At 41.0% G+C, this 1,055,501-nt stretch overlaps 37 protein-coding genes, 4 long non-coding RNA genes and 1 other non-coding gene across 74 annotated transcripts; 24 read left to right on the top strand and 18 right to left on the bottom strand.

Moving 5' to 3' along the window:
* The first annotated feature begins 12,161 nt into the window (after positions 1-12,161).
* Positions 12,162-77,303, top strand: tacr1a (tachykinin receptor 1a). Of its 2 annotated transcripts, none has more exons than XM_028033302.1 (6): positions 12,162-12,213; positions 14,791-15,235; positions 39,093-39,287; positions 58,196-58,346; positions 60,210-60,406; positions 69,116-77,303. In XM_028033302.1, exons 2-6 carry the CDS (start codon positions 14,832-14,834, stop codon positions 69,456-69,458), a joined length of 1,290 nt encoding a protein of 429 aa, XP_027889103.1. In that variant the 5' UTR covers positions 12,162-12,213; positions 14,791-14,831; the 3' UTR covers positions 69,459-77,303. The 2 variants fall into 2 exon arrangements, with proteins under 2 accessions (XP_027889103.1, XP_027889102.1); XM_028033301.1 differs by having other exon boundaries at positions 12,169-12,218.
* Positions 77,304-135,068: 57,765 nt separating this feature from the next.
* ncaph (non-SMC condensin I complex, subunit H) lies at positions 135,069-167,168 on the top strand. Of its 3 annotated transcripts, XM_028033328.1 has the most exons (19): positions 135,069-135,204; positions 136,291-136,516; positions 136,643-136,733; positions 137,355-137,447; positions 137,759-137,876; positions 139,335-139,486; positions 140,504-140,693; positions 140,871-140,953; positions 142,398-142,585; positions 143,615-143,760; positions 145,040-145,146; positions 145,770-145,889; positions 146,615-146,722; positions 146,926-147,069; positions 147,942-148,052; positions 148,221-148,297; positions 148,570-148,645; positions 148,990-149,075; positions 167,136-167,168. In XM_028033328.1, the coding sequence occupies exons 2-18, from the start codon at positions 136,296-136,298 to the stop codon at positions 149,047-149,049; spliced, it is 2,085 nt and encodes a 694-aa protein (XP_027889129.1). In that variant the 5' UTR covers positions 135,069-135,204; positions 136,291-136,295; the 3' UTR covers positions 149,050-149,075; positions 167,136-167,168. The 3 variants fall into 3 exon arrangements, with proteins under 3 accessions (XP_027889129.1, XP_027889128.1, XP_027889130.1); XM_028033327.1 differs by lacking the exon at positions 167,136-167,168 and having other exon boundaries at positions 148,990-149,327; XM_028033329.1 differs by lacking the exon at positions 167,136-167,168 and having other exon boundaries at positions 135,073-135,204; positions 136,295-136,516; positions 148,990-149,327.
* vamp8 (vesicle-associated membrane protein 8 (endobrevin)) lies at positions 151,500-160,001 on the top strand. Its single transcript, XM_028033336.1, has 3 exons — positions 151,500-151,797; positions 157,425-157,592; positions 158,686-160,001. The coding sequence occupies exons 1-3, from the start codon at positions 151,783-151,785 to the stop codon at positions 158,869-158,871; spliced, it is 369 nt and encodes a 122-aa protein (XP_027889137.1). The 5' UTR covers positions 151,500-151,782; the 3' UTR covers positions 158,872-160,001.
* LOC114154332 (vesicle-associated membrane protein 8-like) lies at positions 161,079-166,664 on the top strand. The gene is made up of 3 exons (XM_028033337.1): positions 161,079-161,294; positions 164,066-164,233; positions 166,514-166,664. Exons 1-3 carry the CDS (start codon positions 161,283-161,285, stop codon positions 166,649-166,651), a joined length of 318 nt encoding a protein of 105 aa, XP_027889138.1. The 5' UTR covers positions 161,079-161,282; the 3' UTR covers positions 166,652-166,664.
* Positions 166,586-173,649, bottom strand: LOC114154330 (vesicle-associated membrane protein 5-like). Of its 5 annotated transcripts, none has more exons than XM_028033334.1 (3): positions 171,549-173,649; positions 168,978-169,118; positions 168,135-168,533 (listed from the first exon to the last, which is right to left on the bottom strand). In XM_028033334.1, exons 1-3 carry the CDS (start codon positions 171,606-171,608, stop codon positions 168,399-168,401), a joined length of 336 nt encoding a protein of 111 aa, XP_027889135.1. In that variant the 5' UTR covers positions 171,609-173,649; the 3' UTR covers positions 168,135-168,398. The 5 variants fall into 5 exon arrangements, with proteins under 5 accessions (XP_027889132.1, XP_027889131.1, XP_027889135.1 ...); XM_028033332.1 differs by having other exon boundaries at positions 168,978-169,121; positions 171,549-173,648; XM_028033335.1 differs by lacking the exon at positions 171,549-173,649 and adding an exon at positions 170,576-170,844 and having other exon boundaries at positions 168,138-168,533; positions 168,978-169,121.
* Positions 173,650-188,171: 14,522 nt separating this feature from the next.
* Positions 188,172-227,076, top strand: gcn1 (GCN1 activator of EIF2AK4). Its single transcript, XM_028034244.1, has 57 exons — positions 188,172-188,255; positions 189,925-190,027; positions 190,130-190,193; positions 190,306-190,437; positions 191,714-191,822; positions 191,917-192,015; positions 193,438-193,572; positions 193,647-193,824; positions 195,231-195,305; positions 195,415-195,543; positions 195,631-195,681; positions 196,612-196,710; positions 197,407-197,580; positions 197,659-197,811; positions 197,884-197,976; positions 198,067-198,142; positions 198,889-199,048; positions 199,177-199,366; positions 199,945-200,069; positions 200,574-200,752; positions 201,592-201,685; positions 201,777-201,890; positions 202,573-202,771; positions 202,851-203,003; positions 203,533-203,708; positions 205,553-205,633; positions 206,390-206,533; positions 206,730-206,854; positions 207,101-207,290; positions 207,377-207,447; positions 208,202-208,367; positions 208,447-208,641; positions 209,657-209,903; positions 210,767-210,888; positions 211,110-211,224; positions 211,779-211,958; positions 212,534-212,754; positions 212,868-212,936; positions 213,027-213,165; positions 213,251-213,447; positions 214,496-214,638; positions 215,436-215,553; positions 215,690-215,905; positions 216,011-216,175; positions 216,252-216,413; positions 216,496-216,588; positions 216,670-216,813; positions 217,860-218,129; positions 218,217-218,330; positions 220,147-220,377; positions 220,466-220,659; positions 222,270-222,384; positions 222,751-222,847; positions 223,570-223,718; positions 224,550-224,660; positions 225,138-225,359; positions 226,431-227,076. The coding sequence occupies exons 1-57, from the start codon at positions 188,175-188,177 to the stop codon at positions 226,554-226,556; spliced, it is 8,073 nt and encodes a 2,690-aa protein (XP_027890045.1). The 5' UTR covers positions 188,172-188,174; the 3' UTR covers positions 226,557-227,076.
* A 1,193-nt stretch (positions 227,077-228,269) lies between these two features.
* rab35b (RAB35, member RAS oncogene family b) lies at positions 228,270-241,022 on the top strand. Of its 2 annotated transcripts, XM_028034247.1 has the most exons (6): positions 228,274-228,595; positions 231,038-231,088; positions 232,585-232,708; positions 238,303-238,427; positions 238,532-238,656; positions 239,897-241,022. In XM_028034247.1, the coding sequence occupies exons 1-6, from the start codon at positions 228,544-228,546 to the stop codon at positions 240,023-240,025; spliced, it is 606 nt and encodes a 201-aa protein (XP_027890048.1). In that variant the 5' UTR covers positions 228,274-228,543; the 3' UTR covers positions 240,026-241,022. The 2 variants fall into 2 exon arrangements, with proteins under 2 accessions (XP_027890049.1, XP_027890048.1); XM_028034248.1 differs by lacking the exon at positions 238,532-238,656 and having other exon boundaries at positions 228,270-228,595; positions 239,897-240,003.
* A 415-nt stretch (positions 241,023-241,437) lies between these two features.
* bicdl1 (BICD family like cargo adaptor 1) lies at positions 241,438-272,353 on the bottom strand. Of its 3 annotated transcripts, XR_003597630.1 has the most exons (12): positions 271,507-272,353; positions 270,275-270,490; positions 259,015-259,131; positions 258,014-258,025; positions 256,857-257,003; positions 255,349-255,528; positions 255,048-255,266; positions 253,704-253,847; positions 252,597-252,727; positions 251,919-252,039; positions 250,862-250,979; positions 248,128-248,214 (listed from the first exon to the last, which is right to left on the bottom strand). XR_003597630.1 is itself a non-coding variant. In XM_028034245.1 (11 exons), exons 1-11 carry the CDS (start codon positions 271,900-271,902, stop codon positions 248,047-248,049), a joined length of 1,851 nt encoding a protein of 616 aa, XP_027890046.1. In that variant the 5' UTR covers positions 271,903-272,353; the 3' UTR covers positions 241,438-248,046. The 3 variants fall into 3 exon arrangements, 2 of the variants coding, with proteins under 2 accessions (XP_027890046.1, XP_027890047.1); XM_028034245.1 differs by lacking the exon at positions 250,862-250,979 and having other exon boundaries at positions 241,438-248,214; XM_028034246.1 differs by lacking the exons at positions 250,862-250,979; positions 258,014-258,025 and having other exon boundaries at positions 241,438-248,214.
* Positions 272,354-283,877: 11,524 nt separating this feature from the next.
* On the top strand, positions 283,878-294,222 carry LOC114153979 (arachidonate 15-lipoxygenase B-like). The gene is made up of 15 exons (XM_028032687.1): positions 283,878-284,016; positions 284,255-284,431; positions 285,040-285,244; positions 285,362-285,443; positions 286,503-286,625; positions 286,709-286,812; positions 287,188-287,354; positions 287,463-287,606; positions 289,124-289,327; positions 289,530-289,616; positions 289,708-289,877; positions 290,576-290,697; positions 291,150-291,250; positions 292,463-292,633; positions 293,574-294,222. The coding sequence occupies exons 2-15, from the start codon at positions 284,279-284,281 to the stop codon at positions 293,751-293,753; spliced, it is 2,013 nt and encodes a 670-aa protein (XP_027888488.1). The 5' UTR covers positions 283,878-284,016; positions 284,255-284,278; the 3' UTR covers positions 293,754-294,222.
* A 3,679-nt stretch (positions 294,223-297,901) lies between these two features.
* On the top strand, positions 297,902-369,907 carry citb (citron rho-interacting serine/threonine kinase b). 4 transcript variants are annotated; one of them, XM_028033501.1, is made up of 40 exons: positions 297,902-298,227; positions 305,125-305,229; positions 310,159-310,302; positions 310,546-310,665; positions 320,666-320,836; positions 320,993-321,046; positions 321,198-321,251; positions 322,700-322,840; positions 324,481-324,606; positions 326,147-326,242; positions 326,661-326,777; positions 326,988-327,097; positions 327,334-327,508; positions 329,755-329,952; positions 330,049-330,102; positions 344,274-344,471; positions 348,746-348,939; positions 349,384-349,519; positions 349,605-349,709; positions 350,999-351,139; positions 351,452-351,559; positions 351,697-351,928; positions 352,944-353,102; positions 353,279-353,302; positions 357,026-357,202; positions 357,911-358,091; positions 358,542-358,630; positions 358,721-358,825; positions 359,007-359,176; positions 362,332-362,412; positions 362,504-362,639; positions 362,990-363,129; positions 363,238-363,330; positions 364,535-364,643; positions 364,740-364,868; positions 366,557-366,637; positions 366,731-366,809; positions 366,891-367,064; positions 367,857-368,145; positions 368,760-368,783. In XM_028033501.1, exons 2-40 carry the CDS (start codon positions 305,221-305,223, stop codon positions 368,781-368,783), a joined length of 4,923 nt encoding a protein of 1,640 aa, XP_027889302.1. In that variant the 5' UTR covers positions 297,902-298,227; positions 305,125-305,220. The 4 variants fall into 4 exon arrangements, with proteins under 4 accessions (XP_027889302.1, XP_027889301.1, XP_027889303.1 ...); XM_028033500.1 differs by having other exon boundaries at positions 297,903-298,227; positions 351,440-351,559; positions 368,760-369,907; XM_028033502.1 differs by lacking the exon at positions 353,279-353,302 and having other exon boundaries at positions 297,904-298,227; positions 351,440-351,559; positions 368,760-369,907.
* LOC114154422 (uncharacterized) lies at positions 313,608-316,047 on the bottom strand. Its single transcript, XR_003597563.1, has 3 exons — positions 315,710-316,047; positions 314,103-314,249; positions 313,608-314,001 (listed from the first exon to the last, which is right to left on the bottom strand). It is a non-coding gene; the product is annotated as an uncharacterized LOC114154422 (long non-coding RNA).
* A 4,485-nt stretch (positions 369,908-374,392) lies between the features above and the next one.
* mtmr3 (myotubularin related protein 3) lies at positions 374,393-406,241 on the bottom strand. Of its 5 annotated transcripts, none has more exons than XM_028033039.1 (20): positions 406,160-406,241; positions 404,175-404,231; positions 402,819-402,908; positions 401,137-401,253; positions 396,245-396,327; positions 391,679-391,845; positions 391,476-391,572; positions 391,097-391,210; positions 389,648-389,838; positions 388,172-388,303; positions 387,902-388,013; positions 386,807-387,002; positions 385,648-385,833; positions 385,263-385,433; positions 383,727-383,872; positions 380,734-382,195; positions 379,810-379,920; positions 379,634-379,722; positions 378,351-378,377; positions 374,393-376,482 (listed from the first exon to the last, which is right to left on the bottom strand). In XM_028033039.1, the coding sequence occupies exons 2-20, from the start codon at positions 404,175-404,177 to the stop codon at positions 376,311-376,313; spliced, it is 3,666 nt and encodes a 1,221-aa protein (XP_027888840.1). In that variant the 5' UTR covers positions 404,178-404,231; positions 406,160-406,241; the 3' UTR covers positions 374,393-376,310. The 5 variants fall into 5 exon arrangements, with proteins under 5 accessions (XP_027888840.1, XP_027888841.1, XP_027888842.1 ...); XM_028033042.1 differs by having other exon boundaries at positions 376,343-376,595; XM_028033040.1 differs by lacking the exon at positions 378,351-378,377.
* Positions 406,242-411,584: 5,343 nt separating this feature from the next.
* On the bottom strand, positions 411,585-561,726 carry cux2b (cut-like homeobox 2b). Of its 4 annotated transcripts, none has more exons than XM_028033996.1 (22): positions 561,414-561,726; positions 501,530-501,640; positions 498,522-498,569; positions 447,860-447,938; positions 434,745-434,882; positions 434,406-434,559; positions 432,127-432,209; positions 431,678-431,744; positions 429,682-429,730; positions 428,938-429,042; positions 427,287-427,478; positions 427,138-427,196; positions 427,015-427,063; positions 426,676-426,775; positions 425,068-425,697; positions 423,236-423,337; positions 421,509-422,350; positions 418,945-419,110; positions 418,115-418,420; positions 417,850-418,038; positions 417,491-417,767; positions 411,585-415,531 (listed from the first exon to the last, which is right to left on the bottom strand). In XM_028033996.1, the coding sequence occupies exons 1-22, from the start codon at positions 561,474-561,476 to the stop codon at positions 414,721-414,723; spliced, it is 4,620 nt and encodes a 1,539-aa protein (XP_027889797.1). In that variant the 5' UTR covers positions 561,477-561,726; the 3' UTR covers positions 411,585-414,720. The 4 variants fall into 4 exon arrangements, with proteins under 4 accessions (XP_027889797.1, XP_027889796.1, XP_027889795.1 ...); XM_028033995.1 differs by having other exon boundaries at positions 434,406-434,577; XM_028033994.1 differs by having other exon boundaries at positions 434,406-434,580.
* On the top strand, positions 449,184-453,397 carry LOC114154678 (zinc finger MYM-type protein 1-like). 3 transcript variants are annotated; one of them, XM_028033999.1, is made up of 5 exons: positions 449,200-449,236; positions 449,319-449,428; positions 449,641-449,716; positions 450,455-450,562; positions 450,692-453,397. In XM_028033999.1, exons 2-5 carry the CDS (start codon positions 449,424-449,426, stop codon positions 452,816-452,818), a joined length of 2,316 nt encoding a protein of 771 aa, XP_027889800.1. In that variant the 5' UTR covers positions 449,200-449,236; positions 449,319-449,423; the 3' UTR covers positions 452,819-453,397. The 3 variants fall into 3 exon arrangements, with proteins under 3 accessions (XP_027889799.1, XP_027889801.1, XP_027889800.1); XM_028033998.1 differs by having other exon boundaries at positions 449,184-449,428; XM_028034000.1 differs by lacking the exon at positions 449,641-449,716 and having other exon boundaries at positions 449,184-449,428.
* LOC114154679 (uncharacterized) lies at positions 483,903-490,365 on the top strand. Its single transcript, XR_003597597.1, has 2 exons — positions 483,903-483,953; positions 490,282-490,365. It is a non-coding gene; the product is annotated as an uncharacterized LOC114154679 (long non-coding RNA).
* Positions 561,727-577,256: 15,530 nt separating the features above from the next.
* On the top strand, positions 577,257-581,655 carry myl2b (myosin, light chain 2b, regulatory, cardiac, slow). The gene is made up of 7 exons (XM_028035095.1): positions 577,257-577,385; positions 579,711-579,800; positions 580,225-580,300; positions 580,951-581,055; positions 581,153-581,231; positions 581,309-581,357; positions 581,467-581,655. The coding sequence occupies exons 1-7, from the start codon at positions 577,383-577,385 to the stop codon at positions 581,569-581,571; spliced, it is 507 nt and encodes a 168-aa protein (XP_027890896.1). The 5' UTR covers positions 577,257-577,382; the 3' UTR covers positions 581,572-581,655.
* Positions 581,656-584,131: 2,476 nt separating this feature from the next.
* LOC114154264 (serine/threonine-protein phosphatase PP1-gamma catalytic subunit) lies at positions 584,132-589,673 on the top strand. Its single transcript, XM_028033204.1, has 7 exons — positions 584,132-584,550; positions 585,194-585,325; positions 585,457-585,687; positions 586,567-586,671; positions 586,910-587,133; positions 588,108-588,242; positions 588,924-589,673. Exons 1-7 carry the CDS (start codon positions 584,496-584,498, stop codon positions 589,011-589,013), a joined length of 972 nt encoding a protein of 323 aa, XP_027889005.1. The 5' UTR covers positions 584,132-584,495; the 3' UTR covers positions 589,014-589,673.
* A 310-nt stretch (positions 589,674-589,983) lies between these two features.
* Positions 589,984-599,511, top strand: pptc7a (protein phosphatase targeting COQ7 a). The gene is made up of 6 exons (XM_028033206.1): positions 589,984-590,520; positions 591,629-591,808; positions 593,757-593,955; positions 596,405-596,528; positions 596,642-596,771; positions 597,697-599,511. The coding sequence occupies exons 1-6, from the start codon at positions 590,319-590,321 to the stop codon at positions 597,753-597,755; spliced, it is 894 nt and encodes a 297-aa protein (XP_027889007.1). The 5' UTR covers positions 589,984-590,318; the 3' UTR covers positions 597,756-599,511.
* A 139-nt stretch (positions 599,512-599,650) lies between these two features.
* rad9b (RAD9 checkpoint clamp component B) lies at positions 599,651-608,076 on the bottom strand. Of its 2 annotated transcripts, XM_028033202.1 has the most exons (11): positions 607,959-608,076; positions 607,618-607,688; positions 607,286-607,423; positions 606,839-606,953; positions 606,546-606,645; positions 606,028-606,134; positions 604,428-604,534; positions 603,408-603,472; positions 603,109-603,231; positions 601,490-601,703; positions 599,651-599,991 (listed from the first exon to the last, which is right to left on the bottom strand). In XM_028033202.1, the coding sequence occupies exons 1-11, from the start codon at positions 607,990-607,992 to the stop codon at positions 599,857-599,859; spliced, it is 1,209 nt and encodes a 402-aa protein (XP_027889003.1). In that variant the 5' UTR covers positions 607,993-608,076; the 3' UTR covers positions 599,651-599,856. The 2 variants fall into 2 exon arrangements, with proteins under 2 accessions (XP_027889003.1, XP_027889004.1); XM_028033203.1 differs by having other exon boundaries at positions 607,618-608,062.
* Positions 608,077-609,361: 1,285 nt separating this feature from the next.
* On the bottom strand, positions 609,362-614,328 carry LOC114154942 (ubiquitin-conjugating enzyme E2 G1-like). The gene is made up of 6 exons (XM_028034471.1): positions 614,160-614,328; positions 612,399-612,501; positions 612,215-612,312; positions 611,442-611,620; positions 611,208-611,316; positions 609,362-611,123 (listed from the first exon to the last, which is right to left on the bottom strand). Exons 1-5 carry the CDS (start codon positions 614,323-614,325, stop codon positions 611,230-611,232), a joined length of 633 nt encoding a protein of 210 aa, XP_027890272.1. The 5' UTR covers positions 614,326-614,328; the 3' UTR covers positions 609,362-611,123; positions 611,208-611,229.
* A 683-nt stretch (positions 614,329-615,011) lies between these two features.
* On the top strand, positions 615,012-621,594 carry anapc7 (anaphase promoting complex subunit 7). Its single transcript, XM_028034341.1, has 11 exons — positions 615,012-615,228; positions 615,805-615,991; positions 616,802-616,921; positions 617,390-617,501; positions 618,855-619,008; positions 619,085-619,227; positions 619,860-619,977; positions 620,061-620,257; positions 620,347-620,571; positions 620,682-620,832; positions 621,405-621,594. The coding sequence occupies exons 1-11, from the start codon at positions 615,128-615,130 to the stop codon at positions 621,592-621,594; spliced, it is 1,698 nt and encodes a 565-aa protein (XP_027890142.1). The 5' UTR covers positions 615,012-615,127.
* A 1,901-nt stretch (positions 621,595-623,495) lies between these two features.
* On the bottom strand, positions 623,496-652,823 carry atp2a2a (ATPase sarcoplasmic/endoplasmic reticulum Ca2+ transporting 2a). Of its 2 annotated transcripts, XM_028033510.1 has the most exons (21): positions 652,201-652,820; positions 651,337-651,354; positions 651,173-651,255; positions 647,957-648,061; positions 646,154-646,292; positions 638,046-638,126; positions 637,566-637,651; positions 636,605-637,069; positions 635,301-635,389; positions 635,111-635,213; positions 634,870-635,001; positions 634,671-634,790; positions 634,366-634,584; positions 632,757-633,092; positions 631,673-631,893; positions 629,856-630,058; positions 629,651-629,736; positions 628,508-628,641; positions 628,270-628,387; positions 627,370-627,490; positions 623,496-624,198 (listed from the first exon to the last, which is right to left on the bottom strand). In XM_028033510.1, exons 1-21 carry the CDS (start codon positions 652,316-652,318, stop codon positions 624,185-624,187), a joined length of 2,991 nt encoding a protein of 996 aa, XP_027889311.1. In that variant the 5' UTR covers positions 652,319-652,820; the 3' UTR covers positions 623,496-624,184. The 2 variants fall into 2 exon arrangements, with proteins under 2 accessions (XP_027889311.1, XP_027889310.1); XM_028033509.1 differs by having other exon boundaries at positions 623,504-627,490; positions 652,201-652,823.
* A 1,541-nt stretch (positions 652,824-654,364) lies between these two features.
* ift81 (intraflagellar transport 81 homolog) lies at positions 654,365-678,415 on the bottom strand. Its single transcript, XM_028033582.1, has 18 exons — positions 678,272-678,415; positions 678,083-678,186; positions 676,068-676,248; positions 675,889-675,978; positions 674,638-674,703; positions 674,249-674,359; positions 672,619-672,703; positions 671,266-671,429; positions 671,079-671,174; positions 669,021-669,167; positions 663,171-663,320; positions 660,897-661,025; positions 658,529-658,618; positions 657,768-657,854; positions 657,579-657,650; positions 656,717-656,802; positions 656,436-656,481; positions 654,365-655,127 (listed from the first exon to the last, which is right to left on the bottom strand). The coding sequence occupies exons 1-18, from the start codon at positions 678,413-678,415 to the stop codon at positions 654,945-654,947; spliced, it is 2,031 nt and encodes a 676-aa protein (XP_027889383.1). The 3' UTR covers positions 654,365-654,944.
* Positions 678,416-679,455: 1,040 nt separating this feature from the next.
* LOC114154479 (breakpoint cluster region protein) lies at positions 679,456-730,965 on the top strand. The gene is made up of 23 exons (XM_028033581.1): positions 679,456-681,587; positions 699,243-699,415; positions 701,854-701,958; positions 704,081-704,266; positions 705,183-705,290; positions 705,466-705,526; positions 705,607-705,659; positions 705,746-705,886; positions 711,187-711,308; positions 712,079-712,244; positions 712,412-712,531; positions 713,322-713,397; positions 713,493-713,597; positions 713,689-713,763; positions 715,625-715,722; positions 715,828-715,959; positions 726,773-726,832; positions 727,228-727,337; positions 727,806-727,945; positions 728,062-728,196; positions 728,296-728,401; positions 729,669-729,828; positions 729,914-730,965. The coding sequence occupies exons 1-23, from the start codon at positions 680,234-680,236 to the stop codon at positions 730,001-730,003; spliced, it is 3,876 nt and encodes a 1,291-aa protein (XP_027889382.1). The 5' UTR covers positions 679,456-680,233; the 3' UTR covers positions 730,004-730,965.
* Positions 730,966-732,481: 1,516 nt separating this feature from the next.
* Positions 732,482-756,053, top strand: specc1la (sperm antigen with calponin homology and coiled-coil domains 1-like a). The gene is made up of 16 exons (XM_028033820.1): positions 732,482-732,696; positions 740,068-740,221; positions 740,310-740,433; positions 741,279-742,927; positions 743,661-743,868; positions 744,103-744,176; positions 744,696-744,871; positions 745,574-745,737; positions 746,272-746,420; positions 747,216-747,306; positions 748,712-748,801; positions 748,882-749,041; positions 749,261-749,363; positions 751,658-751,774; positions 751,854-751,913; positions 752,618-756,053. Exons 2-16 carry the CDS (start codon positions 740,105-740,107, stop codon positions 752,705-752,707), a joined length of 3,372 nt encoding a protein of 1,123 aa, XP_027889621.1. The 5' UTR covers positions 732,482-732,696; positions 740,068-740,104; the 3' UTR covers positions 752,708-756,053.
* Positions 756,054-757,772: 1,719 nt separating this feature from the next.
* adora2aa (adenosine A2a receptor a) lies at positions 757,773-773,357 on the top strand. Of its 2 annotated transcripts, none has more exons than XM_028033822.1 (3): positions 757,773-758,018; positions 765,091-765,756; positions 771,562-773,357. In XM_028033822.1, the coding sequence occupies exons 2-3, from the start codon at positions 765,425-765,427 to the stop codon at positions 772,592-772,594; spliced, it is 1,365 nt and encodes a 454-aa protein (XP_027889623.1). In that variant the 5' UTR covers positions 757,773-758,018; positions 765,091-765,424; the 3' UTR covers positions 772,595-773,357. The 2 variants fall into 2 exon arrangements, with proteins under 2 accessions (XP_027889623.1, XP_027889624.1); XM_028033823.1 differs by having other exon boundaries at positions 765,094-765,756.
* Positions 773,358-775,236: 1,879 nt separating this feature from the next.
* c8h22orf15 (chromosome 8 C22orf15 homolog) lies at positions 775,237-778,000 on the top strand. Its single transcript, XM_028034920.1, has 5 exons — positions 775,237-775,971; positions 776,053-776,139; positions 777,019-777,141; positions 777,431-777,505; positions 777,584-778,000. Exons 1-5 carry the CDS (start codon positions 775,947-775,949, stop codon positions 777,691-777,693), a joined length of 420 nt encoding a protein of 139 aa, XP_027890721.1. The 5' UTR covers positions 775,237-775,946; the 3' UTR covers positions 777,694-778,000.
* A 571-nt stretch (positions 778,001-778,571) lies between these two features.
* On the top strand, positions 778,572-785,212 carry upb1 (ureidopropionase, beta). Its single transcript, XM_028034919.1, has 10 exons — positions 778,572-778,774; positions 779,600-779,771; positions 779,889-779,976; positions 781,245-781,339; positions 781,418-781,576; positions 781,655-781,824; positions 782,776-782,857; positions 782,934-782,976; positions 783,358-783,512; positions 785,003-785,212. The coding sequence occupies exons 1-10, from the start codon at positions 778,671-778,673 to the stop codon at positions 785,084-785,086; spliced, it is 1,152 nt and encodes a 383-aa protein (XP_027890720.1). The 5' UTR covers positions 778,572-778,670; the 3' UTR covers positions 785,087-785,212.
* A 517-nt stretch (positions 785,213-785,729) lies between these two features.
* Positions 785,730-789,907, bottom strand: gucd1 (guanylyl cyclase domain containing 1). Its single transcript, XM_028034841.1, has 6 exons — positions 789,575-789,907; positions 789,362-789,446; positions 789,021-789,186; positions 788,849-788,940; positions 787,438-787,679; positions 785,730-786,905 (listed from the first exon to the last, which is right to left on the bottom strand). The coding sequence occupies exons 1-6, from the start codon at positions 789,579-789,581 to the stop codon at positions 786,814-786,816; spliced, it is 684 nt and encodes a 227-aa protein (XP_027890642.1). The 5' UTR covers positions 789,582-789,907; the 3' UTR covers positions 785,730-786,813.
* A 993-nt stretch (positions 789,908-790,900) lies between these two features.
* On the bottom strand, positions 790,901-796,115 carry p2rx4b (purinergic receptor P2X, ligand-gated ion channel, 4b). The gene is made up of 12 exons (XM_028033007.1): positions 795,652-796,115; positions 795,416-795,563; positions 795,264-795,335; positions 794,396-794,468; positions 794,216-794,312; positions 794,048-794,128; positions 793,806-793,947; positions 792,316-792,452; positions 792,127-792,220; positions 791,967-792,032; positions 791,784-791,888; positions 790,901-791,045 (listed from the first exon to the last, which is right to left on the bottom strand). The coding sequence occupies exons 1-12, from the start codon at positions 795,792-795,794 to the stop codon at positions 791,013-791,015; spliced, it is 1,191 nt and encodes a 396-aa protein (XP_027888808.1). The 5' UTR covers positions 795,795-796,115; the 3' UTR covers positions 790,901-791,012.
* Positions 796,116-799,278: 3,163 nt separating this feature from the next.
* On the bottom strand, positions 799,279-806,782 carry zbtb26 (zinc finger and BTB domain containing 26). 2 transcript variants are annotated; one of them, XM_028035060.1, is made up of 3 exons: positions 806,641-806,782; positions 805,358-806,015; positions 799,279-803,720 (listed from the first exon to the last, which is right to left on the bottom strand). In XM_028035060.1, the coding sequence occupies exon 3, from the start codon at positions 803,687-803,689 to the stop codon at positions 802,337-802,339; it is 1,353 nt and encodes a 450-aa protein (XP_027890861.1). In that variant the 5' UTR covers positions 803,690-803,720; positions 805,358-806,015; positions 806,641-806,782; the 3' UTR covers positions 799,279-802,336. The 2 variants fall into 2 exon arrangements, with proteins under 2 accessions (XP_027890861.1, XP_027890860.1); XM_028035059.1 differs by having other exon boundaries at positions 805,346-806,015.
* Positions 806,783-806,916: 134 nt separating this feature from the next.
* Positions 806,917-820,448, bottom strand: susd1 (sushi domain containing 1). The gene is made up of 16 exons (XM_028035053.1): positions 820,153-820,448; positions 819,883-820,031; positions 818,540-818,695; positions 818,312-818,464; positions 817,347-817,526; positions 814,752-814,931; positions 813,721-813,900; positions 813,452-813,631; positions 812,319-812,498; positions 811,347-811,526; positions 810,779-810,958; positions 810,270-810,434; positions 809,048-809,142; positions 808,784-808,970; positions 808,586-808,679; positions 806,917-807,201 (listed from the first exon to the last, which is right to left on the bottom strand). Exons 1-16 carry the CDS (start codon positions 820,209-820,211, stop codon positions 806,937-806,939), a joined length of 2,583 nt encoding a protein of 860 aa, XP_027890854.1. The 5' UTR covers positions 820,212-820,448; the 3' UTR covers positions 806,917-806,936.
* LOC114155262 (uncharacterized) lies at positions 820,357-830,208 on the top strand. Of its 2 annotated transcripts, XM_028035062.1 has the most exons (5): positions 820,357-820,487; positions 823,266-823,525; positions 823,750-824,012; positions 824,937-824,994; positions 825,081-830,208. In XM_028035062.1, the coding sequence occupies exons 1-5, from the start codon at positions 820,395-820,397 to the stop codon at positions 825,196-825,198; spliced, it is 792 nt and encodes a 263-aa protein (XP_027890863.1). In that variant the 5' UTR covers positions 820,357-820,394; the 3' UTR covers positions 825,199-830,208. The 2 variants fall into 2 exon arrangements, with proteins under 2 accessions (XP_027890863.1, XP_027890864.1); XM_028035063.1 differs by having other exon boundaries at positions 824,937-830,208.
* On the bottom strand, positions 822,756-834,616 carry LOC114155261 (uncharacterized). Its single transcript, XM_028035061.1, has 6 exons — positions 834,309-834,616; positions 834,053-834,216; positions 832,579-832,815; positions 831,677-831,883; positions 828,162-831,596; positions 822,756-823,975 (listed from the first exon to the last, which is right to left on the bottom strand). The coding sequence occupies exons 1-5, from the start codon at positions 834,551-834,553 to the stop codon at positions 831,400-831,402; spliced, it is 1,050 nt and encodes a 349-aa protein (XP_027890862.1). The 5' UTR covers positions 834,554-834,616; the 3' UTR covers positions 822,756-823,975; positions 828,162-831,399.
* An 816-nt stretch (positions 834,617-835,432) lies between these two features.
* LOC114155263 (immediate early response 3-interacting protein 1) lies at positions 835,433-837,363 on the bottom strand. The gene is made up of 3 exons (XM_028035064.1): positions 837,189-837,363; positions 836,916-837,017; positions 835,433-835,793 (listed from the first exon to the last, which is right to left on the bottom strand). The coding sequence occupies exons 1-3, from the start codon at positions 837,277-837,279 to the stop codon at positions 835,738-835,740; spliced, it is 249 nt and encodes an 82-aa protein (XP_027890865.1). The 5' UTR covers positions 837,280-837,363; the 3' UTR covers positions 835,433-835,737.
* Positions 837,364-838,057: 694 nt separating this feature from the next.
* On the bottom strand, positions 838,058-850,139 carry LOC114155259 (mothers against decapentaplegic homolog 2). Of its 4 annotated transcripts, none has more exons than XM_028035057.1 (11): positions 849,952-850,139; positions 847,513-847,928; positions 846,249-846,338; positions 845,966-846,159; positions 844,876-845,010; positions 844,711-844,773; positions 843,417-843,470; positions 842,117-842,329; positions 841,762-841,899; positions 841,374-841,518; positions 838,058-840,475 (listed from the first exon to the last, which is right to left on the bottom strand). In XM_028035057.1, the coding sequence occupies exons 2-11, from the start codon at positions 847,746-847,748 to the stop codon at positions 840,352-840,354; spliced, it is 1,392 nt and encodes a 463-aa protein (XP_027890858.1). In that variant the 5' UTR covers positions 847,749-847,928; positions 849,952-850,139; the 3' UTR covers positions 838,058-840,351. The 4 variants fall into 4 exon arrangements, with proteins under 4 accessions (XP_027890858.1, XP_027890855.1, XP_027890857.1 ...); XM_028035054.1 differs by having other exon boundaries at positions 844,699-844,773; positions 849,952-850,138; XM_028035056.1 differs by having other exon boundaries at positions 844,699-844,773; positions 847,513-847,865; positions 850,060-850,065.
* Positions 850,140-851,219: 1,080 nt separating this feature from the next.
* Positions 851,220-857,988, top strand: lrp13 (low-density lipoprotein receptor related-protein 13). The gene is made up of 21 exons (XM_028032813.1): positions 851,220-851,374; positions 851,448-851,594; positions 852,032-852,247; positions 852,327-852,524; positions 852,700-852,915; positions 852,990-853,219; positions 853,297-853,426; positions 853,579-853,763; positions 853,863-854,049; positions 854,242-854,454; positions 854,527-854,710; positions 854,783-854,984; positions 855,090-855,254; positions 855,416-855,616; positions 856,008-856,554; positions 856,635-856,751; positions 856,848-856,952; positions 857,027-857,254; positions 857,337-857,676; positions 857,753-857,861; positions 857,931-857,988. Exons 1-21 carry the CDS (start codon positions 851,323-851,325, stop codon positions 857,952-857,954), a joined length of 3,996 nt encoding a protein of 1,331 aa, XP_027888614.1. The 5' UTR covers positions 851,220-851,322; the 3' UTR covers positions 857,955-857,988.
* A 5,557-nt stretch (positions 857,989-863,545) lies between these two features.
* rchy1 (ring finger and CHY zinc finger domain containing 1) lies at positions 863,546-869,795 on the bottom strand. The gene is made up of 9 exons (XM_028034673.1): positions 869,745-869,795; positions 868,384-868,503; positions 867,140-867,255; positions 866,732-866,810; positions 866,611-866,655; positions 866,430-866,488; positions 866,241-866,270; positions 865,817-865,937; positions 863,546-864,076 (listed from the first exon to the last, which is right to left on the bottom strand). The coding sequence occupies exons 1-9, from the start codon at positions 869,793-869,795 to the stop codon at positions 863,879-863,881; spliced, it is 819 nt and encodes a 272-aa protein (XP_027890474.1). The 3' UTR covers positions 863,546-863,878.
* A 1,562-nt stretch (positions 869,796-871,357) lies between these two features.
* Positions 871,358-871,428, top strand: trnag-ccc (transfer RNA glycine (anticodon CCC)). Its single transcript has one exon. It is a non-coding gene; the product is annotated as a tRNA-Gly (tRNA).
* Positions 871,429-871,762: 334 nt separating this feature from the next.
* Positions 871,763-884,396, top strand: LOC114154555 (nucleolysin TIA-1-like). Of its 3 annotated transcripts, XM_028033752.1 has the most exons (12): positions 871,763-871,976; positions 872,707-872,803; positions 873,996-874,094; positions 874,455-874,509; positions 874,647-874,734; positions 876,276-876,351; positions 876,911-877,019; positions 877,106-877,201; positions 878,440-878,524; positions 878,834-878,972; positions 881,149-881,300; positions 882,930-884,396. In XM_028033752.1, the coding sequence occupies exons 1-12, from the start codon at positions 871,951-871,953 to the stop codon at positions 883,066-883,068; spliced, it is 1,161 nt and encodes a 386-aa protein (XP_027889553.1). In that variant the 5' UTR covers positions 871,763-871,950; the 3' UTR covers positions 883,069-884,396. The 3 variants fall into 3 exon arrangements, with proteins under 3 accessions (XP_027889553.1, XP_027889551.1, XP_027889552.1); XM_028033750.1 differs by lacking the exon at positions 882,930-884,396 and having other exon boundaries at positions 881,149-881,933; XM_028033751.1 differs by lacking the exon at positions 882,930-884,396 and having other exon boundaries at positions 881,152-881,933.
* Positions 884,397-886,711: 2,315 nt separating this feature from the next.
* Positions 886,712-967,188, bottom strand: LOC114154060 (uncharacterized). Its single transcript, XR_003597466.1, has 3 exons — positions 967,038-967,188; positions 887,329-887,491; positions 886,712-887,211 (listed from the first exon to the last, which is right to left on the bottom strand). It is a non-coding gene; the product is annotated as an uncharacterized LOC114154060 (long non-coding RNA).
* LOC114154061 (uncharacterized) lies at positions 939,356-940,682 on the top strand. The gene is made up of 3 exons (XR_003597467.1): positions 939,356-939,544; positions 940,154-940,272; positions 940,433-940,682. It is a non-coding gene; the product is annotated as an uncharacterized LOC114154061 (long non-coding RNA).
* Positions 967,189-1,055,501: the final 88,313 nt, after the last annotated feature.

Here is a 1,055,501-nt window from a genome sequence, read left to right on the forward strand (position 1 = left end):
AATAACTTTATAGGAAACAGTTGTTGAAGGCAGTGCTAACAGAGATTAGTTAGCATTACTAACTAATCTCTGTTAGTAATGCATACTTGCAAAGCGTTTTGGTAAGAATATAAATAGAGAGCAGTGTAATAAGCAAACATTTTGTCCCTGTGTCATGAGATTATTCAGACTGCCTTACTCCTATGCTATGGTCAGCGCACACCTAATCCCAGCTCTTGCTTCAAATTGCATCATTGGTTGCTTTGACTCATTTGTTGCCGTCCTGATGGCAATACTGATGTGTTCACAAATGGGATTAAATACATGCAAAGCTGCCTATAACAGATCACCCTGGTGATTATCTGACAACTTCCTTCTTAAAGGATGGCCACCTGTAGAAGAGGGTTTGCTTGCTGAGTCCTTTTATGCTCTAGATTCAGCACCCCTGTTTCTGTGTTAGTGTAATGGCAGTAATGGTGGACTGATTACTGTAGATTACAGTAATCAGTTTATATTTACTCTCCTTGTATTATGCACACTCTGTGGAAGCATCAGCAATAATCTGTTTTCCACCACTGATGGAAAGCAGATTATTAAATGTAAAGAGTCATCAGGGTGCTTTTCTCAGAACGAGCTCTTCCAGCTTTTCAATATTTAAGTTAAATTTTATGTTGACTCTTAAGAAAGAAATTTATGCGAAGCTCCTTATAAGGCAATCAGTTGACAATGTCAGAAGTAATACTTAAAGTCCAGAAACGCTTTCGTGTCTGCAATTGCCTTGGGATTATTGGTCTGTCTGAGAGCCAGTCTCCAGGGTCAGAATTAAGATTCAGTTCAGAACTTTTTACCCATTTGGATCCAGTTAAGTCATCTGAATACAGGTGATTCTCTGGCAGGCTGCCGATTCCCCCGGATTGGGGCGTGCGACGCCCACACACACCCAAGCCCACACACACCCACACACACCACACATGCACGTTTGTCTCGTTGTCTTTGCAGAGACTTTCCATTGACTTCCATTCATTTCTACAGCTGAATCCCAACCAAAACTCAATACACATCTTGGACCTAAACTTTACCCCGAACCCAAAAACAGCATTTCTTCTTTGGGAGCAGTGAGTCCCCACAATGTAATATGTGCCAGGAAAATGGTTCCCACAATGCATCAAATACAGAATACACACCCACATACCCACACACACAACAGGCTTCTAGTGGATACATTTCCCTTTAATCCCAATTTACAGCAACACAAGTAAAGCAAATGGCTGAAGAAAGGACTGACGCACCTGTGACCGACGAGCTTGACAGCATTTTACAAGGTTTTTTTACAAGAAAAAACCTTTGATAACAGGACGAACAGGCCAATGGAGAAGGAAAATTAAGAACTGAAACAGATTGTTGAATGTCTCAGATTTAAGATCGAGCCATCCAAGTCTCGCGCAAGTGCTTGCAGACGACCAGACCTGCAAGCACAATATGATATCCTGGAAAGACGAAACAATGCACTCCGTGCCCAGCTCATGTCGGTTCGTGCAGAGCTTGATGGGACAGATCGCAAATACACTGCCTGGCCAAAAAAAAAGTTGCCACCTGGATTTAACTAAGCAAATAGGTACAAGCCTCCTATTGGATAAATACTGCATAGGCGATTATCTTTCAGCTGGCAACAAGTTATTTAACCCCAGCTGATGCAATGAGTAACTCCTCATTTCTTAAACAACCATGGCAAAAGACACATCCTGTGGTCGTGGAAAAGACGTTAGTCTGTTTAAGAAGGGTCAAATCATTGGCATGCATCAAGCAGAGAAAACATCTAAGGAGATTGCAGAAACTACTAGAATTGGGTTAAGAACTGTCCAACGCATCATTAAAAACTGGAAGGATGGTGGGGAACCATCGTCTTCCAGAAAGAAATGTGGTCGGAAAAAAATCCTGAATGATCGTGATCGGCGATTACTTAAACGTTTGGTCAAATCAAATCGAAGAAAAACAACAGCAGAACTCAGGAGTATGTTTAATTGTGAACGCAAAAGCATGTCCACACGCACAATGCGAAGGGAACTCAAGGGGTTGGGATTGAACAGCTGTGTAGCCGTAAGAAAACCTCTAATCAGTAAGGCTAACCAGAAAAAAAGGCTTCAGTTTGCTAGGGAGCATAAAGATTGGACTCTGGAGGAATGGAAGAGGGTCATGTGGTCTGATGAGTCCAGATTTACCCTGTTCCAGAGTGATGGGCGCATCAGGGTAAGAAGAGAGGCAGGTGAAGTGATGCACCCATCATGCCTAGTGCCTACTGTCCAAGCCTGTGGGGGCAGTGCTATGATCTGGGGTTGCTGCAGTTGGTCAGGTCTAGGTTCAGCAACATTGTGTGCCCAAAGAATGAGGTCAGCTGACTACCTGAATATACTGAATGACCAGGTCATTCCATCAATGGATTTTGTCTTCCCAAATGGAACGGGCATATTCCAAGATGACAATGCCAGGATTCATTGGGCTCACATTGTGAAAGAGTGGTTCAGGGAGCATGAGACATCTTTTTCACACATGGATTGGCCACCACAGAGTCCAGACCTTAACCCCATTGAGAATCTTTGGGATGTGCTGGAGAAGGCTTTGTGCAGTGGTCAGACTCTCCCATCATCAATACAAGATCTTGGTGAAAGATTAATGCAACACTGGATGAAAATAAATCTTGTGACACTGCAGAAGCTTATTGAAACAATGCCACAGCGAATGCAGGCTGTAATCAAAGCTAAAGGTGGTCCAACAAAATATTAGAGAGTGTGACCATTTTTTGGTGGCGACTTTTTTTTTGGCCAGGCAGTGTACAAGGATGCAAGAGATTCAGTGCATTTAAAAAAAAATCGTCCATCAGCCTCTGAGGAGAAAACTTGAGGAGCTTCTTATAGACCTGAAAAAGGCACAGATGACGATGGACCAACAGTATGGAGAGAGGGACGATCTTTGGGACGAACTGGACCATCTGAACAGCCAACATGAGAGAGCATCTCAAAAAATTGAGATTCTAAGCAGGTAGAACATGGATTTGATGAAGGAAAATGCTCTGCTTAGAGAAAGGCTGGCTGAACCAGAACAGGAGGAGAACCAGGAACCACAATCAGTACTGAGAAAACTCGGTAAGAGGGTAGGTACCGTTTTAAAGACAATGTACCAGAAGAGAACAATCAGATACTGGGTGCCACCAAGGATCTTCTAATTCCAATGGTTGGTCTGGTAAAACTGGAGCCTTGCTCTAACTGGTTGTTCTTGAGTTACTGGTTGTTCTTGAGTTACTGGTTGTTCTTCAATTACTGGTTGTTCTTGAGATGAAGCCTTGGTGTAAATTCAAACTGAAAGACTCTCTAGCCTCACCTGCATCATTCAATTGGTGTGACTCGTTCATCGCCGTCGACCTATCAACGCTGGACCAAGCCACGTCACAGCCAATCACCGACCAAGCTCCTGCTGAAAAGGACCTGCATCCATTGCATCGTCCTCTTTTCAGCTGCGCTCAATCTGTTCATCCACACGTCACAGTTTCTCAGCCAGCTATCTCCTTTTCCTCATGATTCCCCGTCCTTCCACCTGTGATCCTGCTGTCATAAGAGCCGCTTAGCCGCGTGCTCAGTCCATTCTTTTTCCCCTCAGACGCTCCTCAGATGCAAGAGAATTTCTCCTGGCCCCGGCCTCAATTATTTCAAGCAGCTTCTCCCGCTGATCTCTCGCCTGACTGGTGAGAGATTGATAACTGGTATTACTGGTTGTTCTTGAATAACTGGTTGTTCTAGTAATTCAAGAACTGGTTGTTCTGGATTTACTAGTTCTTGAATTACTGCTTTTTCTTGAATTGCTGGTTGCTAACAGAAGGCTAGCTCATGATATGACAGCAAGATAACGGTAGGTAACCATTTCACCTATCCTTGTTATTTGATTACATTCTCCTTGGAAAAACGTGAAGATCAGGAAAATGTCCTCACATTACACTAAAGACCTCAATTTGTTGATGGAAATGGTTACAATGGGCCTCTATAGGTTACATACAAGTACACGCACACACACACACACACCCACGTCCACCCCCGCACACACAAACACACAACCACGCACAGAGCTGCAGCTTTCTGTGGAGAACACAACCTGTGAAGGACGTGCACATGTATTTTTCAGTGATCGGCTTTTTCTTTCACAACTATATTTGGAATAAACATCAGTGGAGTAGCTGGATGATGTTTATTGAACTTACATGCACCGAACGTATTCATGTTCCTCTTATGTTTTTTACATTTTGTTACGTTATTACCAAAAATGTTTATGCATTTCATGGCCATTCATCATTCTAGCCTAGCTCAAGCTCAGTCTGATTGGATGGAGACGAGCGTGTCTGTGAATATCAAATTTAAAGTCTTCCCCAGGTTCTGATTTGGATTTATAATATAATATACCTATAGATATAGAAATAAATCAAAAATAATATTAAAAATCATTCACAGAAGACATAAACTAACCATGAAAAAATTAGCTTCTTACAGAAATGTCCCAGCACCTGCCAACCTCAGAGTACATTGCAAAATTCCACTTTTAAGATAAACGGTTCTAAAAGATAACCTACCATATTATGAAAACTCATATTTCACAACATGACCCAAAATAACCATAATTTATTTATTTTTTTTTTTAAAGCACTTTGGAAATCAAAAGCAGCAATCTTCCAGCAGTAATTTGTCAGTTTGAAATTGCCTTGCTTGTTATGTTAGAGAAACCAATCATTCTGTTGACAAACTTTAGAGTCCCCTCTTCATGTATTTATGGATATAATCATGCAACATTATGTACCCACACACAATGGGTTGTATTTTTTCATAGTATGATTGAGGTCATACAAAAAGGTCACATTGGCTAATGGAGCTTTTTGAAGGGCTGAACCAGCTGCTCTTCTGGGAGTAGCCGGCCTTCTGCTGCAGCGTCAGCTTGTCTGCTTATCCAGGCAATAAAAGCGTTTATCAGAAGGAACAGGAAGCATTTTGATACTAATCCAGTGATGTAAGGTAGTTCTATTTATGTTGCTTTGTACAAGTGTGGTGACCTTATCACTGAGAAGTACATGTACTGGCATGTGCTGTACTGGTCCCCCCCATACTGTACAAATGTACATGCAGTGCAACAGAAGGTTGCCGGTTCCATCTGATGATATCTGTCCAAGTTTTTCTAAAGTCGTCCAGAGTTGATGGACCTGTTTGTCCATCCAAGAATTTTTCACAGCTGCTCAATAATTACAGCCCATCGCAAAAGCGTTTATACCTCTAAAACCTTTTCACATGTTGCCTACGTATTTCACATGTGTCAAATTCAAGCTAAATCCGGCCTGCCATAGATATTTATGTGGCCCTCAAGACTCCAGAGGGCCACTTAAGTAGAACTTCAAGATCTTATTATGTTATCAGTCAGATCAATTTGGCTTTCATCTGCATAGCGCCAGATTGCGTCAATTTGAAAAGATGGTGATATTATTTGATTTTAAAGGAGCAGTATTATGTAAAATCAATTTTTTGGAGCTACGCATCACATTATGATATTCTTCCCCCATCAAAAACATCCCTGGAGTGTTGCGTTGATTCTTTCGTGCATGTTTGAAAAATCCTTTAATCTCCCGTGGCAAACGTTCAAGCTGTTGTAAAAGCCTGGTTGTACCTAGCTCCGCCTTTGAAGCAAAGCTCCTCCTCCTTGCTGTTTCCAAGCTTCCATCTCATAGAGCGGCCCTCCCCCGCTGCACCTCACTCAGCTCCTTCAGACTAGCGAAGCAGTGCAGCGCTGGAAAGACGTAGTTAAAGGGTTAATACAGGAACCATGTTGTGATGACTTCCTGAAGGTGGAGGTTCAGAAAGAGCAGGAGTTTGTGAAGAAGAGACAGAGGCCCAATTGAATGCCCCTCCTTTGCAACTTTTATTATTTTTCATAATAATGCTTTACTTTATGTTGGTTGATGCTTTTTCATAAAGATACTGTGTATTTGTACCAGTCTTGTCAGCTGACTGACAGTACGGTGGTAATAAAGGGCATGACAGCGAACAGAGAGACTGTCGCACATTAAGGAAGGACGAGCAGATGTACTTCCAATCAGCTCACATTTGACATGTTAAACTGACTAAAAGGAAATGCTTGTCGGTCTGCTTTACTTTACTTTGCGTGTGCATTTTAGTGTAAAGCACATGAATAATGCGTTTTCATCCTTTGCTGTACTTTTATCTCTCCATGCCTCCCATTGGCCTGTTTCTCTCTGATCTTTGACTCTTTTTTTCTTCTTTTTCTGCTCTGTCATTCATGACCAGGCCTCCCTCAGCAGTGATAGATATTTTTAAAAATAACTTTGGAAATAGCCTACCCCTTCAACGTTGAACATAATAACAATATACTTGACAACAACAACAACAACAAAAAAAGTACATTCATCAACCCAGAGTAACCCAGAAACACAGATAATACTTCAACTCCTGGATTTTATTAATTAAGTTCAAATGACATTCCCACTACTAAAAAGAAGTTCTATATTAGAAAATATGCTGGGATTTCAGACTCCCTAAAGAGAACCGTAACAACTCCGAACCTGAAACGCATCGAAATGCTGTTGATAGTAATGCGAAAGCTAAAGAGTGTGGATTTCAAAGTAAGACAACTGTCCCAGATGTAGAGCCAAGGAAAGTCTTGGTTGGTTTCAGAGAGAGAAAGTAAAACTAAAACTCTTTGGAAAGAACTGAAGATCAGAGTGAACAGAGAGAACCCTTTGAACCTTTGAACAGTTTGTGTGGGAAAAAATTGGTCAAAAGTCCACCTGACAATACATGAGGGGAGTTTATAGATTCAGGAGACACCTTGAAGATTCTATTACAAAGTGAGGCTTTTCCACAAAGTATCGAGTACAGGTGTTTTGATGCCTTCAATGCTTTTTCCCTTTGCCATTCCATATTTTCCCTCATGGATAGATTTGCTTTGATTTATTTATATGTGTTTAATATCTGGGTTGTGAATTCTGTATCCAATACAGGTTTTGTATGGGCGTTTGAAATCCTTGAAAAATGCTTGATTTCTGTATAACGTTCTTGATATTAAACTGCACAGTTTAATCTCACAGAGCAGCCCTCCGACTCTCCGACTCAGCTCCTTAAGACTAGCCAGCAGCAATTAGCAAACACCTGATTTAACTCTGCAGCTGCAGAGTTCATTATAGGAGCTACTTCTCAGTGAATTACTGGTAAAGATGTCGTTATCAATCAATCAATCAAATTTTATTTGTATAGCACATTTCAGCAGCAAGGCATTTCAAAGTGCTTTACATCACATCAAACACAGAAACACAATGCAACATAGAATCAATAATCAAAACACGACATTAAGTCAGGTTCCATTAATAAATTTGTAATTGATTACGTTTCAAATACAATCCTAAACAGGTGGGTTTTTAGTCGAGTTTGCATCCATAGAAGGTTTACCTGTTACACGTTAAAGGGTGAATAGAGGAATGCTATGTGATGACATGCTGAGGGCGGCGCGTTGGAAAGAGCAGGACTTTCTTAAAGAGACACGGGGCCAATTCAGTGTGTTAAATAGCAAAGTCAAAGTTCTTTTCGTCCATTCTATGTCATGCTTGATTTTTTAAAAAAAATGAAGCATTTGCACCATGTTTCACCGCTCCTCTACATTATTCTGAGATTCTGCTGCCGATTTTCACTACGTCAGTCTCAACATCCTCCTTTATCACAACTGCTGGGTGGAAGACAGTGCCAGCTGTGATGGGCTTGTGTTTTGTCACACTGCCGACAGCTTTGGGAAACAAAAGTTGTTGTTTTCCTAGGTACTGTTTAATAACAATGTGTGGATTTAAAAAAAAAAAAAAGATTCTATTTCCAGAAAGCTGAGCACATGCTGATTAAACTGGATCATGTCTCTGGGAGGGGTAAACAACTTATTTCCAAAATCATTTGCATTTGCGTCACCTCAGACTATTATTATTATTATTATTATTATTCTCTCTATGGTTTGATCAAACCAACCCCTAAGGTTTCAAAGAATGACTGGCTTTTAATCAGCAGAAATAAAGGGATTTATCCTCCTGCTTTTTTTAGATTCAACCATTAATCAGACTTTGTGACTGTTAAGACGTGACTCTGATTCACCTGAAATTATAGACTGGATCATTTCAGTCTGTAATTATTCCAGTCTTTACTTGTTTTATTCCTAAATGTGTAGGCACATCTGCCTTTAACCCTCCTGTTATGTTGCGGGTCAAATTGACCCGTTTTAAAGTTTAAAATATTTTTTTAAATAGTTGGAAGTATTTTTTTTTTGCATGAAACTTTTTCTATTTGTCTTAATAGGTGCACGCTACAAATAAATTAAAAAATTATTCATTTTACACATTTGTACCAACCCCTAGGTCTACTTTTTACATAGATACTGTTTGGGTCAATTTGACCCGGTAGTCAGGTTAAAGTGCAAAAGAAGATTAAAAAATGTCCATTTCTATATGTTTCCTTGCAGCTATGAACCATATTTCACCACACAAACACCACACACATCCATGCACACCCCGACACACACAAGCCGACTTTCTCACTATTCTCTTTACTTCACTAGGAAACTGCGAGAAAGCAGGTGTTCACACAACTTTTGACAGGAATCTTTTCTGTTCCTGTGGACAAACTCCACCCACACTGAGTGGACACTCAGCAGAAGTGGAGGAAAACATAAATACTCTCTGCATGACTAAATGATTTTAATTTGTTCTGGGTTCATTTGACCCAGAACAGTATGTGTGTCTCAAGTTAAAGATCACCCATTGAAAAAAAAAAAAAGTGTAATATAAAAAAATTTACCAAAGATCAATTTCAAGGAAATTATAGTTTTTTTGTGTCTAGGATTTATTCAGTAAATATTAAAAATGTAAATTCCATTTTTTATGTCCAAATGAGTAAATGAGTAGGTTATCGTCATTGATCCTTAATTTTTGAGAAATAATAAAACATCATTGCACAAATATTAATTGAAATGGTTAGTATTGGAGTTACTAATCAGATACAAAAATGTTTTGGAGGAATTTTTTGGTTTCTGACACTATTGTATGATTAAACACTCCCTGGGTCAAATTGACCCATGAACAATTTTGCTGTACCTCAGAAACGAACATAATAGGAGGGTTAAATGATATCTTTATTTATGTATTTTTTTGCTAATGATGATTTTGATTTTCACATGTATCACGATGCTTTGGGACTTACCTATTTTTACGCTGACACTGTAAGAAGTCACCATGAGGAATAAAAGTGGTTATGTTTGGGATTCAGAGTAGAATAGAAATATATTTTTATCATCCCACAGACGGGAAGGTTCAACAGCAGAAAAATGTGGCTGTCATGAAATGGTGGTGTGGTGGTGGTGAGGCAGACGCTGTAGACCCAGGATGCGATAATAAATGATTTTAATAATGAATGTCCAGCAAACACAGTCCAACCAACGGGAAGCACGGCCGAGCGGAAGCCAGGGCTCGACGCCGGTAGCAACCGTCACACAAATGGACGAGACGACGGACTGGGTACAAAGACGACAGACTAGAAGTCAAAATGAGACGAGGACCCGACAAAGACACAGACACACAGGTGACACTAAATACACAGGAGATAATCAGGGAGCGAGAAACACCTGCGAGTAATCGAGGGGAGAACAGGACAACACGGAGACACAGAGACACAGGAAACTCAAAATAAACACACAGAAAAACACAGATCACAACAGTGGCAGGGAGTCAAGGCAGGCAGGTTAACACAAAGATGAAAGCATGAAAATATACATGAAAAAACTAAATGCAGACTAATATTTTATACAATAAGGGCAAAATTATGACATACAATGGTGCGCAGTTGGCAAAAGCAACATTCTCTGATACAAAGAATGTGCAACTGAGTAGGAGTCAGAGACAGATTTGAGCTTATTTGAGTATTCCAGGGCAGAATATCAATTCAACAACCAACTTTAATGGATTTAAGAATCAAACAACGGATTCACAAGTTTGATTTATAAACTTGTTGATACATAATCAAATCGTACATAGGCTCAAGCACGCATATAAAGACCCTGTAATATCTAATGAGTTATTGGGTGAATATGCCTTTATTATAAAGCACTCCTGGAGTGTTGTTTTGATTCTTTCCTGCATGCTTGGAAAAAAATCATTTAATCTCCATGGCAACCATTCAGCTATTCAAAACACCTGGTTGGATATAGCCCCGCCTATGAGACACAGCTCCTCCTCTGAACTGCGGTTTCCAAGGTTTCTCCTCACAGAGCTCCAATCAGCTCCTTCAGACTAGCCAGCAGCAATTAGCCTGATTTAACTCTGCATCTGCTGAGTTCATTATAGGAGCTACTTCTCAGTGAAGTGCTGGTACAAATGTTGTTAAAGAGGAGCCATGTTGTGATGACTTCTTGAAGGCAGAGTTTCAAAAAAAGCATGAGTTTTTAAAGAGACAGAGGCCCAATTTGAAGGTGTAAACTGTAGTTACTAGACTATCTGTACTTGGCTGTAACCACTGCAGGATTTTTATCTAACCAATCTGCGGTGGCCAGAATCCTGGGTGGTAAATAAATCAAATACTCCTTTTAAACATAATATATTGCACTCTTTAGGACACTCACGGATGATTTACAAGAGAAAAAATTGGAGTGAAACAAACTTTTACTCCATGTCATGCAAATCACTTTTTGATATCTTGTATGATTAGCTTTTCAAGGCTTTGCAGTTTTCTCTCATCTCGTTAATTTCTTTGCAAGAGGGAAAATTTGTACAATCAGCATATCAAATAATCATTTTCTGCACTGGAACCTCTGCGTTCATCACACTCTCCTCTCACAGAGTCAGGAAGGCCAGAAAAAAGTAAATAGCGGTCTACAGAGACGCTATGGTCAGCAGGTTTAGATTACAATTTGACCATAAAACAAAATATGGGAAAAAATAAATCCACATCAAGAGCTCATTTTCATAACATCATGCATAAGCCTGAAACGTCTATTGACATTTCTAATATATTGGCATGCACAGACTTGCTCTTTTTGCTTTGCCCAGAATTATTTAATCACCAAGGAGAGTTATGAATCTGAAGATGAAATCTTGTTAATGACCTGATGCTATCATTAAAGCCTTGATCAAGTCACCCTATGGGGGAATAAAAACACTCCAGAAATGTCAGGAAAAATTGTCTTTAAGAACTTTAATAGACCACGGAGTCTGTCAACGGGGACATTCTGACTAAATACCTATAAAATGTTAAATAAATGTCATCGCAATCTGGCGAATGGCAAAAGCTGATGTCTTTACCTATAGAATAGAACCTGTTGGGCAAACAGAGATGGGGTAGAATGATAGATCGCCACAGGAGACAGGAGTTTAGAGCTGCCATCTTCCCCTCAATTTGAGCCTTAGTAAGAACAGTGGCGCACAAAGTGGTCCAGCAGGTGTAAGTGGAGCCGGGTTGTTGTTGGCATCGCCGCACAGACCGAGCCTGGATGGAAGCAGCAGGACGCAGAGCAGTCAATGAGAGCCGCAAACAGAGAGGCGGCAATTAGCAGAGTGTCAGAGATGTGAAATGGAGGATTTTCTGCTCTCTGTGAGGATGACAACGTAAATTATGGCCTTAGTGAGCAACACAAAAACAACTCCTGTGTTTCCGACTGCATTGTCATCTCAAAAGATCCATCTGCCGTGTGGGATTCTGTAACTGTGTATTGTGATTGTGTCGTAGCTTTATTCATTCGCATTGGCATGACGGGTTTATTGTTCTGTTAGGAAGAACGAAACAAATTTTTCAAATCTTTGAAATGAAAATGCCTGAATATCTAATCACTCTGTGTGACGTGATCTATTTGTAACTCTTCCAACTCCTAACCGTCTAAACCAGTGGTCACCAACTTTTTTTTGGGGGGGGGGGGGGGGGGGCACTTACGACAATCTGACAACGTCCTGCAGTGTGTGGTGTGTTACTTGGTGGTGTTGAATATGACCGATCTAAAATATTCAACTTTGTCTTGGCCCGATTATCTCAGCCTGTGGTTTTTTTTCCCTGACTGGGACCGAGACCTTAGCCAGTTGAATGTGACAGGTAGCGAATCAGAAAGCGCGGTGACGTAAGCACGGAGTGGAATCCCAAACAGTTGACATGGGAACTGAGAGTCCGGTGGACATCGGAGGTGATATATGGAAATGTTTATTAATATATGTAAATGTCATTTTTTATATATGTTTATTATATGTGGTTATGTTTATTCAGTTAAAAATGTTAACTATGAAAAAACATAACTCACCTCCAAATCATAGAGCAGCAAACAGAGCGGCTGATCCCGCCGGCTTTTATCAAACTCCTTTTGCTGTTTCTACATCGTCATCCGTGTTTGATTATTCTAAATTCATGTATGGTATGTTGGGGTTTTTACTGGATTTTCTTCTGGAACCGGTTCCTGTGGTGTGTTGCTCCTGCCGTGTGGCTGGACTCACGAACCGACCGAACCTGTTGGACTTTTAGGTCTGGTTCACGGCACGATTTAAGGATTGGCAGACCTGAAACTCACAAGCTCTACTCCTTTCACTGCCCTAACGCTCTCTGACTCTGGTCGCTATGGTAACGTTTACGTATCCCTTCAAAATAAGATACAGATGCGCCACAAAAAACGAACATTTTACTTTCGTGAAAATTTTAACTCACGATAACGACTAATGGAGCCCTGAGCTTGTTTCTCTGCAAAGAGACGGTCCATCTGGGAGAGATGAGAGACAATGACACCGGAAGTGTTGCTGATGTTCAGGGTTCTCCGGTCACCACATCACGCAGAGCTCGGAATGTGGGAATCATCAACCGGGATAAATCCATTCTCCTGTCTCTTCTCTGGACCTTTTTCCCTTTGCAAAGAAACTTTCCAAAGAATCTGATCTGTTTCTTACTCATTCTGCTGCTTGTGGGCTCAATGTTGGCGCGCAAGACGTAACCGGGAGAATCCGGTTAAAGGATTTTCAAAGTAAAAGATCAAAAGATCATCCAGACTCAAATAATACATAAAAGGGAAATATTGAATTAATTCTTGCGCAGCCCGTTACCCGGGGGTTGGGGACCACTGGTCTAAACCACTAAATTGAGATGAACAGACTGATTTTTATTTTTTTTTTTAAAGGTGACCATCTGTCATTTTGACAGACTACAGTTGACGCACCTGACCACTCTATGCAGAAATGCATTTTCAACTTTGTGCACAGAGTAGATTGCAGAGGCAACGACTGAACTCACCGGAGCCCTCACTGCTGACGCTTTCGGTCAGGAAACCCCTCCTTCAGAGAGTCTTGCCGACTTCTGATGGCTTCAATCGGAGAAATGTTCCCCGATTTAAAAACTGTGGTTAAAATGGCGCAATTAATTAAAAATAGCTAACATAAAATAAAGGATTGCATAAATATTCACCCGCTTTGAGTCAGTGTTTAGCAGAAAACTGCAGTTTTCCTCCGTCCTTCCTGCTAAACTGCTCCAGCTCGTCCAGGTTGGTGGTCAACAGCCCTTTTCAAGTCAGGCCACGCATCATGACTGATTTATGAAATCAATAAAAAGGGTAAAATGACTAGGAGTGAGTGAATACTTTTTATAGGCATTGAGCTATAATATATGAGTGGGTTAAAAAACAAAGTCTGCAGCTCTGCACAGCCGATTCAGGCTGGTTACAGACCGAAAACAGCACGGTGCAAGTGCACACCGCACTTTTCAGATTTACATTCGCATGCAAGCAACTCTGCACGCGTCCTTTACAATGAATTTAATAATTACGCTCTGCTTTCAGTCGGTCTGTCACCCAAAATCTCTCTGAACACATTGCAGTTTATGTTTGTGTCAACATGTTGCAAAGTTCGACGGTCCTGAAAACCGAAGGAAGGAGAATCCGCGTCATCCTCGCGCACCGACGGACGGAGCCGTTTGTTGTTAGAGAAAAGCTTTTCCGTGAAATGTGTCCCCATCCTCACAGGCATCATTTCGCTCCTTTTTCTCCTGAGGCTCGTTGATTTCCAAACATGCTGTGAGGCCACAAGAGGGGGCAGTGAGTAGGAACTCCGGGGTGTTCGGTGCTTCTCCTTCTCCTCATCCCATTACAGGGAACATCCTGCAGCTCGAAATATATTCAAACTGCAAAATCGCTGCTGCCGACATCTTCTCTTTTTTTCTTCATTTTTTATTATTAATAATATTGTTAATGTTCTCATTTAATGTATTTTTTCCGCCGTTGCTCTGCTTGTTGTAGAGGTATTTAGGCATGGTAATCCCTCTGGGCTCTCCGTGCGCGGTTTGAGTCGGATGAGATGAATAACTCACCTGAGCTCATCCATAATCATGGCCGCAAAGCCAGGCCCCCCCATCGGCGCGTCGCGCGTCAGCTCGCTCCATAAGTGGCTCGCCGCGTCTCAGTCGGAGCAGAGGAGCAGGAGGATAGCAGAGGAAGACGGAGCAGAGCTTTCTCTGACGCGCTACAGAGTTAAGAGAGCGCGCACTCTTTCTGCTCCTGGCACTGCGCGTAAAAGTCGCGTCTTTGTTTTTACGCGCGGCGCAGAGTGGAGAGATTTCTCTTCAGAAACTACTATCTCCTGCAACTGTAGTCAGTTCATTATAGTGGGATTTTATGCGGACTGGCTGTGTAATGTTGTGTTTAATTGGAAAGTGCACGTGGCGGGAAACTCTCCACTACTGTTTTGTTTTGTGTGTGTTTGTTCTGAAAGTGGACTTCCTTCTGTTGTAGGCTGTTGTGGTGACGCGATTCTTGCGCTCTAAACATCAAGTATGGATCCTTTATTCAACACCAAAGAGATGCCAAACGGGACAGTCGACTCCAACAGCACCAACAACGGAACCGCGTACTGGAACCAGTTCGTGCAGCCGGTGTGGAAGATCGTCCTGTGGGCGATCGCGTACAGCTGCATAGTCGTGGTGTCGGTGGTGGGCAACGTAACCGTGATCTGGATCATCATGGCGCACAAACGCATGAGGACCGTCACCAACTATTTCCTCCTCAACCTGGCGGTCGCCGAAGTCTCCATGTCCGTCTTCAACACGGTGATCAACTTCGCCTACGCCGTGCACAACGAGTGGTACTTCGGACTGATCTACTGCCGCTTCCACAACTTCTTCCCCATCGCGGCTGTGTTCGCCAGCATCTACTCGATGACTGCCATCGCCCTGGACAGGTAAGGCTGCGGGTAATGGCGCACAAACCCCATAAAGCAGGTCACTTTACAGTAGGCTGGTGTGTTTAAGGCTCCTAAAAGTATCAATGTGTATTAAAAAGCCCTAAAACAGCAGAGGATTGTTGTAAAAATGTTTTCTGTACAGCCTGCGGAACAGCTTAATCAACTCAAAGGGGAAAAGAGAGAAAAAACTCGAGAAGAGTCCAGCAGTTAGAGACGTTTTGGATGGTCTGATTGTCTCCAACATGTAAATAAAATTAAATATAAATATATAAAACACACGGGATGAAGATATCAGTTATTCGTCAAATTTAGAAGTTTGAAAAGAAGTGAGGTAAAGCGTACACTTATTGAATTCTTCAATATTTACAAAAGCTACAAAGTTATAATCTATAAACACATATACGAGGTCGCACACATAAAACAATACGCAGCCCAAACCAAGAAAACAAATAGCATCATTACAGTATTTCAGTGTGTGTGCGTGTGTGTGTTTTTAAAAACAAGGTCCAGCCAAGGACTGGGTTTGCATATTAGGCTGGAAAACCTTTGTGCAAAACGGTTGAACTGAATAAGTCTGACCTCGCTATGAAAACCTTTTTCATATTTATTTTTTATTAAGACTTGTGTTGGACATCATTTTAATTTCACTTTAAAGCTGTTCCACAAGCTTACATCACTATTATATATAGTATACTCCTTCTGACCATATGTATGAAAGTTGTGCATCTTTAGGTTTAGTGTAATCAAATCATCACCTTCTTCTCTGTCACAGAAAATATAAATATTTTTTTCATGGCTTATGGTCAACGTTTTTTGTCCTTACATCAAACAGCGCTGTTTTGAGTTCAGTTTCGTTGAAAGTTTCTGACTATAAAAATGCACAAGTGTGTTCACAAAATCTGGCAGCCTGTATAATCGGTCGGTTTCTATGCTAGCCATTTCAAACTTTTGTAATCTTCTATGAGCCCCAACCAGGTGTGTTACACTCACAGACAAATTAGCTCGACTCAAGCTAGTAGAAGGTAAACAGGCAAAAACAACTTGGGAAAACAAAGGGCAAATAGGGATCAGGTTTTCATTCAAACTGGTCATTCCTCCCATTAACCGCCATAGTTCCTGACCCCTCTCAGCTCTTTCCTTGCTGCTATGCTTCTCAGGCAATACTATGAATCTGATTGCATCACAGCTCTGCAGCTAAGACGTAATAAAAGGTCATGCAGGTCAAAACAAAGACATGAAACACGTTGATCCACTGGGAAGCCATCACTTCCAGTTGTCTCTCCCACTGCTTTTGAGCTTCAAGATTATATATCAACGACTTCTTGACTTGTGTGAGCTTAAGCTTTCCCACCGTCCCCTCCTGCTTGTGACAGTTTTCATGCCGAACAGAGAGAACTCGTCCAGGCTACCTGGTGAGACGCGGTTTTGTCATCCCTGCCGCCGCCGCGGTCGTGCCTGCGGTGCTTCACGCTCGGCACAATTCACAGCTCAGCAGCGGAGCCGAGCGCTGACGTCAATGGGCTGGCTGTGACGAAATAACCCACCTGAGATGCATTCAGGCTCATGACGGGTGGTGGCTGCGGTGAGGGAGGGGGTTGGTGAGGCGTAGAGAGAAAAAATCAGAGCGTGACTCTAAAAGAGAATAAACGATGACAAGGTTTCAGCGAGATGGATTACTGAATGAAATGAGCATGTTCTGTAAATTACTTTGATCATGTTGATTTCTTTTTCAAGGAAGTGACTACTATAAAATAAAAAAATTAAATAGAAAAGCTAACAGAACAAATAAATCATCCATCAGTGAATATATTAAAGAAATCTTGCTGGCCATTGCTTTTCTACGCAATTACATTTGATTCTCATCTCCCTTCAGTGTTTTTGTCTGGGATTTCTCCCATTCAGATGGATTCCTCCGGTAGAATTCCAACCCGGGAAAGCATCGGGCAGAAGGAGAAGTTGTGGAGGATGATGTTGATTTTCTTGCGCTGTTTTCGGATCGTAGTCTTCCTGTAGTTTTAACAATGGCAGCGGAGGAAGTGAGCAAAGCCACTCAGTCCGCGTTGGCCACTCGTTCAAATAACGAGCGATGAAAAATGGGATGCTTAAGGCGGGGAAAATGGTGGGAAAAATCTTGTTGGACTCCGGACTCAGGAACATGAAAACAATAAAAAGTGGTGGACTGTCTTAGGAGTGGCTGGGTAGCCAAAATCCAACTGCGGGCCTCACTTGTCTCAAATAAGGTCAGAGGTCATGGTTCCACAGCAACAAAGAGACTGAGCAGAAACAGCATTCACTTAAGAGTTTCAACGTTAAAGAGAAACATTGGCGACCAGAAACTATACTTGGCACGTGTCACACTAAACAAAAACATCTTCATGATCTTCAAGACTTTTAGGGGAAAAAAACTGGATGAGATGAAAATGAACGTTTCTCTTACATCTGGTGTGAAGCAATTTTTATTTCATTTATTTATTTCAAACCGTTTTTTAAGAACAACGTAAAGAAGCAGCGAGTAGGACAGGAGAAAAAAACGTGCATAGATGACCAATAACAAACGAGCTATTTGTTATTTGCTGTTTGAAAAGAAGTGGGTGGGAACGCTTGTTTTATCCTGCTCCTCATCTCAGTTTAATGAAATATATCACCCACCGACTCATTAATGATCAGAAATTTGTAATTCAAAACATGTGGCGTTTATATGCCTGTTGAAGTTACTGTACTAAAAAAAACAACAAATAATTAATATTTCAGAAAAACAAACTGACTCTCATTCCAGGACAAGAAAATTTACAGACCCATAATAATAATACTGGTAATAATGACAACTGTATATAACAACCAGACATACAGCAGCAGAATAATTACCCACTGCTTTCCAATGTACACCATGTAATATACTTAGATACTCTGAGTTTTATGGCAAACAAATTCAATTTAAAAAAGCGAAGGATGATGATAATGATGAGAATAAAATAAACACAACATTTTAAAGAAAGAGCATCATATGGAGTGAAGGTCTGGGGCTGCTTTGCTGCTTCAGGCTCTGAGAGACTTACTGTAATTCGTGTAGTTTAGCAGTTTGTAGTTTGTCTCCTGGGGACGGTAGAACCTTACAGAAACATCAGCCATTGGCGCGGAACTCGTCCGATCAAATGGGCCAAACAGACGGCGTTCACCTGCCACCCTGCGGAGAACGTACCAGAAAGTGCCATGGCGACTCGCCGTCTGGGTGGGAGAAATCTGCAAACCTGTGAAACAAACGCTTGAATATTTTTTACTACAGCATCTGTGGAGAAAAGCAGCGACTGACCTTTGCGCCAGTCTTCTCGGACACCATCAGGCTGAGGGAATCTATTTCTGGAAGGGAGGCATTGGCTCAAAGTCCCAGAGTCATGCAGCGACTCAGCCAGAGTCTGGACTTGAACCGGGTGGAGGCATGAAAATAGTTGCGCATGCTTCCACGCGGCCAGCTTGACCTTAGGCAAGTTTCCAGCAATAGTAAGAGAAGGAAAATAATGCTGGACCACACATGTTGAGTCCAGAGAGAGGCTTGGTAACTGACATTACAGCCCAATGTGCAAAGTGGATTGATTTATTTTTACTTTTAACCTATTTATTGTATAATTGTGTGCTGACGTCTTTATGTAAAAAGGAAGCACTTCATTTTAAAGGGGCAGTATTACGTAAAATTTACTTTTTTGAGCTGTACATCATGTTATGATGTTATTCCCTCATAAAAAAACAAACCTGGAGTGTTGCCTTGATTTTTTTTCCTTCGTGTTTGAGAAATACCTGAAAACTCCCGTGGCAACCATTCAGCTGTGCGAAATGCCTGGGAGGATCTTTCCACTGCTAAGCTTGTTAGCTTGACGGGATTGACAGTTTTACAGTGCCTCGCAAAAGTACTCATACCCCATTCATTTTTCTCCTTTTTAAAATGACAACAAACTTATTATTTCAATTGCAATTTATTTGAACAAAAATGGAATACATATTTATCTAGTAATAAAAAAAGAGTGTCTGCTTCATCATGGCATTAAAGGTGACCTATTATGCTTCTTTGAACAGGTTAGGATAACTGTGGGCTTAACAAAATATGTTCATTACATTTTATGCACAAAATCTTTCTTAACATTTACACCCTCTTGTGAAAACGGCTGCAAACAGTTGCCCAATTATACAACCATTCATCTTTGAAAAGAAAAAGTAGAGCCACCTGCGCAACATGCTAGAATGCAGCAGGTGGTTTCTAGATAAGTCAACGGCAAAACACTTGCCCTTTCCAGCAGCCATTGTACAGCAGGTACAGCGGAAAAAGCAGCTGACCAAACATGCTGGAGTTCTGCTTGGGAACTTTTTGAAACGACACCAAAAGAAGATGAACTTCTTGTCAAAAACCAGCTGGGTGTTTTTTTGTTGTTGTTTTTTTAAGTGGTTGGCCTGTTTTTAGAAGCAGCAGAAACCCAAATGGAATTATAATAACATGAAAAATACGAATTTTGCATAAAACATCCCTTTTAAATAAGAGATTTGTGGATCACTTAGGAGGTTTTCTCTTCTTAATACTCACAGAAGGACCTGATATGAAGGGGCCAGGGTTAGTCAAATCAAACAGTCCATCTAAATGTGTGGCTGTCTCTCTCTGTACATATTTCGTGGTTCAGGCTCCAGTGAGCCGCAGTGAAAGAATGCAGACAGTGAGCCGATGGATTCTGTTTGAGAGTTTGGATCCGTCAATGTGCTCAGCGCCGTGTGGAGGCTGCTCTTCTTCTGTGATTAATTTCAGTCCTGCGGACAGTCGCCTCTGATTGCTGCTCTTGAAGCGTTAGTTGGAATTGCTGATGAGTTTCTTCTGTGCGTACTTTAAATATCAAACTAATCAGTTCATACGTCACCCAAGTCAAACGTCTGAGAAATAATCATCTGAATGAGTCAGTTGGGAGCAATAAGGAGTGATTGTTCAAGTGCCTTTTGTTTAAAGAAAGCTCTTGATTCAACAGGTTGGTTAGAGTAGGAGAAATACATCCTAAATACATCCATGTTGCGCTAGGTATGCGTAAATTACACTATACTATCATATTTACTCAAACTGTTTGCAGCAACTGAAGGTCATTTTTGGAATAAAAGCTGCTCAGCTCAGCCAAGACTCTGCAGTCTGTACAAAGTGCTGACAGTTTGCCGCTCTGCTGCTGCCAGGATGGGGAGCTCCAGATCTGTTTCCCATAGTTCAGTCGGTCCTTCAGTAAAACACTGTGCAAGGATTTTATCATCTGGCCAGCAGCATTCCAGGGCACCATGCAGGCTACATACAAGCCAAAAATATTCAGCCCCTCTAACACAAGGTTCTGTGGTGCCGAGAAAACACAAGCTTTGTTTCCAGCTACAGCGTCGGTCCTGGAATAGGTCTAGCTGGATGTCTGGAGCACTCTGATTTTCAGAAGTAGCTAAGAAATGGAGTTCATAGAAACAGACATGTACTCAATTAACGAATGAATTCCTTAACACACCTGTTTTTAAGCATTTCAGTCATTCCAAAACCAGCTTTGATGTGTTTTATATGATCATTTTCTGATCTGAAACCTCCAATGGACGGACACTGTTTAGGATGTGTAGGAACCATCGAGACTCAAGTCTATTATAAGCTGGAAAATCGAAGAGATGTCAAAAGTAACAGAAGTTTAATGTCAACATAGACTGAGAGGGCGCTGATCGAAAAACTTTCACCTGTTCTAAAACTGACACCTTCAATCCTGGCTGTAATTTGCAGCTTCTCATATGGACAAGCAAGTTCCTCAGATAAATGATCTCCCATCTTTTTACTTCTTTTTTAGGAAAGAAGTGGCCACTTTGCTTGATACATCATGTGACAAAAATGGACGAAATTTACTATTTTCATCTGATTAATGTTTCTTTGTCACTTTTGATGTGTTTTATGTTATTGTATGAGGCCAAAGGACATCCGTCGGACTCGTCTCATTCCGATCCGGTTTTTTTTCCTAGAATAAAGGCTGGGGGAAAAAAACTAGCCTTTACTAGCATAAAGGCTGCTTGAACAAACTCAGATGAGCTTGTCGTTTCGCATTTCAATTTGTTCTGCACTTCTGAATTCATTTGGTTCAGTGCTTGTTGAGTTAAATAACACTGAATAGAGTGATATGTCAGTGTGTTTCACTGAGATTTGGTGCTTTGTAGTTTGTCATTGTTGCTGCTGGACATTTTCATGCCAGGTCAGAAGTCATGAAACATTCATTTTTGTACATGCAGAGGTCAGTGTAAGATATCGTGCCGCAGGTTTTTTTGTGGGTACACACACTACCTACTCAGATCTGATTAGGATTATGTATACTGTGTGTGTGTCTGTGTGTAAATGTTTTATGGGTTATGATATAAAACTGTGATAATGTGTATGTGAAGTTTATTTATGGGATCTGACAGCTAGTTTGAAATGTTGTCTTTATTCAATTTCTTTATATGATTTTTTAATATATTTGCTTTCTTCCTTTGTCTGTCTTCTCTGCTTTTTTTTTTTTACTTTATTAGTGATAGGTCATCTGTCTGGCAGCGGGTCAAACGATGGAAATCAGCCTCGGCTGCTTGCATTCATGCTGCTCAAAATGTTCTTTAATGTACGCTGTCCCTCTTAGGCAAATAAACACAAATACAAAGTGCATGAGATCCGTTGACTACTGCTCCACGCTCTCTTGCAAGAGCAGTCCTAACACTTGAGGTCAGTTTAATAATAAAGTCAGTCTAAGTCTAAGTCTAAGTCTAGTAACAGACACTGTTAACCAGGAAGCACCGGTCCACCCGTCGGGAAACCTCCCCGACCTCCCGATGGCCAGCCCACCCCTTATCAGTTTGCTGGTTGTATTGATAGAGTGATCACTACCTGCATGTGGTTGTTTTTGTTGTCCCGTGTCATGCTGACAAGCCGTCCAGGATGTGCCATTCCGCCTGATGGCAGCGTGGATGGGGTCCAACCCCTGTCACCCAGACCGCAGGCCGGGAATAGAAAATAGATGGATTTTATTTTAATCTCTTCTATTTTTAGCATTTGGGAATCGGGGCCAGCGTGGCTCAGGTGTCTCATATGCCAGTCTGACCCAGACGGGTCGGCTGTCACCACCTTCAGCTTCCTTGTTTCCTGTGATGTTAACATCTCCAGTAAACTGACGGCAGTTCAAGCCTCCTGAGAAGTTTATCGTGGTAAATTACTAATACGGCTTTGCCGAAGTGAAGAACGCTTGTCATAGTACGGTGGTTGCATGATGCTTGTAAATAAAGGTCATAATCTATTAATTAATCTTATTTTAGTTATATCTGTACAAATGTGTAATTTAGCGCTAAATGATTTTGTAGAAAGCTTTCAAGTTACCACATTAAGAAAAATGCTTGCTAGTTATGTATATTTTAAATTGTCAGCTTTTATGCAGAGATCTACTGAATTAAATAGTTTCTGTAGTTCGTTCAGTTATGGATAGTTTTGAAACCGTAGCATTTTCTTGATTAGTTGAAAGATAGAGCTGCGCAATACTCAGTTTATTGCTGTTACTGAGTCATTTGTGCATTTTGTTAGACGACAAATACTTATTTTCTACAAAACCATTACCAAAAGATCAGGGGTCACTCATTAAGACAATGAATATGTCTGCCTCTGTTGGCCATAATAAATATGGATAGGCCATTAGCAGCCTGTGCAGTTTCATCTAAAATTGATTGGGGTCAAAGGCTTTGGGATTTTCTTTCAGAAGATCAGGACTTAAACCACCGTCTGAACATCTGTGTCAGGAATTAAAGAGCCCTGAAACTTTTTCAGTGAGCTCAGCTCTTTGTGATGTAAAATGACTCATATCCATATTACTTGATAGTGAAAGATATGTTGTTTAGCAAAAGCAAGTTCAAGTACGTATGACCTTCAGCGACATCTTTTTTTTTTTTGTTTTAAGTTGCAAGGCTTAATATAATATTTAAGTATTTTGTCCACTGGAGCTCCCGTACCTGTTTTTACCTGGATAGGGTTGAGCCATGGCAAAAAAAAACAACAAAAAAAAAGCAGAAGCTCAGTAAAACACCAAAAACAAGAAGTAAAATTAGTGCAATTTGTGTTAAATTATTTTCTGTACCTTTTGTTAGCACAGGTTTGCACGATGCATAAGGATATTGCTAGTTGCACTGCAGAGTCGCATTAGAAACATGAAGAAGCAGCTAGCTAGCCACTCACGCCTGCTAAGTCTTGAATATTTAATTAAATCAGCAGAAGCACAGCAAGAGTTTATTGAAGGTTTGTTGCTGTGTGTGCAGAATCACATACTCATTTAGGAAGAAAAAAAAATGTTTTCATTTTGGTTAAGCGCCGCCGAAATGTGACAGCTAAACACAAACAGAGTGACAGCCACGCTCTTCAGCAGAGACGTTTGTGATCCTGATCGTTATGAAAGTGTGCAAAGGCTTTTATTGTTTGCTTGCTTTTTTGTAAGACATTTGACTGTTGAGTAAAACTCTAGAGCATTTCTAAAGAGAAAATTTTCTAAAGAGAAAAGATTCTTTGTTTTAGAACATAATGTCTTAATTGTAAAAACAACAAGTATATACTTTTAAATACTTTGTAAAAACATTTTTTTTTAAAGTTAAATGTGAAACTCTTGATTTGTTGGCTTATTTTCATTCACCCTATTATAACTCTTTTGGGATTAATAAATATGGATAGAAGAGAAAAATTAGAATTCACGACAATAAAAACGGAAAAAGGAGAATTTGGGGAGTGGGGAGTGAAATGTCTTCACCGACCTTACTGTGTGCAGCAGTGCGCAGACAGGTTGGAACAAACTGTTCAAATCAGGAAACGAAAAATTGCTTCGGCATGGCGCTGCACAAATAGTTCACGTTTAACATTATAAAAATTAGTATTCAAATATTTATTCACTTGCTTCAGAAATGCCGCGCATTGAACATAATAAAATTGAGTTTCAGCTGCTCCCGTTTGCAGCGATGCGCCTGGCTTTCCTCCTCTCTGTCTCTACTGAATGAGACAGAGAACAGGCGCAAGGGACGGGCGGGGCAGAGTATATGTAGTGCTGGTTTAATATCCAAACACTGAGATGTTTGGATAGGTACCAAGAGGCTTCAGGTGGGTTCTTGGCACTCATTGGACAATGATTGATTGGGTGACAATCAAAAAAGACAAAACTATCCATTTCAGCCAATGAGAGCCAGCAGAGTCTAAATACACTTTTCTGTTGAGTAAACGGTAAAGCAACTTATATTTTCCAGAAAAAAAAACATGTCATCTCACCTTAAATGCTAATTCTGATCAAAGTCTTACCCAATCTTTCTTTTAAGTGATGAAATAAATGACTCCAGGCCAGGCTGGTTTAGAAAGAAAAAATCAATACATAAATTTAAGTGAGCCAATCTTTTAACGGTTCATTTTATTATTATTTTTTTTTATGAGGAACAAGTTCACAACATTCGGATTTCTTCAAACATTTGTAAATCCCATCCCTCCTGGGGAGAACTGTGAGCCTTTGAACATCCAGCCAGGTCACATGACAGACAGTCTAGCTATTAAGTTCATCTGAATTCGCCCGCAGATTAGAGTACATTAGATTAGATTAATTAGATTAGATCATATTAATTAGATTACATTAGTTTAGATTTCGGTTATCAGATGAATTAGATTACGTTACGTTAGGTTAAATCAAACTAATAACACTCATGGTCTGACAAAAGCTTGCAAGTTGTGCAAATTTGAAAACAGGCTTGTTTTCTAAAAGAATCCTCCAGGAATAACATGGAGGAACGGCTCAATGGAGGCGAGTCAAACACGAAATCAATTAAAGGGGTTTTGGGAGTTGAGCTTCTGAGCAGCTGTTAACGTTAAAATATTAGTTCCCTGTGTTCACTTATTGTTTGCAGTCACCCTCTACCTGCGACACTCAATTTCAATTTGACTCAGACCAAATGCTAACTCATAGCCGCACCGAAAATAAATCTATCTTTAATAACAACAGCATACTTCTATTGACAGATGGGACAGCAGACAGAGCCTCCACGATTTCACATTTCAAACATTGGCCTCAGTTTCGTTCGAAACATAAACACGGAGTGTAGAAGAGGCTGGCCAGGAGTAAGGTGTGTGTACGTCAGGCGCCGTTCCTTTGTCTACTCTCTCTGGTCCCTGCATCGTGCTGAATGTCACAGCTTCATAAGGCTGCTCATAGAATAATCCATTCACCACGGGGATTAAAACCTGACAGCTCTGCGCGCGCTTGCATAGCTCTCTGACCTCTGAGCCACTACTTGGGAGAGAACCTTCCAGCAGATGAAACACTGATAGCTTAACTTTAGAAATCAGGCAGGTCTGACGAAGCCGCTGCGCGGCGCGGAAGGGATGGTTCATGGCAAGCTGTTTTTATTCTCGTTTCCACTTCTCCTTTTCCTCCCTGCTGCTCCCAGAGGGGCGATCAGAGGACGCTAATCTGGTCTCATCCTTCGGCTTCTCCGTGATCTATACCCAGAGAATGAAAAGGAAGAAGGAAATGTTTCCCCTCCTTCCCTCCCGACTACAATGAGATTACGTGATGACTGTAAAAGGAGGCATGACGACGGTAAAAATGAGAACAGGTTCATAAATTCACCTCCTTCCAAGTTCTCTTTGATTTGAAAATCAGGGCAGGAGAACTTCTTCACTCTTTCAAGTTTTTTTTTTTCCCACCAAGTGCTGAATAAAGCTTTTCCTTTTCTTTGTAGTCATGCAGTTACGGTTTGACACTTTTACGCGCATCGAGTTTGACATTCAATTAAGCTCGGACATGAAAGTCGGCGTGCAGCTCTCTCAAAGCTTCTCGAATGAAAGCGAACTGGCTCATCGCTTCAGCCGGCATCAATAACAAGAAACATCAGAGCTAATTTGCATGCAGTGTGCTGATGAAGATAATGCTTTGAGTCATCAGTCGTCATGAAAAAGCCCTTCGACCAATTCGCACTTTCTAACGTTTTTAACGGAGAGTTTAGGATTTTCCCAAACATTGCATTTTGTCGAAATGTGTTTTCTTGATATAAACACGTCAATTTTGAAAAAAACTCAAGTTTTTTGATAAAAAGTTTATATGCTAGGATGAGGTGATTGGATCATGTGACCAACAGTTGGATGTTACTACTGGCGAAAACCACAAAGAAGACGTGGTAGGAGGACGTTGTTGTTTTTTTGGGGGGGGGGGGGGGGGGGGGGGGGGGTTTCAGAGCTCTCACAGAATCACACAGGTCATAAAAAGTTGTGTTATTCAACTTCATCGCTCTTCTGTAAAATCACCGACTACAATTTCCCCTAAACACAACACACAGACGTAGCCACTCCCCAGCAGGCGGGGCTTATCTTTCCAGCACAGATATCCCCTCTGATTGGCTGAATCATCAATATATTTCATGTAGATGTAACCAGGTGAAAAAATGGGTACATGTCAGAAATGTGTTTCGTAAACCCTGTTTTGCTTTATTTCACCAACTGGTTGTAATTCTTGTTTTTGCCAGCATGTGGTGCTGTTTTACAGAGAGGTCAAAATATTTCAGGAGGTAGAAAAAAACCTCTATGTTGTATGCACCGTGGCGCTCTTAGAAAAACGGAAGAGAAGGACATTTTTGTGTGCTGAGACCTGGTGAAAAAGATGACTATGTGGCCACCTAAGCAGAGGATCCAAGTGTTCGGAAATTAATGTCGAAGCTGAATTATCTTCCATGAACAAAGTTAAGGAGAGGATGTTAATGTTATGTTTTTCTTTGTTTGTCCTCCTTTAGAAGTGCCACTGCCGTTTATTACACCCTTTGTAAGAGTTCAGTTTTTTTATGTGAAGCTACATCGTGAGCCCACCATTTTCACTGAAGCTGAGGCTTTATATTGATAGAATACGGGTCATTTCTTTCGGCCTATATTGATCCTCATTCTTACATTTGTTTCTTTGCAACTCAGAGAGAGAGAAAAATGTTCTTTTTCATCTAAAAAAAAAAAAAATGAAGGACCCATTTTATTTGAAGCTCCGTGTGCTGCATTACTCCCGGCTTCAAAGATGTTTGTTGTTTCCATGATTTTTAAGGACTTCCAATGTAAACATGCTTATTCTCGTGTGATTCTAACTGAATTTCTTGCATAATGGAAACACTGCATTTGTGAAATTGTATTTTCTCGACATTTTCAGAATATAGACACGGATTCGCGGTGTAATGGAAACATAGCTACTGTGTCAGATTATAAAGTGAAAAGTAGAGGACAATTACAACCGACTTCTCGTTGCTGCGATCATTAATCACCGTGCTCAGCTCTTTCCTCGGCTTCAGCTCATTTCTAGCTGTAAGTCAGCAAATTCTGCTCTCCGCTCTCTCAGGAAGCACGTTTCGCTGGAAGTTGGCAGACGTCTTCTGCAGATACATGAGAAAAAACAACAATCAGAACAAAAACACTAAAAATGTACATCTTACAATATTCAAAACCCAGTTCAATAATAGTTTATGAAGCAGGGTTTGTTTTTTTTTCCCCTGCAGGTTTTATCCACAGTGGGGGGTTTGGATCATTACAGATGCAAAACTAAACCTGGACATTGTGCTAAGTAGAATTCCAGATCTATGAAAAACAATATCATGTAGTTGAATAAGATGTAACCTAAGCGGATGCTCAAAAGTAAGAAGGGAGAATTAGAAAAAAAATTGTCAGCACTAAAGGTGTTCAGCATACTGCTTCCAACCATATGCTGAACTGTAACGAGAAGCACATCCTGAAATGACACAGCTTTGTCTTTATAATGAAGCTCCTTCACATCACAGCGCATCTCTCTTAATGTGCGGCGGAGCATGGAGAGACTAAATTAGTTGGGACTGGATCTGGTGGAACAAGCAATGGCAGACAGGCACAAACACAGAGAAGAGGAGCTGATGGCTGCAACCGGTTTACCTGCAAAATGCTGGTAATGAAAATCTGTTGGCACGCCAACAGAGCCGCAGCAGTGCTGTTTCAAACGGCCCTCGCTCTGACTTTTTCCTCAGTGACGTGAATGTTAAATTCCATGTTTGTCACACACACAAATACGTTTGTCCACGCGGTAAATAATGGAAAAATATCGTCCTCCAACTAATTCCCTGTTTTCTTTCTTGTGGTTTGTGCCAGTAGCGACATTTGGCTGCTGATTGTGTGACGCAACAGGTGTTTCCATCGCAGTTTTGCAAAATAAACCAATTTCTAGACGCCCCCCCCTTTGCCCCCTCCAAAAAAACAAACTCAACTCAGCTTGGAGCCAAAACTTTTTTATCAAAAGAGTTTTTTCAAAATCTCCGTGTTTCCATTTAGCAAGTTTATCTTCGAAATATCAAATTGCGCAATTATGCAGTCAACGGAAACACAGCTAATGTGAGTCACTTTGCATATAGTGTGGAATTTTTGATAATATCACAATGATTTAATTAATTTATTTTTTTTGCCACAAGCATTGGTGTACCTCTGGATTAATCTGACCCGATATGAGCGTGTGAGGTGGGCATGCTGGTCACACAAACACACACATAGAATGTATTTCTATCTGCACAGGGACTTTGGATCCACTTCCACTATTTTTTCATTCACAATATGAAAACAGAAAGTTTTGCACAGGAGGGTTTGCGGGTTTAAAAGCAGAATCCCTACTACAATCTGTCACCCAGCTCAAACACCTCACACATGCACACACACGCACACACACAGATCATTTGCACTTCCACATGGCCTATCTCCTTCCAAATGTTGATGATAATTTCACCTAACCTTCTGCAAAACAACAACAGCAAACCCTTGTGAGAACAATAAACCAGAGGAAACAAATTCCTGATTAAATTACCCCAGCTTAGCATCAAATGCAATTTGAAAGAAGAAGAAGAAGAAAAAAAATAGCCGGCAACCTCGAAGGCAAGCAGTCTTAGCTGTCACTTCTGCTTCTACATTCTCAATCGTTGACATCTAGGGAAAAACGGTGAAGCAGCCTCACGGTGTTTATATATCGAACCGCTACATTGCTGCGGCGGTTTGGATGCTATTTGTGGGTAATTGGAGGTACATGTCACCCACAAACCCTGGCAGCCCCCCTATGCTGCTTACATCTGGTAAGGAGCAATCCCCACACGTTTGGAGCAGGAGGCTCATTGGAGACCTTTCTAACACGAGGAATCAAAAGATCAAAACAATAGGCTGCTGCCAGCAGATCTACAAAAATGAAGTGTCTCTTTGCTGCATCAGACTTACTTCACTATATTAGATGACCTGTTCACGTCGAATTACGTTGCGGGAGCATAGCGTAATTCGACAATGAGAAAATCCAACAGCAGCTCTTGACCAGAAGCACACTGAAAGTCAGTGGTGGAGAAAGTACTCAAACAATGTACTTAAGCAAAAGTACAAATACGCAGACAAAAATGTACTCTAGTAAAAGTGAAAGTACCACATTAATATTTGTACTTGAGTAAAAGTAAAAAAGTACTGGCTTTTAAAAATACTTAAGTATTAAAAGTAAAAGTACTTGCTGAATGCATCACCTGATTGCTAATACAATATCATTAAGTGTACCTATTGTATTTATTTTTAATACATCAGAAATGTGCCATTTTAATGAACATTGCCACAGATAAATCATGTTTTTATTGTATTTACTCTGTAACATAGTTTATACTTAGATGTGTGATTCTATGCATCATAATTTCAGGGATGGAAACATCTTGTCTCCTATCCTAACATAGCATGAACCTTATTTTGAAAGAAATCCAACAGAAAGGGGGTGGAAAGAAGGAGGGTGGGGGAGAACATGCAACCAAGGAGCCACATAGCAGTGTTGTAGTCAAGACCACCAAACCCGAGACCAAGTCAAGACCAAGACCAGCGCCCTGCACTACATGACACAATAAAATTAAGTGTACCTATCAAAATTTCTTCTCAAATTGATCTGAAAGATCCACATTCCCATAAAAACACCTAGATATTAAATACTTAGAGCTGAAATGAATTTAACCAATATCACTATAAATTCAAACTCTTCTTCATTCTGCTTTGTTTCCATCTCTGTGCCACAATGCGCAGAGGTCTCCTGCCATCCTTAGAAAGATAACGCCCTGGGCGGTTGCCCATATCGCCCGATGTCAGAAACCACAACTGTCTGCATTTTCGTTTTTTTTCTATTTTTCATTGTTTTATTAAACTTTTAAATTACCACGTAAGTCAGGGACGTTTTGACTATACAGACATATTCAAGATATTAGTAATGTCATTCTGACTAGTCAAAATGTTAATTTAAGATATCTTAAATAGAAAAGCTGTGTAATTGAAGATATCTCTAATTCACTTAAAGATATCTTGAATTGTAATTTTGACTAGTTTAGTTTCGTCTAGTCATTATTTGCTTTTAAAATATCTATAATTTAATTTTCACTAGTCAAAACTACATTTCTCCTATCCAAAAATACATTTAAGATATCTTGAATTATGTTGCCATTCGAGACATCTTTAGTTAGAATTAGGACTAGTCAAAACTAAAATCGAGATATCTTGAATTTACTTTATGACTAGTCATTATTTCATTGTCGATATCTGAAATGTGTATTTCAGATAGTCAGTAATTCATTGTAGATATCTTGAATTGAAGTCTCCGTACAAGTCAATGGTAAATCTGACGTCATTTCGACTAGTCAGAATGTAATCAGAGATATATCAAATAGGTATTTTGTCTAGTCATAAGACAATTAGATATAACTGGAATGTAAGGGTGGCAAAACCGGATTTATATTAAAACGGCTTGCCATAGACAATGGGTAACAACAGACCGCGTAACTAGTAAGTCACGTTATTGCTTGGATTTTACAGTGCCACGTTAAGTCCCTGAACCTCACATTGTACCGAAAAAAAGCATCAAAACAAAAAAGCGCAATGCGACTTGGATGTATCGAGTAACTCGGCGGTTTTGTGGAAATGTAGTAAAGTAGAAAGTACAGACACTTACTGTAAAATGTAGTGGAGCAAAAGTCGAAAGTATCCAAAATAAAATCTACTTAAGTAAAGTAAAGATACATGAAAATTGTACTTAAGTACAGGAAGAAAAAAGGGGGGAATGGAGTTCAAACATCCGATTCAAACATCAGCACAACGGCTCTGAAATTCATATGCTAGCAGTTTATAACTAAAACTTGGAGTACCTGTTGTCATCACAAGAAATTCCGACATTTATACTTTTAAAGTGGCAGAGTTACGTAAGATCCACTCTTTTTTTTTTTTTTTTTTAGCTTTACATCATGTTATAATGTTATTCCCTCATCAAAATCATACCTGGAGTGTTGCTTTGATTCTTTCATGCATGTTTGAGAAGTCCTTTAATCTCCCGTGGCAACCAGTCGGAGGTGCTTGGTCTCACCTTTCATCATACCAGCCACTTCTCAGTGAAACGGTGGTAAAAACGTTAAAGGCAGAATGGAGAAATGTTGCTGTGATGATGTTCTGAAGGCAAAGTGTTGAAAAAGAGCAGGAGTTTCTTAAAGAGACAGAGGCCCATTTCAAGGAATCAAATTTCTCTGAAATCATGTTGGATATAAATTAATCATTTTTAAAACAAATGAAAGTAAGATTGTAGCACATTGATTGTGCTACAAAATGGCACTATATGTGTGGAGAATACAGAATCCTGCTCCTTTAATGCTTTTGGATGTAATGATGCTGTGACTGAGCTAACACCAGGCAAAGCTTTGTACCAAAAGATCAATAAAGGCACACGTTTTAACAGTATACATGCCAAGTTCTGAGAGAATTTGTTTAGCGCTGGGAAGATTTAATAAAGGACACAAAGTGCTTTGCAAAATTCATACCCCCTCGAGCCTTTCCACGTTTCATCATGTTACACCTGCAAAGTTTTACGTATTTTACTAGAATTTTATTTGAAAGACCAACATAAGACAGCGCATTTGAAATCAGTATCAATATTTCGTTGCATATTTTGGGGCATGTCATTACCAGGGTTTGAACATTTATTTTGTGGAACATCTGAATTTATACTGAGATTAAATTACATGCAGGTGGACTAGTTCTTAAGTTGACCTGTAAAGGCAGTTTCACATGTATATTAGTAAAAATGCTTGAAAAACAAGTATAATTCTCCTTTACTTATACTACTTTGTGTTGGTCAGCCGCTAACATAAAATTCTTTTCATTTTATGGTGTAACGTGAGAAAATGTGAAATGCTGAAGGGGTGTAAATGCGCTAGAAAAGTATTGCACGTTCCAATATGATTATATAGCTGATGTCTAAATAGATATTAAAACAATTTTTTATAAAAACAGATTAATTTCAATGCAAACCTGGCACGTGTTAGCGAGTCCTCCTAGTTGTGTAACTTTACTTTCCCCACATGTTTGTGCAACAACTCAAAGTGATGTCAATGACAAAATTCAAACTAATTCTTGCCAGTAGTTAATCTTATAATTGGGCGCAAGTGTAACAAAGCAAAACAAATGAGTTGTGAAGACTTTGACTTTTCTGTGCAGAATCTACTTAGAGCACTTCGTGATGCTGGATTTTTGCAGATTTTAATCTGGGATGAAGCTAAAAATACTCCAAAAAAGTTGGACATATAATAATTGAATTGAACAAAAATGCACAGTGCCTGCGACAAACTGGCGACCTGTCCAGGGTGTACCCTGCCTCTCGCCCGAAACATTCGCTGGAGATAGGCACCAGCAGCCCTCCTGACCCTAGCAGGGACAAAGGCGTTAGAAAATGGATGGATGGATGGATGGATGAAGTGAAGAATTTGATTGAATGAACGAGCAGAAAAGGAGTTTTAGTAGTGAAGGTGCGTTCCAAAAAATATAAATATTTTATGTGTATGTGAATGCAAAACTATCTGACTTGAATGATACAGCTATGTGATCTGTGTATCGGGGTGTGAATGTGTGAGCGTTTGTGGGCTTGAATGGGTGAATGTGACTCTAGCGTAAAGAGCTTGGAGTGGTCAAGATATATAAGTTCAGTCCATTTACCGTGTCATTTTATTCTTACCTTTCACAAGACAAAATTTCTCCAGTGTATTGTAAGAATGCAGCAGTTTTAAGTCCGCTACCACCTGTTTGCTTTATTCCAAACTTCAGTCTCTGTGAGGAAGGAGTGAAGAGGACCCAAATGTGAAATCATGGGCAGGAAGCAGATGGATGAGGAAATTACAAACGTTATTACCTAAGACGCTCGGGGTGGAAACGGAGCTGGAGAGAAGAATAAAGCAGGAAAAAAAAAAATCCTTGATTTGGCAAGCACAAATACCAAGAGATGCAATGACTAATGTAGCAAAGATGTGTGCCAACTGGCAAACAAAACTTTGTATTGGCCGTGCCAAACAAAGTGTCAACTCAAGAGCTTGGATTCGAGCCTTAGAAAACTATAAAAAGGGAACAAGAACCAAAAAGAAAATGATGAATTCTACTTTTTAAAGAATTGAGGTTCCAACAGTGAGAATAAATTTTTCACAAGCACCACGAGAGACACGTTGCATGTTGTTTACATCTGGATATTTTGCGCATGCGTATAATACTGGGGGGCAAAAACACACTATTATTTCAAAGGGCATTCATAACCGCAGTAGAACAATTCCATTAACTAAGTGTAACTTGGAGATGTAGGTATTATTAATTTAGTACAGTGCGCCACAGCAAAGGGGAAATAACGCAGAAAAACTGTTGAAGAACAACTCAAACCACTCATATCCTTCTTTTTTCTCTTTCCCTGTGTCAGTTACACTACACGCAGACGTATTGCTATGGCAACTGACAACAACTCTGCTAATGTATCAGGATCAACACCAAAAAGCAAGCAAATATGTTCCACAGAAAGAACAGAACACTCAGTTCACTAAAGTGCTATATTTGTAGACTTAATTCTTATTTAGCGATTATTATTAAGTGATTACTGTGGTAGATTAGCTACCACTGCTATTAGCTAAGCTAACACAGTGGTGGATGATTAGCTAATTTAAACCCCTGCTCTACTGATGATCTGTCAGAAATTTGGTGCTTAGTTCGCCTTTTTTCAGATTTTCTATCTGAACCAAAACACACCAAATTCTGCAGCACATTCACACGTTACATTTTCCAAAGTCAAGCTAGCATAATTGACCTACATCCCTCTCCCTCGCTGCTTTTTTTTCTTTAATTAAAACTTTTTCCCGACCTTGTTATGTAGTTGAAAAGCACCGTGACCCTTTGTCTCTTACATAGCAGGCGTACGTTTAAGATATAGCGAGTTATGTTGACATCTTGACAGCTAAAACCAATGCTAGTCATCGTCGGCGATGCCCTCCATCAGGTACCTGTGGGGGCAGGATTTGCACATATGAAGTCACGATGCAACGTTTCTACATAGTAAAACCTATAAAAAAAAAAAGCTGATCATTTTACTAAATCACTTTAATGCACAACCTATTATGTTCAGAGTGGCAGAAACAGTCATGTTATCAGTAACTCATCAAACTCCTGCTGTGCTCAGCAAAGCATCAGGCTGTGCTGCCTCCCATTAAGCTTTATCTGTTTGCTGTCAGTGTCCTCTCATTATGTGACAAAATCAGAATATAAACAGTGGCATGAAATTATGCCAGAGGTTAGCGCAGTGTAAATTTCATCCCTGTCAGAGCGTTGGCAGCATTTTTTACAGCCAACTTAACATTTGAATAGCCTCCTCTATTTTTGCTCCAGTTTACAGAGCGGCAGAGCAATTATGTTGCTATTTTTTATTGTTTGATAATGATTCTATGGGCTTTATCTTTAATTGAACATGATAGGAATTTGTGTTGTAATATTTTAGCTACTGTGGTACGTTCAGATGAGAGCTTTGTATGTTTATTGATTGAGGCAAATTATTCCTTTTTTGGATTCAGGCTCTGCTTGACAATCAATTAAACTAGCTGGTTCAGACTTTAGAGGAATAAGCCTATGTTAAAATTGTTAAATATTACAAAGTCAAATTTCCTTTAATTCATCTTTTATGTATATAGAGCATTTTTTTATAACTACTGAAGGTAACAGAGATATTTGACTGTGCCATAAAATGGCCCAACGTTCCTAGAAAACACACAATCCTGCCCCGTCAGTAAAACGCGGCGCGTTGTGGAACTGAATGTTTACATCTGTGATTTGGTAAATCCAAAAACAAAGTGATTGCGTAGCAGCAGGAGTGTTAATAATCTGAGCTGTTCACTGCAGGCGTGCGTTTGATTCAAACAACACCAGCTTGCTTACATGACTCACCTGTGCAACGGCAAAGCAACATGGCTGCCCGCTCTGTTTGAAGTCAAAGCAGAGTAAAGCCAAAGGTGCGCTCTCCAAATTTCAGACGACTGCGGGAAGCTTTTGATTCCGAGCAGCTCCATGTGTGACGGACGTAATTAGAATGTCCGCACATTTGATTCATTCGTGCTTTTGGTGGGCTCCGGACTTTAATTAGACCTGCTTGGCTCAATGCGGTGTTTGACTGACAAACTTGGGTTGAAATGCATCCAAAAATATAACATCTCTGATAAACGACGCTCCGTTCCAAGAAGATAATATGCTGCACTTAGCCTTTGGATTTGTGCCATTACGGTGCCTAGTTTTAATGTTTGTTAATCAAAATACATTACTGGTAAAAAAAAAAAAAAAAATTAAAAAAACATCATGCAGCGTTTTTGAACTGTTTTGATGAACAAATTTCTCTCCCTTAAATAAACAATGCAGTCATAATTTCCTTCTTGTCTCTTGAAGAAAGAGCAGAAGCAATCAGCTACCTGAAAGCCACAGGTTTCTATTAAATTCTTTTCAGTGAGGCTCACTGATAATGATGTAACAGGTCAGTCATCAGTTATTCATGCTCCCCATTGTCTGTCTGATTAGAAGCATAGTTATGAAAATGTGAAATGATTGCTCTGGCCCATTTGGGACTGATTTGATGAGAATTCTTACAGTCTGTTATACTGTATACCAGATACATTTTCCTTTTTTTTTTTTTTGAAAACTCTGGTGCTGGTTTCTCTCCAGGGAGGACGGTGTTTGATCCTTTACAGAGAGAGAAAAAAAGTTATTTTCTTCAGAGTGAAAATGAAATTTCACATTTGTAAAACAGTTGTTATTTTGAACTGAAACAGCAGTCTGTGTAAGAGCCAGTGAAAATGCTACCATCCTGCAAGTCTTTGTCCACCATGTTAAGTCTGCATCACAGAAACGCTCAGATTTATGATTTTTAGTAACCCAAGGATTCTGACACTCCCATGAAAAATCTGATAAAATATGTCCTAAAATGTGAAAAGTTTAGTGGGTATGGAAGCTTCAGTGAGACACTGGATGGTTCAATTCCAAACACAGAACTCTGCTTGTGCAGCTCTTTGTCCTCAAAGTGAAATATTTTACACTCCACATTCATGGCCCTTGAACTTTTCTCATTTTGTCCCGTTAAAACCACAAACATGGAAATATTTTTGTTGGAATGTAATGTGAAAGAGCAACACAAAGAGGTATACAGTTGTGAAGTGCAAGTCACCAGCAGTCATCCGGCGACTTCTGAAGGCAATCGGTCGCACTCATGGAGAAGGGGGGCTGAATACTTTCATTTGCAAAAAATTTTTTGAATCATGAATAATTGTCTTTCCAATTCACAACTGTGTATCACTTTGTATCGGTCTCTCACATAAAATTCCAATGGAATTTGTTTACGTTTGCGGTTGTAATGTGACAAAATACATATGTTTACAAGTTGTGGATGTATATATGTTACGTCCACAAAGGGCACAACATATTTGAGGACACAAAGACAAAAATGAGGATTCAAAAGTAATTTTTATTTCAACTCTCTCGACCTTTTTCTTTAAGATGAGCTTCTATGATTTTTCTGTGAAGAAAAAGAGAGAATTAAACCCTCGGTTCCCCGTGTCCCAAAAAAAAAGAAAGAAAACAAAAATCCCAAAGTATAAACAGAAAGTTGGACCTGATGAGCCGATCAAAAAGAACAAAACGGTACAGCAGGGGGCCAACCCTATACAGGGCCGTCGAAGCCCCTGCTAGTACCGGACTACAAGAAAAAAGAAACTACTGCTAAAGAAAAATCGAAAACAGGACAACCGGTCCCACCAGGTTAAAAATCACAGCAAGAAAAACCATCAACCAAGCAAACGGCTAACAAAACTACCGTGTGGCAGGCTGGAGACGTGCGCACCGCGTCAGAACGCGTCCTAGGTGTTTGTTGGGAGGGGCGTCCCTTTACCTGGCGCAACCCAGCCTATTTATAGGCTGTCCAACAGCGTCACAAATTAACGGACCAAATTATAAGAAAGAATTATCAAAACTCCAAAGTATATTAAACAACAACAAAAAAAATCATACAACTAACTTCTATGCAAAATGATCCAAGTGAAAAAAAAAATACAGAAATAAATACAATGTGCCGAAGCACATAACTATATATATATATATATATATATATATATATATATATATATATTATTATTATTTATTTATTTTTACATTATTAAACACTGCACTCTAATTCCAAAGCTGAGGGATTTTCTGTGTGAAGACATTTTTTGAGTGGGTCTTCTATGAGCCATGTGTTTGTGCAGATAACATTGTCTTACGTTGAGTAAAGGTTGCGTCCCAGGTGAGCGAGCCGGACGGACGCTCCGTGCTTCTGGAAGACATTGTTTGGCTTTCAAGCAGGCGGTGACGTTCAGGCCTTTGAACATTTTTCATGACAACATGGAGAGCGTGTTGTGTCCACAGTGGGTTTCATGACTGGAAAGTAAAAGCTTGGATTGTGAGAGCACAAATGTAAATTGGGCCATTCTGTGTCCACCTAAAAGTGCTTCATATTTTAATAAGGCGTAACAACAAACTAATGTATTTCATTTGAATTGTATGTGGAGCAGCACAAACTGGGGCATAATTCTAGAGCAGAAAATAAAGACTTTTAAAACACAATCTGACAAATGTGATGTGTATTTCTGTTGCATGCCGCAAAATATACGACTTACCCTTTTTGATCAGTGTATAAATACATGTTTGATGTCTCAGAGATTTGTTAGAGAATATTGTGGGAATAAAAAAGAAACACCTTTTTACCACATTTGGACACCAGCAGATTTCTTTATGATGTTGTCCCTTCAGTTTGCACTTTACAAACACAGTTTTATGTTCTTTAGCCAGAAGGCAACTTGCTCTTTATTACACTACATTGCTGAAAGTATTTGCTGCCTTCACACACACACAAATGAACTGAGTGGCGTCCCATTCTTAATCAGTGGAGTCTGATTTGTGGATCCATTCTCAGTTGTAGTAGCTTCAGCTCTCCTGGTGATGGCTTCCCACATGTTTATGGGAATATTTGGTTATTCATCAGATAACTAATCAAGGACTTCCCCATCAAACACACTTTGCGTGGTCTTACGGATCTGGCTTTGTGACGTACAGCTGCGTCAGAACAGGAACTGTTCCCACGAAGTTCAGAGTGTCCGAAATAAGTTTCTCTTAGCAGCGAGAACATTTCTCAACTAGACTTATTGCACAGGTCTCCTTCCATCACAGGACCAGAAGTAAATCCACCGAGTTCCTAAGAATGCCCCGTTGTTTCACAGATGTTTGTAGAAATGACCTACATGGCTAAGGGGGATGAATTTTATTCAGCTGCAGCCATGGTGGCGACTGGAACTCACATTATGTTGGTGTGACTCCAAATGGGCAAAACATCAAATAAACCCTTCTCCTCCAAGCAAAAGATTGCCCATTTACAAGTCACACCTGTAAATGGGCAAATGTTACAATGCCAACAGCCATTGTAATTTGTCTTTGCTTCCGCAGGTACATGGCCATCATCCACCCTCTTCAGCAGCGCATGTCGTCCAAGGAGACCAAGGTGGTGGTTGGCGTGATCTGGGTCCTGGCTCTGTTCCTGGCCTTTCCCCAGTACCACTACTCCAACACGTACCAGCTGCCCGACCGCATGGTGTGCTACATCGACTGGCCTGAGAATACCGTGATCGACTTCAAAAAGATGTGAGTTCCTCCGCGTGGGAGTTTTTCTGATACTCACGAGAGCATTAGAATAGAATAGAATAGAATAGAATAGAATAGAATAGAATAGAATAGAAGTACTTTATTCATCCCAGCAGGGAAATTACTTCGCAGTTACAGCATAGAGACAAGACACAATAACAACTACCACTGAGTAGTAGTTGTCTATAAATTGTAAAAATATGAAATGCTGTTAATATAAAAAGCAACTTAAGAGCAGTCCTTGCAAAGATTCAAAAAAAAAAAAAAAAAATGTATAACTTTTCAGCTGACAGCCAGCTTGTTTGTATTCGGGGGGGAACCGACGGAGAGAACGAGGGGATGGAAGTGTGTTGCGCTTTGTGCTTGATAAGCGGAGGCATCTCGCAGCTGTTTTACGTTTTTCCCCGCAGTGAGAAAGGAAAAAGCAAATCAGTTTGAACCCGACAAACAAGTAGAAACTGACTGAGGCTACACCATTTATTTTAATTGTAATTCTCCTTCTGCAGCTTTTAAGGTGCTGAACGTTTCCTGAAAGAAGTTCTTTTACACTCAGGAACTCAAAAGACAGGAAAAAAGACATTTACAGATTAAATGACTAGTAATAGGAAAAATTAAGCACATCCTTTGAATGAGAGAAAAATCTAAGACTCATTTAAGCTATTCTTTATTGATCCTTGGGTAGACAGCGGGGTAAAAAATAACAGCTTTTCATGTCAGCACTTAAAACGATGAGTTCCACCTTGCTCTGCTTTTGTTTCTTATTTTAACCCCTTTCTAAGTTAGCAACCTGAAATATGAATAATTCTGACAGCTTCCCATTTAAACCTGATCGTCTGAGGAGCTTAGTGTAAACAGACATTTGTACGGCTCCCTTCAGCTGTTTATCACAGCGCGGTAGATTGATGCAGTTTGTTTGTGAAGGAACGGCTACATGTTTATCGGTGCCATTGATTCCAAGTTCTCAAAAAGCCAGCTGTCCGCCTTTGCAATTCTGCTTTGATTGTATGAATGAGAAAGAGCCCATTCAATCATCCCTTTAAGGAGCCGTACGCAGGCCTGATTTTTATATTTGCCTAAATTACGAGGGATTTCGACAGAACTGCCAAGGGGCTAGCGGCTCAGAATGCTAATGTGTAAACTCCAGCCAGAGTTCAGCGTGCTCCTCAGGCATGCTTTGTGTTTTTTCTGATGAAAGTCATGCAGGGTCAAACGGCCGACTCTTCTGCACTGCAGCTCATTTCCTGTATTGGTTCGTAGCAAAACGCTTGTTGATTTAGTTGGAAATGTTTATTTTTCTTACTCTCTGCTGCCTTTAATTGGATAAATCCTGCTGTGGAGATCTTATTAAACATAAGCAACAGGACCATGGAAGCTTTCTTAGTGCCGTTTCAATAATGTTCGTATGACAACAAGAGGAGATATTCATGACAAAATAATACATGAGATGCGTCAAAGCACATTTAGAGAGAGTCTAACAGGTATAGTTTTTTTTTTAAAGTATTTTGAACATAATTTATTGATATTTGTCAGCTGTTGTTGGGGCATAAGGGGTGATTTGTGAGCTATTTTAGCCTACTTTATGTTATCAAACATGTTATATTTCATTGATTTATTGTACATGTCCAGCAATAATGTGGTCTGGACTTGCGTTCTAAAATTAAACCCAGCTTTCCAAAATAAATAAATAAATAAAAATATGGCGAGTCACAGTAAGTCACGATTTACCACAGAAGCAGTGACTTGTTCCACGTAGGGCCAGGTTGTGGTTTTAACATCTTTTGTCCCTAAACAAATATAATAAAATATTTGTTTGAAAACAAACTGAAACACTTTGGACTGAAGGGGAAAAAAAAGCAAAGGTCAGAGAAATCTGTGCCAGTTCTTTTCCGCAACACTTAAAGGAAACGGTTTCTCTCTCAGGTTTTCATTTATCTGCCAGATTTAATTTGAAATATTCGGAGGTAGGGTTGAGAAAGACGGTTCAACAAACGCAAAGAATGTTTCACAAGCTCTGCGCGACCTTGGTCACACTGCAGAGTTGGAGGCGACCAGTCGTCTCTCCTCCAAGGCTAATGTTTCTCTTGGATGCTAAAATAAACCCGAAGCGCCATACCAGCCGTTTAACAATGACAGAGATCATTCGGACATTTTATTCATGCATTTCTTGAATAGGATAAAGTGCAGGATGATTTTGTCTCCCCAGAGTCGATGATAAAAAATTTCACTGGAGCCGTGCCGTGGCAGACAGACTCTAGAAGCTTCTGTAGGGGAAAAAAACCCCAGTTTGTCTCTGTTGAAATATTGAGCTTGCTCTTTACTGTAACGGTAAACACTAGTGTCTTCTGTTTGTCTTTTTGAAATCCCAGCATGGCGCACACTTGAAAAGCAGACACACAGGTGCACCTCCGCCAAAAGCAGGAAGAGTAGCATTAGAAAAACGCCGCTACCCTCTGACGTCTTCACCATCTTGCGCGTCTGTCATTCGGCGAGGTGACGGCGGCTGCTCTTATTTCTCATTTTAATGAAAGCGTAATTGCGGCCGCCTCAGAGGCGAGTGAAAACATAACACAGACGCTCAAACTCAGCTGCCGGAGCTGTAAATGGCACGTCGGACGTGAGCTGACCCTGGGTCAGGTCCCACCTGTTGCCTCATCGCAGGAGTTGTCTTGCTGCTGCCACCGCTGTCGACGTCTGCAGCCGTCCTGGGGGGTCTGTGTGCAGGCGGTGAGAGCCGGTAAGCTGGCTGGGTCTCAGAGGAGAGGTATTAATAGAAGTTGGTGTTTGTGAATTCATGCTAGCGCGGACAACTGCTCAACCCTGAACTACCTCTGACATGTTTTCACATAAAGACACAGTAAACCAGAAAGCTACTCTCTATATTATTTTTTTTACATGTGTGCCTGTTTCCCTTTTAGGCAAAGACTATGTGACAATATTTTTTTACTCAGGTTATTTTGTTATTTATAACACCTATGTAATTGCAAGCACAGTTATTAGCTGCTAAAGTTTAGCCTGACTCAGTTCCAGTGCTTTAATCCCAAAATAACTTAAAGGGGCAGTATTATATTTTCCAGCCTGTCAAGAAAATCCGAGCTCATCCCACTTCCCCATGCTGGAGATTTTAGTTTAACAGTAATAATAAATAAAGTTATCTTTAAAATGAATCACTCAAGTGACATCAAGGCCCAACAGTAGACTTAAGTGTCAATAAAGTTAGTTTAACAGTAATAATAAATAAAGTTATCTTTAAAATGAATCACTCAAGTGATATCAAGGCCCAACAGTAGACTTAAGTGTCAATAAAATAAATCTGGTTGTGTGTGTTGTTTTTGTCTCATGCAAACTTTGCTTTAATTCTACATTTTTCTATCTAATCATAAGAAATCATAGTCAGTCAGAGAGATTCATGAAACAAGAAAAGCAGGTTTCCTGGAAAAAGAGGAAGTTTCCAGCCTGCAGATTTATAAAAATAGCTGAGACTATTCCTTAGTTTAAAGTATGAAAGTTTTAAAGAATGAAATCTAAACATTATTAGTAATTGGATAAGATTCAAAGTAAAATACTTATATGAATATTGGTTTACTTGTAATAATACACTTATATTTGTGGGAACTACAAGAAAAACAAGTAACTGTAACTTTAGTAGTAAATAATTAGAATCATGTATTATTCTTGGTTTCTTTTCAGAAAAACATCTGTAATAACTCACATTAAGATTATAATAAGAATAATTAATAAGTTATGGTTATAAAATCATAAATGAATGATAGATCAGAGAAGCTGAAGAAAATAAATGTGATATAAGTTATGGTTATAAAATTATAAATGAATGCTAAATCAGAGAAGCTAAAGAAAATAAATGTGATATAAATGTGATTTTGACATTAAACTTGAAATGGTGTAAGAAGGTGTAACTGCAATTAAACATCACTGATATGTTGGAGGTAGAGAGTAGGTGAAAGGTTGTGCAGGCAAGGGACATAGGAGGTTGAGCAACCCTGAGACATTGGCACAGACATCATGACATGATGTCTCTTAAGACAGTGACGGATATGAGATCATCTGTCTAAGCAGACAGCAGGCGCACCAGGGGGGTGGATGAACCCTATATAAGGTGAGTGCAAAAGAGGAACCTTTTGTTGGATCCTCCGGGCAGCTTCGAGCCAAGATCGAGATGGACAAAGAACTCTGCAGCTGAAGAAGAGCCGGGGCCACGGAGCCGGAGACTGTCCTGCACATGGAGACCAACCCGTCTGGCCCACAATCTGTGGCTTCGAATCGCACTTCTCTCATCGGCTGGGTTCTGACCCCAAAGACAAAGATGAAGACAAAGACAAGGAAGAAGAACTGGTGCCTTTTTTCCTGCCAGCACCAAGTCCTGTGTGACCTCAGCATCCATGCGGAGAGGAGGCTCATCAGACCTGCGGAGATCCCTGCCTTCATCGATCAACATCTTCCTCCTGTTGCAACACCTTCTTCATCATCGTGCCAGGTCTGGGGTTCGAGGCGCCAAACTCCGTCCGTCTCTCTCAAAGGTTCCCTTTTTTAGTTCTCAGTATCAGCAGTAGGGAAAGATAGACTAGATGATTGATTTTACTTATTTGATTATTTCTGCTACTGAATTAAGCTGTACTGACCCTTGCAAAAATGCCTTACTAATAAAATATTTAGCATAAAGAAAATCTAAAGATGTTGTGGACATTCAGTTAATGAGTCACCTTAAAGTTCTTTGATGGTTGTAAAATAGCTGTGATGTTTGATTCTGGAGAGGAAGAGGTGGAAAATGTTTTTAGGTTGCTGGTAGCCCATATTTAAAACCTCATCCTTGGGACTCGCCCGAGTCACTAAAACCTACCTGGTTCAATAACAAATGCAAGTTGTAAAATAGAGAACGAGCGACCGTTAACAGGTGTGCTCTGTGAAACTAGTTGGCTGTAGGCTGCTCAGTCTGGCTAATTCACAGGGGGAAGAAGGGTGGGACACCTGGATGTAGGCCGTCAGATAACCAGGCGAATCGTTTCTCGAAACCAGCTTAAACAGAGTTTACTTCAGTTCTGGACAGGGTAAATCCCAGCAGATTTAGGAAACTCAACGTACCCGTTAGACGGAGAGCTGGTAGCACATCTCCCCTCTCAGAAGAGGAAGTACGAGAGTGAGAGAGTAGAGACAGAAAGGAGGGGGGGGGGTGTTGCGCAACAACAAGCCACAGAGAATCATTTTATGGCACAACATCTTACTTTTCGTACCATTAATTGTTATAAAAATGCTGTATACATCAAATATGACTTAAAATAAATTTTACTTTGTAATGTAATCCCTTGAAATTAGGCCTCTCTCTCTTTAAAACGTCCTGCTCTTTTTGACATTCTGCCTTCAGGAAATCATGTCAAAGCTAGCATGTAAAATTCTTAACATCTTTAACATACATTTTGGTAAATATGCAAACCCTTTATTTGCGGGAGGAAAATAAAGGTGAGTGAAAACATAACACAGACATTCTTAATTTTTCCTACAATTCCTAAAATTTTGTCGCGTCCTCCTCAACCCAAAATCATGCGAGTGTGAAATACTGCAATGGCCCGGACAAGTCCTCCCCACTGCTGTGCCTCACGGGTTTGAAAACGGTGGAATATCTTTTAATCTTTCCTTTCAGTAACAAAAGAAGGTATATAAAAGGTCATATAGAAACAAATTAGCTGTCAGCCTTAAAGCCAGAAGCGACAAACACCCGGAGGCTTATAGACTCCTTCTGTGCCACAGTCTTTAAATAGCCAGTTCTGTATATTTACAGCAGATACAGCCGTGTTTCTGCTGCAGGGTTGTGTTCCCTGGTTATCTTTAGCGGGAGATGTGGGTCAAGTGTTCAGGAAACGGTGTCAGGTGAGACTTTACGGCACAGCTGTGACTTTTGTTGTAACAAACACGTTTATCTTCGTCAGCCGCCGTGTGCCCAGGCATCGGGACACACTGAGCGCCAATGATGGAGGAGCTGATGTCCGGTTTACACGAGCAAGGGCTAAAGACAATGGCTCACTTCACTGCTGATCTCCTGTGAGAGCGTCAGGTGACAGAACTCTAGAAGTATCGGAGCCTACTTCTAGCGCCATGGTAACCCAGTGACCCCGTAATCCCCTGAACATTACAGCAGTGAGAATGACAAAATCAGGTCACGTTCAAAAATGTGCTTCATGAGAAAAAATGCAAAGACAGATCATGAAGATACACATGGGAAGAAATGGACCCAAAACTTGTTCTGACCGGAAACTAGCCGGGGGATGATATGAACCTGGCATAGTCTCAGAAAACAAGAGAGACGCAAGGTTTCCTGTTATGTCAGGTATTATTTTGGGTGTCATTTGTAGTGACGGGCTAGTACCAGACTTGTATCACCATGGTAACCTCAGGTAAAAACAATATGCTGTAACAGATTGTTTGGAAAGCTGTGCAATATAAGTTTTCCCCTAGACACAATTTTTACATGAAATGGAAGTCAGTTTTAAAAGTCTTTTATTATTGTGTTTTGGTTTGGTACAGCTCTATATACTCCCAGACAAATTTTATTAAAAATTTTTTAAAAAAGAAAAAAAAAAAGACCATTTGATTACTTTAAATGTAATATCATTTTGGGCGAAAATGTATGTAATACTTATCCACGCTTAAAGTCAAATGTTATAAAATGTTAAAATACAGCTGATTTTTTTTCTCACTATCACATGACATTTAGCGTAGAGTGTGCACATGTGTCTGTTGCCATGGGGTAAATGTTAGGCTGCCGTCTTTGTACCGACTCAGATTACACATTAAAATTCACATTTCCCAGCCGCTGGCTGCTGCTTTTTAAGCATGACCAAGGAAGGAAAACATTTGTAGCGTCCAAAATTAAATAACCTGTTCAATCAAAGTTACGGTGCAAAATGCGTCAACGTGTCTGTGACCTCTGCTGAGTAAAATGACATTAATTCTGCTAGTATGACACACAAAGTGGAAAAAGTACAGCATCTACTCCCCCAAAGCGTCGTTTATCATTGGCCGCTGAGTGCCTGCTTGGGCCCCCTGGGGAGCCTGGTTCTGCCTGCAGGTCTCTCTGCTTTCACAGAGTCATACTTCACCTCCAGGTGGCTCATTGTGAATGATGAAACTTGTGTCACCATTCCATTTAAATAGATTCTGTGATTCAATTTGATTTTAAGCCAGTTGAGCGTTTGAAAGAGTACGTTTTTAAGTGTCGGGGGACACTTTTCATAGGGAAATCCATTCACCAAGATGTCTCAGAGGTAGAAGAACGCCACACAGGTAGCCAATAACACACAGGCATATAAAAACAGATAAACAAACAAACAAAAAAACGCACACAGCTTTTAACAGCAGGATTTAACATTCAAAATAATGTGATTAAAAACAACAATTTACTGTTTTTGCTATAGATATTACTAGTTTTCTTTTTCTAAAATGAGCACGAGAAATTATTAATGCTGTTTCCAATACACTTTTTTTTTTTTTTCAAATTCAAAAATACTTTATTCATCTCAAAATATTTGTGATGAATAAGGTCAATGTTGTTGTAACTGATATTATTTAAAGCTCCAAAGATCCTGATGGTTGTGAGCAGAGCGATCTCCTGTAGCCGTCTGTATCAATGCGAATCTTAAGAAGCCTCTGACTGAAAGACACTGAACTAAATATTTCGCTTCAAACTAACTATTTAGCTTGATAAATATTTACTTGGTTCTAAACTAAATATTTAGATTGGAATTAAGTGCTTAGCTATCAAGCTAAACATTTAAGTCTAAACTAAGTATTTAGCTACAAACTAACTATTTAGTTTGATAACTAATCATTTAGTTCCAACTTAAATATTTAGCTTCAAACTAAACATTTAGCTTCAAACTACACATTTAGTTTCAGGCTAATTATTTAATGCTGACTAGATATTTAGTTTGAAGCTAAATGCTTTCTTATCAGGCTAAATATTTATGAAAGCTATGGTAAAATCTGCCCATAAGTATGCTTTCCTGGTCGAGATGCATTACCATTATCATTATTATGATAGTCATGTGATCGCAATCACATGATGCATTCAGCCAATCACGTTCCCTGGAGAGGTGATTCCAGCCTGCTCCAGCTTTTCCCGGTCGAGTGTGAGGGAGGAGAGTCGGAGACAAAGCTGCTCCAGGTTTGTACTTCTAAACAACTTCCTGTTTCGGGACTCTTTGACTGGTTGTGACACCGTCATAAACATGACATAACACCTGTCATAAACATGACATAACACCTGTCATGAACATGACATATAACACCTGTCATAAACATGACATATAACACCTGTCATGAACATGACATATAACACCTGTCATGAACATGACATATAACACCTGTCATGAACATGACATATAACACCTGTCATGAACATGACATAACACCTGTCATGAACATGACATATAACACCTGTCATGAACATGACATATAACACCTGTCATAAACATGACATATAACACCTGTCATGAACATGACATATAACACCTGTCATGAACATGACATATAACACCTGTCATGAACATGACATATAACACCTGTCATGAACATGACATATAACACCTGTCATGAACATGACATATAACACCTGTCATGAACATGACATATAACACCTGTCATAAACATGACATATAACACCTGTCATGAACATGACATATAACACCTGTCATGAACATGACAGAACACCTGTCATAAACATGACATATAACACCTGTCATGAACATGACATAACACCTGTCATGAACATGACATATAACACCTGTCATGAACATGACATAACACCTGTCATGAACATGACATATAACACCTGTCATGAACATGACATAACACCTGTCATGAACATGACATATAACACCTGTCATAAACATGACATAACACCTGTCATGAACATGACATATAACACCTGTCATGAACATGACATATAACACCTGTCATGAACATGACATAACACCTGTCATGAACATGACATAACACCTGTCATGAACATGACATATAACACCTGTCATAAACATGACATATAACACCTGTCATGAACATGACATATAACACCTGTCATGAACATGACATATAACACCTGTCATAAACATGACATATAACACCTGTCATAAACATGACATATAACACCTGTCATGAACATGACATATAACACCTGTCATAAACATGACATATAACACCTGTCATGAACATGACATATAACACCTGTCATAAACATGACATAACACCTGTCATGAACATGACATATAACACCTGTCATAAACATGACATATAACACCTGTCATGAACATGACATATAACACCTGTCATGAACATGACATATAACACCTGTCATAAACATGACATATAACACCTGTCATGAACATGACATATAACACCTGTCATGAACATGACATATAACACCTGTCATGAACATGACATATAACACCTGTCATGAACATGACATATAACACCTGTCATAAACATGACATAACACCTGTCATGAACATGACATATAACACCTGTCATGAACATGACATATAACACCTGTCATGAACATGACATATAACACCTGTCATGAACATGACAAAACACCTGTCATGAACATGACATATAACACCTGTCATGAACATGACAAAACACCTGTCATGAACATGACATAACACCTGTCATGAACATGACATATAACACCTGTCATAAACATGACATATAACATCTGTCATGAACATGACATATAACACCTGTCATGAACATAACATATAACACCTGTCATAAACATGACATATAACACCTGTCATAAACATGACATATAACACCTGTCATAAACATGACATAACACCTGTCATGAACATGACATATAACACCTGTCATGAACATGACATATAACACCTGTCATGAACATGACATATAACACCTGTCATAAACATGACATATAACACCTGTCATAAACATGACATATAACACCTGTCATGAACATGACATATAACACCTGTCATAAACATGACATAACACCTGTCATGAACATGACATATAACACCTGTCATAAACATGACATATAACACCTGTCATGAACATGACATATAACACCTGTCATGAACATGACATATAACACCTGTCATAAACATGACATATAACACCTGTCATGAACATGACATATAACACCTGTCATGAACATGACATATAACACCTGTCATGAACATGACATATAACACCTGTCATGAACATGACATATAACACCTGTCATGAACATGACATATAACACCTGTCATAAACATGACATAACACCTGTCATGAACATGACATATAACACCTGTCATGAACATGACATATAACACCTGTCATGAACATGACATATAACACCTGTCATGAACATGACAAAACACCTGTCATGAACATGACATATAACACCTGTCATGAACATGACATAACACCTGTCATGAACACGAGTGAGTCTTCATGAATATTTATGACTGTCGTCATAAAGTGTCATTCGGTAAATCATGACACTTTTAATACAAAGTTGACATTATTCAAAATGTCTTTGTTATGACGACTTGTCATTAACCAAGAAATCTGACATAAATTTGTTATAAAAGTATTACTGATTAAACTTTAGCTTTCATAACATAAAGCTACATAATTTTTTAAGTTTAATCAGTAATGCTTTTATAACAAATTTATGTCAGGTCATGATTTCTTGGTTAATGTCAAGTTGTCATAACAGACATTTTGAATATTCATGAAGACTTCCTCATGTTCATGACAGGTGTTATGTCATGGTTATGACGGTGTCATGACGGTCTTATTAACAACCCGTCATATAAAGTGTTACCCCTGTTTCATGTCTTTTTGTTCTGTATGTGCGTTAAGGCTCACATCACAAATATGATTTACATCTTAGCTAGCAGTGAGCTTGGAGCCATAAAGTTTGTCATGCACTGAAGGGAGAATGGAATTGGTGAGTTGTGAATTAAACATATGCTTGTTTGTTTTAGTACGTTGGTCTTTGCCGCTAACTCTAATTGGTTGGCAGCCAATTGTTATATAGATCAACTTCTTAAACATATGTATTAATTTTATGTTGGTAAGTTAGCAAATGCCTCCATTTGGTCTTAGGACATACTGAATTGTGGGTTATGCTGTGCAATATTTATATGGCACTTAAACCTCAGTGAAATGTAATTATTGATGATAAAACTGTGGATGTCTACAAATATATAAGTTTGCATTAATCTTAATCAAGTAAAGTAAATTATTTGGTCCAAAACATTGCAAATTAGTTGGGCTGGCTCTTTTAAATTACATTGGGTCCAACTATAGTAAATGAGTTGAATCAACCGTAATAAATTAAATTGAGCCAACACATTTGATTTAAATTTGAATAACCATAAATTAAGTTGAGTCAAGTCATTTTATTTAAATTAGAATAACCATAATATATTAAGTTGAACCAACATGTTTGATTTAGAATCACCCATAGAATAATCATAATAACATAAGTTGAGCCAACACAATTGCTTTACATTGGAATAACCTTAATAAATTAAGTTGACCTAACACATTTGCTTTAAATAGGAGTAACAGAATCACATGGTGCTGAAATAAAGCAAAGTAATCAGGTGGAAATGCTTTCCATCATTTTTTTATGTTCATCCAAAGAGTTATTTTTTTCAGTGAAGACTGAACTGATTTGAATTGGTAGCAGCTGGCAAACCTTGTAGAATGACAAACAATAGAATTATAGCTAGTGACTGTGCTTAGGAGTCCATTTATTCTGTTTGGCAGATAAATATCTGTGATCATTTTAACATGGACTTTTCAGCTGCGGAGGTTTTTTCCTCGATTTAGAGGAACTTCTACTTCACTTCTACAACCATCACTGGGAAAAGAACAAAGCTTCTGAAACCTGAAGAGTCACTCTGGTTTGTCCTTTTTAAGTAAGAAATGAGTCACTGAAGTATCAAATTATATTAAAAGATTTAGACAAGGAAGTTATTTAGAAAAACTAACTAAATTTTCTACTAAATCTTCTCTTCCTCTTTTATTTTCTTCAATTCTATTCTGGTGTCTTTTTTTTATCTGCACATTTTCAAGCTAGAATTTAAAGTATCTTGTGCACTTCAGTGACTGTGTGTATGGGTGTGTGTTGGTGTGTTAGATGGCGGATGTGATACCAGCCCTCAAACTGTCCCCAAAGTCACTTCAATCATGCAAATCGGTGTTATCTGAAAATGAATGCACCAACTATCTGCTTGATCTACACCTCCGCTCTTGATTCACTTTGTGAAGGAGTGAGCAGCCACAGTACGAGCTCTCCTGAACGAGAGCGTGTGCTGCTTCATCGGGGGTGATCTGCATGTCCTTGGCAACGTGCCTTTGGTACCAAGAAAACATATTTCAAATTTGGAAAATCTAGCATCTAAACTGGCAAAAATACTAACTTGTCTGCTTTGTAAACATGTTTACTGGTAAATAAACAAATTTTAATTTGTGATTCATTACTTAAATTTGGAAATACAGGATATCTGCCAACAATCCAGAGAAACATTTCAAAAAGCCTTTGTTTACATTCCATTAAACGTGTATGTGTTTAATCCATTGTAATCCATTAATAATTTTGAATGAATGATTGAACCCACCATCAAAACAATTAGTTAATAGCATATAATGTGTATATTATGTTTTATGCGTCGATTTCCCTAATTTCTGCCTATTCTGAAAAATATGCACACCCAAAAATTGCTAGATTGCTTTCGGGATCACAAAAGTCAAACAGCGAAATCACAGAAGTATCTAAACACCAATTAAATCTCCCATATTTCTCCTTTTCAACTTTTCTTTATCCTACAGTTTTATGAGCATTTGGCAAACAACAGATTAGTTTATTATTGCCCCCTAGGACTGCTCTTGTTTATACCCTTTGAATTTTCACCCTCATGAGAGTTTTTGCATCACTTCAGTGCATTCAGTCTTTGATTAGAGTCGGGGTAATTTAGACCCCACTAACGTTTTACTCTGTGTGCGGTACAGCAGAGTCGCACTGACCCCATGTGTGCTTTTATGAGGATTTTTGTGTGTGTGTGTGTGTGTGTGTGTGTGTGGTTACGGGAACTGACGATCTGACGGGATAACCCCCACTCTTCCGACCTTGACACCTGCCGCGCTCCTCCTGAGGGTCTCACTAAGACAGAGGGAGGGTTAAGAAACCATAAGGACCGAGCTTCATCACCAGGCTCAGCTGTTCAGCGTGTGATCCTCAGACTTTCAGCCGTCATTCAAAGATACTCTGTAATGGAGTGAAAGGAGTGTAGGATGTTCCTTATTTTAACCAACTTTTACTTTGAAGTAGTTTAGTGTCCACAAAAATGATTACTTACTAAAAGTCAGCTCAGTTCTCAGTCTGTATGTATCCGCTAATGGAAACTAGTTTTTCATTGCATTCGGTGGACAAGAGATGCAGCCTGATTTGAGTCAGCAGATGAAAAAAGCTCATCAGTGACATTAATAAATTATGAATGAAGCTGTCACTTCTGATTGGGCATTTTAATGAATTAATGCAGAGCAGGTCTTGTCTGCTAGTGAGACATAAGAGTTTCAGCATTGATACTCTGTGCCCCTATCCCAATGCTGTCAGATGCTCCGTACTCTAATTAGGAATGATTCACTTTAAATGTCTAACATGTTTTTTGTGGTGCTCTGCTGCTGTCGCGCAATCACGTCAGGGATCAGCAATTCTGCGTTATGAGGTTCATTCTGCACTTTCTTGTTTCAACCACTGGTTATTTAAGGCACTGTTGCCTTTCTACTATCTCAAAGCAATCTGCATATAGTTCTCTGAAAGCGACAAGTTATTTCATTCACACAACTCCTTTGAGTGCCCTGATTAGTTAGAATCCTAGCTATGCTGACAAGCAATCAAACAGGTGCATTTAACAAAGTGGTTGGTGAGTGTAAGTCACTTTCTGCATTTCCGTTGACCACAAAATTGTGCATATTGGAAGTACAAAAATAAGTTTCCTTAATGGAAATGTTGATTTCAAAAAAGGTTTTTTGAAAAAAAGTCTGCAGTAGGGTGCGGTTGTTTTTTTGGCCATATCAAAATAGATGCATTTCACAAAACTGCAATGGAAACACTTTTTTTGTAACACACGAGTCAAGTGATCAATAGTCTGCTGTTACTACAGGCAGAAATGACAAGGAAGACGTCAGGAAGTTGTAGGAGTTTGACGGTTTGTTTTTGTTTAGTTTTGTTATGTGTTTTTTTTGTTTTTTTTTTGGCTCCACCAGAGCTGTCACGGCAACAGGCGGGTCATAAAAAAGTTGTCATTCAAATGTGATGAATCCATAACTCTTCTGTAAAACCACAAACTACAATTTCTCCAAAACGCTGCATACACAGCCGCTCCCATGTCTAAGGGGCTTGTTGCCCCAACGCCTGAATAAGACGCCGACGTCTCCTCTGATTGGCTGATAGATGATGAGCGCTGAATCATGAATATGTCTCAATTAGCGTTTACATCTGTCATTGTCATGATTCCTGATGAGTTATCATGTGAACAAACTTATTCACATGTGATTTTTAATTTTATTTCTTCATATTTAAAGGCCACAATTGCATTTCGTTTACATTAGCAGAGTGTACACAAAGATTTGTGCACATTTGTAATGGAAGAGCAGATACTATGTGCAGAGACAGGTATTTACCAACAGATGGCATGTTTACCTGGACTTTGGTTCTGGAAATCCACTCTGACATGGATGAGTTTTAAATAAAAAGTCAGAAGGCTGAGATTGTTTTGCTCTTCCTCTTCTTTTCTCATTTCCTCTAATCAGCCTCCATCAGTTGCGTCTGTACGGCTCCTATCCACCTTAGGCAAATGTGACAAAAGTACTGACTTTGTGTGTTCAAGTCACGCAGAAACTTCACACCTTTTTAGAAAGCAGATTTGAACAACTTTTGCAGAATTTAGACGATGTTGTGTTGCTTTCAAGAGAGCAAATCCATATGAGACTCAGACTGAATAATATGCATATTTCAAGTAAAAAAAAAAAAATCAACTCATGAAGACAATTTTATTGAAGTCTTCTCTTAGCTCGTTTGTCTCTTGCATGCATACAAATCACACTGGGGCAGCTAAGTGGATTTTCAGCAGCTTCTGCTTTCTCTGAAATTGATTTTTGTCAGCCTTGCGGAGAACGCTTGTAGAACGTAGAACCTTTAATCACAGTGGTCTGGCAGGATGATTGGCTGTTTGCTTCACAATTACAGAAAGATTAGATTTTGCTGCTCTTTCCCTGAGCCATTTTGAGCATGTCAGTGGCCAGCCCCAAAATTCACAATAAACACAACACAGTTGTATTTATTAAAATGTAAATTTGTCAGAGGAACGGAGATCTGAATAGATTTTTTTAAATGACTTTTACCTCGGCGGTGCTCTGACCTTGACTTTAGGAGTTGCTCCAGCTTGCTGTTTGATATTGAGGGATTGGACAACTTCTTATAAAATGTGAATTATTTGACTTCAGATTGCTAACTTTTATCTGACACACTTTGAAGCCAATCAATGCTTTAAAAAATTTCAAAGCTTGGAAACTGCAGCTCTGAGGAGGAGCTTTGTCCTCCAAGGCGGAGCTAGGCCCACTCAGGCGTGGTACACAGCCAAATGGTTGCCATGGAGATTAAAGGATTTCTCACACATGCATGAAATAATCAAGGCAACACTCCAGGTATGTGTTTGATGAGGGAATAACATAACACGATATAAGGCAAAATTTGTTTTACATTTTACATGATACTGCCCCTTTAACGACATCAAATATAATAAGTCTGGAAAAAATTGGTTAAACATTTCATTTAATCACCTGACAGAAGTATCTTTTTCTATTGTAATTTCTATTGCCATGTAAAATTTAAGCAAAAAAAAAGAAAATCCTAATTTTCCAAAAACAAGTTTCAAAATGTATACGAAGATGTGAAGAACAATTTGGTACGTTTTCTTCTTAGCAAATATCAGTCACTATCCTTTAGTTGTTGTCTGAGTTTGCTGTATGAAACTGTTGTTGAAAACTGTACAGGTCAGTCGCACCTTTAAGGCAACATCATCACGGATGTTTCCACCTTACAAGCTTACAGACAGACTGAGACGCCTCTGGCTGAAGAGTGGACACAATTTTTGTTGTATTTCCTATGGGCAGAGCACGTTTTTATCGTCGGGGTGTGTGTGTGTGTGTGTGTGTGTGTGCACCCCAGCATGTTGTAATTTGTGCTTTGATTTCTCTTCTGCTCCTGCGTATTTAGCGGGAATTAACATAATTGTGGTTAATTACCACAAAAATGGCCTCGTGGGCTTATCTTTACATAGAGGACAGCGGGGAGAAATGGACTGATCCCCTGTGGATCCGAAACTCGTCTCCTTCTGAACACAGTTAATCACAACATACTTACTTGTTTGAAGCCCAGAAAGATATGATACAATTTTGTGCATTTTAACAGACATTTTAGTGGACATTTCGACGTGCACATGCTCAGTAGAGAGCAAATACTTTCCACTTAGTGAGCAGGATCAAGCAGTGTGTCCATGACAGATAAGCAAGTCATTAGCTCCATGCTTAAACCGTCATATTTAATTATCCCATAAAGGATTTTAATTCACTGGACAATCATTGTTGAGATACTGTGCCTGACGCCACATATTAATTTACTAAATAGAATTAAAAAAGACCAACTGTGTTTTTAACACGTCAATAAGAACTGATTCTAATGAAGAGCTCTGTCTCTGGAGTTTTGGCTCAAGAAAAACGATTTCATACGTTTTTAATTAACCGGGGCGTATCAGTGCCTCGGATACTCCCCTGACCTCAAAACAAATATGACGTTTGTTATCAAGTGCGCCAGAGTTTCTGGGCAGGGAGGTTACTCCAACTGTCGATGACTTAAGTTTAGGACCCTAAATAGCCTAAATGCCTTATATTTGGGCTCATTTTCATTGTTTTTAGTTGTGTCGTCTAACAAAAAACAATTTTTAAGTTAACAAATATAAAGTAATTGTGGTGGATCACCAATACCTGTTCAGCAAATACATTATCTCTGTAATGAAGCATTTCATCCTGTGGACCAAATGCTAATTCTCCTGGTCATGGAGCCTAAGTTACATTCAAGGAATGAGAGGAATATAGTGAAGATATACTGTATTTATTCACAGATTCCCAACATCATCTCAATTGTAAATTGAGTAATTATATAGAATCTAGTCACAAGTAAACATTATTTTTGATTAGCTATTGTTTAAGGAAGTAAACCAACATGGAAGCCAAGGGCTTTGAAGTTGTGGTATGTAACTTTTATGAAAAATATGTTTTACATATTTGTCTGTTGTGACATTATGGTATGAAACAATCTGTGAAAAAAATGGCGCTTCTCTGCCCTCTCCCAGTGCTAACTAAAAACAACCAATCAGAGCCAAGAGGCGGGTCTTAGCGCTGTCGAACCCTCTCCTATCTTCTCCCCACAGCAGAGCCTGTTGTGTTAGCTCAGGTCAGCTAGCATGGCCGCAGATGACAGAGGATCATTTGTTTTCCTATAATGGTGATTTGCTTCTCCGTTATTAGCACAGTGGGCAGTGCGAACATGAGGATCGATCGCCATCGCTAAGTCCCTCCACTTGGCTCTGATTGGTTGTTTTTGGTCGGGAGTGGTGCATTTCAGGAGGTGGAGGAGCTCGAGCACTTCACAGGTTATCTGTCTCCTAACATAATGTCAGGACATGGCGACAGTTTCAACAAATGTGTAAAGAACTCATCACTCCTTTACACACAGCATAACTAACTCAGCTCTCAGAAACACACACAAACAAAATAGGAGGATAATAGATTTTTAAGCTTTTATCATAACATCTTCTTAATCATTGGCTTGTGATCATCTCAAGGGTGTCATTCTCTTTTCCGAACGGTGACATTTTTTAGATCCGTGCATGAATAGTTTTGTGAACGTCTGTTATTGTGAATTCCTGAAGGCTACATTGTTTCACATTGATGTGAATCTGCATTTGCTTTTACACAATTTTTCTGTTTCTTTTAGTAGGAATGAAGGTTTTTGTTCTGCTTGTTCAGATTTTCCAATGGTCACCTGAACTTGAACTTGTTTGTCTTGAATGGAGGTTTCTTCATACACTTGCACGTTGTCACTGCTGCTGTTCTTCTACAGTGTGAGGATACAGAGAGAAGCATATGATGATAGTTTTAGACACAGAGACAGACAGATTAGGAATCAAACACTGACTTTGCAAGAACAACAGGCATCTGTATTACCAGGGAAGGCTGGGTAACGATCACACATCATACACAGAAGTAGAGGCGAGTAGATCGATCCAAAATATCGATGCCAAGTCAGTATCAGTGTCGGATTGATAATAGTGTGGTAAGTTTGATACTGTAGCTTCATATTCCCTCTTGAATTGTTATTCTTTTTTGTGGTGAAGATTCTCAAGGAGACCTAAATGCTTTAGATTTCCTCTGAAATGATATTATTTTTGTGCTTTGTCTTAGGCAAAATGCACCCAGTTTCTTTATCTTTTTCTGTTGTTTCTGTTTATCAAGTTAATATATTATTGCCGACACCTTTACACTTTGTCCAAATTTTGCCCTAGGTTTTAACAAAATAATTCAAAGGGAAAAACAAAACAAAAACACAAACACCGGGCAGTCAGAAGTTAGACGTAGCAAACCCAAATCATAAAAGGTATCTGTATCGATACTGGCCCCGTATTCACTTCTTATCGGATCGATACCGATATGCAGTATCGCACGCCTCGACACAGAAGATAATCATCCCTTCATCTAACCACAGCTTTGCTTCTGTAGTTCCGGTATGACCAGAGATGTGTGTGCGTGTGTGTGTGTTGCAGGTACCATGTGTGTGTGACCATCCTGATCTACTTCCTGCCGCTGCTGATGATGGGCTGTGCTTACCTTGTGGTGGGCCTGAACCTCTGGGCCAGTGAGATCCCAGGAGACTCCTCCGACCGCTACCAGGAGCAGCTCACTGCCAAGCGCAAGGTGCCCTCCATCCCCCGCATTTCTGACTTCAGATAACACTCCGTTCGTGTTATCTGAATGGGGTTTTTTTCTTATTCATGTCTGTACTTTCCATCTTTCGGCAGCAGTGGCTGAAAGTCTTGTTGCGTTTGTTTTGTTTTGAGATAAAATAATGATGCTTGTGCCACAAAACTGACGCCAGCGCTCGTTGCTTTCATGTCGTGCTGCTGGTGCTTTTCCAGCCCACCTGTTGTCCGTTCTTTTCAAATAACTACAGCCACTTTACCCACTGCTTTGCTTCAGCCCATTTTCACCAACATACCTGGTACTTTCTTTGCAGTCATTTTCACAGCTCATTCTTTTCCCAGTGTCTTTAAAATTATGGATGATGGCCTTGCATAGACATGTAGAGATTAGTAGACTTTTGGATTCTTATCTTGAAGCGCTACCATTGTTACACTTTTCAAATGGTTATTTGTTTTTAGTAAAGGTTAGTCGTCTTTGAATGCACATATTTTTCCAGTCAGTAAAACACTGATCCTCTGCTCTAATGAGCCAGCCTCTCACATCTGTTTCATCTCTCAGCATTATTTTCAGGTCATTGACAGTCAGCGGAGTCAGTTGTTGTCTGTTCTCACTAATGATGCGCCTACAGACTAACATTTTCATGTTGCCAGTGGAGAGTTCAAACCAACAGAGATTTTCTCTCTCTCTTTTTTTTTTCTTGACTGTAAGTTTTGTTGCAACCTGTTAGGCAAACCGAGAGGTTTGCCTTTGGAAACAGAGTGAGAGCTGAGTCCTCAGCGGAGATAAATCAATGAATCACAGCTTTCCTTGTACAGAGCCAATTACATTAACAGAAAACCGACAACACCAGCAGTAACATTGTTGACAGTAATGTCTCTCTTCTTTAATCCTTAATATAATTAAGCAAAGATTTGGGTTTCTGTTGTCCGTAGACTAAGGTCCCGTTTACGTGAAGCAGCACTTCCTTTAACCTGCAAGGTTTTTTGTTGCGATCCAGCCTTTTGTTTACACACCAATGACAGGTGTCACTCACACTCAGCTTTTGAAACCAGGTCAGAGTGTAACTCTGCATGTATGAAAACACACACGCGCAGAACAGGGTTTATTCTACGCATTCACGATCAGAAAACAACAAATAGAATGGCGGCTAGCGTTGTGCTACTTAACCTGTTTTGATAAGCACAATATCTGACAAGGAATGTGTTAGCTGAACACTTTGTTCATGGGAAACGGGTTACTGTTTAAAATGAGGTAGAAGCTAAGGGTCGGAAGTGCATGAGCGTTCCATGACATGCTAAAAATGCGCAATCTAATGGCCTGGCATGACAACTACAGCTGACCCCAGGTGTCTTAGTGGTTGCCATCTAAACATGGAGCCTTTTCCGAATCAGCATCCGAAAATACCATCAGATTCCAGGCAGTGGTCTCGTGTAAACGTAGACTAACTCTCTGAAGGAAAGGTAAACAGTGACGTTGGGACGGTTCTCCATCGTTTGTTCCCTAGATGTTCTCAATCTTTCCAGCTCTTCTGGAAGTAAAGTCCTTTACAACTTCAAGGACCTTAGTGGAATCCCCAGTCTTAGTGTGAATGCTTGCGGATCGGTCTGTTTCCAGCCCAACAGGATCTAAAGATTTGGGTGATGATTTGGTTGCATGAAATCATTTTACATCTTAGTTTGTACAGGATGTAATGAGTGCGTATAATTTGAGGCTTAACCGCACATGCAAACTTTTCCTAAAAGTTATCAGTAAAAGCAACCAGACTGTTCAAATCAAGGGTTCCAACATTTTCAGATCGTATCCTGCCGCAGAAAAATGGTTCCTGATCGCACTCTCGTTCTGTCTTTTGTCCAACAGGTGGTGAAAATGATGATTGTAGTGGTGTGTACATTTGCCATCTGCTGGCTGCCCTTCCATATCTACTTCCTGCTGCACCAGTTCTACCCTGAGATGTTTGAAGAAACGTACATCCAGCAGTTTTATCTGGCCATCATGTGGCTGGCCATGAGCTCCACCATGTATAACCCCATCATTTACTGCTGCCTCAACGACAGGTTAGTCAGCACCTCTGCACATGCAAATCTGTTATTCATACCTCATTATCATAAAGCCTCACATGTTTACCATGCAGTCTCAGCGAATACTGATTTGAAAACAGCTTGAAGGCGAACAGATTCCCTCACATAGGTTTGTATGTTTGTGGTGGTTATGATTTGGTCTGTGCGTTTCTTTGAAGAACTTTGAAGGATGCTCTTCAACTTATTCATAATGAGTGTTTCTATACAGAAGTAGTGGAATCTCATCTCAGGGCGGAAGCAAAAATGATAGCGTATGCATTCATTTCTATTGACAGGAAAATATCAGAGTGGCTCTTTCAAAGCAACCAGCTGATCTGAAATGTTGAAGCAAAATGCTGATTTCCAAACGTTGAACTCATGATGTTTCAGCTACAAATCAGAAACAAGTGAGAGTTGCTAAATGAGCCGAGTGGCCAGGCTAACTACTTTTAGCTTATTCAGCAAATGTGATTCCATGTCCCTCTTTGTCCATTAACTCTCTTTTGTAAAAGCCAAAAACTATGTCGAGCGTTAAAACAATTTTTGGAAAATTGAAAAAGTTATTTCAAACTTTGCCATTTCCACCAATCTTTACTAAAGAGATCCATCAAAAATGCACATATGAAACACTGATGGAAACACAGTTTACAGTGTCCCGTGAACAGAGCAAGTAACTAGAAATCACTATTTATATTTGCCTTTGATTGCAGTTGATAAATTACACATATGCCACTATTGTATAAATTATTTTAATGTCATGAGGAGATACCTCAGGTAATTAGGATTACGCTTCTACATAGCTGGTGCTGTAGCATACACAGTTTGATCACCAGGTTTTTAATTATCAGATGTTCTTGAACAAGTTGAAAAATGGCATGGCTCTGTACTCATGAACAATGGCTTCATTTAAGCCGGATTAGAACACTGAATTCATCCCAATGCACACTCACTGTACACAGACGGGTCTGTATTCGCTTCAAAAACTCAGGACTTGTTCTACAGATTACTATTGCTCACATTCAGACCCATGTCACCCACCACACACACATTTTTTGACACACCAACGTACACTCCAAAACATGAAAGACTTCAGCGACAAGTTGCTGTAAATTCAGCACGGCAGAGAGAGACTGCTCATGCTCACTTTGGAATCACTTGTTCAGGAATCTGTCAGCACCCAGAAAGCTTCCAAAAACAGAGAGGATAAACACCAAACTTTCTAAACGATCTCAGGAGCTGGTTAAACGTGAGGAGTGGGCGTGGGGAATGTAGCGCACGTGGCATCCAACTTCTGAAATATCAATCCAAAGTCTTGATTTTCTCGCAAAACAAAGACAGATGGTCAGCTCTGTTTGTTGTCTTTAATCGTCGCCCTTTGTTCTCTCTTCCAGCCACTTGTCTTTGTGCATCTGGTGAAGTGAGATTTCACACTTAGTTGTGTTCTCCAAGGAAATTCATTCAGTCCTAATAAGGCAGACATGTGGGTTGGATCAGCCTAGGCTGAGTCACTGTTTCCGTCCAGGTTATCAGCAGGTTTTGGCTCATTTCAAATAAAACCTGTGATCCATCAGCATCCCCCCCCCCCCCCCCCACTTCTCTGTGATAGGTGGTTTTTTTATCTTCTCATCCTTTTTTTTTTTTTTTACAAAAAACCCTCCCTTTATTTGTTCACATCTTCTCTCACTGTAAAAACCTTTGAACTAAAGATCATCCCCGAATATTCTCTGATTAAGTGGCATGTCAAAGTTATTTTTGTCTCTCTTCTAACAGCTTTACAAGTGTTAGCAGACACAGAGACGCTTTGGTTAGACTGCTTGTGCTGTCAGGCAGTTGGAGAACTGCTATTGCCATTTATTATTATGTTTTACTCATCTACTGAAGAGTTCAGTAGTAATTCATCAAGGTGGAGCTAATGTAAACACCGTGTCCAAGTCGTCTGCCTGTGTAAGCTGACATTTTAAAGCTTGCTTTCTAAGCTAAACTCTGTGAATAATCATCCACTGGATACAACCCAACAAACCACACAGAGGCAGTGGATTCAGAATCTAGAAATTACTGTTTCATTTAAATAAAACTATCTGAACCAAACTGACCACTTAAATTTGACAAAATCAACAACAAAAAGATCTGAAAGGACGCAAATGTGTTTTAACATAACACACATGTTTGATGAACCAAGCTGGTCACGTATTTCCTTTTAGTGCAGAGACTGGACTAATCTGTTTGAATGTATTATTAACCATAATATAGAGCTCAGTCTTTGTATCGAGCTAGTCTAACATTAATTTATTAATCTGGGATTAACAAAGTAAAACCAAATCTAAAGGTGTTACTTGCTGTATATCATGTAAACGGTCGATTCCAGTTATGAAAATGTCCGTGTTTTAAAGCTTCCTTACAAATTCTATGAATAATGAATCACTGAATGCGCCACATCAGGTCACCCATGCTTCCAATTTATGGTGTTATTGTGATTATTATTTTACCAAACAAGTGTCCCTATCCACAGCCAGAAAAGTGCAGCCTTGTAGTAATTTAGAGTCATTGTCCACTGAGGACATTTCATTTCATCCATTAAATTAAATATCTGGATCTTTAGCCGCTAATTGGGCCATTATGCTCCCTTACTGCAGCAAAAGCATTTAAATTAGGCCGTACATGTTGAACGTAGCAGAATCAGACGGTAATCTCGTTTGTGTTTTTCCACTTTAGGTAATGTGTTTCCCTCCTGTACACACTTATAATTGGTTATTTGTCTATGAAATGACAAAGAACTTGGACAAAAGCCACATATAAATGTAGTTTTGAGAAGGCTCCAGTTTTCAGATCACATGTGACATCATTGCGTACGATCAACATATGACAGCATCATTCAACTTAAAGCGCATTTACCTCAGGAGGTGTTGCAGCCAGTCACAGTCACACCCAACGTCGACTCTTCCAAGCGCCAACAGCTTCACAGACATTTTAAAATCCGGACTTGGATATTTTCAGTTTGATGGAAGTTCTCTAAAAGTGGAAAATCTAAATGGGAACTCCAAAGGGTTTCTCATCAGCCGGTCTTCTTTTCAAAATTTAATATGGCTGCCTGTAAGTAAAAGATAAAGGTGAAAAAAACATCTGGTTTAAAAAAATTTTTATTTCATTTTCTGACTAATTGTTTCTCTAAAACTCCTGCACCTACTCAGTATAATCTCCTTTAAAGGACATGTAGCCAACTGCTCAATAGAGCAAAACAGAGAAACGGTTACTAGCTTGTATTGCTGATAATTGCTGGCTTGGTAATGGTGAATGTCAGTTCACAAATCCCACCAGTTTTCAATAGCCAAGAGTGAAACTTTTCCGTGTCAGCTGACGGCAACAAAAGTTGAAAATGTTTCCACTTCCTTGTGTTGTGTCATTAGCCCACATGTGCACATCAGCGAGCTCAAATTTTCACACATGAATTACACCAGCCGCTCGGTTGGACGAGGACAGGCGACTGTCACCTCAAGTTCCACAGGAAATGAATGGAGAGGGACATTTCCAATTTAACATTCAAAGCAAAATCACTTCCTGGATATAAAAACCTGAGTAACTGCGAATCTTCAGACATGTTTGGTTTGAGACACTAAAATATTTTCTTAAGCATTTTTTGAAAACGTGCGTACATATGGGCAGTTGCCCAGGGTGGCATGAGAAGTGGGGGGAACACCCAAGAACTATAAAATAAACTAGAAAATTTCTGAAGAAATTTAAGCAGGGCTTGCCAAAGTGTGCCTGTCGGTTGGCACACTTTGTGGGCGTTCTGATGCTACAAATTAGCATCAATGCTAAAGTAAGCTACAATGTACTCAATAGCATGTGGAGATTGACAAACATGTTGAGTAACATGGACTTATGCCATTCAGTATGTTGAAATTAGTGTACAAGTTAAAATGAGCCAAACTGCTAACATTAGCCAAAATGCTGTCAGTAGCATGTGGAGCATCACTCCATTCAGTGTACTAAGCATGGCTAATAAATAAGGAAAATAGCTAAAAGCTTCTTTTAGGGAAAAGGCTAATGCTAATGGGGGCAGTGAAATGCAAAGGTTTGTGCTAAGGTTAATTCACTGTCTTGTGCAGCAGGGCAGTGCAATAACCTGAGAGAAAAAAGATAGTAAAGGCTAATATTAGTTAGCACTACCCTGAGAGGAATATTTAGGCTTTTATTTTGAAATTCTGTTACAAAACTTAACGCGGTGTCACTGTTGCTCCCCGTGATTAAGCTCATAATTACAACCCTCTGTACTGAATAGCTCTCTGATAGCAGACGGTGTCCATAAACAAGTTTACTAAATATTGTACAATAACTGAAAACAGAGATGTAACTTCTATCATGAATATAGATTAGCCAAAAACCCTCCAAATTACAATGAAATACTTCTACTTCTGGTGGGCGATGGAAGTAATACCCTTAATCGTTTCCCCAGTAAGCCTCCCAGGAATAAGGTTGATAGAATGTTCAATTCCAATGGTATCAATGACATCAGCAGTTATGACGTCACTCTATGATACCACAAAGGAGTCTCTCTCTTGAATGTAGCTCGCAGACAGAGTTTTCTCAGACCTGTTCCACAGTTCTATCGCGACAGATCACTCTTCAGAGCACGTTCGAAATTAATTGAAACAAGCGGAATATCGATTCCAGATATTACACGCCTTTCAGAGAAGCAAGAAATTACCAGAACATCGACATGAAGCAACAACAGATTGTTTGTGAACATGAAGCTTTTCCAGCTGAGCTTTCATGGGTCGACATGATGGACCTCAACATCCAAGTCGACTACGACGCTGTCATTTCTTTTGAAGATGACAGCGACAGCCCCATTAAGCCGGAAGATAAATCAGCAGAGATCCAGGGGGAATCAGGTCCTTCTGGCAACTTTGAGAGTCCAACATCATTGGAAGTCAAGCAGGAAACAACTCCCTCTGCTGGCTTCGAGATCACCCCCTCAGTGGAAGTTGTGGAAGAAACAAGCCAACACGTCATCGATCTCACAAAGCAGGTAGATGATCTTAAAAACGAGTTGCAGAGTAAGATTTTTTATCTCCATGAGGAAAGAGACCGAAGGATTGCATATCAGGCTGAAGTCAAATCACAGCAGGAGGAGATTGAGAAACTGCAACAAATGGTGGTAAAAGAACATCACCTGCGAGTCAAACGTGAACATGAAAGAAACGTGCCAGAGATTAAAGCTGTGGCAAAGGTTTCTTGCTCTACCAAAGTTACAGCTGACAAGACCATCCTTCAACAGCTGGAGTACTTCAAGAGGGAGGCTGAAAAATATGCCTCCCGCAACAAAGGTCTGATAGAAGTCATGGTAGAAGAATACAGAGTGAGACTTAAATATGAGGAGCAGCTCAAAAGTCACACTGAGCAAGCTTCCAAATTCAAAGCACAGGAGGAAACGGTGAAATCTCTGCAGGATCAGGTTGCAGACCTGAAGGTGAAGTTAAAACTTGCTCTGGAAAACAACCGTCCTAGAGTCTCCACCCAACCAGAGGTCCCCCTGCAAACAGAAGGCTCCCTACAACCAGAGGAGTCCAAGGAAAGACAGACCTCCAATCAATCAGTGAGGTATGAGGAAAGACAGACCTCCAATCAATCAGGGAGGTACGAGGAAAGACAGACCTCCAATCAATCAGTGAGGTACGAGGAAAGACAGACCTCCAATCAATCAGGGAGGTCTAACGAAATACAGACCTCCAATCAACCAGGGGTCTCCATGCATAGTCTGGCTCGGCCTTTGCACCGACCCACACCCAGGTTGCAATCAGAGGAGTCCACGCAAAGCCAAACCTCCACACAAACATGGAGGTCTGAGGAAAGACAGACATCCATGCGACCAACCTCCACTGGTTGCATGAAGGGGCTTCATGTTGGCGTTGGCGTGAAGGCCAATCTATGCCCGGCTCGGCCTTTACGCCGACCCACACCCAGGTGGCACTAACCTAGGTCACTATCCAAACCCAGGTTTGCTAACACTCGGCATTAATTGCTTGATTAATTGATCTCTCTAAATTGTCCTAAGGTGGGAATGTGTGTGTGCAAGGATAAGTGTGTTAGATGATGAATGAATATTTGTTAAAAGTGTCTGACAGTAGAATATGAAACAGAGAATCTGCGAAAATCCATCTAGCTCTGCTACTGTCCAGAAACATCCAATCAGAACCAAAAGGCAAACCTTTGGTTCTGATTGGTTTCTAATGTGTTGAATGTGTCTCAGCACATTCAACACATTAGACTACTAGTGTACTGCAGCTACACAATTGGCAGATAAACACCCTAATATTATATCATCATTGTTTATAATGATTTAGAAAACAAAATGCTGTACAGGTTTGTCAAAACTATTTCGACCCATATTAGAACTTAGCATTGATTTCCTTCATTTTAGTAGCTGTGATTTTGCCTAATCCACACATTTTCAATAACCCTACACAATACTACCCTATTCCTAACCCTAACCCTATCTAAAACTTAATTAGCATCTTACCTCTAAATGTTACCCCTGACCCAAACCAATGAGTCCATCATATTAGGACCAGAGTTTGGTCCTAATATGATGGAACTAATGCAGTGTTTCTCAATTCTGGTCCTCAGGCCCCCCTGCCCTTCATGTTTTAGGTGTTCCCCTTCTGCCACACACCTGGATTGAATCTGTGGGTGATTAACATGCTACTGCAGTACTTGATGACTGCAGAAGAGGTCATGCTGTTCTGGAACAGCTATTCTGAAACAGAGACACATCTAAAACATGCAGAGCAGGGGGTTTAAGGACTGGAATTGAGAAGCACTGACCTAATGTGACACTGGACATATAATGGTGCGTTCACACCAAATGCGTTTTGAGCATCAGGCACAGCTGGTTTGCATTCAAAGTCTATGTGGAGGCGCGTCGAGGGCTATTGCATCGCGCTTCAAGCCTGTAGAGCGGCGCAATTTGAACCGTTTGGAGCGTTTGACACATCTAGCGCATCCAACGCTTCACATAGACTTTGAATATAAACCAGACTCGCCTGACGCTCAAAACGTGTTTGATGTTAATGCATCAGTAGAATGTTCAGTTCTACTGGTAACAATGACATCAGCAGTGATGACATCACTCTTTGATGCATCAAATGAATCTCTCTCTTGAGTGTAGCACACACGCTGTTTTTCAGACCTGTTCCTGTTTCAGAGTTATAAGTTATGAATCTTTTCCAGGAGTATTGTTAAAATGATTTGAAGGCACAGAATCAGCCCAGTACAGGTTCACATTCTCAGGTTAGAGAGACTCACCTGGTATAAAGTTAATTTTTTGGTACTGGAATCACACCGAAGATAAATTAGTTTAATCAAAGTATGTCATGAATATGTGTGCATGTACTCCATCTTAAGTCCAGAGCACACTAGATTTTTGTTGCTTTTGCCACCACTAGATGATATGCATATAAGATATAACATAAACAGCACCATTCAGAGATGCAATGAGTTTATAGCAGTTGTTCCACCATGTCTGTAGTTCTGACGTTCTGCCATCACTGTGGTTCTAAAGAGCAGTTCAGAGAGGCAGACTAAACTCTGTCTAGTTTGGGTCTAACTGACACTGTTTTGTGTCAGTTAGACTTTTGTTTTGAGTTAAATTTGACTCGTTTTTTGTTAATTATGTCGCCACAGTTACTCGAAATGCCAACAAAAGTAATAGCTCCCCTCACGGGATTGAGCCGCACGTTTTGATGTATATATTGTGAGGGGGCATGCAGCGATACGAGCCGCATTAACGGTAGTAGGAAGCGGCAATTATTTTGAGGTGTAGAACAATAGGGGCCAGTTGTTCCCTGAACAAGTTTGGCACTACTTGTTTGCATGGCTAGTGGAGTAAGTTTCCCTTAGTTGCTGTTGGGTATTGTGAGACTAGATTATTTACTTTCTGCTGCCACAAAAAAAGAAAAATCTGATAATTTCTTGCATTTTAATTGCTTGGGGCTTGCCCAGGGCACCATTTCTGCAAGAATCACAATTGCGTGCATATTTGTATTTCCAGCTTAGTACGATTAATCGATTTGGCAGCAGTACTTCAATAGGACTACAGTGACAAGCTGTAATATTTTGCAGCTTACCGTATTTCCCGGACTATAGAGCGCACCTCACTATATGCTGTACCCACAAAGTTTTTAAAAAAAACTGGAAACGTACATATTTAAGCCGCACCGGGCTATAAACAGCTGGCATCTCCGTTGCTCTCAGTTTTCCACAAGGACCCAGCAGAGGGCTGTGTCCTTAAAAATCTGCTATTAAGGACGCAGCCCTGCGTCTCCAATGCCGAACCATGGATTTGTTCACGCCGAGCTCACGTGCAGCGGCTATCGATCTGTACTACCAGATCGATAGCCTTCAACTTAAAAGCGGCATCATAGGAACTTCTTTGTGTGGTTTGCATGATGAGTTTGAAGAAATTTCTCCGTCGTGCCTGCTGCTAGCATGTGCTTGTTCTAAATGAAAATCAGCACTTTCTTCTTTGATTTCCAATTTTGACTTCCAATGATTCACTTCCTGCTATAGAGCCCCCTGGTGGTTGAAGAAAAATCCACAGAAAAGCAGCACCGGGCTATAAACCGCATGGTTCAAAACATGGGAAAAAAGTAGCGGCTTATAGTCAGAAAATACGGTAATTAACTAATTGTATTCTCTGTCCTTCAGGTTCCGTGCTGGTTTCAAACAAGCCTTCCACTGCTGCCCCTGTGTCCCTCCAGGCTCTTATGAAGGCCTGGAACTGAAGTCTACTCGGTACCTGCAGACCCAAACCAGTGTTTGCAATCGAAGCCGGATGGAGACGATCGTTTCCACTGTCCTTCGTGCCGGGGAGGACGCGGAGCATCCCAAGGTCAAGGCTAGAGGAGGCCTACTGGGAGGGGCCGCCGTTGGCGTGCAGCCACACAGTCCCTCCCTGGACCTGACTTCGAACGGCTCGTCGTCAAGGAGCGTCTCCAAAACTGTATCTGAGACGTCCAGTTTCTTCTCCAATAACAACCTGCAGGAATAGTCCTGCTTTTCACCAGACAGTAGTCAGAGTGCGTGAGTTGACTGTTCACACGGTTGCTTTTGTCTTTTGAGGGATTCGGGTGGAGTATTGAGAGAGTGTGTGACTTTACTTGCTGGTGCCTGTTAGTTTCTGTGTGTGTGTTTTAAAGGAAAGTCGTCCTATTGATCTGTGTCCTTATTCTCTGAGCACTGCCATCAGCCACAGCCCTACTGAAGAAAAAAAATAATTCATAAGGATTCATGTTTATTGTACACTAAAGCCAAACGGCAGCAAATCAAGATTAGCACATTCCAGTATGAAGGCCAAGCAGAAGCTGCAGCTGAAGCTGTCATCTCCCATCTTCACAGCTTCCGATCGTCAATGCCGCTTCCTCTCAGTGCAGAAAAGAGGGGGCGGGGCTCACAGGTTCTCAATCACACAAGCCATGTGACTTCACACAGTCTATTTTGGACCAGAGCCGCCGTATAGCATGAGACGAGCGTGATGCAGGCAGGGCCTGGCTTTAACGGAGGGGCTTCTCTGAAAGACGAGAAATTCTTCACACGTCTAGCTGAGAGAAGCCTCTGACGACAGGAGCGCTCCGACGTTTCCACCGTGAGGAACAAAGTATCAATTCTGAACTTTAACAGAGAATTTTGGCGGTTGTTGTTCGTGTGTGGGCGTGTGTGCGTGTGTGTGTGTGTGCGCCACTTGATCCGAATGCTAATTCTTATCAGCCTGAGCAGGACCGCATTGGGAATCCACCGTGCAGAATGTGTGTCTCCCCAAAAGAGCACTCTAAAGATCCCCTGTGGGCTTTTCTGAGAAGTTCTGGCAATCAGTGCAGACACCAGCAGCGACTGGCTCATCTTTCATCTGTCAAAACATTGACTTCAACAGCTAGCAGCACCGTTTCTGAAAACAAAGGGTTTTTTTTGTTGATATTTTTTTTGACGTTGGAAAAGTAACAGCAGGATGGATTTCACCTGAATCCAAACCGCAGATCAAAGACAACCGTATTTCAGAGTCCAACAGATCTAAACAACTCGTAGAGCCCGGCGAGGAACTCACCGGTTCAGAGTTCTTGGCACCCTGCTCAGTGTTTATCGAACACTTAATTACGGGATTAGAGTAGAGCGATCTTACAGACTGTGAAGGATTTACAGTGAGTAGCTGCTGTGTCTTTATGTGCTTTGGCAGGATTACGTTTACACCTCACACTGTGTCTGGAGCAAACGTCTCCTTGCTTCTGACATCCTGTGTTTGAGGTGTAGATGATGATGACTTCTGTCATGTAGTCATGTTTATAAAGTGTAAATTAGCCAACCGAGAAGGACTATCAGGGCCGAAAGTCTTTGAGCATCTTTTGGCCTGGATTGTTAAAAGTCCGTAGTGTGTAGCTCTTTAACATGCAGCCGTGTGCCTTGCTGCTTAGCATAACGTCTGTGAGAGGCTGACAGGATCACAGCAGCAGCTCAGGCTGCTGTTGTCCAGAGAAACGAGGCTGTGAGGCGAGGAGCCGCAGACACCCACCGGGACAGTCTGTTACATCCTACAGCATTAACACCCCACTCCCCACATTCATTTATATTCACATAGTAATATGACCGGTGGGTTTAGAGTTTATGCTTTGCTGCACTGTTCTTACTCAAACTCTTAAAAAAAAAGACTTTAAGGTATAATGTGATATAGTATTAATTGTTTAAATGTGATATCTATGGAAAAGGTTACTACGTTGTATTCTTTCATAGTTTCACTTCTCATAAATGGTCGGTTTGATTAATTGATGTCTGAATGTTGTACAAATCTCCTGCAGTGTGTTTACTGGCTAAATCCACAAGATTTACATATTTGCTTTGTAAAAGAAAAAAAGAGACAAGACATTAGCTAGGCATTAGCTCACATACTGCAGTGCCTCCAGTGAGGTGTTGATGTCTCAAATCTAGATTTTGTTCACATAAGGGAAATGGCTTTATGTTTGCATCTTTTTATAAATGATATTTTACAGATATAGTCGGCTTACATCCTGTTTTTAAAATGGGTACTGCTGGAAAAATCTGAAAATGCCACGTAAACATCCACACATAAACACCAGTCACAACAGACTATACAGTTAGTTATTTTAAACAAGAATGTCCTGATAGGGATTTTTGTCAGATGGTTTGGGAATAGGTATGTGGTAATACCGACTTCAATTTTTTCTTAAATTACTAGAATCCAGTTCATGTATGTGCTCAAAACAAATTACACTCCACATTTAGTCGGTGTAAGAATATGCCAATTATAAGCACCATAAAATGCTCTTCATTGATGAAAGAGGTGCGTCCTCTTCAGCAGTCTACAATGAACTCCTGTCTTAAACCTGCTAGTTTTATGCTACATAACTCGCTAGGCTAAAGTTTGCAATGCTAACTTTGTGAGTTAACTTTAGCATGCTAACTCACTGTTTGGATATGACTTGGTGATCATTCTGCTCCTAACACAGTTCGCTGTCACTCTCGTAAAATGTGTGTGCACAAACCGTACGGAAAAGCAAAGTTCTTCACCGCCATAAAACTCAACAGTAAGAAGACAGAGAAGGTGACGTGACACAGAAAGTAGAAAAAAACTTTAGAATCTAAGCAGAAAACTCAACAGCATAATGTGCCAGGAACTCCCAGTGAAAATGATTAAAAACTGCCATGTCATCCTTTGTTTCTGTCTCAACTGTTGTGAAACGGTTACAAACCAACTCTGTTGAAATGACAGTAAATTTAACCTGTCAATCAATGAGGATTTAAAACTACATGGAGGTGACTTGAGGCTATTCAGAAGCCCTGGGGGAATAACCTGCTTTTATATGAGTCAGTTTCCAATTTAATATGTGAGTAAAAGCATCAATTTTAGGAGATTTTTGGAATACAGTTGAACACGTTGGGCGATGAAGACTTAAAGGTTGGCCTTTTTTCTAAATAGATTATTCTGTCATCCATGTGGTAGCAATTGCATTTGTGATCCGATTACAAAGTTAGAAATACCTTACACTAGCAAAAAGAGAACATACAGAACTGTACTCTAAAATTGATATCTTGGTTCACCCATTCACGCACACATTCATACGCTGTGGAGCGATGGTGGCAAGGGTGGTAGGAGTTCGCCCCGTAATCGGTGGGGCGATGGAGTGAGGATCAAACCAGCAACCAACTGGTTGAGCCGGGTGTATGCCCACTCCACCCACCTCTGCCTACTTCACCCACCTTGCCTGCTGGTGGTATCGCCGGTGCATGGCGACCTTGTTTCCGTCAGACTGCCCCAGAGTCTGACAGACTATCTACTATCTAGTAGCTTGTCACCATCGGTATGTATACGTGAATGGGTGAATGACTGATACTAAAGTCATTCATTGAAGCACTTTGAGGTCCTCTGGAACTGATAAGGCGTTATACGAGTACAGACCATTTGCTGATGGTGCCAAGCTACTGGATAGTAGCCACAGCTGCCATGGAGCAGTCTGATGGAGTGGAGACTGCCATGCACTGACACCACCAGGTCCTCTGACCTCCATCAGCAGGCAAGGTAGGTGAACTGTCTTGCCCAGAGGCAGACAGAGCAATTGCGGGACGAACTCCTACAATCGTTGCCACCATCACCTTAGAGACAATAGTAGAGAGGTTGGGATATTGCAGCACATCCACAGCTGTCTTGTGAGTCTGAAGAAGGTTTATTACTTTGACCCCTGTGGTATTGTGTAAGGTTTTGAATGTTTTTAGGTCTATCTAGTCCTTGCATAACTGAAGCAAGTGCAGTGTCCGATTCTCACACAAAGTCAACCTCATTCCTTGTGTGGGTTGGACTTATCCACGGTAGTTCCTTGTCACAAACCCTGTTTGATGCTGTTGATGGCACAGTCATAGAGACGAGGTGTCTGATTTGCTTACTTCAGGGTCTTTGAGTTTTGAAGATAAGATGTGATTCTGTTGGTGTCTTCCAACCCTGTCCTTCAGCATGTACTTTAGAGGTTCACAGCCAAGTGCAAAGTCACCCTCTAAATCAGAGGTTTTGGACCAGAAAAGGGTTTATTGCCATCCAAATGTCAGGGGGTTGATCTTTGTTTCAAGCAGTGGAGCTTAGATATCTTGGTGTCTGGTTTATGAGGGATGAGAGGATAGACAGATTGAGGCCGCTTCTAAATAAATGCGAGACGTCCTCATTCTATCTGTCATGGTAAAGAAAGCTAAGTTGAAAAGCAAAGTTCTTAGATCCATCACCTATAGTCATGCTACATGGATGATGACTGAAGGAACGAGGTGCTGAAATAAACGTCCTCTTAGTGGCCAAGTGACATTTGTTCTACGTTCGGAGTACAGATGCTGCTTCTAAGTACTAAGATGAAGTGGTTTGGATATCCTAACTTTTGAAGACTTTTATGGCCAACTCACTGGCATAATATGGACAATCCACAGTCATTTTGTCTTCAACAGTCTTTGGTGCAGATAAAGTTTTTGATACGAGTCTGACATTTTCTGCTGGGGAAACTCACAAACAAGTCAACATTGGATGTGTTTTCTCTGAGAAAAGACAAAATAAGTCCCTGCTGATTTTTTTTGACAAGATGTGATTCACACGTTATTAGAGTGTGAATCATTCTAATAACGATGACTCTATTGTCATCCACTTTTTTGCCAAAAGGTTTAATAAAAGTATGAGTTGTGCAATTATGTTCCCAAGATATGCCATTTATCTGTCTTGAATGGAGTCTCTATCAGACTAGAGACTGCAAGGGAAGGATATGTAGTTTTGTTTGTAAACTAAAAGGAAAAATGATTCCTCATCTCCTATAGATTGTGATAAATGGTCTTGATGATCCATTCTGTCGTCTGTGTCATGCGGAAAGGGCAATTGTGTTTGCAGAAGCTCTGCCAAGAACCCCACTTCTTTCCACTGACTAAAGCTCTTGAAAATATCTTTACCACATGTCTGAGGAGTGGGTTTGACATCAATACGTGTTGAAGTACACTACAGCTCATCATGAAAAGCTGCTACAGTCAAATATAACCCTCTTAAGCTTTCTTTGTTCATAAAAAAAGCATTTGAAAACCTGTCTCCATCCTTGACTTGAATATGAAAAACACTTCATGTTTTCTAACTAAAATAATTAAAATAATTGAAGTGAAAGAAAATATTGTGTAATTTTACATTTGACCTTAGAGATACAACATCGCTCGTTAGACCATCTGCTAGACTTGTTAGAAGCTCAGCATTATTCTAATTTAACCACAGAGACTCCACAGTCTGTGCCAGGGAATAGAACTGGCTTTCTGTGGTGTTTATTTTCCAAACCGGACCGGCGGTCCTGATGCCGCCAGCGCTGTCATGCTGCTCAGAGAACTGGACGGGGAAATATATCATCTTTCAGTGTAATTATTTCAGTGGGTCAGCTACAGTGGTTGTGCAGAGTGCGGCTTATCAGCGCAAGTTGTGACAAAAAAACATTATAAATAAAAATTAAACTGATCAAAAAGTATAAAAATTAAGCGGTTTGTTTTAAATATGTATATAAAAAAGTCTGTTATTTTGGTGGTTATTAGCATTTACAAATAAAATGGTATTTCTAAGTCATTAATAATCATGTTTAGGTTAAATTATGAAGTTAAAAAATAGTATTTAATACCTAGTAAAGTACAACTAACAAACCCCAGAGATACTGACACAAGTTTCATACTCTGACTTAAAGATACAGTATGTACCTTTTATTTTTAAACAATCCATTTTTTACATATCTGTTCAAATAGATAATACTGTATGTGAAAAAATCTCCCCAGTCTTCTCCCAGTGCTCACAGTATGAACTGCAGAAATACACCACTCAGTCAGAAACAACCAATCAGAGCCAGGAGGAGGGTCTTGACGCTGTCAATTACTCTTGTGCTCACACACTCCCCCTTGCTCTTTGCTAAACTACAGGTGGTTCACCACAACATAGCCTGCCACCAATGCTAAGGCTGGTTAGCATAGCCAATGACGACGGATGGTTTTTCTGCAACGGCAAGTTGTTTCTCTGCCATTAGCACATTGAGCAAAACCTTACATGAGGTTGATTGACAGCACTAACACAATCCTCCTGACTCTGATTGGGTGATTTTGGTCAGAAGTGGTTCTCTACTCTTTACACTGATTATGTGTCATAATAGTTTTAATAAATATGTAAAAAGCATGTTCTTTGCAACAATTATGTACTGCAGCTTTAACCTTCTTAGCGCTTCCTTGCCTACTTGGAATATTTCACTTTTCTGCTTCATATAAGACCACAAAGCTAAACTGGATTCTTAGGTTAGCAGCTGATCTGACTGTTGTCTGTTTATTCCGGTCCATGGATTCACTATAAGTGACCTTTATCCCACAGGAAAACTTCAGGAGAAGAAACCCTTCACTCTACAAGCTGAGAGAGGCTTAACTACACAGTAATTTTTCTTAGATTGTTTTTTTTTTGTCAAAGAAGTGACTCTAAACAGAAAGGAGCCATCAAATTTGAAATTCAGCGATAGGCCTGCCATGATGTAACACACTCCTACTATCAGCATAGTCCAGCTGTCTGAGCCAGAGAGGAGTGTAGGAGTTGAATGAACACTGTAAACGATCCCTCCAGAAAGCAACCCCATCACCTGCGTCTAACCTTATCATGACCAGAGAGCCAGGACTGGCTCTGAGTCTGCCTCATGACTGACTGCACACTGTGTATGCTGCGCTGCAGACGGGTCGAGTGGAGTGGGTGAACGAGGGACTGGGGGCTTTAATGAATATGTAATCAACTTTGTTCCAACGAGTGCTTCTTAGACGAGCGTCCTTTTTAGCCTCTCGAGCACACAAACACGCGCTCTCACCCGGCCGCCGCTTGATGAGAGAAGCGGAGACGGAGAATACGGCAGATTGTTGCCGACGATCGGCACCAGGCAGCCTCCACAGTGGGGTGAATAGCCTCATCAGCACCATCTCTTCCTGGGTTGCTACCCATCCCTCGCTCTCCAGTCACGCTAATTACAGCTGAGGAGGGGAGAAGGCAACTAGCCAGGCAATATGTCTTTGTGGGGACTTTCCATTGACTTCCATTCATTTCTACAGCCTAAACCTTACACTTACCCTTATCCTAACCCTACCCATTACATACCTAACCCTAACCAAAACTCAATTCATACCTTAGTCCTAAATATGACCCCTGATCCAAATACAGCGTTTCCCCTTGTGGGGACCAGGCTTCGGTCCCCACAAGGAGCAGTGTGTCCCCACAACGTAGTATATGTCAGGAAAATGGTCCCCACAAGGTATTAGAAACAAACACACACACACACAGATGGTGCATGTGCCAGCAGATCCCATTGTTAAGGCGTATAGATGACACAAGAGCACACTGAAGTGTGTGTTAAGATCTACCAGTTGTATAAGTAGAGTGTCACACGAGTTCACCTTAATTACCTCATCAGTCATGGTGCAAGGAGGAAATTGCTGTTTATAAAAACAGAGATTGTTTTTTTTCCAGCAGAGGAAAATTATGGTGCCAGATCCCCAAACAGACAGTTTTCAAGGCTTTGAGCCACAACTCACAAATCAGGTCAAGCTAACAGCAGCAGTTCTTAACGTAGAAGTTGTTGCTGTTGAGAGGACACTCTTGGCTAGCCATTTTCAGGATCAGCAAGGAGAGAGAAAAAGTGAATTCTGTGGTTAGATATGTTAAAGAACAATGTATTTTATGAAGTCAAAACTTTATTTATTAAATAACCAGGGCAGCCGACAACAGGCTGAATGTATTAAAGGAGCGGTATTATGTAAAACTGACTGTTTGGAGAATTATATCCTCTTCTATTGTTATTTTCTCATTAAACACATACTTGGAGTGTTGCCTTGATTCTTTCATGCTTGTTTGAGAAATCCTTTAATGTCCTCAACCATTACGATGTGTAAAAGGCCTGGGTGGACTGAGCTCCGCCTTTGAGGCGCAGCTCCTCCTCCCTCTCCATAGCTCCACTCAGCCAGCCCCTTCAAACTAGCCAGCAGTAATTAGCAAACATGGCACATCTGAGCTTATGATAGAAGCTGCATCTCAGTGCAAAGCTGGCAAAAATGTTGTCAAAGGATTAATAGAGCAGCCATGCTGTGATGACTTCCTGAAGGCGGAGTTTCAAAATGCTTTTAAAGAGACAAGAGGCCCAATTTCAAGGTATTAAAATTCAAAGTCAAATTTCTTTTATGTCATATTTGATAATATAGGATTTTCATAACAACTGAAGTTAGCATAGTTACTTGGCACTATGTGCCAGGAACACACATAATACTTTAAAGCAAATTTGCTTTGTTTTATTTTTTCAAGCATTCAACCTTTAGCAGTTTTTGCACAAACTGGATTTGGAAATGCTGGCAATCTTTTGAAATTACCACAGCTAAAAATGTACATTCTCAAGGCTACATGACAGAGGCTGATGTTTACAGTTGGTAACGCTAATCTAAATCACTGTGCTAATCACTGAGATGCTAAAGCATTTGAAACAGATCTAAGCATTTTACCGCCTTCATGCCACATGCAGTCATTTAGATACATGTCAAGAATAACAAGTTCATCGTTTCAAAGACATAAATATGTCGCTTTTATGCCCTTCATGTCATAAATAAATCGGTGCTCTTGCCAGCAAGCAAGCTCAGCACTGGAGAGACACAAACTAATCTAAGAAATGTCCACTCATACTGCAAAAAATAAAGACTGAGACAGAATAAATAGTTGTAGCAACTGAGCTAAGTGCTATCTATTGATGTTAACAGGATGAAGTTAGTTCATGGCAAAAATCCATCAATTTGAAGTTGAACATGACTTTTCAGGCTAAATATAGTGAGATAGGGGACCTTTCTTCAATTGTTTATGTAAAACTCAGTTATTTAAGTTCAACCAATATAAAAATCCTGTAGTCAGTGTAGTGTGTCATATTTTATAGGCTAATTGTATTGTCTACTGTTGCCAGACGGGCAAAAAATATATATATATTACAAGTTTATTATCAATTCCATGCTTGGAAATGTACTATTCAGCCATTAGTCCAGCCCTCATAAACAGACACAGCTGCTTTGGTTTTACTTCACTGACATTTTACATGAATACACAAAACATTAATCAAATGTACAGTTGCTAATTGTTCCTTGTGGAAAATTAACTGCACAACCCCAGTTTCAAATGGCAACTCTAAATTATTTTGTATTTGCTTTAAATGAGTAAAATGCATGTAGACATTACACTCACATGCCCTAACATAAATAGTGAAGGCTGTTTGACTTCAGCAAGGCTAAAAAAGCATTTTTTTAAATGCTGCTAATTATAGTTCTTTAAGAGAAATTGAAGTCGGCTAAAAATGGGATGGGAAGGTCAAAGCTTTAGAAAACGTGTAGATTGGAAATCGGCTAGAAATATGCTGAAAGTTAAAAGAGCACGCCGGCGAGGAAGTCGTTCTTCAGGATACCAAAACATATCTTTTCATTAGGAATGTCAAAAGATCACAGCAGCCTAGCCTGTATGTATACAGTATGTTATCAGTGTTGCCTCCAGATTTTTGCTTCTGTAAAGAGACTTTAACAACCTGCAGCCATTTTCCTCTTTTTTTTTTGTTTCTTTATAGAAGCTAACCTCTCCCGTGAATCCCTTCGTAAAGCTGCTGCTGAATGTAAAGTTTTTTCTTCCTGGCTGAGAACCCGACCAGACCTGTGACTCAGACATGCGTGTTGTGTCATACAACCTATTCAGAATCAGATGTAAAGCGCAGGCTCAACAGCAGCTGGGGTTTGGACTGTGTCATTTAAGTAAAAGTGTTTATATTGCAGAGTCAGGTGTCGACTTTGTGTCATGCAGCGACATCTTATCGGTGCATTAGTGCCTCTTTCTACTCTGTGGGTCATATACCTGTCCTACAACATGCTGTGTCTTAAATGTAAAGATCAGTGCTTCTGCTGCACAAAGCCTTTAATCACTTCTGAGTTCTTCTGCATCCGCATGCTCTATCGCTTAGTTGCACTCGCCACGTCTTGCTTTGCAGGTTCCTATATTAGTCAAGCATGGTCAACATTATTTACCCAGGCTCTGCACTGCAAAAACACAATATTTTTGGTCTAGTTTCTAGTGTGCATTTATTAGTACACTTTAAATAAAACAAAACTAACTCAAGAGTAACATTTCAGTAGGAAATAGGAGCTTTTTTAAGTCTATAATTCCTTTAAATTGATGAAAAAGTTCTAGCTCACTGGCAGATTATTGCACTTAAAACATTTTTCAAGTTATAAAAGAACTTATCTGCATCTTTTCATCAGGATTAAGGAATTGTTGACTTGTGAAAAGTTGCTTGCAAGTGAAAAGTTACTTGCAACTTAGTTTTGTCGTATTTCTAATGTACTAAGATATTTGCACTAGAAATCGTCTAAGACGTCAACAGAGTTCACGTCTCCAGCAAGCAATCTCTCAGTAACCACGGGTCCACACCTTCTGTCCGAATCAAGCGTAGAATAAGATGCATTTTGAATTACTATCAATCATTTGCCTTTTGTTGCTGGAAAAACATTTACAAAAAACTATTTTTATATCCAATTGTAAAAGCTGTCCCTTAAAAACATTAATAGATTTATGGGAAAGGAGCACACAAAAATGTGACTCTTATTTATAGTGAGCCAGATAAATTGTTCTCCTGTTCTGGTAAACTGCAGCAGTCATTACCTTTTTTTAAAATTCGCTCCCGTAATTTGTTTGATCAGCTGGAACAAATAGAGTGAATGATTAAGAGAGCTTTCAACACAGGCTATTTGGGAGCCTAAAACTGTGACAAAGAGGATTAACATGTTTTATTACGTTCTCTTTAATACTGATAAATAAACGCTGCCATTGTAAATTCCTTAACAATAAACATTCCAGCCCTAAAACTGAGTATTATTACAGCCACATTCTTGTTGATCTTGGAGCTCCTCATTGAGTTTAACACACACACTCCTAATAACATCATATGCTGCTGCTGGAGGGTCAGATTCCAATCTTTCAGTTGTATGTAAGACTAAACACATTTACTTTGACACTTTGCATTAAATGAGCTGCAATGCTGGAAAAACAGTTACTATGTAGTGAGTGAGCAGATCCTCTAGTGAAATATTTCAAAAACCTGAAATCAATTTAAAGATTTTTCATAGTGGTGATATAAAACTGTTCAGACACAGCAATGCAAGCCTGATCGCAGTTTCGTGCAATTCTGCTGTTTCTGTCTTTCTCAGAATTTCCATATCTTTCTTCCCAGTGTGTAATCAAAGTAGAGGAAAGGTACTGTTTATCAGCTGTATGTATGTTTTCCAGTGCCAGTATTGCTCTGAAGTGACTGTACTGTGACTGACTTCCTGCTGTTACTGCTTTTCGTAGAGTTGCATTTTCTGCTCAATTTGTGTTTCAACTGTTCTTTCCTGGAAAACTTTACAGTGTACACCTGTGTATTAAAGAAAAAAACGTTTTGTCCAAGAACTGGTTAACAACAACAACTTGTGTGTGGCTCGTGTTTGGTTCATGGAACAACAAAAAGAAGTGTATTGAGTTTGAGGCTTTCTGTAGATCAAACAGTAGCAGCTGATATGGAAATGGAAACCAACATCTGGTGAAGAAAGGACTGGGCTCAAAGTTCACACACACACACACACACACACATATGTATGAACACACAGAATGTACTCTATTTTAAATGTGCCACCACTGAAACTCTGTCTTTGTACCTCCTGAACTCCACTACACTTGCTCAGAGATGAGAGACAGAAGGAGAGAAAAGGTGCAACCTCTACTAGTAGTACTGTGTGTGTGTGTGTGTGTTCTTGTATTTGATACATTGTAGGACCATTTAGGGGTCCCCACAAACAACATTGTGGGGACCCCTACTCTTCACGGGACCCAAAGTAAGAAGAAGTGCATAATTGAGTTTAGGTTACGTTTACAGTTATGCAAGTAGTGCTTATGGTTAGATTTAGGGTAGCAGTCAGGGTTAGGGGTGTGGAACAGGTCAATTCAAAGTCCTTGTTAAGACTGAAAGAGATACCTGTGTGTATTTATTTAACTATACTAATTAGGACAATTTCAGGCATATTTACTAACCTTCTGAAGATCAATAGGTTTTATGGGGAACAATGCCAGGTTCTAAAATGGTGGACCCATTTGTTTAGGGTTAGAGGTAAGGTGTGAATTAGTTTTAGTTGAGGTCCTACGATTAGGATTAGACTAGTACTGGTTAAGGTTAGGGAAAATCTCTGGCTTAGGCATAAATGCAGTTACTAAAATAAATGGAAGTCCTCAGTTTGTATAGAAGTACAAGGATGTGTGTGTGTATTCTTGCACATTCAGCTAAACCGCAACAAACAGCACAGGTGTGTGGTGAGTGTCAGCAGAAAACATATCATGCTTTAGCAGAGGACCCTCTGCCAGGCTTTACAGCACGCATAAAGAAGCCAGACTTCAAACACCTCCCTGTTATTCACTGTGGAGATGAGAGATTTTAGCCATTCTGCAGTGCATTAAAGAAGACTGTTCTAATAAAGAACTAGTAGATCTTTATTACTCTCCTCTTGGCCATAGATCAGCGTTCTTATGTTACTTAACAGTGTCATGCATTATTTATTCTTTTTGCAATGAAAATTTTATATTTATCAGACCATAAACCATGTTGATATATTTTAGAACTCAACTTTACCGAACTCTACTCAGACTTTAAAATTTGATTTTAAAATGTGTGTGTTGAACCACATTCTAAAAGCAATGTCTGCTGGGTAATTTTCAGTAATTCTTTTATTCATTATTGCTTTCGGTTTCAGGTTATTTCTGTGATCACTGTGGGCTTCTTGGTCATCAACAGAGGAGTCCCAATGATTTTCTTGATGTGTATATGTGAAAGTAGATGGCAATAAAATGTGAAATATAATGGTTATGTTGCATCCTTATGTCTATACTTTGTAGGAAGAGTTTCCAATATTTATGATGCCATGGCCCCCAAAGAGAATTGACCTCTGACCAGGAACCCCCTTTGCAAACCCACAGAAAATGCTATAAAACATGGAAAAAATTTTAACTTTTAGAATGTTTTTTATTCATGATTCAATAATTATTGCATTCATTTAGCATAAAAGCTACCTCATACCATCTGATTTTAGATGGCCATGAGTTTCGTGGAGGAAATGTTATTATCGAATAATACAATTCTCTCTTTTGATTATAAGAAAATATGTAATATTTTATATTAATCACATTCTTTTGGGTTTTTGCAGCAGTGTGCAGGGTGTCTTTTTCTTGTGAAAGTTTTCCATTTCTTGCTTGCTAAGCTAATTTGAAGAGCAAAGCAGCTTGACAAATATGACTACAAGACGATCAGAAAATAAGCATCAGAAATAACATTTAAATCAATAATTTTAACTTCTATTTTATTTTATTGTATTTTTTCAAAGAAAATTAAGTAACAGAAAACTAAAATAATGATGAATTTTTTTATTATTATTATTCTTGCTTTTCCCCCCTCATCTTCCATTCAGGATAATTACCACATGTTAGCTGATTCTTCAGCACCTGCATCCTGGAGGATGCGTTACATTCCGAGTTTCCTCAGATAACACTCATTGGCTCCTCACTGTTTTCAGGTGAGTCTGTCGTACCTTGGCAAAAACAAAAAACAAAGGCAATAAGTCCTCAACAGTAACAAATTTTCAAGGTTCTTGTCATAAAACCAGGTTCCAGAAGTTACACAGACACAACATTTGGGGAAATTTCTGACAGTTGTGATGCAAAACAATTATGGTTGTGCATAAACACAGCATTGCAAACACACAAAATCTTGCCAAGTATTTTTTGATCCAGCTTCTAGAGCAAATATCTTGGTACACTTGAAACAGAGGAAAACTAACTTACGAGTAACTTTTCAGTAGAAAATAGAAGCTTGTTTTAAGTCTATAATAACTTTAAATTGATGAAAAAGTAATATATTAGATATAAAAGATATTTGTACTAGAACCTACATCTATACAACACAACTGCAACTACCTTACTAACAAATCAATTTTGTGTTTTTGCAGCGAGGCAGGTCTGACTGAAAGTACAATATACTTGAAATGCATTTTTTATGAATATACAGTACAGACCAAAAGTTTGGACACTCCTTCTCATTGAATTCAATGAGAAGGTGTGTCCAAACTTTTGGTCTGTACTGTATATGGGCCTCTGAAGTCAAAAGTCCCATAATTTATTAGAGTCTATTACTTTTAGATTTTTTATGTTGATAAAACACTAAATGTTTTACAAAAATTTATCGTCCACCAAAAGAAATTCTGTCTTTTTATCTAGCAATTTACAAAAAGGCTATAGATGATTTATAAGGTACTGTAGTATTTATTTGTGAATTTTGTAGCAGGGTGGTTCCACATTGTCCTCAGGTGGTAAGGTCCTGTAAAAGCACTCAGAAAACAATACAGCAAAGTACAGATAGTAAATATAATTCAGACTTTTGAGTACTTGAGTGTTTTCGAAAGTAAACACTTCAGTATTTTAACTTGAGTAAGCTTTTGACCGAGCAACTGGTACTTGTAGTTGAGCAAGATTTGACCATGAGTATCAATACTTTTATTCCAGTACTAGAATTGAGAGTTAATTTAGAAAAGCAAAGCTGTTTGCTACTATAAAAATTCTATTGCGGGTAAAAACAAAAAACAAAAAATAGAGAACAGCTGGATCAGAATATATCCTGTTCTTAGATATCCTTTCCCTGGGAGATTTGTTGCTGGATATGGGAACCAAACATCCTGATGAAACACAAAGCCATGAAAATTGTGCTGGATGGAATTTTTAAAAAACCCAGAAAAACAATTTGATACAGGAAGTTTCTTGTTTAATTTCTTTTATGCATTTCTCCACGGGATCCGACTGGTTAGTTAGTGGCTGTGCTTTTTGTCTGGCCCACAGTGTATTAATGCAGAGTGTGTGTGTTAGAGCTGAGACAGGTGGATATGAGGGCTGATTAGAGACTGCTATCAGGGGAGCCGTCTCTCCAGAGAAACTTGATGGACTATCATTTCTCTTCACTGTCAGCAGTGCTGACTCACACACTGCGGGTATAATTACATACCAGCCAGGAAACACACACACACACACACACACACCCACACGCACACACACAGATAAATTTTCTCATGTCTCTGGTGGGATGAAACAATATGTCTTGAGATTTTCTGATTTCTGAGGCCAAAGCTGACATTTTGATTATATGTCAGCCATCAGCCAATGAGTTCTGTCCACCTCCGACTTGACGGAGGCTCCACCCAGGATACGGAGCAGATTTCCCAGTAATAATTACACTGGGGAATCTGTGTAATTCCACCACAACCCGGGTTGACAAAGTGGAGCCTACTGTATAATCTGCCACATTTTTAATATTGTTTAAGCCTTCAAAACCATTTTACTGCACTTTGACAAAGAGCTGAAACCAGCTACTGTGACTGCAGACAGAGGTCTGCACACACTCCTGTTTGAGCTGTCAGGTATTTGTGATAATTAACAGTATTACATTATGTTAGACACTCAATGTGCTTAATTTTGCTTAATTTCAAGGTTTATTTCTAAATTATTGTTAATTTCAATGAAAACAATGATGTTGTGATCTGTGGTTCATCATGTCCTGAGCAGAGTTGGTTAATAACTAGTTACATTTACTCAGTTACATTTACTTTTTTGAAAATATTTACTTTTAGGATAATTTTTTTACCACGTTGTACGTTTTACTTTCACTTGAGTAATTTTCTTACGAAGCATCGCTACTCTTACTAGAGTAAAATGTCTGGATTCTCTACCCACTGAATGAAATACAAACATGTTTTCACTGAAAATTCACCAAATACACAAACCTGCAGTTTTTGTTAGAGTTTCATAAGTTTTATATTGAAAGAAACAGATGTGGAAAAATGATTGTCATTTTGGGCCTTAAAATACCAAACTTTCCACATAGCTTTATATTTTGGTTTGTGTGATTATGTAATTTTTATACGTAAAATTATTGATAATTTTTTACTCATAATTGATTAAATTCTTGGATGGCTGCTTTGCTTGAGTAAAAATGTATTGAAGTAGTGCTACTCTGATGAAATAAAAGTTCGGGGTACTGTCCCCCCTCTGGTCTTTGATACAAACTGAAGAGATTCAGGTGGATTTATTTACACTGATTTTTCCTAGTTTAATCTAAAAACATGGAGTCAGCCACATCTGTCCTGAAAACGGTGAGCTGAGAATTCTGCATGAATAAGATTTATCTCTGCTGCTGCTTGTGCATATGATCATTTCACACAGGATTTTTTAAATAGAATTTGCAGATATGTGAGGCTAAGGTCTCTAATTTCCTTAGAGACCAAATCCAGGCAGAGACACAAAAAGATGTGACCAACAAATAGAAGCTGGGTGCAGCTTAGCCAGACACAGAATGCAAACTGAATTCAGTATCAGGTGTAATGGAGATTGCCTCCTCTATACACAAAGTAAAAAAATTGTCCAAAACCCCAATGCTAGTGGTATGCGTGCTCGTTGATTCTGAAAGAAAGAAAAAAATACTTCTTACATTTTAAAATCCAATTTTTGACACAAGATTACACAAATACTAATTATATGTAGAGTCTTTTTCATTTTTTCAATTGTTTTATTTATATTCAGCCATGGTAATGAGACACAGCAAGAAGGAAAAAGTCTAATTTCTTCTTGAAATCGAAGATGTTTTGTGAGATTGGGAAAAACTTGGTGTGTTTTTGTTCCTTAAGCTGCCGCTAGAACAGCTGCCTGGGGGCCTGCGTGTGCTGAGTCAGACAGGTTTTAACGCAAATGTAATTTTCTACCAAATACAAGACTAAATTGCACCATGTCTCCCTGTGCCACCTCAGCATTTAGAGTCAGGAAATTACCAAAAGGTGCTCAGCAAATAAAATGGCTTTGTCCCTGTTTGAAAAAGAAAATATAGAGCCATTAGTCTTGTTTATGCAACAGACTGTTTTCCTTTAATATTTGAAACATTTTTCTGATGGTGCTGCAGAGAAATTGTACTGTTTTCTCTGTTTGCCCTGCAGCAAGTCAAAAGCAGAGCATTCCAATAAGATTTCATCAAAACTGGCTTTAGCAAGATTTTAGGTTTGTCTCTGTATGAATCTGTTCAACGCATCGTCAGCATCAAAATACAACCAGTGGTCCAAAGCTCATCAAACGTTTGTATATGGGGAATAAATAGCAGGCTAATTCTTTTTTTTTTACACAAATCAATCTAGATCGTTAGTATTAGAAGTTGTAATGTTGGCTGCTTGGTGTTTTTCACTGAAACATCTTTCTCTGCCGCAGCTGACAGGTAGAAAGTTCTCAGTGTATCCAGGATTCATGAAGACATTTGCAGATTTAATTCATTTGGGATTTTCTTTCCTTCCTCTGTGTCTAAAATACTTTTTAAGTGCTCAGTATTTATGTTTTTTGTTAAAATGTAAATCATTGGGGTCTGTTTAAACATAAAAACATTTAAAGCCATGTTTTTTCTACACATTATTGTAAACTGAGCATTGTAGCCAGCTGTATTTTTTCCTAAGTCCTACCCACAACCAGCTTTCATTAGCAAACATTTCATGCAAACTGCATGTAGCAATAGTGGTGGCCTCTGAGAATCCTTTTTTTTCTGCTCTCTCTGTACTTTACATAAGAAGGTTTACCCTCCACATTTAAATGTATGCCCATATAATCTTTAAAGCTGGACACCCTTTGCTTAGCAGCACAGTTTTGATATGCTAGTCTCCTTCAGTGTGGGCTTTGTGAATTGGAAAGTTATGAATACTTTAGTTTGATAATGTTTTAATCATGCAAAAACTGTGTAATCCTTTTGCAAAGAGATGAATTAAGCAGAATTGTACCAGGCATTATGCATTATATGGTAGTTAAATAGCGACACATAAATGTAATTTAATGCTTCTTAGCTCTACAGTCCATTTCCTCCATGGAATATGAAATTTATAAATAACTGCACATAACTACTGTGGTTGGCGGAGTACCTTAAAGTTTATTTTTTAGTTTTATTCTGTAGGAGAGTAGCATGCTAATGCTGTTCATGGGATTTAAGGGGGAAACATACATACAACCTTTCTCTGTCTGTAGAACTTGATGTTAATTCAAAAGATTACTCTTTCATTTTTTAAATTAAATCCTGTGCAAGTATTACCTGGAAAAGTCCCCATACATGTAGCAGAAAGATCACTGAGAAAAAAGTAAGTGCACCCTCAGAGTGATGGAAGGTCACCTAGAAGCTGAACACATGCTGGATCAATCCATCTCGTCAGCTGGTTTGGTGGATCAACTGATTATAAGTTTGTCAAGATCATATTCATACAACTGCTAGACCTGAAAAGTTGGTTTTGAGATGCAAAGTTCAGACATTTCCTCTATTTTTAACAGAACCAGAGCAGACTCAGCAGATCTGATGGATTAATGCAGCCAGCCGGCTCAAATGGGCACTTACTCTGCAAAGGCGTAGTTCAATTTAGTACAATTTAGTATCAACTGTACTAAATTGCAGCAAATGTTTGTCAAATTATAGAATATTAGTATCTGCTAATATTTCACTGTATCTCATGTGTGTTTTCAGTTTGAGGAGATTGTATTAAATGGCTACAGTTAGCTAAAACAGACGGTGTACATTGTACTAGCTAGCTAGCTAGCTGGCGTTCACCATTCCAATGATGCATTTTTTCCAATAACTTCAGGATTATCTGACAATTATAGAATTTAACTTCACAAACTTCACTTGTTTTAAGCTTTGTCATTTATTCATGATTATTTCAGCCATGTTTTTATTGAATCTGTTCTCTCTTAATATTGTGTGGATTGGTTTGGTTTCCTTACCTTGTCTAGTAAAACTAGCTTGATGAGTCTCACTAATGTGGTAACTAAGGTAACTGGAGAAAATCAAGCCCAATTCCACAATCAATAAGCTCTGTAAGTGAGTGAGAACCAACTGATTGGTAACTGTCCTGAAAATCCACTTTACAATGAGTTTGATCTTCTTCCATCTGGTTTCCACTTCATGAGGCCTAAGATCAAATCAGCATGGCAGACTCTTCATTCCTGCTGCCACTGCTGAGCTTTACCTCCCTGGTTTGAACTAGACCACTTTTCAGGTGTTTGAAATATATGCATTTTATAAACTTGTTATTTTGGGAGCACAATGCACTTTAATGCATCATGCGCAATGACTTGACGCAATGTATGGCATCATACCACTCATGAGTAGCAGTAGTAGGACCTAGTTTTGATCAGTTATTTCTCCTAATATTTGGAGTTGTACTGTAAAACAGAATGCATGTGATGTCTTTTGTGGATGTTTTCTCTTGTTGGTGCCTCCCGCATATCAATTTCCCTTTTGAATATCAATATCTAAGCATTCTTCCTTCTTCACAGAACAATATTTTTTTTTATATTCCAAACTAACCCCTAAACCATGGTGCAGTTGAAATAACCACGAGTTCTCCCTGGAGGAAGTCATTCTGATCGAAAGACGTTAAATCAGTTGAAGACGGACAGCCACCAGCTCAGAGAACCACTGAGGTGTCTTTAATTAACACCGTCACATTACTAAAGGTGTTAACTTCAATTGAGTTTGCTGCCATGGATTAAAAATGTCTTATTTCCTCACTTGCCTTCAGATCCTAAGACTTTGATTTAAATTGGGTTTTTGAAACATATACCTACAGGTTTGATCAAACACATGCATTTTATGGCACTTTTCTTTTTTCTTTTGCACCAGCTTTTGACTTTTGAGCCACAAGAATTTCTAGTTGTGAAAACAGATTTCGAGGAGCCTTCTTTAAAAGGGTCAGGGGTCACCTTCAAAGCCAGCAGGTGATGAGACAGCATTGATCAGCCGTCCGCCAGAGTGTTCGGCTGTTGATGTGACGTATTGAGAGGCTGAAATGGTGTGTTTGGTGTATTGGGGATGTGCTACTGTACATTATGACAAAATAATTTCCAAGTTAGTGGTCTGGTTTGGCACACCAGCCTGGAAGTCTTCCGGTCGGCTCTGCCTTACTCTAATTGCAACATGTTGACAAAAAAAAAAGGCCACGAGTCAATATGAGGCACAGGATTAAAAAGAAAACGATTTTTAAGAAAACTGCAAAGAGAGGAAACCACTTTTGCGCATCTGACTAAAAAAATCATGTGAAAACCAGTCAACAAGTTCTCAACAGCTTTGTGCATGTAGATGAAGAGAACTGCTCCTTCTTTCTGTTCAAGAGACATAATTGTCAATATGAGAGGAACTCTGCTGTAGTGTTTTATAAACCCTCCTGCACCACATTTCAGAGCCTCATGTATTACAAATAATCCTGCCAATATTTGATGTTGCACAGATTTTTCAAAATGTAGCTGCACCCCACCCGCACTGCACTACCCAGATAAACAGAGAAGAGGAAAACAATTTCAGCAGCAGGCGGTTGAACGTTGTCATCTTCAGGCACCAGGCAGAGAGAAGCTTTTTGTGTGTGTTTTTTTAAAAAAAATGAAAATCAGTCTTGCACAACACACATCTGCATCCAAAGTCTTGCCTGTAAAACTGGGGTCTGGCATCCGCGTGGTGGAGACGCTACGAATCCAGTAGAACCTTCTTGTAGCTCACAGCATAAGGAGTAATGAAACTGCAGAACAAGCCAGGTATAACACAAAATAACTTGCTTAAGCTGCTATCAGGCAGCGTAAGAAAGCTCAAACTGGTATGAAAAGATCAACGGAGTTTGGATCAAAACCGGCGTTGGGAAAATGTTGGAATGGCTGGAATTCCAGCATATAGTATGTGATGCACCATGTAATGTGATTACCCACATTTCTCTTTTCATCATAATTCATAAAAACTTTTCTTATGACCCACATGACTTTGTAACTGATTTGCAATTTAATTGCATTGTTTTTATTGAAAATGGCCTTGACTTTACAGTTTTAGGGGCAAAACATTGACGGGTAGAAGCGGAAATGCTTACTTGAAGGGTGAGACCTAATGTGATCTGACATGATATCAAAAAGCATTCCTGGATCCTGTTCTTTATTTTTTCCATTACTATGACTTTCTAATCCTCAGCCAATCAAACTCCGGCTCCTAACAGATCACTTCCTATAACAGAGCTGGGTTCGAGGTGGTACTCTCTTTAGCTGGAAGCCAAGATGGCCGCCACAGAGGACACGCCCACATGGTAAGAAACATTTCAGCAGTACCTTGACACACAGAATGTTCACACTCTGGAGATAAAATAGAAACATTAGAGAAGAGCTTAGAGGTTCTTAACATTTGCAAAGAAGAAGAAAAAAAGGTCTCTGGATAAACAAACTTAGAGACACATTCATGTCCTAAAACCTGAAACTGCAGCATCACATGGTTTACAAAGTACTGATCAGATGGGGCAAAATTTGTTAAAGTTCTTCAGTTTTTTTCTTTTAATTTATATTTTTTTTAAAATGTTACAATTATGCCGTTCTTTGCAGTGCTCTGGGTCATAAACCACACCGAGGTTTGTAGTTTAACATGAGAAACTGGAATTGTTTAAGGAGAATGAAGGCAGATCGCAGGACAGATCTGTTTAACGACACAGTTTCAACGATTGGGGTGGATCACTCAATCAGCTGTCATAAGCATCAGGAAATTAATGAAATTATCACGTATGCTCATGTCCTGCTGAGTGTTTGTAACCAGCAACATGAGGCTGATGTGTTGCTGTGGAGGATGATCCGTATCTTACTGAGGAGAGACAAACTATTGAAGTGTAGAGACACAATCTAGGCATCTCAAACACACATCACTTATTTATTGTTTCCAGGACAACATTAGACTCTTTTATCTGCTTATTCATGTACCGTTACGTCAGCATTTCATTCATTTTTAACCAAAGAAATTTTGAAGCGCACACCATTAAATGTAAAATAACTTTACAGGGTAACTTTTGTAGTTACACTTAAATGAGAATGCACTGTCAAAGTATTGTGAAATATAAACACTCTACTGCTCTTTGCCACAGACTTTATTGATTTATTTCATCTTAGTTTTGTGTGCATGTGAACGAAACTCACGCTGGACGACTACTTTTTGTCCAGCGTCTCTTGTGTTTTCAAGATGAACTCAGACACATTTGTCAGAAAAGCGGCGACATCTGATTTCTCCTCCGACTGGTTGGTGAAGGAATGGGGCAAACAGCTGCTCCCCTCCGATACAATAAAGCATTAATAAAAGTGCAGTGACTGGAGCGGGGCAAATTAGGTTAATCAAAAGCTTTCAGGGGATTTATGAAAATGCATCAAACCCGCTGACAGTTTCCACTGTGGCTAATGCAGCGCAGCACTTAGCTGGCTGAAAGGAGGCCGACTCTGGCTGCCGTCACACAGGGCCGGCAGGTCGCATCCTGGAGTCATTCTTTTCTTCATTTGCATTGCAATTTTTCAAGAATTACGCGGCGCCTAATGGAGAATGGAGAACCGGAACGTACACAGGCCTGCTCTGATGAAACTAATTGTAGATATTAAGCTCCTCTTAAACAAGTGGGGTTTGTGGTCTTATTGCTTTCTGGAAATCAAAGCGTTCGGGTATATTTAGAAATGATGGGAAACCTGTGAGCAGCCTCAGCAGGATGGTAAGCATCACATCTGCTGCTCTAAGTTTCATCCATCCATCCATCCATCTTCTTCCGCTTATCCGAGGTCGGGTCGCGGGGGTAGCAGCTTCAGAAGGGAGGCCCAGACTTCCCTCTCCCCGGCCACTTCTTCCAGCTCTTCCGGGGGAATCCCGAGGCGTTCCCAGGCCAGCCGAGAGACATAGTCTCTCCAGCGTGTCCTGGGTCTTCCCCGGGGCCTCCTCCCGGTGGGACGTGCCCGGAACACCTCACCAGGGAGGCGTCCTGACCAGATGCCCAAGCCACCTCAACTGGCTCCTCTCGATGTGAAGGAGCAGCGGCTCTACTCTGAGTCCCTCCCGGATGACTGAGCTTCTCACCCTATCTCTAAGGGAGAGCCCAGCCACCTTACGGAGAAAACCCATTTCGGCCGCTTGTATCCGCGATCTCGTTCTTTCGGTCATGACCCAAAGCTCATGACCATAGATGAGGGTGGGAACGTAGATCGACCGGTAAATCGAGAGCTTCGCTTTTTGGCTCAGCTCTCTCTTCACCACGACGGACCGGTACAGCGCCTGCTTGACAGCAGACGCTGCGCCAATCCGCCTGTTGATCTCCCGCTCCCTTCTTCCCCCATTCGTGAACAAGATCCCGAGATACTTAAACTCCTCCACTTGGGGCAGGACACCCCCCCTGACCCGGAGAAGGCACTCTACCCTTTTCCGGCTCAAGACCATGGCCTCGGATTTGGAGGCACTGATCCCCATCCCGGCCGCTTCACACTCGGCTGCGAACTGCTCCAGCGAGAGCTGCAGATCACGATCTGATGAAGCCAAAAGGACCACATCGTCTACGAAAAGCAGAGATGAGATCCTAAGGCCACCAAATCGGATCCCCTCAACACCTTGGCTGCGCCTAGAAATTCTGTCCATAAAAGTGATGAACAGAATCGGTGACAAAGGGCAGCCCTGGCGGAGTCCAACTCTCACCGGAAACGAGCCCGACTTACTGCCGGCAATGCGGACCAGACTCTGACACCGGTCATACAGGGACCTGACAGCCCGTATCAAAGGGCCCGGTACCCCATACTCCCGGAGAACCCCCCACAGGGCTCCCCGAGGGACACGGTCGAACGCCTTCTCCAAGTCCACAAAACACATGTAGACTGGTTGGGCGAACTCCCATGCACCCTCCAGGACCCTGCCGAGGGTGTAGAGCTGGTCCAGTGTTCCACGACCAGGACGAAAACCACACTGCTCTTCCTGAATCCGAGGTTCGACTATCCGACGGACCCTCCTCTCCAGGACCCCTGAATAGACCTTGCCAGGGAGGCTTAAGAGTGTGACCCCTCTATAATTGGAGCACACCCTCCGGTCCCCCTTTTTGAACAGGGGGACCACCACCCCAGTCTGCCAATCCAGGGGAACTGCCCCCGATGTCCATGCGATATTGCAGAGTCGCGTCAACCAACACAACCCTACAACATCCAGAGCCTTAAGGAACTCCGGGCGGATCTCATCCACCCCCGGGGCCTTGCCACCGAGGAGCTTTTTAACCACCTCGGCGACCTCGCCCCCAGAGATTGGAGAGCCCAACCCAGAGTCCCCAGGCTCCGCTTCCTCAGTGGAAGGCATGTTGGTGGGATTGAGGAGGTCTTCGAAGTACTCTGCCCACCGACCCACAACGTCCCGAGTAGAGGTCAGCAGCACACCATCCCCACTATAAACAGTGTTTGTGCTGCACCGCTTCCCCCCCCTGAGACGCCGGATGGTGGACCAGAATCGCCTCGAAGCCGTGCGGAAGTCTTTCTCCATGGCCTCTCCAAACTCCTCCCACGTCCGAGTTTTTGCCTCAGCAACCGCCTGAGCCGCACGCCACTTCGCCCGCCGGTACCCATCAGCTGCTTCCGGAGTCCCACAGGCCAAAAAGGCCCGATAGGACTCCTTCTTCAGCCTGACGGCATCCCTCACCGAAGGTGTCCACCAACGGGTTCGAGGGTTGCCGCCGCGACAGGCACCGACAACCTTGCGGCCACAGCTCCGATCGGCCGCCTTGACAATGGAGGCACGGAACACGGTCCACTCAGACTCCATGTCCCCCACCTCCCCCGGGACGTGTTCGAAGTTTTGCCGGAGATGGGAGTTAAAGCTCCGTCTCACAGGGGATTCTGCCAGACGTTCCCAGCAGACCCTCACAACACGTTTGGGCCTGCCAGGTCTGACCGGCTTTCGCCCCCGCCACCGGAGCCAACTCACCACCAGGTAGTGGTCAGTGGACAGCTCCGCACCTCTCTTCACCCGAGTGTCCAAGACATACGGCCGCAGATCCGATGAAACGATGACAAAGTCGATCATCGAACTGCGGCCTAGGGTGTCCTGGTGCCAAGTGCACATATGGACACCCTTATGCTTGAACATGGTGTTCGTTATGGACAATCCATGGCGAGCACAGAAGTCCAGCAACAGAACACCGCTCGAGTTCAGGTCGGGCGGGCCGTTCCTCCCAACCACGCCCCTCCAGGTCTCACTGTCGTTGCCCACGTGAGCGTTGAAGTCCCCCAGCAGAACAAGGGAGTCCCCAGGAGGAGCACTCTCCAGTACCCCCTCTAAGGACTCCAAAAAGGGTGGGTAATCTGAACTGTCGTTCGGCCCGTAAGCACAAACGACAGTCAGAACCCGTCCCCCCACCCGTAGGCGGAGGGATGCTACCCTCTCGCTCACCGGGGTAAACCCTAACGTACAGGCGCCGAGATGGGGAGCAACAAGTATGCCCACTCCTGCCCGACGTCTCTCTCCCTGGGCAACTCCAGAGTGGAAGTATGTCCAGCCCCTCTCAAGGAGACTGGTTCCAGAACCAGAGCCATGCGTCGAGGTGAGACCGACTATTTCTAGCCGGAACCTCTCGACCTCACGCACTAGCTCCGGCTCCTTCCCCACCAGAGAGGTGACATTCCACGTCCCAAGAGCCAGTTTCTGCAACCGAGGATCGGACCGCCAGGGTCCCCTCCCTCGGCTGCCACCCATCACACAGTGCACCCGACCCCTTTGGCCCCTCCCACGGGTGGTGGGCCCATGGAAGGGGGGGCCCATGTTTCCTTTTCGGGCTGAGCCCGGCCGGGCTCCATGGGTAAAAGCCCGGCCACCAGACGCTCGCCATCGTGCCCCCCCTCCAGGCCTGGCTCCAGAGTGGGGCCCCGGTGACCCGCGTCCGGGCGAGGGAACACCAAGTCCAATGTTTTTACTCATCATTGGGGTCTTCAGGCTGCACTTTGTCTGGTCCCTCACCTAGGACCTGTCTGCCTTGGGTGACCCTACCAGGGGCATGAAGCCCCAGACAGCATAGCTCCTAGGATCATTGGGGCACTCAAACCCCTCCACCACGATAAGGTGGCAGCCCATGGAGGAGGCTAAGTTTGTGGAAATAAATCCAAATGGTTTCCAGCAGTAGAAATAAAGCAAATTATTCACAGCTGTTAAAGGGGCAGCATTAGGTAAAATCAACTTTTTTGAGATTTATATCATGTTATAATGTTATCCCCTTGTCAAAAACACACCTGGAGTGTTGCTTTGATTCTTTCCTGCATGTTTGAGAAATCCTGTAGTCTCCCATGGCAACCATTCAGCTGTGAAAAATGCCCGGTTGGACCGAGCTCCACCTTTGAGGCTCAGCTCCTCCTCAGAGCTGCAGCTTCCAAGCGACCGAGCTTCCGCCTAACGGAGCAGCCCTCCCATGTAACTGCTCCACTCAGCTCCTTCAGACTAGTCAGCAGCAATTAGCTTATGACTGGTGAAACTGAGCATCTGCTGAACTCATTATATAAGTTACTTCTCTGGGAAACACTGGTAAAAACGACGTTAAAGGGTTAATAAAGGAGTCGTGTTGTGATGACTTCCTGAAGGTGGAGTTTCAAAAAGAGCAAGAGTTAAAAGCCGTTAAATTACTAAGTCAAATTTCTTTTAAGTTCTATAAGTTATATAGCATTTTTATAACTGAAGGTAACATAGTTGATTGTGAGCTACCTTCAATTGCTCAAATTCCTTCAGCAGCCTTTTCGTCTTGTGTTTTATGTCACTGTGCTCCCTGGAAGCGATTATATCTGGTCTGAGAGACTCTGAATCGGAAAACTCTTCTCCTGTCAGTAGTTCTCTCTTCATGTCCTTGAGTCTTTTCTGTCCTTGTAACTCGGCTTTTGTATTCTCCAGTTCTCTTTGCACGTAGACCAGCTCTTGGTTCTCCTCAAACCATCTTGCTCTCTCCTTTTCCAAAAGAGAGCCAAGTCTCTGGATCTCTCTCTGTAACTCAGTGGGAGGCGTTCTGTTCTCAATCCAGCCTTGCAGATTTTGTCCAGCTCTCCATGCTCCATGCTGGGGTCTCATCTCAACGTTGGAGGAATGTGGCCTTTGGTTCGACATGTTTGGACAAAACAATGTTTGTTAAAATCCGTTTTGATCTGCAAACAATCTCAATGTTCAACTTTGAAAGCGCTTTGCGAACGTCTGAACTTGTCAGTAGTGCAGCAAGCAATGACAAGAATGTAGAAGTTTGTTACATACATACAGTGCTGATGACATCACAAGCATGACTCTAGTTGTGACATCACAGAGTTTTCCTTCATCTTTGGAATGATGATGTGAGTGTTTGAGAAATCTACCACACTGACCGGCCAACCTCCCCCATCATCCTTCTCCTCACCTTCCTACCCCCCATATTGGAATTGGGATGGTTATATAGTGTTATTGTTCACGCACCGCTGAACAAGCTGAAAGAGGATTTTTCTGATTAATATACAGTCTAGTTCAGTCTGAAGAGCGTCTTTGACTTCATCGATTCTTCAGACTTTAAGATAAGCATCCAAAAAATATTTCTAATTCTATCTTAAAATGGATAAGTGACCTGGACTACAGTGAGTACTTATCTTTTTGTTCAGAAAGTTCTTCTTCTCATCTTGCTGAATACAGCAGAAAGAATGCCTTGAAAAAGAAAGACTTTCTGAAAGCCTAATGAAGCAGGAAAAATGAAGAACGTCTACTTTTATTCTCACATGGCTGTCATGGTATTGTGCTCAATATGTGACGCAGGTATAATTTTCTGGGTGCGCTGGACTATAATTAATCCCCATTTGTCAGTCAACTGGACATAACGACGGTAAATTATTGCAGCCTGTCCCGCCTGGCAGCTACGGTTCGCAATTGGACGAATTCCGCATTGGACGGTTCGCATCCATATTTTTGAGTTGTGGAAGAATTTCACTCATCAGAGACGAGATTGATAAGATGAACTGACGAGGTCATCGTTGTTCTTACAGAATATTTGCAGACATTTGATCTAAAATCTGTTTTTTCCCCAGAACAAATATAATGTTTAATATCAAATCTATCAAACCCTGTCCTGTTTGCAAATGTGCTTACACCCTTAAAATAAAATTTTGAAGCATGTTTTGATTTATTTTACCATTGGATATATCAATTAGGGAACTTGTTAGCTAGAAATAAAATACCTGGAAGATGCATACTGCCCCTCATCATAGGATTTAATTGTACAGAGGTATCAGCCTGGAGAAGGGAACAAAAGATCCACAGCATTACATACACCACGGCACAGAAAAGACAACAATCAATCATTTGATGAGGTTTCAGACAAAATCTGAAAATGTCAGTGAGGCTGTGAAAAGACCGGCAGTACTGGTCGTCTTCTACTAGAGACAAAAATCTCCTTTATTCTCAGCAGCTGCGTTTCCATTACCAATCTACTGAAATCTTTGTTGATTTTCCTCTGAAGTGGGAAAAACACAACTTCGCAATCTCCATTAAAAAATAAACGCAACGTGAAAGAGCTTGTTCACATAAGTCCATAAAAAAACATGCAGCGCCATGATCCTCCAATCGCTTTGATCTGCAAACAATCTCAATGTTCAACTTTGAAAGCGCTTTGCGAACGTCTGAACTTGTCAGTAGTGCAGCAAGCAATGACGAGAATGTAGAAGTTTATTACATAAATACAGTGCTGATGACATCACAAGCATGACTCTAGTTGTGACATCACAGAGTTTTCCTTCATCTTTGGAATGATGATGTGAGTGTTTGAGAAATCTACCACACTGACCAACTTCTTAGTTGTTTTCCTCCAGTAGTAACATCATGTTGTTGGTCATGTCACTTGTTTTATGCGAAAAGTGTTTAAATTGCAGTTTTGCCAAACACACTGATTTTGATGAATCCTATTTTTCCGTCTCATTCTAGAGGAAAATCTTTCTTTGTTTTTACATGTGTTTTGTTTTTGGGTTTCTTTTTTTTTCCAGTCAATGTGTTTCCATTGAGCAAATTTGTTTTCGTAATTCCAGTTTGCACAATTTGAAGATCTACGCAAACACAGCTAGTGACAAAAATCTTTCTATCCAAAGAAAACATCCATTAAAAAATCTTCTGAAACACTCAGTTTTTTTTGTTTTTGGTTCTTTTGCAGGTTTATTTCCACATTAAATGTTTAATATATGACCCATCTTTGTCATATAGGTCAGTAAAATCCATCCTCAACACTCATATGTAATTATTTTACATTTAAAGAAATTATTTTAGTCTAAAAAACTGAGTGCTCACTGTTTATTTCAAGTTCATTGATCTACTTGGTCAGAGAAAGTAACAGAATTTCTAATGGACCGTCTGTCCTATAAACGTTGTACTATTGGCAATCAAGCTGGTTAGATTTTTCCTGCTGCGTTTTTTCTTTCAGTTTTTTAAGCGCCAAATTACAACCCCTAGTTCACTTAAAACTCTGACATCTCAGTTAAAGTCTAAAACCCGGAAGATTTCTTTGACATAAAAAGTAAAAGTTAGCAGACACAACTAAATGCAGCTCAAATGTTTATATCTATCTGTAGACCGACCTCCTGGAGAGATCCTATAACGTTATTAAACCTTTTAACTTGTAAATAACTGCCTCTGTTCTTCTGGCCTTGGTCCACTGTATCAAGTAACATTTTGTCTTTGAGAGATTTACAAACTGCGGGGGAAACAAAAGTCCACAAGGAGAAGAAAATATTTAATCTCACAAAAAATGCCTTCATTCCTCTATAAGAGCGACACTCGCGTGAAGCGCTTGGTGGTGGGATGAGGACGCAGGACCGATGGAGATAATGTAACCAAGACTTTGATTAAGCTCCGAGAACTAAAAGCCGTTCAGGTGGCAGATCTAAACAAAACAGAACATCTAAGTGTGTGTGTTTGGTGTAATAAATGAGGGAGTCACCACAGCAGAAATGAAGTACCACTCAGGTTGAGTGAACTGAGACGGGATAAACAGGCAGCATAAACAGAGAGTCCTCAGCAGGACGGGCTGCAAAACAGAACCCTGTACAGCGGAGATGGTGACTCTAGTCACACATTTAGACTCCAGTTTCACTTAAATCGCAAACTTGAAACTTGACTTGTTGGTGCAAAAAGAAGAGACTCTTGGTTTGAGTTTCATGAACAATCTTAGTCTCGTACGATCAGGGTTAAACGTATTCGTTGAAATAATGTGTTTAAAGGTAACAACCTGTTCATGTTAGATGCAGCTTAACAATAAGGAAAACCTCTTCATTGAACACAACTAACAGTTTCTAATGAGGTATGGAGAGAAAATAGTCTCAAAATACCTGTATGTAAACTTTGTGTGTAACTTCACAAAGTTGTATTTGTGAAACATGATTTGCAAACAATAAAAAAGAATGTGCGTAACTCCGGGTACTTGTGAATATGTGGTCAAATGCATACAATAATATAAAAAAATTACAAATACAAAATAAAAGTACACACACACAGTTACAATTTCTACAAACATTAAATTTCGACAGATTTTTTTTTTTTTACTTCAACCACACAAATCTGACAATTCCCAATTCAAACCTTCTACGCCTACAAATGTTGAAAAGGTACGCAGGAGTCGCCTGATACACACACACAAAACAGATCCGGTTACGAGTGCATCAGGATTTTTCAGGGAAGTAAGTTAAAGAGGCACTACTTCAATATATTTTTACTGAAGTGGCAGTAAAAAGTAGTCGCACAAAAATCACTCTAGTAGGAGTAAAACAGGTAATTAAGTGATTTTTGTACAAAATGATGCATTCTGAAAGAAAATATTCAATTCTATGCAAATTCTGGCGCTTTTAAGATTAACATAAAGAATAAGTGCAAAGAAAATAACAAAAAGACAAGAAATTCAGGCAATAGAAACACACAATTCAAAGTATAATTTGCATTACAGCGTAAACATTTTAAAATACTTACAAAAGGTTGTGTTTTTATGTTAGTGTAAAGTACTGTTTAATAATTTAGTCTCTGTTTAATAAATTCAGCAGCAGCAATAACGACTGTGCACACAGAAGAAGTCCCTTCATTTTAAACATAACAAAATGAACAAACCACAAGGTGGGCAATATGCATAATAACACTAATAACAGTTCAGACAGACGGATGTGGTAGCTTCAAACTCATGAAGATGGCTGAATGTTCCCAAACCCTTGTGAGTGTTTAGCGACAGCTTCATGTCTAATCCTGCTGGCTGCTCACCTCCTGGTCCAGAGTAAACAGCAAGCGGTTTTGCAGAGGAGAATTTGCCGTAAATATTATGGTTATACAATCAGAGCTGGAAGTTCAATATTTGGAGAGCGCACCACCACAGTGTGCAGGACTGCACATCCTTCCATTCATAAACAGCAGCAAAGCGGCTTTTTAGTTGTCGGACAGCAGAGCTCAGTTTCTCCTCCATCCGCGGCTAAAACGTGTCGCTGAACCAGTCAGAGCTTCACTGGCCGCACCGGCAGCATCCACTGGACGACTCAGCTGCTACGTTTGACCATCGACGTTTTTTAAAGACTTTATCGAAGCCTATTCTAAAATTCGACGGAGTATTAGGGCCACACTGAGAAATGATCAATAAAAAAAAATAAAAGCATGACAATAAAGTCATGCAAGAAAAAAGTTTATATGAATATATATATATTATATATATATATACAATGATAAAGTCATAATATTAAAACATTCTGGCAATATCATGACTATGCTGGTAATATTATGACTTTGTTCTCATTATTTCAACTAATACTTAATTCTCATTAATTCTCATAATACTAAAGCTTTATTATCATATTATTTCGATTTTAGTCTTGTATGACTTTATTCTTGTAATATTACGACTTTATTCTCATATTACTTCAACTTTATTTACGTAATGTGACTTTATTGTCATGTCAATTTGACTTAATTTTCATGATTTATTTTCTCTGACTTATTTTTAACATGGCCCCAATGCTCCATCATGCTAAAACACATCGTGTCAATATTCATTCAGCCACTAAATTTCTCCTCAACTAAACATAACCACCAAGATTTTTGCGGTTAGAAAAGCAAGGTGCGTCCCTTTCGTGTCCTGAAAACCAGATTTTGCAGCTGAAACGTGACGCTCTTCTTCAGATGAAAGGAAATCAGCTCAGTTTTGTAACCATCCTTCGGTTGCGACGTCTCCTACCTTAACTCCATTACGCAGTCGCCAAGCAGGGGGACAAAGACGGAGACGTGGGAGTGATTAGGAGACAGCATTACCTTGAGGAGGCTCCATCATTCGCTTTGCAGAGTGCTGCTTTTAAAAACCTGTTGCTCGTTACTCACAGATTATACTGCCAGACCAGACAATTTGTCAAACAACCTTAGAAAGTCAAACAAACAGAACTCCACTAATGTCCTCTTATAAGTATTTTTATGCTGACTTCGGTACGCGCATCTGGCCATGCAGCCCAGAACGCTTCACTGAGAGCGGGAAATAAGGCAGAATTAAACATTCAGTAATCGGAGGATCCAGAACATCGATGGAGGATGATTTTTACCTTCAACTACAGCTAAAAATCCATGTTTATCATGTGTTAAAATGCGACCAGCTCACAGAAGTCACAGCCATATTACAAGTGACCTTGAAAGTTTACAGGGTTTATGTTAATCAAAGTAATCAGTGTAACCCTGGAGGTTAACTAAAAGATGACAGACGGCTGTGTCGTACAGCAGGGTTTGAGTCAGGTCAGCGTTTGGTGTTTTGTTCACAAGGAGAAAGTGGAAGAAAAGAAACAGCAGACGGTGGTTACAAAACGGGAGCGAAGCGGCAACTTGACCCGGTGACCAGGAGAAAAGTTCTGAAAAAGTTCTAAAACTTTTACTTTAAAGCCACTGGGTTTGGCTTTAAAGGGGCAGTGTTATGTAAAATTGACTTTTTTTTTTTTTAGCTTTACATCATGTTATAATGTTACACGCTCATCGAAATCAAACCTGGAGTGTTGCCTTGATTCTTTCATGCATGTTTGAGAAATCCTCTAGTTTCCAAAGGCAACCATTCAGTTGTGGAAAACACCTGGGTGGACCTAGCTCCGCCCTCAAGGACTCAGCTCCTCCCCAGAGCTGCAGTCTCCAAGCGACTGAGTTTCCACCTAACAGAGCACAACTCTCTCTCTGAATCCCCCTCAGCTCCTTCAGACTAGCCAGCAGCAATTAGTTGTAGTGGAACTGAGCATCAGCTGAGCTCATTATGCTTCTCAGAGCAGTGCTGGTAAAAACATTAAGGGGTTAATAGAGGAACGATACTGTGATGACTTCCTGAAGGCGGAGTTTCAGAAAGGGCAAGTTTCTTAAAAAGGCAGCATTAAATTACAAAGTCAAATTTCTTTAAAGTCATATTTGATATATAAATTTATTTTTTATAGCAACTGAAAGTGTCACAGTTACTCGATTGAGTTATAAAATGCCACGATGTACCTTTAAAATACACACTGCCCCTTTAAGCTAGATGAGGATAGCAGATGAAGGCTAAACTCTGGGTCTTCCCTTTCAGGTTCCTTAGTTTGCTTTAAGTGGAAGATATTTAAAATGTTTTACTCAGTGTGGAGGATGTTAACAGGCGCAAAGCCAAGCAGTCAGCCTGCACATATGAAATGACAGAAGGAAGAAAAAAGAGAGCGAGGAACCTGACTTATTCACTTATCTTTTATTCCTCTGTTTCACCGTCTTTTTCTTGCCTTCCCTCATTTGTTTTCTTCCCTCTGTCTTACTTTCTTTCATCAACAGCCTGTTGGAATAAGTGGCTGCTCTGGTATTCTGCCTGGTTTTCTTTGACTCTGAGAATCTCCATCTTTTCAGACTTCAAAGAGCATCTGTTGCCATGGAACAAGTCTACTCTCCCTCGGAAGCCTTGTCAAAACACAAGCCTCACATTGTTTCTTGTCACAGTCGCTTGGCTTTATTCCAATTTCCACAGATTTCTTCCGCCAGACGAACGCAGAAAACTGAAAACGAAATGTCAATTTTACCAAACGGTTTGAAGAAATCTTGGTGCTGTTAGAATCATTTTTTTTTATGTCAAGTCAGGACTGATTTTAGGCGCTGAAAAAGATTTTATGGTTGCACTTTATTTGTCACTTTGTTCAGTTTTCAACATGTCAGGCATGAATGTCAAAGTCTAAAATAGCCTGTGGGGGAAACATAAAGCCCCCTTGTTAAATCTTTATTAAATCAAGTATTGGCAGTAATGTATCACATTTTGTTGATACCTAATTTTATTTTCAAACAAAGTTGCTTTATGGAAACATGTCATTTTTGAAAAAAAACTTGTTTTTCACTATCATGTTTTGCCACTAGAGAGGTTTTTTGTGTTGTTTTTTTTTTTTTTTTACTAAATCAAAACTGGTCTATTTCACAAAACTGAAATGGAAATACCTTTTTTTTTTTTTTTTTGCACCACATATGTCACAGTCAACAACCAGACGTTACCACTGGCGCAAACCACAAAGAATCTCGTGAACAGGAAGTAGTGGCAGGACCATGGCGCAGCAACTTATCGCGTGAACAACCTTATCCACATGGGATTTTAATTCTTATGAAATGGAAACACTGCAATTGAGAAATATTGACAAAGTTGTGTACCTATTTGTAATGAAAGCTCAGCTGTTTTCATTCATTGATAAAAAAAAAGAAGAAAAAAAAGGAGTGGGCAAAATGGTCTGTGTGGAAGCTTTTCAATACTAAAAGCCATGGTTGAAAAAATGAGCGCATCTCACATTTCACCCAACTATTTTCATTATTACCAACATTTTGGTGTCCTAATAAGTCTGGAAATGATCAGAAGCACAGCAAGTTCAGCGCCAAGCAAATTAGAGAGAGAAAGAAACTGAATGAAGATTTTAAAGTGACCTCATGAAAGTCTGATCTTTGAATTTAACCTTGCTGTACCTCCTCAAATATCCTCCAGTGTGGCTGAATTTAAAAAATTGCTGCAAATATGAGTGAGCCGTATTTCTTCCACATTGTCTTAAAAGACTCATTTCCAGTAATTGCAAACGCTTTACGGCACGTAGCTGCCAAGGCTGACATAACCAGTTAGTTCGGGAACAATGACTTTTACACATAAGACCATGCTGGTTTGGACAGCTTTTTGACTTAAATTAAACAATTGTTTTTCATAGTGCATGAGATTGTATTTGTCTGATATTAATATCTTAGATAAATTCAGAATCCAAAAAGCCTGACTGATGACGGACAGCATTGCTGATGTGTGATCTTAATTTCACTCTATTGGCTTTTCTCTTCCTGCCTTTAGCAGAAGAGTCTGATTTCATCCCCTTTATTCTTAACTCATCATTAAAAAGCTTCTGAATAAAAAGACATATTTGTTCACTTTCACTGTGAAATAATTATGATATTGTAAACAACAGGGGGTGGCATTGTGTAACTGAGTTTGTCTACAGCAGCTACCCAGCTAGCTCATGCGTCGTCATAAAATGGTAACTTTGTAAAACCTCAGTAGCTGACCTCTGGGCATTTTATGTCCATTTAATTTCCATTATTGATTTTCTCAAACAATAACTAAAGATAAATATTTCACATGCAATGTAGTCATGCTTCATGTTACTAAACTCAGTTCAATTCAAAAGTACTTCCTGTATTAAATAAATAAGTTCCTCTATTTACTATTTCTAGAAAGGTCTTGGCATTAGTTAAAGTCCTTGTGTTCAGGTTCTGTATTTATTGCTGTCTTCTGGTCTTTGTGCTTATTGGATTTGTCCTTTCTCATCAGTCCATTCCTCTGAGCCTCATGAATCGATACTGTTGATTCATTTCCCCTCACTCTGCCTCCTCCAACCAGCTTCACCTGGTCATAATCAACCACCTGCCCCTTGTCTGCTGTCTCACTCCTTTGTGTTTAAACTCACTCCTTTTCATTGTACTTTGCTTGCTTCTATAGTTATGCCTGCAACTCTTCCACACGTCTGTTCTTTTCCATCCACAGTAAGTTTGTTGTTTTTGGGGGTTTTTTTCATGTTTATTGTTAGATATTTGTAGTTTAACTCTGTCTGTCTGTCTGTCTCTGCATTTGGGTCTTTTCTAAGACCTACAAAACACAACACTAGTTTTATTTTCATCTTGTTTGCTCATAGTAAATACTTAAAGAGGCAGTATTATGTGTCTTCCAGGCACATAGTGTCATGTTATAGTACAATTAAGTAACAATGTTACCTTCAGTTCTTATGAAAATTATATCAAATCTGACCTAAAAGAAATTTGACTTTGTTATTTAATGCCTTGAAATTGCACCTCTGTCTCTTTAAGAAGCTCTTGCTCTTTCTGAAACTCCGCCTTCAGGAAGTCATCACAACAAGGCTCCTCTATTAACCCTTGAATGTTTTTAGTGGGTTTGCACTGAGCAGTAGTAATGAGCCCAGCAGATGCTCAGTTCCTCCAGGTGCTAATTGCTGCTGGCTAGTCTGAAGGAGCAGAGTGGGAGATTTGTGGGGGGATGGGCGCTCTGTGAGATAGGCGCTCAGGAGTTTAGAAACTGCAGCTACGAGCGAGAAAGGAGCTGATGAGAATGTAAGCAATAGCCAAGGTAAAACACTAATCAAAGAAAAGCTGGCACAACTAAGAAACTGAATACAAAAGATATAAACAAAATACAAACACAGAAGCAACCAAAAACATCCCAAGATTATGACAAAACAAAGTATACATATTGATCTGTACAGTACAGTCAAACTAAAATAAGAATGTCCCCTCTGTAAACTGGGGCCGGCCTGACTGTACATAAAGTTGGACCATCTAATTACACTTCCATCTGATCGCAGACCAGCCAATTTCCATGTTCAAGGGCGTCTTTGCAATCATTTTTCAATTAGAATGAGCATTTTTCACTTATTGTCTCCCAAATGAGTGTTTAAGTCATATTTTGGTATCAAAATATGTCATAAGCTGCTTTTCGGTTCATAGGAGACAAATGTAAATGGGTTAGTTTGAAAAAGTCTTTTCTGATGCAACCTAAGTATCTCCAAAGACATGTTAAAAAAGTTTACTTTTTTTTTAACATGGACCCTTATCTGGCCAAAGAGGAGGATTACAGTGACTTCTGCTTGACTACAAACTTTCCAATCTTGAAGGATCTCATTGCGTGTGCTGTTGATGGAGACTGAGCCAGTTTTCCTGAAGAGCCAGGCTGAATTAACCAATGAGCATTATGGGCATTGATACGTGGGTCAATGCCCGCTGAACAGTTTAAGCAAGAAAAAAAATGTTAGTTTAAGTTTCAAACCTGGCAGAATTAACCAATGAAATGCATTTATTTATTTAGGCTCAAAAGAGCCATATGATCACTGGAAACCATAGTAACCAACATTAACCCCACACCGCTGTACCCTTTTCACGTTTTGTCACGTTACGTCCACAAACCATTGTAACATGAATATTTTTCTCTTAACCGTCCCATTCTGTGTCTGGTTGAAGGTTAAGGTTCATCTAGACCCCGAAGTCTTTTTACAGTTTGTTTTTTCTTTTAAGGACTGCACTGTATTTTACCATGGTGCATTAGGGCCGTTGTTGATAGAAGAGAAAAGGAGTAAACGTCTGCCAAAAATCTCAGAAAGTTTTTGATTAATCCAATATTTTCTGGGAAACCCTTGGAAATGTCCGACTTTGAAAAAAATTCCGAAATTTTGAGATTGATCTTGGAAATTTTCTAGAAAAAGCATGGAAATTTTCGAGTTTGAAAAAATTGGAAATTTGCTAGAGAAAACACAAGAATTTTGAGATTAATTGCGAAAATTTTGTAAAAAGAAAAAAAAAACAAACTGGAACATTTATGAGTTTCAAAAAGTAGAAAATTTTTGACTTTTGAAAGTCAGAAATGACCAAGTTTTTTTTTTTCTTCTAGAACATTTCTGAGCTTAATCTCAATATTTCTGAGTTTTTGGGCAGAAATATCCTCCTTTTTTCTCCATATACTACAGTCTTAATACGCCGTCATAGTACTTAGCTCCATTCATCTTCCCATAAACCAGCCGTCCAATCCCTGCTGAGGAAAACCATTCTCAGTGCATAATGATGCATCCTTCATCGTGAAGATGTCGCCTTTGGGGGGTTTTGCAATATTTGCAATTTCTTGTCAGACATGGTGTTTGTGTGAAGCCAAAAAAAAAAAAAGCTTTTTCCACATTCATATTTACTGGGTTCACTACAGCTTGTTGCAAACCACAAACTGTCCTCCAGGTCTAGATATTGGTGTAGCAGTTGAGCTTGTAAAAATTGTTTATTAGTGTATTTTTTTCGGGATGTTTCCTGGAAGCTGCAGAGACAGATTTTTAGATTTCTGAAATTTTTTCTTTTTGTCTCTAAGGCAAATGTGCGTCTGTTTGTACGTCCAGTTAGAGAGACGGACACCCAGCATCTGTGTCTGTTAAACTCCATTAGTGCAAAGTTTGCACGTAAACTTTCAGTGTTTCTCTCTGTATATTAGCTTCCTTGTTCTTTCATCAGGATAAGTAGTTAGAATTGGATGTTTTAAAGGACAGTCGTGTATCAAATGAGGGTCTTTGTAGTGCCACATGGAGAGCAAATGGAAGCTGCAGCAGGCAGATAAAAGTGACATCTGCAATCAGCGTCCTGTAATCAGAGCTAAAGTTGCGAGGCCTTGTCTGCTGGATATTTGTTTATAGTCTCTGGAGGGCCACTCAGGGACGGCACTCATTTCTTTCTCATGCTCATTTCTGTCATATTGGCAGGCAGCCAGACAGCGTTCCGCTTTATTGTTGTGTTTCAGTATTGACCGCTATGTTTTTCTGTAATTTACTTCAAAACGAATCATGATGGAGTTAAATGAAAGGCTGCCAGGCTGTAATCTTCTGCAGCAACTTTACCTTTCAGCTTCTTTTAAATATGATTTATGCGGTTTGAGAACAGTAGGGGAAAATGGAGATCAAACAGTGCCAAAAGTATTTTGTGTGCATGCGTGTGGGTGTGTGTGTGTGGGGGGGGGTTGTGAGCTCTATGCAGCACTGTGTAAAAGTATTTATCCCCTTTCAGATTTTCCTGGTTTTGTTTCTTTTCGGGGGTGGGGATCAGAAACTTAAATATAGATATAAAATAAATACTGTGTTGTATGTTCAGTTTGCAAATGAGGATTGCACTTGTTAAGGTTAACAAAAAAAGAAAAATAATAACTGGCAAAATGTGAAAAAGTAATTGCTCCTAAATGTGGTTGTGGACGTTCCTTCCTTGCTTACAGTGACTCTTATGAATGTATCATTTGCACTGCAAAAATCTACAAAATCTTACCAAGTATTTTTGGTGTAGTGCAAATGTCTTAGAACACTTGAAATGAGATTTAAATAACTCACAAGTAACTTATAATAATATTTAACATCTTTTCGGTCCCTCCAGGATTTCATGATTTTTTTTTTGTGTCATTTTTTTTTTTGCAATAAAAATCAAAGTGTTTGTGGTGTTTACGTTGCAATATATTTGCAATATTTGCTTTTTATGACAGTAAATGCGACTTTTTACTACTCGCTGACTGGACTATAATCTGATCAGTTAAGGTTGAAGCAGCTCTTTAGTACAAGTAAGAAAGTTTTTGACAATTTTTGAGAAAAGTCTGCATTGAACTCCCAATTATGTATCAGCCCAAAACATTGTGGGGATTTGTTGATTTTGTGTGAATTTTCACAATAATTCTCAAGAAACCGGAGGGACTGATTGATATGATTTGGCAGTAAACAGATCAAATTGATAACATAAGATTTAAACAGCATTTAGTCTAGAATCTAGAGGGCTACGTAAAAAGCTGTGGCGGTCCAGATTTGAGTTTGTTATGCTGTAGTTTGTGTTGCTCTATCACATAAAATAATAAAATAAAACATATTGACGTTTTGTGGTTGTAAAATGAAACAGAAAAGTTCAAGAGGTGTGAATACTTTATAGAATAGTTCTGGAACCACCAGAATCAACCTAGCGAAACGTTTCAAGGACTTTTTCAGAACTTATCCAGTTTTTGTTCCATAACTGAACCGAACCAATCGGACCGGAGTGGAACTGACTGCCCACAGACCTTCAGACGTCAGGCAGCCTGTTGTCAATACTCAGAAAACTTCCTTCCTTTATATTCCTGTTTATTTCAGTGTTTCATGCCCGCCACGCATCCTCTGTTTTCCTCATATCGTTTAGTTTTTTTTAGTTTTTGTATATCCAGGCAGGTCCAGCATTCCCAAAATGACTTCCACACCTCAGATATAACTCACTCTGATTCCAGCTGCCAGAGGCTCATCCATTTCATCTCCAACAAATATTTCATTTGCATCTAATTTATTGGTGCCATTCCTGCTCACGAACAGGAACTGTTCGCCTCTGGCTCTTTTTAAAGCCCGACTTACAAAGGAAGCAGCCATTAGCTCCGTCATCAGACGCGCGAACCGGATGGAGGGGCCAATTCTGAGGCCATTAAAACACTGACTGTGACGCCATAATATCAAAACAGCCGTTACAATCATAAAAATATATGAGCTATCACCTCAGCAACAAGACATCAGACTCCTCTGTTCACGTTAAGATAGTTTGTAATTAGGCAGAGCTCTGCTGTATGTGAGCAGATGACCGATTTTGTTCAACGTAAATGTGATAGTTAACACTAATGAATGTTAAAACCGGTTCACAAAGCAGAAGACCTGTGAAATTTAGTCAAAACAAAACAAAAAAGGCAAAATTGATCACTGAGGAAGAATTTCTCGTCGTCATGGCAATTGGAGATACTCTGATTAAACTTCTTATTTTTCAGCCGTTAAGACATGAAGTCTGAGAAATTGGAGAACTTTAAATTCAGATATTAGAGACATTTCCCTTGCTTCTGTTGTGTTGAGTTTATTTGATCCTAACAAACAGTTTTAACAATTTACATCAGTTTTTCTCTAATTATTTAAATTGTGTGGTGCTTTAGATAGAAGAGCAGCAGTTTGGTTTTTTTTTTTTGGCTAGCAACACAAACTGCTCAGAAAGTTGAATTGAGTCGACAGTTTAATTAATAAACAACCAGCTAAAACATAAATTCAAATGTAAATATTTACTTTAAAGTAACAGTATTATGTAAAATCAACTTTTTGGAGCTTTATATCATGTAATAATGATTTGGTGTCTTTGGCTCTGAGGGCAAAAAGTTTGGACACTTCTGCAGTACACTCTTGTGCTTATAGTAATATTACCTGATGCAGTAAAAAAAAAAATCTGAGCTTTAATCCCTGATCACCTCAACCTAAATTGAGTGGATTTATTTTTAAGTCCAACTTTGAACATGTTAGAGCAACAAAGAAGCTTTAAAGGAGGAAGAAAAAGAGGGAGGAGAGATGATCGGTCTCCTCTATCGCCTTTGCGAACGTTTTGTGCTTTTTCTAGCTCTTATAACTTTCATGAATGACTCTTGAACGAAATGAGAATCGTTTGAAGTGAACAGTTAGCATAACAAAGCTGTCTGTGATTCAGTTCTTCTGCCAGCGTCTCGTCTCCTAAGCCAATTACTGTCCAACCAGCGAGCTGACATTATGTGGGCGGGATGGGAAAAGCGGCCGCTAAATTGGTATTGACATTTCTGTGAAGGGACTAATGCACTCAATTTAAAAGTTTAAACTTTACATCCCATAGTTTGTCTGGAGTCAGTAAGGGAAGGTTTAGTAAACACACTGTACATCTCATTCGGTGTTCCGTAGATAAACTAAACGAAATATTTATTATCCTTGTATGCAAATGAGATTCTCAGACTTGATTTAGATCCAAATGACCTTCTGATTGGATAATGAAAATGCATTTGCTTCCTTTTCACTAATATTATTGCCGTTATTGGCCCGGCTTTTACGATAATTATGATTTTAGTAATCGAGCAGGGTTTATATTTTATCGCCACTACCTTGTTAAGTGAGGAAAGGGGCAATATTATGTATTTTCCAGACACATAGTGCCGTTTTATAGCACAATCAAGTAACTATGTTAGCTTTAGTGTTTATACAATACATGTATCAAATATGACTTAAAAGAAATTTGATTTCGTAGCTTAACACCTTTTAATTGGGCCGTTGTCTCTTTAAAAACGCCTGCTGTTTCTAACCTCCACCTTCAGGAAGTCATCACAACATGGCTCCTCTATTAACCCTTTAACAACATTATTACTACTGAAGCGTAGTTCCTATAATGAGCTCAGCTGATGCTCAGTTCCACCAGGTGTTTGCTAATTGCTGCTGGCTAGTCTGAAGGAGCTGAGACAGGGAGTCACTCAAGTTGGAAACTTGGAATCTGCTGCTCAAAGGACGACCGTCGTCCTCAAAATCAGAGCTAAATCCAACCGGGCGTTTTGCACAGTGGTGAATTGTTGCCATGGAGATTAAGGGGCTTCTCAAACATGCATGAAAGAATAAAGGCAACACTCCAGATTTGCTTTTGATGAGGGAATAACATAATAAAATGTTGTAAAACTCAAAAGAGTCAATTTTACAATGTTTTTAAAATGTGAGTTGATTTTCATATTTTACTGCATTTCAGCCACATACTTCAGCGGACTTTACTGTTACTTCATGTGACAGATCAGCGTAGCGCATTGTGAAATGGAGGGAAGCGGGGAGTAAAAGGGAGACGCTGCAGTGCGAGACGTTTTCTGCTCACCCTAGTGGGTCTGACACACTTTCACCTGCTGGACACTGACCTCATAAAGGGCCTGAAGAGGAGAAATGGAAGCTGAATATTAATCCAGATACACCACACCCCTGCAGGACAGGTCACGTTTTATTCCACTCAGCCTGAAAGTCACCCTAAGGACAGAGCAATCTCCTCCTTGTTTCATTTTATTTGTCGTCTGTCCTGGTGATGGAAACAAAACGTCCCCCAGGTCGCAACGTGCCGCATCCCTCTCACCAGCCGCAGCCCCATCGCAGCGTTGTTTGCTCTCTGATGCCACCGGTGATTATCACCACAAGGGGCATCTGATTTATGTATTATAAAACATAAAGCAGGAAACGCACACACACACATCACGCTCCTGCTCTAGATGCCACCAAACGTTGCCAGTCATTAACGGTAAGCGTGCTGAACTTAATTGCCACGGCTCGGCATGTCTTTCTCTAATGAGGGGAGGCTCTGCAGGCCCACATGGTGAGCCAGGTCAGCTGATCAGGTGGAGCCGAAGTTTATTTTTAACTATAAACCGGATGTAAGTGAGAAGCTCATGTATTTTAAGATAGGTCCGAACATTTTCATTTTAGTGAGTGAGATGTTGGAGGTAATGCAGATAATGTCTGCTGAACCCAGATTGTTCTTAAAAATGTGAGAGGGCGTGTCTGGGCAGATGAAGCAGCTTTGAATAAACAATTTGAATATTGTTTGTTGTTGTGTTTTACATGATTAATCCTTCAAGCTGAGCTTGGGGCAAACAGGCTGCTAGTTGTAAAACACCTAGTTGTATAAATGGTGTTTTATAAAGTTATAACTGATAAAGAGTCATGTTAATCATGCAATGTGAATTTACTCACTTTTACATGCGTTTTCCTATACCTGCGTCTAACTAACCTACATGAAACAGCCTTTAAACGTGTCAGATTGTCTCCATCACTAGCTAGAGGCATAAGCTAAATGCTATGCTACGCTAAAGGTGCACAGCAAATCCAGCAGGCCCAAATGAACTCTGTCAGATTTGATTTCAACACTTTTAAAGTGTCTATATGGGTCCACACCAGAAAGTGTTAATTTAACTCTTCTTGGAGAGTTGGTTAGCGTGAGAGCAATCACTAGCATGTAGCGCGAATAGCATGTTGACTCTATAGTAGGATGTGGGTCATCAGCAGCATGTTACAAAAAATGACTCCACTGTGTCCTAACATTAGTGTAAAGCAAAATTAGCCAAAATGCTAAGGCTAGCTTAAATGCTGCCAGTAGTATGTGTGATGTCACCAGCATGTTGATTTACATTTACTCAATCCATTCAATATGATAAACATAACTAATACATAAAAAATTATGTAAAATGCTTATTTTAGGTAGCCACTCGTGGCACATTCACTGTCGGCTTCGAAAAAGGACGCCTCCCTTCAGAATGCTTACACTGACCTGCCTGCTTTTTTTTCTGTCTGCATCCACTTTTTCTTTCAACAAAAATTACTTTTTGGGGGGAGAGATTGCTTCAAATTGATTTTTTTTTTTTCTCTGCCTGCATTTATGTCTTTGTTCAATAAAAAACTCGATGCCTTTAAGGGAACTCCAGAACTTCAAGAGTCTGCAGTTTGCAGTTACAAAGGTTCAGCAGATTGAGAGAAAAAAAATGAAATGAACTCCATATAAGTGACAAATGAGTGGGAGAAGGTTTGCGGTGGCTGCAGAAAGAACTCATCTTCCCTTCAGGTCAGGATCCATTTGAAGGTCAGACACACGGAAAATCCCATTTTTATTCCTGTCAGTGTGTCCATTTATTTTTATAGAAGACATTAGGAGGAAAGGAAGCCCTCAACACATGTGGTGCGAGTCTGACTGACTCAGACGTCTCCAATATGACAAGATTTGATACGCAGAAAACCGATACAGCTAATCCACCAGCCTGTGTCAGAAAATGATCTGTGTTCCGAGAAACAGGACAAATGGACAGAGATAATTACCGTCTAGTTTATATTGTTGAATGAACATGCTCTTTTCATCTTTGGTCTCCGTTATATATTTAGAAGGTAAAAATGATTGATTGGGTAAAAATACACTTTAAAAAAAGATCAGGACAATTCACTGTTGTAGGCTTAATTGTTTGAAATGGCAAACAAATATCAGCCTAACAAGGATAAGACCAGCCGCTACACACTTTCATCCTATTTTCTAAGAGGAATTTGCTGTAAACCATTTAAGACAGCAGTTTATAGCATTTTAACTACATACAAAATCATCCTTAGTGTCCTTCCGTCTGCTCCATGAGAATAGAGAATGGGAAAAATAAATTAGTAAACTTAAGTTAGTAAATAGCCCTGCGACAGACTGGCGACCTGTCCAGGGTGACCCCGCCTCTCGCCCGGAACGTTAGCTGGAGATAGACACCAGCACCTCCTGAGCCCACTAGGGACAAAGGTGATAGAAAATGGATGGATGGACGGACGGACGGACGGACGGACGGACGGACGGATGGATGGATGGATGGAGTTAGTAAATAAGTAAGTGAACTGCATTTACTTCACAGATAAAATCACAACAAAGTGCAAGAAGGACGAATAAAGCATCGTAGAAAAGCAATGAGAGGTGAATTTAACTAAAAGCTGGTCTAAATAAAGGTGTCAGCCAGGATCTGCTGCCTGAAAGGACGGCTCCGCTACGGTTTTAAACCGGCTCTCAGGGACCTTCAGGAGGTTCTGGCCCCAGGACCAGAGACCTGTGATGTATTGGGGGACCTGTCCATTAAGAGCTCTAAAAGTCAGGACTAAACTTTTTAAATCAATTCTAATTGGTAGAGAAATGTAAAGAAGATCATCTGTTTGTTCCTGTTAAGGGCCATTCTGGACCACCTGAAAATGTTTTAGTGGGGTTGTCTTTTATTATTCTTTTTTTTTAAACAAGTAAAAGGAAAATAAGTGAGAGGAAATAAAAGCTTTAATAATCATCTCAAATAAAATTGGATAAAATTGCCCTCAGTTTAGAGATATTTCTGGGATGATGAAACCGGTTTTCAACCAAACGTCTTGAAGGGCTTCCCAAAATCATCTGATCAATACGATCACCAAGGTTTCTGACATCATTATTTATTTAACGTCAGAATATTTTCAATGCTTGTAATGATGTCTATTTTTAACCTAACTATTGCATAACTGCACAGGGCGAAGGTAGAACATTTATTTCAACTTTACAATAGTTTAATTCATTTGACTGCAAGCGGATTTATGAGTGTTTATCTTTGATCTTTTCACTGATCGAATATTTAATCCTACATGCGCATAAAAACCTGCAGCCAGAACAACAATGTGTTAGTGTGCCAGTCAACATTTAGAATTATTTTCTATGAAACCGTGGATTCTTTTTCTTCTTCCTCACATTTATGAATGAGTTTGTGTTGGTCTGTCAAGTAAAATCTTGATAGAATACAGTGAGATTTCCAATTGCAGTGTGGCAAGATTAAGAAACAAAAGGTACTATGTAAGTGCATAAACACTTTTGCAAGGGAGAAAGACGGCTGAAAAAGACCTAAAAGTGGCAATGAGCATCCAGTACCATCAGCATAGATAATTAAATGTCGGTTTCCCAAAACTCTTCCTTGGCAACCAGCCAGCTGAGCAAAACGCCAGGGTGGTCCTACGTAGCTCCACCTTCAGGACGCAGCTCCTCCTCAGACCTGCAGTTTCCAACCTTTTGCCTCACAGAGCATCCCTCAGCTCCTTCAGACTAGCCAGCAACAATTAGCAATAAACCACTGTGGAACTGCTCATCAACTGAGCTCATTATAGGAGCTACTTCCCAGTGAAACTCTGGTAAAAACATTGTTAAAGGGTTAATAGAGGGCGCTGTGTTGTGACGACTCCCTGAAGGAGGAGATTTAAAGAGACAGAGGCACAATTTCAAGCAGTTAAATGACAGTCAAATTTCTTTGAAGTCATATTTGATATCAAGAGCATTTTCATAACAGCTGTAGGAAACATAGTTACTTGTTTATGCTATAAAATAGCACTATGTGGCTGGATAATACAGCCTCTTATATGATGACTGTTTGGCGTGTGTGTGTATGTGTGTGTGTGTGTGTCCTTGGATAAACACCACATTAAGATGCAGAGGACTTCTCAAATGCGGGTTATACAATTGCGTCACAACTTACCAGAGGCAAAGCTGAAGCCCTGAAACATCGATGCATTTAACTCAAAGCCTAGCAGCCATTTCTAAGTGAAGTTGAGAACTTCACCACGTATGTCAGGCGCTGCAGCACGAATGCTTACATTTTTCTGTGAAAGGAATTTAGCAGAGTCTGTGGGCTGAAATCTGCCACCGATTCAGTGCAGCTCAAAGGAGAATATGGTAATGAAGGCAGTAAATCAGTCCATTCTCAGGGAGTTTGGTTTGTTTATCTCAGAGCGCGAGCAACTTGCTACTGCAAGACTAGCATGGTCAAATAAAAGATGGCAAGCTGCTGTAAACACCTCCTCCATACGGGGAATAAATGGAATTATCTCACTCTGCGGCACATATCCTACAGAGTTTATGGCGCATATAAAGATTGATTTGGATTTGCTCCCACTTCTCTCAGTGAAAAGTTCAGACTGGTTGCTGGTGAACTGCAGGGTGTTAAATAAAAACATACGCTCTAGGAAACTTCTACAGAAATTACTTTTATTTACTTATTTGCTAATGAACAAAGTAATTACGGCATATACATTTTTCATGCTTCCATCCAGTCGCGAATAAGTTAAAGTAGTTCAAACACTATTTTACCTTATTAAAATAGCATGAAATAGTTCTGCCAGAGACAGAGATAAAAAAACCAAAACATTTGCACCAAGCTTGTGACTGCTTATTTTCACATGACAAATACAACAACTACAACAACGTCCAGGACCCTGAATAGGATTAAGCAGGTAAATTATAAATTACATGGTATGATAGAGGTAAAAAAAAAAACAACAACAAAAAACAAGATAACAAAACATCTTCCTAGTTTGTTCCTAGCAGCTACATAAATAATGGGAACTCGTTATCCTATTTAATATGCCAAAGGCTGGTGCAGTGTGTCCAAAGGTTCTCGAAAAGGAGATAAAGCAGGAAGCACTGCAGCACCTTCCTTTAGCATTGACTGAGATAACTTAAGCTTTGAGACGGTTGCCAGGGTAACTGTCTCTGTGAGCCTAACCATCGCATTTGGAGGTTTCCTTCAATAGATTGGGTTGCTCTCAGACTCCTCCTCTCCTGCTTAGCTGACGTAGCTGACAGACCGTCACACTGCCTTATTTATGTAGGCATCATGAAGCAAACACCAAAATACACAGAAGAGTGAAACATATCTAATCCAGTAAAATAAGAACTTGTAGTGAATGATTTAGGGTAGGAGATAGGAGCAGCATACAGTGGATAAAGTGTAGCCGTCGTTGACGGCTCCCACAAACCAAGGAAGACTGGTGGAGATTTACTACATTTACCGGACCATAAAAAGTATTAGCACAATTTGAACTTTTCCACATTTTGTCACATAACCACAACAAGCTATTGTGCTACGGCGACATGCAGCAGCCTTTCACCTGCTGCTGTTGAAGGCATTGCATCGTGATGGGTTCCAGCCTTCAAACAGAGAGTAATAAGCGCCTCCTCGGCATGGGGCTGTAATCCCATTACATTAAAAACACTTCAACCTTTAAAATCATCTGTCTGATTGCATTTTGTCTGAGCAGCTGCGGATCAGCGTAAGGGACTTTTATGAATGCAGGTTCTGGATCTGCCAGATTTATCAAAGAGACACATTCTGCTACAGTTAACACTGCAAAACCCTGGGCGGTATGTCTCGGCCCGCTTTGCACCCCTGGACATGTTCTGCATTTTCATATTTGCAAAATAACTCCAGATCAGTCAGGATGGATAGAGTGTGTTTGGTGAACAGCAGTTTGCAACTTTTGCTACAGAATTCAGTTGGATTTAGGTCTGGATTTAAATGATCAGATCACATTAGACCAGATTCGTTGTCTGTGCTACAAAAAAAAAAAATCCCAAAGTCCACACAAATCCATGCACGCAAAAAAAGTTCAATTTTTGCTCCAAACTGAACATGGAGCCAGCAGACCATCTTCTTCCATATATTTGTTGTGACCCTGCATGACCTGTGTCAAACCTTAAAGGGCCAGTGTTATGTTTTATCCAGACACATACAGTAGTCCCATTTTATAGCACAATTAAGTAACTATGTTACCTGCAAGTGTTATGAAAACGTTTTATGTATAAATATAAATATGTTAAATAACAAATAATATCAAAAATGTTTGCAAATGTAGATAGAGCAAATCAAGTTAATTTTCACAATATTAGACTAAATGCAGGTGATACTATTTAGATCTTTTTATTTTTGAAATGTGTGGGGAGTTTTAATCACCATTTTTCACAAATATCAACATCATTGAAAAAAAAAACATGTGCATCCTCTTTTTGCAAGAATTGTGTTATTCTGAAGCTTAACACCTAAGAAAAAAGAAATTAAATGCTGGTTCTTGAAAAATTACTCCAAATTTCCTACAGCAGATATCCATTAAAATGCATAAGCTGTCTTTTGTAAAATAAATAAATGACATTTTTGAAAATGTACATTAACCACAGATTCATCAAGACAAATTAGCTACGTAAAAATGTAATTGTACATTTTAATTGTGTCACTATGCATAACGTGATAAAAAAAAAATTTGCAAGAGGTCCTAACTCATGTAACATCAGCAACTCTAAGTCATTTTTATTAAGCTGAATTGAGGACATAAATGTCTCTTTAGATCACACGTGTCAAACTCGAGGCCCGGGGGCCAAATCTGGCCCATCATAGCTTTTTGTGTGGCCCTCTAACTCCACCTTACATCGATAAGTCTTTCCAGTTGTTCACAAATCTACAAAATTCACACAAAATCAATAAATCTCTCCCCCCAAAAATTCTGATTTTACTGCAAATTTCTCTCAAAATTGGTCAGAAACATTGAGTTGAAGTGACTGCTGCCTCAGCCTTACTTGATGTCAAGTTATAGTCCGTAACTGATGCGGCAAGTAATAAAAAGGCAAATTTAACATTACACACTAGCGCACGTCGTAAAATTTCATTACAATTCATTTCTAAATTGGCTCCACAACATCGGAAAATTTTATTGTAAACAACCACTAAGACAATCACAGCATCCTGGAGAAACAGCTATTTATTGGTATTTTAACAGATTAATTTGTCAATATATTCTGGCACAACCAGCCCTTTAAAAACAGTCGTATTTTTGATATGACCCAAAATGAAAATGACAGCCCCGCCTGCTTTAGATGGTAAAGGGGTTAACATTAGTTCAAGCATGAACATAGTCTATTATTTCAGGATTAAAACCAAAATACAACATTTTTATCTGTTTTTAAATTACTTCATTGTTTCACATTTAATAGGCTAACTAATGATTTGTTAACCTGACAACAACAAAAAAGAAACACACAGACACACATTTAAAGTTTCCTTTCAATCGTCCTTCGTCTGACTTCTCCACAAACGTTTTTCAGTCAGCAAGACGACACCGAGCTCTACTTCGCAATGACACTGAAACAGAAAAGTAGCTGAACCTCTTGTCCACTTGGTCACGTAGGCCTGTAATCACCACGCTTCCCCTCAACGCTCTCGATTTGCCACAGTGATCTGGGGGCTCTCTGTGAGGGAGCTGATTGGTCGGGCATTGTGTAGCCCGGCAGGGCGGCTGCATGATTAAAACGTTCGGATCGTTCCTGAGACGTTCCTCAAATCATCGCTGCGCTCCACAAATGTGTGATTGTTGCTTGTTAGTCGGCTTCCATGGTTACATTTGATAAGACGGGAAGGATGGGAGAGCAAGAAAACGTCCATGAAAACACGGCAGGAAGCGAGTGCACCTGCAGGTAAAAGATATTGAACATTTTGATCTACAAATGTTCTTTTCTTTTTTTTATTCGCAACATATCACAAGCAGCATTTTTATTTTTTTTTTGCATGTGATTGTATGAAATACAATCAGATATTATTTTCACATATCATCTCATACTTTCAAAACATTATGACAACAAAAATGGTGGGAAAAAACAACATATCTTGTAAATGTTACATACCACAGCTTTAATGGCTGACAAACTCTTTTCAGTTAGTTTTTATTTTTTTTTATGTCTCCACAAAAACAATGCCTTTTTAAAATAAATAAACATCTCAGCGGTCTTTTTGCACCGAAATGTTCTCATTTTCTGATCCCGTCGCCAAGAGGCATTTCTGTAATGGCGTACCGTATGGCGAGTATGGATGTGGATGCAGATTTTACGGGGGTGGACACACCTGCACCTCCCCCCATGTTGAGACCCAAATTAGCATAATGACAGTTGCTGAAACACCTATAGCATTACAAAAGCAGAAAACACGTGAAAGCATCACTGATGTCTACAGGTGCCGTTTATTTCATTTCCATTTTACTCTCCTGGCTTTTCATCAAGCTGCTTGCAGATTTCTATTTTCTCCCTTTCCTGCTCCGCTCTCATCCCTACCTGCCTTCAATGACCACGGCTGACTCCTTGAACAGGACAGAGGCACATTATTAGCATAATGCATTCCTGAATATTTTTCTTTTGTTGTGCTAATAATGCAGTAACGTTAAACCTTGTTTCTTTCGTCCAGAACAAAACCTGGGAGAGGAATTGGGCAATTTTATTTCTTTTTAAAAGAAAAAAAAGCTCTTTTCTGTTGTGTTTCTTTTTTCTTTTCTTTTTTTTACATTCTCCTCATCATTACATCCATGTCAGCACTCAAAGGTTTCCTCTTCATCTCGCTGCCTCCCCTTCCGATGGGAAATTGTGGATTCCTTATCACCAGCCTCTCCTGAAAATTGAATGGCTTTTACTCAAGATATCCTGTTGCCAGGGAACCAAAGCTTCCTCCAAAGCATTCTGATTTGGGCAGATTTGTCATTTCCCTTGTCAGTCTATATGACTGTTTTCATATATACATAATGAAAACCGATATGTACAGAAACATGCACGTTTTTTTTCTCGCTCTCTGAAGCTACATCAGACCAAACGTCCCTCGTTTCAGGTCAGCTGGAGTTTGAATTCAAAAGTTTACATACACTTCCAGAAAACTTTTGAAACTTGCGGAAGGAAAAGCAAAACATTTGTTCCAAGTCATACAGTTTAAAGGGCAGCTCTCTCCGATGCTGACCAAATGTATGTAAACTTTTGAGTTTGAGGAAAGTTACAAAAATATTTTCAAAAGAATTTTAGTTTTCTGACATTTAGAAAATAGAAATAATTTGAGTAGTTATGATCAAGCTAAAACAAGAAAAGTTTGCTCTCAATTTAACTTAATACAGTAAGAAAGAAAAAAAACCTTGGTTGTGTATTTTTATTTGGTGTGTGCAAATATCTGGTGTCAACTGTCTACGTAGATGCATGTTTTTTTTTAGTATTATAACTTTGCAATGACTGCGTTTGTGCAATCTTGTTCCTTCTAGATAACAAATTCCAGTCATATTTTTCTTTGTGTGTATGTCCTGGTATAGTAGAAGTTGCATTTCTGTTGAAACCTTCAAAGGAAAAGCCATTTATTTTATCAATAGGCCCCAAGCAGCGTCGGATGTAATCTGGAAGAAAACTGCAATGATCATACTCACATCACTGGTTCCTAATTCTAGGCTGTCATAAAAGGGTTCGGCACCAAAAGTTCAATTTTCCATGTCTTCGAGCACTGGCTCTGGTTGAAACACTAATTAAGTACCTGTCAGTCTTTGTATTGATATTTTGTTTTTAAGACTTAGAAATCAAATCAATATTTGGACTGGCACCATCTGCCTCCCTGATATGAGCCATCAGTATTCATGGATCACCTCAGCGCTCTGCGGTGAAAGGTGGTGGAACTCCGTGGGGTCATTACAGAGAGCGGATTTTATCTGGTTAGCCTTGGTGTGCATTAGAATATTTAAACGGATGTCACGCATAATGTGGGGCTGGGGGTAAACAAACTGTATTGCGATTGTGCTGAAATATTTCACATATTTAAAGTTTTTACTCTTGTTGTGCAATTTTTCAGAGAATTTAAGCAAAAGACAGAGAGCATGCCTTGGCAAAGGAGTCTCACTCATACAATCCCAAATCAGAAAGAAAGTCGTATTCTGATGCTTATACTTTCAGGTCTGAATCTGGATACTTGATTTGTCTTGTTGGCTTCATGTTATCTGGTTATGTACAGATTTTTTATTTTTGAAAGAATTTGTGGCTCTTGTGGTCTTTGGACAGAGGCTACACAGGAAAGAGGCAGAGAAGAGAGAAAGAATGCAAATTGTCTGGGCTGACAGTAAAACCAAGGACACACAATGTTCCAACTACACATACACAACCATCCTAAACTAAACAGCACAAAAATAACTCGATTTTGACCAATTCCCAACAGGCTGGTACAATACCTGTTCATTACAACTGTTGTGTCTTATGCAAAATCGACTTTTTTTTTTTAGCTTTACATCATGTTATAATGTTATTCCTTAATCAAAAACGCAACTGGAGAGTTGCCTTGATGTTTTCATGCAAGTTTGAGAAATCCTCTAATCTCCTGTGGCAACCATTCAGCTGTGCGAAACACCTGGGTGGATGACGAGCTGCAGCTCCCAAGCTCCGCAGCCAAGTGACTCCCCCACTCAACTCCTTCAGACTAGCCAGCAGCGATTAGCACCTGGTGGAACTGGGCATCAGCAGAGCTCATTATTACTTCTCTATGCATCTTTGGCAAAAACTATGTTAATAAAGGACCCATGATACGATGACTTCCTGCGTTTCAGAAAGAGCATGAGTTTTAAAAGAGACAGAGACCAAGGACAACCAATTTTAAGGTTTTAAACGGCAAAGTGAAATTTCTTTAGTCATATTTGATATATAAATTTATAGCATTTTTTCTAACAACTGAAGATTACATACTTGACCAGGGGCGGTAGAAGGGGGAAAAGTTAGGACAATTCCAAGGGCCCCTGACCGACAGGGGGGCCCCACAATTTTTTTTTTTCTTCATAGGGGGGGGAAATGGGCCCTGTCAATTACAAAATTATTTGCATCATGTTTTTTTAATTGTTTTTCGAAGTAAAAAGTAAATGTTACCTTTCCCAGACCAAAAAGTACACATCCATATTTGTACTGAACCCCCCTGGATCTGCATGAAATGGTTCGTTCCTGCTTGACGTTGATGGTGCTCAGCAACAGTTAGAACAAGACAAGAACAACTTATTGGATATAAACTGAGCTCAAAGCTCGTTGTGGTCCAAGAATAAATTTCCTTCTTTAAAAAAAAAAAAAGAACGACTGCTGCAGTTACTATGCTGCCAAGAAAAATTATAAAGTCAGGTTTTTAAAGAGAGAGAGAGAAAAAAGATAAGAGTGTCAATTTGTAGCCCAGTTTTTCTCCAAGAGAGGAGGGTAGACTGTGAGATTATCAACCATTTAGCATAGTTAGCTTAGCTACAGACTACTGTTTGCCTCCATTTCTCTAGCATTTAATGAACGAAAGGAAAAAGAATTACCAACATATTCATATATTTAACTTGTACCTGCACCTTTTACCACACTTAACAACAGATGAGTCAGTCAGCAGCAGCTCTAACCCTGATACCAGCATAACCCAGTGAACAAGGTGAGCTACATTGTGTTCAGTGACGAGCTAGTTAGCTTCATTCCAGGCAGTGATAGGGTTTTCTCTCACTTTGCCCTTTTTACAATTACACAACAAAAATATATTTATTACTGACAGAAATTCAAATAATCTTTATAAAATAATTTTAAAAAACAGCCTCCTGTCTGGACTGAAGCCAGTCCTGACAGTCCTACCTTAGCTTGCATTTAAATTACAGATATCTATTCCCACATAGATATCTATTGCTGCAGCATAAATAACTGCATAGTTATTTATGCTGCAGTTATATACGTCGCACTTGTCTATACGCCAAACTTTCGGGAATTTTTGTGACTGACACTTTTTCATAAGCTAAATATGATTGTGCGGTGACGCTAAGTAAAAATTATTTTTACAGACTTTTAAACAATTAGATTCAGTAAACAGCCAAGTATGAAACAGCCAGTTGAAGCCAATGGACCTTACCAAGCTCCGCCCACAACCGACCCACATGACTGCAAGTCTCACAAACAAAGCCTCGCAGCTCGTTGTTTGTATGTAAACATGACTGGATTAGTGCATCATTTCTACCGGATTTTCACAATATATCAGCTACTACATGGACAGAGGAACTAACAAGTTCATGTCATCATCTGGGAGGAGGTTACTGGTTTCTCAGTCACAAGCTGGTTGCAAACCTGAGGCCAGCAGGTGTCAGTCAGTTATGGTAAATCTGAAGTTTGGTTTGATGACGTCAATATGAGAAGCTACAGACTGATAGGAGGAACCAAAGAGCTCTGGAAAGGTAAAGGCAAATCTTCTGAACCTGGGATATAATTAATTTAATTTCACATATGTAACCAGGTGAACAAATGGGTACATGTCTGAACTGTATTTTGTAAACCCTGTTTTACTTTGTTTCGCCAACTGGTTGTAATTCTTGTTTTTGCCAGCATGTGGTGCTGCTTTACAGAGAGGTCAAAAGATTTCAGGAAGTAGAAAAAACCTCTTGTGCATGTATCGTGGCATTCTGAGAAAAGCGGAAGAGAAAGACATTTTTGTGTGCCGAGACCTGGTGAAAAGGATGACTACATGGCCACCAAGCCGAGAATCCAAGTGTTCGGTAATGTCGAAGCTGAATTATCTTCTATGAACAAAGTTAAGGAGAGGATGTTAATGTTATGTTTTTCTTTGTTTGTCCTCTAGAAGTGCCACTGCCGTTTATTTACACCCTTTGTAATAGTTTAGCTTTGTATGTGAAGCTACGTTGCTACATGTGAGCCCGCCATTTTCACCGAAGCTGAGGCTTTATGTTGACAGAATACGGGTCATTTACATTTGTTTCTTTGCAACCCAGAAAGAGAGAAAAAGTGTTCTTTTTTCATAAAAAAAACAATAAAGAACCCATTTTATTTGAAGCTCCGTGTGCTGCATTACTCCCGGCTTCACATAATTATCGCGGTAGAAGCCATTTGTTTGTTAAAATTTTATGAAATAATTTGTTCTATTTGATGTTTGTTGTGATGACGTAAACTCACAAACAAACGAGGTAATTAGTCCAACGTTTAGAAACTACAGCGGCTGTAATGAGCCACAGCAAAGGGAAACAAAGGTAAAATGACCTGAACAGGTGATCAACTCAAAACCACTCCTACCTTTTTACTCTCTCTCTCTCTTTGTAGTTTAAGCACATCTGTTACCGTGGCAACCGCCTGCGCCTGCAAGACGAGCAAAGATTAGTTAAAAACATAACATTCAGTCCGTTACGGTATCAAGTTTCCAGGCTTGATATTTATTTCTCGATTATTAATCAGCGCGATGGTTGATTGACTAGCTGTACTTGGTGCTAACGTGGCTAACAGGAGTAGCAGTTTAGTCCAAAGCCTTTTCTGCTAAAATAAAATCTTTAGTGTATGTCAGATACAGGCACATTGCATATTGATCTGTTTAGCTAACGTAAGACTGTGTAGCAGACAGGCTTCAAGGTGTAGAAGTTGTATCAGTTCTGCCATTATGCTGTACTTAGCTAACGGGAAGCTAAGTGTGTTTGTGAGACGGCCACGCACGTGACCCTCTGGTAAGGTCAATAGACCTTACCAGAGGGTCTTTTCATTTGCTGATGCCCACGTGGTCACGTGCGTGGCCGTCTCATAAATAAATAACAGGCTTCCCGTTAGCTAAGTACAGCATAATGGCAGAACTGATACAACTTCTACACCTTGAAGCCTTTGGTTCGACATGTTTGGACAAAACAATGTTTGTTAAAATCCGTTTTGATCTGCAAACAATCTCAATGTTCAACTTTGAAAGCGCTTTGCGAGCGTCTGAACTTGTCAGTAGTGCAGCAAGCAATGACAAGAATGTAGAAGTTTGTTACATACATACAGTGCTGATGACATCACAAGCATGACTCTAGTTGTGACATCACAGAGTTTTCCTTCATCTTTGGAATGATGATGTGAGTGTTTGAGAAATCTACCACACTGACCGACCAACCTCCCCCATCATCCTTCTCCTCACCTTCCTACCCCCCATATTGGAATTGGGATGGTTATATAGTGTTAGGGTGGCTCTGATTTATTCTTTCTCTAGACTTTTGTTCATGGTTATTTTTGGTGAGGCATTGCATCTTAGGACAGTTGTCCCCTCTGGTTTTGGATGACATACAGTTGAAAGTTTTTTGCTCTTTCTCTTTTAGTTTTGGGTAGTTGGTATGATGCGTATCCATGGCGATACTTTTTAGGTTTATTTTTATAACTGGGAGACGCTAATCATTATCTCAAAAGCTCAAATAGTGAACTAACTACTGCCACCTGTACTACAACCACAAATCTCATGAGACTTGAAAAGAAAGCTTTGTACATGCAGAGCAGAGAAAATTTCTTCCATAGTTTGTAAGAATCAAATCCCCAAATCCAACATCTTTCTGCCCAGCTATAAACCAAACAGCCAGAGAGATATTTACAAGGGAGCAGCAGTAGAGGCTGATGAGACTGATTTACCAGTTCATTATAACAACTTATGGTGTCATCCAAGACTTGTGATTGTGGGACATTGTGTCTGCAATAGGGATATTTAAGTGTTAGCATGTCATGACAGCAACACTGTCTTTAGAAGAATGATTGATAGTGGAGATGATCCTTCCTGCCCACAGCAACTTACAAAAAAACTTACAAACAAGAGTAATAATTATCATTTTTGGAGTGTATTATATTACACAGATCAAATTAGCTTAGCATAAAGATCTTGAAATGTGATGTGTCAATCATGATTGGCCTTGTTTGGAACTGTGATGTTTATCTGTTCATTGAATCCTGAAGAGCAAATATTCAGTATAATGAGTCAATGTGGTCTTGTTTATAGCAACCTCATCAGAAACTACTAGTTACCGTTGGTTACACTGTCTCTGTTGGTTTACGGAGAGACATGTTTATAAAGGGGCCCAATTTAATTTTCTGTCATGGGGCCCAAGATTCCTGGCGGCGTCCTTGTACTTGACTGTGCTATAAAATGTCACTAGGAGAAAAACACTTATACTGAAGAAATATTGGTGCATGTTCTTCCTAGTAGAACTGAAACTACGTGGAGGGGTTTTACTGCAGGATCAACACTGTCAGACTGAACTGTAACCCGTCAGATGGCACTTCCTAGAAAAAAAGGGCTGAAATATTTACAATCCAGGGACATTTCTGGGAGTCTTTGATGATATCGTGTGGAGATGTTCTGTCTCTCTTGATTTCTCAGTTTTCTGGTTTTGAGTCTTTCACCTGCTGCACATTTCACCTTGCTTGGCTCTACACCGTCCCTGGGCTTTACTCCAGCTGTTTTCTGGACTTGCGATTCAGCTTATCACAGTTTAGCATGTAGTGAATGCTGCTGTTGTACCTGCTAGTCATTACCTCTTCTTCTGTTCCTGTAGTTCTCCTGGTTGTTAGGCGCCCTGCAGGAACAGTCAGGCTGGCTGTCTGTGTTCTGACATTAGTTTTTATTAAACCTGCTTTTCTTAAACTCTCTCATACTAACGGTCCTGGCTTTTTGTTGTTGTTGTTGGTCATAATACAGTGGAGACAGCTGATGAGTTTTGAATCAAAGATTAAGAAAAAAAAAATCAAAAAAGACTTATCACAGCAATTCCAGAAACCAGAAAACAGCCATAGACTTGTTTCTGCATTCGGGTAACAAAAAAAAAAAAAAAAATTTTTACACTTCTGAGATTGTAGGAAAAATTTAGTGGAACATGGCGATTTTAAGGCTACATATGCTACCATGTGATATGACTCCTGGGATCGGCTCCAGGCCCCGGAACGGGATTAAGGAGGCAGCGAAAACGGTTGAATGGATGGTTGGACATGTTCAGTCTCTTATCTTTTCCAGCCACATCAGCGCATGTCCATAAACAAGGAAACACAAAAGTGCAATTTGTACATGCCATGATTGGTGTTAATGCTGGAACTGAACATCCTCAACCGAAGAAAATGGATAAAGAAGAAACGAGGATTACCTCGCGAAGACATCTTAACCGTTTCTGTTATTTTTGTTCAAACCTAAAATTAAAAGTATATTTGTATCACATTGTCTTACCACCTTTGTGGTAAAATAATATCTGTCGTTGGGGTTTCAGATGTGTCACAGTGTTTAACAAAGTGGCTGCAGATCCCACATGGAAGAATGTGCTAGAAATGGTTGCTGATGTTTTTCACGTCTCCAGTGTTGTATGTCATTCTACAACACATTTTGGTAATGACATCGAAAACTTGTGTAATGAAATGCCATCTCTGCTGTGCAGGCAGTGATTGTTCCCACCAGCAAAAGCTATGATTTCCATTCAACAGTTGTATTCATTACTCAACATGTTTCATCATTTCTTGGCACCGGCTCACTGGTAAGGATTGGACCCTGTTACTTTTCATGAAGTTCCTACTTGATATTAGATACTCAACATTAACTAAGCTCTTTTTTTCTGTTTCCCCATGGCAACCAGTTCCCGTTTAACCCCTCCTTTATCCAAATTGCTTTGAGCTCTGCAGATCGTTGCGTTTGTTTCCTGTTAAGCTGGACGGTCAGAAAACCTCAATATTTCTCATTTCGCAGTTTTGTGCACTGCAGCTTCCTGGATGTTTCCTGAGCATCTTGTTTTTTTTTTGTTGTTTTTTTCTTGTCGCATCTTATACGTCCAACATTTACAGTTACAATTAAAGACTAAGTGTATTTTATTCAGACAGGGAGTTTGCTTCTGTCTGGTTTTTGACCTTGTTAGGTTGGTTTAGTTTTTTGTGAGAGTTCCAGAAAGCACCCGTTAAATGGCACTGATAAAAACCTTTACAAAGACCCAAAACTTTACAATAATTGATCATTTTAACTCTAAATAACATCATTGGTTGTGGTCAGCCTTAAAACTGCAGTATGTAACTTTTATTTTTTTTAAAAGAAAGAAAAAAAAAGGATTTTTGTATATATTTGAAACTGTCACTGTGTCATCACAGTATGGTAGGCAACGGATAATGTGAAAAAAACCTCTGACTTCTCCCAGTGCTGATTAGAAACAACCAATCAGAACCAGGAGGCGGGTCTTACTGCTGTCAATCAAGCCCATGTGCATGCCGTCCTGCTCTCCCTTGCTCTCTGCTACAACACCATCGCCATCAGCAAAGTTTGTTGTGAATGCTAAGGCTGGTTAGCATGTCCACCAATAACGCTGGATAAACAGTTTTTCTTTAACGGTTAGATGTTTCTCTGACATTACTACATTCAGCAGCGCTTCCCAGAGGTTGATTGACAGCGCTAAGTCCCTCCTCCTGGATAACTGGATTCAGTTATGAATTATTATATAGAGCCACATTCGGAGCTCAGAGAGGTCTTCAAAGTTATAGGGGAAAAAGTGGTTCAGAAAAATATTAGGAATCTCTCTTTTTTTTGCCTTTTCTTCTAAATACAAGAATGTGTGCAACATAACAGGACTTTTTTTCCAAGTGTTTTCCCATCGTAATCCAGAGTAAAGACCCTCTTGAATGTGAAAGTGCCATGGTATTTATAATGTGGCTCACTGAGAGGTGGGGTGTCTGTCATTTTTCGTGCTGTAACTGATATTATGTTCTGCACCCTGCTTGTTAAATAGCCACACATGCAGCCTGATTGGTAAAGTCAGGGTCTCCCAATCAGGCATGTTGATTAAGCATTTTGAATTATTAACCCAGCATCATCTGTGATAATAATGGAGACATCTTTGATTTATGAAAGACTACACGTAATGATTCTGCTGCTTTGCAAGTCAAGCACTGATAGAGTTTTTATATTCATTTCTAAATAATGAATTCTGGGGTTGTTTTCCCTCGTGGGATGTCTGGGCATCATCCCTCAGAAGGCTGTGGGGCTGTTTCCAAATGAGTAACGACTTTATCCTGCGTTTTGATACGGCTTGCAAACACCATCAACCACTTTATAACGATACTTCTCAAAGCATCTTCAAATTCAGTTTATTCTTAAACAGAAAGATGGAAATCATCGTCTTGCATTTACATTTCTGATAGCCTGCTTTTTCGTGACATGATTTATTTTAAAGCGTGCTGACCGTCCGGTGATTGTGTTTTCTTGTGCCGTCTTCTCAGGCAGGCAGGTTCTAATCTTCCAGCCCTCTTAAAATAACTCACCTGCCGTCCACCTTCAACCAAGCGCCATGATTTGGGGAAGCGTTGCTGCAGTGAGACCTGGTCAGCTCAGTATCATGGCATCCATGTATCAGAGGGAGCCTGAGGAAAATATGACACCATCTATAAAAGAAAGAAAAAACTGAAGCAGAGCTGGACCCTGTAACACGAGAATAACCAAAAATATGTCTGTAAATTCACCAAGGACTGACTGAGGATTGAGAAATGAAAAGTCCCTGAACTTCCAGAGCCAACCGGTTGCCTCTCCAGCGTGTTCCTGACGGTTCTCACTCCGATGTGACTCCACAATATTGACAATGTGTCACAGGTTGAGGCAGGAGTCAAATGCTGAACAGAGAAGCCGACAAACGGACTAAATTAAATAACTTTAATAACAGACGGCGCTGAAAGGCAGGGAAGCCGAGAAACAAATGCAAATCAAACACACACAGACAATCATTTGGAACCGGAAAAGATGCGTCCTGCAGGCACAGAATGAATCAAACCTGACTGAGTGGAAATGATTGGACAAAAATGCCTGAAAATACTGAGTTAATGTGTTAAGCAATATCTTATGATTGGTATATTTATGACAGATTTCTCTTTTTTGACCTCCATGAGTAACACTCTAATCTATCTATATGTATGTATTTATAGTCACTTATAGTTTTATTTCATTCTTATTTTTTAAACTCTGGTAGCCAAGCAAAGACATCTTGTTGCCAAATTAAAAGTTGGGTCTTTGTGCAATGACTTTAAAGTAAGTCTAATAAGCCCAGGTCTAATATGTTAAGGACCCAGCTCTATGAAATAAATCATGAAGCAATAGACCCAAGTGAAAAGTAAATCACAAATCAAGAGACAACTCTTCTGGACTGTGGTAGACTATTTTGTCTCTCAATTCATACATGCACTTTATGTAATTATATGATTGAATATGGCCAAAAATCTCTAATTTAGTCCTGTCTGTCATTCCTTTTAATGATAAAAAAAAATTATTTCCCGGCAACCTTTCCAAACGAGTTTCTCTAACAAAGTTAGAGAAACTCTAACAAAGTTAGGGGTTATGAAGGAGCGGAGGTGTTTGCATTTTATCTAAATATTGCATAGTCTGACCTTGGGACAGATTTGCCGGGTCGTCAACTCCTCTGATGAAAGTCAGACATCTTCAGCGTTTTTCTTTGTGAGACTTTATGACCATTTATAAACAGCAGCAATGTCTTCTCTGAGGTTGTTGCTGATTGTTTTTGCTCCTTGACATTGACCAAAAGTCCTGCTTGTAAAGAGCTGAGACTATTGTGAATTATTATTACCCGACAGCTAGTTTCTTTCCTAACCCCTTCGTAGCCTCCCAGGGTGTACTTAGCTTTTCATGTGTCACTTTTCCATAAAAAGCTGCAGTTTGTAATGTTCATTAAAAAAAAATGTACGTGTTTTTTTTTTAAAGCTCTCCCTGTCGTGACAGCACAACCTGTAACAGATAATCTGTGAAAAGATCAATCTCCTCTGCCTCCTCCCTGAGATGCTACTGCCGTCTGAATAAATGCACCGCTCCTGACCAAAAACAACCAACCAGAGCCAGGAGGCTCAACCTCGTGAATGTGATGCTTAATGTGGCGAAGGAACAACTCACCGCTATGGAAGAAATGTTTATCTGCCATGCTAACTGGCTTGGCTTTCATGACATGCTCTGCTGATTTGGAGTAGCTGTAAGTAGTAGAGAGCAATTGCAATGTGCCTGATTGACAGCGCTAAGAACCGCTTCCCTGACTCTGATTGGTTGTTTCTAGCTAGCACTGGGCGAAGGCAGAGGAGGTTTTTTATTCACAGATCTGTCTCATGTACTGCCATGACAGTTTCAACTAATATGTAAAAAAAAAAAAAACTTTTTATAAAAGCTTTAAAGCTTTATTTTGAAAAAATAAAATAAAAAATGTATAAAACTCGATTGGAATTTGGCGTGCGATTTCATACACTTGAGTTTAGGTGCAATTAATTTTACAACCTCGTAAAGACCGGATTATAAAATTTTTTTTCTTGTGATGCATAAAAGCCTAGGAAAGAGAGAGAGTGTGATTATCATATTTTCTTTCTCTAGGTTTGCTTTACTGCTTCAGTCTGTTCCGGATTTAACAACTGAGTCTCTCACTGTGTTGTAATTTCATTAAAAGCATTGGAGCGGGGCAGCTCTTTATTAAAAATCTGCCTTGTTGGCTCAGGCGTCAGCTCGTCCTTGCCTCCATTAGGCAAGTAAAATAACGGCCCTCAGTATATTCTGAAAGATCGTTGTAATTTAAACTCGTCTTTAACAAGAGAACCATGTCAAATCCCATAATCAAAATGAGTTCTCCTTGTCAGAAGAAGCAATTAAAACAGCAACACAGCCAACAAGAACGTGAGGCTATAAGAAGGTTCAGCATCCTTTGTGAAGCACTCTGAATGTTTTTTAGTGGGAGACAAAGAGGGCAGAAACAAATTGAGACGTTTAATAGTCGTCATCATCTGCAATCAATGAGCAGGCAGGAGATGTCAATCAGACTTTCTTTTCAAGGTAAAAAAATATATAAAAGCAGAGCAGGCATCTGCCGAAGAGATGAATGTTGGGCCAAATGCCGCAACGTGTATGTGAAGGAGTGCGCTAATGTTTATGTGTGTTGGTGCATATAAAGAGCAGACGGATTTAAAGTTTGAATGCCACAACAATACATCACACCGAAGTGTTTTTCTCACGACGCCCCAACAAGCTGTGAGCCACGGCTTCCATTGTTATATTCAAGGCCATAAGTGGAACCAGGAGCTGAAATCCACACAAGAGTTTTATTTGGATGTTAAACTGCAATTCAGTTACATTCACATATACCTCATTGAACCCAAATAGAAATTACATTTTGCTGTAACTCGTACTAGCCATGGTTCTTCAAAACTAGCATTTAAAACTAGAGAACAACTGTCCAGAACGGGGGTTTTTTTTTTCCTGCCAGAAACTAAGGAAATAAAGTTTTTAAAAAACTAAACTTAGAGTGTAACTAACAGAGCCACTCGCATGCTGCCTCCTTAGGTGGTGTAATTCTAGAATCTGAAGATTTCAAACTTTAAAATGCACATGACAGGAATCCCAAATGCACAAGTCACAGACGTTTCAAAGAATTAGACTTTTCTCTTTTCATCGTTCACATTGTGAAGCGCTTCCACAGCAGAATCATGTCAAGGAACCAACATGGAGTCATGCTCTGTGGCTTCATGCTGTGTGAAATGTCAGGCCAACAAGAAAGGGGGAAAAAATAAGCATCAAAAATCTCCAGGACTTACACAACAGGCAACGGCTTTATTTTCACAACAGATCAAGAACAGACTGTGAGCAAAAACTGTAAAAGACTGTGGAGTTTACTGCCATATTTCATCACGACCTACAAAATACACCTGAATCTTTAGAGGCATCTTTTTGTTGTTCTGATTACTAATATGATTATTTGTAATTTTCTGATTATTTTTCAAAAAGGAAAAACTTCATATAATATTTTAATCATCATAACTCATAATCAATTATTATGACTTTTTTATGTACATTGGCAGACTTGCATAAGTCTGCTGCTTTTGTTCCAGTTAAATGTTTCAGATAATCAACCATTTATTATTATTATTATTATTATTATTATTAATAATAATTTATTATCAGAAAAGAAAGTTTCCAATGGAAAAAGCAATCCAAACCAATGAATGAAAGACTAATTGCTTTTTTTTCTGTGCCGCACTGATTCAAAAACCTATTGTGAGGATTTTTTTTATTCAGAATAATTGAGCTTCTCTTATGTCTAAATAACTCTTTGAAGAATCTGAATCAATATGAGTTACACAACGTTTAATTTTCCTTTGGGATCAATAAAGTGTTTTTGAATTCTAATTTTGTTTATCCTATTTTTTTATGCATTCTTACCGTCATGTGAAGGAGTTTGTAACTCATGTTTTTTAATATCCTAGATAAATAAATGTTTGTTTTTTGGGGGGGGACCAGTCAGACTAAGGCCTGGGTGTGATTTAACATGCACCCAGACTCTCATAATAGATGAAAACATTATTGAAAAACTAGGGTTTCTTATTTACTCAGGTCACCCTTGCTGATATTAATATTTGTTCAGTGGTTTGTTATGAGTGTGCCAAAACAGAAAAAATAGAATATTTTATTTAAATGATATTCATTTTATTAAAATGTTGGCACTGTGAGGAAGAGACGTGCAAGAAAATGCAGGATTTAATCACAACAGCAGAGTTGGTGGTTAAAAGTCTGGCTGTGGAGTTTACTGCCATCTAGTGAGCAGCCATTTTATTTATTTATTTATTTATTTATTCTTAATTGATTTTTTATCTAACAAATGCTAATTTTTGTCTTAAATAATTAGGGTTTATATTGTTATTTCTGGGTATCACAGTGAATTTTTCAAATGTTTGCACTTCACAAACACACCCAATAATTTACATTTTAAATTATGGATTATTTTTGCTGCATATTTTGAAGGTATATAATCATAAATCCATATTTGTTACATATAACTTAGCTTAAATGTGATTATTTTTTGAAATCTTAGAGATAGAGTGACATTTTACACCTAAGATCATTGAGAAAAATAAACTAAAATACTGGAGCATCCTACTTCCGGGGACGGCTTTACGTCATGACGTTTTGTTCTATTACGTAAACCGTCCGGCGCAAAAATTCAAAAGCTGAACAGGAATTGAGAAAGTGCTGCTCCTTTCTCTCCTTTTGTTAAAATTCAAAAGCAAGTGTCCTCAGTCTGAAGGGCCTCGTCGGAACTTTGAACCCATAAGGTACGTTGTGTTGTGAAGTTCTTCTGTTCTAGTGAGACAGTCAGCAAACAATGAGAAGATAGTCATACCAAAGCTCAGGTTGTTATGCTAGCGTTGAGTTAGCATAACGTTAGCAGGGTTTGAGCTCGGCCAGTAGCTTTCATGAGGTGAGGCTTTCTCTTACTGAAACAAATATTACGGTTATCTTATTTTTTTTTTGTGGCATTTTTCAGACAGTATGACGCATAACAATTACCGAAAATAAGATTCTTTGCATACATTTGACTGATTTAAAGCCGCTTCTGTTGGTGGTTATCACCCGAGTCGCGTCTTTTGGTGGTGGAGGGCGATTCTATGAGATGGAAAATGTTTCTGCTCCCTGAATTGATCAAAACGGCCAGTTCATCAGTCATTCTTTAATCCACGAGCTTCTCCATCTATTGATTGCGCTTGTTTTATTTTTATTTTTGTGCATGTATTATGAGGTAGCCGTTACCAGGTCAAAAATAAATATGGTTTAAAAAAAAAAATAAAAGTTCATCACTCCTTCCGTGTCTATATTATCTATTCTTCCGTTCGTTCATCCATCAGTTTTGAATTTATCCAGCTGTCAGTCTTTCAAAATGTTTGTCCGTCCATCAGTCTAGCAACCTTTTTTTTTGTTCACTTGTGTTTAAAACTTTAGGACTGATAAATATTCTGCAGTGAAACTACCTGAAATGGAGGGAGAACTCTGCTGATTTAAATATTGAAAATTACAGAATTTGAGCCTGAATTTGATCTTGAACAAAACTTTCATATTTTTGGAAGCTTTTTACTAATTCTTCAGTGCTTTCTAGTGTATCTGCAAACACTGCCGCAAAGCTGGCTTCCAGTCTGATTCATCTTTTCATCCGTCCAAGTGGAAATTCAGCAAATCCAAGCCAAACATTATTAAATCAGATTTCTGTTTATAAGTCATCCTGAGCCTTGGCATTTTTCACATATACATTAAATGTGTTTTTTAGAGTATAAACGTAAAGTTTCTGTATTTTAGTGTAGCACCTTTCGTCACTCATTCATCTTCTTGTGAAGGACAAAGTATCATCTGTTTTCTTCTGCGCCCAGACAGAATGAGTGCGACATGCACGCCCGTCTCCCGGGTCCGTCCGGGATGGAACTCATCCTCTCTGAACAAGAACCAAGGTCTGTCGCCGGCAGCCTGCAGCACGCCGCTGCTGGCTGCCTTCCCTGGCAACGACGACGAGCAGGAACGCCGGCAGCGCAGGAGATCAAGAGTGATCGACCTTCAAGCTGCCAACGATTCATCCTTCACTGACTCTGGGTCTCACAGGTGAGCCGTGGAGATCAGCAGGAAACGTAACTGGCAATTTGTATATTGCACCCAAACGCTGTTATCAGCTTGACGGGTTGCCATGTTTGTTGCTATTTTGATGGGTTTGTTGTTTATTCTGTCCAGTGCCGTGGTGACTCCTGCTGCTGTGCCCAAGCTGTCCAATGCTCAGATCTCAGAGCATTACTCCACATGCATAAAGCTTTCAACTGAGAATGTAAGTTTGTCTGGACTGCCTGCACTGCATTTACAGAAAATAAAAGTGAAAACGAATTGTAAAGAACTGTTTTTCTTTCTAATTTTATGGATTTCTGTTTTTTCTTTCTTACTATTTTTATTTCTAATTTTTTCATAATTTTTTTTTCAATATTTTTCTTTTTTCTAACTTTCTAATGTTATTTCTTTGGCTTTTTTTTTTTTCGTCCTTCCTTCATCTAAAAGAGTAACCACATCCTACAAAACTATGAAACATAGACCTACAGTAATCATAAAATCAAAAGTGAACAGTGGGTTTATCACAAACACGTAGTTGGTTGTAAACCCTTTTCTTTCTTTTTTTTTTTTTCACATGGATTTGATCAATAGTTCTATAAGCGGTATGAGAATTTTTTTGTCTTCTGTGCTACATACATAATTCTTTCTAATTTTTGAAATTATGCTTTAAAAAAAAAAGCCTATAAAATACCTGTATAGATTCAACATATGAAACAAAAACATGTTTTGGCTTTTTGTAACATTGTGCCTAAAGGGGCAAAAAAAAAGAATTCAAATGAGAAAGTTTCACTTATAAAAACTAAGTATGATTCTAGGTTTTTATTTTTAATGCTTTCGTTTTCAGAAAATCACCACCAAAAATGCTTTTGGTCTGCATCTGATTGATTACATGGCCGATATTCTAAAGCAAAAGGATTCTGAGATCACCAACTTCAAGGTATGTCTCCTGAAAACTACTTCTTTGTCATTGCTTTAAGTATAACAAACGTGAAGGATAATATTTACGTTTAATGCTAAGTGTTGAGTAAGAAAAATAAGCATTACACGCTGAATGTTCTGGTTTTTAAAGAAACTGCTTGTATTGTTATGATTTTGGTTAAGAAAAGCATTTTGATTTTGGTGTAAGCCTTTACACCCCAACAGATCGAATAATGTTTTTACTAACTACTCTAGAGTTTATAGAGTCCAGTCACACAGACGTTTTTGTGAATTTTTATCATGCAAGTTGTGTTTTGTTTGTGTCTACAGGTGGCAGCTGGTACTCTGGACGCCAGTACAAAGATCTACGCTGTGAGAGTGGATGCTGTTCATGCTGATGCCTACAGAGTGTTGGGCGGTCTTGGGGCTGAGACGAAACCTGGAGAAGGTGAGAATCCAGCATTGAGTTCTGTTTGGTGATTGTCCTAAACACTAGGGGGCGTGTCGTGTATTAATGCAGTGAACCCTCGCTGTAACGTGGTTCACCTTTCACGGCCTCGCTGCTTCGCGGATTTTTTTGTGCAGTTTTTTTTTCACAGTGCATTGTGTTCTGCGTCCTGATTGGCTCAGCAGTCTCAGCGCTTCTTCTCTATATACAGTAACGTGCCAATAACGTTACGGTATTTAAATATACGCAAATATTTTTGCCCAGAAGAAAAAAGAGCGACAACAACTACCAATAACTATGTTCTTCTCTCGAAAAAACACACCTGCACCACAGGCTTCAGAAGAAAAAAACACTACAGAGCGGTCAGGCCGCAGCGTCACAGTCAGAGGCACAGTGAAATACGCGAGTCACAATTTGTCCTACTGTACTTCGTATTGTTGATTAAAATGATTATTTTACTGTAGTTATTTGTAAGAAAGCGTTCTATTTGTTAAAAAAAATGCTTGGTTCTGAAAACAGGTTTTGTTCTTTGGTTTCAATGTAGAGTATTTAATTATGCTGTGTAATAATTGTAAAAAATAAAGTTTACTACTTCACGGATTTCGCCTATCACGGGTTCTTTTTGGAACCTAACCCCCGCAAAAAATGAGGGTTCACTGTAATCATGTTCAGTTGATCCAGTGTCACTTGATTATTAAGTCTTGTTTCAATAATTCAGTTCTCTTGTAGCTGTATCCTATTCTTGGTTATCTCACTCGTGTGTGTGATGGTGGATATGGATGTATTTAGAAGCAGGTGACTACTCACAATAATGCACAAGAAGCTGTGTGTATTTAAAGGACCATTATTATGTGAAATTGACTTTTTTTTTAAGCCTTCCATCATGTTACAATGATATTCTCTCATCAAAAACATACCTGGAGTGTTGCCTTGATTCTTTCAAGCATGTTTGAAGAGTCCTTTTTATCTCCGTGGCAACCATTCAGCTGTGTAAAAGGACCCAGCCCCGCCTTCGAGACGCAGCTCCTCCTTGGAGCTGCAGTTTCAAAGTTTCCCAGAGCAGCCTTCCAATTTGACTCTCTCACTCAGCTCCTTCAGACTAGCCAGCAGCAAATAGCAAACACCTGGTAGAACTGAGCTTCTGCTGAGCTCATTATAGGAGCTACTTCTCAGAGCAACGCTGGTAAAAACATTGACAAAGGGTTAATAGAGGAGCCATGCTATGGTGACTTCCTGAAGGCAGAGTGTCAGGAAGGGCAGCAGCTTCTTAAAGAAACAGAGACCCAATTTCAAGGCGTTAACTTACAATATAAACTTTATTTGACATGTATACAGCACTTTTTAAACAACTGACGTTTACATAGTAACTCGATTGTGCTATAAAATTGCAATATGTCCAAACAATCTGCTCTTAGTCATTTATTTATCCTTCTTCTTGTGCTTTTTGTGCTCATGCAGATCACGGTTTGAAAGATGAGGCCGTGGATGGAGACGAGGCAGCTGGAGGAGACATGACTGCCAAGCAGCCAAAGAAAAAGAGGCCTCCTAAAAAGACAGTGGAGCAGAACCTGAGCAACATCAACTGTGCAGATTCTGAGAGGAGATGTGAGGTAAAAGTGGAGCTGTTGTATACAATACACATTACTGCTGCTTTCTGTTTAGGAGTACTTGATTTTCATCACTTTATTCTGTGGTTGGGAGATAAATCGGTTCAAAATCAGTTGTGTTTTTTTGTTTGTTTTTTGGGAGGGGGGTGGTTCTGCTAATGCACACACTGGGTTTCCGTAGTTCAGAGTGATATCGTCCTGCCCTTGGCTGCCATCTTGTTTGACCAGGGTATAAAAAAAATTTATGAGATCAAAACCGATAGTATTACAAGAATATAATAATAGTATTAACAGAAGTTGTAATTTTATGAGAACTCCAACACCAAAAAATGAATTGTCCATGCTTTTTTTTCCAATTGAAACAATTTTTTTCTTGTAATTTTAGGACATTCTGGTACAAATTGCATCTTTCTTCTGCTAATATTTTGACTACATTCTCATATTTGAGCAAAATGTCTTGCAGCCATAATACTCTGTCGTACACAGAAGTGATGGTTGGAATAAAAGCCACTTTTTGAAAATGTTTTCTTTCATTTGTAATTTTGTTTTTCGAAAAGAAAGCAGGAAAAAAAAATCTATTAAAATTAAATCTGACATGAAAGAAAATCTGATTACATTTTTATGCCATATTGCCCAGTCCTGGTTTTCCCTGAGAGAAGGTACATTTCCATTACAAAAATGCGCAAAACTTTATCAATATTCCACCAATGTTGGGGGAGAAAATGCAATTGTGGTGGTTTCATTATCTACTGTGTCTATACTACCACTCAGATACTTGATTCTCCAAGTGATTGAAACCGCATAATCATTTTATATTCGCCAAACGTTGGGTGGTGGCAGATGTCTGACGGGGGTCAAACAGAGCGTTCAGTTTCCTCTTTAACTCCTGTTTTAACATGACCGCTGCACCTTTGTTCAGCCGTTAACATGAAGGGATGATCTCTTTGACTCTGTTACCGGCTTTTACTTTGTAGCGGTAATTCAGCGCGATCCTTTCTCTAACTTTGACTCGTCTCCCAGGTGGACCCCATGTTTCAGCGGATGGCCTCATCCTTTGATGAGAGCAGCACAGCGGGGGTCTTTCTATCCGTTCTGTTCAGTGAGAGCAGTCGCTGCGAGCTGCTGTTTCCCTCACACTTGACCCTCCTGCAGTCCACACCCTCCTACTCTCCACCGACTCCACAGAGAGTTTCTGCATCACCGTTCAAGGGTAAAAAAAAAACACAGCAACCAGTACAAAAAGAGTACCGGCACATCTTAATGGACGTTTGTGGTGCCCTTTTGATATTAGTTGAATAGTTAGTTGAATATTTGAGCCACGTTTCGGAGCTGATATCTGTAAGGAATGCTAAGTTCTCTCTGTTTTTCGGTGCTGTGCTCCTGCCAGCTGCGCTGCAGCGTTCCCAGCAGAAGAGCTGCATCTGCCCCTCACTGCAAGACTTCTCATTCACAAGCTGGAACCCTGAGCAGGTCAGAGGAACCATCAAACTAAAATATGTGCTTTTGAAAATCTTTTTAGAGGAGATGTGAATTATTCCCGACCAGAATCCGCTCACTTTCGCCTTTAATTACCAGTTGAGTTATTTTATTAAAGTGGAAAGATCCAGCTCTACCTTCTCATTCACGTGTTTGTGGGTTAAAATTTGAACACTATACATGGTTGTGTACTTTATCTAACAATATATTTCTAAAAACAATCAATACAAACCCATTGATATTGGATTGGAAATATCTTAGAGCTCTTTACTTCTGTTGTGATCTCAGGCTTAAAGGAATATTTTTTACTGGGTTTTTATAAGTACCATTTAGAGGTTGGCATTTATCGTTTTATCTCTTATCATAATAAATGTCTTATCATAAAATTTTGATTTATCGTTGTCGCCTTAAAGTCCGATCGTTATTTTTACGTGTTTTCACTGTTTGTTCAATAAAGCTGAATCAATAAATGTCAGTAATTTTGAAAATATAACTAAATGCCACAATGTGTGGCATTTAGTGGTACACATCACACTTCTTTATGTGACTGATGTCCATTGCAGATTGGTCTGTTTCTTATGAGCAGAAATTCAAATTGAAAAACACCTTATTAATCTAAAAGAGAAATAAACTTCTGTTCCATGGAGTCACAGAAAAAAGTAGTAAATAGTTCTTATTGTCACTTTTATCATTATTACAACATTACAAAAAAAAGTGATAAAACTTCAAGTCCACATTCTATCTTCTTATTCTAACGACAGGATTTGCTCTGTGCCTGGTCATGGAAATAAAGGCAGGTTTAACTTGCTAGCTTATCTTTTTAAAAGTGGAATCTGATTTTTTGGGGGTTTTTTGACTTCCTGTTTTAGCTGAAGGCTAACCTACTAGTCAGTCCAGATTTTTTGTTTCTTGTTTTTTCTTCCAAGGAGAATAACATCAATAGGAATGTGCTGTTTGTTTTTTGATAGAGCTAGTAGTAAATTAACAGAAAACTATTAACTATGTTATTCACGTTGATGCATAGTTGATTACATTTTTGGAGAGCAATATTTTTACTAAACTCAATAAAAGTGCATGAAATTATTCATTGATTAATGCTTTTAGGGACCAAAAAGCACTTGATAGATTTTATGCATTTAATGAATATGAAAAAATCTACATTTTCTTTTTTAAAATTTTTCAACTACTTAACTTCCCAATTTCTGCTTAGAGTCGATCAATAGAAAATTTTACATTTTTATTCCCTTTAAGTGACTTTAAAGCTCTAACTTCAAGAAACGTTTTCAAACTATTTTCCAGCTCATCAAAATATAACGTCCAGACTAAGCTGAAAGTCGTATAATTTTCTGTCAACGTTTTAATTACTGGTTTGGAAATGAATAAACGGAGTCGGTGCAAACCATGAATCTTGTCTGTCTGAATGTTGATCTGCCTTCAGACCATGAACCAGCTGCTGGAGAAGATGAATCAGGGCGAACACGTGTTTGACGTGAATGCTGAGCAGGAGCCGGAAGAAGACGACTGCCCTGACTTTGATGCTGATTATGAAGAGGGACTAGCTGACTGTGAGGAAGGATCAAAGGAACACAAGGAGGGCTGCGAATCGTCCGGCCCCAGCAAAGGAAGGTACGAGGACGGATGTCGTCGGCCCACACTGTGGGAATATTTGTGGCCATGATTATTATATTACCAGTTCTGTTTTTTTTTTTTTTTAAAGTTTTGGGTTGTGGTGGGACTTGGAAACGACAACGAAACAAGCAACATTTTCTAATCTAAAACCCTTTGCTTATTGTTTTTAATCTGTTATTTATGTTAGTCAACCATCAGCTTGGTCCAAAGTCCTTTTATACTCACTCAGCTTTCATGTAGAGTCTACAAAAAAAATTCTTCTTTAGAAATGTGGACGCTTATATTAGCTTTAGGGACGTCTGTCCTGCTGCATGTTTAGCATTGAGATGCTATTTTAGGCTTGCATAGCTTTGGTGATAGGCTAACTCCATTTAGCACATCTTGAACACAATACTCTTTGCTAGCCTCCTATCAGATCATTTATAGAAGCAAATTTTTTAAATATATATTTTTTTAAGTGCCAAGAGAATCAGCTTCGTCGTACGTCGCTGTTTGCGGATGCAGCTTGTGCATCAGATTTACTGGTGTATCAGAAACGGAATACTGGCCGGAACTTTTTGTATGTGTATTTTATTTTTAATTAATAAAAGCGATTAATTTCATCAATTAATTGCTTTTTAAATTGTTTTTAATGTGTCGAAATCTATGTGGGGGAAAAAAACGTGTTAAATATCTTACCTTTGTTTTGAGTAAAAATATTTAAAGATTGGCACTGCAACAGGCTAAAACATGAGCTAGTTCCTCAATCTGGTGGATTCTTTCCCTTACATCTGGCCCGTCTGTGAACAGAACAGTGAAGCTGTCGTCAGCATGTTGATCAGAAAACACATTTTCACCTCAAAAGTTTTTAGCATTTTGTGTTTACTTCTCTCAGCTTCAGATTGTCACTTTCACACTACTCCTTGTTACAATTCAAACTGAAGTGTAACAAAGTCCTTTGCAGAGGTTGAGAGTAGGACAATTGAGTTCTGCTCCTTTCCCAAGGTTACCATTTTCTTTCTGATGATTCTTCTGTTGATCCTCCAGGGACGTGATTCCCATCGGAGAAGGAGACATCGCCACCATGTGTCTGCAGCTTTCCTCTCAGCCCAGGGAATATTCTTACTTCAGCCCGAGAACCATGGCAGCCTGGGCTGGCCCCGGATACTGGCAGTTCAAACCGAAACACAAACGTGAGTGAAGAGAATCACTTTCCTGCTCATCTTGAAGCTACAGTATCCAATTTTTATTTAACAAATCTTTTTTTTTACACATTTGTTGAAATGATCACTATGAAGTGACAGTATAATGCAAGACAGTCTGTGTAAAATCAAGCTCGTCCTCCCTGAGCTACTATAGCTATCTGCAGGAATGCACAGCTCCCGGTCCAAAACAACCAATCAGAGCCAGGAGGAGGGGCTTACCGCTGTCAGTCATACTTGTCTACTCGCAATTTATTTTTGTTGTTGTTTTTTCCACAGATTACCCGTCTCATACCATACTGCCACAACTAGTGACAGTTTTAACAAATAAGGTTAAAAAAAAACATGTTTAAGTAAATTATATACTGTAACTTTAAGTAGAACATGCTAAAATTTATAGACAATTTATATTGATCTGTCCATGTCACTGTAGCATCACCATAATTACCATAAGTATGTATTTCAAACTGAACTCTGACATCAACTTGACTTCCGGTTGAGTCAGAATAGGATAAACTAAAGTCAATACAAACAGAACATTTCAGCTTTTTAGAAGAAAAGCACTTCCTGTTCAGTAAGAAGTTTGCCAGCTCATGTTCTCACTATAATGGTTCCCGCTCTTTATTTTATGATTTATAACAAATACTGGTACACAGTTTTTATTGCATGTGCAGACTGGGGTTTCCTGACTCACACTAAGGAGTGGACACTTTGAACACTCGTGCTAATAGGCGTTCACCACAGTATTTCAGAAGCACTTGCATTTCTTCCAAACAAAGACACTTCTTGCTTGATTTAATAAAAAAATGTACATAACTTGAGGCTGAAATATGGGTTTGAACAAAAACCCATATTTAAATTTCAAAGGTAGTCGTTTTTTTTGCTTGCTGTATTGAACTTCCTGAAAAGAAAGTATTAGATTATAAATAGCGATGTTTTAAATTGGGACTAATGAGAAAACGGTACATGATTAAAATCAAAACGTGCGCCTGCTCATCACCGTAAAGACTTGACAAGGACGATTCTTTCTGTCCATCACATCTTTTGTGTTTTCCAGAGGAAGGAACAGTAAACACGATTGCATCCTTACACAAATATTAGCTATGCTAACACACTAGGTTTGTTTTGTGCTTTGAGTGACCTGGAAGCAAATGATGCTCTCACATTCTCTCAAAATTGAGAGTTTATTGATCGTTGCGGTTCATGTATACAGAAAACTGACTGTTTTTGTTGTGCTTTTTTTTTTTTAATCCTGTTTGTTGTGTTTCAGTGGATCATGTTCCTGACAAAGAGACCAGAAAAAGGAAGCCCAAGAAGACCTTTGAAATAGACTTCAACGATGATGTCAACTTTGACACGTACTTCCGCACCACAAGGGTAAACCTGCTTTAACCCCCAACACCTGAATATTTATTCAAACTGTTCAAAAAGAGTAAAGTGTCTTATATCCTCATCTAAACTCGTTTTTTGTGCATCAATTGTTTTTGCTGTTTAATGCCAGATGGGATTAGCTTCAGCATAATGGTCAAGGCACTGGTTTTTATTGTCTAGTTAATGATAATGATACATTTTATGATGCGCTTTTCAAGACACTGTGACTCTGTACACAGTAATAAAGATATATATAAAACAAAAATCAGGATTAGCAGCAACAAAGAATCAGAAACATAAATTAGACTTTCAATTGTAATAAGTATAGTTTTTTTGGGATGGGGAGTTTCCTGTTTTCATATAAATCTTTATCATTTTTGCTTCAGTCTTTGGACATTTGACAAAGGCAGCAAGAATCTATCAGAATGTGTTGTCGTCAAAACGGTCATAAATGGTTAGAATATGCCTTGATCCCAATAAAATGCATTAAAGTTTACGGATGGGACATAAATAAATGCATAATAATGTGAGGCCCAGTAACTTGATGCAGCTAGCTTAGAGGGCTGAGTTCCTGATTCCCCCCAAACATTTTGTCTTTTGAGTCTCATTTTTTCCCTCCTTGTTTCCAGGCAGCCACCACTAACAGTAAGTCCGCCCTCAGCGCCAGCAACAAGAAGACGACCCTGCCTGCCGATTTCAAGTTTGCCCCAGAGATTCTCTCCCAGCTCAGCCTCAAACCGTCCAGCTCGGTGAGATATCCGCCCTATCTGGTCACTGATCTGCTTTCCAACTAAAATACATCCGAAGTAAAACATCATAATGGACAGTTCTATGTTTGAGTGAGTCTGATTAATCGGACAATATTTGAGTGTTCAGGAGAACTTGTGGCAACATTCACCAACTTTGTCTCAATTTATTTTTTTCATTTAAAGAATCCTTTAGGAGTTTAAAAGCTCCAGTTCTACATCTTTACAGTCACACAATAATCCAAGACAAACACTGATCAAGTCTTCATTTTAAATCACATTATACTGTGTGGGATATTTTTTTAAGTGGGCACTTGGAGCATAAAAAAATGTGTTCTTCACACATACTAACAGGATTCCAACATGTCTAGAAAAGTATTACATGTGATTTAAAGTTTTTGTCACTGTGGGGAAAAATGTGTTTTTCCAGGTTTGCTTCCCTATCTGTCTTTATGTATTGTTTTGTCTTTCTTTCTTTCTTTTTCTTTCATTCTTTCTCTCTGTTTTTCTTCCTGTTTCTTTGTCTTTTTTCTGTCTTTTCTGCCTTTCATGCTCTCTTTCTGTCTTTGGCCTTACCACCCGCATAAACATTTCTATTCTTACTTTCATAGGATGTTGAAAACATACATAGAAATCTGGAAGTTTACGTCTGGAAAGTCGGGGATTCTTTGACGTCTGACATATTGTCTAGATGTTCTGACATAGAATGTGTTTTCTGCTCTGTGTAGTTGAGTCAAGAGGCCCAGAAGAGGCTGTCTGGAGAGCTTGGAGAAGGAATCGGGGATTACGACTACAACAACGCCAACGACACAGCCAACTTCTGTCCTGGTCTTCAGGTCTGGAAGCCATCTTGATGTTAGCAGAAATCTGCTGAGTCTGCAGTACGCGTTAGCAGAACAGACCAGCTGCATAGCAATATGGTCATAGTCATACCTATCTTAGAGATTACAATGTCCAGCTGTGATTATACGCTTGCTGAAGCCGGTGTTTGACTAGATGATCAACAGCAGCATGAAAGCGGCCGTCCACTCTGTTTCAGGGTAGTGACAGTGATGACGACGTCGAAGGGTTTGGTGGTTCAGATGACACTCAGCCTTCAGGTGACGGTCTGTCTCAGCCCTCGCAAGACCTGGAGGGAGTTTCCACATACGGGGAGGAAGATCTGGTGCCTGAGCCACACAGGGTATGCCCTCCATTTGATACTTTCTATAACACAAAGACAGAGCCTTACAACAGCATTCACACTGCGGTGAGTCCATGTTACAAACACAAACCTCTCTGTTTGCTCTGATGTCGTGTTAAAATAAGATATCAGTGATTGGTTTCTTTAGATCTATTCAATAAGGAGCATCCAGCTTCCACGAATTAAAAAAAAAAGGAAGACGGAAACATCTTCTGTTTTTTTCTATCCAGTCACTTTTGGCACCAGTGGGAAGAATTGTAGAAAAATAAACTTGTGATAATTCTAGGACTGCTGCTAAAAATCACGTGATCTGTGACCCCACACTTTCACTCCAGATTTTTGTGTGTAAACCCTGTTGTGAACCAATATATGCTTCCCATTTCAGGACTACGACCTTCGCATACAATTTCAGTTTATTAAATGATTGATTTGATATAGAGTATTTTTGTAATGGAAATAATAACCTTTAGACTGAAGTCATGAGGGGCAGATTTCGAAAAGCGTTGGTCAAAATGGTTGAATAACGTCCAAAACGACAGACCTAATTTTGTGCAGTTATTTAATTTCATTTTTATTTTGTCCAACACCGGTGTTCCAGTTTGTTTACTCGAGTTGATTTATGATGTTCAAACACAAAAAGTTAATAAAATCTAACATTTCATTTTAGTACATTAAGCGTGTGGTTGTAACAAAACGTGAACATGCTTTACCAGTACAAATACTTCTTCTAGGCACTGTAATTATATTCTGCAGCTGCATGTGTAAAATGTGTAAATTCTGCACACTGGGAAAGTTTTTGCTTCGTAATTACACTGGGAAAGTTTTTGCTTCGTAATTTCTTCGAGGCTTACTGTGTTACTTTTGCTACGAAGGTGAACAAAATAGAAATCAACTACGCCAAGACAGCGAAGAAAATGGACATGAAGAGGCTGAAGAACAGCATGTGGACTCTGCTGACTGACAGCCCAGAAAAACCAAAACAGGTAAATCACTTCTCTCTCTTTTTAAAATAAAAAAATACAATTTCTAACGTCTTGTCCTGAGAGTTTGCGTGGGGCGAGCAAAGTAGCCAGCCAGTCGGGTTGAGCTAGATTTGTTTGATTCTGTGTGTCCAGGTCTGTTTTATTGGCTTTTCCCCTTGATGTTCCCAGCAGGTGGAGGACAGTGCAGAGGCTCCAGTGTGTGGAGAGAAAGCCTTCAGTCAGACTACAAAGACTCTGCTTCAAAGGTACTGGCCAACCTGCTGGCCCGGCCCGCTACGACTTACACTTGTGAAGAATATTAATCAGAGTTGGCGCTCATGCTGCATGACACTGGTGAAAAGGAGTTCATTCTGTGCAAAAATAATCATTGGTGTACTGTTCCCTAATTGATCCCACTTTAATTTCAAAGATGACAGTTTTTGACTTCCAATTAACGGAAATGTTTTTTCTTAAAAATCAACTAAAAATTGTTAAAGCGTCTCTGTTTTCCTGTTTCTCTCCCTCTGTGTTGGTTCAGATTACCCAGCAGTATGGCTCAGAACCTGTCGGTGCCACTGGCGTTTGTTGCCCTGCTGCATCTCGCTAATGAAAAGGTGAGCGTCACTCCAACACAACGCCTAGATGCTTATTAGGAAGTAACGTTGTGATTGATGTGGCCAGGTCCAAATGGGCTCTAAGGATAAGTCACAAACTGTTGAACATGCACACGCTAAAGCTGTAGAGAACTCTGTATGTCATTGGAAACCTTTAACTTAACAGATTTCCCTGCATTAACATACAGAGAAATGTATGTATGTAAAATGTATGTTTCTTCTGGGCAAATAAAGACACGTGACGTAAAGCTCACAGATGGTTTGCTTGCTGTTCAAACCATCTGTGAGCTGTTCTGGAACAACAAGTGCGGGTATTGATTTCTGATTTCTGATTTATTTCCCAGAACCTGGAGCTGGTGAAGGTTGATGACATGTCAGATATCATCATCAGACAAGGCCAGTGACCAGAACGGAGGATTTGAACGAAGATCGAAGAAATTTTTTTTTTGTTATTTTTCATACTCAGTGTTTATCTAAAACTTCTTTCTTTTTTTCTAAAACATGTTTTTAAGTGTCTTTTCTTATCTCCGTGTAATGAAGATAATCTGCTTTTGCTCCCTCCTTTCTCAACTCTTTTCTCTGTCTTGTCTGTGTAGATGATTAGAACAGCTCAACCATTGCTCAAAAAATGAATTGTCAAAATAAATGCTTTCTTTTTCATAAAGTTCCAGTAATTCTTAAACACAATGATAACGTAACTTTATTGCGAATCGTTTTCACGACGAGAAAGCTCCGATGATTTGCAGTGGCAAATAATCAGATGGCGCTCAGCTGTTGTTGATCCAACCAGCAGGAACAGGAACAACATGCACCGCCTCCCTCAGGGTGGTGGTCAAACTGGTTGGTCGAGGTATGAAGTTTCTGGCTGGGTGTAGCAGGTCAACAAGGAGGAGCTGCTGGGCTAACAGGACACCAAACCTTCCTGTTACGTGAGCAGAGGAAAACTGGTGAAGTCATTTTTTTTTTCACATGTATGTGAAACGTAGAGGAGATGCTTGATTTTTCAGGTCTTTGTCATTTTCAATTAGCTTGAAACCCAGCTTGTAATTAACTAAAAGACGATTATTAAGGAAGCAAATCCTTTAAACAGCTTTACAAAGAGGCCAGTAGGGAAGTTATTAAAAGCATCATTCTTGGTGGAAGTTCGTTCAGTTCTTTTGATTTGTAGAAAAGAAAATAGATTAACAACTCTTTACTGTTGTAGTAATAAAAACTGATTTATAGCTGTTCTTAGATCTAAAAGAAGGGATTGCCTTCACAAGAAAGCAAATAAAAGTGGCGCAAAAACTTATTTAAGCTTCATCTCAAGTTAATTATTTACAGTTTATTGAGATTTGAAGCTTAAAATATTTCACAAGAAAATCAGATAATATTTCCCTTGAAAAGCAGATAATTTATGTGAAAGCCAGAGAAGGTTTTATTAAACAAATTCCAACGTGAACCAGAAGATGTTTCTTTTTTTTTTGTCTACATTAAAACCACATTTTTATTGGAATTTATGAGAAAGGAAATGCAAGAAAAGGACAAATGCTTTCAAGAAGTTTGTTGGAAGAAAAAAACCACACCACCACTTTCTGTAGATCTCTATTTAAGAAACAGGTTTCACCGATGTGTTGTTCGATTTCAATATGAATACAACTGTCATGCAAACAAAAGGTATGAAGACAAGGAACATAGATGGGTCAGGGATAAACTTGTGGAAAAGTGGTGTAATTACAGGCAGACCACAGCATGGCTGTCGACAACAAACATACGGAGGAGAGAGAGAGATTCTGGAAAGCAGCGTTGCAAACTGTAGAAGAGCTGCAGAAATCCGCAGCTCAGGCGTGACAATGTGTCGACTTGTAATATGAATTTAGAAGACGGCGTTCTGGTGAAACCTTTTCACCAACAAGATGCAAAGTGTAGCAGGAAACTGACTCAGATGGACCAGATTTTTTAAAGAATGTGTTTTGCAAACATTGTGCCTTATGTAAAACTCATAGGCTCAAATAACGTGAGTAGACTTAATATTTTTTGGATTTTCATCAATATAAACAATAAAAGTATTTGAAAATTATAAAGTTATGGGTTTTTTTCTTTGGAGCAATCAACCATAACTGATGCACGGTACTCCTACCATGCATCAGTTCATACCCGCAGATATATATGACTAACTATCAATGTACTGTAGTTTGCATTAAGAGTATTTTTTTCATGAAAAAGGCACCAAAGCTCCAGCCCAGGGGCCCACATTTATGTAGCTCTGGCTCTGTTTGGATTAAAGCCCAACTGAGAACTTCTTTCAAACTGATGTTCACAGATTTATGCTTGTCTTTTATTTCTACAAAGTAGTGATATAATTGCCACCTGAAAAAAAAAAAAAAAGATTTTATCCACCTGTATAAACAGAGTCCATCCTCATACACATTTATTTCTCAATCTTCCGATTTTTAAGGAGATATATTTTTTTGCCTAGTAATTTAAATTCCTGTAAGTGTAAGTTCTTTGCCTTTTGCTGTACAACTCCGTTGAGTGCTGTTGCTTAAAAATGAAAGAGGACCAAGCACGCAGCCCCGAGCTTTTCCTACAGAGAAACATACAAAGCTCTAGGAGAGTTTATGACTCGGTAAGATCACATTTAGGAAGTACTGGGAAGAACCTGTGAGTGTGACGTCACAGCAGGGGTGGCTCAGGTGTATTTTACGACAATGAGAGAAGTACAGGTGCGGTTTCAAAATAAAAGCATTTTAATTTCGCCGTAATGCGTGGATATCGGCCATAAAACGTTGGCATTCATCCATTAGCCCATTAAATAGTTTGAACACATTAAATAAGCTTATTATTTTAGTGTTTGCTCGTCGAGAAACAAATCGTCGCATATCGCTGCGAGGTTACGTATTTTAATGTGACGGAGGAAGCAAATTGTGATGCGGTTCACTTGACACCGGCGCCGCGGAGGAATTTAGTCAGAAGGAACGAAAAGAAACGTCTACCAGGAAGTTAACTTGAAGAAGGAAACGTAGTTGGAACTTGAACGTATTAAAGTCTTACATTTTTAGACCAGGTCTTAAAAAAGGTCTTAAGTGAACGCAACAAGGTTAAATTAAAAGTTGGACCGCCAATTTACGAGCAAGAGGACCTTTGCTTCCAACAAGATGGACTATGATCCGGTAGGTGATGAGAATAATGGCTGAAGCCTGTTTGTGGCTCAGTGAGTCTTTCCAGCGATGCTGGCCGCCATGCAGGCGGTTTTCTAGAGAAAACAGGTTTTATGGAAGGGAGAGAGGAAAAAACAGGCTCACTCAGAGAACTTATTAACTTTTAAACGTAGAGGAGGAAAGTTCTTGCGACGCCGAGCTAATAACACCACCCAATGGCCAGCTCTCACCAAAAACTGCGTCGTGGAAGGATATTTTTTTTCTACCTTTGTTAAAACTAAAAACTTGGCACTAAAAAAATGTATCCACTTCACATAACCTGTTGCGGTGATAACATTGACTTTTTAAAAATAAATTTTAAATAAATATATTTAATAGTTTTCCCTCATCGAGTGTGTGATTCCAGCTCTATTTAATTCCTCTCTTTGGGACTGTTGAAAACAAACCTTTCACTGTGGCCAAAGGCAGACAGGTACAGTTAGCAAATTAGTTACGTCAGTTATACTTATATCCACTTACCTGTTATTAAGTTTGATAAAGAAAAAATAACGTAATAAACCCACTAAACACGTACGACAGGCTGTTATTTCGATAAAGCTGGTATGTTGGGGTTAGTAATACCTGCTTTACAGAAATGCTGCCAATTTTAAAACATTTGAGTGATTAGTTGCTGTTCTTTCCCATGACTGTTCCTTTTTTATTTTTATTTTTATTTAAAGTGGAAATATTTGCTAATGGTTAAATGTATCTTTCTTGCAAGCCATGCAGAAGAATTTGTTCACCCAGCTGACTGGCAGTAAGCAGCAACAGGTGGGGGAGGGGTTTTCCAGCTTCCATCTAGTCAATAGAGACTAAAGTCACTTATTCAGCTGTGTTTAATTAAAAAGACAAAGCTGTGATGAGTTGAGAATCCGTATATCAAACTTTCTTTGATATTAGTGGCTGAAGTTGCAGATCCCAAAAGACTGAACTTAAAAATACTACAAAATTATTCAGTTTATTTTGTGACGTCTGCAGTAATTCACCTTTCACATTTTAATAATTTACACGGAACAGCTTATGATTTTGATATTTTCTTGTCTGGATCAGCCACAGATCTATGTACAGTAATGACTACAAATAAACTGGGGGAAGAATTAGTTCTCAAACATTATGACATCTCTAAAGCTTCACCTCAATAAATCCAGTTTTTATGAGAGATTTTAAGACGGTAGAGGCAATAGGAGATGGAATATTTTTAGCTGGTATTGTTTTACAATTAAAATAAAGTGTCAGTCTAAAGGTACAGTGTGTTTGGTTGAAAGGAACAGATTAGTATTGTTTTCATTTTTACTCTGAAGTCAAACCTGCAAAGTCCCTACATTGAAACTTAGCAGAAAGTTTAAATTATCATTTGAAAATTCTGAGATCATTCAGCCGCCCTGACCTCAAAACCAAAAATGGCTGCTGTGTGTTTGAGAACCCAGAGGTAGCTGCAGCAACAAACAGTTTGTTTTCATTTCTGGAATGTAAATGAATATATTTTGTACAGTGTTAGTCAGTCTGTCCCTTCAGGCTTCACTGAAAACAACATTGAACAAACTCCACATGTTTTCCTCGTTGCTGGAGTTTGACCAAGTTGCTGCTGATTTCATTTCCAGATTTGACTTTATTGGTAATTTATACACATTGTAGAGAGATTACCCAAAGAAAACATTTCAGTAAAAAAAAGTAAATGCAATTTGACCATGTATTGAATATTTTATTTTTCTTTCCATCGCATCGCCGAACTCTATGAAATTGATTAAAGGATCGTTAAAAGGTTTTAAAGAAATCTCTATTTCTTTAAAATAAAGTTGTTTTTCTATGTATTGTATTGCACAATGTTATGGTGAACTTTTGTGCTTTATGACTTTATATATTTTTTTAGATTTGTAACTTAATATGCTCATTTTAGATGAAAATTGCTTCTTATTTATCATCATTATTCCCTTTTGTTGAAGAAGATTACTAAGTTGTCTGTGTTGCACGTTAATCTATTGTATTCATATTGATTGTACCTTGAGGGAGTACAGATGAAAGTTAGCCTTTATGGCTAACCCTGATCATACTTTGTCCCTTTTTAAATAAATAAATCAACAATCAACAAACCAAATTGTACTTTATACAGTTTAAAGTAAAAACACTTAATGCAAACCAATGAGGAACTGCTTTAGTGTAACTAAGATTTTAAAAAAGCGTTTTTATGTAACAAATGTTTTTCTCTTTACAAAAGAGAAAACCATTTTCATACCCAGTCGCGCATAAAAAGGATTCTTCAGCAATTGGGCTTTTCCAAGTGAAGTTTGTGCGTTTTAAAGCAACCAGACGTTTCTTGGTAGAGTCCAAACTCAATTTACGGTCTAAGTGTGATTAAAGAATCTCAGAGCATGTTCATTATCTCTATACTATTCAAAGCTTGGCACTTATTATATTTGGGTAGTAAAATCAGACAGTTAGGATTTGGAGTTGTGGCTAACACGGACGAAGGAAATCAGTCACTTTGCATTCAGAGCAGCAGTGAAACACACACTGTAGTTTTTGTTTTATTTTTTCCTCCGATATCTTTAGCTTATATACACCAGCTAAATATCATCTGACAGGCTTTTGTATGAGTTACTGAGTTCAACTGGAATACCAAGGCCACTTCCCATGAATCAGACACATGCCCCTCCTTCTGTTAGCAGAGGTAGCTGTCTGCCATGCAGTGTGCCTTGAAGGAGTCATTGGTGTGAAGAGATCAGGAAAGGACCGAGCCAGGTTTGTGTGGCAGGCGAATGAAACGTAAGGTTGGATGTCACTCCTTCCTCAGTGGACGTGGAATTTAGCAAAAAATAAAAGCAATACCATTCAGTTAAGCATTAATTAATGAAGCTATTAAAAATCTATAAAACGTGTAACTAGGATGAGAATAGCATGAAGACAGAGGATAGCATCAGACAGACAATGGATGACGCAGGAGAAACCTGCTCTGTTTCCTAGATACGGCTTTGTTTAGAGGCTGTTGCCGTCTTCTGGGATAAGGAGGTCTGTGTGTGCGGACACACACCTGCTGCCATTTCTGCTTTGAATTCACACCCACAGCATTGAAAGATGAGTTTACTTTCCACTGTATCAAACAAACCCAGGAAAAAATAATCTGGCATTCAGCATGCCAGAGTTTTGATCAGTGACCTGAAAATGGCAACACGATACAAATCAGTAGGTTATATTTAATGGATGGCAAACCTTCGGTAGGTGTGAATGTTTTCTAAAGGTCTGTTTGAATATTTATGATGAGTTTAAAGTTTGAAGGAATGTTTACCCCGTCACGCATGACAGCGATTCTTCAGCAATTGGGCTTTTCCAAGTAAAGTTGGTCAGTTTTAAAACAACCAGACGTTTCTTGGTAGCTTCCAAACTCAAATGTATATTTTTCTTAAAAACAAAGTTCAATTCAATAATATGGCAAATAGCTGAAAAAATATTAATGTTAAGGGAAAGCTAAAATATTGAGGATAAACAAGCGAGTTTTCTCACGTAATGGTGTTTCATGGATCAATCAAACTATTGGATGGGGATTCTAGTTAAGGACAAATTGAAGCTTTTTTTTTATATCTCAAGTGGTTTTGTCCAAAATGATGCCTTTTTAAAACTATTTATTTTAGTTCTGACAGCAAGATACAGTAGGTATCTGTTACCTACAGTGGTGTATTAGGAACATTATATATATATATATATATTTTTTTTTTTTTTAAGAGGAGTAAATTTCTGCCATAAAAACTTGCAAGAAAACATCTTTGACTTGAAACTCATAAATGTTCAAGTTTTGTTCTAGAAATTTTCTGAGATTAATCTCAAAATTGGAGGGATTGTTTTCTAGCAAATTTTGAACTTTTCAAAATTGGTGGATATTTACTCTTTGTTTTACACTGTTGTACCAGCATAAAGTTGCTAAATTAGACCTGAAGACTTTTCTCCAGCTGCACTGAGTACCTCGGTTACTGCTGCACACTGCTGGTCACCTGACTGAAATTAGGCTTCTTGTTTTCTCTGTTGCCTTGTAGAAAGATGAATTCAGTGATTCAGAAACATCTTCAGTCATGACAAACAAAGGTAGCACAGCTTTGTATTCCTACTAAATATGATATTTTGAAAACTACGCCCGGTCCCTGTAATAATCAGTACTGTATTATTTTAGTAGCAGTAGGAATAATTTAGATTAATATCAAACAGCTGGCTCACAATACCAGTTTTTGTTTTTAGTATCAGTAAATCTTCTTAAACTATATTGGATTTAGTTGAGATGATCGTACCATGAGACTACAGCTCAACCTTGGGTTTCTGCTGCCAGAAGTGTCTTACATGGATGAATCTGAATAGATAATATTACCACTGTCTACTACAGCTACATACCATGCAGCTCAGACGCTCCTGGTCATTTCCTACATAGTTGAGGAAATTAAAAAGAAATCTCCCATGGACAGTTGGGTGGAGGTTATACCTTTAGAAACCTAGCTAGGCTGTATAATGTAGGGCTTTTGACACAACTCACCTTTATTGACGGTTGACAATTTGAGGAACTATTTTTTTGTTCTTTGGTTTTTTTTAGCGGTTATGTGTTTGCACCATGAGCAGCTCTACAGATTACCCCATCTGTTAAACCAGCCAACGGATGTTGAGATGTTTTGTCACCTGCTGTTGAGTTCAGTCTTCTCTATAAAATGAACATAGTTTTTCTGCTGACGCTGAAAGATTTAATTACCATTGTTTGATTAATGTTCTGTGACTGTGTTGATGTCACAACCTTTTCTATGCCTTTAAACAGAGAGACATCTATGAAATGTGTAAATCTACTTACTCACATTTTAACTAATCTCTATGCATAATACATAGATCTTACTCTGTATTATGGTGAGCACATTGTGAGTTTTGCAATCGAGTTATTTAAGCTCTAAAAGTTTCTTCCTTGTACTTTGCTGCATGTCTGCCTGAATTTGGGTGGTACTTAGATTATTATTATTTTTTTTAACCAGACACTTAATGTAAAACTTAAGATTTGTAGACTGTGAAGATAAGTTTATCCTGCATGAACAAAGCCTTGTACTTATTCTGTAATACATGATTTATTTTCAGTCGTATCAGCTTTAAATCTTAGTCCACAGATGCCCGTAGGCCTTCAGAAGAGAAATAAGACTCCATACATTTAAATAGTTACTCTGATGTTGCTGCTTGAGTTTCGAACCATCACAATTTCTTGGAAATAGGTGAGAGTAGTTTGACAGCACTTAGGATTTGAGTGCACAAACAATATTATATATTTGACTGCAGCATATTTATTGGGTCTAATTTCTAATACATGTGATTAAAATTCGATAAAATGTTTATTGATGCAGAGGATGTCTAACATCCGCAATTTGTCATTGAAGAATGTCGAGTCCTCATTGACTTGACATGAGGACAAGTCAATGAGGACTCAATGAGGATAACTTGACATCAGTGATAACCTTGATGTCAAGTTATCAAGGTTGTAGTAACCTTGATAACTTGTACAAGTTATCAAGGTTACTACAACCTTGTAAAGTTGATGATAACTGGCGTATTTCAGCTAATTCTGAGTTCTTTGTTCTTTGCCGCCGTAGGAGCGAGGAGGAATCGAGGACGCACCAGAGCCCAAGGACAAGGTCCAGAACCTGAAGGACCAGGTGGATGGAGTGAAGAACATCATGACGCAGAATGTTGACCGGATCCTGGCGCGAGGAGAGAGACTGGACGACCTCATGGGCAAGTCGGAGGATCTACAAGCAGGGGTCAGTGTTACCGTCAGATTTTTATTATTATATATTTTTGCTCTCCTTTTGGTTTATCGGAAACACCGAGTTGCACTGTGTAGGTTTATTGTTGAGCCATGGTCACAGTGGCAGTCATTATGAACAACTCTGAACAAGATGGTTCCGCTGGGGTATGTGGGGGAAAAAGGCAAATAAAATGTTCTTCTTCATTCTTCTGCTGAACGCAACTTTTAATGGAGAGCGTTTCAGTCAGGCACCTTGGAAAGAGAATGAGCTCATTAACCCCACAGCTTGCTACCTCAGGATCAGATGTCTCATCACAGTACGCTTAAACCCATGTCACATTTTAATTTTAGTGTTCATTAAATGTTCACTTCAAGTCTCTGGGAGCGAAACCAATCAGCCGCTACAGACAGGAGTCTGAAGAGTGGAAATGGATTCGATCATCAAAAGTCCACACAAACTCCCTGATTGTAGGTTTTTATAAAAAAAAAAAAAAACATAAAAGGACCCAAATAAAGGAGCCATTTTGATTGGAAAGAACTATGAAAAATATTCCACTAGTTGTGTTTCCATTACAAATGCGCATAAAAATTTGTCTGTATTCCACTAATGTCAAAAAACACAATTTTGCAATCGATGCGTTTCCATTAAATAAGAGATGCAATTAAAATTACACATGAACAGGTTTGTTTACGCAGCGCCATCAGCCGCCAACTCCTCCTTGCCTTCCTTCTTCTCAGTAGTTTGCCCCAGGGGCGACATCCGATTGTTGATCACTTGATTTGTAAAATGCACAAAAAAAAGGGTGCAATTTCGATTAAGCAAATTTATTTTCAAAACATCGATTTGCACAACTATATGGTCAGTGGGAACGCAGCTATTGTCTTTTAATTTTATTAAAAAGCAAACCACTGATGATTGATAAACCAAGAAGGAGGAAAATATGCTTGTCCTAAAGAATTAAAGCTTTTCCTGCCAACGTGTCCTCATCCAGTGACTTTTGTAGGAAAACCTTCTGTGTAATTTGAGCATCTAGTTGATGTCTGAGAATTGTAGCTTGCAGCCGAATGGAGCCTGGGTGACCCTTCTCATGTTCTTCCAATCCCAGGCTCAGAACTTCAAGCAGACTTCTCACAAAGTGGCCCGGTCCTACTGGTGGAAGAACGTCAAGCTGATCGTCGTCATCGTGGTGGTCGTGCTCATCATCGTCCTCATCATCATCCTGCTGGCCACCGGAGTCATTCCCGTCAGCGCGCCTGTGGGTCCTGTAGTCACTCCCACCAAGAAACCGTGAAGGCACACAACGCGTCCAACGAGACACAACAAAGTCGTAAACACCGAATACCGAGTAATATATTGACCCTAGAACATGACTTATTACTACTTCTGGTAAATATTTAAGGTTTCTTAGTTTCTTCAGGTTACTTTCATGCTTTTGTTACATGCACTTTTAATGATAAACTCTTTGAAACAGTTTAAATAAAACCAGATAAGTGAGTTATCTTTCCTTTTCTAACTTTTTTTAAATGCTTTTTTCCCTTTTTTACTGGAAGCACCTCTTGTCTTCTTCTCCATCTGTAGCTAGTTAACAGTTAATCTGAATGATTGTAGATTTTTATTTTTCATGGTTCGTGGTTTATGTTGACTTTTCCAAAGATATGCTTATGAAGTCTAAACCGGGAGAAACTTATCCAACGTGTTACGAGACGCACATTAGATTTTGAATGTTACCACTAACTTCATTAAAGGAGAACCTACGTTTTTACACTCACACAAAAGAAAATGTGCACAACTAAAACCAATGACTGATGTTGGTACGATGAATGTCTTTTTTTTTTTTTTTTTTTTTACATTCAAGCATCTATTGCATAATAAAGGCCTGACGTGTTGAGAACAAGTGGGACGCATCATCCACAGAACTAACATTCAGGCCCACCTCCTTCTCCTGCCCCACCACCTGGTTAGCTTCAGAGGTCAAAATGACTCAAATTATCAACTGTATATACGTCTCACCAATGTGTATATTTACTGTTAACAAGTGTCTTTGCTGAAAATGTCTAATCATTAAAAACAAATGATCTAATTCTTTATTTTATTCAATGGAATCCAGAATGATTCCTGGATATTTCTGTGAAAATAAACTATACTGATTTCTGATTAAATGGCACAGTTCTGTGTTTTGTTTGTTTTCTTGCTGTTTATCAGATGATTGTATAAAGAACCAGAATGTGTTGGAACAAATTCTCTCTGTGTGTATTATAGTTGTCTGTGATTGTGGGATGCAGTAGCCTCTGTTCTCTAAGCCTGTTTATTTTTGACTGATGGCAGACCGCCGCAGAGCAGCTGACCGGTGTAGCTGCTCCGGGGTTTCTGGTGTTCAATGGTTTTACTGTCCGATGAAGTCAATAAATAGTATTTACCTCAGCCTGGTTGTTTGGTACTTGTTTGTTGTTCACCGTCTTGCCTGAAGATGGCGACCTGGTAGCGGCGCCGGTGTTCCTTCCGAGCTAACCTTTCTGGTTCCGCATGCACGCGCACGTGACAGGTGTTATGCTGAGAAACGCGTGCCCTTGTCGCGGGAACGCGCGTCGCTCTAAACTCTCGCGTATTGGTGAGAAAACGGACTGAAATATGACCGAAGAGGCAACTTTTAAAGGTATTTGTAACGTTGTGATGTTTCTTAACCATGTAGCCCTAAAACGGTGGGTTTTATTTCTCAGACGAATTGAAATAAATACGCTTTTGACACCTTTATTGAGACATTACAGTCGGTGTCTGATGAAAATGTTCTTCCCCGCTTTTTCTTTTAACACCATAATAGCTTAACGCAAGAGAAAACAGAGGGCCATTATTTATTTGATATCACCAATAACTGTTCAGTCTATTAATATAAGAGGGGATGCGTTTTAATTTCGGAGCCTGCCAATATCCGCACCCCCTGTCTATTGACCTATTGATATAAAAGCGATAAGGAAAAGCAGGACTGTAGGTAGACTCACTTTTTGAACTCTTAAATCCACTCTCCAGAACTTTTATTTTGGCTGAATAAATATTGGTTTTGTATTCCATTAGTGTGTAAATGATGGCTAAAGTTTACCTTTTAATTACATTAGGCCTTAAAATTTGCTTTCACCGAAGACAAATATATCATATCTGTTTGAGGTTTGCATCTAATTTGCATAAATTAAAGTTAATGAGGGAGAATGTAACTGGTCTTTTGTCCTTTTTTTTTTCTTTTTAGGGAAGTCCTGCTGTGGTCTGAGTGTCCTCTCTTCTACCATCATCTACTGGGGCAACAGCATCAGAGCCATGGATCTAAAAAGGCTCAACAACCTGATGGAAAAAAGGTCTGGGAACTTCTGTAGACCCCATAGTGAACAGATGGATTCTTCATTAAATCAAGAAATTACATGAGAACTCCTGTTGAGACAAATGACTGTGAAAGAGTTCTTGAGAGTTGCATAAATACTGTACTAATCTCGTGTGGGATTAATGCAGTATTTCTTTTATTAAACTGAATTTAAATATCTTATATTCATCCTTCCTAATAACTCGTTATTTTTCCAGGTATTCGTCTGAGTCATAATCCACATATCCAAATGAATGAGGAAAAGGATCATCTAAAAACAAACCTGCTTTCCAGGAAGGTCCAGACACATCAGAGGATCTTTACAGTCATTTCAACAGAAAGCTGAGCCAGAGACAATGACCGCCGTAGTAAGTATTAAACCTTTAGAAGTTTTTAGAACAGCAGAGTTTTTAAAGTTTTTGTTTTATCAATATTTCTCTAGAACAAGGCACCACACTTGTCAGAAAAGCTGTCAATTTTTAATAGGCAGATTCTTTATTGAAGACGAAAATGTTCCCTTAATGTCTCCGTTCATTGATCATTTCTTCAATTGTTATTTTACAAACGTAAATTTAAAATACTAATATTTCTTTTTAAATCCTAAAGAAACTACATGTTGTTGCACTTTTAAGATTGTTTTTTTATTGCTCTAAAGAATTATTTGATGCACTCATTTCTATATTTTTGTCTGTTGTGAGAGCCATCATCTGCAACAGATCTATTTGTCAAGTAAAAACACTGACAATGTGAGCAGATGGTGACGAACATCCACCAACTCAGCATCATTTTCGGCTTTTAAAAAGTGATGGAGGACGCCGAGTTTTTGTTTGTGTTTTAGGATGAATAGAAAATGACATTTGAGCTCAAACAACTGCGATATCCCAACTTTTCGTTCTCGTTCCTTTGGGTGTGACTTTTTTCCCCCCAACAGGAAACAGATTTTACAGTAAAATGTTCTTCATGTGGGGAAAAAACCTCCCTGACTGCATAGATTAAGTCTGGCAGGAGTGCCTGCCGCCACCAACTCTGATCGATAACACTTAATGTTATTAGGATATATGAAGTCTATGGCGGTTCAACGCTAAAATGAACTGAATGGTAAAACTGGACACTTTGCTTTTTGTTTGAAATATTTATTGTTGTTAGCATCGTTTCTTATTTTTGAGTTTGTCTCTCAGCCACGATAAGCGATTTGGACAAATTTAACACCCTCAGATTAAAAGGCTTTTTTTCTGATCAAGTAGAAAAGTAACCTCGCTCTGCTCTAATCCGTTAGAGATGGTGAAAAATCTTGTTTTAGGATGAGTTGGTAACTCTTCATTACTGTGAGATTTTTTTTCTCTCTCTAATGGGTGGTTTCTTTCAAATCAAACACTTCGTTCAAGAAGGCAGATTTTTTTTAGTAATGTCAAACTTGACATCTCCTAATAATACACACACACACACAGAGAGAAAACATTCAAGTTTTCACTCAGCTTCTCAGAAGTTACTGCATATTATCTGTATTTCTTTAAAACTCCTGCTTTCCTTGTGGTCAAACTGAAGCTCAGTGCTGCCTCCAAGTGGCTGACTAATATAAAATATATCCCTCTCTTGACATCTACAGAGCCACAGCGTTCAGAGGCTGCCAGGTGATTTCACTGCAGATTTGTTTTCTCCTCCTTCAAGCGAGAGCTTTCCACCTCCAAAACAGCTGCTGCTGAGAGGGAATAAGCATAAAAGTGGAAAAAAAGCTGCTGTTATTTTAGGCACATGGTGTCATTTGGCATAAAGATCCAATGTTTTACAGTGTGCTCTACTTTTTCTCTTACCACTGAGACTCATTTGAGACTCAATATCGGATCAATTAACAACTGTTGTAATGAGCGCTGGAGCAGCAACGCTTGTAAAACACGGGGCAGAAACATTGTTTTCAGTGCACAGCCTGGTAAATCCAGGCGTTAACACATCAGATACGTTAGCATTCACACTTATATATGTAGGTAGGTCAGGCTGCAGCACATATGTGGCACAGCTAGACAATTTACTTTAATGCTCCTGAAATGTTAGCCTGATTGTTGCCTTCTCACACTGTTCAGGTCGATTTAAATCTCTCTTCGTCTGGGCTTTCTCCCATTCACTTTGATACCCCTCTAGATTTTCAGCCGGGCCAATCACAGAACTGGAGAAATTGTGAACAATGACGTCAGTTTTCTGTGCTGTTTTAGAATTGTATTCTAGCAATGGCAGCGGAGGAAGTAAACAAAGCCGCTCAGTCCGCGTTGGCCACTCTTCCAAATATTAAATTATCGTTTGGCACGGCTCTTCTCTCTTCAGAGTGGAGGATGGTTGTTGACAGTGCAGGCAATTTTCAGTAAGCTTCACAGCGTCGAACTGGCACATTACATGCGTCAACATTAGCAATTGGGTAAAATGTCAAACCTGGCCTCCAGGAAGTAATCGTTTCTATACAGTCAAGAGCCAAGACTCTATAACCCGTAGAATAGGGAACTGGTTTTTAGCATTATGCAATCTCATACTGCATTTATAAAGATTTACCTACCTCAGCATGTCAAATGCTTGAAGAGGATCCAGATTACGGCAACCTGAACACTGACCTTACATTCCCAGATAGGTAGTAGATACTCTGAATATACAAAGAAATACATTTTACCAAATTTGGAACAATTTCTCTAACTTCTATGACTTCTCCTCCAAACTTGTGAAAGTTGTAATATTTTTTGTTTTGGGATTCTTTAGTTGTTGTTGTTGTTTGTTTATTTTTTTAAGGCTCCCTGGTTCTTTATATAAACATTTCTTTTGACATTGCTTTTTGTCACACTTAGCTACTTCAGGGCATCCAATGAAATTTAATATAACCCCCCCGTCCCCCTGCCAAAAAAAGGAGTTTACCTTTGAGCTGACGATAAGGGTAAAAAAAATAATTGTAATTTTAACTGTGTGTTATATAATTATGTAACTACTCCCAATGAAAGGTAAATAAATGTGCTTCTATAGATGATGGCATGAAAACAGGAAATCAAGTTTTTTAAGACTGTCACTGCATGCGGTAATTTGACGTTGTCATAATAATAATAATAATAATGATTTCCACAAACGTAGTTTCAGCCCTCTGCTGTCTCTCTGTCCACCATCACAGGAGATGGAAGGAAAAGGTGACGGACAGCAGATGAAAGACAAGACCAGTGACCTGTCCAGGCAGATCGATGAAGTGAAGGAGATCATGAAGAAAAATTTGGAAGACCTCCTCCGCCGAGAAGAAAATCTGAATAACCTCATGGAAGTGTCTGAGTATCTGAAAGACAGGGTCAGTGTCTTCAGTCACACGTAGATCTTCCTAAAACCGAACGGAATATTTGGGACTCTTTCTTTCATAAGAACATTTAAAAAGAAAAAAAAAAGAAAAAATCTGCGATCGCAGTGAAAGTCAACAGCCAAGCCAGTTTAGCAAGATGCATTCGAGGAGCTAAAAATAATAAATGACGTTTTGGCCTTTTTCATCTGCTCCACCAAACTTTTAATTAGGTGCTTTTCAGTCGGGCATTATCGCAGCTCGCAAAGAGAATGAGCTCATTAACCCGACAGCTCTCCGTCGTCTGATCAGATGCTCCTCTGTGCGGTCGGGGTCATGTAGCTGCTAGGCATCACTGATGAACTTCAGTCCTAATCAAGTTAATGGACACCACTCACATTCACATTCATTACCTACAGCTCACATTCTGTTTTACATTCAGAAGTATTACAATTTAATGCCAATATTTATTTATCTAGCACATTTGCAACAGCTCGACCTGCACAAGTTAAATACAAACAAGGATGAGTCAAATACCTAACAGTAGCACAATCAAATATTTAATAAAAAAGGTCTTAAAAAGGCATCAAAGCAATAAGAATAGCTAATCACCTAAAATAAAACTTGAAAACTAATTTCTGTATTTAGCCCTGGCTATCTTTGTGTATTATTTTACCTCTGTAGGATAATTAGCACATTTGTAATTGAATTTTGAATTTGAATTGTTTGATAATGCAAAATATTGAAGTGAGGGGGGCCGGGGCATATAGGGGGGGAAAGTTATGACAGTTCCAAGGGCCTCTGACCGACAGGAGGCCCTCCACAATTTATTTATTTATTTTTTGTTCATAGAAATTAAAAAATATTGGTGCCCTGTCAATTACAAAATTAATCACATTGTGTTTTTGAACCCAGTTTTTCTCCAAGAGAGGAGGGTAGACTGTGAGAGATTATCAACCATTTAGCATAGTTAGCTTAGCTACAGACCACTGTTTGTCTCCTTTTCACTAGCATTTAATGAATTAAAGAAAAACAAATTACCAACATATTGATATATTTAACTTGTACCTTTTACTACACGTAGCAACAGATGAGTCAGTCAGCAGCAGCTCTAACCCACGTCCCTCCTGACCAGCCTCTCCTAAGTGAAATTAAAGCTGCAGTATGTCACTTTTATATAAATGTTTTTTTCACATATTTGTTAAAACTGTCATGTTGTGACAGTATGGTACGAGAGATAATCTGTGAAAAATCTATTTTCTCTGCCTTCTCAAAGTGCTATCTAGAAACAGCCAGTCAGTGGCAGGAGAGTTTTACTGCTGTCAATCACAATCTCATGTGGCTGCTCACCCTTCCTCCCCCTCGCTCTGTGCTATGCTGCAGCTAGCATAGCCTGTTGTGAATGCTCAGTCTAGTTAGCATAGCTACCAATGACGGCAGATAAACCGTTTCCTGTAATGATAAGTTGTTTTTCCACCATTAGTACATTTAGCAGTGAGTGAATGAAGTTGATTGACAGCACTAAGACCCTCCTCCTGGTTCTGATTGGTTATTTTGGTCGTAACGTTGCATTACTTTAGCCAGCAATAGTAATTGAGGAACGAGGTGTAGAAGATTGATTGTTTTCACAGATTATCTGTCTCATAACAAACTGTCACGACGTGGTGGCAAATATGGAGAAAACATATTTTTTATTAAAGTTATATACTGCAGCTTGAATAAAATGCAACAACAGCATTTTTTGAGAAGTCTTGATTGCTTTATATGTATTTTGCACGTTGCTGTCTATTGTTGCTCGTGGGGAGAGACATTTCAGTCATTTTTTCCAATAGAATAAAATTAAGCAACCTACTTGCATACTGTATGTGGACTGTTGGGTGTTAAATTCATGAGCAGTAAATATTGGGCTAGTATCAGTATTGAACCAAAGAAAGCAAGTTGCAAGCCTTTAAAATTGTGACGCTTTTTATGGGTCAAATAGACTCAAAGAATTGTAACAGCAGCTGCGCAGGGGGGGCCCAATCTAATTTTTTGACAGGGGGCCCAAGATGCCCAGCAGCGCCCCTGGGGGAGGGGGGGTAAAAAAGGCAAAAACAGATTAAGAGGTGAAAAGCATCTGCTGTAAACATGCTTGAATTCTAAGGTCCTAGCGCTCTCCACGGATTCCAATGGGACTTTTTTTCCTCTTCTCTGTTTCAAACACACCTTCCTTCACAAAGCACATCCTCATCCTTCCAAGAATCACACGAATCGCTTGTTTTTTGTTTGTTTGTTTTTGTTATTTCCTCTGCTCAGGCTTATAATTTCCGCCGTACAACTGAGAACGTGTCTCGCTCCTACTGGTGGAAGAACGTCAAGCGGATGGCAGCCGTGGTCGTGATCGTCCTCATCGTCGTCGTCGCCATCGTCCTGCTGGCCGTCGGGTTCAATTGAGAATGACCCTGACGGCTCCTGTAGCCACGCCCACCTCCAAGCCCTGAACACACATCAACATAAACATCGTGATGAGACAGCATGAGATTATGGACGCATTATACTGAGTGGCACAGATTTGGACAAATTCTGATGTGTAGTAAACTGTATTTTTCTCACTACATTTATTGTGTAATAAGCAAAAAGGTAAAAAGGAATGATTTGCTGTTTATTTCACAACAAACTAAAATAGAATTGACAAATTAGTTCATAGTATTTATCACTGTATTGTAGTCATGTTGCTATTCAGTCAATTTAAAGCAGGTGGCGTTATGTATTTTCCAGCCATTTTATTACACAATCAAGAAACTGTTATGTTCAGTTGTTTAGAAAACACTGCATAGAAGAGGTGATCAGATCGATCCGAAATATCCATAATCTTGATACTAAGTCGGTATCAGTATCGGATTGATTTGCGATCAAAACTTTAGTTTCAAATTCCTGCTTGAAATTTTTTGTTGTTGTTTCTCAAATCTACCTTTAAAGAAAACATTTTGCTTTGATTTGCTCCGATCTTCTTTTTTTTTTTTTTTTTGCACTTTATTTTAGGGAAAATGTACACGTCTTTTTTTTTCATGTTTCTGTTCATCATGTTAAGAAAGAAATTATTCAAATATTTTGTGGACACCTTTAAACTTTGTCCAAATTTTGTCAATAATTCATATTGTTGTCCCTTCAATAGGGCTTACACCAGCACTACACGCCACCGCAATGATTCAATAATAACTTTACCTAATCACATGCCAGACCATGCAAAGTCTCTGTCTGCGTCGGTGAAGATTCTCTCACATGAGCGTACTGCAGTGTGACAATAATTTGACTAATTCAGCTACTAAGCTAAGTGTTTGACCATTTAGGGGAAACTCATATGAGTTTCAACATGTATGTCATTGTGTCAACATACATGGCAGGATAGGAAATAGTGTGACTGCCTCTCAGTGCTTAAAAGTTTTAATGCATCCTCTTTCTGAAAGCATCTCATTGTGGCAAATGTTAATTTTAAGGGTTATTGGTAAAATGTGGACAGCCAACAACCCCACTATGTTTATTCTATTGTTGTAAGCAACAGTTTCATTATTTAATCTGTACTTTAACTAGGAGGTTAGCCAAAACATCAAGATAACGTTTTGCGTGTAGTAGCGGTTTTGCGCCACCAGAGGGCACTACGTGATGTTAGTTGGAAGTTTGAGAGCGCGCACAGAGAGAGAAGTAAAGAAAAAACACTCCGCTGTGAGAGTTGAATCAATTGTGGTTTCTGAAATTTTTTTTTTTTTTTTTTTTTTTTCGGGACACAGAATTTTTTTTTTTTTTTTCTGGGACACTGAAATTTTTTTTTTTTTTCTTTACATGAAAATTCAGAGATTTTTTTTCTTTTTCTGGGCCATAATTTATTTTTTTTTCAGTGGCCCTAATCCTCTTCCGTACTTCATTACCTCCTCCTGGTGTAGATCAGTTTTCCAGAGTCTTAATTATTCTCTTCAGGTGGTGCAGCAGAGGCTCATCTAAACGTTGCAGGGCAGTGGGACTCCAGGACTGGAGTTTGACACCTGTGCTTTACAGTATGCAGGAGATGAAACCACTTCTTTTTTTTTCATAGAACAAAATTTATTTTGTATCATCTTGCAGCAGAGTCGTTTCTGCTGTTCAGGATCAACTGTTCCTCAGCTCATTTGTTGTTCTCTTTCAGCTGCCAGGAAGCTTTTGCTTTTTATGCTATATTGCAACTTTTACAATAACAACGATGACAAGTCCCAAAATGATGAGTCCTGCCACCACACTTGTTCTTGCTGGATATTTCTTTCTGCTGCTTCAACGTCCTGGTTGTTTTTTCAAAAACTTTACTCTGCGGACAGAAAAACTCATGTTGAAATAGGTTCCATTACTTGGTACTTTTCAATATTTGTTATAAGGATGTCAGTCATCTACAGTTGATTCAGTTGATTTATGAACTAACAATTCATTGATAAGCGGGCATTTTCTTAGAAACTTGAGTTTTCTGTCGTGTCAAGAGGGCTCTCTGTCTTTCCATATCAAAGTTCTCAATTCTTCATATGCTGAATTAAAAACGGTCTGCTTCATTCATGTTAGCTAACAATAGGAAACACCTTTCTCAACATAGCACCATTTTTGCACAATCAATTCATGTAAATAGACATAACTATTACACAGGATTAATCCCATGGCGAATTTACTTCTGACAGAAAAAAGAACTTTCATAAGCGGCCCGAACGACGGTGTTGGCAGCCATGATGGGTTTTCCAGTTTGGACGGCGCCTCCAGCAGCTACCTTCTCCAGCAGATCCTCGGCCTGCTGCTCCAGGTCGTTCAGTTTGCCGGATCGCTCGTCGGCTTTTTCCATGTTGTCCTTCGTGATGTCCTTCACCTGCTCCACCTCCTCCTGCGTCTGCTGCAGGCGGCTCTTCCCGTCCTGCTGGAACACAGAACTAGGTGAGAATTTATTGCCATTTGGAACAGCTTCCAGGTTGGTGCAATATAAAAGCACCAAAGGAAAAAACAGAAAGCGGTGACGATGGGTATTTGTGGCATATCCTGGAGGTTGGTATCCATGGAAACCAACCAGATATGACCAAAATGAAACAAAAATAAACTGCACGTAGTTAATGTCGTCATTCAGATTAGGTTCACCATCCATGGCAACCATTTTTTTCATTGTCGTGTTGACACAGCCTCTATGAAGTGACAGAAAAGCGTGCAATGTGCATAGTTTCGAACTTTACATGTTCACAAAAAAACGACAACAAATAAGACAATAAAATTCGATCAAAATGCCATCACAGGCATTTTGATTGAATGCCTGTGATGGCATTCAATCAGATCAGGAGGATTGATTAATCAGGAGGAGGTGCAGTGGGATTTTACAGCTTTTACAGCCAAAATTAAGGAAATTGGGGATTATTTGTTGGTGCTAAGCTTTAGAGATTTAGACAATTTCAACTGAACTAAACTAAAATCTATAGTTGGAAATATTTCAGTTTGAGTAACCTACAACTTATTGGTCCATGGGTGCTGTTTAAATTGAGTCTGTATTTATGTACGTATGGGGTGAGAGGTGTCCTGTACCTGTCCTGTAACCCTGGACAGGTTGCCAGTCTGTTACAGTACAACACAGAGGTACAGGACAAACATCCATCTACACACACTCACACACCTAAGGACAGTTAGAGAGACCAGTTAACAGTAACATCATATTTTTGGATTGTAGGAGGAAGTCGGTGGATGTGAAATACAAACTCCTGTAGTTTATGATCAGGCACGTAGATGAATACCTCTGCTGTTTGTTGATTTTCCACCAGGTGGAGACAGCAATCAGTTCTCTGACTTGTGAGGAACTCGTTCTTCCTCGTGTCTCTCATTAGCTCTTGTTGACAAATACACATAGAAACACTGTTTTTTATTTTTCTGTGTTTCGTTGACATTTTTAATCCCCCCCCCCCAAAAAATTTTTTTTTAGGGGGGGTCGGGGAGTGGGGGGGGGGGGGGGGGGGGGGTTGTGTAGCTTTTAGAGTTATAAAAAAATTATGTAAAATTTTGCAGCCAAATGGAGTCACTGCAGTTTGAACCCTAAATGTGAAAGAATGCAACAAGGAGAAATAAGTGATTATGAAGAAAATTGGAGTCAGCTGGCGAGGCTGGCTGCCAGAATGCCTGCACGGCTCACACAAACTTTCTCAAGAGGTTGAGTGGAACCGAAAGCTTCTCCAGAACACAGATTTATTGCATTTTAGCTTTAATAATCGACCCAGAGCATTTTGAAGAAACGGGCATACGAGATGTGCTTCTACTCTCATCTTTAGGCATAAATAGAAATGATCAAACTGTTTAAATATTTAGTTGTGTGTTTTTATTTTTTTAGTCTGATCAAACCTCATGCAGCAACATGCTCGCCTCTCCTGTTTGGACTCATCAATATGGCGCCTCGTCGTGCGTGGAAACGGCGAGCGGATTTATGGGAATTTGTTCCCATGACAAAGATGCCTGAAGACTTTTCAGAGCGGCGGCCTCTTGAGTAACAAAAGGCCCGATTGTTCCTGATGGGAAATTGGCCCTCGCTCCCACTGCCAGGCTGAGGGTCGACCAGCAACGAGCGGCAACGAGGACGGAGGAGGGATCGGCATGCTAAACGCAACCTCTGTGTGAGAGCAGCTTTTCCCAGAACAACGCTTCCAGTCTGTTCTGATAGATCTCATAGAGGATTTAAATCAGTAGCTGGCCGCACATTCTGACATGGTTTAAAGTTTAATACAATGAAGTTACTATGGTGGTTTGTGCCAGCAGTTACAGTTTATGATATGGGCTGTTGCCCAGGGCGGCATCTAAAGGGCCAGAGCACCCATGAATTAGAAAATAAAATATATCTTTATCTCATTCTTTTTTTTCTTTTCTTTTTTTGCGCCGTGTAATTAGGGAACTTAATTTTTTTTTATTATTATTATTTACCATTTTTATAAATATATAGCCTCAAGTTAATATGACATTAAAGTATTTTGTACACACCTGTAAACTTTTTACCAAATTCTATATGAGGACTGAGTAAAATAAGTCAATGGAAAAAAAAAACCCACTGAAACACCTTAAAAATGACCTAAATAATAAAAAGTACCAACATTGTCATTGGTAGTGCAATCAGCGATATGGTGCCAAAATATGCAGAGTCGCACGTCTCTGCATATTCAACACATCAACTGGCTGAAGTTTTCAGCAGAGAAAAAGAATCTGATTACAACTTCAGAATCACCAAGTATGAAAACTATTCAAAATCTATCCCAATAAACTGAGGCTGTGATTACTTCTGGATGTGAAAGTCTTTTCGCAAAGGCACAGAGAGAGAATTTCATACCCAAGTAGCTGGATCTTTACAGTAAGACGGCTCTTGATTGGTGGATCGGGACCAAGACATGATGGGAAGGGGAAATCTTGTCACCAAAAAAAAATAGGGAATCTTATTTGAGTAAAATCTTGAGAGTGAAGTTCAAAATCGAGGGCTGTCCTGTGGCTCCAGCGAAACTCTCTGGTCAGTCTGGGGATCGTCTTCCCCCCAAAACCCTGCAAATAAAAGTCTACTTTGGGATCTCTGCTCCCAATCTTCCTTCAGAGAAACTCGAGCTGAATTCTTCTCCGCTCGTCGTTTGATAATTCCAGGGCTGTATGATGACCATCGGTGGACGTGACTTCCTCACTTTGCACCTGGCAAGGTTTTGGGACGATGTTTTGCAACTCCAAGCGCCTTGCTGTGCTGGTAAATACCTTCAAGTCTTTGTTTCTGTTTCAGTTCAGTACTTTTTTTTTTTTTCTTCCCCGATGCCTCGATCTGCCTCCTTTAACGATCCTTACTTCATGCACATATGATATTAATACACACAGAATCACATCACCACCATCTATTATATTGATTACATAAGAATAACACCGCAGCCATAAATCACATTTTTCCATCTGATCATTGCCTGCAATGTGTTTCTTAAAATCAACATGGAGTTGCACGTGATTATTCTTGAAAGGTTTTTCACTTGATTTAAAAAAAAAAAAAATCTTTATTACAAATATTAAACTTCTCCTTATCTCTCCTACTTTTACTTTGGTTTCCTCTGTTTCTGTAGCTTTCTGTTGTCTGTTCCTATAATCGTTCCTGTTCAGCGTTACATGACGTGACATTTGACCAGTAACAAGACAAACCGGTCTCTGATGGGTTTTGTTTTGAGTTATCTACTCAGGGCTGTTGAACCCGGAAGCTTTTGCTTTCACTGAGCAAACAAACTGGGGGGGATTTTGATCTTTTCACAAATTCGACACAAAACAGGAAGTGTCCTCTTTCTATGTGTGAAAGGAAAACGTGTGTTACCCCACTTCCTTTTTCTCAAAAGTATGTTGTCAAAATGTATGTTTTAGAATAGTGGATCATCGTTAATAGCTTTCATGAACACAATTGTGTGCAATATTCCAAAGAAATACAAATGCCATCTCGTCCTGTACAGACCACTGTACAGGACGAGATGAAAAGGAAATATTTTTCCATATCCCGGATGCACCGGGGGGTTTTCCTCGCCTGGCTGCTCTGTTGTGTAAATCTGTAAATCTGCACCTCATCAGGCTGGCTGCATTAAAGAATCTGGTAGATGTTCCTTCTTGACCCGATCTCCTCTGGTCGTGTTAAACATTAGCATCTCCTCTGGTTGTGGTAAACATTAGCATCTCCTCTGGTTGTGGTAAACATTAGCATCTCCTCTGGTCGTGTTAAACATTAGCATCTCCTCTGGTCGTGGGTTCTGTGATTCCCTGCGGTGAGCGTTGGTGTTCCTGGATCCGAGAATCTTTGTGGATCCTCCTCTCAACCCGGATTCCTGGTTTTCCTCCATTCCGAACCTTGACGCGTTCCTCTCCTGTACACGTCCTGGAAAACGGATGATAAACACAACATCCCAACCACCCCCCCTCCCTGGATTAATCAGAACCTCTAAACAGAAAAATAAAAGAAACAAGTAGGATGAGAGTCAAAACATTCAATTCATAAATTATTTTGGGACTTCATTTACTTTTCTCTTCCTCTTTGATTGTTTAATATTAGTGTCAACAGACTAATTACAAATCAGGTAATGTTTCACTTACAAAGAATGTGCATGGTGGTTATGAATATTGTTCTGCAGCTGCACCTAATTGTAAATCATTTGCCTTTTAGAAGGGTCATTTGTGTGAATGATTTTGTTAGTGATGTTGATCTCCCGTTATTTTGTACACATTTATGTGCTTGGCTTATCAAACCGAGAAAAACAATCAATCATCTTCGTCTTGTGTAATATGGACGTTTGGAATGTAATGGTGTTCTGTATATTCAAGCAGAAGCAGCAGCTCTGATGTGGGAAGCGCGTCATGTTTTCTTATTGCTGCTCTTTGAACTGTTGGATTTGTAAGTCCAGCTGAGAGTGATGAAATATAGCAGAGTTGTGTTGTGTGCTCCTAATTAAAAATTAAAAATAAAAAAGTCTCGCTTTTCAAAATGTATACAGACTATTGAGCAAGCACTCGGCATTAAGTTCTATACACAGTGACCGCTCATGCATAGCATTTCATTTTTTTTTATCTCCATGTAAACAAAAAACAGACCATAGAAAAGATTTATATGCAACTCTGTTACATTACTTCCCTGTTGTAACAGAAACAGAATCATAGGTGCACCACGGGGTTAAAACAGACCCAGTGACGGTCCCAGTGGGGCTATCAGATGAATGTTTCTCACTGGGCGGACTTGCAAGTCTCTTATTCACAACATGCATGGCCCGTGTGTGTGTGTGGGGGGGGGCAACACCCTAAAATGACCTAATGGCTCCCAGTTTTGTGCTGCGAGTCTCTGAAGGCTGACTGAGCAAGATAACTTCGGGACGTGTTTGGTGCCGTGAAGACGGGGACGGCGTGCCAGACAATGAGTCGCAGGCCGTCTTGGAGGTTTGGTGCTCCAGCTGCATGAAGGAGATAAAAGAGAAAAAAAAAAAACGCATCCAGCTGCTTCTGCTGATGGAGGCATCGAGGTTTCAGTTCTTTCAGGGGAGTAGTTTCAGGCTGGTGGGGCTTTTCTGACATCACATGTTCAGTGGCTACAGATGTTAACTCATCGAGTGGCTTCGTTATAAGAGCAGCCATCCACACTGAGCAAAAATCTGTTGCAATAGTTTAAAACGTGTTCAGATGTTGTTTTCACTCTGTTTTAGACACGCGTCATGTTCCTTATGTTATTTATTCGGCAGCACTTGTCAGTCACCAGTCACTGGCCTTTAGGGTTTTGGTTGAAAATATGAAATTTTATTAAGTACAAGGTCTCCAGCAGATAAGTAGAATTTTAAAGTGGTGGTATTGTGTGTTTTCCATCCACATAATGCCACAATCAAGTAATTATGTTAACTCCAGTTTTTGTAAAAAAACATTGTACATATCAAATGTGACTTAAAATAAAAAATTTGACTTCGTAATTTAACGCCCTGAAATTGGGCCTGTGTCTCTTTAAGAAGCACCTGCTTCTTAACTCCGCCTTCAGGAAGTCGTCACAACATGGCTCCTCTATTAACCTTTTCTCGGGGTTTCGCTGAGAAGAAGCTCATACATTCAGTCATATGTGAAAGAATCAAGGCAACACTCCAGGAATGTTTTTGATGAGGGAGTAACATTACAACATGATGTAAAGCTCAAAAAAGTCGATTTTACATAATACTGCCCCCTTTAAATGTTATTTGTTTTTAAATAATTATGTATTCAAATTTTTATTTTTTTTACAGAAAAAAAACAGTTATATCCTTTTTCCGCAAGCACGGCAGAATTGTGTGTAGAAAAGCTCACATTGTTGTCCTTGGCAGCGGTGAAAACTTTCCACTCTGCCATATACAGACGGTGGCATCACAAGGTGGAGAATAGCCTTTGGGAGATTCTTCAATCTGAAGGAAAACCCCAAAAAGTAAAAGGTTCCTGGAATATCTTCATAAAACACTTAATAACAATTTAAAAAATCCACTGATCTTTAAATAATAATAAAAAAATGCAGTTTATATTCCTCAAGTTAAATTTCTTGAACTGGTTGAATTCTCACTGTCAGGGTTTCCCAACCTTTGCTCTCCCAGGTGACTCTGTGTACCGCTCCCCCCCCCACACACACACTTGTCAACGCCACAAAAATTAGTACACGTACTAACTGATTGCTCAGCAGCTCAATGTCACTGGACCGAAAACCTGTTGCTAGACGAGATCTTGGTTGGAGATCTTTATAAAATATATTCTAAAAAGCAATGTTGTAATGTGGATAATTACTTAGTTTTATTATTAATATATATTTCTTCAGAGTATTCTGTGATGTATTAACTTGTGTATTTTAATCGCAGTCTTGCTCTTATGTTGTCACCTAAGTTTAATTTAATTCCTTGTAGTGTCATATATCTTAGTGTTCTCATTAGAATACATGTTGCAGGACGCATTTATGTTGTGTTGTGTTACTTTGTGATAAACTCTGTTAAATCGATTACGCTAATAATGTGTTGTTAATGCTTTTCAAAACGCAGCAAAACCGATTTTTTATTTTTATTTTTTCACAGAACGTGTCGGGGCGTGTACCTTTGCTTTGTTGTAACTTGAGATGGCAGCGATTGAAAGGCTATTTAAGTTCAGCGCTTGAGTTCATATAGACGAGAGGCAGAGGAGAACGAGGTGGATCGGAAATTCCTCTAAGTGGCAAATTTCCGGGAACACCGTGAACGCCTCATAAGGCAGCAGAGACGTCAAGCAGCAGCTGAGAGAAGCGAAAGTTTTGACCCGGGGGGGAAAAAGTCACACTTTGCGGAAAGCGAGCGAAGAAAAAGCCACGATTCGGGGCGTTTCTCTTACTTTTTTTTCTTTTTTTCTGTTCAGTCGTTCCCTCCAAATCGCAGGACGAGTATGCTGCGTTTCCTGTTTTTATAAATTTGACATTAGTCGACCTTTAAATGCTCTGAACGCAGTGACAGCTCTGACTCCCAACACAGACTGCGAACCGACAAACATGGTAAGTGAATGCCTGGCTAAGGTTAGGTAGCTTGACTAAAGGGAAAAAAACCAGCTTGGATTTACCAAGGAAATAAGACTGGAAGGAAAGTTTATTTTTATAAAATGCTGTTTAGAATATCTTCCAACGCTTTCTATGCGGTGGGCAAAGCTGTTAAAGTAGTGTGGACTGGTGAAAGAAACAAGACCCGATGAAGTCAGCCGAATCTATTTCTTCATTTATTTCCAAATTAAAATGCAATAACCCGATTTGTTACAGTGGAAAGCTGCGTCATATGCCAGTGTGCGGATTTGAGCTGATGACGTCACAAGAGGCATGAGAAACCATCAGTGTTGTATAAAGTACTGAAATCTCAGAGTCAAGTAAAAGTATAAGTACCTCTCCAAAATATGACTTTGGTAAAAGTCGAAGTCACTGACTGAAATGTTACTTGAGTTAAAGTCTTAAAGTATCTGAAACTTCTTGTACTTAAGTATGGAAATTACTGTAAAAATGGATGTACTCAAGTAATGTAATGAAAAGTACAAGTAAAAAGTAAAACAAGGCAAATGCAGTTTGAATGACTTTTTTTATATTTTGGTAAACTTGTCAAATACACTTAAAATAATGTACACAACCAAGTGCAGGCAAAATTAAACCTGCTAATAGATATACCTGCAGGCATCATTTGGTTAAGAAAATTAGGTGCTTTACCTATAGCACAAGGTTAACTTAACCTGCTTTACAACCGATTATTATTCGTTAAATTCAGTCTAAATTGCTATCGCTATGGCTTCTGTCCCCCCTTGAACAGAGGAGTCTAGGTAGCCTGATACAGTCAACATTAGGCCTAAGCTAAATACACCATGTATGGAACTGAAACAATGCCAAACAAAGTTTATTTATACAGGTAACGTTACGTTCAAGATTTCTCAATAGTGCCTAGTGACCAAGCTATAGTTACTGAAACAGGAGGATTATAACCATTTCATAAGAAGTTACCTCGATGTGTTTCTTCAAGTTGGACGGGGAGTTTTTGTAAGATAGAATTTCCACATCTTCGGGCAGGAATAACATAAACTGCGGTACGACGAATCTTTAACACCCACGAAAGAGTATATTGTGTTTAAATAAGGCCATGGGCTCTCATCACCAGCTGGTGGTTCCCCTGGAGCCGTGTCCGACGTAGTTGCAGTCGTTGTGGTCTCCGTCTCCTCCTCCATGTGGCTGCTGCTGATTGCGAGACTTGCTTTGTGTTTAATGGGAGAAGCGAAACAGGTGTATCCTATTGGTGGTGATGAACAAGCCCAGGCAAGCAGGCTACGGACTTTGTTCGGTAGCCTGCTTGCTACTTGCTAATCAGTAGGTGGGGTCAAAACACTTTGTTTCTCTCTCTCGCTTTTTTGTAACGAGTAACTAAACCACACATTGAAAATGTATCGGAGTAAAAGTACACAATTAAGTTCGGAAATATAGTGAAGTAAAAGTGAAAGTCATCCAAAATGTTCATACTCGAGGAAAGTATGAAGTACTCCAAAATATACTTAAGTAAAGTAGTGAAGTGTTTTTACTTCGTTACTATACAACACTGGAAACCATTTGGTAGCATAGCATCTCCTTTATGCCACTGTGCTATGACTATGGTTTCACACTGTGGTTTCTTGTTATGGTACTCAGGAGGATTTTTATCCAAATTATTTGACAGAAGAATTGATTTGGAGCAGTGGCAGGCTGAAATTTTAAACCTTCAAGCAAAAAAAAAGACTTTTGCTTCATCGGAAAGAGTGGCGCTGTGGTCGATTTTTATTTTTATTTTTATTTTTTATTTTTCTGAGAACTCCCAACAGGCGACAGTGAGGCAGGAAAAGTGCGGATGCTGTGTTTCATTAGCTTCTACAGTTGGAACTTGAATGTGAGAAGAAATCAAATTACCCTGAACTTTTCAGATCGGATCAACTTGGCACCAATAACCTCAGCCGGTTGTGGCTATATCTAACTAGCTCCTAATATGCCTTTTGCTAGCTAGGTATCTAGCTATAGAAAAGCTAGCTAGCTATTTATATGTGTCTAAAATTAAACCTGTAAAATTTCTTAAATTAATTTAAAAGCAATAGGTTGACCTGAAATACATTCACCACAGATTACATTAATAGTCAGCAGGGTATTGTTTTGTTTAATTTTGTTCATACCGGATTAGTTTCAGTGACTAATCACCATTATTATATTCTATATTCTGCTTGTATCATCTTAAATAGTTACATGAAAGTACAGTGGCGCTGCATACATCTTACCAAACCAATGTCCCTTTCTGATCGCTAGTAATGAAATGTGATTAAAAGCATGAAAATCAACAGGGAACGAAAAGGAAAATGTAAATGCATTAAGCCTTCTGTGATGTCAGCAGGGCCACATGAGCATGGAGGCATTTCAGTTTCTTTTTTATCTACGTTTATGTAATGATTTACAATGAAACGACAAAACGAATAGACTTCTTAGGTAACAAACTATATATGAGTCTGATATTATAAAAGCCTGTCTGGTAGCTCTAAATCTCTAGTTCCCGTTGCCCATCCTGTGTGACGGCTATGACTCCATCCTTAAGACACAAAGTTAAAACTGGTCCTGCCAGTTATCAGGAAGGGAGTGAGGGAAGGAAGGTCTGGGCAGCAGTTCCTGTGTTGAGAACGATTGAGCATTAAACGCACGCCATTGCTGGTCACCGCTCATGACAGGAGATAGAAGCAGACAAACATCACAACATCACTCGGCAGCAGATTCTGATGAGAAGCACATTTGTCTGGTTTAACTGGACTCTTCAGCCAGAGGAGAGGCTGGAAGTGGAGCGTGTTGGTTAACACGAGAGTCACAGCGAGATGCTGAGTGTGTCAGTGTGCTTCTCTGACTGCTGGTTTCCTCTTCCTGTTACCTCGTCAGATTGTGCTTTCCTGTCACGGCTCAGAGGGCAAATGTGAAGGAGAAAGCAGGCAGGAAACAAATAACTCTGAGGTGAAACCTCTTCTTGAAATATCCTGTTGTTTTTTCTAGATTGCTCTGTTCGTCATCAGCCTGGAAGTCCGCCTTCATTTTAGCTTCACGTCTAACAGCTTCTTGTTTGAATTCTTTAAGGGTTCCTTATCTGTTGGGGGAAAAGTATTTCTAATGAAAAATGTTTTCAAAAGGTATTTAAAGTACTTAGAAACCTCTGGAATTTCAAGTTGATATATACCCCTAATCTGGAACTCAGATAGTGGTGAACAATTCCTGACTATCAACCAATGGTTTGAATATTGACGGACTGAAAAACTTTAGATACTACAAACATTTCCACGTCTTCCTAAATAGCTGTGTTCTGCCTGTCAGTACATGATACCTTGTGTTGATCTTGAACGACATAAATGTTCAAATCTGTTTTTAGAAACGCATGCAACACAGACAAATGTGAGAAAAGGAAAGGGTGCGAGTCCTGAAGCTGACTTTCACAGCAGAGCTGAGTGGCTTCCAGCCATAATGACAAATCCTTTGTTTACCCCAAAACATAAGGACCGTCATGGCTTGTTTATGATCCCAATCCTGCCACAAACACCCATTATCACTGTCGCACCGACCTAAAAGCTGTTCTAAATGACATTCAATTCCCATCTGTCTCTACATTCCAGCAGGACGGGAAGAGCCGCCTGCAGCAGACGCAGGAGGAGGTGGAGCAGGTGAAGGACATCATGCTGGTCAACATGAAAAAAGCCGACGAGCGATCCGGCAAACTGAACGACCTGGAGCAGCAGGCCGAGGATCTGCTGGAGAAGGTAGCTGCTGGAGGCGCTGTCCAAACTGGAAAACCCATCATGGCTGCCAACACCGTCGTTTGGGCCGCTTATGAAAGTTCTTTTTTCTGTCAGAAGTAAATTGCTCATGGGAGTAATTAAGGTGCAATATCGATGCCTATAAATATGTCGTAGGTGGAGCTGGGCTGGAAAACAAATGTACAATTTACATCCTGACTGTGTAAAAACGGTGCTATGTTTAGAAAGGTATTTCCTATTGTTTGCTAAGATGAATGAAGCAGGCTGGTCTCCCTGGGTACGGCGCAGAGGTTCCAGGACGTGCCACGAGGCCAGCCTACGTCCGGGGGTCGACAGGCAGGTCACATCATTCCCACATTGCCCCGCTGCTTCTGTGTTACTGGACATTCTGGGTTTGAGCTCGCACAACACCAAAACGGCAGGAAGAAAGTGGAAGGCAGAAATTTAAGCTTAAAAAACACGTACAATTCTGATTCACGCCGTTGGGGACTTGCAAAAGTCAGTATTTTTACGTTTTGTCGTGTTACAAGCACGAGCCTCAAGAAAGCTGAAGAAAGTTAAGATTGTATTGCATTCAGCCCCTTTACTCTGCTACCCTGTGCCAGACTTTAGAAAGGCTTTACAGGGACAGGAGCCCAGGGCCTTGGATTTTTTTTTCTTCTTTCTTTTTGGGGGGTCTGGGAGGAACATAATGTAAGCATGTTTTGCATACATTATATTTAATATAAAATTCAAAAACCCATTATCAAATGAGTTAATATTTTGGGACTTTTATGGATATAAACAATGGTGGAGTATATGACAGTTACAAAGTTATAGTAGATTTTTTTGGGAACAATATGGAGTTTCAACATAATAACATGTAGACCTTTGAGATCTCAAGATATAAAGGGCATTAGAAATAACATCTATTATATCTAATATCGTTACTATTATTATTACTTGCTTTGGGACATTTTAAACCTACCATGCATCAGTCCATGCCCGCATATATGGAAGAATAATAATACTTTTCTTAGTCCCCCCGGGGAGAAATTGATATTTCAGTACAGCCCGTCCATGATGGGTGACTGAGGCTGCAGCCATGGGAGGCACTGCCCCTTCAGGGAAGAGTTTCAAGAAGTAAGTCGCTGTTGAAAAAGAACTTGAAGAAGTTTTGTTTGCAGTTGGAAACCCTGCAAACAACCATAAACCTCAGTCTGCAGGCCAGCGCTACTATCAAACCACGTGGTTTCAGCATCATGCTGTGGAAATGTTTTTTTTTTCTTCAGCAGTGGGAGGAAAGCTTGTCAGAGTTGATATGTGGAGTTAAATATAAGGCAAAAATGATATGAAACCTTTTGTAGGCTGCAGTGGACTTTAGACAGGGGTGGAGATTCACCTTCCAGCAGAACAATGACCTTAAATACACTGTGAGAGCTACAGTGGGACGATTCAGATTAAAACATGTTCACGTGTTAGAAAGGCCCAGTCAAAGTAAAACTAAACCCTTTTGTAGCAAGCTTTTTAAATAGTTGTACGCGGATGCTCTCGGTCAGGGTGTTTGGCAGATACATGTCCCAATCTCTGGCAATGAAAGGCGGTTCTACAAAGACTCAGCAAGGCTAAACTTATCTGATTTTTATCGGTAAATTTTGAAAAACGTGATTCATTTCTTTTTCCTTCTACTTTTCAATTCTACTGTACTCTGTTTTGGTCCCTCACTTAAAACCCCAACTAAATGTCAAAGTAATGCAACAGGACGTTTCTGGGGTATGAATACTTTTGCAAGGCGGTGTGACATTTGGTTTCCAACAAACTGCTGAAGTGGATCTTAAGAAACTTTCGGTTTTACAGTTTGTTGTCTTACTGTGGTTCGGTCCGATCTGACTCTCCGTTGATGTTCAGACATGTCTCAGATACGTTCTGTCTGTTTATGATAGGAGCTGATCTTTTGTCCCCACGGAGACCATAAATCTCCATGGGGGCCAAATGGTTTTTCACAGCGCTGTACTTAACTCCATTATCTGTCCTCTCTCAAGCATAGCGCAAAACAAATAAAGCTTCATAAAAGGCTCTCTCAACCTCCCTCTCAGACATGTATGGACAAGTCTAGAATAAAATCAGCACAAAGTATAAAGCAAGTCATAGATGGAACTCCTGATGTTGGATGCATAGGCCTCAAAGGAGATCAGTTATCCAGCAGCTGTCTCTGCAAAGTGTCAGTCAAGGCCGATTTTATGCTGGAGAACTATCCTGTCCTTGTTTGTCCGTTCCTGACCCGCGTGATGTGACAGTGTGCCTCTTGAATATAAATAAATCCCCACTGTGATCGCATCTGCTTTTTCATCCTGCTGGGAAAACGCTCAACTGTGTACACAGAGCAGCAGTGCATTGTGGGAACATCGTGTCTGTGTTATTGACCTCAGTGGTGTGAGCCTGCGTTAGTAAGAAGTTTATTGGATACTAGAGGCACAAAATGCCTGAAAACAGTTTCTCCTCATGGAGTTATTTATTTATTTATTTTTTTTCAGGCTAATAGCCAGTCAGTGCGTCGTAATGGCTGAAGGCAGTGAAAATGAAGGCAGAGCACGCTCACTTGTGAGCTTGGAAGCAGATTAGGGATGCAAACAATTAATAGATGAATTAATGGTTTATTATATTAAAATGATTTAAAATCTATTAAATAATGTTGTAGTTTGGCTGCCATCCAGCAGAGGGTGCTGCTGGAGATCCTTAAGTGGAACCGGTTGATACAGAAACAAGGATGGCAGGGCCATACCAAAATGAGAAAGAGAAACGGTCCAAACAGAGTCTGGTGGGGCATGAAAAATGCACTTTGTGTTTCTGTTTAGAAATATAAACACCCAACAAGCTCAATAAGTTCACCATGCTGCATGATGAAGAATCATTAGCTTCTCATTCGAAAATTATGAATGTGCTGCGAATACTAGAATGCGATGACAGAAAGCTGGGGTTCATAACAGAGAAAACATGTGGCATGATGGAAAAAACATAAACAAAACATGATTCCAATATTCAAAGTTGATTTTGAGGGCTGTGGTGAGTTAGAGCACTTCATGAAGCAAAAACACTCCGTCAACCACAGGCTGTACGTCTGTATGAACATCTGTTCACATATCTTATTCTTTTCACCTTTTATGTTTTTATTTGGCTGCACAGTGGCGCAGTTGGTAGCACTGTTGCCTTGCAGCAAGAAGGTCCTGGGTTCGATTCCCGGCCGGGGTCTTTCTGCATGGAGTTTGCATGTTCTCCCTGTGCATGCGTGGGTTCTCTCCGGGTACTCCGGCTTCCTCCCACAGTCCAAAAACATGACTGTTAGGTTAATTGGTCTATCTAAATTCTCCCTAGGGGTGAGTGTTGTGTGTGAATGGTTGTTTGTCCTGTGTGTCTCTGTGTTGCCCTGCGACAGACTGGCGACCTGTCCAGGGTGTACCCCGCCTCCCGCCTGGAACGTAGCTGGAGATAGGCACCAGCAACCCTCCCGACCCCATTAGGGACAAGGGTGAACAGACAATGGATGGATGGATGGATGAACTTAAGAGATGTGTTCTTTTTGAATATAACAAAACAAAAACCTAAGATTTTGTCATGTTAGAAAATAATTCTCTGTTTATTCAGTCAGTCCTTAATACAGCTGACACAAAAAGGTTAAGATGTAATGTGGTGTGTTTTGTTTTTTTAAAAATTCATCATAAATTTTGCCCTTTATGTTATAGAAAGATGGTGAGCCTCAGAAAACTCTGATTTTTAAGAAAATGCATGCCCATTTGTCAATTAATTGTTAGTTCATAAATAAGATGAATCAACTTTAGATGATCTCATTCGATAACTTGCATCCCTGTAACAGATATTGATGAGTGCCAAGTAGTGAAACCTATTTCAACATGTGTTTTTCTGTTTGTTGTTTTTTTTTTTTTTTTTCCAGGGTAAAGTTTTTGAAAAAAAAGCCGGCAAGGTGAAGCAGCAGAAAAAATTGTCCAACAAGAAGATGAAAATCATCTTCATCAGCATCGGTGTGGTGGCAGGACTTGTAATCTTGGGACTTATAATCTTTGCCATTGCAGGATAGCATGAGAAGCAAAGGCTTCCTGGCAGATGAAAGAGGAAAATAAATGAGCTGAAAGACAGTTGATCCTGGACAGCAAAGATCCTGGAGACGACAAGCTGTATGTGTGAGACTCTGCTGCGAGATGTGATGTTATTATGCTAAAAAATATTTATGGAAATATGTTCCCCAGTCTTCCCTCTGTCACATCTTCTATTGGTATGGTACAACGTATTCTGTCTTAGATTTCCATTTCAAATAAAACTCTTCTTGACATACAAATAAAGGAAAGAGCAGTTTACATTTGCATTAAACGCTTTCAAGATGTTCTCCACATGTCTTCTCTGCAAAATCTGACTTTCATAATGATCTGTTACGGTTGCACCACCTACTCATCTGCAGACATCATCCTACACCACCTGTTGCTGAAATCATTTTAAGAAGGATGCCAGAAGACAGAATATGCCATCATTTGTGCATGTTTAGTTATTTTTATTTTATTTCTTCTTTGGTTTTATTGTATTATATTTCACTCGTAAAAATAATAGCAAAGTTTTTATAATTGCGCCACATTTGCATTCTAGAAAAAAAAATCATGCATTTCAAAATGCATCGTCTTAAAAAACGTGGATAAACAGCAGCCCCTGGTGGTTAATATATTTACTGCAAGGGGCCGATGATGCATGGAATTTTCTTCAACATTTGCGCAGCTATAATTAGCTGTTTAAAAGTCACGATCAGGACTTTTTTGCGTCATGCAAACATTATTCTAATCTCTGCACGCAATCTTAGCCTAATGAAGAAATGTTTTACATCATAATCCAATAAAAAGTTAAAATCCGTAAGTCAGAAATTTCAGCCAAGTAGGAAATTACAAGTTGTGCCAGAGAGACGGTGCTGCAGAGCGAGGTGAAGTGACTGTCTTGGAGATGAAATATTTTTATAATGTTGTGCCTGTGAAGATAAGATGTGTTTTTACTCATGCATGCTATTTATAGCCTTCATTTGTTAACAGCAAACAATGGATGAAGTTTTTTTTTTGTTGTCGAAACAATGTCATGGTTGATAAGGGTAGCCATGTTTTCCAACTTTAATCTATTAAAGTTCTGTTTCCTACATTTTTCCTGACAGTAACTCACATTTGCTATCATGCCAGTTCAGTGCTACTTACAGTAGCACTATCCACGATTCAGTGTCTAAAATATCATGTAGCCAAACATGTAAACGAGTCGAAAGACAAAATCTTTAAGTTTTTCATTTACTTCATGAGCAGCTAATCTTCTTTGAATAGCTTTTTCAATTTGTTCTAAACAGAAGTGTAATACTCCAAAAAATTTACTCACTTAATAGTAGCACTATCCTTTTTTTTTTACTTTTTATTTTCAAAAACTGTTTTATATCAACACATACACATGTCTACCCCTGTCGCAACTCACAATTTACGTCTTATTTACTCAGACTGTTCCAGATATTTAACCCACACCAAGCAAACTGGTCATACAATTCCAGTTCTGCCAAAAGTCTTCCAGGGAATGTTGATGGAGGAAACAGTCCAACCGAAATACATTTCCTTCTGATAGACATCAGACCCGTTAAGAGACACTTATAGTCATCAACATCCATGGATACTGTATATACATTACAATAATTACAGTGATAGGGACAACAGTAGACATAATGAGAACACAAACTAAAGCAATAAAAGTACACAAAGATAATAATACAAAATAAATTTGAACGGTACACAAACAAACAAATAGAGGTGTCACGGTTACAATATGAAATTAGTTATAGGTCTCCATTTTGTTTCAAAGGTCTCCATCTTGAGTTGTAGTTTTGAGGTTGTTTTTTCCATAGTGTAGACTTTTCTGATTCTATCTCTCCACTCTGTAATACTGGGAGGCCGTGGCCTCAACCAAGCATATGTTATACATTTCTTCGCAATCATAAACAAAACTCTGGTCAAGCATTTATTGTTTTTGCCGAGGTAATTATTCCTAAAATATAAACAGATGCATCCAAATCCAAATAAATACCTAAAATATTTTTTATATCTGTTTCCAGAACTCGAGCGCCTTCGGACAGTCCCAAAATATATGGGTAAAATCCCCCACCTTTCCACAATTTCTCCAACAAAGCCTAGATGTGATAACCGGGGTGTTAAAGTAACGCATCTTAACCTTCCAGTCAAATTCCCTCCATGTCGGGCTGTTAGTTCATTTGTGTCCAGATCTAAATGTTTCTTCCCACTCTTCATCTGTTATTATTATATTAGCCTCCAGTTCCCACTTCTCCTTAATTTCCTTATTATTAACACTGGATTCATATTGCAGGCTTTTGTATAGTTTTGAGATCAGGCCTTTTGTTGATTCACCTTTTGCTATTGATAATAACATTTCTTCTGTCTTGGTCATATCTGTTGAGATTTTTTGCCATTCACTATGATCCTGGAGATAATGTCTAAGTTGCAAGTATCTGTAAAAATCTGTTTTTTGTGGATTAAATTCCCTTTGGATTTGTTCAAAAGATTTCTTTATTGATCCATTAAAAAGCTGTGCTATAAATACCAGTCCCCCTGTTGTCCATCTCTCAAACTCTGTATCCATAGTAGCTGGGGTAAAATCTGGAATCTTCGCTATTTTTACAATTTTTGATATAGAGTCAGGGAAATTAAATTTCTTTTTTATTCTTGACCAAATGTTAATCGTTTCCTTAATCCAGCAATTTTGAATTTTGAGATTTCTTTCAAACCTCCTTGTTGTAAAGGTCAGTGACTCTAGGGACAGATTTGGGCAGGCTCTTTGCTCCATATCTACCAATATTGTCTCTTGATCCTTTGCTAACCATAGCACTATGCTATTTTTGATGGCCAAAAACATTAATAGGTGGATTCTTAAGTATAACAAGGTCTTCACCAGTCTTCTGCTGTCCAGTCCGTACATATGCTCTAGATGTGCTGCTATTTGTGTTTTGTCTTAAAAGTAGCTTCAGTACAGCCACGAAAGTCTTCTCTCTAAACTGTGTGACAAACTCATTGTTGAGCAAGCGCAGCATTGGTGGCACTTGCCTCAAGAAGAGACTGGACTCTCTTTACCGTCCTTTGACCTTCTCCTGGTCAAAGGACAAGAAGAAGTCCTTGACCTGGAAAGTTGCTCTTTTAACTTAAATGTTCTTTGCAACAATTTCTTCAGATGTGCCATAATTGTGATGCAACTTTTCCTTGGAGGTCACCAGCGCCAGCACAAGAAGACCATACTTTCAAACAAATCTGTTGATTGTTGATAGAACTCACTCTGCAGCCCATGTCAATTGATTTCAGGCGCACTATCTACCAGCGTCAGCTGTTCTAACGATGAACACTGAAGTGGAGTAAGACCAGCCTGTCCCGTCAAACAAACAATGAAAATAGATTTTTCATACAACCGTACTAACTTTTGAGAGGGAGAGAGAAATGCTTTTGAGATCAGTTAGCATAGAGAGCAGGGACGCTACCGATGCATGCACCGATCAAGACTAGTTAAGTCTACTGACTTGGTGTAAAAATGACTTCGGGCCTCTGACAAAACATCAGGGTCCAAATTAGAAAGGGTTATCAGAACAGTGGAAGGAAGTTCGACCGTTATCAATTATCAAGTCCAAGCCATAGTGCTTGTTCTGTTCTTAGCCAGTTTCTAGAGATTTATCATCCAGACTGAGCATCCCACCCAGCCAGTCAAATCACTGATGCAGTGCTACTAACTCAAGGCATCAACGGTGATCAGGTTACACAATCATAAACAACAACGTAGAAAAAAAAAGTTTTGTTTGAGTGCAGACACTTTGCTTATGTAGAGTGTGATTTGTACGGGCAGAGTGCTGGACTGAGAAACAGAAGGAAGGTTTGCATCTCATTCATTCCAGACCAGGGAGAGTTTTCAGTCCTTGTGCAGTTAACTAATATGGATCTGATCAGAACTAACTCACTGTGGATTATCAACACAGACTAAAACTGAAACTTCAACATCTGCAAATCATATCTGTGTCACAGCGAAAACTTTTGGTGGGGAAGGAGAGAAAGGGGGTCCAACTGTAGCATGACCTCCCCACCAAAGAAAAAAAAAAAAAGTCTCTTAGCGGAAAAAGGGGATGGTTGGCAGTTTTGACCCGGAAGCGACATCAACAAGTCCTTCCTGCAACAAGACCGGCGTTATGGCAGCGGACACGCAGGTTTGTGTGGTTGAATATTTAAATACAGCCTAAAAGCTTTGTGGCCGCTCACTAAGTTCAAGGGAAAGCAAGATTTTAACAAACCGAGTTGGTTTTGACTGAACGCTTCGGCCCGTTCAGCCATTTATCGTTGGAAGAAGTTAGCAGCGGCTAACTAGCAGGCTGTTAGCTGAGCGCTACGTGTAGCTTCAGTAATGTGACTGCTGCTGCTGCCAGCATGACTGCTGCCTGAACACAGCTGTGGCCCGCTAACAAAGCTGCTTTTCTAAACCACCTTATCGGAGCTAAAACTCGCTGTTTCTATCCTCAACGGATAAAACTCCTCAAAGTGGACAGTAAAGAAAGAAATGCCTACAATCAGCGACGGCTTCCTGTCACAACGACCAACGGGCATTTTGATAAGTTTAGCAAAAGCTTTTGGCTAAGTGAGAAACACAAACAGAGGCAACAGTTTGGTATCAAACCTTTGACTTTTTTCCTGAACGAAACATCTAGAAATATTGAACCCAGAAGAATAATTTTGTTTCTGAGCGAGCTAAATGTTTAAGATTACAAAAGTGTTGCTACAGTGATTTTGATTTAAATTTTTTTCCCCTAATTCACTGTTGATTCATCAAAATACAAGCACTTAGAAATGACAAAAAATATATTTGTTCCTGATTTTATTGATTAGATTTTATTCCCAGGGTTTAAATATACAATCAGTCAGAGATTGGAATATTGGAGCAACAGGGAAAAGCATATTCTATAAAGTGGCATCTAGACATGTTTTATGTAAACATTAAGCCACATCTTGCACTTTATTATCAGTTAAAGGTTGGATATTTGATTCCCAATTGGGTTTATTGTGTAATCAATTCACTCTTTTTGCATTGAGAGATAATATCCCTTATCAATAAACTTGCTGTGCATTTTTCTTGTCTTTCATGAGTTGCCAAATAAATTGGTTAAACTCAGAATTGACATAAGAAAACCAGACCTCAATATCAGCCTGAAAAAGAAAAGAAGTTTTTTCTTCATGGAAATGCTTCAGTGGAGGCTGAGCCAAATCACACTGAACTTCATTCATAGGTACATTATCACTGTAATGAATTATTGCCAAGGATATATTGCAAACTGTAAAATGTGTGTTAGGTACCCTGCTTTAAGCTGCAGTATGTAACTTTTAGAAAAATGTTTGTTTTGGGGTTTTTGGGTTTTTTTACACATTTTCTTAAAACTTTCAATATATTATTGACAGTGTGGTATGATACACACAATCTGTGAAAAAAAACAATCTCTGCTACAATACCTATCATGGCCGACGATGGCAGCAGATAAACGGCTTTTCTGTAGCAGTGTGTTGTTTCTCTGCCGTTAACCCATTTAGTAGTGGGTTCACAAGGATGACTCACAGCGCTAAGACCGTCCTCCAGGCTCTGATTGGTTGTTTTTGACTGGTGCATTTCTTCAGATGGCAATAGCAGCAGAGAGAATGTGGAGGAGTTTGATCTTTTCACAGATTACCTGTCTCATATTGTACTGTCATGACATAGTGATATGTAAAAAGAAGAAAAACGTTTATTATAAACATTGCATACCGCAGCTTTAAGATAAACTTTTTGATCTCTCAGTTGTTGGTACGTCTCCTGTTCATCAGTCGTAATTCTCGACGCGATTCTCCCTCCAGGTTTCGGATACCCTTAAGAAATTTGCTGTAAAAGTGACTACAGCCAGCGTCAAGGAGCGCAAGCAGATATATGGCGATCTGAAACAGTGCCTGACGGGTAAAGGTGAGGACGTTTGTGTTGTTTCGTCATCCGTTTTGTTTCAAGCTGGTTCAGAATGAGCCTCCATCAGGAAAGAAAACCCTGCGTTTATATGTTCTGTTGTAGAGTTACCAGAGCCTGCTGTCAAAGGACTGTGCAAGCTCTTCTGCCTCACACCACACAGATATCGGTAGGCTTGTGTTGTCACCCCAAACCTGACTTTTATTATTCTTATTATTGTTCTTTTTGTGATGCTGTTTACTCTTTAGTCTTTGTGTCTTATTTCCTCCTGTGTTGTTCAGAGATGCTGCATCGCGCAGAGAGCTGCTGTCCGTCATCGGCCTGCTGGCCGAGAGTCAGCCCGACGTCCTGGTGGCCGGGCTCCTCCAGGGCCTCCTCAACTGCGGAGTCATCAGCAAAAATGGGGAGCCAAGGTTGGAGCCTCAAACTCGTTCTTCTTCATAGCTCATCTCTTACTGTTGCAGGGCCTGTTTATTTCTCCTTATATTCTGCCACGTTTGTAACAGAAATGTGTTTTTGAGTTGAGCAGCAGACATAGGTAAGTAATGCAGGTCGCACCGATGAAAAGAAAAATCTTACTATGATGAGATTCCTGATTTATCCTGACAACGATCAATTTATTTCATTAACTTTTCATTAATTATTTTCTCCAGTTTGTTCAGTTAGATCAGTATTAATAGTCAAAAATATGATGAAATGTAGTCACTGTGTGGAGTATAGTGATTAAACAAATCCTGCTTCTTTGTCACTGGTGTCCTGATGAAGCCTATTTCAATCATTATTTTTATAGTTATCACAATGATTCAATTTCCTCCTCCAGTAGGGATGAGTGTTAACCTTAACATTTTTCATTCCTACTATTATCAAATTCCATAATTTGACCTCACATACTGCTATGTGCCTTTTTAAGAGCAGTATTTGTGTTTTGGGGGCTATGACTGCATTAGTAGCCATACATTTACCTAGAAAAGGTGGAAAAGAAGTTATAAATACTTTCTTATTTGTCATATTTATCCCAATAAATAGCACAAAATGTTGTGATAACACTTTTGAGTCCATGTCACTCCCCTCTAATCTCGCCAGTGTAAAACGTCTTAAAATCATTTTTAAAAAATGTCATTTGGCCTTAAATACATTAATCACAAACCTTAAATTTTGTCGTGGCAGGACTGTTTAATCCCGTATATGTAGTTTTCTGTCAGACAAAAGTCCCGCGGAGACATTTTCACTCCATTATGCAATTCGAGTTGAGTCGTTAACTAGCTGCTAATATGCACTTGCTAGCTAGCTTTTTCGCTAGCTAGCTTTTTCACTAGCTTTCTGTTGTAATGGGGAAGAGAAAATTGATGTTTTCGCCTCTGGCTCACGTCTGTTGCGACCTGCCTCGTTTTTCCATTGAAGGAGATTTCGCCCCACATCATCATGCTTCCTCCACTTGAATCTGTTTCATTAGCGGAAACCAGGCATTTTTCTTCCAAATGTGGCACCTTTTAAAGTCAAACAAACGGATTTTACTTCCAAGAAGTCAGGTTACAACAATTCAATAATTAACAGAACACAATTTTTTTCATAAATCTTTCTCCTTTTTTTTGCTAAGTTGAGATCAAATTAAACTGAACACATGCCTATATTGAATTTCTTGCCGTTGCTGCCAGTCAATTCTCATTCTGGGCCTGGTTGTGTTTGCAGTAAAAGCAGCGGCTCTGCTGCCTTCATCGGCCTGTCCTGGACCTGCCTGTTAATCCCTAAAGTGTTTTCAGCTCCCGAGAAAAGAGAAGGACCCGTCTGGAAGAAAATGGTCAGAGGTCTTTTTTGTGAGCGTGTCTAAGCGAAACTAAGTGAATGTGCTAAATGATGTACCTGACCAGGAAACCTGCTGTCATTTGCTACAGGTGGAGGTTCAGAGCCTGCTGGTGGCTGAGGTGGTCGGCGGAGCCAAAACCACAGCGAAGAAATCGAGCCTCAGAAGTCTTTACCACCTCTGGGGAAAAGTGAGTGAGCTTTCTTTTCTTCATCCATTTCCGTTTAGCTGAAGTTGTTAAACATACGTGGGCAAGGCAAAGGTCACAACGTGAGAGATCTGGTTAAGACATTTTTGGTACCGTACTTAAAAAAAAAAAAAATCCAAAGTTATGTCTTTAAATAAACATTAACATAAACACAACATGTTACAAATGGATAAAATGAGGCATAAAATAACGTTTTTCAGTTCGAAACAGTTAGTGAGCAAAACTCTCATTATGCTAGAAGTCCTGCATTTTCTAACATAATGATTTTAGGCTATTATGTTTTGTATTCCATCTTATATTTACAGTAAATAAGCTGTGAAAGAAAAAGCCATTTATTATTTCTATTTCAATTATTCAAATTTTTGATTTTGAAGGTTTATGTTTGGAAAATTTGGATACGTTTTCATCAACGCAGTTCTTAGGTTTCCATAGTTCAGAGTGACGTCAGCACGACCAGGGCGGCCATCTTGTTTGAGAAGCGTGTTTTACAGCTTCTATGAGTTCATGTCAACTTTACAGCAGAATATTAGGACCAGGCTAAGATTTTGAATTTTTAATACAGTCGTAGTAATACGAGAATAAAGACAAGACAATAAAGGCAAAATGATACAAGAATAAAGCATTAATATTACCAGAATAGAGGTGCAATATTAGGAGAATGAAGTAATGAGTTTATAACTCCTACACAAAAAGTAACAAAAAATTATATGAGGAAAAGTGATCATCTTGTGAGTTATACTTTAGTATTGTTTTTACAGATAAGAAAATGCTTCATCTTTTAACACATCAGCATCAAACTGTTATCAGCAGCAAAACTTTGAAACTATTGAATATCGACTATTTAGGAGAGAACCATAATTGTAAGACGTTCTGTCAAAATTGCATCTTTATTTGGCCAATATTCTGACCTTATTTTTGTAACTAAGCAAAAATTCTTGTAGCCTGGTGCCAGTACTCCGCTATCCATCTTACAGAAGGGATGACTGAAATAAAAGCCACTTTTTGAAAAGATTTTCTGTCATTTGAAATCGGAACTGAAATGAAACAAAAAGTGTGTGTGTGTATATACTGTGTATATATATATGAATGACCCCTGTCCTAGTCGCTCTTATGTTTTTGGTATTGAGGCAATACAAGACAAGCATTGTGTTAACATCAGTAGTAAACTCTGTGTGTTTCTGTAATTATAGTTGGAGTGAAAGGGATTCACTCTTAAGATGTGGCTGTCCGCAGCATGCCTGATTATTTTAGAACCCACTGGTGGAATTTACCAGTGGCTGAAAGACTTACAACAGCAGCTGTTGTGTAAGAAATAATAAGTTGTGGTCGCTGATCTCCATCTGTGATCCTACACCCTGCGTACCAACCAGAGCAATGTTGGACTGATTGTTTTGTCTCCACCAGAAACCTGGACTGGTTGAGCACTACATCAGAACCCTGCTGACCCTGGAGCAGAGCCCCACAGTGCTGCCCCTGCTGGGCGTGTGCCTGGACTTCTGCACCGCTCAGAAGGACAAAGCTACAATAGAGAAACACAAGGTGGGATCGTTTAGCAGCGACCTGTAGCTTCTCGCGTGATTCCAGTCTTCAAAATAAACTCCCATGTTCTACAGAGTGCGCTGTTGGACCTCTACGTAAAATTGGTCCTGATGAGCAAAACCAAACCGCAGCAACACGTTCTGGATAAGAGCGGCTCCTTGTTGCGCCACGTCACCCACTCCGAGTTCAAGGAGCAGCTGCTGCCTGCCCTGCAGAAGACCATGCTGCGCAGTCCAGAGAACGCCATGCAGAGTGAGGCCTCGCTGCGAACACACAGAATGAGATCAGAAACCTAAAGGATTTATGCTCTCGTTTCTAGTGAAGATATCTCAGTTCACTTGAAATAAGACAAAACTAACTTAGAGCTAACTTTTCAACAAGAAATAGAAGCTTGATGATTTCTTAATACTGATGAAAAAGTACTAGCTCTTATGGAAAATTATTCCATTCGGGGCGACTGGCTCTGTGGATAGAGTAGTCGTCTTGTTATCTGAAGGTTGTAGGTTCGATTCCAGCTTCCTCCTGCCACATGTCGATGTGCCCCTGAGCAAGCCAAATATATATATATATATATATATATATAATTGTAAATATCACCATGTATATATTGTTTGCACTGTTTTGGAGTTAGCGTTAATCTCATTGTACATGTGAACAGTGACAAACAATAAATTCTAACTCTTAACTCTCCAATGTTATAAGCAAAATAATCTGCCAGGGGAACTAATACTTTTTTATCAATATTAAAGGGACAGTATTATATAAAATCCACTTTTTTGAGCTTTACATCATGTTGTAACGTTATTCTCATTAAAAACATGCCTGGAGTGTTGCTTTGAATCTGTTATTCATGTTTGAGAAATGCTTTAATCTCCCGTGGCAACCATTCAGCTATGCAAGACACCTGGGTGGACCGAGCTTAGTGACTCCCCCACTCAACTCCTTAAGACTAGCCAGCAGCAATTAGCAAACACCTGGCGGAACTGCACATCTGCTGAACTCATTGTAGGAGCTACTTCTCAGTGAAACACTGGTAAAAACATGTTAAAGGGTTAATGGAGTGATGTTGTGATGACTTCCTGAAGGCGGAGTTTCAGAAAGAGCAGGAGTTTTTAAAGAGACAGAGGCCCAATTTCAAGGCATGAAATTATGAAGTCACATTTCTTTGATATAGAGCAGGGGTGCCCAAAGTGGGTCCTGGAGGGCCGGCATCCTGCATGTTTTAGTTCTCTTCCTGGTTTAACGCACCTGGATCCAAGGATGGCTCGTTAGAAGGCCTAAGGAGATCATTAACTTGCTGAAAAGGTTGTTGGTACCACCAGAGAGAGAACTAAAACATGCAGGATGCCGGCCCTTAAGGACTGACTTTGGGCACCACTGATATAGAGCATTTTTGTAACAACTGAATGTTATAAAAAGATAACACTTGATTATCACCATATGCCTGGAAAGCACATAATTCCGCCCCTTTAAGGAATTATTGACTTAAAACAACCTCCTTTATCTTGCTCGAAAGTTACTTGTAAGTTAGTTTTGTCTTATTTCCAGAGCACCAAGAAACTAGACCAAAAATACTTCAGATTTAGCATCTTTGCAGTGCTTCAGTTATACTGTGGAAAACTCGTACGGTCACTAACGAGCTGTTTGTGTCTTCTTAGCCGTTTCCTGCCTGCTATCTGCTGTTACTCTAGATCTGAGTCAGTATGCCATGGATATTGGAAAGGCCATAGCAAGTAAGAGTCTAGTGGGAAACAATTTTATCACACGGAGAATAAAAATAAAGCATCTGGTGAGTTAAACCTGTCGGTTAGGGTTGATTTAGTGTCTCGTCTCGTGTTTTAGGCCAGCTGAAGGCGAACAACGCCCAGCTGATGGAGGAAGCTGTGAAGGCCATGCAGAACTTGGCACAGCAGTGCAGCGACGCCACCGCAGTGCAGGACATCGTCACTCACCTTTTCAAGATCCTTGGAGGTCAGCATTTTATTTCCTGCTCAGTTTGGGATAATTTACTAACTTGTTTGGCTTTTTGGGGATAATATGTTCATTTTGTGCCTGCAGGGTCTGAAGGAAAGCTCACCGTCGTTGCCCAGAAAATGAGCGTGTTGTCAGGTGAGAAATTTTAAGTGCGCATTTGTTGACAATCAGATGCAACATTATTTGTGTTTCTGACAGTGTTTTTTTTTTTATTGAGCGTTTTGACATGTGGCATTAGAAAAGGTTGATGGAAACGGAAAGATTCAATGCCAGGTTTCAACCTCTACATCTTTTTTTATTACAACACGTAACGCCAGCATATGACGAAATCACACTTTTTGTGTTACCTGGTTGATTCGCTCCAAACTAGTAAATAGAAACATTCCTAATTTTTTTTACTTGTTATTTTTGCAACATTTTAAAAGTTAACTCAAATTTCATATGACATGAGGAAAAAAATCATACGAAGCATCAAATTATTGCCAATAGGGAGACGTTGGTACGATAGAGCAGATGACTGAGTTTATTTAGATGAAAGCATCAAACAAACTGAGTTGCTAGTCAGATTTTGCAAATTTAATTGACGCTTTTTTTCGCAATAGCTTTCTTTTCACGTTTTTTTCTCGTAATTTTAGGACCTTCTTCTGGTAAAATTGCGTCAAAAATTCTCGCAGCCCGGCCGTAATACTCTGCCGTCAGACTTGCAGAAGGGATGACTGAAATAAGAGCCACTTTTTCAAAAATATTTTCTATCATTTGTAATTAATTTTTCAAAGAAAGTGAGAGAAATAAGAAATCGATTAAATTCGAATCTGGTATGAAAAACTCAGATTTTAACCTCTAATCGACTTAAAATAAATCTATCATAAGCTTCATTTAATTTATAGGTTTTGTTCGAGGTCTTGGCTACAAGTGGTGATTCTGTTAAAAACATTCCCCAATTTTAGATTCTATTCCTACTGACTAACTTAATTTACTCCAGTTAAAGGTTCATGCTGGGTTTATTTGGGGTATTTTTCTGTCCCAGTGTGTAACTGAGAGCAGACTTTGTTGTCGTCTCCTAAGGGATCTCCAGCTGCAGCCACCACGCCGCGTCAGGAACCTCCAGCCAGACTCTGAGCTCCGCTGTCACTGTGATGTTTATCCCGTACCTACAACAGGAAGGTATGGCTGCTCTTGGTCTCCTCTGGGTCAGGTACCTGAGTGAAGTTAGCCCCCCACCTTCTTCAAGTCAGACAAAATTGGTGTCAATCGTTTGGGTTGCAAAACTTTTCGTTTGTGCCATTTTAAAAATATTAAGAAATGTTTCCAGAGGTCATGAAAGGTCAACCAGCCCCCCACGTGTCCGCCCCCACCTTCTACAAATCAGACAAAATTGGTGTCAATCAACTCGACTATGTTTGTGCAGCAAAGATTTTTGTTTGTGCTGCTTTGGCTTTAAAGATGTCAATGAAAGTTGAGGTCATGATAGTCATGACAGGTCAACCAGCGCCCCCACTTTTACTAAATCAAAATGACGTTTAAACTTTCATTAATATCTTCAAAGACAAAGCAGCACAAATGAAAAAATTTTTGCTGCACAAACGTAGTCGAGTTGATTGACACCAATTTTGTCTGATTTGAAGAAAGTGTGTGTGGGGTGGGGGGGTTAACTTTTTATGACCAATGGAAACATTTTGTGATCTCTTTAAAATGATGGCGGCGCAAACAAAAAATCTTTGCTGCACAAACTTTTGACCCCAATTTTGTTTGATTTGAAGAAGGTGGTGGGGGGGGGGCAACTTCACTCGGGTGTGTCAGGTCAATGATGTGTTTTGTCGGTGGAATCTGGAAGCGGGTGTCCCTGTGTGTGTCGTTCAGTTCATGAAGGCACCCTGGTGCACGCCGTGTCTGTGCTGTCTCAGTGGAGCAGCCGCCTCACCGTGGAGGTTCCCTCCGCTCTGCTGGACTGGTTTAAGAAAGCGTTCACCCTGAAGACCTCCACCTCCGCCGTCCGCCACGCCTACCTCCAGACCATGCTAGGGGCCTTTAAAGGTACATCCCGCTCAGGTTGGACGCATTCGCCGTCCCCCCCGGTGTTTTCTCATGTCGTTTTGTCGCCCCGGCTCTCAGGTGACACTTTGGCCCAGTCCTCAGACCTCTCCCCCCTCCTCCTCCAAGCGGTGGAGAAAGCAGTGGCGCAGAACTCCCAGCATGCCCTGCTCGCGGAGGGCGTGGCGGCTTCAGTTCTGTTGAGTCGACTCGCTCTGCTCGAGACGCAAGCAGGTGAGGCGTGGTTTCCGTCGCGGAGCTTCGATACCTACGGGGTTTAAACTGACAGGCTTCTTCTGTTTACAGAGGCCAAATTCAGCAGCTTCTGGAGCCTGGTCTTAGATGAGAAGAAACCGTTATTCACCACAGAGAAGTTCCTCTCTCAGAGCAGCGAAGAGAGTAAGAACGACAAAGTGTGCAGCATTTGAAATGCATGAAATAATCAGGACTGATAAAAACGACTCTTTTGATGTTCCTCTGTGTCTGCAGCTCTGCTCACAGTGCTACAGCTCTGTGAGAGGCTGTTTCTGGACCACGCCCACCGGCTCAACACCAGCAAATCACAGTGAGTCTGTCTGTCTGTCTGCACACGCTTATAGTCATCATGGCTTTGTCATGCTACACTGCCTGGATAAAAAATTAAGTTTTCACAAAAGAAAAGTAAATAAATCACACTAACATTTCATTGGAGAAACTGAATTCTGTTTTGAATTCTGTAGAATACCAAAAAAAATGTATTGATATCATGATTGTGAATACAGAAAACCTGTAAGGGACTCCAGATGTAAATTAGCTTATGCTATAATCTGGTACGACACATCAAAAGGTGACATTTATGTTTGAGTTGTCCCTATTTTAAATAAAGTTTATCATTGAAAACAGTTATAAAGTATGTCAAATAACACCGAAAGACATAAGAGAATGCAACCTGCGTCATTCCACCACAACGGAATCGAACCAGAAAAGTATAAGAAAACCTGACTTTGGTCTTTATTTGTATATCACATTTAAGCAACAAGGAAGTGCTTTACACCATAAAAACATGGTACAGTAACCAATTATTAAATAAATCAAACCTCAAATATATTGATCAACCTTCCAGTTATTATGAAGCAGACGGCAGCTCTAAACAGGTGAGTTTTTAGCCTTGATTTAAAGGAAGTCGGTGTTCCGGCTGTGTGTGCAGTTTTCTGGAAGTTTGTTCCAGATTAGAGAGAAGCATTATAAATGGATGCCGCTTCTAGAAGTTTGATTCTGGTCGCGTGACCAGTTGACGCGTCTCTCTGATGATACATCCTCTCTGGTCTGCAGGATGTATCATCACGCCACAGTTGCGGTGCTGCTGTCTCGGAGCTGGCGTGTGAGGAAGAGGGCGCAGCAGACCGTCAGGAAGCTGCTCTCCTCTCTGGGTGGGTCCAGTCTGGCCCACGGCATTCTGGGAGAACTGCGGGTCGTCATCAACAAACACAAAGTAAGAAGTTTGCTTTCCTCTGCACCCACTTAGAGAAAGCATCAAAACAGATGATATCCCTGTCTTAGTATTTTGTGTTTTTTGACACTTATCTGGATTATTTCCGGTGGTGTTGTCCTGTGGTTCAGGTTCTGCCCCAGGACGTTCTGGTGTCAGAGTCAGGAGAGCCGACGGAGTTGGGCCGCAGCTACACCCCCCCTCGGGTCCTGCTGGATGCTTTGTGTGTGGTTTGCTCCGCCGCCAGCCAATGGGGAGACCCGACTGAAGCCGAGAACATGGCCATGGAGACCCTCATCATTACTCATCATCCTTCCATAGGTGTGGCAAGAAATCCCTCTGAAGATCACAGTGTTGTAGCGCCGCAGCTAGCAATAGCAATCAAGTTTTCTGACGATGATTGTATAAAAAAAAAAAATCTGCACATTCTGCAGATTTTTTTATTTAGCCACATAAGGTTATTTTATACAATGAGAAATACAAATAAAGTCATTGAATTCCTTTTTAATTTAGAAAATAAACATTTTATTCCCTGAAATGCAATAATTAGTCATTTGTAGCAAAGGATGCATCTGCTGCTTAAAAATCCAAACGTCAGTATGTAAAAAAGTCAGGTCTGTCTGCATCAATACAGTGTAGAGCTGATCTGTTGATTATTTTTTGGATGAGCTGATTAAAAGGCAAAAGGTGCTTAATAGGATATTTTGCTTTTTTACGGAATTTAAACCAGGTGAAGCAAAACTTTATGCTCCAGTGAGCAATCAGTTGATTACTAAATTAGTCGACGGTTATTTCTGTCGTTTTTCCATCGCGATTAATCGTTTCAGCCTTATCGTATTGTTAACCCTGCCGATTAGTAGGAACACGGAGTTGACCCTGTTCCCATGCCTCTCTTTCAGTCAGCGCCCGGCCCGGCTTGTGGCCCGTTCTGCTCTCCTCCATGAAGATAAAAGCTGAAGAGCTGATTGAGAAGAACCTGGAGGCTATCCTGCCACAGCTGCTGCAGGTCAATGCTGACAGCCAGGTGAGGAGATGAAACTCTTCCTTTTCATTTCTGAATCATACCTGCCACGTTTTAACATGAGATTGGAGCTATGCGTACCTCCATTTTTAAAATCCCTTAAGGTGAAAATTAAAAACTGGATTGTGCACATCTAAAAATGAGAGGAAAAAAGTGTCTGTGAACTTGCTGCTTTTTATTTTTAGCATTACGTTGAATATAATTTCAGATTCCTTTGTAGCTTTTGTTTGGGTTGACTCAAAATATGAGTCGTTATTGTTACAGGTACATTTTCTAAGCCACAGAAGAGGAATTATGAGGGATTAACAGATACAAAAAATGTGGGATAATTTCTGCAGCCAATATTAATACTACTGTTATGGCAGTACTTGCCAATATTTTATTTGGTCAAATTTTGTATTTGATTACTCAATCACTAAAATAATTGTTAGATGGCTCTAACTATAAATGTTTTTTTATAGTTATCACACAGAGTGAATATTTGGTCACTTTGTTTCTTTTTGCAAGGCGGTGAAAAACGCGGTCGGCGCCCTGAGCTTCCTCTCTCCAAACAAGCTGTTGCCGCGGGTGATGAGTCACGTCGTGGAAGGTCTCGCCCAGCCCAGTCTTCTGCACGTCACCAGGGAGGAGTACGCCATCATGCACACCCCTGAGGGAGAGTTGTACGACAACAGCATCATCCAGAGGTAACACACACATCCGACATGTTAGGTGGACTCGAAAGTACTTTCTGCTTTTAGGGCTGTGTGATATGGCTTGAAATTAAAATTGTGTTGTCTTTTTACTCACTTTTTCAGAAAATAGTAATTACAAATGGAAAAATGTATATTTTTAAAAATGACTTTTAGTTCAGTAATCCTTTCTGTGAGTTGTCTGACGGAGTATTAGGTCCAGGCTTCCGAGATTTTTTAAAATTGCTTAATTATGAAAATAAAATTGTAATATTAGCGGAATAAACCCACAATTTTACTAAAACATCTGGAAATTAAAAGAAAAAAGTCATTTGATGACTTGTCGCGAGCAGCTCGGTACTTGTTTTTTTTAATTTTTTTTTTTTATTCAATAGTTGCAAAATCCTGCTACTGATAAAAATTTTATCCAGATGTTTTAAAAGATGAAATATTTCCTGATCTGTAAAGCCAATACTAAAGTCTAACTTCACGAGATGCTCAATATTTTAATGTATTCTTTTCTGTTGTATTGCCAACTTATTCTCATAATATTAACTTTATTCTTGTATTATTTCGACTTTATTGTTGTAATTTTTAAAAAAAAGTTAAAAACGAACATCTTAGCCTGGCCTTAACATGCTTTAGTAGAGTTGAACTGAATTCAAAGTACAAATAAATAGAAGCAGTAAAATAGGCTTATTAAACAAGATGGCCGCCCTCGACACTCTGACATCACTATGAATTATGGAAACACAAAGCGTGCATTGGTGGGGGAAAAAAACAATCCCAGTTTTCCAAATATTAAATCTTTGAAAGTTTGATTAATCAATAAAATCGATGTTTATGTCCCGCAGCGCCCAGAAGGAAAACACCAAGAAGGTGAACATAAAGAGAGAAAACAAAGCCTACTCCTACAAGGAACAGATCATCGAGCTGGAGTTACAGGAGGTAGAGTGAACTGCAGTTAGTTTGTTTCAGAAAGTGTGTGTGTGTGTTTTTTTTTTCTTCTTGCTTTACCTCCTTCTGTTTAATTCTGCAGGAAATGAAGAAGAAAAAAGGCATCAAAGACGAAGTTCAGCTGACCAGCAAGCAGAAGGAAATGATTCAGGTCCAGCTGGAGAAAGAGTCAGCTGTTCGCAAGAAACTCAAAGGGGTACGGTCCAGAATTCACTCAGTCTAACAAATAATATTTAAGAGAATTCCTCATTTTTTTATTCCTATTTTGTGTAGAGCTGGCAATAAAACAATAGCCATATATGTTGCAGGATATTTTTTCCTTGATAAACATATAAAAGAAAAACCGTCCCTCAGAGAGAAGGCAAGTCTGCAGGTAGAGCTGGGTAGAAGCATGATTATATTCATACTGGAAACTGGATATAGACCTGCAATATACAGAGATGATAATTAGCCAATCATGATAAGAGTTGTTGATCCATGATGGACCAATCACAGGGCTGGAATAGAGCCACGCACAGTTGCGTTGATGCATGATAGCATCCAGACGTGCTAACGACTAATCTCAGAATTATGACTATGATCTTCTGAGATCAAAAGTCAAAAATGTATTTTTTTTCTCAGTGGCCCTAATCCTCTTCTGTCTGGATGACATGTTCAACTTTTAAAAATAAATTTTTGAATTCAAAAATAACCATGTTCTATCCTTAATATTACCAGGGAACAATAAAGTTTTTTAAAAACAGTGATTTGTTTCATATCGTGATATTGATATGGATTGCTATAAAATTGTTCAGCTTGGTAGGATTATTTTCCGTATGGCCCTTACCTGAACTGACCTGACCTGACCTGACCTGACCTGACCGTGTGGTTCCCTTCAGATGGACGTGGAGCTGCAGAGTGTGGTGGGCCTGCTGGAGGCCACTCTGAGGGCCGGACCGCCTCAGATCACCAGGGAGCTCCCCGCCGTCCTCCAGGTCCTAATGCCCCTCCTCCAGTCCCCGCTCGCCGCTCCACGCATCCAGCAGGTCTTCCTGGACATCGGCGTCAGCCTCATGCCCAAACACCTCCACAACCTGGGTAGGAGACAGCCTTCAGGACTCCCTTCCTCTCGTCCTCTGTTTCTCTGTTCATGTCTTTTTTTTTCCTCCCCTTGCAGCTGTTCTTGTGGGTCACGTGACTCTACGGCTGCTGAAGCCAGAATGCGATCTGGACCAGGAGTGGGACGAGGAGGACCTGGACACAGCGGCCCAGCGCACCGTGCTGCTGTTGTATGACCACACCGTCCCACAGAGAGAAGGCAAGGCTGCAGGTAGAGCTGGGCTGAACTGTTTTTTTTGTTTGTTTGTTTGTTTGTTGGAAAAAATGGCTGCATTGTAAACAATGGAATTAAAAAGAGAACAAAGAAACCACTCTATTTTATTATTTAAAGTTAATTTCATTTGTTTTGTTTTTTTTCTGTTTTTTGCTTTGAATAAAACTTTTAGATTTCGTAACTGTAAAGTAAATTTTATATCTGTTTTAACATTTTCATTCATGTAGTTCACTATGTTGAACAGCTGTTTTCTGACAGCTGGAATGTTTGCAAATCAGTGTTCTACTGTTTCCCACCATACACTGACACCTACTGGCAGACTGGTGCAAGTGCACAAAAACCGTTAAAAACACATGACCAGAAGACAATCTGACTTTATATAGCAGTTCTTCCATCATAACAACTAAGGATTAATACAATTGTTGAAGTTAATTTTAGATTTGGACGAAAAAAATTAATCAAAGTATATATTAAAGTAAATTAAAAAAGACGTGCTGTTACTTTTTGCTTCCTCCATCACATGCAGCTCCCCTGGCTGCGCCTGCCTTCTCCTTCTGCTTCCCGCTGCTCAACGCCATGCTCAGGGAGTCTTCAGGCAGCACCGAGGAGACGGAGGGCATGATGACCAGAGCGCTGCAGGTCGTCAACGTCCACGCCCAGCTCCGGGCCGCCACAGAGAGCGATGACATCACAATAGACGAGGTAGAGACGTGCTTCCGTTCCAGTCTCTGGAAAAAAACAGGCTGTTCACTGCTTTAATTATGGTCATAATTAGCAAAAAAATGTGATAAGTGTGTATCATAACACACTTATTACCAGTGACGTGCGGTCAGGGGAGGCAGGTGAGGCAGTGCCTCACCTGCCATCATGGAAAGAAAGAAAATATATAATCATAAAGTAATTTAAATTGTTATATTCATCCGGTGGTTTGCACTAAAAAATATTTATTTTTCATGTAGCTTCACCAATTTCGATTTTTATTTGTTCAAAATCGCTGAATTTTCTTATTTTCCCATTCAAATGCTTGGAAGCGATGCCGGTGAGGCAGCAGCGAGCTCTGCCTCACCTTGGATTGCGCAACCCCTGGCTCTGCGCTGGCTGCTAAGCGGAGAGAGCATGTTGCTGTACGGCGTCAATAAAATGGTTTAAACAAATTTAATATGTGAACTTATTTCCAATAATTTAGCTTATGTATATAATGTACAGTGCTTTTTGTCACCAACTGTGTTTGTGTAACGTGTTTCGTGTAATGAGCGATTATAAACGGCAGAGAACAGGTTCGAGGTGAGGCAGGCAGTTCTCTTGCCTCATGGCAGGGGGCGCTCAAGATCCCAGACGTTCGTCTTGTTCACTCCTCAACAGCCGAGTAAGTGACAGCGAGCTAGGCTAAACGATTCGGGAAGCAAGTCAAGTGCAGCGATAGATTATAATAGAGATAGTGATTTTTTTCCTCTCGCTCATCCCGACTTTCGACATGAATGACTACATTACAACACTAAAAAAGTTTTCTCAAGTGGACTTTCAATCGAAGCAGGTAAGACAGTAATAACATTTATTTTGTTTTGTTTTTTAAGGAAATGTGTGTTTTGTGAGCTACAGTTTGTATGTGTAAGGATGCAGAAGTGAAACATAACCTGTAAACTGCTGTCAATCTATGCATCTATTTGCAAATCTGATTCTGATGACGTCAGTGCCTCACCAGCTATGAACCTCACCGCACGTCACTGCTTATTACATACCCAAAAAAACATTAGTATAGTTACGTTTAGGGCAGAAACTATTCTGTTGATTGGGTAGATATACAGATCGATAGATAGAAACTTTATTAGTCCCTTTGGCATTTTCCCTCATGATAAAATCGGATAAATTGGCACAGTCTGCAGATTTTTCACTTCACCACTTAAGCCTTTTTTATATCATATTAAAAATACTTTAAAAGATACAAATTAACAATTCACTTCCTTTTTTAGTCAAAAAAGAGACATTCTGTTTCCTAAAACGCTACAACATAGCATTCCTTTAGTGAACTTCAACCGGATTAAGCTAAAACTGTTCCATTTAAGGAGTTTTGGTCTAAACACAATTACATAAAAAGGCTACTAAGGTTTTTGTCTTTATTGCAAATCGTTTATGAACATAATTTGTACAGTTTTTACAGTTTAATTCTCATTTTTTTCAGCAAATGGCCTTTTTTTGAGTCTGTATATGTGTATGTATGGTTAGCAATTAATCAATTACTAAATTAGTTGATGATTAATTGTTTCAGTCCTAGTTGAGTTTATTTCCCCCCTCCCCCAACTATATTAATCTGTTTTTAGTTCTATGACAGTGTCAGTAGTTGCTGCGTGAATTCTGTTTGGTTGCATTTTAGAAATCCCTTTTTCAGTCCTATATTACGTCCCTTTCTGTTTTCACAGTTTATTGACCTTTTTGTCACATCACCATGTTTTATGTTAGGATCTCCTTCAAACAGCGGGTATTAAATGGTGTTATTTCTGTGTTTAAAGGCTGATGAAAGCCCTGCTGTGCTCCCTGTTTTCTTGTAGAACGGTCCTGAACTCCTTCCACGTGTGAACATGCTGCTGCTGCTGACCAGGGTCATTTCCACAGCTACCCCAAGACTCCAGGTAAACGAGTTAATGGTCACTGATTGTTTGGGTTTTTTTGTCACTGATCCATCTGTTCTGAAAGTAAATCAGTGCAGTAGGTAGGGCTTTATGATTGAACAGTTTTATTGATTAATCAAAAAAAAATTTTTGTGAATTTTTGGAAAGTAAGCATGCTTGTGCATTCCATGGGTTTCCATAGCTGCCTGTGGCAGGGCCGCCATCTTGTTTGATAAGTGTGTTTTACAGCCTGTGTGAGTTCAGGTTAACTTTACAGCATAACATTAGGGGCAGTATTGCACCAACGACAGAGTTTATTTTAAAAAAAGGACCACAATGGCTGAGTTGGTCAGCTCTTTTTCTCATTAACTTTTCTCCTTAAAACAATTTTTTCCCCTTATAATTTTAGGACGTCAATATTACGTGTTTATTCTATGACTTTATCCTCGTAATTAAACAAAACTTTATGTAGCCTGGCCCTAATTCTCCTTCATAAAGCTCCCAGAAGGGATGATTAAAACAAAAGCCACTTTTTGAAAATATTTTCCGTCGCTTATAATTTTTAGAAAAAAAAAGAAGAAAAGGCGAGAAAAAGAAATTGATGAAAATCGTAAACCGGATCTAGTATTGAAAAAAAAAATCAGATGTTACTTTTAAGCCGTATTGCACAGCCCCAGCAGCAGGCCTCTTAACGTCATGCTGGTCGAACTCTTTCTGTTTAGTTCTAAATGACTAAACAAACACCAGATTTCTAATTGTCCTCTCTTTTGGTTCCAGGTGTTGGCGTCTCAGTGCCTCACAGCACTGTGTGCGAGTGCGGGAGGAGGGGACGGCTGCACGGTGGCTGAGCAACCAGAGATCGACGTCCTGCTGAACGCCCTGCTTTCACCCTGCTTCTCTGTCCGAGATGCTGCTCTCAGGGTGAGCTTGGAAACCCAAAATAATGATGATATATGTTTAAGTATCACTCAACAGAACAGTATTATTGTAAAATTGTGAACATGCTTTGAAGTTTTTGCAGTACAAGAACGCAAATCTGTGTCATATTGCGAGAGCAGTCACATATCCAAGCTTGGTTACACTTTCTGTTTCCACATGTAATGCATCTTATGTGAAGGGGTTGTTGGAGATGGAGTTTGCGCTGCCGACAGACAGCACAGAGAGCAGCGGGATGAGTTTGCTGCGCAGGCTATGGGTTGCCAGGTTTGACATTGAAGAGGAAGGACAAGCCTTGGCTGAAAAGTATGTAAGAGGAGAACGTTTTGATCTTTTTATAGTCTCTGTTGGTGCTCGTGTTTTACTCAAGTGAAGTAAAACCAAAAACAGATGGCCTGACTTCAATTAAATTTTTTGTCTAAATCAGATTTATGTTTCCTCCTTTTTCGCTACTAATATAGAAACAAATGAGCATCATTTTGATATAAAATGCAGTTGTTGTTTTTTTGTTTTTTTTGCACTGTGAGGTAAAGGTTGGCTTGTTCCCTTCAGGCTTTGGGAGTCTCTGGGGTTGGAGCTGGTCCCTGAGCTCTGCCCCCTGCTGATCGGAGACATCACCCACCACGAGGAGGCCATCCGTAGTGCAGCAGCCGAGGCTCTGTCCAGTGCCGTGTCCCAATACAGAGACCAGTCTGCCGCCGTGCTCGGCCAGCTCACAGAACTCTACCATCAGAAACTTTACGTGAGGTTTCTTCCAAACAGGGGTTTATGACTGGTTGAAATTGCGAAACTCAAACAAAATGAGGTGAATTCTTTTTCTGTCTTTAGAGGCCGCCTCCGATCCTGGATGCTCTGGGGAGAGTGATCTCTGAATCTCCACCTGACCAATGGGAGGCCAGGTAGGACAACCCATCTGTACAGAGCTTGAGAAAAGTATAGTTGTCCCCCACCAAAACCCAAGTCAGCTCCTTAAGACTAGCCAGCAGCAATTAGCAAACACCTGGTGGAACTGAGCAGCTGCTGAGCTCATTATAAGAGCTACTTCTGAGTACAGCGCTGGTAAGAATGTTGTTTAAAGGGTTAATAGAGGAGCCAAGTTGTGATGACTTCCTGAAGGAGAAATTTCAGAAGGAGCAGGTGTGTCTTAAAGAGACAGAGACCCAATTTCAATGCGTTCAATTACGAAGTCAAATTTCTTGTAAGACATATTAGATGTTAATAGCATTTAGAACTTAGTGTTTTTGCATTATGTGCCTGGAAAATGTACGATACTGCCCCTTTAAAAGAAAGAAATTGCAAATGACAGAAAATATTTTCGAAAACTGGATTTTAATATTATTATTCTATTATTAGAATTATTATTTTAATCATCGCTTCTGTGAATTGACCTGAATTAAAAGTCCAAATAATTAGAAACTGTAAAACACACTTGTCAAGCAAGATGGTAGGTTTCTAACATCAGTCTGTACTGTAGAAACCTGTGAAGTGCTTTGGTGGGAAAAAAAAAAAATCAGATTTTCCTTCAAATAAAATAGTCAAAAACCAAAAATTTGATCAATTGATAAAATTGAGTTATCGCCCAGCTTCACTATGAATCCGTTTGCATGGAGCTCTATTGATAACGAGCGAATTGCTCCTTCTCCTTTTCAACAGATGCGGCATTGCTCTGACTCTGAACAAGCTGTCCCAGTACCTGGACGAGTCTCAGGTCACGCCCCTCTTCCTTTTCTTTGTCCCTGACGCCCTGAACGACCGCCACACCGAGGTGCGGCGCTGCATGCTGGACGCCGCCCTCTCAGCTCTGAACACGCACGGAAAGGTACTGGCGCGTTGCTTTTTCGGTTCGGCCCGCCTCAGGAATTACCAAAATTTCCTAACGCTCTCGTCTCCTGTGTCAGGATAACGTGAGCTCTCTGCTGCCGGTGTTCGAGGAGTTTCTGAAGGACGCCCCGCAGGACGCCAGCTACGACTCCGTCCGGCAGAGCGTCGTCATCCTCATGGGATCTCTGGCCAAACATTTGGACAAAAACGACCCCAAGGTCAAACCCATTGTGGCCAAGCTTATAACTGCTCTGTCCACGCCGTCACAGCAGGTAAATAAAGAATGCTTCTTTTCCTTTTTCTGTTTGAAACTTGTGGAACGAGCTGGAAACAAAAAGGTTGTTGGATCAAAGAGAGTAGACAGTGTTAGATCATACCAATTTTCTTCCAGCTTTGAGAGAGAACCAAGATCCACTGCAGTAATAAAACCCAATTCTCACTCTCAGTTTTTGTACCAAATTTTCGGTGTGCATTTTAAAAGCGAGCTCTTTGTCCAGTACAAACCTGAGGTATTTCTAATTAAAAATGACCTCAATTTGTTTACCTTTGGAGGAGAAATCTCTGATGGGCCTCAAGAATGCGCGAAAACCATGGTTTTCCTTTTTAGCCACATTTCAAACCAATGTCAGAGTGTGCAAACAAGATTGATCTATGTTCAATCAATAAATCAAGTTTTATTTGTAGAGCACATTTCTGCAACAAGGCAGTTAAAACTGCTTCATAAAAACACATGAAAACTATTTTTAAAAAATGCGGAAAACACCACATAGTCAACAAACCAGTAACAAAAGTTATGTTTTGATGAGTGCCATCATCAAAATCATCAATAGACATCTCATATTTGTGTCAATGTTCCATTTATTATGGTTCAAAAGCAACTCTACATAGGTGGGCTTTAGTCTATATTTAAGGGAAGTCAGTGTTTCAGCTGTTTTGCAGTTTTCTGGAAGTTTGTGCCAGATTTGCGGTGCACAGAAGCTGAATGCTAAAAACTCTGTAAAAAGTCTATGGCCTGAGAGGGTGAAGAAGAGCTCTAATAGTAAGTCATCTGCATAAAAATTATAAACGGCATTTGACAAATTATCACCCAAGTTATTTATACACATGGGAAATGAAAGAGTTCCAAGAACTGAACCCTGCAGAACTCCTTATGCAATTTCAAGAAGAAAGGAAGAGGAGAGAGAAAACTGAACCCTCTGGTTTCTGTACAGTATACCTTTTTATGTATAATAATGTAAAATGATCATACGTCATTATCCGTTAATGCCAATCCCCTTCCAACACCAGGTCCAGGAGTCGGTGGCCGGCTGCTTGCCTCCTCTAGTCCCTGCGATCAAAGACGACACAACAGGAATCGTACAAAACCTGCTGCAGCTGCTGCTGGAGAGTGACAAATACGCAGAGAGGAAAGGAGCAGCGTACGGACTGGCTGGACTAGTCAAAGGCCTGGGCATCCTGGCGCTCAAACAGCAGGAGATCATGACCACACTAACCGACGCCATCCAGGACAAGAAGAACTTCAGACGGAGGGAAGGTCAGTCAGTTTTTTTGACTGGTTTTAGAGATGTATGTGACTGCTCAAGGACTTACATTAAATATACAGTATTTTTATAAGTAAGCTGGCACAGAGACACAGAGGTTGAATGTGTTGCTGATATGAAGACATGAAGTTGCTGTTTTAACGGTGTTTTTTAACGGCCGTAACAATCAGCACTGGTGGTTACAATGTGTAAACAGCCTTAAAAAACCCATTAATTTCACATATAAACAAAATTTTAAAAAACATTTGAGTGCATTTATTCTGTGGGAAAATAATACAATATTTAAGAAAATAAAAATTTTTCCTTCAACTTAAACTGGTAAATTTTCTTGAATATATATAGAATATACTGTAGTTTGATCCTCATCACACTGGCTTTCTATAGAATTAAGATCTGAGAACTGAGATGTGATAAATATTTATTTTAGGGATCAATAAAAACAAAAAAATTGATATCTGTCAGAATTGGCAGGCTACGCTTTTGAAAATCGATCATCGGCCAAAACCTGCAGTCGGTGCACCTCTAGCATATTTTGTCTGCGGAACCGTTTCTCTGTGGATTTGGTCACGTTTCGGTTCGTTATCCTGTTGAAAGACCCAACGGGGATTCATTTTCAGCATTGCTGGAGGTAATGGAAGCTTTTATTGAAGATGTTCTGTGATTGAGGGTCAGCTCCTCTGAGTCTGACACTGTGGTTCTTCAGGTTGACAGTCAGTCTCCGCCTCCAGCTGAGCTGTTCAAGTGTCTGGATGTCTCATGGGTGCTAAATAGACAGATGTTATCTTTAAAAAAATCCTAAGATTTTCATCAACACACGACGGAGATGATCTGCATGTGGAACATGGTGTGGTTGCAGGAGCCCTGTTTGCCTTTGAGATGTTGTGCAACATGCTGGGGAAGCTGTTTGAGCCGTACGTGGTCCATGTGCTGCCGCACCTCCTGCTCTGCTTTGGAGATGGAAACCAGTATGTCAGGGAGGTAAGAGGCCGCAGTCTAGTTGCCGCTCAACCAACATAAACATGGAAAGGTTTTAGAATGCAGAAGTTGATACTATTATTTTGTTGTGATGTTAAAAAGCATCTCCATTTTTACTGGATGTAATCATTAAAGGATAGATTGTTTTTGATTTCGTGCTTAATGTTTTCTTTTCTTTTCTTTTTTTTTTTTTACTTCTGCCCTCTGATTGTTGCTTATTCCAGGCTGCAGACGACTGCGCCAAGGCTGTGATGAGGAACCTGAGCGCCCACGGCGTGAAGCTGGTCCTCCCCTCTCTGCTGGTGGCCTTGGAGGAAGAGTCATGGAGGACGAAAGCAGGTAAGATGCACAAGAGGTTTAAATCCTGATTATTATGGGGATGCATGATATGTCAGCACTACCGGCTGATATTAGTCATTTTAAAACATATCAGTCCAATTAACAAAACATGGGCTAACAAAAGGGGATTGGAGGAGGCTGGTCATGTGATATTTGTTTGGTCATGTGATAGTGATGCAGCGTGGGATTGTTGGAAGTTTAACTGAAGCAGAGGAACAGTGTGGAAGTCAGCGATGTGCTTTTATTCAAGGTCCTGAAAGTGTAGTGAAATATATAAATGTATATATAAAAATATACAATTTCTGTTACCAGCCATAATGACAATATTAATATCGGACATCCCGGCATTGGCACCAATATTGGTACATCCCTGTTTGTGATGAACTACTGGTTCATCACAAACTGAATGTTTGCAGAATTGAAATATTCTTCATCGTTCCACGTTTTATACACGTTTTCCTTATCTGCTGTCAAGTGTACAGAAACTCAGAAAAGATTTTCATTATGCGGTCTGTGATAAAGTTTGTAGTCGATCACGTCTCCGCTACTTCCAGGCTCGGTGGAGTTGTTGGGTGCCATGGCCTACTGTGCGCCCAAGCAGCTCTCCTCCTGCCTGCCCAGCATCGTGCCTAAGCTGACGGAGGTGCTGACTGACTCCCACGTCAAGGTGCAGAAGGCGGGCCAGCAGGCCCTCCGACAGATTGGCTCGGTCATTCGCAACCCAGAAATCTTGGGTAGGTGACTCGCATTTTATCGCCATAGAGATCCTGTTGTTTGTACAATGAAACACAAAGATAACTAGACGTATGCAGCTTTTCAAGTCATGAAAGGAGCAGTGTTTTGTAAAATTGACTTTTTTGAGCTTTCCGTCTCGTTATTCCATAACATACCTGGATGGTTGCCTTGGTTCCTTCACGCATGTTTAAGAAATTCTTTAATCTCCATGGCAACCATTCAGCTGTGCAAAGCTGAATGGTCAAAAGCTCCGCCTTTGAGATGCAGCTCTTCCTTGGAGAAGCTGTTTCCAAGCCCTCCACCCCTCAGCTCCTTCAGACTAGCCAACAGCAATTAGCAAATAACTTTTTTTGGTTTAACTTCATGATCAGACGGTAAAAATCTGATCTTTTTTCTGATCAGTGAATGCATCATACTAGGGCTGAAACAATTAATCAAATTGATCATGATTGATTGATTATTAAAATAATTGTCAGGTAATTTAGTAATCAAGAGCCTTACAAAAGCGGCAATTATAAATTGGCCACAAAGACTGGATCATCTCTACCAGTTATTGAACTTTCTCTTCATTCAGCTATTACTCCCATCCTGTTGGACGCCCTCACCGACCCGTCCAGGAAGACCCAGACATGCCTGCAGACGTTGCTGGACACCAAGTTTGTGCACTTCATCGACGCCCCCTCCTTGGCTCTCATCATGCCCATCGTCCAGAGAGCCTTTCAGGATCGCTCCACCGACACTCGCAAGATGGCCGCCCAGATCATCGGCAACATGTACTCTCTCACTGACCAGAAGGTTTGTAGTTTTTAAGTTGCATGATCTTTGAAATCATGTTTCAAAAATCATGTTTCAAAAATGATTTCTTGTAGAAATGTGTGATATTTTACGTTATGCTGTGCTGCCTACAGGATCTGTCGCCCTACCTGCCAAGTGTTATTCCTGGACTTAAGGCGTCTCTGCTGGACCCAGTGCCTGAGGTGTGCCTAGTGAACACAAACATGATCACAGTGCTAATATTGACGGGCGCCTTCCATGTATGAAATTTAAACATTTCCTCCCCGGTCCAGGTGCGTACCGTCTCGGCCAAGGCTCTGGGCGCCATGGTGAAGGGGATGGGAGAGTCCTGCTTCGACGATCTGCTGCCTTGGCTCATGGAGACTTTGGCGTCCGAGCAGAGCTCTGTAGACCGCTCCGGAGCTGCACAAGGTCAGGAGTCCTCCTCTTTATCTGTAAGAGTCTCATCTTGCAGCTCGCCCATGTCGGGGATAAAACGTTTTGACGGTCCTCTCAGGTCTGGCTGAGGTGATGGCTGGACTCGGGGTAGAGAAGCTGGACAAGCTGATGCCAGATGTGGTGCAAACTGCCAGTAAGGTGGACATCGCTTCTCACGTCAGAGACGGTTACATCATGATGTTCATCTACCTGCCCCTCACCTTCGGAGACAAGTTCACTCCCTATGTGGGACCCATCATCCCCTGCATTCTCAAGGTGCTGCCCGATCGGAAAGTTTTTGCTTTTGAATTTTAATTAGCCAAAAATTTTATATCAGCCAAAAAACGAGCGTCGGATTATATTGACTTGCATCTAAATCTAAGGCATCAGAACCGTGGTCATTTCTGCTCTTAGAATGATTGTTGTCGGCCTTTTGATCACAATTCCAGAATGATTTACATTTGGTTTTCCAGGATGCAGATAAACATGGAAACACATTGGTTAATAACACTAAGTTACAAAAAATTGTTTTTGGAAGTTGTTGGGGGGTTTTTGTTTCCAACTGAAATAGGACTATTTGCATGCTGACTCCAGAAATGACATCCATTTTTCTCCATCAGGTCAGGTTTTTATTCTAACTTGATTTAGAGAAATCCAATCTTCTCACTAAATCAATAAAATTTTTGTGACATTATTTGTTCATTTCTGTTAATATTTATCATCCCAAAAAGGCTGTAGGAAAAAAAAAAGTTTTTATAATAGAGTGTATTAATTAAATGTTACAAACTTGGGATAAATTGAATAATAAACACTGATCAGGGTAAGTCCATGTGAAGTGAACATTTTGTCTCCGTCTCTTTTTCTGTCCTGATGGAGTCTCTCCTCCTCCTCGTCACTCATTGATCCAGATTCTCAGGAAACCGATCCAGATGTGAGAACAAGTCATGAGTTTTGATGCTCATGTTGCTCCATAGCTCAGAAAGTTGACCTGATTGAGTAGAACCAATGGGATTGTTGGATTCAGCTCATCAAAATGACCCTAAAACAGTTGAACAACCCCAGACAATTTTTTGGCTGTTGACCAGTGTAATCAGTGGATCAGTTGTTCTCATACCTATAGCTCTCTGTTTGAGTAATACCACTTGATCAAGCCTTTTCTAACATTGCATGCTGCAGCATAAGTAATAAAACTGTGTACATTTCCTGCCAATATCGGTATCTCCCAACACTCAAAGCTGCAATATTGGAATCTTCTCTAAAATAAAAACGCTGCATGAAACCACCCCTGGTTTTAACGTCTGTATCCTCTGACTCCGTCTGCCAGGCTCTGGCCGACGAGAACGAGTACGTGAGGGACACGGCGCTGCGAGCCGGCCAGCGAATCATCAGCATGTACGCCGAGACCGCCATCGCCCTGCTGCTTCCTGAGCTGGAACAAGGCCTGTTCGACGATCTGTGGAGGATCAGGTCAGAGCATAACATCAGCGATGAACAGTGGGGCTGAAACGATTAATCGAATTAATCAGTTATTGAAGTAATCGTTAACCAATTCAGTAATCGACAGCTGTTAACTGGATTGCTGATTTCTGAAAGAACCTCACACTAGTAGCAGTAATTAGGCCCAAACTGTACAAAAGATATATTTTGCATTTAAGATAAAAAAAAAACAAAAAAACGTCTTTGCCTGCAAGTATGTTCTACCTCAAACTCTTCAAGTGACAGTTTTAGCTTCACCTGGTTCAAATTATGCAAAGCAGAAAAAACGTCACCTATTAAGCACTTTTTGCTATCCAGTTATTAATCAGTTAATTCAAAACTAATTGCCAGATTATCCCTACAACTACAGTGAAAAGTTAAAAGAAAGGGCTGAAAAAAGAGGTTTCTTTTTGGCTGCAGACTGCAACAAATGTACACTTAAGGAATCCTATGTTGTTGCTTTTTACATAACAAAAAGCAACATAAAAAGTTATGAGATAAAAGAATTTCTCACTACCTTTTAAAATGAGAAATAAATTTCTTATTTAAAAAAAGGTATTGCTTGTTTATTTGCACTTTTGAATGCATTTCAATTTTTTTGTTTAACAAAAGTTTTATGTGGTAAAATGAAAAATGTGCAGAATTTTTTTTTTTATCCAATTCATTGTCAGAATAATCCATGGATTAATCGATCGCTAAAATAATTGTTGCAGCCCGATGAGTGGCTGCAGGATAAATCGTCCTCCTCTTGCATCTTGATGACTGAAAGTTCTTCTGTGGCTTTCCAGGTTCAGTTCAGTCCAGCTGCTGGGCGATCTGCTGTTCCACATTTCAGGAGTAACGGGAAAGATGACCACGGAGACGGCCTCAGAGGACGACAACTTTGGCACGGCCGCATCCAACAAAGTCAGCAGACCTTTCCCCTCATGAATCCACTGCAGAGCAGATCCATCCCCCCAAATATTTACATGCCACTACAGAGGCATGGCTGTGGTTAGTATTTGGGTTATAAAGGTCTCAGCTTTCCCTGTCCTCCTCTCAGGCTATCATTTCTGCTTTGGGAGCTGATCGACGGAACCGCGTGCTGTCGGGCCTGTACATGGGCCGCTCCGACACCCAGCTGGTCGTCCGACAGGCTTCTCTCCACGTGTGGAAGATCGTCGTCTCCAACACCCCCAGGACCCTGAGGGAGATCCTCCCAACCCTGTTCTCCCTCCTGCTGGGCTTCCTGGCTTCCACCTGCCCTGACAAGAGAACGGTAAAAACCCGCTGTTTTTGTTTTTTGTTTGTTTGTTTTTTGCGACGCCTGCTGGTAGCATCAGCCCTCTAAGCGTGGCGTTCTCCGCCACTGCTGTGGTTTCAGATCGCCGCTCGGACGCTCGGGGACCTCGTGAGGAAGCTGGGGGAGAAAATTCTCCCAGAGATCATTCCCATCCTGGAGGACGGGCTGCGCTCAGACAAGAGCGCCGAGAGGCAGGGCGTCTGCATCGGGCTCAGCGAGATCATGAAGTCCACCAGCAAGGATGCGGTACGTTCAAGGAAACTGGCGGAAGCGTTGGGATAAAAGCGAAAACCCAACTGAGCCGGCGTCGTTCATTCAACAGGTGCTCGTCTTCTCCGAGTCGCTGGTCCCCACTGTGAGGAAGGCTCTCTGCGACCCCCTAGAGGAGGTCAGAGAGGCTGCAGCCAAAACCTTCGAGCAGCTCCACGCAACCATCGGCCACCAGGCGCTGGACGACATCCTGCCTACGCTGCTGAAGCAGCTGGTGAGCAACACGATCAGTCCAAAAGTCATGGTTTAAATATGCTTAACATCTCTTGTAATTATTAATTTTATTTTATTCCCAGGATGATGAAGAAACAGCTGAGTTTGCTTTGGATGGACTGAAGCAAGTCATGGCAGTGAAGAGCCGCTCTGTGCTGCCCTATTTGGTTCCAAAGGTAAGCTGTCGGTCAGTTTTTCTCTTTCAGTCCTTTCTGGAGTTTGTGTCTGTGATTAATTTCCTCCTCCGTGTCCTGCAGCTGACCGCTCCTCCTGTGAACACCCGGGTTTTGGCCTTCCTCTCCGCTGTGGCAGGAGACGCTCTGACGCGTCACCTGGGCGTCATTCTCCCCGCCCTCCTGTCTTCGCTTAAAGGGAAGCTTGGAACAGAGGAAGAAGCTCAGGTACATCCAGCATCTGTTCATACATTCTTTTAAGATTTATTTTGGCACTTGTTGCCTTTATTGAACTGTACATAGTCGTGGAGCTGTTTGTTCTTTCTTTATGTTCATCCGCTTTACTAGCATAAATAATAAATTAATTGACAATTTACAGGCAGATTTCAATAAGTAGGAATATAATTTAAAACTTAATGCATTTCAATCATCAAAAATTATGCACAGACACATTTCAGCTTCTTATTCCTGTAATTTTTGATGATTATGACTTACAGCTCATGAAGACTGTTAGTTTTTATGAAAGTTATAACATCACACTAGATGAAAAACAGATTTTAGAACGTGACTTGACAGTTGTGATCCTCCACAAGGACGGTAAGTCACAAAGCTTATGGATAAAGAGGTTTGCTGTTCAAACTGAGCTAAATTAATATTATTGGAAAGTTTAGTGGAGGGTAAAAAAATTATGTTCCTTTCAGCTGTAAGCCATAATGATCAAAGTTCACTAAGTGGATAAAATATGTTTGTGTGTGATTAGTTCATACAAGTTTCACTTTTCAAACTCAGTTGAATGAAATGCTGTTCATGTTTTACGGTCACTTTCTGCCGCTGTTTAGCAATGATGTCAAAATGCTCAATGTTTTTACTCTACTTTGCTCAAAATGCTTGTTTTAATTATATTTTTTTGTACAGAATGCATAAAGTCCCCAGTTTTACAACTTATATTTGACCTAAAAATATATTTTATCTAAGGGGACCAAACAGCAAAGCTGGTAATAAAATAACATTTTTGGTTTCGTTGCCCTGGTTTCCTGCTGGTTTATTATTCTCTCCCAAGAACACTTCGTCTTAGCAGATTTGATTTGTTTTAATGCAATGTTTTAAATAAATAAATAAACATTTGACACTGATAATCATGTTGGTGATTATTCTACCAATGTTAAATAAATGAATCAATCCCTCAACCTCTTTTGTTAACACTTTCTGCATGTTAGAAGCGTTGAAAAGTCTAAAAAAAACACACAAAAAAAAACCCTGATTGTGTCGTTCAGGAGCTGTGCAGCTGTCAGAGCGTGATCCTGTCTGTGGAGGATGAGGCAGGTCAGAGGATCATCATCGAAGACCTGCTGGAGGCCACGCGGGGCGCCGACCCCGGCCTGCGGCAGGCCGCCATCACCATCCTCAACGCTTACTTCGCTCGCACCCGCCTGGACTACAGCGCCCACATCCGCACGCTGCTGTCAGGCCTCATCCGCCTTCTGAACGACTCCAATCCAGAGGTCCTGTCACAGAGCTGGGACACCATCAACTCCATCACCAAGGTTGATACAGAAAGTTTAGCTTAGCTTTTCTGCTAAGAACGCCCACTGTGTGGACTCAGCAGTAACTCTGTGGCGTTTGTGGTGCAGAAACTGGACGCCAGCAGTCAGCTGGCGCTGATCGACGACCTGCATCGTGACATTAAAGCAGTCGCTGCTGATGTGAAAGGTCAACACCTGCCCGGCTTCTGCCTCCCCAAGAAGGTGAGGAGAAAACTCCCAACACAGAAAACACCTGAAAAAGCTCTGTGTGCTGCTTCCATTAGAAAGTAGAGGATGAATGGCAGCCTGACAGGCCAATCAAATGCAACATGGAGGTTATTCTTCTAAAGCGTGTTTCAAAGAAGAGTTTGGGAGCCGTTTGTGGCCCCTGGACTGATTTTGTGCTGCCCACTGACAACAAATCAAGAATGAATTAAATAAATTAGGATAAAACTACAACTTTTAATTGAAAATCTACTTACTAAAACGTTAGATGCAACACAAAGTGTTTATCTTTTCCAAGCTTCCTGTCTGTTGTCACAGTAACTGGAACCAAATCTCCACATTGACTTGTCTAAATCTGAAAACTTAACTTACTATAGCAACTATTTTCAAATGAAGACCAGTCTTGATCCTGTTTTTTCACTGAGAATGGATGAATTTTATTTATTCAAGTTTTTTTCAGTTCTCTTTAATTGAGCCCAAAATAATATTGAGAAAACTGGAGGCTTTTCATTTAACGTTCAAAAACAATTTGAAGTTTTGGATCTACGATCTCGTTTCTACAAAAACAAATCTAATTACTGTTTGTTCAACTACAGCAGTTCATGCTTAGTGATTAAACAAGTGCATAAAAAACTCACATCATATTTGGTGATTTTAGTTTTTAGAAATCTTAGTTGTTGTTTTTTTTATTATTTCAAGTACTTTTGATCTGACAATTTTGGCCCAATTGACAAAATGTTACAACACCCCTGCTCTAAGGTGAAAAAGAAATTAAATATTTTTAAAAATCATAGCTTTTTTTGTCATTTTCCTACACTCCTATGTTTGATTTTAAAAATAGCTGCAACAAGTCAAATTTCTTCACAACAAGAGCATAAACAGACCACATTCAGTTAGATGAGGCCAAAATAGAGATGCTGAGCCAGAGTGTAAAAAAAATGCAGCATTCAGTGAAAACCAACATAAGCGCCATGTAGCTAGCTAGCCCTGTCACTATAAGCAATAAATCAATTAATCCTGAACGTAATAATCATTAATATTTTTTAAAAGTCTGTTTTGTTTACAGAGACTTTATAATCTATTTAATATGGTTTCAGTTGTGTGTGGGGTTTTTTTTCCCGTCTTTTTTTTATTTAAATATTTCAAATATCTTCCAGTTTCAGTGTTTTTAGAAAAAAATTATTTTCATTGATCTCTGAGGGTGCCAGTTTTCATTTTTATATAATTATCATAACATTACTTAAAAATGGTCTCAAAACAACATTATTGCAATAATTTCATCTATAGCCAAATTTATTGTGGCAGGCTGAATTGCACCAACCAATCAAGCACAGTCTGATTATTAGAGATTTGTTGGGTTTTTTTAAATCAGGAAACATTTCAGTCGCTCATCTTTTATTGCAGCACTGCCGGGAAAGGAAATGATTTAAATGGTGCAAGAAAATGGTCAAAGTTCGTAACTCAACCCATCTGATTCTGTGGTGAATCCGTTTGAGAGAGATGTTCAGACACAAACTATGACTCAAAAAAGGTCAGCACCAAACAGGAGTTACTTTGAGTTATATTAGTCAACGTCTGCACACTGCTGGCTTTTATTAAACATTTACACGAAGCAAAATGTTGTATTTTCTCACATTAATGTCGTCTCTGTTATCCTTTTTATTGAATTAAATTTGAAACACACTTGATAGAATTTAATGGCACAGACTTGATAAAAGGTTTGGTGCAAAGCCTAAATTATTGGACCAATCGTCAGCAGAGAGTAACTTTTCTCCTTTGAAACGTCTGAGTGTTTTCCTCCCGTTGGTGGCAGGGTGTGACGTGTATCCTGTCGGTCCTGAGGGAAGGCGTCCTCACCGGCAGCCCCGAGCAGAAAGAGGAGGCAGCGAAAGCTTTGGGTGGAGTTATCAAGCTGACCTCTCCCGAAGCGCTGCGCCCGTCCGTAGTGAACATCACAGGACCCCTCATTCGCATCCTGGGAGATCGCTTCGCCTGGACGGTGAAGAGCGCTCTGCTGGAGACTCTCACCCTGCTGCTAGCAAAGGTTCTTCTTCTTCTCAGCTGTTGAAAGAAACCCACCATCGAAGTCCCTCAAGGTCCGCGGTGTCTAATCTGCCACGCTCCGTCAACAGGTGGGCATCGCCCTGAAGCCCTTCCTACCGCAGCTGCAGACCACCTTCCTGAAGGCGCTTCAGGATTCCAGCCGCGCGGTGAGGCTGAGGGCCGCCGAGGCTCTGGGTCAGCTGGTCTCCATCCACACCAAGGTGGACCCGCTCTTCACCGAGCAGCTCTCGGCTATTCGCAACGCCGAGGACTCCGGAGTCAGGTGTGCACTCCGGCCAACAAGTCCGAATTTGTCTCGGACATTTTTATTTATTTATTTTTTCCAATAATCTAACTAATAGATTTGTTCCATATGGTAACATCCACAATAACAAGTTTTCAGATTTTCTTTCTTTTTTTAAGTGCCCTGACTGGTTGTGTAGCAATCAGAATTGTTGTTTGGATGCTGAAAAGAAGCCAGACTGATGTACTTTCACAACTGGATTGATTTATTTGCATGTAAAACCTTATTAGAGGTAACTTCAAATGCAATTGTCATGGAGACGGGAAAATAGAGGAAAAAAGGGAAATGGGTGAGAAATAGAGGAGAGAAAGAAGGATACAGATAATGTAGGATAACACCGATAGCATTTATTCTTTCTTTATAAGCCGATAACGCAACAAAAAACTTACGACAGGCACTATTTTAGGTTTAACATAAATACGCTGTAATAACCAGATCAATATTTATGGCCCTATGAATCACCCAGCAGCTGTTCCCCAGAACTGACACTCTGAGATAAAAAGGCCAAGAGACGAAAATAGAGATGAGAATGCTCCTTATTTATCAGAAGAACCCTTCATGTCAAAGTCCATCATCATTTCTTGTTGATAGAGGTGAGTGAAGTGAGCAAGTGAGTGTTGCGTTCAGGAGTTTTAGGAAAAATGAGGCCGTCAGGGAATCATATGCAGACATTTAAAGGTTGAGAAGTGAAGAAATTTCTAATTAACACTGATAATAGTGTCATTACTTAGAACAGCTATCATTTGGCTTAGCAGCTACTTTAAGGGTGGCATTTAGATGCTAAACCAGGTAATAATAAATGAAAAGCAGAGTTGGCAGCTGCAGTTTAGTTTATCCTAATGAATGTCTGCTACTATTTTATGCCCATGTGCTTCCATTTGTTCTATTCCTTCTTCTGTTTTGTACCCTGATCATTCTGCACCTCCTTACTCATCCATTGGATTTTAGTTCATGTCTCTTCTTAGGTTGGTGGTGCTATGAGTTCTGAAGATAAACAGCAATAAAGATTAAATGAGATTTAACAAGGACAGTTCACATGCACTTCCAGACTAACGTTTTCCCACTGGCAGGGAAAGTCATGCTAAAAAAAAAAAGAAAGAGAGATGTAACTCAGCATATTTGTTTTTTATTATTTTTAGTACATGCTGAAACTTCCGTCATCTTTTTGATATTTCGTCATAAAGATCACTTCTGCAATCTATTCTTGAAAAGTAATGGTTTAAGTGCGTCCGGTCAAATCTAATCGGTGTTATTTTGAGTTGAGTCTCAAAGCTTCATTTTTGTGTTACAAGCAAAACATGAAAAGCGGTGGAGTTGATAACTCTGCATTTGACACCTTTCCCTAAATGTCTTCAGCTCGAGTCTTAAATATCCTTTACATCATATCTATATTTGTATGTGTTTACTGATGTGTAAGTCTTGCCTCGGCAAACAAATATATGGGTTGTCCTGACATCAATCCTCCAGCAGAAAGCCATGACATCTTCACAGTTTACTCTCATTTTCTTCCTCACGTTAAAGCTAATAAAGCTTTCAGTACTTTTGGCCTCGTGCGTTTATTTGAGGGGTGTGGCTATTTGTGTTTGCAGGGAAACCATGCTCCAAGCGCTGAGGTTTGTCATTCAGGGGGCCGGATCAAAAGTGGACCCAGCCATTCGCAAGAACATCACCACCACGCTGCTGGGCATGCTGGGACACGACGAGGTACGATAGCAACGGGGAGATTGCTCGCGACGTCAAGCCGAGCCAGGCTTCTTAAATCTGCGGCCTCACACGTTTATTGTTTGATGCAGATTCTGCAGCAGCTACTGTACAAACCGAGAAATACTCGAATAAAGAAAGCAAAAGCTTAGAGCAGCCGCTGCAGAGGAATGCTCTGTGGAGTCGTTTTCTCTCTGATCACAGTCGGGGGGGGGAAAAAACGGAAGTCAAAGAGAGGATGTGGTTTTCTCAATAGGTGGTTTAGACTCTTCATGTCTCTTTGTAACACAGAACCTCTTTCTGTCTGGCTGTCTGCTCTGTGTGTGGGTGTGTGTGTGTGTGTGTGTGTGTGTGTGTGGGCGTGTGTAGGATGCTACTCGAATGGCCTCAGCAGGCTGCATTGGTGAGCTGTGCGCCTTCCTGTCAGAAGAGGAGCTGAAGAGTGTGTTGCTTCAACACATCTTAGGTTTGTTTTTTAAGTAATAAAAGCTTTTTTTTCTTCCTCGTTTTGTCATATACACAAGCGTCTTATGTGACACACAGTGGTGCATAGTGGTGAACATGATGATGAGTTCTAAGCCTTTTTACAAAGAAGGATCTGGAAAGTGCGGTGTGTGTTTGTGTTCAGTGTTGGTGAACATTTTTCACAATCTGCTTTGGGAATGTTTCTGTTTGTTTTGCACATCAAAAATGTTGTCCCAGTCAGTGGGATCACATAGGAAGGACATGTTTACATCATTTTGTAAGACCTATCACACATTTTCAGGGGAATTGATTTCTGGACTTTGACTGGGACATTCTAATGTATAAATATGGATGAATATACTTTGATCAATGCCTCGCATTGTAGATCTGTCTGTATATGTAGGATTGCTGTCCTGCAGTTTTCTTTCATGTTTGTCTTGTACTTAGCTCCGCCCCCGCCCCCATCAACGCTCATGCTGCCACCAGCACCAACGGCTGGTTCTTTGGAGGATATTATATTAAGAAAGTTTTCGTATGTTACCATAAGCAAAGAAAAAGAGTCATTTAATTTCCTTTTTTAAGTGTAATTACATTATATTGTATCATGTTTCTATGGTACCCATGTTGCCCAAGGCAGCTTGACTGCTGAGTGTGTGTGTGTGTGTGCGTGTGTGTGTGTGTGTGTGAGCAGAACAGAGCTAACGTTTTCCTGCCTCCCTGCAGCGGACGTGTCCGGCGTGGACTGGATGGTGCGTCACGGCCGCAGCCTGGCCCTGGCCATAGCGGTGAAGTCGGCTCCTGAGAAGCTGAGTGGGAAGGATTACTGCGACACCGTGACCGAGATGGTTCTGACCAACGCCACCGCTGACAGGGTGAGCGCAAACGGGTCCGAAGCCGATGCGCAGCTTCAACATAGATCCGTCGCATGTTATTGTTTAGGTCCGGAAATGTTTACGCGTGGGCAAAACGAAAAAGACTATTCTTTTCAATTCCATTGAAAGCGGCGTTGCTGCAGTAGAACAAATCCGTTTAACAGAATGAAACAAGGAAATGTAGATATTAATTTAGTGCAGTGCACCACTGCAAAGGGGAAAAAAGGCAGAAAAAACGTTTAAGAACAACTCAAAAGCACTTGCATTCTTCATTTTTCTTGTCTGTGTCATACAGACCCGTTGCCATAGCAACTGACTGACAACAGCTCCACTAATGTATCAAGGATTCAACACCAAAAAACATCCATTCATTTCCCACACAGAGAACTGAACATTCAGTCCGTCACAGCATCATGTTTTCATGCTTCATGTTTATATTGAGATCATTAAGAGGCGATCGCCTGAACACAGCAGTGGTTGATTAGCTAATGTAAGCAGCTGCTTTACTAATAATCTATCAGAGAGTTGATGTGTGGGTCGCCTTTTTCTCTTTAACTGAACTGAAACACACCGAATTCCACAGCACATCTACATGTTAAGGTTATCATAGCCAAGCTAGCATAGCTGACCTACTTCCTTCTCCCTCTTTTTTTTTTTTTTTTTTTATGAAAACTTTTTTCTGCCTTGTGAAAGGTGACACCCTGAGGGATTTGTACGTGTGACGTCATACTGCAACGCGTCTATATATTATCCTCTAAAGATTTAACCATTTTAGCAAATTCTAATATTGACCTTTATGGGTTTCCGTAACCAATGCGATTCCTCCTGCAGATCCCCATTGCGACCAGTGGGATCAGAGCCTTGGGCTTCCTGATGAGGCATCATCTCAGGATGGAGGGAGGCAGTGGCGTTTCACAGCGCATCATCACACAGTTGGTTAAGGTGAGACAAAGGGAACTCTTCACGTCCAGCTGGTAGTCAGATTCACTTCCTGTTTTTATTCCTGCAGGTGAGGAAAAAGGGAGAAGTGGGCGAACAGAAATGATCTGGTCTGTGTGCTTTGTGACTGTAAATCACATCGCTGAGAACGGATTCAGCAGAGGCTGTCTATGGGGAAACAGTTGATTTGTGACATTACAGTTAGTTTAAATGAATTTCCTTTTAGTCACGAATCAGCAAATGTTAAATAAACGGTGGCCTGTTCAATGTACAAGTTTATTTAGTTGAACTGAATGGATCTGAGAGGATAAATCACAGGATTTATTGCTGGGGTTTAACTGGACCTCGTTCACCAGTTTGATGGAAACTGGAATTGTTGCCAGAGCGTCTCATACACTGATGTCAGCTGTAACTTTTTCTGATGCAGTCAGTTTGCAGTAAATATTTTTTTGTGATGTTTTGACCGCGTGCCCCCCACAGTGTCTTCAGAACCAGTCCAGTGACATCAGGCTGGTGTCGGAGCGAGTGCTGTGGTGGGTGTTCAGAGAGCCAGCCACTCCCTCCATGGAGCCCAGCCTGATAAAGCCCCTGCTGAAGAGCCTGCTGGACAACACCAAGGACAAGAACACCACGGTCCGAGCCCAGAGCGAACACACCATCGTCAACCTGCTGCGGCTCCGCCAAGGAGAGGAAATCATGCAGGTGGGTTTCACAATTTACTGCTGCTACTCACACACGAATGATATTCCCGCAGTAAAGCCAGTGGCTGCGTTTCTATTAACCGTATAGGCACGCATATTGGGATTATGAAAATACAGTAAAAGAGTTTAAGTGACAAGTAATCTCCTCGCTGAGCTGCTATTGAAGAAATGCACCGCTCCCAACCAAAAACAACCAATCAGAGCCAGGGGGAGGGTCTTAGCGCTGTCGATCAACCTCGTGTTCTCGCTGCTAAATTGTGCAAAGGGTGGAGAAACGATTTACAGTTACAGGAAAACTATCTGCTGTCATCAGTGGCTGTGCTAGCTAGCCTGACCATTCATGACAGACCATGCTAGCTGCAGTGTACCAGAGAGCAAGTGCCACACAGAGAGATTATTGACAGCGTTAAGACCCGCCTCCTGGCTCTGATTGGTTGTTACTAGTTAGCACTGGGAGAAGGCAGAGGAGCTCGAACTTTTTTTCTCACAGATTATCTCTCATATCATGTTGTTTCTACTTAATAGCAGTCTCAACAAATATGTAGACATATTTTTTATTAAAGTTAAATACTGCAGCTTTAATAGACATTCCAGTTTTGGAAAAGCTTCTGTTTTTCAGTAGGTTTTTGCGTGGATTTTGTTTTTTTGTACGCAAAAATACACAAAATTTGTGTATTTCGTAAAAGTGCAATAGAAATACCTTTTTCACATCACACGTGTCACATGACCAACAACTGTATGGTTCACTTTTGTAACATGTCAAGTGACTATAGATGAGAATTAGCTCATTAGCTTGAGCTGTACAATGTCCCTTTCTATATTACTAATGGTGATAAAGTCGAAGAAGATGACAGGAAGTAGTAGGAGGTTGATGTCGCTGCATGTTTTCTAATGACTTATCACATGAAAAAACTAATTCGTGCGTGGTTTTATTTGCGTTTCATACAATTGCAAAATTATATATTTTTTGTCATTAACTGAATTTTGACCATTTTTTTGTGCGCACTGGTAATGGAAACGCAACCAGCGTCTCAGATTAACTGTAACCGTTTTCGTCTTTTCTGCTCACCAGAGTATTGCTGCCATTCTGGACTCTGCGAGTAACGAACTGCTGTCAGAGTGTCACCGCCGCTCCCTGAAGAAAATCGCCAGCCTGCCAGACTCCAACGAGGAGATCGACGACACCATCCTAACATGATGGAGCGGGACTTGATGATAAAATGTCTGACTGACACAGTGAACAGATCCTGAGTGTATGAGAACCCCAGACACTCGACACACATGCTCAGATTGAACCAGTGTGGGAGGAAGAGGAGACGGGTGGAGTTGTGACCGATCTCTCGACTTTCTTAAACCCCACCACCCCCAAATATATATATTTTTTCTCTCACTTTACCCCGTTCTTTTAGCGGCTTTTCAGCCCAGTTTCTTACCTGTTTCTTTTATCTATGTACCAAACACGTTGGGAAGACGCAACGCCAAATCTGTTTTGCTATTCCAGTGTTCTGCTACTACTTTTACCAAACTGATTTGAAGCATTTCAGATGTGATTGTAAAGAAAGCCAACTTTGTCGTTAATTTTATTTGGACTTGGCATGTGAGAGATGTTTGGGGGGGAAGCAATCGCTTCTGAGACAAATCATTCTTATCAGTGATACTGTTGTAAAAAGGCAAAACAGAATAAAAACTGATTTCATAATGTGATATCAAGAAGCTCATTTCTGTCTGGGCTCTGAGGTCATTTAGAACTTGTATTTCTGTCTTTGTGTGAGCAATGTATTCACTACATACAACCGTCTACATTAGTTTATACTGCAAGGTTACAGATGGTCTGGTGCCCAACTACAATGTGCACATAACACACATACAGTTGTTATAAAATGCCATATTTTTCAGACATGACTTAAAAGAAATTTGACTTTGCAATTTAACGCCTTAAAATTGGAACTCTGTCTTTTTAAGAAGCTTCTGCTTTTTCTGAAACTCCGCCTTCAGGAAGTCATCACAACAAATTTTCTCCATTTACAACTTTTCCTGGAGGTGTTCCACTGAGAAGTAGCTTATATGATGAGCTTGGCAGATGTGCAGTTCCACCAGGTGTTTGTTAATTGCTGCTGCCACTAGTCTGAAGGAACTGAGCATTTAGGCACCTAGAATGATTGCCTTCTCAAGCACGCATGAAAGAATCACAGCAACACTCCAGCTGTTTGGTGAGGGAATAACATAACATGATATAAAGCTAAAAAAGGAAATTTTAGATAATAGTACCCCACTAATTACAAGCAAAAACAAAACATTCAAATTTTCTCATTAAACAAGTGCTTTCTGAAATAGGACACCGTTCTTCCTGATACACAGTATTACCCGCATTAGCTGAAATCATTTCAATGAAAACCTTTGGTCATGTCCCAGTCTAAATTTGCAATCTATTGCAGAACTATCAAACACTGCAGCTGATGAATTCCAGATAAAACTGAAGAATATGTTGCAGATGAGGTAACTAAAATAATCAAACTGGTGATACAAATAGTAATATCAGTGGTTGTCAGACTTTTTAAATAAGTACCACTCTAATATCAAGTTTTCCAAAATAACATCTCTCAAGATTTTCACCACAGAAGTGGGCGTTGTATTTTATTTTTTTTTTGTCACAAAAGAAAAGTGACAAAAAAAACAAGTTAATTATTTCGCTATATTGTTATGACTGGATTAATGCAGCATTAAGTTCTCACTAAATTTCGTTGATTTTTCTTTGTTTATTTTATACTAAAAACATTCCAACAAAAATATTTCAACATGTATGATAAAAATAAAAAATAAAAAAATAGAATAAACGACAAAAATAGTTCCGTCTTTCACTAATGCTCCACATCTTGTTTTGTCCTATGCGCGCTGGAGCTGGAGTCTGCGCAGTGAGGCCGGGTCACACTTGGGTGCAGCTCCGCTAGAGAAGGAAGCAGAGTTTCCGGCTGTTTGCAGCGGAGCAGGAGGATTGCTGACGCCGCGAAACCCCGAGAAAAACGCCGCCGGCTCGGGGGGCTAGTAGTTTCCAGCTTCGGTTGTGACTCTTTTTTTCTCATCAGGGGACCTGGGGGCAGATACATTTTCTACGGGACAGGGGGGACCTGAGCAACAAGCCAAGCGAAGAAGCTGCACAAGGCGGAGGTTAGCTACCAGCTACCGGCATGGCCAGGGACTACGATTACCTCTTCAAGCTGCTCATCATCGGTGACAGCGGTAAGCAGAAGCCGGGGATGCGGGACGGGAAGTGGGCCTTGACGAATTTTTTTCTATAAATATTTATATATTTTATTTATTTTTTTACCACAAGAGAGGGAGAAATACAGCGTTGCGCCTTAGCACACTTGCTGAACGCGTTTACCGTGTGTAATTGTGTAGCTTTAAAACGAAAATAATGAGGGAAATGTACACATCCGCCATGTTTCTGTGCCAGTGACAGGGCGGAGGTTGTGTGTCCGGACTGGGCATGTCAGGCTGGATGCCGCCTCCACATCATCTTTGGTTGTCTCACGAACGTTTCGCGTGTTGTTCGGTAGTTAGTGGGGCATTTATTGTGTCTCTATAGCAATAGCCTCTCTTTGACCTAAATAGCTTCACCGGGGCTGTCTTATGTCAGTCTCATTTGGCCTCTTGGTTGTGTCTGTTAGCTGAAGCTAAGCTAGCATCTCTGATTCATGCTTGGCAATGTAAATAACTATTTCTAGACATTTTTGTTTATGTTGTTGGTGTTGGCTACTTGACTCAATAGGTTACTTATATTTATTACAAGTGCTTAATGTTGACTAAGTGGCGGGAAGCTGTTGTAGTGATTCAGGTTAGGTAGCATGAAAGTCTGAGCTCCCTGATTGTGGAAGAGTTCATCGCTGCAGCTGCCCACACTGAAGTGAGAATAACAAAGTGGGCAGTAGTAACACAAAGTGTCACCAGTTAAGAGCAGTCAGCCGCATGCTGTCATATGTACTCCTAACCCAGGCAAGAGAAATTCCCAGTCACCGCTGAACGCTGCACAGGGGTGGTTGGAGCTACTCCTCTGGCACTTTTGTAATTCAACTCCACCCTATTGAGAAGCAGCGTCTCATCCTGCTGGGAGTCTGATTTTTGTTTGAGGTTGGTGGGTGTGGGAGGGTCAATAATCTTTGCTTTCACTGACAGTTCCAAATCCTGGCACCACTAGCCCATCAGCTGGCCGGCCACAGAACAAGGCACAACTCTCACACAGGCTCCAGTGTCCCGTCCGCTGTGCTGCAACTGTCTGCTGTTTAGCACGGCTTATTTTGGAAAAATGGTTGAGCAGCAGGAAAATACAATTTTACTTCCAGCGGTCAACAGTCACCTGTTACATTGTGGCTAATTAAGCTTGTGCAATCTCTTTCTGATCGGAAGGTAAAATACTGCAACGTGTGCATTTTCTGTCCCCTCATTCATCTACTTAGTTTTGCTCAGATTTTAAGCAGAACTGGAAATCAGGAAAGTCCTGATCAGTGGACCTCCGAGGTTTTTTAAGATAATTTAAATATTCAGTTGTGTAATTTCCTATGGCTTAATACAGTCATTTTAATTCAACATAAGGTTAAAGTGACCAGAGTTTTATCGAGTAACCCTACGGTGCCATTCCTCCACGTGAGCGGTCAGCTGGATGAAAGCTGGATGTTCCCCTCATGTTTGTAGAAGAGAAAAGTCTTTTTGAAAATATTTCTGATCACAAAAATAAAATAACATTGGTGGTGTGCAAACAAAATGTTCACCACTTGTCACTGTTATTAAAGTCACACAGTTTGAAAACTACAGCTTATAATCGCCGTGGTAGTGAAACCTTGGAGTGTTTAACCAAGGTTACCGAAATCAGCTCAATCCAAAAATACTTTATTTTCCCAAAGGGAAGCTAAATGTTGTGAATCGTGTTACGCAGGTGTCCTCTTGTTGTAGATGCTGATGGCTGTAGGATTTGTAGTGAGATGAGAATCTCACCCTGCAGTGCAGCTTGGCATGACCTCATTCATATATTTCATCATATACCTGCGATATTTATTGTAAATAAAGGCCCATCAAGCTCCTCACGGTGGAGCTTGTTGTAGTCAGAGAAAGTGATTTGTTCCTCTTTTTCTTTTTTCTTTTTTTTTTAGTCAGGCAGCTGGAAGCCATGGTGTTTTCTGAAAACTCTCCTTTGAAGCTTTATCTATTGTTAGCCTGAACAAAACTCTGGGCTGTAGAGATCACAAGAGCCTGTGACCAATCAAATGTTAGACGCCAGCAATGACACAAAGGAACGGGCAGGACAGGAGAGCCTGAAGCGGAAAGGTGATCTGTTGAGGACAAAGCAGCGATCCCACTCTAAACATCGCTGTCCTCCTTTTGTTTTCTTTAACTTGTGATGTACATAGTTTGTCTGCTCCTTTTCGGTGCTTTAGTTTGTTACACTTTAGCTAATCTAATTGAGCTCGTAAGGTGTTTGTATAAGTTGACTGTAAAGTCGGTACACAAAGGTTACACCAACCGCCGCTGTCGTCACCACATGACGTCTACGATACGAACCCACGTAAACTCTGAGTTACACCTGTAGGTCGTACGAAACCGTCCAAAACCGTCCGAGACGAGGACGGGAGGTTTTAGGAACCTGCTGCACTCTAAACCTTTTCCTGTGTTTTGTTTCTCTTTCAGGAGTGGGAAAGAGCAGTCTCCTTTTGCGCTTCGCAGACAACACATTTTCAGGTCTGTGGCTTCGCCTCTGCCGACACAAAAGTACTCACACTTCGCCTTAACAAATTGTCACATCGCAGCCACAAACCGCAGAGGATCTGTTGGGGGATTTTATACGGTAGACCATAACTGGTCCTCTGTCCACCAGAAGCTTTTTATGCGGCCCTCCAGAGTCTAGATATGAAACCTTTCAAAAGAATATTATTTTTAATCAATCAAATCACAGCAGTTTTATCTGTATTCTGCTAAATTATATGAAGGTGAAAAGTTGTTCAACATTATTTAACTTTAAGAGGTTCTCATAAGATAGAATCAGCTATTTGTTAATATTTTAGCAGTTTGAGCAGTTTTATCAATACATTTGGCCACAGCTGGCCCTTTAAAAACATTCTCAATCTTGAAAATGAGTTGGAACACTCCTGACCTTAAACATGCCTTCCCCACATGGAAACACGGTGGTGGCAGAGTCATGCTTTGGGGAAGCTGGGCAAATTTGATGGGAAGATGGATGGAGTTAAATACAGATCAGTGCTGGAGCAAAGACTTGAAACGGAGGCCGATGTTTACCTTTCTGTTGGACGTGGATCCTCACCATACAGCCAGCGCTGCAGTTGAACGGTTTAGATCAAACCGTATTCATGCGTTAGAACGGCCCAGTCAAAGTTGAGGCTAGAATCTAAAAATGCTTTCCATCTAATCTGGTTAAGATTGAGCTGCTTCATAAAGACAGATGGAGAAAATTTAAAGTCTCCTGATGTACAAAAGTCATAGTAAATACTGATAAAAGTTTTTCATGTCCGATACCAATACTGATATCTGAGGGTTGGTACGGGCCGATAACCGTCCCATAGAGACTGACGATGCTGAATTTACTTCAAACGTTTCTTTTGCTTTATACAGGCATAAATGTACTGACTTATAAATATATTTGCTAGCTCTGCACCAGTACAGAACATTTAACTTTACCAATAGCATCACAAGCTTGGTCAAATATGTAAAAACAACTTTCATTTGTTCAGTCAGTGGAGTTAGGAGAAGAACAGCCAACGTAAAATAAATCAAAGAAATCGACACAAACAGGATGACTGCTTTGGTCAAACGTGTAAAAATAAACTTCAACAAATCTTCTTTCAAATGGCTAAAAAGTACAATTAAAAATTGTAAATATAATGTAAAATAAATAATAAAGCATGACGTCGCTCAGAGCATAAAACATAGAATTAGACTGAATATATCTGCCCTTATGGATGGGGCACATTGTCATAGATACCTGATCTAGAATTTTGAGTAGAAATACACATCACAGTTTTAGATATCTAATTGTTAAAAAACTTCAAACCCTATATCCTTCTTCTTACTGTTGGTCTATCACCATAAAAACAGTGACGCTTGCGGCTGCAATGCGACAAAATGTTGAAAACGTCACAGGACATGAATGCTTCAGCAACATTCCTCCACGTCTGCACGTGCCGCTCTCTCTACATCCCGTCTCCGTCCGCTGCTCACAGGTAGCTACATCACCACGATAGGCGTGGACTTCAAGATCCGGACAGTGGAGATCAACGGCGAGAAGGTGAAGCTGCAGATCTGGGACACGGCGGGCCAGGAACGCTTTCGCACCATCACCTCCACGTGAGTAGAGCCGCCGCTCCACGCTGCCGATGGAAGCCTCGGGAGGCGCTCTGCGGTCGTCAAATGAGATATTATATGAGGGGAGCAGCTAGGAGGCAACGACAGCGAGTTTGTGCTTCGCTGTGAAACTGGGTGGGATTCCCCCACAGATCCTAATTACAGACGGAAGAGGGAGGCTCCTCGCTGTGCAACGGCAACAGCTGCACTTACACTTTTTGGTGCGTGCACCTCAGGGCTCGCTCTGACTTCTAACCGCTCGGACACTTTTAAACTCGACTGGTTTTGTTTTATCTTCCAGTTAGCCGCCGTGAAACATCACTGCTCACCTAACAGCGTTTAGATCAGTCAGACGCAGCAGCTACGTTATAAAGGACAACAGTTTATTCTTGAGTTTTCACCTTTAATCTATGCTGCATCATTTGTCCCAACCAAAACATGTTGCAACATGTTGTGAATGAGAATCAGATGTAAGGTTAGATAAAACAGCAGGGTATTCTTTTTATTTATTTCTTTATTTTTTTTGGTTATTTAATGTATTGACCAAAAAAAACGATGCTTAAAGCAATACTTGACCCTTACTACACATCCAGACAGACTTCTCTACAGAAGTTGCAGTCAATGCTTCACAAAATTCTGCTGCCATTAGCTGTGCTTTCGTTTTATTAACTTCCTCCGTGTTATGATTTTGTGACAATTTGTCGGTTCCTATTAGTGGATAAACTTGAAAGTCGTTTCAGAAACGGCTCCATCCAACGGAGGACTGCTGTGTGACGCATGCGAGTCGCTTGGGAATCGTAAACCATAAAGCACTCGCATTTAATTTCTTAATATAAATTACCACACAGAAAAAAAACTGATTTCTTGAAGTCATTACGGCAACACATTACGTGCAAAACATCAGAATTGAGTGTCAATTAGGCCTGTCGCAATAAGCAGTAAATCAATTAATCAATATGTTAAAACTAGCTCAATAATTTCCCTTTGCATGATTTATCATTTTTTCCTTCTTTCTCGTTCTTTCTACCAAAAACTGGATGACAAAAATTCTCAGTTTTGTGTTTTGCCCCCCACCTTTTTTTTTTTTTTTTTGTTAAGAACAATTTTCTTTATGGAGACTTTATAATTAATTTTATTTCTTGCTTCTGTTTGGATTGATTTTGGATATGTAAAATGTTTTCCTGTTCCTGTGTTTAAATGATCAATAGAATTAAAAGTTTATTGATCTTGGAGAACATGTTCTTCCATTATTATGCCATTATCATTATGTTACTTGAAAATGGTCTCAAAACAACAATGTTGACGTTCATCACAGTAAATTCTGGGACAATTAATTAGTTATGGTGACAGGTCTAGTGTGAACGTTTCGAAGGAAAACATGAAATCGTTGTGGTCCACAGGAAGCCTGACTTGTGTATTCTCTTCTTTTAAAACCTGGAGATGCGCGCAGCGTGGACAACTGTGGCTTATAGATGCCTTATATGAACACATTTTGTTTTTAAATTGAGTGAGTGTGACTTGTATTCGAATGTGCTCAATAGTCCAGAAATTACGGCAACTTTGTGTGTGGTCTTCATACATTTAGGAGTGAACATCATACTTTTCTGTCGCTACACCCCCGTCATTGAGCTGCGGTGTTAAGTGGGAGCGATTTAATTCTCCGTTAATTTGAATAATCCGGCAGCAAACTGAACCCCAGTGACTACACTGTTCCAGGACTGCGTCAGTTCGTCCGGCAGAATGAGCTCAGGAAGGCGAAGCATCCAAAACATTTCAAGTGATTAACGTTCGCTTGGTGATGATGTCGATGGTAGACGTCTTTTCCTCGTTGTACAATGTGCTCAGTGTTCTGTTGCTGTTGCCTGCCTAAATATCTCTTGTCAGACAGACTGTGCTCAGCATTTATTGCCAGTGTCTCCTATAAAACTGAAACTATGAACTTTGTAATTTAAACAAGTTGACACTAGGGTTGGGCAAGATTTATTCAGACTTAGATGAAAATATTTAATTAATGGTATTATTATCTACATCTCCAAAGGCTTGTGATGTTGATTCACTACACATTACATGTCAATTTAAGACCTTAAAGACTATAATGGATTTGTATTATATTAAAGGGGCACTATAGGCATGTAGTAGCATTTTATAGCACAGTCAAGTAACTGTTAAAGTCGGTTATAAAAATGCTGTATCTGTCACATTTGACTTTGTAATTTAACGCCTTAAAAATGGGCCTGTCTCTTTAAGAAGCTTCTGCTCTTTCTGAAACTCCACCCCCAGATAGCCATCACATCCATCCTCTATTAACGTTTTAGCAACTTTTTTACCAGCGTTGCACTGAGTAGTAGCTCCTATAATGAGCTCAGCTGATGCTCAGTTCCACCAGGTGTTTGCTAGTTGCTGCTGGCTAGTCTGAAGGAGCTGAGTGAGGGAGTCACATTAGAGCAGGGGTGTCCAAAGTGGGTCCTGGAGGGCCGGCATCCTGCATGTTTTAGTTCTCTCTCTGGTTTAACGCACCTGGCTCAAATGATGGCTCGTTAGAAGGCCTAAGGAGAACACTGACACGATGAAAAGGTTGTTACTAACAGGGAGAGAACTAGAACGGGCAGGATGCCGGCCCTCCAGGACCCACTTTGGGCACCACTGCATTAGAGGGATCCTCTAGGAGGTGGAAGCTCAGTAGCTTGAAAGCTGCAGCTCTAAGGAGGAGCAGCGCCTCGGAGGTGGAGCTAGATCCACCCAGGCATTTAGCACAGCCGAATGGTTGCCATGGGAGATTAAAAGATTTCTCAAACATGCATGAAAGAATTAAGGCAACACTCCAGGTGTGTTTTTGACTAGTGAATAACATAACCCGATGTAATGCTCAAAAAACGTGAATTTTTACATAATACTGCTCTTTAAGATGTTGTGGAGCAACATGTCCTTCTTGTAAAGTGACATGTAAGCAGATGAGCATTAAAAACTGAAGTTCTTCATGTTGCTGCAAGGAAACAGAATCAAGACCTCTACACAAGGCATGGCTGTAGAGAACGTAATGCCAGGAAGGGCATTGTTTGGGGGGGCTTGAATAGTATACAGGCCTCAGTGGGCTGCAAACCTTTCAGCTGAAGACTTGCTACCAAATGAGCATATATATGGACACTGTGACTCAGTGGGTCATCTTTGTATTCTTGTAGGTTTCCAGCATCGTCTTCGCTGGAAACGATGATGTTGAAATGTTTCAAGTTGCCTAATATCTGTGTGTCAGGGAATGAATGTACACACACCAGGACTGCAGACGAGTCTATGTGTATATATTTAGTGAAGCGGTGTGCAGGTTCAGTCCATTTACCGCACAGAAGGCAAAACGGGCTTTGTCAGATTTTATCTTCATGGATCACAGGCTTTCTACTTCTGCTCCGTCACGTTCGTGTTGTCATGGTTAGAGAATGCCTCACAGGGTTTATTCTGGTTTCAGCTTCCACTACTCGCCTTACCTCTTGCTGAATTTGTAAGTTTTTGTAATGGCATAATATATTTTTACTAAAACAAAGATCTGAGGTTTTTGGTTGTTTTCTGGTCATTTTAAGTGGAGTAATGTAACTTAAAGTCTCAATTCTAAAGGCGTTTTCACACTTAAAGCTGCAGGAGAGGCTCTTGGTGCTGTCAATCATGCTTGTGCTGTGTGATTGAATCACACAGACCAAAACAACTGTACCAAGAAGGAGGTGGTCTCAGTACGGTTCCAACTCTAGAGCCGATCACTTGTGATGTGAATGTGATCCAACAGAGCCACCAGGTTTATGCTGCAAGCTTGAACCAAAGCTGATTTCTTGTCCCTTTGTGAGTTTAGTAGGGACATGCACGCCGCAGTTAGCTTAAAGCAGCTGCTAAGACGTAGATGGACCACTGCAGTGAGGATGAACAGGACGTCAACTCTTCCTGAAGGAATGAGGCGGTGTGGATGTTTCAGCCCCTGAGGAGGACTACGGTCCCAGTTTACCAGGTCTCCAGGAATCCCTCTGCAGAACACGATGCCTGTTCAGGCTGATTGTTACCGGCACTGAAGTGGAATGTTGTTGCACCTCATTGCGTCCTAAATGAATTTTGGCGTTTACATGGACTGTTGGGCCTGTGACCTGCTCAGGCAGAACAACCTGCAGAGGCAGTCGAGTAGCGAACAGTTACAACTTTGATGTTTTTTGAGATGTAAAAATGTAACAAATATTCTGATGAATATGAGTAACAAGTTATTGAATAAAGGGGTTCGGCTTTGTGGAATGTTTTTTCTTGGGGGGGGATGGGGGGGTTCTGGAAAAAAGGTAGCATCAGGTTTAGTCCGACTCTCTGGCTCTGTGTGTGTCCACCTACCTTCTGTCCTCTTACTGTTAGACATTTGGGACAAAATTGGCCAACAAAACAGAATCTCCTTACAGTCACAGCTAACAGGAAGCCTGAGATGAGCGCTCTCTCCACTCTTCACCTACATATTGGACCTATAAACAAACTGATTATTGAGGCTGCAGTTAGCTAACAAGTATTAGCCCTTTCAACCTTTCTATTGAAATTTCAGGTTGGTTACTTTCAAAATGGAGATTTGTCCCCATCTCCTGGACACCAGCTACAATTTAAAAAAAAGACTGTGCCAGCTTTGTCTTCTGGCACCACTGGAAAACCGTATGAAATCTGCTCAACAAAATTTTTGTATAAGGTTTAGGTCTGGGTGCTGAAAAGTTGATTATTTTTTCCTTCCACTGGCTCCCTATTAGAATTCTTATTTAGTTTATAAATCGCTGAACAGTCCAGCATCACAATACTTTAGAGATCTGTTGTTGTCGTTGCACCAACCTTCCAGACCTCTCGGGTCTTCTGGTGACACAGACCAGAACCAGAACCAAACATGGAGAAGCAGCATTCGGTTTTTATGTGCCACACATTTTGCAACAGACTTCAAGAAAACTGCAAAAACGTCTGAAACACTGAGTACCAACAACCCACCTGTTTAGAGTTTTCCTTGATTCGGAACAACTGGAACATTGATCAATATATGCTTGATGATTTTGATTGCATTTGACAAAATGTGATGTTTTTTTTGCTCGTTTCATTGGTTATTTTATTATGTTTTTAACTGTGTAAAGCACATCAAACTGCCTTGCTGAGGAACAGTGCTACAATAATAAACGTGACTTGTATAATCCTTTATGTATGCAGGAAAATCTATTGAGACTCGTTGTCAGGACTGGACTTGGGTGCTCCAATAAATTATCTCTGATTTTCTTCATTTCAGGTGATTGGCGATCGGCCAATCGGCATGTGTGATATTAACAATAGCCTCTCCTTTGTTGACAACTTAGCTCCGTTGTCGCTATACTTAGCAACTTTTCAGACAAAGAAAATTGGTTTTGGCTAAAATCAGGATTGGCACGTCAGGCTTCTTAAAGATCGGCTAGAAAACTGCAATTGGGGAACCCGGAATTAGCTTTCTAATTTGTGTCTCGTCTTTATGTATTGATTATATTCGCCGAATCACCAATTGTCTCTCACATGTTGACGTGTCCAACATCTTCCAAAGACAACGAGGCACCGACACAAATCTCGCGTTTTCCCATCTCCAGATATTACAGGGGAACGCACGGGGTCATAGTGGTCTACGACGTCACGAGCGCCGAGTCCTTCGTCAACGTCAAACGATGGTTACATGAAATCAACCAGAACTGTGACGACGTCTGCCGAATATTAGGTGGGTCTTTGTCTCACGCCGCCAAAAGAGGCCCAGCTGTTTGTTACGTGCCGGTCTGAATGCGGAGAGACGATCAGAACCTGCGATGTGTTTCCACGTTTCAGTGGGAAACAAGAACGACGACCCCAGCTCGAAGGTGGTCGAGACGACCGACGCGCAGAAGTTTGCGGAACAGATGGGAATCAGCCTGTTTGAGACGAGCGCGAAAGAAAATATCAACGTTGAAGAGGTGAGGCAGCTTCTTCTCGGAGTGCAGAGTGTTACAGAAGCGATGCATTTTACCGAGGTTCACGATTGTGTTTTGATTTCCAAAATCCTTTACAAATAAAAATCCAAAAGGTGAGTCAGTTTCACCTAAGAGTATCTACCAGCTTTTTACATCTAAACATTTACATTTTTCTCCATTCTTCTTGTATACAATAGTCCGACTGTCAGTTGTCTTTAGCCCTGAACTTTGACTGGACTGTTTTCATCTCGTCTCAGCAGTTTCTCCACTGTTGCCAACTTAACACTTGTCACTGTATTTAGCGACTTCTCCGACAAAAACAGGTCAGCCCTTTAAAAGATCAGCAATCAATCTTTTTAAAAAACGGCAATCGGTGCAACTCCAGCTTTAATACTTTAGTTTATAATACAAAGGCCATGCTTTTCACTATCTGTGGTCTGTCAAAGCAGACCAACATCAACACTGTCCACCTATGCATGTTTTATATTCACCAAGCATTTGGTACATTGAGTGTTTGTCTGATGATGAACGGCTCTGTTCTGTTTACTCATTAGATGATTACTGAAGCTTGCATTGCCTTGTATTTAGGGGTGTCAGAGTAAAGGGATTGAATGCAAATGGCTGCCATCCTTTATATGTTAAATATGTATAACTGCATAATTTTCACATTCACAATTCAATTCAGAAATATTTTATTGATCCCAAAGGGAAATTAAATGTTGTAACTCTTATTAACTCAAATTCTTCAGTTATTGTAGACGGTGATGGCAGGAATGGTTTCTTGTAGCAGCCTGTGTTTCAGTGAATTTGAAGAAGCTTCTGACTGAAGACACTGTTACTCACCATACTGATCACACACTGTTGATGCGTTCCAGTTGTGGTCGGAACTGGGAAATTAAAACTTCCAAGTTGGATGAATCGGCTGGAGTGTTCACCGGAAGTCACACTTTTAACTTAATACCAAGTCAGGCAGTGTAGTAGAAGCAAGAAATACTGCCACCTGCAGGTGGGAGATGGCACTCACTGAAACCCAAAGTTTTTGACCATTTCTTGCGAAACATTTGCAAGAAACTCACAATTATGCGCCAACTGTTAATCACTGTGATCACGGAATTGATTTATTTAAAATAAATCCAGCGTTGCATCAGCCTCTTTCCAAAACGGAAAGAAAAAAAAGAAGAAAAAAAAGAAAAATAAGAAAGTCCTCCAAACACATGGTAACTGTCATGTTGTTGCTTTGCAGATGTTCAACTGCATCACAGAGCTGGTGCTAAAAGCCAAGAAGGAGGTTCTAGCCAAGCAGCAGCAGCAGCAACAGAACGACGTGGTCAAACTCACCCGGAACAGTAAACGGAAGAAAAAGTGCTGCTAGCAAAAGCGAGCGGTGAAACGGCCGGAGGCATCTCCTCTCCACACACTCACACACCACACCATGGGACTCAGAGCATCTAAATTAAAGAGCAGATAAAGATTTACTGAATATACAGAAAAAAAAAGAAATAAAAAAAAAAACAAAATAAATGGAAATATCGTCCCCTTTGGACAAACTAATCATGAAGACTTTAGAAGAAGAAAAACAAAAAAATTTGTACAGATTTTTTATGAAGCGTCAGATCAGGTTTTATTTGGAACGATCAGAGAAGCACTGTTTGACCTGAGCTCCTCTTTTTCGGTGAAGAATCTGAAGCCGACGTCTGACGGACACAAAGCTCAGATTTCCGTCTGCGTATTCCGCCACCCCCCCGTCTTACCCTCCTGTCAGTATCTCATCTCTCCTTCCCGTTCCGCCGCACACAGGACGCTGCGGGCCGAGGCCGGCTCCGCACCTGAGGGGGGGGGAGGGAGGACTCGTTTCCTCTAGACTTTTTCATTGAATTAGTTTAGCTATTTTTCTTTTTTTTTTTTTTACCCCTCCCATGGGCGGAGCGAGGACTTTGCGCATGGCTGCGAAAGAAAGAACTCCTCTCGTGTTTAAAAGTGCGTACATTTCATCCGCCCGCAGCGCCAACAGATCATGAACTTCTCGGTTTCGTTGTCGGGGGGGGGACGAGCCCAATGATGAAGTCGATTAGCACGTTTAGCAGTTAACCTAAAGGACTGAACTGGTGTTTTCTCGTGTTGTTTTTTTTTTTTTTTTGTGTTTGTTTTTTTCCTCAGTATTTTGCCAAGCTTCCCCTTCCTTAATCACCTAACTTCCAGTAGCGCTGAGCCAATGTTAACTGATCTCATGTTTTCACTGTTTTTGTTTGGATCTTCTCCACGCAGCAGAGCAGGTGAACCACTCACTCCCAGAGCTCCCATTGCACTGTTCACTGCAGTCTTACTTCCCCTTCCATTTTCCTTTAAACCTTTTTCTTTTTATATATATATATATAAAAAAAAAAAAAAAGATACTGCCAATATTATAAAACAAAGAAAATCTATATAAATATATTAGCTCGGCAGAGCCTGTCATTGGACTGTTGCCATAGCGGCCGTCAGCTGGCCAGGATACAGGGTGAATCGGCGTCTGATGGGACCCTGTTGAGTCCTCAGGAAATGCTCCCTCCTCCTCCTCGTCCTCCTCCTCCCCTTCTTCTTCTTCTGTGTTGCTGCCGCCAGCCTTGTGTTTCCTCATCGCCCACATATCAGCACCTCGCAGCGACCGACTCACCATCTGCAAGAAGAAGCCCGCCATCGCTGTGACCTCTCCTCCAGGCCGCACTGGGGCTTCCTCTTGCTCTCTTTCTGTTTTGTTTTAATTTTATTTTCTGGTTGGTGTTTTTTTTGGCATGTAACTCTTTGTTTTGCGGAATTTTTTTTTTTTTTTTTTTTTTGTAAAAGCTAGCGAGAACTGACTGTGTTCTCTCCATTAATAGTGACTAATGTCATGTTTTGATCTCCGTCACCAGCCCTTCCTCACTCCCTCCCTCCCTCTTCCTCAACCTGTTCGAGTGTTAGCAGTCAGTTTTCGGTGTCCATGGCAACAACGTGGCGGAACGAGCGGCAGCACCGGATCCCCTGCGCCTGGACCCGAGTCATGTTTTCCCATCAGCATCTATTACTGACATTTATTGTTGTTTTTGTTTTTTAAAATTGGGAGAGCATTACTGAAGATGGAGGAGGAGGAAATACTCTTTGCGGGTTCTGGTGGGTTTGCGCCAACAGGCATCAGAAAGCCCACACTTTGATTTCTCTCTACCATGTGTGTATGTAGTGCGCACGTGGTGTATAGTGTATATATACAAATGTGTGTTTATATTCAATATAGAAGATACACACACGACTGGCGCACCAAATCGTGCATGTGCTGCACATGCCCAGTGTGCTGGGGTCATGAAACAACACACTCGTCAGCTGTGGTTCGCTGTACACTGGAGAAATAAAGTTGTACTATTCAGTTTTCCCTACATGAATTAAATCAGTAACAAACGTTTTAAAGAAATAAATATTTGACACATAATGATTGATTTTGGTCCCGAGTTCATTTTAGCAATCTCTTTGTTTTGTTGTTTTTTTCTGAAGATGGTGTAAAGTTTGAACTGGTGTTTAGGTTGATTTTGAAGCCTGGCGAAAGCAATAAGGAAGCAAAAATAATTACAGTTTAATAAATAGTGCACTAAATATACTGACATGACTAACTTTAATATTGTCGCCTTCCTAAAATAATGGCTTAAGTTTTTTTGTTTTTTTTCACCAGGTCTTTTTTTTTTTTCTCTCCAAAAGATTTAGACAAAAATATTAGTCACCTGGCAAAAAACAAAACAACTTAGGCCATTTTTTAAGGTAGGTCACAGTATGTCTTTTGTTGTTCTGTAAAAAAAAAAAAAACAGCTATTTTGAAAATTCTAAAAAAAAAAAAAAATCAAGAAATATAGCAGCTTCACTCATTTAAAGGATTTCTTTTGGCAACTTTATTTGTTTTTTGAATGTTTTTGTAAATCTGGTTCCCAACAAAATTTTCTTTCATACTAGCTTCCAGATCCATTTAATACGTCTTTTTTTTTTTTCCTTTATATATTCTTGTTCTAACACCAAAGGCATTTTGCAATAAGTGATATTTTGGTCTCATCTGGGTGAAAGGAAAAGATGCACCGGGGATAATGGCAGCCTTGTCGAGCAAAATCCATTCAAGGGGTGACCAGAGGTTCATCAAGAGTCACATTCTTGCTGTGAAGCCACTCCTGAGCTCCTGACGTGTCGAACCCAGGAGAGAAAAAACTCCGCTCTCGCTCAGTGGTCCGATGTCCTCTTTTCAGATGAAAGTAAAATTTGCATTTCATTTTTAAAAAAAAATATTTTCTAATTGATCTTCTGTAATATTCAAATTTTCTGAGGCACTAGATTTAAGGATTTCATTTTCTGTAAGTCCTATTCCTTAAAGTTACACAAAATGAAGGCTTGAAACATTTTAACTTGGTGATGAACCTGATCTAGACGGAGTTTTACATGTGTTTGCTATATTATTTTTTTAGATTTGCAAATATTTTTAACCCTCCCGCAATTTTAAGAGATGGGGTCATTTGGACCCCATAACTCTTTCATGGTGCTGCACTGATTCCATGTGCGCTTTTCTGATTGTGTGTGTGTGTGTGTGTGTGTGTGTGTGGCTTCGGGAACTGACTCTCTGACCGGACAGCACCCCAACTCCTCCGCCTCCCCGCTGTCCGACCATCATTTGCAGCGTTCCTCCTGAGCATTGCGCTAATTAAGTCATATTATTTCCCACTGTCACATAAAATCCTAATAAGATACAGTAAAGTTTGTGTTTGTAATTTGACATTTAGTCAAGTTTAGGAAATGATGGTGGTTAACAGACATTGGATGAAAATGTCCACTGAGTCTGAATCTTTACATGCAATATTTACTCAAAACTACAAATAGTTTTTTGTCCTTTCAGAGACAAACATGTTTTTGTTTTTTTTTCTTTTTTGCTCATTTTTAATCAGCAACAATTTGCACAGTATATAGTCAAACTGCGGCGGGTATGTCTGATGCACTGTTTCTGTAATTGAGCAGAAGGATTAAACGGATCAGCAGCTCCATTTGTCCAACTGTGGGAACCACAAACACAAGCGCTTCCAACTCAGTGAGACTGAGACGCGAGGATTTGTAAAGAGTTTATTCGTACAAAAAGAAGGATGCTAAGAAAATTGCATGATAAATATTTTGAATAGCTTGAAGTATTTTGTAACTAAAACAGTGCCGTCAGTCAGTGGTGAATGGAAGCACTCGCACGGAGTACAATGAGCCCACCGAAAGCACTGGATTCGAAAACGACGTCGGAGACGAGTAACACAAACGCACTCAATGGGATCTCTGTGTTTCCCACTGCGACACACACTTCAATCTGTGGCGGCCGGCATCAGGACGCCCAGCCAGACACACACACAGACACTGGACATGTTTTCAGAATTCATTCAGTCTGCAGTGTCGGAGACAAAATCAACCAGAAAAAAAAAACAAGACAGCATTTACATCAAAATAAATTCAACAGAATCAAACGTAACGTTTTTTTTTCTTCTTCTTTTTTCCTTGAAGTTGTGTCATAAAAAAAAATCAAAACAAAGAAACTGAAGTTTAGTTCTTGTCCCAGTGCTGACTCCAATATGTTGGCTAATGTGATTATTGGTTACATAAAAACACTGACGGTATGATTGTGATCATCTCTGCTGGCCAGTATTATTATGTTAGAAATTAATGTTTGAGGTTACAATTTTTTTCATTTTAAATTGGGCTGATTGTGCCGTTTTGCTTTACCTTAAAGAGAAATAGCGTCTCGTTTCGCTATATAATGTATGGAGTAAATTGTTCTATCAGGACAATATTGATAAAAAATAACTTCTCAAGTCTATCTTTTGTAAGTAAATGCTTACACTAAAACTGATTATTCACTAGTCTGACTAAGACCTGGAAATAATCTACTGGTTCATTTTCAAAACTGTTGTCTCTTGAAATGGCTCTTGCAGGGACTGTCCATCGTTGAAGTTATGTTATATGTTTTTAAGTTGTTAATATCTTACCTTAATTCTTACGTATAGTACATAAGTCTTTCATTTACTAACACATCCAGATTATTTGATCCTGGAGGCAGCTAAGAGTCAAGATTAAAGTGAAATTCTGACATCTTAAAATTAATTTTACTTCAAAAACATCTAGGTTTATGCAAATTTTATCATTTGAGCCTGTTAATCATTGTCATGTTTGGCTTGGATACTTATTTACAAAAAAAATCTGTTGATTATATACATCGATTGTGGAGGTAGGATGTGGAGCGGCGCTAAAAATCTTCCTGACTACTCAAGAGATGAAACATGGAAATGTTTCCGGTCAGTATAACTGTCTGACACAGAGGTTTTAGTGTACACCACTGTAACTTTTATGCCTTCATTTTCTATTAGGTAGGTTTGTATAAATGCTTCACATGTTCCATTCTCAGTATATTTCACAGAGGAAGACAGTTGGTGCTGCACAGCCTCCAACCTCCATTTCCCTATAAAGACTTAAACCATCCAATGCAATGGTGACAGTTTATTAAAAAAAAAAATGACAGAGTCACTTTAAATTTCTTATAGTTGAATGGAGAGACGTGCAGAGGTACAAGCTGCCGTTGGCTCTTCTCAGACTAGCCGTTAGCTTCAGGCTCTACGATTAGCTGGTCTCAATTTATGCCAGATGAAGACCCTGAGATAATTATGTACTGCAGTCAAGATATTAGCTGCTTATACATTTTTAACAGAACCTCAGTCCCAATTCTTTTTAATTTTAGGTCATTACCAATAACAGATTACCTGAAAATCACAAGCCCCATACATTAATTAGTATACTTGACTTTTAGGGCTGTTTACTCGTGCCAGCTAGCTTTAAATAAGCTAGGCTATCTTATCTCTAAAACCAGGGACACAGCTAGTTAGGCTCTATCCCTGAAGCATCAAAGCTCTATAGCTCAATAGATTTAAATGTGGGTGGTAACATTCACAGTGATGCTAAAATATAAACTTTAGCTAGCTGCGTACACCCCTTTCTAAATTCCAGTATTTGCTAACATAAGGCAAATTAAGCTAAGCTAAATCTAGCTAAACAGCTGTTTACATGCAGAAGCATTTAACTGCCAGAACAAGGAAATAAATAAATACAAGAACGGTATCTCGTTATAATGAAATGTGAAACTCATAAAAACTTGAAAGTTTCTCATCATTAGCAAGAAGGTTTCTTCTTTTAGTGGGATACTGCTCCTGGATTTATTTACTAGCTTGGCCAGTTAAACACTTCCGTAAAAAAAAATAGAAGAATATATAACTCTGTTAGTTTCCGTATAGACCATTTAAATGTGCAGACATTTTAGAATTTCGTGTTTAGGTCCGGTAAATTGCATCATATAGATAGAGAATTTGAATAAATAATTTGAATTTATGGGATTTCTCTCATTGTGTGACACCAAACGACAAAAGAGGAAAGAAAAAGGAGCCAAAAGATGCCCGGTCCATCGAAGGAGTTTCAGTTCACAAGACACATAAAAACAGTCGACAAAAACATTGTACAGATATGTCTCTCTACAAAAAGATTTTCTGTCAAAAAAGTATGCTTTTTCTTATAAATATATCATCCAAACCTATTTGTCATTTTCATTTTAAAAAAATCACTCTTTGGGTTGATCCTTCCCAACAACCAGCTGAGATGACGTGAAGACACCTGCATAGGTTTGCACAGCTCCATTAAACACGCACAGACATGAGACATTAATGTGCCACACGGAAAATCATCCACGCTCAAACATCTGAGCTCGCTTCGTTGCGTTTCACCAATGGAGTCAGAAATGTCCCCCAAGTATGGAAGCCCGCAAGCTAAGAAATCAAAGTGCCTGTGAAGTATTGAAGCGAGAGGAATGGAGGTAGACCATCTCCACTAGGAGTGACTGCAAACGGTCACATTGAATGCTGACAGCTGTGGTGCACTGCTTTTCACCGGTGGAATTCATAGTTATTGTTCATATAATAAATCCTAATCCCTTCTCAAACTGATGTAAACAAGAAATTTGGTCAACTAGGAAGATGGCTGACATCCCGGAGACAACACTGAGCAGTGCTTTTTCTTCAAATGATGTCCATGATGTGAGCAGTAGGAAAGTAATACCACTAAGCTAGATGTAAGGAGTTCTACTACCCCCCCATAAAGGTTTATTCATCTGTCAGGGACGAGGATGGAGAGTCTCTTGAGGTCGCGACAACATCCCACAAACTGAAAAGTTATTTTTTTTTAATTTAGTTTTCCTGGTGTTTACAATAAAATTGTTAAAACACAAATTACAATTTGTGAAATTTCCCACAAAACTGGTGCCAAAAGTCAGGGAAAAATCCCAGTCTAATTGCAAAATATAAAACCTCAACACAGCCCAGGAAGCGGTTCTCAATAGACCCTCTGTACTTAGCAAATAATGTAGCAGAAGGGGCTTGATTTTATCAGGCTAGCTGCTTTGTTTAAAAAAAAAAAAACAAAAAAAACTTGCTTTGCACTTAGAAACTCAGTCTGAGATCTACTGCAATCAAAGCAACTAGCTGCAATAGCTAAGATGGTCAGAGGTTTCTTGAAGAAAAACTTTTTTTCTTTTTTTAATTTACACTTTTAGAACTGCATTTTTAAAATGCCCATAAGTCTGTCCATCAATCCATCCATCATCATACACCCTTGACCCTAGTGGGGTCGGGAGGGGTTCTGGTGCCTATCTCTACTGGTCAATGGGTCAGAGACGGGGTCACCATGGACAGGTCACCAGTCCATCGCAGTGCCCGTAAGTCATCCTCTCTATTTATATTCTTCCATTTGGGAATTGACCTTTTCCAGTTGTGTTGAACACACCACGCTCCGTTTTTCCCCTGACACATGAATAAACCTGAGAGACTCCCCATCGTTGTGTCACTGCACTCTGTCACTGCCAGAACTTCTCTTTATACTCTGAGCTCTAACTTAATACTTCAAACTTCTGCCTTTCCCCAGCCTCCTCGGCCTGATAACTGAGATGCATACTGTTCATGCTGTAGCGCTTTAACATTGTTCTCCACCTCTACAGAGTTGGCAGTGGGTTTTGTAGGCACTACAAGGAAACCTTCCTCTATGGAGGTAAACTTTGTGACCCTGTCCTGTTCTGTAAGACCAGAAAGCGAAGCGCTCTTTAGGGTGGATTGCTGAGCCAAAGCCTCTGGGGAAGTGTTGATTTTTATTTTTACCTTCATTCCCTTTCAGTAAGGAGCAGAGCAATGGGACAGATAAAGTGCAAAATTATCTGAACCTCCCCCCCAACATCAGCGCCTGCCTACCACTGCCTGTCTTTGGCTGAGCTGTTTACCCATACACTCCCTCACCTCCGTCTGTCTCTGCGTGTCTCTTCTGTGCTTTAAGGGCCAGTTCCGACAGGGCTCAGTTCTTTTTGAAAAAAGAGAAAAGTCTCTTGTCCCGCTCAGAGACGCGGCGAGCTCGCCTCGGGGACTGACTCCTCGACGATCCGGACAGCGCGGCGTGGACCGAGCGCCACTCGTCCTGGTGCTTGTCCATCAGCTGCTGGTCAATCACTCTGTGCATGTCGTCCTACGGCCAGAGACAGCAAAGTGAACGAGAGAGAAGGGAACCGCAGGGAAACATAAACAGAGATGGCGCCAGCCTGTGGGTGGAGGTGGGGGGGGCGGGGGGTGAGATGTGAAACGTTGGAGACAAGACTGGACTCTGTCAAGTTAACTGCTGGTGTAATAATTCAAGACGTACTCAAACACTAAGTCAAAATGCTTAGTGTTGAGGTCTAATGTAACTCACAGGTTAAGTTAAAAAGAAATATAATCAAAAACTAATACTGTTTAACAGCAATTACTAAAAGTAGTTCTATTCAATGAATTTATCCGTTTTCTTCCATCATTGTGGAAGAAATTTAGCTCAAATTTTGTGTCCTGTGTTGTTAAGGTCACTGAGACTCGATGTCCCACCACAGCAGTTCCTCCAGGTTGAGTTTGGCTAGGTTGTTGCAACTCCTGAGTTTTCCTCCTGCAGCTATTCTGTCGTAGTTTGAGGCCATTAGCCGCGTCTTTGTTACCAATGTGCACAAAACTTTGTCGGTATTCTGCTAATGTCAAAAAGACATAATTTAGCAGTTGCTGTGTTTCCATTGCATAAAAATAAGTGAATAAATGTGTTCACGTAATAAGTTCATTAAAAAACCCGCCGCCCTCCCACCACTTCCTGTTGTCTTCTTTGTGGTTTGCAACAGTGGCAATATCTGGTTGTGATTTGTGTGATGCAAAAAACTCAAGTCACTTTGGACCACATGGCTACCAGATTTAGCTGAGACGTCTAGGAATCCCTGTTTAGACGTAACAAAACATGCTCACGTGGACGGTTCGTATCCTTTTCAACATTCGAGTGTAAGACAAGTTAACTTTCACCTGCTGCACATTGAGGAGTGTGCACAAACATATTTTTCACAAACTCTTAATATATACTTAAAAATTAAACTATTTATTAGGACTGATTATTGAAATAATTGTCAACCAATTTAGTAATTAATCGTTAACTGGAGTACAGACTCAAATGAAGGCGATGTGCTGAAAGGACAGATTCAGAGCAATTAATCCAAAACTGTACAAAAAGTAAGAATATTTTTCATTCAAGACTTTAAGTATGTTGTACCCAAAACTCCTCAAGTGGTATAGTTTCAGCTTCACCTGGTTCAAATTCTGTGGAAAACAAGCAGGGTCCTGGAGGGTGCATGGGAGTTCGCCCAACCAGTCTACATGTGTTTTGTGGACTTGGAGAAGGCGTTCAACCGTGTCCCTCGGGGAGCCGGGACACGGCTCCCCGAGGGAGGAGTATGGGAGTACCTCATACTCCCGGGTTCTCCGGGAGTATGAGGTACCAGGCAATTTGATACCGGCTGTCAGGTCCCTGTATGACCAGTGTCAGAGTCTGGTCTGCATTGCCGGCAGTAAGTCGGGCTCGTTTCCGGTGAGAGTTGGACTCCACCAGGGCTGCCCTTTGTCACCGATTCTGTTCATCACTTTCATGGACAGAATTTCTAGGTGCAGCCAAGGTGTTGAGGGGATCCGATTTGGTGGCCTTAGAATCTCATTTCTGCTTTTTGCAGACGATGTGGTCCTATTAGCCTCCTCAGGTCGTGATCTGCAGCTCTTGCTGGAGCGGCTTGCAGCCGAGTGTGAAGCGGCCGGGATGGGGATCAGTGCCTCCAAATCAGAGGCCATGGTCTGGAGCCGGAAAAGGGTAGAGTGCCTTCTCCGGATCAGGGGGTTTGTCCTGCCCCAAGTGGAGGAGTTCAAGTATCTCGGGATCTTGTTCACGAATGGGGGAAGAGGGGAGCGGGAGATCGACAGGCAGATTGGGCCTCCTTTCTGAAGCTGCTAGCCCCGCGACCCGACTCCGGCTAAGCGGAAGAAAATGGAGAAGATGGATAATCTAAAAATAATCAACAGATCAGCCCCACACTGCATGGATAAGTCGAGCATAAATGCCTGAGCTTTTCACATGTTGATTTTGGAAGGATTTTTCCCCCCCTGTAGATGCATCGTTTGCTACAAATGATCAAACATTCACTAAAGGAATGCTATGTTACTGCATATTAATGAAATGTTTATTTTTCTATTTGAATTATTTATTTATTTTCATCTTTTAACGTAGTTGTAATGTTATATAAAAGTACCATAATACAGAATGTGACAGTTTTTTTTATCCGATTGATCAGAATAATCTATAACTAATGTAATTTTTAGTTGCAGCACTACTGTTTATATTTATAGGCTTTCTTGTTTGACATGTTTATGCTTAAAAATAAGTGTGGTCATTGTGAACTACACAGTCTCCTCTTTATGTTTGGCTTCCGGCCACCAGAGGGCTCCGACAGCTGGAGGACGATTAAAAAGAAAGGCTGGGCACATAAAAACACATTTTCCCACAACAGAAACACATTCAGTGCCAGCTTGTATGTTAAGCAGCACCAATATAAAACCATTGGTCACTAAATTGTGAATGTCTATGGATCAGTTAAGATGACCCCAGCCCAGTCTCCAAACAAAACTTACAGTGTTGCAGTAGGGAGAGAGAGAGAGGGGAGGTGGAACAGGGATGATGAAGGCTTGGATGGTTCTAGTAGCCTGAAATGAGCAGATCTTCAGCATGAAATGACTCGGCGTGCCACGGTCAGGTTAGAGCGGTGAGACAGCGGCTCAGGGCTCACCTCTAAGGCAGGAGGGGGGGAGATACCACGGGGGGAGAGAGGGCGGTACTGAAGTTGAGAAAGGCCACTAGATCAGAAACCACAAGAGCCAAACAGTAAAGAGCCCTGAGGAGGCGAACTGTGGGCGAGGAGAAGAGAGGAGAGAGCTGCCGGTTACAGAGGAGAGAGGGCGGGGAGGGAGACGGTAAGGTGTCCCCCTACTGGGCGCCGTCACACACAGCAGGCAAATATTAGGGCAGAGATTCTGTTAGCGGATTTAAAGCTACACTATGTAACTGTTTTACAAAGATAGGTTTTTCACATATTTGTTAAAATTGCCACAATGGTGTGACGAAACATCAAGCTCCTCCTCCTCCTCACAGCACTGCTGCTGGCGAACTGATGATGAAAACATGTAAGCTGTATATGTAAAACTTTCTTTGGATTCTCCTTTGGACTGCACTGCTGCGCTTTTGTTTTGTGTTTTGTTTCGTTCTCAAAAACTAAAATGAATGAATATATTTTTTGGGGGAGAAAGAAATAACCAATCAATGCCAGGAGGAAGGTTTTAGCGCTGTCAATCAAGCTAGTGTATGCACTGCTAAATGTCCTAACGGCGGAGAAACGACTTGCAGTTTCAGGAAAACCGTTTATCCGCCGTGATCAGTTGCTATTCTAACTAGCATTAGCATTCATGGCAGGGTATGTTGGTTGTTTCTGACCGGTATATTACTGCATCAGTCACTGGTAGCACTGGGAGAAGGCAGAGGAGCTTTTTCATAGATTATTTGCCTTATACTTTACTGTCACGGCATAATGATGATTTTACCAAATATGTAAGAAAAAAAAACAACTTTTTGATAAAAGTTACACACTGCAGCTTTTAGTCACAAATATGAAACCACTTAGAGCAATGGAATCGTGATGAGGAAGGTTAGTCTCAGTTCACTCAAATGGTGAATAAATGCACTTAAAAAAGCTGCCTGAACAGGTTGAGTTGCACTACATATACAAAGTTTCTATTTTCAATTTTGAAAAAAGCTGCTCCTTTGTTTGCTTCCTGTCCTCTCTGACCCACCTGCCAAGCCTCCAGCTGCTGTGACAGGTTGAGTTTCTGCTGGATGGAGTCCAGAAGCTGGCTGTTCAGAGACATGATGTCTATTTTACATTTAGCCAGCTCCATTTCCACAGCTTTCTTCCTGCAACGCACACACACACACACACACACACACACACACACACATATTGAGTAAGAAGACAGGCTTCAGTATTTTTACATTTGCAAAAACAAAAGCATCAGCTTTGTTTGAAATTGCTGGCAATATCTACTTAATGTATTTAAAATATGAAAGCAAAGATTAAAAACCCATTTTTACATCAAGTCTCAAGACGACATGTGATCGACCAACACAAAGTAGTTTAACTAGCGCGTCCAGTTAACCGTGAGCATCTTCATGAGACTGTTATACAACAACAGAGGGCTTTCAGTCAGAAGCCTCTTCAAGCAGCTGTAACGCAGACTGCTACAGGCGAACCTTCCAGCTCAGCATCAGCAATCTAAATATTTAGTTTGCAGCTAAATGTTAGTTAATTTAGAGCTAAATAAACCTAAATATTGCTGCTGTTTTGTTTTTCTTTTGCTGCCTAACTTTACAATAGCCACCCCGCTTATAACGAGTCAACATAAACCTCTTAAAGTACATTTAGTTACATCTGTATGGTTTGTGTCGGTGTGCTGTTCTGTGATTGACCCTACTTGGCGATGGCGTCGTCTCGGTCTCTGATGGCGCTCTGGAGCTGCTCACTGGGTTCTCGGACGTCTGCCATCGCCCTCATTCGCTCGTTCTCTTCCCTCAGAGAGCAGATCTCAATGGAGAGCAGCGCCATCTGGAGGTCGCACAGGAGGAATGGAGGGGAGTTGAGAGATGAACGCCTTGTGCATTCCAAACAGCTCGGTTGGCACGGTTTAGCGAGAGTGCTGCTCATGTGTGAAATAATTATTTGACCCAGTTAAAGTGCAGCTGACGTCAGACGGATGTTTGCAGGACTTGTTTTCGAGCAAAGAGAAGAAAGTCGGTTGCCCTGGAGGAGTGGAGGCAGGTTGGAGTCATGTCCTACATAACAACCCTTCATGAGTTTCCCCATCAACTCTGCTATTCTTGGACCTTAGACAGGCATTCCTTTAGAAGAAACCTCTGCATACGAGCTACCTCGCAGAACTCTGAATAAAGTCCAACAGAGTGAGTGAAAGTGTTAAAGTGGCAGTATTGTGTATTTTCCGGCCACACAGTGGTATTTTATAGCATAATCAAGTAACTATGTTAACTTCAGTTGTTGTGAAAATTCTATATATACCAAATATAACAAAAGAAATTAAACTTTGTAATGTAATTCCTTTAAACTGGGCTTCTGCCTCTTTAAAACGTCCCGCTCTTCCTGAAACTCCGCCTTCAGTAACTCATCATGGCTCCTATTAACCCTTTAAGAACGTTTTTTTTTTGTTTTTTTTTTACCAGAGTTTAACTGAGAAGTAGCTGATAATGAGCTCAGTCATATGCCCAGTTCCATCAGGTGTTTGCTAATTGCTGCTGGCTAGTCTGAAGGAGCTGAGTGGGGGAGTCACCCAGCTCGGATACCTCTGCTAGGAGGAGGAGCTGTGTCTCAAAGGCGGAGTTAGATCCACCCAAGCGTTTTGTACAGCTGAATGGTTGCTACGGAGATGAAAGGATTTCTCAAACGTGCACAAAAGAATCAATGCGACACTACAGGAATGTTTTTGATGAGGGAGTAACACAACATGATGCCGAGCTCAAAAGCATTGATTTTGCCTGACACTGCCCCTTTAAGTTGAGCATCAGAATACCTGATTGTGCATCTGCAGCAGCTCCTCTTCGTTGCCGCGTGTTTTGTGCTGCTCTGCTTCATAAAGCTCTCTGACCTCCTGCAGTTCTTCTCCCATCTTCCTCACCTGCTCCTCTAGTGCCTCCTCATCACTGCGCCGTGAACCCTTCCAGAAGGAAACAAAAACCCACTTCACAACACACACCCCGGTGAGGTGTACAGTCACAGCTCAGATGTCAATAGTGCTTCCTTTTTTTTTCTTTTTTTTTAAAGGAGTTCAAGAAAAATGTTGCGAGTTGCTGTCAGTTTAGTTTAACCAGCCTTGATTATTTATAGTTTTGTACGCACAGAAAAGACTGAAAGCACTATTTGTAGCCTAAAAATAAATCTGGGAAATGCTTACACGTCCAGGTCAACATTAGGTTGCGTTTGTGTGCAAGCGAAAGATCAGAAAATGTCTAAACTAGGTTTTTTGACTTTTACGAGAAGTCCAGATGTAGGTGTCTTCAGCTGAGATTGATATGCATTAAAGATAAACAGAAAACATAAACACAAAGCAATGTCTCTGATAGTTGAGTTGCACCACCACAAAACTGTAAGAGTTCAATTAACGTCTACTGTTAAACCCTGGTAGATTTAGATTTCAATCTCTTCAAGTTGCCAACATGATTCCACTGAGTGAATGTAAGGTTTCAGAGTTGTAATTAAAATGTGATGGAGAAGCTGGAGGGAGCTAAAGATCAGGGTGACGACCAGGAAAAACGTTCCAAAAGTCCATCAGTATTATAAGAACTGGCTGTTTACTGTAATTATATTATTAGTTACTAGGAATGTAAAAAGTATAGAATTTTTGATATGACATTTTTAAGAAAATACAAATGAAAAATGGATAGATTATTATTCTTAGAAGTCGTGTTTGGTCATGTCCACTCATGACCAAACGCCCCTGAGCATTGTTTTAAACATGCCACGCCCATAGGGGGCAGTGTAGTGCAAAGTTAAAACGTATGTCTGCTAGATGGAACTACTTTTAACTAGCGTATTAGAATATAGAGTTAATAAAACACAAGACGGCGTTGATTAGGAATCATGCCACAGTAAGTATTTGTTGCAGTCTAAAGCACCGGACCTTAAATCTTCGTTTTCCCATAAATACAGTCTTCTTAAATATCCGGTTTGGTTGGAGGTTTTCAGTAATAAATAAATGCATACAAATTTGTTTGTTTTCCCAGTTAGCTTTACCCTGAATGACAACAAGTTATGCACTGCGGGGAAAATATTTACTAGCCCCTGCCTCTTAAAAGAACCTCACTCAACTTAAAATAAATAATAATAATAATTTAGAATTTGAGCTCTGATTCTTTACCGTAGACTCATTCCCATCCAGCAGATTCTGTGTTAGCCTCCGTAGCTCTAACAGGCTGGTGTGAAGGCTCCCTGTAGGCACATCCTTCACCGAGGACGTCTCCGAGGACTCGTCCATGGACGAGTCCGTGGAGAGTGCCGAGTCCGTGACATCGTTTCCTCGGAGATGGGAACAGAGCGAGCGAACTTCGCAGTAGGCCTCCCAAAGTTGTAGACGCAGCTAATAACGGGAAGCGGTTAGATGTTCATTTAAATGCTTTCAGCTAGCAATGCTACACGGAGAGCGGACGAGTCAGGGCTACCTGTTCCCTCTCCTGCTCCTGCTCCTCCTGCTCCATGCTCTGCTCTATCTCACACAGCAGGTTGGACGGGTGGGGGCTGAAGGTTTGCAGACTGTGCTCCTCCGTCAGCTCGGCCAACTTAGCCGTCAGTTGTCTGTGGGACACCTGGGCCTCCTGAAGCTCCAGCTGGCTTTGTCGCAACTAGGCATAACAGAGCAGTTAAAGTCTTTGTTGCTATCATCCATCTGAACAAAAAATGTCAGTGACGTGCAAAAAAAAAAAAAAAAAAATTTGATTTACACAACCGTGTCTATGATGTAAACGTTTCCCAAACTTTACAAGTCTTAATGGTGTCCTTCTGCCCGAGTCTATATTACTGTGAGTAGAGATCAGGTGAAGTGAAATGGAAAGATTTGGAAAGCAAATAAAAGTTGATAAAAATAATGACAAAAACTCTGATCTGTTCTGCTGCAAAATAGTCTGGTAGCTTCATTTCAGTTAGCTTGTTGTTAGCTTGAGGATAGTAATTCTGTGTGAATTAGGAGAGCAGAAAGGTGCTATTGGCATAACTATGGTTACCGCCAATGTAGGCCTAGGTCAGGGGTCTCAAACTCCAGTCCTGGAGGCCCACTGTCCTGCAACATTTAGATGAGCCTCTGCTGCACCACACCTGAATAGAATAATTAGTTCATTAAGGCTCTGGAGAACTGATCTACACAAGGAGGAGGTCATTAAGCCATTTCATTCCAGCGTTTTGTACCTGTGGCACATCTAAAAACCGAAGGACAGCGGCCCTTGAGGACTGGAGTTTGACACCTGTGGGCTGTCAAACTCAAACAAATATGGCTGAAAAACATATTACAAGACAAGCTTTTCATATCAGTTGATTGATAATTATAGATTTTTTAGTTTTGTTTTAAATTTCTGTGGTGATGTAACCTTCCCTGTTTCATCCACAATTTCCTCTCCAAGTCTTGTACTCATTTTCTCCCTTTACTCCACGCCTTGTATTAAAACAGGCAGCACAGAGGTCCTTTCCCTCCACGAAGTTATTTTCTTATTTTACACAGCTTGTTTTAACATCTGGGAAAGGAACTTCCCAGATAACAGTGAGCGTTTCCACCGGTCTGTGTCACACCAGTCACCCTGAGACCTTTGCTGCGTGGCAATGCCTTAAGTCGGAAAGGGCTCAGTGATGAAATCAATAAAGAATGAGATCAACAAGGCAAAAATGTTAAATTGTGGATTCAAAAAACTCAGTCACACTGAAACCTGACTGCCTCTTTGCAAGAACTTGATCTATTTCCCAGTAAAAAGTACTGAAACGGTTACTATCGAACTTCACTACACCAAAAACACACAAAAACAGCTAGCACTGTTCTGCTCCTGTCTTGTTGTTTTCTGCTCCAACAAGACAGGAGCAGAAAAGTTTGTGGAAAAGCAAACAAAATCTTGTCGCATTCAAAATGTTTGGTCCCAACTATTGAATTAAACTAAATAGCTATAAAGCCCCTTTGGCCTGGATTCACCTGAAGGTCCTTTTCGTGGCGCTGCTTCTCGAGCACCAGCATCCGCTCCCGGAGGTCGTCCACGGTGTTCTGCAGCAGCTCGTTCTCCTCGATCATGGCGGTCACCCGGCGCTCCAGCTCCATCTTCCTCTCCGACAGCATCTTAATCTAACATGTCACACGGAGGTGGTTAGGCGCTACCCAGCGGAATACCGTGAGCTGAGTGGAGAAACTTGGTTGCTCGCAGAAAATCAAGTCATGGAGCTGATTAAAGGCTACATTTGGTTGTTTTTATTTGTTTTGTTTTTTTTCTACCTCTGGAGCAAGCTGGGCTCTTGCACAAGATTAAAAAGTACTCCCACTGGTCTGAAGAATGTGTGTTGCCTAGCACGAGCGTGGGTGTCGGTTGCCACCCTCGTCCTCAGGAATGCTCTGGTATCCTTAATCATCTACACAAAGCTTGGTATGAGCCTGTTCATTACCCTGCCAGTTCAACGGCCTTCAACCGAAGCCTTGCACAATAACAACTGTTTTCCCCCCTGAATCTGCCCGGACAGCTCCCCCTACCCTCCATTAAACAAAAATCACATCTTGTTCCTTTTTATCCCCTGACCTACATCTGGTAATCTACTTCACAAGGCGGCCGCTCGAAGGCGGATCTGTTGTGCTTCTCTGCCGTTAGAAGTTCTACGCTGTCACATCCTGGGTTTTTACCTTTTTTCAAAAATATGTGTTTGCATGAGAAACAGACTGGAAAGCCGTTAGTCATCGGCACATGTCACACGAAGGCAACTCGCAGGGAAAGTGGGAGCACCCAGACATTGCAGCATCTCGGCTAAATATAGAGCAGCAGCTTCTTTGCCCAATTATAGCGCAGGCTCTGCAGTCTGGGTGTTTTCTCGCTGCAACAGAAAAGCTGAACTCGCAGAGGTCCTCATCAACACATATCATGACCACACCTCCTGCTTCTTTTGACACACTTGCCATGATTGATGCCAAAAAAAAAAAAAAAAAAAAGACACCAGCGAATGGAACTGAGTATGTTATCGTGACATCCGACCATCTACCTGACAAAAACATGAAGGATGTTCCCTGAAAACAGGATACTTGTTAGAGGCAACGCTGTAAAGAGGGACACAGACGTCACATGCAGCATGCAGTCTGACGGAACCACTCACTTCTAGCCCTTGCTGCTCCAGCCGAGACAAAAGGAGAGGGACGTAGCGACGGAGAGAGACAGAAATGTTGAGATAAAAGAAGAAGAGATTACACTTCAGTAATAATCCCATCCTTGTCATCCGTCCTCTGAGAGTTAAATTGTGACTGGAAACTTTAAAGCAAACCTCAGCTACAGTCCAAACTTTTTTTTTTGTTGCTCTTTTTCGTTCCTTTAGCAGACAGTATGCTAGAAATAATGACTTATTTGAATCATGTTTTACAAGGAGTTTAAATCAGCACCGCTCATCAGAAATGCAGAATCTCAAGGTTTTGCAGCCTAAACTCTTGAGTTTTCCCATCAGTAACGGCAGGAAACTTAATCGCCAACTGGCCACTAGTAAAGCAACACTTTTCATGTGGAAGCTGGTACTGAGTGAAGAAGACTGTTAGCTGTATCATTGGGGTGTTTAAAATGAAGTCAGACGAAGGCCAAGATGATGTATCCGACAGAATCACGTCTGCTTTTGATTCAGGCCGTCACGACTGGGAGTCAGACACTTGCTGCTGGCTTTTTTCATCCATTAATCCATCAATCTATCCACCCTCCGCCTCGCCTGGGGTCGGCTTCATTCCAATGTTAAGTTACACACTGCTGTTATTAGAAACAGAAATGTGAACGTGAACAAGTTAATCCCAGCATGTCATAAATCGCAGGATTCTGGACAGTTGTCAGATTCGTCTCTTTCAGAGGAATCAATGTTTTATTTCACCACAAATAAGGCAGTTACAATTTTAATGGAGAAAGTGCAAAAAAATATTCTGTTTTTTACTATTATTGTTACTATTATTATTGAAGAGAAATCAGTATCAGCTAAAAATCCGTGACCAAAAATCATCCAGAAAATCTCCACCATCTCTGCTTTTATGCACAAGAACTTCTTCAAGCATCACATGCTCCAAGTTTCCAATCATAACATTTGCGAGTGAAACGTGTGGGTGAAAGCTGCAGAGTGCGGCTGACCTCGGCCTGCAGCGTCTCCAGGCGTGTCATGTGCTGCCTTGTAGACACACTCTTCTCCCTGAAGTCGTCCCGTAATGAATGGACCTGAGTGGACAGCTGCCTCTCCACGTCTGCAGCCTGCATGAGGACAGAAAGACGAGATATGGCAGACACTCAGTTCACTGCTAAATAACACATTTAAGTTATGTAGATTTGTTCCGGTGATCGTCACAGTTTGTCCCAGAAAGTGGTGCATTTGATAGCTGGACCACCTGACGGCATCGTGGGTCACGGTCTTTATTGAAGCGTCTAACAGAAAAGCAATCGCTGCTAAATCCCTGCGTCATCACAGCTCACTGGCCAGGTGGGATCGGGGCCACATAGGCATGAAGGAAGAGACTGCTGGCGTTGTCATAACTGCCATGGCAACTGTATTTTCCTAAATAGACGAAAAATTTAAAGGGGAAGCATTATGTATTTCACAGGCACATAGTAGCATTTTTTTTAGCACAATCTAGTAACCATGATACCTTCAGTAAGTGGTTATGAACATACTTTGTATATCAAATATGACTTAAAGAAAATTTTACTTTCTAATTTAACACCTTGAAATTGGGCATCTGTCTCATTAAAAAAGCTCATTCTTTCCGACTATCCGCCTTCAGGAAGTCATCACAACATGGCTCCTCTATTAACCCTGTAAGAATGTTTTTACCAGCGTTTCACTGAGAAGTAGCTCCTATAATGAGCTTAGCCAATGCGCAGTTCCACAGTGATGGATTGCTAATTGCTGCTGGCTAGTCTGAAGGAGCTGAGTGGGTAAGGGTGCTCTGAAGGTCAGAAAGCTTGGAAACTATAGGAGCTTCCCTTTGGAGTTTAGACTTTATGCACACTGCACTGAAAAAAGGTATTTAGGAAACTTACATTTCTGAATTTTAACAAGAGGCGATTGCGCACTAAAACAAATCAAATGGAACATTTCAATCATAATAGAAACCTATTCAAACCAGTTAAATTTCTGAACGTGCAGAATATGTCTGGGTCATTGTTTACTAATGCAGGCTAAATTCTTCTCCCTCTTGTGAAGTCATCGATCCATAAACACACAAAGCAGAATTAGCCTTTTTTTTTATCGTGCGCTTTTTAAAGGTTTCCATTTTTGCAAATTCCTGCAGCACAAATCCATACTTCACCACCCAGCTTTGTTTTTATTGTTCGTGTACATTGTTAGCACTGACGAATACTAGCATCTTTAAATTAAAACGGGGTAGTTCACTGTGTTGTGTAAATAAATCCTAAATTATTCAAGAAATCTGGAGTAGGTTTAGAGTGTAAAGGGCAGGACCAAAAGGTCAAGCTGTGATCGTTGATCCCTTAGAAGTCACTGCAGAAAGAAGGTCAGTCTGCCGTCACCACATGGACGCATATAAACCAATAAAAGAAGGAACAAAGGAGAACATTTTCTGCTTTTATGCCCGCTTTTTCCTCGACTTACAAGATTAGTAAATTTATTTTGATTAATGGTTTATAGTTTTTGTTATTTGAGTTATGATTCTATTTTCCAACCTGAGTTTGTATTTCATTGCTCTTTTTGATGAGCTTCATTCCTGATATCTTTCCCTCATGTTTACTACAGCGTCAGTCAATTCACTGGATGTGTGGTTCAGTAACTAATTGCACCAATCAAATACATTGGCTCATTACTTTCTCTAATTTTTGCCTGTTTGTCTTAATAAATAGTGCGCGCGAGTGTTTCACATGACAGGCTCTGCTTATGCTGAATCTATCTGGCAGAAGAGCACAGTGTGCCGTTTTATGGCACAATCAAGTAACTTTCACTTTCAGTTGCTATTAAAAACTCCTACAAAAATCAAATATGACTGAAAACAAATTTGACTTTATAATTTAATGTCTTGAAATTGGGCCTCTGTCTCTTTAAAAACTCCTGCTCTTTCAGAAACTTCACCTTGAGGACGTCGTCACAACATGGCTCCTTTAAAGTAGCTCCTATAATGAGCTCAGCAGTTCTACAGTGGCGGATTCCTAATTGCTCTGGCTAGTCTGAAGGAGCTGAGGGGGCAAGGTTGCTCTGTGAGGTGGAAAGCTTGGAAACTGCAGGAGCTTTATCGTTGAAGGTCCAACCAGCTGAATGGTTGCCATGGAGATTAAAGGATTTCTCAGACATGTATGAAAGAATTAAGTCAACATATTCTTCTTGATGAGGGAAAAGCATTATAACATGATGCAAAGCAAAATAAAAGTCAATTTTACAATAAAAAGAAAAAGGTTTGGTTCCAGACGACATCAAGTCCAGTCACAAGTCTGTAAAAAAATCGGACTGAGATCCAGATGTGAGAACCCAGTTAGAGACTGGACAGAGTTACAATCTGTGTCTAAATCACTGTCATGAGCTCACGCCTTTAATCCGCTCTGCATTCAGAGGGACAGATGTGCACTTTAAACGATGCCGTGCAGCTGGCAGGGCGCAGTAGCGGCGACCGATCAGGTCACCGTGGTAACGCGGCATCTGATCCACTGGCCCAGTAAACAGACCGATTTAGAGATCACACTGGAAGACTACGAGGTTGACCTCGGACTCGCGCGCGTGCAGTCACCAAATCTGCGGCTAAATTCCTCAGATTCCAGATAATCAGTGAAAGAGGCCAAACAAGAATGAAAAAAACATTTGGGGAAGGAAGGAATCCAAAACTCTCCCGTCTCTGACGTCATCAGAGTGTCGGTTCCCCTCCGAGGCCGCCAGACCCGACTCATGCGTCAGGGGGTCCGAGGTGACGCACCCTCGCATCCGAACACTCTGTCTCTCGGTGCCATTCAGGAAAGCGCATTCCCATGGCAACACCAAAATTTGCATGTCACTCTGGTTGTCATAGCAACCAGAGAGAAGTGGTATTGACGAGGCTCAGGTCAGGTTGTTTCTGGCGTTTTCAGGAGTCACAATCAGACGATCCCAATCCGGTTTGGACCTGTCGTTCTAACTGCTGCAGGCGACAACAGGTCGACCCGACAACAGCCGTCCTGAGAGCAACGCTTTGCACCGACGGGATGCAGACGCTCTGCTCTGAAACCTGGACAGATGCCCTCTGACAGCAGGCTGTGGAAGGAGCAGAGAAAAAATCCTGATGGAGTTTAACGTGGAAGGAAACATTGTGTCACTGGGACTCCAACACAAGATGATATAAAGTGAGATTGGGCCACATTCAGGGTCACGTCTGGAGTCGAGGTATTCGCAGTTTTCCTGGATGCACTTGGCGTGGCGCTAGTGACCTTTACTCACATTAATCAGACGCAGAAAATGGGAAAACATGCAGCAAAGGTCTTAAGGAATCCAACCCCAGATGTTCTTGACGAGGGAAAAACATTATAACATGATGTAAAGCAAAATAAAAGTCAATTTTACATAAAAAATTGATTAGTCCAGATGAGGACTAATGGCTTCGATACAAGAGGTGACCGCTCTGATGTCAGGCACTGCAACACTAAATTTCCTTCTTTTTTTTAATCTATTTGGATGATCTCACATTTCTAGAAATGTCCGCATTTCAGTACTTGTTTCACTGCTTATGGCTCTACTTTTAAAGTTGCAGTACGTAACTTTTATAAAATATTTTTTTACATATTTGTTGAAACTGCCAATATGCCATGACAGTTTATGAGACAGATAATCTGTGGGAAACTGTAGTTGCTTTGCTTTGTGCTAGTGCTAAGTATAAAGAACCAGTCAAATTCAGGAGGCGTGTCTTAGTGCTGTCAATCACAGTCTTGTTGGTGCTGCCCATCGTTGTTATTGTACAGCTAGAAGAGCCTGTTGTGTATGCTAATGGCAATTAGCTTGGCCAACGATGACGGTAGATAAAAGGTTTTCCTGTAACGGTGAGTTGTCTCTCTGCCATTAGGACATTTAATAGCGAGTACATGAGATTGATTGACAGCGCTAAGCCCCTCCTCCTCGCTCTTATTGGTTGATTTTGGTCGGGAGCGGTGCGTTTCTTCAGACAATAGCAGCTCAGACAGGAGGTGGAGGAGATTGATCATTTCACATATCTATTTCATAACACACTGTCACAATATGACAGTTTGAACAAATATGTAAAAAGGTTTTTGTTCTATAAAAATTACTTACTGCAGCTTTAAGCCAAGTTTATTTGTGTACCACATTTTAAAAACAAAACAGTTCGAAGTGCTTCACACCATAACACAGTAACCAATTAAAATCAAGCAAATATACATCAAACATATTGATTCATGTTTCTGTAAATATGAATCAAGGGCAGCTCTAAACTGGTGGGATGTTTTTAGTATTTTTCAAGTTTTTGCTTTTAGTCATTTTGTAAAATTTTGGATTGTTTATGTCAAGCAACTCTTATGTCCATTTGATTCCCGGGCTCAGTCGCATGCAGGGTTAAACTCTACTAAGTAAGCAGGAATTGAAATTACTTTTTCACTGTAGCAACGAATAAGCAATGATGAGCCCTTGGAGGCTGCTGTCAGCACTTAACTCAGGCGGTCCAGTAAAACGGAGCAAAGCCATAAAACGTGAGGATGCTGAAGCTGAGGTCGGTGCATGTCCAGCCTCCTCAGAGCCTCTGGGGTGATGTAATTACAGAAAGGCCCCCTTCCTGCTGCTTCACTCTGATCTGATTAGGTTCAATGAGATTGGCTGTCCTGACACAGAGACCAGCACACGTACACACGTACACACACACACACACACACACTCTGAAACATTTAGATGTTAAAAGTAAGGCATCGATTTAATCAAACAGCAAGTACCAATGTGATTTCCTGCCACTTGTTCTGTCCTAGGTTACTGTTATAAATGAGCTCATTAATCGCAATACTTTTTTTTCAAAAAAATACTCTTTTTTTCTTCTTTAGATGAATTCACTTTACCAGCTGTGATATCTAGGCCTGTCACGATGACAAATTTTGCTGAGCGATTAATTGTCTCAAAAATTATTGCGATAAACGATAATATTGTTTGAAGATCCTTTTTAAACTGATGTAATGGTAATGACATAATGCAAGCACATCTTGCCAAAAATAAATACACTTTATTTTCAAAGGAACGCTTAACATTGGATCTGGAACAAAACAACCAAAAACAAAAATAAAATGGACTCTCAGTCTCTGTTAAAAAAAAATGCACTTGAATAAAAGCAAAACACAACATAAAACCAAAGTGGAAATGAAAACTACATTCAACCAAAAGAGTACAGATTATGAAGTCTGTATAATATATTGGCCTTCAATAATAATTAGATTTAGAGAGAGAAACTACCCGATTCAATAATTCACTCCTCTCTTACGCTAAGGAAGTTCAGAGGGAGAGGTCAGTGGAGAGCGCGGAGTTGAGCCTTTTTTCATCCAGTGTCATCAGTACAAAGGGAAAAAAGACAGGAAGAAACGATAAAGCTGATAAATTAAAATAAGGTAGATCATTTTCATTTATCATTCAATTAATTGAACAATTGTATATCGCGTCAGGCCTAGTGATATCATTTATACCTTGTTATAAAAATGCTATATACATAAAAAATAAAAGAAAATTGACTTTGTAACTTAATGCCTTCAAATTGGGTCTCTGTATCTTTAAGAAGCTCCTGCTCTTCCTGAAACTCCGCCTTCAGGAAGTCATCACAACATGGTTCCTCTATTAATTTTTTAGCGTTTTTACCAGCGTTGCACTGAGAATCAGCTCCTATAATGAGCCCAGATGATGCACAGTTCCACCGGCAGTTTCCTAATTGCTGCTGGCTAGTCTGAAGGAACTGAATGGGGGGTCAAACGGGGACATCTGATCTGGGAAGCTTTGGAAACTGCAGCTCTGAATAGGAGCTTCGTCCACCCAGGCCTGCAGCCCTGAATGGTTGCCATGGGCGATTAAAGGATTTCTTCAACATGCATGAAAGAATCAAGGCAACACGCCAGGTATGTTTTTGACGAGGCAGTAACATTATAACATGGTAATTTTCATAATACTGCCTCTTTAAGTTTCCCAATCTGACATTTAGTTGAGAATATAAAGTGCTGCTCGAAGGATTCCACATTATGCAACATTACAACTGCATCTCAGGCATGTGACTTTATGGAATAATCCAACACAGAATACTGAACAACGTGAAAGGAAAATATTACACGGCGTTTCAATTCTTTGTATATGTAGAAATCTGAAAAGCATCATATGAATTTGTATTCAGCTTCTAAATGAAAATTCAGTGCAACTAACCACATTGGGGAAGCGCCCAGCTAGCAAACAGTCCCTCTGGGTGTAATTTATATAAATACGGTTGTTCTAGAAAGGTCTCGGGGGTTTCTTAGAGAACAAACGTCGTCAAGGACCAAAAAGAGGCAGTTGTGAAGCCTAATGCCAGTTTAGGTTAGAACGTAATACTCCAAACTTTGAGCATCTTACAGGGCTCTGTTCAACCCATCAACAAAAAATGATAAAGCAAGTAGAACATTACTCAGAGAAATAGCCAGAGGGCCCATGGGAACATCGTAGAAGATTCACAACTCAGCTGGGAGAATCTGTAAAGGTTATCAGCTCTCCACACTCAGTGGCGAGAGGAAGGTCATAGCTGTAGGAAAGTTATGACTTCCTGTTAGCAGTTAGCTTGAAGAGGACACAAAAAAACGTACGTTTTCTCACAATATTTTGTGGTACTATAGTGATTACAATAATAATAATAGCAATTGTAGCCTCACAGACACAAATACTGCTCTTTCAAAACATACTCCTTTCCGGCACGCATTTTTAGGAAATCAGTCACATTCAGTGTGATTTATATCACTATGCTGCACACAGTAACTGCAGTTAGTCATATTTTGTTGGTATTTATATTCTCCTCGAACAAACAGTGGAGAGAATCCGGCCAATAAGGACAACTTTCTTTTAAACAGCACTGATTGTAATTGATCATGATTTATCTATTATTACTCAATGATAAATGAAAATTCTAATAGGAAATTTATCTGATAAATACTCGCTCATGAAAGACGGTGATCTGGGAAGATGAGTCAACATTTAACTCCTGGTCAAGCAAAACACTGTGGAATCAAACTAACGCTACACATGACCGCACGTTTTTTGATCAAAAGCTCTTGCGTTAGGATGAGGTGGTTTTTCGGCCGCCATCAAAATTGGTGTATTTCGCAAAACTGCAATCTAAACACTTTTCTCCGCATCACACGAGTCACAAGAACCGGATGCAGGAAAGAGGGAGAAGACGACAGGAAGTGGTAGATGGTACGTTTTTAGCGACTTGTGACACAAACAAACTTATTCACATGTGATTTTAAGTGTATTTGTTTTCTAACGGAAACACCGCAATTGTGAAATTGTTTTTTTCGACATGAGCCGAAATATTGCCAAAGTTTGCCGTACATTTGTGATGGAAATGCGGCTACAGAAAGCAGAGGATGGACGACAAAGGAGCCAGTATAACTCGTGTTAAACTGCTGCTTGGTAAGATTAGTCAGATTTTTTTCCTACCTTTTATAATTTCATTTTATCCTTAGTTCCATTTATTTCCACTGAAAACAGATTTGTTTTTCTATCAATGACGAGGGGTTTTTGTTTTGTTTTATTGCAAAAGACATTGATGTAAAACAGAAGCCGTTTGAGGACACTAGGCAGGAAGTTCACATCCTGCTCAGTTCTCTTTAGGATTTTTACTAAGAACACCAATCGGGATTAACAAGGAAACCTAGAGGATCATGTGAAGTGGAACAATCTTATTCTGATCAAAGAGTCAACTATGAGAGAGGAAGGGCAGATGAGAGTAGCAGGAAGTCTCCGGTGGCTTCACATCTCCTAGGTCGCCTCAGGCTGGTCTAGCACTCCCTGCATTCAGACTGAGTGTGTAACATGTTACTATTACTTAGTCGCGGCCCGCTGCTTAGTAATGAATCTGGACAGAAAGGGAAAAGAGAACAAAAAACAGAAAAAAAAAAAATGAAAGCAGGAGCAGCGGCCCCGACCTTATTTTCTCTACTACCCTGCAGGTTTCCCTTGGCCTCCCCGGCTCACTGAATCATGCCATCCGAATCGATGCATTCAATTAGCCGGCATCAATTTTGAGGACTTGCAGAGACCACAGAAGGTGCCGCCGCAGCCCCACCAATCACAACACTCCCCGGGAAAACCTTTCCACATTCCAAAAAACGGCTTTCAGCTAGATTAAACATTTAATTATGTTAAGTGTTTTTGCTTTTGCAGCGATCCACAGCTGACAAGAAAAAGGAAGAGCAGAGTCTTATGAGGTGACGATGTTATGGCAACCGGTCGGGAGTGGGTGTGTTTGGGGGGGGGGGCGTGGACAGGTGCTGATAAATCGGACACCGGCAGACCAGGGGTTAAGCCTCCTCCTCATGGCGTCTTTGTTTCACACAGAGCTGCAGGTGCCTCACAGCATATTACTGCTTCTCCCAAGAGAACCATACACACACACACACACACACACTTTATATGAGGAATCACAGCTGACAAGGTTATCAAAGCACCTCTGTATTGAGCTCCGGAGGCACTTTTTCCATCGCCGTGGTTCTCGGTGCTAAACTACAAAACAGACGTCTGGGTAGAAATGAATCTGAGCCTTTACTGCTTTTAATGTTTATGCAGTGTCTGAATTTCACAGGCAATCTGAGCAGCATTCCTGCTCCTATGGGACCAAGCAGATCACTGTGATATTAATTACAGCACTGATAGCAATGGCTATAAGTGCTGTAATTATGAGAGGTACATTTCCTTAATTATGAGAGGTAAATGTAGCTAAATGTATGTAGCTATGTTTCAGTTACAAATGTGTTAGGCAAAACTTTGTCTACATTCTGTTAATGTAAAAAAAAAACATGCAATTTTGCAAAAGCGGTGTTTCCATTAAATAAGGAGTGAAATTAAAATCTTTATTCAGGAGTTGGAGCAACAAGCCTCTAATACTTTCACCTGTTGCTAACATGCAAGGGCGCCGCCAGGAAGCTCCATGACAGAAGATTAAATTGGGTCCCTTTAAAAACCTGTCTCTCAATAAACCAACAGAGACAGTGTAACCAACGGTAACTAGTAGTTTCTGATGAGGTTGCTATAAACAAGACCACTTTGACTCATTATACTGAATATTTGCTCTTCAGGATTCAATGAACAGATAAACATCACAGTTCCAAACAAGGCTAATCATGATTGACACATCACATTTCAAGATCTTTATGCTAAGCTAATATGATCTGCGTAATATAATACACTCCAAAAATGATAATTATTACTCTTGTTTGTAAGTTTTTCCTAAATCATGAGCTGCCATCACTTATTCTAAGTTGCTTATCAGTGAAAAATGATGTCTTTGGCCGAACACAAAGCAAAATATTCTCATCACCTTTTATCACGCCCTTTGACACCAGCTGGATGTGTGAGAGATGAATTATTAAGCATCATTGTGCAGCCTGACTGTCTTATAGAGCTCCCTCCACACATATTCTCTGACTCTCTGGTAAATAGCTGATAAATGACCAGGTTATTCCATCAATGGATTTTGTCTTCCCAAATGGAACGGGCATATTCCAAGATGACAATGCCAGGATTCATGGGGCTCACGTTGTGAAAGAGTGGTTCAGGGAGCATGAGACATCTTTTTCACACATGGATTGGCCACCACAGAGTCCAGACCTTAACCCCACTGAGAATCTTTGGGATGTGCTGGAGAAGGCTTTGTGCAGTGGTCAGACTCTCCCATCATCAATACAAGATCTTGGTGAAAGATTAATGCAACACTGGATGGAAATAAATCTTGTGACACTGCAGAAGCTTATTGAAACAATGCCACAGCGAATGCGGCCTGTAATCAAAGCTAAAGGTGGTCCAACAAAATATTAGAGAGTGTGACCATTTTTTGGTGGCGACATTTGTTTTGGCCAGGCAGTGTATTAGCAAGTGGCCATCCTGACTGAAGGAAGTGTTTCGGCTGAGCAGAGTGAGAAGTTCCTCTGAGCTTCTTAGAGCTGCTTAAATAAGAGCAGCTACAAACGTTAGCACTCTCAGGTCCATCAATCTTTCCCTCGCAGTCGGCCTCAGCTTACCCTGCAGTCTGTGAACATTCTCCAGCAACGATAAAGCTTCGACGTCTGGCCCAAAACAGCTCAAGCTTTGTTCCCATTAATTTCTCCATTCATCTGTCTCCGAATCTCTTCATTCCATCCCAGCCAGTGACAAATAACTGCACTCAAATCACCTGTCAATAAGCAGAGGGCTATTGCATAAGCGCACAGTTCAATCGGCATAAATTATTCAGTGTGAGACCTGGAAGCCCCGCTTTTATATTTAGGACCTGGCATAATTCAGATTAAGTGAGAGAGATCAGCAGAACAGGGGTAGGTCCACCATGAGGGGGAGGAGGAGACTGAAAACTCATTTGGCTGAGCAGTCTGTGCTATTCTAGCCAAGCAGACAGAAACTCAACAGATTGGCCCCAAGGAAACACACATACACATGCAGACATACACACACATAGTAAGTATATCTACCTTCAAAAAGACTTTACATTAATTTCATTCATTTCTATAGCCTAACACTAACCCATACCCTAAATCTACCCATTACCAGTACATGCCTAACCCTAAACCCAACTTAAACTCAATTCATACCTTATTCTTAAACCTAACCCCTACCGCTTAAAACAGCACCTCTTCTTACGAGGCCCTGATGTTAGGCCCCATAAGAAACAATGTAGTGTTTAGATGGTCCGTACACTGTATCAAATACAAGGCCACACACACACGCACGCACGCACGCACACACGCACGCACGCACAACACACACTCACATTTGTATTTCTACCCATATTAAGACTTTGGATTGACGCCCAATCATTTTAGTAACTGCATTAATGCTTAACCTAGACACTTTCCCTAACCACCTAGAGCATAAACCCAACCCTAAACTCGATTCACTCCTTAACCCCTAAACCTAACCACAAACCCACACATTCTTTGTTCATTGTGTGAACCAGCAAGATGTCCACATAATGCCAAATTGTATTCTGTATGTTTTCAGAATACATACAAACATCCACACACACCATAGTGCTTCCCTAGAAGTGTGCCGTGACTGGATGGAAGGCCATGTGACCCACAACACAAAGCCCTAGCTAATTAAATCTTCCTTGCAGATTTGCCCAGGTGGCCTAAAGCTGTGACCTCTGAAGCATGAAGATGGACCCCCCCCCCCACACACACACACACACACACACCCCGACTCACTCCTCCTCACCCTACTGAGTTGCTCCAGCAGCCTATGGTTCTGTTCAGATAGTTCGCTGATGGCCTTGGTCTTGTCCCTGTCCGCCTCCCTGAGCTGGACCTGGTGGCGCTCCAGCTCGCCCTGCAGGTGCTGGACGTCCGTCTCCAGCTCGGCCACGCGGCCCTCCCACTCACCCTCTCGACTTTCAAAGCGCCGCCGCAACTCGTGCTTCTCCTGCTCCAGGTGCTGGGTGTAGAGGAGGGGGACAGGAGTGTGACAGAGGTTATGTTCTGCATGTCATGCAAGCATACATCTAAAGTAAATAAGAATGGTAAATGGACTGAACTTGTATAGCCCCTTCCCAGTCATTTTGACCACTCAAAGCGCTTTACGCTACAGCCATATTCATCCACTGAAAATGGCTCAGTAAAGCTTTCGCATTGATACACCGATATGCAGATCAGTACTTTGGGTTAGATGCCTTGCCCAGGGGCGTATCAACATACAACGATGGAAGCTGGAATTGAACCCATAACCTTCCATCTACAAAAACAACTCCTCAACCCACAGAGCCACAGTTACCCCAGAATGGGACTACGGCTTCACTCACACTATTATGTTTCATAAACAGTTCAGTTTTCTTTCCTAGATAGACTTATTATTACAACAAAGTGGTAGAGAAGTTCAGGAAACTCAGGTTAAACTCAGATGTTTGAGAGTGATAGTGTTGATTTACCCACGGGATAGATTACCTTTAGTGTAGAACTGAGAAAGTACTAAAAAATTAACATGAAAATATCAAACGAGGAAAATTGGTGAGAAACAAGGAAGTGAACAGTAAAAACAACAGCTTCAACCGATGTGGGGCTTTTATGGCAGCTTTTTCCCCTCTGAGCTCATGCAGAAGGATGAGAATGGATCAAAAGGCTGAACAGATGCCCGGCAGATACTACAGGCCCAGGACATAAACAGGATTAGTCTCTGTCTGTGGGTGATTTTCTCAGCCTGTCGCTTAGCTCATGTAAAGCATTTTGAAAACAAGATAAACTAAATCCCAGCCCCCACTGTAAAAATCACATCTGAGATAAACATTCGCACATAGTTTTAGTGTGCATTTGTCCCCATCGATTACAACTTGATCCATCTAAAACCAATTCAGTCAAAACATGACTGTCTTTAAATCGGTTTAAGTGACCAAACTTGACAGGAAAACTTTGATATTTCAGACTATCACAACTTCTACAGCGGGGATTCTTGTTTACCTCCAACTTCTCACACAGATCTTTGTGCATCTTCTCGTATTGCTTGGTCAGGTCTTGGTTTCTCTCCAGCAGCGCTTTGCCCAGTTTAGCTGCTAAAACCAAGTCCTTCTCTTTTTGTCGGAAGAGCAACAGCATGTCTGCGCTGTGCCCCACCGCTGGCGCCTCCAGCTCCGCCAGCTCCTCGTCGACTCCCCGCTCCCCGGTGATCATGGCCAGTTCCTCCTCCAAGGCCGTGCCGAGGCCTCCGGAGCCGGCGCGCCGCGGCGGCGGGTGGCCCTGAAAGCCGCCGGGCTCCTGAGCGCCGGGGCTGGCCGGCGGCTCCATGCAGTCGCTGTCCAGCTCTAGTGGTGCTGAAACCACGGCAGATCTCTGCAAATCCAGGCAGAAAGCGGACATCGCCGCCCGGCGGAGAAGTCAACAGATGGGAGCCGACTTCACACTGGACGAGCCCAGCCTGTTCCGATTCGCCCAGGCTGACCGGACCGGCTCGTAATCACCAATTTATTCATTGTTTCCGCTCAGTTCAATGCGGTATTTATTTAAGTTAGGCCGGCTTCCCAGTTTCCCCACGTCCGTCTCTCTTCGTTAACCTACCAAGCAGTGACTCCAGCTCTGATTGACTCCCAGAAAACACCGCCTTCTCTGCGGCTCACTTACTGACACATGACAGCTCTCCTCTGCCCCGGTACGAACCGCCTGCACGGTCCCTGTGCTGTGGTCGCTCGATGAGGGTCCATCTCGTCTCGGGGTCCAGGATCCCCCATGATGCTGAACCTGGTGAAAGCAGGCACCTGCCAGCCAAACACGGTGAGCGCGACCCCGACGCCTCTCAAATCCCTTTCCCAGTCTCGGACGCGCGTCCCCGTCGCCGTCGTGACGGCAAGCAGAAACCTGTTACAAACCGAGCGGCTATTGGCTGAACATGATAGCGCCATATTTTGGTGCTCCTCGCACACCTCTATGACATCCAATAAGCGAGCACGTGAGGAGGTAGAGCGAGGGGCCGTTGTATCGAGTGGTGCACCAAAAACACACACACACCTGCCACGGAAGAAAATCAAAACATTTATTAACCGAGGGGGTTTTATAGCTAAATTAACGGTACCACGGTTTCATCATGCTTCAGTGTCGTCACAATCTTTTTTTTCTGCCAAAAATGACTTTTGAAATTAAATAAATAAATACATGTATTATTATTATTATTATTATTATTATTATTATTATTATTATTAATAATAATAATAATAATAAAATATAAGCAAAAAAACCGTTGTTTTATTTTTGCCATTAGGAAGGTGAGGACATGTAAAGTACAGTAAATTAATTTAGGTGATTACAATGATTATCATTGTGGGCCCACAATCCTTGGGACGAAACTGGTTTATGCAGCTTTTTTTAGCGTTTACAAAAAATGCCCCTCACAATATGGCGCCGACATTGCCATACGATTCATGCGGCGTCCACCCCTCTATACGTCGGAATGCTCCAACACACCTGTTTCAGATGAGCTGACCACCCACACCTGTCATCAGGTTCAGCTGAAACCTGCTAATGACTCATTGACTTCAGGTGTGCAGCAGCTGGGGAACATCTGGAACTGGATTCCCGGATGTAAGTGAAGCTACACACTTGTTTAGCTGTTAAAATTACGCAACAAAACCGCGAGTAAAGGCAGAAATGAGCGTGCTCCATATGAGCTAGCGTTAATTCTATATGACCTTACAAAAGTGTTAGCTTAAGCTGTTTTGACTTGTCATTTTAAAGTCATTTAACTTCTTATGCAACTCATACCAAGCCAAATTAAAATAAAGAACAAACCAAGATGGCAGAAAATTTGTTGTTGAGCAGAAATGACGCCAAATACTAAAACATTATTTGAGTTTTCTTTTGTCACCTTCACTTTACTAAACTTTGACAATGGGTAAAGCAGATTCGATTTCTTCCTACCAGCAACTACTAGCTTGACGTTTTAGTAAAATCAATTCAAATCAAACTCAAAATGTTTTATTGTAAAATTTACAAGCACAAACACATCTGGTAACATCATATAACATCTCTTTGGGTTTTTCTTTAGATTTTTGTTCCCTCTATTTGATGGTTGTTAATCAAATCCTATCACAAGTTAGTAGAGGTGGTCCCAGTGTGTTTGCTGCCCTGGGTGAACAATCCCACTGGCTTAATACCAATGCGTTAGGTGCCATAAAGCACAAAGGTAGACAAACGATAAAAGATTCAATAAAAAAATTATTTCTTTTTTAAATGAGAAAAACATTTCATTGCCTAAAATGCAAAGTCAGCTTTCCCTTAGTGAGCTCTGGATCATTTGTAACAAAGGATGCATCTGCAGCTAAAAACATGTTGTCTACTAATCTGTTGAGTGTTTTTTGGAAAAAAAATTGCTTATTAGAAGATTTTTATTATTATTTTTTACAGAGTTTTAACTGCCTGAAGCCAAAACTACTACGACTAAAGCTACTTCTGGGATTGGACATATATTTACAGACAAAGATTTTTTATCTTAAAGGCAAAGTGTATGCACTTTTTGTACAGTTTTGGTTTAACTACTGCTCTGACTGTGTTGTTCTTTCAGCAAATGGCCAGTTTTTCCCTCTGTATTTTCCAGTTAACGATAAATTGATTTCTAAATAGGTTTGATTATTTCAATAATGGGCTCATCGTGATTAATTCGATTAATCGTTTCAGCCTTGTCAGTACTGTTTGTGTTTTCAGTATGTAGCTAGTGAAAATGTTCTCTACTGTCCAGTATCGTTAATGAGTAATTAAGTCAAATCTAATTCTATACAATCCGATTAATTTCCAATTCAGTTCATAGCAGTTTAACTCAAACCTTATTTATAAAGCACATTTATTTGACCAAAGCGATGCAAAGATAAAATGATGTTGTTGTTTACAACACAATATTATTTGGAAGCTAAGCAGCAAACCGAGGGAACAGAGGATGTGTTGGATCCACCAGAATATCATCCATCCTTTCAGAAATCAGCTCAGCTGGGCTGCTGATGCCTGGTTAGCTCTAATAACCCTAACAGCTTATTTAATAATGCACTGCAATTCTTTATGATCCTCAGCATGCTTATTTCCCAAAGTGCAAATAAGCCGAGGAGATAAAACAGAGCTTTGTGAAATAAAGAATAATCTGGAAACCTTCTGTTTTCTGAGGAAAGAACATCCTCTGTTGCAGCCTCCTGCATTTACTTTCTGCACAATGATTAAATCACAGTTCTTTGTCTATTTCAATGACTAAACCAGTGTTTTTCAACCACTGTGCTGCGGCACACTAGTGTGCCGTCAGTGATCGTCAGGTGTGCCGTGGAAATTTCATCATGGTCTAAAAAAGATTTTTTGAAAACAAATTAATTATCTGCAAATAATATGCTATCTTCGAGTGTGTGTGCTGTAGTAGTGACTAGCGGCATAATCATGTAATTTCCTTACCACTAGATGGCAGTAGGTACATAGCATTGTACGTTAAAACAAGAGAATTAGTGATGCGTGAATGTGACAGGTAGCGGTGAGAGCATTGTATCTGGCAAGACTGTGATGACAGTGATGGAAAGGTTTATGAAAAGAAAAATGACTATATATTTAATATAGGTGGCGATAGAGTATCATTTGTTTACATTTTTGGTTGGTGGTGTGCCTCGTGATTTTTTCAATGAAAACAATGTACCTTGGCTCAAAAAAGGTTGAAAAACACTGGACTAAACCTTTGTGAGTTGTGACCTGCTCTGCCTTTTCATCATCAATTTTGGATGGGGAGACAATTATCCCGTCCATACTGAAGTCTACAAGCATTTCTTTTGTTTTCTTACCGCTGACCTGTAAAATCTTGCCTGTACGTCACTGAATAAAAATGTCGTACCTTCCTTTCAGCAGAGAAGGAAAAAACAGTCAGTGGGTCGCCAAGCAGCATGACTGTGGAGATGGCTCAGAAGAAACTGTAAGCATAAGGTTTTTGTTTGTAAGGGGAATAGTTTTACATTTTATTTTACATTTAATGGCTCTGAACAGGGAGCCATTAAAGAGACACTACAGCTGAAGAAATATCTCTTCCTGTAGCTCTTATCTAAAGTCTTACTGCAAAATGTTTTCGTTTTTTAGCCACTGAGTCTGAGCTGAATGTATTTGTATTTTCTATAACTTTCATGGGTAGGGTGGGTCATAGGTATGATCTTTGGATACATACATTTTTGCTACATATATTTTTTATTGCTGAAAAAAAAATCAGTATGGGAACTCAACAAAAACTCAAGTTTTTGTTGAGTTTTTGGAAAAAGAGGACATTTCAGCATGAAGGCACTTCAAAGTGCTTTACACAATAAAAACATAACAAAGTGACAAATTATGAAATAGCAATAAACATTCAATTTTGTCAAATGCCACGAAGCAAGAATACATCAAATATGTTGATGAAAATTCAACATATTTGTTGAATAATTTAAATTCAAGCAGTTGAATTTAAATTCAACTGCTTTAAAGTTGAATTTAAAGCAACTTTTAAGCAACTGTTTGGGTTTCTAGCCTTGATTTAAAGGGACTCAGTGTTTCAGCTGTTTTTCAGTTTTCTGGAAGTTTGTTCCAGATTTGTGGTGCATAGAAGCTGAATGCTGCTTCTCCATGTTTGGTTCTTCGGATGCAGAGCAGAACCAGAAGACCCGAGAGATCTATAAGGTTGAGAGCAGATCTTTAATACATTGTGGTGCTCAGCCATTCAGTGATTTATAAACTAACTACAGTACTTCAAACTCTGCTCTCTCAGTGGACAGACTTTAGAACTGGTGGTGTGATATCTCCTTGGTTTTAGTCAGAAGGTGAGCAGCAGCATTTTCAGCTGCAGCTGTCTGATTTTTTTTTTTTAGACAGACCTGAAAAGACATTGTTGCAGTAATCAATGCAACTAAAGATAAATGCATGGATGAGTTTCTCTAGATCTTGCAGAGACATTAGTCCTCCAATGTTCTTCAGGTGATAGAAGGCCGACTTTGTAACTGTCTTTATGTGGCTCTGAAGGTTCATATCAGTTCATTGCTACACCCAGATTTTGGGCCAGATCTCTGGTTTCTAGCTATTAAAGATGAATCTGTGTGACTCTATACATTCCTCTCTAGGACCAAAGACAATAATTTCAGTTTTGTTTCTGTTCAGCTGGAGAAAGTTGTGGTACATCCACACACTGATTTCTTCTGTAGTTCTGTTAAAGGTTAACTGAGGCTCCTGCAGATAATCTAGTATGTTTGTGGATCATACCAGTTGCCATGAGGTGGGGGGAGGAGGAGTGTTGGGCTCTTTTGATTGAATACAAACAAAAGCCTCTTGAGCTGATAAACTGGAGGTACAAAAGAAGTGGGTCACTGCATGCTGGTCCACTAGGGGCCGGGGGGGCGGGTCATAGTGCCTCATAGATTATTTCCGCATAACACATCAAAAACGCTGGACTTTGATGAACCCGCTAAGCCGAATCAATACAGCCGCCTCCTTTAATCCTTATTAGTGTAATTCTCTTGGTTGAAGGAAAAATGCCAACAGCAGCAACCTGCATTCAGACCCATTAAATTATTAACTAGACACAAACTGTATCCGTTAACTCTTTATTTGTAATTTTTTTTACGTGATTATTATATTATTAAAATTATGTAAACATAGCAGCAGTGCTGAAGCAGCACTCCACTGCTTCTTATGGCAGACAAATGCGCCCTCTAGGGGTTGGACACCGTTCTTACACATCATTATTTAAAACGGGTAAACAATGATCAGCACGGCTGCTGCACCTTTGCACACATCATATCTAAAATTTTCATTTAGTGACGGTGTATTGTTTTTAAACGATGGATGGCTGAAATATGTCCCACAGTTCTGTGTTAGAGCTCCTCTTTCTGCATGTGGCGGTGGTTCGGTCCACCAAATGTGTGCTCAGGTTTAGAACCCTTGAAAAATAAGCTTCTTCATCACTTACAGTTTATAATCATTAAAAACCGTGAGATGTGTTCGGCTGCTTAATGTCGCTTATGTAACATCGACTGTTAGTCATACGGCCCTGGTTCTGCCTTTTTCCCCCCCAATGAATCCAAGGTTGTTACATAACAGCGCTGGGATTTTTAACCCTCTATATTGCAGTGTGTTTTCTGAAAGGCCTACTTTACATCAGCATGAAACACCACCCAGGAGATCATGGAGACTTTAGGTCAATGTGTTGCCAGTGGATGGCAGTGTTCATATACTGATGCTTATACAGTGACTTAAAACATTTTGGGTCTTGCTAAAGAATAGTGACTGCTGTTGCAGTTTAATATTTATCTAAATAAATGTTTATTCTTTTGCATGAACAAGAAGTGCTATGACTATGTCATGTGAGATTATTTCATGTAATAGATACAAAAAAAATCTGAGACAGAACAGACATAATTATTAAAGGATAAGACACTAGTAAATGTCCAGTGGAGAAGAGTTTTTATTTCCCAGCTTTAGGTCAGTTTAGCTGAGATTGCTCTTTGTGGGGTATACACCGTCTTGTTGCTAGGTAACATCAGGACTTTCTCCGTGCCTAAGCCCAGTACTAGACGTCACTTTGAAAATGCCATCCTTTTTTCCTACTGACATCAGTAAAACATGCTCACAGACATGGTGAAAGTAGCATTAACAGTATTGTTGACAACTTTATTGCTCTCACTTGTGACTCATCATCAGTGAGAAGAGTACTTGAATTCAGATGGTCCATCTGGCTTTTATGCAGCTGCTTTGCCACGCTAGTTGTTATGAAAGGTTATAGATTTGATGAATAGGTGAGCTGTTGCAAACATACATATACAAGCTTGCGTTATGTAAAGGCATAATTTTAAAGCAACATATTTATAGACCACTGCACAAACTTTTTTTGCTTTCTTGAGGATGAGGATCAACCAATAAGGTAGCTTCTTGTTGAAGAAGTTTCTCTCCTCCACATTAGTCGTTTATTTTTTACATTTTTTTATTTATTTTGTTCTTTAATCGTAACATTTTTTATTACCCTGCTGACCACTTCCAGGGCCTTCTAGGGAATCTATCTAATTAGGACAATCCATCTGTATCTTGCTGCTCCAGCAACCAGTAAGTGAAAGGCACAGTACATCCTGGACAAATAGCTAGACCAGCCAGTACGTCCAAATATGGCATCTTCTTACAGGGTTTTATGACATTTAATCATGATAAAAAAATATATTTGATAGATTCTAATCTATCAGTATTGACTAAACAAAAACAAACCTAACTCAAAAAAGCAACGTGTAGAAAGGCTTACTGTTTCTGCAGAATATAAGAGGGAAAGTAGAATTAAAAGCACTTGATTAATCAATAGCGAGAGCGACCACTTCTGTGAAAATTTAGCAGTTAGCTGGAGCACAGAGGTGTGTGCTAACACAGTGCCAAGGGTTAGACATTTGCATAGAAATTAAAGAAAGCTTACATGTCTATTTCCAGACTATTTCAATTCCTTCATTCTCAGGATTGAAGGGCTATTTACAAGTGGAAGACATTTAAGTAGCTGCTAATCTTCCCAGGAGTGGAAATCCAAGAAAATTTACCACAAGGGTCAAGAGTGTGCAAAGTTCAGAGAAGGACTAAAAACCAGAGGCTCCACCTCAGACTCTACAGGCCTTAGTTACATGAATGTTCATGAGAGTGTAATAAAGAGTGACTGGAAAATTTTAGTTTGTTTTGGAAAGGATGCCAGAAGAAAAACCTCTAGATACGGTTACATGTCTAGGTCTGTCATAAGAAATTTTGCTGGACAAAAGAATTGTCCAGAAAATAAAAAGTTATTGTGATAAATGATAATATTGTTGTTTTGAGACCATTTTTAATAACAGCGTAATGATGCAAGTTTGCCCTCTAAAACAGCGGTCCCCAACCTTTTTAGTCGCGCGGACCGGTCAGCCCTTCGCAATTTTGCTGCAGACCGGGGAGGGGGGGGGGGGGGGGGGGCGCGGGGTAAGTATCGAGTCCGATGCTGTTGTTCGGGGGGGGGGGGGGGGGTGGGTTTGCGCACGCAGTACTCCGATGTTGTTTTGTTACTCATTCTGCTGCAAGTTTTCTCAATTTTGACGTGGAAGACGTTTAGGATTTTCAAAATAAAAGATCCGGAAGTAGTTCATTATTTCGGTACCGGTCCGCGGCCCGGTGGTTGGGGACCACTGTTTTAGGACACCCAATGATGATCAATCATTGAAAATTTGGTACCTCTATGTGTTTTTGTGTTGGATATATAACAGTTTTGTGTTTCATGGCGAGTAGGTGAACTTTGATCCCTGCTAGCCCCCCTTCAGCATGCTCAAAAACTCACCGTTTTGATAACTTTTAATTGGCCATGCCTTATGATCAGACTGACCAAGTTTGAAGTCGATCAATCGAAATCCTTAGGAGGAGTTCGACCAAATACGAAGGCTGTAAACGTCAAAAATGGGGTCAAAATCGGACCTTCAATCCAAAATGGCCGACTTCCTGTGATACTTGCACTATGACATTAATTGTAAATTCTGAGCGTCTTGGTGATGTTTGCTGCCCGAGCAGCAAAGCGATGCTCGGGCCTAATAATTGTTATCCCAGCTTCTAAAAATTTACAGCAACTCATGTTGTTTTGAAAAGGTTCTTTTATTATTTTCTTAGTTTTTCTGTCTCAAAGTGAAAAATAATAATGTTTGCTCTGTGTACAACATATTAAACATTAACACATGACAATGAGTTATTTATTTGACGTCGATAAATGGTTCTTCATGGAGAGCTTTAAAACGTTTTCCATGAACCTTTCAATTTTTATGTAAATGAGACTTTTAAAGTACAAACAGATAAGAAACAAAAGTCAAATAGATTATATCGGCTCTTATCTCTTATAGAAAAGCTTTTGTTTCTGCCCATTTACATCACAGTCAAAGATAAAAGCAGACCAGATTTTCTGAAAGTTACTCCCTCAAACTGGCTTTCTAACTCATCTTAGCAAAAACAGACAAGACAGTTAAGCATTTGTGCTTAGTACTAAAGTCCAAAGTTTAGATGTAGTATGCTTTGATCTGTCCTTTAACATTCCTTCTCATTATCATACTTATAAGGAATGCTTTTCGGTAAGATAACTGCTTCCTGAGAACCAGTTAACTGCTTCTCAGTAAACAGTTATCTCTGCTTCTCTTACAGACATAACTAACCGCTAATAGTTATCTAACAGCTATTAGCTGTAAACTAACAGCTAAGCTATTAGTTTACAGCTAATAGCTTAGCTTAGCTTAGCTATTTAGTTTACATAGCTTAGTTTTATGTAAACTAAGCTATTTACATAAAAGTTCTTGTTGCTACAGCTTTCACAGCCAGAGTTTTGAGTCAAAGGCATTTCCCTTTAGATTCAAGTGAAACCTAGAACATTTATTGTTCATTTACAGTTTGCAAAATTCCTTTAAAAAGTTAAAGAACTTGATAAACTAGTTGTAGTAAAAGGCATATTCAGCAGGTTAAAATGAGGCTTCATGGTTGCCCGTTCACTTTTACAACCAAAAAGTTGTAACAAACTTTTATAATTTGTTTGAGTAAAATCAAGACCATTTTGGTTTTTGTTTATCCATTTGTAATGATTGCATATTGGATTTTTTTGTGCTTGAGACAAATCTGAGACATTTAAATTTTGGAATTAGTTGACACCAAGTTGAAGGCTAATACCATGTTAAAGTTATTAGCCACACTTTTTTTCAAAACCAAATTTAAAATAAATTGTATTAGACTGCTTTCTTTAGTATTAACTTATTGTAAAATGTGAAAACACTAATCTTATTTGAAAGCTTAAGTTTGTTTCACCAATATAAGAAAATCAAAAACTTGGTTGAGGAATTAACTTCCATGAAATAACAGTATACCAACAACTGAGACCATAATGTTTTGTTTGTTTTGATAAAAAATAGTCCTAATGAACTGTGTAGGATATTGTTTAATCGAAATATGTTGTTAGTGTTGTAACCTTTAAATCTGTTGGTTACAGATTTTTTTCTCATCCTCTGTTCCTCTATCAGTGTTATCTTGCTCAACTACTGTGGGATGTTAAGGTGTTTTTATTTGCAGAGGTTTGGGTCACATTTAAGCATTTCATTTAGATAAGCACAGAAAGACTGCATTTAAACATTGCATTTAAATCACAAGCACAACCAAGGTGCACTCTGAAAAATATTGCCACAGTCATTAAATATGCAGAGCAAAAACCTCCCCCTACTTTATGTTTAATGCACTTACAGTATATTAGAGAAAGCATTTCTACTAGCCCTAAATGGCTTCAACACGACTTTTAAACAATTTTTTTTTTAACATTCTGGTCTTTTAAGTTGTTCTATTTGTTGCTTTTTCTGCATTGTGTGATTGAAGGTTTTCTAATTTTGTGCATTGTAATTTGTTCATTGTGATGACAAACAATTGGAGACTGATAAAAATGATATTGTAATTAATGAAACTGATATGTTTTAACTAAATATTGATGCTACATGTGTGTTCTGTGTATTACTTATTTGTGTTACATGCAGTGGACATGATTTGAAACGTTTTCTAGGAATGGTTGGTTACTACCAATGTTTCTGCAAAAACTTTGCTGTTGTGGTTATTCCCCCTACAGCTTTGTGTAGCCCTGCAGTCCCCTTGGTGTGGACCAGTGAGTGTCAAGAGGCTTTCAATGCAGCTAAATCTCTTCTCTGCAGTGCTCCAGTCCTGGCCGCTCCTGATGTCACTTAGCCATTCAAGCTGGAAGTGGATGACTATGCTAAAGGTGCTGGTGCAGTGCTACTTCAAGATGGTGAAGATGGGGTGTGTCATCCTGTAAGTTACTTTTCTGCTAAGTTCAAAACTCACCAGATGAATTATTCCACCATTTAAAAGGAAACTCTTGGAATGCTCTTGGCCTTACAACACTTTGAGGTGTATGTTGGTTCTTCTTCTCCAGTGACCGTGTTTACTGATCATAACCCCATTGTGTTCTTGTCACAGATGTACAACCACAACCAAAGGTTGATGCGCTGGTTGTTGATGGTACAGCGATTTAAACTCATAATTAAGCACAAGAAGGGTTCGGAGAATGTGGTGGAAGATGCCTTATCCTGTGTACATGGTTGGTCCTAGTTGGTAGAGGTTGGTGTACTATTTGGTATTATTTTTATTTATTTTATTTCTTCTCAGGGCTTAGATTTTATGGGAGGCGGTGTTACATGCAGTGGTGGCTGCATGTAGGATTTCAGGTTGCTGCTGAGCTCCGACAGGTTAAGCAGGCCCAGCTGGTTTCACTCTGCCTCTTGATTAGCAGAGTATAAGGCTAGCTTGGAACTGATTTCAGGGCCTCTTGGCCAATTGGGCAGCCTGTGTGTGGCAGCTTTGCGGTGCTGTGATGGAGGATTTGTTGTCTGCTAGAAACCCTGGTTTTTGTTGTTGATCTTCCCTTTCTTTTCTTTTAGGTTCTCATTTTTTTGCCTTTAAGATTTTTTCAGATTATTCTTGAATAATAAAACTTTAACTTTACCCTCCTGGTTTTGTCTCTTAATTTTTCCCTGGTTTATTTATTGTTACAGCCCCCCTCCAATATCCCTAGACTACCTTGGGGGTGTAACACCCTGTAATAAGATTTAGATTTAGAGCTAAATATGCAATAAGAAACCAAATGAAAGCAACATCTATTTCATCTAACAGTATATTGAATTTGCATGTTGTTTCTATTTGTTGAAATCAATGGATTGAAGAACATTCAGTTGGTATGTGCTTTAACAATGCTGAACACATGTGGTCAGGCAACAATTCAGCTCTGTACTTTGCCAAACATGACACATAACTGTCAGATACTGCATTCCAGGTATTGCGTTAAACATCAAGCTATTTCCTAAATGATTAAATGAATAGTCTCATAATGTTGCCAAAAGTTCAGCACCAGATAATATGCAAATAAGTCTTCCTTTTGTTGACTTTTTACAAGACCGCCCTACTACTTGTAGAGTTCTTGCTAAATCCTTTTTGTCTGTAAGAAGGGATTTTGATCAAATAACTATGCAGAGAAATTGTTTTGCATCCAAGATATGTGTTGCTTACTCTAAATGTGGTTTGGTGTGAAAAACGGTGAAAAACCATCTTTGTGTTAAGTAATAAATTAACATGCGCTCAGTTTGTTTTGTTGTTCTGGGAAAAACAATTGTAAACAAAAATCTTGGTTTTTGTTATTATCAGTGTGTCATTCTGCAGTGACATGCAGGTGTTACTGATGTTATCTATATCTCAAGATCCATATCTCACGTTGTGAAAGTCCCCACATTTACGTAAGAACAGGAAAAACACTAAAGATGAGAGGTGGGAGGTTTACTTTCCATGTACGGTAGTTTCATTACCATAGCTGTTCCTTGGTACTTAACAAACACTCCCATTGAATACGTGTATATATATATACAGAAAACAGTGGTGCTAAGTTGCATCAACACAGCAGCTCTTCAGGGAAACTTTGTGATCTCATTAGCAGAGGTAAGACTAGTACATTCAAAAGTTGCTGAAAAACAGAAACAAACAAGAATCTTCTATTTGTAGTTGTTATATCAAATTGAATTTGTCTATTTCATTGTGATCCAGTGTCTTTCATCAGTTTGTCTGTAAAACGTTTTGTTAGTTATCAGGACAATCCTTTTGAATTGTATTGCAATGAACTAGAGCAACCAACCAATCAGTGTTGATGATGATTGTTTTTCCCCCTCTTGACATCAAGGTGGATCAATTTTCAACAGCAAAAATGTTGGATTATAAAGTAACTGTGTACACTGCTAATCGTGCCGTTGCCACCACTTTCAACAATGTCTACATTAAGCTGGTTGGCACAAGAGGAGAAAATGAACGCAAGCTGCTGTTGAGCTTGAGAGGAGCTTCAGCATTTGTCAAAGGAGCTGTAAGTCTGAAAGATTGAGCTTCAAATTCAAATGTAGAGCAGCTTTAGACCAAGAATCACAAAATAACTGTCACTTATTTCACAACAGGGTATGTGTAATGATATAAAGTCACCGCATTGTTTTATATAATGCATCCCGGAGAAGTACAATGCAGGGATTTGCAAAAGTATTAAAGGTCACTGAACTTTTCACATTTTGTCATGCTACAACCGCAATCTTCATTATATTTAATTGGGATACACCAACACAAAGTAATGTATAATTGGGAAGTGGACAGAATAGGATATATAATTACAAAAATGTTTTAAAAACAAAATGAGAAAAAAGTGAGTCATGAATTTGCACTCTTAAGTCAAAACAACTTCCATTTTCTGTAACTACAGCTGGTATTATTTTAGCGTATGTCTCTGCCAGCTTTACAAATGTACAGGCTGATATTTCTCTGTTCTTATTTGCAAAATATATTTGAGCAAGATACTCTAATGTAGACAAGCATTCATTGATCTAAACCATTGTTGTTGCTGTGGTTTACCGTTGTTGACCTCTTGCTATAAGTATGCACTTGACGTCTTTTTATGATTTCAAATTGTTGTTTTTATTGTGTTAGGTGGCATCTTTTACAGTTTCCTCCCCCACGTCCCTTGGAAAACTGGTGCTGGTAGAGCTTGACAAACAGCCTCTTTTGCTGTTCCCAGAAGATTCTTGGTTCCCAGCTAAAGTTGAAGTCAAATCCCCAGGGGGAGACATTTACACCTTCCCCATCTACCGCTGGATTACTGACGGCAAGGTGCACCGCTTCAGAGAAGGAACAGGTCCGTCGAACAGCCGCAAATTCTCCTAAAAGCTTGGTTCTGTTAAACTAGAGGAAGACAGGAGCAAATTAATACCAACACATCATCACATGATATTTTTCCTCTCTTTTTTCCCAGCCTTGAAAGGGTTTGACGATGACCATCATCTTGGCAGATACAGCCGGGAACAAGAGCTCGAGCAACGTCATAAAGACTATTGGTGAGAAATCAGAGTGGCAAAAACACAAAAACCCCCTTTTCCCTGTCTGAGTTTATATTTACGAGTGCATCTTAATAACTTGGAAGTAAATGTACTTCAGCAATTCAATATAACACTGAAACTCGTTATATTATAAACTTCAAATTTATAGACAGACAGGCCTGTCAAACTACTAAAATGTTTAATCACAAGTAATCACAAATTGAGCACAGATTGTTTTTCAAATGTTCTTAATCTACTTAAGAGAATATTTTGTGCGTTTCCTCCATAAGCATTGGGGTGGACAAATACACTTCTTTTATGCATATGATTGCAACAATACCAAACATGACAAATATTATTCAGAATATTCTACAGAAAAAAAAGAAACTATAAAAGGTACCTCTCCAAAAAATTGTCTAAAGTATTCGTACGCAATTACGCCTAGGTAAGATAAGAGTGTTTTACCTGTTATGGTGAAATATTAAGGTTCACAAGACAACAGACTTTAAGTGGAATTAAAAGAAGGAAAATAATATAAAGTACACTAAATATAATGTAACAATGTAACACAAAATTGCAAATAAATCACACATTTCTAAAACTGAGTGGCACCATTAGCAATGCCCGCCAGTCGCCATGGCAGCACTTCTTACTCCTAACTCTCCACCAAGCTAAGAGTGGCGAGCAAGAGCTGGGGAGGGACGGGGGGCTGTGGTAATATACCACAAGTGACAAAGTTGTACCAACCCGTACAACCAATAGGACAATTCAAATGTCTAAGAACCGTTTGACCGAAGAGACCAGTAGTGTAACGATTTTAAGCAAAATAATGCAGAACTAAAAGAATTGCACAAAAATGTCAAAATTCTCACAGAAACATAAGGACAGAAGCCCAGATAGCTTATTTAGATAGGTTATCAGCAAAAAATGTTGATTTGGGTGTGAGCTTCACTTTGATCACCTTTTTGATGAAATTCTAATTTACTAAGTGCTGGTGTGTTTTGTATTGAGAAACAAAATCATTTTTTCCATCTGTACTAAAAATAAAACAGCAGAGAAATTCTATCTTTTTCTCAGCTGGGATGTGTATGTGGAAGGAATTCCTCACTGCATAAAAGCAGATGGCCCGTTCTCTCTACCTGCTGAAGTCAGGTTCTCCTTTACCAAGCAGACTGAATTTCTGTTCACAGCAAGCACAGGGTAAACTCCTAATAGTCTGATACACAGATGCCTTTGATTTGAGATTTTTATGTCACATTAACTTTTTGTTTTTTCTTAACTAGACTGGCAGAGCTGAAACTGAAGAGGCTGGCTGATAAAAAAACAAACTGGAAGAACATTGATGATATCAACAGAGTTTTTTCCTGCAAACAGTCTGATATATCTGGTAATGACAACCTGCGCTAAAGTTAATCCTACTAAGCCATGAAACCTGTTAAGACTGTGGTGTGGGTTTAATATTTGTTGTAATTGTTTGAGTTGCATTTTGTAACAAAAAGTTCCTTGTAAAAAGAACACAGTGACACTTTTGTTTTGTGGTGATTTGGATGAAAATGTAAAATAATTCTCCTTGACACAATGTATTTTAGAATGTTTATGCTTCAACAACAACAAAAAGATCAAAGTGCTCTCATGGCCTGCAAAAAATTCAGCTTGCTCTTCCACCATTTTTGAAGGCTGTATTTATCATTTCATTTTTATTTTTAAACAAATTTATTGTGTTTTTTGGGGAAGAATTGTGTTTTTGTTGTTTTTTTTACAGACTATGTCCAAAAACACTGGATGGAAGATGCATTTTTTGGTTACCAGTTTCTAAACGGGATTAATCCCATGCTGATTCGCCGCTGCACCATCCTGCCTGGCAACTTTCCTGTTACTGACAAAATGGTTTTCCCTGATGGTTGTTGCAGCTTGGCAGAAGAAATTAAAGTAATTGTCTATATAAAAAAAATAGCTATCTCTACAAATCTCTAAGTAGATTTGAGGTTCTTGCATTTTTAAATAAAATTGTTAACATTTTCTTAAAATGTTAAACAGAAAGGCAACATATTCCTTTGTGACTACAAGCAAATGGATGGAGTGAAAACAAACACCATCAATGACGAGAAGCAGTACCTGATGGCTCCACTTGTCTTGCTCCACAAAACTCCAGATGATAAACTCATGCCAATTGCTATTCAGGTGAGATTAGCACTCGTATACAGTAATTAAAGTACACAAATTATTAAGTATTCAATTAAATGTCTTTTTTGTACAAGCCAAAAGATTAAAGTTTGGCAGGAACCAGACAGTCGGGCATAACATAAACTTTGGGGAAATATTTCACAGAAAGAACCAGGCTCTTAAGACCAAGCAACCATTGATTAGGTTGAGTTTGGAACCCAAAACATGCACATCAATGTCTAACACTACAGCCATTCCAGATAAAAGTATTCATTGCAAAGTTGCCATTTTCAAATCAAGTTCATAAGACAAACATTTTCATGATAACTGCCGGAATGAGGAGGAAGTGAGGAGAAATGTCTGATCACAGCTGGAGGACCCACCAGGACAGCTGTCTGGTAAGCCTTTTATGATAACACTGGTCTATCAGTAATTCATGACCACTTGTCACAAAACCTGTAATTTAAAAGATTTTTTTTTAATATGTAAAATTTGGACAGTATCCAGTATTCAGATTATTTTGTGACTAGCATTGTTACTCTGGTGTTAACAGGTGTGCAGGTGTTAGCATCTTCAACAGTACAATACATTGTTTTACGCAGTGACTTTGTAAAACATTGCAGCAGTGAATGTATGCAGTTAAAAGTTTTTCTTTTCAATAAATTGATCAGTCAGTGTGAGAGGGATTTACCCCCTCACTAACATATGCTGTATTTTTGTACTTATGCTCTAATTAACTTAATTAATAATTGTATTTTTGTTTGGGGAAAAGTTTAAACCTGCTGATTTATAAGATTTTCTTCTGATCACTACTTCTCAGATATTAATTCAACACATTCCTGTTAGAGTGGTCTTTTTTTATTTAAAACAAAATGATTATGTTTTTCTTTCTGTTTTAGGGATACATGACTCCAAAGGACCTTTTGTTTTTTAAAAAAAGTGTTTTTGAATCCTGCATCTGCTTTTAAAAATAATTGCAATTCATGGATCCTTCACACTACCAACATTTTTTTTGTTGTTTTCTGATTCTGAAATGAGACATTTGCACTTTTAGCAAGACATTGAAGCCTGATGGCAACACTTACTGTGGTGTTATAAGTTTGTGAAGTAATCAAGCCAATTTTACATGTAGAAAGAACAAGAACAAGATTGACATCCAAGTTGTGTATTTTGAAAAGAATTGACATAAGTAGCAAGCCAAATTCCTTTCTTAGAAAGTAGACTTGTAGAAAAACTTGGAAGTCAGATCACACAAAGATGATAGGTTTATCACTTCAACCACCAGTCTGTTCATTTTGTTCATTTGTCGAAGGGTTATATCTTCAAACACACACGCCTATCTGACTACTGGTCTGTTTAATCTGATTTTAGACTATATTAAGTTAAATTTTGGATTAAGTTCAAACTCTTCACAGAGGTTCTCAAAAAAAAAAGAGTCAGCAGAAAAAAATACTAAACAATTTCAGAAACATTGTTCATCTGTATGATTTACCCGTAATCAAATAAATGTCTATACTTTATTTAAACTGATGTAGCTTAAGCAGAAACCAGCAGAGGACAATCCAATCTTCTTGCCATCTGATTCCAAGTATGACTGGCTGATGGCAAAGATTTTTGTCAGAAGTGCAGATTTCAGTGAGCATCAGCTCAACGTTCACCTGCTGCGCACTCACCTGCTGGCTGAGGTCTTTGCAGTGTCACTGCTGCGCAACATGCCCATGGTGCATCCTCTCTACAAGGTAACTGAAGCTGCAGGTTCCACTGTGTTTATGCCTATGCTGACAGATTCTCATGATGATGCAACATCTAGAAAACCTGAGCTATTCATTTGTTAATTTGACTCATTCTGAAGTTTTGACTGTGTGTTATTGTAATTCAGAATATGTTTTTTTATTTGCAAACTGTTCTTGTTATAACCAACAGTGTTTTCTCCTTTTTCAGCTTCTCATACCTCACACTCGCTACACTCTGCAGATCAACTTCTTAGCTCGGAAAAGTCTCATATCTGAGGAGGGTGTTTTCACCAAAGTAAAACAAAGAACTTTACTCAGAAGGACATCATTATTTTTAATTTTGAATGACAGTGTTTGTCTTTACCTTTGACTTTACCTTTCTCTAGTTTTCAGCTTCTGGAGGAGAGGGTATGATGACAATTCTAAGGAGATCGCTGTCCTCCTTAACATACAGCTCCCTCTGTGTGCCTGAAAACATTGCTGAGCGCGGACTGAAAGACGTACCAAACTTCTACTACAGAGATGATGCACTCAGAGTGTGGGATACTATCAACAGGTATAATAGGCTATTTCCATTTTGCATCTTACATTATGCTACTTTATCTGTTAATGACAAATCGTCAGATGGCTTATTGTGCAAAACGTCCACATTTCTACTTATTAGGATTATGTATAAATGTGTTAGGAAGAGAAATGGGTAGCAATAATTTTTTTCTGCCTTTTGTCTGAGCTGCTTTTCAGACTGCTTTGTTGTTTATACTGACTAAGGCCTTCCATTTTGGCTTGCAAAACAATCATGTTTGTACAGAACAACATTAATGATTATACTGTGACCCAGGGAAAAAAACTTCTCCAGCAACTACAGATGGGTAGAGTTATGTCTGGGGCTAAATAAAGCTTTGTTAAAAAATTCAAGAAAGATTTTAGTGGATTTCAGTTTTTTTTCTTTCTATAATCCTGTCTCATGTTGAATTTAAATCAGCCCAAATTTAAATCAGGTAACTTCCTCTGGTAATCATCTTGACTGTTGTCCTGCATCATTTATGGTAATTTTGCTCATTCAAATAATTTGTGGTATTAAAAAAATCTGTGATATTTAAAATACAGTATTAGAAATGTAAATTATTAGAAAAGAAAAAAGATGTCATAAATTCAGTAATATTTCTGGAAAAAAAATCATGAAAGGAGAAACACGCTTTACTCTTACTGGGTATGTATTTAACGTGTTTTACAAAATATTTCTGTGTCTGAAAGATTTGTGCGGGGTATCTTGAGCTACTACTACAAGACCAATGCTGAGGTTCAGCAAGACTCTGAACTTCAAAAGTGGATTTTGGACATTTATGAACATGGATTCCTTTCCCAGCCTTGCTCAGGTATACATTAAAGAAAATAATACGGCTTGATAAACATATTACAGATCTGTATAACGGAAGCATTTGGGTTGCAAAGTGATGCTGCTGGTAGCACTGTTGCCTGGTAGCAAGGACGCTCTGGGTCCCAACCCAGAACATTGCACGTTTTCTCCATGTATGAATGGATCTTCTCTGGGTACTCCAGCTGCCTCCTAAAAGTCAATTGACTATTATGTTATTTAGTCTCTAAATTACCTCTGGATATGATTGTGTGTGTGCATGGTTGTTTGTCTTGTGTGTCCCTATGTTGCCCAAAGACTGCTGGAGATAGGCACCAACCCACCCCAACCCTCACCCACTTACAGACCTACAAGAACAAGTGGTTAGAGACAATCGGTGGGATGGGATGGACGGTTAAGAATTGATCAAACATCGAATTTTTGAATGTTAAGTTTACTTTTTGTAATTCTCAGGAATCCCACAGAAACTTACCACAGTGGATGAGCTCATCAAGTTTGTCACCATGGTAATCTTCACCGGCTCAGCCCAGCATGCTGCTGTGAACAGTGGACAGGTAAGGGTTTGGGATTTAGATATGATTTTCTAAGATTTAGATATGATTTGTATTATTTGCACATGAATTGAAGCTCGCTGTGCTATTTCAGAGTAAATGAATACAAAGCCATCAATTGATACTGTATATAATGCTACAAATGCTAGGACATAATTCAAATTCACCAAACATGGTCTTCAAATCACATAGTTTTTTTGAATACAGACTTTCCGTTGCCCCAATTAAAATGAAGGTTGTGTCTGGCAAAAAGAAATCTCCATGGAGAAATACACAAACAGTTAGATCAGCAAGACAACTCTGCCGTAGGGCAGAATGAAAAAGGCGTAAAACTCAACTTCACGTTTATTATGACATCTATAAAGAAAGACTACGTAACTATCATTTAACACTAAAACATGCAAGAGAGGCTTTCTTTGCAGATGTCATAAACAAAAACATTAACAATGCTCGAGCTTTATTTGCAACAGTTGACAGAATCACAAACCCTCCTTTGACGTTACCACCTGAATTCCAATGAATTGCCGCTTGCAACCAGTTTTCCAGCTTCTTTTCAGAAAAAATTTTAAAAAATCAGAGGATTAATCTGCACATCCACTATAAAGCCAGTACCAATGCTGTGCCCAAACAAAGCAAATACAGGAAAAATGACCCAATTCCAACTACTTAATTATAAAACCCTACAGGAAACCGCTAAAGAGCCGCAGGTTGCCGACCCCTGTCTTAACTGATCTTCTGCCAGGCTCCTATAGTGAGTCAATAAATGCAGGAGTAAAAACACCTTTCATGATCCTTCAACGCATGTGGCTCTGATAAGGTATACTGTCTGTGGTATGCAGGGATATTTGTATCCATATTATTTTTGAATTATCAATATAAATGTGTCTCAGGTCAATATCAAGGAGCACCTTCTACCTTGATTCTATTAATAATGTACATTTTGTTAAGATAGGGTAGGTTGTCGTATCAAGTTTAATATATTTAAAGGTTGGTTGTAAAAAAACAACAAACAAACAAACAAACAAACAAGCAAACACTATTTTAAACCATCTAAAGGTTCAAGCAATCGTGGCCTGAATCCAGTCAGCAAACTGTCTAAAGCTATCAGTCAGACAACTACAACTGTAATTATAACCTTTATGCTTTTGAATATTTTGAAATTCCACAAGCAAAAGAAATCAATAACAAACTATAATACTCATTTCTATACCGCAGTTTGACTTTGATAGCTGGATGCCAAACACTCCAATCTCCCTGCAACTTCCACCTCCAACCAAAAAAGGGGAAGCGACTGAACAAACAATGCTGAAAACACTGCCAGATGTCAACACCACTGTTCAGGGGATGGCCACCCTGTGGCTGCTCAGCCAGCAGTCCAGTGACTTTGTGAGTGTTCACACTTCAGTGTGTTTTGCAAAAAATTTTCAAGCTTTATCAAGAACATTTGAACAGGTTGATCTCAATAAAGCAGAAAATAATTAAAAAGTGAATCCATTTCAGTTATTCAACTTTAAAACCAAAAACCCATATATCCATACATTAATTACACAGTCTAATGTATTCAGCGCATTTTGATGAGTATGCCTTACAGCTATTGAAAACCCAAAATTCAGTTTCTTTGAAATCTTAAATATTACATGAGATGGATACATACGGAAGAGGATTAGGGCCACCGAAAAAAGAAACAAAAAGAATTCTGACTTTAAACTCAGAATTCTTTTTTTCTTTTTTCGGTGGCTCTAATCCTCTTCCGTACATACAAATGTATTTGTAGTAAGGAAATGTTATGAAGTGGAGCTTGGAGAATAAAGACTGATGATTTGACAGCTTTCCATCAGATTGAAGAAGAGTTCAGTCAATCAATTGATTTTATGTATGAAGCATCCTTCATACTAAAAGCAGCTCAAAATGCTGTACAGATCAATAAAACAAACCCACAAAACAAAACAAACAATTAACCATCCCACCCTAAAATTCAGTCAAGAAAATGTCCATGTATTAATTGGTCTATGCAACTTTGAGAAATTTCCTTTTGGATTTTCTGTAGCTTCAATCCATTGACAAAATGAGCAGAAATAAATGGTTGAAATAGATCACTCTGCGTGTAATGTTTCTTTATAATATATGAGGTTCATTTTTGCAATGAATGACCTAATGAATTAGGTTTTTCTATTTTCTTGAGATGAACCTGTATATAAATAAGGTAAAATGCTACTATGCAACTCCATGGCTTTTTCATGGCTCTATATGTTTACACAAGTAGCCTACATTTTTCAAACATTTGCATCTCGGTGGCAGAAAATCTAAGTGTCATTGATTTCACCAGGTACCTCTTGGCCAGTACCTCGAGAACCACTTCAGTGAGGAGACTCCACAGCAGATGATAGAGAACTTTCAAAAGGAGTTGGCAGCATTGAGTGCAGCAATCAAAGAGAGAAACAAGACTCTGGAACTGCCGTACAAATACTTGGATCCAGAGGAGGTAGAAAACAGTGTGGCTATTTAGGAAAGTAAGAGAAGTTTCCTCTCAGTTTTCTTAGTTAATAATAATCCCACACTGATGTGCTACACGTTATTTTGGGGGCGTGGGAGGACATGATAATTATTTTCAATTTTATTTCAGTTTAAATGTATAATGCAGATTTGAGTGCAATGTTATTATTTGGGATACATGCAGAGATATACGGAGTCAGGCGAATGAGTGTACCAATGGAGTTTGTATTTTCTCTTTTATTCATATGGTAATGGAATAATATTCTGCACCAAAGAGAATATCTAACATTGTGTTTTGGAGACATGTCTTGCATAAGAAATGTTTGCAACAGAAAACAAATCTTCCGGGTTTATGATCAAGTACTAAAATGAAAGTATCAACATTTTAGAAAATGAGTTTCTCCAATTTGTTGCTTAAAAATATCTGTGTAAGAATCTTTGGCAAAGTGCAAATAAAAATGCTTTTAAGCAGAAAACAATTATTGTGCATTTCACTTACACTTTTTAGCCAAACAAACAAAATCAAGAAGAATGATTGATTTTGTTCCATTATGAGAAGTCAAGCTTATTAAATTATTTACTGTGTTAAGAGAAAAGCCAGCCAAGATCACATGGCTGGGTTTTAAGAAACAAAGTCAACCTCAGAAAAGCACAACATTTTAGATAAGTTTATGTTTCCTATCAGAACCTAGAAGTAAGGAGACTTTTAATTGTGAGGTAAAACCAGATAAAATAATAAACACTATTTTTAATGGGTGTGAACATGAAAAAAAACCCACCTTGCATTTATTCCGGCTGACAGTTCAAATTCAGTGGGAGAAGTGGAATGAGTGGATTCAGAGCGAAGGCATGTGATTTAAAAAAACTTTCTGATCAAGTACTCAGTAAATTCTCAAAAATAAAATATACGTATATACAGCATAGCTATATGAGACTTTTTTGTACGTCCTGACAAGATACACATGTGTACCAAGTTTCATAATTCTAGCTTAAAGCATGGCTTGGGGCTGATCATTTAAAATATTCTAGGTGGCGCTGTAGAGAAATGAGGCCACGCCCACCAAATTTTGTTATGGATTCCTGTCAGCAGTTGGATAAGGATGCAACCTAGTGAGTTTGGTACAGCTCGGCCCGAAACTGTGAAATTCAGAGCCAAACTTATGGCACCGATGTTACAGGTCACTTCGCCACGCCGCCACGCCCACCTGCTCCATCGAAGCCGGTCGGGGTTGGAATCCACAACACACCAACATGTCTTCTGTCTCTGGACACAGTTTTATGTTGATTAGGTCAAAGGGGTAAGATAGCGACCATTCACAGTAAAACATGACACTTCCTGTTCTCAGGGGGCGTGGCCTAAGTGATGTCATCATTTGACCATTGGGTATTGTAGGACACCCAATGATGATCAATAACTGAAAGTTTGGTGTCTCTGTGTGTTTTAGTGTAGGAAATACAATTTTTTTTTTCCTGGCTGTTACACAGTCGATCTCTGTCATTTGTAGGGCAATGCTGCCCTCTGGTGTCGAATTGCTGAAATAGTTTCTAAACAGCGACTTAGTTATTGAACATTGATGTTTCATGGCGAATAGTCAAAGTTTGACATTTAGCCACGCCCACATGCTTTGATGTACAAGACATCCTTTGATAACCTTTCACCTTTGATGCCTCAAGACAGTGCTGAGTGATTCTCAAGTCTGTATTTGAAAAACTGTAGGAGGAGTTCGATCAGATGCGGCGTCTATAAAAAAGAGAAAATGACGGCTTTCATCCAAAATGGCCGACTTCCTGTTGGGTTTAGAGCATAGCTATATGAGACTTTTTTGTTTGTCTTGACAAGATACACATGTGTACCAAGTTTCGTAATTCTAGGTTAAAGCATGGCTTGAGGTTGATTTTTTAAAATATTCTAGGGGGCGCTGTCGAGAAATTCGGCAATACCCGTCAGCGGCTGTTATGGGTTCCTTTTCGGGGAAGGATAAGGATGCATCCTAGTGAGTTTGGTGCAGCTTGGCTCGAAATTGTATAGTTTAGAGCCAAACGTATGGCAATGGCGTTACAGGTCACTTCGCCACGTCGCCATGGCCATGCTCACCATTGAAAACTCTTGGAACTTTAAAGCAAGTGAGACCAACTTCTTATCTGTCATCCAACACAGAATCATCTTGATTAGGTCAAGAGAGCCATAGATGGAACTTTCCAGGGAAAAAAATAGCACTTCCTGTTCTGAGGGGGCGGGGCTTAGATGACGTCATACTATGACGATATAGGATCGTCAGGTGTCCCACCAGGATCACTCATGCCATGTTTGGTGCAGCTCGGTCAAAACATGTGGAATCTAGAAGCAAACGTATGGCAACGGCGTTACAGGTCACTTCGCCACGCTGCCACGCCCACCTGCTTCATCGCAGCTGGTCAGGGTTGGAATCCACAACACACCAACATGTCTTCTGTCTCTGGACACAGTTTCATTTTGATTAGGTCAAAGGGGTAAGATAGCGACGGTTCACAGTAAATTGTAGGATACCCGATGACGATCAATCACTGAAAGTTTGGTGCCTCTATGTGTTTTTGTATAGGAGATGTAACAGTTTCATGTTTCATGGCGAGTAGGTGAACTTTGACCCCTGCTAACTCCCCTTCAGCATGCTCAAAAACTCACTGTTTTGATAACTTTTAATTGGCCATGCCTTATGATCAGACTGACCAAGTTTGAAGCCGATCAATCGAAATCCCTAGGAGGAGTTCAATCAAATACGAAGGCTGTAAACGTCAAAAATGGGGTCAAAATCGGGGTCAAAATCGGAACTTCAATCTAAAATGGCCGACTTCCTGTGATACTTGCACTATGATATTAATTGTAAATTCTGAGCGTCTTGGTGAGCTATGTCTCTATGATGAAGTAAGGGAATAGCAGAGGGTCTTTTGAAAATTGCTAGGTGGCGCCGTTGAGCCGTTTCTTTTGCAATTTTTGCCACGACCTTAAAATACGTAAATTTGAAACAGGCTGTATGCGGCCGCCAAGTTTGGTGAGTTTTTGAATATGATAAAGCCCCCAAAAAGCAATTTCATTTGTAGGGAAGAAAAATAATAATAAACAGCCTGATGAAAACAATACTCCTTTACAGCGCTTTGCTGCTCGGGCCTAATAATAATAATAAACAGTACAAAAACAATAGGCCTTCGCAGCTCTTTGCTGCTCGGGCCTAATAATAATAATAAACAGTACAAAAACAATAGGCCTTCGCAGCTCTTTGCTGCTCGGGCCTAATAATAATAATAAACAGTACAAAAACAATAGGCCTTCGCAGCTCTTTGCTGCTCGGGCCTAATAATAATAATAAACAGTACAAAAACAATAGGCCTTCGCAGCTCTTTGCTGCTCGGGCCTAATAATAATAATAAACAGTACAAAAACAATAGGCCTTCGCAGCTCTTTGCTGCTCGGGCCTAATAATAATAATAAACAGTACAAAAACAATAGGCCTTCGCAGCGCTTTGCTGCTCGGGCCTAATAATAATAATAAACAGTACAAAAACAATAGGCCTTCGCAGCGCTTTGCTGCTCGGGCCTAATTAAAATCAAGAAAACCATGCATAAGGACAAGGTGGTCCCTAGTTGGATTTGGTACTGGGCCATCTTGGGCTGAAAGTTGATGATGTGTTTTTTTTATTTATTTATTTTTTAATTCTGTCATCAGAGCTCCTGCATTATGTCCAGGACACTCAGGTGAAGAGAGTTCCCTGATTACGACTCTGTAGTCAGTTTAATCCGCTGTGTGAGGGACCACAACTGGTTTGCTGTGTGGGGTATTAATTGTCATCAATTGGAATTTATTGTGACAACTATAAATCCAAATTTGTATCATGATACAAAGTTTAACACGATAATTGATAAACAATACGATAAATGCCCACCCCTATAAACAAGTGTACTAAAGTTTGCACTCTGTTCCTTTTGACTCATTCAATAACCAATCATGTGTTGTAATAGCATCCTCTCTGATGAGGCTGTTTATTAGGCATCACTATGCCTAAGTTATAGCCACATACTTTGTTCTCCAAGCTTACATATGTTAGCGCGTTTAGAGGAAGCTGTGCCGTTTAGTGACAGCAGGAGGGTAACTGGTGACAAAGATGAGCGTGCGAGAGCTTCCAGTAGGCAGTCACTGTTCTGCTGCATTACTCTTCAATGCAACTTCTTTCCGTTCCTCCTCACCCTCCCTCGTCCCTCTGCGCCGAGTAGTGATCTCCGCTCACTCTCGCTGCCTCTCTGTGATCCAAACTGCCACAGCGAATCTCTCTCTTCCATCAGCTTTCCTTTCTCCCCCTGGTGAGGATGACATCTCCAAATTTGATGAACCAGCGAAGCTCTCATTCTGGCTGGAGGCTTCCGAGGGAGACCCCACATGAACGGGCTCGTGGGACGAGGAGGAGCCACGTCTAAGGAGCTTCGTGGAAAACCTGTCGGCTCTGGACGGCGCTGGGTAAGTGCTCCAGCATGTTGGGATCGTGATGTGATGGAGGCTGAGCCCAGAGTTGAGAATCTGTACAGTGACGATGTACAGTAAAGCCGGGCAGCAGCGAGCCTACGCAGCAGCTGTACCTCACTGAGCAGGGCTTATAGCACTAGTCTTGGTCACGACACTGAAATGCTGTCTCTGTTTGCCCATCTGTCCTCACCGCTGATCACACACTCATGCAGATGGATGTCTCTCCCTCAAACCGTGTTCAAACTCTCCGTTTTTGGTCGATACTCATAATCTCTAATATGAGCTTTTATTTCTCTGCAGAATTATGATTAATTCATGTCAGACTGAGGAAGTTATATGTCAAACTTTACATGATGTGAATGTGGGTGTTCCAGATGATTTTAAGAAGTTCAGGTTCACAGATCCGACAACAAGAAGAAGGGTAAAAATTACAAAGTCAGTAAAGAGAAAAGCATAACAAGATAAAGACTGTGGCTGGAGAAAAGTATCGCTATGGAAACAGCAGGCAAGGGAAGAGGAGAGGTGAAGGAAGCTTGCTGAGTTTTTTTTTCTTTTTTTTTTTTTTCCCTGGCATCTGTTCAGCTGGATCAGGAAATACATTTCTGACAGGACTTTTTCACACAGAGCCAACTGGATATTTATTAAAAAGAGGTGAAATATAATGTGGAATTCATACCATGTAAAGAAATATGCCATAAATTCTGTGTGTGCTTATTCTGGCAATGAGGATTCCATCTAGAAATGATCTGATGACAGATTTATAGCTTTTGATAAACCAGTTGTAGGTAAGTAAGGATGGCTACTCGTTAACATGTCCATCTTTTGTCTGACTGACTTGTAAATGATAAAAAAAATAAGCAATAATGGGGAAAATACATCTACCTGAGTTCAGTCTGAAGGCAAACCTGACTTTTTGCAGAACCAGTCTGTTATGGTGTGAGCAGCAGCGATGTGAGAGAGAGATCTCCACTGCTGCATATCCGCAAGTGTCATTCTCCCAAAGCGCTTCTTCAGAAGCCCACACCGATCATCTTTGTCATCAGGGTTTGTGATATAATGATAGGCTGGATTTCTGAAGAGCTTTTCCAGACACTCTGCATACTTTTATAGATTGTGATATTCACTCAGCTCAGCCACGTCAAAAATAAATAATACTTCAGTGTCGAAACGTTGAAGTGGCTCTCTGCAGCACCGCCAGGCTCAAAGTGTTTGCACTCTAACTTGTTTTCTGGGACGGTGGCTGTAAAGGAGCACAGTCATTGGACTTCATGGAGATTAAAAGTCAATCAGCTGTCAGAGGCTCATTGTGGCTGTAGTTCTGGCTGAAGACAACCAAGTAGAAAGCAACATACTCTTACGGCTTGTCATAACATTGATTTTAGCTTCCTGGATAGCATTTATTTGTTTTGATACATTTTTAGTCTGGTGAAAATCAGCACCTTGTCCTACACTTTGCTTCATCCAAGTCTTCTGGACCCTGGGCTATTGAGAAATGATTACTTCCTGAAGGCGTAGACTCTGTTGATGTTTGAAACGACTAGATTTTTACTTTAGCTTGACCATTTCCTGCTTACACAAATCCACTTGATTCTTATTCCGCTTCACAGCTCAGTTCGGGCTTTCTCCCATCGAAGTGGATTTGCCAACCGAGCCAATCAGCGACCAGAAGGAGAAGTTGTGAACGATGACATTGATTTTCTGCGCTGTTTTCGAATTGTAGTCTGCCTGTAGTTTTAGCAATGGCAGAGGAGAAAGTGAACAAAGCCGTTCAGTTGGCCACTGTTCCAAATATTGAATGAACATCTTGCTTGGCGCAGCACTTCTCTCTTTGCAGTGGAGGATGATTGTTTACAGCACACACAGTAAGCTTCTTTGCGTCAAACTGCCGTATTGCATATATCACAAACATTGGTAGTTGGGTAAAACTTCACACCCCAGAGTCCAGGCCTCCAGATAGCAATAGTTTCTCAATAGCAAAGAGCTCAGACCCTCTGGACACAAAGTGTAGATTGAACAAGGTGCTGGTTTTTTACCAGCTTAGATTTTAGCCAGTCGTTAATGTTTTGCCAAGCTGAACAGAATAGCTGTTAAAATACAATGAAATATCCTAAACATCCCTCTTTCTCCAACTTTAACTGTTTAACACTTGAAAGTGTGACCAACATGGAGTGAGTGGCTTCATGCACATCCTCTGCTGCCATTGCTAAAACTACAAGCAGACTAAAACTCTACAACAGTACAGAAACTTCTAGTTTGTATTCATAACTTCTCCTTCTGTTCATTGATTGGCCCGGTTGAAATTCAGCTGGAGAAATTAATTTTAATGGGAGAAGTCCCAGAAAGATCACTAAAGGGAGATGAGAATTGAGCTGAATTGCATAGGAAGGCTAGTATAGTTTATCATGAGAGTCAAATAAAACTTGGAGAATATGGTGGCGGTTTTCAAGTGTTTATTGCTCAGGATATTAAACATTTTTTCTTGTTTTTTTCTTCATGGAGTAATTTAAGTATAGCAGGCCAATTTACTATGTTAATCAGTCAGGCTATCTGTTCCTGTTGTCAAACTTAAGAGGCAATTTGTAATTGTTTTGCCAAATGTGGTTTTATAGCAGCAGTACCTAAATACAAGGGCTGTTGTATTGTCGTATTACCGAGTAACTGTGACCCCAGTACTTTCCAGTAAATGTAGCCCACAGTCTACATTTACCATCCAGTTGCTTAGCTCCCCCTGCTGGTTTTGTCAGGCGTCAGAGTGCGTGAATTCAAACAGGAGAAGTTACACCAAGATAGACCTTGAAAATTAGTGTAACACACTCATCATTAAAAACAATTTCACATTTTTCACTGTTTGTGTCTGAGCTGGGAAAATATTTCATGCACATTGTAAGTGGTTGTAAGTAGATCAGCAATTAACGGCCATTTCCGTTGCTGCTTTGGAGGCATCATTAAACCTGGCCCTTGACCATTGCGTGCGGACTGCTGAAGAAAAAAATAAGTATGTGCTAAGCGTAATAACTCCCTGGTTATTCACTGATTTCTTTCTAAAACATTCAGGGACATAATCTAGGTTTTTCGATTTCAACGCCGTTACCGCCTGGCAACATTTTTCTGACAGGAATGAGTAAATGAAGTGTAACTGATAAAATAATTACCAGTGCCTAGCACCGCTCAGTCTATTTATAGTTTATAACTCTAAAACAGCTGATGCAGAATTTAGAAACACAAAGCAGGAGGCCATGGTATAAATCGGAGGTCAGGTCAGTGTAGGAGGATTTAACTGGAGGCGGGCCCCCAAATAAGATTCAGCTTAGAGCCATAAACAGCTCTGGACCAGCTGTGGGGGCTGATTTTATTAGTTTCTATGCATGCAATAACTTGTGCTTATTTTTTTCTTTGGTGACCTGAAATTTGTCTAAGCAACAGAATATATACGTATATACAGTATATACTGTATAATGTAAGGCAGCCTGATCAGGTTTGGTGAAGGGGTAGCAACAGGTGGGGAAAGAACAGCCTTAAATTGCTCTATGCTCCCTAAAACTCTGGCACTTCCTGCTATATATCAATAAAATGATTTTAACCAACTGGAATGTGTGACAGAAATGGCAAATCACATTTTCGCAGATTAACTTGTGTTAGATGCTTTTGATAAACTTAACCATATTGATTAGTAGCTTTGAAGATACGTCTGTCATGATGTTCGTGGTAATGATTTTTACCCCCATGCAGAACAGGCGGAGGTGGTGAGTGGATGGTTAATAATTTAATTGAAAAAATAATGAAAAACCTACGAAGCAGCAAGAAGAGCACAGAAAGCAAAAGCATACAGAGACCGGGTTCATGAGGCAAATGGAAGAATCCAGCTAGAATTGAATGAAGGAGATGTGGTTAAATACTGGGAGTGTGATTGCTGGAATAGTGGACTGGGAGTGATTACTGATCAGCTGTGAGGGTGGAGGAGAAGGCAGGCTGAGGGAGGAGAGAGAGAAATGGCACAAGAGAGCACGGAGAAGTAAACAGCAACATGGGAGAAGGGAAAAAGTAAATCTAACAATAACTAAGAATAACTGAACACAAGGAATGAACAGCAGGTCTGACCAAAACACACAAACAACTACATAAAGACAGAAACTCAGGCTACTCATGAATAAACAAGTAAGTGGAAAGTAAACACAAAACACCAAAGGAACCCAGGATCTGGACAACAACCTCCAGTACCATTCCCTACTGAATGGCCTTCTCCAGGCTAGTCCTTGTTGTTCCGACTGAATAAACATTGTAAGCTTGAAAGTTAAAGATGGCTGCTGGAAAATGTTGTGTTAGACCTTGGAATTTTGGCAGCTGAGTCCCGAGGATACCTGGTCTAGTAATTTGTCTTTGTCCACTGTAAGCAAGAAATGCCACAGCTTGTGCACAGAGGAGGTTCAGAAACTACATGAAAACTTGATTTTTAGAGAGGAATCTGTGCCACTACAGTGTTTCAACAAGTCTGTGATTCACTCCTGCCCACAGCCCGCACAGTAGCACTGGCCCTGGTCATCCAGACTGAATGTAGAGCAGCACAATGACTAGGATGCAACCTCTCTCCACTCCTCCTCCTCTTCAAGAACTCTGACTCACAGCCCAGCACATTTTAATCAACCCACGAAAAAAAAAAAGCTCCTCGACTGAGATGGAGCCCATAGTTCTTCTGGAAATGTGACTGTTCTGTTCTCGGTGCACTCTGATGACAAAGGAGTAAAATCTTTCAAATAGACTCCGAGCTAACTCGATCATTTTCTGGATTTAAACGTGTCTGAGTTCACTTTTGCATTAAAAGAGTCTGAAGTTTTTTTAGTTGCTATCGAGATTCAGATGTTGTCAGATTGGCAGGGATGCTGTCTTCCCTGCACTCATGTTGAGCTTTTTAAAAGAATAGTTATTTGCAACTGCTTTCAGAGAGTTAATTATTGCAGTGGAGGATCCCAGCTGCAGAGTGTGTTAGCACAGCTCATTATGGAGCGTTAGCTAGCGCAGGACTCTGGGAGGAAGACAGCCAAATCTGTTTGCCATCTGGTGCCTCATGCTCAGATGCTCCCCGCCCCAAACCACCAACTCTACCGATGGGGAAGTTCTCATCATTTTTAAGAAGTAAACAATCGTGCAGCTTTGTCAGCATGGCAGCATGAAAGTCCTGGCAAATGTATTTAAAGCACTTGGACATTTTTTAGATTATGTTCAGCTACAAACATCTATGCATTTTAGTGGGCTTTTGTACAGAAAGAAATACAAAGTTTGGCAAAATTATAAACAATTATAAAAAAAAATAATTCAGACATGTTTTCCAAAAACATTTTTCAGGTAAAAATCTTAAAAGGGTCTCCTGCATTTGTATCCAGACCATTTTGCTCCAATAGTGCAAAATAAAGTGTTAATCCAGTGCAAATAATTTTTTTCAGAAGTCTCCTAATTAGTCGACCTTTGTTTAATTTAATTTCAGTACAAATCCAGCAGTTCCTCAGAGGATCTTGGCGAACATGTCTGTCTAACTCTGTCTTGATCCGATAAGTATAAATAATGCTTATTTCCATTTTGTTGTCGTTTGTGTTCAGTTATGTTATAGTCGTGCGTTTCCATTTGCTATAGAAATGCGAAAATTGAAAGTAGTGATGCAGCACAGGATTGTGGGATTGTGTCACTGGAATAGATGATGCAATGTGGTTGTACAGAAAGCCATTAAAATACCATGTGAATGCACAGACTACCTTATTTTCTTATTTGGAATGAGTTTGAATAATATTCATAAGCACATTTTAATCCTATTAGTCTTTAATTTTCACAATGTACTTGGATTTTTTAAATATATATATATACCACATGTTTGGCATTAGCTTAATCTTTGTTAGCACATTAGCTCCAAACTAACCCTTGGTCATCTTTTTTCATGTCAAAGGGGGAGGGAAATACATATAGCCTGTATGATATCAGTAAATCTACGGTAGGTTATTGGGCATAATATTAATATCAGATATCTATAATGGCACACATTGTAACATTGGTGCATCCTTAATTTTGTCCATGCTTTATCAGTCATTACAAGACGGCTGCTCCTCCATCATGTCATGGCAGAACAGCGATCACACTGTGTGCTCTGTTGTTACTGAGCCTCTCAACTTCTCTCTTCACAAAGCATAATGTTTACTTCATTCATATCTAAGCAAATATTAGTAAACATCGTTCCCATCTCTCTCTGCGTGTGATATTCTAAGTTGCATTTATTTATAGTCTTACAAGTAAAGCTTCATAACAGAAGAGTCAAAAAAATGGTGAAGAATAAATGGTATGATTTTTTTGCTGCTGCAAACCCAGTCTTGCAGCAGCAGAAACGCATCGCTGTGCCTGAGTGGAGAACGTTACTGTAAGGAGGAGTAGGAGGCGAGCCTGAGCTTTTAATAGAAATTCTCTGTCGTTCATTCTTTCTGCCTGCTACTTGATCACAAAAGCTGCCAAATATATCCAGTGGTGGAAAGAGAGGCTGTTGTGTGAACACGAGCAGGCTATTCTTAGCCTCTGCTGAGATACACAACGATCACACTTTTAGTGGGAAAAATATGCGTCTCGACTGCTAAAGATTTCAGCTGTGATCGCTGTACCTTATAGTCATAAATCTGATGTGTCGACACACCAGGATGACAACAGTATTTTTTCCTGTTAAAATTTCAGAGCTTTGGCAAGTGCTTTTGTTCTTTTTAGAAACATTACCATTCATAGATTTTTTTTTCTTTTGCTTCATGAAACTTCATAATGCCTTTAAAAGCTAAGTGTGTCATCAAGAGCATTAATTAAGCCCTTCTGCCTGTCGTGTTCCTCGTCCTTTTCTCTCTCAAACAAATTTATTCTCCCTTCTTCCAGAGTACCAACGACAGCCATCAACTCTCAAGTTAAGACCATCTCGCTGGAAAAAACACAACTACTCTCACACTCAAAGTAGTCGAGAAAACCAAGCAAATGTCACAGGTATGTGATTGAGTCTTGCTTCTCTTGTTTTGAGGCGGAGCAGAATCACATTTAGTTCAGTTCTCTAGTTTTCCCTTGAGGTTCTTCAGGTATACCGGATGTAAATGTGTGATGTAAATTGTTGAAATCAACTTCTCTTGTCATCTAGAAATAAAATCTAATGGATAACATTGTGTGAATGTGTGCATGAAAGGGTGAATGACGGCTTTGGGACCACAGACTTGATAAAGTGTATCCAAATGCAGATCATTCACCAAAACTGCTTTAATAAGAGAGTGTGCAAAAGCAGGTGCATTTAATCAAATTAGTTGGTTATCATTATAACAAAGAATCACTATTGTTTTATGAGGCCATGATATATTATCCTGGCATATAAGCAACGTTTTTTTTTATTGTGTATACAGGTGCATCAAAAAAAAAAATTACCATCCATATTGTGAAAAAGTTCAACATTTCTTTAACCGGTTCAGAAAGTGAAACTTGTATATAGACTTGTTACACAAATATTTTAAGCATTTATTTGGTGTAATTTGTAGGACTATGGCTTATAGATAAGTCATCTCTAATGTTCCCTGTGGAACAATGCACATTGTCAGAATCAGTTCACTCCTTCTAAAGCTCCCTCATATTCTTGAAAGGATTTTGCTCGACAATCCTCTCGAGGCTGCAGTTTCTCTGTTGTTGCTGCAATTTTTCCTGCCACACTTTTGTCTTCCACTCAACTTTCTCCGAATAAGCTTGGTTACAGAACTCCCTGAACAACCAGCTTCTTTAGCAATGACCTTTTGTGAAATGTGTCAACGGTGTAGTCAGCAGTTTTCTCCTTGTTTGTGTCCTACTGACCCAGACTGAGACCATTTAAAGGCACAGGAAATCTTTTGCAGGTATTTTGAGCTAATTAGCTGATTGGGGTGGCACCATGAGTTTCCAATATTTAACTTTTTCACAATATTCTTTTTTTTTTGAGACTCTAAACTTTATTATGTATAAGCCACCATGTAAATTACAAGAGAGACTAAAATATTTCAGTCTACTTATTATAAATGTGTATAATACGAGTTTCACTTCCTGAAATGTTTGACAAAAAAATAGAACTTCTTCATAATATTGTAATGTTAGATGTGCCTGCTTAACGTTTGAGATCATTTCTGTCTGTTAGAGGTGTAACAATATGTCCAACTGAAAATGCACATTGGTTTCATGAGGACAGTGTAAGGTTTTAGAATATACAGTATACTGTATATACTGTATATATATATATACAAAAAAAACAACTAAACCTCAAGTTTTTATGTTTATTAACAGAATAAAGGTTTCACCAACGGTATTTTTGCAGAATCTGCAGTCGGTGTAAAATAATCCAGCCCAGGTTTGATGAGTTCACGTGTTTGAGGTTTTGAACTAGATATGCAGCCAGACTCATTAAAAACAACCATTTAGTTTTGTGTCGATGGGAAGCTCTGAAGCAGATGGCAACCTTTGCATTATTGATAGCTACACTGAAAAAAAAGAACTTAGGGGGTTATTACATTAACAAAAGAATATCATGTACTTTTAAATAAATAATTTCATGTTTCAAATGAAAACGTGATAAAATCATGTTGGATAAACAAGAAATTCAACAACTTAACGTTTATGAATTTTAATCATGTTGAGATAACATGATTCATTATAGTCAGACTGATCTCGCTCCGAGGAGGGTCTAGCGAGATCAATGGATCACGAGAGATTATGGAAGATCACGCGACATAACTGTTTTGCGCCTGGGAAAACTTCAAAGCGGTTTTAGTTGCACATTAAACTATAGATATTTGTTTTTCTCTGCAGGGCACTATTGGCATTTAAGAACTGCACTGTAACAAATGGCTGTAAAAACTACAGCATGAAAATACAGTAAGGCGGCTGGGTTTTGAAAATACAGTTCTGTTGTACCTTTTCTAATTGTTGAGTGTTCTTTCTACCCTTTCACCCAGTCCTGGCTTAAAACACTTAATGTAATGTAGTTTAAAAAATGTTTTTGAATTAACCTAATTAAATCATGGAAAGGATTTCCACACGATTAAATAGCTTTCGTTCAGCATGAAGCATATTTGTTGAGCTAATTTTCATGAGTTGGATCAACTTAATGAAGTAGTGTGAAGGTACCACTGTAACATAAGTTGGTTTCTCGGGCATGCTGTGGTGGTGCAGGGGGTTTAGCACGCCATACGTTTGGAGGCCTTAGTCCTCGACGCGGATGTCGCTGGTTCGAGTCCCGGTGACCTTTGCCGCATGTCCTCCACCCTCTTTCCTGTCTGCCTACTGTTGCAAAAAAATACGAGCCACTGGCGCCGCAAAAACTCTTCGGAGAAAAAAAATTGAAAAAAAAAAAAGTGCATTAATCTTAATCAAGTAAAGTAAATTATTTGGTCCAAAACATTGCAAACTATTTGGGCTGGCTCTTTTAAATTACATTGTGTCCAACTATAGTAAATGAGTTGAATCAACCTTAATAAATTAAATTGAGCCAACACGTTTGATTTAGAATCACCCATAGAATAACCATGATAACATAAGTTGAGCCAACACAATTGCTTTACATTGGAATAACATTTAATAAATTAAGTTGACCATGCTTAATCCCACCTTATTAACTAGGGCCTGTAATAATAGCTTAAGGTGCACTTCTATTATCAGATGACATTACGTGCTGGCAGCACTAAAGTAGCATTAAGGGACAGAAATACTTTGATAAGAAATATGGTGTCTTATTATAACTAGATTTTGCAATGAAGTCTTGCTACACCCTAATTTCAAAGCATTATAATCCAACAATATTGTTTTAGAAGGAAAATCTCCGACCTATGACCATGTTCAGCACCTGTGGCTTAAGTCATCATCTAAAACATCCCAACTAAGCAACAAGCAGTTAATCAGTTAATTGCATGATAAATTACAATAAGCTCTGATGATTAACATTTTTGATTACAGACCTCAAGATGCATTTTATTAATGATTTCAGTCGTTTGTGATTTTATTTCCGTGATTTAATTTGGTCTATTGTTTTTGGTTGTCATGTTTTATTTCGGATATTTAAAATGTCTTCCAGTTCCAGTGTGGAGTGTTCAGTACAAAGTTAAAGTTTATTAGTCTTTCAGAGTTCAAGCTTGTGTTGTAGATCATTATGTTAGTTGAAAATGGGATAAAAACCACAATTTATTATCCACAGAATTTGTTGTTGTGACAGCCTAATCCCAATCCTTATCTAAAATTAAATGTCTTTAAAATCATCAGAGCTACAGATTTTTCTTTTTTTTTATTTTCATATTTCATGTTGTGATTGCTTACTAATTCTTGCTTCCATTGCTGTGTTGACTCTTTGGTCTTTGTGTCTGAAAAGGCCACATTGTGCCTGCATGTGTTTGCAAGGACATGTTCTGTTCTGATTCTTACTGTGTGTTAGATCAGCCATACTGCATGCTGACTACTGTGATTATCTGTGACTGTGCTGTGATCACTGCTGTTTCCCTCCAGTCTACACTTCCACTCAGGCTATGCTCTGCTATAACAGCAAATCTCCCACTAATCCCAGTGACATATGGGGAACAACAAATACATATACCCAGACATGCGCACACAGTCGCATGTATTTTTGTGTTAGGCTGGTTTTGCTTTACAAAACTAAAAGGTTTGTCTGAAAAACCAGTGAGAAGTAATGTGTTGTCATTTCACCTATTTGAAACACATAATGACACCAAAGTGTTTCTTTTGTCTGGGAGAATATTGACGAAGATGAAACGTTTTCCTTCAGATGTAGGAAATCAAACAGCTTTTGAGAGGGAAGCAGCACCTGTCACATCACACCCCAAGCAACAGAAGGAGTTGCCGAAAAAAAGTCAATGTAATAACGGCTGTCCCAATCCACATTTAATTACCACGGCAACCAACTGCTATCCTAGCCAGAGGGTGGTGCTAACCTCTGCTGCTTTCATTACATCATCATGTAGGTTAGGCTCTTCATTCTTAATGAGATGTCGGTCTGCTCAGTTCTACCTTTGCTGAGCTCCTTTCAGAATGAGCTGTTTTAGGGCGTCCTGTCACTTTAAATCCAAGTAAACTGCTGCTGGCCACGCCCCCCAACTTAACGTCTGCCTTCTCACGCAATTATACAACCATATATCTTTGAAATGCAGAAGTGGAGCATCCAGCACAACCAACAAGAATGCAGCAAGTGGTTTCTAGATAAGTCAACAACAAAACACTTGTCTTTTTCAGCAGCCATTGTACAGTGCATACAGCGTAAAAACCAGCTGACCAAAGGTTCTGGAGCTCAGCTTGGGTTGCTAGGTGACAAGCAGAGCTACTTGGACTTTGCTTAGTTCCTGTTGGTTTGTGATGTTACATTCTGGAGAGTTTTGAAAGGGGTAATTTTACAAAAAACATTAATTTATTGCCAAAAAAAACCCTGGGTGTGTTTTTTTAAGTGCCTGGGCTGTTTTTAGAAGCAGCACAAACCCAAATGGAAGTACAAAAAGGTGCAACATGTGAGCATAATAGTTCCCCAATAGGTCCCCTTTGAATCAGAAATTCAACCCATCATTAGGATATCGCTCAACTTCTTTGCCTTGGAGAGCATCAGTCCGGTGTTCAGTGTGTAACTAAGTCTAAGTAGTTTGCTTTTGAACTGATCAAAACTAAAAACACTTGCATGAGGAAATGATGCGTTTTATTGCCTGGCGGACATACAATTGCATGGGAAAGCAGTGTTAGTAAGTTTGATGCCATTCTTTGCTTCCAGCTCTGCCAGGCACACCTCATCCCATGCCTCCTCACTAAGTCGGCTCCGTCAGTCTGTCTACCCCTCAGCTGACTCCCTCCATCATGACAAGACAGCCATCAACCTCCATACATCACTGAAGGCCACACTTATATCTGTGTCGTACCATCCAGGTTGAACAAGAGATCTCACTGGTCCAGAGAAAGATGTCTGACCTCGAGTCGGTTCTCCAGCAGAAAGACATCGAGCTGAAGGCCTCCGAGACCCAGAGGACAATCCTGGAGCAGGACTTGGCAACGTACATCACAGAATGCAGTGTGAGTGGCTGGGTAGTTAAAGAACAGACACCTTATGAAATCCTTTTTATTGAATTGGAAAACAAACCGGCACCATGAATTCAGTAAGGAAATTCTCTTTCAAAATGACTGAAGTTAATTGACTACATTTTGAAGGAAACCAGACTAGGAGCTGCATTTTGTTTTTAAAGACTCTTGCATTACTTTTTACCTACGTACAACAAACAAACAAACTCATCCGACTGATTTATGCGTTCATTTTAGAGTCTGAAGCGCAGTTTGGAACAAGCACGCATGGAAGTGACCCAAGAAGATGATAAAGCTCTCCAGCTGCTGCATGACATCCGGGAGCAAAGCAACAAGCTTCAGGAGATCAAAGAGCAGGTAGGACAAAAACACTTCAGCCATCAAACACTTTGGATTGAGACTGATAATGTGGGATAAACTACTATAAACTAGTAACATTGGTTTACTTTAGAAACTCTTTAATCTCCATGGCAACCATTCAGCTGTGCAAGCTTCTCAGAGCAGCCCTCTGTGAAGCCACTCTGCTCCTTCAGACTAGCCAGAAGCAATTAGCAAACATCTGGTAGAACTGCAGGTCTCATTATGAGCTGATTTTCATAATCAGCTCCTATAATGAAGCGCCTCATTATAGGAGCCACTTCTCAGTGCAACGCTGGTGTTGCTAAAGGATTAATAGAGGAGCCATGTTGTGATGACTTCCTGAAGAGCAAGAGCTTCTTAAAAAGACAGAGACCCAAGTTTAAGGTGTTAAATTACAAAGTCAAATATCTATAGCATTCTTATAACAACTGTAGGTATGGTTACTTGATTGTGCTATAAGACGGCACTATGTGGCTGGCAAACACAATACCTCCCCTTTAAGAAGTCTTGTTTTATGTCTGTCTTGTCAATAAAACGGATTAATAGTATATTCTTAACGCAGTTAGATCTACATAACAGGTCAGGTAGTCAAGGCTGTGTGTGGGCTGTGTACTAACATGCACAAGATGCTGAAAACCTGCCCCTCTCTGTAGGGCACAGTGAGTCTAACATTAAACACTTCAAACATGGAGCCATTTCTACTGTTGCAAAACAGTGGCGGAGCTAGACTTTTATTTCTGGGGGGGCGAATGGGGGGCCAGGGCTATCTGTAAGGGGTCCACTGACTATGACAATGACAATACAGTAAAAGTACTTTCATTCACATACTATATATAAATAAAGACTCATGAAATGAGATTTGCTCATGTAATTTGCAGTTTATTATCAATGCATGCCACACAAAGCATAAGTGGACATTAACCTCTAAATGACACCATTGTAACAAGACAAGACTTACAATGAGAATGCAGTGTCACACAGTTCACAATTACAATATCTCAAAAAAGAAGGTTGTATGTTATGGAAACTGTTATTTAATAGATGCTACATGTGCATTTTATTTTCGAACTTAATGCAGCTATGACCAAATGTACTGACTCCTAAACTATCATTGGTACAAGTACCAGTCGGTGAAGACCCAAATCATGACGAGAAACACAAGACTTCTTCATGCACTCATAAAAGTAAAATCCTTCGGTTGTTGTGAGATGAAGCAAAATATGTTACAAAGTCATCCATGTTGAGGCCCCGTGCCCTCCTTGACTCTATGCTAAGTGTTCCAATGTGACTTAGCCTGGCATCAGCCATTGTTGTCCTTAGGTAACTTTTAATTAATTTTAAAGCAGAAAAGCTTCTCTCACAAGAAGCAGTACTAACTGGACTAACTACTGCAATCTTGCAAAGTCTGAATAATTCATGTAAAACCTCTTTATAAGGTTCAAGAAACAGAATAAAATCAAGCAAAGTAGAAGATGTGCCTAAATCACTCTTTATTCTCTGATCAAGCAAACGCCTTATTTGGTGCACTTCATGTTTCAGGTCATCTAAATCTGACTCAAAGATATGTCCAAAAGCAATCAGAGGCTCCTCATTCAAGAAAGTTGCACTTTTGGGGTTTAGGGACTGCACTCCTTGCATGATCTCACAATTTTTCTTTGAAAAACGCCTCTTTAACTCCGCTATGAGACAGTCAAGCACCTGATTAAAGAGTGGTCTGGGGAAGCCCTCGTCATCACATTTTCTCTGTCCTATAGTGCTCATTACAAGTGAGTCAAGAAATTTTGAACTTAATCTTGGATTTCTTCTGTCAATTTTTACACTGATTTTGCTCTTCTCAGCAAGTTCCTCAACCTCTTTCCATAGTTCATCAAAGTACTTTTCATTTCTGTAGTCCTGGAAAGTGTCTATAAGAGCACCTACTAGATCTACAGCTCTTGCTAAGTCAAGAGTGCTGGACTGAAGCATGTCGGAAAGACATTTGGCATCACCAAGCACTTTACAAAAGGTAACCAAAAGACCTAAAAATTGGATGTCTATTTGAAGAAGCAGGCCCCTTGCCTCCACTGTTCTTTCGCCATTTCTTTCAAGTGCAATATCCTGCAACAATCTCAGAACTGCTGGAAGTCTGTCTCTCATGGTACGGCATGCCGTATACCTGCAGGCCCACCTCGTATCTGAAAGTGCCTGGAGCTCCCTGGGTTGTTCTGCTGGATACAACTCTTTCTGTACGTCAAGCCACCTCAGATGAACATAAGAGCCAGACACAAAGTTATGAAGCTGCTGTAGAAGTGCAAAAAAGTCAACGACCTCAGGGACTGCTTTGGTAGCATCAACAAGGACTAAATTCAAGCAATGTGCGTTACAATGAACATAAAATGCAAATCTGGCATTGCTCTGAATTCTGGCAGATACACCAGAATGCTTCCCACTCATGACGGATGCACCGTCATAACCCTGTCCCACTAGGTTATTCCTGTAGTCCAGACCATGTTTCTCAAGACAGCTAATGATCATTGCACTAAGACCTGCTGCATTAAGGCTTTCAGCTGCCTGGAAACATAGGAAGCTTTCGTGGATGACACCATTGTAATAATATCGTACAACCAAAGACATTTGTTCCTTTTTTTGCAAGTCTTTTGTTTCATCTGCAATAACACTGAACACTTCACATTCCTTCACTTCTTTTATGATTTCAGTCTGTACCATCTCTGCTAAGCCCTGAAGAATTTCATTTTGGATTTGATGACTTGTGTATTTTGCATTGGCACATCCTCTAAGCTTTTTTTCAATTAACTAACTGATCATGCTTTGCTATTTCATCCAATATAGCCAAAAAGTTTCCCTTATTTCTAGAGTCCCCAGACTCTCGATGACCCCTTTGAGCAATATTTTGTGTTGCAGTCAAAAGAAGAACATCGGCTATTGTTTTAATATAATAACGGTTTTCTTCCACCACTTTTTTCCGGTTTGTGTTTATAGAATTTAGCATGGTTGTATTTCCCTCATTAGCCCTTTTATATTGACTCCATGCATACATTGCATTTACATGGTGCTCTAACTTTGAGTGAAGCTTAAATCCAGACTCCTTGGACAATGCCTTTTTCCAATTACTGAAGCCGGAATGCGAAGCAAAGACACTATCTGGTGCATTAGGCAAAGAAAAATGCCTACAGGCAAAGCAGTAGGAGGAGTCTTTAATAACAGAATATTCTAACCAAGAATAGTCTTTGTACCAGGAGCTGTGAAAAGTTCTCTTTCTTGTTCCATGCTGAGTTCTGGGGAAGTTTGTCAAACTTGGCTGAACAGGGCCCTGTTCTTTTGACTTTGAAATATCTGGAATACAAACACAATGGTTATGTACACATAATTTACATGATCATTATGTCATGTAAATTGTGCAGCTACTAAGCAGGTCTTAGTGTAAGTAAAATTACCACTGGGTCCTTTTGGAAAAGCAAAAGGAGTGCTGGACACTGCTGAGAAGAGATCAGTGGTATCTCCTGCAATTGCCCCTTCTGGCTCATCATCATCCTGGTCAGGCGCAGAGCTTTCTGTGTTTTCAGACTCCTCCTTTGATGGAACTACGTTGTAAAAACAGTACATTAACATAATTGAACCAACAATTAAAGAAACACATTAGCAGAAGCCAGCAAGTAAAAATAACCTAAAACGGGGCAGGAATTTGACTGTTTCTGTAGATACTCTGACCTGGTGATGGTGGATTGGTGTTTGCCAGACTTTCTTTCTCGTGACTGTTCTCAGGACATGAGCTACCAGGACTGCTGATGTCAGAGCTGAACCCTGTTTGATCTGTGCCTGATTTGCTTCTTTTTATAAAGAAGCTGTCTATCCTGCCTCCCTGTCTTTTCATTCTCAACTGACCCTAGGAAAAAAAACAAGCCAGTCATGTTATGCCAAGTATCACTTCCTATTACTTAGTGTTAATAGATCCCCACTTCCAGTGTGTAGGTCAGGGGAAACAGACTGTGGCTGTATGTTCAGCATTCAAACTTCTCAGCTACTGGACCGACTAACCTGTTTTTGTTCATGATCATTATCGACTTTATTTATAAAGCACTTTAACAGCAGCCAGAGCTGAAATAAAGTGCTAAACATCAGCGATAAGATAAAAGAAAACATAAAAGAAAATGACAAAGCTAAACACATAAGAATTTAAATAAATTAAACATTTCATGGAAAACATAATAAAGCAAAAAGAGTAACAGATTAAATTGTCACAAGTTCATGCCCTTTCCTAGGGGAAACGGAACCTCTAACAAAGTGTTGCCGTTTCATAGAAAATGTTTAGAAAAGAATTAGTAAAAATAGCAAATGTCAGTGGGGAACTTGTGTGGAGTTTTTTCACTCATTTTATAGTACAAGCTGGCTCCATTAGCATTACCTTTCACAGGTAAGAAAGAAAGAACACAATTTTATGAACAGAATTTCTTGACTTTGTGGCCAAACGACAGCTTCTGAGCCAATAAATATTTCCCATGTAATTATATTGGCCAGAAGTAACTACTCTGATTTTTATTTTCTTAGTATAGCTAACATTTTTCATTCTGTATAGTTTTATTTAATGCGAGAGCTAATAAGAAATCGCTGTTAGAAAGAAAGAGCATTACAGACCAGAGGATTTTGGCAGGTCATATAATCAGGAATGTCGTGATCCATTCTGTCTGATAACACATGCACCACGTTGGATACTTTTTTTTTTACTTCCCGTATTTATCCTCCCGACATTGTTCAGGCAGACGTGAGTGGTAAACACACTGAAACACGTCAGCGTCAGCGTCTTTACAATACTTTTTGCTTCTGCGTGCATTACGAGTCTGACTGGCAGACGTGACGTATCATAGGAACTGGCCGACTCGCTCACTAAGTCGGCGTCTACGTATGTCTATAGCTGTAGCATTGTTAGCTTGATGCTCGCAACTTATAGTAGTAACTCAACTACCAGAAACTATTTCCTGGCTGAGCACAAAATGTTTTTAACGGGGTTTTTTTATTGGTAGTAGTAAACCATTGTAAAACTTACCTTTGAAGTCAGATTATCCGTCTTGGAGTCAAATCGACTGTATTCCTCTTAGCTGTACAATATTTCTCTATCGTCTCTTCGCGGTTCTCCTTCTCTTCTTCTGTTGGGTCAACTCTGTTGTGTCCAAATGGTGTATCACAATAAACGTAAATGGTGCATATCGCCCCCTGCTGCTTTTGAGCAGTCACAACAGTCACAAGTGTCACAACCCATTGTGGTACATAGTGCTACCTACTGTGAAGGAATGACTGGGTGTCGTGACATGTCGATCATTTGGGGGGGCCGCTGGGGGGGCCAATCAGATGGCTGGGGGGGCACTGGCCCCCCCGGCCCCCCCTCTAGCTCCGCCTCTGTTGCAAAACCTCTTTATGTAAATTTATTGTTATTATTTTCTATTTTTATACTCTAATTTCATCTGCACTCATTGCATTTTGGGAAGGAAAGCAATGTTTCATTTTTTTTGCAGTAACTTGTTCATGTCTGATGTCTGTAAAGTTCAACTAACTTAATGAATATTTTAAATGCAGCCACACACCCGCACCACATGACGGTGCAGCTGTCAGAATTAAGCTGCTTCCTGATCGCTCGTTTCATAAACGGCTTCAAAAGATCCTCCTGCTTTTGTCGCGCAGTTCTTTCTGTGTTTATCTATTGGGGAAAAAAAAGGTAATTTTAAAGCAACCTGTTTTTCCCTGAATACACTCGTGCTGAATACATTGTGCTCTGGTTGCCATGGCGATGGGAGCCATATACCTAGAATGGGGAGCAAAATGATGCAGTGGGCAGGCTGTTGAGATGGGGTGCTGAGGCCTTTTGCTCACACTGTTTGAAAAACAAATTTTGTTGAGTTCATTTTCCAGGGATTTCTGAAAGAGGATTACAGCATGTTTCCTTCTTTTGGCTGATTTTTTTTTTTTTATGTCTCATGGTTTACATACACTTATCTTTGTAGTGAAAGTATTGGTGGGAAAACATCTTTGCTTGTCTTGCTTGTGTGCAAAATCAAATTTCAGATGAAAGTATTTTCACCCCCACATTCATGAAGATTTATGAATCTTAAGGGTTATTTGAAAACAAGAAAAAAATAAGTTTTCTGGTGAAGAACTCTGTTCTTTGATTGTACATTGGTAAACATAAAATAGGTAAAAGCAGGTGCTAAACAGAAAACCCTACAGTGTAAATATACAGATATCAGGATGTAGAGTTCTTCAATCTGCCACTTACATAAGACTTGCTAGGTCATCAAATTCATATCTATACTTTCAGTCAGGTATGACGTATAATATGCATCTCTACGCAATACTTTTATTTTTTATTTTTTGTAAAACATGAGCCTGCATAGTTGAAACATTGTGGAACCCAATCCATACCTCAAGGAATATAAAGTGCCTGTTTAATCGAATCTGCAGTCCTAGAAAGACAAGGTCAAAGACAATCACTAATGTCTTTAGAGAAGATAGCAGGAAGGAATCCTGACTGCTTGGGGCAGGATGTTACATCTCATCACTATGCATTGTGAAAAACCAATGAAATTAGACATCTGCAAACTCAAGAGTTTAACACAAGGTATTTCTCTCATCAGGACATCTACCTAATTTGTTGTTTTTATATATATATAAAAAATCTAACAGTGTCTATTTAATAAACAGCAGTGGGAAACAGAGTGCTATGCACAGAAAAGCAATGGACAACAAAAATTGACAAAAAATGTCAACAGAAATTTCCTTAACAGAGATAATGTTGGAGTTTTAGTTAATGACGGTGACAAAACACCAGAGACACACGTAAACATACTGAGGGGATATGTTTAAACTGACATCAGACAGGTAAAAAGATGGATAAAAAGTTTAATTAAGTTCAAATCTACATATAATTCAAACAACTGGTATAAAAGTTAAAAACTTCAGCTATTATACATCAATGGTAAAAAATGATGGTAAATGTACTTGTCTTAATTAATATTTTTTGATATTTAAAATAAGTATGTTAAAATAGCAATAAAAATATCTTAAACTAAAGCCAATTCAGTAAGATAAGAGTGTTGAGTGGAGCCTCCCCCGAGACGCCACCACTCAGCTCCTTCAGACTAGCCAGCAGCAATTAGCAAACACCTGGTGGAACTGAGCGTCTGCCATTATAGGAGCTACTCCTCGGTACAACGCTTGGTAAAACGCTGTTAGAGAGTTAATACAGGAGCCATGTTATGGTGACTTCCTGGAGGCGGAGTTTCAGAAAGAGCAGGAGTTTTTAAAGAGACAGAAGCCTTAATTTCAAGGCGTTAAATTGCCAAGTCCAATTTTAAGTCTTTTAAGTCATGTTTTATAACAACTGAAGGTAACATAGTTACTTAACTGTGCTATGAAATGGTACAGTGTGCCTGAAAAATCCATAGTACTGGTCCTTTAGGTACATAAACTAGGTTTGGATGAAATATACGATCTGGGTTTTTAGTTTGACCTGAAAGGATAATCCCTTATGTTTGCAGCTTTACTGTGAGTTTTGCCTTTCTGAAGGTCATTTACAATCAGTTTCTCAGAACTTAGCCAAAAACAGACAACTTTGTACAACTTTGTGCTTGGGGAAAAACCCCAACGAAAATCACCCCACAACACTGGAACAAATCTCAAACACTGAATCAGACAATTGCCTAATCACTGCATGAAGCCAGCACTTTGGAGCATTTTTAAAACTGTAAGAGGACTGTCTGTTTCTTCAATTTTATGATGATGCATTTGTTGCTCATGCTTATTATACTCCTCTGTGTTCCCCTTGGTGCCTCTCTGCAGGGCTCTCAACAGCCGCTAAATCCAGCTTTTCATCTTAAAAAGCATCTGTCTCCCACGCTCTGTCATATGACTGTGCTGTTTTATCATTTTTGTTCAGAAGTCATGCGTTGTTGGATCAACAAAGTGCAGAGATCAGGGGCAGGATTTGTTCTGAGACAAAGAATTCATGGAAACTTGAAACAAGAAAAGGTTAAAAGACATAAAGACACGGCACTTTATGTAGCCGTAAGCAATGCATGTATTGCACACATTCATATTGATAATAAGAACTGAGTTACATTTAGTCGTTTGTTATTGCCATTATGATTGTGGCCTTTTTTGTTCAGTTTTTTTTTTGGGTGTGTGTTTAGTTTGTTAGTTTATTCTTGTGTTCTTTTCTTTGTCCATCTGGATTTATTTCTCTTAGATTAGTGCTGGTATTTTTTTTTAAACCTGGATTTGTAGTTTATCTGTGTTTCTATCTATTCATGTGGCCTTTAGTTGAAGTATACAGTTATTTATTATCTCTTATTTAGTTAATTCTAATTCAACATTGAGTTTATTTACTTTTTAAATGTAATGGTTAAGTTACTAATTGTGACAATCGTGTTTATCGTAGGTTTAAAAATCTCTTTTTATTTATGTTTTATTTATTTCTCCTGGGTATTGCCTTAACTTTTTTCCCCTTGAACACAGAAATGAGACATATATATAGTATATATATATATATATATATATATCAGCTTTAAAGTATCAGCTTTAACATTCATGCAGTGACATGCAGTCATACATACACCACCTCTTCATGTAGCACTTGATCCAAGGACAAGACTGGATGGTTTTCAGGGTCTTTGTTATACAAGAAAGGACACACACCTTAAGCTGCATAGAAAATTGAGAGTCAGGTTCATTTGTTCCTGTTTATGTTTAATTGTTTGGCTTTGAACATTTCTCACCTTTACAGCCAGCCAGTTTTCAGCTTGGAAAGTGTCAAGTTAATGTTTTTAAAGCTGTAAAGACAAAAGGAAAAGGTTCGCAGCTACAAATGTTCTTACCACATATGTCTCCATTTTGTGTTTTTAAGGGGCAGAATTAGTTCATCTTTTTTGAGCTTTACATCATGTTACACTGTTATTCCCTCATCAAAAACATTCCTGGAGTGTTGCTCTGATTCTTTCATGCATGTTTGAGACGTCATCTAATCTCCCATGGCAACCATTCAGCTGTGCAAAGCGTTTGCTAAAGGGGTAACAGAATAGAATAGAATAGAATAGAATAGAATAGAATAGAAGTACTTTATTCATCCCAGCAGGGAAATTACTTCGCAGTTGCAGCATAGAGACAAGACACAATAACAACTACCACTGAGTAGTAGTTGTAGATAAAATAAAAATAACATGCTGTCAATATAAAAAGCAACTTAGAGCAGTCCTTGCAAAGATTCAAAAAATGCAGATACAGTATGTATATGTAAATATATGTACAGCAAGAAGAGGAGCCATGCAATTGCTTTCTGAAGGTGGAGTTTCAGAAAGATTATGAGTTTCTTAAAGAGACAGAGGTCCAATCTCAAGGAGTTAAATTAAAAAATCTAATTTCTTTTAAGTCATATTTGATATAAACATACATAGCATTTCTATAAGAACTGAAGTTAACATAGTTACCTGATTGTGCTATAAATTGTGCCTGGAAAATACATTAACCTTAATTTAAGTAAAAATTTTGTTGATTATTAGGAAACTTTTAAAAATGTAACTTTTAATGTACAAAGACGTAACATGAACGTTACTTGGACAAACTTTCCTTTTAGTATTTTATATTTTATGAAGCCACATCAAAACAAATAATCCCTGTGCAAAATACAGAAAACTTTTGTTCTGTTCCGAAGAGTTTTTGCTGCGCTAGGGGCTCGTATTTTTTGTACAGTAGGCAGACAGGAAGGAGGGCGAGGAGAGGGGGGAGGACATGCGGCAAAGGTCGCCGGGACCGGGAGTCGAACCCGCGACATCCGTGTCGAGGACTAAGGCCTCCAAGCGTGGGGCGTGCTAACCCCCTGCACCACCACAGCACGCCCCAAAAATACAGAAAACGTATCTTTAAATTAAACATTAGTTTATTACTTCTGTACTCAAATCTCTTCTGTCAGCTCTCCCACCGTGACTTATTTGTCGTTTCCTTTGCTGTTGCACAGGAGTACCAGGCTCAAGTAGAGGAGATGCGGGTTTCTATTAGGCAGCTGGAGGAGGACCTCTCTGCCGCCCGTCGCCGTAGCGACCTGTATGAAGCAGAGCTGAAGGAGTCTCGACAAGCCAACGAGGAACTGAAGAGGAAGGCTGCAGACCATCAGCACAGGATTCAGAAGGTCTTCACCGTCACTGAAGCTGTTCATGATTCAAAAGTAGAAACAGAAAGTTGTGGGCTTTTTACCATTTTAAAATGGGAAAATATTATAATTAATGGACATTGTAATAATAAGTAATTGTGGTCATTTCTCATAACCGTTCCTCTGTCAATACAGGCCAAAGAGCAGGGCAAAGCAGAGGTAGAGGACATGATCACCAAACTGGAAAAGGTAGATTAAGAAGTTGCCACTGTTCTGCCATAAAAACTGTCTGTTGTATTTGCTAAATATTAACGTTTAAACATTAATGGTTTTTTTTCTATAGAAGCTTTATAAAGGATACGGGATTCTTTTCATATCCAAATGTCTGCTTTGTTGTTAGGCGAGTGCTGAGCAGCAGGTGAAGATCCAGGATCTACAAGAGAAGCTTGTGAAGGTAGAAAACTTTAAGAAGAAGAATGAATAATTTATAGAGGCTTGTCATTTCAAATGCAGGAGACAGACGTTTTACCATTTCAGATGGGTCTATATATTACCTCTTCACCTCTCCTGACCTCGTTCATTCTGTGTCTCTCTCCTGGAGTCTGTTTCTTATTAAGTGTCTGCTTAGAGAGCTATCAGGTTGTCTTTCTGAATACACTGAGGAATAGAAAGGTTCCTCTTTAAATGTGCTGAATTAGATCATTTCGTCCTAACTGCCTTTTGTTTGAAATGAATATTTAAACACCACCTCCCATATAGTTAAAAATAAAGGAAGTCCTGCTGACTGTACTAGTTCCACTGGCGGATCATTTCACAGTTTCCCCATGTTATAAGTGAAATAATCTGCCAGTGGAACAAGTACGTTTTCATCAATATTAAGGAATTTTTAACTTAAAACAAGCTCCTATTTCTTGTACTGGTAAGTTAGCTGTCTTGTTTCAAGTGTACTAAGATATTTTTGCACTAGAAACTATGTAGACCAAAAATATTTGGTAATTGTTTTGTGTTTTTGCAGTGAAAAGGTTTGAGTGGTGACGATTCTTTAGTAAGTTATCTAAGATAAGATAAGATAAGATTTATTTGTCATTGTCATCAACAGATTACAACGAGATTGAGATTTGCTCGACTCGAGTTAAGATGCAGGTTATGTGTATATACTTAATATACAAAGATAAAGAAGTAAATAGTACAAAATGAGAAATAAATAGACATCAGAAGATGGTTGCAGCGCCTGGAGGTGTCGCAACAGAATTTACATTTTTAACAAAGTGGTGTCAAGAGCAGAAGTTCTAGCAACCCTGAACAGGAGCATCTAGTTTACATACTTTAGATCAACATTAAATTCTTTTTATTCTTTTTCTCTTTCCTTTGGTTTGCTATTTTGTTTGTATTTCCTTTTAAGTCCTGTAAAGCACTTTGTATTGCCTTGTTGTTGAGGATGTTCTATATATAAATAAAATTGTACCTTTAGATTTGACTCTGGAGAAACCAGTTTATTAAATAATTAGCATGTGACACTTTACTTGTGTAATGGGTTTCTATCAGCAGTGTGTGTCAGGGCTTATTATAAAGAGCTGGTTGATGTGATGTACTGTCTTAAATAATATTCTAAAATGAAGACTTCTCTGTTTGATTTGATGGGGCGTAAATATATATTATAGATATACTGTATGAGATACTTATATGAACTTTATTAGTTCATATAAGTGGATGTGGAAACGCATCAAAAGCTCACCTGAATAGTTTTTCATAGCTCCATAACCAAAATAATAATTCAAGATTGAAACATATAAAAGAAACAAAAAGGCAAAGTTAAAATTTAATGAGAGTAGGTAAACAAAGTAAAGTTAGTGTTTAAAATGGCCTGTATAGAGACATCAGTGAAGTTCTTTTCTTTTCCAGACGTCAAAGGCCAGTGCTGAGGCCACAGACCATCTTCAGAGCATGAAAATGGCCAAAGAGCGCCTGGAGCGAGATCTGGAGAGGCTGCAGAACAAGGAGGACGCCAGCGACAGCCTGCGCAGACGTCTCCGTGAGACGGAGGTATGTATCTGCTGCGCCTCTCTGTCAGGATTTATGATGGAATCATTTATTTGGCCACATAAGAAAAAAAAAACAACTCTGAAGGTGTTGGGTAAATAAATCTGCTGCAGGACGCCACAAAGCACAAAGAGGCCTTATGTTCCCAAGACGACAAATTGTTGCACCCCCTGACGAACATTTGTGCTGCGACTTTGTTGTAGCATGTCAAAACGTCTCTGTGTTTGAACAAGTGCTTGGATTTCTTCATCAGTGGACCTGATTTACTGAACTATTTTTGAGTTAAAACAACATGGTGACCTAATTATTTCATTCTCCTGAACTTTAATGGGATCCGTGGGACGTGGAGTGGCTCTCAGAAGTGTGCCTCGCCTCACCCATTGTAAATCTCAGATTTTTGGGATGTAAAAAATAATACCCTAATTAATTTTAAAACACTGTTTTTCATGTAATATCACATTATTCCTATTTCACTTGTCTGAAATACAGACATTTTGTAAAGGGTAGCTATGTTACCCAGTAGGTTAATTGTGATATAAAATGGCATTATGTGGTTGGAAAACACATCAGTGACGTAGTGAGGTTATTAGTTGGTGAGGCACTGACTTAATCATAATCATATTATTGTTTACATAAGGAAATTTCGAGCATGCGTACAACGCTGCAGGGCAAAAACACTGTTCTGCTACATGTCATGCAAAGCCGCGCTGCCGCCGTAGAATAATTCTGTTAACTTAATCAAACTTGGACATGTAGATATTATTAATTTCGTGCTGTGCTCCACAGAAAAGGGAGAAACCGTTTGCTACACCGTTTACAACGAAACAAACAAAAAAAACACTCAATTATTTCCCACACAAAAAGCAGAACATTCGGTCTGATGTAGTAACATGGTTTTAGGCTTAATGTTTATTTTGTGAATATTAATACGTGATTGCTGTGGTAAGAGGAGAAAACTATAAATATATCGCTGCACTTGACTTTACTGTATGGCTAGCTCGCTGTTACTGTCTCTTACTCTGCAGTTGTGGAGTCACAATGTCTGGGATCATGAGCGCCCCCTCCTTGAGGCAAGAGAACTGCCTGCCTCACCTCGAATCTGTTTCTGATCGCTCCTCAGCACACAAATCACATTACACACACAGTTGGTGACAAAAAACACTGTACATTATATACATAAGCTAAATTATGGAAAACCAGTTTATATATTAAGTGTTTTTTGGCCATTTTATCGGCGGCGTACAGACAGGAGGAGCATGCTCCCATAGAATGGCAGCCAGTGCAGTTAGCAGAGGTTGATCAATCCCAGGTGAGGCTCAGCTCGCTGCTGCCTCAGCAGCTTTGCTTCCGAGCATTTGAATGGGAAAATGAGAAAATTCATCGATTTTGAAGAAAAAATAGTCAAAATTGGTTAAGCAAAAGGAAAAATAAATACTTCACAGTACAAACCACAGGGTGAAAATAGCAATATAAATGATTTTATCATTATATATTATTTTTCCATGATCACAGGTGAGGTTCTGCCTCACCTGCCTCCCCTGACCACACGTCACTGAAACACATAATACTGCCCCTTTTAAATAAAACATTCCCTCATGTTTTTGTGCATATCTTTGTTTTTTTGTTTGTGTTCTTATCTTCAGGATGGAAGGAAGACTCTCGAAAATCAAGTGAAAAGGTTGGAGATTGTTGAGCGCCGTGAGACTAAACTGAAAGATGAACTTCAGAGCAAATCCCAGCAGATTCAGCAGATGGCAGAAAAGATTCTGGTAACTCAGCTTTTATGTGTTTGGCACTTATAGAGGAGTCAGAAAAGCCACAAGCGGAATAAAAGCTTGTCGTCATTTTCTGGAGAGCAGATTCCTTAAAATCTCTTCTTTGGAACTACAAGTGACATGCTAAATATTGCTTTCTACTTCTGGCATAAAATTTAAATAGTCTCAACATTTTACTGTTGAGACTATTTACTGTCTCAACAGTAAATATTAATAGTAATAGGTTCTTAAGTCTTAAAATCTGACTTAAGAAAAGTCAGAGGTTATAAAGTTATCTCTTTCTTCATGACTGAAAATCAAAAGATGCAGTAAAAATCCGTCAGGTTGTTTGGTGGAAGAATATCTTTAAACAGAACTTTAAAAAATCACAGCATGTCTTATTTGCTCCTTTATGTAACAGATTTTTGATTCACACCATAGGATAATAAAAATAATTTAAAAGAATCTCTCATCTACTCATCTATAATGTTAGTAAATCATCTACATATTATGTCTCTGCAGGAACCTTAAGCAGCCTTTATCTTGTCACTACTATTATTATTTATATCTGTGAGAGAGCAGTTAGTGTCACACAGCTCCAGGGGTCAACAGTATTTCACTCCTTAAAAAACACAATTGATTAAAGAGTTGACATTTTAGACTCTTTAGCATCTTATGTTAGCATTTAGCACCGTTAACATAATTACACTGTTAGCCTATTTAGCGTGGTTAACATTACAAACTGTAAACATAGTCTCTCTGTATGTGTATTCCCTGTTTAGTAGAGCCTTACTTTTTCTGTGAGGATTCTTTCTAAAAGGTTCGTAACATTTTTCAGCTTCTTCTCTCTTTTTATTTTCCTTTTGACAGCCTCACTGAAACTTTCCTTTGTCGCAATTTTCACACCGAGGTGTTGCTGTTAGCAACCTGTTTGCACTATGGTGCAAAAAATCAGTCTGCTGATCACTAATCAAGGCCGATCAATAATAAAAATTTTCCTGTTCCAGTCACCATCTAGCTACAGTAAGTCGATCTGTGCTCTTCATAAGACCAATAAAGAATCCATCAAAAAGGAAAGGAGTCCATGTTTTGATAAAGAGGTTTTATGAGTTTCCTTTCTTATTTGACAAACTGAGAGCCCTGCTTTTTCCAGCATACAGTTATGAATACTGTCTCCTGTCAACAATGTTTTATGAAGGCTGCTGCCAAAGATGGTGCAAAGAAAAACTGTCCATGTTCATTTTGAAAGATGACTACCTTCAGATTTCTAAAATCACAAGAAATCATGAGACATTTTTGTTCGAGCTGCGTCTTTAAAATTATGTTCAAAATAGCAGGCGTACAAAATAAAATTCACATTAAAAAAAACAAACAAAAATAATTTATGCATTTAAAAGAAATTATGTGAAATAATAATTATGTGTAGAATATTTTCAACAACAATTAAAAGCTGCCATAATTAGAGTCTGTATAAAACCCAATTCACTGGGTTAGTCTGGAGGTGCCTTTTGCTGCTTTCAGCCTCCGATCGTCACTCGTTTGTGTTTTTGTGTAGGAGTTGGAGGAGAATCTGCGAGAGACCCAGTCGACTGCCCAACGGCTGGAAACCCACCTGAAACAGAAGGAAAAGCTCTACGAAGACAAAATAAAGGTTTGGTCACCAAATACATCAAGTCCCATCCCATAGGCATATCAATATTAACTTTCAGGATGTGAGAAGTTTACTAACACTTATCATTAGCATTGATGTAGAATTATTTGGGGATTTTAACAATGCATTTCAAATGTTTTTCATTAGATGGAATAATCATACAGCATACAACTTCAATGACTTGCACTGCAAAACATAACCCTCTCAAAACAAGTTAAAAAATAAAAAAAACTTACTGACCCTATTCTAGTTTTTTAAAATGATGAATGTCTGTACACCTCTCACCGTTACTGTATTTTTATTGTCCATGTTTTGGCTTTATGCATGGAAAATCTACACCATGCCATCTTCACAACGTTCTCTGTGCTGCTAAGTGACATCCTGGTTGTGGTTCTGTGGGCTGGCTGGCATTGAACAGGTGCTGGAGGCTCAGATGAAGGCGGACATGGCTGATAAGGAGATGCTGGAGTCCAGTCAGAGCAAATATGAGGAGGAGGTGCGGGAGAAGTGCAGCATCATCAGTGAACAGAAGGCGGTAAGAACTGACCAGCTTGGCAACCGCGCAGTTCTCAGGCTTATTTTAACATTGATCATACTGACACATATTTTACATTTGGAAGAAAAAAAAAATAATCTTGTTGCACAACAAAAAAAATGAGCCTGACACAAATTTGACCTAAATGCAACATATGCAGAACTTTCTAAATGTCAAATTGAAACATGTTTTTTTGTTGTTGTTGTTCAGACCATTAATGCGATGGACTCAAAGATGAACAGCCTGGAGCAGAGAATTGCAGAGCTGTCAGAGGCTAATAAACTGGCAGCTAACAGCAGCATCTACACCCAGAAAAACATGTAAGCATCCACATAAAAACACGTCTTCCACCTAAACTATTAAACATCTCAAAATCTTCCTTTACCAAAGTGTAGGCCGCAGCTTTTCATGCCACTTTTCTGTGAAGAGTGAAGGAAGCTTGTGCACAGCCTTTAATAAATCACATCCAGCAGCTACTGCGACTGATTTAGATTGTGCCTCTACTGCATAACCTTCTGTTAAAGCGCTTGCTCAGATCAATGTGTGATCGCATCAGGAAAGCCCAGGAAGAGATGATCTCGGAGCTTCGGCAGCAGAAGTTTTACCTGGAGTCTCAGGCCGGGAAGTTGGAAGCCCAGAACGCCAAACTGGAGGAGCATCTGGAGAAAATGAGTCAGCAGGAGCAGAGCAACAAGAGCCGCGTGCTGGAGCTGGAGACTCGGCTCCGGGAGGTGAGAAGATATTTAGGGGGAGTCAAATGTGAAGCTGTTTTATTTAGCAGACTTTTTCTCTCTCCTCTTTTTTCTTGTGGCTGATAAGTAGATGTAGGATTGAACTTTCTCTCTTTTAGTCTTGCTAGTTATTTTGCAGTATTTCTTCTGTGATTTTGAGTTTAAGTAAAAGAACAATTTAAAGGGCCAGTATTATGTAAAACTGACTGAGCTTTACATCATGTTGCAATGTTATTCCCTCATCAAAAACATACCTGGATTGTTGCCTTGATTCTTTCATGTATAATTTAAAAAATCCTTGAATCTCCCATGGCAACCATTCAGCTGTGCAAACGCATGGTGGGACCTAGCCCCGCCTTCAGGGTGCAGCTCCTCATCAGAGCTGCAGATTATAACCTATCTAGCTTCCACCTCACAGAACATCCCTCCCCATTGCTCCCCCACTCAGCTCCTCCAGACTAGTCAGCATAAAATAGCAAACACCTGGTGGAACTGCACATCAGCTGAGCTCATTATAGGAGCGACTGCTCAGTCCAACGCTGCTAAAAACATTGTTACAGGATTTATAGAAGCGCCATGTTGTGATGACTTCCTGAAGGTAGAGCTTCAGAAAGAGCAGGACTTTTTAAAGAGACAGGGGCCCAATTTAAAGGTGTTAAATTGCAAAGTTATATTTGATATGTACATCATTTTTATAAAAAGTGACTTTAACATAGTTACTTGATTCTGCTATAAATACCACCATGTGCCTTGAAAATACATAAAACTGCCCCTTTAAGTAAACTTCATGGACTGTCCTTTTGAATTGCAAAGCTGAGCTCCCATTTGTGTCGATCTGCTTCTAAATAGCGGAAACACGCCTGTTACTGCATCATCTTAGCACTCCATGACTTTAACTTTTACATTTATTAGTTTCATATCCGATGTTAATAAGCATCTGGTGTACAGCAGTTGCTGTAAGTGTAGCTCATTAAAATGAGAGCTGCTGTGTTCTTTTATAGGAAATTATCTCAATTAACAAGAAAACTTTTAAACAATTGTTGAATTTCCTGTTCAATCAACCAGATTTATTTTATTTTTTTTTAGCGCTTGAGCAAGGATGAGAAGCACCAGTCGGACTCTTCTAGCTCATATTTGATGACTGGTTATATAAAGCTCTGACCTGACAATAGCCATTTAAACCAAACCTGATCTTTTGTTCTCAGCTACTGATCATCACTTGTGTACGTTAGGTGCCAGGAAATGTAAAATAGACACTAACTCAGAGTTTTATTGTTATTCAACATCCACGACCAAGTTATAAAAATAGTGATAGAAAAGGTAATCAGAGAGTTGCAATGTGTAACTGTCTTTAGCATTTATGGTAGCAGTTAGCATAGCCATGATTAGTAAGACAATGCTAGCTAGATTTTTGAGACGTTTGAAATCTTTATCCTGGGTCTGAAGTTCACAAAATATTACTAACTTTTTCCAAATTCAGTCAGTCGCTATAGACAGAAGCTGAATACTCCAAAGACTTAGAGAAACTTTGCTGTAATATGTTTAGCCTTCCTGCTATCTGCTAAAGTCTAACTCCCTGTAGCAGTGACACACCTGTTTCATTTATACCTTTCAGGCATCCTCAGACTTTATTTTTAAGATGGCTAACTTTGAGTTAGCAATCCTGTAGTAACTGTGATAACAAAGATTATTGTAGGAAGAACTTGTTGGTGTTTAGGTATAGTGTGTTGAAAGAATTATTTCTGGCCCTTACTGACTAGGGCCAGTCAAGCTAAAAATATGCTAATTCCAGACACCAGCAGATTGTTCAGTGCATCTCTAGCTTTTTAATTCTATTTTAAATATCTACTAATCAGTTAATTTAAGTTACTTTAGCTAACCAGTTTGCTACTGTTTAGTGGCGCTCCCAAAGGGGGATCAGGAAGGCCATGGCCCCCTCTTGAAAAATGTTGCCTCATCTTAGAAAATCATGTTCAGGTCATAGGAAGGCATACAGAGCTGTCTTCTTGACTCAAGACAGAAATGTAAACCCAATAAATAAGGAAACGAATGTACAAATAAAAAACATTTTTATATTGACACATTTGTTATTTTATTTTTTAGTCTTGGCCCACATTACATTTTTTCTGGTCATGAAAATTTTCTAGAGGTGCCACTGCTGCTGTTTGATCCCTGTGGAAAGCTTTGACAGGTCAACATGCCTCTGACTTTCAGCTGCAAATGAGGGGATTCATTTTCCCATGTAGATCGGACTGGAGAACGAGGAGCAAAAGCTGGAAATTAAGCGCCAGGTGACAGAGTTGACCTTGTCGCTGCAAGAGCGGGAATCTCAAATTACCAACCTCCAGGCGGCTCGCCACGCTCTGGAGAGCCAACTGCAGCAGGCCAAGACCGAGCTGGAGGAGACCACTGCAGAGGCCGAGGAGGAGATCACTGTTCTCAGAGTAAGGAAGGCAGAAAGCAAAGAAGGATTCTCTAAGCTTTGGTGTCACGTCATTTTGGCAGTGATGTCTCCCCGTCTCTCTTGCCATGTTTCGTAGGCACACAGAGATGAGATACAACGCAAGTACGATGCCTTGAGAGACAGCTGTGCAGTGAGTTGCTCCTTTTTTATTATTTCCTGCCGTTTCATTGCTTCTTGTTATTGACAGCTTTCCTTCCCTGAACACCTTCTGAATCATCACACACAACTTAAATAGCGTGTTTAAGTTGTGTGTGCAAGAGTCAATGCAGCTCTTGCACCTCTTTTCTTCATAATATATCACTTTTCAATAACATACTGAAATAATCTAACTTCACGGAAAACTTTCAGTATTCTGCTAATGTCGCAAAAACACAATTTTACGATTGCAGTGGGTCCATTCAATAAGAAACGCAATTTAAATTACACAGGAATAATTAAAAACACGCCGCGCCTCCAACTTCTTCCTGTCGTCTTCTTCTTAGCGGTTTGCACCAGTGGCAACATCTGGATGTTAATCATGTGACTCATGTGATGTTTTAAAAAAAAAAAGAAAAAAGTTTCCATTCCAGTTATGTGAAATACAACCAAATAATAACCTCTTCCTAGCAGCAAAACATTTCATCAAAAAACTTTTTTTTTTTCAAAATCGATGTCTCCATTAAGCAAATTTACTTTCAAAATGTCAAATTAGCAATAATACATTCAATGGAAACGCAGCTGCTGAACCTTTTTCAGAGTAATAAAATTAAGTGCAAACATTTAAATTGTATTATGAATGCACTGTTTTTTAGGGCAATAGAAAATCACTGAGGCTTTTTTAATTTATTCATTGCTATTTCAAATGCTATTTTAAATAAATATATTCTCAAGTTTATTCATTGCTGTAGTGAAAGTATTGAGTATTTTATCAAGATTAACTGAGAAATTATAGAAATGTGATAACTGGTGATTCTTTGTCTCCAGTTTTGGACTGCAAATATAAATTTCAGCTCATTCATTTTTCTTTTAATCAACTTAAATTTTGTATTTGTTTTTATAATTAAAGCAGATTAATATCTGCTTTGAGCAGATAATCCTTCATTTTAGGAGCAGAAGCAAGGCCACACTGTTTGTGGGTGTCCACTCTCAGTAAAATACGGCTTAATATAATTTTCAAAACCAAAAAAAATCACAGAGTCGACGTTTGAAGCCATTTTTAGCATATTATGCTAGTGAGTAGCATGGTTAGCTTCACTGATGGTAAGCTAAGTGCAGAGTCTTACCTTAAGATGGACCACATCTTACCTTAACTATGAGTTTTGCAGAGGTTTGCTAATATTTCTAAATGAGGCTGAAAGCTCAAAAAGATAAAACGGAGCAGCTTTTTTGTTGTTAGCAGACTTCCTGTTAGCAGACCTCCTGTTAGCAGACCTCCTGTTAGCAGACTTCCTGTTAGCAGACCTCCTGTTAGCAGACTTCCTGTTAGCAGACTTCCTGTTATCAGACTTCCTGTTAGCAGACTTCCTGTTATCAGACCTCCTGTTAGCAGACTTCCTGTTAGCAGACTTCCTGTTAGCAGACTTCCTGTTATCAGACCTCCTGTTAGCAGACTTCCTGTTAGCAGACTTCCTGTTAGCAGACCTCCTGTTAGCAGACTTCCTGTTAGCAGACTTCCTGTTATCAGACCTCCTGTTAGCAGACTTCCTGTTAGTAGACTTCCTGTTATCAGACCTCCTGTTAGCAGACTTCCTGTTAGCAGACTTCCTGTTAGCAGACCTCCTGTTAGCAGACTTCCTCTTTCACATCGGAGGAACTACTGCTGTATTTCAGCTGACATGCAGAATTACATTTTCCTTTTAAGAAGCTTCTTACATGGGGTTGCATGATGTCAGAAAGCATCTCAATGTTGTTGGTGAATATTGTGATTATATTATCCTGGCTTTTTTCCATTTTTTGTTCTTGAATTATTTGAGACTTGACATCGTATCTACTTAAAAATATCTGGTGTGCATCAAGGACTACCCATTAGTCCAATTATATTGGAACTTGAGTACCTCTCAGTTTTGTGACCCGCAAAACTGCATAGTGCTAGTCTGAGAGTTACTTTGTCTGTGACGCACTTTAAAACAGCAGAATTGGAAAATAAATGATCTTCTTTCAAAATAACAGGATCCATAAAATTATGATCTGCCTCCAGGATTATCCAAAAGAACCACATTTCCTGTTTTTATAAACGTTTTTATGACTGTTGTTTGGATATACATTCAGTACATTAGACAAAGTATTCATACTATTTAAAACTTTTATTTTTTCATATTATTAACACAAACTTTTGTTTATTTTAATAACATGTTATGTGAAAGACAGACAAAAAATAGTGCAAAATTGTAAAATTGAGAAAAAAGAATAAATTTGTAAAAATATTTTCACATGTAGAAATCTTAAAAGTGTGCCATTTACTGTGGCGCCTAAAAACCAAAGGCAACACAACAAATGCTTTTAGAAGGTACTTAAATAGTTCGTAGGGTCCACCTGTGTTATTTTAATGTCAGTATAAATCCAGCTGGTTTATTAAAGAACAAACTGCATCATGAGTGCAGCAAACTGGTCAGGGAGAAAGTTGTTGAAAAGTTTTAAAAAGCTTAATATAAGCTTTCAGCTTCTCATGGAGAATTGTTCAGTCCATCATCTGAAAATAGAGTAGGCACAACTACCAAAACATGGCTGTCCACCTAAACTGGCACTGCAAACAAAGAGAGCAGTAGCCAGATAACTATTGGTTCCTGAACTCCACACATGTGGACTTTCTGAAAGCACGGTAACAGGAAAGCCATTGTTGAAAGTCAGCCATAAATTGTCCTGCAGTTTCCAACAGCCATGCAAGAGACAAGAGCAAACAAAAGGTGCTTTGGCTTCATGAGACCAAAAATGAACTTTTCGTCCCCAAAACACAAATGCTGTTTACTAGCCAGAGCTGGCCCAAGGCTGGCCAGGGCCAACCAACCATCATGGCCTCCCATCAATGTCTGGATTTTAACACAAATGAAATCATTTTTAAAGTTTTAGAATTGTTTTTCAGAATGAGACCACATGCTAAAGAAACTGAGTTGAAGCATACAAATTTTAAAACTATGGCACAATAAATGAAACGCATAAAAATAACTTTTGAACTGGCAGCTGTGCGACCTTCTGTTCATCTGCAAGCAGCGATTATCTCAGAAGAAAATGCATCACTGAACCGTTTGGTAACATCATGTTTGCTTTGCACTCAGGGACAGTTTGTTTAAGACAAAGTTGTAGATTATATTCTCTACATTAAATATGACATAAAAATGTTAAGTTAAATTACTATGAACAAGAACATGAATACTTTCTTTGCACAAGATTCCAAGTGATGAGATTTCATTAGCACTGGCACGGCTTGGAGTGATATCTCCTGCTCTCATCCTGGGTGAACATTTTCAGAAGTGCTTCATATGACGGAGCCTCTCCACTGACACTTTCACATCCTCTTTGTTGTAATTGGCACAGTTACATGAAGCATTAAGGATAAGAAATGTTTTTGCCTGCTGATATATCCTGGCTTAATCAGCAGTTGATTTAAATACTCCCTTCCTTAAGCTCTGATAGAAATCTAGTATTACAAATAAACAATGTCTACCTTTTGATAAAAACATGAAGGTGATTCCACAGTAAGGGAGCCTGATGACTGACAGCAGTCTTCCCCTGAGGTTTTAGATAATATGGAAAATCCCCTAAAAATTCACACAGTTATTGTTTTTGGTTCACTTTCACTCTGTGTTGTTTGATATTGACAAAAAAGGATTATTTGATGATTTTTTTTTATGGCTTCAAAACACACACATTTCATTTCACACACAAATCTTAATTTCAAAAATTGGACATTAGAGACAAAATATTCAACAGATTACATTAGCACAGCTTTTTATTTGGTTGAAAGGACTGTTGCTAACTTTTGCAACTATTAGACATAATATTGTCTGGAGTGATAGTCTTGGTGCTTACATTTTCTACAAAGTAAACATTAGATTTCATCTTAAACTAAACATGGTGTTGTTGGACCAAAACATGCAACATTAACGCTAACAGAAATCAAAAACAGGACAACAAGTTGTATTCTCGGTATGTTTCCGTAGAATCTTTCTTAAATTCAATTTTCAAAACTTCGAGTCGTAACAGAAAATGAAAAGTAGTGAGTAAGTAAACCTAAACATAAAACACTAGGTGCTTTACAATAGAAAATAACAAAAAATCAAATATGTCAGAAGAGTGTAAGGTGAAGACGGAACAAAGGTAGTGATGATTTTGTGAAGCATGTTTAAAAAAACCAGAGCATGTAGTTCAGAGTGCCTTGTCAACATTAGTGCCCTCGTCTGTTGTCATGGAGACTGTTTTATTTCTAGAGTGACCATGTCAGCACCTCTTTCCAACCTCGTGTAATATTGTCACCAGTTTTTCTCCACAAAGCATTATGTCTGCAAAGAATAACGGTGCAGTTAGTCGACAGGAAGTGGAACAGGATCTCCCACGGTAACCGTTTCTCCACAACGTTGGCAGATTGGGCTGGTTTGTTCCCTCCTGAGGCCAAACCTTCTTCACTCGACTGATAAAGACCTGCGTCTTCCTACACATTCTGAACAATGTGACAGCAAATCTGATAGCTTGTCTGCAAGTTCATCACTCTTTCTTCAGACGTTCCATTAGCTGAACAGTCACTGTTTTTGCAGTGTGACGTGTTCTGGATAATGCAGGATAATTCCTCACTGTTGAAAAAAGAATCTAGATAATGTGATAAATTACACACCCTAACTTCACACTGCACTTTTCACAGCTGATCAACCCACCTAAACAATGTAATGCAGTTACAAAAGTTGCTTGCTAACAGAGCACGTTGCTTTATGTTCATGTGATGCAGCGCAGCCGGAAAGGATCGCAGAGGGGAGATACAATGTTTCCGTTTCCATTACAAATGTGTGCAAAACACAAGTTCACAATTGAGGTTTTTCCAATAACAAAGAAACACAATTAAAATCACATGCAAATAATCTTATTTAGGCGAAAAGTCACTGGAAAGCAGGCCATGCCAGCCTGTCACTTCCTGTTTTCTTCTTTGTTGTGATTCCCATTGCAGTTTTGCAAAATAAACAAATTTAGGAAGGGCCAAAAAAAAAACACACCTCATCCAAGCACCAAAGAGATTTTCTCAGGACTGTTATGTTTCCATTAAGCACATTTATGTTTGAAATGTCAAATTGTGCAATTACATGGTCAATGGAAACGCAGCTCAACATGTGCTGCTGCCACAAAGACACAGAGTGATGTGTTTCAAGGATTTCAAGTTTTCAGATCACATCTCTTTCTCCCGTTGTTTCATTTTGCTCCTGAATAGTCTGTCTGCTTTCCCACTTTGAGAAAGCAGTTTTTTTTTTATCTGCTCCAGAGTTCAGAAGACAGAAGGAAACAAACAATGGTCCATTTAAAGCAGACCAAGCAGTTCTGGAGACACACCTTTAGGTATTCTGAGTCATAAGTAAATTTTGTCATCTGAGAGCAGAACGCTCTATAGGGAACTGTGAAGAAAGAATTTAAATTTCTCATATATTATTAACGGGAGGCCAGAACTTTTCAGAAGCAACATGATTTCTCCATTAACCTTTTGTCTAAGGTTGCCATATTTCAAGTGGAAAAGTAAAAGCAGGCCTGTCACTACTTTTACTCAGCAGACAGCAATCTCCTGCAGCACTTTGCATCAGCAGAAGTTATTTTAAAATAAAGATGGTCACAAGAAGTATTGAGATACATATTTAGTATTTTAAGGGCTTTTTAAATTTTATTAATTAACATAATAAAAAGCTGAAAAACTAATGTTAATAGGACAGAATAGACAAATTCAGATGATAGGCAGAAGCATTTGCAGATTCACTCAAAGCTAAAATATAATAATAAATATAAGATTCCTAAGACTATACTGTATAGTCTGGACAAAATTACAACCTAAAAATGACACAAAACAGTAGGATAATATAAAAATGTGTTACTAACTGTATTCGGTATTCGGCTAAATATATGAAATATATTTGTAAATGCTCCATTTATCATTAATTTAAGGCAGCTACAAACACATGAGTTTTTAGCCTTGATTTAAAGGAGCTCATTGTTTTTAGCTGTTTTGCAGTTTTCTAGATGTTTGTTCTGGATTTGTGGAGTGTAAAAACTATACATTTATCCAGTTTTCATACATTGTTGAATGTAAGTAGAGTTTCCATCATTGTGTTATTAAACTGTCTTTATTTATTTGTCCGTATTTAGAATACTGAGTATTTACTCATCATTTAAAGGGTTATTCTGTATTTTAAGAATAAGTGGCAGCCCAGCTCTAATCAGATTGCTCACATTTTGCATCAGTTGAAAGTGTTTTTCTGAACTTTTTCAAATCATCCAGACATTAAGGAAAGACAAGGACATGTTCTAGTCGTATACAACAAATCTGTCAAAACCTCGTCAGTTAAAATAGAGGCTCCATTTTGAGTTTGGCAATAGATTACCGTACTTATCAATTCCCTGCTTAGTCATACTCAGAGGAAGGCGAAGATCTATCGACATTTTGCAGCTTCAGCTCACAGTAAATGTTAATTACAATCAGGGAGACTGACACCCACAGCTTCCACAAATAGAATCGAGCTACTTGCATTCAACAGCGTTGAGGAAGTAAATCTCTCAATGCAATTTACTGCAGTTCTGAAAGTTGCTCAATTGATTTGATTGCCAGTTGAGTTGGGTAAATATAGACGCATGACAGATCACCCCTGCAGCCCTCACACAGTTTATCTCTCGCCCCGCCTTTTGGATTCAGTGGATGTTGTCAGTCCTTCTATTCCTTAGAGGAGCTGACGCACTGAGTCAGTGCTGAGCAGACAGCTAATTTATGTACGTAAAAGCTCTGCTTCTTTCCTCTGCCTCCTTGAAGTTCTGCGTGGTTTACATGTCCCTATTAGAGCCGAGAGAAAAAGGCTTTTAGCATGGAGCCTCATCAGTCTAACCCTCATTTCTCCTACTGTACCTGCTGGTGAAGGCTGATGGAGAAAACGGACCTTATGCTAATGAAACGATTGGCCCGCTTCTACTTCTGAATACCTGGACTAAGTAAGCAAGAGATCTTCTTAAAATGATGAAAGCATTGTATCACTAGGCCTACTAACCTAATGTGCTTCATGTAAGGAGCCATCATTTGATCCAGGTGTGTTAAACCAGGGAAAGAACTAAAACATCAGGATGCCGGCCCTCGAGGACCCACTTCGGACACCCCTGCTGTACTGGATCTGACCATTTTAATAACATGAGCAAGACAAAATGTGAAAAAATCGAGTTCCTCCAACTCCTCTCTAGAAACTCTGCATGTCTCCAGATGGCATTAAAGCCACAGCCAAAAACAACCAATCAGAGCCAAGAGGAGGGTCTGAGTGTTGTCAATCACCTCTGTGAAGTGCTAAATGTGCTAATGGAGGAGAAACAAATGTTTATTCGTGACTGATTATTAATCTGTAATTGATGAGTAAACAGTCATGACCACCGACGGGGAGAAGCTGTAGCGTACACACAGCCATGATTGACAGCGCTAAGACTCACCTCTTGACTCTGATTGGTTGTTTCTAGTTAGCACTGGGAAAAGGCAGAGGAGCTTGATATTATTATTATTATCATTATTTTTAGAGATTATCTGTCTCATATTACATTGCCACTGCAGTGACGGTTTCGGTCAAATGAAATAAACACATCCATAGACAACGCAAGACTTTCTCTGGGTTAGAAATGGCAAAATGCCACTTTATCACTTTACAGGGATTAGTTTGGCTAAAAGAATTGAATTTCTTCTTCGTTGTTCATATAGCTCATCTCGTCTTAAAATTAGAAACTAAGTGGCTCTCCTCAGCAGACAGCTGAGCTGTGATCTGGTTTTATGGTTTCACTCTTTACCATTCAGAAACAGAGGGGAGCTGATTCATTCAGTTCTTTCACAAGCTGTTCTTGATAATGTTTGAGATAGACTCCGGCTGTGATTATTGGATGGCTGGGATGAGTTTGAAGATTGGCTGTTAGTCTCTGTTTTATCGCTTACTTAATGTGATGACACTTATCAAAAATGCGGTGTGCAGAGAGCATGGCCATATTCTGCTATTGTTGTGGTCTAAACACAACACAGACAAACTGACATTAGTGAAATCGGACTCATTCGGCAAAAATAGGAGAGTTTACTAGAACTACCAAAGATTCCCAAAATGGGAATCTTCGTCCAGGTACCAGAGAGGGCCAGTTTGGCCCTGTCCCTAGAGCTACCAGAGAGGGGCCAGTTTGGCCCTCCAAGAGAGGGTGTGAAGAGGCGCCTTTGTTATGTAAATAAGGCCATTACTATCCTGTTCCAAGGACAATCAGCGTGAAAGTTGATGTAGTGAGTTTGGCTCTCCTCCCCCCTGCTCATCTACAGGGATGCTAATTGCTAATGCTTTTTCTGTGCAATCCTTTCTGTGGTATCGGCTGCTTCAACCCAAATGCAGTATATTTCAAGTCCCATGCATAGTTTCTCTTTGCATGGTAATTCTTACAACAAATCCTGATGTTGTTTTCTAAGTTTTGTCCCTCTAGTACAGGGGTGGGCAACTCCAGGCCTGGAGGGCCGGTCTCGTGCAACTTTTAGATGCGTCTCTACTTCAACACACCTGAGTCAAATAATGAGGTCATTAGCAGGACTCTGGAGAACTTGACTGAACTTAGGAGGTGATTCAGCTGTTGGATTCAGGTGTGTTGGACCAGGGAGACGTCTAAGAGTTACAGGACACCGGCCCTCGAGGACCAGGATTGCCCACCCCTGCTCTAGTATCTTGTCTTGACTCTCAATTTTCTTTTTTAAACAACATGTTAACCAGTTTAATAGCAGATGCGCTCTAAAACTTTGTATATTTTGCATCCTTTGTTTACGGCTTTTTTTTTTTTGCAAACTTTACAACAAAATTAAATGTCTTTTCTTAGTGGTTAAATTATCAGCTAATAAACTGTTCATGATCTACTGCATACGTTTTGTTAGGTCAGTTGTTAACCTAACAAGCAACAACAACTGCACCATTTAATTGATTTTAAATGTGTACTATAGGCAGAAATGTCTGTCCACTAGCCTATATTAATTATTTAGTAATAAGCTGTTGTAGTGACTGGTGGATGGTTATGGTCTTTTCTATAATTTCTTCTCTGAAATTGCAATAGAGGACTGGGGTTTCACAGCACACTATGGTGAAAAGTCAATTTAATGATGTTGATGAAAGGATGTTAGCTGCCATCTTCCAGGTGTGTTCAGTTGGAATCAGAGAGTAATTAGCAGGAAAACTAAGAGTACTTGTTCCATGCAGGTCATCTACATCCTTTCAACAATTGTCAACGTCTAAGCCTATCACACTGCATGCATCCTCACCCCCGTCTGTTGACTGCCTCTTCAGCTGTTGGTTTTATAGGTTTAAATACTCAACAAGCTGTCGATCTTTTACACAGCATCAATGTTATTCTTATCTCTATAAAAAACACAGAAATAACCCCCGGCATTTATGACATGGAACCATAAAGAAATCGAAAAGCAAACTCTGGTCTACCTAATAACCAGGGTTATTAGGTGTGGTTTGAATGCATAAGTATGTGCCAAGCAAAGTGAATACCATTCCAAAAGCAAAACGTGAATTGTAGGTCAAAGCATTCTGGATAAATAAACCAAAGCAAATGTGCATGTCTTGCGCTAGCGGGAGGAATTGCTGGTAGTCTTTTGCCAAAGATAAAAATGAAGTCATACAACTGCTAAAATCTGACGTGACTCTGTTTTTGTTTACATGTCATGATAATCATTACATTCAAAATTGTAACATCTGTTACATTTTAAGTTGATAAGATATGCTTTCACACTGCATTGTGTTAAATAAATGAAACCCCATTAGCAACTTGTTTATCCTCTTGCCTGTGAAAATGCTGCACTAAGAATCACTGACGGAAATGACAGAACAAAATCTGAACAAGATACTAAGCACAACTTGATTCTTAAAAATGTAAGCAAAAGTGGGGTGGCCTCAGATTTTAGCTGTTGTTGGATGTTTATTTTGTCTTTGGGTAAATGTGAAAAAACAAACACTGTTCAACAAAATCTGCTCAGCATGAGTCGGGGATGAGGCATCAAACTATGGAGAATGTTGTTTTTCACACAGGTACCCTCTGCTGTAGTGCGTTTCCTGCTTTTGGAGCGGTCTCAGGACCACTTGGCATTCACGTATACATTCAAACCGCACTACAGTTCACTTCAGCTGAACCGAGACCTAGGCTTTTAGGAGGACCAGAGTTCACTTCTTTGGTCCGCATTAGAGTTTGAGTACACATTCACACCTCCCTAAATCAACCAAATTTTCTAGGCAAATGAAAAAGAGTATTAACGTGGGCTAAAGAGGGCTGGTGTGAATTTACCCCAATTCTCCTGAAACTTTGGGAACCTGTGGCAGATGTGTGCAAATCCACTCTCAATATCTTGTACATCACATGCCAATGTGTTATAAGTGGGAAAGGAAATGCAATTTTTTTCAACTTGTGGAGAAGATGAGCTATCTTATGCTGAAGATTGCTGTGTATTTTATCCAATTCACGTGTGAAAAAAAAAATCACAAATGCATTGAACAAAGATACATTTCAAACATTTTTCATGTACAATATCAGTAAATACAAAGTTACACAGAAGCAGCACAGCGGTGTGGTAATTACCAATGTCTCCTTGGAAAAAAAGATCTCTAGTTTCAATCGTAGCCTTGGATTTATTCTGTAGAGTTTGCGTTCTCTCGTGCCCTAGTGTTTGGACTTCCTCTAGCAGTGCTAAAGCATAAATATTAATAATATTCAAAATACCTTGTTTTAGTACATCTAAGTAGCCATCTTGGTGTGTTTCTGTGTTAGCCCTGTGTTGAACTTTAAATTCTCCCTAAGATACATTCTGCCTATCATCGACAGATAACTGTATCCAGTTTTTGGGCCTGAATAAGATGTAAGCTGGTACAGTAAAAATGTCAGAAGAACATTTCTGAATTGCTTGGGTAAAGGTATTGGTCTCTGTAACTCAATTCCATCAGGGTTGATAAAAATGTAAATGCAATAAAGAACCTTGGATTTGATGAAAATGTTTACATTAAACACTTTGGTGAGCACACTTGAGTCTATGAAACACAAAATTCTGCCTTTTTCACATGCAAATGGTAAAAATTGAGTAAAAAATCTTAAAAATAAATCATCTTCTATTCCATTTACATAATTATCCACTGAAATGTTTTAAAATTAAGAGAAACAGTGCAATTGCACGTCTGTTTGCAGTCATTTTTATATGTATAAAATGTGAGCATACGCCTAAATGTTGAATTGGGGAGTGGAGAGAAGGTGACTTTAACTGCTGTGTATTGAGCGTGAAAGTTGATGTAGTGAGTTTGGCTCTCCTCCCCCCTGCTCATCTACATGGATGCTAATTAGACCATTCAGAGTCGTCAGTTTGGCCACATTTGGATGCTAATAACCCAGTTTGGCCCTCTCTCGGTAGCTCTAGGAAGATACCCAATTTGGCCCCTCTTGGTAGAGATAGGAATTTCTCAAAATCCTGGTAGTCCTAGTGTTAACGCAGTATTAGTAGCTGCGATTCCATTAACCATGAAGTCATGCAAATTGAAATCACAAAAATAAATTTCCTTAACACCCATTTTTGAAAAAAGCTCATGTTTTTTGATTATAAGTTTTAGCACCATTAAGAGGTGGTTTTTTAGCTGTATCAAAACGGATGTATTTTGCAAAATTGCAATGGAAATTTTTTTTCCCACATCACCGGAGTCACATGATCAACAGTTGGATGTTGCTACTGGTGAAAACAACAAAGAGGACTTATTTTATTTTTATTTTATACTTGTTTTTTAGACAATATGCATTCCCACGTGTTGAATCCATATCTAATCTGTAAAATCACAGACTATGGGGGGCTTGTTGCTCCAACGGATGAGAAAGACGCTGATGGCTGATAGATTAGTTCTGAATTATGAATATATCTCATCTCAACTGTTTACATCTGTTGCTACCATAATTTTTAATGATTTATTGAACAAACTTATTCATGTGATTTTAATTGGGTTTCCTATTTAATGGAAACACTGCAATTGCGAAACAGTTTTGTTTCTTTTCTAAAGATTTACTTTGCACATATATGTAATGGAAACACATCTACAGTGTTCCTTCACTCATATGACCTACATCTTGACAAACTGGTAGAAAAGCTAGTTGAAATGTTTTTTTTCCCTCTTCTGTAAACACGATAGACCATAATATGTACCTATTTCAAAGTTTGACGCCCTTAAATCAGATTTTAACAGATGGCATATCGCATGTATTTTGGAGAAATTTTCCTGTTTACTGGAAATGGGTCATTTAAATTGAGAGGATAATCAACAGAGTTCCAGATCAGAATCACTGTTGTCTCTGTGATCTGGGTAAAATCAGACAAATTGATCAGTTTGGGTAAGAAATCAGTAAAACCCAGAGAAAGCTGTCAATAGCGCACCTACAAGGAGGGCTATCACTCAAAAAGGCCTGCACTGACTCTTGACTCCCCGGTCAAGTAGGCAGTGCATGTGGCATCAGCCCTCTCACACAACCCCCAGGGGAAAGGCTCAGGCATGGGGTCTGGAGAGCAACAGCTGTTTCTGCAATAAGTACATTCAGGTGCCTCATCACTGATCTTTCTCTAGACACCTGAGAAGAATCCAGTGAGGTTCTGTGAAAACATTTTATACATAACAGTTTCTGCACAATCCTTGGACACAGCATTTTAGATCAAGAATTTCTTTCAGTACATTTGTCCGTCCTTGAATAAACATTTTGCAGAAGTCAAAATTGTGGATTTTATTTTTGAGTTGCCAGGTTTTATAAATTAATTAGTAGTGAAATATTTATTAATTTCGTTTGCCTTTAGACGGCTTCAACTAATGGAAGAATCACTGCAATATAGGAAGGATACATGCGGGTGCCTGCAGTCGGACCTGGCAGCCCACCAGACCAAGCATTGTTTATTTTAAATACGTTTTTTTATACAACAATAACAGCTATAGCAAAGACTTATTAAGCTAGGTTTATAGTTGATAATGCCTGCTTGTGCGCCTCCATATTTTTGTAACTCAACATTTAACAGAAACGTTGTGAGCTGCTGGTGAACTTCTCTGGTGCCCCTACCATCGGGCTTAGCAGGTTTTCTAGGGGAAACCCTGTCAACCTTAAAACAAGTAACCTGCGAGTATGAGGCCAATGTTCCCAAAACCCAGTATGAAGCCATGAATGACCAAACACAGGAAACGCCACCAGCTGCCAGAGATGCGGTCAGAAACACTGAAATACTACAACGAATTTACAGTTTTTCAAGCTGAAGTTGAGAATACAGTAAGTCAATGAGCTTTTGGCACTACAAATGTAATAAGTGTAAAAATATATTGTGAAGAATTATTCACACATGGCGGCAAACTACAACCAACTGCATGTTACTGTAGAACTTAAATCTTCTTTAAGACGTGCAGTAGCTTTACAGCGTTTTGAGACCTAAATGGGTGAATTGAAAGCTAAACTAACCGAGGTAAATACATTTTTATGTATACGCATCAATTTTTTCTCTCGTTTGCCATCTTTTTTTTTTACGTTTAGAAATAATTGATCTTACCATATAATATTGTTGAATGAAAGTTTAAAAAAAAGAAGAGCTCAAATAGTAAATCCGTTTACATAATGTACCTATGCTTTGCTGTAGATTAATTTGATTAAAAAGTCAAACCATGAACATTTCTAGATATGTGGTATGCCTTTTAAAAAATACATAAATGTTTGGCTCTTTGGAAACAAAGACGAAATATAAAGGATGGCTCAGACCTGCTGCTCTTTAAAATAGTAGTTTCTTACTAACAAACTGCCTTCCTCTCAGCACATGGACAGATGTGTTCAAATGTATTGCAGGCTGGAGCTATTTTAACCAGGACAGATCACCTTTCACATCTGATCTCACATCATTCACCATCATGTTTCTGCAAACCTGCTCAAAAGTGGGAAAAAAAGATGCACTTGACATATTAGCTATTTATAGGAGCCAGCAGAACAAGTAAAGGACAGGAAACTCCTGTTTTTATTATTAATCTTTTTATATATACATATATATATATATACTGCTTATTTTGTATTTTCATTAAACAAAATCCAAGTTCTTCCATTCTTCTGTAGGTGATCACTGATCTCGAGGAGCAGCTAACCACTCTGACTCAGGAGAACTCTGAGCTGAACCGCCAGAACTTTTACCTGTCCAAGCAGCTGGACGAGGCCTCTGACGAGCGGGAGGACCGGCTGCAGCTCAGCCAGGATGTGGACAGGCTGCGGCATGAGGTGGCTGACCGTGAAATGCACCTCAACAACCAGAAGCAGGTATGCTGCTCAGCAACCTTTGAAAAATCAGTCCACTGCTCTAAGGACATCTTTGTAACTTAAGGACAGGTTGGATAATTCAGCTTTAAAGTGCCTTTCAAATAGCAAGCGTTATGGGGAAGGTTGCCCATAATTTTGAAGCAGAATGAAACTGATTGGTTTCCAAGACTTGCATTCATCCCCAAAGTCGATGCTTCCTAGAAGCACCATTTAATATAATTAGAGCTGCCATTCTTTTGGATTCTTATGTCTAGACATGTCACAACATTTTACTGGACAGTAAATTGTAAATAAATTGTCCTGTAAAATGTCCCTAAGTCTCATAATATTGTTGCATAATGCACAACTTTATTACATTATAATTGTTTTTAAACTGTGGTAATGCTACTACATAATGCAGCACAAAGTCCTACAAAACATGTTCAAGAATTTTATTACTTTTTGTGATTTTTGATGACGTTTTATTACACTTTGAAGCCCGATTTTTATTACGTTTATTAAATAATGCGTTACAAACAGCAAGGCCATGAAGTGATGAGATTGGGGCCCAAGATACTGCATTCAAACTTCTATCATATTCACTAAGATTGATGCCTTTAAACACTCACACATGAAATATCTGAATGAGCTACTAGTTGTTTTACAGAAATATTTCAACCTGAGCTCTGGATCTCTGCATCTCCTCCAAAGTCACAATGGGTCTCTTGGCTGCTTCTCTAATTAAGCTTTGTGCTCCGTCTCTGTTTAGACTTCCATGTCTTGGTAGGTTTGCAGCTTTATTATACATTTTCTATTTTCAGATAATGGATTGAACAGTTTCCAGTGAGACGATCAAAGCTGGTGATATAGTTTTATAACCCAACCCTGCTTTAAACTTCTCCACAGCTTGTTTACTAACTAGATCTTACTTTGGATTTTTATCAGGGGTTAACAGAGGGAGCTTCTCAAAATAATGAACTGCTTTGTGTTGATCTATCATAAAAATCCAACGAAATAGGTTGAAGTTTGTTGTTGCGACATGAAAAAGTTTGGACAAGTTCAGGACAAATGAATGATTTACGGTAAATCAGGGAATGGCTGGTTTAGATCTGGAGACGAAGTTGAACCTGCTGCTGGGAGACAATTGCAGTACAAGCCGACTGGAACATGCAACTGTTCAAGTAAATGAAAACTGTGTCTGAGGTCCAAAGTAGCATAAGGATGTGAAAGGAAGAAAAACAAACCGTGTAAGATGTTGACATGGATCACAACCAGACAAGAAAGCAACCGTTTTCCTTCATTTTCTGTAACACCTTGGATGTGTGAGTCTTTTCGCAAGTAAACACACAAACAGCAAATGTCTCTGCCCAGTTTTACTGTTTGGCCAACATTTTACAACAATTCTTGGATGCACCCTAGGTTTGGATTCATTTCTGTAATAATAATTGTCACAGTGTACAGCTTTCGAGGCGATGCTTCAGTTTGTCTTCTGGTCCGTGTCTCCTCTGGACTTCATTCTCACACCTAGACGCTATGGATGTTTTCACACTGATAGTCCGGTAGACTAGGTTTGATTGGGGACCAAAATTACAACATTAGTTATGTTTTCAGCTGGTGCGGTTCGCTTTCACACCGCACTTTGTCAATCAATCCAAACTAATCGAAAAACCTGTTCCCCTCCTCGCCTGTGGTGGTGCTGTTCCAAGAATTATTGTAGGAAACCTTCAAAGAAGACATGTAAGGTGAACAAAAATGGAGTGGCATCAGATTTTAGCTGTTGTAGGTTGTGGTTATTTATTTATTTTTTTTGCAAAGACCATGAGCCATGTCTTTTGCTAGTGTTTGACTTGCGTGCTTGTTTAGGTTGTACTTACCCAGAATGCCCCATGTTATAACCCACTTTCTGCTTTTGGAGCAGAGTCTCTGGTTCGCTTGGAATCCATACATTCAAAATACACCAGAGTTCACTTAAACTGAACCTAGACCGAGGTTTATATGTGGACCAGAGTCTGGTCCGCATCACAGTTCGATTGCGCATTCACACCTCCCCAAACAAACCGGACTCTAGACGAACCGACTGGCGTTCAGATTGAAAGGGGTTGGTGTGAACGCACTCTAAGTCTACACTTTACCTGAGATATCCACAGTCCTGTTATCCATGGATGACCTCAACATCTTGCATCTGACAGGGTTTAGTGTAAATCAGGCCTGTGAAAGTCTTGTGTTATTTTGGTGTTGGTTATGTTTTATTCTGGCTGCAGTGAAAGAGAGAGAGAGATGAGGCAGCGTGATGTGAGCGCTGGCCCTGTGGGAGGATGTGTGTGTGGGTGTCCAGCATCGCTCTCAGCCCTGCTGGTTGTGTAACCAACGATGGAAGTCATAGACGAGGGACGGGGTGGTGTGTGGGAGGGATGTGTCATCCCCATCACTCCCAGGTCGTGTCAGCTGTGGAAGCGTTGGACTTCAGAGGGCCGTGGTGTTGCTGCTGCACCGGCAGAGGCTATATTTGTCTTCATGCTCTTTGTCTAAAGCAATGCGCCGTAAGACGTGAAACACAGGTCTTTCTAGGCCCTTCTGCGTCCAAACAAGCTCTGCAGCTGCACTGGTTTGTGTTATTATTTAAAATGAGGGCAGACAATTATATGTTTTATTTTATTGGTGGTTTTTTTTCTATTTAACCCAGATGTTTTCAAATTTTGCAAGCTGCAGTCTACCTGAAAAAGTAACTTTCCATTTTTTATAAACCATATATGATCTGACGCCAGTCATCCACAGATAAAACTTTGATACTTTGTCACTTTTCAAGTCTCTTGTTGAAGATGCATAATTTAGTGTTTCAGGACTTGTGGTCAGTTTGGCTGTTTTGAACATTTCAAATAAACAAATTATTGAAACTAAAATGGATTTTTACTTTATTATTTAAACTTTTACTTCATTGCTGACAGAAAAAAAACTCAAAGTACTTACTTGCAATTCCAGCCTGTTGTCTATTGCAAATGTTTGAGAAAGCTTTTACCACTTTGTAATGCTGTCATCCCTTCTTACAATATTTAAGACGTTGTGGCCTTGGGGATGCCAGAAGATGAAGGGTTTTTAGCTGTAATGGTCTCAAGTTCTTCCTGCAAACGCAGCATACACTATGAATTTTATCTTTAAATCTTCTAAAGCTTCTACCAGGGTGTAGAGGAAACGGTACCATCATCCTCCCCAGCAATGCCTCTCTTGCGTTTCAGAAATGTCGGTTATCGTTATCATCCATGGATTTAGCTGGAAATAATGTTTTATTCTAAAGGAATACAATGCAATTTGCTTTAAAGTCATAACTCATATTTTGGCAACTATGCTGACAAGTTGTAGCTAAGTTTTGCCAGAGGGCATTGGCACAGCCTCATACATTCACAAAGCCTGCTTTCTGGACTCGTTGCTGAGGATACTGTATGTTTCTTCCAAGGAACATCTGGGAAACTAATTTGTCTCTTCAAACCACACTTTCCTCCCATTGTGTCTCAGGTCTACCTACCAGACAGATGTTTGACTTTGTGACCTTGTGATGTTAGAAATCATCACATCTCCTAAGCTTGAGATGTTATTTGAGGAATTGCTGTAAAATCAACAACATGACACAAGAGAGTATCTGTTGCCATGTTTGTACAGGAGGAGTGAATCCTGCAAGTCAGTGACTCGATGCAGTCTATCTCCTAAGATGGAAACTCTTTAAACTAATTTGAATAATTAACAAACATTAATGCACTGTTTGATAACTAGGATCAGTTAGAATGTATGCATGATTGAAATGAAGTGATTTTTCTTCCCAAAGTGCCTTAAGGTGATAGTTGCTGTGAATTGGCGCTTCATAAATAAACCAGATAGAATTATATTTATTTAGTGTTAATATTACTTTTCATGCATATGGAAAGTATTCACAGCACTTCACTTTTTTCCACATTTTGTTCTGTTACATCTTTATTCCAAATTGTAAATAAATCCATTTTCTTTCCTTCTTGTTCTGACAGTGGAAAAAGATTGTTGAGCATTTAGCAAATTTATTAAAAATAGAAAACCAACATTTACATAAGTATTCACTTACATTACATCATTGCTGTTGATTGCATCTGTCTGTCTTTTTAAGTAAAGTATTGATATTATAAACTATTTTATGAACTTCCTGTCAGATTAGGATGAATTGTGTATGAAGTCTCCACTGAAACGGCTGAGACTTATTTTGGAACATGTTTTTTGCTTAATGGCTTTTTTCATTGCTTGACTCTTCATTTGCATATATCTGATGTGAACAGAACCTCGAGACCCTGAAGACCACGTGCACCATGCTGGAGGAGCAGGTTGTGGAGCTGGAGAGCCTGAACGATGAGCTGCTGGAGAAGGAGCGGCAGTGGGAGGCCTGGAGGGCCACACTGGAGGACGAGAAGAGCCAGGCTGAGAGGAGGACCAGGGAGGTCCAGAGGCTGCTGGACACTGAGAAACAGAACAGGTAGACTACACCGCTGTGTAAGGGTGAGTGATCTGTGCTGCAAGAATACATTTTTGTTTAGTGACAAGACGCGCTATATTTTAAAACAAGTGCTTGAATTACTAGAAATACCGAGCATTTTTTGCTCTTAATGTCTCAGTTGATATTGTTGTTAGCTCCAGTTCCACCTACACACAATGAAACCAACCAGCTATGGGCGTTTTCTCTTGGGTCTGTTTGAGTTTATTTTTGGAAAAAGATTTTTGGATTTATTTTCTCTGATTTTACAGAGAATAGCAGTGCAATGAACACATGGTGCAGTAAAAGAGTATTAAAACATGCTCTACTGATCTGTTCATTTGTCACCGTCACTAGAGTAACAGATAAAAATAATGAACGCCCCCCAACATTAGGTCCTCAAAAGCTTAAGACATCTTGTAGCTAAGTTTGTCTTCTGTGTTTCAGACTGCGTACAGAGCAGCGCTGCTCTGAGTCTCGTCAGGCTGTGGAGCAAGCCGTGAAAGAGCACAAGGCTGAGATCTTGGCCCTGCAACAGGCCCTCAAAGACCAGAAACTCAAAGCCGAGAGCCTTGCAGACACTGTACGCTTTTCTACACTGTACAACAAACATTTTACCTTGCTGTTTTGTACATTTCAAACCTAAAGCTTTTTCTTGTGTTCCTAAGTTAAATGATTTGGAAAAGAAGCACTCTATGCTGGAGATGAACGCTCGGAGTTTGCAACAGAAGCTGGAGAGTGAGAGGGACGTGAAGCAGAGGCTGCTGGAGGAGGTGCAGTGCTGTCTCTGAACCCTACTGTGTTTCCACCTCACATGCAGATATTTGTAATGCTTTGTGATGTGTCTGTTGTTTTCTTCATGCGTTACCTTTACAATTAATACAGAAACCCTGCTAAAAGCGAATGCTTAGCAAACACTCAGTATCCAGGCATAAAATGTTTTCCAACCTGTATACTTGGTTTGTTTGGAGAGCAAAGTTGCAACATTTGTTACATTTTCAGCTGGTGAGGTTCACTTCCACACTGCACTGTGTTTGGACTAAGCAAACCCTTTGAAAAACCTGTTCATCCTCTCGCCTCTGGGGGCGCTGCACCAACAACCACAGAAGAAACATCCATCTTCACAAAATCTGAACAGAAATGGATTTTACCGGTTACAGGATTTCTCTTTTGTCTTTGGCAAAAGATCAGCGAGACCGATAGTGAGACATTTCTCTTGCTAGCAGTAGTCTTTACACGATTTATTTGGTTGTATTTACCCAGAATGCCCTCCACTATAGTCTGCTTCCTGTTTTTGGAACGGTCTCCAATGTTGGTCTTCGCCTGGCGTTCACATAAGCATTTTAACTGCGCTAGAGTTCACTTCAACCGACCAAAGTTCCATTTTTTGGTCCGGATCAGAGTTTGATTTTCCATTCACACCTTTCCAAACAAATCAGACAAACAGTTTAATTGAAGCAGACTTAACAAGGATGTTGTGATTGGACCCTAAGGGTGCCAGGTGGACCAAAAAAGTGAACTTTGGTCCACCTACAAACCTTGGTCTTGGTTTCATGTTTTGGTTGAAGTAACCGCTGATGCGGTTTGCATGCATATGTGAACGGCAAACTGTCTAGAGACTGCTCCAAAACAGGAAGTCTACTACAGCTCAGGGCATCCTGGATAAATGCATCCATAACAAAGATTCATTTCTAGCACTAGCAGGAGAAATATTTTGCCAAAATAAAAGAGAAATCCTGCAACCGCTAAAATTTGACGCCACTCCATTTTTGTTTACATTTTGTGAAGAAGAAAGTTACACTCAGTGTCTTCTTTGGAAGTTTTGTGTTGCTTTCTTCTGTGGTACTTGATGCAGCGCCCCCACTGGTGCAACATGTTTTTCAAAGGGTTGCAGTGTGAAAGCGAACCGCACCGACTGAAAATGTAACAAATGTTGCAACTGCAGTCTCCAAACGAACCCCAGTCTACTACTATCAGGTGTGAAAACACCCTAACGTAATAGATAATAATGTTCACATCATTACTCAGATAATGATGTGAACACCTGTTTTTCCCTACGCAGCAAGAGAAACTACAGCAGCAGCTGGACGCCCAGAAGACCCACATATTCCGCCTGACCCAGGGGCTGCAGGATGCTTTGGACCAGACCGATTTACTCAAAACAGAGAGGACTGACTTGGAGTACCAGCTGGAGAACATCCAGGTGCTTCTACTTGGCATGTGCATGCGCCACAGCTAGCATGTGGGACGGCTGGGGGGATCAATACGTATTTATTAGAGATATGAGAGCTCCTAATAAGCACTGACATACAGTATGTATATGCTAAAGTTAAACCTTTGTGTCGTTATCTGTTCTGGTCCACAGTATTACATAACTCCCCCCTGCAAACATGGCACACAGTCGTCCCCCTTTCTTTCCACTCATCTCCATGTCTCTCTGTCACCCTCTGTGTGAAGTGAATTGCTTGAGGAGAAATTCATGGCAGTAGTGATGTTCACTTAGCTCCACCTGCAGGCTGTATACTCTCATGAGAAGGTGAAAATGGAGGGAACCATCACCCAGCAAACCAAGCTCATCGACTTCCTCCAATCCCAGGCCCACGGAGGCTCCAAGAAGAAAAAAGTAAGCTCGATTCACACAACAAATCATGCTGTTTTTATGAAATACAAGCAAAGACGTCTGAAGCATACCAGCTGATAAGCTTGGAGCCGTTCTCCGCTGTGTTTCTCTCTGTTCTCGTTTGCACTGTGTTGTTTCAGGGTCTTTTTGGGCGAAGGCGAGAGGACCTGTTGGCCGCCATGGCTGCTCAGGCCCAGGCGCAGGGCCAGAGTCAGGGTCAAGGTCAGGTCTCCCCCGTGCCCCCCATCCAACCGGTGCCTCTGCAGTACAGCGACATGAAGGCCGCTCTGGATAAAGAGCGCACTCGCTGCTCTGAGCTGGAAGATGCTCTGCAGAAAATGAGAGCAGAGCTGAGATCTCTGAGAGAAGAAGGTGGGACTGACCTGCACCAGCTTACACACTGAATCCTACGTTTAGTCATCTAAAACATAAGACAGTCCTGGTAAAGATGCTTAAAAGCCTTAATATTATTGCAGTAGCATGATCTTACACTGAACAGTTTAGAAAAATCTAACTTTTAATTTGAGCACACAGAAAAAACTACTATATCAAAGAATAAATAATTTTAACATCATATTTGGTACCTCTTACAATCTATTTAAAATAAATGCACTTGAAGCCTTTTGTTTAGATTTATGTTGGGTTTTTTTTGTTTTGAGAAACTTCTAATTAGTAATTCATGAATTGCTGTTTCCTCAAGGTGTACTCTTTGAGGTGACACATAGATCAATTTCTCTTGGCCGGTGGCCACGATTGTGGATGAGAACCTACATCTGCCTTGACACCACAGAGAAACTTAAACCATGGTTGAAATGCAGAGGACTGAACGTTAGCAGAAATAAAGCAGGGTTAGTTAACCCTATGGACTCTGTGGTAGCCAGCACTGAGTTACCTGATTGCTAAGTTCCTACTTGGCCTCACCTAAAATTCATGTTTCTGACAGAAAGGTTGTGTACCCAGAAAGAATCCATTCAAGCACAGGGAGAATATGCTGGGCCACTTCTAATGTTGTTAAAAGCCGTTGTTTCTCAGCATGTGGCTTCCCTCCCACTGAATAAATGTGATGTAGATTAAAGGATGTTTCTAAAATCGCCAGTATGAGATTTTGCTGCTGCAATAAAAGTTGCCTTTATTCTCAGTTAATTTACGTATCTTTAAGAGGATACATAAGTGTGACAGGTTGTGTATGTGCAAACTGATAAAAATGAATGAATAAATTGAGGGAAAAAAATAATAAATTCCTGTCAGGAAGAACCTTAAACATGTGGTAAATTTTTGTTTTTAGTTGACCAAATGGAAAAGATTTGTCCCTCTTCTTAAAATCATCTTTGTAATAGAGGTGAGGATTACATAACAATGCAAGTTCATCTAATGACTCTGCGCTCAGCCCTCCAGTATAAGGATCAAGGCAGCACTACGAACCCAGCGGCAGCACGGCAGCAGATCATCATGTCTGCCATGGTGAAGTCTCCTGAGCACCAGCAGGGCCCGACAGCCCTGGCACCCTCCAACTCAGGACGCAGGAAAGATACGCCGACACCCGAGGGTGAGTCAGGGGCAACCTCCACCATGGCTCTAGTCACACAGGACGCTTAAATACAGCTTGACAATGAAATCACATGTTGACCCAGCACAAATGCAGCATGACTACAAGCTGATATCAATAACATTTGAAAGATTCATTTACAAAACTTCTACTATCCTCTTTTACACACCTTTCAGAGAGAAGGCGGGTCACATTTGAAAGTAAGTTGTACAAAGTCATGGTCTCCGCAGTTTCAGCTCTTTTCTCCTTTTTTGGCCAGATTTTAAAAGCTCTGCACTATTTGAAATGTCGGGTCGCATCATGCTCGTCAGAGGTGGCTGAAAGGCTTCAGTGCAAAGCTTTAGAAATCTGTAGCACTTTTTGATCCCAGTTGCTGCTTTTCAGTCTCATTCCCAGAACCTTTCTCTGTTATTTAGCCGACTGCAGTCCCACCTAAACTTCACACCATACAGCGAGATGCACCATGTGATAAACTCTGCAGTGCACAAATGATTGGAAACTACATTCTGAGCTGAAGGTTTTATCCAGTCATGTTTATAAGACAAATGAACACAAAAAAAAAGTTGGGGACCACTGCCTTAGGGGACATAGGGAATTTCTTTTCTTTTGCGTTCCCTCACAAAACTGTACTGGTCAGTTATGCAGCATAATTGAACACTGTAAGCCTTTCTTACAGTGGACGCCGTACTTTTTGCTTTAATATAAGGCTATGTGAGGTTTTTCCATGAATGTTAGAATCTTTTTGTGAAATATCTGAAGTTTTATATCTTTCTTTAGGATAGAAAGGCGCCACAAACCTACGATATAAACAGAAACCTTCCGTAAGTAGGAAAGAAATAAAAATACATCCTAATTTGGACTATTTCTGAGTTATTATCGCGGGTAATAAATCATCTGACAGTTTTGATTGTGTCTCTGTTGTTCTAGTCTGAATGGTTTAAAGAGCTGCTTTCAGTGCCGCTCCATCTTCGCCTTAACAGACATAAACATGCAGTAATAAATCGATTTTCAATCAGTGTTTTGCACCAAACAGTTTTTACTATTAACAAGTTTTTATTATTAAAAACACGACAAACTAATGATGGTAAAGGGCCGCACTGGGTTAACTCGGGGAATCTCATCTGTCCGTTTATCAATCAAGTCCAGATCATTTCTTTGTTCTGTCACAATTATCGATTTATTCCATTTTGATGATCAGGTTCCAAACTTTGCCAGGACTGACCGCCCCGCTCGCCGCTTCCTAATACGCACAAAGCCAGTAACCTTCCCATTCATACCTGGTGACGTCACGCCCACATCGACACACCCACCACACAAGTGTCAAAGCCGCTGCTCCTGTCATATCAATAATTACTTATTTCATTCATATGGCTCTTATAGAGCCTCAGTGAAAACTTGTTTATTATTATTAACTGTTTGGTGCAAAACACTGATTGAAAATCGATTTATTACTGCATGTTTATGTCTGTTAAGGCGAAGATGGAGCGGCACTGAAAGCAGCTCTTTAAACCATTCAGGTTACGAACACAACAGAGACACAATCAAAACTGTCAGATGATTTATTACCCGCGATAATAACTCAGAAATAGTCCAAATTATAATGTATTTTTATTTCTTTCCTACTTACGGAAGGTTTCTGTTTATATCGTAGGTTTGTGGTGCCTTTCTATCCTAAAGAAAGATATAAAACTTCAGATATTTCACAAAAAGATACTAAAATTCATAGAAAAACCTCACATAACCTTATATTAAAGCATAAAGTACGGCGTCCACCGTAAGAAAGGCTTGCAGTGTTCAATTATGCTGCATAACTGACCAGTACAGTATTGCGAGGGAACGCAAAAGAAAAAAAAATTCCCATGTCCCCTAGAGGGCTCCGTACCTGCCTGTGACTACAACAAACCTTCCATCCATTTTCTGTTCACCTTTGTCCCTAATGGGGTCGGGAGGGTTGCTGGTGCCTATCTCCAGCTACATTCCAGACGAGAGGCGGAGTTCACCCTGGACAGGTCACTAGTCTGTCGCAGGGCAACACAGAGACATACAGGACAAACAACCATTCACACACACACTCACACCTAGGGAGAATTTAGAGAGACCAATGAATCTGACAGTCATGTTTTTGGACTGTGGGAGGAAGCTGGAGTACCCGGAGAGAACCCACGCATGCACAGGGAGAACATGCAAACTCCATGCAGAAAGAGAACTGAACCGGGAATTGAACCCAGGACCTTCTTGCTGCAAGGCAACCGTGCTACCAACTGCGCCACTGTGCAGCCCTACAACAAACCTTCAAGTAAAGAAGCTAAAGTCAATCAAAAGCTTTGGTAGTTGTTAAAAGAGAGGAGCGTTGGGTTTTATTGATGTCTAAATCATTGGTTGATGTAACGGTAGAATTAATGGAGCGGGGTTTGACAGTGAAGCGTGAATTTTTACTCTGTCCTTTTCTCTTTGTGCCCAGCTGTCTGTGTTGGTGTTTATTTACATGGGTGAGGGACTGATGAGAAGGCTAACCTCTCATCTCACCCACGCAGGAGCTGTCAGCTGAGAAATGTGCCTGGCTGTTAGATTTTCCCTGCATTCATTATGGCGACGCTTAACATCACCAAAATGCAGGCGAGGACAGATTTCACTGACTGTGATATCTAATGAATATGCTGGTTTATGAGCAGCTTCACATGACACAGCTGCATTGCATTAAGGCAAATCAACCCACAGGTTTTCACTGTGGAGTCTCAAAAGTTCAACATTTGGTTAATAAAATGTCACAATTTATGTTGCAACAGTGTGGAGAGAAAACAATTTAAACCTAATTAAAATCTGTGTAATTTGTTGGTAGTTCTTTTTATTCTGTTAAACTATTGTTTATTGAGGATCCTGATACTTTAGAGTCATTTTTTCTGTTCTTCAAACAATATTTGAACAAATTTAGCTCCGTGTTCCTGAAAGGAGACACGGGACGTTCTACTGTTCATATGAAAACCTTCAGTCCAGACAGAAATGTAAAAACCTAATAAATGAGATTAAAGATAGTTAGTCTCTTTGTAACGATGAACACAGTTCCAGTTAAGATTTTGATAGATTTCTAGTGAAGGGCAGAAAATATATATATATATTTTATGCATGACTAAATGGTAGCTAGCTGTCTAGTGGTTGTTATGGAGACTCTGGTGTAGTTCTTGATTAGTGAACTTAAGCTGTTTTTATTTCACTATGTGGAAGATAAATATGAGTTTTTGTCTAGCCTAGTGTCTAAAATACGTATATAATTATGTTTTTGGATTAGACTTTCCTAGAAACGGACTAATTTAGAGGAGTTAAATTGAGCCTGGAAGCTTTGATTATTTTTATTTAAAGGGGATTATTTGGGGTGCCAGTAACTGTTAGACCAGTGAGTTTAATTAAAAACAATTATTTCTTAACATGTATTTGTCCCCATCACTGAATAAATACTTTCAAATGAAAGGATGGACTTTTAAAATGACTATTTCTGAGTGGGATTATGTTTTTGCAAACGATCTGTCCAAATAAAGACCACTTCGAGTTCAATTCAGTCTAATTCATTTGACCTGTTTTATTTGATCATTGTAAAGTGAATGGATCAATACGATAATCAGCTCTAAAACTACATTTTATTGCACATGGAAGAGATTTTTTCCCCCCTGTATACACAATGAAGAGACTTCACACAGACTGGATAATCCCTTTAAAGATCAGCAAAGTGAGCACAATCCAAAGCAAACGATTAAACGAGTTGACCTTTCAAGCATTTCTGCCTTCAGAGTTTACTTGCATACGCATTCTGCTCAACATCTTCCAGTTCCTTTAGCAGCATGACGCTCTAAGGTGTTGAGGTTTTGGATGTACCTGGGCGAGGCGAAGTGGAGCGGCGCGCCCTCACCGTGTTCCCTGTCTGTATTCAGAGTACAGCCGTCGCCTGAAGGACAGCCAGCGAGACCGAGAGAGGGAGAGAGAGCGGGGTGTTGTGCTGCACCACAACACCCCCCACCGGTTCACAGTGGGGCTCAACATGAGGGCCGCCAAGTGCACTGTGTGCCTGGATACCGTTCACTTTGGCCGCCAAGCAGCGACTTGCCTCGGTGAGTCAGAGAACACACAAACCTCAGAGCCGTCTTACCTTCATGTAAACTAGATCTATTTATGTACAACTGTACAATCAATCTGATGAATCGATTATTAAAACAATTGTCAACAAATGTATTAATCGGCTGTTACGTTAACTGGAGGCCACAGACTGAAAAAGAAGCACAAAAAGAAAAACCTTCTTTGTAAATTTGTTCTACCCAGAACTCAAGGGGCAAAATGTAGCTTTGCCTGATTCAGATTGTATTAAAAATGCTTCTTTTGAGCACATTTTTCTAGTCAGTTATTAATCAAGAAAATAATTACCAGCTCAGCCCTACCTGTAGTGACGTTAAGTCAAGCAGAGCTGCATATCTGCTGAGCTCATTTTACAAGCTACTTCTCAGAGCAAAGCTGTTAATAACATATGAAAGGGTTAATTGAGGAGCCATGTTGTGATGACTTCCTGAAGGCGGAGTTTCTTAAAGAGACAGAGGCCCAATTTCAAGGCTTTAAATTACAAAGTCAAATTTCTTAAATTTGATCTAATATAGCATTTAGCGACAACTGGAGTAAGTAATGTTATGATGCCCCCTTGATAACTTTGGTTAAATTAGGTATAATTAAACACTTCAAAGTGCTTTTAAATATATAACTTTGATATATTCTACTCTCAGGTGGTGCACACACGGCCTTGCATTGAGTGTTTGTGTCTCTCTCTGCAGAATGCCACGCTCTGTGCCATCCGAAGTGCTCAGCCTGCCTTCCAGCCACCTGCGGCATGTCCAGCGACTGCTCTCTGCACCTCTCTGAGGGCCTGTGTCGAGACAAAGGCAGCTCTCCAGGCCAGCAGATCAAAGAAGCCGGCGGCCACATGCACCTGGAGGGCTGGATGAAGCAGCCCAGGTCAGCTGTGGCCAGGCTAACACAGGGAGAGTCAAAGTCTTTAGCAAAAATAGCATTTTTACATTGTTCTCTGCCAGTAATATGCTTTAGGGAGCTAATCAGACGGTACATGAATCCAACTCCCCCTTTTGAAAATTTGCTGGCTGTCAGAGAACAACACAGGCACCATTTATTATGTTCTGTCACCCAGTTTTGTGTAAAAGCTGCTTGGATACTGGTACATCTAAAGAAAAATTGTGTAAAAGTGCAATATTTCTTGCCAGTCATCTCTAATAGTGAGCTTGGAGTTCTTAAGTTGTTTTTATCACCGTCTTCCTCAATGTTTATGGTGGTAAGACAGAAATGTACAGTTGTTGAGGGTTTACCTCATGTCATAAAATAACACTTTCTGTGAGTACAGTAACACATATGTACTGTACTTATTTGATATTCCTTTTCCGTGTGTGGCAGAAACGGGAAGCGGGGTCAGGGCTGGGAGAGAAAATATGTGGTGCTGGACGGCACTAAAGTTTCCATCTACGAGATTGAGCCAAGAGAAGGTTAAACAATGAGTGAACGATTGTTGGACACTTGGAAATACAAGCGCTACCATATTCCCACCGCTTGTTCCTGGTCCCTTTGCCTTTCAGACTCTGTGAAGCCGCTGGAGGAGTTTGACTTGTGTCTGTCAGAGGGAGAGGTGATGATTCATGGAGCAGTCGGAGCCTCTGAGCTGCCAAACACCGCCAAGTCTGGTAGACACACTTTGTCTTCATCTCCAAACGTCACAATCATTCCCACTACCTATTGCCTGCTTGTTAGTTTTTGTTTATATTTAAGTTTTTATGTTATTGTCACATTCTGTCATTCTCTTTAAAAAAGGGAATGAGGTGAATTCTGAACTTTTTTGCCTTCACATAACTTCCTTTGTGTCAGATGTTGCCTACGTCCTGAAGCTGGAGTCCCGCTGCCATACGCCGTGCTGGCCTGGTCAGGCTGTCTACTTCATGGCCCCCAGTTTCCCTGACAAGCAGCGCTGGGTGGCCGTGATGGAGTCCGCGGTGGCCGGGGGGCGAGCCGCGCGGGAGAAGGCGGAGGCCGATGCAGTGAGTGTTGCTGCTTAGACGCTGGATGTCTTATATTCACACATGAGGGAATATTCATTAACACACTGAACGTCTTCAGTCATTTTAAAGGGGCAGCATTATGCGTTTTCAACCACATAGTGGCATTTTATGGCACAATCAAGTAACTGTTAACTTAATTTGTTAAAAATATTCTATGTATACAGGTCTGAAAGAATTGAAGACTGAACCCCATTGAAAACCTCCTGGGTATTCAACCAAATATTGATTTCTAAAATCTTCTTGAGTTCAAACACTAGTATTGTTGTTTCTAAATGAATATGAACTTGTTCTCTTTGCATTGTTTGAGGTCTGAAAGCACTGCAACCTTTTCGTCATTTTGACCATTTCTCGTTTTCTGCTAATAAATACAAAATCTTTGCTTGGAATTTCAGATACATGTTGTCAGTAGTTCATAGAATAAAAGAACAAAGTTCATTTTACGCAAACATATACCTATAAAGAGAAACTGATCATTTTCAGTGGTCTCTTAATTTTTTCCAGAGCTGTATATATCACATTGACATTGGGATACTGTCTCCTGCTCTTTCTGAAACTCCGCCTTCAGGAAGTCCTCACAGCGTTGTTCCTCTATTAACCCTTTAACAACGTTTTAACCAGCGTTTCACTGAACAGTAGCTCATATAATGAGCTCAGCAGATGTGTAGGTCCACCAGGTGTTTGCTAATTGCTGCTGGCTAGTCTGAAGGAGCTGAGTGGGGGAGTCGGAGGGGTGGGGGAGTTGCTCTGTGAGGTGGAAGCTTTAAACTGCAGCTCTGAGGAGGAGCTGCACATTGAAGGCGAAGCTAGGTCTACCCAGGTGTTTTGCCCATCTGAATGGTTGCCATGGAGATTAAAGTATCTCTCAAACATTCATGAAAGAATCAAGGCAACACTTCATATGTTTTTGATTAGTGAATAACGTTATAACATGATGTAAAGCTCAAAAAAGTGGCTTTTACATAATCCTGCCCCTTTAAGGATTCATTTAAAGATTCAAATACTGACCTCTAATTTCACATGCATATGTCATTAACTGTTCTCTCTTCTTTTTCTTTTCTCTTTGTCTCTTTCGCTCCTGTTTGTTGCTTTCCATCATGCCGCACTGTATGTCCGATATATGGGCACGATTTGTTGATTTGCGGCGTGGTTCCGATACCATGGCCTTTCCTCACACATGTAGGCTGTTGCGTGCAAAAGACAAATGCTTCTGTCTCCACTGGTTCAGGTAAAGCGTTTGGAGAGAGACGGGAGCACAGATTGTCTGCTCTTTCCTCCTGAGGAACACTGTACTGCACCTCCCTGTTGTCGTGTTGCTTGGTCCTCCTGCTTTCACCTCACCTGCCGCCACTCTTCCTCCCCACTGCTAACCTCCTTCTGTATGAAACGGAGAGACGAAACTGACATTTTGTTCTCACCAACACACGATGCCTTGCAAACGTATTCACACCCCCTGAAACTGTTCCGTTTTCGTCTGGCTGGAAACACAAACTGCGGTGATTTATGTGGAAAGTAAAAGCAAAATGATAAATGTTTTTTCAAAATGGTTTGCATACAAAATTTGAAAAGGATGGCATGCATTTATATTCTGTCCACTTTACTTTGGCATCTCTAAGTACAATTCAGTCCTAGCAATTGTCTTCAGAGCCCATCTGTCATCAACCAATCAACAATCAGCATTGTGTGGAAATCCTACTTATCTGTTAAGGTCTTAGAGCTTTGCTACATGAAGTTAAACTAATACAAGAATTTAGTCATAATTATACAAGAATAATATTATAATATTACCCCATAATACTATCAGAATAAGGAGAACTTTTATGAAGATTCCTCCACAAAAATTATTACTAAATAAAATGACAAATGTTGGGCATCTTGTAAAGTTATACTTTGCTATAGGTTTCACCAATCTTTTAACACCTCAGCATGAAATTGTTACCAGTAGCAGGACTTTGAAATGATTGTGTAAAGACCAGCACAGACTTAATGTGTTGGGGAGTCTCATGGTACATCTTAAAACCATTTTTGAAAACCATGTATTTTGTTTCCACCTCACAGCTGAACACTGCATTGTGTCGGTCTGTCACACACAATCGAAGTCTTAAACTTCCTGGTTGTAGTAAAACCTGAAAAAGGGCATGAATACTTTGTAAGGTCCTGCATCTGAGAACGTCTTAGATCTCTACGCTGTCCTGTCGGAACCGAGCTGGAGTCTCTGGTTGGACCTGAGACACGTCACACACTGGCTGACAGAAACTAGACATCTAGAGTTGATGTATTTATAAATTATTAGTTACATGAGCTGAACCTAATAGCTAACAAAGTTTATGATCTTATTTATCAAGGAGCTTATTTTGGTCATGATTTGGATATTATCCCTGAAAAACATGTCAGTTTAATAATGTCACATTGTATTATGCCTAATTCAAGTTTTCCAACTCTAGAATATGTCATATATCTGTGTACAGTAAAAAAAGTTTTTTAGCATTTCCAAGCTAGCTAGAATTAGGCCTGTCATAATAACACGTTTTGTTATCGTGAGTGAAGCAGTATTATTTTGTGCGATGGCATATTATGGCCATTATAGATAGAGGGGGGGGGAGGGTGAGTCTCTGCCCCCCAAAAATTAAATATTGAGATTAGTCTCAAAAACATCATTTCTAAATAGTTATACCTCCAGATGAAATATCAAATGTAAGTTATTTCTTCACTCAAACCCTGAAAGTCACAATCTATTTAAATTTGAATATTTTGAGAAACGGCTTTTCAGAATATAGTAGAATTTTAACTAAACTTCTTTTACTGTATTACTAACACAAACTTTTTTCTTCAGTTCCAGTTGAAGTTAGCCTAAACGAAACATCAGCGTGTGTGTGCCAGTAGAGTGGTGACCTCTGCTCTGAGTTCTTTGTTAAAACTGAAATCGGGTTAAACTCTGCGTGCTTTCCCAAATCACTTTAGGGTTTTATTTTCTACGTTTCCTCTGAAATCGCCTTGGAACTGTTATACAGACATATCTTTAGTTTTTCTTTCTTTGAAACAAGACAGATTTGTGACTTGATCCCACCTCTGAGCCTGTAAACCTGCCCCTGCCCCTCTGGAGCTGACCGCTCACCTGTTTCTGTCTGATCTTACAGAAGCTGCTTGGAAACTCTCTGCTGAAGCTGGAGGGCGACGACAGACTGGATATTAACTGCACTCTTCCTCTAACGGATCAGGTACCAAACGCATGATGTCGTGACCCTGAATACAGGACAAAAGTAGTTTTCCAACTAGCTGAGTAAGTGTGTGTGTCTGCCTGTTGTGCAGATTGTCCTGGTGGGATCTGAGGAGGGGTTGTACGCTCTGAACGTCATCAAGAACTCGTTGACTCACATCCCGGGCCTGGGATCCGTTTTTCAGATCCAGATCATCAAAGAGCAGGAGAAACTCCTGATGATTGTTGGTAACATGTCCGACTTTGGTTGTACCTGTTGGTGCTCCGGCGAGCACCGCTGGAGAATTTCAGTCCAGATGTTGCTGGCAGAGTTCATCTCAATGTGCACTATGTTCCTGATAACGCGTTGTGCTGCCTCTTTAAATAAATAGTTGCTAAAATGATTCTGAGACAGATTAAATAAAGGCTAATAAAATGTGATACCATACAGTTATGGTGAGGTATCGTATTTTAACATGTGGGCACATTCTTTTCATCATAAAGGACAGGAGACTCCTTAGAAACCAAAGACCTGTCTGTAACCTGTGGTTTGGTAACGTGTGTGTGTGTGTGGGGGTGTGTGTGTGTGTGCACTGTAGGGGATGAGAGAGCTCTGTGTCTGGTGGAGATTAAGAGGGTGAAGCAGTCTCTGGCCCAGTCCCACCTGCCCAGCCAGACTGAACTTGCTCCCTACATCTTTGAGACGGTGAAAGGCTGCCATCTGTTTGCTGCTGGCAGAGTAAGTCTGCAGCTCGCCATGCAGGAGGTTGTGTGTTTATGCAGATGTGCTGCCACGGCGATGGGAAACTTCACCGTCAGAGCTGACAGGTAAATGTTCTGCTTCCAGGTTGACAACGGGTCGTGTATATGCGCCGCGATGCCAAACAAGATCACCATTTTGCGCTACAACGACAATCTCAACAAATACTGCATCCGCAAGGTGAGCTGCAGGGGCTGGGAGAGAAACATGAAATGTTTGCTAAAAATGGAGAGAGAGCAACAGGAATAAATGGTTTGATGCTGAAACTTCAAGTCTTTTTGTACTTTTAACACTCAGAAACGTCCTCAGGAAAGAAGCTGTTTGTTCTGTGGAGTGCAGATTATGTTTTGCAAATGTGTAAATATGCTGTATTACAATCCGTAATATATTTCCATAATATATATATATTTTACTTATTATTAATAAGTAAATAAGTTGTTCTTTCACTCCAACCCTCTCAGCCTTTCAGTTTGAATCCAGTTAAACAGCTTAACAAACTACTGGAGACAAAATGTTACAAAATGAGCAAAGAAATTCTTGTGATTTTTTTTCTATCATTGAACACAAATATGTGTAACAATGTATAGAATGATGCTTTTGTGGATTATAATTGCTAAGGCTAATTGTAATCAGCAGACAGTGCATTAATGTGGACATTCATATTCACTACTACATGAAACTGATTTTTACATGGCATAAATAAAATATGTAGAATGAAACTTCATTTTTAGGGTAAATGGGCAACAAGGGAGGAATATCCAGTACTTTGCACATGTACAAATAATGTACATTATTATGGAGGTCAGTGTTTGGTAGTCTTTTAGGGTATTTGTGGAAAACAACAAACATTACATCCTCCTCATGTGACTAAGCTGCTGAGTTCTGACCTAAATTTGTAATCCAGGTGATCTGGGTTATAAAGTACAGACCTGAATCTAATTGAGAGTTTGTGACTACGCTGCCATCTACTGATGTTTTCCAACTCACTAAGATTGAAATGAATGGAGAAAAAGTTAGTTGTCTAGATGGAATGAATGAGATAGAAACAAAAACTGATACAAACGTCCAAAGACTTGCAGCTAAACTCTAGTTAGAAAGTTTGACCTCACTGGGGTTGAATATTAATGCAAGCCGCACTTGATTTGTCAACAAAATCATTTGTATTCCTCTTAAAAACTTTGTCCTACATTGTGTTGATCTATCATAAAATCCTAAAAGAATACCTCTGAGGTTGTAATGTAACAAAATGTGAAAAAGGTTTAAGGCTATGTTGATTTTTCCAACACATTTACAATCCTTCCATCTGACTTCAGTCCGTACCGTCTGGCCTCACTCTCATGTCGTTTTCTCGTCGTTCTGTGCGCCAACATTCCTCGACTGGCAGGAAATTGAAACTTTGGAGCCGTGCAGCTGCATCCATCTGACCAGCTACAGCATCATCATCGGCACCAACAAGTTCTACGAGATCGAGATGAAGCAGTATGTGCTCGAGGGTAAGAATGCAAATAAAATGTGTGTGTGTGTGTGTGTGTTGTCTTCTGGAGACTGCAGGGTAACACTGCATCCCTCTGGTTGCTCCCGTCCTGCAGAGTTCCTGGACAAGAACGACGTGTCGCTGGCCTCGGCCGTGTTCGCAGCCTCTTCTCACAGCTTCCCCATCGCCATCTTACAGGTGGCCAGCAGCATGCAGAAGGAGGAATACCTTCTCTGTTTCCATGGTGAGTTCGAACACTCACTGTACTGTCACCAGGAACTGATAGAACCCCACACAATGTGGAGGGTTATAAAAACTGCGTTTTTACTGGGGTGCAAATCTTGTGTTTTGCAGCTTCAGGGTTATTTTTTAAAGGTATCCATATAAGTAAAATTTTTTTAAAATGTGTATGAATTACTACTGGATCAGATAGGATCCAGTAGAAGTGACGGGAGCAGATGTGCCTGAAATCATTTCCTTTCCCACAAACCACTTTGCATCAAACCAACTTCACATGCAGGAGGAAAAGTTGCTAAGAATGTTGCACATAGAGGATGAAAGTGTCGATCGGTCTCCACCGGCGCAGAGCTTATTGGCAGCAAGTGGATCAGAGTCTGCAGCACGTAAAGACGATCTTTTAGTGGGAGGACAGAAAGAATCAGCTTTAGCTTAAAAAAACAATCAGAAGAAGAGAGGACCAAAACTCTAAATATTCAAATAAATTTGATGTATTTGCCAGTTGAATGAAATTATATGCTAAGTGTTGACAGGAATCAAAAAGATAAATGTAAAGCACTCGAATACTGTTGAAGCTTTAAAACATTTAGAGGTCAATTGGGATGTAAAAGTGTTTTCTTCTTCTCTAGCTCCTTCTGTCACAGTTTAGGAATCTACAGCTAGAATGAGAAAACTAACAGGATCAGATATCTAGAGATCAGACATGGTCCACATACCAAGATTTAAAAGGATCCTGAAACCACAAAAATATACCATCTGATCATTTCAATTTCTATCAACAAGATGCCAGAGAAGTGCTGCTGTGTGGAGCTGCTCACTGCTGCTCAGCTGGCTGAAAGAGAAAACTTCACCGTTCTCTTGTTTAGCAGAAAAACTGTTTCAGCAGTTTGGTAATATTCCAGGTTCAGAAAACACAGACAGTCATGGCTTACTTTGAAACTGTACTAAAAAAAATATACTATTCTGCCAGAAGATTTATCTCTAAATTGAAGTTGTGTTTCAGTATTTTTCAATTTGTACAAATATTTGTTGCCTCAGTGCTTTGAACAATTGATGCAAGATCACGTTATGCATTTTTATTTCGGATGCTTGTGCAAATACTGACAAAGCAATGTTTTTATTCAACATCAGTGGAGTGCAACAGGGACTTTGAATTTTACTGCGATGTTTTGTGGCACTATTGTGATAACTATGAAAATGATGATTTAAAAAGAACTGCCACTTCCTTTTTACGTAAAAAACAAAAGTGGTAGTTTGGCTGAATGGCTGTGAAACACAAGTACTGCTCTTGAAAAACATTCGCATTAAAAATAGATTTTTTCAGGATGCCACTTAATTGAAGTGTGAATTAAGCTGCTCAAATTTAATCATATTTTTGAATTTACTGATGCTCTGGTGAAACAAACAATGGAGAAAATAGTAAAAAAAAAAAAAAGTCCAATAATACTGTGAGTTTTTTTCTCTAATGTCACTCATTCATCGAGACAACGATAAATCAAAATTCTGATCATAATAAATTTTTCATGATAAATTAGAACCGATAAATCGGTTATCAATGTCATGAATTATCAAACCGTCACAATGAGAAATCCTCAGCTTGTTTTTCAACATTTTCTCAGCGAACTGTTGGCGTCTATTGCCTACACAAACATCATCGTTTTATTTCCTGTGGCTGTAACAAATGTTTTGTGACAGAGTTTGGTTTCTTTGTGGATTCGTACGGACGAAGAAGTCGGACCGATGAAATCAAGTGGAGCCGCGTGCCTCTGTCGTTTGGTAAAAGCAACTTTTATCTTGCTGGTTTCATTTTTCTCTGAGCTCCACCTATCTTTACTATCGTTGAGTAAGTTTGTGTGTCCTGTAATGCAGCCTACAGAGAACCCTACCTGTTTGTCACCTACTTCAACTCCCTGGATGTGATTGAAGTCCAGGGACACGCAGCAGTGTGGTGAGGCAGATCAGTCACTTTGTAACTCTCATCTAAAAGTCTTTGTGCTGGAAGCTTTTAAAGCTCTGTTCATGTTTCCAGCCCCGCGGTGCTGGCCCACCTGGACATTCCCAACCCGCGCTACCTTGGCCCAGCCATCTCCTCCGGAGCCGTTTACCTGGCCTCCTCCTACCAGAGCAAGCTGCGGGTCATCTGCTGCAAGGGAAGCCTGATCAGAGAGTCTGGAGAGCTGCAGAGGACCGGCTCCGGCAGAGGGTCAGCTGACCACACGACCGCACCGTTACAAAACACACAGACACTCGATTTAGAGCCACACTATGTAACTGTTGCAAACTTAAGTTTTCTTGCAGACTTGTTCAAATCGTTGCTGACAGTGTAACATGAGACAGAAAGTCTATGAAAAACGATTAAGCTCCTCCTCCTCCATCCAGTGCTACTACTGCAGAAACTCAGTTTGCAGTCAGAAACCACCAATCAGAGTTTTAGCATTATCAATAGCAGCTCGTGTACGTGCTGCTAAATGTGCTAATGGTGGAGAAACAATTTACCGTGACAGAAAAACTGTCACGGTAAAACCTGAGCATTCATGGCAGGTTATCACGATACAAATGTTTCATATCGGTCGATATCAATAATTGATTAGACGAGTGGCATGGCCATTCCTGATTTATCCACTGTTTTCATTCCATGCTGTTTTTATTTTTTATTTTTAAGTAGTTATGAAACTACTAAACTGCTGCTGTGCAAGTTACTCAACAGGTTGTTGCTAGGTAACCAAGGAGTGAGTTAATTGATGCCACCAATCTTGCTGAACGTATAATCGATTGATATTGATCACGTGTCTATCAAGATATATGTTGTTATTGGTTTGTTATCCAACCCAACTGTGTCCATGACAACGCTGAGCCACCTAACACCAAGTTAGGATTGTTTTTTTCAACCAACATCTTTGTGGGTCAAAGGTCAGCGTACTGACATCTAAAGTTAATATCTGACAGGAATGTGGTCAGGCAGTGAAGCCGTTTCTCTCTGCTCTGTCGTCTGCAGCAGCCCCAGTAAGCGAGGCCCCCCCACCTACACGGAGCACATCACCAAGCGCTTGACTTCGGGCCCCGGCAGCCATGACGGTTTGCACCGGGAGCCGAGCACCCCGCACCGTTACCGGGAGGGTCGCACAGAGTTCAGAAGAGACAAGTCTCCTGCTCGTCCCCTGGACAGAGAGAAGTCCCCCGGCAGGGTGTTGGACAGTCGCAGGGAACGGTCTCCTGGGAGATTTGGGGACAGCACTCGACTCCATGCCGGGTCCGTCCGGACACAGCTAGCCCCCGTTAACAAGGTCTGTATGGTGGGATCCCAGTGGTTCTGAAAACAGGCTGCTATGTGTTAGATGAAGTGACAACATCCTGAACAAAGCAACATGAAGCACAGAGACTCTCAGACATGTTTATGGTCCTTGAACCGTTTTACATTTTGTAAAAGTACAACCACAACCAGAGGAGAATTGTATTGAAATTCTAAAGCTTTTTTCTCCCAGAATGCTGTGCAGTTCTGGATCAGCGTTCATTGAATATTCCTCATATTGAATATTCTATCAGACATACTGATATTGACCACATATCTATCGCAATATATATGGTTATTGATTTATTGTAGAGCCTTCATATATACTGTATTTTAATTTGGTTTTACATTTATCTCTTTATCTTTTGATTGAACATGACAAGGGCATCACTTTAACACAGGAAAAAATACCTGGAATATTGCGGTTGTATAGTGACAAAATGTGTAAAGGTTCAATGGACATGAAAACTTTTGAACTTCAGCAGTTTGAATGACTTTCCTCTATAATGTAATGTTACAATAATTCAGTGGTTCTTAAATATTTTTTGTCATGCCCCCCATAGAGATTATAATTTTCCTATTATGTTTTTCGGTGTTGTTGGTTTGCAGGTCTGGGATCAGTCATCAGTGTGAGTCCTCCATGCTGCTAGTGACTGAAACCCTGGTTCCAGTGTGAGTTGAAGCACAGCGATCCACCGTGTCTGAGGCCATCGCCTGTACATACTGCAGCCTGAGCTCCTGGTTCAGCCACACCGCAGCGACAGGAGTCTCCTGTGACAATCCTCGTTCCAACATGTGCTTTCACGGACATTACCCCGCAGTAGGTCTGGTTGGCAGGGAGGTGGCGCTGTTCTCCAGGTTGTGAGAATCTTTTCTTATCTAATCCGCTGTACATATACGTGTGAGTTTTTATAAAGGGAACAGTCGGCCGGTGAAGCCATGTCTATTTTTTTTAAAAAGAGTTTCTAAAGATGTTGCAGGGAGATTCGTAATGTTGTTGGCTAAGAAACAATATAATCCTCTCATTATGAATTATGACTTTAAGGTGTTTTATTTTCCTCTGCTCCGAGAGTGAGACCAGATTTTATTTACCTTGAGAAAGCTCTCTGAGGGGCAACTCTTTGCACATTCGATTGGGTTGAACAGGACTTACAGCCTTTCTCTCGTCACATGACCAGTCTTCTTACTTCAGACCAAACTGAAAAGTCCTCTTCACTAACTAGCCTTAGTTAGATTTACATGCATATGACTGCTTTATTGACCGTTGTTGTCCGGCCTCACTAAAACAAGTAAGCAATGTTTTTGCTCCGAGTGTTCTTTGTGGTGTTTTTTTTTAGCAAACCTACGATAAAGAAACATGCAGCTCTGCCTCTTGATGCCGGACGTCGCACAGTCGAGCAGGTCCAGCCGCCTCAGCTTGCTCTTAGTCCGCCGCCGCTGCTGATTGTGGTACAGATGTCCCGTTCCTGTGCTGTGATATGAAGTCTAGTAACTGTCAGGAGGGTTGTCACCTCCCCTCTCCCCGTGTTGTTTCTTTGGGCCAATAAGAACACCTCCACATCAACATCAGTGAGCATGACTTACTTAATAAAGCATTAGTTGCTTTTGGATCTTGATTCTTTTTGTTGGTTGTTCTCTTTTTGTCATGTAATCCACTTGACTTTGCATTCGGTAAGTAGGCATTGGTGTTAGTAACTTAAGATTTTCTTGATTTCTAAAGCTGTACAAGAGAACATACATTAAACACGATCAAAGGATCTGTTGTCGTCTTTGATTCACCAGCAGGATTCCAACATAAGTCCAGACTTTTTTTTTTTTGTTACTCCTCCAGGGGGTCTTTTGTGGGCTCCAGTGTCCCTTAAATGACAGTGGGCTGACAGGAAACAGGGAAGGAGAGGGGGGAAGACATGCGGCAAATGTCGTCGGGTCCGGGAGTCGAACCCGCGACGGCCGCGTCGAGGACTCAAGGCCTCCAAATACGGGGGTCGCGCTAACCACTACGCCACCACGGCACGCCCCGAGATTTTTATTTTTAACTAGAAATGTACAAGTTCACTGTAGATTTGCAGCTGATGTTTGACTTGAAAAATTAAGGAGCAAATATAATGGATGGACTGACAAACAGATGAATGGACGAGTAAGTGGATAAATGGGTTGAACGGTGGATAATTAGATGAATGACGAACTAACAAACATGACTGGAACAGAGAAAGAAATGTAAATGTTTTCATGTAATGTATCCAGACGTGGAGAACCCTTAAAGGGACACAATGCCATTTTATAGCACTTGATTGTGCTGAAAGAAATGTCACTTTGCAATTTGAGCCCTCAGACTTTGGAGAGCGTTGCAGTTTATTTTGCTCTATTTTTTTTGGACTGGGAAGTTGGAGTTTCCCTATTCTGAGTTTAACTCGAACGAAGCATTGGATTAAGAAATATTTATCTTGAAGTCAGCAGTCAGGCAGTTCCACCAGGTGTTTGCTAATTGCAGCTCCTGTGGGCGTGGCACATGGGAGACATTGTCATTGTGAAAGCAGGAATCAGATAAAACCCACCGCTTTGGTTCAGCTAGTTTATTTTTCATTTGAATTCTACAACAATGTAATGCTCTGTAAAGTAAATCCAATAAAACTAAATATCCAGACTGAACAAGGAGCACTTGTTACAGGAAGTTGCTATGTACAGCTACACACTCCTCTGACAGACAGAAGGTTCAAAGTCCTTGTCAAACACGGAGGAGAAGAAGAAAAGAAGTAAAACCAACCAAAAACATGACTGATCCCCTTGTGAGAGACCCGTAATAAACTGCTTGGCACCAGTCGCCACCAAGAGTCCCACTCACTCAGTCAGTCTCTCACAGCAATGCCTGACACACACACACACACACACACACACACACACACACACACACACACACACACACACACACACACACACACACGTCCAGTGATTACTGGGCCGCTGCAGCGAAGCCTCCGACAGAGAATGTCGGCGTAAGCTGAGAAGGATAAACATCTGCAGACCGAGATGATTTCTTGGGATGGGGGGAAGAGGGTACAGCAACAAGTGTGTTGCGCGACACTCCTACATACACCGTGCTCCTTTCAATACTGAGAAGCACAGCGCTCGTTCAGTTGCAGCTGATCTGTGGCAGGGTCTACTTTATGTCGTGCAATATTCATCAATGTAGACAGTTCACATTCATGGATTGTTTAAGATAAGATGGCGGCTCGTTACGCCTGCAGCGGGGAGGAAATGGGAAGCTGCTGATGGTGTGAGGGAAGATTAAAGAGCTTTAGCCTCACTAAGGCCTCTTAAAGCCAGACAATACATTTCATTTCGTTTTGTTCTGTGGACCAATTGATTTAAAAATGTTTTAAAGTGATAAACAAAATAGTTTGGAATGAGAATGACAGATTATCTCAAACATGTTAAAATTAAGAGTCCTCCGCTAACAGGTCAATTAAAGCACGTGCAGCAGGAAAGCTAACGCACTGTTAGCAGCAGGTCCGCTGCACTCGCCACTCATTTACACACACAAACGCACCACGAGGCGTTCAGGACCCACACTCTCTTTTATCAGATACATTTGTGCACTTCAGCTGATCAAAATAAACATGCTGCTTCTGCACCTAACGGGCTGGGCGATATGACTTGCACTGATTTTATTGTCTCGCTTTCTGGTCTTACAAAGAAAATACAAATATTTTCAAAAAGTGGCTTTTATTTCAATCAGACCTGTGAGATGTACGACGGAGTATAAGTATCTATTAGGCTACACGAATTTTTAATGACATGAATAAAGTCATAATATTAGCGAAATAAAAGCGACTCCTCTTTTTCTTTTTTAACCAAAAGAACGTCTTTAAATTACGAGGGGAGGGTCGTTCTAGAGAAAAAAGATTCGATAGTTAAAAAGATCCGTCTGTGTGGCTCTTCTAAATAAACTCAATCCTTTCAAAGTCCTGCTAATAAGTCAAAGCTGACGTGTCATTTCCTTATTAGAAAAAACAACATTAAAGTAGAACTCCACGCGCTCGACATTCCTCATTTTAAGTTATTTTTCGGGAGAGTTATAAAATGACTACATTCTCCTAATATTACGAGAATGTAAAATTGGGAGAATATTCGAGAAGAATATTATCGACTGTAGTCTTATAATACTATGACTTTATCTTTGCAATTAAAAACCAAATTAAAGCCGCAAGCGGCGCTCGAGGCCCTCGCAGTGGCGACCGCAACGCCACGCTCTCGCGCAGTTTCCGCAGCCGTCCGCCAGGCGACACACACCGGCGTCTTAGGCAGCGCTTCGTGACGACGCACAAGCGCAGTCGAACTGAATTGCAAATTCAAGCTATTGGGCTCTTTAAAGATCAACAAAGGTCGATCCTAGCAAGCATGTATGATTTACAGCAGTCTTACTCAACCTGTGGTCCGTGGACCATTTGTGGTGCGAGGGCACCGCCTAGTGGACAGAAAAGAACTCGAGGACTACTTGTATGATCAGAGGAGGCCAAGTTATAGCGGCTGGAACGGTTAGTGGTAGGAATCGTTCCAGTTAGTCAGAACTGCTCTTTGCTCTGTAATGAATGGTGCTTTCAGGTAAACAGCTACTGTCAATTTCATTTAATTTTGTAAGTCACTCAAAATGCCAAAGTAGACCTCTTAAGTCTGTTGTGGCCAGCCACATTTACCAAACAGCGCCATGCTTCTCATTAGGATGAACAAAGAAAATTACATGAGAGACTCATATTTTCATTTCAGGTTGCATCATATATTAAGATGTGTTATGGCGGGTGCAATTTTGGATTAAGTGATCTTTGACAGCTTGTTAAATGGGTTCACTGGTCCTCAGCATGAGACAGTTTGAGAAACACTGATTTAGACGTAGGCAAACTGAGGGATTAGAATTCGCAATTCAGCCATGCCCACATGTTCCCACCAGCGTTGAAAGAAGGATTTATCATCATGTTATTCTAATTCATTAAACACAGTTTAATATCTGCATGAAGTAGAGATTAAGAGGAAGGAAAATAGGAAAACAGGTGACTTCCTGTTAGAAGGTGGCAGGTCTAAAGTGATGTCACCAATTGACTATTTGAATGTGATGAGCTCATCACATTCGTCTGTGACGATACAAATGAAGTTTGATGCAGCTGGGAGCTTATATGGGGAAGTTATTACATCTTGATGTTTCATGGCGAATGGCCAGATTTGAGTCTTGGCCACGCCCACATGCTTTGACATAGGAAAATTCCTTTGATAACTTTTGAACCTCAATGGCTCAAGACTGTGCTGACTGAGTTTGAAGCCTGGCTCTCGAAAGCTGTAGGACGAGTTCGCTCAGATACATCAATAAAATGGACATGATGGCGGATTTGATCCTGAACATATACGCAAAGTAAATTTTTTCGATGACTTTTAAAGCCCTATGCCTTTACTGCATTCTGACCAAGAATGAAGCCAATAGGTCGAAATCCCGAGGAGGAGTTCGTTAAAGTTTGACATGAGTAAAAGTGAAAAATGGGCTAAATTTGACCTTTGACTCAAAATGGCCGCCTCCCTGTGCATTTTAGAGGATACCTCCAAGAGACTTTTATTCTTGATTTGGGGGGATCTACCTACGTACAGAGTTTCAGATCTCTACGACCTACAGTTTCTCCCAACTCACGTTAGGGGGCGCTGTAGAGCAGTTTGGCCGATTCCACCAGAATCCGAAAATTTTCCTTGGGGGACAATTTTGATGAGTTTTTGAATATGTTAGCGGTCCCAAACAGCGACGTAAAGTGGCGGAATATATATACATATATATATATATATATATATATATATGTATATGTATATATACATGTATATGTATGTGTATATATATATATACATATATATATGTATATATATACATATATTTATGTATATGTATATATATATATATATATAAACAACAATAAGAAATCCTGCAAATTCAATAGGCCTTCGCCAGCACTTCATTGCTAGTAAATAAAAGTCGTAGTCTGGCGCCATTCTGTGGTAAAGTTAACCTGAATTCATAGAAGCTGTAAAACATGATTATGAAACACGATGACATCACTCTGACCTATGGAAACCCAAGGAGTGCTTTGGTGGGAAAAAAAATAAATCTTGATTTTCCATAAATGCAATCTTTATAAACAAAACAAAAAAAATCAATATATCGCCCAGCCCTATGTCTAAACAACAAAAAGACGGTCGTTGGGATGCTAAGCTATTCTTTCAGGTGTGTACCTTTTTTATTTTAAAACTCAGCAAAACAGGGGAAAATGTATTGAACAATGACAAAAACCAAGGCCTTTGTTGATGACAAAAGTCACCGAGCAACTAGAAGTCAGGTGTGCGTGTGTATGAACAATTACAAAGTAGAGGTAGTGTGTGGAGATGGTTTGAATGGAGTCATATATCGAAGTTAAGATGAGATGCTTTGATTTGGGGTTCAGGCTGTTTGTTCTGGGCCTCTGTTTTCTCAGTGCATAGATGATACTGCTAGTCCACTGAACATTTCATTCAAGATGGCGCCCCTCCGCTCCGTCACAGGACCCCATCGACAGATCAAACAACGCAGCCGATCCTAAAGGGACGAACTTGTCAGAATCAGTTCAAAACCATCTCTCACCCCCCTGATTATCCTGCAGCAATTGAATTATCTGGATTCCTAACAGCAATTTAACAACAACTCTTTAATAAATAACCTCCAAATAATAAATCGCATTTAAAGGAGAAAACCACTGCAGCATCAAAACAGGATTCTCTATTTTTTTAAAAACAACAACCCTGTTCCTCTTCTGGCAGGATACAAAATATAGGTATTTTTGTGCAATTTTAACAAGAGAACAAAGAAATAAAAAAAAAAGAAATGTGACTAATTAAATGAGCCACTATTCAAGAATTCTATACAGTTTTCTCAAATGCTATATATGTATCTGAATATATTATTTCATTCATTTATTTTACAAAAAGAAAAAGAGTGTGTCTGCGTGTGTGTGAGCGCAAGGAGGTCATTGAATAGGATGCGCCGCAGAGAAGCTTTGCTGTCTGATCTCACAAAGAGCCCTTCCCCCTGCTGCTGGTCTCCCAGAGCAGCAGGGATCATCGCTGCAGCAACACCCAAAACGCTTCCTAACCGGATTTTCACCAGCAGAGTGACCCACATGCTGGGAGCTGAAGGTTCAGTCCTGTAGTTACACAAAGCTTTACACTGCAAAAACACAAACTCTTAAGGATTTTTGGTCTAGTTTCTACTGCAAATATCTTCGTACATTTGAAACAAGACAGAAATTAACCTACAAGATGTAGGGACTTTGAATTCCTTAATGTTGATGAAAATGTGCAAGTTTCACTGGCAGATTAAACGTGTTTGTTAGAAGTAAAACGATCTGATAATGAAACCAAAACTACTTCATTAATATTAAGGAATTCTTGACTTAAAGCAAGATCCTATCAAGCTGGAAAGGTGCCTGTAAGTTAGTTTTCACTTGTAAGACATTTCAGTAGAAACCAGACCAAGTCAGTTTGGTTTAACGCTCTTTAAGAAGCCTTCAAATCTGGGATTTTGATTAGACGGAAAAATGTGCAAACCAGAAAAAAAAACAAAAAAAAACAGTGGAGTCTTAATGGTGCCAGTGATTTCTTTACACCATTTGTGTGAAGATTTCGGATACAGGGAGATTCTCTTTCCACTTGTTGGTTTGTTTTGTTTCTCAGTCCAGAGGAAAAACTTCAGCTCAGTGTAAGAAGTGACGTCTGCAGAAGCTCTGGGTGGCGGCGAGGCGCTGGAGCTGTCGGCTGTACGGAGCTCCGCACCGAGACTTGCTTCTCTCGGCGCCTGGAAAGTCCATTCTCGCTCCTTGAAGTGCAATTTCCTCACTGCCACACACACACACACACACACCCACAAGCGCACGCCCACACACCCCTCCAGACACTAACATTCAGAGTTCTTGTTGCGTAGCCAGCATGTCATCCTAAAAATATACACTTTAAACTCCAGATGGGCAACACACACCCCCACACACACACACACACGGGACATTCTGCGTAGCTTCCTGTGCTCCTGAGCGGTGCGTTTGTGTCGGCGGCTGGTGGCCCGACCCGGTCTGACCCAGCCCGGCCCGGTTCCGCTGCGCTCCGTCAGTTGGAGCTCGCCGCGATGGGTTTCTCGAGCTCGAGGTCGAGAGGAGCGGAGTTGAGCTGGAGGCTGCTGTAGCAGTTCTTACACACGCGGCACGGCTCGAACAGCTGCTGGCTTGGCACAGGGATCTTTTGGTCGCAACAGCTGGCGCAGAACACGTTGCCGCAGTTCCTGCAGAGGGAGACAGAGGGCGATCACGTCCTCAGCTAGCAGGCATTTTCTGAGGCTAAACCGTGCACGGTGGGTCTGAGCGATCAGCAGCTCCCGTTATCGTTCGTTTGGACCTGCAGCACATGGTGGAACAGGCAGGGACACAAAACACACAGGATCATCACTGTGAAATATCGCTACATGTTCTAACAGGAAGCAGAGGAACAGCTGAACTACCGGCTCAGATAAAGACGGAGACGGACAGAGGAATCAGATCATTTTCTGCTTCGTAGCCAGAATCAGAAACTCAAAGTTGTTTGTCGTTTTCTTTCTGATCAGTAAATGAACCATAATAAAACTTTTCACTGTAAAATGAGTTTGAACTACAATGAGTTTTAAGGCCAGTTTTAGCCTTTTGAGCTTCTGTCTTTCATGGAACACGCAGAATTTGGGAACGTTGGAACAGTCAGGATACACATTCTATAGAGAACACACAAGACTACGGCCAAAACGATTAATCGCGATGAATCGATTATTGAAATAATCGTCAAATAATTTACTAATTGATTACTCATTAGCTGGAGGATACTGATTCAAAAAGGGTCGTTTGCAGAAAGAAGAACACACAAAACTATAATATATTTGCATACATTTTCATAAAGAAATAAACTTTGTAAATTTGTTCTACCTCATGTGGATAAGTCAAGCAGCATGTTGACGTTAGAAGTAGTTTTTAGCTTCAGATGCATTCTTTGCTGAAACATAGCTAAAGGAATACTACATTGTTGCATTTTGAGGAATAAAATCATTATTTTCTTATTTTAAAAAGGGATATATTTAATATATTGCAAATATGGGGAAAAAAAATCATCAGAATGTGGCAATATGCTTTTTATCTGATTAATTGATTAATGGTTAGAATAATCGATTACTGAATATAATCATTATCTGCAGCCCTACATCAGACCGTTGTTTTTGTAATGCTAGCTGGATTACTTGGACAATTACTCATTTAAATGGGAATAAACATCTTAAAATATCTGCTCAGGCAGTTTTACTTTGTTTTCTAATAGTAAATCTGTTTCACAGAGCAACATTACCTTCGCTCCAACTATAAACGATTATTATTCGATAGTACAGTTAAAACAAAATCTTTTTTTAAAAATACTTGTATTCTAGCTCTGAAATAGAAAAAACTCAGAATCAGTTGAAATCAGTATTTGACAAGAGAAACATTTATGAGACCTGGAGACCGGCCAGTAAGCGAGACGGACGCCAACACTCAGACCCCCATGCTCACATTCAGATGTCAGGCCATGCGCACACACACACCCCTACACACACTGTGGTGCACTGCTTCCTGAGCCGAACTGAACCGCAGTAAAACAAACAAAAAAAAAACTTCTGGGTCTCCAGTTTTTTATTTCAACCAAGTGATGGCAGCAGCTCTGGGTGCCATGCTGTGGAGCTGGAGGGGGGGGGGCATGCTGCCGGGGCAACTGGATGCTGATGTGCTGCTATGGTGGGTTGAGGCTGAGGCAGTCCACTTCTGTTCAGGTTAGCAAATCAATTTCTCTAATGAACTTAAAAAGAAGGGGGGGAAAAAATCAGCCTTCGACCAATCACAGCTGGCCTGGTCACGGCGCCATGCTTTCACTTACAGCCAGTTAAAAACACAACACTCTGTGGAACCGTACAGCAGGAGGAAAACTCTGCTGTCAGAAATCAGCGTGTCCCTGTGAAGCTACTGATCAGTTTAAAAAAAAAATAATAATAATAATAATCAACCAAAACAGAGCAGGTGAGGACAGAGGGTGTGAGGGGGAGGGGCTTGGATTAGGATTAGGAGGAGCAGGGTGCAGCGGTGGGAGGGTTGGGCGGGATCTCACCAGACCTCCTGGACTGCCTCTCTGCCACTGTAGAGGAGGAAGAGTGGCAGACGATGGGTAAGAGCTGCCGGAGCAGCGCAGAAAACATGAGCACAGCAACAACACACTTCCTGCTCGGCGCTTAGGTTAGGAGGAGTGACGACGACCAGCTGTTTCTGAATCCACATCCTGACCAAACATGGTTCTTTATCTAAAAAAAACCCCAAGACTTCCTAAATGTCTCACATGAAGATGAATTCAAACGGCAGCGCTTCAATCCACCGAAACATCGTTCTGAATATGAGGGCATCGCGCCTCACCAAAACAGCTCAACTCAATCCAACAACCAGTCACCATGGCAACATACTACTTAGCACTGACAAAGGAAACCAAAAGTTGTACAATAAGACGCTCTGTGATCTACCACAGGTGAAGCTACAGTCTGATAACAACATCTATCTTTAGTAATTAGAGGTCATCCTTGGAACGGCAGTTTTACTTTTTGAACCTGGACAACCAAATGAATTTTTAGGGGATTTTATGCGACAGACCAAGAGAAAGTAGTGAATCAGTGAAGTGAAACAAAGAGAGCAGGACAGCTTTTTTTATTACACTATTGTAGCTGTAAATACAGCAGAGGGCCAAGTCCACCTATTGGGGACCCATTCGTAAGAAAATCTGAGCAAATATTGATATCCAATATTTACAGATATTATATATATGCCTGTTGACATCTTGGACAAAAATAAAGAAATATATAAACACAGCTGACTTCACCATTACGTCTCTGCTTCAGGTAAATACCCACAATCCTGTGCTGCATCACTATTAGTCACATGACCAACGTCCTCCTCAGAACCTGGTTTCCAGAACCAAACGGCAGCAAGACGGAATCAAATCTCGGTTTTATTCACTGGACTGAGAGCAATGTGTTAAAAAATGACCAATAAAAATAGAAACGTGTGAATGACTAATATCGGCCGAGATAAAGAACATCCCTGATTATTATTTTCACAAACTTTTAAAATCTGGCATTATTTTTCCTTCCACTTCCACAACCAAGCGCTGCTTTGTGACGGCCTGTCGCATACAGTCACAATGAAACACATTGTAGTGGAAGAAACAACTAAACATAACATGTTTAACATGAATGTCCTGACCGTGGCATTTTGAGACTGTTAAAGTGCTTCTATAGCAACCACCAAAAGCTCAACATATACAGGAGATATTCACGGGATGTTATTATGTGGCATCACTGGTACTGATTGGTTGGAGGTGAAGTGGTCAGTGGGAGTCCAGCTCACCTGCAGTGATGCTTCCTGGCAGCCAACCAGAAGCGACTCTCGCAGCCATAGCACTGAGCGGCCAGGTGATCAGGGTACCAGCGAGTGACCTGCAGCAAGCACACAGAGCCGTTGACCGCTCCCGTCTACGGAGGAGTTCCGGATGGTCTCCGTGGTGACGGGGTGGTCATGCTCACCTCCGTGTCCTGCTTGTCCACCTGCTCCCAGCTGGCCTCTGAGAAGAGCTCCGTGCTGCAGCGGGACAAGCAGTTTGGGTCCAGGTTGTACTCCGAGTCGGTCATTGAGGTCTGCACAGAAAGAGACAGGAGCTGAGTTTACACCCACCATGAAACGGTGTAAATTGAAATGACAAAAATACATTTGCTTAATACAAACACCCCAATTTCTAAAAAAAAAAAAACAAAAAAATAAACTTTTTTGGAAAACGTTTTGGAACTGGGATGAGGTGCTTTTGTAGCCATATCCACATAGATGCATTTCACAAAACTACAATGGAAAAACACTTTCTGCATCACACTAATCACGTGACCAACAGCTGGATGAGTCTGCTGGCGAAAACGTCAAAGACGACAACAGGAAGTGGTAGGAGAAAGATGGTTTGTCTTGGTATTTGATTTTTTCAAACTATGTGCAGCTGGCTCCACCAGAGCCATCACAGCTTCACACAGCTCATGAAAAGTTGTGTATCACTCTAAAGTGAAGAATCCATAACGCTTCTGTAAAGTCGCCAACTACAGCTTCATCGAATGCTGCATACGTAGCTGCTCCAAAGTTTAAGAGGTTTATTGCACCAACGCCTGAATCAGACGCCGATGTTTCTCTGATGCCTGATAGATGATGAGCGTTGACACCACGGCTGAATTATGAATGTGTAACTACATCTGTGGCTGCCATAATTTTTAATGACTAATCCTGTGAATTAGCTTATTCATGTGTGATTTTAAAGTCTTTTCTTAATGGGAACACTTCAACTGCAAAGTTTAGGGTTTTTTTTTTTACACTGGCAGAATGTAGACAAAGATTTGTGCATATTTTTGGATGGAAACAGCATGGAAAGTTAAATTTTTCTCTAAAGAGTAAAAGGCAGAGCAGCGTCTCACCATTTCGTCACCCACATCTCCGTTGATCCGGTGCGATCCGGCGTATTGCTGGTTCTCCAGGCGGCTCCACAGCTCCTGCACCTGCTTCTTCAGTGTCTCCACCTCCATCTGGTGCCCGGCCTCGATCTGCCTCAGCCTCTGCTGGATGGCGTCCGTGTGCAACGTGAGTCCGTCGTCGTCCAGGTGGCTGCGGGTCGGCTGCTCCGGGCTGACGGCGGCCCGGCTGGGAGCGGCGTGGCAGCAGCGGTGCTGCAGGCAGGCGCCACGTGGATGGAGGACCAGGGAGTTGCAGCTGGCCAGAGACACCTGTCGGCTGAGCGGGACCCGCTCCCCGTTCCCTTTGGCCCAGTGCGGTCCTACGCTGGGGTCTCCATCGGAGCAGTCTCCATTGTAAAGCCCTTCCCTGCTTAGCTCAGCACTGGCAGACTGAAAGGCACTGACCGAGGCATGCTTGCTGCCCCCGTTTAAAGTTCTGCTAAAGCCAGACTCGGCCGCCTCCCTGTCCTTCCTGAAGCCGGGGTGTTGGCTCTTGCCGTCGCCGTGCGGCTGACGGTTGGGTAAAACACTTGGCTGTCCAGGAAGAAGCTCCAGCTTGCTGCAGGCTTCTTCTGTTAAAGTCTCTGTGGAGCTCTCCATCACGGACGCCCTCTTGTCCAGCGGATCGTCCGATTCTGAGACGGCGAGCTCGGGTTCTGAGGCGGGACCGGTCTCGTCTACGTCCTGCTCCTCTGATGACCCGCCCACAAAGCCGTTAATATTGGTTTTATGGGATTCAGACAGCGGCTGCTCTCCTGAGCTAGGCTCTTCTCTAACAGCAGAGCAGTTGACGCTCTCTTCCACAGCGCCCTCTGGTGTTTGAGTCTGGTCATTCGGCTGCTGATGGAGTTCCTGTTCCTCCTGTGAAGGCAGAGGAGGAGAATCCCCATCGTCCTCAGACTCCACCTCGCCGTTGTCAGGATGGTGACCGTTTGTAACTATTTCTCTCTGCGTCTCCGTCGTTGGAGTTTCCCCCTCACTTTCAACTTCCTTCTTCACTTCTGTGTGAGCAGCAGCAGCAGGTCTCTGCCCCTGTAAATCTGCTACCGTTTCCTGCGTGGCTTCCTGTAGGATGTTCTCCATTTGCCCCTCAGCCATGCCGACCACCACGGAGAGCTCTGCCTCCTCCGCTCCCCCGTCTGGGCTGACCGGGGCGTCCTGTTGGAGCGCGGCTTGGGATTCGCGGGGATGCTGGTCGTCGCCCAGCTCCGACTGCTGTCCGTCCGTACGCGGCCCCTCTCCGCCGGCCTGCGGCTCCTGACTGCCCCCTCCCTCAGGGCCCACCGCCATGTTGAGCTCCAGAGAGCGCCGGTGGTCCTGCCACTTCTCGTTGAGGCTCGGGTCACTGGAGCGCCGGTTGGGAGCCAGCGTGCTTCCCAGCTCACACGCGCTGGGCAGGTTGTCAAAAGAACGAGTCTTTGTTCGTCTAAACAGGAAATGAGAAAAACAATTCAGCGGTGAAAACACAATTAAACCGTCTCAGCACTTCTGGCTAAGATTGACAGACCAAGTCTTTGTGTTAACCAGTCATCTTCATCAAAACAAGAAAAAGACAAAAGATTAGACTAGGAACACAGACTATCTTTTTAAATACTCTTGCAGCCCAAAATGGTCTTAATATATCATTAAGACCATTAGTGCCTTGCAGAAATATTTATAGATATCTTAACCAGGGACAGGAATTTTTATTAAATAGATTTGAATTTATTTAATACATTTAATCTTCATAAATCCCTTTGTTTTCTTTATAAAGGTTCTAGATGGAACCTTTATAATCATGCATTTCTGGTACACCTGTAAATCTGACACACAAGGAACATTCACAAACAGTGATGGATGACAAAGCTGCTTCTCTTGGTCCACTGGAGGGTCATTTTTGCTTCAAAAAAACAATCTGATTGGATGAAGGGAAAGACAATTAAAGTTTTGCTAAAAGGAGTTAGCCCATCAATCTATTCAAGCCTAAAATAGGATCTCAATGCTAAACGTGTAGCAGTAGCACAGACTTCCCCTACGCTAATGTGAGCATCCACAGTTCACATATAGAAGTTAAATGATTCAGTGTTCCTGAAACACCTGAAAGCTGAATGAGGAGGACAGCACTGTGCATCAATCTGACAGCTGAACAGCTTAAATAACTGATTAAAAACAATAAATATCGTTGTTTTTATCTTGCAACTTGTCAAAGTTACTGTAAACAAACCACACCATCAGCCAATCACAGACGGGTCTTTTTCATTCAGAGTATACCTTGCATTCACTTGGATAAACAACCAATCACAACCAGCAAAGCGAAACATTATGAAACTAAACGGGTAGATTTAGGAAAATACAAGAAAACCTTTGTAGCAGGAATATTTAGCTAAGTATACAAATATCCATTGTTGCCCATTTTAGGTAATATTTCCTCTAATTTATTTGACTTTTAAATATGACCAGCTTGTTTTAAGACTCATCAGCTGATTACTTCATCCAGGTACATATAAACTGATGTTTGTTGTAATGAAATGCTTTTATGTTTGCCTGTTTTAAGAATCTCTAGTTGCCGTTCCATTATAACGTCTTCCAATAACATCACTAACTAGTCCAATTTCCTGTCAACTTTTCACATTTTTTAACACAGTGAGCTGCTGGTGGTCTGATCTAGCCCACCTACCACCACGCTTAGCAGCTTTTCTAGGGGAAGCCCTGTATAATAAATTATTTCCAAGTATCTGTTTCAAATAAAATAAAATAAAAAAAACTTCAACATTTTAAATGCAGTTTCAGAGGAACCTCTGCAAGACACTGCATGACTGCTGGGTGACATAAAGCTGCTGTGAGGTCTGGTAAAAGCTATGTCAAGAAGCAGAAGGGTTGTTAAGCCGGGACCCTCTGGCTGTGGGGGGTCCTCGGTTTGTGTTTATCTTACATGAAGCAGGAAGTGGGGGGGTCGGGTGCCAACGCGCCAGGCTCACCTGCCCAGGGGCGCATCCTCCGGGTTGGCACCGGGCACAGGGTAGGGAGCACAGGAGTCGTCAGAGGGGGTGGTGGGGGAAGAGCTGGGCAGATAAACTGCGGTCCACAGCATCAGGTTCCGCACATGACAAACTGGGTGGAGAACCTGCGAGCAGAACAAACCCACCCACCAAATGGGATCAGTGGGATATAACAGTAGGAGTCTTAAAAGTCCCAGCATACTCAGGCGCACCTCACTCAAGTTAATTAGTCAGATTGGACTCTCACACAGCGCCTTGGGTGCGTCGGATTTTTCGGGCCTGATCTAAACTCTAACCAGGGCAGCCGTCACACACCTATCAGTGTAGCTCAAAGAGCAGCAGTTGCTCTTTGAGCTACACTGGTTACGCTGACGCAACATTTTCAGCTCAGTGTCGCATACAAACCAGTTAGTTTCCCACCAAGTAGTTTACTTTGCGACAACGTGTACTTGGGTGTAAAAATTGACCTTTTGCGGACCTCAGGTGAGTTAGAGGCCTGAACCCAAAGTAAACTTGACATATTCCTTTAATTCCAATTTTACTGCCTTTGTTTTAAGACCACCAGATACTGTAAGTGAGAAGTGTAACTTCTCCCATGTTCAGCTTTAGTTCAACCTCTTCCCGCTCCATCTTGTGACTTGTTGTAACCACAAAGTGAGTCGGGTACAAATCACACATTGAACAGTCTCTGCTGCTGCTCCATGCAGCACATGCAGGCAGTGAGCTGCGCTTGTTACAGTCTGATTAACTTCTGAATCCTGCTTACTTCATTTCCTCAACAAGTTCAACTATCAACACTATAAAACTAGATTTATATCATGTATTTTCGTTCGGTTTTCTCTTGTGTATTGCAGGCTCATTAAACACACCACACAAGCCTGACCCGACAATTAAGCAAATAATTCTGATCTGACCCGGTAAGAATGTTGGGTCAGGTCTGGGTCATAAATATAAACTTTAGCCATGAAGGAGAAGAATTGGGGCTAAGTTCCCAAAAAGCTCTTCAATCTTACTAGTACCCATTTGGATTGTACGAAATGAAAGGATCCGTCCCGAGAAATGTCTGCACGACTGACTATGAAATCTCAACTGTGAGCGGACAGTAAGCCTGAGCGCGTGGGAGCCTTTAGATGGAAGTCTGAACAAGATGTGACAAGAACAACTGCGTTGTCAGAGTATTGTTTTTAAATTTGCTAAAGGGGGAATTTCATTGCCTACAACAACAGCAACCACAACAATGCAACATTTGGAAGGCTGAAAAACAGACTTTAAATCAAGTTTGAAAGCAAAACAATTGCCGATAAATCTAGAACGCTGTGAAAGTCAAGACTATGGTTTCATCCTGTCTGTTTACGGACTCCACAGCTCGACGTTTCTCATGCTTCGTCTTGTCGGGCTTTAATCAACGTTCCTGTGAGTGAAACGGGCTGAAAGAGCCCTCTAGAGATGCAGGGTGAAAACACGCAGGGCGCAGAGGCCCCGGCCCCCTGGAGGAGATGAATGGGTGAGACGTACGGTTTCAGAGTGGGAGGAGTACAGCATGTTCCTCAGCGTGCGGTTGGCTGGACGCAGCAGCGACCACACGGAGCAGGTTCTCTCCTGAACGTGCCGGTCCTCCCTCTCCTTGCCGCTGTTGCACAGGAAGGTGCCGAACAGGCAGGAGTAGGTGTGCTGCACCAGCTTCACCTGCACATACACACACACATACACATGCCGACATGCCCGGACTTGTAAACAATCCATCGCAAGTGTGCAAATCAAAAGAAGTTCTCTTAGTGTTATTAACGCTCCCTGAAGGGAACTGAGATGTGTGGTGATTAGAGGAAAACCATCCTCACTTCTAGACAGGAAGACATTCAGAAGTGGTGGAAACAATATGGACTAGCAGAGGAGCTCGTACCAGGAAGGCCTCGTTGAACTCGAAGGAACATGGGAACTGTCTCTGCAGCTGATGAACGCAGTCCAGCCACTGCAGGAAGACGGGGCAGCGCTCGTTCAGGTCCTCAGAGTTCTCCCCGTGACCACAGCGGTCTGCAAACTTATGGCCAAAGTCCAGCCATTCCGTTTCCACCAAAACCTGGAAACCCTGCGCAAACGCATCACACCTTTTCACTTGTAGGAAACAACTAGGGGGGGGAAAAAACTGACCCTTTTTGTGTCATAAGTTGTATTTTGGATGGAAAATGCTGCCAAAGTGAGCATTTTAGCCTGCAGAAGTTTAAATAAGTTAAATTATTCCATTTTTATAAAGCATTACTGATCTACGTCTGTCCACCAAAGGCACAGTGAAGGTCATTTTGGTCTAATTCCTAAATGGACCTTAAAACAGCTCTCACCAATAAATAATTGATAAATCTCATTCAAATGGTCCGTATTATATATTTTCCAGGTGCATGGTGCCTTTTTATAGCACAATCAAGTAATTATGTTACATTCAGTTGCTATAAAAACGAATGGCCTCCGGGCCGCACTAAGCAAGCTGCAGAAATATAGAACAAAATCTAAAAATCTCCCTTCTCACCAAATTTAGTCTCAATAGAATTGCTGCACAGTTAACACAGATTGTTTTAAACAGAGTAAAGTTATCAACAAAAAGATCAGACCACGGTCAACACCACTGATTTGGTTTTGCTGCTGAAACATGTTGCTGCAGTTAACCTGTAAAAAGAATGGAGGATGTTTTGTCGATTTAGCAATATAACAGAACACAAATATACCTACTGCTGCGTGTGTGTGTGTGTGTGTGTGTGCGTGTGAATGATTCAGTCCAGACTTGTGTAGTATTCAAGGTATTACCTGTAAAAATAAAACCAGCTGATGACCAGAATCTGACACCAGATCCTGCCAGAAACTCAAATTGAACTCATTTTGTTGTTTTGACATCGTCTGACGTTTTTGTTTAGAAAGAAAAATCTGAATGGCCTAAAATGGGCAGGCCAGAGTTTTAGACAAACTTGGTAATCTGTCATAAAGTGATGATCAGTACATCACTACTGTTCGTCTGTAACTTCCCACTTCAAATAGTTGAAGAAGTTTCAAGGAAATGGGAACGTCAATACCTCGATGGTGCGATAGTACGGGTCCAAGAGCAGCTTGGACAGAGCAACAATCTGCGGTGTGCGGTCCCAGCCGTCGGAGCAATGCACCAGGACGGGCCGGTGGTCTCTGTCCACCGCATTGACCACCAGCAGGGCCGCCTTCAGCAGCAGAGACAGGTGCTGCAGCCACTTGGTGCTCTCCAGCGCAGACAGCCAGCTGGGGAGGCGGCAAAAGAGGAAAACTTTGAGCAACCGCTTTAATCTCTCAAGGACAGTCAGACAGCACAGATCAGCACAACAGCTCAATTCTTTCCTCAAATCAGGCGTTTTAAAAGGCCAACTTAATGGGACCAAACAATGAAAAGTAAAACAAGCAGCAAATTTCACAGAAAAAAATAAGAACAGTTTTCACGCTTTAATTTTACAATGTTTCTGATTACATGTTTCACCAAACTTGTGAAGCTACTGGTGTATTTAAGGGTGCTGTTCTGGTGCAGAGCTATCAAGTATATTTATAATTCAGTACATTTATGTCTGTGTTTAAGAAAAGAAAAGTTCAGCAGAGTTTTTTTGTTTGGGATCAACCAATTCTAGTAAACCTCAGATATTGATATCGATATCGGAAGTGAAAAAAGTGGATTGGTGCATCCCTCTGCTTAATTTTCTGCACCTTTACAGCATAGAATTATTTAAAACAGTACAGACACAAATAAACATAAGCTAGAGTCCTTTACGTTCCCCAAAATAAAACACATCTATTCTAGTACATCTAGAATAACGCAGACTGTGAGGACATTTCTGACCTTCTAGCTGAATTCTACAACCTTCTCCTGCAGCAGTGCAGTTTAATTACACATCAACCTGGAATTAACTTGGAGAGTTCAAATGGAAGAGATCCTCTACCTGGGCTGGGGCCAGGCTCTAAATCAGGCACAGATGTCTGAGCTATTCCATAACACAACAGTGATTACTAGGTACCTCCAGCAAGCAAAGCTGTGCTGCAGTTGTAATCTCAGCCTGCATGGTCATAATGTTGTGTCTAGAGTCTGAAATCACTGCTGGAGGGAACTGTAATTAAACATAAAGAGAAGAAGAAGACGTAAAAAAAAAACATACTTGGCTGGGTCAGGCATCTGAGTGCAGAGGAAACGTAGTGACTGGAAACTCTTGCGGATGGAGTGAATGTTGGCCATTCCCATGAATACAACCTCACAGTTGGGATAGTACTCTGGAAAAGAAAAAAGAAAAACGAAACACAGTCAAAAACTAAACCCGTTTAATTTTAGCACAAAGAACAATCGCATTTGGGGCTAAGTGAGCTTCTGATTCTGCAGCATGCATTGACCTAAATCTGCTTGAAACCTTAAACCGAGACACAAAGCCTACCTGGGCACTCGCAGCCTCCCCCCTTGGCCCTGTTAGCCACCGCCGCCGCGTACGACCTAGCATCCAGGATCAGCAGCTTGTGGGGCTGGATGGCCAGTGTTTCTACCTCTGAACTATTGGTCATGGAGGATTCTGGGGAAAAAAGGAGTTATTGTAGTTTTATTCAGATTTAATAGAAATATTTAGAATGTTGCTAAAAAAAATTGCTATTCCAAAAATATGCTTGAATTGGCTTGCAAAGGAATTCAGAAACTTTGACATTTTTCCCAGTTGATTACATTTATAGCCACAAACTTTAATACGTTGTCTTAACATTTTATGTGGGAAAAAAGCAACTAAGTGCGAAGGGAAAGAAAAATAATTAATCACAATTCACTCATAAACTTTATGTATTCATTTGGATTTTTTGCTGAAAAATCAGGAATATTTATCCAAACCATTTTCACATTTAGAGACTGAAATGTTTTGCACCACTGTTCTTTAAAATAAGAATTATTTGTAAAAGTAAAAAAATAAAATGAGAATTATTTCATAAAGCATCATTAAAATTTCAAAGTCTTACCCTGTAACTCAATTAGATCTAAGTTTGGACTTTGAAGGGGCCATGCTAACGCATGCATATGACTTGATTTAAACCATTCAATTCTCAGTGAGACATTCAAAGCTTAGGATATTGTTTTACTCGATTCAAATAAGAAAAAAAGATTTATTATGAAGGAAAATTAAATGTTTTATAACTCATATCATCCAAGTAAATTCAAAGAGTCGTTGTGGATGATCCATTATGGTGATCTGAACTTCCTGTTTGGTCCTGAATCCATGAAGCCTCTTTTTCAGCTGCTCTGGGATTTGGGGTCAGAGTTCAGATATTATACGAGCTTTTAAGACGCTTATCAGCTGCTCCCAGCTGTAAAAACAACACCTTGTTGCCACGGTTACATATCATAACAGCTGTCTGAAAGTAAAACGTAAGACCAAAAATCCTTCCTACTGCCAGCATCCAAAACCAGCAACAAAAGCAATTCATTAAAGACATTTATGAACAATGACTCAACAACCTAATTATAGCATAATGTGGCTGACCTCCATGTGCAACCAAATGCAATTTCTTTTATTTTGTTGATACCATTGAAGGTCACACTTCACATGTCTTTACTTGCTAAACTTTTGAACGCTTTTGAAAGCACCAAATTGTTTTTCTTGATGTAGCTTAAGAAAAAAAATATTCCAATAAGTTTTATTTTGCTTTCTAAAAACAAAATGCAAAAATGTTGAGATGGTATGAATAATTTTGCAAGGCTCTGTAATTAAACTACAGGATGCATTTATGGACCTTCAAGCTAAAACGACAACTCATTATTACGGCGATGTGCATTTGAGAGATTGCGATCAGCAGAACTTGTGTTCCGCTGTGGGGAATGTGTGTGTGACTGTGAGGATAACAGCAGCGCATCTCATCAGTAAAAACCCTCGTACCGAAATCAGTATCGGGCAGGTCTGAGCCGTTGGTGTAGCCGCCGTTGGTAAGATGTTTGCGGCCGCTGCTGTCCACGGCGCAGGCCTTGGCGATGGACTGCACCAGGTGCTCGTCGTCGGCATTCCTCCATCCCCACCAGCTGACTTCTGGCTGGCCGCAGCGGGCGATCACAGCGCCGGTGCTCTGGTGCCTGCATGGGGTGGGGAAAAAAAAAAGATAAGCCACAGATTACAGGGCTGAGCAAGGAATCTATGATTTTATCAAGAAAACTGTATTTACAGTAATGCTATGAACAGCCACACGGCGGTAAACAAAGTTAGAGTCAATATTCAGACACAGAGCAGCTTGGAGACAATGGCTGGGTGATAAAACAATGATATATATCGCCATAGAAACGTGATAATAACAATAGAAAGAAAAAAAAATGGCCGATAGAATGTTGATAATGTTGCTGAACTCTGATTCAGAACCCCAAGGCACTCTGGGGGATGTAGGCAGAGGGAAGGCTTTGGCTGCTCGACCTCTCACAGCCAGCTAAGGAAAGTTGGTGGCATCAACTAAACTCACTCACTCAGGTTACCTAGCAACAACCTGCTTCACATGTGCAGGAGCAGATTCATGTTGCCCCGAGCAAAAACAAAAGAAAAAAAAAATTAACAGATTTGGGTCACTTCAGGCTGCAGTGTGAACGAAGCCATATTTCACAGTGAATTAATGGGAAAGTCAGTTGTGAGAGAGGAGGGGGACGTTTACCCCTGCACCACCAACGCACAGGGGTAAATAGATAGTTAACACAAAAAGCTAATCAATAATCATCAATATCGACAAAGCCTGTCGCAATAAGCCAAAAATTTATTTATTTACAATAAAATTGTAAATAAAATTGTAAAATTGTAACCAGTTGTTAAAGAGACCCTCCCCTTTAATATCATTGAAAAGCTGGCGTTGTGAGAGACGCTGCAAACATTTGATACCCAGGATAAAGTAGTTGGTTTGCACCACCTGACAATTTTGCTTACTTGCCCTGTCAAAGCTGAATGACCAAAAATTCATCTCAGTAACCAAAACTGCATTTCAAAACATAATAAATTATTGTTATTTTGTTTGCTTTATTTGTTTATTTTGGATTTTCTAAATGCTTTTCAGTTCCAGTGTTAAATGGTTTTAGGCACCAGCTGAACACTGGAGATCTGAAAAGGTGATGTCAGTGTTTTATGAGCAAAAATAGAGTCATCAGGCCATGGGGCAACAATAAACAGCCATAAAGACTTTATATTATTCTTAACCACCTAAAGAAGCTTTTTATTTCTGCCTCCTGGTTGCAGTCTGATATAGAACCAGAAGGATTTCATCAAACAACTCCATCAGCTCTTTCACAAAAACAGTTTCTGTGCAGCAATGAATAAATTAAACAAATACGGTTCGAAGGAAGAAATAAACAGACTGACCTGTAAACCACGGCAGGAAACCTTTTCCAGGAACGGAAGGCGGCCACATTTTCCAGCTCCTTGTCAGTGATCCAGGCTGGCACCAGCAGCTGCTGAGGATAGCTGGGGCAAAGCCTGGCAGGAGGGAGGGCCACAGAGAACAGAGTCAAACTAGGGAGGTGGGGGCCCTGGAGGGCCCACGGCTCAACAACAGGGTCTGTCTACAGCCACATAATCCTGGTCTGGCTTCTTATCTACTGAGGGCTGCAGCACCAGCAGGGTATAATAACAGAGATCCACAGAAATGCGTTGTTGGTCAGAGAAAGCAAAAGGACAGGACTGTCTTGTGGACATCAACACAGCAGCAGAATCCTGAATGATAGTCTTTTTTTCTTTTTACCTGAACTTGCTGTTGATGTCCGATATCCTCCAGGCATTCTGAGTGTCGAAGCCCATCCTCTCCACCTCGTTCTTGAACCACGAGGTCACATGTTCTCCTGCAAAAACAAAACGAGAAAAAAACCCGGCGATGCCCGATAAACGCCGGGCCGAAGGAAGTCTTCCTACGGGGTTTGGAAAGAGACGTAGAACGTGGCAGCGCACCTGGTCTGCACAGCTCGCCGTGCTGCTCCTTCTCCCCGGCGTACACCTCCATGCACCAAGCATGGAAGGCGAAGGAGAACAGGTCCTCCAGGCGGGACGGCGGCCGGACGACAGAGTTTAAACGCTTCAGCCACTCCTGGCACTGCTCGAAGGTGGAGAACTGACACCTGAAAGTTCAACGGGACACCAGGTTGATTCCATGACGGGGTTTCTTCACGAATCAAATTTAAGACTACGAATGAATTGTAAGACTTGTTTTACGACAGAAAGGTGCAAAAGAAAATGTTATGTTTTATAATGTAGTAGTGACAAGCTTTATTGCACAGAACACAGGGGGTTGGCAACAGAAGTGAGTCAGTGGTGAAGACGAACGTTGTCCAGCCAACTGGCAAGAAATTCACACCTACCAATGATAAACGCAAAAACTCTAGCTAGCTAGTTAGCCTCAACCGCTAACTGCCTCAAGTCACAGAACAGAAAGATGTCTGTGTGCAATTTAACAGAAAAATCTCGAAGAAAAATAAACTATCAAATATGACTTTAAAAAAATGTGCCTTGTAATTTAACGCCTTGATGTTAGTGCTCCTCTATCAACCCTTTAATTTTATCAGAGTTGCACTGAGGAGCTCAACAGATGTGCAGTTCCAACAGGTGTTTGCTAATTGCTGCTGGCTAGTCTTTAGGTGCTGAGTGGGGGAGTCTCAGGATAGAGGCGCTCTGTGAGCAGGAGACTCAGAAACTGCGGATAGGAGGAGGAGCTTTGTCCTCCAAGGCGAGGCTAGGTCTACCCAGGCATTTTGCCGAGATGAATGGTTGCCGTGGAGATTAAAAAATTTCTCAAACATGCATGAAAGAATCAAAGCAACACTCCAGGTGTGTTTTTGATGAAGGAATAACATTATAACACAATGTAAAGCTTAAAAAAAGTTTCTTTTACATAATAATGCCCCATTAAGACTTTTAACACCCAACATATTTTGCCAACGTTAAATCTTAACCATGTTTCATGTTGTAAAATACTAATAACAATCCTGCTGCAATAAAGCTGGAAGGGGTAGAAGTGGTGGGGGTATTAAAGAGGGAATGTGGCCACACAACCTAGAGAGACTGCCAAGGGAAAAACATTTAACTGCCTCCCACGAACAGTTGAGGAACAGAGAATATAAAGAAAGGATACTATTTTTTTTTTCTGACCATTAATTGGATTTCAGTTCAGAAAACTCATAAATCCAGGCTAAAGGCAATGGACTCCAACATGGAATTTGCTGGCAAAATTAAAGGAACAAAATGGACTACGCACCAAACCCTGCAGGTTTGCATGCTGGAGGTACAGAGTAATCACCGTTTCTGATATATTAAAGTTTCCAGATTTTTGCCCTAATCACATGTTGAACACGGTCAAAGTTTTAACTGTATTTTCAAATCCACTCTGTTTCCCATTAAATGTGTACTCATCTGTAAGAAGGTCTAAGGGTTTTGTGGCTATCCGCAGTATAGATTTACTGCACAACCACTGATCCTGACTTTCTGTTGTCTTTATGAAAACGAAGCCAGCTGGACATCTTTAAGTTCTTTGACGTTTGTTCAAAGATCAGTCCGACTTGCAGAGAAATCACTTTGTACAGTGAACTGTGAACCATCTCCTTCCCATTTTACTTTCATTTTCACTGGTATACAACTTTTACGCAACTGTTGTCTAAAATAACTGTTTGGGGAATCACGTGAAATTTAAAGACACCTCTGAGACAGAATAATTCTATAGCTAAAAAATCTGTTCATTTATTGAATTTTTAAAAAACGGGGGGAAAAAAACCTAAACAGAGTGACGCCATGTTTATATGTTTCCATATACCGTATTTTCCGCACTATAAGGCGCACCTAAAAACCTTCAATTTTCTCAAAAGCCGACAGTGCGCCTTATAATCCGGTGCGCCTTATAAATGGACCAATATTGAGCCACAACAGGTCTCGCAACTACGGTAAGCAGCCGCCGACTTCATTTTCCCCCGTGGAAGAAGAAACGGGAAAGCAGACGCCGACTTTATTTTCTCCGTAGAGGAAGAAACGGAGGAAAGCAGACGCCAACTTCATTTCCCCCGTAGAAGAAGAAACGGAGGAAAGCAGACGCCAACTTCATTTCCCCCGTAGAAGAAGAAACGGAGGAAAGCAGACACCAACTTCATTTCCCCCGTAGAAGAAGAAACGGAGAAAAGCAGACGCCAACTTCATTTCCCCCGTAGAAGAAGAAACGGGAAAGCAGACGCCAACTTCATTTTCCCCGTAGAAGAAGAAACGGGAAAGCAGACGCCGATGCAGCCAGCAGTGCAAGCTGGGTTTTGTGTAAAGACCCCAAAATGGCTCCTATTAAGAGACACGCTTACAACGCAGAGTTTAAGCTCAAGGCGATCAGTCACACAGTAGAACACGGGAATGGGCTCTTTGCACCTGCCGCGCTGACGTCACAACCGCAAGCGCAAATGCGGCTCTCTTTTTTCGCTTTGAGTTACCATGACAGCTAGAAAAGACAAAGTCTTATTTCAGACGCAAATAAAACAATACTATGAACATTGCTGTCTTCCTAATATAATGGGCTTTTACGTTTTCATGGATTTCCAAACGATCCTGAATTAAGAAGACGGTGGCTTGTAAATATTCCTCGCTACCAGTTAAAGCTAACGCAGCACAGCAAAGTTTACAGCCTTCACGTCACTCCGGATCAACTTCTTCAGCCTAAAGCAGAAGGTAAAGGAGCTTTCTGTGTTATTTCCATGGAAACACTTCTGTATTCAGCCTGAATGATCGAGTTTATGGGAACGAGAGAGCAGACCAGAGCCAGACAGCCGAGCTACTGATCCGCCTGAACACACTGCTGTAAACACCGTCCTGCTTCACAAGAAGCATGCAAAACTAATAAAGCGAAGTAACACGGAAACCTTAAGGAACACGGCCATATTTTTCTAAAAGCAACAACTCTTAACCTGAACAGTCAGCTGAACTAGAACTCCAACACCAGAGCTAATGCTAAGCTATGGGCTCGTTGTGCTTCAGAAGCAAAAAGCCTGAACCGTAAAATCCCCGTTACTTGGTCTCTGACACTAACGACAATAAACCACGTAATATACTTGAACATAAGGTAAAAACATTGTCCGTTAATGAATTATGAAAAATGTTTAGATACTTAAATAGCACATTTTTACAAGAAAAATGTCCGGCATAAGCTAAAGCTAATGTTAGCCACAAAGTTTAAAGAAAGTAAAACTCACCTTCGTATCTGTGTATAACAAGGCGACCATGTTAAAACCTTTCTCCAGCTTATTGTCGGGGCTTCGGCTTGATGTACATCATTAAGCTGAGGTGCAAAGAGCCCATAGAGCAGCAGCGAGAGAATTTAACATGAACAATCAATGGTGCGGAAGTGGAGGAAGCAACAGCTGTTCATTTTGGGAATGAACGGAGTTTTCAGAATGCTGGTTTGTAATCTATTAATAAAGTTTGACTGACCTATCTGACTATTTTGTCGACATTCCCTTTATCGCAGTTCCATCTAACGGATGCATAACGTAACCCCAGCCTCTACTGTAGCGTCTATTCTATGCGCCTTATAATGCGGTGCGCCTTATATATGAAAAAAGTTTTAAAATAGGCCATTCATTGAAGGTGCGCCTTATAATGCGGTGCGCCTTATAGTGCGGAAAATACGGTACACATGGCCCCTAACGTTACTATCAGCTGAAAAAAAAACAGCTGGTGTCTGAGAAACAAACACCAGTCATCTGTAGGATCAAGCTAACCTCACAGTGTTTTTTTTTATTACTTTTTTTTTACTTTTCCAATCTTTATAAAAGGCTCCAGATTCAAATTCCCTTGTGTCATTTGGGAACAATTTTTCAACCTGAACAAAATACACCAGTAACTAACAGATGTACAGCGTTCCTATACATTTTTCAACAGTTTCTTGACTAAAACTTTCAGGGTTGAGAACTATTGAAGACTATTTTAAGCTTAAAAAGAAAATAATCACAAATGGATTTACAGAAGATACTCCTACAGTAATCAGGCTTTAATATGTGGAACTTGCAATAACAGGAAGAGGTGGGCAGATGGACTGATAAACTCTTATCATCCAACAACATTGACTATAAAGCTGCAGAACATGATCAACGGAGCTTTAAGGAAGGAATTCATGAGTTTTACATCGCTGCAGCAGACGCGCCAATTAGTTTCAAAGACAACTGCAAGAAGAAGTCCTATATTCAGATTTATGGATTCTTTATAAATCAATGAATATCTGATCCTCTCAAACCCAAAAGAAACATAGTAATGCTTTAGGATCATTGCTTTTTAACTGGATGACTAACTGCACTTATGCAGGAGAAACATATTTAGTTGGATTCTGAGATCTGAACTTCAATGACGAAAGTTATGATCTGGTACAGCATGTCCATATTCATTTCTTTATATTCAAAGGTGCTAAAAGAGCAGACAGAATTTCTTTCTCTTAAAAACAAAAACGAGAGAATGTCTCCTTTACGTACATTCAACAGCAAAGGAGGAGTTGAGTTTTACCTGACGACCTTGCAGTCCTTACAGGTGACATGAAGCTGAAACATGTCGCGACATTCCACACACTCAATCAGCTGGAGGGGGACCTGTGAAGCCACAAACAGGAGGGGGAGAGCATTTCCTTTAAACTGAGGGGTTCATTTTCACACTACTTAAAGCTTTGACATCTTTTGTCACATTACAATCACAGGCTTAAACAAGTGGCATGTGTTAGAAAAGTGAAAGCAAACATGGGACATGGTTGTCAAACTTTCTTGCCGACAAAGGACCAAAAACTATTACATGCATTTGTATTCAACCCCCATTATTACAGCCAGGCTTCACCAACTCAAACTTAAGACCAGTACTAAAGACATTTAAGACCTATTTCACAACAGAAATGTACAATAGAAAATTGTGCATTTATATATAAACAAACGGTACCACTTGTGAGATTATAGATATTGGATAGATAGATATTGTCAAGAAGACATTTATTACTGTTCCTTTGAAATCAAACCAGAAACCAGATTTCTGGTTTCTGGTTTCATCTGGTTTTCATCCATATGAAAATATGAATGTTTGAATGCATGAATGTTTTCAAAATATGGATGTTCATCTGATCAGGTATTGTTTGAAACTTTCCTTGTTTGAAACTTCTGCAAAGTATATCAAGAATGTGCACATTCCTGTCTCTGTGTGAAACATATTGGAAACGTCATGCATGGCATCGCCACAAAAGGCGGTTCCACAAAGTATTTGTCAAGAAGTGTGAGTTGGGTTAGGGCGTGGGTGGGTATGCAATTCTAAATGCACCTCACACTTCTCAATTAAATCCCTGTAAAATATAGCTTGTGGTTGTAAAGTGACAAAATGTAAAAAAAAAAATATAATAAATACGTTGAAGAGCTTGCTATAAAATCTGCTCTTATGGAGGAGACGAAATGTGAGACATTAGATACACAACACCCATTTGGCTCACCAGCAAAGAGTATTTAAGACGTGTACCAATCATGCTCATGCAGTCAGTGCAGGCCGTGTGGCGACAGCAGACTGAAAATCCCTTTAGCAAATTAGTCAGGATCACTACAGTAAACGTTCAGAGCCAAGAATTAACCACCAGCAGGGTGACGTTCACTTCAAATGCATGGCTACCAAACCAAATGATCATCCAGGGCCATGCAGACAATTATCAGGTTACACAAACCACTCTGTCACACTGCAGTTGTTAACAGCGTAACACACCACAGATCCCTGTGGGCTTTAAATATACTAAATCCTCAGAGGTGTGTGTGTGCGTGTGTGGCAGCACAAAATCATTATACACATGTAGGTCTGTCACAATATCAAAGTTTGCTGGATGAAAAATTGTCCCAGAAATTATTCCAATAAATGAGCATTATGTCATTTTGAGACAATTTTCAACTAATAATAATAACAATCCTGATGGTTTATTAGTGGAGGTATAACCACCCAAAGACAAAAAATAAATAATAATTTCTGAGGAATATTTAGCACTGGAACTGGAGAACAATTAAAAGATTCAAAATAAACAAACAAAACGAGAATAATTATAATGGATTATAAAGCATCTGTAACCGAAACTGCATTTCAAAAAATAATCATCATTCAGCTTTGACAGGGAAAACAGGCAAGTTTGAGGCAGTGCAAACTCTCAAACTTGTTAGAGGATCTCTTTAAAACACTGTTGTCCAAATGAAAATGATCGCACTCATTTTAATGTATGGTGCGATTAATTCATTTATTGCTTATTGCGACTGGCTTACACACACAAAGAGCTTGCTTATACGTCCTCCTTGACACTGGTTTCAGTCGCCACATCAACTATAGGCAAATATAATTCAAAGTACAGAACTGTCACAAGCACGTAAGCCCAGATAAGACATGAAAAGAGCAGGAAGACAGTTCTGCTACTTTATACTGAGCTTTGTTAATGAATTAGGAGCTTTTCATGGTGGTGTGGTGGGCTTTTAGAAAATGTGAGGCTGAAGCTTATGTTCTGACAGTCATGCATGACTGCCAGTCAGCTAATGTACAAGTCAGCTCTCATTACAAGAACACAAAGGCAGGTACAGTGTTGTTGATGGACAGGAGGCTGGCAACCTTCATCTTTTGTATGGACATCCAATCTTTTTCTTTTATCTAGTTTACAGGAGCTACTTAAAACTAACATCTGGCATCAAGCATTGAAGCCTCCAGTCCCTGAGGCACCAGCTAGTTAGCGGGCAAGCACACAGTCAGCTCCACAGTTAAAATTCAACCACTCCACTCCATGCAGTTCTGCAGGATACTTACTGAAACCTCACAACAACAACTCTAGACCCCCACCACAAAAACAGAAAAAAAACAAAGAACAGACACGTAAGAGGGGAATGTCCATTTGTTAGCACTTTTAGCGCGACCGCAGGGCTGCCGTTACTGCATATTCCGGATGTTTCCACATCCTGCTGTCACTATTTAATTCCTGTGCTGCGATCTGCATCTCTAATCTGGCTGTCATCGAAATTCTTTGACTGCTTTTCAGCCGCTTCTCTCGCTCACCTTGCTCCAGAACGTCCCGCAGCTGTTTTCTGGGCCCTTACAGTGCTGTCATGTAACACAGACTCAACCCAATGTGTGTGAGGAGAACTCTGGTCGGTAACCAGAGGGTCATTAAAACTCAGACTCACCCCCAGTAACACGTGAAGGATGGACAGGCAGCAACAGGAAACACAAAGACTCCGTCATGCAGCATAATCATCAAAATACCCACATTTTCTTCATTATGAACCAATAGTCACATCTCTATTTTGCGCTCACATAATGCGTTCCAATTATTACCAACTTTAAATTATAACTCAGGGGTTTTTTAAGAATGTTATGTTTAATCATTTTTAGCCGATTTAATATTTCAATAAAACAATTTATTGTTTAAGTGTATGTGTTGTCTGACTGCAGATAGATGGCCCTTCCAGCAAAAGGAGCTGATGCAGATGAACACTTTATACAGTTTTATGATGAGATCTTTATAAAAGGAAAATGTTCAGTGCAACTCAAAGTATTTTATTCTTTTACTACATAATTTTTACTTTGATTTTATATCGCTGATCAACAAACTTAAACTTAGCGAAAGCAGCAAGAATTTAAGAAGTTAGTTCACATTTTTCTTGCTGAGATTAGACTTTAAAAAAAAAAAACATTTTCTAAACTAATAAAATAGAACATATTTGGCCATAAAAAGTTAGAAACCTGTACACATTTTTTCATTACGGAAAACCTCTGAGACCTGCAATAAACTATTCTTTTCTACTTTGTTTCAGAAAATTGCTGCATATTTAAATCACAGAAAATAAAATCACAAAATCACTTAGCGTTTTTCATTAGACAAACATTAGTTTGGACACTGCTGTTCTAAATGGAGTCCAACATGTCTCAACAACACTGCTGTTATTTAACAGACACGTCAACAAATGTGTCCTTAACTGATACAAAATGATGATAGTAAACACTACAAATTCCAATGGGGCCTATTTAAATTCATTGAGCATCACTTACTCAAGTAATATTGTGTAGTATAACATTTTGTACCGTAAGCAGAAGCCATTAAAGTAGTTAAACAAGCAGGGCATTGATCCAGGCGTTCCTTTGTGTGGCTGTGGAGTTCAGCACTAAGCCCATTCATATCGACCACACAGTAAAAACACAAAACAGTAGAGAAGAAAAAAGCTAGAGGGAAATATTCGGAATTCATTTGGTTATTGAGGAAGAATGGAATTGGCTAAAGTTGGCATTGCATCAGTATTAGCGTTGTCTAAACAAAGCTCATGTTTTCTCAAGAAAAGAGGTTGAGTTTCGGTAAATATTTCATTTGGTATCAAAGCAATTTGGAAGAATTCCATGTAAGAGAGCAGTGAAAAAACACACTGATCAAATCATAATAGTCCATTTTTTCTGGGAACCACACTAACTGTGTTTCCCTTAACCATAAAATTGCGCAGATTAAAACTACAAAAATAAATTTGCTGAATGAAAGTGCCCCAATTATATATGTATAAAAAAAACTCAAGTCTTTGATAAAAAGTTTTGTGCTAGGATGAGGTGGGTTTTTTGGCCACATCAAAATAAATGTATTTCACAAAACTGCGATGAAAACATTTTATCCGCATCACGAGTCACGTGATCAACAACCGAACGTTACTACTGGCAGAAATGACGAAGGAGAAGACGACAGGAAGCATGACGGAGGATCATGTTTTTTATTTTTATTTTATTTTTATTTCTTATGTAACTAACAAACTTATTTACATAAGAAATTTAATTGTATTTCTTCTCTAATGGAAAAAATCTCATTTGTGAAATTGCGCACATTTGTAATGGAAACGTAGCTGCTCTAGAAGCTTGGAATTATGAAACATAAACAAATGCAACTTTAATTATTTATCTTTTTTTTTAGCTTCCCGTCATAATAAACTGTAAATTCCATAATTTATACCAACATGAAAGCGAAAACATTTCCAATTTAAACTACTTGTGGTGTGTGTAATGAAACCAAACCGGTCTGTCTCTATAGAGTGAAAAGGTTGAGAGAGCCAAATAGAGGGCCTGACTGTTGTGCATCCCCTCTGGAGCAGCTGCAACCATAGCAACAGCAAGTCCAGAGAGGATGGGGGGAGTGGGGAGAAACAGAGGCTGCAGAGGAGCTGTGCGGCACTGCTGCCGTTGGAGATCAAGTCTGAATGGCCTGGTTCAACAGGCCGGCTCTGTTCATTCACAAAACAATGTCACACACTTTCACACAGCCTCCAACACACACAATGCACTTTGTTCTGGAGTTATTTCCAGTCGTCGGGCGACCGATGTTCTCTAATCAGATTTGCAACTTTAAAGCTCGTTGGAAACTTTTCGGACACACTTACGTTGACAACGGACTCCTTGAACTTTATGTGCAGGCGATAGTTGGACATTGCGATGATGGCGTCCTCTGCTCGCCCGACATACTCTGTGAACTCGCCGTGCAGCTCGGGAAAGGGCACCTAGCAACAGCAGGAGAGGGAGAGAGAAAAAACATCTGACATGAACTGTAAAGCCACACAGATCAGATCAGCAAAAATGATAACGCAAAAGAAACCTGCAGAGTCACCAAATGTGTTTATATAACTTGATGACAATTTTAGCCTCTGGTAGGAACTTTAAAACAGAATTATAAAGAAATATCTGTTCTGTAATAAAACAGGCACCACTTTCAGAAATGAGCTTCCTTTTCAGACGTGTTATATAACAGCAGCTCATCAATTTGTCACAGTCTGTTATTTCCACAAGGCCAACATAAAGTTAGTGCTCCTCTGTTTCACTGAGTAATGCTTAGGAAACCATGGTGCAAATGCAATCTCTCAAAACCAACATCTCACCTGCTGCTGTATCACTTCTGATCACTTTCCTCTTATTGATTTCCAGCTAAGATCATGATAATTATTCACATGAAGACATTTGAAAAGTATCAGTGTGAACCGCCCTACGTTTGCAATAAAATTAGGGCACAGACCTTGATGGTTAATTAATTAATTACAGTGATCTTAATGCAGTAAAATGTTTTAATACAATTAGATTTTTTTAAATTATTATTATATTTTTTTACATACTGAAGTTCCGGCCAGAACCGTTGTAGTGAAGCATTTGTGATAAATGCAGATGCACCAGCAACGTCCGCAAACAACAACAATGGACGAGGAAACCCATTTCTATCGGCCAGGCAGCAAAAAGGGGTTTTAATTAAAAATGTGGCTAATTTCATGAATTGCGATTAATTCATTATAGACCCTGAAATTAACCCAATTAAAATTTTTAAATCGAGTCCCAACATCAAATAACATATTACTTCTCCAAGTGATGTTTCTATTGCTTCATGAAAGGATCCATTCCACCTGATAGACCGTTAAAACTCCACTCCAGGTTTTCCTGGTTGCCTACAACAACTCATGCTCCAACCATAAACAACAAAGTGAATTTCTAGTGTAGTTTTGCTGAAAACTGAAAAACATCAGTCCCATTAACAACTGACAATGCCTAGCTTAAAATGTTGTCGCTTATGACAAAAGTGAGAGAGCAAGACTTTCTGAATAGAAAGCATTGCCTGAACAGAACGCAGCCAACTGGATCTTTTTTTTTTTACTTTTTGAGCTCTCACACAGACTTTAAAATTTGACTTGTTAATCATTTTGTTGATTACAATATTTGCTATATTTACAGCAACCGCTCACTGCAGAACAATGTCGCCTCTGCTTCTAAAATACACAATTAAACAAGATGAAAATGGTTTTTTTTCTCTCGCATTGCGGCTTGTAAAGGAAAACGGATTTGAAAATCAATTGCGAAAGTAAAAGAGAGATAAAAAAAGAAAACGTAAATACAAAATCCAGCCCGGACTGTTGTTGCTAAATCCCAAAGATGTTTATTCTCCTTTCACTGCTTTATTTTACGCTTAAACTGAGGGTGCGCTTTTAATAACTCACTATGGCAGTTATGTAATTAGCGGAAGTCAACAGTGAGGTTGAACCGTTTTACGGCTTAAGATGACCAGCGAGGACACGGCGTGGCTCACCTGCATGTTTTCCTCCTCCAGCACTGGGGACTTCTTGGGGAAGATCTGATTGGCCTGGATGCACTCCAGGCTCTGTTGCCCCTCCTCCTCCTGCACAGACAGCAAAGCACGTTTATCTGCAAACTAACCAGCGTTTCAAAACCACAGCTTTCTTTCACTGTCATATTTCTCCTTAGTTTGAATTTTAATTTGGAACATGTGACAGGAGATGGTTAGCTGAGTATTTCCTTCGTGTTGCTTATCTCCTGTCCAGCACACGCGCGCATGCACACCCACACAGCCTTATTTCAGCTTTCTCTCCCAGCTCGGTCGCAGAAAGCATCGAGGCTGGCTTTCAGATGATTCGTAAATGGTCAGCATGTCACAACGACCGTCTTCCTCTTTCCACCACAGCGTATTACACAAGCGGGAGGATTTTAAAACAACAAACCATGATAGATAGAATCAACAGAAGCAACAGAACTCCCAAAATTAAAATTAAATTAAAGAGGCTGTATTTTATGGCACTATGAACAATTATGTTAGTATCAGTAGCTGCAAAAAATGCCATATGGATCAAACATGACTTAGAAGAAATTTTACTTCATAATTTAACGCCTTCAAATTGGGCCTCTGTCTCTTTAAAAAGTTCTTTCTTTTTGAAACTCCGCCTTCAGGAAGTCATCACAACATGGCTCCTCTATTAACCCTGGCTAGGTCCATCCAGTGTTTTGCAAGCTGAATGGTTGCCACGGGAGATTAAAGAAGTTCTCAAACGTGCATGAATGAATCAAAACAACACTCCAGGTATGTTTCTGATGAGGGAATAACACTATAGCATGAAGCAAAGCTCAACTTTACATAATACTGACCCTTTAAACAAACCCATATTTTCATTTCAGAAGGGAATGCAGAATTTAAAGTTTTTTGGGGGAAAAAAAAGATTGTGGTGAAAGCAAAGACATTAACGATAAACAGCAGTAAAACTTCCTGTGAGATGCTGAGTCAGCATAAGCAGAGAGTTGTTCACCAAGTGCCAATGCTGTAGCATGAAGCTAAATCCAGCCAAAACGACAGCACTTTACTATGCTACTATAATTACAGAAAAACAAAACAGAAGCAGCTCAAACAGGAAATGCACATCCAGTCAGCTGCCCACATCACAAAGTAATGATAACACATTTGTGCAGTGGAAACTGAAAGTTGTCCTCAGAAGACCTTTGACACATTCGGAGCTGACGCAACCGTCTGCCTCCTGATAATCAGGGCTGACTAAAAGCGATAATCAATGGATCGCTCCCATTCTGCAGATTGCTTGCAGGACAAGGGACACGACTATTAGCATTCATCGCAGTAAACAAAGTGAGGATGCTTTACCATGGCCCCTGCCAAGGAGTGTGGGTCTCCCAAGGAGGAACTCCGGCTCGGTTATGTCTGCTCAACACAGAAACACAGAGAGATACTTAAAAACAGCATCAGGTTGAACAGGCAATCATTTTTAATTCAACTTATTCTGAGGTTTTTGAGGGTTTAAATCAGCAACTCTAGCTGCCTCGCACGTAAAAGTGTTGCATTTACCCATTAGTCCACCGTCATAACAAGGCCTGTCTGAATTGAAAAACAAATTCAATAATTTGCTACAGATTTCTCTGTGATTGCTTCATGAGGTGGTTGCTGGTTATTGGTCTCCGGGTGCCGCGGAGGCCAAACTGTTACCGCATTTTCATTTTCCCACACTGACTCCAATCAGGGACCGCCGTTTGAGCAACATCCATCATCTATGTTTAATCTGACGTGTCCACTGGTGAACATCAGCTTAGAAACACTAAGGTAACTGGACAAAAGTTATCTTAGCTGTGGATCAGCAGACTGTAAACTCAATCATTCGATCCGTTTCCCCCTCGGTGAACACGCCGTACCTGAGCGTTACTTGGTCATGAAAACATTCTTCATTCAGAAGATGAAGTACTGTAGACGGAAAAGTAGCTTTTTATTAGTACCAAATGAATTTAGAGGAAGAATGAGTAGTAAAGCCATTTAAATTTAGCATAAATCTGGACGATCAAACAGCAACGTTGCTCCTTTTTATCCTTCTGAAGATTCAGTTTCTGTCTGTAATGGATCTTGGTGATTTGGAAATGTCGCCGCTCCTTTTGGAAATCTTACAGGTAAAATATTTGTATAAAATGCTGAAGATGGATTCAATGTTAAAATAACAGTGAAATCCTCTTTTACAGAAGCAATTCTCTAATACACACAGTGTGACATCACCTCTACTCCAAAAAGCAAAATAAAATCACAAACAACAAAAACTATTTTCAAATAGTGATTTCTAGCTCGATCATCCTTTTTGTGAGTTGTACGATGCAGGACTAGGGAGAGGGCACAGGAATCTTTATTTAATTACATCAATATAGTCATAATGTTAGCAGAATAAAGATGCAATTTTACAAGAAAGTCTTAAAGTTACAAGGAAAAGGTTGCTTTAAAGAGCTAAAATCTTTGATAGTTATTGAGTTCTGACGTGACCGACTTCTTTTATTGAAATAGAACCACACAGACTGAGTTTCACAATAGCTTCAGAGTCCTGCTACTGGTAGTTTGATGCTGATATGTTGAAAAATGCAGTACTGCCTTATCTGTAAACGACATACCAAAGTATAACGTCACAAAATGCTCAACATTCCTAATTTAAAGTTTTTATTATTTTCCGTGTTGGCGTTCTCATAAAACAATTACTTCATTCTGCTACTACTACGACTTTATTCTGGTAAGATTAATGCTTCATTCTCATATAATTTCAACTTTATTGTCTTGTCATACAACTTTATTCTCATATTACTATGACTGTTTTCTTGTAATATGACGAATTTACTTTCATAATTGAAAAATAATGCCTCTCATATTCTGAAGTCATAGAAGCGGTAAAACATGTTTGTCAAACAAGATGGCCGCCCTGGGCGTGCTGACATCACTCTGAACTACAGAAATTTAAGAAGTGCATTGGTAAAAAAAAAAAAAACAGGAGAAGAAAAGAGAAAAAAAAGTGTTTTATCAACAAATGTAATCTTCAAACCCCCCCAAAATTCAATTAGTAAATATAAATTGATTTATTACCTGGCTCCAACTCCAAATATAAATTATTAATCCCATATAAAAACAGAAAGGCTAGACTAGTAATGTTTTGGGTGGCATCAATCATAGTTTTGAAGGAAGAACTCAATCAGATTAAATTTCTATCAGCAGTTCAAAGTTTTGTAAAAAAAAAAAAAAGAGAGAGAAAAATCAATAATTAGCATGAAATCTCGGGTCGGTTTGAAGACGACAAACAAAAATGTCAATCATTACAGATTAAAACTTACTGCAGAAGGTTGGCACGGATCAGTCTCCAGTCCTGGTTAATCTGTTCGGAAATTCTGACAAGGAAGACGTGGAAATGAACAGAAACTGTGAGAACATGTTGTTTTTTTTACTTCTTAAATATCCTTATACTTACACAAACAGAAGGTTTCTTTCCAAACTACAGGAGCCCTTTTGATTCCCTGGCAAACATAGATGTAGTGGTGGTCACAGTGGCATGCATGTGAGCTTTGAGATACCAATTAAACTCAGATGTGGATTGGAGAAAAAAAAAAAAAGATGCCTGCTGGTGCCTAAGGCACCAAGTCCACGTCTGGCCAGCTTTGAGTCTTGATCACATGAAAACTAAATTAACACACAACTTGTTTTAAAGCCTTCCTATGAAAAATCAATCAAACTGACGTCAGATGTAGTTTATCAACTACAGAATAGCAAAGCATGGACGGTTTTAATTTGGTTAGTTTCTGGTGAATTCATATTTAAATCAAGACTAAAGCTTCCCACTCAAATGTGGTTCTGGTGACATCACACAAGGCATAGGGCAAGTCCATTTGTAATCTTTAGACCTAGCTCCCCCCTACCACCTCTAGTGAAAACGATCAGCTGGTATGACAGGCATATGGGTAAACTTATGTATCGTATGTAAACACGACTCAAATCAAAACAGTACTGACAAATCGAGTACACACAGAAACCAATCAGATGGAAAACAACTCAGCAGAACCAAATCTTGTGTCTTGTAGATCGTTCCACAGAAAGCACACGGATAATTTGCTTTTGCTTTTTTCATTTAGTAAAATCATGCAGCAGAAATCCAAACTTGATTAGCCAGCTGTGGACTCCTTGTCAGAGAATTTGTTAGAGGGAAAACATGCACCATTGTTAGCAACGTTGAGCTAATTCAGCTATTGGTAGGTTTGTCACAATAACTAGTTTTGCTGGACAATAAATTGTCCCAGAATTTACTGCAATAAACAATGACATTGTTTGTTTTAAATCATTTTCAAGTGATAGAATTGTAATGGAATAATAATGCAAGGACACATTTTCCAAGATCAATAAACTTTATAGTCTAACAAATATTTAATGCCGGAACCGGAAGACATTTTAAATATACAAAATACATAACCAAAACATTAAAAAAAAGAATTACGAAGTCTTTGTAAACAAAATTGTTCCTAAAAATGGGGTTTGTTCACAGCAAAGCACCAGACTGAAGACATCTGTTATTCAGCTTTTGGTAGAAAGTGAGAGAGAAAAGAGAAAAACAATAAATCATGTAAATGGAAATTATTGAGCTTGAATTTATCATGCATTTAATTAATTCATTATGAAAGACATGCTGGAGATTAAAATAAACCGACAAATAGCATGCCAAACATATAACCTTAACTAAGTAAACTGTATTATTTTATAGCCAGGGTGGCACAAGTTATATTAATAAAGAACAAGAAAACAAATTTAAACATAATTACAAATCTAATTGCTATGTACCGTAATGTTCTTTTACATTGCTAAAGTGTGTTTATATAGATGTAGCATTTTTTTAAAAAGAGACCAAACATCTTGCTTCTAAACAGGCAACCTGTTAGGGATATCTCAGCAAACCGCCCAACAAATAGCTGAAAAGGTCAGCTCTTACTGCAGAGACTGAAATCTGATCTAAGAGGGTCAGTGAATGGACAGCTCAGGAGCACAACACACCTACTCATAAACATTTAAGATGCCCAGGCAAGGGGAGGGCAAAAAGAGAGAAACATGGGAGAAAAAAAATAGTCGAAATGGTAACAGATGAGCCCCATAAACAAGGCCTCGTCTCCAAGAAGCAGGCAAATGAGGTCATTACTCCATTGCTTTTACTGCTGGTGCTACCTGATAAAGCATATCTGACCGAGGCACGGCTCTGTTTACAGCGGAAGGCTTATGATCAGAGCCCGGCTGGCTTCAGTCAGACTCACACACGGAAGGATAAGCTCCGTTAGAGCCTCGGCGTTACTCCTGTCCCGTGACAGGAGCCGCAGCATCTCTCCGCCTCCTCCTCGGTTTTAGCTGGTTGAGAAAGTCCAAACTGACAACCGGCCATTAACGGCTGGTCAGCGGTAAAAAAAAAAAAAAAAAAAAAAGCTTCGACCGAACAGACTAAATATAAAAAAAGAAAAAACGCTATTGCACTCTTTGCTTTGTATGAAATGAGCTACAATAAAACCACAGTCGTTATTTTAATTTTTGAGCTTCAAAACATACATTTGACTGCAGAGGACATATTTACTGACACGCAGGTAGCAGTTAACTCCACTTTTCAATGTCAACGTACTCAAGTGGCGACGGAGAAAACTGTAAAATGAAGACTGACTGGTCTTCGTTCTCTTTGGGCAAGCTAACTAACGTTAACATCAACAATTAGCCAGCTAGCGTCAGGCAATTCCAGCTAAATAGCAACGTACACTAGAGCCTAGTCCTAAGAGGACGTTTAAGGAACACCACTAGCTCTAATGATGCAATGCGCTGTTATGTTGCATTGTCCGAGCGCTGGTTAAACCACAGAACAGCCAGTAAGTTCACTTGCTAGCCTGTAGCTGCGGGAGCTAGCCGCTCAGAGCGAGTGTTTTTGTTATGAGATGGAGGGCGGACCCCGGGACGGAGGCCTCTGTCAAAACACACCGCGGACGAGGCTACAGCCGCTTGACTCACCAGTCAAAGGAGTGTTGAGAAGTCCGCGGCCGAGGATTTATCCGAAGCCAATGGAATAACTGAAGAGCAAAGCAATCTCCAGTAAATACGCATTCGTCATATCCAAGCCAAAGCCCCGCTTTCAATACGTCCCCTTCCAGCGCCGAGCCTCCGTCGCCATCGCCGCGAAATCTCCAGCCCGACAGCATACGTGCCGGCGACGTCATTACGTGAGAGAGAGCAGACGCGAGGGGGCGTGGCTCAGAAACACCACGCGGTACAATAATGTAAACACTGTCCATACTGCCAAATTACCGCAAAAATACTAAGTGGGTGGTGAAGCATACATTTCACGGTCTAGTTAATAAAACAGCGTCACATCTTGAAACACAATTTTATGGAGTTCTATAGGCAAAAATATCTATCTATGTATCCTTTTTATGAGGAAAATAAATACACAACACAGCAGGTCTTAAACAAAAATGTATTGACTGATGGCTTACATATGCAATTTATTTTCCAAGAAAATTGGCATACCGTTGACCATTCTTTAACATTTGATAGATTGACATGTGAGGCCTTACAGTTCATTTCAAACATTTTTGGAGCCTTCCTTACAGGCAACCTTTAAACTAATTTTCTTTGGGACAAACCCTCAGTGCCAGAGTTGTAGCCACTTTTTTTAAATATATATATATTTCTTCCGATCGTCTAAATTTTTGCTTGCCAGCTACTTTCGTTTTAGTGACTAATGTCAATTATAAAGTAAAACTACTGAGTTTAAAGTTCATAATTAAAAACAAAGCTAGGCTTTTCTTTCTGAACTGGGTGACAAACAGCCCCACACACAAGAAATTCCTCTGCAAGGAAAAATGCACGAAACATATGATATGGCACAAAATAACCTTAATTTAAATATGAACCAAGAATTTTTGAGTTCCTGCTTTCGACAGATTTGTAATGATTCTGCAAGTCATATAAATCAGCTGCACCATGCATGGACATTGCTAATGTAAAAAGGACCTTAAGTTCGGATTCACCGTTCCTGTGTAAGAAGAATAACACACACAAAAAACCCAGTCTATATCCCCTTGTCATGTGACCAGAATTAATTGCATGCAAAAACAATTAGATGATGTTTACATGAGAAGATCACGGTCAGGGTAAATACATTTCTTTTCACGTGACCATGTTAATATGAAAAACAATGACGTTTTCTCCATAAGAAAATCTAATCAAATCTAATCAGAGTATATTATGCACAGAGGATGGTTGCTGGAAAAGCGGCACAAAAGCTTTTCCGACTCCGAGAGGAAAACAAAACCGTGTCGTTGGAGAGCAAGTCCGCTGATCTTAGAAAAAGCAACCCAACAAGCCTCCTTCTGGTGCTTCCGGTCTGCGCTGTGCTTTGACGCACATCCGCGCGGTGAATTACAAAAACTGCGTCGGTCCTCCGAGCAAACCGCGACTTCATAGGAGACAGCTCAAACTCCAGCGACCGTACAAGATCCACATCATCATTTATTGAAGAGCACAACAGAGTCATTCTCTACACACCACATGTTTATCATGATCACCATCACCGATGAGAGCAACCGTTTCAGTAAAGCTTTAAAAAGCAAGACTACCCTGAGAGAAGGTCTAAAACGTGGGCAAGCTTGCCAGACAAGAACTGGCTCGACAGAGTTTGGTTTATTAAAATCTGTACACTATATCTCAATATATTCAGCACATTTTGTCCCGAGGATGTAGGATTACTTTTATGTTTTTTTTTCTTTTTAATAATTGTGTAATATATATAGCTCTACATAATACAATCCGAGTCCTCTGAACTATGTAGACATGTGCAAGTGTTTACTACCAAATCCAACAATACAGTAAAGGCAAGACTTTTGAGGACGCTAAGTAAGGATGACGCTCATAGTGGAAAAAAAGTTCTCGGAGTTCCCACAATTATCAAAAACCTAAGTGCTGCAAGTAGTTCGTACAGGAGGTATTGGATATGTAGGTAAGTGTTCAGAGTATAAAATAGAGGCAAAATACATAAAGAACATCCTGCAAGCATGACAAAGAAACGGCTACAGACACAATACACGAGTGATCAAAGATAATATGGGGGGGGGGGGGGGGGGGGTTGCTCTTTAATATACCTTACTTACAGACTGAAGGGTTTTAGGATGATGACAAGCATCGTGCTTTCTGATATACCGAGCTTTAGTCGGTGCACATCTCATCTCAGCAGTGTTACGTTGACCATGTTGCATCGCGCGCGGCAGCTGTTCCATTAAAGCAGGGGTCCCCAAACCTTCTCCTGTGAGGGCCACATAAGTTGTCCCTTCTCTGATGGGGGCCGGGGTCAGTTTGTAACAGAAAAAGTGTGACGATTGTAAGAGTGCTAAACATAAAAATGTATTGTTTTTCAGAAAGCACAATCAAATAACCTTTTCTGGATTCTTCAGAGAACAAAAGACAGGAAATAACACTATTTATGAAATAAATAATAACCAAATAACACTGGGTTCTCCACATAAAAAAAAGGGTTAGGGTCAATTATATGCATGTATAAAATAGTTACTAACTAGTAGTTAATAATAAATAAAGTTCATTACTAAGGAACATTTATTTTATTGCAAAAGTCCAACTTATCAAATAAAAATGCAAATATATGAAAATACTCTGGTATTGTTCAGGGGGCCGGACCAAATGTGGAGGCGGGCCACATCTGGCCCGCGGGCCGTAGTTTGGGGACCACTGCATTAAAGTGTCATTTATTCTCACGACTGGGAGAGACCCGACTGAGTTCAGAAGTTACCCGTTAGGAGCATCTGTACACATACGAAGGAGAACGTTCCCACGCACCCTGCTTCCTGCTGGTTCTCAGTGGAGGGAACGCTCACCTGAGCCACTAAACAGAGGCTCACTTCGCCCCGTCACCATTTTATACCTTGGAAGTTTTGGTCGTCGCATACTCAGCCCCCCCCCCCACCCCAACAAAACAGAGTTAGCAATTTGTTCATTTTTGTTAATTAATAACAGTGGGTGAATAAATAATACCTACTAGCAGGAGCTAGTTTAGATTGAAAAGGAGGCTTACATTTGTCGTATTTTGTAAAGAAATAAACCAAAATGGGAATCGGAAACCCAAATATGTGAAAAATAAAAATTGTGAAATGAAGTTTTCTGAAAACAATATACATACGTTTATAAATCCGGCAGATTTAGATTCCATTTTCATCTTTTAATTTCAACATCGTGTTTCTTCTACGTGAAACGTGTCACGTGTTCAGAGTGGCCCCGACTTGAATCCAACAGCGCATGTGTCGAACTCAAGGTCCGCGGGCCACATCTGGCACCAAGAGAAGCTTTCATGTGGCCTTCTAGACTACAAATAAAACCTTTGAATAGGACATTATTTCAAATAGAATATTATTTCATAAGTCAAATCCCTGTTGTTTTTTTTGTATATTTTGCCAAATTCCACAAAGGTGGAAAATATGTTCAATATTTAACTTTAAGAGGATCGCATCAATTGTTAAGACAGCTATTTATTAATATTTTAACAGTTTGTAATTGGGTAATTTTATCAACACAATCCAGTATTCTTGATGTTGATGTGGCCTAAAATGAAAATGAGCTCGACACGCCTGAGAATCTGGAAGGAGCAGAAGATTAGGGTGATGGCAAGGAGGCCTTCCAACCTCTTCATTCATAAATATACTTTATACTTCGAGACATCGGCCAGGATGAGATTTTAATTTTATAAGCTAGAGCAATAAGATAACATGGCTGAGCTATAATAAAACAAATTATGTAAAAGTTTTTATTTAGAAAAATTTACAACTGCACTTTTAAAACTGCATTAATACAAATGAGACATGGCGCTCTTTTAGTTTCTATGCCACAACTGTCTATATGTGACTTGAAATACGTTTTCTGTAGGTATGAGAACAAAATAGGGGCTTTAACTAGGCCAGCTGACTGGCAGTGTGCAGCAACACCTGGGAGACAGGCAGCCCTGCTTCGTACCGTCAGAGGAATACTGTTATCACATCGTCTGGCATCTTCTGGGTGAGACTTTAGAAAGAGCTTAAAGGGGCAGTAGCCCAGGGCACCAATTTTGGGGGGCGCCAAATATTTATTTTTTACGAATGTTTTGCATTCAACAAATTCCTATGAGTTTTACATAACTCCTGAACCCATATGAGGTCAACGGCATTAATATTTAGGATTTCTTTTATAAATACAAACCAATCTCAAGTATTTGAAAATTATGACATTAATTCTGTTTTTGTTATTTTTTTAGGACAACATGGAACTACTGCAGAAATCTGCATTGCTGACCGCAGTACAAGGCCGTGTAACGCGCAGCCTGGAACGAGGTAATCTTCCACACAAGAGAGGCTTTTAGGTCAAAATAGGAAAGCCGATAAATCTGCATCATGTAATATTAACGATGTCATATTCATTACCGCGTTAATGTTGACAGGCCTGATTGTAATTTTCATTAGTAAAATATCTTTATTATTGGGTATCAAAACTGGCTCTAGTCCAGAGGCTCAATCCTTGTAAATCTGGCATTGGGTGTCTTGGTTTTGAAATCAAAGCGTTTTTCTTAAACTTCAGTATACATAGATATCTACAGTAGTTAGCACTTTGTGCCTATTAACTACAAAGATAAATAAACATATGCGATGGTTTAAGTGAATGGGTGCAATCCAGGGGTACAAATTAGTGGAGGGGCGAAGTGTCCCGTAGCCGAAGGCAGAGCGCTCCTCCTCTGCTGAGTCAAATCTGTCGTTTCTGTTCATGAAATGCATGATTGTAGCGTGATGTGTGTGAACCTAATCTGAGGTAAACCAAGCTCCGTGTGTCTTGGCCTGTTTACGGTCTGAGGGTCGAAGAGGTAAGTCTGAAAGAAACTGTGTAAACCCGGCTCAAGTGAAGCGCAGCTTTCACTTTTAACCAAAAGGTACAAGGGCCCGAAACTGTAAACCTCAAGTATTCTTAAAAAAAAGAAAAAAAAAAGAAAAAGAAGAGAGAAAAATAAAATAAAACACTTATATTCCTTTGTTTAACTTTTTTTTCCTTTTTTGCAGGCTTTTCAACTATTTGTTGTGTAACCTCTTTTTTTTTTTTGTTCGTTTTCGCTCAAGTATAATCACAGGTGACTAACTACAGAGGATAACAGGGTCAGGTGAGTACCATGCTACATCAGATTTAGAGAAGGCTATTGCAGACAATTCTACAACATGTACAACCACATTTTATACGTGTGAGTTACAAAGATTTCAAAACATATCACCAAGAAACTAAGTACATACAAGGTGTTGTATATTTAGAGTCTTAAAGGACTATCCCTCAGTCAGTAATTGGAATTCACGTTACTTGACTTAAACTGTCCAGTCTGACAGACAAAATTTGAAAAACTGCTATTCAAAAAGTAGCAAATTTGGTCAGTGTCTTTTTTTTTTTTTTCAAATAGTCATAGTGCTTTTAATGGCTTAAGACAGAGGTCTTTTTTTTTAATCTCACCCAGTGGCAATCTTCAGAACTTCAGTGTACATTAAATGACACCATAGCTGCAAAAGTCTTCATGTCAAGTCCAATAAGTTAAAACAACAGCTAGCGCTGTCACATACATTTCAAAGTAGTATGCATTATCAAAAGAAAAAAATAAACAAACAAAACAAATACATTTTTATAAATTTTTTTTAACTCTTAAATTATTGTAGGAAGTTCAGCTTCATGTTCTCCTCTGCATTCCTGTTTCCAGTCCAAGACGACACTGCCTCAAGGAGCCAAGCTCCGTTCAGGTCCAGAAGCTTCCATCCAACCTTTCTTCCTCGTTGTGTGCAGCAGCAGTCTTTCTGGATGAGACACGTCAAAGCAGGCCCTAAAACTCCCACTCCAGTGTTTCTTCTCGATTGGCTGCCCTCTCCAGCCTGTGGATGATGTTATTGAGGTTGGCCATTTTCTCGTTGCGTCTCTGAGTGCTTCTGTTGAGTTTGGGGCTTTGGAATGGAGGAAGCGGGTTAGCGTCCATGCCGTGGTTGGCGCTTGTCGCCTGGTTGGGCAACGAGGGCGATATGGGCGCGGAGGAGGAGGGCACGGGGGAGACGGACATCATGAGGCCGGGTGACGACGCGGCAGACGGCGAGTTCAGCGAGACCTCCAGGCTGCTGCGGCACGGCTCCGATGTAGCCTTGAAGCTGACCGGGTCAATGGGCGACTCCCCGGATTCTTCTCCATCGTACCTGGACTTGTTGGCTCGCTGCAGGCCGTCCGCGGACGCTGCGCCGAGGTGGAGTCCCTGAATCTGGTTGCGTGCGCCCTCCTCCTGCGTCGGGCTCTGGCCAGCCGGGTGGGGCTCGCGGCAGCCTGAGGCGGAGTCTTCGTGCTCGGTTTTCAAAGGGGACAACGGCATGGTGGCGGGAAAACACTGTACTCCTACTTCTTTCTGTGACCCTTCCCTCCCGTCCATGCTGTCCTCTTCCCTGTAAGTTGCCTCCTGTTTAACGTGAGGCAGTGCGTCGGTAGTGCTAAGAGGAAGGCCGGGGTGGGTTTGTCCTGAGGGCAGCAGCAGTCTCTTGTCCTCGCCATCGGAGTTGGGGCTCCGTGTTACTGAGGGGGAGTAGCTGTTGGGCTCGGCGTCTGTGTCATTATCTGGAAGACCGCCCATCAGCACTTCACGCCTCATCCTGGACCTGCATGTAAACAATTTATTTAGAAAAAGTCTCTAAAAGCACAGACAGAAATAGTGCCTTGCAAAAATGTCCGTACTCCCAAAATCAAGCGGTTTTTATCTGTATATTGCTAAATTACATCAATGTGAAAAGATGTTCAATTTTGTTAACTTTAAGAAGCACTCATTGAATGAAGAGGAAGTTATTTAGTCATATTTCAACAGTTAGGTGGTTTCTCAATACGCTCTACCATAACCGGCCCTTTGAGGACATTCATCATCTTGATAAAGCTCAAAATGACTTTGACAACACTGGTCATATCAAATCCTAATAAAATGCATTGAAGTTTGAGGTTGTTGTCAGACTGAACAATACGAAAACCTCAAGAGGTGAGAATACTTTTAAAAGGAACTGTGTTGTATTCATACACCGTGTTCCAAATTATTATGCAAGTGATATTTTCTCAGATTTTCTTAACTAGTCAACACAAATGATGGTCAGTATAATTTTCAAGTCATGAACTATTACAGTGTAAATCAAATTTTACTGAACAAAGCTCCTAATGAGAACAGTATTTTTTTCAAAAATAAAAAACTCAAAAGGCACTGTTCTAAATTATTATGCACAGGAGATTTTCTAAACATTTTATGGAGCACATTTTGTGCAGCATTAAGTGGTCACATGTACTAAAATCAAAAGTTATTTCAATCAAAAACATCTTAACAGACAGAGTTACATGTTAACATAGAACCTTCTTTGATATCACAGCACAATTCTTGATCCATTGAACTTGTGAGTTTGTGGAAAGTTTCTGCTTGAATTTCTTTGCAGGATGTCAGAAAACCTTCCCAGAGCTGCTGGTTTGATATGAACTGCATCCCACCCTCAGATCTTCTGCTTGAGGAAACTCCAAAGGTTCTCAATAGGGTTGAGGTCAGAGGAGGATGGTGACCACACCATTACTTTCTGCCCTTTTATGTCCATAGCAGCCAATGACACAGTGGTATTCCTTGCAGCATGAGATGGTGCATTGTCATGCATGAAGATGATTTTGCTACAGAAGTCCGGCTCTTCTTTTTGAACCATGAAAGAAAGTGATTAGTCAGAAAGTCCATATACTTTGCTGAGATCATTTTCACACCTTCAGGGACTCTGAAGGGTTCGACCAATGATTCTCTCCCCATGATTTCAGCCCAAAGCATGACTCCACCACCTCCTTGCTGACGTCACAACCGTGTTGGGATGTGGTGACCATCCACCACCAATCCACTACTGTGTCCATCTGGACCATCCAGGGTTGCACAGCAGTCATCAGTAAACAAGTCTGTTTGAAAATGAATCTTCATGTACGGCTGGGCCCACTGCCACCGTTTCTGCTTGTGAGCTCTGGTTAGGGGCCCAATAGTAGGTTGATGCACCACAAGCCTCTGGAGGATCCTCCACCTTGAGCTTCCAGAGGCACCAACAGCTTCAAATAACTGTTTGCTGCTTTGTAAAGGCATTTTAGCAGCTGATCTCTTAATCCAATGAATTTGTCTAACAGAAACCTTCCTCATTCTGCCTTTATCTGTACAAACCAAATTTGTTCTGAATCAGCCGCAAATCTCTTCACAGAACGATAACGCTTCAGTTTTCATTAAATATCTAATGTTTTCATATCTTGTCATACGGCACTACACTATCTGATGATTTTGGTCAGCAGAGATCCTTTCTCTTTCCCATATAGCTTGCAACCTGTGGCCTGCTTAATAATGTGGAACATCCTTCTTAAGTAGATTTCCTTTAATTGAGCTCAGCAGACAAACTAATCAACCAGCTCTCTGAAATTAATCATAGTGATTCAAAGAGCCCTGACACACAATACCATCTATAAATTTAATAGCACAACAAAAAATGTAATCTTTATGACACTTAAATCCAATTTGCATAATAATTTGGAAAATGGTGTATACTGAACAGGATAAATACAATCGGCCTTACCTGTAGTTGTGGAACCAGTTGATGACAGTGTTGGTTTTGAGGTTGAGCTGCGACGCCAGCATCTCGATGGTGTTCTGGGACGGGTACGGCTCCTGCATGTACGCTTTCCTCAGGGCTTCTTTCTCCTCGGCTCCCAGCACCACCCGAGGCTTCTTTACCTGGTTGAAGGGACACAAGTCCAACGAGGCGAGGGCCGGACTCACACACTCGGAGCGAGTGCTGGGCGAGTCGCTGTCAGAGCCAGTGCTCAGCAGACCGTACCGCCTCTTCAGGTAAGCTAGCAAGCACAAACATCCACCGAGATTAGGCTACACAACCGGCACGCAAACTTCAAACCGTGAGTAGGTCTCGGTCCCCACCTTTCTTCTCCATCTTTTTCATGACTCTCAACTTCTCCACATTGTGCGGATCATTGAGCCATAGCTGCATGCGGACAAAGGGTTCCCGGCCTTTTAGGCTGAGTTTGTGCCAAGGTTTAGGCCTGGAGAGCAGGTCAGACACCGACCCTTGAGTCAGACCCAAGATGGTCTCCCCAAAAAGACGCTGGCCTGTCAAAACCAAGTGGCAGATGTTGCATTAAAACGGTTCCTGCCCCTCCAGAGGGAATAGTAAACTCAGACTTACCAAGGTTGTTATCTGTTAGCACCTCCTTGACCTTCTTGGTGATGGCGTACGTATCTAGCTCTGGAGACATGGCCACCAGCTCCTGGATTCCTAATGGGGTCGTAGGCTGATGCAGACCCATGAGACTGGAAGTGGATTTCCCACCTTCTGGGTGGCTGGGCAACCCCAAGCTAAGGCTTTGAGGCTGCTGGTTCTCTTTGCTGCTCTCCAGTGAGAGACTGACCGGCTCAGCCACTGGACTCGGGTTGCTTTCTGCTGGACTGGGTGGTGGGGAGGGACAGGACTGGGCTGTTACAGGACTTTTATCTGGAATTAAGAATATTTCATGTGGGTTACATTAGTATTTGTCTTCCTGTAAGGTAGCTGCTAACGTCAAAAGGTTTTGTTAGTGCAGCATATAAAGTTGTTCTGATACCGTACTTCCTAGACTATAAGAATACATTCACACCCATCCAGCTTAGTCCTCTTTAATCAAACTCTTGGAATATCTGACAGGGCGGCCCAGATTGTCAGAACACTGGCGGAGCGAAGTCGTTACTGACCACTCTGATTTAGAGCACAGATATCAGTGATTCAGAAACTGTCAGAACTTTCAAACCAAAGCCGACAGTTTTAGCAAGTTTGTTAAGAAGCAACTGACCACAAGATGTCACCAGAGCTTTTCATCAACATGGACTAGGCCTCCATCATGTTTCTAAATAAATGCAACTTGTAAGTTTTTTTTTTCTCTTCATGATGCTTTTTTTTGTCTTCTGAGACTTGCACTTCGGAGCGATTTATAGTCCGGAGAATATGGTACTTTTGCATGTTGCCTGTGTGTGGATGCTCACCTTGAGTGTGGCCCTGGTTCGGAGGCTGGCTGAGGCTCTGGCCCAGCTGGTCCAGTAGCCACAGCTGCATGCGGATAAAGGGCTCCCGGCCCTTTTGGGTCAGCTTGCTCCAGGGTTTGGGACGTGACAGCATGTCACTGACGCTGCCTTGAGAGAGACCCAGAACCTATTCAGCACAAACAGAATGATATATTAGGAATACAAATCTGTCTTTGTGGCTCACCAGGCACAGACACTTACCTGTCTTTACTATTACAGATTGTTTTATTCTAAGGACTGTAACACATAAAAGAGAAAACATGAAGGAATTTCCAAATTCTTCCAATTTTTGCATCAAAGTGTATTAACCTTATTTTTATATATTAAAGTTGATACCATTGGTTAATACCTTTACAAAGAATGATGGTGAATCTTGTGCTGAATATTGTAGAGGTGCCCAGTTTTGATGCATTTAATGAATAGAAATAAAATTATGTTCACTATCTGAGTCAGCCGATCGCAATATTTGTTATTTTAATGGTGAAATTAAATCCTAGTGCTCTAAAGATAAATATTAGACGACTTTCAGTAGAGTGCCACCAGAGGGAGACAGTGTACCACAAATCATTTGTGCATTCTACAGCCGCTATAATTCATATGATTGAGAAATAAACTCTAGAGCAAAAAATGTGATTTAATAACTCAAAAATAAATTCTCTTTGCTTTTAAAACTGCAGTATACTTGATTATGTAAGTGTTTTATAATATCATATTGTTAAATTCAGTGATATATTGATCTATTTGAACATCACTTACTTAAAGGTAAAAGTTACACACACACACACACACACACACACACACATTTTTCAACAACAATCTCAATGTTATTTGATCTTCAGTGTTTAAAACAATATTCTACAGGTAGACATGCCTCTTTTAATTCACGATTCAACATTTTTCCTTCGGTTCATTTATTCTGACATCATTTACAGCTATAGAAGTTAAAATTAGGCCACAGGGAGCCCGGACAAGAAAAACGTTAAAGAATATTTTCAAGTGAAGTTCATTTAAAAGGTTATATAAGCGGTTAACATCTTACCTGCAGAGGATAACTCTTTTGGCATCTTCATTAAATATAAATCCAGATAAGAATGTCCTGGAGGACAAAGCTAATTGCAAGTCTGGAAGAGGCCAAGAGCGAAAGTTTTACTGTCTTTTAAGTCAACTCCACTCTCCAGAAAATAACAGCAATTTATAAAACGTCTTCTGAACTTTTAAACTTTTATTTGCAGTGGGCGGTTATTTACATAAAAGTCAAAGATTATTTACACAGGAATAGGTAGGAGGTGGTGAGCCGCCACTGGGAACAAAAGATATCAAGTGTTTGGTCAGAGTAACTGTCTGATGAATGTGGCAGTGTGAAAATCTCCGACATGTCGTCTGATTAAACTACTGTAATATTTTGTTTTTTGTACCACTTTCACAACAGAGTTAAACAGAAACTCTACATGTTCCCTTCTGAGGCACACGTTTCAAGTTTGCCTAACATAAAATGATCATCCACTTTTAAATAAGTGCAAATTTAACGCTGATGTAAAGGTCCGTTAAACAGTGTTAAAGCTAATCACTGCAGTGGTTTTGTGAGTTGATTCATGACAGCAAAGCTTCACTCTGGTTTCGCTTCAACTTCTTGGACAAACTTGTTTTAGATTGATGCTAAATGAAGAAACCAAAATAGTTATTCAATGGACGTAAGATATTAACTTACCTGCCAGTAACTTAACCTCAAAAATCACAAATTATACCTTTAATTACAAAGTAATAGCATCACAACTGAGATGAAATGAAACGTGTATCATAGCTCATGACAGTCATCAGTTGCGTGTGATTGGGTTTGTTGGTGCACCAATAAATATGCCATAATTTCCTTAATTTTGGGAGATTGGCTGATATTTACATGTTCAACGGTCTGAATATCAGCCACTGTCCCCTTTAGCTCTGGTCTGAGAGGATTGAGCAATAGACTCACTCACCAGGTCACGTCTGTGCGTTAACAACAGTCAGTTGCCAACTTAGCAACTTTGTCACTATATCTAGTAACTTTTCAGACAAAAAAATATATACATTTTTTGAAGGGCAATATTTTTTAGAGACTCCATAATCCATTTGATTTATGGTTTCAGATGTATGTAGGTTTTTATTTCCTTTTTATGTATTGTTTTTTATTAAAATGTCTTCCAGTTCCAGCGTGGCTTGTTCTGTACAAAACAAAAGTTTATTAGTCTTTGAAAAGGTGAAAATGGTCTCAAAACAACATGATGGTTTATCATAATAATACCTGGGAACATTTATTGTCTGGTAAAATTTGTTATTGTGACAGGTCTAAAAAGGTGTGCTTGCACAATTATGCTACTATGATTATTAATTGAAAATTGTCTCAAAGCAACAACATTATCATTTATCGCAATAAGTACTGGGAAAATTTATCGTCCAGCAAAATTTATTGTGGCAAGAATAGATGCCTGCGTACAGAAAGTTTTCATTGTTCTTTGAGGACTAACAGATGTTAATGATGAACTTTGCACCTTTTCTCCAAAGATCCGCTGACAGATGCCGTTCTTCGCCAACTTCTCCTTCACCTGCCTGGTCAGCTCCAGGGTGTCCACCTCTCGGTACATGTACATCTCGTACTGCTCCGGCGTCAGGGGGGGCACGGTGGGCTTCAGGGCACGCGGGATGTATGCCGGGTAGTAGGACAGACGGCCCGGACTGGGTCCGGGGGACTCGCCGCTCACCGAGGTGTCCGACTCCACCTTCACCTCCACGGGCCGGCCCAGGCCCAGCTCGTCGTCCGCGTTGGACACCTCCTCACTGTTGGCGAGGCCGTCGCCGTTCTCCAGGCGGGGCCAGGTGCGGGACAGCGTGGGGGGCCCGGAGGAGGAGGAAGACAAAGAGGGAGAGACGGAACTAAAGGGCCGAGAGGAGCCGCCGCCGCCACTGAGTATCATGGCTCCCCGCTCCTGAGACCAGTGCTGATCGAAGTAAGTGCCGGCTTCGCCGATCTCCGACTTGACTTTGCGGATGATGTTCTGAACGAAAGCGGCCGGGGAGAGGACGCTGAGCGGCGTCTGGGGGCTGCTGATGGAGTTGGCCATGCACACGGCGATGCATCCCCCGTCCTCCTGTTTGATGGAGATGGGCAACGGGAGGACTCTGGAGCGCTCTGGGGGCCCCAGGCGCTCCACCTGGACCCCGGAGCTGGCGGCGGACGACCTTCCGCAGGCCTCCATCTCCATGAGCGTCTGCTGCTGGGCCTCCATCTCCCTCCTGGCCTGCTCAAGGATGTTCTTTATGGTTTCATCAGAGCTGCTGCCTGCTCCGTTGCTGCTTCGGCCAGATGAGCTGCTCAGAGATGACTTCCCATCACCTAAACAAGAAAAAAACAACTCCATGTTTGTTGTGACACCACTTGGTAATGTTTTGTGTTTTGTTTTTTGTCTTATCCATTTTAATTTGTTCCCTTTTTGTTGTTTTTTCTTATATGTCATTGGTTATTTTGTAGGTCAGTACCTCTGTTTGCTTGTATGTAATATTTGTTTGTATGCAGAAATTGATGAATAAAAAAACACACACATTCTAAATGACCGCTACAACTCAGATCCATTACAGATGCACTATGTAACTTTTTATTGTTTTTATATGATTGCTAAAATGATCATAATAAGACAGATAATCTGTGAAAAAACTGAACTATAATTAAGTACCAATTGGAGATTTGCACCACTTAGAAACAGCCAATCAGAGACAGGGGGAGGGCCTTAGAGCTGTTAATCACTGTAAGGCCTGCGGTGGTGCTGGTTCACCACAACATAGTCTGCCATGAATGCTAAGGCTAGTTAGCTCAGCTACCAATGGCAGCGAACAAACGGTTTTTCTGTAACGGTAAGATGTTTTTTCCACCAGTAGCACACTACGCGGCGTACAAGAGGTTGATTGATAGCGCTAAGCCCCTCCTCCTGGCTCTGATTGGTTGTTTTTGACTGGGAACTGTGCATTTTTTCAGACAGCATTAGCAGCTCATGGAGGAGGTGGAGAAGCTCAATTTGTTTCACAGATTATCGGTCTCATACTAAACTGACACAACACAGGGAGAGATGTAATAAATATGGAAAAATATATATTTATCTAACAGTTACATACTGCAGCTTTAAAGCAGCGATCAAAATAGATAAGAAAGTCAGTCAATTTAAAAATAAAACCCAATCAATTTAGCTGTCAACTGTGACTCGTGGCTCGTAGCCTTTATCCTTACCGCCCCTCTGTGACTGGATCTCCTTCTTGGCCTGCTCCAAGATATTCCTAATGGCGTCATCTGACCCAGTTTCAGGAGTTCGGATGCGTGGAGTGATGCTCCCTGCCACAGAGGGTAACAGAAAGAGAGAGAAGGAGAGAGAGAGAGGAGGTTGGGGGTGAGTAGGATGGCTGATCAGAGAGCAGTTCCAAGGCTTTGCTTTTGACTGGTAGATCAATGGCTGCCTTTGAGCGCGTGCTGTCTGAGGTTGCAGTATACGGGAAGCTCAACTTTCAAACGCTGTAAATCTAGGGAGAAAACAAAGTTTAGAAGTAACACTATAAACATGCCAGAGGAAGTTGTGACGAAGTCAAGGATGTGGTCCAGGTGGATTAAGGCGTACACAGGTCCAGGAGAAATATCACATCTGTATGAAAAAAAAAAAACAACTACTAGGTTGTTAGGCTCAAAATTCTCTAAAAAAAACGATTAAAGAGATGTTTTCAAACACCTTTGGTTGCTTGGGTCATTTGTGGTAGAAAATGAATTTTTTCGTGTCTTACAAAAGTTTTCATACCCTTTCTGTATTTTTACATTTTGTCACATCACAATCGCAAACTATAATGTTTTAGATTAATGCTATGTGATTACTTAACACAAAGTGGTGCTCAACTTTGAAGTGGAAGGAAATTAAATGATTCCCTCCTGGTACTCCGGCTTCCTCCAGCAGTCAAAAAACATCATTATTTGGTCATTTGTTTTTTTTATAAATTGTGTGTGTGATCCTGCTATGGACTGGTGACCAGTCCAGGGTTTAGCCCGCCTCTCGCCTAATGGCTGCTGGAGATAGGCACCAGCTCCAAGGATGGCACAATACACAGAAATAAGGCATGGGAGTACTTTCACAAGGCATTGCATGTTTTCTATTTATACAATTGTTTTTATGTGTGTCCTGTCCAGCAACATCTGCCTTTCTATTGACTATATTTGCACAATTGGACATTTGTAAAATAAATCTCCTTAATTGAAACGGGCCAATTTGGAAAAAACTCAAGTTTTTTGATAAAAGCTTTTGTTCTTGGATGAATTTTCTTTCTCTTTGTTTTTGCCAGGTCAAAATGGGCTTATTTAGTAAAAATTGCAACACAAGCACTTTTTTAGCATCACACCAGTCACACGGTCAACACCAAGATGTTGCCACTGGCACAAACTACAAAGAAGACGACAGGAAGTAGTTGAAGGATCAGGGAGTGACATGTTTTTAAAAGTCTTACTCGTGAACAAACTTATTCTCATGTGATTTTAATTGCGTTTTGTATTTAAAGGAAACACCTCAATTACACAATTTAATTTTTTTGACTTTAGTGAACATTTGTGATGTAAACGCAGATATTGTGGCTCAACAGATTTACTTTAACAAGTTGAGCATTGCATCTTTTGCCATGACGCTCCACTTGAACTTTAACAAAATTTTATTGGAAATTGCTTTGGATTTATTTCAAATACAAAGGACATGGAGATGGAAAAGAAAAGGAGAAAAGAAACGGAGAAAGTTCCGAGAAAAGGTTTAAAGAGAAAGAAAGAGAGAGTAAAAGAGAGAAAGAAGGATGAGATGATAGCACAAGATAACACCATCAAAGTCTGCATATACACCTCCATGAAGAGAGAAAAAAAATCTAAAAAAACCCCACAGAACTGAGAAACCATAGCAACAAACAATACACGCATATATAATAATAAGAATATCTCTGAAAAGTACAAAGCACAAGTTATTACAAGAGGCATTTAGTGTCAACTGCAGCCAAACAGAGTATATCTGAACAGAAGCTCCCGCCACAATGTTTTCCACTCACCTCTCTGCCGGACCTGGATGGTCCTCAGAGCCAGGATGTTCTGCTCATCAGAGAGGAACTGTTTCATTTTGATAAAAGGTTCTTTGCCCTTCACTGTCAACTTCCTCCAGGGTTTGGGTCTGGCCAGGATTTCGCTGACCGACCCCTGGGACAGGCCCAGCACATAGTGGCCAAACACTCGCTGGCCGATGTTGTGCTTCAACAGCTGCTCTTTCACCTGGAAGGCGATCTCCGCCGTGTCCAGCTGGTCCTCGTCGCCCGCCGTTGAGCTGCCGCTTTCCGATTGGTCGCTGGGCAGGCCGGCGTCCATACTGCCGGCGCCCGCGGACCCTTGCGAGGCCGACATGAGCGCGACCTTCGCTGCATAGAGGGCGGTGGGGAAAGCCATGATGCCTTCCTTCTTGAAGTGTGGGGAGAGGAGCTGCTTGTGGAGGATGTGGTCTCCTGACATCCTGTCTCCGGAGCACGGCGACGCCGAGAAGGGACGGGGGAGGTCGTGGCCCGAGGACGACCCGTTCAGGGTGGGGGGGCCAGGGCTGGGGGAGGCACGGCTCTCCGCCTGGGAGGAGGAGGAATGGGAGCCGGGCGGCCTGCTCGCCTCCTTCCCTGTGTTGTCCGAGCGGTCATCGTCTGATCAAAGGAAAAACAGAGTCTCGTTGCTCTCGATGTGATAACAGGTGGTAAGGAATATCAATGACCTTCCTTCTCGCCTGGCAGATTCAAACTACATCTTGCAGAAATTTATTCTAAAAACTGACACCAGAATCAGCTGAGCCTGAACACCTCTTCTCTTCTTTTCTTTTTTTTTTTAAGAGTTAAGATGGTGTCAAAGTTCTCAAATGTCCACAATGTTCTGCACTAAACTCGATAAAAGGCAGCAGGCCAAGAAACCTCAGGAAATAGAAAAGCAGTTTTCAAATGATTTCCGTCTTTCATTAAAGTTGTAGTTTGTAACTTTTATAAACAACATGTTTTTTTTTTCCATACAATTGTCACTGTGTCGCAACAGCATAACTTTAGACAAATAATCTGTGAAAAATGGAGTTCCTCTGTCTTTTCCCTGTGGTTCTACTGCCATCTGCAGAAACACACCACTCCCAGTCAAAAACAACCAATCAGGTACGGGAGGAGGGTTTTAGGACTGTCAATCAAGCTTGTGTATGAGCTGCTCAAGGTGCTAATGGTTATTTATTATTTCATTAAGCTTCATTTCACCTGAAAACTCCCATTAAGATTAAAAATCTCTAACAAGAGAATCCCGACCTGGTGGATAAAGAAGCTAACGTTACAGAAAAACTGTTTATCCGCTGTTATCGGTGGCTATGCTAACTAGCTTTAGCAATCACTGCTGGCACTGCTGTTGTGAACCAGCTGTAGCAAAGCAAAGAACAAGGAGGAGGGTGTGAGTAGTGTGTACACCAGGTTGATTGACAGCGCTAATAATGTCACCCACTAATCAGATTATCTTTGCTTCAATATATTGCTTTTCTTTTTACATGTTTGAAACATATAAAGTGTGACAAAAGTGCAGAAAGAAGAAATCTGTAAGAGGATATGTAATGTTTTCACAGCACTGAACTCTAGCAGCAGACAGGAAGTGAAGCTTACCATTACTGTGCAATAGTCGGGTTTTATCTCCCATGTACTTGTGAGATGGAAGAAAGACATCTTTATCTAACAAAAGAGCCTCTGCAGCCTTGGCAGAATCCTATAAAAACACACACACACACACACACACACCAACCTTGTTAATTTCTGATTAATCAATAGCAGTGGCTGTCGATATCCTTATAATGGGTGATGGATCAATGAAGCGTTCAATAGCTCTGCAGTGGCTATTTTCTCTTCCCAAACACTAACAGATGATTAAGAAGAAAGCAGACATCTCATTTTGTAAATGGGGGATTTTTAATATGCAAAGTGCTGTGTGAGCTGGAGCTCCCATACCTGGGACGAGCTGCCGTTTGCCGAAGCCAGCTTCATAACCTTTAGGATGCTACAGACAGAGAAAATTGAATTTAATTGGATCTATATGGGACAGATACCACTATTTATTTATTTATTTTTTACCTGAGCTCAGTTTTAATCTCCTCGTAGTCCATCTGTGACTGCAGTTTAGCCTCTAATCTCTGAGTCGCAAAAAAATATATATATTTATAATAAGAAGCGACTGGTTATTTTCAACAAAACTGTGTGCGCTGTGTTCTGTCGCGTCTCACCTCGATAGCCTCTGTCTTGTACGCCAGCTGGCGCTCCAGCTCCAGGATCTGGTTGGACGAAGTCTCTTGGACTTCCTGCAGTGTGAACTGCAGCCGCTGAATGTTTTCAAGAAGCCGAAGGATTTCGCGATCTTTGGCCAGCAAGGCGGCCTCCACCTGGGCTGACAGCAGCTCGCTCTTCTCCTTCTTGTCCTTCGTAGGCATCGTGACAAAGACAACAGACTTCAAGTCTCATTTGAGGAAACAAATAAGCTGACTAACAGAAAGTACTGCTGGGTTCTTCAGGTGCACCTGAGGAATAAAGTCCAAGTCTTGGTCTAAATTTTAGGTAACTGATGTAGGCTAACTGAAAAAATGTAACTAGACATGTCTTTATTGTGAAAATGTGCAGAGAGCATCAGGAACGTTAACTTTTAAATTCAGGAATGCTCAAAACATAGCGCTTCGTTTATGAAGCAGTAAAATAACTTTTTCCACACGTTGTGGCACAATTAACTGGGAAAACATTCCAAGTCGACTTATCAACAAGTCATATCAAAACAGAGAGGAAACGTGCTAATGTTAGCCTGGCGCTAAATCAAACTGCACATGACATCGCTAGCAAGATGGGAAATAATGGAAGAAGCTGTGTGTGTTGAATAAGAAAAATTAATGACAATGATAAAGCTATTCCAAAAAAGGTATTCTGAATACTAGGACCAGGCTAATAAATTAATAAATAAAATTATGAGAATAAAGTCCTAATATGTAATGAATAAAGGCAAAACATCACTGCAGTGGTGTGTCCTGCTGCTGATGTGTAAACAGATGAAGTTGTTCCTTATTTGTAAAACCAGTGCTACAGTCACAAGATGCTCAACATTCCTCTTCTTACCCAGTTGTAAGATGGATTTCTCACATTGGAGTTCTCATAACATTACAACTTTCTTTGTAACTTTCTTTCTTTCCTCAGCCTTGATGTCAAGTTAAAGTCTGGGATCGATATGGCGAGTAACAAAAATTGAAGAATAAAAATGTTTGTGTCCAGTCTGCTTGCTTTTTGGTCGTATGCGTAGATTTTGGAAGGTATTTAATGATAAACAAAAATCACAAAGTTCATCGCAAATATTCCTAAAGTAGCTCCACAAAGTCTGACTTGAATCACAAAAAATAGTTAGAAAATCCTGGAGGGGACTGTTTGGGTCCAGAAAACTCTCATCAGAACACCCATGATTAAAATAATTACAAAAACAGGAATATTTGCTCTATTTATGAAGATTTTTATAAGAATTAGAAGAATTTGCACTTACAGATGTAGCACACCTTATGTCTTATTGATCGAAGATATGGATTCTTAATAAAATGGGATAAAGTGTGACTTTAAAATAAGCTGCATGTCATGTATTCAAACTAGTGAACACAGCAATCACATTAAACTATAAAGGCATGAAACTAAAAGATGTTTTCTGACAGCAGGACCAGTTCTCTGTGGTATTTTTTTTTTTTTTTTTGCTGCATTATGGGGCATATAAAAGATGAATGTGTGTTTGGGTTTTATTACTTTGGAAGTATTTTGATTCTTTAAGCATTAAAACAACCCGCAGCTATATCTGTCAATAAAAGTAGCTGAGCTGAAAATATACAGCATTAAACCTTTTCACGCCACGCTTACCCTGGTGGCGCCCTCTGCTGGATGGCAGCTCCCTGCCACTGTGGCCGGCCCGCTGGCTAGCTGCTCCTTTAGCCGCTCCACTTCCCTCTGAGCCATTTCTGCTCTCTGCGTACAGAAACGGCATCGCCCATTTTTACACGCCTGCCACATCAATTGGCTAATGACATGATCAAGGCGAGCGGAGGCACATAAATCAAAAGCATGGGGATTCAGAGCCGGCTGAGGACGGGGAGCGCACGCGGGGCCGGAGCAGGCGGGTGCAGCCACGGGTTTATTCTGCTGAGGGGGCTGTTTAGTCAGCCCACTTTATTCCCCAAACTGTTTACCTGCTCTGTCACACCCGGCCTGCTAATTAATGATTCATTTTGAGAACATGTATCTGGGAGCTGCTGGCAGAGAAAGCAGCAGAGAGAGAAAGAGAGAGAATAAGGGAGAGGAGAAAAAGAAAGAAGTATCGCCGGGATGGGAAGTAATCAAGGGAATGAGATAACCCAGAACCCCAGTGTTCAGCTGTGTGGCGTCAATCGCTACTCGCAGGTCTCCCGTTCTCTGCCATGGTGTGCCCACCAACTGGGCCTCCAGTTTATGCTCACTAATCACACACTCAGGGGAGGGGGAGGCGGCGTGAACGGGGCGAGGGGGCTGAGTGTGTCTAATTAAAGCTGGGGCTTGATTACAGGAGTGATTACCTTAACGAAGAAGCTTCTCAATCAGGGGAACAGTACACAGACAGACTGTACTCACCTGGTTCGCTTTCTCCAGATTCGCCACGATGGCGTCGACTTCGGCTTTCCTGGAACACACACAAACACGGCAGAACAAGTGGATTAAAGAGTCGGCGTTCGCTAAACCTCCGGGAGGAAAGTCTAACGCTCGACAATAGACGTTCCTGCCTCAGGAGATGTCAAACCTCAAAGGAAATCCCCGTTTTTAGTGTTTTCATGCATTGTTTGGGGAAAACAGAACAAGCTTTGCACCTGGAACCGTGAACGTTCAGAGGAATTCAGTTTTGACTAAAGGAGTCTACCACAGGAATGATAAACTAACCTTCAAGGGATTGGGAATCTCAAAGGTGACTTCCTGGTTCAGTAAAGGTTTAACAAAAAGGAAAAGAAAATTACACGTACTTGCATTTTCTAGACGTGTGCAATTTTCCTCTTAACGCTCTTAAGGCTTGCTTTTCAAATGTTATCAAATGAAACTTTATTTACACTTTCAGGTAAACGACCTAATGATAACTAATCACAAGCGTCACACGTTTTGCAGATGATGCTGTAATGTGTAACTACAACCTTCTACACCTGACTTACCAATCATCTTTTTACACTGCTCAGCTCAACATACATTATTTCATTTTAGACTCGTACAGAATGCAAACCTAGTTTGGTTTTGTTTTCAAACCAAACCAAACCAAACTCTCCCATACGTGATGATTTTCATGCAGTTTAGTCAGTGTCCCACTGGCATTTAGGACTTTTTGCTAACGGCCAGTCATGTAAAAATTAATTTTTACTCCCACTTTTATGTCTGTGTTTGGTTATGGAGGGGAAAAAATGGTGTTATTTGTATGTGTTGAATCCAAAGTTCTTCTGTGAAATCGCCACATATGTAGCCGCTCCCAAGTTTAAGGTCCTTGTCGCTCCAATTCCTGAATAAGACGCCGACGGCGCCTGTGATGGCTGATGAATCCTAGCTCTATGGCTGCATAGAGCCAGTTATAATGTCATGTAACTGTTTACATCTGTCGCTGCCATGATTTTAATGACTTACTGCATGAACAAGCTTACCCACATGTGATTTTAATTTTATTTCTGTCATTTCAACACCGCAGTTCTGAATTTGTGTTTTCTTGACATTAGCAGAATATTTGTAATAGAAACGCAGCTAGTGACAGGTCAAAAAGGAGCTTGTGCATTAAGAGAGGCGCTTTAAATGAAGTGACACCTCAGTCACTGAAGGTGAGGTAGACAAATAGTCGTCATCATCGACAAAGAGGGAGCTGCCATTAAGAATAATAAAGGCCTGTGTCATGAACAGGATAGGTGACTGGTACTGTGTGATCGTTCTCAGCCTATAGGAACGCGATCAGAGCGCGTGTGACAAACCGCATTACGGAGACCCTCCCTCAAACTTCCCCGCTGCCCGCCGAGGCCGAGCGTCAAACTGGAAATGTGTCCGGTCCGACAAAATAGATGGCGGCGACTCCAGAAACATCAGTTCAATTGCGCCATGGATTAAGCCCGGGAGAAAATCCATTAGCGGCGGGGCCGCCTGTGCTCTGGAGCACAAACCCAAACAAAGGAGTGTTTACTTTGAATGTCTATCGACATCCTTCATACGAGCTCAGATTCATTTCGGCCGCGCGGTGGATACATTGCGCTCAAAGACCGGGACAAGGTAGAGTGTTTTCTGAAGCAATCTTTAAATGGAGCAATTCTTCTTGAGGGCTGTCAGGGCCCAGCAGCCGGAGAAGGCAAACACAGAGGCTGCGGAATCGACCTGTGTCAGCGGCTGAGTCACTCCCAGCCTTCGCCGCGGCGTTCCTCAGCTTCACGCCAGACGTGACTCTACGCAGGCTTAAAATGCTCAACACCGGAGAGGGGAGGAGGGATTTCATGGCATCCTGACTGCAAGAGGTGGAGGCGTGTGCCTGCGTGTGTGTGTGTGTATGTGGGGAGATCAGGGTTTGTTTTTTTTGTTTGTTTGTTGGGAAGAACATGAAAACATGAGAGATTCTTACTTGTTTGCCATCTCCTGGTTGTATTTACAACGCAGCTCCAGCAGCTCTGTCTGCGCAGCGTTCAATGCTGGGAGAGACAAACCGCAGGAAGTGAGATATTAACTTTTAGAAAACACACAAACTTTGACCTTAAAGCAACACGACGGCTTGATTTACTGGTCTGATTTGAGGCCATTTTTCCTGCGAAACTGCGACACAAAGAGTCGTGAAGCAGTCAAAGAGTTTACAGATGAGATTATGCCTCTACCTAGTGAGAAATCCAGTCCCCCTGCCTTTAAAAATAAAGCCTGTTTTAACAGTCATTAATGTAAGTAGCACCAGCGGGATGGGGGTGGAGGCAGAGGGGTTTAGCAGGGGGCACCATACTGCAATTCTAAATGAAGTGTCTTTTTAATAAGCTGAAATTAAATCCAGCAGCTACAGTACATGCCAGTGTTTAAACGACTTACATGAATGCAGAACTTTGATCTTCTCCTCGGCCTCTGATAGTCTGTCAGCCAAACTAACATCAGCGTCCTCCTCCTCCTCCTCCCTACGAGAACAAACTGTCAGTTCCTTCTCTACATCACGGGCACACATTTAAAGCTACAATAAAGGGCTCGGGGCTGGAAAAAAAAAAAAAAAAAAGAAGAAAAATGTAAATGCCAACCTCCTCCCACTTAGCGAGGGCATGTGCGGCGGAGTTCACAACAAAAAGAGAGACGGCGTGAAAATGGCATCGGAAGCGTTCGGTGCCGCATTGGAAGCGCCGTTGGTTGAAACGCAGCTCTGACTAACTGTAGGTTTTACAGAGACAGGCTGCTCAGATTTTGTATGCAGATTTGCATCGTTTCTAAAGGTCTGCTGTTGTTGTTGCGCAAAATCCTGCAGCAAAATGAGCATCGGTGAATGGGGACTGACGCCGTGCAAAGGCTTATGAAGGCCAAAAAAATCAACATTTCACTGGAATTTTCCTCATTTCTTTTTATTAAACTGGAAATGTTGTGTGCCAGCCCAACACAATGTAGCACAGAAATATAAGGCGAAAAGGAAGTGCTCGGTTTTTTTTTTATATTATCTTTTACAAATGAAATTTGTAAAGTGTGTTTGTGTAATATTAACACAATAAAGACACTATGTTACAAGAAGTCGTACACTTTCTAGGAAAACATTGTCCTAATGAGAGAAAAACTTTAATAATTATCAAGCTCTGATGTGACCAACTCACTTTATTTACAAGAAAGTATTTCTTTCTTCTAAATAAACTCAGTCGTTGCTCAATAGTTTCAAAAACCTGCTACTTATAACAATTTGATGCCGACGTGTTAAAAGATTAAGCAGATGCTCAACATTCCTTATTTTATTTTTCATAATTGTTTGTGTTGCCGTGAAATTAAAACTCCATTCTGCTGATATTACAGCAATATTCAGGTGACATTATGACTTCAGTCTCGTGTTATTTTGACTTTATTGTCATATGAATTTTTGCTTGTGTCATTGCAACTTTATTCTGGTATTATGATTTTAATCTCGTATTATTTAGACTTTATTGTAATATGACTTAATTCTCGTACCATTAGTACTTTTTTCTTGTATTATTATGAGAATAATATAATATAGTCATATTATTTTCTAATAATATGACTTTGTTTGCATATTATAACTTTTCTCATATTATTACAACTTTATTCTTATAACATTATGACTTTATTCTAGTATTATTACAATTTTTCTCCTGTATTATTACAACTTTTTTCTGGTAATACAACTTTATTCATGTATTTAAATTTTATTGTGATATGACTTTATTCCCTTCTCACTATAGCTTTTATCTCGTATTGTTACAACTTAATGAACTTTTTGATAACTAGGAACAGTAGGAATTTATGTGTGATTGAATTGAAATTACTTTTTTGTAAAGTGCCTTGAGACAAAATTTATTGTGACATTATATAAATTGACAGAAAAAATTGTAAGTATATCCATGTGCACGCCTAAATCTAATTGAGAAACTGTGTAAAGAGAAATTTTGCAAAGACTGGGTAACAGTTCTCCAGATGAATAAAGCTAGAGAAAAACAAGAAAAGATTTCCACCTCTAATTGCAGCAAAAAAAACCACAAAAAAAATCTTCAAAGCATTGACTAAGATATACTGGATACACATGCACACCACACTTTTCAGATATTTTTCAGGCAAGTACTATGTGTCTTACAGGCACATAGTACAACTTCATAGTAAAATCAGGTTTTAGTTGTTGCAAAAATGCAATATATATCAAATATGATTCAAATGAAATTTGACTTCCTTAATAACACCTTGAAAATGGGCCTCTGTCTCTTTAAGAAGCTCCTGTTCTTTATGAAACTCCCCCTTCGGGAAGTTGTCACAACATGGCTCCTCTATTAACCCTTTAACAAAGTTTTACCAGCGTTTCACCGAAAGTAGCTCTTAATGAGTTCAGCAGATGTGAAGTTCCAGCAGATGTTTGCTAATTGCTGCTGGCTAGTCTCAAGGAGCTTGCAGCTCCTTGGACTAAGTTACTAAGCTTGGTCCACCCAGGTGTTTTTCACAGCTAAATGGTTGCCACAGAACATTAAAGTATTTCTCAAACGTATGAAAGAATCAAACCAACACTCCTGGTACGTTTTTGATGAGGGAATAACATGCAAATCTCAAAAAAGTGTATATTGTTAAATTAGTGGATATAAATACTTTTGAAAAGAACGGATTTTGCTTGTGACTCTCACCGTCGGTCGTCCGTTTGGTCCTGGTGGTTCTGCTGTGGGGACCCCGGGGCCTCGGGGGCCGGCGTGCTGTTCGGGGTCATCAGTGAGGCCGGAGAGCTGGATTCTGAGGCCTCCTCTGGCGCAGCCGGAGCCGCTGAGCCGTCCTCTGTGGGCTCTGGAGACGTACAGAGAGCTACTTTTTGAAAAAATAAAGAAAAAAAAAAGGAAGAACATCTTCAAAAGCCCTTTCCTATTTTCAAACGTTTCCAGATTTTCCGGCAGAACCTCAGAGCCGCAGCTTCTCTCTGCAGACGTGTTGTGTAGGGATTGTGGCTTCATGGGGGATGATTGTGGACTGACCTGTCTTTTCAAGGCACTCCAGGTGTTTCCTCCAGTGCCTGATCTCGCGCACCAGGGCCTCGCTGTCTGGGGCCGAACTCTGAAGCTGCTGCAGCCTTTCCTCCAGGGACTGGGAGGCCTCCAGCAAAGGAGCCGGATCTGTGGCAGAAAAAGAAGAAGAAAAGAAAACAAATCACTGCAAAAAGAACTACTGAGGCTCACATAATAGACATACAATGTTGCTTTTCAAAAAAAAAAAAAAGCTAAATAGCTGTTTTAAGGCATGCGCTGCCTGTAAAGCACATTACAGAGTTTTTTTGCCTCACAGTTCCGACTATTCCACAGAGACTTGTTTCCAAAAGAGTGACTCTTGGAGTTTTCCTCACTCAGTTTGCCTTTGAAAATCTCACAGGCTGGACCCTAATGACGCGAGTGCCGCTCAGACCCACGTGAGCGCAAAAAAAAAAAAAAAAAAAGAAGCAGGAAAAAAAAAAAGATCAAATCTAATGAGCTTTCCGGCGCACCGATGAATGGCAAAGTTGACGAAAACATTACAATAAATATGTGACGGGGAGGGGGGCTTAAGTGCCAAATATACACCTAGGTAAAGTGTGGAAAGAAAAAAAAAAGTATGCTCCTGAAAAGGGGGTTAAAAAAGAGAAAGAGAGAGAGAGAGAGAGAGAGAGAGATTCTTTAGCACAACAGAGAAGCTGTTTTGCAATGCATGTGCAGCAGCACGGGGCCCATGGGGCCAACTAGGAGGCTGTTTCTCAGCTAACAAGTCTCCTCTGTATCATTTGATCATTTAAATTATTATGCCAGGAATTCTCAGGAGGCAGCTCGGCACTCCACATCACAGGGCTGTTTTTAATCTTCCCCTTCCCCTTTCTTCCCCTCCCGAAAAGTTCAACAGCTCAGAGAGAGAGAGAGCTGCTCCTGTTGTGTACCTGCCTGCCGAACACCAAAGGAGGTGACTTCTAGTGCCAAAGCACAGAGAGGGAAGCTCAGGGGAGCTCCTTGACAAGAAGGGAGGTGTGTGTGTGTGTGTGTGTGTGTGTGGTGGGGGGGTAGAGCCACACGCACAGGCAGACGTGCACCCAAACACACACACAGCTACACACACCGCAGCCCTTCAAAACTCTAAAAGAGGAGGAAAAAAAAGAAGAAAAAAAAATCGCTGCTTTGCTGCACAAACTTTTTTCTGCCACCGCTTTCATCCGGCTCATCTTAAAGACTTCTGTGCGGAACCCAATTGGATCCCGTTCCTTCGGTGCGGGCACCGACTGAAGTGACTTTTTTCATAAGAAGTTGGGAGCCACAAACGTTTAAACTTCGCCAGATGCCACAGAGAGAATGCAAAAACTCTGCGTCTGGCTGGCCTAAAAAAAAAAAAATAAATAAAGAACCAGATCCTCAGCGGCGGTGCAATTGTGTTGAAATCCCGGCCGCGCGTTGCACCGCGCCACATCTGCCTTTTCATCAGACGATACAATTTGGACCATTTAATTGATGATTTTTTTTTTTTTCCTTTTGTTTTTTTGCTTCCCAGGACCGTTTACAGTCAAACATCGTCTGCATTCATTGTTACAGCAACCGCGAAGCTATTGCGTCAGTCACAGGGGACGTCACTATTAAGAGCACAGAACCTTCCAAGACAAACAGGATGACTTAAAGCGTGGCTATATCATCGACCCCTCTGTCACAGAAATCACTTTATCAGCCGCTTTTCCCCCACTTATATCCTTTCAACTTTTAATGATCAAAGGACAGAGATTACGGTAAGGGATCTCTCACGCATTGGACAAGCCGGGATTATCAATCAGTGGCGAAGGAAGGCAGAGGGAAGTAAAGTCTAATTTAAAATGAAGGGATATAACTTAAGTCTGTATACAAAAATGAAACCCCCCCATCAAAGCGGAGCAGCGGGGAGGCTCTCCAAGGGCCCGGGATCTACAGTTGGTGAGAGAGCGCCCAGAAAGGCTGCCTCTAACGCCGGAGAACCGCATCTGCTAATTGATGGAGACGATAAGAAGCTGCTATTGGGAAAGCGCCGGCGGTAAACCCACCAAGAATAATCAGAGAAAGAAAGCTGCTCATCTTCCTGTCCACTGCTAATTATTACCAACATACAGAAGTGATGATTACGTTTAATCTGGTGTTTAAGAGTCATTCTCACACTGAAAACTTTTCAAAAATCCAACATTAAATTTAAGCACATCTGTTTGTTTCTGTTTGTTTATTTGTTTTTATTGATTTTTCAATTGCAACACCAAAAAAAAAAAAAAACACTGGATCTTATACCAAGTATTCTTGGTCTAGATTTTAGTGGAAATATCCTAATACACTTGAAGTGAGAGGAAACTAACTGAGAAGTAACTTCTTAGCAAGATGCAGGACTTCTTTTTAAGTCAATAATTCCTTAATTTTGAAGAAAACGTACTAGTTTCACTGGCAGTATTATGTAAAATCGACTTTTTTAAGCTTTACATCCTGTTATTCTCTGAGTGTTGCCTTGATTATTTCATGCATGTTTGAGAAATAGTTTAATTTTCATGGCAACCATTCAGCTGTGTAAAACACCTGGGTGAACCTAGCCCCGCCTTCGAGGCACAGTTCCTCCTCAGAGCTGCAGCTTTCAAGTTTCTGAGCTTCTGCCTCACAGAGCATCTCTCTCCTGAGACTCACTCACTCAGCTCCTTCAGACTAGCCAGCAGCAATTACCAACCACCTGCTGGAATTGAGCATCTACTGAACTCATTATAGGGGCTACTTCCCAGTAAAAGAGTTGTAAAAACGTTGTTGAAGGGTTAATAAGGTGGAATTTCAGAAAGAGCAGGAGTTTTTAAAGAAACAGATCCCCAATTTCAGGGTGTTAAATTATAAAGTCAAAGTTCTTTTTAAGTCATATTTGATATATACATCTTATTGTTAACAACTGAAGGTGATATAATTACTTGACACTGCTATAAAATGGCACTATGAGGCTAGAAAACACATAATATTGTCCTGTTACAGGCAATAAATCACATGATATGTAATGTGTTATTTTTGTTGGTTTCTAAGGGACTCAGCTCCGATTTAAAACTGGTTGTTTGCAACATGTACAGCTGACTGACTGCTCTCTGTTTCTCTACCTGACCTTTCATAATGACATTATCACAAGAACTGGATCTTAGAAATGATTTTGTTTTGTTTTTTTATCAAGAAAGCACTAAATGCAAAGCAGCGCTATTATAAGAGCTACATTTTAAAATGTAGTAAAGATCTCTAAAATTTCTATCCCATAAGTTTCAATCAGATCATAATCTCAAAGGGTCAGAATGTATTAACAAGTAGATTTTTAAAAGTTTTGCTTCAATTGTTTTCTTATTTAAATCATATAGTAACTAACAGAAAACCCCCGTCAGTATTGACAGTGGTCAGTGCTGACCACTGTCAGAAAAGTGAATAGCCTCTGTGACCTTTAGCAGTTTTCTCTCCATCTCAAGTTTTTTTACTTCCATTTGTTTTATCTAGATTATAAATTAATTAAAGGAAGAAGAATCGAAAGCCAAAAATTAAAATCATCTCCACTTTCTTCCCTTTAGTTTCTCTTCCTGAGCTAGTAATACCTCAGCCCTCTTACTCCGGGCAGCAGAACATTATGGTTTATCATTTTCTTCCCTTCTTTAACTGCATCTTGTAAAGCCAGATGGAGTCGTTTAACACTTCTTTATTATCTGGAGTCAGATACACAGGAACTTTCCCCTCTCTTTGTCTCCTTCTTCTATCATGACTAGAAGAGCGTTAAAGAGAAAAGACGAGAAGCAAACAAATATTTTCAGACTAAGGACATATTTTCTGCTTGTTAAAAGAAAAATAACATCTTCAGTCTCAGTTACAGTCAGGCCAACCTTCCTGAGTTCAGTACAGAGTCATGAAGACCAATAACCAAAGCAGCCAGGTCAGGGAAAAAGTTGTGGAAAATTTAAAGCACAAGTACACCCCACACTCTCCAGATTACCTGCAAAAAATAAAAAATAATTTAAAAAAAGTTTTTCTTTCAATTTCATCTATCAATAAATAAAGTTTATTTGTGTAGCACGTTCTAGCAACAAGACAGTCCAAAGTGCTTTACATCATAAAAATACGAAAATACAAAGTCGTAGAAAACACAGTCACTCTTTTACAACCCAGGTGTTGGTCTATTGCTTAAAAACAAGCTTGCTGAAAAGTTACTTCTAAGTTAATTTGCTCTTTTTTCAAGTGCACTAAGATATTTGCACTAGAAACTAGACAAAAAATACTTGGTAAAATTATGAATTTTTGCAGTGTATGTCACTTTCAATTGTTATAAAATTCTATGTATGGTTCAAACTTGACTTTAAAGAAATTCAACTTAGAAATTTGATAACATGCTCTTACAGATACTCCGCCTTCTGCAGATCACCACAGCAACGCTCGTCCACGATGCCGTTTACGTCTGGTTTTACGAGTATTGGACTGAGAGATAGTTTGTGTAATGAGGTCAGCAGACTTGTAGATCCACCAGGTGTTTGCTAATTGCTGCTGGCTAGTCTGAAGGAGCTGAATGAGAGAGTCACAGGGGAAGCTTGGCTTGGAGACTGCAACTCCGGGGGAGAAACGTTGTGCCACTAGGTGATGCTTTGTGAGATCAAGTGTTTAGTGTCCCTAGTGGTTGCCATGGGAGATTCGAGGATTCCTCAAACATGCATAAAAGAATCACAGCAATACTCCAGGTGTGTTTCTAATGAGGGAATAACAGTATAACATGGTAAAAGGTGCAAAAAAGTTGATTTCACATAATACGCCCCCTTTCAAACACCAATAAACTCCACTGAAATCTGTAGTTGTAACGTGGCAAAATGCAGTCAATTTAAGTTGTCCTTTGAAAGTTATTTCATAAGCTCAGTAGGAAAACCGATTTTTATCCTGATTAAATTTTTTATTTTACTGTCCACTGCTGTGTTTGGCGCAAAACAAAATCAAAAGCGATGGCCGTCTAGAAGGTCTGAAGACACTCTACAGATGAGAACGTGTTTCAGCTCCGGAGTAATTAAAGCAAAATCAGGGCAAAGCAAACTCCGCACAAACAAGAATAACGTAATAAAACCCTAAATATCAAACAAGCTGCAAAAAACAGTTTGCAGAATTTTTTGTTTTGTTTTGTGCATGTGTGTGTGTGTGTGCGTGTGGTTTTGGCTGGATTGATACAGAGTTTCATCACTTTGGCTGAGCAGTAATGAGGTTACCACCCTGCAGCTGCCTGCTTGTGGTCACCATCGTATTGCACATCTGAAAGCAGGATCAGAAGCCGGACGGCTGAGCATGCTGTGGGTGGCTCCGCCGAGGGGAAACGGAGAGGAGGGGGCGCAGGTTTAGGTGGGCGAGCGAGTGGACGGGCGTAGAGCGAGCCAAGACAAGCAGGTGTGTCAGGGCGGTCCGTCTTGGCCCTGTCAGCGATACACCATCATTAGGCGGTGTGGGCGCAGTAGGGTGCACCATTATGTCTCCCTGGGCTCTGTGTAATTATGCTCTGACATAATTAACCCAGCAAGCCCATTAGCCAAGCATTGGCTGGCTGGAGAGAGAGGGAGAGAGAGGAAGGGGGAAAAAAAAGCTATAATTATTTGTTGTGCGCATGTTAATGAGGCCAGCTGTGTTCCCATCATACAACACGAACAAATTAATTTACAAGGCTGTGCTCCAAGGTTTTTTTCTTTTCATTCAAAACAGACTTTTTTTTCTTCTTCCTCTCTCTCTCTCTGCGAGTGGACTTCAAGGTCCACAAACACACGCCGCCGCTGCTGCTGCAACAAACAGCAACACTGTCGTAATGTTGTTGTCAAGGACCAAAACTGGGTTGACGGAGCACTTTCACCTTCACACACAATGTAGAGACATATACCATGTGAAAAAAATAAAATAAAATAAAATCCCCCCTCTTATCTTCAGCCTGTCAAGGAACAATTTTGATGAAAAGAAACACAAACTGCTCGCAACAAATACAGAAATCTCGTCTGTTTGTGGCGTATTTTAAACCATCAGGCATTTGATACTCAAGACGGCAGAGCGAACACTTCTTCTTCCCTTGATGTGGCAGAAGGAAGGAGGAAATACTCAAATATAAAGATGCGTGGAATGAGAAGAAAAAGAGGGTTGGGGGTAGGGGAGGTGCGACTGTGGGAAGCGTTCGGCGCGAAACAAAGCCGAGAAAGAGAAAACTTTTTAACCTGCGCATTTCTTCTTTTTTTTTTTTGTTATTATTATCGCTGCTCTGCGTGTTTCTTTGACAGACTGAAGGACGAAGACGGAGTGACATCAATGTCGAGGCATTTTAAAGCCCGGAACAAAGAGGAGGGTGTCAAGGAAACAAAGAGAGGAGCGTACGCGGCGTTTAAAATTAACACAAGACGCCGTGACATCCGAACCAAACTGAACTGGAATACATGAAGTAAAACAAAAAGAAAAAAAAAAAAGAGAAACTTTATATTCTGACTTATCAAATCCAAATTCCAATGAATTAACAGTAATAAATACTACTCTCTTTTCATTTCTGCATCCCATCAGCTCTTATCAGCACACATTCCTACACACACACACAGATGCTGCCTTTGGAGAGCACACACTCTCTCCTGGTCCCTCTAGGGTCTCCAACTCCACAGGGACGAGTTGGAGAGGCCTGGCTCTTTTATGAACATAATGCATTATTAAGCACCTCAAACATCTCCTGGGCCTTTGTTTATTACTGCTCTTATTAATCACTTATGCATAATCTCGTCCCGCCCAGAGAGCTTTCATTTTCCGTCAGCTTTTATATGGCCTTATTTTCCAACAGACTCGCACAAAGCACTTCTCCACTCGCCTCCCGATCCTAGGTACTTAGCCGCACAATTACAATAAAACCGGCTGGCCGTGCCTCGCAGGCCTCGCTTTCTGGTGCTGGCGCTTGTCTGCGGGGTGGGCTGAGGAAGGACGACTCTTCTTTATGCTTCTGAAAGACAGCCAATCGCTGAGTTCAGTGCCTACTATTTAGAGTGTAGCACAGGGCAGCATCTGTTGTGAACCAGTAACAACGCTTTATCGCAGGGTTCTGACCCTTCTTCCAAAATTACACACGTTTCCTCAAACTTCTACATCTTTCTGGCAGGGTTTCCATTTATGTTTTATGAATTTCAAGGCAAGACTATAATGCTGAAGTTGTCTTCTGATTCGAAGCAGTAAACACAGACGGGTCAAGTCAGGATTGGGTCATCGTACACAGATTTCTCACATTGGGATCTATGATGTCTTGTAAAGAGACTATCGATGTTTTCACACCTGAGAGTCTTGTAGACTCAGTTTGATTGGGGACCAAAGTTTTAACACTCGTTCCATTTCCAGCTGGTGTGGTTTGCTTCACTGTGTCAAACAAACCAAACCCTATGAAAGACCTGTTCCCCTGCCAGCCTGTGGTGGCGCTGCACCAAGAACCGCTGAAGGAAACAACACGAAAACCTCTGAAGAAGACATGAGCACAACTTCCACCTTCACGAAATGCAAACAAAAATTGAGTAGCGTCAGATTTTAACACTTGTAGGATTTCTCTTTTGTCTTTAGCAAAAAACAACGAGCCATTTCTCCGTCCAACATGCCCTGCATTATAGTCCGTTCCTGCTTTTGGAGAGGTTTCTGGTCCGTTTGGCGTTCACATATGCTTTCGAACCTCACCACAGACAGAGTTTTGTAGGTGGGCCAGAGTTTAGCTTTTTGGTTGATTGTCCAGTCACACTTCCGCCAACAAACCAGACTTTCTAGGCAAACAAAGGATTGCTTATAACTCTTTTTCTATGAAGTTTGTTGATTGAGGCAGACTATGATTGAAGTGGGTTTAGTCCGCTTGATTAAAGCAGGCTATACCATTGCTTACTATTAACACCAGACACAGTTTAAGTTTCCCAGGTCCAGTTTAACACCTTGACCTAATAAGGAGTGCAATTTTGTGCCACACCCTCTAGTTAAATACTAATTGTTGGTGTGTTGTTGCTTTTATTGTGACTTTCTGTCAAATTAATGGCCCATTGCATACAGATCTGAAGCTGACTCTCCAAAATAAAATGCTACATTTATTGTAATCTTAAAAGCCTGGGCATCAGTCTCTTAAACTGGATTGTTTAGAAATCCCCTCAAGCCTATTTTATTCCTATTATTTTTGAGTTTTCCAATTACACTTTTTCCTTCCACTCAACTATCCATTTAAAGCCCATTAAACAGCCAGCTTCTTTAGACTTAGACTTAGACTGACTTTATTATCATTTTGCATGCACAGGGTGTATATAGAACGAAATTTCGTTGCATACGGTTCAGGACAATGTTTTGAGGTTCCAATGTTGTGAGGTTACTCCAGAATAAAATTAAATACAGTATAAAATATGATATAAATATGAATATAAAATATAAAGTGCAGGAATGACAGTAAAATAGAAGTTATTTAGCTCTGTACATGTGCAAGGTATGAAGTGGAGACCAGTTTTTGAGTGCAGTCCAGTTAAGAGTTCAGCAGTCTGATGGCAAGTAGGAAAAAGCTGTTTCGGAACCAGGTGGACCTGCACCGGATGCTGCGGAACCTCTTTCCAGAGGGCAGCAGGGAGAACAGTCCATGGTGGGGGTGTGAGGGGTCACTGACTTTGTATGGTGGATTTCAGTGACAACTGTTATCACTGCACAAAATTACCACAGCATTTCTGAATTAAAAGTTGTTTTTTAATCGGCCTTATGTAATATTCCAACTTTCTGATAAACTCAATGAATCCTTGAAATATTTCAGTCTATTTGCAGTGAATCTAAATAACAAGACTTGGAATTTTTAACAGACTCTGAAAAAACAAACAAACTTCAATTCAACTTAAAACTTCGTTCAACCTAATTTATTAAGTTGAACTTATATGATGTCTGTTAACAAAAAACATTAACTTCTACCCGCAGTACCAACGGTCACCACTAGCAAGCACTCTTGCCCTAGCATTTCCACCAACAAACACACGCACACACACACGCCGACATGCGCATCCACTTCAGACATGCCGTAGGCCCTGAAAACACACGTGCGTGCGCGCGCACACACGCACACACTTTAAGAAGGGTGTATTTAGATCAGAATCTTCACAAAGTCTCCGTGAGCTTTCCGCTCAGATAAAAGGAGACGTGTTCTAAAAGGAGAGGGGGAGCAGGGCGGATCCTGGGGGATGAGTGTGTATACTGTGAGGAGGCGAGGAAGAGCAAACACCTGGAGTGTCAGTCTCAGGGCTACGCCCCTGGCGACAGGGCCTCGCCGCTCTCACAGAGGTGGCAACAAACGCAGGCGTTCAAACGGCGTACGCATGCACACACACACACACACGCCTACACCCCTACGCTCCAGGAGAGACGAGCCGAACGAGAAGGAGGAGGAGGAGAGGTTCGGTGCATCTCCGGGACGCGGGCAGATGCTGCCACTGTTTTCCAGCGTTCAGTGATCAGGATATGTTTATGCGCGCTGATCAAAACCGTGCGGAGGTGATATAAACATTGTTAGGGAAGAGCTGTTAACAGGCCCTCTTTTCAAGCGTCAGACTGGGTGGGAGTTACAGCACGCAGCATGGGGAAGTGTCACAGGCAAATCAAAATATAGCACGCTAATGAAACACTCCGGTGGATTGACGTGTTGCTTAGGGGCCCGGAGAAATGAGATTTAACAAAAAATAAAAGTAATGGTAATAAAAAAAAAGAGACTTCAATCACTCAGATCAAAAGTTTCTCGCTCAGAGTTGACTGTCGCATTCTAGTTGTATGCAGGTACTAACAAAGCATTAACATGTCATGACTAACGCTCACGTGTGCGACGGCTTTGTTACCCGTTTCCAACGGTAACGGCGTGGCAAAGTGGATAACCGGTGCGTGACCAGATTAGAGAGGGGGGTTTATTGTCATTGTTATAGTTTATCATTTATCGTGATACATTTCTTATGATAAGAATTTTGATTCATTGTCAAGATCAATTTCAATTAATGAATTGATAGCTTTAATATTTTTATCAATTGTTTGTTCAATTAGAGTATCACTGCATGTCAGTAAATGTGAAAATACAACTAAATGCAGTTACTGTGAGCAGCTTCTTGTTTGTGACTGGTGACAAAAGAAGTGCATTACAAATTCGTGTGCTTCTCGCGAGCAGTATTTCTGTTTGTGGGGCCAAGAAAAGAAATAAACTGATCTTATTGTCCCTTTTATTGTTATCACAATAATTCCACAAAGTCTTGTGATAAAATTTTCAGTCCAGATGTCCGTCTAGACCAGATGTTAACAGCATCCAGATACAACAGGTCACATATTGAGTATCTCCCCCACACCCCTCCTTCTGCATTCATTAACTTTGCTGTTGGCCTCCTCTGATTGGACCACCCCAAGCCTTTCTGGGCACAAACACACACACACGCGCGCGCGCACACACACACACACGTGAGGAAGAAGCACTTTCAAATGAAATAATAGGAGGGGAAAAACGCCACGCCATGAATAGTAATAACTGCATTAAGATTAACGAGCATGGCGTGTAAAGAATAATTGCATCTGTCAAAAGATTAAAAATACATGAGCTGTGGCGTCTGTTGGAAGGGGGAACGGCGGGAATGCTTGCTTGTTGTGTTTGAGGGGGCTAGAGAGAAATGAAGCGGGGCCACGGCCAAATGAGTGTCCTCCCGTGTACCTGGAGTCATCCATTCTGACGAGAGGTGGGTAGGAGAGGGAGGGGGTGGGGAGTTGGCGGGGCAGGAGGACTGGGGGTGCAGGGGGGGGGGTGACCTTGGACACCAGCAGCAAGCTGTACAGTGACAAACAGGGGCAGAATACAGTGAGTCCTTACAGATGATGCATACAGAGCAAACCCCCAACATGCTGAGGGCAACACCAAATCTTTCATGTTGAAGGCATATATACTTTTATATTGCATCAATTGAAAAGAAAGTTCTACTTATTTTTCAGGTTCAGACTGAAAGTTTTTTTAAAAGAATGATTTTATTTGTAAGTGTGTATATTTTTCCTGATAACACAAACAAATACAGTGAGCAGAAAGTTAAAAGGGGTTTTGCCTCCTGTAGGTACACATCTAGCACATTGATTGACTGATTGATTGATTGATTGATTGATTGATTGAATCCAACTTCTTCAACACCAAAGATTTGAAATAGGTTGCCAGGTGACAACTGTTGGTTTGATCTTTCAAAAACTGAAAGAAATAGGGCAGAAATAGTGCTGCACCACTGTCATGTGCAGTAGTGCAGCACATGACCCATGTACGGCCTTAGTCCTCGACATGGTCGTCACAGGTTAGACTCTAACCGTTAGAGTCTCGGTACGTTGATCTTTGCCGCATGTCTTGTCCGTCTCTCACAACCCAACTTCTAACTTCCTATCAATTCTCAAGGCCACTAGAACCAAGGAAATCTATCTGGAGCTCCAAGTGAGATGGAGTGAGACTGATTATCGTGGTCAACGACCTGAAGGAAGCGAGAACCACAGTTACCAAGACCGAAATTGGTAACACAGACGCAGTGATAAATTCTCAGTTGAGGACAATCCTCAGAGTTCAAGTCCAGTTCCTTTCTTTCGTTCAGATACTTCTCAACAAATTAGAACGTGTGTTCCGATGAGGCTAGCAGGTCCAATTAAACGGATTAAAAATACCTTTTGGAAATAATCTTCAGGCAGGTCTTAAACATACTTTTCATTAAGTCTGCGTTCAAATGATCTTTGTGTTGCTCCTTCACATAAAATGCCAAACACTTAAGTGGCACAGTGGCAAACAGAGAAGTTCAGTCTGCAGAGATTTTTACAAGACACTGCATGTTTATAATATACTAATATATTTGTGGCATGAAAAAAGCAGGACCCGTACCGTTACAAATATAATGTCAAATGAAGATCAGCGAGTGGCTTCGCAGGACTACCAGATGGAACAGGGTATGTGATATTCTGCAATCTTCAAGTCAAGTGAATGGTTACAAAAAGAACATAGTTTATATTTCAAGAAAAAAGGGAAAAAAATATTTTGCTTTGTAAAACAAAGTGTTTGTGTTACGTGGGATGGCAGCAGCCTCTGCTACCTGACAAAGGTCTCTTTTAAAATCGTGTACCATTAAAATGCTCTGGAATTAAGGTCACCATGTAAAAAAAGGCACAGGTTATATTAATCAAACTGAATACGTCTTCAAAGAAAGGCATTTCTTATCAAGGAAATAACTCCATTCAAAGACGGCTTGTGTTTGTGTGTGCGCCTGAGCGCGAGGGTTAGCGAGTGTGGGTGGTTGGTGGCGCAATATCAAGCAGGGGACTTCAAGGAAAAATGGAGACCTTTAAAAGTCAGTTGCCGTCGTCGCTTTTTCTCTGACGCTGGCTTTTATCTCGTATTCATTGAATCTGTAAACAGCATTCTCTACTCCTGCCACAAGTGCTTCTCTGATCTAGACTGAGATTGGGCTGCGTACTGCTGCCGTCTCCTGCAACAGAGAGCAATACGCTACATGCTCCCTGGCACTGGAGGAAAAAAAAAAAACTGAATAAACACAGACTTGTGCCTTTCCTTTACTCCAATTTTCCGCCTTTTGCACCTCTTTCCCTTACCCTCCCCCCCTTTGGCCTCATCAGGTTCAACACAAACCTAGACTTCAGTTGGGATTTTAATTGGTCCTCCACAATCAACAGCCGAGCTCCTTAAGAACGTGTTTGCTCCTCAGTCGGGCTACACTCGAGGACCAGCGCTGGGTTTTGAAGTGGCATCACGCAGAGTTTTGGAAACCACTCTGAGAGCATAGACTTTGAAAAATAGATAAGAGCCACAGGATATAGGGTTTTCTGTATTTTACATCCATGTGCTGCCGCACCACATCCACCGTATTCACGGTGAGGGAAAAATTACTTTCTGGTTTTTTTCGTGTGTGTGTGGTGGTTTGTACGAACGAAGCGAGTGAACCGGTCCACCCGCAGACGTGACAATTGACGGGGAATTGATCTTTTAAAAGATTGATCTTCAAAGGCAGAATGGTAATTCTACACGTAATGCTGGCGAGTGTGCTGGTGTTGTTTGTGAAGATGCACTTCTCTGGTCTTAGTGGGAGACTCACCTGGGGCCTCAATAAGCTGTTTGTAGATTCCCAGGAACGCAGACTCTGCCTCCTTACTGCGCTTGTTCAGAGCGACCACCTGCAGGGAAGAAGATGCCATTAAGGTAAACATGGAGTTGCATAACCTAGGAACAGAGTACACGAATGGCCAGGTGAAGCAAAGATTATCTGACTTAAAGTTTAAGGTAAAACATCATTGATGACAATCATGATGTAGTTTAGAAGTATTGGAACTACAGCTTATATATTTTAACTTCAGTTGTTAAAAAATGGGATTTTTATATCAAATATGACTTTAAAAAACAATTTACTTTGGAATGTAACGCCTTGAAATTGGGCCTCTGTCTCTTTAAGAAACGCCGCCTTTAGGAAGTCATCACAACATGGCTCCTGTTCTCACCAATGTTACACTGAGAAGTAGTAGCTCTTATAATGAGCTCAGCCGATACGTAGTCCCACCAGGTGTTTGCTAACTGCTGCTGGCTAGTCTGAAGGAGCTGAGTGGGGGAGGGATGCTCTGTGAGGCGGAAGCTCTGAAGCTTGGAAATTACGGCTCTGAAGCGCAGCAGGACCTTGAAGGTGGAGGTAGGTCCACCCAGGTGTTTTACACAGATGAATGGTTGCCACGGGAGACTAGAGGATTTCTCAAACATGCATGAAAGAATCAAAGCAACACTACAGGTTTGTCTTTGATGAGGCAATAACATTATTACAAAAAAGTCAATTTTACATAATGCTGCACCTTTAAAACAGTGTTTAGAGTAATAGAAAAACCTTCTACCATAAAATATGACTGTAATACTTAATATAATAAAATTATTTCCAAGCAAACGTTGTTAACATGATTATAATTTTCTGCGGCTCTACACCTAAAGCTGCTATGTATGATTATTGGTTAGAACATTTGTTATGCTTGTATCACCTGCTGAGCTTTACTCCAACCGGTCAGAATATTATAATATGAATTAAAGGCAAACTGACAGATTTGTGATCATATTTGAGTTAAAAAGTCTATGTTTTACAACAATATGATACTAATAACACACAGTGCTACTTTCTGAGACATAAAATACAATAAAACTTTTCCCTCATTTAAAGCCCAATCAAAATTTGAAATGCTGCTCCACAATCAAAACTTTATGTGTTGTAGCCGACGTGTCATCACATCTTGAGATTTTTCATTTAGTTATCTTTTAAAAGTTTAATAAGTTTTATTCCTATAAATTAGTTTTCCTCAGGAGAAAAATGTATTCAAGCAATTATGAATATCAAAAGGACCACACAATGTTTTAAAAGCTGAATTTAAGTAACCTACCATCAGCGGCGTAGGAAGCGGGGGGGACGGGGGGGACATGTCCCCCCCAATATTGAAGCCAGGTGGATATGTCCCCCCCAAAAAATTGTACCGCAAAATATTGGATTTTGACATTTTTTTAACTAGCGTGCTTTTATTTTGAAGGCGCAGCATCGCGTTACGTCACGGTACTCCCCCTCCCCTCTCTGAACTGCTGAGTGAGCACTTAGAAGGGAGGGAAACAGCGACACAGAAGTCAGAAACTTGCGAATGAGGTAAAATGGTCTGTCGGGAATGCTGCTATGAATATTGCTTATTTATAACGTCTTGTTGTCAGTTCACTTTCATATATAGGAACTGAATCTTTTTGGTTTAATCATCTTAGTCTTGAGATGATCACTCATCCAATATTTAACTGCTAACTTTCTCTAGACGTTTGCTACGCTAGCCAAAATGTCTTTTTTTTTATATATATATCTCATTTCAGTACAATGCCACCACCAACTAAAAGGCTGAAACAGCAGCAGGACTTACTCAGCTTTTTTAAAAAGAGTAACGTCAGTGTGAGTAACAGTCACACAACACAAGGGCAACACCTGTGTTGCCCTTGTGTTGAAATTAGCCCGGTCTGGGCGTGCGTTTTACGAGGATTTTTTATTTTTTGCGTGGTTTTGCTTCGCCGAAATGGACAGATATTATACCTGCCGCGCTCCTGATCGTTAGTTAAAACCACAGGGAGAGTTAATTTTAATTCTTAGCAGCGGCTAACCAACAAATTAACTTCTGCACCTTTATTTCCTCAAATAAACTGCTGGCTCCTCTTTTTAGACTATAAATAGATTAACACAACATTGACAACTCTGTAGTTTTCTCTGTTCTGTACTGCAAACTGGAATTAAAGGCGCCATTTCTACCAAAGGTCTGGACAGACTGGCGACCTGTCTAGGGTGTACCCCACACCAGAACCTCCCGACCCCACTAAGGGACAAGGGTGTACAGAAAATGGAAGGATAGATGGATTTCTACCAAAGGTTTAGAATGCGTTTTTGAACCAGATGCTTCAAAGCGCCCTGTCCATAATTCTTCAACACACTGTCAGCTCCCTGTCAGAAAGACTTTAGTTCAGAGTCCATAAGATAATACTCTGAAAGGATTTTAATGGATTTATTTTATTTGCCTCTGCGATTAACTCTGCGCGTAAAGTCTGTAATGTGACAAATAAAATGTTTTGTTTGATTTAAAATTGGCCATGTTAGGCTCAAGAGCTGTACCTCATTTCTGAAACCATCTCATATGTTTAGGAGCAACAATGCAGGGACAGCACAAAGGAGACAGGAAAAGGAGAGGATAGTGCAACCGGGCTAGAGGCAGGAAGTCAGAGTGAGGGAGAGACAGGAGTGGAGCAACAGGTAAGATAGAGTAACTCATACGAGTAGATACTTCATGAGAGTCCACAAAAAAAGTTGAAAATTTTAATCTTTTGCTTGTAGTAAGTGTAGTTCAGGGGCATTGAGTGACATTGTAACTTTTCCTTCTAGGGAGTTCAGACTAGGGACACACAGCTGAGAGACTCTGAAGTCAGTGGACAGAGAACAGAGCCAAATCAGCCACATCCAAAATTCATAGACCCTCAAGCTCTAGCCAACAGAACTTTACATTTCCAAGGAAAGTGGTACAAGGAATTTCCCTGGCTACATTATGATGCAGTGAAAAATGGCATTTTGTGTTTTTATTGCATGGCAATTTACCAGGACAAACTCACACCATTTGGTGCAAAATCCGAACCCGCCTTTATCACTTCTGGATTTAAAAATTGGAAAAAAGCATGCGAAAAATTTAAAGCACATGAAAATAGTCACACACATCGTCATGCTGTTTCTGTGACTGCACAAGAAAGTCATCCTATAAATGCCCAATTATCCAGTGCTTTGGCAACTCAGCAAGGTGACAATAGGCACTGTCTGGAGAAAATTGTGAGCTCCATAAAATATTTGGTACGGCAGGGACAAGCTTTGAGAGGGCATGACGATGATGACAGCAATTTGTATCAATTGTTAAAAAATCTGGCAGAAGATGATGCCCTTTTGGCTAAGTGGTTGCTGAGGTCTCAGAAAGAATACCTAAGTCCACAGATACAGAATGAAATCTTGTGTTCTATGAGCAATAGTATTGTCAGTGAAATAGCAGATACAATCAGAAACCTACCAATTTTTGAGTTTGCAATTATTATGGATGGAACACAGGACATTTCTGGGAAAGAACAAGAAAGCATTTGTCTGCGATACATTGACAGTGACATGAAGCCCCATGAAGAGTTTATTGGCTTGTACTCAGTTTCTGAAACAACAGGAAAAAGCCTTGCTGCTGTTGTTAAAGATGTGCTGCTCAGATTAAACTTACCAATGCATGGTTTACGAGGTCAAACTTATGATGGAGCAGCCAATATGTCTGGGAAGCATGCAGGTGCACAGGCACTGATAAAGCAAGAGCAGCCACTAGCATTTTTTGTTCATTGTGGAGCACACTGCACTAATTTAATTGCACAGAAAGCTTGCTTAGCCTCAGTTCTGATCAGAGACGCATTGGATTGGGTGAACCAGCTTGGAGTTCTTTTCTCTCAGTCAGGGAAGTTTAAGGCAATCCATGCAGCAACAGCACATACAGAGAATCCATCGTGCACTGCAATAAAACCCCTCTGCCCCACAAGATGGGCAGTACGGAGCAAAGCAATCAGAGATGTTTTGTCACAGTATGGGTCAGTGCTGGCTAGCTTGCAGGAGATGGCTTCTGGTGCCTCAAACACAGCATCCACTGCTAATGGACTGCTGGGGCAGTTTAGGAAAGGTAAAACAGTTTTGGGTCTCATCCTTGCCTCACCTGTGATTGATGAGCTTGAATGCCTGAGCATCTCTTTCCAGAAGAGAACTCAAACCATTGCTGGAATGAGGACTGCTGTGAAAGTTGTTCAGACTTCACTTAAGGCTAAAAGAAATCAAGAAAGTTTCAACACTCTGTTTGAAAAGGCGATGGCTGAGGTTCAGTCTTTGGGTGTTAAACCCATCACAGTTACACAGAGAAGGCCACCCCCAAAACGCTTCACTGAAGGAGCTAAGACACATCAACCTGAATGTGCCAATGACCACTACAGAGGTGAATTCTTTAAAGTATTGGATGTTGTAGATGCACAGCTCACTGGGCTATTTAACCAGGATGACTTGCTGACTTTGCAAAAGTTGGAAGAGACACTTCTCAGTGGAACGATTGATGCTGCAGTCATTGGGAAATACCCAGAGTTGAATAGAGAGTTACTTTCAGTGCAACTTCCTATGTTTAGACTGAACTACTCATTTAGCAACAGCGCAGAAGCTGCAGGGATCATTGGTGGACTGCCTGGAGAGGTCCGTAGACTTTTTGGGCAAGTGGAAACTCTGGTTAGGTTGCTTTTGGTGGTCTCCGTTTCATCCTCTGAGGCAGAGAGAAGTTTCAGTGCGCTTCGTAGACTCAAAACGTGGCTCCGGTCTACAATGACTCAAAACAGGCTTAATCATGTTGCTGTCTGTCATGTACATAAAGATAAACTTGATTTACTGGACAAGAAGTCAGTTTGCAAGCAATTTGTGGCTGCAAATGAAAGGCGGAAAAAACATTTTGGCTCTTTTGCCTAAGCCAGTGTTTGCCATCCTTTTATGTTTCCGGCACATTTTTGGCGAATTATAAATGCATGGCTGTAAAGTGCAATTGTTCAGAAGCACAGAGGTGTTGATCTCTACCTAGGGTTATGTGGCCTATAATCTCTGTGCTAACTGCTTTTCCAACAGTTAAAGCACACTGTAGTCAGTGAGTTAAAAAGCTTGTCTATTAAATGTGTATTTATTGTTGGTAAATATTTCTTCATTTTTGATTTGGTTTAATTAGTCATACAGTTCGACAAACTGAATAAGCATATTTTGATTGATTTTCTTTTCTTCTTTTACTTAATGTTAAAAGTGTGAATAATTTGTTCACTACATTGTCTGTGAGGGCTCTTTCATCTCAGAATTTTGTTTAATCAAAGATTCATTTTTGACCATTATTGCAAGTTTGACAAAATAAAACATATCAAACTTTGCACTTGTGTGGCCTACTGAATTGTTTTTAATCCAACTGAAATATTTGATTTTCTAGTGTGTATGCGGACACTAAATATGCCAAGGGCTGAAGCCCTTGAAAGACATCTCCCTTTGCTTAATAAAAGACTCCAGTCATTTTGTTTGGTGATATGCTCACATCTTAAGAACAAATGCATTATGTAAATTTTAAATGCATTATTTTTGCAAGACACAATTTATAAAGGAATAAAGTAAAAGATTAAATAGCCTTTTTTTTAAGTAGCGTACTTAAGATATATTTCTGTTGAATATTTACGAATCTCAGATTTCCGACATGTGTCCCCCCCAATTGTAAACTTATTCCTACGCCCCTGCCTACCATATCTAAGTGGGTCTGGCCTGCACTCTGAAAGCTGCACGCCACATTCAGGATGTAATTATCTCTAGATGATACCAAACTTCTGCTTCAAGATCTTTTCCACTTGGTCACTTTGAAACTCAAGTGTAGGAATTTGAGCAGCAACAGTAGTAAAATCAAAATAAAGAGAGGTGCGCTCATCCTTTCCTGTTTTCACTTCAGTTACACCATAATAAAAACTTTACAAGTGTTGCCAAAACTCTACATTCACCTAACTCACCAATTAAAGCTGCAAAACCTTTTCTAATCTACAGCATGAAGGATCTACAGCGGTGGTTTTTCTTGCCATTTGCTCAGACTTTCCTTCGTTTTTGTGTTCTGTTTCATCACCACGACGTTCCCATTAGGCCTGTTCACAAAAACACGTTTTACTGGTCGATAAATCGTCCCAGAAGTTATTGCGATCAACGATAATATTGTTGTTTGGAGACAATTTTAAAATAATATAATGGTAATGGCATAATAATGCAAGAACATATTATCAGAGATCAACAAACTTTAAATTCTATTGATAATTTAACACTGGAACTGGAGGACATTTTAAATATCCAAAATAAACAAACAAAGAAAACCAGAAACAACAAATAAAACGAATTACAACGTCTCTGAAAACAAAACTGTGATTCAGAAAAAAAAGAAAAAGAAATGGACAGTTGAGACCAAAACACCAAATTTGCGACTTTTATCATGCAGTTTTTGGTAGAAAGAGAGAAATGATAAATCATCCAACCATCCATCCATTTTCTGTTCACCCTTGTCCCTAATGGGGTCGGGAGGGTTGCTGGTGCCCATCTCCAGCTACGTTCCGGGCGAGAGGCGGGGTACACCCTGGACAGGTCGCCAGTCTGTCGCAGGGCATGATAAATCATGCAAATAGAAATTATTGAGCTGGTTTTAATTTATCAAGCGATTTATTGCTTATTGCGATGCACTGTTTCATCTTGATGTCAAGAAACGTCAGACTGCAAGGCACTTGAAAGGTAAGATCCTACAAACGCTGCACCCAACATACTGTAGATATTGTACACATTGATTTTGCTCAGATTTTGTTAATCAATATACTGTGCAGCCCTACTAAAAAAACGTACAAAATATTATCGGCTGCTGCCAAAGGAAAGATCTACAGTAGAAATACTGATATTCTCTGATGATTTTACGGGACAGGAAGGAGTTCTTAACAGTAAATCAGTGACATCTTGAGAAAGCTTAAACCGTGGCAATGTTTCTCCTGTTTAACTGCCAAGCTGTTGCATGTTGCCAGGCGACATTTGGCCCGGTAAATGTAGGCGCCCGTTGTGTGCGAGGACACTCGCCGGTGGCCTCCATCACCAGCAGCACTCAGCACCGCGGCTCGGCGGGTGACGCAAACCAATTAACGATTCATTAGGAGGGACAAAGAAAGCAAATTAGCCGCCACCTGGCCCCATGGAGAGGGCACCTGCACTAGTGGGTATGTGGGTTACCCGCTCTCAGCGCACACCGAGACTTCGGATCTGTTTGCAAACCAGAGGACACGCGCGGTGCCTTCTCCCCGACGCCCTCTATGCGGCAACAGTAAAGTCGGATCTAGTCTGACTCATCGACTGGATTCAAATGATTGTCATCTACTGTTTGTGTCATTTCTGTCGCTGCCGATTACATTCGTATCGGCTCGATGGGGCCCCAACAAAGGGGCCAGGAGGGCGGGCGGCACGTCTGAGCCGGTGCTGCTCCTCAGCGGTGTAAATGCATTTGAAAAAAAAAAGAAAAAACACATTCATTTCGCAAAAGGCTGAAAACACTTATGAGAATGGCGGCAGTGTGTTGGAGCCGTTTAGTGGGGTTATAAATAAGGTGTGTGGAAAATAGCGTGAGACGGAGAGCCTTTGATTTACTGGAAATGGCTGGCGCGTTTTCCCCCGGGGAGGCATAACGACAGCATCATGTTTAAAGAAATATCATAAAGATCAAGCAAATCCCCCCCACTCAGACCCTCACCTCCCACTCCCTCCCCCAGCCCCCATCACTCCCACTCAGAGCAACTCAGAGGAGTTCATGGAAAATGGAAAAGGCTGAAGTCCAATCAATACAGATGCAATAGTCTGCTGCTCTTAGGCAGCTCCCTGATACACAGTGCTGCTGTTTCACTCAGCTGGACCCCAGTTTAACCTTCCACCCTCCCTACACGCATGTACACACACACACACACACACACACACACACACACGCCCGCCAACGCACACACACCTGCCCTCATCTACCTCCCATCAACTCTCCTCCCTCCAGGACTTTATGAAACTATGTGGCAACAATAAACAACAAGAGTGCATAAATCACCTTGCTATCATAAAACAACTTTTCCAGCTTAAACCACTTAAATTCATGTCTTAATACATCAATTTAAGACTTTTAAAGACTTTTTATGAATGCTGTGAAGAAATATTCAAACTGCTTTAACTTTTCCATATTAAACAGGGTTTCTGCAGGTCTCACCAACTCAAATTTAACACTTCTTAGTACCCTTATTATAAGGAATTTAAGACCTATATCTATACACATACATAATAAATGTATTTATACTTTAATTATTATGTCTATCTCCATCTCGAGTCACAGAATGCAATGCAGATATCTGAATGTGACTAAAAAAAAACAACAACCCAGATTATACAAGACTAAATAGGTCTGTCAAGTCAAAATTTAAGACCTTTTTAAAATGAATTCAAGCCATTTTAAGGCCTTAATTACAAATAGATGAATTTAAGACTTTTTATGACATTTATGGGATTTTACATGGTGGGTCAACAGCATGTGAACAATCTGAATTGCTTCAGCAAAAACTCCTGCCAGCATTCAGACTGTTTCTCTGTTTGTGCAGCAGTGATGAGGATCAAATCTCATCGACTCCTCGTGCAGCAGCACATTAACCGTCAAGAGTACTTTGTGACACCGAGACAAACTACTTCCAAGCTGAGATTTCACCTGAACTACCCGGCCACTGCAGCGGAGTGGTTGCGCCAGCCCTCTGTAATCAGGCTGACGGCGTGCTGGCCGGGCTGCTCCTTCCTCCCCTGAAGCGGATTTATCAAAATCCCCGGTTGCATATGTAGAATGAATAAAACAAACAAATAAACTAGAAATCCTGCAGAGGCAGTAACTGGGGCTCCATCTTCTAGAGTACATGCCGGGGGTCTCCTGGCTCTCCATCATCCTTTAACGAGAGAACACGGAGATTACCTCCACAATCACGCCATTAACCTGCCTACAGACGTTGGCGGAGACATCAATCACTCGCCTGCCTGATGCCCTCTCATGTTGGTCCCACTGTCTGCATACAGACATGACCCCGCCCTCCTCCCTCCAAGCTGCCTCTGCTACCATCAAAACACTCGTGCTTAATGAAAGGCTGATCACAGAGTCGTCGTCATGTCCAGCATAAGCCGCCACCTCTTATACAGCTGGGATTTGTGACTTCCTACATTGTGACGGATAGAGTGAGCTGCACAAAGAGTTGCAGCTTGAGGTTGGGTTTCGACTGGGAAATCTCCTCTCCTCCTTGGCTGGAAAATATGGCCCCCATCTCTTGCTCTGGCTCACAGCGCCTTCTTTGTTTTCGCCCGTTTTGTGATAAAGGATACGACCACCAAGGGAATAGGCTTGGCCCCGGGATGATTTTACAAGCAGGAGTAAAGCCTGGGGCACAGCGAGTGAGAGAGACACAAAGGAAACCTGTTAGAGCTCCTCCATAACTCTTCGCGCAGAAACAGAGTGGGCAGTGCACAGCCTCTGGGACAGGGCTGCTGGGAAATACTTACTGATGAGCCTTTGAGAATACTTACTGTACCCGCTAGTGAGTGTGTCTGTGTGTGTAGTGGATCAACCTAACGTGTGGTGGGGAGTGTGAAATAAATGAGGGAAGGGAGAACAAATCCAAAGTGAAGAAGACTGGAGCGGAGAAGAGGGGCTACAGAGTGACGTGCCGAGAGACAGAGAGACAACGGAAAAGAGAGGCTCCCTTAAAGAGCGCAATTAGCAATTATGCAGTCATCAATTACAATTATCACAACTGGTGATTATGCAATTATCACTCTAAATCATCGTTTTCCCCCCTCTGCCTTACCAGTTTGCCACCCCTTGTGATTTGGTTGTTTGAGGACGGGTTGTGACGATGTAGGTGATTAGAGTGTGTGACAATGACTGTTGGGTGTTGGGAGTGTGTCAGGATATGTTTTTGCACCAAGTGTGTGTGCAAACAACTTTGGGAAAGCTCAAAGCACGTCTGCATGACTACACACAGAGGTGTTTAATACATCTTTAAAGCAGGGAGGGGATGTTATGTAAAATCGACTTTTGTGAGCTTTATATTAGGCTATAACATTATTTCCTCATCAAAAATATACCTGGAGTTTTGCTTTGATTCTTTGAATCCTTGCATCTCCTGAGGCAACCATTCAGGCTGCATAAACACCTGCTCATACAAAGCTCCGCCTATTTACCCACAGCTCCGCCTTGAAGTTCGAGTCTCTTGTCAACCTTCTGCCTCCACCAGACTAGATGCAACAGCAATTAGCAAACACCCAGTGGAACTTAATGTCTGCTAAGCTCATCATACAAAATACTTCTCAGTCCAGTGCTTGTAATGTCAGTAGTAGACAGGATAATGGAGGAGCGATGTTGTGATGACATCCTGAAAGCAGAGTGTCGGAAAGAGGAGGGGCTTCTTAAAGACACAGAGGCCCAATTTCAAAGCATCAAATTGCAGAGTCAATTTTCTTTTAAGTCATGTTTGATATATGCAGTGTTTTTATAACAACTGAAAATAACATAATAATTTGATTGCGATATAAAGTGGCACTATATGGCTGGAAAATGCATAATACCGTCACTTTAAGAGCAAAATTCTGGAATCAAATTTGACTGTCCCTTGGTAAGGCATTTTTAAATTCTAATAACGAAAGTTCACTAAGATAAATTGATGCATGAATCGATGGATAGATAAACAATAATATGATTGCACAAACAACTGGATGGACTGATGAAAGGATAAATGAACAGACCATGGATGGATGGATAATTTATGACAAGGAGTCTAGGGGTGAAAAAAAGTATTTTTTGTTATAGTCAATTCCCTTTTCCATACACAGACCTGGAGCATATTTAAAACTCCAGACCTTCTTGGGCTGTCTATGGATTCCTCTTCCCTGCATGTGCACATGTGTGTGCACATGCAGTGCATATTGACGCGCTGCTCCCATCTCAAGGTGAACGTGGTTGCGCTGGTGCACGGTTTGGGGACAGCAAATGTATGGTTCCGCAGTCCCTGAGGCCTCTAAATTACCTGTCATCTTCCTCATGATGCAAAGGTCAGCGCACAATCACAGGGAGTCCATCCTACAGAGCTGTTCACAGAGCAGCAGTCCAGCCCACAGGCTGACAGGGTGTCACAACAACCCCGGCGCCGCGCCATGCTTATTAGAACAAAACCATGAGAAAGCCCTGCGCCAGAACACTTAAAAATCAGTCCTATAGGAACCAACGGCAAGCTGAGAAAACGAGGCACAATATGGTCACCGTTGCTCGACTGTGTCATGTTAAAATAAACAACTTCTGTTGGTAAAAAAATGCACAACAGTAATTTTCTATCCAGAAGAAAGGAAGCGATCATATATTAGTTCTGCCACCCAGCACTTCTGCAGCTGTCAGTGTTGCCAACAATCCTTTATTTTGTTCCTGCTTTGAGTGTAGGTTCATAGAAGAGGCGGGAGCAAGAGAGATGAGTTGGTGAGGAGTGACTGATGAGTGGGTGGAGGAGAGGGGCAGAGGTAAACACTATTGCAATACAGTCTGGATGGTGAGAGACCTGCATACACCCACACGTAGACACATACACACACTCGAACCATGGGAGGCACGCAAACACACACACACACACACACACACGGCAAAGCAATGCGGCGTACATGTGCGGCGCGTGCGTTTCAGGGCAGATTTAATCATGGTGACACCCCGTCTCGGAGCCGCAGTGGCAGCGCGGCGGTGGCTGCGGCCGTCTTTGGATGCCCAATGAGATGAGCAGTCAGAGCGCTGACACACATCTCGTCGCCGTGTCAATTCCAATAAGCGGCGCCTGTCAGTCAAAGCACACTGACGCCACAGCCACTCTGCCTCTACAGAGCTACCGGTTCAGCCAAAAAAATTAAATAAAAAAAAAAAATTATGGCAGAAGCTGACCGCGCAGATGTGATTTTGCAACCGGTTGTCTTCATGTGCCTACATACTGTAACGTCACAGCGACACATGAATGACAAATTCGACTGGACTCACGGTAGCTGGACGGCCTGGAGATTTCACACGCGACTCCCACCTTTGGTCAGAGCGGTAAGATTAGTCTTTCAAATGGACTTGCACCGCCTAAACTTTATTAAGCTTGAGTTACAAGCACAACATTCTACGGATTTTAGAGGTCTATAGACGACAGACCAAGACAAGGAAAAAATGCATGGTCTTCAAAATCCTCTGACGATCCAGGGCAACAAAATGCCCAAAATTCCCCAATTAGCAAAGAGTAGAGTCCACCTGTGTATATTTTTGATTTAATTATGAATCCAGTTACTATTTAAGGATTTCAGAGGTTTGTGGCTAGGCTCAGTGTAACATTGATAGAGCAGCAGAGATTCACAGTTAATGAGAGAATTAACTCTACAAATATCGTCTTTATGGAAGATCATTTTCCTTCTACTTCACAATTAAGGACTACTTTGACTTGGACTGTTGCATAAAATCCAGATAACGTGTTTGATTTCTGATTTCATCATGACAAAAATGTGAAGAAAGTTCAAGTATAGGGGCCTAAAGCATAGAATTTAGCTAGATCCACTGAGAAAGAAATACATAAAGATATTTATGTATCTGCTTGAAACTAAAACCCTAAATACAATTAAGTGTAACCATACTCAGTATTTGACTATAATATGCCAGTATGTAATAAACACAGAGAAAAAAAGCTTTGATTAACAAGCATGTTTGAGGTTTTGCTGGGATTTAGTCACGAGAGAATTAATCTTGAAAAACTATTAGGGTTCAAAAGAACACATTAAACACTACCCTCTAAAGGTTTGGCACAGCCAATGTCTGTCAGGCCCCGGTATACCAGTGTTGTTGTCTACGGTGAAGCATGCTTAACATCAGCATGATCTGAAAACGAAGCCCCTTCTCTAAAGTCAAAACCTTCAAGCTCAACTTACACATGGACAAGCCAAATTACTTTTGGACAAGCAGATGGGAAACATTCAACTGCTTGGCCACAAAGATAGGAAGTATGTCGGGAGCCAAAACTAAGAACTAAATTATCACCAGTTCGCAATCTAACCCTGAGTAGAATTGGTGTTTCAACAAGACAACAATCATAAACACACTTTGGATCAAACAGCAGACCAAACTTATGCTACTTTCTTGTAGGCCTTTGGACTAACCTCTCTGCTACAGCAGCCAATAAAAATATATATGATATATGATGCGAGACGTTTGATAGAAACTTCGGGTCAACGTCTTTTAGGAGAATGAAGATAATGACCCAGGCTTGGTGAGATAGCGGATCAAGGTGGAGCCGACGTAATCCCAGAGGACATGGCATATGGAGCTGCCTGAGAGACAGAACATGGCACGACATTAAACTGAGATCAAAGGGCCTGCTGTCTCCACCGCGCAGCAGGTGGCTTCTGGGTCCCCCTCTCTGTCAGCAGCCGGCAGAACCACTGTGTTACCGGCTCTCACCACAAAATTCACAAAGCACCCGCCTCAAAGTCACGGCAAAGTCAAAGTCAAGAGACAGACGGAAAGACGAAAACAAATCTTTTCTCAGTGTCTTTGTACTTCAAAAGGCGGGAGTTGTCATTTTCTTTAAGCTTGCTTTTCTCAAACCTTTCATGCAGCGAATGACCTAAACCTTGAGGAAAGTGCGCCTGTTGAAAATGGATCTATCAGAAGTTGATGGTTAGGGAGCATGGGGCGTGCTGAGGATGAGATGAAGGCTGCGGGTTTGACGTGCTGAGAGGGAAGGCTGTAAGAATCAGCGCTGAGTGCTCCTGGACCAGTTTTTCGGTGCTGGGAGAACCGATAAGAGGTGAGAAGAGAGGAGAGGTGCCGGTAAGGGCTAATTATAAAAAATAAAGCGCCCCCATTATCTCGGTGCTGTACTGCAAGAGTGAACAAAGCTACAACAGATGGGGTGTCATGGGTAACTGTGCCAATGTGAGCCAAAGCCCCAAGAGTGGACAGACCCTGGCAGGCGGCTGGCGGAGCGGTTTTGGCACCGGGGAGCCACAGCTGCATATCTCGCCCTCAGACACATGTTGACAGCATTTCTCTAGTCCTGCTTGCACTAGTCAAGGTGAGACAGCGTGACACTGAAGGTGTGGAGGGGAGAGAGAGACGAGTGAAAGAGGCAGAGAGAGCGCTAGGCTATGATGGATAGTGCTCTCTATCCACCTCTCTTCTCTCTCCCTCTTAGAAGGCTGGTGACTTTCCAGTGAGGCAATTATCATTGCGGAATGCATAATAGCCTAATTAATTACAGGTGTCAGTGCTGCCTTTGTTTCCAGCGTGGAGGAACGTCGTGCCAAAGCCGCATCCGCTAAAGAAGAGTGGCGCTGATGAACGAGGCCCGCGCGGCGGCTGAAGGTGTGTGGCTGACAGAGGACTGGACGGCGCGGAGACGAGCCCAAGTCTGCAAAACAGTCTTGTTGTGAGCAGAAGATGGATTGGAAACACACGGTGTAGAAATTAGCTCCATTATTTGCTTGATGAATCTGATTTTGTCAGCTGCAGTGCGTGTGTGTGGAGGAAGACCTCAGGTCGGCCTTATGCACTCACTGGTCACTTTATTAGGTACACCGTGCCAAAGGTGTACCTAATATGTTGGACCTCTTTTTATGGAGTGAAAATAGTGTCAAAAAGATTTGTGTGTGCGTAAAATGATTTGTGCGTGCGTGAAAAGATTTGTGCGTGCGTAACAGGATTTGTGCGTGCGTAAAAAGATTTGTGCGTGCGTAACAGGATTTGTAAACCTTAAAAATAAAATACATGTTGAAAAAGTACACACAAATCACCTGGTACGCACACACAAAACTGCAGTTACACACAAATCCGGTTACGAGTGCACAACTATTTTTGAGACTCATTTCACGCCTCGGTGGAAGCTCCAAGATTTGTGTGTAGATGGTGCGTTTACATGCTAGTAAAAGCTGGGACATCTGAGTTTTCTTCGGAACTGTTTCTTTTTTCCACAGTTCAATACATATTTCTCTCTTTACTTGTCTCGTGGCTTAGACATATTTTTGTGAGAGAAAAATACATATGTCATTACACCCACGTCTACTTTTTAATACTATAAGATTGTTTATATATGAATCCGCATTTGGGACCTATTCAACTGTAATTACTTGGGTAAAAAATTCAACCACTAGGTGGCGGAAGTTTATTCCGCTCTGACTGGGAAAAGCCTTCATTCAAACTGAGAGAAGAAACAAGAGAATGGCGGGTCAGCCGAGTGATCGTGTTCGTGGTTTACCGTCCGAAGTTAGTGGATGTTAAAATTTGCACGTTTTCCTGACCGTTGTAATGCGTATTTTTTAGATTATTTCAGATTACGTTTTACGTTTCAAGTAGTTCGACCCAAAGTTCTCGCCCTTCTATAGCAATAGCTCATGTCTACGTTAGCTAAGCTACTATTAGCCCTCGATTAGCATCGGTCCAGTTTAAAACAGAATCTTCCTGGCCCATTACAGCTATGTCTACGTTTATCACCATGCTCAGCTAGTTTTATGATGCCGACAATAATGTAGGCTTAGGTGACGTCTTTTATTATTTGAAGGATTCATCCCACTTCTCCTCACTAATTGTAGTTTTTGATTTAAATTTTTTTTTAGTTCTGCTACAGACTTATGTTTCGTCTATCACCTGTATATTTTATATCTTACTGTAATCACTTAAGATTTACTCTTCTCTACATTTCTTCCTGGAATATGATGGTCATTGCTTTCGTACCAGAAATAAATACGTAGAACATCTCTTAACAAATGTACAAATGTATTCTATGCCATACATATACATCTGCACCGTTTTTTATATTAGATTCATGCAGATCATCAATATTTCAAATTTTGAAAATATAACCTCATCCAACACTGAAGCCTTTGTAAGCAGCTGAATATAAGTGTAGTAACTCGGCTGAATCTTTAAAATATTAATATTTCTGTTACGTCTTTATGAGCAAACCACATTTCTCATTACTTCCATGTGATGACTTACATTTTTGGACAGATAATATGTTAAGTTGTGCTTCACATTAACTAAATTGTAATTGTAGCCATCTAGTGAAATTATATTTCTATTGTCCCCAAAAAGTGCTAATAATGTATGTGTTTTCCACATTTCAGTCAGTGTTAAATTTTTCACTTTATAAATTGCATAGTTGAAAAAGGACATATACAAATTAAATATGGAATATTTTATTAATTATCTGCCAGATAATTAATAAAATATAATTATAATAAATTATAATAAAAGACGTCACCTAAGCCTACATTATTGTCGGCATCATAAAACTAGCTGAGCATGGTGATAAACGTAGACATGGCTGTAATGGGCCAGGAAGATTCTGTTTTAAACTGGACCGATGCTAATCGAGGGCTAATAGTAGCTTAGCTAACGTAGACATGAGCTATTGCTATAGAAGGGCGAGAACTTTGGGTCGAACTACTTGAAACGTAAAACGTAATCTGAAATAATCTAAAAAATACGCATTACAACGGTCAGTAAAACGTGCAAATTTTAACATCCACTAACTTCGGACGGTAAACCACGAACATGATCACTCGGCTGACCCGCCATTCTCTTGTTTCTTCTCTCAGTTTGAATGAAGGCTTTTCCCAGTCAGAGCGGAATAAACTTCCGCCACCTAGTGGTTGAATTTTTTACCCAAGTAATTACAGTTGTATGGGTCCCAAATGCGGATTCATATATAAACAATCTTATAGTATTAAAAAGTAGACGTGGGTGTAATGACATATGTATTTTTCTCTCACAAAAATATGTCTAAGCCACGAGACAAGTAAAGAGAGAAATATGTATTGAACTGTGGAAAAAAGAAACAGTTCCGAAGAAAACTCAGATGTCCCAGCTTTTACTAGCATGTAAACGCACCATCTACACACAAATCTTGGAGCTTCCACCGAGGCGTGAAATGAGTCTCAAAAATAGTTGTGCACTCGTAACCGGATTTGTGTGTAACTGCAGTTTTGTGTGTGCGTACCAGGTGATTTGTGTGTACTTTTTCAACATGTATTTTATTTTTAAGGTTTACAAATCCTGTTACGCACGCACAAATCTTTTTACGCACGCACAAATCCTGTTACGCACGCACAAATCCTGTTACGCACGCTCAAATCTTTTTACACACGCACAAATCTTTTTACACACGCACAAATCGTTTTACACACGCACAAATCTTTTTACGCACGCACAAATCCTGTTACGCACGCACAAATCCTGTTACGCACGCACAAATCATTTTACGCACACACAAATCTTTTTGACACTATTTTCACTCCATATCTTTTCGCCTTCAGAACTGCGTTATGTCTTTGTGGCCCAGATTTGACAAAGGTGTCAGAAACATTCCTCAGATGACGGAATGAAGTGATTGCTGCAGATTTGACCCCTGGACGATTTTTTTTTTTTATGTTTACACAATTTAAAGCCACTTTAAACTGCGTTGTGCAAACAAGACTGACTGACTCACTCCAGGTTTTGGTGTACAGAGACATGTCAAGAAAGTGGGTGGAAACAAATTAGTACCGACGCAAAGTGAGCCATAAAAATATACCCCACCACCAGCAGCCTGAACCATTAATACAAGGAAAGATGGATCAATGCTTTTTGGTTTGAGCCCTTCTCCGTCTGCCTTTATCATTGTGTCCTTGGGCAAGACACTTCACCCGCCTTGCTTGCTGGTGTTGGTTATAGGACCCATTGGCGCTGGTGCATGGCAGCCTCCCCTCTGTTGGAAACATAAAAATCCCACATTGGAGGACAAAGTCCACAGAGGTCACCAATTTTCTGGAGTCAATGGCCTTCAGCTTGGCTGAAGAACACTGCCAGGAGATCTCCGTGGAATGGGTTTCCATGAAAAGGGAGCAGAATCCAAGCTTTGTCTTAAGGTACAATGTAAAGTGTCAGATGCAGTAGTGTAAAGCATGGAGTCATTAGACTCCAGAGCAGTGGAGACATTTCCTCTGGAAGGATGTATCGTTTTTCTTTGTCTGACAATCTAATGGATGAGTCTGGGCTTGCCGGTCTTCAGTATGACACATTTGCCTGACTGCGTAGTGGGCGGTTCTTAGAACATAACATTGCCTCATCAACTCTAATGAAAGGAACTCTTAATGTTCAAATACCAAGACATTTTGGATAATTTCATTTTCCCAACTTTGTGGCAACAGTTTGCAGATGGCTTCTTCCTGTGAAAACATCACAGCTAACAGGGTACAGTGGACAGGCTTTCTCGTCCAACACCAGTGTCTGACCTCACAACTACACTTTTGACAGAATGGCCAAAGATTCCCAGAAACACACTTCTAAACCTTCAGGAAAGCTTTTCTAGTAGCTTATCTAAGTGCACAGGGTGAGCTGACAAAATACTTTATTATATGCTATAGACTAAGAAAAATGTATCACTTAACTTCTGATTTGCATTAACACAGCCATACACTTTTGGCAATCCAGATTAGTCTAATATAACCATATCGCATTCAAAGTCACCTAAATCCTCCTGCTTACCTATTCTGATGCTTAGCTTGAACTTCAGTCAAGTGATTTTCATCACGTCTAGATGTCTAAACGCACTGAGTCATGTGTCGCTACTTGTGTTAAGAAGCAGTTGAACAGGAGTCTCTAATAAACTAGCCGCATCACTCTAACCAGGACACGCCACTATAACGCCTGCAGCGGCACCATCCACATCCAAATGGTACCTGACAAACACGCCGCATCATTCGTCCAGTCAGATTTGCCGATTTCATTTATTGCGGCGGAGAAAGCCGGAACAACGCGCAATTGCCAGGGGAGCAAGAAACAGAACCTGCGAAGGAGAGAAGTGAATGATGGGGTGACTAGGGAGGAAAGACAGCGCAGAGATTTGTGTTATTCTTCCCCTCAGCCTAACACATGCATACTTTGATGCAGAACTTAATAGAACGTCACGTTTAATGTGCAAGAGTGTGTGCGCACTGTACGGTGCGGCGTGTGTGTGTGTGTGTCTTCCTATGGGGGGTCGTGGCAGTAGGCTGCTAATCCCTCCACGCCCCCAGGCGGTGGGGGGCTCATTGTAGAGTACATTGAGTCTAATAGGAGCGGGCGCTGCAGCTCTATGCAGCTCTTTCTGCTCCCACTGTGAGAAGGGTTTTACATAATTAATGACTGTTGATGTTTCCCAGGTAGTCGCCCGGCAAATTCACTCCAGACTCGGCTGCCACCATCGTCGGTTCTGCGGAGAGTGAGCGACACCAGAACAGACAGCTTACATTACAGGCATAAATAAGGCAATTTTGTACAGTGTCTTCTGACATTACTGTGAGAGGGGGGTTCAGGGCCAATAATTCGACTCGCTTCAGAGAGGCGCTATGAGAGAGCTTTTCTGTGTCTACAGAGTCTGCAGAGGATTTCAGCTTGATGCGAGTAAAAACTGTGTGTGTTTTTTTTTTATATATATATAATTTCGTGTGCCGTTAAGATACGGCGAGCTGAAGAGGCGCCTTTTGAAAAGAGAACACGCGATCGTTCACATCTGCATGAAGCGGTCTAATCTGAACATCGATCTCAATACACGTGAGCCTGGCACTCGGGGTTTTCTATGTTCTACACCACCGCCAGGCTGCCGGGGGCCCCGGGGGCCCGCACAGATATTGCTGGGAGGCAGTCCACATTTATACCAGAGCATGTTAAATTAAACATTTAAACATGACACCAAGGGGAGGCTATTTTTTACTACTCTCAGCCCACTACTCATTATTAATTTGTAATAACCTTTAAGGCTTTTTGATGTCATACATATTTTACAGAGAGATATCACTCCCAACCCGGCTGGAGTGGGCCTGTCGATGACGGATCACTGTCGCGCCACTAAAATATGGCTTCTGCAGTTATAATTAGGACCAGGTGAGGGTAAAGAGGGATCAGCAGAGCCGGTGTGTAAGGATTTGTCTTAACGCAGAGTTACGCTAATGCATCAGAAGTGTCACGTCCAACAGCCCGGAGATTAAGGCCTTGTCCACACATAGCCGGGTTATTTTAAAATGATGTAGCAAAGACCTTTGTTTCTATAAAATAATCTAAAAATGTATTCATCCTCACCAACTCGCTGAATTACATTGCTAAGCGTTGTTTTAAACATGCCAAACCCATAGGGGGCAGTATAGGGAAAAGCTAAAACCTATGTCAGCCAATCACAATCCTTCAAAGTAGCCACTAGTACTTGTTACGAATTAAACAAGGCGCCAGGAGGTTCATTTGTGTGGACAAGCAGAGAGGTTGAACTACTTTTAAAGACCGTGTTAGAATATAAAGTCAAGACATATTGGAATCACGCTAAAGCAAATATGTGGATGCATGCGGTGCTCATAGGGCATTGTGGCTCCACATTGGGACAGGAGCTGACAAAGCTGAACACTAAACGCTCTTTCTCCTTTGCAACTCAACGTATTGGAACAGTTGGGCTTATAAATGAAACAAGCAAAAAGTGTCTAATCAAACAGAAAGCAGCACCTCTCTGATTGCGGTCATCTTTCCTCCACTGCACGGCCGAACAGTACCAATGGTCACATACGTGTTCATGTGTTAACCTCTAGATTTCCAGTTTCCGATGTCCACACGCAAATGCAAAAAAAAAAAGAAAGGAGAATTTGCAAATCTTCACCTTGGTCAGAGGTTTTATTATTATTTTTAGTGAAGTTAAACAGAGTTGACTTGTAAATGAGAGGCCAAATCGCGTAAAAATCTACTTGGTGTGTCGGACATTCGCCTCTGTGCGGATAAGGCCTAAAAAGTTGAAAGTTGAAAAGAGGGCAAGCAAAGACAGGGCACCTTCCTGCCGCTGACCCTGATGGTCGTTTTTACACCATTTAGGTTTTTATGAATGTCTGGTGTGAAGGAGTTCATCCTGCCAACATAAATCAGTAGAGGGCTTGAACAGTTGGGGGGGAAGGAGGCATGGTGGTGGGCATGCATGCACCCCTCTGCCTCTCTGTGTCTCCTCCACATTCCTGTGTTAGAGGAGCTGGCCAAGAGCCCCTCCTGCTGCCGCTCCGCCAGGAGGCCCACCCGTGCCCGCTGGATGCCAGCCTAAAGCCCATGTACGCGGGGAGCCAACACGCCACTAAGAGCTGTAAAACAAATGAGCTCTGTTTGGTTAATGTACACTGATTGACCTCTGCTGCCAGGCATTTGATGTCATGATTGTAATGACCGGCTTTCAGCCTGATCGCTCATATACAATGTGACAGGCGCGAGGTGGCATTTCAATTTGACTGAATGAGGGCTAATTAGAAGAGAATTCTAATAGCAGCCGCGCCGATGTTTTTCAAATGCATATCCTGGCAACGACTGATGAAATAAGAGTGTTTGATTTTTTATTTTTTATTCCCCCCACCCTCACCCCACAAACATTTACAGAGCCTTACAAAAATGTTCATGAGCCTAGGAATGTTTCTCATTTGTCACGTTACAGCCACAAACCTCTGTAGATGTTGGGTATGCGATAGACCAACAGGAAGTAGAGCAAAAGTGTAAAGTGAAAGAAAAACAATACACTAACAATTTTTACAAAGTAAAATTTTGTGTGGCAAGCATTTGTATTCATCCCCCATTTACTTTGATACTCTGAAATAAAATCCAAGGAAACCAATTGCCATATGTATATTTGCGTAATAATTTTGATGATGGCATTTGATGAAATGTAATGTTTATTGCTTGTTTCATAATTGCAAGATGTTTTAATGGTGTAAAGCACTTTGAACTGCCTTGTTGCTGAAATGTATACAAATAAACTTGGGCTGACTTCTGGCTAGAAATGGTTGTCTACCCAAACAGACGGTGGAGGCAAGGTGAGCGTTAGTCTGAGACAGAGCCAACAGGTTCATAGTAACTCTGGAGGAGCTGCGCCAATTCACAACTCGGACGGAAGAATGTGCTGACATGGCAACTGTGAGTTTTGCACTTTACAAGTCTGGTTTTTATGGAAGAGTGACGAGCAGAAAGCCGTTCTGGAAAGATGGCCATAAGAAGTCCTGTTTAAACAGCGCAGGAAATCAATGTCATCATTCAAAACTTCTCCCTCTGTTCGGTGATTGGTTGTAATTCCACAGGAGAAATTCACTTTAGTGGGAGAAATCCCAGACGGAGCCCTGAAGAGAGATGAGAATCAAGAAAGACTGCGTAGGAAGGCAGCAGTCATGCAAGGGAAACTGTATGTGTAGAGAAAAACAAACACTGTACATCATTTTGAAAATCACTGCACTCTCTCCTTGGTGCAACATGGTGGTGGTAGCATCATGCTGCGGGGATGCTTTTCTGCAGGGCAGAAAAAGGAAGCTGTTCAGAGTTGATTGGAAGATGGATGAAGATGAATACATCCTAAAAGAAACCCTGTTGGTGCTTAATAGAAAAAGTTAAAAATAGGTATGAAAACTTTTTTTTTTACCCCTCCAGAGGGTCTTTTGTGGGCTCTAGTGTCCCTTATATGACAGTAGCCTGACAGGAAACAGGGAAGGAGAGGGGGGAAGACATGCGGCAAATGTCGTCGGGTCCGGGAGTCGAACTCACGACGGCCGCGTCGAGGACTGAAGGCCTCCAAATACGGGTCGCGCTAACCCCTACGCCACCACGGCACGCCCGGTATGAAAACTTTTACAAGGTACTTTATTATTCTCCCAAATTAAGAGACAAATGAATCAAATTCATTTTGTAGTAGATGTGGTGTACAAATATTTGCCTGTTTGTGTCAATCCCAACTACACTGGAACATTCCCTCTTGATCCTGATGTTAAATAAAAAATAACGGAATATTTTGTCACTTTTGATTAATCTGACTACTATCTACTGAATCTTTTCCAGGCAGGACTGAGGCAGAGCTTGCTTTTTTTGTTATTAAACGCTTTGATAAAGGTTTAGACTTTAAGAAAGATGGGGGTTTTTTTAATGCTGTGAAAAATAAAGCAACAAATAGTTTTGATCTGAATCACTCAATGTCACACCAACCACAGAGGGAGTTAAAAGCCCCAATAAAAATCAGCCTTGACGCGTCCCGGCCCGCCCTTTGAAAAGCAGTTGCAGATCTTCTTGGTACACTTTTTTTTAAACAGCATTTGACAGGCTTAGTTCTTCTAAGCACCTTGAAAGAGCTGCCGCAGAAACCGCTGCAGTTCTGTAGTCGATTCACAGTAATTTTGTTTCCTACTTCACAATAACTCATTGCAAGAGAGGTAGCAAAAAAACAAACAAAAAAAAAAAACACAATCTATGTAAAGCAGACATTCAGGAGTGATAAATCGATCTTGTGCAGCTTCAAAACAAGTCCTCAGCAAGATTTATATAAGCATATAGGGTTCTGACTTTAGCAGTTACCTACTGGATGCTGAGTTACATAAGCCTCCATATGCTCAGAGTGTAGGACAATTCAATGCGGGTTATAAATAACGAAACCTGACGCACGGCTGCAGCCACTGTGATTTGGGCAACTTCTCACATGGGATGTCACAGTTCTGCAGTGCTAGCCCCACTGCTATTTCAGGCTCTGCCTCATTAGAACATCCATTGTGAGTGAACAATATATATATATATAAAACAGGGTGTACAAAAGACATTTCATTAGGGAATGAAACGCTTAAAGAGAACGTTCTGTCTCTCAGCAATTGTGCGGTCTAAGCTAAAACATTCGCTAGGTTAATTTACAGATCCCCTGCACGCGTGTTGACACCGTACGGTGGTAGACTGAGGCGGTTCGGAATCCGTGTTGACAGGGACACACACACCCACCCACACACACACACACACAACCTAGTCTAGATGACTGCAATTACCCCACATCCACTGGCCCCCATAAGGGAGCTGTATGAGGGACAGAGTGTGCATAAGTTTAAGAGAGACGAGGTGAGCGACAGGATGCCCGATTACGAATATATGTCTGAATTCTTGCATGAAACAGGACAGGATGGGAAAAAACACACAAAACAACAAAAAAAAGGTACATTATTGGATGTCTGCCTGTGTCTGTGTGTCAGAATGTGGTTGTGCATGCCCGTGGAGGCCCTCTCACACCACAGCGGCGGACTAATTTAGTTAGGGAATAGCTGGCTGTCCTTCAGGTGAATGGACGAAGATTGGTCTCAATATGAGATGTAATAAAACAAGCCCGTCGCTGGATATCACCGCACCTTCGGCTGTCCTTCACGTGTCTCGCCGCCGAAAGACACATGCTGGCAAACATACTCACACATGCCGACACTCACTTCCACCGCCTGTGTGTGTGCGTGTGTGTGTCCACGTCGGGTTATAAGGTTTGATGATTCAACCAAAAAATATCAAGAATTTTTTTCCCCTACTTTCTTGGTACTCGACATTTTTAAAGGCCAAAAATAATAATAATAGCTATAATAAAAATCATAGTTATTTTTTTTCTTTCTCTGTATACTTTTAGCAGCTTACCATTACAAGACGCTTCCCAAAACGCAGAGGAAAGAAAAACCAGTAGGGCTTAGCAATTTCAATTTCTAAAACATAGCTGCATAAGTCTAAATATGTAAATGAGAGTGCAGAAAAAAAAAAGTGATTGCAAGCCTTAACAAGCTGTCGAAGCCATCTGACTGACAGAAGGTAATTCAGCGTTTATGGTGGCAAAATATGTCGGTTGTTTCCAAGGAGCCAGGTCGAACGTTTTGGAGCAAGTGTGGACAAAAAAAAATCAGAATGGAAGAGCGAGGAAGATGTCAATACATAACAGGAAGAAATCTGAATGACAGGAAAGACATAAAAGAAGAGTTTACAATAAACTGGCAAGAACATAAGTTTGTTCTGAATAGCATTCAGCCTACCTCCACCAAGCTAACAAATTCATCAGAAAAAATGAATCAGTTCTCCAGCAAACGGGACACAGATGATGATAAGTTGCTCTTTAGTGTAAATCCATGTAAAAAGTTTGGATTGGTTATCTAGATATTTAGTGCTCCCTCAGCCAACGCAATGCTAACTAGCTTATAGCCATTTGGTGCTGATTGTCTGCTTCCCCCTAGAGCAGAGATAAGGAAGACCATGAATGTTAGCTTCTGCAGTAGGGCTAAGGCAGTTTCCACTCTGTGTATAAATACATATGAGGATATATTTGGGATTTGAACTATTAAAATAGGCATTTAGAAGTGTTTTTAGAGGCGGGGGTCTCAAGAATTGGTGGATTTTAGGTATTTTGTGAATACCAAGGGTTCACTGTTGTTCACGGAGGATGAGGCATGATTTTCAAGTCATGTTAAAACCTGATGAATATATAATTGTGTCTTCGGCAATTGTGGAGTAAGAAAGCTAATTTTTCTGTAGAAAATAATAGAAATTAGCCTAGAATCGGAATATCCTTTTCCAAAGTCTAATAAGGATCAGAGTGGATCAAACAACAATTTAAAACCTTCTGGATGAAACACGATTGAGCTGGCTCCTGCTCTTACCACTTCCTCCCAGAAGCTGAAATCCCCTCGCCTCACCAGAGAGCCCCCATCACCACCACCACCACCTCCACTGCCACCGCCTCACTGACCGGCCCCTCAGCCCCTCAACCCCTCTCCGGGCTGGGCCTCCACTCCAAAACAAGAACCACAGCTCTTCCTCTAAATCCACAGAGACCCAATTACAGCGACTGCTGGCGAAATCACAAGAAGATGCAAAGTTACTTTGCTTTAATTGAGGATGTGTTTAACACTCTCCAGGGGCCGCTGCGGCCACATTATGAGCCTGATGAAACAGCGAAGCCCTTGCAGAGGGAGTTTAAAACATATATCTGTGTGTGACAAAGGAGAAGAGCGCTCTGATCCGGGGGCTTGGATGCTTTAACGGGTGGGGGTGGGGGGGGGTGAACTCAGAAATGTCACATCTCTGAAATAACACGCATAAAACAAATAGGTCTCTTACGAATGTGAAAACATTTTGATTTGTGGGGAAGCAGCAGCGCTTTAAATGCGGTGGACATCAGAGGAGCAGCTTCTTTCCCAGGCAGCAGAGCTCGCCTTAATAAAGCCACATGTTAATTAGTATTGTAGTTAATCCCATATTAAAGAGACCCAAACTGTCAGGTCATATTATAAACAATCGGTCCTAACGTTCGTGCATGTGACATTTCGCTCTGCTATCACTTCTAGCAAAATGTTCCCTAGGTACTAATTGGCCTACTTTACGCCGTCTTTCTTTGAATTGCCACTTTCTTTATCATTTGGGGTATTAGCCTTGACAAGCATCATCCAAGACGCACAGAAAGTGGAGATGATGTGTTTTTTTTTTTAGTAATTTTTTGTATAGGGACAGCAAAAAAAGAAGAAGAAGAAAAAAAACTGGATTAAATGTTTTATACCGGCGAGTAATACTGTGAGATCTACCTTTATGGGATATTAAAAACAATTTGAAAGAAGAATAAAAGTTCAAACACGTAGCCGGCAGCAAAGTGAGTGCAACTTTTCTCTGGCTTGCATTATTTAAGATAGACTCCATCACTTTATCAATCTATTGATCTCTCGGCAGAAAGATGAAAATGGAAAAATAATGAGGCCGATGAATGCTGTGTAAAGAACATCAATGTGCAAAATTTAATTATCCGCGCTGGAAAAAAAAAAGAGAAGGAAAATGTGTCGGCTGTTTTCTAAAACAAAAAGAAAAGCGGGAAAGGGGGAAAAAAAGGGGAGCAGCTAATATTTTTTCCTCCTCTCTGCATATTTTAATTACCAGATCAATCATAACCTACGTACTGCGGTACTGCAGAAAAAAGAAAATTGCAAGTCTAAATGAAAAACAATAGATTTGCTTTAAAGTCTTCGCTCTTTTGAAGTCTAAATTAAAATTTCAGGTACCTTTACCAGAGCCTTCTTTAGAAAGTTATGATATTTAATTAGCGTGTTTAGATTTTGCTGAAATTAAACTTCACAGCCGAGCATCATGTGAAATGAAGACTGGTATTCCCAGGGCTGCAGCTGGCTGGGTGGGGTGAGGGGGGGAGGGGGTAACACGCTGCAGATGAACGGAGGGAATTAAATCAGTTCAGCATGTGAGGGCTGGGTATCCTCTGACAGGAGCTCATGTTCCTGCAACTCGCGCTGCCACTGGCTCAATCGGAGGCCGACTCCCGGTGTTTCAGCGGAGCGGCTTTGCTCTCTCTGTAAAAGCCCGTTTCTCCGGCTCGGCTCCGACTCTCTCTGCGCCTGAGAATCAGCCCCCCCCCCTCTCGTTCTGCCTTTTCCCTTCCTCACGTGAGTCTTCCCTGATGTTTATTCCTCCTGGCGTGTCCTCGCCGGCACCGAGCCACCGATTTCACACGGTTTTTTTTATTGGCTAATTTGCCTGTGCTCTTGTCAGCAGCTCAGACTTGAGCCAGGGGTTTTGGAGGATGTCGGAAACGGTGCTATGGCCTCTCTGCTGGTGTTGCAGGTGACGGCTAGGTCTTAAAAGCGTCTTCCAAGACGCTGGTGAGATCTGCCTGTCTCTTATAGTGCCAGGAGGGGGAGGTCCTTTAAGAAGAGGGGCCTACCATCCAGCAGCGGGGCAGGCGTCCATCCTCAAACATGGCTAACATTTGCACAGCAGTGGCAGTCAGGCGTGACGTCTCTGAGACTCTGAGGTTTGTGCTGTCAGGGCGGTAGAAATTAAACCTGGCACTGCAGAGCAGAATGTGCTGAAACTCATCAATTCCACATGGCTAGAGCGCCAACTGCCTATTTATAACACCCCCCATCTCCCACCCACCTCCTTATTCCTTCTTCTTCTTTACCTGGTGCGCATCCCTGGCTCTAAACACGCATCCGTAATGATGAATACGCCGGGGCGGGACGTTCCGACAGGGCATCAGTCAGGACAGGAAAACAAACACGCACACGCGCCCCGTCAGATCGGCGCGCGGCAGAGGAGGGATAAGGCCGACGGAGGGAAAGGCTGATGGAAGGGTTTGGGGGGCGTCTCGCCGTGAAAAGCTCGCGGCGGGATCGCAGCCATCAGTCACCTCGCCAGGAAACAAACAGGAGCAGTCAGATAGATTCAACTTGTACAAAAAGGCCCAACATGGAGCTGAAATATGGAGCCTGACTGGTGAAACACTGCCACCCATCTTCTGAGTTTGTTTATGCTGTCGTTTACTGAATTGATGGTATTTTAGGATTTTTTTTTTTTTTTAAGCAGGAGAGCTTTCATAAAACAGACTGATGGCTTTTTTTTTTCCTTCCAGAAATGTTCAGGTCATATTTTTTTAATGTTAAGATGTTTTCAAATATTGCAGGTGGAAGCAGAAAGACAAAACATGTTTGTGGAAGACAAAGAAAGAACTGCGAGACCGACTTTCACTTTGAGTTTGTGTTTATACAAGCAATGTATGAATTAGTGCCCCCGCTATGTGACAAAACTTCAGCAAATAAATAATTTAAACTTGTAGGCATCAACAACAGTTTTAAAAAAGATGGACAGTCTGCTGGCTGTAGCTAGAAGACCATCCTGAGTTGTTATGGGCTCAGAAAGAGTAAAGACTCAAAACAATCTTCATCCAAAGCGATGAAATCGACTCACTGGCAGCATTTTCATTACAAATGTGCGCAAAACTTTGTTGATATTCTGAAAGTCGGAAAAAAGCCCCACAATTTTGCAATTTTGGTGTTTCCATTAAATAAGACATGCAATTAAAATCACATGTGAAAAAGTTTATTTCTGTGATAAGTCCTTAGACAACATGCCGCATTATGATCCTCAAACTACCCGTCGTCTTCTCCAAATGTTGCAGCAGTGGCAACATTTGGTTGTTGGAGTTGTGACTCGTGCCACGCGAAAAAAAGCTTCTATTGCAGTTTTGTAAAATAAACTGAAAATGTTTCCATTATGCAAATTTATTTTCAAAATGTCAAATTGTGCCAATTGACATTCGAATTGCGAACAATTATTGACGTCCGCAGCTAAAATTGTGTCATTTTGTTCTCAGAGAGGCATCTGCCAGCCGAAATCGACACCTAAACCCAAGTCAAACCATTTCCACGGCGCTCTATTCGTAGTGTTGTGTGATTGGTCAGACGTTTGTTAATATATCCAGAAACCCGCTCAGGCAGCAGTGTTGATATTTGGCACTAGCTGGTCCACTTCCATTATCATTTTTTTTGTATCTCCGAGAGACTTTAAGGACCGTTTATTTGAAGCGACAAAGAATTACGCACATTTTTGCGATTCTTCACTAAATATCTAGTAAAAAAAGACAGTCAAAAGGCTAAAAACTCTTGGATGGTTATTGCGACATCGAGACAGTCTGCAGAAAAGTGTGGCGCTATTTCCATCACCATTTCATAAAAGCAAACCAGAGGATGCAATGAAGGAGTGGGAACCCCAGGGTTGGATTCTTGCTGTAGATGTGCTTCTGTTGTTGTCTTGGATCCAAACTGAGAGGAAAACTACTTCATTAGACTCCAGCTGAATGTTTCAAGTCTCAAGGCGACGTTGCTCCCTCTTCGTTCATTTTCTATGGAACTTGTGCAACGAGGCAACAATCGCTTGCCATCCTCCAGCACAACCAGCCGGTGAAATATGTGGGTGTGAAATTTCGAGCTCATCCATGTAAAAGTTAACGCGTCGGCAAGCGACGCGACACAAGAAAGTTGAAAAATGTTCAACTTTCGTCACCGTTGGTGGCGTCATCATAGCGTTTGGCCACCAGAGTTTGCGGAAACGTTCGTCTGTCGCTGTTGTTCGTCGCTCCCCATAAAGTGTGAACTGACTTTAGGTTGGGGTTAGGCATGTACGGGTAACGGTTAGGTGTGGGGTAAAGGTCAGGCTATAGGAAGGAATTAAAACAGAGTGGAAGTCAATGCAAAGCCCTTGTAAAGATAGAAAGAAAAAGTTTGTGTGTGTGCAAATCTGAATGAGACTGGAAATGTCTGGGCAGATCAATTATTCGTCATCCTGTGTGTGCAAATCTGAATGAGACTGGAAATGTCTGGGCAGATCAATTATTCGTCATCCTGGGCTTCATGGCGGACACAACTTGGTCCAGAATATATTGGATATTATATTTAACTTTGATTAACTTCAATGAATAGCGCATAAACCTTAAAGTAATGAGGGTGTATAAACAGTATATGAAAAGAAGTGCTTTAAGTGTGGGTCAAAGAAGCTTTGCTGCACTGAAGTGAAAAACCTCTGGAGAGGCAGGAGACGTAAGAGCCTCAAGGAAGGTATTATCTAATGTCCAATTACACTCCTACGAACCCCCCGCATCTCTCCCCCTCTGCTCCGTCTCTCTCTCTCCTCACTTCTACCTTCCTGCCTCTCACCTTCATTCGCTGCTCTTAGTATGAAGAGGACACAAGTGATAAACCTGGAGCAGAAAGCCAGTGGTTTACATGGCCCCAGAGCCCATTATGTTCCCCACAATAGGCTGGAGGCACGGACGTGCCATGAATTGGTAATGGCCAGGAGATCCTGGGCCTGGCCTGCTGCTCAATGAGCCTGACAGTCGAGCAGCAGACAGACATTAGAGATACTTCGTCAGCCCAGTGCGGAGCAGTGTAGTGGCAGCCGGGGGGGACGACGACGTGAGAGTGGGAGTGACAATGTGGACGGTGTCGTAAATGCCCCTTACATAAGGTAGGGCATGAATAATAACACAAAGGGAGTATTCTGAGCCAATTCCAAGGTAGGGATCTGGTTTACTGCCACGGAATTACGAGTCTATAATGTATGATGTACTGAGAAATCAACACTAGCTTGCCTTTTAAAACTGTATCAGACTGTATGAATGTGCTGCTCACTCATTCTGACACCACCTTCCCAAGTTAGCCATCCGCTCAGGCAATCTGTACCTAATAAGCCCAAGGTTTAGCCCGTGATGAAGATCTGTCTTCATTGAGCTGGAAAAGCTGTAGTGCCGCCAAGCATTTTTCCTAACGGTGCAGTCCCTCATCTATGAAAGTGCCATAGAGTCCCTCAGACAATTAGGCAGGGAAAAGCTTTATGACCGTTAGACTCACTCAGTGAGCGGCACTCTCACACCGCCAGCACTGCCAGGAGCGCTGGCTTGTGCAGAAAGGTAATTACGAAGCCTCTCATAATGACACGGAGGAAGCTTGCGTCATAACACCCACAGCCTTTTATCATGGCGCTGTAATTAATTATCATCCTTTACTCTTTGATTCATTCCACTATTCATAACATATTCATACATTCAAGAGAAATTATCATTTCCTTCAGGAATTAATCAAAAAAAAAAAAAGAGGAAGAACTGTTCGCCCCTCGATGGATCATCAAAGATGGAGCTTGTCTACCTCCTGGCATGGAAGACGAGCTCCGGGTGAGTCACTGTGGAAAAAGATCTCCAGCACTTGAACACAGACTCCTCCACACTGGTCAAATACTCGACATGAAGGTTCACAGAAGTTTGAAAATGTTTTTGATCGTTAAAACAAAGACTTTTTGCTAAGTGCTACCAGGTTGCAGTGACATCGACACCGGATCAACATCGGAAGATTTAAAATGAGATATTTCAGTGTCGGTAAAATGCATGAAAATGAAATTGAATGAAAGACAAAAAGTAGAAGAAACTAAGACAAAGCTGTATTTTTATTTTTTAGCAAAGGCGTGTTCTCTGTTTACCACGTCGTTGCAGCTGCAAGCTGGGCTTTGATGGTTGCTACTTCACCATTTTGTACTTAATGCACTACAGAGGTGTGCAACACAATCTTTGAAATGTAAAGTGCAAATCGAGGTGTCTTATTTTTAAGTCACTCGAGATGTTATTTTACAAAATCTTCTGTTGTATGAACACACACAGTGTGACGTCACCTCTGTGAACTAAAACTTCTACGTATTCTAATGCTGAGACGTAGACCCACTGGTACACATATTCAATTGCAACTCAGTGAATTCACGGATCTGAACATTGTGCATATGACTTGCCAAAGTTCAAATTGAGCATCAGAATGGAGAAACGGGGTGTTAAGTTGCTTTGAATGTTGGTTCTGGACAGGCATTTCAGAAAACCACACACCATCATTGCTCATGTTTACAGAGAATCCTCCGAGAAAAAAAAAACCCTCCAGTGAGTGGCAACCAAAATGACTAAAATGGCTCGTCAGTGTCAGAGAAGGATCAGCACTCTGGTTCAAGATGAAGGACAGTTGACCGTACTCTGAATAAGCACTTGTAAGTGCAAGGTATGCGAAATATGAACACGTCTTTGAAGGAGATGAGCTAAAGCAACAGGAGTTGCAGATGCCACTCCTGTCAGTGAAGAACAGGAAACAGATGCTACAATTTACACAGGATCCGTCGACTATCCACAACTCAATTTCAGTAGAAACACCAAGACGATAGGATCAGAATTTGACATAAGCAACACGACAGCATGGATCCGATTGGCCTTGCACCAATGGATTAGGCTGCTGCTGATGCAGCAATGTGTGAAGTATTTTCTCAGTAAACTTTGGGCCCTTTAGTACCAACCAACCTAACTAAAGGTACACACATGGTCGGATCAAAGTCAAACTGACGATGCATGGTCACGTGGTTTTTGGATGTTCACTTTCGCACAGACCTTTCATGGTCTATAAGACACGCCGAGCCACACTCCCCCTCCCGCCTCAATAACATCCGGATGTTTTGCAATGTGTGATTTACAACAGCGCAGCAAACAGCGACCATGACGGAGAAGAACGGCTAGTAGGAGTTCACAAGTTTGGAGGAGGAGGAAATGATAATTGACGGGCTGGAAAATCTAATTGTACTTTTCACGTTATTGGTGTCAAGAGAAGTGGAGTTTTGATGACTACACTGAGCCCTCTGTGAAAACTGAGGATGAAGAATCTGCATCTTCACATCCCAGACGAACTTCTTCTCTTTCTAGGGGATGAGGACGGCGAACTGCAGGAGGGTGATGGACTCCCAGCATGTGAAAGGTCTGACCTCGTGGAGGGGGTGTCAAGAAAATCCGAGCTCATCCCACTTCCCCATGCTGGAGATTTTAGTTTAACAGTAATAATAAATAAAGTTATCTTTAAAATGAATCACTCAAGTGACATCAAGGCCCAACAGTAGACTTAAGTGTCAATAAAGTTAGTTTAACAGTAATAATAAATAAAGTTATCTTTAAAATGAATCACTCAAGTGACATCAAGGCCCAACAGTAGACTTAAGTGTCAATAAAATAAATCTAGTTGTGTGTGTTGTTTTTGTCTCATGCAAACTTTGCTTTAATTCTACTTTTTTCTATCTAATCATAAGAAATCATAGTCAGTCAGAGAGAGTCATTAAACAGGAAAAGCAGGTTTCCTGGAAAAAGAGGAAGTTTCTAGCCTGCAGATTTATAAAAATAGCTGAGACTACTTCTTAGTTTAAAGCATGAAAGTTTTAAAGAATGAAATCTAAACATTATTAGTAATTGGATAAGATTCAAAGTAAAATACTTATATTAATATTGGTTTAATTGTAATAATACTTACACTTACATTTGTGAGAACACTTACAAGAAAAACAAGTAACTGTAACTTTGGTATTATATAATTAGAATCATGGATTATTCTTGGTTTCTTTTCAGAAAAACATCTGTAATAACTCACATTAAGATTATAATAAATATAATTAATAAGTTATAGTTATAAAATTATAAATGAATGCTAAATCAGAGAAGCTAAAGAAAATAAATGTGATATAAATGTGATTTTGACATTGAACTTGAAATGGTGTAAAAGGTTATAAAACTGCAATTAAACATCACTGATATGTTGGAGGTAGATGGTAGGTAAAAGGTTGTGCAGGCAAGGGACACAGGAGGTTGAGCAACCCTGAGACATTGGCACAGACATCAGGAAATGTCTGTAAGACAGTGATGGATATGAGATCATCTGTCTAAGCAGACAGCAGGCGCACCAGGGGGGTGGATGAACCCTATATAAGGTGAGTGCAAAAGAGGAACCTTTTGTTGGATCCTCCGGGCAGCTTCGAGCCAAGATCGAGATGGACAAAGAACTCTGCAGCTGAAGAAGAGCCGGGGCCACGGAGCCGGAGACTGTCCTGCACATGGAGACCAACCCGTCTGGCCCACAATCTGTGGCTTCGAATCGCACTTCTCTCATCGGCTGGGTTCTGACCCCAAAGACAAAGATGAAGACAAAGACAAGGAAGAAGAACTGGTGCCTTTTTTCCTGCCAGCACCAAGTCCTGTGTGACCTCAGCATCCATGCGGAGAGGAGGCTCATCAGACCTGCGGAGATCCTGGCCTTCATCGATCAACATCTTCCTTCTGCTGCCACACCTTCTTCATCATCAAGCCAGGTCTGGGGTTCGAGGCGCCAAACTCCGTCCGTCTCTCTCAAAGGTTCCCTTTTTTAGTTCTCAGTATCAGCAGTAGGGAAAGATAGACTAGATGATTGATTTTACTTATTTGATTATTTCTGCTACTGAATTAAGCTGTACTGACCCTTGCAAAAATGCCTTACTAATAAAATATTTAGCATAAAGAAAATCTAAAAGATGTTGTGGACATTCAGTTAATGAGTCACCTTAAAGTTCTTTGATGGTTGTAAAATAGCTGTGATGTTTGATTCTGGAGAGGAAGAGGTGGAAAATGTTTTTAGGTTGCTGGTAGCCCATATTTAAAACCTCATCCTTGGGACTCGACCGAGTCACTAAAACCTACCTGGTTCAATAACAAATGCAAGTTGCAAAATAGAGAACGAGCGACCGTTAACAGGTGTGCTCTGTGAAACTAGTTGGCTGTAGGCTGCTCAGTCTGGCTAATTCACAGGGGGAAGAAGGGTGGGACACCTGGATGTAGGCCGTCAGATAACCAGGCGAATCGTTTCTCGAAACCAGCTTAAACAGAGTTTACTTCAGTTCTGGACAGGGTAAATCCCAGCAGATTTAGGAAACTCAACGGACCCGTTAGACGGAGAGCTGGTAGCACATCTCCCCTCTCAGAAGAGGAAGTACGAGAGTGAGAGAGTAGAGACAGAAAGGAGGGGGGGGGGGGTGTTGCGCAACAACAAGTGGCGCCCAACGTGGGGCTCGATCCAACGGAGTAGGAGGGCCCCATAAACCAAGTCAGTAAAAACAGATGTGTGATTCTGAATAGCTCACTTGGATGGTTAACTCTTAGGGAATAGAGTTAATGGTGACTGATAAGGCCGTCAGTCACAACCCTTGCAGTAACTGTATAGCATACAGGTGAGGGAAAGCTTCTACTGAGGATAAATGACCGGATCCAGACAGTGAAGCTAGTAGCCAACATAGTCTAGACCCATCCCTGCTCGAAGGCTAAAGAGAGGCTTTGGGGGATAGACAACTCGAACCGACAGAGAGACGGAGTGATGGATGATCACTTCGAGGAGGAAAATCTGGGGAAGAAACCGGAGGAAGCCGGCCGTCCAGATCGTTTGGAAAAGGAGGAGACCTCAACAGAACTGCATCAGCTTCTACACAGCTACTGTGACTCAGACCTGAAGCAAGTGGGGAAGTTGGTTCCAAGAATGAGGAACTGAAACATCAACCCCTGACAAAGGAAAGCTGGCTCACTCTTGCTGGAGTGGTTCGTGATGTAATGCTGACCAGACCAGCCAGCAACCATGCAGAGGAGACGGAGAAAGGTGTCATCAGCCGACGATGGATGAGGAAGCACACCGCGTCCTCCACTGCAGCCATCGAGAAGACATCCGGCAACAGAGGAACAAACACCAGCAGCTGACATCATCACACAGACGCAGACATGGTTAAAGACATCCTGCTGGACCCGGAGCTTGAAATTGGGCCAGCACAACCCACCAGTAAGAAACGACCGCAAGAGACATCTGAGAAGCCAGAACAACCGGAATGGACAATCTACACCGATGGATCCAGAAAGGGGTCCGACCAGTCGGCATACTGGGGATTTATTCTGAAGCAGGATGGCAGAGAGAAATGCCGTCAGAAAGGAAAAGCTCCCGGTAGTGCTCAAGCCGGAGAAGTAACGGCAGTACTGGAAGGATTGCTGGAGCTGGTGAAAAGGAAAATCAAGAGTGCCAGGTTAGTAACTGACAGTTACTACTGTGCTCAGGCCCTTAGAGAGGACTTGGCCATTTGGGAAGAAAATGGTTTCGAGACTGCAAAGGGCAAGCCCGTGGCACACAAAGATTTGTGGAAAAAGATTGCTGAGCTAAAAATGCAGTTGGAGATAGAAGTTGAGCATCAAAGAGCACACACGCATGAGGGAGCTCATTGGCGTGGGAATGATGAAGTGGACTGTTATGTCCAACAAAGGAAGATCGTCTTTGTCGGTACCGAGAAGTGGGACAGTACTCCCAGAGGACGGGAGGTCCCAGAAGAGTACGTGGTCGAGGTCGTGCGGAGCGTGCATGAGGCCCTTGGACATGCAGGCGTGCGACCTACCCGTAAGGAGCTGGAGGAGCAAGATCTTTGGATCCCAGTGAAACAAGTCCAACGCGTGCTGAGGGACTGTGAAGTGTGTGGTCAATACAACGCAGGTCGCCGAGGGCAGCGGATGGAAGGTTTGTTCATCAAGAGCACAGTCCCATGGGGTTCAGTCTGCATGGATGTAGCAGAGCCAATGGGATAACAGGAAAGAGAGGTGAGAAGTACCTCTTGGTGCTGATGGACACAGTGACAACTGCTAGAAGAGCAGGTCTTCCCCTGCAGAGGAACTCCGTTCACGTCACAGAAAGCAGGGAGGCGAAGACACTTCTCCTTTTTGCTTAGAGAAGGAAAAGGGAAGTTGCAGCTTGAAGTGTCACTGAAAACAGGGCAGAGAGTTTGGATTAAAGCTCAAGATCGGCCTGCATCTACGGTGATCAAGCTGAGATTCAACGCCCGAGATTTTGTAAAGTAAGTACTGAACTTCAACACAGTACTACTGATGAAGAAAGGGGTCCATGAGGAAGCAGTGCTCAAGCCAGTTCTTAGCTACAGCGAACCAGAACATTACAAGAAGATGGCCAGAGAATCAAGCACCATGCCATCCTATATTAGACTGGCCACTATTACAGGAAGGTTGCCGTTCAAAGAACAACTTCAAGGCTTTGGACTGGGAGGGCCGTGAAGAAATTGGATTATGCTAAAGAAGAACTCCTGTCACAACCTGATGGATTAAAATGGAAAAGGATCATGATTACGGATAAAGCGTCATGATGCTTATGCTTTTTGCTTTGCTCTGCTGAACAGCCAGAATTTGATTTTTTTTTTTTTTGAGGCCTTCTGTCTCAGCCCATCTTCCCTAAAGAACCATTCCACATCCTGAAGAACCGACAGTTCATCCAGCGAAGGTTCCTGTAGAAGAATCAGAGCGATCCAAGTTTTCTTCGACATTCATCACCTCATGGGGGAAATCAAAACTCCAAAGAGGGGGTGTCAAGAGAAGTGGAGTTTTGATGACTACACTGAGCCCTCTGTGAAAACTGAGGATGAAGAATCTGCATCTTCACATCCCAGACGAACTTCTTCTCTTTCTAGGGGATGAGGACGGCGAACTGCAGGAGGGTGATGGACTCCCAGCATGTGAAAGGTCTGACCTCGTGGAGGGGGTGTCAAGAAAATCCGAGCTCATCCCACTTCCCCATGCTGGAGATTTTAGTTTAACAGTAATAATAAATAAAGTTATCTTTAAAATGAATCACTCAAGTGACATCAAGGCCCAACAGTAGACTTAAGTGTCAATAAAGTTAGTTTAACAGTAATAATAAATAAAGTTATCTTTAAAATGAATCACTCAAGTGACATCAAGGCCCAACAGTAGACTTAAGTGTCAATAAAATAAATCTAGTTGTGTGTGTTGTTTTTGTCTCATGCAAACTTTGCTTTAATTCTACTTTTTTCTATCTAATCATAAGAAATCATAGTCAGTCAGAGAGAGTCATTAAACAGGAAAAGCAGGTTTCCTGGAAAAAGAGGAAGTTTCTAGCCTGCAGATTTATAAAAATAGCTGAGACTACTTCTTAGTTTAAAGCATGAAAGTTTTAAAGAATGAAATCTAAACATTATTAGTAATTGGATAAGATTCAAAGTAAAATACTTATATTAATATTGGTTTAATTGTAATAATACTTACACTTACATTTGTGAGAACACTTACAAGAAAAACAAGTAACTGTAACTTTGGTATTATATAATTAGAATCATGGATTATTCTTGGTTTCTTTTCAGAAAAACATCTGTAATAACTCACATTAAGATTATAATAAATATAATTAATAAGTTATAGTTATAAAATTATAAATGAATGCTAAATCAGAGAAGCTAAAGAAAATAAATGTGATATAAATGTGATTTTGACATTGAACTTGAAATGGTGTAAAAGGTTATAAAACTGCAATTAAACATCACTGATATGTTGGAGGTAGATGGTAGGTAAAAGGTTGTGCAGGCAAGGGACACAGGAGGTTGAGCAACCCTGAGACATTGGCACAGACATCAGGAAATGTCTGTAAGACAGTGATGGATATGAGATCATCTGTCTAAGCAGACAGCAGGCGCACCAGGGGGGTGGATGAACCCTATATAAGGTGAGTGCAAAAGAGGAACCTTTTGTTGGATCCTCCGGGCAGCTTCGAGCCAAGATCGAGATGGACAAAGAACTCTGCAGCTGAAGAAGAGCCGGGGCCACGGAGCCGGAGACTGTCCTGCACATGGAGACCAACCCGTCTGGCCCACAATCTGTGGCTTCGAATCGCACTTCTCTCATCGGCTGGGTTCTGACCCCAAAGACAAAGATGAAGACAAAGACAAGGAAGAAGAACTGGTGCCTTTTTTCCTGCCAGCACCAAGTCCTGTGTGACCTCAGCATCCATGCGGAGAGGAGGCTCATCAGACCTGCGGAGATCCTGGCCTTCATCGATCAACATCTTCCTTCTGCTGCCACACCTTCTTCATCATCAAGCCAGGTCTGGGGTTCGAGGCGCCAAACTCCGTCCGTCTCTCTCAAAGGTTCCCTTTTTTAGTTCTCAGTATCAGCAGTAGGGAAAGATAGACTAGATGATTGATTTTACTTATTTGATTATTTCTGCTACTGAATTAAGCTGTACTGACCCTTGCAAAAATGCCTTACTAATAAAATATTTAGCATAAAGAAAATCTAAAAGATGTTGTGGACATTCAGTTAATGAGTCACCTTAAAGTTCTTTGATGGTTGTAAAATAGCTGTGATGTTTGATTCTGGAGAGGAAGAGGTGGAAAATGTTTTTAGGTTGCTGGTAGCCCATATTTAAAACCTCATCCTTGGGACTCGACCGAGTCACTAAAACCTACCTGGTTCAATAACAAATGCAAGTTGCAAAATAGAGAACGAGCGACCGTTAACAGGTGTGCTCTGTGAAACTAGTTGGCTGTAGGCTGCTCAGTCTGGCTAATTCACAGGGGGAAGAAGGGTGGGACACCTGGATGTAGGCCGTCAGATAACCAGGCGAATCGTTTCTCGAAACCAGCTTAAACAGAGTTTACTTCAGTTCTGGACAGGGTAAATCCCAGCAGATTTAGGAAACTCAACGGACCCGTTAGACGGAGAGCTGGTAGCACATCTCCCCTCTCAGAAGAGGAAGTACGAGAGTGAGAGAGTAGAGACAGAAAGGAGGGGGGGGGGGTGTTGCGCAACAACGAGCTCATCCCACTTCCCCATGCTAGAGATTTTAGTTTAACAGTAATAATAAAGTTATCTTTAAAATGAATCACTCAAGTGATATCAAGGCCCAACAGTAGACTTAAGTGTCAATAAAATAAATCTGGTTGTGTGTGTTGTTTTTGTCTCATGCAAACTTTGCTTTAATTCTACTTTTTTCTATCTAATCATAAGAAATCATAGTCAGTCAGAGAGAGTCATTAAACAGGAAAAGCAGGTTTCCTGGAAAAAGAGGAAGTTTCCAGCCTGCAGATTTATAAAAATAGTTGAGACTATTTCTTAGTTTAAAGCATGAAAGTTTTAAAAAATTAAATCTAAACATTATTAGTAATTGGATAAGATTCAAAGTAAAATGCTTATATGAATATTGGTTTACTTGTAATAATACACTTATATTTGTGGGAACTACAAGAAAAACAAGTAACTGTAACTTTAGTAGTAAATAATTAGAATCATGTATTATTCTTGGTTTCTTTTCAGAAAAACATCTGTAATAACTCACATTAAGATTATAATAAGAATAATTAATAAGTTATGGTTATAAAATTATAAATGAATGATAGATCAGAGAAGCTGAAGAAAATAAATGTGATATAAGTTATGGTTATAAAATTATAAATGAATGCTAAATCAGAGAAGCTAAAGAAAATAAATGTCATATAAATGGGATTTTGACATTAAACTTGAAATGGTGTAAAAAGGTGTAACTGCAATTAAACATCACTGATATGTTGGAGGTAGAGAGTAGGTGAAAGGTTGTGCAGGCAAGGGACACAGGAGGTTGAGCAACCCTGAGACATTGGCACAGACATCAGGAAATGTCTGTAAGACAGTGATGGATATGAGATCATCTGTCTAAGCAGACAGCAGGCGCACCAGGGGGGTGGATGAACCCTATATAAGGTGAGTGCAAAAGAGGAACCTTTTGTTGGATCCTCCGGGCAGCTTCGAGCCAAGATCGAGATGGACAAAGAACTCTGCAGCTGAAGAAGAGCCGGGGCCACGGAGCCGGAGACTGTCCTGCACATGGAGACCAACCCGTCTGGCCCACAATCTGTGGCTTCGAATCGCACTTCTCTCATCGGCTGGGTTCTGACCCCAAAGACAAAGATGAAGACAAAGACAAGGAAGAAGAACTGGTGCCTTTTTTCCTGCCAGCACCAAGTCCTGTGTGACCTCAGCATCCATGCGGAGAGGAGGCTCATCAGACCTGCGGAGATCCTGGCCTTCGCCGATCAACATCTTCCTTCTGCTGCCACACCTTCTTCATCATCAAGCCAGGTCTGGGGTTCGAGGCGCCAAACTCCGTCCGTCTCTCTCAAAGGTTCCCTTTTTTAGTTCTCAGTATCAGCAGTAGGGAAAGATAGACTAGATGATTGATTTTACTTATTTGATTATTTCTGCTACTGAATTAAGCTGTACTGACCCTTGCAAAAATGCCTTACTAATAAAATATTTAGCATAAAGAAAATCTAAAAGATGTTGTGGACATTCAGTTAATGAGTCACCTTAAAGTTCTTTGATGGTTGTAAAATAGCTGTGATGTTTGATTCTGGAGAGGAAAAAGTGGAAAATGTTTTTAGGTTGCTGATAGCCCATATTTAAAACATCATCCTTGGGACTCGCCCGAGTCACTAAAACCTACCTGGTTCAATAACAAATGCAAGTTGCAAAATAGAGAACGAGCGACCGTTAACAGGTGTGCTCTGTGAAACTAGTTGGCTGTAGGCTGCTCAGTCTGGCTAATTCACAGGGGGAAGAAGGGTGGGACACCTGGATGTAGGCCGTCAGATAACCAGGCGAATCGTTTCTCGAAACCAGCTTAAACAGAGTTTACTTCAGTTCTGGACAGGGTAAATCCCAGCAGATTTAGGAAACTCAACGGACCCGTTAGACGGAGAGCTGGTAGCACATCTCCCCTCTCAGAAGAGGAAGTACGAGAGTGAGAGAGTAGAGACAGAAAGGAGGGGGGGGGGGTGTTGCGCAACAACAAGTGGCGCCCAACGTGGGGCTCGATCCAACGGAGTAGGAGGGCCCCATAAACCAAGTCAGTAAAAACAGATGTGTGATTCTGAATAGCTCACTTGGATGGTTAACTCTTAGGGAATAGAGTTAATGGTGACTGATAAGGCCGTCAGTCACAACCCTTGCAGTAACTGTATGGCATACAGGTGAGGGAAGGCTTCTACTGAGGATAAATGACCGGATCCAGACAGTGAAGCTAGTAGCCAACATAGTCTAGACCCATCCCTGCTCGAAGGCTAAAGAGAGGCTTTGGGGGATAGACAACTCGAACCGACAGAGAGACAGAGTGATGGATGATCACTTCGAGGAGGAAAATCTGGGGAAGAAACCGGAGGAAGCCGGCCGTCCAGATCGTTTGGAAAAGGAGGAGACCTCAACAGAACTGCATCAGCTTCTACACAGCTACTGTGACTCAGACCTGAAGCAAGTGGGGAAGTTGGTTCCAAGAATGAGGAACTGAAACATCAACCCCTGACAAAGGAAAGCTGGCTCACTCTTGCTGGAGTGGTTCGTGATGTAATGCTGACCAGACCAGCCAGCAACCATGCAGAGGAGACGGAGAAAGGTGTCATCAGCCGACGATGGATGAGGAAGCACACCGCGTCCTCCACTGCAGCCATCGAGAAGACATCCGGCAACAGAGGAACAAACACCAGCAGCTGACATCATCCCACAGACGCAGACATGGTTAAAGTCATCACACAGACCCGAGAGAAGCAGCTTGAGAGCGCGAGAGGGAAACAAGTAGCTCATCACAACTTATGGAAGAAGAAAGCAGAACTGAGGCTCCGCCCGAAACTTGAGGTGCAGCGACAAGGCGCACACCTGAGAAGAAGCCCTATGGAGGGGCAAAGATGACGACCTTTCGTGCCACTAAGAAAGGTTGTCTCTGCCGGTGTCGAGGTGGGACAGAACACCTAAGGACAGGTGGTCCTAGAGTAGCACGGGGACCAGGTAGTACGGTGCGTGCATAAGGCCCTCGAATATGCAGGCGTGCTACACCCCCGTGAAGAACTGAGCAAGCAGGACTGCTGGATGTCCCTTCAGCCCATCCGATGCAGCTGTGTGACTTTGAGGTATGTGGTCGATACGCAGGGCACCCAGGGCAGCGGATGGAAGGTTTGTTCATCAAGAGCACAGTCCCATGGGGTTCAGTCTGCATGGATGTAGCAGAGCCAATGGGGATAACAGAAAAGAGAGGTGAGAAGTACCTCTTGGTGCTGATGGACACAGTGACAACTGCTAGAAGAGCAGGTCTTCCCCTGCAGAGGAACTCCGTTCACGTCACAGAAAGCAGGGAGGCGAAGACACTTCTCCTTTTTGCTTAGAGAAGGAAAAGGGAAGTTGCAGCTTGAAGTGTCACTGAAAACAGGGCAGAGAGTTTGGATTAAAGCTCAAGATCGGCCTGCAACTACGGTGATCAAGCTGAGATTCAACGCCCAAGATTTTGTAAAGTAAGTACTGAACTTCAACACAGTACTACTGATGAAGAAAGGGGTCCATGAGGAAGCAGTGCTCAAGCCAGTTCTTAGCTACAGCGAACCAGAACATTACAAGAAGATGGCCAGAGAATCAAGCACCATGCCATCCTATATTAGACTGGCCACTATTACAGGAAGGTTGCCGTTCAAAGAACAACTTCAAGGCTTTGGACTGGGAGGGCCGTGAAGAAATTGGATTATGCTAAAGAAGAACTCCTGTCACAACCTGATGGATTAAAATGGAAAAGGATCATGATTACGGATAAAGCGTCATGATGCTTATGCTTTTTGCTTTGCTCTGCTGAACAGCCAGAATTTGATTTTTTTTTTTTTTGAGGCCTTCTGTCTCAGCCCATCTTCCCTAAAGAACCATTCCACATCCTGAAGAACCGACAGTTCATCCAGCGAAGGTTCCTGTAGAAGAATCAGAGCGATCCAAGTTTTCTTCGACATTCATCACCTCATGGGGGAAATCAAAACTCCAAAGAGGGGGTGTCAAGAGAAGTGGAGTTTTGATGACTACACTGAGCCCTCTGTGAAAACTGAGGATGAAGAATCTGCATCTTCACATCCCAGACGAACCTCTTCTCTTTCTAGTGGATGAGGACGGCGAACTGCAGGAGGGTGATGGACTCCCAGCATGTGAAAGGTCTGACCTCGTGGAGGGGGTGTCAAGAAAATCCGAGCTCATCCCACTTCCCCATGCTAGAGATTTTAGTTTAACAGTAATAATAAAGTTATCTTTAAAATGAATCACTCAAGTGATATCAAGGCCCAACAGTAGACTTAAGTGTCAATAAAATAAATCTGGTTGTGTGTGTTGTTTTTGTCTCATGCAAACTTTGCTTTAATTCTACTTTTTTCTATCTAATCATAAGAAATCATAGTCAGTCAGAGAGAGTCATTAAACAGGAAAAGCAGGTTTCCTGGAAAAAGAGGAAGTTTCCAGCCTGCAGATTTATAAAAATAGTTGAGACTATTTCTTAGTTTAAAGCATGAAAGTTTTAAAAAATTAAATCTAAACATTATTAGTAATTGGATAAGATTCAAAGTAAAATACTTATATGAATATTGGTTTACTTGTAATAATACACTTATATTTGTGGGAACTACAAGAAAAACAAGTAACTGTAACTTTAGTAGTAAATAATTAGAATCATGTATTATTCTTGGTTTCTTTTCAGAAAAACATCTGTAATAACTCACATTAAGATCATAATAAGAGTAACTAATAAGTTATGGTTATAAAATTATAAATGAATGATAGATCAGAGAAGCTGAAGAAAATAAATGTGATATAAGTTATGGTTATAAAATTATAAATGAATGCTAAATCAGAGAAGCTAAAGAAAATAAATGTCATATAAATGGGATTTTGACATTAAACTTGAAATGGTGTAAAAAGGTGTAACTGCAATTAAACATCACTGATATGTTGGAGGTAGAGAGTAGGTGAAAGGTTGTGCAGGCAAGGGACACAGGAGGTTGAGCAACCCTGAGACATTGGCACAGACATCAGGAAATGTCTGTAAGACAGTGATGGATATGAGATCATCTGTCTAAGCAGACAGCAGGCGCACCAGGGGGGTGGATGAACCCTATATAAGGTGAGTGCAAAAGAGGAACCTTTTGTTGGATCCTCCGGGCAGCTTCGAGCCAAGATCGAGATGGACAAAGAACTCTGCAGCTGAAGAAGAGCCGGGGCCACGGAGCCGGAGACTGTCCTGCACATGGAGACCAACCCGTCTGGCCCACAATCTGTGGCTTCGAATCGCACTTCTCTCATCGGCTGGGTTCTGACCCCAAAGACAAAGATGAAGACAAAGACAAGGAAGAAGAACTGGTGCCTTTTTTCCTGCCAGCACCAAGTCCTGTGTGACCTCAGCATCCATGCGGAGAGGAGGCTCATCAGACCTGCGGAGATCCTGGCCTTCGCCGATCAACATCTTCCTTCTGCTGCCACACCTTCTTCATCATCAAGCCAGGTCTGGGGTTCGAGGCGCCAAACTCCGTCCGTCTCTCTCAAAGGTTCCCTTTTTTAGTTCTCAGTATCAGCAGTAGGGAAAGATAGACTAGATGATTGATTTTACTTATTTGATTATTTCTGCTACTGAATTAAGCTGTACTGACCCTTGCAAAAATGCCTTACTAATAAAATATTTAGCATAAAGAAAATCTAAAAGATGTTGTGGACATTCAGTTAATGAGTCACCTTAAAGTTCTTTGATGGTTGTAAAATAGCTGTGATGTTTGATTCTGGAGAGGAAGAGGTGGAAAATGTTTTTAGGTTGCTGGTAGCCCATATTTAAAACCTCATCCTTGGGACTCGACCGAGTCACTAAAACCTACCTGGTTCAATAACAAATGCAAGTTGCAAAATAGAGAACGAGCGACCGTTAACAGGTGTGCTCTGTGAAACTAGTTGGCTGTAGGCTGCTCAGTCTGGCTAATTCACAGGGGGAAGAAGGGTGGGACACCTGGATGTAGGCCGTCAGATAACCAGGCGAATCGTTTCTCGAAACCAGCTTAAACAGAGTTTACTTCAGTTCTGGACAGGGTAAATCCCAGCAGATTTAGGAAACTCAACGGACCCGTTAGACGGAGAGCTGGTAGCACATCTCCCCTCTCAGAAGAGGAAGTACGAGAGTGAGAGAGTAGAGACAGAAAGGAGGGGGGGGGGGTGTTGCGCAACAACAAGTGATATCACTTGAGTGATTCATTTTAAAGATAACTTTATTTATTACTGTTAAACTAAAATCTCTAGCATGGGGAAGTGGGATGAGCTCGGATTTTCTTGACATGACAAGAACACCCTCCTGCAACAACAACAGCATGACAAAAAAAAAATAATAAAAAATCACAGACAGCGTCGGTGATCCGTTCTCCCTCTGCATCAAACCAGAACTGAGCAAGGGGAGTTTAATATTTCAGTACTTCCCTCACATTGCTCCTCAAAATCTGCTCTACGATTATCTGTGCTACCTGACGATCCGTCCTACTTTGCGCAGACATTCAGAATGGCGACTACTGGAAATTATGCTGTTTTCTACATAAATAAACACAGCTATGAACACACAATAGGTTCGCGTGGAGAAGAGGGTGAAAAGGGGCAGACGACAGGAGGCGGAGAACAAAACGATGCGATTTTCATCAACTGCGACAATGAAAACCGATTCTGGCAGTTCAGCACGACCAAGCAGAGCCTTTTAGTCTACATGTGTGTCCCTTCAGGGTCACCCAGCTACCCATCATCTGAAGACATGATAAGGCACCATGTAATGAAGCTAAAAATCAGCTCCATCTGCTTTCTTTCACACTACTAGTTTGAGATGCAGTAGAATGGAAAATTCACATCCAAAGTCTCCGAGGAATCCTTCTGACAGCATGTTAAATCTATGCCATGAGGGGGATCCATCCTGTTTGTTAGTGGACGTTAAATCTGTAACAGCACGTCAAGCATTTTCAAAAATCAAAGGTCCAAAATTGGCTACAATTTTATCAGTGCAACTCATACAAGTAGACATTTTTTTTTGAGTGTGAAATCTTAGGAACACAGATGAAACTACGCTGCCATTTTCTGATAGGTAATTTAGTTTTGAGGAGAAAAGAAAAGCTGCTGCGTCTTCAAAATGCCCCTCATGCTCTCAAAGAGAATGAGCAACAACTGCAAAAACAACAACAACATAAAAAACAATATCTAACCTCACACCATCCCTCCTCAACCTCAGGGGAAAGAATGGCACAGTTAGACTCATAAACAGGTGTCCACCGGCCCCCGGTTCGCTGTGCTTTAATAGCTGTTTGATGTTTTTGATGTCTAGTCAGCTCGATCGTACCTTGCTGCTTGATAATGAGGCCCAATAATGATTCCTGAGCTTAAGGGGTTAATGGTATGTAACCGGCAGAGCTGCTAATTACACGTTACAAACTATTTATCAGAATCTCCATCTGCGCAAGCACCGCGGCTCTCATTGTGCACGCTAAATTACTCCACGGATTATCATTGTAAAGCAAGTTTCAGTAATTAGGGAACCATACTGCTGTTTTCTTATTCTGAGAGCACCAAACGACATCAAGAGGAGAGGAGAAAAATAGAATGACTTGTTAATTTGGGCCCCGACGCTCCGGATGCGAGGCGGAATCTGCCTCGTTGGAAGAAACGCAAAAAGAAATCCGTCACTGTTCTTGCTTTGTCTTCAATCTGTCTCGACTAAAGGTTTATCCTGAGGGGAGTTTTTACCCGCCAAAGTGAGAGAGAGGTGTAAATTGCATCGAGAAACCCACAAAGTCTTTGGCCAGGCTGTTTGGTGTGCGTTCAGCGGGCAGAGAGAGAAGTCTGAGCTCTGCAAAAGAGCGAGGTCTGACGGGCGCCGGCTCTCCCGCGGTCGGTTATTTGAGAAATAACCGTCACATCCCTCGGCCCCAAAGGTGTGCCCAGGACCGCAGAGACGTGTACCATCTCCACTTCCGCTCTGTAAATTTTTATTAAAATCACCTTCATTATAAGACAGTGTTCATTATAAAACCAAAAACGCCGGTCTCTCAGGGGCCCCGTGGATTAATAAGGACAGCGGTGTATTTTAAGCCGTAAACTCAGCTCCTCACTGTCCTTAATCTCCTTCCTACTTCACAAGGCCAAATTAACACCTCTCCTCAGCTCTGACGGGACCTCATTAGCAAACTTCCAGGGAAAGAAAAGAGGAGAGCGGAACGAAAAAAAGAGGAGAAGAAGGAGGGAAGCGACCAATGACAGTCACCAGCTCTGGGATTAACCCTTTCTCCTCCTCCAGCTCGGCGGAAAAACTAGGTCGGCAACGTGTTTCTAATCAGTCGCCTGGTTAGTGATAATTAGAAGGCAAGATTGAACGGGAGAAGAGAGAAAAAGTGGGTGGGGAACGCTGAAATAAAAAAAAAAAACGAAAGAAAGGGAACCTGTCATGTTGCGAACACTTCAAAGGAGCCGGCTTCTCCTTTAGAAGTGGCATGATGAGGGTCCAAATACCGCGAGGCGCTCCTCTGGGCCTCCGAACCCAGGCTGAGGAGGAGGGGTTGACAGAGAAACGAGGACCCAGTTTGTTCTCACACACGCATCCACGCACGCACACCTGTACGGCGCAGCTGCGGGGGAGCGTTAGCCTACTCCCAACCACGCAACCTGTCCAACTCCAGCCTCCTCTTCACACTCGCCCCCCTCGGCGGCAGCAGGTCGAGGTCCCAGCGCTCACGCTGAGGTCGTGCAGACTACTGCTGGGTAAAGTTCACAAGCCTCTGCAAGCTGTTTGACATTACCAATAAGGTCAAAGTGTATCAGAAAACACCAGAGGATTACAGCGCTGTGGTGCGCCATGCGGCAGGCGTCACCGCCCCGACCAAAAACTGCACGAGTCGTAAGACGTGAATGTTAAACGGCTCCTTCTCTGTCTTGGAATAATGAATATACACAAACAAACATGGTCTTCGTGAAGTAACATTAGATGCAGAACTTTGAATTTAGCGTACATTTTCTATAATCTACTAGGGCTGAAACGATTAATCACGACGAATCGATTATTGAAATAATCGTCATCTAATTTAGTATTCATTACCCAGAGTGTACAGACTGAAACAAGGGGCATTTGCTGAAAGAACAACACACTCAGAGCAATAACTAGGCCAAAATATACTTCTATCATGTTGATGTTGGAAGTATTTTTTAGCTGCAGATGCATCCTTTGCAACAGCATAAACTAAAAGAACGATGTGCTACTGCATTTTATGCAATGAAATGTTTCTTTTAAAATGAAACTGAACTGTTTGTTTATCTACATCTTTTAGCCGATTAATCGAATAATTGTCAGAATAATAATATTACCAAAGAAAAATCATTATTTGAAGCATGGTGGTGGGAGCGTCATGCTGAGGTTCTGTTTCACTGCCAGGGTTGCTGAGGTAGGTGAAATAATCCAGACGGAGGATTAGCCTCAACTCAAATCGACAACAAGTTAGTTGAAACTTGGGAACAATAGGGAATAATAATAATAATAATAACATCCAAATAATTTTTAATTGATATAATTGCCTTATATCATGTACCTTGTTTGGTCCTGACCCAAAATCTATGGAATACGCTTAAAAGAGGGACATAAGCCAGGAAACCACTGAATCTACCAAAAAGATGCTACAATTTGACTACACAAAGTGTGTGGTTTGAAAGCCTCCACCAAATGTCAGTGGTAGCATATGTATAGTTTACAGTTCAAACTTGTGCGATTTTTTCTTATTTTTAGGAACTGGTGAGGTTGGCTTTATTACCAGTCTGCATAGAAAAAATTCAAGCTTATAAAAAAAATCAAAAATGACTGATTGGTCCCAATGATAATTGTACAGGAACTTCTCATCTGTACAGTCTACTACATGAGTGTGCTTCCTCAGCCTGCGCCTGCACTTATCAAGTTACACAAGAGAGACCAAGAGGTATCCAGAGAGGCCTGCAGCAAAACAGAAGATAAGGGGAGGAGGAATAAATAAAAATCATGGCTCATTATCAGCCATCTATTTTATCTACTATAAGGCATCTCTCAAATCCCAGTTGTCAGACATCAGTGGTGTTCAAATTAATCCTTTGGGTTCCCGTTTGCGCAATAAAGACATGGACGGCTTGATTCACATATTTCTGAAACTTTACAGTCGGGAGAAATTGAATTAGCCCAGAAATCAGCCACAGCGCCGTGGCTGGAGAGCGTGGCGTGGACCGCGACGGCCGCCGCCCAGGAACGCGGCTGCTCGGGCACAGTCAATTAGAAAGCATTAAAAAGGAGCTGCCAATAATCACTTCCAAGAGATCTGAACAATCCATGCTGAGTGTTCTCATGTTTACAGATGATAGGGCTTTCAGGTTGGCACTGAGCGGGAGTTTAGAGGTGGTGGTGGGGCGGGAGAGGAGGGGGGGTAGGAAACGAGACTGGAAACATATTTGTGGTATCATTTCCATAAGCCTCTGCTTTGCGGACCATAACGCGGCTCGCAAATGTGATTTATGACCTTGGTTTAATGGCTGGAGCACAGTCTTCGTAGGTATCAGATGACTTTTTCAATATGGCGACGTCAGAGGGGGGGGACGGCGAATGCACCATCTCAACAGGAAATGAGGGCTTGTCTCAGCCAAGAAAATATGAGAAGCCAGATATCTGATCATCTAATGGCAGATAGATGCTACTTCACTTTGACAGAAAAGGCATCAGTCAATACGCACTAGATGAGCAGCAACACGCAAAGTACGCCATGGATTTCTCCCTCTATCTATCAAATCACTCGCTGAAGGAGCGCCGCAGTCCATTTCTGGTCAATGTTCGCACGGCGTCCAACAGGAGAGTCTCCTTCGACTGATATTTGTGGGACAGAAACGTTGGAAGTCGTCAATAACTACTACTTAGTGGTCTCTCGACTCTGCAGTGTGTGTAATCTAAGCGGAGGCATGCGACTCACCTGCGCCTGGAAACTCTTGAGAACAGGTGCCACCATCTCCCGGACCTCCTATGCGCACACACACACACACACACACACACCCACACACACACACGCACAACACAAAAAAAGGAAACTCTGTCTCAGCAGATTTTACGGTGCAGATGCTCCACCTGTTCAGGAATCAGACTGGCCCCTGGGAGGCACAAGCAGCTTGCTAAGAAAGTCTAAAACACCTCTAAGGTCCCGGCGATGTCTGTAGTTTCGTAGGGCGGAGGGTATTACTGGTAAAACTGAAAAGGGTTTGGGTGGGCATGTTAGAAAAGTGGGGCTTTCCAATAGCTTGATTTAGAGCTCAGAAATCCTGACTCGTGCAAGCTCTCGCAGCTGCAGGTAAAGGGATTGTGCTGCCAGCGGTGACAGCCTGATCCCGTCTTAAACGCCTGCATTATACCGACAAGATTCCGGCTCCGCGCCGAGATAGGCAGGCGGCGCGGCAAATAGCCTCAGGGTTCATTTATAAAACATAAAAATATTCTCTTTGACTTCAGCCAAATGTCAATACATGATTATTTCAAAGAAAAGTATGATGAAAAAGGACAAAATCATATCTGTACCATGCATAGATTTAGCTTAGGCATGGTAAATCTTGCTTAGTTTATTTGTTTTTTTTTCCCTTAAAAAGTAAGACGGAACAAAAGTGACAAGTCTTACTGTAAGGCAGAGAAAACAAAAAGTTGATGCACAGATGGCGTCTCAGCAGGTGTGAGCACTGTATTCAGAACAATAATGACATTTTAGTTTGCCTAATGCAAACTGACATTACAGTCAGCTGGGTTACCAGCTTCTGATCTGACAACTGACAAACCAGCTGACACGTCGTTATTTTGCTAGTAACAGAGCCTCTTGCTTCAAGTACACCTGCGTAGTAACAGCTCAATTCAGTACCTGAGCTGTTTGCCAAAATGGGTTTTTTTAATCTACTTTCAAACAAAGCATTTAGATGTAGGTTTGGTGCCCAAAGGAAAACATGGGGCTGAAAAACAGCAAAAACCCAAATACGGTCAGTATGGGACGCGTGAAGTAAACGAGTTATCCTAATATTTGTTTCTGATGATTGCATTATTCTCGACAGGTTGCCTTGACTACTAGGTTAGAAGCAATTTGATGTGATACAGAAGTGAAAAGTATTTGGCATCTTCAGTTTTACTACAAGATGTCAATAAATGCTACACACTTTCAGTTTCAGAACTCGGTTGCTGCTAGCATTTGACATTGTTGTTCATGCACGTCTAAGCTAACATTATCCCTGGGTAAAAAGGTGAGTTCTTCAGTCTTGATGTCCTGCTTTATCTATGTTTGAGACGCAGCAAGCTAAAAGACTGCTAACGGGGCATGCTAGGTCTTAAAGTACTTCGAAGAAGCTTCCGCCATATTTAAAATGTTTGTGACGCAGCATTTTTGCCACTCAACACAACGAGGTAATTGCGAAAGAGTAACAGTAACATAAAAGAACTGTGAAAATAAAAGCGAATGACTGTATTAGCCGAATAACAATTAGCCATTAGCGGCAAACAAAGAGCATGTCCTAGGAGCTCTAATTTGGTGCTAAACGGTTATTTCACTATTTTAATAAGTCTGGACTTAACAGGTAGTTCAGTGCCTAAAAACTTAAACTGAACAAACCAGTACCAGAAACCACCACAGTATATTTTTGAAATCCTGATATATGGACCAGACAGACCTGAATTGATCTACACGGCTTACAGAATCCTGACTTTTAATCTACTAAGATTTAAGACCGAATTCTAAAAAACAAAAAGTCAGAATTGTTTTTTTAATTTTTTTTTATCAGTGGCCCTAATGTTCTTTAGTACATAACCAATGAGGTCAACATTTACAGTAAAAGTCTATCTTCTGAAAGATAAAAAAAAAATATTGTGATTTACTTGTGAGTGAAGTCAAATTCAAAGCCTCTTGTGTTGGTAGAAAAATGAAGTATTTTTCTACCAAATATTATTACTATCTTTATGAAAACGATAATAATAAACTATTTTTTTCCTACTTCTAACCAGAGCTCTCAAACTGATCATTAAAGTCTGAAAACACTCTACATTTTATGATAGCAGCATCTATTTGTTTTACTGTTTAGGTACAGAACAAAAAGATGTAATTTAATGAAATATGTGTGATGGTAGGTGTAGAAGGGATTTAATTTTCCCTTAGATTCAGGATAGTTTGCCACTTATTGCAAATTCACATTTGTTTCAGCTGAAGAAATTTCAGAAATACCCCCAGTAGAAATCTGATATCAATGCTGGATCGGCATCCAACATTGATATTGGCCCCGATATTGAAAAAGATTCTAGATCGGGTATCTGCGACAATGTTTTGCATGTTTGCCAAGGTGGTCAACCTTTTGTGTTTGTCAGTTTCAGTTTCTTATTTATTTTACGTTGGCTGCTCTACTCCTAATTGCTCTGACTGGACAAATTAAAGTTGTTTTTACATGTTTGACCAAGCTTGTGAAGCTGTTGGTGTATTTAAGTGTGCTGTACTGGTGCAGAGTTATCAAATAAATTTGCAATCCAGTACATTTGTGTCTGTTTTTAAAATAAGAAAAATTTCAAGCCAAATCAGAAATGTTTTTCTGCTTTGGATCAGTACTGACCGACACTCGGATATCGGTATCAAAAGCGAAAAAGCGAGGTAACTTTTTCATTAACTGCTGCTTATGATTTGGAGTTAAATCCCATTTGTCAGTCATAGATGGAGGCTAATGCAAGGCCTCCGCATCCAAATCTTAATGTCAGGAGTTATCCGGTGACTGTTCGTGAAGTATCCGCGCTCCCAACGTGCGGCTCTTGAATGCTGATTTTTCCAAAAGCCGGAGATAATTCCCCATTGATAAGCACACGCAGGGGCTTAAGTTGCACCACCTGAAGAAGGCAGCCGGTACCTGCTGAGGTGAAGATGAGGAAAATGACACATACTGGCTGAGATAATGGGGGGCAGGGTGCTAGACTCACCTCAGGGACATTTCTCTTGAACTCCCTGCTCAGCTCCACCAGGTGCTTGTGGGAATGTTCGCTCTCCTCCTGCCGACTGGCCAGCTCAGAGGCGACAGAGTTCAGCTCCCTCTGCAAGAACACGAAAACAGAAAAGAGAGAAACGTTGAGGGGGGAGAAGAAGAAGAAGAGGCGCCGCACTTCCACACTTTTTTTTTCCCTCTCTCTTTCCATTTTACGTGGCCTGCCGAAGCTCATCTGGCACACAGCTTAGAGAGTGTACATAAATAAAAATACACACTGCTGAATATTAACAATGTAATCCTTCATGATCTCACAGCAGTAATACTTACAGCTAGCCCTGGCCCATAAATAATTAAGCCAAAATAAATCCAATGCCTACAGTAGCAGAAGGCCTTTTAGATAATCAGTATTTGAAATAATCGATACACTTGCAACGGCTATAGAGCGGCAGTGAGCAAGTGGGACGAGAGGGAGGGGGCCAGAGACACACACACACAGAGAGAGAGAGAGAGAGAGGGAAGGAGGGAGGGAGCAGGAGGACGAGTCACGTGTAGAGACCCAATAACCTGACAAACACTCTTACCAACACACAGCTTCCTCCTGAAATAAAACATTGTTTTATAAAATCAGCCAAGACCAGACCGTGGAAGGCACCGGGCTCGGTTTCTGCTGTAATTACCACGGCTTTTGAGTCTATTTCCAGTCTCTTTCCCATCCCCCCTCTCCCTCCAACCTGCACCAATCCTTATATTGATCCTGCATCGATTACCAATACATGACAGCAGCCTCCATGGATTTAACCAAATGACCCTTCTGCAGCAGCAGCAGCAGCAGCAGCAGCAGCAGCCCTGATCGCTATTCCATTAATGCTCCTCCGGCACATTGCTTGTTTACATCTCTGTGTTATGGCCAATCGGAGCTCCACCCCGGCAACGCGTCTGATCCGCCATTCAAAGCCGTCTGCGTGGCTGTGCCTTCATCAGAACCTCGCATCCATGTCGGACTCAGCTGCTCGGCATGCCAACCGCAAATCCGATATTATTGATCGGTCATCCAATTCCTGGCCCTTTCAGCAAACAGACAAAAAAAGGAAAAAAAGGAAAACAGATTCCAACTCTGTTTTTTTGTGCTGAAAGCAGGAATAGCATAGACAACTGGATATAGGACCCCGGCTTCGTTCCGACTGCGATTATCAGTAATTGATGAGGAGCCTCTTTTGTAACTGCTTGGCTAAAATAGAAGAAAGTAGGGTAGGGGATTCAATTACCACTGCAAATTCATATATGACGCTGGGAAATTAAATTGACTGTGTTTTAATTAATCTGCAGTCTTAGTTAAAGGCGGTTTAATAAATCATCTCGCAAGGCAAAATAAGAGAAGGAAATGGAAGGATGAAACTTTTAACGGCGGGGCGGCGCGGGAGGGGGGAGCGCCTCGTGGGATGGCAAAAGCCTGCCGGTCAGAGAGGCAGCCGCTAATTGAAGGGCTGCCGGTTCAAGTCCCTGGACAGGCAGAGCAGACGACGGCTCAAGTGAAGATGAGTGCGATAGCAAACAGTAAGACGTGCGGAAAAAACTATTCTTCACGTTTGAAAAAAATTCTACAAGCTTTTTTGTTGTCAGTGGTAGAAATTTATGGGCCCTTTGTAACAATAGAGTTAATTTAAATAACATTGATCTTGTATGTAAAAAAAATATATACAGTAACAATATTGTAGGCTGCTTAGTTTTTATACACTTAAATAAAACGTGTATAAACGTGTACACGGACGTTGCCATATTGTTTACGATGCATTCTGGGTAGATGATGAATGCTAGGTTGCTGTTTTTTCCAGAATTTTTAGTTTCTCTAAAAAAAACCTAGTATTTTGGAAAGAATATTGTAGTACTATAACATCTGGTCAATGTAAAAGGTGGCAGTAATGCACCTTAAGTTGTTTGCCAACCATACATAAAAACACAAGAAGAAGACAACAAATGCTTGGTTCCACAGCGCTAGCTCCACCCAGCACAAACAAGTAGCGTTCTTCCCCCTAAATGTGAATTACAGCGCACTAAGATAGCAGGCAATGCATAGGTGACACGAGGAAATGAAGATAAGGAGGACCAAATGGAGAAAGAGGAAAGAAAATGCTGGTGTTTGTGCAATTGCTGCTTGGAAGAGCTCCAGTTAGCAACTCCAACAGTTTAGGGTTGGCATCGGTATCACAAAAATGTTCTCAAACATATTTGGACGGTGTGCAAAGACTTAAAGGTGCTCCATTGCCACTTTAAACATCCATTCATCGTCTTCCAGTTTTCCAGTTAGCTCCTGCTAACGGTGCTAGCTCTAGCTAAAATAGTGAACAGCTGATTCACAATCAAGCATGTTTGTTTCAACAGGTATCGTGTGCACAATGGCACATGGAAACTTTGAGGCAGCTTGCCTCAATTCAGACGTTTTGTGTTCTGTTTTTCTGCTCTAGCCCACTATAACCTACCCACATATCAGCCCAGCTACATATTTTAAGATGTAATGAGAGAAATCCAGTTAGGAGCATATTGGCATTGGTTTCATTAACTTCAAACCTGGTGAGTGCAAAGTCTAAAATGCCTGGGATTGGTATCAGGAAAAAGATTTTTCCACACAAAAACAGTCATAGTCTTTTCAGGTGATCTAAAGATAGATCTCATGTAAATACAATTTACAAAAACACTTGCTGCACTTACGAATAAAAATAAACTTTTCTTGAAACCCGTTCATCGGCTCCCATCGTCTGATGACATTAACTTGACCAAATCAACTGAATATATGTAACATCTGGAATGAGCTACAATTTCAGATGTTTGTTTCTTTAACTTTAAAGTGCAACACTTCTTTAAATAGGATTTGGGGGAGTCAATACACCCATTTTGTGCTGCATGTAATATCAACAAGGGAAAAAATAGGTATTGCATGACAGACCCATACCATGGTGGCAGGTACCAGTCAGGTTAAAAAACAGCCCCTGAAAGTTTGCGACTTCCTGACTGATCCCAGCCACATGTGACACTAAAACTCCAACATCTCATCTATGCAGATTAGCCATTAATCCTGCTTTGCAGCACATCTTTGGATTGGTCGCTTTGTACTTCATTGGCTGCTTTGGTTACATTTGTGAAAATAGGTTGGGCTCATCTCTCAGTTCTTCAACTATGAGATGTGGGATTAGCATTCAGTGAGAGAATCCATTGGAGCTTCACCTTTCCACTTCTTTCTCTGTGTTCTCACCTTTTCTGTACTGCACACAAGAGGAAACAACACGCACAACCTGAGCTGAGATGACATAAAGATGGTTCCTCGCCTAGCTCTACAAAGAAAAGTGGCATTCAAGGCAGCAAAACAAAATGTAGAGACTAGAGTATCTTGATACATTTCCACAAAGTATCTCTCAAAATATTCTAACAAGTTGAGTGCTAGAACTGAAATGAAAAATTCACCTGTGTGCTAGAGGTGTTTTTACTGCTCTTGAAGGGATATTAGGATATAAAACAGTGAGACACACAAAGTAGGTACTTGGAGGATCAGTCAGCTTTGGTCTTTCAGTGACTTTTACTGACAGGGAAAAATCGAGAATACCCGATTACCTGATTTATCCTGTAACAGAACTAATTCGTTCAAACATAAGTAGATTGGATCAATGTGTTGCATTAGGCTTCTTGGCTATAAAACTGAAAACGTGTAAATGAAATTATAATGCCCAGAACTGTAAAGCTTAAATGTAGAAACTGTACAAATGGGCTGCATACACAGTTTTATCCTTTGCTAAGCCAAGCTGTCATGTTTTTTTTTTTGGCAAGGTGGAAAAGTTCTGTGGTACTCTGAGTTTCCAGATGTATGGTTCATATGACAGAGCAATACGCAACAATAACATCAGCTAAACACGCCCTCTTTTTGAGCAGAGGAATGACGAATTCTCTGAGTAGCTCCAACTGATGGCAGCCTGGCCTATAGTCTGATTAAAGCAGGTAAAAATGGTTTTACAATTTGACTGTGTAAGGCGTTGAATGTCCATCTCCAGATCACCATAAAAAAATTACAACAAAATTCTAAGGTCATGACAAGACAAGAATTTCAATTCAATTTATTTCTATAGCGCCAATTCATGACACACGTCCTGTCAAGGTACAAGTCATTTCCGTTCAATCATTGGTCTACTCCAATTGATCCTACTATTGATCCTACTATTGATCCATACAATTGATCCTAACTGTGTATTAAGTTCATTATTCAAATTAGTTAAAAAAATATCCTACTCCTTCCACTCAATTCATAGTTACTATACAAAATGGCAAAGCATCAAAAGTGACCCTCATAACAGATAGATGTGACAACACTTCGTTCCACAAAATACACTTCATCTCTTCACATTTGTACTCCTGTAAAACTGCGATCAAATGTTGATAGATTCTCAGACTGGGATTGAAAACAAACCCCCAAACTGAACTCAATGTTAGTATTTTACTATTTTTTCCCCCTAAAATAAATCAAGTCAGCAAAAAACAGAGGCTCTCTTCCAATTTAGAAGTGAAAACTGTTTTAAAATGACTGGTCACCATCACCCTATTTCTCAATTGAACTCCTAATAAAGTATCCAAATGCTTGGCTAGTGTGGCATTCCCTTGAATAGTACCGTCACTGAAAACGGATTTTACCGCACGGGATAAGGCGACGGGACTTTATAAATTCCTGTTAGCCCTTTCACAGTCCATCTGGGATGAGCCTAGCTGGAGATTAGAGAGGGCTTTCTGAGCAGTGGGCAACCTCTGCAGGATTCAAATGGCCCCGGACCAGCTAATCTCACCAAGAGAAAAATTCCTCAAGAAATGACGTTGAGTGGATCTTTTTTCTTTCTTTCTTTTTGAACTGCTTAAGATATAACAGTATGGTGATTCTAAGTCTGCCGGTGCTTCTGTGGCCTCTGTGTGGAGCTGGTTTCAGCTCGGATGATAAGGATGCTGGATGCTCATGCAGTATGCAAGCCAAACAGTGCAATCATTGTAGCATGGTTATTCTGAAAGCATCCCCACAGTTTCTAGACCATTATGAGGGAGGGGAGCCTGGGCAACAGCCCATCAAATGAAACCTCCTGCCTGTCCTTCTGGAAAGAAGTGAGGCAGAACAGGCTGTTTGCTACTTTGGTTGTCTTGCTACGGCTGATGATGGGAGGAACTCCGCAATATAGTGCTGCTGAAATAGTAATGCCGTCTCAGGAGGCGAAAGTACTAAGATTTTTCCTCTCCTCTATAATCAGATGCGATACATTTCAATCCACAAGAAGTAGACCTCTGATGAGATTCACTTATTTGCCTTCACTATGGAGAACTTCCTTTTTTTTTTATTTATTTATTTTTTTTTAACATTAACGTCCAGATGCCTTCCTCAACTCCAAATCGAGGTGAGTTGCAGAAAGCCGGGCTTCTCAGACATGGTTTGACAGGTTTTAAGAAGGACAACTGGGAGCAAATTTTAAGTGTGTGGCAGTCTGGTCAATACAGAGCCTCTGTCATTAAGCCTCTGCCAGTCAAACATCCAGCCATAATTGATGAGTTTCCTCTGGGGAGGGTGGAGCTGTCATAGGGACCGGAGGGGCAGGGACGAAAGATTACGAGCAGGGAACCGGTCCTGTTGCGCTTGAGTCAATATGCCAGGGGAAAGCAATTTTAGAGACTCCTGACTCTGAAAACAAAGACCAAGAAAACAAGAAGATTATTGGGTTTTAAACGGATAGAGCAACAGCCTAAGTGGACCTGCGACTGAATGACATGTCAGAAGGAAATATGCTGTGACTCAGGGAGTCATTGGGCTTGGTTAAAAGAAAAGCAGCCAGAGATGAGCTGTCTTCTAAAGTTTAAATTAGTATGGGCCTGGGAAGGGAGCTTTAGCCTTGAGATGCTGAATTTATGTTTTATCTCATATTTTTAAGTAATAAATGGGTTATATTGATGACCTCGACTTATACAGACGTTTACAGTGTTTCTTTTGAAGAATGTGTGGTACTCCGTAGAACATTTTGTAAGGTCCAAGAATACCGACTCTACCTGTTAGCCATCGACGATGATGATGCTAGTGCTAAACTTAAAAGCTAACTTTTAATATGTCTGGACTGCACTCAGTCATCTCCAGCTCAAACTCTGAAACACTTTGATCAAACCTGAACTGCATAAAATTACAACTGACTTTGTTTAGTCAAGTTTAAAAGCTTATATATTCTCCAAAATATTGCTGAAATCTCCTTGTGTGAACCCAGTATCAGGTGTCCTTTTATCTTCTGTGCTCATTGTATAATTATATACTTACATTCCTCCATTTTTTTTCTGGAAATGTTGGCATCTAACACCAACTAACATGACATGAGCCAGTTAAGTATCTTAATCTTAGTACAAATGCTGGACTTAACAAAACCCAGCAGAAAAAGATGTGACAATCGGTACCAAAGAGGAGTTTTGTTTTAGCTGAAATGCAACGCTCACTTGTGTAGCAGCAGAACAGACTTGACATTGATTCATTAAACCTAGTGCATCTTGATTACATCTGTACTCGTAAGCTATTTTCTGGCCTTTCTCAAAGACAAACCATAGAGGAAAATGTTGACAACTAGAGAGAGTTTGGGGCGGAGGGGAGAAAAAAAAACTTTCCAGGTACTGCAAAAATGAGGTAGACTGAGTCTCTTTTGTGTAGAATAGGCATGGACAGCACAAATTAAAAGAGAAGGAGAAAAAAAACAGGAACAAGGAGGAGAGAGGGGAAAATGCAGATGGGGTATTATTTTTCTTTTTGTATCCCATTTAATTGCAATCATAGGCAGATGTCTGAAAGTGTGACAGCATCAGCAGAATTGCTGCTGAGAGCACAAAAATCTTTGTCTAAAAATAATCAGACATTCTGTGTGCTGCTGTTTGTTATAATGGTAATCGATGCTGGAGGCTTTGAATTCCATCAATTTATAGATCCACTCTGTTCTGCCTGGTGACTGAACTGCCTCACCCCCCTTCCCCCACTCATGCACACACCCCTTCAATGGCGCACACGCAAGGTCTCACAACAAAAGAGCTCTGTGGTACACATGTGCTCTGACATCTGTACTCTGGGGGTCTGCAGCGAGACAGTGAAGGGGTCGCTCTGTGATTAAGATAGGTGCAGTTTCCTTTCACACGCTGTTTATCGCCTCCCGTTCTCTGTGAGGCACAAGACTGTCTATGGCCGCCTCAGATTAGCCCCACATCGCAGACGCCACATTCGAGAGGGTGCGCTGATCAATAAATCAAATCACCGCAATCAATAGTCCCAATCACTGCAGTCTAGTCTGGACTCAACATTATTATTGGCAACCCCTCGCCCCTGTCGCAGAGGAGAGGAGGCATGAGTTTGGAGAGGGGAGAGCGGGAAAGGCATATATTGGCGTCTGTCCATAGTAAAGATCCAAAATGGATTCTGATCTGGCCTCTTTCGACTGAGCAGCAGTTGAAGGCACAACAAATAGACTATTTCTATGCATGCGAGTGTGTGTGCGTGTGCTTTTTGGACTGTTCAGAGAGAAAAGGGCGGGAGAAGCCTGTGACCTCTGTGACCCGGCACTGAGAACGCAACCGGAGTAAGCGGCTTTTGACAGGCACAACATTTGGGAGGTCTGCAGTCACCTGGCATCTCTCTCCAACTGTTTTTTTGGGGGGGGGTTTCAAAGTGCAACAGATCTACTCTCCATGAGAACAGAGAAAGCTGTTTTAACTCACAGCAGCATCTGAGTACTGTCAGACCACACACACTCAGGACAAATCCTGAGTGCATTTCATCCCCAGATTTTGTCTCCAACAGCCGCAAGTTTCAAAAGGATGGCACTCAACTTAAAAGTACCATGGAGCCACAGAATCACCGAGCAGAAATTATAGAAATATCTTAACAGCAAAGCAACCACTGAGGTGCTGCGTACTGCTCTGCTAATGCTAACTAGCTAATGCCATTGAGAGGCCACACACAAAATCTGAAGTTTAAGGTTTGGTTGTGGTGTGTGATGTGGAGCAACACGCCAAACTGATTTCTAGCACCGTTCACCTGGTTTTTGTATCAAAAAATTTTAACTTACAAAAGTTTAAAGGTGAAGCACAATTGATGTGCACCCCCTCGCAGTTCAGTGCGTCAATTATAAACTACGAATGCACAACATATCGGAATTATTGTACGAATGCACAATAATGGCCATCTTTTTGCTAGATCACAAAGGCAGTTTAAAAATGTTAAATTACTGTCAAAGCAGGTCTTCAGGGTGTAAATGTATTTTGGCTGTAAAGCAAGTCCAAGTCATTAACATGTTTACTGCATGTTTTTACCCCCATGCAGTAAAAACAAGAACAAAACTAAGACTAAAACAGAGAAAAGAAGTAAAAAACCAAGCACAGTCTAAAAAGACAAGGCTCACATTTGCTTCTACGCTGTGACACAAATGTTTGTTTCCCCACATGTCAGGCTACTGTAGAGTCTGCACCTGTCCACTCTGCAACAATTACCGCTGGCTGCGCTGTGCCGAAACATGTAGGCACCATGTAGGCTGTCAGGAATTACCTGCAAAGCCGAAAAGAAAAAAAATCACATTTCACTCTGACACATCTCTCAACTCTGGACTGGAAAGTCTGCAAGAAAAAAAATAAATACTTTTTTTCTTCTTTTTTTTTAAATCACCCAAAAATAATTAATCCCCAGTCAGTCAGGCTGTCTTCAAACAGCATGCTAAATCTTACAAAAGGATGGAGAAGCGCGTGAGCGTTAAAATCATCAGCGAAAGGTGTGACTGGTGTTGTCAGCCATTATTCGTCATACCCTGCTTCATTCAGAGAGTTTTTGGCGCCTGATGCGCCGGAGCACAGCCTACTTGTCAACACTTCTCCCTCTTTAATTCTAACATGAGCACTTCAACTCGCAGACGCTCTTTTTTATTTCTTTTTCTTTTTTTACTTCTTGCTAATGTAACGGTAGCGCATCTCCGTATGATCGGGGAGGCTCTTAATTTTATTTATTCTTGAGTCTTTTTTTTTTTTTTTTACAGTATCAGGAGATCTCAGGAAAGCATCTTATTACGGCACTTTCAAACAATCCTGTATCCGCGCCGGATCCTATGAATAACTTTAAATGTCCCCCCTATTAGAAACTTCAAATTACAATCTATGACTGAATGCTCCAAACGAAGCCCAATTACAGCCCCTTATATCATCATTAAGTCCCACTATTGTTCTGCTGCTTTCAAACTGTGGTTACAATCAGGGTGTCTATTGTCACTGTGTGGTACATGCAGGGTGACTAATTACACAGTCCTATGATTCATTAGCAGGTTGGTGGGTTAGAACCTGGGAGAAGATACGATAACTTCAGTCGGCCAAATGAGGGGAAGGTGATAGACGTTCAAGTCTCCAAAGTGAGGCGTTTTTTTTCCCCCTTCTCTTTTTACAAAGGGACGCATTAAAAATTTAAACAGCGGTGACACTGTCGAGATGAACAAATAATAAATTGGGGACAGGGTTTGTTTTCCTGTTTTGTAAAACTTTCAGTGTGAGGAAATAAAATGGGAGTAGTGCCCCTGAAGGGGACGTATTCCTCTGAAGCTCCACCATCGAGGTCAGTCGATGGGAGGACAGAACGGCTCGGAAGGCGCGGCCGTCGCCACGCTGGCCCACTTTCACCTGGAACGACGACGACGCAGCTAACCTGCGATTGTTTATTCTCTCTTAAGAAATGTCAATCTGTTCGCTCTCAGGTGTGCTGCTCTTCCTTCTTGTTTTTGTTGTTTTCTCCCCCCTCCTCATCCTCCTCCTCCCGCCCCACGCACCCGGATTTCCCCTGTCGATTGCAGCGAGATCAAAGCGACGCCGCCAGAAGAATCTGAATATTTCAGGTGCAGAGAGAGGACTTGCATTTCACACCACCTGCGTGGCACGCACAAACTGGTCCCTCCTCTTGCTCCGACTCACTTTGCTGGGCCCCCCCTGGGGGCCCCCGGCGACATAAACCGGGGCCACCTGTCTGAGAGAGAGAGAGAGTTGGGAGTGCTGCTCTATCCTCCCTCTCTCCGCGGCGCACTCTCGTTTTACTGCATTTGAACCAAAAATAAATGAATCTAAATAGAGTTAGCATGGCCACCAGTGAACATGAACAGTTATACTGTTATGGTAAGTTGTGGAAACTTCACACCGGAACTCAAACAACCTTCCCTACACAGCTTGTAAAACATTTTAACACGTTTTCTTCATTCACATGACTTTCCGTTAACATGCATATATAAAGCCCCTACTTCAGCAGAGACCTTTGCCTTGTTAGAGGGTCTTTATGACTCGCAGCTGTCAAGTTGGCAGTTCCTGACGATTGTTTAGGCCATAAAATGACCATAAACAAATAAATCAATCTGATGATATTCTAATTCACTGAGCAGCACTGCTGTATCAAAAGAGAGTTGTGTACTGCAGGTGAGAAATGAACATTTACCAGAACCTCACTTCAGAAATTCTGAACTATCCCTTTTAATATAAGCAGCAGTTTTATTCCCACTTTCCTCACTAACTTTAGCAGTCTCTGCTATCAGGAAAGACGCTGTAGCGTAGCAGAGAACAAGAGGCCGGGGTGTGAGCATGAGCACCAGCCTGATTGACAGCGCTAAGACCCTCCTCCTTGAATTGGTTGTTTGACTGAGCTGTGTATTTATTAGTTAGCACTGGGTGGAGGCAGAAGAGCACATTTTTTCTGGTGCTATACTGTCACAGAATAGGGACAGTTTTGACAAAAATGTAAAAGCATACAAGTTACATACTGCAGCTGTATGTAAAAATAAATGGACTCATTTTCCTGCAACACCCTTGAACATGATGTCAAAGGTTGTTTTTAACTCAGCTGGCTATACCTCCTGAGTACAATGGGCAGAGCAGACACCCATGTAGAGAGAAACAGCCCTCCATTTCCTTCCTGTCTTCTAATCTATCAAATTAAGACCTCTAGTCCCTAAAAAATCACTACAACAGAAGAACCCATAGAGCCTCAAATCTCAAACTGTTTGAGTTTTTTATTCATACAGAAACCTGTGAGTATTGTGCTGAAATAAAATAAGAGATTGTGAGATATGTTCTCATTTGAAACATAGTTGAATATTTATGCCACTGTCTGTCAGAGCCATTCGTTTTATGTTCCGTTTTATCACTCCACAGACATTAAATGGGCATTTCTGTTTAGCCCTGACACCTTCCTGGCATTGCTGCCAATGGCTTCATGTTCTCTCTGTATAGATTATACAATTTTTGTCTTGGACAGAGCAACTGAAGAAGCTATTGCTGCAACTTAGTTTTATGCAATGTGTTTTTCATCGCATTGATTTTACTACTGACTCAGTTCTTACATGTTCAGATGTGTTTCCCTCCTTTGGATGAAGGTGCTAAAGGAGCCACTAATGCCATTAACCCTCTACTTTTTCTTTGTCATAGTCAGTCAGTTTTGGTAGATAGCTGGTCACACCTGTTAAAAATGAAGTTCTCATTTCCACTGTTACCACCTGAATGCTCAGAGTGAGGGATTAATGTTTTGACGCAATCGACTGTGTGCTGTTGCTACATCCTTGTTCAGGAAGAGATTTCTGCACAGTCAGTGTCTCAATGCAATTGTTGTTATTTCTTTAAAGGAGACGTTTTATGTGTTTTTCAGCCGCATGGTGCCATTTCATAGAACAATCAAGTTACTATGTTACCTTCAGTTGTTATAAACATGATGTATATATCAAATATGACTGAAAAAAATCTGACTTCATAATTTAACACTTTGAAATTGGGCCTCTGTCTCTGTAAAAACTCCTGCTCTTTCTGAAACTCCAACGTCAGGAAGTCAACACAACATGGCTCCTCTATTAACCCTTTAACGTTTTTAAGTGCGTTGCACTAAGAAGTAGCTCCTATAATGAGCTCAGCTGGTGTTTGCTAATTGCTGCTGGCTAGTCTGAAGGAGCTGAGTGGGGGAGTCATAAAGAAGGGCTGCTCTGTGAGACAGAAACTCTGAAGCTTGTAGACTGCTCAACGAGGAGGAGCTTCGTCCTCGAAGGCGGCGCGTGGTCCACCCAGGTGTTTTGCACAGCTGGATGGTTGCCATGGAGATTAAGGTATTTTTCAAATGTTCATGAAAGAAGCAAGGTAACACTCCAGGAATGTTTTTGATGAGGGAATAACATTAAAACATGATGTAAAACTCAAAAAAATCTGGATTATACATAACAATACTTGGGCAGAATTATTAAGTGAGTAAGAGTTTTAAGCGGCAATAGAAACCCTAGACGATCTGGAAGACATTCATTGCCAGAGAACCAAAGCAGGAACTTTAACGATCAGTTTATACCTGAATCTCGTTACGGTCTGCCCTGTTGTGCAACAGACGGCAGCTGCCTCCCCAAGATGTAATGACGGGTCTGGTCAAGAGGATCACCGGGATTATTTCTTGGCGTAAAAGAGCTCATGTTTCTGAGTAGGTCTGTGAGATGATTCTCATCACATCATCAGGGCCCCCACTTCTGACCCAAAGCAAATAAAAAGTTTCCCTGATGTCTGCACAAGCCTCGCCAGCTTGATGCAGTCGCTCTCCTCAGGGGGCCGTGTTCCCCGACATGTGTGCATGTGTAAGCATTTGTGACAGCCAATGTGTACGTGCATGTGTGCAGACGTAGGATCGAGGGGCAAGAGCGGTGGGGAGGCAAGGAAGGTTGGGAGGAGGGGGGTACGGTCGGGGGCGTGCCGCATGTTCCACACTACCAGTTACCAGCCATGTCTCTCAAAAGGGCCGTAAAGTCCTTACAGCAAATTCCTTACATTCATCTGTGTCAGAGCGCTCGGCACACATTAGGCGTTTACACGGGAGGAAACACAATCTATTTGATGCTACACTGCCCACACGTCCTGAGCCCTCCTCCCCACGCTGGAGATTCACACTGTTTAACTTCCATTTCATATTCCGAACAGGCAGGCAGACAGGCGAGGCAGGCGGGCGAGTGCAGGGAACGGACTCCATCTTGATGGAAATCAGAATTTCAATATTTGACCAAACATAATCCAAAGACCCTGGCATCATCAATCCCTAATTGATTTCCGTAGTTTCTCCATATGCAAAAAGGCGAAGTGACAGAAGTCGGTCTTTAGACGTAGTCTTCTCTGATGCCGCTTCGTTTTTTTTTTTGTTTTGTTTTTTCTTTAATATCAGAGGTGCTTATGAGAACAAGTGGAGGTTAATCTGGGAAGCAGGTCGGAGCCCGTCGGCTCTTTGTAAATGTCAGCTCAGAGATCAAGGTCTCGCTTATTACAGCACTAAACCAACAAGGCTGGCTGCACCTAGACAGATGTGTGATTTGGAGGTGTCTGCCCCCCTACGCCCTCTCATCTCACACACACACACACACACTCCACACAGCCGCTACGGATCAACCCCATCACCCAAAACCTTATTAATCAATCGATTTATCGCCATAAATCAGGCCAGGCTTTGATTGTATCAGCAAGTCGCATAATCAATCAATTAACTGGGGCCTAGCAACCCAATTTGTCTAAAGAAAGATGAATGCTCCCCCACATCATCCATTTGCCTGTCCATTTACCCATCAAACCCAGCTCCTGTTGACTCCCCAAGCCCAACGTGCATCCCTCTATTGATTCCTACAGATTAAACTTGCAAAAGAATCAAAGGACAGTTATCTGACTGGGGAGAATTTCAGCTTTCATTTGTAGGGGAGTATCGCCTTGGCCGTCTTATGATGGTGTTGCCTCATTCCATCAAAAACAACAAAGCATAAACACTGCAATCCCGAAGCAAAACCCGGCAAAGGTAATGCTTATGAGCTGCAACACCCACTCAAAGAAAAATGGAGCACAACGGGACGTATTATGGATTATTACTAGGTACCCTAGCGAGGTTTACGTGGTGAAGAAAGAAAGGAGGAAACAGCTGGGTGAACAAACTGTAGAGAAAAAAAAAACATATGTGTAATGACATATTTGTTTCATATTTTATCCCAGCAGTGAATTCCAATCCACGCTGTGACACCAGCCGGTCCGGTCCAGTGCCTCCCATCTGCAACTCGGTGTCAGGACGTCTCCCAGGACGGCCCGGAAAACTTTGGGGACAACGGGAAGCGACAGGAGCAAGTGGAGCACGACAGAGTGGGCTGCTCGGCGGCTCGGCGCACTTCTCCCATGGCGGCGGAGTTGGGAAAACTGACGTGAAGAGGAAACAACACAGGGGGCTCCCTGGGGAGAGAATCTGTGCTGGGATTAGAGGCCCCAGCAGACCCGGTTCTGCTTCACACTCTCAGAACCTGCTGGGTTGAAGCCTGGGGAGGCGGGAGGGGCCTCAGAGCTATATGTTGGGGGGGGGCTTTACAGTTCTGCCCAATCTCCCCAAGCCTCACCATGTAATTAGAGATAAAGACAGAGGGCTCAGCTGCTCAACCTCAATTCCCCCTGTTTCACACAAGGCTGCCACCCATAGACCCCAGAGGAGACCCTGAGACACAACCACTGCACCGACACCTGTTGCCAGCTCCAAACCGCTCATCTCCCCGCCAACTGGTCAATCACAAACTAAACACACCTCAACCCACAGTGTGTTTAGTGGGGCTGGGATATCAAGTGAACGAGCGAGTTGCTGCACCAACATCCAAAACGACACTGTGATCTTTACCATTTTCCTCACATCATTGGCACTGAAGTGGCTTGTATTGTGGAAGCTCTCAGGTATACAATAAGTGGAGTAAATAAGTAATTTTTCTTCATTTCCAAAACCTCATCCAGGCAAGGAAAAAAATATTAGAGCATATAGTGGAGGGGGAACTCTCGACTATATTCAAGAAACACAAAATTATACTACAGAGGGATCCATTATTCATCTCAGATACATTTTTCATTTAAGAGTGGGCTGGATATGAGCAATGATGAATGCGTCGCCCAGGATGCAATTTGTATGTAAAATAACAGAAAATTACAGAATATGTTTTAAGTGCAAATGCAGTTTGTTGCCACCTAAGTAGAAAATGCATTCCCACGAAAAAGGAATAAGACCTGGGCAAACATGATGCTGCTTCATAAAAATCACTTAGCCCAAAGCTAGGGCCTTCTGCTGTCCTCAGAACAGGTCACAATGAGAGAGGCTCAATTGATGAATGAGCCCAGTAGAGTAGAACTCCTGTTGGATAATGGGAGCTAGGCTTGGAATGATGTTTGAAACATGTGCAATGAGCTAGCCAAATACCTAAAACAACTCTCTGCTAGCTCAGATTCCTCAAATATCCATACCCTTATTAAACTAATTATTAGATGCAGACTTGCAACAAGACATCATCCAGTTCTTAGCTGGACTGTTCCTGATTCTTGACCTGGATTTCAGAAATGCTAAAATCTGACCAGTGATTCACTTACTACCAAGTCATGAAGTTAGTAAGTGAAGAACAAACAAAGTTACTAATAGCCTGTATGAGAAGAAGTGCAGCGATGGAATGTGACAGACTGAAAGAGAGAGACAGCAAGACTTCTAGGAGATAACAGGAAGGCTGATTATCGCATTTCATAAAAGTTGCTTTATTTTATCGTTTTCAGCATCTAACCTCTGTCTGACATAAAACATGCTGGTTTTAGAAATCTTGGCAGTATACGTGTATACTGTGAAGGTAAGGAGTTACATTCTTTAGAGGATGCAAAAAGAGACTGCAATCAATGCTAGCAATACTAGCTAGCTAGCTACAGTAGGTATCACATTCATTTCCAATGTAAGATGCTAAAGAGAGTTTGAAATAAAAACACAGCTTGTCTTTGCTTTAAGGTAAAGTAATCTTATTCCTATAGCACATTTTCAGCTACAAGGTAATTCAAAGTGCTTTACATGAGTTAGAGGAATTACAAACTAAATAACAAAAGAAAGGTAAGAGTAAAATAAAAGTATAAAAAGTTTAATGCTAAATGTTAATCTAAGGTGATGAGTAGTTTCTCTGGTTTCTAAGTTTGTTCCAATTCCTACTCTGGGTAGAGTGAAGTATAAAATTAAATATTTCTGTTCTGGGTTGCTAAGCAGAACAACAATAAGTACACCAGGAGTTTCTCTGTACAAACTAATAGGAGTTTCTCACGATCTTTTAAATTAGCAAATTCAAACATTTTTTTTAAAATGCACCTACTCAATGGAAGTAATTATATTTTAACAAATTAAGTTTTATAACGCGGACATATTTTTTCTATCAAAAAGAAACAGAAATAAGAAGCGATCCCATAGGAATATGATGTTACTAAACTCTAAAAAAAGAAAAAAGCTATACATGAAATAATTAATTAATTTGCACATCTGTTTGCAGTTTTATTGTTCATATATTGGAAATAGCCTGTTTTATAATGCACAATGAACATTTTTTGAAAATTATCCCATTCAGTTACACATTCCTTTGGACAGGACGATGCTGTTTTGATAGCTGCCCAGTATTTTATGGTGTAGTTTTGCCTTTACTGCACAGCACATAACAAGGTTGGAATAGGTTAGTATACTTGAATAATGAATAATGTTCAGTTCAGCACTTTGAATGGCCTTGTTGCTGAAATGTGCTATACAAATAAAGATTGACTGATTGATTGAATGTGAACCCCTCAGTCAGTCGCAGTTAACCTGTGCTGTTCGTTGGTAAATACTGCTTCAGGGTTTAAGAAACTCAGCTTGTTAGCAAGTTTGGCATTAGTATTTGGGGCTGTTGCTAAAGTAGCTAAACCTAGATAAAAACCTAAAGTCACCCATTCATGTACATATTCACATGATTATAAATCAACTTAGGGTTCAGTAATCAGTAGCAAGGAGACTTTGACATATGGGTGCGGAAATCCCAACCATCCGATTGAAATGATTGAAAGAAGCTACAGTGGGCCTTCCTGTTTGCTGCTGTTTTAGGATATCTCTCGTAACACAACAAACAAAAATGTAGCTTGATTTTGTGAACAATTTAACATCAGCTCTTATGTCGCGTCTCATAATTATATGAGATGTTCAACACAGGAACATCTTCTGCTCAAAATAAGGTAAGCTAAGAAGAACATCTTCATGAGATGATGGTCATCTGGCTGGTGTACAGCCCACATGGAAATATAAACATATTAGCATAATAGTGGGTCACTTTTGACCCACAAGACAACACAAGGATTAAACTATTGCTATACTTTGATCCAACTGGTCTATGCCTATTGCAAACTAATGCGCTAAAAATAGGTTTAATATCTAATAAATAATACCCTCAAAATTCCTTTTGATATTGCACGGTTAGACGTAGTCTGTGTATAAGTGCACACAAGCATAGGAGAGTGTTTCACTGCCTGCCAGGCATCCACATGTTCCTCTCAGGACTCGCTCTCTCCTCATCAGCTTCACTCGCTGCACACCGTTTCAACCCAGTGCATCTAAAAGAAACACAAAGAGCCTTCCCCTGCACTCACTGTACAAAGATTGAATGCAGCCCCTCTAACGCAAGACATGCCCACCACAGAGCATGTAATACAGCTCATTACTGGGCACACAGGGTGTTAAGGGCTGCGATGGGGAAGAGACAAGTACAACGGCGAGAGAACGAGGGGGAGACCCCTTATGCCAACGTCTCCATCTTTTTTCACAAGTAACTGTGCTCTAAAACCAACTTCAATAACTAAAGCAACCCCATTGATTTTTTTTTTTTTTTGCAGGTTGCGAAAAGTAAGGCTTATAATGGTGGAGGAAAAGAGAGGAAAACCAAAAAAACGGGCTGTTTGAGTAAAACTACTCCAGAGGCAACAAAAACTTGAACATGTTCAGCGTGAGGACCAGAACTCAGAGCTTAGTTTGACTCTTAGCTCGCAACTGACCATCCTCCGTCTCCTAATAGCACAGACTTTATCCTTAAGCCCTTAACTGTCACCCTATAAACACTTATATGCAAGTCAACGGGTTCATGAGGACGCCTGTGTCATGACAGCTAAGGCGAGAAATGTGTGGAATATAAAAGCACAAAAAGTGAGAGACATATGGGGAAGTATAGATGGAAGGGTGGGATGGAAAAAGTTGTTGACTTTTCCAGTAATACGAGTGGTTTTTTTTGTCTTTTGTTTTAGTTAGCTTTGTTTGAGTTTTTTTCTTATCTTTTCTTCTTCTATGTGGATGTGCTTTTCCTTTATGTTTCTTTTTTTTTCTCCCCTCCAGGGGGTCTTTTGTGGGCTCTAGTGTCCCTTATATGAAAGTAGGCTGACAGGAAAGGGGGGAAGACATGCGGCAAATGTCACAGGGGGTCCGGGAGTCGAACCCGCGACGGCCACGTCGAGGACTCAAGGCCTCCAAATGTGGGCCGCGCTATCCCCTACGCCACCACAGCACGCCCCCTTTATGTTTCTTTGTAATGTATCAAAATGTGGATGCTTATTATGAATGCTTACCATGAAAATGAATTTAAAATTTAAAAAAATTTTAAAAAATCAAGCTCCTCAACCTCCTGTAGTTCTGCTGTCATCTACAGAAATATACCAGTCAGAAACAACCAGTCAGTACTAAAAGGCGTGTCTTAGCACCGTCAATCACCCTCATGTACCTGCCGCTCAGACTGTTTCTCTTGCCCTCTGCTATGCTACAGCTTATCCCTGTCAGCAGTCTGCCATGACTGCTAAGGCTGGTTAGCATGGCTAATGATGATGACAGATAAACAGTTTTCTTGGAACCATAAGTTGTCTATCCGCCATTAGCACATTTAGCATCGCATACACAAGGGTAATGGACAGCGCCAACACCTTCCTCAAACAGCTGCCTCAAACACCAAACGCTGATTGGTTGCATTTCTACAGACAGCAAAAGCAGCTCAATCTTTTCACAGATTATATGTATCACACCAACCTGTCACAACGTGGTAAAGAAAATAAACATATTTTTGTAAAAGTTACATACTATAGCTTTAAGGGGTTGAACTGGATGTGTAATTGTACACAAGTGTGGTTCTTGGATCAGGTTGTGTGTGCTGATGAACGGCTGGGTACCGTTTGAGGCAGCCAACGGGAACTGGTATTTAAAGGAATAGGAGACCGGCGAGTCGGCTAATCCCCCCACCGTACTCAGCCTCATGAACCTTCCTTAACCTCAAGGCAATCCCATGACCCGAGGCAAAGCATTATACACATTAAAAAGACATGAACCTTTGCGCATCAGAGCTTCAAGCCCAATCAATGGGGCCACAGGTGCAAATGTTTTTACGCACTTCCAATGGAATGCCCCGTTCTCGCAGGAGTACCAACGGACTTGTTTCTCTGTGTTTTCATGTTAATGTCAGCAATAATGAAGACTTGCAGCAGAAGAAACAATATGGAAAAAAAAAAAAAAAAAAAAAACGTGCTATAGCTGAAGACAGCTTTCTAGAGGTGGGCTGGAAACCTCACAGGGGAGCCGAGAAAGAGGGCAGGATGAGAGGAAGTCTGTCAACTTCTCCTTGTCGGCTCCTGTTTTCGCTCGCTTCAGACTGAGGGGAGCAAATGGGCCTAATTCACACTGGCTATGTGCGATTGTCTGCTGCTGTCGAGCAGTGTGAGCAGGAATTAGATCTATGGTTTGTAGCCCTTCATCCCTTCCCAGACAGACTTGTTCCGGCTCAGAGGCGCTGCCTAATCCGCACCTCTCTCCCGCTTGCACTCCCGGAAAATGACTTCACACAGCTGCCTCAAACACCCAACGCAGCAATTCTCGTCTGACTGAACTTCCCCCCCTCTGAAAAAAAAGCAGACCTCCCATAGCTCATTTAACATACCAATTCCTCCCCATAAAGCCCACACTGCCCCCCTTTACCCACACCGCTTATAATAGGAGATGAAAACAGGGAAAACAACAGGAGTCCCACTTGATTCAAGGGGTGTTATTTTTTCTTCCAACGCAGAACCAAAGTGGTTGGATTTCAAAGGTACATGTAGATGTGGACAAATTTGTTGGTATGTCTATTAAAAAAGAAATTAAAATTAAGAAATACTTGGTTTCTACATTGACACAGCACCACTGCCTGGAACTGCTGGTATTTTCGGATGTTGATTGGGGAAAACCACATTTAGACCGCACTGCCAAGACGCCAAGAGTCAGCGGTAATCGTCACACCAGACCACAAGGTGGTGCTGTGATTTTAGCACGTCATCGAACATGCCTTACCTTCCTTCTCACCGTTGTCCAAAATGTTGGTACTCCCAAAAAAACAATCTACTGCTGTATATCTGAACATCTAAGCCTCTGAAAAGAGAGGTATCTTCAGGGGTATCATGTCTCCATAGCAACCATTAGGCTATATCTACATGCTAACCAGTAGTTAGGCTGGTGATTGGTTAAGTTGTTAACGAGGCCGAAAAAACTCCCCAAAACATTCCAACATTCAATCATAAAGATGAGTTTCTTAAAGTTTTTCCTACAACAAGCTTTTGAGGAGACCCTCACAGCCACTGTTATGTATAGTGGAGGATCAGTGATGGTGTGGGCCTGTTCCTGTCACGATGTGAAAGAGTCAGAAAGATAGCTGCATCATTTTGAGATGACAATCCCCTGCGCAAAGAGACTTACAAACATAAGACTGTGCAGATCTATGTGATGACATACAGTATACATCCCTTGTTTTTACATAAGAAATGTTACAGGAGGATAAGTGCTGCACTGCATTGTATGCACATTATTTCTTAAGTGGATATTTTTTCCCAGCTGAATAAATGTCAATGTCAAATAGTGCCACCGAAATACAAGACAATTTTATATTTTAAAATCTTTTACGCACCTTTCCCAGGGGTGCCAGCAGGCTGCTCTGTGTCAGCATACAACACTGTAAAAAAGGCAAAAGGTGGCTGAGTTGCGTCACCCACTGGTATCTGGGCTCTTCAGGCCGTCTCCAGGAGGCCGGGACGACGAGAAGTGAATCAGAATGAATGGCAATTCAGAGCGAGGACTCTGGGAACACAAAGCTACGTACGTTCTCACATGAAGACAAACAGGTTTTGGCCAGGTGGTTTCTCCTCGTACACAATCATCCTGCAGAGGCAAGGCTGCCAAAGTGTTTCTCCCAGGCAGAGCGGCCCACTTGGGTCACCCTGGATAATGCCTGAGCCACTCAGACAAACACTTCAGCCTGGAGGACAGGAAACACTGAGAGGTCCTTCTTCTAAACCAGACTTTACCTAAGGTCTTTCATCGGTTTTTATGAATGTTCCACCAAGCAGTCTCTGCAGTGAGGAGGTGTACTGAAGAGTTATGTCCTTTGACAAAGCTGCCATTATGAAATATGCTGCTGCAGGACAACAAAAAAAAGAAGGTGATTTTCACTCTCTTTGAATGTGGAACGCTACATTAAGGCCTAAAAACGTGTTTGTGCTCTCATAGATTTCCTCTGTTTTTGCTTTTTAGTCACACTTGAATGTTTCAGATCAAATAATTTTTAACAATAGTCAATCATAACTTGAGTAAATACACAATGCTTTTTTCAATTATTTAATTTTTTTTGGGGGGGGAAGACATCCAAACCAATCTCGCTTCATGTTGAAAGGACTAATAAATGTTTGGTTATTCCTTAGAGGCAACAAAGATGGTAGCAGTCACTGCCAGGGAACAAAGTCTTTTTGTCACTGTGGGGGAATTTTGACTGAGTCTTCTCTGCAGAATTGATTTAATTCAGCCACATTTCAGCATGAAAAGCATTTAGATTTTGCTTAATATCATGTCACAGAATCTCAGGACACTGGGTTTAGGACACTGACTAGGCTCCACGCCATGTAGAGTTGGACTTGTCAGTGGACCACTGCCCTGCTGTTTAAAGCAAGTGGGATTGTTTTATACACCAAAATGACGACTGAACCTTCGTTTAGGATTTTGTAGACGGAAGCAGAATTCAAGATTCTAACAATTACAACAAATTGTCTATATGCTGAAGTAACAGGGTAGTCCCTGAACCTCCCACTACCATAATTGTGTTTTTCTGTACTATGATGTTCTAAAAGTTTCACTTTTCTCCCACAACTCCATTGAATATTGTTCCAAAGGTCTTTGGGGATCATGACGGTGTTGCTTTGCCAAATACGCAACAAGCTTTTGTGGGGTTAGCTAAACTATTTACATGAAACATAACCCGACCCTCAGTAAAATTCAACTTATCGATTTAACTTTTTTTTTTCACTATATTTGGCGACTTTTCAGACCCTTCTAGCAACTTTAAAAAAGGAGTGACTAGCGACAAAACCAGAAACTTTTTCCTGTTCTTGGAGGCTACATCAACAGGTAAGGGTTCCAAATGTTGAGCGAGCAGCGAGTCCTGCCATGAACTCCTCCCACTTCCTCAGCACTGCAGTCAGAGCCCATCCCACTCTGGGTCCACACTGCAAGACTCACACAAAGCTGTCAGTCGCAAAGCTGAAAAACGCTATCAGTCTTTGATCGCTATTCTAAGTTATGACTTGCAATGGGGGCTTGTCTGAGTGAGATGGTTCTACGTCCAAACAGAGCTGTGACTTAGACAAGCTTCACTTTTGTAACCAATAGGAAAATTCAGCTGCAGTACCACCCTTCAATCCAAAGAGGGCAGCACTACGACGGTTTTAGACCAAATATTAGACAATTGAACAAGATTACATGTCACAATTTGTGCAGTAGCAAAAGATTACACCCTTAAGGCCCAATTTATGCAGCTTATTTGCGAAAAAAAAAAAAAAAAAAGTTGACTAGGGTTGTAGAGAATTATTTGAAGACAACTCTATATTCACGCTGTTTATCTTGGATGGTTTGTTTGATGATAAAAGACATGCAAGAGAGAAAGCAAAAAAACTGTATTGGGATAAACACTTTCTCATTTCATTTCTAAGAAAACTGGGTAAAGTGCCGGCAGCAAAACACCGTTTTATAAATGCTGAAACCAAAACATTTATAACCAGGCAGCTGACGATGTGAGAAACACAATAATGTCCTCAAGAGCTCCTAGAAGTGAGAAACAAATGATATTACAAGTAAAAGGAGAAAGATTAAGGCCTAATATGGAATAGTAGAGAGGGGAGAGAGGGGTGATTTATTCCTTCACGGCCTTTTGACACTAAATTAAACTGTTAAGTCCATTCCCCTGTGCCAGCTAGTTATCTTTCCGGGCTAATTTAACACTATAATTTACATTCCATATAAAATACATCCTGATGTGGTGCTGTCAAGACCGTACATCATTTGCAGAGAGTGCTCCAGTTTCAGTGGAAAGGACAGAATTAGATCATATTCATGATGCAATTAAACACTTCAGTGGGAATCGATGTAAAACCGATGAGCCCTGAAAACAATGCATATGGCTGAGAACATTAGAACACATTACCTAGCCTCGGATCCCTCGCTCCACGGGCGCAATTTAAAATCCTCCACTACTCCACTCTCCATCTCTCCAGATTCATAACGCGCAGCGATAATAAATGAATTTTTCACAAAATTATTCAACTACTAAATTGCCCATGGTAACCGAGTATCAGATGAAAGTGATGTGAATTATTAAGCAGGGAAACTGTTTGTTCTCGCCACGGGTGTAATAAACGGCCAAATGAGGGAGAGAAGGGGCGAAAGCGGGCCAGGTTGGGAGTGAAAGTAGACTTCATAATAAACGGTGTTGTTGATGTAAAAAAAAAAGAGAGAAAAAAGGGGGAAACTCTGTCTGCGGCCGTGGCCTCCAGCTGTGATGATGGTATCGATCCATTTCCCCGAGGCTGCAGCATGGGTTTACCTATGGGTACGGGCGGGTGGAGGGTTGGGGGGGAGCACATTCAGAAACCGGCTCTGAGGCTGGCAGCCCCCTGAAACAGAGAGCCAGAGTTCCACCACCTCATCACGTTTTTACATAATCACACAGACAGTGCAGCGGACCACACACACCGACTCTGCTCCACTCCAGATCGCATCACGCGCCTCTCCGCAGATTCGATTTGATTGGCTCACAGCCACCAGAGGCAAGGTGTGAGGAGGTTTTACATCCGCCAAAAAACATTTTCAATCATATGGTTTGAAGTGCTTTCAATGAAACACAAGAAAATGGCAGAAATGATCAGTTCATCCAGCTGTGTTTGGGTCACTGAGCATTGACTCAATTACAGCTGCTGCGTGTGAGCGGTTAGCTAGCTAAAAGAGGATAGCTTTTAGCGTTTCCTAGTAAAGAAAACGCTAAATGAAACGCTAAGAAGGAAGACTAATTTTGCTGTTTAGAAATACTTGTAGATGTGAAAAACATGAATTGCCACGGTTTGAAAATTCAACAACCTTTTGCTGGGTACTGCTGGTCAGCTAGCTTAAAAAAATGCTTCTACAGTTTTACCTTAGCCTAGTCATTCCCTTTCTACGCAATTCTGTGTGATTCTATCTCACTGCACTGCTGAGTCTGGGCTTTCTCCCACAGAAGAGGATTTCTCTGGAAGAATTTCAACCAGGTGAATTAGCAAACCAAAGGAAAAGTTGTAAATGACGATGTTGGTTGGTTCTGCAATGTTTTAGCATTGTAGTCTGCCTGTAGCTTAAGGAATGGCAGCGGAGGAAACGAACAAAGCCACTCAGTACGTTTTTTTCTAAGCTTCGTAGCGTCGAACTGGAACATTACATACATGGATAAAATATAAAACCTCAACAGAGTCTATGCTACCAGGAAGCAGTCATTTCTCAATATAAGTGTTCAGCTAGCTGTTTAGCTAGCTTTACCTAGCTAGAGACAAGTTTTAGAAATATTTTTAGTTGTGAAAAACTCTCACTGTTGTTATGTGGATATCAAAGGAACGCCATACATCGCTCCTGTAAAAGAAATGCTTTTATTTATTTTAATTTCAATTTTATTTAATCGAAGACAAGACAAAACACAGCTACAGCTAGAAAGGAACCCTTAAACCCTCCAGCTAAAGGTTACACAAAGAGACCTACAGTATTTAAAACTAACTGTAATGTAATACTTAAGAAAAAATGTGTTTCAAAATTCACTAAAGCAGGTTTAGACTAATTACCCAGCTTGTATCAGCTGGTTAAACTTGTGTTAAAAGTGCCAACTGACAACAAGTCGAGGTATTCTGTGCAATAAGCACTTAAAAATGACTAAATTAATGTAATTTTGGCCAAAATCAGAATAACTTTACTCAATAACTTTGACATAACTGTACTAATCAATATTTTATTTTAGCAGCAAGAAGGATTTTCGGGGTTTTTTTGGAAGAAATGCAATTATTAATGTTAGGTATTTTTGATCTGTATCTCCAGATTCTTGTGTTGGCTCATGCTTAATCCGCTGATTGAAATAAAATCTTTCGGTGCCAAATTTAGTAAAAGAAAAAACAAAACTCCACAACGTTTGCATTTCTGACCGCTTAGTCTTTGTAATGCTCCTGACTGAACACTTTTCCATTTTCAAAGCTTATTTGACAAGGAGAAAGTGGACATTCAAAGAGACATTCTGAATTTAACAGAGGGCAGAGGTGCGGCAACTTGTAGCCGTTTCAGACGGGATGAGTCGGCCTCTCCAACTGAAACAGTAATTACGTTTAATGGCCCTTTAATCTGTCCATCAGGCGGGAGGTGAACAGCCGGGTCAGCCTGAAGTGCTCCCGGCGTCGCAGCGTGTCAGGTACAGTCAGCGAGGGGCGAGGTGCTCCACGAGGAGTGCCAGGACCGCTCGCTTCAGCACACCACACCGAGAGACGGGCCTCCCCACCCCGCCCGCCCCCCCAACAGCATGCATTAGTCTTAGCATCATCCACCTCCTGACCTCCTCCTGCAGAAAAACGCTTACAGCGAGGTCGCGCAGCGGGCCACGCGTGGAGTTAGCAGATGAGAGAAAAACAGTGTGGGCACCTGACAAGTTTGATCTAATTTGGCAAAGTCCTAATAACGCAGGATAGGACGGCTGATGTCAAACTCTGCGCTCTGAAGAGGATTCTGACTGCTGCGTCCAGCTGGTACCCTGGCTCTCCGCCACGACATTTATTTAGAGAGGAGGGGCGGCGAATTTGGGGCCGATTTCCAAACTCTGATATTTCGTAAAGCCTCGACCTGCTTTCAGAACCGACACCAACTGCATTCAGAGTCTTTTCTTCCATCTCAGCTGCCAGGAGTGTCATTTGTTATCGATATTAGGAGCAGTAGAGATTCCCCATGGTGTGTCAGAGAGATTTCACTGTAAAACAGGATTTCAAGGATATGAACAAAGGGGTGTTGAAGCCGCCATTCTAAACTGCCTTTAGATATTTCTAAAAGTGGGAGTCAATAAAAAAATTTGGTAACATTTTATTTGAAGGTGTGTGCATAAGGCTGACATGATGCTGTCATAAGGCTGACATAACACCTGTTGCGAATATGAAGGAGTTGTCATGAATGGTTGTGACTGTTGTCATGAAGCAAATAATGACACTTTTAAAGCAAGTTTTTTTTACAACTTTGCTTCAAAAGTGTTATTATTTACAGAATAATGCAAAGTTAGCAATTTGAATGGACTTTTAATGCAACTTTTAGTACAACTTTGCATTAAAAATGTCATTTACCGAATGAAACTTCATGACAACAGTCAAAACTGTCTCATGAAGTCTCCTTCATGTTCATAACAAATGTCATGTCAGTCTTATGCACACCCCTTCAAATAAAGTGTTACCAAAATTTTTTGGTCAAGTTAATTTCAACTTTGGTAATTAATCACATTTTTATCTTTCCATCAACAATATGAGTGATTAAAAATCCCAGGTCGTGTTTCTAACATGCCGTGGCGATCACATAGGTCTGAGCTCCTCTAACCAAACCACAACAGAGAAAGATGGCAGCGGGTTAATCCCAAACAGCCACAGCAAACAGCATGCACCAAAAAAAAAAAAAAACGAGGCTGAACAAATGGTACCCTTGCACTCAGAGTCATTTGTACCCAGCTCAGGCACATGGCTATCTTAGAAGCACGGCGGAGATAGAGCTCCGAGTCCAAACCATGCGTCTGAAACTTGTGCCGTATTTGTTATCTTGGACAAGCATTCTCTCCTTCCTCACTGTTTCTCCGGCCAAATAGAGAGAGGTGGGGGTGAGGGGGGGAGAAAACGAATCACTCCCAGACCTACTCCTGTTGTTCCCTCAGCTGTCAACACTTCTCGCAGACTTCACCCCCGCCTAGCCACATCGATACAGAGAAGTGACTGCCGTTTGCTTTATGATTGCCTTGTTTTATTCTCGCGGCCGGGAGCTTTTTCCTCAGCCTTCAGCGCTCTAATCAGACCGCCTTGCCTGGACAACAGAGCCATTGTCTCTTAAAGTGAAAGAGGCAGCGGATCAGTGGATAACCTGCTCTACTCCCCCCCCAACCCCGCTTTATTAGCCCTGCGGCACGCTACTGTTTATACTGGTGGGGTTTTCTGTGTTTGCCGAGAACAATTATAGTATGACAAATGATCCGTCAATGCCATCTATCAGGCCGGAGCTGACAGGAATCCTATAGACAGGGCAGCAATTCATCCCAAGCTCCCCATCTCTGGGGTCCCATGCTTTAGTATCCATGACAACCAGCAAGCCACTTGCCACGCTTGCCACTTCACAGTGAGAGATGAGCACCCTGTGAGTGGCTATGAAAATTAGCCTTTGACACCCCAGTTTGGGCGGCGCTGCCGCCCTCCTAGACCGAACGTCCGGAGCGTTTCCTGAAATCTGGTGTATGCCGAAAAGAAAAGAAAAAAAAGAAAAAGAAAAGAGAAAAAAAGAGAGAGCTATAAACACTCTTCCCTGGGTCTCGCGGTGTCAGTTTTATTATACTCGAGCTATACGATTCTCAACATTAACCTCGCAGCTACTTCAAAAGTCCAGGGATGGAAATGGAAGGGAACCTGGCGAGCGCCCATAAAACCTGGTAAAAATAAAAAACGGGTGAAAAGCGAAGAAGCGAGGAGCCTGAATGCAGACCGAGGGGGGCGGCTTCCTGAACTGTCGAGCCTCCGCTTCAGGAAGCGTCTTCTGCACAAGTCGGGTTTTGAATAAAAGGAAAAACTTCAACAAAACTCGGAGCGGATCTCGAGATGTTGTGGGTCGCTGCATTTGAAATTCAAAGTTAACACTTGCAACATGAAAACCGATTACGGAAATGAATATACAATGGTTTGCTGAAGTGTTCTCCCCTTTTGAACTTTTGGCACATTTAATCAGCGTACAACTACAAACTTCAGTGTGTTTTACTGGGATTTGCATGGTTTCCAAAATGATCTTACAATTAAAAATCTTCCAAGTTTCCTGAGTAAAACAGCTCAGTCTCAGCCAGATTGTCTCTGAATAGCAATTTTCACATCCACAGATTCTGAATCAGAGTTAGGTCTGGACTTTGACTGAGCCAGTTTAACACATGACCAGGCTTTAATCTACAACTGGCTGTGAACTTAGGGTTGTTGTCCTACTAAAAGGTGAATCTCTACCCCAGTTAGGTCTGAAACAATTAATCGTGGAGAATCGATTACTGAAACGATCGACGACTAATTTAGTAATTCCAGATGTTTTTTGTGTTCTCTGCATCGTGGATCTTCAACCAGTGTCGTTAGCCCTACATCTAATCAGTCAGTTCATGTGGACAGCCATGTTCTGTTGTTTTTTTGTTTCTACATGTGTCATACTCTTTCCACTTTAAGATTAGGAATTGGTTAAAGGGGCAGTATTATGTAAAATTAACTTTTTTGAGTTTTACATCATATTATTCCCTCATACAAAACATTCTTCCATGCATGTTTGAGAAATCCTTTAATCTCCATGACAACCATTCAGCTGTCCGAAACACGTAGGTGGACCTAGCCCCGCCTTCAAGGGCAAAGCTCCACTTTCCAAGCTTCTGAGCTTCCACCTCATAGAGCAGCCCTTTCCTGTGACTCCCCCACCCAGCTCCTTCAGACTAGCCAGCAGCAATTAGCAAACAGCTGGTGGAACTGAGCATCAGCTGAGCTCATTACAGGAGCTACTTCTGAGTGAAACTCTGGTAAAAACGTTGTTAAAGGGTTAATAGAGGAACCATGTTGTGATGACTTTCTGAAAGCAGAATTCCAGAAAGAGCAGCAGCTTCTTAAATAGACAGAGCCCCAAGTTCAAGACGTTGAATTACTAAGTAATATTTTTTAACCAAGTTATATTTGGTATATATATCGTTTTACAAGTACATAGTTACCGTACTTTATTGTGCGGTAAAATGGCACTGTGTGCCTGGAAAAACTTAATAATGCCCTTTTAATATTATCCAAGTACAAGAGTCTAATCAATAAATTTCCAAAGGAGGATGTGTACCGCAATGTGACAAGATTCTAGTGATACAAATACTTTTGCTATGTCGTCAGATGTGATGCGACCAATAAAAACAAGTTGCATCACAAGTTGATTAGCTGTTGCAGGCCAGCTGACCTCCAGAGACACCTCGTTGGGGTGGCGTTAACGTATAAACGCCACTCGGCAGGCGAGGATCCTGTTACCGCCAGGAACGAAACAAACAAAGCCGCACAAACGCGGTGCGCTGTCAGATGTGACGCTTTTATGGCCCGTGATTAATCATATTTGGAGAAACATTAAAGGGAAAGGAGCAAACCGACTCCAGCACCAGGAGGTAAGGGTGTCAACTGATATAACCCAGCGCTGACATCAAGTAGAGCCAGCAAGCTCATTGATGTGGCAGCGTCTCATTTTCGCCAGTTTAGAAGCAGACAGTTTTGCAGCGCCTTGCGGTTCTTAATTATCTTCCGACTTTGTCTAATTCAATCAACACAAGTCAGATCTGGCTGCGAAATGGCACTCTCATCCCCTCAAGCTCAGCGAGTCAAAAAAAAAAAAAAAAACACTGAATAAGTGGAACAGTCAAACTGACAAAACGGCATAGCGCATGAGAAATAACTAGCTATTTTAACTCCCGGGTTGAGGTCTCATTCACAGCTGAGGGGGATGAAGGGAGGCTGAGGGAGGGAGCAGCCAATCAGATTTTTGTTTTAAGTTGCAAGGCTGCTTAAAGGGACAATGCAGGAGGCAAGTGATGACGCTGCAGATGAAGCCCTTCTGAGGAGTGGGAGGTCACTCTGAGCTGCTGGTGTCCCTTTGCAAAAACAATATATATATACATACATATACAGTATATATATACTATATATCCTCTTCAAACTATTAATGCGTCATTATTTATTTCTTTTTTCTAATATTTAATCTCTATTGATTCCCAAGGACGCAAATTTTACAAAACATTTGGTCACAATACCCTAATTTCAACATTTAAAAGAAGAAAATATGAAGTAGAACCGTCCATCATGATACATCAAACGACCGTCACAACTCTATTTCCCAGAGAAAGATTACAACAATCGGAACAAAAAGCAGAATAATGTAAAAGAAAGAAAAGCAAAGAAATGAATAAAAATGCATTAAATAATGATAAAGTGTGTCTACTTTAAAGAGAGCGGATTGTCAGGGTGGTTTCATCAGGCTTGGTCACTAGAAATAAAATCAGATCTTCTGAGTTTCACATAGTCTACTCAGCTTTACCACCTTAAACTAAATTGTTCAGCGCTGTGATTGAGAAAGGGTTTTTTTTCCATTTGATAGTCACATATTATATCCATCCAGTCATCTAGGCTCGGTTTGTCCTGTGGTAAACTTATAATGTTCTTTTTACTTGCTGTTAATAAAATGGTCAATGGATATGTGCTTGTTTTTTTAAACTTCTTAAAGCATGTTGCCAAAAGACATGAACTTGTCATATATGAATGGCAGCCATCATATATTATAGCAGCAAGCGACTGTTTCTATGAAATTTTGACAAAAATATTTACGCATGCAATCACACTGCGCATGCCAATATTAAATTAATCGGCTGGATGGACTTATAGATATAGGATTATTACAAGAGTCTGAGGGGAACGAGGGATGAACACAGTTTATATTGGCATTGCAATAATTTACAAGATCTCAGTTGCGACCTTTACCAGCAAAGTCTTACTGATTACCAAACAGCAGCTTTGATAAAGCTTTGACCTGCCGGAAGAGATGCTAGCCGATTCTGATTCATCCTCAAGAACTATAATTGCAAAATGCTGAAAATGTAATCTTTTTAGTCTTCCTGGCATGAGTAGTCAATTATATTGAGATGGAGGTAGTGTTGCAGCTTGTGTGTGAGAGAGCAATTTCTGCAAATTATAGCTTTACCATTTTAAAACAAAGACAAATCCAGGGCTGAGGTGACATTTGAGCGTCTTTAGCCGTACAAGCAGTCTTTTTTCAAGAGAAGTACAGTAGACCCTCACCTTAAGTCTAAAAAGCAGCATTTTGGCAACATTTGCAAATGCAACATGTTCCACAAACGACCGAACACCAAAGAGTAAAATAGAGCAGCTTTGCTGTGATATGTTCAGCCTTCGTCTCATATGCTTCAAGGTGAACTTGCTATCTTGCCAAATCATCAAAATGTCCCAAAGATGTATGAATTGACATCCTGTTGGAGGATTCCTGAACAAAATAAAACAATCAAGTCTGAAACAACCAAAACTGGACAAGTCCAAAATGGTGAAAGAGTGAAATTACTCAAACCAGACAGAGTTCAGCGCCCTGTATCAACCAAAATAAAATGAACATCTGACATTCCTCTTTACAAAATACGTAGTCATTTTTAACAGCTCCGTAATGTTTAGCTTTGTTGTTAAACATCTCACTGATGCTGAAAAGAACCAACCCTAAAGGTGTTTTCACACCAGATAGTCCGGGAGACTCTGTTAATTGGGACCAGATACATTTTCAGTTGGTGTGATTCGCTTTCCCACTGCACTGATCAAATGATCCAAACCTCCGTACCTGTGGAGGCGCTGCACCAATGAATACTGCAGGAAACATCACGAAAATCCGACTTCATTCACAAAATGTAAACAAAAATGGAGTATCATCAGATTTTAGTAAGAGGTAAAACACTCGGTGAAAGTCTTCTTCCTATACTCACACATTTGTTTTTACCCAGAATGCCCTGTGCTATAGTCCGCTTCATGCCTTTGGAGTGATTGCCGGCATTCATATTTGCACAAGAGTTCACTGCAACCGAACTGAGACCAAGGTTTGTAGGCGGACCAGAATTTGCATCAGGGTTCGATTACACATTCACATCTCTCCAAACGATCCGGACTTCCTAGGCAAACGGAGTGGAGTAAGATTAAAGCGGATTAAACAGGGCTGGTGAGCGCCTTAAACCCTCCTCCATCAATAACAACTTCCACGCCAAAGGTTGTTTATGTCACTTATCTGGTTCATTGGACTGACAGAAGTTTGGATTTTTGAGTTTTGGAGCTTGACTCAGTCAAACTGAAAATCGTCCAAATCTGTTTACCAACTAATTTCTCTGTTGCGTCTCTCGCTAAGATAACATCAAACCAAAAGGTGGGAGAGACGCATCAGGTCTACAAGTTTTTTCACAGAAGACAGACACAAAGCTCGTCTTGCGGGGTCCCGCTCTCAGACCCTGGGTGAGGGAATTTAAAGGCCATTAGGGCTTAAATTATTTGCCAATTTGCATTTTAAAAAGTGAATGACATAATGAGATGAGGTGGATATGACTGAAGCCACCCCCTTCCCCAAAAACCTTCTCCACATCAACACTACTCCCAGCCATTTACCTCCCATCTAATTCCGAGGGCCACGGCGTTATTAGATTCTGACATTATTAGCTCAAATAGCAGAGAGGCCCTGCTGTCATTATAAAGCCTTTACTTTCGCGCTCGCTGCCAAATCTGTTTTGCACCAGCTACACGCTGCCAAAGCCCACAATGGCAGATTAGCGAGGCCCTTCTCTTGTTGCGGCGGAGGTTAATATAAAGCGACAGGGCTAAGTCCGCTCCGATTAAGTATGCCCGGAGATATTGCGGCAGTTTGTTACATCAGATCGTTATTGGATTAAACAGCATGCACAACAATGAAAGTTTAATTTTTATTTCAGCAGGAATACAAAAGCAGCCTCCCGTCAGAACACAGACAGCTATGGAATAACTTCTTGCACTTGCTTCCCCTTTGCCAGCACCAGAGTACCAGACATGAGGAAAGCAGGGGTGAAGGAGGGGAAGAAGATGCTAAGTGAGGATGTCAACCTTTAGATTTCTCCCCCTCATCCCCCTTGAAATGCATGCATTATTAATAGTCCAGGGGAAAAGAGACTGAAATCCACAAACCAGAATTTGGTAAACTAGAACATGAATTACGTATCATCTTCCTCTTTAACGCCCCAAACTTCCTCCTTGCACTGAGGTCCCTCTACCTGACCAATAAGCTGTTCTTGATCCATTAGGCCTTCGGGTTTTTATGACCCTGTTCTTTATTGGATGAGCCCATCAGCTGTCTATATGTATCTGAATTATGGGCTTCCTCATGTGGACTGCAACACTCCTCGTTTTCCCAGAAGACCGGCCAGGTAGAGCGAACCTGACGCCCCGCCAGAGGAGCATGAGGGAGGAGGGGAAGACTGGGCCGGGCTCGGCTGGGTTGGACCTGCCAGTCTCCTGGGGTATTCCCCACCGTCCCGTTACCTCCGATAAATCTCAGTGCTTTACGATTAGGTACATAAAATGAGTCATAGATCTGGATGGTAAATAAGAGCTTGTCAGTGGGGCTGACGCCAGTGCTCCAGCTCCTCCTCCGCCCTCTTCTTCCTCCGCCAGATAGTCCCTCTGCTCCCCGGCCATCAGACCGCCGCTATTGAGCTGGGGCTAAAAAGGCTCCAATAAATAACCCTGATATTTCCCACCGGACCTCGGCGGTACCACCCTCAAGCAATGCTTGCATACGCCGCACAAACAACAACCAAAAAAAAAGTCCAGGGACATTGATGACTTTATTTTCATCACGCTCAAAACTGCTATTTGCTCCTTGTTTCTGATTACTCCTCGGGATAGAAAAGCCAGGAAGTCAATGGATCAATCCATCTCGAGTTTATTCAAACTGTATGGTGGACTCTGATGTCTCTTAATGGACCTTCAATCCATACTCGCAATTAGAAATGCAAAATCTCCCATTAAGTTACTCCACTTACAGTGTTTTTACGCTGGTGCTGTTTGGGGTGTTTTTTTTTGTTTTTTTTCAGAGAGCGTCTTCCTGAAGCGGGACGACGTGTGGGAGGAACAATGGTCTCCGAACACAACAACACAAGTGATGGACACTTCCTCTGGAGCTCCAGCTAATCATTGTTGCCAACTCGTTTACACGGGTCCAAAATGACTCCCTAAATGACTGCCTTCGCATATTAAACAGGCCAAACAGACAACGGCGACACAGTGCTGGAGGACGAGAGATCAGCTGAACACCAGCGGCGTTGATGGTCTGGGGGAGCGGAGGGCTTTAATAAACACCGTATGTACAGATGAGAATCAGTTGGTTCACCAGGAGCATAATAAACAGGGTTATGTTACGGATGATTGGGCATAGGCTGGTATGAGATTATTGCTGTACGATAATCTCAAGTGTCACAGGATTAAGCCAAAAATTTTAAAGATGTACCACATCATGTAATTGCTTCGACTTTCATTTTTAAAGGCAGCAATAACACCCACTGCTGCTAAAGTTCTGTTATTTATGGGTAGTCGTGTTGCTTGAGATTTAAAGCAACTTTGATTTTGATGCATAAAGTGAAGAGTAAACTTTAATTTAATTCGCTTCCTTTTGAAATAGTGTTTAAGCCCTTATTGAGGACAGTTCAAGAGCATTGTTCTTTCAGCAAATGGCCTTTTCTGAGTTTGTATAGTCTAAATAACGATTAATCTATAACTAAATTAGTTGATGATTATTTTAAAAAATAAAATAAAATCGATTCATCACGATTATTCCGATTTAACCGTTTCGGCCCTAAACTGCACCGTACCTGCTGACTGGTCATCCTCAAAGCTGTTTTCAACATACATCAGCCGCCTTTCTGCATGATATAAATCAGGCAGAAACAGAAAACAGAAAGTAGGGCCCATCAGAAGTAGCAGGTATTGAGAGGAAAGCAGAGAAAGTGCACAACTGCAGGCACACAATCAGCCAGTTTATCCAGCTCTATTATCAAAGAGCAAAAGGAGGGGGGGGGGGAAATATGCCATTGGCACAACAGCAGAGATTCAAAACATTTTCATTACCAAGCAAAAAAAAAAAAAAAAACCAGTACTCCTTAGTGAAAGCATTGCTGCTTTTTGCATAAGTTTGATGTTAAAAGGGAAGATTACATGGAGCACAGGGTCTTTTAAGTCAAGTCAGAGCTTAGCAAAAGCCTTACTTCTAAATTACACCATCCCAGTCATACTTCTCCAATGCTTAGCTTTAGTCAGAAACTGGAGCATCTAAACTATATTCACAAAAACATGTACTTTTATAGGTTTTTGTTGATCTGCCTCTGCCCTGAATTATGGTGTATACCACTGAAGACATTACAAACTATATATATATATATATATATATATATATAAATCTGCACTGATGTCTGAATGTATTCCAGAGACGGTGTGCTGCAACAGATGACACAAGGAAGCACGATGACATTGGCTCCAAGCAACAGAAAGCTGTGCAGAGTTAAGTCTTTGCATGAGCCTGTCATTCATCCTGTGTGCTCCAGCACCAAGCTATTCATTATGAAGCAGGCTGACTCCATCATGTTAATGAGCAAACATGACACCATGTGATCTGTGTCATTTGCAGGGTGTTATAAATCAACTTGTCTGTTTTCATGCATTGCATCGTATACCACACTTAATGTTAACATATATAGCAAAAAGGTTATGTTACATTTGTTAGATCATGTCAAAATTTCTTTGCACGCGACTTGATGACATATTTGCCTCCACAAAATGTAAATATTTTATTAAGGTATGAGATTAAAGGTACATATTCTAGAGTTGTGTGCATTTTTTGCAGTGGGCTCTTCTGATCCAGAAAAAAATGTATCCAAGTTTTACCCTCATTCAACATGATGGAGTTTTTTTAGTTTGTTAGTTTTAGATGAAGGTAAAGACGGCCTGCGATGAAGTATGGAGAACAGTTTCTTGTAGAATAAAGTTACAGCTTGTATTGTAAAGGTAGAGTACAGTCTGTCCAAAGAACAAAAAACAAAGGGGTGACCAAGCTAGCTGAAAGCCAAAGCATGGACTGCGGCAGCCTTTTAGACAAACACGTCAAAGAGCACAACACAAACTGATCATTTACAGCTTTAAATAATCAAATTATGTTTGACTATGTTTGTTAAAACGTGAACGTTTAAACAAACAACATTATTTTTAACTGTCAAAACAGCAAAGTTTCTGAATCAAGCTAGCTAGAAGCTAGCATCCTCCCACCTCAAATAGGTGAGGAAGATCCTGGCGCTATGTAGAAGGCCGAAATTGGATCCAGAAAGGACTGAATACCACTATCCATCAGCCAGTGAAACAGCTGGTCGTCATGGAGACCGAACACAGACAGGTAGACGGACATTTTTGTCAATGAGAGTAACGCTAATTTCTTAGGCAGATCTAATGTGCCGCTCCCTCCAGCGTTGCGTTCACACACCAGGCAAATGTGACCATATCCGACTTTTTCTTGGCTACCTGTGCTCTTTTCTTGGCTCAATTCTGATCTTACTACTTAAATAAAAATCCACGTTGTCCCACTTCATTGTGTGATTTAATATGTACATCTATAAAACGGCTAGCTGTTAGTAAAAAATGTCAATCAGTGTCATCAGGTGACCAAAATATTATATAAATGAGTTCGTGCAGCGATGACTAACTTATTGCAAACTGATGGCTCACATCATGGCACATCAAGGACTCATCAGAGCACCGCGACCATATGTGATTTTGTCAATATGGTGTCAAATCAATACAGAACTGAGGCGTGACGTCAGGGTATGTCACCCTGTCAATATCTAATAAGAATATTTTGTATACTGTCCACAGAATATTGCTAATTGACAGCAGGTTGCTCTTCCCGCAGTTTGCAACTGTTCTACAAAGTCCCAGACTAACATATTAGGTGGTTTTCAATGTACCTTTAGAAATTGAATACAGATAGGTTAGGTAGCCAAGTGTCATGCTGCTGTTGTTCATTGACTCCACCGCTTGCTCATATAAACTGTGTAGAGAAATTTTTATTTCTTCTTTCTGGTGACACATTTGCTTTAGGATTCCTGCAGGTTGAAATTTCTAAACGTATTTTTGTCTTTCCAACGCTGCCTGATAGTTCTTCTCCATTATCCCTTTTATGACAAGTGTTTCACCGTTGTGAGTTTTTCAGGAATGTCAAAAGGCTACATTAAAAACATGAAGTACCACAATGGTGCCATAACATTTGACATCAATAGGATGTCAAATGATATGCTCTATCAGGTACAGTACAATGAGAAAAGGTTTAATCTTCTTTAGAAAACAAACGAAGACAGAAAATGACATTTCGTATTTTAGTCTTTAGAAAGCTCTGCTACACTCCACTTTAGTTGATGTTTTTGGCCTGTGGAAGCTGTTGAAATGTTGAAATGGAAAAGAGCAAAGCGCATTACAAACGGATATTTTTTTAAAAGTGTTTGTATTGTCATAACATTGATTAATCTTGTTTTTTCCATCTCTGATAAATTGATTTGGCCGCACCAGGAGAGAGACGTATTGATTTTAGACTACATTGCACCATTTGACCTTGTTTACTAAAACATTTTGCTGTTAGAAGGGGAACACGGTGTGAGCTATTCTATTTTCTGTATATATGATGAAGCCAGCTTTCTATATGCCGGATTTCATTTCAGCATCTGTAATAACTTGCATGAACAGAATTCTGACTGAAATACAAAACAACTTCAATATCCTTTAGGGTAGCAGTTTAGGTGATAAAAACTTACAAAAGGAAACAGGAAAAGGATTGCTTGAATTTGCATTAATAACCTTTACTCTGACACACTATACACAAGCATGATTGACAGAGCTAAGACCCTCCTCCTGGCTCTGATTGGTTGTTTCTGATGACCGAGTGTAAAAATGTGTAAAGCTGGGAGACATCTTTTCTAGAACATCATAGTACTTTCCTTCCACTTCACAAGTATGTACTACTTTGTGTTGGTTTCTCTCATGAAGTCCCAATGAAAACACAGTGAAGATCGTAGTTTAACGTCATAAAACAGAAAATACTTTTAGTAAGACAAAAAAAGAATTTGATTTGAATAATGTAAAGTCTAACCCTCTTAATCTTTAGACAGGCCTTCAATATTGCTCCAGAAAACACGCAAGCAATCAGATCTTTCTAAATGTCAACTTTTAACTGTAGCCCTGACCGTACCGTCTACAGTAAACATGCTTTTTTTTTTCTTTTTTTTTTACTCTGATCTTATCAAGAGGTAATTGAAGTGATCACATAAATAATATTTGAGAGCTGGACGTTTAGAAAGCAGCCGGGCTTTGACGAGGAGCAGAGTCCAAAGGAGAATATCTCAGTACCGCATCCTAACTAGGCACCGTCAGCAGTTCCAGAGAGGTTCTCCACATTAAGTTTACGGGCTCCTCATTATTTAACATATTAGGGTTTCCCCAAAGGCCAATGAAATTTTGATGGCTGTATTACATCCAGTGAGTCGACTCCTCACTCCTTCTCGTCCTGACCCAGGCAGGTAATCTCTTTCGACAGGCCCTCAGTAGCTGTTTCCGTTACCAATGTGCATAAATCTTTTGTCTGTATTCAGCTAACGCTGAAAAGCAACAATGGCATATTAATCCAGTAAAGCCAAATACTGATTTTTTTTTTTTAAACTTTAATTTCTAAAGAATATTTAACACTGCAATTGGAAAACATTGTCAATATAGAAACTAAAAAAAACAATAAATTAAATGGATTAAGAAATTCCTGACTAAAAATGCATTTCAAAAAATTTTAACCATTCAGCTTGAACAGGGAAAACAAATAAAAGTGACAATTAGGATTGCTGTTTAAAAAAGTGCAAACTAATTATTTAGTAAATTTTTGCAGCTTTTTTCAAAATTAAAAAGGGAGCATCTCTTTAACGATTGTTGTTCAAATGGTAATTTTTGTTAGAGCTCATTTTAATCTATCGTGTAGGAGATCAATTTAATCCTCATTGTGACGGGCTACCATCCAGCTGTTGATCATGTGACGTGAAAAAAAAGTGCTTCAATTGAAGTTTTGCGAAAAATAGATCTACTTCAATACGTCCGAAAAACCACCTCTCCAAATTGCCGTGTTTCCATTAAGTGAATTTATTTTTGCAATTTAAATTTTCTGTTTAGTGGGAACGCAGCTAGTGATGGAAGGAAGACTGTAGTTCTGGTTGGCTGTGAATGAAGGTTCTCAGCTGTTTCATCCAACTCGGTCGGAGAGAGATGGACCTGCTCCGGGTCGGATCTGGCACATTTACGTCACGAGGTGAGATTATTTGGAAGTGAAATGATCTGAGTTAGTCTTTTGCTTCCACCCATCTGCATACAGTAAGACAAAAAAAAAAAACTGTTAAGCTGCACAAAATTCGAGACCAAACTTCAGCTATAAAAGAGAACAAACACAGCTTTAATTAACATTTGCAAATGGAGAAAACATACAAAGCTCACATCTCAGTGAGAATCGGATGAGTTCTGACTTGGGGCTGAACGTCCCCTCATTTACATAGGATACGTCACACATTACTTAGCCACACCCCCTGGCTCAAGTGTCAGGTAAAAATCTATACGTTACTTATCTGTAAGTTTCAGTCGAGCAGGATTGCATACACATTCACAGCTCAACTTTAGGCGTTTCTCCAAAAAGGCCTCTCTGCTGATGGCTAAACAGATACTAGTAACTGAACTTCTACAAACTAGGCTCATCACCTTAGCCATGTCTCACATTTCTAACCGCTGAACACCCTGTTCTTCACTTATTTGAGGAGGGTCAGAAGAGCATATGTCCTGTGGAGCTGCAACTGAGTGCAAACCTTTAATAGAAACATCATAAAGTGTACATTCAAATTTATTTAAACATTTTTACTAAATTTGTCTTCACAAAACCCATTCCTGTAAATAAAGACGGCTGTCCAGCAACTGTCTTCCCAGCCACAGAGCTATTGACCGAAGTCAGATGCTCCACTGATTAAAAATTGATCCATTTTGAAAAATCTAATCAGCTGAATAGGATTCTTTCATACGTGGGGTGGGGTCGGGGGTGTTTGTTAGGCGTTTGGGAAAGGAGAGGGGAGGGTGACAGCAGCTGCTGATACAGAGGCAGACCTGTTATTAACCCCTGCACCTCCGTGAAGCCCACTCCCAGCCCCTAACCCCCCCGCACCCTGCGTCTCCCTGCACCTCGGGACTAGACGCAGCCCAGACGCTCTGAATTATTCAGCAGTCTGAAAGAGGCTCCGGCCACTTGGCCTATTAATGCCTGCCAGCAGAGGCTAGTGGCTCTAATGGCCGGTCCAGAGGAGCACCCCCAACCCAGCACCCGACTCCCGGCGGACAGGGGAATGGCTGCTAACGCCGGGCTGCAGGGGATGTGAGAGGGAATTCATCAGGGACCGAGGTCACGGCGGGTTAATGATGCTGCACGTCTAGACGGACGCTGAACTCACGCCCTGCCCAAAAGGCGGAGAGGGGGGATGGGCTTGGGACGTAATAATATTTTTTATCTTTGAAGGCGAGCCAAGCCGGCAATATTAAGTCTTGGGGCTTATTTATGAAAGAGCAGCATTGTTGGCTTTGACTGTGATCCACCGTTGGCCTGGGGAACACAACAATGAGCCTCTCCAGAACCACGGACAGAACCGGACTGGTACTTGAGCAAAGAAATGAAGTGTACAAATTAAAACTGATCACAAAACAACTGGTTTATATGTAGCAACTAGGCCTGTCGCTACCATTTGCATTATTTATAATTTTTCTCTTGTTCTCTACCGAAAACTGGATGACAAAAGTTTTCAGTCTGGTGTTTTGGTCTCAACTGGCCCTTTTTTTTGGAAGGACGATTTTGTTTACAAAAACTCAACATAATTCATTTTATTTGTCGTTTCTGTTGTTTTGTTTGTTAATTTTGGATATTTAAAATGTCTTCCAGTTCCAGTGTTAAATGTTCATTAGAATTGAAAGCTTATTGATCTATTGATCTTTGAGAATCAGAGAAATGTGGAGATGCACCTAGAAATCAGCTCAATTTTAGCTTGACTGGCCAACTTTTATCCCAATCGATGAACACAGCGCGAATAAGCATTACTAGCTTGCGCAACAACCACATTCTTTAGTGTGGAAGTTGTTATTGAGGGGAAAAAAAACTCAAAGTTAACTACATTCAGCATCATTCAAGTGTTTAAAACCAAGTTAATGCCATTTAAAAGAAAACCTGCAATAACTATGACCTGCTGAGACATGTTTGATGTTCATTCAGGCTCCAAAGGAAGAAGAACGAGTGGGAAATGGAGCTCATAACTGCTTTATTTATCCTGTTGAGCTTTCAAGCATTCAGAACTTTGAAATATTGGCAGCCTTTTTGATATTCCACAGTTAAAAGGGAAACATTATGTCTTTTCCGGCCACATAGTGCCATCTTATAGCACAGTCAAGTAACTCATGTTACCTTTAGTTGCTATGAAAATGCAATGTCAAAAATAACTTTGATACCTTAACATTGGGCCTCTGTTTCTTTAAGAACCTCCTACTCTTTCAGGCGTTCCGCCTTCAGGAAGTCATCACAACAAAGCTCCTCTGTGATGCTGTTTACAAACTGTTCTTTTGAAGCGTTGCACTGAGAAGTAGGTCGTATGATGACCTCAGCAGACGTGCAGTCCCACCAGGTGTTTGCTAACTGCTGCCGCCACTAGTCTGGAGGAGCCGAGTGGGGGAGTTATGGGAAAGGGCTGCTCTGTGAGGCGGGAAGTCAGCTGGAGATTGCAGGTCAGAGATGGAGCTTTCGGTAAATAAGTGTTGCTTTGTACAAGCAAGTGTTTAGACACCCTAAACGGTTGCCACGGGAGAGTCAAGGATTTCTCAAACATGCATGAAGAAACAAAGCAACACTCCAGTTATGTTTTTGATGAGGGAATAACATTATAACATAATGTAATGCTAAAAAAAAAAGTCAATTTTACATCGCAACCCCACTTTAAAGGTGAGGACCTACTTTCTTTAGGGTTGGTATACTTTGCCGTTTTAGTGACACTGGTGTGCTAATTGTTAACATGTCGTTTTAGTAATAAACGATGGTCTTGCACATCAGTGTGACATCGCCTCTGCTCCTTATAAAAATATGCCCCTGGTCTTCTAGTCCATTTGTGGGAGAGTGACTAAAAATATATTGTGAATGCTTACCTACATCACAATCTTCGAAGAATTGAAATCAGCTGGAATTGGCATTGGCAGGTTAAAGCTTTTCAAGAACCAGAGTTGCTTGAAAAAAAAAACAATCTGATTGGTGCATCTCTGAAAAATGTGTCTGCACCGCCTTGGTCTCATTATTCTCAACCAGTCATCACCACAAAAACAATCCTCAGAGCTGGAGAGGGCCCTCAGCCTCAGCACAAAGTCACTCAGTAATCAGGGCATCTCCCCCCAGAGAGATTGGGGATGGGTGCAATTCTCATATGGGAGTAACTTTGCTGCTACGCCGTGTGTCACCTTAGCGATCACATGCACCCACTAGGTGATTCAGAGGGTGTAAACAAAGTCCCAAACAAAGCACCGCCCCTTGTTCCCGCCCCCCCTTGCCCCATAGTCGTGGCTGCCACAAAGACAATCTGATCAACAACACCACAGAGCAAAATCTGTGTTCCATCTACCAGGAGGATTCCTAATGGAGAAAGCTCTCAGACAAAAAGTAATCATTTCTGCGCTGGAGCACTCAGTCATCATTCTGTGTGAGGACAAACAAGTCCGGGCAGAAAGGCAGGGAAAGGTATTCTTATTATCCTCCACTAGAGATTTATGCACTTCAAGGTTGAGCTCTTTGAGTGAGTGGGCTTGATCGGGCTGATGAAGCGGAATGAGTTTAGCCTTCGGTGGAGAACGCTGCGAGCACCAGGCGGCGCCGCCACAACAGAAGCGATTCCCTTTTCCAGGACGCGGCGCTGAGTTTCATTGCGCCAAACCAAGGGCACCCGGGAGAAGGCCGAGGCGGGGACGCGGACCTGACCCGGCGCCCGTTAGCAAATGCAATTTCCTCCCTTCCGCTTAGTCAAGGTGATCAGGCACATCATGTCAGGATGAGAGCGGGACGTCTCGCTGCAGCAGAAATTTAAAACACGACGGCGAGAGAAGGGGTGGACGATACGGAAGTGCAGTTCCATCACATGTTGTGGTAGTATTGTGATGACGATAAAAGCGACCTTAAGAACCATTTATTACTTTTTTCAGGGCAGTAACTAACAATTATTTTAGTAATATATTAACCTGTTATTCTGACGATTCATCTGATAAAAAAATGTCATATTGAGAGTTTTCATTTAGCCACTTTTGCCTCTTTAAAACAATATTAGAAATACATCTAAAGATGCAAATAAAAAAATAAGCCAATTCCTTTGATAAATAAGAAATTAATTTTATTGCCAAAAATGCAACAACAAAGCAGGGCTTCAACCCTGTGTATTTTAAGCCTGGCGGGCCACCAGGCTAAGCATTGATTATTTTTTTTAAGTCTTCTTAAAAAAAATTCTTTTTTAATTCTTTATAGTTGGCGTTCAGGTATTAATCTCCCAATCTTTCAATAACACATAATTATCAAGTGATATTTTCAAATTTCATGTCAACTTTAAACATTTTTTTAACTTAAAAACACAACAGACCGCTGGATGAACAACCGTCCTAGGACCAACCACTGGACTTCACAAGTTTTCTAGGGGAAACCTTGTAAAACTTTCCTTTAGTAAATCTAAACCGGGTGAAGCTGAACTAAGCCACTTCAGGGCTTTTGGCTAAAACATATTTGCAGATTTTTTTTTCTTAAAGAAAAAAAATTGATATATTTTGTATCCTTTTGGATTAATTACTGCTTTGAATATGTTGATTTATTCAGCAAATGGCCTTTTTTTGAGTTTGTACACTCCAGTTAACGATTTATCGATTACTAAATTAGTTGACGTCTATTTCAATAATCGATTAATCGTTGCAACTATATTTTTTTTTTAAGTAACTGCATGGCTGTGAACACATACACAGCAATCAAAGCCCCACAAACACAAATGTGTCGCTTGAAAAACATTCTCATTTGTAATATGATTCTGTAGGAAACCAGTCACATAAAAATAGAAGAATAATCGTAAAACTAACAATCCGACAATTCAGACAGTTTTAGCGGCTTTTAAGTATTAATTAGAATTTATTGTGACAATGATAAATCAAAATCTTATTATGATAAGAAATTTATCATGATAAATGATGCAATAAATGTCCAGCCCAAGGTGAGAGCTATGTGAAAAAAAAAGAAAACAAAAACCATGCCAACCATTCAAGAAATAAATGTGAAAATTATACAAGAACCACCATGAAAAGCAAATTGCTCTGCCTTGCCGCAGCTAAAACCCATGTGCTGGCTTATTACAAATATTGGCTCTGCATTATTATTCAGTTTGATCATTTCCAGTCAGCGTTTTTCCAGATGAAGCATTTTAAATACATGCATCCCTCCAAAAGTCTGTGGAGATTTTCTCCAGTCAAGTATGCAAGAACAATAACATGGACGTTCCCCATTTTTGTCACATTAGCTGACCCCCCTCCAGGTAAGCCACATTCCGCTTCTTTAGGCATTATCTCCTTCCTGCTGCATACAGCAAAAGCCTGGAGCAATGTTTAGCTAAACCTGCTGTCCTACGTAGGCAGGGAGATTCCCCAGAGGGCTGAACAATCAGACAATTTCGAGATCATGAAGCATTAAACCAATCCCGGCAGGGTACACTAATTAAACAGCCGAGCCCGGCACAGCCAACCAATCCCCACAGAGCAATTAAATCCATCCCCTCTAAAACACTATGGAACCTGTCTGGGGAAAACTGCCGAGAAGTGAGAGAGAGAGCGAGAAAAGAGGCAGAGATGCTGTGAGGAGAGAGGAAAGGGGGAGGGAGGAAAATATCATAAAACTCATCTGGAAAAAAAGGAAAAAAAAACTATAAGGAGGAATGCAGCAGGAGCCTAACAAGGGAAATTGAAAAAGGAAAGGATCTCAATTCGCTTCTTTTGTTCTTCACTGTTTATTCCCCCCTTCCCACTGACGTTCAAAATGCCTCTCGGCTGAGGAGACGGGGCGAGCGCGACCGCGTTCCAATTCAAAAAAACGGTGACCCTGACGCCATCAAACGTTGCATATTTAATTACGACTACAAGGTCCGGAAAGCCCTCTGGAGGCCGAGCACAGACGGAATAGCCTCAAGGCCGATATTACACACCAGCAGAGCTGTTAACACAGTTGCAAACCCTGATCAATACCCCGATTCCCTCCCTTACCGAAGTAAATGAACAGGTGACAATGGCGGCGTGACATCACTGGGCTTTTTCAGGGTGCAACAGCGCACAATAAACTGGACCACAGGGGATAATGGAGTCCAGGTACATCTGATTTAGAGGTTTACCGGGGCTCCTGTACACTAGGATAAGGTTGTGAAATAGTACTGCCACGCTCACAGATTTCTTCAGTGTTTGTTGTTAAATGTAAGCGTTAAACATTTTTTAATATTAGATGAAGATTACCCAATTAAATGTAAAAATATCAAGTAGGTTTCAGTTTATTTATTACAACACCCAAGCCAACCTTTCCATATAAATATACGAAAAAGAGTTTGAGTTTTTGTCATTGCACAGACACAAAAGGGAATTTTGCAATGAATTGTTGCCTATCTACCAGAGTACAGAGAAAATATTCTGAAAAAATACAGGTGTGAATATAAAGATACACTATACTGCCACAAGTATTTGCTCACCGATCCAAATTATGGGAATCAGGTGTTTCAATCACTTCCCATGGCCACAGGTGTATAAAATTAAGCACCATTTCATAAATGTTTTAAAAACATTTAAACATATGTTTTTAAAAACATTTGTGAAAGAATGGCTCGCTCTCAGGAGCTCAGCGAATTCCAGCGTGGATCTGTGACAGGGCGCCACCTGTGCTACAAATCCAGTCGTGAAATTTCCTAATTATTCCAATTATTCTAAGAAACCGAAAGTGTTTGGGAATGACAGTGACTCAGTCACGAAGTGGTAGCCCAGGTAAACTGACAGAGCCGGGTGAGTGGATGCAGAAGCGCACAGTGAGAAGAGGTCGCCAACTTTCTGCAAAGTCGATCACTGCAGACCTCCAGACTCCATGTGGCCTTCGGATCGGCTCAGGAACAGCGTGCAGAGGGCTTCGTGGAATGGGTTTCCATGTTGGAGCAGCTGCATCCTATCCAGACATCACGTTTCATTCTTAACAGGAAGTCATGGTTGTTTTAAAGCAATCCAATTGGCTGACATAGGTTACACTGCCCTCTATGGGTATCTATGTCTGTTATTAAAATAGTCTACAGAAAACCTAAGTTCTATGGTAGGCATGCTAGGGCAGTCCACCATCGGTCCATGTTTCTGTGTTAAAAAATGTTAAAGGGTACAAAAATTTGGAGGTGCACAAGCAGGCGTCCGAATTTGTAACTAAATAGCGTGCGAGGCTAACAGGCAGGCCCAGTATAAACCTAGCTCAATCCGTCTTTACTGTCACTGTTACTAGCGTAAAGAAAACACTATTTAAAATAAGCAAACAACGCTTAGCCTGGTGGGAAGGCAAGTAAAAAACCTGGTGGGCCGCCAGACTGAAAACACAGGGGGGAAACCCTGGTGTAATGATTTTAAACATCTTTAAGGGGGCAAATACTTTTTTTCACAGCACTTTGTAATTGCTCACATTAATTTTGGAGACTAAATAAATAAACAGACCTTTGTTAAATAAAATAAGTTGGTTAGGTAAATTCTTCACCTTATTTCCCCGGAGAGGCTCGGACAAAGTGCGTTTTCGCGGCGCTCAAGATGAGCCGCGAACACCAAAAAGGTGAAGGTGGTGGTGGTGGTGGAGGGGGGAGATTTGAGCGGGAGCGACTGCAGACCGGAGGTGAGGACAGGGAGACAGACTTGCTCTTATCTCCCCCTGACTGAGGCGGTGTATAAATCACAGGGCCCAGTTTCATGTCTCCACTTCCTGTACCTCTCCATTAAAAATGATAAACTGTACCTCTTGAAGCAACTCTGCTTGCTTCGGGGGTCCCAGTCTGCATCTTTCCCGGAGAAGAAGCAAGATTCCAACCCCCTCCCATTGTTGGAGATGAATAAGAGAGTAATTAACTGTGTGTGTGTGGGGGGGGGATAGCAGCTGCACAAAGACAACAACCCTGATCCATCTACCGTTGCTATAACACACCTTTCATATTATTTTGATAAATAAGAGTATATCTGCTTAGTAATAACAAATGCTGGTTTAATACTCAAAAGACCACCGAGAGCCCCCCCTCCCCCACACGTTTCTGGGGTCTTCCCTCTTCCGACTTAAATGAGGACAAATGGGTCGTACAAACCAGCGAGATGCGCAAGATTGCTATATTCCTTCTTGTCCGGTAAACACTCTGTGCAGAAGCACATAATGAGAGCAGCGGAGATCCCCGGAGACAACATGGAGGAGGTTAGTGAAACACTGATCTGGTGAGCACCCTGCACTCTGTGGTGCTAACCCCACATGACGACCGGCGCCTACACAACAGGAAGGACAACAATATTAGAGAGGGATGAGATCTCCATCTCATCCCTCTCTACAATATTTCCTCGCCACAATATTTCTAGTCCCAGTGAAGTCTGTGTGTGCAAAGCATTGTCCATTCACTGCCAGCATGTGACTTTGATGAAAAAGCTAATTTTCATGGTTTTACATGACCCTGTTCTGAAGCTCTTATTTTGAACTACAGAAGGAAGCGGTTTTTCATTTGCTCACAGAATGCGTTGAAGCTATATTTAAAGGGGCAGGATTACGTGTTTTTCATGCACATAGTGTCACTTTATAGCACAATCAAGTAACCATGTTTACTTCAGTTGTTTAAAAAAATAAAATACATGTATCAAAAATGACAAAAGAAGTTGTACTTTGTAATTTAACACCTTGTAAATTGGGCCTCTGTCACTTTAAAAACTCCTCTTTCTGAAACTCCGCTTTCAGGAAGTCATAACATGGCTCCTCCATTAACCCTTTAACAACGTTTTTACCAGCGTTTCACTGAGAAGTAGCTCATATAATGAGCTCAGTTGATGCAAAGTTCCACTAGGTATTTGCTAATTGCTGCTGACTAGTCTGAAGGAGCTGAGTGGGCGAGTCACAGGAGAGAGTTGCTCTGTGAAGCGAAAGTTTTGATGCTTGGAAACTGCAGCTCTGAGAAAGAGCTTCGTCCTCAAAGGCATAGCTGGTCCATCCAGGTGTTTTGCACAGCTGAACGGTTGCCATGGAGATTAAAGGATTTCTCAAACATGCATAATTTGACACATCATTGACAGCGCTAAGGCCCTCCTCATGGCTCTGATTGGTTGTTTTTGATCAAGTGGTGTAACTCTGCAGCTAGCACTGGTAGAACTGGGCAGTGATTGTTTCACATATTATGCATCACGACATGGTGACAATTTTAACAAATATATAAAAAATAAAATAAAATACATTTTTATAAATGTTACAAACTGCAACTTCAAGCTGCTAAATGACAAATCTGCAGAAGGTGCCAATTTATTATTATTATTTTTACTAATTAATCATCAGAATAATTAACAAATCAAAAACTTAATAGTCTGTAATCTTTGCAGAAAATTCTGACTAGGGCTGCAAGTATGATTTATTTTAGTAAAGTTTCCACACTGTGTTTGGTATATGTTTTTATGTTACCCCAATGCACCATAAAGTATATTTATTTGAAAGTCCTACATACAATCCCTATACAATGACAAAGATTTATCTTTAAGAGAACCAAAAAGAGAAAAAAGATTCCAAGCTTCCTCAAAAATACTCATGTCACAATCTTGTGACACTTTTAATTGGGCTGAATGGCTATACTCCTAAAAGGCATGCAGTTATTTTTATTATTGACAAAAATACATTTGAGTAAAATACAATGAACCTCTGCCAAATCCAACTGAGGCGTATCAGGTGGAGAGACCGGGAGACGCAGGGTTGTAGGATTCATAGCAAGTCTAGTAAACTGAACAAGACAGAAAAAAACCCCCGGTGCACTCAATACGTCTGCTGTGGCGTCAGACGGTGAAAACAAATAAAGCCGAACGCAGCTCAATATGGACTTACTGGGCAGGGGGACTGGGCTGTCAGCGGGGAGAGAGGACACAGCTTTACACCCATGCCGATGAGCTATTACCTCCCCCCTCCTGATGCTTCCGCCTGCCTCAGCACGGGGAAGAAGAGGCCGCCTCGCCGCCACGGAGCCATCCTCCAGCACACTAATGTGTCCCTGAAGTTTTGTTAAAGCTGGTTATTTACTCCTGCAAAGCAATGGCTGCAGCCTTGGGGCGGCAGCATGGAGAACACGCCGTTATGAAAAATCTGCCGTCTTTTGCTATGAAGCACTGTCAACTTTCGGGGGGGTGGCCTGTTAAACGTGGAAAGCATAGAGGGTTTTTTGTTGGGGTTTTTTCCCCGCACCTCTAGTGAGCTACATTAGGAAAGGAATAGAGAGGCGAGCTTCTAAACCAGAAAAATTCAGCCCAACAGAAGGATTAATGTGAAACATAAGGGAGGTTTACTGACAGTAGTTTTTGGCAACCCTTGGCCACAGCAGTTTGGGATCAATACTAACAAGGCATAGGTCCAAATCCTGGCTATATTTCCAGCTCTTCTGCATTATATAAATGGATACTTACTCACCTCTGGTTGCAAAGGACCACCATTTGTTTTCCAATGAAATTACTCTGGGTTTTTCTAATGATCCAGATCTATAATGCTGATACTATACGATAAAGAAACGCCTTCTTTTTTTTGGTAGTGAATGTGAATAAAATATGCCTGATGGTCTTCACATATTGCTACTGCTGACCTGGCCAACATGGAAGCACAGCTTCCCACACACAGATGTAGTTTTCTTTACAGCAGACAAGGGGGCGATAGAGTGCCGGTTTGTTATGCGTCTACGCTGAATGAAAGATGAAGAAAAGACGACAGTAGTTTCTTACTAGGAAAGCAGCTTTAAAGCTGAAGTATGTAACTTTTATAAAAAAAAAGGTTTGTTGTTTTTTTTTATCTTATTTTTTAACACATTTAAGTTGTGACAGTGTTTATGAGATAAACTGTTGGAGAAAACATTTGAGCTCCACCTCCTTGCTCGGTCCTACTGCCTTCTACAGAAATGCACAGCTCCCGGCCAGAAACAACCAATCAGAGCCAAGAGGGTGTTACCGCTGTCAATCCCAATCGTGTACGTGCTGCTAAGTTTGCTAGTGGTGGAGGAGCTACTTACTGCTCAGAAAAACTGTTTATCCACCATCATCAGTGGCTTTGCTTACTGGCCTATCATTCACAGTCGTGAAGAGCTGCAGCTGTCCTTTTTCAGAGATTATCTCTTTCATATTAAACTGTCAGAACATAGTAATAATTTTAACAAATATGTAACAAAAAAAACATTTTTATGAAAGTCACCTTCTCTAATTTTCAGGAAGTTTTGGGAGGAAAACTCTCCAAATTTAGAAAAGGTCTGCTCTTCCCACAGCTGTATTGCTCTTTTCCTTTCTTCTTCAGATCCAACTTACATTTTTCTTTTACTGTTGTGTGTTTTTAAATGGGAGTATCGGCGCTATCTGTTAGCTCACTGTTAGCTCAGTCTCAAAAATCAGAACTTCAAATGGACATGTCAGACTGCTACAGATGACTGTACGTAAAGCACACAGTTAAGTGGACAGTCGAGCAAACTGGAGGACTACGGATCTACCGGTACTCTAAAGAGAAAAAAATAAGTATAAAAGCCAAAGAGGAGTCCAACTGACAAGGTTAATGCATTATAGTCACTGGTTTAGCATAGAATCTTCCAGAAACTGAGATCTTTGACTGGACTCCCGTCCTGAACCCTCTCTATTGTCCAAGATGGAACCAGCAACTAAATAACTGTGAAATTGACAACATAGGTTTTCAAAATTCAGCAAAAACTATTGTAGCATAATACAGTTAAACTCCATAAATTAGAATACACGTTTTGATAAGGATAGTTTGTCAGATTAAAAGTACCTTTTGAAAATTGAAACTATCAATCAGGTAGTAAACATGCTTCTCATAACGCCCACGTTTCCGTATTAAAGGTTTTATTGGTCTGATGTAATATTCCAATCTTCTGAGTTAGTGTTTTCTTTAGATGTATGCAGAAAATCCTCATAATTAACTAATTACTGTTACTAAATAGAACGTGTTTTCCTTGGTGAATGCAGTTACTGACATAAAGGAACTTTTCTATAATATTCTAATGTGTTGAATGTGGCTGTTCTCTGAGCTTTCAACCTTAGACAGATGAAACAAAAAAAATAATAATTTCTACAGTTCTTTGAAAGAAAAGCCCTCAGGCTTCTAGATTACGGGTACCTTTGGTCAAAATGTGCCAAATTTAAACTTTGTTTTAATTTAGTAGGAAATGGCTCAAGGCTTTTTTTTTCTTTTTTGCTTGATTAGTGGTGAACTCAGTAAAGCTATATCTGGATACAAGCCTTTAGTAAGTACAGCTAAATAAAGCTGCCTCTTGTTTTGGGCTCTACAGTTTCTGCTCTAGAATTAGTCATTTATTTTTTAAAAATCTCTCATCTGTTCAGTAACTGGAATGTATTTTTGTTTTATGTTTTCAAAAGTTAAACGATCCTAAACTTAGACATCCTGGTTGGAAGGCGTAATATTTGTGAGCCTGGAAATTTTTTACAACTCTAAACCTTGGAAAGAAAAAGTTTTTTATGTAAACTCATATATTAGACATAATATACAGGCGGAGTAGAATTAAATGAGCATTTGCTTCTTCCCACTCTCTTTCCGATTTGTTATTATTACTTCTTTTCATTCATGTTATTACTTCTTTTTGGGTTAGTTCACTTTAAAATATGCATTTTGTTTTGTTTGCTTCCATGAGAGAAATAACATCAATACATTAAAAAAAATATCTAATTATTTGATTTTGTTATGGTGGAACAATCTAAACAGTAAGTTTTTAAAAGAAAAAAAGTAAAGAAACTTTTACAATATGACAGAAGCAAACTTTAACATAGCAGTTTAAAAGCACGTATTGGACCAATGAGCAGCAGCTCCTGAGCATCCTGTAGCCACGAAGCAGGAGCACAAGCACAGCAAAATGATAGGATAGGTATGGAAATCTAGTTGAAGGAAGGTCAAAGTGATTAAGCTGACATTAATGACAGGCCTAGTCTTCCTGTGAGAATGCTCGCCGCGGCTGTCTCTAAACCCATTTGTCATTCTGCTTCCAACGCCAAAGCATCTGCTTTGAAGTCTCTACCACTAATGCTACGCGGAGAGGTTAAACAGCTTAATGCTCGACTCCGTCTCACTCCTCTCACTCTCTAATGTTCCAGCCGTTTTATGCATCCACGGCCACTGGATTCCACGTCTCAATTTGCCCCGGATCGTCCTGCAGGAGCAGCCCTTCTCCCCCGTTTGTTCAGTTGTCAGGAAAAGATGGACAATGAGAAACACGCTGCCCCCCCCCAGTGAGATGATGTTTAGATTAGGGCCTTGCAAAAGTGCTCACACCTTGAACTTTTTCACATTTTGTCACAATACAGGTACAAACTGGAGCTGCGGCTAATGATTATTTAAGTCATCAATTATTCTGATTGGTTGTATTTTTTTTTTAAATTGACACATTCTGCAGATTTTTCATTTGATCACGTACGGCTCTTTCTTCTTTTTTTTTTTTTTTTTTACACAATATCAGAAATGCAATAAAAGATCAAAGTAAGCAAATAATTCAATTAATTTTTTAAGAAAATAAACATTTTATTGCCTGAAATGTAGCAAGACAGCATTCCTTTAGTGTACACTTGATCATTTGTAGCGCAGAATGCATCTGCAGCTATAAAAGCACTTTCTGTTTACTGTTTTTGTGAATTAATAACTGGATAGCAAAAGGTGCGTGGTAGAAGTTTTTGGGTTTTTTTACATTATTTCAACCAGGTGAAGCTAAAACTTTCCCAGTGGAAGACTTCTGGATAAAACATATTTACAGACAAACAATGTTTTTCATCTTAAATCCAAAATGTATATTTTTGTACAGTTTTGGTTTAATCACTTCTTCTTTCAGCAAATGTCCGTTTTTAGAGTCTGTATACTCCAGTTCACGATTAACCAATTGCTAAATTAGTTGACGGTTATTTCGACTATCAATTAATCACCGTTAAGTCGATTAATCGTTTCAGCCCTAGTACAAAACTAACATCTTACTTTTTGAGACAACTAGCGCTGCACATCACACTGAATCTCAAATTCGCTGCAACGCAGACGGCTACAGGAGATCTGTCCTGCCCACGTTCATCACCATCTACAATAACTCTGAAGGATTTTGAGTTAACAGGAGTTACAGCAGCATTTGATTTCCCTTTGGGATCAATAAAGTACTTTTGAATTTGTCAATTACAGTGGTGGCAGCCTGATGATGTGCCTTCAACCCTGATAAAACCCAGAGAACTTTCTATACGGATCCCAGTCTGCGGGTGCACAAGCTGGTAGAGAGAAATGCATCCCACACTTTTCAGATTTCCCCCCATTCAAATATACATGACTGCTTACATGTACTTTGAAGTTTGTGGTTGTCAAGTTGCGGAAAAGGTTTCATACGTGTTGCAGTTTCTGCACTTAATCACATCCCCTTATCTGCCTTATTTAAATAACCTGACAACACAAGTATACAAAAACAGATAATGAGCCAACACGTGTAGGGGTCATCTTTAAAGCTTCTCCATAATCGCTCACAGCATAGAAATAAAATGACAGTTATTATGATAAATAAAACAGGATCTGAGAGACAGCGGACTCCTTTGCTCTCCAGCAGAATGAGATTAGGCTGATGCATGTGACATTAACAATATCAGCAAACAAATATATGAAAGCATGAATGAAAGGGAAACAGAGAGCGATTTTCATAGCCAATTTGAGATTGCAATGCGTGCCTGTGTGTGTGTGTGTGTGTCTGTGTGTGTGTAGGCGTGTAGGTGCGTGTAGGAGAGATTTCTGGCAAACAGCACACAGAGCAGGCTGGCAGCGGAGGCAGTGAGGCTCACAGGCTGCAAAGCAATTTCACTGTTTGGCAATACTGTTGTCTCTGTGTGTGGATTAGAGCTGACACCAGAGCAACTGAGTCATGCTAAATGTAGTACAATCACAAGCTTTTTGTTCCTGATCTGAAAAACCTTCGCGCTGCCTCGCAGATTCATGAAAGAGAGGCTGGAGACCGGGCCCCGGAAGACGGGAAGCGAACAAGTGGAGCGTTATTTCGCCATACGAGCGCGGCGTTGCGACGAGGACTTAAAACAAAAAAAGGAGCAATTTTTCAGGAAGGGTAGCCAGTCAGGCCAAAGATTTAAGAGGGAACAATCGAGTCTCTCCTTTGACTAAATCCTTGAAAATCCTTGATGTTTGACTTCATAAAAAGGGGGTTACATTCCCGTAAAGCCGCACAGATCAAACCCTATTTTGAGTTTTACTCGGCCAGTCCTCCTCGTGACCTCGCAGGCCAGAACTCCTCCCGCAGTTCTAACCTCTCTCTCTCCAGGTACATCGCCGGTCGGCGAGTTGTCTCCGGGCCAGGCAGGACCTGGCAGCGCAGACCCTGACCCGTCCTTTTCACGCTCGCCCACAGAAATGCCATCTGGCTGGTGTGAATGATTACCACAGCAACGGCCGGGCGACCTGCAGCCAGCGGGAACCAAGGTCACTCCACCTCAGCGCTTCGCACTTTCCCTGCCCTCCTTTTCATCAGCCCTGCAGGTGAATTATTCATCCTGTGCAACTCAGGGGCACAAATCCACTGCACAAATACTCAAAAAAAAGAAAAGGGAAAAAAAAGTGCACACTCAGTTTGCTGATATAATAACTTGTAATGAGAAAATAAACGCTCCGGTGTGAGCCGCGAGGATGAATAGCTCGCAGATGGCCGCGGATGTAGTGAGAACGCCGCTCTGTATGGGGGCAGGGGGAAGGTGAGACAGCTGCGGCGACAACTGGCTCCGACCATGACTGAACGAGAAATAAGTGCTTTAATTGATTTCTGACACGTGTAGCAGAAGGTGTCACATTTGAGATACGGGCGTGTTTACAACCAGAAGCCTGCAAGTTGACTTTTCAAGAGCCGCAGTGAGTCGAGTTTAAACAAGCATGTCTGTTATAGGAAGGAACGTGAAGTGCTTAACGCTTCAAGCATTCACACGGGCCCATTCACGCCAGTCCGCTTTGATCAACCTATAGTTTGCTTGCCCAGAAAGTCTGTTTTCTTTGGAGAGGTGTAAATGTGTGACTGAACTCTGATGTGGACCAACAAAAGTGAGCTCTGGTCTTAGAGCTGACTTAGAGCTGAGTCATGCTAAATGTAGTACAATCACAAGCTTTTTGTTCCTGATCTGGAAAACCTTCCAGATCAGGAGGAGGTTCATCAAAGAGAGGCTGGAGACCAAGTCTGGGTTCAGTCGAAGTGAACTCCGGCACGGTCTGAATGCATATTTGAACACCAGGAGGACCCCGCTCCAAAAACAGTACGCGGAGTAAAGCGCAGGGCATTCTGGGTAAATACAACCAAAACAAGCGCACAAGTCTAGCGCTGGCGGGAGAAATGTCTTGTGGTCTTTTGCCAAAGACAGAAGAGAACTCCTACGACTACTAAAATCAAACACCACTCCATTTTTGCTTGCATTTTGTGAAGGAGGGAGTCGCGCTCATGTCTTCTACGGCCGAGGAGAGGAGCAGGGTTTTCAATTAGTCTGGATCATTTGACACAATGTACCGTGAAAGTGAACCGCAGCAGCTGGAAATGAAACAAATGTTGCAACTTTGGTCCCCAACAGAACCAAGTCTACTGGACTACCAGGTGGGAAAAGACATGAATCGAGACACCTGAATCACATAATTAGGTCATTAGCAGAACTCTGTAGCACTGCATTGGATAAGGAGGTAGTCCAGGCATGTGATTCAGGGGAGTTGGACTTTTAGCCAACTCTCCTGTCTTTTAGACGGTCCTGCAACTGTCTAAAAGTTGCGGGACAACATCCTGCAATGACTGCTGATCAACATTTCTTCTTTGGAGTTCTTTTGCGAGGTAACTTGGCAAAGATAGCAGGAGCTCAGCTCAAATCCACACAACACGGTATAGAAAAATCACACAGCAGATTAGAGCATTACATCCCAAAACATACCAGGAAACATTCACAGTAAGTCTAAACTCCAGAGTTTTTACCACGGCTTTAAATTAGGAATTTCCTTCATTTTGGGGGATCGGCAATAGGCAGAGATTTGTATTTCAATCCAATCCGTAAAGGTCATTTGAGAGGGCTGACCGATAGCCCCGCCCACCTCCACGTCCCGTCTGCATGTGCGCGGTTAACAAAAGTCATGTCCACTGTTGCCAACTTAGAAACTTTGTGACTACATTCAGCAACTTTTCTGACAAAAAAAAAAACACAAAACGTTACCAACCAAAATCAGAATAATAAAGTGAGTCATTTTAAAGATCTGCGATCGACCAGAAACACCGCTACTTTAAACGCATCGCCAAGTTTTACAGATGAGGGTTAGCTGGACGATTGGCATCGCGTGAGACAAAAACCCAACAGCTTTCTGTCCCAGCTCAGTTCTGGATTTCAAAATCTCGGCAGATTTGACATTTCTAAATCATATTCTGTGAAAAGCAAGAAGGAGAATGAATTGATATGTATATAAAACATGGAGACCATATAAAGGCAGCGAAATTAGTGCCGAAGTAGTACTGTAAACCAGAGTTAGGAATAACTCTTTGTGCCCCATGACTTTCACCGTGCAACATGAGAGAGGTGACGATGCATTCAAATACAGAAGATCCCCATAGTCAACTATAAAAAGAGAAAAACCAAGAAATCTAAAATAAAAATATCAACAAACACAGTAAGTGTTGTTCCAAACTATCCAAAGATTTCACTATAATTTACTGCAAACAAAATATATTTTCTGCTATAGCCACAGGGTTACTCCGTTTTCATGCTTTAGCTGTTATTATACTAATTTTTTTTTTACTTTCAAGTCACCCGTTTTCAAATATATCCAGTTGACTAGCTTAAGATTCTGCTCAGAGCTTCATAGTTATAATTTTTTTAAAAACAGAGATGTATCTATTAATCAGAGGTGGAAATCTGACTAATTCTTCCCTGACCACCTCTAATCAGGTCGCCAGATAATCATTTCAAATATCCTGTATCCATTAAATGCATCAAAACTAAAAACTCCCATCATTTTCAGGTTATAAACACATCAGCTATAGATAATCATCAGATCATAATTTAGGACACGTTTTGTTGCATAGATTGGGAAAATCTGAATTTAAAACTATGACCCTTACCAAAGAATCTGCTGCATTTATTTTCGTTTTCTATGCATTATGGCCCTTTCAAAAAAATGTCAATGTCGATCAGAAAAGGCTATCCACCTTTTACCTAATCATCAATCAGGAAAAGATTCATCCATACGATAGCATTCATGCCTTCAGACTAGATTTTTACCACTTCAAGTGATTTCAAAATCATTTTTATATCAGAATTTAGGGTAAGTACTTTGAACACAAACGACAGGTCTTCCATTTCTATTTCCATGACGCTGGTTCAGACTCCCTGGAACGGTAGTTCAGATTTAGCTCCAGGGCTTCTGAGGCAGATTTCATATTACTAACATCTAGAAACCTTTCCTGTGAAACCGAACGAAGCAGGCATTACAACTAGAAGACATGAAAATGCACTACAAAAAGGGATTTTGGAGGGTATTCAATATTAGTCACAATATTGACATTTTATTCAAGCATATTGGTTTGTAAATGGTTAAAAGCTAACATTATTTTCGATGAGATCCTACCTTAATATTCTAATTTGGATTTAGCTGAACAGGTTTGTTCAGTGTGTCTAATACTTTTGTTCACCATGTGTGGTGAGGAGGCAGTGAGGCGCATATGTTTATACCTGCTACATTATGAATAAACATCAACCTATGGTAGAAGCTGAGAATTGGCATACTTAAGGTTGAGTACGTTTCTATGTTGGAGCAAGAGTAAACATTTGCACCCATTTTTTATCTTTTGCTTAGCAATAGCGCTAACGTTAATAATTAAACTTCAGTGAATGTCACCTCGGTAGATTAGATTTAATCATTCCAGTAAGGTTTCTGGTAGATTAGATTTAATCATTCCAGTAAGGTTTCTTATCTTTATCTTGGTCAAATTTAATTTTGTTACTTTTCAACTTGGGATAACAGACCAAATCACCAAAATGTTTCTAATTTGTTCAAATTTATGCAGGTCTTATTTTAACTGTCTTTGAGCTCTTAAAGTTACACACATTCTAATATGAAATACTGTCAAAATCTTCCAAAGTATACTGTACTCAAATTGCCTCAGAATTTTTATTGGCTAAACCCTAACAGTTTGTTTTATTAGTGTACACCGCAACAATAGCAGCTCCTCCATCCCCGCCCCCGGCCCTGTGGCTCTATCTCAGGCCGGAGGAGAGGAAGGTCCAGCCAGCGGCACCAGCACAGCCCGACCCACCGAGGACAGAGAGCCACCGGGTCTCATGTCTGCTCCTCGGTCTGGTTTTTCCGCGGGAGCCGGGCGGGACTGCCTCGCTGTTGTCATTTCTCATGTTACAGAACATCAATCAGCCGGCAGAGACGGTGCCCTTGCGCCGGCTGAGGCTGATTTACAAACATTAGCGGGGAATACAATTACACAGCCCCCACCGCCAACCACCACCACCACCCTACCCTGGCCGAGCAGAGCAGCCCTTATGCGGCTGGAGGAGAGGAGAGAGGTGGACCCCGACAACAGCGGATACAACCATCCAGCCCGTCAGCGCCGCGGTTTATAAAGCCAACTTTGAGCTGGGTGGCTGAAGCTACAGCAGGCTACACGGGGCGCATATGATGCTGTCACACAGAGGAGGCTAAATGACGGCTGTGATACAAACAAAGTGCTCACCTGCCACAGTCTCCACGCCATTATTCAGAGACATTCTGCTGCCAGCTACCACGCAGTCCGCCGCTCGTGCCTTTACACGCCGAGAAGACGCGATTTAAGACGCCCGTAACGCTGTTTCAATTCAATGATTCTGGGCAGATAAAAACGTCCGAGCGTTACGACTAGCAGCTACAAAAAAAAAAATAAATAAATAAAATAATCAACTTTCCAAATGAGAAATAAAACTTTCTCCGCGGTCCAAAAGCGTAGTAGTTAGAACTTAATTCCCCGTAGCTCGCTGGGAGAAGCGACGCTGCGGCCGCCGACACGAGCCGCATAAAACGCGAAGCTGCCTGAGAAAAGTTGCAGCTACGTCCAGGAACAGCGATTCACAGGCGCATTAAAAGTTTCCCTACGCCTAAGTACGGCCGAGCTGGTCTGGGAGGATAAAGAGTACAAAAACATACAACCGGGAGAAAGGAGAACGCGTGTAAAACAGCAGTGCTGTCCGCGGTGCTGATCCCAGATCGGTGTGGCTAACACTGAGGCTGTGCTGCTCCGCCGGTCGCTCCACCGCTGATCAATGATTGAACTGAACAAAGGCAGAACAAGGATCAATTTCTAATAACTATCAATGCAAACAGCGCCGACTCTCCGCTCGTATTCGCCCGAATCGAGTCAGCGAGCGTCGGGACGCCGTCAGGAGGCATGTCGCTGAAGAAATACGCGGAGAAAGGTGAGAATAGCACTAACCTGGAGCCGCCGTAGATCAAATTTCTTCCAATATTGAAACATCGATCCTACATCGGCGGCCATCTTGGGGGATATTGAGGAGATTTTTTTTCGGCGGCTGCAATAAATATGTGGGCTGGATTCCCCCTCGTTAAACAGCGTTTACGGTCACGGGTCCCACTTTTTTTTCTCTTTTTCTTAAGAAAAGTACTTAATATAAGAGTCCACTGATGAGCTGGCCAAGTCTGCCGGCATTTTTGTTGTCTTTTTTAGAACCAAAAAGAAAAAAAGGAGGGAGGAAGAAAAAAGTAAACTATATTTGTTCGCGTCTTGAAAGAAATAATATATATATATATATATATATATATTTTAAAAAGCAAAGTGTATCCTCTTCATCCGCAATATTAAATGGACAATCGCTTTCTTTCTTTTTTTCTTTTCTTTCTTTTTTGCTTTGGCAAAGTTATCAATACTGACGTAAAGCCCGAGCTCGATCAATATGATCTGGAAAAGAGAAGGAGATGATGTGTAGATAAGTTGAGTTCTGGGAAAATAGCCAAGCCTACTTTTTTTTTCTTACTTCTTTTTTTTTTTCTTCTTCTTCTTCTTCTTGCTGCGTGTTTATTGCAGGAGTACCCGGAACATTACAATTAAGAGACAGAGGGGCAAAACTTGAGAAAGGCTCCACTAGCAGTACATGTACTGCTTTGTTATTTGTACATAACTAGAACTACTATTATTTGTGTGTCACTCCAGACATGTTTTTTCTGTTAAACTGTTGACATCAGGAGGAAATGTACACACTTTTTATATATATGTTGGTACACAACTGCAGGTCTTTGTTTTAAATTGTGACTAATCTATGAATATCCAGATGATAGATAGATAGATAGATAGATAGATAGATAGATAGATAGATAGATTCTCACAAAACTGACTCTATCTAACTTAATAAAGCATGAGGGTGCTCTTTTTCTGCTCAGAGTGAGTAATTCCTTTGGTCAAGGAGCATGTGGCTCAGTTCTGCTGCTCCCCCTGCTGACACCACGCAGTGAGCAGGTGTCTGCAGCAGGGCAGGGCACAGTTTGATTTCCTTTCATACACATCCTATACATGTGGTTCTGACAAAGTGAAGGCATTCGTCACACTCAAAGGTTCCAGCAGCCGAGAGTCCAGCAGAAGGGCCCTCGCTTCTTTCGCTACCTGAAATCAGCAGCAGATAGAAATTTGTGCATTAATGATTCAAGTAAAAAATAAAAAAAAATTTAAAAAATCCTAAAGGTATTAAAAGTTATTTTTCTTGCCACATATTCAAGCCAAGATATTATTAAAAGTTGTCTCCTGGCTTTGAGGCCGCAGCTAAATTCTTGCATTTGGACAGCGGTGACGTTGTCCTGTTTTAAGTATTTGCACCCATTGAACGTTTCCGCACGTCGTCCATAACTACTAACTTTAATAGGCTTCGTTTGGTGTTTATGTGAAAACAGCAGCGCATTACAAACTTCCAGAATATTGCGAAACAGCCGAAACACTGAGCTCCTCTAAATGAAGCCTAAAACCTCCCACTTTGTTTAGAGGTTCCCTGTGATTAGCAGCAACCAGAACATTTGGTTTATATTTGGTTGGTGATTTTTATGATGACATTTGACGAAATGCAATGTTTGTTGCTATATGATTGGTGACTGAAAAGCCCTTTGAACTGCCTTGTTGCTGAACTCCACATAAAGTTGACCTGACTTCCTTTGAGGAGAAAATGTTGTGAGGTATTTTTTTTTCTTTTTCAAATAAAAATCCAAAAAGTGTGACATCCGTTCCTTGCGTGGCCTCTAAAGGCTTTTCTGCCACGACTCCTGTTTTTGGCTCCATCTTCAGCATCAACTCTAACCAAGTCCTGCAACCACACAGCATGTTGCTCCCACCACTAGAGGTCACCATGTTGGGCTCAAGGTGGCATTTTACCAAAAATAAATAAATAAATCAAATATGGACAACTCTGTTTTTCTGACAGCCTGTCTGTCAGAAAAACAGAGTGTCTTCAGTCAGAGGCTTCGTCAAATTCATAATATGAAGCTTACTTAACTCTTTCATTAAATGAGTTACAACATTTCATTTCGTTTTGGGATCAATAAAGTAGTTTTTAATTTGAATTGAATATGCAATGTTGTATTTCACACAGCACTTTTTAGGCCAAAAAAAAAAAAAACAGCCAAATGTTGATCTAATCTGACCAAATCACTTTGTTTTTGCGTGTTTGCCGGGCTGCATATTTTCTCTAACAAACTTCTGAGGCCTTAACGGAGCATCCGGATTCATGCTGATTAAAAACATTTAAACTCTGTTTATATTTAACTGATTTATGTTGGCCTAATTGATTACACTGGTGTTCATTTGAAGGGTATCAAATAAAAAAATGGGATTAACTTCAAATGTGTACCACACATGTGAAGTGAAGTGAGCAAATAATATTTGAGCACACTATCATCGTAAAGCTTGGCCTGCCATGGATTCTAGACGGCCGCAGAAATTGTTCTGGTGAGCCGTATTTGTCCCGCGAACCTTGAGTTTGACACATGTGCAATAATAACGGATGCATTCACACATGATTCAGTTGCATTGTTAAACATTCGCTGAGCAAAACGTGCACGTTTATTCTCAATACTTGAAGAGGATTTTTATTTTGAATGGAAGTAGTTACTGTATTACTATTCTCTATGCAGCACAGTTAAAAAGGACTGCTGAAACGACTGAAAGTCGGAATCTGGACACTTCAGCAAGTACACAGACCTACCGGACGTGGGCAAGTGTTTCTCTGAACTAAATCTTTAGTCTTGTCTCTGTGCCCAAAAAGCAGAACCTTTGGCACAGTGGCTGCCCACAGATCAAACGGAGTATTTGTAATCTTAAGACTTTTCCAGACGTCAGATAGGAACTCTTTGGCTCTGACTCAACAGGAATAGCGCAGCGCCCCGGGTTAGTGGGAGACCAGGCGGGACGTGAGCTCCCAACCTCCACCGCTGGAAGCTGACGAGTTGTCTGTCTTGCTTCTCTGGATCCTCACTCAACCTTTAGGGATGGGGGGGGGATTGCTGAATCTAATTGCCTCAATCATCTCTCTGCTTCTGAACGTAATCGTAGCCTCGTGCTATCACGTGCTATCAAAGATAACGTAGTGCTTTGTTGCCGTCACCAACAAAGCACTACGGGCCTCCTCCAGTAACTTTCTCACCCCATTCAAATTAAAACATACTTACAGGGGAGGGGGGAAACACTTAATCTAAAAAGCAGTGCAAAATCAGGACACAGATGGGAAATTATCCAGGAGCTTTATAGCCATTGTTTTGATGAGGTCACAGATTTTTAAATGACAGATTTTTGTTTTATTTTATTAGAAAGTGCCGACAGTTTCATACTCAATGAAAAGTCTTACTTGTCCTCTCTGGCAAATAAATCAACACATGCAAAACTGTGAGATTTTGATAAAACCCACTTTTTGAGTGTATGAGTGCACGTCAGAAAGATCTACGCCGCGACAAACTGAGAGCGCGGCTTCATCGCTTCCATCATTTCGATTCAACTCTGACAGCATCACATCCGTACTGATATAATTTCAACAAACAGCAGCTTTTCCAATTAAATGTCTGGATATTCAAAGCATATTTTTCACATTCACCCACAAAGCTAATGTTTATCTGCGCCTCGATTGCATTCGAGTTAGGAGTGAAAGCTATTAAAAGCTCAAACATAGTGACAACGCATTCTGACTGAGCCACTGAGGTTCACAAACAAACGAGAAAAAAATTCACTGAGAGTCAGACTCAGGCTTGTGAAGCAGTTTGGATGCTGAATATGGCGGGTTGCTAGCGCTATCTACTGGACAAACTGAGTAAATGACTCCTCATGAAAAAAGACTTGTGAAGCTGCAACCCTACCGAGTCAGTTGTGCAATTTAATGCTGAGCGTGTTTCTTATTCTGCCTCTTGTTATTTTGTGGAGAGGATTTTTCTTCTGTGATTTGAAGAAAGGATGCTCAAAATGACCAGTTGTATCGAATGTTATTCAGTCCAGCAATGAGTTGATTTTGTTTGGCCCGATATGCCACATTAGGGTTAAAGTTGCTAATGTCACCTCGTTCATTAAATAAGTAATAGCGAGGTTAAAATAAGTGTTTCATGGTGGGGAAACATATTTCTTCGAAAACTCTTTCTGTATTTAACAAAGTGATTAAAACCAGATTGGGGTGCAGCAAAGTCAGCTTTTGTGGAAGTGTCACTGGATAGATGTGGTGCTTGCAGGAGGATACAAAAAGCCTGGTTATTTCAAGGCAAATAATCGGTGTTGCCGCTAACGTTTTCTATTGTAAGAAGATCTTACTTTATCTGCGATAATTTTGCGTGAATTAAAAACAGAAAGTCTCCATGTACATGAGTGGGGTCAAACTGCATTCCTGGAGAGCCAGAGTCCGGCAACGTTTGTGTCCCTTTTCCTACTCGCTTTCATTCAATGGTTTAATGGCTGACTGCACTGCCTGACCAGCATGGAGTCAAGCTCTACAGAGCTCTGCTAATTAGCTAATATTGGAGTCAGGTGTGCTGTGGTTGAGAGGGTTAGGATTTTTTTTTGTTACTATTTTTATAACCTGTGGAGCACCCTCAAGGATTTTGGCAAGATGCAGAATTATCAAACAGGGCTTATTCTGGTGTTGACAACCCGGGAGAACTGCTCACGACAGAAAATGACAACAATAATACCATATCAGAACAAATTATTATACTTTATATCAAACACTTAACGATTAGTCACAGAAAATAAGCATAAACTAAACAGACCTCGTGAGCTGACGTCCAGGAGGGGTAAATAATTCTTAACGGTTGGATTCTTTTCTCCTTTATTGTTTCTCTTGCGTATTTCTTATATTTATCTTCAGTTTTCGCCTCTCTTTCTATGGAGTTAACCATCTGGTGCCTCCTGCAGACAGTAAGTATCTTACAGTTGGTATAGAACTTAAGTATGGACAAATGTTTCTTATAACAACTCATGCAGAACTGAAATATAAAAAAAACAATTTAGCTTCTATAATTTACTACTGGGTGGTACAAAAGCCGGAAAGTATAATACTGTTACAACCTACCTGTAGTAAAAATGATGAGACAACAATGCTATGATATCTACTGAGACTTTTCTTTTAAGTGCAAATGTTAGCCATAGCTAGCTTTTGATACCTAGCATGTAAACAGCTTAAGTGACCAATTTTGTGCTGCAGTGTAAACTTAAGTCACTACTATACAGCATTATTTTACTATCTCACCATTTCTTAATCTGTCCTACAGAACATATTAACAATATTCATCAGTAATTTGCTGATGAATATCGCAAATCCATCAGTGAGTGATTAGAGCAGCAATAATGCCTTTTTAATAATACAACACTCTTGCTTGTGGGACTGGATGATGAGACTTCTCACAACAATTTATCCTGTAGACGATAGACTGCCAGTTGGAACACAGGTTTGAGACACAACTTGTCATTTTATCATGATAAAGTTCAGTGAAGTGGTTGCCGAGTTCAAAATGGCTGCCAGCGAAGAACGATGAGGCTCCTTCTGGTCTCTTCAATAACCCAGCAACCTTTGTCACAAAGTATGACACACAATGTTGTTCAACTTCAAAGATAACAGCTATTTTGTGTGAAATTATGATCGTTAAATCAAGAGTTATCCAGGCTTTCATGCCAATTAAATACATAATAGTCCGTTTAACCCATTCATTTATTTAGTTTTTTGGATAAAAATAGTTGAGTATCATCAGCATAGCACAGCAACAGAGATGTATCCTATGCTGTCCGACAGCTTTACCAAACAAGAAGCATATACAAAGTAAAGAAAACTAGTCCAGCCACCAGAACTCCACCGCCATCTCACAAAGTGGATTCATCACTCATACATTCTGGAGGATGACTCACCTTACAGCCGTTCTCTTAACTTCTATTTCAGGGTTCCTGCCTTTTCAGCACAAGCTCAACTTGAAGACTGCAATGGACGGCATCAAACTAGGATCCATAGCTAAATACCATCCATGTTTTTTTTAATGACTTGACGGGTGAACAAACTTATTCAAGTATTGTGTGATTTCAATAGCATTTCGGTCACATCCTCAACTCACGTCATGAACTGTTACCATCTCACAAACGTTTTACTACGAAGCTTGTAGCCTTAACAGATTCAAAATTCCATTTGTCCCTACATCAGTCAGAATGATAAATAAGGTAGGCAAATAATGTTTTGCAATTCTGCTGATGCTCTGGTCTGATTCGTTGAAACGCATGCAGGAATGTGCAATATGTGTTTTTATTGAGCAATACGTGTACTTTGATTTTATTCTTGTGTTAAGCGTTTAACCAGCTTTTATTGTTTGGGGTGTATTTAAGTGTGGTAAGAGTTTTATTCAAAGCATGATATCTATCCATGTATCCATCCATCCATCTATCAAAAGTACAAAATGGTACAATGACTTTTTTTTCTATATTTTTAGTGTAAGATTGTCCACAGACAAATTAAGGACTTCTGAAAATGAAAAATGTTAGGTACAACACAAATTCATCATGTATTGACAGATGATTGTTGTTTTTTTTCTTATCTGTTAGTAGCATCATAGCTCATGAATTCATGAACACATGGTTGGACTGAGCTGTTACCATTTGTCAGCGTGGCTATAGCAGGAAAAACCAGACCCATTGTACTGAATTTGAGGCAGAATGTTCCTTTATAGTACTCTGTATTCCTCTTGTTGCCTCAATCAGTTGTGAGACCAGGACCTGGCAGTGTGTCCCGGTCCTGGCTCTAACAAACACACCTCCCTCTTTGACAGATGAAGCCGTGTTTTGTCTCTGGGGTCTGTGTGTGTAAGTAAGTGTGTGTCGGGGGCTGGGGGGAGGTGGGAAACGTAGGGGACCCTCCACACTTTTTCTCTTTGGGTCATTTTTATAGAGATTGATTTTCATTTCATCAGCCCATAGAACCTCTCTCTGTTTGTTCCTTTGTTTATCTCCTTCCCTTGCATGGTCACCTCTGCGCTCCTTGTATCGACAGACCGCTCCACCTCAGTCTAAATGTCAGCTCTAAACTCTCGATCAACCGCGTGCGAGCTCTTTGATGGATGAACTTCAAACAACACCTCGCCAATAAATATGAGGCGTGCAATATTTTTGATCCAACTAAATATGGGCTGCATGTGTTAAAAGGGCAATAAATCCCACGTAGTTTTTCTTTATACGTCAATGTTTGACCAGCTAAATTAATCAACAGAGCCTGTATTTGAAGGGGCAGGGTTATGTATTAGGCACATAGAGAAACTCTGTAGCACAATAACTATGTTACCTTCAGTTGTTATAAAAATTATATATTTATATACACATATCAAATATGATTTTTAAAAATTTTACATCGTAATTTAACACCTTTAAATGGGGCCTGTGTCTTTAAGAAGCTCCTGCTTTTTCTAAAACTCCGCCTTCAGGAAGTCATCACAACACAGCTCCTTTGTTAACCCCCTGACAATGTTTTCACCAGTGTTTCACTGAGAAGTAGCTCCTATAATGAGTTAAGCAGATGTGCAGTTCCACCGGGTGTTTGCTAATGGCTGCTGGCTAGTCTGAAGGAGCTGTGACTGGAAGTTATGGGAGAGCTCTGCTCTGTGAGGCAGTCCTTGGTGACCAGTGATGTTGGTCCCGTCAGCCGTTTCGCACAGTTGAATGGTTGCCATGGAGATTCATAGATTTCTCAAACATGCATGAAAGAATCAAGAATCTTCAAGGATGATTATGATGAGGTAATAACATGATGGAAAACTCCAAAAAAAAAAAGTCAATTTTACATAATACTGACCCTTTAAGTTTTGTTTCGAACGAAGCAACTAAAACTGGTTTGAATCCTAAAAAATAATCAAATAATAATAAGAATAAAAATAAATCATTAATACTTTTTGAATACTAATCACACGTAAACCCCGTACAGTGCTATGAGAACAAATTTCTCTCCTTTGGATTTTTCTACTTTGTTTTTGTAAATTAAATCCTGGCTAATACAATTTTTTTAACAAGAATGTGCCCAAAAGATGAGGTAAACCAGATTTTTACAATATGTTAATTAATTATAATAAGCAAAATAAAACAGCATAAATATGTATGTATTCAGTAGAAGCCCCTTTGACTATAGTTTCAGCGCTGGGTCAATGTGAAATGTCTCAGTCAGACTGATACAACTGGACAGAACATTTTTCCTCCATAGTTGCTTATAAAACAGCTTAGCTTCTGTCAGGTTGCCTGTGAATTTTGCATGAACAGCTCTGGCTCAAATTCTCAAAGGCAAAGTTTTTACTTAGCTTTTTGCTCTTTGCATTTACCACAGAAACATACAAACTCCCACAGAAAGAGGCGCTTGGTTAAGAACTAAGATCTCTTTTCTGTGAAGATGCAGCGGCGCTAACCGTGCTGACCTTTTTTGTTGGTCCAAGATATGAGATGCATTTTGAGGTTGTGGAAATGGTTCAGGACTGACATGAACAATCCAGGCTTTCCTTCATTCTCCTTTTCTCTTGTCCACTGATCATTGCTTCAGATGGTTGACCCCAAAGACTTCAACTCATTCACCTTTAATACAACTATATGTAGCTTTACTGTTCTTCTAAAACCAGGACTGGTCCTCTAATATTCCTGGTTTTAGAGGATCAGGACTGGTTCTCTAAAATGAGCATCTTGCTTTTCTCACCACAAATGACTTTTTTGTGTTCGTTTCTCCGATCAGAACCGTTTCCAAATGAACTTTTCTAGAAATTAATAATACCTTTCTTGAGGACAATTTACATTGGTCAATCACCATAATTTACATAATTTTGGAAATTTGGGGGAACCTGAGCTCCCAGAGAAAACCCCCACTAACACTGGGAAAACATACAAACTCCCACAGAAAGAGGCTCTTGGTTAAGAACTAAGATCTTTTTTCTGTGAAGATGCCGCCCTTTTTTTTGGTCTAAAATATGAGATGTGTTTTGAGGTCTTGGAAACGGTTCAGGATTTACCTGGACACTTTTTGCTAGTTGTTTATTTTAGAGATCCATCCATCCATCCATCCATCTTCTTCCGCTTATACGAGGTCGGGTCGCGGGGGTAGCAGCTTCAGAAGGGAAGCCCAGACTTCCCTCTCCCCGGCCACTTCTTCTAGCTCTTCCGGGGGAATCCCGAGGCGTTCCCAGGCCAGCCGAGAGACATAGTCCAGCGTGTCCTGGGTCTTCCCCGGGGCCTCCTCCCGGTGGGACGTGCCCGGAACACCTCACCAGGGAGGCGTCCAGGAGGCATCCTGACCAGATGCCCGAGCCTCAACTGGCTCCTCTCGATGTGAAGGAGCAGCGGCTCTACTCTGAGTCCCTCCCGGATGACTGAGCTTCTCACCCTATCTCTAAGGGAGAGCCCAGCCACCCTACGGAGAAAACCCATTTCGGCCGCTTGTATCCGTGATCTTGTTCTTTTGGTCATGACCCAAAGCTCATGACCATAGATGAGGGTGGGAACGTAGATCGACCGGTAAATCGAGAGCTTTGCTTTTTGGCTCAGCTCTCTCTTCACCACAACGGACCGGTACAGCGCCCGCTTGACGGCAGACGCTGTGCCAATCCGCCTGTCGATCTCCCGCTCCCTTCTTCCCCCATTCGTGAACAAGATCCCGAGATACTTGAACTCCTCCACTTGGGGCAGGACACCCCCCCTGACCCGGAGAAGGCACTTTACCCTTTTCTGGCTCAAGACCATGGCCTCGGATTTGGAGGCACTGATCCCCATCCCGGCCGCTTCACACTCGGCTGTGAACCGCTCCAGCGAGAGCTGCAGATCACGACCCGATGAAGCCAAAAGGACCACATCGTCTGCAAAAAGCAGAGATGAGATCCTAAGGCCACCAAATCGGATCCCCTCAAAACCTTGGCTGCGCCTAGAAATTCTGTCCATGAAAGTGATGAACAGAATCGGTGACAAAGGGCAGCCCTGGCGGAGTCCAACTCTCACCGGAAACGAGCCCAACTTACTGCCGGAATTGCGGACCAGACTCTGACACTGGTCATACAGGGACCTGACAGCCCTTTTTGAACAGGGGGACCACCACCCCAGTCTGCCAATCCAGGGGAACTGCCCCCGATGTCCATGCAATATTGCAGAGTCGCGTCAGCCAACACAACCCTACAACATCCAGAGCCTTAAGGAACTCCGGGCGGATCTCATCCACCCTCGGAGCCTTGCCACCAAGGAGCTTCTTAACCACCTTGGCAACCTCGTCCCCAGGGATTGGAGAGCCCAACCCAGAGTCCCCAGGCTCAGCTTCATCAATGGAAGGCATGTTGGTGGGATTGAGGAGGTCTTCGAAGTACTCTGCCCACTGGCCCACAACGTCCCGAGTAAAGGTCAGCAGCACACCATCCCCACTATAAACAGTGTTGGTGCCGTACTGCTTCCCCCCCCCCCCCCCCCCCCCCGAGATGCCGGATGGTGGACCAGAATCGCCTCGAAGCCGTACGGAAGTCTTTCTCCATGGCCTCTCCAAACTCCTCCCACGCCCGAGTTTTTGCCTCAGCAACCACCCGAGCCGCATGCCACTTCGCCTGCCGGTACCCATCAGCTGCTTCCGGAGTCCCACAGGCCAAAAAGGCCCGGTAGGACTCCTTCTTCAGCCTGACGGCATCCCTCACCGAAGGTGTCCACCAACGGGTTCGAGGGTTGCCGCCGCGACAGGCACCGACAACCTTGTGGCCACAGCTCCGATCGGCTGCCTCGACAATGGAGGCACGGAACACGGTCCACTCAGATTCCATGTCCCCCACTTCCCCCGTGACATGTTCGAAGTTTTGCCGGAGATGGGAGTTAAAGCTCCTGACCAGCTTCCTCCCCCACCACCGGAGCCAATTCACCACCAGGTAGTGGTCAGTGGACAGCTCCGCACCTCTCTTCACCGAGTGTCCAAGACATACGGCCGCAGATCCGATGAAACAATGACAAAGTCGATCATTGAACTGCGGCCTAGGGTGTCCTGGTGCCAAGTGCACATATGGACACCCTTATGCTTGAACATGGTGTTCGTTATGGACAATCCATGACGAGCACAGAAGTCCAACAACAGAACACCGCTCGAGTTCAGATCGGGGGGGGCTGTTCCTCCCAACCACGCCCCTCCAGGTCTCACTGTCATTGCCCACGTGAGCGTTGAAGTCCCCCAGCAGAACAAGGGAGTCCCCAGGAGGAGCACTCTTCAGTACCCCCTCTAAGGACTCCAAAAAGGGTGGGTAATCTGAACTGTCGTTCGGCCCATAAGCACAAACTACAGTCAGGACCCGTCCCCCCACCCGTAGGCGGAGGGAGGCTACCCTCTCGTTCACCGGAGTAAACCCCAACATACAGGCGCCGAGATGGGGAGCAACAAGTATGCCCACTCCTGCCCGACGCCTCTCACTTTGGGCAACTCCAGAGTGGAAGTATGTCCAGCCCCTCTCAAGGAGGCTGGTTCCAGAACCAGAGCCATGCGTCGAGGTGAGACCGACTATTTCTAGCCGGAACCTCTCAACCTCACACACTAGCTCCGGCTCCTTCCCCACCAGAGAGGTGACATTCCACGTCCCAAGAGCCAGTTTCTGCAACCGAGGATCGGACCGCCAGGGTCCCCTCCCTCTGCCGCCATCCATCACACAATGCACCCTACCCCTTTGGCCCCTCTCACGGGTAGTGGGCCCATGGGAGGGGGGACCCATGTTTCCTCTTCGGGCTGAGCCCGGCCAGGCTCCATGGGTAAAAGCCCGGCCACCAGGCGCTCGCCATCGTGCCCCCCCTCCAGGCCTGGCTCCAGAGTGGGGCCCCGAGGGACCCGCGTCCGGGCGAGGGAACACCAAGTCCAATGTTTTTTCTCATCATTGGGGTCTTCGGGCTGCACTTTGTCTGGTCCCTCACCTAGGACCTGTCTGCCTTGGGTGACCCTACCTGGGGCATGAAGCCCCAGACAGCATTTTCAATTTTTTTTTTTTAACCCCTCCACGGGGTCTTTTTGTGGGCTCTAGTGTCCCTTATATGATAGTAGGCTGACAGGAAACAGGGAAGGAGAGGGGGGAAGACATGCGGCAAATGTCGTCGGGTCCGGGAGTCGTACCCGCGACGGCCGCGTCGAGGACTCAAGGCCTCCAAATACGGGTCGCGCTAACCGCTACGCCACCACGGCACGCCCGATTTTAGAGATTTTCTTGTTTCTCTTGTTTCTCTTCAGTTTTTGTTGCTTCTTCAGACTCAAAGTGTGTCGTATCGTTTTCCACACTGAAGATGTTTCTTCAGAGACTGCCTCCACTGGTTCAGGATCTTGGCTTTTCCTTTTCTCTGACAGAGTTTCCACACACAGGTCTGTCACTTCCATGGCTTCAGGATCAAGGATGCTGAAGCATCTCTCAGCATCTTGTTTACAAAGTCATTTATGATCATCTTTTGGTCCCTCATCATTTTCAGTAGTGAGCTTTCATCTCTTTATCTACCTCCTGCTTAAATATTTCTGCTTGCTGTCTTAAAGCAGAAACATCTCCTTCATTTGTCATTTTAAGTTCCTGGTAAGAAACTTTAACCTGCTCCAGTTCACTTTGGAGATGTTTTATGGTTTCTGTGGATTGCTGCTGCAGGAAAGAGAACTCTTGTGCCAGTTCTCTCTTCATGTCCTTGAGTCTTTTCTGTCCTTGTAACTCGGCTTTTGTATTCTCCAGTTCTCTTTGCACGTAGACCAGCTTTTGGTTCTCCTCAAACCATCTTGCTCTCTCCTTTTCCAAAAGAGAGCCAAGTCTCTGGATCTCTCTCTGTAACTCAGTGGGAGGCGTTCTATTCTCAATCCAGCCTTGCAGATTTTGTCCAGCTCTCCATGCTCCATGCTGGGGTCTCATCTCACCGTTGGAGGAATGTGGCCTTTGGTTCGACATGTTTGGACAAAACAATGTTTGTTAAAATCAGTTTTGATCTGCAAACAATCTCAATGTTCAACTTTGAAAGCGCTTTACGAACGTCTGAACTTGTCAGTAGTGCAGCAAGCAATGACAAGAATGTAGAGGTTTGTTACATACATACAGTGCTGATGACATCACAAGCATGACTCTAGTTGTGGCATCACAGAGTTTTCCTTCATCTTTGGAATGATGATGTGAGTGTTTGAGAAATCTACCACACTGACCGACCAACCTCCCCCATGATCCTTCTCCTCACCTTCCTACCCCCCATATTGGAATTGGGATGGTTATATAGTGTTAGGGTGGCTCTGATTTATTCTTTCTCTAGACTTTTGTTCATGGTTATTTTTGGTGAGGCATTGCATCTTAGGACAGTTGTCCCCTCTGGTTTTGGATGACATACAGTTGGAAGTTTTTTGCTCGTTCTCTTTTAGTTTTGGGTAGTTGGTATGATGCGTATCCATGGCGATACTTTTTAGGTTTATTTTTACAACTGGGAGATGCTAATCATCATCTCAAAAGCTCAAATAGTGAACTAACTACTGCCACCTGTACTACAACCACAAATCTCATGAGACTTGAAAAGAAAGCTTTGTACATGCAGAGCAGAGAAAATTTCTTCCATAGTTTGTAAGAATCAAATCCCCAAATCCAACATCTTTCTGCCCAGCTATAAACCAAACAGCCAGAGAGATATTTACAAGGGAGCAGCAGTAGAGGCTGATGAGACTGATTTACCAGTTCATTACAACAACTTATGGTGTCATCCAAGACTTGTGATTGTGGGACATTGTGTCTGCAATAGGGATATTTAAGTGTTAGCATGTCATGACAGCAACACTGTCTTTAGAAGAATGATTGATAGTGGAGATGATCCTTCCTGCCCACAGCAACAACATCCATCAACTGTTTGAAGATATTTGGTGAATATTACAACATAAACAGCGTGATAAAACTGATGAGAATTTTCTGCTTTGTGTTCGGCCAAAGAGATCATTTTACACTGATAAGCAACTTAGAATAAGTGATGGCAGCTCATGATTTAGGAAAAACCTACAAACAAGAGTAATAATTATCATTTTTTGGAGTGTATTATATTACACAGATCATATTAGCTTAGCATAAAGATCTTGAAATGTGATGTGTCAATCATGATTGGCCTTGTTTGGAACTGTGATGTTTATCTGTTCATCACAGAGCAAATATTCAGTATAATGAGTCAAAGTGGTCTTGTTCATAGCAACCTCATCAGAAACTACTAGTTACCGTTGGTTACACTGTCTCTGTTGGTTTATTGAGAGACAGGTTTTTTAAAGGGGCCCAATTAAATTTTTTTGTCATGGGGCCCAAGATTCCTGGCGACACCCTTGATCGCAGATACAGGGAAGCTTGTCAGAGCTGAAGTGAAGTTGATGAAAATAAAAATATAAAAGATGTATATATATAAATAAACACCTGAAAGGAGCTGAAAATTACCTAAGATACAAACCAAAGCTGTTTGGCAAGAATGAGAAATTAATATTCACAGATGTTCTCCATTTGATGTGACTGAGATTGAGCTATCAAAACTAAATTGACAGAAAAATTACTCTGTATCAAGACATACAGTTGTGGTCCATACTTACCCTAAAGACTGAAACGTCAGCATAATATGGATCTGCAAAATACTGACTAAGGGAGGTGAAAACCAATGCAGATCATGGTTTTAAGATTAATAACTGTTTTTTTTATTCCGTTATAACACTCCACAAAACCTCAATAGATGTTTCTGACATTTGTGGCTGTATCAGGGTAAAAATGTCAAAAGACTTTAAATTTTTGCAACTACTGTGAACTACTACTACTACTCAACTACTCATGAACTACTGTGTTGTTTGTAGCTTAAACTCAATGATTCACTGTTACAAACATGGAAGATTTACACCTGGTAAGGAACAAGTGATTTTTACTCTTTCTTTTTATTTTTAAGTATTTGTAAACAGATAGATACATTTTTTGTGTAATGTTGACATTTGTGGATTAAGATGGAAAAAAGATGGGAAAAAAACCCTTAAAAAATCTAATAAAGTTCTTTTCACGTGAAACTTCAAAGTAATTTGTTATTAGCAGCTGTATTTTAAACATTAATCGTTATTATTAGGCAAAGTTATTAAAAGCCACAAGGTCCAAAGAGACTCATAGAACCTTCAAGCTATCAGTTATGTTTTTAAATATTGTTTTATCAATTAAATAAAGCCATTTTTATCTGTGTTACATCAATGTGAAACGGTCTTGAGTATTATTTAACTTTAAGAAGTTCTGATCGGATGCAGAGGCAGCTATTTATTCAGTTAACAGGCTGCTTTATCAACACTTTCCGGCCCTTTGAGGACATTTGTGATCTTGATGTGGCACAAAATGAAAATGAGATTGACACCCCCGGTCCAAAACGAAGAGCTAAAAAGCAGAAATGACATATAATGAGGCGAATAGTAAAGTGAATAATGTTCCCAGCTAACGTTTCCCACAGTGCAGCATGCTGTTTATGACCTGGTGTTATTGGGGCTCAGCGAGCTTTAGCTAACAGTTCCGTTTAGTGGGCTACTCAGAAGCAGAGCCTCTCCCGGGTCCATTGCGGACCACTAACAGGACAGACAGCTGGATGATGGACCCCATCAAGTGCAGCTGTCAGTCACAAAACACAACTGTCCTTCCCGGGCCAAAGCTATGTCCTGTTGTTATTCTGGGGCCTCAGTAATGGGGGTATGTGCGTTTGGCTATTATCCCTAAATCTCATGAACTCAGACAATGGTGGCCGACGGCAGGGAGAGAATAGTCCTCTTTACCTGCGCCGCTGCCTAAACAAGGCATGGAGTATTTATAGTGCATAAGCATGCACCGTTATATATCAGAGGGGAAAGCGGTCAGCATATCTATCCATTGTTTCGTGTGCTGCTCTGTCACAGAGCAGCAAGGACACGGCTTGGTCGTCGGCTAGCCACAAGGAAACATGGTGAGTAGATGCACATTTAGTTAGCATCGCTTCGCAGGCTGTCTGGGGGAAGTGGCCAGATCTGCTAGATCGATGCTACCTCAAACAAAAGAAAGGAGAAACTTGGAGACAGGAAAAGAAAAGAAAAAAACCCCAGAAGAAACAGACAAAAGATGGGAGATGACAAGATGGGAAAACACATTGAAAAGAGAGAACACTGGTGTTAAAAGAAGACATTGATATATAAAAAAATAATTTAACAAAAATATTTGTTGGTATTACAATTGCCATGCTTTTTGTGTAGCTAGATTACAATCAGTAGAAGCTTAAGTAAGAAAATACTCAAATCCTGAAGTCATATTCGAAGAATTAAGGCTATTTTACTCTTTTAATTTGTCATTTATGTTTAAAAGAAACAAAAAAATAAGTTGTGACTAGGGAATAAAGCATTCCTGAAAACATTTTATCCAAAGATTTTTTAAAAAGTGGTATATAAAGTTTTCCCCCTGATAACAAAAGTGGCAATTTGCCATCCATTAGCAATGTCTGGCTCAGGGCTAAAAACCAGAGTTTGACTTCTATCACCAAACCACTGAAAACTGAAGATAAATTTTAATTCTTGCTTCGACGTGGAAACTTTATCAAGTCTTATGACAGTTCTTTACAGTTATAATCAAAGGTTCAGCAGTATTTAACACTGTAAAAAAAATAAGCATTTTTAATCAACACATTATCAAACAGGTATATTCGGTCAGAAATTTAATTAACTTAACTGCAAGAATTTAATGTCCTTCAAAATTCAATTACAGTGTTGTAGAGAGGACACTTAGGAGAAGAGATAAATAGGCAAGCGCCAATTTTGACCAACAAAATTGGTGCTCAGCAGCAAACTGTATCATTTCATGTTTAACCATCTTAAGAAAAAAGACAAGGCAACAATTTTGGGGCGCCAGAGGTCCTGTCTGAGGGATATCCGAGAGCCCCAGAGCTTATCCACAGCAAGCATTAGACCTCAGCTGTCGAAAGGCATGCAAATCCAAAATTATGTCATGGCGCTGCATTCCCTCACAACGCTTTTCTTTTTTTTTTTTTAACAGTTCCTTGGCAGTCATGTAAATAGCTCAACATAATCCCTCCCTGTGAGGGTTTTCTGATCAAACAGGACTCACAGTAGCATCCTGTCATCGTCCAGGCCCTGTGGAATAATCCCTCGTGTGATCCTGGAACTATGGAAGTGCAGGCAGCGGACCAGACCCCCGCCACCTCCTTCCTCACAAAACAGTAAATAATATTTCCACGACCAACTGACAGAGTCCGTAATCCTTCTTAAGTAAATGTCTGCCCCACTGGAAGTGCCCCTACGGCCTCTCACTCATCTTTGGCTCGTCTTAAAGGCACAGTTGACAGCAAAAAAACAACAGTGAGTCAAGTTAAAGAAGGCATCCTGGTGCAGGGGCAAATCTAGAAAGTTTTTAAAAGGGAGGTCTTGATGGGGGCCTGCTAGGAATCCTGGGATGGAACACAAAAACCAAAAGCAATGAGCAAATTTGGTCATATAGCCCAGAATTGACATATATAGTCCAGTGGTGAAAGGTTAAGTGATGGATAGAAATATCCTTTACGATCCCACTGTGGGGAAATTCAGGTTTACCAGCAGCAAGTTTAAAGCCAATGGATAAATACATAAACTAAGGTAAGAAAAACAAGAAGACGAAAGTAATAAGGGGCTTTACAGTAAGGGGGAAAAGTTGTTAAAAGTAGCATACTCAAATTATAAGAAATCTCCCCAATGCATAGATTGATGAGTTTAGGAAGTCTATCCTGGGAGGAAGGATCTGTATTAACGCTCCTTTTGGTCGGATTGTCAGCAATAATTAATCCTTTAAAAAAGTGGCACTAACTTCACCATTTAAAACATTTAAATTGCAAACAGGCACATTAGTTTGCGAGCGTAAATTTGGATAGTCAATCATGTTTTTGTTTTGTTTTTTTACTTTTGATCCTCTAAGCTAGAATTTAACTAAATTTGGTTGTTCTCTTTCATAGCGTGCTGTCAGGAGGCTGCTGTGTTTATGTTGGCTCTACATTGAATAAAAGTATCAACTTGAACTGTGATAAGACTTTTGGTAGAGAAAGTTTCTGTGTTGGGCCGACAATTTAAGCCTGTAACCATATCCAGCTTCAGCTAGCTTAGCGAGAGTGCTAATGCGAAAGTCCAAACCTGCTAGCCTGAACCTGTTAGCCACATCTTAGCTGCCGTCGTGAACGATTTACCACTGACCTGCTGCTGCTGGCAGTAGGAGGTAGTTTTGGGTTTAATCTCGGTGTTGTGGTGAAACCCTGCAGTCTCCAAAGAAAGCCAAGAAGAGAGCGGATGGAGCGAGCTCCAACGTGTTCTCCATGTTCGAGCAGGCCCAGATCCAGGAGTTCAAAGAGGTGAGCAAACCCGAACCCGAGCTCTGATTCTGTTGAGAGAAGGAAATTAGTTTGCCGGTTACAAGAAAATAAATTACAGTTAAATTTACAAGATATTTTGGGGAAAACTTCTAATTCTAAAGATATAAGTTATTTAATTAATTATCTTAAGAAAACAAAATTGATAGAAAAGATTTAAGTGTTGTTATTTTATTATTATTATTTTTTTATTTTATTGTTTTGTTTTGTTTTGAGGGGGGTGTATATAGTTAGCGTCCCGATCCACACTCCATTCCAGTAGATGGCGGTAATGCACATCTAAAAGTTGTTTGCCAACTGCCATAAAAAAGGAAAAGAAGAAGAAGAAGAACCCGAGCTCTGCACCCCGCAGGACCGCTTGCTGTGCCCACTCGAGTCACGCCGGGTGTTTTTGAATCCCCTGCAGGCTTTCACCATCATGGATCAAAACAGAGACGGATTCATAGACAAGAACGACCTGAGGGACACGTTTGCAGCTTTAGGTGAGAGAAAACGGGGTGTTGTGGGGCGCCTTTTGTAAAGTTACAGAGTTAAAAATAAATAAATAACAGTAACATTTAGGGTTATTGAACCTGAACCTTCATTTTTCAAAGTCATGTTTTCACAATGTTATTCATAAATGTCAGAATTAAATTCACAGGCTTAATATTTAGTTTGAAACATAAATGCTTAATTTGAAAATTTAAAAGTTCAGTTTAGAAATAAATATTTTGTTTGGGAAATACATTTTTGGTTTGGAACTGACTAAGTCTGGAAAATAACTATTTAGTGTGAAACCAAATATTTAGTTAGCAAAATAAATATTTCATTTGGAACCACACATAGTTTGAAAACTACATATTTAGTTCAGACTTAACAATGTATTTGGGAACTAAATATAGTTTGCGAGCTAAATAGTTTCCTAGCTAAATATATAGTTTGCAAACTAAATATTTAGCTAATAAATAATTCCATTTGGAACGCTGACATCTACAAATGTATGACTAACATTTGTTACTCATACAAAGTGATGAATATAAAATTTTGAAAAATTAACACTCATAATTTTTTCTTTATGACACACTAAACAAACTAAATAGCCAGAGCCCCACGCTTCACTCCACCCTGACCTCTGACCTCCTTCCTCCCTCAGGTCGGCTAAACGTCAAACAGGAAGAGATTGACGATATGCTGAAGGAGGCTCCTGGTCCGGTCAACTTTACAGTCTTTCTCACCATGTTTGGGGAAAAACTAAAAGGTAATCCAGGATCATTATCATCATCATCATTCATGCAAATAAAGTTGTTGTTTTTTTTAAATCCTAAAAAAAAAAAAACTATTTACATTTTCATCAGGTGCTGACCCAGAGGAGACCATCCTGAATGCTTTCAAAGTCTTTGACCCTGAGGGAACAGGAACACTAAAGAAAGATTAGTGAGTATTAATATGAGGCCAACATTTTAGACGAAGCGGCCGGCTGATTTTCTCACCTTCCCTGCTCGATTTCACAGCGTGACGGAGATGTTGACGACCCAAGCGGACAGATTCTCGGCTGAAGAGGTCGGTGCTCTACCTCGGACGATCATCCTGTGACCTTTTGAGCAGTTTGAACTCGACTGAACTTTAAAGGGGGAAAAAAAAAAATTTGAATCTCATTTTCTGTCCACAGATGGAACAGATGTTTGTAGCATTTCCCCCTGATGTAGCGGGGAACCTGGACTACAAGAACCTGGTCCACATCATAACACACGGTGAAGAGAAGGACCAGGAATAGATGGAGTCAGCCTCACGGGTCCAGCTGGTGTCCAGTTACGTCGGCACACAAACCATCGTCTGAATAAAAAAGTTGAAAAAGAAATGTGGTCTCGGTTTTGCTAACTGTCCTAATTAAAGTTCAGTCACATACTAAGGGTTGGCATTTATCACATTGTTTATCATTTATTGCGATACATTTCTTGTCATGATAAGAATTTTGATTTATCATTGTCACTATAAATTCTAATTCATGTTAAAAATAAATGTCCATATTGTCTGCATTGGTTTTTTTTGCTATTTTCTCCAGTGTTTTCTCAATGAAACCACCAATAAATATCAATAAATGAGAAAATATGATAATATGCAGTTAATGTGATGCATACAAATCACACTTTTCTATGCGAGTAGTGTCCTAAAGAAGCATATTGCAAAGGGGTGAGTTTTTCAAGAATTCTATTTGTGGGGCTATGATTCCTGTGTAAACCATACAGTTACCTAAAAAAAGTAGCAATTGTCACTTTTATCATTATTACAAAATATTGTGATAAAACTAAGTCGCCCACACCTGTCATATTGCCTGCCTATCTACTTACGTATTGTAATTTTTACCAGTAAAATAATTGTTCTGCAGCTGAAAGGGCACCAAAACTGACTCTAACCCCGGAGCCCACATATTTTGTAAATTCGGCCCTGTGTGCACAGAAAGACTATTCATGAGGTTACTTTAGAAAGAAACTGCTTACACTGGATTTTATTCATAGGTATGGGAGTACAAAGGGTTGCATTGTACTGTACATCATCATTTTCCCACTTTTAAATGTAAACAGATATTTGATGTGCATCAATTCCCATCCACTTTAAAAATGTGCAACTCTCTGTGTTGGTCTTTAACATAAAATCATGTGTTTGTGTCGTTATTTCACATAAGTATTCCTATAAGCATTTAAATACATCTGAAAGGTTCGTGTTTGTATCGTTCCTTTGTATATTTTTAACTCCTATTCATAAATTGTGACTATAGAACAACATCCATGTGAAAAATATATATATCTTTTAAGTGAATGAATAAAGAGGGAGGGTTTGATATGCATCAACACAACAACAGAATAGAAAGCATGCACGAGGGTCCAACTAACACCAAATATAACTGTGACATGCACCATGCCAGCCCCACAAATCCCTGTGTCCTGTTTTAGAGACGTATGTGTGGTTCGGCCTCCTATTGTTGCAGCTGGAACACATTGTCAGTGATGATATCTAATCTATAATTAGATATCTATCTAATTATAGCCACGTGTAGTCATTTAACTTTTAATCCCGTGCTGACAGTGGGGCAGTAAAAAGAGGCAGTGGGACCACCGGCAGCATCCCGAATCCTAATGTCACTGCAAGCTTCTTTTGAGCGCCTAAATATAACGGAGGGCTGAGCTATGTATCCTTAAAAGGTTTCCGTCAGAAGGTTTATTAGCTAGAATGAGAAGCTTCGGCTCATTAAACAGGAAGTGGCCGCCGGCTGCTTTAAGCTGAGTTCTTACAGAGCTCATTTCAGAGGCAATAAAATGTCTGTTCAGGGGGTTCTTCCTTAAGCTTTCAAACTCCCAACATTAAGCTACATGCAGGCCCGTCTGCAGCCGACAGGACGTAATAAACTAGGCGATCTGAAGCAGTCTGGACTAGAAATGATTATTTATGACATTTGCTATTGGAAGGAATACGGGTCCGTTTATGTTTTAGCTTCTTTTCAGCTACTGCTTTTGATTGTGATTCCTCCGATAGAGGAATCTAGAATAATTGCAAAAATATTTGCTATTTCAGCTACTTATGAGAACTGCCAAAAATAGTTGGCATATGAATCACGGAAAAGAAATACAACCTTAGGAACTTTGTATGTGATCTGATTCTGCTGTCTGTATTTCCTCTGTGGGATAATAATGCTATTTCTATTCTATTCTATTCTATTTACCCCCTATGGCTATAATTTCAAAATATCAATGAGTCAAGTCAAAGTTTTCATTAATATGAGCATGATAAACACATTTTAGGAATCCGTTTGATTTCTTATCATCCCAGTTGAAAATTAATAGTTTTTTTTTTTTTTTCAAACTCCATTTCTTCCAAAGGCCACATGAATAAACTAGAAAGCATTAAGAATAGTCCTGACCCTAACACAAAATTGAATGTTGTTTTGTAGGGATTTTATGTGTTAGACTAACATAAAGTGGTGCAGAAGGTTATTTTTTTAAATGTTGCTTGAAATAAAACAAAATGAGGAAAAAAAAAATCAAGGAGTATAAAATTATTTCACAAGGCACTGTAAATGTCTGAAAATCCCAAAAGACTCAGTCTAGGTATAACTGCACTTTTGAAGCTAAAGATTTTCTCATCTTGAAAAGGGGAAATTAAGAATGGAGACGATATGTTTTAGTCGATGTAAATTCAAAAATGTAAAAAGAATTTGTCTCAAGTTGTCCAGTTCGTAACTCCGGATGCTGTTTTCTCCACCCGGAGCGCTAGAGGGCAGCAGCGGCGCAGTAGCGGCGCAGCAGCGGCCCCATCCTCCCAGGAGTTTGGCTGGTTAGCGCTTCAAGGTGCGGCAGAGCGAAAACAGAGACACCATCGCTAGCTAACAGCTAGTTCGATTGGCGTTTATTTTTTTTATGCCCCGGTTTTTTAAAACAAAGGCCGTGACTGTGTTTCGTTTTTTTTTTTATAAAAACGGGGATGTAAGGTAGCTGATAAATTTTCACCAAAAAAATCGTCAGCGAGCCTACAAGCCGAACTGGGGCTCAGTAACATTTTTTTTACGCTCAGTCGGAAAATTCACGGAGCTAAGCTAAGCTAATAGGCTGTAGCTAATGCTAGGGTAGCTAGCGAGCTAGCTTCCGCAAGTGTACTAACGCCGAGATCTTACCGAATCGATTTTTTTTTATATAGAAACAGAAAATGGCTGATGTTGACAAGCTCAACATAGACAGTATTATTCAACGTCTTTTAGAAGGTAAGTACGATCTCAAATAATATACAATGGGAATTTCGATGCTGTTGTGACAATAACAGATGTAAATGGAAAGCTAGCTTCATTTTCTCATCTTTAGTTATCATTTCCTTGCATTTATTCCTCCTAGGGAATAACCACAGGTTATCACTAAACGTGTTTAATGATTAGGAATCTCAGGATTCCCAAAGGTAAAGAAAACCACACAGACATTGCGCATACCGGTGTAACGTCACTTTCTGTCACCCTTAGATGTGTGACCTGATTAGGCTGTCAGCGGCCGCTAAGCGTATTGTCTGTATTGAGTTACTGTTCACAAAGAAGAATTAACAGTACCCATCTTTATGAGGTGCCATAAAGTGATTTATGCTCAATTTGCGAACTTTACCCCCAGTTAGTTTCGATGTCGCTAAAATAACATTAGTTTGACAAACAGACTAATGTTATACCTGCTTTTCTTTTACGCTAATTCTTAAAATTAGCCACTCTTTATAAATACTACTATGAATTATTCCTTATGTTTGGGCACACGGGTAGCTGCTCTCCTGTTCCACCCAACCTGCCCATCCAGATTCTGCGCTAGGTGTTGCTGACTTGGCAGCCAGTGTGCTAAGTTGTCATATTTGCTGATTGTTGTTTGTTGCAGTCCGAGGAGCAAAGCCTGGCAAGAATGTGCAACTGCAGGAGAACGAGATCCGTGGACTGTGCCTGAAGTCCAGGGAGATCTTTCTCAGTCAACCCATTCTGTTGGAGCTGGAGGCCCCCCTCAAAATTTGTGGTGAGCGAAAATTGTGTGTCGCTAATTCTGAATCTTAAAACGGCTACAAAATCACATGGCAGAATACGATTCAGAGGCCAAAACATTAATTATATCCAGTAATCCCTCCCCCACACACCTCTGTCTGGCAGGTGACATCCATGGGCAATACTATGACCTCCTGAGGCTTTTTGAGTATGGGGGCTTCCCTCCAGAGAGCAACTACCTGTTCCTGGGTGACTATGTGGACAGGGGGAAGCAGTCTCTTGAAACAATCTGTCTTCTTCTGGCCTACAAAATCAAATACCCGGAGAACTTCTTCCTGCTGAGGGGAAACCACGAATGTGCTTCAATCAACAGAATATATGGTTTCTACGATGAGTGTGAGTATTGTTTAATTGACCCGAATTTGAGATGTGTTTTAGTGTTTTGTGTTCAAAGAGAATTTAGCAGCTAAATAGGATTCAGGCGTTGATACGCGATTTCTCTGGCAGGGTATAGGCTATTTGAAGGACACTGACTCGTGTAAGATTACAAAAGGAGGAAATCTAAAATAGAGGGGAGAAAAAAAGTAAATGAGCGCTGGCTTCTGAAGAACTACATAAACTCCAAAATTAGGCAAAGGTTTTAATAAGGTTTAATAACAAAAATCAAGACGAAAGCTTGCGATGACATGAAGCCAAAACACGTTTGCATAACTTTGGTTATTCCCAATTTTTTTGTCATACTAGAAAAGCATCTCTTATATTTTAGCTACATGAAAGAGCTGCACTAATCTGGCTTTTACAGACAAATCCATCTGTCTTCTTACACCCTTATCCCATTGGGTCGGCAGGGCTGCTGGTGCCTATCTCCAGCTGTCAACGAGCGAAAGGCGGGGTCACCCTGGACAGGTCGCCAGTCCATCGCAGAACGATTATAACCCATAAAAGAGAAAATGTGCCACAAGTACCAGCAGACAATGAAGGCGTTTCATTGTCTGTCCCTGTTTTTTATTTTGATTTACTTTTTTTTTTCTAACTGAAATTAAAAAATAGGCCATTGGTTAAATAGGTTGTGATTGAAACTAGTGGGAGAAATTAGTTTTGATGCATTTAATATCATGGGGGGAAAAATCTGATTTTTCTGTGTTCAACCTGTCATCATAGTTTAGTCCGAACCCAAGGAAACATCTGATTGGTTTCCGCCTCTGGCTGTTTCTCTAGTGTATGTTTATCACACAATGACAAATTAAAGCATCCTTTGTTGTCGTCATAATTTAGGTAAACGAAGGTACAACATCAAGCTCTGGAAGACCTTCACAGATTGTTTTAACTGCCTCCCTATTGCTGCGATTGTGGACGAGAAGATCTTTTGCTGCCATGGAGGTAGGTTCTTGTTTTCACTAGTTCTCTGTACACAGTGTTATGTTTTTTGTGTGTATTATTTTCACAACTGTGGCTTATTAGAAAACTTGATGCGTCTCTGACGTATGCTGCTCTTATTTGTCTTTGTCAAACGCTTCCTCTGCAGTTTGTCGTTCCGCTTGGACTGACCCACATGTAACAGGTCGTGTCCCCTGTATTTGTTTGTTTATTGGTATCGCTGCCTTGTTTTTGCATCAAGGACTGTCACCCGACCTTCAATCCATGGAGCAGATCAGACGCATCATGCGTCCCACTGACGTGCCTGACCAGGGCCTGCTGTGCGACTTGCTGTGGTCCGACCCGGACAAGGACGTTTTGGGCTGGGGGGAGAACGACAGGGGCGTCTCCTTTACCTTCGGCTCCGAAGTGGTAGCCAAGTTCCTGCACAAGCACGACCTGGATCTGATCTGCCGCGCCCACCAGGTAACTCCAGCGCCCCAAGTCTTTAGCAAACAGAAACGAGAGCGCATTTGTACAAGGACATCGCATCCAGCGCAGGGAGTTGGCAGGCTTACTGCACAGACTGTACTCGTGTTTCCAGTCGTTTTGTTTTCGTATACCTTCGGCCTATTTTTTGTATGTTAACGTTTGTGCCCAGTACAGCAAAATGTTTTTTTTTCTTTCTTGGTTTTAGAATAACATCAATTAAAAATACTGAGGTGTGTAGGTTTCAGGAAAACCTCAAAAAACGAAATACCCCCCCGTCCAAAAAAACAGGGCTTTTGTTGGTCACCATCTAAAGATAGAAGTCAATAAACAACTCTTCATAAGTTTACTAGGGCTGCATAATACTAGCAAGACATGCAATAATGCTTCATGTCGGTGAATGTCACATGGCTAAATGACTTGCCGTAAATAAACAGTAGCTGTGTTTCTGTTAACCGTTTAATTGCGCAACTTGACATTTTGAAAATAAATTTGCTTAACAGAAACACAATAATTTAAAAAAAAACATTTTTGATGAGGTGGATTTTTTTTATATATTAAAATTGGTTTATTTCACAAAACTGCAATGCAAACACTTTTTTCACATCACGCGAGTCACATGATCAGCGAGCTGCTGCCACTGATGCAAACCATGAAGAAGACAACAGGAAGTAGTTGGAGGATGATGGCGCGGCAGGATTTTTAATAACTTGTCACGTGAATAAACTTATTCACGTGTGATTTTAATTGTGTTTCTTGTTTAATGGAAACAACGCAATTGTGAAATTTTGACATCAGCGTCAGAACACAATTGGCGGAATATGGACAAAGTTTTGCGCACATTTGTAATGGAGACGCAGCTTGTGTTAATGTTGTTTTACTTTGGGCTCATTGCCACCTTAGACCTCATATAGTGATTTTTCTTACAGGAAAAAAAAATTTACAGTTATTTATTTATTTATTTTTTGCAGGTTGTTGAAGATGGCTACGAATTCTTCGCAAAGAGGCAACTCGTCACATTGTTCTCGGCGCCGAATTATTGCGGGGAGTTCGACAACGCCGGTGCCATGATGAGCGTTGATGAGACTCTCATGTGCTCCTTTCAGGTATCCGGCTTTTTTCTGCATAAACCATCAAAGCCAAATGACTTTTTTTTTTCTCTCTCCTTTCGGACTTCAGCAGTAAAAGCGTGTTCATATGAACAACAACAAAAAATGGATTCATAATATTTACTGACGTTGAGCTGTGCTCCATCCTACTTCAATCGGAATTCCTTGTTGGGAGGGAAAAATAAACAGGATGGCATTTTGAAGTCAGGATACCAACCAAAATCCAATATGGCCGTCAAACATTGAACTGTGACGTCATAATGTTTTATGTGAAATTGGATGGTTTTTGTCTCATTAGTCACACACTGTATTGTATCACATATTTAATGTATTTGATTCATGTTTACATAAACTGAAAAAAAAATTATAGAATCTTATTGTTGTCGCCTCAGTAAAGCTGCGGTATGTAAATTTTTTTTAATTGTTTTTTACACATTTGTTGAAACTGTCAATGTCATGACAATACTGAATGAGACAAATAATCTATGAAAAAAATCAATCTTCTCTGCCTTCTCACAGTTCCAACTAGAAATAACCAATCAGAGCTAGGAGGAGGATCTTAGCGCTGTTAATCAGCCCATGTGTGTGCTGAACCTAGAGAACTCTGGGAGTAGTATTGAAATGGTGATTTGCAGAGTTACTTTCTGAAAAGGTTTCTGTGTTGTGCTTCTCCTGCAGATTTTAAAACCAGCTGAGAAGAAAAAGCCCAACGGCAGCCGTCCTGTGACTCCCCCTCGCAACATGGTCACCAAGCAAGCCAAGAAATGAGGGGCCACACTGCCGGGGGGACCAAATGGCCAGAGATGCATTCTTCCTGGTCTGCTTTCATGTTCTGCAGTCAAAGGATTGGTTATTTTTCACGCTGCCAATACCGCAAAGATATCCACTCCTACCTGATGAAAGCAAAGATATTTTATTGTTTTCCTGTCCACAGGGGTAAATTGATATGTCACCACGGAAAAACCTCAGGTGTTTTGCACTCCATTTTGCAGCTAGTCTTTGCCACATATGACTGTTCAATCAGGAAAAATTTAATAATATGGCTACTTATGCACAGGAATGCCTTGTTTGAAGCTGTGCACACTTTGTTTTTTTTCCAAGTTTATTTTATGTCTTTCCTTTGTCATTTCATTCACCTGTAATTGTTAATGGCTTATATAAAAAGTTTGAGGAAAGTCACAGACACAAGTTTATGTCTGTAATCTTTATTTACAGTTAATTTACTCATAATTTCATAGAAAATTGACTACACTGCATCACATTTTTAAATAAGTCTTGTGCTAAATTAAAAACAATAAACAAGCACTATTGTAATGTAAATCTTTCTAATAAACTCCGGTGTGTTTTAGGATGGAAATTGATACCTGAATGTTGTTTGTTTCTAAGGCTTTTATTCCTCTTAAACCTAATAAACAGAAAATACAAAGAAAAGTTGTATATTGTAACGTACTGTGACCATCAAACTACGTTTTGCGGGTTTTCGCAAGGAGACAAATGTTCTGCCAAATTATTTTAATTAGGAAAAAAGAATTAAGTTTTTCAAAATTCTTTTTAATTGAACTTTTTATGCTTAAATTACCTTTCTTCAAAAAGTCTTATCGATTTCCAGTGTTGTATTTGGTGTACATTTCGTCCGACAGAAGGACAGGACGTTGTGTTTCCGTATTAGGGAACGTTGATTTGGTAATAACCTCTGACGTCAGAGCAGTCACAAGACCGCGCGCTCTGAGGCCACAGCAGCAGCAGCTGCTCCACAGTCTCTCTACGCAGGGAGGCAAAGCGGCAGCATGGCCGCTCACAACCAACCCTCGCAGCACTTCAACAGAGGAAGAAACCAATTTCTTTGAATTTCTTTCTGCTTAAAACACACACAAAAAAAGGAAAGAAAACAGCTTCGGGAGACTACTTCTACCGTCGGCGACAATTCGTCTTTATCCGCGGCGGCTGTTTTCGGCGGCGGCGGCACTTCTCCAGCCTGGTTCGCCTGTCAAACATTGCGTGCTCACATCGACGCTAAGCTAGCTCAGCTGCTAGCTTGGCCGGTTTGTGTCGTACGGAGCTGGAGCGTAGGTGATGTTGTCCGTGCTGTCTTACGGTAGACTTGTTGCCAGAGCTGTCATCGGTGGGCTTTCTCAGACAGACGGCCGCGACTACAGCCTGGTGACGGCGAGCTGCGGCTTCGGCAAAGACTTCCGCAGAGGCATCCTGAAGAAAGGGATGTGTTATGGGGACGACGCGTGCTTCATCGCCCGGCACAGGTCCGCCGATGTTTTGGGTAAGTGTCTGCTCTTTTGTTTGCTCCAGAAATTATATTGCTACGCACGCAGCATCATTCTTCACTTAGCAGCTTGTAGCTACAGGCTGAAATGTGTAGGGCCACTGTTCTTATTGATAAAGACTGATTAATTTGTGTAAAACCTGAACAGCACGAAAATCCAAACCTGCTGTTTGTGGAATCAGCACTGAGACACAGAAACCTTGATCTGTGTGGACAACCTGTCATTTAAGTCTTGTGGGACTCCCACCACCTAAGCTGATTGTATGTGCTGACACCCGCAGAGTAGATCAGGTTGCCAGATTTAGCTTGCAAATTGGAACACTTTCAACACAAAATCGCATTGTTTTTGGACCGGCTTGCTTCATTTAAAAAAAAATTTTTTTTAGGTTTCTGGCTAGTCTCTATTGTCTGACTCTGGGTGGGATGATGCAGTGGGACTGTCCTTGTATGGTCAGCAGAACAGAGTCTGGCGTCTTGAGCCCAGAAACCTTCCTTTCTAGGCAAATCTTGGATTCCCACCATAAAGCTCTTATAAGGCAAAACTATAAAGCCCAATAAACACAACATCTTCAGGTCTTAATAAACAAACTAAAATTTGAGTAATTTAATTGGATCTCTGCTCAAACGTTCAGGCCTGTTCAACTTTTTTCGCCTTACTACCACAAGCCGAGATGTTTTGATTTTCATTTTTATGTGATCGCACAACACAAACCGAGTGAAGTAGAAGTAAAACGATGGTTTCGATTTTATAATGTGTCGCAAAACTGTATACATTGCAATGACCACACATGATGAAACATGGTGGTGGCAGAATGATGCTGCGAGTGCTTGATATGAACGCGGGTGGAGATTGGGTTGGAATGGGCCAATGTCTTTAGATGTGCAAAGCTAATAGACGCGCAACAAAAAACTTGCAGTATTTTCAGTAAACACTGTATAATCTAGCCACAGCTGTGGACTTTAACTGAGCCTGAGCAGAAATAATTTAAAAATTTTATAAATATTCACTCCTTCACAAATCTGTCTCCATCCAAACATCCATTTTTATTTCCTTGCACTTCAGTGCTTACATAACCGTCTCACCTGTTTGCTTTTTTGTTTTTAGGTGTAGCGGATGGAGTTGGTGGCTGGAGAGACTACGGTGTGGACCCGTCGCAGTTTTCCAGTACGCTGATGAAGACGTGCGAGAGGCTGGTGAAGGAAGGACGCTTTGTCCCCAGCAGCCCGGTGGGAGTCCTTACGACCAGCTACTACGAGCTACTACAGAACAAAGTGCCTCTACTGGGTAAGCAGAAAAAAACATTTATTTTGGTATCCTGCACGTTATGTTATCTTGTATTGGCGCTTTTATTATTCTACAGAATAAGGACAAACCCCACCACGTCGAAACAGGAAACATTGGCATCAGTTGACAGGGGTTTAGACTGTAGCCACCGCTGTGTGCAGACATGCTGCGCCTTACAGTGAAAACAGCACATTTCCATGTGGTTTAGATCTGAGCTACATTATCCGGGCCTGGGCGGTTTTCATCTATTTGGTTTATTGCTGCCTGGGCTGGGATTTTTGCATTATGACTCACAACAGCCAGATCCCATTAAGAACTCCTAGGAATGTCCCAGCCAGTGTCCCTTTCCTCCTGCGTGGTGTTGCCTCAAAACAAACCCAGCTCACGCGATCTAACATCGGCGTAGGAGCGTGACAAGGGAACGGATCTTTGTCTCAGCAAACGTCGGTAGTTTTCCACTGAGAACCCGGCAGCAGAGCCGGGGAAAACAAAAGTTTGGATTGTACCATCCTTTACACGGCCGGAGGAATGCCGTTGAGGCAGGCGGCGTGTGTAATTGTTTAGCTGCAGAGAAAAGTGAGAGGCAGAGGACTGAGTCACAGCGTGTACAGGCTGGGGAAGTTTGAAGGTTGATCCCAGAGAGAATATTTTGGTGCTCTGGATGAATCACCAGCAGGGTGTGGCCCCTCATTGTCAGCCTGCTCCAACAGATCCAGTTTCCTCCTTTTCATCTCTTCTGCTTAGGGGAATTTACCAAAATGTGTCTATATATATATATATATATATATATATATATATATATATATATATATATATAGATATATATATATATGTACAGGTCTAGGTTCAGCAACATTGTGTGCCCAAAGAATGAGGTCAGCTGACTACCTGAATATACTGAATGACCAGGTCATTCCATCAATGGATTTTGTCTTCCCAAATGGAACGGGCATATTCCAAGATGACAATGCCAGGATTCATTGGGCTCACATTGTGAAAGAGTGGTTCAGGGAGCATGAGACATCTTTTTCACACATGGATTGGCCACCACAGAGTCCAGACCTTAACCCCACTGAGAATCTTTGGGATGTGCTGGAGAAGGCTTTGTGCAGTGGTCAGACTCTCCCATCATCAATACAAGATCTTGGTGAAAGATTAATGCAACACTGGATGGAAATAAATCTTGTGACACTGCAGAAGCTTATTGAAACAATGCCACAGCGAATGCAGGCTGTAATCAAAGCTAAAGGTGGTCCAACAAAATATTAGAGAGTGTGACCATTTTTTGGTGGCGACTTTTTTTTGGCCAGGCAGTGTATATATATATATATATATATATATATATATATATAAAATATGAAAAAAATGGTACATTTTAGGGTGATTTAATTTGTCTCCTAAATGTACACATTGAGTAAGTTATTGTGGTACAGTTCAATTATCAGGAAATTGTGCTGGGGGAAAAAATGTTTGTATTCATCTTTGATGAGGAAAAAAGCTTTTGATAACTTTTGGTCTTCAATGCCTCAAGACGGCTCCGTATGATTCTGTAGTGATGGTCAAACTTTTTGCCCCTGAGACCAAAACTGGCAAATTTAAAGTACTTGCAGGATACAAAATTCATTCAATTTACAATGCAAAGATAAGTTTATCGTGATGTCTCTTTTTTTAGTTTCAACACTATTTCTTATGAAATCTAGAAGATCCAAAATGTGCAAAAACACTTCAGACTGTTTCATCATTTTCTATTTTCTTGCCCCATTTTACCAATCTTGATTTGCGGTCAGAGGGCCGATCAAAGATCATTTCAAGGGCCACAGTTTGGACAGACCTGACCTGCAGCCAATAGAGTTTATTTTCATCTCGTTTTAGGAGCGGTCGCAATGCTGGTCAACATTTTGGTTTGTAAATTCTAAAGAAGTGAATTTGTGTGCGATTATGTCTGCAGGTAGCAGCACCGCCTGCATTGTGGTGTTGGACAGGCAGAGTCACCAGCTGCACACAGCCAACCTGGGAGACTCGGGTTTCCTGGTGGTCCGGGGCGGGGAGGTGGTCCACCGCTCAGACGAACAGCAGCACTACTTTAACACACCCTTCCAGCTGTCCATCGCTCCTCCCGGCGCGGAGGGAGCCGTGCTCAGCGACAGGTGAGCCGCCCAGCAGAACCTGCACTTTACCTGTGTCCATTATGTGCTGCTCAAAAAGATCTACAGTCAGACTGACTGATAAAGAACTCTAAGCTTTTTGTTTTGTTTTGTAAAAACCAACTGGATAAAAGATTATTGCATATTGCTTCGTGATTTTTTTTTTTTTCGTCAATCATAATTTAACCATAGTTTCACTTACATAAAAACGGTTAAATACAGTCAGCATAGATTTTCTCTGCACTAATATTAATAGTAGCACTGACAATAGAGATTCCTTCTATGTCTCTGATCTGTATTTTGGGGACTGATGAGGAATCGTAGGTTTGCACTTGTTACTCTGGATTTTGGTTTACTTGGAGGACCGAAACTTCAGCTTAGCAGTTTTGGTAATGAGAAAATCGCTCTGCTCAGTGAATAATGCCGTGGGGAATATTTTTGCAAAACGTTGTGTTTTCCTTTAGCTTTTAACTCCTAGTTTTCTCCTTTCTTACTGGTTGCAGCACCATGTTGTTTTTATGCTGCGTTTTAACATGGATTTGTAAAAAGTGAGAGAACTGTAAGGCGTTGGCACTTTTTCAAGACTTGTTGGGACTTTTCTGCACAGCTGCTGCAGCGTGGCCTGCGACACCCTGCTAACTAATAGGCGGTCTGCGTTACAAACGCGACAAAAGAGATTATCTGAACGGAACCGCTCTGCAGAGCTTTTCAGTCTGGCCTGCGCGTCCCACATGTAGCGCCGTAGCGGCGGGTCAGGGGCCACGTGCTGCCGGGTCTCGTTGCTGTGGCGTGCCAAGCAGCAGCGCTGCAGACGTCAGCGGAGATCAGGATGTTTGCCAAGCTTTCCCTCTTACCCAGGTCAAAGTCTGTGTGGGCTGATGAGGGGCAAAACGAAGAGTCCAGAGTCGGTGCTGCTGCCAGCGGATTCGGCTCCCGTTTCACTTGTTCATCTTTGATCCACCAGATTATTTTTAAGACTCTTAAAAGGTGATTCTTAGAAAACTTGCAGAACATGAAGCACGGATAGAGGTGGGCTGCATGGCTCTACTGGAGCTGAATTTAGTTTCTGCCAGTCTGCTTTTTGTTCTGCTAGGGCTGGATGATACGGCTGAAAAGCTGATATAAGCGTTTCATATCAGTCCATGAATATTTGTTGATTAGTTTGTTTTAAATATTTGAAATATTCCCAAACTTTCCAGTTTTCACTCCCTGCTGTTTTTAATTATTTTATTATCATTATTATTATTTTTAAGCAGTTTTGAAACTGTTGGACTGCTGCCGTGCATGTTACTTAACAAGTTGTTGCTAGGTAACCAGAGAGTAAGTAAGTTGATGCCACTCACCTTGCTTGTCTGGTAATGAGAGGTTCAGTAGCTCAAGTCTTTCCTCTGCCTACATCCCCCAGAATGCTATGTGTTTCTGGATCGGAGTTCAGTGAATATTGTATATATATCATCACCTAACCTAAAATAATGGTCCAAGTCATTTATTGCTAATATCTTCTTTTTAATTGTTTTTTTGACCAATTTCACTTGGGGGAAAGACAGGAGGGGATTGTCCTATGATCTGGAAATTTCAGTCTTACTGAAGATTTAATCAGCAGCTTACAGAATACAACAGCAGATCAAACCTCTAGTTGAGTAACAGCAGCAGTTTGAAGAAGACAAACGTCAAAGCTGAAATACGTAAACATGAAAATTGGCTGAATTAAAGTCATATTAAACCGTGACGTTTATATCAACCATTTTTCCTTCGATGAGGAAACGGTGCACACTGCTCTCTGAATGTCGCAGGTTTGCGGTTACAGTTTCTGCTCCATGATGATTTTATCTGCATGAGGATCGAGTTAATGTGGTTTGTTCTTCCTGGCTTCATGAAAACTGACTTGGCCTTAAAGAGTATTTGTAAAATGAGAATAATCAGGTTGGTTTTTTTGTCATATCCATCCATTGCTGCCAACACTGAATATCCCAACATCTCCTTCTGAGCCTTTTTTTCCTCCCACTTCATAGATAATACAGCACAAGGCAGGTTGTTCCTGGGAGCCATGTCTCACTGTGTCCTGATGCAGTACAGACACCTTTTATATTGAATCATATTCATAACTGTGGGGCGGGTTTGCAGCAGAGTGGGGGCATCTTCCAAGAAGCAAACATAAGACCACTCTGGCAACCGAAGCACTTAATGTTGTACTAGACCACACTGTTCTTTCTAAGATCCTTGAATACACTTTACTTTTAAAGTGAGATTATGTTTTCATAACCGAGGTGAATTTGTGTAATTCCATATGATGCAACTGGATTTTTTATTTTTTTCCAGGATAGAAGACAAGCTATGTTTCAGGTGTAAATAAACTAAAACTAGTTTGCAGTACTCTTTATGAAACTCAGGTGAGGTTTTTCATCAAGGACTAAACTGACAGTGCTCCTTATCTGAATCTGTGTGTTTACAGCCCAGAATCTGCTGACAGCTCCTCCTTTGACGTGCAGCTGGGTGACATAATCCTCACCGCCACCGATGGGCTGTTCGACAACATGCCTGATTATATGATCCTCCAAGAGCTGAAAAAACTGAAGGTAAGTGGCGAACATTACTGCTGCTGCTGAGTCTGAATCCAAAAGAAAAACTTAACGCTCACTTCTTCTTTTTTTTTCCCCCTTTCTTTTTGTTTGTTTTTTTGCTTCCTCAGAACTCAAACTATGAGAGCATTCAGCAGACCGCCCGCAGCATCGCAGAGCAAGCTCATGTACTGGCATATGACCCCAACTACATGTCACCTTTTGCACAGTTTGCATGCGACAACGGACTGAATGTCAGAGGTAGGTTTCTTTGTACCTAGTTTAAAGCTACAGTACAGACAGCATTGCAACCGGCTACACAATTCCAGCGTCTGCAGTGTAACAGGAAGACTGCTTGGAGACAGTATTGGTTGGGTTATTATATTTCACGAGTCAGGCAATAAAACTCATGTCAACCAATCAGATTGCTTCAAAACAACCTCACCTTCCTGTAAGGAATAAAAAATAGAATGAGACGGTCAAATGAAAGTTGCTGAATTGCCTACAGACTAGATGAAGAAGAAAAATGGGAGTCATTTTACCAGGAGTAGGATGAGACAGCAATGTTTGTTTTTACTATGGACCAGGATTTAAATGGGACAGGTGTTGTTGTTTTTTTTGGGTTTTTTTCTGTAGGAGTGGGATTGGACAGGAATCTCTCTGCCAGAAATGCATCTAAAAGTTAAATAATACTGGCCCTTGAGGCCTGGAGTTTGAAGCCCTCTGATCTAGACTACTATATTAACTGAGATGTCCAATCACTGCTGGCGTTTCCAAACCATTCATAACAAAAGCTCAAAAGCACACTTGCTACACTCCGTACAGCCTTCCTGTTGTCTGCTAAACTCTGTAGCTCCCCCAGTCTTAATGAACTACAGTTGTTTCGCTACGTCGTAGAAAACAGTTACTTACTTAAAACATCTTGCCAAATCTAAAAATAAAATTTTTCACATTCACACTGAAGAGTGGTGTTGACACTGCTTAGTATTGTACGTTTACTTTCGCCAGTCAGGTCAAACTGAAATTGGCCGATTTCGGTCCTCTGCTGATTTCTGCGTGCAACATGAGTCGTGTCTTTTCCAGAGAAATGACACACAACGTTAACCTTTGCTCTTTGTGATGGCTTAGACATATTTTTTTCTACCACCATCCTAGCTGGTTTTTTTGGTTTTGTTTATTTTTGCAGGAGGGAAGCCAGACGACATCACAGTACTGTTGTCCATCGTGGCAGAATACACGGACTAGAACCTGCTTGCTAATCTGCCTCTGGAAGTAATGAACTGCTTCAATTCCTGCTGGCCAGGATGTAGGTTTGACATCTGATGCTTCCTCCACATCTACAGGATCCACTCTGCTGAAGAACCGCCCCAACGCCCTTTTTGTTCTCCCTACTGCCAGCGAGAGGTCAAAATATGCAAACGAGAGGCCTAAAACACACTTCTGTCTCAGTTGGACTTTTGGCATCTTTGTAGTTTTCCACTGCTCACTTGCTAATCCCATTGCCAAGGATCAGTAGTCATTGGTTGGAGATGAAGCATCCAGTTTGAGGTCAAGTCCCTCTCTTTCCTGATGGGAGGCTGGGGTGAGGAGAAAGTCGAGGCCCGAGTCTCCATAAGGGAATAAAATGTTCTTAGGCGTACAGAAGAGACTGGCTGCTTTAGGGCTCAATAACCAAGCTTCAGTTTGTAGATGTTTCAAGACCTTCAAGGAAAGTTTTGGAGTGTTTTCCAGGAGCATGGAGCAAAAGTTAAACAAGACGGTGTGTTCAGAGTCTACCAAAAAAAAAAGAAAAAAAGACCAGCTAATGTGACGATGGCACACCTGTCGGCAGGCTTGTCTTTAAAGATTTTACATCGACGAGCGGCAGCTGCCTTTTTCTTACTGGTGCGATTGGAGTCCAGCGCATGTTTTGTTACTGAGCGGGACGGAGTATTTACAGTCGGAAAGCCTCTTCGGATGTATGCGACGCACATTATTTATCAAACCGATATTCTCCCTTTAATCTTAGAGCTGCTGGTGAAGTTTTGACAGTAATTTTGTGTGAAGCGTGTATGGATGCGAGTGTGACGAATGACTGGTGTTGAGTTGGATGTCAAGGCGCTGGACTGACTCCACATCCACTGGACTTAATGGGTCTGGCAGCCTTAAACGCACACAGCTAAAAAAAGAAAGAAAAGCTGAAGTTGGTCAGGTGACCAAAACGTATTTTTGTAACTTTGTTCGGTGTGATTGTTCGCTGCGTCAGGGTAGCTTAAGCTGTCGTTCAGTTTCCCCCTCCTCCCTTCTGCTGTAGGATTTAATAGTGATGGTCGTCGTGTTTCCATTACACCACAAAGATTTGCACTAGGTGTGTTTCTGCGACTTTCTACCTACACTTAGTAAGATGTCACTGTAAGGTTGAGATGTTATTATGACGTGCCTTGTATCAGGAGATGTTGATACTGGCAGACATGTCCTCTGTTAGTCACCCAACTGAGCACAGAGCCCTAAAACTGTAAAGTAGCCATAGAGATGAAACAGCTCTGCTGTCTAAAGATATTCTTTTTTGTTTTGTTTCCTTAAAATCGACGACTGTGTTTAGGTCAGGACGTTGGGACTAGTGGTGATCCCTGCTTCAGAAAACCGTCCCTGTGAATTTCTTTGTCATTGTTTACAATCTGCACTAATGAAACAAATTTTTTTCTATTTCTCCTCCCCATACACTGGGGCTGACGATAAGGGCTGCAGAATCGGGTGTATTAAGATGACGACAGAGGTGGATCCAAGTGTGAAAGTATAAATGTTGGACAATCTCAGCAGCATCGGCTCAAGCTGTTCAGTTCTCCCAGTCATCTGGCTCATGACTCACACCTGCACCATCGCTTTTCCTCTTAGTCTCATCTTTCAAACACACTTGGGCGACCGGAGCGTGTATATACGGCATACAGTTAAATGCAGATCTGAGTTCTGTGTGGAAAATTTGAAATCTGTAAAATATTTAAATAAAGATGATATTTATTTATAATGTTTCCGACTGCATTCTGTTTATAAAAGTTGTTTGTTTACTAGTATTTATTTTTTGTAAACCTGCTGGCTGATGCTGTGGCTCAACAGGATAACATCAAATTCAGGAAACATTTTGTACAACACGCATCCTCCCGCTTCATGTTGGCATGTTTTCACAGACAAAACTAAGAGCAGCTGCCATGTCTACGACATCAGGTACCGGAAAAGAATCTTAGTAGAAACTGTTAATATAACACTAAATATCTTAGATTAATACTCAGTCTAGCATTCTGATTCTGTGAAAACATTGCCTTGTTTCGAACAGAAATCACAAGTTCAGAAGAATGACTTGTGTAATCTCTCACAGTGAAGGGCTTCTCGGGTGGTTGTCGTCAGTGTTTTCCTCATCGCTGTAACATGCCAGGACAGGCAGCTGGGCAGCACAACCATCTTCGTCTTGCTGAGAGGACAAGGCGTTGAACAGCAGGGAACAGACCTGACAGCGGGGGGGAGGGAAATAAAACCATTAACTGGTAACATGTTGGAGAATGTCCTCAAAATGCTTCTAAAACTGCAAAACGAATTCTGCCACTTGCATTACAAAAACACTCAAAAGTGACAAAAAAAAAAAAAGATCCAGGCTTTTACCACATTTTGCCAGTCAGTGTAGCAGTTTGATTTTATCGTAGATTGTTTCAATGTATTGACAGCCACAGTCTACATATGGGAGCTGCAGAGAGTACGTTCAGAAGACGAGAGGTGTGTAAAAATGGCTCCTAGCCACAACTTTACATAAGAGCACAAGAGGGAAGTCGGTGGTTTGGGCCTTGCATGTCTCTAAATGATCCTGATTTGCATCTGTCAGAGCTTTGACGTTTTAGGACCAGAAAAGCTACAAGGTCTGATTTTGGGTTATTAAAGTTTGGAAACGTGAAGAAGCCTCTCCGACTTCCTTCTCTGATCTTCCAAACAAATTAGCTGCAAATGCAGCTTTTCATAAGCTTCAGGTTCAGCTCTGCACATTAAAAGTCATTGATCAGCCATTACTTAGTGACTAAGTTTACTTAACTTGTAACGATTATGTAGTTACGAAAGAAACTTTTTTTTTTAAATGGGTGTGTGGATTAATACTGAAATTGTGATGAAGCATGTTAAACAAAAAAAGCTTTTATGTAGTACTCTACAAATAGAACCTTATAATAGAATCGAATCACCACAGTTTTATCTGTAAACGGCCAAATTACATGAAGATGAAAATATGTTATTCAATTCCAAATAAGTTCTCTTTGAATGCAGGGACGTATTCATACTTATTTATATTTAAACAGTTTTATGAATAGTTTTTTAAAAATTTTTAATCAACACATTATGCCACAGCCGGCCCTTTAAAGGGGCAGTTTCATGTCAAAATCTTTTTTTGAGCTTTACATTATGTTAAACAGTTATTCCCTCATCGAAAACACACTGGGGAGTGTCGCTTTGAGTCTTTCATGCATATTTAAGAAATTCTTTAATCCCCATGGCAACTGTTCAGCTGTTCAAAACGCCTTGGTGGACCTAGCGAGACGCAGCTCCTCAGAGCTGCACCAATTAGCAAAAACCTGGTGGAACTGAGCCTCTGCTGAGCTGATTATAGGAGCTACTTCTCAGTGAAACCCAGAGCAGGAGTTTCTTAAAGGGACAGAGGCCCAATTTCAAGGTGTTAAATCAGGAACGCCTCTTTTAAGTTATATTTGACATAAACAGCATTTTTGTAACAACTGAAGGTAACATAGTTACTTGACTATGCTATAAAATGGGACTATGTGGCTGGACAACACATAGTGCCGCCCCTTTAAAGACTTTCTTGATCTTGATGTGGCCCATGACAAAAAAAGAGTTTGACTTCTCCAGGACAGAGGAATAAAGCAAGGCATCAGAGTAAATGTAGGAGAGAAAATTGAACAGAGGTGAGGTGAGGAATTACAGCCATAGGTACAGGAAGAGCTCGTCACCTTAGTGGATGCAGGGCTTGAGGCGGAGCTGGTCCATTCCTGGCTGTCTACACTGAGGCAGGTCGACTCCCTGATATCAGGGAGGCGCGTTGCACCGGGACAGCTGATTACATGGCTGCGCTGGCTGGATGGAATCAGCTCATCAGGAACGGTGCAACTCCTGCTGCCTGGTCCCTGAGACACGGCCACAGGTTGAGCTGGGGAGCTTACGCACCTGAAAACACCACAGGATACATTTAACTCTCACTAAACTGTCTGCTCATGCTGCATAACTGCTAAATCACTGCTTTTACAGAGAACAGTCGCGTGTCAGTGAAGTCTGACTCGTGAGCATGTGGACCATCACTGAGCCCGGTGAGGACAGGCGCTTGTTAAACTGGGAAAGTGTGACGAGGTACGTGGAAAATAAAGAAGATGTCCAACAAGTTAATGACAGAGTAGAGCCGACAAGAAACCACTGACCTCTGACTGTGTTGAAGTACAGCAGTTTAAATAGTGCAAGAAATAAAACAACCCTCCACATAGTGAAACTTGTAACTGCGATATCGTTGCTGAATAATCTGACATCAACACTGATTTAGCCACATTCACCCAAATTTGCTAGAAAAACTGAAGAAATTTTTAGATTAACCTCGGAAATTTTCTAGATAAAAACATGAAAGTTTCATGGTTTGGAAAGTCGAAAGTTTGCTAAAAAAAAATAAAATAAAATAAATAAATTTTGAGATTAATCTCTGAAATTTTCTAGAAAAAAATTACTATCTGGAAATTTCCAAGTCAAAAAAAAATTATAGCAAATTTTCTACTGTTCAAACTCAGAAATGTTCTTTTTTTTTTTTTTGAAAAATTTCTGAAGTTGACCTCAAAACTACGTTTTTTGGCAGAAATTTACTCTTACATTTTTTTCTCTATCTCCAATGGCCCAAATTCGCAATCGTAGAAGACCTGAATTAGATGTTGTGTAATAACAACCAGCTGGAGTTAGAGAAGACTGAGGCTGCTGGCAGAGCGGGCTAGCATAGAGGAGCTGAGCGGATTACAGAGCATCTCACTGGCAGGCTTCTAACCGACGCTTTGCCCTAGTTTCTCACTCACTGACACTAGACCGGCTGCAGTAACGCCACACCCTATTAGGGGGCTAAAAACAGCCAATGAGGGCAACGAGACTTGGTGGAACGCCAAGAGGGAAGGTCAGATAAAGTCAAAGAGTGAAGACTGATTTACAGAATCTGGCAAAAGTGTTCAAACCCCTTCAAAGTCACATTTTATCCCTTTGCAGTCACAAATTTGAACATAATTTTATTGTTACATCAATATAGGGTTGTAGTAATGACGAAGTAGACAGAAAAACGTTCTTAAAATATTCTGGAACATGTGGCATCCATTTGTATGCAGCCCCTTTTTGCTCTTATACCCTAAAAAATAAAGTTCAAGGTGTGTGGTTAGTTTTGCGACTACTGTATGTTCTCTAGGACGTACAGATTTTGAAAACCAGCAAGCGGCACAGATGTGATGAGGACAGAATCTGGTCAGAATAATGTCAAAAACACCAATCTGATGGATACTGGGTTGTTCAGTCAGTGGTTTTACTGACACTATTAGAACCTGGAGCTTGTTACCTGGATATTTTTGGGGTCAGGGATTCGGTTGGTTGAGAATGGTCCCTGCTGTCAGAGTCCGTCACAGTTGCCAGCAGCACAGTGGCCTCAAGGACCACGTCCTCCACAGAGAAGCACACAGGCCTGCAGACAGGGACAACTTTACCACAGCCAGTCAAATAGTGAGAAAACCGCTGAAACGCTCACATTCAGCAGTCAGAGAGAAAGAGGTTTTTGAAATGGCCTAGTAATAGCTCCTAACAGGGGTTGTATCTTCAGATATGGTTGCAAATTAATCTAAACAGCATGATGAGACTTACTTTCCTGCTGCATCGAGGTAAACCGACACTGGAAGGCTGCGAGACTCCGCAAAGGACAGTATCCCCTGAAAAACAGAACAATCGACTCAGACATGCTCCTCTGTGCTTGAAATTGTGACTAACTCAGACTCAGAGCTTAGTTTTCCAGATTCCAGAAGATGTTGAGGCTGGATAACAAGGAGACACTCCCAGCGGGGGGGTTCAGCAAACATTCCAAGAAATTAGGGGTCAAGAGTGGTGAAGGGTAATGCAGGTCAGGCCTCGCTAACTGGACCAGAACAAAGAATGTCCCTTCAAATTCTCAGATGAGACATGAACAATTACTCATTCATAAAAAAAAAAACCCAACTATGACAGACCAAGCCGTGTTTCTAGATTTTCCTGTTTAGGAAATGACAATCTCCTAGATTCTGTGTTTTATAGTTAACTCAAATTACTGAGACAACAGTTTGAGTTTAGTCGGTTTGGATTGAAGAACTGGATTGTGCAACTGATTGCTTTTGTCAATGTTCAGTGAGGTGGTGCATCACTATAGCATGGTTTGGATTGAAGAACTGGATTGTGCAACTGATTGCTTTTGTCAATGTTCAGTGAGGTGGTGCATCACTATAGCATGGTTTGGATTGAAGAACTGGATTGTGCAACTGATTGCTTTTGTCAATGTTCAGTGAGGTGGTGCATCACTATAGCATCTCTGTTTGAGCTAAAACTACAGTGAATGGAACATTTTGCTACTTGATCACCGTCTATGTCCTGAAGCAAGAACTACTGCCACCTGCAGGTATGAGTCAGTATCTCTTAAGCCGACTGTTTTTGATCATTTTTGAGAAGAATTTGCAATAAATTCACAATTATGCCTTAGCGCAAGGGACACTAGAAATATCACCTCTGACACAGAGAAGACCCTGATGAGCCAGACACACACATGCTGTAACTATGCAGCACATAAACACACAGATCCAAGCTACACACGACATACTCAGGTGACAAAATAAAACCGTACTAAAATAGCTCAGTTACCCTCAGCTCCTTCAGACAGAACGTTATGTCAGAGTCCAGCCCGATCTGGAAGTAGTCAAACTCGTTTGGGTGTAAGGACATCTCTGTGTACGTCGTCTTCATTGGACCTGTCACACAAACACATCCAAGTCCTCCAGTTGCACATTAAAGAAACTGAAGGAGGCAAGCCCTTCCTGTCTGTGGAACAGCTTGCACATGTAACTTTGTCTCGATGATCCTATGGATGCTTATAAAAAACTATTTAAAACGTCACAGAGTAAAACTTAAAGGAGCAGCTTTTTTTTTTTTAGATTTACATCACATTGTAAAGTTATTCCCTCATCACAGACATTCCTGGAGTGATTTTTTTTCATGCATGTTGGAGAAATCCTATAATCTCCCATGGCAACCATTCAGTTGTGCAAAACAACCTAGGTCCGCCTTCAAGAACGAAGCTCCTCCTCCAAGCTGCAGTTTCCAAACTTCCGGGCTTCTGCCTCACGGAGCAGCCCTCCTCCACTCAGCTCCTTCAGACTAGCCAGCAGTAATTAGCAAACACCTGGTGGAACTGCGTATTTGCTGAGCTCATCATAAGAGCTACTTCTGAGGGAAACACTGGTAAAAACTCTGTTAAATAGTTAATAGGAGGAGCCATGTTGTGATGACATCCTAAGGCAGAGCTTCAGAAAGAGCAGGAGATTCTTAAAGAGACAGAGGCCCAATTTGAAGGGGTTAAATGACAAAGTCAAATTTCTTTTAAGTCATATTTGACATATAGCATTTTTATAACAACTGAAGCTATTAGCTAGAAAGCACATTGTACTGCCTCTTTAAACTACTCTTTCATTTCAGTAGCATAATCCTACACAGAACATTTCTGATCAGAATCATCCCTGACAACTATTGCTACCACTTGCTGTCAATCGTTACTTCATTTAAGCCACAACTTCATCCTTCGTTTCACATCAAACCCACTTGGAGTGTTTGTTACAGTCATATTTTCTTTTGACCAAAGCACATGATTCCTGCTAAGAGAAGGCCAAATGTTTATGTTTGTCATGGTAGGACTGAAAAGCCCTCTTCCTGGTGAGCCTCCCAAAACAACCAGCTGGCATGTAAATAGAGTCTAATGGTCGCCATGGAGATGTGGTAACCCAAGATGCCAGTCCTTGCTGTGGTTCTCTTAACAGTGAACTTAGGTGAACTTTGGTAATTTTACATCCTTTACTGTCCTGCTCACTCTGGGTGGTGGTGAGAAAAACACGGATCTTCATTTAGGCTAAGAGAAATGAGCTTCTTTTTCCAAGACATATTTCTTCTACAAGGAAAAAGAAAATTATAAATTAGTAAGTAGAAGTTCAGAGAAAGTCTGAATAACTTAAAATATCAATTAAATTAAAGAAAAAAGCTAGATGAATTTATTATGGGGGGGAGCAATTGTCCATGTCGGTATATATATATATATATATATATATATATATATATATATATATATATATATATATATATATATATATATATATATATATATATTAAATCATCATGCCAAAACTGTTGCAACTTTTATCACATTCTGTCATTTTTTTAATTTAAAGTAAACGATATGACAAAGTCAGCACACCTTTTCCACCCTGCTGGTAATTTCTGACAGTGACTTTCAATGGAGTGATGGACAGAGTGATTTCTTCCTGAAACAGGGGAAAGTGCACCACCATGTCCGCAAGAAGCCTGCAGGAGCAAAGAGCAAAGCAGATGCAAAAATCACACAGCTTCTGTTCAATTGATTCATTGCCAATTTCCATATTGTGTGTACTTTAAGCAGTTTCAAGTGTATTTTAGGACATATTCAGATTACCAACAGGTGGTAATAGAACTATTTTTTTCTATTACACTGACCAATAAAAGGGTCTAATGAAAAAAAAATCATTGGAACCTAATGAAAATGAGAGGATTAAAACCAATTTTAATGGTTTTGAATTAGTTTAGTCACGGCTTTATTAATGTCAACTCTTCTGTGCTGATTTCAAAGTAAAAAGTAGCATAAACTGTGTAATAGAGAGCTAGGTATAAACGTGGCCTGCAGCCATGGACTGATGAATGGATCCAAAGGGATAGACTGATAAATTATCCAGTGCCAACCTGGCAGGAGCCTTCAGCACATTGGGACAGAGATGTGAGTCAAACACAGCCTGCAGAGCCTCACTTTCCTGGAAATGTATGTTGTGGGTTTTAATGATACCTAGAACAGCAGACACAAGGTGAAAGGAGCACACTGCCACCAGGTGTCCACAACATGCAACACGTCATGTGCAGCAAAAGGAAGAGGTTCAGCACACCTTTTGAATTCTCTTAATAGAAATTAAGCAAATACAGATAGGTTTTCTTTTATTTGAGTAGAATTGGATTATTGTCCCAAACGCAGTGTTTCCTACCATGTCTGCAGAAAAACTGGATTATTACTCGGTCGGTGGCAGTGCTGACTGATATGTGACATCGTTCCACACTGCGTTCAATGGAGGTCAGACACCGAAACAGTGGCAGCACCGACTTAAAAACAAACAAGAGGAGTTCAAATTTTCATCTTCTTGATCATAGAACTACAAAATTGTTATGACATTTACAGAATAAACCCCATTTAAAGTGCTGGGAATCCTAAAGAGACTATGACATTTTTGTATTCACACAATTTTATGGGTAAAAAGCTACACAATTTAAAAAAAAAAAAAAACATTAAAAAGGAATAGGTGTTGTCAAATAATACAGTCCTCGTTTGACTTGTCTAAGAACAACAGCTTCTTTTAAAGTTGTGGAAATGGTAATGAAACATTAAAATAGCTCTTTCACAAATCACAAACAATTATTAAGCAGACTGGATTTACCTTCATAACCAGTTTGCATTTGATTGCTTTGCTGCCCTGCTTTGATCCTGACTCCAAGCTGTACTGCTTGAAGAACATGGGTGAGAACAGGAAGCAGCCATAAGCCGAATGAGCAGCATTGACTGATCTCAGTGCCAGCTTTGGAAAGAGAGACAAAGACAACATGATGAGGACAAAATGTGAAACTCATCTAAAAGAACCTGAAAGGAAAACTGGTCAGAAATGGTCCAGGGAATGTACACTGCGTTATGTAAAGCTTCTCCATACTACACTTTTTAGGAATAGCTTAAGTAAAACCTCTAAAGTTTGAGCCTAGTTTTAGTATTTCTCACCCCTTTGGCCATGGGGTCCAGCCAAAGCTCATTTCCAATCCGCGACAGCGCATGAATAGCCTTGCCAAGGGCTGTGAAACAAACACAGTTCATAGTTAGCACTATACTCCCATGCAGTTTTAAAAAGAAAAATAAAATCACAATTTTAATGCTTTTTCTTTCTTTAACGACCCCCAGCAGCTGCGATGTTAAAATACGTGATTAAGATATAACTTTAGCAAAGTTAAGTTCAACTTCGCCAGGCTAATGCTTCAATAAAATTTATGAAAATTCCTGTTGAAATAAGTTTGTTTGTTTTTTTAAAATTAAATTTACATATATTTTTCCCGTGTTATTACGACCTTTCACAGAGTTCCTTTCAATGACGCAGTTCATATTTACGAACAGACAAGCTAACTGGCTAACTGGCTAACTGTTTCTAACAGCGTGACGACGTAAAGAACTCCCGAGGCGCGTGAACCACAGACATCCTACATCTGAAAAACAAGCTAAAAATGTACTTAATGTAGTCACAAACCAAATAATGACAGTCAATGCAGAAGACGCACATATTTTAGATTAACACACACGTCATCATTAACTCTATATCTTAGCATTATTTTCAACACATTCGGTCAGTTTAAAATGAGCCCGTAGCATAAATTTATATGAATAACATTGAAAGAGACCAGGAGAATCTGTGGCATAAATTTATGGGTTTTAGTAACACAAATCAATAACAACACCCAGCACTATGTATCATAAACAGTGTGTTAATTCTAGTATTTGCCAGCTGTTCATAATTTTTGGAACAGAAGAATGGAGACAGCTCTGAATCAACAATACAGCTGATAAAGCAAAGGCAGTTATAAGTGTATAAGTGTAGTTTAATTTCTCAAGACATCAAAATGCAGGATTGTCATAATATCCTTCATATCCAAAAACAGCACCTTTCATATCACAACAACTTTTTCACATCACAACAACTTTTATTGTATTTTATTGGGATTTTACCCTATACAATTTTGAAGTGAAAGAAAAAGATGTTTTTCAGTTTCTTTGAGTAAAACCCTGAAATGTAGGCCGTCCATGTACAGGTAAATCTCAAAAATATTAGAATGTCCTGAAAAATTACATTATGGAAATATATTCATACATATATAGTTCTATAGACAAATATAGGAATAATGAATCATTTAGATATACAATAATTTAAATCAAATCTACTAAAAAATTATTTAAGCACCGTTTTAAGCGATTTTAACTTTAATAAAAATCTAAATACATCAGTAGACCAGTTAAACTCTTCCATTTTTTCATCTAAGCAGTGGTTAACATGTGGGGATACAGCAGACTAGTCCTTTGTGACTTGGAGGTTTGAGCGTTACATTTTAAGTCAGTCTATAAATACATATTTGACTCACCCTCTGCACATCTGTTAGACTCAGCAGACATGCAAATGAGCTTAATGTGAAATTGGTTTCAAATAGAGAACTTACATTAACTCAGGGAAGATGCTGCTGGGTCACCTTATCAAAATGCCACCAGACTTGTTTTTGAACAGATGATTCTTTTTCCAGGTGCTTCCTAAGTGCAACTTGCTTCCTCATCATAAGAAACAATGCCAACGGTTCCCGTCAGAGGTCGTCGATATCTGCTCCTGAAACGTGACTCTTTTTAACCAGCTTCTAATTACCAAGCAGCTTTCAACCCCCCCGATGTGTTGGCATTCCTAATGTGAAGCAAAAAGTACCACAAGGGCCACTCGGTTTACACACTTTATTGAGCAACATGTCCAATATACATTGCATTGACACAAAATGGAACAAAACACTAAAAAAGAAAGAAAGAAGAAAAAAAAAAACCAAACGGCAACCTACAAGAAACAAATAGCGGCGCCCTTGGTGGCTTACCTGGACACATTACCATTTTCAGAGGGTATTGCTTAATGAATGACGTTTCAAAATGCACCGCATCTGTGCCAATACAGTGAACACCGGTCAGAGGAGGTCATGATGGGTCGGAAAGGTTCTCAAGTGAAAATGGTAATGTCGACATCAGTGACATGACCATTATGTCTGCATAAATGTATGAACTGTACATGTCACGAGCGGCCAGAGCACACCAACGGAGGTTTCCTCTTTTAAACATAACCTTAACTGCTTGACATCTGGTCAGCTGTCTGAAGTGTTCCTCACAACTGATGATAATCATGGCTATCAGTCTGTTACCAACCAGAATATGCTTTTTGAAGTCTTTTTTCTAGGTTGTGCTCAGTGAAATATGGAGAACGTGTCTAAACTTTACCGGATTTTAACGTCTCCAATCGTGGAACCCAACAATGTTCCATGATGACAATAGAAACTTTAGACAGAAGAAAGCAAAAGAGATTTATTCAAGAATCTAAATCCAGATGTGAATGCGATTTAATCTGAACACTAATAAAACCAAAAGCGCCATGGAAAAACACAACCAGTAATCCAACGGAACAATGGAGCCTCTAAAAGCACGAGCCTTTCATCAACAGGTCAAGAACTCGACCATAAACCCGCTCAAATTAGCTGTGTGTCAAGGATGAGGTAAGAACCAGTTCACCACATGTGGAATATTCACAATCTAAGCTACTTCTTTTTTAAAAATCTGGCCATGATTTATTCCAAATCTGAGTTTATGATAACTCACGGACGACTCTAAGGATCCACCTTACTGACTGCCTATTGACACCTTCATGAAGCCTGATCCTGAGAAGTTGGCACAAACCTTCCTGTACCATCTGCTACACCTCACCGAGTTAACATATCATTAAAAAGAAGAACTCAAATTAATGTGTAGGTTGTACAAAAAAAAAAGATCCCAACAAAGAATGAACAACAATAGAGCTATCTAAATGGACTATGCACATTGGAGGGGCATGGCTTTGAACATCTCTAACATGCGCCGGTATTAGAAGAAAAACACCATCGGGAGGCAGTTTCTCAGGAAACACGTACAAACCCCTAAGGTCGCATTAAAACTTCTCCTGTTTCTTTAAACAAAGAGCCAACTGTGAAAAAGTGACGCCAACAAAAAGGCAACGGTGATTCGACGACAGGTTGGAAAAAAAAAAAAAAACACACCCACTAACAAAACGTGTCGGATCGACGACAATCGGGCCGGGGTTGGTGAAAGGAGGACGGACGGGCGACCTAATGAGGACAGGCTTTTGTTTTCGGTCTACACAATCTAAATTGCATAAGAAACCTGGTATAAAGTAGAAACTGTTCAGCAGCAGATAAAAAAGCAAGTTCATTTACAGTAGTGACATATCTTACATCATTCTTTTTTTGTTTTTCCAAAAATAAATTAAATTAAATATACAATTCCAGGTAGGAAACAGGATAATTTCGCTGGTAGTGTTCTCAAATTGGCTCATCTGGCAGACCGTTCACAGAAACGTGGTTGGGGTCCAACCGAATCCTTTGACTGGCAAAACAAAGGGTGCAAAAGCCTTTTTGCTGAAGTTTTCCCGCTGAAGGCATTTCCTTTAACTGCACAGAAGCAATTGTTAAGAGATTATTATTACTTGTTGATGTCATGGTTTATGCAAGACTCTTGCTAAACAGTTTGCTCACCCTGGAATTTACAGCAGACCCCCTAATCGAACGCCATCTCTTGACTTTTCCTTACGCAGCGAGCCACCTTCTTCTTGAATTCTCCGTTAGGATCCTCCCTCCATTCTTTCTGTGGGAGCAACATTGCATTATTGAGACGACAACGCATCAGTTCTCCTTGACGACAGAGATTGTGAGATTTTGAAGACGAATACCGATGCTGGGGTAAGGGGAAGGAAATGTAGCGCGACTCACCGCAGCATCCACGTTAGCTGGTGAATCACTGTTTGGGTCTGCGAGCATGGAGATAACGCTGATCATGATTGTCTCTACAGTGTGGATCGGAAGCCAGCGCTCCTCTGGCTTTTCGTAACCAAACTTGTCTTCTCCTGGCTCGTGCAGAATTGAGATGCAAACGTCCCCGTTCTTTGCAACTGTGAGGGAGCAAGAGATGAGAACTGTTAAAGCTGTAGTATATATATATCTTTTTTATGCATTTGTTAAAACTGTCACCATGTCGTGACAGTATATGAGATGGACAATCTGTGAAAACGTCGAAATGCACTGCTCCCGACCAAAAACAACCAATCGAAGCCAGGAGGAGGGTCTCAGCGCTGTCAATGTACCTTGTGCACTTGCTGCTAAATGTGCTGATGGTACAGAAACAACTTACAGTGACACGAAAACCATTTATCCTCCGCCGTCATTGGTAGTCATGCTACCTAACCTAAGGATTCACAACAGGATCTGCTAACTGTAAAGCAGCAGAGAGCAAAAGGGGGGTGAGCAGAGCTAAGTCCCGCCTCCTGGCTCTCATTGGTTGTTTCTATCTAGACCTGGTAGAAGACTGAGGTGCTAGATTTCTTTTAACAGATTACTTGTCTAATACCATACTGTCACAACATGGTGACAGTTTCAACAAATATGAAATAAAAAAAGTAAGCGTTACACACTGCAGCTTTAAATAAGGAAAGTTTTTGGATCTTAAGCCACAAACCACGCAATGATATCTTGAGAGATGTGTTTACCATTTGGATGCCAAATTTCTGTGATGAATTTCATCTTTGGTGGCCGTAGCGGATAATCATAGGGAAAGGTTAGGTATGCCTTGAAAAATCCTCCTTCACTGCAAAAAGAAAGGGGAAAAAAAGCAAAGTAAAATAAATAATTCTGTCAGATCCTCCCCCCCCATTTCAATATTTTCTCACTTACAAAAGAGTATCTTGTGGACCAATTATCACAACTTCCCACTTGTATATGTCGTCATCGTCTATCAGACCAGCTGAAAAGCCCTCCACTGGGTTCTTGTTGAGCTCTGGCAGGACATGGAAAAGTTTAGTTATGAAAAGAGTCCACAAAAAGATAACAGCAAACTTGTACGGCTTTACTGTGAAAGTTTAAAAAGAGGATTTTATCGCAGCCAAGTATTAACTTCACACCACACCAAACTCTTTCAAAATGATAGTCAGCTTGTGAATGCTAAATATGGATGCCGTGATTATTTGGCTAAAGACTTAAGACTCTGCTAGATTATCAGTAGGTCAGATAAGGACAAAACAGATTTCTTTTCCCCTCATTAAATGCATCAAAGCTACTTAAAATTAAATTTGGTAAGTCAGGTCTCAAAGGCAACCTTGAAGGATGAGTATGAGCATAAAACATCAGCCAAATATTTAAAAAAAAATTAAAATGGTAATCAGTGTTGAGGTGATATACAGATGTGCACAATAGTGAAGAGATCTACGTCAACTCACTGATTAATACAGTAAAATTTAGGGGTGCACTGATTGCAGTTTTCTTACTGATTCCGATTTTGGTCGATACCAGCTTTTTGTTTGAAATATTGCTCTAATATATCAAGAAAGTTGCTGAATTGGCAACAATGGGGTGACTATTGTTAACTGTAAATGTGCAGACATGACCTGGTCGGCCGGTTTGTCAGTCAAACCTCTCTTATGGGAGAAAAGAAACCACAGTGGTTGGTTTTTAGGCCTCTGCCGAGGTTGATGACATTGGTGGATAAGATCGGCTTCACATGTAAAAATCGGCCGATCACAGATCTCCCAAAATTAAGAAAATCGGCGCACCCCTAGTAAAATTATAATAAAAGTATATCTTGACATAGTGGGCAATGAGGGGAAAAATACATCAATCCTTAAAACCGATGATTCTAGCTTGAATTAAAACCCATTTCTATAATCTCTGCAAAAATATAGAAAAAATAACCCCCACCCCAAAACAGAAATTAAATCAGTATGCTATTGATCTATAAACCTTGCCCTGAGTACCCTATTTTTGAAACAGAGTTTAAACAGCCTGCTAACTGATGAGAAATATAGATGGTTTTCTATAGATGTTACCCAGCTCCATTCCAGTAGAGATCCAAATGTTCGGCATCATCATGAAAAATCACAAATAAACTGCTTACAAGAATACCAAGCGTCAAACTAATACATTTAACAGCATCACAGCTCCAGACTAGTACATGGAATATGACCGTAAATATGTAAAATAAGAGTCTGTATGGATTTCTATTAATTGTTTACAGAAGTAGTAACGTGGGCCCCGATAGAAGAATCGGACTACTTGCAACTATAATTAGCCTTATTAGTGATCAAGGCATGAGATGTTCTTGGATTGGTTATTCCTTTGTTCTATCTGACAACTAATACCAAACTAGCTAGCAGCTAGCAGGGTTCTCGGTACGACTATGTACTAGTGTAGGTGGTTATCTTTTCATTTTTAGTTCTAAATTGACGTGATGAATCGTAAAAGTGATTAGCTAACCAAAGCAGCTTAGCAACACGCTGAGGTGTATTGATAAAGGCACCCTTCATGCTGCTGTGTTAGCTGCCCGAGCTCAGTCCTACGGCGTAAACAGCGTTCCTTGTAGCTTACAGAAAAAAGCTAACGTTAGCGCAGCGGTTACACACACAACCTTTGTTTCGTCGTCAAGACCAATGGGAATATTACCTGCTAATTGTTTTCGAAGAAGTAATGCTGATTGTTCGGTCATGGTACGCGAACGGAACCGAGGGAAAACACTGTCTGTAGACAAACACCTTCGGAAAACCAGAGCTAAAACTGGGACAGGAACGAGGAGCTGCGCTGCCAACTGCTGGCTATTTAGACACAACATTCATCTGATGGATGGGAAGTGTGCGCATGCGCATCTTTATACGCCCAGAACATGTTTTCTAAAAAAAAAATGTACAAGTTTTTGTCTGAAAGCGTATTTTCTACACATCCTAAACCAGCTCTCTTAAACCTGATTAGTATGCAGGTTTTTGGCAAAGGCATTAGCATTGTTCATCGTGTTCATATTTTTGGCTGTTTGCATTTACTGCTGGGTACAAAAATAAAGGAATTTCAACTCAACACGAGATAAAATGTACATAGTAGAATATATAATTATTTTTCTCGCGAGGAGTTAAAATTCGTTTATTTTTGTACTCACAACTAAACGTGTATTTTGAAATTAAAAAATAAAAAATTAGACATGTTACCAAATAAACATAGATATCATACATAATAAAAATAGGATAGGAAAAAAATTGAATTTCTTTCGGAGCATTTTACATTTTATTAGCCTTTAAGACGCGTTCAAATATATCGGAAAGATCACACAAAACCTCAACTCAAATACTAAAGCATTAATAAAAACACAAAACCTTAAAACTTTAAGAAAACGGTAGTAAAATGCAGTCAATAAAAATAGTTTGCAAACTGCAGTCAACAAAATACTTAGGACGTCATATATATATTTTGCGGCTGTAGAAAAAGACGAGCTACTGAGGTGCACCAGAAGGCAGCAGTAAACGGAAGGAAGGCTGTGCGGCGCCATATTTAATACATCCGATGCTAGCCACCTTTAGCTGTTTACTGACAGAAACTTTAAACTGGACACGGAAAGGTTCAACAAGCCCTTGCTTTTCTCCAAAATGAATGCAGTGGATCATGTTCGGGATATGGCTGCAGCCGGCCTTTACTCCAATGTCCGCATATTGAGCAGTTTGTTGCTGACGATGAGTAACAATAACCCGTGAGTAATGTCAGTGTGGGGCCCATCTAGTTCCTGATGAGTGTGCTTCAACACTAATATTGCCATGTTTTCTCTCCCTGGTGGTGACAGTCTCACGCCAGCTAGTCAACAACGGTTAACAGTAATGATCGTGTCGTTCAATGAGCTGTGTTTTTATTATAACCTCACGAAATTAGGTCGGAAAAGTATTCTAAATCACGGAGGCCCAAGATATAGTCGGATGTAGGTTCTGAAATGTAACGATGTTTCCAGCAGTTAAAACATTCGTGGTCGTTTAACATTTATTCTGTTGATATTTTTCCATCTTCCTCCTTTAGGCCTTATATTTTACGGTGGATTATTTTAACGCCAACTGATTTGAATAATTATTTACCAAGACAGACAGTAATAAAACAATAAAAATTAGTTTTACTCTCTGCTACTGTATCTATTATGCTCGCAGCATCTTCCATAGACCTAATTGGTTGCTTTTCTCCTATGTCATATAAATATATAGTCGGTTTTAATTGTTTAAAATTTATTCTAGTATATTGTTTTGATCCATTGCTAAAATAATCTGTGTGTGTATAATTCCAGGGAGCTGTTCTCACCGGCCCAGAAGTACCAGCTGCTGGTTTACCATGCTGATGCCATCTTCCATGACAAGGAATACCGCAATGCTGCCTGTAAATACAGCATGGCTCTGCAGCAGAAGAAGGTGCTCAACAAAACATCCAAAGTTCGTACCTCAACTGGTGGAGCTGCTGCCAACATCCAGGCACAGGTTAGTATAGTTTTGTTGGCACCTTATTGTGTATTTTTTAGGGTTTCCCCCCAGTGTATTATAAGCCTGGCAGGCCACCAGGCTTTGCTTGTGTCCCACCAGACTAGGCATTATTTATTTACCTATGTCTTTTTAAAACGTTTGCACTTTTTTAAGACTTTATAGTTGGGGTTCAGGTATTAATCTTCTAAACTTTCAGTAGCACATAATTATCAAGTGATATTTTCAAATTTCCTGTCAACTTTAAACATTTTTCCAACTGAAAAACACGGCGGACCGCTGGATGAATGAATGCTCTAACACCCAACCACTGGGCTTAGCAGGTTTTCTGGGGGGGAACCTTGTTGTTACCACATCTGATGTCCAGGATGTTGTTATAATTATGGGTAAAAGATGTAATGTATGAGTTAGTCACTGAAATTTGCCATTTTTATGTTAGCTTGATCCTGCATCAGGCCAAATTGGAAGGTCAAAAAATCTATTGTTTTTCATACCAGTCAATGTATTTGAAATGGAGTAAGAAGGATTAAAGCTTTTAAATAAATACAATTTTGAAAGAAATTGTATTTTCCGTGGAGGCATTCTGACACGGAGCAAAATGTTCACACAACAGGAATGGTGGAAGGAGTTCAGCGGATTTGCGCCGTTTTATTCTTTTGAGCTTTTAAATGAACCTCTCTGTCATGGAACATGCTGCATTTATACATCTCATCTTCAACCTCTTAATTAAATTATTACAACTGTATCGGGTGCTGTGACGTTCAGCAGACACTTATTAGTTGCATTTTTCTTTTTTTTTTACCCTTTCAGAGTTTGCCGTCAGAAATCGAGGTAAAGTACAAGATAGCTGAATGCTACACCATACTGAAACTGGATAAAGACGCCATCGCTGTTCTGGACGGGATCCCATCAAGACAAAGGACTCCAAAGGTAGAGTTGTTCCTTCATGAATGGAGAATCGACTGTGAACAAGCAGAATCCCAACAAGGGACACGTCTCTGTCTCTTTTAATCGAGCTTCTTATTTAACGGAAGCATCGCAATTGTGAAATTGTTTTTATTTTCTTGGCATTTGTGGAATGTCAACAAACATCGACGCGTTTGTAACGGAAACGCAGCGACGGGCAGAGCAGCGTGACTCCAGGCTTGGAAAGTTTGCGCGACAGAAACCCGGACTTGAACTTATAATCTAAAGTTCTGCTGGATCTACTGACAAAAGCAGCGTTTTATATAAACACCGTTGTTGTCAGAAATGCAGTCACATAACAGGAAATGCCGCAGAGCTCATGATATGAACGATTAATAAATTGAGTGTATTTTTTGCCTTAACGTTTTTGTGGAGTACTGTCTAATATTGTTGTGATTCTGTTGTTTTTTTGGGGGGGTTTTCTGTCCTCAGATCAACATGATGCTGGCTAACCTGTACAGGAAAGCCGGTCAGGAACGCTCGGCCGTGACCAGCTACAAAGAGGTGCTCAGACAGTGTCCGCTCGCCTTGGACGCCATAATCGGTACGCACAGATATTCACGTGCACAGGCTCGGCTTTATGTCAATGACATTTCCAGTTTGGTCAGGATGATAAAAATCATTCTTATTGGCTGTAAACATACCACAACAAGGAGCAGTTTTTATTCGTTCATTTTTTCTCTCTCATTACTTTGTTAAAACGTAATGCGATTCTATTGTCGGCCACATGGAGGAATACTTGTGGACAGATTTTAAGGCAACAGCTGGAACACACCAGCTGTGTGAGCGCCACACGTTTCCAAATCCAAACAAAACTGTTGACGTTAAAAAGTTGAAAAGTCGCGGTTTGGATCTCATGCAGGACTTTTGTTTATAATCCAGAGCAAATTAAAGGAGCAGAAGAAACAGCAAGTCCTTAACAGCAAGATTGTAAAATGAATCGACTGAAATGTCTCTGAATGTGGTGTTGTCCCTTTTCTTATTTATTTTTAAAACACTTATTTTAGTTGTGAGGTTGCTGAATTTCAGCTCGCAGATATTTAACATCTTTTCGAATGCGTTGTTACTTGAAGTTTGCTCGTTTGTTGTGCTGTCAAAAGGAATCGTTTCCCTTTGTTTAAACACTGTATGGTATAGTATGCTGTATGGATGTAGAGGTCACCTCCACATCAAAAGCTTCAGGCTCAGGATTTTTTATTTTTTTTTACTTTAAGCCCTACATATAACACGAGATGTTTAGTGAATGCATATGAAAACTTCTGACACTCCCTCTGCAGCACTATCTGCATTTCAGTTCACCATATAATTCCGCAATTTGACATTTCGAAAATAAAGTCCCTTGATGGAGATGAGTTTTGAAACAAGTTGTGTTTTTTTTTTTTTATTAAAAAGCCCTAGCGTTAGGAAGAGTATTTATTTTTATTTTTTAATCCATATCAAAATTGGTTTATTTTACGAAACTGCAGTGCAAACACTTCTTTCACATCGCAACCAGACGTTGCCGCTGGCGCAAACCACAAAGACGACAGGAAGCAGTTGGAGGACGACGGCGCCCCCTGTTTTTTTTTTTAATGTCTTGTCATGTGAACAAATTTATTCTTTTTAAAAAAAAATTGTGTATCACATTTAATCTAAACACCAATTGTTTAGATTGGTGAAATGTTCTTTTTTTTTATATTAAAGGAATATTGACAAAGTTTTGCGCACATCTGTAATGGAAATGCAGCTACAGTGTTGTGTGAAGGTTTTTCTGTAAAGGAGACAAACCTTTGTTTCATATTTACTTCTCTACGCTCAAAGTTTTCACCCTGATTCAACTGCTTGGATTTAGTCGAGTTGATGTTGAAAATTAAATCAAAGCCTCTCTCTCTCTCTCCCCCTCCCTCCCTCCCCCCAGGTCTTCTCTCTCTGTCGGTGAAAGGAGCGGAGGTCTCCTCCATGACCATGGATGTGATCCAGAACCTCCCCAACCTGGACTGGCTCTCTGTGTGGATAAAAGCGTACGCCTTCATCCACGCCGGGGACAACCAGAGAGCCATCAACACCATCTGGTGAGAACGGGTTTGATGTTTCCTCCCAGCTGGCCGCCTTCCCTCCGCTTCCCTAAAATAAACTGTTCCCCTTCAGCTCTCTGGAGAAGAAGTCGCTGCTGCGGGACAACGTGGACCTCCTGGTGAGCCTGGCCGACGTCTATTTCAGGGCAGGCGACACCAAGAACGCCATTCTGAAATTTGAACAAGCTCAGATGCTGGACCCGTACCTCATCAAAGGTGTGAAACGTTCCATCTTGATTTTATTCACAATCAGCTCAAACGATTAATTGACTATTGAAATAATTGTCAACTAATTTAGTAATTGATTAATCACTAACTGAAGTATGCCAAAAAAAAAAAAAAAGCCAAAAATATCTGAAAATATCTACATTTTGCATTTAAGATGAAAAAAACAGACACTTTTTCTATAAATACGTTCTACCCAAAATTCCTCAAAGACATCGTTATAGCAACACCTGGTTCAAATTCTGTGAGGGAAAAAAAGCACCTTTTGCTATCCATTTATCCATGCTATCAAAAGCTAGCCCTACGCTGCATTCATGTTAAGCAAAGTAGAAATATTTTTAGCTGCATCCTTTTGCTATAAATGATCAGCGGTTCACTACTGGAATGCTGCGTTGCTGCACTTTAGGCAATAAGATGTTTATTTTCTTATTTAAAAATGAATTGAATTGTTTAATTGTATCTATTAATGTCTTTCTAATATTCCATTAAAAAAAGGCTTAAATGAAAAATCTGCAGAATGTGGCAATTTCTTTTTTTTTTTTACCCAATTAATCGTCAGAATAATCGATTAATTGAAACGATCGTTAGTTGCAGTCCTAAGCAGCTGCTTCTTTGACTTGCAGGTATGGACGTTTACGGCTACCTGATGGCCCGGGAGGGACACCTGGAAGACGTGGAGGTCCTGGGAGGACGGTTGTTTAATATTTCCGACCAACACGCTGAACCCTGGGTGATCTCTGGGTGAGTCTTTGAACTCTCTTATATCAACATAAGTGTTTTCTGCTTGACTGGTGTAGGTTTTCACATGTGTATGTGTTGTTCAGCTGCCACAGCTTTTACAGCAAGCGCTACTCCAGAGCCCTCTACCTGGGGGCCAAAGCCATCCAGCTGAACAGCAACAGCGTCCAGGCCCTCCTCCTGAAGGGGGCAGCACTGAGGAACATGGGCCGAGTTCAGGAGGCCATCATCCACTTCAGAGAGGCTATGCGGTTAGCGCCTTGCAGGCTGGACTGCTATGAAGGTACGGCTCGTTTGTCTTAACTACCGTCAGACGGTCCAGGTGTTTTGGGAGGAGAGTATTTCTGATCTGCTTTCGTTCAACACCTTCAGGTCTGATCGACTGCTACCTGGCGTCCAATGGGATTCGAGAAGCGATGGGAATGGCGAACAATATCTATAAGACTCTGGGGGCCAACGCACAGACTCTGACCATCCTGGCCACGGTGTGCCTGGAAGACCCGGTGACTCAGGAGAAAGCCAAAGCTCTGCTGGACAAGGCCCTCGCTCAGAGGCCCGACTACACCAAGGCTGTGGTGAAGAAGGCTGAGCTGCTCAGTGCGTAACCGGCTGCTACACAAACCTTAGATCGCACGTAGGACGCTAAATCAGTTTAGAACACGACAGCATCGTCTGCACACTAATGGAATGAATCTCTGTTTGTGAAGATCGGGAACAGAAATACGAAGAAGGGATCGCGCTCCTGCGGAATGCGCTGGCCAATCAAAGCGACTGCGTCCTGCACAGAATGCTGGGAGATTTCCTGGTGGCAGTCAATGATTATCAAGAGGCTATGGACCAGTACAGCATCGCTTTGAGGTAAATTATTTATGTATATTTTTTTATCCCTCGCAAAATGTTTAATTGTGTAGCACATTTCATCAACAAGACAGTTCAACGTGCTTCACACCATTAAAGACATAATATAGTAACCCACTGGAACATTTTTGAAGAAATTTAAAGGGGCCTGACGAAGTGTGTGTGGTTCTCCGACCCGAATCTCAAGCTGTGTTGAAGAGTTTGGTCTAGCAGGCCTCAACTTTGAGCTTTAAACGATAAAAAGCAAAAACATTTTTCAAAATTGGGTAAAAACGTATGGTTAGCTAACATGCTGTCAGTAGCATGTGGGCTATCATTAGCATCTTGACTTGCAGTAATGCCCTCTGTGTAGCCTGGAGACGGTAGTGTAGGAGCTAAAGTTTCCCCCCAAAAATGCTAACATTAGCTAAAATGATGTAAAAACATGGGGGCTATTGCTATCATTTGGCTATTCTCAGTTAGCTCAAATGCTATCATTAGCATGTCTACCTTCATTAATGTTCTCCATCCAGACATTACAGATATTAAAACTCAGAGCTGTGTATTTTTAGCTCTTAATGTTGTTCTTCCAGCTTGGATCCTAATGACCAGAAGTCGTTGGAAGGCATGCAGAAAATGGAGAAGGAGGAGAGCCCCACGGACGCCACGGTGGAGCTGGATGGCGACGACATGGAGGGCAGCGGGGAGGACGGCGATCTGGAGGGCAGCGACAGCGAAGCGGCTCAGTGGGCCGACCAGGAGCAGTGGTTCGGGATGCAGTGACCCCCGGGGCACAGAGAAGGGGCCCTCAGTTAGCACACCAGAAGCCTTCAGCCGCTGCAGCAGTTAAACTCCCACCCCGCCCCCTGGTGGCACCCTGGAGGTGGTGCAGCTGCTGGTTTGAAGCAGTTTGCAGAGAATAAAACACTGAGCAACCTTTAAACTCTGGGGTTTCTGTTGCTGTACTTTACTTTATAGAGCTGCTCCTCACTTCTACTGAGATTCTGCTTAATGCAGAGCTGAAGCCAAAACCGTTTCCCCATCATTCTGCCAACGTCACCAGCTTCAGTCAGAGGCTATTTGAGCTTTATTTACCCGTTCCAGTCACTGCAGCGGTTTCAGAAAAGCACCCGGCCTCCAACCGCACAGAAAATCAGCAGATCCTTCAGTTTGTAGCGAGAAATGTAAAGAAAAAGAAGAGTGACATCATGTCTTTAGTCTCTAAATGATTATCATATGTTAGTTTTTTGTACTGTACAAAACAAAAGCTAACTATTAAACTGCAGTCTGCTCTACTCAGCAGTGTTTTCAGGTCGTTAAGCGAAAGACATGTATGTTCTAAAAAGATGAATTTGTTTCATCATCTGACCTGATGTCCACAGTGCCACACCAAGACATGTGAATATGCCTGGACTTTGTGACAGTTAATATTTTGGCTGCTTTTTATACTTTTTTTTGTGTGACTAATATTCATTTTAGATATTTTATGGGTTTTGCCATAATGAACATGCTTTGTGTGTTTTGACTGTACTAAGAATAAAAAGGAAAATAAACCCATAGTCAGCTGATTACATTGTAAAGTTTCCCTTAGCAAGCATATAAGTGAAATGTTTATATTTTTGTACATATTTTAATAAATGTATAATAAACCTTGTAAAGATTCTGGCATGCACTTAACCGTCTTGTTTCTTGTGTTGGCTCTCATGAAAGCTAAAATCTGTCTGGAGCCTAAAGCTATAAGTAAAACCTAGCAGGAGTTTTTGATTCAGCTCAAAGACCTTTTCTCCTTTTTGTCAGTTTGAGACCTCAGTCCAGCCGAGGTTAGCAAAGCAGCACAGAGAGAGAAGAGGGAACGATAGTCTGAAAGACTCTGAACCAGGCACCAAATGGACCCGATTCATGAAGCTCACTGTACTGTTGCTTGCCAGATGAAACGGCTCCTTTAACTATTCATTCTATAAGTAACCAGTTCAAATTGAACAGCTGAATTGGGACTGAGGCGTTAATCTTAGCTTTCATTCCTTCCTCTTAATTATGCTTTTATTTAATCAGAGGTGCATAGTAACTACTGACGAGCAACTATTTCGAAAAAAAAAAAAGTAAGTTTAGGAATATTTTCACTGTGCTGGACTTTTTATGTTTGAGTAAAATTTCTGGCTGCTCGACCCACTGTGACTAACTTCACTGAATGAAAATCAAGCTTGTTTTGACCAAAAACGCACCAGATACGGACACAAATTTAGAATTTATGTAGAAGTGAGACCTCTTATATATATATAATCTACTGTAGCAAAAGATAAATTGAGATTTTTTTTTTCTGGTTGAATTTGACATTTTGTAATTATTTGTATTTCTTTTTTTATTTTAGTCTTGCACATAAAATGACGTTTTTCCATCTGATGACATCATCAGTTACTCAGTACTTAAGCAGTCTTTCCAGGAATGCTTTTTTACTGGACGGCTACTTTTTTACTCGAGTAAAAATATGTTGAAGCAGTGCTACTCTTCAGTATAATTTCTGGCGTCTCTCCCCACCCGTGAATTTCAGGATTCTGATATCAGCTGGTTGCGTTGCTGCTGTGCTGGGTTCAAATCCCAACCTGGAGTCTTTCTGTGTGAAGCTGTAATTTGTTGTTCCTCATTAAGGGAAAGCAAAGTTTCAAAGTGACCAGGACAAACGTGAGTAAATTCCTCATGTATGACAGTAATTTTTTTTTATTTACCTGAAACGGTCCATGTGATACATCGTACAATTATCTGAAAATACAGTACAGCAGTTTGGCAACGAAACACCAGTGCCTGACGTACTTACAGTAAAACATTATGCATCACTGAACAGCCGCCCTTTCCAGATATGGCACAAAAAAAAAAATCCTCCCAACATGTTGCACGTCTCAGTGCAAAGCAAAGAAAACAAAAACGCCCCCAAAAAAGCAAGGATTTTGTTTTGCTAAATGTCCCATCAAAGTATTTCCTTAGAAAAAAAAAATTCTTTTAAGCTTTATAACATTTGTAGTAATCTGACGAATGTCTAATCGATTGTTTTACTACTACTACACACTGTTGATTAGAAGGTTCTGGTGAAGCAGCTGACATGCAGCATGAAGAAATGAATGACCTGTACAGTGTTTTCTATCAGCTTCCAAAGATGGAGGGAGAAATCTTTCATCTGAGGCTCCTCATGCAGGAAGACGGGGCCGACTGCTTTCTGACCGACGTTCGTTTATAGCCACGGACTTCACGTCGCAGCTGCAGGCAGCTCTTTGTAAAGACGCGCTACCCCAAAACACACATGCACACTACAAAAACCAAACCCAAAGTTTCTGGAAAGATAAAACAAAAAAAATAAAATAATAAAAGCGTAGAGGCGGGCTTATTGGGCCTTTCCTGTGAAAGGAAACAAAAAGAAAAGGAGGAATCAGACGGCAGAAATCATGTGTGGGAAGCTCAGATAGGATGGGACCCAATGCAGGTCACGACAAAAACACACACACAAAAAAAGTGTATCAAAGTTATATCCTGTATTAATATATGGGCACTTGTTTCTGCCAGTCTACAATCAAAAACAACCAGCACCAGCGACACTGAGCCTGGAAACAGAAAAGGTTTCCAGTCAGTGTGGCGCTGGCACTTGGTGGCACTGATGGCATTTCACAATACAATCTCAGTTTTCACTCTCTCTCTGTACTTGTTGAACCTTAATGTACATACAGCAGTAACGAACAGACAGGTTTTTATTCTGAAGATGAGCTGGTAGTCGGCATGCTGATTAGAGAGTTCTCACTCTGCGGGTAAAACTCCCGACGGTTGATCTAAAAAAACCAAAACAAAACAAAAAAACCCACAACCAGCGCTGGAGTGAAGCAGGCATGCAGAGAGGCGCTAACCGTCCCCACCGGAAGGAGACTCTAGTGTCGCTGCTTTATGACATCGACAAATAAAATATACATACACTCTACTTTGTATGTTATGTACAGATATACATCAACTGTTTCAGCCTTACGAGTCCTTTTTTTTTTTTTGGTCTTTTTTTCTTAAAATGTTCATGTTGTGCTATGGTCATAAGACTAACAGCTTCTTGGTGCTTTTTTGTCCTTTTACATATTCAAGTACAGTATGTGCGGGATACTCACATATTAAAATCATAACAGTAGGATTAAAGGAAGAATCTAAAGAAAAGCTGAAGATGACAAAAAGTTTTCTTCAGGTATATACAGACAGAATAATGTGTTGGTACTTTGGTGAGGAGGTGTGAAAAACATTCTAATGCAGTGGTGCCCAAAGTGGGTCCTGGAGGGCCGGCATCCTGCACAGTCTAGTTCTCTCCCTGGTTGTAGTAACAACCTTTTCAGCATGTCAGTGTTCTTCTTAGGTCTTTAATGAGCCATCATTTGATCCAGGTGTGTTAAACCAGGGAGAGAACTAAAACCTGTAGGATGCCGGCCCTCCAGGAGCCACTTTGGGAACCGCTGATAAATTTTACTTTTACTGTAGCAACGTGGGAGGTGTTGGGCATTTTTGAAAATTCTAACCTTTAATTTGAGTACATTTGTTCAGCAGGAAGTTCTTTAACGCTCCTGAGGTCTTAGCGCAACGGTCAGGAGGAATGCGGCAGATGTCACGGTCGGACCGTAGGTTCCCAAAACGACACACAAAAGAAAAAAGTTTGTAAGAGGGTACGTGGGGTCAGTGTGACCCTGCCGGGCCGCACGCAACTTCAACAGTCCATGTGTTAGTTCTTAACCGTCCTGCTCACCGTTTGTGGTGGCCAGTCAAAGCAAGTGTCCTCATTCAGCCTATTGGCTAAAAGAAATACGCCACTTTGTTGCTATATTTAGCAACAATGCAGAAAAAAAATTGGTATCAGCCAAAACTGGCACCGTCAGGTCAGTCTTTTTAAAGATCGCTGATTGGGCAAAAAACTGCAAAGCGGTGCACCTCTAACTAATTTATTTATTTACAAAACTAAAATAAAGTGTAAATTCACTTCAAGTGTAAATTAAAATAATGCCTCAGATAGATTTATTCTGAAGGGATTGGTAAGCGGAACTTTGCCCAAAAATATTTCTTAACATGATATCCCACTGAATAAATGTACTCAAATGAAATGAATTCATTTTAAGGCTTTTCAAAGGGGCAGTGTTATATACTTTCCAGACATACAGCATCATTTCATAGGAATGACATTTCACAAAATTTGACTTCGCCAATTAACACCTTGAAAATGGGCCTATGTCTCTTTAAGGAGCTCCAGCTCTTTCCGGCGCTACGCATTCAGGAAGTCATCAGAACAATGTTTCTCTATTAACCCTTTATGAACCCCTTAACATTTTTTTCAGTGCTGCTCTGAGACGTAGCTCCTATGATGAGCTTAGCAGACGTGCAGTTCTGCCAGGTGTTTACTAATTGCTGCTGGCTAGTCTGAAGGAGCCGAGATGAGACTAGGCATTTTGCGAACCAGAATGGTTGCCACGGGAGATTAAAGTATTCTTCAAAACATGCATGAAAGAATTAAAGCAACACTCCAGGTGTGTTTTTGAATAATATTGTAACATGATGTAAAGCTCAAAAAAGTTGATTTCACATCATACTGGCCCTTTAAACATCTTTACCACGGGTACCAACTATATTGTCTGCGTCTGTATACTTAACAACAGGCTGTATCAAAAGTTACTGTGTAATAAACTTGTAACACGTTTTTGTCCTTTTCTCCATAAAATAGAACAGAAAAATAAATTTAAACATATATATATATATATATATATATATATATATATAAAAAAAAAGATTAAGTTGTGTGAGCATGTGCGCCGCAAAACAAAGTGGTACGTACCTCAACACTTTTAGTGATAACCTTTGAAATGGTGTTTAGACAAAACGGGTACTTCTGGTCATAATAACAGCATTGAGGTAGCTGCGTTCTGCCTGGTGCAGAAAAATAATGAAGGTGTACAGAGTTCAATAATAACTGAGATTCATATATTGCAAGACTTTCCCCTCCTTTCAGCTCTGCACTTTTCAGGTGTTACAATCACACGTCCTCTTCACACACCAAGACTCTTTGTTCCCTCCCTAAAAATTACAAAACATTAATAGAAAATAGTGTAAATTCTCTGTACAGCTAAAACACAAAGCTCCAACACCACAGGCTTCTCTAACTGGTCACTATGGCGCTCGAAGATGGGAGAAGCCTGGTAGGAAAATAACAGATGTAATATCAGTCATTAAAATATGACTAAATACCAAACCCCGCGCCCCGCAAAAAAAAAAAAAAAATCAGTGGAAATGTAAATAGAACATATCTGACAGTGGTCAGAGCAGGTGCAGATGTCTACGATGAGTTATTCAGAGTTAATGTAACTGTTAGGTGTGTGTTAACGTCCACTTCACACTGGTGTGCCGGAGTCAGTCAGGGCCACAACATGGCAGACACGTTAGTGTCTGTGCTGTAGATCCACAGCACCAGGGGCAGGGCGACGGCCACGAAGGGCCAGGAAACGCCCTCAGCGCATGCAGACAGGGGGCAGCCTCCCCGGGACGGCTTCTCCAGCTGTTTACCCAGCTCCAGGTAGTTCCGGGCGGCGAACTTCAGCAGCTCATCCAGCAGGATGACAGGAAGTGAGATCTTCAGCACCATCATCCACTGGGTGGTGTCCAGAGGGGTGATCTGGAAGATGACCTGGGTGCAGTACAGAAAAATCACGTAGTTGTCGTGGGATGACTGCACGGTGGTGGCCAACAGGGGGCGTAGCGGTACACAATTACATAAGGGAGCTTCCACATTTCATTTTATTTTGAAAATGACTTACAAACTGGCCAAACATGTCAGCATTGGTGTAGGGCTGAAACAATTAATCGAACCAACCGTGATTAATTGATTTCTGAAATAATCGTAATCCTACTCCTGATTTAATCAATACTTTAGTAATTAATTAACTATGCAGACTAAAAGAAGTACATTTACTGAAAGAACAAGAGACAGAGCAATAACAAAGCCTAAAATGTATAAGGAATAAAGACATTTTCCATTTAAGGTACATAAAACACCCGGTACAAACTCGGTTTTAAGTACGTTACATAGAAAGTAATTAACTAACCAACTAACCTGGATTTATGCTAATTATCGACAAAAGTTAGATTCCAAACAATCCCTTTAAACTAAAGAGGAATAGGGCCACAACAAAAAAGAAATTCTGACTTTAATCTAAAAATTCTGACTTTTGAGCTCAGAAAATTTAAGTGAATTCTATGGAAAAGAGTCAGAGTTAATTTTTTTCAGTGGCTCTAATTCTCTTCTGTATAAAGTTCATTTTTCTATAGCTTAAAATTTAATTAACTTTACTGTAACAACAGCATATGACCACTAGAGGGTCCCACAATGACTCCACCTGTGTTTGGGAATAAACTGCTTGCTTAAAATGTCGACACAATGAGAAGTTTATCACAGAATAAACTCACGGGAAGAGGCTCCACGTAGAGGATGAGGAAGTGGAGGGACATGGAGAGACAGATGGCCCCCAGCAGCCAAATGTTCTCCCAGGGAGGCATCCGCAGCAGGGACTGGTTCTCTGACAGACTGCAGTGAGGACAGAATGCAAATGGTTTGTTTCAGTGACACAGCAGGTACTCGTCCTCCTCCTCCTCCTCCTGACAGCAAATGCTCCTTCTCTAATGACAAAGACAAAAGTGGAGCCACCTGTTCAGAGCGTTGCACATCTCGATGGTGACGAGCACGGAGAGAGCCATGGTCATCGGATACGGCGACTCGAACACGTGGCAGTCCAAGCCTTCGAATTCGGGGTTGTCGGGGCTGCACTGCAGGAAGTGGCTCTGTGGAGAGAGGAAAAATAAGATGAAGGTGAGAGAAGGTGAAAACTTTGCCATAGCAGCTGCGTTTCCATTACAAATGTGTGTAAATCTTTGTCAATATTTTGCTGTCAAAAGACCCCACAATTTAGCAATTGCTGTGTGTCTATTAAGAAATTACATTAAAAAATCACATTTGAGTAAGCTTGTTCACACGACAAGTCATTAAAAGTCAATGGCAGTGATGGATGTAAACAGCTACATGATATATATTCATAATTCAGCTAGTGCTCATCATCTATCAGAGGAGGCGTCTTAGGGTGTGTTCACACCAGTCTTGTTTAGACCGCTTTAATCGAACTCCAGTTCGTTTAGGGAGGTGTGAACACGCAATCAACCTGTGAGGCGGACTAAAAATGCAAACTCTGCCACGCCTGAAAACCGGTTTTCAGGCGTGGCAGAGATCATCTCTGAAAAAATCCTACAGCTGCTAAAATGTGACAATGCTCCATTTTTGTTTACATTTTGCAAAGACGGAAGTTGCGCTCGGTGTCTTCTTCAGAGATTTTTGTGTCATGTCCTTCAGTTGTTCTTGGTGCAGCGCCACCACAGGCGAGACGGGAAACAAAAGGTTTGGTTGGTTTGACTCAGCACAGTGTGAAAGAGAACAGCATCGGCTGGAAATGTAACAAACGTTGCAATTTTGGTCCCCAAACAAACCTGGCGCAACAAGACAATTATACTTGGGAGCAGCAACGTATGCAGCATTTTGAGTTTTACAAAATGATACACAGCTTTTTATGAACTGTGTGATACTGTGTAGCAACATCCTGTTGATCAGGTGACTCGTTTAATGCGTAAAAATTATTTTGATACAGTTGAAAAACCACCTCGTCCTAGCGCAAAAACCTTTTACTGATAATATGAGGGGTTTTTTCAAAACTGGCATGTTTCCTTTCAGCAAATTTATTTTCATAATTTCAATTTGCACAATTTTATGGTGAGTGGAAACAGCTATTGTTGGGACATTTACCAGCTGGTAGAGAGTGAGCTGTGGGCCGTCCTCTGAGACTGTAAACCACCAAGCAGCAGCTCCCACAGTGGCAGCGCCCACATAACCTGGGAGCAGAGACAGAAAAAAACATTCCCTTCACACAGGACATAAAGATTAATAAAGCTAAAAGAAGGTAGCAGCAGTGGTGACTGGTGGCAGCTTTTCTATGGTTTAATCAGCTAACCTCCAATAGCCAGGTATCTGAAGAAGAGCCAGCCAGAGATCAGCGGCTCCTTGGCGTTACGGGGCGGCTTCTCCATGATGTCCAGATCCGGGGGGTTGAAGCCCAGGGCGGTGGCGGGGAGGCCGTCTGTCACCAGATTGACCCACAGCAGCTGAACTGGGATCAGAGCCTCGGGGAAACCCAGAGCGGCGGTCAGGAAGATGCTGACAGGAGGAGAAACGCTGTCAGAAACAAACCGGAACTACTCTCCACTCAAGGATGAATCGCTACCATCTCGGGATGCACCAATAAACTTTTATTACTACTTATACCGTTGTCTGAGATTTAGTATCGCCCAATACCGAGCTGAACTGACATAAAACGTTATTTTTTTTTAAACAGACATAAATGTAAAAACTCAATTACAAGTTTATTTTTATTTTATTTACCAGAACAGCATACTTAAACATGCCAGTAGCTTCACAGGCTTGGATAAACGTAAAAACAACTTTAATTTGTGCAGTCAGTGCAATTAGGAGTAGAACAGCCAATGTAAAATTAGTCATAAAGAAATTGAAACTGACTGACTGACCTGTCAAACATGTCAAAATAAACCTCAACAAATCTTCTTTCAAATGGTTCTGAAAGTGCAATAAGAAATTCTAAATATAATGTAAAATAAATAATAAACTCAGTGCATAAAACATAGAAGTAGACTGAATAGATCTGCCCTTGTTGATTGGGCACATTGTCACTAATACCAGCTCTAGAATTTCAACATCAAGACCGATACAGATATTGATATCAGATTGGTGCATCTCTACTTACTTCACATTTACCCTGATTCACTGAACCTTGCAACAGCATTTGGTCAAGTTACAAAAAAAATACAAACTTCAATGTATTATGTTACAATTTTATGTGATAACCAACACAAAGTATTGCATACTAGAGGTAGTGGCTGTAAGGAAAATGATACATGGCTTTTTATGTGATTTGAACAAACAAAAAAAAAAGAATCTAAAAATGTGCCATGTATTTGTTTCCAGTACCCTTTACTCTGATATCCAGTGTGTAAAAACAGCCACCAGGAGTCCTGTTCAAAGTTTGCCACAAGATACAAAAGACAAGCTGGTATATTTTTAGGGTAATCCTGATTGAAAACCTGTGAGGGAATGCAAAAGATTTCAAATTGGGTGGGGTTTCTCCTTCCAGGAGAGCAATGGATCTAAACACACAGAGTTAACAAGGTTAACAAGTTAACAATTCAAACCAAAGTACATCCATGTGTTAATAAAACGACTTGGAGTAGGTTCAGCACTAAATCCTATTGAAAATCTGTGACAACACTAGCAAAAATACCGTTAAAGCTGCTATGGTAACTTTAATAAAAATATGCACTTTAATAAAAATAAACATATTTTCACACATTATCTGTCTTGTATATTTTGTCAGGACATAGTGACAGTTTAAACAAATATGGAAAAAACATATTTTTCATAAAATGTACCAACTGGACCTTTAACAGAAGCTCCAGTTGAATCTTTATGAAAGAGGAATGAGAAAAACATTCAGCCTGAAAAAGGCAAAAATGGGCTAGAACAGTAAACCATGCACAATATTCCCTCTAGCTCACAATTTTGCACCACAATGTTTTGGATTATGACATAACATGCATTGAAGTGTATGGTTGTAGCATAACAAAATGAGAGGAGGTACGAGAGGGATGAATTTGTTTCCAAAGCAACACATAGTTTTTATTTAATAGAAGCTATTTCTCTTTCTAAACAGAGTCCTGAAAAATGAGAGAACATCAGTAGCTGCCAGAGGAAACTCACCAGACAACCTCACCCACGTTGGAGGAGATAAGGTATCTGATAAACTGCTTCATGTTATTGTAGATGGCTCGGCCCTCTTCCACAGCAGCCACTATGGAGGAGAAGTTGTCGTCTGCCAGGACCATCTCTGAGGCCGACTTGGCCACGGCCGTGCCGGACCCCATGGCGATGCCGATCTCTGCCTTCTTCAGAGCGGGTGCGTCGTTCACTCCATCCCCCGTCTGGAGGTAAACACGTCACAGTGAGGTACTGCAACGCCAGCAGGAGCTGCGTTTCCATTCACCATGTAATTCCTCAATTTGACATTTCGAAAATAAATCTACTTAATGGAAACGTGGCAATTTCAAAAACTCTGGTTTTTCGATAAAACGTTTTGATGAGGTGTTTTTCGGCTGTATCAAAATTGGTTTATTTCACAAAGCTTCAATGGAAACACTTTTTTCGCATCACATGAGACGCGTGATCAAGATGCTGCCACTGGTGCAAACAGGAAATAGTTGGAGGATAATGGAGTGGCGTGTTTTTTTAATGACTTATCATGTGAGCTAACTTATTCAAGAGTAGGTCTGTCACAATAAGCAATAAATCAATTAATTGCATGATAATTTAAAATAAGCTCAATAATTTCCATTTGCATGATTTATCATTTTTCTCTTTCTACCAGAAGTCTGGCGTTTTGGTCTCAACTAGCCCTTTTTGTTCAAGGACAATTTTGCAGAGACTTCATAACTCTTTATTTGTGGTTTCTGTTATTTTATTTATCTATTTTAGATATTTAAAATATCTTCCAGTGTTGGATGTTGATTAGAATTTAAAGTTTATTGATCTTTGAGAATGTGTTTTTGCGTTATGATATCATTTCCATTATGTTACATGAAAATGCTCTCAAAACGACAATATTATTGCAATAAATTCTGGAACAATTTATCGACCAGCAAACTTTGTTATCGTGGCAGGCCCGTTCACGTACGATTTTAATTGTGCGTTTCATATAATCGAAACACCGCAATTGCAAAAAAAAATTTTTTTTTGACATCAGCAGAATATCAACAAAGCTGGTGACTTCCTTCCTATGGCTGCTTACCATGGCGGTTATTTCATCGAATCCTTGCAGGAACTCGACGATCTTGGACTTGTGGGAGGGCTCGACGCGGGCGAAGCACCGAGCCTTGGTCACGGCCTCCCGCTGGGCGTAGGGGGTCAGTTCGTCAAACTCCCGCCCGGTGAAGGCCATGTGCTCTATGTCGTCGTCTTCCATCAGGATGCCGATGCGCCGGCAAATGGCCACGGCTGTGCCCTTGTTGTCGCCCGTGATCATGATGACCCGGATGCCGGCCTGGCGGCACAGCTTGATGGAGGCGGCCACCTCCTGCCTGGGCGGGTCCAACATGCCCACACAGCCGACGAAGGTGAGGTCGGACTGGGGAGGCGGGAAGAGACACCAGTGTCAGAGGATTTAGTTCCACCCCACTGTTCCAAGTTTGCTTTTAAAAATGGAGCAATGCGCATCAATGAACACCGGCATGTAAATACATGAGATTATAGCCAGGTGGCTAATTTCCATCTCCAGTCCTATTGGCAGTTTGATGTTAAAGCAAAAAACATCCACAAAATAACACCTTAAAATCCATATATCTTTGCTTAAAATCACAATAGGGCAACAACTAATGATTATTTTAGTTTAGTACACATATGTATGAAGACAGCTGACCCATTCATTATTAACTAATGGGCCTCCCAGCGCTGCTGGATAGAAATACTGGGGTGGACTAAATGTTGGAAGGGAGTGCTTCTATTTTTTTGAGTACTAGAATTACTGTCAGTATTTTTAAGTTTTGGATGAATTAAGACATAAATGAGATCTCTGCAACTAATCATTAACTTTACACATAGCCGCTGTCCATTTTTTCATATGGTAAACAAGACAACACCTTCTGCGTTACTGTTGGATAAATTGTATTTTTAGTAATTATCAAATATTCGTTGTATCATGTAGCCTTGTAGTTACATTTAGATAATGTTTACTTATATGCTTTTATTCTTTTACTCTTAGTATAAGTAATGTTTCTGTGTGTTAACTAACTGATTCCTTTTTAAGGAATCCCTGTGAAATGGAGGTGTTAGTTGTTCCCAGCTGAGTTTTACAACCCTGGAGGAAACTCTGCTTTGTTCTTTGTGCTACAAAGCCGTTGCTTTGAAGCTATACAACATGTCCCATTCGACGCCGTGCCTGGAGCAAGAAGGATTTAGATTGTAGATAACATATGTTTAGTTAGTGATTGTTATTTAGCACTGCAACTAAAATGCTTTGACCCCACCCATTTAGAGTTGCAGTGCTCTCTGTGATAGGGACTCTGAAATCAATAAAACAGAGGAGCGGGAGATGTGTTTTCAGAGCAGTAGGAGATTTGTAACTGAAAGCACATCTCTGTCCGTTCTCCTCGCGAGAAACAAAGAATCTAACTCTCTTGTCTTTTCTGTGTTTGTTTAAAATTGTCTCCAATAGGTATTTAGACCTGACAGTTACATTTGATGGGCAACATTCTGGAAAATTATCATTGAATAAGCTCAAAAGCAAAAGGACCACAATGGTCTGACCCCCTACGCCCAGCGGGAGGCCGTGACCAATCAAAAGAACAATTATTTTCAATCGCCCCATTCAAAGCTACTGAGTGAAAATGACAAATATTCACCTCATACTCTGAGAATTTAGTGGTGTCGGACAGCAGCATGTCCTCTGTTTTAGGGGGGCTGTCTCGTGTGGCCAGAGCCAGACACCTCAGCGTGTCCCGACCTGTCCCATACTCGCGAATAACGGACATGATCTTTTCCTTGATGCCTTGAGTGAGGGGGACTTTAGTGTTGCCCACTCGGACATGAGTGCATCTGTCGATGACGCCCTCTGGGGCCCCCTGGGAAGCAGAACGGGGATGTTAATTATTCCCACTGAACCCAACGCCGCAGACCGATTCTCAGCACTTTTTCCCTTCCTCTCTACCTTCACGAACATCTTGCCGACGGAGGAGCGAGACTTGTTGGGGGTGCAGTAGACAGACATGGACTTTCTGTCCCGGGAGAACTCGAGGGTGAACTCCTTCCTCATCAGCTGTTTGATCACCTGAGGCGATGAAAGGCATGGTCAGTGAGAAAAACCTGCTGAGTGGCCGCAACTCGGTGAGTGGGCGGCTGCCACTCACCGAGTTGCAAGCGTTGGCTCTGTCGATCTTGGACAGGTTGTGGACTTCTGTGTCGAAGACGTTCATCTTCTCCACCAGACATGTCAGCGCCGTCTCTGTGGCCTCGCCCACCTTCTCGTACACACCCTTCACCTGATCGATCAAACATAATCCAGGTTACTCATTTCCCTCTTTGTCATCCTGAAAATGAAATGCGTTTATCATTGTTTTTTGATCATCTCAAAAAGCAAGCTGTTCTGACCTCATTGAAGTCCAGAGAGGAGTCATTACACACCGCGCAGATGGTGGCCAGTTCCACCAGAGCCTCATACTGGGAGCATTTCACTGGTTTGCTATCGTGGTAACTGTGAAGAGGTGTATTAGTCTAAAGTGTGCTTTTTTTTACACTGTAAAAAGTTGATTTGTCTCCTGTATTTGTACGTTATACTCACACTTCTCCTTCAGGTGCGTAGGTTGAACCTGTGATGGTGAATTCTGACAGAGAGCAGCTTTCTCCTTCTGCTTTGTTGAGTATGAACATCTGAGAATCAAAGAAGTTGAAATCATGAAGACTGATCAGAGTCTGTTTCTTCACTGGGACAGCAGGGGGCAGCATCGTTCGAACAGCGAGCTGCCTGCAGTGCTACAAAGTGTGTCTTTGGTAGCTCCTGGCTGAGAGGCAGAAATAAGTGTTTCTTTGCAGAAGTAAACAAAAGAGACTGCCAGGAGGCCTGAATAAAGAGTAAAGCTGTGTCCAAAAGGAAGAAGTCACAGTGCCAGGCGGTTTGTAACTCAAACAGATCAGATATTCCTTCTTATTGCATCAACTAAACATGAAATCCAAAAACTATCTTAACCTAGTCCAAGCCTTTGACCAAGTCAACCTATTATTTTAGTCAGTTTCAGTTTCTCCACATTTGTTCTCTTTTATGTGTTTATAGTTCTTAGGAAAAGAGAAAAAATGAATTCCATCAAAATCATAATCTGAAGGTTCAAATCTAGCGTCTTTCTAATTTGATCATGTACTTCCCAGCTAAACTTGTCACAATAAGCAATTACAAATTTCATGCTAAATTAAAATGAGCTCAATAATTTCTGTTCTGATGATTAATATGTTTTGAAGGGCACTTTTGTTTACAAAGACTTCATAATCCATTTTTTTATGGTTTTGATTGTTTCATTTTGGATATTTATAACATGTTTCACTGTTAAAGTTTATCAGTCTGAGAGAGAAAATTTGCACTGTTATGCCATTATTGATGCAGTATTTGAAAAATGGTCTCAAAAAAAGAATATTATCGTTTACTGCAATAATTTCTGGGACAAATTTGTTATTGTGACAGGCCAACAGCAACCTACAGAACAAAAGTGTGATATAAAAAATGTAAAGAAAAGGATTAAACATTACTGACAGCCAAAATGTCCTTTTCCATAAAGCATGGTCAAGGAGCTGCGTGGTGCTGATTAATACAGAGAGATAAACAGCAACCACAGACTGGCCGGCTTGCTGCTTTGTGACGCAAGGTCAGTTATGCAACAGCAGCTCTGCAAGTCGTCAGCTGCGTGTAGATAAGAGGAGCAGCAGCACATTATCCGCTTGTTAAAACCCTGGATACCTGATCATAAGGAAAACAGTCTTAATTCTGACAACATCCTCAGGCTGCAGGCAGGAAGTAAAAAGATGAAAAGACACCGATCACAGAGCTGCTTAGTAATGCACCAAGAGAGAGTGTGTGTGTGTTTCTGTGAGCCTCACCCTGCAGACAGACATCTGGTTGGTGGTCAAAGTGCCGGTTTTGTCCGAACAGATGACGGAGGTGCAGCCCAGGGTCTCCACAGAGGGCAGGCTGCGGACGATGGCGTTCTTCTTGGCCATGCGGCGGGTGCCCAGGGCGAGGCAGGTGGTGATCACGGCGGGCAGGCCCTCAGGGATGGCGGCGACGGCTAGCGCCACAGCAATCTTGAAGTAGTAGACTGCCCCGCGAATCCAGGAGCCGCCGTGGACGGGGTCGTTGAAGTGGCCGATGTTGATGATCCACACGGCGATGCAGATGAGGGAGATGACCTTGGATAGCTGCTCGCCGAACTCGTCCAGCTTCTGCTGCAGCGGCGTCTTCTCCTGCTCCGTGGCCGCCATCTCGTCGCGGATCTTCCCGATCTCCGTGTTAACGCCCGTGGCCACGACAACGCCCACGGCCTTCCCGGCGGCGATGTTGGTGCCCTAAAACGGCGGGTCACACACACACCTGATAGCATTACACACACCTTGAAACGACAAAACAATCTATATATGTACTACAACGTTTTTACGAATATGTTTGAAAGAAAGTAAGACTTGACAATGAATCAATAGCAACGTATGTGATAGACACATGACCAATGTCAATAGATAATACATCTGAACCACACTGCATTCTGGAGGTTGTATGCAGAGGAAAGGCTTCAGCGCTCAAGCTCTCATGAGAAACTAAACTAACTCGCTTGTTCTTTGGTTACCTAGCAACAACCTGTTGAGTAACATGCACAGCAGCAAATTCATGTTTGCCATTGAGCCTCATAACAACCGAAAACTGTGGTTAAAACAGGAAAGGCCACTACTGAACTGAAAAACTAAAAACAAACCAATAATTATCAATATCGGCTGATATAAACACTTTTAACATGTTTTCAGCTGCATCGTCCAACCCTAGAAGAAAGTAGTGTAGATTTTCTCTTACAGAGAAGAGCATGTTCTTTTTGTCTTGATTGACGGCTCGAGGGTCCGGGACGGGGTCGGTGTGCTTGATGACAGACACAGATTCACCTAGGAGGAAAACACAGAACAAAAAAGGGTTTCTTCAATTGAAAATGTTGCTTACTTTGTTGACACATGGTTTTGGATCAAAATGTGATTACCTCAACAAAAAAAAATTGGATCGTCACTAGATTTTATATATTTGTTTTAAATTCTTGTGCTAATATCACAAGAATGTGGCGTTTTTCTTAAAGGTTGTCATACCAGGAGAATCTTATACTGATCCCTGCCTAGTTGTCAGGGAACTGTTCTGTCGCCAAGCAGACAGTGAACTACTGTTTAATCACTTCATAGTGATGCAAAAGGTCAAACAAAACAGAATAAAAGCAATAGTGCTGTGAGATAGAACTGAATAAAAAACCTCCAGGACAGTGTTTGGCGTCTGCCTTGTTGTGAGTCTCACCTGTCAGGATGGACTGGTCTACCCTCAGAGTCGTTGACTTGATTGAACAGATGCGGATGTCGGCAGGCACTTTGTCTCCAACTACAAACAAACATGGCCCAGTTAGAGAGAGTACACAAACAAATAAGACAGGAGACAGAAACATAATCAGAACAATGGCATTAAACTGATTCATAGAGAACTGCAGCTGCATCATTTGCATATCAGTGATAAATTTTATCACCAGTTGAGTAGCTCCTCATCGCGTTCCTGTCTTTGTGTGTCTTGGCCAAATGAAGGCTGAACAAATGAGACTTCTGCGCTGTGTAGGCAGTTACTTAGCTTCACTGTAAACTGGATTGATAAAGTGCCGCTCATTACAAAATGTTTGCTGTACCACCCAACAGGAAAACAGTGCAGCAATCACTGTCAGGAGAAGAAAGGGAGAACCAAAGAGAGAGGAAAAAAGGAGGAAATGAAGAACTTGTGAGCCATAAACGGCCAATCTCAAAGGAAAAGGCTCATCTTGATGCGACGGAATTGCTGTGACCCAATTCAACATCCTAATGGTACATAAAAGGTGTGGAAACTGGGGAAATGGTTCACGGTATGGCACAGTTCCACTGGCAAAATCCACATATAGACCTAGGAACTGTGTCAGAGTATCACAAAACATCCTACAACAATAGCAGAGTAAGAATCGAGGATCTTGCCAAATATCTAATTTTCTAAAAAATATCAAAACAAAGTGAGTTGAAATTCTTGCCTGTAACTCATTTGTCATCACGACAGCACATCATTCCTTGTGTTTTCTTCAGGTTAACTTTTTTAAAGGGGCAGTGGTTTTTAAAAAAAATTTCTTTTAATCTCCATGGGAAAACACCTGGTTGCATCTAGCAGCACTTTCTAGACACAGCTTCTTCTCAGAGTTGCAGTTTCCAAGCTTTCACGTCACAGGGCAGCCTTCCCCACTCAGCTCCTTCAGACTAGCCAGAAGCAATTAGTAAACACCTGGTAGAAATGAGTTCATTATACAAGCTACTTCTAAGTGCAATGCTGGTAAAAATGTTAACGGGTTAAAAGAGGAGCCAAAGTAAAACAGCACTACATTATTTTTACTCAAGTAAAAATAAAAAGTATCTTTCCATGAAATTACTCAAGTAAGAGTAAAAATGTACTTGGTAAAAAAGATTACTCAAGTTCTAATCATAACATCTGATTCAATGCTTTAAAATGCTGACATCAAACGGACAAAATATGTGCAAATTTTGTCATTTTATTGATTAAAATAATTTAAAAATTACTATAAATACAACACACTTTCAGGCAGAACACTTTTTCAAACCAAGTTTTCTTCACATAAAATGAATATTTACAGTAGGTAATTTAGAACAAGACCAATGTTTTTAAATGGTAACATGTAGTGTTTGCTCTATCTTAGTCCTCAAATGCTACAACAGGCTGAGCTGATAGAAAACAACATTAGAACAACAAGCTGGTGTTAAAGAAACACTGAGTATGAACAGAGTCTGGAACAAATGTTTAGTTAGATCAGCATTCCTTACTTCAGTGCCACTTTTAACGATTGTAACTAGACTGTGCCTTCAAATCGATCAACATATACTATTCATTGCCAGGAGGCAGAGAGGGTAATATTTAAAATCAGACTTTTTTAGCCTTACATTTGTTTGCTGTGTGTGCCATCCTTAACAACCAGGTTCTATTTAAAGTGGCGGTATTATGTTTTCCAGTCACATAGCGTCATTTCATAGCACGATTAAGTAACTACGTTACCTGTAGTCGTTGTAAAAATGCAATATATATCCAATACAACTTAAAAGAAATTTGACTTTGTAATTTAATGCTTTGAAATTGGGCCTCTGTCTCTTTAAGAACCTCCTGCTCTTTCTGAAAAGCCGCCATCAGGAAGTCATCACCACATGTTTATTCTTTAACGTTTTTACCACTAATGAGCTCAGCAGATGCTCAGTTCCACCAGATGTTTGCTAATTGCTGCTGGCTAGTCTGAAGGAGCTGAGAGGAGGCAACCAGCTGAATGGTTGCCATGGGAGATTAGAGGATTTCTCAAACACAAATGAAAGAATCAAGGCAACACTCCAGCTATATTTTTACATCATAACATGATGTAAAGCTCAAAAAAGTTGATTTTATTTAATATAAGTACCTTTAAAAAGAAAAAGTTAACTTGATGGACACAAAAGGAATGATGTGCAGTTTTGATGGAGAGAGTGAACAGAATGAGTGGAAAGGAAAAGAGTCATACAGTGAATCAGGCTTTAACTGTGGTTATTGTTTCATTTTTAATGTTTTATATCACAGGAGCAAAATGTACAAATACATCTCACACAGATGACCAAAGAAGTAGAAAGTAACACGTCCTACTTTTTGTTGTTGTAGTTTTTGATTGCATGCACCTTGTTAAAAATCTGCAACTCTATTAAAAGCCAGACGTGTTCAGATCATCCCACTGCAGACCTGCATTCATGACGCATGTGTATATCCTCTGTCCTTCTATGTCAACATCCTCTTTGGTTGCTGTCCAAGCATCTTGTGCTGGTTTATATCTGCTTGCCAACGCATCTCTGACTCCAGCAATCGCAGATACGCTGAACTGAGTTCACACCTGGTGATGCATTAAGCCCGCTGCGACTCCCTAATGTGCTTTTTAAACAGACCTTTAAATAGCAGGTGAGGCTGGGACTGAACGCATCCAGCTTTGAGGGACAGCTGCACCTGCTGTATGTTAGGGGCGACAGCGGTCCAGGCTTCGTCAGAGACAGCCTGGAGGCTCCATGTGCCGATGGCGGCAGAACAAAGGCTGTCACGTTGAGTGGGCCGTTTCACATCAACAGGCTTCCCGACACATCTCCCACTGACTAAGTCATCAGCTCCATTTATGTGTGTGCAAAAGGCACGATTCAAATTCAGAAATCAACAGTGTTTGAGAAATGCAAATGACAAGTCAATACAGCGAAGAAACCAAAACGTGTTTTGCAAGTTGGTTTCACTGTGACCATTCAGCCTCGACTCCGGACGCCAGTGTTCGTTTCCCCTGGTAACAGCGCTAGCAGAAGCGTGATGTTTAGTTAACAGTTTGCTGATGGGAAAGATAAATCAATATTTAACAGGTCGCTGGTTTCTTGGCTCCCTATTTCTAATGTAAACATGTCAGCTTTAACGAGGGGTTAGTTCTCTTATAAAAGCGTTGTCTCTACATTGTTTTCTCAGGATTTCAGAGTTTTCTGTCTTAAAACAGCAGCAGATAGCCGCCACATGATGCAACATAATGCCGTTTCCGTTACCAGGGGCAACCGCAAGAGACACAGGAGGAGATTCATCTTTTTCGAGAGCAGATTGGTTACTTTTGTATTGCTTAGCCCCTAGCTATTAAAATTCTTCGCACATTTTTATTTAAATACGTTATAATTGATTGTACTAATTTTTCATGAGAATGATTTTCTGGCGCCCTCATGGGTGCTGCTTGTCTGAAATCAAAAATACATTTTACACAGTACACACACTTTGTCACTGAACTCCACTACACTGGTTTCTTCAAAAGCACATCGTCTTTCAAAAGTATTCATGCACCTCAAACTGATTTTACTTTTTTTTAACGCAGCAACGACAAATTTCAATGTGTTTTACTGGGATTTGAAGTAATAGACCAACACGTATCAGTGCATAATTGTAGGGCTCCGACTAACGATTATTTTAGTAATGGATTATTCTGGCGGTAAATTGATTAATCGGATGAAATAATTGGCACAGTCTGCAGATTTTTCATTCAAGTCTTTTTTTATACATTAGACATTAAAAGACATAAACCATAAAAAATAAACAATACAATTATTTTCTTTAAGTATGAAAAAAAATGTTATTGCCTAAAATGTAACAACACAGCATTTCTTTAGTGAATGTTTGATCATTTGTAGCAAAAGATGCATCTGCAGCTAAAGAAATGTTTCGAACATCAACATGTGAAAAGCTCAGCGCTTTCTGCTTGACTTGGCATCAACACACTGATCCATTCACTCATTTGTACCTTAACTGATAAAAAAGCAAAATGTTATTTATGAGACTTTTTTTTCTTTTACAGAATTTGAACCAGGTGAAGCTGTAACTATGTCATTGACGAGTTTTTGTAATTGTAATGTCTACAGGGTTTTTTTTTAATCTTAAATGCAAAATGTATATATTTTTTTGCACATTTTTGGTGTGTGTGTTGTTTCATCAAATTGCTTTTTTTCAGTCTGTACACTCCAATTAACGGTTAATTTATAACTAAATTAGTTGATGATTACTTCAATAATCGATTCGTCATGATTGATCCGATTAATCGGTTATGTCCTACACAATTATGATGTAATAAATTACACTTGGGTAGAGTATTTCCTAATTAGGTGATTTCTGAAGGAACCTGGATGTTATTAAGTGTATCTCCGTGAAAGGGGCTGAATAGCAAACAATCCACACTTTAGATTTTTGTTTGCAAAAACACTCAAATTTGCATAAAATCCCTACTAATAATTTAAAGTGGTGTGTGGAAGATGAATTAGCTGCAGCTGCATTAAAATGCCAATGTGAAAACGCTTCCATCAGTTGAAGTACAGACGCACCAACAGCAGGCTGGAGGAGTGCATTCCTCTCATGTGCCTAGTGTGTGCCTCCTCTCTTCAGACTGACATCTCAGCGTCTCGCCTGTCACTGGAGACCATAGCACGGATTCCAAGCAGTCACCACACTAAGAAGAGCTAACGAGGCTCGTGCGGTCGGCGGACCGTTCGTGGTAAAGAATCTGTATACATCTAAACGCCAGAATATTACTGCTGTTAACGACATAACATTCCTGTAACACTTTGCATTTAGAGTAAATGAAAAAACACAAGATGAAAATTTCTATCCAGACTATATACAGTCCTACTGAAACAAGTTGCGGTTCTGCAGATCGGTCAGAGCCAGATGAGAAGCTCCGCCTCGCCTCCGTCTGCACCTCTGACCCCCTGAGGTTGTGTTTCTGTCCGTCTCCCCGGTCGGGCTAAATGAGAGCGCTTCTATCTTGCTGACAAGTGAGAACCTTTGGCCAAAAGACCGTCCCTTGGTGACAACGGACACTTGCCAGACCCCAGTAAATGCCACATACTCTCCATGGTGTCTGGAATCTCAGCGGCGGGTGCTGATGGGTACAGTAGCTGCAGAGCACAGAGCCCAGCGGGGTGGGACGGTTATCTGCAGTAGTGCTTCCCTATAAGGTCATCGCTCTCTCTCCAACTCTCTGTCCGGTAGAATAGGAGCGCTCCTCTCTCACACGCATACACACAAGCAGACTCCACAACAAGAACATCCAAACTAGCAAACCCTCAAAACCAAACAGCAAACTGGCAGCTGACAAAGTGCACTGTTATGACAAGGACTTAAATCCAAACAAAGCTTGTAAACTAACTTTATTAGCCGTGTCATAAAACCATAAACTATTATTTATGGCAAATCTTTAAATAATCACACGTACTGATATATAAAAAAAATAAATGCAGAGAATGAAATGGGCTGACGTTGATGAAGGTCCAAATTAAAACTGTAACAGTGAGGCTGTGTTCAGGCATGAGAAAATGGAAACACTGAAAGCAGCAGCTGGGAGATGCAGGACAGGCTTTCTGGCTGTTCTTCCTCAGTGGAGGAAACCACGGAGGACTCATCTCTGCATCCTCCATCTCAGCCACCCGGCCAGCTTCTGCATCATCATCATCACACTCCGCCTCCACATGGCACGGGTCACTTTGAAGCTCGGGTAGGAGAGGGCAGGGGGGAATATTAGGACGGGAGCCATTGTAAGAGATATGAGGAGGATTTAGAATGCATGCACAGCTGACGAGTTTGTCCCGACCACGGGATAAAACGTCCGCTCTTTGCTTCCTGCTGGGATGCTCTTTTTAAGAAAGCCTCATGCTGCTGACAGAGCGGCATCCGGCTGCTTTCATCAGAAGCTTTCTGCAGGAGGGGAGTGCGCATCTCACTACTAGCTACAAATATCCGCAAAACATTGTAAATATTAAGCTAATGTTTTTAAAAAAATAATAATAATTTTCCACGTGCAGTGTTTCCATTCAATAAGAAATGCAAAAAAAAGTGTTTTGCGAAATACATACATTTCGATACTGCTGGAAAACCACCTAATTTTACCACAACAAAAAAGTTAGATTTTTTTCCCGAAATTGGTGTGTTATGCAAATATACTTATTTTCATAATTCTGGTTTGTGCAATTTTATGGTCAACAGCTACTAGTTCTCATCAATGTTTTCACGCACATTTTGAAGTATCGCATTAGAAAAGATTGACAGAAAGGGGAAAATTCGAAAACCTTTCCATTTAGGGTTAAGTTTCAGGTCGTTTTTGGATTTTCCAAAAAGAAAATTAATGCACAAAAGGGGAGATGGAAACACATTTGCCAAAAAGCGAATAGTGGGTGTGTGCCTTACCAGAGGCAGGAAACTCAAGAGAAATTTCTACATTGATTTTATTTATGATCCCATTCATATCTCAGGCTGAAATCTCAAAGGGAACATTCACACACTGATGATGGAAAACTACTGAATTATAGCTACAGCTGCCCTGGGGCAGGCAGACAGAAGACAGACTGCCATTTTGCCCCATGGGCCTTTCTGACCAACACAAGCAGAAAAGGTCGGTGAATTGTCTTCTCCAGGGACTGAAACGACGAGGGCTGACAGATCGAACCAGTGATCCACCGACTGCTGGGCGAACTCTTACAGTCGTTGATGGTTGATTTGCTTCAAACCCGTAGATGGAAATGCTAAATCACCTGTACTTGTATAGCGCTCCATCAAGTCCAGAGGAGCCCAACGCCCTTCACACATTTAGTCACCTACCGTCGTTGACACCATTGACTACTCTCTATGTCTCTGTTTAAGTTTGAACCAAACATTTAAGCAGTCAGTTTCTTTTTAAAAGAGAAAATCCCAAACATTAAGACCAAGTCTATTTGTCCGTGTCAAGGTTAGCATGAAGTCCCTCTGTAGCTATGTTCCATGATCAGGAGAGGCTCGGGGTGGGACCAGGCACCTGTTATTTTCATGACTGTCAGTGCCTCTATGAATACAGCATTCCATAATCTAAACAGCCAATGAAGGCTAAAAATAAAACCTTCCGTTATCCACACAAACTCTCACCATCGCTTCATCGACTTGGGTGATACTGAGTACGAGATGGAGCCGCTGTTTCTGAGGACATTCCTCGGCATGCCGGTTTCCACTCATCCCTCTGCAGAATTATATAAGCGAGTGGGCACTTTCAAAACCAGAGCTGTACATCCTGAGGATTTTCTAGCTGCTGAAATACGCTGACTGGCCCTTGGCAGGAAGAATTACTCCTCGCTACTCACTCAATTCATTGACAGCACAGTGGGAAAAACGTCATAGCGGATCAGTCGGGAGGATGCAGGAGATGAATTTAAAGTAGGCGTGTGTGTGTGGAGAAGTACAAACAAAAAGGACAAGTGAGTGTTACTTTTTTTGTTTTACCCATCCCTTAAAGACAATGGGTTAATAGGAACATCTCAAAGTACCGGTACATCACTTTTGGAGGGTGAGTCACCTCTGCAGTAGCTCTTAGCGTTGGACAGACGTGAGCTTGTTGTTAAATGTAAATCGTGACCTTCGAGCAATTATAGGATTTATCTGCAGCAGACAAATACGTTCACAAACTCTCCCAAGAAAACAAAAGGTTTCTGTCTAAATATCCAGAAAAGGTTTATAATATGAAATATTTAAAAGTGGTTTTGGTCTCAAGTAGTTTTAAAGGGGCAGAATTATGTGTTTTCCACCCACACAGTGTCATTTTGTAGCACAATCAAGTCACTATGTTACCAAGAGAGATTCAGGGATTTCTCACACATGCATAAAAGAATCAAGGCAACACTGCAGGTGTGTTTTTGATGAGGGAATAAAAGTATCACATCATGTAAAGCTCAAAAAAGTTGATTTTACATAGTGATGCTCCTTTAAATTTTTTCCATATTATATCAATATATGGGCTTTTGCAAGACAGGAAGTCAAATGAGTTAAAGTAAAAAGTGGAATGCAGGCAAACCTACCAGCCACTTCCACAATGTCGCCCGGTACGATGTCTCTGGCCTTGATCCTCTGCACGGTCTTCCTGTCCTGCCGGTACACCTTCCCCATCTCTGGCTCGTACTCTTTCAGAGCCTCGATGGCGTCCTCGGCATTGCGTTCCTGATGAGGAAGACCAGAGTTTGGTCCAACATCTGTATTTGCTACTGATGCGAGCCACATCAGCAGCTGAGGTGCCAAGCAAAAGCATTCATATCTGTAGGACTTCTTCAGTTTATTTCACTGGGATTTAGTGTAATAGACCAACATGGTAGTTCATAATTGTGAAGTTTTTAAACATTTTTACCACTTAGACATCTGAATACTGAGTCAGTACAATCTTTTTTAGTTTTTGCTAGGTGAGTAAACAGAGTCCACACTGTATGTAACTCAATTTTAGTATTAATCCAGATGTTTTGTGAAGGCCCCAGAGGTTTGTTGGGGAATATTGGTGAACAAACAGCATCATGAAGACCACGAAATCTGGTCAGAGTTGATGGAGCTAAATACAGGAACATTTCTTGAAGAAGACTTGCAAAAAACCAGATGCTGAGTGGGAGGTTCAACTAAACATGGAGCCAGAGCTGAAATGGTTTAGATCAAAGCAGATTTGTCTGTCAGAAACTTTAGCAAACCTTGAAAACTGATGTTCACAGAAGCTTCCCCTCCACTCTGAGTGAATGTAAATGTGCAAAACTGAGAATAGCTTTTTACTCAGTTTTATTTTTCTCATTTTTATTTGAGATAAAATTCGAATAACCATCCATATTATTAATCTCGCTTAAAAAATATTCACTACTCTGTGTCGGTCTCCCACATAAAATCCGAATGTAACGTGAAAAAAATCTGGAGAAGTTCTTGGGATTATGAATACATTTGCGAGCTACAGCATGTTTGTGTTCAGTATGCATTTTAGTTGGTCACATTTAAGTTGTCTATAAACCTTTTCCTTTAGTCTTTTCCCAGTTTCCCTTCACCAGAATGTTCATCATTATCTAGCCAGGAGGCAAACATCACTCAGAATGGCCAGCCCACACAGTTTGTTTTTATTATTCTTCAATGTGAAGCCTTTCTTTGAGACGAAAATAACTTCCAGTACACAGTGTTAATCTACAGTGCTGGCAAAATCTAACTAAAGGATGTAGACTATCATTTCTTACGTTAAAATGTTCTGCAACAGGATTATATTTGAACCCTTGATCATATAAACCTTTAATTACTTTCACCAGATTAGAATTTGGCTGATTATGATAACTCCATTTCACAGATACACCTGACTTTTCAATATGTTTGAAGTTAGACAGTAAACTCTCAGGCAGCGCTGAAAAATGCCCAAGTGTTGCTGATTCTGAAACCACACAGACAAGACATGAGCTGTGTTTCCATTACAAACTTTATCAATATCCTGCTAATGTCAAAAATGCATAATTTTGCAACTGCGTATTTTCATTACATATGAGACGCATACAAGTCATTAAAAATCATGCTGCTGATATCATCCTCTTTTTCTTTGTGTTTTGCGGCAGTGGCAGCATCCAGCTGTTGATTATTTGACTCATGTGATGTGAAAAAAGTGTTTGTTTTTTTGCAGTTTTGCAAAGTTGGCCAGTTTCAAAAACACCACCTCATCCGACTCTTAAAATTTTTTATCGACAAACATGCTGTTTTTCAAACTGGCATGTTTCCATTAAGCAAACTTATTTTCGAAATAATGCAATCATGTGGTCAGTGGAAAACGCAGCTATTTAAAGTATGAGAGCTTCCCAGTGTCTGACACGCCGTCTCACCTGCCACACTCCCACGATGGCGTTGGCGATGAGAATAAGTAAAATTACAAAAGGCTCCACAAACGCTGTGATTGTTTCTTCTCCCTCCTCGAACCAAGCCAGGACCTGAAAACACAATTATCTGAAATTAGCTGAAAAGGTTTTTGGAGACTTTCACCAAAGTACATTTAAGAAATGCATTAATTCTGACCCTTATATTACGGGCTTCATACACGGTACAGACATAAATCTGCCTGAAAAGAACAAAAAAAAAAAAAAAAGCCCAAGTGTGTTGACCTGCAAGCTCATAAAGCCCATTAAAACCTGCAGCAGAGTGTTGTGTGTCATCAGGTCGTAATGACTTAATTAGGTGTTCCTGTAAAAGAAATGGTTCTAAAAGTATCCTGTGCGTCACAAGCTATTAGCTCATTTTCCATAATGTAATGAAACAATCAATTTTACAAAGAACTATGTATCTTACTGCTCAGGAAGTGAAAATTTAGAGCCTAAAAGTTGACAAAAGATGTCTGTGTCTTTGCCACGCCCAACAGAGAACAGCCGGCAGTGAAACTAGACATGAGCCCGTTTCCTCCATCCAGGTGGAAGAAGGCAGTGAAACCTTTTGCTTTCGAAACTGGCACAGTTTGCTACAATAGTGTTGACAGAGATGCTAGAAGAACTGCTGGAATGAGTCATATTTTTTTCCCCAGCTGGTGCTGTGCACTGCTTGTCAGCTGGCTGAGTGAAGGCTCTTACACTTTCCTTTCTGTACCATTATGTAATCTCCCCAAGACTCTACATGAGCGTGTAACTATCCTGTGTGGGCATTAAAAGCAGCTTATCCAGCTGTGTAGCTGTATAGCCGATAACTAGATAATCAGAATATTGAAATACAATATCATACCAAATGTAGCATCCAGTCAGCCCATTGTAATTTCATTATGTCCTGAAACTTAAGATGATGCGTAAGGTGAGTTTTTGTACTTTTAAATGGGCTTTTTGCGATTTATTTATAAATCTGGCGTTGAGTTGACATTTACTAAGCTGTTGCCATACTGCATTGCCTGTTTTATTTATTTGATAATTTGATCAAATTTCATATTCTTATGCATTTGATTTACATATATTTTTTGCTATTAATTTACATTTCATACATTTCTGTGTTTACAGTTTATGTATTAAGCTGGATTTCTGATATGGTTTTATCTGGTTCTAATGTTTCCTCTGCATTTCCTCAGTTCTCTGTCATTTTACAAAGTATTTCACATTTTTTCCACTTATTTTGATCAAACTGAGAATTTTTTATTTCCAATTGTTGTTAATCTCTGTTCAGCAGTTTAGGTTACATTTCTGAAAAAGGCCAAATAAAGTTTGACTGATTCAATCTTTTATTGATTCTACCAGCAATAATTGGTTCTTTTTTCTGTCCCATTAAAGCTATTAGGTCATGTAATATATTCTTTATGCATTAAACCAGTGAAACTGTGCAATTTTTATCTGTAAATGCCTGAAACAAATACATTTGTTGTAGCTCAGTGGATATATAACTATAACTACTATATAAATATAAAACAGAAACCGTTGAGGAGACTGTTGTAGTCAGTCTTCCAAAACAATCAGCAACCATCTCCTGATCAACAATTCCACAAAGTAACTATCCGATTAATCCCCGAACATACAAAATATTCATAAAATATCTAATCGCTTCCAGCTATCCTTCATTTTCACAGCAAAATAAAGTCATCGTAAAAAGACCGAAAACGTTTCGAGGGACGATTCAAGGAAGCTGCTACGGGAGTGGGCTGACGACGGTGAAAGTGTCTAAACTGGTCTGAGATGAAGTGCATGTGGAGCTGTGCATTAGCTGAATGGAGAGTCCTCCCTGGGTAGTGAGAGCCCAAATTTGGTCTGGAGTGATGCTCTGTTCCCCTGTCAGACAGCAGCCACCAACACCTCTGTATCACCTGACAGACACGGCGAGCTGCATATCAGCCCACAGACAGATGCAGAGGGAGGTCCGCCTATCGCTGCGCAGCTCTGCTAATTGTTCATCTGGACAAATAATCACTGCGGTATTAAAGGGGCGGTATTATGTAAAATCGACATTTTTTAGCTTTGTTATGTTATTCCCTCATGAAAAATATACCTGGACTGTTGCTCTGATTCTTTCATGCATGTTTGAGAAATCTTTTAAATCTCCCGTGGCAACCATTCAGCTGTGCAAAATGCCTGGATGTACCTAGCTCCGCCTTCAAGGATGAATCTCCCCCCCTGAGCTGCTGTTTCAGAGCAGCCCTCCCCTCTGACTCCCCCACTCAGCTCCTTCAGACTAGCCAGCAGTAATTAGCAACCACCTGGAGGGACTGCACATCAGCTGAGTACAGTATAGGAACTACTTCTCAGTGCAATGCTGGTAAAATCGTTGTGAAAGGGTTAACAGAGGAGCCATGCTGTGATGACTTCCTGAAGGTGGAGTTTCAGAAAGAGCAGGAGTTTTTAAAGAGACAGAGGCCCAATTTCAATTTATTTTGTAAATTTCAAAGTAAAATGTCTTTCAAGTCATATTTCTATATAGCATTTTTGTAACAACTTAAGTTAACATATTCACTTGATTATGCTATAAAGTGGCAAAATGTGCCTGGAAAATACATAATTCTGCCCCTTAAACAGTTCATTTCTGCTTGGGAAAACATTCCTTTATGCAATCTAAGTTCCTTAGAAAGTACTAAAAGGAAAAATAATAAAGAGGATTGAACTGGTTTTTACACTTTGTGAAGATGTCATTACATAATTACTGTTCACTCGCTATTAAACACTGACAGTCAGCAGCAGCCCAGACGAGATCAGCTTGAGTCATTCCAAAGCGGTTCTGCTTGGCGTCTCATCAGTCTTACGGATCAGAGGAGCGGGGTGATAGTGACTCAGTGCTGCTATCGCTGTTGTCGCCATTCCTCAGATGAGCTGCGAGCCATCTCAGCTATTTAGCTCCTTCCTAAGTAAGCGTAACCCCCGGCACAGCTATGCAAACCGAAGACATTCACACTTCAGCGCCATGCGCCACACTTGCATTCATCACCCCGGATTTATTCAAACCCGCACCAGTAGCTGGAGCTAAATGTAAACATTTGGTTGAAGGATGAAGTTAGTGAATCAGTTTTTTGAAATTCAGAGGAGACAGTATGAAGGAAGTGTTACATCTGATTTAAAATGTGTGATGAAACCAACGTGTAGACTTACAAAAGATATGCACGCAGCTAAGAGGAGGATTCGAACGAGCAGATCTTCAAACTGTTCCAGGACGAGCTCCCATAAAGATTTCCCTGCAGACAAGAGAGTACGGTTAAAAGAAACAACATCGTAGGAACTTATCAGGAACAAACGTCAGAGACAAGAGCGAGTACCTTCTTCTGCGGGTAACTCTGTGTGCAGAGATGTGCGAGTTGATCCAAGCAGGAAAACAAAAAGGAGAGAGAAGTTGTTTTATTAATTTTTTGGGTAAAAAAATACCTGTACAGCCAGGTTTACTGCAGTCATTTCTAACTTTCTATTAATTTTTGATTTTAAATCACTTAGTGTTAAACATTAAGGTAAAAGGCATTCAGGTTTTCCATTTGCGTAAAGGTCAGGAGGGATTTAGGAGAAGCGGAGAATGCTCTATGTGGCCCCCAGGTGATATTATTATAAGGCAGCTGTTAAAGTCTGGAACAACAGAGATTAACTCTGACACGTGAGGGTTGCTTCAGTGACCCTGGGCCCATTTTCATGCCAGATCTCCGGGCACAAGAGATGAGGTATTGTCTTTAGATAGAAACTTTCTTAAACTACTTTGAATAATTAACTGTACAGTTATATGACGTATGTGTTTTTTGTAAAATGCCCCAAGGCGACATTTGTTGTGAATTGAAACTGTGTAAATAAATCAAACTGACTTTAACCAACACCATAATTTGGCCCTAGGTAACAGGCGCAACCTATTTACACACCACACACAAAATATTTTATGACACCTTACATAAGCCTCACTCTCAGTAATGACCAATTTGTTACTATGGAAATGATGGGAAACCCTGGAGGTCAGCACTGGTGACGTCAGCCAAAATCCCTTTACAGAGCACCGGGTATCACCGATGATGTAGCTGACTTTTACCCCTGTACAGAACACGGAGCACGCCGCGTTCACGTTACAGTAGCATGCATGAAACGTGTCTCATTCACGGCACCAACCAGCCTCAGCGCCAGGCTGTGGGAACTAACGCTGTTCCTACCGTTTAGGCCCCATTTCTCCTTCTGCCGCTTCACATCGTCCAGAGAAAGTCCTGTGCTCTCATTCACACAGAAATAACTGTAAACTTCTTCCACAGTCTTCGTGTGAGTGTTCTCCATGGCGGACGGCTCCTTCCCACTGAGCTTCACCTGAATTAGTCTGAAGAAACCCGGTGGCTCTTGAAAGCTGTCAGTATTTTTCGTCGGAGTAATGAGTGTGCCAACTGAGCGCCGTACATTCACTCTCGCTTAGCTACCGTCGGCAGTCTTCCTCAAGATTATCTGCACGCGAATGACGCTTTCTTTCTTTCTTTCTTTCCTTTTTCTTTCTAGCAAAGGTGAGCCGAACTTCTCCTTCTTGTCCGGGTGAAGGTTAGTGTGAGGCTCCGCTGGTCTCCGCGGTTGGTGGGGACGTGTCTGCGGCAGTGCTCTGTGTTCGGGACTGCATTCGGTCCAGTCCTCCCGGTGCCGCTTCCTGCCTCACCGTGGCGCAGCTCTCTGTGCTCCCACTCGGTCTTCTCAGTCTGCTTTTATGAAAGCGGAGCGCCTCTCTGCTGCCCCTCTTCCCTGTGCTGCATGTGGACTCCTATCATTGGAGGAAAGCTGGCAGCTGCGTTCAAACCAGGGCAGATGAAAGAACCCAGGAAGTCGCTGGGAAGCGCGAGGCTGGAATATTGTGTTTATCTGCTCTGCCGACTCAAATTGTTAGGATTACACGCCAAGGCTCGAGGGTTTTGTAACTGCTTGGGTTTGCATGGAAGTAATAAAAAGCAAATAAACAAATCATAATAAACAAAACCCGGTTGAACAACTGTATGCAAATACTTAAGCCAAACAAATCATATGCAAGCGTTTGTTTTGTGTCATCTTTATCACGATCTGGTAGAGAACACTTTGCAGAAAATCCTGTTCTTTTCCGCATTTTTCTCACTTTTGATTTGATCTAATAGGCCAATACGGCATCACAAAACTGAATCGACAGCAAAATGATACATTGCTGACATTTTTCTGTACATGTCATACGTCAAATTGAGAATCTTACCATGAATTCTCGGTTGGATTTAGGTCTCTTACTTTGACTAGGCCAGTGATCTAAACCTGCATCTAAACCACTCCCATTATTTTTGGACAATAAAAATAATGATACTTATATTTCCAACATTAATAGCAATATTATAAAACTGAGGATTCTAACATATAAAATGGACCTAAGAAAGATTTTCATTAACTATTTGAAAAAGAAAAAAAAAGTAAAATAGAAGTGTTGATGGTAGCATCTATTTGGGGTTGTTTTTTTTTTGTTTTGTTTTTGTCTTTTGGCTGTAAATAACTTATTTCCAGTGTCTTATTTTAAAAGTTTGACATTTTCTTTTAACTTTAAAATCTAAAATAAGTGACAGATTGTGGTTGCTAAATTGCACCACTAAAAAGCAAATTTTACATGCTGGCTTTTTATTCGATTAATTTCTCTACATTTAATAAATTCAACTGTATTTTTTATTAAGCTATATATTCAAGGTAGAAATTCTTAGTCCAAGCCATACTCATAGATTGAAAAGTGCCAAGCGAGATGTGTAGCATTTTGTATATTGTTAAATTAGAGACAGTCGCTAAACAGACGAACAGCAGCTCAGACCACAGAGAGATCATTAGCTCAGGATTACGTAACGTGATCTTAACAGAGTATTATTTTGCAAGCTCTATAAATCCAAGTTACCAACAAAAACTGTTCAAGCTGTCAATTTGTTGAACAGGTAGCAGAGTATTAGGTCAATATCTCAGCTTAGTCTCGATTCTTCATTCAGCTGCTGGATGTTTCACAGGTCTGGCGTACATCAGCTGTTATCATGTCTTAATAAGGCGGCAAGAAGTTTCGATGTGGCGGAGCAACAACGGCGTGGCAATGCCCGGCCGCACGCGAATGCACACCTCGTCTGTTGGATTGGAGAGCCTCGAACGCTGTCAGCAGCAGATTAAGTTTCTGTGGCAGGCAGAGTGCAACCCTGAAGCATCCGTGCAGATAGTTGGAGTGCTGTGAACACCGTGAGGCCCTGAAACACTCCAGAGGTTATAGGATTTCTCCAACATTAGTCATAATAGAAGTTGGACAACAAAACATCAGATACTCGATCTCCCCACGTGAGTAAAAACTGTGGAAAGTGGGCAGACTTTTTCAGAACTGCAATCTTTAATGCAATCAAACACATAGAAAACACAGTTAGGAACTAAGGATCGATCATTTGAATGTCGGTCAATGTTATCAACAATTAGAAATGGACAAAGGATTTAACAAGCACAGGAACCTCTTATCCCCCCAGCGGTCCTGGTGGTCCCAGTGAAATCCAAAACTGGACCCCACAATCCCTGCACGTGGTCATGCTTTGTGCTGCCAAAAATAGCTGACCGCTGTCACACCCCAAGTGCACCACTTTGTACGCTGATATGTTTGGACACGTTTTACTGGAAGAGTATCCTTAAAGGCGTGTAAAAAGGGATTGACAAAAGAGAAACCCCTTGACCAGAGACGTGTGTCCTTTAAGATGTGGTCATTGCCAGAGGTCTCAAAATATAAACTGTCAAGTGAAGCTCAACGTCTCCGGTCCAAGACACTCGAGAGAGGGAGAATTAACGCGACCGTTTCTGGAAACAATCAAGTCTTCACAATGTTTTGGCCGTGTTACAGGAGGATGAAGAATGCAAAGTTTTATCTAGTGTAGTAAAAAGACAGCGTGGGAGCATCACGTCTTCAGAGAACCAGCCTGTCCTCGCCTCCTTCCTGAATGACCTGACCAATAGAAACCTGGTTCTGAGCCTTTATGAAGCACTGCCTCTTGCACTCCATCAGCTGCTCCAGGTCCCGCCACATCTTCATCTGCTCCATGTTGGCGCTGTGGTTCTCCCTCACGACCTTCTGCTCCTCACGCAACTTCTGAAATACAAAGACACAAGCACAAAAATAAATAAATAAAAGGCATAAAGTGATGCAAATTTAAGGCTTTAAAACCGGTGAGTAGATATTTTTTTCAACAGTATATCATATCCAACATATCTTCACACACCTAATTAAACCTTAATAAAGTGTTCTATAATACAACTTTGTTTTTTTATTGATGTTTTAATGAGAATATGGCTCCAGTGTATCATTTGTCTTCTTTTTCTCCAAAGGTATAAGTGTTTGTTTAAAAAAAATCCACAAATAGATTTTCTCAATTGTAGGTTTGGTCCTTGCACCTTGATTTAAAGAACACCAACTAAAGTAGAGCTGGTCGATATGGCTTAAAAAATAAAATCTCAGATTTTTATTTCATACCAAATCCGATTTTATTTGATTTTTTTTCACTTTCTTTTCTAAAAAAAAATTACAAATGACAGAAAATATTTTCAAAAAGTGGCTTTTGTTCCATTCCCTTCGTCTGTGAGTCGTATGACAGATTTTTAGTGACAAGCTACAATAATTTTCGCTTTATTACAAGAATATGCTCATGATATTAGCAGAATAAAGACAGTTTCATCAGAAAAATGTCCTAAAATTATAAGAGAAAGTTATTTTGATGAGAAAATAAAGAGCTTGTGGAGTTATCAGGATATAATATGACCAAATCATTGCATGTGGTTTTCTTCAAAATGAAGTCATAAATAAATGGCTTCAGAGTCCTGCAATCTGATGCAGATGTATTAGAAGAAGAAGCATTTGCTTATCTGTAAGATGGATCTCAAAGGCTAATTTTACAAGATCCTCAGCAGTTTTCATTTTAATTTTGTGTTATTTGTTGTGTTGCAGTTATCGTAAAATTACTACTTTATTCTTGTTATATTATAACTTTGTTCTCATAACTAAAAAAAACAATCATAGCATTGGCGCTAATATTCTATTGTAGTGTTGACCTGAATTCATAGAAGCTGTAAAACACGCTTGTTAAACAAGATGGCCGCCCTGGACGGGCTGATGTCACTCTGAACTATGGAAACCCAAAGAGTGCAGTAATGGAAAAAAAATCCAGATTTTTCAAAAGGTAAATCTTCAAAAATTCTATTAATTGATATAAAATAAAAGGTAAAATTCTAAACATGAAAATATCTGTAGCCTGAATCTGTAAGACTCCGGCTGTGTGAGCTTCCCGTAAACCTTCGTTTCCAATCTGTCAGCCTTCAGTCTGTTTTTGGCAGAATAAGGGAACATTTCCAAGTACAGATCCTCTGCTTCATCTTAGTCAGCGTTTAGTTCGTCTCCTCTCACCTTGCCAAGTAATTCCTGTTCTGCAATGTTCTTCATGTACACTTCCCTGCAACAAAGTAGGAAAAAAAACCGGATGGGGTGAAAAAAGTAACTTTTCACCTGGTGATTTTTTGTTTAGAAAAGGTGTGGCACGTCAGCTTATCTTTATTCTGAAAGGTGTGGTAATCTGACTTTCTTCTGTACAGTCAGTAGGAAGTGTCAGCAGATTAATGCTTATGTAATGAGAGTCTTAGGTAAAGAAAAACGGCGAGCAGCTGGCAGGCCAAGACCCACAGGCTCACCTGATGGTCTTCTTCTTCTCCTGTGGATCAGATGACACATAGGCCTTCATCTCTTCAGCAGCGCGCTGAATTTGCATCTCAATGATCTGCAGATGACAGAGATGCAAAGATCACCATTTTAATTGTGGTGTTTGGTAACCAAACACCCACCACCACAGGTCTCTTGGAAAATGTTCCCGCTGTAGATGGAACAATAACATTTTAATGGGGCAGTATTGTCTATTTTCCAGGCCGTTCTATAGCACAATCAAGTAACTATGTTAACTTCAGTTGTTATAAAAATGCTGTATATACCAAATACGACTTAAAAGAATTTTGATTTTGTAATTTAACACCTTAAAATTGGGTCTCTGTCTCTTTAAAAACTCCTGCTCTTTCTGAAACTCCACCTTCAGGAAGTCAGCACAACATGGCTCCTGTATTAACCCTTTAACAGCATTTTACCAGAGTTTCACTGAGACGCTGGTAAACCAGCTCAGCTGGTGTTTGCTAATTGCTGCTGGCTAGTCTGGAGGAGCTGAGTGGGAGAGTCATGGGGGAGGGCTGCCCTGAAACTGCAGGTCCGAGGAGGAGCTTTGTTCTTGAAGGCGGAGCTAGGTTCACCCAGGTGTTTTGCACAACTAATAGTTGCCATGGAGATTAAAGAATGCTCAAACATGCATGATAGAATCAAATCAACACTCCAGGTATGTTCATGATGAACGAGTAACATTATACCATGATATAAAGCTAAAACAAATATTGATTTTACATAATAAAAATCTTTTAAATCTTTCTATATTTGTTTAAGGAATAACAAATTTAGTGTGGCAAACAGGTGCTTTTCTTCAGCAATAAACAATTATTTAGCAAAATCACTGGCCTCTGACATAGAGTTGATGTAATGGTATCGGTTTTCTTTCTGGGCCATCTCCTCCCTCAGCGCTTTCACCTCCTGTGATTTGACAAATGAGGACAATTTTCATCATAAGCAAAAAGGTCGGAAAACATTTAATACTCTCATCAGCCATAAGAAGCATGAAAAACAAAAAAGAACTAAAATGAACTTTACTTGTTCCAGTTTGGATCTGTTGCTCTCCAAACCAGCAGCACAACTTTCATACTGGGCCTTCCTCTCCTCATACTCCTGATTCAGCTCCTGATGTGAACGCATTCCCATGGATTGGGCAAAAGAAAAGAAGGAATAAAAACCAAAACAAAACATTACCAACAAGTAAATAGCAGGAAAACCAAGAAGCGCAGAAGCGCAGGATAATGTCTCAGCTGGTATTTTAGCGGTTTCATGTCCAACAGGCTTGAACTAAATCTATTTCTGTCTTCCTGTATTAGCAGACGTTAGCCATTAAGATGAAAGAGCAATTCTGGGAACACATGTAGGAAAATCTAATCCTCTACTCCCGCTCAGCAATGTCAGGGGCTGGGGAGGCTTTCCCATTGTGTATGTTATTCAAGGACTATGTAAATCGTCCCTAATGGACTTTATTCAAGATAACACACATTATGAGTTAAACCCCAATTTGTTTGCATGGAACGACGTTAAAATCCCTGCATTTGTTTTTACGTTAATGACAGATTTTGCTCCGAGACATTCCAGTGCACACTAAGAGCGTTAAGTGAAAAATCCTGATGTGTTATGGTTCTGGTATCTTGGTGGGATGAAATTATTACGTCCCATTCATATCCTGTTAGTCACCCAGGGGAGCTGTCAGCGACAGCCTGTTTTAGTTGAAGCTTTTTGTCGGAATCCGTTGCATATAAAGGAGTGACCGAATGGTTACGGCGGCAGAGCCTCGAGGTTTTGCTGACACTCACCGCTCGCCGCTGTCTCAGTGACCTCAGCTCTTTAATAATTGGTGCGAGAGCGGATTTCTTCTCCACAATCATCGAGTTCAACTTCTTCACCTGAAAACCACGTGGCAACAACGCAGACTGCATTACAGCAGGGAAAAAGTGACAAATCTCAAAGTAAGACATCTTAAAAAATAGGCAAGGAGAGAAGGGGGGGGGGGGGGGGGGGGGGAGCATAACTCAAATTGAAGGCCTTTTAAGACCCTTTAAAGACCGTTATGAATGACATTTAATTCCTGTAACACGACAGAAACGTGCAAAAGAAAATTGCACAACTTATGTAGTAGTAGTCCAAGCTATTTAGCACAGAATGAGCGTAGCATCGTACGGATTGGCAGCTGAAGTGAGCCAGTGGCGAAAGCGAACTACATCCAGCCAACTATCAATAAATTTACACTTAACCATAAATGCAAAAAAAACTAGCTAGTAAGGGTATATTAGCAGCTGGTTAGCAGTAGCTTTTACTGCCTCAAGTCACAGAACGCAGTGTGCAGCTCACACGCTTGCCTGACAGAAAAGTAAACTACATAAAATATTCTAAATTAAATAGTCCTGCCATGACGAAAATGTAAGACCTGTGATTGACGTATTTAAGGTTAACTTACATTTTTCACATGAATTTAAGACATTTCAAAGCCTCAATTTTAGCCTGAATTTAAGACTTTTTAACGCTGTGCAGACGCCCTGTAGTCGCAAAGCCACGCACTGCCAAATCAACATGTAAAAGGAGGATAATATGTTAATATGTTCAAAATGTTCATTTGTAACCGTCCAAAGAACAAACTTCATAGTTAGATTGTTTTGTTAGCATAGCTACAATCTGATGCTGTGAGTTTCATCTTTGAGTTTGAGCTCTGTTTGTTCACAAATACATCTCAGTAAATTGTAATGATAAATGATTGCTGTTGAGGTTGTATAATGAAACTCTCATAAATCTCTTAGATTTCTCTGAATCTACATTGAAATGCTGTTAGTGGTGCTGAAGGAAGAGAAGCCCCTAAATCAAACTCTTCCAGAAATAATTAGTGAAATGCTCAGTGCAGCAAAGACATTTTCAGTCGACTTATGTTAATAATAATTAAAAAAATGTTTTAAAAAGAAAAACAAGCAACAAAAGATTACTTTAAATCTGAATCAGTCAGGGTTCTGAATTAATTCGGACTCACTTTAAGAACCAAACACTTCTTCATAACTAAAGAAACTGCTGCTGAAGGTAAGTCCCGTTTCAATTGAAATAGGATTCTAAGTCAGTGTAGAAGCTTTTAATTGTCGATGTCTGTATCCAATGTGAGAAAAACTCCCGTGGTCTACATAAAAGTTGCCGTCTAGCTTGTTGTGACAAGTCCAAACGTGCCATGAGTCATGACACGCTTACACAGTGAGCCAGCATGCACCTCTACACCACAGCTCAGAAACTGAAGCAGCCAAATATCCAGTTGTTCAATTTGTTAGGTCAACGTGTGTTACTCGCATGGTACCAATCCTATCTGCGCGGTAAAAAAAAAGAGAAGGAAAAATATAAAAAGAGTGACGATGATGATGTTGGCTCCAGTCTAGCAGGTTAGAACCGTAGTAATAAAGTGAAACTGCTTATTGTGAGCAAAGCCCTCAGGCAGTACTAGTACCTTTTGAAAATGTTCCTTTCACAATTTTAATCCTGCACAACTTTGTATCACATGATACAACTTCACTATGTTAACATAACATAGTGTAGTTGAGAAAATGTGAACAAGTTCAAAGGGTATGAATACCTTTGTAACTGTGAGTAGGAGAATAAAAGAGGGTTGAAATAAACAATCACCCACATTTACTTCCCCTTTATGTTAGCTATATCGTCTGTTTTAGTCTGGAGAAATGGCAGCCAGGACTCAAAGCTCAAACCTACACGCTAATGATTTTGTTGCACCTCTGATTATCAACAGTAACTGTATCAGACTTTAAATGTATACGCTGTCCTTAAATTATGATAAAGTATTTGTTTTGAATGAGTTTTGATATCAATAAGGCCAAAATGTGAGCTTTTGTGTCTAATGTAATTTAAAATTCCGTTATTTGGTTTAGGGAGGATGTTCTGGGAGTTTATGTGGAAATGTCTCCATTTTAATAAGACAGCCGAGGGTCACTCAAGAGTCCTTTGACAACATTAATGACTTTTTTTCTTCACCAAAGAGTGGAATCTGTACTGTAAAAAGAAACAAAACAAAAAAACCCCCCATCATTCTCCAAATAAATAGAGAAGTCTGAGAAGCTGGCAGTCTCCGTTGGTGTCCTCTCTTGTTTTGAGCTATAGTGAGCCAACTGGTTCCCACCGGTGAGCACTAGGCATACTCACCATTTCAGACATGTCATCCAGAGTGCGGCCCTTCTTCTCGTCTAGGTCGCTCTTGATGGCGGAGACCCTCTCCAGCTCCTCCTGAGTGTCGCTGTATCCAGAGATGCCCTTCTGGGCCTCCACGGTTTGCTGCGACACACAGAGTAGGGTAGCATTTTTAAAAAGGTCCTAATAAAATGACTCATATCCTGTATTGTACACAAACGCAGAAGGAACAGTCAGGAAAAGTGTCGCAACAAACAATAACAGATGGAATAATAGATTATTCTATCGATGATTCTGACCATTTACCGGATTTGAAAGAATGACACATTCTGCAGATTTTTCATTCAACCACTTAAGCCTTTTTATACAATATTAGAAGCAAGTTAAAAAATGCAAATAAACAAATAATTTAATTCATCTTATAAATAAGAAAATAAACATTGTATAAGCTAAAAAGCAATAGCGTAGCATTCCTTAAATATTGATCATTCGTAGCTAAGGATGCTTTGTAGCTAAAAAAATAATTTTAACATCTTTTTACAGAATTTGAACAGAGTGAAGCTAAAACTTTGTCACTTGAGGAGATCTGGGTAGAACATATCTACAGACAAGAAAAGATTTTTTTCTCTTAAATGTAAAATGTGTTTATATTTTGTACAGTTTTGCTTAATTACTGATTTGACTCTGTTGTTCTTTTAGCAAGTGGCCTTTTATTGAGTCTGTATGTCCCAGTTACAATTAATTGATTACAAAATTAGTTGACAATAATTTCAATAATCGATTAATCATGACTAATCGTGACTAATCTGATTAATCGTTTCAGCCCTATGCAACTTCAATACTGAAAAACTAAAATATAGTTTTTTTAAATACAAAAGTTAAAACCTATTTTTTTATAAAGGAAGAACACCATAATCAAGGGCAATAGAAGGTCATCTGTTACTTAATGTGGTGTCTAATTAAAAAAAGGCTGTGGAATGCAACAAGAATCCAGCTGAGGAAAAAAAAGAAAAAGAAAAGCTAGCCCCTGTAAAGAAGAGGACGTGTTGCCAGCCTGCCATGTGATCAGAAGGGAAAATTTGCTTTAACAAATCCTAATGTGGGATGCAGACAGAGGAGGAGCAGCAGATGCAGCTGTCAGAAATAGCACCTTGGCCTGCGTCAGACAGGCCGTCAACGAGTCAGGTAATCTGACCGCGCGAAGGTGTGAAGCCATTTCCACGAAGCTTCTGTCACTTCACTGTAAAAACAAGCTGTGAATGGAGAGAAAACTGCGCATTTGGAGAAGCACACGGTCTGAATAATGCAAGGCAGAGGGATTGGTTGAGAAGGCTTTTCTGATCTAAAGGATCAAGGAAAGCAGTAGGGAGGACGCCATCTGGCTCTTTAGCATTTTGGCTAATTCAGCTGGTCAAACAAAGCAACAGTTCAAGGTTAGCGTTCAGTACAGAGTCAAAAACAATGAACACATCAAGAGAAATTTATAAGAGAGAATCCAATAGTTTCTAATGAATTACAGATTTTTCCAACGTGTGGGCCATTTCTAAAAGACAAAATATAGTTACTTATACTCCTTTCTCCTCTTCACATTCACATTCTTTATGAAGGCCGTTCTAGAATAAGTTTGGCCACCAGTGAGGATGAAACAATCAATTGGATAAATTGTGATTAATCAATTATTGAAATAATCATCAGCTAATTTAGTAATCCATTAATCGTTAACTGGAGTATATAAAATGAAAAAAAGTCATCTGCTGAAAGAACAACATACTCAGAAGCCAAAACTGCACAAAAAGTACAAAACCCTTAGTCTGGAAATTGGCTCTACCGAAAACTCCTCAAGTGACAAGATTCAAATTCTGTGAAAAAAAAAATACATAAAAATGCGGTTATTAAATGGTTAATCTAAAAAATAATCAACAGATCAGCCCTACATTATTGATTCTAAGTTAGGCAGGAAGGCCTGAGTTTTTCACATGTTGATGTTAGTATATATTTTAGCTGCAGATGCATTTTTTCTCTACAAATGATCAAGCATTCACTGAAAGAATGCGTGTTATTGTATTGTAGGCAACAAATGTTTATTTTCTTACATAAAATAAAGTCATTTAATTATTTGTTTGTTTACATCTTTTGATGGCATTCTCATGTACAAAAAGCCTTAGGTAGTTAAATGTTAAAATCTGTAGAATGTGCCAATTCTTTCAAATCCGAGAAATCGATTAATCGTCAAAACAACCAATAGGGTAATGGATGACCACAGTAATCGTTAGCTGCAGCCGGAGTTACCAGTTTCTGCTGGACGGCGTCGTGTCTCTGTCTGAGTATCTCCTCTGTCCGTTGGAGGACTCCATATTCTGCTCTCAGCTCAGCAATTTCCTGCCTCTTCTTCTTGTAGGTTGTTCCTTTGCTGCGCAATTTTGCCACTAAGCGTTTCAGCTAAACAAAAAAACAAACGCAAAAAATAAATAAAAGAAAAAATCTTAATAATTGTCTTAATGCAATGCAGTACATCAACAACATTTCAAACATTTCAAAACTGTAGAAGAAAAGTACACTTTAAGCAACAACAAATATTGCAGAAGGTTAAATTGTCTCAGAAATTATTGCAATAACTGATAATTTTGTCATTTTGACAACATTTTCAACTAATATTAATAATAACAACAGTAATAATAATAGCATATTAATGCAAGAACACCCAGTCATGGATAAACACATAAACATTTTATTTCGGAAGAATATTTAACACTGGAACTGGAAAAACAACCAAAACAACAATAATTCAAACGGATTATGAAGTCTCTGCAACTAAAATTGCATTTCAAAATATATTAGGGGCCAATGATTGATCAACTGGAAATTATCGAGCTCATTTTAATTTATTGTGCGGTTAATTAATTTATTGATTATTGTGACAGGCCCAACTGTGACCCTGTAAAACAATGAATATGGCAACAATACCAAAAACATCCACAGTTTGTATGGAAAATACAGGATGAAGTTGACAACAGCTGAGATAGTGAAAGGCCTCAGGAGGAACTGATGCGGGGAGCGAAGGGATTAGAGAACTACAGAGGGGCAGTGGGAGCGAAGGGGATCCGTGTCACGATCCGGAAGTTTACGGTCGGCCGAGGACGGCAAAAAATCTCCATCAAACAAAACAACTTGTTTGGAGTGGATATCCGGTCAATCTCCATGCCGCAGTCTGCCTGGACGCGCTGAAACTCCTCCACAATGAAGAGCAGCTATAAATGACCACAGACACGGGAGAACAGCCCCAGAAATCACAGAATGTGCTTTGGGTCCCGCGGGCATCCATGAAGCCAGAACTGTGTGTGTGTGTGTGTGTGTGTGTGTGTGTGTGTAGGAGGAATGGCCGGCTGCGTGCAGTTGTGCATGCACATTTTTTCTTTTGCGTATTTTGGGACGTCAAGGGCAGACGCGGGCGGTTAGAGGAGTTAACGCGGCAGACTAATCCAGCATGGCGTCCGCACGACATGGTGTCCCCAAACGCAACAACTGCTGTGAAACCGGACTGCAGCTCAGCCGGTGGTCGTAACTCGGACATGCGGCTCATTCACACCCACGGTGTCCCGTGAAAACACTCACAGGAACGTCTACGCATGCACGCATGTCTCCTGCAGCTTTGCTCTTTTTTGTTTTTTCTTTTTTTGGGCTATTCTTTGTAAAATAGCTCAAGGTCAGTCACTTCTGCTGAACAGCTGCGAATGTCCTGCCACAGATTCTCTGTCGGCATTAGGTCAGGACTTTGACTGGACCTTTGATCTAGGGTTGGGGAAAAAAATCAATAACAATATGTGTCTTGATAGACACGTGATCAATATCAACACATAATACGTCCGAAAGAATGTTTAATCATTTCACTGAACTCCGAACCCCAACCGCACAGCATCCAGGAGGACGTAGGCAGAGGAAAGGGTTTAGCCGCAACTTCTCACAGCGAGCCACACAGGTGGCATCAACTAAATAACTCACTCTGGTTACCTAGCAACAACCTGTGTGTACAACACTCTGTACACACAGCTGAACCTTGTTAACTAATTAGGTGAATGGTAACAGTTATCGGAGTTAAGGGGCTAAATACAAATGCACACCACACCTTTCAGATATTTATTTGTATCAATTTTGTACTACTGTGCAAAATTGTCCCTTTACATCAGATTAAAGGGGTGGTGTTATGCGTTTTCCAGACATATATTGTCGTTTCACAGCACAATCAAGTAACTATGTTAACCACAGTTGTTACAAAAATGGTTTAAATATCAAATGTGATTTAAAAGAAATTCAAATTCATAATTTAACTCCTTGAAACTGGGCCTCTGTCTCTTTATAAAGCTCTGCTTTGAAAAACTCATCACAACATGGCTCCTCTGTAAACCATTAAACAATGTTTTTTTTACCAGCTTTGCACTGTGAAGTAGCTCATATGAAGATCTCAGCATGCGCAGTTCCAACAGGTGTTTGCTAATTGCTGCTGTCCAGTCAGAAGGAATCAAGGCAAGATCGCAAGTATATTTTTGATGAGGGAATAACTTTGTAACATGATGTAAAACAAAAAAAAAATGTATTTCACATAATACTGCCTCTTTAAAGAGAAAAAGTTAAGTGTGTGTTTGTAAAGTCAGAAGAGTGTGAAGAAGGCTTTAGCAAACCACTCCACTAATACAGAATAGTATATTTTTGATCAGATTGCCTACCTTTCAGGTTCTCCACTTTACTATAAAAAACATTGTGACACAGATTTAAACAGCTGACGATGCATCTGATTTGAGACTAGCTTCCTGTTACCGGCCAAACATCGCCAAACAGATGCAGCGTTGGCCCTCAGAGGGTCCATGCAGTTGGCTGGAGGAATGCGATGGCACACAGTCGTCAGAATGGAAAATACCTCTGATAAAGTGATCATCTCCCCTACAGCTGATGGCCCAAAATGACACAGCAGTCTGATAAGCAGAATCTGACCAAACATTTTCCACTAACTTCATTCATGCAACGCTTCCAAGGACATCTTTGTCTCTACAAACAGCTTCCACTTGTAGTTCAAGTTAGTTTTAGTCTGTCCATTTCAGTCTACTGACTAAAATATGAACGTGTGTCCTTGCAAAAGTTAGCTGACTTTTTAAAGCTGCAGGAAGTAACTTTTATGGAAACAATATTTTTCACATATTAGTTGTGAAAAAGGTTATTCACATATTACTCCTCTGCTTTCTCCCAGCGCTAAGTAGAAACAACCAATCAGAGCCAGGAGGCGGGTCTCAACGCTACCAATCACAATCTGTGGCCAGGGGCGCGGTAGAAGGGGAAAAAGTTAGGACAATTCCAAAGGCCCCTGACCGACAGGGGGCCACCATAAATTATTATTATTTTCTTCATAGAAATAAAAAAGATGGGGCCCTGTCAATTACAAATTTAATGATATCATGTTTTGTAAATTGTTTTTCAAAGTAAAAAGTAAACGTTACCACCCCCAGACCAAAAAGCACATCCTTATTTGTACTGAACCCCCCTGGATCTGCATGAAATGGTTCGTTCCTGCTTAGCGCGTGACCGTGACGGTGCTCAGCAACAGTTAGAACAAAACAAGAACAACTGAAGTTACTATGCTGCTAAGAAAAAATATAAAGTCAGGTTTTCAAAGAGAGAGAGAGAAAAAAGACAAGAGTGTCAATTTAGAGCCCAGTTTTTCTCCAAGCATAACCAGCATAACCCAGTGAACAAGGTGAGCTACATTGTGTTCAGTGACGAGCTAGTTAGCTTCATTCCAGGCAGTGATAGGGTTTTCTCTCACTTTGCCCTTTTTACAATTACACAACAAAAATATATTTATTACTGACAGAAATTCAAATAATCTTTATAAAATAATTTTTAAAAAGCCTCCTGTCTGGACTGAAGCCAGTCCTGACAGTCAGATATCTATTCCCACATAGATCTCTATATATACGTCGCACTTGTCTATACGCCAAACTTTCGGGAATTTTTGTGACTTTTTCATTTAGCTTTTTCATAAGCTAAATATGATTGTGCGGTGAGTAAAAATTATTTTTACAGACTTTTAAACAATTAAATTCAGTAAACAGCCAAGTATGAAACAGCCAGTTGAAGCCAATGGACCTTACCAAGCTCCGCCCACAACCGACCCACATGACTGCAAGTCTCACAAACAAAGCCTCGCAGCTCGTTGTTTGTATGTAAACATGACTGGATTAGTGCATCATTTCTACCGGATTTTCACAATATATCAGCTACTAAATGGACAGAGGAACTAACAAGTTAATGTCATCATCTGGGAGGAGGTTACTGGTTTCTCAGTCACAAGCTGGTTGCAAACCTGAGGCCAGCAGGTGTCAGTCAGTTATGGTAGATCTGAAGTTTGGTTTGATGACGTCAATATGAGAAGCTACAGACTGATGGGAGGAACCAAAGAGCTCTGGAAAGGTAAAGGCAAATCTTCTGAAGTTGGGATATAATTAATTTAATTTCACATAATTATCGCGGTAGAAGCCATTTGTTTGTTAAAATTTTATGAAATGTATTTGTTCTATTTGATGTTTGTTGTGAATGACGTAAACTCACAAACAACAAATTAGTCCAACGTTTAGAAACTACAGCGGCTGTAATGAGCCACAGCAAAGGGAAACAAAGGTAAAATAACCCGAACAGGTGATCAACTCAAAACCACTCCTACCTTTTTACTCTCTCTCTCTCTTTGTAGTTTAAGCACACCTGTTACTGTGGCAACCGCCTGCGCCCAGCAAGACGAGCAAAGATTAAGTTAAAAACAAAACATTCAGTCCGTTAAGATATCAAGTTTCCAGGCTTGATATTTATTTCTCGATTATTAATCAGCGCTTCCCTGAACACAGCGATGGTTGATTGACTAGCTGTACTTGGTGCTAATGTGGCTAACACGAGTAACAGTTTAGTCCAAAGCCTTTTCTGCTAAAATAAAATCTTTAGTGTATGTCAGATACAGGCACATTGCATATTGATCTGTTTAGCTAACGTAAGACTGTGTAGCAGACAGGCTTCAAGGTGTAGAAGTTGTATCAGTTCTGCCATTATGCTGTACTTAGCTAACGGGAAGCTAAGTGTGTTTGTGAGACGGCCATGCACGTGAAAAGCGGCTTTTCACTGGCTGATGCCCATTCTACGTGGTCACGTGCGTGACCGTCTCACAAACGCACTTAGCTACATACTGCAGCTTTAAGAAAAAGCTCTACATTTTCTAGACCATCTAATCTCATTTTTTCTGTCACAAGAGGATTTTTTGCTACGTGGTCAACTTTCCCCTCCTCTTCCTGAGCAGAATAAACATGCTCAAAGTCATTTTTCCACTGATATTTCACTGTTTCTATAACTGATGTGCAACAGTAAATGTTTTACTCTTGCTTTCCTCGTAAAGCCAAGTTTTGAAACTCACCTCTGCAGAAATCACAGTTCTCATCCCGCAGCCACGTATGTGTCAAACGCTGCCCCACTAAAAACCATCAGCATCTCTCCACTAACACAGAACCACGTACGGTCAGCTCTTTAACTGTGCGCAAAGACTTTTGGAGATACTTGTCAGGAAAGTTTAAAGGAGACCATGCTAGCAGGCTATGCAACAGGAGGGGTTAGCGAGTACATTGTCAAAATAAAATATAAATAAAGACTAATGTTTCTGTAACCCAGCTCCACTTCACTAGTCAGAGATGACTTGGACAGAAGATTTGTTAGAGTGCAGATAAAGGAAAAAGGCCAACTCTCAGGAAGTTTGTCCAGCACAGTTCCTTGTTCTGGATATTCTCCCTTTTGTGTTCTATTTATGGCTTACATGAGAATGTGGGGGAAGAGTGGGAAAAAAGAAAGGGATAAGTAACGTTTGACAGTGAGCCTGTCTGTGTTTGGATAAGGGCAGAAATAGCCTCTCGAGTTTTCAGTGCTTTACTAATCTTCTTCAACGTACTTTGATAAAGCTGAAAGTGAAATGTCCTTTTCGCCTTTCGGTTTCCGACAGAAACATTCCCAGACGTCCAGCCTGGAAGCATCGATGCAGTTTCGCTGAAACTCGGGAGATGCCCCATCTTTGACTGATTGCGTCACCCTGTGACGGCTGCAACCGACAGAACCGTTTACCTCGTCACCGCGGATGACTACTTCCCCGTTTGAGCCTTGTCCCTGGCTGCTCCTCTGCTTCAGCTCCCTCTCCGCGGCGGCCAGCTCCTCCCTCGCTTCCTGGAGCTCCTCTGCCTTTGACTCCTTCTTTCGAATGATGATAGAGGCCTACGAGAGACACGTTGCATCAGATAAACAAACATAACACGGAGTTTACATGGAGTCAAACAGAGGTTTTTGTTTAGAGACTTTTCAAACTCTGGGTCAATTTGTCCCCAAACAATCCCTGCATCCAAAAAAACCCCCTAAAAATAATGACAAAAATAAATAAAGTTAATTTTTCCATTGGTCTCCTTGGCAGATAAGTAATTCTAAAATAGACTTTTCAGAAATAGATAGAGCCTTCTGATGGTGACGCTGCATTCAAGCCTGTCACTCTCTATTGCTGTTGTCAAAACCACCTTTGGGCAGTTAAATAGGTTGCATGTGGTTGACACAAAAAAAAGGATATGGCTAGCTTGTTTTTTTTTTAACCAAAACATGAGCTACTCAGGAAACATGAGCTCAGTGGAAGTAAACACTGATATGGAAACAATCGAATTCTTGAATTTAAGGGAAAGGACAACCTGTGCAGGTCGAGCTGGGAGTAAACTGACTACAAGTGTTGTTTCTAAGAATAATGTTCATCAGGTAAGAAAACACTTTCTGTAGCTTTAGCTTGACTGGGCTTTCAGAAAACAACTTCTTGTGAGGAAATTAACCATAGATGAACTGGAAGAGTTCATGTGGTGAAACAAATTATATGTTTGGAGTTAAACACTGGCAATTTATGTGGAGAAAAAAACTGAGACCTACACAATCATGTCTATTGAGATCAGAATAACTATACAGGTCAGAGGCTGAGCAGAAATTGCAATATTGGAACCTGAATGTTAATAACATATAAGTTTTATTAAATATAGTCTCTGTCGTACATTATGTTTTCCTGTTGTGAAAGGAGACTGGCACATAGCGCTTTTAAATCCTTATGAAGGAAACCAGTTTGTTATGTCTCCAAGCTAACAAGAAACATACAAATCAAGCAAAACTGATTCATATTGGTTGATGAAGGGGCAAAATTTACTGTATTGGATATTTTCATCCAGTAACGCTGAACTGACCATGACTGGAGGGAAAACAGGCCTACAATACAAGCTAGCTATAGCATAACACTACAGGTATAGCATAACACATAAGCTCTAACACTAAAAGAATAGATTAAAGGCACGCTATAGGAAATGAATTTGTTGTGCTGTAACTGAAAAGAATATATTTAATTTTGAAATGATCTGATAGTCGTCACAACACTGAAAACAAAAAGAAACAATGAAATAAACATTATTAGAAATTTTACTAATAACACTGGTCAACAGCCAAAAAATTGTCTGTTTTTTTTTTCCAACTGTTTTACAGTCATTTTGATGAGCTGAATTCAACAATCCCATTGGTTTTACTCAATCAGGTCAACTTTCTGAACTATGGAGCAACATGAGCATCAAAACTCATGACTTGGTCTCACATCTGGATCGGTTTCCTGAGAATCTGGATCAATGCGTGACGAGGAGGAGGAGAGACTCCATCAGGACAGAAAAGAGACATAATGTTCACTTCACATGGACTTACCCTGATCAGTGTTTATTATTCAATTTATAGAAATCCAAGTTTGTAACATTTAATTAATACACTCTGTTAGAAAACAAGTTTATTTTAAATCCTAAAACCTTTTTTGGGTGAGAAATATTAGTTTAGTCCAAAAATCAGATTTCTCTAAATCAAATTAGAATAAAAACCTGACCTGGTTGAGAAAATTGGATGTCATTTTTGATTCAGTGGTGCAAAAATAGTCCTAATTCAATTAGTCCTGGGTTACAAAAAAATATTCTTTGTATAATATATGAAAAATTTTGAAAGCATATGAATGACTGATATTTGTCGGGAAGAGAACCTTTACAGATGGGATGTTTTATAACATTTAACTGTAAAATAACAATCCACTGGAACAAAATAGGCCAAAAATAAAAGACATCTAAAAAAATGCACCTGTTGCCTATAGAGGGTCAGTTTGTCGTCCATGGGGTCATTTCTCATCATCTTCTTCTCAATCAGCTGGTTTATCTGAGAGTCGACTTCTTTAATCTGTGACAGTGAGCGTTAAAGAAAGTTGAGCATTGACTACATCCGCACGTTGAAGCCTCAAAGCCATCAGACATCACATGCAGGTGCAGACCTTGCCCTCCATGTCCTGGAGGTCAGCCTGGCCCATCGCAGGCTCTGACGACACCTTCTGCATGTACTGCACTGTGCGCCGCAGGCCCTCCAGCTCTTTGGGGAGTTTTTCGGTGACCATGTAGGAGTTGATCTTTATTTCTTCCTCAAGTCGCTTCATCAAGCCTGAAAGACAGAGGTTTGATTTTTAACACTTTAGAGCCTTCACGGCATTTGGTTATTCGAAAAATAAGAGGGCTGCAACAAAACGACTATTTTAGTTATTGAATAATCGTTAGAATAATCAAAAGATTAATCGAACATTAAAATAATTGTTCAGCTCTACATTATTTTTGGGATATTAATATAATTTGTAATTCTTATACAGTATTAGAAATACAATACAATACTTTGCTTATTCTTTTGTAACACTGCGTTCAAATAAAGTCAAACTCAACTCAGCATTAAAAGATGTGAATAAATAGTTAATTTCCCTTTTAAATGAAGAATATAAACATGTTATTGCCTAAAATTACATTCCTTTAGTGAACACTTGATCATTTGTAGCATGGGATGCATCTGAAACTAAAACAAATAACTACTATCAACATGTGTAAAACTCAAGCCTTTCAGCTTGATTTAACATCAGCACAGGGTACAGCTAACCCATATTTTGGATTAGGGTTGGGGTCAAAGGGCGCTCAACAGGAGTTTTTGTTTTTACTGAATTTGGACCACATGAAGCTAAAGCTATGTTGCGAGAAGAGCTTTGGGTTTTTTTCATTTACAGAGAAAAGTTTTTCTAAATCAAATGCAAAATGTATAATTTTATTGGTACAATTGTGGTTTAATTATTGCTCTGAGTATATTGCTCTTTCAGCCATTTATGAGCCCGCATATTCCAGTTAACGATTAATCAATTACTAAATTCATTGACAAATGTTTCGTCAATGACAATTGTTTGCAAGGATACACATGCAGGACTAATGCTAAGCTATTTTAACAAAGCAGCCTGATCTCCATCTGCAGAGCGAAGGTCAGTTTAGAAACTGAATGTGTAAATCTCTCCCGCCGCTTAAAAAGGCCAGAAAAAGTCAACATAGTAGCCAAATAGGATATATTATAGCACATCAAATTTCAAAATTATCAGAGGATGAATGCATATGTTAGGTTAGAGATTCTGCGACAGACTGTCCAGGGTGTACCCCGCCAGTCGCCCGAAATGTTCGCTGGAGATAGGCACCAGCAGCCCTCCTGACCCCACTAGAGATAAGGGTGTTAGAAAATGGATGGATGGATGTAGTTGAGAGATACCCGTCTGTCCTCATACACCCCGCCCAGCTCCCAGAGACGGCGGGATCACAGGGCTACTCACTCTCTGGGTGGGCGTCCGCCGCTGCTTGACGCAGGTCCTTCAACTGTTGCTGTAACCTCAGGAGTCTCTGCTCGGCCTGAAACAGCTGATCACACAAAAACAATGAGCAATAGCAACAGGTAGGACGCTGCTGAATGAACTGAATGCATTTTCCCCTTTCAAATTCCAATTAAATCAGTCCACTGCGAAGGCAAAACACAGCAGGCTCTCAGATAAACGATATTTTAAATATTATGACTTGCATATAAATCTACTGCAAAAGAGAAGTGAGCATGATTGGACCTCTATGATGGGACTATTATAGTTTATTTTACTTTAAGGGGAATATGTCATGTTTTGGAGCCAGATAACCTAAATATCTTCAGAGAATGAAACGTAAATAAATCTTGGCTTTTCCGCTGGTTTCTGAAGCATATATGTAATTTGTAAACAAATTTTTCTGAAGCAAAAAAAAAAAAATTATTCCCACCCATTCAAACAGGAAGGATACAGATAACAATGTTAATGTTTTATCTGGAAATGCAATCTAAGTATAGATTGGATTAATGTGCGGCTGCTCATTAGACACCCAGTGGAAGTGAACACAAGGACAGACTTTTTCTTGCTTAATATTTTTACTGTTTAAATCACAAAGAAACTGTGGTTGCTGTTTATGAGGACATTTTATCTGGTACGAATTTGATTTTGTTGTTTGTTCTTTGCGTCAAATTGTGAAGAGAACTTTGACTGCAGGGACCCTATTACAAAGGATTCTGATGCTTTCAGAAAATGGTCAGAAACTGCAACATCTAACCTGAAAGTTGGCGGCATTAAATATTGTTGAACTGGAGTCGTTTTCACACCTGCGGACCACAGAGTGCTTTTAAACCCCTAAGTAGAGTGACAGTTTGTTAAGTCTCCGAGATACCGTGTTCCGTCACCTTTTTTTAGTTACATTTATGAAGGGCGTCTCCAGGACACCACTTACTTAAAAAGAAAAGTGAGATTTATATCACTAAACTGCAAGCACTTTATTGATATCAGCTGAGGGTCTTGTGGAATAAACAGGGGAGAAAATAGCAAAAAATAACATTTGCGATAATACAAGTATCAACTTTGATTTGATTTACTACCAAAAACTGAAATTGATCATGACAGTGACAAATCAAAATTCCTGTCATGACATTTTTCAAAAGAAATGATAAACAATGCACCTCTAACCTCTATAAGGTGTCCACTAAAAAAGGGAGCAGTTCCTTTATACTTGTCACATATAAGCTTAAAAATGTCCTAAATGTACATACATACCTAAAAACGCATTAAAGACACGTGTAGATTTAAGAAGCGGATTAGAAGTGAATTTTTGGCTTAAAGAGAAGTTAAATTAAAAATAAGCAAATTCACTGCTAATAAATTCTCTCTCTCTCTTAACTGAAAGTAACTGATATAAGTTGCTCGGTTTGTAAAACTTGTAAACCTCTGGAATGGACATAGTTTCCGATAATTTAATCTTAAATTAGGCACATTTGTGGTATGTATTATGTTCTTTTAGAGTACAACTACTGAAATAAACTCTATGCTGCACATCTGTGTTGTCCTTTGCAGATACATTTAAAGTGTAGATAAACTTAAAGTGATCTAAAGGCTTCACCTGATTCTTCTGCTCTTGCTTCTGATGAGTGAGTGACTCCTCTCTCTCCTTCTCCACTCGCAGCTGCCTGGCCTGCTCCAACATTCGCTGATGGTTGGACACCGACTCCACCTAGAGGGAGCAGCAAGTTATCGAGGCGACGATGTTCATGACGCAAGTCGGCACCTCTGTCAGAGTCAGGTTTCGCCTTCTGGCAAGAGTCCATAAGTGAGACCCGTTAATTCAACACCTGGTTACTTCTCAGATGTGTTGAAGCAGCTGAGCAGCTTGTCAGAAGCCTCTTGAGTCCAATATGGAAGCTGATAATATACTATGTCTGAGGCGATGTTTTCATTCAGCAATTAATCTAAAGCCTTCCAGACTTTACTAAAGCAAACAGTCTGCCTTACCCTCCTCTTCACCCTCTCCACACGTTTAAGGAGTTGATCTTTTTCTTCCTCCATGGCATTAATATCCTGTTGTAACAGAAAAAAAAAATCATGTCAGTGAATCTACTGAAGCAACCATGAGGTGAATTGATGTCACTGATTCACAGTCTGTTTAAAAGTGTGGACACGAGTTGAACTTTTTTGTATTTTATGTTACAACAGCAAACGTCTATGCGGTAAAACGTTGCTTTACGAAATACCGACTTAGTGGTACTAAACGCAAATTCAAGCCACACATTTTGGATTTTTATCTCCAAAGCATTTAAAAGACAGTGTACCTTTTCCCTTCTATTCCATAATTATGTAGGGCTAAAACGATTAATCAGATTAATCGTGATGAATTGATGATTGAAATAATTATCAACCAATTTAGTAATATATTAATTGTTACCTGGAGTATACAAACTAAAAAAAAAGCCATTTGCTTGAAGAACAACACACTCAGAGCAGTAATCAAGCCCAAAACTGTACAAATATTTTGAATTCAAGATAAAAGAAGCTTCATCTGTAAACATATTCAACCCAAAACTCCTCAAGTGGCACAGATTTAGATTCACCTGGTTCAAAAATATATATATATATATTAGCACCTTTTGCAATCCAGTGATTAAATGGTGAATCCAAAAATGAATCAACAGCTAGCCCTGCACTGTTTTAATTCTAAGTCAAGCAGAAACGGCTGAGTTCTCAAATGTTGATATTAGAAGTATTTTTTTCCTGGTCCAGATGCATCCTTCACTACAAATGATCAAGTGTTCCCTCGAGGAATGCTGCGTTGTTACATTTTAGTCTGTAAAATGTTATGTTTTTTGTTAAAAAAAAAAATTTCATTAATTCTTCAGAAATTTATCTTTTAATGCTTTTCTAATAATGCATAAAAACAAGACTTACATTAAAAAATCTGCATAACGTGCCATTTTTCTCCGCTTAATTGATGAATCGTCAGAATAATCAACAGAGTAATCGATTACTAAAATAATTGTTAGTCCCAACCTTATATTTATATGCACTACTTTTTAGTGGGGACATCACATGAGATCCCAACAAAATACATTGACGATTGGGATTGTCGTGTGTCAAAGTTCAACTGGTGTTAATACTTTACATTTAGCAGATAAAAAAAACACTCTTCTTTAACAATTTTTTTCACACAGCACAGCTTAACATCAAGCGCTATTAACAAACTGTCAACATGATCTTTTTTTATTTTACCCTTCTGATTTCCGCCGTGGAGAAGCCTGAACTCCTCAGATGCTCACGCTCCTTATGGTACGTCTTAAATCCTTCCACCAGCTCTTCATACTGTGAACACAGACTGTTTGCTTTAGAACCTTTTGCGTCTACAAACACAAAAAATGACATGGCGACTGCTGCGTAGCTTCACAACACACCTGATGATAGGTGTCGTTGATGATATCATCCTGCAAAAACTCAGCGGGCACCTCCAGCTTCACCAGAAAACGGGCCAGGTAAACCCTCTTCTTTAGCTCAGGGACTTTCTGCAGTAACCAGTGGAGGATTGGATGAACCACAGGTTTGCTGCCAGTCACCAGACCCTGTCTGAAGCTGCTTCTGTATAAGGAATGGAAAAGCCTTTCTGCATTAAATCAAAGACAAAACATGAAATAATAAAAACTATGGTCCGAATTCTGTCTATTGTAAAGACGCAAATACAAATGTGCTCAATATATACACGAGTGTGTAACTGTAACATGGATTATGAACAACTAAAGGGGACAAATTGCAAAGGCAGACATGATAAAATAAGATTCTTATTATATCACACGCAAGGAAATGAAAATGTAGAATATGGGTTTGGATTTAATTGACAAAAAAAAAAAAAAAGATAAATAAGCACATAAACAACACCTGGTTCCCAATGTTATGGATTACTGAATTATTCGGGCAATAACAAAATTCTCTAATGTAAAATCATCACAGCAATAAGACATGTTGACAGATTGTGATAAACAATAGTTATTCTAACTTGCTAGAATAATTGTTGGAAAACTTCTTTTTGTTTTGTTTTAGTTCAGTTTTTAGAAGGGCTGGACAATAAATCAATAACAGTTTACATCGCAATGTGATCAATATTCCATATTCTATTTATCCTCCTGAGACCCAGCAATACATTTTTGTCCTCTGTGGAGGACATAGGTTTTTTTGTTCATAACTCTGAAACCATACATGCCACTGTGTTAAATCCTGTTGGTCCTTAGAGAGGACATCCTGGGCCTCAAAATGTGTTCATATTTGCCACAAGAGAGTCCCGATGTCCTCTCCAAAGGACATACTGTAATAAATAAGAACATGTTTTGAAACTTTTTCAATTGTAGTGATGTTTTTTCACTCCAAAGAGTCATGTAGTGAAAAAAAAAAAAATTCAAAAACTTTTTTTTTTCTGGGTCTCAGGAATATTCACTGAACTCTGATCCAGAACTGCACTGCATTCTGGCACTGATGCAGGCAGAGGAAAGGTTTTAGCTGCACAACTTCTCACAGCGAACTAAGCAAGGTTGGTGGCATCCACTAATTTTCTCACTCCTTGGTTAGAGAGTGAGAGAACTGAGCAGGTGACTTGCACAGCAGCAGTTTCATGTTGCCTCATAACTGCTTCAGAATAAATGATGTGGAGTAAAAACTGGGGATAAAACAGGAAAGTTCACACCACAAATTTGGCAGTATTTCAGATATTAACACACACACACAAAAATAGTTATCAATATCAACTGATATGAAAGGCTTATATTGCGGTTTGTTTTCAGCCATATTGTCGAGCCGTAGTTTTTTTTTTTATAGTACTATTAACATTTTAAGATAACACCAAATGAAAAAAATATAAAAGTGCCTTGAAAAAGGATTCTCACCCTTGAACAAACATCTAGGTATTTTCTTGGGGTTTTTACATAGTAGACCAATAGAAAATGGTGCTTCATTGGAAGGTGGAAGGAAAATGATACAAGATTTTAATTAAAAATGTGTTGTGTTTTTTATTTAGTCCACTGTGTTAGGACTTTGTAGGACTACTTTTTTTTTGCAATTGCCTAAACATTTTCCCCAGTCTCATGTTCGTCTACGTAAAAGCAAGTCTTTGCACAAATCGAAACTGAAAATGTTGGGCATCTTCACTCGAGTGTAGTCTTTAACAATTTGATTGAATTTAATTAGAGCTATATCAGAGTAAAGCTAGTACTAATATATGCCATAGTTTCCAGATGTTTTTTTGTAAATAAATAAATAAATCTTATCTAAGAACCGCATATTCTTGTATTTACACTTCACAAATTACAAGTTGCAACTTGATTTTAAAAAAGTGTTAAGAAGTTCTAGAGGTATGAATAATTTTCCAAAATGCAAATAATGATTAACGTGGGTGCATTTGATGGATATATGTAACAACACTCACACGTCAGAGAGGTTCCCAGGAGGTTTGTATTTCAGCATCCCCAGCAGCGATGACATCCTCTTCACCGTTTGCTCAGGCATTTCTTCTCGGATATCCATGGCTTGCTACATGAATAATAAGACCAATCAAAGGTGTTAAATATAAACAATTAATTCACAAACGGACACAAACATTACACTGCCCATTTACCTTTGGGTCTATTTCAGCCAGAACATCGTTTAAAATCTGTAGTAGCTGCATAGGCTCTAGAGAATCAAACGTGATGAGGTTAAAGTTCTTCCTGAATGGCTCCATGTTCAGTTGTTGAACGATGAATTTCAGCTGTTCGCTCATAGTTGGAGTTTCGACGTGTGTTTCCTAGTTAGACGAGCTCTTCGTGTTGTGGATTAGCGAGCTAACCAGCTAAAGCTAACGTAAAAAAAAAGCCCCCCTGTCGATAACAAAGTTAGCCTAGCTGGCCTGACCGACACTAAAGATTATTTAAAGGGTTTCTGGTAACGTCGGCACCGACTAACAAATCAGATTTTTTATGTCCTTTTCACGCGTTTCCGAATTGCTAAGTCAATAAAAAAAGAGCAGAAACTGTTGTCATATACTCCATGGATACCGTACAGGCGTCATGACTCGGTTGCTAACAGGAAGTGCCATATTGGTTAGTTCAATAAAATTGGGTTTTCTATTATATCTTTGACTTAATACCATAAGCAAAATGTATTTAAAAACATTCATTATTATTATTATTATTATTATTATTATTATTATTCATTCATTCATTCATTCATTTACAAAATATTTAGCAAGGCACAGACATAGAATATTTCGAATGTATTTTAGTGCTGAAATTTACACTAAACATCAATATGACCCTGAAGTTAACATCGAAGTCGCAGCTACATTTACATCTGACTATCTTTGACCTTCTTAAAACTTGTACTATTAATTCATAGTAAACCCGCTAAGTATTTACCTAAACGTGGTTTGTAATTTCGGAAGCAAAAATTAGGGTAAAAGCTTAAAGCTTTTTCCCCAGGGCCCAGCTTGAATGCTCCAAAATCCAGAAAGCACAAACTTAATAGTGAGTTTGTACTTATTTATACATTTATCTAACTCCCGTTCACTTCTTTTATGACTTTTAGTTTTGTTGTGCTACCCCAAGAGAAAAAGAATCCCCCATTTGTCCACCCCATTGATAACTTTCTGGAGCTCACCTGACTAGACCAATTGAAAGGTTTTTCAGATTCACTGAGCAATGAAATATCCCTTTATTCGAGTGCCAAATTGGATGCCTCTAACCGTACAGCATTTTAAGCGTCGTTTATACATAAACGTGTGTACAAACCATTTCGAGCGTGAAAACTGAGAAGTTGGGATTGCATTTGAACGCAGCAGCTGACTCCGACTGAACCGTAAGGTGGCGATGTGTTCACGAGACAGCCACAGATGTAAACTGTAGCGGGGATTAAGCGGAGTTTGCAGAGCACACAACTGAAAGTGCACGGCTGCTGTGACTAAACTCACGTCTGGAGCTCCTGGAAAAGAGGAAAAAATTAGAACGACCCTGAGATATATTTAGTTTGAGGAACATGAAAGGTTCGTCTTTTTCTTTCTCTACCGACCTGACCTGGACTGTGGCCATTCGAAGCCACTTTTCACTTTAAGTGTTTGTCCTGTTTAACGCAAGCTGAGTCAAATTTACTATTTTAACTTGACTTGACATGTTTCGAAGGTGTGTTCCCCCTTTGGCTCTAACTGTTCACAGTTAGAAAACAGCCCACAGCGATTAAAGCTCGTCTTTTATGTATTTGAGGCATAAATCTGAACTGCATCCAGTGGCCCCTCCTCTTTGAGCTGCTACCAAACAGCAGAGAGCTGCGAGTCAGTCTGACACCAGACCAGAGGCAGACAGAAGATCTCCAGAGACCGCACTGCCTCCTCTCGGGATCGAGCTGGAAAACTGGGAGAAACTCACATGTGTTGGACTTGGCGGTAATAAGATCGCACTCGTGATTTCTGCTTGACTTTATCTTTGTCTTAACCTGCTGCGAAACTATGGAAGCTGTGAGTTGTAAACACTCTGGTCCAGTAAAAGCTGTAGATCGGTGTATCCCTCTGTTATTGGTAGTTTGAGGCGTTTATATAGGAGTCTTCACAATGGTGGAACCGTTGGGGTTTGTGGAGGCATGGAGAGCCCAGTTCCCTGAGTCTGATCCGCCTAAAATGGACCTTGGCTCACTGGGGCATATTGAACAGGAGTTGGACAAATGCAAGTCCTCCATCCGTCACTTGGAGAAAGAAGTCAACAAGGAGCGTTTTCGGATGATCTACCTTCAGACTCTTCTGGCTAAAGAGAGGAAATCCTACGATGGACAGAGATGGGGGTTTAAAAAGATGCCATCAATGAATGACAGAGATCTGCCCAGCGGTGGGTCAGAAGACAGGAGGTCGTACACTGAAGAGGCACCGAGAGATGAGGAGAAGCAGAGAGGCTCCTGCAAGACTCAGAGGAACACAGGACATCCAGAGGAGGTGGTGGATGGTTTGTGTCTGGCGAAACAGAAAGAAAGGATGTCGCCTGTTCGTCATGACCCCGAGCCCTCTGACTTCCCAGTTGGCACGGGATCTGTGGCGGCTCTGAGATCCAACTTCGAGCGCATCAGGAGAGCCAACTCTCACACAGCCGGAGACAGCAGAGGGTTGTCGGTGATGGGGAGCCAGGAGAAGCCTTTCTACGTGAACATGGAGTACCATCATGAGCGAGGCCTGGTCAGGGTGAACGACAAGGAGGTCTCGGACAAGATCAGCACCCTGGGCAGCCAGGCCATGCAGATGGAGCGGAAGAGGTCCCTGCATTCCCTGCCAGGGAACCTGTCTGCTGCTGCGGGGGACCTTGCCAAGCCTGTTCAGAGAGGCAAGTCCACTGAAGGGAGCTACAGCTTCAATGGGTCGCCCGACGAACCGGAGGTCAGCCCACACTTCCTGAAAGGCGGGGCGATCAGGTCCGGCGAGGGGAGGCCGGACAGACAGCCGGTGGAGTGCCAGCCTTACACCAGCGTGTACGTCGGAGGAATTATGGGGGAAGGGGACACTCGGGTGATCCACATCAGGGACCGCAGCATGGACGAGGATCCTCACCTCACCTGGCCCAGGCGCTCCTACTCTCCCGGGAGCTTCGACGATGTCGGGGGCGGCTACACACCGGACTGCAGCTCCAATGAGAACCTGACCTCCAGCGAGGAGGACTTCTCCTCCGGCCAGTCCAGCCAAGTGTCTCCCAGCCCGACCACCTACCCTATGTTCAGGGAGAAGAGCCGCTCTCCCTCCCAACACTCCCAGCTGTCCATCGACAGTGGAAGCCCGCCCACCCCTCTGTCCCAGAAATGTCTGAAGCAGCAGGGTGTCCCCTCCATCTTCGGTGTCCGTAAGAGGGGCCCCATGTGGCCCAGTGATGGGGACTCCACCGCATCCAGCAGGACCTCCCATGACAACAGTGTTCAAGGAGATCTGGGTAGGTCGCTGCAGAACACACACACATTCTCTGACTCTTTTAGTTCTCAGAAGTTAAAACACAAAAGTAGAAATGCATCAATCAGGCCTCACCTGCCCAATATCGATTCTGGTATTCCTCACAATCTGGCCTGCTGGTGATGATTTTGATTGAATTATTAAATAGGGGTGCACCGATAAATCTGCCCTGATTTCCTTAATGTTATGACACCAGTGATCAGCCGACACTTGTATGTGAAGCCACTTTTCCACCAATCTTACTTACCTTAGAAAAGGTCTAAAAATCAGCAGATGTTCTCTTTTGCTCTGCCTTGAGAGAAGGTTTGACTGGTAGACATGCCCACCAGCTCATGTCTGCATGTTTGTGGTTAACAAACATGCAGACACCCCAATGCTGCCAAGTCAGCAACTTTCTTGCTATATTTAGCAACATTCAGACAAAAAAAAAAAAAATCTGTATCGGACAAAATCGGTTTCGGCAGGTCAGGCTTTGTAAAGATTGGTAATCGGTGCCCCCTTACTATTGAATACTATTGTAAAAAACTTCAAATCAAATATGATGGGAACTCTTGCCTGAATATGTTGGGTGGAAGAAAATCTTTCCATATTTGACCTGCTGTTCACCGATCAGAGCCAATCAGCGGGTCCCTTATCGCTGGGTGCATCTCTACAGTGGGTCTATTAGCAGAAGATGATAATGCAGCAGAAGTGACTTCAGGTTCTTGTGACTCTTCAGTTAATCAGAGATTTCAACCAAACCTTTTTTATTGGTCACATACTGAAAATTCCAAATTTCACTTCCCTGGTCGTGAACTATATCAAAAACAAGAACGTCCTCCACGTTTTGTTTAGAACTACATCAACCAATAGAGCTTCCCTGATGCCCTATGCTTTTGAGTTAGCATCGGGCATCAGAGAAGGTTATTCTTTTGAAACATAAATGGAGATAATCTTGTGGTTCTTGTCTTGTCTTTTGGAGCGACTACCTCCATCCTTGAGGTCACTGGTAACATCTTTATTAAAGAGACTCTTTAATCACTAAAATTAAACACGGCAGCTTGTGACAGAGAGTGAGTCACTGTTGCGTAAAATGCACCTGCAATCTCTTTAATGTTGTCCTCGTTTTTTGGGCCCCGACGTGTTTAAATCCGTCCTAAAGTGTTTTCCTCTGGAGCTGGGATTAATATGCATTGACACAGTTTCTGAACAAACTTGAGGTTTTCAGATTGGGTTCACCAAAGGGGAGGGGGAAGTGTTTTACTCCATCGTATGTGGCCTACTAAAAAAAAAAAATAAGGAGGACATGTCTGCTTAAAATTAATTTAACTTATTATTTTCTTTTTAATGAGAGTTTTATTTCTCCTTCTGGCGTCTGTATTAACTCTTTCCTGGGAGGTCTTATCGTCGCCTATGAAAGGACGTTGGCTAGACGAGAAACGTGCTTTTGCATCCGTTGAAACCTCACAGTCTAAACAGAATCGCCCTCACTTTTTCACCCCCTTTTCTGCCCTTTTGCCCTCTGAGTGCCGCCTCACATTCAAGGGGACGCAGTGAGGCGGTGGGCGCCCCGGGCCTTCTCGGTCGCCCGGCCTGTCCACCCGGAGAGTTTTCGTGTCAGCTCACATCGGCGTTGTTGTCCTCGCCACAGAGTAATTAACTTAAAGGGGTTTGTCTAGCGTGATAAATTTAGGGAGGCCTTTTGTTAAAGGGGATTGGTGGAAAAGAGCCCAGACATGTTGGTGCTTTAAAAAAAGAGGATGGCTAAGCTCTAAGTGTGTCACGTGGCCTCTAATCAAAACGGCAGCCATCTGCATTTCCTGGTGAGATGTGTGAACACAATAGAGGAATCAGTCATTAAGCGCCAGTATTGGCACGGTAACAATATAACCGTGTTAATTGTGATAAGGAAAGTGGCTTTTTAGTCCTGATGGAAGGTTTCCCTCCTTTGAGAAAGTTTGTTTAAGCCAGACATTTAGCTGAAGTCCATCACACTCACTTAGTCAGGTTTCCTGGCTGTTTTGCTCTCTACAAATCCATCAAGCCAAAAGCCATGCTCCAAATGCTCAGGACTTTTTTTTTTTTTTTTGCTATTAGAAAGAAAACACCTCCAGTTAGCATCTTTAAGGTGAGAATTTCACACGGATGTGTTGTCACTGGCTGAAACCACCCACTGCCCACTGTGGGTGTGATCTGGGCACCGCCTTGCTTATATTAGATGACGGAAATGGGTAAGTGACTGTTTCGCTGTGAAAGCGATCCACCGAGGATTGGGTTAAACAGATGAGCATGATAGTGTTTGGTTTTTTTGGTCAGCCTAAAGCTTCTTGACTCGGAACATGTGACCAACAGGGTAGATATTCAGTGGCACAATCAGCATTATGTGTGAACTAGCGTGATGCTTGCACGACTGTGTCGAGATCATTTATCAGACATTTCATTTCAAATACTGTAGAAGGAGGAGGAAAGTTTGCATAAAATTAACTTGATTGGTCTACAAAGCAAACTCCTCTCAGTTGTCATAGCAATGAGGAGTGTGAAATACATCTGGCAATGAGTGGCTGTGATAGTTTTCTTTTGTCGACCATTTTTATGGTCAGCAGTGGGACTGAACGCTCACAGCTGTTATAGCAGGCAGCGGCTCATCCTGTCACCAGTCAGTTGACCTTCCCTGTGTAAAAAAAAAATAAAAAAAATAAATTCTCTGCTTCCACACTTTCTGCGATGTCGTTCTCTTCCACTCACACACACTGAGTCGCCCTGTCTCGGAGCCCGGGGTTGCAGCTTTTGTTCCGGGTTTGTGACATAATGGCACAGCTGTCTCATGTGGACCTTGCTCTGTGGATTACCAGAAGTCTGGATTTACTTTGTGATTTTGTAACGACATTAGGGTGCACACTGCTGGATTAGGATTCAGGCTGGAGGTTAGGCCTTTTTTTTTTTTTTTTTGGAGAAACTGCTCTTTGTTTGTGGCTTTGTAAGCAGCATTTGGAATAGTTGATTTTATTGTTAAATGATGCAAAATAAACTCTCGGTGCTGTAAGCATGCTTTTAAGCCTCATATATTGGACTGTTGCAAACAGTGAAATGAGCTGTGAGTATCCTGTCACAATAACACATTTTGCTGGACAATCAAATGTCATAGGAATTGTTGCGATAAATGAAAATATTGTCATTCTCTACTAATATAATAATAAAAATGGCATAATAATAATGCATGTACACCCACTGAAAGATCAAACTGATTTTAATTTCTAAAGAACATGTAACACTGAAACCGTAAGACATTTTAAATATTCACAATAAAACAAAACGAGTGGAACAACAATTAAAAATTGTTTTTCAAAACAATAGTTATTCAGCTTAGACAGGGAAAACAAGCAAAAGTGGCAGGAAGTGCAGGCTAACTACTTCGTACTGGGTGTCAGATGTTTGCAGCGTTTCTCAAAATGGCGGCTTTTCAGCAATCTCTTTGACGATTGCCATCCAAATGGAAGTTATTGTGCTCATTTTAATTCATCATACAATTAATTCATGTATTGTTTATTGTGTTGGATTTTGCTTTTAGTATTCCAAAACACACAAATATGAGAGGAAAAAACCAAAAGCAACTGGCTGGACTCAGGTGGGAGGTTCTGCTGAAATCACATCTGCTAAGTCAAACTCTCTACAAAACTAGACTTTATAGAACACAAAGGCTCATGAGACGATATTTATGTTTCTGCTCCTCTTCTAAAGCTGGATGTGTGGTGGAAAACCAGCGCTGGACAATCCCTCCATAAACCAAAATATGGGTGTGTGGATGCACATGACAGCTGGTCAGAGTTGATGGGAAGATGGAGATAAATAATGCGCTGTTGGAAGAAAACATGCTGCTAAACTGTGAAAGAGTTGAGGTTGGAGCAGACGCTCAGCTTCCTGGAAGAAAACAAACCTTGACATGGAACCAGATCATAGTCACGTGTTAAAATGGCCTAGTAAAAGTCCACATCTCCAGCACGGGAAAAGATTATTGGATGGAGAAAGAGTCTCCATCCAATCTAACCGAGGTCAAAGTATTGACTCAGGATGACTGAATCCAAACAATTTTCAGATTTTTTATCTTATTCTATTTTATTTTATTTTGGAGAAACAAACATTAAAAACCATGTATTGTTTTTCTTCCACTTTCCAAAAACTATCCAGGTTATTAAAATTACAGCAAAATGCGTTCATGTTTGTTGTAACAAAAACAGAAAATGTGAGGTGTGCTTGTGGAATACTCTAACCTTCATTTGGTTTAAAGGAAGAGAATGATTTGAAATCAACTTTTTTGAGATTTACATCATATTATAAAGTTATTCCCTCATCAAAAACACACCTGGAGTGTTGCTTTGATTCGTTCATGCATGTTTGAGAAATCCTTTAATAGAGGAGCCATGTTGTGATGACTTCCTGAAGGTGTAGTTTCAGAAAAGGGCAGAAGTTTTTAAAGAGACAGAGGTCCAATTTCAAGGTGTTAAATTATGAAGTGGTAATAATAACTGAAGTTATCATAATTACTTGATGGTGCTATAAATTGGCACTATGTGCCCGGAAAATACATAATACTGCCCCTTTAAATTGATAATAGTCTCTATTATCAATAGAGATAATAGAGATGACTAGATGAGGGTTTTTGCTCTTGATAATCCACACTGCACCAGACAGAAGTGACATGGCTTCCTTAAGCGCAGATGATTCACTGCGCATCTGGTGTGGGGGCTGTTTCTGTCTCCAGCAAAAACGTGCGATAGTTTTTTTTGTTGTTGTTGTTTTTTTTACCGTTGGCTATATCTCCTTGTTGCTGCAGACAAAGCCATGGTGTCTCTTGACTTTATTTTCCTGTTGTCTTCCCAAAATGGCTCGTCTGTAGAACCGACACATTTCAGCAGACTTTTACCCTGAGAGCGGTAGAAATGAGCGTTGTCTCCTGGTTTCTGGTTATCTAGGCCAATTGCCAACCCCAGCTGTGAAAGTAGCTGCCAATTAGCTGTGGACTTTTAAAGAGGCCAACCCTCTGATGGGTTATTTTTGCCATAATTAATTATCATCATGACACAGCCATGCCTGTGGGTCTTAAGGAGTCCTACCGTGGCTGAGGAAAGGTCTCGGCTCTCTCAGGGTCAAAGCTGTATGTATGTAATTTTTATACAAAATGTTTTTTTTTTTTTTTTTTTACATATTTGTTAAAACTATCACCATGTTGCGACACAATAACATAAGACAGATGAGATGTGAAAAGATCAATCTCCTCCAGACCCTCTCTGAGCTGCTGTTGCCGTCTGGAGAAATGCACCCCACCTGACCAAAAGCAACCAATCAGAGCCAAGAGGCAGGTCTTAATGCTGTCAATCAATCTAATGTACTTGCTGCTCAATATGTTAATGGTGTGGAAAGGACTTACTGTGACAGGAAATAGTTTATCCGCTATTATCGGTAGCCGTGCCAACTAGTCTGAGCATTCACAACAGGCTCTGCTAGCTAATGAAGGGTGATTGACAGCGCTAAGACCCGCCCCCTGGCTCTAATTGGTTGTTTCTAGCTATCACTGGGAGAAGGCAGAGAAGCTCGTTTTTGGTTTTTGTTGTTTTTTACAGATTATCTCTTTCATGCCACACTTTCACAACATGGTGACAGTTTCAACAAATATTAAAATATATATATTTTTCATAAAAGTTACATACTGCAGCTTTAATATATTACGTAAAAGACGCAGTCGGACAAAATGGGATAATAAACCTCCCATTAGGTTAATAATAAGGTTAATAATCCCCGCCCCCCCCCCCCCCCAAAAAAAATAAATAAAAACACCAATTTGTCTTTTCGGATGCATTTATCAGGCAGCACCTCGGTCAGGATGCTGTGGGGTTTGGCCTGTAAATGCGTCTGTCTGGGATGCTGTCTGTCTGCTTCAGACCGGAGGCTGGCTCAATCTGCTGCCTCAGCAGGAATCACGCCATCAAACCCAGTTAACTGCAGACTCGTGGATATTTGATGTCCCTTGTGGAAGCCCAGACAGACCTGTCGTTGTTACCTGGATGTGAACGTCTGAACTCCAGCGGTTGGGGCGGGGGGTCAGAGGGTGAGGAGCCAAAGAATTCAGCCTCTCCCTTTCCTGAAGTAAATGTGGGCGTACAAGAGGAAGTCCTACAGGGCAACTCTGTATTTGTGTGCGAATCAAGGCACCTGTTCTCCTTTTCAGCGCTCAGAAGCTGGCAGCTCATCAGTGCACCAGACCAGGCCTCCCCAGCTGCTCTGGCAGTGGAAGGCATGAATAGTCTTTGTGTTCCCCTTGTCGATCAGAAAGCACAACAGAAACGCTCGTTGGAACTGCTAATTCTGAACGCTGCTGTTCATCTCACACCGTTCACGTACGCAGCTTAACATACGACTCTCCGTAGATGATCTGTAGGGAAAACAAATGTGCGGCATGTTTTCGGAGGGCTGCAGGGCTCCCATCCCTTTTGCTCAGCCTCAGCCCTCTGGACCTGCAGGCTGGGCTCCCCTCCCTCGGTCCCCTTGCTCAAAGGGCCCTCTGTGCTGCAGGCTGGCAGGCCAAGTGTTTATGGAATGTCTCAGCTGCTTGTGGGGTGTGGGGGGGAAGTGGTTAATGAAATGTTAAGTGCTGTATGTGTTCACCTCCATTGTACGGAGCTTGACCTGTTGAGCTTGTTTGTGTGATGCTAAGAGTTTTAAAAAAATTTTTGGCTAAACATTGAGCTCAAAGCAACTCAGTTGGTAATGAATACAAACAGACACGTATTCTGACAGATATGCCAACTTATTATTATTATTTTAATTTGATCAACTTTTTGACATTTCATCATGAGCACAAAGTTAAATGTCTTCTGTTGTGATTTTATGTGACCGACCGACACAAAGCAGCGCATGACCAAGAAATCAGAAATATACGATTCATGGTTCTTCCACTTTGTTTACAAACAAAAATCTGAAAAGTGTGGTGTGTATGTGTATTTAGCTCACAGTCCACTGTAGTTACCTGAACCTCTGTCCCGGTTGCAAGCCTCCCACAGCCTCTAACATTTTTCTGTATTTAGCTCCAAACAATGTGGCCAGTAGCTGCGTCTCCATTTGCTTAATGGAAACACACCAATTTCAAATAAACTGATTACTTCCAGCTTTCAGTATTGGCCGATAACCCGTATTGAGCCGATATGATATCAGCACGAAACATAAATACTCTTATTACTTATTCAGATTCAAATTTAAAAATACTTTAATTAATCCCAAAGGGAAATTAAATGTTGTTGTAACTCATTAATTTAGATTCTTCAAAGACTTATTGAAGATGGTGATGGCTGTTGGCAGGAAAGATCTGCAGCAGTCTGTACTGCACTGAGTCTGAAGAAGCCTCTGAAGATGCTCTGTAGTGTGAAATGTTAGAAAGGGTTTGATCAAGTGATGTTACCCAGAGAACAATAGTCAACAACAACAGTTTTGAGAATAACTGACCCATATATTAATAACCAATAGACCTGAGATTTTAGCTGCAGGCTAATATAATCAGATACTAATTTATTTGGCTGATCTTGTCAATATCGGATCTCTATCAACAAGTGAACTCTTGACTTAATGAAGCTCATGTAACATCCAGAAACCTTTGCACAGATTTTGTGGAGTCTTATATTCTTAAATCTAACTGTTAAGCAAAGTGAATCTGAAATGTTTTCATTAATCCAGTCCTGGCCTGGTGCTCTGGTAAATGAAACACTGCGTTATATTCTGTTTCCAGGCAGATTATGACAGAGTCAATCACATTGCAGCACATCAGGTGGAGCTTCGTTCACTAATATTTAATCCCTCTTAGACATTCACATGAATATTTCAGCGGTCCAAGACCTGAGTGAAGTTGGCCCCCCCACCTTCTTCAAATTAGACAAAATTGGTGTCAATCAACTCGGCTACGTTTGTGCTGGTTTGTGCAGCAAAAATTTTCATTTGTGCAGCTATCATTTTAAAGATATTAAGAGGGCTGGTTGACCTTTGATGACCTCTAAAACATTTCCTAATATCTTTAAAATGATAGCAGCACAAATGAAAATCTTTGCTGCACAAACCAGCACAAATGTAGCCGAGTTGATTGACACCCATTTCGTCTGATTTGAAGAAGGTGGGGGGCTGGTTGACCTTTGATGACCTCTAAAAACATTTCTTTATATATTTAAAATGATAGCGGCACAAACGAACATTTTTGCTGCAAAACCCAGCACAAACGTAGCCGAGTTGATTGACACCAATTTTGTCTAATTTGAAGAAGGTGGGGGGGCCAACTTCACTCAGGTCGAACCAAGAGGTCGCCGATTTCTTCTCGTCTCACGTCAAAACTGCGATGTCGTCTGCCGATTTTAATTTAAACAAAATGGTTGACGCAATGCACCGCTTCTAGTGCAAATGATGAATTCAGAAAGTGAGTTCAGTAAGATTGATTCCTGTTTATGACACTCCTTTTGCATTTGCACACTCTTGTTTATTTTTCCAGATTGCAGCAGTTATCAGGCACCGTTTTCTTTTAATGTGTCGCGTTATGAGCTGAAGTCTGACCACCCCGAGCTATTTCAATGTACCCTGATTAGTAGCTGATGGAGCTGGGCTGCTGCTCAGTTCTGACCCTCACCGCTCAACGGCTGGTGCTAATTTTAGGTTTTCTCACAGTGAATCTGAACCATGTGCTGGTTTGTTTCATTTAACACAATACAGTGCAAAAGAGAGAAGCACCAACTGAAAATATAACAAATGCAGCAACTTTTATCCACAATCAATCAAACCGAGTCCACTGGGCTGCCAGGTGTGAGAACATTCCAACACACTACATGCAGAATATCCTGATCAGAACAACTTCATTTCTGTGGATCATCCCTGAGATGTTTTTTTCTTACACAGCATAAGACAGATAAATACAGAGATTTAAATTTTGATAAACATTTTTTTATAATCATACGTTTCTTAAAAGCCAAAGTTATAGTTTGAAGACATTAGTATCTGTTATTTTCCAACTTCTGCCAAAGATTTACTGTTGGATTTAAGACTAGACTTTGACTGGACCATTTTAAAACGAAAATATTGCTTGATCTAAATCATTCCACCAGGTCTTGAGGTCCTTTGGAAGTTTTATTAGGTTTTCCCCCCCAAGGATTCTTCATCTTCATCCATATTTCCATTAACTCTCACCAGCTTCTCTGAGGAAAGGCATCCCTACATGTGATGTTACCACCACTGGAAGGGAGGGAGGGAGGGAGGGAGGAAGGAAGGGGGGTTTCAGAATGATGTGCTGTGTTGTTATTTCCTCCAAAGTGCTTTGCATTTAGGCTGAAATGTAATATTTAGAGCACGTTACCTCGTGTTTTCTGTGTCTCCGACATGATTTTCCCGCTGTTCCCGTCTGCCACAATCCAGATGAGAATCCATTTTCCGGACCCATAAAGCCGCGGCTCTTACCGAGCCTTCTGCAGGTTATTATATGAAAGTGTTATACTTTTCAGACAGGGACGACGTCCTTCACTGGATATTTCTTCTCTCCTGTGAGTTCTGAAGGCTTAAATTTCATTTTCAGGCCTTTTCTGAGCTGCATAAATCAGACCTTGTTTATTCATAGGGACTTGTGATCAAATTTCCGTCCATCAGCCGGCTGTCCTCTGCGCGGGACGGTCAATATGTCCGCAGCGGGGAGCGAGGAGTTTGCGTCGCACTCGTCTCTGTGCTCTCACGAGTTTGGGCTGCGTTCTGGTTTTCCTATTGGTGAACTGGGCCGGGTGGGGGAACATAGATGCTGCTATTCTGGTTCCAGCTGGGCTCGATCCATCGACCTTTTTGCTCCGTTGGGTTGTTACTCTTGGGAACTGGTGTCTGAAATTGATGCCATTAGTCGAACAAAATTGATATATTTTCCCCCTGTGGTCCATGTTAAATCAGTGAGCAGATATTACACTGCAGCTTTTGACTCTTTTGTCCTCCAGCATGAATCAGCAGAAGCGTAGATCAGGGTTATAATGGTTTTGGGTTTTTCATTATAGTTTAGTTTTATTTTGGTGCGACTTTTTGTCTAATTTACTTAGTTTGAGTTTTTAAGAGGTTGTCTGCTAGTTTTGAGCAATTATTAGTTAAATATTGTTTAGTTTCAATTACATTTTTATTAGTAGTTTTAGTTTTTCATACTTTGCTTAGTTTTTAGGTGCAAAATTTAAAAAAGTCAAAGTATTGTATTATGACTATACATCGATTGGGTCATGAATACGCAAAAAATATTATTTTAAAAGAAATTATTCAATTATTGTTGAAGAACCAACTGACTGGTGCGTATTTTATTTATTTTTTGTGGACTAGCATAAGCACCGCCAAGGGGAGTATGTATTATCGGAATTTGCCGACAGCTGACCAAGATTATTATAATTAACTAAAGCGAATGTTATGACAAAAACTGAAATTGAGAAAACATTTTTGTTAACTGAAATAAGTGAGAACAGTAATTAATGGGGAAAAACTAACTGCACTGTGCTTTTATAAAACCAACTAAAACATACTGAAATAATAGACGTATCATCCTATCTGTAATTTCAGTATGCTTAGTTAGTAGGCCTGTCACGATATCAAATTTTGCTGAACGATTAATTGTCTCAAAAAACTATTGCGATAGACGATAGTATTGTCTGAAGACCTTTTTACACTGATTTAATGGAAATGACGAAATAATGCATACGATTTCTTGCCAAAGATGTATATCCTTTATTTTCAAAAGAACACTCAACACTGGAACTGGTTAATAAAATAAAACAAGCAGAAATAAAAATTAAATGGACTCTCGGTCTCTAACAAAAAATGGTCTTAATTAGATTCTACAGGTCTACATGCTACAAAAATAAAAAATAAATAAACATGGCTCTGAATATTTTGAATAAATGAATTTAAAAACTCACCAGAATGAGATTGTGCTGAGGGAGATTAGCTTCATTCTGTGCCTTCCTCAGATCTCTCTTTTTAAAGAAGCTCAGGTTGAAAGTGTTGACCAAACTTTTACAGAGTCCTATGGCACGTGCTGTACGTTCTTTGTCACTGTCTAGAAGACCATGGGAAACAGCAAGGTGGAGGTTGTGGCCAAAGCAGTTGAGCCATGGCCAGCCAAGATTTCTTATTGCAGCAACAATGTTAGGGCCATTGTCTGTTGTAATGCAGACCAGCTTGTCCTCATCCAGTCCCCAGTCTGCTAAAGCAGATTTCAGGTTTTCTCCCAGGGTGTTAGCAGTATGGTTATCTGGGACATACCTGGTCTCTAAACATTTAGAGTGCAGGGTCCAGTCAGCAGCTATATAGTGAATGGTCAAGCTCATATAAGGAGTCATATTTGAACTTGACCACATATCCGACGTAGCAGAGTAAAATGAAATGTCTTTTATCTCCTTCAGTATGTCCTCTTTAATACTGCTGTAAAGTTGTGGAATTGCCGTTTGTGATATGTATGTTTTTCCGGGGATTTCGTACCGTCAATCAAAAGTTTGCAACATTTTTCGAAATGCCGGCTTTTCAACAATATTAAATGGGAGCATCTCTTTAGCAATTAAGCGAACTACGCTGTCTGTGAGCGCGCACCACTTTGCGCCGTCCTTTTTGTATGCTTCCTGTCGATGAAATGTTTCAATGACGGTGGACTGTCGCGAACTTGAAGACGAAGACGGGCCACCGGTTGTACTTTTCCTCCTCAGCTGGAAAAACTTTACTGGATGGTTGTGCTTTAGGTGCACGTACAAGTTGGTTGTATTGCTACCCTTAGTTGCTACTATTTTATGACAAATGCGACATACCGGCTCGCAAAGATTCAGCGGTTCGCCTCGGTCATTTGGTTTGAATCCAAAATACTCCCACACTGCGGCAGTTGCGTTCGGCTTTGAAACGAGTTCCATTTCGAGTCCCTCCTCCCCCAATATGAGATAGTGTTTCTTTACCTTGCTAACTCCTCACGGGGCTCTAAAGCTGCAGCAGTACAAAATGATGTGCGCGCTGACTACCTGACGTAATAGTCCCCTCATCCTCCCTTCTCATTTTTCCCTTCCTAAAAAATGAGGAAGGGAGGGGTCAGTGGATAGCGCCGGAGTTGAGCCTACACATCCAGCGTCATCAATAGAAAGAGAAAAATACAAGCAGAGACGATATGGACGATAAATTAAATGACGTCGATAGGTTTTTTTTATCGTACGATTAATCGATTTACGGTTTATCGCGACAGGCCTATTAGTTAGTTTTAAAAACACATGATATAGTTCCAGTTAGTTTTTCCACATTAATTACTGTTTTTATTTATTTCAGTTAGCGAAAACGTTTTCACTATTTCAGTTTTGGTTATTTGGTTAGTTTTAGTTAACTATAATAACCTTCATATCGGTGCTGTGTTCTGAAACAGCTTTCATGCTAATCTCATTTTAAAACTAAGCACAGGCTGTTCGTTTTAATACAAGTAAAAACAGAAAATTCGAGTCTCTCAAAGGCCGCATTTTAGTGAAACAGGGGTACTTTATTATTTAGGGTGATAGCGATGCTGTGGCACCGGCGACTTTATCTCTGCTGCACATCTGTCCCTTCCCCTCTTTCCGTTTTATCATAGTTCATCTGTATGGATTAGGATCAGGGCTTTCACCGTGGCTTCGCTTTGTCATGAGGGTCCTACGGTTACTGTTCTGAACGGGTCTCTTGTTCACAGGCTGCAGGAAGGAAAAGTACTTCACGGTGACTAATTGTTCTCAGAAGCAAGGCTTGAAAGTTCGGACCCACTTTGTTTGGCAGAGGGGTTTGTATATTCCTCTGCGTCTATTTTTAAGTCTGGGTGTCAGTAAGCTAAACAAAAGGAAAAAATATATAAAAAATCTGCTTACTGCTAAATTATGCTCTCATATATGTATTTTTGTTTTGTTTTTGTATTACAATACATACCTGACTCATTGGAATAGGTTTAAATGAAATTCTTGAAAAACAGAATTACAGAGTTCAGTGATGGTCCAAAGCAAAACCAGCTCCTCCGTTATCCCCCGCTCTGCACGGCTCAAACCCACAGCTGTTAAGTCTTATGTAACGTCATTAGAATGTATTTATTACGTTTCGATTGCAGAGCTTGAAAGGGTTTTAAGCTGCGCATAGTTGGGTATTTGGGCAGACATGTCACGGTTATCACAGCCATCTTTACCACCCTCCAGCTTTTCGCCTAATACTGTGAGGTCACGCAAACGGAGGGCTGTCACAGTGGGTCCACCGTGGCGTTAAGGAGCGGTTCAATTCTTTAAGCTTCTAAGGGGGATTATATCTGTGAACATTATATTGGCTTTATTCTGTATGTATGTGTTTGACTGATTTACAGCAAATCCACTCAAGGCAGATGAGCCTGTTATGTAAAATAGAAAGAAAGCATTTTAGGTCGAGGTAATGCAAATCTGAAACACCAGGAAGCAACGCTGTCTTCTCTTTAATCTTCGTTAGAATATAAGGACTAAAATGAGATGAGCAGATGTGTATATTCTATACATAGTTCTCATGTGGAGACACACTTCCAGGAGCTTTGTAGCTGACAGCCATCTTGATAGGTATCTGTAACTAACTGTCAACTAACTAACTACTACTACTTACAAACTGTAACTAACTGACAGTAACTATGGAGTCGCTATGACACAAGCTTAGAACTAGCGCTCACCTCGTTCCTGTCCGTCTCAGAAACAATGTAAGTACATCACAACTGCTACTCGACTACACATTTTGAGTACTCTACCCTCCTCTATGTAATACTAACATAAATATCAGTGATATTTACTGTAATACTTACTACTGAACTAGCAAAATTAGCTTAACTAATGTAGCTTTTATCCACAAACTAAGGCGAACATGTAGCCTACGTGTGTGTTTACTGCATTTACTTACTTTGCCAGTCACCAGAACCTTGTTGTTCGCCTGAAGAGTTCGGACATCCTTTACAAATCTGTAGAAATATTGATTATGTGCCTCCATGGATTACAGACCGCAAAGCTCCTCCACGGTGCACGCACTCTTCATGTTCACTAAGTAGTTAACTATGTCATAGTAGGAGATGGGAGGCAGACATGAGAGAAAAAAAAATCTGTTTAATCAATTTCTTTTTGAGTTCATGGATATTGCTAAACAAAATTAGGCTAATTTTAAATTAAATGTAAGTAGCGTCTCATTTGACTCGATTTTAGTATCCCAACAATCCTGTTTAGACTATTAAGGTTTTGCATACTCTTAATGTAATATCAATAACACCATCAAGATTTCTTAGATTTAAAAACATCAAATTTCTCTTGGCACCGTTTAGAACTGGTGTCAAAGTTTGGGTTTGAGATTGAATGTTAGCAACATAGATTCAAAACAAATTCATGAGTAAAATCTGTGCAGAAACAACAACCTCTTGTCAAGAGGCTATGTTTCTAATCGCTCATGAGATTGTTCCAAATACATAACCTTGTGGGTCACCCTTTGAGTTGGCAGTAAAGATGACTGAGAATAATTTTGTGCTCTGAAAACACAACCAGCTACTGCTGTCTGAGGCGTAAGGGGGGGAAAGCTGTTGTAAAAACAGCCTGTTAAAGTGCTTGAAAAGCCATTTATTACAGTAGTTAAACTACGCATGCCCTTCAAAGTACGTGTGGGTGTGTTGCTCTGTAAACACATAATGGCCGTGACTTCAGGAGGGGATGTGTTAGGAGTAGGAGTGAGGGGCTGTTTGTGCAGAGATGACCTTGTGTAGAAAGCCTGTTTCCTTTCTGGAGCAAAATGAATTACTGAATTTTCCGGGCAGACCTGCCTGGACATTTCCTCAGTAGGCGTCCTTGTGATCGCTACAACAACCGCTCTCGCTGAGGGTCTATTGTGATGTCGGCTTTCTCACACCGGCCGCAGCCAAGCGAGCGCCGTGTTTGAAACCCGTTTGCATGTGAGACAGAAACGATCAGGTTCCGGGGTGTAAGAACACATTTTTAAATCCTCCTCCAGATGTACTTCTGGTACTAAATAGGTTCTGACAGTTAACTAGAAGAGGACGTGCTGCTGGTATTGACTAGGAAGCTGCTTGAACTACAGTGGTGTCTTTTCTTTTTCCACCCTTGCCTCCTGAGGTTGGGTGCTTTGTTAATCTTCATCCTTTCAGATTCACAGCAAAAACACAAAATCTCACTGAGTATTTTTAGTCTAGTTTCTATATCTTAATGCACTCAAAATAAGACAAAACTAACTTATAAGCAACTGTTCAACAAGAAATATGAGTTTGTTTAAGTCAATAATTTCTTAATATTGATGAAAAGGTTCTAGCTCCATTAGCAGATCATTTCCCGTACTGGACAAGACATTTTTTTTCCTGATTAAACATGAAATAATCTGCCAATGCAGCTAGTAATTTTCCATTAATATTAAGAAATTATTGACTCGAAACAAACTCGTACTTCCTGCTGAAAAGTTACTTATAAGTTAGTTTCATAAGCTAGTCTCATTTCAAGTGTACAAAAGATACTTGCACTAGAAACAAGACCAAAAGATACTCGGTAAGATTCTGTGTCTCTGCAGGGTTCTCCAGGGTGACATGGCTCCGTCTTCCTCCTGTTTCCGGAATCCTTTATTTTCCTGTTTTCGTGCTGCGGTCAACCAAATTCACGGCCTCCTTAAAATACTCTAACAGTACAACAGATCTTAGACATCCTCTTTCTTTGGACTACTGTTTTAGATGCTTTTCTATTCTACCAGCGAGCTGCCAAGTCCTTGACAACAAGGCGATGATGATTATAGATGTTGGTGAGTCGGAGTGGCTGACGGTAATTACAGTACGCAGAAGGCTGCTCGTCTTAAAAAGACCCACTGACAAGTGTCACATATATTCCTAACATGTTTTTCCAGCCCAGGCTGGCTGAGAGCGTTTGTGTTGCAACACGACCCATCACACTCGGCTCTGCATTTTGCCTTTTTAAAAAAAAAAAAAAAAACAGGATTCTGAAACAAATCTGTTGTTGTGCGAGTTTTGAGACTTCTTTAAATATGTGAATTATGAGTAAATATCACACCAAGCTACAAGATCTTGTTTCTTCACAACAACAAAAGAAACATGTGGATGAAGGGGGACTCTGTGTTTATCCAGCGGGGCAAGTGAGTTTGCCTTGCCTTTTCACTTGTTTACCCACCCATTGACTTCACCTCGCTCACTGGGACAGGCTGGATTTAAGTAGGTCACAGGTTTATGGAGGTTAACAAAGGATTTAATATGAAAACAGAAGAGCATAATGCTGACTTTATTGTCAACTGTTAACATCATAATGACTACTGTAGTCCATGTGAGGATTTTTCTTCACTTTTTTGTATTTTAACTCGTTTTTTTCTGCACACAACTCAGTTTACCTCATTGTTTAGGGTGAAACGTGAACAATAAATAACACAATTATTGATATCATCAATAATTAGGGAGTTTCAATGTTGTACATGCTAATGCCTGTCATACATGAATGTGAATTTAATGCATTTGATGTCTTCACGGCAAATTACAACAATGACAGGACCATTGCATGGTTTTGTAAAGTCGCACAAAGCTAACCGGACCCGCCCAAAGCAGCCATAAGTCACATGGTAATGCAGCAAACATGTGGAACAAGGAGCTCCGGTAAAATGTATGGAAGCCCAAGTCATAAGTACAAGTTTTAAAGTAATCATTTCTAGTTTTAAGTTTAAAGTTACGGATTTAGAAGTCATAATTTCGATATTCAAATTAATTAATTTTGATTCAATTATGGGACGTTTGAATCATGGATTGAAAGTTATAATTATGACATTCAAAGTTATAATTATGAGATTCAAAGTTATAATTATGAGATTCAAAGTGATAATTTTGAGATAGAAAATTACGCTGTTTATCTAAGGAGGCTTGTTCCAGTATCTCATAATTATGACCTTGAATCTCAAAATTACAACTTTAGAAGTCAAAATTGTGACTTTTTATCTCAAAGTTATAACTTTGAATCTTGAAATTATGACTTTGTCTCAAAATGCTGACATTGAATTTTGAAATTATGACTTTGAAATTCATTCTATTTTTACTTTCATGTTGCAAATAGGTTAGCCTCACAAATGAGACCAAAATTAATTTATCTTTTTTGTGTTACCAGAAAAGTTTAGCGCCAGTGAGACATGGAGGTGGTAGCATCATGCTCTGTGCATGCTTTATTTTCAGCTGGTCAGAAGTGAAGGGAATATGGAAGGAGCTAAATGCAGGAAAAACCTGGATGAAAACCTGTTAGAGGTTAATAAAGACTTGAGATTTGGATGGAGGTTCACCTTCAAGACCACAACCTTAAACATTTAGTCAGAGCTGCTGCAGAATGAGTTAAAAAACTGTAGAAACACAGAGAAATTGTTCCTCCGACATGCTCTGTCTCATTTGACTGAGCCGTTGTCCAAAGAAGAATGGACAAATATTTCAGGTTCAGCACCGATGTCATTCTGCAATGACTTTACGATTCTCATTCCAGCTGGAAGTGGTGCTCCGGCTTGATGCCTTGGCCGTAATAATGCTTGTCTGTGTTAACTCCATGACCTAGCAGCATCTCCAGCTCATCATGTGACTATTGTGCTTTGTCTGCCCATTTTCTCCTAGACATGGAAAACCCTCCGTCTTACGGCTACGACCTGGAGCTTTCCGAGGAGCACCCGCCTCGCCACGAGCCTCTGTCCTTCAGCGGCTCGCCGTCCTCCTCGCCGCGGCTCCGCTCCAAGAGCCGGAACAGCCGGGACACACAGTCGTCCGGTTCTCTGGAGTCCACGCAGTCGGTAAAGTTGCTGTGACCAACAACTCTGACACATTGCCCGTCAGCTCCTGCTGCCACCGCTTTCCCCCTCTCTGCAGCTGCGTTGTCCTTTGGTGTCCTCTGTCCACGCTCCAGTCCACAATGCTCGTTATCTGTGCTTCTTCCTTCTGCTCATAAAAGTTGTTGCTTTGCTTTTTCTGCTGTCTATGTTAACCGTTTCTTCTTCTTTCTTTTTTTTTTTGCTTAAAATTAGGCTCTTTCACACAGTTTATGATGTGTCTTGTTGTCTGCCTGACCATTTCCCACAACTTTTACACCAATCACCCAGCAAGTTCTCAGATTAAATATTCCAAGAGAAAAAGCTGAAATAGGCCCTCCATAAACATTCTTGTTTTTTTGTTTTTTTTTAATTATTATTATTTTTTATTAGGGGCTTGACAGTTTTTAAGAAATTAACCTGTAGAATAAACATAACTGCAAATGCTGTCACAGTATTATCACACATAAAAGGTTTTACATGGATTTTTATTTGACACACAAAGTAGTACTTGAATGGCAAGTGGGGAAAAAAAGAACACATGCTTTTACATGTGGTCCAAAAATAAAAAACTGAAAAGTGTGGCATGCATTTATCGCACAATCATCCCCCCTCTAACTCCTGAAACTCATACACAAACATCAGCAACATGGAAATAAACATCAGTTGTGTCGACCCAGTTTTACTTATTGAACTGATACTGATATGTCAATAAATGACTAACATCGGCCGATGCCAATCTTAATGCCGATATATCGTGCATCCCTTGTGTTAAGACACAAATATGCTTTAAACTAAACTCTTCCACTGTGACTCTGACTGTACTGTGATAGCAATAAAGGCTATGAATTAAAACCCTATTTGTTACTTTAAAGTAGTCTACTGGCTGTGACTCCGTGACACAGCATTCATAGCGGCACAAACACAAATATTGTTTTTGAAAAATATTTTGATTTACAACAGGATTCTTAAAGACCCCAAAACTGCTCAGAGTAACATAATTTAGTCTTTTTTTCAAATTTGCTTATATTTATTGATGTTCTCATGAAACTGTGGAGAAAACAGCAAAAATAGCATTTATTTACCGCCAGTCTTGTTTTTTTATTTACCATCAATAACTGAAATTTACCATGATAAATCGATGACGATAAATAGTTTTTTTTTTTTTAGATAAGATAAAAAAAATCACAATTCACAATAAATGATGAGCAGTACGATAAATTCTCACCCCTGCTTTGTGTTGGATTTTTCAGAATGAATCCGTTAAAACCTGCAACATTTCTGGTTGTAGAAAATGTAAAAAGGTTCAAGAGGTATCAAAACTGCACCTCGTTAAACTCACACTACACCTTTAGGATGTCTTTAATTTAAGCCACTAACTAATTTTATTATGGGATTTGCTTAAATTCAGGTAAATATAGATGTATGTAAAATCTGATTCTTTGTGTTATTTCAGTTTCCTTTTTGGTGAAATCAAATGATTTAATGAAGCAACAACATATGAACAAATCTGTCTGATCATAAATCGATTCATTCAGTTTGTCACAGTTGCTGCAGCAAGCTCAGTTAAATCACGTCTAACGGGTTATTTCTGACATGGTCCAAATAAATCTGCTTATATCAGATTTAATTGCTGAATTAAAAGGTGTCAGCGTGGCAAATTAAAATGGAAATAAAAGTACTTCATATATGTTTACATTGCTGTATTCTCTGTTTAATAGCTGAGCTGCTGTATAAAAGTAGAAATTAAAAAAATGCCAGCCGATGCGCCCACATGCCACCAATTAAATGCAGAGCAGCATGTAGCTGCCAGATGGGGGAATGCTTTTCATTGTGAAGCGGGGCGTCGGTGAAAAGGCCGCACGCAGTCAGCAAACACACGGTAGCCAAACAGATGTTTGAAAAAAAACCCCAAAAAACTTGCATCCCTCCCCATTTTTTTGCTCTGTTCCTCTCATATCTGCGGTATTCTTCTCTTCTGATGTGATTTTCAAAGCCTAAGTGACTGCGGTGGGTGGGGGAGGAGAGGGCTGGGCTTCGTTTTCACTCCAGCACACACACACACACAACAGCAGAGTTATTACTGACAGAGTTATTCCAACTGAAATGAGCGATATCTTTGACCCGCTTCAAACAACTCCTTGTGGAGAGAGAGAAAACAAACATTTGTCTTTTTTAAGAGGTCAGGAGTGTTGGCTGCTGGCCTCCTGGAATGTAAAACTCCTGCAGGGTGCGATAACGACTCCAGTTCCCACATTGCCCAACAGCTAGTTAAAGTTTTCTGCTTGTGGGCAAGTTTTTAAAGCTTATTTTGCATTTCAAGTTGCTGTCATTAATCATCTCGGTTAAAAACTAAAAATGTCTTCATGTCTCAGAAGGTTTTTTTCTTCATCTTCTTTCCCACCATTTCATGTTTGTATCAGGTGGAGCTGGAACAGGAAAAGGGGCAGGAGATGAGGAAGTGGGTTCTGTCTGGGATCCTGGCCAGCGAAGAAACGTACCTCAGTCACCTGGAAGCCCTGCTGATAGTATGTAGCAACTCTTTATGCTGAGATGTCATTGATCACATTCTGAAACGACTATAATATCCACTAGAGATGCAGCCAAATATTGTCCGGTCAAATTCTCAGATTGATTGATCACGTCGCTAGATGTTGAAACTACTGAGAGAATAATACATTTTACAGCTTAAATTAATAATTAATTGTCAAAATTTTCTAATAAGTACTAAGAGATAAGAATAATTAGGCACATGCTAAGTTTAGATAATCAATATAATGTGCTTTTTAGATTTTCGAATCATTTTCTGCTACATTAGTGTGATTGTTTCTGTAAACATGACAAATATTTAAGGTGTTTAGGCAAAAGGCACATAGCTAAGTTTTGTTGTGTTTTTTTTTTTTCCATACATAAGTCAGAAATAAAGGAAAAAAATCACACAGTTCTTTTAAAAAAAAAAAAAAAAAAAAAACTAATTGATGGATGACTAGCAGATGGCTCTATGTTGGTCCCAAAATGATAATTTTCAAATATTTGAGTGTAGTTTAAATGAATAAAAATCCAAAATAAAAAACCCCACAATATCAAATGAGCCCATGATTTTAATATGAGGTGTAATATTTGTAAAACAGTAACAATAGACACAAATAAACTTTGATTTTTGAGCCGCCCCGTACCACAGTGCCCTGGGCTACCGCCCTTTTTAATGTCTGGCTTAGCCTATAACTAAAATCTGGTTTTGCTGTCCTTAGTGGACAACAACTGGTCTAATGTGTTTTTATAACTGATTGAATCGTGAACTCTAACCTGTTGTGGGGGTTTTGTAACTTCCTGGATGAGACATCAATGCCTCCTTGGAGTAACCGTGGCAACCAGCCATTCCAAAGGAGGCCTCCCTGCTGCTCCCAAAGTTACAAAGAAATGGCTTTGTAACCATTTGGAAGTTGATTACGTCATTTTCTCTTTTTTTCCTCATCCGTTCATGAATTTCTTTAGACCAGGACGTGATGTGTTTCCTTTTCAGATCTTTTAGCTCACTCCATGTTGTCAGACAAGTTTCTACATAACGGATTTCTTGTTCAAACAGGTTTAGAAGTAAAACGGGTCAACGTGTGGCTTGGGAAACGGACGATTAAAATGTGGTTAATCACAGTTAATTCATGGCTTAACAAGTGGAGGAGAGTATGATAACTTTTTCACATAGGGCCATGATAATTTGGTAGTTTTTTATTTATTTATTAATAAATAAAATCATCTGCTGTAATCTGAGTGTTATATTTACTCACATTGTGTCTGTAGGAAATAATTTCTTTCAGGATTTAACACTGTAAGTAAAAACAAAAGAAATCTTTGAGTTGCCAATGCCGTTTTCAGAGCATAGTGCCTTTTTTAGGTTTTTGTTTTAGCTTTTTTAAGAAATATATTAAGCATCTACTCTCTGTTTGATTATTTACTGACTTTAACCATTTAAATACCTAGAAGAATTGTGCAAGATGGATCTAATTTGGGCTGCAACTCTTGTGTGAGAAGAGCCACGTCTGGGCAGATCCAGACATGGGATCTCTGTCTGAGCAAGACCGAAAGTTTAATTATGGAAGAAAAAAAATGTTCAGTTAGATTCTACTTGCTCTAAAAATACCAATATTTGTTCGTCTAAAAGTTATTTGTCACACTGCTGGTTAACAGAACTGATTTGACATTTAAAATTAGCAGATGTTCTCCAGAAATGTATTTGAACTTTGGAAGAATAAAAAAAGAATAATTACAAATTACAAGAGCAATTATTTAATTGAAGAGAAAAATCCAGCAGAAAAATGAATGTAAAATAAAATTTCTAATGACGATGTTTCTAGAAAATTATCCTATTAGCAAAATCCAAAGCCCATTTGGTACTGCTATTAGATTTATAAAATAAAATTGACAGAAATCATTTAGAATATGATTTGTGCTTCAGAAAATACTGATAATACTGATACATGAGCAATAAGAAATGTATGACGTAACGTTTTCTGCATTCATAGAAACAAAAACACTAATCAGTCAAAGCTTCAAAAAGTTAATAAATGAGTGATTTGAAGTACAGTATTTTAGAGTTTTGTCAATTAAAATTTAACTTGTTTAGGGCTGATAGTCTGTGCTTGTCTCTTGTAGCCCATGAAGCCCCTGAAGGCGGCAGCCACCACCTCCCAGCCGATGCTGACCATCCAGCAGATAGAGACCATCTTCTTCAATGTGCCTGAGCTCCACGAGATCCACAAGGACTTCTACGACGCTCTGCTGCCCAGAGTCCAAGACTGGAGCCACCAGCAGTGTGTGGGCGACCTCTTCCAGAAGCTGGTACGCCGGTTTTGATTTCACTACACCGGAATCAGTTGTGTTGCTCTCTTGAGTCCTCGTAAAAATCAGAGGAAGTAGCGCCTTGTATTTTTATCTATTTTCTTTGGCATGGGTGATGACATCCAGGAGATAAGTCAACGTGTCTTGACAATGCTTCGACACGCAAAGCTTGTTTTTCCACTCACTTTGATCCAACTAGAAGGAAGTTGAGGCTAACGCTAATAAGAAAACCAAAACAGAAATGAAGGAAGCCCGTGGGAAAATGGCTGTTGTGAGTAAATGCTTGCAACAATCATCTTTTTTTTAGTTACATTTGACCATCATTTACTTACAGCTCCAAATCCCCCCTCCCCCCCCCCCACACACCCTCCCCCCAAAAAACAAACTCTTGTGATCTAAACCTTGTGAGTAAGAACGCTCTGCATTAAGAAAGGAGAAGCCCCGCATAGCGTGTGGGGGGGGTTCCATCAAAGAGACCACCGTTTAGCACGTGAGCAACTTTCAACAAACTAATTACAGCTCTTCCTAAATGTCATAACTTTAATCGCTAATGATTGCTTAAAGAGCAGAAAACTTGCCGAGTGGAAAGGTGATGGTCTCTGGCTCTAATTGTAACGTTTTTGTGTTAATCTCGTTGGAACTTGTGTCTGATCCGAGTAGACTGCCTGGAGGCGTCCCCCGGCCAGATTAAAGAGCCGCTTCGCCACATTACGAGCAGTAAAGGAGTGCTCAAGGCTCTGTAGGAGGTTGAGCTACCTCGGCGAAGGCGAAAGATTAAAGGCACATACGTAAAGGGGTTTATGAACGCCAGCGAACGCTGAGTCAGACTCAGCTGGGTCGGCTAAGCGACGCATGGCGTGCTGCGCTCACCAATGCTCTTTAGTAACGTGTAAGTCTTTCTCTGTGTTCACCGCAGGCCAGCCAGCTCGGGGTGTACCGGGCCTTCGTGGACAACTATAAGGTTGCCGTGGAGACAGCAGACAAGTGCTGCCAGGCCAACGCGCAGTTTGCAGAGATATCTGAGGTATGTGCAGTGGGGCCGCAGCGTTACAGGCTCTGCTGCCTGAGACAAGTGATGACAGGGCAGTTTTCTCTAGCCCTTACAGCAGCTGCAGTCAGTCAAGCTCGCTGTGGATTAGCGAGCTTGACTTGTTTTTTCGAGCTTGAGTGTTTGTTTTTTCTTCTCCCTCTTATCTCAGGATCTCAAGGTTAAAAGCACAAAGGATTGCAAAGACCAGTCTGCCAAATATTCTCTGGAAAGTGAGTATTGAGTCAGATGAAATGTCAACTTTCCTGGTAATCCATTGTTTTTGTTCACTGTGACGACTCCTCGTCCACAGCTCTCCTCTACAAACCTGTGGACAGGGTGACACGCAGCACTCTTGTTCTCCATGTAAGTCCGTAATTGAAGCCACAATTTTGCACGGGGGAACCCTTTTCAAAACCGAATTCCTTTGATTTTTCTGTTTTCGCCTTTAGGACCTGCTGAAGCACACGCCCTCCGGTCATCCAGACTACCCGCTGTTACAGGATGCCCTCCGCATCTCTCAGAACTTTTTGTCCAGTATTAATGAAGAGATCACCCCACGCAGACAGTCTATGACTGTTAAAAAGGGAGAGGTGAGTTTGTTTGGAAACTTGAAGAGTTTCTACTGCCTCAAGATTTGATTATTATTATTATTATTATTTTATTTTGAATATGCAGATTATACTTAGCATCCCACTTATTACAAAATAATATACATTTCACAATATCAAATGAAATTTAAAGTGGCCGAGTTATGTAAAATCAACCCTTTTCAGCTTTACATCTTATTATAGTGTTATTCCCTCATCAAAAACACACCTGGAGTGTTGCTCTGATTCTGTCATGTGTGTCAGAGAAATCCTTTAATCTTCCATGGCAACTATTCAACTGTGTAAGACACCTTCAAGACACAGCTGCTCCTTGGAGTTACAGTTTTCAACCTTCTGAGCTTCAGCCTCATAGAGCCGCCCTCCCCCGTAACTCTCCACTCGGCTCCTTCAGACTAGCCAGCAACAATTAGCAAACATCTGGTGGAACTGCGCATCAGTTGATGTTTGCTATGAACCCAAAGCATAAAGACATTAAGAGAGCTTAATTATTTGTTTATTCATTACAAGTCATACCTGATTAAATCAGCTTGATTTAATCAGCAAGCTAAAACATCTGGCTAGCTGTTAGCATCCATCACTCTGAAAAGGTATTGACCTTTCCAGTAACCTCACAATGATCTGAGATCTTTCTTCTTTCTTTTTTAAACATTATATTTATTGAATTTTATAAGATAATAACAAACAAGTGACAGTGATACGTTTGACATAAGATTCACATTAAACAACTTGGTCCCCAAAGTAAACAAATATAAATAATAAAGAAACAATAAAAAAAACAACAACTCAACAGTACATATATCAGGAAATAAAAACAGAGAAATAAAAAAAACACGCAAAAAGACTCGGCAATCTGTACTGTTCTCTTAATTTCCTTTGTAGTGTTTCAGAAACTCGGTCAACGGTGTCAGAGGAAATTTCGCTCCCTTTCCTTTGACAATGTAAGTGAGTCGCTCCAGAGCCATTCATGATGTCATCTCCTTTACCCACATGTGGTTTGACAATATGTCCATTTATTTCCAGTGTAGAGATATTAATCTCCTGGCCTGCAGGAGCACAAAGTCAATCAATTTTAACTGTCTGGAACTAAAAACACAGTTCTCTGGATAAATACCTAATACACACATATTAGCCTCAGCAGGTACATTCACTCCAACAATCTTTGACAAAGTTCCAATATTGCTGTAATTTTTGACACTCCAATACACAGTGAAAACGAGTACCCTTTCCAACCCAACACTTACTGCAGCTGGCTGGGATGTTAGGTTCCCAGCGGTTCACTCTGACTGGAGTTAGGCAAGTTCTCATCAACAACTCGTATTGAAGGAGTTTCATCCTTGTATTAATTGACTGCTATTGGGCTTTTAAGCATTGCAGTTTTCCAATTCGCCTCTTGTATCTCTTCTCGGATGTCAGATCTCCACACGTCCAATCTATCTGCGGTGGATTCCTCATCATGCATTAGTAAGGCTGCATAAAATAAAGAAATGTGACCTCTCGTCTAGATTTTCTAGTACAATATTCTCTAGGTTTGACAGTGGTGGTTTGGATTCAATCTGTTAGTGTTTTGACATAATGAAATGTTTAATTGGTAAATACTTATAAAAGTTACTTCTTACATTGTGTGTGAATTGTGAGACAGTTATTTTTGGTTTTTAAGCATATGCACTGACTGATGGCACCTTTTAAATTTCGTTGTCCTTGTGACAATGATAATAAAGATTTATCTTATCTTATCTTAGTTCTTAACCAAGAGCCTCTTTCTGTGGGAGTTTGTATGTTCTCCCAGTGTTAGTGGGGGTTTTCTCTGGGTGCTCAGGTTCCCCTAGATTTCTAAAACCATTTAAATTGGGGTTATTGACCAATGTAAATTGTCCTCAAGAAAGGTAGTATTAATTTCTAGAAAATTTTATTTGTGAATGATTCAGATCAGAGAAAGAAACAAAAAAAAGTCATTTGTGGTGAGAAAAGCAAGATGCTTGTTTTAGAGAACCAGTCCTGGTTTTAGAACAGTAAAGCTGCATATAGTTGTATTAAAAGTGAATGAGTTGAAGTCTTTGGGGCTTCCCAAATGATGAAAGTCCACTTCATTTAATCCTCACTGAGCTAAACAGGAAATTGTCTGGGTTTTTACTGTAAATGTATCATATGTCGAGATAGCTTATCCAGAAAAAGTCAGACTCATTAGATGGGGGGGGGGGAAGATGTATAATAATTCCCCATGTGACTCCCAGGTTTACCGCACTGCATTTTATTTGAATTATTTATTTCTTTTTTTAAATAAATCCTCCTTGTGGATTTCAGGATCACACCTATAATTTCCTCCCTGCCCCGACAGTTGACGGTAAAAAAAAAAGCCGAGAGCACACGGCGTCTGGAAGGCACAGTAAGACAGCAGCGTGAGTCAGGCTGCTGCTGACTCACTGGCCTGAATGCCTGTTGCGAAAACAAGTTCAGGAAGCAGCACAAACACGGGAGGCTAAGAGGTCTCCGTGTCGCACAACCAGACAAATCAGCCGATCTTTGCGCCGCGCTCACTCCCATCCTTCCCTGCTGTGGTGTCAAATGCGCTTCCCAGAAATCACCAGCGTGTTGCCTTATCGACCAGGCTGTCGGACGGAGCAACCTTTTGCACTGGGTGGGCGCGCTGACTTGTCTGTGTTTCCTGATGGCCTTTTCTACTCCCTTTTGTAGAGCACACATCTTATTGCTTGGATTCAGATGGTCTGACTGGGAACTTCCTCTGTCCTTTCCTGGGAACTTGTCTTGCCCAGAAGAACAGGATTCAAAGTTCCTAAGAAAAGTCTTTCGCATGTTGTCTAAGGAAGCCTGAAAGGCCACAAAGAGATTTACTGATAACAAGCCAAGCCTTGACAATTTGCTTTAAAATTACGAGGTGGTTGTTGCAAATGATGAGCTGTTGGCTAAGTTTGTATCTCTGCTAATGTTTTTGCACCATAAGTGCCTGTAATTACCCCAACCATTAAAACCATAAGAGTTTATTTAACTTTTCCTCTTGTGCATACCCCAGCGCTCGGTGTCTCATCACTTGTGCAGAAAAAAAAGAAACAAAACAGACACGCAGTGTTTAAAGCTTGACATGTCGTGCAGCGATGGCTCCTATTTTTTTTTCCCATCGGCATTATTATTGACTTGCGGTCACGTTTGCGTCCCCAAAAACAATAAGCGGAAGTAACCCTGGCACGGCGCTTTAGAAGCAGGACTCTGCCGCTGGATGCGCTTGATTCTCTCACCAGAGTGTTTGGAACGAGGCCGAGTTGAGCTGGAGTGCGGCGGAGCGTGGCGGAGGAAAAGCTTCCCCTGTTTTTCTGCAGCTGTGGTTGGTGTGCTCACATGAGCAGTGCCTCAGCGCAGGGGTCAGAGGGCAGTGGAAGAATTTAGGTGCACGCTCTTGCAGGATAAAAGCTCAATTCCATCATATCCGCCTTGAACCCCAGACTGTTTGGTTTAACTTTGAATAGAATGTCAAATACTTAAGTCTGTAATTGATTACAGACTTTCCTTACAAAGGTGCAGTATCATGTAAAATTAACTTTTTTGAGCTTTCCATCATGTTGTAATGTTATTCACTCATCAAAATCATACCTTGATTCGTTCATGAATGTTTGAGAAATCCTTTTATCTCCCATGGCAACCATTCAGCTGTGCAAAACTCCTAGTTGGACATAGCTCCACCTTTGGTACGCAGCTCCTCCTTAGAGCTGCAGTTTCCACGCTTCCTCCTCACAGGGCCCCACTCCCACACATATTCTCCACTCAACTCCTTCAGACTAGCCAGCAGCAATTAACAAACGCCTGGTGGAATGTTGTATCAGCTGAGCTCGTTATAGGAACTACTTAGTGCAACGCTGGTAAAAACGTTGCTGAAGGGTTGAAAGAGAAGCCATGTTGTGACGACTTCCTGAAGGCGGCGTTTCAGAAAGGACAGAAGTTTTTCAAGATACAGAGGCCCAATTTCAAAGTGTTAAATTCTAAAGTAAAATTCATTTTAAGAAATATCTGATGTATTCAGCATTTTTATAACAACTGAAGGTAACATAGTGGCTTGATTGTGCTATAAAATGCCACTATGTGCCTGAGAAATACATAATACTGGGCCTTTAAATTCATGTATCTTAAATTAAGGCCTTAAAATGTCTGAAATGTATCTTTTTAAAAAATGTAAGTTGGCCTTATACGCCAATTACAGGTCTTGTATTTTGTCATGGCAGGACTATTTTATGTTGTATGTAGTTTTTTTTTTCTTTTGAGACCTTTTTGTCAGGCAAAAGATTGAGTCTCGCACAGACATCTTCATTGCTTTTGGTAACAAGCTACTACTTTACTCTTGCTGGCTAGCTAACTAGCGTTTTATGCATCTATATGGGTAAGTATAGATGTATCACCAGCTGGTTGGAAAATGTTTGTTTTTGCCACTTGCTCTCCTCCGTTGCCAGCCTACGTGATCTTCCGAACCACCCCAACAAAACAGGATGTGAGAGTGAATAAAATTAATAAAATATTATAATGGTGCTCAAATGAAAACTTTTCACACAAATGACAATCTAGACATAAAGTGTATTACAAAATTTACTCTTACTGGAGTCAAATTTCTGGACACCGAGTAACTTCACTGAATGAAGATCAAACCTATTTTCACCAAAAATGCATCAGAAAGCATCAAAATAGGTAATTCATTTGTATTAATGCTATCATTTTAGTCTTCAAAATACCAGCGTTTGTGCATGATTTTGTATTTTTAGTCCGTCTGATGACATTTTGAAATATCAAATTTGATTTTTTGCTTTAATTGCTTGGTAGTCTTTTTACAGACTACGTTTTTACTCTTTCTTGAGTAATTGTTTTTACTTCTACTTGAGTAAAGTTGAAGTAGTGCTGCTTTTACTTTAGTACACTTTTTGGGTACTCCTCTCAACACACTATGCTCACAAAAAAACACGGCAGTAGCAGCATGTTGGAACAGTCAGAAAAACATATTTTTTTTTACTTCTGCACTAATCCTCCAGATTACTCCAGTCCAAGTTCAGATCTAAGTCCACTCTAGAATCTGTGGCCAGGCTTGAAAATTGAGCAATTTTTTTTAGCTATTCCAATCTCAACCTTCACCCCATTTTTTTTTTTTAGCAAAAAATATAAACCTGTTTCTTCTGTCCTGCATTTTATTTCACAGTTATGAACAATTTGTGTCCTTTTCTTACTCAAAATCCTGTTGAAACACATGGAGGTTTGTTGTCCTCGATTGATTTGGTGTTTTTCTGTGGCAGAACCGGCAGCTGCTGAGGGATCGCTTCATGGTGGAGCTGGTGGAAGGATCCAGGAAACTCCGTCACGTCTTCCTCTTCACCGACCTGCTGCTCTGCACCAAGCTGAAGAAACAGGCTGCAGGGTGAGTCCTGCTCAGAGACGCTCATGATCAGGCCTAAAACGTTTAATCTGGTTAAACTCTAAGAACCGAGTCTAGAAATAACCGTCATCTGATTTTGTTATCGATGAATTGTTAACGGGAGTATACAGACTCAATAAAGAAAAAGGTACTTTGCTGAAAGAGTAACAAAGCCACAACTGTACAAAAGTATACACGTTACATTTAAGTTTAGCAAGAACATTGACCCAGAACTGTTAAAGTGACATCGTTTTAGCTCCACCTGGCTCAACTCCTGTTAAACAAAAACAACAACCATGTAAATCACCAATTATTAATCAGTTAATCCAAAAAATAATCACCAGATCAGCTCTACACTGTATTACTGGTGTTAAGTCAAGCAGAAAGGAATGTGTTGTTAGAAGATTTTTTTTTTATTTCTTTGCTACAAACAATTGAGTTTTCACCAAAGAATTGGTGCGATATTGCATTTTTGGAAATGTCTGTTTTATTTTTTTTAAAGAAGAAATTGACTTGTTTAAGTCCATCTTTTAATGTATCTCTAATATTAAAAAAAACCTGAGTTGTTAAAGATGAATCAGTCCTAATCAAGCTATTTTTCCTTCCAAAATCCTATTATAAGCTCTGCATGTTATTATTATTACTATTCTTTTGCATTGGTGAGTGAAAGATTATAACTCAAGCATCAGTTCAAAGCACATTTAATGAGACATAGAAACACATTATCATGATAGGGAGCCTTGAGAAGTTTTAATATGTGTGTCGTCTTAAAGAAAAGGACAACAGTATGACTGCAAATGGTACATCCCGCTGGCCGACGTGACCTTCCAAACCATCGATGACTGTGAGTCCAGTCCCATCCCTCTGGTCCAGGATGAGGAGATCGATGCGATGAAGATCAAGATTTCCCAGATCAAGCATGAAATCCAGAGAGAGAGGGTGAGGATAATTCAACAAAAAAACACCAAAACACCAGCAGGTTTTGTGGAACAAAGGATTCAAAAATAGCATGAGGAACTTAAACAGGAGAGTGTGACTAGAGCAAAGCATCAAGTCTGTGACCCTGCAGAGTGATAACTCTCTTCCTTTTTTTTTTTTATCTGCAGAGGACGACGAAAGGAGCTAAAGTCATAGAGCGGCTGAAGAAGAAGTTGTCTGAGCAAGAGTCGCTGCTGCTGCTCATGTCCCCCAACATGGCGTTCAGAGTGGCCAACAGAAACGGCAAAGTGGGTCACACTAGCTACTAACCCATTAACCATGACGTTGCACCAATTTAAAAAAAAACTTTTTTTGATCAAAAGTTTTTGCGCGTAGTTGAATTTCGCAAACCTGCAACAGGAACAACATTTTTTTATATCACACTAGTCTACTGGCAGAAATGTTGAAGAAGACGATGGGAAGTGGAAGGACGATGGTGGTTTATTTTTGGAGTTTTTTTGGACGATGTGCAGCTGGCTCAACCAAAGCTCTCACTGCATCACACAGTTCATAAAAGTCATGTCTCATTCCAACGTGATGAATCTTCAGTTCTACTGTAAAATTTCTGACTACAATTTCCCTAAAACGCTGCATAAGTAGCTACTTCCAAGTAGGCGGGGCTTGTCGCTAAAATGCCTGAATAAGACGTCGATGTCTCCTCTGATTGGCTGAGGGCCGTGGACGAATTATGAATATATATATAATTCTACTGTTTATTTCTGCCGCCACCACAATTTTTAATGACTTATGGCATGAACAAGCTTATTTACATATGATTATATTTACGTTTCTTATTTAATGGAAACACTGCAATTTTGAAACGTAGTGTTTTCAACATTAGTAGAATATAGACAAAGTTTTCCACACATTCGTAAGGAAAGCAGCTACTGACTGGGTTTTAAAACACTATTGTGTTTATCTGTTGAGGAGTTCAGGTGACAACTGTTTAAGTTTGGCTTCTGCTGCCCTCTGTTGTTGATGGCAAAGAATTACAGGACTGAGCCATGACGATTGTTTTTCCTGCTTTTTGTCTTTCAGGGATTCACATTTCTGATCTCCTCTGATTACGAGCGGGCAGAGTGGAGGGAGATAATTCGCGAGCAGCAGAAGAAGTGTAAGTTTCATTCTGATTTTCAAACTTTTTTTTCCCTTCGTCTTTAGCAGCTGTGATCTCACTTCTCTCTCTCGCCCCAAAATGGCGCCTTTCAGGCTTTAAGAGCTTCTCCTTGACCTCTCTGGAGCTGCAGATGCTCACAAACTCATGTGTGAAGCTCCAGACTGTTCACTCTATCCCAATTACCATGAGTAAGGAAGGTGAGGCACCCACTTTGCCGCTTTTCATCCGGTTCATTTGAATAAACAACGCTTTGTATTTCAGTTGTTAACTTAAATTCCTTCTGCACAGATGACGAATCCTCTGGTCTGTACGGCTTCCTGAACGTCATCGTCCACTCTGCCTCTGGACTCAAACAAAGCTTAAGTAAGCAGTCCTTATCTTGTGTATTTGATCAGAGATCATGATCCCTGATGATTTTCGCTCTCCGTGTTGCTCTCTGTGCAACTGCCAGCTGGGAGGGGAACAAGTGGGATTAGTCAGGAACGCTGTGTACAAGCTGCCTTAGACATGTCTGTGGCCTCTCACATAACTTTACACTTTATATCACAAAGGCTATTTGTGATGTAAAATGTTTGTGTCAGAGATGCTGTCTGACAAAACATTGATCAACAGAGACAGTGAGACTGAGAGTAGACATGTAAAAACAAGACAGGAACAGAGATTGTTGTTTGTCCAGAAGCATCATGCTGCCTCAGAGACACTTCCCTTAAACAGTGTAGCACAGAGGCAGCAAACTCATTTTATTTTGGGTCATATCAAGATCATGACGGTTCTCAAAGTGCCAGTTGTGCCAGGATGTAATGATAAAACGTATTAATAAACTGCTAAAATATTGAAAAATAGCTTTGGTCTGCATTTGATAGCTTCTTTTTAAAATCAAATATAGTGAACATCTTTGGACATTGGTCAGTCCCTCCAGGATTTTGCAGTTGTTTGTGATTTTTTTTCCTTTTTTTTTGCAATCAGATTTTGTTGTACTCTTTTACTATGTTTGTGCTCACATATATAGTATATATTATTATTATAAATTATAATTCTAGTCTTGAGTTCAAGACAAGAATTCAAGTAAGGGTGAGGTAGGGCTGGACTATGAATGGATAACAATGTATATCACTATAGACACAGGATCAGTATGAATAGATAATACACTGGATATAATATTCAATACTCAATTTATAGAATATTCACTGACCTGTGATCCAGAACTGCACTGCATTCTGGGGGATGTAGGAAGAAGAAAGATTTTATCTGCTCAACTTCTCATGACTAGCTAAGCAAAGTTGGTGGCATCACCTAACTCAATCCCTCTTTGGTTGCCTAGCAACAACATGTTAAGTAACTTGCGCCGCAGCAGTTTCAGGTTATCATAACTGCTTAAAAATGAAAAACAACGACGTGGAGTGAAAACTGTGGATAGAACAAGAAAGGTGATGACAGAAGTTTGGCAGTATTTCCAATATTTAAAACAAAAAACCAATTAATTATTGATTAATAACTAATCAATAATTAATTAGACCATATCAATATGGTCTGATATGAAATGCATATATCATGATATGTTTTTCAACCAGGTTGTCCAGCAATTGGCAAACTCCTGGTGGGATGGCACGCCTTCTGAGTTCATTATAGGAGCTACAGTAGTTCTCAGTGAAACGTTGGTAAAAACGTTGTTAAAGGGTCAATAGAGGAGCCATGATGTGGCGACTTCCTGGAGTCTCAGAAAGAGCAGGAGTTTCTTAAAGAGACAGAGTCCCAATTTCAAGGTGTTAAATTAGGAAGTAAATTTTCTTCTAAGTCATATTTGCATTTGCAGCCTTTTTATAACTACTGAAGGAAACATAGTTACTGGATTATGCTGTAAAATGGCACTATCTGCCTGGGAAATGCGTAATACTTCCTCTTTAAGTTAATGTTCTGTTTGTTTACACTGTCTTTTCCTCTTGTCGATCACATCATTTAAAAAGAATCTCTAGACCGTTCTAATAGAAAAATAGATTTTGGAGCTAGAAATCATTTCTGAATTGAATCACTAAACACTGAGATATTTCCATCTGTAACTTATGTGTCCCTATGGACATAGAGACCCACATAAAACATTATGGTGGGGCAGATTTGGCCCCCTGCGCCTTGAGTTTGACACACGTGGTGTAGTGTGTGTCTCAGCCAGATGATTAACACAGATCCTTAGTTCTTTAGTTTCACTTTGACGCTGTTCTGCTTTTAGATCTGTACTGCTCCCTGGAGGTGGACTCCTACGGCTACTTCGTCAACAAAGCCAAGACCCGTGTGCACAGAGACTCCACAGAGCCCAACTGGAACGAGGTGAGGCTGCTCTCCAGAAATGCATAGCAAGATCAGTCATTTAAGTAAGCCTCATGAAAGGGGATAAGGTTTACGTAATTTGATTTGCACTGTTTCCACTGCAAGGAGTTTGAGATCGAGTTGGAGGGCTCTCAGACCCTGAGGCTGCTGTGCTACGAGAAGTGCTGCGCCAAAACCAAGCAGAGCAAAGAGGAGGGAGAGATGACGGATAAGATCGTGGCCAAAGGACAAATAAAGGTAGGAGAGAGTGATGCGAGTTACAGGAAGCGGTTTCAGTGATGTACTTGGGGTGCAGCTGGGGATTCAGACTGCACCGATTTTCTTCCAGTATATTTTTGGGGACTTAAGGAATCATAGATCCCCAAAATGTCTTCTAAATATTATTGAAATCCACCACACTTTATTCAAGGTTAGCTTGCAGTTTGATTTACCCATATGCATGTCGGACCACTTTTTTCAGTAACGAGAAATCTAACGCACTGCTAAAACCAATAGTCAGACTACAGTTACTTATCAAAATCACTTTGCGTTACTGTGTGTTACGGTCTTCTTTTGGAATTTAATATTATTTCCTCTACGCGTCTTGGGGAGTGACCACCGTTTCTATGCGCGAGTTATCAGCAGCGACAAGAAATGTAAACAATGGAGGGAGGAGGGAAATGTGCATTTTGTTGGTGGAAAAACGGGAACTATTTTGAGTTTTAAGTATTGGCAATCAAGTATTGGCAAAGATCAATGTAATTTTCACAGGTGACGGAGCGTTGTTGCTAGCAGCTGCTGAAAGTAACTAAAAAAGTTACTTTTAATGTAATTTAGTTACTTTCCAAATCAAGTAGTCTGCAATCTAACCAAGTTACTTTTTCAAGGAGTAGTCAGTAATCTGATTAAAGTTACTTTTTTGAAGTAACTATGCCATCACTGCTCATATGTATAAACAAAGTCATAGTAACATGAAGACCTGAATTATTTCATAAAAAATGTATTTATTCTAATCAGATAATTATTTATTTTACCGGACAAAATTTATTGTAAAATGTGAGAAGACAAACTTTGTATCAAAAGTCTGTTGTATGCAGATCAATTTAGGAGTTGAATAAATTACCTAAAAAGATAAGATTTAAAAAGCACATTTTCTTTTAAAAGAGCACTGAAATCCTATTTGTTATTAAATCTGTTTTTTAAAGTTAGGTTCATGTGTGTAATTTGTAAAATGTGATATCTGACTAATCATGCTCAGGTTACATAAACTATTCTTATGTGTTGTATCTCAGCTGGATTCCCAGTAGATTATTAATCACTTTGGTGGAAACTAAATGGGGATCCTAATAAATAAACAAACAGTATTGGAAACTTTTGAGGTAAGAATAAATATACAGCGTTAAATCTCTCAAGTTCAGTCAAGGCTTAACATTGTTTTTGGGTATCAACAGACATTTATTGCGGACAACATGCCTTAACAATGCCGCTAAAATGGTGTCATAACTAAGAGAGGAAGCAAAACCCTAAATTAGCTCATCAAATACATATAGGAATTATATAAGTAAAAGACAAACAGAACAAATAAGCTTTACCTCGTTGGCAGCATTAAGTCCAGAGGAATGAAGATTATTTCTATACAGCTTCTTCTCACACTAAAACTTTTGTCATTTGGTCAATGAATAAGAAACTTGTTGTACCAAACATTGTTTTTATTTCTGTTAAATTTGTCGAACTAAAATACTTTTCTTTTTAAATTGTCTGTCTGTATCAACTTCCTGTGCTTATAGGTTATATTTAAACTGTGGTCGGGGGAACCACACAAAATCATCCAGAGGGCCTGCAAATGGCCCCCGGGCCGCAATTAGGATGCCCCTGCTCCAGTCTAGAGATGGCAGTTGTTCTACGTTGGTGTCTTTGTCTGCTAATCGCCCCTTCAAGGGCCTTTTGCTGCTTTAGAAGAAGTGAGTCATGAGGCTGCTGCTGGGTCAGTGGCGCTCGACCTCCTGATTGGGTGTTGTGACAGAGGCTGGATTAGACTTTGGGTCGACCAAATGTAGCTGCTGGCATCGCTTTGCTGAAGGGAGAGATAGTGGACGCTTGTTGATCAGCCGACAAAGGGATTTTCCTGCTGGGGACAGGTGGTTCAAACCACAGGAGAGCCTTCAAGGAGAGGAGCCTACGCGGGAACTTTCATTACCATATTTTGTGGTCCTGTCCGGATAGCGGAAAAAATTGCTTCTTTTTCACTGCAACCTGTGAAAAAGAAGCAATTTTTCACAGATTACTATTTCACAGATTTTTCACAGGGGGTTTTAAACATTAATTGGAATTTATTGTAAAAATGATAGCTCAAAATACTTAGCTTGAAAAAAAATCCTGATAAATGATAAACAATTCGATAAATGGCCACTCCTATGTGACATTCTCACCTTATTATTCAGCATTTATTCACCCATGGTGTTGTTTTGAGCCTTTTTCTTGTGCTAACCTAATTGCAACTACAGTTCTTTGGCAAAATTGTTCAAACCTCTTGTACATTTTTACATTTTGTCACCTTGCAACCATAAGCTAAGACTTCCTTCCTGACCTGTAGAATCAAGAGTGATATTGAACAGAACCTATCTGACAACATAAAGTAGGCTAAACGACATCAACACCAGCTCGTTGTGCCCCGCCCTAAAGAAGGTCTAGCAGAAAATTGAACTGACGTTGTCTGACGCATTGAAGGCCTCGCTTGTCTCAGTTAAGCTCAATCTTTATGATTCTACAATACGAAAGAGAGAATCCATAGGATAGATCTAAGACCAGTACCAAGAAGAAAGCAGACCAGCTGATGATGATGATGATCCGAAGCACTCTGAAAGGTCCACCTATGAATGGCTAAAAAAACGTTCAATGCTTTGTAGTGGCCTAGTCAAAGTCTGGTTTTAAATCCAATGGAGAGGCTGTGATATGTCCGTGATGTAAAAGGCTCATTAGCAGTTGTCACAAATACGTACTGGGAGTTTTTACAGCTATGGGAGACACAACCAGTTGTAAGGTTTAAATTAGGACTGAAACGATTAATCATGATGAATCGATTATTCAAGTGATTGTCAACTAATTTAGTCATCAATTAATTGACTGTAGAGTATAGACTCAAAATAAGGCGATGTAATTTGCTGAAACAACACACTCAGAGCAGTAATTAAGCCAAAACTGCAAAAAATTTATATTTTTTTTTATTCAAACTGTAAAAAAACCTTCTTGTTTGTAAATGTTTTCTACCCAGAACTCATCTGGTTGTATAGTTGTAGCTTCACCCTGTTCAAAGTCTGTAAAAAAAAATAAGAAAAACGAAAAAAGGCAGAAAAATCTTTGCTATCCAATTATTAGCTGGCTAATATAATAATAAATCAGTGTACTGATGTTGTATTAAGCTTTCCACATGGTGATGAAGTATTTTTTTTAGCTATCGATGCATCCTTTGCTAAAAAGAAGTTCCAGTCTTCACTAAAGGAGTACTGTGTTATTGCATTTAGGAAGTGAAAAGTTTACAATTTTATAAATTAATTGAATTATTCCTTGTATTTTCATCTTTTAATGTATTTCTAATATTGCATTTAAAAGTCTTAAGTGGTTAAAAGAAAAATCAGCATAATGTGCCATTCTTTTTTCTTTTTAAAAAAAAATCTTCTATTAACCATCAGATTAATCGTTAGAATAATCAATTACCAAAATAATTGTTAGTTGCATCCCTAGTAGAGCTGGTGGGTTTGCAGGGCATTTTTTTCCTTTTTCCCCTAAAAAAATGCTAATTTAATGTTTAAAAGCTGGACTTAATGCAGTTCTTTAGATCTCTTAGACATGGGGCACGTGCTCAAGGGTCAAAGGCTCATGCTAATACGTGCTCGGTCTAAGACAGGGGTGGGCAACTCCAGGCCTCGAGGGCCGGTGTCCTGCAACTTTTAGATGTTTCTCTACTTTAACACACCTGAGTCAAATAATGAGGTCATTAGCAGGACTCTGGAGAACCTGACTGCACTTAGGAGGTGATTCAGCTGTTGGATTCAAGTGTGTTGGATCAGGGAGACGTCTAAGAGTTACAGGACACCGGCCCTCCAGGACCAGGATTGCCCACCCCTGGTCTAAGAGGATCCTGTTCAGCTACCTGAGATTCCTCCAGCCAGAAGTCTTCACAGCAGCAGGCGAGAGCACGTTGGTAAGAAGGGGTGGGAGAGGATTCTCCTCATTAATCCTACAAATCCATCTGGGAAGTAGAACAACATAGAGGCGAGCGTTGTTGGCCAGGCTGTGTGTTGCTTTGCTGAAAGAGGCGAAAGTCCAACGCCAGCTGGACAAGAGGATGCCACTGAAAGTCGTGTCAAGAATCCAGGAAGACAGTCGAGATTCATCTAGACCAAATCGATGGCTCGTTATTCAGGGATTAAGGCCTTTCTGCTCCTGTTAGCACCGCAGTTTACAGACTAGTTGGGTTTTATAGGGAAGTACTGCTTTCCTGTTGGTCGGTTTGAGACTAAACGTAAAACGGTAATGCCAGAAAAGATGCGTGAGAGTAATCTGAACGAAGGGGAAAGCTTGGACTGGGCCATCAGCGGGTTTGAAGACGAGGGAGACCCGGCGGTGAGGAAACCCCCGGGTTCAGGGTCGCGCCTGTGGGACAGGGTCCGCAACAGTCTGCTCAAACCAAAGGTAAAGAGCTGGAGGTGGGGTATATTATTACTGTGAACGGTGACTAGTTGTTTCCTGTTTGACCTCCATCAATGTTGTGTTTTTTTATTTCCTGGGTTTGATTATCTTTGAGGTTGAGCTGATAGCTCTGTATCGCCACTGATTGTTTTTTTTATGTTATGTAAGTGAATAGATTTTTTTCTCTGTGGGCAACGGATTATTGGAATGAGATTTGAAGGTTTCTTGGGTGAAAGAACATCTGCCACATTGCGCAGGCACAGAGCTTAGCAGCAGAGACATGATGGTCTCTCATTAGCGATTCTCCTGATTACTCATCATTTACATTCCCATGGCTAAATTACACCCAGGCATGGGTCGTTGTGTAAGATCGAGTGACTGATTCCATTGTTCCACATTATTAATACAAGAATTGTTGGTTTTTTTTAAGTGGAACATAATCTAATCAATTTTGTACAAACCTTTTTCATACTGGTGTAAAAACTATACAACATATTGATTATGATGGTCATCATTTTATTTGTACAATGATTTTATCTTAATACAAAGGAAAATATAGAATTACCTCCCAGTACGTTTTTCCTAGATTTTGCGAGGTGTTTTTGCTCTTAACATTACACCTTTTTGCTGTTTTACTCTGCATAAATTAACAACTGATTACCGTATTTTTCGGACTATAGGCGCTACTTTTTTCCCACGCTTTGAACCATGCGGCTTGTAGCCCGGTGCTGCTTTTCTGTGGATTTTTCTTCAACCACCAGGGGGCTCTTTAGCAGGAAGTGAATCATTAGAAGTCAAAATAGGAAATCAAAGAAAAAGTGCCGATTTTCATTTAAAACAAGCACATGCTAGCAGTAGGCACGGAGAAATGTTTTCAAACTCATACCCCCTCATCATAGAAACCACACGAAGAAGTTCATATGATGCCGCTTTTAAGTTAAAGGCTATCGATCAGATCGATAGCCACGTAAGCTCGGCGTGAACGAATCCATGGTTCAGCATTGGAGACGGAGGGCTGCGTCCTTAATTGCAGATTTATTCATTTATTTTCCTTTTGGAAAACCGAGAGCAGCGGAGATACCAGCGGCTTATATCCCAGTGTGGCTAATATATGTACGTTTCCAGTTGTTTTTTTGTTTGTTTGTTTTGTTTTAAACAACTTTGTGGGTGCAGCTTATAGTGATGCGCACTCTCTATAGTCTGGAAAATACGGTAATTAGTATGGCTATCTGGTCAGTACTGAATAACTACTCCACTAAACTGTAGTCGCTCCGTCGTCTTCTCTTGCATTTCATGAAACATGATTTTAAACTGAAGGAACATTTTGACAGAAAATGTCTTAGAACCAATGGAGGTTTTAGAAACAAACTTTCTAAAACCTCAGTATACTATGAAATCTTCTGCCGGCTTAAGCAGGACAAGATTGTTGCGTTTGTATTGTATTATTTATGAACAAGATTTTACAAAATGCTTAAGAGGAAAATAAGGGATTTGGTTGGAGTGGTAAAGGTTTAAGCATCACATCAAAGAAGAAATGTTAACTAGAACATTTCTGAAGAAATTTTAACGGGGCCTGCCAAAGTCTGCCTGTCGGTTGGCACACTTCGTGGGCGTTCTGATGCTACAAATTAGCATCAATGCTAAAGTAAGCTACAGTGTACTCAATAGCATGTGGAGATTGACAAACATGTTGAGTAACATGGACTTATGCCATTCAGTATGTTGAAATTAGTGTACAAGTTAAAATGAGCCAAACTGCTAACATTAGCCAAAATGCTGTCAGTAGCATGTGGAGCATCACTCCATTCAGTGTATTAAGCATGGCTAATAAATAAGAAAAATAGCTAAAAGCTTCTTTTAGGGAAAAGGCTAATGCTAATGGGGGCAGTGAAATGCAAAGGTTTGTGCTAAGGTTAATTCACTGTCTTGTGCAGCAGGGCAGTGCAATAACCTGAGAGAAAAAAGATAGTAAAGGCTAATATTAGTTAGCACTACCCTGAGAGGAATATTTAGGCTTTTATTTTGAAATTCTGTTACAAAACTTAACGCGGTGTCACTGTTGCTCCCCGTGATTAAGCTCATAATTACAACCCTCTGTACTGAATAGCTCTCTGATAGCAGACGGTGTCCATAAACAAGTTTACTAAATATTGTACAATAACTGAAAACAGAGATGTAACTTCTATCATGAATATAGATTAGCCAAAAACCCTCCAAATTACAATGAAATACTTCTACTTCTGGTGGGCGATGGAAGTAATACCCTTAATCGTTTCCCCAGTAAGCCTCCCAGGAATAAGGTTGATAGAATGTTCAATTCCAATGGTATCAATGACATCAGCAGTTATGACGTCACTCTATGATACCACAAAGGAGTCTCTCTCTTGAATGTAGCTCGCAGACAGAGTTTTCTCAGACCTGTTCCACAGTTCTATCGCGACAGATCACTCTTCAGAGCACGTTCGAAATTAATTGAAACAAGCGGAATATCGATTCCAGATATTACACGCCTTTCAGAGAAGCAAGAATTTACCACAATATAGACATGAAGCAACAACAGATTGTTTGTGAACATGAAGCTTTTCCAGCTGAGCTTTCATGGCTCGACATGATGGACCTCAACATCCAAGTCGACTACGACGCAGTCATTTCTTTTGAAGATGACAGCGACAGCCCTATTAAACCGGAAGATGAATCAGCAGAGATCCAGGTGGGATCAGGTCCTTCTGGCAACTTTGAGAGTCCAACATCATTGGAAGTCAAGCAGGAAACAACTCCCTCTGCTGGCTTCAAGATCACCCCCTCAGTGGAAGTTGTGGAAGAAACAAGCCAACACGTCATCGATCTCACAAAGCAGGTAGATGATCTTAAAAACGAGTTGCAGAGTAAGATTTTTTATCTCCATGAGGAAAGAGACCGAAGGATTGCATATCAGGCTGAAGTCAAATCACAGCAGGAGGAGATTGAGAAACTGCAAAAAAATGGTGGTAAAAGAACATCACCTGCGAGTCAAACGTGAACATGAAAGAAACGTGCCAGAGATTAAAGCTGTGGCAAAGGTTTCTTGCTCTACCAAAGTTACAGCCGACAAGAGCATTCTTCAACAGCTAGAGTACTTCAAGAGGGAGGCTGAAAAATACGCCTCCCGCAACAAAGGTCTGATAGAAGTCATGGTAGAAGAATACAGAGTGAGACTTAAATATGAGGAGCAGCTCAAAAGTCACACTGAGCAAGCTTCCAAATTCAAAGCACAGGAGGAAACGGTGAAATCTCTGCAGGATCAGGTTGCAGACCTGAAGGTGAAGTTAAAACTTGCTCTGGAAAACAACCGTCATAGAGTCTCCGCCCAACCAGAGGTCCCCCTGCAGACAGAAGGCTCCCTACGAACAGAGGAGTTCAAGGAAAGACAGACCTCCAATCAATCAGTGAGGTATGAGGAAAGACAGACCTCCAATCAATCAGGGAGTTATGAGGAAAGACAGACCTCCAATCAATCAGTGAGGTACGAGGAAAGACAGACCTCCAATCAATCAGTGAGGTACGAGGAAAGACAGACCTCCAATCAATCAGTGAGGTACGAGGAAAGACAGACCTCCAATCAATCAGTGAGGTACGAGGAAATACAGACCTCCAATCAATCAGGGAGGTCTAACGAAATACAGACCTCCAATCAACCAGGGGTCTCCATGCATAGTCTGGCTCGGCCTTTGCACCGACCCACACCCAGGTTGCAATCAGAGGAGTCCACGCAAAGCCAAACCTCCACACAAACATGGAGGTCTGAGGAAAGACAGACATCCATGCGACCAACCTCCACTGGTTGCATGAAGGGGCTTCATGTTGGCGTTGGCGTGAAGGCCAATCTATGCCCGGCTCGGCCTTTACGCCGACCCACACCCAGGTGGCACTAACCTAGGTCACTATCCAAACCCAGGTTTTGCTAACACTCGGCATTAATTGCTTGATTAATTGATCTCTCTAAATTGTCCTAAGGTGTGAATGTGTGTGCGCAAGGATAAGTGTGTTAGATGATAGATGAATATTTGTTAAAAGTGTCTGACAGTAGAATATGAAACAGAGAATCTGCGAAAATCCATCTAGCTCTGCTACTGTCCAGAAACATCCAATCAGAACCAAAAGGCAAACCTTTGGTTCTGATTGGTTTCTAATGTGTTGAATGTGTCTCAGCACATTCAACACATTAGACTACTAGTGTACTGCAGCTACACAATTGGCAGAAAAACACCCTAATATTATATCATCATTGTTTATAATGATTTAGAAAACAACATGCTGTACAGGTTTGTCAAAACTATTTCGACCCATATTAGAACTATGCATTGATTTCCTTCATTTTAGTAGCTGTGATTTTGCCTAATCCACACATTTTCAATAACCCTACACAATACTAGCCTATTCCTAACCCTAACCCTATCTAAAACTTAATTAGCATCTTACCTCTAAATGTTACCCCTGACCCAAACCAATGAGTCCATCATATTAGGACCAGAGTTTGGTCCTAATATGATGGAACTAATGCAGTGTTTCTCAATTCTGGTCCTCAGGCCCCCCTGCCCTTCATGTTTTAGGTGTTCCCCTTCTGCCACACACCTGGATTGAATCTGTGGGTGATTAACATGCTACTGCAGTACTTGATGACTGCAGAAGAGGTCATGCTGTTCTGGAACAGCTATTCTGAAACAGAGACACATCTAAAACATGCAGAGCAGGGGGTTTAAGGACTGGAATTGAGAAGCACTGACCTAATGTGACACTGGACACTGGACGCATTTGGTGCGTTCACACCAAATGCGTTTTGAGCATCAGGCGCAGCTGGTTTGCATTCAAAGTCTATGTGGAGGCGCGTCGAGGGCTATTGCATCGCGCTTCAAGCCTGTAGAGCGGCGCAATTTGAACCGTTTGGAGCGTTTGACACATCTAGCGCATCCAACGCTTCACATAGACTTTGAATATAAACCAGACTCGCCTGACGCTCAAAACGTGTTTGATGTTAATGCATCAGTAGAATGTTCAGTTCTACTGGTAACAATGACATCAGCAGTGATGACATCACTCTTTGATGCATCAAATGAATCTCTCTCTTGAGTGTAGCACACACGCTGTTTTTCAGACCTGTTCCTGTTTCAGAGTTATAAGTTATGAATCTTTTCCAGGAGTATTGTTAAAATGATTTGAAGGCACAGAATCAGCCCAGTACAGGTTCACATTCTCAGGTTAGAGAGACTCACCTGGTATAAAGTTAATTTTTTGGTACTGGAATCACACCGAAGATAAATTAGTTTAATCAAAGTATGTCATGAATATGTGTGCATGTACTCCATCTTAAGTCCAGAGCACACTAGATTTTTGTTGCTTTTGCCACCACTAGATGATATGCATATAAGATATAACATAAACAGCAACATTCAGAGATGCGATGAGTTTATAGCAGTTGTTCCACCATGTCTGTAGTTCTGACGTTCTGCCATCACTGTGGTTCTAAAGAGCAGTTCAGAGAGGCAGACTAAATTCTATGTCTATTTTGAGTCTAACTGACACTATTTTGTGTCAGTTAGAGTTTTGTTGTGAGTTGAATTTGGCTCGTTTTTTGTTAATTATGTCGCCACAGTTACTCGAAATGCCAACAAAAGTAATAGCTCCCCTCACGGGATTGAGCCTCACGTTTTGATGTATATATTGTGAGGGGGCATGCAGCGGTACGAGCCGCATTAACGGTAGTAGGAAGTGGCAATTATTTTGAGGTGTAGAACAATAGGGGCCTGCCATGCAATGCATAGGGATGTAATCCCTATGCATTGCTATGGGCAGGCCCCAAAAAGTATAAAATATCTGAGAGACATGAACAGATGAAGGAATACTTCATCTTTCCTTACTCTACCTTACTAGTCTTGGTAACACAAGGTTAAAAACTTTGTAAAGACTCATAAATGTATTTATTGTGATGTAGTACTCCATAACCAGAGTTACAGGGATAATGCATATTTTGAATGTCAGTGTTCAGAGACTTGAGGAATCCCAAATAGGATCTGTGTTTGCTCAGATTTACAATTACTAAATGGCACAAAGTAGTCCCAGTTCACCAGTTAACATATGAACCAGTTTAGCACAACACTAGACAACTCTGTCCCTTTTTCTGATAGTCAGTATGTAATGACCAGCTATGTTGAATGCAGCAGTGAGAACTAGTGAAACCAATGCAGAAGTTTTTTTTATTTTTTATGCATCACTTTTAAGACAACTGTCACGTTTCAGGCTTTATCACACCATCCACAAACTAAATTTGAATTTTGATCAGAATGCAATTTAAAATGAGCTAATCCTAATCTCATAGAATAAGTCCGTTTTGTTTCTCTTTTCGTAGTTGGATCCTCAAACTCTGCAGAATAAAGACTGGCAGAGGACGGTGATTGCCGTGAATGGGGTAAGTTGTAGTCCAGATGAGGATTATGAAAAGCTGGAGTTGACTTTGAATGTGGGCATTGTTTAGAAAATTGCAGTAATAATAAAATCATTTTATTTTAAATCGCCATGACTTCAGTCTTGCGATTCCTTAGAATAACCTTGAAGTAGCTAAAGGGGAAATGGCTACACATTACAGCAGCAATGTTTGACCAGTAACCAAGGTGTTGCTACAGTTAGCTATCAGAAGCTACTGTAAATTAAATCATTGTTTATTATAAGAAATCTCTCCTTATATAAAAATCGATGGTCTTACTGATTTCCTGTGGCCTTTGTGAATGGAGTTCAGAGGAAGTTACTCAGGTCTGCTTTCATGTTGCCAAATCGTCATCAGCTGCTTTCTCCGACCCGATGTAGATCGAGGTGAAGCTGTCGATGAGGTTCACCAGCAGGGAGTTCAGCTTGAAGCGAATGCCGTCACGGAAACAGTCTGGAGTCTTCGGAGTGAAAATCCACGTAGTCACAAAGTAGGTTTCTAATATGATGTTCAAATGATTTTCAGTTTGTTTATTTGAGAGGATCCCCATTGGACTCTACTACAGTAGAGACTATTCTTCCTGGGGCTACACTTCAAATGCTACAATAAATCATACTTTTACAAACATTACAAAAAAAAGACAGAATAAATACTTTAAGACACAAGCAAAATCAAAAGACAAAATTCAAATGAACCTCCTCAACAATTTTGAGTTTTCACAAACATCGCAAAAAAGACATCACATAAAACACAGAAACAAAATCAAACACAACATTTTGACAAGGAAAATTAAAAACAAACTGTGACAATCTTCACTTTAAGGATAAATTCATCCAATCCATCAGTTGATCTTCCATGTGTCAGTGACTCGACATACACAAATTAAAAGAGATTTGCTATATTTTTATAATCTGCCTCGTAAAGCTTTGGGTTTTTCGTGCGTCTCTGTTGTGATTAGGCGCGAACGCTCCAAAGTCCCGCTCATCGTTCGCCAGTGTGTGGAGGAGATCGAGAGACGTGGGATGGACGAAGTGGGGATATACAGAGTGTCCGGTGTTGCCACCGACATCCAGGCCTTGAAAGCCGCTTTTGACTCAAGTTAGTTTGGTTTAAGTTAAAATACATACATTATGGCGGGATAAGAAGAAGCATTTTTTTACACTACAACGAATTGTAAGTTGGTCAACTTGCAGCTTTTCTTGTGCGTTCCTCAGACAACAAGGACGTGTGCGTGATGATGAGGGAGATGGACGTGAACGCCATCGCTGGAACGCTGAAGCTGTATTTCCGCGAGCTGCCGGAGCCTCTCTTCACCGACGAGTTGTATCCCAACTTTGCCGGAGGGATCGGTCAGTCGTCACCTTGTTACGTTCTCACAACTCGTCGGTCGCTCTTAGATAAGTTTGTGTTCTGACGGCAGCGAATCCACCTTTGCTTCTGTCTTGCAGCTCTTTCAGACAGCGTGGCCAAGGAGAGCTGCATGCTCAACCTGCTGCTGTCTCTGCCAGAGCCAAATCTGGTGACGTTCGTCTTTCTGCTCGATCACCTGAAGAGGTAAATAAATGCCCGGTAAAATTAAGCCTTACCTTCTGTGTCTTTATTTATTCCTCAATCTGTACTAAAGAAGACATGCCAGTATGAGATTCTTAAAATAAATATGGAAAATATGATATCACTTTTATTTACAACAAAAATGTGAAGAAGCCATTTATTTGAGCAAACTACTAGGCAGAGGAGAGGCTCTGTTGTATTACCAAATAAACACCAAATAAACTTAATAAATAAATACATAAACATGGGATTTCTGCCGCAGTTTTGACCAGCATTTGCCTTTAGGATCAATAAAGTATTTTTGAATGTGAATGTGATTGAATTGTTACTCTGAAGTGCAGACATATGCCACCATGTTCCTCCCAACAACTGTGTCATCATAAATATCCTACTTTACATTAGCGAGACATGCATGTCTCACCTTTTTCCACATAATCAGATTATGATTTATCAATGAGGATTTAGCTGCACTCCACTAACATGAGCTGTCATTTTGCAGACATTAATCAATATTTTGTACAGGGAGATACATAAAATGCTAAAACTGCTGGAAAGAAAGTAACCTGATAAACTTTATGCTCACAAACAACAGTGATTCCAGAAGTGACTGTTTTTGATTAGTGCAGCAAACATGCCTCATTTGAGATATTTTCTGTGTTGCTACTACTATTTTTATTTTTTTATATTGTTCTAATAAAGATTCTGTATTTTGAGTTTTTTAAATGGTTTTTAATGTTTTAAAGTAAAATAAAGCCATTTTGAATCATGTTACATTTCTTTTTATTGTTGTCGATGTAAAGTTTCCTGTCTGGCAAAAAGACTGACTCACCTCACTGAAACCAAATCTAGCTAGTGGTATAAATAAAACTGATTGATTGATTGATTGATTGAATCAACATATTCTCATTTTAAATAATTGTCGGAAAAACAATCTTTATATTTTTACAGTCATAGAGAGTGACAGATGTACCTTAACAGTTGAAATGTTGTCATTCAGATATAGTGGTAACGTCTTGTTTTAGTGACTCAAAAGACAATTTGTTGTCAGAAAAGTGGGTTTTATTTAATTATTTCTTTCGATTTTACTCTCTTTTATTTATTTATTTTTAATATATATATATATATATATATATATATATATATATATATATATATATATATATAAGCAAAAGTGGCTTTTAAAGTTACTAATCTACTTTGACAACCAATGGAATTACAAACCGGGATGTGTTTGTGTCTCTAAAACCCGATGATGGCTTTGTTTGTACAGGGTGGCTGAAAATGAGAGCATCAACAAGATGTCTTTGCACAATCTGGCTACTGTTTTCGGTCCCACTTTGCTTCGACCTTCGGAAAAAGACAGCAAACTCCCGTCCACCTCCCAGCCCCTCTCCATGAACGACAGCTGGTCTCTTGAGGTCATGGCTCAGGTAAAGCCCATTCCGAAGCGTCAAATCGCGTCACTGTATGGTTTGGAATATTTGCGTGACCGTCTCCTTGTGTTTCTTTTTGAAGGTTCAGGTCCTTCTCTATTTCCTTCAGCTGGAGAGCATTCCAGCCCCCGACAGCAAGCGGCAAAGCCTCCTCTTCTCTACGGAAGTATGACAGGAACACGACAAACCTGGACCGTAACGACTCTGCTCTGAGGAAGAATGTCCGGCTCCCGTTGCCCCTACTTCTGTTAGCCACCAGGAGGCGCCATCACCCTCTGTTAAAACTGGAAACAACCACCGCAATCAAATCCATTTCTTTGGGAGCTAAACTTGTGGTCTGTTTACGTCAACCTGCTGTGTCAGAAAAAAAAGACTTCCCTTAAAGATCTATAGGTGGAATATATCATTCCTTTATTTGTAAAATTTAATTTAAATCTGAAGAAGCAATATTTCCTGTGCTCTGACCAATAGAGCTTTTCTGTCCTCCTTATGTTTACACCGTCTAAATTTTGTACAGAGACTAAAGCTGAAGGCAACATGCAGGCATGTTGAGTCAACCGGTCGACGTTTTGTGTTTTCTGTGAATTTCTGTTTCTCTTGTTTGTTTTCCCAGATGAGCTACAGGGTGGATACGAGTGTTTTTGTTTTGTTTTTTTGTTGTTGTTTTTTTGAAAGGAAAATCATTCCAGAAATTCTACCCTAACACTTTACTCTGCCTAACATAGAATGTATACCATGCTGTGTGTAATGTCAACTACAAAGCCATCTTTATGTCTGCATTCCAGAACTGTTCACCTTTCTTTTTTTTTCTTTAGATTGTGTCTGCAAGCTGAACTTCATATTATGTTGCATTCCTTCTTCATAGTCTGCCACAGTTGTAGAAATAACGGCATTTTCTGAAAACACTATTTATCTGTAGGACAATCGAAGCGCAGTCCTTCACTCACAGCCAGCCTCCTTCACAGTTCTCACAGAAGTCTGTGGAAAAAAATGCAAATCTCTACAACTAGTCAAACACAAACTGTAATCTTAAAAGCTTTTGATTCATGTTAAACAAGCAATAATTCTTAGTGATGGTTAGGATTTCCTTGTACCATATGTTTGATTTGTGTAAATAAAAACTTCAAAACCTTTTTTTATTTTGCAGGTGTCTAAATGAATAAATGCACCACGTCATGTGTAAAATATCTGGGTGAACTCATAACAACCTTTCCCTGTTTGCCAGCTTTTCCACCATCTTAAAATCCCAGTATGAAAGTTAAACATTCTTTTTAATCAAGTAAATTTTGGGGGGGAATGTTTTCTATTTTGTTGGCCTAGAAAATTCTTGTAGTCTATTCTTAATAACAAATTAGAAATTGTTTCAAAAATCTTTTATGCATTTAGCTAACTTTAATGAATGGATGTCTCCAAGTCTTCCCTCCACCCCCAAGTAAAACGCTGCTGAACTACTAAAGTAGAATATTCCACATTAACTTTGATGACACCATCAGTTATTGGGGAGCACTGCTAATCCACCTCATTTGCTTTTGCCGCTCCTCTTCAATAATGATCTTTGCCCATTATGAAGAGATGGTTTGAACTTTCTTCTCTTTGCTCTTTGGTCCTCTTCTGCATACATAAAGTTTCATTTTCGCCTCCAATGGGATTTGGGGTTATAGTTCATATTATTTGGGGTTTTGACATCCTAATCAACTGCCTTCAGTTGTAAAAACAATACAGTGTTGCCGCATAACTGTATGAAAGTTTTAAAAAAAAAACAGGCCAAAAATCCTTCCAGCTACACAGCATCCAAAACTAGAGAGAACAAATTGGTGAAACTTGCAACTTTGCAAGTTTGAAATTCTCATTCCTCACTCAGTTGTGGTTATGTTGGTCAGTCCGGCATGAACAGCACTCCCAAGCTGATCCCACCAGTGTTCAGAGAGGCTGAGGTCAGGATTGCAGGCAGGTCATTCCACCCCATCCACTCCCAAATACTGGAGTTAGTCTTTGATGAACCCCACTCTGCAGGTTGGGGCAGTGGCATTCTGGTGGGTAGAGTTCGATTACCAATAGTAGAGATATGGGACTTCCTCTGTTTGCAGAATCACATATCTGTGTTTCTGGAATTAATTTTTTTTTTTCCAGCCCTTAATGACAAATATTTTTTGTGAAGGAGATGATGCCACAAACCATAGCACTGCCTTCTCCAAAACCTGTTGGAACTGTCTTTCTAATGTTATATTTAATGTCAACACAATTGTTACAAAAAAGAAAAACACAAATGTCCTTACTTTTTATGTTAAATTTCATCATTTCAGATTGTAAATGAAGACTTAGACTTGTACTTTATTGATCCCTTGGGAAGACTCCCTCAGGAAATTGAAGATTAGATTAATTGAAATGTAGTTTTATGTTTATATATATAATTACATAAAGTTTTCAAGTGTCCAGAATATCTTCATCAATCCTTTTCCTCAGTTATGGATATATTTTTTTAATACTTTCAAATATATTTTACGGTAGTTGTTCCAAGTAGTATTATTATTAATTTAGTTGGTTGGTTGGTGAACATTTCTTGGTATGTGATTCTGTTGTTTTAACTATTACAAAAGCGCAGTGTCAGGTTTCATGATGATGTTTGAGAGTCCGTCCTGTGCAGTGATGCTGAGCGGATGAAACCAGGGACCCGGAGGGAAGGAGGCAGGCAGGCAGGCAGGCAGGCAGGCGGAGAGAGGATCCTCCTGAAAGGAAGAGGAGAAGAGCCGAAGCACCGATGCTGCCTTCACAAGCGGTGGGACCCGTGGACTGTCAGCGGCTGCAAATGGATCTTCGTCGGGCTTTAATCAATTCGTCAAGTTGGAAGAAATAGGAGAACCAAAGGTAGGGTCTTTGTTTTGGTCCGCTGTCTTTTTCACCCAGACTATGCTAACACTGCTAGCATAATGTTAGCATCAACAACCTAAAGTTCTCCGTAACTCGCTCAAAAAACGACCACGTCCCTTCTATAAAATGTAACAAACGCCACGAAAACACTACATTTCCACGTTCGTATCTTTTTGTTTTAAAAAGAAAGAAGGTCGTTATATCTATTGGAGTGGCTCTTAATTCAGCTGTAAAGTTAGCCCATTTATTTCGAAGCTAACGCGTAAGAACTTCACAATAAGCGTGTGCTGCTGTCACGTAGCTTCTCCATGTGGAGAGTTTTGCTTTTAGGACTTTAGTGCGGACTGGTAGGTCAACAAAGAGGTCAACAAAGAGGTCACTCTTTGTTGACCTCTGCTGTGAAAACAGCTTTAGCTTCAACTTTATTCGAAGTTTGTTGCTTGCTTTGCCTAAAGTCAAACCATGCGTCTTTATGTAAGCTCTAATTTTAATTTAATACTTCAATTGGTTGTAATTATCACATATACAGAATAAGTTTATAAGGGGTTTTTGCCTACGTGTCTTTCTTTGTGCTTTTATTTAGAAAGTATAAAACCAAACAGGAAGTTTAACTCCTGCCTCACAGTAGAGCTAACTAGCTAGTGAGGTTCATCTTAAACAGCTTCTCCTGATGTTTTTCGTATCAACAGTGACCCTGTTGCCTTTACACATCACGTATGCTTTGGTGATGAACATGTTTATGCACTTCTGTGAGCTGCTGTTAGCTTGACGGCTAACTGTTTGCTGTGGTTCTTCTAATGTTTGTGTTGCCAACGTAAAGGTTTCCCTGGTACCTCAGAAAACTCATAAGTGTCTTATTGGTGGCCTATAGACGCCCATCTGATGGAGCTTATTACTACGGAAACCCTGTCTCCTACTGTCCAGTTCCTTTGCAGTACTTAAAGTATAAATAATTGATACTTTAGATTATTTACACTCCACAATACACACTTGGACTACACTTCCAGAAGATAACATTTAAACGCTACAGTATTCATCTTAAGACATTCTTTGATAACTTTGTAAGATTTTTATTTTGGAATCCACTAAAAGATGTGCTTTAAATTCTCCCACCTGAGCTGTAGATTTCTGCATCTCCTCCAGTTACCATGGACCTCTTTGGCTTCTTCTCTGAATAGTGCAATCCTTTGTGTTATGATTTCACATGATTTCATTAAAAGTGTCAGGGTTAGAGGGACTGAATGCAAACACACCCTGCACTTTTCAGATTTGATTTGTGTAGCGTTTTGGCGACCGTGCGTCATTTTGAAACGTGAAAGTTGTGAAATGTGAATACTTTTCACAAACACGATATACCTTCCCCAGACGTCCTTACGCTCCAGCCGTAAGGCAGTGAAATGCCGGCGGCCGTCTCGTGACTCGAGGCTACGTTGCGAGCAGAAACGTGACATTCCAGCCCCTCCTATTAATAACACCATGTAAATTCAGTCTTGGACAACGTCTGCTCAGTCTCAGGCAGACCGATGCCGCCTTGTCCCTGCACAGTCGCCCCTGTAGAGTTGAAGCGTGAATTATTTTATTATATCTTTGGAGGCAGGGGGGAGACGCCGTCACAGGAAGCTGATGTTATGACCAGGGCATGCCTCCCGCAGTTAAAGCATGAACACTGCTCCTTCCCACCTCCGCCTCCTCCTCCTCCTGGGCTGTTTCATTCCCTCTTTCCCCCCAGTCCCATGCTTTTGTTCAGCTGTCTGTAAGAGAACAGTGCTCTCTCTTGTTGCTTTGGAAGTCTTGAACCGGGCTCCATCGCATTCATTAATACTTGGATCAGGTACTATTGATCTAAATTAGGTCAAGTGTGTGTGTTCTTCTGACCACAAACACTGGCCTGTAGATAGCTTACTGGTTACACACCTTTAGCGCATGTAAATAGTCCTGCTGGGAACACTTCTGCCAAATCATGCTAGTCGACAGTAGAGATGCACCAATCTGATATTAATATCTGTATCGGTACCAATATTGTCAGAAATTGTAGATCTGGTATTGGTGGCTATGTGTCCGATTCATAAGGGCGGATCTATTCAGTCTAATTATATGCTTTGTGCTTTGAGCGACTATACTTTATTTTTACATTATATTTAGAATTTGTAATTGCACTTTCTGAACAATTTGAAAGAAAGTTTGTTGCACTTTATTTTTTATGTTTGACCAAGATAGTCGACCTGTCTTTCTTTTATTATTACTTATTTTACATTAGCCATAAAATTGCACAAATTGAAAGTATGAAAATAAATTTGCTTAATGGAATTGTTGCAATTTTTGGGGGGAAAAAAGCATGTTTTTCAATTAAAAAGTTTTTGCTCTACAATGATTTAGTTTTTTCAGTCATATCTAAATAGCTGTATTTCACAAAACTGCAACACTTTTTTTTTCATCACGAGTCACATGATCAACAGCCAGAAGTTACTACTGGAGAAAACAACAAAGAAGATGACAGGAAGTGGTAGGAGGATGATGGTTGATGATGGAAAAACATTGTCTAGTTTTTCCTAGACATTGTGCAGCTCACAGCATCATACAGTTCATAAAAAGTAGTGTGTCAATCCAACGTGTTGAATCCATAACTTTTTCTGTAAAATTGCCGCAGCAACGCCCGAGCAAGACCCCGACATCTCCTCTGATTGGCTGCTAGATGATGAGCACTGAATTATAAATATATCATGTGACTGTTTACATCCATGGTTGTTTTACTCCTAATTGCACTGGCGGAACAAATTAAAGTTGTGTAGTTTTTACATGTTTGACCAAGCTTGTGAACCTGTTGGTGTATGTGAGTTTGCTGTACTGGTGCAGAGTTATTAAATAAATTTGTAATTAATTTATGTTGGTTATAAAAAAAGAAGAAGAATTTTAGACAGTTCAGCAATGTCTTTCAAGCCTCAGATATCGGTATTCATCGGTATTTGTATCGGAAGTGAAAAAAGTGGATCGGTGCATCCTTAGTTGATAGTTGTGGACATTTCGACGTTTAAGTAATCACGAATATCAGAACAGTAGATTCCTCACTACATGCATGTGGTTGTGCATTTACACATACTTGCATAAATACATATGTTTCCATGTAAAGCTTTGTGTTGATGGCCTAGCCCTGCAGGGTAAAGAGAGAGAGAGCGCAGAGCGTTTTGCAGTGTGGGAAGGGAAAAGCCTGCTCACTGCGCCTCATTTATCTGCTCTGTTGGTCCCCAGCGATCACTCCCACGTCTTTTCAGGCCAAATCAAAAGGGCCGCACTCCAGCTAACAGCTCTCCATTTCAGACATCTGCCTTGACACACATTCAGCTATTCAGAGAACTGGCTCGTTGTTCAGTGCACATGTCAGTACCTCTCTTTTCTGCCAAACTTGCGAATAAACTTGCAGATAATTGCAGGCGTAGAAGCATAACTGTAAACACAAGTGGAGCAATTAGATGCACAAAGACAGAGGAGGTCGTAAAGAAACAAACATGATGATGATGATGATGACTGGTTGTGTTGTGAACCAAGAGGCTATAAGGAAAAGCTACTGCAGCAGCTGCATTTTATATTGGCTATATCCGGCTTTCTTTTTCCCACCTTATTTTCTTTTTTGATTTAGAGTAAAATAAATGGACGTCATGATTTCCTTTGTTCCTAAGACTTTGTAGATCTATTTTATAAGCTTTCTGTTGTAGTTTTAACCCTTAAAAAAACGTTCCTCACAATAAATTATTATTTTTTGGCTTAAATCCCAAGACTGTAAAAGAGTTTCAGCAAACTTGACTCAAATCCTCACTGAAAGCCACGGCTGCAGCGTTTCAGCTGTTGATCTTTCTCAATTCTTTAGGCTGGAATTCGCCGGCGATCTAATTGTTTTTTCTGAATATCTCCTTCTGATCTCACCCAACAAATCCTTCACTTCATTTCTACAAACAGAAATGTAGCCTGCAGTCATTTGTCCATGACAGCCCGAATATGGTAACTGGGGAAAAAGACAAGGGATGACCAGTCTTACAACACAAGGTTTTCTGAAGCACAATATTCTTTCCAGCAGATGACTGGTATTTTTTGTTAAATCATTCAAGTGAGTAGTGAGATCTTTAGCTATATGTCTGAAAGAGCTTTCCACAAATGCATAATTCTTTTATAATATATGTTATTGGTGCTTTATTGCCAAGTTGAGCTATATGTGTTTTCATGAGACACAAACTCCTGTAGATAAATTCATATTTTATGTTTGGTAAAATGTTCTGGAAGTTTGCTGATTGTTTCACAGCCCAATTCACAAACTTTGTATTTGGACCTCAGTGGTGCTTTTTTTTTTTTTTTTTTCCCTATGGCCTGTGTAATGGTAACCACATGAACAGATTATTGGTAGGCGATATGGATTAAAAAGTTTTATCCCAATATTTTGTGATATTATTGTGATAACGATTTAAAGTGTCAACAAGAACTATTTATTATTTATTCACCAATTTGTTTTGGTCTAACATGAAATTCCACTAAAATACTTTAAAGTTTGTGGTTGTAGCATGAGAAAAAAAAAACGCGGAAAAAGTTTCTTGTATGTATTTTGGTCTTTATAAAGCATTTGTTGCTTCATGTTCACAATAGATCGTCATAAGATCTAGCACAGTGGGACTAGCGGGTTTGTTTAATGCTGCAGTTGAACGCCTAGCAGCTACATCCCCATTCTGATCATTTATAGAAAAAAAAATAAATCTTATAACTGAAGAGTTTTGAGTATTAAAAGCAGACCACTGAATGCAGGAAGCACCTGGACTTCGGAGACGCATCTGAAATCCATCACTGCTTGTGGTTTTTAAGAAAAGTGCTTTTATCTGCTAAAGTTATTTCTGAATCTATTGGGAGAAAACGTTGGCAAGAAAATGGCAGATTTATTCCCGCGTTCACCAAAAAGGGTTGATTTGCAGAATTGCCACAACACTGGCCCACTTATCCCTTGTTGGGATAAGTGGGCCAGCTTCCTGTCTTTCTGATTTAGTGCTTGTCTCATTGATGTTTCTGTCCAAACAAACAATTCTTATTGAGGGGGAAACAACAACAGCACTGACTCAGATGTAGATTGTAGCCGAGTTTCCTCTGTTAAATAAATCATTTCAGCTTAGCTTTTCATCTTGAGGGAAATCTGAAACATTTTATGTTGATCTTCTTTGTCTTCTGTTGTGTCCTGGCTTCCTTTTTATTCCTTTTGTGGCATCAGCAACCAAGAACAACTTGCAGTGTTTCTGGTTTTTTTTGTGGGTTTTTTGTTGCACATGTTTAACAGCCCCAGCCAAAATCAACACCTTGCTCACCACCAGATAAACTGGGTTTATTGGGGAAATGAAAAGCCCTCTGTCCAGGCGTTTGATTTGAATCATATGTTGCTAAACTAAAGCACATTTCTAATGAAGCCTAATTGCTCGATTTGCCCAGTTCAAATTGTTATTAGGAGCATTTCATCTTCTAAAGGTTTTAAAATAATGGTATTGATAAATTCCTCACTCCTTGGCTGTTGGATGAAAATCAGTCGGGGTTTTTTTTTTACCTTCTTAAGCTCACTGCCAGCCTCGCTGCTTTCAGCGTTCCATTTGATCTGTGGAGGAATCTGGATTTCCTTATTTGGTTCTGCTGATCTTTTAGAAGAAACACCAGAGAAATGCTTTTCTCCCTCATTTTTTTTTCATTGAAACGACCAGGTTGTCAATCTGACTTCTTCTGACATTTTGAACAGTAACTACTTTGAGGTTCCTGTGCTCAGTGCGATTGGTAGTGCAGCTGACAGGAACGTGCCAGTCTGAACTGAATCAACTTGACACATACATGAGAGCCATCTGGTGGAGGTCTGGGGAAGTCTTCTGATGCTGTCAGACAACAAATGATCTTTGAACAAAGGCGGACTAATTAAGATAATTGTGCTCGACCCACTAACACTAAATGATTAGATTTGAATGGAAGCAGTTTTTATCACCGGCTTCAGATAATCACTGGAGTGACTGAAATAAAACGTTGCTGGTTTAAGTAACGTCAGCGACGTCACAACAAGGCCTGTCGCGATAACCCGTTTTGCTGGATGATAAATTGTTCCGGACGTTTTTGTGACAAACTACAGCGTTGTTGTTTTGAGACCATTTTTAAAGTACTGTAATGGTGATGACGCAATGATAATAATTTTTTGAGATCAAAAAACTTTAAATTCTAACGAACAATTAACACTGGACTATTAAATATCCAAAAAATAAGTAAACAACAGAAACAATGAATCAAATTACCATAAATATAAAATCTCTGTAAATAAAATTGTCCTCCAAAAGAAGGGAGCGAAGCGCCAGACTGAAGATGTTTCTCATCCTATGTTTGGTAGAAAGAGACGAAAGTGAAAAATTAGAAAACATTCAAATGGAAATTATTGAGTTTGTTTTAATTGATCATTAACTGATGAGGTAAAATGAACTTATTGATAAGTTAAAACAAATTACAACCTGTCACAACCACAGAGTTCAACGTGTTTTATCAGGATTTTACCTAGTGAGTTAAAACAAAGTAAAGAATCGCTTCAAGCTGGAAGGAAAAGGTCGACTGTAAAACCTTTAAAAGAACAATAATCTGCAAAATACTGAAAAATAGCTGCCCACAGCGTGATGTTGCCACCACAGAGGAAGAGTCTTCTTCCTCGTGTTTATTAATTGGAAGGATCTACGGCTGCAACTAACAATTATTTTACTCATTGATCTGTCAATCATTCTGACGACTAGCCCGAAAAAAATTTTGGCATATTCTGCCAATTTTTCATTTCAGCATTTTTTGCAATGCATTAAAATATATAATTAAACTAATACAAATTCTCTTTTAAATAAGAAATAAACATTTTATTGCCTAAAATGCAATAAAAACAAGCATGTATTTATGTATGTATGTATGATTATTTTAATATTTGTAATTTTTTTTTAGTTCTGGCTTATTTGCTGCTGAGTGTTTTGTTCTTTCAGCAAATGTCCTTTTTTCCCTTCGTATACTCCAGTTATTGATTAATTAGTTGCTAAATTCATTGACAATTATTTCAATAATCTGTTCATCATAATTAATCCAATTAACTGTTTCAATACTAGAAGTGTCAGAGTAAAAGGAGCCGAATACAAATGACACTTTGCACATGTCAATTTCCTCTCGTTTTTCAGCAGGTATAACTACTTTTACCAGTTCCGTATTTCGGGGGAGGAGATCCTGTAGTGGGAGTTGCTGTGGGAGATTTCGTCAGCTTCCAGAATTTTTTCAAATCAAAACTGGAGCTGCCACTCTCCAGGCAGTCGTTGACTCCAGCTTTCTCCTCCCACCTTCCTTTTGTTTCAGCTTGAGCTGTAAATGTGTCAGCATCAGAGAACTCAGCATGAAGAAGTCGGCCCGGCCAGCGGCGAGTAAGGTCAGCGGGGAACGAGGGAAATCGGAGGCCGCCGGCGCCGGAAAGTCCTCAGCCAAAAGTGTCAGCGCCGCACCTCTGAATAAGGTGAAACTCGCCGTGTGATGAAGGACTTGGCCCCATGTAGCATCATTGTTTGTTTTTTGGTGTGATAGTGTTGGTTTTGTTCTTTCAGGTGAAAAGCAATGATGATCTTTTAGCGCCCATGGCCGGAGGGAATCCTGCCACTAAGACCAAGAAGACTGGCTCCATTGGAAGTAGCTCTACCAACCAAGAAATCAAGCCAAAAACTACATCAGGTATCCCACAGTCAATGCAAGGGACAGTATAATGGAAGATCCCGTTTTTAGAGCTTTACATAATGTTGTAATGGTATTCTCTCACCAAAAACATACCTGTTGTGTTGCCCTAATTCTTTAGTGCATGTTTGAGAAATCCTGTAGTCTCCCCGTGGCAACCGTTCAGGGTGCAGAAACACTTGGTCTCACTGGGCGTTGCCTTCCACTCAGCTTCTCCTCAGAGCTCAACCCCCACAGAGCAACTCCTTCCCCAGTGATTCCCCCACTCAGATCCTTCAGACTAGCCAGCAGCAATTAGCAAAAACCTGGTGGAATGGAGCATTAATACGTCTCAGGTTAACGCTGGTATAAACGTTGTTAAAGGGTTAATAGATGAGCCATGTTGTGATGACTCCCTGAAGGCGGAGTGTCGGAAAGAGCAGGAGCTTCTTAAAGAGACAGATGCCCAATTTCAAGCCGTTAAATTAGGAAGTCAAATTTTTTTCAAATCATGCTTGATTTTAAAGAAATCAAACATGATTGCATTTTTATAACAATTAAAATAAATGTAGTTGCTTGATTGAGCTATAAAATGTCATAATGTGCCTAGAAAACACATAATACTGCCCCTTCAATAAAGTCATCCAATAATTCATTATTACCTAGTCAGGTTTTCACATTTCCTATCAATTTGAAAGATATTTTTAACCCAAAAACACAACGGGCTGCTGGATGACTCCCCTAGCATCCTTATCGCTAGGAAAATCCTGGGTAGTCATCATCAGCAAAACGTCACAAAAATACATAATCCTGCCTCTAATTACCTGTACTACAAGTTCCACGTCTTTCGATTTCTGTCTTCAAAGGGTCTCTGTTCAAGCGTACATCAACGACTTCCAAGGAACCAAATTCTTCGCGAGATCGCCTTCGGACATCAAGAGGTTCAGCTGCTAAGAAGCAGTTGGCGTTGGGCAGCGCATCGGGGGATGTATCCTCGGGAAAACGCTCCCAGAGCCAGACTGTGGCCGAATCAGACGGCCGCATGAGCAAGTCCAAATCAGACGGCCAGATCAGCGATAAGGTCGCTCTGGAAGCCAAGGTGAAAGATCTGGTGGGTCTGGCTAACAGCAAAGACGTGGAGATCCTCCACCTCCGCAGCGAGCTGAGGGACATGAGGGCGCAGTTGAGCCTGGGGGGAAAGGAGGCGACGCCCCAGGAGCAGGAGGAAGAGGAGGCCGGGGAGGAAGAGAAGCCCCAGGTGTCAGCCATCACAGCCGCTGACGTGGAATCCACTCTGATCCTCTTGCAAGAGCAAAACCGAGCCATCCGAGAGGAGCTGAACCTGCTGAAGAGCGAGAACCGCATGCTGAAGGACCGGCTCAACGCGCTGGGCTTCTCCCTGGAGCAGCGGCTGGACGGAACCGACAAGCTCTTCAGCTATTCGTCCTCCCTGAGCCCGGACCTGTCGGCCAGCGGCGCGCACGGCGACACGGCCAGTGCCGGCGCGCTGACATCCTCGGTGGAGGGCTCGGCCCCTGGCTCCCTGGAGGACCTGCTGACGGGTCACCAGCACGGCGGCTCGGCAGACAACCTGGACAGCGAGTCCAGCGAGGTCTACCAGGCCGTCACGTCCAGCGACGACGCCCTGGACGCCCCCTCCGGCGCGTCCTCCTCGTCCGAGTCGGAGTGCGCCCCAGGCGTGGTGGCGGTGCGCTCGCGCAGGGGCAGCAGCGGCGACACCAGCGAGGTGTCGGTGGCCTGCCTGACGGAGCGCATCCACCAAATGGAGGAGAACCAGCACAGCACGGCGGAGGAGCTGCAGGCCACGCTGCAGGAGCTGGCCGACCTGCAGCAGATCACCCAGGAGCTGAACGGGGAGAACGAGCGGCTCGGCGAGGAGAAGGTCATCCTCATGGACTCGCTGTGCCAGCAGAGCGACAAGCTGGAGCAGTACGGCAGGCAGATCGAGTACCTGCGCTCGCTGCTGGACGAGCACCACGTCGCCTACGCGCTGGAGGAGGACATCAAGAGTGGCCGCTACCTGGAGCTGGAGCAGCGCTACGGCGACCTGGCCGACAACGCCCGCTTCGAGAGGGAGCAGCTGCTGGGCGTGCAGCAGCACCTGTCCAACACGCTCAAGATGGCCGAGCAGGACAACGCCGAGGCGCAGGAGATGATCGGCGCGCTGAAGGAGCGCAACCACCAGATGGAGCGCATCGTGGAGTCGGAGCGGCAGGACCGGGTGGCGCTGGAGGCGGCGCTGGATGAGTACAAGGCGGCGGTGAGCAGCGACCAGGCCGAGCTGGGCCGCTGCCGGGCGCAGCTGGAGCAGGAGAGGCAACGGGTGGCGGAGCTGTACTCGCTGCACACGGCCGGCGACAAGAACGACATCTGCCAGCTGCTGGAGGGCATGCGGCTGGGGAAGGAGGAGGCGGAGGCCAAGGCGGCCAAGATGCAGGAGGAGCTGGAGCGGGCGCACGGCGAGCTCGGCCGGCTGCAGGAGACTTTCTGCAAGGTTAGAGAGCACGAGGTCAAAGGTCAGGGAATGCGAATGTGGTCGATCTAATTTGGTTTTATTAGCGCTACGGTGGAAGGGCCAGAAAACAAATAATCAATTAATCACATGATGAGTTAAAATGATCTCAATAATTTCCCTTCTGATTATTAATAACTGTTTGAATGGCAATTCTGTTTTCAGATTCTGTTTATTGGAATTTCATGTCATGAACTAATAGAAAGCAATTCTGTTTTCAGATTATAAAGTTATAATCTGTTATCTATGGATTTTTTTTGTGTGTGTATGTTTTATTTATATTTTATTTAATGCTTTTGGTTATGTTTTTTTTTTGTTTGTGCATATTTGAAATATCTTCCAGTTCTAGAGGTAAGTGTTCTTTTACAAGACTGAAGTTTATTGGTCTTTCAGAGTGTGAACCTGCGTTTTTATGGCATCACTTGAAAATGCTCTCAAAACAACAATTTTATTGTTTATCACAATGATAATTATCTTACTTAGGGGGCTTACTATAAATACATACCGTTCTTACAATTTGAAAACTCCTTATAATTCACTCCTCTACACGACTTTCTATTAGTTCATCACATGAAATTCCAATAAAATACTTTAAGGATTGTGATTGTGAAGTGAAAGAATGTTTTTAAAAAAATCAAGAGCTATGAATATCACAATGATCCTCTGGAATGATTTTGTTAATTATTTTTGACGAAGGTTTCTGCTCTTCCTGCAGCTGGACGGTGAATACAGGGGCTTCCAGGAGCAGGCGCAGCGCCGGATCACCGAGCAGGAGGGCGCTCTGGAGAAGCGGCGCATCGAGCTGCAGGAGAAGGAGACGGAGATCGGCGACATGAAGGAGACCATCTTTGAGCTGGAGGACGAAGTGGAGCAGCACCGAGCCTTGAAGCTCCATGACAACCTCATCATCTCGGACCTGGAGAGTAAGTGGCCTCACATCAGACTGTAGTTGTCTAGAGAATACTAGATATTCTAGTATCCTAGGATATCTGGCATGTATTGATTTTCATACATAAAATCAATACATGGCAGTTTGATTTTATGTACGAATAAGTTAAACTTTTTACTGTACATATTCTCTGAAAACTATGGACTTCATAGCATTTCTGATAACCTTGTAGGCTTTAGTAAAAAGTATGTTTTTGTTTTTATTTCAGACTCTGTGAAAAAGCTGCAAGACCAGAAGCATGACATGGAGAGAGAGATCAAGACTCTCCATCGCAGACTCAGGGTAAGCACAAAGTTTGATCCTTGAACAGCAAATTGTTCCCCAGAGGCCTTTTGGAAAAACATTTCCACGGTTTTTATGCATCACGAGATGCGAAAGTTTCACATATCAGTTTTACATTGTATGGATTTATCAGCTTGAAATGCTGGCAGAAATACGTCTGCAGTTGTGGACAAACGGAGTTGAATCTCTCAAATAAGAAGCAATAAAATCGTTTTCACCTGGTGAACGTATTCATTAGGGTGTTATCAGACTGTTTATATTCAAATACATTAATAATATCAGCTAACTTTAGTGGAAATATTAACTTAATTAAGTAAACGAAGCTTGGTGCCATTGCTCATAAAAAGTACACCACCACAAAAAGTCAGTTTTGATTCAGTGATAACATTCTGCAAACTGCAATCTCAGCTGCTTTGTTCAGTGTTGACAGAAAGACATGAAGAGAATTCATCTGAGCTCAATGAATCGTGTAAATATTTACTCCGGCTCCTTTATCTTGTTGTGTGTGTTGGCGTGCAGGAGGAGTCGATGGAGTGGCGCCAGTTCCAGGCCGATCTGCAGACGGCCGTGGTCATCGCCAACGACATCAAGTCCGAGGCGCAGGAGGAGATAGGAGACCTGCGGCGCCGCCTGCAGGAGGCGCAGGAGAAGAACGAGAAGCTGAGCAAGGAGCTGGACGAGGTCAAGAGTCGCAAGTAAGTCAAAGCTCAGGAGCGAAAACTCCTCACAATGATCAATCAAGTGGTGGCGCCCCCAAAACATTTGATGTTTTAAGTCATTTCAGCGCTGTTTTTCTCTATCAGATTGTTTCTCTGAATTCTACCTTTTTTTTTCTTGTTTTGCCTGATGATGTTTTTGCAAATCCAGTCTTAAAACTCAAATCTGCCAAATAAATCTGAGGCAGGCTTTCAAGAGTGGATAAAGTGCAGGTTTACAAATCCTATAACACAGAAAAATTCAAATTAATAAATGAAATGTTCTTGCAACTCATACTAATTCAAATTCTTCAACATTCACATGCGATTATTTGCATATGCTAAACACATAAATGACATATACCTAAGAATCTTTGGTTATTTATTTGGACTTTGACCCACAGATGGACACAGAATTAGAATTGAGAAAAAAGTCAGAATTCTTTTTCTTTTTTTTTAATGGTGTTGATTATCTTCCATAATAATTTCTATGTACATTTTTTACTTGCCCAGTCTGGTCATCCCTGTGAAATCTTTCTAGGGGTTGCTACTGTAATCATATCCGTCTGACTGCTTTGTCACATTCACTTCAGTTTTTCAAAGTGCTTCTGTGTGTGTGTGTGTGTGTGTGTGTGTGTGTGTGTGTGTGTGTGTGTGTGTGTGTGTGTGCGCACATTGAGCTGAACCCTGTTGGTTTTCCAGGCAAGAGGAGGAGAGAGGCCGAGTGTACAACTACATGAATGCGGTGGAGCGGGACCTGGCGGCCCTCAGACAGGGGATGGGTCTCAGTCGGAGATCGTCCACCTCCTCAGAGCCGTCGCCCACCGTGAAGACGCTCATCAAGAGCTTCGACAGCGCCTCGCAAGGTACCGCTGCGTCTGAACCTGCTCCGCTTTCCGTCCAACCGACGCAGTCGTCTTAACGTTTGCATATCTCATGTTACGCACAGACACGTTGCCAAAGCAACATGCAACAATGCCACTATATGTCTCAAGATTCAACACCGGAAAAAAAAAAAACTCAACCATTTCCCACACAAAGAACAGAGCATTCAGTCAATTACAGCTTTATGTTGTAGACTTGATGTTTATTTTGCGATTGTTAATAAGTGATCGCTGTGGTAGATTAGCTACAGCAGCTGTTAGCTAATCTACCACTGCAGTGGTTGATTAGCTGATTTAAACACCTGCTCTACTGATGATCTGTCAGAGTTTGTAGTCATCTCCCTTCTGGAGGCGTTTTGCCGCCAAAGAGAGGTGAGGGTGGAATCTTACGCGCACAACTTCATGCTGTAAGAGGTGTATAAGTTATTTTGTTTCTTTTTCATCTTCTTTCATAGATGTGAAAATGGATTCTAAAACTTTTTCTTTTTTTTTTTGCCATCCTCTGTGTTTTTGTAGGCCCGCCCTCTAACGGCGCCGCCGTCGCTCCGACTGCTGTCGCTCCGACTGCCGTTGCTCCGACTGCCGTCGCTCCCCCGTTACCTCGGACCCCCCTCAGCCCCAGCCCCATGAAGACCCCCCCAGCAGCTGCTGTTTCACCCATGCAGGTGTGGAAAACAAAAACGGCATTACTGTAGTGTTGACATAACAACAGCTTCACAGATACACCGACTGGCCCCTCATTTCAATGATATCAAATCTATCTCTGTAAGCAATTTGTAAATCATGTTTGGTGTCTGGTTATACAATGAAACATTTTATTAAATAATAATAAAAATGGTAAATATTTAATTCAAAATTAAATAAATAAATAAATATGGTTGATAAGACATAATTACTAAATGCTCCAGCAAATAAATAAATACATTTTTCCTACTTGGGAACAGTTTATTTTACCAATAGCACTTAACTTATTTATGGAATTTTATTTTCCAACACTTTATTTTATTTTTATTATTTCATGGACTTATTTGTGTTTATTAAAAACTTCATTACTTATTAGCGTTTTTATTTCAGGCTCTTATTTCACTTTCTCCTATTCGAACTCTCTGTGGGAGTGGTCTGCTCAGATTTCTATTAATGATGAATATCGTTGGTTGTTATGAGCGGAAGGATGACACAACTTCAGTAATTAAAAAAAAAAAATTCCCAAAGTTTGAAATGATGACTTTTCATATTCGCATGAGTGAAATTTTTTTTTTACATACAAACTCAAATATACATAAAGGTAAGTGGATAAATGTCCCTTAGCAAGATTCACTTGAGCAGCACAGTTTTGGTTTTTTTTGTAGCCTTCAGTGATCTTTACTTTACTCTGAATGGATATCCCATCTTTGTAATTGGTCCACTTCTATTCTTGGCAGCCTTGTAAATCTACTAAAGTGCATGTTTTGGTATTTCAGAGACACTCCATTGCTGGGTCTATCGTGGCGACCAAACCCCTCTCATCGTTGAGTGACAAGAGACCCAGTTACACAGACATGACCATGCCAGGTAAATACGCTCTCCGCCCTGTAGAGTCATTCTTCTTCACAGCAACACCTCCAGAGATTCTGCAGTAGTTAATTGACTTTCTGTAGAATATTTTATGTAATATTCAAATGTTTTTGAGGCTCTACATTTTGGGTTTTTAACCATCTGTGACCCATAATTACGGAAAGGACATGAAATGAATTCCTGAAATATGAGTTTCACTTTCAAAACGAGCGGCAAGAAGTCTGCAGCTTTTTCACAATTTAAGTTTTTTTGTTGCAGCAAAAAACATTTTTTTTAACTTTTAGGATACAGCAAAAAAAAAAAAAAGTAAAAGAAATTCTCAAATCTTTTTGCACTTGTGAAGTGGAACAAAAACAATGCATCATTTTTAAAACATTTAACCAATAAAAAGCCTAAGAGATTAGCATGCATTAAATTAGCTTTCTAAAATAATGGCTTGTGTCTTTTTTTTTTGTTGCCAAAAGATCATTTAGGCAAAAAAAAAAAAATCACTCTTAGCAAAAAATTACTTGGGTCATTATTTTAGGAAAGTGACAAAACAAAATGCAGCAGCTAGAATAGTTATAATCTAATTGTATTTATATGCTTTAATGGCCTAATCAAAGTCTGTGGTAAGAGTACGAATGGCAGTCCGTGCTCACTATTCACCCAATGTGAACGAGACAAAGCCACGCAGGAGAATGAACGAGACCTGAATAAGTGTTTAGCTATTAAGCTGATGATATGAAAAAATGGGAAGAGTGTGAATACTTCTGCAAGGCGCTGCAGATGCAAATGTGAAAAAGCACTAAATACTGTGTTGTCAAGTAGCGTCACGTCATATGTCGTCATGGAAACAAGTCTGAATAGCTTGATCCCTCTTGTATGATACAAACGGGATCGCTTTTCTCCCGAGGCTCCAGTCGGGATTTATAAGGATTCTACGCAGAGCAGACGATGAGAGGGCAACATGAAGGACAACTCTGTCCCCTCCGTCCCCTCTGTCCCCTCCGTCCACTCATCCCCTCTGTCCCCTCCGTCCACTCCATCCCCTCCGTCCACTCCATCCCCTCTGTCCCCTCTGTCCCCTCTGTCCACTCCATCCCCTCTGTCCCCTCCGTCCACTCTGTCCACTCCATGTGGACAGAGTCCGTCCACTCTTAACTGCAGCGAGCTCAAGTGTTTTCTGCGAACGTGCAATCTTGGCCGTAGTTTCCAACGTTTGTTTACTTTTTCAGTGATTTATTGTTTTCTTGGTGAGGGAGGCGGCTTCGTGCCTCTGTATTCCCTGAACTCACAGGAACTGGAATGTGGCTCTTAGCTGACCCCCCCATCCTCCCCATGTCCCCGGTTACATCCACTTTTTGGGAGGAAGTTCGTCATGCAATCACTCAGCGGCGTCGATGTTGTCATGTACCCACAGCTGAGCACCTCCTCAGGGGAGCCCCGACCAGCCGACCGCCTCCCGTCCTGCAGAGGGTCTCCAACATCGACTCCACCAAGGCCATTTCAGGTTGGAGACGTCAGTCAAGAGTTAATGTGATATTTCAGAGCAGATCCGTTTGAATCCATGCTGTGATCTGTGTCCCGTAGTGTCGCGGAGGAGCAGTGAGGAGATGAAGAGGGATATATCGGCGTCGGACGGAGCCTCCTCCACCTCCCTCATGGCCATGAGCGCTGCTTCCTCCCCCCTCTCCCTCTCCTCCTCCTCCCCCACCGCCTCCGTCACGCCCACCACCCGCAGCCGCCTGAGGTACCGTCACAAATTGTGCTAAACGAGAAGGTTGTGCGAAGTTCCCGTATCTGTCCTGTCTCAGACGTTCCTCGTCTGCGTGAAATCACCTGATAAGTACAGAAGCGTTGCACCCAAATCACAAAAACTCAAAAAGCGAAGGAAAGCTGAAGACGTTCGCCCTTTTGGACCTTGAAATCTTTTCCCTGCTTATGAGTCTCTTGTCTGTTTCTCTAACAGAGAGGAGAGAAAGGACCCTCTGTCAGCGCTGGCCAGGGAGTATGGAGGCTCCAAGAGAAACGCTTTGCTCAAGTGGTGCCAAAAAAAGACTGAAGGTTATCAGGTATGAGAACCAACTTGATCTAAACGGAGGGTCCATTCACACCGTCCCTGTTTGTTCCGCTTTAATCAAACTCCAGTTTGTCTACCTTTAAAGTCTGGTTCGTTTGGGGAGGTGTGAACGCGTAGTGGAACTCTGATGCGGATCAAAAAAGTGAACTCTGCCTAAAAACCTTGGTCTCAATTCGGTTGAAGTGAACTTTGGCGCAGTACGAATGTATATGTGAACGCCAAGCGGACCGGGCGCAGACCACTCCAAAAGCAGGACGTGTTCTGCGGCGCAGGGAATTCTGGGTAAATCCAACCAAAACAAACATACAAGTCTTGCTCTGGGAGGAGAACTGGCTCGCTGCCTTCCACCAACGACAACAGAGGAATCCTAAAACCGCTGAAATGTGACGCTTCTCCATTTTTGTTCACATTTTGTGAAGAAGGAAGTGGCGCTCGGTGTCGTCTTTAGATGTTTTCTTTGTTTCCTTCAGTAGTTCTTGCTGCAGCGCCACCACAGGCAAGGAGGGGAACAGTATTTTCAAAGGTCTTGGGTCTTTTGACACAGTGCAGTGTGAAAGAGAACCACACCAGCTGAAAATGGAACAAATGTCCCCAATCGAACCAATTCTACCGAACTATCAGGAGTGAAAACACCATAAAACAGCGTTAAATAAATACGTTCAGACGGCTGTAGGGAAACTCACGAACAGCACAACTCAACTCAAACCCCACAGGTTGTTAAACAGTCTGTTTACAAGGAGAATGTTGGAGAAAACTCTGTAAGGTTTCTCCAAAGAAAACTGCTTGAAGCCAAACACAAGTCAAGTTATTGCACCTTTGGTAGCTAAATTCTTATTCCTGCCCAAAACATCACCAGTGACAACTCTTTCCTTTCGTGTGTACCGAAAAGTTAAAAGATTATTTTAAAAAAAGAAGAAAAGATTAAATAAAATATGCAGCGCTTTTCCGCTGCATCTGTGGCAGACTCTTATCTTCTTTCCAGGACGTCACTTCCCCACATCGCTGGTTTCATGGTTTCTTAAGTCTGAATCTTTGTTAACCTTAACTTTTATCAACATTCATGTATGTAAAAGGTGTGGCAGTCGACACGTTGACACTCTTCTTTCAACCTGACAGTTTGGCGGCGTTTCGGGGGGAAAAAAACCTGAGACGTAATTCTAGTTGTTAAAAGTTGGTTGATGTGCCTCTAAGGATGGCAGCTGTAACGGCAGTAAAACGTGGAGTTGATTCTGAGGTCTGAATCCAAATGCAGGTTGCACTTTTTAAGTTCTTCTTCATCCACTCCACTGTGTTTTGTTTCTCTCACAAAAAAAATCCCAGTAAAATTAGAGATGCAAGTTATCGATTGATGAGTTAACCTAAAGTTTTCTCTTGTGTCAAGAGGACCCATAGTCTTTGCATAACATAAGATTTTTCATAATATACTGAATTAAAAAAATATATATAAATTTTAAATTCAATTGTAACATTATTTTGTGACAGCTGTATTAAATACTGACTTAATAAACAGTTTCTCCTTGCCGTTCTGGTATGACCCCGCCATCTTTGTTTCTGCATCAGCCTGCTCCGCTTAAGGATGACCAGTGGCGCCTTCTGCTGGATGGTGGCCACACTACAACAATAAAAACAGGTCTAAATGGAAGATATTAGTTAAACGAGTGGAACTAATTTCAATCTAATAAACCATTAATCGACAATTAATTGTAAGTCGATTAATTGTTTGCACCCCTACCTAAAATAGGTTGATATTTCTTGGTTGTAATTTGATTAAAAAAGTAAAAAGGTGATTATTGTGTTTCCGAGGTATTTTTGTTGGTATGGATGGAGAATTGGCAGCAGGTTTGCCTCAGCAGTAAACAGGTTTGATTATGTGACTCAGAAAATGCCTGGGAAGTTGTCACAAGAGTCGTTTTCTTCCACATTGAAGGGACACAGGTCACGGTTACCATGGCTTCCTGCGTCTCTCCAGGAAGTGTGCAACATTAAGCACATTCTGCAAGTAACAAACGGACAAAACAGCGATGAGCCAGAGGGTGATGGGTTGTGATGTTGAGGAAATTGAAGCGTGCGATTACGGCGAATGTTTGCTGGAGGCTTTTATTTTTCCGTGTTTTTTTTTTTTTTTTTTTAAAGGTCGAGGCGATGATCGATGGCGGATGAGTTCTGCCTGTGCCGTTCAGATCGAGTTGCCGTTTTCTGTCAATAAATCCTGAACTTTTCCAGTTGTTATGAGAATAATGTTTCCAGAATAACGCGGCACCGTTTAATCGCCGCGCCTCTTTCCAGAACATCGACATCACCAACTTCAGCAGCAGTTGGAACGACGGCCTGGCCTTCTGCGCCTTGCTGCACACCTACCTGCCCGCACACATCCCATACCAGGAGCTCAGCAGTCAGGACAAGGCGAGCAGCGCTCCCTTTACATGGTTCCATTTCTACATTTGTACTTGTGACCTAAAGATGTCTCCCTTTCTCTCTTCAGAGGAGAAACTTCACGTTAGCTTTCCAGGCTGCAGAGAGCGTCGGCATCAAATGCACATTGGTAAGCTCTGCAGACGAGCTGTTACTCCAAATCCACTCAAACCTTTTTTTTTTGGTTGTTTGTTTTTTTGTATTTTTCCCGGGGACAGTGTGTAATCTTTACAAAAAGAAGAGATGCCTTACACCAGATTTAGCTCCCAGCTTCTCTCTGATAAGGATGCACCGATCTGCTTTTTATGTCTCCGATGTCAATCCGGCACAGAAAACAACTGCTGAATTGACTTGAGACATTTCTTTTTTTTTTTAAACAGAATTTATTCTGGGATTATAATCACAATTCAAAGGAAAACAAAAGCAGAACTCTAAGATCTATTTTAGTTCAAAATTAGATTGAAACAATTTCTCCACTATAAACATTGTTTGTAAGTTGATGAAAACAGTTTCCGCTTCACATTGTGCAGAAAACCATCTAGAGAAATGGTTCTGCCCACAGTTTTCACGTAGCAGATCATTCTCTGACAGGTGGAGAGAAAGCTTTACCTAGAGATAAAGAAATCCTCGTTCAGACGCTGCTGTTGCACGGAAACAGGTGCATCAGAAGACTTAGTTGCCTGGTAACCTCTCTTGCAGGGCGGATATGGTTTTAACCACTGAGTGCAACAAAAACAAACCCCAAACTAATCTCTGGTCTTGATCTGTCGTCTTTAAGGGCCACGCTTTCCCTCGGCCTCCGTCTTTTTCAAACCGCCTCCTTGTCTGTTGCAGGACATCAACGACATGGCCCACACGGAGCGGCCCGACTGGCAGAGCGTCATGACGTACGTCACCGCCATCTACAAATACTTCGAGACCTGACTCCCGACCGCAGCGCCTCGCACCCGCAGCAGCACAATCACAGTCGTGGCGACGCGCCTGGCAACCGTTAGACCTCACCGCCCCGACCCCACCACACGCTACTAGCTATTAGCTGAGCTTGGACCTCGAGCAGCTGGGGGTCAATCACATGTTTACCGTTGCACTAGTAAGCCATGAGAGGTAACCGGTCGAAGCCGGGTCTGCGCAGAATCCGCTGGATCCCCTGGAAAAAGTCCAGAAGATCCGTGGATCAGGAGCTGCAAAAGAAAAATGTCAGTGCCTTCTGTTTTGGCTTGTGTTGTTTTTGTTTCCACGATGTTTATGAGGTAGTTGTTCCAACCCTAAATTCACTCGGAAATTCTCAAAATGTCTTTCGTTTGGTCGGAACATTAAGCGGAGTTTACATTTTATGTGTGTGTTTTTTTTATGCCAGCCCGCAGCGTTGATTGGTTGGTTGCCTAATCTTTTGAAATATTCCTTTTGGAAACACTTTGGACTTGTTTTGCACCAAGTCTTCCAGACATGACAGTACGATGCAGATGCCTCTCTTTCAGCGGATAAAGTGCCTGTGAGTTTAATGCAGGAGAACCAAGAAATGAGCTCTGTGTCGCTTTGTGAAGTTGCCAAATAAGTATCATAGACTTCTAGTTGTTTTTTGGTTTTTTTTGTTTTCACCTGCTATAACCAGGATAAAGTGCTGTTAGGTTCTCCAGCTCCATCACCCAGTATAAGCCACACTAACTCACTCTTTATAGATCTGTGAAAGTTGATTCATATTCATTTAAAGTTGCATAAATATCCTAAAGCTTTCCTGATGGCTGTGTAACTTGTCTGCACTGTTCTCACTCGGCACACGGAGCACACGGCGTCATTCCTTCAGAACCAAAGCGTGAGCAGAGTGCAGCCCTCAGCGGAATGTGTTCTGTGGAAAAAAATCAGGCCTCGAGTTTGAGGGAAAAGTCTTGGAGTTGTTTGGATTGATGTGCGTTTTTCTTTCCTAATAATTGGAAGGGATTATCTGCGCTTTGTTTGTGTGTGTTCTTAATGCGAGGTTCGGCGCCGGGTTCAGCGTAAACGCCTGACTCTGGCCAAAGGAAATAAAAAAATCTGCATTCCAGCACCTCTAATGATCAATAACATGCTTTGTTTTGTAGTCAGAGTAATCCCAGCTTGTTCTAGACGGAGAGTGTGGGGGGGGCAACAGTTTTTCTTGGTTTTGCAGATAGTTGTGCGTTTCTCTTTGGCAGAGTCGTGTTGTAGCTGCAGAGGTCGTGTAAGTTACCAGCTGGCCGTCACCTCACATTGCAGACTGACCTAATCCTGGATAGCGACTAAACCGCCCAAATATCAAATTCTTCTCTGAACGAGACGTTTCTTGTGCTTCTAAATGACACAAAGTGACTATATAATCCATTCTGCAACTATCTGATTTTTTTTCTTCTTTTTCTTTATGTTTGTGTCTTTCCTTAGCATAACTATTGCACACTCGTGACACTGTGTGCCGTTAGTTCACTCGAAATCCAGCCTGCAACCGTTTAGTCAGGCTGTCTGACTGCTGTGGGCTGCCTGTGCCTCACACACAAAGTTATTATTTTATTTATTTGCATAGTTTTCATGAAGTCATTACTTGAGTGTCTTACCTATCTATGAAGTTATTGCACACACAGCAAGTAGCTGCACTGAGATAAGCTTTTTTTTTTCTTTCTTTGTATGCCACACTAATGTTCTTGCCTTAAGAGTCGAGCCGAGGCCTGCGCTACTGACAGCTGGACACCAGATTGGAAAGGACGTCCTGAAACATGCGAGGCTTTGTCCTTTGCCTTATTGAGAAACTCTGACATTTGCTGTGTAGAGGTTGAAATCTGTGACTGTGTATTAAGGTCGTTGTAAAGAGGAGAAAATAAAAGCTGTGTAAATTTCTGCCATAAAAGTTCTGAAATTTTCTAGGAAAAAAAAAATAAAACAAGGACATTTCTGAGGTCCACAAGTCAAAACTTTGCTAGGAAAAACTCTGGAATCTTGAGATTAATCTCAGCAAAATTCTAGAAAAAGCAAGAAAATGTCTGTTTGAATAATTGAACATTTTCTAGGAAAAAAAACAAGAAATTTTTAGGATTCATTTTCTAGAAAAACATTGAAATTTCACAGTTTGAAAACTCAAACTTGCTTGGAAAGTTTTGACAAACTCAGAAATCTCCACCGTTTCTTTCTTTCTAGAAATTTTCTAAGGTCAATCTCAAAATGTGAGTTTTTTGGTAGAAATGATCTCTCCCCTTTTTTCTGTCTACAACATCCCATCATAAGAACCACTCATCCGTCTCCCTGATATCAGAAGAAAGGGAGAGTACACACGGTGTCAGTCCACCTCCGCCAGCGGTATCAATAGCAACAAGGAAAAGCACTATTTTTGCCTCTCGGATGTGGAGGCTTGCCTGGTCTCATCGCCGCGGAGCGTACATCTGCTTTAGACATTCAGCGATTTAAAGATAGCACAAGAGCCTTCAACAATGGCTGCCTCTGCTCCGCGTACAAGATGGAGCGAGTTATTTACTGGCGTTGGAAGGAATTGGCTTCTTTTCACAAGCGGGGTGGGGGAAAAGTCGTGTGTGTGTGTGTGTGTGTGAGAGAGAGAGAGAGAGACAATGTGGTGCTGATTATCAGTCTAAACTCTAAAGTTTATTGCGGCGTGTTTTAATTCCACCGCCGGCGTTTTACTGCTCCTGACAGGAATCTGGGATTTGAAGCAGAATGTGTGTCTGGTCACACTTTATTGGTGCTGGGATGCCTTCTTCTTTTCTTTTTTTTTTTTTACGAGGTCCAGCATGTGCCGACGTGGAGTGATTGATGGACTCTGAGGCCCCGGCCTGCTGAGGAGGGAGCAGACAGCTGGCGAAAGCCGGGAAGCGCATTCCAGCTCCCCGCGATGCAGCAGCCGTCCGCGATGGGCGCGTCGCACAGCTTGGGGAACTTTAAACGGTTCCCTTTGCGGCGTATTGTTCTGAACAGGGAGGTGGATCCTGACAGGTCGTCTCACCACGTTTGTGTTCGTTTACTTGAAGAATCCTTTCGAGATTTCCACTGAACCTGCTCTAGTTTGCCTCGTTTGTTTCCCACGTTGCCTTCTGTTTATCTTTTTTTTTTCTTTCCAGTCACTGACATGTATTACTGAACATTACGTTTGTGAAAGTCAAAGCTGAAAGAATCAGAACTGAGTGTTTGTGCGAGTGTAAAAGCCACTAAGCTACAGTATTAAGGGCACACTATCATGAGTATGTAAGAAAATGTTATTCTGTTATTGTTTTATGTTGCTTTTTCTCCTGTAGCTATAAAAGAACGTTGAAAAGTACTTTTTTTGTCATCTTTATTTTGTTTTAGTTGTTGCCAACTTGGGACGGGTCAGACTGTCGACATCTGGGCTGGATTTAGAAAAGGCTGCGGCCCCGGGCCCCAAACATGTAGCATGTTTTACTATGCAATGTGTATAAAAGTCATAGAACATGGTAACACATTTCCCAAAGTCATACGAGGTGTGTTGTTGTAATATCATTACATTTTTATTTATGTGTACAATTCTCTGATATCGTCACCTTATTATAATAACGGCATTAGTGTTTTTTTGTTTGTGTTTTTTGCCAAAGGTGCTCCCCTCCCCCCCCCCCTTTCTTTTTCTTTTCTTTTTTCCCCAAATCATCTGGCAATAAAAAGGTGTCTTTCCTTTTCTTTTTCTTTTTTTTCAAAAATAACTTTTGGCCCAAACAAAGAGACTTGGGTTCTTATTTTAGGAGGGTGACGATTTCTGAAAACTCCAAACTTATAATGCATCTTTCTGGGACCAAAATGGAGCCATCTGACTTGGGACATTTTAGACCTGGTGATGTGTAGACCTGCCTATTAATGTACTGCTTTCATTTTACATCATGTTTGTTTGTTTTTTTTGGATAGGCCACCAAAACTGGCTCCAGCCCAGGGGCCCTTATCCTTCTAAAATCCTTCCTGGTCAACAATAAGAAAAAAAAAATATGGCAGTTATAGAGTATTGTCATAAAACAATAATCTAAATGCCATCCATCCATCCATCTTCTTCTGCTTATCCGGGGTCGGGGGTCGCGGGGGTAGCAGCTTCAGAAGGGAGGTCCAGACTTCCCTCTCCCCGGCCACTTCTTCTAGCTCTTCCGGGGGAATCCCGAGGCGTTCCCAGGCCAGCCGAGAGACATAGTCCCTCCAGCGTGTCCTGCGTCTTCCCCGGGGCCTCGTCCCGGTGGGACGTGCCCGGAACACCTCACCAGGGAGGCGTCCAGGAGGCATCCTGACCAGATGCCCAAGCCACCTCAACTGGCTCCTCTCCATGTGAAGCGGCTCTACTCTGAGTCCCTCCAGGATGACTGAGCTTCTCACCCTATCTCTAAGGGAGAGCCCAGACACCCTACGGAGAAAACCCATTTCAGCCGCTTGTATCCGCGATCTCGTTCTTTCAGTCGCCCACATTCAGGCGAGGGAACACTGTCCAATCACTGTACTCTCCATAAGGAGTCTGACCTCCAGTTGTAGTTAAAATCACTTGTGAATAAGCTTGTTCATGCGATGATGTTCATAAGTTTTTGCTTTTATCCTCTCAAGGCTACGTTTACACGTGGATCTTTTTTTTTTTTCCAGACAGACATTTTTTCCTTCCACTAAACTTACCAATACCACCAATACTCTTGGTGAAGGGCGTGAGTGACTCTGCAACAACAGTCAAGTCAGTAACATTTATGATTTTAAATCATGTTCTCCTAGTCTCATGTCATTTAAAAAAAAAAGTGAAACTGAATTTGCAATGAATCTATATAAAGATGTGTGAGTTTCACTTTTTGCGCTGGATTCCTAAAATACATGAACTTTTTTTTGTATTTATTTACTGAGTGTAGAGAGAAGCAGCGCCGCAGCGTCTATCAGCTGGGTGAGTTATGGTGTGTGTGTGTGTGTGGGGGGGGGGTCTACCATCATCTTTACAATGTTTTCTACGTGATCCGCCCCCGGAGAGGAAACGGCCACAATTCTGCAGAAAATGTTTTAGTGAGGGAGGAGAGAGAGAGACAAAGGCAGAGGAAAGGCGCTACATTCACTGAGGCACGAGAGCAACTTCTACACAGGAAGGCGGAAACACGGAGCTTTTCTTCTTCTCCTTCTTGCTTTTTTAAAATTTATTTCCTGGACTCAGCTGCTGCATGTCACTCTGAGCCGCAGCTCTCCTCTCACAGTTTTTTTTTTTTATTTGTATTTTCTTTTGAACCGAGTCTCCCGTTTTCTCTCTGAACGCGGTGGAGCGACGGTAAGTCAAATGAAATGATGTTTCCGTCATAGATATTACCTCTGCGGTGAATTATCTGGTTATGAACATGGAAGTAGGAGCAGCTCGGCGTGATGTGTCCTCTCTGAAAGTTTGCGGGAGATGCGTGTAGTCCCCGTTTTTTTTTTTTTTTTTTTTTTCCTCACCTGTGAGGTGAAAAACACGCAGGAATGTCAGTTTGAGGCGCTTCAGCCCGCAGTGACGGTGAGCATCTGTTTGGATGAAGGGCCACAGCTGCTCTGCGCTCCGGGGTCTGCATGTGTGTGCATGTGACTGGAACAGAAGTGGGTCCCCTCTAGAAATGTGCGACAGAACCTTTTAGTTGATCAATTTATAGAACATGACGTGGTTTTAGTCAATGCTGTTATTTTTTTACGGTTAATATTCCATCCATCCATCCATTGTCTGTTCACCCTTTGTCCCTAATGGGGTCGGGAGGGTTGCTGGTGCCTATCTCCAGCTACGTTCCGGGCGAGAGGCGGGGTACACCCTGGACAGGTCGCCAGTCTGTCGCAGGGCAACACAGAGACATACAGGACAAACAACCATGCACACACACACTCACACCTAGGGAGAATTTAGAGAAACCAATTGACCTGACAGTCATGTTATTGGACTATGGGAGGAAGCCGGAGTACCCGGAGAGAACCCACGCACGCACAGGGAGAACATGCAAATTTAACGCAGAAAGACCCCGGCCGGGAATCGAACCCGGGACCTTCTTGTTGCAAGGCAACAGTGCTACCAACTGCGCCACTGTGCAGCCCTACGGTTAATATTGTTGGGTTTTTTTTTTTAAATATTATTTTTATCTAACCTTTGTCGACCTGCATTTCTAGTTCCAGTTTTATAAACTTTTATAGTTCATTTATTGCTCTCTCCTTCTCTTGTGCCATTCATTGGTTCCTTTTATTGCTCTAGGCTTTGTCATTGCTGAGACTCATTAGGTGTTTTATGAAGATATTTCTCTTGTTTATTGCTGTTTGTCCTGTGAACGGATCCAGGGCCGGATTCAGGAGATAATGGGTTTCAGCTTTGGTGCCCGGCCCAAACACGTTCCTGTTGCTTCTACATCCTGATCCCCGAGACGAAGCGATCCCAGAGGTTGGGGGTTATGTGAAAGTGACAATATGAGATTTTCAAAGTACACAGAATGCGGTTTGTTCAGCCGCTGCATCACGGCGGTCGAAGCGCCTCGCTGCAAAGTAAGAAGCGGGTCGGTGGAGGTACGATGCAGGAGAACATCTGACGGTTCATCTCTGCTCATCTGTCTTCATGATGGCATCTAGCCGACACACGAATACCGTTTAAAATAGGAGAAAGATAAACTAAGATGCATTTAGTTAGTTTTTTTTTCCCACAAAGAGATCTTCAAATGAAAAGTGTAAGGCAGAAATTTTATTTATTTATCACCTTTTTGACTTTTGTTTTTTTTTTCTCCATTGGACGTGGGACCACAAACCCATCGACCCGTGTTCACGTTTGCTCTATCCGGACCAGCGAAATAAACAATAATTAACCCCCACTACAAAACAAAATGTGGAAAATGCATCCTTGAATCACCATGGCAACCACTCAGCTGTGCAAAATGCCTTTGTTCCTTTAAGGCTGAAGCTCCTCCCATGAGCTGCAGTTTCTCCCCCCCTCAGCTCCTTCAGACTAGCCAGCAGCAATTAGCAAACACCTGGTGGAGCATTTGATGAGGTCATTACAGGGGCTACTTCTGAGTGAAACTCTGGTGAAAACATTCCTAAAGGGTTAATAATTTCAAGATATTAAATTATGAAGTTAAAATTCTTTTAAGTCATATTTGATGTGTGTAGCATTATTGTAACAACTGAAGGAAACGGTTACTTGGTTATGTGGCTGGAAAACACATAAAACTGCCCCTTTAATGTTAACATGTCTATTTTCATCATCCGGTTTGTTTCTATTGCACATTTCAGCAACAAGGCCTCACATAGTTTTAGTACACGGTTAAAGTTATTCCACCTTATTTCTGGTGATTTCATCTTTATGCTTGAGAGACATCCAACCAGTGAATCTGGAAGCTATAAAGTCATCTCTCAGCGGTACCGGGCCTTACAGGTGGGTGACCTCTGTCTCACTGACGGTCCCTGGAGTGTCTCCGCTGAACTCTGTAGCTCCATTTTAGGTCAGTTTAATTCCGTAGGAAACATCGCCGTCGTGGGACCATCAGTGCCGTTTCAGATATTCATAACTCCCATTATCGTCCTCTGGGATTTATTTTGATTTATTTTTGTTTGTTTCACACTGCTGTGGCTGGACCGTACTTCCGTTAAATCATAAGAGACCAAAGATCAACAAGAACCTTGTCTGCAAGTCCAAAAGAATAAAAATACAAACGGATAACTGCGCTGAGTTACAAAACAACAAGTCTGTAGAAACGATGTGTCGTCCAACCCAGAGGGAAAAGTCTGACTGGGAGAGCAAAGACCTTTGAGTTGCAGTGCAGCTGGAAACCTTTGAAAACCTAAAGAAGCGTTCCCTCTGAGGGAAACGGCTCTATAGAAGCAGCAACTGTCTGAATCAGAAGGCTTGCAGATATCCAGGAGTCTAATTACGCCCTGGATTAATTATCCTCCATGATTCAGATCCTGATAACAGCTTCAAACCGAACCCATCGAGAATCCACGAAACGTAGTCGCGTTAAAACAGATGTGAGCAAAATTCTGCTTCGACGGACGGAAACCGAATGTCCCGACTCGCTCGAGTCAAGATTTGAACAAACAAACAGTAAATGCTCCCTGCTGAATGTTTTGTCATTTTTCTTTCTGACAGATGGGGAAGAAGTCCGGGCGACTCCATGAATTCACTTTGCTTGCGAGTTCTGTGTGGTGGGGAAATAAATATTCTGACCCCCCGTTGATTATTGCTTTAAGTTTGCTTTCTTACAAGGTCATGAAGAGTTTTCCTCATTTTTATGTTAGTTTTGTTTCTCTGTGAATTTACTGACAGTAAAGAGGGGAGAAAAAAAGTTATAAGAGCACATTATTAAGAAGTGGGAAAACATATTTGCAGGTCACAAAGTAAAACAAGTGTCCATCAAGACATGTCTTCATCATGAGATCATGAGACTTATCCATGAAATCTTTGCTGACAGGCACAGTTACTTTTTCTACTGCCGGTCACCAAGTTTGCACACATCTCAGGAGGAATTGTCGTCCGCAGAAACATTTGAAGGCTCCCTGGTTTCTTGGCTGCTGTTTGGAAAACGTACTTTTCGGTGCCCGTCACAGATTTTCTGTATGCAACGCATTAAATGGTCAGAAATGTATGGTCAGGTCTGGTTAGGTCAGACCTGACCATAGCGATGATGCTCTTTTAAAGGGCAGTACTAAGTATTTTCCAGAAAAATAGTGCCATTTTATAGCACAATCAAATAACTATGTTAACTTCGGTTGTTGTAAAAATGCTGCATATATCAAATATGACTTAAAGGAAATTTCACTTTGTAATTTAACGCCTTGAAATCAGGCCTCTGTCTCTTTAAAAACTCCTCCTCTTTCTGAAACTCCGCCTTCAGAAAGTCATCATAACATGTTTCCTCTATTAACCCTTTAACAATGTTTTTACCAGCGTTGCACTGAGAAGCAGCTCCTACAATGAGCTCAGCTGATGTTCAGTTCCACCAGGTGTTTGCTAATTGCTGCTGGCTAGTCTGAAGGAACTGAGTGGGGGAGTCACAGGAGACTGCTGCTCTGTGAGGCAGAAGCTTAAGGAGCTTCATCCTCAGAGGCAGCACTAGATCCACTCAGGCCTTTTTGCACAGCTAAATGGTTGCCATGGATATTAAAGGGCTGGATGAGACATTTAATTCTCTGACTTCACGATCAGCCTTTAAGTGACCTAGTTATTCTAGATTTTTGGGGCGATATTAGGTCTGTTAATCTTTAAATGAAATTACGCCCCCCAAACGTTCGAGCTCAGCGCGGCATCAGACGTTTTTTCCCCCCCAGACTCCGATTAGCAGAAGCTGGATGTCTGTGACCAGCTGTCAGACTCTGCTGAGCTAATGGGTGTTGTTCACACAGCCATCTGAAATGTGATTAATGGAGCATGCTCTTATCTGCCTCCATTGTAAAAGCACCCAGAATTTATTCTTGCCAAGCTAGACTTTTTTGTGGAAAGTTCATGTGACCACGTTGTAATTATCTAATGCAGAATGGTGCTTCAGTCATTCAGGATCTGTTGTTTCCTCTTCTTCAGCTGTCTTGGGCGCCCTCACATACCCACCGGTTCCTAAGTTGAGCCACTATGACATGCATGCCCCACATATTGGGTAGGCGCCTTGTCTTTTTGCGAAACCCAGAATTCTGCCAAACTCTGTTGTTTCAGACATAAAGCCACGTCTCTACGGACATGGATGAGCGATTTTATGTGGAAAAGCTTGACTGACCCAAAACCGATGGAGCACCTTTGGGATGAATTAGAGTGGAGACCTGGAGCTGGGTCTCCTCGTCCAACATCAGTGCCTGACCACACCAATGTGCCTCCTGTAGAATTGTCAAAAAAATTACCTTAGACACAAACACACTCCTCCATCCAACAAGGCTTTAGAGCTTTTTTCCCTCCACTAAATGATGGTCTTAGTTTGTGATTAGTACTGCGACAGGTCAGAAAATCTAAATTAGAGTCATAAAGGTAATAAATCCTCCATTGGTCTGTATGAATAAGCACTATAGTTTGCTGTAAAATGATTTCAACGATCGCCTCATGTATAATCGATCTCCTTTTGTCTTTATTTGACATTTCAGCAACGAGACATTTCAAGTGCTTTACACACATCACGCAGTCACCAGTTCTGAAACCACCAGCATTTCATTTTGTCGTGTCATCGTTAAAATCATCAATATGCAACACACATGTTGGCCAATGTGCCAGAATGCTGCTGCTCCGAGTTCGGCAGACCTGTGAAGACACTGTTTCTGTAATCAGCGCAAAGGTAAAGATAAACGCATGGATGAGTTTCTCTAGGTCTTGTTCGGACATCAGTCATTAGACTCTAAAGCCGGGAAATGTTCTGCAGGTGATAGATGGCCGGCTTTGCAACCGTCTTTATGTGTCTGTGAAGGTTCAGGTCAGAGTTCAGCCTGATCTCTGGTTTCCAGCTGTAATCACTGATGCTGTGTGCTGACTCTAAATCGTTCCTCTTTAGGTCCAGAGATAATAAGTTAGTTTACAAAGTGATATTGAAAATATGTTCAGAGAAGGTGGCATCACACACACATGCATCTGCAGAAACACAGATCATCATTTCATCATTACAATCATTTCATTCAACAAAATGTTGATTTATCCTGGGGAATTTTTCCTCGGTGGCAACCTTTCGCAGCGCGTTGCAACGTTTCCACCAACAGACTGTGCCTTTTGTCTGTGCAGCAGGAAGCAGCTTCCCCTCTGTCACCTCCATCGCTTCCCCATCTACATCAACAAGTGTTAGCTAACCGTCTGAGCTGATGTAAATCACACTGCACTGCACTCACAAGGCTGGAACTATTCGCTTCGGATCTGAAAAATCTGTAAAGCAGGAAAAATGGCCGGCCACCCTCTGCATCAACTGGGTTAGCAGAAATCTTTAGGAGGAGATGATTTTATATTGCTACATATGCAAAATGTATGTACCGTAGCTTTAAAAGTGAGTTTGGTTCTGTTCTAGTCATTTCCTCTAAGAATGTAATGCAATTATGTGACGTGTTTTGAAATTCTAAATACATGTGAACAAGTGCGACAATTCATTTTTAAATATTTTTCATGCTTGTTTTGAAGTAAGTTAAAGTCAGTGTTGTCATTTCAGACCTTAAATTAATATCATAAATGGTCACTGGCCTGAAAGAACTTCATATCAAGAACTTCATATTTACATATTTAAAACAACTATTTTACTGAAAATAGATGTTTTTTTTATACAAACTGCTCTCACATTGCTGCTCTGTTTATGAAACCATCAGCAACATCCCAGTAATCTGCATGGATTAGAACGAAGATCGATGTGTTTCTGGATCTCGATGTCAAAACTACGGTTAGTTTCGAAAACCGTATTTGAGTTTTTACCGTTTTTATGTCTGTACACACAGGAACCTGCGAGCCTCTGTGGTTCCTCTGCTTTTGCTAAATGTTCTTGATTATCAAGCAAAACCTTTAATATCCAGATAAACTGAGTAAATAGAAAATTAACCCAACTACGCCATTAAATCCCAGGTTTCATGTGTGCAGAATTGTTTTACTTCAGCCATATTGGAGTGTTTTCTAAGATGAGTTGTTTTGCAGCAGTGTAAGCCTAGACTTTGACTAGTCCACCTGAAAACCTTTGATTTTTTTTGCATTGGGTTTTAGCTCCTGGTTTGCTTTTGCATCAAGTCCTGAAGCAGCAAAGCAGCTCAAAACCGTCACACTGTTACCACCATGTTTGTCTGCATGGTGTCCTTCTGTCTTAGTTTGATACCAAATTTAAAGTGACACACACTTTTCAAAAAGTCTGATGGATAGATACATCCTTTTCTCTCTGCAGAGGTTTTGGCTTCGGCACTCTCCTGTGGATTTTACCCCGTCGGTGTCTGATTGTTGATGATCATGTGGATGTTTCTCTGGGTTTGTGACGTTCTGGTCGCGCTATAGTTGAGCTCCTGTTAGTAGTTTAGTCGTTTTTATCAGGCCGAACATTTGTGTGAATCTTGTGAATGGCTCTTATTGTAGTTTCTGGAGTCCCAACACTTTTGGAAGATTTTCCAGATTGATAGACTTTCATCTGGTTTTGCATCTTCTTTTGACGATGCGTCGCCTTTTCAGACCCTTTGGTCTACTTCATGTTGTCAGACTGGTTCTATCAAAAGTTTTCCAAAATGATGTTAATCGTTATATATAAATGTCTTACGTTCAGCTAGCTTCAATGCTATACAACTGTTTATTTCATTTCGGGGAACTTGATGTCTGTTTTTGCCCTTAAGCTGGTCTCATTGTCAGTATTTAAAGTAACTTCCTGTAGAGTAACAGCACTTCCTCTTTCTGTTTTCTGTCAATCTTTTATCTCCAGCAGCATGATGTTCCCATGATGCCTCTCATCCCTTCCAGGATTCCTGGAAACGCAGCGCAGACGGGAAGGAGTTGAAACAGAGACAGAAGAGGAACTTTTGTTTTTCTTAGTTTTTTATGTGGATTAGAGAGAGCCTCATGTGAAGCTGGACCAAACATCAGTTTTTCAGCTGTCCAGTTGTGAACTTGCCCTGGCTGGAGATTTTTTTTTCTTTTTTCTTTTGGATGCTTCTGTAAGCCGTGGAGGTGAGGAGGTGAGGAGGCCGGCAGGCTGCAGCTATGGACGTTGAGCGGTTCCCTCCCTCCTCATCAGCGACCTCTCCTCCCGTGTCACCATGCTCAGCAGCGAGAGCATCCTCTACATCGTCCTGGAGCTGCTGATCGCCGTGTTCTCCGTCCTGGGGAACGTGCTGGTCTGCTGGGCCGTTTGCCTCAACAGCAACCTGCAGAGCATCACCAACTTCTTTGTGGTGTCGCTGGCCGTGGCCGACATCGCCGTGGGAGTCCTGGCCATCCCGTTCGCCATCGTCATCAGCACGGGATTCTGCTCCAACTTCTACGGCTGCCTGTTCATAGCGTGCTTCGTCCTGGTCCTCACCCAGAACTCCATCTTCAGCCTGCTCGCCATCGCCGTCGACCGCTACGTCGCCATCAAGATACCACTCAGGTGAGTGCACAAGAGGACGATCCCGTTGGTTAGTCACTGATGTGGCGTGTTCGTTTAGCTCCTATGTCTTGACGAGCAGCTTCAAGTCGTTTGGTTTGGACTGATGCGGCACGTTTCTTCACCGGGACAGGGCTGGTCTGTCAACCTTTCCAAACTACATGTGGCAGGGAGCCGGTGCACACAGGGAATACCCACACAGAGACGGAAAAAGTACCCAAACTCCACACAGCCCGGATTTAAGCCAAAGGCGAGAGACTTTACTACCACACTGCTCTGGATGTGAGAGCAAAAATACAGTTTCAGTGAGAAGTCTACACACACACAGCATTGTTATGGATGCTGTGATCATTTTTTGTCTTTTACTGGTGCATTTCAACAATTCTTCTTTCAGTGGGAAATGAGTATGTGACAGGTCACTTCCAGGAGTTTCAATAAGAATCTTAGGAAGAAGTTAGAATTTTTAGTTGTGAATTTTCTCATATTTATTTACTTTCCGGCTGGAAACTCACTAACATTTATATTAAGAGGCAATATTGTATAAAATTGACTTTTTTTTAGCTTTGCGTCATGTTACAATTTTCATCCATGATCAAAAACAAACTTTGAGTTTGTTGCCTTGATTCTTTCATGCATCTTTGAGAAATCCATGATCCATTCAACTGAGCAAAACGCCTGAGTGGACATAGCTCCGCCTTCGAGACGCAGCTCCTCCTCAGAGCTGCAGTTTCTGAGCTTCCATCTCACATAGCAGCTCTCCAAAACAAGTCCCCCACTCAGCTCCTTCAAACTAGCCAGCAGCAATTAGCAAACGCTGGTGCATCTGCTGAGCTCATCATAGGAGCCATTTCTTAGAGCAACCCTGGTGAAAACACTGCTAAAGGTTTAATAGAGGAGCCATGTTGTGATGACTTCCTGAAGGCAGAGTTTCAGAAAGAGCAGGAGTTTTTAAAGAGACAGAGGCCCAATTTCAAGGCGTTAAATTATGAAGTCGAATTTATTTTAAGTCATATTTGATATCTATACAGCATTTTTATTACAACTGTAGGTGAGATAGTTACTGTTTTCTAAAGGACTTTTATCCAGTTAGTGGAAATGTGAGCCTGCGTGAATAAAACAACTGAACAACCATTTCTGATTCTGTAACCACTGAAGCTGCTTGATGGACAATAATTGCACTTTGAAAAGAGAAGAACTTCAATTGATAAAGTCTAAACATATTTATATGACACTGATGTGACAACTGTGTGAAGTAGATGTCCAGTCAGCAGCTGCATCCTGCTGCTGTAACAGAAATGTAGCTTCCTTAAATTTCGGATGACTCACGATGCATCAACCAACAACATATTAGCAGTTTGCTGCGCTGAGTTGACATATTACAATGTTAGCAGCAGTGCAGGCGGTGAGATCAAAGATGTAAAGTTTTCTGCTTGGAGTTCGATGCTGTTCTGGCATCTGAAGTGAGCGAGACGAACAACGTTTAATGCAACACGGGCTGGACCAGGACAGGAAGCTGAGCACTTTGGTATTTCCTCACCAATAACAATACATCTAGACTTCTTCAATTTCAATACATAACTAAAATATAAGGACGTATATCAGCACTAACCTCTTGTAAATCTCTGCAAGGAATAAGGGAACAGATCAAATAAATGTCTGGTGATTTTTACAAACACTTTAATCACAAAAATGAAATAAAATCCCAAAACTTGTTGATACAGATTTGAAACGCTACAGAAGTTTCTCTTTTTCTACTGGATCACTGTGAATCTAGCTTCTGGTCAGCTGTCATCAACAATGGAGTAGTTTGTTTCTCTTAACGGGGGTTAGAGAATTGGTTATGAGACGTCAGCGTCTTACCTCCAGCTGACAGCAGACACAGAGATCCCAGTTTAGAGAATCACGAGGAAGTTCTCATGAGCAAGCTAAGCTAAAAATAAACAATATTCTGGATATTAACATACAGCTTTGCCTCTGACAGTTATTTACATGAGCGCTGTTTTCTGTACCAAGCATTGCGTATCAATATGCTCAGTTTGTTTGTTATAATTCGCTGTATGAGCCAGTTGTATTCTGGCTCATACAGCTGTGCACATACTCAGAATTGCTGAGTAAGTTTTAACTTAAGCACGTTATTTTAATAGTGAAAATGTGTACTTGATTTGATCCATTCACAGATATTTAATGAGTAAAGCCTCTCAAAGCAGTTTAACAAAAAGTATAAATAAAGTTCTACATCCGACCCAGTGACTTTTTCTGGACTTCATTTATCTTTAACCTGTTAAATAGATTTCAAACAGAGGGTGCTCAAAAGTGGAAAATGTTCCTGTTGTCAAAATTCACGCAATTTAAAAGATTTCTTATTTTTACTGCAAAATCAACCCGGTTATCGGAGCAGATAAGGAATCTTGCTTTAATTAAAAAACAAAAACAAAAAAGAGAAATTCTCTCTATTTAAAAAATAATTTCCCCACCGTTTCTATAGTCTGGGGATGGTGATGGAGGATAAGACTTAATGTTTCATCTAAACCAGACAGCCTTTTGATTCTCGGGTTCCTCTAAAGACTTTCTTTACTCCAAACAGCAGAAGCCTCACGGTTGGAGTACAAATTTAATTCCTGTATATAAAGATGAGCCATTTGTACCAGAGGGTTTTGGACGTATAAGTGTCTCCAAAACTGGAGTTTCCCGTGGGACCGTGTCCCCCTGGCGCAATCAGTTAAATATTGCAATGATTGCTTATACAGACACTAATCCCACCCCCAGCGATTAGACTTCACTGTAAAAACCCGATCAGGCGTCCTGCCTGCCGGGTTTTTCTCTCCGCTCTGCGCTATCGGTGTCTCTACCAGCCTTTTAGTTCCCTGAGTTCATGCCTTACCTCATGCTGTGGCGTGACCCTGAAACAATCAGCCTGACCTCAGCGACGCATTGAAGCGCTCTGCCTTCCTGTCCCACTGACTCACACAGACTGTTTTCACACAGCCTCTTCCTCCTGCTGAGGATGCTCTACGTGAGGGCTCCTCTGTGTTATTTTGTGCATCCCTGGCGGGACGGGGCGAGGGGGGGCTTGTTTTTGCAGCATTAACCTTTTGCACTTTAACATCTCAAGAATGTGATAGAAACAGTCTCAGCTGCTCTCCCACACTGCACAACAGGCAAACTCAAAATAGACTCCTTCCTTTGAGGAATCCCGCAAAAAACGCCGTAGTTTATCTTTGTCTCTTAGATTGGTTTCCGGGAGAAGAGGTGCTTATGCAGAAAAATAAGTAGATAATAAATCAGGCAAAAGTTCGTAAACGATGTGCTTGTTTATATATTGTCCATGTCTGTGTTTAATTAAGCTTCAGACTGGATGATTTTACAGTTTGTTCACATCAGCCCTTCAGAAACTTTTATTTGAGGCACACAGCCTGTTATTCTGGTGACAGTGGGGCTTTAACAATGAGTCCAGCCACTGGTGATTTTTGACATGAGCAGTATGGTTGGGGCAGCATTAAGGGTGAGCTGTAAGCTTTCACCTGAAAAATTCATTAGTCTAATTTTCAAATGTCCTTAATACCAAAAGATAAAATATTGAAAACACTTCAGACGAGCAGAAACCTTTGATGAATCTCAATTCTGTGTAAAATTATTAATTTCAAATTTAACCTGTCTAATTAGTTCATATTTTGGGCAGTTTTATATATTTTAAATATATATATATATATATATATATATATATATATATTTTAGCACTTACAGGAATCTACAAAGCAGATGCTAACTGTAGCAGGGTTAGCATCTAACAGTTAATTCAAATTGTGTGTCTCTTTTGAAAGGCTAGTACTTCTTTGGTTATGTAATGAAATGTTGCCTTTGTTTTTGACTCTGTCAACACTCAGAAACATTTCACACTCAAGCTAAGGATGTCTGAAAAAGCGCTACGGTTTGCTAGGTGTAGCTTTGCTAGCTGCGCCACACAGGCTGATGATTCCTGTAGAGTTTAAAGACTCTGCAGGAATATATTGGCGGATTAAGGTTGCGCAGTGATGTGTGGGTGTGTGTGTGTGTGCCACCGGTCTAATGCTATGGAAACTGTCTGACATGCTAACACTGCAAAAACACAAAATCTTACAAAGTATATTTAGTGCAAACATCTTAGCACACTTGAAATAAAACAAAACAAATTTACAAGTAGCTTTTCAGCAAGACGAGTTACTTGTTATAATTGAAAAATACCTGGAATTAGTATTTTTTTAAATCAATGTTCAAGAAATATTGACTTAAAACAATCTCCTATATGTCTCGCTAAAAAGTTACTCATATGTCAGTTTGTCTTATTTAAAGTGTGTAAAGATATTTGCACTAGAAACTCGACAAAAATACTTTGTAGGATTTTGTGTTTTTGTAGTGAACATGTTTCATACCTCCAGCTTTCTCTAAGTTTGATTTGCAGTCATATTGAATGTTGAATCTTAGGAGGTAGTCAAAGACCAGCAACTTTTAGCAGTCAAATCTGACAATATATATATTTTCAACTAGGAATTTGGATCAAAGGTTTACTTCTGTCTCCACAGACTCTCCATCGAATCCTCCTTTTCGGCTCTATAACCATTTGGGTCTGCTGTTTTACTCCATCCAATTTTTGTAGTGACGGCATTGTGAGAAGCCTTACTTGTGAAACGTACCTCAAAGACAGAAAGCCATCTTACCGTCACATGAGAGAGACAGAGAGAGAGAATACCTTGTAGAAAAAGATCCATCCATCCATCCATTTTCTGTGCACCCTTGTCCCTAATGGGGTCGGGAGGGTTGCTGGTGCCTATCTCCAGCTACGTTCCGGGCGAGAGGCGGGGTACACACTGGACAGGTCGCCAGTCTGTCGCAGGGCAACACAAAGACATACAGGACAAACAACCATTCACACACAAACACACACCTAGGGAGAATATAGATAGACCAATTAACCTAACAGTCATGTTTTTGGACTGTGGGAGGAAGCCGGAGTACCCGGAGAGAACCCACGCATGCACAGGGAGAACATGCAAACTCCATGCAGAAAGACCCCGGCCGGGAATCGAACCCAGGACCTTCTTGCTGCAAGGCAACAGTGCTACCAACTGCGCCACTGTGCAGCCCTGCCTATCTCCAGCTACGTTCCAGGCGGGAGGCGGGGTACACCCTGGACAGGTCGCCAGTCTGTCGCAGGGCAACACAAAGGGTAGAAAAAGATGTGGAAGCCAAATTTAATCAAACTTTTCGGACTTTCCAAGCTGTTGTCACAAGGCCTTGGACTTTTGCCGCAGACAGACAACTTCTCACGACTGTTTTGATTTTATCCTTGACAAGGCTACAACCACGCTGGAGACTGGAACTGCAAGCGCCACTTCAGCCAAAGTTTTAAAATCAGTGAACATTTCTCTAATTGAAGTGACCAGCTCCTGGTCAGCGAGATGCATTGAGTAAGGTGTGCAGTTCTGAACCAATGCTCAGATGTTCTCATGGGGATCTTTTTTTGATTGGTTTAAAAGTTGAAAACGTTTGCATGTCTGCACCAATTGGTCTGGTGTGTGAATCTATGAAAATGACAGATGGTCACCATTTGGTGCCAAATCTATTTTTATCTCTATTTTTGCATTTTGAAGCTGTGCTTACAACCTGGTTACAATCCAACCGCATCAAAGGCTAAATATCTTAAAAAGGTGTGTCACTAACTTTTGGCATTGCAACGTCTCCTGTCATGAGATCTTGTTACGCTGCTGGTTGGCATCATAGGACCAGACAGTTGGATCTTATACTTAATGTTTGCACTTTGTCGTTCTGCAGGTACAACAGCTTGGTGACAAGCCAGCGGGCTCGAGGCACCATCGCCTTTTGCTGGGCTCTGTCAATCATCATTGGTCTGACCCCCATGATGGGCTGGCACAAAGAGTTCAACAGTACCGAGACCAACAACAACAACACCTGCCAGCCGGACCAGATGAAGTGCCTGTTTGAGGCGGTAGTGAACATGGAGTACATGGTTTACTTCAACTTCTTTGCTTGTGTACTAATCCCCCTCCTGCTGATGCTGGCCATCTATCTGTGCATCTTCATGGCAGCTCGCCACCAGCTCAAGCTGATTGAAGTGGAGGCCTTTCGCGGAGAAAAGTCGCGCTCCACTCTGCAGAAGGAGGTCCAGGCTGCCAAGTCTCTGGCCATCATTGTTGGGCTGTTTGCCGTCTGCTGGCTGCCTCTGCACATCATCAACTGCTTCACCCTGTTCTGCCCCAAGTGCCGGCGCCCTCCCGGTTGGATCATGTACGTGGCCATCATCCTTTCCCACGCCAACTCCGTCATCAACCCCTTCATCTACGCCTACCGCATCCGAGAGTTCAGGCAGACCTTCCGAAAGATCATCCGGCGCCACATCCTGGGCTGGCATCCCGTGTTGGACGGCAGCGGCAGCAAGCGCAACTCCACACACAACGCCATCGCGGACTCCATCAGACTCAAAGCGAACGGCCTCAAGTTGGACCTCTTCACCGAGCCCAGCACTAGCAGCAGCTGTGAAGACTCCAGCAGCCGCCCCACTAGCATCTCTCCTGTAGGGGGCGGCCTGGTGGCGGTCTGTCACCCTCCTCTGTCAGTCATCATCTCCAATTGTCCTCAAGCTGGGACACGCGCACTGCAAGCCCTCAGGCAGACTAAAATCCCGCAGGCGCGCCGTCTGAGCTTTGAGGAACGAGAGCATGGCTACGCGGGAGCGGAAAGTCTGGAGGATAAAGGCAAACGGAACGTCGGCTCGACCCAGGTCTCGCCGCTCTTCACCAACCAGAGCAGAAAGAATTGCTTTTGCGAGCCGCAAAGAGTGTCCTGACAAATACACAGGAAGGATGAGGGGGAACTAATTCAGGAGCCGAGCGATCAAATATCCTCCGGGGATTGGAGAGGAGATGGGAGCGGTGATAACGGATAACAGGCAATAAATGTCACAGAGATAAATTAAATACACTGACTTTTTTTATGTAAGCCGGAGGGAAGAATCTATAAAGCACCTCTTGTGGTCCGGAGCGCTCAAACTGCCTCTTGTCTAGAGGACAATGATTTAAATTGATGAAGCAGCTGACACATCCGTCTTCAACCTCAAGGTCCTCTTGCAGTCAGAAACTGTTTGTTTTAGCAGACAAGACCGGCAAGCGCTTTTGTATTTACTTTACAAATAAGTTGTGGTTGTTGAAAATGCACTTTGTCTCGTATAAACTACCTGACTCAACGCAGGCTGTCAAGCTTTCTCGGGCCGTCTGTGGAAAACATCACTTTTCAAAACTTCTGAAATAAGAATATATTGGGCTACACATGAATTTCACCTTTTCTGTACTTTTCCCTTCATCAATGCCAACATTTGTCACTGAGTCACAGACATCCAGTTTTATTTTGCACCTCAGGGTTTCCAACAGTTCAGACTGGTTTCCTTCAGCTTAGTTTTGTTTTTTAAAGCCATAGGGGGGAAATGGGATAATGCAATGCTGAAATGGAAACTGATGTTGGTGTTCGCTCAGCGAGGCTTTGACGTGCTGTAAAAATTTATTCAGATGTAAAATAAAAAAGTAATTTATCATTATAAACGATTGCATTTCGAATGTGTTACACTCTCAGTCTCTTGCAACCTGAACAAACAGTTCGTGATGAGTTTGTTCCAGAAGAACCACTATTATATTGTTCTTGTGTGTAGGTTTGCATGAAAGTCCTGCCTTTAAATAGATGCTCTGACAAAAGAATAACTAAACGCTACAATGGCCCCAAAGTGATCCCACGCATTATTCAGTGCAGCTCCAGGCTTTCCTGCCTTTTATCTGGAACATGTTTCATATCAGATTTGGAAGCCCAACAAACTGAGTCAGAGCTCTTCGCTTGCCTATGCTGGGAAACGGTTAGTTAGGGCCTCCAACTATCTCTGGACTTCTTTATTTTCCCAGCTTTTATCACGATTCCTCCGTGGGTTCAGGTTCCCACTTCTTTTTGAAAGCTTCTCTGGGATCCTTAGGACTTTTTTCTTCAATAAATCATTCATCAAGTCCTTTGAGACGTCATGCTCTGCTGCTGACCTGCAGAATCTCCTCAGCTGGATCATCTGAACGCCACACTGTCAATATCACACTTGCAGTATATTAGCCTTAGAATGCAGGCTACAAAGGAAACTGGTTAATGGTTCTTTCTTTTTGTTAGAACAAAAACTGAACATAAGATACGTAGAGCAGAGATGCATAATATTGGATTTTTGGTCGATATACAATATGGTGATATACTAAAACTCCTTTGGCCGATAATCGACATATTACCGATATTTTTTTCCTATACCTACTTACTGAAAGTATATAACTTTCTCTACTGAGGAATTAAAGTACTACATTGTCTTTGATCATTCAGCCTGCTACCAAATGCAAATGCTAAAAAGGAGGCTAAAAATGATGCAACACTTTCAACTTGCATTATGTTTAATGTCAACATTTATTTATGACATCAGCTCTCTCTAAGACAATGATGACACTCACATTGCAAATTTGTGAATCTTCGCAAAACGAAACTCAACCTGCTCACAAGCAACAAGTGAAAAGCACATCAGTCGTGAATTAATACTTAGCAGTTTCTTATGATGCTGTTCTGTGATGCAGGCACCATTGTCACTGGTCTGTCATATAAAAGTAACGCCTTTTATATCAGTGAATTATTTTGATGGAATGGCCGATATTAAATTCTACAGGAAGTATCGGCCGATACAGATACCATGCCGATGATATCGTGCAGAGTCATGATAAGAAGAAAGCACACCGTGTCCTTAGAGGTTTTATGTATCAGGAGAAAATAACATCTAAGCTAAAGTGTAGAAAAGCCCAAAACGGAATTTTGTTCAAAAGCCACAACATGGGACACGGATCCAACTGAGGGATTCTTCATAAGCCACTCCCCAACCAGAGACAAAGTCTCTGACCTGGACTAAAGTGAACAGAGACTGGGTTATTACATAGTGGTCCAAAGTCCTATTTTCAAATTTTAAAAAAACCAAACAAACAGTTTTATCATTTTATTTAGAATTCAAGGTACCGGAGTCTGGAGGAAGAGTGGAGCTTCCCTCTGCTGACAAGCATTATTTTCATTTTCAAGCAGGACATGATACTCACCCACTCTGCCAAAAGTACAGACCTGCTTTACTGACCATAATTTCACAGCCATTGGTTGGGCATTGGCCTCAGCTCCACCCCTCAGTGGATAGAAGTGGTATTCAGCTCCGGGCCTCTGTAGGGCCGACGTCCTGCAGCTTTAAGATCCGTCTCTGGTCCAACATGCCTGAACCAAATGGCTGAATTACCTCCTCACTTTGCGCACACAAACAAAGAATTTGACTTCAGTTTAGTTTTTGCAAATAGCACCCTGTAGGCCTGAAGGTACAATTGAAACAGTTTGTGTCCAGGATATGTGGGGTCTGCAGAGATGTTAGGTGACCTTTTCTTGATCCTAGACAAGTCCTGGAAGAATGAAAGGGTAAGATCTCCTCTCTGCAGACCTCATTGGTCATTGCATTCTGGTCCTGAAATGTTTTATGTTGAACCAAACCAAACTGGATAAACACAGAACTGACTAAATTATGGCAGAGCACATGATGAGGAAGCATAGTCTCTGCTGGACCTTCTTCTGACAGCGTCTGTGTGTTAGGATCATCTCAGGTCAGGAGAAAAGCTTGGTTCCTCTGAACTGGAAGCGATCTACAGCAGACATGCCGTAGTTTAGGACTCTTGTAATGCTGTACGGATTGCACAACCTGCAAATATGGACTGGATTCTTTACCCAGCATGAGCAGCGAAACTATAAAGTCCATTCTTTCCCTCAGTCTTGGCATTACCGACCAGTAAACATCGACGAGAGGCAGAGAGCCAGAGTTTCTGTTTGTAGAGACTCCATGGACACGAGCATCAGCAGGTCTTTGTCTCATTTACAAGACTGGAGCTTTGTGAAGGAAAAGAAGAGGTGAATTCAGGGAAGTGTGTGTGTGTACAGTTAGCTGGGACATTCGTTCACTTTAGCACTGAGTTCGTAGGAAACAAAAAGCGCGCACCGCAAGAGGGAGCGGTTTTCTGTGTGGATTTGGTGTCTGTTCTGGACTCTGCGTTACATTTCAGCTCGTGGTTGAGTTGGTTGGAGCTGTGGAGCCGAAACACAGCCGGCGCTGGAGGATGTTTGTCACTGTCCTGTTTGGAGGTCAGAACATTTCCTGTACTCAGATTGCAATACTGTTGATTTCTGCTGTTGCTGGTTTGACAAAGGAGCTTATCTTGGCAGACGGCAGGATGGAAATGTTAAACCTAAACTGTAAACTGGTCAACTTCATCCATCACCTGAAGGAAAAGTGTGGCCTGGACTTCAAAGGTAACTGAACGGGTCAGTCATGGCTCCAAATTAAACTATTTAACATGAACGTTTAACCAAACAAACTTCTGTTTTCAACTTTCATCTTCATTCATGCAGTAGTTTTTGAACTCCTTGGACTTTTTCTATTTTCTCATGTTTCAGCCAAAACCTTCAATGCATACTGCTGGGATTAACGTGTAAAATAAACACCTGTTAAGTGATAAAGAAAAATTATACATAGTAGAAAATTTGTGTTTGGCTCCCTGAGTCAATTGAATCTTATTTAACTGCAGTTTCTCCTCTAAGTCTGTGAACCTCAGTGATCAAGTCTTGACACAAGTTTTCAAGGAGATTCAGGTCTGGACTTTGAAAATGCATCTGACAGGAGTTGACCTGTTGACCGATTCTTTCATCTGAGCGGCGGATCGCAGACATTTTCTAAAAATATGGACATTTCTGAGTTTGAAAAGTTGGACATTTTCTAAAAAAAAAATATATAAAAAAAATTTTAAAAAGTATCATTTCAGAGATTTTCTTGGAAAAAACAAGAAAAAATTTTTGTTCAAAAAAGTTTTAAAAAAAAAAAATTACCGTTGCAAATTTTCTGAGTTTGTAAGGTCATAACCTTTCAACTTTTGGAAATTTTATGAGAAATTGTATGAGATACAATTTCACACACACACACACACACACACACACACACACACACACAGACAGTTGGTAAGTCATTTCAGTCTATTAAGAGGACTTACAGCATCACTACAGTTGATGCTACAGTCCGCATAAACCTCAGAAATGTACCGCTGCGCCCCTGACAGTCGTACATTTCAGGAACCTGAACTTATAACATTTGCACCATTTTTTGGACCTGTCCTCAGCCGAACCTTCCCTCCGTAGAGCGCGTGGAGCTGATGGACAGCGGGGGCCGCGTGATGAACCTGGAGCCGCTGCAGCACAGCGGGGCCCCGGCCGGCAGCGTGCTGGCAGCCAGGCGGCTCTACGTCCTCCTGCGGGTCTGCCGTGAGTCCGCCTCGCCCGCTCCGCTCCGTCAGCACGTCTTCACAGGAACAACTGCTCAGATCTGCAAAGCTTCCTCAAAGCTGGATCAAGTCTGAGCAGACTTATCAGATCCCATCGTTATTAGATCGAGAACACACGACACAATTAGGATTAGAGGTTTCACAGGGAACCTGAAGTGAAATACTGCACATGTTGCTGCCCCGATGTTTTGTTTTTGAAGCCACGTGGTGCTGAAGGGCAGCAGCTGACTGCTATGGGTGTTTATGATTTTTTTAAATTTTTTTCCTAGAAGGAAATGAAGAATCGGGGGATTGCAAATATGTCTCTCTCCTGAACAACACCGAGAGCCACCCGGAGTTTACAGGTGATGAAAACTACTAGTGGCTCGTTAGGTCCCCCTGCTGGCCAAATCATTTTCTGACGCCTGTTGTGTTTATTGCAGAACTGGTGAGGAAACTATCAAATCCCAACCAAGAGACAGAGAGAAATGCCAGAAGGTTGCGGACACAGAGGAGTAAAAACATCTCAACTGACAGGAATAAGAAATCTTAAATATTTATAATTTCATTTCCTTATTGTTCCTTAGCTTGTAATGTTGGTTTTCACATCAAAAAGTGAACCGCCGTCTCTCACAGCAAAACCAACAGGTTAAATGTTTCCACTGTTAGTAATCGGCTCTGTCAACTGATATGTAATGTACTGATTTATGTAATGAAAGAAGTTTATATTAACACTAACCAAAGTGTAATGTCTACTTTTGCTTTCAAGACGCACTCTATGTTACAGCCACTGTTAGATTTTCTAAACTCAGCACATCTCCAGTCACTGCAGTATATTAAAGTTTTCTTCTCTCCCTCTCCATTTGTGCAAACGTTGTAAATTTCTGCTGCTGTTAAAATGAATGTCTGGCTCCAGGTCGGTGCGTCTCCTTGTTGTCGTCTCATGACAACAAGAGACTAAGGTCCAGTGAATCTCACTGTGATCCATATGGAGTAATGCGACTGACCAGCAGCAAATAGAGCAGGACTGTGCTCTACCTAAAATATTCTGGTCGTCTAATTTTTTCTCTCACTGCAGCTTTAAATCCTTTTCAATATGTCTGTACCAGCTTTGCATATCGAGGAAACAAATAGTAGAAGTTTTAGGAAGAAATATTGCAATTTGTTATTATTATTTATTTTCAACATGTCGCTAAACACAATTTGAAGAACATGAATTTTCAGGCTATTAGGTTAACGCAGAAAAAACAACAACAAAAAAACCCCTTAAGTTTCACCATAACAACAAATGCAAATAAACATCCAAATATTCTGGTATAGCCACTCCGAGATTATCAGCGCCCCCCCCATCCTGCCACCCCTTTGCAAAACTTTCTAGAGACGCCCCTGTCTGCGCATCCAGTTCGGCCAGTGACACAGATAAAAACACAGATAAGCTGCACAACGAGTGAAACACGAGCAAACACAGACAGGAACCGGAGGATACCAGGCGCTGCCGCGGAGGTGCAAGCGCAAAGAAGTCGCAAAAAAATGTCCGCATGTGAGTTTGAGTCGCTGGAGAAATCTCTGGAGTCCCACCTTCCGGAGGCCGAGCTGGCGGAAGTGAAACGTCTCCTGTTCGGGAGAGAAACGCCGTGAGTTCTTCGTTTATTGCATTTCTGTTCATGGTGCTGATAGAGCTGTGATTTCTTTTTTTTTTAACTCTCCGCTTGTTCCTGGTAAATTATTATTCTGCAGAGCGGACTTTGGTCAGGGCCCCTCGGGGCTGCGAAACAACACGCAGAGGGAGAATGAACAGCTGAAACGTTCAAACGATATTAAATCATAAGTAGGGCGAATGATTTGAACTCATTTGTTGGCGCCGCTGGTAAAAACGTGCAAAAACCCTTAAAAATAAAATGTCCACAAAATATGATTTGGTCCAGCTCAACATTTTCTTTCTTTTAATGCTGAAATTCAACCCTAAATGTCAAAGATTCACTTTTGATGGCCGTGTCCCTAAAGTCAGCTGCAGATTCGTGAAGAACGAGTCAAATCTTACTCTGATTCTCCCAACATTTTGTTTAACTTGTGATATTTTTGGCATCTTTGACCTTCGAACCCTCCATGTACCTTCATGCTCCATTACTGTCAACTGGGCATCTTTAAAAGGATCATTTCCCAGTTTTCTTGGCAGATCCATCAGAGTGATTAGGAAGTGTTTCTAACCAGCTTTGTTTTTTTCAAAGTTTTTTTCTGGCATCAAATCATGTCAGATTTCTGTGATGCCAAGAGAGAGAGAGCATTTTTTTCCTTCTCAGCTCAAGTGACGTGTTTTGTCAAAGAAACTTCATTCCTTTAGCCTGGGTTAATGTTCCAGTCAACCATTCCAACTCCTGGAAGAGCCTTTCTGTGCAGCATGATGCCGCCGCCGCCATGCTTCCCTGCTGGGCTCAGGCAGGACTCTGATGTTTTCACAGGAAGTTGGCTCTCCCATCCTGCGCCGTGGAAGCTGCAGCCGAGCGCCGGTTTGAGCTGAAAGGCTACACGTTTGACGCCGCGCAGGAGCAGCTGAGGCCGCCCAGAAGAGTCCGAGTGGGCCTGGTTCAGCACCGCATCGTCCTGCCTACCGACGCCCCCATCCTGGACCAGGTCAGCACCACACGTTTCAGATCCAGACGCGGCCAAAGGCCGGCGGATCCGTTTCTCAGTGGTCCAGTGTGGAACGTGCTGGATTGCACACATGAAATCTTCTCCTGCTGCTCGCAGGTCGGCGCCACGCACAGCCGCGTCGGGGAGATCGTGGAGGTAGCCGCCATGTGTGGCGTTAACGTCATCTGCTTCCAGGAGACCTGGAGTGAGTTCACACGGCGAATACACTCACTTAATCTAAAGCTGATTGAGCTTATCGATTGACTGACGACTAATTAGTAAGTGGGAATTTTCTTAAAGGGTTGAGTTTTCTCTTGTGTCAACAGAGCTGTTGATGAAGGGCAACATTTTTATATTCTGAATTTTAAAAAAAAAAGAACAAAACATTATTTTGTGCTACCTGTATTAAACACTGACTGAATACGCTTTTACTTATTTAAACAGTATAGTAGGACAAGAATAAAGTGTAACACAGATAGAAGTGCCATCTGTGGTTACTCTTGAAGGAAGGCTAAAGACTTCGCTCCATGGAGAGCATTAAAACTGCATTATGTAACTTTTATTTCATATTCATATTTGTTCAGATTGCCGCCGTGTCGTGACGGCATGGTACAAGACAGATAATTTGTGATAACATCAATCTCCTCCCTGAGCTCCCGACCAAAAACAACCAATCAGAGCCAGGAGGAGGGTCCTAGCGCTGTCAATCAACCCCATGTTCTCACTGCTAAATGTGCTAATGGTGGAGAAGCAACTTACCGTTAAAGGAAAACAAGGACATAAGTGGCCATCGCTGACAGAGAAACCAGGGGACTTGGGGTAAAGGGGGAAATAGAGGTTGTTTATTTCCAACTCCTGGCTCTGATTGGCTGTTTCTGGTTAGCACTGGGAGAAGGCTTATCCATCTCATACTATACTGTCACGACATGTTGACAGTTTTAACAAACATAAAAGCTAATTAAAAAAAAAAATTAAGTTACATTCTGCAGCGTTAGTTCATGACAGCCCTGTAAATCCACCTCACTTAGTGATATGTTTTTTCCATCAATTTTTCTGCATTATCCCCTCTGCTTTTCTGTCATCCCATCCTTGCCTTCGTAGCACATCAGTAATTTGACGCTGCTCCGCCATGCAGTTCAGCCGAAGTGCCTCTGTTTAGTTATAAGCATAAGGCGAGTGTTAATATTTTTCAAAACAGAACCGCATAAAACGTATTTTGCCTTCCACACCAAATTCTGTTTGGATTGCGTCTCTTGCCCGTTCTGGTATGGACCCGCCATCTTTATTTCTGTATCCACTGGCTCCGCTAAACGATGACCAACGGCTCCCTCTGCTGGTTGCCAAACTACAACACTAAAAGAAGGTCTGAGCGGACGGTATTAGTTAATCGACTGGAACTAGTTTTAATCTAACAGACCATTAAGTGTTTGTAAAAATATTCATGATACATGAACCGGGTCTGTGTGTTTACAGCCATGCCGTTTGCTTTCTGCACTCGGGAGAAAGAGCCGTGGACGGAGTTTGCAGAGTCTGCAGAGGAAGGGAACACCACGCGGTTCTGCCAGGAGGTGAGATAACCCAACGTTGCTGGCGCTAAGGTAATACAACGCGCAACCCTTCCTCCTCTTTCTCATCCTGCCCGCTAGCTTGCCAAAAAATACAACATGGTGGTCATCTCCCCAATTCTTGAGCGAGAGGAGCTGCACAGCACTCTGTGGAACACAGCGGTGGTGATCTCCAATTCAGGAAGCGTGCTGGGGAAGAGTCGGAAGAACCACATTCCCAGGGTCGGAGACTTTAACGAGGTTAGCAGCAGGCACGCCATGAGCTCCCTGCAGCTGTGGAGCTCAGCAGAACACTTGTGTTTCGCTCCTCACCCTTAGTCCACGTATTACATGGAGGGCGACACGGGCCACACGGTGTTCCAGACGCAGTTCGGGAAGCTCGCTGTGAATATCTGCTACGGGCGCCACCACCCACTCAACTGGTTCATGTACAGCATGAACGGAGCGGAGATCATCTTCAACCCCTCTGCCACCGTTGGAGCTCTCAGGTAGGAAACGGGATGAGAGAGAGAGAGAAAGAAATGTATAAATAATGATTTGACTACGAGTTTCTGCTGCTTCTTCTTCCAAGCATCTATTTCAGCCTTCCCACGTGTTCTCATGTCAATGATGATGAAATGTTTATTTTGAAAACGTGAAAAAGCAAATGTCATAGAAAAATGATAACTTAAATCCGAATACAAATTTTCATTGAGGCTAGGTCTCAAACTGGTTGATTCTCTTCAGAGTAACTTACTTATTAGTAAAATGGGTTTCCTATTTGCAGTTTTAATAATCTTTAAAAAGCCTCATCTGTCAATTCCAAATATGTCTGATACCGATTTTTTTTTGTGTGTGTGGAATGTTACTAAATATAGCAAGAAAGTCAACAAGTTGGCAGCGGTGGAGCAACTATTGTTGACCACATGTGCACACTGTCAGTAAGTTCTCTCTCACGGCAGAGGAAAACAGGACAGTGGCTGATTTTCAGACCTTAGCGGAAGTAGATATACCACGGCGTATTAGGGTCATTGTCGATGGGAAACTAAAAGAAGAACATTTCTGCCAAAAAACTCAAATTCTCTAGAAAAAAACAAGGATATTTCTAAGCTCCAAAAGTTTCAAATTAACTAGAAACAATGTTGAGATTAAAAACCATGGTGGATAAACAGTTTTCCTGAAATAGCAAGTTGTTTCTCCGTCATTAGCACATTTACACAACATTGATTGACAGCGCTAAGACCCGCCTCCTTGCTTTGATTGGTTGGTTGTTGACCGGGAGCGGTCCGTTTCTTCAGACGGCAGTAGCAGCTCAGGCAGGACGTGGACTAGCTTGATTTTGTTAGGGTTAGAGCTATATTTTGTGCAGCTTTAATGACATTTGAGAACAGAGTTTGTTGTTTATTGTTGCCAGTGATTTCCTCTGTTTGTGTACAGAAAGCTGTGTTTGTCCTCCACAGTGAGCCCATGTGGCCGATCGAGGCCAGGAACGCAGCGATAGCCAATCACTGCTTTACGTGTGCCATCAACCGTGTTGGGACAGTGAGTTTCTGCAGCACTAGCTGACGTTGACTCAGGAGAACAGATTTAATCATGTAGGAAAATATGTTTTCAACAGGAACACTTCAAAAGTGAATTCACATCTGGAGATGGAAAGAAAGGTATACAGTTCTTCTCTCAAGTTTAGAATGTTTTTGTGTTTTTCATAACATTTCAGCAACACAAAGTAGTTATAGCAGCTACCGTGAATGTTTTGTTGTAACCTTATAGGAAGCTGAAACTTTATCACAAGTCTAGTCAAAGTATTTATATCTCTTTGACCTTCTCACATTTTGTTTTATTCCACTCCGCAACTTCAGTATAATTTAGTTTGAATTTATGTGATAAACCAACCCAAAGCACAATCAATCACATAAAATCCCAATAAAATACAGCAAAGTTTGTTTTTGTAACCTGACAAAATGTGAGGAAATCTCCCACCAAACGAAACGTTTATAAGACAACAACAACAACAACAACAGCTCTTGTGCTTTTCCTTCCAGCTCACCATGACTTTGGTCACTTCTATGGGTCCAGTTATGTGGCTGGTCCTGACGGCAGCCGCACGCCGGGCCTCTCCAGGACCCGTGACGGACTGCTGGTGGTGGAGCTGGATCTGAACCTCAACAGACAAGTCAGCGACAAATGGAGCTTTAAGGTAAAACATTCAGTCTCCTTCAGAGAGCTATCGATTTTTAGTTTAATAATTCAGTGCAGAAAGTGACAAAAAGTGAAAGTCGTATTAAAATGATCACTCAGACCGACGTATTTCAGACATTTTGTCTTGTTAATTTTTTGATGACTATGGCTTAGAGTTGAGAGAAACTTAAAATTCAGTTTCTCAAATAATTTGATTACGTCACACTAATAAAATAAACTTTTAATAGAGAGGCGTCACTTGTAGAAAAACATATTCATGTACCGTACAGTGCTCTCAGTAGCTGTGTGATCTGCTGGAAAATGAAATCTGCATCTCAGTTAGGAGTGGGCGATATGGACTTAAATGTTTTATAGATATCCTGTGGTGCTATTGTGATAACAATAAAAGTGACACATCAGTCAAAGCCCCACAAAAGCAAATTTGGTTGAGAAACATTACAATTTGTAATACGCTTCTCTAGAACTCTGGTCACATTAAGATGTGTGATTTATATCACTAATCTGCAAACCGTAACAATCATGTTTTCAATTTTATTGATATTTAATGATACACCTTTATTATACAATGAGGAAAAGTGGTTAAAATAAATAAATATAACAATCCAGACAATAAGGACAGGTTTACAACATTTTAAACTTTATTTATTGGAATTTATCTAAATCAAAATTTATCACGATAAAAGATAAACAATACGATAAATTCAGACCCGATCGCCACAAAACTGTTCAGGAGACGGAAGCAAGCTAAAAACAATCTGAAAGAGGTTAGCACTGTCAGTCACCCCAAGAGCTAAAACTGAAGGGAAATGAACTTCTCCTGTTTCACATCTCATCCAAAATCTGATCAGAAACAAGAGAAGTCCAGCCTCCGTCCAGAAAAGCACTAGTGGTTGTAAAGTCCTGGACAAACTTACCTCATATGCAATCCATGTACATGTTGCCTCTCAATTTTCTGGAAGTTGTAGTTATGTACTTTATCCTTCCACTCAACTTTCCAATGACATGCTTGGTTGCAGCACTCAACAGGGATTTTTTTTTTTTAGCAGCGATGTTTTGTCATTTTCCCATCTTGTTGAAGGAAGTAATTGACCATCAGCAGCTTTCAACATACCTAAAACATGGCTTTAAGATTTTATTAATCAGAATCTTTTGGTGATATGTTGATTTCCATTAGATGAAAGTCATAATCATCAAAATGAACAGTACAAGCTGCAGGGAAGCAGATGAGCCACATATGGAGACTATGAGACTTCTGGCTGCCTCTTTCCAGCATAACATTTCATTAAAGGTCACTTACGCTACAAAAAAATGTAACAAAAATAAAAAACACTAGGAAATTATTTGAGTATATCTGTCTGTAATTAATCTAAATGTCTATACATTTTAAGATGCATCTTTTTGACCTCTAGTACTAAATGGTTATTAGTATAATGACTGCATTCTCATCTACAGTTCAACTGATTCTGCTTCCTGTACCTTATTTTGCAGATGACTGGGCGGTATGCAGAGTACGCAGAAAAACTGGGAGAGGCTGTAAGACCTGACTTCAAACCCAAATTAATAAAGGAGTAGAACGCATTTCCTCACAAAGAGCAGCACCCTCTATGATCAAGTGATTGTTCAGTTTAGTAAAAATCTGCTTGAAGATTTAATGCAGTCACTTCTGATAGCAAGTAAAGGCACCCTGGTCTCAACATATGCAAGTGTGTGGTAAATTAACTATTAGCTGGTAATTAATAAATTAAAGGGTCCACTTGGGTTGGACTAAATAAAAAAAAAAATCTTTTCATAATTTATCCTCCTTTAGTTAGGTAAAAAATAAAATTTTTTAAAGGGGCAGTATTATGTTTTCCAAGCATATAGTGTCATTTTATAGCAGAATCAAGTAACTGTGTTACCTTCAGTTGCTATGAAAAAGTTATGTATAAATATCAAATATGACTCAAAAGAAATTTGACTTTGAAATTGAGCCTCTGTCTCTTTAAAAAGTCCTGCTCTTTCTGAAGCTCCGCCTTCAGGAAGTCATTCAGCTGTCTTGTCCAGCTGAATGGTTGCCACGGGAGATTAAAGGATTTCTCAAAATGCATGAAATAATCAGAGCAACACCCCAGATGTTTTTGATGACATAACATAACCATCAAAAAAGTGAATTTTACATAACACCGCCCCTTTAAAATATTTTATTGACTACCTAAAGAGACAGACTGAACGCAGCGTGTGTGGAAATCTTTTAATTACAGCTCATAATAAATGCAGTTCTATGTTTTAAAAAAAAATAAAGATTGTGGTTTTAAAACGGGCCGTTTGTTTCCACCAGACAGCACGAGCAGATGGCGCGGACATTTTGTAGCACTAGAAAAAGATTCACTTTTAAATAACACAATCGAGTCTGGTATGAAAAAAACAAAACAAAAAGAAATGTAGTGCAAAGACGTATATACATTACCGCAACTTAAAAAAAATAAATAAATAAAACAGAGGCAATGAGGAAAAATCACCTAGAGTTAGTAGAATCCATCCGATCGACATCGACCAGAGACAAATCGCTTTGACTCGTGTCGTTTCTCCAGTAAAGTTAGTGAACCCAACAAACCTTTGTCTCTCGGTGTCGCGCGGAGTCCGGCAGACAGAACATACTGTGTTGATCCAGAGCTGGTACGCTTCAGAACGTTGAATACCTGAGACGATCAAAACACCGCCACGCTCCGTTTTCCCTGTTCCTAGACTCTTGTGGATGAAAAGGGAGCGGTGGGGTCTTCCTAAAAGGCAGGTAGAGGCGAGGCTGGAGGGCAGAGGGGGTTAAAGGTGAGCAGCTTCACATCAATAACAAACACAACAAGTAGAGTAAATACATAATACTCTCAGTCGTGAAGAGAAGCCCTGAATAATGCGCATGTCAGTCCCTGGTAATTCACATTCGACGCCCCGTTTTCCCCAAATAATTCTTCCAAACTCCGAGGAGTTTTAACAGCTCCACTGATCCGCTGAGCGGGAACGGTTGTAGACGTCAAAATTAAAAATAGTACAATTAGTACAGTAAAATACTGCACTACGTCACAGTAACACTCTGCTCATCTTACGCAGTGGAGTAGAAAAATAATTCATCTGAGATGAAGAGGTTTTGGCTTGTGAACATTTACATCCATCAGTGGGGTGAACTGTTGAGGTGTGGAGCGAGATGGGAAGAAAAAGAAAAAGCTGGCTGTAGTTCTGACAGCAGACCAGAGGTGGCGCCGCTGGACCTGGGAGCTGCTGCAGTCAGGCTGATGATGAAGAGCCAAGGTCGTTATCGTTGTCCATCAGCTCTGTTTGAAGACGAAGAGGATGTCCTCATCTGTTCCGTAGCTCCGCCTGGCATCCTCAAAGTTACCAACGCTGGTGCAACACACACCTGGATAACACACGCACACACACACGAAGGTTAAAAACAATAAGTGTTAGTAGGAGTTAGTATTAGTTTGAAAAACAGTATGAAGGCTGCAACTAATGATTATTTTAGTAATCGATTATTATATCAATACATTTTTAAAGCAAAAGAATATTTTCTTGCCTAAAACGCAGTAACATTTCTCTAGTGAATGTTTGCTCATTTGTAGCAAAGGATGCTTCAAACCACATGTGGAACGCTCCTTTCTGCTTGACTTATCACTACAGTGTGGAGCTGATTGTTTTTTCTATTAACTGAATAATAACTGGGTAGCAAAAGGTGCTTAACAACTGAAAATGAGCATTGCTTAAATGCTGCCTGCAGCCTAATGAAAATGAAAAAGTCGGATTTTAGAAGTTAAACTGTTCTATACGGTTTCACACAAGGAGGATGCAGCAGCTTTTGATCAGTCTTATCAACGTCTGGTGAAAACTAAGCATGAACCGACACAGAACTGTGAAACTGCATTCCCCGTTGAACAAACTAGGTCACTCACGGTCGTTATACGCAGGGTTGTTGTAGAAGACGCAGCCGGAGGTCCTGTTGAAGCCGCACACGACCACAAAGTGGCCCTGGTACTCCGGCTTCCTGCAGAAACACTTCTGCCCCACGGGCAGGAAGCAGCAGTATTTGACGGGCGAAGAGCACGACTCGCACGTCAGGACAACGGCGTTGACCAGCACGATGGCCACGTGACCCTGCTCCAGATGAGACTGGATTTCCTGAATGGTTACTGAACTAGAAAAAAAAAAGAAAAGCAAAACTTGATTATTGAGCAAAAGCTGGCAGCGGAACTGGGGATGGAGAGAGAAGCTATAGATTCGACAGAATATGATAAGCAGCCACAAAGGAAACTGAAAATTTGATATTTTCTAGTTAGAAACGCAGCAGTACTATGTCACAGTAACACTCTTCGGTGTGTATATGGTTACTGAAGGGAAAAACAAACAAACTCGTAACTCCTTTTAGAACCAGTGAGGTGTGACACTAAACCTACAGTTTACTTTTTTGTTTAATTGTTTTGAATAATCTAGTTACAGAACACACTGGATTGGGACATTTCTCACATACAAGTCCTCATCTAAGATGCTAAAGACAGTTTAAAATGTCAGCTCTGTAATTTGAAATTTGTTTTAGAATAAGAGTGAAAATCCTGCCGAGCATCACTGGCTGCTTTCTAACAAACACCACATATAAATGGTGATGAATCAGAAATGCCTTTTCAGGTTCCTCTGTAAATATAGACATATTTAACAACTTAACACATCATTTATATCATATTTTATAGCCATTATTTATTCTGAAATAATCAGTTAGAGGCATTTTCATATGGCAAACATCTACATTTTAAGGGATGCAAAAAATAAAGAAATTAGCTGTAATCCCCTCATATTTTATTTTTACTACTTTAAAAATTTTTTGTTTTTTTTACATTTGCTAAAATGTCACCATGTTCTGACAGAAATGCACCGCTCCCAGTCAATGACAACCAATCACAGCCTAGAGGAGGGTCTTAGCGCTGTCAATAATGCTAATGTATGAGCTACTCAACGTGCTAACGGCAGAGAAACAACTTAGTTACAGAAAAACTGTTTGTCCACCGTTATTGGTGGCTATGCTAACTAGCCTTAGCTTTCATGGGAGGCTCAGCTGACGGAGGGACAAGATGTAGCGTAACAGGAGTTGAGCAGCGAATACGTGAATGTTATTATTGCTAAAACCTTCCTCCTGCCTCTTATTGGTTCTTTCTGAATTTCTGTAGTTGGCACTTGGAGAAAGCTGAGGAGCTCAATTTGTTTCAAAGATTATCCGTCAGAAACAACACAGTGACAGTTTTAACAAATATGTAAAAAATAAAAGTTACATACTTTAAAAGGTCTTGAAGAGAGAATAAACAGAAAACTCACCACTTCTTCACCACCACACCTTTGCTTTCCGCCTTGAGGAACAGTCTGTTCACCCGGTCTTCCTCCGTATCGAAATGTTTCTTATAGAACGACTGTGAACCATACCAGAAAACATTCATTCGTGCACAGATCATAGAGAGATTGGAGTGTGCGCTCAGACTCTGGAGCATACCTGGTTTTTAAAGCCTTTATCTACACCAAGAGTCTGCGTGCAAAAGCAGTGTTTGACCCCTAGGTGACACATGAGGTAGGCCAGGTCAATTGTCCACACGCTCTCCGTCAGCCGCAGCTCCCAGCATGCTCTCTGGAACTCCTCATCACTCACCGGGTGCAGGTACCTGTCAGACAACACCCCGGGTTTCACCAAAAAATGACTGACTTTGTTCGTACCGGCAACCCTGAGGCGGTTTCACTTTTACTTTAAACATTTTTCCAGTAGGACAGCTCCGTTAGGTCTCTGATGTGTTCAGTGACTGATGAGTTTCAAAGAATGAATAACAAAGCAAAACTTACTTCAGAACCATCCTGGAGCAGGCTAAGCCACAGTCCCAGTGGTACAGCTGCCGAATGACGGGTACATTCAGCAGGATGGCATCCTCTGAGAAAACCAGCCGTGTTAGTTTCCCTTAACAAAAGGCTCCAGAAAACCATAAAACCTAAGAGCCCATTAAAGATGTAAAACTTGGTTCATATAAAAGAATTTGCTATCAGGTGTGTTTGTCTCACCTGTCATTCTGCTGGCTTCTGTCGTTGTTAGGAGGCCAGCTAAGTCAGGACGAGGTGGGGAGCCTTGTTTACCACACTGAAGGCGGGGTTAGCTTCCCTCATCGATGCTAACAAACTGAGCTGCACAGCTGTTAGCTTAGCTCCCACTGTAACACCGCTGACATGCTAGCTGCTTACAAATTGAAGACAGCTACTAGACGAACTCCCAGAAAAACATTCAATTATCAACTACAGCAGCAAAACAACGAGAGGGAAGGACGTTACTTCTCCCTCTGTCTCCTGCCTCCCTTCCCAGCTGTTCGCTAGCTTACTCTGAAAAGCTGCTTGCGTTGTCCGGTAGTATTATACCGCCCCCTGCGGTGCGGCGGAGTCTCCCCAAAAGGTACGTAAACAATAATAAACATTTAATTTTTGGATTTTATGGAAAGAATGCGAACGCTGACAGAAAATAGACAATTAATCTAATTAGTACATTTGGCAACTTTTATATTCACAAATGTAAGTTTTCATCATCTTCAACATTCATTTATTTTTTACAGTTTTAAGAAAATGTAGCTATTTATCCACTATCTCAAAGAGTGCAAATACAAAAGTTGTAAACACATATAAACGTTGTAAGTCATTGACTATTTTTAATTTATCATAATTTCTGTAATGTCTGCTTTCTGTTTGTTAACTTTATTTTGTTTTTGTACCAATGTGTTTACTGTAGAATCCCGGAAGAGTTGCCCTCCTCTTGTCAGTCACGCCGCTTTAGAAGTGATCAAGATAGATTGAGGTAAAATGTTTGACCGTTTTAATATTGTTTAATTAATAGAGAACTCTTTATCCTGACCAGAAGAGGCATGCCTTAAAATTTTAACAACTACGTATGACAGGAGGAATTACATCAGAACAATGTTACTGATTAATAAGTGACTCTGCAGATTGTGAAATCCTTATCTTAACTTTAAAAAATAGGAAAGAAAAAGAAAACTTGAAGAGTAAAACTGAATCATATTATAAAACCTTTTTGTGTGCCCTGTTCAAACACACAAAGATGTACATACATCAGAATAAAAAATAATAAATGAATGAATATGCATGCACTGTTGAATCTTCTTTACAGAGAAAATTGATTTGAGTTCTGTTTGTTAATACCTGCATGTGAAATATATTTGGAGTATTCTACAGCCTGATTTGAATTTTGAATGCAACACAATTTTTTAAAAAATGTAAAAGATTTTAAAGGATATTTTGAAAACAACATTTCATCATTTATTTATACTTGCTTTATTGTCGCAGGGTGAAGAGGCAGATGGAACAAAAAAAATCACCAGCCTTCCCTTTACACACATGAGCAGTTTTATTTAAGGCTTCTGACAATCTATCTGTGACATATTTAGAGCAAGAATGAATTTATATGAAGAAAATGAATTCTCCTGCTGACTCCAGGCTGCTACTGGGTTCCATACGTTGTGCTCAGTGATGCCTGGATTCAGAAAAAGAAAGAAGCAAAATAAATCAGATGTTAAAAGTGATTCATACCTTAAGTATCGACACTCGCATACATGCATTTATTTAGTGGTTGGAAAACATTACATAGCTCCTCCATGTTTAGTTTTAAACACGCAGGAGCTTAAAATGATTGCCATGTGTAATTATTATTGTGTGTGTATTTTTATGTGTATGTTTACACTTCTAGCAATATGAACAAAAGTAAGAGGAATATGCTAAGGATGAAGCTGGTATAATGGAAGCTGGTTCTGCACCAGCCATTGTAGGAAGAAAAAAAAGAGAAGAAATTTACACTAAAAAACTCTGGAATTTAGAAATTTATCTTGGAACTTTTGTAGAGAAACTGTGGAAATTTATATTTCAAAAGTAAAAAATGTTGACTTTTCAAACTCAGAAATGTTCATGTTTTTTTCTTCTACTGTAACAGGCAGCACTCAGTTACACAACTTGTTCTCTTGATGAGGGAATAACATTATAACATGATGTAAAGCTCAAAAAAGTTGATTTTACTTGATACTGCCGCTTTAAGACGTTCCAAAGATTTTTCAGTATGTGTACATGTCCTTATTTAACCATTTTAAGAGCAATATATTAAATACTCCAACTAACTGAAATAGTCACATGTTTCTGTCACTGCTTTTTTCATGGTTAGAGGCTGAAACGTTTTGGGAAGCACACGCTAAAGTGCAAAGTATGAGAGAACACCTCTCACCGATTCGGCCTCAGATTCCTCAACCAGATACGTTGATTTCTGTCTGCTGTAAAGATCTCTCTTCTTCATGCAGGTCAATATGAACCAGTCTGCAAGCATGGGAACCTAATGGGGACATATGAAGATGCTCACATTCTGCTTGTCGTCTATTTGCTGGGAGCAGCAACACACATCTTCACTCACCAAACTCAGAAAGGACAAAGCTGCACCCAGGTTCACAATGGTCGGTACAATTCCAAATTTCCCCGCCTGCAGCAACACAAATTCATCCAAATCAGTGGAAAGTGAACAGAAGCAAAGTTACTCAAGAGTCCTTCTAATTTCATAATCTGCTGAGCCTCACCGTTCCAAACACGATGACGTCAAAACGGATCCCGTACGCTTTGATCAACGTTCTCACTTCCTCTCCCTCTGCCGTCCTGTAGTACTTTGCAAACCTAAAGAAATGGGTTTTATTAGTTTGTTTCCTCAACGTTTGTTCTTTTCAGGAAAAAAAAGAAAAAAAGAAGGTGTCTATGGAAAACAGATTCACCTGAAGTTGTATCCCAGGGCCACATTGTTGACTGGATGTTTGTTGTCCAGCCTGCGGAAGGTGTACTTGGGATAACACTTCCTTGCCCACCAGTCCAGGTCGCAGCTCCAGTCAATAAGAATACCCAGAACACCGCCCTTTAAAACATGCAACGCAAAAAAAAATGATAGAAAAAAAAACACAAACACAGAGACAATCACACGACAACGATGGCAAAACAATAAAAAGGCTACGAAATATTCTTACAAATATTATTTAAAAAATTATCATTATCCAGGTACTTTTAAAATGTATCTGAATAATGGTGTAGTTAGCTGTAATTATGGTGCCTTGCAATTAGGCAATAAGCAATAAATCGATTAATGGCACAACATGATAAATTCAAACATGATCAGTTAAAACAAACTCAATAATTTCCAGTTGGGTGACTTATCATTTTTCTCTTTTCTCTCTCTCTCTGCTTGTACCAAAAACTGGATGACAAAAAGTCTCCTATCTGGTGTTTCGGTCTCAACTAGCGCTTTTTTTTGAAGGACAATTTTGTTTAGAGAAATGTCATAATTCATTTTATTTGTTGTTTTGTTGTTTTATTTATTTATTTTGGATATTTAAAATGTCTCCAGGTACAGTGTTAAATAAATGTAAAATGTATTGATCTTTGACTATGTGTTCTTGAATTATTATGACATTACCATAGTATGACATGAAAACAAATATATTATCACTTATTGAGATAAATTCATGGGACGATTTGTCATCCAGTAAAACTTGTTATCATGACAGGCCTAGTTGAAATGGTGCTTATGCTCTTCCAACAGCTTAACATGTTGACAGAAAAACTTTAATGTATTTATTTGTGTTTTTTGTGACAAACTAAAACAAAGTTGCACATAATTCTAAAGGGAAAGGAAAATGATAATCAAAATCAAGTAAACCATATCTGTGAAATGGAAGGAAAACAACATGAGTTTCAAAAGTTGTTCACTTTGTGACGTTATGTTACGTTTAGTCTTTCCAAAGTAACTCAGTTTAGTTTTTTGCTGCAGTGACAGCAGCAGAGTTTTAGCAGATGCATTTACCAGCGCAGCACATCTGAAGGCCGACACTGGATGGAGAGCATCAGTGAACAAGTCTGTTTTTTTTCTTTGCGTTGCCACATGTTATGAAATGGACTAATGCACAGACTTTGACTGGGACATTCTAATACAAAGTTAGATTTAAATAACTGCACTGCAGATCTGGCTGCATGTTTAGGGTTGTGGTCCTGCTGGAAGGTGGATCTCCACCCAAAGTGTCACGGTCGTCTTTCAGAATTTGGTCTGTTTTCCTTTCTTTTCATACTTATGCACTTCTTTGTTTTGGTCTATTATGGAAAACTGCATTGAAATCCATTGAATTTTGAGTTTGCGGCATGATAAAAAAAAAAGTGGAAAAAGTCAGAGGGAATGAATACTTTTGAATCCACTGTCAGTGGTAATTATTCTGAGTACCTTCACAGCCATGTCCTGGAAGTCCTCGCCGGCCTCAGAGACGATGTGCTTCAGGCGGAAGATGGGACAGTCGGGGTGCGTTTGGCGGTTGAACTCGCACGTCTTCAGATACGTGGAGTTAATGTGAGACAGTATGTTTCTTCTGGAGGAGGGAAGACAAGCATTTTTGCTAAAATCCCACTCAATAAAACCGCTTCCTGCAGGAGTTGTTTTCTTTCTACATTCAGATGCAGTATGCTCACTTGTGAAAGTTGAACTTTGGGTAGGTGATGCTGTTTTTGATCAGCACAGTGAAGTTTTCAGCCTCCGCCAGAAGTGCTCGCCTGTTCGGCAGGGAAACGGCACGGTTAGCCTCGTCTTAAAAACCATAAACCATCCTACAAATCCTGCAGAATGACGTCGGCTCTCACTTGGGTAGGTTGGTGTCTATTTCCAGGGGACACCAGGAGAGAACCTCACAGGTCTTGACAGTGGAGGAATAGTTTTCACACAGTCCTGTCTGTATACCTGAGGGAGAAGGATCGTCATGGTGCATGATGTGATGCTTTGTAAAGCTGGTGTATGAAGGTATATTTGGGCCTGAGGCGTACCATTCCCTCGAGGATCATTATAACCCTCCACACAGTCACAGTCGTCCACACAGGTAGTGGAAGGGGTTGGAAGCTGGAAAGGAAATTTGCAGGGACATTGCTAAAGTTTTTTTTACGTTACTAGAGTTCATTTATGGTTTTCCATGTCTGCCTCCTTTACGGGGGATAAGAAGACAGACCTATAGGTCTTGACTTTAAAGGCTGATGCTGATTCAACAACCGGAGTTAGTTTTGCACTGCAACATAACATAACGTAACCTTTTCCCTACAGTTTTCTCGAGTTCATTTTCCGTTTTCTCGAGATAATGAGAGAAAACAGTTTCTAGAAAACGTTATCTAGTTAAGTTAATCTTCAGTTTTCAGTTAACTTAATTTCCCAATGGTTTTATTGAGATAAGGGGTTAATCTAAAAAAAAAAAAAGGAAAATATACTCGTTATCTCAAGAAACGCTTAGAGAAAGAGTACACATGCGAGTACGATCGCTCTCGCCTTAAGTAACTGTAAACTCGTACGTGTTCTGAAAGCAGTTTTCAACAGGACTTACACCAAACACCAGATTGTTGAGATGGTGGGAAAATTTGACAGGGTAACACAGATTGGCAGAACATTACTATTAGGGACTTCCATGATCTGATATACTGAGCCCTGATGACCAAAAAAGCCCAACCAGTTCAAATAGAAATGAATTACATGAAAATCATGCAAAAGTTTGAAGAACACTGTCCCCATGATTATAGAGATGAAAGTACCTGCATTGCAAAGAGGGGGGAAAAAAACCAGTATCCTTCATCATATTACTGATAATGACTCAGTTAGAACATGCTCTGGATGTTAATACATTTAAACACTCTAAACATCTAGTCCTACCTCAGGACAGCGTGACTGGGTTTGCCCGGGGGTCATGACCATGTTCGTCAACACGAAGAATGAATCATCTCCCTGTTGGACAGAGGTCCAAGACTCTAATCACAGTCATTTGGTAGCAAAACTTCAGGCAGAGCCCGGAACATTCTAGATACCTGTGGGGGGATGTTGTAATCCACCACGTCCCAAAAACGAGGCTGCATGTTGGAGATGTTGGTAAAGGCAAAGCCCTTCACTTTAGTCGTGACAGTACTGATGACAGATTCTCTGTCCTGGTACGCTTTCTGCACCACACACACATACCTGCAGCAGGCGGCAGCCATGGTGGAGCTCATAAAACCATAAAAAGTACGGCTATTGGTTTTTGTTTTTTAAAAATGTTCAGACTTACCCCACCACATACAGCAGCAACAAGAACTGCGTGAACCTGAAGACAAATCCGACACGTATGCTGGGAATAATCAGAGTTTTTGGCGTTTCATAGTCAAACGCATAATGTAGAAAGCCCTGGCAGCAGCCTGTTGACTTGCTCATCGCTGCACCACGTACAATAACGAACTGAGCGATCTTGATAAATGGACAGTTGCTGCCTTTATTCAAATCTTTATATTCAAATCATGCTGGACGTGGACACGTAACACCCAACAGCGGTGTGTTTGAGCAAACCCTTCACAGAAAGGACTGGATACGTTTTCTTGTCTAGCTCTGTGCTAACAGCTTTCTTGGCATTGATAGATACAGTATGTTTGTGTTGCACTGTTTGGGTGAATTGGGTAATTTTGACTTTCATTCTGGTTTGATATTGAAATTGTGTTGCAATGATTTTTCATTGGGAAACGGTAAAACAATTGAAGCCATAAGATAAAACTCTCAAATGTGAAGTGTGGAAAGAGTAAAAAAGGTCAGAAGGCATGTTAAAAAAAAACTGTCAGCCAACATATTGCAAGGTATTTGTTTTTAGTTTCTGAGAGAGTTCTCAAAAAATGGATAACAAGCACTTCATTATCTATTTTTTCCTTTGGATGTTGGCAAGGTTTTGGCTGCATGTCGTCTTCAGCTCGACACCTGCACAGACCAGCCAATCAGAAGCAGACCAGACAATCACCCCCAAAAAGAAAACATCTACCTGGAGCGCTACCAATCTAAATCCAATCAGCAATGCTCAAAAAACAGTAATATACACACAATCTACAGAAATACATGCCATACTGCACCCCTATACAGGTGAAAATTATCTGTATGAAGAGATTTACTTGCTATACTAATTTGTAATATGACTCAAGAAAAGGGTTTTTGAAAACCAGAATATCCAGGCCAGGTCAAAAATTTCTGGTCTAGCATCCTGGAAAGAAAGCATTTCTGACATTTCATCAGAGGTATCTGGAAAGTTATCAAGATTATCCAGGAGGAGAGACACACAAACACCTTGGAGGAGGCTGGTCTTCCTACCATCACTGTATACACTTCCATTGATCGGAAAATTGTGCAAATTGGAATTACAAATTAAGTTTGGAATTAAGTTACATGTTTGACTTAACATGTAACTTAACTTAAATTAACTTAAATTTGCTTATATTGTCCAGTTCTGTGGGCAGGCTTGACGTTTCTCTCAGAGTGTATCTGAAGGTGACATGTAAATGTGTGGCGAGACATTGGAACACTGGTATCATTGTGCATGCTGCACTTTGTCCAAGTCTCTAGAGTGGAGAACTTTTTGCATGACAGACAGACAGCCTCACTCTCCAGTCATGCATTGCTCACAGAGTGACATGGTCGGTGTGTTATATAATGGGCTGTATGCTGGGTCCTCAAATGGTGCATGTGTTGTTTTGCATAGGGGGTCTATAGTTAATGGTGGTCATGGTAAAGTCCAGCCAAGGTTGCTTGAATCTCTCAGCATCTTGTTTACAAAGTCATTTAGCTCCTTGGGAGATGCATCAGGAAATTCAATATTCTCTAATATTCTCTAGATGTTCCAGATCCATGGATTCAGGGTCATAAATGGTTTTTACAGGGATAGTGTAGTTTCCCCCGTTTGGTTCTTGATGCCTGGCCACTTTTCTTCTTGGAGGTCCTAGTTCATCTCTGTCTTGGAGCTCCGTTTTCAGATTTTCCAGCTCTGTTTTATAATTAACCTCACAGCTACAGTACCGTTGTTGGAGGACAGTGAGTTGCTTTTGGAGATTGTCCTTCTCGGCTCCAAGTTCACTGATGATCTTTTGGTCCCTCATCATTTTCAGTAGTGAGCTTTCATCTCTTTATCTTCCTCCTGCTTAAATATTTCTGCTTGCTGTCTTAAAGCAGAAACATCTCCTTCATATGTCATTTTAAGTTCCTGGTAAGAAACTTTAACCTGCTCCAGTTCACTTTGGAGATGTTTTATGGTTTCTGTGGATTGCTGCTGCAGGAAAGAGAACTCTTGTGCCATTTTCTGATGCAGATTGTTCTTTTCAGCTCTAAGTTCATTGATAAGATGATGGTCATTCTTTGCTCTTTCCAAATTAGCTTCTTTCTCACAATTCACCTCATACTGATAAATGTCTGCTTTCTCTCTCAGGGCAGAAACATCTGCTTCATACCTCCTGTTTAATTCTTGGTATGAAATCTTATACAGCACCAGCTCACTCTGCAGACGGTTCTCTGTTTCCTGCAGGCAGGCAATCTGCTGGGACATTTTTTCTTGGAGATCGTCCTTCTCAGCTCTCGGGTTTTCAAGGAGCTTTTGCTCATGCTTGATTTTTTCTTCATAAAACATCTGCATGTCGACCTGCAGGTTCTCCTCACCTGCAGCTTCATATTTCGATTGAAGCTCCTGGACTTGATTTGGTCCAGCTCTTGTTGGAGGGCGTCACTTTTCTCTTTTTCTGCCTGGATTTGTGACCTGAATGCTTCCTCACCGACAATATGAGCTACCTTCAATTGCTCAAATTCCTTCTGCAGCAGCCTTTTCGTCTTGTGTTTTATGTCACTGTGCTCCCTGGAAGCGATTATATCTGGTCTGAGAGACTTTGAATCGGAAAACTCTTCTCCTGTCAGTAGTTCTCTCTTCATGTCCTTGAGTCTTTTCTGTCCTTGTAACTCGGCTTTTGTATTCTCCAGTTCTCTTTGCACGTAGACCAGCTTTTGGTTCTCCTCAAACCATCTTGCTCTCTCCTTTTCCAAAAGAGAGCCAAGTCTCTGGATCTCTCTCTGTAACTCAGTGGGAGGCGTTCTGTTCTCAATCCAGCCTTGCAGACTTTGTCCAGCTCTCCATGCTCCATGCTGGGGTCTCATTGTCTCATTGTTGAGGCATTGCATCTTAGGACAGTTGTCCCCTCTGGTTTTGGATGACATCCAGTTGGAAGTTTTTTGCTCTTTCTCTTTTAGTTTTGGGTAGTTGGTATGATGCGTTTCCATGGCGATACTTTTTTAGGTTTATTTTTACAACTGGGAGACGCTAATCATTATCTCAAAAGCTCAAATAGTGAACTAACTACTGCCACCTGTACTACAACCACCTTGGCTGTGCCAATGAACAGAACTGGTGACAAAGGGCAGCCTTGGTGGAGTTCACCCCTCACCAGAAACGAGCCCGACTTACTGTCGTAATGCAGACCAGACTCTGACACGGGTCATTCAGAGACCCAACAGCCAGCATAAAGAGCCCCCCGAGGGACACGGGTCATTCAGAGACCCAACAGCCAGCATAAAGAGCCCCCCGAGGGACACGGGTCATTCAGAGACCCAACAGCCAGCATAAAGAGCCCCCCGAGGGACACAGCGGAACATCATAATTATTCTTTGGTTTTTTTCACCTGTTTTGGGGACAGATTCCCCCCCCCTCCATTGACTAACTTTATTCAAATTAAAGGTTGAAAATCTTCTAAAGTGTTCATTGTGAGATTATGCTACTGAAATAAGAACCTTTTTTATTTTAATGCATTTTGCAATTTTTTATTTTTTTTTAAAAGCAATGAATCTGTTTACGTCTGCAAATAAAACATCTGATAAGAAGAGGCAATGTTTACAATTGTATTTTTTTCTGAGAACTTTTTATTTCATGAACAAAGAACAGAGACAATGTCACTTTGGTCCAATGTTACCTCTGATATTACGCCTACAGAAAACAGCTCATGTCATACAAACGGTCTCCAGCTCCACAAACGACAGAAACATCCTGCAGTGCAACATTTTAGTACCAACGCTCCTTCAAGTTTCTTCTGTTAATGAATTTCCTGTTGTCATATTCATACAGATAATAACGAACAGCTACATATGTTAAGCACAATATACAGATACTGTACATTTGATTTTGCAGTGTTTTTTAAATTTTTTTTTAAGGTAACAGACAACACACAGGCCAGGATTCATTACCAGAAGATCTTCGGTCCTTTTTGTTTGTGGTTCAGTGTTTAAGTTTCAAGTATGACACAAAGGCATCTGTGCTGTATTGTACACAGAAAAAAAAAAAAAACAGTCCACATTATTGAAGCCATGGTGAGGTGCAGATATGGTTGTTCTCTCCATTTTAAAGCACAGAGCTGAAACCTGACGTTTACTTACATAGAATAAAAAGACACAAACACAATTTATTTTTTGTGTCGGAAGTTAAATTAGAACAAACTTATCTTGTTTTAGGCTAGTTGGAATTACCAACGTTATTTCTATTTGCTAAATGCCAAAAAAAGCAGCAAGACTTTATTTTGGAGATTTAAAAAAAACAACTTTGTTTGAACTCAGAAGTCAGAGGTTAGCATACATTTGGTCAATATCAGGGAGAACTGCTTTCAAGGGTGTAACTTGGGTGGGGACAGAGGGGGGGGCGGACAGTCTTATTCAATAAATTATGATATGATGCGTCTTTAATATAGCAAATAATAGACGCAAAACCTTTTTTGGGCCTGGTAGGAGCAGTTGGTGAATAGAGTTATTACTGGATCCTATCAAATGTGGCTTAAAGCTGAGATGTTGATGTTTGGTTATGTAAAATATATATTCTCTCTGCTAATAAATCTATAGTTTGGTTTCTGTCAGTGCTAGAAACAAGAGAGAACAAAGCGAATTTCTCTTTATAATGGCCCATAATCTAATTTTACATAATAGGAGCCATGATTTAAAACGTAACAAACTTTTGCTCCTCGAAGCTTCACGAAATATTTCATCCTGTTTGATGATTGCTCTGAATATCGCCACGTCCTGTGAACAAATGATGGAATTTGTCCAGGGGAAAAATGTAGAAAAACAGGCGGTAATATTATTTTTTGTCACTGTCAGCTTAACGTCACGCGCAGACTCGTTGCCACGGCAACCAATATACAACAACCCCGGGAACGCAGAGCAGAGGTTACGTTCAAATGCATCAGGAATTAACACCCCCCCCCCCCCCCCCCACACACACACACACAAACATTTACCACACAAAATCGGCGGTACAAACACCAAACTGAACATTCGGTGGTTGATTAGCTAATTTAAACACCTGTTCTTCTGAATATTTGTCAGGAAATCTATGTGGGTCGCCTTATTTTTGTGTTAACTGAAACGAAATACTCCGAACTGCGCAGCGAGAGTTCATGTTAAAGTGATTAAAGTTAAGCTAGCATGACTAACTTACTCTCCACTTTATATATATATATATATATATTTAATTAAAGCTTTTTACTAACCTGTGAAATTTGATCCCTTTGGACCTTGATGTCTTGCTATCTTAGTGTTGATAATATCAAAACTTTGCGTCCCTTCTCAGATTCTTTGCTTAATTGTGTCATTTCCCTGACCACCGATATTCCGGACTCAATGTAAAGCAGCAGCTGCACGTGACTCACTGCCACGGCGCGCGCAGTGAGTCACGTGATGCCCAATCCACTAGACTTGCCATTTACGTTTTACAAGGGAATTTTAAAAAGCATTAGGTGGCTGTTAATGCTTTGAATACGACGTTGCATAAAGAAAAAACGATGGAGGAAATATTGGAGGGGACTGTCCTCTTCCTGCCAAAGTTGGCGAGGACACGTCCACACCTGTCCTTCAGGAAGTTACACCTATGACTGTTTTTTTTTTTTAAAACTGTATGAGTTGAGTTCAATCTTTTGGGGTTCCTTCCTCAAATGTCTCACAGCAGTTTGCTGGAGTTCTGGTTAGTTCCTCCTAACAGAACCGGTATAACGCATTCCCCCTAAAGCGCTTTGGGGTTCTCTGGGCTGAATAAAGAGCAGCGCAGGCCGTTCACCATGTACCACGAAAGCAGCATCTTCTAACATCTGCAAATTGTTCCCAAATTGAACCAGACTTTGGAAGCTCTACAGTTCTCTTCCTGACATCGTGGCTGATTTCTTACGACCTTCCAGACCTGCTGTACGAAGTGAAGTGTAGAACAAGGAGCGGGACTTTACCAGGCTACTGTCCAACAGGAAAGCAGCAGGTTTCCGACGTGGCCTTAAAATACATCCACATGTGTCTCCAAATGACTCAAATGTGTGAGCTCAGTTAATCTATTAGTGGTATGCAGAAGGAAACCCAAAAGGTTTGACTTAAGTCATGCAGCTAAAAAAAAAGGATCCCTGATACTGATCAACTGTATTTAAACTTCTGTGTTTGAAAAAAGTTATGAAAAAAATCTTCTTGCCAAGTTTTTGTTGTTTAACTAATAGGAATAATTTAGGCAATTCTGCCTGACCTGAAACAAGAGACATTTGGTTTGATTTAACTTCAGACAGTAAGAAAAAAAACTGTCCTTGTCTTTTTATGCGGTGCAGGGTTTCCCCCAGTGTTTATAAGCCTGGCGGGCCACCAGGCTTTACTTGTGCCCCCACCAGGCTTATTTACTTAATGCTTATTTCGGTTCAATAAGCATTGCTTATTGAACCGAAATAAGCAATAAGTAAATAAGCATTGCTTATTTACTTAAGTATTTTTATAACGTTTGCATTTTTTAAGACGTTATTGTTGCCGTTTTAACCTAGCTCCCAACCACCAGGCTTAGCAAGTTTTCTGGGGGAAACCTTGCGGTGTATGTAAACTTCTGCTGTCAACTGTACAGGCTGACCACAGTGAGGCTCTTTGAAAACTCAATCACCTTACTTGAAAAACAAAAAACTTTACATTCGTCCAAAATCAAATTCCAGGCCGCCCTCGTGCAGGCTGCCCTCATTTGCGTTGTCGAAGCTGTTCTTGCCGTGGATCTGTTTGAGGTGCTTGCGCAGCACGGGCTTGTGAGCGAACACCATTTCGCAGTAGTTGCAGCGATGCGGCTTGTCCCCGCTGTGCAGGTTCAGGTGATCCAGCAGCGAGCACTTCTGGGTAAACGTCTTGCCGCAGATCTTGCACTGGAAGGGCTTGATGCCGGCGTGGACGCGCATGTGCCGGTGCAGGTTGCCCTTCTGCGTGAAGGTCTTCCCGCACAGCAGGCACATGAACAGCTTGTGCATCTTGAGGTGGTTGGCGTAGTTCTCCAGCTGCCGGAAGACCCGGGCGCACTTGGGGCACTGGTGGTACCACTGCAGAGGCTTGTCGTAGCTCCGCTGGTGTCCGACGTGCTTCTCGGCGAGCGGGGACGAGGGAGGCGGGCTGAGCGGGTAACCGGCCATGCCTGGCGGCGCCGCCATCTCGCTGCCACGGCTGTCCACGGTGGAGTTGATGAGCGAGTGCTGCGGCTCCGGGGAGTGCAGCGCGGCGGGGGGGCTGGCGGAGAAGTGGCTGGCGGAGAAGTGGCCGGTGATGGTGTTCTCTGCTACGTCGGTCACAGACTCCACTTTCACTATGGTGATGTCGTTATCCACCAAACCGGGCCTCGGCCGCCTCCGCCACACCTGGAGGGGGCTCACGGACGGCTGGATTATGACATCGTCGTCCTCGTCGTCGTCGCTCTCGACGTTATTGTCCCTCTCAACCTGGCCCATCACCACCGCATCGTCCTCCTCCTCGTCTTCGTCCTCCTCCTCTCCCTCAGGTACAGACCGCACCTGAGACCATTCCTGCTCCCTCTGAGCCTGGGAGGAAGGACCCTCGCCTCCTTTCTCCCTCCGCAGGTCCAGATCCACCTCCAGCTGGCGTGAAGCCTGAGGTTTGATGAACTTGTTGAGGGCTTGGGTGCACTGCTCCACGATGTGGCCCATTTGGAGGAAGCTGGCCACCGTCAGGTAATGCACGAGCTCCAGCTCAGGAAACTCCAGCTGGCCAGTGTAGCAGGAGAGCAGCAGCTGCCGGCCCACTTCTGCCTCCTGAATCATGGAGATCTGGACCTCCCTGGAGTCCTGCTGCAGGATGAACTGGTCCCTAAGGAAGGACGAGCCGGCAGCAAACACCACTTTGTGGCCGGGGACCTCCAGCTGGTTGATGCGGACGACGACGTCGCAGAAGCGTCTCTGGTGTCGGAGAAGGTTCATCTTCTGCAGCATGGAGTCCCCGAACGTGGCGAATCGGAACTGCAGGATCACCTGGTTCTGGGCCATAGTGGACCACTGGGCAGCCGCAGCAGCGCACCTGGCCAGGACAGATTCAAACAGAGAATCAGCCCCTCAATGACACTACTGTTGTCAACGGTCATTATTATTATTATGTCAGTCTGCAGTCTGAGAGGACTGTTTTCCATCATAATGTCCAACTATACAAAACCCATAAAATGTTGATTTCAGTCCAATGTTTTTCATTTATTTACGAGATGATGAATCGATATAAGAACTTCTCCAGTTTAGAGTCAGACTTTTCACGTCCAAACACCGACACCAGTTAAGAGCGTTAGCCTCCAACAAAAATTACACTCTGTAAAAACAATAAACCATAAATAGAAAATTCATGCTCTTCTCCTGGAAGACACCATGTTTGTCTAAGTTACATTAAAAATTAATTTAGCTAAACATACATTTATTAGCTAACAAATGTAGCTAGATGTACTTTCAGCTACATTTTAATTAGCTGAATATACCTTTGGCTAACAAATGTTGCTAAATGTACATTTACATTTTATTAAGCTGAAGTTAAATGTAGCTTAAACTTTAAGCTCCATTTCACATTTAGCTCCTTCACACATTTGTTTTTCAGTTAGGTTGTCAAAAACGTTTTTTGGGAAAAGTTTTCTGTTGATCATAGAAGGTTTTTGAATCCAAACAAACAAAACGCAATTTGATAGAGTGCACACCATCGACATCCATTGTATATTGGATGGTTTTTCTGCAAAGCACTGTTGTTAATTCAATTCAATTTTATTTAATCAAGAAAAACGCATTAAACACTGTTACATTTCCAAAAGAGACTAATCTCTGATCTGTACATTAGGTTTTCTAGTCACAAGACAGTTTGCAAACCTAATCTTTGGGTGGATCTCTTTAAAAGACTGAAATGATATATTCTCTGGTTTTTACTATGGAGCCAGTTGGAAATTTCACGTTCTCCGCTTGTTTACACTCGCTTTCTAAATTGTGTTGTTTGTTTAGCACTGCTTTAAAATAACTGCCCGTCATTGTTAATAAAATTACCGATTTATCTAGCCATGGTACTGCCGCAATAATAATGATGAAGAGCTGCTTAGGAACTAAGAGAAAGAGTCGGTTCTTTTGGGGGGGATGAGCCAAGTGGTCAGGATCTCGAAAAACCACCGCAATTCCCATCACTATGAGAACTAGCCACAGACATAAACATACTATTAAATATCGGCGAACAGAGCCAACAGCCAAAGGCTTTACTGCACTGAACGATAAAAATTAGTTAATTGCTACCGCAGTGACTTTACTGTTAATAGCTTGTGGCTTGCAGCTGAACATGTTCTTTCTGTAAAATTGTCAATTTGTGAGCAAATTTCCACGTCCGTGGAAAATTAGCTCATCAGTCTGGCTAACGGACCGCTCGTGCACATCCCCTACTTAGGAAAACGGGGTGCCGAGCACCTTTCCGGTCCCAGTGGTAGAAAAATGACCCATTTTCCAAGTAACCATGCGTTCAAAGTGTAGCTACATGACTGTACTCCTCAAAAAGCGTCGCGGCGACGGCCTGCTTCAGTAGCCTTTCAGCTAACCGCTGAGGTAACTTGCGCAATCTTTGCGCACAACGTGTCCATCCCGTCTTTAATTCGGGTTCTAGCAGTAATGGAGCGCCGTGTTCCTGTTACTCACTTGATAACGCACCAGATATAGCGGGGTTGTTGTCGGCAGATCCTGGCCTGTGACCGCCTGTGGAAAAGAGGGAGCTGCTCCGGATGCAAAACAATTAAAGGCCCAGTACCTGTGGACCATTTTCTAAATGCCAAGTCAGCCCGTTTGAGGATTCAAAGCAAAACCCATAAAAAAAGCCACACGTTAACATTATTATTTTTATTTTTTAGAAAAATTGACTTCCATAAAGCATCTATAGGTTATATGTTTTTGGTTGCTACAGTTTTCTACAATGCAGTGAACAGTACATTGTAAAAAAAATATATGAACAGGTCTTTCAGTTTTTATCACTTTGTCACTTTTTCATGTCACACCCACAGACCCCAGTGTGTCATAGTGGGAGGGTTCTGTTAATTGTGAAGAGGAAGCAGTTTTCAAAAACACTTTGTGATTAAAAAACAGAACAAAGAGCATGTCCTTCGTCTAAACAGTAGCAACACAGCAGACAGAAAGGGATCACATTCCTTTGTTAATAACCCAGTAGATGGTGGAAAACATATGTTTATTCATTTGGAGTCATGTGAATGATTATATGTGAAGTATTTGCAGAATATACCGTTTGGACTCATTATATTTGTTCACTATGACTGTAGAGAGCGGGCCTGAGAACGGCTACGTCCTGTTCACACACCTGAAAGAAAACACAGAATAAAATTAAGTCCTAAATACTTTTCCTATACATTCATTTTTTGGGGGGGTGCGGTTAGAACTAAAAGCTGCATACTCTTTATATGGAAAAATTATTCTGGGAAAAAAAAGATGAGTCATTTAACCAAACTGGAACGTTTCAAGAGAAATTTCAAGGGTTTCCGATGCAGTTGATGTCCAACTATACAAAACCCATAAAATGTTGATTTCAGTCCAATGTTTTTCATTTATTTACAAGATGATGAATCGGTATAAGAACTTCTCCAGTTTAGAGTCAGAAAATGACTAGACTTTTCACGTCCAAACACCGACACCAGTTAAGAGCGTTAGCCTATAACACACAGTTACACTCTGCAAAAACAATAAATTATAAATGGAAAATTCTTGTTGTTCTTCTGGAAGAAGAATGAATCAAAGCAAACCCCCAGGTATGTTTATCATGAATTATTAACATACCAAACATAAAGCTAAAAAAAACCCAGTCAATATTACATAATACTGTCCCTTTAAATGTATTGGCACATTTTTCTAATTTATTTTGAATTCAACTCATTTTCTTCCAAGTTAATTTAGTGAAAAGCAGCGTTGATAAAACGTTTTGCTCATACCAGGACAATCTGTATGCCCCTAACAAAACCATGGCAACCGCTGCCACAGAGGCAGCAGCACAGAGCGACGACACCCTCAGGACGTAAGATGTACCTGGGAAGAAAAGAAATTAACTTTTCAGTGAGTGATATCAACTTATCCCTGTGATCTTTGTGCATTCTGAGGCACCTGCCACTTTGGCCCAAACGACGCAGCAACTTCTCGACATCTTGGAGAGGAAACACTCGGGTTAAATCTGTTGCACCTTCCACAGCATTGCTCTACTGTTACTCCTTTGTAGCAGAGCGGGGTTTTTTTAACTCACCTTTTTCCACCGACTCACAACCCGAAGAACAACGAAGTAGGTGTTACCGCTCTGCAGCGGCGCGTTGTAGAAGCCCCCGTAGAGGACTCCGTCCCCCACCGTGAAGTTGACCTCCATTCCGAGGCTCTGCACACCAAGCTGGGCGGTCATGTACTCGGCCGGTGACTCCACTCTGCTCGAAGGGTCGAGGCTGGCGGGAGAGGAGCAGTCAAACACCACGAGCTCCTCGACAGGAAGCACAAAGATTTGGTAGAAGCTGCCAAAGATAAAAAAAAAAAACACAAAGTGGAAAACTTTATCTTCATTGTTTGCTGTCATCCTATTGGGTTTGTGGGTTATTAGCAAAAACTCCTGTTTTCCTCACACATTCAGATGTCATCTTCATGATCCAAGCAACTGAGGAGATTCTTTTCTTTGGTGTGTTTACTCCTATCCTACTACATAATGTAGTTCGTAAAAAACATATTTATTGAATGCGTTAATAATTTAATTATTATTACCGTGTTTTTCAGACTATAAGTCGCTACTTTCCCCCCCCCCGCTTTGAACCATGCGGCTTGTAGCCCGGTGCGGCTTTTCTGTGTAAGTTTCCAGTTTAAAAAAAAAAAAAAAACTTTGTAGATGCGGCTAATTATAGTGCGGTGCGCTCTATAGTCCGGAAAATACGGTAATCACTTCAGCATGGCAGCACCAAGGTTAATTCAGTCAATTAAAAGGAATGAAATTAGGAAAACTGATAATTGAGAAAACATTTCCATTAACTAAAATAAATAAAACACAAATTAATGGGGGAAAACTACAATTAACTGAAACTATATCATGTCTTTATAAAACTAACTAAAACATACTGAAAATATACATATAATATTTGTTTTTTGTGTTTATGAATGTATTTATTAGCCTTTAAAACTGATGTGAAATAGTTTTTTTTCCCCCACACAATAACTTGTCAGCTGTTGGTAAATTACAGCACTGTGTATTCCTCCAGGCGGTGCTTATGTTAGTCTACAAAATGACGACAGCAAAAGTTGGGAGAAAGATCCAGAGTCAGTTGGCTGTTCAACAATAATTGAATATATATTGTTTTAAAACTAGTTTCTTCTGTTTTGTATTATGTGTACAAAATCATAATACAATACTTAAATTCTGTACCTAAAAATGAACCAAACACTCTGAACTCAAAACTAATTAAAACTAACTGAATTAGATAAACAAAAAAAATCACAACAAAATTAAATTAAGCTATAATGGAAAACCCAAAACTATTGTAAGCCTGGTCGGCATGTGTGAGACGTTGAGAGTAACATAATTTCAAAAACTCTGCGTGATTCTACAAACTATTAACACAATTCCAGACCTCAGTTTTCTAACTTTTTTCCCCTCTAAAACATTGAAAACCATCTGCCCTTTTCTTTCCACTTCACAAAGGTGCACTGCTCTGAGTTTCTGTCACGTTAAATCTCTGACGGATTTCTTTGATCCATGTGGTTGCAAAGTGATAAAAGGAGAAATGATCAAAGCACGCTTTCGAGGCAGAGTTTCCACATGTTTCCACACGTGTGAAGCGTGTCATGAAAAAGCTCCAACTTCCCTTGTGAATGTTAGACATTGTGAACGTTTGCATGGAGGGGGTTAGTTACCTGATGGGATCCAGAGTGTTGGGAGATCTTTTCAGCCTCAGCGTTGGAACTGGAGTCTCCAGTTCTGTGTAGTGCACTACTGGTGCTGGAGGTACTTTTAGAAACAGAGGTACATTTATTGCTATGTTCACCGGTCAGTATGAAGAAGACGACAGTAAATATTCTATAATTAGTATTGAATATTCATTATCCCTCTACCTGTTAAACTGGTGTTGGCTGTGACGGTGGCTGTGAATCTGGCAGCTGCTGCAGTAATAGAAATGCTGTAGTTTGTTAACGGAAGCAGCCGCAGGCAGATTACCAGCCGATGGTCTCTGGAGCTCAGCAGACGTCGTCCTTTGTCTAGAAACGACCTCTGGTAATCTCTGGATCCCAAATAAACCACCTGAAATAATGAAATCCACGCGTTCAGTCAAAGTTCACTGTGGATACGGTGGAAAAAAAAGAGGAAACTTATCTTACCTTGTAAAGTTCTGTATCTTCCTCGTACTTCTCTGCCTTCCACTTCAGACAGTTTCCATTGTAAAGTGTCAGCTGATTAATAGGCGGCTTGATTTCTGCATCACATGTTAGTAGTTGCTGTGAGGAGTTTACATCTACTCTTGTTTCAGCATGTCCAGTGTTTAACTTTCAGAATTAATTTTGCGCTATAGCACATATTCATTGAGTACAATAAATGTTAAGCAGACCAATGTTTTTCAAGTGGAAATATTTCTGATGGGCCGTTGGCCATTACTCACATCAAGTGTGAGTAAGACACTGCAAAAACACAAAATATTACCAAGTATTCTTGGTCTAGTTTCTAGTAATAATATCTTAGGACACTTGAAATAAGGCAAAGCTCACTTACAAGTAACTTAGTAGCAAGAAATAGGAGTTTGTAAAGTCAATAATTCCTTAATATTGATTAAAAAGAAAATACTAGTTTCTGTGACAGATTATTTCACTTATAAAATGGGAAAATGTCTTTTAAGTGAAACAATATGCCAGTGAAAGTAATGTTTTTTTAAAATGATAGACTTAAAACAAGCTCCTATATTTTGCTAAAAGGTTACTTGTAAGTTAATTTTGTCTTACTTTAAGTGTACTGAGATATTTGCGCCATACTAATCCAAAAATACTTGGTAAAGATTTTTGCGTTTTTGCAGTGCATTCACAAAGAACAAAGAAATCAAAGTAATTTAGCCTATAAATTAACGTTTGGTTAAATCATTGGAACCCAGAATTTTTTGACAGGGCAGTATTATGTATTTTCCAGCCACAAAGTCTCATATAATAATACAATAAAGTGACTATGTTACCTCTAGTTGTTACAAAGATTTGCATGCATCCATCAAGCATGCCTTAAAAGAAATTTGACTTTGCAATTGAAATTGGGCCTCTGTCTCTTTAAGAAGCTTCTGGTCTTTCTAACACTCTGGATGCGCAGGTGTTTGCTAATTGCTGCTGGCTAGTCTGAAGGAGCTGAGTGGGGGAGATTTCTCAAAAATCCTTGATAGAATCATAGCAATATGTTTTTGATGAGAGAATAACATAACGTATTATGTAAAAATGTTCATTTTACGTAATACTGTCTGTTTTTAAGTTGAGAAAAACAATAATGCATGTTATTTCTCCCGCTTTATATGCAGTGACCGATGATTGAAACACTGCAGTGTCCGAGCGCTGCTGCTTTTGAACTCACCGATACAGTTGAGGGTCGCTCTCAGCCACAGTCCGGAGCCGCCACACACGGACGCGTTGACGCCCCTCCAGCTGTGATATCCCGCCGCACAGCGGTGGATCGCGACACTTCTGTTGTGCCACACCACCTCCGAGTGGGCCAGGACTGGAACAGGGCCGCATTTAGCTGGAGAAACAGCAGAACGCACCGACTGGCTCAGAAACGGCATCACTCAACACACACGCTGGGAAGGAAGCATTCGTTTTTCAGCAGACGTCCAAAGGAGACCCGAAATGATGTCGCTTAAGTGACACGTATCTGACAAACACCCCCGCGTCCCGCTGTGCTGGTGATTGCTGCGAGCCATTGTGGACGGGAAGAGAATCGCATGCGGTTTCTTAACTCCCGTCGTGGAACACCCGGAGCGTGCAGGGTTAGGGGTCAGACACGTGACAGTGACAGCATGCTTGAGAAACGTGCAAGGAGATCAAAAAGGGGGCAACAGCCAGGCGTGAAAGATGTCCCCCTACCTTTGCATTTTACAGACACTTCCCCCCACACTCCTGACAGAGAGCAGGTTGACAAATCGTTTCCACTCTCTTGGTAAAATCCGTCCACACACTCACACCGAGCCACGCTGCCCGGCGTGCTGCTGCCGCCCCACAGCAGGTTAGTGTTGGGGAGACATTTCGGGGGCCCGCAGTTTACTTCTGTGTACAAATAAGAATTTAGCATGGATCTGGTGCAACAGGTCACGGCTGCTAGCATGCAGTCTGCTAGCAGAGTCCAACTAGATGAACACGAAGGAAGAGTTAATTTGTTGCTACATTAGGTTACAGGAAATTCAGTTTCATGTGCAGGTGCGTCAAAATAAATTACAGTACAATTAAGATGAAGATATTGCATTTTCACTTCTTGAATAGATCCCTTTTAGGTGCATTTTCTATAAATGACACAAAGTCCTATAAAATCAACATCCTTAACATTTTAATACTCTTTACACAACATAAACATGCTTTTATCTTTTAGGACAAACATTGCTGGGTCTCCAACACTGAAACTAAACCAGCAGCTTTCTCGGGTCGTAAAATGTTGCACCTTCACACGACAGATCAACATCCTCCCATAATCCGTTCTCTCCACACTCTGAGTAGTTTCTCAGGCCTCGGCTGTAGTATCCTTCCTCACATTGGTAATACACCACGGCGCCACCGTGTGGCGTCCCGTCCCACTGCATGTTAGCGTTCTCTATTACAGGAGGATTCCTGCAGCTGATCTCTACGACAGGAAAACAGCAAGTCAGTGCAAAGCACTAGCAGCTGGACGTCTGGTATAAACCTGCTGATACAATTCATGCATCGTTTCAACAAAATTGTTGTGGAGATGGGTTTTTTTTTTTGCAGTTTACTTATTTATAAATAAGCAGAGGCATTGTTAGGACCCTGAAACTTTGGGAGCATTGCAGAGATAATATTTTTTTTAATCCATTTTTTTCCATCACTTTTTGCGTGAGGTGGGGTGCACTCTGGACAGGTAGCCACTCTATCATAGATCGACACGGAGGCACACAAGAAAAACATCCACGCATACACACTCTTGATTGACAGCACTGAGACTCTCCTGCCAGCTCTGATTGGTTGTTTCCAGTTAGCACTGACTGGGAGCACTGGGAGAAGGGGGAAGGGCTTGAATTTTTCACAGATTATCATTCTCGTACTCTACTGATAATCTGTAGACTATGACAGCTAGTGGCAATCTCAACAAATATGTAAAAGATCATATTTTTGAATAAAATCTACATACATATATATATTTTATATCTATGTCGAACACAATCCAAAGCTCAGCTGGAGCTTTAGCCCCAAATTTTCCGGTCTAACAACGCCTTTGCAAATTTCATTTCACAACCAACTTGGAGTAATAACTGTCCAACTAGATAAAACATTTGCAAAAGAATGAACAAACATTTATCAGATTACATTACAGTGCCATCGTTTGTGCTCTAAATTGTCCCCAAGAGTCCAAAGTGAAACTAAACCAGCAGCTTTCTCGGGTCATAAAATGTTGCACCTTCACATGACAGATCAACATCCTCCCATAATCCGTTCTCTCCACACTCTGAGTAGTTTCTCAGGCCTCGGCTGTAGTATCCTTCCTCACATTGGTAATACACCACGGCGCCAGCATGTGGCGTCCCGTCCCACTGCATGTTAGCGTTCTCTATTACAGGAGGATTCCTGCAGCTGATCTCTACGACAGGAAAACAGTCGGTGAACAGAGCGCACTGCAAACTGGGCGTCTGGTGTTTACAAAATTATTCACAGCCCTTGAACTCCTTTGCTTATGTTTCAGCCAAGTCTGCTGTGATTTTCTGCGATAGACCAAAACAATAGCTTTTATTTTATTATTATAGTTTAATTTTATTTCATTGTGACACTTTGTTTGTCTAATTCAGTTAGTTTTATTTAGCTTTTATGGAGTGTATGCAAGTTTGTATTTGTCATCACTAGTTAAATATTGTTTTAGTTTTAGTTTAGCTTCTATTAGTTACAGTAATAGTTTAAGTTTGTTTCGTACTTTAGTTCATTTTTAGGTGCAGAATTTTAAACAGATCATTGTACTGTATTGGGATTATGTGCATATTAAAATGAATACTCAACAGAAGACACTACTTTCAAAAAAATGTATTCAATTAATGTTGAACAACCAACTGACTCTGGTGTTTTCTCCCAGCTTTGGCTGTCGCCATTTTGTGGCCTAAACTCCAGCAGCAGCAGCTGGAGCGCCGTAATTTGTCGACAGCTGACATTAACTGCTTGTGTGAGGAAAACAAAAATCAATTGAAAAGCTACTAAATAGATTCATAAACACAAAAATGAGCGACATCACATCTATGCTTTTAGTATATTTCAGTTTTATAAACGCACAATATAATTCCAGTTTGCTATACTTTTTCCCCATTAATTACTCTCACTTATTTCAGTTGTGATCATTTTCCTCCAGTTATAAATAATGCTCTACTTTATCTTGGTCTGTCGTATAAAATCTCAGCAAAATACAAACATACTTTTTTTTTGCAAGCCACTTTAAACGGTAATGATATTTTGCACAAGTCACAAATCTGAAAAAACAAGGTTTTCACATCGTTTGCTGTGCACCATCAACTCACTACACTCACATAGAAATGAACACAGAAGTATCACCTTGGCAGGACAGCGAGGGCGTATCCCATCCTCCGCTGGCTGTACAAACCGATACATTTCCTTCGCCAACATTGACAAATCCACGGTCACACCTATAAACAACCTTAGAGCCCACAGTGGAAATGTTATCCCACTCCGCTACGGCGTGAGGGATGGATGTGGGCTCTCCGCAATCAACCTCTACAGAGACGGACATTAATTATTTAGCAGAGAGAGAGGAGAACAATCCGCATGTAGGGCAACAAAATGAGCCTTTTTGAGAACGTCACCTTTGCAGAGAATGCCAGGCTCTGTCCAGTAACCATCATCTGCACACACTGACACATTGCTGCCTTCATGATGATAAAATCCTGGGTTACAGTAATAAGCCGCTGTGCTTCCAGAGGCGAAGCTGCCGTCCCACACCTGCACAGTGTGGGGCGCCACAGGTGGATCTCCACACAGAGTCTCTGAGACAGGAAATGATGCACATTATGGCAACACAAACATAAAAGCCTTTTATTTTAAGAAGACATATTGGGAAAAGTAAGGCGGATCTGTTGTTACAATGCATCGTGACAAAAACTCTTGGGAAAAAAATGTAAATGGGATACCAGGCTGTGTGTTTGTGAATTTAGTCAAACATTAGCAGCAGTAGATCAGGTTATTTAGCCAGTAGAAAAATATGGGATTTCATTTTTCAAGGCCATATTATCAAAATGTTATTCTTCCATTTATAAATCTTTAATGAGCTAAATGTTTATTTTAGAAGCAAAAGTTTTAGCTACAATCTAAGTATTTAGTTAGCAAGTGAAATATTTAGTTTGAAGCTAATGAGCACTCAAACTTTTTAGTTCCAAACTAAACATTTAGCTCTAAGTCAGCAAAAATATTTTGAGCTTTTAGCTCTAAGTCAGTTTAGAGCTAAAAGTTGAACTATATGTAGTTCTCATGTGCACTAATGAGAATGACAGATTTTCTTAAATTAATAAATTGGCCAATTCCCAGTATGTTTTGTTTCTTTATTGATAGGATTTCAACAAACGCTCCAGCAGTAACTTATCTTTCTTTTCTTACTAGTTATTCTTGACGGAACTAAAATGCAAAATAAAAAATTACCAACTAGATGTTCAGACTGTTTGACCCCCCAAAACTTCCTGGAATAACCTGAGCATAATCAAAACTTCCTTTTAGCCAAATGTTTGATGTTACTTAAACGTCCTTGGCTAAACTTGGCTAGCTTTGTTTTCCCAGCAACAGCAAAAAGATTAGAAAAAAGATTCAGCAATAAGGAAATCAACTGACTCGTCTTGTGCGTTACCTTGGCATGACAAAGTTGGAGACGTCCACTGTCCGTTTTTACCACAGACTGATACATTATGCCCTCCGTTACCATGAAAGCCCTTTGTACAGAGGTACAGCACTGTGCTGCCGGGGGACGAAGTGCTGCTCCACACCTGCTCTGTGAATTCAATCAAAGGAGGATTCCCACACAAGATCTCTACGGGGAAAACATTTACCAGAGGTATTGACACTGCAATGATAAATACAGAGCAGAACTGCAACATGGCTGACAAAGAGCCCTGACCAGGACAGTGAGGGGAGCCAAGACAAACAGCAGAGAGAGATCACAGATCCAGAACCAGGATCAATGAACTTTTTAAACTCTGTTATGCATACTCTATATGTGCAGACATATAAAGTAGAGTTGATTTGATGTGAATTTTTTGTCATCATCCCAAACAAACATAAAACACGTTGAAATATAAGAAGGACAAGGAACATTTTCTATGGTTGTTCCTTTGTCTAGCAATTACAACATGGTCAAAATATCAAAATATTAGTTCAGCTTCATTTAGTTTTATTTACAATAAGTACTATTTTTGTATAATTCTGTTACACTGTTTGATTTAAACTTAATTCCTTTGATACTATCTTTTTCTCATTTCTAAATGTTTTTCTTTCATCATAAAAACAATTCTGCATCACCTTTATTGATTATCCTGTGTGGGTTTTTTTTTATTGTTTAAATCTTGTATCTGTAATGATTCTTCATCACAGATACAAACACAAATATATTTCCTTAGACTTACATTTTACATCAGGTCACCATTATTATTATTTACTTGGCGTTTTCTGGTGTGATTGTTATTTGCTCTAACATCTGTGCCACGTTTAGCAGCATGAAAGGTTCTCTAGGCACAGAATCTGAATTGATTGATTGACGTGAGCGACCCACAGGAAAAAAAACATGCTTCTCCTTGCTTTAGCTCGAGAAGAATGACTTTAAAAAGAATTTATTTTAAATGACTCTTTAACTGTCAGATTTCATACAGGATTAAATGTTGCAATTTAAGAAGAGGAGTCTGAGCACATTCTTGCTAAACTCCTCCCTCATCCGACGGCCGTTTCCTCAGACAGAAGAGTAGTTCTGGTAAAGTGTTCAGTCTTTCAGAACCGTCATCTGAGTATTTTGGGAATTTTCTTGCATATTTTTTGAGAGCTTCCAGCTTTTGGGTTACGTTACAAAGCAACATGCTTAAATTTGTGTGTTTAAAAAAAATTGTACACACTTCAGTTGACATAAAGAGGAAGGAGCGAACATTTTTACACAGCGTTCCAGTTTGCTTGCCTGATGCAATAGGTAATGATTGAGTCACTGATGAACCTCAGGTAATAATAACCCAGGAGCGACTACTGTTTATCTTCATGGACTGCAGTATTAGGCCATGCTTACAGTATTATTGCACATATTCACCTAGAGATTCTTTAGTGCCAGCCTCTTAAAGCTGCATCACTGGCCTTTAATGAGCAACACAGAATAAAACAACACAGATTAAGAGTAACATTCGCATTTTTCTCGCTGTAGATTATAACACATTTAATCTCCACTGAAAAAATGCTACCACAGCAACTAAATGTGACCAACATATTCAATAGGAATTATGCTCCTTGCTGAAAACAAGCGCATTATTTTGTTTCTTTGCGCGTTTATTTTAAAAACATCTATCTATAAAAATGCGGCATAAAGCATAATGTCAAAACTTTTGTTTTACATATTCGAGGAAATGAGGGGCAGCATAAACTTATCAAAATTCCCTCTCCTTCCTCATCTGCAGAATTATTATATTTACTACATATATAATCCACACATTTAACAACTAAACCCGTATTTAACAGTCAACCCATCGATATAGCATCGATTTAATTTCAAGTACAAAGGACAAACAATCACTATTTCTTTCAGTTTCACCAACAACCAAAACTAGCATAAATACAAAAACACCAACAATAATCATGTTTATATGATCATTTGAGCAGTTTTATGCTTGGACATAAAAGTTCAATAATCGAATGATTCCACAGTTTGACTTCAATTACTGATGTGCTGTAAAAAAAAACAAAACAACAACAACAAACAAACAAAAGTCTCTAATTTACGGTAAAATGCCAGCAGCTGTGTTTGACAGAATTTTACCGTAAATTAGAGGCGTTTCGTTTTTACAGTGTACACAAACGTTTTTTCTAGTCGTTCTGAATTTGCATATTTTAAACTGCGATTCTCCTCAACTTGTACATTTTAACTTTTACATTTTCTCTTTAGTCTTACACAATTGTTGAATGTTTTCTTGTAATTTTTTATTTTTGTCTTCGTAAAGGATTGTAGCTGTCTGCAGCTTCACTATGTCAATGAACTTTAATGACTTTGACTTTACAAATAGTGTTTCGCTGTTCTCTAAATATCCGGTCTTATGGATTCTTTTTATTGCTCTTTTTGTGGTATTGTTAGTCCCTGTAGTGTAGTTTTGTAATTATTGCATCGGATTTCTGCACAATAACCTGAGTAGGGTGTTAGAGTGGGAAAAAAACAAACATTGATTTGTGTAGTTTCAGAATAAAGCAGTAGCCGTTTTACCTTCACAGACCAGGCTGGGCTCGCTCCACGATCCGTCCGCTCCACACACAGAGCTGTTGTCTCCCCTCCGCCACACAAAGCCTTCCTCACAGCCAAACCTGGCAACGCCACCGTACGTGGTGACTGTGATGGACAGGAGGACCGAGTCTTCCACCGGGACAGGCGGACCACAGTCAACCACTGGGTGGGGGGGGAAAGGTCCAAGAACAAACTTCACTTCCTGGTTTTTAACCTTTCAGTTTTCAGAACGACGCTAGCAAGACAGAGACGCGGCTCGAAGGGTTCTACTCCTCATGTTTTGTCTCTGCAAAACCTGATGTTACCAAGCAGCTGCAGAGTGGAAACGATGCATTTGTGTTCAGCTTCTCAGAACTGTTGTTTTGTAGAGCCACACTTCACTACAGCAACACCTACACGTCTTTTAGGGTACAACTGTCAGCTCTGCACAACTATGATGGAGTTTTTGACCTTTGTTTCAGCACAGAATTACCAAAGTTCAGTCGGATCAGACGGGGATCACCTACAGACATCAGTTACAAAGTTCTGCCACATTCAAGGTTGTTTTCCTGCTGTTTCCTGTTTCAGCTCCAACTAGTGGTGTACCAATAAATCGGCACCAGTTTCCTTAATTGTAGGAGATCGGCCGGTACTTACATGTGAAGCTGATGATATCTTCCTCAGCAAAGATCTAAAAATCAGCAGCTGTCCACCGGACCGATGGAGCGGTCCACCAGGTCATGTCTGCATGTTTGCAGTTAATAATAGTGGCCTCACTGTTGCCAGCTCAGTAACGTTCTTGCTATATTTAGCAACATTTTAGACAAGAAACTTCAAATAGGACTTCCTCTGTATTGGTCTATCGCACTGAATCTATGGATGTCTGTAGTTTTAATGCGATTAAATATGAAAAAGCTCAAGGGAATATGAATCATGGTCCCAGCCACTGTGAATCAGTTCCTGTTTACCTTTGCAGGAAGCTCCGCCTCCCTGCGGACGAAAAGGCTCGGCCCCATTGTGGACCCTGTATCCAACCTGGCAGCTGCAGTCGAAGCTGCCCTCAAGGTTTCTACACTGACCTCCCTCTCCGCATAGCCCTGTGATCCTGCACTCGTCAATATCTGCGGAAACAAAAGCAAAGGCAACAATTGTTAAGCGATTAAAGACTCTCGTTCAGACATACGTTGTGGCCTCACCTTGGCAGTGGGTTCCGTCGTTTGGGATGAAGACAGCCATGTTGTTAGACGGGCTGTAGCCAGACAGGCAGGTGCAGTAGTAGCTGCCATACGTGTTGTGGCAGGTGGTTTGCTGCCCACAGATCTTACTGGCTCCTATCTGACACTCGTCTTTATCTGGAAGAACGACAAGATTTCCTTTTTGTTTTCATGGAAAATGGTGCTGTAGTCAGATGAGACCAAATTTGAACTCTTTGGCCCAACAGCCACAAAGCTAAGCATGGAGAAAACTAACACTGGACCATTAAACACAGAACGATCAAACATGGTGGGGGGAGGATCATCCTGTGGGCTTGCCTTTCCTTCAGGATATGGGAGGATTGGAGGATAAATGGAACTAAATACAATTATTCTTTGAGTTATTTTCCTTCAAAGTCTCAATTGTGCATTATTTGTATAAATGTGACATAAAATCCCAGATAAAAATAGATAGATAGATAGATAGATAGATAGATAGATAGATAGATAGATAGATAGATAGATAGATAGATAGATAGATAGATAGATACTTTATTTAAAATTTTAAAAAGTATATGAATTATACTTTGGTCCAAATCATAAAAGGTTGTATGTAACGTTTAACAGTAAGTTGTTTTTCCGCCAAGTACATGAGGATGATTGACAGCGCTAAGACCCGCCTCCTGGCTCTGATTGGCTGTTTTTAACCAGGAGCGGTGTCTTTCTTCAGCAAACGAAGCTCAGAGAGGAGGTGGAGGAGATCCATTTTTTCACAACTTATCTGTCTCATATTATAATACAACAACATGGTGACAATACTAACAAATATTCAAACATCGTGCAATGATTTATACTTTTGGATTCAGAATTAGATATTACTACAATATTACCATGCGTCAAAGATGTGAACAAACTTAAGAAATGTTTTGTACTGGAAGATCTTTATGCTTGTACAAGGAGATACTTTCTGCTGTGTAGTCAGGCCATGTTCCTGAATGGAGCTAATATAAAACATTCAAATTAAAGAGGCTAAAACCATAAGTCCAAATGATCCCAAAAGATGAATCAAAGGTTCAGAGAAGTTTACTTATTTACAGATTTCTACTTGTTATTGTACATTTTTAACACAACAAGTCTTATAAATTGTGAGAACAGTAAGGATAGATAATCATCAGATGTTTGACAATTTACTTTTAAATCCAAAGCTGTTCCGCGAAAATCTGACTGCACACGCATTTTCTTAGCAGAAAAAAAGCTGAACATGAGGAAAATACATAATCTGGTTTCACACGACAATAAATACATTTGAAAAGTAGACGTTTATTTTATTTTATTTTATTTTTTACCTTGGCAGTGGGTTCTCCCATTTCCAACAAAGCCGTAGTTGCAGTTGCAGACTTTTCCAGAGCCGTCTGGCTTGTCCTCACATGTGGCGTTAGGGTGGCAGGTTGCGCACACATCCAGCACGGCTTGGCTCCAGGCCGGGACGGCTGAGGGACGGCAGAAACATCCAGCGGAGGATACATTCACCTCATTGATCTCCAAACAGGAAGTGATGTTGAACAACTTCAAACAAACGGTGATCAGCAAATCTGAGAGAGTAAGTTTACTCACCTAACACGAGGAGCAGAAAAACATTCACCATCAGCATCATTCTTCTGTTTCTTCCATTCATCTTCTCTGAGAGTCTCCTATCGCCAGTCTTCACTTCATCCCCATCAACTCCTCCTCCTCTTCTTCTTCTTCTTCTTTATTTTTGCACTTCCTCCTCTCGTACAGCTGCGACACTGAGAGCACTCGATAACCGCTGCTGAGAGTGGGTGAGCTGAGGTCACGCTGAAAACGACGACTTTTCTCAATGGTCTCCAGGCGGCTGCTGCTGCTGCTGCTGCTGCTGCTGAGGCTTCATCAGTCACCACTGCTGCTGATGATAGCTCCAGGGCTGGCTCTGGTAAACTGCACACTCATGCTGCCACAGCTGATAGTGACTATATTTGGCCTAACAAACCTGCTGGATTTTGATTAAAACCAGTGATACTGTCAATTTTCTCCCCCTCGTTTATATATGGAAACTTTTGAACTATTTTTTTTTTCTTGATCAATGTCAGTTCCTTTAAAAAGTAATTTTTAAAAGTCGGCACTAGTGGCCTTTATTTAACAGTAATATGACAGTAATGGGGAATGAACTGGGCTCGGCCTCCTCTCTATAGACGGGGCGCACACACGACGCCCCTATTTCATTTCTTAACAAGAAATTTTACTTTATTCTTTAAGCTTTTTTCGACTCTCGGGCCTTTATTTGAACGCAAGACGAAAGGAAGGAGGCAACGATAGGCGGAAAAGGCACTGAGGACCGGACTCAAACTCGGGAAGGTCGCGTCAAGGATTATACCATGACGCCACGTGATGACCCAATTTTTTTATTTATTTAATTTTTCTTAAATTTTACTTCATTGTTGTGTAACTGGTCTAGTACATTACTTTAATGGCGTTTGCTTTAAACAGGCCTGTCAAATTTTGTACGTTTTATTTTAGCAATTATCTCTATATTTGTTCATACTAGGGCATCTTCAGTAATAATCCACTAGTCATTTTTTTGCTGCTACATCCGTTCTGAACCACTCTGTAGTGTATGTATAGAGTTAGAGGGGAGGAGGGGACCATGGAGGGGGGTAAGCTGGTGAGCTGTGGGAGGGGGAGATAAGTCTGGTAAACTCCTATCTTCGCCCAGCAGGGTCCTAACTGGGGTTCTGCTGTCATACAGAGCAGTAAAACAGTCCCATCTCCCTCTGAAGGTGGGAGGGGGCATCTGCACAACTTCCAAATGCACACTTCAAACTATAAACATTGGCCTTCTAAGCATAAAGGCAGAAGATGTAAACTGAAAACTATTAAAAGGATTCTGTAATTATATGTTTGTCAGCAGTTTTCACATGAGATTTGCTTTAAGCTGAAAGTTACACCATGAGTGTTGCTTCAGGCTGACAAAGCGAAGAGCAGTTAGGTTACATCAGCCTGGAAGAGGTGCAACAGTTTAGATCTGGATCAGTCTGATGTTAGTTCAGAAATGATAACGGAAGAAGACTTGCATAGGACCGTTTTTAGACATACTAACTTTTACACAAGAGCCACATTCACTCAACTGCACACACATCCATTTATGTAGCTATGTGTAGATTTAAACTGGTTTCGATGCCTCGACCCAGGGCACACCAACAAGTGGCAATTGGGGAAGGTAGAATCAAACTCGCAACTTTCTGACTCTATCTTGCCACTGAGATACATCTGTCCAGACATTTGTTGGATGCATATAAAAAAACTAAAAATGAATTCAACTTAAGAAGAAGGCAACTGGACTTCACCCAGAAGTTCAGTTTTCAACATGGTTGATTGTAACAGGCTTAAAGGCTGTAATCTAAACAATCACCCTAATGGGACCAGTAAAGCCACAAATGGGGCCAATATCCTCTGTTTAGCTGAACTTCTATAATAATGTCATGTGAGCTGATTTAGTCCCAAGGTGTGAGTGGCTGAAAAACTGCCTGGGGGGGACGAGTCTGGGCTGCAGAGTAGGCGATAGATTAAATCCATCTCCTTAATTTAGAGTTAGTTTAGTCCAGCTGCATAACGTTATGTCCTGAGAACTGCAGCATCATAAACCTTTAATGTCAGACTGAAAAATTAAGAAAACAAAATCCACAAATTGAGCGCATTTATTCAGTAGGAAAAAATAAGTGTGTTTAACATTAAAATCACCAGAAGCTCAGTCGTTGGAACCGCTGCTGTTTGTACAACCTCATTTTGCCAACAGGATGATGATGATTCTTCAATATTTAGCAAGGTTGGAGAATACAGAGTTCTGGGTCTTCTCTTTCACTATTTTCCTTACCAGCCTGCTCACATGCATGGTGACATGATAAAAGGAGGTCCTCTTCCTGTCTGGAGCTACTTGCTAAAAGAATTGGGCCTCTGTGTCACATCACAATCCTATCCCAGGGAAACAGATAGAAATGGATCATTTATTACAAGTTCCTAGAAGTTTTTTCAATTTGAAAAGGTCAGGTAAAAAGAGAAAGCAAATGTTTTGGTGGCAGTTACCACCTGTTAACAGTTACTGGAGGTACCTCTTAAACATTTTTTATTTCTTAAGTCAATAATTAAGTTGTTTTGGGAATTTTTTGACCCATGAAGAGCGTAAATAATAAGAACGAACAAAAAAGACCTTAAAAGTTTGATTTATTTCAGGTTGGCCCCCATTTGTTATGAACTGCTGTGTAGTTCTCCTAAAACCCATCACCATGAACAGATCTAAAAAAAACATGCATTTGGTTTAGTATAAAAAAATTCTAACAAACTTTAGAGAAGTATTTGTTAACCTCAAGACTGATCATCTAAGCTAAAATTCTGTGCATGGAAATCAAAATAAACATCTTTCCTTTAAAGAAAAAGTAGATGAAAAAAATTCAGGAAGTCAATATTAAGAAGTGTCTCAAAGAGTTTAACCAGTAAGTATAGATGTGCTTCATATCACAAATCACTTCTCCTGAAAGGCAAGAAGCCAGTAGAAATGGAAGTGGAACTTAAAGTTTTTCATGCATATAAAGGCTTTACAAAGAATGATAACATGTGGTTGTTCTTGTGTCTGTGCATCCCTAGCTGTAGCTTAAGAAAATCCCAGAACGTTTAACAAGTATGAATACTTTTGCAAGGCTGTGTCATTGGGTTTCAGAAGCTCCTGACCAGTCATAGCACGGTGCAGGAGCAGCAGGGACCGTCTTTGTGTACTGCCTCGGCCACCTCAGGCGGTGGGGGGCCACGAACCGAAGACTCGTCCTTGGACTCGGACAGCGAGCCCGTGGACGTGGACAGGAGCCTCCCGCACACCAGGTCGGCGGCGTTTCCGTCCCTGATGGAGAAGTCCGTCACAGTTTTCTCCCTCAGCGACATGTCCCCGTCTTCGTCGTCATCTATCAACACAAACTCCTTAAGGTACGTCGTCCCTGCTCCCTGCAGACTGTGGTCCTCCACCGACTCCTCCAGAGTGTAGCCCTCTACGAAGGTGATGGTGGAGGACTCTGTGAGCGACTCATGTGGCTCTGTGGAGTTGTCGTCAGGGCCTGAGTAGATGTGGCTGCTTGAATCCAAGACCGGTGTAGAGTTTCTGTGGAACGTCTCACCTCTCATGCTGAACGTTTGTTCCTTTTCGGTTCTAGGAATGAGATCCGGAGCAGACGGAACCCTATGTGTTGTATCATCTCGGCTCCTGACCTGGTCTCCTCGTTTGTGAGCGTTGACTTCCATAACGTGGCCATTCCCGGGGTGCATTTTAAAAGCCACTCAGAGGCAGTCATGCTAGACCTCTGCACTGCTGCTCCCTGGTGGCGGAGAGAAGGAAGTGCTGGCACTGCTGCCACCTCCTCACTACTTCACAGATCGGTCCTGATGCAAAATACAAAGATGGAGATTCACTTCAAAGGTGAGAATATACACAGGTTTAAATCTATTTATTACTTTTTAATGATATCCAAATTGTAGAAACAGGCTTTGGGATGTTTTGATAACTCTGACAAATAAGGGGCGTAGGGGTTAGCGCAACCCATGTTTGGAAGCCTTGAATCCTCGACGCGGCCGTCACGGGTTGGACTCCCGGACCCGGCGACATTTGCCGCATGTCTTCCCCTCTCTCTTTCCCCCTTTCCTGCCAGCCTACTTTCAAAGAAATAAAAGACACTAGAGCCCACAAAAAGACCCCCTGGTGGGGTACAAAAAAAATTCTGACAAATAAGCGAAACAGAAAAATGCACAACCCCCCCCCTGCCTTTCAGCACTGTAGAGTGTGGATGAATGACATAAAGACTTCATTTTGGAAAATAAGCAGGATTAGAAACATCAGTGGAACTAAAGTCCCCCCTAACATCCTTCAAAGGAACTTGTAGGTATTAACAGTGTTGTAGTCAAGACCACCAAGACTGAGACAAGACCAAGACTTTTAGGGTCCGAGACCAAGTCAAGACCAAGACCGAGGGAAGTGGAGACCGAGTCAAGACCAGCGCCAGCGCCCTGTGTTAGGGTGGTAAATTCCCGTCCCCACCTTTTCAAGGTCTCAGCAGCAACCACCTGCAATGTGGCCAACATGCAGCCTTTTATAGTCCCTGGCTGCTCCAATTAACTAACCCACCAAGAAACAGGGTCAAACAAAATACATACACAAACAAACTTGACAAAAACAACCAAATCTTCAGAATAATTATATGTTAGCAAATACTATTCATTTTAAAGCAGACATTTCATTTCTAAAAAGACATTTCTATAAATAGAAAACCAACATTAGACTTCTAAAGTGCATAGTTCTACTCCCCCCTCCTCCATATGCATTGGTTTCTTCTGGAACCTTTAAAAGGTGTTCGGCCCCCAGGGGAATCTTTTAGCCTGAACACCTTGCAGAGGAGGAGACAGAGGTAAGCCACATCTGCACAAAGCCTTCAAACATTTCAGTGCATTTCAGTCCAATACTTATAACAATTTGTTTGTTTTATTTTAACAGGACACCATCAGCTCCAGCTGAGATGCCACTGCATAAAAACACACAATCAATAAAATGCTTCAATCTGTTTGTACCTGTTTCTTTTATCATTCAACACATTTTAAGTGCTTCCAGCTAAGTAACGAAGGCCTTCATTACAGTTAAGCTAAATGAAAAATATGTACTTCATAGTACAAACCACAGGGTAGAAATAACAATACAAGTGATTTTATCATTATATATTATTTTTCCATGATGATAGGTGAGGCTCTGCCTCCCCTGACCGCACCTCACTGCAATTGAGGCAATGCCCTGACAGTAAACAACGCTCAACTATGAACACTGACCAAAGAGCAACAATCAAGAAGCAACCAAGCACAAGGCGCTCAGCATGACTGAGTCTTGGAGCGAGTGAAAGGTGGGGATGGGGGAGTAAAGTTATTGCTTGGATTTTAATCGGTGGGTTGTACAGCACGTTGGACAGTATGCTGGAAGTTTAGTGATATTTCCACAGTTGCGGTCTTAAAATAAAATCCCGAGTCCTCAGCGCCCGAGACCATCAAAAAATGGTCTCCAGACCAAGACCGGTCTCGAGTACTACAACACTGGTATTAACAGCTAAAAAATTTAAATAGTAATAATTAAATAATCATCATCTGGGGAACTATTCAATTCAAAAGTACTTCTCTGATCGCAAAAAGAATGCTGAGAGCTGAATCTTTTGCCTAAAAAGTGCTGAAATATTTGAAGTCAATTGTAGAAAACTTGTGAAAATTGAATAAGTTAGCCAAAATGTTACATGAGCAAAGCTTTAGGTTGATCTGCTTAAATGGCTAAAAACAGCCAAACAAGCTGAAATGACCTCAAAACTACTTGTTTACAGTTGCAGAAATGTAAATACAGGCAGACGGGTAAAGAAACAAACAAAAAAAACTTCATAGAAGATATATTGAAAAATCCCAACAGTTTGAAACAAATTGTAATAAAGGATGAATATTTCAAACACTTAAAACAAAAAAGTAGAATATGATGGTGAAACTTGCACCAGACTCCTCGCATTTAACTTTGTAGAGTAAAAAAAGATATTAAAATGTAAAATAAATGGCAGAAACATTTAAAGAACTGCCACCAGATAAAGTTAAGAAACAAAAAAAAATCAGGGTAGAATTTTTTGTAAGAAGTCAATTTTATTTGAAATATAAAAAATGGCCAGGAACTTCAAAAAATTCCCAAAAACATAGCCTGTGGGTGATTTGAAGAAGCACAATAATTAGAAAGAAAATAGCATTAGAAGTGGAAGTCAGAGTTAAAGCAGTGGGTGAAATATAAAAAGAAAACATGACAGAGGCTGAAAAAGGGCTGATCTGTTGCCTTAAAACCAGCTGACCTGTTCTGAAAGCCGGATTATTTAATTTGGTTTTGGTTTGACAAAATGAGCATGTTGGTGTGAGACAAGGAACAATTATTCTCTGTGCTACTGCCATCACAAAAGCTGGTGGTCTGTGGTTTTTCTTTTAAGGTAGAAAAACCACAGACAGGATCAGTCTAAAAGTCTGAAGCATGGTGGTGGAGGGGTCTTTACTTCACTTTATTTCCATTATTTACCAAGAACTACTGGTTATTACAGACCACTAGTGTCACTGCCGACAATCTAGCATCTACAAAGGACGTCTTTGCCATATTTTATTCAGATTATTCTGTGCACGTTTCTGCTCTTTTCCACTTCCACAGTAACTGGAGTAGATAATTGTAAGCAGCGGGGAGTTGTTTTACAAACCAGAGAGAGAGAGAGAACAAGCTGTCATTTGGGATAGAACTCTGGATCAAGAAATGAAGCCTGCATCATGAACGAAGCAGAAAATAACCTGCGTTCCCTCAGGATTAGCTCTTTGAAGACAGACTCAGATGAATTGCTCTAATGCGCTCGAACAAAAGGCGGAAAGTGATTGTTTTGTTCTCTCTTTCATTCCCATCTTCAGAAAAAGTCACTGTGGATATGGGTTTGCCAGTAACATTAACATATATAAACCATTCCTTATTGAGAAACATCAGTACAAAATTTACGTCTAGATACTGCGATGACAATGGAAGAAGTCTGGTTTAGCTGACTAGTCTCTGGTGAACCACTAATGTGTTGATGGTCCCACGTTTTAGATCCATTTCATTTTCCCATAAGTTAAATCTCCCATCAACTCTGACAAAGTTAATAAAGTCTTTGACAAACAAACAGGCCCAAAGCATCACAGAACTTTGTTTTTAACCCTTAATCATCCATCATCAGGCCAAAGTACAAAGCTGAAGTAAAAGAGACGATAGACTTGAGCAAACGCCTCATGTTTGCGTTTGTGTTGGTAGGACACAAAAGGCTTAATCATTGTGCATAGTGTTTGGTTGCTATGGTGATATTGTGAATCCAGGATACCACTCTTTGCAGAAAATGCCTAAAAAATAAGCTTTGGAGATAAAAAATAAAAAAATACTGCTACCTTGTGGTGGCAAGTTAAATACACATTTCACTTATTTAATTGCTACTGTTTATATTACTATGTAATATAAACATATTTATATTATGTTTATATAATATATAGTATTATATAGTAATCATCTTTGTAAAAAGAAAAGCGGCTATTATCCATCATCTTATGGTGCACCTGTACTCCACCCCCCCCACCCCAATATTTATGTCTGTGCCTGCAAGTACCTCCTGAAACATGGCTGCCGTATTTTCTGAATTAGATTGGCTGGACTGGTAAATAAACACAAAATTGAACGACTTCCTGATAAAGGACGTTTCCAGTTTCTGGCTTTACAAGTGTAATGCAGCCCACGTTGTATAACAGCTTGACAAAATGAACATGTTACATTCGACTGATTCACATGCGTGACAGAATTGGGACTCTGTAAATGAATAATAACAAAATGCATGAGAACACGAGCCGCTTGAAGTTAGAACGGCTACTGAGTAGACTAAAGATACATAGGTTTTAAATGGCTGCTTAGTTTAGCTGCCAATTTTCAAAAAGAAGGAACCGTTTCTCCACATTAAGCCACCAAGCACAGAACAGAAGATTCAGGCAGGTAATAATGACATTGTGTTTTTACCTGAAGCCGTCTGAGCCGTTTGCCTCCCTCTGATCCTCCGTACTGCCGGTGGAAATGACTTCTCATCTGAGCAGAGACTGGAAACAAAGACACTCCCAGCCTCCGCTCAGAAACTACAACTGCTCTGAGAACAAACCACGCCTTAAACCAAAATCACCAACATGATTGGTTACAGATACGTGTCATTTTTAATTAACTAAATACGAGTCTATTTAGTCAAGTGTATACAATTCTAACAGTTGCATAAAGCTGCAGTACACATAACTTTTACAAATATATGTCTTTTCCATATTTGTTGAACGTGTCACCATATTGTTACAGAATGCTATCAGACAGATAATCTATGAAAAAATAAAAAAATCAAGCTTCTCCATCTCCTCGTGATGCTATTGCTGTCTGAAGTAATACACAGCTCTGGGTCAGAAACAACCAATCAGAGGCAAGAGGACGGTCTTAGCGTCGTCAATCATGTTTGTGTATTTAACAATGTGCTAATGGTGGAAAAACAACTTACCAATCCAGAGAAACTGTTTATCTGCCGTCATCGGCGGTCACGCTAACTAACCTGAACATTCGGGCCAGGCTACATGAGAGTGATTGACAGCACTAAGACCCTCCTCCTGGCTCTGATTGGTTGTTTCTGCCATGTGCACTGAGAGCACTGAGAACAGGCAAAGGAGCTCAGTTTTTTTTTCCAGATCATCTGTCGGGTCTAATACTCTCCGGTCAAAACATATTTAAAAATAATAAAAGTTACGTACTGCAACTTTAATGAAAACAATATGGAGCTAGTTTTTACACAGAGGTCCTCTCAATAAATTCAAATATCATTGAAATGTAAATGTATTTCAGTAATTCAGATGTGTATGTTAAGCTCATACAGATTAATTTCAGATTGACATATTTTCACTGTTAATTTGGTAAAATAAACAGTAAATTGGTGTAAAAATAAATTTCTTGAAAAATGTGAATATCTTATAGAGATAAAAACAAAAAAACATTTTTCCACACAAAAATGAGAGGCTACTAAAAAGTGTCTCCACGTTTATGCAGTCAACACTTGGTTGGGGCTCCTTTTACATGACATAAAATGCGAAAGCAGTGACATGCACAACATGGCTAATGGAGCTTTATTACGGTGAATTTACAGACGAAATTTAACACATTTTAGGGCCAATTTAAACATTAAACTACGTTCTAACAAAGAGCCCCACTCTTTGTAATGCTATCCTGACAGACGCATCGGAAGTCATTTTCAACCAGAAGACAGAGGAGGTCATAAATATTTTATAATCTTAGAAAAAAAATCCATCCAAATCCTAAAAAAAAAACCTCAACAAAAATGTGTGTATTATTAGAAAACACCTAGTAAATTGCATTTCAACTGTAATCAAACCCTCCTAGTCCATTTTGTTTGACCCCAAAAAGCCTAAGACTTTTCAAAACAACCAAATTTTGTAAACTCAGACCTTTCAGCTGTGCAGCGATGCATGGAGAGCCACTCCTCTCTGTGCCACACACTGAAGGGCGGCATATAAATAATCCAAGAGGACAGACTCTCACACACATGGAAGCTGCAAATGGAAATACTGGAGTGATGAAATATTGAAAAACGTTCAGTCACAGCAGGCGTGATGTTTGCTTTGACCCAATGCGGTCAGCGGGTAGACACAGCACCGACAAAGTGTTCAGTAGGTCTACAAAACGTTCGCCGTAAACCGTAACCTCAATCTGACTGGAACCTGCTGAAGGGAAACTAGACAAAACATTTATTATTACTGAAACAAAGGGAAGATTCTTCTGGTGATAAATCATCCTGTAAGCTAAGAACCAAAAGAAATGAACACAGATTTTTCCCAGCAGATATTTTAAAACAAGCAAAAAACACGTCGGCGACTGATAATAGCCCGAAACATCGAACCAATGGTTTAAACTAGATCCTGTTTATGAGTTAGAATGGCCTAGTCAAAGATGATCAGAAAATTGGTACGTGAACATTTTTGTTGACAGACGTTCTCCATCCTACGAAGGGAGTATTAGGGCCAGGCTAAGAAAAAAAAATTACGACAATAAAGTGGTACAACAATGAAGTCGAAATAATAGGAGAATAAGCTCCGAATATTACAGCAATAAAGTCGGAATAATACTGTAAAAAAGACGTAATAACACAAGAATAAAGACATAATATTACCAGAATAAATTTATAATATTAAGAGAATGAATTAGTAATTTTCTTTTTATGAAAACAAACAAAAAAAAAATTAAATGAGTAATGATGAGCATCTTGTGAAGTTATACTTTGGTATTGGTTTTCAAGAGAGGACATATTTCACCTTTTATCACATCAGCATCAAATTATTATCAGTGGTCGGACTTTGAAACGATCCGACATGGACTAAATCACAATTATATCAAAGTTTGCTCTCATTAAATTAACTTTTTCTAGAAATTGTGCAACTTCCTTCTGGTAATGTTGCATCTTTATTCTACTGATATTAGAATTCTACTCTCATAATTTAAAAAACTAAAATCTCCATCTGGCCCTAATCTCCCTGAAACGGACAAAAAAATAATAAAGACAGTCTGGATTTACAAAGCTGCTAAAGACCAAAGAGACACATCTGTAAATAAAGTGAAATATGATACTAGAAAATATTGACTCTGGGATAAATACAAATATGGATTTTAAAGTGAGTGCACTTTAAAATCCCGGTAAAGTTGCACTCAAGTTTATTATAATAACAAAAAGAATCAAAAAGTACAAATAGTTTTTAAAGCACTGAAGGATAATAATGTTTGAGTACATAAGCTTGACTTTGTGCACCTTTCCTCTACTCGTTTTATTTAAGTTTGATGGAGAAGTATAATGTAAAATATTTTTGGAGTCTAATTTGACATTAGACTTCCAGGAATTTAAAGGTAGCACTGATGTCGTATTTGTGCTCAGACAACAACAGCAGTTGGTCTATAAAACCACAACCTGCCGTTTCCCCATGTGTACTATTCATATCATTTTCACTTTGTAAAACCTCTGATGGAAAAAGTTGGTCCAACTCCGCTGGTTCCAAAGGATTTAGGAGAAAAAGTAGCAGCAACTTTCCAAATGAAGGTGGGTCAAAAGAGATGTGAACTTCCAAAAAACATGGTTGTGCTTCAAAAGTGTTGATCACACTCAAACTGAGCAAACCTAACGAATCAAAACGTAAGCGCGTCACAGTGTCTGACTCATCTATGTTAATTAGGTTCTAGAAATCAGTCCCACCATGTGGGAGGAGCTTTGTCCCTGCAGCTGCACCTGGAAACTCAGGTCTTCATCAGCAGACCGACCCGCGTTTTTGCTCTTGTCCCAGAACCTGATAGTTACGGTTCCTGCCGCTGGCGGAGTCTCCTTAAACTGGGCCGTGACGCTGACGGGAGCCGACACAATTTCAACACCTGAAGGCACAACAGAGATGTGACGTATCATTCGTCTGGCTGCAGAAAAATCTGTGGTCGCTAATCGGCTGCCTTCCTACCTTTGCGCTTTTCTATTTCGGCCAAGCAGACGGTCAGCATCCAGAAACCCGGCGCTGTTCGAGACTTCAGCCCGCAGAACACAGCCGGCAGAGAGAGGAGGCGATGGGGGGAGTAGTCGGTGAAGGGCCAAACACACTGAGGGCCAGTAGTCATGGGAACTCTGACCTCCACCTGCTTCATATTGTCCTTATCATCTGGCCCCTCCTCTAAAACAGTAAAATTCACATGTATGAAAGGAAGAGTACACAAAAAATGTATGCAAGTAACAGTAGCAGCACTTCTACATATGTTTACTCAAGTAAAAGTAAAAAGTAGCCATTCAAGAAATTAAGTAAGAGTAAAAACAGTTACTCAAGTACTGAGCAATTGATCAAAATATAACATTTAAAAATGATATCAGAAGGACCAAATTGTAAAGTTATGTGAAAATGTTGGTATTTTAAAGAGGTATCATGTAAAATCGACTTGTTTGAGTTTATGTCATGTTATAATGTTATTCGCTCATCAAAAACATACTTGTTGCCTCGATTCTTTCCTACATGTTTGAGAAATACTTTAATCTCCAAGACAACCATTCAGCTGTGCAGAACACCTGGGTGGATCTAGCTCGTACTCAGAGCTGCACTTTCCAAGCTTCTGCCTCACAGAGGAAAAAGTTCAGCACAGGAAAAATACTCCTAAAGTAATTTTTTTCTAAAGAGTTACACAAGTAAATGTAACGGAGTAAATGCAGAGTTTCCCACAGTGTACTATAAGCCTGGAGGGCCACCAGGCTGCGGTGGCGTTGTTAGCCTGGTGGGATAACGATGCTTCCCACCAGGCTAAGCGTCGTTTGTTTGCTTCTAAATGTAAGGCATGAACGTTTCTGAGCGGAAATCACCACAGCAGCTTTCACACTAGCCTTCGTTCCTCAGCAGGTCTCTGCTGGGCTCGTGGCGCCGATCCTGTGACAGCAGCGTTAGGACGCTCTCCCACACCGGACATCCGGAACGAGACGCAGCGGACAAACAGACGTTCACCTCCACGCCTGCATCCGTCTGCTGGTATCCCTCCACCGCGACCTGCAGCGTGAACGGACCCTTCTTCAGCTCATCGATTGGCTGAAGGGTTTTCAGGCTCTGTCGCACACGGACCAGACCTGACAACAAAAAGTCCGTTTCGGTGAAATACCGGCAGCAGGGAGGTGAACAATATTCTGCAGGAGTGTTCTTTTTTTTTTTTACTGCTGACGTGGGTCTGATGAAAACCTCAGCATTTACAGTACCTTACAGAAGTATTCACTCCCCCTTTATTATGATGCAACCACACAATTCAGTGGATTTTGTTGGATTTCAACATAATTATCTAACACAAAGTAATGGAGAATTTTAATTAAATTGTAAGCTAAAGATATAATTTTAATTTAAAAAAGGGCTGACCAGTATGGCTGAAAATGTATCATAATAGGGTTTCATATCGGTTGATATCAATGACTATTGATTAGTTTTTTTTAATTACTTAAATATCTGAAATAATAAAGTGGTAGTATGAGCTTTAGTAATAGCCATCGCTTCTCCAGCAATGACATTTTGTGGCTTTCCCTCATAATGGAGGATGTCAGTGACTGACGTCTGGACGTTTAGAGTTAATTAGCTTATTAGTACAAAGGGATATTAGGGCCATTGTAGATAGAAAAGAAAAAACAGAGACTGTACATTTCCAACTTTCAAAAGTCGAATGTTTTCAACTTTGATAAATGTCCATATTTTTCTAGTACATTTCTGAGACTAATCTCAAATTTTCTGAGTGTTTTTCTAGCAATTTTTTTAACTTTTCAAACTCAGAAATGTCCATGTTTTTCTTCTACAAAATTTCTGAGATTAATCTCAAAATGTCTGAGTTTGTTTCTAGTAAATTTTCCGTTTTGGGGGCTCAGAAATGCCCTTTGGGTTTTCTAGAAAATGGGTTTTTTTGGCGGAAATGTACTCCTCCTTTTTTCTATCTACAAGGCCCTAATGCGTCGTAGTAAATGAGGGTCTATGAAACTCTATGAGTTTCCGATATTTAATTTTTTCACAATCAAATTTTCGGAGACACTAAATTTTTGGTTAATATTATAAGTCATCAAACTGACAAGAAGGCTTGAAATATTTACTTTATAAAGATAGGGTAAATATTTACATAAAGTATATTTACTCTTTGTAATTATTATATGGAGCAAATATTAGAAAACCAGGTATCGTTCTCTCTTTCTCATGTAAAATCTCAACAGAAACCAGATGTTTAATTGTAATGTGGCTTAACTTGAAACTTAACTTGAAAAGTTAAACCACGCCGAAAGTTATCAATGCTTTTGTAAGGAACTCCTTTTGTTCGTGGTGTTTTTGTTGTGGTACCTGCTGGGCTGAGTCTAAAGCTGTGGTCTGTTAACAACATGAGCATTAGTCTGGAGCAGAGAACCTCCGGGAAGCACAGCGGGAGGTCTCTGAACTCGGTGTCCGGATAATCCCATCCATACCCCGCTGCTCCGCAGAATCTCCTCAGCAAAGTTTTGTCCAGCCTCAAAGAGCAGCACAGATGCGCTAACTCAAAACGAGAACGTCCAGCAGTCCGGCTTATGTACAAAGTGTTTTTATCCCATTATTTACTCACCTGCAGTTGAGCACCGTGTAAACAACAGCACGCGCTCCTACGGCGCGCGCCGCGTACAGTTGACCTGCTCTCCGCGTCACAGCTCTGCTCAGATATTTGACGTAAAGATACGCAAAACTCGGAAGTTTGTCGCTATTCAGCGCATTTTGACGCAGCAACTTATGAGAGCGATAAAGGTACATGCAGCCTAAACACACGGAACACACAGAGAGCGAGGCAACAACACAGCTTCGCGCATTTCCCATGCTGCTCAGACTGTGTGTTGTCAAGTGGGAGGTCAGACGGCGCAGGATACTGTTGAGTTCTACGGCAAGCGACATGAGACAAACATGCTCGATTGTTTCAAAAACGATTGGAAAATAATGAATTAAAGCACTCCTTTAATCTGAACCAAAAGATATTCTTCAAAATACGAGACGTATTCCGATATATGTTGGATAATTTCAAGAGAAGGTTTTAAATTGTTAAAACCTATTATTGAAAGAGTAGGTTTGACCCTTTATTGGTCAGGACTGCAACGATTAGAGGATTCATTTTAATTTTCAACAAACATACTTCTCAAAATAATAAACTCAGTCTTTATGAATTGTCAAATTCACAATTGGCCTACTGCAGGGACCCATAGGGTTAGTCGTTTTTATCATTCAAAATAAAGTTTGCAGATGGTTTTCAAAATAAGAGTAGGTCCCATATTATTGCTGGGCAATGTTGGCCTTTTAAAATATGGCATATAAATGAACGCTCAAAACGACACATGGAAAACGTGATTCTGTTGGCCTTTCAGATTAAAACTCACAGATACCCTTCAAAATAAGAAACGTAACTTAGTCCTATATGTTGAAATGGCTGCCAAGCCGTTAAAAGCCCCCAACAAAGTTAATTAACAACTTCAAAACTTCAGTATGGGAATAAATTGGAAATCAAACTAACAGGCACAAAAATATTAAAAAACTTATGTAAAGGATTTTATGGGTTACGTTATTATCGCAAAAGGAAGTTCCACAGCACTAAATGAGTTAGCATTCTTTAAAAATGACAAAATAAAACCAGAAGAATCCTTTAACTTTTATAGTACATAACAAATTCCTCCAGGAATTTTTCCAGTGACACTTTGTAACACAGAGTGATCTGAAAATCTCTTTATTCTTGAGCATTTGGACAAAAACAACGTTTTCAACAACTGATGCCAATTTCTTGCGAGCACTTTTAAGAGTCGAAATCTCTGACGGTGAATTGTAAAACTTGGATTTAGCTGATCATCTCTTTGGGGGAAAGGCCATCAGAGTTATGACTTTATTTGTTGTTGAAAGAAACATTCATATTCAGGCCGTCGCCATGGGGATGTTATGAAGCCGGTTCTTCTGAGTGGTTCCAGGGCAGACGGACCTGTGGCAGCCGGCTGATTCATCCAGACTGGGTTAACTGTTCTTCATCCAAACAGAAGCAGCAGCACAATGCAGACTGAATTCACGCCTATAAGCGGCACTGCAGGACAACACACATCAAGATCAGGTTATTTAAAGACACATTTAACACATTGACATTATGTTCATTCACTTTTTGCAAAACTTTGGCTGTGTTGATGTAAATGGCATAATATTTTAAATTAACTTTATATTTTTCTTTTCAAGTCTTATTTGCCTTCTAAAGGAGACAGTGCAAACTGTGTCCCAATAGCATTTTTAGTCATTTATTCCCATTTGACAGAGATTTTTGATGGCATCACCACGGTAATTTGAATTGATCTTTTTTCTATTGCTGTGTTTGACAGTATAGCTTACAAAGCTCCATAAGTTAAACAAGGATCTATTTCCTGATTTTAGCAGTAAAAATGTTACCATTTTATTGTTTTTTAGCAAAAATGAAAAGAAATGCTTACATCTCATAATGCATGCCTACATTTTGTAGCTATAAATGGTGCTTTTAATGGAACTTTCAGTAGTTCAGTATTTTACATTAGATGCTACACAAAACCTTAAAATACATGAAAGTCAACATGTTACTCAATCTTTCACATATAAAGTGAGGGATTCAAAAATATCCCACCCAACAGTTTTTACATTTTAAAAAATAAGTATTTTTCCATGTAATGTCATATTCAATTAAATAGAATATGCATTCTTGGTTGTCTGATAAAAATAACTTTATGCATGAATTAAACACACTTTTCAGGAAGTCTACATTTCTATGTTAAAAATATATATTTACTGGTCTGATGTTACTCAGAAAAAGTGGAAGATCTTTGACATTTCTGAGTGTTTTCTATCAGATTTTCCACTTTGCACATTCAGGTTATGCTATTGTATATGGTATTTTTTCTAGAAATGTTCTCAGATCAATAAAAAAAAAAAAGTCAGAAATTTTTTGCGGAAATGTAATGTATTCCTATCTACACTGACCCCAACACGCCGTCGCATACATTCTTCTAGGTTTGTGGTTAGATTTAATGTGGCTGACAATTTCATATTTTCTAATGAATACTTCTTTATATATGACAAAGACCCAAGTTAAAAACATAGAAAAACTGATAAAAAGTTACGTAATTTTTTTTTTTAGCCATCTTCTGTCTGAAGTGTGAGAATGTGCAGAGTAAAAAGTAACAAGCACCTCTCATCACTGTCCTCACAGAGCGGATGAGGTTCATCAGCTGGACTTTGATGCCTGGTTCATCACCAAACCCTCCAACGCTTTGGTCCACTCCCCAGCCGACTAACCGGGAGCGAAATCAAACAAACACCAAAACAACACAAATATATAAATAATTCCGTTACATTCTGATACACTCACTAGCCTGTAATTTAGGAAGTTAGCATAAGCTAACAAGTCGGCTACATTCAGTAGTCCTGTCCAACGACTCGAGGAATTTACAACCTAGCTTACTTTTACTGAGGAACCTTTCTTCGTGTAACACAGCGACGGCGTTTATACACAGGAGAGCTGCCTGAATTAGAGAGTACAGCGTAAATGCCATGACAAGTCTACAGCAGCTAACTGCAGGCTAGCTGAATCTCTTTACCTATGACGCGGAGTACGGTGGCCGAGGATGGGAAAATGTGTCAGATTGGTCGAAGTCCGCACTCTTTTCTTTTATTGTTATAATACACAGAATCAAGCTTCGTTTATATTCTGTTAAAATAAAGGCTCCTTTTAATTACAATACTTCACAGAATTACTCATTTTATTTATTTATTTTGTGTGATGTAGAGCATCATTAAAGGGACAGTACTATGTAAAATCAACTTTTTAAAAAAACTACATCATGTTATGTTACTCCCTCGTCAAAAACATAGCTGAAGTGTTGCTTTGATCCTTTCAAGCATTTTTGAGAAATCCTTTAATCTCCATGGCAACCATTCAGCTGTGGAAAACACCTGGTTGGACAAAGCTCCGCCTTTAAGACGCAGCTCCTCCTCTACGGTGCCGTTTCCAAGCTTCTGAGTTTCCGCCTCACATAGCAGCCCTTCCCCTGCCACTCCCCCACTGAGCACCTTCAGACTAGCCAGCAACAATTAGCAAGCACAAAGCAGAGTTTCAGAAGGAGCAGAAGCTTCTTAAAGAGACAGAGGCCCAATTTCAAGGAGCTAAATTACAAAGTCGAATTTCTTTGACATGAATTGCATCTTTATAACAGCTGATGGTAACATACTCGATTGTGCTATAAAATGGGACTATGTGCCCTACAATACACGCAAAACTGCCCCTTTGCATATTTAAACTTTTAAAAAAATTATTCAACAAAAACAGGCAGGTTCATGAGAATAAAAATCTTTATTAGTGTTTTATGAAGTCTGCATAATATGCCACACGCCTGAGAAGCTCATGGTCAAGAAACAAAAAGAAAAAACAGAAGAAGAAAAATAAAAACCTGCTCTATCAATACCGCCCTCTTTTGGTAAAACAACTGCGACGTCTACAGTACTGACTGGTTTGCAAAAAAAGATTACTGTTAAATACACACATAATGTACTACTTTTATGCATACGCACATCTGGTCCCACGTCAGTTTTTATATTGTATTTTTCTTGTGTGTTTGGGTTTTTTTTTCTCTTTTTTTCACATTCACATGTTGTAGGCCAAAGATCAAAACAATGTAACACTGGACCCAAACACATGGTTCAGTTCCTCCCCGCCCCCGAAAAAAAAAAAAAGAAGAAAAAAATAAATCAGAATTCACTAGTTGCACTTCAAGTACAATCTCTAGTGTCGTATGGTAAACACGTGTACATCAACGGGTGGGACTGGGGACATATTTAAACTTGCAACAACCAAGTAATAAGTTTAAGGTAGTAAGTCTCGTTGTACAAGATGTCCTTTAAAGACTGAACGAACACAATACGCACATCAACACACAATGTCCCAGTGTGCAGGCACATTCACTCCCATCCAGTTTAGCTGTAACATTTTAAAAGCCAATTGAATGTAGTCAACTTGCTCGATAAAGCACAAAAAAAAAAAAAGAAAAAAAAAGCTAGAAAGGTCAAATGTGTTTGGACAATAATTACACACACACACAAAAAAAAAGGGTAAAACAAAAATTTTTAAACATCTAAAAAACTGTAACTACAAGGAACTGGATTCAAACTTTCAGTCAAATCTGGGTTTTTTAGCTATAAAGATTTCTTTGGAAAACAAAAAAAAAGGCTAGATATAAGCTACATATGATGTAAGGGCAGTGATTACTTCCTCTTTCCCCCCCACTGAGACAAAAATATGCCGCTTAGAATTTTGGGATAAAATGTAGGAATGATCTACGCTCTCTCTCGTTTTAGAAATTACTGAGGTGTTGAAAATAAAAAATGAATGACGGAAAAATTTATTTTTATTTTTGCATGTGTGTGTACATACACACGCACAAATACAAAAAAGAGAAAAAAGAAGTAGCAAAACAACAGGGATATTGGCTATGGACAGAATGAATTTACTGATGCCTTCAAAGTTCTCCTGATGAGGCGTTCAACCGTTTCGCCTTCCAGAGCTCAAGCAGTCCCAGTGTTGAATATAATAACAATAACAACAAAAAACCCCACAAAAACGTCCAAAAAGAAATTTTGTTTTTGATAACTTCTGATATATTTTCTGGTCCCTGCCCAGCATGCCCTGCAAAACCTGGCTGGAAGCTGGAAAACCAGCCGGATCGGATCGGATGCAAATCAGCTAAAAAGAACGAAGAGTGCCAAAGGTAGACCAAAAAAAAATTTAAATAATAATAAAAAAAAACAATACCAACTACAATAAAACTACAGCCAGTCTGATAGTGCAGTTTTTTTTTTAGAGCTATGGAAATATTCATTTTACTAACATTCCTATATGTCTATCTTGTAGGTATTGTCTTAGTACGACACACTGTGTTAGTTTAAAAAAAGAAAAGGAAATAAATTGGGCGCCATTGTGGCAGAGGCAATTGAATCAAATTTCATAAACACGTTGTGGTATTTCCTTCAGGAGAAAAACGGTCACCAAGGCCATCGTTTCTTCAATAAGCCGCCTCCCGTTGACAACAGAGAAGTCTCCCAGAGAAAAGTAAACTTAGGTTCAGAATAATGGATGTGGTGGGATGGAACAACGAAAAAATATATATATAGATATATATATATCACTTCAGCATTCAGGCAATATTCAACACTGAGAACCTATTCACAGATATTTTTGGTATTTCCTCTACTTCCCAGACAACAACCAATATACATTTTCTTTATTTGTACCACAAATAGATCTAATATTAAGGATTTGGGGCAAAGCAATTTAACAAGGTGCATGACATAGATGGGTAACAAAGTGCCAATCTCTTTTTTTTATTTTTTATTTTTTTTAAGTTTTCCATAAAAAAAAAAAAAGCCTGCATGTGTGTTTATGCGAGTTGAACTATGTGTAGTTGTTCTCCTTCTGTCTGTGTGTGTGTGAAGTTAAAACGGGGATGTGGAACCGAACCACAAATACAACGGAGAATGTTACAAAAACAAATTCTGTTATGATTCCCCCCCTCCCCCAGTTTGGAGTGTAGCCATCTTTGTATCAGGGTTATTTGGGGCGTTTCCTTTGTGGTTTAGGACATACTGGAGCAGCGTGCATTCGGGGTGCCCATCTGGGTGAGAACTTTGTCCAGCCACTGCAGCGGGCCGTTCAGGTGCAGCTCGATCCAGCATGGAGTGCTTGTGACGGTTTGTCGCCTGGAAAATAAATAAATAAATACATTTTTTAAAAATGCAGTTTTGGTCCTGAGTTGTCCCAACATTCCACCTGCTAAAGCTTTAGACATTTAGGGTACTAATCACTTTTCCAAACTCACAGGTGCGTAACAGCATTTTAAGCACATTAGGCAGAGTTTTAAAAAAGTCTGTTAGTTGGTCAGCTAGCAAAAACTAAACATCATCTTGCATAAACTGGAAAGGATTTCAGTTTGCAACTGTGTGAAGGACAATAAATAACATCATTTAAACACTTCTGAAAAGCGGTCCACATTTAAGGTTCTGGGCACAGAAGTAAATTTATGGAATGGAGAAGGTACTGGGAGTGATGGGGCCAGAGGTGGCAGCGGCCTGCAGCAGGATACTATTTGCTAAAGCAGCTCTAAGATTCTCCCAAAGCAATCATAACATGTATTTTCTTTAGCATTTTGCAATGATTATTTACAGTCCAAGTCTCTGGCTAGCATCCCAAGTTACATTTACATAAAACACTTTACAGAAGACTTTTTGTGCCACATATTTAAATCATGGCCAGAGTTTCTGCAGGTTTCAGCAAGTCAAATTTAAGACTTTCAAAAGGCCATTTTAATGCCAGATTTTTTTTATTTTATTTAAACACCAAAGTACTACAAATATATGGGGTGATTGTGAGCTACTACTGGCTTGAATGGGTTGGCAAAAGCAGCGAGCCAGTGGCAAATACAAACATCGCCCAGCCAACCGGGCGTACATTTGCACTTACTCTGGTCGACTTTTAGCCCTGCTAGCTAGCGAAGGCTTAACAGTAGCTAGTTAAAAAACACAATAATGTTGTCTTGCTAATTAACTGAAGACGTTAGCGCACACGGCAGCAGTGAATGCTAGTTGTGACGGTGCTCACCTGTACTCGGCTCCCCAGCCTTTGACGAAGCTCATCCTGATGGTGCACATCCTGGTGAGCTGGTAGACGGCCTCAAAGCCCTGGTTGACCGACTGAGCCAGCAGGGCCGCAAACTCCTGGTTGTTGAAGATTTTTAGATTGCAACCTGAAGGAAGGAAGCCGTGAACCGGGGGGTGCGTTTCAGAGGTTATTTTTGAATAATGCGACAAACTGCTGTTCAGCTTTTTGAGGCTTTTGTGACAGTTTTGAATATAAAACAATGAAGAAGTTTTGAACTTACTTACATTAAAAATAAATGTTAAAAGGAGGTTCATTGTCATAACTGTTCAGTGTAATCTGACTAAACAGTCTGTCAGCCTCCTAAATGCTGCCATTTTCAGCCTCTTACCTGGAGGAATTTTACACACTGTCGCTGGGTGCCAGCCGTACCGCTGGTTGCAGTTTGGACTCTGGACAAAGATAGCACTATCACTCAAGCACTCTGCAAACACCTCCCCTCCAATGTAGTAAAGCCTAACTCCTCTTCCTGTAAAAAAAAAAAAAAAAAAAATATATATATATATATATATCAAATTCATTATGCCTTACAAATAGGAAAACTTGTGAATATGTGCCCCAAAAACCCAGAACTAATTTCCAAACTTCTATCTTACTTAGACATCACTGAGATAAACTTGCAGAATAATTATGAAATGAAACAAATATCCCGCTGACTAAAACCAACCCGCTCAGCCGTGCCGTACCTATGTGCCGCCGAGTCATCTCCACAGTGGCGTTCCTGTTGACGTTGGACAGCAGGCCGAGGCAGAAGCGCTCGGAGTTGGACGGGTCCGTGAACCCGTCCACCGTCAGCGAAGGCTGCGAAGCGTGGAACGTCTCGCCCACGCGCTGGTTGAGCTCGTAGTACGCTATGGAGCACCAGAAGGCCGGCTCCGAGTACGTCACCGGCTGCAGGTCTGCGGGACGGGAGGCACCGCATCGGGAGTTAGCTACAGTCGTCATGGTAACACAAATGCCACCCCCCCCAAAACCGGTCACATGAGCGGACAATTGATCGGATAAAAAACACGCAAAGAAATTGGTGCATTCTTCTGATTTTTTTTTTTTTTATTTGAACAAAATTAGAAATAAATTAAATTATGTAAATAAACAAATGACTCTTTTTTTTTTTTCTTTTTTTTTAAATAAAAACATTTAATTGCCTAAAATGAAACATAGCATTCGTTTAGTGAATAGATGATCATTTGTAGCAAAGGATGCATCTCCAGCTAAAAAAAGAAATTGTTAAATTATTAGTGACTGTAATTAGTAAAGCTCAAAAGGCTCTTAAGATTTTTTTGTTATCGTTACAGAATTTGAACCAGGTGAAGTTAAACCTATAACCATCTGACTTCTAGCTGGAACATATTTACAGACAAAGACGTTTTATTAAATCTTAAATGCAAAATGTTTGTACAGCTTTGGCTTTATGACTGCTCTGAGTGTGCTGCTCTTTTAGCAAATGACCTTTTTTTTGAGTCTATATTCTCCTATTAACCAATTACTAAATGAGTTCACAATTATTTCAAAAATTGATTCATCACAATTAATCATTTCAGCTCCAGTGCCATATACTTGTAAATTGCCGTTTATTCCCCTCAGTAACAAAGGTTCTATATTAAATGATCATTTAATCGTATTGATTAAATGATTAACGACCTAATCACACGGATGCAAAATGTAAACATTGACCTACAGCATATCATCAAGTTTAAAATATCTTCAATTTGAGAATTTCAGCTTTTTATTTCAGTGCCTGTAAGAGCTTGGAAAGAAAATGGCCAAGTCGTATTTTAGTTGTTTTTTTTTGTGCATTGACACAGATAGATGTAAATAATTGCGTTAGATGGGTGGATGATGTCACGTCGTATTTATCGCACATTTGTGACTTAAACTGAACAGAAATCATATTGTGGCGCACTTCATGATATCGGCAAGTGCATCGCCATCTAAACAAATCGATATAATATTGAACAGCGATAAAGCAGGCGGTTCACGTCGTACCCATGCTGTGACTGACCGGAGACAGAGTGCTGGGAGAGAGTTCTTGTGGAGAACCTGAAGCAAAAAACAGAACCAGCAGAAGTTTTACAGCAGATCGTCGCATTATGGCAGCCTTATTCATTTATTGTCATCGCAGCATCAAAACTGATATCTATACACATCACAAAGAACCGCTCACTGTTTAAGTGTCTTGCATTCGGCCTCTCTGCATCTTGTAACATGTTTGGTGAAATTTGTCGTTCAAAGCAACATAAGAAGTTTTAGGAGGTAAAGAGTCAATTCAAAAAAATCCCAGTGTCAAAACAGCAGACGGCAGTCGGAAACAAGTTTCTCAGTAAAACCGAGAAAAGATAATTATTTCATTTACTTCAGAAGATGGACTCGTCATCTGGTGTCTATGGCAACGTTCACACAGCAGGCCTTGATGCTCAGGTCCCATTTTTCTTTTGCTGAAGTTAGTTTTGTGTGTGTGTGTGGTTGTTTAATGCCACTAATTAAACTCAACTGGAGTCAAAAACGTGCATAGAAGAAGAACAGCCATCACTCTGCAACGCACCATTCAGGGAAGTAGGAATGCATGCCGCTGTATTCAATTTTAAAGTTATGTAGCAATAGGAGCAGACAGCTTCATCACAAGATCATAGAAGCTAATAGAACGAAAGCACAACTATAAACAACGGCGTTTTATGGAGCATTGATTTTAACGTCTAAAGAGGAGTCTCTTTTCTCTGACTAAGAAGTCTTAGCTCTACGTCAGAGCCAAGAGTGGTGGGATTGGGATGTTATGCAGTGAAAAGGTCGGATTTGTGTTGCGTTTGGTGGAAAAACGGGGGGAAAAGTTGGGATTGAGTTGAATTTGGATTAAAAAAAAATTAAGAAAATTGGATTGAGTTGCATTTGGGAGAAAGGATAGGGAGAAGAACATAAAAAAGATGAGTTTGGGTCACAATTTGAAAAAAAATAAATAAAAAGGATGTTAGTTGCATCTGGGAGGGGGGGAAGTCGGAGTTGTGTTTCATTTGCCCGCTGTGTGAATGTAGCCCACCTTAACTTTAAACGCTAAGCAAATTCACATGGTCAGTGTTTGTTTACAGCGAGTCATGTTGTTATTGCAGTTCCCACCAATATTCACATCTTTTCCTCAGATTGTGCAGCTCTAAACAGGCGGTTCTGATAATACCATGCCTTCATTTCGGTTCTGATAATACCATGTCTTCATGTCAAAAACAATACCGTCCATCTAATCAGCACCAAGGGAGAAGGACGTGCTAATCTAGGGTACCTGTGTCCATACTTTGATTCATCTGCTGGTCGCTGGCCTCTCCATCCTCACTGATGTAACCCGGTGGAGGCGTGTCTGTTGAGAAAAACGAAAGAAAGCCAGACGATGCTGAATCGGAGTTCCAGACAAAAACTCTTTATCAAACGATGGCGGCAGTCAAAATCCAGGCGGTTCTACCTGGTATATAGTTGTTCGGAGGTTCGATTCCTGCGGGGAAGTTTGTGTTTTCGGGTATGGAATGAGTGTAGTCGTCCAGAGGTGGCAGCTCGGACAGGATTTCTGAGTGTCTTGGCACAAGAACGGGAGGCAGCACTACAGGATGAAACACAGGAAGACGTGAGCTCACTGTGTTGCAAAATGTTTTTTGACTTAAAACCAGATCGAACAGATTTCATAGGAAATAAATGAATAATTAGTTCAGAAAGATTACAAGACTGCCTTGGGAATATCAGCTAATTATATTAAGAATATATTGCGATGTATTTTTTTAAACTAACAGGAAGAGTTTTACTCGAAACAGGAAACTAAACTGTGAGATGTTTTGTTTTAAACTGTAGATGTCTCAGTAGTTTTTTTTGTTTGCTTCTCTGGTCGGTCATCTGCAGTGTCCGTTCAGCTGCTGCTATTTTTCTTTGTTTTACTTGCTAAATGGTCAAAATCAAAGGCCAGCATCTCCATGATCATTTTTGAAGCTCCCGTCTCTACACACTGCCCATCAGGCTGTGATTGATTCTCTAAATCACAGGTGTCAAACTCCAGTCCTCACGGGCCGCTGTCCTGCAGTTTTTAGATGTGCCACAGGTACAAAACACTGGAATGAAATGGCTTAATTACCTCCTCCTGGTGTAGATCAGCCTTGCTAATGACCCAATTATTCTGTTCAGGTGTGGTGCAGCAGAGGCACATCTAAAAGTTGCAGGACTGCGGCCCTTGACGACTGAAGTTTAACACGCCTGCTCTAAATAGTTCAATTAAAAGTGACTTGGTGCTTAACCAAGAACGTTCCAAACAGGGTTTCTCAGATTGTTTACTTTCTCTGCTGGTGACTTGTTTAATAATTTACCACCCAACACATATAAGCGGCGTACGGTTTCTGTTCGCCGTGTTCAGACAAAAAGCTCCAGGACCAAATTCCTTCCTGCGTCAAAACGCAACGCTTTACTTTGCGGTGAACGTCTTAAAACGTTTGCCGACTGCCTCTTCGGCTGCTCTCTGAGCAGTGCTGCTACCAGACGTGTGCGATTTGGCCAACGAGCGTTGCTCTCACCTGGGGTCTCCACCCTCTGGTAGTGGTAGGGGTTGATGCACACCTCGTCCTTCTTGAGGTGGAAGGCGTACTCGCAGGCCTCGATGGCACGCAGCTGGTGGTGGCTGTGAAGGTCCGGCCACCGCCACAGGCGGCAGTAGATGACGTGAGGAAGACCCTTCCTGTGCGAGACCTGCTGGCGGCCATCTAGGGATCTGATTGGACGGCGAACGGCAACAAGGATGTTTTTGACGTCTAATCTTAAAACGCTGTGAAACACCAAACGCGAGTTGAGGATATTCACCTGGTTTGGTCGGAGTAGCTGTACAGGCCTGTCGTGTCCCACTGTTCTATCGTATTTGGTGTACTCAGTCCCCATATTTCAGAGCAATTGCTGTGTGCGGAGAAGAAACACAACCAGACAAAAAAAAGAAACATTAGTAGTTTTTCAGTGTGAATGTGGAAAGTACCTCTTATTGGAGTTCTGTGGCAAAATAAAGCCACCAGATTCAGCTGTGGAAATTAACTTCAAGCAAAAGGGGCCTTTTTGAAGGACTTAAGGAAAAAATAAGAGTGATGTTAAAAAGCCGTTCTCCGTGTTGTGGCTTTGTATTGAACATTAAAAATAGCATTTCTACAGATAAATATCTCAGAACTTATGTGGAGACAGTCAAACAAAATATGGAGTTACTCGGCTGGGGGGTGATAAGTTTTATCACAAGTGATAAAACTTATCACAAGTGATAATAAGCGATAATAAGAACTGGGGGTGCACCAATTACAGTTTTCTGGCCAATCGCTGATTACCAATCTTTAAAAGCCTGACCTGCCGATTTGGCCCATAGCAATTTTTTCTGTCTGAAATGTCGGTAGATGTAGCGAGAAAGTCGCTGAGTTGGCAACAGTGAGGTGACTGTTGTTAACTGCAAGCGTGCAGACTTGACCTTTATTGGTATTTATTTATGTTTCTGGAGAAAATAGTAAAAGTACCAATCCCATCAATGTGGACAGTTTTGGTGGCGTTATAAATATTATCAATTGGAATTTATTATGACAACGATAAACCAAAACTCTTATGCTGACAAATTTATCCTGATAAATGAGAAACGATACGATAAGTGCCCGCCTCAACAAGGAGCACACGCAATGGCACAAAACAGAGGAAATGAGAGGAGGAGGAACGTTTGTCAAAATCATAATTTTAATAATAATTTTTTAAAAACTAGACTCAGAAATTCTTAAAACATTTGCAAAAAGTGTCCAAAAGGGAAAGTTGACAAATGAGCCATTGCTTCATCAGACACACAAACACCAGGAAATTCCTGGAAACAAATCTTTTCCAAAAACGTTCCCGCTGAGCTTTGGTCTGGGTCATCAAGGCCGACCGATAAAGGGGAACGTCTTCTTCTGACCTTTAACAAACCCTGCAGACGCTGTTGGCACAGCGGGAGGCAAACCGTAACATTCAGCTGAACCCGACGCTCAAATACGTCTTTGGAAACGAAGTCAAGTTAGGGAGAGAAACAGGAAAAACAGTTCCCAACCACCAACAAGAGGAGGAAGCTCACCTCGGGATGGTGACACACTTTGTGTTGCAGTTCTGGGAGGTGATGGCCTTCTCCAGCTCATCCAGCTGACCCGTCTTCTTCAGCTTCTTCACCAGGCTTTTCACAGCTTTCTCGCACCACTTCTCCTCTTGGCCGTTCTGCTCGCCGCCTCCCGCTAAACCTGGCCCGGTCGACGTCTTCTTCAGCGTCAGGAGCCTCTTCACCACGGGAGGGGTGAACGGCAAGATGGACGACATCTCGACCCGCCGAGAGCCTCGAGGAGGTTTTGGTGCGAGCTCTCTCTTACCCACGAGGTGGAGGCGCACAGAGGGGAGGGCGAACTTGGAGCTACAGCTTCTTCGGGCCCTTGCCCTCTGGTAATGAGTGAGTCACAGGGTGGAAGCCAACACTAGAAGTCACTCAAAAGATTTGAACACCTTGCAGGGAAAAAAATTAAAACTATTATAAGTCACAAAATCAGAAAGAAAAACATTGTTTTCAAACCTGTGAATATGATCAGAGAAAAATCTAAGGGGAAATGCAACAGTACCGAGTGAGGCTGAATCAATTAATTGTGATTAATCGATTACTGAAACAATTGCCAACTAATTTAGTAATCAATTAATTGCTAACTAGAGTATAGACTCAAAAACCCCCAATTTATTCCCAGCAGTAATTAAGCCAAAACAGTACAATATATATATATACAGTATATATACATTTGTTTTCTATGTATTTCCTCAAGTGGTATAGTTTTAGCTTCACCCGGTTTTAAGCAATAAAATGTTTATTTTATCATTAAAAAAAAGAAAGAAAAGGAAATTTAATTATTTGTTTACTTGCACCTTTAAATGTATTTCTAATGTTGCATTAAAAAAAAAAAAAAAGGGTTAAGTGGTTAAATGAACAACCGGTTTTAAAAATACTATAAAATTGATTAATCATCAGAATAATCAATTTAATCAATTATTAATCAGAATCACAAAAATTCTGCACAAAGTAATCCTTTGTGCTGCACAAAGGATTCCTAAAGTAATCGTTAGCTGCTGCCCTTATATTGAACTGTGTCAAAACCAAACTTTAAAATGAAGGAAATGCAATAGAGTGTCCTGCATGTTTCTTTAAGGCAGTAAAATAAGGCAGTTAGATGTTGTTGTTTTTTAATATCTACAAAGCATGTGTTCCCAACCTTCATCTCATCTTTAACAAACCCAAAACACGCTGTTTAAACAAGACACCGTTTGTCGAGCTGCACTGATGTACTTCACAAACACAAAATCCAACTCAACTCTTTTCAGCAGCTGACCCGAGTCAGCTCCGATCCAAGTAAAATCGGGGGATTTGGATGAAAATCGGGGTATCACTATATTTAGACATGTTAGTCTGGAAATAATTATACAGCTTTAACGATAAACTGCCAGCAGAGTCATATTAAGTAAAAATAAACCAAAGTCATTAAGTCAGATCTCAACGATCAAAAGAAATTAGAGGCTCATCTCAAATTGTAAACTATGACACAACTGGCTAATTTCGCTGGTAAGCTCTGAATTAAACCTATTGTACAAAACGGAGTGCTCCATACTGATGTCCACTGTGGTCTCTAAACTTTCCCAAGAGTAACAAAAACCTCCCAAAAACTTAACCAGAATCACCACAATCTGATGCTAAACAAGAGATTTAGTGACCAGGAGAACTGTCCATCTAATATTAGCCCGTCACAGGCGTCCGAGCTAACTGGCTCGTAAGCTAACATAACTGCAGGACTTCCGTTTCCAAACAAAACAAATGTACGAGCCCGATAAGCAACTGAAAGAATGCTGCTAAATGACTAAAATCGGCTAGTATATATTGCGACAAGGCCAGCCGAGCTACAAGAACCTGGTTGCCCTGAGAGGGCCAACTGCTAGCTGCCTGGAGGGGGGCCTGCGGGGCTCAAACCACAACACCACAATGACTAGCGTTAGCTTCCCACATTTCCAAAGAACATTTGTTAAAATAACAGGTGGTAAAGAAAAGCAGGTACATGTTAGAGATGCAAGTTCGGTTAATTACTCATGCAAACGCGAGCTAAAGGAGCTGACGTTAGCTTCACGGAGCTAGCAGTCAGCTTGTTATCAAAAATCCTTTTGTTGTGATTCGCGGAAAACCCTCTTGTGCGCAACAGTCCAGTGGGGCTACTTCGGCACCTAGCGAGTTTTACACAAAACCCATCTGATTCAGGCCGAGTGTTTTATGAGTAATATTTTTTAATTAACTGTTTGGGGACGTACATGCAACGTTTCTTCATTTCAACACAGCCTCCCATCTTTTTCCTGAAAAATCTGCATCTAGGTCTGTTAGCATCTTGGACGAACTCTTCCAAACAGAGTTGAGGCTCCCGCTGGCTAACGGAGCTAACCGCAGCTTCCAAACATCACACTCCCAAGCCGAAAAGGCAACGAAAAGCCTTTCAATAGTTACCCCAGCTTTGCAGTCCAAGGCTCCGCTTCAGCAGCGGCTACCGTCCGGAGACCTGTAGAAACACTCATAAAAGTATTTTCTGAGAACAATTCAGCAGCCAAATCATACAGGGGCTCCTCTCAAGTTGCTACCAGCGCTACAGTTGCCGAGTTAGCTGAGTTAGCTACACCGGAACAGGCTACAAACGTCACAGTGACGCAAGAACTCTTAATTGCTCCTGATTGGACACAGAAATCTGTTCGTTCTTTGATTTTGAGTCTTTTTGTGCCGAAATTCAGAAGTGAGGCGACGATAACAGTGGACACAGTAATTTGACTAAATACCATTAATCTACATCAAGATTAATGGATGTACAAGAAAGAAAGAAAGAAAGAAAGAAAGAAGGAAAGAAAGAAAGGAAGAAAGATGAACAAAGTTACCATGTTCAGTGCTTGCTTTCTTAGCAGTCTTATGATTGAGACAGGTAGCCCAGTGTTCAAAACCGCAACTCATAAGGGGAGGCCGAAAATAAGATTTGTTTTCAAATTGTTGTTAGTAGTTCATAGTTTTCTTTATGTCATGTCCAAAAACCTCTTAATCCAGAACAATGCTTCTACATTGTTCTGGATTAACCACATCCAGAATCTAAAGTCATTTTCATATAACCTCTAAAGAACATGAGAGGAGTATTGTCACCGTCACACTAATCACCTTTTCCAACAGCAATATTAGCTCCAACCACAGATTTTTATGTTTTTAAGGTCAACAGGTAAAATAAATATTTTTACAGATGTATTTATATAACTATTTATTTATATACATATAAAAAACCTTAACCATTTAGGTCAAATATTAAACATTTAAAATATGTCTAAGTAACATTTTAACAACTTTCCTTTCATGTTTGGAATCATGTTATTTTTGACCCTTAAAAAGATGGCTAGTCAGTGGGTGGAGTTAAACCAGCAATATACAAAGATGGCTTAAGTCTCATGTCTAATTATTGGGAAGGGTATCCAATCAAATAGTTGCTTCAGAGGCCTCACTTTATTATGAAGTCAATTATTAGTCACAGTTCATCAATTCAGGATCCAGCACATGGACTCTGAAATATTTAAATAAATACAAAAATAATTTGATGTGATTTTAACAATTATTTCTTTACATTAATTTACATGTAGTTTAAATAAATTAGCACACACGCAATTCTTAACATTTGGCTATGTATTTTGTGAATTGTGGCATTTTTTGGCACTCCGTACAGCTGCTCCTAACATCTCCAGCAGCTCTGCCCCTGTGTGCAATCAGGCTCAATTGGCTGTATCTGGTGCCTTTATAAGCTGCCTGGCCAGAACGTCCTGGCTTCTGGTTTGTTTCGACTTGCCTGTGGCAATGGGTGGTCAGTTATGGCTTTGTGTGGGCTTGCTGGCACTGTTTTTACAAGGTAAGCAACCATTTTCCCCCACAACTTGGGCGTGTGTTTATATGTTCATGATTTTGTTTCTTCTCTTCCCCAGCTGGAAGCTGTCTTAATCGTTGCAGAATGGGATATAGTCTATGCAAGGATGGCTTAGAATGTATTTCCTACAACCATGTGTGTGATGGAGAGGAGGACTGCAAGGATGGTTCTGATGAACAGAACTGTGAAGCAGGATGCAGTGCTGGTATGACTGGAAGTGCTAACTGGGAGTGTAGCCTTCTTTACACCAGGCAAAAACTTGCTGATACTGGAATTTGACATGTAGAGCTGGGCTCAAGATTGTGTGAACTTGGCCCATAAATTGAGCTCAGATTAACATTAACTTGTATTCCTAGTATCATGAATGAAATGAACTATGTACTGTTCACAAGTTTCTCAATTAACTAAACTTGACACATTCATATTTTTTTGTTTTCAAGGTGGGGGGGGCTACTGCTCAGTATTAACTTGAAATTATGTAGCTTTCCTTTTTTGCATGTAACTTATTTTTTGCTAAAATTTGTGCATCTACAAACATCCTACATGGCTATATTGCTGGCCAAATGTGGGTTGCCATAACGCTTTCAGTGAAGTCTTATTGCAATTTTTTAAAAGTTCAACCAAATGCCTGTTTCCAAACAGACCAGTTCCAGTGTGCCCATGGTAAGAAGTGTATAGACAAAGATCAGGTATGTGATGGTGTACCTCAGTGTCAGGACCGCTCGGATGAACAGCAATGCCGGAAACACCCTGAAGACTGCGCTCACCACTGTGATGAGAAGAGCCACTGCCTGCCTGCAAACTTCATCTGTGATGGAGAGAAGGACTGTCTGGATGGCACCGATGAGGCAAACTGTGGTATGTGGCTTCTGTTTTGATCTTTGACTCTAGGGTGGGCAGTTTTCATCTTCAATAGTGTGTGTTGCATGGTTTTCAGAGGACCAAGAGGAAGCTGGAACAATTGCAGGACCTACACCGGCCCCTTCCGGTCAGTCTCGTCCCCTCAGATGTGGTTTGGGCTCCCAGATGTGTAAAGACAAGTCAGACTGTGTCCATTACAATCATGTCTGTGACGGAGAACCAGACTGCAGAGATGGCTCAGATGAGGAAGATTGTATCTCAGAATGTGGAACTGGTAGGTGACCTGAACTGGCTATAATCTGCTTCAAGTAAACTCTTAAGCCACAACTAGTGGGATAGGCGCTTACTATACCACCATTGCAGAAAGGCATCTTGTAGTGGTGACCGCTACACCTTGCATTCATATTTTGGTACTCTTTTGTCTGAATGACTTTATAATCCTGCTACAGACCAGTTCCAATGCACCCATGGAAGAAAATGTATTGAGAGAAGTAAAGTGTGCGACGGCGAGCCACAATGCCAGGACCGCTCTGACGAACTTGACTGTGCCAAGCGCATGGAGGGTTGCGCTCATCTGTGTGACGAAAACAGCCGCTGCGTCCCCGACAGTTTCCTGTGTGACGGGGAGCGGGACTGCAGCGACGGCAGTGACGAGGCAACCTGTGGTATGCTTGCACGACTTCACAACTTGTGTCGCTGCTCCTTCGCAGTGCTCTAACATGCTATGGCCCTCCTGTAGCTGATGTGCAGTGCAGCTCTACAGAGTTTAAGTGCCTCAGTGGCCAGTGTGTTTTGGCCTCAATGCGTTGTGATGGTCACCCTGACTGCTGGGATCGCTCGGATGAGGACGGCTGCACCAAGCCACCGGTCTGCACAACCAAACATCGCTGTCCTCACAGCAAGGAGTGCTTGGTGCAGGAGTGGCTCTGTGATGGAGACCAGGACTGCAAAGATGGCTCAGATGAAAAGGTGCTGGTTAATGCACTTTCTTTCCTCACTCTGGAGTTGCACAAGGACTCTAGCATGATGGTATCCTTCTACTGTAGGATTGCCCTGTGACACCAGTCAGCTGTGGTGCCTTCCAGTGGTCTTGTAAATCAAAGACCCAGTGTATTCCTACGGTCTGGAGATGTGATAAGATTAAAGACTGTGACGATGGTAGTGATGAGACGGAATGTGAGTATATGCATATTTAACTGTAATTGAAAAAATTTCATAATGCATAGTTTGCTTTACATAATAGATGACCAGAGACTTTAAATGATTGTGCTATTAGTTCCTAGAATTCTGACTTTATTTTTTTTTTTTGTAAAACTTAAACTTCCCAGGTGGAATGGGAACATGCCTCCCTCATGAGTTCCAGTGTGGCAGCCAGGAGTGTCTGGATCCAGTCCTAGTCTGTAATGGCATTACTAACTGTGCAGATGGTTCAGATGAGGGGGGCAGCTGCCAGATTGCGTGTACTGTAGCTGACCGCTGTACACAGGGCTGCCACAGCACACCCCAGGGACCGGTGAGAGGCCACTTAATATGTGTAAACCAAAGCGGTGAAAAGACATCAAACTGTACAGCAGTGGATTGACTTTATGTGAATCTTGTATTCTATTTATAGCGCTGTCGATGCACAGCAGGGTACAGGCTGATGGAAGACGGTCAAACATGCGCTGATGTAGATGAGTGTGACGACCAGGCACAAAGTGTGTGCAGTCATCTGTGTATTAATGCAGCTGGGTCATACAAGTGTGAGTGCCAGCCAGGATTTATAATGGAGGCAGATGAATACCAATGCAAAATCACAGGTAAAGCATCCAAACATTTGGGGGGAGGAATAAGGTGAACTGTTTTCTCAACAGTTGTTGTATCTTGAACTCTTAAAGTCTACAAGAGGAGTTTGTCCCAAACTTATCTTTTGAAACCTTGTGTACATTCATAAAGTTTACACATTGTAATTTGCTCCTTATACCGTGTATATTGTTGCAATCTCTTCATAGGCGAACCATTCCTGTTGGCATCTGTCCAGACAGAGTTGTACATGTATGGTTTGCGCACTGGAAGCCTAGATGTCTTGTCTTCATCTGCCAAAAGGGCAATCTTGTCTATAGACTATGACTGGCGAGACCAGAAGGTCTTCTGGGTTGGTGTGGACACTGAAACGATCAGGTGGTCTTCTATGGACCAGAAGACTACAGGAATTCTCACTAAAGGTTGGGGGTGGCAAAACACTTTTTCGGACATCTGAATCAGTTTAAAGCATAATCTAAATGCTCCTCTTAAAGGTGTCCGGGCAGATTCTGTAGCTGTAGATTGGCTTGCAAGGAACCTGTACTGGATTGATGGTGTAAAAAGTCAGATTGTTGCCATCAGCCTCACAAAAGCATCTGTCAAGTCACTGGACCAAAGCATCATCCTGGATGAAGAGTTGGACCAGCCTCGCTCTCTGGCCCTACTACCACAAAAAGGGTTGGCTTAAAAAAAAGAAACTTAAAAATTAAAAACTGTACCGAGCTGACATTCATACTTATCCTCTCTTAGGCTGATGTTTTGGACAGAAATTGGCAACTTGGTTAAGATTGAACGAGCTGGCATGGATGGGTCTGAGAGGAAGGCAATCGTGAACACCAGTTTGGGCTGGCCAGGTGGCATTACAGTAGACGTCCTTTCAGAAAGGGTTTTCTGGACAGATGAACGACTGAATGCAATTGGGTCTTCCACGCTAGACGGTGATAATGTGAAGGTAAATGAAGCCAAAAGTTTTCTCAGGATTAACTGGCTTTGAAAGCCTCCCCAATAAAGTAACCCAACAAAGTTCATCAATTTAAAGCACTTGATCCTCTTTCAGATTTTCCAGCTGAAGGAGACTACCAATCCCTTTTCTGTGGCTGTATTCAATGACTTGCTTTACTGGTCTGATGCAAAGAGGAGAGTGGTGCAAGCTGTTGACAAACTCTCTGGGAAGAACAGGCAGGTTATCCTGAAGAGACCTGGCCAACCTTTTGCTATTAAGGTGAGTTTTGTCTAATTTAGAACTGTAAATGCATGCTTGAGCTGAATCTGATGTTATAGAAGATCCTAACTTTTTACAGTAGTATTCTGCTGCAATGTCTTCCACTGTCAAGTGCAAACCTTGGCTTGCTGAAAACCAGTTTCTGATTTCCCAATTTTTAGATCATACATCCAATAATGCAGATGGACACTGAGAGCCCATGCAAGAAGATGGCCTGTTCCCACATGTGCGTTTTGGCACCAAGACGCAAGGCTGTGTGCAAGTGTCCCAGTGGCCTGTCTCTGGCTGAAGATGGTCTGCTCTGTTCTAGTCTGCCCAAATCAACATTCCTGCTGCTGTTGTCGCCACCTACTGTCACAAAGGTTTGCTCTAGCTGTCAGTTGTGAAGTTGCTTTAAATTCAGACTTTATATTTTCTGTGCCTAGCTCTAAAAGTATGAAGGAGAATGCAGAAAAGCATGGTGACTAGGTTGCCTGTAAGATGGAACACAAGGGGTTATTTTGTGTAGCACTATTCAAACCAATTCAAAGTCTTCTACAGGACCAAGGGAATATGGGAAAATCGGTTCTGGTCCTGCTAACTCAGTCAGCAGCTCTCTGAAGACCTTGGCATTAGATGCTAAGGTCGTGTCAGAAATTCTAACTAAAGACAAATTGACTCTTGAACCAGTGGAACGTCAAAATTCTTTAATGTGGCATAAGTGCAGTCAAGAAACTGATTTTAATGACCTGCATAACTAATTTATTTCTGCAGATCTATTTTCAAGCCCAACAGGCAACAGAGTTAAAAGGCTGGCCTGAGCATTTTCCAATAACAATCCCTGGTGTAGGTGATGCAAAGATCATGGACTACAGCGCACATGACAACACTCTGGTCTTGACGGATGCCAGCGCAACTTCAATAAAGTCCTTCAAACTGAGGAACTCGGTCTTGGTTGCTAAAGGGCAGATTCTCAAACTGCTAGATGACCAAATCACTGCCATGGCCCTTGACTGGGTGACCCTTAATATATACTGGAGCAGCAACAAACAGTCCCGACTGCAGGTTACGTCAAAAACCGGGGCATACACAGCCATTCTAATAAAAGATGGGATTGCTGGAGTGGGTTCCATTGCCCTTCATCCTAAAAGTGGGCAAGTTTGCTTTACCAATTTAAATCTGAAAGATGCTGGCAGCAAGGCCACAGTAGAATGTGCTTACATGGATGGCGGAAACCGAAAAGTCGTGTGGAAAGATGCAGTTCAACCCACATCTCTAGTCTTTTCCAGTACTGGGGACACGATCTACTGGGCTAACGCAGGTACAAGTACATGAGAATAAAGTTGTTGTTTTGTTTTTTTTCCTTTTTTATTTTTTTTAAGTGACCCAAATGTTTCACAGGAATGGGGAAAATCAGTCTTGTCAAGACTGATGGCTCTGGATACAAGGAACTAGAGACTGGTGATGGGCTGACTGCCGTAGCTCTTGGTGACATGCCAATCTGGATGACTGTCGGTGGTAATGTCAATGACCGCTGGAGGGAACATGCTACCTCAAACATTTTAAAATTTAAATGGTATATTTCTAAATGGCATGCCTGTCAATTACCCTCAGATATGACCAGACTCTGGTACAGAGAAGATCAGCAGCAAAAACTATGGTTTGAGGTGGGCACAAAAGTACTTGGCTTGAAAGCCTACAGCAATTCTACTCAGTCAGGTAAGTGACAACTAAATTCTCAAGGGGATTTGGTGCTGCTTTAAAATTCTAAGGTCAAGTCTCATTCTCTTCAGGTACCAACCAGTGTGCAGCGAACAATGGCAACTGTTGGCATCTGTGCCTCGCCACCCCAACAGGACGGACGTGCAAATGTGCCCATGACTTCAATGCAAAAGACACAAACTGCAGCACTGATCAAAGCTGCTCAGCTGGTGGTAGAATATGTCTGGACCAAACCTGCCTGCTAGCTGAGAAATTCTGCGACGGGCATGCTGACTGCGCCGATCACTCGGATGAAAACTGTATGTAACCTTTAAAATGGGTAAGCTGTACAGCTAGCTTCAAATTTCACTAAACCGCTGCTTGAAACTGGCTTTTGTTAAGGTGCTGATGCCAAGCAACAGTCGGAAACAAAGGTCTCTACTCCAAGTACACCTACTCTTCACACTCCATCCTCAAAGATGAACCCGGGCAATGCCGTAGAGGAAAACCATGAGGTCCTGGAGGCGGCGGAGTGCAGACAGAATCGTTGCAGTGGGAAAGGGCACTGTGTGAAAATTGATGGGGTCACTACATGCAAATGTTCAAAGGGCTACAGTGGGGTGTCTTGTCAAGACATTGCACCAAAAGGCATGAAGGGCCCCATCATCTATGGTGCCGCAGGTCTCTGTGGCGTAGTTCTCATTGCTGTGATGGCAGTGGTCCTCAAAAAGAATGTCTCAAGGTTTCTACACTTATTCTGAATTTAAAGTGTACATATTCTTGGTGCCACAAATGTAATGGTGTCCCTCTGAATACAGAGGAGGGAGACCGGATGCAACAGTGGAAACCAGCATGTCTGAACTGGAGAAAAAAGTGGAAACCACAACTGGTGCACAGAATGCCCAGGCAACTTCAGAGAAGAAAGAGGTGACATGATGAACATGGAATCTGTTTACTCCTGTTTTAGCTGATCTAATGTCCTGTTATCTCTTGCAGGGACCAGTATCTTCTGTGGATTAATTCATAACTTTTTAATAAAGAGTTTGCATTTTCAGTTGGCTTGAGGTGTCTTCAATATTTAAAACACTTTGTGCAAAAAAAAAAAATTGACACTTATTTGGCAATGTCTCTGCTGCTCAGATGTGCATGAGGATGTGGTGCAATTGGCAACTGTGAATTATCCGACAGTCTTCCAAAGGGCTTTGGTTGCTTAAAATATGAATTCCAAGTTGTGAAAAGGTAAATTGTCATTCTAAAGTGCTTAAACACATGTAGAGCACCCCAGAAGGGAATTCCGTGACCTAAGAGGAAGCTCTGAAATGGGAACGAGGGCTAGAATCTCTGCAGTCAAACATGGCACTAACCTGCCTAAGATTTTACTCAAATTTCAGGTGAACCAAAGCTTTACGCCTACTGTCCACTTCAAGAACACAAACGAGACAACTGGGGTGCAGACTACTTGCTGACATTTTACAAGCTGAGACTGCTCATGTCAAACCTGGAAGCTGAGGAGCAGATGCTCACACTGAAAGCTGTCGGCTAACAGGAAGCAAAGCAAGATTTGATGACTGGAAGACAATTTGGTCTGGTAACAATTCTGCATAAGCCTACTTCATTCCTGCTTGACAGGGTGGGGGATATACTGTATATATATTTTTTTGGCCCCTTCATAATTAAATGCCACACCCTGCTTAAATAACATTGTTTATCCTTTTGGCAATGTTTCAATCTTTTGTTGGCCACTTCCAGTAAGGAAAAGGTCCATGTCATAAAGCTTGGAACATATCCAACTAGCTTTTAAAGCCAGCACTCTACCACATCACCTATGGGATATGGTGGAACATGAGTTGTACCTCATTGAGCAGGAACTGCATGTCAATATGGACCAATGTTTGCCCTAAATTTATCCCATAAAAGGTGGTTCAAGGTGTACCTAGTAGTGCTGGGGTCTCAAACGCCAATCCTGGAGCTCCACTGTCCTGCAACCTTTAGATGTGCCTCTGCTGCACCACACCTGAATAGCATAATTAGGTCATTAGCAAGGCTCTGGAGAACTGATCTACACAAGGAGGAGGTAATTAAGCCATTTCATTCTGGGCATGCCGTGGTGGCGTAGTGGTTAGCGTGACCCATATTTGGAGGCCTTGAGTTCTCAACGCGGCCGTCATGGGTTCGACTCCCGGACCCGACGATATTTGCCGCATGTCTTCCCCCCTCTCCTTCCCAGTTTCCTGTCAGCCTACTGTCATGTATGGGACACTTATATGACAGTAGGCTGTCTTATATTTTTTTACCCCCTGGAGGGGTGAAAAAATTAAGCCATTTCATTCCAGTGTTTTGTACCTGTGGCACATCTAAAACCTGCAGGAGTGGGTACTAGGTACACCTTGCTTTACATGCAAGGTGTATTTGGAGCTTGGAGGGGCACATTCAGTGTTGAACTAAACTTTGCAGCTTCCCCCAAACAAAATAAGGGTCATGCCTCGGCATCTGAAAACTAAGAAGCTCCTTAGCTGACAGCTTTTAAAATTTGAGCACAACATCCTACGACCCTGCTACCTGAGGAAAGCTGAAGTTTTGAGGGAACATGCAGTCGGTAATAGTAGCAGATTCTGATGGTTAGTGAGATGAAACTGCTTCTAGGAAAACGTTCCAGAGTGAGGTTGTGCATATATTTTTGTTGCAAACATTATCTCCATGGCACCCCAGTGTATTGTTCAGCCCAGAATCTAGATGTTATTTAAGGTCTGGACCAAATTCTTCCTATTGTTTACACAAAAACCACAAATCGTGTTTACTTTGGCTGTGAGGCCACTTCTGGTGTGCTCATTCTCTCATTTTCCAGTAAGAATTTTAATTGCTTTAATTTCAGTTCCTGTGTGGGTGTTAAATGATTCAGCCTCTATAGTTGGAGAGTTTATCTACAATATAATAAGGACTTCTCCCCCCCAGATGATGGATTGCTGCTGCGTAGCCTCCACGTATGTAAACAGCCATATAAAGACAGGCCCATCTCAAATATTTAGTTCATTCTGGACATAGAAGAGGCACACATCGTCTTGGAGGTACTGCTGAGGTAAGCCTGAAAAGAGAATTACCTTTTGTACGACACAGTGCAACATGTATTAGGAGACCTACATTCCTTATTCAAATTAATGTCTTTACTTTTAGGGATTTGAATGATTTGCTTGAATAGGTCTTTTTCCAGGGTACGGTGACAAAACAAATATGGTTTAAGAATTCCCAAACCGGTTTTGTGTACAAGTTGAAACTAAATGAAAGGAAGTTAGTCAGAATTTTCCAGAACATCCCAAAAACCCGTCAACATTTTGAACCCGTTATAAACTGGAAGCTTGTGGAACAACAGTGTCACCGTCTATATGTTGGTAACCGCTTCATCCTGAAATATGAATGGTTCAAATATGTCAAGACCCTAGAAATAAAATGACATGAACGTAGTTGATGAGCGGGTGTAAACTTGATGACCTGTATTGTAATATTAAGCGTCCACCTACTTACATTCTACCTGTTTCTTCAAATATAGCAGAGGGGACAATGAAAGGTACAGGGGCCACATTTTGGGCAGCCCTTATGGTGACGTTGGTGACATCTAAACCAGTGAGTAGCTCTACTTCTCTGACTTCCCTTTACTACTTAAAGGTGCAGTATGTAACTTTTATATTTAAAAACAAAAAGGTTTTTTCCGCCATATTTATTTAAACTGTCACCGTGTCGTGACAGTTTAATATGACACAGACAATCTGTGAAAAAAATACATAAATAAATCAAGCTCCTCCATCTACTATAACAGTCTGCAAAAAGGCACTGCTACTGGTCAAAAACAACCAATCGGAGCCATGAGGAGGGTCTTAGTGCTGTCAATCAACCTTGTGTATGAAGTTCAATGTGCTATTGGTTGAGAAACAACTTACAGTTACAGGAAAACAGTTCCATGTCATTGCTATGCTAAGTAGCCCAGCATTCATGAACAGAGAGGCTAGTAGCACAAGAGAGGAGGGGCGGGGTGATTGACAGCACTAAGACCCGCCTTCTGCCTCTGATTGGTTGTTTCTAGTCAGCATCGGGAGCACTGGCAAAAGGTAGAGGAGCGCCACTGTTTACGACACTGTATGACATTATATAGGCTATATGTTTGTTGTTGTTGTTTTAAAAAAATAAAAGCTGCATACTGCAGCATTAATAAATAGGCAAATTACCCTTTTTTTTTTTTAACAGGTTTGCCTACATGTGGAAGACGATTCCTCAAAATCATCAGAGTCCAGTGAGTCGATGTCATCGGAGGAGACCGAAGTCCAGTTCGGACCCTCACAACCGGCGTTAACAGACACGGGTCCGCAGACGGAGCCCCTGGACTCCGATCTTTCATCATCCACAACCGACGCGGGAGCACCGCCGGTGCCTGAGGACCCACAGACCTCCACAGACATAGACCCTCTCCAGCCCATCCCACAGAGTCCCTGTCAGGCCGCTCTCCACGTGGACAGCTCTCTCGGCGCAGCACGCGACTCTCCGGATGCCGGCCTGGCAATAATCACGACGGAACCAAAAGGCACCGGCGCACACGAGGGCCTCCAGCGGGAAGCCGCGCCACGCGCTCCTTTGCATGTCCTCACACCCACACCTCTGTCGTTTTCCACGGACACGCCCCCCACCATCCCCGGAGACACCCCTGCTACCAGTTTGGATTGTTTCACCGCGCAGCTCGTAACGGCCGAGCCGGCGCCACCTCGAGGAGACAGCATATGAGGAATTAGGCTATATGGACTTGAAGTTTTATCACAATATTTTAGCGGTACTACTGTGATAACAATAAAGGTGACATTAAGAAATATTTATTATTTGATTTTAAGAAATGTCACAGTCCCATCGACACAAATACGGCTCTTGGAAAAACAGACTCATTTGTAGGGCTTTAGGGCACCAGGTGACATAAATAAATAGAATTTGTATTGCTAAACTTCACATTGTAACTGAATTGAATCATTCACCCTCACCCCCAAAATTGATTGATTCTTTTATTGAACAAACGGTGGAGAAAAATCGAGAATCTTACCACGATAAATGATATGATAAATGCCTAGAGGTATCACATCCCTGTTCATGAAGGCTGTGTCCAAGTTTACCAGAGGGAATTTATTTACAATGATTCTAATGTTAATGAATGCAACGTAAACACAATGAAACATAGGAATTACAGTATCTATAGCATAACTGAACCTTTATTAGTGAAATCAATACAAAGACACCGCAAATGTTTTATAGAGTAAAAAAAATACGTCTTGTACTTACATGTTTCAATTAATACAATAGTACAACACAGTAGTGCTTAATGGTCAGATTTCCTTACACTTAATAACTGCGAGTTGTTACAAATGTTAAGCATGTCCTCATGGGGCAATTTTTCACAGCAGCCACGTCCACCGACTACCTTGACTAAATATTAAGCAATAAATACTCAACATCTGGATACATGACAGCTGGAACTTTTGTCACAATGTTCCACAGACTGGGAACAAGAATACAGGTCTAACTATGACCCATCAGCACCAGGTTTGTCACATGCAAATATAGCTGTTGGAAGTTTTAGTTTAAGAGTGAATAACCTTGAAGTCAAACACAGGTTTAGATGATTTAAGCGGGGTTGTGTTGAACATTTATGAGAAGTCTGCATCTTTGCCAACAGTGAGATCGATTTCTGAAAACGAGTTCTCACTGGAAAGCCAGGGAATTCTCAAATGTTTCTGGAAACATGAAGAAAAACTGAATTATTTTTTACACTTTGTGTCAATAGTTTCTTACTTAAACAATTACATGTAGACGCGATAGCTACTGCTAAAACGTGCTACTGCTGAACGGTCATGGAGTCACTATCCTTCTTTCCCAATTACTCCTTCAGACTGTAATTTTTTTGTGGGGGGCGTTCAACCTGTGGAAATGAGACTCCGGGCCAATTTGTTAAATGTTTCTAGCAGCTCAAGTGCATATAATTATTCACAGCATGAGGCATTTGGTTAGGGTTGCTTTCAGAACTCAGGTTTTAACATTGTTCTGGTTTAAATTGCATCAATTTTTCACTTTATGCTTGGGATTTAAAAACCATTTAATGCCAAATATTGTTTTATAGTAGCAAATGTTTTCTCCACCTGTCTGGAGCATAGAGCCCCTCCCTCACATGTTGCTGCACATAAATAAAAGCTGTTTTGTAATGTCACACATTTCTGTGTCAATAAACAAAAAGTGTAACAATTTTATTCAAGGTCGTCGTACTATGAGAGTCACACACCGACTGAGATTCCCACGAGAGTGTTTTGGCGAACAAAGTGACCTGATGACTGTTTACTGGTAAGATAATGACTTCTCATGTGTACTTCATACAACCCACTTAAAAACAATAATAAAAGAAAGATGAAGCTACTAGTAGAGATTACTTTTTTTTTTTTTTAAAATAGGAGTTTTATCTTCATAAAAGTGGATTTAGGCAGAATTAACAAAGCTTTAAGCCAAGCATTTAAATAATGCCTGCAAGAAGAAAAAGATGAAAACAGCAAATATTTCTTTTAACAAGCCGTTATGATAAAGCAACAACATGCTGCATACCTATTTCTGTTTTTATTAGGCATTTTCCAAAACTCAAGATCTTCTGTAAAATTTCACATGACATGCATTATACAAATTACAGGTCTGTTTAGTTGTTTTTTTTTTAACCAGGGCATATGGCACAAAGTCAGCTGTTTTCAGCTGTATTAAGCCCCAGTTTATTACAGCTTAAAAGCAAACCGTCTGTCGGTGTTAATTAGAGAGTCAACAATTCCTCCTTGATCTTTCATGTTGAGTGAAATTAATGGGTTCACTTGTTTTTATATTAATATGTTGAAGTTCATCCATCAAATGTCAAATGTGGGAAAGTCACTGCCTCCTGGCTTTTAATGTGACGTCTGGGATTCGGGTTGGTCCTCCGGCTCCGGCTCGTTCTCCGTGTGCAGGTCCGAGGGCTGCGGCGGCCGCTGCTGCTGCATGAGTCCTCCGTCCTGCGCGGTATTGTAGGAGCCACATTCAGCGCATTTCATCCCCAACACGTGGAAAGGCACGGTGCAGTGGGACTGGCAGTCGTTACAAATGACCTGGAGAAAAAGAAGGACGGGGGTTAAAACAATTTAACATCTGTCAATCTTTGAGACACTTAGAATTCGACCCAATTTTGTCATGTTATGGCTATTAAAGGGGCAGTGTGGTGGTCCGACTGGTAAGGCACAAGGACAAAGGCATATATAAAAAACTATTTTCTATTTATTTTTCCAAAAATTCTTCACAAAAGGCTTCCAACATCCAATCTCAAAATAGCAAAACCTAACTCATAACATACCTAACTCAGGATAACAAACCAAAAAACTGACCTCACACAATGAACACACAGGGGAATTTATACACAAAGGCTGGCCTACACAAACGAGGAGGGGTGGGAGATGAGACAAAGACAAACAATGCATAAACATAAATAACTAATTCAAACCAACACATTTTGACTACAACACAACTGTAAAAACAAAACAACCTAACAGCAAAAGTGTTTTAGCAGTTATGCTATTAGTAGCGAGAGAGGCAGGTTCTTTAAGTCCCCTGCTGCCAGCAGCCTGATGGTTTGTTCTACTTCCTGGTTTGCCTCTCAACCAGTCCTCTCCCCCAGCCAGCCCTTCAAACTCAGCAAAACAAATTAGTTAATGATTCAAACAAAGGGTGTCTACTAAATGTGTGCACCCATAATAGTAAACAACCTAATGCAATAAACATCACAAAAAGAGTGAAATTATAAATATATTATGTGAAAACATTTAAATGAATACTAACACTGGGGAACGATGGATGAACCTCCACAGGCAGTATTAGGTGGTTTTGAGGCACATACTGCCATTTTATAGGAGAATTAAGTAACTATGTTACCTTCACTTGTTATGAAAATGCCATATATCGAACATGACTTAAAAGAAATTTGACTTCGTAATTTAACACCTTGAGATTGGGCCTCTGTCTCTTTAAAAGCTCGTGCTCTTTCTGGAACTCCGCCTTCAGGAAGTCATCTCAACATGGCTCCTCTATTAACCCTTTAACAAAGTTTTTACCAGCGTTTCACTGGGCAGTAGCTCATATAATGAGATCAGCAGATGCTCAGGTCCATCAGGTGTTTGCTAATTGCTGCTGGCTAGTCTGAAGGAGCTGAGTGGGCGAGTCAAGGGCGAGGAGGGCTGCTCTATGAGACGGAAGCTTGGAAGCTTAAAAACCAATTCAGATTTAAGACTGTTGAAGATCTTTCAAAGACAACTATGAATTGAATTTAAGACCTACATCTGCACAGAAACGTACAAGCCAAGTGGTGATGAACTTGCACTTACCCATAATAGCTACCTGGCCAGCTATGGGTATATTAGCAGCTAGTTACAGGTAGATTCAACCTCCTTAAGTCATAGAACACAATAAATATGTCTCAAACTTTTGCCCGACAGAAAAGTCTCGCAAGAGAGGGGAAAAAAGAAGAAGAATAAACCAGATTACCCAGTCCTTGCTAGTCAAAATGTAAGACCTGGGATTAATGTATTTATTGACAAACCTACTATTAAAAAAATTAATTTATGACTTTTATTAAATTAAGGCTTTAATTTATGAATTTAAGATGCTTTAAGGGTGTGCGGACACCTTGCCCCACACTGATCCAGGTGCTGGGAAATTTTGAAAGAGCGAATATTGGTAGAGAGCACCACTTCACAGTATCTCTTTGTGAGGTGGCAGACTGAACGACAAATATAATTTCCTGTCGTGACTGATACATTTTTCTAAAACTTCTTTGAATGCAGTTAGTGAGTTCTTACTTTGACAGTGGCACCCTGGTACTCAGCGGGCATTGGTGACTGAGCGATCTCTTTGTCCATCACTTCCCAGTGTTCCTCCATGTTCCAGGCAGAATGCATGCAGAGAGGGCAGCGGTACGCGCTGAAACAAACACACACACACACACCCACCCACACACAGGCATTCAGTACACTGTGACACTTCAGTAGATCTGTAAGTACACACTCACAGGTCTGATATTTTAACTCGAGCCAAAAAGGACAACAATGTTTGGCAGTTTAACTTTAGACAGAAGTGAAGGGGAAAAATTGCTCCCTGATAATCCAGAATAATGAAAAACTGCTGATGATATTAAATGAACAGCTGAATGTAGACAGCAGTAACTTAAGAGCACATTTCATCTAACTAATGTCAACAGAAACAAAAAGGATTCATTCCACTTACCCTGTTCTGACCATGTCATCAAAGCAGGTCCTGTGAAAAGAGACAAAAGCTAAATGTAATATCACGACAGAGCCGCAACCATAGAATCTGAACATAAACAGTAATACGGATGTTTCCATTGTAATGACGCATACTATGCTTTCTGATAAAAGGAGGGCTGGCGAAACATGGGCTAAAAACCAGGCTTACTTGTGTAAAAGATGGCCGCAAGGAAGAACGTGAGCGCCAATCCGGGATGTGTGAATATCCTGATTAATCAAAAAAAACATTTCAGATGTAAAGAGTGAATCCAAAAAAATATACTAAAAAAATAAAATGTAAACAAAAATATACATTAAAACTAGACGAGTGTGTGTGTGTGTGTGATTACCTCCATGCACACTGGGCAGTTCTGCCTTGATACGTTCTCGACACACTGAAATGAAGAGGACAAGCCGTAAATCAAAGCGGCAACGGGAGGAAATGTGTAGCCGTAGATTCATAACAATCACCTTGTGGTTTCCTCTCAGGTCCTGGGCTAAGCACAAATTGCACTTCTGACAGTGAAAGTATTTCTCTCTGGGCCCGATCCTGCGAAAGGAAAAAGACAAAGTGTTTGTCTCTGAAAGTCTGGAGTTTCTGGAGCGTCTGCATCACAACTTTTAAGTTGAATGTTTTTGACAGATTTGACTGTATCTCTTTACCTCCACAACGTATAATGTGGGAAGGAAATAGCTAAAGAGTTACAATAACACAGTTTTATTTTATTGCTCACATCACAATATGGTGGGATTGTGATCTCGCAATAAATTTAAGTGTCCTATTTATCACAAATCCATTAAGAAAATGGTGATTCTGTATTTCTGTTGATTGTTTCTAAATCCATCACAGAGTTCCTGCCTGTTCCCACAAAGACTCACCTGCATATCCCACAAGGCTGACAGTGGTACTGCTTCTTATCCTTGTCAAACAGGTGACAGATATCGCAGTAATACTCCCCAAACTGCACATGACACTGCTGACAGTTCTTCTGAGCCTGGAGGAGCAGAAACCAACACATTACCTTTATTTTATGACTTGAGCTAATCATGATACTGTCATAAAGCGGTGTGTTGAGGTGGTGAGGCAGACGCTGTAGACCCAGGATGTGATAAATGAATGATTTTAATAAGGCAATGTCCAGCAAAACACAGTCCAAAATAACGGGCAGCACGGCCGAGCGGAAACCAGGGCTCGACGCCGGTAGCAACCGTAAAAAAGAAATGGACAACGGAACAACACGAACGCACATTAGACGAGGACCCGACAGAGACGCAGACACACAGGTGGCATTAAATACACAGGAGGGTAATCACAGAAACGAGACACACCTGGGAACAATTAAGGGGAAGACAGGACAACGAAGAGACTCAAGGACAATGAAAACTCTAAATAAATACACAGACAACACAGAACATGACAGATACAAATCTATTTCCTTGAGTCACAGGAAATAAATGGGTGTATGTAAACGTCTGACTGAAAGTTAATCGTACAGAAATTCAAAATGCCGCATGTTCCTTCAGAGAACAAGTAAAAGAATAAGTCTCTTTGCCCTCCTGTGTTGTAACAATAACATTCAACGTGTCTATTAGTGTCTGTCAGCCAAACTGCTATGAGGATGGATAACCTGCTTCTGGGGTGGAATGCAAAAAAGTCCTAAACTAATTTCAAGATCCTTCCCAACTGTTTCTTTTCGTATTTTTCAACCTCATTGTCATACGGCTTCATTGTCTTATTATTAGGACTTTGTTCTTGCAATATTATGATTTAATTTTAAGTCGTAATTATGTTTTTTTCTTTCTTAGCCCTGCCGTAATCCTCCGTGATGTTTGTACTATTTTCCAAACCTGGAATCTACTTTGATCAGATTCATCATTAAAAGTCACATATACTAGCGTTCATACTGATGATAAGTGTATGTAAACCTCTGACAAGCCCAATGTACATATGAACTACTTTTATTCTTAGGGAACCATTTTGTTTCTGTCAAGATAATTGCTGTCAAAAACATAACATCAAAAGAAACTAAACATATTCTCATTATTATGAACTCTCGACTTCCTTTCTAGCCTCCTAGCTGAAACACTTTGTCACAGCCATGCCTGAGCATCCCCCCCCTTACCTTCTGCAGGGTTTCACACTCGGAGCACAGAACCTCCTGGACTTTGAAGCGGTCCATCTGGTGGTCCTCCTCTGCATCGTGGCAGAGCCGACACACGTACAGTTTCCCACAGCATGGAGCCTGCAGAACGGAAACACATCGACCTGTTACTACACTGAGGATTTACAGACTGATTTGCCCTTACGACCTAAAAGCTCCGATTCGGTCCAGTTAAAGACATACTGTCTTGAATGGAAAACAAGAATGAAAACAGAAGTCTGTGTATTTTCAATTGTGGATGTCTTGAGTGGCCAAAATATTAATGTTGGTCTTTTCGCTTGTTTCTTGTGTCCAATAGGCAAAGGCAAATGTGACTGACTGACTGACTTACTTACTTATGAACAAACAAACGAACGACATCTTGAAATTCAAATATTTGTCCATTCTCCATTTTCTTTCCCTACACTTATCCAAACCTGGAAAGTACTGGGATCAAATTCCATAGATTTAGAATAAATGTGTTCATTTGGACTGGATCCGTCTCAGCCTTAAATTTCTCCCACTCACCTTCTTACCACGTCAAAACGACATGGCCATTTTAGCTTCCTTGCATCTGCTTTATTTAAGAATTTAACATGAAAATGTTATCAGTTTTAAAGAGTCCTCATGGATGGAAATACTGCATCTTGCAGGTCTTTTAAACCAACACTGTTTACAAGTATCAAAGTTCAGGCTGAAACATATGTATTTCCGGAACAGTCTCCTTGTTTCAACTGCAATATACCCAGGAAGAGGGAAGATAACTTTACAAATCTTCAGAAAACACAACTTCTTTAAAATAATTTATCTGCTCGGATTGATTATGATACACACTTTATGACAGCTTGCATATGATTTGTTTACTGATTTTGTAAAGTTAATCTATTCTAGCTACTACGTCATATTTACTTGTATAATGCCTGCACGGCACCTGGGAAAGAACAGCAACCTGGCTGTTTTAACAAACTCCTAACAGAAATGAAGCAAAGTGTTCAAGAATAAATACGATCCGATGGTAAAACTGGGTAAAAAAAAAAGAGAGAGGCACATATGGCTGCTAAGCTAACGTAGCAGTTAGCACCAGTATGGTTATGAGACAATGAATTACTTCTTTAAAGGTATTTGCTTGCAGTGAAAGTTTATGACATTATAAACGATTTAATAACTGATAAGTCACTAAAACGTTATGTAATAACACTGTTATAGTCAAGCAACGTTGGAATGGCTGACAGGAGAGCGCTGAGATGTCAGAACAGAAAATAACTAGACAACCACGTTTCCACTCAAGAGGTTTCGCTTTTGCTCCGCGTACCAGAAATGATCTTTTTCTACAATTTACTCACTTTCAAGAGGCAGCTGCGTACATAATGCTGGCAGCCGACGGAAGAAGCCATGTTTACAACTCCAACGCTTAGGTCTTCTTCGCGTGCTTTCTGTTTCCAGCCCCCTTTCTTCTTCTTGACTTTTATTTCCCCACCCGGTATGGCCTGCGGTACAGCTAACAAACTGACCGTAAGGCGCATTACCTCCACCTGCTGGACATAAACATAAAACAAATAATTATTTTAGGGAGATAGTCATTATTTCGCAAAAATAATTGCAAAAATATTTAGCAATTATTTGCACATTGGTTTTCAAATTTCAGTTTTCCAACATAAAATTTGTTCATGTTTTCATCTCAATGGATGGACTTTTCTCACTGCAGAAAGAGCGCAATCAAGGTTTGTCAACAATAATATATGCGTCGACTCAAACTACGTAATTTGGAATTTGAGAAAGATTACTGTTCATAACCTGTTGACAATGTAACATACACAAAATTAAAAATAAATAATGTTTTTCCACTTTTTTTTGTCACACGTCAGTTGCAAACGTAAATATATTTTAGTGGGGATTTATGTAATAGAACAACACCATACAGCATTGTGAAGTGTAATAAGACATGGGTTTAAAAATTTTGTGCAAATATATTAACTGGAAAGAATTTTCTGACAGGATAACAATCAGACAACCACTCTGTAAATATAGCCTTTAAGAAAGATCACCTAGATGAAACCTTTTAAGGTTTTCTATAAAAGTACTACAGCAAACATGTGGAAAAACATACTAAGATTAGATTCAACCAAATTTTTTGGCCTATTATGCAAAGTATTGTGTGCTTGTACTAATACATGCACATTAAACACTGCAGTGGTTTCACTGTCAAACACGGTAGTGGTACTATCATGGAGCAGGGATGATTATCTTTCTTCTGCAACGATAGATATGGATAAGTACAAAGCAATACTGGAATTGGACTCCTGAATTCAGAACTACAGAAGAGCTACTCCATGAGCAAGTCTTGAAACACTCTGATTTATTGGTGGATCTCAAATGAATAAAAAAGAAAAACAGTCTACAGAAGTAACAATTGCAACCCTTAAGAATATTGATATTGACTTGTTAAAGAAAATACATTGCTCAATTTAAGTTTCTTTCTGATACTGTATTTCTCTGTTATGCCTCATGATCAGTTACTTTATAGCTCTGATCCTAACTCGTCTTGACTTATCTTAACACTGGTGCTGAAGGACTTTCCCCCGGTATCATATAATGTTCTGTTATCAATTGATAGAGTTCCTAAAATTACAGGACCCTCCATAATTACTGGCAATCCTGGCAAACATGCACGATACACACGAACATGTTAACATGTTTCATGCCAGGAAAACAAATTGATCAATCAAGAACAATACAGACAGCTATTAGGTTCTTTTAATAATCGTATTAGATTAATATTTTTCCAAAAATGTCTGTGAAAATTAAAAAAGTCTTAATGTGTCAGCTTTATAATGACTATAAAAAAGCACAAACCAAATTCAGTCATTAGTCGGATCAGTAACCTGAAACAATACAGCAGAACCACCATTCCGGATGTTCAGGATGGATACGCTTTGTTGTGACGTTGGAGCAGACGGCGCCGCTGGTGTAGTGGTATCATGCAAGATTCCCATTCTTGCGACCCGGGTTCGATTCCCGGGCGGCGCACGTGTTTTTTTTTCTTTACATAGAATCATGGTTTTGTTATGTTGCAGAAAAACTCTTCATTTCGAAAAATATGTACAGGACACACAAATCCAACAACCGTGACTTGAAAGCGCCTTTTTTTTATTTTTATTTTTGTCTGGATATAAAAATAAAAAAATACCATAAATCATGGGAAACAATTAATGGCACAGTTTCATCTTGTGAGTGGTAACAGGGTGTGAAATTACAGTGGCCACCGAACAGATGTGAAGGGAAGGCACATCTTTGTGCGGGTTTGATTTTAGCTTCATTTCAGCGCGCTGTTAGGCTGACGCTGCTGACGCCGTTCCTCCGCCATCTTCAACTTCCTATTGTTTGTCTCAGACGGAGAGGGGGCTGTATGCTGCGTGTGGGAGACCTGAGTCGGAGACGGATTTCTCATTGAACGGAAGATATAGCCCCTGGTCTCTCGGGTTCAGTCCAGACCTGTTGTATGTCATTGGAATAAAGCCCCCTCGAGGACTCGACCACTGAACCCCAACGATGGACGACGAACAACCTAGAACCCTGTGAGTAACTGTGGCCTTGTCTATGTCCTGGAATGCTCAGGCTTCGTCTAGTTACTGCAAAAATGTTTCCACGTTGTTACAATTAGGAAGCTGTAAACCTTTGCCATTTGACTGGCAATACGTTTTTTTCCTTTGTTTATTATCTCACATCAGGTATGCCATACAAAAAGTCACAAATTAAAATTTTCCGGCGCACACAATTAAGATTTTATTTTCCAGTGTAAATAAACGGATCGGTAACTCACTTTAAATCGAAACTGAGTGGCTAGCTGGGCACTGCTGCAATTAGCTAAAGATGGGACATCCGTTTTATTTTAGTTATTTAAAACATATCAATGTTTACATCCACTGTGGTGTCTGAAGAGGGTAGATAAGACGTGTGTGGACTGTAAGGAGATTTTAGAAAGTATAGTTTGAGCCATAACTTAACCGAGGCCTGTTTGAACCGGTTAGCGATCTTTAGCCTAGCTAGCTGGCAGACGAGCCACGTCAACGCGCTCACAGACCGCACCGGACACCCCTGACTGCCGGGGTGACTGTTTCACCAGTCGCTTGTGGAAACATAAACTAATGTTTAGTTTAATAGCGCCCCATTTTTGTTATTTTTCTTTTGAAATCAGAAATTGCCGTGTCTGTGGCTACCCCGGCGAACTAGCCTTTGTTTGCGTGCTACTTCCTGTTTGACAGGGACTCAGTTCGCCCATCTCTCTCTGTCTGTCTTTGCTTGTAGGTATGTAGGAAATCTGTCCAGGGATGTCACCGAGCCCCTCATTCTACAAGTCTTCCAACAGATAGGACCTTGTAAGAGCTGTAAAATGATCAATGATGTAAGTGACTTTTTCCATCCCATGTGTTGAGATTTCCTGTCCAAAATGTTGCTCACATGATATCCATAAAACATCATATACTAGAGGTGCACCTGAGGCCGATTTCCGACTTTGACCTTTTGCAACTATGATCTGCTGGTACCGATTTTAGCCCATTCCGTTTCATTTAGCACACCATTGTTTTCAATTCCTGATAAGTTAAACCTTTTAACAATTACATAACGCTCATTATGAAATAAATCATTGTTTTATACATGTACAAAACTGTCTCTGTGTATCAAAATACAGGAAAAACTTTCAGGCTATTAAACACACATAATACAACTATTACTGATTTCAGCATTTCTGTAATGAGTCATTACTGGTATGTGGAGCAGAGGGAACAATCACCCAATGTGTGCTGGTGTTACGCAGCTCTGCAAATTATAGCTAACCACGGCTATAATTCCTTATAGCCATGGTTAGCCTTACTAACTGTAAACTTAATTCTCAGTGTGTATTTCCTATACAGCTGGTGGACTCTCAACCGCGAGGTTTCCAAAACACTGGCAGGATCCTAAATGTTGTTTGTTTCATGACAAATAGGACCGTTCCTTTCAAATTGATAAAACGGAGCACCTGTGTTGCAGCACGTTGACTTTTCCTTTTATCAGCTGGTATCTCCCTCCAACTCAAATAAATCACTAGCTTTGTTGCCTTTACAAAAGTTTGTTGATATTCTGCTAAAGTCATAAAGAAACACAATTTCGCAACTTCTGTATTTCCATTAAACAGTATACATAAAAAAACAAACAAAAAAAAAACAACCACCTCATCCTAACGCCAAAACTTTAAATTGAGAAATGTGAGTTTGTTTTGAATTACTGTGTTTCCATTAAGCAAATTTATTTTCCAAATGTCAGATGGTGCAATTTTAAGTTTAATGGAAAAACACGGCTACTGATGCTGAAAATCAGTGCAGCATAGATGCGTTGGTGTGGTGCATTTACTGCTTAGAAAAACAATAGGATTTCAAAAATATTCTAACGGGTTGATCACCATTCAGGGTCAGATTGATCGTTTTCTGTCAGCGGCTGATTTCTTGGTGCATCTCTAGTATAAACTCATCACTGACACACCAGGCAGCAGTGTGGTGTGTTTTACACATAATTAAACTGTTAACTTATGATTAGTATTATTTTACTATTGACAGACGGCTGGAAATGATCCATACTGCTTTGTGGAGTTCTATGATCACAGGCATGCTGCTGCCTCATTGGCGGCCATGAATGGAAGGAAAATATTGGGTAAGGTAAGCTATCGTATCTACAGGGTGAGTGGGGATGGGGAGTCGGGTCTGTGGGCGCTCCAAAAGAGAAATGAAATCTAGATACATCATACAGAACGCGTGAATCTGTTCTGTTTGTTTGAATTATGAGTGTTGCATCCAAACCTGTCAGGTTGGATCTGTCCAAAATGATTTTGATGTAATTTGGTGTAATGTGAGTTGGTAAGAACAGTGAAGTAGACGTTTAACATTTTATTCCAGTAAGAGCTTCTTGAAGTTCCAAGGCGTGTTCAAATTGAATTGTTTTTGTCCATCTTTAATGTAATGTCGTTTATTTACATTTTATTTAAACACGCCCCGCCTTGTGCTCTCTGCTGTCTGCAGGAGGTCAAAGTCAACTGGGCCACAACACCATCCAGCCAGAAAAAAGACACAAGTAGTAAGTAACTACTAATAATGACTACAAAAAATTGTTTTGTTGTGACCAGATTATCTAGTGTTTATGTTGTTCTGTGGAGAAACTTGATATGTGTGGAAGCTAGAAGGACTAACCTCTAAACCGTTTTGCCCTTCCAGATCACTTTCATGTCTTCGTCGGAGACCTCAGTCCAGAAATAACAACAGAAGACGTCAAAGCTGCCTTCGCCCCTTTTGGCAGGATATCGTAAGTACAGAGCCTGAAATTGATTGTGGGTTTTATAGAAATGGACTGAGGGACAGACTGCTGTAACGCCAGAAAGCAGCACAGCATTTATTCCTTCCCGGCTAATATAACTTATATTTGAGATTTAAAAAACCCCCCACACAATTCAGAATTTTTTTTAATTTAAACCCAAGCAGAGTCCAAATTACACATGCATGTTTAAACAGTATGTGTAATTTGGATATATTCAAATAAATCTGTTGCAACAAATTACAATTTAATAGATGGACTAAAAGGAGTTTATTTTAAAAACATTTTTAATATATATATTTATATATATATAAAAAAAGAAAACCAATTTTGCTTAGAGACTGCGTAATCTACTTAATTTCTGGTTTTGGTTGTGTGTGGTTTTTATTTCTGTTTTCTTTATTGTTTTTAGTTATTTTTAATTAAAAAAAATAATCTTCCAGTTCCAGTGTTGAATGTTTACAAAATCAAAGTTTACTGATCTTTGAGAGGGCAAACTTTTGTTGTTTATACCGTTATTATTACATTACTTAAAAATGGTCTCAAAACAACAATATTGTCATTTATCACAATCATTTTTGGGATTTGTAATCATAACAGGCCTATACTCAAATTTATACATCCACCCTCACAAATACTGGAATAAATGTTGGTCAGCTGGTCACACCTTGAGCACTCATCTTTATATAATTGATCACTCTTCTTGGTAGAGTTGGGGGATTTCATAAAAATTGGTTGGGTTTGTGATAAGCCTTGTACCTTTGGAAAACCAGTTTATTCCACCCGTAACTGGTGTCACACTTGTAAGGAAAATGAGTTTGTGCCTTGTTCTCATTAAAAACAAGGCACAAACGTCTTATAACGTAGGCAGTGTGATGGTGTAGATTAGCATCTGCCTAACTGGAAAAACGAGGTCGGTCATCATTAGAGGAAGTCTCAGTGCTGAGAGAGACAGGAATGAGCTTTTGCAGCCAGTGCCAATCGTTTATCTCCACCCTCGGGGATCAAAGTGACTCACAGAGGGAGTTTTATCAGAGATTATCTCCATAACTTGGGACCAAAGAGGATGGAATGACCTTAACACCATCAAGCATCTCTGCTCATGTCAGAAAGACCAGCGCCCCATGCTGGGCAACTGGTGGAAACGCTAATTAAAGAATGGGATGTTGTCCCACAGCAGTGTGTGACCACTATCAGGAGGAGATGCAACACTACTGAATAAATGAGTTGTATGCATTATGTGGAAAACACACAACACTGCCCCTTTAAACTTCAATCTAATCCAGCAAATAAAACCCAACAAGAGTCGATTGATTGAGATTTGTAACCGGTGCAGCCCTCACTCTCTGCTGCTCCACCCACTAATGCTGCACCATTTGGTGAAAATGAGCATTTATTGCCAAGAAGCATCGTTACAATAAATAACTAATGTTCCACATATAGTTTTGTCGTTTTTTTGTGGTTTATGTGTGTAACAGTGGTGTGCAGTGCCTGCTACAGGTTTGTTAAGGGGTTGTGTTCTTTGTCAACAGGGATGCTCGCGTCGTGAAAGATATGGCTACAGGGAAATCTAAAGGCTACGGCTTTGTGTCTTTCTTCAATAAATGGGTAAGAAAACACTATTGTGTTGTCATTACCACTGTAGATTGTCAGCGTTGTTGCTAGACTAATAAAATGTACCCGAGCAAAGCTGTTATACAAAACTTTGTGGTAAGCAGGGTTAGGCCTGTCGCAATAAATCAATTAAATCCCAGGATAAATTAAAACAAGCTCTATTTCCATTTGCATGGTTTATAGTTTTTTGCTCTTTCTACCAAAAACTAGTTGGTTGAAGTTCTCAGTCTGGTCCTTTGGACAAAATTGTCCTTTTTTTGTAGGACGATTTTGTTTAGAAGCTTCATAATTCATTTTATTTGTTGTTTCTGTTTAATTATTTTGGATATTTAAAATGTCTACCAGTTCTAGTGTTAAATGTTGATTAGAATTTAAAATGTATTGCCCATAAGAGCCTCCAATCATCCCCTGTATTTATGGCTTTTCTTTGCTCTTAAATTTCATTCAGACTGGTACTAAAAAGTCTTAAATATGACTTTCTGAAACTTGCACGAACCCCGAGTTTGTGTTGGTTGCAACTCTAGTGGATAACCTGATTGTTTGTTCCTTCCAGGATGCAGAGAATGCCATCCAGCACATGGGGGGTCAGTGGTTAGGGGGCAGACAGATACGGACCAACTGGGCCACAAGAAAGCCCCCTGCTCCCAAGGCCACCTATGAGAGTTAGTGCATTTTGTCGTTCCGTTTCGGATCACCTGCTGTGTTGAACCGGCGGATTATCAGTAACGTGTGACATTCGCCCCGCCAGATAACTCCAAGCACCTATCCTTTGATGATGTCATGAGCCAGTCCAGCCCCAGTAACTGCACCGTATATTGTGGTGGGGTCAGCACAGGACTCACAGGTGGGCAAACACCACAGTTTATGTCGCTGCCGTTTTTTTCTTTTTAGTAGCAATTCACACTGGGAGTAAAGTTGTGGCTATAATCTCCATAGTTTATGCTTTGTAGACGATGTTTTAATCATTCTTGTTCACGTTTTTGAAGAGTTTTGACAAGCAAGACTCATCAGATCGAGTTTTTTAAGGGTTTGTAAACTGATACTGGTCAAAATAAAGCTCTTCTGCGCACTAATATCTCTTATTATATGTCAATAAGTTGTATAATTGTGGTGCATCACAATTCAAATTCAGAAGTGTTTCAGAATGATGAAGAGCGATCTGTAGATCAGCTGTGATAATGATAACATAAAATTCTGCGACTTTATCCTGATCCTTGGTAACATGCAGAACGAATCGGTGCAGCGGTGCCCAGTTTCTCTTGAAATTAGATTTGTTTGATTTTCCTGTTGGTGTTTAAACCTGAACACTGTTTTGTGTTTAGGTTTAACTCCCACGAATTTGTAAGAAAAAATCCTCTTTGGACATATAAAGTCCAAAGAGGTATTTAAAAATACTTTTTGAATATGGATATTTAAGTTACTTCTTTATGTTTAGGAGAATGTAGAAGAGGTTTAGGGCCACTAAAGAAGAAAGAAAAATTTCTCAGAATTATCACTTTTAATGTCAGAATTAGTTTTTTTTCTTTTTCCAGAGGTCTTATGTATTTTTAATAAGGGGCCTTTTTCAGTCTTTTATGAGACTATTGTAGAAAAGCATTATCTTTAGTTAGAGGCTTTTTCAAATAAGTTGTAATACAGACTGCTACAGGAGATCTGTCCTTCCCAGAGTTTTCACCATTTACAATAATTCTTTGAACAATCTTGAATTGAGTTGAAACATTTAATTTCCCTTTTGAATTTGAACTACTCTGTTTGGGAAACCAACATCTGTTCTGGTCGTTAAATTAGAGCTGCAATCCCCGATTAAAAGCTAGTTTAATCAAATTCATTATTTAAAAAATAAAATAAAATCAGCGCATCCTGACAAAATGCTGTTTGAAACAAGAATATAAAAATAAACCAGGAAAACTTCAAGTTAAACAAGTCTGAGGAAATGACATCACTAACATTTTGGGAGCATCTAGAAACTAAAACAATTTTCACCAATGAATACAATTTATCTAGACCCCAGTTAGTGATTATTTCATGACCCTTTGACCCCCAGATCTGAGTCATTGATGCTCCTTTCTGCTTCGTTTCCAGAGCAACTGATGAGACAGACCTTCTCTCCATTCGGACAGATCATGGAAGTCAGAGTTTTTCCAGATAAAGGCTATTCATTTGTGAGGTATGTGGAGTTTAGGAGAATGTAGAAGAGGTTCTACACTCTACAATGTAGACAGCTCTCCAAGCGGAGAGACGATACTTTATTACAGCTTTTTCAAATCAGACCTGGAACAGGTTTTTCAGGTTTCTGCTGCAGCTTGGACTGATTAGTTGTATACAAAGCAGTGTCTCTGTTCTGACTGAGAGCATTTGGCCTTTCTGATCTCTGTGACTTCTTGTTTTTTTTTTTAATTGTTATTTTTTTTTTATCCTTAGTGAATAAGCATTTATCCAAATGGCTTTTCCATTTGTCCAACTGTTGTGTGTTTAGGTTTAACTCCCACGAATCAGCGGCCCATGCCATCGTCTCCGTCAATGGTTCTTCAATCGAGGGCCACATGGTGAAGTGCTACTGGGGTAAAGAGACGCCAGACATGATGAACTCCATGCAGCAGGTGTCCATGCCCCAGGTAAGGCTGCTGCAGATGGGCAGCGTCTGTTAGTGGACGATTTGTTTGCAGCCACAGTATAGACTGACGGTCTAAATTTACCTTGTTCCTTTAGCGTAAGCAGTGATTATTGTGGTCAATGTCTGTGTAATCAGTCACTGTATGTGATGTTTTACACAAGCTAGCATTTACAGTAACAGGACTAGCAATTATGAGCCGTGCAGTTGTGGGGTTAAACTGGCTCTGGTTTTATCTGCTCCATGTTTTCCTGTCAGTTTATCTTTTTGCCCAATTTGATATCGGCATACAAGTTCAGCAATTTTATATTTGTACAAACTGATATTTTTTCCTGCGGGGTTAACCCCTCCACCCCCCAAAAAAAACAAAACCCCAGCATCTACAGTTTGCAGGACACTGTAATATCCACATCACACCAGGAGGTGGCAGCATCAGGATTAACATCAAAAGTTCAAATGTTTAATTCTGAAGGTTCTTCACTGCAATTGTAGTCCGACTTTGTTTCTTGTTTCCTTCTTCAGTTTACATTGGAAATTTAAGAGAAACAGAGTGGAAAAGAAAAAAGACAAAAAAACCCATCATGGCTTCATTGTTGCTGTTTTGCTGGCTTTAGCTCCCTCCACAGTTTTTCTCAGGGTCAAGTCTCTGGTTGTATAAAATTTAAAGGGCCAGTATCATGTAAAATAGACTTTTTTCAGCTTAATGTCATGTTATGATATTCCTTCATCAAAAACATACCTACAGAGTGTTGTCTTGATTATGTCATATATGTTTGACATACATCCTTGAATCTCCCATGGCAACCATTCAGCTCTCCTACTCAGCCTGCAGCAATTAGCAAACACCTGGTGGATCTACACATCAGATGAGATTATATCAATGTTTTTATCCAAAACATTGATAAAAGGTGAATAGAGGAGCCATGTTGTGATGACTTCCTGAAGGCAGAGTTTCAAAAAGAGCAAGAGATTCTTAAAGAGACATACGCCCTATTTCAAGGCGTTTAATTATGAAGTAAAATTTATTTTAAGTCATATTTGATATACATTTAGAATCATTATAACAACTGTAGGTAACAGTTACTTGAGTGTGCTATAAAATGACAGTATATGGCTGGAAAATACATAATACTGCTCCTTTAACGTAAATCCAGTCGGACGTGTCGATGAAACAAAGGATTGCTCTAAACCTAACTCTGCTGTTTGTGTCAATTCAGTTTTTAAATAGATTGGATTGACTTTGTTTTGTTGTTTGATGTAATTCTGAATCAAACTGCATTTGAATTGGGCTAAATAAGACAACTTTGGCTTGAATTAGACTGGATATAAATTGGACTAATTTGCCCTGTAAAATGGCTTGAGATGCTTGTTATAAATTACTGCTACGTATTACTCTTGAATTCTCACTGGCTACGAAGTGAAAATGTGCGTTTCAGTTGTACTAGAAAACCCTTACAGGGTTCCAATTTAGATGTTTTAAATTTTTTTTCTCAAGTAACAAAATATAAACAGAAATGTACAGGATGTCTCGGCACCCTTAAAGGGGAAGTGTCATGCCTATTTCACATTTTGCAAGTTTTTGGTATGTCCATGTGTGTTTCTACTGTTCCTAAAACATCTTACAAAACCCCCCACCAGCTTTTGGCACTAAGTTAATGTTGTTTGGTGTCTTAAAAAAAGAGCCATTTCAAAAACCTCCAAGGATGTAACGTTACAAATCAGCAGACACTACCCCTCCCCTAGCAACAACCCCGTCACCCAGAAACCCAAGCTGGTCTCCAGCATGTTTGGTCAGCTGGTTTTACACGCTGTACGAGCAGGAAACTTGCTCTTCAGAAAGTGCATGCTTTTTGGTTGTGTAGGAGACTATTTCTGTGTTTTTCAGATTTTAATTTTTTTTTGTGGGTTATTGAAGCTTTATGTAACTCGCTGCCAACATACCGCTGCTAACTAGGTAGCTGTTTTTGTGTCTATCAAGGATAAATGCAAATGTATTTCCAGGTGTCTGGACAAAGTTTGTACATTTCTGTGGTGGTGTGCGTCTCAATGTCCATTCATTATTGCCTTAAAGAGATTTTAACTTGAGTTGGCAGAAACCCTGCTGTAGGAAGTGTGTGGATGCTTGGAGTGCTGCAGGAATCCGCACTCAAGACGTCCTTGTCTGCTTTTAACCCCTGAAGCAGAACAAGATTGGCTTCGCCGCAGCCCAGCCCTACAACCAGTGGGGCCAGTGGTACGGCAACGGGCCCCAGATCAGCCAGTACGTCCCCAACGGGTGGCAGGTCCCCACCTACGGCGTCTACGGCCAGGCCTGGAACCAGCAGGGCTTTAAGTAAGTAGCACGGTGGGCAGCGGGGGCTGCTCTTCACCGCCTTCTCCTACTTCAGCAACCACAGGACTTCACCTTCAAGCAAGAACCAGCTCTGGCCACAAGAGGGAGCAGTATCACCCGGCACCTCCCCTGCTCCCTCTTGACTTCCCTTCCTCACCTTTTTCTAGAAGATTAAGAATCGAGCACACACCTCGACCCCCGTCTGAACTGAGATCTAACCCGCCTGAACACGTTCGTGTTGTAGCCCTGCTCCCTGTGGACAGCTCATCACTTTCTCTTTCAATAAGTTTATTCCAAAAATGTTTCAGTTCCAATTTTGCTTCTCCCCCCCACTTTGTTCCCACAACTAAATTCTAAGAAAGCAGCTTAAAAATAGAAATGAAAAAAGATTTATCATGCAACTTGACGAGAGTTTAAAATAATTCGTTAGTCAGGACTGTCCTTTAAAGCTGTTGTTGTTGTTTATGTCCATTCATACCATTCATTTCTTTATTTCATTGCTATGTTTTTTTTTTTTTTTTTCTTTCCCTGACTTGGTCTGGATATGAATGTCATGGAGTTTTGTGTTTTTAGATGTCCTATGTGCAGTGCCTTGTGCACTCGATAATAATAAAGGAGAAGCTGAAAGTCTAAGCTTGTATTAATTGATCCCACTCGAAGGTGAATAGAAATATTTAAGTTCCTGTGAAAATCTGTTTCCACTTGAAACTTGAAGTAGAAATCTCTTGAACGTTTAAGAATAGCTTTACTTTCCGGTGGATGGGATTTAACCTGATCTCGTTTGAGTGAGGCGCGCCGGCTGAAGACTTCATGGTGTGAAAAGAGGCCATGTTTGTCAGGACTGCGGCGATGGAACGGATTATTTAACTTGGCGTTTTAAAGCTGTAGTTTGTAACTTCTGTAAAAATGTTTATGTATTCACTAAAACTGTCAATACGTTGTGACGGTATAATATGAAACGGATAATCTGTGAAAAGAAAATATCTCCTCCACCTCCTCCCAGAGCGATCAATGCACCGCTCCCGACCAAAAACAACCAATCAGAGCCAGGGGGAGGGTCTTGGTGCTGTCAATCAATTTAATGTATCCGCTGCTGAATGGCAGACAAACAACTTAGCTGTAGGAAAACAATTTGTTGACTGTCATGCTATACGGAAAGTGATTGACAGCGCTAAGATCCGCCTCCTGGCTCTGATTGGTTGTTCGTAGTTGGTACTGGGAGAAGGTAGAGAAGCTTCTTTATATATATATAATTGTATTTTTTTAAAAGATGATCTCATACCGTACTGTCACGACAAAACAGCAGTTTCAAAAACCATAAATCTGTTTCTTATAAGGGTTACATTTTACAGCTTTAAGCCCGTTTGCTTTTTGTCTGCTTGTCCACCCATCCAGTGAAACCTTCTCTTTCTGTACTTCTATTTAATTTTGTTGCAAGCTTTTTTTTTTCTGTTTTTTATTAATCCAGCCTTCCTCACCTTCACCTTCCTGTCTCTATAGCCTGTTTTAAATTCCAGTAACTCCAGTGCACAGCGTCCTGTTAGCTCCCTTTCGCCTCGTCACTTCTAACCTGCTGGCATTTTGTCTTTCTCTGCCTCTCTCTCTCTCTCTGTTCCTCTTCTTTTGCAGTCACTTACCGGCCAGTGCTGGGTGGACTGGCATGAGCGCCATCAGTAACGGTGGGGTAATGGAGCCCACACAGGGATTGAATGGGAGTATGCTAGCCAACCAGCCCGGTATGGGAGCCACAGGATACCCCACGCACTGATAGGTGGGCAGGGCGGGAGGTTTGTCAGCGATCCGGCCCGTTTGATTGGCTGCACGGCGCCCTGTGTGTGGGCGGGGGATGTTTAAAGTCCTCCTTCCCGGTTTGCGGCAGGACTTAAAGACTCTTAACGGGATGTGGAACCTAACGGGGGAGGGGAAGGTCGACATCTGTGAAATGTAAATGGATTCTCATTGGGGGGAACTGGGCGGGGGAGGGGAGGGGTGGGGTAACGCGAGCCGGGGAGCGCCCACTAGTGGTGGGGAAAGACTGGCCAGGGCTCTTACCTTTTTAACTGTAAATGAGTACAAAAATGTAAAGAAGAAACTTTTGAAATGTTTTTATTTGTCCCCCAGGATTTTACAAATTCTTCCATTTTCACATCGTTTCTTTGACGGCCACTAAAAGGTGGATTTTTTTTTTCGTCTTTTTCTTCTTGTGTTGGAATCAACCCACTCTAATTTGTGAACTGACTTATTTGAGATTTTTTTTTTTTTTAAATTATTGGATAAAAATCAATTGCAGGGATTGTTACCACTGCTGTTTCTCCGTAAGGGCAGGTAAATATTGCACAGCTCCTCCCCCCCCATACTCGGCAGACGCATTTGCTTTCAAGGAGCGTTTCCTTTCTGGATTCCTTTTCTTCTTCCTCCTTTTTTTCCCCCCTGACAGCCTCAAATCCTTCTCGCCATGTGTAAATAACCATCTATTGACTCATTTGGAAACGATGTATGCATTAAAAAAAAAAGAAAATGAACAAAAAAAAAACAAAACAATTGCTACTGTTAACTGTGGGTGCTTTGCTTTCAGTTCGGTTTTGATAATTCAACGGTTAACGGCAACATTGTACGTAGCAGAGTGGCGCTGTTTAAACGTGACACTGGTACAGTGAACACAGTTCTTCCTGGCAGGGATAAGACGGCATTGCCATGCAGTGCATACTTAAATCTAACAGAGTTCAAATGTTAAAAGGTGAATATGTATGTTCGAAGCTGATTTTTCTTTTTGTTTTTTTTAATATCTATTGAAATCCCAGTATTTTATATTGAAACTGAGTGGATTCAACCTTTACTCTCGCTCATTTTTGCCAGAGACTTGGGGAGGCCTACATCGTAACTGTTGCCTTACAGAGCTGGTTTCTTTTAGCTGACTAAACACTTTTTAATTAGGCAGTGCCTACAGACATTTTCAAGCCCTTTATATATATATTTTTGTTTTTGTTCAGAAAGTTGTTCAGCCCTGATAACTGTTGACTCTGCTACTGTAATCGATGTTTTCTCTTTTTTTTTTCTTTCTTTGCTTTGTCCAATTAAAATGCTAATACACATATACCACTGTTTGTTTTGGATTTTTTCCTCCAAGAGAATGATTATCCTTGCTGAACAAATATCAATTTGCACCTTTTTCCCCCACCTTTTTGACTGATCGAACAGACAAGCGGCACCCGACATCGTTCAAAATTCAAAAATCTCAAAAGCATTTGAAACCTTTAAATCGCTTCACTTGTCCAAACCGAACTTCGTTGGGATTTTCTGTGACAGACGAGCACAAGCCCATTCAGAAATGTACAGTGAAAAAAAGCAAGTGAGGGTTTACAAATAAAACCCAAAGGTGGAGTGCATATGTATTTAACTTCCCTGACTTTGTAGAGCAACTTTTTTTCTTTCTCTATTAACAGCCAAATATCTTTTGGGGTTATGTTTATACCCCATTGTTTTGTGAAACGGCTTAAGCTCGGCCATATTGGATGGGGAAAAGCTGTAAAATGGTAAAAAAATAAAAATTCTTTACAAGTACTGGATAGTTGTATTTCTAGCTCCTAAAAATACCAATTGCTTTCAGAAATCACTTGACTAGTAGGACTGTTGAAAACCAACCAAGACAAGTCTGTCTGCCTAAATAGAGAGTTTCAGTCGGTAGGAACCATTTGACAAGCCGCTGTGTTCAGTCAAAGTTCTAAAAGGTTCATCTTATGAAATGGGGACAATGCGTTTTAAATTAAAAGTTTATGAATACTGACTTTCTCCAGGGGGAAAGGTTTTATATCCACTTCAGTTACAATAACGTGTATCGAGGCTCGTGGGGGAACGTTAGCTTATGCTAAAGAAGATGGCAGAATTTCAAACTTCCATCAGTGACTCGTTTGGTTCAAGTGAAAATTTGTATTAGAGGAGAGAGGCTAACACTGTTCCTGCCGCACAGCTCTGTGAAGCTGGACGCCGCTGGAGTGGGTGGAAAATGGCTCCATTTCTATTCACTTGGCAACAAAAAAAGTATCTGAAAAGAGAGCAGTGTTTTAGTATCTTTAATATTGAAATAATAATATTGCTGAGATTTGAGTTGGTGACTCCTACTCCTCTACCTGCTTTTTCAGAACTGACTTTTTAAAGGTTAGGACCTGGAAGTTTCACTACCGCAGGTTCATGATTGTGAATTTTGAGCTGTTTGTTTCTAATTTTCTCCATGCTAGAGAGAGCACACACGTCACCACGTTCATCCTGAGGCTGCTGGAAGAAGCTGCTCTGAGCCGCTTGATTCACGCCCAGCTTCAGGACCGAAACAAACCGTCTGATCCAGAAACCGAAGCTCTACGTCGCATTGAAAATATAGGGCCTAATATTTCAGAGAACTTTTGTCTGGATTCCTTCACAACATCACTTGTGCTTATGATTAACATAAAATAAAATTATTTAGTAATTATTTTTAGAAACAATTTTTGTCAGGGCAAAGATACTGTTTTCTTTTCCTCTTTTTCATTTTTGTCACCTATAATCTCACAGAATCATTGAAGAACAATGTAAATAGTCACTTCAAAGACTGAAAGCGCAAAGTTTGCCTTTGTGTTCCCGTAGAAACCTTTAAGTAACATTTGTGTTTGGTCAGTACAAGAAAGGTACGAAAGGTTAAAGTTACAAAGATTGATAAAAAAAAAAAATTCAATCAACAAGAGATCTGATCTTAAAATAGTTTGTTGTACAATAGAATATAGAATAGAATAGAATAGAATAGAAGTACTTTATTCATCCCAGCAGGGAAATTACTTCGCAGTTACAGCATAGAGACAAGACACAATAACAACTACCACTGAGTAGTAGTTGTACATAAAATAAAAATAAAAAATAAAATATAAAATGCTGTTAATATAAAAAGCAACTTAAGAGCAGTCATTGCAAAGATTCAAAAAATGCAGAAACAGTATGTATATGTAAATATATGTACAGCAAGTGTGCCACAGTGCAGTTGTGCAAAATTGGACTGATTAGTGCAGAACAATGATTTAGCTTTTATTGTACAGTGAGATGGCATGTGGCAGGAAGGATTTCCTGTATCTGTCCCTACGACAGCAGAGCTGGAGCAGCCTATGTGAGAAGGTGCTCCGCTGTCTGTCCACTATGTGGTGGAGAGGCTGCTGTTTATTGTCCATAATAGACAGAACCTTCTTCAGTGTCCTCCTCTCCACCACAGTTTCCAGGGACTCCAGCCTTAGTCCCAGTACAGAGCCAGCTTTCCTGATGATTTTGTCCAGTCTATTAGAGTCGCTGGCTCTGATGCTGCATCCCCAACACACAGCAGCAAAGAAGATGGCACCGGCAACAACACTGTGATAAAAGGTCTCCAACAACAAAAAGCGACAAACACTCCGAGATGAGCTGCACTTCATTTATTCCTTCTGTAAATTACAATTTAGTTTAAGAGATTATGAAGTCCAAAAGCGTGGATGTTCATTGAAGTTATGGAAAACAGTTTGTACTTTTCGAATAAAGTTAAGTTTTTCTATAGACACTGTAATAACAGCTTTACCATTTAGACATGACATAAAAAAAACTCTCTTTCTTTACCCAGCTTTAAAAACTGCCATTTTATTTTATTTAAATAAAGTTATTGTGAAAATTTTGCATTTTATGCTTGATCCACTGAGTTCTTCTTAAACATAACCTGTGCTCATCTTCTAACGCTTTTTTTTAAAAACAATTTTTACATGTATTTGGAAAACTCATTTTTTTATTAATATATATTTTTTTGTTTTTACAGCATGCCTGGTGAGAAAAAAAAAAAGCAGACTACTTGCTTGTGCACTAGATGGCGCCATCAGTCCACATTTCCGAGCAGGTTGAACAGAGGAGTCCCACAGATCACCAGTTTCTGCTACAGGCAGCAGAGAGAGAGAGAGAGCTCATCCAAACAGAAACCCAAAACTATTTCAAGTCATGGTTTTTGTATATATATATATTTATAAATCTTTACACCGAGGGTCACGCTGACCTGTGTGTGGAGCAGATACAGTATATGGCGGCCTATCAGAGAGCAGTGCCAGCTCTCCACAGTCTGAGTAAATCCTAACTGTCTGAAAAAACACCAGCGGCAAGAGCTGACAGGCTGATAAATGGTTTGTGTCTTCCTGACTGGGCTTTAATGGACGCAGAGTCTGTTAGAGATGGAGAGAGAGAAATGTCAGGAGATGACTTAGTGAGCAGATTACAGCTGTGATCAATCAAAAGAGCCCGGCTTGCTTGCTTTTTCGCTCTGTTTCTTTTCTTTTCATCTTCTTGGATCTAACCCTCAGCTCTACTAAAATATTTTCATATTTCTCTCTCTCTCTATATATATATATATACAGTATTTGTCAAAGAGGGTCAAATGTTGCTGATCTCTATTGATTTACAAAAAATCAATAGAGATTTTAGTTAGTTCAGGACTACCTAAAATCCTGCAACTCCCCTCCTGGAAAGGGTAAAACCTCCCAGGGATTAAACACTTTTAATAGGCGCTGTAATATAGATGAACAAATAACCTACAGTAATAACTTTGTAAATAATATGAAAAGGGTAATTAAAAGTAGTCTCTTAAAATGGCTTCACAGGTGTTCCTGTCCTTTTCAGATGGATCTAGTCTATAGAGCAGAGATCAGGACCTCGTGATAGAAAACATTGTTGTCCTTAAAGGGACAGTATCATGTGCACATCAAATGACTATGTCACCTTCAGATGTTTAAAAAAATGCTTTATATATCAAACATGACTTAAAAGAAATTTGACTTGAAATTGTGTCTCTGTCACTTTAAAATCTCCTGCCCTTTTTGAAACTCCGCCTTCAGGAAGCCATCACAACATGGCTCCTCTATTAATCCTTTAACAACATTTTTACCAGCGCTCCCCTGAGAAGTAGCTCGTATAATGAGCTCAGCTGATGTTCAGTTCCACCAGGTGTTTGCTAATTGCTGCTGGCTAGTCTGAAGGAGCTGAGTTGGGGATTTGTGGCAGAGGGCTGCTCTGTGAGGCGGGAGCTCGGAGGAGCTGCATCTCAAAGGTGAAGCTAGGTCCATCCAGGCGACTTGCACAGCTGAATGGTTGCCGTGGTGATTAAAGGATTTCTCAAACATGCATGAAAGCATCAAGGCAACACCCCATGAATGTTTGTGATGAGGCAATGACATTATAACATGATGCAAAACTCAAAAATGTCAGTTTTACATACTACTGGCCCTTTAAACCACGTTGTATCCTGTTTGGTTTATTGTCCATTTGTACGGCCGATCTGTGCCCCAAGCTTTTACTTCCTGGTTGATGTCCTTAGATGTTGCTTGAATATTTCCAGATATTTCTGGGATTGATTTAAAGATTTTGGACCAAAAAAGAACCCCGTTCCTCTTAGGGACACGGAATGAATCTCCTTCCAGAGCATTATTATGATGGTTGGACATTCCCATCATGTCTACACTTGCTTATAATTGTCTGAACAGAGGAAGGAGGCGCCGTCGAGCATCGGTCAATTGTTCTGAAGGACGAACCAGACTGGAGCTGCAGCACAACTCCCCTCCTGATAGGTCCGCGTCTTTTTATTCAGCATATGTCAACGTTTGGGTTGAACTGCAGAAAAGAAAGCCGTTTTTGTTAGCTACGTGTACTTAACCGACAGGGCTATGCCACATATTTTCAGTACAAAAGTGTGTACAGCCACATCTCTACTAAACATTCTAACAGGAGTGTGTGTCTTTAAGCTACTCCTGCTCCCACCTATATTTTTCTTTTCAAGTTTTTAAAATGTAGTCAGATTGTTCCAGCTGTTGAACATACACGATGACCACATGGAGAGATTAACCTAAACCACCAGCGTTACTTCTACGTCGCGTGTCGTTGACTGGCTGTGGCTGACAGAAGGTGTGTTAAAGTGGCAAAACAAAAACGAGTTTGTGGAAAACATTGGGCTCTTGAGGGACGCCGGGTATCCTGCGAATTGTTTGAGCGAACGTGCGCGTTTGTCTGTGTTTCCACGCGAGTGACAGCTTGCTGCGGCGGCTGACAGCAAATAAACATGTTCCAGTAATTAACCTTGACAGGCCCAATGTGGTGCCAACAGCAGAAACCTGCTAATGACACAATTAATCCATAATTAAGGCATTCTGTCACACCGCACTCTCCGTCAGTGACAGAGAGTGTGTTGGAAAGACTTGTTCACGTCGGTGCGGAGAAGTGAAGCTCATGCGCAATCAGACGTCATGTTTCTTTTCCTCAAAGACGCTTTTATTTTTAGCCACTTTTTCAGTGATGTAATCACGTATGTTTAACCATTGTGGCAAAACATTAAGGGCCGACAGTCTTGAAGGCGTAATGAACGGCACCTATTCCTTAATGGGACGACAGTCTTCAGTTCGGGTTAGGGTTGGTTCCTGACATCAGAAAAGAGCAAAAACCTGATTTTACCAAAGTAAGAAAACATTCTGATGGTGATTTTGAAGAAGTACATCAATATTTGGTTCTCTGATGAAGTCTTTTTAAAATTACTTAGTAGGTGTAGCAACAACAACAAAAAAATACCTGTGGCATCATTTACAAGATAAGAAGTGTTCTGCTAGGCACCGTCCTCAGACATCTGTGTTACAAATGTTTGCCCCACTGCTCAATTTCAGCTGGGAGGTGTTTTCTTACACATTTGGGGTATTGTGAATCAATAGAGGATATAGGCTGTGACTCAGCTCAATCCTTTCCAATTCTTATCTGGTTTATGCCAAACATGTCCCATTTTCTGGTGTCCAGATAATTCGGTCTTAGGCTCATCAGTCCAACAAATATTATTCCCAAAGACCTGCTCTTTGATCTAGGTTGTTCTTTGTGTTTTTTTTTTCCTGAAAAGCAAAGGTTTCTTCCTTGGAGTGTTTAGAGACCAGCTTTAGCATCTTGGGGTTTGCCTTCAGGCCTTGGCAGTCTGTCCTGGGTATGTTAGCAGTTGTTTTGAATGTCTTCCACTTATATTTCCATGTAGTAGAAGTCATTTACCAAATAAGTTACTACAATCTTCTTTAAGTAACCTTCAAATTTTTCAGTAGTTTAAAAGAAAAAAACAAATACGGAAAATATTCCGTTAACGCAACCCCTGATCTAGAGCCACGTCTCCATTGTCAAGTCGTCACTTACTGGTTGACGTATGGTCCGGTTCTAGACAAGTTAGGTCTGTCTTCATTGGAAGACTAACTCACTATTGTGGGTGTGAATATGGAAAGGAATGTGGGAATGTGGGTGGGTTGTGAGCACACAGGAGCTGTGGTGACTCAGCAATAGAAAACCTCAAGGCTGTGGTTTTGATGGACTCAAATAAACCCACATATTTCATTTTGTCTAAAAGACAAACAGCCAAATATTTCAGAGTTTTCTGCCTCTGGTGAGGCGAGGACCCACCGGTGGACTGGGAAGCATACCGCCACGTCCGTCCCAACCTGGAGTGCCTCTCACTGGCCACGCCAAGCTGACTGTCGTCCCCTCCATGCTGGAAGTCTGAACTGGGAAAAATTCGCTCCTTCTGACCTTACTCGGCAAATGTGTTTCCATCTCTTCTTTAGCGCATTAACTCTTTTTCAGAAAAGCCAAAAAACACATCAAGGAAGTGTGAAAACGTTTTTACACGTACAATTGAGAAAATGTAAAATTTTGCTGTTTCCATCAACCTTCTTGCATATGATACTTCAAAATGTACATAAAAAAATGTTGGTGGAAACACGGCTTGGGTTCGATGGATTTCTCTTAGAACCAGCGTCACAACCGGCAACAGTTTTAGCTACAGTAGCACGACAGTTTATCAGTCAGCTTTGGCCATTGACCTATCACCAGTTCACCAGTTCTGCTGTTTTCTTGCGTTCCTTTTCGTAAACACTAAACCATCACAACAGCTGTAGCTTTACAGATTACGATCCCAATCTGACCCTTTCCAAAACTCGCTTAAATCCGTGTCTTGCCCACTTTTCCTTCTGCTGTCACAGTGACTTTGAGGACAAAATGTCTAAAATATTCCACCCATGTCTGAACCTCAGCAGACACACTCAGGAAAGATTCTTAGTTTGTTTGTCTTTAAGGCAAAATTTGAGTCTATCAAAACCACAACCTATGTTCTGTGATAATCAGTGTCCTGTTCCTCACCTCTAAGTGGTCATAATGCGAAGCCCGATCTGTGTACTTCTCTACTAAACCTGCAACTGGGCTGGGAAATACCGAACAGGGTTAACTTGTGCAGTCGTCTTCCTGTGGATCGTTTGAAATATTTACGTGCAGAAATAAATTCCTGCTCGCCTTGTCTTTTATTCAGAAAGTTCAGAGCTGTGTTTGCTTTGGGTGAGCTGGCCCTTTAACCACAGATTAACCAAACAACATTCAATACATCAAACTGGTTGCTGATATCATCTTTCCCTCCCAAATAAATGCCAACACTGGCCCGACATTTGAGCTGACCACTACACCAACAGCTGATACTACACCAGCTTTATGTGCTGAACCTTTTCTCTCTCTCTCATACTCTCTCTCTTTTTTTTTTTAAGATCTTTGCTTCCCTGTTTATAACTTTGACAGCTTTATTATGCGTGTAGTATACAGCCGGAGCAGCAAGTCACATTCCTGGCATTCGTAAATAGACTTTGAGGTGATTTTGTGGCTGTCAGGGTCCTCGCAAAGACAGTCCTGACTGATTTATCGTTACTGCGGCAAACTCCGTCTGAATACTCCGGCTAGCAAATAAAGATGAATCTGTGCTCGCAGTGTAAACACATATATCCAAAACACCCCGCCACTGTACGGGCTGGGGTGAAGCTAAGTCCTTTCTGTAACACACGTTATAGCACTAAAAGAAATACAGTTGCAAGACGACAGTGACCTGTCATTTAGTAACTTAAGCTAACCTGGATATTTACAAGCCTCCTCTTGATAGACTGACCTACTGTCTGTCAACCACGTTGAAACGCTTTTTTCATCCCTACAACATATTTTGCGTTTTGTTTTTCTTTTTTCTTTTCGCCCCGAGAACTTTCTCTTATGCGCCGCCATCTTTAGCTCCATGCCATCAACACGACTCAAACGAAAACGGAGCCCCAGCACATTCTCGACTGGAAATCATTTTGTTTCCGCCATTATTTTTTGGCGTCCCATCTAGCACAGCACCCACTGGATACTGGTATACTGGTCAGAGGAGCGCTCGCGCGTTCGGAAACCCACGTCAAATGTAAATGTAGCTGTTTTATCCTTCTTTTTTTTCTTGTTTGTACGAGTGTGAGCGATTCGCTGCTGTGTTTGTGTGTGTGTGTGTTTCTAATACCTTGTGGGGACCATTTTCCTGACATATACTACGTTGTGGGGACTGAAGCCTGGTCCCCACAAGGGGAAACACTATTTTTGGGTCAGGGGTCAGATTTAGGACTAAGGTGTGAATTGAGTTTTGGTTAGGGTTAGGGTTAGGTATGTAATTAGAGTAAGGTTTAGGCTGTAGAAATGAATGGAAGTCAATGGAAAGTCCCCACAAAGATAGCTGCGCAAACGTGTGTGTGTGTGCATCAGGGCGTGACAGGCTCGGCGCTGACAGGTGTGTGTCACCTCATCATTCAAGCTGTCAGCGCCCGCCAACGAGCAGGCAGAGGCGAGACGCCAGCGAAGGACACCGGTTGGCTGGCGCTCCTCTGGCCGGGACGCTTCCTGTGCACGCTCAGTTTATTAGTGGGTGTCTTGGAGAAGTCTTATATAGGACAAAGACAGCCTGCGGCTAACTCCCCTCCCACCCCTCGCTCCCCATTGAGAATATCTGTGGCACTCAAAATATTAATAAAAAAATAAATATATATTTAAAAATTCCCCATCTGACTTGACTCATCGCTCATCACCAGCACAGAGAGCGTAGAAGAGAGCTCCATGGATCAAAGAGGAGATGTCAGATCTCCCCTCCCTTTCCTTAAATTCATCCGAAAAGACAGACTGAAGGCAGTGTGAGTGGATGTGTGTGTGTGTGTGTGTGTGTGTTGGAACAGAAAGCCCTGCCAAGCCCCTGCACTTGAAGCATGTGTTTATGTACTTTGTCACTCAGGAAAATGAGAAGTGTAAATCCAAACGTCAGTGAAGAAGAGGAGCTCTCTGACAGCGCTGAGCTCGGCGTTCCAGGTTTTCCTCCTTTTTACTCAACAAATTTGGCCCGCTGGTCACGCCGCTGACAGCTTCATGGCCCGCAGACAGCGAAGGAGAGATCTGAGTGCGTTTCATAGAAAGAGATGGAGGGGAGGCATTGGGAGGCCTTTCCTGAATGCACACGAACAAGCACGACTGTAGCTGTTAAAAAGCAGCCCAGGTCAAGTCACCTACAAGTACATGTGCAAAAATCTTTTTCACTTCTTTTGAGGTTAGAGACACAAACCTCGATGATTTTCTTTGGGACGAGAAGGATCGTGAAGCGTTCTGCAACCTCACAGATTTAGTTCTTTACTTTGGTTAGCACTTTCTAAAACTTTGATTTTCTTTGATTGGTCTGATTGTGATACAGAAAATACAATTTCTCTTCATTTTTAGCTTGTTGCTAAGGTGCCTTGCAAGAACCTGTTGAGTAACGGTGCGCAGCAGCAGTTTCAGGTTTCACCATTGAGCCTCAACTGCTTAAAAATAAAAAATAAAAAACTACAGCGTGGAGTAAAACCTGTGGAACTGGAAAGGTCATATCACTAGTTTGGCAGTATTTCAGATATTTAAAACAAAAATCTAGTCAATAATTATCAATATCGACTGATATGAAATGCTTGTATCGCGATATGTTTTTGGATTTCTGCAGCTCCTCCAGAGTTGCCTTTTATATATATATATATATATATATATATATATATATATATTTTTTTTTTTTTATTTATTTATTTATATATTTATTTTTTTGACAGCCTCACTCAACAGCAATCTTTTAAGTTTAGGTTTTGAGTTGTGACTGGGTCACAACGAAGGCGCGTAATGGAGGCTATTATTTGGTGCATCAGAGTAAAGGGGGTTGATACCCCCTAACTCGTACAAATGCATTCATTTATTAAAAAGAAATTGGAAATCTGCCGTCCTTTTCCTTCCTCTTCGGTTATGCTCTGCTCTGTGTTCATCTGTTACATAAATCCCAGCAAAAACACAGAAATGTGTGGAAAAAACTGGAGAAGTTTCAAAGGTATGAATATTTCTGAAAGTCACCGGATGTGAAGCAAATTGGATCGAGGCCTCTGCAGTCTTCGGGTGCCAGAGTAATGGAGGGTTTGTGTGTGTGCGTGTGTGTGTGTGCCTGTCGCCAGCGTTCAGTGGTCCTGCCACTCAGCAGTACATACACAGAGTTGACAGCTCCTGCTTAAATGTGTCACTCGACATTACCCATAAAGCACCACTAAAGAGAGCGGAAGGTTGGAGGGAGGTGGCGATATGTGTGTGAGGCAGAATGACTAATGAAACGGTTTATCTTTGATTATCAGTTTTCCTTCTTCTGCCGCTTGGATCTAGTTTGTGTAAAACGCTGGGCCACTCAGCCTTGAGGCTAGAACCAACCGAGACCCCCGCTGCTGCATTGTGGGAAATAAATGAGTCACTACAGCTAGAATTTCTGAGAGAGAAGACGACGCTGTTCCTTATTTGTGCTGACTGATACAGCACAAAGTCAGAGCTCCTTAAAGCCACAGCTGCTGCTGCCTAAATACGTCGGCCATCACAGGGCAGCATTATGTTACTACTGTACAGATTAGCTCAGACACTTTTAGATGGTAAATTTAGTGAAGCTGCGTGTGAAACCAAAAAAATTCAGTTATTAGCATGTCTTTAAAACCACAAGTGGCCCATTGTCCTAGAAAACCTGAATTGGTGTGTTCCCCACTGGTTCGTGTTTTGCACTTGTAGCTGTTACCCTTAAACTTTAAAAATTATGTAGCTTTATGTTATTAAAGCTAAAGTTTAACCAGTAATACTTTTATAACAAATTTATGTCAGATCATGATTTCTTGGTTAATGTCAAGTTGTCATAACGAAGACATTTTGAATAATGTCAACTTTGTATTAAAAGTGTCATGATTTACCGAATGACACTTTATGACAACAATCATAAATATTCATGAAGACTCACTCATGTTCATGACAGGTGTTATATGTCATGTTTATGACGGCGTCATGACAGTTTTATTCACAACCGGTCAAATGAAGTGTTACACACTTAACAACAGATGAGTCAGTCAGCAGCAGCTCTAACCCTGATACCAGCATAACCCAGTGAACAAGGTGAGCTACATTGTGTTCAGTGACGAGCTAGTTAGCTTCATTCCAGGGAGTGTATAGGGATTTTTTTTCACTTTGCTCTTTTTAGAATTACACAACAAAAATATATTTATTACTGACAGAAATTCAAACAATCTTTATAAAATAATTTTAAAAAACAGCCTCCTGTCTGGACTGAAGCCAGTCCTGACAGTCCTACCTTAGCTTGCATTTAAATCACAGATATCTATTCCCACATCCCTCCTGACCTGTCCCCACATAAGTGAAATTAAAGTTGCAGTATGTAACTTTAATTTATATTATATTATATACATCATACTTGTCTATAAGCCTCACTTTCGGGGATGGTTGTGAAATAAATATCCAAATAAATCATGCCTCGCACTTAAATATGTTTCACTTCAGCTTTTGTAATTATATACAATCATGTTAAATTCAATTACCGTAATAATAATCATCATGTAAATTATACTTAACATATAAGTGTAAAAAAGTCACAACACTTATCCCATCTGCAAAAAGAAATCCTGTTTGCAGACGCATCCTAAGGCCACCAAATGGATCCCATCAACACCTTGTCTTTGGTCAAACTGATGTGCATACATGTGGTGTCAGCAACACTGGATCTAGTCACTGGTCCCTGTAAAGTCCATCCAAAAAGACTTTCAACTGCCACTAATGAATTTGTAACCCTTTGGACTTTTCCACTAACTGCCTGCCAGTAGTTCTTGTAACCAGGTTGCTATGTATTGCACATTTTTTTGCTCAGGTCCCTCTTGAAAATGAGATCTAGATCTCAACAGGGTTTACCTGATTAAATAAAGGAATATAAGTAATCTGCTCCAATTCACACCTGCAACTCCTGTTCATTAGCACCCTCTAGTGAAAAGTCTCCAAGTTGCAGCTCTCTTATTTTAATCTCTGCTTGAACGTGTTCACTTGGGACCTTCATCACAGCAGTGCAAACCTCAGGGGTCTCTACAGCTTCTATTTAGAGTTTCTGTTCATTGTTCCACATATTTCCGAGGTGAACCAAATGGATCCCATCATCACCTTGACGCCCCTAGAAATTTGTGACAAAGAGCAACCTTTGGAGAGTTCAACTCTCACCGGGTATTACTCTTTTTATGTTTCTCCAATCTGAACAGTTTGCAAATTCAATTTTTCCAGAAATTTCTATTACCTTTTTTGAGGACAATTGGTCAATAATCCTAATTTACATGATTTTGGAAATTTGGGCGAAACTGGAGCACCTGGAGAACAAGCTTCTTACTTTTCTCACCTCAAATGACTTTTTTTTGTTTCTCCAATCTGAACCGATTGCAAATTCAATTTTTGAGAAATTAATATTATCTTTCTTGAGTACATAATTTTGGAAATCTAGGGAGAACCTGAGCACTCAGAGAAAACCCCCACTAACACGGGGAGAACATGCAAACTCCCAAAGAAAGAGGCTCTTGGTTAAGAACTAAGATCTTTTTTCTGTGAAGATGCCGCCCATTTTTTTTTTTTTTTTGGTCTAAAATATGAGATGTGTTTTGAGGTCTTGGAAACGGTTCAGAATTTACCTGGACACTTTTTGCTAGTTGTTTATTTTAGAGATCCATCCATCCATCCATCCATCCATCCATCTTCTTCCGCTTATCCGGGGTCGGGTCGCCGGGGTAGCAGCTTCAGAAGGGAGGTCCAGACTTCCCTCTCCCCAGCCACTTCTTCTAGCTCTTCCGGGGGAATCCCGAGGCGTTCCCAGGCCAGCCGAGAGACATAGTCCCTCCAGCGTGTCCTGGGTCTTCCCCGGGGCCTCCTCCCAGTGGGACGTGCCTGGAACACCTCACCAGGGAGGCGTCCAGGAGGCATCCTGACCAGATGCCCAAGCTACCTCAACTGGCTCCTCTTGATGTGAAGGAGCAGCGGCTCTACTCTGAGTCCCTCCCGGATGACTGAGCTTCTCACCGTATCTCTAAGGGAGAGCCCAGCCACCCTACGGAGAAAACCCATTTTGGCCGCTTGTATCCGCGATCTCGTTCTTTCGGTCATGACCCAAAGCTCATGACCATAGATGAGGGTGGGAATGTAGATCGACCAGTAAATCGAGAGCTTTGCTTTTTGGCTTAGCTCTCTCTTCACCACGACGGACCGGTACAGCGCCCGCTTGACGGCAGATGCTGCGCCAATCCGCCTGTCGATCTCCCGCTCCCTTCTTCCCCCATTCGTGAACAAGATCCCGAGATACTTGAACTCCTCCATTTGGGGCAGGACACCCCCCCCTGACCCGGAGAAGGCACTCTATCCTTTTCCGGCTCAGGACCATGGCCTCGGATTTGGAGGCACTGATCCTCATCCCGGCCGCTTCACACTCGGCTGCGAACCGCTCCAGCGAGAGCTGCAGATCATGACCTGATGAAGCCAAAAGGACCACATCATCTGCAAAAAGCAGAGATGAGATCCTAAGGCCACCAAATCGGATCCCATCAACACCTTGGCTGCGCCTAGAAATTCTGTCCATGAAAGTGATGAACAGAATCGGTGACAAAGGGCAGCCCTGGCGGAGTCCAACTCTCACCGGAAACGAGCCCGACTTACTGCCGGCAATGCGGACCAGACTCTGACACCGGTCATACAGGGACCCGACAGCCCGTATCAAAGGGCCCGGTACCCCATACTCCCGGAGAACCCCCCACAGGGCTCCCCGAGGGACATGGTCGAACGCCTTCTTCAAGTCCACAAAACACATGTAGACTGGTTGGGCGAACTCCCATGCACCCTCCAGGACCCTGCCGAGGGTGTAGAGCTGGTCCAGTGTTCCACGACCAGGACGAAAACCACACTGCTCTTCCTGAATCCGAGGTTCGACTATCCGACGGACCCTCCTCTCCAGGACCCCTGAATAGACCTTGCCAGGGAGGCTTAAGAGTGTGACCCCTCTATAATTAGAGCGCACCCTCCGGTCCCCCTTTTTGAACAGGGGGACCACCACCCCAGTCTGCCAATCCAGGGGAACTGCCCCCGATGTCTATGCAATATTGCAGAGTCGCGTCAGCCAACACATCCAGAGCCTTAAGGAACTCCGGGCGGATCTCATCCACCCCCGGAGCCTTGCCACCGAGGAGCTTCTTAACCACCTCGGCGACCTCGTCCCCAGAGATTGGAGAGCCCAACCCAGAGTCCCCAGGCTCAGGTTCTTCAATGGAAGGCATGTTGGTGGAATTGAGGAGGTCTTCGAAGTACTCTGCCCACCGGCCCACAACGTCCCGAGTAGAGGTCAGCAGCACACCATCCCCACTATAAACAGTGTTGGTGCCGTACTGCTTCCCCCCCCCCCCCCGAGACGCCGGATGGTGGACCAGAATTGCCTCGAAGCCGTACGGAAGTCTTTCTCCATGGCCTCTCCAAACTCCTCCCACGCCCGAGTTTTCGCCTCAGCAACCACCCGAGCCACATGCCGCTTCGCCTGCTGGTACCCATCAGCTGCTTCCGGAGTCCCACAGGCCAAAAAGGCCCGGTAGGACTCCTTCTTCAGCCTGACGGCATCCCTCACCGAAGGTGTCCACCAATGGGTTCGAGGGTTGCCGCCGCGACAGGCACCGACAACCTTGCGGCCACAGCTCCGATCGGCCGCCTCGACAATGGAGGCACGGAACACGGTCCACTCAGACTCCATGTCCCCCACCTCCCCCGGGACGTGTTCAAAGTTTTGCCGGAGATGGGAGTTAAAGCTCCGTCTCACAGGGGATTCCGCCAGACGTTCCCAGCAGACCCTCACAAGACGTTTGGGCCTGCCAGGCCTGACCGGCTTCCTCCCCCACCACCGGAGCCAACTCACCACCAGGTAGTGGTCAGTGGACAGCTCCACACCTCTCTTCACCCGAGTGTCCAAGACATACGGCCGCAGATCCGATAAAACAATGACAAAGTCGATCATTGAACTGCGGCCTAGGGTGTCCTGGTGCCAAGTGCACATATGGACACCCTTATGCCTGAACATGGTGTTCGTTATGGACAATCTATGACGAGGACAGAAGTCCAACAACAGAACACTGCTCGAGTTCAGATCGGGGGGGCCGTTCCTCCCAACCACGCCCCTCCAGGTCTCACTGTCATTGCCCATGTGAGCGTTGAAGTCCCCCAGCAGAACAAGGGAGTCCCCAGGAGGAGCACTCTCCAGTACCCCCTCTAAGGAGTCCAAAAAGGGTGGGTAATCTGAACTGTTGTTCGGCCCGTAAACACAAACTACAGTCAGGACCCGTCCCCCCACCCGTAGGCGGAGGGAGGCTACCCTCTCGTTCACCGGGGTAAACCCTAACGTACAGGCGCCGAGATGGGGAGCAACAAGTATGCCCACTCCTGCCCGACGCCTCTCACCTTGGGCAACTCCAGAGTGGAAGTATGTCCAGCCCCTCTCAAGGAGACTGGTTCCAGAACCAGAGCCATGCGTCGAGGTGAGACTGACTATTTCTAGCCGGAACCTCTTGACCTCACACACTAGCTCCGGCTCCTTCCCCACCAGAGAGTCCAAGAGCCAGCTTCTGCAACCGAGGATCGGACCGCCAGGGTCCCCTCCCTCTGCCACCACCCATCACACAATGCACCCGACCCCTTTGGCCCCTCCCACAGGTGGTGGGCCCATGGGAGGGGGGACCCATGTTTCCTCTTCGGGCTGAGCCCGGCCAGGCTCCATGGGTTAAAGCCCGGCCACCAGGCACTCGCCATCATGCCCCCCTTCAGGCCTGGCTCCAGAGTGGGGCCCCGGTGACCCGCGTCCGGGCGAGAGAACACCAAGTCCAATGTTTTTGCTCATCATTGGGGTCTTTGGGCTGCGCTTTGTCTGGTCCCTCACCTAGGACCTGTCTGCCTTGGGTGACCCTACCAGGGGCATGAAGCCCCAGACAGCATAGCTCCTAGGATCATTGGGGCACTCAAACCCCTCCACCACGATAAGGTGGCAGCCGAAGGAGAGATGGCAGCCCAAGGAGAGGTTTTTACAGGGATAGTGTAGTTTCCCCCATTTGGTTCTTGATGCCTGGCCACTTTTCTTCTTGGAGGTCCTAGTTCATCTCTGTCTTGGAGCTCCGTTTTCAGATTTTCCAGCTCTGTTTTATAATTAACCTCACAGCTACAGTACCGTTGTTGGAGGACAGTGAGTTGCTTTTGGAGACTGTCCTTCTCGGCTCCAAGTTCACTGATGATCTTTTGGTCCCTCATCATTTTCAGTAGTGAGCTTTCATCTCTTTATCTTCCTCCTGCTTAAATATTTCTGCTTGCTGTCTTAAAGCAGAAACATCTCCTTCATATGTCATTTTAAGTTCCTGGTAAGAAACTTTAACCTGCTCCAGTTCACTTTGGAGATGTTTTATGGTTTCTGTGGATTGCTGCTGCAGGAAAGAGAACTCTTGTGCCATTTTCTGATGCAGATTGTTCTTTTCAGCTCTAAGTTCATTGATAAGATGATGGTCATTCTTTGCTCTTTCCAAATTAGCTTCTTTCTCACAATTCACCTCATACTGATAAATGTCTGCTTTCTCTTGCAGGGCAGAAACATCTGCTTCATACCTCCTGTTTAATTCTTGGTATGAAATCTTATACAGCACCAGCTCACTCTGCAGACGGTTCTCTGTTTCCTGCAGGCAGGCAATCTGCTGGGACATTTTTTCTTGGAGATCGTCCTTCTCAGCTCTCAGGTTTTCAAGGAGCTTTTGCTCATGCTTGATTTTTTCTTCATAAAACATCTGCATGTCGACCTGCAGGTTCTCCTCACCTGCAGCTTCATATTTCGATTGAAGCTCCTCGTAGCGAGTCTTGATTTGGTCCAGCTCTTGTTGGAGGGCGTCACTTTTCTCTTTTTCTGCCTGGATTTGTGACCTGAATGCTTCCTCACCGACAATATGAGCTACCTTCAATTGCTCAAATTCCTTCTGCAGCCTTTTAGTCTTGTGTTTTATGTCGCTGTGCTCCCTGGAAGCGATTATATCTGGTCTGAGAGACTCTGAATCGGAAAACTCTTCTCCTGTCAGTAGTTCTCTCTTCATGTCCTTGAGTCTTTTCTGTCCTTGTAACTCGGCTTTTGTATTCTCCAGTTCTCTTTGCACGTAGACCAGCTCTTGGTTCTCCTCAAACCATCTTGCTCTCTCCTTTTCCAAAAGAGAGCCAAGTCTCTGGATCTCTCTCTGTAACTCAGTGGGAGGCGTTCTGTTCTCAATCCAGCCTTGCAGACTTTGTCCAGCTCTCCATGCTCCATGCTGGGGTCTCATCTCAACGTTGGAGGAATGTGGCCTTTGGTTCCACATGTTTGGACAAAACAATGTTTGTTAAAATCCGTTTTGATCTGCAAACAATCTCAATGTTCAACTTTGAAAGCGCTTTGCGAACGTCTGAACTTGTCAGTAGTGCAGCAAGCAATGACAAGAATGTAGAGGTTTGTTACATACATACAGTGCTGATGACATCACAAGCATGACTCTAGTTGTGACATCACAGTTTTCCTTCATCTTTGGAATGATGATGTGAGTGTTTGAGAAATCTACCACACTGACCAACCAACCTCCCCCATCATCCTTCTCCTCACCTTCCTACCCCCCATATTGGAATTGGGATGGTTATATAGTGTTAGGGTGGCTCTGATTTATTCTTTCTCTAGACTTTTGTTCATGGTTATTTTTGGTGAGGCATTGCATCTTAGGACAGTTGTCCTCTCTGGTTTTGGATGACATACAGTTGGAAGTTCTTTTTGATATTTCTCTTTTAGTTTTGGGTAGTTGGTATGATGCGTATCCATGGCAAAGCGTTATTATTTAATTCCTCTTCCTTCTTCCAGGGCTTTTTAGAAACAACCAATCAGAGGCAGGAGGAGGGTCTTAGACAACCAAAAATGAAAAGTAACTTGTTCACTTCTACTTAATGTTTGCACATCACTTACTCTAAAACAACAAATTTATAAGTTGCCCAATCTTGTTGCATTGCGGTGTGTCCAAACTCATTCAGTAAATTAGAATATTATTGAAGAGTCAATTTATCTATACATTAGTTATGTAAGGATTTGATTTTTTCTGTGTGTTTATTTAGGATTCTGTCAGTTGAGTCTCTGTGTTGTCCCGTCTCTCACGTTTTCTCATGTAGCTGATTTAGATCATCTAAAAAAAACATAATAATGGATTTCAACGTTCCCCCAAAAAACTGCCACCAGTTATTATATGGCTCATTTGAATGTTTTTGTAAACGACGCTCATGATAACACCAAAAGAGTTGTTGGTGGTAAGAAAAAAAGAAAAAATGACTTGTATGAGTGCTTTTTTAAATAAATAAAGCATAGAATGAACAAGAGAATTTCTCTGCCAAGATCGGAGATGAGAAGATATCTTTTCCTTTGAAAGATAAACTCAGAGATCCAGCAGGTCTTTGTGTTGAGCCTTCAGACAAAGCTGGGACTTTGGGACTTAAGGGGCCACGTGTCCAAACAAGTTCTTCTGTCGTCCCCAAGACGCAATAACAACAACAACAACCCACATTTTCCAAAAATCCAGACACCCCCATTTTTCTTGTTATCCAGTCGACGGCACAATCGGCTCTCTAAGGCCCATCACCCACCAATGCTTTCAGTCGTGAAAAACGTGCTCACAAATAAACACACTAATGCACATTTGTTGACAACTAAAGGGACTGTCACACATGCCCAAAGTAGCATGACCTGTTCCAGTGTCAGTCGACATGAAGGCAACACAGGACATCAGTGGAGATAGTCGTCCTTCTCACGGTGCTAAAGTAACCTTTGCTTAGTGAAATCACTGACTTGCACTCTGAATGGTTGGTTGAGTGGGTCTGAATGAGCAGCAGCAGCAGGTTTCCTTTTTAAAAAAACTGGAGGAATTATGTTAATGTCGTTTCCATAGTACCTTCAGTTGTTATAAAAATGCCATATAAATATGAAATATGACTTAAAAGAAAGTTGAAGCTACATGCCACCTTCAGAAAGTCATCACAACAATGTTTCTCCATTCAACATTGTTCTTAACAGCGTTAGCATTGAGATGCGCAGCTCCACCAGATGCTTACTAATTCCTGCTGCCGCTAGTCTGGAGGAGCTCACTCTCAGCTTAGAGAGGGGAACTGTAAGCTGGAGGAGCTCTGAGGAAAAGACATTACTCACTGAGAGCAAACCCAGAATGGTTGCCGTGGGAGATTAAAGGATTTCTCAAACATACATGAACGAATCAAGGCAACACTCATGCCATGGCCCCCGAAACAGTTTAGCTTCTGGCCGCCCACGTTGAGAAACACTTCCCTATGGAGAATATGAATTGTTACCCCATAATTAACAATATAAACCATCTATATTTCCAAATCCAACATGTTTCATGTCACACAGTGGTTGAAAGCTTAAAAATTTAAAAACTTTGCTCTACTTCATTCGTCCTCCTAATAAAATTCAGTCTCTCTCACAGCCTGAATGAACCAGAGTCTTAAGATATTGTGGAAACTAAAACATCCCTTTAATTAGCTTTTCTCATCTCTGCGCTAACATTTTGAACATCTCACCGATGTTTTAAGTCGCCCACTTCTGAAGAGGCGCGTGTCCATGGCGAAGAGTGCTGGGAATGTTCTGGTGGTAACCTCAGGCAAGACGAACATTAAGCTCATTCGTTGTAATTGTCAACGAAATGTCATTCTGAATCTGAAGTCAAATCCCAAAATTGACCTTTTGCTTTTCTTTCAAACTACTAACTGATTTTCTGTGTTGATCTGCCAGCAGATACAAGCCAGCAGACAGTAAAAGGATGAGGTCGAAAACTGTTGAATACATGACAGGCATGTATTATCTGAACCGCTCGCTCTGTCGTCATCGGCGTTCTCGCTCAGGTTTGGCTTGGCAACACACCTCCTCCCTCCGAAGGCGAAAAACGTTGCAGAAGTCTCGATACGCCAGATCTCCTCCTCCTCCTTGGAGGGGGGAGCTGATCTTCAGCTTTGGCTCCTGAGACAGCGCTTGCACGCATCAGCATTCTGCTCTTGGCTGATGGTTCTCATAAAAGGGCCCAGGGACGTTTTGTTTTAATGCTTGGAATAGAAATCAAAAAGTGGAAATGTTGTGGAACTGGGTCACGTTTAGGTGAGACGGCCAAAAGCAGACTTCTCTGTTTTGGTTGCTTAACCGGCATGGTGGTCAATGGGCAGGACAGAGGCCAACTTTCTAAAGAAAGACTCTGATTAATTTCACCTTTCTATCCATTGACTTTCTGTTTCTTTGACTTTGAAGAAAAAAGTAACACTCTAAAGGAAGGTTTCAGCTTCCATCACGACAGACTGACAGACGGAGAAGAAAAGGAGCACTTGCTGAAGGAAGATAAACGTGATGGACGGCATGTTAAGTGGATATTTTACACTGGTGTGACTGTGCTGATACTGGGAGGATTATAATATGACACAGAGCTGCTTGGTGGGCCTAAAACCACTGACTGACAAACGTCAGTGATACTTGTTTAAGACTCTCCCATCGAGTGTCAGATAAGTCAATCAGGCTGAGCTAAACAACATGTTTCTGACATTGTCAGCTATGAATTTTACATGAACCCTCCGCCGCGACGCTGCTGCTGCCTGTGGGCAGGATGGAGGGTGTTGGAGAACAGCTGGGACAAAACTGCAAATTGGGATTCTGGGGCTCTGGTCAACACTGGTGCGCTTCACTTTCCTGACCACTAGGTACAGCAGTGAGCTGCGTGCCCAGCTCAGGAGACGAGGGAATATGGGGGATATGCTGAACAAGGTGAGAAATCTTAAAAAAAAAACTATTCATAAATTGAGGAAATGTTTAACATATAGCAAACTTTTCTTTTAAGAACTTTTCTGTAGTTCATTCCAGTTCAGATTCAACAAGTTTATGTATTTTAAGTGGTTCTGATGCCAAACATCCTTGGTGTTTACAGAAGCATAAACAACTTTTAAAGGCTTGCTATTATGTATTGTCCAGGCACAGGCATTTCTCAGTAGCCCAGGGTGCAGACCCTCTGGACAAAGCAAAGCGTAGAACTATGGACTGGTTTTTACCGGCCTGCATCAACTTTATTTCTGCCAAATTTCTACTTTTAAGCGAGAAAGCTCAAATGTTTGCCACTTGAAAACCACAAAGCTGCTGATCTGGAATTTGGCATGTCGGTCTAAACAGCTGCAAGTCCAGCAGAACCAAAATGCAGAAGCATCCCAAACCACATCTGACTGCCGGATCAAACGCGCTTATGAGCTGAACACCAGCTTGACTGTATGCGTGTGAGCCGCAGACCATCATCATCATCGTCATCATCACACTGCACACCAGGAGCAGCTCCATCTCTGGCATCCCACCGTGAGCTGAGCTAGTGAACCGTTCTGTTTTCAGCTTTTTGTCTGCATGGCTGTGCTGCTACTGGGATCTGCACTGTACTCTGGATATCGGTATCGGTATCTGCATCTGCATCTGTATCTCTGTGAAAATTGTGGATCGGTGCATCCCTGGTTGGAACACGTCAAAAGTTCAAGCGGTGTGAATAATTTGACATCCCAACAGATAAACAATCTTAAGCAATAGACATGAAATGAATTCCAGTCTTTAACACAAAGTCTAATTGTAGGTTGAAACAATTAAAATGGAGAAACGTTGGTAAACCAATAATTATGCATTTATTTCTTACGGGGGAAAAAAGTCATCCATCATCCTGCATACCTGTGAATCCATATCATGACTGCTTTGCATGTGTATACACGTTGGTGTGTGTGTGTGTGTGTGTGTGTGTTTGTGTTTTGACAGGGGCAGGATCTCTGGCATGCTGTGCTTGGGTGTAAAGTGCAGTCAAGTGTTTGATCCGATCTGACCCAGACACAACACCCTCCTCCTCCTCATCACACACACTTGGACACACAGCTGCCGAAGACAACTGGGCTGAGACTCTTGGGTGGCGCACACAGAGCTCCAGCATATGTGTGGTCCGTCACAACACGGCACACATCGCTCCACGTGTATCACCTCACACTTCCGTTCCCTCCTGTGTGCGTCTCCTTTCCTGCCCCCTCTCCCCACTCCTCCTCCGTTTCCTCCTCTTCCTCCTCGTCGTCGTCTTTGCCTGGCGTTAAATGTGGGAGTGATTGAGGAGGGCTGCATGAGCAGGCTGACAGAGCTCATCTCTGGCTCATGATGCATGGCCTCCCTGGGCCTCCCCGATGCCCCATTACATCCTGATTAATTGGTCCTGCTTAAGTCAATAACTCATCCATTAGCCCCCCATCTCTCTTCTGATTCCCCCCAAAATAAGCTCCAGTAGAAAGGAAGGGGGAGGAGGTGATGGAGAGAGCTATCGAAGAACAGGAAGGTTAGCAAGCAAAAGCAAAAACCAAGACCGACACCCGAGGAAATGCGCAGAGTTACTCATTTGTGAGCTTTTTTAAAACCGTTCATCTGTCAAGCTAATGGAGTGGTGTGTTAAAGTACTGCGCTGCTCAAAATGTCATTTTTCTTAGCTCTCAAACTACTACAATGGAAGTTGAAAGGTGGATGATTTTGTTGTCAGCAAATTGCTCTTAGCGTGTATCCCTGTGGCGACACTCAACACATCTAAGTAATGTCTCGACTGCAGCGACCACGCGTCACCGGTGATGTCAGTTCTGACTTGGCGCTCAGTGGCGAGCTACATCAATGCGAAGAACCAAGCGCTCCGTCAGTCACCGGCGGCGTGGGCGGCCATTTTCCTCCCCCTTTGATTTGAAGTCGGCAAAAAATTCGTCTCGAGTTTTCTCCTGAGGTGGATACGGGCTGAAGGGACTACTGCTAGAGAACGCTTCACAGCTGCACACAACGACTCTTCTATACATGTTCCTGCCTACGGAGCGATACTGATCCCGACTACAAATATGGCCGCCATAGTGGATGCATGAACTTTATCTTCAGATTAGCTAACACTAGGCCTCGACATTTATAGCATCATTTATTGTAATAAACTTCTTATCATGATGAGATTTTGATTTATTGTTATCACAACGAATTCTAATGAATGATTTTAATCCCCCCCAAAACTCTCCTTGTTGTTGGGATTCTTATTTTTTTACTATTTGTTCCACAGTTTTCTCAATGAGGCTAACAACAAATATCCATACACTTGAAAATATGATTAAACATGTTGGTGTGTGGAGTTTAGTGACACAAAACACTCATTTTTATGTGACTGCTGTCCTGTAAAAGTGTATCACAAATAAGATTGAAGCGATTAATCGGATTAATCTCGATTAATAGATTATTGCAATAGTTGTCAAAAAGCATTGAAATCAAGTAATCGTTAACGAGAGTATAGAGACTCAAAAAAGACCATAGCCCGAAAAAAACAACACATTCAGTGCAGTAATTAAGCCAAATCTACAAATTATATTTACATTTTGCATTAAAGACAAACATATTTGTCTGTCAATATATTTTACACAAAACTCCATAACTGGCAATAATAGAATGCTTTATTTTCTCATGTAAAAAAGGACTTGAATTCTTTGTTTGGATCTCAAAGTATTTCTGATACTATACACACACACACACACACACACACACACGCATATGTGTATATATATATAAACTTGGTTAAGTGAGAAATCTTCAGAATGTGCCAATTTTCTTTAATCGTCAGAATAATTGGTAGAATAATTGATTCCTAAAATTTGTTGCAGCCCTAATTACAAATGGGTGTGTGTTTCAAGAGTAGCATGTGTGTTCGTGAGGCTATAATTGCTGTACCATGCAGTCAAAACCATAATAAATAAGTGAAGAAAAGTTCTTATTGTTACTTTTTTATTATCACGATATTACCACAAAATATCATCATAAAACATCGAAGTCCATATTGTCCGCCCATAGCTAACACGCCAAAGTGAAATGGGGAAAACCTATATTTTGCGACACATTTTTTTTTTACAACCTTTTATTAATTACAGATGTCTACTTAACAGTCAGCGGAACCATGGAGGAATTCCTAAATTTCCCCGCTCAAGGTGTCAGCATGTTCAAGTAGTTCTGTTATTTATATTCCGATTGTTCATTTCTGGCACAAGAATTACTTTTCTTGACACTTGTCCTCTCTAGTTTTGGATGCTGTATAGCCGGAAGTATGTTTGCTAATCATTTTTAACCGTTGGTCATTTTTTTTATGACGTCTGTGGTTAGAACCACAGGTGGTTCACAGCAGGGAGCATCGGATTAACATGGCAAAGGCTAAAATAATATCTCGACTGAAGCCGCAAATCCCAGATGAGATGAAAGACAGAAGAGGAGAGACATGGAGGAAGTTCAAGCAATTTCTTTCAACAATTACAATGGGCAACATGAGATTGATGGCTGACAAGTTTGCTGAACTCCAAGCCCAAACCAGGACTCAGGCAGACTATCAGGAAGTCAGAATTATGTGTTTTACTGAAACATGGCTGCAGGATCACATCCTCAACTCCAACGTCTCTCTGCCGAACTTCCTGACTGTCTGAGCAGACAGACTCAGATGTAAGGAGGAGCGGGGAAGGGACGGCGGTGGATCAGGAGTGCTCGTCCCTCTGGACGTGTTACTTTGACGTTTTGTCTCTGCAGTCTAGACACTGAACTCTTAACACAAGTTTCCGGCGTCCATATTATCTACCAAAAGTGTTTGCCGGTCTTATTTTGGCAACCGCTTACTTTCCACCCTCAGTTGTTGACAATAATGCGTGTGATGTCATCAGTTCCGTTGTTGCTAAGATACAGACACAGCATTCCAATGCCTTTGTGACAATATCTGCTGATTTTAATCAGGCTTCTCTACACTGTGAGCATTTCAACAGTTTGTCAAGCTCTGCCAGAGAAAACAAGACATTAGATTTGTTTACTCTAATGTCAAGGACTCGTACGTCTCCAAAGCAAGACTTCCCCTAAATCAGATCACCGTTTTTCTCTGCTCAGAACATAAACGGTAAAAGGCCTGTGCTTGTATAGCGCTTTATCAAGTCTGGAGGACCCCGAAACACTTCACACTATATTCAGTCAGTCACTCATTCACACACATGCTGATGATATGATATAAACCCTTTGTACAAAGGCAACTCATAAAAAAGGGAAATGTGTGAAAGCGGTCACAGGAAGCTCCTGAAGGTTTGTTTTCAGGCCACAGATCGGATCGCTCTTTGCCAGCCACATGGAGAGAACACCAATGTCATGACTGAGTGTGTAACACAGGACTATATAAACTTCTGTTTAGACAGCACCATCCCCATAAGGACAGTGTAATGCTTCTATAATAACAAACGTTGACTTGCCAGTGATCTGAATGTAACGTTAAACAAGAAAGAAAAACAGAGCCTTCACGGAGCAAGACATACAAAAAATAGAAAACCAGGAAGGAGGCAAACATCTTTTCATACCACGGTATGATGCAACCCTGCTGCATGGTTCAGCCAACAGCTCTGTGCTGAGGACGACTTTCTATGGAAAACCCATTGAATTCTTACAGATTTATTATGTTTTTGCTGTTTTGTAGCCCTTACATATTTCATTTCATGTGTGTCTCTGACTGTGTGTCCGAGTGACAGAGCTAAACACATTATAAGGAATGAAAAGCTTAGCAGGCCTAAAGGTAATAGCTAGTGAAAAGTAAACACTCTGCATATACAAAAAAAGTATCTACCCTTTTACAGATTGATTTAGTTTGTGCTTTATGCCACATATACTCTACATGTTTTAGAAATTTTAATATTAGACAAAGGCAAACTTAGGAAATACAGAAAAGTTGTTTTCTGAGACACCATATTAGGGTCATGGTAGATAGTAAGAAAACGAAGGGGCAAATTTCCATCAAGAAATCTGAAGACATTTTTCTAGGTCAAATGTAGAATTTTCTGAGTTTTAAAAGGTGAAACTATTTGACTTTGGAAACTCAGAAATTTTTTATTCCCCCCCCCAAAAAATTCTGATAGCAAATAATGAACTTTTCAGACTCAGAAATGTAAACATTTTTTCTAGAAAAAAATATTTACATTTTTTAAAACATTTAAAAAAAAATGTTTCAAATGTTTTAAACATTTAAACACATCCTTCTTTGACTGTTCAAACTCAGAAATTTTATTTTAGAAAATTTTTCCTAGATATTTTTTGGTGGAAATTTACTCCTTTTTTTCTATAGGCATTGCAATGGCCCTAATATGTCATCTAAAGAAACATAAAACTTGTTGAATTCACTCATGCTATCTTTACCTGATATTAAAGTTTCTAAATGATGTGAATGCAGCAAAAAGAAGAAGAAAAGAACAACTAACCATCCACAAAAAGGGGAAATACATTTTTCCCCCAGCTCTCTATATGCAGTGTTTCCTTATCAGCAGCTACTAACTAGTTTTTAATTCTTATATAATGTGTCTTGCTCTATCTCATGCATGTGAACACACACACACACCCACACACACGCACACACACACCCACACACACACCACACACACACACACACACACACACACACACACACACACACCCGTGTCATCTCTTGCTGCAGATCATAAGATCACAGCCCTGGAAAGCAGATTACAGCTAATCACCACAGACACTTAGATCACCGTTCTGATCAAATAACAGCTCGGCTGTAATGTCAACACGCACACACTCGGATTTCCACTTGCTGAGAGATGGATTTTGAAAGCAGGGCCTCTGTTATCTTTGTTATGGTTTGGAGAGCTGACATGTTTGACAGCAGTGAATGTAAGTAGCAGTGTTATGACACGACTGTGGGGCTGTGAAAAAGGCAAAAAGTAGTGCAGGGGCCCCCCGGTTCTGGGCTGTTCTTCACACCGGCCCTGACATGACAGAGATAAGAGCGATTAAACACAAAGAACTGAAATAATCTTCTTCATTGTTGACGCACTAAAGAGACTTTTGTTCAGGGTTGCCCTTGGTTTGATGAGTGCTGTGTGTGCAGGGGTGTGTGGGCGTGTGTATTTGTGTGTTGAGAAACCATATAGGAACCAAAAGAGAGCACAAACTGGGGGGAAAAAATGATTAAGTTAGCCATCATCCCTTCATCTTTCCAAGTCTACAATCGGCAGCATCTTCTAATCTTCACCCTGAAGCAGATAAAAACAGACAGCCTGGCTCCTTCCTGCTCAGTTTATAGATACGGCCTGTATCACTCTCTGTCTCTCCCTCACACACACCCACACACGCACACACACACACGCACACGCCCAGACAGAAGCAGAGCTGTCACTGCACACATATGAGTCTCGCCTGGCCTCTGAGGAAACATGGCCCAGCTCCAGTCATAAATAATAATGGGAACGGCTACATGACATGTTGAGTGATGGGGCCCCTCTCAGAACTCATTTACATGGCTTTGTGTAGCAATCATCGGCCCCCTAATGTAGCGCTAAGCAAATGAGCCTTTCGGAATATTGTGCAATTTATCGCAAGTCAACTGGCACCAGGCGGGCCGGGCGGGGTGCGGTGGGGGTTGATGGGGGGGTTTATAAATCACACTTGAACACATGCCCCCAATGACAGCTAAATCAACATGGAGTAATTGCTTTGAAATGTGGAGGAAGCGAGCGGGCAGGCCGGACAAAGCGGTGCGGTTAGCGGCGGCGGCAGCGAGGTGCTGCGCCGCTAACCTCTGTGTGACTGTGGAAATGCACCATGCAGATGTTTTGGTGGGAGACTTGGAGGAAACACACAGGGGTCCAGACTGGAAATGTTCATATCTCTGGACTGACCAGCAGGGGGAGTGAAAGCGGACTGAAAAGCAAAAAAAAAAAAAGAAAAAAAAAAAGAAAGAAAAAAATCCAGCATTTGCAACAAAGCTGATGAACTCTGATGGTGAAACAGTGAACGCTCGTCATCTGCTCTGAATGAACAAATGGATTTGATGTGTGTGTGTGTGTGGGCGTGTGTAGGCGTGTGTGTGTGTGAAGAGAGAGGCTATTTGTCATGAGGGATGTCTGGATGCGTGTGTGTGTGTATGTGTGTGTGTGTGTGTGTGTGTGTTTGAGAGCGAGACAGAGAGAGAGGGAGAGTGGGCAAACACAATCCTGTCCATCAGTGTCCATTACCCTGACAGCAAGTGAGATTAATGAGCACAGGGTCAAACAGAGGCACAGCACCCCGCCCGATAAGCACACACACGCAAACACACACGTACAAAACTGCATGACAAGCAGTAAAAAGCCAAAAAAACCAAACCCATAATTCTCTACTCAGCAAATGTCGAGTACAGCATTCATACTGACATGTTGATAGATTCCAAGGCTGAAACAGATTTCTTTTATTTTTATTTCTGAAGAAAGTTACTTGTAGGAGACTAAATATACCTTCTCTCCCCCCCACATAAGTTTTCTCGACATCTTCATGAAGTACCTGGGACGTGATGTGCTTCTTCATTTTTACAGCAGCCCCTGAGCAGGACTGTTTTCCAGTCCTAATATAGAGCAGCAGAGTTTCCAAACTAACACCCTCATCACAGTGCAACATATCTGTCTTGCGTTTCAGTGATGCAAGCAAGCTGTGAGATCGATTTGTCCAGCCGAACCCAGCCGTCTGTCCGTCCTCCTGTCGCCAGAGCAGCATCAGACACGGCATGATGCACAGACCACTGATGAAACATCATAAAAGAACTGCAAACATCGTCTTGTGATTGGTGTTCTAACTTTAATTTTTACTACTTTTATGTTGGCTAAAGCTTCTATTGTCACTCTGTAGCATTTTGAAATTTACACGTACTATTATTAATATTATTACAATCACGTTTCAGGGCTACTTCCACTCTTAGATGCTTGAGAAATCCATGTAAGGCAGATATAGATGCTACAGACAAGCTTTGCAGGTTCTTGTTTGCTTATAATGATCATTAAGTACATTAAGTATTTGATACACAGACAATTTTTCAAGTTTCGACTTACAGGTACAACTCAACTGTGAGAGACAGAATCTAAAAAGACATGAGAGAAAATCACATTGTGTGATTTTTTTACATTATAAATAATCATTTTATTGCAATGCAGGAAGAGACAAAATGGCGCCACATAGACAAAAAATGGCGGCGTGAATTGGCCAAGGAGCTAAATGCACAGTCTTCCGTAGCTGTCGATTTTTATCTACTGTCCTGTTTTGACATGTTCAAGTAAAAAAACCCTTTTAAAAAACGGTTGCTGCCCACAAATCTATAGGGTGACCATTTACAAAAATCTGTTGGTCCGTCATTTTACAGTGAAAAGGCTCAATAGGAAAACAAACACGTAGGACAGTTGCCTCGCTTTACAGGAATTGAAATTCCAGCAAATTTATTAGACTGTGCACTGCTCATAAAGACTGTCTCAGATATTCTCCTTAATGAGTTTTATCAACACAAAAAACTTAGCTTTGCAAAGTTGCGTCTGAACAAACCATGAGAATTATGGAAGAACTTCCTTTTCACATCACAGGTGATGACAAAGTAGGAATGGTTGGCCATAGCGCACAGATCCAAGTTTGGAGAAAACCAGATACATTCTGGGCAAACAGCTCAAAGCTGATGAAGGAACGATGATTTAAACTTCTGAATTTAAAGAGTGTTACAAATGAAATCACTGTAAAATATTCTCTGTAATTTTTTTCTGGCAATTAGCAAATAGAAAAAACGTAGGTCATTTTAACTAACCTAAAATAATGCAGGACTGACATGATTTAACTACAAACAGTGCGACAAAAAAATGTATATTTGTCATTTAATTTGGAGAATGTAAACTTCTGGTTGCAACTGTAAGAACTGCTAAAAACTACAGATGTTGCTGTTTAAAATCTTGCTAGTAAGTGTGGCCAACAAATAAAAAAAAAAGAAAAAACAAAAAGAAATGCTAAGCCAGTCCATAAGTTTAAACCAAACTACAGTCAGGTTAGATGGTTTTGATATTTTTTTTAAACAAAAAAGTAAAGCAAAGAGCAGCTTCATGTTTTTAAATGACGTCTTCAGTGTTAAACATTGTATTTCCACATACCAGGCTGACACAACTGATAGGTTCTTTGGCAGCCTTTGTCAGAGGAAGTCATTTTAAACAAAACATCCTCATGTCTTTGATATTAATGACGCAGGCCGCTCAGTGATCTTAATTCCATTTGTATAATGAGCCAGAGCTGATAAGCCACTCATCAGCGCTAATGGAGTGGTTTCCATTAATTAAAACATCTCATTCCCACCGCAGCCTTCATTACCACGCCAGACGGTTGTCATTACACTCCTGTTTGTCAGTCAAAGACTCACCACCGTACGGTATAGGGCTTGTTCATAACACTAACTGAGCAGGAGGGGAAACAGTTCTGTGAAATAGTTCTGGGACACTTTTCTCTCTCCAGGAGAGGTATAACAAATGAGATATGAAGTATGCAAGAAGACCACCCTCAGGACTGTACACACACACACACGCCCGCCCACACGCCTGCACACACACGTGCACACACATCCTTGAATCATATACATATGGTGAGTAGCTGCGTTTACATTACAAACGTGCGCAAAACTTTGTTGATGTGTCGCTAATGTCAAAAAATCCCCACAATTTTGCTGTTGGGTTGTTTCCATTAAATAAGAAACGCAATTAAAATCACACGTGAAAGTTTGTTCACACGATAAGTCATTAAAAAAGGCGCCGCGCCGTCGTCCTCCAACCACTTCCTGTCATCTTGTTTTTGTCATTTCCCCCAGCAGTAACATCGGGTTTGTTGGTCACTTGACTCGTGATGGAGAAAAAGTGTTTCTAGAACTGAAAAACTACGTCATCCTCAGGCAAAAAAACACGTCCGTTTCAAAGTTCCACTGAGCAAATTTATTTTCGTAATTGAATAAATCAGGCTATCTGATGGAGGTAGCTGCTAGTCGCTTGTCACCTGTTAGCTTAATGAGAGCGGCATGTGGAACTCCTTCTACAACAACACTGTTTGTATTTGTACAATTTTAAAAGTTAGGATTTAAAATTTTTTAAATCCATAACTTTTTAAAACCTGTTCAGTTGCAAAGTTATTTCTTTCAGTTCAGCTATCTTTCAGTTCTGTAGGAAATAACATTTTTAAAGAAAAGCTGTCCAAACTCTTTCTTTGTGGTTGAGTTTCTGCTCACTGTGAGTTCCACCTTGATCGGCTGAAACAGACTAAAAAATGTCACTCTGGAAAGTTTATCAGAAACAATCTCACATTAACAAAAAGTAGGTGGTGAACGCCTTGTCCAAACACCGGACCAGTTTGTTTGGGCCATGTTTCAAACCCAGTGTTGCTCTTTGACAAGAAATGTACTCTTTGTGGCTTTCAGATTTATTTTGTGGCTGCGCTTAATATCAGCCGGAGGCCATGTTGGCGGAACATCGTCTACATCAACTGAATTGAGCTATTTTTGTTCCAGAAGAGTTTCATGAGGTATGAAGTGTCCAGGTTGGGCTCTGGTTTTCAGCAGGTCTGTGTGACACGATTGTGGCATTTAGTATTTGAGTTCAGACCTCAGCTCGTTTCCTCTCTGTCTGTCGTCCACGTTGATGTTAACGTCTTTGTGTTACGCGGCAGAACTGGGAGGAAGAAATCCATCTGAGCGATCCAAAACCCATCTTATAACTGAGGGTCTTTTATGTGTTATAATCCAATTTGACCGAGGGCAGTGATTTTCAGTGGAGACTGGGATTTAATCATCTAAAATCATGTTAAAACGTTGGACTCACTTATTCAGCCTTAAAATTGCAGCACTGAAATACAACTGTGATTCCTATACTGTAAAAGCAGCAAATTATTTGATTTTATGCCTTTTGAAAATCCACATCTGTCTCTTTTTGTGTAAATAATAGAACACATTAAAAATCTGGTTATTTGTGTAGATTTGCTTCTATCTTTTATACTTTTGCCCCCACAAGCAGCACGACTCCATTTTAGTCTCAGACTTATGTAGTATTTTGAAAAAGAAATGTAACTGTTGACATTTTATTCCTCATAATTTCACTTTTTGACTCTCCTGTTCAATTAAAGTACAGATTTTAGGATCACAGTGAAGCCAGTTGATATTGTACATGCAGCAGGTAAAAAGTTTGCTAATAAAAGGTATCAGTTTGTACACAATTACACAATATTAAATCACCACAATATTTCTGTTAATGAAAGCATGTGACTGTGGCGAAATAAGTGTAAGCTACTGTTATGAACCAAAAGTATGAAGGTTTTTATGCTTTGAAATAATTTCTTTTCACATGGAAATCATTCACTTATGGTCTATACAAAGTAGGACTGCAATGCTTTGGTCTGAATTCCTAGTTTTTGTAGCTCCACAGATCCCTCGTTTATCCCTGTTCTGAGGCGCGTTTTGCTGTGTCTTTTTATGAGACACTTCGTCCACTTCTTTATTTTGATAGCAGCGACACTATCGTCTACCGGCAGAGAACGTTTTTATTTCCAAGATGTCAACAACGGCAGACATCTGGGGAGCTGTAGGTCGGGATCTCGTGTGCATGGCATCACGTTGCACCCTGTCTATAGAAGTCTCAATTAAACATGGATTGGTGTGCCGTGTATTTGCTTTTTGAGCACATGCGGTGCTCGGAGGCGCCGTTGTATGTGTAGAGTGTGCTGGTTGGTCACTCACGTTGGGTAAACCTGAACACAACCTGAACTTTGAACATCTTTTCAAAGTTAGTTTGACCAGACATATAAAATATTAACCGAGCAGCTGACAGGCAGAGTTGCAGGAATCAAACTATGGTCCGGGTAGGCATCAGACATGGATGCTCTAACTGATGTCGGCTGGGTGTGACTCCCTACAGTTGTTTATGCTAGCTAGACCCAGATGCGTCTAGCTGAGAGAGAAAGAGCTGAGGGGCAAATTAGATTGGGACAACATTATCTTCTCAGTGTCACCTGGTAATTGTGTCTCGTTTCGTTCAATCTATCTGTCTATTCCACTCAGTGACTCTTTGGCCACACACACATTCTCCAGTAGGCTTGACAACTACAGTATGTCTGTTGAAGCTCCTAACGCATACGAACCATGGACAGATTAGTCAAATGGGTGTGTTGTCTTGCAAGACAGATAGCAGCCATAAATAGGACCCACTCAACGTGTGCAAGTATTGAGCTCACTGGAGCAGGAGGTGTGACTCCATTGTCAGTCCAGAGATGCTCCAAGATATTGACTGTTGATCGAAACTGGGCAGTTTTCAGTTTGATGTATTCTAAGCAGTGACAGGCCAGTCAGAAACTCAAATATTCAATCCTAATCCAATTACTACTAGGCAACCCGACCCAACATACTGTTTGCCTAAGCTGCCGAGACGAGACAGTGAGGTGTTTCAGGTATATTCCAAAGACTACAGAGATATAAGAAGCTACTTCAAAGGACACTGGAATTTTCTTAACATGTTGAGTAATGTCTGAGGGTTATTCAGGTTTGGAAATGTGTGAGAGAAGACTTATAGCAAAGAACAGGAAGGAGGAACAGGGTACAACTAAGTTGCTATTTTACACCTTTCAACTTTCAGCCTCTGTCTGTCATGGAATATGTTGAACTTGGACATACTGGCGTCCTTTTGCATGTTTCTGCAGTCTCTAGGTCATACAAAAAGAGGAACTGATGCTTTAGAAATGCTACAGATGCTACACAGTGATGTGACACTTCAGTGCTATTCCCTTTATTGTCTTTTTACGACAACTGGAATCACAATAAAATTGCTATCAGCAGGTCGAATCTTTACAAAAAAAATGAAGGTTGGGAATTCGGACACAAAACTCTGATTGGTGCATTTCTATACCTAACGCACACAGACACACAAACACGCTCAGGTCACCATGCCCTAGACCCATGCAACCACTCACTAGCTTACTGCCCCCGAGGTCGAGCAGCTCCAATTAGTCGGCGCTGGCTCTCTGCTCTCACTCCCCCATCTCCCTCCCTCCCTACGATAGCCCCGCTCCGCTGTCAGAGCTAATCGAGCCACTACCACCTCCCACTGCTGCAGACAGGACTTGTCACTGCCGCTCGGCAAAGGTCAGAGCCTGGCAATTAAAGTTACCCACTGGGGTGGGGAGGTGGTGTTGCGGTGGGAAGGGCTGCAGTATGGGGACAGAGCCGTGCTGCACTGGCCTCTCGTCATGATAACCTACCAGATTAGCTGCGGGGAGCCGTGTGTGCTGATGAAGAGTGGCGCTCTTGCATGCTCGGAATGATAAAGTTGCGGTCGGAACTTTTCACAGGAACCCTCTCTTCGGATTGGTGGTCAGCAGAAAATTAAGAGCTCACACACAGAAATGGGCGAGCGAAACAAACGAAACACACTTTTTGTTGTCGACGCTGATTGATGCAAACGTTCCAATTTCCACAAATCTCAGAGAGCAGACCCCAACTCGCTCATCTGTTTAACAGTCAGTCTGCCTCTGTCCTTGTGCTCCTCACATCCACCCCCCAAACCCCCACCACCCATCCCTCTTTCCCTCACCCTCCCTCTCCATCCCCTCAGTGTTCCCTTACTTCCAGCTAGACTAATCTGTGCCATCGGCCCCTCCTCTGCCATCCGTCAGAGCCCTTACATTGTTTTGACATCTACTTAATTCTGGCCGCGATGATTTATCAAACTCTTATTACGGCCTGCTGAAAGCCTCATTTATTGTCCTGATGTATGGTAATGATAGCCCCGCGCCACTGCCTGCCCTGAATCTTAACCAACGCACTTTTGTCCTCTCTTCTTGCATCTTCCCTTCGCTCCCACTTTGTCTCTCTCTCTCTCTCTTTATATTCCTGTATCTCTTCTGGGCTTCCATTTTCTCCTCAGTGGCTTTGCTTCATTGTTTTTGCCCGCTTTCTTTTTGCTCTTGCGTCTTTGTGCCCTTTTTCTGTCTTTAGCTATTGCTTGCACTTTTGATCCGTTCCATCAATGCCTCGGTTAGTCCCTGCTGTGATACTGAGTAGTCGGCCATCTCTTCTTTTGTCTCATTCCACCTGTCTTTCCTATTTCGATGAGAAAAGCCTTGATGCAGCATGGGATGATGTTGGAATGCAGCCAGAAGCTAAATATCACTGTCACAGGCTTTTTCTCAACCTGATACGCCATGAGTTGATATGTACACATCAGAGCCCATAGCTGCTGGAAGAAAAAAAGTCAATAGATATTTTATTCTTGCAGCAGATCATCAAGTATCACCGATCTAGAATTACCCCTGCGGCCCTGACACAAAAACAAAACACTCCTGCTGAATAATGCAGACTGCGGCAGGATCTTAGGGGCATTAGCCGTCGATGGAGTGCAATAAAAGCTGGCGAGAAATCAATGGAGTGAGACTATACCTATTGTCCACAAAGCAAGATCCATTCCTAATGTGTCTGCTGTCGTTTAAGCTGAAAGGTTGGTAGACTATTTGCTGTGCTGATGTCTCTTTCTCTGATGCTTAAGCTACAGGTTTATATGAGGGAGGATCTGTCTTACAATCACACAGAGACATTAAAGAAATGGATTGTGGCTTCGGGACAATGTCCAGAGACATTGACAAGTTCTCTGCAAGCTAGTCCAAAGGTTTCTTTCAGCAGTCACACTGTGTACTGTCTTGTCATGTATAATATGTAAGTGCATAAAAAGCTTGTGCTACAGGATATTAAAGTGAAGAAATGAAGCAAATGTGGCCTTGTGGCTCTGCTGAGGTATAATAGAAGCCCAATTTGATTTGAGAGCAGCCTTCAGGTTATCATCATTGTTTGGTCTGATTTCTCTCATCTTCCTCTTGACAATACTCAATAGATACTCTATAGGCTTCAGGTCAGTCAAGCACAGTACCACCATGGCCATTGAACCAGTCTTTGGTACCTTCAGCAGTGTGGACAGGTGACAAGTCCTGTTAGGAAATGACATCAGCATCTCCGTCCAGCAGAAGGAATCATGGAGTTCTCTAGAATTTCCTGGTAGACAGCTGTGTTGACTGTGAACTTCAGAAAGCCCAGTGGACCAACACCAGTAGAGGAGGTGGCACTCCAAACTATCAAAGGCTGTGGACACTGGATCACACTGGATTTCAAGCGATGTAGATTGTGTGCCTCTTCAGTCTTCCTGTAGATTTTGCAACCTTGATTTTCAAATGCAGGGTCCCAAAATCAACTTCCTTCTGAACAGAGGATTTTAGACCATTGAGGAACAGTCCAGTTCTTCTTTTGTCCTTAGTCCAGGTAAGATGCTTCAGGTTCAGGAGTGGCTCGACACAAGGTGTACAACATTTATAACCCATCTGTAGGATTTGTTTACTATATGTGAAGTTCCCCCAAATTCTTGAATGGATTTTTCTTTACCAGACAATCCTCTATAGTGGTACTTCTGAAATAGTAGGGCGCCCCCATCAGAAGATGCATCTTTGCATTCAGACATTGTGATTTGAACATTCTCTTGTAGCCAGAATTGGTGAGTTGAGCCTGTAGCAATGTAGGTGCATGTTAAGCAGCCTTTTGTGTGGAAGCAGTGGAACAATGTCTGTACTTACAACCAATGGATGTCTGTGGTCTCATTCCACTTGCTCTCAGTCAGGTTGACCTCTGATGGTCACTTTCAAGAAGCTGACTCCAGAGAAGCTCAGGAAATGAAAGGAAACTCAGTCTGGGGTTGCATTGGAAACTAATGGAAACCACCAAAACCATTACAAATTAAAGGGAATTAGGGGGAAACTGTTCTATTTCGTTTTTAAAGTAAAGTAATATTACTATGAAGTATCAATATTCTTCCTTGAGTAAAATGTTTAACGTTACTAAATGAAGAACAGTCATATTTTAGTGAAAAATGCAGAAGATACTGACACAAAGCTGAAGTTTATGCCACAGTGAGAATTCCTGCTTGAGCACAAGCGTTGTTGTTCTGATGTTCGTTTGTATCTGAGGTGAAAAAGATGCAGTAAATGCTATATGTCATCAGCTGAAGTTCTTTACCCTGTCCTAACATACATATACGGTACATTAACTGCTGTATCAGTTTAATAATTTGAAAAGTGTTCCTTATGCCTTAATTTCTTATTTTGGAATTATGTTCTTAACTTGGATTTATTTTTCTATTTTATCCTTTAAAGGGGCAGGATTGTGTTAAATTGACTTTTTTGAGCTTTACATCATGTTATTCTCTCATCAAAAACATACATGTGATTCTTTCATATAGGCTTCATGTTTTTTATGTTTGAAAAATCCTTTAATCTCCCTGGCAGCCATCCAGCTGTGCAAAACACCTGAGTGGCCCGAGCTTTGTGTTCGAGATGCAGCTCTTAAGCTTCCAAGCTTCCGCTTCACAGAACAGCCATCCTCCCCCACTCAACTCCTTCAGACTAGCCAGCAGCAATTAGCAAACATCTGGTGGAACTGCGTATTATACAAGCTACTTCTCAGTGTGACGCTGGTAAAAACGTTGTTAAAAGGCTAATAGAGGAGCCATGTTGCAATGATTTCCTTAAGGTGTAGTTTCAGAAATAGCAGAAGTTTTTAAAGAGACAGAAGCTCTTACAAAATCTTTTAAATCATACTTAATATATAAATACATTTGCCTGGAAAACACAAAATGCTGTCCTTTTTAAAATACCAGACATTGCACATAACTTTATATATGTTATCTGTCTGATGATATAATTTTCAAATATTGTACTTAGATGTTCTGAGTACTCAGAACTCAGTATTTTACTGTTACTTGAGTAATTTCTCAAGTAACCTCCTACCTCTTACATTCACTTAAGTACTTCAACTCGTCCTTGAGTACAATCTTTGGCTACTCTACCCACATCTCAGCCTAACTTTTCATGTTCCTGTAAAGTCAAACTATGTTCCCAAAGAGTAAGCCAAGAACAATAATAATTTATGTACTGCATTCCTTTCAGCTCTGCTGACTTACCCAACCTGGCTGCTGCAATAACCCAAATCTTTTAAAATAGAGTGGACAGGCACGCAAACATTCCCTTGAAGTAAAATGGTCTCCAAGTGTTTTCCTCTGAAAGCTGCTCCCAGAAGCTTTTTTTTTTCTTTTTTGCCAGTATTGCTTAAACGGTAGGAGCACGTGTATTAGCAGGAGAGAATCTTCAGCTGTGAGTTAATACGCATTTTGTGTCCAGCAGCTGCACAGTGAACGTGGGATTGATCCTGTTTATTGCAGTAAAAAGCGTGGCGCAACAACGTGGCTCAGCAGTGTGCGCTGATATTTATCACACAACAACTGGACTCTGTGACTCAGAGGGATAAACTTTATGAGACCCTGAAAACAAATATGGCTTAATAACAGCAGGAATGCATTGGCTGGAGAGTCTGAAACTCAAAAAGCTATCATTACACAGGTCATGTGACCACACATCAGAGGGATGGAGCCACGGAGTCATGCAGCTTCCACATGTGATTTATTTGTGATGGGAACGTCTTCTGACATATTTGTGTCTCACTGGACCCTTCATCGGGAATGGAACATTTCTGAGGCTGCCGTCATCCGGGTGTTTTAAAAAATGTCCAGCTGTGATCATAAATGTTTTTGTCAAGATCATTTTAGAATGAAGGATTTAATTTCCATTTGCTGAAAGTAGTTGTAAAACATGTCAGATTTAGGCCCAGCTTCATTCCAGTCTTTCCCTCCATCAGCTTTTTTCCTCTCTGCAGGACCTCCCCCCGTGTCTTTTACCCCACCCTGCTACCCTCCTTGTACTGGCACACAGGGGGGGTTTAAATACTTTATAAGCTTGTAACATTACCTTAATGCAGTGGTCCCCAAACTACGGCCCGCGGGCCAGATGTGGCCCGCCTCCACATTTGGTCCGGCCCCCTGAACAATACCAGAGTATTTTCATATATGTGCATTTTTATTTGATAAGTTGGACTTTTGCAATAAAATAAATGTTCCTTAGTAATGAACTTTATTTATTATTAACTACTAGTTAGTAACTATTTTATACATGCATATAATTGACCCTAACCCTTTTTTTTATGTGGAGAACCCTGTGTTATTTGGTTATTATTTATTTCATAAATAGTGTTATTTCCTAACTTTTGTTCTCTGAAGAATCCAGAAAAGGTTATTTGATTGTGCTTTCTGAAAAACAATACATTTTTATGTTTAGCACTCTTACAATCGTCACACTTTTTCTGTTACAAACTGACCCCGGCCCCCCATCAGAGAAGGGACAACTTATGTGGCCCTCACAGGAGAAAGTTTGGGGACTCCTGCCTTAATGTCTCCAAACATTTCATTCAAACAGACGCTAATGAAGAGTGAAGGGATGGCTGTGCAGCAACGGCAAACACATGTGGCTTCAGTGGCCCACGCACATGTGTCTGTGTGCATGCATGTCACCATCCATCCATCCATCCATCCATGTGTGTGTGTATTGCTGATGTGTCTGCATGTCAATATAATATCAATTTGGTTGTCAGTTGTTTTCCTGAGTTTGTCAGGTGCCATTAACATCACCAGCTTTCCTAACTCCCTGGACAACACCCCCCCCCACACACACACACACATTCTTGTACATATATCCATCTAAGAACTTTGTATTGACTTCCATTCATTTTAGTACCCAGATTTATGCCTAACCCAGACATTCCCTAACCCTATCCAGTACTAGTCTATTCCTAAGGCACTAACCTTAACCAAAACTAATTCACACCATATCTGTAAATCTAACTAGTAGAGCTCATTAGAAGTGCAAAAATATTGTTGACCCGGTAAAGGTTCTCGTTTCCACAAATAGGATTTTGCTTGACTTCGATTCATTTTCTTTCATTTCTATGGCCTAAACCTAACCTGAACTCAATTCACAGCTTAGTCCTAAACCCAACTTCCACAGCACTTCTACTTAAGGGGCCCGGGCGTTGGGTCCACAAAGGGGCAGTCAGCCCCCAGAACATTGCATTTGCTGGACAAATGAACCACACACACACACACACACACACACACACACACACACACACACACACCAACACACGCCTTCATGCACAAACCACAAACTAACCCGTTTCTTTTTTCTCATCGTCTCCTTTCCTTTCTCTGTGTTGCCACTGAAGGACATGTAGTGAGTGAGGTCAGGCTTTCAGAGTGTTATCTGATGACAATGCGCGTAGTGGGGTGGGTGTGTGTGTGTGTGTGTGTTTGCTTGTGTATGTTGGTCAGGCCATCCATCAGCCAGCTGTCTGCCAGGACTCTCCATTAGGCCTTGGACCTGAGTGATGGCTGCGCCAGTCCTCCACTCACCACACCTCATGCCCATGCATCACTTACACACACACACACACACACACACACACACACACACACACACGCCTCCACCCCCGCACACATACACACCTGGGTCCTGCAGAATGTTTGGTACCCAGGCCATAATTCATACGTCTGACACGGTCTGTCTCAGCACATGCTCTCCTAGTCGTAGATCTCTTCAGCAGCACTCAGTGGAGCCGCAGTTTGATGCGACTGCACTTTCCTGGTGACTTCATTAAAGAATATGTATGGAGCCATTAGGTAACTGGAGGTCACCTTTAGTGTCTCCGCTCCTCAAACACTGCTCCTTTTTCTTCCCGCACATTAAATCCAATCATTCCCTCTTTTTTTTCCTTTCTGTCTCTACAACTCATTCCTCCCTAATTCATCCATCAGCCTGTGACTCTGCTCTCCTTGACCTAATTAGAGCGCGAACACCTGATCTTTTACCTCCCGAATGGTGTCACCTGCAGACTAGTTTATCACATCACCTCCACTCTTCTCTTTCTTTTTCATCTCTTTCTATCACTCCTTCCTCTTTTACTCCATCATTGTCCTCTTTTCGTCTGGCAGGCTGCAATCGTCCGTTCCCTCACGTCTCTGTCTTCCTCCTCCTCCTCCATGTCTGCATCAGCTACTCTACTCCTCATCGCTCCTCTCCTCAGCTCCTTATTGCTCTATCAATCTGCGTGGCAGAAGATCGATATCGGCGCGGCGGCTGCTTTTCTTCCCTCCCCTCTCCGCCCCGCTGCTCTTCGCTTTCGAGCTCATCGCCTTTCCTGCAGCAGGATCCTGTTTAGTGGGCTGCTGACCGCTTCCGTTTTACTGCCGGCTCCGCATCAGCAGTAGTCAGAGGAGGACGCTGCCTCTTTCTGCTTGACTTCCCTGTTTTCCTTTGGTAAAATGTGTGGTTCTGTGTTTTATTTTTAATTGATCAGTTGGTGTGAAATACAAAATTCACAGTAAAACATTGATTCAGAACAATCTGACAGTCTAAAAATAATTTATAAAGAAAGCAGTCTGGGCCTTGGCAGTATGTTATTGCAGGGAGGAAAGGTGATTATGATATTATGAATACCGCCTGAATTTTCTTTTACATTTTGTCTTTTCCTAACCACAAACTTCAATGTATTTTAATAGTGTTTTACAGGCACGTGCAAAGGGGGAGTGAGGGAGCCTTGAGCCCCTGCGCTTTTTATCCTTGGTGCCCCTATGTACCCTTTTTGAGAAGGATGATGGGGGAGGTTGGTCGGTCAGTGTGGTAGATTTCTCAAACACTCACATCATCATTCCAAAGATGAAGGAAAACTCTGTGATGTCACAACTAGAGTCATGCTTGTGATGTCATCAGCACTGTATGTATGTAACAAACCTCTACATTCTTGTCATTGCTTGCTGCACTACTGACAAGTTCAGACGTTCGCAAAGCGCTTTCAAAGTTGAACATTGAGATTGTTTGCAGATCAAAACGGATTTTAACAAACATTGTTTTGTCCAAACATGTCAAACCAAAGGCCACATTCCTCCAACGGTGAGATGAGACCCCAGCATGGAGCATGGAGAGCTGGACAAAATCTGCAAGGCTGGATTGAGAACAGAACGCCTCCCATTGAGTTACAGAGAGAGATCCAGAGACTTGGCTCTCTTTTGGAAAAGGAGAGAGAAAGATGGTTTGAGGAGAACCAAGAGCTGGTCTACGTGCAAAGAGAACTGGAGAATACAAAAGCCGAGTTACAAGGACAGAAAAGACTCAAGGACATGAAGAGAGAACTACTGACAGGAGAAGAGTTTTCCGATTCAGAGTCTCTCAGGTCCCCCTGTTCAAAAAGGGGGACCGGAGGGTGTGCTCTAATTATAGAGGGGTCACACTCTTAAGCCTCCCCGGCAAGGTCTATTCAGGGGTCCTGGAGAGGAGGGTCCGTCGGATAGTCGAACCTCGGATTCAGGAAGAGCAGTGTGGTTTTCGTCCTGGTCGTGGAACACTGGACCAGCTCTACACCCTCGGCAGGGTCCTGGAGGGTGCATGGGAGTTCGCCCAACCAGTCTACATGTGTTTTGTGGACTTGGAGAAGGCGTTCGACCGTGTCCCTCAGGGAGCCCTGTGGGGGGTTCTCCGGGAGTATGGGGTACCGGGCCCTTTGATACCGGCTGTCAGGTCCCTGTATGACCGGTGTCACAGTCTGGTCCGCATTGCCGGCAGTAAGTCGGGCTCGTTTCCGGTGAGAGTTGGACTCCGCCAGGGCTGCCCTTTGTCACTGATTCTGTTCATCACTTTCATGGACAGAATTTCTAGGCGCAGCCAAGGTGTTGATGGGATCCGATTTGGTGGCCTTAGAATCTCATCTCTGCTTTTTGCAGACGATGTGGTCCTTTTGGCTTCATCGGGCCGTGATCTGCAGCTCTCGCTGGAGCGGTTCGCAGCCGAGTGTGAAGCGGCCGGGATGAGGATCAGTGCCTCCAAATCAGAGGCCATGGTCTGGAGCCGGAAAAGTGTAGAGCGCCTTCTCCGGGTCAGGGGGGTGTCCTGCCCCAGGTGGAGGAGTTCAAGTATCTCGGGATCTTGTTCACGAATGGCGGAAGAAGGGAGCGGGAGATTGACAGGCGGATTGGCGCAGCGTCTGCCGTCAAGCGGGCGCTGTACCGGTCCGTCGTGGTGAAGAGAGAGCTGAGCCAAAAAGCGAAGCTCTCGATTTACCGGTTGATCTACGTTCCCACCCTCATCTATGGTCATGAGCTTTGGGTCATGACCGAAAGAACGAGATCGCGGATACAAGCGGCCAAAATGGGTTTTCTCCGTAGGGTGGCTGGGCTCTCCCTTAGAGATAGGGTGAGAAGCTCAGTCATCCGGGAGGGACTCAGAGTAGAGCCGTTGCTCCTTCACATCTAGAGGAGCCAGTTGAGGCTCGGGCATCTGGTCAGGATGCCTCCTGGACGCCTCCCTGGTGAGGTGTTCCGGGCACGTCCCACCGGGAGGAGGCCCCAGGGAAGACCCAGGACACGCTGGAGGGACTATGTCTCTTGGCTGGCCTGGGAACGCCTCGGGATTCCCCCGGAAGAGCTAGAAGAAGTGGCCGGGGAGAGGGAAGTCTGGGCCTCCCTTCTGAAGCTGCTACCCCCGCGACCCGACCCCGGATAAGCGGAAGAAGATGGATGGATGGATGGAATCCATGGATCTGGAACATCTACTAGAGAATATTGAATTTCCTGATGCATCTCCCAAGGAGCTAAATGACTTTGTAAACGAGATGCTGAGAGATTCAAGCATCCTTGATCCTGAAGCCATGGAAGTGACAGACCTGTGTGTGGAAACTCTGTCAGAGAAAAGGGAAAGCCAAGATCCTGAACCAGTGGAGGCAGTCTCTGAAGAAACATCTTCACAGAAAAAAGATCTTAGTTCTTAACCAAGAGCCTCTTTCTGTGGGAGTTTGCATGTTCTCCCAGTGTTAGTGGGGGTTTTCTCTGGGTGCTCAGGTTCCTCCTAGATTTCCAAAATTATGTACTCAAGAAAGGTAATATTAATTTCTCGAAAATTGAATTTGGAAACGGTTCAGATTGGAGAAACAAAAAAAAGTCATTTGAGGTGAGAAAAGCAAGAAACCTGTTCTCCAGGTGCTCCGGTTTCACCCAAATGTCCAAAATCATGTAAATTGGGGTTATTGACCAATTGTCCTCAAAAAAGGTAATAGAAATTTCTGGAAAAATTGAATTTGCAAACTGTTTGGATTGGAGAAACATAAAAAGAGCAATATCCGGTGAGAGTTGAACTCTCCAAAGGTTGCTCTTTGTCACAAATTTCTAGGGGCGTCAAGGTGATGATGGGACCCATTTGGTGGCCTTAGGATGCGTCTGCAAACAGGATTTCTTTTTGCAGATGGGACAAGTGTTGTGACTTTTTTACACTTATATGTTAAGTATAATTTGCATGATGATTATTATTAATTGAAATTAACATGATTGTATATAATTACAAAAGCTGAAATGAAACATATTTAAGTGCGAGGCATGATTAATTTGGATAGTGGAAGTATTTTATTTTGAAGAAAGCTTAACAGGATGTGGTTCTGCATTTTGTCATTGTCTTGCCTCTGTTGATTTTGGTTGCTAGGTAACGAACAGCTGTTTCCGTAATCAGTTGTCACCCTTTCTCCTCAATAAAAACTGAACAGAAATGTTCAGGAAAAAACATCCGAGCCTCCGTGTTGATTGAAGAAACTTTCACTCCCTAACATTTTGGTGCCGAAACCCGGGAATAATGACGTTTTAGATTTTTCTGAACGAAGTGAAGCTAACGGCCCAGTTTAGCAGCCACTATGATAGAAGGACTGGAGGTCAAGAGGAACCGGTCGACCCTCCATACCGCAACGACGAAGCTGTTAACCCGACTAGAGGAGGAGGAGGGAAAAGAGAGTCCAGATTCTGATAAACTACGTGAGATCCTGGCAGTTTTATCGTCTAAGGAGGACATTTTATGGAATTTGGACAAGAGAATAGAAGATGAAACGACTATAGAAGACTTAGACACTGAGATAACGAACTCACAGGATTACACGAACCGGATTCTCATTTTATAGGTTTTCACCACCAACATTATTGGACCGCAGGAGACACCCTGAGAGCGCGTGAGCCTGCGTAGTTTCATTCACAGAGACGGACCTTACCAAGCTCCGCCCACAACCGACCCACGTGACTGCAAGTCTCACAAACAAAGCCTCGCAGCTCGTTGTTTGTATGTAAACATGACTGGATTAGTGCATCATTTCTACCGGATTTTCACAATATATCAGCTACTAAATGGACAGAGGAACTAACAAGTTCATGTCATCATCTGGGAGGAGGTTACTGGTTTCTCAGTCACAAGCTGGTTGCAAACCTGAGGCCAGCAGGTGTCAGTCAGTTATGGCAGATCTGAAGTTTGGTTTGATGACGTCAATATGAGAAGCTACAGACTGATGGGAGGAACCAAAGAGCTCTGGAAAGGTAAAGGCAAATCTTCTGAAGTTGGGATATAATTAATTTAATTTCACATAATTACTGCGGTAGAAGCCATTTGTTTGTTAAAATTTTATGAAATATATTTGTTCTATTTGATGTTTGTTGTGAATGACGTAAACTCACAAACAAACGAGGTAATTAGTCCAACGTTTAGAAACTACAGCGGCTGTAATGAGCCACAGCAAAGGGAAACAAAGGTAAAATAACCTGAACAGGTGATCAACTCAAAACCACTCCTACCTTTTTACTCTGTCTCTGTTTGTAGTTTAAGCACACCTGTTACCGTGGCAACCGCCTGCGCCCCGCAAGACGAGCAAAGACGTTAAAAACAAAACATTCAGTCCGTTACAATATCAAGTTTCCAGGCTTTAAACTTGATATCGTACTGCCATTATGCTGTACTTAGCTAACGGGAAGCCTGTGTTTGTGAGAAGGCCACGCACGTGACCACGTAGAATGGACATCAAGCCTGGGCAATTTTAATAAAGATAGCAATAACTCTACTTGAAAAGTTACCTTTAAGGTACACAGATCCGCTACAGATAAGGCTTGAGACAATCTCACCCAATTCAATAATTTGACTTATTGCACGATTGTTTTCAGTTTAATCAAAAATATACTAATTTAAAACCACTCACCCATTAAAAGAACAGTTATGGCTCAACTCAGATGGCAGTGACCTAAAAAAAAGAAACACAGCAAACGAAGCAGCAAGAATAAAAGAAAATCATGCACCAAACTAGAAAGAGTACCACCACCCGGAGAGTCCACCAGCAACACTGCGAGCTGGCCGTTCCTGTCAAAATAAAGGAAAAGGAAACGACATTCAAATTACATTCATTAATTCACAATTTTACAGTTCAGTCCACGACAAATCAAGCAGCAACAGTTCAATTTAAGGATCCGTCCTGGGACGAACCGCCACGCCGCCCAGAGCGGCACTAGAACAATCAGTCCAAGCGGGTCACAAACCAGCCCGAACCAGGAACGCTGGACGAGTGACAGGAGCCAGCTTTACGCCGACCAGGACAGCGGGCATGAGGCCAGCAACCAGGGCGACAGGTAGGCAGCCGACAACAGATAACCAAGGTGACAGGCGGACTGCCAGCCAGGGACAAGCAGGACAACAAGGCAAACAGCTGCGTCTATCAAACATAAATGCCAGAAATGGAATCTGGAAGCATACAAAAGATGAGCATTTCACTTACCACTGATCTCTCTCTCTCTCTCTCTCTCTATATATATACACTGCTCAAAAAAATAAAGGGAACACTTAAACAACACAATATAACTCCAAGTAAATCAAACTTCTGTGAAATCAAACTGTCCACTTAGGAAGCAACACTGATTGACAATCAATTTCACTTGCTGTTGTGCAAATGGAATAGACAACAGGTGGAAATTATTGGCAATTAGCAAGACACACTCAATAAAGGAGTGGTTCTGCAGTTGGGACCACCACGGACCACTTCTCAGTACCTATGCTGTCTGGCTGATGTTTTGGTCAGTTTTGAATGTTGGTGGTGCTTTCACACTCGTGGTAGCATGAGACGGACTCCACAACCCACACAAGTGGCTCAGGTAGTGCAGCTCATCCAGGATGGCACATCAATGCGAGCTGTGGCAAGAAGGTTTGCTGTGTCTGTCAGCGTAGTGTCCAGAGGCTGGAGGCGCTACCAGGAGACAGGCCAGTACACCAGGAGACGTGGAGGAGGCCGTAGGAGGGCAACAACCCAGCAGCAGGACCGCTACCTCCGCTTTTGTGCAAGAAGGAACAGGAGGAGCACTGCCAGAGCCCTGCAAAATGACCTCCAGCAGGCCACAAATGTGCATGTGTCTGCACAAACGGTTAGAAACCGACTCCATGAGGATGGTATGAGGGCCCAACGTCCACAGATGGGGGTTGTGCTCACAGCCCAACACCGTGCAGGACGCTTGGCATTTGCCAGAGAACACCAGGATTGGCAAATTCGCCACTGGTGCCTTGTGCTCTTCACAGATGAAAACAGGTTCACACTGAGCACATGTGACAGACGTGACAGAGTCTGGAGACGCCGTGGAGAGCGGTCTGCTGCCTGCAACATCCTTCAGCATGACCGGTTTGGCAGTGGGTCAGTAATGGTGTGGGGTGGCATTTCTTTGGAGGGCCGCACAGCCCTCCATGTGCTCACCAGAGGTAGCCTGACTGCCATTAGGTACCGAGATGAGATCCTCAGACCCCTTGTGAGACCATATACTGGTGCGGTTGGCCCTGGGTTCCTCCTAATGCAGGACAATGCTAGACCTCATGTGGCTGGAGTGTGTCAGCAGTTCCTGCAAGATGAAGGCATTGAAGCTATGGACTGGCCAGCCCGTTCCCCAGACCTGAATCCGATTGAGCACATCTGGGACATCATGTCTCGCTCCATACACCAACGTCACGTTGCACCACAGACTGTCCAGGAGTTGGCGGATGCTTTAGTCCAGGTCTGGGAGGAGATCCCTCAGGAGACCATCCGCCACCTCATCAGGAGCATGCCCAGGCGTTGTAGGGAGGTCATACAGGCACGTGGAGGCCACACACAATACTGAGCCTCATTTTGACTTGTTTTAAGGACATTACATTAAAGTTGGATCAGCGTGTAGTGTTATTTCACTTTAATTTTGTGTGTGGCTCCAAATCCAGGCCTCCATTGGTCAATAAATTTGATTTCCATTGATGATTTTTGTGTGATTTTGTTGTCAGCACATTCAACTTTGTACAGAACAAAGTATTCAATGAGAATATTACTTTCATTCAGATCTAGGATGTGTTATTTGAGTGTTCCCTTTATTTTTTTGAGCAGTGTATATATACAGTATATATATATATATATATATATATATATATATATAACAGGAAGGGGAATCAGGCAGCTTGTACGAACCGCCTGGACATACAAGTAAAGCTGAGCTAAAGCTATGCTAACAAACATTGAGAGTGTGGGAAGCTTCTTACCACATGGAGGATCGAAAGTTTTCAAAAGCCTGGGGAATACAATCATTTAGGTTGGGTTAAGCAATTAGTTTCAAAAGAAGCATTAAATGGCTGTCGACTTGTTTCTGCTGGGTGAGTAGTGAATTCTGCTATTTTAAGTCAGTCTACGATAACGATGCTATCGCTAACAACAAACTAACTCATGTTATATCTATGAGCTTGGGTCCGCCGGTAAATAATTTATTTAGCTTCTGTAAACCCAAATCCATGCTGGAGTTGTACGTTAATGTTGAGTCATTGTAGGACGATGGATTCAGGTCCAATGTAGGCCAACTATTGGGACCGATCTACAGAAACCCCATTTTCGAGTCTGTTGGTGGCACGAGGAATGTGACCTTGAATGTGACCTTCAAGACTACCAAAGATTCTTTGAAGCTTTGACAACTTCATCCTATGAAGGAAAACAAACAATAGATGTATTAAGTTCCTATTTCAGAATTTAGATCTCAGATTTGATTTTGGACTGCAGTTTTGTCACCTGAAAATTGTAGCATGAGAGCAAATGTTTAGTGTACGACACAGAGCCTGTCAGGAATGCTAAGGCTAGTAAGCATTGCTACCGATAACTGCAGATAAACAGTTTTCCTGGAGTAGTAAGTTGTTTTGCCTCCATTAGCATATTGAGCAGCGCGTACATGAGGATGATTGACAGCACTAAGACCCTCCTATTGGCTCTGATTGGTTGTTGCAACTCACTACAGGTCGAGGAGATTGATTTTTCTCACAGATTATCTGAGTCATACACTGAATAAAGACAACAGGTGGTTCAACTTAAAAAACGCAAGTTAATTAGTTGCAAGTAATCAAGTTAAGTTTATCCAAGTAAGAACATTAAAGTTGAACAAACGTAAATAAAGTAAGTATAACAAACTTAATTTGATTACATGTAACAAATTAACCTAAGTTGGCGCTCCGTTCTGGGCTTTTTTTCAGTGTACCGTACCACTACGGACATAGTGACAGTCTTAACAAGTATGTAATAACTTTTTTCCTTTTTTGTAAAGTTACATAATGCAGCTTTAAGAGCACATTCTTCAACATGTGGGAACAGATTTATAAGGTTATTTTATGATTATGAGGTACTGTAACACAGCCGGAAACAAATATTTATTCAACTACACATACGGGGGTTATTTCTGGATGTGCAAACGTTCATTTCTGTGCTTTTGTTCTATACGTAAACAAGAATTTTCCAGCCGGTTCGCTCGACATGTCTGTTATTAAGACTTTGCGAAAGGTTTGACGGACAGCCGCTCGCTGGGGATGGGGAGTGTCATTTAAACGGTTTTAATATGTACATGGTAAGACGCCCTCAGTGGCTGCTGAATAGCCTCCTGACCTTCTGAGATGGGCAGCAACACATGACTTCCATGCCAAAGCGTCGGCCAGACAGGCCCGCACTCCCAGCCATTCCAATTACGGACATTAGCAAGCAGTGAGAGGAAGCTAATTTGACAAGCTGAGATGATGCCCATTCATATCCACCTCGCTTCGGTGGCCCAGGGTAAATATTTCCCCAAGCTCAGTATAAATAGAAAGACAATATTTGAACAGCTGAGAGGAGAGACAGACTGGGTGAGGAGGAAAGAGAGGAACCAGAGAGGAGATCTTAATCCTTTATGTATACACTCAATACATATTCATAAAGCGGCCGCTCTTTAAGGTGAAAGCGGAGATGTGCTGCGAGGAGAAGGACGTGCCGACAGATGCAAGGGAACTTTTCTGGAGTGAACGACAACTGTTGTTGAAGCTGGATTTCTGGTGTTTGGACTGAAGGAAGCTTGGGGATGTTGGGCTTAATAAGGAAGCAGAGAGTGGCTGAGCTCAACGTTGATCTTTCATTATCAGTCACTGCACTTTTTCTAGAAACACAGTAGACGGAGGGAATCGGGAGGAGGATCTGATTCCATCAGACCATTTCTGAAGATTTTGAAAAGGATAACAACTTCACTTTGGTGACTTTTTGGGTGAAGTCTCGTAATGCAGCTGGAAGTTTACGAGAAAAAAAGAAACTTAACTTCGTCTTCTGTGACAACAGTTAATGCGTCCCGTCGCTCCAGCCAATCGGTCTCAGTTAAGGAAACATGAGCTTGATGGGAATGTTATGAAACCAAAAGTCCTATCCTCATACCAGCGCTAAATGAAAAATACCCACAAATTTGGACTTTTTATGTCAAAATACAAGCTGGCAGTGATAGAAGTACATTTCAACCAGCCTGACAGTAGCATAACCAGTGTGTGTGGTGCTGTTTTTTCATGGCTCCGGACTTGCTGGAAGGTTACGAGCAGTTCGTATGCAGTCTTTGGTGGATTACTCTCTTTGTGACTTAATTTGTGATAAATCCAAATGTGTTTGGAGGTTGAAGGTAGCAGCAAATCTGAGAGGAGCCGTGAACAAAAGCCTTAATGGGGAAGTATTATGTAAAATTAACCTTTAGAGCTTTCCACCATGTTATAATGTTATTCCCTCATCAAAAGCATACCTGGAGTGTTGCCGTAATTCTTTCATGAATGTTTCAGACGTCCTTTAATCTCCATGGCAACCATTCAGCTTTGCAAAACACCTGGTTGGACCTAGCCCCGCCTTCGAAGTGCAGCTCTTCCAGTTTCCAAGCTTTCGTCTCACAGAACGTCTCTTCCCCTGCGACTCCCCCCCTCAGCTCCTTCAGACTAGCCAGCAGCAATTAGCAAACACCTGGTGGAGCATTTGATGAGGTCATTATATGAAGCGCTCAGTGAAGCGCTGGTAGAATCGTTGTTTAAGGATTTATAGAGGAGCCATGTTGTGATGACTTGCTGAAGGCGGAGTTTCAGAAAGAGCAGGAGTTTTTAACGTTTCAAGGAAATAAATTATGAAGTCAAATTTCTTTTAGGTCATATTTGATATACAGGTCATATTTGTATGTGGCATTTTTATAACAACTGAACATAGTTACTTGATTGTGCTATCAAATGGCCTTATGTGACATTGTACTGCATGCCTTTTGAAATCGGAACATACTGAGATCTAGTCATGTGATCATGCAGGAAGAACATAACACATGCAACGATTTACACTAGAATTTATTTACATACAGTACAGACCAAAAGTTTGGACACACAGTTGTGTCCAAACTTTTGGTCTGTACTGTACATTTTCTCTCCATCAATTGTCCAGTTCTTTTTCTTTAAGAGAAACAACTGGTCAGAACAATGATTATCGTTCCCTTGGGCTCACCATTGATTCTGCTAATCACCCCATTTGCCCCTTTCTTAATGATTCATGCCCTCTTCCTGTCACTGCAGACCACGATCGATCTGCATTTGGGTGGCAGAATCTTGAAGATGAAACACACCTAAAGAAAACAAATACGTAGATGTTTGCCCACGTGTGACGCTTACAGAAGAAGAGTCCATTTCTTGGTGACAGAAAAAGGAGACGGAGAGGAAAAAATTATTTGATTCAATGAGAACCAGAACCAAACATGGAGAAGCAGCGTTCAGCTTCTAAGCACCACAAATATGGAACAAACTCCCAGACAACTGCAGAACTGCTGAAACACTGAGTTGGTTAAATGAAGGCTGAAAGCCCAGCAGTTCAGAGTTGGTCTTAAACCATAATAATTGGAATATTAACCAACATAGTCATGTTGTCGTATTGATGATTTTAACAGACATCACTTGACAAAATGTTATGTCTGTTAGTAGTTTTCACAACTGCTACTATGTGATGTGTTTATGGTTTTTCTAATGAAAACACTGAACTGCTGAAATGTGCTGTAGAAATAAACTTAATTGACTGATTGAGAACTGAACGTAGAAAGAGGCTAGAATCCAAGAAGATGCTTAATTTACGATTCAGTGACCCCCAAACTGACACACAACCATTGATCCATGCACACGTAAATTAAATTCACCTGTTCTTCATCCTGATAAGTTCCAAAACTGGATTTTTAAAGCCTTTACGGATCAGTGGAACATCAAAACCATCATACGTAACAGTGCTTGATGTTTGACAAAACCTGCTTCCTTTTCTTACGATAAAAACGACTCATTATGCATTTCTATGTACGCAAACACAACTCTGACAGCGGCATAAAAGTAAGCAAATGCTACTGTATGCATTTTGTTTTGAGGACAGCAGGAACTTGCTTTGCAGCTCGCACAACGCCGACTGACAGACTATTCCAAACTTTTCCTTTAAAGTGAAGCAGTTCACTGCGGCTTCTTTGCAAAACCTTACTTCACTCTAAATGATGCTTTAAAGCAAATATTTTCATGAAGCGTTAAGTTCAGCTGCTGTATTTTCTCAGCATGTCCTTTTATTCTTTTTTTTTTATTACCATAATGTTTTGGGTGTTTTTTTCTCCACCAACTGGTTCCACTGCTGATTCATGGTTATTCCAGGCAGCAGGTCTGGAGCTGACTAAGAACCCGGTTCTTTTTCTGGGTCAGAGAAAAGAACTGATTTTGTCAAAGTCTATAGTCAGACTGAACCAGCTGAGAGAAACGAGCCGCCAGACTGAAACGCCTGAACACATCTCGCGTGAAAATATCAGTTGAGTCAAAGCAATGAGCAGAAAATGAACAAACGTGTGAAATTCGGCTGTTTTAATCCGAATGTAATTGTCTGTTCTTTGTTTAAATGTTACATGTCATGTACTGAATGTTATGATGGAGTATTAGGGTCATACTAAGAAAAAATGAAAAATAAAATAAAATGATGTATTATTTACATTTTTTTCTCATGTGACTTTATATTTTTTAAATAATATTTTCACTTTATTCTTGTTAGAATTTTTTTCTCGTAATATTAAGACTACAGTATTTTCGTGTGACTTCGACTTTATCCTCATACGACTATTCTTGTAATCTTATAAGTTAATTCTTAATATTATGACTTTATCCTTGTAATATTATGACTTTACTCCTGTATGTGTTTATTCTCATAAAATTTCAACTTTATTCACATAATTAAATTTTTTTTCATCTTCTTATTGCGGTCCTAAAATTCCATCAAAGAATGTAGATAACCAAACGTGTAAAACCGTTTCAAGTTTTCACTTGACCATAAAAAAACACGGTTAAATTTTCACTCAACCGTGTTTTGACTTCTTTTATAAACTCTGTAGATCTTTCTGCATCACCAGCCGGCGTTTATAAATCCCATTTAATCCCTCTGCTTGAATCCAGCTCTCGCCGCCGCTTCTATAATGAGACAAAATATGTGATTGTAAGATGTAAACCGTCTCTCTACTCCGTGATCATCCGTCTCAGGTTGCGCCAGATGGACGAGGAAAAATGTACGGAGAGTCTTTTTTAGTGGCGTAATGATATGTGGGAAAACCACGCAGCTTTTTTAGTGAAGAACCGACTTTAAGAACCGAGCTGTAAGGGGTTTTTACAGCTATTTGGTGGAAAAGCCCTTCTGTTTACCTTGGTGAGTGTGAAGGAATTAAAATAACAATGCTGTCTTTGTTTTTTGTGCGTGTACGTGTGTGTGTGTGTGTGTGTGTGTGTGTTTTTTTTAACCTCAAATCTTCTCTTAAAAATATTGGGGCGATATAGGTGGCACAACAAAGGAGCGAAGGAAAATGGAGGATGTAAGGAGTGGGAAGTGATGGATGGTTTTGTGGGTCTGGACATTCTTGTTTAGTTATGAAGAGCCTCTCCCAAGAGAGCTAAGACTGCTAGCTGATGACTCAGCTGGTGTGTGTGTGTGTGTGTGTGGGGGGGGGGGGTGTAAAGATGAACCCTTCTCAATGAACAGAAGGCAATGTAAACACAAAAACACAATGGAGGACAAATTTAGCCAACGCACTGTCAACACATTGCAAAGCAAAGTGTTGGAAAAACAAAAGGTTAGCTTATAAAAATAATCAGTATCAAGACCGGTCTATAAATATATTCAGATTCTTTGTGTTGAGCGTAAGAGGAGTAAGCGATCTTTCTCACAAGCAAGAAATCGCTTGAGACACACAGTCAAGGACTTTATTTGTCATTAATCACACTCAGATATCATTCTAATCACAAAATTAAAGTAAAAGTAAACCAACCTGATGAACGAAGATGCTTATACTAATTCTACAGAGACCAACCGCAGGGAAAAAGGATGCTCAAAGGAGAATTTCCTCCCTTTGACAGAATCTTTTATTTTCCCTGAACAAAAGTTTGAACATGTCCCGAGTCTCATCCGTCTGATTCAGCTGTGGACGTTTAAGTCCTCCCAGTCTTTCTTCCAACTGCATATCAGCAGCCATAACTCAAAATAAATGAAAAATAATTAATTTCACTGCGTGCAATAAACCTTCATCCCTCCTTGCAGAGCGTCTGAAAGGTTTGGAGTTTTCACAGAGAAGCAGCTCGAACCAGATGGGGTATTTTCAGACGAGCCATCGCTCACCTCAGATGTTTTTTGTTCCGACTTCTGGATGTTTTAAATATAGACGAACGAGGGAAAATAGCAGCTTCCACGCAAAAAAAATACCTCCCCGTCTCACTTAATGACATTTCCAGTTCGGTTTAAATATAAGTGGGTTTTTTAAAAATTTTTTATTATTCTACATTTTGTTCATTTTATTTTTTCTTTTACAGATGGGTGGCTTCATTCCTGCTCAGCCCGCCCTGATTCGCGGTGCCAGGAGGGGGCCAGAACCCAGGTCCAAACCCAAACCCCCCTCCCCACCGCTCCCCCCTTCAATGAAAAGCAGATGGCTGTTCCTCCACCGGCAGCCGGCTTCAGTCAGCGGTCCAGGAGAGGAAACTTCTCATTCGCTGCCATCCATCATCGGTAAGGCTGCGGGATGGAACAGGCTGGAGTGGGGAGAGACGGAGGAACGCCTGACAGCCGGCGTCTGGCCTCTTTCAAACGCCTCTGCATGGCACGTTTAGGGCTCACACTCACATGTAAAACACACACGCGCACACACACACACGTTCTCTGAAATATTCCGGCTCACGCCCCGGCGACTTGCGTTTCGTTGCCGGTGTTATTCTTTTCAGCGTCAGGTCAGCGGTTAAAGGTCAGACCCGCTCAGCCTTTGCGTCCCGATGGAGGAACAGAAGAGGTTCTGGGTAATCTTGTTCGCTTCTGATCATCTTAGACGCTCTTTTCTGTGAATCTTTTTATGAGGTTCCAGAACGTTCTGAGAAGGGTTGTAGTAGTTTTGGGTTTTTCATACTTTGGTTCATATTTAGTTGCAGATTCAAAAAGGTCAAAGTGTTGTATTGTGATTACACATCGATTGGGTGATGAAGACTCAACAGAAGACACCATTTTCATAAAATAGACCCAATTATTATTGAACAACCATCTGACTCTGGCGCTTTCTCCCAACTTTTGCTGTCTCCATTTTAACTTCAGACTCTTCAACCTGCCTGTTGCTCTTTTCACCTCCAGAACTTTCCCGACCGACTCCTCCTGTACGCCACACCATTCCTCTCCTCATCCACACCGAGGTAGAGCAGACTGAACCCTGCTAGCCTTGCTGCCTGATCACCTGGTCTCCTGAACACACAGTATGTCCGCCTCCCTCCTCTGCATCATGGCAGCCAACTCTCTTGCTTTCCCTGTCACAGTCCTAACATTCAAAGTTCTTTCTCTCAGTTCTTCCCTTTTCACTCTCTCTGCTTACTTGTCTTCCTCCTCTTTGTCTCTGCTCACCAAACAGAAACCCAGTTTCCACCGATGCCCAGTTGGTCTCCAGCACTGATGGCGGTCGTTGTTAACCCAGGGCTCCAAAGCGATCCGGTGTACTGGAGATCATGTTCTTGACTCACATGTCAGATTTAGCGAACGTTTTACGGCAGACACTCTTCCTGACGCCACCCTCTGCATTTCTCCGGGCTTGGGATGCTTTGTGTTGCACATTATATTTTCCATTGTAAGCTCTTAGTTGTCCGTATCTTTTCTTGAACAAACCAATTTCTAGGCTGTTCTTGAGCTGTGATGTAGGGCCGCACTGTGGACACCCTCAGGGTAGAGTAGACTAAAAGTTTTCTTTCTTGTAGACCTTTTCGTTCCAAACGTTTGTTTATGTCGAGGTGTGACATGTTCATTTTAAGCTGTAAATGAATGAAAGAAGCAGAAAAAAAAAACAAGACGAGGTGGAATGAGGGGTGGAGAGAGGAGAAGAGAGAGAGATGGAGCGCAGTGAGTAATGATCCTGACAGCTGAGGATCATTAATCACTGTCAGAGTTGAAAAGGAAAGCAGGGAGGACAGGGAGGGGGTTGGCATTTGACGTGGCAATGCAGACAAAAACGTCCAACTGGCCTCTCTCCTACACACAGCTTCACACATTCTTCCACAGACCTCCTGCGTTTCCATCCCTCTCTTCACTGCAATTCTTCCTTGTGACAAGAGCAGTTTTCCCAAAATGTCAAGAGAAGGACTGAATGGCTGACGATAAAAAAAACCAACCAAAAAACGGGAGAGAGAAACAAGCAAACCAGTAAACACACGCACACAAACACACACACTTTTTATGCGCACACCCGGAGTCCTGTCATGTCTGTGCATTGCTCGCACTAATAGGGGCTGCCGAGGGTTTGACTCCGCGCGGCGGGCCGCCGCCGCACGGCAACGACAGCCATTCACAGCCTGTCAACCCGCCCTGCAGCGAGAGCCGTCCACAAAGACGGGACTCTCACAAAGAGATGAAGGCGACGCAGTGACTTCAAATCTCAAACATGCAGGCATGCGCAAAAAAAACAGACAGACAGACACACACACACACACACACACCGTCATCCCGTCCTCTTTCCTCCATGCAGCGGGACAGCAGCTGGCCTGTTCCACTGTCACTCACACTGATGAGTCTACTCTGCTGTGTCCAAGTACTGTCCTCCCACCTTTCTGCAACGGTTTCTTTGATTTTCTTTTACACTCGATTCAAAGTGCTTCACAAGAATCTTTATTTGCACCATTCATGTACAAAAATACAGAAAAAAGTTGTAAAAAGTGTAAAAAGTTAACAAATAATCTCTGAACTGATAAAACTGCTGCGATAAGAAGACTGTCAGGGGCAGCATTACATCAAATTTAGCTTTACATCATGCTACAATGTTATTCCCTCACCAAAAACATACCTGGATTGTTGCTTTGATTCTTTCATACGTGTTTGAGAAATCCTTTAATCTCCATGGCAACCATTCAGCTGTGCAAAACATCTGGTTGGACTTAGTCCCCGCCTTTAAAGCTGCAGCTTCCAAGCTTCCACCTCACATAACAGCCTTCCATCTTTGACTCCCTCACTCTACTCCTTCAGACTAGTCAGCAGCAATTAGCAAACATCTGGTGGAACTGGGCATCAGTTGAGCTCATTATAGGAGCTGCTACTCAGTGAAACGCTGGTGTAAACTTTGCGCCAGCAACTTTGCAAACTTGTTAATAGAGGAGCCATGTTGCAAAGACTTCCTGAAGGCGGAGCTTCAGAAAGAGCAGGAGTTTTTTTTTAAAATGACCAATTTCAAGGTGTAAAATTACAAAATAAATGACTTTTAAGTTATATTTGATATATATGCATTTTTATAACAACTGAAGGTAATGTGGGTACTTGATAGTACTATAAAATGAGAGGTCTAGCTTGATTTAATTTCAGATAGAGAGAAAAAAGTGGATTTATCTAGATAGATTAGATTAGATTAGGTATCTAGCTAGGTAGATACCTAGCTGCTAGCTGCTGGCCTAGCCTACCAGCTAGGGCATGCTGGATAGACAGACAGAGTCCTATCAGTTTTACAAATGCAGATCAGGGTGGAGACCATTAGAAGACAATCTGCTGAGTTGCAGCTGCATGTTTAACCGCTGAAAAAAGAAATCACAGTTTGACTGCAGCATATGTCACATCAATTTCTTTGTAATTACCAGTAAACAGAATAAATAAAGCATCTTCACTTTGCTCTCCCTCGACAGGGGTGACTGTGGCTCAGTGGCTAGAGTCGTCCTGCAGTCGGAGTGCCGTAGGTTTGCTTCTGGATTCCTCCTTTCCGAATGAGTTTCATTTACTGCTGTCTTAGTTGTCACTTCCTACTAAAATCAGCTGGAGCAGGAGTCCAGCGCCGCGGCCTCTGCTGAACACTGTGGGTTTTAGCCAAACACCACAGCTGGTCCCCCTGAACGCGTCCTAGCGTCTGCAGCTAACCTCTGAAGGCAGCCCGCCACAAACAGTATAACTATGTTTGTTCATGTTGAGTTAACTTTGGTTACTGATTCCAACATTTAGGATTTTTGTCAGATTTACTATAAAGTGGGAGAATATCGGTTTTACACAGACAATTAATTTTGACATTTTTGTCTTAGGAAAGGAGTGAATGGTTATTGGTCTTCACTAGGGTTTGGAAAGGTACAGTAAGTTTATTTCAAAATACTATTGAGTATATTTCATGATATGGCTATTAATTTAAATCAATAAAATGTATTTAAAGGGCCTAATTTACACCGAAGATCATTCTGAAACACAATAAACTGGTCTAGCAGAGCACCTGCTGGCCGTTGTGCCTGTGGGACTCGGCACTGACCCCTACTGGCGTGGCATGGTACGGTACTTCCTGCCTCACCTTGGACATTTCCACTGCACATCCGACTGCAAAGAAAGACTGGATATATAACAAAAACTTTACTTAAGATAATATGATGAAAGCATGAGAACCAGATCAGAGTGAAACTTTGAACTTGTTCCAAAATAATAAGTTCAGGTGGTGAATTATGAACATAGAATAATTTACGTGAGTCTCAGTTCAATTAACGTTATTTTCATGGTGCCAATTCACGACGCATATCTCGAGACACTGCAAAAAAAAGTCAATTTAATCCAGTCGTTCATGCATTCCAATAGATCCTAATTATCAAACTTTGAGTCAAGTTCAATTTATTTTTCAAATTGGTTTAAAAAAAGAAGTGTTCTGTCTAAGGGAACCCAGCAGATTGTGCCGAGTCATCGACCCGCATCATTCGCTCCTCCTGGACGCGCCTCTAGCGACAGTGGATAATCGCCTGCGTCGTGTCGTCGTCTTTACAACAATCCCTCATGCTGAGCATGCATGTGGCAACAGTGGAGAGGAAAAACTCTCCTTTAACCAGAAGGAACCACCAGCAGAAACTGGCTCTGTGCCACAACCAACTGAGGGTTTGGCAAAGACTTTGTAACTAATTCATGTTAACAGTGAAGTGACACATCAGTGGATATTGTCTGTCGATCTTTAAGACAATCTGGTTGTCAGGACAACCTCCCTATTCATCAACTGGAGACCAGAGAGAGGAGAAAAGAAGAAGACGACAGAAAAGAAGCCTTCTGTTCAGACTTTTAAACTTTTAGTCCAAATTAAAGCACATTTAGCGTCCTGCTGAACTAGAACCGAGTCTGAACAGTGAACAATGAAGATCTTTCACGTTTATCCTCGTGTCGAATACTGTGAAAATGTCTTTATTCATGAGTCCGTTGTGGAAAGGAGTAATGCAAATGTTTAGAGTTGGAATATCATAAAATAATGGAGATAACATTTCAGAACATATTAGCACATTGTGTTCATGCACCACTTTTCTAGGTGTCTGCAGGGTTGAGCACCGGCATAAAGCTTCTGGGTACAGATTGTCAGCTGAGGTTGGAGAAGGCACTTTTAAAAGAAATCATATAAATACAGTTATCTCGATGTGAAGAAACCAATAAAAAAAGGGGGATAATTAAATTGTTGATAACAAAGCAGTCCAGCAGCATCACAGATCCCCAGGTCAAAAAGCCCTTTTCATGCTTAAAACCCACCATAAACCATTTTGATGTTATTTGGAAAAACCGGGAACCAACTGTTAGCAGAACAACCGATCCTTGTTAACACAGTAAGTTTTTATATTCGTGCATAATTAATGATTTAGAGCTTGTGACCACATGATGAAAGTTCAACAAGTCGTTCTCCTTCCAGCAGCTGCTGAGGAGTCAGTGAGTCGTGTCATGCTCTCGTGTTACTCAGTTTCAACTTTTAGAGTTTTTGTTTTATGTGATTTCTAAAGCTGTGGTATGTAAGTTTTATTTAAAAAAATATGTGGGTATTTTTTTTCATATTTGTTAAAACTGTCACCATGTCATGACGCTATAATGTGAGACACATATTCTGTGAAAAGATCGATCTCCAGCTCCTCTGAGCTATTGTTGCCGTCTGAGAGAGAAAAGCACCAAAAACAACCAATCAGAGCCAGGAGGAGGGTCTCAGTGCTGTACATCAGCTCATGTACTTCCTATTCAATGTACTAATGATGAAGAAACAATTTACACTTACAGGAAAACCATTGGTGGCCGTGATAGCCTTAGCATTCAAGGCAGGCTCTCCTAGCTGTTGCGGAGCAGAGGGGGAAACGGAGGGCACACGTGAGGGTGATTGACAGCGCTAAGACCCGCCTCCTGGCTCTGATGGGTTGTTTCTAGTTAGCACTGGGAGAAGGCAGAGGAGATGAAAAACCATGATTATCTGTCTCATAACATACTGTCACGATGTGGTGACAATTTCAACAAATACGTAAAAAAAAAATACAGCAGCTTTAAAGTCCAAACCTAAGTTCAATTTCAAATCTGCATCAACACTTAGAAATTGGTGTTTACAAAAGCTCCCCATCTTGTCTGGCTGAGTGTGAGATATTTTCCAAAGAAGACTGAGCAAACAGTCCGGTCTATGCATGTGCACACTGAGCTGGTGGAGACCTGCAGCTGAAACAGCAGCGTAAGGTGGATCTGCAGGGCCCTGAGTCAGGGGACTGAATACCAACGAGAGCCTCACTTCTGAAATGTAGATTATTTTTCAAACTAAATATGTAGTTTCAAACTAATATCAGTTTACCAGGCTTTTAATACTACTTGGTTTTCCACTAGGGCTGCACAGGTCCTGGGTTCGATTCCCGGCCCGGGTTCTTTCTGCGAGGAGTTTACATGTTCTCCCTGTGGGTTCTCTCCAGGTCCAAAAAGTCCAAAAACTTGACTGTCAGGTTAATTGGTCTCTCTAAATTCTCCCTAGGTGTGTGTGTGTGCATGGTTGTTTGTCCTGTCTGTCTCTGTGTTGACCTGTCCAGGGTGACCCCGCACCAGCAGCCCTCCTGACCCCACTAGGGACAAAGGTGTTAGAAAATGGATAGTTTTAGTTTTGCTGTTTGCTGGTTTCTAGTAGTTATTCCAGCCAATTTTTGTTATTACGTCAGTTTTAGTTATAACTACAATAACCTTGCATTTTACATCTACTTTAACTTTGTGCATAGCTTATATGCACAAAGTATGATTGGAAAGTGTAAAAAACAACAACATTACGCATTCCTTTGCAAGGGACTGTACATGTTGATCAGAAGATCAACTTATAAGGAATTGGTAAAAAAAAAAAAAACAATGTCCAAGGAAGGATTGTATCATTGCACAGGAACCAGCCAGCCCAGGTGAAGGTTCAGGTAAGTGACGAGACGTTGGGCTTGTTGGAGAGCAGCAAAGCGACACACAACTTGCACACACACGAAAAAAGTAAGTGACAGTCCACCACCGCCTTGTTTTTCTCCAACAGAGAATTGGTTATGTCAGTGCCGGCCGCTGTTCTTTACGTTGCGAGGCTGCTCCGTGCAGACAGAGCATGCCAACTGTCTTCAGAGATTATTTGGAGAAGCAGGGCAGCGAGATGGAGAGAGAAAATAACTGGAAGAAAGACCAGGGAAGGAAGACTCTCTTACTGGGTGGCAGCGCTGATTCAACAGCTGACAGACCCAAAGCGGGATCATCTGTCTCCATTGCACTCTCCCTACAAATCATCTACATTTCCCCCTCTGCTCCTTTTGCTGCCCACATGCTCATAAAGCTAGCGTTTCCACGCAGCCTTTGGCTGGAAGAACGAGAGAAACATCCAGAGACGTGTACCGTGGGTGGTCGGAACCGTGCATAGTGACACACACTGGGGCACCGCACGCTATTTGGTTTCATCAGCGTCTACCACAAAACTGCTATTCCTTCCACGGTTATACATTTGCAGTTTCTGATTTCAGCTGAATAAATGCGGCCGAGGGGGAAAACACTTGATTCGGGATGTCTGCACTTCCCATGGGCCCTCCGCGGTGGTTCAGAGGTCCGCACCGCACACCTCCATCAACTCCTTTCACGGCTGGAGGGACGTGGACAAGTACGGAAGAGGATAAGGGGCACTGCAGAAAAAAACAAAAGAAAAGTTCTGGATTCTGAGAAAAAAAGTCACAAATTGTTGTTTTTCTCAGTGGCCCTAATCTTCGTGGGTAATATATCCACTCCCTGGTTTTAAAAGTAGGTGAGTATGAGCTTCACAAAATACACAGTTTTAATCATTTTACTGGTCTCAGTATGGGCAGGAATGTGGTTTATAATACTGTTTATCACTTGTCAGCAGTGTATTATAACTGTCTCTGCACGACATTTCACCCTGAGTGTTGCTTCCATAGCAACAGCCTTGCATGTAAACTGGTTCTGGAAGGACAAAATGGATAAAACACAAACTTTTCCTCCTTAAACAGGATAATACAATCACAACAGCATCTTCATCTTGTTGTGAGGTCAAGGTAGGGACTTCAATCCCTTGGCTTTTTTTTTTTGCAAAAGGTAATTCACTGCATCAAAGTAAACCAATTTCTTATTTTAATGTATTCACTTGAAAGCAGCATGGAAACAGCTGCCTGTGGAAGTGAATCAACCTCTTTTTTTCCCTTCCTCTCTAACATCACAGGCATCGTTTTGCATCTTCCTGTATTATTATTCTATCTTGTTGAGCATGTGAGTTCTACTAAAATATATTTTAAAATGTGGGCACACAGGAAACCTGCTCCACCACATTTACTCTTAATTTGCCGACATGACACAAAAGTTCGCTCAAGAGTCGAACAGCTGCAGCCCGACTAAAGTCGTTTTCTGGTCTTTTGTTGGACGAAAGGCGAAACGACAGACAAGAACATCATTATTAAGGAAAGTAAGAATATCATGGCTCTGTTTTGTGTTCTGATAGAGATTGCTATGATAGATTGTCTGGATGGTTGTGCTAAATATTAATGCTACTCCAGACTGGTGCGACTTGATCTGGGCAAGTTTACACGTAGTTTTATATAGGCTCTGTGAAATATTTAAAACCAAATCTGTAGCAGGAAAAGACTGAACGTCTGCTTTGAGACGGAGACAGACAGAAACGGAGACAGGACCACACTGTTTTTATTGTCTCTTCAAAAGGACAATTCTATGAGCGGGAAAAAGAAACTTTCTTGTTGCGAAGGAACCACCCTGTGGTCATGGTAACAAGAACCTTCATACTTCTAAATAGGGCTGGGCAATAAATCAATAACGATACATATATGAAAAGACACATGACCAATATCAATAATACATCTGAGATTTAATATTCAACATATAGAATATTCACTCAACTCAGTTCCAAAACCGCATGGCATTCTGGGAGATGTAGGCAGAGGGAAAGCTTTAGCCGGTCAACGTCTCACAGACAGTTAAGCAAGGTGAGGCACTGACTAATCGCTCACTCTTTGGTTACCGAGCAACAACTTGTGGAGTAACTTGCACAGATTCAGGTTTCGCCACCTTGCCTCACACATAAAGCCGTGCTTAATTGTGAAGTGGAAGAAAGACGAGTGAAGAACTGTAAATGCTTTTGAAAGTAGATGTAAATGCTGGGACTGATAATGGGTGTACTTTCTTGTAGCCACTGTATTCTTGTAGCTGTACATTTTTAAGATTGATAACTTGCCCCAGTGCAGCGTGTTTAACCTACTTCACCTGTTAGACTGAAGTCTGGAGACAGACTAGCTTCTCTGTAGCCCATGTTACTAAAATACACTAAAAAGAAACCGCAATAGAACCAATGTCACATGATCGATAAGCTCTTTCCGGATTGGTCGTCACTGCGAGGCTGACGTCAAGGAGGCGTCTGTTGCTACTGCTGGATGGAGACTTTGCGTTCTAATCAGAATTGACCAATGATTGCTCTTCAAATCCATTGCTACAGGTAACCATACCTTTGACTCAGTGGTAAGCTCTGTATGTTTTCACTTTCTAGCGTTATTTCATTTGGCTTAGCTGTTGAAAATCACGTGACTCTTAATTTCGTCACGTGACGAAATTAAGCGTATGGAAACAATGGAAGCACTTCTTTCACATCACGAGTCACGTGATCAACAGGAGGATGTTATTGTTGGAGGAAAAGACGACAGGAAGTGGTAGGAGGAGGATGGCGGGCTGCTTTTTAATCACGTGAATGGATTTATTCATGTGTGATTATAATATCATTTCGTAATTAGCTGAACTTTTATTAGACCAACATCTCTAAACTCATTTCCTCTAAACCCACGATGCATCAATTCATACCTGCTGATGTTGAGGACCACCTATCAACGTCCTCTAATGTGCATTGGCAAAATAATTGTTATTCTTAAAGAATTAATATTGCAGATATTTTAATCTACAGTTTTTAACAGATGAATTTGGAGGTTGTTTACATAAATATGTAGGGCCGTGGCCGACACACCTGAGCATCCGTATCCGTACAACTCTGCAGCATGCAACATAAATAATTTTTCAAAAATATAAATCTTCCTGTTGCTGGTTAGAGGCAGGATAACGTGAACCTTGCCCCGCACCTGTGATTAGAATAGTGAAGTAGCAGCGTGTTGAGGTAGCGGGCTGCCTGGTGAGAAGCAGTCTAACGCACATCTGAACACATTCTCTCACACAGTGCAGACAGACGCACTAAAACAGGCATTTCAGTGTGAATGTTGTTGCTGTGAGCAATTACAGCACCTTATCTAACAGCGCGGATAATGAGGTTACACAGAGAGCAGCTTCTATCATGTCGACATAATGAGAATTGGGCCTGTGTCTCCTGTCCTGGGGTCGAGGACAGAGACGAGGACAGACGTACACACACACGCACGCACGTTGAGTTTTCTTATCTGCCCCACCTCGCATCTCTGCCTGACATTCAGGGGAAATTGCATTCGGGCTGAAAGTGTGATGCGGTTTGCGAATGACTTGGAGGCTCTACCCCTCTTGCTCCCTCGCTCCATCCCTCCGCCCCCTCTTCATGTTCTCCAACAAACCCCACCGCTACTTCTGACAGGCTGTTTGATTTATGACTCCAATTCCCGAGTGCAGACACACAGACGCAGGCCACACTACCAACTATATGTATGTATTTTAGTTCCCCTCAACAGCCCTCACTGTTCCTTGGCTACTCCCCCCCCACCCCGCCACACACCCCTTCTCCCTTTCTAACGCCCCTCTATCATTTTCTCTGTTTCCCTCTCCTTCTCTCTCTCTCACACACACACACACACGTCTTAAGTGTGGTGATTGATTATCCTTGCAGGACTGTCTTGTGCATTTTTGATCTTTTTGAAATGTAATCTCTATGAGCAGTTCAAGGAATGTCTAAACACACACACACACACACGGATACACGTACTTCTATCCAAACTGAGAACCTTGTATTGACTTCCATTCATTTCACAACTGTGGTCTGGTTTTACATGGAACTTTTCAGCGAGATACAGGATCTTGTTTTAAATGAAAAAGTCTTTAATCTTGATGAAAACGTGCTTATTCCGTTGGCAGATTATTTGACTTATAACAAGACATATTCCCATGTCATGAGTGAAATCATTTTCTGTAAAACGGGGCTAAAAAGCCATTTGTTTAGAGTTGCCTTTGATTAATAACAATCAGAACGTCCTAATCTACAGTCTGTCCTCGAACCTACCACTGTTTTATTTTGTTTTATTTTACCATTAGCAATGTAATGTTTTGTGCTTGTTGTTATTATAAAGTAGTTTGCAAAGGTATTCGTACCCAACGAACCTTTTCCTCGTTTTGCCGCAGAACAATCACAAACATAAGTATATTTTGTTGGAAGTTAAATGTGAAAGTGTCTCATATTACATTCCAATGAAATATATTTATGTTTGTGGTTGTTCTGTGGCAAAATATGGAAAAGTGAAAGTGGCACAAATACTTTTGCAATAACTGTATAAAATTATATATCTAATAATTTAAAGCACTGTTGCTGAAATGTGCTATGCATATACTGTAGATGTCCCTTCCCTTGCCTTGCATAAATATCCAGTAGCCTCATTTTAATCCCCAAATCAATTGAACAACATATGAAGAATCAGATTTTTATTCAGACCTAAATAAACCTGTTTACATAAAGGAAATAAATAAAAAGAATAGATGGAAAAAACCGCCTCTTACTTTCCTACCGTCTCCTCCAGATGACTCAGTACCTTAATTCTTACCACCACATTCGCCTTAAAAAAAAAACATAATAAAATTAGCATTATTTACATACTTTCCAGTAGTTTGTTTGTTTTGCTCGGTTCATGCATGCAAGTCCACAAGCTGCCTCCAAAAAAAAAAAAAAACCACGACAAGCTACGCAAAGTACATAAAGTTCTGCAACAAGTCAGCTCTGGAACAAATGGCAATCCATCTCGTTTCTGTCAAAACCATTTTAGCTAAAGCCAATAATTTCTACTCTACAGTCGCGCCAAGCCTCAGCGTCACCGAGAATGAAGCCAACCTGTCACTGCGGAAAGAAAAGAAAAGAAACAAAATAAAACTGCAGATGCCGACGGAGCCCGTTGGCGCCACCTTCAAAAGTAAATCGAAGCCGACACTCGATCCAAGTGAAGACGCACGGAGCTCATCTCTGAAAGACGCATGTTCGAGGCGTAGAACGGAAAAAAAACCGACTCAGCGAATCTTCCCGTTCAGACGCCGTCGCCCAGCCGTGGGGCCTGTCGGCTGAACGACGACATCCAGCTGGAACTCATGTGGCCGGTTCCCACACCTCTCCTTTAGATTTATACAAATTCATAATCTACAGACAGTGGAGCCTTTTTGACTGACGCTGAAACGATCCAAAGCAGGGCTGTCGAACCCCGTTTCATTTTGGGCCACGTCAAAACCATCTCAAAGGGCTGGTGGTGCCAGAATGTGTTGATAAAACCCGTAAAATATTAATAAATAGCTGATTGGATTTTGTGATTTCTGTGTTTTTTCTTTGTAATCAAAATCACAGATTTCGTGGTGCCAATTCAGAAATATTTCTAAGTAACTTTTATGGTTTTTGCGCTAATGTTGGATGTCAAATGTCACTTTTTATTACTCGACGTCTTGATCACAGACTGTAACAGTCAATTAGACTCAATGTTTTTGACCAACTTTGGGGAAACATTTGTAATAAAATCAGATAAACGTGGGGATCTGTTGATTTTGTGTGGATTTGTGGAAAAATAGAGGGACTTATTGATGTAATTTGGAGTCTAGAGGGACACACAGAAAAGCTACAGCGGGCCAGATTTGGCCCCCGGGCCTCGAGTTTGACACTGGTGTGTAGGATTTAAGAAGCTTGACTTCTTCCTAATCCTTTTCAAACTGGATGTGAAGGTTTACTTGTTTATGTTTTTTTCCGTTCTTAGATATTTTGTGATTTTCTTCCCCCCCCCGACATTTTTATACGAACAAAATAAAAATCACATTTCATTTCAACGCTGCGTTGATCATACCCAACTGATACGTCAAGCAAACATAGTAAACTGTGCCTGATTCTTCTTCGCTGAGAAACTGCCTCCGTTATCAAGCTCGTAAAACAACATATTCGGTCATATCTGGAGCCAAACCCTGCTCTCTTATTTCTCTGGTTTTGCTCAAAATGGGACTCCGAATTGCAAAATGAAAATAATTTGATGTTGTAGCAGTCGAGACCGTAAACCCTTCAGGAACACGCATGTCGAATAAATCAAGTTGGGAGAAGGGTCATTTTCTCATAAGTTTCTCAAAGGCTTTTATGAAATTTGACTCACACTGGTCACATGGATAATTGGGGTGTTTATGCCTGTGAACCAAAATCCCTTTGAGTATTCCTAACTGGGAGCGCCGGGTTGTGTTCTCCCAGTTAAGTCTGTGTGTCAGTCGGTGTCTGTGATCAGCACGGACAAACACTTTGAGGCAGCCATAATGCAGCCAATGTTCTTTAGACGGCCGCAAATATGTGAACTGTGCACATTTCCCCCAGGCTCGCATTCAGCTGGTTCACCACAAGGAGAGCTGGACACTCTTTCCCATGGTGCACTGCTGCAAGCGAATCCGCTGGGGGGAAAGCAGTGTAGGCTGAGGGCCTGACTGGACGGCTGTTTGTGCCGGATCAAACAGCTTGTGACTATTAGCCTCTATTGCACAGTTAATCAACTGAACTGTAATTTCAATCATGCATGTAGTAAAAAAAGAAAGAAAAAGAAAGTGTGTGTTGGCAGATGAAGCAGAGACAAGACTTTTAAAAAATATTCTTGACATGAACGCAAAACGACAGAAAACATAAGTCACGGAAAAAAAAATTTTGGGTTGAAAAGTAAAAAATATGGACTTTTTATTGACTTATGTTACATTGGGGCATCAAAATGTTTGAACAACAAACATTATTGTGGCTTAGTAAACGTGTTGGTGGCATCTCTATATCTGCTGCCGGTCAAACACCGTTTCCTGTTTTGCCGTGGATGTGAGAGAAGGTTTTGTGGAAGAAAAAAGTCCTGCTGTGCCTTTGAAGCGTTTTTTTTTATAACTTTGATGCGCTCCCATTTTAAATATCCAAATATCCTGGGATCAGTATCAATCAATCGGTTTATTTGTATAACACAGCAATTCGGTTCAAAGGGCTTTACGTCACGAAAACATAAAAACATCATAAACATTGAGTCAAGAATTGAGAGAAACAGTAACAGACATTACATTTGATTAAGTGCCGTTGCTAAAGTCATCAACGCACATAAAAAATATTCAAGCTTCCTGTTAGTGTGAATTCACAGTGTCCGGCTGGATGATGGCCAGGTACGTTGCTTTCCTGTGACGTCACTACTTCCTGGTATGTGTGTGCATGTATATACATGTCTATATGGGTACATATGTATCTGTAGCATTAACTCACTGTGTCTCACAATTTAGTAAGGAAAGGCAAGACGGTCCAAGCAGGCTGGATGATGGGAGGAGCTAAAAACGTTCTGTTAGGCCTGTTGCCAGGCTACCAACGACCTCTGAACTAGCTATTGTTTTTTAAAGACGATTGGTCAAATGTTTCACTGTCTGGATGTACAAAGCAGGTAAAAAAAAGACTCTCCGTTTCAGCTGCACTGAAAGCTGGATCTTCAAAGCACATGTTAAGGTTTTCAGATTTATATTTGTAAAACTATGCGACAATAATGTTTTCCCTTCCATTCTCTTCCTACTTTTGAGTTATTTCAAACAGGAATGTGTTGGAAGTCACTGTACATTGTAGAGAAATGTTTTTATTTCTTTTAATATTCCTGGTGTTTTCATGTTGCCTTCAGATGATAATTTTCCAAGCATTATACCAACATTTTCTCATTTCTGATGACATCCTGAGGTGCAGTACTTCCCCTGAGGCTGATGGTTACAAAGGTTCAGTTCACATCATTCACACAGTTGTACATTCACTGTATATACTGTAGGTGTTGCAATAAATCACAATGAACATTAAGATTTTGTTTAAGTTGGAGGGGAGTTTGAGTTGCTGCGTTTTCACTGACCTTAGGTTTTTCTAACAGTTTCCATAAATTTGCTTTATGGAAACAGGCTAATTTTGAACAAAACTCAAATTTTTTGATAAACGTTTTGACGAGGGGGTTTTTCAGCCGTATCGAAATGAGTGTATTTAGCAAACAACGAAGGAAACACTTTTATTGCAGCGCACAAGTCACACGATCGACAACCGAACGTTACTGCTGGTGGAAAAAATAAAGAAGACAGGAAGTACTAGTAGGATGATGGCGGACGGAATGGTTTCAATGACTTATGACATGAACAAACTTACTCACGTGTGATTTTAAATTGCTTCTTTCGTTAGTGGAAGCACCAAAATTGCGAAATTGTTTTTTCAACATTAGTGGGAGGTCAAGAAACATTTGCGCACATTTGTAATTTAAGCGCAGCTAGTTGCAGATCAACAGCGAACCGAACAGAGACATGCCAAACATGTTTGACTAAATATCTCATTTGAGTTCCACCGATCGATCGGCATCGCCGACCTGAATCACACACTGCTTGTTTAATCTGCTTTAACGCTCCATTCTCATTACAGATGACTTCTATTCTCACTTTGTACATTTCTCTGCTCTCCTCTTCCTCCACACACCCCTCCCCCTCACACCCGCCGCCCCCACGACGACTTCACCCAACCGAGTCGTCCATCTCCAGGCCGGGTCAGTTGGTGGCAGCTCCATTGATAAGCTAATCCAAGACTGATTAATGACCCAATAATCAGAGGGATCCTCAGATCAATCACGGCTGTGATCAAATACTCCCCCAACCTCGGCAATCATTAGCCCCGCTAGAGTGCATCCTCTGTCAGAGGCGCGAAGGCAAAACAAAGGAGCGAGAGGAGATGCAGGGCGTGAAGAGACGGGAGGCAGGGAAGGTTTCTGTAAGAGACGTAGGAACTGAATCATCACCTTCACGTTCGCAGTAGAGAGGCTGGATGAGTTGACGTGTCGAAACGAACAAAAAAAGAAAATCTTAGACTAAATTGTCTGACAATATGTGAGTTAATGTCTTGCTGCGCATGCAGAGAGTTCTGCGTGCGCAGTGCTGTACTCTCTGGCTTTTTATTTTATGGGTGCTGCTAGGAATTCCTGTCTGCTCATAAGAGTTTGTCTGTGTTTATGTGTGTGTTGGTGTATAACAGAAGGGTGCGATGGCCTCTGATTTATGGCCTGTGTCGCTCGGTGCCAGCTCTGTGTCTGCTTCAGCACGGAGGATGAATGGACCTCTGTGGAGCCGGCCACAACCCGCCGCCCCTCAGCTGCTTCCCTCCCCAGCAGACTGTTCTCTCCTCCTCCAAAGCTATATGAAATTCACACCAGCAGATTTAAAGGAACTGTTCACCAGTTCCTATAAATGACCTGTCTGACAGCTGCAAACATAACCGTCTTATCCTTTGTTGTGTTCAAACATTGCATGTTGTTTTAGTCCATAGATTTCAGACATTGGCAGAGTTTCGGTCACTGCTGATTACACTGGTCAGCAGCCAAAAAACTGTCTGGGGTTTTTTCAACAGTTTTAGGGTCATTTTGATGAGCTGAATCCAACAATCACATTGGTTTTACTGGTTTTTTCCAACAATCACATCAACGTTCTGAACTATGGAGCAACATGAGTATCAAAACTCATGACTTGTTCTCACATCTGGATCAGTTTCCTGAGAATCTGGATCAGCGAGCAGGAGGAGAGACTCCATCAGGACAGAATAGAGACAGAGACATAATGTTCACTACCCTTGTCAGTGTTTATTATTCAATTGACAGAAATCCAAGTTTGTAACATTTAATTAATACACTCTGTTAGAAAACCTTTTGTTTCTCCGAAAACCTTTTTTGGATAAGAAATATTAACAGGAATGAACAGATAATGTCACTAAAATGTAATTGAATTAGTGAGAAGATCAGATTTCTCTAAATGAAGTTAGAATAAAAACCTGACCTGATTGATAAAATGGACATCATTTTTGGATTCAGAGGTGCAAAATAGTCCTGCTGAAAAAACAACTTCCAAAAAAAATATTGTTTGTAACCCAGTTTTATTATTACTAATCTGTAGCAGCATTGTTTTTGCGTTTTCTTAATGTTAGCACGTGGTTGTGAAGCAGATTAGAAACAATACATGTTTGCAAAAGTGTTTTAGAATAAAAGCCTAAAATGTAAATCATGCATTTGGATTCATCAGTATTAATGATCTTTTAACTAAACTAATGTAGTTTGGGTTGGAGTTTACTCATCTACTTGTATTAGTTTTAATTTAATTCAATAACAGCTTATTAATCCCAAAGGGAAATAATTTGATTCTTTTAATTTACATGTAATTGAAATAATTTCATTTGATTAAATTTGAAAGTAAATTAAAGTTTGTTTTCCCACTTGGTATTGTTGCTTCTGCAAAGTGTTTGCGTTTTTGCATCTGGAGAACGAAGTTTTTGACTATTAATCTTGCAAAAAAAAAAGTTAAACTCAGTCAAATTGCACAAACAGCATTTTTGAACGTCAATTTTTAAGTTTCCTTGTAGATTTATGGATTTACATAGATGTGGATGTGGATTTGTTTCATCTAAACTTCTTGAAAAGTGCCTACAGTTGACATGTTGTGAGTTGGCGTTTATATAAACGAACTGGATTCAGTTGAGCTAAGAGATTCATTTATAACTCTGGCTGTATGTTTAGGGTTGTTAGCATCTTAGCATCTCTGAACCACTGAGCATGATGCTGCCACCACCATGTTCAGTGGTTCAGTTTGTGTGTTCGGTATGATGTGCAGTGTGAGCTTTTCTTTATTATTATTTAATTAACCATTATTGTAGCAGGACAAAATCCCATTGTGATTAAAAACCTCATTTCCAAGTTAGTTCTATCCAGGAGGCTAATATGGCACAAAAAGACATGCAGTTAAAAGAAAATAGAATTGAATTGGCCTTTTAGTTTATATGTAAAAGCACTAAATGAGATCAATTCAATCTGAAAGTTTCTTGTAGGAAGTTCCAGAATAACTGAGCAGAAAGAACAAAAGTTTTCTTAACCGGTTCTGACTGCAAGCCTCAATAAAATATCTTGCTATATTGCAGTAGCTTATGTTATTGTAAATATCATCATATAACATGGCATTTTGGAACAAAAACAAAGACATACAGCACGCTATGGCAACATTTGCTATGTGGAGCAACATCACATTAAAGCTCCATATCACCAGATTTCTTTCTTATGAAGTTTTTCTGCCAACATTTGTATTTTGTGCAGGTGTTTGTTCATGTGGGCCTGTGTTTGTCAGTCTGTTGATGTGTGTGCGTGTGTGTGTGTGTGTGTGTGTGCCATGGCTCTGTGATGTGACAGCCTGCTGTGTGTACTCATTTATGTGTAATGCTTATGAGGATAAACAGATGGTGTGTTAACATGGTAAAATATGATCTGCTGCCAGACAATATGGTGGCACGCTGGTGTTTACAACACACACATTACACGCTGGGACAGGGGGGCAGCTGGTGAAGCCTGGTTTTTGAATGGCAGGGTAATGCTGTTCTCATATTTGCAGTAAAGCAGCTCTTATGATTTTTTTTTTCTTTGATTTTTTTTCTTTGATTTTGTTTGTTTGTTGTTTTTTGCAAATCATTGCGTCTGTTTTCATTAAATCTATGTTGTCGATCTTACATCACCAGCATGAAAAGACCAAACTGGATACCCACTCGACTTGACATCACAATCTGCCCCATTACCTAGCAACTCAAGCGGAGCTCCGCCCACTTCATTATCGGACGATGAGGACGTTTGGTCAGCTGGTTTTACTGCAGTAGGTGCTCTACAATGGCTGCTGGAAAAGAGAAGAGTTTTGTTGTTGACAATTGCTCATCCCTTTGCCGCCATTTTCACGTCTATGAAGTCGGTGTGTGAGCGTTGAGTTGGGGGAGGGGGCGTGGCCAGGAGCAGTTTATTTGCATTAAAGTGACGGAGCCTTAAAACGGCTCAATCTGAAATGAGCTCAAAATACTCAGAACTGAATAAATTTGTACAAAACATTGAGTGAAGATGTTTTATACAAGCCATACAAAGTTTTAAAGGAAGCATAACAGATCCCCTCTAAATGACTAAAAACACTGTGAAACCCAAACTACATTTAATCTTCCGTCTGATTAACTTTATTGCACTGTTAAGTCAATTTCTGGCTCGAGTTACAATCCAACAAAACTTGTGAAGCTGAAGCTTTCACTAATTTCTGGTGCTGATGTGCCCTCTGTCAGCATTTCACAGATGGTTTAACTGGAAATGGTGAGCAAGAGGGATTTTCTGGTGCCAGTCTTCCTCAAAATCCTATCTTGTGATTTTACACGTCATGTTTTTTTCATGTATATCTGAACGCCCTCGTCTCACAATCCATCCCTAGAACTTACGGGAAGGTGGGTCATTTCTGGGCTGTTTTAGCCACAACCAGCAGATTGGTTCCTATCAGGCTGGTAGATGAAGAGAGCCTCCAGATGGTCGTACAGGAGAGCCGCAGTTTCTGTGAAGCACTGCAGACATGTCCAGCTGGATCACAGAGTCTGAGAGGTTGCCATGGAAAGAATTAAAAACAAAAGCCTCGCCTCGCCATACCCGAGGGCACACACACTCTGTGTGTGTACTGGTTCTAAATAATCGTTCTCTCTACCAAGGGGATGAGCACAAATTGAGGCAGCAGTGGTTTTGGTTTTTTTATGCTGGAAGCTGCACCTAGTTAGCATTTCTACGCTGCATTATGTGCCTGCCTGTTTCTTCAGTAGTGGCTTTAAACTCGATAACCAGACATCTGTGACCTGGTACACGTGTCACACTGTTGCATGTCTGCCTTTTGTTTCAATGGCACTGAAAGAAGCAATGTCATAGGATACCATAATTATTCGTCATGCTACCTGGGATATCACGGACGTTTTAAAAAAATGGCGTCACATGAACGCCGCTGCTGTTAGAGCCACTGCTCTAACACAACTACCATCCAAATATCCCAGCACCAAAACTTCATTCCCATAAGGTCTCCAATCCAATCTAATCTGCTTCATTAATAAAGAACTTTAAATTACCAGAAATAAACCTAACCTATTTGCTAACCTCGCCAATCCTAACAATCCATAACAAATTCAAGTATTACCAACAGCAGTGTTGCGTAGACCTTTCTTATCCACTGTATTTAAACTGTGTTTTTTAGCAGTAGGCTTCCACATGAACCAATATTTTTCTGTCAGTTTACACTGTTGCATGGACAGACTCTCAAATGCTTCAATTAGTGGTGAGACTTGATAAGAAAAAATGTAATAGATAATTGTTTAATCACAATCACATTCTAATCAAGACTATATCGACAAATTAGCATTCTCAGTTCAAAAATCCTTTTGAACTGAGAATAGTCATAGTCATGTGAGCTTAAAGATATTTACAGTTTTTAATTTATTTAGGTTATTCAACCATGAGATCGGTACAAAGCGCTGTTCTACTTTCAAGTGTTTCAGAAACTATTAAAAATATTCTTCTCTGGGAATGTGAACTGACATTAGTGTCGGACGTCTGTGCTGCCGCCACATGTTGTCATTGAAATGCTATTTTAGGCCTGAATGGACTCTGGTGATAACCTGAACACAACAGTGTTTCTTTTTTCAATGTCCAATTGGATTTAAAAAAAAAAAATGTTTTTGCTGAAGCAAAAATTAATCCCTTTAAGAAGCATCCGCTGCTGTTTGCGGATGTTGCTGGTGCGTCAGATTTTAGGGTGTACAAGAAACACGCAAATACAAAGGTTCTGGTCAAATCTTTTGTATGTAAAACAAACAAACAAACAAACAAAAAAATGCGATTAATTGCATAAAAGCTTTCAACATGATAAAAAGTTTGTAGCTAATCAAAACTAATGCATTAAAGTTCTGGTCCTATATCCAGTACATTTCAATTTGAATAAATAAGTAAGAGACAGAGACAAATAGGATGGGATATTTAGAGTGAACTGTCAATTATACTGGGTGAAACTATTAAACTAAACCAAATTGGTCTTTTGTCTGCAATGTGCCTTTAGAGAAACTCTTCAACGGTACACATCTTCAGAGAGGTAACTCCATAAAGACAAAACTTTCACCCCCCCACCAGCACAAAGAGCCACACTCCTCCCTGTGACCCCGTGACCCAGCTGTCGATGATGAACGATGACAGAGGTGTGACAGAAGAAGTCACACTAAAGAGTGATGTACAACCTGCTGGAGGAGGCACATCTATCACACACACACACACTCTCTCTCTTACACACACACACACACAGAATGACAGATGGCTCTGCCCACTCTTTTGCCTCTCCTGTTCTCTGCAGACTCAGTAATATTCCTGCTATTATTTCCTCCTAAGTGCTGCCCGCATTCAGTTTGCTGTCACTGATCTGTTGTCGCTGCACATTAACCGAGCTCTGTAAATGATCGCCGGCAGACAGGAGGGTAAATCGTAACTCCCCTTTATGACATGTTTGGGATGGTTGTATACAGCCTGACTGAAAGATTAAAATAAAATAAAAAAACAGTGGGGGACACTTTATCACTAAACCGCTTTTACATTTGCAACATTTCTTGCGGGAAAAAGAAACGACAGCAGCGACACGCTGTGTGCAGCTGCAGATGCTCCACAGAGACTGTATAGATTTACTCGCTTGCTGCTGTTACATAATGTTTTGGGTAAACAATTCTCTGTGTTCATTGTTTAAGGCGACTGTAAAAGAAATAGATTTGTTTGTTTTTTTTTTTGTTTTTTTTACTTCCATGCAGCCTCTTGAAATAATGTAGTGAATGAGCTACTGTATGTAAATAACTGCATGGAACTGAGTGAACGGTAATTAAGGTGTCCGGGTGAACACAACATATCCTGCTATGACATAAACAAAACCAGGTCGATTTTTAATGTTCACAAAATACCACCTACAGTAGAACATTATACAATAAACAATCAGAAATATTCCGATTTTTGACTCGTATCCCAACCTTTAACTGCTTGGTAAAAAAAAGGACAGTGCTGTCAAAACATATTTGCCCAACTACAGACCACTTCTGCAGTTGTTGCGTTCGGACCTAAATATTCCTGATCGTCAAACAAAATATAACCTGAGCAAAACAATACAATTATTTTAGACAATAATTCCATTTATTAATAGAAACAACGATGCCCACCGATCTGACTCCCCAGATCTAATGACTGCTTGCGCCACCCTCAACTCCTGTGGCACCTTGTAATGACTATTGCATCATTGTGGAGGAATGTTGGACCACTCTTCTTCTACAATTTTTTCAATTCAGCCAAAATGTAGATTACTCTTTAACTTTTCTACCATATTCTTGTTCAGCCGTTGAACAGACAGCCACTGCAAGCCCTTCGTTTTGTTCATTGAGACAGATCGCAGTCTGGGATTGTCATATTAGGTCCTATGAAGTTATTAATGGTTAGAGTTGCCTTAACTGTTATACAAAGATGTTATATCACCATGAGCTTTTTGAGAATGTAAATAAATCTCCTGAGTGGTGGAAGCAACCAAATCGTCAGATGAATATAGCCTGCTTTAGCTAACTAGCATTTAAAATAGCTCTAACCGGATGAGTCATGGTTATAATAGTTGGCAGATGTTACAGATAAAGTTTCACAAATCGGAATGTCAAACCCATAATCAGTGTAAAATCTGTCCACGATTGACCTGTATAGTTTTTTATATTTTACATCAAAAAAATCTTCGTAGCATGGCTAGGAAGCTACGAAGCAGGAGCCAGTCTGAGTGTTGTTAGCTAACGATTTGCTACAGTCTCACTGAGCTCGTGTTGTCTGACATCCAAAAGGCTGCCAGACGTAGGCTAGTATGTTAAAGTGGTGTTAGCTTCTTCAGTGCTTTCTGCTAGCCTAACATGCAGTTCGACTTGCATGTTGTTAAATAACATGGTGACTCAAAAATGCTTATTTTCTTACTTAAAGTTGCTGTATCCAACTTTTATGAAAAAAAAGTATTTTACATGTCAAAACTGTCACTTTGTTGTGACAATATGTTAGATCATTTGTGGAAAAAATAAAGCTAGCGTAGCATAGTGACGGCAATTGCATAACAACTTGTGGGACTGAGTTTGACGGTAAATATTGCAGCATTTTGATATCACAAGACATTGTGGTGTGAGATCTTGTCATACTCCTAATTAACAGTCTTGTTTACTTGGAGTGAATGAGTCACTGCATCAAACTTTAACCGCTTTCTGTATTTACATGAGTAGCCTGAAGGGTTTGATCTGAGATTTCATTTTAGTTTCAGGTTGCAGCTAACTCAACGATCAAATGGTCTGTATTTATGTAGCTCTTTATTTAGTCCAGAAGACCCCAAAGCGCTTCACATTACAATCAGTCATTCACCCATTTACACGCTAATGGTGGCGAGCTACACTGAACAGATCTGCTCTTATGGATCAGGCACATTGACACCTATACCCGATCTATTGGGACTGATACAGGTATTAATGAGATCAGCTCATCTCTAGTTCCCACAACCTGGATACTGTTCTGATGGCGCCTTCCCCAACCCTAACCCTTTGGATTCAAGCTCCACAGGTAGTTAGTTCATTTGCGGCTTTTTCATTTTTTTAATAAATATGTCCTGTTAGCAGTCTTAATATTTTTATTTCCTGCCTCTTTATTTGTAATCCATAACTCAATCTGGGTAAAGTTCCACCCACAAACTGCGACTGGACGGGGAACGTGATACGGCCAGCTAGTGCACCCTCAGTTCAGTAAGATAGAAACCATGGGGGTCCAGCGGGGCCCTGCAGACTGTGATGCTATATAAAGCTCTTCATCTCTGAGAGTCTAGGTCCCTTCATGGCGCTCTGGTGCCAGGAAGACAACAGGGGACGTCGTTTTTATAGCGATTTAAAACAGAAAACAGCATGGCCATTCAGGCTGCGCAGGCCTCTGTAGAACCCACAACAACCAGCGAGGCCTGGACTCTGTCAGCAAACACATTGACAGTTAGATCTGACAGGAACAAACTTGCGCGCGCACACACACACACAAACACACACACACACACACACACACACACACACACTGCCACTGTGCAATCAGGATGGATCCCACCCCATGCAGCATTTTACTGAGCAATCATCAAAGCACCATTAAATCAGAAGTGACTGCCAATAAAGAGAGGAAATTGCGGGCAGGGATTACAATGTTTGCATGATAAGGGCTATGTGTCTGTAGGGGGGGATGTAATCTGAGGGAATCACAAGATTTATGTAGCATTTACTGTGGAGCAAGTCGTAAAGTGTAATTACAAAAGGGGGGGTGCCTACATGCCATAGAGCCGGGGCCCGGCAGGCAGACTGGCAGGAAGGCGAGGAGACAAGTGATCAAGGCCTATTCATCCACACTGTCTCTCCATCTGTCTCTTCCTCCATCTAAATCTCTCTCTCCTCGGCTCCAGACCCATAAATCAGCTGCAACAAGTCCGAGCTCCGGCGTGACAACAGCCCAGCCTTCTGGCAAGAAGAGAACGGCTTCATGGAAACAATGTCTGTTTGGATGGAGAGTCGCTGACTGACATGCTGTCTGCTAAATAAAGGAGCAGACAGAAAATTCCCAGTGAGCCTGAGGACGTCTCATGTCAGACTTCCTTTATTTCTAAGTTCATGTTCATAGATCTTGTATTTTTAAAGGGGCAGTATCATGTAAAATTGACTTTTTGAGCTTTGAGGGGATATGATGTTATCCCCTCATCAAAAACACACCTGCGGTGTTGCCTTGATTCTTTCATGCATGCTTGAGAAATCATTGAATCTCCATGGCAACCATCCAGCTGTACAAAACGCCCGGGTAAACCTAGCCTCGCCTTCGAGGCGCAGCTCCTCCTCACAGCTGCAGTTTCTGAGCTTCCGCGTCTCAAAGCAGCTCTCACCCCCCTGAAGGCTACTCCTTCAGACTAGCCAGCAGCAATTAGCAAATATCCGGTGGAACTGAGCATCTACTATAGGAGCTACTTCTTAGTGCAATGCTGGTAAAAGCGTTGTTAAAGGGTTAATACAGGAACCATGTGGTGATGACTTCCTGATGGCAGAGTTTCTGAAAGAGCAGGAATTTTTAAAGAGACAGAGGCCCAATTTCAAGGTGTTAAATCAGGAAGTAAAATTTCTTTTAATTCCTATTTGATATATATATATATAGCATATTAATAACACCCATAGCTAACAGAGTTACTTGATTTTGCTGTAAAATGGCACTATGAGGCTGGAAAGCACGTAACACTGCTCTTTTATTTAACTAGTTTATGGGGAAAAAAATCTGCTGAACCTTCAAATATGGAACCTGGACAAATTTATTTAAGGCAGAAAAAATGGATGGATAATTAATAGAGACAGGGAAGAAAATGGGAAAATATCAATATTTTCCATAGTTCCATGCCTGGAAATACTTTAATCATGTTATTTTTCCCCAGACTTTTCCATACTGCATCTTCTCTGAATATTAACTGGTTAATAATATAACTACTGATTAAATGAAGTCTTCTGTTTCACACTTTTCATGGTTTTCAACCTTTTCACCTCACCTCCATCTCTCTCTGCACTTCTGACTGCTTTGGAAGTTGAACGTCACCAAGTAAGGAGATTTCTCTGATAGTCTGATTCCATAAAACACATTGATCTGGTTTAGGACCCAATGACAAAAACCTAGATATATATGTATTTCCACTGTGATGCGTCAAATCTCTCTGAAGCCTCAGAGAGCGTGTAGTGGACGTTTGTTGACCATGTCTGCCCCTGGGAGGTGCGGCTTCGTTTCCACCACATTTTCGGTTCACTTTCAGAGAAATCAAGAGAGACAGATGATACGGGAGAAAGCCAAAAGGCAGACAGAGCTGCAACTTGCAATTAGGAAAATCCCCTGAGATTTATGTCCCTGTTTACAATTCCTTCTCCATCCCGCTGTTAGAAAGAAACCATCACCACGATAAATCACCTCTGTTTAAATGAATGGGACATTTGGAGCCTTTTAAACTGAACCTAGCTTGTCTGGAAACTTTCAAAAGGCCAGAGAGAATCTATCGGACACAGTGGCGTACGCAGACGTTTTGGGAGGCCAGGTGCTCAAGTGGGCACCTTGGATCCGCCTCATTGGTACTGGTCCATTGTTCCAGCAATCAGCCTCCCAGTATTTAGCACTTCTCTTTCAGTCACTTCTCGCTGGATCCGTCCGTTAACTTTATGTATCTGGTTCCCGTTTGTCCCAGTTTTGATTCATCGTCGTCACAATAAATTGCAATGATGATTCAATTGCTCTCCAAAAACTATCTGTATTGTTGGGATTGTTATTGTTACTCTGTCCTCCACTGTTTGTTCAATGACAGTATTAATAAATATGAAAATATGACTAAATGCAGTTACTGTGTGGAGCTAAGTAATTCAAACCACACTTTTTCGTGTGACTGGTTCTTAAAGAAGCGTGTTACAAATGGAAATGTTTTTCATTTCATGAAGTGTTTGGTTGCTATGCCATGCGGTCACGGTCATACCGTCACCAAAAAAAGGAGTAATCAATAGTTATCGCCACTTTTATCGTTATCGCGATAGTGCCACAAAATACCATGATAAAACTTTAAGTCTACATTACCAAAGGTGTTGCTTCAGCTAAATATTTTTTTAAGACGGCCTCACATTTTCCTCACGCGACCTCTTACACACGATAGAATCCATCACACCAAACGGGTTTCCGAATAATTCAGGTTTGAACTCGTCTGTCCACAGAATATCATTCCAGAAGTGTTGGTCTTCGCCTCTGTTCTTCTCTCTTTCCTTCATGTTTTTCTTTGAGAGCTGATGAAAGTTCAACCTGTGCAATTCGACATGAACAGCAGAAGGATTCTGCGTTCAGGAGAAATGTTTCTGGACGGCCTGACCCGCATTTGTTTTGAGACGTCCTCCATTTGATGTTTAGTCAAATGACTGATTTACAGTTTCAATCCATTTCCAGACTCGTGAACACTAATTTTCTTTCAGAATGTCTCTGATTCTCACCATGGTGTTCGCTCTCACTTCCACAGTTAGGAGCACATCACACCAGATGAGGTTTAAGCAGGACAAACAACATTCATCACTTGCAACTTGTTTTAAAAAACAACAACACGGTTTTATATATTTCAAATGTTTTAAACGGCTTTTTTTTAAAAAGAGCGAGAGAGAGATGAACATATTTGATAGCAAATTAAATGATCGTAAATTATGCGGTGAGCTGTAGATGTGAAAAGTATTCACTTTTTTCTGAATCTCCCCCTGCGGAAATGGTTTGAATGTGAACAATTAAAAGATAAGCTGAGGGACAATGAAATCTTTGCTGATATGATTCACCAGTGAATGATAAAGCTTTTAAACCCCATTTTATGTTTCAATTAGTGCGGCAGACTCAATCACACCATAGAGTCCAAAGAGTTTGATCTTTATGCGATGGAGATTGAATTACTTTTCTGGATCGTGGATTTAGATTTGAACCGCCGTCACAGACTGCCTAGCTGTGGCGTCAAATACATAAAAATAAAAATAATGACAATACCCTCTTGAACAAATGTTACATAATGCTTTACATTGACAAGAAAATCTGTTAAAACATATGACACAAGAAAGAAATTCAAGTGTTAAAGTAAGATTTAAAAATCAGCACAAGCCTCATCTACTCACCAGATCCCCATCAGCCTGATCGTTGTGGGGCCCCTGCTGAGGGGCCCAGGTTCACAGAGAGATCAGAGGGGTTATACCAGGGTCGGCGTCAGGTCAAGAACTCGCTAAGCCTGTTCTTCTTCTTCTATTTCTTGCTCCTCCTCCTGCCTACCTCTCCCAGGCTGCACAAGCTGTTTTTCTCTGTTTGCTGTCACACCTTACACACACATACACACACACATACACACACACACACCCACACACACACACACCCTGAAGGGCTGTGGGTGTTGCTGTTCAGTAATGTCACAACTGTCAGTGAGCTCTGAGAGGCAGAGAGCTTTCAACACATGAGCATAGAGGTAGTGAGTGAGACACAATTAACCTGCTGTTTGTCTTGTCACTAAGTCTACAGGATGGCAGCTCGGTACTGAATACACACACATACACGCACACACACGCACGAACGCACCCCCACACCCACAAAAAAAGAAAGAATTACTGGCAAGAAGGCATAGATCTGTTTCGAAGGCCAATGCTTTTCTTCAAACAGCCCTCATGTTGTCGTCACTTTCAGTGTTACACTCCTGCTTTCACAATCCTCAAACAAAAAGAAAAAAAAAAAAACAACATAAGAAGAAAGTGGCAGCGTCTCGATCAGCAGCCTTTTCTGGTGAAAGGTTCTGCAGCAGCCGGACATTTTGGGAACTTTGTTCTTGAAGTTGGAAAAAGAAAAGAAAAGAAAAAAAACCAAACTAAAGTCTCGTTTTTTTTTTGTTACCAACCTACTTCCTAAATGTGTGATGGAGTGTTAGGGCCATGCTGAGAAAAATGTTAAAAATAAAATCATGAGAATAAAGTGAAATATTATGAAAATAAAGTCATAAAATTAGAAGTTATAAAGCTGTAATATTACAAGAATAAAGTCTTGATATTACTAGAAGTCATAAGACAGTCTTAGTATTAAGAGAATACTCATAACATTTTGACTCTATTCTCAAAATAGTATGACTTTATTCTCATATTATTTCAACTTTTTTTTGTTTTTATTAATATGGCTTTATGCTCCATCATGCTACGTCTCCATGATCTGAGTGAAATAATTTTAATTGTGAACAAGTCATGGGTAACAGGAGGTCCAGTGAGCGCTCCAAAGGTCCTAAAGGTGTAGTTCAACAGTTTTAAAGTGAAGTTCTGTTAAAAAGATTCTGAACATTAAAATAGTGGTTTCCTACCTTTAAAAAAAACTCAATAGTGTCACTGTCGTTGAAGCAAATTCCACTTTGTGAACATTTACGCAGTTTTCAAGTCTTTAACTATTTACACAGAAGTGTACAATTAGAAAGGAAATTGAGGTTGGAGGTGGTGCAGCACAGAAGGTCTTCCTGTGTGAAACGTACTCTAAACAGAACTAGTAAACCATTTACATTGTGTAAATTGACTTAAATAAGGTAAACTGCTCAGTTAAATTTATATAATGTATTTTTTATTTCACACTGCTGACAGAAAACGTTTTCTTGTTTGGATTTTCACACTGTTTGCGGTAAATCACTGTAAGTGACCTGACCCGGCGGCCTCCGGCATCAAAGACTGAAGAGATGTTGACTCTTGTAGATATAATGCAGAGAACAACACGGAAATGAGAAGGCAAACACGGCAAAAGCCAACCGAACTGAAACAAACGATCCGCTGTGCGCTCCAGCGCTCAAATATGTTTCCCAATACTGTAGAAAACATCACACCACATTCATCAAGATGAAACAAAAACAGATCCTTCTCCTCTGACGGTGCCGGCCCGATGCCCGGCGCCGTCAGACGCTTCAGACTTTTGAAGCAGGAAATGGAAACCAGTGCTGTGATGCTGGTTTTGCTTTCTGACAGCAGGAAAGGTATTCTGTGTCTGCGAGCGATGCCAGGAGACAAGGCTGTGACATGAACATGATGAATCCCTCGCTCATTTAATTGCTATTTTACAGTTCAGTGACAGCCCTCAGCTAAATAAGCTGTCACACACACGAACCCCCCTACCCCCACGCACACACACACACACACACACACACGCATGTTTGCTTTGTGGGGACTTCCCATTGACTTCCATTCATTTCTACAGCCTAAACCTTACCCTTACCCTAACCATTACATACCTAACCCTAACCAAAACTCAATTCATACCTTAGTCCTAAATATGACCCCTGATCCAAATACAGCGTTTCCCCTTGTGGGGACCAGGCTTCGGTCCCCACAGGGAGCAGTGGGTCCCCACAACGTAGTATATGTCAGGAAAATGGTCCCCACAAGGTATTAGAAACAAACACACACACAGCAGCACTCCACCTGGTGTTAGAAGCAGCAGCAGGGAATTCTTGGTGTTTGGGTTTGTTTCCTTGTTTAATAGCTGGATCTCAGTTTGTGCTACTGAAAGTGGATAGATTTGTATAAACACAGCATTTAACAGCAACAACATGCTGGACAGGCCGAGGGCCCACCGGGCACCTGCCCAGTGGGTCGACGATGATTTTATTGGCCTGGTAGTCAAAATTGATTTTGGACTGGACCAATTACAGTAGTCGAGGGTTGACGCCTCCTCCTCCCAATCAATTACACACAGAGAGAACGAACAGCAATATGTGGAGTGGGAACAAATGAAAAGATGGAACCAAAAAAGAGATAGTTAAGAGGAAAGCCATCCAGGCAGACGCTGCCAAATATGTGGAAATAACACAAGCAGCGTTTCTATTACAAATGTCCGCAGATCTTTGTCTATATTGTGCTGATGTCAAAAAACACAAGTTTGCAATTGAACTGTTTCCAATAGATAAGAAATTATATTAAAATCATGTGTGAATAAGTGTGTTCACAGGATAAGTCATTAAAAATAATGGCAGTGACTGATGTAAACAGTGTTGTTGCGCAACACCCCCCCCCTCCTTTCTGTCTCTACTCTCTCACTCTCGTACTTCCTCTTCTGAGAGGGGAGATGTGCTACCAGCTCTCCGTCTAACGGGTACGTTGAGTTTCCTAAATCTGCTGGGATTTACCCTGTCCAGAACTGAAGTAAACTCTGTTTAAGCTGGTTTCGAGAAACGATTCGCCTGGTTATCTGACGGCCTACATCCAGGTGTCCCACCCTTCTTCCCCCTGTGAATTAGCCAGACTGAGCAGCCTACAGCCAACTAGTTTCACAGAGCTCACCTGTTAACGGTCGCTCGTTCTCTATTTTACAACTTGCATTTGTTATTGAACCAGGTAGGTTTTAGTGACTCGGACGAGTCCCAAGGATGATGTTTTAAATATGGGCTATCAGCAACCTAAAAACATTTTCCACCTCTTCCTCTCCAGAATCAAACATCATAGCTATTTTACAACCATCAAAGAACTTTAAGGTGACTCATTAACTGAATGTCCACAACATCTTTTAGATTTTCTTTATGCTAAATATTTTATTAGTAAGGCATTTTTGCAAGGGTCAGTACAGCTTAATTCAGTAGCAGAAATAATCAAATAAGTAAAATCAATCATCTAGTCTATCTTTCCCTACTGCTGACACTGAGAACTAAAAAAGGAACCTTAGAGCGAGACGGACAGAGTTTGGTGTTTCGAACCCCAGACCTGGCTTGATGATGAAGAAGGTGTTGCAACAGGAGGAAGACGCCGATCGATGAAGGCCAGGATCTCCGCAGGTCTGATGAGCCTCCTCTCCGCATGGATGCTGAGGTTACACAGGACTTGGTGCTGGCAGGAAAAAAGGCACCAGTTCTTCTTCTTTGTCTTTGTCTTTGTCTTCATCTTTGTCTTTGGGGTCAGAACCCAGCCGATGAGAGAAGTGCGATTCGAAGCCACAGGTTGTGGGGCTGACGGGTTGGTCTCCATGAGCGGGACAGTCTTCGTCTCTGTGGCCCCGGCTCTTCTTCAGCTGCAGAGTTCTTTGTCCATCTCGATCTTGGCTCGAAGCTGCCCGGAGGATCCAACGAAAGGTTCCTCTTTTGCACCCACCTTATATAGGGTTCATCTGTCTGCTTAGACAGATGATCTCATATCCGTCACTGTCTTAAGAGACATCATGTCATGATGTCTGTGCCAATGTCTCAGGGCTGCTCAACCTCCTGTTTCCATATAAGGTGCTGATCATCTCTGCTCTCCTGTTAGTTCCCCTTTTTCCCTTCCTGTCACCTTTCACCTACCATCTACCTCCAACATATCAGTGATGTTTAATTGCAGTTTTACAACCTTTTACACCATTTCAAGTTCAATGTCAAAATCACATTTATATCACATTTATTTTCTTTAGCTTCTCTGATTTAGCATTCATTTATAATTTTATAACCATAACTTATATCACATTTATTTTCTTCAGCTTCTCTGATCTATCATTCATTTATGATTTTAATGTGAGTTATTACAGATGTTTTTCTGAAAAGAAACCAAGAATAATACATGATTCTAATTATTTACTACTAAAGTTACAGTTACTTGTTTTTCTTGTAGGTGTTCTCACAAATATAAGTGTAAGTATTATTACAAGTAAACCAATATTAATATAAGTATTTTACTTTGAATCTTATCAAATTACTCAAAATGTTTAGATTTAATTTTTTAAAACTTTCATGCTTTAAAATAGTCTCAGCTATTTTTATAAATCTGCAGGCTGGAAACTTCCTCTTTTTCCAGGAAACCTGCTTTTCCTGTTTCATGAATCTCTCTGACTGACTATGATTTCTTATGATTAGATAGAAAAAAGTAGAATTAAAGCAAAGTTTGCATGAGACAAAAACAACACACACAACTAGATTTATTTTATTGACACTTAAGTCTACTGTTGGGCCTTGATGTCACTTGAGTGATTCATTTTAAAGATAACTTTATTTATTATTACTGTTAAACTAAAATCTCCAGCATGGGGAAGTGGGATGAGCTCGGATTTTCTTGACAACAGTTACATGATATATTCATAATTCAGCCATGACACTAGCGCTCGTCATCCATCAGCCAATCAGAGGAGACGTCGGAGGCTGATTCAGGCATTGGAGCGAAAAGCCCCGGCTACTTGGAAGCGGATCCCTATGCAGCGTTTTGGGGAAATTGTAGTCGGCCATTTTACAGAAGCGCTATGGACTAAACACGTTGGAATGACACACAAGTTTTTATGAACTGTGTGATGCTGTGAGAGCTGTGGTGGAGCCAGAGGCACATTGTCTGAAAAAAAAAACAACAACAAAAAAAACATCATCCTCCTACCACTTACTGTCGTCTTCTTCAGCGTTTTCGCCAGTAGTATCACCTGGCTGTTGAAAGAAGTGTTTGCGTTGCAGTTTTGCGAAACAAATCGATTTCGATGCGGTTGAAAAACCACCTCATCCTAGCGCAGAAACTTTCCTTTTTTTTTTAAATCAAAAAACACATGTATTACTCAAAACCGACATTGTTTCCATTAAGACTATCTACTTTGGCAATTTCACGGCCAATGGAAACGCAGCGACCGACGTTTGAAGCGTCAACCTCAGCGGCCGCTGGCGGCGGAGGATCCCGGCAAAATAGCCTTCATGAGCGTCGTCATGATTACAAAACTCAGCGCTTTTTACAGCAAAGTTCTTCTGTTGCATCAGTTGTCGCTACAGTATTGACCTCTGACCTCTGCCTAGTCAAGGGATAAAAAAAGAATCGGTTTGCCCTGTCTGTCTGCTCCCAGCACTATGTCTACACTGTATGTAGGTGTTGGAACCGAGGAAACGTGTGGAGCAGCAGCAGGAAGAGGAGGAGGAGGAAGAGGAGCAGGGCGGTTTGTCATAGGAGTCATCAGTAACTGTCGCCGCTGTGCTGCAGGCTTAATTAACTAGCTTGCTCGTTAGCATCGCTGCCCCCTTTTCTCTCCCTCCTCCGCCGACTCGCCGGCTGCTCCGAATAGAAACGCCTGATTATTCCCTGCTCCAGTCGCGGCCAATTACAGCCACCAAATGGAACAACATTAATCAAATCTTTAGCATGGTGGCAAACTTCGAGGTTTCAGATTGCGGAGGGGCGCAAAACTAATATGTCACTGTCACTGGCGGCTGCGCAGGCATTTAGCAGCTAGCATAACGGAGTCGCTATCGCAGCTCGTGTAATGGGGAGGCCGATCTGGAAAGCATTAGCATAACATGGCAGCAGGAAAAGTAAAGTCTGTCCTCGACCCCGGCTGGGTTTTTTTTTGTTTTTTTTACCCGCCCCGCCCGTCGCGGCTCCTGTAGCTCCTTTTTCATGTGCAGTCAGACAGGAGGGGAGAGGATGAATTGGGGGACGGAGGAAAATGGAAACATGGGGAGGTAATGTGAGGTGAACGGTAGGAAGCAGAGGGGACAGCGGAGGAGAACTATGATAGTTTTCCCATCCGGTCGGAATGAGGAAACCAAAGGAAAACATGCTTTCCTGGAAGACAATATGCTGGAGAGAGATGAGACTCGGTTCTCAGAGCAGGCCTGTTCATTTACGGCTGGAGGAATAATTTTGTGCGGCCACATTTCTGGAATGATAGAAATCTGGCCTTCTGCAGGTAGTTCATCCAGCCTGAACTTCTTCTTTTTAAATTTATTTTACAGACATTTAAAGGTCACATTTCGTTTTGTCCAACCATTGATTAAACCAGGCTAAAGACGGCCAGTGTTTTCAAAGAGAGAGGGATTTATAACCTGTTCTCATGAAGCAGCATTTTGGTTTCTTGGAGGATAAAGACGGAATGCTAAAAGTGTTTGTATGCTAAGACAGAAATCATTTCTTTCCTATCAGATCATATCCTAAAAATATAAATGTACTAGCTGAAGACTTGGCTTTCCCAGGTTTGTGCTCTATATTCAGTTATTGTTGATATATGTTTGCACTTTTTCTTGCGCTTAAATCTAAAACAGGTAAGCAAAAAAAAAAAAAAAAATCTTTCTCCCGGTGTGTTCCTAGTAATTTAGCATACATTTTTGCTGCTAGGTGCAAAAAAAGAATAATGTTAAAAAAAAGTATGGAAAGCTATCAACCCCAAAAATGTTGGGAATTTAAAGCTTTCCTTTTATTATGGCAAACATGCAACATCCTGCTTCTGTTTTTGGAGATACAGAAATGTACACATCCGTTTTGTTTGTCCCATTTTGATATTGCAAGATTATTGTTGAGCATGTTAAGAGTAATTTTTGTGAGTAATAATGATAAGTAGATTTTATTTTACAGAATTTGGCTTCTATGTGTCACAAATCTGGAACAAACTTCAAGAAAACTGCAAAACAGCTGAAACACTGACTCCCTTTAGACCAAGGCTCAAAATCTAATCATATTATGGTTCATATTATGCTTATGAACCATAATAAATGGAACACTGACCAACAGATTCGACGTGTATTGATGGTCTTGATGGCTCCTGTCAAAATGTAAAGTTTGTTACTGGTTTCTCAGTTGTTGACTGTATGGCGCATGTGTGTTGTTGCGCAACACCCCCCCCCTCCTTTCTGTCTCTACTCTCTCACTCTCGTACTTCCTCTTCTGAGAGGGGAGATGTGCTACCAGCTCTCCGTCTAACGGGTCCGTTGAGTTTCCTAAATCTGCTGGGATTTACCCTGTCCAGAACTGAAGTAAACTCTGTTTAAGCTGGTTTCGAGAAACGATTCGCCTGGTTATCTGACGGCCTACATCCAGGTGTCCCACCCTTCTTCCCCCTGTGAATTAGCCAGACTGAGCAGCCTACAGCCAACTAGTTTCACAGAGCACACCTGTTAACGGTCGCTCGTTCTCTATTTTACAACTTGCATTTGTTATTGAACCAGGTAGGTTTTAGTGACTCGGTCGAGTCCCAAGGATGATGTTTTAAATATGGGCTACCAGCAACCTAAAAACATTTTCCACCTCTTCCTCTCCAGAATCAAACATCACAGCTATTTTACAACCATCAAAGAACTTTAAGGTGACTCATTAACTGAATGTCCACAACATCTTTAGATTTTCTTTATGCTAAATATTTTATTAGTAAGGCATTTTTGCAAGGGTCAGTACAGCTTAATTCAGTAGCAGAAATAATCAAATAAGTAAAATCAATCATCTAGTCTATCTTTCCCTACTGCTGACACTGAGAACTAAAAAAGGAACCTTAGAGCGAGACGGACGGAGTTTGACGCCTCGAACCCCAGACCTGGTACGACGACGAAGAAGGTGCGGCAGCAGGAGGAGGAAGTTGATCGACGAAGGCAGGGATCTCTGTAGGTCCGATGAACTTCTTCTCCGCATGGATGGTGAGGTCACACAGGACTTGGTGCTGGCAGGAAAAAAGGCACCAGTTCTTCTTCCTTGTCTTTGTCTTCATCTTTGTCTTTGGGGTCAGAACCCAGCCGATGAGAGAAGTGCGATTCGAAGCCACAGGTTGTGAGCCTGACGGGTTGGTCTCCATGTGCAGGACAGTCGTCGGCTCCGTGGCTCCGACTCTTCTTCAGCTGCAGAGTTCTTTGTCCATCTCGATCTTGGCTCGAAGCTGCCCGGAGGATCCAACGAACGGTTCCTCTTTTGCACCCACCTTATATAGGGTTTATCCACCCTTTTGGTGCGTTTTCATTGGCTGTCTGCTTAGACAGATGATCTCATATCCGTCACTGTCTTAAGAGACATCATGTCATGATGTCTGTGCCAATGTCTCAGGGCTGCTCAACCTCCTGTTTCCATATAAGGTGCTGATCATCTCTGCTCTCCTGTTAGTTCCCCTTTTTCCCTTCCTGTCACCTTTCACCTACCATCTACCTCCAACATATCAGTGATGTTTAATTGCAGTTTTACAACCTTTTACACCATTTCAAGTTTAATGTCAAAATCACATTTATATCACATTTATTTTCTTTAGCTTCTCTGATTTAGCATTCATTTATAATTTTATAACCATAACTTATATCACATTTATTTTCTTCAGCTTCTCTGATCTATCATTCATTTATGATTTTATAACCATAACTTATTAGTTACTCTTATTATGATCTTAATGTGAGTTATTACAGATGTTTTTCTGAAAAGAAACCAAGAATAATACATGATTCTAATTATTTACTACTAAAGTTACAGTTACTTGTTTCTCTTGTAAGTGTTCCCACAAATATAAGTGTAAGTATTATTACAAGTAAACCAATATTCATATAAGTATTTTACTTTGAATCTTATCCAATTACTAATAATGTTTAGATTTCATTCTTTAAAACTTTACCTTTAAACTAAGGAATAGTCTCAGCTATTTTTATAAATCTGCAGGCTGGAAACTTCCTCTTTTTCCAGGAAACCTGCTTTTCCTGTTTAATGACTCTCTCTGACTGACTATGATTTCTTATGATTAGATAGAAAAAAGTAGAATTAAAGCAAAGTTTGCATGAGACAAAAACAACACACACAACTAGATTTATTTTATTGACACTTAAGTCTACTGTTGGGCCTTGATGTCACTTGAGTGATTCATTTTAAAGATAACTTTATTTATTATTACTGTTAAACTAACTTTATTGACACTTAAGTCTACTGCTGGGCCTTGATGTCACTTGAGTGATTCATTTTAAAGATAACTTTATTTATTATTACTGTTAAACTAAAATCTCCAGCATGGGGAAGTGGGATGAGCTCGGATTTTCTTGACATGTGTTACTTTTTATTCTTGTGCTTTTATGACGTAAAGCATTTCAAATGTCTTGTTACTAAAATTCGCTATACAAATAAATCAATGAGTCAAATAAATGAGTGATTTAAAACCACATCTTGGGTATCTCAAAGGGCTACAAAACAACAAAACAATAACGATGGATAAACAATAATTAGATAAATGAATAAACAACAGATTTAAACAAACATCTAAGAAAGTGAACCAAAAAAATGTCCGTCCAGTTTTCTGTTGAGTTTGAAAGTATTCATCACAGCTAATGAAAACTTTCAACTTGGCAAGTTTCTCTTTGCGGCAGGCGGAACACCGGCTCCGGACCCACGCAGCCCGTGGGATCAGGACCCAACAGGGGGAAAAAAAAAAAAAGAAACCTGGTCTTGCCATCTCTCCCAGCTTCCCAGGGCTCAACCCCCGACTGTCGTCAAGCCGCAGCCCGAGCCAGCCAGAGGACACGGCCGTATAATGGCCTCATTAGGACAAATGATTAAAGCCCGACTGAAATGTGCTAAATGCCTGTGTCACTGAAGTGGCCTTTAAACAGGCATAAATAAACAAGAGTTATGCCGAAGGTTTGGGTGTGCACCCTGGCAGCATAATAAATTACAGGGTAATGATATTAAAAGCACAGAGTCGTTAAGATGCCAAGCGGGGGATGCCATAAATCCAGACGCGGGCTCCCACTGGCTGTCCCCGAGCCGAGTAATTAAAGCAGATTTATGAGGCGCATTACATCAGTGCTAGATAGTTCATATATCGGCCTCCTTTATTGGACAGCCTGACAGGCGCCAAAAAATATTGTTTGGAGTTCCTGGCCCCTTGCAGCTGAGAGGCCTCTCCCAGCACTCCATCTTTTGTTGTGTCAGTCCTGCGTGGTCGTGATGGATGGAGCGATCCACTCCCCGCTCCGTCGCTTCCTCTATGGGAGACTCGTGACGGTATAGCTTTATCGTCACTTGGCAGCTTTTTTTTTTTTTTTCTTCCACACACACACCCTTCCTGTCCTCCTCGGAGGGGAAGACAAAAGAGACAGAGTCACAAGTGAGACGGACAGCACAGGGGAGGGGACAGCGACAAAGGAGTGAAAAGGGGAAGTGGGAGAACTGGAGTCAGAAGTGGGGGGGAGAAAAAAGAATGGGATTCTTGTGTTACATCCTAAACATGTCTTATAGGGTTGGATAAACGGGTCGCGCTTGACAGGAAAACAAGACTGACAGCCAGGTGATTAAATGCTGGAAGAGGAGCTCTGTTGTCAGCGTTCAGGAGTTTCGGCTCAGATCTTATAAAATGTTTAAATCTGCTTGGCAGAGAGCAGCGGGGTGAGAGGAGTCCCTTCAGACAGACACTGTTATCACAGACGTATCCATTACTCTTTGAGTTTGTCCTCATTTTTCGTCCCCACAAACCACAAACGTCCGTGTGTTATATGAGAATTGTAGGTAACAGAGTGATGAAAGTGTTGCATTATGGTGAAGTGGAAGGAAAGCTATGAATGTCTTCAATTTTTGTTTTCTACAAGTAAGATGAAGTGTCATTTGTTTCTAGTAACACTGACACAACGTTGCTTATTCTCTGAGGTTCTCTGGAAAATCTGATGTCAAATGACAGCTGGGTTAAAAGTGAGATTATGTTTACCGAGGACATAGTGCTATTTTACAGCACAATCAACTAACTATCGTAACTGAAGTTGTAAAAAAATGCTACAGCTGTCAAATATGACTGAAAAGAAATTTGACTTCACAGTTTGACGCCTTGAAATTGGGTCTCTGTCTCTTTAAAAACTCCTGCTCTTTCTGAAACTCCGCCTTCAGAAAGTCATCATAACATGGCTCCTCTACTAACCATTTAAAGCATTTTTACCAGGGTTGCACTGAGAAATATTTTCTAGAATGAGCTCAGTATGTGCTCAGTTCCATCAGGTGTTTGCTAATTGCTTCTGGCTAGTCTGAAGGAGCTGAGTGGGGGAGGGCTGATCGGTGAGGTGGAAGCTTAAACTCTGCAGCTCCAAGTTGGAGCTTTGCCTGTGAAGATCCACCCAGGCATTTTGCTCAGCTGACTGGTTGCCATGGAGATTAAAGGATTTCTTAAAAATGCATGAAAGAATCGAATCAACACTCTGGGAATGTTTTTGGATGAGGGAATAACATTATAACATGATGAAAACCTCCAAAAAAGTTGATTTTAAATAATACTGCCCCTTTAAGTGATATTAACCCATTTGTAGAATCTTAATTATTTTTCTTCCAGATATTAGTCAGAAATCTTCTGACAAACATTAAAGACATTACACTTCCTCAGTTAAATCATAACTCTAATGGTTTGAAATTGTAAACTACATAAAGTAATTTTACATGCAGACTAAATGGCGCACGTCCAACTTGAGAGTACGTATTTATGATTAAGACAAAACTTTGACTAGAAATAAATCTGCATTTTTTTTAATCTTTGCAAGGACTGCTCTAAGTTGCTTTTCATATTAACAGCATGTTATATTTTATTTTTATTTTTTATTTTATCTACAACTACTACTCAGTGGTGGTTGTTGTTGTGTCTTGTCTCTATGCTGTAACTGCAAAGTAATTTCCCTACTGGGATGAATAAAGTACTTCTATTCTATTTTATTCTATTCTAAATGTGAACATTGCTAATGGCAACTCAGGAGAAAGGAAGGAAATTATTTGAACGAATTCACAACATCTTTAATCAACTGTTTTGTCCTCGCAGTTCTTCAGAGATGAACAGCTCAAAAATGGTGCTCAAAACAAGAAAAGAAATTGTGTTTTTAGTTTTCTGCCAGCGATACAACTTGCAGGTTTTCTTTAACTGCCGAGTATCTGGCGCCGCCCTTTGACCTGTAGTGTTATGCGGCTGCCGGCACGGAGAATTCCTGTGGGTCCGACTGGACGAGTCCAGATGCCGCACTTTACATCACACAGGCTTGGCAGACGGTTAAACTGTAGAAATGGCCGACGTGACATCAGTTTAGCCAATGGCTGAACTGACGTTGCCGTGAAAGTGAGACAAAGGCCGCAGACAGAACGCTGAAAGTGAGGAAAGGAAAACTGGCAATATTTTTTAATAAAAGAAAAATGAAAACCTGGACATGTTAGTCCAACAGGAACATTTCCCCTGAGGAATTCATTAAATATTCAACTAAATTGAGATTACATAATATAAAATTTAAAAAAGAAAAAATTGGTGTAAGTGTAAACGCTGCCTTCAGTGTTAAGGGAAAGTATTCTGAGCGTCTCTCGAGGGAAATTTCTTAATGCAGGTTTAAAAAAATAAAATAAAATCTTGGCACCTGTCCATACCTGTACAAGCATAGACAGCTACGAACTGTTAAAAAATAATCACACTTCTGCTCCCGCCACATACACGACCTACACATAGACGTACATTTCATAATGTCTCTGTGGTTAAAATCATCCCTGCACCTCAATAAAACCACTGAGCTCCTTAGCTGCTGATGAACCTTAAATGCTCCCACAGGAAACAAGCTCCCACAGCCAGACAACTTAATCAGTTTGGCAGTATGTAATTTTAATAGCTCCTACAATTAAGCTGCGTATTAGAAGAAATCGGGTCATAAATCATGTTAAACGCCGTTGCGTATATATTTCCTGTCATTAAAAAAAAAAAAAAGTTCCACTGCTGCAAGTGCAAGGCGGGGGTTAGCTTCAGGTAAATCTTCTTTGGGACAGATGGAAATAAATAAGGCTTGAGAAGAAAGAGCTGACGGGGTTGACGTCACTGGGAATTGTTAGTGCTTTTCAAGCAGTGTACTTTCATCAATATGAAAGAATGACATAAATGTCGGAAACTAGATGAAACTGAGCGTCCATTCACACCAGTCCTCTTCAGTCTGTTCTAATCGAATTTGCCTAGAAAGGCCGGTTCGTTTGGCGAACACGTAATCGAACTCTGATACGGACCAAAATAAAAAAAAACAAAAACAAAAAAAAAACTCTGCTCCGCCTGAAAACCCTGAAGCAGGAAGTGAAGGATAGAACACAGCATTCTGGGTAAATACAACCAAAATAAACATGCTAGCTTAACGTTAGCAAAAGAAATGACTTGTGTCAAAAGACTTAAGTGTCTTTTGACAAAGACAAAAGAGAAATCCTTCGACCGCTGAAATCTTTCACCACTCCATTTATGTTTGCATTTCGTAAGGAAGTTGTGCTCAGCGTCTTCTTCAGTGGTTTTTGTGTCATTTGCTTCAGTAGTTCTTGGTGCGGCGCCGCGGCAGGCGAGGAGGGGAACGGGTTTGTTAAAGTGTTCGGATTGTTTGACAGTGCAATGTGAAAGCAAACCGCAGCAGCTGAAAATGGAAACAAATGTTGCAACTTTGGTTCCCAAAGAAACTGAGTCTACTGGAGCATCAGGTGTGGAGACAGCCACCATATCCCTGAAGGGTTGCCCGGTCCATGAATATCTCTGAAACATCGTTTGAAAAAATAACGTACACACAGGATCTGTGTAAGAAAAGTGTTCATCCACATAAACGCGGTGAATTGCACCACCCTGCGTTGTTTTAAACATGCCTACCCTGTAGGGGGCAGTGTAGCCCAAAGCTAAAACCTGTGTCAGCCAATCACAATCCCTCAAGACAATCACTACGTCCTGTTAGAAATTAACTAGAGTTTGAATTACTTTTAAATACCATGTTATAATATGAAATTAACAAGGCTGCGCTGCTTTTTATGGGTCAGACTGTAACGCAGAGAGACCTAACTCTCCAGTTTCCAACGTACAAATAAGCAGAATGTTCCTCTCAGCTCTGAGTTTTTATTATTTGTTTTAGTGGTAGTTCACGTGTGAATGAAAGGCCAACATTTTTCACACACATTTCCAGCATGTTTGAGGTTTCTCAAACTCCTCCTTCGCACCTGTGCCGACCTAAAGGCTTACCGTTACAAGATGCTGAGAAAAGGCAGCGGGAAAAACCCGCAATAGCGGGTTAACCACAAGACAGAAAAAAATAAATAATTGTGTTAATGTGGACGCTTGTACTTCTCACACACATAAAAAAAACGCACACACTTTCCGGCTGTGTTTGCCCTTTTCTCTACAGGTGCTCCACAGAGAACCTCTCCTAACCACCAGTGTCAGTTTGGAAGTTCTGCGCGACCCACATCTCTGTCCTACTAAATTAACCACTGTGACAGCTGTTCCTCCCTGGTCTCCATAGAGTGTGGGCGCGCGTTGGTGTGTGTGTGTGTGTGAGAGTTAAGGTGGGGGATATCTAGTTAGCAGCATAAAATGCCTGCTTTGTCCTTTAGAATAATAGGCCAGGGCCAGCGTGTTATTTCGACCGTAGCTTGGTCCTCATTAATTTTAATATCTGCTGATAATTCACCTTCTTTTCTGTTGGATGTGTTGCACATGTGCCGGTGGTCCGGTTTGGTTGGTTCACATGTACAGTCCACAGTGTACAGTGTTTACTTGAGGACAATATCTTCAAGTCTTACTTGAGTTTAGTTTTTGGCTCCTCTGCCCACCTCTATGAACCCGGCAACAGAGTCTCTCCCATCTCAGCTGCTGACGTTTGAAACTCCTTCAGCGTCGTCATGGTGACCCAATGTGCTCTCTCACCGTGACCTATGTCATGAGCACGGCCTGGTCTAGGCAGATTTACACATGCGCCATGTTCCTTCTGTGATGGATTGAACTATTTATATTTATTAATGAGTGAATAAAATAAAATTTAACAAAATGAAATCAAAATGAAGACAAGTGAAATCTGAGAATGTTTTCTGTGGTTTCCTTGGATTGTTCTTTAGTCTTCATGCTATAACGTTAACCAGGAATACTGATGAACCAGTGAATGGACCACCCAGAACCAGGTGTCTTTACACTACACTCACTGCACTCCGGTCATCTCCAGTCCATTTGTGTTAAAGCCACCAGCACCAATTGGCTGGGCCTCCGTTGAATTAGGTCAGTCACTCTAAACGGGTGAATATCTATGCAATCACTTATTTTATGTTTCCTGTTTTTATTGAAAGGAGAATTTCTGTGTTTTCCAGCCATGTTGTATCATTTTATAGCACAATCCAGTAACTTCAGCTGTCATAAGAAAGCTATGTGTATCAAATACGACTTAAACAAAATTGACTGCGTAATTTAACACCGTGAAATTGGGCCTCTGTCTCTTTAAAAACTCATCCTCTTTCTGAAACTCCGACTTTAGGAATTCATCGCAACATGTGAAGTAGCTTGTAAGATGAACTCAGCAGATGAACAGTTCCACCAGGTGTTTGCTAATTGCTGCTGGCTAGTCTGAAGGAGCTGATTGGGGGGAGTCACTGCTCTGTGAGGCAGAAACTCGGAAGCTTGGAAACTGGAGTTTTGCCATCAAAGATGGCATTTGATTTCCGCAAGTGTTTTGAAAACCTGAATGGTTGCCATGGAGATTAAATTATTTCTCAAACATGCATTAAAGAACCACGGCAACAGTCCAGGTGTTTTTTGACGAGGGAATATCGTTGTAACTTATGAAGCAAACCTCAAAAAAGTCAAATTTACATCATACTGCCCGTTTAGCTACCATTATTTTTGTAGAAATCATTTTTCACTTTTACATCAGATGATTATATTTAATTTTTCTTTGGTAAAAAAAAAAAAAGCCAAGTTATGTTGGTTATGATTGCTGTGAAAACATCCAAGGGAGTGAATCATTTATATAGGCACTGTATGTTCAGACAGGGGCCTGACTGTACATTAGCCACAGCAGGTGTTCTACTGGACCTGGTGTTCTTTGTATCGGTTTCATTTTATTTGGGTATCATTAGTCACTGCATTAGCAGAGGAGTGGTCGAATGCTCAAATGAACACGTCCGTCAGATGTGGTAACTTTGTGAACTTTGACGAATTAGAAGTGAGTGTTATAAAATGGCATGGAGAACACATAATGCCCCCCACCACCATTTTAAACAATCCACACCAGCAGCATCCGGTCAAAGGTCAACTCCTCCAGGCACTCTGCAACCCGTTTCTAACCCGCTCTATTCAGAAGCGTGTGAACATTATCTACAGGTGAAGTCCAGTACTCTGGTCTGTCTTGGTGATCTTCAGCCCAGTGTGTGTGTTTGAGGCGCCAGCTGACACACGGAAATGATGAGTGTGTGTTCCCCCTCAGCCTCTGAATTGCAATCAATCTGTGTGCATGTTGTCATGCAGCAGTTTCGCTTTTCTCTCTTTACATTTTGCCTCACAAGTTCCTGTCAAGTGTTGGGTAACGGATTGGGTATGTGTGCGTCTGAAGGCATCCTCCCCGTCCCCATCTGTGTCCTAACAGCCTAAGAATGAGAGCGAACGAAAGCAAACAAGCAGCGTGCAGCTGAGGGTAGCCTCGCCGCTCCATCGCCGTGATACGCCTTGTCATTCGTCTCGTCTTCCTCCACTTCCCAGCCTTCATTTCCCCTCCCGACGGTCGGGGTGTCTTCTAAAGTTCAGTCCTGCCTAATTTACTGTGCCCTCCACTGCCCTGTGGAATCATTAGCTGTGCACACCAGTCCTGCACGCTGGCTCACACCCTGTTCTCATCAAATGTCTTTGCACAGCAAGAAAGCAGCATCAATTAATTAAAGGCTAAATTGCCCTGTGCCTTCAGGATATACACTGGGACAAGTAGGGGCCTGCAGAATTAAGGTTGGGTGAGGAGGTTAGGTGTTGGAGCTAAATTATTTTGTAGAGTGTAGAGTTATTCAAGCGGCTCGGAAGCCTTTCGCCTATCCTCTTGTGGCTGGAGTGTTTGTGGAGAATGCGGCTCTGCGTCGAACACCAGCAACACATTGTCGGTCAAGATGAGCAGGAAAAATGCCTCGTGATGGAATTAAGCCAAATTAATCGTCGCTAATTTTCAGTTTCACAGTAGCTGCATTTCCAACAATATTTGTAGCTAATGTTGAAAAAACACTAGTTTGAATATGCAATAAGTTATTAAAAAAAACCCTGCCGAACCACCATCCTCCTATCACTTCCTGTCATCTCCTTCGTCTTTTCCGCCGACAGCAACACATCCAGTTGTTGATCACGTGATTCATGCGATGCGAAAAAAGCGTCTCCATTGCAGCTTTGCAAAATACACGAATCTCGAGGCACCCGAAAAACCGCCTGGTCCTAAAACCAAAACGTTTTAGCGAAAAACGGGAGTTTTTTTTTAATTGCTGTGTTTTATTTTTGTAATTCCAGTTTGTGCAGTCCTATGGCCAATGGAAACACAGCTGGTTACAGACTGACACTTTCTCTGCCACTAATATCTATGATTAATGACCACTCTTCATGACAGGAAGGCAAAACAATTGTAATATCTTCACAAAACAAGAGACTGAAAACTGTCTACAATCGATTGTTGCGTCTTAGCTGCATTTTAGTCAGCTGCTCTGTATTTTGTGAGCATGAAAAAGTTCTGGGTTGACGTTTTGTGGCTCCACAGCCGACCAGGTGAACACTATGCCCTCGGCGTGTCCTAACAGGTGCTTCAGGCTCAGTGTCCTTGTAAGGACACAGTGTTCAGTGCTCGGCTTAGTTGTTTACTCTCCGACTCAAGCAGCTGTGCAGCACATTTATAAAACTCTCATAAGTACACTACAGATGGATACGGGTCCCCCTCCCTTCCCCCGCCTCCCCACCACCACTCCCTGGTCTCATGATTAATGAGCAGCACTTGGAGCCGCATGTGTTGCCGCCTCTCAGCGCCGACTTGTCTTTCCGGACCCGACATTTTGTATCCTCTGTGAAAAATGAGCTCCTCTGCGTCGTTCATTACGGCGCTCCCCAGCCGCAGCTCTCCCATGCATATTCCCGTTCGCCGTGCTTTCTTACTCCGCGTGGGTGTCCGTGTCAATTTGCATCAGACTCACTTATCAGGCCGGCAATCCAGAGAAATGCATGCCGAGGGAATGAGTTGACAGTCATTTGGGGCCGCTACAAAGGGAGACAAGTCAATACAGGACAAGTTGACAGCCCGAAGAGGACGGATTGCAGAGTTCTAGTGGCAGTCCTTGCTGCCGGAAGCCCTGGCGTGGCAGGAGAGTGGCCACGTTTCTGCTGCCCATGCACAGTGTTATGACAATGGCCCGGTAACGATTGTTCTCCCCCTGAAGTTATTGCTGTAATTTGGTCTGTTGCAGAATGGAGTCCATTTGTCTAACAACTAGCAGACCAGCAGCCGCTCCTGCTGGTCTACACACAGGCCTCGCGCGCACGCAGAGCAAAATGCTGGCGCGCGCCCGCTCACATAGCACCACTGTGAGTCCACAGATAAACACACTCCTGCAACTCAGCACTCTCTCAAGGGCACGTTTCAGTAAAGCGGCATTGGGGGGAGGGGGAGCCATCTGATGGATTGGACCTGGAGACGGCAGCGGAGGCAAATCCCCTAATGTGGCATAAATACGGCTGCTGCGCTGCGATCGCTCTCCACAGACAATGTAAATTATATTGTCAGACTCAGTCATTTCCCCGCTTGCTGCGCAGCTAACAAGAGTCACCCGCCAAAGCTCAACAGAGAAAGGAGGAGGCCTTAGTATGGAAGGACGTGAGAATCAACTGAGGTAGCAAACCAGTAGCAACAACACAGAATCAAGTATATGGAAGCAAATGGAGAGGGTTCATGCTTTTGAGGCCATTTTCAGGAGCTTTCTGCACAGTCTTGGTCAAAATGTACAAGGCTAATAACTGTGCACATTGGCGTATTTGAAAGATTTAAGTCACGTGCGTCTAAGTGTGAGACAAGAAAGCGGACATAAATTTTGCCATGGCCTTGGAGTGTGTCACTGTTGATGTGCTCCTGTTCTGAATAGTGTGTGTGCATTGGGATCGGGAGTGTGATATTCACACTGTTGCTCTGAATCAAGACTGGGTTTGTTTTGAGATGGATTTTGAGGTTTTGGAAATGGTTCAGGACTGACCTGGACCAGTTCTGAACCAGGACTGGTTCTCTAAAACAAGCATCTTGCTTTTCTCACCACAAATGACTTTTTTTTTGTTTCTTTCTCTGATCTGAATCATTCACAAATTAAATTTTCTAGAAATTAATACTACCTTTCTTGAGGACAATTTACATTGGTCAATAACCCCAATTTATATGGTTTTAGAAATCTATGGGGAACCTGAGCACCCAGAGAAAACCCCCACTAACACTGGGAGAACATATAAACTCCCACAGAAACAGGCTCTTGGTTAAAAACTAAGACCTTTTTCCAGGAAGATGCCGCCCTTTTTTCTTTGGTCTAAAATATGAGATGTGTTTTGAGGTCTTGGAAACGGTTCAGAACTTACCTGGACACTTTTTGCTAGTTGTTTATTTTAGAGATTTTCTTGTTTCTCTTCAGTTTTTGTTGCTTCTTCAGACTCAAAGTGTGTCGTATCGTTTTCCACACTGAAGATGTTTCTTCAGAGACTGCCTCCACTGGTTCAGGATCTTGGCTTTCCCTTTTCTCTGACAGAGTTTCCACACACAGGTCTGTCACTTCCATGGCTTCAGGATCAAGGATGCTGAAGCATCTCTCAGCATCTTGTTTACAAAGTCATTTAGCTCCTTGGGAGATGCATCAGGAAATTCAATATTCTCTAATATTCTCTAGATGTTCCAGATCCATGGATTCAGGGTCATAAATGGTTTTTACAGGGATAGTGTAGTTTCCCCCGTTTGGTTCTTGATGCCTGGCCACTTTTCTTCTTGGAGGTCCTAGTTCATCTCTGTCTTGGAGCTCCGTTTTCAGATTTTCCAGCTCTGTTTTATAATTAACCTCACAGCTACAGTACCGTTGTTGGAGGACAGTGAGTTGCTTTTGGAGACTGTCCTTCTCGGCTCCAAGTTCACTGATGATCTTTTGGTCCCTCATCATTTTCAGTAGTGAGCTTTCATCTCTTTATCTTCCTCCTGCTTAAATATTTCTGCTTGCTGTCTTAAAGCAGAAACATCTCCTTCATTTGTCATTTTAAGTTCCTGGTAAGAAACTCCTCACCTTCCTACCCCCCATATTGGAATTGGGATGGTTATATAGTGTTAGGGTGGCTCTGATTTATTCTTTCTCTAGACTTTTGTTCATGGTTATTTTTGGTGAGGCATTGCATCTTAGGACAGTTGTCCCCTCTGGTTTTGGATGACATACAGTTGGAAGTTTTTTTGCTATTTCTCTTTTAGTTTTGGGTAGTTGGATTGATGCGTTTCCATGGCAAAGCGTTATTATTTTTTTACAACCGGGAGACGCTAATCATCAGAAAGTAGAGCACCGTGCAAGAGCTGGAGTGGAACACAATGAAGGACCTATTCTGTACCCTGGACATTTCTCTACAACACTGAGCTATTTATACCAGCAGAACCAAGGAAGGCTCTAACAGGTGATTGTTGCCTTAAAAAGCTACAATTGGTGAGACAGGCAGAACTGGATGCTCTTTGAAATGCTAACAGGAGCTGTACTGCCTGCGGTACTGACGTCAACGATCCGACCCGGACCCATGGAGGACCGGTGTCGCGGACTCTAAACAGCACAGGTGTTGCAAACCAGACACAGATCTACAGAAGTACCTACCAGATCACACAGTCCGACCAGAGGTCAGTGTCGTTCAGTGTTTCATTTACGAAGCTGAATTTGCAGCAAAACACCAGCTGCTACGGCCAACTCTGTCCTCTTCCTCTGTTTGCTCCTCCTCCTCATCACCTCTTCTGATTTTTACGTTCTGATCGATTTCAATGCGCTCCGGTTCAAATTAAAGAGACTTAATAATGTTACTCATCACTGTTTTGGCTGGAGGAGCCAGACTGCTGGACCATTACACGTAATTTACCCAGACTGCATTGCAGCGTAAACAACATGGCGACATTCCTGTGAAAATAGTTTTTTAAAATTTCTAAAATCTAAATAACCTACAGTATTATTACTGTATTGTTTTTACATCTAAATATTTCCCAATAAGATCTATTTGGCGTCTTGGTCACAGAGCCCAGTGGCTCCAGAACATGGCAGCCTCACTCCTGTCAGACCTCCCCAGGCCAGTGGCTACTACCCTTTAGCTTTCCACCATCAACGTGTGAATGTGTGGGTGAATGAGTGAATGCAATGCCAAGCAAATTGGGGTCCTCTGGACTGGATAAATCTCTATACAACTACAGGCTGTTTACAATTTACCCAGCTATTCTGCCAGGTTTCAAACTTTTGGCCTCGACAGCCAGAGATGACCAATGTGATGAGGCAATGACAGGACGCCGTAGCGCATCCACGTCAGAGCTAAGCTCCCCGTGTGTTTGCTTGACGCCTGTAGATTCTCGGGGGTGGAAAAAGCTCATTGCGGAGGCCCACGAATAAAATCCAATGTGATGCACTGACTTCCATCACCGAAGAACCTCCCACTGCTGGGAACAGTTCAAGGCTGCGCGAAAGGCCAAAAGATTTAGTGCCAGAATTACCCCTGGTGGACTGCTCTTTGTCTCCTTCGTTCCGTCTCTCGGTCTTTACCAAAATTGTCCTTCCTGTGTCTTGCTGCTGCTGCAGCTGCTTTTTGTCACATTTGTTCCAAGAGTTTGTCAGACCGCAGCTGTTTGATCCTCACCACAGTTGTGTTCTCACAACAAGCTTGTGTTGCTAAGGAAGGCCTGTCAGATGTTCATTATGGTGCATGAAATTTTTTCCCAGTACTTGTAAAACCTAGCGACACCCCATAAAACCTCGCGAAAGGGGTGCTGTGGTGGCGCAGGGGTGAAAGCACAACCCACATATGGAGGCCTTAGTCCTCGACGCGGATGTCACGGATTCGAGTCCCGGCCTGATGACCGTTGCCGCATGTTTTCCCCCTCCCAATTCACTATCAAATAAAAGTCACTAGAGCCAATAAAACTGTTAAAAATAAAACGTGTCGACAACAAGATGGCATCGATGTCCTTGGGTTAGGGTTAGGGTTAGAAACCCTAACCCTACCACATGAAGCGGTTGGAAACCGCTTCATGTGGTAGGGTTAGGGTTAGGGTCATGTGCTGCAAACGCCTACAAGCACATCAGACTGTGCAGTTCCAGCAATTATATAGCAACAAGTTGATCCATGCATAAGCAGATCAAACAAGCAAACAAGCATCTTTCTTTCACACATCCCTTATACCCAAGCACTGAAGGCCACAAAGTTATCCAAGCTTGCAGGCTAACGTGCACAGGAACAGCTTTGCCCTCTCCCCATCAGACATTTCCTCCCATAGCCGGCTAAAAAAGTGTTTCCCAACGCTGACAGGGAGAATGGATGGCCTCCATTACGTTTGGCTACAAACACATTCCGCCAGGATGAAGGAGCCGTAAATTATCCCGCGAACGCGCAGCACAGGCCACAGTCGAGCCAACAACACCCCCTCCAGACCCCCCCAGTTCCTCCCCACCTCCACCACACACACACACACACACACCCACACACACACATTTTTAATGGGGTTGGCCCGTCCACAGTTTGCAAAACACTGAATCACACGCCCCATATCCAAACACACACTGTCACCTGTGTGTATATAGACATGCGCGCGTGTTCATGTGTGTGCATGTTACTAAAATAGACCAGGCTTGTTGAATCAAGCACCTGGGAATAAGTCCTTGAACGTATCATCTGAATAAGTCGGGCTTTAACAAAGACGTACAGTGTGATGGATAGCAGCCCGGTTGCTCTCTTGTGACTGGGCACAACAGACTTCTGTTACATTGCAGAACAATAAATGTGCGACAGGCCGCGCTCTGACAGGTCTAATGATGTGAAGCTGGAGGGTGTAACTGTAGAAACATCAGCACTATGTCGGGTCACATTCAGTTCACATGACACAAGAGTTGCTGGCAGCTGGTAAACCATCAAATAGGCCGAGACGTTGCCCTGTGGCGCGGTGAAATGCTAAGCATTTGCGCGTAAATCATTACAGTGAAACAGTCAAATGTCAGCACCCACAAGGTAGAGCTTGTTGGTCTTGGGTGACGGTCCCCTCCCAGCCTCAGCACGCAGCCTTGACTGGGATCTACGTCCCTCTTTTTTTTTTTTTGATTTCTGTTTTTTTTTTCTTTTTGGGTTGTTGACAACAAAATCCCCAAAGGCGATTCCTTCCAACTGTAACCAGTTTCCTTTCTTCTTCCTCGTGACATTTCATCTGCGTGTTTGTCTCCACTGCTTCTATTCAGGCTTTTACAAGGACACCTGAGGGGCCGAAATGGGGCCTCTAGTTGAGGGCTTTTAAAAGTGAAGGAGAGTGTGTTTAAGCTTGTTGGCTAATGCACTGCGTCTCGCAAAAGCCTTCATGTCCTGGTCAATGTTTCCGCATGTTGTCGTGTTACAACTGCAAATTTTCCTTGTGTTTTATCTTACAGAACAACACAAAGTCAATGATACTTGAGAGGCGGAAGGAAATTTAGCACATTTTCTAAATGTTTTGCAAATGATTTGCGTTGGCATTCCACCTTCTCAGATGTTCCTAATCAAAGCTGCAGTATGCAACTTTTATTAAAACAAAAGTTTTTATTTATTTGTTACAACTGTCATCATGTTGTGACAGTATCAAACTATCTGTGTAAAAATTCTAACTTCTCTTCTGCCTTCTGCCTAGAATCAACAATCAAAACATGTAAACAATGTAAACCAGATGCGCGAAATGCTAGGTTTAGCGCAAAATGTCAAGCGTCTGCATTCAAAGTGCACACGAGTTGAACTTGAAGTGTCGACCGCGTGCGACGCCTTTGGTGTGAACGCACCATAAGTTGATTTTCTGCCATCAGCACATTTAGCAGTGCATACACAAGGTTGGTTGACAGCGCTAAGACCCTCCTCCAGGCCCTGATTGGTTGTTTCTGACTGGGAGCGGTGCATTTGTTTCTACAGACGACAATAGTAGCACTCGCAGGTGGAGGACAAAACACATTTTTGTAAAGGCTTTACATACTGCAGCTTTAATATCCAGGGCAAGAAACTGCCTTCAGATGTCAACTAATATGTAAACCTAGTCCAGCTGTGCATGAAAAATAAATAAATACAATGTGAGAAGCAAATATTACTGTGCATTACCCTGAACACACCACTTCCTCAGTGAAACACGGTGGCAGCAGAATGGTGCTGTGGGAAGACCTGTGTGTTTTCAGAAGGGATAGAAACGTTGGTACACAGATTGATTAATCTAAATAGGCGTTGAGAATAGTTCATCCATGAAAATGGACAGAAATCCCATTGAGAATCTGTAGCAAGAGTTAAAAGTCAATGTTCACAGACGCCCTCCGTCCCATCCAGCTGAGCTCAAGTTACAAAGAACATGCAAATATTTTCGTCTCTACATGTGCACACCTGCTGCAGACAGATCCCAAACACATGCAGCCGTAATTGCAGCAAATATGTTTCTACAAATTATTCACGCTGCCTAAAAACATATAAACAAACACTTTAGAGATTCTTATTTGTGAAGATTTTTTTTTTCTTTTTTTTCGGTGCATAATGTTGCACTGCTTTCTGCTGGTTTGTCATATAAATTCCCATAATGGTCACTGGATCTTGTGGAAAACAACAGCAGGTTCCTTGACATGAATGCTTTTGCTTAGCGCTCAATGTCTATCACTTTAGATCCAATGATATTTAGTCTAGATGCATCATTTAAATGCGTAATTTGAGTATTTGTCTAGCATCATAGCATCGAGTCAGGCTTTGTCCTCATCATTTTGTTACTGATTACATCTGGCAGCCGTGCTGCAGAATGTAATTGGATGAGTTTCAGTGAAATACATCATAATCTCCACAGTTTTCACTGGGTGTTCTTTTTCCAGGGAATGGATTCCTTGGAATAACCAGGGAAACTGTATCCCAGCAGACATGCTTTTCTCTTCCGTTCTCTTTATCTAATTAAAAGTAAAACAACTTTTGAAAACAGTTTCAAACTTACAGACAGCCAGCTGCCGTCAAGAAAGTTTCGAAAGGTTGGACAAGATCGACGTACAATTGAAAATGTCGTTACTCAGCCAGCAGCTTGTAGGGTTGTCAAACCAATCAACGTTAGGGAGGCACGATGCTTTCTGTTCACGTTTACTGAAATGAGGCTAAAACAATCTTAATACAAAACATGTTATCCTTTAGCTAAATGAACGAGATTTAGCATCGTGTTGCTCACATCTATTGCTCAACGGGAATTGATCTGTAGCACCTGAAATCTTACCCGAACCACGCAACGCGGCAACGCCAGCCCCTCGTCTTCCCCCTTAGGCTCGCACGATGGAGGAACCAGCTGCAGGGTCATGCCTGAGGTCAAATGGGCCGTGGTGACAGGTCGTATTATACCTGCTGCTGACAGGGGAGGGAAGGGGTCAGCAGTTCCATTTGGACCGAGAAGGGAAAAAGAGGAGGTGAGAGGAGTGGGTGGAGGAGGAATGGAGCTCCTTTCATTGCTGGCCTTTCTGAGTGACGGGCAGCGCAGCTGTGACTCGGATGGTGCATACAGACACACACGGGCCCCAAGTCCACACGGACGGGGCCGCAAGGAGGACCGCAGGAATGTGGCGGGAACATAGACCCGACTCACGAAATTCCATTTACACATCATGTAAAATCGGTTATACTGTAAAGGTCTGACCGCCTGATGAATCTGAAAACAATAACAAAACAATAGTGCTGCATAGTTTGGATTAAATCAAGGCTTAGAAAAACAAGTGTGTTCACTGGAAAAGAGTCAAAAGTTACATTATAAACATACCAGCCAGGTAGAATACAAAACAACTGGGGTTCAGCGGCAGCACAGGGATTACACACAACGCACATGAGGAGGCCTTAGTCCTCAGTGTGGCCATCACAGGTTCGATTCCCGGCCTGGTACCTTTGCCGCATGTCTTCCCTCTCTCTCATTACCCTACTTTACTGTCCTAGCACTTTTCATTTCACATTTTAGGAGCGCTACTATTGCATATGATTAAAAAAAAGGCATTAAAGAGGCAGGATCATATAAAATCAACTTGTTTGAGCTTTACATCATGTTATAATGTTATTCTCTCTACAAGGACAAACTTGGAGTGTTGCCTTAATCCTTTCGTTTCCCATGGCAACCATTCAGCTGTGCAAAACGCCTGGGTGGACCTAGCTCCGCCTTCGAGGACAAAGCTCCTGTTCAGAGCTGCAGTTTCCAAGCCACAGAGCTTCAGAGAGCAACCCTCCACTGTGACTCCCCCACTCAGCTCCTTCAGACTAGCCAGCAGCAATTAGCAAATACCTGATAGAACAGCTGAGTTCATTATAGGAGCTACTTCTCAGTGAAACGTTGATAAAAATGTTGTTAAAGGGTAAATAGAGGAGCCACGATGACTCCCTGAAGGCGGAGTTTCAGAAAGAGCAGCAGTGTTTAAAGAGGTAGAGGCCCAATTTCAACGTGGTAAATTACAAAGTCAAATTTCTTTAAAGTCATATTTGATAAATGCAGCATTTTTATAACAACTGATGGTATTCTAGTTACTTGACTGTGCTATAAAATGACACTATCTTTCAAACTCGAGGTCCAGGGGCCAAATCCGGCTCACTGCAGCTTTTCATGTGGCCCTCTAGACTGTAGAGGGATGCATAAATAGAACCATACAGATGATATTTATGATCTTGATATGGCCCAAAATGAAAATGAGTTTAACACTGTGTGACAGACCATCACAAAATTGTGCATAATTGTGATTAAGATGCAAAGTTTTCTAAATGTTTAATAATATCTGAAAATAGCCTTTACAAATACAGAGCTGTATGTAGGTCTACTTCCTAAAAATCCAGTGAAATACATTGAATAATGTGACTGTAACTTCACCAATGTTGAAAAAGTTGAAGGGTCATGAATGTTTCTGTAAGTGCACTTTTACTTTAGGACAATATTTCCATCGGATATTTTTTAAATTGTTTCTACAATATTTTATGTGCCTCCGTTCTACAATCTACTGATGTGTGGCATGTATAGTTGTTATTTTTGCTAACTGTGGCTTACTTCACCCTTCAGTGCCCAGAGTGTTGCAGCTGGCTCGGGGACAAACACAGCTGCGTCAACTGCCTTTAGACTCATCAACCGCTACACGCGTCCCCGCTGTCGGCCCTCGCCGAAACCCCTCGTCAGCTTGACCCAGTTTCAGCCGCACACTTTCCCCCTTTCATCTGAACCGTGAACACTCACCTGGAAGACTGAGCACACATCCTGTGAACGCTCAAATCATTAGAAACACTGCTCCACTGGCTTCCAGAAATGTGTTGTTTAAAGGGGCAGTACTGTGTATTTTCCAGGCACATTGTGCCATTTTATACCACAATCAAGTCTTTTAACTTCAGTTGTCATAAAAATGCTATATACATCAAATATGATTTTGAAAAAATGTTAACGCCTTCAAATTGGGCCTCTGTTTCTTTAAGAAACTCCTGCTCTTGAGGAAGTCATCACAACATGGCTCCTCTATTGACCCTTTAACAACGTTTTTACCAGCGTTGCACTGAGAGGTAGCTGCTATAATGAGCTCAGCTGATGCTCAGTTCCACCAGGTGTTTGCTAATTGCTGCTGGCTAGTCTGAAGGAGCTGAGTGGGGGAGTCAAAGAGGATGGGCTGCTCTGTGAGGCGGAAGCTTGAAAACTGCAGCTCCAAGGAGGAGCTGCGTCTCGAAGGCAGGGCTAGGTCCATTCAGCCGAATGGTTGCCACGGGAGATTAAAGGAACATGCGTGACAGATTCAAGGAAACACTCGAGGTATGTTTTTGATGAGAGAACAACATTATACCATGACGCAAAGCTCTGCAAAGTTTATTATACATAATAACGCCCTTTAAAATAACATTTTAACAAGACTTCAAATAAAAGCTATATTCCATTTCTAATAATACATTTCTACACCTCACTTTGTTACCATTTTGTTACGTCAGATTGGATCCTGCATGCCTGTTTTCTTCTCCTGGCTCTGGCTGAGAGGAGGGATTGGTCAGTGCAGTCGTTTTTTAACATGTCAGCATCATTAGCATTTTTACCCCACACCCGTTCATTTGCATGTAAAATAAGTAGCGGGTTTACGAGGCTGCGGTAAAACAATCCACCCTCCGCTATCTGAAGCCAAGCACAGAGAGAGACGGCCAGTTCTCCTTGTTGGACTCTGCTGACACAGCTTGTGTGCCTGCCCGCGTGTTTGGGGAGGTGAGTTTGAGCCAGGTGGCCATTTCAAGATGGCCGATTGGCCAGTGTCCTAAGAGAACAGACCCTGTGCACAAAAGAGCATGTTTTATTTTAGCTCTGCTTATTTGATGTACAGTCAGCAACATTCATACTTACTTCATGCTGAGAAAGAGTGGAAAGCGGGCAAAAGTAAAAACCGACACTAAGATAGAAAACAAGGCTGCACCATATTATATTTGCACTCGAAGTTCAGTTTGGATTGTGGCAACCATATAATACCTGTCCACAAAATACGTTTTACAACACATTAACGGTTCAAAGTTATTTAGAGTAAAATAAGTCTAAAATTCAGTCTTTCTAAAAGTCTTCATGTTGAGTGAGTGAGTTAGCTTTTTGACTAGCGTAAGAAACAAAAGGGTTTCTAAGTTCAAAATAAGTTGAGGCCATCTTCATCTCTACCTGAGCTTCTCTGCAGTATGAGCTTCTCCATCTAACGCCACACAATGTACAAACAGTCTGTGCTTGTTCTAGTTCTCTCCGGTTGTAGTAACAACCTCCTCAGCATGTCAATGTTTTTCTTCGCCTTCTAATGAGCCATTGTTGGATCCAGGTGCGTTAAAGCAGGGAGAGAACTGAAACATGCGGCATGCCGGCCCTCCAGGAGCCACTTTTGACACCACTGCTCTACAGGTAGGAATCAGGTCTGTTGCTCACTTTGACTCCTATTGGAGACGATTCTTGTGTTTTATCTACCAAGCAGACAGAACTGTACTGATTCCGTTTGGCTGAACTGGATCTTCTCTTCTGACTGCTGAGTCCTCAGCCTGCCCTGCTGCAGACACACAGAGGACCTGATCAACACCCGGTCCAGACTGGACCATCCCGGCGGAGGTGTGAGTCTCTCCTCTCTTTGTGCTCCTCCAATCGACGCTCGGTGAAGTCGACCTCCATCTGTTCCCGGTTTCCTTCCCGCCACCCTTCCATTAACGTCGCGCTGACGCACACCGCAGACATTTTATGAGTTCACCAGGACGACATGTATGCCCACATAACATTTGCATCGTGTATGTCAGGAACCTGTGTGCGTGTGTGTGTGAGTAACACATCTTCTCTAGCGAGGATCTTGGTGAGGAGCCAGGGCAGTCGACACAGGTGGAGATCATCAGCCTCATCAGGGTGTGGGAATAAAAGAGCTGCAGAGCCTTCAGTCAGTGCTGGAGGATTAACGCTACCGCTAGTCTCTCTGGCTCTCTCTGGTTGTCTGCTAGCTTTAGTTTATGTTTAGTCTTTTGAGCTTTGCCATCAGACTTTCATATCCTTGTGTTGCTGTCTCCAGGTTTCATCAAGGAAATTCCCAAGAAGAAGTTGTCTATCTGTTTTCACCTCCCGAGTCTCTTACCTGCAAGGAATCTGCCTGCCTGCTCTGCCCATCCCCATCCATCATTTATCTCCATCTGGACCTTTGGCTCACATTACCCTCACCAAACTCTGCACGGGTTTCAGGACAACTTTCCCCCACAGTTCACCAGAACCGTCACACAAGTAAGCAGTTCCTATTTGCATCTAGATCAACTCACCTCTGACCACCAATAACACAGCTCTCTGTTCCAGGTGCCGCCGTTCGTGTATCACTTCCATTATCCAGAGACGCTACGTGGACCTGTCATTGTTGTTCGATCTTTTGTTAATAAATCCCTTTTTCTAGACTTGGACTTGTTGAGTCTGCATGTGGGTCAGAAGATTAGAGCCGAACATGTCAGTGTCATCTTGTTGTGCCCCCCTCACATGCCACGACTGCAGGGCTGAAATGACTGAGGTATTTGGTTGTGTCAGTCCGATGTGCAGCGCCGCTCGTCGGCTCACCAGTCGAGATAAGATCAAGCAGACAGGCCTCTTCACGGAGGTCTGGCCTCTTTCTCCTGGCGACAAACACACACACTCTGGTTCACAGGTAATTAGAAGCTGGAGACCTTCCACCAAACACAGACTCACCCCTCTTGACTCAACAAATATTGATCAAGCGTCTTGTCTGTGAGGATCGTGATTCGGCTGCAGCCGCGCGGAAACAAACGTCTCTGTCAAGATGCTGTTTGCATAATTTGATTTTGTGCGTGCAGGTTACTTATTTATTTTTTCTGAAAATGTCATCACCCCACCGTGTGTGCCGACAGGGCTTTCCGGCACATCAGGGCACATTCGTACCAAAAAAATGAAATAAATAAATAAAAATTAGGTTTGCAACCCAAACACACGAGAGTTCACCACAAAGACAGCCAAGTATTCGGATGAAGCCAAGCAAGGTGCATGAGTGTCAGTCAGAGGTGATCTTCCTGTCTGTTGGTTCTGGTTTTGTGTGTGTGTGTGTGTGTGTGTGTGCGTGTGTGTAGATGAGAGTCTGCTTGGTTTTTTTGGAGCTCAGCCTACAGTCTATCCAGGCCATCACTCACACTTTACCCAGGGACAGGGCGTCGGACAGGTTTTATTAAAACTCTGTCAGAGGGTGTGTGTGTGTGTGTGTGTGTGTGCAGTTTGGTGTGTATGTTCGCCCCGGGCTCAGAAGAGATATCATCTCTCCCTTGACATGTTCTTTCATCTTGCCTTTTTCCTTCTTGACAGACACTATTTTGGTTGCCAGTCATATTTTATTTTATTTTTTTTACTCAGGCTTTCTGCAAGGCTGATTTAATCCGTTGTAATGTGCGCTGCAGCACCTCAGCTGCTCTCTGTGAAATGCCTTTTAAGTCACACGACAGAAGCAAAACCAACACAATGCAAGCGAATCACAACATGGGGGATTTAAAGCCGAGCGGTTCAGGCTTCCCGCCGCGCCGCAACGATTTGTGGCATTTTTATTGTGGACACAGTCTCCAGAGTGACGTCGATGCTGTTTTCTACTCGAACGCGGATCCAGAGCAGTGCTGTGCAGAGGCGTCAACGCCGCTTCAGCCTGTTCCGCATTGCTTCCTGCTGCAACTTCCACGTGTTTTAGCTGTCCAACAAGAAGTAGATCAAATTTGTCAAGTGCCAGAATATTTGCAGAAAAGGTTTATTATGAGAGAGCATTTATAATTTGAGAGGGTCAGATAAAAAACAAAGACAGAACCAAACAAATGAAACATTTATGGAGCTAATCTGTGGAGCACTGGCTGTGTTTACATCGACCGTACAATTTCACAAATTGGAATTATGAAAATAATTATGATAATAATTCTTGAGCTAGGATGAGACTGGTGTATTTTTTTGCATCACAACCAGTGATCAACAGTCGGATGTTACTACTGGTGGAAACCACGAAGAAGACGACAGGAAGTGGTAGGAGGATTATGGCGCTGTATGTTTTTTGATGAACAAACTTATTCACGTGTGATTTTAATTGCGTTTCTTATTTAATGGGAACAGAGCAATTGCAAAATTGTGTTTTTTCAACGTTAGCAGAATAGCAACAAAACTTTTGCGCACATTTGAAATGTCTAAATACTGCCAAAGAGAGTACATAAATTGTTTTGCTCTTTAGAAAATAAAATATAAAATTCTACCAAGGCATAAAGTATATTGATTCAGTAGTAGTCCTGTATCATTACAGAGATAATTTTTTTCTTTACTGTACACACGACCTGTTTTGCTCAGCTGCCTATAAGATGGACTACAAGATTTATTTCTTGCCCTTTTCATTCAAAACCTTTGTTTAGGTCAACATGTGATATGTTCATTTTCAACTTTAATGATTTTTTAAAAGTAAAATGATAAATGGTTTTCAATTCTTTTAAAAAATCTGAAAATGCAGAGGTTCCTAGGTTAATATTGAACAGACTCATGTTTCGCTCCACATACAGCTCCAGGTCGTTTGGGCTGTGACTTTACTAGACTACTTTAAATAGACAATGGCATTTTCTGCCCCTTCTTCTAAGTCTTATCATAGATTTTCAATTAGATTTAGGCTTGGGCTTTGACTAGGCCATTCTAACACATGAATTTACTTTTATCTAAGCCATTCGATTCTATCTTTGGCTGTATGTTTAATGTTGTGGTCCTGTGAACCGAGTCTGAAGGTTTCTTCAGCATTAAGGAGATTTTCTTCAAGCACTCATTCTCTCATCAGCTGCAGGAAGAACATGCCCGCAGCATGACACTGCCACGTTCCCATTTCAAGGCGTGGCTGATGAGCGTCAGCTCCACCACCTGATTATCAGGAAATGAGAGCAGAACGGCTCTCAGTCGTCACTAATTGTTTCATGAATCCTTGCCTGATGAGGTGTGGTGTGAAATAACAACGGATGGAGGGAATTCACACGACGGCGCTCTCAAACGGTAAGTCATGCTCACGTACGCGGAATAAACACAAACAACTTCTCTCCAAAATATTTATGAGCAAAATTGTCCCAACTTTCAGTTAAAAACTTTATTCGGTATCACCACAAAGCTACTAACACAACCGAACTCCTAAAATGAAATGAAACGAATAATGAAAAGGAACATATCAGAATGAAACCAGTGTCCAGTAAAATGTTGCCTCGCTGTCACAGCTCACCAGGAATGTGTTTAACATCAGGGTTTGTCTCAAAGATTTTGGATTGAGGCCAAATTAGCTGCAAGCTAATGAGAAGCAACGGTTGGTACGTGTTCGCAATGCAAAATGGAGGCAAAGATAAAACAATATTTCAACAAAGTGCAACGCTAATAGATAAATTGCCGAATTTGTAACAAAAAAGAAAAAATGTTTTGGACATTCTGATTCCAGATGCTGTATGACGGAGCCACCGCAGATTGAACTGAGCTATGACTCACATGTGTGGCATCTCAAAACGTTGATGGATAACTACGGCTGACAGCCGGCACGGGTGACGATGATGTCACTTCCAGAATTAGCGGCTGAACTCGTCAGCAAGGACAAGACTCACTTAACCCAAATGAGTTTCAAAAAAACCGTCAATAAATAATTAAGATTATTAGGGCTGGAGGTTCGCTACGTCTGATTGTGGCACGTAATAAATGACTTCAGCTGTAAACGCAGCAAAATTAGTAGTGTTCATGTTAGCTTTAGCATTGGTGGCTGAGATAATGGTTTCAAGGACCATGTGGACATTTCACGCAGGTTAGTGAGAGGAAAATGGAACCCGTCTATCAGTGGTCAAACCACTGATTGGAATAAAGTCTGAGTCACTAGATGTGTTTCCATTGGAAATGTGAGCAAAACTTCTTCCATATTCTGCTACAAACACAATTTCATAATTGTGGTGTCGCTACTGAATAAGAAATTAAATCAAAATCACACATGAATAAGTGTGTTCACGCGACAGACCTAAACACGAAGCGTATTCATAATTCAAACTGGTGTGATGTGGAAAAAACCTCATCAAGTTTCCATTGCAGTTTTGCCTGATGCACAAATTTAGATACGGCTGAAATTCCACCTCAACTTTTTATCAAAACCCACGAGTTTTTTGGAAACTGCTGTGTTTACATTAAGCAAATTTATTTTTGTAATTCCGATTTTAATATTATGACCAGTGGAAAGGCAGCTAACGATACCAACGCCACTCTGCCATAAGAACCAGATTTATAACCAAGGATTCCCACTGAAGTTCAGGCTGCGTCTCCTTCCCCATCTCGCTAGGCCTGCAGGTGAGTAATATAATTTTCACTTTCCAATAAAGACTTGAACAGAATTTATTGGAGAAGTTAATAATTTGGGACTTGACTCTGCTACAAACTTCCTCCCCGCTGTTCCCGCCATGTTCCATGGTTTCCGTAAAGCTGTTTGTTCAACGACGTTCCCTAAAAAAACCCTCAGAGTTCTTCGAGTTCAGCTTAAAATTCAAAAATACTGTATTGATCCCAAATGGGAAATAAAACATTGTTGTAACTCAAATTGATTCAAAACTCTTCAAAGAGTTATTGTAGATGGTGATGACTGTTGGCAGAGAACATCTGAAGACATTGGTTTGTTCCAGTGGGTTTTATTTAGGGACTTCAGAGGCGAAGGGGTTTACCAGGACTGCACCTTTCTGCACCGAATATCTGCTAATTGTCATAAGCAGAGCAGTTTCACACACACACAGTGAGCAGGCGCAGTGATTAGAAAGCCAAGACAAGGCTTCCCCTGTGCGACGGGCTTCACGCTCCCCCTCTTTTCTCCTCACGCCCATCAACAGGCCGTAAGTTTTTAATCACGCCGAAATGATTTATTTAAATGTCAGCCGATGTGTCACCCCCACTTCCTTTCATTTTTCAACATGTTTGTGTTCTTTGCCGGATGATGAATTTATCTTCAGACAGCCCCAATATGACTAATTAACTCTGAAATATCAGAACCAGATGTCGACTTGAAGGAAGTTCTTCACGGGGAGCCAAGAGAACTGACTCACCTCCTACCTTCCTCCGCCGGCCCTCACATATTTGATTCCTTCTACCTTTTTTTTCTTTTTTTTTTTTTTTGGTTTTAAATCCACACCGTCCTCTTTGCAGGTAGAGCCCGTCGTCTCATCAAGGACCAACACTCGTCGGACCGGGTCGTAAATCTGATAGCGCCAAGTTAACCTGCACATGCCCTGTGTTTACCTCCTCCTCCATTACTCCTCCGTGACACTCAGCACCTCCACCTAATTTATTTCCTTCCCTCCTCTCCCGACCAACTGGCTCTCTTTTCTCACTCCACCTCCAAATATTCAGGTTTTTAGCGAGGCATTGAGCCCGAGCCCAGAAAGTGTAACCAGACTCCAAACTCGGTGAGTTATTGCTCAGACTCTTACAGAGAGAGAGGGAGAGAAGAAAAAAAAACGAAAAATCCCCAGTGCAACTCTTTAACTTATTCCTGTCTTTTTTCGCAGCTATTTTCAGATAAATGTACTTTTTTATGATTTATGTCACTCTTTATTTCCGCCTAATGTCAGAAATGTTTGGATCAGGAGAATTAAGTGGGATATAAATTCTGCTTCTCTGTGTTCTGGCTCGCACATCCATAATGTTTGGAGTTGAAGAAAACCCGGTGGTGAAAAAAAGAAAAAAAAAGAAAAAAGAAAATCTCCCCGTCCCCGCAGAGCCGCCTGGAAAAAACAGCAAAGGGCCCCTGCAGGAACGCTGACACTTTGACAGTTTGCCATGAGTGACGTCTGATCTGTACAAATTTCAGGACTAATAAATCTACCTGTCAGAGCTCGGGACTTGAAAGGGGCCGCAGGCCTGCGGCACAGCTTTAACACAACTTGTGTTGATGAAATTCTGTAGGCTGGAGAATTATAGCTGTCAGAAAAACGCCCACATCAAACCTGAAGCCTTGGCGCTCCTTCTTTCTCTTTTTTCCCCCTCTCAGCTCTCTCAACACTCACATATTGCTCATTCACCTCCTCCCCTCCGCCACATCTCTCTTTTTTTCCTTCCTCCTCTTCTTCTTCCACGCTGCTTGAAAAATGAAACAGGCGTCCTTTCATTCTGCGGTGACCATCATTACATCATTTTGACAACCGGCAGCACAACACGCACTTTATCATTGATTTTCTTCTCTTTTTCTTTTATAAATCCATCGCTCTGTTAATAGAAAAAAGTTTGCTTGCATGGAGTAAGTTACGAAAAGAGTGACAGATGAGGCTCTTTGGCTTTTCTGCTGCGTTGGAGGACGTCAAGACGGAGCGTTCTCATTGGTGGGCTGCAGGTTAAAAGCAGCAGCTGCACTTCCTTACAAAACTATTCACACCTCCTGAACTCTTTCACAACACAGCAACTATGTGACGGCAAATGGACTGAGCTTATTTAGCGCTTTTCCAATCCTGTTGACCACTCTGAGTTGTCAGTTGTATTTAGGTCCGGACTTTGACTTGGCCATTTTTAAAACACGAGTATTTGTTGATTTCTGCTGTGGCTCTGACCGAATGCAGGCCTGTTTGCCGGATGATAAATTGTCCCAGAAATGATTGTGATAAATTATGATATTGTCATTACGATACCATTTTCAGTTAATACGGTGATAATAATCAGCCTGATAATGTGAAAACAACCACTCAAAGATCAAAGAAGCTTTCATTCCTAAAGAAGATTTAACACTGGAACGCGAAAACATTTTAAATATCCAAAAAATGTATTTTGAAAGATACGTTTTTCGGCTCAGACAGGGAAAACATGCAAAAGTGGCAGGTAGTGCAAACTGGCTACTTCATACTGGATGTTAAATGTTGGCAGCGTTTCTCAAAATGGCAGCTTTTCAATGATGTTGAAAAGCATCTCTTTGATTTTTGTCCAAAATCAAAGAGATGCTTTGATCTCTTTGATTAAAGCATCAAAGAGATCATACCAAAGGGTAAATATGGTATTTACCCTTTGGTATGATATGGTATGATATTTACCAAAGGGTAAATATCATACTCATTTAACAGATTTTTACTTATTATGACAGGATTAACTGAACGTTTAGGATTGTTGTTCTTCTACAAGTCAAGTTAGTCAAGTGAATTTTCACAGCACATTTCAGCATCAAGTTGGTTCAAAATGCTTTTCATCAACACAACATCAGTCGCCAGTTGTGAAACAAGCAACCATTTCATTTTGTCCACTGACATCATCAAAGTCATCAAGCAGATGCATTTGATCAATGTTCCAGTTACTAAGGAACTCAGTGCAGACCAGAACCAGAACCAGAACTCTGGGGAAAGAACTCCTTTTACTGGTTAGTTGACGACTGAAGGCAATTGGTTGCCGTGCGCAAACATTAGAGATATCTGAGTAAAGGAGGTCTAGTAAATAAAACCCCACGTATAATTTCATGTTACTTCACACTTTACTGCGTTTTGTGTTTCACATAAAACCCTAGAAAACACATTAAAAGGGCCTTTTTGTTTTTAGCTATACATCATGTTATAATGTTATTCCTTAATCAAAAACACACCTGCAGCGTTGCCTTGACTCTGTTATGCATGTTTGAGAAATCCATTAATCTCCATGGTAACCAAAACGCCTGGGTGGATCTAGCTCCGCCTTCGAGGATGAAGCTCCACCTCGGAGTGGCAGTTTCCAAGCTTCGGCGCGTCCGCCTCACAGAGCAGTCCTCCCCCACTCTGCTCCTTCAGACTAGCCAGCAGCAATTAGCAACCACCTGGAGGAACTGGACATCTGCTGAGTTACAAGCTACTTCTCAGTGAAACACTGGTTAAATGTTGTTCCAGCAGGCGGCGTTTCATAAAGATGTTAAATCAGGAAGTCATATTTGATATATGTAGCATTTTTATAACAACTTAAATTAATATAGTTACTTGATTATGCTATATGCTGCCCGTTAAGGACTGCAGTTGCAATGTGAGAGTCATAAGGCAGTAAACACTTCTGCAAGGCACTTTACAGGTCGAATAAGATTCTGATAAAGTTATAGAAAGCCACTTCCTCTCACAACAAAGGGTGTTTTCAGGTGACAGACAACCGAAAGGGTCATGAATCAGCTGTCCGCCCCTCCCCGCTTTACCGTCTCCTCTTCTTTCCAGCTCCTCTCCATCCCCACAGGCCTCCCCTTTTCTCTGGATTTATTCCTGTTTATCTTCGATCCCGGACCGGGTTGTTCTTCATCTCCTTTCAACTCGAGCCGATGTATCCTGTGGCTGATAAATCATCGGCGAGTGTTTAGATAATCAGCTGCCGCTGCGGATTTTCCTGTAAACGTTTCAAGAGGGGCGGACACTATTTGCATTCTTCGATGCACCGTCGTCCGTGTTAAAAGTTCATCGGAATCCGTGGGATAAATGGCCGCTGCGGTTTAATCATTGAAATGTCAGAAGGTGTGCCTCCTGAAAGGATTTGGGGCTGTCTTCGCGCAGCTTGATTATGTCCTGACAGCGGAGGCGAAGGGTCTTCCTGCTTTATCATTAAATGCTTCACTTCAGCTTCACGAGATAGGGATGGCGTCTTAAAAAAACCTTTAGATTTCTGCTAATACAGTGGAAGAAGTAAGTCTCTTCATCCTTTTGTGGCATTTTAATAGGGAACTGTTGATCAATCAATTCTCAGCAAGATTAGAACATTTTTCCCGACTGGAGAGCACAGAAGTGTGCTAACTGCGGCGTAGTTTTAGCACCAAAATTAAGGCGGTGGCTACTTCCTTGTCGCAGGAGGTTGTGTCCATTCTGAAGCCAGCTAGTGATCTGATTGACGGTCAGTGTTGGCAAATGAGAAGAAGACCAACGTTAGGCTAACGTTAGCATTGGATATCCTGGTGTTCCCCTTGATTTGTGAACATAAATGCTACTATGGACCTTTTTATTGAACCTTCATGGATACAGATATTGTGTACCAACCTTTTTTTAAATTTTGTTTAAAGAAGAACGTACGAGTGACGGTTGACCAACCTAAGCATTATATCTCCAAAGCTAACGCAATTTCCCCGAACCGGTTGCTCAGACAACAGAGCAGGCCAATCATTAATCAGATCAGTAGAATGGATTTAACTTCCTGCTATCAAGAAGAAGCCACTTCTAGGTGAGAAGTGGTCTTAATTTTGGCACTGAAACTGTGCTATAGTTAGCTCTATGTTAACATAAGCAGTAACCTTAATGAAACCGCTTTTGCTTCCTATACATATTGCAGGGGCTATATATTATTTACAACTGGTTTAAGGTTTAGCATTATCTAGAGAGAGAGATTATTCCCAAGGGTAAAATATTAAGAATAGGTGCAACATTCCCAGAAATGGGTGTCCTAGCAAATTCACCCAAAGTGTACAGTTTGTATTGATTGGAAAATTTCCAAAGAAAGTTTCATCTCAGTCTCTGACATTTAACCATTCTAACTGAGGCCTCTACAGTTCATTGATGTACGATGAGCAAAGGACTGAAAAAGAAGGATTTCTTTCAAAGAACTGGCCAAAGAAAGCCTCAGTGTGATTTAGGTTTAGACCTTACTGTGATAAAAATGCTTTCTGAAGCCTTAAGTAAATGCACAACTGAACTGCACTGCAAAAACACAAACTCTTACCGGTTTAGTTTCTAGTGCAAATATCTCACTACACTTGAAATAAGACGCAACTTACATACAAGTACATTTTCAGCAAGAAATATGAGTTTGTTTTAAGATAATTCCTTAATATTGATGGTAAAGTATTTATTCAATTGGCAGATTATATCATTTATAACCAGACATTGCTGTGTTAAGTGAGTTTGTCTGTTGAACTAATACCTTTTCATCAATATTAAGGCATTGGTGACTTAAAACAAGCTCTTGTATTTTGCTGAACAAGTACTTGTAAGTTAGTTCTGCCTTATTTTATGTGTACTGAGATATTTGCACTAGAAACTGGACCAAAATACTTGGTAAAATTTTTGTGTTATTGCAGTGTGAAGCAAAATCAGAAAGAGTGGCTAAACAGACTGATAAAGTCAAACAAAAAACAACCGCCTAAAGTTTCTGCTGCTGACGGTGGAAAGAGGGAAGAACTTTGTGTCATTTCACAGTTAATAAACCTTCACGTTTCCCCATGTTTGAGCATTTCTACCTGCGCCACAAGCGTTGGCTGAGAAGGGCATGGAAACGAATCTAAACTTACAGACGAGCTGCCTTAACGGTGGCGGAACGTGAACTCTTCAGGTCCGGCGACAACCACTTTGTGCACGTCACGCCTGAGTCTCTCTGACCCCGGTGTCGCTTTAAACGCCCGAATCCCAACTCAAGATTCCGCCGCGTGACCTCGACTGACTTTGATCCCGCCCGAGCAGCTCCTCGTCAGTCACGTCGCGTGGAAAAAGGTGACACCACCAAATATCTTTGTTCATTAGCCCCATGCTGAAACAGCAGCAGCAGCCATTTCCACTACACACACCGCCAGCGCAGCGACCTGTCAATCCGATGCTTGTCAATCAGCCCTGTCCTCCGTGGGAAGCCGGCCCTGACTGACGGCCCGTGTGATCTCTCCCGAGGGCTGGCAGCGAGGCAACAAAAGGCCCCGGCTGCAGTAATTGGCGAGACAAAAGACTTCCCGCAAAAGCGGCACTGTCGCTCATGGCGTTCCAGGGCAGAGAATCGACACGGAACAAGCCACACCAGTTAACCAGAGGGAGGGCGAGCTTGTCGGCTAACCGCTAACTAATCGCAGGGCCGGCTGCAGGTCGTGTCCCCTGGAGACTAGCTGAGAGGTGACCTGTTTGAACCAACACACCGCAGCTCTTTGGATACACCTTCTAACCCCCCCCACCCTGCCTGCGCTGACCCCTCGCTGACCCGCCAGCCTCTGGCTTGAGGTGGGCTGAGAACATAAACGCTCCCTCCTTTCCGTCTTCCATCTTTCAAACACCTACTTCTCATTTTTTGCCTTTCCATGCAGAGAGCCCGTCTGTCTGAATTTCTTGCTTGAATCTCAATATTTGGGACTTCATATTGATCGCCATGGTTGGGTAATAACTGGTAGAGGTGGGTTTTATGGACCTAAAGATTTATCTCAACATCTTGTGGTGCTATTGCAATAACGATGAAAAGGATTTTGTGAACTATTTGTCAGGATCTGTTCCTTTTCTGTGTTTATTTTGAGTTTCTGTGTCTCTGTGTTGTCCTGTCTCCCCTTGATTGGTGGTTCTTGTCTCCTTGACTACCCTCTGTGTATTTGACCCCACCTGTGTTCTTTGTTCCTCATCATGTATGTCCAGTTACTTGTTGTCACATTTTGTGAGCTTTTGCATCCGCTCCTTGTGCTGTCTGGACTTTTGTGTTTCTGGATTTTTCTGGATTACTTTCATCATTAAATTCGTCATCATTTCATTCTACCTGGGTCTCGGCGTCTGCCTCCACCACCACTCACCGCAACTCCTGACACTATTTATTGCTTCTTTTTTTCTTTTAGGAAACCTTATTGCCATGACTGTATGACACAGCAGTCCGTTGGATGATGAAACACAAATCCAGCTCTTGAAAACCATTTGGTATCCACAGTAATTGTATTTAATCATTCTTTTTCATTTCTTAATATTTTCTGATACACCTTAAGTGAACAAACAGGAGAAAAAGTCAGGGTGGATCAATCAAAGATATCGATGATATTGATACAGAGTCAGTGCCTGTGTTGAACCGATGCCAGGGTGGTAAGATCGATACTTTAGATTCAGATTTTGCTACAGTTTCTCAACTCTACCTAAAGAAAATATATAGTTTTATTTTCTCTCAAATGATCTTTTTTTTGCACTTTTGTTGTAGAAAAAATAAACGCACACAAATTTGTTTTGATTCTGTTGTTTCTGTTTATCTTATTCATATGTGTATGCTATTAAAGTATTTTGTAGACACCAGTGAACTTTGTTCAAGTTCTGTACAAAGGTTTAAACAAAACGATTCAAAGGAAAAAAACAAAAAAAAAACACTTTCATATATCATCAAACTTTAATAAAAAGTATCGGTGTTAATATCGGTATCGGCGATACTGGCCCTGTATTTACTTGGTATTGGATCAATACTAAATTATTCCATATTGCACACCTCTAAACAAAAACTGTAAAAATTGCAATTACATCCTTAGTTGGAATTCATATTGACAATGATAAATAAAAAATTTTATACAAAATTCTTTATGATAAATTTTAAAAAATACAATAATGCCCAACTCTACTAACTACTTCCATTCACTTGGGTAACTTATTAGAGAAAATGTACTGTTAGGAGTATTTTTACTACACTGTAACTTTTACTTGTACTAGAGTAGTTTTATTCTGAAGTATTGCTACTCTTACTTGAGTAAAATGTCTGGAGACTCACTGTGAGAAACTTAACTGAATGAATAACAATCTTGTTTTAACTAAGATTTACACAGATACAGACACACACTTTCAGTTTTTGTTGGTTTCATAAGTTTTATATTGAAAAATTGTTTTGGAAAAAAAAAAAATTCTTCCCCGTAGTTGTCATTTTGTAATTACATTACAAATTTTCATTCTGGTCTTTAAAATACCAAAATTTCCACATCACTCTATATTTTGGTCCGTCGGATGATGACATTTTTAAATAACAAATGTTCTGATCAGTTCTACAGTACTCAAGTAACATTTTCACCAAATACATTTTTATCATTGATATTTCTAATATCGCAGACGGGTCCTTTCTGCTTTTACTGGAGTGAAAGTCAGTTGACGTCGTGCTGCTCTTACTCCGCTGTCGACGACGGACCAAGTGACCGTGGAAAGTCACTTCGGGAAAACTCTCTAGGTCTGAGGCAGAGCAGAGCAGGACGCCCACTCAGAAAGGTCGAGGACGGTTTCTTTTTCTCCTGAAGAAGTTTCGTCACAGCGTGCCGGTTACTGAGCACGTCTCCTGCTGACCTCGGCGTGACCTCCCCCTCTGTCTTCTCTCAATCACCCCTGTCTACTCAGACACCTTCCCTCCTCTCTTCTCCTCTTCCTCTGTAGCAACACGAGAGCAAAAGGGGTGTGTGTGTGTTGGGTGGGTGTGGATGGGCTGTGTCCCTGCGAAGAACCCCCCTCACAGCATGCAAAAGCTCTCTGTCCACACACACACACACACACACACACACACACACACACACAGCCTGCGTGGCTCTTCACAGGCCAGTCATTAGTCATCAGACGTATCAAAGGACGACGACAGGAAGTGAAAGCAGCCTGACATGCTGCAGTCCATCTGGCTGGCAGGCCATCGCTCATCCTCAGCTGACAGGAAGCCCTCCATGCATCTCAATGCTCAGTTTGTTCAAAGACAGATTTTGGGGGACTTTTTTAGAGAGGTTAAAGGGTTCTGTTAAAAGATTATGAACAGTTAAGGTCTTAAACGTAGATATAATATAATAGTTTATATCCAGAGCACACAACTCTCTCAGTCCTTTGATGAATCTCTAATCTGTCTCATTCATCATGTCTAAAGGAGCATAAATCCATTTTGAAAATATTCTGAGTAAATATATGACAGTTTCATCGCCTTCATTCAGCTGCCCAGTTAATATTTTGCCCCAAGTTTCTTGCCGGTCAATATTATTTTCAGATTTTAACCGAAGTTCTTTGTGATGTTTAAAACAAGCTCAAACTTTGCGGATTTTTTTTTACAAAGTTAAATATGTTACAGACACATTTTTCCTAACATTTTGAGACGGACGTCTAGCCAGATGTTGAAAATGTTCAGCTGTTTCGTGTTGCGTCGCCGGGCCTTGCGTGCGCGTCTAATTGTGCGAACCTGAAATCTCACATGCAGGAGTTTCGCCGGTCACTCTGCTGGTTGAGGATATTTCTAGATAAAAACCAAATGACTTCCTCTAAACCTTCATGGATATAAAAACCAGGAAAACTGACAATCCTCAGACATGTTTGGAGAATAAAATAATTTCAAGCTTACAAAGTTAGGCATAGTGATTAATCCTGACTAATCACAGCACTAGTGTGTGAGTAATCTGATTACATTTATTTATCTATCGAGAGCGCCAGAAAAATATTTCCTTATTTCCAGTTTTATCAAAATTATTGCCAACATCTTGTCTGGTCTTGTGACTTGTATATCGTTGCATCTCTACTTTCCAGCTTCATACTGCAATCATGGAACCACTTTTGTAATTAAACCTGCTGTTATTAAAATAAAGTAATTACGGATACAGTCATTGCATGAAGCAGTAATCCATCATGCTAGCAAGCGCAACAAAAACTGGTCGCGCCAAGCAAGGGCGAGTGAAAGAGCTTTACCTCCTCCTGTCACCGCCCACCCGGCCCGTATGCAGGGTGACCCTGTGCGTTTCGCTGCATGACCGAGCGCCTCTCCTGCTGCACAGGAGGCATCAATTACAGGCCCCGGCCGTCCCCGTGTCAATGCTCTGTAATTAATGGGCTCTCCCGGCGCTGCGCAATGGGGCCTGGCCTCACCGTGAACTCCACAGGAATTCAGAGGCAAACACACACACACAGACACACCCCCTCATACACAAGAGAAAAGCACACATGCAGGTCCTGGAGACGCTTTGTTGGATGCGAGATGCTGGCTAACACCTGTTCTTCGAAACGTCGTGGAAAACTGACATAAATAATAGCGTTGATATGTTAGCACTGAAGGACATGCCTGTGTGTAGTTTTGTTTGAGGGAGGGTCTCTCCCACACACACACACACACACGCCTACAGAGGCGCAGCCCCCCTGCCTGCTGCCCCTACATTTGTCAATCAGCTAGACAAACAGAAGCACAAGGTTTCCTCAGGTCACGGGGTCATGGGATCCTGTGCTACTCCATATCTCTACACACACTCTTGATGCCTTCCCTCCCCTCTCAAGCTATCCAACAGGATTCAACCTGCACCTGTAAAGCCTGGCACACACACACACACACCCACGCCCTCACACGCCCACACACACACTGTGCTTCAGGAACCCTACAGTACCTGAACACGTCACACTAGCCTCATCTCCATTAACCATAAAACTGCACAAATCGAAATCATGAAAATAAATATGCTTAATGGAATCACAGCAATTAAAAAAAATCTCCTGTTTTGACAGGGTGTGCATCAGCCTGACGTGACACCGTCATAAACGTGACATAACATGAAGGAGTCTTTATAAAAGTACATGACTGTTGCCATGAAGTGTCATTCGTTAAATTATACTTTTAATGCAAAGTTGACATTTGTAATGGACTTTTAATGCCAATTTTAATAGAACTTTGCATTATGATGGTCATTATTGACCCAATAATGCCAAGTTTACACTTTTAATGCAACTTTAATGTTACTTTGCATTAAAGGTGTAATTATTAATCCTATAAACACAATAATGACTCCAGTGATGAACGTCTCATGGCCGGAGGCTCCGGTTCATTTTAAATTAAGTCTGACTGACCCAGACTGGGTGAGGAGCCAAAGACTGATGAAAAGACCCTCGATACAAAGTTATTGGGACATAAAATACGGTTAACTTCAATATTCAATAACATTTTATCAATGTTATCTCTATGGATATACTGAAAAGAAAATGAAATTAAGTACCAAATGTGTTTGGAAAAAGGAAGCAACCAGATGGCAGCAGAAAGGTAAGACATGAGGATAAACCCTGCAGATGTTTCTTCCTGCTGCAGACATGCTTGAGATACTACCTGAAGTTTTCTCTCTTTCACTTTCTGCTTTCACTTCTTGTCTATCTCTCTCTCTCTTTCTTTCTTTCAGGTCCCTTCCTGTTTCCTTTCCCCCCCATCACTCGCTCTCCAAAATGCTGTGCCTGCTGCTGACACCGAGCGTGACCCTGGCTTTATTGTTGCACCGGGGCAGGAGCTGTCACCCCGGTGATTAAAGAGCGCATGTTTTCAGTCAGACTGCTCAGAGGGGAGCGATCCCAGAGCGGCTGCAGGGAAGGGCAAAGGATGAAGGACCTTCTGCGTCTTTCTCATCGGAGGAATGAAAGCATTTTGTAACGTGAAAAAATGTCAAAAGGGACAAACATTGTGCTGGTTGTGGTCAAGCCACTGAAATAATAATAATAAAACCTTAGCCATCATATTTGTCGATCAGTAGATGACATCAACACCAACTCTTCTACACACTGCCATCTTAAAGGGCTTTTTAAAAGCAGTTTTGTGACGGGATTCGTTTTGGTTTCTCTTTAAAGAAAGAAAAACTTTTTCTTTTCTGTCTTGTATCCGGACTGCTTGATCGGTTGAAGGAGGCAGATTAAGTGTGCATTTAATTTCTCCTCAGACATTTTTAGGGTTTGAAGTCAGGAGAAATTGAGCTACAAGTCATCATTCTGAGTGGGAGCTTTCTCACCGCACTCATTTAAAACTGCAATGTGTTTAAAGCATCTGAGTCAATGTGCCAAAATACACCCCATTTCATACCCACGCCTCGCTGTTTCACAGCTTCTTCTTCTTTTCCTCTTTACTTTGTCCTCTATTTTAAGTGTCAAGGTTAAAAAGCAACAAAAGGGAGGGAAGAAGGTTTAAAATGTAAGGAGAAGAGAAAAGAAGGAGAGAGAATGCTAGACAATCCCCTAGAAGTCTGCCTCTACAGCTGCAGAAAGCCGAGAAACCGGAGCGACATTTTACAGCTTCTACTTCCGTTCCATACCGTGAACAAACCATTTGGTTGATCACCATTAACCATTACTGTTTATTTCTCCTGGCGCTCAGGTTGAGGATATAATGTTACATATAACATAGGTGAAATTTAACTTCCATTTTAAGTCATAAAATTCCTCAAGAATACCTATTTCCATCTATAATGACTCTTAGCCGCGCTTGGCTGGCAGCCCTGTATTAAAACTGAGAAATCACGACCGCTGGTCCAGCCAAAGCAAACGGCGCGGCCTCCTGCTGAAAGACGTTATTTATTATCGTCACATTTCCGTACAGCAGACTGGCACGGAAACTCCTCTTTGTACCTCCCCCCCAAAAAAAAAAACTTTTTGAAAACTATTTTAAAAAATGCAGTGCAAGCGCAAAACCCAGCATGCCTTATAAAACAATGAACAAACTGTTTTTGGTTTTTTTTTGCATTTCAGGTTGTTTTTATTCTTTTCAACTTTCCACACATGTAGCTTCTTCAACCACCTTCAGTGAAGATGTCGATGTGGAGTTTAAAAATAGAAACTGCAAAGGAATACGACTTGCTAAAAGCAGTCAGCCTGGACGAGCGTAGCACTCACTAAACTTAGCAAACTTCAAATCAAGTACGACGTGGTTGCATCGGGTCCATTTTTGTTCCTTGAAACAGATTCCAAACTTGTCTAAAGGCAGCAAAGTTCCTTTAAAACGCTTTGTTTCAAACTCCTCACCATGTCCAGCAGACATGACGGCCGGTGTGTGATCTTACCTGTTTAAAGTGGGAACAAATGTACAGTTACGTATTAGAATATCAGACGGAGAGCCGTAATTTCCCATTTTGAGAAGTGACGACCTGTAAAACACTCAATTACGCGTCCCCGTGCGTTCCTAGCAGCTGTAAACCTACTGGAAAAAATTTAATTAGCGCAGAGTTATATCCCCTCGTTGGTAGCGAGGAGTCATTTCAGAAGCTTTCCTCTAAACCTGTCACATTTAGGGATGTTAACAGGCAAAAGAAAATATAGGTATTGTCATCTAAGCCCCATAAAAACGACTTCAGACCACCGTGAGAGAGAGAGAGGCTGGAAAATAGCAGCTGTAGGACAATTTGTCCTTGATGGCTCAGAAAGAAGCAAATAAAAAAGCTGCTTGTTGAGTTATGGCACCAGGTTGAGGGGGGAAAAAAAAGTCGTGGATTAGTATTTTGACCATTAGCCCTCACTCCAAAAAAATATTATTTTTATTGATGTGAACAGGAATCGGTTTCTTCTACAGCACTCGCGAGGGCAAAAAAATAAAATAAAAACCGGGCCATGAAAGCACCAGGCAAGGACAGAAATAAATAAATAGTCCTGCTGCCTCCATGTTTCATATAACAGTCACCTCCGAGAGCTGTGGGCCTCTGTGTTAGGCGTCCAAACTAAACACATGGAAGTTTGCTTAGCCATAAATTAACAGCTTGACAGTAAAAGTGTTCAAGCTAATTTGTCAAACCTCGCTTGTTTTTTTTTGTTGTTTTTTTTTCCATCCTTTAAATTCATTGCAGCAAGTTTTTTTTTTTTTTCTTTCCACAGGCCTTCCATACCTTGCAGTATTCTGGAAAGATAACTCCTGGAACTAAAAGCCTTCAGCCGTAAATCATCTGCGCTGAAAACGAAATCCATCAGTTCCCCCAGTACAGAAATAGGAATGAATTAATTCACGCCCAGGCACAATTCATCTCCGTGGGTTGCCGTCAAGGGACTGGGGCCCTGTAACAAAAAAAAAAAAAAAAAACCTTCCGGCGTCAGATCAACATCCAGAGCCCATCAACAACTAGCATTTTTTATTTTTGTTAATTCAGCAGTCATGTTTCGCTAAAATGGAATAATTACTATTGACACGTTTCCGCCAAACATGCCAGTGCAGAATAAACACGGCGATGCCTTTGGCTCGGAGCGTCAAACAAACAAATGTCTCGAATATGGAGGCAGAGCCGCTGCAGAATACCCATAATGCACTGTTACCCTAGTCTGAATTGGCTATTTCTGTGTGATTCTTTCAGACTAACGTCCAAATGTTGATGTTTGTTTTAAATTAAGAACAATAACAAAGTCTGAGAGGCAAAGAGCAGTGTAGACACGTTGCAAGTTATTGTTTATTGCGCACAACGCTGGGAGGCAAAAAGACGATTCTTTTACTTACCAACAATTCTGTTAACTAAATGAAACTTGCAGATGTAGCTGTTATTAATTTAGTGCTGTGCGCCACAGTAAAGGAAAAGCAACACAGGAAATCGCTAAAAAACAACTCAAGACCTTTGATATTCTTTTTTCTCGCTCTCAATGTCGGATTTGCTACGCAGAGCCGTCGGCATAGCAACTGACCGACTACAACTCCGTTAATATGTCAGGATTCAACACCAAGAAACTTTTCCCACACTTAGAACAGGATATTCAGCCCATCACAGTACCACGTTTTCAGGCTTGATGTTTATTTTGCCATTATTAGTAAGTGATCATCTGAACGCACGGCGGCGGTTGATTGGCTAATTTAAACACCTGCTCTGCTGATGATCTGCCAGAGTTGGCGTGTGAGCCGACACACACCAACTGTGTGCTAACGTGTTTTGGTTCACACCAGAATTTAGCCTGAACCGAAACACGGCGAATTCTGCAGCACATCTACATGCAAAGGTTGTCAAAGTCAAGCTAGCATTGACCTACTTCCCTCTACCTCAGCAGATGAGTTTTTTATTGAAACCTTTTCCAGACCTGTGAAATGTGAAACCTTTGGACATTGTTTTCGAGTTGACGTAGGGTTGTCAATTAGTAGCAAAACACTGCATCCCTTTTTCTTCTATATATATATATATATATATATATATATATATATATATATATATATATATATATGACACATTAAGAGTTAGTGCGTTAGGTTGACAGCTAAAACCAATGGTAGTCATCGTCAGCAAGCGATGTTTTGCTGGAGGGCAGGATGTTGTGTTCATGATGTCACACTGTGTTCTTTGACATCCAACCTGGGGACACAATGCATATTGTTTTTTGGGGGTTTTTTGCACAATGTTACCCACAATTCTTTGTTGGGAACAATCCGCAGCAGTCGGCAGGGTGAGTTATCAGTAAAATCTGTTACTGTGTAAGGGTTACCGACCCGACCCAACCTCAGCTTTAGGCAAACAAAACGGCCCAACACGTATTGAGAAAAGTCAAATTTTCTAATCTGTAACTGCAAGTCAAAAGTCCTTTTTTTCCTGACAAACATTTAGCGCTCCCCCACCCTCCTCATCTACGAGCCGATGAAATCATTTCACAGTTGTGAGACGTCAACATAAACAAAGATGACAGCTGTTTAGATGTGAAGGGTTGGGCTTGTGTGGAAGTGTGAAGCACATCTGTAGCGTCTTGGCAGAGACGAAGGCCGAAGGTAAACATTTGACTCCAGTTGTTTCATTGCAGCCTATTTGCAGCTGTTGCAAAATCCCTGATATGATGTCCTCCACAGTCAGATTAGCCAACCAGCGGCACCGTGAAGTCCAAGGAACACAGCAGACGGGTCGAGAGGATTCTGGATAATCTTTGTAGATACCCATATCTACAAAAAAAATCTGTCCCTTATGAAGAACGGCAATGTCACGAGAAGTTCGGTTTCCAGAAGCGCAAACCGTGTTGACGACACAACAAGTGTGTTAAAGGAGGTGTTGAGAGCAAAACTGAGCTTAGTGGTACTCAGGCACAACGCTACATTTAAGGAGAAACAAACGCTGAACATTCCTCTGAACATGGAAGAAGGTCAAAGGTGATGGGAGGACGGATGGAGCTAAATGCAAACAAAGAGCAGAAAAAGGACATAATTTTCCACATTACGATTGTATTTATTTTTCTGCCATGCAGACCTGCATGACTTCAGCAAATTAGTCTAAGCCAGTGCTCTCAAACTCCAAAAGGGCCAATGTCCTGAAACGTTTAGATGTGTCCCTCGTCCTATACACCTGAATTAAATGGCTGAACTCTACCACCAGCATCCAGTCAAGCTCTACAGAGCTAACGAGCTGATATTGGAGTCAGGTGTGCTGAAACATAGAGACATCTAAAAGTTACAGGACCCTTGGGGACCGGAGTTGGATCACTGGTCTAAACTCTCACCATGTCTCTTGGTTAAAGGTTCCCCTCTCATTCCAATGTGTGACACATCTGCATCTCTCATCATCACATTCAGATCCATTTTCATACCTTAAACTCCCCCTACCCCCATCCCCCGTTATGTGCGTGTGTGTGTGTGGTCTGTGTGGGCGTGAACACGTGTGTGTGTGTGCCGTACCCCGAGGAGAAAAGACAGGCACAAGAGCATGAAATCCAGCAAACCTCCTCTAATTCCTGCCTGAATTTATGGCTCTCGGATTCATGTCATGCTTAGCCTAAACAAACGGTCCTTTGTCACTGGCAGCAGCTTTGATCACAGCCAATCGGATTCACCGTCTAGCTGCCGCACCGGATCTGCCCTGATACACACACACACACAGACACACACACACACACCGTCCTAAGGTGCACCTGAAAAGATACACCCTCTTCCTGAAGTCTAAGCTCTATTCTCCCCCACATTTCATTTTACTATGAACTTTTGACCCCTTGCAACACACCCGGCCCTTCACAGGGCCCCACCGGGTGACTGACAGCTGCGCGGGGTGGAGGTCGGTTGGAGGCAAAGCTTCAGGGATCATCCAGCAGCACGCAGAGGAAGAAGGTTATACTCCCTCCAGTGCAAACTACCAAGGCCTTTACCAGGTGATATTCTCACCTTCTTTCTCTAATTTTTTGACTTTTCAAACTCAGAAGTTTCCTCTTTCTTTTCCTAGACAATTTCTGAGATTATTCACTTTTTTTTTCTTTTTAGCAAATTGTCAACCTCTGAAACTCGAGAGATGTTCACGTTTTTCTTTTTCTAGCAAATTTCTAAGAATAATCTCAGAATTCCTGACGGTTTTTGGCGGACATTCGCTCTTCTTTCTACCTGCCGCGTTCCCAGTACGCTGCGGTAGAAAACAGTGGTGTGGTGGGATTCCGTTTAAGCTGTCAGCCGGTGGGACATGCAGATGTGTGCGCTGGCGGTGCAGGGTGATTTAGCATGTCGCTGCTGGCCTGTGGGATTGACAGTAACACCGGCTGACTTGGGCGCGCAGGAGGGAGGCGAAGACTGGCGGCACTTGTGTAACAGAGACACACAGGCAGGTACTGTTCTCCTGCTGAGCTCGAAACAAACCGCTGTTGACATCCCTGTCACCGGCGCTCATTTCCAGTGCTCAATGAGATTAGACTCAACTGGCGGCGGTGGAGACAGAGGCATCAAATTAAGCGAAAGCGGCTGACAGCGAGCATGTTCGCTGCGCCAGCTTTCTGCAGGCTGTTTTCTTCCGCTTTGCTTCGCATGAAACGTTATCTTTCAGCCCGCATTCCAAGAGGAGGGATCAAAGATTAAACTTGGGGCAGATCTGCAGAGCCTGTTTGAAGAGGGAGTGCTCCGAAAGATGGAAGGAGGGAAAAAAAGAAAAGAAAAGAAAGTGTAGGTTGAAAACAGCTGAACTTTAAGGTAGAGTTACAAGACGGGATTTCGTCATCCGGCTTCCACTTCTCCAGACTTTGTTTTTGTGACACGGGCATAATTCACGCGACTCGGCCTCACTTTCCGCCTCGCGCGCGCGCGCGCGGCGCAGATGATATCAAATTCCCACCTGTTGCTCGCGCACGTTTACACCCGGAGACGCCGTCCCCAAAACAAAACGCCCACCCGGCTGAGTGGTAGGCATTTTGACATAGTGAAGTTGTCAGGAAAATTGAGAGGAAACGACACAGGACATATTTTCACAAATCTTCCCTGTTGGCATTGCTCTGCTCTGGCACGGGGCCTGTCAGCAGCCTGTCTCTCCAGTTTAGCCATCAGACACAGCCGGGGTGGCAAACACACTGGGACGTGCCCGTCCGAAGACGGAGGGGGTTCGGCCGAGTGTGGAGACGGAGGTGGAGGCGCGTGGAAATTTGAGAAAGGGATGCTGAAGAGGAGGCAGGAGACGAGGGAAGTACAAGAAGAGGTTTGACGTGACTCTTAAACGCTGCGCTCCCAGCTCTGACTCTGTAAAGCAGAAATGTCAAACTGCCTGCCTGCACCGCCCTTCTCACCAGATCTGTAACCCAAACCGCCGGGGCTCAGGGCGCCGCACGTCGCCTCGGCTTTGCAGAAGTTGCTCTGATGAGGTGGCTGTTGGCCAAAGCCAGGCGGCCTGGTTCACCGGAGCTCTGCTTTGGTCCTGATGGATGTCTCCCACAACCCCCCGCTTTGCTCGCTGCTGCGTTCCTAAACACACCCACAGTCCCCAGCTGTGAAAGGCGTCCAATAGACGCAACAGACGCATCGCTGTTCTGCCTGCTCTCTGCTGAAGCCGTCTCCTGTCACACACCACGCTTAATTATCACACTGCAGGCACACTATGTTACAGCACTGTCTGGGGACGCTGAGGCCCCGTTCACACAGAGACAGTTTCCAGTAGCTGCGTTTGTCAACTTGGTTGATGTTCTGCTAATGTCGACCGAACGCAATTTCGGAATTGCGGTTGTTTCCATTAAATAAGAGACGCAATTAAAATCACATGGGAATAAGTTTGTTAAAGCAATCAGTCACTAAAAACATGCCACGTCATGAACTACTTCCTGTCGTCTTCTTCGTGGTTTGCACCAGTGGCAACATCGGGTTGCTGATCATGTGACTCGTGTGATGCGAAAAAATAGTTTTCATTGCAGTTTTGCGAAATAAACCAATTTCAATGCTGCCAAAAAACACCAACACGCCATCGGGTTTCCATTCAACAAATTTATTTTCTAACTGTCAAATTGTGCAATTATATGGTAAAGAGCAGCTACTGAAACTGTAACGCACATTTACTCCTCTCCAGGGATTGGAGTCTCTTGACACCAGCGCTGTTTGAAACCGGGTCTCAGGATGGAACTTCTCGGGAACAGGAGTAACAGCACACATGGTGGGACACAAGGCTGCGGGGTTTATTCTACGCATGCATGTGCAAATGACAACTAAAACAATCCCGTATTATGAGGAATATATGCCTTACATTAGCACTTTGTTCATAGAAGACAGGATGCTGTTTACTAGAGATGTAAATCTTTCGGTGTCTTTCGATTTGATTCCGATTTTTAGGGTCAGTATTCGATTCAGAAACGATTTTCAATTCAGAAAGCATTTTTCATTCAGCAACCAGTTTTTCTGTTAAAATGGTAGAGATTCTGTTTATACTATGTGACTCACAAGAAGAAAAACATGTAAATGTATGGAACATTGATTTAGCCTGTCTATGGTCTTTGCACGAAGCGCGGAAAATGTCAGACAGTGAGGAAGTAGGGAGGATTTCCCGTCACACCGTCAGTTCCCGAAACCACACACATAAAAATTTAAATCTTGTAAAAGCGCGGGGCCAGTGTGACTCCACTGGACCATGTGCAGGATTAAAAGCTGCACGTGGTCTGCACCCTCCCTTAAGAGGGTGAGAACAGTTCTGTGCTGCATCACATTCCATCAATCTATATTTAAACAAAAATAGCTGTGTGCATAAAATTATGTAATTCAAATTACCAGTATTAGTTTAACTTAGCTGTGTGGCTTTTTCTTAGATAAAAAGTTTTAATTATTCAAACTACATACAGTGAGCCAAACGGCCCGATGTGGTGGCCGAATAGACACATAATGCGATATGCAGTATACTCACAAATTGTAGCCGCAAAGATCTACAACTTAAAATCGAATTTTGAGCGCTTTGAATCGATTCAAATTCCCAGGAATAGGAATCAACTTTCTTTCTTTTCTGCACCTCTGCTGTTTTCTAAAGGAGGTGGAAGCCAAACGTCAAAAGCACATGTGTGTTTTGACTGCATGCTAAAATTGCAGCGCCACACAGTGGCCTGGCATGACAACTACAGTGGATTCATAGTGTCTTTGCTGTCTCGTAACATGGAACTTTTCCCCCAATCAACATCCAAATATACCGGCAGTTTCCAGACAGCGGTCTCGTGTTAACGTAGCCGAATGCAATTATAGCAAGCTATCAGCATCCACATGTGTGTGTTGGTGCAGTTTTGTACTCCAGTAGGATAATATGGTGGATAAAGGGCCCCTGGAGAGGACAGTGAGGTCCAGCTGAGATGACATTGGGGGGAGTCCGTACTCTCTGTCCAGGAACTATTTCAGAGTTGCTTCAGGAAATGAGGATGTGAATGTTATCAGAGACAGTCTCTCTGCCAACTGTTTGAATGACTCCGGCAATCTCTGTTTTCTGTTCTAAATTACTTCATGTCGTACTTTTCTTTTTCATTTAAGTCTTTATCCGAAAGCCACAATACCATGAAATTGTAGTATTTTTACTAAAGGTTATAATATCTGGGCGTACCTGCTGTTGTGGTGTTTTATGTTGATATTTTTAACCTTTCAAACACTGACTGGTGACATCTATGCTAAAGAAAAACAGCCAAAGGAGAAAAGAGAGGCCAGCCCACTGCTGTCGGACTGCGCGGAAGCCTCATAGGAAAGACCAGAGGTCAAAGCCACCTTTCACCACAGTTCCTGTTTGCAGCGGGGACAGTGGCACGGTTACAAACAAGGACACGAATCTGTGCTGCACTTTCGCCTGTGTGCAATTGCGTTTGTTTACGCCGCTCTGTTGGTTTTTGCCAAGAGACTTTTGATTATCCTGTCCTGAGGGAGTCATCTCCCTGGGGAGTGTGGATGATTAGCCTGTGGTTATAGTTCCTACATGTCGCTGCACGCATTCACACACACACACACACAAACATCACACACACATCGCCCGCTTTGGCATGGAGATACAGTTAGCATGTACTCCGCAGGCGGTGTGAGGTCACGCTTTTCTCTATTTCAAAGGAGTCAGGGTCGCCGCCGAGCCATCCGAGGCCCCCGTGGAAGCAACTAGTCATGTGCGATTTTCCAGTTCGGTGCTCCGTGATGAGCAGGTCTGGCCGCGACTCGGCCCCCGGGGCTCGCCCCGCAGTGAGACTGGCAGCCTCGGAGCTTGTCCGCCTTCTGCTCCAGCCCCGTCTCATCATCAGGAAATGAAAGCCCGTCACGGACCTGCCGTCCAGCGCCGCAGTCATCATTCTCCTCTGGTCCGTCGGCCCTACTGGGGGCCTCAGCCCTGCTAAATTATGCTTACCCACACCATTATTAGACTCATTATAGACCCATTTGAGTGGCTTTCAGGCTGTCACAGCCGTTCAACTATATCTTCAGCCTGACTTGATTTCCTCTGACAAGCTTTTCTTAAGCTAAAAGGCTGGGGAGGAGGGTCACGGAGATGTGAGTATGGAGAAAAACAGAAAAAATACATCTTGATGGAAGAAAGCAAGGGATTCTGGGGCTGGTTCAAAACACTCATTTGATTTTATGACAGGGTGTATTTTGGGGCACAGCTCTACAATCAAATATATATTTTGATTCTTTTTTAGTTGGAAGTGCACACATTGGCGAGAAACAAGGCAGATTACGTCAGCTTTCCTGCTTGTCGACACATTTTTAAGCACTGTTGAGAAATGAGCCTCGTTTCTGGAAATCCGCAGCCTTCCTCTTTAACGGCGCTTGGCAAACAGACGCAGGCTCGCTTGGATGTCCAATTCCCTGTCAACTGCTAGATCCCTCATCTGTTTGTTTCACAAGTTGTGTTCCTGCTCAAGTCCGTCTCAGCATCTTTCATTCTGTCTTCAGGAACATGAGAGGGAATTCCTCTGGAGGAAGGAAAAAGTGATTGGTAAAGGCTCAGAGACGTGTATCAGTTCCCCCCTCCCTTGCCAAAATCTCTCAATCTGCAATGGCTCATTTGGAAACGCAGCCTTGAGCTCATGTTCCTCCCTCCCATTGCCAAATACAATAACTCTTTTTCATTTCTCCTTCCCGCTTTGAAAATGATGGGATTTTTCATTGCAACTCTGGACTCTTGCAGTATTTTATTGAATTTCCTGCTGGACTCGGCTCAAAAGTCCATTTGCATTCAGCTTAAGCTTAGATCCTTCTGCTGTTTCACTTTTCTGTCACTGAAGGGGCCTCGCAACATGGTCAAAGACCGAAAAGCCATTCCCACGTTGCCAAAGTTCCCTTGTGAAGGTACGTCGACTGCAATCATTAATGCTTCATCTGCATCCGCCGTTATTTCCTCTGATATTCCTTAGCGTTTCACCTCCCTGCTCTGTCAAGGATAGCTGCGGGTGATATCATTGTTGTGTCACCGCTCATCTTCATCACACAGATTGACAAGACGAAGCCCCGGCCAGCTTTGCTTCTGATAATGGCTGATCCAATCCATACTGCTGTGTACTTTCTCCCACTCAGCTCCTCTGTTCTTGGCAGAGATGCGTTTTTAAACCCAGAAAGCCTCTCCTTTCACCCCTCCCTCACGCTTCCCCCATTACATGTGTTTGCAATTCCCCTCCAGGGGGTTATGATTCAACAGTGGCATCATCTCAATTCGTCTCAAAGCGTGAGCCATCGCAAACTGAAAACTAAAGTGGGAGACAACACGGTCCTCTCTGTGCACCCCTCTCCCCCTTCCCACCCTCTCACAGAGCGAAGAGCCTGAGTGTGTTTGGTGGAGTTGGACGTGGAGGCTCGCTCTTCGGGATGTGGGAGTTTAAGAAGAGAGTGCTACGCTGGCCTAATCACATTACCGGTGCCATATTATGTGTCAAGCTGTCACTTTCAATTGGAGCCACCCCACTTCAGTGGCGGGCCCTGGCTTTCTTCACATTACTGTTTTGATTGGGGCTTGATAGTGACTAGGCTGAATCCGGGTGAAAGTGGCGAGCGGGGAAAACGTTGTTCCGCCGCAGGAGGAGCACGGATCATATGTTTGCGATTAGCTCTGGTCAAGGTGGGGATGAAGGGTATTTGTCAGTCCCTCCAAGGGGGGAGGGGACTCTTTCCCACTGACCTCTTCGCATTGAATCATGCGTCTAATCTTATTCTTGTCTCCTCGTTTGAACTGATGTCATGTGTCGCAGCGTCTAATCTGTCACAGGACTTGACATGCAGACAGTGTGGAAACGCTGTGGAGGAGAGGCAGGGTTTGTGCAGGAAACTCTATGAGCAGTGTACGCTGAAGAGATACAGACTGACAAGAGGGACGGAAAGAGTAGGAAGGGTAACGGGATGAGGAAGGGATGGGAGGGGGAGCGCGGGGCGGGAGTTCGGTCAAAGCCAATTGTCCAGCAATTGAGCGCAATGGCTCAGGGGAATCGGCAGAAGTCAAGTCTTTTGTGTGCAGGCGACTGAAACATTTGAGCGATTGAGTCAAAATCCGCCCTGTTTTTCTACTCCATAGACTCTGTTTGGACAGATAGTCCAATTCAGCTTCCCCTGAGCAATCACTCTCCGCCCTTTCTCTTCTTCTGCCTCTCTGCGATTATCTGCTCCGTCTCTTGCTCCATCTCTCCTCATCTGTCTCTGTCCAATAGATCATCGCCATGCTCACAAAGCCCAGCAGGCTGTCAACTCTGAGGAACTTCAAGCTGCACTTCCCAACAAAGCCCACACCATCATGCCACAAACAAAGGAGGGTGGTAGACAGTAGGCGAGGTGGTTGGCTGTGGGTTGAGGAGAGAGCCAGGCGTTGGTAGCCACGGTGACATCCAGCTTCATATATGCCACTTCGGGGGTTGTTTGATCTCAATCTGCTCTGAAAGTACCACATTTCCCCAAAGCTTCAAAGAGTTGGTTAAATGTAGTTGGAAGCCTTTGAGGTCATACACACCTGGTCAAGCATTTTACAGTGACCATTTTAAAGTCATTTTAGGAAACTTTTGATCATCCATGTTGATGTTAGCTTGACACCACACCTGCTTAAGCACTTTTGCAAACCATGTGCTCTGTTTTAAGGTAATGTTTTTTATGATGGCGGCTGACTCAACGCGCACTGTCACAAATCAAAACAGTTCAGGAATAGTTTATGGAGCACAACAATGAGTTTGTGGCTTTGCCGTCGGATTCTCCAGCTCTAAATTGAATCATCTGTGGGACAAGCTGGACAAACAAGTCAGATCCTTAGAGCCCCTACCGCTCAACTTACTGGAGGCTGCAGTATGTTACTTTTATTTTAAAAAATATGTTTTTTCCATACTTGTTCAAATGATCTTTGTCATGACAGTTTATAGCACATAATCTGTGAAAGAAATAAGCTCACTTGCTCCCAGTACTAACTGCAGAAATACATCAGTCAGAAACGAATAATCAGAGCCAGGAGGAGGGTCTTGGCGCTGTCGATCAGTCTTGTGCTCAACTCCTTCCCCTAGCTGGTTCACCACAACATAGCCTGCCACAAATGCTAACACTAGTTGGCAGAGCCACAGATGATGGCGGATAACAGTTTTTCTTAAGTTGTTTCTCTGCCATTAGCACATTTAGCACACACGCACACAAATGTGATTGACAGCGCTAAGACCCTCCTCCTGGCTCTGATTGGTTGTTTCTGACTGGGGCTGTGCAGTTTTTCAGCCTGCAATGGCAACGCTGGAGGAGTTTCATTTTTTCTTTTTCTAGTCTCACAACATGGTGATAGCTTGTTGTGTGACTTTGGATAAAGCATATTGTGCAAAAGTTACATAATGCAGCTTTAAATGATCTTCTTCCACCATCTTGATGGACTTCCGAAGGTCTAATGGGTCTAATGGAAACCTGCTGACCCTGCAAGGATCAGAGGGTTTAGATAAGCGCTGGTTGGATGGAAAAATGCTCTTGAGGAGAATGTCCAGCAATCAGTTTGTGACCTAAAGGTATGACAATGACCAGGAAGTCTGCCTGTGAATGGTAAAAAAACAAGATTTTGGAGCGATCTAATCACAGTCAAGAAAGTCAAAATAATTCCACAAAGAAGAGAGGAACAAAGTTTAGACACAGCGATGTAAAAGCCTTAGCAGAGGACAGGTGACAATTGTTAAAGGTGCCACAGCCAACTGCTGGGTTTAGAGAGAAATTACTGATTCACACCTTTACTCAATAAATGAAATCATTTGAAAACTGTCTCTTGTATTCACTCTCTCATACCTTAGTCTGATATTCAAATTTCTGAAACATTTAACTGAGAAAAAAGCAAAAACAGGAAAAAAAGGTTTATTTTCACTACACCGTATGCTAATACTTTCAACAAAACATTCTGCCTCATAAAACCCAATACTTAGAGCATGTAAAAGAGCATATCCATAAAATTCCCTCCAGACCTCAAATGTTCAGTATACATAAACAACCCTGTGGTATTAATTCTAAAAATAACGAGAACGGCCACGGACAGGAAGCTCCCGCTGTGAAGTCCAAGTGTGAAATGAGCAGCCGAGGAGAAAGTCCAGAAACTGATCCTTTGCACATTTTCCAGACAATCCCACGCAAAAAAGAAACATTCTTTCATTTCCCGACGCAGCAGCAAAAGTGAGACATTTGGTTAGAAGAGTTGCTTTTAATGGGAAATATTTGCATACAGAGCTGAAACCGTAAGTTTTTTTTCCAAGGAAAGAAAAAAAGCCACATGATGTTTTGCATGATGCAAAACAATGGCCCTTGGAAAAACAACAAAAAAAGGAAGTGTCAGTTGAAGAAATTTTACTACCAAGATCTGAACTAAAGTAAGTTTTGTCCATTTTTCCAGGCACAAATCAACATTTTCTTTTACAGTTTGATGCCATGACAAAGGACAAATAATAAGGCAGCAGGACCTGATTATCCGAATGCAGCTGCAGAGGCATTTACATAAATGCAAGTAACTTGTTACGCTCCAAGTGCTCCATCTGAATTGATTTATTACACCTCGTTTACATTCCTGCTTCTCATGCAGCTAATGGTCCATAAATCCAGTGCAGATAATGTCAATGGATTAAAGGAAAGTCACAGGCAGTACAAATCAATCGTAAAACAGAAGGATCTGTTGTTTTAGTAACATGTGCACCATTAGTTTGCAACGGTATTATTTATATTTGTCTCCATCTTTTTTCTCCATAACTGTTTTTGTTTTTGTAATCTTCAAAGACTGGAAGTTATTTATTAAATTTCAGGTGCAGCGCTCAAGATCTGTCTGGCAGTTTTATCCAAACTACGAGTAAATGCAGTTAGCAGACTCGCTAAACGCAAAACATATTTTGGCTTTTTGTTTTGGTCCCCTTTAGTTTGCAGGTGCACACACCTTTTATTTTTTTAATTAGATAAGCCACGTGACGCGTACAATAAGCTAATGGGAAAACAAAACTAAATAAAAAAACGAGATGCCTAAAACACAAAGACGACATTCGTGATGTCAACAGCAAAACTGTGTGACCCAGTTTGGTCTGTCAGCGAAGAATCTACTTAACTACCTGATCGGACGTCATTCAGTCTCTTCCATGGAATGAAGCAACAACAGCAAAAATGTGCTGCTTAACAATGTTGCTGCCAGAGGGTTGTGTTGATGACTTTAGTTCACACCACAGAACTCGCTTGCATTCCAGGTAGTTAGCACAAGCTACTGCTAGCTATCCAACATTCACTCTTTGACTAAAGAGTGAACCTATTCGGTATTTGCGGATTCACCTATTCTTGGATAATTTTTTTTTTCAGTGGAATTAAACTCCAATTTACTCTCAGGAGAGTTTAACTTCCTATCATCCAAAAACATTCATACCAGATTAGTTGACTGCTCTAATTTAGCTACTCGCAAGATGCACGTGTTTTGTGGTTATTTGTCTTTTGTGTTAACCTATGATGGAACCCCAAGGATATAAAGCTAAACTCATAATTTAGTGTGTTAAATAAACCCAGGGCTGAATTATTTTATGGTTCACCAAAGGCTGGAATAGCAAAAAATAACCCAGCTTTACTTTTACCTCAGTAGTGATATTGTGTAGTAGTAACAGAGGCAGTAGGTTTTTTACAAGCTGATGGTCTTCCTCATGTCTGAGTGACCGCAGTAGTAATAAACTTTAAAACATTTACTTTGAATGAATGTTTATGCCTTTGGCTGATATTTGGTCAAACAGTAAACAGTGATTATTAGGGTCTACTGTAACATAACTGGTGTCAGAGAAATATGACCTTGGGCCAGATAAATTCATACCTGTTTCTCTCTCAACAGACTGTACATGTATGAAATGTACAGTTAACTGGGTGTCATTCTTTGATGTGAGCTGATATTTTTAATTTGTCAGCTTCTCTGTATATGATTGGATCTTGGCCTTTTGAAGTCAGAAAGAGAAAGTTCTTATAGTACCGAAGAAAAGGAGGACCCAATGTGACGACGTACCAAGAGGGTCCGGAAATTTGGTCACAACACAAGAACCAGAATCATCAACCTGCAGCGATGGGTGGTGAACGGGGAAACTGTGGTTATGGTGACGTCAATGAAGATTATTTTAGAAGTTAAACTGAAAAACAAGAAAAAGAATAGAGATTTTATGTAATTTCAACACTTTACGTCTCCTTTATAGTCAGCTATTTCCACGGCATCGGCCAGATGTATTCCAGTTCTATGTTTGCGAGGGTTGGCATTTCCAAGGGACCAAAAGGCATGGACTCAACACCAAGGCTATGTTCACACTCCTGCCTTGATGCTCAATCCCATTGTTTTTGCGCGGTCGTTCACATTTCCAAGAATATCCGACTTGCACATGACCTCCTGAGTGAACGGCAAACAGCCCAAGAGTTTCCCGCATGTACAGTAGAGGGACGCAGTAACGTCACATGTAGCAAGTGTGCTCGGTGCTGGCCGAAGTAAACATGGACACAAAACTTCTGACTTTAAAGTTGTTGTCCAACCGGAGCCAGCACATTAAGAACTTAATCCTCATTGTAGTCCGCCACAGTTGTTCTTTTTCTTCTCGCTCTCGAATAGTGACTTTTGTCGAGTATCAATGACGTACATGTGACCTGGCCGTGCCGACACAACTCACGTTTGAAAAGATCAGATATGCATTGGATTTATGAGCACATATCCAACAGGTCCGGGTCTGGTTTGTGTTGTTCAGACTGTCATGAAAAGTTCAGATACAGGTTGCGTAAGAACAAAAAAAAAAAAAGATTTGGGTCACTTTGAGCTGCAGTGTGAACGTTTTACTTCTTTTTTTACAACACATACACACACACACCTACACACACTCACTGCCTCTTCAGTTGGCATCTGTAGAATGAATGTTGTGGACTTGTATCCCAAATCTTGTAGCAGAATACATTATGTCTCCTCAGGCTCAAACTGAATAACGCAAAGCAGAGCCTGATATGTGGCAACCAAAAATGAGAGAAGAGGGAGCGGCGGCGGAGGCGGCGGCGGCGGCGGCGGCGGCGGCGGCGGAGGCGGCACAGAGGAACGGGGAGAAAACAAGAATAAGAAAGAAATTTAGAAAGTGAGAGAGACATCAAAGGCCAAGTGTTTTCCATGCAGCAGGGCAAGCAGGGCTTTGGATCTGACAAGATCTTCAGTAAACAGCTTCCTCAGATCCTGCCAGCAGGAGGTTCCCCTTCAGCTGCTTTGTCTATCAAAGTGTTCCCGCAGCATTGAGGGCCACTGGAGCAGTCCTTCATCACCACTCCTCACCCTCCCTCTCATATGCGCAGGGCTGAAGCACCCCCCCACCACCACCACCACACAGAATCACAAAATCAAAGTGATAATCTCCTGCAGTCCCACGCCCCCACCCCATCTCCCCTTTCTCCTGCCTCCAGCTCCTCATTCTCCATGTTCTCCTTCATGTGTTTCAAAGGTCTCTCTCCTGACACTTCCTCTTTTACCTCACCTCTCCTCCTTCTCCTCCTCCTCCTGTGCTGCACCTCAACACTTGTTTTGTTCTTGGTAAAACATGGATTACTTAAGGTGTGTGTTTGCTCATTTTTTATAGAGGAGCACAGAGGAAAATTTGAAGTTGTGATCAGGCTGATGCCGATATTCAGCCGATTACAATTTCTGTTTACGAGTTTACAAATTTGCACTACATCATAACATTGTTTAGTCCAACTTTAAGACACATTCAAAACAGCTGAATTCAGCTTAATATTTGAGCGCGCCCCCTCTCTCCTCATGTCTTGCTGCTGTCTGAGTAGCTTGTTTTGTGTAGCTTCAGGCTGCTCTCTCAACTAATTAGTTCTATGTTTTTCTGCTCCCACTGCACTTTTTTTTTCTCCAACAGGTCCATGTTTGGGTCATTTCCACCCAAGTCAGTGATTGGCAGGAAAATATTTGCATGGTGGAACACGGGAAACGAGGCTCGGTCTTGGCATATTTAATTTTTGTTTATTTCTCTCCTTGTTTATTTTTAGTGATGGAGGGAGACGAGTTTGACACGCCTCAGAAATTGAAAGACAAGTTCCCAGTTCTAATATTTTAAGGAATATTTCATTAATGACGAAATATTAAAACATTTTTATTGGGTCCCTTCATGTTACGTTTTTCCCCGTTATATGAGCCATTGTATAACTATAACTTCAACTTGTCATCCTTTGTTTTATTTTTATTTATTTTCATGAGTAGTTTTTTGGGAGGTGTATTATATTGGGTATAATTTGCTCAACCATACTGATGAAATGTACGTTATGTTTCTCATGTGAACCTGAACCTTTCTGTTGTGATTAACAGCTGTCACTACAGCTATAATTTCTTATATTTGCAATTCACATATTTAGGGCAGCTAATATGTTTTGCGTTTTTTTTTACACTAACACAAAGTAGACACTTAAAATAACTGTGATATTTTCAACATTTGCTAACTCAGTACAAGTAAATTTAGACTTTAGAGAGGAATAAAACAGAGAAACTTGGCTATTATCCTATTATGTTGTAAAGTTTAACTCACTGTAGCCTGGAAAAAAACCCGGCCCCTGTTGTATGCTTTGTTTCTACAGAGGGTCTGGACTCTTGGCTGCTGAGAAACAATTGTTTCCTAGAAGTGTGGTCTCTGGGCGTGCTGTGATGGCGTAGGGGACAGCGCGACCCATGTTTGGAGGCCTTGAGTCCTCGACGCGGGTTCGACTCCCGGACCCGACGATATTTGCCGAATGTCTTCTTCCCTCTACTTCCCCCTTTCCTGTCAGCCTACTTTCATATAAGGGACACTAGAGCCCACAAAAGACCCCCTGGGGGGTAAAAAAGAAGTGTGGTTTCTGTTTAGGTTATAAACTTGCCCCAATCCCTAACATCTGGCTTCAACCTATGTTAACGCACCAGTTTGATGTTATGAAGCTTATGAGAAATTTGCTGTAAACAACCGTTCTCCACTGTGAAGAGAGAAGCCATCACCCGAACGAGGCGTCCGTCAATGCTAATTCAATATTTGGAAGCGTGGCCAACACAGACTGAACGACTTCGCTCGCTTCCTCCGCTGCCAAAACAGCACAGAAACGCAACGTCATCATTCACAACTTCTGCTTACGTTCACTGGTTGGCCCAGTTGAACTTCTACCGGAGGGAATCCAAGTCAATTAGAGAAAGCCCAGACTGAGCTGTGAGACGAGATTAAAACCGAGGAGGATTGTGTAGGAAAGCGATGGCGAGGCTGATGACATCCTGAATGAACTACATCCACACTGTAGAGCTTCAGTGTCATCAGAAACTGGCAGCACTAAGGTGTAGCGTGTTTAATTTTTGGAAAAACACCAGATTTTTTAATTATTATTTTTCATGACCTGCCCTTCTAGCATCTAGTCATCCTTCTCCAGTCACCAAACGTTTTTGTTTAAACCAATTTTCCACTGTGTCAGGTGACAAGAAGAAAGAAAACCTGCACCAGGGAGCATAACACCGCCACCAAGAGAAACTCAAGCCGCTCTTCGTGAGCGAACTGCTTATAGTCTGGTCCTGAGTGGAAAGTCATTGTGAGACTCGTTCCTGTCTTCTCTGTCTCTCTTTTCCTCTCCGCCTTTTTTCAGTGGGCTTTAGGATCCAGCTCTGCGAGCTCTTCCCCTCCTCTGATCCTCCACTGATCAAAGCCTGTTCACACAGATATATTTCCCCTCGCAGACAATGCCTCTTCTCAAGGTGCTGTCAGGTTCCCTTCTTTGCTTTAATTTCATCTCTTAAACTTTTTTTTTTAATCCCCCCACTACTCCCTGCCTCCCTTCTCGCTCCTTCTTTTGTGAGGGCTGTCAGCCGTGACAGTTTGTTGCCGGGAGGGACTTGCGAGAAGAGAAGGTAGGTGCACTCTTACAAAGAGCCGCCGCCTGGCTGCACCTCACTCACGCTGTCACTCAAAAACACCCTGCCTCGCGCTCGCAACACACGCAGGCGAGGTGACACACCCCGGCTTTCATGCGCCGCCAACAAACACCAACGCTCAGATCCGGCACAGTGAAACATGACAGACACCTTGACCTTGCCGTTTGTTGCGTGTGTCCCACAAGGTACCGGCTCTGACGGAGGGGTGAGGAAAGTAGGAGTGAGGGGTTTTGAGAGGCTAGTTTGGGTGTCTCAGATCAGAGGCCTGCAGGAAACGCCGAGCGACGAGAGCCGAGGCGCAGCGCTGGCAGAGGGCCTGCGCTGACGTGCCTCCGATGACAGACAGAAGCTGACAGACGCTGACATCTTCGTGTCGCCTCGGGGAGACGAGCAGGCCTCGAATGCAACCCGAGGAGTCCAGCCCGCAGACATAACTACCAGCCAGTTTAATCCCTTAAAAGTTCGCGGAAAGACGGGCGGGATGACAGAAGGGCAGGGAGCGACGAGAGACAACAGAAGTATCATTTAATTTCTAACGAAAACAAAGACCAGAGGTTTCGCCCGGAGGGGAAAAAGAGGCAGAGCTTGTGAAACATTAATTACACTTTCTTTAAGCCAATAACCTTCACATGCATCATCTCTTCCTCCCTCCCCCCCTTCCTTGTCTATCTGTCTTGGTTTCTGGCAGGTGCTGGTGCAGCTCCAAGCAGGTGAACAGCTTCATCTGGTCCTTTGAAAGGCGGAAACCTGAGGAATATGTTCTGACGTTCCCCCACCAAGTTTCTCAGTTTATTCTTAATGCTTTTTGATCTTGAAAGAAGACGCTTAAAGTCAACATTTTATTGGTTGAATTTGTTGTTAAGCACAACACATGTTGGGTTTAACATCAGTGCTACAGAAAGCCTAGGCTGATATCTTCCAATCAGAAGATATCAGACTTGGCTCTGCTTGTGTTCACTGTAGATTCTATAGGAGATTTTTGTAATTTATGCCTTGTTCACTCAGCTAGATTTGTATGAATATTTTTGATTTTCTCCTTCTGACAATCTTAAGGACGCCCTGATTCAGGATGGCTCTAAAGACAATGTTAAGAGGTGTTCCTGCTGTGATCTGGTGTCCTTAGAAGAACATTGGTCCGCTATTCAACATGTCAGATTGTCTTCGCCTGATGTCACAGCATTTGTGGCGTTTCCTGAGGTCAAAAGAGAACGCAGCCTGTGACGATTAGCCAATCAGAGAGCGAGGAGACGGACATACGGAGGACAATCCAAACAACACAGGAGACAAAATGTCTGCCACAGCGCACATTATAGTGATCGTTGTAGACACCTTTGCATTGTCTTTTCTCTGCTTAATGCAAGCCACAAACTCCTTCCCAGTCGGCCATGTTTGTTTACTCTGAATTTGCGTTTGGTCTCGGGAGGTTTTACGAGATTTCTCGACATCTGAATGTTGGTGAATGAAATCGGTTAGTGTTAGGTATGTTGCTCGACACCCCACAGCACGACCAAATCTGTTATAGCTAAAAAATAAAATAAATATTTTTTCTGTGTGGGGTCTCTCAGGTTTTGAAAATTGGCTGACAATTTAAAAAGTTTGCAGTGTGAACCAGGAAGACCTGTTGCGCCACTAATGATATTCCTGTGTGAAACCCAAACTGGAACAGAACATGTAAACCATTTGTGGTTAGAGTAGTTGTCCAATCCAAAATTTAAAAAAAAAAAAGTAAAAGCAGACTGATTTTTATGTTCTCCGACTTTTATTTTGGAACTGGAAGCAATTTATATGTTCCACTTTCAATACATGTTCTTCCGGGGTTGATCATTAGAGGTACACCACCTCCTATTTTCATTTCCTGTATAAATTATCATCAGGTTCTGTCTGAAATAACCCCCCAGTGTAAACCAGTGACAGATTTAGGGTCATAAAATAGTGTTTGCATAAACTAACATAACATTGTCGGCCTTGTTTCCACCTGGTGGTGAGTCTCGTTCTAAGCTCCTCTCTGGATGTTAGCTTCACCCTCTGAGCTCAGCGAATCTGGATTTATGATCAACAAAGATTTTGCTACAGCAGATATAAATTTCGTTGCCTATAAACTTAAAATATAGCCTCAAAAATTTTTTATAAAATTAAAAAAAAATCACTGACATGTTTCTTTAACAGGAAAGAACAATGTTGTGTTTTCAGGTCAACTCTCAAAAGCCGTTTGCATTAAACACTTAGAGCAATTGAACGTCTCATTCTGATTTTTTTAATCATCCTTTTTTTTCCTGTAGGTAATTAACTGTAATTAAAAAAAGACAATAAAACTTTATACTTTTGCTTTAATCTCACACCAGTTTGCTATATGCACTTCTAATTTAGTTCCTCACCCTGTGGTTTGTTTGTGTTGTTTTCATTTTTTCATGTTAGTGGGACAGCAGCTCATAAATTCTGACTGTAATGAAAGAAAAAGTGCTTGAATGTATTGTGTCAGTCCAACTGGACCGGTCCAGCAACCTGTTCTCGGTTCGGTGGACATGAACACATCTGCTACCGCAGTTACTACAAACAATCATTCTGATTCGGTGACCTATATTTCCTCAAATATTCATGAAATATTTCTACATTTAAAATATTTTTTGGATTGCATTCCCAACAGGACTGGCAATGTGATGCCACAGTCTTGACTGGCAGATAAATAAACTGTTTGTGGAAGTGCGTATCTGAACATCAGTGCTTTAGGTTACATGAGCACCAAGCTTACGTAAAGCAGCGGTATCACTATGTTGTGTTGGTATAGTATGAGACAGATAATCTGTGAAAAAAAAAAAAAATCAGGCTTCTCGGCTTTCTTCCTTTGGACCTGCTGTCATCTGAGCAAACACACCACTCCGCCAAACACAACCAATCAGAATGATATTCCTGAACCTGGAGGAGGGTCTTAGCGCCTTCAATCAGGCTTGTGTACATTCAGATCACATCCTCCCGCTTGCTCTCTGCTACGATACAGCAACAGAGCCTGTCATGAATGCTAAGGCTAGTTGGCATCGCCACCGATGAATAAATGGCTTTCCTGCAACAAGAAGTTGTTTCGCCGCCACATTTAGCAGAGCATACATGAGCATGATTGACAGTGCTAAGGCCCTCCTCTGGGCTCTGATTGGTTGTTTTTTTACCGGGAGCGGTGCATTTGTTTTTAGATGGCAAAAGTAGTTTGGGAGGCGAAACATGATACTCATGAGACAGATGATCTGTCTCATGAGTATCATGACATAGTGACAGTTTTAACAAATATGTAAAAAAAAAAATAAATTATATTTTCATAAAGATGACACACTGCCGCTTTAAAGACATTACCAGAACAGCACCGAAACTCCAGTTTGGATACTTTAAAGCCCAAATCTGACAACATATATTGTTTTTAATTCTAGAAATCCCGGAGGAAATAAACGCGTTAAAATCTTCATCTGGTTCACATGGAAGTTTTGTTCTGTTTTGCTTTTGCCTCTAAAGTATTGCTTCCCAAGTCAGAGAGGAGATAAACGTGGCCTAACTATTGCCTCCGACAATGTCACAACTTTAAATATCACATTTCTCTCTGCTGCTCCTGTGGCAAACAGCACATTAATGTGACTGACAGCTGCAATCATTCCACTCTGTTTGCTGAGCAAGTTCAGGATGTGAGTGACAGTCTGCTCATTTGGCAGGAGGAGGAGGGGAAGAGCAGAGCATGGGAGCAGAGGAAGAGGGCAAGAAATTAGGAGGCAACATCTACCAAGCATGACAACCCCTCCGAACCCTCCCCGACTAGCCCGCTCTTCTGCCATCTTAAGCGCCCCAACCCCTTCCTTCGTGCCGTTTCGTCCATCATCCTTCCATTCTTGTCATTCCTTTTATTCTACAAAATCCGTTCTGATAGCGAGCCGCCATGGCCCGCCAAAAACCACGTCTAATCCCTCACAGTTTTTATCGCCAAACGCTGCTCGTCTTATTTTGTCTCGCAGCATGTAAAGCACAGCAAGCCGCCACGTCTGCTTGATACAATCTGCCGGCCGACACAAGCCGCGGCAGATCGCACAAAGGAATGAATGACGCTCCGACACACTGCCATAGATTACACACGATAAGGCCTCTGATATTATGAAATTATGAGACATTTTTGTGCGAGCTGCGTCTTTAAAATGATGTTCAAAACAGCAGGCATATAAATAAAATTCACATAAAAAAAATTACAAAAATAATTTATGATTTAAAAGAAATTTTGTGAAATAATAATATAAAAAACGATTATAAACATCCTTCAAGGCATTAAGGCATGTTAGTTTGGTGCTAACACAAACACATATATATTTTTATGTGTGTGTGCGTGTGGGGGGGTGTTTTGAAGACGAGATGCATGAGTATTTACAATGTTTGGCAAAAAAAAAAAAATTCAGTAACATTTCCCGTTTCTGCTTCTTATAAAGCGGTGCTTAATTATGAAGCGCAGACATGTAGAGACGGAGTTTTCAAATGATTTCATTAGTAAAACTCCGAAAAGTGAGGCGCACAATTCTATTCTATTGGAGCGTCAACAAATAGACTGGCAATGGCAACAGCCGGAGCGATTCTGACGCGCCTCCAGACGGACTTTAAATGTAAACCAGACGCGCCTGACGCTTAGTGAACGCGCCATGACCATTCAACGTGCTCACGCGTCGAACTTGAAGCGTCAGATGCGTTTTTGACGTACATTAATGGGTTTGGTGTTTGGTGTACACACACCATCGCAACCATAACCATAACTAGCTCTCTCTTTCTTTGGTAACCTAGCAACAACCTGTTGAGTGACTCGCGCAGTTTAAGGTGTCGCCAACATCCCTAAAAAACCGTGAGCAGTGAAAACTGTGTGTAAGACATGAAAGGTCACACCACTGGCTTAGTTGTGGTTCGGATATTTAAAACAAAAAACTAATCAGTAATTATCAATATCGACTGATAAGTAACCCTTACATTGTGATACATGTTCAGCTCTACCAGCCTTGACAGAAACTGCTGTTAACGTCTGAATCCGAGCTCCCAGCAAAACCTTACTGTGTTCATCTTTCAATCCCGTTTTGCTCCTTCTGCATTTTGGGTCTTGTAGTTTAGGCCTTTCCCGGTTCTGCTAGGGAACGTTCCGCATCGTCCTGCCACACATCCGGGTGAACATTTCATACCTGCTTTGACAACAGGTGATTTTGTATCATTTCATCATTCATCTATTAGTGGCTGCTGCTGACGAATTTGTTTTCAATATTACTTTCACCGGGTTCTCGCATTCAGTTTAAGATTCAAATGCGCTTCAGCGGAGCAACGTCTGTCAAGCAGTTAGATCTCCTTCCAAGCTGTCAGCAGTTTTGTCGCATCTCTCCGAATGATTAGTATGCGTCTGCACAAAAGATGTAGTGACATGTTTACGACGGTAATTGTCTCCACTGACACCAAAAATAGGAGAGCTGCTATTGTTAAATCTGTCAAGAGGCCACAAACAGGCGTCGACAGTCGTGACAACGTGGGAACTGACCCCTGTAATTTACCTGCTACAAGTCAATTTTTCCTCATAAAAACCCCCCCAAAAACAACAACAAAGATGTCTTCCTGCATACCTACATAATCACTGATCATGAGCTGCAGTAATTTATTGCTGTCAGTCTCACGTCAACTCGCCCGACAGGCCGGGCTGGCTGGGACATCAGAGGAGAGCGGCGCCTTGAAACGATCCTGGTTAGAAAAGAAAAAAGACTGAGGTGGCAGGTAAATAATTGCGAGGAATTAACCAGATGATTTACACCTATTAGTTCTGCAGGTTGGCCCAGGTAATGACTCCGATCTGTCTGAGAGGAGGGAGCAGGAAGAACGTAGACGATGTTTTTATTCTTTCTCATACGAAGCATGTAGCAGAGCATCGGCTTTAATGGGTGTAATGCAGAGGCAATCAAACATCTGTACAGATACTTCTCCCTCATGGTTGAAAGAACTGCTCTTCTGTTAGCAAGAAAAATAACATGTTCTTCCCAAACAAACAGGGAGAGATGACTCTGACGCATCGGAGACTTAACACAGAAAACCAAAGAGCTGCTTAGTTCCCCGATGAGAGAAGACAAGCTCATGCGGAGATGAGATTAGAGGCAAAAGTTAAGAGGTTTTAGGCATGATTCTGCACCAAGCAGGCATAACATTAGGGCTCCTCACTGGTAAAGTTAATGAGTGGGTGGAATAGACAAAGCGGCCAGCAAGTGATTTTCTTTCCCCCCTGCACAAAGCTGATGTTTCCAGTGGGACCAATTGGCAAGATTTGGCCAATTCCACAGACTGTGACGGTTAGATGACTGGATCAGAGTATCTCTGTTGCGGTGTCCCACTCTGCAGTGGGCAGTACTTGGGGTGCATTCACACTCCATCCGCTTTAGTCTAAATCTACTTCGTCTGGTTTGTTTGGGTAGGAGTGAACATCGACCAAAAAAACCAACTCTAGTCTGCCAAAAAACCTGAGTCTCGTTTGGGTTGAAGGCAACGTGGGCGCAGCTCGAATGCATAATGGATGCCAAGCGACTGGAGATCGCTCCAAAATCAGGAAGCTGACCACAGCGCAGGGCACTCTGGGTAAATACAACCAAAACAAACTTGTCTTGTTTTAGCAAGGAGTCTTTCACCAAAGACAAAAGAGAAATCCCACAACAGCTAAACTCTGACGCCACTCCATTTTTGTTTGCATTTTGTGAAGAAGGACGTTGTGCTCTGTGTCTTCTTCAGAGGTTTTTGTGTCGTTTCCTTCAGTGGTGCAGTTCCACCACAGGCAAGGAGGGGAACGGGTTTTTCAAAAGGTTTGGATTGTGCAGTGCGAAGGCAAAGCCCTTCAGCTGAAAACATAACAAATGTTGCAATTTTGGTCCCCAGTCAAAATAAGTCCAAAGAATCAAAGTAACCTGAGCACCAGAACAGGAAGAAGCCATTCTTGTCCATTCAACTAAAATTTCTCTTACATCCCGTGGATGTTCCTTGTCACAAGGCAGCATTCAAGGTGTCAACTCAACTTCCTAGTTCTTAAAATCTCAGTAAAAACAATCCTGAATGGGATTTGTTGCACAAACTACTCAGATCCATAGAAGCTCGACCTCACAGCCTGCAACATCTTGGGTCCAGGAACTACAGCGAGTCCAGCTGTGTCCGTACCTCAACAGCACACAGATGGTTCGATAGCTAAAGCCAGATGAAATTTGGTGTATGTGAGAAAATAATTTAAAGTTATAAAGACATGACGGATTTTTTAGTTTGTACTGCCTACAGCAACAAGACAAAGATTCAGTCAAAAAAAAAAAAAAACTTGTAAGCACAAAAAATAAGAGTTTGATGTTCTGTTGTCATTAAACAATTAATATTGAGAAAGGATTTTTGTACAAAAAGGATTACCTAACAAAGACAACTGTCGTCTTTCAATGGATCCTTTTAATGTGTTTCAGGAAAAATCTATCTAGGAACCTTCTTTATTAAAATAAAACTTTATTCCTGCATGACTGCTATATTGTTTTGAAGACACAGATCAAGACACTAGAAGAACTTTATCTTGGTCTTTTAAAATAGTTCTTTTCTCTGTCACTTTTGTTGTATCAGAGACTTTTTCTGGTGGACTATTTATTTTGTCATAGTAAAGTAGACTCAAAATACTATACTATACTAATACTAAAATACTAATACTATACTATACTATACAAAATACTATATATATATATATATATATATATATATATATATATATATATATATATATATATATATATAGTATTTTATATATATATATATATATAGTATATATATATATAGTATAGTTATCTCACAAGAGATAACTAAGACCTCAGTCAGTCAAAGACTCTAAAACAGTACCAGTCTCATCAACTTGGGAGACTGAATTCCCGGTAGTTTAAGCTCAGTCTTAGAGTTGTTTGTGCAGCACACACACTAACACGTCCTCATGCGTTGATGAGGACGTGTTAGTGTCGGATTGACTGGGAAGCGTTTTCCTTTTGTAAAAGGCTTTAGGATTTTGCACAGCAATTATCCCGGCTTGTCTCAGCGGGTTTGAACAGGCTGGCCTGTGTCGGAGACGATGACTGGCTGAGGTCGGGGCAAAGAGTCGACTGCACTTTGAAGTGGGACGATGCTGTGTTCGTTCCCAACAAGGTTGAGAAACGAAGATTGTTTCTCAGAAGCATATATACTTTTAGAAAGTCTGACTGCATTTTTAGATCCAAGAGGTGAACCAGTTTTGAATGTGTTGTTTGTTTTGTGTGTATAATAAATGGCTCTAAAAGTTGTTAAGCAGCCTGAACTTTTATAAAAGGTAAATTAAGTCTTTCAGCTCTGCCTGTGCTACATTTTGTTACCTCAAACACTCCGGTGACTTTTCTGTTCTTGCTGAACAAAATTGAACAATTATTAAATTTCTCAAACTGGAGGCTTATTGTAAAATAGCTTCAGAATTGCTCCTGTAATGTCATTTCAGGGCCGGGGTTTCCAGGAAGTGGCTTTTCTCCAGATATTCAGCAAAGGAGAAGGTGATTAGGAGGAATCCAGAAGTGTGTGTCGGAGAGTTGGGTTTACTTGGATGCTGCGGCTGCTTGGAGGGGGGAGTTGTGGTTCCTGGTTGTTTATGTTTGTGGGTTGGAAATCCAGTGTTGCAAAAAATGTTGGCACTGGCGGCACTGGTGCCAATGTAGGTTTCTGTGCTCACTACTGACAGGCCCATTGCTGGACTGGTTATCCCATGACACAGTCACACAAAGAATATGAAAGTATTTTTGGTCCAGTTTCTTGTGCAGATATGTCTGGACGCTTGAAATAAGACAAAACTAACTTACAAGTTACTTTTCAGCAAGAAATATGAGTTTGTTTTCAATTAATAATTTCTTAATATTAATGAAAAAGTACTTATTCAAGTGGTAGATTATTTCACATATAACATGGGAATAAGTGGTAAAGTACTTATTTACAAAGTACTTTATTGATATTAAGAAATGGTTGACTTAAAACAAGTTCATATTTTTTGCTTAAAGGTTACTTGTAAGTTAGTTTTGTCTTATTTCAAGCTTACAAAGATGGTTTTAAATTGAACCGACCGGTTCCTGCTTGAAGCGGTTCCTGGTTATGGAACAGTATACGGTCATGTGAACATGAAGGTGCGCGACACTAGCTATAGCGGCTACCAGCTGCTGTCCTATCCAGTAATATCGACATGGTGCTGACCACGTTTGAAGGACACGTTGTGAGGTCGTTAAAAAATCAATGAGGAGTGCAGATTGCGTGGGTGCTCCCAACCCCGAAGCACCCAGGGAGTCAGCGCCTACGACTGAGGGCGTGTTGAAAAAAAAAAAAAAAACTAAAAAAACGCACTGTGGATTTCAAAATGTTAATACCATGTGCTTTACCAGCATTTGGGATTATTATCGTTTCACAAATGGTAAAAATTGGTAAGATGAAACAAAGGAGGCAGGTAGTCCAACTGTAAGACCCCAGTGATTGATGAATAAGGCAGTCTAATTCTAATCACATGGCATATTATTGGTGCATTTGAGTCAGATTAAATACCTTAAGAAAATATTTGATCTTAATAAGGGGTTATCTTACAATGGTTACTTCATTCAACGCTTTAAGCTGAAAAAACAACACTGAGAGCTTCATGCATCAGGATCGGTGGCCAGCCTGCCTGGGATTAACGGATACAGAGTGGAGCGAGTTCACAGCAAAGACGGGAGGAACATGACTCATGTGGCTTTGTAGACACAGCCTGTTAAATGGTTTATTACCCTTCAGCTGCGCTATAAGATTGTAACATATCAGTATTAGCAAAGCTTAACATCGTGAACCACATGGGTAGACTAAACAGCCCAGCACTTGCAGTGGCACGAACTCCACTGAAGGCCAATTACCAAAAAACGCTGGACTTCCTCGGTGATTTTACAAACATGAAGACCGATCTCTGGGCTTTCGGTCGAGAACAAATTCCCGTTATACCAAATTTTTTTCCCCACCATATTTTTGACAAAAGATTTGTTCAAACGGGTTTTCGTAATGGAAGGCAGATTCACAAACGAAGAACGAAATGTCTTCACGAGGAAACACGACGTCGGAATCAGCATAAGAACAACAGCAGAATCCGCTAATGAACAATAAACCCAGGCAGCTTAAGTAGTAAGTAGTAATAAGTGACATGGAAACCAGTTGAGAGTAAAAAACTCAAAGCTGGAGGAGAAGTTAAGCAGGAAGCCAGAGGAACAATGGCTGCGTTTCCACCGGCAACATAATTGCGCAGTTTGACATTTCAAAAATCAATTTGTTTAATGTAAACGTGATAATTTTGAAAAAATATATATACAGTACAGACCAAACGTTTGGACACACCTTTTAATTCAATGAGTTTCCTTTATTTTCATGACTATTGACATTGTAGATTCACACTGAAGGCATCAAAACTATGAATAACACATGTGGAAATATGCACTAAACAAAAAAGTGTAAAACAACTGAAAATACCCCTTATATTCTAGTTTCTTCAAAGTAGCAACCTTTTGCTGTGATTACTGCTTTGCACACACTCTGCATTTTCTTGATGAGCTTCAAGAGGTCGTCACCTGAAATGGTTTTTACTTCATAGGTCAACCTGCCCTGTCAGGTTAATAAGTGGGATTTCTTGCCTTATAAATAGTCATGAAAATAAAGAAAACCCATTGAATTAGAAGGTGTGTCCAAACTTTTGGTCTGTACTGTATATCATATGCCCTTAGCTTAATGTTAAAATGTCAGTCCAAATATAAAGAATAATTGATCACCCCAGGCACTCTCTTTGGTGTAATTATAGAGAGAAAGTATCCATAGCAGACTCTGAGCCATGCAGAAGTAGCTAGTATGAACAAGTTCAAAACGTCTAGTTCCTTTAAAAAGCTTGTCTAGAGTCAAGAAGTTCTCCATCCTTCTGAAGACAGTTGTACACGTAGAAATAAACTTCAAAAATGACTGAAATGGCCTGATTGTACTGTAAAATGTCCTTTATTAAAGCAAACTCTTCTCAGCTGTCACATTAAATTGAATAAAATTTGGAGTTAGTTTCTTTGCACACTTTTCATCTCTGCAGATGAATGTTGTTCATCCGGTGAGCTAATCCCAGCATAAAACCCCCCAAACATTTAGCTTTTTAGTGTTTTTGCTTTATCCTCCAGGTTTCTCTAGCTGAACATGTTTCATTAAAATACGCCAGCTTTCCGTGCTCAGGTGTTCTTTTGTTTTTCCGTTTACAGTCACGGCAAAGCCGAGCAGGACGTTTGTGACTGGAGCAAAGAGTCAGACCCCACTGTGGAACAGCACCGTGAAACCAGAAAGCCGATCCAAAAATATAATTTCATTGTTTTGTCAGCTGTCGAATATATTAGCGAGGTCGTTAGTTTAGGCTGCGTGCCTCTTAATTGGCTAATTTTGATCATTATCATAATTGGGTCATTTTCTGAAAACATCAAAGCCAAAACTGCGACTTACGACTCTGTGATTAAATAACGGGGATTCGTTTCCTGCAGGGATCAGATGCTGATGGAGGTAGCTGCTGCTCACATAAGCATCCCCACCATTTTCAACTTTGAACTTTTCACAACATTTGGATTTCAATTTCAAGGCGAAGCAAGAAGAAGGTGACGAATCTTTCTTCCTCGGGAGAAGAACTCCTCTCAGCAGCCTTGGACTTTTCTTTTTTTTTTCTTTTGAATGTGGCAGCTCGCCCTAACGCTGCAGATTTATTGCTGGGAACGGCTCACTAAAAAACAACTTGAAATCTGCCACGAGTCCAATCAGCAGCTTCTCACTCCGCCCTGACTGTGCCCCGTTCTCTCTCAAGGTACTGGGCGCAATCTGAACAGTGTTAAAAACATATTTCCTATGTCAAAGTTGCAGACATTTAGATTGTAAAGAGCAAAGAAAATGTTTTTTTTTTATGTATTTAGTCTGAGAATGTTGCGATAGCATGGATTATTTCGTAGGCCTAGCTAAGGTTGGGTATTTATCGTATCATTTATCATGATAAATTTCTTATCGTGATTTATTGGTGTCACGATAAATTCCAATTAATATTGCTCATAAAACCCTAAAACTGTCCGTTTTGTAATCGCAGAGGAGTGACAACTATTGTTCTCCACTGTTTGTTCCATAAAGGCATCAATAAACATGAAGGTATTGAAAAAACGTGACTAATTTCGGTTACTGGGTGATGTTTTTCAAGAGCATCATTTGTGTTTGTTCGACTATGATTGATGTCACCTAAAAATAGTAACAATAAAATAATTCTTATCGTCACTTTTATTGTTATCAGAAAATATTGTGATAAAACGTGAAGTCCATATAAGAATTGAGAGGCAGTCCACAATCCACTTGCGTACCGTAGCGGCACCGATGTTAACAAAAAACCCCGTAGCATGATGCTACCACCGCCGCCACACACACCACGGCTGGTTCAAGCCTCTGCGTCCGTCACGGCTTGTGACCCATATTATCACCGAGACGCTTTTAAGACCGAACTCGCAGCTGTTATTCTCCACTTTCATAAGCCTCATTTGAGAAATGCGTCATTTTACGGATATCCTTTTTTACTTTCGGCGTTTGTGTGCGACTATTAAACTACCCTTTTAACATTTTTTAGGACTCCATGTACCCTCTAAACAACGCCACATGATCCTCTCGTCCTTTGTAATTAACATGTTTGAGAAGGATGAAAGCAGACGTTTCCCTCGTTGTGGGAACCTCATAATCTGCCGCATTTACTCAACAGAAATCAGCAATATTCAGCGCCCCGGCACGCATAAGTCACCGGCAGCTGGAGGTACTCAACACTCACCGGCTCTGACGCCGAGCTTTGAAATAGCAATCAATGCCTTTATACTGCAGAGGGGGGACTCGTAAAAGTGTCGCTGAGAGGAATATATGATGCCGTATATCAGCCTCCCCTCCCTATTTTTAAACACTGAGTTACGACTGCAGAAATGTGTACCCATTAGAGGTGATATGATGTATTTTCTGCCTCGTTCAGAAAGCCATTCATCACCGAGGACCAAAAAGAAAACTGCACTTAATCTTTCGCCCCTTCTTCTTCCTCTCCCATTTTTCCTCTCCTGTTCAGCTTAACCCTCCTGTTGTCCCCCCCGTCACACACACCCTGTTGTTGTACGCTGTCTGGAGTAATTTACGACGTACCAACAGAGCAACAATAGTTGCAACAATCTGGCAGGAACTACAAGAGCATCTTGCTCCCAGTCATGGCAACGAAACAACCTTCCACAAAAGACAAAATTTGGCCAGATCATCTGTGGCTGGAAGTAAGAGGGCAGAGCTGGACGGAGAGATGATCGGCCTGCAGAGCAAAAAGAAGAAGAAAAAAAGGAATGGGTCAAAAACAAAAGAAATGAAGAAAGGTTGATCTAGGAATAGTTCAAGATGCTGCAACAAACTCAACGTAAAACAAAAACTGTGTGAATTTATTGTGGATATTCTCTAATATACAAAGTCAACATTTTATACGCAAGCTTATCGGTACATTTAAACCGGCAGTATGAACAATCATTATACGAGCTATGTCTCAGTGAAACGCTGGTAAAAACCATGTTATAGTAGGGGACCCTTAATGGAGAGGCTTAATGGAGAAACGTATCGACTTCCTGAAGGTGAAGTATCGGAAAAAGAGCAGGAGCTTCTGAAATTAACGCCAATTTCAAGGCGTAAATTGAGAAGTCAGATTTTTTTTGGTCATATTTAATATATATACAGCATTTTTTACAACTGAAGGCAACATAGTCACTTGATTTTGCTGAAGAGGCTGAAGGACCTCTAAGAAGTCCTTCAGCCTTGTTACATCTTGTTGTTGTGGTCGTAGCAGCCATTGACAAGCCTTCAGTTAAACTCTGGCTGAAAGTTTTAATCACTCCTCCTGGCACAATTAGTAGAGCTAAATCAAACTTGACAAGCCCGTGTCATCAGATGACGGATAATAGATTAAGGTGATCAGAAATGGTTCAGGTATCCCTAACCTTCAGGGCTGCCAGGAACTGGAAGAACATCGGAATCTGTTCACAGGAAATCAACTTGTTGAGAATAAATAAACTCTGTGTTTTCCTTCTATCTCTTGGCTAAGCTACACCAACAGAAAATGACATGTTAGGAAATGCAAACAGGAGCTCTGCTTGCAAGAAGTGACACACTGGGGAACAACCTCTTTGGGGCGTAGCTTAGCCAGAGGCTAACAAAGGAAGTTACCAACTGTTGCTTGTCGCCATTTTGACTGTTAGCTCTTAAAGGTAGCAGCTCATAACGGACCTGCTGTGTTTTGGTAATAATAAATGGAATTTGTGGATTCAACTCACTGACTCTTCTTTAGCCTCACACATCAAGAACTCAGCATGGAGAACGGTTCATTCTCCACAGCATCATCGTGTGATGAGAGAGTACAAGAGCTTCTAGCCCCAGAACCTTCAAGCTCAGCTCAGATTTTCAGATATCCACAAGAACTTCTGGAAAAGGCGTTTTGTACAGATGAGACAAAAACTAAACCGTTTGACCGCAATGATAGGAAGAATCTTTGAAGGAGTTGAGGGTCCCCTACTTTAGAAGGCTGCGCCAGAATGCAATGCCGAGTATTTTATCTCCTGCATTGTTTATTTTATTTTTTTACAAGAATGACCTCTCTAACCATTTACATTTGACTAGAACTGGCTGTTTGGTTGGAGACACACTTGCAAGCCACTTAATGCATGACTTGGTTTTTAGTCCAAGATCGGCTGCTAATGTGTCTTCGGTGAACGGTGAGCTACATGACGTTACATTTTAACCAACAAGTGTAATGTTGATTAAAGAGTACACATGCAGGGCTTCAAGTTATCTGGGATTTTATTCTGTGTTTAAAATGCAGTAAAGTATATCGGCCGTGTGTCTCTTTATGTCATTTGGACAACAAGTCTGCAATAAAATAAAAATCTATCTGGAAAGGCGGCTGAGGTGCAACTTGTCAAGGAGCATCAATCAAAAATATTCATATGTCGGTATGCCTGTACTTGAACTTGTAAGCATAATTTTATTCATGCTTGTGTAAGAGAAAATCCAGAATAAATACGAGCTGGTGCATCCAGTTCTAGTTCCTGAAATTCACTGCAGATGTTTGCTTTATCAGTTCGTGACGCACGAGTCGTTATAAGCCCAAACATGGTCGGATCTTCGGGTTTCCAACGTCGAGAGAGATGCGGCCGCCCTGATCCGACGGTCTTCACTCCTTTCCCGAACCGATTCTACAAACTGCCACCGGATATTTTACTGTCCTCTCTGCACCCAGTCGGTGCTCAATTGCTAAATTTCTCCTGCCTGACGTACCACCTGTAAATGAAATACAAAGGGTAAAACTTTCCCCCTTGTTCACTGCTGTTCCAGCCCATTGTTTAGTTGTGCTGTTTGCAGCGTTAGCCATACGGCTCATTACCTGCAGTATATCCTAACCCTCCCGACTGTTCCTGGCACGCACTCAAATATAGCTGAAATAAATCTACAGAAGCAGTAATCATTACTATTACGAATAGATGTCGCTGCTTTGTTTCTTGCAGTCGCTCTGTACGAGTGTGTGTGTGTGAGTGTGTGTGAGTGTGTGTGGGTGCGTGCCTCTGCTTCTGTTGCTGACAGAGAATTAATCTCCCCAGCTGAGGCACTACCTAAGGTCAGCAAGGGAAATATTTCAGAAGTGTCAGCTTGGCCCGCAGCCCTCGCACAGCTCCAAACGAGGATGCGAGGCCGCGTAACAAAGGCCGTGCGTGACTTTGCTCTGTACTCTGGAGGCGGGAAGTGGGGTGATATACGGCGCTGCTTTGCTTTCATGTATTTGTCTGAGCCTGTGAATTACTGCCAGATACAAGCGCGGTGCTCTGTCACCGCAAGGACCCAGTTGGGGGAAAAAAAACCTTCTTTTTTTTTTTTTTGGCCTTTCCAGGTGTGGGTCTGGAAGGCCTTTACTCATAGCATGAGTCTCTGACTTTAAACTCTTACCAATAAAAAATGCTAGCACCGCTCAGACTTATTTAGGTCAACCCAATGAGGCGGGATACTTTAAAGGGATGGTAGCGTTTTGACGGCGCCCATATTTTCTACATTAAATGCGAGTTGCAGTGTTTTTTTTCTTTCCTGCTGTTGCCAACGACCTGGAGTTGGTACAAACACACACACACACACACAGAGCGAGATTATTGGCATGGGCGGGCCGCTTCAATAACTATTTGGTGTGGCAAGTGCGAGAGGTGCTGATTTACTTACACATTCATCAGCTTTAACTGAGCGATGCCACTCCTTGTCAAATCAAAGAGGCGGCTGATTACATGACTCGCCTTCGCCGCAGCCTGTGATGACTGATGTTTACTGCCGGGCCCCGCCCGCCCCGCCACTCTTCGTCTTCTCTGCATTTGGCAGGGACCGCGGCGGGGTCTGCCAGTTCACAAATCCCCAGCAACTGTAACTCTTGGATAGGCCGGGGCTGCGTTTGAACACTTCAGGGCTGAGCAAACCTTCTGTTTCCTTGCCCCGGCTCCTGATGAGAAAGTCAGTCGTGGTTTTTGGTTTCGTGACAAAACCCGAGAAGCTCCGCAGAAGGAGATTGAGAAAGAGCGGATAGTCCCTGGAGGTTTGCTCCTTGGCAAAGGTTGGAGGATGAAGACGAGGTGACTGAGACTCTGGCCAAGGGTTAAAGGAAGCAGCACTGTCTTCTTAGAAAGGCATGAAGGATTTGCTGTAAGAGATGTCTTTTGTCTGGCCTCTTGTTGTTCCTTACACCAGACTTGTCACACGTCCAGACTGTGAATACCTTGAGTGTGCTGCTGTCAAAACAAACCCCACCAGCCTCTTGTCACCTGACCAACAACAACAACAAAAACAAGCATGAAAGAAAGCATGTTTGAATGTCATCTGAAATTTCACACGACAACGCTGGATGATATGGTTGGTGCCGAAACAGTCTGACAGCGCAGGCCTGTTCTCTCCTGCCTTGCTCCTCTTTGCCTTCCTCCCTCCACGACATTGATAACTTCCCTTGCGTGGAGGACAATGGTGGCTTTGTTTCCCCCCCGAGGCGCCGTGGGCGTCGCGCAGCGCCCGTGCTCGTGTAGGGGTGCGTTTTCAGGTGCGGAGAGTACTACAAGGCGGAACCCTAGCGAGGCTTCGGAAATAAAAGTGCCAAAAGTGTAAGGGTTGGTGGGTTGGTGGGTGGGGAGGGGAATGAGGGCGCCTATTATCCTGCCGTAATTATAATGCAGACGGATAGACGGCAGGTAGGCAGAGAGGATAAGAGCGTTGGCTTGTGAGACGTGATGAGCTGACAAGAGAGACAATCTCCCACCTAAACTACTGTGATAAGGCTGTCAGCCACTGCTATGACATAAAGGTTTACTGTAAGCCCAGATAGATGGTAGTCTCTGGAAGAACTGAAAAAAAAAACCCAACAACAACAACACAGCCTTATAAGATGTTATCATACACAGCAAAGCCTGTCTGTTTATGTTTATGCGCACCGGCCAGGTCTTCACGTTTGACTGCGTGCACACTCAACTGTGACAGGATTAGTGTGTGTGTGTCAAAGATAGAGGGAGAGGCAACCGCAGAAAGACAAATGAGGAAGTGTGAATGCATTAAGTACACTGTGTAGACATTGTTTGTGGACCTTTCAGCTCAAGGAAATCCTTGTTTCAACAATCCGTCCAGCCTGGAATGTTGCCTGTGAGGCTCTTTTTAAGTGTTCGCTTCTAAATGCCATGTCTGCTACACCCCATGAAACTGTCTTAATCCACTTTTTCCCCCTCGGTTTTATTACCGCTGGAGCAAACGCGAGGGATGGAGCAGAGCCCCAGCCCGGGGCCTCTATTCCCATTCCACACACCCCATAAGTCAGTCACAGATAATTAAATAGAAGTTATTTACACTCGTTTTCCCCTCCTCTGCTTCTCTGCTGCTTTTATCATTTCATGCTGCTCTTTGGACAGTGCTGCACACAGCCAGACCCTGTCAAAAGTCTGGCTGACATCAGCAAAGCCCTGTTGAAATGTTATAGCTTGAAAAGGAAATAAAAAAAGGGAGAAACAAGACTCTTATGAGCCCCTGTCAATGTCAGCCTTTCATTAAACCGTCACGTGTAGCATCTATGCTAGTCCTCCTGTGTGCCACAAAAACACCTCTGCGCTTCCAAGCGGACGGGAGAGGCTTCACTCGAAGAATCCAGCTGCCTAATGTCAAGCACCGCTACATATCTGCCTTGGTGTCAGGCGAGCGGCTGCTTTTCAGCACGGCGGTGAATTAGAGCTGTGGCGTCCATAACAGGCCCTTTGCGGTTCTCTAAAGCCCAAAGGTCAGAGTGTCTGCTCCTCCATGGCTCCTGTAGGGTTCGGGTTTATACCACGGGGCGTGGTAAGAACTTGCACCACAATATTTCTTGTCCATTCAGTTGTTGTGACCATGAGACTTCATCGGTGAAGTAAGTCTTAGCTGTTACTCTGAGGGCCAGGTATAAATATGCTTTTAAGCTCAAATGAAGCCATTTCCGTTGCGGAAGGCTAGCAGCAGACAGAATCCTGGATTAGCGGATCCTGATACAGTGGATCTTGTTTGGGCTGCACATCCACAGAGATTTGGCATCTTGGGAGACCAGAAATTATGTTTTTCGAAACTCTGTTCCAGATGTGATAAGTTTCAGAATGCAGGTTTCATGTTTCCATGTGACGATGCAAGCCGTCACAAGTGGCATAGCATCAAGTCTCTCTTTTTAAAATGATGACGTCATAGCTCAATCTCTCTCTCTCCATCCCGCATGCACCTCACTCTCACAAATAAACACGAACCTATTTGTGCCTGTGCTGTTTCAGCTCTCATAGCACTTTGGAAGTTACCCAATGACACCCGGACCCGGCCTCCACCACCGTAACATTAGTAACACGGAAGTTACATGGTTGAGCAACAAACCTAACAAAAGCCTTTTGTGAAAGTGCTGGCACTTATCAACCAGCATAGCGTTAAGCAAACTGAAATTACGCCGACCCGCTCAGTGGTTTTGAAGTCTTAGTCTCCTCTTCTGTGTCCTGCTTTGACTTGATCTGTGGAGCCCCAAGCTCTTTGAATGCGGGACACATGTAAAATGTTCTGATTATGTTGATGTTTATATTATATGTGGGTGTGTGTGTGTGTGTGTGTGTGTGTATGCATGAATTTGACAAAACAAACAAATATAGCTACAGGTATAGATCAAGTAACCTAACCTTATATTCCAGAGGTAGAAACAGCTTCAGTTTAACTTCTTTTTAATGAACTAAAACCTGCTCTGTGGTTTTCTTGGCTTTTCTACAAACTCACTGTGACATAACATCCGTCTACTACCTGTAAGAAAATCACTACAGATATTTTCATAGCAGCTCCCTTTAGGTAAATCCAAAGTGTCCTTTTTTTATTTTTTATATTTTTACACACTGGATCTGTGTACAACACTTATTTTGATGAAGAGAAAAAAGAAAGGGTCTTGAGTCCCGTTATTGAATTCAAGGAATTGATTAGTACAGACTTCCCATCAGGCTGACTGACAATGTCCAATTACGAAAAAAATAAATATCATAGAAGTCTTTATAACTTTAAGATTGTTTGGGTAACAAATTACAAAAACATGCAATTTGGCTGTGTCCAAATTCTTGGGCTACGTCCTTTGAAAGCTCCATTTGTGTAAATGCACCAGTTCGACGCCGTGAAGCTTATCTGGAATTTGTCTGGAAATAGTGGCGAGCCGAACCAGGCGGCTGTTAATGTTGACATGAATCGTGACCAACAGGGACTGAACGACTTCGTTCACGTTCTCCGCTGCCGTTGCTTAAACTGCATGCAAACTACAACTCTAAGAGAAAATCAATGTCATCCTTCCCAACTTCTACTTCTGCTTGCTGATTGGTTGAAATCCTACCCGAGGGAATCGGAGTAAACGGGAGAAATCCAGACTGTCTGTGAAGAGAGATTTTAATCGAGTGGAATTGCACAGGAAGACTGTAGTCCAGTCAAACCTGCACTAGCATACTCTGATTACATCCTGTTTAAAATATGACTCAGGATTCTTTTCCTCCATTTTTGAAAACTGAAAAAATACTCCTTTTTCCTTAAAAACAAAATCTACAGCCAATCCTGTCTCGTTCCCGTGGCGACAGCATCATGTTTGTAGCAGCTCCAACAGAAACCTGTGAAAATGCCTCCGGGGTGAGCTGGACCGGGGCCTTGCTGAGAGACCTCTTAAAGTGAAAAGCTGTCCCTTTAAAATATCCACAACAGGAAACAGCCATCAGTCATCGACACGCCAAAACAGCTGTTACAGGCCGACTTCAAGGGGACACATGAAAGGAGCTGCTCCCTGTTGTCTGAGCCCTCCCTTGTTTTATTCTCTCACTGCTTTTGTCTGGCTTTTTCCCAGGTCGCCTCCTACTTTGGTGTCCTGTTTAACACCCCCGCCCTCTTCGCCGGTGCAGACCCGGCCACTCTACTGCAGCGTCACCCACCAACCCGTTTTGAGTGTCACAACTTGATCCACAGGGGGAAAAAAAACAAAAAAAAACAGGACCCATCGTGATCCTCTCTGAGATCTGAGCCTCACCTTAAAATCTGTCTGCAAGAACGCGGTTTTGTTATGCGTCACCTGTTTATGTGTCTCAGCCCCGACGTGGTGAGAGAGGGTTTCAAACAAACAGGCCCGTCCAAACGAAGCCCGAACCACACAAAAGGTGGCAGCGGCGACAGCGACGGCGGGGCACGTCTGAGCTCACGTACTCCCAGGATCCTGGCAGGTCACTGGAGCGTGAGTGGCGGCGTGTGTGTGTGTGGGTGGGCAAGTGGGGGGTGCGATGAGAGATGACTACGCCTGATGATGACAGGTCAAAACGGCGATGTTGCTGAGTAAGGCTGAAGTGACTTCACGCGACCTAAGTTTCCACTTAGCCGCAGGTAAATGGCAGCAGCCATTACAATCAGGCTGCAGTCTGATAAGGCCGGCCGGCGCTGTGAGGCGTCAAGGAGCTGCTTCACTGTTCCAGACCTCGGAAGAAAAAAAAAGGCTCGCTGTAATTTTCCTCAGCCTGCAATCACAGAATCTTCAAAATGCTTAAAACACACACTCGACAACATACCGCGGATTGCAAACGTGGCACTTTCGAGCCAAACCATTCGATCATTTCGCCCACGCTGGAAATCCCAGTGAAGTGTGCTTTACTGTAACTGATGTTAAGGATGCCATCCTTACTTTCTTCACAAACGCTTGATGGATGGAATGGATGCAGTTTTTTAACAGCCTTGCTATAATGTATATGCATATTAGGGCTACCAATTTTGATGTACTAACCCATGCGATTAATCTAAAGAGTTGAGCGCCGCCATATTAATAATGTGGATTAATCAATTTATTTTTACCTAAAAGCAGAGGGTAACCCAGTTCAACGCAACGCGTTATGCGGTCTTGTACTGCGGTCAACATTGAGGAGCGTCAGATTGGTGAGTTCAGCGGCGATGGACGACTGGACAAAACCAAGAGATGTAGCGTACTTATTGCAACGGTGGATTATCCTTCCACCAAAGCACAACCAGTTTATTGTCAACATTTTAAAATGAACGTTTGAAACAAAAATGACTTCCATTAAAGCTACCTGAATATGAAGACGTGGAAACCTGAGATGTTTGGTTGGTGACAGTAAAATATTGTTTGGAAAACATGCATTTTTACACTTCAAACTTAAAAAGTTGAGCATCATGATTGATCAGTGTGATTAATCTGATTAAAGTTGTTTCATCAATTCACAGCATTAATATATACAGCTCTGGAAAAAAACTGACTAAAACATTTATCATAATGATGAGAAAGGAAGATGAACTCTGACAAAGTTTTTCATTGTTGCCAAATTTGACAGAAATCCATACAGTGTACTTAGCATACGGGTAACGGGTACAACACGTGGGAAGGAGGAATTTAATAAAAACATGGGAAAAAAAAGATGAATTGCTTTTTATGTTTATATGATCATTTAAAGCATCCTTATATATTTGAAGGGAGCTTAAATGATTTCACAGAAAAGTCAAACCCATAGTTTTAAGCCGGTGAGCTGAACTCGGTGTTGTTGTAATCAAATCGAGAACCCATAGTTTTATATCTTCATCTACAAGTGCCTGACTTACACAACTACAGAAATGATGCACTGTCAGAGCGAAGGCCATTAAAGTTGAATCATGTGAATTTGTCGAATTCCGCAGAAATTCAATTAGCACTGAAATGGTTTTTTGGTAGCTGTAATTTAATAAAGTTGTTAGCATACTTGGAATGTGCACAGACACCGGTTTATTACCGACACCGTCCCCTGTGAACTCTACATTAACCTTTATGTGCACAAGTCCTATTTGCCAAAAACAGTTTCCGTAATCTCATTTTACATTTTGAAAAAAAAAAAAAAGGATATAATATAAATACTATAGATGTGTTTTGCAATG

Source organism: Xiphophorus couchianus, chromosome 12 (genome assembly GCF_001444195.1).
Source record: "Xiphophorus couchianus chromosome 12, X_couchianus-1.0, whole genome shotgun sequence".
Taxonomy (NCBI): domain Eukaryota; kingdom Metazoa; phylum Chordata; class Actinopteri; order Cyprinodontiformes; family Poeciliidae; genus Xiphophorus; species Xiphophorus couchianus.

Coding starts and splice junctions, on each gene's coding strand:
- ncaph (XM_028033328.1), top strand. CDS start 136,296: ATGAGTGCGACATGCACGCCCGTCTCCCGGGTCCGTCCGGGATGGAAC. Junction 136,734..137,354: donor TAAAGCTTTCAACTGAGAAT/GTAAGTTTGTCT, acceptor TTTCGTTTTCAG/AAAATCACCACCAAAAATGC. Junction 143,761..145,039: donor GTTCAAACCGAAACACAAAC/GTGAGTGAAGAG, acceptor GTTGTGTTTCAG/TGGATCATGTTCCTGACAAA.
- gcn1 (XM_028034244.1), top strand. CDS start 188,175: ATGGTTGGCAGTTTTGACCCGGAAGCGACATCAACAAGTCCTTCCTGC. Junction 195,544..195,630: donor CCTTTTCAAGATCCTTGGAG/GTCAGCATTTTA, acceptor TTGTGCCTGCAG/GGTCTGAAGGAAAGCTCACC. Junction 209,904..210,766: donor GAACTTCAGACGGAGGGAAG/GTCAGTCAGTTT, acceptor GTGTGGTTGCAG/GAGCCCTGTTTGCCTTTGAG.
- cux2b (XM_028033994.1), bottom strand. CDS start 561,476: ATGGCCGCCGATGTAGGATCGATGTTTCAATATTGGAAGAAATTTGAT. Junction 429,731..431,677: donor AACCAGGAGATGGCAAACAA/GTAAGAATCTCT, acceptor TGTGTGTTCCAG/GAAAGCCGAAGTCGACGCCA. Junction 423,338..425,067: donor CATCCAGGTCCGGCAGAGAG/GTGAGTGGAAAA, acceptor CCTCTGTGGCAG/GGAGCATCACTCCACGCATC.
- LOC114154942 (XM_028034471.1), bottom strand. CDS start 614,325: ATGTTGTGTCTAAATAGCCAGCAGTTGGCAGCGCAGCTCCTCGTTCCT. Junction 612,313..612,398: donor GGTCCACAAGATACTCTTTT/GTAAGTGAGAAA, acceptor TTCTTTTTGCAG/TGAAGGAGGATTTTTCAAGG. Junction 611,317..611,441: donor CAGCTAACGTGGATGCTGCG/GTGAGTCGCGCT, acceptor TTGCTCCCACAG/AAAGAATGGAGGGAGGATCC.
- LOC114154330 (XM_028033330.1), bottom strand. CDS start 169,361: ATGAAAAAAATGGTTGCCATGGATGGTGAACCTAATCTGAATGACGAC. Junction 168,534..168,977: donor CCGAGGATCTGCTGGAGAAG/GTAGCTGCTGGA, acceptor TTCTGTCCGCAG/AGTAAAGTTTTTGAAAAAAC.
- LOC114153979 (XM_028032687.1), top strand. CDS start 284,279: ATGTTGGATTATAAAGTAACTGTGTACACTGCTAATCGTGCCGTTGCC. Junction 289,617..289,707: donor AGGAGGGTGTTTTCACCAAA/GTAAAACAAAGA, acceptor ACCTTTCTCTAG/TTTTCAGCTTCTGGAGGAGA. Junction 292,634..293,573: donor GCCAGCAGTCCAGTGACTTT/GTGAGTGTTCAC, acceptor TGATTTCACCAG/GTACCTCTTGGCCAGTACCT.
- anapc7 (XM_028034341.1), top strand. CDS start 615,128: ATGAATGCAGTGGATCATGTTCGGGATATGGCTGCAGCCGGCCTTTAC. Junction 615,992..616,801: donor CTGCCAACATCCAGGCACAG/GTTAGTATAGTT, acceptor TTACCCTTTCAG/AGTTTGCCGTCAGAAATCGA. Junction 620,258..620,346: donor CAGGCTGGACTGCTATGAAG/GTACGGCTCGTT, acceptor CAACACCTTCAG/GTCTGATCGACTGCTACCTG.
- LOC114154479 (XM_028033581.1), top strand. CDS start 680,234: ATGGTGGAACCGTTGGGGTTTGTGGAGGCATGGAGAGCCCAGTTCCCT. Junction 681,588..699,242: donor CAGTGTTCAAGGAGATCTGG/GTAGGTCGCTGC, acceptor ATTTTCTCCTAG/ACATGGAAAACCCTCCGTCT. Junction 701,959..704,080: donor ACCTGGAAGCCCTGCTGATA/GTATGTAGCAAC, acceptor TGTCTCTTGTAG/CCCATGAAGCCCCTGAAGGC.
- zbtb26 (XM_028035060.1), bottom strand. CDS start 803,689: ATGGCCCAGAACCAGGTGATCCTGCAGTTCCGATTCGCCACGTTCGGG.
- LOC114154555 (XM_028033752.1), top strand. CDS start 871,951: ATGGACGACGAACAACCTAGAACCCT. Junction 878,525..878,833: donor AAAGGCTATTCATTTGTGAG/GTATGTGGAGTT, acceptor TTGTGTGTTTAG/GTTTAACTCCCACGAATCAG. Junction 878,973..881,148: donor AGCAGGTGTCCATGCCCCAG/GTAAGGCTGCTG, acceptor TAACCCCTGAAG/CAGAACAAGATTGGCTTCGC.
- citb (XM_028033500.1), top strand. Junction 351,560..351,696: donor GAGGCTCCAAGAAGAAAAAA/GTAAGCTCGATT, acceptor GTGTTGTTTCAG/GGTCTTTTTGGGCGAAGGCG. Junction 358,631..358,720: donor CGAGATTGAGCCAAGAGAAG/GTTAAACAATGA, acceptor TTTGCCTTTCAG/ACTCTGTGAAGCCGCTGGAG.
- LOC114155263 (XM_028035064.1), bottom strand. CDS start 837,279: ATGGCATTTACGCTGTACTCTCTAATTCAGGCAGCTCTCCTGTGTATA. Junction 837,018..837,188: donor AGAAAGGTTCCTCAGTAAAA/GTAAGCTAGGTT, acceptor GCTCCCGGTTAG/TCGGCTGGGGAGTGGACCAA. Junction 835,794..836,915: donor TGTGAGGACAGTGATGAGAG/GTGCTTGTTACT, acceptor GTTGTCCTGCAG/TGCCGCTTATAGGCGTGAAT.
- p2rx4b (XM_028033007.1), bottom strand. CDS start 795,794: ATGAGCAAGTCAACAGGCTGCTGCCAGGGCTTTCTACATTATGCGTTT. Junction 795,564..795,651: donor TTGCTGCTGTATGTGGTGGG/GTAAGTCTGAAC, acceptor CGCCTGCTGCAG/GTATGTGTGTGTGGTGCAGA. Junction 795,336..795,415: donor ATTACAACATCCCCCCACAG/GTATCTAGAATG, acceptor TCTGTCCAACAG/GGAGATGATTCATTCTTCGT.
- bicdl1 (XM_028034245.1), bottom strand. CDS start 271,902: ATGTCCGCTTTCTGCCTGGATTTGCAGAGATCTGCCGTGGTTTCAGCA. Junction 259,132..270,274: donor TGCTGGAGCAACTCAGTAGG/GTGAGGAGGAGT, acceptor GTCCTCATGCAG/GCTGCAGACGTGGAGAGGCA. Junction 253,848..255,047: donor TGGATGGGAATGAGTCTACG/GTAAAGAATCAG, acceptor TCCTTCTGGAAG/GGTTCACGGCGCAGTGATGA.
- lrp13 (XM_028032813.1), top strand. CDS start 851,323: ATGGGTGGTCAGTTATGGCTTTGTGTGGGCTTGCTGGCACTGTTTTTA. Junction 852,248..852,326: donor CACCGATGAGGCAAACTGTG/GTATGTGGCTTC, acceptor CATGGTTTTCAG/AGGACCAAGAGGAAGCTGGA. Junction 855,255..855,415: donor GCCAACCTTTTGCTATTAAG/GTGAGTTTTGTC, acceptor CCCAATTTTTAG/ATCATACATCCAATAATGCA.
- c8h22orf15 (XM_028034920.1), top strand. CDS start 775,947: ATGTTTGTCACTGTCCTGTTTGGAG. Junction 777,142..777,430: donor CGTCCTCCTGCGGGTCTGCC/GTGAGTCCGCCT, acceptor TTTTTTTCCTAG/AAGGAAATGAAGAATCGGGG. Junction 777,506..777,583: donor GAGCCACCCGGAGTTTACAG/GTGATGAAAACT, acceptor TGTTTATTGCAG/AACTGGTGAGGAAACTATCA.
- rab35b (XM_028034247.1), top strand. CDS start 228,544: ATGGCCAGGGACTACGATTACCTCTTCAAGCTGCTCATCATCGGTGAC. Junction 228,596..231,037: donor GCTCATCATCGGTGACAGCG/GTAAGCAGAAGC, acceptor TTTCTCTTTCAG/GAGTGGGAAAGAGCAGTCTC. Junction 231,089..232,584: donor CGCAGACAACACATTTTCAG/GTCTGTGGCTTC, acceptor CGCTGCTCACAG/GTAGCTACATCACCACGATA.
- adora2aa (XM_028033822.1), top strand. CDS start 765,425: ATGCTCAGCAGCGAGAGCATCCTCTACATCGTCCTGGAGCTGCTGATC. Junction 765,757..771,561: donor GCCATCAAGATACCACTCAG/GTGAGTGCACAA, acceptor GTCGTTCTGCAG/GTACAACAGCTTGGTGACAA.
- LOC114154264 (XM_028033204.1), top strand. CDS start 584,496: ATGGCTGATGTTGACAAGCTCAACATAGACAGTATTATTCAACGTCTT. Junction 584,551..585,193: donor TATTCAACGTCTTTTAGAAG/GTAAGTACGATC, acceptor TGTTTGTTGCAG/TCCGAGGAGCAAAGCCTGGC. Junction 586,672..586,909: donor GATCTTTTGCTGCCATGGAG/GTAGGTTCTTGT, acceptor TTTTGCATCAAG/GACTGTCACCCGACCTTCAA.
- susd1 (XM_028035053.1), bottom strand. CDS start 820,211: ATGAATGGAAGAAACAGAAGAATGATGCTGATGGTGAATGTTTTTCTG. Junction 818,465..818,539: donor CGACGGAACCCACTGCCAAG/GTGAGGCCACAA, acceptor TTGTTTCCGCAG/ATATTGACGAGTGCAGGATC. Junction 817,527..818,311: donor AGGCGGAGCTTCCTGCAAAG/GTAAACAGGAAC, acceptor CCCCCCACCCAG/TGGTTGACTGTGGTCCGCCT.
- LOC114155261 (XM_028035061.1), bottom strand. CDS start 834,553: ATGGGAAATGCGCGAAGCTGTGTTGTTGCCTCGCTCTCTGTGTGTTCC. Junction 834,217..834,308: donor TACACGGTGCTCAACTGCAG/GTGAGTAAATAA, acceptor CTGCTCTTTGAG/GCTGGACAAAACTTTGCTGA. Junction 831,597..831,676: donor CGAAATAGAAAAGCGCAAAG/GTAGGAAGGCAG, acceptor TTGTGCCTTCAG/GTGTTGAAATTGTGTCGGCT.
- gucd1 (XM_028034841.1), bottom strand. Junction 789,187..789,361: donor TGCTCCAGGATGGTTCTGAA/GTAAGTTTTGCT, acceptor GTTGTCTGACAG/GTACCTGCACCCGGTGAGTG. Junction 786,906..787,437: donor CAACCCTGCGTATAACGACC/GTGAGTGACCTA, acceptor TGTGTTATCCAG/GTGTGTGTTGCACCAGCGTT.
- ift81 (XM_028033582.1), bottom strand. CDS start 678,415: ATGAGCGAACAGCTGAAATTCATCGTTCAACAACTGAACATGGAGCCA. Junction 672,704..674,248: donor AGCAAGAGCAGAAGAATCAG/GTGAAGCCTTTA, acceptor TTGTGTGATCAG/CTGTTTCAGGCCGAGCAGAG. Junction 663,321..669,020: donor TAGTCATCCGCGGTGACGAG/GTAAACGGTTCT, acceptor TTTTTTGTTTAG/CTGAAACGCTTAGTGGCAAA.
- LOC114154332 (XM_028033337.1), top strand. Junction 164,234..166,513: donor CTGAGTATCTGAAAGACAGG/GTCAGTGTCTTC, acceptor TCCTCTGCTCAG/GCTTATAATTTCCGCCGTAC.
- tacr1a (XM_028033302.1), top strand. CDS start 14,832: ATGGATCCTTTATTCAACACCAAAGAGATGCCAAACGGGACAGTCGAC. Junction 39,288..58,195: donor GTGATCGACTTCAAAAAGAT/GTGAGTTCCTCC, acceptor TGTGTGTTGCAG/GTACCATGTGTGTGTGACCA. Junction 58,347..60,209: donor AGCTCACTGCCAAGCGCAAG/GTGCCCTCCATC, acceptor TTTGTCCAACAG/GTGGTGAAAATGATGATTGT.
- LOC114155259 (XM_028035054.1), bottom strand. CDS start 847,748: ATGTCGTCCATCTTGCCGTTCACCCCTCCCGTGGTGAAGAGGCTCCTG. Junction 846,339..847,512: donor AAGTGTGTCACCATCCCGAG/GTGAGCTTCCTC, acceptor CTCCGCACACAG/CAATTGCTCTGAAATATGGG. Junction 844,774..844,875: donor TCCGAACAACTATATACCAG/GTAGAACCGCCT, acceptor TTTTCTCAACAG/ACACGCCTCCACCGGGTTAC.
- LOC114154678 (XM_028033998.1), top strand. Junction 449,717..450,454: donor TTAAAAAGAGTAACGTCAGT/GTGAGTAACAGT, acceptor TCATATGTTTAG/GAGCAACAATGCAGGGACAG. Junction 450,563..450,691: donor AGACAGGAGTGGAGCAACAG/GTAAGATAGAGT, acceptor TTTTCCTTCTAG/GGAGTTCAGACTAGGGACAC.
- rchy1 (XM_028034673.1), bottom strand. CDS start 869,795: ATGGCTTCTTCCGTCGGCTGCCAGCATTATGTACGCAGCTGCCTCTTG. Junction 867,256..868,383: donor AGTGTGAAACCCTGCAGAAG/GTAAGGGGGGGG, acceptor CTGCTCCTCCAG/GCTCAGAAGAACTGTCAGCA. Junction 866,271..866,429: donor TGCGGCCATCTTTTACACAA/GTAAGCCTGGTT, acceptor CTCTTTTCACAG/GACCTGCTTTGATGACATGG.
- mtmr3 (XM_028033039.1), bottom strand. Junction 385,434..385,647: donor AGTTCAACGAGGCCTTCCTG/GTACGAGCTCCT, acceptor GTGTATGTGCAG/GTGAAGCTGGTGCAGCACAC. Junction 379,723..379,809: donor TGGACAAGCAGGACACGGAG/GTGAGCATGACC, acceptor TGCTTGCTGCAG/GTCACTCGCTGGTACCCTGA.
- atp2a2a (XM_028033509.1), bottom strand. CDS start 652,318: ATGGAGAACACTCACACGAAGACTGTGGAAGAAGTTTACAGTTATTTC. Junction 638,127..646,153: donor CGACATTGTGGAAGTGGCTG/GTAGGTTTGCCT, acceptor GTTTGTTTGTAG/TTGGAGACAAAGTGCCTGCC. Junction 628,642..629,650: donor AGCTCACTCTCTACCAGCTG/GTAAATGTCCCA, acceptor CTCTCTCCACAG/AGCCACTTCCTGCAGTGCAG.
- upb1 (XM_028034919.1), top strand. CDS start 778,671: ATGTCCGCATGTGAGTTTGAGTCGCTGGAGAAATCTCTGGAGTCCCAC. Junction 779,977..781,244: donor CTGCTTCCAGGAGACCTGGA/GTGAGTTCACAC, acceptor GTGTGTTTACAG/CCATGCCGTTTGCTTTCTGC. Junction 783,513..785,002: donor GCGACAAATGGAGCTTTAAG/GTAAAACATTCA, acceptor CTTATTTTGCAG/ATGACTGGGCGGTATGCAGA.
- vamp8 (XM_028033336.1), top strand. Junction 157,593..158,685: donor CGGAGGATCTACAAGCAGGG/GTCAGTGTTACC, acceptor TTCCAATCCCAG/GCTCAGAACTTCAAGCAGAC.
- rad9b (XM_028033202.1), bottom strand. CDS start 607,992: ATGAACTGCGTCATTGAAAGGAACTCTGTGAAAG. Junction 606,135..606,545: donor GTGCTGAAGGCTCCTGCCAG/GTTGGCACTGGA, acceptor TTGCTCCTGCAG/GCTTCTTGCGGACATGGTGG. Junction 601,704..603,108: donor CTGACCCCAAAAATATCCAG/GTAACAAGCTCC, acceptor TGGTGTTTTCAG/GTGCGTAAGCTCCCCAGCTC.
- myl2b (XM_028035095.1), top strand. Junction 580,301..580,950: donor GGACACGTTTGCAGCTTTAG/GTGAGAGAAAAC, acceptor TTCCTCCCTCAG/GTCGGCTAAACGTCAAACAG. Junction 581,232..581,308: donor GGAACACTAAAGAAAGATTA/GTGAGTATTAAT, acceptor TCGATTTCACAG/CGTGACGGAGATGTTGACGA.
- LOC114155262 (XM_028035062.1), top strand. CDS start 820,395: ATGGTCTCCAGGCGGCTGCTGCTGCTGCTGCTGCTGCTGCTGAGGCTT. Junction 823,526..823,749: donor ATCAACACAAACTCCTTAAG/GTACGTCGTCCC, acceptor TTTCGGTTCTAG/GAATGAGATCCGGAGCAGAC. Junction 824,995..825,080: donor TTGCAGAGGAGGAGACAGAG/GTAAGCCACATC, acceptor TTATTTTAACAG/GACACCATCAGCTCCAGCTG.
- pptc7a (XM_028033206.1), top strand. CDS start 590,319: ATGTTGTCCGTGCTGTCTTACGGTAGACTTGTTGCCAGAGCTGTCATC. Junction 590,521..591,628: donor CAGGTCCGCCGATGTTTTGG/GTAAGTGTCTGC, acceptor TTTTGTTTTTAG/GTGTAGCGGATGGAGTTGGT. Junction 596,529..596,641: donor AAGAGCTGAAAAAACTGAAG/GTAAGTGGCGAA, acceptor TTGCTTCCTCAG/AACTCAAACTATGAGAGCAT.
- specc1la (XM_028033820.1), top strand. CDS start 740,105: ATGAAGAAGTCGGCCCGGCCAGCGGCGAGTAAGGTCAGCGGGGAACGA. Junction 743,869..744,102: donor CATCATCTCGGACCTGGAGA/GTAAGTGGCCTC, acceptor TTTTTATTTCAG/ACTCTGTGAAAAAGCTGCAA. Junction 746,421..747,215: donor CTGCTGTTTCACCCATGCAG/GTGTGGAAAACA, acceptor TTGGTATTTCAG/AGACACTCCATTGCTGGGTC.